The following is a 1122230-nucleotide window of genomic DNA, read 5'->3' on the forward strand; positions in this document are numbered from 1 at the left end:
ACCTAGAAGCATTTACCCCCTCACAGGCCAACTCCAGGGAGGGGAGCTGACCTGGGGAGCACTGGCCTGTATTACTACTGCACACTGCCCTTGGGTGACAAGGTCCTGTAGCAGTGAGGTCAAAACTCTGGAGAACCAGGTGGAAGCATGCTGAGTGACTAGGGAGGAGACAAGCCAGGAAATAAACCAGTGGGTCTGAGTCTGAAGCCATTTGGTCAAGGCTCTTATTTGTAAGGAACAAAAACCAATTCAGAATATAATCATAAAGAGACCGTATTAGCTTATGTAGTTAAGAAGTATATAACTTGTAAGAGCTCAAATTATTTCATCTGGATTTTTTCCCTCCTTTCTGTCTCTGTCTCTTTATTCATCTTTCAGATAGGCTTCTCTTTGTGTGCTGGTCTCCCTCTCTCCAACTTCAGCTGGCCTTCCTCCAGAGGTTGGCTTTGCTGTGGACTGTCCCAGGTTTCTGTCATCTATCTTAGAGACCCCGAAGCATAAGAGCTCTATGTGGCTCATTTCCTGTCCTATTACCTTTGCTAGCCGTGACTGGTGTTGTCTTACAGTGCAGTGGCTGTGAATTGTAATTAGGAGGGAAGGCCCCTGGCTGAGGATGCTGTGCCTAGGATGCTGACTCCCTGCTGTGTTTGAAGAAGTCAGGGCAGCCTTTTTGTTGCTGGTAAAAAAATACTGATATTAAGAATCTCTCACATCATTAGTGAAAAGTTAGCCCCAAAGACAGTATTATTGCAAAAACTCCCATTAGAAGTAATTGTCTTTTTAAAAAGTCCTGCTTACTAACCATGTCCTTCTATAATTATGGAATTTCAGGCAGTTAAACAGAGTTCAGTGAACAAACTTGAGATATGTGTGGGAAGACGAGCTCAATTTCTTTCCTTTTATTTTCAACCCCTGATTCTCTAAAACCTTTAGTTTTTGTCCCTCTTCCTGACTCTAGTGGTTCCCATGGCAACAGAGCTTGCTGTGTTGGGGCTGGTGTAGGGCAGTAGTGTGTGTCTGGGTCTCCGTAAGTTGAGTGTTTATAAAGTGGGAACTGTCTGTACTGCATTAGTCATTTGTATCTCAACTTTTAAGGAGGTCAGTTGTTTTTTCTCTAATGAGGAAGTATTTGTTTTCTTAACATTATGGCAAACTTGTTTATTCTCCTCCTCATCCAAGTCATACAGATGAATGTGTTCTAGGCTTTTGATCCTCAGGAGGTATATGGAGTAAAAGGAAACATTTGTGGATGGAAAAGAGGAACAGGTGGGAGTAGCAAGAGTAGAAGAGAACCAGGCAGGAATAGCCAATGTCTGTAAGAATGTGAGTAATACTGAAATGATTCAGTAATGCAGAATAAACTCATGAGAATGAGCAATCAGGTTCTGTATGAAAGCACAAAACAATCATTGGTGGCCTTCCTTACTAAATGTTCTTCCCAGCAGACTGTTAGTGGGCCTTGACACCCTCATTAGTTGATATTCCTTGGAGTTAAGACATGGATGATTTCGTTTTAAAAAGGCATAAGTACAAAAGTGGATGTCATATTTTATTGATTTTTGTACCTCCTGCACAAGCTTCAGTACTCAATAAATACTAAATAAATGACATGGTCAGTATTATCAGCTAAGAATAGTTCACATTCCATATTTTTATCAGATTAATTCTAGTCATTTGTTTAATCATTCATTCAACACACATTTTCTAATGATGAAGATAATAAAAATAACTTATTGTGAGTGTATTTTAGGCAATGAGCTGAGCATTTCATGTGCATTTTCTCAATCCTTACAACAGTCCCATGAGATAGATACTATTAGTATTACAATTTTACAGGTGAAGAAACCTAAGCTTAAAGAGATTAAATTAATTTCTCCATGCAAATGGCCGGTAAGTCTCTCCGATGCTTACAATCTGTACTTTAAATCCCAATGCTGTTGAGTATTTAGAGACAATTCTCTATGGTTATATTGAATCATTTTCTTGTAGTTTATTTGTTAAAGAAACTGGGATGTTTGTCCTATAAAATTCAGAGTCTGGATTTTTCTGATTGCATCCCTACAGTATCATTTATTATTTTCACTTTTCCTCTGTATTTTCTGTAAATGGTAGTCAGATATAGAAACTTGATTAGAGTTCAGCTCAAATTTTTTTTTTTTTTTTTTTTGGTGAACCTGTTAAAGTGGTATTGTGTTCTTCCATATGCCAGAAGACACATGACGATCTCTCTTTTTCTGTATTAGCAGCCGCTGACATTGACTATCTTGGTTCAATGTTTTTTAGAGTTTCTGAATAGTGATTTTTAAAATTATATTGAGAGATATATATATACCACACACATACACACACACACACATACACACACACATACACACATACACACATGGTATGTATGTATAAACTTCTTATTACTTCTAGAATACTTCTAGAGAGAAACTTTCCTTCATCCATAATTTGGTTACTTAGCTGTATACTTTGTTTAGGAAAGGCAGAATGAATGCTTGATTCCTTTCCCTTATACATTTTCAAAATAATGAGTTGGTTTCTAAGTATCTCCCATAGTTATTGATTGTTTTTATTATGATAATGAACTCACAGATTTAACTATATTTGACAATTTTCAATCCATCGCAGTTCTTTTTGTTGATAATAAAATCATCTCACTTTTGATCTGTTTGAGCCTCTTCAGTCCAAGTTCCTGTGTCATTTGACACAACCCTAAGTAGTCTTTGACTAACTTCTTTCCTATCTGTTATGACAAGATGTCCCAGCTCATCTTTCTAAATTTCTTGCCCAAACTTGGAATTGTTGATTTCTCGAAGGAATCCTAAGTGAAAAATGACATCTAGAAACTCCTGGATTTTATATTGGTAACTAATTTAAAAAAAAAGTCTCCTGTCTGTATTCAGTCTCTGGGGAGTCTGTTGGTGTACTCTGGCTAGACTTAGGCAGTAGCAGTGAGAATTAAGAGAAAAGAATGAATTATAAAAATATTTTTCCCCAAATTTTCTTAACCATTTTTAAGCATCCAGTTCAGTGGCATTAAATACATTCATAGTGTTGTGCAACCATTGCCACCATCTATCTCTATGACTCTATCATCTTGTAAAACTGAAGCTCTATATGCATCAAACAATAACTCCCTATTCCCTGCTCCCCCAGACCCTGACAACCACAATTCTGCTTTCTGTAGCTATAATTTTGACTAGCCTAAGTAACTTACATAAGTGGAATTGTGCAGTATTTGTTTTTTTGTGATTGGTTTATTTCACTTAGCATGATGTCTTCAAGGTTCATCCATGTCGTAGTATGTCAGAATTTCCTTTTTAAGGCTAAATAATATTTCATTGATGTATTACATCACATTTTGCTTATTCGTTCATCTTTAAGTGGACACTTGGGTCGCTTCTACATTTTAGCTACTGTGAATAATGTTGCTGTGGGCATGAGTGTACCAATATCTCTTGAAGATCCTGCTTTTGATTTTTTTCCCTCTTTTGTGTGTGTGTGTGTGTATCCAGAAGTAAAATTGCTGGGTCATATGGCAGTTCTATTTTTAGTTTTTTGAGGAACCTCCATTCTGTTTTCCACAGTGGCTATACCATTTTATATGCCCATCAAGAATGCAGAAGGGTTCCGATTTGTACACATCCTAAGCAATACTCGTTATTTGGTTTTGTTTTGTTTTGTTTCTGTTTGTTTGTTTGATAGTAGCCAAACAGCAGCAATGGTTGTGAGATGATATCTCATTGTAGATTTGACTTGAATTTTCCTACCGATTAGTGATGTTGAGCATCTTTTCATGTACATACTGGCCATTTTTATATCTTCTTTGGAGGAATGTGTATTCAAGGCCTTTACCCATTTTTGAATGGGATTGTTTATTTTTTTAGGTTTGCAGAGTTCTTTATATTTTCTGGATATTAATCCTTTAGTAGATATGATTTGCAGATATTTTCCCCTATGAGTTGCTGTTTTATTCTGTTCATATTGTCTGTTGATGCAGAAGATTTTAAAATTTTCTTTAAGTCCAAGTTATCTCTTTTTCTTTTTGTTGCCTATGCCTTTGGTGTCAGATCTGAAAAATCATTGCCAAATCCAATGTCATGAAGATTTTGCCATGTTTTTTTCTAAGAGTTTTATAATTTTATGTCTTACACTTAAGTCTTTGATTCATTTTGAGTTAATTTTTGTACATGGTGTTAGGTAAGGGACCAACTTCATTCTTTGGCTCGTGGATATCCAGTTTTCCCAGTACGACTTATTGAAAAGATTATCTTTTCCTCATTGAATGAATAGTATTGGCACCTTTATCAAAAATCACTTGACTATATATGCAAAGGTTTATCTCTGGGCTCTCTTTTCTATTCCATTGATCTATATGTCCATCTTTATGCTAGTACCACACTGCTTTTTGTTTTGTTTTTTCAAATTGAGGTATAATTGACCTATAACATTTATTAGTTTCAGGTGTACAATATAATGATTCAATATTTGTATATATTATCAAATGATCACAATAGGTCTAGCTAACATCCATCACCATATATCATTACAGAATTTTTTTCTCGTGATGATAAGTTTTAAGATTTACTCTTTTAGCAACTATCAGATATACAATATTAATTATAGTCACAATGCTGTACATTACATCCCTATGACTTACTTTATAACTGGAACTTTGTACATTTGATTCTCTTCATCCATTTGCCCACCCCCTGTCTCTGGCAACTATGAATCTTTTACCTATTACTTTGTAATAGGTAATTATCTATTACCTTGATATTATATTTATTTTTATTTTTTAGATTCCACATATATGTGAGATTATATGGTATTTATCTATCTCTGTCTGACTTATTTCACTTAGCATAACGCCTTCAAGGTCTATCCATGATGCTGCAAATGGCAAGATTTCATTCTTTTTGTGACTGAGAAATATGCCCTTGTATATCTGTACCACATTTCCTTTGTCCATTTATCGGTTGATAAATACTTAGGTTGTTTCCATATCTTGGCTGTTGTAAATAATGCTGCAGTGAATATAATAAAAGCCGTATTTGAAAACTATGGGGGATAGTGCAGATATCATTTCAAGATAGTGTTTTTGTTTTCTTCAGGTAAATACTCAGAACTGGAATTGCTGGATCATGTGGTAGTTCTAGTTTAATTTTTTGAGGACCCTTTATACATACAAATTTCCATAGTCACTGAACCAATTACCTTTCCACCAATAGTGCACAAGGGTTCTCTTTTCTCCATATTCTTACCCACAATTATTTCTTGTCTATTCGATAATAGCATTCTAACAGGTATAAAATGATGTCTTATTGTAGTTTGGACTTGTATTTCCCTGAAGAATAGTGATGTTGAGCATCTTTTCATGTACTTGTTGGCCATATACATGTCTTCTTTAGAAAAAGGTCTATTCAGATCCTCTGGCCATTTTTTAAATTAGATTGTTTGTTCTGCTATTAAGTTGTACAAGTTTGTTATGTATTTTGAATAGTAACCTCTTGTCAGATATGATTTGCAAATATCGTCTCATTCAGTAGGTTGCCCTTTCATTTTGTTGATAATTTCCTTTGTCGTGCAGAAGCTTTTTAGTTTTATGTAGTCCTACTTATTTTATTGCCTTTTCTTTTTCTGTCAGACTCAAAAAAAATCAAGATTGCATCAAGAAGCTTACTGTTTTCTACTCAGACTTTTATGGTTTCAGGTCTTACATTAAAGTTTTAATACATTTTGAGTTACTTTTTATGTATGGTGTAAGGTAGTGGTCCAGTTTCATTCTTTTGCATGTGGCTGTCTAGTTTTTTGAACACCATTTATTGAAGCAACTGTCCTTTCCCCACTGTATATTCTTGGTTTTTTGGTCATAATTGACCGTATATGTGGGGGTTTATTTCTGGGCTCTCTATTCTGTTCCATTGATCTGTGCATCTGTTTTTATGCCAATATCTTAATGTTTTGATTACTATAGCTTTGTAATATAATTTGAAAATAGGAAGTGAGATACCTCAGCATTGTTCTTCTTTCTGCTTTGGCTATTTGGGGGTCTTTTGTGGTTCCATACACACTTTAGAGTGTCTATTTCTGTGAAAAATGCCATTGAACATGCCGTTTTGATTACTACAGCTTTGTAGAAAGTTTTGAAATCAGGAAATGTGAGTTCTCTAGCTTTGTTCTTTTTTTTTCCCCCCCAAGATTGTTTTCACTGTTAGGGGTCCCTCGAGATTGCATATGAATTTTAAGATGTGATTGAGACTTAATAGGAATTGCACTGAATCTGTAGTTTGCTTGGGAAGTATGAAATCTTAACATTATTGTCTTTCAATCCATGAACATGGGATGTGTTTCAATTTATTTATATCTTAATTTCTTTCAGAAGTGTTTATAGTTTTCATTGTACAAGTCTTTCGTATCCTTGATTAAGTTAATTCCTAAGAATTTTTTTCTTGATGCTATTGTAAGTGGAATTATTTTTGTAATTTCCATTTCAGATTGTTAATTGTTGGCATATAGAAATGAAAGTGATTTTTGTGTTAGCTTTGCATCATGCATTTCTTAGTTCTAAGAGTTTTTTGTGGAATATTTTGGAGTTTTCTATATGTAAGTTCCTATCATCTATAGACAGAGATAATTTTACTTCTTTCAATTTGAATACTTTTTTATTTCTTGCCTAATTGTTCTGCCTAGAGCTTCCAGTACTTTGTTGAATAGAAGTGGCAAGAGTGAGAACCTTTGCCTTGTTCCTTAAAGGAAAAAGACAAGTCTTTTAGTCTTTCACCATTGCAAAGGATGTTTGCTGTGGGTTTTTCAAATATGGCTTTTATTATGTTGTGGCAGTTTTCTTCTATTCCTAGTTTGTCGAGTGTTTTTATCATAAAATGATGTTAAATTATTTCAAATGTTTTCTGCATCAATAGAGGTGGTCATGTGTTCTTTTTCATTCTATTAATGTATAATTCTTACACTGATCAATATTAGTATATTGAACCATCCTAGAATCTCACTTGGTCATGGTGTATAACTCTCTTAATATGCTGCTGAGTTAGATTTTGCAGTATCTTGAGGGTTTTTGCATTAGTGTTCTTAAGGGATATTTGTAGGGGTGTGTGTGTGTGTGTGAGTGATTGTGATTGTCTGGCTTTGGTATCAGGGTAAAGCTGGCCTCATAGAATGAGTTAAGAAGTGTTCTTTTTCAAACTTTTGGAAAAGTTTGAGAAGGATTGGTATTAGTTCTTTAAGTGTTTGGTAGACTTCACCAGTGAAGCCATCAGGTTCAGGGCTTTTTTTGTTGTTGGAAGATTTTTGATTAGTGATTCAATCTACTTACTAGCTATAGGTCAATTCAGATTTTCTATTTCTTTGTGATTTAGTCGTGGTAGGCTTGTGTTTCTAGATATTTGTCCATTTCATCTGGGTTACCCAATTTGTTGGCATACAGTTGTTCATAGCACTCTCATAATGATTTTTATTTCTGTGAATTGATAGTAATGTTTCCACTTTCATTTCTGATTTCATTGATTTTTCTCTGTTTTTGGATTCTCTAGTTCATTTATCTCTGTTCTAATCTTTATTTCCTTCCCTTCATTACCTTTGTGCTTAATTTGTTTTCTATGTCCTTATTTTAAGTTAACTTGAAATTGTAAATTTGAAAAAGGAAGTTTTTCAATGTAAGCATTTATAGCTATAAATTTCTCCCTCTTATCACTGCTTTGTTGAGTACCATAAATTTTGATATGTTGTTTTTATTCATCTCTATGTATATTCTAATTTTTTTTGTTATTCTCTGATCCATTTGTTGTTTAAAAGTGTGTTGTGTAATTTACATAAATTCGTGAATTTTCCAGTTTTTCTTCTGTTTCTCATCTCCAACTTCACTGCCCTGGTTGTAGTCAGAAGATATTTTGTATAATGTCTGTCTTTTTAAATACATTGAGACTTGATTTGTGGCCTACCATATAGTCTAGCCTGAAAAATGTCCCATGTGCACTTGAGAATAATATATAGGATGTTGTTTTGTGTTCTGTTATATGTTATTAAAGTTCTCTATTTTCTTACTTTCTGGTCGTTCAGTTCATTATTGAGATTGAGTATTGATGTCTATAACTATTGTATAACTGTCTCTCTTGGATTCTGTCAGTTTTTGCTTCATATATTTTGATGGATTATTATAAGGTATGTAAATATTTATAACTGTTTTATCTTCTTGCTGTATTGAACCTTTTAGTAACATATAATGTTTTCCTTTAGCTCCTGTAATCTTTTTTTATTTAAAGTGTACTTTGTCTAATAATAGTGTAGCCACTCTTGTCCTCTTTACTATTTGCATGGAACATATTTTTCTGCCCTTTTACTTTCAATATATGTGTCTTTTCATCTAAAGTGAGTCTCTTATAGACAGCATATAGTTGGATTATGTTTTTTAATCTATTCTGCCAATCTGTCATTTGATTGGAAAGTTTAATCCATTTAAATTTAAATTAATTATGTATAAGGAGGAACTTAATTCTGTTATTTTTCTATTCATTTAGTATATGTTTTATAGCTTTTTTGTCCCATTTTCTTCATTACTGTCTTTGTGTTTAGTTGATTTTTTTTTGTAATGTTTAAATTCCTTCTCTATTTCTATAGCTATTCTTCTTGTGGTTACCATTGGAATTCCATTTAACATCCTAAAGTTATATTACTCTAATTTGAATTTAAACTAGCTTAACTTCAATAACATACAAAATCTCTGCTCCTTTACAGCTCCCTCCCCAACCCTTTTAGTTGCTGATGTCACAGTATTACATCTTTATACATATATGCCCCAAAATATAAACTGGTAATTCTTTTAAATGCATTAGTCTCCTAAATTATGTAGAACAAAATGTGGAGTTACAAACAAAAGTTACAATCATGCTAGCTTTTATAACTGCCCATGTATTTACTTTTATTGAGATTTTTATTTTATTTCTTTGCACAGCTTTGAGTTATTGTCTAGTGTCATTTTATTTCACCTTGCAGGACTCTCTTGAGTATTTTCCTGCAGGGCAGGTCTAGTGACAACAGACACACTCATTTTTTATCTGGGAATGTCTTAATTTCTCCTTCACTTCTGAAGGACAGTTCTGCCGAATATAGGATTCTTGACTGACAGTTTTTCTTTTTGTACTTTGAATATACTGGCCCACTGCTTTCTGGCCCGTAAAGTTTGTGATGAGAAATCTGCTAAAAACTCATGGAAGACACCTTTTATGTGAATAGTTGCTTCTCTCTTACTACTTGCAAGAGTCTCTTTGTCTTTCAAAAGTTTATTATAATGTGTCTTGATGTGAGTCTCTTTGGGTTCATCTTACTTGGAGTTCATTAAGATTCTTGGATGTTTACATTCATGTCTTTCATCAAATTTGGGAAGTTTTCAGCCATTATTTTTTCAAATATTCTGTCTTTTTTTTCTTTCTCTTCTCCTTCAGGCATTCCCACAGTGCATATGTTGATCTGTTTGATGGTTTCCAAAAAGTCTCTTAGGTCCTGTTCGCTTTTCTTCAACATTTTTTCTTTCTGTTCCTGACTCGATAATTTCTGTTACTCTATATTAAAGCTTACTGATTATTTCTTCTGCCTGCTCAAATATGTCTTTGAATTCCACTAGTGATATTTTTTATGTCAGTTATTGTCCTTTTCAGCTCCAGAACTTTTAATTTTTTTTAGGTTTTCTCTTTATTGATATTATAATTTTAATATGTTATTCTCTTAGCTTTCTCCAAGTTTTCCTTTAGTTGTCTGAGCATCTTTAAGATAATTATTCTAAAGTCTTTATCTAGTAGACCAGCCATTATAGTTTTTTTTCAGGGAGAGTTTCTATTGATATTTTTCTTTTGAATGAGCCATACTTCCCTGTTTCTTTGTATGCCTTGTGCTCTTTTATTCAAAATTGGACATTTGAATTTGATAATGAGATCACTCTGGAAATCAGAGTTTTCCTCTTCACCAGGGTTTGCTGATTGTCTATCTCTGCTTTAAGGATCAGAGTGAGGTGTAAACTTAAAGTTTGCTCAGGTTTTTTCTGAGCCTGTACTTTACTAGGCATGTGCAGCCACTTTCTGATTTTCTCCACATATGCAGTTGCTTTTGAATGACCTCACTTTTAATGTCTGCCTCCCAAAAGAGGAAAAAGAAAAAGATGAAGGGCGGGGTGTATATGTGAATGTGCCAGGCTTTTAAATCCCCTGGCAATGACTTTTGGCCAGAGGGAGAGAAGCTTGTAAGAATAGAGAGAGGTACAACAGCAATGGTCACCTGCTTCTTTATGTGCTTTTCAGTGATCAGAAGCAGCATCAGTGATCAGAGCACAGATCCCTGATATTTGGAAAATAGGGTCCTTTATGCTCACCCTGGCTCCTGCAAGCTGCTCCAGGGACATGTGCATATCTGCTGGCCATGGGGGTGGAGGATGGGCTGCTACTGTGCTGAAACTGACCAAAATTAACCACAATTTATAGACCAAGCCTTCCCATGGAAGTTGCAATAGATTCCAGAGTTCTAAAATGATTATATCAGACAAATTCTGTCAGTGCAACTGTGGTCTAGATTGGGAGACAGATTCTAATTTCTCAGAATCCTTTGATAAATACATTTTTGACTTGGAGTATGGGAAGGAAAGAGCATTTGATGCTTCAAGTGAGATTTTAATTTTGTCTTCCAGCTATCATTTGAAACCTTGTGATATTTACTTAATGCTTTACATACATTATTTAATTCAATCATCATAATGACATTGAAAGAGAGGTTATTATTTTCTTTTACAGGGGCAGAAATTGAGGCATAGAGGAGTTGTGTGCATGTGTGTGTCACTTGGGAGGTCTTCTTGTGTTTTCCTCTGCCTTCTTGCCCATACTACTGAGGATATTGATCTGACCACTTTATAGAATCAAAATAACAGAGGCTCAATCAGAATTAAAGTTTGTTTCTCTTTCACAATGATACATTGCTAGGCAGATGGTTCTGGGTTTATAGGTAGTTTTGTTTTTTGAGGACATCCATGAACCCAGGTTCATTCTGTTTTGTTGTTCTACCATTTCCTGAGGTTTTACCCTCATTCACATATTTGAAGCTGGCTTTACCAGCACCTGTGGAAGGAGGAAAAGGGAATGGGGGATACTGACTCAACTTTAAAAAGTAAAGAAGTTTTAAAACGTTACATGCATCATTTTCCCTCACACCTTACAGGCCAGTACTTAGGTCAGTTATGTGACCATGGTTAGGTGGAAGAAATGCTGTGCTATGTAATCTCTAGTTAGCCAAGGAAGTTACATTACAAAAATATAGAAAGGGTGAATGGATATTGGGGAGATATGTAGCAATATCTTCCATTCTTCCAGTTCACACCTCTCCTCTCTCAAAAACTAGCCCTAGCATGCTCTCTACTTAAGGGAGAAAAGTAAGTCTCTGTTGTACAAAATGAGCCACATGGGACTTCATAGGGAGGCAGTGTTAAGTTGTGGGGTAGATCTTGAACATCCTTGGACTAGTACGTAAGTCTTAGGAACACACCTGGAGGTAGGTAAACTGGAGAGCTGCTGACAGGAAACTGCTGGCTTCACAGAACCGCCAAGAGCAAGTTCTTCACCTATGCCTCGGTTTAATTTTAACTTTAAGACTAAAAACTATTCTTCCCAAAAGAGGGTTTTTCTCTTTAAGATTATAAACACTTGAAGTCAGTGCAAGTGTCCTTGTTATGCATGGATGAGTACATTTTTTACAAATAATTGTGCTTTGGAAAGCAAGTTCTACTTCAGTGTTTGCCAAGGTAAATAGTTCATTTATCAGAAACAAGGAGTCAATATATTTCATCCTAAACTGAATGTTGCCAAGGTAAATAGTTCATTTATCAGAAACAAGGAGTCAATATATTTCATCCTAAACTGAATGTAAGTGAAGTAAGCTGACATTCCTTTGTTCTTGCTGGGACATGGATGTGTATTTTCAACTGCTTTTCCGTGCTATTGGTCTTTCGAGTGAGTACGACTCTTCAAACCTGTTTGCTCTTGTCAGTGAAGCTTGAAGTAATCCAGCACATTAGTCTTCTATATTAATCTTTCATATATAGGGAGAGCAGGAAATCTAAAGAACATTTTTATTTCCTGGGAGCTTTATTTCTAGATCCCTTATTTTCTGTCTGAATGAATGGTCTTTGATTTCCTCTAAGTCAAAAAGAACCAAAGAAAGAAGTTTTGTAAATGATTTAAATGCTACGAAAGCTGTGTATTGGCCTGCAAAAAGGCATGGGGAAAGAGCATTGACTGGCTCTTTGGGTTTGATTCTGATTTGTAGCTTATTTTGTGAATGTGGGTTAGTCATTTATCTCTGTGAGGCTCACATTCCTTGTCCAAAACTTAGGAAAAGTTATCCATACCCCATCAGATTGTTAATGGAATTAAATCTCAGTTACACTATTTACTGTGTGGTCTTAGTCAAGTTACTAAAGCTTCCGTGCCTCAATTTTCTTATCTGTAAAATGGGGTAATAGTACCTACTGTATAATAATAGTACCTAGTATCTGCTGTATAGGGTTTTTGAGAGGTAAAGTGCTAAGAACAGTGCCTGGCACACAGTAAGCCCTAAATAAATCTTAGCTTTGCTGCTGTTCTTTGAATATGTGATAGCCACCGGTTGCTTGAGACATCGCCAGAATAGGAAAGGGAGTCGTCTCTAGCCTGGTCGTTCAGTGCAGGCTGGAATTCTTATGAGCGCCTGCATTTGCACAGAGCAGTATGGAGTCTGTTTAGAGGCCAGAGCTACACTCACCTTTTGAGCTAACTGTTAGGGATGAATCTGAGAGAAACGAGTGCCACACATTTTTGCTGAAAAAGGAAAAAAATCTTATAATGAAAATGTTTTCTTAGGGGAAAAAATGCCACACGTGTAAATAGGAGCAATCCCAGAAATTGATGCATTCCATTCAGTGATACATTTTAATTCTTTTTAAAAAAACTTTTTAATTACTTTGTTTATTATGTTTTTTTTAAGTTTTATTTCTTATAGCCCTTAGTAGTATGAGTCCCATCCTCCTCTCCTCCTCCAGCGAATGATTTATTTTCCTCCATCTATGAAAACTCTTCCTGGGATATGAGGGGCTCAAATGCAATGCAGCTCTGCATGTTAACAGGAAATAACAGATAAAATGTTTCACAAGGGACTCTTAGCAAGACTATCTTAGGAAGATTTTACTCAATAGGCTTCCCAGATATGCTCAATTCTTCTACACCCTCCCCTGCAATTTTTCCTGCATTTCAAATTCAGCATCTTCAAGGACATTTAGTTCAAGATATGAGAAGCATTTGATTTTGGAAAACATTTTTAGCTCACAAAACTGTGTTGTCATTTCTTTTTTAGCCTTCTTTAGTTCTTTTCTTGATCCTGGAAGAAGGTAGAGATTTACAATCACATTTTATTGGTACTATTCTCCATCACACAGGTGATAAATTATTAAGAAGCCATTTGGTATATAAACGTGAAATACACAGCCCATCCCCTTCCAGCATGCTTCTTGGACTGGCTCCAGTCGCTATGAACAGCTAGGGCCCTGCACTTGGGAAAACACAGCAAATCCCTTATACGTTTTAGACTTGGTCCTTTGTGGGGTGATACAGAGGAACAATGACCTGACGGACTATTGGCTCTCTGGATGCTACTAAGGGCCACAGATAGATTTAACTCTTTTATTGACCCCAAAGGATCCTTTGTTCCTCTGAGTGCTGGGGTTCAGAGATTTTGTACCAATGTTTTTGTTCTTGTTTTGGGCTCCAGTCAGATAGTCATAACTTCCAATAATTGATAAAGTTTTAAATTTTCCTCATACTTTACTACAGTCAATCTTAACTCTTATTTGGGTCACATACCCTTTTGAGAATCTAATGTTATGAACTCTCTTCCCCTGTACTTTATACACAAACAGACAAAACATTTCAGATGTTTACGAATCTGCCTGTCACCAACTCCTCAGCTATTTACAGGTTCATGAATCTCTCTTTTTTAATTTAATTTGGAGAAAAACAGCTAATCCTGGAATTTCTTGATTATATTTTCTTTGTGGTTTTAAAAGCATATGTTTGATAATATTATTTTTCTTTCTTTCAAAAATAAAAGATTCACTATTTCACTGAGACCTTTATGTGATGGTAAAATCAGCTGAGATTTTTTAACAACAAGATTTAATTTTATTTTTAGAAACCTCTTTCTCAAGTTTAATATTTTAAAGCTGAGATTTAGAATCAGACACAGGTGTTTTCTGTTCCAAAATCTATAAGGTATTTTTCAAAAACTAAAATCCAAGAAATTCCAGGATTAGCTGTTTTTCTCCAAATTAAATTTAAATATGTTTCAACTAATCTGCCTACAGTATAATATAATGCCAATTATTCTGTCCACCTAATCATCTTCTAGCACTATATGAAAAGTTTTATGAGAACCATAACTGGTCAGATATTTTTGGTGAACTTCTGATAACTTGTTTGAATTGGATGTGTGAAGAATTCCTCACTATCCATTATCTTCTACATACTTATGGTGACGTTGATAGACTCATGAGTATGGTTTCTAGAAGGTGCTTTGTCATTGGCAGGCAGTTATGGCTATCTAAATCTTGCTTCTTATTACCAGGCAGGAAATATTTAGCCTCATAAGCATTCCACTTAGGTGCTTCATTTTTTGACTTAATGTTTTATGTCCGAGTATTGTACACTTGGCTGCCTTCAGACTCTGGATTCCATCATGAAGATTGGCATCTGCTTTTTGCTATTGTCGTGTTGATCTGTTACAGGCTATCACCTCCCTCTCTGTCCTTTCTGTTAATGGTGTCACCAGGGCTTACTGCCCAAATCAGTGAGACCTCATTGCAGTGCAAAAGCATCATAAATCTGATGGTCACCATTTCTTTGGCACAGTCAGGATCTCCAAACCAGTCACCATAGTAACTGTGCTTTGTGTGATGTCAAGTTGTTAAAACTCCAGTTTTCCAGGAGTTAAGGATGTTTTTATTTTCTATGGGTGAGTTGACCTAGTGAGGAAGTCCATGGCCTAAGATTCTACGCTTTATCTTTAGGTAGATGTGAGTTTAAATCTCATCTGTAACACCAAATCATTCTGTATGGGGCACCTACTACCTCTCTTGTTGAGTTTGTTTGAGATTGGAGATAGTATCTGTAGAGCACATCTTAAGTGCTTAATAAACGTAGCTGTTCTTACTGTGATCTTCTAGCCATAATTCTTACCTGTGAAATGCTAAAAGGAATCAAAAGTTTTTTCTGTTTGATTTACACAAATGTAAACTAGCAGAATATTTCATACTGGGCTGGAAGAGGCTATCATGTTAAGTGAGACAGAGAAGACAAGGACCTCTGCCAACTGGAAATGCAATTTCCATTTTAGAATAGTGTCTCCTTGGAAACACATAATGTAGACTTGTGAGGGCTAGATCATTCAAGTGAAAGTTTCTGTTACTTAGAGAAGAGGCAAGTGACGTGAGGAGACATTAGCTACAAGTGTAAGTTCTCACTTTTTGTTTTTTAAAAAAGCTCCAACCAAATTGTACCCGTGAATGCAGATAGACTACCTATAGTGATTACAGTTAGGGAGAAATGACTTCTTACTATTTTCCAGCTTCATAGAAGACATAAGAAAAATGGATTATTAGTTTTTTCTGTGGAAAAAAAAGATAACTTTCTTACCAGAATTCTGCTCTAATTAGGTTTAGGGTTGATTGCTTGGTCTTTGAGACTGTAGTCTGCTTTGGGGAGCTAGAGACAAACTCTCTAACTTCCCACATGGAATTGATGGTGAGCAAATACCTGTATCTGGGCCTCATTAAACACACTCTTCACATCTTGAAAGGTGGGCTCAATATCAGGCCTTGGAAAGATTTGGAGCTGTTCTTATCTGACCTTGGATGTGAGCAGGCTGTTTGAACCTGTTTTCACTATATCCCATAGCTGGAAGAGGAAGGGGCACTGTGGATTCCTGAGGGTTTAAAAAAGGCCCAAACCTCTGACTGTGGTCCAGAGGTCTGTTTAAATTAGGTCTGTTTTTTATTTAATGTAAACGGGCTCAATAACGCTTGTCAAAAATCTAGGTATCTTCTTGAGAAACAGCCATTTTATTCAGTGTTTGCTCAACTTAGCCACCTTGAGGGGAAAAAATGTACAGGAGCTCAGAACGGGGATGGACTATTGAGTTTTCTTGGTCATGAACCCTGCCCTACACTCAGCTCACAGGGCTGGGATGAGTTAATTTCACACAGGCAACTCAGTTGGCTCATTTCGGAAGAACTGAAATGCTAAAAGTTCTTGCTGTCTGAGCTGTTGCAGATGGCTTTTTTTTTTTTTCCCTCTCACCCTGCTCTGTAGTTTACACAGATGCAAACCTTTTCTGTGTCCTAGGCTCCTGGGTTGCTAATGTTTCTACTAATTAGTGAGTGTCTGCCAGGATCATTGCTTATGGCTGTGCAGGTTGAATAGGGCACAACTCTAGAGGGTGCTGTTCATGTAACTACAATGTGCCTGGAGTTGAGCACAGCATGCCTTGTACAACCATGTATAAAACACCTAATATCTGCTTTAAATGCAGAGTGGCAGGAGTTTGGAATTCTCTTTCTTATGGTAATTGTACCTCAGATGTTAGCTTATTTTGGCAGAAAAAGCTGGTCTGTTCTTTGAGTTCCTACAGAACAGCAGCAGTCAGGAGTTCTTGCTCTAAGATTTCGGGGAAATTTTGTTATATCTGTTCTCCATGTCTGGTTCCCAGAAACTCTGATCCATCAGCAACAGTATAGTCCTAGCTCAAGGCCAAACTGCTAAAATTCTGCAAGGTTCCTCATAGCTTCTCAATGAGTCAGTCCCCTGGGGGGCTTGGATGATAAGGCCCCTAACCTACTAGTGGAGCAGGAGTGGGGGATGAGGCAGACCTGAAGATCTGTGATCAGAGTTGGCCCTAGGCAAGGCTACGCTGGAACTGGTTTGTTTATAACACGTCTCCCCCTGCTGTTTCAAAAGGGCTCTTTACATTAGAAGACACAGTAAACCGCTCTAAATGGCTTAAGTGAAAATAAAGAGGATATACTGGCTCATTTTACTGTAGAGTATACGTGCATGTCTGGCTTCAGATGTTCGAATGATGTCATTAGAACCTAGCCTTTCTCTCTCTTCTCTGCCCTCCTCTCCATCTCTCAGTTCCCAGGCAGGTCTTCTGCATCTGGTGATCTTTAGCATCGCCAGGCATATATCTTACAAGCTTAGTCATTCCAGAGGAAAGTAAGTTCTAAAAAGTTGTAAAAACAAAACAAACCCAACCCAACTCACCTCACACCAAACCAAAACAAAAATGTAAAAAATCCAAATAGTGTATCCACAGTCTAGTTTGGATTATGGGCTCATCGCTAAATCAGTTGCTGTAGCCAAGGGAATGGCATCTCTAATTCAGGGGTCGCCACCCCTGGGCTGTGGACCAGTATGAGTCCGTGGTCTATTAGGAACCAAGCCGCAGAACAAGAGGTGAGCGGTGGGAGAGTGAGCAAAGCTTCATCTGAATGTGTAGCTGCCAGCTTTCCACCTCCCTCCCCCGCCCGCCTAGCATCTAGCATCATCACCTCAGCTCCCCCTCACATCATCAGGCATTAGATTCTCTTAGGTGCCCTGGTCCCTGGTGCCAAAAAGGTTGGGGACCGCTGCTCTAATTGATCAGGTCTGGGTCATGTACCCATACGGTGGTTAAGGAATGTCCACCCCTAATGAAGTAGACTCTGAGGGGTTAGTTTCCTAAAGAAAAATCAAAATGCTGTCAAGAAGGAGGAATGTATGTGAGGGTGGAAAACAAGAGTCATCAGATCAGGCGTTTTCATCTCTCCCTGCATCTACCTTACAGGGCCAGTGGGCTGGGCTCTTCACCATGGGCTCTACTTACCTATGCCTTTTCTGAGATGCATTTTCCTGTTTTGGGGTGACCCCAACCAGTTATTAAAACTGTTTATATTGATTTTACTAAAATGTCAGCCTTATAAATAGCAAACTTAACTTGACCTTTCCCTAACATTTCATACTAATGACATCCATCTTCATTTAAAATTGTGTCCTCTGTTGACTTTTATGCCACTATGGTCTCCTTGTTCTTTCTACCTCCCTGATCCTCGTACATCTCTTTCCATGGCAGCACACTAAGTCAGATTTGTTACACCACTAGATTTTCTCAGCCTTACTTCCATGACAGTCTTTAGCATCGTCTACTCCACAGATACTTTATTTAGGGCCTCACTGTATTTCATCTGTGATGCTGCCATCCCTTCTCATAGCTTTCTTTGCTTACAGTTTTATGCTTCTCAAACCTATCTGCCCCAGGTAGTTCCAGATCCCCTCAGTTTCCTGTTTGAATCCTACTGTCCTCTCTGTTGTTCCCCACTTGCCCATAGATGGTAATAATAGGTCCTTTGTTAATTGTTCTTAGTCCCTCTCTCTAGCTTCATTTCTTCTTTGCTTCTCTCTGGACTCCCATCACTTCAACCATCATACACTGAATGTTTCAATCTGACACACCTTTGCTCATGATGCCAACTTTGCCTGAGATAAAACTTCTACTTATCTGCCTGGGAATCTATTGGTCTTTGAAAACTCTCTTCATCATCATGTTCTCTTGGAAACCTTAACACCTACAGTATCCCACTCTGGGCAGAACAAATCACTTTCTCTTCTGTATTAATTTGTACATATTTTACTGCATTCGGTATCCTGTATTTTAATTATTACTACATGCCTTTTTTAAAAAAAAAAACTGAATGCCTTTGTATAGGACTTGCACTAAGCTAGTCTCCACCACTCAATACTGACACAAAAATAGCTGCTTCACAGTTTTTGTTACCCTCCTGGCCATTGAAGGCAATGAGTTTCTGTCCAAACCTTAAATAAAATACTACTACATAAGCTTCAGGGAAGTAACCTTTGTTTCTTATTCACTATGCTTATCACTTAGTAAGTTCCCAATGAATAAATAGGTGAATGAATGGATGAATGAATCTATAGGGTTGTTCAGAAGCACCCCAACTTTCATATATGATCTTTTGTCACCCCAGCTACTTTGAGCACCAAGATGGAAGTTAAATGGGTTTTCCTATGGTCATCTCACCTCTTAAGAGGCAAAACCTTGGACTAGAATTTGCGTGCGTGCGTGCGTGTGTATGTGTGTGTCTCAGGCTAAGGCTCATTCTACCACAGCACTTGAACTAAAGCACTCATTTTTTAGAGAGATTTGGAAGATTTTGCTTTTAGTACCTTGGCCAGTAACTTGTATACCAGTAGTCTTTTATGTATAAACCTCAAGAAAACAGATCCAGGAAGACTTAAGAAAAAGTTCTAGAAGTCTTGTGGGCTGGGAGAGTCTTTTTATATTTTTTTCACACTGCTGAGAATGAAAGAAAATGCATAGGGACAGGAAGAGAGCAAAACAGAAGAATGTGAGGGACAAGAATAACAAATAATAGAAAACATTTTTTTTCTTTCTCCTTCTAGTACCCATCTGTCTCAAATCTCCTAAGGCCTTTTTGATCACGTTCCATGGTCTAAATTCCTTTATTTTCATACAACCGTTGAATCTGTGTCTTTTATTGTTAGTCTCTTTATGGCTTATCTAGTCTACCTTCAAAGAGCACATAAAAGAACAGCTTCTGTGGGTGAAGCTTTGTATTTGGCAGGCTGCCCAACATCTGAGTCTCCTTCCCTTTGGTGAGTGTGGTAGGAGATGGGGATTCCACCTCCAACTGTGGAGGTTAAAAGATCGGATTCTTTTGACCTCTAGCCACTAGGACACAACCTGAGTTCAGCCTGGAAGACCTTCCTACCCAGGACTTTGTGTCTGGAGTATCACAAAGAAGGACAGTTAGGGGTTCACACCAGTGCCAGCAGTGGTGGCACTGAGTGTCCTTGGCATTTGCAGGCTCTCCCTAACCAGGCTTCTCTTGGGTCATGACTAACCCTGGCTCCATTTCCAGCCTCCCAGCTTCTCTTGGTTTGTGACTGTTTTTCAAAGCTCCAACATTTCTCATGATTCTGTGATCTGTTTGACATTCCTTCAGTAAACTCCATTTTGCTCAAGTTAGCCAGGTGGATTTCCTTTGTTTTTGTCCAAGAATCCTGACTGGTAACCGTTCCTTATCAGCATTAGAATAGTACAAAGAAGAAATATGCAATCTTATCTTGTGGTACTTCTTACCTAAGTTCCCCTCACTCTTTGATTTTATTTTTATCTTTTTTCTCCTCTTTCTTCTTATTCTGTAGCTATCAATACCTCCTTTCAACTCCATTTCAGTTCAAACTAGTGTATTAATTATGCCAAACGCTTGTATTATGTCTGAATCACGCATAATCGGCTTTCTTCTATAAGGGTTTGGAAAATGTGACAAATATTGAAAATCTCTCGACACAGAATACAAACACACCTAAAACATTGCTCACACAATGTGTTTCCGTGACAACAGGATGTTTAGGATTTTAGAGAAAGGGATACAAATGTACTTAAAATCATTTTTTCCCCTACAGTACAGGCAATAAACATACCTCTCATTTAATACCAGCCCACAGAGCTCATTTTTAGAAGTGAAGAAAATGTACTTATAATGAGATATCTTAGCTATTATGTATTTTCTGAGACAAAAGCAAATTTATTTCTTCTTTCCCCCTCTTTGGGGGAGGAGGTCAAGGTAGACATTTTCAGTTTCCTCTGGCAAGGGCTCTTTTTTTTTAACAATTTAATTTCTTCATAAACAATGTGAAACATATGTCTTCAGTACAAAACATTTTCAGGACCATTATAATGGGGCACATTTATAGAGAAGGAGTGTTTGCTTCCCACCCCTTACATATCCTTCGTGTTACTATCCAACCATGCTGCATTCCTGTCACAGCACAAAGAACCTTTAAAAGGATTCATTTGCTATGTCTGAACAGTGTTCAACCTGACACTTTAGGGCCATGGTAATTTAATTTCTCCCAAATTCTGCCTGTGATTAAAATAATAATGGGTACCATGACTGGACAAAGACTTATACATATATTATCTTGAATCCTCAAATACCCTTGCAAGGTAGGGTTAGTATTTTGTCTACATATGGAAAGATAATTTGCTCAAGATCACAGAGTCGGGACTGTGTCTGAGGTAAGTGGTGCCTTTAGGATGCCCCTGAATGACAGCTGCCACATCTGAAGCATAGAAATAGGCTCAAGTGACAGAGAAAGCATTTGAGAACAATTCTGAATCCAGTTTCCTGACTCAGCTCCTATCTTAATTGCCTAGCTGCCAAACTCACCTTTGCCTCTAGGTTATTGCTTTCAAAAGCCTCCCCATATCCTCACGAGAACACCCATCACCACTCTTGGTTTGGATTCTTGCTTAGACTATACGTGGAAGAGGCAGCACACTGTTCCGATATCCTGTTCGATTTTTGCAGGGAATTCACTCCCATTTATGACCGGTAGGCTTTGAACTATAATATTATTTTGGATGGTCAAGAGTAGATAAATCATCCAAGAATCAAAATCTTTTTATTTCAATCTGTTGTTGTAATTGTGGGCCCAACTCATAAAAAATAGGTTCTGGATACACGTTTCTTATGACTACCTCCTCACTCAACACACACACACATTTTGTGCCTCTGAACAACAACAAAAAATACTTCTCTTTTCTTGTGGAGTAGAGGAAGTGAATTTGGAGAAACAATGAGATTAGAGACTATTATGTCAAGAGGGGATCTTCCTGCTTCAGAGAAGAAATTAGTGACTAACTTTAGAGAGGGGTGGGGCAGCCCAGTGAGGACAGAGTGGGGGTTTCTCGCAGGATGCTTACTTTTTGTCTCTTGGCTGAGAATGGAGGCCCACTTGTCCAGGGGCAAAGGTGGGAGAGGGGGGCTGCTGGAGCTCAGAGGCCTTGGAGGGTCTTGGGGCAGGGACTGGACTACTGAGCCCCAGAGTGGATGTCCCCTGGTCTCTGAAGAAGCAGCATGTAGCATCCTAGAGCATGAACAATTCTGTCACAGACCTCCCACCCCTCCACCCACAAACCAAAGAGGCCCAAGCAAAGCATTTTCCTTTTTTACCTTTCAGTGTAATACAGTACCACATGTAATAAAAAGTAGGCGACATTTATGGAGCACTTTACTCTATACCACATACTTTTTGAAGTGCTTTATGTGGATGATCTCATTTCTACCATTTGTGGTTGATAAAACTATCTTCCTCCATTTTCCAAATGAAGAAAGGCTAAATTGCTTGAGGTCATATAACTAGTACAGCATATATAAAAGCATGTAAGCCCATGAAACTCTTTTCTTCATGTCCTAGATATCTAAAATTTGGGACTGCTTTTCAAAACTAGCCTCACTTTTGGTCAAGCATTCATGTGCTCAAGTGCTGATTACGATCCATGTGGAGTCTTGAGAGGCATTCAAAGCTCCCCAATGGTGAGTTTCTCTTTCCATCCTTCCTCCTAGTCTTAAGCTCTGACCAAAACAAACTTTGCTCATGCTTCTGGGATGCCATTATCCTTTTAGCCTCTTTGTTCCTTTTGCCTAGGCCTCCTTTCTTTACGTTAAAATTCTACTCATTGCTCAAGTCCCAACTCATTTAGCTAGTGTTTATTGAGTATGCAGTAAGTGCAAGACTGCCTGCTAGGCCTTCTCCAGCTTACTTTGTAAAAAGTAATCCTGAGAACATGGTTATAATGATAATGTAATAATACTATTAACAACCATAAGAACAGTAGCCAACACTGTAGCATTTACTATGTGTCAGGGCTGTTTTGTGCTTTATACACATTTACCTTTTTAATATGTAGTACTCCCAATACTGTATTATATTCTGTTTAAGAACATATCTTGGTTTTCCGATGACTTGGACATAGTATAAACTAAATAGAATTTGAGCTGAATTGGATGTATACCCATATTCACATGAATTCATACCCCACTTCCATCCCCTCATACAGATTTCTGATGTCTTTAGAAAAACAAAAGAGCTGACAATTCAGGGCCTGCCTGCCTACATCGTAATATTTTGTTAGAGCTAACGAACTAGTATGGTTTTACTTGGTGCATGTGCTCTCCAGTTCTCCACAGTTCCTACTACTTCATAATGCCTTGCACCAGGTCCTGTAGCATCTGATTTTCAACCCTTGCGAAGCCAAAGGAGAATTTAGATTCCGGCTCCAGGTTGGCCTTGCCAGGGTTGGAAGAGTCGCATTATACAATATAGCCACTTAAGCTGTCTGAGCAGCTCTTCGATGTTACTGCCCCACCAGCAGGATTTTTCTTCAGCCAGAAAGATGGCTTGTTCTTGTAGCACCAGTTTAGAAGGGGCGGTGCTGTGTTTGGTGATTCAAAGAGTCATTTGAAGATCTGATGCTGTGACACATACCAGATAACTTTAACAACCTTCCCATCACATGTCCTCAGCACAAGATGGAAAAACACCATGATCATACCTGGCAGTCACAAAGCTCTCATAAAATGCTGTGGAGGGGGAGTTGAGTAATAAAGGTTTCAACAAGTTTTCACTGGGGTGAAAGCACAGCAACCCTCAAAGGCAAACTGATGTCTTTTTGATATTTCATAATGAGTCACAAACGATGTTGCTTTCTCCTTGACATTCACAGATGTGTATTCTAAGCCTATTTGTTGTGCTCCTTTCTGCTCCTTAATTATTTATTCAACAAATGTTTGATGAATGCATTTTCACCACATTTATTTTGTACCTGATAGTACCAGGCCTTGTGCTAGATGCTTTGGATATATCAATAAATAAGGAGGAGAGAAACTAGTGTATAAATAAACAAAAAGGTATATTATAAGAGATAAATGCTATAAGGGGAATAAATACGAAGGTCTCACAAGGAATGACTAGGTTGTGTGTGGGGGGGTGGACAGGGAGGGTGTGCAGGGAAGGCCTGCGGCAGTGACATTTGCCGGTTGAGATGAGTTTCCCTGGCAGAGGGTAAGTACATATGAGATGGGAACAAGATGAGGAGGAACTTGGCATTTTTGAGGAACAGAAAGGAAACTCGTGTGGCCAGAACTATGCTGTGGAGAGCACCAATCTTTAACCAGATAAGGAACTTGCACCAGATTGTAAATCTGCGCACCATTTCTGTCTGAAGAAAGCCTTACTATACTGAAAAAAAAAAAGTCTACTGAATTAGAAAGAATATGTGTAGTAACATAGTTGATTTGCATTCTGGATCAGGTTTTTTGTTTTGTTTTTTTAAATTTCATTGCAGGTAGGCAACAAAAAATTCTCAGACTAAGACCAGTCCATGAACTACACTTTTTCACTGGGCTGGAGTGTAGGAGAGAAAAGGATAAGATGGCATGATGTGGTAATAGACGTGGGCAGGAGCCACATCAGGCCCAAATGTAGAGGTGAAGATCAACTCTTCATTAAAATGCAATGAAATATAAGTGAAAAAAGCCAAGTGACCCCTTCACACCCTTGAGAGTTTCGGCATTTAAAATGGTATATAGGGAATAATCAAGCTTCACTGAGCTGGGGATGTTAGGTAGTCCATTAGACTAAGTCAGGGATTAAGTTATGTCACACACCAGTTTCATAGTATGTAATTAAAAACTGCACATCATTAAATTTGTATAGCATGATCCAGGTATGTGTTCATGCTGCAAATGCCAAGAGCCAGTGGCAGAGTTTAAAGACTGGTGGCCCACAGGCATGTTTTGTTTGACCCACACAATCTTGGGGAAAAAATCAAATTAATTGCTAGCATTTAAAAGACGTGAAAATCTGGCAGAGCTAGGCTTGCATTCCCATGAGGCAGACTCTTTAGAAGGGGAATGTGCTTACTCAATACCCATCACCCCTTAATTTTTTTCTACCTGACTTGTATACTACTCATGGGTTATGCTGTACTAACAAAAGTCTGAAAAAAAAATCTCAGTGGCTGACTAGAAAGGTTCATGTCCTGCTCACATTGCATGTCTGTTGCAAGTTGACTGTGGCTCTGCTCTACATCATCTTTACTCCAGCACCAGGCCAGGGAGCAGTCTCTCTGTGGAGGAAAGGGAACATGAAAAAAAATGCACTAGCTTTTAGAGCAACTGCTTTTCCTTCATTGGCCAAAGCAGGTCGCATAGCTAAGGTAATGGCAGTGGGGCTGGAAAGTATTACCCACTGCCAGGGAGAGACAGCGAATAATTTATGTACAATTCAGTATATCACAACCCATTGCCTAATTTAGATGAACTACTTAGTCACAGACATTTGAGAGTATGACCACTTTAGCCTATGGAACTTAAGGATTCAAAGGTTTATCATAGCCAGAAGCATGAGTTACTCTAAAGCTACTATGCTACAGTGGTAACTAATCTGTCCATCTGAGTGAGTATGTATGTATGTATGTGTCTATTTGTCTATCTGTTCATGTTTCACAGACTCGTCTTTAGATACCCTTTATTTACTTGCTCTAGGATCTACGTAGGCAAGGTGCGCTGACCATAACAGCACTGTTAGCAAGCCAGGCTGTGAGGCAGCTCTAGCACTGCTCTTTACTGCCACCCAAGCACTGACTCCCAGAGGGGAAGTTATGTGTCCAGAGTGAGCTACCAATGTGTCTTGCAGCATATCTGGAGACTGGTGAGATTTAATCATGGAGAACAAGTAAATGATTAGACATGTGAAGCTGAATATTTATTACAACCTCTGTGTACCCAGTTCTGCTCTTGGGACTCTGGAAAACATAGCTCTTGTTCTTGAAGAGTAAGATGTCTAGAGAAACCATCAAGGATGTAGACTCGAGTGCTAAGTCATGGAGTACTCGTTTAATTTAAATGACTTGCCAGAGTGGTTTGGCCTCAACAAGGGAGGCTTTGTGAAGAGGTCAGAATTATGAGGTACTTGACATATAAAAGGGGAAGAACACTGAGTATGAGTTAAAAGTTTCAACTGGTTTCACCTAATTCTAGACTCTTTGGAAGTGAGATGGGCTTGTATTCCCGTGCAGAGTTGTTTAAATACCTTTGAAATATTTTTAAGGTTTTCTACTGCAGTTGATATTTTTCAGTCCTTGAGTCTCACTTAAGTGTGAATAGCAGGGGTGATAGGAGAGCGCAGTGGCTACACTCAGCTGCTACAGGGCTGTTCCTCTCTATCCTACGTGGTCTTGCCTTGTTCTCCAGCAGGCACTGCTTAGGTTGTGTTATAATAGTTTTGTTTCCACCGTCATTGTAGAGATTCCTTTCCCGAGGAGCTTCAGATTTAGATTCCACACAGAGGCTGTCTGTGTTCTCTTAAGGCAGTGGGCAGGAAACTGATGTATCCTGTACCTAAGAGAGTACCTGAGAAATGTCAGGCTCTGAATATATGTTGAATGAAATGGATGGATGGATGGGTGTGGAAAACCACAGTCCATTTTTTTCTTCTCAGTTGCTCACTCCTTTATTCCATCTTCCTACTGGCACTGAGACAGGATGAAAATGAGATAGATGTTTAGCTTGCTATAAAGAGAGAAGAATTTAAGCAGAATCTCATCAATATTTCTTCTCCTTCAATCAGATCAGACAGACACTGGGGATAGAAATGAATAAAGTAGATTGTGTTTTAGAAGCAATAGGGATAGGAGTGGACAGTAAAACACATGCTCGTCCAAAGATGGCAGATGTAGTTTTACTCCAGGTGGTGATTGTCACGAGGAATTTCAGAAACATCGTCTTTCTTTGGATTTTAAAAGAGAACTCAAAATTTGTTTTTCATCTAAAATCTGATTTAAAAAAAATATTGGCCATCTTTTTTTTCAAACTCTGTGTGGTCCAAACAAAACCTCTCTGCAGGCTAGCTGTGGCCCAAGGGTTTCTGGGGTGTACTTTTTTTTACCTCCTGGTTCTCTACCAACCCAACACACATTTAACAACACTGAGGTGGACATTTCAAGGTAGCCAGACTTTTAAAAAATTTGGATATCATGTCTGAAAGAGACTAAGCTGACTTTTTCATAAGATTTTCATCCCATGATGAACCTCCACACACTTGTCTGGTTTCTCAGTGGCCTGTCAGTGATGAGGATGAGGACTATAGCCAAGGAAAATATGCCTAATTCAGCAGTATGACTGATGTGCTGTTTGCTCCTGATGTATTGGTATATCCAAACCTAATTATTTAAGACTGTGGCTAATAAGGGGATTGTGTAGCTGGAAGGGGCTAGCAGAGGATGGTGACACAAGTTAGTCCTTAGTGAATGAAGCTAATTGAATAAAAAATTGTGTTTTCCTTTGATTTCCAACTTGCTTGATCCTGTGAAGAAAATGGTACACAGAGTAACATTTACCATTTACCATTCTTTGCCCTTTGGTGTCTGCTGATTGATTTATTCATTCATGTACTCAACAAATCTTTATTGAGTACCTACATATGAAGTGTCAGGCAGTATTCTAGGTACTGTGGATACAGCAGAGAACAAAACAAAGTCCCCATCCTCAAGAAGTATATAGTCTAGTGTGAGGACCTGGTGGTGTGTCTCACATGTTGGAACTCTTTTGAAAAGCTGGCAAATCATTCCTTCCCAGCTCTCAGAATTTTGACATTGCTCGACTTAGATTTCGGAAGAGAAATGGTAATGGAGGATGTCAGGGGAAATTTGGCAGGAGATCATCTATTTTTCTGGGATAGCAACAGGATGTTCCAAGGTGGCCCTGGAGAAAACGTCCTGACAGTTGTTGCTTCTGGTGTTGCCTGCCATGTCCTAGTGGTTCTTCTCACTGCCTTTAGAATCCTCTGGGCGTGTTCATCTCTGCTGTGCCGTGGAACTCCTTTGGAATTGGTAAGGAGTGCCAGGATGTTTTCTTGGAAATGTAACCGTTGGGGTGTGTATTCCTTAACTCAGGAAGCACTAAAGGATAAAGAATAGAATTTCTTGACTGCAGGTTCACTTAGTTGTACATATTATTCACAGCTATCGGTCATTAAGTGTAGCAAATATGGTAAATTGCATTTTGCTGTATTTTGAACTGTCTGCATTTAATTCTATTAAAGAAGTGAAAGTTAATGGACCTATTACTAAGGATGCTCATCAGAGTCTACCCTGCTATTTATTTACTTTGTATTGGTACATGCTTAGCTAGGTAACTATGCAAATAAATTACACCACTGCCTTTTGTCTCTTGTAAGAAAGAACTGAAAGAACTCTTGTAAAGTTTGGCTCAAATCTCAGTGTTAGGAATGTTTATTTCTGGACTATTTGACTATCCGTTCATGAAAGAGAAGCAGTACTATGACTAAGAAATTACATAACCTTTTAATATGCTAGGGGCTTGTTAACAAATCAAGAATACCAAAATGCACCCAGATAGAAGCCACTTTTGGATCAGTGGCTTCTACAGAGACTCAAGGGATCAGTTATCATGCCTGTGATTTATATTTCTGGGCTTCTCACATACCCCTGTCGTACATCCAAATGTGACCTGATGCTCATATAGGCCAGCAAAGAACTTCCTTCTGTTTACTTCCCCTGGGGAAAAATCTCGAGTCTTGACGGAACCCGAGGATGATACCAAATGAACATGGTGGAACATCAGGATGTCAAGGCAGTGTTTATTCATAGAGGAAAGAAGGCTGGCTGTTTACATGTTCTGTGAAGTGGATTCCTCTTAGAAATGGTGAAATAACCCCTGCACAGTATATTGCCATAACCTGGCAAGAGTTAATACATTTTAATTTAATAAACTCAGGAGTTTGATAGGAATATAAAAATGAAAAATGGAGCAAATATCAGGAATCTATCAATCAGTTCTTTTTTTTATAGCAACGTCAATCAAAGAAAAGCTTAATTACATTTTTATAAGTCAGCGGGCCGAAGAGTATATTAGGAATATATAACGTGTCTTCATTCAATCCATGCATACATATATAAATATATACATATACACACACATGCAAATAAAATCTTGATCATCCAATTTTGGGTACTTCTCTGAGTAAATTTATGAATTTTTGTTTGACCTGAAGTTTAGCCCATCACATACCCCTAAAATCAGATTTTCAGGTATGTAAACATACCATTTAATACCCAGACAAGTACACTTCATTGAGTTTCTAGTTCAGAATAAACACCTTTCTGTCAAGGACTGTGAGCCAAAAATTTATAACTTAGATTTGGGAAGTTAGGATACCTGGAATTTGATCCTGGTTTTACAAAGAGAGGCTTTGGGGGCAAGTTTTAAAAAAAACCTTTCAGTGGTCTCAGTTTGTTCATCATAAGATGATTTGGGTGGAGGGGATAGGGGCATGTTCCATTTATTTGGGATACTATACAAATGTAGTCTAGCCTCATTCTTTGTGCAAAGCAGATTGTCTATACATGCGTTCTGCATTGATATTGAATCCTTATTGGGAACAACTCATTTCATTTGGCAATAATCTTTTAATGGACAGGCAATGTGTGATACTGCCAAATGGCTCTAAGCACCCATTTGATATTTATATGGGGACTATTGCTACTAAAAATAGTACCTATCTCCATAAAGTAGTTATAAAGACTAAATGATTTAATAAATGCAATGTATTTAGAATAGAGTCTGGCATATAGTGAGCATCCAATTTTAGCAATGATGATATTTGCCACTATATGCCAGGATCTGGGCTAGAATAAAAATTAAAACAGCCACAGCCTCTGTCCCTGTTAAACTTATCACGTAGTATCCGACTGCAAATTCCAGTGCCTACCAGGCTAGTCAGGTAAGAAGTGGGGCTGGGGCTGTGGTGCCTGGTGCCCACACACCTGGCTGGAGAGGGCAGGGATGTGGCTCAGCAGGCTGAGGCCTACTGCTGCCAAAGCTTGCTTTTCAAGAGAAGTTAGAAATTTGGGTCATTATGTGGAATCTCCCAAATTCTAAGCACTGACAATGAATGTCAGTTAAACAATTGGTTTACGGGCTAAAAGTAACTGCAAACTGGCTGGTTCCTAAAGGTATTAGTTTATAACTTCTGGACATGCTGGCTATGAGAGTCCCAGTTCCCCGCTTTTGGGGAGGGCAGCCCAATCCAGATGTGGGCAAAGATCATTTGTCACTTAATCTTTAATTCTTGGCTCCTCCACAAAATACTCAGAATGTATGTAAGTTGAGAGTTTGCAGGACAAAATTAAACGTTAGGGACCATCATTAATGTCCCCGCAGAGGCATTAATAGGAATGGTGGGGACTGGGGTAGCCAGATGACAAGGAGTTAGACAATTACTTTTTGCCAGAGAACACAAGGACACTGTAGAGCACAGATAGGTGAAGAGTTTAACACAATTTATTTTATGCTTAAATAATTGACGAGGTCATCCAGTGTATGGTTTTTCATACATATGTAATTAGAGCTATGTGTCAATGAATGCTGATTTTATATGAATATAATCGACAAATTAAAGAATTTCACCAAAACCCAAATAAAAATGCCCTTTAAAACACAGCAGCCTTATTAACCTAATATGACACTGCTAGAATGGTTACAATGATTGGCTTACTGAAAGGTGTCTACATCTTATAGCCAGTACACGATACAGTAATAATTTTACAGCGTGCTGCCATTCTACTAGCTAAGGATTTCCGTTCAGTCCAGTTTAAATACCCCTGACTGGGGCCTCTTATGAGCACCATCCACCTCTAAAGCGGCAAGCATTACCCCCTTTTAAGCACTAACAGAGAGCACCCCCCTCCCCCTAAAGCAACTACTGTATAGGTTTTTTTTTTTTCCATTTTTAGGTCATTTCATTGGAAAATTGGCAATAGCAACAAATATTAGATGAAGGGCTTTGTGTTTACAGATAAAATCTTCTGTGTTGCAGTATACTGTAGTGTTTGCAAAATTGGAAAAGATTTAATCAAAATAAGGTGATACACATGCATCAAAATATTAGTATTCTGAAGAAAAATTTTTTCACAGAACTACAGAATTCCTCATTTTCGGAATTATTTAAATTTGCAGCAGATTTTAAAGATTTGTTTTTTTAAAATCAAGCTAGCAGTTTTGCATATACAAACATTATAATTGCTAATATACAAGAATCAGTGAAGATCCCCCCACCTAGAACCCCTCCCTCTCCTCTTCTAAGGTGAAGTCACTTGAGATCCCTATTTTGTTAAATGCATTTGCAATATTCTGTTGTGTTCTAAGAGGCAGTGCCTTATCAACATTTATTCTATTTTTCTGTTAGAATTTATACAGTGTTATTATTTACAGCAAAACTATAGATGTTTTAAAAAAGAAACAAATAGTGTTTATACCCTGACAGTTTGGGTCCAAGAAAAATAAGGCGAGCTGTTGTGGATTTAGTAATTTTAGTGTTTCTCTGTGATTTCATCAATCCATCTCCTTCTTTCTTCTGGAGGCAGGAATTTCTTCCTTTTTGTATATGATACCAAATTACTTGAGATAAACTGTTAACAGCATGGCTTCTTGTATATACACTGCATTGCTAATTGCACACGTGCCAGTCCTGGGAATGAAAGTGAATCTCCATGCTCTGTAAATTGGCTCATGCTAAATTAAAACGTGGGTGGTTTTCTTTTTCTTTCCTGTTTTCGTTTTGCGTTAAAAAAAAAAAAAATCATGCCATTAATGTGTGGAAGCAGCAAACACACACACCCTTCTCCGTGAATTTTTACTTCCTGCTGACATATCTTCCATGAATTTCTCAGTACTGGCAGTAAAAACACATGATCCTGTGGAAAGAGAGACAAGATGGTAGTGAGTTTAGCTTGCTTTCTTTCTTTTTTTTTTTAAAGAAAACTTGCTTAAGCCTTTCTTGCCATTCAGCAGAAAAGCCTCAGAGAATGGGGGCCCTCTACCTATTAATGGGGCGGTTTAACATGATGCTTTTGACTCAGGCTATCTGCTAGGTGCCTCAGAGGACAAGACCCTGAGGTGCACCTGAAAGCTCTTTGAGGGCAGTGACCTTCTCTGGATGATCCTATGACCTCCACAGAACATTGTTTACTCTATTCGTGGTTTTAGAGATCGAGTCAGGAAGAGCCTCTTCTAGTAGTTCTGTGCAGCTCAGGTCTCTTAGGTACTCAGGGAGCCCTCAGGGCCTCAGGGCCTCGGACTTACTGTAAAATGAGCAGCGTGACAGGCACGTGCTGAGATTTCCATCAACATCAAAATATCAGGAGTATGAGGTTTCATGGGCACAAAGGGTCAGGCATATGGAGTCTGGATAAAGCATCTAGGTCATATCTGTTTTATAATAATTCTCTCACCCCACCCCCGAAATGCAGCTAATCTTTCAAAAAGGGAGGACGATGTCATTACTTCATTACTGTGAAATTGCTTTTCCTTATGCAAATTAAAATCGAAGGCTATCTTCTACCACTGGAAAGACTGCTTTCCCTTCTCCTGCCCCGCATCAGTCATGGCAGGATAAACTGATTTTGAATTTTTTTTTTTAAGAATATTTTTTTAAAATTTATTTTTATTATGGTGACATTGGTTAACAAAATCCAGTAAGTTTCAGGTGTACAATTCAACAGTAAGGCATATATATAGCATTGCGTAATGTTGAGGGTTTTTTTTTTTTTATGGAGGTTCCACTAAGAATGTTGTTTGACTGGATAATACCTCCATAAAATATCTGCTTTATAGCCAGTCTTAATATATTGTCAAAATAAATCTTTGACATTCTTTGGCAGAGGTTTTCATACTTCTGTGCAGCATATATTGTTCTTGGTATGAACTTCTCTATAAACAAAATCATTCCTCCCTCCTCGATCAGTGTAAAAGGTGACAAAATTGAATGCCTGCCCGATCCAAGACATAGCCTCTATAGAAAACCTGAGTAAGGCAAGAACAACTTTAGAACCCTGTTCACTGAAATGTAAGCAACAGACTAGTTTTGCAGGTCTGGGAGAACCTTTATAATTCTGTTTCCGTGGGGGGGGCTCAAGAGTGTTCCCAGTGACCTTGAGGTTGTTTACTTATCCTGGACAGGTTTCTTTCCTTTTAGATGGATCAACCCGGATACCTTGGCTTCCGTAAACATGTTAGCACAGCACTTCCTTTGTCCCACTCTGGTTCTGGATGCCTTTTTTGTATTAAAAGTGCTACCGACCTCCATGCCCCAGGTCACTAATGCTTGGAGCCAAGAACATCAGAGTATCAATTCCTTCTGGGGTGATTTCAACACCTGCCCTCCTCCCATGACTCTGCAGAGGTTCCAGGGAAGGAAAGTGACTCATTTGGGCAAGGCCATGTCCCAGGAGTTATGCAAATCAGAGTAAGCAGATTAGGATTTCCCCACTTCTGTGTTTACGCTTACCCCTAATCTTCCAGGCACCAGGCTTCTGAGATGGGCCTGTGACGTTTCCCTGGTGCTCTGTGCTCTGTTTTCTTGGGGAGAATCCTCAGCAATTTTCTCTAATTGAACTCCTTGCTTTACAGCTTAATTGACATATAGTTTACAAAGCACAGAGTTTTGTCTACTGTAAATGTATAGTTTGATAATTTTTAATAAATGTACATAGATGTGCAGTCATCACTACAATCCAGGAGAACTCACTTTGTTTTGCTTCATCTCTTCCCCAAGCCAGTCTAACTTTCAAGGTTAATCTTGCAATAAGCAAGGTCTTCCTTTTATCACGTCAACGCAAATGACCATTATTTTTCTAGAAATAATGGATATATTTCTATACTCTTAAAAAAGGCTGCTAATCATGCCCATTTGTATTCAGATATGATTTGTGTGATGGTCTTTAAAAAAATTTTGGGAGTTAGTTCCTCTTATAAATCTCTTGTTCTCAGTCACAAAATCAGAATGTTTTGACCTCAACCACATGGGGTACAGGAAGGTCATTCATTGGATAAAAGATTTTATAGCAAGTACGGTGTCGCACAAAAAGCATGAGAGCCTTGCCGGAGTGACTGTATGGATGCCTGTTATAAAATATTGACAGTCCATAAACTGTGATGAGAGCGCCATCTGATGGAAAGGCATGAGAGGGCAGGAGCCATCGAGATGACATTTCATAAATAGAATTTGAGTCATCTTCCTCTTCCGAGTTTAGATAATGGATTTGAGATAAAGCATTTGCATTTAGGAATCTGTTGGTCTTTGGGTTTGGCACGCCTTTCAAACGCAAAGGTAATAGAAAGCTACTCATTCCTTTTAGTCACCTTACTATAATTTTTTAAGAAACACTTTAAAATATAGAAAAAACAGCTATCCAGTGGACTTTCATAGTAGTTGATATTTCACGAATGAATGCTGTACTTTCTGTATCATTTTCAAGTCAGGAACATACCAGAGTTAGAACCAACCTTTTTTACCGGTGGTTCTTAGCCCCTAATGCCTAGCTTAAAAAAAAATATTAACGTCGTTAGCTTGATAGCTGCAGCTCTCTACACTTCAGCCCAATGAACCTTTTCAGGCTTAGTACCCACTAGTTTCCAATGAAAAATTTTGTTTTCTAATCCCTAGCACGTCCTATACCAGTTTATTTAAATATCTTGAGATGGAACCCAGCATCAAAAACCTTTAAAAAAAAAAAAAATCCTCTCTAGATGATTCCAGTGTTCAAGTTTGCCAGACAGTGATGTTCTGGAGCAGCGCTTCTCAAAGTTTAATGTGCATATAGATCACCTAGGGAATCTATAGATGTAGATTCTGATCAGTAGGCTGATGTAAACTCAGAGCTTCTGCATTTCTAAGAAGACTTCCAGGTAATGCTGATTTTGTTGGTCCACCGACCACACACACCAGGACGATCTAGAGGATCTAGACTACATATCTGTCTCTAACTTCATTTTCTTTGTTTATGACTTTGTATCTACCTGTACTTCCCTTCTCTAGTCTTAATCTGTATTTAACTCCGCTCTATTCTTCAATTTTATTTCAAAAGCCATCTCCTCGAAAGTACAGACTCTGCTCTCGCTAATGAGGGTCGCCTTTGCAGGTTAACTCTTACTCATCTTTAAAGACTTAGCTCTGTTATGGCTTCAGGAAAGGCTTTTCTGATATGCCTTTCCTATGGCCCACCGAGAACACCCAGAATTTGTTACTCTAGTTCTTCTTTTCTCTTTTTACCCACCTTTCTTCCCTCCACTTCTTTTGCTTTCCATTGGATCCTGGACTTGGTATTTTCAGTCCCTGAACAATACTTGTCCCATCTCTTTCCCCTTAGCAGGCTGAGTGATCCAGAAGGGCTGGGGCCATAGAGGTTAAATTCACAATTGTAGATTTAGTTTTTTCACTCTAAACCAGGTGAAAGTTCAAATATTTTTTGAAAGAATGAATAAAATGAGTCCATTTTTTGACTCAGATAGTGTTGCCCTTGGCAAGCATGGACACTTTTTCCACTCTTGGCATCCAGGTGGCTGTGAGATCCAAGCCTTTTCCCCAAAGAGGTTTGGAATACAGCTATTCCACCGTCTTTTATGGCTTGTATCTAGGGGCCTTAAAAATAAAGTTTTGCTTTATTTATTTATTTTAAAAAAACCCCAGTGTTTTTATTATGGATAGTGTGAAGAAATTTACTACAGGTTGCCTTTGTACATGTATTTGATTCAAAGTTTGCATTTAGGTCTAATGGTCATCAAATACTATTTAACTATTAATATGAATAATAGTTAAAAGCTAGGTTCTGGGTAGGTTCAAATTTCATTGCTTTCGCACATCAGCTGTAGGACCTTGGGTAAGTCAATGAACATTTCAAAACTTCAGTTTCTTCATTTAAAAAAAAAGAACAGTAGTACTTATAGCATTATTTTGGGGATTATATGAGGTCATGTATATAATAATCTTACCTAGTACCTGTCATACAGTAATCGTTTAATAGACTATGACTATTATTCATAAATAATTTTAGAATGACAGCTTAGTGTAAAGAAAGGGCACTGGGCAGAGTATCAATCTTGAGTTGTCCTAGCTCTATCAATCATAAGCTGTGTGACAGCAGAAATGTCATCTGACCTCTGAGCTTTAGTATCTTCTATAAAAGGAAGTAAAAAAAATTTGCTTGACTTGCCTCAAGGCTTGATGAAAAAGAACTAGAAATGTTTTCTCAGGGAGATGGAGATTCATTTGCTCAGTTACACTGTTCAGTAATGAGTTTAGTTCTTTAACTGTGATATTGAAATAGGCTGTTATAAACCCCAAGAGGAAGAGAATCCTACTCAGGTACAGATAGAGAATTCAGATGTCCCTACAGAATACAATAAACAGGAAACTGTAAAAGCACTTTATAAACTATAAATCACTAGGTACTATGTATAAATCTTTATAGTTTTTTTTTTTTTTTAAGCCACCGGCTTTTCTCTTATATTAAAAGTAGGATGGCTGTGACTCAATATTAAAGAAAAGCAGGTGCAGGGTTCAGATAACTCCAAATTCAACTGGAATTTAACGGGAAATAAAAATTTGATGTCACCATCTGAGACTGAAATTTGGCAGCATTCCACTTGCCGAGTTCTGTTATTTAAAAAAAAAAAAAAAAAGGGCAGCCAGCAGGGCTATAAAAGCTCTCAATATATTTGCAAATTGATTTTTCCAGAGTACACACTCCATGTCCTGGAATTCCAGGCAGTATTCTTGGACTCATTTCCTAGGTTCACTTATGGAAGGGAAATACCATCCCGGAAAGTAAAACGAGGCTTATAGTCAACTCACCATTGAGTTTTCTTTATACTGAAGTTATTTTCACATTTATATAAATTTTCCTGATAACGTTTTTACAGTGTGGATTATTTATAATTTTAAAACCTCTTGTATATTTAAGTGACCAAGCAATTTCTATATTAATACTCTAAAGGACCCTGAAAGCACAGCACTGTCATATATATTTTTGGTGTCATTTATTCATAGATAATTAGGTATATGTTACTGTGGAAAAATGTCTCAGCTAGCGTAGGTGACCTTTCTGGTTCTTTCCTGTCTGGAGTCTATGACTGAACAAGTTGCCAAATTGTTAGGGGCATACTGAAGCTGACTGAACTCTTTTCAAATTTCATTTCATTTATTACGTATAATTGTTTAAATAGACCAATTCAAAAAAGCAAACTCATACTCAATTTTATTAATTGATAGATATGTCTTTCACCAAGTTCAGCTGTAAGACATGCATAATAGGTGGCTTCATTCTAGATATGGCAATGCTAATGTCATCCTTAATTTTGTCATCTCTCACCCTTGTCATCCAATAAAAAGCAAGTCATGTAGCTATTTCTTCATTCAGCCTACCTCTTACCATCCTTGCTGCCCAAAGCCAGGATCTGCAATAGTCTCTTAACAGGTTTTCTGCTCATCCATTATTGCCACCTCCATTTCATTCTCTGCCCTGAGCTAGAGTGATGCAAAACAAACTGAATCATATCCCACCTTTGCCTAAAAACCTTCAATGGTTTCCCACTGCTTTTAGTGTAAAGGCGAGAATATTCAGGTTCATAAATCCTAAATATTTGGATCTTTCCTACCTCTCCACACAATGGCAAAACTCTTCTGCCACCTACACTGACCTGTTCTCAGTTCCTCCTTTACTGTTTCTTCCCACTCTGGCCTTTGTAGAATGCTGTCGCCTGTACCCAGAAGGCTACGCCAAATACTGCCAAATTTCCCAGTCCTCACCCAGCTATGTAGAAGGCCATACAGAGAGGAAGTGAAAAAATTTTTAAGTGAATAAATAAATGATAAGGTTTTTTTTGGAGAGGAGGGATTAAGAATTTATTTGGGCCTTCGTTACAGTTACCTCACATAAAAAATCAGGGGCAGCGAGACTAGATAATTTCTCAGTTCCTTACTTCAGCACTTCAAATACCAGGATTTTGGTTAAGTGAGGAACATCTTAGGTGTAAGAAAGTGAAAACTGGAATCTGTTTGTTTTCTTTGTTACTTTGACCAGTGGGGCTAAGAGAACTATTGAACAGCCTTAAGCAGTCTGCCTTCGCCTAACAGACTTAGGGAGAACTTTTCAAAGCTCTATCTGCTTTTTCACCCCAAATAGCCTTTCTGATGATAGCTATGTAGAAATAAATAAGACAAAGTAAAATGTAGAAAACAATGTAAAGGAAAATACTTTTCTCTATGAATAAAGTTCAGACAGCTTTAAGTAAATAAAGCTCACTAAACATTTTAAGTTAGAAAACACGGTACCATTAACCTTCTATTTAATTTGCTTTGGTTTATATAAAAATATATAAAGCACTATATAGGAATATCGGTCACTTAAACTTGGCAACCACTATACTTCAACCAAAATTATATTCTCAGATGCTGTTCTGCTAAAATGGTGAAAGGCTGGATCAATATAAATCTGAGTGTATGTGTAAGAATTATTTGTCGCCAAGTAGTTTTCCTGTTAGATTGTATAATGCTGCTGCATTTCATACTGAGCCTTTACTCTTAGAGGAGACTCAAAAATCACTATTTACATTTGCTTCTGCAAACATCATTAACATTTAAATTCCTGACTAATTTGTGAGGAGAAAGTTTATGGACTGTGACTACAGTCCATAAAGCTGGACTACAATGACAGAGAAGAGGGGGGAAGATCTAATCATTTATTTAGTGAACTTAGAAGTTTCCAGGGAGTTAGGTCCTATCGTTGTTGATAAGAGCTTACCCATCACCTTGACTGACCGTTATGAGTGGCTCTTCTTTTCCACGTGCCGGATTTCTTTCTTTGTCTTCACCTTATAACCTTCTCCCTGCTTTAGAAGGAATGTTACATGTTAAGATTTCATGGCAAAAGAGTTTTAGTTATAAAGCAGTTCCCATTCTGGTTCCTTGGGGCTGGATTAGGATAAGTCAAACACAGTTTAAAGCACTTTGTCACTTCATGTCCAAAAATACAATCTGCTTTAACCACACAGCGTAGCATCATCAAGCCAAGCTGGGTAGAACTGTCAGGATGAATACAACAACGTAACTGAACATCACAATAATTCAGTAGGTTAGTGATAAATCAAAAAAAAAAAAAAAAAAAAAAGAGCAGCCTCTCCATTTCCTGTAGTAAGAAGATACCACTGCTAAAGTTCTAAAGGCACTCAAACCCCAAATATAAAAAATATTAGTAAATTATAATTTATGCCTTCTAAAGTCAGCAGAATTTTAAGTGATCTGCTATAATGAGACAAGGTTCTCAGTAGAGCAGTAATCACGAATTAACACTGTGGAAATGCTGTTACTGTGAGGGACATTTTTTTAACTTGTGGAATTCCAACTCCTCCTCTTATTCCAGACCAAGCAGGCATCCATCTTCCATAAAACAAGACCTCTCTTCACTGAGCACCAGGGACACGCTCCTCTGAGAGCAAAGTTTTTGTACAAATACGCAGCTTTTACCCTACTTATAATGGAAAACATAGTAGCCTCTCTAATTTTCTGATTTAGTTTTTCTGAGAAGTTTTCAGTTCACTTTTTAAAAAAATGTAAACATAGGATATTGAAGTTTCTATTTTTAAAATGAGAAGGTTAAAGATCTGAGAAGAAGGATGAAGAAGAACTAGAAATGTTTTCTCCGGGAGATGGAGATTCATTTGCTCAGTTACGCTGTTCAGTAGTGAGTTTAGTTCTTTAACTGTCATATTGGAAACAGGCTGTTATAAACTCCAAGAGGAAGAGAATCCTACCCAGGTACAGATGGGGAATTCAGGTGTCCCTACAGAATACACTGTAAAGGGAAAATATATAGATTTGATGCGAGGGTCTTGAACTGAACTTTTTGCCATTCTAACATTTAAACCCTGTGTTCTGGTTGGAAACCAGTGCTCTCCATCCGTGTTGCAGAAGGCACTGGGCTGCAGGCCAGGCACTGGGCAGGGGCGGGGCACTGCTGAGGGATTGGGTGGTGGTAGAGGGCTTTTATCTTCTCTTGGAAGCTCGAACCAGCGTGTTCTGACCTCCATAAATGAACTTCTCCCTGTGAAATCTCTGAAGACAGTGGAAGTATATAATGTTAAAGAATGTTAGGAAGAAAAGTCTTTTTCTTTGACCCTGATCAAATGCACAAGATATCAGAAGCAGCAAACGCTTCAAGCTGCCACACTGCAGATGCTAGCCTGTTAGCAGCAGAGAGTTCACAAAGCTTTTATCCTCTACTTTCTTTAGCAGTCCCTCTCCATTACCACGTCATCGCATTTTCTCTCTTGCGGGATAATGATTCGTCTTATTACTTTCCGAGTGATCTGTAGGAAGCAATAGTGAAAAGTAGAGATTTTCCTGTTTTCTCTTTCAGAGGTGACACTACAGCAAACAAATAGTAGGACATCTAAATTCCAAGAAAAGCATGAAATCCAATGATGATTACTTTTCTGGTGATGAGGTTGCCTTCTTCATCAGTAAAGTGTTCTTCTGTGACAGATTCACCAGGAATGTTTTTTGCTTCCTCTCCCTAAAGGATGTGGCATAGAGATTAGCAACATACAAGATTGACAAATCTCCACGCCACTCCATATACCACACACATGCTCTGTGGAGTTTTAGAAAAGGCATAGATTCTATTTGCTATTCCAATGCAAGGGGAAAGGCTGATCTAAAGGTTATTTAGCAGTCGACAACAATCAAAGCGTTAAACCTCACATATGTAACAAGAATGATGGTTAGCAACAAACTCCACGAAGACGAATTTGAAAATATTTAAGTGTAGAATGCAGTAACACATTGTTTTACAAACAAAAAGGTTTCATTTGCTGAAAAAAAAATTAGTTGATGACTAGGGCTCTAATTAGAGCATCTCACTTTCAGTATAGTATTTCTTCATTAGTCCTACCAAATCTCATATCATTTTTGTGGATTACATTTTGTCTCATTTGAATTAAATATAATACTCCAACTAAGGTACTATCTTATCATTCTTTGTTAGTTCCATTTAAAAAGTCACTTACTAAAGGTAATATGTATGTTTTCTGAAGCACCATGAGAAAAGTTCGGGAAAGTTTTTTAGACTGAGCCTTTCCTAGGTCTTAAATAAATGAAAATAACTGTCCGATTAAGTAGTTTCAAAATAGTATTTTCAAGTGAAAGGGTTTTATGTGATGACTATCTAATCCCCATTGCTATGGACAAATAAACGACTAGATTGAGGCTAAAGGAATTTAAGATATCATCTGGTAGTTAGTGACTGCTGTCTAGTTAAGAAGGGGAAACTGTGAAAAGATCTTCCTCTGGTGAGTATAAAAAATGGAATAAATTCTTCATTCTCCAAGGTAGGCTCAGACTTCTCTACTTATAGGCAGCTTTGTAGATTGAGATGGCTCCTTAATCTCTCTCAATTGGCTCTATGATTGTACAATAAGAAAAACCACTCAAAACACATTACCTTCTTCACTGGTGTTCAACTTTAGGTTAGTGCCCCTTAGAGTTTTGGAGAACATGGATAAACATCTTTGCCTATTAGTCAAACTTCTTGTTGAAAAGGTGACCTGGAAAATGCTATAGGAGACTGTACTGTAGTTCTATACAATGGTGGTTTTACAGGAAAAGTGGCAGATCACAAAAAACAGCTGCATTTCTGGGAGAGGCAGGATTCTAGCTCTTTCAGTGTTACTGTCATGATCATTTTGTCCGTGCCCACCGTGGTAAAAATTCTACTTCTTTGTTGAAACAGGTAGAAAGGCGGTTCTGGTTTAAGATGACAGAGTCAAGACTAAAAACTATTTTATTTTGCTAACAAAATTCTGTTTTCAAAGTGACTTTATAGATTGTATTATAGATTGTGGGTTGATAGATCATAACAATGGGTGGGATATATGAGTCATTTTACCTCATTGTGGTACAGAGGTGGGGTGAAAAAAAACCAAGATGTTTCTTGCTGTTCATGTTTAGTTCACCTCGAATCCTGCTTATGATTCATTTCAATTAGCACAGCTGAAGGAAAAGAAATTGGAAAAATGTAGAGGTCTCGTGGCTAAATGCACTGAAATCTATTTAATATGGTTGGTATAATATATTTGGGTAAAAAAGATTTTATTTTAAAAAGAAAGGCATAAAAGACAGCAGAAAAGCCATTAAAAGGTCATGAAAGGCTTCACTATAGTTTAATCACTGAATAAATGAAATATTTTTGAGCTAACTCTTGGAGATGTCTAGTTCTTTGAGTGTTAGACAATTTGAGGATCTCAGGAAAATCAAGTAAAATAGAATCCTATTGGATATATTAGGAATGGATTGTTTTGTTTTGTGGGGAAAGATGCCAGTCTTTGAAAGGAATATGAAGTAGGTATATTTATAAGCATATATGAATATATATGTTATATATTGTTATATATATTATATATTATTATATATAACATATATGAAATAGCTTTAGAAAAAAGCAAAGCCTTTCTTATAAATAATAAGCCATATAGGTTGTTGAGATCTATTCTAGTATGTAAGCGTTTTCATTGTTTCCTACTGAAAATTCATACTGTTTATGCATAGTTAAAGGTATAGATCCATCTCTTAACCTTAAATGACCAATTGGTGCTTTAATAAGGCCAAAATAACAACATAAGTTGTCTGATTATGTAGAAACTCAACTGGATTAGATAGGAAAAACAATAAGGAGTCACAATAGATTAAAAAAAAATTCATCCATCTTTAATTTTGTCAAATATATTAGAGACCAGGTGTTACTAAGGAGAGGTCTTTGGAGACCTCTCCTTAATGAGAAAAAATAAATCTCTAATAAGTTTCTAAAGTTCTTGAAAACAATTTGTACTTTTAAGTAAACAAAATTCCCTCCCCAACCCCAGTCTTGTTGATGGCATTACTTTGGCAATACTTCTCCCACTTTTTTCTTTCCTATGTCAAAGGAAAACTATAGCACATATGGTATTACCGTAGCATCTCTGATGGCCACCTTAATGACGACCTGTACTTCCCTTTAACTCCTGCTGTAAGTTTTGTATTCTATAATTTTTCTCTCCACTTAACTTTTTGAATAAAATGAAAGAATAACAATATAAAATATACCAATTTGCTTTCATGTACATAATATTAAAACTTCAATGTTCTAAAAAATGGGGCAGATATCATATATATATGCCAATATATATGCCACATATATAACTTAGCAAGTTAGTAAGCAACATGTATAGTATAATCCATTTTTATATTCTGAAAAACCCAGTTTCTGGGAATGTGTGTGTACATATACATAACATATACACACATATATAGATATCAATCTGAAGCTTATGAAATGGAATGGGTAGATCAAGCTTTACATACTTCTGAATTGCTTAGTTGGAAGAAAACAAACTCTTATTTTGAAAATAAGTAAAAAAGATTCAAAAGAAGAAATAAAAAGTTGACCTATATAGTGAAAATTCAGTTATTTGAATTTTACCAAATTTTGCAACAGTTTAGCTTTGAGTTGGTTTAAGGTTTTTGCCTTTCTAATCATTGAATTTCCTAGGCAATGATGTAAACAGGCTCATAGGACTGGTTACTTTATTTAAACTGCTTCTAAGCATTTGAAACCACTGTGACATCAGATTGTATAGAAATAAATGAATGTAAAATTTAAAGATCTGGAAAAAAATGAGTTTGTTAATTTGACTCATTTCTAAGTCCACATATGAAACTAAAGAGAAAAATTATAAAATTATATTTTCAACCCCCTTATCATACAAATTGAAAGGCTAACAAGACAAATTTGCCTAGACTTGTGGTCATGGAATCCTGCGCATACCTACTGCTTCCAAAGTTAGCTCTGAGAGGGATGGAAACACCCCAAAATAGTTTTCAGCTTTGCCATTCTAAGTGCTGGGGGGATTACTATAGTAAACAGTATAAATATGCTAGTTCAGTCTAGGGTTGGATGGCCTCCATGAAGTAGGCCAAATTCCTAGCATTTCAGTCCCATTGAATAGTTTTCAGGAAAGGCAGGCCAGTGTAGCCCTCTTCTATGGCACTGGAAAGGTCTAAATGGCCAAGTGCCTAACTTATTCTAGGAGAAATTCTTCTTCTTTTTTTTTTTTATAATTAAGTTGAAATTCTTCCTTTTCTTATTCTGGAAGAGAAAGAATATAGTACTGTGGAAAAAGCAGGTAGAAGACACTTCACCAGAGGATTAGGGATTAGGTTGTGATCCCAGAACTGCTATTGCCCTGCTGTGAATCTGGATAAATTGACTCATCTCCAATCCTCAGTTTTGATACCTAGGAAAAGAAGTGCTTCTAATATTGAACAATCTCAGTTTATGTTTTCAACAGAGATGGTACCCATGTCACATCTATCATATCCTCCCAAGCTCTTTTACATTTGAAAGATTCTAACATATGGGAAAAAGAGAAAACAATAGAATTTTGATCCTTTTCAACTGCCTCAAAAATCTGAACAGAAAAATATTTACCAGAATGATTCTTATATATGGAATTTTTAAAGATTTTTGTTATACCTGTAGCTTCCAATTATACTTACAGCTATTCTTTAGCTTTGGATTTCTCTGTCACATATAAAGACATTTCTCAAAGCTTATGTGAGTGATTCTGTGGATACAATGTTATAAAACTCCAGTTATGAAACTCATTCTCTGATGATTCCACTTAACCTCTCTAAAATTACACTCACTTTAAGAAGTGGAAGTGGGTATTTGAGAACAACTCCTCTTATTTTAGGAAGCCTACAGCATCATAGTGTATTTGGGTCTTTTAAATTTGTTATTAATAAAAAATGTTACAATTATATATTAAGCTCAAATATATAATAACTTGAATGAAAGCTAACTTGATAATGCATGTCTAGAAGCTAGGGAACCAAAAGAAAGAACTCTCACTGACTTGGGGGTTTGTGATCTTTTTCTTGTTTTGTTTTTGTATTCTTCGGAGTAAAACTTCTTTACCCTCCGCCCTTCCACTTTGTGTTGTTATTGTAGATTATGTTAATTTTCTTCTATCTTATGTATAGTCAGCTTCTATAATGGACAGTTATTATAGAGGAATGAGATGTGGGTTTGGATGCAACATGAGTGTGTCATACGTTAAGCATAAAGAGTAAGTTATAAGACATTGGCTGGTGAGCTGTTTCTAGAGGCTTCACACTTTAAAATACTATTTATTGAAGATATCGATTATGGGAATAGCAAAGGATATGGCTTTAACTCTTTCATAAAACCAAATTATCTCTTTCTTCCAATCCAGGAACATGTAGAAAGTGATTATGGGGACATCATAGATAGCAGGTTGAATACTTGCAAATATGCTAGACGTAATTTGGCTTGCCTACATGAAATTTTCAAAGATCACTCCCTATTAAGTTCAAGGTTGATTTGCAGATAATTTAAGATTTAGACAAGGACTTGAAACATTCAAGAAAATGAGTCTTAGAAACACTGTCCTAGAGCAGAGTTTCTTCTCTTCTTTCATTGGATCTACATGAAAAGTACAGTAGCAGGATTAAGAAATTTTGGATACCTTAGCCAACATCTCTGCTCTCTGTTGGGTCACCTGACACTTTGGAAATGGATGAAAAGTCTGATAAATGGTTTTCAATAGACTTTTCCCTTCTTTCTCTCCAGAGCTGCCAACCAAAGAGCCTCAAGTTATTTGGACCACATTCGGAGTCTTGCTTGTTGAAAACAGAATAATTGAGCGCAGAGAACTAGGAAACTGTCATCAAGAAAGACCTCTCTAAAGACCGAGTAATGAAGACAAACAATAGACTGTGAGAAACATTCTGCTGGACCTTACCAGACATGAGCTTAGTGCTTCAAAAGGCCTTTCTAGGGGAAGTCAATTAATTCATAGTGTTCAACTATGCTACAATAGGGTGGAATTATATTTTTCATTTCCAGTAAAAATTGCTTCCTATACTTAAAAAAATACAGCCTGATTTTTTTTGTTAGTCAAGTTAATTTTGCTTGATTTGCATGATGTCACATACATCCATGCCAGGCTATAACTCCAAATTCTCACTCACTGATAATGAATAACTGATTTTCATTTCACAGTTGTTAAGGCAGTATGAATTTAATGCTTTCATTCTCTATCTTCTTTACCTTACCTCATCACAGCCTCTTGGGTTTTAATTGAACATTTCATTTGATATGGACTATTCTCCCACCAAGACAGAATCTTTGTTCATACATTTAACACTTCCACAGGGAAAACAGGATACAAATGTCACATCGTCAGGTCTAGACAGACTACTCACTACCATGCAACATGACTTTCTGCTTTTCGTTGTTTTTATAAGCTTTCAAATGTGCAAACAAACAACATAGAGCCATTTAGTTATGCATGCTGAATTTTCAAAACCATAAGAAAGAACTTTCTAATAATACGGTGATGCCCCATAATGATCCGGCTACAGGATACCTTTATAATCAAACGCCGGCGAGTAACTCGGGTAGTGACTCTCCGTTCTTCCTCTGAGCTTGAATCACTGTCACTGTGTTTCAAGTCCTGATAAATGCATGTTTTAGTATAATTTACCATCACATTTAAAATAAAAGACATTCTGAGAAGGGAAATCAAAAAATAATTACTCTTACTTGCTGGTTTTCCCCCCTAAGGAAAACCATGATGTATATTTGTGAAAATCTTTAAAAAAGTAGAAGAAAATTTTGAGCAGCAATCTAAATAAAATTAACCTGTGTGTATATATACTATATAAAGTATATATAATATGTTACCTACACACACATATATATGCATAAATGTGTGTATGTTTAATTAGCTTGGTCTTTATCTGCATATATATGATAAAGACCAAGGTAATTAAATTATAAATTAAAAATAACAATTATAGACTTTTTTTTGTCAGAAACTACATGCTAATTATTAGTTTGAAAAAAACAATATTCACTAAAACTAGTTTTAAATCTATATACATTTGAGTTGAATGTATAACCTTATAGTCCAGGTCATGTTTCACTTGATCTACAGAAAAAGGCATAGTATTTCCAATTTTTATGAAACTTTGGTCAGATCTGACAAATCTGTCAAAAGCTATTTTGAACTTTAGAAAAAGTAAAGAACTTATATCAGCAGAACTTGCCACATATATTTCTATTGGGAGGTTTGTATCAGCATAATTGGTACCTAACATATAATTGGTACTCAGTAAGAGTTTATTCAGATGAATGAAGGAATAATGTAAAACATGTGAAAGCCTTATTTTAAAGAACTGATATGAAATTAGAACAGAAAAAACATTTGACAGACAAGAATATGGTACAGACAGAATACGGTAATTACACAAATCTTAATCTTTAGGCAGTAAGAATAGGAACACGGAAAAACCACCAAGTGGCAAACGGTTCATAATTCAAAGGGAAAAGTACCTTTGGATTCTACTTAAGTGTCATGGTGAAAGTATTTACTGAATAATTTTATTTCTAAATTTTAATGATGGAATTCTGAAAATAATTCTGGTATTTTCTAAGTATACTGGTTATCTCAAATCTGATAGTCCTGGAGACAGAAGTTGTAGTTAATACCCATAGGAAATCAATGGCAGTACTGGTAAAAGTGAGGAAAAAACAAGTATAATTGTTATGGGAGTTATAAGTACTAAAGTGACTTATGAAATGTCAGTCAGATAACAAAGTAGGCCATTTTTCACCAGAGGTAAACTTAACTATTTACAAATAGTAATATCAACCTTGACTTTGTGGGAAATTTCATCTGAACAAAATAGCATACTGAATAATATGTCAAAAGGAAACAGTTTTTGAGTTTCTTACTCTTGAATATTGGCTAAGTTCCTTATTACTTTTAAAGCTTTTTAGAAAAAGACTGTAAATTCGGGACACTGAGAATGACCTAAGTATTATGAAGGGAGGCCCTGCAACGGCTCAAAAAGGCGGTAAGAGGAATTCATAGTTAAAGAAAAGAATTACTAGTCAGCATTCCGAGATTAATAGGTTAGATGAAGCAGAAGAGAAAATTCAATCTGATTATCCATACATGGAATTGTAACCTGGGGAAAAGTTTTCACTTTGGTATATTTAAAAGCAGAAGAATACATGTTAATGCAAACACTAATGACAAACCTAGATGTTAATTATATCATAATTCTATCCAGAATCATCTGAGACCAGCGCCTCACATGAAGAAAAAGTGGCCATTGTTTCAGTTTCCTCCCTCTCTCTGGAGTTTCTGCTCATCTTAAGGTGAAGGGTAGAGAGAAGGTGGTAGTGGGATCTCCTCAGGACTCCTTTTAGAGAATGCTCTAGGAACTGGTAAAGAGGGTAACTAGGAGCACAAATGAAATTTTCTCAGTACTCCTTGAATGGTTGCTGCATGAAAAGAGGTGGAAAAATGGCAGAATTTTACCTTGTAACAGCAGACAGTCATCCGTGTAAGAGCCGCACCCGGACTTTTGACCTGATCATTTAGGGGACAAAAAGGGGGCTGTTTTCGGAACTCATACAGCAGATGACCTAGTTGTTTGCTATTATATACTATGGCCTAGGCACAAAAGGCACAACCTGAACTCCTTTGGATTTCTTGTGAAGCTGACCTCCATTATGAAGTTTTATGCTCATGAAGACTTTATGCACTGGGACCAGTGACCAATACCAAAGGCACAAACTCACTTAAAAGAAATCTCACAACCATTTTCTAATAGTAAGTATTTCCCATGACTGATGAACTCAGCTGAGTTTCCTTTGAGGGTTAAAACTTGTTTTTAAACCCTCTGTATGCCTTCTCCTTGCTTCCCCAATCGCCAATATATATGCACAAGTACGTACATAGAAGTGCTTATTTATAATTTGATTTCAGAACTTCTCTATTGATTTTAATAGGCTTTTGCAGAATAAATTTTCACGGTTAAAACATCAGTATGTTATTGCGTCTCCTTATATTCGTGGGCTCATTTTAAAAAGGAGCATTCTATTAAAAGTCATACTGCTTACATATACTAAAAGTTAACTAAAAGACAGAAATTGAATTCAAAACTACAGAAAGGCCTGACAATTTTACTTCCTGTTACTTTCTCCCCTAACAAGCAGGAAAATGGTCAAAAGATAGATAGCCTGCAGAAGGAAAAATGAAAGGATATGATTAATTAAGCTGATAATTAGCTCCTGAGTGACTGGGAGTTTACTATACACATTTTTTAAAACCTCAGATAAATCAGGGACTCATTTGTCAAAAGGCTTTTTTTCTACCTAAAACACAATGGTAGAGCTTAAGTAAACTAGATGTTATAGGGAAAATGACAAGTGCTACTATTCCAAAGATGTATAACTCTCAAACTATCTATTGTATGGTTCATGAAACACAAAATTTGAGAGCAAAAAGCAGTTAAAAAATGTAAGAAATACAGCTGATTTTTACTGTTTATATTCATCCGACTCACAATTTCAACTTTTTAAAAACATCTAAAAATGATAAACCTCAAAAAATAAAAAAAACTATTAGATGGTACCACAAAGAGCAAGCAAATCATTCTACAGCAGTAGGTTTTAAAATTATTAAAAACGAATATTAAGATTTATATTTTATAATTATAAAATTTATTAAGATAACACTTCTGACTTTAAATTTCTAAATGCTGTCAACCAACTGTGGTATACACCCAACCTCATTTACAGGCTGAAGAACTTGGTTTCTTCAATTTTTCAAACATACTTTCAGACAACAGACCTTACAGAGAGTAGAACTCTTAGATGGGTCACATGCTATAAACTCTTTAAATTACACAAAAGAATCGGAAAGGGTCAGGATAATCACCCCCCTTGCATAAGAAAGAAGATTGCATTGGGAGCTAGGAAACCTAAATCCCAGACAAAATAATACTGGACCTTAAATTAGTCTCTCTTAAGTTCTTTTTCCTTCTGGAAAATGGCTACAGATGCTTATTCCTTTTCCTACCTTATGAGGGAAGGTATGATCAAATAGCATATGTTTTACTCAGTATTTTCTTTGCTCCAGTATTACTGTTACGATTTTTGATCACACGCTGATAATTTGGAAATAGAAAAGAACCTTTGGCCAAGTGCTACAAGATTAATCCAAAGAAGCAAAACATCGGTACTTTCAGTAAAGGACAGCATACTGAATAACTAGATGACATACCTTTTGCTCAGACCCACTGGACCCCTCTTCTTCGTGGAGGTTAAGTCTTGGCTTGCCATCTGCAGGAGAAGTCCTACTCATCTTTTTCATACTGACAGGCACACAGGGTTTAGGCTCTTCTATTACAAACTTGCTGGTTTCTTCTAGAGATTTCTGATATGCTGCTAATGATGATGCTGGTTCCTCAACATGACCATATCCATGTATTTTTGGTTTCAGAGTTTCCTTAGCACTCTGTTTCCCTATATCATTTTGGGGTTCTGAAAAGTAAGATTTCGTCTTTGCTTCTGGAGTGACTTCTGCATGGTTTCCATTTGCTTCAAATTTCCCAGGTTCTCCTTTGAGATATGAGGTAATGGAATCTCTACACTGGTCTGGGCTGCAAAAGATAAAATGTGGAAATTTACAACGGTAACATAGGGCTGAAAATGGGCTTCAGAAGGTCTAAAATTTTAACGACTATGTTTTTAACTACTTTTGAAGGCAAATAGACCTGAAAACACTGGTCACTGGACTTCAAACTGTGAGGTGCCATCATGGGTGTGGGTGTACATGGGGGTGAGGAGGTGCTACACAGGCCCCAGGCATCCCCTGCACTCCAGCTCCCAACCTGGCTAGCTATATCAGGTTGCTTCTTATAGCATTTCTATAGCCCCTTGATTCTATATCTTAAAAAGTAAGCCCGAGCAGTTCATGGACAGCTCAGTTTCAGACCCACCAATCTAAAAGAGGAAATCTCAAAATGCTGTTGTACTGCCTGTGAAAATACTGCTAACAAAGAACAAAGTGACAAAGTTCTGTGATGAATGCTCCAGCATCCCCAAGAACCCCAAATTCCCGGTTTTCTGTAATTCCTGCCATCATGCTTTTCCAGCATTCTCCTCCTTACTTGCTTCTCATGGTTCTCCACGCCTGACCGCTGCTGACACTCACTGGTGATCAGGGTGCTGGTGCTCACCCACTGCTTCTACTTCTTGGGAGGACTATTTTGCTTTCAACAATTTCTCTTACAATACTTTAAAAAATTGATTTATATTTTTTCCTAGTTTCAGTATAAACTTTTACTTCGTAGGTTACAGGTTGTTTTTGGTATCTTTGCTTATTACCTATAGAATTCTGAAGGCATTAACTAGAGCAATGTTTTATATGTATAATATATGTATTGTGTGTGTGGATGCTTATAAATCGATTTCTGATTAAACACAATTATCAAAAAAATATCAGTAGTACACCCTGTTCTGTATGTGTAAGGACAAACAGTCCCAGCATACTGTGAAGATCCTAAAACAATTTTTAAGTTTGCTTCCTTTCAAGCAACTATAAATTATGTGACTAAATCTGAACATAGACATCAAAATTAGCGCTATTTGTCATCTTTGCAATTCTCTTTGGAAGGCTGAACACAGAAGTCATTCATGCTACCATTCTTCAAAAGGAATTTTGTAAACTCTCAGTTTGGGAATTTTTATTGAGCAAGAAGCTTGTCAGCAATATGAAAATATTAAATATGGTTATGAAATAATGGTTTGTTTTTTTTTTGTATCCAACTTATATTTTACTTCAATGGCAACTAGTGATAAATTTATTTTAGTCCGATGTGTGCAAACTGTTATTCAGAGACTATTTGCATCAGTCATTTGGCAGGCATGCTACATACTTTCTTTTTCAATCTTTAAACCTGTTTGAGGAAAGTAGTCATATTCTTATCTCTAAAACTGATTAAAGCGACATTCTTGAAGCTTAGAAGCTCATTCAAAGTCACAAAGTATAAAGCTAATCATGGTGGGATTTGAACCAATGTCTGGAGGATATCTCATCTTTCTAGAGTAAGGCCACTATACAGAGAACCAGATTCATTATTAGGGAATTATTTTAGTTATAAACAAATTTCTATCATGGCAATATTATTTGAGGCAAAGAATTACATATATTACATCGCAGATTATGTGAAACATGTAGCAAAAAGATATATATACATAAAATGTTAAGTGTTTTACCATAGTAGATAGATGACTTTTCATTTTTCTTCTGTCTTTTCTATTAACACATTTTTAAAAAATGTATGTAAATAAATCCACCAAAATTTTAATGGTGGTTATTGCTAGGTGGTGGGGTTGTACTGATTTTTTAAATTTGCATTTTTAAATGTTATATAATAAGCATACTTATGTTTGCAGTCAGGAAACAATAGAAATGTTTATATTTCTAAAAGACTTGGAATTTATTACATTATTTTGAATGAGCATTAATTACTGGTTATGTGAAAAGAATAATACAAGTAAAAAGAGTAGTCTTCTGAAGTAAAGAAAACATAAATGTTTGGCATGTATGTAAAACTTTTTCCATTTCAATTCAGGCTGTTAATAGTTTTAAGAATTATATTTGAGTTTAATGTAACTTTCCCTCTCCAGATTAGCAGAATGAACTAACCTTTAAAGCAGGTATTATGACCAAACTGGAATGGTAATTTAGAAAAAGAGTAACTGCTGAAAAGCATATATTTAAAGCAAACTGTTAACATATAACCTGTGTTTTATTTCTCTTTTTCTGAAACAGAGCCATACCTGTCATCCAGTCGATCTAGTAACCCACCAGTTATTCTTCGAGCTTGAGCTGGGGATTCTAGGTTTCCACTTGTGGTCTCGTTCTGCCAACCTGTAATTGAAGACATTTCCAGTTCTGCTTGCTGAACACGTTTAAGAATAGCCTGTACCTTTTCTTCTGTCATCTCCTCAGACTCTACTCCTTCTTCAAGTTGAATGTCCTCAAATAGAGATTTGAGTTTTTCTTCCATCAAATCCTCATCAGGACCAGATTTTCCTTTCTCTTGCTGCTCAGAGCTTACTCCTACTTTTCTAGTCTGTTTCAATGGCTCTGCTGGTTTAACATCTTTTGAGACCCCAGCCATATTTCCGAGGTATTGAGGATACTCACTCAGACACACCATCTCCGACTGGCTCTCATCTACATCCATTGCTTCAGGCATTTCTGTTAAAGGCATTGAGTCTTCAAGTTTGCTGTCTTCTAAGGAAGTATCTTCTGCAGTTACGACTGGAGGTCCATCTGCTGAATGCTCTACATTTCCCTGGGAAGGCACTAGCCCATCGCTCAGTCTACTGGGGGTTCTAAGGGGAGATTCTATGCTAGACATATCACTAAAATAATCATCTTGCTGGAAAGGGGTGGGTGGTGTGTAGTGCAACCCTGTGGGAGTTTCCAGTTCCACTTGAAGGGAAGGATAACCTATGGAAGACAGTACATTTGGACTGACTGGAATGAATTAAGAATACATCAAACAAAAACACATGGAATGACTTAAATTATATCAGGTATGAAAAATGTATGATAAATTACAGAATGTTGATAAATTTATTGTTTAGTTCAATTAAATGTAATACAATAAGAGACTAGTGCAAACTATAATAAAATAGAATGCTAATTAAGATGTAGATTGTTTCAATTTTGGTAATTTTAATACAGTAACAAATACACAGACTAATTTAATCTCATATAGTTATTTGTCATTACATAAGATATATTTATTCCATGGCCAAATTTATTATCTTTCTACTTTTAGCCTGCAAAATCCATATTGTGGTGGACTGAATACAGCAAGCCACAAGAACCCAATTTTTATAATTACTTATAATTTACTTTAAAAACTGTACATATGAGCAATTCTACCCAACTCTAATTTTTACTTATATCACATGAAATTTACAGCAAAGAAAAATGAATTTAATCTTTGGAAAAAAATGATTTTAGAGCAGTAGCACTAGAAAAAAATAGAAAAGATGTTAGGAAAAACAGCTAGTAGATATTAGGAAAAGGATTTAAAAAACCAATAAAGTAGAAAAGACTCCATGTAAAGTCTTCATGTGTCATAATGTGACAAAGATGAAAAGGTTGTGGTATATGTGGAGGTTCTGGTGATAGAGGTCCATTCAACCACAAATCAAATAAAGAGAAAAAAAGAAATGATACACAACAGAGACAGGAGGAAAACCATTTGCAAAGAGCTCTGTGAATATTCATGACAATGCTATGAAACACGGAGTTTTATTAACCAGACTACAAAAACGGGAAGGAAGGAGCAATGCCCATGTTTTAAACTTTGCTGTGTGGACTAAGGGAGTATTTTCCTCATTGAGCAGAGAGAAAGTTAACAATGGTCTGGTCATGGTGAGGAAAGGAAGTTTCATGAAAGCGAAGAGGAGAGCCAGGAAAAAAAAGGCAACCAAGCACATTTTCAGAATTCTCAGTCTACAAAACTAAAGCCTAATTTTTCTGTCAGTCCAAGATAAACACCAACTTAGCTTTTGTTGTAAATTCATATTACTATAGGTAAGGGAACATTTTTCTATTACGGTCACCTATAACCAGAATCATGAAATATATAAACCAGAATGTTGAAAAAGCTGGCTAAGATTATTAGGTTTATAATCTGCACAAGTGAAATTTCATATATACATTCCCAAATTTCCTTAAGCATTTTTAAAATAAGAAATATAAAATATTAAGATGTAGCAACAAAAAGCCCTTGTGAATTTATTTAATAATAATCTGAATTTAAAATGTTAAAATTAAATGAAGCTTTCGATTCTATTGAATACTTCTATTGTTTCTGGGGCTCTTGTTTATTAGAGCTACTATTCTTAAAACTTTTTCCTAGTAAAGAATATTAAAAGAGTCTATAAACTATAACTTGGCAATAATTCATAACTCGTTATAAAAGTGGTAAATCTCCAGTGCAAAAAGAGTTTGGTTACCAATATACGTCTCACATATAAGACAAGTCCTTGAAGAGAGCTTTTATTCCACAGTTATGTGGTATTTATGAGCTTAAAAAGAAACTGCTTTTGACATTATTACCCATCATGTTTATGTTATATGGATAATAAGGTATGCTTTAAATTTTCTGTTGACGTTAGTAAGCAGAAACTTTGTAAGAATTTGAGATCTTTTGTCACATAACATGCAAAATTAGAAGTTATAGAGTCTTTTTTTGTCTAACTTTGCCTGTTTAACTGGAAAAAAATTATATTTTTCAAAACTTTGAATAGTAGGAAAATATCCCTAACTCATCTTTTTCCTTCCAGTCATCAACAATTTTTCACTCAAAATTCATTATAAGAATAAATTCCATTTGTGAGAGAAGACAAGCATCTTGAAAAGCATTGTAAGATATTTGTTATATTTTCTTAATACTTTGACAAAGCCCAGATTTACATAATGAAGGAAATTTATTATATAAATTCAGCTAATGTAAATGAATGTTATTAGTGATATCTATGCTCATAGAATTCAAATTATGCTGCTTTTTATACACAATAGATCAAGTAGGGTTCCCTGCCCCCCAAACAGATAGCAGCATATGAAGTTAAAATAATGCTAAATAATTAAAACATGTTTTTGAGTGATTAATGTACCAATGAGACTTTTTTCAGTACATGCTTAAATACCTCGTCCCAAAACAGTAATTCACTATTTTACTTTACAATTTGTATACCATATGCCTAACTTGATCCAACTTGATCTAACTTTACTTGGTAAAAATAGCTCACAATTTGGTTTTACCTGTATATGAATAAAATACACTAGTTTTTAAGGTTAATATGAAAATGACAAAAGCAATGCATTCTCTAGATATTCGTTTTGTTTTGTTTTGTTTTGTTTTCCATTTGGTCATATAACACATTTGAAATACAATTCTTTCAAATAACATGCTTTTTTACCTCATTTATATTTTGTATAACAGAGGCATTTATCAACTTTGGTCTTTCAGAGGGTATATTTTCAGAATGGCAGATAAAATGCTGTGACAATGAGAAATTAAGTCAAGCAAATCACAACTTAGTTGGTTTTTTAACCGACTGCCTTGTCCAACACTTTCAAATTTTATCAAATGATTAAATAAATATGAACACTGAATTCAATTACCATCAACAGGGTCATGGAAAACATTGTTCTCATCTGCAAAACTTCTGGTGCCTGAAATATTTCCATAATCAAATATTGGTCCTTCTAGCAGAGTCACTATATCTATTCGATTAATTTTTGTCAAGACCGAAGTTAAGGCATCAGCTGAAAAAGGAGAAAAAAAGGTTGAAAATCCAATTATTTCCTTCCAGTCATCACAACATCCATACAAGCATGGCTTTTGCGACCCTCCTGCAGTATCACTACCCAGAGGGCTCAGAAAACCCACCACTACAGAGAAGACCTGTTAGGGTCTTAATCACTCTGATGACAGCAGCATATTCATTTCACTACAAGATGCAGAGCAGATGAGCTTCACAATAGCTAGCCTTTTAAGCCCTTTTCTGTCCTTTTAGGCAAAATGGGTCACTCTCATATTTGATGCTTAGCATTTTAATGACTTACTAAACTTGAGATGACATAGACAAACGTACAATAACTTTTTCCACATTGTTGTGGGTTGGCACTTACAGTGTATCACCACTCCCCAACTCTGCCCCCCACAACAAAAGTCTCCAACACTATTTGCGAATTCTCTGCCACCACAGACTGAGCTGAATAAAATGATCTGATTCCCTAATTCGATTTTGTCCTCCTCTCTCTACCTCCCTGATTGTCCATCTTTGGCAACAGCAGTCACTTTAGAGTGTTTCTGACTACTACCACATGATTTAGGAGCTAGAATTATATTTTCAGTTTTGGTGGTCACACAAAACTACAGACAAAATGCAAAGAATTCCCTACCACTTGGCTTTCCAAAAAGCTTCCTTAAAGACAGAAGGTTAGAATATTAGCACTAAATTAAACAAGTATGACTTCAAAAGACTTGCTATTATGTTATGATCACTCTGATTTTAGTAACAGTAGGCTCATCTAAAATACTAGATATATGCAATTTTGAAAGTTAAAGTAATATAATTTCAGCATACTTGTAGCATTTTTTCCGTCTCTGGTAACCCATTTTTTTAATAACATGAAGCTTTGAGAAATTAAAGAATTTGGATTTTCCACACGTATTTGATTGATTTCATCCACTGAAAAATTCAGTTCCCTCGCCAGTTCTGTAGAAAGGAAAAAGAGTTATTAAGATTTTGTGCTCTGCTCTTATCACATATGTTTTATAAAAGTAATGCTCAACTGCCACAAAAAAGAAAAAAGGAATTTTATAGTAAAACCTAAGTGCAGCCTTGGGCATTCATCTTTATATCCTTGACTTCACAGGAAAGTAGTGATCATACACAGACTGTGATTTAACTCTAATGAGTTACTTAGTTACAATTAGATTTCATTTAGTAATTTTATTAAGATTCTCTATTTGTACAAAGAGGATATTGCTGGATTCTTTTAATTCAGACAAATTATGCTTTCAACTTGAGTAAACTTCATACAAGATGCGTAGGGATATACACTTCATAATTATATGGCACAAGACATTCTGGTAGGGTTTTCCTAGGCAATCTTCATGAAGGACACCTTTTATTCACATAATACTCTGTATGACTTCCAGTTTTATGAACTCCACTTTGGAGGTTAAACGATGACCTTCGGCCAGATCATAGTCTATGATATGCTGCCACTTGCGTAAAAAAAAAGATGGCTTTCTGTCCATCTAAATGTATATACCCATACACTCAATCTTGTTAATGCAGACAGGGTCTTTGGAAAGATAAGGTATTAGTGGCTGCCTTGGGAGTGGGAAAAGTAGGAGTCAAAGATGAGGAGACTTTTCACTGTGTTTCTTGTACAATTAAAATTTATCAGCTATATAGTACCTTAAATGATTGTAAAAATGTAAGAAAAGGGAAAAAATCTTTTCATGGAAAAGGAATTGGTCAAGATTTCTCCTGCTTAAGAAATATTTCCAACAATTTGATAATCCATGTGCTGAACGAAAGAAATTAAGGTAATACGATAGCTTGCAAACTGTTTTGATCAGGGCCTACAGTTAAAAGTATACTGTATATCATGGTGCTGATATAAATGAAACCAGATATTTGTGGAGCAAAACTAGCCTTAATACATGTGATACACAGATATTTTCTCTTCCATTCTATTCCACTTAAAAACAAAAAGCATGAACTGATTTCATGACTCACTAGTGACCCACGGTTAGAACACCACCATTGTAAAGTATGTCTATTGGTTGTTACTTATCCGCCTATCTTTTCAGAGCTTCACAGTATGTCTAAGAGCAAGGGACTGGGTGGAAGGAGAGAGCAAGGTTTAATATGTGTAAGGGTAGGGGCAGGACTTAGGACATTCAAAGGAAAAAAAAATTAGATGACCTTGTTTGTCATTATCTAGTTTCATATTCTCCCCTTTAACAGTTAGCATAAATAATTGCTTTCCTGAATATAGAATGTATGTCAATGATGATATGCAAGATTACTCTAGATATGAAAATAATTAATTTATGTTTTTTGGCTGTACATGAAAAAATATGCACTCAACTTACAGAAGTTAAAATTTCTCTGATTCATGGGAGGTAGGATTTTTAGGGCCCAGGTAACATGGGAACTCCAAAGCAGAAATGTGCAGTTGTCACAGAACCTTATCTTCATTTTTAATGCAGTGTAACCAAGCTAAATAGTCTTTTCCACACAGATCATAAATGGTCTCATTTCACAGAACTGTTGTAAATTGAATAGATTTATGTGTGTCCTATTTTTAAAAATTTTAACTCAAAATTTGAACCTTTGTTTTCTTATATAGTTATTGAAAACGGTCCTTGTTTTCTATTATCAAAGTGATATAAGATTTCCTTTCAAATAAATCTTTGAGCATAAAAGTGAGTCTACTTAAAAGTATCAGGTGAATAAACAAATAGATAATATATGTATATCATAAAAATTGTGAAGATGACTCATGAATGATTAAGATTTGTGAAACCCAGGCATGGATTAATTGAACTGTTGCCTAAGAGAGCTGCTCTGAGGACATAAATCATGTTTAAAATTTTTGAATTATTTTAAAACCATAGGCCTTAGCGATGTTTTCTTTTATGCCACAAAATAAGTTTGCTACTAGGTAAAAGGTTCTCCTATATTATCAGAAATGGCATTGTGAAGAAAGTGCTTAAATTTAAGGTAAAATCAGATTTCAATTTCTGTTCTTCAGTGTATATGCATAGAATTATGGGTGATTAAAATATTTTTTACTCACTGCTTATTTGTTTCTTAATAGTGAACCAGTTGGGAATAAGACAAAGAAATTAAGAAACTCTATTTGTTTCATTCAGCAGTATACACACTTACCTGTCCAACTAAGTCCCAGGTGATCGGCTACTATTGCCATCCTGATATCTGTCCGTTCACATGGACTCTGTGGACCTACGATTTACAATTTCTTAATTAAAATAATCATCAGGAAAAATACGATACTGGAAAATTGCTTTTAGCAGTACTCAGATTTTACAGAGAGACTAATGCTAACACTATACACTTAAATGTGTCCTAATCACCTACATGAACACTTCTCTTGTCGCATGGCTCACTTGATTTTCACCTGTATCAGGCCAAATGTCAGACTACATGGATGCTCAATGTAATGGAATTGAACATGCTGACAAGCTAGCTACTTTACAGCGGTTACAGAAGTGTTGTGTTGGTGAAAACACCATGATGGGATTTCGACATCTGTGCTTTTATTTTGACAGAATCATATCCATTAGCACATAAAAAAAAAGTTGCTCATCTTGAACGACACCAATATCTTCAGCATGCTTCCCTAGCTGTCTACAGTGTAGTTTGGTTAAAAGGAAGAAAGAGGAGTATATAGACAGCACATACAGATGACAATGACAAAATGAGAAACTACGGTTAAGTCACGCCACAGGCAATCACAACAGTTCATGCACTAGGGTCTACGAGTTGGAAAGTGTTTACAAACTATGCTCGTTCTCCAGGATGTGAGCAAAGAGTGCTCGAGAAACCTGACTGCCTTCATTCTCACCAGTCCTCCTACTGCTCCTTTTCTCACTGCCGGCCTTTTCACTCTTTGATTTTAAAGGTGCTGCCTCTGTTTTCTTATCTCTAGCAGACTTCGTTGTAACTGAAGGCTGGCCACCCCGGGAACTCTCGGACAACGACGTGTTTCTTGAGGTACTGTCTTCCTCATCCGACAACTCAGACTGCATCTTTCTTTCTTCTTCAGAGAGGCGGTCCACAAGCTTTAAGGTCTCACCACTAATTCCCTTAAAATATTCAATGGAATGTTTACATACTTCCTTAAGCTGACTTTTTCTAACTTTAACTGTGGTGGCAGTGGCGGTGGTGGTGGTGGTGGTGGTGGTGGTGGTGGTGGTATTGGTAGTGGTATTGGTGGTGGTGACACAGGTGGATCTTACCTTTACTGGCAACTTGGATGGAAGTTGTCTGGCCTTGTCTTTCTCTGGCTGCCCTTGCTTTTGTGTGGCACATGCTTTTCTAACTGAAACTACGTTATCCCTGTGTGTGTTTTTTACTGGAATTCTAGACTTTCCATCTACACATGAAGAAGTATGGGTTTTGGTTTTCTCAGATTGACTAACCTGCTTCATTTTACTCACTTTAATGTTTGGCATAGGATTTGGTGGGAAGATATCTTTTGGTGAAGTGGCCTTTACGGGAAGTTTGGATTTTCGCCTAATCCCTATTGATTCCTTTGTCTTTTGCTGCTGTCCGAGAACTTTCTGCTTATCTCTTATACAGTGTCCTTGCAGTAGCCCTGTCTTTTTTCCTGATGAGCTTTTCACTGGATTAGCTTTCTCTGTGGTACACGTGGGTGCAGAATGTTCTGTCAGAACTACATTACTTGTAATGTTATCTGTCTGTATAGTGGAAGAATCCAAATTGTTGTTGTTATTAAAGTTATCTTTTTGAAAATCGTGTTTTTCTTGGGGCCTAGTGCCCATGTGGCTATTGGCAGAATTTGAAATCACTGTTATAGTTTCATTCTCTAACCCCTGACAACTGGTCATCACAGCTTCTATCTTATCTGTCACTTCTCCAGGGCCTTCTTTCTTCATGGTCATGGTGGATGCAGAAATTCCCATTTTTATAGGCGTGCGCAACTTGGGGTCAACTTTATTGGTGTTAGTGGCTGCTGATTTCTCCAGGGAGCCACCACTGGATGTGCCTTCCTGACACTCTCCGCTGGTCGGGATGCTGGGGTTAGGTTCGACTGTAGGTGCCTCTACATTTCTCTCTAGATTGGTTTCTATAGTGGTGTCCCCTGACTGTGGCTGTGGTGTGGCAGTAACCATATTTTTATCCCCTTCCCCCTGGTCCCCTGACTTCCCTTCAGAAGTATGCTCACCAATCTGGAAAAATTGGAGCCTCTCTTCAACAAAATCCCTCTTGCTCATGTCAATTGCACCACTGCGAGTCATCTCAAACATTTTTCCTTCATGAAATGGGAAGGGGTTAGGCTCACTAGTTGGGGTACTTTCATCGGTTGGCGTTCTGGCTGGCGTTGTATCAGGGGTTGTTGCTGGAGAGCGGTCTTCCACAGCCAGACCAAATGGCTTAGATTCATCTTCCCGTGATTTACTGTCAAAAACTTCATCATCCCCTCGGTTATTAGACCAAGGGTCGAAATCTAGGCCTTTGGTAGCTACTGTTTTAAAAGGAGTGGCAAATTCTTCATCTACTTTATAACTGAAATAAGTGTCAGGAAACACTGATCTGTCAGGATGTCTGCCTTCTAGTGTGAAAAACTGGGCCCCTGACTTCTGATCAGTCTTATCAGGCGTCTTTTCAGATGAACTTTTAGAAGGTGGCTTATCTTCATCGGGTCCCACCCTTCCCTCCTCCTCGATAACTTCAAGTTTACTTTGGCTAAAGGAGCGATCGACTGGCTTCAGAATGCCCTCGGTGTTCCAGATATCTTTCTTTATTTCCATTGTTTGACTTGGGAGTTTAGAATCGCTCTCTGTCAAGCCGTCATCTTCATCTTGTAGGTCATAGCCGTCTAGAGAGTCGATCTCTGTGGCATCTGTATCATGAGAAAACTCTGCTGTGGTAGCAATGGAACACTCTGTGATGGACTGGTCATTGTTCCCATTCTGGGCAGCTTCATTCTGAGGTGAATCAAGGCCAAGGCCAAATTCATGATCTTTTCCAGATCCATTAGTTTCCAATTCTTTCTGGTGGGAAGACTTTTCAGCAGAAGCTTTAGATTTTGCAATTTCTTTTTGTTCACCGTCTGCCTCCTTTAATTTGAAGGTATATTTTTTAACTGGGACTGGTTGATAAATAGACTCATCATCACTCGAATCACTGACGTCTGCCCCGGGAGGAACTGGTGAAGGTGGCTGTACTCTGATGACTGGTTCAGCCAGCTGGTACTTGTCATGCTCATCTTGCAGATTGACTTCAATCATGTCGACCTCTCTTTCAGCGAGATAATGGTTCTTATCTGACTCAATCTGGTCTGCATCTAGTGGTGGAGGCGGGGGAAATTCTATATAGGCAACTCTGTTGGTTTTGGGTCTTTGGTTAGAGTCTTTGCTCACGTCGTTAGGCGTTTCATGTGCAACTGTTGTTGTTTCCTCCACTGTAGTCTGCTTTAAGGAGGATGACTTGGCTTGCTCCTCCTCCTCAGATTCCTCAGAGACTTCAGGAATTGGGCTGGGTTTGCCTGGTATGTAAGCTATGAGCGAGTCGGGTGTCTTAGATGTAAATTCATAACTCACTTCCTCTGAACTAGGTGTTTCTGGGGTTAAAGGGCTTTTCCCAGAGCTGTCTAGAAAGGAAACTTGCTCTAGAGTATCATCTTCCGGACTACCCTGAGGAGAAGGAGGTTGCTTTTGCTGTCTGGTTGTATAAAAAGTCCCCCTGGTCTCTTGTACTGTCTTACATTCCTGACTTATGATTTTTTTTACACTTCCTTGTTGTATCTCCTTTTCATATTGCTTTCCCACCTGAACAAAACTGACATAAACAGGTAAAGTTTTTATCTCTTTCCCTCCCTCTGTCTGGGCTAGTGGTGCAACTCTTTCCAATCCATCAATGGGACTGTGGTCAAATACATCGCTAGAGGGAGATTCCTTTCCTGGGCTAAACTCTAAAGAGTCAGGAGATTTGGTGGGGGAGATTTCAGTTTCATCGAGAGGCGGGCATAAGCCTACATAACTCTGATGTTTGGAAACTTTGCTGATTTCTGAATAGGTAACTTTTTCATCTTCTAGAGAATTAAAGTGCTGTGTCTCAACTGTCTCTTTACTCATACTCGATTGGGGTAGCTTTTGTGATAGTTCATGTTTTGGAAACGTTGACAGCTCACAGAAACCGTCGGGAATATCGGTAGACAGCGTTCTCCTTTCCTCGGCGATTCTGACTGGGATGTGCGACCCCACTGAGCTCTCGCTTCTCCGGGAAGGTCGATCGGGAGAGCCACCAGGACGTTCCCCTTCCTTAACAACATATTCCCTATATAAGACTTTTTTGGAGGGAGATTTTACAGTCATTTCCTTAATTTCTGAGAGAGAGCCATTTGTTAACAATTTGTGTTCTCTCTCAGTCACAGACAAAAATTCATTTCTTTGATCAACAATTTTACTCTCAGGGTGACCAATGTGATTCTCTGTTACATCATGAACAAGTACATGCGAAAGTTTTTCTTTCTGCGACTTATTGTTAGTGGCTCCAGAACTTTCCCATGTTCTAAAGACCTTTTTGTCCCATGGTCCCTTAGTTGCTAAATCTGAGGTTACATGACATGCCAAGTCTTTAGCCTGTTGCTCAGAAAAATAGTCAGGCATTGCTTTATTTGACATTTCAGTACTCTGTTTTTTCACATCATCAGAGCCAGAATCATTTACAACAATTTCATTGCTTTGGTCATGCTCATCTTTAGCTTTTAATACCATAAAATCTTTTTGCACAGACACACTTTCATCTGAGAGGTCTATGGCCTTCTGCTGTTTTTCTCTAGCAAACACTTGGTAGACAGGTAACTTGCTCTCCTGGATTTTTTTAACTGGGATTCTGGACTGGCCATCTGGCTTTTTGTCTTCTTGAGACATGTCCTTACTTTTGGCCTGTGTGCCTTGTTCAAATTTTAATCTAATGGAACTGAGTTTAGATTGTTTGAGCTGAAACCCAGACTGGGGCCCTTCTGGTGCTTTGTTCTGTGAAATATTTCCTTTGGCTTCCTCTGTGGACTTGCTGTCCTCAGTCTGTTGGGAAAGAACCTTTTTCTCCGGGCTGCTGGGCAGACTGGATGCTTTCTTCTCATCGGCTGTGGGGAAGCCTTGTCCATCACGGCCAGGCTGCCTTGCCTTGACCCACTCGTCGTTGGATGCCAACAGTTCCGTCAGCAGTACTTTCTCTGGGCTGCTACTGGTGGAGCTTTGAGAAGAGTATTCTTTGCCATTTCTAGGGCGTGGCTTTTTCTCTGGGGACTGCAGTTCATCATTTAGCTTTTCAGTTTTGTCACGAAAAAACTGTGACACTTCAGTCAGTTTTTCTTCAGCTTCCTTCACAGTCCTGTCCACCCTATCTTCATATATCAACTTCTCTCTACCTCTGTCTAATCTGTCCTCAGTAAAGCGCATCCACATGGCATGTTTTGGACTACTAACATCACCAGAATAGTGCAACACTGTCACTTTATCAAAATGCTCATCTTTAGACACTTTACCTACACCATTTTCAGATACATCTTTATAGATTTTGGAGAGAATTTCTTTTTTGGGGGCAGTGACTACTTTTTCTCTGGACCGCTTATCAGACCCCTGTAACTCTGAGCTAGGGGGTCCTGCATGGTCTGTAACCGATTCCTCAGTATCAGAATGAGACACATCTAGCTTTTCTGACAGAAGCATTTTCTCAGCAAACCTGTAAGACTCCCCTCTTAGTTCTGACAACTCATCGTCATGGTATTCTATTGAGTGTTGACTCAAAAGCTTCAATGTTTTATAAGAGTCATCAGATATGAGTTGAGCAGAACTAGGGCGACTATCTTCTTCTTGGGACACAGGAGTGTTTACTCTGGAAGACTCCAGATAAGAAGGCAATGACTCTTCCGCAGTAAGTTCTTCTTCTTCTTGCTGACCCTGTTCCTCTGAACAAGGAAAAGCATCATGTTTTTCTGGCAGAAAATCTTTTAGGTTAATATCTCCCCGGGATAAGTCTTTCTGATATACATACATTTCCTTTTCTGGATGCTTTTTGGTTTCTCTAATAATGACTTCAGTGGGCTCAGCTTGGTTACCTTTTTCGATGTGGACTTCTATTATACGCTCCAGTTTGGGTTTCATTTGGTTGTCCTTCTCTGCATGCTGGGCTGAGGTTTCAGCAGCAGACTTGTGAACATCTGGAGACACTGCCGACTTATGTTCAAACAGACCTGCCAGTTCTTTGGAAGGGTCCCGCCCGGACTGAAAGGCCTTCATGATGTCATGGACTGACATGGTTTCTTCAATTCTTTCAGAGGTACCTTCACTGCCTGGTGGGGAATGATAAACCATTCTGGTGGTTGTGGTTATGTGAGTCTCTTCTTTCACACGCATGCCTTTGCTCAAAGCTCGATTGTGGTCCTCTTCTTCACTATTGGCTTTCATTTGGAACGCTTTAACTTTCTCTTTAATACTAGAAGTGGGGGGCTTTGGTTCTAATTCCGTGAAAGTAGGCGAAGGTTTGGGTGACATGGGTTCCTCTGGTTGGGACTGGGAAGCATCTCCAGCTGAGGGCTCATAGCTCCTGATAACGTGAACCACTTCAGTTCTCGTTTCTGTAATGACAGGAGGGATGGGGACTTCATGGAAAAGTGGTTTAGGACCAGTGCTTTCAGCGCTTTGAGGGGCTGAAGGTGTTTTTTCACTTCTTGTTTCAAAGCCACTGTCAGACAAGGGACTTTTATCTTGGTCATGTTGAGAAAAGTCATCTGGAGACTCTAAAATAGTATCTGTTCCAAAAAAGGAATCAGCCATTTTACACAATTCTTTCTCAGAGGTGGAAGGCCTCATGGAGGCTGGAGGCATTTTGAGTTTGTGTTCCTGCAAAGCGATTGCTGGTTTTAAAATTCTCTTCTGTCTCTCTTCACCATCCTTCTTTGCATCCTCAAACTTGTACTTTAAGTTTGTCAATGAACTACTCCCAATATCGTTTGTTAGGTAATCAATAACTTTGGTCAAGTTATAATCCTTTTCCGAGGCAGCTTTTGCTTTCACTTGCACTCTCTCTGGCAGAGAGGGAGAATGGCTCTCTGCAGAAGCTTGTTGTCTTGCTTCTCTTATTTCTTCTGAACTAAATTCTATCCAGTCGTCTTCGGGAGAGTGTCCTTTGTCACTCTTTGGTGATTTGGGTGGTCTTTTATTATCTACACACACATCTTTTTTAAGGATTTCACTGACTTTCACTAAGTCTTCCTTTACTTTCTCAACGATTTTGAAAGGTTCTTCATCGTCGATCCTCCCTTCTTTTGGGAGTTCAGGCTGGAATGGCTTCTCCTCAGGCACATCTGTCTGTAGTATCGCAGTCATTCGCATCAGGTCCTCTTTCATTTCGGCCACGTCCTTTAATATCTCCTGACTGGAAGATAAAGAAGATGGCGTAGACAACTTAAGGGCAGAGGGTGCAAGGAACAGAGATGACTTAACTGGAGATGAAGTTCGACTGAACTGGGGCTGAGGACGTGTCTCCGTAGTCAATGTTTTAATGGGTGACAGCAAGGCTGCTGCTGATTTTGTAAGTGAATTAGAGTCTGGAAGTTTCTTTAATGCTGGTTCTGGCAAAACATTGACTACAGAGTATACTGGCACTGTTATTATTGATGAAGTTACAGATGAGGTAGTTGCAGATATTGACGACCCAAGGGATGTGTAGAGTGCACTTGCGGAAGGAGTTCTTAGAGACTGAAAAGCTGATGGTGCTGAAGAAACATATGACCTGAGTGGGGAAAATGGCATTGCTGTCGTGGTAGAAAACACTTTCTCAACTGTGTCTGTGGCTGCATTAACCACAGAGCTCACAGAGTTTGTAGCTGTAGAAATTTTTTCCTGTAATGAGGCAGTGGCTTTGCATCCATTAATTAAAGTTGAAGATGATGGATATTTCAGAGGGGAAATAGATCCATTGACTAATGCTACCTCTGCGTGTCCAGGTATCTGTTTCACGGGTGATGAGAGAGAAGAGGCCATCGTAACTTTAGCTGATGAAATGACATCAACTGCTGACTTAGCTGGAGACACCACTGACTTTAAAGGCGAAGATATAAGTGGCGCCGCTGATGTAATAATTGACTTAAATGGCAAACTTGAGGAATACATATTAATGTTTGATTTGGGGGAGGCTGGGGGTGTCATAGTAATTGATGACCTCTCCAAAAGAGACCCTGCCGTAGTCACTGGAGAGGTTCGAGAGGGAAATGCAGAATTGGATGCCAGCCCTTTTAAAGGCGAAGAGGCCTCAGTGACTGTGGGAGCTCTAACCAGGCTACCAGAGGAAACTTGGATATTGTATGGAGATTGTGACGCCACTGTTTTTATTGGCGAAGAAATTGTCCGAAAGGATCTAATAGGAGATGCCACATCACTAACGGATTTAACTGAAGATGTAGTTGATGCGCCTAATGTGGATTTGATTGGAGAAGGAGTCGAAACAGACCAAATTGATTTTAGTGGAGAAGCTGAAGGCGTATTAGAGGAAGAACTTGATAAGGAAGTGAAGCCTGACTTGGCTGGCCCGGGCACTGTAATCGGAGCTGTTGTCCAGGACTGGAATGGTCTTGTAGAAAAGAATGGCTTGTATGAGTAAGAGGTGGGGAGGGATCTTGTTGCTCCTGCACTCCGTTCAACTGTTTCTTAAATTTAAAAATGAAATCAAACACAAAAATCAACAAAAATGGTTGAGAAACAGAGAGACCAGAGAAAAAAATTGGTCAGTAAACTTTGAAATATTACAAAAGCAAGTACAATTGTTTGCATGATTTAGAATGGAAGAGGCAAAAGGAACAATTAAGAGAAAAAAAAAAACCTCTAGAGACATAACTAATCCAAAGTTAAAATAAAATAAATAAAAATACAGAGCAATGTGAAAGACAGAAAAAGCACATCGCAACCAAATAGGCCAACAATGGAAAACAGAAAACATGAGGAAAGAATTAGTGATGAGAAAAATAACCACAATGGAAAACTGTTCCCTTACTTCCTATTGACTTTCTTATGTGCTGCTTTTGAAATATCAGTGCCGTTCTGTTTTGCCTGTATAGGTACTTGTCTTGTGCAACCATAAAGCTCTCATTTAATAATTTCTAATGTTCCCTCTCCTCGAACCTTTTGGTGATACAGATTGCACCTACTTAAAACCATATCACTGTGTGTGGCTATACATTAAATATCTAAAAGTCTTTTTTAGAAAACCACTCAAGCCTATTTCATGCAGAATCCAAAATAACTGTTAAGTGACAGGCAACTGATGTGCAGACTGTGAAGCCACTGGATTTTAAATCTGTATCTTCCATGCACAATTCGGTTATGCTTCACACCCATAAAAAGCCAATAAGAGCAAGAAATTTTCTGAGTCAATTAAAAAAAAAACAAACAAACAAAGAAAAGGAATGTTTGCATTTGTCTTTTCCATGCAGTATATTCCTTTTGGTGAGAAAAAAAGAAAATGTAATATGAAATGATTTTAAAATGCATGTGTACATACACACGAAGGGGAAAAAAAAATAAAAAATATGGCTCATGGTTACCATAAGCAAGCAAAGCAACTGAAAACATTTTTGTCATGCGCAAATATCATGGCAAACAAGCCAATGAAGTAATACAATTTTTATGCCATAGTATGCACGATATATAAACTTTAAAAATACTTTCACAAGAGCATTTAGAAAGAAGAGTACACTTTTTCCATGAGATGTGAAGTCTTGGTACCTTTTGAGATTTTAGGAAAATAAATTTAATACTGCATATTAAAAATACATCTGTAAATAAATCTATCCATGTCTGGTGTTATCTTCATTATGGATAACAGCACATAGTTTATTTCGTATTTTTTCATAATCTATTATACTTTTAATTCTCAAAAGGTATCATGGGAGAAATCTAAAAAAGCATATTCATATTTTTAACACCCCATATGTAAGTATCTACAGTGGGATATAGTACTTTTCTGTATATATATTTATCAGTGGCAGAGGTACCAATTCTGGTACTTTCCCAGAATATTCATGGGACTCATGGATACCCCAAACACTGGAGAACCATGAGGGTAGACCTACCACTAGGAAAGACAGATTTACTACCAGCGTTCTTCTGGCAATGGGACAAGAAGCACACAAATGATGTCAACACGCTCGCTGGGGGACAGCAAACACACACTTAGTCCTCTCTACTTCTACAGCTCTACCGAACAAACCAAGCCGGGCACAGAGATTTGGAATGCCTGCCAAGGGCTAACGTTTATGTCAAAGTTGAGTACAGTCTCGCTCCCAGAAAGCACTGGTTCAGAATAATAACGCGAAGAGGAAATGAGAATCTGCTTCATCTTTTATGCTCCTCTTCATGCTGTGCACGTGCCACTGCTACAATCCAGTCCTTGGATTAGCAGCTACTCCCACAAGAGTGAAGATTTTCATTCCTAGTGTACATTTAAATTCAAACATTCAGAACATATCTTTTTTCTGGGCTTACATATTATTCTAAAGAAAAGTGGAAGAACTAAGGAAAATCTCACCCATTCATTACCCCTGTTAGCCATAATTCTCAATATTACATTGCTTCACTCCATTAGAAACACGACACTGCAATTGGAAGGTTTGATGATTCTTCAATTCAGTGATTTGGGCTCAGTCCAATGTTTCGAGAGAATTTATTTTTATAACTATTAGAAGGAGGCAAAGTATTTCCCTGTAACCACCGAGTTCCATCAAGCAAAGAAGTCTTCTGCACTACGTCTATGGTTTTATACTTTGCACCAAGCATCCAACTCACTGATCAGTTACACATTTTATGCTTTAATGACACATTTTGTGATACTCTTTATACCAAAGGGAATTTCTGGATATCAGGCACTAAATTACACCATAATTTTTTTTTTTTTTTGGTAGGGGGGTGGGTTGGAAAGGACAGGGTGGTAAGGTAAAAGTTGCATTCACTCATAATTCTGACACCAATTCAGGGGCCATGACCATTTTCTTAGTTTTCTTTTAGCTCCTCTTAGTCCTTTCCATTCCTCTGTTTACCATCCTTATGCTCTCTTTCATAAAGCAGAGAAAAGTACCCTCTTTCTTCTATCAAAAGTCAAGGAAGACGAGCTACATATACCTTAATTGATATTACTCTAAAAGTAGCAACACTTTTCATAAGTGGGAAAATTCAACTGACTTAGCACACATCTGACCTAATAACTCACATTTCCCCCAAACAAGTCCTTAGAGGCCAGAATCGGATGGGAGTCCACCTGCCCAGAGTACCTCTGGCCTAAAGTAGCTGGTCCATTGACCCTGTCCAAAGCTTAAGAATATTGCCTGAGAGTCTCAGCCAGCTACCCAGTGAGGGCTTTGTTAGAAGTATTCCAAGGAAAACTTCTAACTAGGAAATTTACTTGTATTGAAAAACCACCTAGTTACACACACGCATACCTTCCCTGCTTTATAGTTTAAATGGGAGTTAATTTCAGCCTTTATGATTTTGGGAAAATCATATGCTAGAGGGAAAAACTGACATCTGCAACAACATTCATGAGTATAATACAGCTTCATTTCTCTTATGCTCCCCGTTTTGTGTCTGAATATAAAAGGTCCCTCGTAGTCAAGGAGCCAGACTCCAGATTCTGCTAAGACCACTGGAGCTAAGTAGTAATTTCCGTCTGCACACTTTAGATCTTGTGTTGGCCCACAGAAACCAGAATTCAGAAGAGGTGGGAAAAACCAAAGTTGTGGCTCTTTGACAAATTTTCAATAAGCCCTAAACTCAAGTCACTGTGAGTAATGGGAAATAGCTAGAAGTGATTCACTAATTTGAAAATCATCTTTTGTATAAATATTTCTCTGATGGTTAAAGTGGCACTGCTAAGTCAAACACAGTGCTGCTCTCATACTCTTAGTTCCCCATTGGTGGAGGGGTTATCTTGAGGGTTGCAGTGATCCCCAGAGGTGAGACGTGATACTCATAAGAATGAGGGATGGAGAGAGAGGAAGGAGGGGCAGAAAGAGAGATAATATGAATGGATAAACTGAATGAATCTATAGCTTGGTACTTGCAAGCCAGTTAACAATGAACCAAAACAATCACTGATATAAGAAAGAGTTTAACCAGTCTAGTGAAGACCAGCCTTAGAACTGATATTTAACAAAGGGCAGGGGGAGTGGGCAGAGGGAGGGAGAGAGAAGGGAAAGGAGGAAATGAATCAGTAAACAAATGCTACCTCAAGAAGGTAGGAAGATGCAATTCTTTCAAAATGGGAAGAAAAAGATTCAGGACTAAGATATAATGACCTACCTACATGAAGGAAAATGAGGTGACATTGAACTTACTTTATCATCCTTTCTACCATCCTACATATATAAAAGTAAATATTTTCTCTTTTGAGCACAGATTTAAAGCAATATCTTACATTATCTCCTAGCATAATTAACAAAGTGAAATCAAGGTCTTTAAAGACAAGCAATAGATATTTCTAAATAAAAAAATAGTTAATGGCTTAAAAAAAAAAACTGTTTCGAAGCCATGATCTAGGGGTGTTTGGGCCTCAAATCTTCAAGTATGCACAATATATTAGATTTCATGATAAAGTTTTCTTGCAGGCAATTTTTCTTTTGTCACCGGTTTTCAAATGACCCCCAAATTCAGATTGTATAGAAAAAAATGCCTCTTCTTGTAAAAATACACATAAATTAGTAAATGTGTTAGAAAACTCACTCATTCCAGGCTCAGTCAAGTAGCTGTAGCGCTTACGTAAAGCTAAAGATGCAAAGCTCTGTCGTCTATCTGCTTTCTCGGTCTGAAAAAGAAAAACAAGGACCATGTCCAACTTCCCTGTGATTTTCACAGTTTAGAAACGTTTTGTAGAATGTTATGTTGATATCTTGTTTATCCTTATTTTTCTTCTTATGGATTTGATTTTCCTTGTGAAAATGTGATTCTACAACCCCACCTCAATGTCTCAAACAAATAACCATCATTTATCAAATATATGAGCACCAACACAGCAGACTACAGGGAACTACAAATAAAAGACGAGCATTACAGAGACTTCTGATGCTGAGCAGTAAATTTTCCCGAATTCACTCATATTGAAAGCACATATATCACAATGTACACTCACTCTATGTGAGTACATTCCAGGGAAAAAGGCACACAAAGTTTATTATTCTGATTACTGCTGTTGTTTCTGTATGTTAATAGGCTTAAAGAATAGATGAGGAGATTCAAAACAGGTTAATGGCTTTATTAGGAATAATGTTTCTGAGTCTTAAGCCTGCTAATTCTATTTATTATTATTGAGATGTGAGTTAAAAATCCAATTATCATCTAACTTGAAGAAATGTTAGGAGATAACTTATAAGGAAAAATCCAATCAAAGCATAATTGAACTATACCTGTAAAAATTGGCCAAGATATATTTCTCTAAATATAAAGTGTTTATCAATAGCCATGGAGCACGTATTTATTTACATTACATAAAACATAAGTTGATTTGTATAATAAAATTTCATATATTACTCATGATCTTGATTTAAAAGTTGTAACATAATTGATACTAAGTGAAACTATGCACAAATGTATATTTATTTATATATGCCAATTATCACATTTAAAAATGTTTAAAGATTTTTAGTTCATCTTTTTAAATCATTAGCTGGATTATGATTTTACTGAATGTACTGAGGTACTCATGTATATGCGGAGGAAGAGTGACAATTCTTTAACAAAAATATTTGCCCTCTACCTCATTTAATTTAGGATCTGCAAAAATGTAATACATTTCCCACACTTCAGCCCTCTGCAATTTCTTTTACACAGATTTAATTTCTATTCTATCTCTGATAAGAGTAAAAGCAGAAGTATTCATATTACCTCATCATCTTGATCTGACTCTGTCTCCTTTTGGTTCCAAGATGCATTGCAGAGACAAGGAATATTATAATGGACAGCAGGGAAAAGAATATCAGGATATGAAAAGGACTCAGTAGGGAGCACAAAATGCAAGCTGATTTAGAAGGCAAAGCAAATCAAAAGAAGCCAACGAAAAATATCAAGAGCCGTACATCCATGGCAAATTAATGTGATGTTATTTGAAAGCATAAAAATCTATGCACTACCAGCAGAAGCAGAAGCAATAAACAGAGGACTCCATCATACAAACCATAAAAATTAGACACCACAGTAACAAGACTTAGTCAATCTACACAAAAAGACTAATAAAACTTGAGTTTCAAGAGCTTTAATCATGTTACAAAGCATTCCTTAATTGCATACCAAGGGCCCACTTCTTCAAGACCAGGGAAAGAAAGTTAAAATAAACCAGTATTAAAAGATACCTTTTTATGTGCTGGTAGAGTGATATTTAAGTTGCAAACAGCTGTTTGAGGCAGTCCTTTTGTTGTCTTTGGTTCTTTCAGAAACGACAGACGACCACAGGGCTCTTGGCTGGTGTCTCTAATCTAGAAGAATTTATGTAGTTGACAGTTATGGAAAGACTTTTCTGAGGATTCCTGTCTGTACAAGAGTTAAGCATGTTTGTTTTATGGAGCCCTTTAAGAGGCAGGAAAAGGGGAAAAGATGATGATAACAATTACATGTCAACAAAGGTGGTCACATTTAAACTCAGCAAGATTTAGAATGTCCAATTCCTAGTCTAAACACAGGACTGTTGTGTCTGCTTCTCTTATCCCGACAATCCATGTACAGTCTGAGTAATGTGCATTTTCTTCCTGTCTAATAATTTCGTTTTTTCAAAGCCTCAGTTTTAGCAACAATAATAGCAGCAAGTAATAATGACAATAAAACAACTGTCCTATGTCCTTCTGTTCTCTGAGAGGGAAGATGGTCTCTCCAGAATGTCCCTGGGCTCCATCAGAAATGAAAATGAAACCTGAATACTGAATTTCAGTTTCATCCATTATATGATTACTGAGCGTTAACCAGATATGATGCATGTAATTATTCTAGATTGTTTGGTCTTATAAACATTTGCTTAAACATAAATGATTAGCTGTCTAAAAGGTAAAGACTCTTTTAACAAATTATAAAGCTTTCCTAGCTGGAAAGTACACTCAGATAGAACTAGGACAAAATCTGACCTTGTTCTTATGAATTTGAGTTTGGTGAGATATTTCAAACTGAATAAATCATTAGAATCTTTTCTTTTAATTCTCTAAGAGCATTTAAAAAAAAATTCACGGAGTCTCTGTTGAAGATGATTTACCTTGATGGAAAATGGCAGTCTATTTTCTTTGAAAGCATAAAAGTTAAAAACAAGTTGCTGTCCTCCTTTGGTAAGTGGGGCCAGATTTCCATAACAATCAACATAAATAGGTTTTCCTTCTAGAACCTTTTAGAGAAAAAAATACATAATTTAATGTTAATTTTAATTGAAAAAATTTTGAGATTTGAAGTCACATAACACTGAAATAATGACATGTTTCTATGTCACATTTATCTCCGTATTAGGAAATTATTTTTATGGTTCCATATGCCATAAAAATAACTCCATTGGCTCACAATTCAGTAACTGTGATTGGAAACTATATCATGGACATATACAAGACATAATTATATATTTCTATTCTAGCAACTTCAAACATGTTTGAGGAAGGTTTATTCAGATAGACTTCAAAAGGTTTGTTTGTCTGTTCGTTTTTTTTTGACTCTTACCTGATGGCTGCATTTGAAAAAGGAAAATCATGGTGATGTGTATAGACAGTGACCATGAAAATAAGATAACTCAAGTAGCTTTTGGAAAATGGAGACCATGACTTCGATTCATTAGTACTACATTTTAACCAACTAAGATCACCTCAAAAACACTTAAAATAATTTAGGAATGAATCTATATCAAAATTTTTAAACAAAAACTAAAATTAATAATGTACTTGACATTTATAGTGAGTGTAATTATGGTCTCAAAATAAAACCCTGCATCTGGGGAATAGAATTGAATGAACTTGTTCTGAACGAGGTACCTCAATATCTTTGCTTCTTGCAACTTCCTCAAAATTCTCTTGCTGCTCTAAAGTTTTGTCCACTTTGTCATCTGTCATGCAGAAACATCGCAGGGAGGACTCTACAGGATCATTCATTTTGGCAAAAACAACAAACTTGGCCATATATGGAACACATATTAATTCTCTGTACAGTTGCGTGGCTAACCCCACAGTTTCTAAAACTTGATGGCAGTCTGCAAGCCAAAATCTGATAAAAACAAAATCAAACCAAAACAAAAGTATGAAAATGAAGTGATTTAAATGTTAAATCTCTAAATAAAATCACCATTAGCAAAATTAGAGTATAAAGGGAACTAAACCAAAACATTAACTTGTTCATCTAAACAAACAAGGATGTTTACTCTGTTTATCAAACACAGAAAACTCTACATTTATTATTTGTTGTAATTTTGCTAAAAAAATGCTAAGAATTTTTTTCCCTTTCTTTCTTATTAATCTCTTACACATACTCATGATAATAAGCCTTCCTTTCTACTCTTGCTTATGAGTTTTTAATCTATTACTTTACCATTGAAAGGAGTAGTAATTTTATGGGAGAAAAATCCTATCAGTATTTATGAATAACAGTTGCTAAGGACTTCTACTGGAGGAATAAAGTTTAGCTTTTTGTGAGAATTGGATTTAAAATTTAAAAGTCAGTGAATTTTAAATTTCTGAGTTAGATCCAACTTTACCATCAAAATTGTAAAAAAAAATACCATTTTGGTATTGAACACAACTGTCTTTACTTTCCAAAAGGTAATAAAACTAATTCCTTAGTGCTTTTTGAATCCTTTATTTCCATACCTGGCTGAAACATTGGTTGTAAAAGAGACACAGTCCTTTATAAATGTCAAAGGAGTAGTTCCTGTGATGTCTTCCCACTGAGCAGGTGAGGTGCCTCCTGAGAGAACAACAGCAGATATGTCAACTTTATTATGGGAGATGCTCCCTGTAACATTTGCATCGTCATCCTGTTCTCACATAGCCAGTAACTTGCAAAACTTTGACACTTTCGATTAATGACATGTACTAAAGGTGGCTTTCCTCTCTATTCTCCTTTTATACTTTTAAAGGCTTATAGTGATCTCCTTCTAAGATATTATTAGATTTCTTAAAAATTTACTTTTCTGTTTCTCTGGGTACTAATGAATGGCTTACAATTGGAGTAACCATAGTTTATGAGTGCATTTTATAAGTGTAAAGATTTGTCATCTCAGATAGACAATATAATTCTTTTATTTTTTAAGTTTTAAAACGGCAAAAACTATCAAGAAAGTTAGAAAGTAGTTTATTCGTACTGCCTGAATCAATGTTCCAGGGCAAAAGGGGAAATCGGTCATTAAAATTACTCTTAAAAACAAAATAAAACAAAAAAACCCCAAAAAACTCAACCTGGACTCCAGGTGCTCATCACAAAATGTATTCTCCTAAACCTTGAATATTTAGTCTATTAGATTACACTCATTAAGGGAGTAGGTGAGAGGAAGCATGAACTCTGCTTCTGCTCTCCCTTACTTCGGTGCTGTGTGGGAGCTCTGTTCCCCGCAAAGTCCACCCAATTTCCTATAGTCTAAAGGGTGTTGCTGGGTCTGTCACCTCTGTCTAGGTCAATGAGAGATTACCTAAATGCTCCAGCAGATTCAATAATACCTCAATAACTTTAAAAGATGCCATTATTAGTATTAAACTTAATAGCAGGAAAATGATATTACTGAATTTTAAATGAGCCATGATATCAACACCTTAAAGAAATGATTACAGGGAGAACAGAAATGAAGTGACGGACAAGTAAAAAAAAAAAAAAAAAACTGCTCTTTTATGCAGAATGTTGGCATGGAAGTTTCAAAGACTTTATATCTTTGTACGGAATAGAAAGTACAGCAACAACTTAACCACACCTGTAATGCTACAGAGAAGGCGCAGATTGGGTGTTGTATCCCCTTTGTATCCGTTGGATACACCTTCTCCTGAGGGTGGGGGCACTGGAATGGTCATTGTGATAGGTTTATGGAATTTCCTTCTTCTTGGTTCCACAGTGACAATTGGGCTAAAGGTTGCTTTGTTTCCAAGGACCTTTTTCACAATTTCATCTGGAACAGGCTGAGCCTAGAGAAGAGAAAGGAAAGTGGGCATTTTTCTCTTAACGCAGTTGCCTTTTTTGAAAGTTGACTCTTTACATGAAGAGGAAAAAAACAAAAAATACGACCAATAAAATGTCTTTCCTCTTCATCTTTTCTCACCATTTCAGGAAGGCATAAAAAAACAAATAAACAAATCCCCAAACAACCTGTCACTGTAGCAGGAATCAATTGGCCTGAGTATTTTCCCCAATAGACCACAGAAGTGTGAAAGAGGGAATCGAATCTCACAGCAGAGGAGCCTCTCAGTCTAATCCAACATAAAAGACAACAAATGCTGAGTCCAATATATTTTAAACCTATGCAAGATATTCAGTAAAACATTAAAAAGGCAACCTGTCTTCATGTAAAAATTGAGGTTTTCAGAGGAACCAAAAAGGATTTGAAAGGATTTCAGTTCTGGCCTATCAAGCCTAACTTCTTCCTTTGGTCTCTTTGCTATTTGGTAAAATATTCAATATGGGAGACAGTTGGAGGGAACTTCATACCACTGAAATGTAAGGGAGCTTTAGCTCCAAGTGTTTACAGAAGGCATTTCCAGGACTAGGAGTGCTCGGCTCTTAAAAATCCAACTGCTCGGGCATGAGAAGCCAGCCTCAGAAGCAGAACATGAACTTTCAGTAAAACTATTAATTACTATATTAATTAACAACATAAATTAAGTTATTTCAGGTTACTTTTCTTATTTGATAAGAAAAAAAAGTGCTGGTTCAGTCTAACTGAATTGCGTAAATACATGAAAGACCATTCATTCTTGCCAAGATTTTCAGTCAGCTTTCCAAACCAAAACAAATTCCAACTGGTTTGGATAAAACCCAGCATTGACAAGTTACTTAAACCAAAATTTGAAAGCTTGCAAGTTTCACTATTGCTGATTTTTTATGAGGTAGCATATTATAAACCAAATCAAATATGGGTTGTTCTTTTAATGGTATATTTGCTCTTTGGTGCTTCTGTTGCTATACATACTGAGACCAATAATGTAGAGTTAAAAAAAAAAAGATCTTTCATCAGAAACTAGCTTTTACGCAGAAACCCCCCAAATATGTACCTTTCAAATATAAGCCATTAAGCTAACTTGCAATTCTTTCCATTTGAAATACTGATTCCCAAATATTTGGGAATCAATATTTACTCATTCCCAAAATGGCCTAATGCTTTGATTAGCAATGTCATTAAGATGAATTATGACAACTGTTTCTAGAGCAAAACTTGCTTACACGCTCTCTCCATGTACTAAGGAAAACAACTTTTGTGAACATTACCTGGAGGCCCACTCGAATTCTTTTGGTTAAAGCACCCTCTGGGAAAGAAGCCTGGACGAGGGGCACAGTGGTGCTGCTCAGAATTCCACCCTCAGGACCAATCTGGTTGCTTTCCTGCTTAATCCGTGAAACCACTGCAAAATACTGGGGGAAATCCTTAGTGATAATCCTGCAGATACGCTTTTTCCCTAGCTCTTCTGGGCTATCCAGTTCTGAAAAGACAAATGAATGAAAAAGCTGTGAGAATAAGATGATTTACACAATACCTTGAGATGAACTGATATGTAATTCTGATAGTTAAAATTATTTATATTCCGTAGTCTAAGGAGAGTTTTAATGATAAATAGAAAACTATAGTGACCTTAAAATAATATCAAGCTTTGCAAAAATATTATAAAGGTATTTACATCAGTATTTGTAGAAAAATATTTCTACTGAAGAGAAACGTCTTCAAAAACTGACATTTTACCATATATGGACAAGCTTCTACTCTTTAAGAAGGAATACTTCATCTTGTGATTATCTACAATAATCTTCCCTCAAGCTGCCAAAACTAGGAATGAGTCAGAAAAAAGTAGGGCCCCCACAAGAAAGTGAAACATATGTCTGAAAGGCTCTTAAACTTAATTTAAAAACCTCTTTAATTTTTTTTTTAATTACCCAAGTGATTTAGTAACACCATCACCAATTTCTGTCTCCCACCAATGGCCCTTCTATGTCAACTCAGCCTTTCTACATATAGATACATCTTCTTCCCTTCTGTCTACCTTCAAACATACTTCTTGCCCTGCAGTCCTAACTCTTGGAAAGGGTCTACAGGTTGTTCAGTCCTCCAGTTCAATAGCTTTGACTCATTCTCCTGTACCTTGTACTTCACATCTAAAGGTCAACATCCAGTTGACTCTATGTGCATTGGAATGGCTTGCTCTCCTGCCACCCCCTTGTTCAGGCCCTACTACGGCTTGCCTGGATTACTGAGACCGCCTCCTACCATTTCCACCACTACCTCCCCTTACTCCAGACCATCCCCTATAGTGCAGTCAGATGCATCTTCTTTCAAAAGCCAGATTTTATACAGCATTTTGGTAGGTTTAATTAAAATAAATGATTTTAAAAAGCATATGAAATACTATTTGAGACTAGCCAAGAGCATTCCAGAAAAGTAGATTTGTGAGGGAGAATTTATCTTATAAGATTTAAAAACTTACCCACAAGCATCATAATAAAACAGTTATATATACAGACATATAAGAATATAATACGTATATTATATATATGAATAGACAAATAGGTCAAGGGGACAAGAATAGAGAATCATGAAATAGATTCAAATTTCTGTATGTGTACACATACACACATATTACATATACACACAGAGTATATATGTAAGTCCATACATATCTACTTTTATATGCGTATTATGTTTTTAAATGAATATATTTAAATCAAAGTCATATATTTAAACTTCAAATCAATGGGGGAAAGATGGCTTACTTAAAAGATGGTGCTGACATAATTGAAACTCTATTTGGAAGAACAAAGCCAAATCAGTACACACACACACACACACAAATTCCATCTGGACAAGAGACTTAATGATTTTTAAAAAATTAAAATATTTTATACCCCTACTCCCCCAAATAATCAAGAGACTCTATTCTGACCTCAGTTAGAAGAAAATTTCCTACTAAAAATGGAAAACTCAGAAGTCTAATACGGCAGTTTTGACTATACAAAAGTGGAAAGCTTTCTATGACAAAAACAGTAAATTTGAAAGACAAAAGGTAGACTGAGAAAGATAATAAGCCACACATACATGACAAATAAAGGATTAATATGCTCAATACTAATGGCAGTTACAAGTTGATAAGATGAGAAACGCAAGAGAAAATGGCAAAATGTTACAAACAGGTAATTCACAGAAGCTGAAAAACGGTCAATGAACATATATTAAAATGTTCAAACCTGATAATTTACAGGGAAATTCCAATTAAAACAAGATGCCATCTCTTTCTATACCCATTTCTTGGTAAGATTAAAGACTGATAACATCTTGTCCAGAGAAAATTTCGGGAGTTTTCATTCATTGCAGGTGAGGTGTGAATGACAACAATCTTTTGACAATGCAATTGGGCATCATCTATTCAAAACGAAAATGTTTCTATCACTTCATCCAGCAATTCCATTTTCTGACATCTTTCTTACAAGCACATGCTAAGCATCATTGCTTGTAATGACTAAAACTTGAAGGAGCCTGCATGCCCATCAATAAGGGAATGGTTAGATTAAAAGTCATGGTTCACTCACACTCTAGACACTCCTGCAGCTAGGCAATAGGATGATTCCGAGTCATTCATTTTCCATGTATTTACTAAGGACCCACTACGTGCAAGCACTGGTCAAATCACTGCAGATATAGTAGAGAGCAAACTAAAGACATTGCTTACATGGAGATTACCTTCTAATGGTGGGGGGACACACCATTAAACAAATAAGTAAAAAACAGAGGAGAGGAAATAGAATGTGACCAAGGAGGGGAAATGAGGAGGAGAGGTTATTATTTAAATGGATGATCAGGAAATACCTCTCTGAGGAGGTAACAGAGGAGGTATCGGAGGGAAGCAGGGAGTCGGGCAGGTAGTGACTGACTACTGTGTAAAGTGTATAAAGTGAGGACAGAAGCAAGACATGAAGCGATACGCATAATATGAACCTTTTAAGGGGGAAAATGTAAGCTACACATTTGTATATTTTTATAAGGAAAATCTGTAAGAGAAAAACTCTAGGCCCTTAGCCCTGGTTACTTCAGCAGGATAGAAAACGGAGGAGTAGGTGAGAAGACTGAGGGGAACAAGACAGTACTACCTTTGGGTTTTCCTGGGGTGGTTTCGCTTGTTACAAAATAAACGGAATATGCCCCAACTTCAGGGAGGGCTGTTGGTTTTGTTTTTGTTGTTTGCTACTCACGTACGCTCTTCATACCTCTGATACATACAGCACATGTCCTGTGATCTATGAACACGTCTGCTTCCTTTATTAGAGACACAGGGCTGAGATCCTGCCTTATTCCCGATAGAAATATGTAGATTGGTAAGATGATGGTTAGGTAACTGGATCAGTGACATCTTCCCACTTAAAGATTACCCACCATACTCTGAGATGGGAGCACCAAATTAATTGTCAACTAGGAGAGAAACAGGGTTCAACCCTGATCAAAAATGGAACTGGAATTTTGGTCCTTTTTGTTTATTAACCATTTCATTACCCTCTGTTTTGTCCAAACCTAAATACTGAATCCTTGGTGAAACAACAACAACAACAACAAAAAAGAAAACTAAAGAATTAAAAAAGGTTAGTATGGAAAAATGGAAACAGTTTTATTCAAAAAAATATTTTGAGGACATTTTCACCTATTCAGAAATTGACAGAAAATAAAAGATTTCCATACAGAGCAGATATATATCCCCTTCCATGATATGGTTTATTTTAAAAAGTCTAAATTCTCAGAGTTCATAACTCATGCTGCAACGGGGAAAGTTCTGGTAATTTGTTTAAGCTGCTGTGCAGCACATCATCGTCAGTTAAGCAGAGATTTTTTACTTTCTGCCTCAAACATGATTATAAACTCCATTAGAAATGGCTTAGGACTCCACATAGTGCAAGTAGTTTAAGAAGACTCTGCCGTGAAATTACCTCCTTCAAACAAGACAGATACTCTACTTAAACACGTAGAAAGCTCTGTATCCTGTCTATGCACTTTACTCAAGATCAATCTGGACCTCCTAGAGAGAGTGAGGCATCTTTTGGGGGGACCTGTGGTAAAAACAGGTACTTCTTATCTGTTTGTGTGTGAGTGTTATTGGTGTGTGCACATACTTTTATGAGGGGTTAAAGCAGAGACAGCTGTATCACCCCTGGAAACTGTAATGGCAAAGGATTGGGAAGAACTGGTACTTTCTGTAGCAGAGGCGGCCTGGCCCCAGTTATACTACATGACCTTTGATAAAGCATTAAAGCCATTAAACTCAAATATCAAGTGAGTGTGTACATCTCAGATGCAGCAGATGGGGGGTAAATGGAGAAGATCAGGTTTCTAACTCCACACTCGACTTCTGACATCTTTTAGGATTTGCCAATGGTTCAGGGATGCCCTGGGTTGTACCCACTTTATTTTAAAGCTTTTAGCAATCCCTCTGTCACTATTAAAACATGCCTGCTTATCGACCTTCACTATGTATTTTAATAGGTATTTTAAATATAAGTCTTGACCCAAAGGAACAAGCAGTATGGGAATTTTAGGCATTAGAGCCCTCTACACCATTCTTTGAGCAGAATCATACACACGTTCACTGCCTTCTTGAATTACTTAGATTCCCAAGATGAAATGGAGAAAAGATATATTCCCTTAACCACGTTATGTTCTGTTGATATGTGTACTTAAAATACTTCAATATAAATGTAACAATTATTTAAGAAGTTATTTAAATACTGGTTTGTAAAGAGAAGCTTTATGTTTTTTCTTATATACACATAACAATGATAAAGTTTAATTTATAAATTAGGCACAATAAGAGATTAACAACAATACGTAATAATTAACTAGAACAATGAACAATATGCTGTAATAAAAGTTATATGACTGTGGTCTCTCTCTGATAACCAAGACTGCTACTAAGTGAAAAGTGACAGACAGCAAATACAGCGTGGACACAATAGACAAAGGGATGATTCATGTTCTGGGTGGGACAGCGTGAGATTTCCTCACGCTACTCAGAATGGCATGCAATTTAAAACTTAAGAATTATTTCTGGAATTTCCTATTTAATATTTTCGGATTGAAGATGACCGCAGGTAGCTGAAAGCATGGAAAGCGAAACCATGGAGAAGGGGAGACTACCGTTATCAGAAAAGTCAGATTTCTAGGCAAATAAGTAATGAAAATGAACAATGCCAATATTCTTTCCAGGACTGAATATATGTATTCAGATTTTAAAATGTTCTATTACTTAGGCCGGGAAGCTGGAATATATTACCAAGAGCCCTTTACATATAGAGATAAACCCAACAAAATAATCTGTAGCAGAAATGTGATGCCTATATCACATTCGTACCCAGAGAATCTAGCCCCTAGTGCAGTGTGCCCCAAACTGGCCAGATCATAAGGACACCAGTGCTACATATTAAAAGCACAGATTCCTAAACTTCTCTTGTGGAGATTCTGGATTGGTAGGCCAGGTGTAGATGCTGAAAATCTGCTTTTCACATTCAATTCAGGTGACTTTATGGCTTGACATATTTGGGTAGTCAGGCCACAGTACACTCTCACCATGTGCCAGCCCTTACAAAATCAGAACCTAAAGTATTGAAAACATGACAACCAGATGTTATGAGAAATCACTCAAGGGTTGTTTGATATGAGAAGAGGAGTTCATATGGCAATAAGAAATATTTATTACTTTTATATGGTTTTGTTTTTTTAAAAAGATATCTACGGCTACAGAATTAGAGAAAAGGGCATAAGAATTAAGAGCTCTATCTTTCATGATGATTCATAATGACAAAGAATATGAAAGGTCCCTGGAATCCCTCTCTCCTCTCTTTTTAATCTGTTACTAGTAAAGTTTTCACTAAAAAAAGATTAAAGGGAAAGAGAGAGGTGCATTCTGAAATAGGTAGTTTTGGCCAGAAGGAAGGTTAAAATTTACACTTACTGCATGTCTACTCTGTGGCAGCTCAATTACCATTTGGCTCACACAGCATTACGGTAAAGTAGGTGTCTGAAGTTCAGAGGAGGTTGAATGACTTGCCCAAATTGATTTCACTGGTCTGTTTTAGAGCTGAGATTAAAATTTAGGTCTAGGAACAAGGTAGGGAAGAAGGGATGAAGTCAAACATACATGGACTTACAGACTACCTGGCACATAGGTGGTGATTGATAAATGGGCGAGTAATAGATAGATTTGCAAATACCCTGGTCCAAAAGGTAATATGACTTCTTATTGGCCCACTCTGAGCAGAGAGCCCTGATTATAGTGGTACTTTATGCTATACAAGAAGCAGAAGCTAATGTTCTACAGCTTTTTGCCTCACTGATTAATGATAATTTTTGTAAGTACCTTGTAACTCAATTAGTTTCTTTATTTATAAAAGGTGGCACAGCATTCTCTGTAACAGATTTTCCAACGGAGTAATAAAGACCATAAAATGCTTTGCAAACATGAATGGTTATGGAGCTCATAATACAATGAAGCATAAATAACACAACTGAAATCATGTTCCCACTAAATGAGTCACTCTTAAAGCTTTCAGATGATCATCTGGATCTCTTACATGACTCACTCTTACGTGCACATGATCAAATGTCTCGGTAACTTGGACCAATGGGCCCATGACTCTCTTTCCTACATTAAATTTGTTTTCTGAAAGCTATTTGTGACCTGGTCAGGTCTGTGTTTTAATAGTCTGTAGAAGACTACAACCACAAGGTTTCACAAAGGATGATTTGTATATTTAGGGTTTAATTTCCAGTCAGGTGAATGTTCTGCTCAGCTTATTTCTCCACAAAAGGAGTATTTGCTATTGAGGGGTGGGATAAAAAAGGGAGCCTTAGGATGTGATAATTTGAAAGAGCACGCTAGCTAGCATGGGTCTGTGGAAAGCCACTAGAGGCGGGTGCCTCAGGTTCAAATCCAGCTTCCCAACCAGTGAGCTTAGACCTTGAACAAGTTCTGCAACTCTGAGTCCTACATTCCTTGTCTAAAGATCAGGATAAGGAGAGTTTCCTCTGGGTGGATGTAACAAATAAGTGATAGAAAACCACCAGCACAGTTCTAGTCACATGATAACTTAGGTTCCATATTCTTTCCAAGGTCTCACAGCTTTGGAGTAGAGGAGAGGCAGAGAGCCAGTCTGTGGCAATTCTAAGGCTGGTTTTTTTTTAACTGTCACACTATCTCTGTTTTGTTTCTCTACAGTATATAAATCTGAATTGCTATCATTTTAATTTCTTTCCATTTTAAAGGAAAAATTCACCAGATATAGAAAATTAAATATCAGATAAATTGGGGGGAAATGAAGGAAACACGAGACAAATACATAATATTTAACTCTAGCTGTAGAATATATAAAGGAGTACTTGTAAAATATCTGCCAAAATATTTCAGAAAATTATAGACTTCACTCCTTTAGAATTAAAATTCAGCTCTATATGAATATGCAACTTTTGTAACAAGCCCATCCAAGATGTTACAGGAAAAAAAAAACCCTCAAATAAAATAACGACCCTTCTCCCTCAATGTAAACATAATATGAAAGTTTTCAATTTTTTTCAACTTTTAAAATAATTATAGATTCACAGAAAGTTGCAAGCGTAGTAAAGAGAGGTCTCATTCACCTCTATAATTTTAGTAATTTAAGTCATATTCTTATTCATTTCTGGCATCTCCTTTATGTCTGTCTGGATCAGCGTTATTTTATATCTTTACCCAAGGTAGGCACCTTGTCATTCAGATTTGCACAATGCTTTAAGTGTTAATGATGCAGAATATCTGGAAACGATGATATACCTGTTTGTTTTTCCCTTCAGTTTTAGCAATCCAAACAATTTTTGATAATCCTATCTTAGAGTTATTGTTAGAAAGCTAACTTTTAATCATTATGTGCCCTGCCTCTGTTCCCTAGACCTCCTTTCCCCATGTGGTTCCTTTAGAAAGTTGTTTTCTCTCTTAGGTCTGGGTCTCTGAATTACTGAGGAAATATATCACCAAAAGTGGGGGCATACGCCTGCATACACATCACTCATTTCTCCAGGCATTCGACAAATTATGATGAAGTGACAACACTGTGCCAAAGTCTGTTATTTGTACTGAGTATACTGGTTGTCAACGTGGCAGAGTCAGTCTCTGCCCTCATGGACTTCTGGTCCACCGAGAAAGATGGCAAAGTTCGAAGCTGCTTGTTACAGAAGAAGAAAGGCCAGGTGTTGTAGACTTCTTTTCCAGGTGGATCTAACTTAGTTTGTGGTTTAGGGAAGGCTTCCTTGAAGAAGAGAAGTGAGGGAAGGATGTGAAAACAAGTGAGTATTATGTTACGGATTAATATTCTTGGTTTGCTTTTTTTTTGTACCTCAAGCGCAATCCTGATTTGTTTTTACTTTTTCCTCCAGAATTTTTCAAGATTGTTAATAAATTTCTCCAATAGATGGTGCTGTATACAATGTAAAGCTACTTATTTCGGTGCTCTATTGCTTCTACAATCTAACCTGACACTTTAAAATTACTATTGTCTCATGGCTGATAAATTAAAAACAAGTAAGTTCAATAGAAATCAATCAAAATAGAAATTTTTAACTGAGAAGTCTGTTTCTAAAATATTGTTGAAATAGATGATAAGCTGTGGAAAATTTATTTTTTGTGACATTATAAGTATCAATTGTCGTTCCCCCCTTCAATTTACAAAATAGTAAAATTATTTAATCTAAAATGTATTATCTTAAAATCTCATTTGCTTTCATCTGAAAGTTAAGTAATGACAAGTGAGAGAATATTTTCCTAGCATTATACATTGTTTGGAGAACTTCAGGAACATTTTGTTCCAGTACAGCGACTAGCATTTTAAAATTATAGCATAATTCACATATCCTCAAAGCATTCTTGTGACACTTAGCAATGGTTTTGATTTTAAAACTGAAGAGATGCGTAAAATAAACTTGATACATTGTCCAGAGCAGTGCTGATAAAAAGAAAAATAATGCAAGTCCCACATGTAATTTTAAATTTTCTCAAAGCTACACTAAGAAAGAAAAAGATACAGGTGAAATTAATTTTAACAATGTTATATTTAGGCCAGTATATCCAAAATATTACCATTTCAACATGTAACCAGTGTAAAAATTATATATATATATTTGAGGGCTACTATTTTTCATATATCTGGTGTATTTTACATTTTCAGCACATCTCAATTTATACAAGCCATTTCAAGTGCTAGATAGCCACCTGTAGTTGGCTACTGTCTGGGATGGTACGGGATTAGAGCTTTTCAGTCTCTTCAGTTTTTAAGTTAAGACCTTTAAGGAGGAAGGATTCTTCTACCAATAAATACTCCCAGGTCCAGCATAACCACAAACTACAAGACGCCCCTGGGATCAGACTTTGGAGGCACAATTTTAAAAATGTTTAATTGAACTTTGTGAGTTTAATTAAAGTAAGGTTTTAATTAAACTTACAATTTGGTATACTTTAAAGGTGTTTTTGGGTGGAGTAAATGAAAATTTTGTTCTGTGGTATCTCTGTCTCTGCTGAGAAACCACGAATGGACAAGTGCTAGAACAAGATCTATGTCTGCTGCCAGAGAGAAGAGTTGCTCCTGCCACATGATACCACAGTGGTAACAGCAGGTTCTTCACACCCAGACCAACTGTCCTCTGTGTCACTCAAGCCTCTTTTTTCAACAGAGCTTTGCTGACACACCTGCTTCATTAGTGTAGCTAATAATGCTCTGGTCTCTGAGCTTGCTGCTGACAGAAACGGTTCTTAGTTCCACCTTGTTTTGCAACGACAATTTTTCCTGAACACATACCATATCCTTTTGAGTCATACATGATAAGAAGGTTACCTGATTAATAATGGAAAATTTAAACAGCAGCTGACAGTTATGTCACATTTTTGTTCCACATGAAGCACTTTCATAGGCATCCTTCATTTGAGATTATACAGAGGCAAGGGAGTATTGTAGAAAAACAACTGGATTTAAAGTCAGAAGTCTAGATTTTGGAAGTCTACATCTACCTATTATTTCCTGTGGTTGGTGGTAGTGACTAGGTGAAAGTCACCATTATCGATTGTGACCAGGTGGTGTCTTTGTGTGATTTGGAAAAGGGACTGACTTTGATGGACACGGCCCTGCTGGCTTATGGCTTGGCAACTAGACAGTAGCTTTGAGAAAATTAGATAAGCGCCTCCCTTCGTCCTGCAGGCCAGTGTCAAAGCATACAGCTTGGCAAGGGGAATAGGCAAGATTTCAGTCCTCACTTGCTCTCCTGCACAAGTATACATGGCAGCTGTGACTATGACTAGCATCCTAACATCTTGAGTGGTTCTCATATATCAGAGATTGTGCTAAGAACTTTACATATATTAGCTCATTTGTTCCTCATTCGTTCTCTATGTGGTACACTCACTTTATAGATTTAAAGTTTAGAGAGATTAATTGGTTAAGGTCCCACAGCTAGTTAAGGGTGGAGCCAGGATGAGAATTCTGATCTGTGTGACGCCCATAGACCATTCATTACATTGGGCAAATTATCCTTCTCCTTGAACTTGTCTTTCTCTGGAGTTATCTAACCACTAAATTTGATTGTGCACATAGAATGTCTTTGCAAATTTTAAAATACTATAAAACCACAATTGAATCCTTACAATTGTGTTGTTTAGTATAAACCAGTGATGAAAATATTGGTTAAGATGATTTTTAAATACCTGGGTTTTAAGATTTTCAGAGAAGAGGGTACAACAGGACTGGTTATAGAAGTAGCATATATATGAGTCATAAAGTAACTCATAGAATTCATTTGTGGAAAAGAGAGTTAAAAAGGAGATATTTATAAATGGCAGGTATTATGAAGGGTAACTTGCTACAGATGACAGATAAGGCTTAATTGTTATGAACTGAGGAATAAATAAAATAATAGTAGAATAATTTATTTCTCTTTTTCTTTAAGGATTTCTTGAGTGATCTGGTCACTTGTGTAATTAATTTATATACTATTTTTATCCTGCTAATTAACAACTATTCAGAACAACAGATGGTGAGGGTTGGTTGGGGGGAGGGCAGAGTGGAAGGGTTGAATGTAACACAAAACCTCTTAAACTGTGGTTATGCTTCTTATCCCATGAAAATTTTGACTAGCTGGATGCTGAAGGAAATAGAAGGGTTGGTGTTTTTAGAGACAGATTGATTTTTATTTATGCCTGTCCATTTTTAGAGAGGGCATGTTCCAATAAGAAAGAAGTGTCTTTGGGAACAGAAGAGTGGTGGTTAAGTGGAGCTTGCGCGTGGTATGAAACCTGATTAATTGAGCTACAGTTGTGAAAGGTGTGTATAGTGGTTCTTTCATTATTATTGTTTTAAAATTTAATATAGGAAGAAAACCACCTTGAAAATTTAGTTTGCATTTTTGCTGCAGTGGCCTCCAGTGCTTGATTCCTTAACCCTAGAAGTATTTACATTTCCTTTTAATTGTCTAAAATGGAAGCTGGTCTTTAAAAATGTAGCACAGAAACTCTACCTACTATTTCCAAGGTAATACACAGAATCCGGGACAGAAGGCTGCATCATCATTTCTTTAAAACATCTTAGTATGGCAATATTTGGGGCATCATTTGTCGAAGCAAAGATATGACTAATTCCTATTTGAAAACTAGTTTATTCAAAACAAAACGAAGACATGTCAGCACGAAATCATAGAAGTCCATTCCATAAATAAATCTTAAAAAATTCTACTTCTGCCTGAAAGGACACACTATAATCTATACTCAAAAATTAAGGAGAATGTATTATTAGAATATTTAGTGTTTTTGCTAAAACTGCAGTGTCCCTTGAGGTTGCCACTGGCCATATGCAGCTATTTAAAATTAATTAAAATTGAATAAAAAATTACCTTACTCAGTTGCACTAGCCACATTTAAAATACTCAAGTGTCATAAGTGACTAGTAATTATTGTTGGAAAGCACAATATAGAATATTTCCAACATTGTAGAAAGTTCTATTGAACACCACTGTCTTAGAATATTCAATATTCTTCCTAGAATATTGTTACTTTCTCAGAACTTTCCTCAAAGTAAATGCTCCTCTTTAATTTCTTTTTTTCTCTTGGAGATTAATGAAGTTTGGAGTAGAAGAAATAGAATGATGAGAACTTTCCTCAGAAAGCTACATTATTATAACAAGGTTCCGTCTTCTGACCACTCACTCGCTTTCGATGAGTGTCTAAATCAGCACTGTGCCCAATACTGGTCATTCAAAGGTGATTCAGACATGTACCCTGCCCTCAGGAACTTAAAATATTAAGGCAGCAATCCATTAAAAAGAAGACAAACCTGTGTTGTAGATGTTATATTTTAAAAATTAGTAATCTACGTTAGCATTTAAGAAATATTTTTATATTTTTCCTTAAAACAAACAAAAAACCCGCGTCCTCTATGAAAAACCCATTTCTCTTATTGTCTCCATTTTTTAATCCTGAATCATCTGTATTGTTTTATCATTTTGAAAATGCTTGTTTAATTCATTCTCTTAGGATTTATTCTTTCAAAATTTTTGATTGATTTTTTAATAAATTTCCTTATGAGTCACTATATTTCCATGCTTTAAAATAAGGTAAGAAAAATTAGAAATCTTAATTATCATTGCATGTTCCTATCCATTTGAATCGTCTGAAGGTGTAGATGGTATGTGATATAAATATCAGTATTACATAACATTTAAAATGACCGTACTTCTGGATCTTTAAATCTAGAGGTTTGCAGGAATTTCCCTCTTTCTTCTTCATAAGACATGCATTACTAAAATATGGGGATATAGTGAGAAGTCTTTGAAAATGTAGAATTTGATTTTAACCCTGGTGCTACTTAGTCATGGTAACCTTAGATAAGTTACTTGCCATCTATGATGTGGCATTAAAACTTCCTACTTTGTAGTACTCTGCTTTCATTTTAAATTTTCATATATAAAGGCATCAATCAATGCCTCATGCATGCTAGAGACATTCAACAATTATTAGTTTCTTCCTACCTTGCTATACAGACATCTTAAAATTCTTGATTGGCTGTGATTAACTGTGTCTTATTACAAAACCTTTGGCATGACAATTTCTTTTTCCAAAGAATAAATATAATAGAGACAAGGGCTGTATTTCATAAGTGCTTCACATAATTATTTTTTCTCAACAACAACAACCTTATAAAGTAAGGAAGGTAATCTCCATTTTACAGAAGTAACAGGCTCACCGGGATCAAAGAATTTGCTCATGGTCATCCCTCAAACACTCTCGGGTCTGTCTAGCTTCTTTATCTACACTTTAAAACCAGAAGAAACTATGCTGGAAGCATTCCAAAAAAGAGTGAATTAAATGCTAAGAGAGTGAATTTCATGTTACTTGAGTTATATTTTCAATAAAGCTGCTATTTATAACAACTGCTGAATTTGTAGATTAGGTAGTCAGTGTAAAGATTATCTTTATTTTATGGTGAGCTTGGTTCTAAAACTCTGCATCAAGTATCTACTCTCAAAACAAATCTATTCCCAATATCTACTAAGAGAAACTGCTATGATTCTAAGGGTCAGACAGCCTATAGAAGGTATATATGACAAAGTGATATGCTGGGCTATGTATTAGTCTTACTAGGTCAAAGAATAAGACACCGAAGCACCAAAGGCTCTAATAATTAGCTTGAAACTTATTTAAAAAAAACTCACTATAGCCCAAGAGAAATTAAAAATTCATAAAAAACACTGAAGTAATATGGGAGAAAACAGATCAAAGAAAGGGTTGGGAAATAATAATTCCAAAAATAAAATGTGAATGTATTTTCTTAAAAATGCTCTGCATACTTTGCATACCTTCCATTATTATTTCACCCCCTCCTTATACATTTTTGACTTAGAAAACTTTCTTGGGTTTTGGAAAGACTGATGCATTTGATTAAAGACTGAAAGAATCATCAGAGCGTTTGTACATTAATATCATAGGGGAAAAAGTTTGTTAGATTAAATGGAACTTCATGCTCGAGAAACAGAAAACAGCAGCAATAAATGCTGAGGAATCTGATTCCCAGCTTCAAATATAAACGTATGAAATTCAGGGACCGTTTCTTTTAGTCTAATCATTTTTTTTTATTGCTGCCTCAGATGTGTACAGAAACAAGGAGCCGTCATAATTACCTTCATCCATGCCATTAAGTAATTCGGTTAAATCTTCATTTTTACTGTCAAATTGATGCTCCTTCCACGTTTCGCCATTTTCGCTTCGAAGAACAATGAGTTCTCTCTCTTTTCCTCTCATAGACCCAAAGTGAGGGATTTCCACTATGACAGGGCTGGAAAAAAAGTCACATGATTTTGGTATCAAATTAAATATATTTATAGTACTGTACTTAAAAAAAAAGTTTCATTAACAGTATTCATTTGAAAATCAGAGGTGCCACTAAGGTTGGGAATGATTTCAAAGCTGCAGAATCATTTGCTAATTAAATAATATATTAGAAGCTTGAAGACATGCCATCATTCATTCATTCACAAACAATTCTTGAGAGCCTACTGTAGGTTAGGCATTTGATTTAATTGGGGGGGGAGGGAGATATTTAGTACATATAAAAAAGAAATTTTGAATCAAGGAATTGAAAATTATAAAAATAGACCATAAGAAAGAAGTTGGTCCATTTTGAAAAACACAATAGGTATATTATATTATACGAAACGCTAATAATTTAAAAGGACACAGTCATTTCTTTGAAAAAGAAATTCTGTAAATTTCCTATTTTGAAGATTACTGATATTTTTCCTCCTTAGCAAGCAAATAATCGCTATAACAATCCACTCCTGCCAATAGTCAGTCAGTTTCCATGACTTTCATGGCCCATGTAGTTGATAGTTTCTCTGATTTTCAATATGTGAAATAGTAGTGGGCAGCTTAATTTCCTAGCTCTAGTATAACCTGCACAGGAATATTTAAATTTTCTGAAAAAGCACTTGTTTGTTTGCAATTATCATATAATAAAATATTAATTTTTGACAGTGTCCTTTTGCAAAAGAATGTGAAAGAATGGCTGCAAATTGAAGATAGCCAATCAAGGAATAATTTTGTTAAATTTTAAAATAGGATACATGCTAAAAAAGATGAATGGAAGTAAGCAGACCACAATCACACACAGTTTATGTAGTTGGATTGTGCAGCTTTCTTTTATGACATTTAAGTAGACAGTATCATTATTCTCCTACAGAGGTTGTATGTAACCTCATCTCTTGACCTATACATTTACGTACATGTGACAACAGAAGATACAGGCTTAAATAGGTAAGAGCATAAAAAGGGATAGTCATTGTAATGATCAAATAACATAAATAAAAACACATGACTATTTGTTTTATGACAAATGTGCTCGCTTAAAAAGGGAGGATAAATATAATCATTTTATTTTGGCAAAACAGTTCTAATTAATTCTAATTAAGGATGAAAAATTCTTTATAATGCTTTCATTTTATGATAGGTCGAAACAAAGTCAACTATTCCTAGTAGTGTTAATAATTTCAGAGTTACATTATTTACTGTAGTTTTTAATCACACCTGATGATCGGACATTTAATTTTTTTATTTTGAGAACTAGATACAATCTTTGCAGGCTAATGTATCAGATACTGTCTCTGTAAATATTTAAGGAAGGAGGCTTTGTGCATGACATTTAACGAGACTGGAGAGAAGGTATGAACAAGGGTCTCTGACCAAGGTGAAAGCCAAGCATAACTTTTCATAACAGGTTTCTTCATGCAGACTGCCAAGGCAAATACGCCAATCAAATAGACAAGCAAACAAACAACAAATACCAACACATTTTAGCTTAAACGAAACAAAACAATTTAATAAACAGTAGAATAGTCTATCTACTGCCTATTTGGTTTTCTTTAAATATCTTTTATTCCCGACATTTTTCAAAATCAGTTTGCTTTTTGATCACTGTTCCTTCTCAAAGCCCAAGAAAATTACTCAGTACACCTAAGTACTTTAAAAAAAAAAATGTAACTCCACACACATACATACGTATGCACGCGCACGCGCACACACACACACACACACACACACACACACATCATTTAAAGCAAATGTTGATCTGAAGCCTGCAAATGCCTTCTCCTACACTAGGTTAAAATTAGACTGTAGTATGTCTTAAAAACCATCATATTCAGTCAAAACATTTCAAATTAAAGAAAGGTTTACAAAAGCACAACGTTATGAAAGCAGAATGCTTGCAGTGAATTCCACATGCTTGAAAGCACAAGATAGGTAGCGGTGCTACATTAAGTCAAGCCACTATGATTTTTTTCCTTTCAGTGACACACATCACCTGAAAGCATTAACAACTGAAACAGTAAAAATAAACTTAAGACAAGAATAAGACCATGGGTATGACAGAAAAAAATTGAAAATGGAAAAAGAATTGTAGACATTCTATATCTTGTCTATGAAGATCCTACCCAATAAATTTTGTTCCTTGAGGCCCAAGCTGCAGGATTCGGCTAACCAAGCTCTCACCCTCATTTACAGGGGGAGGATTGGTAGGAAGATGCAGTTTACTGAATAACATCCATGCAGCAGGAAGAGAAACGAGAAGGGGAAATTGTGAACAAACTGTCAGTCACGACAGAGCCTGCCTGATTTGCACCCAAGTGCCACCTCAGAAAATGAATTTTTTTTTTTATAAAATACCATATCACAATGGATTGTTACCTTAACGATTATCTTTAAAAGGACATGTACCCAAAGTAGCCATTTATTCAATGTGTTGATATAATTCCAGCATCTGTATTTTTTCCCTAAGAATGGTGCCTTGACTACTACAGGGGCTATTGAGGTTTCGTGCACTCACTGAGCAGAGAACATGCTTCTTGGTTAGTAAAAGCTTTGACCAGCAAACTGAGTTAAGGAAGTATCAGCCTACTAGCTTTTTCACAGAATTATACAGCTTTGTGACCTCTGACACTACACAAAAGGCATACTCAATCAAAATGGTCCAACTAAGTAGTTATAACAGTTAACTACTTGAGTTAACAAGGGTAAAGAAAATCAAAGATGTGGTTATGAAGGCCAAGATTAAAATTGGCAAGATAACTTACCCTAAAAATTGTGCCCCTGCAGGACCCATTTCTACCAGCCTACTGGCTAATCCCTCTCCTTCCACCATGGGGGGTGGGTTGGCCAGTTTATGTCTCTTTACCAAACGGCAGGTGATGCGGGTGGGGGCCGTACACTTGCGTGGTGGAATGATGATTCTCATCCCATGGTGACGGCTTCCTCTCATGGAGCCACCTCTTGCGTCCACCATAAAGCTAACCAGAAACCTGCGGGGAGAAGATCAGAGGCCAAATCAAGGACAGAAATAAACTGTCTCAGTGGTGGATTTTGAAATTAAATGTTAAAGCTTAAAGTGACAGACAATGTAGCTATCATTTCCTCTCTTTAAAAAATAAATCGGAAGAAAATACAGTGGAGTCACATCAAACATGCATTTAACTTGTGAACTGGGTAAAAAGTGAAACACGACAACTTACTTTTGGTGGAACATGGCCCCCTAAGAGAAGCCAACCACTTTGTCAACTACTCAAATGGAAGGAATGGTGAATGTTTCAAAGTTGGATAAAAACTGACTATTAAAGGACTGTCGTGCATTTAAAAACAAAAAAACAAAACCACTGTATGTGGTCTCTGTGGGTAGTTTAAGCTATACTGAAGAGTCATTTTAACAATAAATGGTTTATCCATTTGCTGACTATGGAATCTCCCTAAGTAAGATGAAGCTCCACGGTATGTCTTAACATGTACAACTCATAAATAGAATGTATATTTAATCATACCAACACTCAAATTTTTACTACCACCAAGCAGAATATAATAAAAGCAGAAGATGACTAGTTTTGCTAAGGAAATTTTGATGGAGAAGGATTTAATCTTTTCAGTATAAATCTGGCTTTAAAACCATTTAAAATAACTTACATTTGACTATTTGTACAGCAATATAGAAGTGGTAACTTAGACTTTATAGAAAATGTCTCTAAACTCTATAATTCTGTCATTGGCCTTTATATTAAAGCTAATGAGAAAAATATAAAAATGTAGATGTGCAAGTGTAAAGAAATTGTATCACATCAGGGTAACAGCATATTGCAATTCCTGATTCCTTGGTATCATGTGCTCATGGTAAAAAGTGCTTCGTGAGTCTTCACACCATCATTACAGTGTTGGAAAGCACTCTGGTGAACATAAACCAATGAGCCCAGCATCTGTAAGAGTGCAAATCAGACAGTGGAACAGAAACATGGATCTTGGCATTCTAATTTTCACATGTGAAAATATGCTTATTACTGGAACAGCACCGAATGTTGATGATTAGAAAATTGTTTGAATACTAAAGTATTTTGGGGGGGAAAATAATCTCATCCATCAAAATCTTCTTCTGTTTAATCATCAAAAACAGTTCTAACATCCTGCACATAGATTTTAGGACCTTGCATGGAGGTCCTGTACTGTGAACAATTTCTTAAAGAATAGTCTTTTGACTTCGGAAGAGAAACCTCTTCAACAAAGCAAACTGACTTTCCATCCCCATAAAGAGAGACATAACATGGGGATAATTTTTCAGCCAATACAATTTTCAGAAACAACTGAAACAACAATGAGGTAGAATCAACTTCATACCCTTTTGCTCATTTTGGATTTAGCCATTTTCCTCTGGATTAATTCATTATTTTATAACATTATATCTACTTTGAGAGACTGGGACCACTATGATATTCAAAGTAAGAGGGAAAGAGCCTGCCCTCCTCAAAAACAAAACAAAATTAAAAAACACTCCTCCCTAGTCAACAACAAAGATATGTGTTCGCTTGTCTAAGTGTCCCCATGAATTGTTTCCAGTGCTAGGTGACACAAGGCTTACTTGAACCTGCTCTGGGAAGCCTACCTACATTTTCTTATAATTATACATGTTTAACAAATACTTTTACTCGGTAATGAAGATGATATGGCAGTATGATAAAGAAGTCTAAGACAAAATCTGATCTTTCCCAGCACTGAGTAGTTAAAACCAATGTGTGACTGGGAATAATAGTAACAGAATAAATTTTTAAAATGATTCAAGATAAACTCTGGGTTTGAAAATTCAGTCGTATTAGTATAAATAAATACTGGAGTGTTTACACTGAATAAGCAATGTTTGCCCTGACAACGAACAGCTGAGTTTCAATAATATAGACAGTAATTCAGATCCGGTCTGTCTTGTTCACTACTTGACAAAGCTAAGCACAGTTACTACACACAATAAAATGTTTACTGATTGAACCAACGAACATCACTATTTTGTTAAGTGTGCTTAGATACTGCGTAGGTCAGGCTTGGTCACTAATATATATATATATGTAAAACATTTATAGCTGAGCAGTCTGAAGGTAGTGTAAGAAGGTAATCAGTGTCAATATAAAAAAATCCCAGCTACAAAGAATATAAGAACGAAATGGAAAAAACATGGCTTAGAAGATTTTAATGACAAATAGGAAGAATCTCTTTCTGTGTTCTGCATAGTACCCAGTGCAGAGCTGGTGCTCACTACCAATCATTTCTTGTTCTAGGGTTTTCAACTTTATAGTGCCAACAGACTGAGGAAAGGTGGGAATATATGTTACGTAGGATATGGGTTCTATTATTCAATAACATTATGAAATATAGTAATTTGTTTTTTAAACTCATTCTTAACATATTCTGTACAAAATAAAAGTCCATGCAATATAACTTACAGAAACAAATTAAAAGGTGATGTTTAATCATATTTGTTTTATCTTATTAATATTGAAACTAAAGTGGGAATTCTACAAAGGATCCTAAAACTAACACATGAATATTTCTAGCTTTAGGAACAGCGGGATGACAAATGCGGATACACTACACACATTGACACAATCTAACTGCGGGAAAAATTCACATAAATTAAAAATACAAAAAAGGATGGTTCACATAAAGGACAAGTTATCACCTTGAATCATACTGAGGAAGTGGAGAAGAATAGCTGCAAAATAATTTAGAAAGCAAATGGGAAAAATTAATGTAAGATAATTAGAAGCAAGCAACAGAAAATGTCAATGATAAGCAAAGAAAAATAAAAACCATCAGAAAATGAAACCAAGGCATTTGGCATTTGTGGGACGACCTGGAAAAAGACTTGCCTTGAATGACTGTATGAGCTACTCCACAGAACTGGAATTAGTGAACTATTTCCAAGTATATACCAAGTATATATTTTCCTTTTTAATAAACCCTTAAAAAAAAGACCATCAGTTTTGCTTTCCAGCACATGTCTACTGCCTTCAATAAATTCAAGGAGGAGAGATGATCTGCATATTCAATACTTTACTGTCTCTCCAAGTATGAGAAAGTTCATTTCTGATTGTATTATCCTATGCTTCCTCAACCTAGTTTACTAAATTAAACCCTGGTACTTTTCTTTCCCATGCAGAGGGTTCAAAGTGCTAGTTCTTGATCTTTGTAACATGGTGGCAATTCACCCAGCTTGAGTGTCAATATGTCTGACCGCTCAATGTAACCCAAGTATTTTATGTTTTCCTTCTTGACTCTGATATTTTTTTTTTTGCTTTTGCAATTTCAGATTTATATATCTCTAATATAACTCATGAAAATATTTTCAGCAGTTTGAAAATTAATATTAATATAATTTAAGTTTTTCTTATTTAGTTAAAGAAATACAATATGAATGACTCAAAAACCACCACTGATTTAGTTTATAAAGCACTTTCATGTAAATTACTGTCATCTGAATGACATTACAATTTTTCAGAATTGTAGTGTTATAAACTACAATTCCATAAGAATATGTTAAATAACCTACACATTACTCTGAATCTCAGACTTTGTAAAATAGAGATGGGTAAAACTTCTTTCACAGTTTCATTTTAAGGTTCACATAAATATTAAATAAGATAATACCTGTAAAAGATTTATCATAATGCCACATACATTAAAAACACTACGTAACTGTTAGCTATTAAAATTTATTTTAATTAAAAGCAGCAGAAAAGACTTCATATAACACACAAGGCACTTCACAAATGTTAATTATTGTTAATTTATTTAACTTCGAATTAATCAGCCCTTGTCCTAATTTATGGCCTATATGCCAATTTCGGAGGTGAAAATACTTTGAAATTTTCACCATCTTGATGCATTATTTCTATTCAATTTTGTATAGACATCGGTGAGTCCAAGTTTTAATTACTTACAGGTGAAGAATCCAATATCTAAAAATAAATTGATTTCAATTCAGTAGTCAAAGCAAGTCACCCTTTAGCCACACACCTCAAATTCTGCTAACCAGTGTGGCAGCAGTGAAGGGCCTGCTTGATGTGGTTCTTACCATAGCACAGCTTGTCTCATATACATACACTGGCTCCTTCACTTTCTAAAAGTGAATTTCTTTATTTTCCTTTTAAAATTCATTTCCTTTTTACTAATGGTAATTTAATACAACTTAATTATAATTTAATTCCAGGAATGCAAATTCCAGGTACCAAAGTTGATCTGGAGGTTTCAAGTTCATACTTTCTTTTTAAAGGAAAATCAGACAAAACCAATTATTTGTCAAATGAAAGGCCTATATCATATGAAAAAAAAATAAGAATACCAGAGATCACTGCTTATTTAAAAACTAAACAGTAAAATTCTTCAGTGAGTGAAATTCTTCTATTATTCAAAGCAAGGCACAAGAACAGTCAAACAGTTAGGTAAATTAATAGAAATAGATATATCATTATTTTTTACTAGAAAGGAAAATCAGATAGAAAAAAACTTCATTTGAATAAAGTAAAATGAAGAGAAATCACTATTTATTTTTTATTGAAAAGGAAAATTAAAGACCTAGAAGTATATCAAAATAGCCAGTTTTTAGGCACCAAAACGTCAATGAACTTCCTTTCCAACACTGTGCTTTTATTACTAAAAATAGATTAGATTTGCTTAGGAAACTATTTACTATTTACAAATATATGTTACATATACTCACTAATGAAGTCCAATAGAATATCAATATTTCAAACCTATGAAGCTTGTCAATATGAATTTATAAATGCGAATAATAAATGCAATGTTGACAGGACAAAGAAATGTGACTTTTAGGTTACTCACCCAGAATGAACAGGACTTGACACAAGATTGACATTGTCCAAAGTGTCTGCAGCCCAGCTGTAGTGTCTAAGAGAATCTGAATCAAATTCTCTTGTGAATGTTAGATGCTGAAAAATAAAATGATACATTGCATCAACAACCCACACCAGACACCAGTTTCTCTGCACTTAAAAATATACCTGTATGTCTCTATAAGTCCAGATAGTCTAACTTTCAAAATAAACAATTTTTATACACTCCATTACAGGTCTACATTGAAATTTCAAGAATTAGTAAATAAAATTCAATGATATGCTGTGGTATTTCAATCTTTTAAGAGAGCATCTTGAGTAATTGGCATAGCAAGTGGAATATCACAGAAACAATTTTTACCATGATTTTAAGCACTTCCACACATTTCCAGATTAATCCTAAAACAATTGTAAAATTCTTTTCCAAATCTCAAAATAAAAAATTCAGTCTTGATGACTTCTGTTTCCAAGTGAGGCACAGTAGCTGGCAGTAGCCTAGAGCCGTTACCAAATACACTAGATAAATATGGAAATCATCTCTGAAAGCAGCAGAGAACAGCCGAGGCATGAACTAGAGGAGGTGAACTCTGGAGAGGGGAAGATCTTGAAGAGATGAGCTGACATTGTGTTGCCATTTTTAACTTGGGGACATTTGTCAATTACCAGTGTAGACAGAATTTGGGCTTTGTACTTATAGGGGCTACTTCTGCGGAAGGGAAAAACCAAAGGAGTTTTGGTGATTTGGGTGGCCTTGAACTAAGTACATGTGCAGAATTCTGGGGATGTGCAGAGCATAACGCTAAAAAGTTAACTGGAAAAATCTCTGAAAGGCACATGGAACTTTTTGGCAGTTTCATGAGAAAAAGATTTAGAGTTTGGGACTTGTTCAGAGAGGAGACTTGAAGATCACAACAGAATTTCAAGTAAGAACCTTAAAGGGCCAGGGACAAACCAGAGGACAAAATCTTAGCTTTACCAAAACAAGCCTCATTTCAGAAAAATCTTGATTGTATTAAATAATCAGCCACCACTCTGTTTGCCTAGCAAAGGGAGGTGAACCCTCTGTGGAGGAATACAAATCATTGGGTGTGTCGTGTCTGCAACTCTTTTACACATTATGTCCAGCATGCAATGGTAAATTGCCAAGCATGGCCAGAGCACATGAACAAAACAGAAAACAAAAAACAAACAAACAAACAACTCAGATACTATAAACAGACTCCCAGATCATCCCACATTTTGAATAAGCTAATAAGAACTTTACAATAACTATGATTAGTATGTTTAAGAAAATAGGGAAAAAGAGAGGAAAGAGAATAAAAGGATATTTGACAGAACACTGGAATATACATAAGAAACAAATAGGCATTTATTCAGTTCTAAATACAATGTCAGTTCTTGACTAGACACAATAGAAAATGAGGTTAGTGAATTGGAAGCATGAATGGAAAAATATACAAAATGAAGGCTAGATTTAAAAACATAATGGAAAATACAGAAGAAGTATGAGACATGTGGAACGCAGTGAAAATTTTTTAACATAAGTGTAATTTAGAAGAGAAGAATAAGGCAGAAGCTATATCTGGAGAGAATGGCTAAGAATATTGTAAATCTGATGTAAGATATATCTCACAGACCAAAAATAAGATTAATCTCAATTTTTGTCCTGCTAAAAATATGCTTCCTACTGAAAGCTTCCTGCTTTCAGTAAATGCCAGAACTCAAAGAAAGTAATAAGTATGACAGCAATAAAGTTTTTAAAAAAATGCCTAGAAATTAGGAGGATACTTTTAAAAATAAAAAAATAGGAGAGAACATATAAGAAAGCAGAGAATTAGTTTAGGAATTTCAAACCTTCCTGCCTTCTCTAAAAAAAAAAAAAAAAAAAAAAAAAAAAATCTAGAAAGAGAAAAATAATGAAATAGAAAAGAAATCAAAGAAACAATTCAAGAAAATTTTCTGGAGCTGAAGACTTGAGTTCCCAGAGTAAAAGGACCTACTGAGTGACTAGCACTATAGATAAATAAAAACCCCACTATAGCACATCATTATGCATTTTCAGAACTTAGAGACAAAGATAGATTCTCCCAATTTAAAGAAGAAAAGTGGTTACAGATGGCAGACTTCCATCAGACTTTTAAGAAAAAATGAAGTTAAAGGTAACAGAGCAATTCTTTCAATGTTCTGAGAGGAAATGATTTTCAACTCAAGTGCTATAATCAGCCAAGCCAAAAATAAAAAAATAAAAAAAAAAGAATTAAGAATAGAAGTATTCTCAGTTGTATGAAACCTCAAAAAATATATTTCTAATGTATTCCATAAAAGAAACTGTTGAAATATGTACTCCACCAAAATGAAGGACTAAACCAAGAAGAAGGAAGACATAGAGTGTAATACAAAAACACAGGGAATTTTCATGGTGACAATGAAGTAGGATACAGAAGGACATCTGTGCAGTGGGCCTACAAGGAATTTGACAAGTAAGGAAGCTCTAAGACAGATGAATTAAGTAGACGAAATTTATAAAACACCTAATGAGTGTGAAGATATTGAGAGGAGATTCGTACAGCTGGGGAGGAGGAGTTGAAGATTGGAATAGTGATATGTACAGAGAATAACAAGCAAATGAAAAAACTCTAGGGAAAGCAAAATATTGTCCTGAACAGAAAACGAAATTATACTTCACATCTGTGAATAACATTTCTATTATAGGCATAATGATAGAAGCATTAAATACATACTGGTAAAACCAAAATAAAACACAACCATTTCAGGAAAATGGAGGGGGGATGGAAGAATGTGCACGTGGGAGAGAAGAGGTATTTAAAAAATTAAAGCTTCATCTAAAACCTGGATAAGTCAAAAAATAATTCCTGAAATGGGGAAAAGACAACAAGAAGCAACAAATACATATTATTTAGAGACATGAAAGCACATAATAATAGTCATCAAAATGTACTCCAAGCAGTTGTCTCTGTAGAGGAGAAATTGGGGGCTGAAGGTTTATGTGGGGATTCATGCGGATTCTTTTTTCCCTAATAAATGTCTTGTAAAATGGCATGGCTTTTTGTTTGTATAACTTTAATAATAAAACTTAAATTAAAAAAATTACTGTGATTTACAAAATTAAAAAAAGCCCTAAATTGAAAAAAAAAAATTGTAGACCACTTACGTGCAAGTCACTATCCTACCTAGACCTTAGGAAATTGCAAAAATGAATGAGGCACAGCTTTTTCTGCATCCACTGAGAGAGGACACATTCAGTGGATGGGTGTGCAATCAATGGTGTTAATAAGAGTCCAAAGAACCAAAGTCGAACCCCAAAACAGTAATACATCACTTCAGAAAGTTCTCAAATTCTACATAGGTTAACCAAAGATTAGGTGTTGATTTTAGTCTGGCCTTATTTTCCAATTTTACTAACTTTTGGAGACTCCAACCAACCAATCAACCTTCAGCGTAGGGCAAAATATTTAATATAAAGTGGCTGGTACTGCACCCTTTATTTTTTAGCAAATTATGATTCCTGCATCTAAGGCCTTGAGGTTACTTCCCACAAATAACCCATTTTTTTTTCAAAGTTCTAATAAATAAATAATATCACTCCTCTTTGGCAATTACAGTAAATTATTTACCTTTGGTACTCTTAGAAACATGCACTTGACGACATTAATTATTGAAACAATGACTTATATCACACAAAAAGATATCGCTGCCATCATACAATATTTATCAAGGCTGGAGTGTGCCAGCACAATGGGATTCCACATCCCTTCAAGTTCTTACCAACTCCCTTCCTCTCGCAATGCTGCCACTCACTGAAACTTTGTCATAACACAAATGAACAAATGTATAATGAACAAATACACCTGTTCAAAACAATGAGCTATATGTCCCAATATTTGTTTTATTTTTCCCCCCATACAGCTTTGCTTAGGTTTATGGGCAGACCTAACAATTTCGATAACCTAAAAAAAGACCAAATGCACATCCCACAGTGAAGCCATCTAAACACAAGGTAAATCAATTCAACTGAACCTATCGTTTTCATAGAAAGAGAATAAATTGGTAACTTCATTTTAAAACTACTGTCTCCAAATACTTATTTCTATAGATTAGCATTTATTTAAAATTGATATGTGAACTTTGAACTGTTTACTAATTTTAGTAAATAACATGAACTTCAAAATGTTCTGACATGTTGTGCGTAGCATCACGGTACCAATGAAAAGCTTTTCCTCTATTTGGTTACAGGACAAATAGCCATTTAAAATGATAAATAGGACATCACATATGATGGTGGTTAAAAAAGATGAACTAGAGTCGGCTGGAGTTTCCCACAGCAAGTAGGGGTGTTCCCAGGGTTTAATGGAAAAACTTGGCTTTGAAGTTGAGTCACAGACTTGGATTTGAAAATTGCCTCTGCCACTTGTTAATGGAGAACACTTCTTTCCCACTCTAAGTTTTCCATTTTGGAAAGGGAACTCCATTGTGTAACTGTGGGCCTCTCCCTGTCCCTTTATGTTCCCTTTGGCCCTTGAAATGTGGAATGATTTATCTGAGTGGTAGGACTGGGAAAGGAAGCTGGGAAAGCTCTGCTCAGATCCGACTTCCACTCTCTTAGGCCTGATTTTTAGTCACAGAAAGCAGACATCCTCCTCTGCGGCCCTGAGTCTTTCTCCGTGAATGGTATGCCTGCCGTGCGATGGTGATACTGGCCACTGAGGAAGGGATCTGCCAACTTCACAGCAGTTAGCAGACCCACTGGACTCAGATACTAAGCCAGCCCTCAACCTGGCCTCCAACAGGAATAAAGGAAATAACTTTTCCTTTGACCTTCCCTTCTCTTTATTTATTACAAGTCCCTTTAAAGATGCCCAACATTCCTTGCTGGTTTTATGATCCTTGGCATGTTTCTTCACTTTTCTCAGTCTCAGTTTTCTCGTTTTCAAATTGAGGATTAATTGATATGGAGATTAAATGAAAATATATATCAAAAATTTGGCAGCAATGCCAGTGTTGGCCTGAAATTATAATGTCTCATATATGTGTAGTAGTTTCTACTTTTCAAAGGACTTTCATTTATATTAGCTCATTTGTTAAAATGTGATAATTTGTGGGGAAAATGTAGAAAAAACAAAACCATTTCAGTGCCAGTACTGGTCCTTCATGGTTATATACAACAAATCAACAAAGCCCATTTGATTACAAGGACACATCTTATAAATGCCCAAGTCTTATTTATTGACTCAAAAACATTTAAAGTTCTATGTTAACAGCACTATCACAACTTACTGTGTATCAACTCAATGCCAAGGAATGTCCTAGGCTTTTTCATTTTTTTCTTTGAATCCTCAGAACTGAGTAGCTCTGGGAGGTAATATTATACTCATTTTACAGATGAGGAAACTAAAGTTCAGAAAAGAGACTTTGAACATTTGACAACACCAGGTCAATACCCAGCACTGGGTGGCTTTAGTGGAACACCACATTAAGGAAAAATTCACATTGACAATAAGACCTTATATTCCCATGTCAAAAATGACACAAACAAGCACACTATTTTTCATCTTAAAAGTGATATCAAGGATACAATTAAAATCAAAACACACATTATTCAACAGAGTCCAAAGCCTGAGTAATGATGATATCACTGTCTCTAAGAGCTTAATACTTTCCAAAAATAGTTTCTCAGTAGCCCTATTCATCAGAGGAAAGAGGAGAGCAAGTACACACTGGCCTTACAAATGAGGACACACCCAAATGCCCAGGTCTGGAAATAAATGTCCAGGCACGGAAGAAAAAAGGCAGGAGACAAGAAAGTATTTGCAAGGAAAAGAGAAATCTAACTCTTAATATTAGTTCTCCAGGCTGTTGACTGTCAACCACCAGTGTTGAATGTACCAGTTAGGTCCTTTTCTGCCAACTCTGCTGCCCCTGGGAATCAGCAGCAGGTGGTCCTGCAGATTAACTGGTGGCCTTGACAGGACCAGGGCAAGGGGAACCCATGTTGGTACCAATTCTCTTAGACAAAGAATAGATGACTTGGCTGCATCGTTTCATAGCCCAGTGAACGACAAGTCAAAAAAACACAAAAAACAAAAAAACCCAACTCACTGAACCTCCATTTCTGCATTAGGGTATTGGGTAGATAATAGCAACTGTTCAAATTCACTGTGAGAATGGAATGACCCAAATAATATGCAAGTGTTTTGAAAATTAATTGCTATGCAAACAAAAACAGATAATAATAGTCCTAATACTTCTAGGGTTTTTACATTTGAAGATAGTTTATTTCTTAAATTTATATAACATTGCAGCCCTCTATGAAGCTTTTTAGGATAGCATGTTTTCTCATACCACAGGGACGTCAGTCTCTGCTGGATTAACAAACAACTGCGGTATTTTGGCTGTGACAGAAACTTATCTAAACAACACCTCTTCCTGTGGCGAAGATGCTTTACTCAGGTCTGTCACGTTTGTTTGTTAGAGTGGCACTGCAGCTCATGGTCAGCAGCAGAACGGGGTTCAAGCAGCCATCAGACTTCAATTCTATTCTCAGCTCTGCCACTTACTGTCACCTAATGGGTCACTGGGCAAGCAAAATGCTCCTCTCAACCCCAGTCTCCTTGTCTGTAAAGTGGTCATGATAGTACCTAATCTATAATGTGGCTGAAAGCATGAAATGAGAAGATCCATTTAACAAAATGTTGTGGCAGGTACTGTACTATATTAATAGTATAATTATTGTGATCAACAGCAGATACTGAGCAAAAAAAATGGCGGACTGCCACCGAAATAGACAGTATGTCTGTTTGGACATCCAGCACAACTACTTAGGAACATTCTTTTAAGAAATGAGTTCCATCTTTAAAAAAAAAAGTCTGATTCATAGTAAAAGAGAACAGAATGGTGGTTACCAGGGGCTGGGGTGGGGAGATGTGTGGGAGAAAAGGGTATAAACTTTCAGTTGTAAGATGAATGAACTCTAGAAACCTAATGTACAGCATCATGACTATAATTAATAATAATGGATTATATACTTGAAATTTGCTAAGATAGTAGATCTGAAGAATTCTCACCCCACATAAAATGAATGATAACTATTGGAGCTGATGGATAAGTTAATTAGCTTGATTACCAAAATCATTTCACAATGTATACACATATCAAAACATCATGTTGTACAACTTAAAAAATGTATTCTATAAAAGAAAACCTGATTTAAGCAGCAAAATAAAAATTAAAAGCTTACTAAAGTGATCTTTTTTTCCTAAAGTATTTGTTTTCATGAAGTCAACTATTTATTACCTCCTAAGACCTATTTGAGACTAGAATATAAACCACAATGAAGCTGGGTCCTTTGATTTCCAAATCTGATTGATTTCAAGATAATTTAGCTACCAACTTCAACAAAATAAGGTGAATCCAGGTCAGGGTGGAAGCTGAGAGTGTTAACAAACCAACATCTAGCTCAAGATGTCTAAACTACCTTAAGTAAGTCACAACACCAAGTTCTCAACCTTAAAAAATAGTTTGTAATCTTGCTGACCAATCTTCCAGAGGTGTTGAATGGATCACCTGAGTAATGCTGGCAAAGCACTTTGAAGAGAACAAGCAGCATATTAAATGTCACTAGTCAAAGGTGCTTATCTTCCAGGAGACTATCTCTAGCAAATCTTTAATCCCAGGCTGTCTACCTTCTGCCACCATGCACATTTCTGAGACTCCCTTAGAAATTAGTTTAAATGAAAGAAATAGGAAGGCTAATCTGCTGATGTGAGGGGAAAGGAGTGTGTGTGTGTGTGTGAGGAGAAAGAGAGAAATGGGTTGATTGATAGAGGAAAACTACTAGCATAACCAGCCTTTTGGATTAGGAATTCCCCTCGTCTCTTTCTGAGATTATTAAAAATTGCCTAAGTGAAAAAATAAATGTGCAATTTCTCCTCCAATATGCACATGACTTACTAATATATCAAGCAGTACATAGTATGACATATGATTAAATATACATGAGATCATCCTTAGCCTCAAAAAAGACCAAGTCTAACCTAAAGGATCTGGAATCTAGTCGGTGAGGTAAATGAGAAGAGTTATGGGGTGGAAGATGTGACAGCTACCTCCAGGTAAGATGAGGCTATAATGAGGCCACCAATATTGACTACAAAATTATCTCCACGGCTATCATTCGAACAGCCAAAACAACTGTTTACACACTACTTTAGTTAAACCTTCTAAACTAGTCACTCTTTGAAAGCACTGCCACTTGTCTCATTAGGCATAAACCACCTGGGCAAATCTGGTCTGAAAAGGGAAGTCTGCAAAATGAAAGCAATTTAATTAGAGGGGGACAGGGCTGCACAGCTGCCTCATTTCTTTCTTTTCATTGACATCTTGCACCTATAGAAACAGGACAGAAAGGAAATGGAAGGTCCTCGTCTTAGTGATCAACTGGCAAAGAACGCTTTTCTACAAGGTTTTGCTTGGAAGTGCCTAAGTTTATAGCTATTCTCTTAAATCATAGCTCATTTTTTAATTTTGTTAAAATTAGAGTCATATCTAGAGAGAAGGTATAAAATAATACATCTCAAGGCTGAATGACACTTTAAGATGCTAGAAGACTTTGCATGTTGCACTTGATATGTGGCTGTTCATGCCAGGTTTGACCACCGCCAATAGCAAGCATGTGACTAAGCACAGAAACCCAAATTAAATTGGCTTAAGACACCCCCTCCAAGGGTGTGGCGGGGAAGGGAGGAGATTGAGATTGATTTACTGGTTTCTGTAGCTGGAAAGTCTGAATGATCCTAATTTCAGACACAGTTGAACCCAGACATGGTTCAAAAGATTGGAGGAACAATTTGGCTTCAGGTTTCACCCCCAGTACCTTTAGGTTTACATCACCTTAATAGCTTAGCAGCTCCCCAAAGGCTGGGCAAAGTCTCAAATTTGAGTGTCACTAGACTGGCTAAGTTTTTACATTTCACCCTTAAATAACTACTGTAATCTAGGGGAAAAAAATGCTCTGAATGGCCAGGTTTGGGGCCCATCTTGGAGGAGAGGGAGGGATTTCAGCCCCTTCTAGACTACGCTGACTGAGAAATGGGTGGGGGTAGAGGTCTGACCATCAGATCCTGCCACCTAAAGAAAGTAGAGTGGTTCCATGTAGGCCAAAAACAACCCACGGCCCAAAGTGATTTCTTCTTTCATCTTTGAGTAACAACCAGAAATCATATTGAATTAAATGTTTCTGCCTGCAGTATACATCCCTTGGTCTTACAACTACTTGTAGGGTCATTCAAAGGAAGTATAATTAATTAGCCTGCAAAGTATTTTTAGACCACTATCATGCCTTCTATCTCATATCCATGTAGAGGTCAAATATTTCCATTCCTTTAATGGTGTCTTATTGCCATAATTTTTAGCAGAATCATTTTCTCCATAATTTTCATAACTTGTTACTGAATGTAAGTTGTCGGTTCCTTTTAAAGCACATTAAACAAGAATTTATTATTAGAATGAGAAATAAGCTTAATGAAGAACACATGTCTAAACATAATCTTTCATGCTAAAAATGGATAAAGATGATGGTACCACACCCATATTAAGAATATTAACAAGGATGAGATCTGGAGGACAGAGTCAAGTCCTTGGGCTCTTTGCTGGCTTTTCTCACACTGTGCAATGCAGATGTTTAGTGTAGTAATGTTAAAGGAGGTGACCTGCAGCCAGATGGCCAGTGACTGCCATTTACCAACTGTGTCCTCTGGGAAGAATTACTTAAGCTGTCTATGCTTCAGTTTTATCTTTTTAATGGAGCCAAGAAATTATCTCATAGAGTTTTTATGACATGTAAATGAGTTAATACTGGTAAAACTCTTAGTATAGTGCCTGGCACATAGTAGGAGCTCAAAATTGGTTGTTTTCACCACTATCGCCACAAGCATCACCACCATATCGCCTGACACTTATGGCAGCTAATGAATAGTACTCTACTGATGTAATGAGGACTGGCTGACCTGGATCATACACAGCAATTACATAAGCCATACCAGACAGTTCCTTTTAATAATTATGTCAGAAGAATTGAAAGAACCAGTCCATTATATTTATATTAGGCAATCAGGCTTCAGTTTAGAGTCATCCCTTTTCTTTCTTACCTTCTATTTGGAAAGGAATGTTTCCAAGCACAGATGTTACTCTAAGAAAACCTGACACACACAAATCTGAGCTGATAAAACAAATACATTAGATGTTCACCAATGGATACAAGAAGAGCCCAGCCAGAGTTGCTTCACATCAGTGGTTCCTAACTAGAGGTGCATCCCAGAATCACCTGTGGAGTTTTAAAAAAGATAGGTGCCCAGGAACCCAGTCCCGGAGATTCTGATTCTGTAGGCATCTTGTTTTCCAAAGAGCCACTGATGATTCCAGTGTGTGCCCCCAGTTAAGAATTCTCACTAGGAATCAGTGGTTTTCAACTCTGGGTGCATCTAAAAATCCCATGACCAGGCCCCACCCAGGCCCACTGAATCAGTAATTGAGCAGTTGTCTTCTTAAAAGTTCTCCAGGTATTCTCATGAGCAGTCAGGGCTGAGAGTCAATGTTTTAAATAAGATCTTCTGACAAATGGAAGACATTATTTATTTACATACAATTTTCAGAAGCATATCTACAGGTGGCTCGATTACAAAGTAAAGCGAAGGTGAAAGAATAGGGAGCTCATGGATAAGCCAATATCATGGTTAAAAAAAGAGTCCACTCTTGATGACTGGGGGAGGAAGGGTGATTAAGTAGTTTACGAACTAATCCTGATTAAGGGCCAGCAGGGAATGGGAATGAGCTCTGGCCTCCACACCCACTTTCAACCAGCACAGGTTCTTAGGAGGATGGGGATGGCTGGCCTGTGTGAATTGTCCTGGGTCTCAACTATACTTTAACGGTGGTTAATGGGCAAGCCGATTAATCAGCAGCAGGATAACAAAGAGGCAGCTTTGTATGGATGAGATCTACTCTTGTTGAAAAAAAGCACACGGAGAGTTAATTTTTATTCATTTTCTGTCTTAACTTATCAAAGAAACTTTAACTAGGCAATGACAGGGCAGTTTTAAATCTGACATTAAGTCATGTGTCATTGCTTTAGGAATTCTAAATATTGAAGACTTCTTGCATGCTTTTAGACGAAATCAATTTTGTGGCAAAACTCCATTTTGAAATTTATAAATATAGATTTAGAGGCATTATAGACATAAGCTAATAATTTTTGTACTTAACTCCAATATAGGTGTGTAAATAAACTTCTAAAGTAAATGTTTCTCAGTAGTCTTATATGGTTAACTAGACTCTTCTCTCTGAAAGCCTCTCTTGAGGAATTTGCCTTTCCTCTCCTATAACAAATGAGACACTAGGGACCGAATAGGTTAATACACTGCTTTTAGAATTTGTTTTCCCCTATCCTCCAAGTTTTTATTTGAAAGGTGTTCATACAAATAAAGTTGAAAAAAAAAAAAACCAGTATAAATAATATCCACATACACCACCTAGATTCAACAATGAACATTTTGCCATAATTGCTCTCTCTCCCCCCTCAGCACATACACTTTATTTATTTTTTGCTGATCCATTAGAAAGTAAATAGCTGACTTTATGACTACTTCATTCCTAAAAACTTCAGCATGTAAACCCCTGGAGTAGAGATATCCCCCTGTATAGTTTCAATACTGTTATCACTACTTAGAAAATTAACAACAGTTTCCTAAGAGTACAGCCAGTACATTTGAAAATGTCCTCAATTATCCCTATGCCTTTCATATTTTTTCAAATTTCCGGTGAATTTATCATGAAGTTATGTCGCCAGGAGTAGGGTTATATATGCTCATGAAACATGTCATTCCATAAAGCATGCTTGTCAGACCATGGGATTCTCTGTGGGCACTGAAGAAACTTCTTGCTTCTGTAGTTATCGACTTAAGATTTCTTTGTAAAGGTTTCAAGATGTCTTAAGCTCTCTTTTCCTCTGTCATGTCTATAGAAGTGTTGTGACATCCACGGCGGTGCTTTTTGAAATTGAAGCAGCAATAAACTGAACAAAAGAACATCAGTTTTACCTCAGAATTTCTCTACCCTTTATTTCTGTTCACAAATCCTCTGTTCTGAATAAATGCCGTCCCTCCATTCTACTTGAGTATGCAGATCTTGGTAGGAGTTAACAGGTAATGGTGTCTGTAGTGTTGTAGCATTGCAAACATTTATAGTTTACTTTAAAGAAAATGTGAAGAAATTGAGAGGTACTGTAACTATGGCAGTAATGATGGTGGTGGTAGAGGTGGAAGTGATGATGGCAGTGATGGTGAGTCGTGGTGGTGGCATTTCCAAGTTCAGGTCCTCGCCCCAAAGTTAGTATATAATCAGAAATATAAACCATAATTAGCTTCAATCAATAATTTGCTATTTCATTATAGAGCGAGGCACATGTTCTACATAAGAGCAAAATGTCATGGATACCCAAGGAATCTCTTTTCACCTGCAATTTTATAAGTTTTGTGGGTTTTCTTAGGGCATAGGAAAAAACGCATTTTTATACTCATGTTATTGACATATCCACGATGTCTCATTTCAATTGGGAATACGAAGAGATTAGAATTATCTGTGTAGGATAATGACCACAGCCAATCAAGCAGAGAGTTCCTCAGAAAATCTCAACCAATACCTGGGCAACACCTTATTTCCAAGAGCTTAGCTTCAATATATGAGACAAGTGATTTCTCTCATAACATCCACTTAAACCACGACATGCTATGGCACCTATAAGCATTCCACAAAGGTTGCTTTTGTCTGACCAAACACTGAATAGTCACTGTAGTCACCTCTATGAAGCCTGCTTGCTAAGAATGTTCTAGAGAATGTAAAGTAATAAAATATTTATCATAGGTCCTTGTGAAGTACAATGTATATCTGTATGTCTGGAAATCAGCATCTCCATATATGAGTCCCAAAGGTCTGTCTGCTGCTTAATCTGTAACTTAGTGATAATACATGACTTATCACTTATTCATCTGCTCCTTCATTGTGCTATGAATAAATAACTCCAGCATGATCTCACCAATCACATTGTTGAACTATTATAAGTTTTATGTCCAAATAGTTTCATTCATCATCAACTCATGACTACAGATTCAAAACCAGGTATTGTGTGTATCTAGAATAAGACACCATCCTGAGCCCACATGCAGTAGGACAATGATGCTGGGAATTATTACATTAAACCACTATCTATTTGACCACAACTATTGGAAGAAAGAAATTGTACAAACGCCAAATGAATCTAGGATTGATTCTGGTAAAAATCAAAATATCATTACATCTTGAGAAGGCCCATTACGGGCAACTTTGAAAATAAGGGATCAAATACATGACCAATCTAATCTTTAACTATTTGCTAAAAACAATGGTAGCAAATTGCAACATGCATACATAGTTTGTTTAGCGTAATCAATAAACATGTGGATATCGGCAACTTTAGCCACCAATTATTAACTCTTTTTTAAAAAAAATTAAAATAGATTTGACCTAGAAATGAGAAAGATATCCACTCTTTCCTGAGTTTCTCTCTGTGGGATTTTAAGGACTCACCTGCAGAAGAGAGAGGTATCTTTAACTGGCAGTATGGGAAGATTTACAAATGCAAAATCAAAAATGCAGAAATACAGGTTTTGTTATGGGACAAAAAATTTGATTCAAACATACAAATGAAAGTTAAACAATCAAAGAATATTTTCAAAGGAATGTATACCTGCTCTTTGGATGGCACGAGGAGTTCTTCAATCATCATGCTGTCCCGGGCATAGGAGCTTCTGTTCAAGGTGTAAGACCTATCCGAACTGAAGGAGCGGAGGCTGTTGTATTTACAGTTAACCATTCAAGAGTGGTAGATGATGATGAGATGAATAAAAGAAAATTAATGCATGCAAGTTTAAGAACAGGCAAGATGGCTAAAAATATCAACAAAAGTTGTTCTTGGAAAGACACTGTCAAAAGTAAAATCCCTTATATCTGAGGGTATCTCTTAAGCTTAGACAATCTCATGATCAAGTTTTGTTTCAAATTAGGCCAATTGGTGTTAATCTGTGAGAAGATGAAAGGCATGAAAACTTTGGATGTTTCATTGTGACAGTAGAACCAACATTACAATTGAGAAGAACGAGATGACTCTAGATAATTTGATAATTTGAGATTTTTTTTTCCTATGGTAAGACCTTATGTTAGGGTCTCCTCTCTCATCCATATTCAGCATGCACTATTGAATGGAATTATGTGTGCTATAAATGATTTATATGTCTTTGGGAACTAGATAGGGGTTTGACTTATGAGAGCTTTATAGTTGCTACTCATGATCTTTATCTTCTTTGCTATCTTTCTGGCCTTGAAAAATTCAAATTCTGTGTGTGGGTATTTTGACTTTCCTTGCTCTATTATTTTCTTCTTTGCTCCTTTTACTCTTCTCCTTTCCAGTCACTCTCAAATCCTCTACGCAGCCTCTGAACTTCCTAGATTATGAGCTTCCTTCTATCCTGAAGTGCCACTCACCACACTGACCTCCAAACTAAAAACCAATAAAGGTTGAGGGGTAGGCGAAATGGGTGAAAGTGGTCAAAAGGTACAAAATTCCACTTATAAAATAAATAAGTCCTGGGCACGTAATGTACTGCATGAAGACTACAGCTAATAATATTGTATTGTATATTTGAAAGTTGTTAAGAGAGTAGATCTTAAAAGTTCATTACGAGAAAAAAAAACTGTCACCGTGTGCAATGACGGATGTTAACTAGACTTACTGTGATGATCATTTCGCAGCATATACATATACCGAATCATTATGTTGTACATTTGAAATGAATATAATGTTATTGGCCAATTATATCTCGATTAAAAAAAAAGCAATAGAGTAAGGGACCCTGGTAACTCTGCACATATCCACATAGGACATGCAGGCTGATAGGGACTGCAGCTAATCTGAGCCTTGGTAGAACACTTTGTGATCCTCCGGGAACACAGAGGATGGAGGCTTATGAGGAGCAGCTTCAGGCCATCTCCTCCTTATCTCCCTATCTCACCTGTCATGGTAGGCTGTTATAAGGCAGCTTTTCATTGCCTCCTGAGGCTTCCTGCCCTGTTCTCCTTGGAATAGAGATGCAGAATACGAAACCGCTTAGCTGCAGTCTAGAATTGGCTCCTAAGTAATGGGGCATCCCACAGCTAGTGTGACAGACATACAGTCCTTTTTGTTTTGGTGTCATATTTTTTGTTATGGGGTACAAGAACCATGAGAAGTTGGCATCTGTAACTGCCTATGTAAGTAATAAATTGTCTGAATCTAAATGTTTCATGCTGCTTGAATCTTTACCAGTAGACTCAGTCAGAATTTGACCTTGGCCTTGTGTGTGCTTGACAGAGAAAAAAAGCAAAGAGGTACATAAGGAATGATTCCTGGCTTTGCACAAAATGATTGATTTTCCCTTCTGTACTTACTAAAGATTACTCCAAAGTGGGTATTTTTATGCCAATTTACAGAGGCCCCTGAATTACGGATGTTATTCTAAGTGTCTATGCAAATGGGTAGGTACATTTTTCTAGAATTAGATAGCCTTAGCTTTTACCAGAATCTTCGGGTGATCTCTGGCACCCAAATAACTATTATTCTATAGAGTCATTAGTGCATTCAGTGACTATTATGAGCTAGTAGCAATATTAGAAATGGGATGGGGGGAATGCAAGCATTATCCCTGCATAGAGGAGTTCACCTAGTAAACCACATGACTCTGGCAACGTACAGAGTCGGGCCTTCTGTGTCCAATCATACGACCCTTAACTCTTCCTTTTTCTCTTCCCTGCTTTAGTTGCAAACATTTCTGTTTTTCCTGTTTCTAGCTCCTTTATCTTCTCTCGAATACATATAAGCTTCCTAAAAAAGCAGGAATTCTCTTTCTACTCTCTAACTCAACACTGTCCAACATAACTTTTTGCGATGATGGACGTGTTCTAAATTTGCATTGTCCAAAACAGTGACCACTGGTTGCATGTGGCTCCTGAGCACCTGAAGTGTGGCTTGTGACTGCAGGGCTGAATTTTTAATCTTATTTAATTTTAACTGGTTTTAATCTAAATGGCCATGTCACTAGTGGCTATATACTATTAGGCAGTGCAACTTCCAAGTACTCATAGCAGGGTTCTGTTATGCCCCACAGATGTGATCTGAGACACTGGGAAGTTACACGCTCTACATCAGACATTCATTTCTTTAAGTTATGGTTCCTATGGTGTATATTAATGGTGGTGGTACGTGAGAATAGTTTATTGCATATGTGGACGAATACTTGTAAAAGTTTAAAGACTAATTACATATTCATTTTAATTTCGGTTTTTAAATATATCTAAGATTTGTTGATACTTTTTAAACATCCCCTCTTTCTTTCAACTTACATATGAGAGCCAGCTACAGAACAGAGCCCAGAATTGGGATCTATCGACTGGAAGGCCTCAAGATGTCTGCGTTTTACATGTCTAATGTTCTTATTCCTGACTGTTTCAGACCAACTTATATTAGACAGATGGAGCCAATTAAATCCATCGAGCTTTACTCTGAATCCTTAATACATTGAAGTAATTTCAGCTACTAAAATTAGACATTATTTGCATGGGGATCTGGAAAGCATTAAATTGTTTTTAACTAAGGTCAATTATATTATTTGTAGCCATCATTATACCCTAAGTGTTAAATACAGGAAGTGTTAGAAAACCACACGCCTCAGAATTCTGAAATTATACTAATGTACCTAGCACAACTCAAATAAAACAGCAACCAGCCAACAAACAGCCCTTCAAAACCTTTTCTTTTAAGTCCGATGAAATCTCTCCAGTTACTTCATGCACTATACAAACTTTGTTAAGGGAAATAAATTCCTTAAGTATTCAGTCAATTTTGCATAATTAACATTTCTTATCATACGTTTAGTTACTTGCTAATTTCCTTGGAATCACAAAACTGATTTTCTAAAGCTGAACAGAAAAAAAAAGCACATCGCAGCACATCACAGCACATCACATCACAATGCTGAAGAAAATAAAAATGAGAAAATGAGTCAGGGAAAGGCAGAGAAACACTGTAAAAGTGCCATATCTTCTTACCTGATCTTGGGACTATTTTAAAGTATTTTTAGAAAAAAACAGAAGTAGAAAGCAAAAAGAATCAGACAAGGGAAAAAAGAAAAATAATGTTATGGTTGAATGAATTACACATTTAATGTATTCCTCTTTAAATGTTACACTCAGAATATCATACTTGGCAATACTCTAACGATACTTTAAAAATATATTGGCATTATAGGTTTTTTTTATATTTGTCTCTGAGCATAACATGAGTTGCCAATGTAAAAAAAATGAGTTACATATAACAGCAACAAATAATAATAATGGTGCAATCAAAACCAGTAGTGTGAAAGCCTTAGAACTGTCTTGGGAAAAAATTATGAGACAATATTCTGGTTTCCTCTCTCACTGGATGTCAGCTGCTACAATTTTCTATATACAAATGGCTAATTCACAAAATGTTCTCTTTTATATATTATCTGAGAAGAGAATCGGCTAGTTATTGGATTATGAAATCTATTAAATCTCTAAATAGAATTTTCCCTTGAGATCCTTTAAAATTCTGCATGTTTTTAGTTATAACTTTTGCTATCTGTGATTATCTAAACATTATATATTTTTAAAAAGTTATTTTTTCCTTATTAATGACATCCACTACAATAAGATTTTAAGGGCTTTCATAAATATATTTATAAAGCAAAAATTCTACTAAGTACATGAGGTTCCAAACTCTATTGAAAAAAGACTAACTCGAAGAAAAATCAGTTCAGTATCTAAACTGGCCACATCAAGGACACAGAATAAACTCCCTGGTTTACTTTGTGGGAAGTGCAATTTACTGTTAGACAATGAAACTTTTTACAACAGATATTTAAACTATAGGAAAATGTCCCTAGGGCTCTGGCTTAGGTGGTTTAATTATTAGCTTTAAAATAACTTCACTGTCAGCAAACAAGCTGTTAATCCAACCAGAGAAAAGAAGTCCCCAAATTCCCGACAGGGTCCTATTTCAAATGCTGTCAGAAAAGTTTGAGCCAAGGTTTTCCCCATACAAAAGTTTTAAACTTCAGTTTTAAGGAATGAATTTGCCACCTTTCCTATTTGTGACTCTTGTCACAGATAAGTTCATCGTTAGACTCCTAACATCCCTTGTAAACAAACTAATGGCAGAGTTTTACAAGAGATAGTCAAACCCTTGGTAGACAATTCTAATAAACAATATGTAATTTTTTTAAAACAAAAATTCCCTTTTAAGTTTCAATCATGAATTATTCTTTCAGTAATGAGAAGAGAATAGTGAACAATTAATACAAACATTTCTTACTTATTGGAAAATAAGATTTTCCTTTCAACAAAGAACAAAATTTAATTTTGAAGCATTTAACCCAGATAGGTTCTCCCAGTTTTGCCAGTGAGAACTTTTGCTACTATGCTTGAAGCATGACCGCAAAATAGGGAAAAAAGAACAAATGATTAACATGGTCAATCACATAAAATTAGGACTGAAAACCACAAAAGAAAATAGCAGAGCATGTATACTAGAGTTGACAACATTTCACCAAATTCACATCCTCATCCAAAGAGCACATTTGGGGATGATGCGAAAAATGAAAATGATTTTGGTTTATGATAAATCATGGTTGTTTTAAATTAACAATGAAAAAATAAGAACAATAAAATACCTGGCAGAACGGGCCCCGAGACTGAAGCCCATGTAGCCCTCGGCAGGCAGAGAATCATCGCCCAGTTCCTTAAGGTCCTGTGGCCCGAGATACTTGTCAGTGTCCCCTGTCATTGCATCTTCACCTGCGGATGTACAGCAAGCCAAAATCAGAAGCTTTCCTTTTGAAAATGTGTCCGCTGTGGAGAAACCCGCTCCTCTGGTCATCAGCAAATCACCCATTCTCTCATATTCATCTTCTCCTATCCCTTGGATAATATTTGTTGACTGCCATTTAGCAGGAAAAAGTATAGGCAGAGGTTAGTTCATAATTTCAAGAGTGAATTTAAGTAGCAGGAAGAGCTCTTGGTGTTAAGTACCAATTTTAAAACATTTTTCCATCTCCTTTCTCTCCCTCAAGCCCCAGCTGACCAGAAAAAAGGATCTTTTATACCAGTTTTCTACACCTCACCATGATGAGTGCAGCTTGTTTGAATGGATGTTGATTGCAAACAAAACAAAACAAAACAAAACAAAACAAAACAAAACAAAACAAACAAAACAAAACGCTACTATCTCTTCTTTACCATTCTGGAAATTATATGGGGGAAGGGAACAGACTTTCATTTAAATAGTTTCTCACACACAGAATTTCAGTTTGGGTCTTATGTAAGAAACTAGCCAGTTATTTAATCTGAATTGTAACTGTTCAGTTGGAGAAACGTTAAAACACATCAACTTTCAACTGTTTCTAAGCCTATCACATTAACAACTCAGTCAAGCTGCCCCAGTGCTTGCACCCTACTTGGAAATCAGCTCTACCTTCTATAGAGATCAAATGGTGGGTTTTGGCAGTTTGAAAAAAGGGCCATATAAATTGCTCTTTACCCATCAATACAAAGAGTTAATCACGTAAAATACTTTTACTAGCTACATGTGCATAACATGACCTCACACGGAAAAACCACATTCCAAGAGTGACAGGGCTGGTTTTCCAGATGCCTTTTGCCCTCTGGGACAGTTCCCATCCTTCGCAAAACGTAGCATGGGCTATAGAAAAGTTTCTTCTGCAAACAGGCAAACTCTGTCTCCTTTTAATGACTCTCATTCTCTTTCTGGACATAAGCTTAGCTGGCTGAGAGAGATTTCAAAAGTGTGTACGTTATGTTTTCTCAAAGGTAAGTGATTCATCCGCCTCAGCTATATTTTCCAATTCCTTTCTCAGTACCGTTTATAATTTCCATTCATTTAAACTCAGGAAACCACAAGAGCTCAGCTTTTAAACTAGCAATCAAATCTAAAAATACACTGTCAACTACTGTTTTTTGCAAATGTAAAAACTAAACAGATCAACTTTCTACTGTGACCCAGTATCCAGAGATTATTTTAAGTAACTATTTACAGCTGGGCCATTTGCACATTCACCACACATGAGACAAAAAACAGCACACACCAAGTACAACTTAAAGAAAGATCTTACTCTGCGGTAAAGCCATTTCCACCAGGCTAGGCGGATCAGATGCTTTCCTGATGTTTCCAGGAATTCTTTAACCAGCGATTTAGAATCTACCTCCAAATCAGACCAAACAAACCAATCCCTGGCTTTTATCCACCGTCTTCACCACTACCACCGAGTTCCTCTCAGTATCTTCGTCTCCTCGTAGGCAATTGAGGAATTACACATCTTTTCCTACTCATCAGAGTTCAAAGAGTTTCAATATTTCAGAGAGAGAAAAAAAAGGAACAAAACTTGGCCACTCTTAATTGAGATGAAGATCCTTTTGATCACTCCGCAGACATCCTTTTAAAGCTCCTTCTGATTGGATTAGAAACTCCTCTGGCAAGCCTCTAGCAGGACCCAATGGTGACATAAATGCAAGCCCTGGAGTTATTTGTATGTAAATATGAGGGCTGCTTGAGTGTAGACTTTCGGTAATTTGATACCAGTGCTCAGTGCCTAACCGGGTAACCGAGACAGCTTGGAATCCAGGGAGAGCGAGCGAGTGAGCTAGCGAGCAAGCGAGGTGCTGCATTTAATTAGGAGGTGACTCTTCTCCAACATGAATGAAGAGCCGGCCAATCCAGGTAGAGGAAAAACAGGAGAAGAAAACAAAGAAGTGGCTTAGGCGGGGAGTAGCAGGGAGCTCCAGGCAAACTTTCAACTTTGTTCTCAGCTGGGAACACCCTGAGCTGGAGCCTCGGTTATTTATGGTCCCTGTCAGGTGGAAGGAGGGAGAAAAAAGAGAGGGAGGGCCTGCCCTTGAGTTGAGGTTGTGAAAATGTGGGGCAGAGAGAAGCAGCAGTGATTTCTACAACTCTCCAAGAAGTTCCTGCGAATGCACTTACTCATCACCACTGCCTTTTATCAAGAATTTGAAGAAAAGAGCAGAAGAGAGATAAGCTAGAAAAAGCGAGTAGATGGTCTGCCTTATTTTTGGCTCAACTCTTTCATGTTTTTCAATACATATTTTAATACAAAGGAGCAAACTGGTTCTCCCTTCTTGAGCGGTCCCTGGAGAGAGAAGCAGAGAGAGAATTGCTCTCGGCTGGAGGGGTCTTGGCTGCAATGGGTAGGAAGCGGCATGGAGGAGGTCCTTCTGCAACTATACTGCGTTGTTTCCCTCTTTCTGGGACCCCTGGCCTCCCTTCTCAGCTGCTCCACCCTGTTTATGTTGGCCCAGGAGAAAAAAGCTAAGCAGGGGACTTCTGCATCCTCCATCTTTGTACGAGTACGATGAGAGGCAATTTCAATTGCTTTTTCTCAGAATAGCTGGAGACTCAGGCTAGAAAGTAAAGGATGTGAAACCATCTTGCTGAAGTAAGTGATTTGTAGCACTTTCTCATGATAATGCAACTATCTCTTGGATTGTTACCTAAATATACAGAAATCTGAATTTGCAGAATTGATGAAGTGGGAAATATTTGTTTTTCCTGGATAAGTACATAAATAAATGAATAAATGGCTCATCTACTATTAAGACGAAATGATGTTTTAATTTGACTAGCCTGGCTGTAATTAACATTGTAAATATGCAGAAATAGAAGGGAAGCCATTTATAATACTTGGTACATATTGAAAAATATTACCAAGCCAAAGAATAATTTCCAAACCCGTAAAGAAAGGAAGGGAAAGCCATGGTTAAAATGGAGGAAACATCTAAACATTAATCTGTGTTCCAAAACTGCGCTTAAAATCCAAAATACTCAGCAAAGCCTTATTCAATGACTGTCACTCATGCTTCCTCACAGGTATTGCAATGAAAAGCGTCTGCCCTTTTGACTACTTGGCCAGCCTCTCCCTGGCCACTCCTCCACACCCACCCTGGCCCCTCTGTTATACAGAAGCATTTCAGTCCCTAGAATCACGAAAGTCTTTAGACTTTGAACCATTACATAGGGTACAGTCTCTTGATGGAACCTTCACCTCTCTTCTTCACCTGAGAAATTTCTCCAGTCTTTGACTCTAGAACTCCTCCCATCCTCACCATCTTAAATGAGGTGACTCTCACAGGAGATTCCCTTATCAGAGTAGATTACCATTAGAAACATCTGTTTGGGTCTCTCCTCCTGGATGGTGAGATCCTCTAGATTAGAAACCAAATTTTTCCTTGGCCTGGCATATTGTAAGTGCCCCACAAATATTTTTGGAATTCATGACTGCTTTTATTAAAGAGGTTGGTTATTTTCTCATCTGCATGCCACAGCAACTTAGCACTCTTTTGGTATGTCAAGCCTGATGACTGGTATACAGTCAAACGTAAATAAAATTTTCATTGTTTTGTCCATCCTTCTTAGACTTTGGGAATGATCATTGTGAAACCAAAAGAAGCCTGGGGTGGGGGTGGAAGTGGAAGCTGTCAATAACATTTGGTCAAAGATTGAGTAAAATAGCCTTATGACATTAAGTAATTATGTGTTCACCATTTTAAAAGAGTGAAAACCGTTCTTAAAAGGTATGGAATTTAAGACAATGGTATTATTTTAATGCAGTTTTGCATAGTAGATGCTCTGGATTCAAATCCCAAGTTCCATCATTTACTGATTTGGTGACCTTTGGAACATTCTTTACTCTGAGTCGCAGTTTCAACTCCTACAAAACTGAGAAAGAAACTCTGCCTCTATCCTAAGACTTCTGCCAGGGGGCAGGGGGTAGCGGCGTGGGGAGAGGATTAAATGAAAAAAACGCACAAAGTAAGGGTTTATAAGCACTAATTGTTACTATTATTCTGTAACAGAGCTTTGTCTAGTTTCCGAGCATTTGAAAGTATGAACTCATAGAGTTAGCATTTAAAATTGCTACTATTTATACCCACAAGGGCAAAATTCAACAATAGCAGCAACTTGTCCCTGTTCTCTTTTGCCTAACACAGGGCCTGGCTCATTATAGGCACTCAACAAATATTTTTTGAATGAATGAATGAACAATAATAACAAAATTAACTCACTTTCCTTTCAATAAATAACATATTCTATAATTATTGTATGGTACTACACACTACTGGACCAAAAATTAGAGAAGAATGACGTGAACTGTACTGAGTGACTTATTAACTGCCTGTAATACATTCCGCAACCCCCAAAATATTCTGATTAGTGGCAGGCAGCTTCTGACCAACACTTCTTATAAGTGTGTACAAGCCAACACAAGGCAATTTGATTAATGGACAGCACTTATACAGCATCAGATGTACCTGGTTTATTTGTTTTTAAACCAAGAACCACAATTTCCCACTTACTAAGAGTACTTATGTAGGTTTGTTTCCTAGAAGTGTTAGGTATAGTGGCTTGATTCTTGAACAATAACATGCAGAAGTCATTTGGCATGACTTCTGAGTCTGAGTTAAAAGAAAACTTGCAGTTTCTGCTTAAGTCTACTGGAACACTTGTTCGGGGTAAGCCGGTCCCAGTGTAAGAAATTTGACTATCCTGAGACTACCATGCTTGTAAAGAAGCTCAAGGTAGCTATATGGAGAGACAGCACAGAGAGACAGAGATGCTCAGCCAACCCTCTGCTGTTTCAGTTATCTTAGCTAGGTGATAGACTTTTGAATGAAGACATTATATGGAACATTCTGCCATGTAACTCTCACCTTAGCTGCTGACTGTAATCTCATAAAAGATCTCTAGAACCCAGCTGAGCTCAGTTAACTCACACAACCACGGGAGATAATAAATTAAACCACTGAGTTCAGAGATGAGTTGTTACACTGTGATAATTAGTAGACACGAGAAGATCCAAAGGTAAGCCAAAGAGATCACACACTGGTCACTTAATGCATCCATAATAAATTAGAATTAGCTCCGAAGTGCATTATATGATTAGCAGGGACAAAGTCCAGGAGAAGTACACTGGTAAATGCCACGAGAGGAGTCCTGGCCTGTTTAGTACTGATTTTATGTCTTTCAAATTTGAAGCATTGGTGCTCATATTGTTAATCCATTTCTGACAATAAAATACCAGAGGCTGGAAAATGTTTAAACAAGAAAATAAAACACCCCAAATCTACCTTGATCCCATCATTAAACAAACAACAAAAGCTATTCAGAGATGTTTCACTTCAATGTCCTAGCTATCTCTTCTTCCTAGTACTCCTGTCATGATTAGGTTAAGAGAAGAGGTTTCTAGTACCACAATCAACCTTTCAAAGATTCATACACTTTGTCTACTAGGAAATAATACAAAATAGAATCAGGGACCAGGAGAGAAGGAAAGATAATACGTATATTAAATGATTATCACGACTGTGACCTTCATTCTTTTTAGCTTCCGAGTCAGTGGCCCAGTGTCAGTACCTGGAATATACCTAACCCAATTTCATTGCAATCTTTTGTTATGCCCGCTAATGATCTTTCTCATGCTGAATAAAGGAAACAGTTCTTGGCTTAACAGTTAAAAGTATTTTCATGCCTTAGAAGTTTTTTTCTCCCTTTCTTTCTTTCTTTTTTTGCAAGGAATTTTCTTCTACTCTTTTCCCCCTTAAGACCATCACCAAGGAATACTTTTGTTGCATTTCCAGGGGTTGAAAGTTGTTTTCTCAGCTGGATGGAGATCAGAATCATACAGAAAGTTCCTTAAGATAACTATACAAAATTATATTGTCAGAAACTTTGCTTATTTTCTCTGATGTGAAACGCAGAATCTCTCAAAGTATTTTGTAACATTATAAAGTTGAAATCAATAGTATAAAACACCTTAAATGATTTAACAGTAGAGACCCTCCAAATTACATGGGATTTTTAAAAAGCATGATTAGAATGAATAAAGAATAGTTTATATACTCTAGTGACTTATTAGGAGTTGATTTCTTAATAGAACACAGCAAATAGTTTTATAGGTAAGCAGTCAATGATCAGAATTTAGAAGATTTAAATTTACTGTGCTTGTTCTGAAAAAAGTGATTCTTTTGATCATCACATAGTGAAGAGAAGGAATGAAAACTATTGGGGGAAAATATCCTTTAACTATTTCTTGTCTACATTATAGAACAGTAGAATGAGATCACATCAACACGGATATTTACTGAGCATTTATTATGTTCTAGGCACTGATTGGTGTCTTATGAGTATTATATAATTCTCGCAATAACATTATAAAATAGAATTCTTGTCTCTATTTCAAGATAAAGAAAACCCAGTTCACACTGGTGGAGTAAGATCACTTAGAATATGGGGAAAATCAAATGTGAAATTAGTCGGTTTGACTACAGGGTTCTGCTTTTAACTACTGCAATGTGCTATGCTATTGAACAAATACTATAAGAAATTGGTAACCAAAATGTAAGCTCTGTGAGGGCAGGGATTTTTGTGTGTTTGGTTCCACATTTAGTGCCCAGAACTGTGCTTGGCACATAATAAGTGCTCGATAAATGTGTGCAACGGAAGTGCAGTGATTGCCTTTGGAGGTGGCAACTATGTTACTGGAGCGAGGAGAAGGAGGGTGACTTACTTTTCACCGTAAACTCTCGTACCTTGGGAATTTTATACCATGTGCATCTATCACCTATTCAAAAAATGAATAAAATTAAAACAAAACAAAACACAGGGACTGCAGATAAGTCATTTAGGCTGTGTGTTCCATACACTTGAAAAGAAATTTTGATATATACAGGTCTACTAGGTAGATATTAAGAAGTATATGTGCACCAACAGATATCTGGCAAACATAGAGAGGAAACCCAATATTTTACAATATTCGACCTTACTTGCTTCTTGAGATGAAGCAAGAAAAGAATAAGGCAGGAAGAAGGAGATGCATGGTATTAATGTGGTACTTCTGGTAGCTTCTAAAGCAGTGGTTCTCAATCTTGACCTCTATGCTGCATTAGAATCACCTGGAAATTCGTATTTCTAACAAATTCCCAAGTGAATCTGATGCTGCTGGTCCAGGGATCACACTTTGATAACCAGTGGTCTAAAAGATCTTCCAAATTAATAATAGCTATCTAATGGCAGTACTGAGTATCTATTTTCCTGGTAGGAATTGCTAGAATAATTAAAACATCATCTTCAGCAACTGAATTCAGTGAATCGAGTGCAGCGTTTCTCAACTTTCAATATCTATCTATCTATGTATATCTCTATCTGTAATATATGTATATTTACACATGACATATATTATATTATCATGTTATATATTATATAATATATGTGTCATATAGTGTACATATATATCTATAATATATATATATCTGTATCACCCAGAGACCTTGTCAAAATGCAGAAGCTGATTCTACAGGTATAGAGTAGATCCTGAGATCCTGCATGTATAACAAACTTCCAGGTGACTGCAAACCACACGTTGAGTAGCAAGATAGTAGAGCAATGCACTGAGACGTCTGTTATGAATAAAGCCAACTACTGCCTTTGAAGCATTTAGTCTCCATTAAAGAAGACAAGGGCACAAATAATAATACATTGTCCTACTACTCCTGCTGGCTACGGTTTTAGTGCCTTGCATGTGCTAGACACTGTGCTAAGTGAGCACTTTATATGCATGGCTCGTTTAATCCTCAACCCTCTGAAGCAAGTACTATTACTGTCCTTTTATAGATGAAGAAACAGATTCAGAGAGGTTCAATTATTTTTCAGAACTCACAGATCTAGTAAGTGGTAGAATCTAGATTAGAACCCACACAGTCAGGTTGCAGAATTCGAGTTCTTAACCACCACACCGCAATGACAGGAGATGTACAATAGAAATTACAAAGCATTACACGAGCTCAAAGGAAGAAGACATCACATTTGATTGAGTAGATGTGGTAGATGTTGAATGGAGGGTGTGTGAGTAAAGATAATAGAAAGAAGAAAAAAATGGGAAGTTGGCCATTCCCAGCCAGAGAATGAAGCATGAGAGGGAAAGAATGAGAACGCTCCCAGGACGGCAAGCAGGCAGTTTCACTGGAGTGATAGGCAACCGAGTTGTGAGAAATGGGCTGGGGCTGGTTAGGTCATATTTTTAGGGCCCTTGAATTTGGATTATGTAATAACATTTGGCATCCACTTGACAAGCAACATATATTCATCAGTTGGTGGAAATGCAATTCTGTGTTCACCTACATTTTTTTTTAACTGAAAACCCAAACTCTCAAAGCTCTCCCTCTTCCTCTTGTGTTCTGCTCCCTAATTCTCTTCCTATAGCAGGAAGCAGGATAGACAGTTGTATCCACCTGATAAACAAAAGGGCGACTGCCATTTACTGAGCACCTACTATTTGCCTGTCACTGTTCTAAATGGCTCCTGTATTTTATTTCTTTTCATCCTCACGGCAACCCCATGTGGTATTAACCCCGTTAGAAATGAGACAGATAAGACTCAGCACATTTTATTTTTTGAAGGTTCAAATGAGGGAAATAAAAATACAAATAACATTGAAGAGGATATATTCTCTATCAATTCAAAATCTTAATAAAAAGATGTTTATCTCCCTTAATGTTTAGACAATAGATATTCAGCATCGAGAATCCAAATGACTATATTTGCTCACATGTCTTTTCTCTCAATCTCCTGATACCGGCATTCTCAGAAAAGCAAAAAAGAGTAGAAAGGAAGAGAAATATGATAGTAGTAGGACCCTGATCTACTCAAATTTTAGTTGTGAATGTCTAATTCTATTCTGGAGTCATACACCGGTTAATGAGAAAGTTACTTGGATTCCAGATTTGCACATATTTTGCTCTGCATTTTGCAGTTGGGATCAGGAGCTTATATTAAGCAAGGCCTCCTGTGAATGTTGAGAGATGGATACAAGGACGGAGGTGATGTGCAGATGATGGAATTGTGCCACCCGCAGTTCATATGTGTAGCACAGGTATTCCTGCATCTGGCTGGAGGTCAGGAAGGTGTCCATAGCTCCAGTACCTTCTGTGATGATTGGAGGCTCAGGGAGGCCCCAAGCCCAAGGTAAAGAACGGAGTGAGCTCTTGCTCCTGCACCCTTCTCATTCCACCTGTCCCCTCTGTCAGGAATGAGCATATGCTAGAGGCCTTCATTTTAACCATTTGTTTTCCAGCATCTCTTGGCAGCAGTGGTTGTTCTTTAAAAACATAAACTAAGTGCTGGAATATAATCTTATCTTGCTTTCCTTGCAAACATGTGAGAACAATGGAGGTAAGTTGAGAACATGTTTGATGAGCAATGAGTGAAATAGGTGGTCTTAAGAAGGCTGAAGAAGTATGTGTCATTTTAAGGGATTCATGTACCTCTTATGGGAGGGCTATCCACTGCTTTCTTTCTTTCCTTTTCCTAGCTCTATCTGCTCATAAGGTTCTGGCTTCATAGGTGGCCAACAAGAAATCAGGCTCGCATAGCAAAGTTTGCACATCTTTTAAATGATAACAAGAATAAGTCACTGTTACCCCATAGAACAAACAACTCTTTGGTCAGGCTGTTTTTTTTGTTGTTGTTGTTGTTTGTTTTTTTGAGAAGTCAGTTTGCTTCTTTACTCTTAAATATTGTTCTGTTCTTTGTCACTAGATGTGCTTCTTTTAAAAAACTGTATAGTAGTTTACTGCTCCTTAATCCAGGCTAGACATAGTTTCTAAAGTAAGCATGCATGACTCAGTGTTGGAACTTTTCCAGATGTACCAATGAAAAACGTCCCCTGTGATCTTGGTTGGGTTAATAAACAAACTCATCCCAGAAAGGAAAAATAACTTAGTATCTTTCCTGTGAAGAGGTAGAGAAAGACAAGTTTGGGACAGATACTATAATTTTTTCATGTTCTTATCAAAATTCCTTAACCCCAATCCAAAAATTCCTTAACCCCAATCCCAAAATTCCTCTTAGTCATCTAAGTAAGATTAGATAGCACACTAATTTTGTCAAATGAACATCTAAGACTAACAACACAATGCAGCTAGGAAGGAGTATAAAGTTTCTAACACTCTTCTCATTATCCCAAATCTATGCCATTTGTAAACAAGACTGGATGATGAATAAATTACTAGCTACAAAGTACCCCTCTGAAATCAGGCATTAAAATGTTGGTTCTTATTTGCAGAGATGTTAGGTAGCTAAATTCAAGATGGCAGTGTCCTGCCAACTGGGTCCTTCTTCTATTCATTCTTTCTTAGCTATTCATCTAGCTTCGATTCCAAATCCAGATCTCATTAGTCTCGGCTTTTCATTACTTAGGTGCATAAGGACCATATGTGCAAAATGAGAACATGATCACTGTCCCCAAGTAAAAAAAATGGTACTAAGTGGGCAAGGATTTGGCCACTTTCTTATACCCAGACTGCCTTTCACTGTGCAGGGCAATGGTTTATTGGTTTCATATTTCTGACCTATACCTAAGAAGTGCACATATAAGATAAAGACACCCAGGGCCTACTGTCAGTTCTCATCCTCATTGCGGTTCTGGCCCAGATGGTCACACCATCCCTTCTCATTTGTAACTTCTTCCTCTAGTTCTCTAACCCCTCTTGCTCCTGGCTCTCTGGACACCACCCTGCCTTCCCCCAGCCAAGCATTCTCAATGCTGACATTCTATTTTCTTCTCTCTGTAGTTGGATCCAAGTGTGAGAGGGAAGGAGCAAGGGGTGGTCAGATTAGGCTCCACTTCCACATGAAGCAGGTCAGACTTTCCAGGTAGATGAGCAGGGACTAAAATAATTTGGTATGGGGGGGTGGTGGAGAGGAGAAGTATATTCAAAATTACAACTTGTTTTGGGCAAATGATAAAAACCCACTGTCCTTAGTCAACAAGCATGCTTGATTTCTTGCCAACTCTTAAGACAATCCTTCTACCCACTCACTCCACAGGCCCCTGCAGCTACTTATTCTATCACAGATTTTTGGGTGAAAAATACACTCATTGTCTGACTTTCCTCACTTAGAACTACTCCGTCTGTGTGTCTACATTCACGATGTCATGGACGTGGCAGCCATGGAGGTCACCAGGGAATTCCCATATTGCCTATGCTCAACTGCCTGGATCCTCCCAGGGAAGTTCCTCCCGTGGCTTCCACTAGAACCCACTCTCTGGTCCCCCGGCATCCCTTGCTCACCACTCCCTCTCTGTGTCCTTTGGCTTTCCTTCTCTTAAATGTCCGTGTGCCCAAGGTGTTCCAGAACCACGTCTCTTCCTCCCATGTCCTGCCCTGGGGTCCTCATTCACAACAGTACTCAGCTTCATGTGCCCCTGTGTGCTGGCTCTTCTGTGGAATCCTCTCTCTGACACTTGGACCACAGAGTTTTCTAAACTGGGAACACTTCTGCCCGATCCCCACCCTTTTACCCACCCCACCCTCCAAATGTCTGTCCAAATTCTATCTATTTCTTAAAATGTTTCCTTCTGGAGGCTTTCAGTAATCTCCCCTTGTTTTAAATTTCCTTCTTGCTTTATCTGTTCTCCTCTTATGGTATCTCACTGAATAGAAAGCTGAAGCAAAAAAACTAATTTCAAATTCCAATTTCCTTGATTACGTGAACCTGACAAAGTATTTTAAACTCTGTGAGCCTCAGAATTCTTGATTCAAATCAGGACTAATAACACCTTAAATTAGGGCTTTACATTAGCATTGATTGTAAATTAGGAGTAATAATAGTACTGATAATGCTCTCAACTATCTTGAGAAAATTAAGCAAGATAAGATACCTTATAACTAACATTTACTGACATCTCTTGGCTAAACCCTTTATACATGATCTCATTTAAAACTTGTAATAATTCAACAGCGTGTGACATCTAAATTATGAGGCACTATTGATATTAGAGGTTAAGGACATAGATTTGTATATAAGCTTCTGCACTGATTTCTATGATCTTGATCAAGTTTCATAACCTGCTTGGAACTGATTTTCCACACCTAAAAATGGGAATACTAATGGTTCTAAATTACAGGGGCACTGGGTTAAGTAACATAATGCATAAAATGTATGTAGCTCAATGCCTCACCCACAGAACAGGCTCAATAAATGGTAAGTATCTTATTTATGATGTTGAGTGTTCATTTATATGGGTGCTGTGGAGGGACAGAGATACAAATAAATGTGTGGAATTTAACCAGTGGACACGCTCATCCATGAAGGCCTCTATGCATATATCTTAAGTGCTCTGATAATGATAAAAACATCTCTGCTCCCATGGAGCTAACAGTCTAATTGGAAAGGAAATAAAATTAATCACAAGTTGTCCAACTACTGTCTGTGGGTCAAATCCAGACTGCTCTCCTATTTTTGTAAATCAAGTTTTATTGTCACACAGCCACACTCATTTTTATAGTATTGTCTCCTGTGCTACAAAGGAAGAGTTGCATGGTTGGGGAAGAAACCCATGGCCTTAAAATTCTGAAATATTTACCATTGGGCCTTTATAGAAAAATTTTGCTGCCCTCAGAAATTTGTGACTAATAAGTTGAGAAAAATCAAAAAGTGTGACTGAGAGGACAATGAAAAAGGAACTAGCTAGGGCCCATACCCCACAGCACTTACCGACCAGCGCTAAGGACTGAATATTATTCTAAGTGCAATGCAAAACCTTGGGAGGTTTTTATTTTAGTTGTCTATTTGTGCTATTTTTGGTGTGTATTTGTATTATTTGTGGGAAGATGGCTACTTTTATCATGAAATACAGCAACCATGCATATGACTATGTAAAGTGGAAATGTACATTTAACAAACTGCTATAAAATAAACACCATCCAGGTTAAGAAACAGAACATCAGCACTTCAGGAGCCTCCCACGTTACTATCCCTCTACCACTAATCACTTCCTTTACAATATATATTTTTTTCTTGCCTAAAAAAAATATATAACCTGCTATCTAATTTGACAATCCTAGCTTTAGTGTTACCTGGTTTTGATGAATTTTGTCTTTGCATAACCTACAACCCAGCAACCACATTCCTAGGTTTATACACTACAGAAATGTACGCATACTGGGAAAATATGTGTACCGGGAAACATATATAAGATGGTTCATAGAAGCTTTGTTTGCAATAACCCCAAAATGGAAACAAGCCTCATTTTCATCAACAGTAGAATGGATAATTTAATTATGGTACAGGCTTCCAATGGAGTATTTTAAAGAAATGAAAATGAGCGAACTTCAACTATGTGTAAAAACATGAATGAATCTTGAAAACCTAAGTGTGGAGGGTTTTAAGCTAGGGGATGGAATAACATGGTGCAATGTATACTTGTAAAAGATTGCTGAGGATGCTGTGCAGAAAACTGAGTCAATGGGGTGAGGGTAGAAGTGAAGTCTTGTAAAGAGGCTCCTGTAGTATTCCATGAGAGAAGTGCTGGTAGGTGGGATTAAGGTGGTAGCTGTGGGGATGCAGAGAAGAGGGATTTGAGATGTATTTTGGAAGTAAAACTGATAGAACTTGCTGATGGACTGGATATGAATGGTAAAAAAAAAAAAAAATAAGAGAGAGAGAGAGAAATTATACATAACCACAGGTTTTGGCTTGAGTAATAGACCCATTTACTGAGATGGAGAAGGGTGGGAAGAGACACTGTTTTGGAGGGTATGTTTAGGGCATGATGAGTTAAAATATCTGTGAGAATCTCAATGCATTTAGCTGGGGAAGTGGACGGTGTGGATGAAAATAATTGCAATTCCAAAGACAGGCTATCAAAGATAAAATGGACTCTATTTTATAATAAAGGCTGAAGTCCCAGTCCACAGATCTTTTTCTATAGCTGGAAATTCCTTTAAATTCATTATTCTTTGATATGCAGATAAACCCTGGGGGCATCATTATAAAGCTGTTTAGTGAATTTGATATACAGTTTAGGACTGTCTTGGTGAGAAGGGGTTTAACAGAAGGAAAAAGGAGCATGGCAGGCAAATTTTCTTGATCCTGCCTGTTTTCAGAAATCCCTTGCCTCTCCCTCCACTTCAATGCAATTGACTAAACACGTACTGAAGATCTGCTGTGTACCAGGCACTATTCTGGGTTCTGGGGATACCATGGAGAATAAGATTTGGTCTCTGCTTTAAGTGTCTGCTTGACTTTATTGCCGAGAGTGACATGCAATTATATAATGTCTATTTGAAAGATCAGTTGTAAGCAGAGAAATATCAGACAAAAGGCTAGATGATTTAAGAGGCATTTGAACAATGATAAAATTGCAGGTGAAGAACGACTTCTACATAACAACCACCACTTCTTTGGACTACCTGGCTGCAAGCTAATCTCCAAGGGCTTTGCTAAAAACATAATAGTCTGATTTATTTATTGAGATGACAAGGAGATTAGGATAGTAGGATAGTCCTAGGTATTGGGTGAGGAGAAGTCCTAGAAAGTATTTTCCTGGTGGCTTTCTTGATATGCAGCTTCACATTTCCCAAAGTATTTCTCCTACTTTTTTGAATCTCAGATTGTGCCAAGTCAAATTCTACTTATTGTCTCCTAATTGAGAATACTTGGCTATATTTACTAAAACTATTTGCTTTTGGTTCTTCTAATCTAAATTATATTTATAGTTATATTTATAGTTTATATTTTATTTGAACTTGCATCTTGGTTTGCATATCTCCTTTGCTAAGATGGCCTGAGGAAGGTATAATATTTTTACTGTAGTCTCATTAAGACCTTTAAAAAGTAATTCTTATTACCTTGTGATAATTTCCAAGAGCACGATCTGTTCCTTTTCCTAAACACACATATATTTTTTTAGAAGCTTAAGAAAATACATTCTTGAGTTCTGTCTATAAGAAAACAGATCATGTTGGAGAGGCAATGAAAGAGATGAACTAAAACGACAGACACTCAGATCTGTCTCCTTGTCTAGCTCCGCCGCTAATCTGGCTAGGCAAGCTGGTTGACTTTTTTTTTTTGCAGAATAAAGAATTGTTTTTTATTACTTTATGTTAGTTTTAGGTACACAGTATAATGGTTAGATATTTATATAATTTATGAAGTGATCCCCCGATCGATTACTCTAGCACTCATTTGGCACTAAACACAACCATTACCATAATATTGACTATAATTCCCTATGCTATACTCTAAATCCCCGTGACTGTTTTGTAGCTACTAATTTATACTTCTTCATTCTTTCACCTTTTTTGCCCAAGCAACTCAACATTTATTTGGGCTGTGCTTCTTCATCAGTAAAAGGGAGAGCATGGGCTACATAACACTGACCTACCCCTTTTAGTTCTTTGAAATCTGTGGATTTTAATTTACTGTGGCATTCACGGGGCACTGAATTTGGCACAAAGGTGAGTTGAGCATGACTCTCCTCATGCTTGATGTTGGTCTAAAATTTCATTGCTTTATCTTATCTCAAACCCATACCGACTTGATATTTATTTCTACCACCTCTGTACTTAGCTTATTTTTTCTTTTAATATTTAGTATCTACATTTGATCCTGAAAGTTTTATAGCTCTATCAAATCTGTAAGTAGCTAAGATTTAAATAATTCTTTCCAGCAAGGGTACCCTCACTCAGTTGTCTCATAAACCTCTTAGCGGAGTCCTATTTCACAGAGCCTGTTTTTGGTTTTTACTTTCCATGGCTTCATTCTACTTCTCATTATGTCCCACTAAAGCTCTTTAAATTTGTTCTGATAAACCAACCCACTAAAATTCTGTAGGCAAAAACAACATCTTCTACATTGTTCAAATGTATAAAATACATTTTACAGAAATTTATCATTTAAAGTCAGTGTTGAACTAAGGTCAAGTGTGAAATCTCTTGGGAGGGGGCCTAAGCTAGAAGACAATTTGAACCTTAATCTCGATTTTCTTCCTTCCTCTCTCTCTCCCCCTCTTCTTTTCTCTCTTCTTTCTCCTTCTCTTCTTTTCTTTTTTCTTTCCTTCCCCACTCCTTTCTTTTCTTTTTAATTACAAACAGAATTGGAAAATGTAAGAATCAAGCTGGCACTAGAATCAAGATATTAATGTTGTATTTATATTAATTTTAATGTATGCAACATATTTTCTGGGGAAAAAAGACAGTAGGGCATTAAGATTTTTGTGAATCAGTCTAGGCCTCTGAGCTCTGCTCATCCCTACCTGGATAATGTGGGGCTTAAAAACCTGCCTTAAATAATGTTGCTTTCTCTCCTTTTCTTCTACTGCTCTGCTTTGCTGAGACTTCAACCTTTGTTCTACTCTGTAACTTGGCTCCATTGTTCCCCTAGGATAACATTGTCTAGACTTGTTTTCCTTTTTATTTTATTTTTTTTGAGAAAGTAATCCAAACATTCTTTCTCCTACACTAATTTCTCAAAGTGGATGGAAAAAAGAAGAGAAAGAGAAAGCAAAAAGAGAAAGGAAATAGAGACTACTACTGGCACTGTTCCCTTAATATTAACTCATATTTATTATTCAGAATTAAAATATTTTCCCATATTACGAACTCATTATTTTCCTTCTTGAGAAAAGCTAACCATACACATTTCTTATTATTTTTATTTGCTTTAAAAAGCTGCTGATATTCTCAGTACCCTGGGATACCAGTGTAAATGCTCTCATTCTAGTGATTATACAGAGAAGTTTTCACAGCATGCTGTTGTTTCATGGAAATAAGCATTTGCCACTGTCGTAGGACTTCCTGAAACAGGCAGCCCCGATCCAACTAAAGTGGCAAAGCTTAGGGAAAACTCTCAGGTAAATGAGTCAGAGGTCAAAATCATCATTAAGGTTTTAGGGGCCTTTTAGAATTATAATTTCAAAATAATTTGTTTCGGGATTTACCGTAATAAAGAAATGGCAGTTGATATAGCAAAGAATGATGTAAATACATGGTGGGCCAATGTGGCTTACCAGGGTTCATTTCAGCCACATTTAGGGACATCAGCCAACACAAATTAAAAGTATATTATAACTAACCTCAAAAATATCTTAATCTTCAATAATAGATTTTAAATATCTTCCATGGACAAAGCAACAGCCTTGCTATACTCTTTGATCAGACACCTAGAATTCTGTGTTCGGCTCTGGCCCTCTCAGTTTGAGATGGACAGAGACACATTGATATGTGCATAGGAGGTAGAGCATGATGGTGAGAGAACAGTGCAAGGAAGTAGTGATAACATGCTTAGAGGGGAAAAAAAAGACTAAGAAGAAATAGCGAAAGTGCTTTTAAATATTTGGAAGATGGTCACACAGAAGAAGCAGATTTTGTTCTATACAGTGCCCAATCTATCAGAGCCTGAATCAATGAGTAGAAGTTACAGACACTTAATAAAAAGAATTTTAAAGTCAGAGTTGTCCACAATGAAATAGGCAGTTTGGGAATCAGGGAATTCCCATCATTTGAGGCTCCTGAGAAAAAGAGTTCCTGAGCAGAGGATTCTATAGAGCCAATTCCAGCACTAAATGGTTGTTGTTCAGACCGAGTGCCCTTTAAGCAACCCTTTCCACATGAAAGTTTTGATCATTTTGAAATCAAAAACCATTTGACTCCAACAACCCATGGACACACCCATAAAACAAGGGCCGATATATTTAAAGATGGACAAAATGAGAATTAAATTTGCTTATTGATTTCAAACTCCCAAGCTGAGATAAACCTAAAGGAAATGATTATCATTTCTAGTTAAATAGCTAGATCAATTATCATCAAATAAAGACATTCAAAATTTATTTTTTTGTAAATATTTGGTTAGTTATCCACATACATAAGGATATTATTATACAGTCCATTCAAACGTGGCTTCTCATCATTGGGATATTTTATTAAAAACCAGCAAATTTTTAGGCCTGTGAATGTCATATTATATTTCATAATAATTTCATTTGAAAAACACCCTTTTGACATCGTGAATTGCATGTATACACATCTATTTTTCTTTTACCGTCTGCATATCACAAATTACTATGAAAATGTGGCATAAGAAGGCACTGAAATATAATATGACAGTAAGACATTTTATTCCTAAAGTTCTAAAGATGATACAAATATTATCCATTTGGGGATAGAACAGAGGTAAACATATAGCTGATGTTTTAGAGGAAAAGAAAGAAAAATGAATGAAAGCCTTTAATATTTATCAAAACAATATTTACAAACAAGGAGACAAGTCCTCTCCGGTCCCTGATGGCCACCAGGGCATTAGCTATCCTGGGTATGCAGTCCCCGGCTACATACTTACAGTAGGCAGTCACGGGACACAGAAAAGTTAGCGTGACTGGATGAGGTAGGCTTGCCCATTATTTAGGTTTCCAATGAAATTTATGCAAATCAAAGAAGGAACTAATAATTAAAATAGGGAACATTTCCTAAAGGCAGAGAAAGTCTAGCAACACTAAGACTGGCCCAAGAGAAAAATACTACTTGAAGGATGGCAAATGGAAGAAGCAATAAGACAGAATACAGTTTTGGAGAGTTAAATGATACAAGAAAGAAACATAAGTATAATACAAAAGTACATGTTTCATTATTCCAGCAACACTCCACAATTTGCCATCTTTATGATATTTATGCACTGTAAAAATGCTAGTTTTTTAGTGAAACTTTTAAAGATGTCATTCTAATATATCTATATATTATGAGAAAATATGTTGATTTTTAAGTAAGGCAGAAAACAGTTTCTTTTAAGCACATGAAGTATAGCTATAATCATTTATGTTTTGATTTTTTTTCATAAAATCAATATTAAAAATTTATATTTTAAAAGCAGTTTTGTTTAGGTTGAATTTTCATTATTAGCTCAAGATCAAAAGGTGCTTTTACTACAAAGTTTAGAGTAAATCACAGAATGGGCAATTAATCCCTTGCCTTTAAGGATACTTTCTCTTAAAATATATTTTAGCTATAAGCATCAATCAGTTTTTCTTTTCTAGATTTTCAGATGTAAATAATAAAAACCTCAATTTCCTGCTTAATAGAAACAAATAGAAAGAATCTAGTCTAGATAATTAGTGACACTTATTTTCAAGCTGGAAAATGGTTTCAAGAATTGATTCGAAGAGACTAAAAGAAGACAAACTAATATCAAATATGTGTTGTTTAAGTGACATATAAATTAATAATCTCAATAAAATGAAAAGTTAGTAACTCAAGGAAGTGTTATATTTCAAAGAAATGGGAGATAAAGATGGTGGTTAAGTTTCATCACAATAAAAATGTGCAAATACCTTCTTCAACATCTGAGATATATTCGCCATCACTGAGCATTTCAGGGGCGTTGGCTTTACGAACTGCATGATTTAAGTGAACAATGTAAGTGTGTGAAAAACGCATATTTTTGATACTACAACACACATTTTAATGTTCCTGAAAGCATTTTTTTTTTTTGCAATGAACTTTTCTCAGGAAACAAATACATAGTCGCTCTTAATTATTATGAACTCAAAGGGAGTTTTCATACCTTCATCATCAGACATATCAAGAACTTCATTCATTGTTTCTGGAACATTCATTTTGTGCTTCTCTGTGACAGTCTAGTAACAAAAAAAGCAATTACTTCAGTGTGAGGGGATTGCATGTTTTAATGAGACTATTTCTTTCTAAATTACTTGGTTTATTATTAGTTTACTTATGTGTTGCATATCTTGAAGTCCCCACATATGAAAAGACATCAAAACTGTCCTTCAGTAGCACTAAGGTTCTCACCATATACATGGCAAGGTGAAAGAATTTTAGGGGCAAAAGACACCAGCTTAAGAGATTTAAGTCCCTAATTAAGCTTTCCAAAGGAAAAGAGCAGAGAGATGTCGCCTCTCCTAGACCACTGCTATACTTTTTTCATGGTCTGATGTTGAACCTGCCACCCCACTCTACTAAATATCTTGGCTGAAGATAAGCCAAATGAACAGCAAAAAACATGTCTTTACTACTTGTCAAGTTAGCCACTTATTTTGTCTTCCCTGCCTATTTGTGTACATTTTAATTCCAGGAATAAATCAAAATATTGAGATTGCATAAATTACATAATTTAACAACTATGTATATGAAGAAAGTATTTTAGAAGTAATACATTTGCAAGATCATAGTAACCTCTATAAAAATTTAAAGAACAGTATAGTACAGAGCAAAGGTTTTATTGAACCTCTTACTTGCTCTTTGATAATTTTTTACCTATATAAATTGTAACCATCTAAGGACACTGATGGCATCACTTGTTAGAAAATCTTAATGACTTAATGTTTTAGTTTCAAAACCAGTCTTTTTGTAATTCTGAGCATAAGAAAGTCTATGAGACAAATGAAGATACACATTTCAATAAAGCAACTGGAAAAAAAGCTAGACTACTAAAACTAAGAAAGGGTAAAATCCATGGGTTCTTACTGTAGCTCTTACAATGCTTGATAAATGTAATTACACCCCTGTCCTCAATTATCATGCTGAAATAAAGCATCATTTAGTACCTCTTCCAGTATGCAATACTGCAACTGAACATTTTTTAAAATAAATATTTTAGAACAATTTTAGATTTTCAGACATATTGTAAAGATAGTATAGAGAGTTCACTAAGTGTTCTCTATTATTAACATCTTATATTAGCATGGTACATCTGTCAAAATAACAAATAGTAATATATTATTATTAATCAATGCCTATATTTCATTCAGATTTTTAAAGTTTCTACCTAATGTCCTCTTTATGTTCCAAGGATCCCATCTAGGGTACCATTTTATCTTTAGTTGTTACGTCTCCTCTTGGGTGAGTTTCTCAGACTCTCCTGGTTTTTAATGACTTTGACAGTTTTGAGGTGAACTGGTTAGATATTTCGTAGAATGTCCCTCAGTTGGGATTTGTCTCACGTTTTTGTCATTAGACTGGGGATATATGGTTTTGAGAGGAAGACACAGAGGTAAAGTGCCGTTGTCATCACATTGTATCAAGGGTACCAGCAACATGACTTACCAGTGCTGACGCTGACCTTGGTCACCTGGCTGAGGCAGTTTCTCCATTGTGAAATTACTCTATTTCACCCCCCGCCTCCCTTTTCACACTGTTTTCTTTGGAAGGAAGTCACTATGTTCAACACAGATTTAAGAGTGGGGAGTTATATCCCACCTCCTTCAGGGTGAAGTGTTTTCATAAATTACTTGGAATTTTTTTGCCTGAGAAATTTGTCTCTTCTTCCCTACTTGGGAAGTCATTGATTTATCAGTTTGGCCTTGTGAATATTTATTTTATATTTTGCACTACACTCTAATACTATTTTATTTATTGTTGCTCAAATTGTTCCAACTTTGGACATTGGTAACAACTGATTCCTGTGTCCCTTTGACATATCCCCATTATTTTGCGTGTGCTTATTTATTTACTTATTTATCTGGGAGGCTATTTCCTTATTTTTGGCACTGCAAGATGTTCCAGGCTAATCTCGTATATTTCCTACCCCAGGTTTAGCTAGATTCAACCACTTTGCCAAGAAACCCTGATTCCCCTTATCAATGGTATTAGAAACATATGTGAGTGATAGATGTACTCTGCTCATTGATACTCAGGGAATTGAGTATTTTACATAATGCAATTTAAACAGCTTAGTTCATATCTCCTGAATATCAGCTTCTAGCTACTCAGTTTTCTATGCTGCATGATTGTAAAGTCACTAACTAAAGCATCTTTCTCAGAAGTGCCACATCATACATGATACTCACAAGGAAGATGCTTTTTTGCTTAAGGTGTTTTTAAACATTTAAGTCTGCTTATGGAGACTATGGGGCCCCCGTAACCAGCTGTGCAAAGGGCCAGCTGTGGTGGAGGCTGCACTGTGTTTAGTGAGCTTAAGATCACAGACTCCGCCCTGAATGGCATCAACCCTTGTGCAAACTGGATTATATGCAACTGCTACAGCAAGGCTGACAAGGTAGTGTCTCAACTTGAAATAAAATCTCAAATACCACAATGCTGCTCTAAGTTTTAGGGGCCTGAATGGAGTCTTTTCCAGCCAATGTGAGCACTTCATTTGGTGGAAGCCTCATTTCCTTCCTTAGGCTGACCGGACCACTCCTGTTGGCATGAGCCCAGTCCTCCCTGTCTTGCAGAAACCAAGTTGTCTGATGATGCTGACAGTGAAATGGCTCAACTCCCAGACATGTTCTGCCTTTCACTAGGCATCTGAGCCTTGAAATCCTTCTCTGTCAGTAAATTTCCTGAAGCGGTAACTTTATTTTCTCCTAAAACTTTTTTTTTTTTTGATCAAAGAAACATTTTGAACTTTCTTCATAGGTGACAAAGTCATTTACATTCAACCAAATAAGATTTTTATTTTGAACTATTATACAAGTTTCAAGACACTATAACATTGAAATAGAAGTCTTATAGATTTATTGTAGTGAGTTCAAATCTTTTACAGCACGGTCATACTTGGCCATTTTTTAATACCTTGTCCTCCTCCCTCTCCTTCCCAACCCTAGGAAGAGCTAAATGGGATGTCTATAAAATTAAGATTAATAAATGTTATTTGTTTGAATTCTTTTCTTGAGAATTTAATAATAGATTTTAAGATAATGACATACTCAGGAGGTATATGAAAGCGTATATGGAAATTTGTCTCTTACACAAATATCTTGAAGTTAGAAATGTGCCCTGACTGATAATTATCGTGTTAGTCCATCAAAGTTACTGTTTTCTCTTTTATGTGTTACAAAACTTCTCTCTTGTAATCAGCAGGCTTATTATTTAGTTTCTAAAGCATATACATAGCCAAATAACTCAACCTACAGGTAGCTACAGAGCCATTCCACTTGTTTTTTATATGAAGCACTATATATACAAACACTTTGCAGATGCTAACTATGCCTTCTTTCATATTGGAAGGTGGCAGATGAGAAAAGGAAGTGGAGCTGATAATTGCAAATGTTCCAGAGTCCTAAATTTACCTTGTATGGAGTCAATCTCAAATCTGTGTGTTGAGTTATGCAGTCAGGAAAAACTCAAATAAGCCTCTGATATAGTGCAGTATCTGCTCTTGATTCCAAAGTTACCAAATCCTAATGCAGTTCAAAGGTACCAGATGGGGTTAAAAAATGACTTATCCTAAAGGCTGCAGCTTGAAAAAAGTATCTGATGCAATAAGGCCTACTGGTAAAGATTTACTTGAATTTTAATACAATAGCTATTGTTTTTCCTATGAAAACTCCAGTAGGTGAATGGAAGAGGAGAGTGGTGGTAAAAATCAAAACGATCCTATCTCTAATGTTTTATTTTTATAACAATTATTCTTTTTACAAGGACAATAATGTATCTATTATCATTTGTGAGTTAAAATATTTTAAAGAACCAACTGAGAACTTTCGATTTTCTAATACTGCCAAAGAACGATGTTAAAACATTTCTGCCTTCATTTCATTAAAACTGTTTAAATGTCAAAACAATAAACACATTTAGCTTTACAAGGAAGTAAAAAGTGTAGAGCTACTATTACAACTTTTAAAAGCGTATTTTTAGTGTTTTGAAGTTTTCTTAATATCAGAAATTAGAATTTTACAATGCTGACTGCCAACAATGAGGTGGCAACATTCGGAAACCCGGCTTTGTCTATGAACGGAGGAAAGAAGGTTTATCTCTGAAAAGCCCAGGGAAAATCTACTGTCTGGCAACTGGCTCTCAGGATTGCAAGGTCCAGCATCCACTACTTACCGTCGTGGTGATGGTCTCCTCAGTCACAACCTTCAAGGTGTCGACCACCGAGATGTAGCCAAGCCGCCGGGCAATGGCGAGGGCCGTGTTCCCGTTCTGGCAGGAGGGAGATGTGGACAAGGAATTAACAAGTCGTTCCACACATCTCAGGGCCTGTATGTTTCCACACGTTTCGCCTATACAAAACCTAAGGCGAATGTCTCATCCGTCCCATCCCACTGTCACACACAAAATGCTGTTTCATCAGAGACATACCTTGCACGAAACCCACCTAACCTGTTTCTACTCATACAGCAGAGTCTGGACTATTGCACTCAGAATCTGAGGCTTTTTAATGTTCTGAGTAATCAAGAAAACAAACACTATTTCTTTCTCTATACAGACACAGGCGTGTGCACACACCACACACACACACTTCCTACTAGGTGGAGGGACAGTTTTTAAGTGTGAAACACTAATCATATCTTTCTCTTTGGATAGCTCACAATATAGTTATTGTCCTTTTTTTCCTTCATTTTATAGAATATTCTGTTCATGCCTATTAATGAAAGTGAAAAAGCAACATTGGCACACGACAAAAAATGTAAGACACCAGTGCCCAGGCCCATCTCCTCCCTCTTCTCTTAGCTGCCCCTTTGCTCTTACCACAGTGAGTTCATTGGGGGAGGCATTGTTCTGAAGCAAGACATTGATTATATGGGTGTGTCCCTGTTGAGCTGCTTGATGTAGAGGTGTATACCCATTCTGTGGAAGGAAGGTGGAAGAAATGACTCTTATTTCCTTGGACACAAAGTCTACGATTTTGGTGGACGCATAGGGGAAAGGTGTTTACCTTTGTTTTGGCATCAACTTTTGCGGAATGCTGGAGCAGGAAATTGACAATCTTGATGTTTCCGTAGTGGCAGCCCACATGTAGCGGTGTGTATCCCATCTGTAATTATGTATATTTTTTTTTTTTTTAAAAGAAACATCATAAGTATACTTTCAGTAATAGCTATCCTAAATAGAAGCAAATTGTTATTTAACCTATTTTTTTTTGAACTGGCAAAAATAGTTGTTTCCCCCTACAAACAAACAAAAAATGCCCTTGATAATTCTCAGAGCTCATTTTAGGTATAAACAATAAAACCATCTCACATGTAGATTGTTATATATAAATAGACTAATCCAGTGGCTTCTTCTCAAGGGCTCAGAAGAGTGTTCTATGGAAAGACGTGGACTAGAATTTATTGAACACTCTCTTCTCTAAAAGTATAAAATCAAGGTTAAAAAATATGAGGTGGCTAAATGATAACACAAGGCAATAGATGATTATCAGAATGCATGAGAGAGAGAATGAAACAGAGAAATACTAAAGCTGAAGAGGCTGGTGTGAGTTCAGGAGGACTGAGAAGTATGAACTTGATCTAGATATACATGCTCTAGTTAAAGCCTCCTGCCTACCTGGAGTACCACATTTTAAAAACTACTGATTTATACAAAATAATGGATTGTTTCTAAAATGAATATCTACCTAACCCCTGAAAGGCTAAAAGTTCTGTATACTAAAAAAAAAAAATATATATCTATATAGTATGTATATTCTAGATATTTTTAAAATAAGGATATTCCAGATTATTTTCTAGATGGACACACTGCAACAGACACCACTACACAATTTCAACGCCCATGTTCAATTTCTGTTTGTGAGGACACGGGCAGTACTGGATTGTTAAGAGAGCACTGACCTTTTTAAATATTTCTAAATGGTCATGGGGGTGGGGGGATCCATGTATTCAAGATCTCATACATGATGCATTTCATATATGATGGCACTAATGTGTCATTATGGTGACTTTGTGTTATAGATGGAATGTGTCCCCGAAGGTAGCATGCTGAAACCCTAACCCGCCATGTGATGGCGTTTGGAGGTGGCGATTTAGGAGATGATTAGGTCATGACGGTGAGTCCGCATGAATGGGATCAGTGCCCTTATAAGAAGAGACAGGAGGGAGTTCATCTCTTCTCTGCTCTCTGCCATGTGAGGATATAACAAGAAGGTGACCACTGCAAATCAGGAAGAGGACCCTTATCAGACACCAGATCTGCTGGCACCTTAATCTTGGACTTGCCAACCTCCAGCACTGTGAGAAATAAAGGTTTGTCCAGTCTATGGTATTCCTGACGCGGCAGTCCAAACTGACTAAGACAGTCTGACAAATGGATATATTTGGATTTGAAAAGGGGATGCCCAGACCATAGTCGATTATAGAAAGTGAAGACACCTCACCAGGATGTGCAGCCCTAAAGAGCTGACTCTGGTCACATGCTGTTCCTCAAGTGAACCATCAGTACACCCACACTCCTGCTGATATGCTTATCTTAACTGTATGTACAAGCAACCGACTTACGTCGCTACAGCCACTTCATGCCCAATGAAAGCTGCCCCTTTCTGGTGACCAGAATCCACTTGCTTGCTTTGCAGGCCTCTTTCATGGTATTGAGGAACTCAGGATACAGCATTAGGAATCAGAATGCAGCTTAGTGAAGGAGGCTTGAAAATACTTTTTTCCAATCAGTTCTCCACACACTGAGCTTAATTGCTTATTAAGCTCAAGTTTATTGGTAAGCCTCGTGGAAAAGATTTTGATCCCAAGCCAACAAAATGCAAAAATCTAAATTTTAAGAACTCTGCGTTTTTAGTCAACCTGACTAAGCAATGATGTACACGTTTCTGATGGCTCTTTTTCTAAATGTATTAGAGCTTTCTTTTTAAATAAATGGAATCATTTTAAGTATTTTAATGTACAGAGTTTCTACTCATTCTTATAGCTTCCCGTCTATTTTTTAATTTAAGCCAATGAGTAGATCTGTACCATACATTCCATCTGTAGCCTGCTTGGGGATGTCTTCTTTACCAGTAAGATTTTCAAAGTTCATAGGGTATAATAAACTCCTATTTACAAGGTTAAGAAGCAAGTCCAAGCACCCCCTCTTTTTTGCATTTCTGCTCTACTCAACTGTGGGACAATTACAGCCTCATTTCTGCCAAGAAGATAAAAGAAAAGAAAAATAATTTTTAAGGGACAGAGAGATGCTTTCCAAACTGTATCACTTGTAAAGAAGGAAAAAACTATACATCTCAAAAATATCAGAAGTACAAAAATGATTACTGACTGTGACCTGAATTGGGCTGAGTTAGGAGGAAGCACTAGTAGAAACCCAAGACTCTTAAATTGCAGGGTCAGGTGTGCAAACTAGGAGCAGAAAGGACAGCTCCATTTCCTCTCCTCCCATTGCCATACTTCCTGGCTGAATTTTGGTGTATGCCTTGGATATGTTGAGGCAAAACAAATATTGAGAAACTTAACTCTGTCCATATCTTCTAGAATATTTAATCTATATAGAGAGGCAACCAAAAAAAATGTTTAAGTCTCTGTGTGTGTGTGTGTGTATACATATATAAATAAAACAACATGGGGTGAATTTTCCATGAAACTGCAAATTTCTAGAGATTATTTTTTCATGAAAGGATTCAAGCAAAATGACAACTATCAGCTAAATCCAGGCTGATTTTTTTTTCAGAACTAAAAACACTTCCATTTTCAAAATGTAAAGTAACAACAAACCATCCAGCCACTACCACTGACTTTATTGGTCTTTCTGTTAATTAATCAGGTATACCTAGGAAGGCATTCAAAGCTACGGACAATGATATTTTTTAAAATGTAAAGTTTGGGAGGGAAATAGCGTGAAGGGAGAACTGGGACACTAGGCTACCAAATGAGGCCATGGAGTCTTCAAGGGCATAGAGAATTTCAGAAAGGCAAGAACTTCACGGTCCTGCCAAGGCCTATCCTGGCCAGAGACCATATATTTGCCTTACTTCTTTAACACATAGTTTAAAAAGTATCAAGGATATTGCCTGGTCAGGTCTCTTTCAGGCAGATTCTCTTTATTAGAACACAGTCTAGGTGGAGAAGCCATAGCAATAGAGCTGGAGCAGTGTCCAAAGCGTGTCTACTCAGAGTTGCTCCATCTGGGCTAGTCCCGTAAATCCAGTCTGAATTTGATGTCTGCAAATCTTTTTACCCGGTGATACCTCTGTATAACCAATATCTTCAATATCTGTCCATAGACCTCATAATCTATTCGTATTATACACAAGTGTTTGTATTTGCAATATAATACTTAATAAACATTCATTTTTGTGAAAAATATGTGACATATAAAGAAAGAGGTATATTTTAGAGTGAATGAAACAAATTTGATATGAAGAGGTAACAAAATTAAGCACTGAAATATGTACAGAGAAATGAGATTAATATGAAGTCGTGTCTTAGATGATGGTACGAAACATCCATTTATCTTACCTGAGTTTGAAATTGTGGCATTATATGAAATTAATCAGTAATTTCTTTTTTCTTTATGAAAAGAGCTATTTTGGTGGGGTTGAGGGAAGGAGGGAGACACTAGTGATCACACACCATAAAGAATTTAGCAAGTGAGAAATAACTGATTAAAATTTAATTTATCCTTTTTCATAGACTATGCCTGGACTATCTTAGAGGTCACAAATTACTTACAAATTTTTCTATGTGCATTTTTTACATTGGTCACAGAAATAAGAAAGGTATAAGATTTTACACTTTGCCCTTGAAGAGTGGATCTGTTATAACAAGGATCAAGATTGTTAACATGGAAGAATATTGATATGCAGCTAAGATCAAGTACCTAGGCCATTAAACATAATAGCATCTGGGACACTATAATCAGAGACTTTAGAGTCCCTTGCACAGATATACATTTGAAATACTATGTATAAAAAAAAAAAAAAAAAAAAAAGAAATTCTTTGTATAAAAGAATTAATGGAGAATTTGTTCTTTCCCCTATCAAATTGTACTTGCTCCAAACAAGAGTCACCAAATGACACTTTGTATAGGCACATCCTATTTGTATACCTTTGTCTGGGCATCTACATGTGCCCCTTGGTTTACGAGGACTTCAGCCACATTTACTCTGTCTTCTTGCGCAGCCAAATGGAGTGGAGTCAGGCCACTCTGCAAAACAATCGAGAGTACAGTCAGGAATATAGTACACACAGGCATGCTTGAGAAACAATAGTACACACAGGCATGCTTGAGAAACAATTTATGAATTCTAGGAGAGCAAGCCTAGAATTTCTATGTTAAAAAATCTATAGAATAAGTTTACATACTAGCACTACAGCAACATTGTTACCTCCACGCTTCATGAAAAATTTCAAACATACTCAAAAGTGGAGGCAATGAACTGAACTCTGGGTACTCATCACAGACTTAGCAGTTATCAAAGTTTTCCTACATTTGTTTCTTCCAACCCTAGTTCCCTTTCGTTTTTTTCTTTGTGTTGTATTTGAAAGCAAATGACAGACATTATACCATTTCTCCCTACATACTTCAGTGTCAGCTTAAAAAAATACTTTTTCCAAAATTATGCAGTTTTAATATATTGCCAGTAGTACTGGCTTTACCAAAAATGTTAAAATAAAAATAATTTATAAACTGAATATTGATATAAGTTGATGATATTTTCTCCATTAAATATTAATACCCCAAACCTGGTACATATTTTCGGTATGTTGTTTCTGGGTAAGAAAGATGGCCTGTGAAATTTAATGTGAATGCTATATCAGGAGAATTCCCGGGTCATTCAGATGGTGTGTGGTTTTAACGAGACTGAATATTTGAAATTGACTATACCACTGAATATGCAAGCTATATGGTTGTTCTTATGGCCAAGAAAAAAAATCACGAAGACTGTGCCCTGGTTTGAAAATCTTTAGTGTTGTATTTTTTTTTTTTTAATAAATAATAATTAAGAGAAAGTGACTTGGTGTAAGGGCTTCTAGATTTTTTTCTTTCATCCATTATGAGCACAGAAGTTAATATCTGGAGGTTTTCTGTCTCTGCTCTTTGCATCTGTGCAATGAAAACATCAGCCTGTCCTAGTTTTCAGAGAAAAGAAGTGAATCAAGAGCAGCATCAGAAAGGGTTCAAACTCTCTAGATGCTGCACATTATTTACTTATGGGTTGCTATGCTGTCAAAGAAATTAGAGGCTCAGGAAGAGTAATTTGCTCTTGACTTTTTAATGTTTATAGAATTCTGGAGGAAGCTCGCTCAAACTGAATAAAGGGGAAATATGGAAAGGAGGACTGATGCTTTCACTTAAAATCCAAGAAAAATAAGCCAGGGCCAAAATGGCACCACCCAAACACTGACATAACTGTAGAACAATGTACTAAATTCTACTTTAGAGGAAACAAATATTTTCAGCCATAATATTTTGTGAAAGTATCATGGTCACCTATTCTAAGCTTGAGACTTTTCAGAACTCTAGAGACACTTTGCTGAGTGGCAAAGGTTGATAGTGGGTTCTGGCACATGCCCTACTCTTTTGTGTTCCTCATCTATGTGCACGGATGCTGTGCGTTATCCACTCCACCTGTGACAGAGCATTTCCAACCTTCTCAGGCTTCCTTCTCCCCCATCTCACAAAGGGCCTCACTGTTACATTTATGTTCACACCTGCTCTATGAAGAGCATCACAATTCTGCATTTAAACTGTTTTCATGTAGGTCTTCCTCATACCACTGGGAGCTTGTTGAGGCAAATAGTGTATGTTTAATCTCTATATAACCAGTGTCTAATATCTAGCTTTTAATTCATCTGCCAATTGATTAAATCAGAAGGAAAAAACAAATATATTTTAGGTAAAACAATAAATAAATAAAATTTTATTTTATATTCATAATTTTAGTTAAAGTTTTTTTTAAATAAAGTAATGGTTAAAACAGCGTTTTTGAATTCAGAAGTTATCTGTTAAATGGTTTTGACCATCGTTCATTTTAAAAATGGCATATTTGGAATACAGATAATACCACCAACTCAGAATAGCAACAGCTCTGTTTAATATAGTCTGTCCATTTAACAAAGAAACCTAGCTGCTTGTGGTCTGCAAACCCAAGTGAGAAAACAGCAACATCAAAAGCAAAATCAAAGCCAATCGGACACTAGCAGTGACAGGTTGATCTTTTTCTTAAAAGTACTGCTGATTACCAGCAAGACAAGACATAAGTGAAAACAGCAGAGTATTTAACAAGTTTTCATGAAAGGTAAATTTTTCTTTTAATATTTATTTTTTAGCAAGGAAAAAAGTGTAGTGTTAAGTGGAAAGGTGGGAAAGAAGTGGAGGATGGTAACTAATGTTTAAAACTCTGGCGGCTCAGGAAAAACTGTTGGAGTTTCTTATTGAATAATAAAGTTCTGCTGGTAATCTGTTTTTACACCTAGGCTTATTTAATACTTTATACAGAAAATGACAACTGAGAAAGGAAGCAAAGATTTACAAACGCCCTTTACTAAAGTTTCCAGGTGCTGTGAAGTTTTGATAGTTCTTTAAGTACCACATGCTAATGGCAAGCCGGCTGATTGGCTCTTTAAAATATCCTTGGAAGTATCTCTGCTTACATATATATTCAGAAAGGTGGCTGAAAATTTCCAGGTTTCTTTGGTTTACCATGTATGTCTTTTGGTTTCAGAATTACCTCGTTAATGTCCAGTCCACTACAGCAAACATGGACAAATTCTTTCTAAAGTATTTCAACCTAAAAATATTTAAAGGTGAATTCAAGATCGGATATATATTGTAACTACTTGACTGTACTTTGGTATCAAACCTACTGAAAATGTTAACTTGTTAACCAATTGTTGAGGTCTAATTGTCTCTGGGAGCATTAACGAGACACTATTCTGGGCTCACAAGAGAAAATACACTGTAGTAGATGCCAGAATGTGCTTCAATTTGAGAAGGGCGGGTTCTCTATCTCATTTAGATAAGTTGAATTTTGCAGCAAACTATTATAATGCTGGTTTATATATTGGTATATGAAACTCAGGAAGTTCAAAAGCTCAAACAAATTCTGATTATAATGACTATGTGAAATTGCTTTGTGATTCCCATTAATGCTGAGACATGCATTCCTGAAGGAAACGTTTAAAAAGGAAGATATGAGAAAATCAAATTGGTACATCAGAAAAAAATGACAGATGTGTTTGCTCTGTAATGATCAAAAAGATTTTGAAGATATTAACACTGGAAAAAAAGAAAAAGGTTTCCCTGGTCTTTTGGTCTATAGAATTTGTTAAATTACAACTTTAGGGATTCAGATTAGCATAGAATAATCTTTTCTCCCCAAATTGTGCAAAGTCCAAAATTAATACAACTATTTTTTTTCCTACTTAGAATAAGGTGCTGAATGGTATCTAGTTAATCCTCATGACATCTCTGTGAAGTAAATATTGTCTTTATTTACTAGAGGATGAAACTGAAGCTCAGAGAGCTCAAATAACCTGCCCAAATTACACATCGAGGAAGAGTCAGCTTTAGGATTCATTACCCTCTGTGATTCTAAAACACAGGTCACATATGTTAAAAATAATTAAATTACTTGTTATCTGTCACTATAAAACTATTCCTGTGTTGAAACTCTAGCATGAGCCACAGTTGAGAAATGCCATAGCTGTGCCAGCAGTAGTTGGTAGAGAAGCTAAATGCTGGGGAGTTTGGATGTCAAGAATGTGGGGCATTCTTGCAGGGTTTTGTATTATCTGAAGACTCAGAAACATCTGTCCCATGTTTTCGGCAGATCTCAGACTCAAGTATTAAGAAGCAGTGAGCGAACCCTAATTCTCTAATACAGGCAATGATACTGCAGTATACGCAGTAACATCATCTCTTTGGTCAATTGTGGGCTGGATTTTCACTTTGCTTCACAAAGCTCTGGTACTTTCTTTGCTAACAGTAGGAATACCACATGAGGACAGGAGAGTATGAAGAATTTTGGGAAGTCTTTACAAATTCCTTGGAACTGCCAGTTTACATACAAAGACTAGACATGTAAGCTAACAACCTTTCCAATCTACTGAATACAATAGCTACTCTAAATTTCTGTTATTAAAATGAACTCTGGGAAGGCAGCACTGTTTCCAGTTTCTTTTTTAACTTAGGACTTAAACTGGGATAAGCAAGGAGTAGGCACCCCAAAAATGTTTGTGCAATGAATCAACAGTCTACAATTTATAACTTCTTACTTGCTACATTCTGGTGAGGTAACAACATTGCTCTTTGAATTAACATTATAACAAAACTTCATGTTTGTAGAAAAACTTTGTGAACTTCCTTTTTATGACTATATGCTTCTCAGTTGTACTGACCTATATTCTCATTGTTTAAACGGATTGCTTCCAAGTTATTGCCATGATAAATAACACATTGGTAAACATCTTCTTGCAATATTACAATTCGCACATTCTATCTGACCCAAACTTTTCATGACTACCTGGCGACCTTTCTGAGAGGTGGAATTTTGTTGTGTTGTCTGCTTTGTAGAGAAAGAAAAAGGTTACCTTATTGCTCAGGTTCACATTGGCATTTCTGCTAAGGAGTAGTGACACCATGTCCACATGTCCTTCCTGAGCTGCAAGATGGACAGAAGCAATTCCTTGCCGGGTAACTGCATTTGCATCAGCACCATATTCCAGCAGAGTTGTCGCTATGTCCATCTGGTTCTTTTTGGCAGCGATGTGCAGTGGTGTATAACCATTCTGTCAACACGAATTACTTAGTCAAATGTCCAGTAACAAGATAAAAATGTGTGCAGTGCATTTTCAAATAGCGGGCCTCCTTTTCCAGTGATTTTTTTTTTTTTTGATGGTTGACTTTTGATTAAGTAAGCAAACACTGGTAAATCAAGCAGTGCCAGTAGTGTGGTGCCTTCATGTCCCCACACCTAACTAGGGAAAAACAGAATACTTATAAATGGTTTAATGAAAGAGAGTCAGAGTACCATCGATTTTACAAAAGGACTATAGAGCTTTCTCTTATAGATAATTATGTTAGTAGGTGCCCAATAATTATTTGTTTCATTTAAATTGGGGATGAGATAAAAACTTGGAAACAACAAACAATACGGTACCACTGAGGCATGTGACATTCCTATTGTTAGAGCCATTAACCACTTGAAAAGCCCTTTGATGGCCATCTATGGCTTACAAATGGAAATTTTTAATTTTCATGGTAATCAAGATGCTATAATCTACCCCTATTTGCCCCTCTGATTGACTATGTCACAAAACTCCAGTCTCTATTCTGTGCTTCAGCTTTACTCATTCCCAAGACAACATACAACTCATGTTTCTGCCTTGCCTACTCTATCAAGAATGCTTTCTTCCAACGTGCCCTCTGGGCCAGCATCTGTCAAATGAAGATTTAGCTCAAAGGTTATACCTTCGTGAAGTCTTTTACTTCCCCGCTTCTACGTCTGTTCCCCTATCTACTGACTCCAAAGTATTGGAGATATTTAGTGGCTATATTAGATATTTAGTAATGTTTATTATTATTTTTGTTTATTCATATACCTCCTCATACTAAAATACAAATTTAAGGAAGGCATGTATTATCTTGTATTTGTCTTTGTATCTACAATATCTCCCAATGACTAGAGAATCCTGGGAATTTAAGTCAAGCTTACTAGAGCTTTCATATCCCTCTCTTGTCTGACCCTTCCTTAATGCTAGAGGTAGCCAAAATTCCTTTGACAAATTATTAATTAGCTGTGCCTCAGGAGCCTTCAGAGTCCTTTGCCTTGAGAAAGAAAGGTTCCCTGCCTTAGGGGACCTGGTCCTGGCTCATGGCCATTTAACAGAAATGCATGATTACATTGTGACATGGACATGAATCTGACTATATAAAACATGTCAATAAAAAGTAGACTAACTTTTTACATATATATAAGAAAATTTAGAGAAAAAAAAGAGAATCCAAGGATTTTATATTTGAGAACATGATCCAAATCCAGACAATGGATCATTCACAATCTTTCCAAGCCACATGGATGCATCAGAAACAACACAGAAGGCAGTTAGGCTGCTGCCCCACTGATTAGCCAGCTTATTGCAGTTAACACTGATACTTGTCACTAGCATTTCTTACTCGATAAACACTCTGTCTATAACTGACTATAGAAAAGGACTTAACTTGTTGAGTACCAACCCATGAAAGTGGAGATGCCACTTCCAGACTTCTGAAAGCAGCCTCTGCCAAACGGGATGAACCGGGGTAGAAGATTTTTATCTTTATTTTTAGTTTTGACCTGTTGCCATCTGGAAACCCCAGCTGACCTGGGAAGCATCTGGCCCTGTGCTGACACACCCATCAGAGACAAGACCTTTGGACTGAGCCCAACTCTACCCTGGGTGGGAGAAAGGGGTGAGCTGTTTTACCACCATCTCTACCCCTGCATAAAAAGGAAAATTCACAAAGCAATGCTAAAATAAGAAATCTGATTAGTTAACAAATCTAATACTAGCTAATTAGAGTAATAAAGGCAAGATAAAGTCAGAGTTTAGCTTCTTATCATGCATCTTATTTTTGTTTCTGTTGCTTTTGCTACCAATATAACCTGAAAGTTGGTCACTTCTCAAACCCTACAGGCAGACTGGTATCCTCTTAGATGTAACAATCTTCTCTAATTACTTCTAATTCCATGAAAAGATCCTAGGGTCTACAAAACGATATCAAGAGAAGCTGTAGTGTCTCTAATGCATGCCAATTCCAACAAGTTACTTGTTATCACTAACGAGTTTACTCTAGCTCCCTAACCGGAGATACAAAAGGCAAAAAACAAGGGGGAAACAAATCATGGTATTATTTTAGAATGGAAAGTTAATCTCAGAAAGACTTAGAAATATTTCAAATAATAAACAAATAGTTCATCTTGAGACCTATAATGAAATTTTCTAAAGTTCCTTACTTATTTCTAATTTCTGGAAAATAAAATGATTACTTGCCACATTAAAGGAGAAAGATGCATTTATGATAAGAGAAATCAAATAGTGATAGATTCAACTGTAGAATTATCTTAATATTTTTCCTCCTGATATAGAGGACAGGTACTTTGTCCAAAGTGCCAAGATGAAAACAAAAGCAAATGTAATTTTAAATTATCAAAAATAATGTATTTATACCATACTTTATATTTTTTCTAAGAACTTTCACAATCTCAACTGATCCATATCAATAGATATATTGCACATTTTATGGAAGACAAATAAGGCTCACTATCACTTCCACAGTTAGTGCCCAGGTTATACATGAACTCAACACAATCCTCTTTCCAGCACGGTATCTGCCTCAGGAAACAGATCAGGTTAAAATGGATTACAGAAGCAACCATTACCTAAAATCACATCATATTTCTAGGACATGTATAAGAAAGTAGGTTGGCAAGAGAAGAAAGGGTAAGAAAAAAGCATCGTATTCTCTAAGAACCAAAAATGAGAATTAAGGAAGAGTTAATACTGAGGGCACCGTGGTTATATCCATATGCTAATCATGCCCAGTTGAGCCCTTGTTCCTCATTTCTCACCACTGCCAGAATTCAGAAATGCCTGAGCTCCTTGGAGTAAAGGAGGCTACATGCCAACTCTCTATCTATTCTCTCTCCTTCTTTAATAAATGAAACTTTGGCATTGTGCCCAGATGAAAAACTACATTTCCCAGCTTCCCTTGCAGAAAGAAGTGGCCAATGAGATGTAACAAGAGATGGCAGGTGAAGCTTTCAGAAATACCCTATTGGCTGACTTTCTTTCTTGCCTGTTGCTTCAAAAGGAATCTGAACTGCCTACCTCCTGGCTGTTTATGAGATGAGAAAACTAGAGGCTCATCAGTTTAAACCACCGTAGCCAGCTCTTTTTTTCTAGCAGATGAAGCCAATCCCTAATAAAAGTGCCTGTGCTCAGGATCAAAGTCTATAAAAAGCTCCTGACCAGGATCCCTGCCGCAGAAAGGAGGCATTGTTGGACAAGTGGAAGAAATGGCACAACTGAGGCTCTTATGGAGGCAATTTTGTGCTATGGGAATGAGAATTAATGTCCTATTAAAAAAGGTTGTGTTCGACAGACTGTAAAAAATATGCCTTAGGACATAGGGCAGTTATAAGGAATTAGTTCAAGAACTGCTTGTCGAAGATGGTTTATAGATACAAAGCCAGGAATACAAAGTCTTGTTCTACTAATATAAAATTAGAAAAGTCTACTACAAATACATCAACTATTGACCTGTTTAAGAGTTATTTGAGGATGAAAAAGTGGACTGGATTTCTTTTGTTGTATTTGTTATTTTATAACTCTTGTTAATTTTAAACTGCTTGTCACTAGTTATGTCAAAATTATTGTTCTCATGTGAGAAATAAATAGTTCATTTATTAATTATTTATCGGTTGTCTACCAACAACCTGGGTTTATTTATAAGAAAAATGGCCCAGGCTCAAAGGGATATTAAAATAAACTGGAACGAAATGGACAAGCATTAAATTTCATTAAAAATTTGTTGTCATTTGTAAAATTGTGGTAAAATATACATAACATAAAACTTACCATTTAATTATTTTTTAACATAAAGTAAATTCACATTGTTCTCCAACCAATAGCAGCATCCAGCTCCAAAATGAAACTGTATCCATTAAACACTAACTCCCCATTTCCTCCTCCCCTCAGCCCCTGGTATGTAGTATTCTACTTTCTGTCTCTATATAAGTGACATCACACAATATTTGTCCTTTTGTGTGATTGGTTTATTTCATTTAGCATGTCTTTGAGGTTCATCCATGTTGTAGCATGTGTCAGAATTTCCTTCCTTCCTAAGGCTGAAAAACATTCCTTTGTATGAATAATCTACATTTTGTTTATACAGTTACCCTTTAAAGGATACTTGGGTTGCTCCCACCTTTTGGCTATTGTGAATAATGCCGCTAGTCTTTTTTTTTAAGATAGTTTTCTCAAAAATCAAGGTATGGCTATGGCTTTTTGTTAGAAAGAATATTTGTCAGGATCAGAAATTAGTGTGGGTGGGGGAGCATCATTTAGATGAAAACACAAATTTGGGTGCTTGATTTTGAATTATAGATTTCACTTGGTAGAATTCTGGGAAGGATAGGGCAGCAGATATTTGAGAAATACAGAAAAAGAGGTTCTCAGAAATACCTGTCGAAGATAACATAGTCTCTAAATGGAGAAGGTATCTAAAACTTGCTCTCCTTAAGTAGCCAAAGTAGTATAGAACAGATGAAGTTCATTGATCTGTGTGCACAAGAGGTCTGACCTAAACACTAAAGGAGAGTACTGTAGCTGCCCCAAAATGAAAGAGTAAAACAAAGATAGAAAAAGCATTAGGGAATGCATCGACCAATAGTATTTAATAAAAGAACCAGACAGCATTTAAATTGTGGATTGTATCATTCCTTTGTTCTTTGATCATAGCCATGTGCTCAACAACAGATAACTTACTAAACCAACAGCACTCTATTAACCTATTTTTCAATACACTCTTTATGATTCATATCTCAAATAAGGACACCAGAGTAATAAGAGAGTCCCATACTCTTTGCATGTCTTTTCTGAGAAACCTAGGTTGTCTACTGGTCAAAAATGCCTTAACAATAATAATACTCTCCTTAGCAATAATAAAAGTACATAAGTATAACCTCCCAACTTATTTTATTAAACAAATAACTCAAAGGCAATGTTTTATGGTAGGGGCAAATGTAACACATTTTATAACTTTGACAGATCAGAACTTTCTAATGCCCTCAAGCTATGCTTATGTTTTGAATCTGGTCTAAAGAGTACTTTAACTTTGTTTCTTCCCCAGGCTCTAGGATGTTCTAGATTTTCAAGGAAAATCAACTGACAAATATTTATTGAGCATCTACCACATGAGCTGACTAAAGAGCTGAAGGCATCGATTTTCTAAGGCTTGTATCTCTGTGATTTTTAAGTGGTGCCTAAATTAGAAGGGGGCTAGGGATGATGCAAAAGTAGAAATGCGTATAGAGACTGATGGACACTGCCTGTCAGCGTCCTCACGCTGTCGAATTACAGGTACCTTTGCAGCCGCATGAGGTGAGGCTCCTTGGTCCAAAAGCAGAAGGGCCACTTTCTGATTATCATAATGTGCAGCTACATGCAGTGGAGTTAGCCCGCTCTGAAAACACGTGCAGAAACAACAACCAGTGTCAAAAGTGTCTTAACATTAGAGGCTTAGATTTAGGAGATGTGATTAGATTGGATACAACACAAAGTATAATTTACATTCTAGTTTCCGCAATACTTGGACCCAGCATCCTTTTTAATGAGGTGTTCTTCATCCTATAAGACTTAATTATGGTTCAGTTATAATTTAGGTGGCTGTTGGTGAATATTAGCAAGTGCTTGTTTTATTATCGTAAAAGTGGCCAATGACCTCATACCTTCCCAGAAGCATCTGGAGATGCACTTTTCTGTAGCAGGAGATTGGCTACTTCAAGCTTCCCATATTTTGCTGCCACATGAAGGGGAGTAAATCCTTTCTGAAAAAAGAAACATAAAAATAATGAAAAATAGAAATGACATAAAGGCATTGTTTTTTTGGAACTCATGAATTATTCTAGTGATGAAGAACAGGTTAAGCCTGCATTGAAGGACCACGACTGGTAGATAACAGTTAAGGAGCCCCCTTACCAACAAGAAAGAGCAGGATATTTCATCTTTCTCCCTCTGCTGACTGAGCCACAACATACCACTAATTCTGGAACTAATTAGGTATCTGCCCAGGATGAAGTTGGAGATCTGTATCTAGAGCTTATTCTAATGCCATCTTGGGATTTCACATTGTGAGAGGAATAGGTTCCAGAGTCTCAGGTGCGATTCTGATTTGGAGGGCTTGGAAAAATCCAGGGCAGGTCTGGACTTCCCATAATCTCAGCCTTTCTCTTCCCTTTTTGCCATTTCTGTGTGCATACACATATCTTTATGTTTGTTCCAGTCTTCAGGACTAGGAGTCAGAGATTCTTGCACCTTAGCCACCACACAGGGGAAATGAATAATAACACACGGTTCTAGCCCCAAAAAACATGTAGAGTTGGATACTGAGGTTGAGTAGCTAATCTCCCTTGCTTCCAACTCCTACGAGGATCTGGGTATCAAGCAGTCATCAGCACCCACAATTAGGGTGGGTCCCATACGTGAGACTGGGACAAGAGGGTCATCAACACATTTGACCTCATGAGATTAAAGCCAACGAGAGTTAATGGGCAGATGGCTTGGTAGAAGGGCCAAGGTACTAAAAATACCATCACCCATTACTGTTTAACACATTGAATGAGATCCAAGAACTTATATCTCAAACCTACTGAAGAGCCTAAAGAATCACAGGGGGTGGAGTTTGAGGTAGTCATAATTTTTTTCTGATAGTTTTCCAAGTACGTGTAATTATCCTGTGCATTGATAACACATTAATGCTGCTTCTCTGCATCCAGATAAGAGAGTGCAACACGATTTCTAGCTTTCTAAGACATGCTGGAGGGCAATTCATCTTCCTATTACACTTAATATCATAAGAAAAATGAGCTCTAAATTTTGCATTCTGCAACTGTGCGGAATATTATTACTCTAAGGTATCAGAGTTGAGGTAAAAATCAAACCATAACAAGAACAACAAACAAAAATAACCCAAGAAAAATTAATCTCCTGATTTGAAAGTATTATAAAAGTGTCAATCAACTAAGCTTTGATAATAAAGTAGTTTGTATACATGGCCTCAGCAAGAGGAATCTTTTCGTTGTGTTTTTAAACCACCTTTTAAATCTGTCGAATAGCTTGCAAGAAATATCTGACTCTAGATATCAATGAGTTTTCATTAGAAGATAATGTACTGAGACACTTAAGTCAGACAGCCAGACACACAGACACACACACACCCTAAACTACGCTCCCCATGCTTATGACCATCCTGGGATCTCAAGTATAGATGATGTTATATGGCCTTTGTACCTGCTACCGAGAATAGGTACAAAGGAATTTTAAGGAAGATGTATATTGGGGGACAAAGCAGAATTCCAAGACTACCTTTCATACCTTTGTTGTTATAGATAAAGACGCGCCATGATCCAAAAGGAATGCGGCTACGTCCTCATGCCCTTCTCGGGCTGAAAGGTGGAGTGGGGTGTACCCAGAAGTCGTGGCTGCATTTGGAGACGCTCCTTGCTGCAACAGCTGTTGTACTATATCTGCCTTCCCCAGACGGGCAGAAATGTGGAGTGGGGTTTGGTCATCCTAAATGGCAAGGCAGAAATGCAAGACTGATCAGCTGAGAAAACAATGGTATGGGTGTGAAACATTCAACAAACTGCTTGGTATCAGAAGCCACGTTCAACTCTTTGATTCAATGCTAAAAAGAATCTCAGGGTTCGGAAAGGTGGAGATGGAGGATCCAAGCTCCTTAAATACACTTCTACTAACCTATTAGTATGAAAGTGTGAAAGACAGTTCTATCTATAAATTATCCCCACTACTACCTGCCATACTTTATCAGCTTTTAACCTCTAATGACTCCTTTCGGGGGAGATAAGGAAATGTACCCCGGTAAAACTCTAATACTTGGAGGGATATTATACCTCCATCAGTTATTATGTACTCATATGGAATGAATTATTTTATTGATATTGCCTTCTCACGGTCAAAAGCTGAGGGGGAAGGGCAGTAAGGGGTTGCACAGGAATACCTGCACAACAGCTCCCAGCCAACGGGGCTGATGAGGGATGAAAGCCAGTGTGACCTCTGCTTGCCAAGTCATGCATCGTGGCACAGGCTGTAACTGCCTATAATGGAGGGGCATCTTATTACAATTCATCCAAAGGCATGAGGCACTCACAGAGTCCTGCACCCTGAGGGCCTTATACACAAGTAGGAGGGGCATATATTTCTCATTTGGCAAAAGAGCCCTATGGTGGTCCTCTAGAGAGAAATCTCCTACTGGAATGTGAAAAAATTCAGGTAAATACTTTGGAAGGTAGAGAGAAGAGAGTGCAGCACAGGACACTGCTTTGGAAAGGTAAGTAGGATGAGGGTCAAGGGCAAACCAAGAGGTCAAAAGCAAGGTCAAAACTTCCTACTATGTTATTAGGAGGAAGCACAAGAAGAATTAGAGATGCCCCAAGGAAAAAGGAATACTGAAAATAGAAAATGATAGTTGCCAAAGGAAAATCTCATTAAACTCTACTACTGCCATGACCACTACTAAATATGTACTGAGCACTTACATGTCCCAGGCTCTGTTCTAAGTACTCTACCCCTATTACTTCATTAATCATTACGACCATTCTCTGAATTGCAACTATCGCTACTCTAATTTCTATATGAGGTAACTAGAAAAGGAAATGTGGCCCAGAGGTGTTAATTAACTTGCCTAATGTTACCCAGCTAGTAAATGGTGGACCAAGGTTCACCAAGGTTCAGACAGCCTGGCTGAAGAAGTTAGGCTCTCAACAATGATTCGTACTGCCTTGCCTCCTTAACAAATGGATAAATATAAATCTTATCCTTAATTTCAGTTTCTGGGTAGAATCATTCCTTTGACACAATGATTAATATGTTACAACAACACTCAAAAATGTGAGGTTTCTTGTAATCCATTAACCATGCCACTTAACTGATTCAGTGGATCAACTAATATTATCTAGATCGAGGGTCTGAAAATTACAATCCAGGGGCCAAATCCAGTCGCTACCTGTGTTTGTAAATAAAGTTTTATTGGAACACAGTCATGCCCATTTTCTTATGTATTGTCTGTGGCTGCTTTTGCCCTACAACCACAGAGTTGAGCAGCTGTGATAGCATTGGTGCATCCCACAAAGCATAAAATATTATTCGGCCTTTTGCAGAAAAAATTTGCAGACCTTTGTTTCTAGATCCTCTGTAAAGTCCACCAACTGGAGCCACACTACACTAAACAGTAGAGGCTTGTGGTCTGCTGCTTAGAATGTTACAACCTTTGTATCCACCTGCGGATCTTATGCTTACAAAGACTCAGTTGTGTTTATTCCCACAGTAGTACATTTGCTCTAGTTACCTTACTAATTTCTACTATATTTGTACTAATTAATTATACAATTAAACCATATATTAACAGGTAAAACATGAGTATGAAAGGAAAGGCTTTACTTTTTCCTAAGAATACTAAGTTGAAAGTTCTGGAAAGCCTTGATAGATGTTGATAAAAAAATAATTATGATCTAATTAGATATGGGCGAGATAGCTGAGTACACTGGGAGAAAATTATAAGTCTAGAAATATTCTATATTTATATTGATTCACATATGTTTTCTCTCTACTTAACCCCAAAATAATAACTACAGACCATGTAAATAAATAGCAAACAAATTCGTTTATATATTGTAGGTTAAAATTAAATGTAGGTAAAATTAAGGCATTTTTGTGTACAACTCCTGATCTGAACTGCCATTTTGATAACCAGATCAACTACTCATCCCTAATAGTGACAGGTACTAGGGTTTCTTCCGGAGGCTAAAAACCAGTCAGAGAATGCAGCATTCAAATTTAACCCTCAAGTTCTTTTTCTACGTAAAGGAGGATTCCTGAAGCAACCCTGATCCAAGTCTCAGGGTTTATGGCTTCACAGCTTGTGGAGAAAAAGTAAAAACTTCCTTTTTCCTTGTGTGGCTGCTACGGCTGACATTTAAGTCAACCACGAGAGCTCAATTATGCTTCCAAATCGTGCTTGTTCTGGAAGCTTTGTACCTAAGCCCTTGTCTACAGGGAACACTGCACCAAGCCTAGGGTCGTTCCTATCCGTTCACGACTAGCAATGTGCTGAGGACACAGAGTTCTTTCTGGCACAAAGTGCCTGTTCTATTTAATTCTGTTAAATAACTGAATGGAGACGTGTGCAGGGAAGAGATTTTCATAATATCGCTTGGGCAGAGACTATTCGCTGGAGGTTGTTCACTACTTTAAAAAAAGTGTTCTTAGATGAGAGCATGCATACGTTTAAAGACTTTATTAAGATCAAGTGTTTTTCCCTCAGTAGCAAACACTTTCACGTACTGCACATACCTTAGCTTTGGCTTCTACCTGAGCTCCGTCTTGCACCAGATACCGCACGACTTCGGCTTGCCCAGACCGAGCTGCCATGTGCAGTGCTGTTTCTCCTCTCTGGGGAAAAGAAGTCAGTCGATTAACTGCAGCTCTGAAGGAGAGTGGCATATTTTATTTGCATAAAACTTATAATGTAGGTTTCGTTTTAAGTAAAAAGTAGTCTCAATCACTTCCTTATTGACAACTAGGAAAGATAGGAAATAAAATACAAGAGAATTTCACGGGAACCTGATCCATGATGGAAGAACTTTGGTGTAACCCTGGGGAGCCTAGGCATTAGCAGCATCAGAAGTGTTGTTCAATAACCTTTTTGTGGCCTCACTGGCTGTTGAAAGGCCAATGTTCACAGGAGCCAAAAAGGAGGGTAAATGAGTGAAGAGGGCAGGTGGGGCGTGCTCAGGGAGAAGAGCCCCAGCCTTGCCCGAGGGAGGCCGTTCCTTGACATCTGCAGGTTGCTGTGGTAGCTGTGCAAGTTGCCAGCTGTATCACACCACACCTTCATATTTTTCCAAAGCAGAGACTGTCTGGATATTTGTGTACACTTAAATGTTGACCACAAAATCAAAACTGAAAATAAAACAAGACCACAATGCTTCATGGGCAATAGAGACACACCTGAAAGACAGACTTGGCTTGTTGGCTATTTGTTTGTATTCCCTGCTTTATCTCAACAGGTCAGCATCCCGGTCTTTGGGCATTATCCCAAGGAGTCATTTTCCTTGCCATCAAACTCCCCCCACCTGCCCCTCCATTTCACCAAGAAGATTTATTTCAGATTATCTAATCGTTTATTTAACAAAGAAAAAATGAAAACAATACAGAAGACATGGATAAACAGAAACGTAAAAAGCGTTTTTTTTTTATATATTAGATAAAAATCTAATATATTCTCTCACACAAGTGATGCCCATGTAAAAACTGCTTTTAGAAATTGAGCTTTGATCCATCGGACACCCACCTCAATGAAAAGGTAAACAAAGATATATTTCACACAAAACATGTTAATGTGTTTACCAGAGAAGTCCCTGAGGATGTAGTTTGCCATATTACCCAGTGTTTTCTATGTGAAGGAAAACATTCTCTCCCTGGTATTAGTACCAGGAAAGACTATATTTCAGCTGAGAAGCTGGTCTGTTTCTACCTTGTGGATGTGCTGATTCTGGCTGCTGGATGACAGAGAGCATTGTTGGAGGTGCAGCCCTCAGGGTCGGCATGCAGAACCTCACGGCTGGCCCTTTCTGTGCCACTGTGTTGCTTCTCTTATTTTCTCTTCTTTGGTGCTTATGAGTCCAAATAGTGTTCTTATGCTTGGGGTCTGGTGTGCTAATATTATTATGATGTCACAGTTAAAATACTGTGAAACAATGTTAAATGCCACATACAGATCTAGGGTACTAAGTTACTCCTCTGATATTAACTCTGAAGTGAGTCTCATGGTTCTGCAGAGTGATGTTTAGTGTAGGAAAACAACATTATCTGATAATGAACTGAATTCCATGGGTTTGCTATAACATGGTCAAGCACACCCCAGAGAAATTACTTTGAAGTTACTACAAATCATGATAATGATAGTGTTTGAACCACCTTTTCAACATGCAACACTTAATTATTCTATTGAAAAAAATTTCCCCTCTATAAAAACTTTATTTTTAAAAGAATAATATCCAGCTTTTACATAGTCCATATGTACTAACGATTAGTAACCAGCTAGTGTTTGAATGAATCTTGCCTTTGAAGTAAAAGAAACCACAGTTATTTTCAAATTCTTTTCTTTTAAGTAGTCAAATTAAAAAATGGGAAATAAATATTGTAATTAACTTACTTAAAACCAAAAAAAGTAGACAAGAGCAATTTTGTCAGTTTCTTAAATACTCACAACTGGACCTTCTCTGCTGAAAGGGTACTCACCACGTTGGTGGTGTTCGGTGAAGCTCCATGATGCATTAGCTGGGATACGATACTTACATGCCCCATAAAGGCAGCAACATGGATTGGGGTAAGGCCCGACTGCGGGGGAAAGAGGAAACGCTGGTTTGTCAGCTCATACAAAAAAAAGGTTTTGCCTCCTTACCTATCTGCCACCCATCTATCCATTTTAAGATGACCGGTTTATTGATTAGATCGGAAGACATCTAGACATTCACCACTACGTCACAGATTCTATAAGGCAAATATATCGATACATAATCATTATTTCCCTAAAGGAAGCTCAGCGATTATGAAAAGCCTATGTCATATCCATTAAAAAAATTTCTTTCACGTATTTTATATAGATCTATGAAAAACATTTAGAGAAAAATAACTTGAAGTTTTTTTTCCCTTTGCTATTAAAACTTCCTTATCTTTATGACTATGTGTGTGTGCATGTGTGTGTGTGGGGGGGTACATGTGATTAAATACACATAAGTAAAAAGTTGACTTTTATTTCAAATCCTATTGTGGTTTTCAAAAAGAATTCCCATGCATGCAGAATAAATTGATTATATGATACATGAAAGAGCACGATGCCCAACACTAAGCCATCCTTCTAATAAATGAGCGAACTACCATTCACAGTTTCAATTATTTTTTTAATTTATGATTATCAATTAAGGTTATATAATTAAGGCACTTATAATGGTCACTAGACTAGACCTAAATATTTATGTTTGCTTCAAATTCTACAAACATGCCCCCATAACCCTTGTGCTTTTTATATAAAATTATTCCATTTTAAATTTTTTCAGAATTTAATTCTACTACAACACAAATATCATAATTTGTTAAATTATTTAATATGGCTAGAAAAGCTAATCTGATTTTTTTTTAAAAAAAAAAAAGAGAGAGGAGACAACTAATCTCAACAGAAATTTGAAAAATGTCAAAAAAAAAAAAAGAGAAAAGAATTCTATACAATAAAAGGGCGGTAAAAGACAGAAGAGGAAAAATTATGGCTGCCCAGACTTCAGTGAGAAATGAGGGAAACGGGGAAAAGAATTTTGTTACAAGTGGAGCCTTTTTTCCATCAGCAGAGGGAGTCATCAGAACATGTGCAAGGCCGAGCCCTCGCCCCTTCACAGCTCTTTGGGAGCATAGGGCTGGCACAGGAAACTTCTCACTCGCTGACGTCCCTGAACACTCATTCTAACATCGGTCAAAAATCTATTTCTATTTCAGAGCCCATTCTAATCTTTACACTGAAAATGAACTTGTCTTATAATTAAAACAACAGGATGCCTATCATGAAGCCATAAGACTGATAAAAGAGTAAAACAGTATTAATACTTTAAACCATTTAATATTTTTAAAATTATGAGTGTTATAAATCAAGGGAGATTTTTCATTTGCAGATAAGGGACTGAGGTAAAGCAATAATCACTAGACTATATCTAAATTTTTATGTTTGCTTCAAAGCCTATGTCGATTGATGTATTCAACAAACCTTTACTGGATGATCTATTATGGGGTGGGTGTTGTGGATATATAAAACACCAGTCAGACTCAGGCCTGCCTTGAAGGAGCCTGCAGTTTCCAGGGGGCAAAGGGATAGCTGAGTCATAAGTAAACCAGCTGGAAAAGTGCTTTGATGGAAATATTCACAGGAAAAGGTGATAGATAGTTCCAGGGAGAAGCTCCTAGACCAGGCCAGAAGGTGAGGGGAGGTTTCCTAGAGAAGGTGACCCCAGATCTGGTCCTGAAGGATATGCAGGATTAGCCCTGCAAAGGGGGTGTGACACATGGAAGGTTCAGAGATACGGAGGTGAGCAAAAGGGTGTCCAGTTTAGGCAACTGACAATGGCTAGAATCCACGGAGACCAGTGTGCTGGGGCGGCTGGGGGATGGCATGAGTCTGGGGGGTAGATGTCAAGCTTGCTTTGCTGTGTTGAAGGTTCAGCCTTAATCCTCATGGATCCTTTCTCTGAGTCCTGTGTCGGTTTGTACAAAAGAAACACAGGGCTACTTCTTTACTAACTTCAGCAACTTTGTGTTTCATTAGCTCTGAGTTTTTATAGAGAATAGTCCTCAGTTTACAAACACACAGAGGTTATGTTCTGCAGGGTTTCTCAATCTTGGCACACTTGGCATTTTCAGCTAGATAATTCTTTGTCTTGGGAGGTGGGACATTGTAAAATGTTTAGTAGCATCTTGGGCCTCTACCCACTAGATGCCAGCAGCATCAGCTGATGCTTGTGACAACTAAAAATACCTCCAGACATTGCCAAATACCTGATGGGGGGCAAAATCATCCCTAGTTGAGAAGCTGCATTATAGGATTTCATATAAATTATGCTTTCAGTGATGGTGCCACTCACAGTTGAGCATGAAGCCTGTGTTTTGGGTTATGCTTCGAGTCATGGAGATGTGTCTGCACTAACCCTCCCACACTCCTGTCTGCTCTCCTCAGGACTGGCAGCCCCTTGGGGGAAAGGCTCAGAGAGGAGTCTGGGGCAATCACGCACAGCAAAGCTAGCTGGTTGTTGGGGATGACACTGGGACTCTGGCTGTCGAGGCTGTACTTTAAGAACCTGGAAAATCCCAGAAATCCTACTACGCTCACCTCGGTTACAGCTTGGATGGATGCACCGTGTTTCAGAAGGAGTTCCATTACTTTAATTCGATTCTTCTTGCAGGCAATATGAAGAGGGGTAAAGCCATTCTGCAAGCAACAAAGACACATTTCTACTTGACTACTTTACATCAAAATCCAATTCTATACTGTGTGGTAAAATATTGTTCTATATTTTATTGTTTATTTTATTGTTTGTTTATTGTTCTGCTAAAGTGATGTTCTATAAAGATTTAGAAATAAACAGAAACAACAGGGGCTAAACAGAACATAGATTCTTTTTTGGAAGCACAAGTGGTTTAGCTGGCCCTAGGAACCCAAGGTGCACTGGCAATCATGAACAGAAAGTGAATTTTTTTGTCACAGTCTCCCAGGAGCTAAGGCAGAATGGTCATACTATTTGTTTAGATTATTTTATTTTGGAATTCACTCTTCCGAATACTATATATCCCTCCTCTACCTCATTTCAAATGCAGACTAAAAGCAACTGGCCCAGACTCTTGTCCACAAAGCTAAAACTTCACCAATGTCTATTCTGACTGTTCTGTTACATTTCAGGGCAACTACAAGACCAGTTCTAGAATGTTTTCATTCCTTTCAGCTTTAAGATTCAAGTAGGTGCTTATTCCAAGGAAGCAGAAAGTTAAACAACCCGACATTATTTGGATCATTTGTTTTAATATTTAATCTAATAAAAACCTCTGCTTTTTAATAAATTACCTACCAAATTGTACTGCCTGATAACTGAGACCAAAGAGCATATTTTAGTTGCCATAGAGAACTATAAAATATCAGGGTCCACTATAAGCGCTTAGGTCGAAGTCACTGCAAGTGCTTCCATGGATGTTCTGAGACCATTTACCTGGCCACAGTCCATCCCAGGATGACTGGCTACAACCTTCATATGTTGTAAAATCTTCAGAGCCAGAGGAAAATGAGAGTGAGAGCCCACACCCTGTTTTTAAGGCTGTTTTTCTTATATGGAAAAATGAGTCATGGCTGCTAATTTCATTTTGTCCTGTCTCAGAATTCAAAGACATGTTTGACATACTGGGCAAGTCAAAAGCTCTTAAAATGCTGCTCTGATAAAAACTTTTAGAATTACTATGGCCACGAAGCTGCCTGGGGCTCGAGAGCTCCTCTTTCTTCATTCTTTTCTGCCCACTGGGAATTTCCGAGTCGGCAGAGCACCAGAGGCGTGTGGATCCATTCAGTCAGGGTGCCCACACCAGCTGGAAAGGGGCACAGACCCCTCCTCAAGTGGTTGATTGGATGACAGCCTTTACCTCAAAACTACTGGTAAACTCAAGTGTTTTCCCTGAAAGTTGGTGACCTATGTTTTCCCAAACATGGGTGCTTCTTCTGAACTAAATTTAAACAGCTTACTAAATTGAGACTGTTAATTTTTCCAGGACAACAAATGGAATCTTGCTGAGAAAACCAAACTATACTACAGAGCTAAGGGTTAAAAAAGCAAATCATTTTAGGAGTTAAGACTACACATGAGATCAAAATTTTGATCTGTACCAGTAAGCAATATTTCATTAACTTACATGGTTAACAGAAAATTTTAGCTCACAAATTCCTAGACCTCTTATGTTTAAGTTTTTTGATCACTTTTGCCTCATGTTTTTAGATCTCAGAAAAAACTTAATTCACAAAATTGTAACTTTACCTACAGTAATATCAGATTGACCACTTCAGTCTTTTTATACTTGTATAGTCTTTGAGTTTCATTTATATAAGAGAATCACTATTGTAACTATGAAGAGGTTAATATTTTAACCCTATTAGCCTTGTTCATGTCAGAAATAGAAGGTTTTATAGATTTCCCAGAAGGATACTTGAAAAAGTAGGCGAAAAGTACACTTTTTTTTTGGATGTTCCATTTGTACCTCCTCAAAAGCAATCCCTTCACATACAGAGATGGTGTGTTGTCAGCAGGACAATGGAGGCTGGATTGTTGACAGAGCCACTCACCAGGGCTTTGGCATTGGGGTTGGCTTTCTTGTCCAAGAGAACCTTGGCGACTTTGTAATGGCCACAGTGGGCAGCCACATGTAGGGCAGTCAGGTAGTCATTGGTGACATCATCCACGGGCACGTTATGCTGGAGGAGAAGCTGGACACAGTTTAAGTGATCCCCTTGTGTGGCCATGTGCAATGGAGATAATCCATTCTAGAACATACGAGAAAATCAGAGTTTGTTGTTTTAGCTTTTAAACATAAATGTGCCAATCACAAAATATGAAACAAATGAAAACCTAGCTTTTCACATGGAAATACCTTCTATTTTTAAAAGGTTTTGACAACTGTTTTGAACTATAGCTACCTTAAAAATGAGTCTTCTTACTTCTTATATCAATCGAGAATAAATTTTCCAAGGTAATTTTCATTTTGATTTAACAATAGTGTGGATTGCACTAGGTGCATTATTTATTGCATTCCTAGTGAACTAGAATTCTTAATATTTAAGACTAAAAAGGATAAAACAAAAGCAGGGGCAGATTGATGTTCATCACTGGTTTTTATTTTGTCCTTACAAGTCACTAATACTTGACACTGAATTCTACACTGATTCAATTAATATAGAGGGTCTGATCAAAACAACATGTCATCTCGCATCAATAGAGTAGGAAGAAAAACTTTTCTCTTTTCTATCAATCTGGTGCCCCCAGGTGCCTATGATGAGGAAACACAAGGCATTGACCAAGGTATTAACTAATGTCTGCCTCAGTTATTTAAATCAACTGAATTCAAAGACACAGTTAATTATGTACAGTAGGAATGAGCCAAAATTCATTTGAAGACCTGCGAGAAGGCATGCATGAGGTCAAAGGTAAATAGAACCCTAGGTTATAGTGACAATTAGCATTCAGTACATGTTACCTACTGAGGACAAAAACAAGGTATTAAAATGTTGGCTTTTTCAACATGCATCCTTTAACTATGGAGGCAAAGTGGAAGAGCTAGGGAAATTCCTATAGAATCCAATTATCAAGAGAGGCTCTGTTAATTACTATAATATAATTTAACATATTTTTCGGGGGAAAAGTGACGGCGAATTCGGTTTCCAAAAAAAGTGGTCAGTGAACTTTGAAAATAATGATATACCAAATATGCACTGATGAACCGAGGATTTCTGAATCTTCTGGACCAAGTTATTTTCCCTAATTTACTTATGAATGACATAAACGGGAGTTCAAGATAAAAAAAAAATGCAAGCCTTCTTTTAGCCACTCTCATGGCTTCATTCACTGTCACGTAGTTCAACTATTTGTCTTCTTTGAAAGCAAGAGGTTCATGGGTTATAATTTCCCCATATTGGTCTTGTCAAATTCCATTAAAAAGCATAACAAGAATTTGAAAGGTAAAATCCACAAAGGAGTGTACATGTGTGTGCATGCATACTCACACACCCACATACACACATGGGAAAAGAAACAAAAACAGATGTGTGATGTCTGCAAATTTTGGAAATGAAAATAAGATTTAAGTGTGTTAACTCATTCAGCAGAAGAAAGAAGGCTAATATCTGTGTTTATGGAGAAGTATAATCAGTGTTATGCTGATAAATGTTTAACAGCAGCTCTTTGAAAAAGAAAAGTCCTGATATGTAGCATTTGCCAGTCTCCATGATGTAAAGTCCCTTACAATGACCAAATTCAAGCTATCAACATGATGTTACTAAATGTGGAATTGGGAAGAGATTTATACAATAGTCTCAATGATCTGGCTCCAGCATGCCACTGGGTATAATAAGGACAACTGATTTACCTTTCAAATACTCCAAAGGCGGGGGATATAGAAACACAGTACCTTGAAAGATAAGGATGAAACTTGGTGCTGAAAGCAGAATTGGTTTGCCTGTGTATGGAGCTGTCAAGTCCCCAGGCCCTTCCAACCCAGCAAAGCCAAGTGCCCGATTCTGCAAGCCAGATCTTGCAGGAAACCAGGAGTTTAGTTTCTTGAGAAAGTGAACCAGAGACATTCTGGATTCAGGATCCCAGGCAGAGCAGAGGGCAGTGGTGAGATTCTGGACTGAGAACAAATGCTCACAGAAAAAGGAAGGATGGCATAGGTGCTGTATGGTCTCTAGAGTTAGACTGCCTAAGTTCAAATCCTTGTTCTGCCACTAGCTGAGATACCTTGAGGAAGCAACTTTATTTTTTTGGGTCTCAGTTTTCTAATCTACAAAAAGGGTATAATGGCAAAATTAATATCTTATAGAGTTATTGTGAGGATTAAATAGGTTAATGTGTGTGTGTAACATGCACAGAACCTGGTATGCAGTAATCACTCTATAAGTATCAGTTGTTATTATGATTAAAATATGCATAGAGAACAGAGACACAGACAGCTCCTTTTCCTTAGTTTGAATATATTCACATAGGTGTACACTGCAAAAGGTTGGAGGATTCATCTCTTAAAAAAATGAACTCAGAGAAAAGGACAATGGACAACTAATCCTGACGTTATAGGACCCCTCTGACCTGACACACCACAGTGGAGACCTGCCTACATTTTCAAGGAGCTTTCAAATTGAAGTGCCTGACACAGTTGGGTATAGACATTTGTGGGAAACCAAAAGAAACAAAGAGAAAATAAGAAATCTGATGAATTAGGGATATATTAGAGGCAGAAAAAATTACGCTAAAATTATCCATGTTCTTAGAAAGATAATAGAAAATATTGTATCCATAAAGCAAGAACTGGATGCTTTAAGAAAAAGAGACTCTCAGAGAATAAAAAAATGTTCTAGAATATTAAAAGCATAGAAGAAAAAAATCAGAGGTTTCTCAGGAAAAAACCAAATAGATAATGAGATAAGCAATAGGAGAAAAAAAAGATGAGACAATGATTTGATTTTGCCTGTATTGCTTTGGTAAAATAAAAATTAATTTTAAAGAGACCAATGGGAGGCAGGTTGATGTGATTTGATTGATAGTTCATTTAGCCACTCTTGACTGCAAAATGAGAACTGGATTGTAAAAGAGCAAGGGGTAAAATGAGGGACCAGTAAAGAAGCTATCATAATGGTTAACTGAGAGGTGATAAGGATCAGGAGACAGCAGTGAGGTAGAAAGAAGGTAGATATGGACCATGTGAAAGGAGAAACGAATAGATGGTTTAGATGAGAAGCACTCAAAAGGCTAAGAAGTCATCGCATACAATGAAAAATTGTGACTATTTAATTCTGCTGGATAATACCTCCATCAGCTCACTAATCTAAACTTTGCATTTCAAATGACTGATAGAATTGTTCAGACCACTTTTGCCCTGTCTATCTTCACTAGAGTAGGAAACACTGATTAGCGTGCAAACAGGTGTAATATTTAATTTTGTTTTGAAAATATTTAGAGATTAATGCTCTTTATATAAAACTTAATAGAGCTTCCAAAAATCATTGGTTAATAAAAATAGTAGTTACTATGAGGATAGTAGTGACTATGAGGTAATTTCTATGTCCCAAAATTTATTTAAAAATAGTGTTAAATAATTTTACCATTAAAAAAATCCAGAAGACACTTAATAAAATGATTTTTTTCAGGTAACCATCCTGTGTTCCTTTTAGATGTCGACTTTCTCTATAGCTCAATCAAGATGCAATCTTTCTAGTTTCCATTCTTTATCAGTTAAGTGACATCCTTGGCTTCTAACTAGTTGGTGACCTCCTAAGAAGTAAACCAAGAGGCTGAAGAATGAGAGCCAGCGCTCAGACTTTAGAGGGTATGTAGATCGTATAGTCTTTCCTTCCCCAACAAGTAATCATTTCTGAGCTTTGAAAATTTCATAAAGTAAAATCGAGTACTAAGTACTCCTGAAACAAAACATATGCACACACAGATGGCTTTGTGGTAGAATGCATTCCAACTAAATGCTTGCTAAGCCCAAACTTATTCTGAGGTTCTCCAAAAACTTGGTGAACAAAGCCACTGCAATCACTAAATTAAAACTATGGCATTTTCTACATGATTCAAAAGGCTGGGTTAAATAACCAGTAAAGGAATTCAAAGGTAAATACAGTTTAATATCCCAAAATCTGAAAGGAAATTACCTTGGTTTTTGAAAGAATAGGTGCAGCCCGATCGAGCAGCATTTCAACCACCTGCTCATGGCCACTCCTTGCTCCACAGTGCAGTGGTGTCAGACCGTCCTATTGAACAAAGGGCAACACCTTCAGTTAGATTTGATGGGCATTTCTACACACGCAGAGTATTTCTTCAAAATTCAGTGCAGCATCCAACATGCTGCGGGCCCGTGAGCTTCAAACATCTACTTGCAACTGATGCAGTGATTTCAAATTTTAACTAGAGAACTAAATTTTTCATAGGTTTAAGTAGTTGTAAATTGTTTAGTTTCCCACATATTAGAATATAAACATTTAAAAACATAAATGTTCCACTACTGTTAAATATCCAATGGAATCTAAATACTATAAAAGTAAATTAATGTCCACCATTTAAAAAATACACAAAGTTTGAAAATAGGAATTTTACTTTGGTCATTTCTCCTCTTGCATTTCTATTTCTATTCCACTTCCCCACATAATTTTATCTTAATGTAATATAATTTTATACTTGAGTATTTTTTATTGATTACCATATTTCTCTGCCACAAAATATATAAATTTAAATTTAAAAAGATTTATAGATTTCCTAAGAATTTTTAAGTATCAAAAATTAATCTCCTGATTGAAATTATCATTATAATTATTTAAACACAATTGATCAAAACATCAAAAATATATTACAAATTTTGATTAAATGAGAGTAAATTTATTAAAAATTCCTCTCTTGATGAGATGTATTTTTTCACAACTAGTTCACATATCTGCTGAATATTACTTATTGCTAATATGGTTTAGCATCAATACTATCCCCAATTTTTGTTTTTATAAATGTTAGTGCTGAGAAATCTCATCTGCATAAATAAGTAGATGGACTTTTGTTATAGCATTGTGACTAATTCTCTGAATTCCTTCTGAATTATATGCCAAAGTCGCTTAATAATCTTCCACCAAAGATTTTTTAAAATGATTCCTCATAAGACAATTCCATTAAGTTGTTTCATTTTTGCTGGTAGTTATAGGATTAATAACCATCTAATATGCTGAAGAATACGTTATCCAATCATCATAGCCGCACAGTTCCTTCACAGGGCTTCCCTTTGCCCCCTCACATTTCTCTCTTTACTCTCAAAGGTTTTCGCACTCTGGGCCATGTGGATTAGAATTACAGTTAGGCCTTTCTATTATACAAGGGAAGAAGGACTACTGAAGCAAATGCTAGGTGGGAAAGAAGAATTAGCAGGGAATTAATGAAGTAGAAAGTTATTCACTTAAAATCATTTAAGTGGCCCTAAACCCTGGGGAGTTTTCACATACCCCAGCTTATGTATTCCCTAACTTGAAGATTCTGTGGTTGATAACTACCTCAAAGAAAGTCACATTTTAAAATACATCAAAATGTGATTTATTGTATTCAAATCACTTTCTAGATCGTGTGAGATCTTAAAAGTAAGCCTAATTATCCTAATGTATAATCAATAAAGTACTATCCTATTTTTAAACTACTAGCTAAATCTCAGAATTAAAATTTCTTAAAAACTGAAATGTGAATCACAAACATTACAGGACCTGATTTGAACATTCTTTAAGTGTGTTTAAATACTCTGCCATTTATGCTGATTGAAAACATTTGTTCTGATAAAACCAAAATAACACAATATAACAATCTTTCAAGTTGGAAATAGCATTTTGCTAATAAGATAAAATAAAATCTGAGAACAAATAAACACCATGATGTCTTAATGTCTTCCCAATAAGGTAAAATCTGAAAATACCTGAAGGAGAAATCATACGATAATCACATCTACTTCCAACACAAGGAAACATTTCACATTCTCTGAATGTGATTACCTTTTATGAACTTAAAGGTCAAATTCAATTCTTTCATTTTCTCATAAGTTGTTTCTAAGACATAAGAGGTGACAGAATATACGTAGACATTTTCAAACTATGGTCATACAGAAAAATAATTATTTTAACCCAACTCATTTATCCTTGAAAACAATCTTCCCCAAAGCAAAACGCTACATTTGGAATGCAAAGTGTTTGGCTAACAGCAAAATCTATCTCAACACCTTTATCCTTTGAAATATACTGTTCCTTACAGCCATACATTTTTGCTGATTTTATCTTTAAAAAAATTAGAATTATGGAAAATTTCAAACACATTTGTAGGCCGAACTAAAGTAGTAAAGTAGGCCAAATAGTGTAATGTCTTTAGGTATCTGGAGCTTAGCGTCAACAATTGTTGCCTCATGATCAATCCTGATTTATTAATATCTTGACCTTTATTTTTACCTTGTATTATTCTGAAGCAAATCCAAGACATGATAACTTTTAGCCTCACAATTACCCCTGTACAGAAGGTATCTTCATTTTATAAACGATACCTCTAAGATTCAAAGAAGTTAAATTAGTCAGGCTGAATTCAGAACTAGGCCAGTGCCGACTGTGCAAGACAATCAAGGGATGCCTTGGGAGGAGTTACTGAGACAAAGACCCTCTGCTCAAACTTTCAGCCACACTTAGCCTTCCTTTATCTACATTTTGAAGCTGCTACCTCTGATCTTTTGTGTTTGTTTATTAAAAACTTAACAGGATCTAGAGATTCAGTTAGGAAAGGTGACTTTTTTTCATCAGTGAAGGAACTGTGAAGTGCTATTGTTTTAACCCTTATTCCTTTTATCACTTTCAATGATGAAGTCGGCTAGCTCCTCAAGGTGACACATCAGTTCCTGCAAAGAACTACCAACAGCTCTTTCAACTGTAGTTTTACTTGCAGTATTTTTAACATTGATTACAAGTGGCTGATGCCTTTGGATCTTCTGCAAATGTGCTCTGGCACTTTTCAAAGGTGTATGGTTCTTCAAATAGCCAGAATCCCGGCGGGAGAGATGCCTCATCAGGAAGCTGTACAAGATGTCATGACTGCCTGGCTGCACAGTAAGTGCCAGCCTGGCCGTTGGGACATTCACAGGTCAGTGGAAAACTAATACCTAGCTTTAACGTAAGATCTTTAATTAGCATCACCGTTTTTATAGTCACGAAGACAGGGACAAGACCAGCTGATCCACAGTGAGACTGAAGAGTACCTGACATTTAGTGATTCACACTTGATTTGGTTTAAAAAAAAAAAGAAAAAGAAAAATTAGCAGGCATTGACTTAATACCGATTTTTTGGGCAAAAAAATTTAAATTTTATCTAATTTCTTTCGCTTTGAAATAGGTGTGGCTTAGCATCACTGTTCTGATTATGATACTGTATGTTCAAAAGATCTTTGATAACTGTCACTCATTCCTCGGCTAAGTCTAAATTCCTCAGGTTAGAATTTAAAGTCTTCTAACAACAGTCATGGCTATACTTGGCCTTCCTCTATTCCTTTCACTTCTACTTCAATTAACAAACTCTTTGTAGCACCTGGCAAAAGACTCTCATTTTTCTCGTTCCTCTGCTTTGCCCATACTTCATTTACCTGGAAGTTCCCTTCCCACTTTCTCCAAGATCCAAATCATTACTATTTTAAAGAACAGTGTTTCTCTGAATCCTGATCCAAAATTGGATGTGACCATTCTATATTTAGGACCCCTGTCTTATTTTATTGGTACTTCTTCTGGGGAACCTATAGCTTTTTACCTGGTATTTGAGGGGCATGCATTATCATTTCACCCAGTCTGCTTCTGAAGTAATTCAGTACCATGTCCATGAAAGCTGCTTCATAAAAATGACTGAGTGAATGAATAAATGGACTGAGTGAATAAATAAATTTTTGGTCTAGTCTTTTAAAAGTGTTGTATAGTTAGTTGGTTAAAAATTCCTTTCCTTGTTATCCTTTTTGTTAAAGATTAGACACGTTTTATACTTCAGAAGTACTATAAAAATAACTTGTCTTTCCTTCCAGAAAAATAAAATTCTCAATAGATAAGTGATTTGTAAATTAGGATTAGACCAAAGAATGTGACTCAGTCTTTTTAGTTCTCAGAATGAGAATAAGAAAAATATCAGAATATTTATTCTAAATAAGGTTTTTTGCTTTTTAAAATTCAGAATACTATAAGCTTAAAAAAATTGCAACTGTGAATATTGTGCTTTACAACATAGCAGTGAACTATGTAAGCTTTTTAATTCCTTGAAATTAGAGCAATCATTTTCCAATACAAAATAAGAATTCTGACCTGCTTCTAACCCCTAGAAATTTACAATTAGTATACAGTGTCACTTAGAATGGGTCCTGGGCCAAAAAGCAGTTCACCTGCATACAACAGCATCAACCTCCAGCTGAAAAATGCTTGACAAAGGCAATTATTGGGGCTCAAGGGAGGCTGCCTCAAGAAAGGCAGCATATGCAATTGGACAGGAGAGAATGAGAGAGGCATGCTGAGTTGCCATAGTAACATTATGAGAGGGAAATGAAATTGCATGGGGTAATTTTTTCCCCAATTCCCCTGATTTTTTAAAGCACTAATATAATGGACAAGTATTCCCTTGGGCAGAATTCTGAAGCGATGCAAACTGGCTAGGCCAGATCTCATATTTCATTTCAGTGACGGCAATCTTATTAGCGAGGTGGGGAGCTGCACTGTACTGGCTGGACAAAATGCTTGACAAAATGCTCTCTTGTGTTTGCTAACAGCAAAACATTGCACACTTGAAGGTCAAAAAGACTTTTTGTCAGGTCTGTTCTTTTCTGAAAAGCATGGACCAAAGCATTAAGGCATCATATCTAAGAATACCGAATATGTCCTCAACAGGTTGAATTAGCTCAAAGCCCATACTGAAATGACACGAGTTCATGACTTGAGAAATACTTTCAAAAAGAGAAATTTATTTGGATGTGTATCCTCTAGGTTCCTTTCATTTCTTTCTCCTAAGCAAAAAGCTCACTGTAGAAAAGAAAAAGGAAATCCAGCAGAGAGAACTCACTAGAAAAAAAGTGGATAAACACTTTTTCTATAGCATGGACATGAAACAGGATGTGACATTTAATTAAAAACTGAGGAGAGTTATGATGACAGTCAAGGATAAAGGGGATCAATTACAGTCCAATAACTATTCTCATATCTGTGTTTTTCACTAAAAATCCTGACTGCATCGTCATTTTGTGAATGTTATGCAGTTATAAATTTGGCCTAAGTGGAAGTGAAATAAAAAATTTTGAAACCCCTCTATTGTCACAGGTGCTTTACATTCGTGATCTTATTGAATCTCTACGAAAATTCATGAGAATGGCCTCAGAAGTTCCACTTACAGTTTAGAAAGCTGCTCCAGAGGATTAATGTGCCAACCCGAGGTTACATGCAAGTAAATGCTTGGAATTAAGAATTTAACCTCAGGCTTACCTCGGTCAGAGAGATCGGATTCCTTCTACTATACCAAGCCTTTTCCTTTTAAGATCAAGAATTCATTCCTGCCATTTATATATAAAAGAGGGAAATACCTCTTGTCATTTTCTTCCGTGTTATCCTGCCATACACGCTATATGTTTAATATTAAGCTAAGTTAAAATCCTGTTGTTCTTTCTGCTTAGAAAACTACAGCTTTCTCTCTGATCCTGAAAATAAACACTTAAACTATTGGTTGTGTCTTTTTCTACTCTGTTCTTTGTTTTTTGTGTTTTTTTTTTGTCCCTACTTTCTTGTTTTCTTTTGGGTTGAGTATTATTTAGTATTCTAATCATTGAATGATCATATATAACATTGGCTATCTCCTACTCTGGCTTGTAAACTAAATCTCTTTTTAGTAGTTGCCCTAGGGATTACAGTATGTACCCTTAAGTTATCACAGTCTAAACAATATTACATTATTCATTATATTATATTCTTAGTTATATTATATTATTGATAAATTGATTACGTTATATCATTATATATTAAAATATTATACCACTTCATGTATTATATGAGAATTCTGGAATATTATAATTCAATTTACACTATCAGTTTAATCCTTTGTGTTATAAATATATTTTATTTCCACGTGTATTATCAACCTCATAATAGATTGATAGTTTTATTTAAACAATCGACTGAAAGAATTTAATAAAAATAGTACTTTATTTGCTTATTATTTCTAGCTCTTTTCTCACTTTATTTAGATTCAAATTTCCATCTGCTATCATTTATTTTCCTCCAGACTGAAGAACTTTCTTTAGTATTTATTTTAGTGTGTGTCTGGTGGTAACAAGTTCTCTCAAATTTTGCTTATCTGAAATTGTCTTTATTTTGAATTTATTATGGAAATATATTTTTACTGGATATAAATTCTAAATTGACAGGTATTTTTCATTCAGTACTTTAAAGATGTTCCATTGTCTTCTGGCCTTCAGTGTTTCTGATGAGAAGTCAGATTATATTCTCATCATCGGTTTACATTAACAATATAACTTTTTCTCTGGCTGCTTAAAATTTTTTTCTCTATCTGATTTTCAGAAGTTCTTTTAAATTACATAGTAAATATTGTGAGCAATACATTAGAAAAACTCTGGGACTTGTAGGGGCTTAGTTTTAGGCTTTTAATGGTAGATCTATTTCAGTTTGTTCTTATTCTTAGAGTGATTCTTTTAGTCTTGGGGCATACACATAACTCCTCAGATGCAGTCCTTCCAGAGGTTCAATAAAAAGTCAACGATATTTACCAAGCCTCTCTGACATGGCAATTCTCTCTCTTACAGCAGGTAGCTGCTGAACTTTCTTCTATGTGTTTAATCTTTTAGCTGTTATTTTCCACTGGCCTCCCTGAAGTTTTGCCCTGCATATACGTAGTTCAGGAGTCAGTCAAGAATCGTGAGGTGTTTACATATTAATTTTAGCACTACCCTTTGTGGTTTCCACTTTTCAGTGATTTTCCCACTATATATCCAGCCACTCTTATAGCTCCAAACTTGATTCTCTCTCCTCAAGCCAATAAAACTGAGTTTCTGCATGAGTTATATAACAGTATGCTATGCTGACTGTGGAGTGTCTGCCATATAACAATCGATCTTGTCCTATGTTATTTAGTTCTTTCAAAAGTTGACTTCTCTTCATTTTATGCTTGCTTTTGATTGCTTTTTAGTGACTCCAAACAAGCTTCTAAAAAATATTTTCCCAGAATTTATAATTTTATCAGCAGGAGGCTTAGTTCAATAATAGCTGCTTCATCCTTACTTGAAGCCAGAACTCTCATATATTTAAGTAAAAACATGAATATGTAGCCTCTACACACCATACCATCATAGGTTGTGTTTGTTTCTACTTTGCGAATATTCCTTCAACAAAAAAGATAAGAGAATTCTTGAATTTTGAGTAGGTAGAAACTGAATAATCTATTATAAAATAAATTTTAAATATATAAAGGTGCTTTTTATATAGTTCTTATAAGATGTTACATGGAAAAAAGTCAAATGAGGTTTCACAATTAAAAAAACCATTAATGACTTCTTTAATTATTATATCTTTCCTTTGGGGAAAGAGGATAATCAAGCTGTTTATGGTTGATAACTCTAGAGTACTTGTGTGCTTACTGGATGTAGAGTTATTTAAAAGAAATAGGATGTGAGTGTTACCAACCAATACCAAAGGGAAATAGGAAAAAAAGTAGATTACTTTCTGAACACCAGGACTTGGATCCACGTAGCACTTAACTAAAACAACAACTGTCCTGAGGCTCTTTTGTAGATTCTTCAAGAGAACAATGTCTAAGTGGCATACAAAATTTACCTAAAATTTAGATCTTCAATTTGGTCAGGGAAATGAAGTTTTCTATATGATGTAAAGTCACTGGAGTAGGATAAAGGAGAGGAGGAGGAAAAAAAGGGAGGGAGAAAGAAAAAAATGCTTCTGTCATGGTTTTAGAACTCTGCATCTCTCAAAAACATTCTTTCCTTCAAAAAGATTTTCATGTTTAGAATTCTAAAGGCATTTTATGATTATCTGTACATTTCAAAATAATTAAGACAATTTTTTTGGAGCAGGTTAAGGTTCATAGCAAAAATGAGTTGTAGGTACCCTTGACCTTCTTTGAATCCGAACAAGTACTTTTGGTTAATTTTTAATATATGTGATACAAAAATTAAAAGTGGATATATTTTTAAATGACATAAAAATTTTTCAAATTAGTCTTCTACGCTATTTCAAATGTTCTTGTCAACATGTCTATGTTAGAACTCTAAGGAGGACTGTTGTATTAGAACTTTCTATTTGATAGAGACTATTTTATGACTATGAAATATTTAAAATATTCTTCAAGGACTTATTTTTAACCAAGGCAATCACACTTCTAGAAATGTAACAGAAAGCAACAGTCAATGCCAATATTTCCTTTTCCTTCATATTTAACTTGCTGCACTTCTGGGAAAGGATAACCCAATATTAAAGGACATCCAAGTGTCCCCAGAAACCTTTCTAGAATAGTAAGAATTTAACAATTGACAGATTTAAGGTCCTCTGAAAACCCTTTATCTACTTGTGCACAAATATCTCTTCATTTTTATAAATCCATTGGATGCCATTAACTTTAGGGAGAAAAGACACCACAGATCTAGTATAAAGTCAAGTAATTTAATTAACTAATATTAAATTAAGGCCTTCTCAAAAAACCTTAATGTAATATTGAGGAGTGCATCTTATTTCTATATATTCAGCAAACACTTATTAAATATCCAGTATGTGCCACAAAGTGTGCTAAGTGCTACAAACACTAAGGTGAATCTGTGCATTTCAGTGTCAAGGTGTAGCTTTGACTATAATGTACTGATGGGAACATATGAGGTGTGGGCAGTGGCACCTTGCTAGGAAAGCTGGAAGTTGAGAGAGGCAAGGTTAGAGCAGCATTCTAGGAATTAGAGAATTGTTATTACTCACTCTACCTGGAACTCCTACATCTCTGAAGCACTAAATATGAGCACAGACGCCTTTATAATTGGATGGAGAAGAGTGGTGAAAAGAGATGGAGAATTCAGAAGTTGCCACAAAGTTTTAAAATGGTTCTGAATTTAGGGTTTAGATTGAGCCTCTGATTTGGCTGTGAATTGTTGCAAAGGAAAAATGAAAATAACAAGAGCATCCATTGCAAAGTATCTTCCTTCAATAAGTATATAAAGACACATATTAGCTTTGCAGAGAGTGAGAGTTAAATGGAAAGAAATAGGCTACCCATAAGTAGCCATTTTTAGCAAAGCATTTGGGTCTATAAAGAAACAAATAAGACCATTACGATATTGTTGAAAAACTAATTTCAAAAGTCATTTTAAAACTGGGATGCTGCATATATACCAGATTGAAAAATTTGCCTTGATTTGTGCTTCTGTCTTAGCACATTTGCTGCCATTATTACAAATACTCTGCATATTAACTCTTGTCAATTCTGCAGCATAAGATAACAAGCCCGTTGTTATTAGCCAGCACTGTGAAACTGGGAAAATAGGGAACGCTTTCTTGAAATAAGCCAAATAGAAGCTGAACCACAAGGCTCTGTGATTCATCAGGTCCTAGCTAAACTTCTTTCAGAAGATTCACATAATTATCCTTTATGCCTCAGCTTTATTGAGCTATAACTGACATATAACATTGTGTAAGTTTAAGATGTGCAATGTGATAATTTGATACACATATATATTGTGAAATGTTTGCCTAAGTAAGGTTAGTTAACACATTCTTCACCTTACAAATTTTGTTGTTGCTATTATGGTGATAACATTTAAGCCTTACTCTCATAGCAACTTCCAAGTATAAAATATTGCTGACTCTAGTCACCATGATGTATCTTAGATTCCTGAATTTATTCATCTTATAAAAGTGATAGTCTGTATCCTCTGACCAGCATCTCTTCATTTTCCCCAACCTCTCAGCCACTGGAAGGCACTGTTATACTCTGTTTCTATGAGTTTGGTGTTTTTAGATTCCACATATAAATGATATCATATAGTACGTCTTTCTGTCCGACTTATTTCACTTAGTATATTGCCCTCCACTTAACATAAGGTCCATTCATGTTATCACAAATGTCAGGATTTCTTTTTATTTTTATAGATGAATAATATTCTTTTTCATATTATATATATATATCTCACATTTTTTAATCCATTCATCTGACAATGGACACTAGTGTTCATGTCCTGGCTATTGTGAATGATGCTGTAATGAACATGGGAGCGCAGATATCTCTTTGAGATAGTGATTTCATTTCTCCTTTGGATATATACAGAGAAGAGTTGGCCTTTATTGAAATGTTCCAAAACATCTGTTGGAAATGTGGTTTAAATGCTGTATTAAAGCTTTGTCAACAAATCAATAAATATCTAGTGATTTTGTTTGTTTGCTTCTTTTTTTTGCATAAAACCAGTTGGTGCCTTTCCTTTTCTTTAATATTTTTTTCTTAAAAACTCCATCGTGACTTTCACAGCAACTATTCTTAAGTTACAGTATCAGTGCCCTACCAGCTGGGGGAGCTTGTGGAATCACTGGGAACAACTCCTTTTCTGTATTCAGTGGGAAACTGAGACTCAAGAGGGTGAACTTTCCCAAGGTCACGATTTCATCACTTGCTAGTCACACTCAAGACTAGAGGTCAGGCACTAGGGTAAAATAAAATTCACTCTCATCCTGCCTTTCCAGCTGCTAAGATCTTCCTCTGACCACATAAATTACTCTGACCACCACTCAAGTATACTTCGTTGAATGAAATGAAAGGGTTCTAAGGGTCTGCTTTATTAGGTCAACAACCCATGCAGGGAAGAGGGCAAGATAACAAGGTCCCGTAGAGTGGCTGGCATCTGAGGTCAAGTCCAGAGTTGTTTTCCTGTCTCTACACATGGGCGACTGGTGTGTTCCAGGTCAGATTCTTGATACGACAAGGCAGCCACCACAGTAGTAAGTAGCTGGTAGGAGATGGATTAGTAGAAAACAATATCTGTTTTCTCAAGAGGCGCTGGACTGGGTCATTAAAACTTGTATTTATGAAAAATTTTGCTTTGTTTTTAGGCTTTTCCCTAGAACTTTGACATTTTATCTGGCTCCCTTCCTTTCACCCACGCACTCAATCACTACTCAGTCATTTCAGCAGGAGAGAAGGGAAGCTCTGATGTAGACAACACAAAATAGTTTACATATTTTGGGCGTGTACTACACTTTCTTCCATAGAATCTGCTAGGAATTCTGTCTGTGCCTGGTTGACATCCCATCCCCATCCCACTCCACGAGGGACAACAACAAAAAGAATGACAGGCTTTTCTGCTCTGTTTCTGCAAGTGTCCCTCACATTTGCACATTGCTCACACAACACAGGAGAAAAGTAAATCTGAATGGATGCTAAAAAGAAGTCTACATCTTGTTTAAAACAAGATAGCCTTTCAGAGCACAGAGGCAAAGTGTCACAGAAACCAGGCTGCACACTGAACTTGACATTATTTCATATCTCTGACACTTTTGTCCAGAAGAGTTTCTGTGTTTTTATCCTGGCCCTTCCCTGTGACACTATATGCCCCATAAAGATGGGGCCTGAATTTCTTATGTACCTTTTCTCCTCTCATTGTACTGAACACAGCGAGTGTTTGATAAATGACACAAAATGACTGACAAGTTATTTTGCTGTTCTGGTAATTGATGACTGTGTCAAGAGAGGGAGAAATAAGGTAATTTCTAATCCACATGCCACTAAAACCCCAGCCGGATATGCAGGTAGATCTCTTCTAGCATCTTTTTCCAGCTTGGCTGCAGTATCCCTCACTTCTCTTCACAAAGATTCTCCCTATTTACAAATGATCGTTTAGCTTATCGTGACGATCAAGTGGCATACTCAATGCATCTCTTACTCCTTACAACCTCTTTAAATAGCCTATACTTAGCAGAAGATCCCTGATATTTATAGGAACAGTTCCAGGATTCTTCACATACTGGTAATTGCTTCTTATTATGAAAATGTCGGTTCAGTAAGATAGAATTACCATATGATCCAGCAATTCAAAGTCACTTAAGGAAGATCTTTTCTCAATTTACTTCCCCAGTCAGATAGTCTTTTAGGGATCAATCTTCACTTCCTTCACTCCTCTTTTCTAGAAAGCTTGTTTCTTTTAAGGTAGATACATGTTTTTCTGGTGCAGTAATCATCAAGGAAAAGAAGTCTGGGTCTTCTGTCAAACATCTATGTCTGGGCTGCCTTGAATATAGGAGACAGACCACCTATTAGCTTCATGACGGCAGGTAAAGCGTCTTGTCTTGCTCTATCACCCAGCTGTGTCTGGCCCACAGTAGTCACTCAGTAATCATTTCCTGGTTGAGTGAATAAATGTAGTGAATAATAAATGAAGTGGTCAATGAAGGAGCTAAAGGAATCAAGTTCTGGTTACCAGGCCAGTTTTAGAAACACAGGGGTCAGGATTCTTGAAGGAAGCAGCACAGAATTGTGGGAGGTACAACCTCAATACATGAAAAACTATCCAAAGCCCTTAGTTAGGTGGATGCTTATGGTGAGACCTTTTTATGAGTCTTGCTCTTGCTCATACACCATAACAGAAACATGAAACGTTGAAAGAAAATCCCTTGGTTAGATGTTTAGTGCTAATTAGAGCTCTGAATTATACTAGAAATGGTTGGGACTTATTTCTGGCCCACTTCATACTGGCACAGTTTACAAACATTAGCTTGATCTTACAACAATGCTACATAGTGGCCATTAGTTGTCTTTATTTTCAGAGAGAGAAATTACACGCAGAAGGTTAAACGGTCTACTTAAGTCAATTAGTTAAGCTCAAAATTTGGGGTTCAAGCTTGATTCTAAGTCTCAGTTCTCTCCCCACCTCACAGTGCATTACATCAAATAAGCAACATGCCAAACACCTAGCTAGACAGATTTGTGTGTGTGTGTGTTTTTAATTTAATTGTCGTATAAAACACAATATAAAATATAAAATTTACTCTCAACCGTTTTTAAGTATATGGTTCAGCAGTGTTAACTGCATTCACATTGCTGTGTAACATCTTTGGAACTTTTTCTTCTTGCAAAACTGAAACTCTATGTCCACTGAACGATAGCTCCCCATTTTCTTGTCTCCCAGGCAACCACCATTCTACTTCCAATTCTGTTGGGTATATACCCAGAAGTGGAATTGCTGGATCATATGGTAGTTATATTTTTAGTTTTTTTTGAGGAACCTCAATGCTGTTTTCCATACCAACTACACCATTTTGCATTTCTACCAGCAATGCACAAAGGTGCACGGATTCGTTTTAGTATCAAACTGACCGAATGGATAGTCTGCAGTGACGTGTAGTGATTAAATTCTTGAAAATTAACTCAACTAAAACTCTAGGTCTTAGACCTTAGCTTCTATAATTAAAGCCATGCACTATTTAAACATGTATTAAACATTTATAAATATTGACCATCATTCCATTCTAAGGAGAAGAAAGTTGGCAATCATTTTCTAAGAGACTATAACAAAAGAAACAAAATTAAATCCAGTGTCAAACCAGTGCACGGGTATTAGAAAAAGTGTTTGTACTTCTTGAAAATAAGTGTAAGTATGCACATGGATTGCACGCCTACCCGCGTTTTGGCATCGATTTTCGCTCCTCGGTCAAGCAGTAGTTTCACCATATTGGCATTTCCTCTTTTTGATGCAACATGTAAAGGAGTGATGTCATTCTGTGGAAGAAGAAAAAAAAAGTATAGTTTCTGTATCTTCAGTTCAACCAAAACACTGCTTTCTAAAATGCCCCCAATTTACTTTAATTTTCTTTTTTTTTTTTTTATAAAACATTGTGAACAGTATGCTTTAAACATTTCTCTCTGAACAGTCATTGTCTTCAGAAATAGACCCCAAAAAGATATGAATTTTAGGAGACACTTTGTGGGGTAGAGCCCAAGTTTATTTTATCTATTTCAAGTGACTGATGCATTTTTTTTCTATTAAATCCTGCACCTTTAATGTGTTTTCCTGTAAGTTTGTGTGATACATATTGGCTAATGAGTGGCTGACTAAAAAACATCTGATTAAGTCAGCACACACTGAGGTAAAGCAGCATCATGTCACTCAGAGCCTTGCCTGGGTTCATTTGAGCACAAGATGTCAAAGAGAGACAACAGTAACTCCAACTGGGAAATCTGTCAGTACCGTAATAGTCACCGTGCTTCCCATGTACACTGGGCTAAAATGTGTTCACAGGCATTCGTTAATCTCACAGAAAACACTATTTTTTTTTTTTTTTAACTACTATGGAGGAACAGCCATATGTAAGGACAATATAACATTCCAATCATGGTCTCTTTAAATCCATAATTCCTCCTCCATGCTTCTTTACAGGTGCTATGGTTATTTCCAGACTGCCAAGGAAATAGGTGTATATATGAAAAACATTCTCTATGTTGGTTCCTTATTCTGTGTAGCAGCAGTATGAGTTTAAAAGCTGTTGTTCACAAATATCAATCACGTGATAAATGAACTAGGGTCAAATGGAGTTACATTTTTTGTTGTTTGATAGCAGATAAAGTATTTGCCACCAGGTATTGACCATTCCCTATATGTTAGGCACTGTGCTAAACTCTTTCTTATTCAATTCTCGCAGTCCTCACAATGTCATATACAATCTGAATTATAAAATGCCCATTTTACAGATGCAGAAACATCTAGCAAAACCAATATTCAAACTGAAATCTGACATAAACTCATGGTTTAAAAAGCACTTTAAAATGAAAATTTTTCAAATAGACACAAAGTTTGAGAGAAAAGCATGAAGAGCTTTATGCACTGACTCATCATCCTGTTTTAATAATTATCATTTCTTTTATCCTCCCTATTTTTTCTTGTTGAAGGAGTTGAAGGAGGAAAAAAATCCTAGGAATCTTATTCTATTCAAAAGTGCTACAATTTAATTGTCTCTAACAAATAAGGATGTTTTTAAAAAATCACAATATCATTATCATAACTAACAAAATACAAATAACTTCATAACACCAAGACCCTGGCAATGTTCAAATTCTCCCATTATCTCCAATAATCTCAGTTGGGTTGTTCAAGTTAGAACATCCATATCTTCTAAATTGAACTGTCCCTTCAGTATCTTTTAATCTCCATAGGAGCCCGACTCCACACTCTTTTTTCCATGTCCATATATTCATTGGAAAAAAAAAACACCCTGAGTTATTTATTGTGTAGAATTTCCTACATTCTGGACTTGGCTGATTGTATCCTCATGGTGTGTTGTTTAGCATGTTCATTTTATCCTGTATTTTCTATAGACTTTTCTAGTTAAATGCTTCTAGCCATTATACATTCTCCCATCTGAGGAACTCCTGATATCTCATAATTCTTAGTTGCTAAAGTATAAATCAGTAATTAATTAATTAAGTGAAAGTAAGAGACCTGAGTAAAATAAACTTGTTTTGGTAATGCTGGTGAGGAGTGGACAGAACTAGTGTCATCGCTCTAGACCAGCGGTAGGCAAACTTTTTCTACAAAGGGTCAGATAGCAAATATTTTTGGCTTTATAGGCCATGCAATCTTTATTATAACCACTCAGCTCTGCCACTGTAGCACTAAAGCAGTCATACACAATATGCATAGAAGTGAAAGTGGTTCTGTTCCAATAAAACTTTATTTACAAAAACAGATGCTGGGCTGGAGTTGGCCTGGCGGCAGTGCTTTGCTGAACTCCAGTCTAGACCTATGAGCTTAACGACTGAAGATTTTAACTGTATTTAACAGGTTACAAAAGAGGAAGTAAAACTATATGCTGTGCATTGTACAGCTTTGATCTTCTTTGATGTGGACTATTTTTTGGTGTGAATGAAAGCTCAGAGAAGATAAACTTTTTAGCTATCTTGCTTGTTTCTGCTGTCAGAGTGTAAATGTGTGTCACTCTAATGACCCAAGCAGCACAGTGGATGGATTCAAGACCTGAGACAGCAGGTGTAGTGTCAGGCTAGGTCTGTAGGAAATAGTCTAACTGGAGACTTACTGAGCCCAAATTGAGATATGACACATAGAGCTCATCACTTCCCTATTGTGAGTCAGGGCTTAATGCTATTTCCCTTTAAAAATGTGCCCTTGCTTGGTTGAGAAGGACTTAATTAACCTTTATCACAAGCAGGCTAATTTTAGTGAGAGGAAGAACTCCATTTCTAATTTTGTTCTCTTCATGTACTCTCATATATCCGTGTACTCATACAGCAGATGTGCAGATATCAAAAAGGTGCCTGGAGTTTCTAACTCCCACATTTTTCTACACCTCTCCTCTCCTTTTAGGGGAAATATTTTATATTTCTACAGCACTTAAAGTACTGTAAATGGCTTATACTACTTAATTTCATTTTATCCTCACAACAATCTACTGAAGATAAATATTGTTAACTCCACTTGACAGATAAATAAACTGAGGAACAGAACTGGTCGGTAATTTGTATATTTAAGAGGAAGCTAATCAGAAGCAGAATCAGAATTCAGTTCTAGACCCTCAGGCAGTGGTACTTTCATTTAGGGATTAAAATGCCTCTGTATAAAGACTATTGTTTCTTATCATTGTCAAATGGAGCTTCTGGATGAAACACACACTTTTACATTCCCGAATCAGGTATGACTGCTCTGTCAATCAGAAACAAATCTATATGACAGCAGTACCTTTGGACGACTCAATGGGACATTTATATTTTGATTCCTCAATTAACTAATAAAAATGTTTACGCCCTGCTTACACACAAGGCCCGGTGCTACAGTTCCACTGTAAGCGAGCAATAAAATTATGTAACGCAAGCATATCAAAAGAGCTCAATGATGTTAGAGGGAAAAAAAGGACTTGTTTAATAGAATTCTCATTTGCAGTTGGTGAAATGTAAGCTTGTACATGCTTACCTGGATGTAATTAGGCAGGACATATGAAGCGCCTTCAAATCTATAACCATACATATAAGGCAGAAGTTGACTGCCACGGTGGAAAGGGCAGGAATGCTAAGAGAAACCCAGCACTGATGTCTAGGCACATGCCCTAACACTGAAGCTGAGACACATGAAAGACCCTTAGCCCAGCACAAGCCTAGCAGGAGCAGCAAGCAACAGTAGCCAACTGTGGAGGTCAGGCAGGAGCATGGTGAGAGATGTCCTCTGTGTAACAGGTGAGCAGGGAAAGCTGAGGGTGGTGCACCAACATCAAATAAAATTCGCTGACCACCCCCTACCCAGCCCCCTAAGCATAAGGCAAAGGCAGCCCTCCTTTAGAGAAATTTAAAACTTGACTAAATTGGCTCAACCTTCCAGTTTTACAGCCTGACAGAAGACGAGGCATGCCTCTCTTCAGACAAAGATACTATGTACCTTGGTCTCTCCTGTTTTGCCATAATAGTCAGCATTCTATTTAGTAGGATAGGTGAACAACATGCATTAAAAGTTAGAGAACTTCAGCAAAGAGATATGGAATTTCTGAGTCAAAATGAAACACTTGATCAGAAAAACCACAATATCAAAAATTAATTCCTTTCATGGGCTCATCAGTAGATTTCACACATCTGACTTTAAAGTCATGTCAATATAAATGATCCAAACTGAAACACAAAGGGAAAAAAAAAGAATGGAAAAGAAAGAATAGAGCATCCGAGAGACATGGGACAATATAAAAGAGCTGACTAAAGTCACATAAGGAGAAGAATGAGAAAATGGGGCAAAAGAAATATTTCAAGAGATAATGGTTAAGAATGATCTCAAAATAATGAAATATATTGAATCACACATCCAAGAAGCTCAGAGGACAGCAAGCGAGATAAACAATAAACAAACTCCACCATGAGACACATCAGTCAAATTGCTAAAAATGAAAGAGAGAAAATCTCAAAGACAGAGGAACAACGGACATATTTCCTATAGAGAACAAAGATAATACTGTAATTACAGGAGACTACTTATCAGAAATTATGCAATCCCGAAAACAAAGAAGTGCCATCTTTACATAGTGAAAATAAATAAACGTCAAATAAGAATTCTACGCCCAGAGAAAATATCTTAAAAAAATCAAGGAGAAATGAAGACTCTTTAAGATAACCAAAAGCTAAGAGAATTCATTATGAGAGGACCTGTAATACAAAAAATGTTAAAGGAAGCTCTGTAGGCAGGAATATGACACCAGACAGAAACTGAGATCTACACAGACATCTAGAAATGAAAAAAAATGAATGCAAATATAAAAGCTAATTGACTGTCTGAAACAAAAACCTTTAATAATAAATTGTAGGATTTAAAATATATGCAAAAGTAAAATGTAAGACACCAACTGCACATAGATGGGGGGAAGAATTAGAACTGTCCTATTGTCAGGCTCTCACACTACATGTAAAGTGATATTTTTGAAGATAGACTAATAAATTAATAATATAGGAAATACAATATATTATTAAGTAAAAAGATAGAATGTGAAAAATATGCTCTCATTTTTATACATAAGTATATGTATATGCACATTCTGAAAAGGCTGTAGAGAAATTGATCCAAATGTTAACAACATATCTCTTGGTGAATATTTTTTTTTTTGCAGGCTTTTCTAAACAATTTCTATGCATCTATTTGGACATTTTACAGTGAAAATATGGCTGCATTTCTTTTTCATCATTACCTGCTTTGCAGCCCACCACCATCTCTGCCTCAGGTCCCTCTTTCTTCCCTCGGATAGCCATGGAATGGTTTTACCTGCTGTTTAGCTTTCTTAATATTTAAACTTTGAAGGACCCTTTTAAGACTGGAGACATCCTGAAGGTAAATATACATTTTATTAATTTTTTTCTCATTAATATAGAAAATGGAGTAAGACTAGAATTAAAGACCTAAGTGTTTTTCTGAGAAGAAACCTGAAAACTTGGAGAAAAATGAATTCAACTTGAGTTTTGAAGCTGACCTGAATTCAGTGAAAACAAAAGTAAATGCTACTCTAATTCTGTATAAATTAGCTTTTGATAAAGTGTTTTTTCTTGTACCAAAGCTATATTCAGTGTGATGGAATACATTAACATTTCGGAAATTTTTGTTTTCTAACTGATGAGGACTTTTGAATTCTTTCAGTTTAATGACCTATTCCACAGATAAGGAAGAGACCAGGGAGGTAATGTAATTGCCTAGAATCACAGAGCTTGAGGCTTGGCCGACACTCTGGGGTTCCCAATTCCCAGGCAATGTCCCTTTCCTTTCTCTAAGCTCTTTGGGCTCATTTAAAAATGACTATTTTCACCTCTAGCACAGTAGCATTTTATTTCATTTAACTTTTCCATTAAATTATTCAATGTAATCATTATTTACTTTAAAAAACTTAAAATGAAAATCTGATTAACGAACACCTTCCTTCTCTATTATTTATGCCTCCTCCACCCTTTTTTAAAGATGGTGGATAAAGACTAAAAAAAGCAATCACATATATACACACATACCTTTTCCACACAACAATAAAGGAAATTGGCTCTAAAAATATTATATTAAACATTAACATGATTTGGATAAATATTAAGAATTTTGACTGAACGAAATTACGGTACTCAGTAGGTTTAATTCTCTCAACTTTATGGGCTGATAACTTAATCAAATGCTGAACAAAACAACATGGACCACTGCTGTGTCCCCTTGTGTAGGGATCTGTATTCTCTCGTTATATTTTTTTTCAGTTTATTCATGTTCTCTTATGCTAATTTCCTTCTATCTTGATTATCTAATAAAACTTTTCATTTATAACCTACACTTCTGGAAGGCACTAATCACTGAAGTTGGAGAGTGAAAAATCTCAATTCAGAACAAGTTTTATCTTCAACTTTTAGGGGGAAAAAAGCAGCAAATGACCTAAAAAAACAAGCTAAGATCTCTGTCTTGGGATATCTACGAATTCAGTATATTCCATCATATTCTTCTATAGTAATATATATTGTATATTACATTATATTGTATGATGTTATATTATACAATAATCATTTTTTATAATAAGATCCTCTAACTCCAAAAGTAAAAATTTTTACTATGCTTCCCAAACCATAAACTGTGTTAGAAATGTAAAGATTTTTAATAATGAGTTTAGAGGGTAGGGAATTTGATCCTGGTTCTAATATTATTTCAATTCCATTTCTTAACATAGGTCTAGTAGAAAGCACATTTCATAGGCAAGAAGAAGACTAGGCCCTAAATCTCTCTTTTATATACCCACTTTCTTGACAAACGATATTGGAAATGTGCCTTGTCCTCTATAAACTTATGTTTTCATTTGTATAATGGACAGAATGTCTCCAGTGCCTCTATCACAAGACTGCCAAGAAGAGATATGACATAATTCACAACAAAAGGAGAAAACTCACAAATATTCCATATCTCTTATTTCACATACGCGATAGCTCTAGAAAGAAGTACTAGCTAGTTTTTTCCTTTAGAGATGAAGAAACTAAAACTCAAAAAATAAAAATAACTTGCCCAAGGTCACAAAGCTGCCATGGCACTCTGGAGCCAGAATATTTAGGTTCAAATCCCAGGCCTATTCCACACTGCCTACATAGCCTTAGGGAAGTTTACTTAATTTCTCTGTGTCACAGATTTATTATCTATAAAACCAGGCTAATAGTAGTACCTATATTATAGAATTGTATGAGGATTAAATGAATTAATAAGCATGGAGTCTTAAGAACGGTGCTTGGCATTTAGTAAACACTATAAAAGTGTTACCTATTACTATTCTTTTTATTATTTCTAATATAGTATAGACATTTAAAAAAAAATCTCACCAAGACATTAGGAAAAATTGGGGTAGAAAGGACATGCAGACCTGAAATAATTGGTGACCTCTAAAAAGGTGATAAAGCTGGCAGTTCTTAGGAGGAATGCACAGCTCAGCACTGCCCAGTCTGTGAAAACTTCAGAAGGCCCGTGGCTCGGTAGATAGTGGCAGAGAGGAAGGGGAAGAAGGATCAGGGCCATGGCTGGCATAACATGATAGGTACACGTGATGTATAACATGATATACACGATAGACCATGATAGAAACACGTGAATGTCATACTTTTAAAAACGGGTGCTTGTAAGAAACAGCTACCTCTGCTGGAAAATGGCAGAATTGCTTGCCTATTATTTCTTAACCTCTCAGCTATTTCTGAAAAACTCAGCTGTGGTGGCGCCTTTAGGAAATAATCACAAAAGCAAGATCATTTCTGCAACTCCACAAGGGAAATATGAGCCATTTCCTATCTTACCTGTAATAAAAAGCAGACTTTTCAATCTATTTTAATATATAGAAAGGGCAGTTGATTTCTGATCTCCACCCTTTCTCTCCTTTCCTTTAAAAATGTCTGGAGAGGTTATCACTAAATGAAAGAGTGAGTGGATGATAACACTCGAAATTTTTTAGATAATGATTAAACAATATTACTATTTTTTGTTTACTTCCCAAATAATTAAATATTAAATTGAGAAAGAAGCTGGTATCTTCTGCTAATTCTTACCAATTGTAACAATGTTTGCCTCTAAGTTATTATTATGCTTTTAAGAAAGTAAGTGGCCAAACAAGATGTCTAAGAAGATTTCAATGTGATAATGGTTTGCATTTAAAACACATACATTTTAAGATTTTTATGTTTTTATTCTAGTCTCATACTTTAACACTATTCCTACTACAAATAGAAACAAAAATAATTAGTAAACAGGTACACAGAGAAAACACAGGAAAAACATTTCAGTATGGTTTACTAGCATTGTTGTTCACCCCACAGATATATATCTTTTAAAAAATCTTTTAGCCTCTGAAAGGAGAGTATGCCACCTCAAAACATGCCACTTTGGTATAAGGATTGTTTTGAGCTCTCTGTCCTCTTCCTTTCTGTCTAAAAGCTGAGCATACATTTCCCTTGCCAGGAAGAGGAGGATTACTCATCAATGGAGAAGGCACGATTTGAATCTGCATAACAAACCTTACTATATGACCCTTATCTGCCATTAGTTTTCCCACCATATGTCTATCCTCCCAGAATTTACCAGCCCTAGAAGCCCAGACCCCCTTCCCTTTGACTTGTCACTTCTACAAAAATTTATTGCCCTTTTGTTAGAAGAGTATATAAGCCTCCAGGGTGTAATTATTGCTTTGGGTCTTTGTTTCTTTTCTATGAAGGACTCTTTATACATACATAAACCTTTTCCTCTGTTAATCTGCTTTTTAATTTGCAAGACCTCAGTTTAATTTGCAAGACCTCAGGAACTGAACCTAAGAGGACAGAGGAAAAAGTTTTTTCTTCACCTACAAAGTCAGATTTGCTAATCTCCAGACACAGAACAGGTACTCAAAAAATGTTTGACAAATAATATTTAACAGTCATATTTTTCATACAATGTAGAAAAATAAAGAATTGAACTCCTATTCTCTTTAATTACCTTGAGAATATAAAAACTTTTTTTCTGTAAATTTTTTCTTCAAGTCTTGTCTGATAGTTTATTTTTACAACAGATTTATTGAGCTATAATTCACATACCATAAAACTGACCATTAAAGTGTGCAATCCAGTGGTTTTAGCATACATACAAAGTCGGACAATCATCACTAATATTTATTGTATTTATTTAGAACATTTTCATCATCCTTGAAAGATGCTGTACTTGTTAGATGAGTACTAGACTTACCAGGGTAATTACTTCATAAGGTACATAAATGTCTAATCATTACACTGCATACCTAAAACTAAAATATTGCATGTAAACTTTGAAAAATAAGCTAAAAAAAAAAACCCCATACCATTATGTCCCTGTAGTCCCTGGCAACCACTCATCTACTTTCTGTCTCTATGGATTTGCCTAGTCTAGACATTTCATATAAATGGAATCATATAATATGTCACTTTTCATGTCTTCTTTCACTGAGCATAATATTTTCAAGGTTCATCCATGCTGTAGTATGTATCAGTACTTCATTCCTTTTTATGAGAATACCTAAGTTTTTAATGCCTTAAGAATGTCAGAAAATACATGCAAACAAATGATGCTTTTAATAATAAGGACTGGGAATTTCAAAGATATATGCAGAAAAATTACAAACAATGGAAGTTGAGAAAATAATCCAGCCTTCACAGTCAGGCACATAAGTAGGATAAAGATGATCTATTATTAGTAATACAAGTATACAATAAACTCAGAAGCCCCCGTCATACTACAGTAATCACTAAGGTGACCACCATTGTTAGTAAAAGTCCATTTTCCTCTTCATGAGTCTTTAATTAAATGAAGTTGGTCTTTGTGGACAAAGTCTTTTTCTCTTCTCCAGGTGTAGTAACTGCTAGCTTATTCGACACCACATTTTCTCTCCCTGTGCTTTCTGGATAAGGACATTAAGTCCACACAAGTCTTGTTGATCCTGACACTGAGGATACTGCTGTCACCGACACTTCCTCAACCTCACTGCCTTCCCACAGAGACCAACCAACTCCATTTGATTAATACCTGATAGTGTTGGGCTTCCCAAGAAGCAGCAGCAAATGCTGGGATAGTTGATATCTGTTGTGAAATTAGGCTCTGCATATTTGATCTGTTCTGCTCTTAAAAACTCAAGAGGTTAAGAATTTTCTTTTAAGGATAGTATGAGGCTCGTTTATTGTTAATACTGTCAGGGGCTTTGACTTGGATAAATAGAGGATGGCTCATCAACAACTTAGATAAGGTGCTTCCATGTCTCTCTCTAATTCCAGCAAGTGATTTAGTACTGGGAAATACAGAGACTATTTAGACTAAATATTCCATACCTCCATCTCCCCCGACATACCCTCAGCTGCACACACAGTCCCAGCTGTCACCAGACGGGCAGGGAAACTAGGACTGAAACTAGGACTCAAACTCCTCTTCTACCTTTGTACCATTGAATGTTACACCTCTCTGAGGTTTGGGAGATATCTTGTCTGGTGCTTTAAATTTAAAAAATGTTTAATTATAAAATTTCTATCTTAATCATTTTTAAGTAGTTTAGTAGTGTTAAGTACATTCATATTGTTATGTAACCAACCTCCAAAACTCTTTTCATCTTGCAAAACTGAAACTCTATATTCATTAAATAATTCATTTCCGTCTTCTCTAGGCCATGGCAAATCACCCACTCTACTTTCTGGTTCTATGAATTTGACTATTCTCAGTACCTCTAATAAATGAAACCACAGAGTATTTGTCTTTTCGTAACTGGCTTATTTCACTTAGCAAAATGTCCCCAAGGTTCATACATGTTGTAGCACATGTCAGCATTTCCTACCTTTTTAAGGCTGAATAATATTCCATTGTATATATAGATAACATCTTGTTTATTCATTCATCTGCCACTTCTGGTTGTGAGACTCCTGTTTGATCACTGTGAATGAATCCACCTTTCTCCCTAAACACCACCCCCACACCCCCAGCTCTGTCTCCATGCATTTTCTAAGTAGGGCACTCAAAAAACTGTCTTTCATTAGCTCAGATTGTGAGACTCAGACACGTGATCTCCACACTGGGCTAAAGAGGGCTCAGCAATAGATACTGAGTACGCTCATGTTTAATGCTTCTTTGTGCTAAACAAACAAACAAACACACAAACAAAAAAACAACTTTCACCTTCTGGCCACTGTGAATAATGCTGCTATGAATGTGGGTATACAAATATCTCTTCAAGATCCTGCTTTCAGTTCTTTTATAGACGTGCCTCACAAGTGGAGTGGCTGGATCATATGGTAACTCTACAGTTAACCTGTGAGTAACCTCCATACTCTTTTCCATAGTGGTTGTACTATTTTATATTCCCGCAAACAGAGCACATGGGTTCTAGTTTCCTCAAATCCTCACCAACACTTGCTTTTTTCTATTTTCATATTTTGATAGCGGCCATCCTAATGGGTGTTTAATATATGCTTTTAAAATATTTTTTCCACTATAATTCCAAGGTTTCCATAATTCCATAAACAATGAGATATTTTGGGGCACTAAAGACTGAAACAGTAAATACCTTTTTATCTTGTAAGAATTTTTTTAGGAAAAAAATGTTCTGCTAAAAAAAAACCCCAATACCTACTAATTTAGACCAAGAAATTCTTTGTTTTACATGAGAATAAATGAAATTACAATGAAAAAAAAAAAACCCTACCAACTATTAGGCTCTTATTTTGTGCAAGCCCTAAGAGACATGCATCATCTCATTTAATCTCCACAACCACCCATGAATTAGATGCTATTAACTCAAATTTACAGGTAAGCAAAGTAAAGCTGGAGGAGCCACAGGTCATGTGGCTAGAAAATGCCTGAGCTGGGATTTGAACCTAAGTTGTCTGATTCCAAAGCCGTGCTGGCTCTTTCACAGAGGGTCATATAGGAGAACTATATCCCGAATGTGAGTGAATCTCCTCTTAATTTGGGCAAACATTAGCTCTAGCTCTGAATTCAAGTAGCATAATATCTTCGCTAAAAATGCTGTGGACAAATATCTAACCAAAAGGAAACAGCGTGTCTCAAAGTTAATAAAAATATTCAATATCTAAAAGAGCGGCTCATTCAACTCTGTCATTTTATTTATTTATGTTTAATTAATTAATTTATTATTTTAATTGAAGAAATGATTTAAATTTTGCCCCTATCTACCTCTCCCCACCCCCCACCCCTTTGGTAACCACTAGTCCATTGTCCATGTCCATGAGTCTGTTTTCAATTCTATCATTTTAAATAAGAACTCAAGGCTTTCATTTTTCTTTACAGGTGTCACTATTGGTGATGATTCAAAAGTAGCCTGTTATCTGGGTTACAGTAAAGCAAGACCCTCCTAGCTAGAAATATCTATGAGAAGAGACATGTAATAATTGAACTGAAAGGGGTATTAAAAGTTTAATTATAAAATAATTAGTTGCTTCCAAATGTTGAGGAAAGTTGTTTTAAATGTTTATTTAAAATGATATAACCTAATATCTGATTTTCTGTAATGTTTCTAATGAATACTCTAAGTTAAAAAAAAAAGGCCACCCCTTTTTCTAATACTCTACCATCAAAATTTCTTAAAAACAAAAAACTTACAGGGCTTTACAATTACACCTTTTCCACAAACCTATATCATTTCTGATAAATCTGGAACTAAATTAAAATCTGTGTTGAATATTTTTCTTTCCCCTTCAGAACGTAAATCCGGGAGTCTTATGAGATGTCAGTTAACTTGAAAATGTTAGCTTCTTAGGTATCACACCCTCACTTGGTCTTTGCATAAACTGAACCCTTGCTGAAGTTTCAAAAGTGTCAAGAAATGAAAACAATGCCTTTGAAGTTTCTAAAGAAAGATGGTTTAGGAAAAAACAGTCTGGTGCCATTGTCCTTATCTGTGTGCAGTGCACCTGCCCTAAGGAGACGCAACTGCTCTTTCAGGATCCATGAGGACCACGGCTACCCAGAGGCTATTACCCCATCCTCATATCCCATCCAGGCACTGCTGCTGCTGCCTGATGGTCATGCACTGAAGCAGAACCAAACGAGTTTGAAAGTCTGGATTAAAATCCCTGTTCTTCCATTTTACTCCCAGTAGGACCTGGGATCTGTTTCCTCATCTATAAAAACGTCTATTCTTGTGAGTCTCAAATGATGCACTGTACATAAAAGTATTTTGTAAGCTGTAAATATGATGTAAATTCGAGTTATATTTACTAAGCGGTTATAAACACAAAGATAACTGTTACAAGCAAATGAATTATTGAGATTTCTATGGCTCAACTTTGGACAATTTATATAGAGAAAGATTTTCATAGCATGGCCTCAGTCAACGTTTTCTAATCATGCCTGATCAGAAGCAGCACCTAAGAAACTTGTTAAAAACACAGATAGCAAGGCCTTGCCCCAGATGTACTGATTCCAGATCTAGGGGAATAGAGGCTGCTGGCCCACTGGAGAAAACTGGCTGCGAGGCTCTGACTTGGAGGCTATAGAAAAACGGCTTTTAACTGAGAGAAACTTGCTCCTTTTAGAGAGGAGCCTACTTTGTGTTTCTTACTAGAAAATATATATTCTGCCTTTCTGTCGTAAGGCCGTTAAGTTTCTAATTATCAAGAGTTCATATCAAAACATGATCATCAGGGATTCAAAGATGCAGACCTGATAGAATAGTGGAAATGTGAAGGCACTATATTTTAGAATGAATTTGATGATTTGTCAGTTTTTAGGTTTGCTAATCTTTTAATTAAAATGTTCTTATATGTGTAATGGGCTTTCTTAGTAAGAAAAAACCCCTTTAAAATATTTTTTTAAATGTTCTTAATTTATTTTGCAGTTCTGGCGCAGGCAGAGAATGAATCGCCAGCTGGTGCAAGAGAGGCTGCTGTCAGCTCTGCTTTTCTTGTGATGATCCTGGATTTGGTCCAAAGCTTAGTATACATCGCCTCCAAAGTCGGAATAGTATGAACCACACAGTCGAGTGTAGTTTATCTTACTTTACTGTTTTTTATTGTCTTATTTTACTTTACTTACTTTACTATTTCTTGGCTCAAGCTCTACCACCTTAAAGCCGTGTGGCTTTGCACAAGTTATTTAACTTCTGGCTCACTAGTGTAAAACAGAAATCATACCCAAACTTCACTGGACTACTGTGAAGAATAAATGAAATAATATATAGGAACTTATTAGAGTACCTAGGACCTAGTAATAAATGAAAAGTATTACATATATTGGTTTAAATTTCGTGTTTTTTCTACCTTAAAGTTCAAGGTCTCAGTAGTAAGAGCTAAAAGGAACCTCAGGGTCTTCTAACCCAATCACTCTTCGAGCTGTGTCACTTGGGGAAGCTGGATGCCTCTGAGGACACAACCCAGACTGAGCAGGAACTTCCAAGCCCTTGTTAACCACCCTGGGACATCCCACCTTTCTGTGTCTTGGCTGTGAAGAGATGTTCAATCCAGTGTGTCTCGGTGAGGGTCTCAGCGGCACTTTGGTTGTGAAGTTGTTATTCAGCCATTCTGGCCTTCCCGTATTACATGCCAGCCACGGTGACAACCAAAAACGCCTCTATAAATTTCCAAATCTTCTAAAGAGAGTGGTGCTCCCCCTTCTCCTGCTGAGAATCAGTGGCCCTAGTAGGTCTTCAGAGAAGTCATCTCTGAGGAGAGGAGCATCATGTCAGGAGTCAGACATGTTTCTCCCTGCAATGACTCCCTTCTACCTGCAGGATCAAGGCCAGTGCCCTCAGCTCAGCCTGGGATTCAGAGAGTCCCTTTCCCCGGGTTGGACTCTATGCATCTCCAGTCTTATTTCACTTGTGTAAGTGGGCTTCACTCTTCATTCTTGGAGTTGATTCTAATCCCTGTATTTCCATCACAGCTCAGTTTTCCAATTTGTTCTTTTGGCTACGCTGGTCCATGCTGATGATCTCTTACCTGAACTTGTTTCCTTTGAACTTCCTGCTTTGATTAGGGAGAGAGCCAGTAAATGATCATGTGTTCCCTGTTCACTCATTTGCAACCTTTTGGTACTGCCAAGACCTAGCCTCTTCCTTCACCTAGGTGCCCACCTTTCCTTCCTTTATATACTCAAACCACCAGAAGAACAAGAATTTCTCATGGGAGAACCTGCGGTGCTCAGGAGGGGACCAGGTGCATCTGAACAGATCCAAATGCACTGAGGACAGTGTTCTGGAATGTTCAGCAGAGGGGCCCAGTGGCCCTTTGCCGTTATCTGAACTCATTGGAGGAAATAAAAATTCTACAGCTAATGAATAATTCTCTTATGAGGTGCATATAAATAAAGCAAGCTCCTACCTTAATAGAACTTCACAGAATTTCAAAATAGGATTTATTCAGGTCATTTAAAAATGTTCTCAGAGCAAGAATTCTAGAGCGGCACTGCAGAAGGCAGAGCACATATCGAAAAAGTGATGTCACCTGCTTGACATGTCATGCTTTACACGTGAATGTGTCTTACAACGATGGGTCCCCTCCTGGATGAAAGCAATAATAAAACTTCTATGAACATGGCTATGACCCTTGCCTAAGTGTCATGGGTCGAGCACTGTGCTAAGCAATTTGTATGGATTATTTTGTTCAGCCGTCACAATGATTATGCAATAGGTATTATTATTGGACCCACTTTATGAATGATAAAGCTAAAGCATAAATAACTTGCCAAAGAGCACACAAAGTAAGCTGCAGGGCCAGTGTGGGCCCCCTGCAGTTTGCCTGTGACACTGTTTGCTCTGATACTGTACTAATAACTATTCTCTACCGCGAAAGGGAAGGGAAGCCAAAGGCCACCTCCATCACTGTCAGACAAGGCGGTCTGGCTGAGAAGAGCTTGTGGTGACTGAAATCTCTCTCGCCTTGCTGTTAAGAAAGCAGCAGGCCATGCGAGGAAGGGATTTGTCCTGGGCCACATCGGTGACTGATGATATGGCCAGGAAGACAGCCGCGGGTCCAGCATGTGTATCTTCCCGCTCTTCTCCTCACTCCACGTTGCTACAAATTCACCTCTTCAGGCAAGGGCCACCACAGATCCCATAACGCACAGTAAGATGTCAGTAAGTTCAAAGGTACTTACGGATTTAAAATAAAAACATTCCTTTAAAAATTATGTAAGAGATTCTCCTTTGATGTGGCATTCAGGGAATGAAATGCAAAAGGGAGGAATGAGACTGCACGGTCTGCTTACAGCAAGTTCTGTGTAAAAGGTATATCCCTCACCACTCTGCCGTCTGCTTACTAATTGGTTTTGTTCCTCCTGAGATGTTAATATCACTATGGCAACAGGAATATGGTTCATGCAGTAGCCATATAGCTTCTTTCTCATAACTCACATTCCTTTGCCAATGCTCTCAAATTTCCATTTTCATTTTGAAGGATTATATAACCCATTTTTAAAAAAATGTCTGCCATTAATGTTGTTAAGCTTATACCATAAGATAAACCTATATTTGAAAAGTTGTGTCAATAAAAATGAATATTTATGTGTGTATTTCATCTTTGTAATGACAGATAATCTAAATGTTAAGAAATATAATAGGACTATCATGGGTGGTTTTTATTTTTTTGTTTTACTGTATTTAATTAAAAAATGAATTGTATGATGGGAAGAAATGTATTTAAAAATATATTTGCAATGGTACCACCACACGAACCAAAACAGAATCTCCAGAATCCTTACACCTTTGCTGCCTAACAGCCCTTTATCCGCCTCTCATGTAATGGTACCTTGGACATAATAATGAAGCCACTGGAATGTTATAAAACCACTGTTATAAAACCATTGCAAATGTCAGCCACACTCTCATTGAAGCGATGCTCATATCGCTTCCCCATGTTTGAGTAACTGATGTTTGAGTTTTGTACGTATTATCTCAACAATCTCAGAGCTGAAGTGGAGGTATAATGAAGTATACCTTGCCCATGTTTGAGTAACTGATGTCCTTTCTAGTACCCTCTGGTGGTGGCCTTGATGAGGTCTTGATAGCCCACAGCCCGAGGCCCTGCCTAAAAGACTCTTAAGTGAATAAAGCTTGGCAGCAGCCCTTGCTCACCAGTGTTTGTTCTAGTTTTGTCTTCTAGGGTCATGTGCATTGCTGAAAAGTAAGTCTCCTCAGTGCTTAAATAAACTTGCGACTTGGTGTCTGATGCTCAGTACTTGGGCTTGGTACACTGGCCTAAAATTCTACTATTAGAATCCTATGAATATCCTATCTCCCTTATTGCAGCTGACATCAGTTTGGGAAGAATTTCCCCGACGCCGAGTGAGGTTCTGTCTGACATTCTAATACACTAGGAGAGGACCGGGGCTTGAGGAAAGCAGGTTTAAAAAGGTGCTGGGTCCCAGGAGTAGTGCAAAAGGAGGAAAGAAAGTCATTTCTTCATTCATTCTTGAATTCAAAAAATATATATCGGGTCCTTTCCAGTGCTAGCTGCTGGCTGTACCATAAGGTTTCCAAAGTGTGTAACAATACACAGGTCTGTCCTTGAGGAATTCAAAGTCTTGCAGATGAGGTGAAGAACAAGACGTGGAAGGTATACTTCATTATACCTCCACTTCAGCTCTGAGATTGTTGAGATAATACATACAAAATGCTTAAGAAAGAAGCTGGAACTTAATAAGTATTCAAATTAGAACTACTGTATATCATTATTACTATAATTTTCACCTACAGAAGAAAGGAAGAAATCAAACATCACTAACAAGCAGGTTCCTTGATGTGTTCACATTTGGAGCTCTCTGGCTGAACAGAGTGCAGTGGAACATCTGGTGGCTCCATTGGAATGTCCAAGGTACCATTTCATGAAAGGCACATACAAATCCCTGCCTTCTTATAGTACAGCAAGGAATGGTTCTTTGGAAAGGAAATGCCTGCCTCTCTAAGTGGCAAGAAATACATTCTCTGTTGCTGAGTCCTTCACTGGAAAATTGAGATTAAGTTAATTTTAAAGCCATTATCACAGAGGCAGGCACATGGTAAGCACTGGGGAAGAGCGTATTTACCAGGTGAGAAGCTGGAGATAGGGGGTGAACAAGCCACTCAGCCTTCAAGGGGCTTAGATAACAAATAGAATATGCAAGACAAAAAATACCACGAAAATAAAATAATATTCAATGACTACTGTGAGAGAGGAAGTACAGGGTGCGACGAACACACATAGTGTGGTGATGCGGTAGAGACCTATTGTAGGGGTTCAGAGAAAGCATCTCTGAGGAATAGGATACAAGCACCCTTTACACAGATTAAAAAACTGAGGTTCACATAAATTAAGTAACCGTGTAGCATAATCTCTGGCAACTAGAGACTGCTCTTAAAATCTGTCTCAATTTTTGATATTTCTGAACTCTCCATAGCATGAATTATAGAGAAATGACTATTTTAAAGTCTCCAGTAATTATTTTTCTTTATTCCTGTTTAGAAGAAAATTTTGGTTTTATGGTTTTTGGTGGTGACGGTAGTGGTGGTTTAGGGTTATTTAACAGGAAAGACAAAAATCTTTTTGAGCCAAAAGGGGCAAGTCTACTAGGAGTCAAACTGCTCTGCTGAACAATTCACAGGATCATTTTCTTAGTGGAGGAGTTACATTTACAGATAATTGAGACACTGAGGGGAAGGAGGGCCTCAGACTGATGATGTTTCAGCTTTGGTTAGAAGAACCTTCTGTGATGATGGAAATGTCACGTACACTGTGTGAATACAGTAGCCACTACGTGTGACAACTGAGCACCTGAAATGTGGTTCTTCAGAATGAGGAACAGAATTTTAAATTAAATTAAATTTAAATTAAAGTTAGTACCCACTCTATTAAGATAGCCCAGGTACAGAAGAAACAGAGTTTCTCCTCTCACCAGGCCCAGAGACTAGGTTAAGGGTTTGGACGCTGGCTAGGAGAGACGTAGCAAAAGGGGTTCCCACTGGTGGAGAGTGAGACAGACTCTGCAACACAGTGGCCTTTGGGGGCTCGGGAAGGTGGTCCCCAGAGGTATCCTGAGTAAGGGATCACAGCCTATGGACTTTGGGTTCAGGGCTGTCCGGAACCAGTCCTTCAGCTTTGCCTCTCTGCTTCGAACGCACTTTGTCAATCCTGACGTTAGAAAAGTCCCGTATGGCAATGAGAGCCTAGACTTAGTCGTGCTTTGGAGGATTAAGGGAGGGACCGTGTTGACTTTGGACACCAAATAAATTAGTAGAGTAAGGACAGCAGGTCACTCAAGTCTGAACCTCCAGGTCTAGCCCATAATAGAAGCTCGTTAATATTTGCTGGGTTGAATTTAGGAAGGAAAACTCCAAATATTGTCTATGCATGGACATAGTTTTGTTCATGCATGTGCCGAACCATGCTGGCCTCTTATTAAGTCTGACAGTTTTGTTTTTCCACAGTTTCAGTAGTTCAATTATCTAAAAACACTGCTCTCACTTTAACCAAAAATTAATACACTGTATATTTTAGTAAACATTTGTATGACAATTCAATTCTGAATGTGATCCAGTACCTGCCAAAATTTTGTTCAAAACATCTGATACTTGAGAAAGACAGTCGAATGGACATGTTAACTAGTCGCTGATCATGCCAAGTTCTATCACACACAATTAGAAGATCATAAAGCTAAATACCTGGGCTATAGTTTCTCAGTCTCCCCGGGCAAGGTACTTCACAGGTGGAGATTTAGAATTAACAGGCAGTATGGGACAGTAGGAACTGAGCCTTTTTAAAAAGTGTAACTAAAGATACCACCGACTATGCAATTCACTGTTCTTAACAGAAGGATTCACATGATAAAAGTCATATTTTAGTTATTTCACACACACAGTTATCTACAGGTAACTATAACGTTTCTTGTCAAAAAATAAAAACTGTATAACTATGATTCCTTTCCCACTACATATATCAAAGTCCCTAAGATCTAAATTTATTCTCTAGTTGTAGTCACTGGTTCATTCCAGCTGCTGGTAATATTTACTTTTTCTGTTTCATTCTTACATGTCTTATTTTGTATATTTGTATATTGTGATCTGTGAACTACCAGAAATCCTTTTGAAAAAAAATGAGGTATAGCACTCAAACAAATAAATCCCTAATCCTTTTAGAGATCAAAACCAAAAAGTACGAAATAACGACACCAATAGAAGGATATATTATTCAATTATCTTCCCCAAATGGCAAGTAGGATAATAATTTATAAGAGAAAGGTCAATGACAAGAGTGAAGATTAAATTAGGTGGTCCATTATACTTGATGAAAAAACTCTTAGCCAGCAAAGTATCAATCCATCTTCTTCAATCAATAAAAAGGACTTTGCAGGCATCCACATAATATAATTTGGCCTTTAGTTACTCCCGTGCATAAATGCTCCTTACTGGAATGATAATCAGTAGCTGCTCTGGTGTGCCTTTGGTTACATTCCCTTCCCCAAGAGAGCTAGAATGATTTGCTAAGAGAGCAAGTGTCACACGTAAATTCAGACAGTGTCAACGCCATCTCAGCAGACTCAATTCAAAGAATGAAGAATGTTGATGCTGCACTGCAGCATTCAGCAGCTTCCCTTAACTCCCTGTGGCGAACCCATGAGGCTGAACAGGTCTTCACGGATAATCCAGAAGGAAATATTTAAGATGTCAGACAGGATATCTTATATAGGCATAGCAAAATTACAATTCAAAAATTGAAAATCAAAACTGACATCATAATAAAATCGAAGGAAAGGTGTTAATAAAACCAGTAAATATGCTACAATTTGGTTACCATAGTTGCTATGCAGCAGTATACTTTCGCCACTGGCTAGGATCTACTTTATTGCTGCATAAATTAGCTAGCCCTACAAAGAAGCATAGAAAACAATCCATTCTACTATATACTCCCTTTAGTCACGCTGTGTTTGCTTCTGCCCCACGTCTGCTTTGGAAATGCATATCTACTGCATACAGGAAATGATTTCAGAAGGGGTGTCACTGCTCCTATCCCCCAGCTCCTTTTGCTAGCAGGTAGTCATTTTCTAGGTCATGCCCTCTGTCCAGAAAGAAGACTACAAGACTGCATCTGCCCTTCTTCACTGATCTGTCACAGACAGGAAACAGAAATCACAGCCTCCTAGACAAAGGTTGCTGCTGTTGTTTTTTAGTTTACCTCTAACCATCTAATCAATATATCTATGTAAACCCGGTTCCTGAGGCATATAATTTATAAATGTGATTTGCAGCTAGATCTTAGCAAATGTAGCTTAATGATCCTTTTATTGTTCTGATCAGGTAAAATCTGATCCCATCTGTGTTCAGGGCATCTTACTTTCTTCAGGGCTGTGACCTGGAAAGACCCCACTAAAGTTGGGGAAAGAGCAGCCTCTGTAGTACGAAAGAATAGTTGCTGGATTATGATGTAACAGAATTACTAGAGATTTGGAACCTAAAATGGGTGTCTTCAGGGAACTAGCAGTGGCCTCAGTTTAAGCTTTTTATAAAGACCAGTTCCTCTCAGACACCCTAAAGCAAGTCATCAATCACCAATTGCAGAGGGAAGCATAGGTTGTCAGGCGTAAGCACCAGTGCAGGCCTCCTGTAAGGTATAATTAAATTTCACCACAGCCTTCAGCTCAAAATGCTATTAGGCCTCATTAATTAGGAATGACTGGAGAAAACGTTTTCCTAAATCAGTGACAAGTCTGAATTTTAACATTTTTAAACAAAAGCACGATGTGATTTTTTTAAATCACACATCGTTAATTCAGGCAAGGTTAATGACATGGGTCTGAGGTCTCCATTGATCTTTAATCAATAAATTAGCATCATTTATAATTACTACATCATTGTTTTAATGCAAATGGATGTTTTGGAATTCCTTGGAGCCTGAAAATACTATAATGTGCTTTCTTAAATTGCTTAAATATTGCCCCAGTCTTCTTATTTTCAGCAGCATCGAGAAATTTCTGAACAGTGGCACAAAGACAAACTTCAAACTTATCCTGACAGGAATTTTCCAAATGTCCTAATTAGAAGATGTGACTTAATGAGGTTTTCTGTGGATTATAGAAATAAAAGCAGAACACATCTTAAAGATAAGAACTTCAGTTTAAACATTGACGTGCCCTGTTTATACTTGACTTAAAGAGGCGCTTAACTTTGTCCTTCAAAATGTCAAACTCGGCCTTGGGTCTGCCTTGTCACTGAATCCTAAAGATGCAGTTAATGTAAAAAGAACAGAGCTCTAGAGCGACAAGAGCTGACTGGCACTCTTGAGTCATTTTAACCATAAAGGCTTTTAGCAAGCTAAGGACAATAGGGTAGGAAATAGCTTTTATATTGGGACAAGCTGAGCTTTTATTAATTTTTATAGAACTAATGAATTATAAGAAGGAAAAGAAAAATGAACTCCTAAGGTTACCTAAGGGAGACAGAATACTGTAGTGGTTTAAGAGCTTTGGGGCTGAAATCTGGCCTTTTCTAATTTGCTAGCTCTGTGATCCTGGACCAGCTACTTCTTAGCTCTAAGCCTTGGTTTCCTCTTCTGTAAAACAGGGATAAATAACACTTTTCTTGACATAAGGATAAATGAGATAAAAAAAAAAAAAAGCTTAGCGTGGCATCTGCCACCCAACAACTCCTTCAAAGATAGTATTATTTTTACTGCAGCGGCTACTGTTAGTATTAGTAGTATTAGTGTTAGTATTGTGCTCTGCCCCATGTGATCTAGTCCCATTTCTCCTCTAACAAGTGAGGGTTTAGCACAAATAATACTTTGAATGGTTTGTTAGAAAATCATAGTGCTGCTGTCGATGATGATATGTCAGATACTGCCAAATACTTTATGTAAACTCTCTTTTTATTCTCACTATGACCTAATGAGGGAGTAATGTTATTTTATATTATTAATAATATTAATATTTTATATTATTAATTTCACAATTCACATTATTTGATCTTACAAATGAAGAAACTGGTGGCCACAGAGATAAAAGTTAAAGCCAAAATTTGAACTCAGGGAATCTGAATCCTGAGTCCACATTTTTAGCCATTACTCCAATCTGCTTTCTACTTTATTTCTATAACTGAGGACGATGTTTCTGATGATTAAGCCTGTCACTAGACTGGTTTTTACATCCAGAGCAGTATTATTTTGTTCAGATGTCCAGGATGCTGTCCGATGATACACATGACACTGTAATTCCTTTCTCCATGAATATGAGCTTACTCAGGTTACCAAATCTTCTTACACATTACGCAAGTTTATAGGGGACAGAAGTTAAAAATGGTCTCTATTATTTGGGTTCTAAAGTTTGGGCCTCATCCAGATATTTCAGGACATTCCCTTCTGTAAGGATCTAGAGCTCTGCTGGTTGCCATCTGATCAATTTCTAACAGTCTGAGAATTTTCAGCTTGGGGAACAGTCTACAGTTTGCAGGCATGATTACTTGAATCAATCTTCTATATGTTCATTTATATACTTATCACCCCCCTCACCCCTGGTCTTGGTTTACTTTTCTTGCTAGGGAACAGGCACACCTGTGTAAAAGCAAAAGCCTCTGTTTCAACCTCCTCTGCATTTTGGAAAGGAAAGTTAAGTATCGTTGCAAATGCTTTAAGGACGCGTCACATTGCAGTGCTCTTACCCTTGCAGTGAAGTCCACGGCAGCCGCTCGGTTTAATAGCAATGTGGCTACATTGATGTTTCCATAGTGAGCAGCTATGTGGAGCGGAGTGAAGCCACTCTGTAAAGAAAACACAGCAGATGTTCAATTGATTCCCAATGGCCCCTTGTCTGACACGTTAATACCGTAACCCTGCCCAAGTAAAAATGAGGAAGCAAAATATGCTGAGGTCCACATTCCATTCTGTACTAGGTTTCTTTCGATGAGTGCCAATTGCTCATGGGGTTTCAAATAAATGCCAAACTCATAGGCAGAGGAATAGCCAGGAAGGAACCAAAGGTGGAGACTAAGCAATTTTAGTAATCCAGTAGCGGAATACACAGAAGCCAATGTTTCAAAAAGTTAAAAGAGGGATGACAAGAAAAATCCTTATAGCTCATAAAAAGTTTGATTAGTACAAACTGTTTTATTTTCGATGACAGAATTGTCCATTGATACTCTGTCAAAATTCGGTTAGATTTATACATTCAATACAGGGTCAAATTAACCAACAGTAAGTGCCAATTTTAATGATAAAATCAATTTTTGGGAAGAGGTGCTACTACAATTGGTCTTGTACAATGGGTGATTGCATTCTGTAAGGAATTCACAAGTTGGTCTCTTTATTAGCAAATGCCTATTCAATAACACAGTTTCCTGGAATATTCATACCAAGGTCATTTTACTTCCTTAAAAAATGCTAAAACATGCAGCAATTCACTTAGTCCCCAAAGATTGAAACCTTATAGGAACTAGATGCATTTCTAAATTGTTAGCAAGCTGGTTAGCCATGCTAGCTATCTTACTGACTCTTGTGGGTCATTTTGGTACCATTCTGAGTAACTTTCATTTTGCTGACACCTCTCAGGGTAAGTGTCATGCAGAACTCTAAAGAACCAGTCCTATATGAGTAGAATGACAGGGTTGTCTGCAGCTTTAGGTATAGCTGATAAGCATCTAAAGTGTCGAAACTATTCATCCTACACACCTCTATTGCAATATCCTTAAGTTTCAAGGACTCCTCATTCTTCCTGTCAAACACTGGGTTCAGCTGCAGAAAGCCCTGGTAATCAAACTACTATCTTCTCTGGCACATGCTACTTTGGGGGTGGCGGTATAAAGCAGGTATCTAGCCTACAGAAGGCAATGCAAAGAAGAAGGGAAAGAAATGAGGCAACAGCACTAAGGAATGGGAAAATGATGATGCAGATATAGATCATATGTACATGTATATATATATATATACCTCTGTTGTTCTATTCACCACCATCTAGGTTAACACATTTGGAAGCAAAGAGGAGGAAAAAATGAACGGTTAGTTCACTCTCGGTGATATGGATTGCAGGAAGCTCATGACAGCTAGTAATGAGGATGGAGGCACAATAGGCACAGAAAGAAAGCTAGACTGAATGAAGGGCTATGTAACGGCCTACTTCAAATGCCACATTTCCTTCACAGAGACTCTCAAGTAATACATGTCAAGACAATGGGAATTTTTGGCTGAGACTCTGGCTGCTGGCATGCTCTCCGCAGCGGATCAATACACAGTGCATTGCCTGTCAACTTAGATATAAACCAAAGGTTTATTTGTGCACACTGCCATTAGCATTTTGTAATTTTGCACCCTGATATTTGAGCTGAAGTGGTACATACATAACAGATATATTAAAATGAAGGAAACTATCAGGTTCCTAGAAATCAATTTTTGAGGTGGTCTCCCTGTTAGCATGCATCGTGCAGCACTCACAGTTGCCTCCCAGCTTTCTATGCTAAGGAGGATATGCCTTCAGTTGGCTGACTTGGATGTGTATATTCATTTCTTCCAGTGCAGCTGAGTGACTGGCATAAGCCTGCCAAGAGGGAGACCAGGCCTTCAGGAAGCTGGGGTGCCTAACGCCGGAGAGCTGCAGGATGGGCTCGTTCCCCCATGCCTCACCTTTGATTCCACGTCTGCATTGCTGTCATTCTGCAGCAGCAGGGCAGCGGCTTTCGTGTCATCTTTTCGGGCAGCGATGTGAAGAGCTGGAAGACGCACTTTTCCTTTAGTGTCGTTTTCTAGCAAGAGTGAAACTACTTGATCATGACCTTGCTGCAAAGCTACTGCCAGTGGTGTGAAGCCGTCCTGCAAAGAAGTGGATGGGTCAGGATTAATCCCAGTGGGTATTTTTTCAAATTAACAAATGAAAAGGTGACCAAGGGTCGATTTTTGTTTAGGGTTATTAAAGCTAATTTATGAAAGTAACCATATATGTAAAAAAGACATTTTAAAAAAATATATGTATCTAATATACATAAAACGCCATTTTAAATATTGATATATATGCAGAAAATAATAAATTTGCAATAACTTTATGGAGTTTTCTTTCTGTTAAAAAGCAATATGCATTAATTGGATAAATTTTGAAAATATTCAAAAGTACTACATAGAGAATAAAAAGATGCCATAATTTCAATATTCATAGTATAAACTTGGTGGAAACAATAACATTTCAGGTGAAATCCAGGCACATTTTTCAAAGGAGCTCATTTAAATAAGCTGTAAAAATTTCCGTTGATATAATTGCGGAACATGCCTGTCTGGTTCATCATTGTAGCTTGTTCACTAGCAGATACCTGGTGCTCAAGCAGTACGTGTGAATTAATGAAACACAGTTACTGCTGTTTTAAGAAAAGTCTATATGAAAGACTCTTGGCTTCTCTGACCAAAAAAAGGAAGGAGAGACACAAGGAATATGCAAAATATGACTCGAATAAATTCAGACGCGCACATATTTGTACATTTTGAGTCTTCCCATTGTATTGCCATGGGACTTGACAAAGAGGAGACAGTTATAGTTAATTTTCAGATGATCTAGTGTAGTTGATTGTAGAATAAATAGCACAGAGGAAAATCCTAAGACTGGCTCACAATTTTAATTCTGAAATGCTTTCATTATCATCCACTTAAAAATACTTAAAAATTATTTTTACTAGGGAATTGGCAAGTAAGTTACTTCTTACTTTTTTGAGTCATGATATTTTATTTCTGGAATCCTGTGGTACAAATCAAGGGTTACTCCAAGAGAAGAGTGTTTGTAAGGAGAAAGGGAAAACCTAGTTAACTTGCATAATAGTGTTTTGGTCTTCCTAAAAGACCACGCCCATCATTTTCCTTGCTGGAAAATAGATAAGGGCTCATCAGCACATTTATATTCAGTGATGTACAAGATATTGGTCCAAGCACCTATGGGACAATATTGTGTAGGCTCTTGTAAATCCTTTCCTCTAGCCTCCTTGCTAACTGTGGACATGCAGACTATTCCTACCTTGGCATTTATATTCATATTGTTTTTCCCACCCTGGAATGTCCTCCTCCTCGCTCTGCATATACAAATTCTATCTACTCTCCATGCTTTAAGATCCAGCTGAAGCTCCATTTGCTCCTCTCAACTCTCCCAAGAAGACCCAAAAGAGGAAAACTGAGCACTGATGTACCCAGAAGGATGCTCCCAGCAGCCATAAGGTAACAGAGAAAGGCTGCAACCAAGATGGCATCAAAATGCTCACAGGTTTACAAGGGCATAAAGTTTGGAACGTAATTTAATGTTATGAGAAAAGTAATCTACATAACTGTGTAAACACATGATATCATGTCCATAAAGATTACTATGTGTGTATTTTGTACATGTACAAAAATCTGGATGAATAAACAAAATGTTATCTCCAGGGAATTAACAATGGCATTTTCTTCTTTTCGCTTTATATTGTACTTTCTCACTAATGTACTATATTACTTTTGTAATAAAAAGAAAAATACATATTCTTAAAGGATAGAGTGGTAAAAAGAAAATTGTGTATGAGTTAACACTGCATCTCACTTTTAAAATCTGAGCAAAATCTATGGGGTAAAAATGAGAGACCACTTCCCTTCTAAATCAAAACGAAATGGCTACATTTCCACTGAAATGAATTTTTAAATCCACAGGGCCCATACATAAAGAAAATTACTTTGCACCAGAAAATAAACTGCACTGAAATGATTAGTACTGCCAATAAGAATGTGCTTCCTACATAAGCCAATTAAAGATAGACACAAAGATATCAGCTCTAAGGTGTTAACAGCTAAAATTAGCAGCTATAGATTTTGTTTCCAAACCAAGTTTAAATAGTGTGGTTTGCTCTATGCAGTTATTCTTAAGAGAAAAATGTAAGCCAAAAAGAAATGTGATAGAAGTTCCAAGAGACTCTTCACTGCCTTGTGGAGTATCTGGCACGTAATAGGTGCTTAATAATTACTAGTGGAATAACTGAACAAATTAATTTGTTCAGTTATTCCACTAGTAATTATTAATTTAATTTACCGCATGCTTCAGAATCTTAATTAGCAAAAGAAGGAAGATATATACAGAAAAATACGATATGCTGTACACAGTAATATAGAAATGGTTTAAAAACCACAATTATGTCAAAGACTTGATCCATATATGCAAGTTGCATATAAAAATATGTACTAAAGAAACTTGGCAACATCACACTATTTAATGAATTAAAAATCCTGTTAAAAATTTGCTATCTAAACAATCTTTTAATTGCCTCCTACTGTGTGTTCTGTAAATAAAGACTTCTGTTTAAGTGACACCAATATCATTGTTAGTAAGAGAACATTATACTTAGAACATTGTGCAAATAAAATGTCTTATTTCTTGCTGTTCTCTTAATTCTCTAACATCAATAATCCAAAAGAAGAGATTAAAATTCGGTCAAAATTTCAAACATTTCTAGATAATCAAATAGCTGTTGTTTATATAGCGAGGCACCAGCAACCCTCAGGAAGACACGAATGTGACTTGTTCTTAAAACATTTGTTTATCGTATGTTTTTCTTGGAGCTGCTGAAAAGATAACAAAGTTAAATTAGTATAAAGGAGTAAAAATATATTTTAAATATATCCTTTGTCAAAAGATGGAATTAGTGGTTTGGTTTGAGGACCTTACAAACTATTTTTCTTTAAGTTAGTTGTAGTGCCTCTTTTTGGACCTTAAAATCTTTAAAAAATACCAGAGAACTAAGTGAGCTATTGATAATTAGTTTAGAAGGTAATTCAGATCCATTAGTAGAAAGTTGGGTTTACGTTTGCTTCCAAAGGAGAAATACTTAGTGATCTGTGTATCAGTCTAAAAAAGACTACTACCTGTCCTTCGCAGATGATGAAAGTACTACTGAATCACTCCCATTAGGATATTTATATTATTTAGTATTCTCTTCCAAAAATGGGAATGGATTTTCTCTTTCAACAATGTCCCCTCCCGTCCCCATTCTCCCTGCATGTCATGATAAAACCTGCACGTAGTACCTGAGGCACTGCACTCAGGCTAGCTACTCCCCAGGTGTGAAGAGAGGCTCTACATCTACCAAATGTTTTTTATTTTGTTATCAACCAGTAGTTACTGCTTAACTAGCTTTAAGAATATTATAAAAATAATCCATTCTCATGATAAAAATCTCCAAAGTTACTGAAGGGTGTAGAGTGAAAAGTAAGGCTCCCTCTTAATTTCTTAGAATAAACCACTGATAACACTACACTAAGGACATTTTCCTCCATTGGTACATATAATCTTGGCTTGTTTTTAATAATGCCGAATAGCATTTTGTTGTATAACAATATTAATTAATAGATTTCCTAACTAGAGCATATTTAGGTTCTTTGCAGTTTAAAAAATATTATTAGTTATGTTTAACTTCTGCATTTTTCTCTAATATATCTGTAACATAAATTCTTAGAAGTGGAATTGCTAAGTTAAAAGGTATATAAGCATAAAATTTTAATAGTTACTGCTAACTGTTCTCCAAAGGGTTGCAACCAATTATCGCCTTCACCAAGTCTGTAGGGAAGTTCCAATTCCTTCTACCCCTCACATTTTTTTTTTTCTCTCATCTCATGGGCATAAGACTCATTCTTTATCTAATTAATAAATTGATATTTTTTGACTATGAGTGTGGATAAGATATTTTCATACATTTATGGTCATTTTATTTCTCTTTCGTATGAACTGCCTCTTCATTTACTTAGTGGTTTCTCCAGTAGGCATGATCCCAAAATCCGAGTGAGGTTATATGTGATTTCTCTATTTCCATCTTTCCTGCATCATTCAGGAAACATATCTGAATGCAAGTACGAAGAGTGATATTAAGACAAGGATAACCCTGCATTATCTGTTCTAATTCATTATTTTGTTAAAAATAGAGAATACTCAAATGTTGGTGCTTTATTATTAGCATAGATTCCTAGTGAATCACTTCATAAGGGATCATAATTTTCCATCCAGATTAGTTTAAAAAATAAACTGTATGACCTAAGACAGTATCAATGACTTAAACAATTTTATTTTAAAATTACTCTTCTATTCAAGACTGCAAAGGTTTTTTCAAATATCATTTCTAATACTTAAAAATGTATACTAGTTTTGTTTATATGTATGAATTAAATTTAGTTAGTTAACTTTAGAAATCTATAAGTTCAATTATAATTATCCTAAGTTAAGTTTGGAAAAAAACAGATTTAAAACTTATGTTTTTATCACAAAATTATTTCAAAACAGTGGTTGCCTTTGAAGCAAAATTATAAGAAACAGAAAAGTGTTCTCAAGCAAATATGCAAATATTAAGTTAAAAGCTCAATTATAGGGTAGAGGTAGGCATTTAAGAGTAGAATGGGTTTCTATGCAATAAAAAATTCTTGAAAATTAAATACAGACTTTTTAATGTCTTTCATAAAAATGTACACACACACACATTAATATACTACTGAAATTAAAGTATCAGTGAGATAAATTCTCAATGTCACAACTCCAGTTTTACATGCCCTATAAACACGTAAACTCACCCATAGAAGGAACCAAAGTGTCTTACCTCTGTGGCTAAGCTCTGGCTTGCACCATTGTCAAGAAGAAACTTGACAACTTCCAGGTGGTTTTCCTGGGCTGCCATATACAATGGTGTGAAACCATTCTGAAAAATAAATAAAATATTTGTGGGTTTCTACAGCCAATCTGTTTTTCCACTGTACTCTTATTATATGTCTCAGGAAATACTCTTATATAATAATTTTAATAATACTTTAATATAGATATTCATATTTATTAAAAACCTGTGTTATAGCTGAAGTAGAATTTATAATATAATTTATAATTATACTTCATAATTCATATTTTGAAAGTAGTTCATAGTTAATAGTCTAAGTATAATTCATATAAATATATCCACTTTAGATAAGTAAGTACATTCATTTAATTACCACCTAACTGAGTGCCTACCATGAATAAAGGATTTTACTAGATGCCATGTGGTTATGATGAAATACACATTTGGTCATTGTAGCTCCCAAGCATTATCTATTTTAAATAAAAGATATAATACTTGTGCAGAAAGTTAAGCACTGAAATAGTTACTAGTTTTAAAGGAATTTATATTAATTTCAAATAGCTCCAAACTTACTATGGAATAACTTAGAGTAAAAGAAAAACAACAATTTGCAAAACGGTATATTTCAATTTCAAAGTAGAATTCAGTAAGTAGTTCTTTTTGTAGGTTCCTTCCTTGCATTTTTTGCAAAGACAGTACTTTTATGTTCAGAACATATATACACATATACATACATATATACATATACATTCATATATACATATGCATGCATACTTACACACTCTGTGTATTCTTGTCTGAAATGTCCCCACCTATCAAAGAGCTTGGATTTAAGCAAATGAACGTGTACATCTTAACCTTCTTAATAAAAATATGTTGCATATGTGTTTGTTCTTTAGAACAATGTGTTTCATATCTACGAAATAGTTATATTTTAAAATTTTACTGCAAGACATGTAAATCAAAACTTATTTTTTAAACTATAATATATTATCTAAATAAATTTTCCAGAATGCAGTTCTATTTAACTAAATGTTCTTGACATTTTATTGTATACATCATGCAATTTCAAAGAATAAAAGTAAACATTTTAAATAAGATGTCACAAATATTACTCAAATTTTTGTGATTCAAAAGGTTTAGGTTCATCATTATAAATATCAATTACAATATGATTACCTTACTTATTAATAATTCAACCTCTGGTGACCTTGCTTTTTTGGCTTAAAGCTGAAAATTAGGAAATAATTTAAAAAGATCCTCAAGAAGATAAAAGTGGGTGGCCACATAATAAATTACTATGGCACATGTACTTTAATTATTAGAGAGTTCCACTATTCTACTTACTCTATTTTACACATAATCATAACAAGCTAGGTTATCTGGTTGCCAAGCTCAAGATTAGAGACACAAAATTAAAGGCAGTAGAATATGATGCAGCACGTTCAAGCTTCCTTTAAAATTATCTGCCTAGTAACATCACTGAAGTTCATGTTACTCTTTTCTATCTTGAAAGGTTTACCAACATTAGGCATGAAACATGGAATAACCGCAACACAATGTGTATGTATGTATGTATGTGTGTGTGTGTGTGTGCGCACGCACATGCGTGCACATGACTATGTTTCATCTTTGTCACTCTTCCCAGAGCTATGAGGAAAAGTGAAATATAGTTAGGATTACCCTTATCATATTGCTGTCTATTTTCTGATTTTCTTATGTGACGAAAATAAAAGATCGTTTAATCCTTGGTTGACATAAATATCCCTTAAAATCAAAACAAAAAGAAAAAAAGCAACAATCCAAAATATTAAGGGAAAAAAAGGTACAAACCAATGTGGATTGTTCCTAGAGCTCAGTGCACTACTGAGTTTCTATCTTTCCTCATCAAATGAAGTTTTCAGATGGAAGGTTCAGATTTTAGGAGTGAACTTTTTAAGGAAAAATTCTACAATGTATGTTATTTTTTCAGACATAAATCTCAACCAGACTATTTATGTCAGTGGATTCTCAGCTGCAGGGCAAGATTCTTAAGAAACACTGGCTTACCTGCAAATGTCTGGCTTCTAACTCAATGTACGTCCACTGTTCTTGAGATTACCTTTCAGAACCAAACATTTCATGACCCATGAAGAAAATCCCAAATCAGGTACTGAGAGATTTAGGGGGTGCTATTATTCTTACGGATCTGGAGCTTCCAAGGAGTGAGTCTCAAGAAGCACAACTCTTAATCTATTCCACATGCCCTTCTGGCAATTGCGGAGAGCGAAATGCATAGAACTGGAATTACTCAGAAATAAGATGGAGATAAGAATCACAGCAAGATGGAGCCTTGTAAATAACTGTTTTCCACAATAGCTTTTCCTCTTCTTTTTTGCGTGCTTGCAATCCGAAAGCCATTACCTGAAAGCTGGTCATTTTCTGAATGGTCATATTTTTTCATATTTCTTCAGTTTTATATATTTTTATTGATATATAAATCACATACCAAAAAACTCGCCCTTTCAAAATGCACAATTTTGTGGTTTTTTTTTTAGTATGTCCACGAAGTTGGGCGACCATCTCGCTATCTAATTCCAGAATATTTTATCATCCCCCAAAGGAACTATTCCAGGTCCACTCTTTATCCCTCTGAATTGTTTTCTGCCAAATCCCCCCTCCCCATCCTTGAATAACTTGCAAGGATCTTATCAAAGGGCAGTCTTACCCTCTAGCTTCTGTTCAGATTCTTTCACTCTCCACTTTCAACTATCTGATTTCCAAAGCTTTTCAAAAGCTTCTTCAGCCTTCTAGTCTGTGTTCCCCATCTAATTACAATAAATTTCTTTTTTTTTTTTTTGCTTGTTAGTTTTTTAATCCAAATAACACTAATTAATGCAAACTTCATCTGTCGAGAAAGGATCAATAAAGTATGAGAACACATACATATTATTTAGTTATGGTTCTAGGGAGCTAATTGTAAGTATCTTTGGGAAAGAGTGAATAAAAACATCACCATTACTCTCAAGTGCAAAGAGGCTTAAAGCACAAGGAATTCAATATGCTGTCATTGGACAACCTGCAGCTGAAATGATTTTCTGTGAAACAGCACCTAGATTGGAGAATGGTCAGATTTTAGGGAAAAAAGTGTTATTTTTCTCTCTTAAGAGAAAAAGGTGCACCATAGTTTTATATTAATTTACAAACCTAGGAAATTTCCAAAAGAAAGAGCTGGCCAAAAAGGAACATATGGGTGCCCAATTTACATTTTCTTTACTAGCAACAATCGACCCAATTCTCAAAAGGCAGGGCAGCTCCATACTGAGTGAATATGCTCTTTGATGTCTGATTTTATCCAATATGCTCAATACTTTCTGCTATTAATGTGTACTGTGGTGTTATTATAAGAATGAAATTCTGCAGACTTATAATTTTATAGGTAGTACTGAGGCATGCTGCCTAATACCAACAACAAAAAAAATAAAATAAAATGTCCTCTTGTTATTTCATCTAAGTAGAGGCTTAAATTTCATCCATGAAAATTCTTTTCCATTCTAGTTTCCTATGGCCAGTCTTTGTTAATCATAAAGTGCTGCTCGTAATCAAAATGTTAAGGACATGATGATAGAGCTACACGAATTTACATGATACTGACTTTTGCAAAAGTCATTAGAGGTGTGCTATAAGGTCAAAGGTCAGAGACACTTCATCTGGATAACACCTACTGTTTGCTTTTTTATAAAAAGACTTTGCTTCTTTTGGTGCCTTATAGTAGAGAAAAAAGACAAAGAAGAAGATAATAGTGAGACATCTTTTGAGATGGCCATTTGAGATTGTTGCTGTACTTAGTACAAAGTTTTTAAGGACTTAATCTAAGTAGAGTTCTTTATTATCATAATTATTCAACCTGCTTTCTTTCTCAGGGTAGGCCTAAACGATTCATGGGATGTTAAATATTTGAAAGAGTTAACGGAAGACCTAAGATCAAAGCCATGACAAGAATTAGTGTAAAATATTATCTACAAATTCTTAGTTTATAGACTTCCAGTTTATAACACCAGAACTTGATATTTCCCGATGTTACTTTTATTTTCAAGATAAAGAGAATTTTTATATTTACGGAGGGTGAGGGACACACTTTGTACTATTTCTTGCTGGTAAAATTTCACTTAGACAGCAATGCTGTCTTTCTTGAATAGTAATATTCCTGTGATGTTCTAATGTGCTCCCAACTATATGGAATTTAAACTCATTTTACGGCATTATTGCTTGTTCTTTGTAAGAGTTCCTATTGAAAAGTTGCTACCAGGAATTATCATGGAAACTCCATTCTGCTGCATGGCCATCTCATTACTTATTTTGTCCTCAGAACAATGCAGTTCAGAAAGCATATGGAGACAGGTGTCCAGATGAAGGGAGACAAGCTCTACTGTGAACTGTGTGGCACAGGGAAGGCCAAGCACAGCTGCAAGGAACAGGGAATTTCACAGCCTGTGTTCTTCTCCCTCACTTCATCATCAGTAGGGAATGTGTACAAATTGAAATCAAATCTGGTTAGGATTTTACTTCGACTGCAGCTTCTCCCAGACATTGCTCTAAACATTAGTCAACAATGGGTACAATGTTTAAAAGAAGGAGGTTTATTTTTTTTTCCCCTTGGGGGTTAAAAAAGGACATGAAACGGATATAAGTTTTCCCACTCTCTCAGATCTTAACAACACTTATTTTCCAGTAAAAAGTTAAAACCATTTGACAAAATGGTTTAAAAGCCTGATGCTTCTTTTGTAGTCGGCTCATCTGTATCTCTCTCAAAGTACTGTACTTGTCAATATTTGACTTTACATCTTTCCTTGCTGGAAAAGTGTTACTACTGCAAGTGAACTCTCGTTGGGAATCAGAGAAGTGGAGTAGACCAGGTAACAAAGGTCCAATCACAGGGACCTAGAAAGAAGTTAGACCAGATACACAAGAAATCATGTGGTTGGAAACACTGTGCAGTTTCTTTTTCAAGACATTGATATTAAATGGCTTTACAGCTATCATTGCTATGGCTGCAATAACAAGGGAGGAAGTCACTGCAAGTCTGTGGATCCATAAAACATAAGAGGCTGCTGGCATCCAAAGACAATCAGCACCGAAAAAGGCTGAGGAAATCAAGTGCACTGAAAATGGAGTTTGAAGGGCCATAGTAAATAATGAAAAATGTTTGACTGAGACTTCATTTTGAAAGATACAACTAGAAATTGTAAAAGCAAGTTTACATGATTTAACAAAATGTAGGTTATAACTCCATTCGCATATGAGTTCTCAGAATGAACAAAGACTAAGCCAAATATGATTTTTGTGGAAAAAAAGTGAGTGTCATTTCTCCAACAAAATTATATTGTAGCTTGGCATCCTTCACTTTTCCCCCTCACAGCATAAACAAGAAGATAGTCTTTTTGCAAAAAGTATTTGAGAACCGAAGGCCTCGCCTAATATTTTGTGTCATTTAATTTTTTGACTTTCAAATCATTCTTATTTGAAATATCTATCAGAAAATCATCCTAATTCTCCCACTCTGTCTGGTCTAATGCTGCCAGAAAGCCACAGACCCACCCACAGCTTAGCCGGGCATCCAGCAGTTCTCCAACATCACTTTCCCTGACTTCATAAAATACTATTTTATCTTTTGCAAAACTTGCAATTTTGTTCTATAATCAATTTGTTCAATATCCAACACCCTGGAGTAGACACTGACAAACCAGGATAGAAGTCAGCATTCGACTCGAAGGAATGTTTGAGTAGAGACCAGCTTTAAAAATGATCAGGTCCTCAGTGAATATTTGTGTGTTAAGATTATTTTCTTACACAACCTCGTGTCCATGGGGACTTAAACAATGAACAATTTGGATAATGGGGGTCTATATTTTTAAACCAATGAAGTTGATTCTTTTAGACTCAAACTCTATTAAATGTTTATCTATTGGTGGTGTTCTTAGACCTTCATGCAAAACTCAGAATTTATGGGAGGACCTACTGAATGAATTATTAGTATATATTTATTATAAAGAATCTGGAAATTTTAAAGTTTGAGGACTTTTAAAGTTTATTCTGCTCCTTTTCTTTCTTTTTAATTTGTTTCAGGGGACAACAATGATGCCTTAGTAAATAGGAATTAAGTAGTGTCTTCCCTTTTTCCACTAGATAGAGCTCTGATATATTCTGAACTTTCAAAAGTGTCTCTTCATTTATAGGTATTCCCACTTCCTTTGTAAGTTAATACATGCTGAGGCTGGTCCTCAGTAAGAATCATAAAATAGTATAAGACTCTGCATTACAGATATCCTCTTAAACATTTGTATCTATGACTATCAGTCATACGTAAATTGACAACTTTTAAATATCTCTACCTCTCACACATGTATTACAAATGAGAATATATATATATAAATTTAAATAATCTGCAATAATATAACTATTCATTGAATATAGCTCCTAAGTATTGTATTCTTAGAGAATATATGAAACAAGCAAGCACTTGACCAGAAGAACATTGTTTTAAATTATAATAACAAAAGTACTTTGCGATAGAATTGTTGGTTTACCTGAGATTGTGCATTGACGTTGGCTCCATTTGTAACCAAGACCTTTACCACCTCTGCTTGCCCAGCCAGAGACGCTATATGCAATGCTGTATTTCCTTTCTGTAAAATGAAAAGCAAGACATATCAACTCTCCCATCTTTCTCTCTCTGTTTTGATAGTTTAGAAAATGTCGAATCCCTCTGTTTTAAGTTCCTCAAAGAGAACAAAGATGCCCCAATTCTTATCGAGGGCTGAATCTTCATTGAATCTGACAAGTGGTAAAAAGCATTAAATGGAAGACTGACCTTTGTAGCTGCATCCACATTGGCTTCTCGCTGTAGCAGTTCAGAAACAACTTCTACATGGCCTTCTTTGGAAGCAAGATGGAGTGCATTCAATCCATTCTGATTAAAAGTGAAGGTAAAGCTTTACTCAGCAGGTTGAACACAGAGCAGTAAATAGTCTACCAGGAACTCTGAAGAAGGTAACTGGCCGCCAACAATCACTTGTGTACAATACAAGAACTTGAATTAGGAATAATAAAAAAGTCCCTGAAAATTAGATGGGTTGTTCTAATATCATTACTCACTGAATTTTAGGAATTATTAAAGGATGTATACCTACATTTCTGAGTGCTTCTCTAACAAAGCAGAGAATAAATTGATAATTTAAGAAGATAAAGAGAAAAAAACGAATAAAAGAGAAAGTGTTGGTAATATCTAATGAAAGATTTAAGGCGTTTAAAGTCTGGATTTTAAAAATTTTAACCCAAAATAAAAAACAATAACCACAACTGACCTGATTGCAAATGTTGATGTCAACTCCGTTTTTTATGTAGTCAAGGGCCTTTTCTAAGTGTCCAGCTCGAGCTGCTCTTAAGTAACTTGCGTTGGCATCAGACTAAAATAATAAAAAAACAATTTGATGAAAAATGAAACTAATATGCATGTTTGTAACTACTCAGTATACAGCCCAAACTAAAAAAAAAAAAAGTAAAATTGAGATTTTAAAATTGAACTACAGACAGTCCTAGTTTTATTGCACTTCACCAATGGTGCACAGATTGAAGGCAAGAGCTTCCAACAGCAAAAAGATTATAACTAGCTTTATTGCAATACTCGCTTTACTTTGGTGGTCTGGAACAGAACTTATAATATCTCCAAGGTATGCCTATATTGTATTTCTCACATGAAAACACTAATAAAAGGTCTTTGTAAAGTCACCAGGAAAAGGAAACATTTTTTAAAGGTTAGTTTCAAGTATACAAAGTTACCCCTTGTATAATGTCATAGTGATTCTGAACTGAAAGAGAACATTTACCACTATTTGTGGGCACCTTCGGTCAACATAACAATTTCCAGAGAGTCAAGAGAAATCCTATAACTAATTTCCTGGTGGTTACATTAAGAAAACCTCATTACTTTATTGTATTAGAAATTTAATATCTATTCCATTCTTTTCAATCTATCAGAACCAATTTTGCAATTAATAGCTTCACAAATATATTTAATGTCGTTAAACTAGTTTAACAGGAATTTGTGGGTAATGATCTTCTCCTGGATTTTCCTACAGGACATAGCCATATGTTAAAACAAAGTTGTATTTGAAAAGCATTTATAAATGTCTATGTCCACACAGATTGCAAAGTATATTTTCCATATAGTTTCAAGTTAGCGAAGGCCATAGCCTGAAGAAAAGCATTAAGAAATAAGTAAATACATATAAATTTTTACAGCAACAAAAACCAAACCTGTAAGTCATTCACTGAAAATTTACAACTCTGAACTACTGCTAAACTCTATTACCTACAATTGCACAGTTGAAACTACCTACTACTGAAATCTTTAATAGAAAGAAGAGAGAGGAAGGACAGCAAAGTTAGGCTTGCACAATTTGTAAAGGAATCTTGTTTAATGTAGAAGAGTACAGAAGCAGGATTTCCTGAAAGAGCAGCCAAGAACATCTCCTCACTGGTTATAAATGCAATTATGCAGGATACGGCTTCAAGGAGGAAAGTGTCTTCTTTCAGCCATTTGGCAAATACCTCTCCCAAAGCCCCTTTTCACATGCCACCTCATCTGTAAAGCCTTTCCAGACCTCCCAGGCAGAGTTTAATTGCTCGGTGTTCCCAGAGCATTAATTTCATTGAGCTCTCTTAGTATTTATCACACAGCATCAGTTTTTGGTATACCTGCCCTTTATTCCTCCCTAATTGTAAACCCTTAGGAACATGCAGAGGCAGATTATGGGGGAGGCAACTGGAAAGCCACCAAGACACCAGTCTTTGAGGACTGCTAATTCACCCCTGGAAATGTAATTGAGATGAAGGAAATTCCATCCATCAGAGGGGTCTTTGGTTCTGGTGTGGGTCAATTCAATAAAAACTGACTTGCTCAGGGCCTCAAAGGAGAGGGCACTGCCTCTGGGATCTCCACCCTTCCTATTTATGGCAGTATTCCTGTCTGAAGGAACACTGCTTCCTCTAAATCAGGGATTCACAACCTCAGCACTATTAGCATTTTGATGTGGGGGGTGGTCCTGTTGACATCAATGTCTGTCAGTATCCCTGGCCTCTACCGAACAGGTATCAGCACTGTCCTCTATTTGTGACAACCAAAAATGTCTCCAGGATTGCCGATTTTCTGGTGGTGGTATGGGTGGGGCATAAAATCTTCCCGGTTCAGAACCACTGCTCTAAATAAATAGTAAACCAATTTATTTAACGACTGTAGAATTTAATAGGCTTAAATCTTTGTCTTGCCTGGATTGCCACATGCCTTGACCTAGCACAAGGCAGTGACTTTATGTATAATATTCATCTTTCTGTCTCCTCTGCAACTAGAAGCAGCTCTAGCACATAGCGGGTGCCTATAAATGTTTTGTGAATGAATCGAAAAAAATTGTGTGGAAAAAACTATTAATGGAAATAGTACCTGGAACAATACAGGAGGCTTTAACAACAACAATAGCTATTTAAGTTGAGAATCTGATATGATATAAAGCTGAATATATGAGATCATTGAATAAGCAATTGAGTCAGGTATCTGGGAATACATATAGGCATTGCTAAAATAAAACTGGGATTTGAGTTGAGTATGCAAATCATTTTATCAGAGCAGAGGGTCAAATGAGAGGAAGACAAGAGATATAGGTTCACATCAGACAAAGGACAAATCGAAATTTCCTGGAATTTAAAGAAAAATAAAGTACAGTCTTTAAAGAGGTTCGCTCTTTGAGAAGGTTAGCTTTCTCATTTGGATTGTAAATTCAGTTAGAAATAAATTAGCTATGCAAGGATGGTTCATTATGCCATAAAATATCATCTTCTTTGTGCCTGCTCAATGACTTAGTAGTGAATTTGGCCAGAAGGGCTCTGATGCTGTTCTGAGAACAAATGACATCAGTCTGCCTGGATATTTCAATGCCAGAGATAACAACTATGAGTGAAGCATCCCAAACTCTGTTTTACTCTAAACTCTGACTTTTGAGTACATAAAAACAGCAGTTAAGTTCAGAATGAGCTGTCCTAATTCAAGGAAAGCCTCTGTTGATCCCAAATCTGAAACGATTTGGCAATTTCATATACTGTCCATTTTCCTCTCAGATTTTCTCAGAATTTTCCCACTTAACGCTCTAAAGCAAAACAAGACACAAACAACTTAAACTAAATCTTCTAACTGAGTGGTTCTCTACCTATTTGGAGTTGGGAGTCTTTTGAGAATAAGGAAAGTTGCCAACAAATTCCTTTCTTTCACAGTTGCATGTATATGCATATAAACACACCAAATGTGCTGTATATAAATAAGTTGCACATCATTTAATGAGGCTCAGGATGGCTAAGCCTGCTCATGGATTCATGTTTACGAACACCTGTTCTAATGATTAAGAATTCTCTGGTAGATACCTTTACTGGATCTATTTTACCCAATGACCCTGGAATCAAATAATTCTCAGACATAGCTAATTTATCACCTGAGAACTTTAGAAGGAAGTTCATTTTCTTCACTTTCACTTTTCTCAGCCCTCTCTTACATACAGACAAGCTCAACACACCAACAGATAACAATCAGCCACTTTATAATTTAAAATATGGAAGGAGAAAGAGAGAAGATAAAAAGCAAGAAGAGTGGAATGAAGACCTTGAAGAAAATCAGCAACTTAGGAAGTGAAGTTACTAAAGCCCACAGAAAAAAGAACAAGAAGTTCCTCATTTTACCCCCACCCACCTGCAAGCAATGCAGCCATGTCTTCCTTCCACAAATATTTGTTAAATATCGACGGTGTGCTACTTGTGACATCTGGCTGAATTAGTGCGAACAAAATAGATGTGGTACAATTTAAGACTCATTTGCCTTCATCCCTGTCTCTTACACTTTTCCAAATCATGTTGTTTAAGTGGCAGGGTAAACAAATAATGGATTCTTCAGTATTTTTTTCTCAAATTCTGCCTATTACACCCATACAATTTTTTTTTATTTCCCTAATCTTAAAAAACGGCATTTTTGTATCAATGGGCTGCATCTTCTAGCTGTCATTTCATCAAATAACTTGGGGCTACTCTTAACGCAGGCATAAACTGGCTTTGAATCTTGAGCATCCTATCAAAACAATGTCATTTTAAAGCCAGATGTAGACAAATTATTATGGAAGGAAATTAGGTCCCATGAGAAGCTGAGCTCTGCTACATGGAAGGTCATACAGAGAACACCACCATCTAAGGTGTGAGTTGGCACAAAATGAATATAAGCAGACTGGTCAGCATTTTTTCCTCCTGAATGATCAAAATCTGAAGTAAGAATTTGGAAAATGAAAGTGTCTTTCATCATTATTTAATATCTTATCTACTTAGCCATTTTACTAGACAGGAAAGAAATATGAGCCACATGTACTTTTCAAGGAAATAGCTTCAAGGATAGAGTCAAGTATTATTATGAATTAAACTAATAACTTAGCATTTCCACCTGTACTAGAATATTAATATTATTCAGCAGAAAGCAGTGATAGAAAAGAATAAGCATTTCCTGAGTGTTAACCTCAGTAAGACCCAATACTTCAAACCTCTGACTACACGCTATGTACAATATCACGGATATTTATATTATTCACTTAATATATCAATTGTGTAAGTTCTTAGATTAACTTAGTCCTTATAATATTTCTACGAAGTAGTCTAGTGGGCTGAAGAGTGTCCCCACAAAATCCAGGTCTATTTTGAAACTTTGAATGTGACATATTTGGAAATAAGATCTCTATAGATATAATTAGTTAAGGTGTGGTGATACTTGATTAGAATGCACCCTAAAAACCAACAGAAATGTCCTTATAAGAGTAGGTATACAAATACCGAATCATTTTGTTGTAACCTGAAACTAATGTTATATATCAATTAAAAAAAAAAAAAGAGGTGAAGACACACAGACATAGGTCACGTAAGGATGGAAGTAGAGATTAGGGTTATGATGCCACAAGACAAGAACACCAGGAGCTATCAGAAGCTGGAAGAGGCAAGGAAAAATTCTCCCCTAGAGCCTCTGGAGGGAGTGTGGCACTGCTGACATCTTGATTTTTAGACTCTGGACTGCGAAACTCTGAGAGAATAATTTCTGTTTTAAGCAAGCCAGTCTGTGGTGGTTTGTTATGACAGCTCTAGGGAACTAATACAAGCGGGTACTATTACTAGCTCCATTTTATAGATGAGGAAACTGAACTTTAGCGAGGACGAATGACTTTCCCAGGGACACACTGACTGTGAGTGGCAGGGATATTAACCGAGTTAGTGGGACTCCAGAGTTGGCTGTTAATGACTATTCTAAAAAAGGGCTTAATAATTATTGGTCTATAGCTTATGCTCAATAACTCTTGGTTCATTCATTCATTCATTTTCCATCAATCAGCTCATCTATCCATCTAGCCACTGAACCATCGAATTAACTATGTAGGTACTTTCACGTTTATCCTCTCTAGACCACAATTTCTTAACTGAATTCATTTCCAGAGTTCAAGACCAGGCTAAGACCAGTGGATTGCCAGAAGAAATGCAGATTAGAGACTCAGTGAGTAGATAAGAGCTCTGCTCCACTGCTTCTAAACCTCAGGAGGCAATTTCTAGGGCCTATTAATACCTCATCTACCAATCCTTTTTCTCTTTCATCTCATCTTCCCAACTATCTGGGAACCATGTGAAGGGTAAGATTATGTTTCCTGTAAGCTTCAGGTTCCTTTTCTCTACTGGTGTCTTGTCCTCTGCCTATCAATGTATTCAGGTAGCTGGGTTTTTTTGTTTTGTTTTGTTTTTAAATCTTTCCTTTCACTTTCTACCTCGCACCCCTTGTAAGTGATGCTCTCTATCAATGTCGTGAACTGGTTAATATGTCTGTATCCCAGCTATTCTACTTACTAAGAGTGTTACCTTTGGCAAGTTTCTTAACATCCATGTACCTCAGTTTTCCGTTCAGTGGGAATAAAATAATCTACTGTTAGAATGAAGTTAGAGAATTCAGGTAAGGTGATGAACAGTCTGAGTACAGAGCCAACATTCGATAAATAATTATTATTTTATTTTTAAATTACCCTGTAACCATCAAACATTTTGAGGAACTGATTTAGACTCACACTTTATACTAATTTGAGGTTCTGGCCATATGGCTTCTCTTGCTAGTCTAATAAAGCCTGGCTGTACAATATCGCCAATGACCATTTGATGACAATTATCACATTATGTCATTTAATTTTAATTCTCTCCTCTCTTAATGTTGAGCCATTTGATACATACATTTGATACACTAATCACCATTTGATACATACAGCCATTTGATACATACATTTGATATACCAATCACCTTCTCGTTCTTGCAAAGTTTCCCTTTAGCTTCTCTCATCTTTTTGTTCACTCCTTTTTGTTTTCTTACGGTCTCGACCCATCACTAAAAATTGGGCCTTTTGCATGTTGAGAACTCACATTTCTTTCCTTCTTGTGCTCATTCCCAAAGTGACCTCATCACTACCATGACTTCTACCATTCTTAATCCACCACTCTGTATCTACATTGTGCTCATCTGTATCCCAAAATATTTCCACTTCCATATCCCACAATTGACTCACCGCAACAGCAATAACAAGTGTTCAATGAGAACATATAACGTATCTGGCACTGAAACTAGGTACTAACGATAGAGATGTGAATAATAAGTTCCTTTGATGTCCTTATTTTGATTTAAAGGTCCCAAGATTATCCTAGCTACTCAGGAATACAACTTTAGAGTGAATCTTATTTTCTTTGTCATCTGTCCCTCAACCCTCTTCCATAAAGTTACATGTAAGCATCTATTAAATATTCTGTCTCTGGGATTTTTATAGGTTCCTTCCTCCTTTAAAAAAATATTTACCATAATGCGTATTGGACATTCAAGAGTACATAAAACATATACGAACAGTTTAAAGAAAAATCATAAAAGAAATACCCACATACTCGTCAGCTCAAGAATGAAACTTACAAGTAACTGTGCATACTTCCAATGAGCTCTTCCTTGACTGGCTCTCCAAAGACATCTTCCGTTCTAGTTTATCATTCTCAAGCCTTTCTTTCTAGTTTTAACAACTATATATATATATACCTTCCTAAGTATTACGAAGTTGACTATCTTAGCATATTATATAAGTGGAAGCACACATTATGAATCATTCTGTGACATACTTTTGTCTAATGTTGTGTTTCTTAGCATCATCCACACTGACATGTATAAAGGTCGTCAATTTATCATTCCTGCTTGCAGAAAATTCCATTATGTGATTATAACACAATCTATTTATGTACTATAGAGTGGATGGATGTTAGTGTTGTTTCTAGTTTGGGTGTAAGATGAACCGTGTTGCCATCAACATTCTGGTCACTAGCTCTGGGGCACAGAGGAAACGTTTTTTACATATTTATTAGCTCATTCTTTTTTTTTTTTTTTTAACACCTACAGCACCTGTATTCCTAGCTGGTCTCCCATCCAAGTACTAACCAGGCCCGACCCTGCTTAGCTTCCGAGATCGGATGAGAATGGGCATGTTCAGGTTGGCATGGCTGTAGACTAAAGGTATATATTTAAAATAGCATCTTAAATGGTGAGTCACTGGGTGTGTGCTTATTCAACTTTACTAGTTAATGACAAACTTTTTTTCCAAAGTGATTTTTACCAATCTATACTTTCCACAGTTTGTGATTATTGATTGTGAGCTTATATTCCTTAGAAATTCATCTTTGGGAATTCTTTTGGAATTTAAGATTGCTTCTGCCGGTTTCCTAGAGGTACTATCAACCCCAAAAGCCTTGAGGGTTTTTGGTTTTTAAGACTATACAAATTTAGACCAAACTGGTATAGAAATGAGGAATTCCTTGTGGTTACAAATACTTAGGGGAGAATTTTTTCCCTTTCCATTTGGTAACAAACTGAAACATGCACATTTTTGTTATACTCTTCCACGTGGTGGGTTTACTTTCTGTCCAACCTTATATTTGGGGCCCAGCTTAATGAGGGGAGGTCTCTTATTAGACTGTCCATTCTGGGCATGTTCTAGGCTTTGTGTCCTATGTCTATGCAGCCAAGTAAAACTGGTTATTGCTGGAAATATGCTTAAGCTTTTTTTTTTTTCACCTTATTACTTGTCCAGCTTAGGTCCTAGCCGTGTAATGTCTAGATTATTCTAACACCACCAGGAGGTTGTAGTCAGCACACTGCCCCTAGTTGAGTATTCCAGAAGCACCAACACTATTCAGGGGCTCTTGAGGAGCCACTGAAGGTTCTGAGAAAATTCTGACAAGGATGAGAGCTGCAATTAAGTGAGGGCCGACTACAGGTCAGGGACCTCACTAAGCAGTACATATATTATTATACACACATTGTTATTCTTTAAAAATCAATCAAGATGGGAACTTTTATTATAGATGCAAAAACTGAGTTTCATATGTTAAGTGGTTTGCCTAAGGTCACGCAGCTCATATGTAAGCAGCAAGAATTGAAAGCCACAACTTCTTGATAATAAGCCCAGCTCTTTCCTCAATACCAGCAGTTCTGTGGAGCCCTAGGGTTCAAGAACACTGAGATCAAGAGTAAGGCTGAGTAAGCAGAGTTCCATATGCCTACCTTTAGTTTCATCCTAAATAGATCTACTTTTACATGTTTAAATACAGTTGATGACATGCTTCACTTGTAAAAATGTTCCTGCTTTTAAACCATAGTATTCAATCAACTTCTATGGCATAGACTCTGAGGTCCTTTAAAACCTGCCCCAAACACTTCCAGCCTTTACTAAAACATGAATACTGATCTTGAATAAGTAATCCAGATGGCTTATTATTCTTTAAGGGCTTATTACTTCTTGATAATTTCCCTGGCAAGGTGACTTCACTCAGGATACCCCTTTGCCAGTAATGCTCATCACCACTGCTTGCGCCTAATCTCCCATCAAGAGAGTCACCTACTAAATCCTACATCCAGCTCAAATGTCACTTCATCTTTGCTGTTTTCTCTGTTAAACACTGGGCATAACCCCTTCTCTCTCCAGATTCCTATAGCACTTAGTCGGGTCAGCTTAGATGCCAGCTATCCCTTCAAGATTGCACTGTAATCTATTTTAGGGCAGGTCCATGTCCTGTTCAGAGATTATTTTTGAATAACAAACTCTTAGCAAGTGCTGAAAAAAGAAATGTTGATCTCCAATGTATAGTCCCGTGCTCTAACTATTCTTTAAGAAGCAAAAGCCTACACCAATTTAACTTGGAACAAAAAAGTCTGCTTTGTACCTTCTCCAGTCTCTTGTTCTCTCTCCATTTCACTAGATGAAGAAAGAGAAAGTCTAGTCACAGAATTAGGAGTTCTTCTAAACTTCAAGAGAAGATAAAAGAGTGAGTCTGAGTTTATTCTGGTTTCTTAACTCAATTTAGGCACATAGCTTGATTTTTAATATGCTTGCTGGGATCACCTATGGAGCAATCGTTTTGTTTTAGCAGTTAACTGACAAAAAATATGCAGGTAAAGTCTGCATTCTGTTGCGCCTGATGAATCATAAAGCATTTAAGTATCCTGATATAATCATTAGGCATTTATAATACGTGAGGCATTTTCCATAGATTGGGACATACTCATTCTCAGAAGTCTGTGAAATCTGTGCTGTTATCATCTGCTTTGTGGCAGATTAGAAAAATCAGGTTAGGTAATTTGCCAAAGGGAATTCTTCTAGAAGCAGAACCTGGATTAGAACTCACGTCCTTAACGTGAGTTCTGTCCTTAACCCCTACTATCCAATGCCTTTCTTGGCTGTTATTCCAGAGTGACATAAAAGAGAAGAAGGAACTTAAATTTGCTAACTAAAGAAGTAAAGAAACATCAGCAACAATTATTCAGAGTCATCAGAGAGGCAGGTACTCTGCTAAATTACCTTGCATATAAGAATTTAACAATCCTCAATACTGATATTTATATATTTTAAAAGAGAAAATGGAAGCTCCTACAGTCAGATAGTGTTGGAGCTGGAAGTTGAATTCAGATCTGTGTGATATCACATCCCAGGGATATATTGCTGGAGTATGGTAACTGTCTTTTTAACCAAACTCTCTCATTTACTATTTCTTTTGTCTAACAGCACTGATGCCCAAGTATAGGTGAATTTTCTCTGGTGGTTCCTATTAGTAGTCAATTGTATTTTCTTCTCTAACATGTTTATGTCAGTTGTTCTGGTTGCTGTAATTATGTATTTAATTAGGTATTATTTAAACTATGAAATGGTACATAGAGAAAGAGTATTTTATGAAAATAAAATTAAATTCTTTGGAAAGACTTATTAGAAAGAAGTTCCTAAAAATGTTGCTGCTGAATCTGACATGGATGAGACTATTGTAAGGAATGAAAAAAAATTTAGAACACTCCAGAAAGATTCTATACTCAGGTTACTTCACTGATTAATTTTTAGCTTTCCTTTAAAGATACAGACTCTAAGAAAAAGCATTAGTGTTATGGACGGACAACATGAACTCTAGTCAGCAGACCCATGCTTGGAGAAAAGGCCTCAATTTTATATCCCACATTTGATAAATGGATCCACATTTGATAAATGGATGCACATTTATTTGGCTTAAGGTAAAAACCAAATGTTTAACGAATATGTGTACTTTTATGATTCCTGGCTGCTAACCATTTTTTAGAAAATCAACAAAAGAACTACTAATATAAAGTTTACCGTATAAAAGGCCTCCTATTAACTATGCTTTCTACTACTCAGGAAGATCCTAACACACCTCTCATAAAGCTTCTTCCACTAAAAATTTCCAGAAGCATTATCTAGATGCCCGGATCCAACAGATCACATTGCCTGGTTTCTGGTAATACATCAGAAAGTATGGACCAGGAAGAACAACAATTTTATGACCTTCTCACATTGTACATGCTAATTTAAATGTCAATTAGGATACCAGTATATTTAAGCAGACATATCCAGGAAGTACATTAATCTGTTTTCTTAAATCCACAATCTAAACTCCACTGTGAGTGAGGCTGTGCGGAAGGTGAAATCGCAAGTCTGTACTTGAAGTAGTAAATAATACATCTTTTCTAACTATTAAGATAATCTTCAAAGTGAATGTTACATTGTTTTTCCATCACCAGGATTAAGGGTTCATATTTAATAAAGGGTTTAATATCTAGCAGTGAAGCAGTAATGTCTACTTTGCCTTTACTGTGAGAACGCAGTTACTGCTTTCAATTTTATAATCTAGCTGTGCAACTGAAGCAAGCATGTGAAATTGGAATTTTTAGTAGAGGAACCTATAGAAGCTGTGAGAGTCCATGGAGGTTCATTAAGCACAGCCATTTCTGCATCTTGGGTATAGCTTGGAAACCAGCTAAGAGGAGGAGGTAAGACTTCAAGAGAGGACTTTGTGGGGAGAAGAAAAGTGGGTGGAGACGCAGAAATGAAAAGGAATGGTGAATAGACAATCTCCACCGAAAAGGAGAGTCCCTGGGGGAAATAGTATATAGCAGAGGTTCATAGAAGATTTGGAATGGCAGATAAATCTGATTTAACTTCACCATAAAGATACCAGGAGATGGTGAAGGGTTTTAAGAAACAGAAGGAAATTATTATATCTATATTTTAACCCAAGTGATGGCACATTAGAATATGGGAGGAAATGGAGACCAAAAAAATCTGTAGGTCAATGGTGGTCAACCTACCAAGACAACGACAACAACAAAGCAGACATTCAGGCCCTACCCCCAGAGATTCAACTGGTCATTTTGATAAACGAAACTCGAATGATTCTAATGTGCAACTAGAGGTGAGAGACACTGAATGAGGTCATTATGAAAATACAGCTCTATGTAATGTAGAGGTTTGGGGGATAGCAGGTGGAATGAAAAAGAAAGGAGTGCTGCAAGAGGCATTCTGAAGGTCTGCTGACAAACTTTTAACTTTACACGAGAGAACGTTAAATTCTAAATGCTAGATTTAAAAATTTTGGCTTTCATGTCCACCTCTCTCCCCTTTCTCATACTCTTCTATAGTTCCCTTTTTAAAGCAAACTTTTACAACCAGAAATCGAAGATGAGAGGCTTTTCTTGGTAACACAGCAGTAATTTTTGGTGACTAAAGTAATACAGATTTATAAATTACTCTCAATCAGGAAAGGAACTTATGCAGTATGGGGCTTGCTTATCAAAATCCTCAAATCCTCTATGGCACTGATCCTCAATTAGTGATTTTAATGCCAATTATACTTTTGAAGTATAAATGGAGGTGCTTTGCAGAACTTCTCAAAATCCAAGATAAATGTGTTTATTTGGAATAAAATTTTCAATGAAAAAAGGTCAAGTCACTTGAGAGTCGCATTCTTCTGAGTTTAAGGCTTTGATGTAGGACATGGGGCCATGGTCCTGCCCAAATACATGAGGGGTTTTGTTTTTTTTTTACCCACTAGACTACAGCAGAATAACTGCTTATATCCTGGGACTCGTCCACTGAGATAGTGCCCATTCAAAGTTGCCAGATATTTTAGAGTAAGATATCATATGCTGATATTTTATAGATATCTTGCACAGTGACTTAATTTCTGACCAATGTCAAAGGAATGCGACCAATTGTGCAAACCAAAACAACTGTGACATTCATGCAACAATCTGCCTCCTGTCAATAAAAACCCTCAGATTTTTACGAGACTGTTTTCTCTCTCTCTCTCTTTTTTTTTTTTTCCCACCAAAGGGGTATTAGGTATTTATGTTTGCAAATAGATCCTTTTTAGGTATGTGTTCAGGGTGGATACAAAGATTTTTAAATAAAGGGGAATTTTGTGTATTGTTTGCATGTCAAGTGCTTGAAAAAAATGAACTCTTTTAGTTAGGGAAAACCTTGGGTTATTAAGATTTTATTCTTTTTTATTTAATGGTTACCCAGTTATTGAAAATAAAACAACAGTAAGAGGAGGGTTTGGGGCTTAACCAGTAAGAAAAATGCTCCTCGTGTCTACCTCTATCTTTAATCATCACTTGCAAAACCACTCAAGTATAGGGGTCTGCCTCCACAGATTCCCTCTGATTGCTACAAGGCTGCCTTTGTTTGTATGGATTTTGTTTGGAAGTAACCTCAGTTCATCCCTGAAAATGAGGTCACAGTCCCCTAACACATGTTAGGCATGGTTAGCATCTTTACACTGGGACCTTTGCCAGAAAGGCCCCTGCTGTCGCAAATTTCAAACCTGCCAGGGTGTCTGTGCACAGTGGCCTCTCTGAAATGGAAAGGCAAACAACACTCCCATCTTTATCTTTAAGTAGAACGGAGTGGGACTCAGTTAAAAAAATAAATACAGGGCTGGCAGGCTTTTGTTTTTACAAAGGCAGTGTTTTCAAGAGATTTACTTTGCCATACTGATAAAACCCGCTCTCATCAAGTCTGTCTACTATGATCTGGTTTACATCAAAAGGAAGATGCAGAATCTAGCCCCTTACAGTGTCTTTTCTCACCTAGAATTCAAACTCCTAAAAATTCTCCTGGAGATTGATTAGAAATAAAAAGAAATACAGAGAAGAAAGATGTTTACCATAGGAAAAATGAAAAGTGCACGTTGGATGTTTTTGGTTGGGTATTTCCAATATTTTTCAACATAAAGTTGATACGGTTCAGCTGCCGAACAGGATTTGAGTTTGTCTGAAATTTTCTGATAACATAAAGAAAAAATTTAAATATCCATTTCAGATGCCTCTCAAGGGATATAAAGCCATATGTATTAGGGGAAGAGAGCTGTGTATGTTTTAATAATATGAGGTCAACATAGTAATCTTTTGTTCTGATTTGTACTAATAGGTACAGAATTTGAAACCAATTGGACTTCGAATTTTTGTTTTAAAAAATTTCCTCATGATATAGAAGTTTCAAGGGATCTTGGTGTGCTGTACACACAGATTATGTCCTAACACTATTATGTATTGGTAGAATGCTATAAATCATGTTACTAATTGATAGAGTAGATACATTTTTAAATAGAATTAAATAGACTAAATGAAAGGTGAATTCCCTCCTTCCTTTAAAAACTCTATGAGATTATGCAATGATATGCAGTGAAAGTACTCTTAAAGCTAATGGTAAATGGTGTATTTCCCAAATGAGCAAAAATGGAAAAGTGCTAATAAACATCCTATTGAAGCCAGGGTACTTAACACAAGACATAGAAGGAGAAGTAGCTCTTTATCCAAAATGATTTTTGAAATTTAAAATGAAAACAAAATGAACTCTTTCACTTTATTCCATTCAAGGACATTTTAGGACACGGTGTTTTGTCTTACGTAAGAGTGAAGTTATACAAAAGGGACACAACCTTAAAATTTGTAAAATATTTATCTTTGGTTATTCTGACATGTATAGATCCAAATAAATAAGCCTGGAAAATAGACACAAATGAAAATACCACTTTTGAAAGGTATTTGTGGATATATTTATTACCAGACTTGTTTGAAACCTCTGCTGTGTTTGGACATGTTTCTGGTAATCTCCTGGGACAAAGACACACGAAAGACATGACAATATGTTGCTTTGAAAAAAACAAGTCTATCCACAGCAATCTCGATGCTCAGAAATTCAGAACACTTAACAGCGCTGGAGAAATTTTCTTTTTTCTTTTTCTATCTTATGCCACAAAGATGAAATATTAATATGAGGAAGATTTAGTCCTTGTGGAAATTTTAAGCATCTTTATTTTAAGAAATTATTTTTCCCATTGAATTAAAACAAGAATGCAATCAAAGAATGCATAAAATAGTAGTTGATGTGGTTCATAACGTGCAAATTTTGTGGACGACAGTCTATTCAAAACATATGACTGAAACCCTTTCCATCTTTTGGGCAGAAGGTGAGCAATGAACAAAAATGTAGAACCACTGGGGTCTTAGACTTTATCACTGTCTGTCATCCTTTTATCTTTTCTGTTTCATCTAGTTCATTTGTCTCAGTTATTTCCCACATGAACATACATTTTTTTAAGAAATTCTCTGTTGTTCTCCTGTGAGCGAGGCTGCCTATAAAATACAGTAATTTGTACCCCATTGCTCAGCCAAGGAAGTGGCCATCTTAAATGAACAGGCTTTCCTACGCCGGAAGGATCATGTACTCCATCATGCCTTCCTTTACTATTGTGTTATAGCGTGAGAGGCATGTATGAGCCCTCAACTCTTCTCAACAATATTTACTAAATAATCTCAGGGTTCATAGCCCTGAACTGGTGAACTGGTAAGCAAAATTTCAATATAGTAATAATTATGTCCTAGTCTTAATACACAGCTTGTTTTGTGTTAACAACAAAAGTACATTTGTTTTTTTACACAGCCTTATTTTTTGAGGTGTGTAGAGATCACCGAATTATCTCTATTTGTATAAATAGGATATTGATGCAAAGAGAGGTATGATTTGCTTAACTAGTTAGGAAATGGCTAAAAATAAAATTTGAGGTTCCTGGATTTAATGCTCTTACCAGTACCTCATCGTACAAGAAAGAGGATGAATTATTCCATTGAATATAGGGGTGTGTATATCTTTTTGCATTAGTATTTGAATTTCTTTGGATAAATACCTGGAATTGAAAGTGCTGGGTCACATGGTAGTTTTATTTTTAAGTTTTTGAGAAATCTCCATGCTGTTTTTTTATAGTGGCTGCACCAATTTACAATTCTACCAACAGATTGCAAGGATTCCATTTTTTTCCATCCTCACCAGCATTGTCTGTTGATTTATTGACGACAGCCATTTTGACAGGTGTGAGGTGATATCTCATTGTGGTTTTAATTTGCATTTCTCTGATGATTAGTGATATTGAGCACCTATCCATATGTCTATTGGCCATCTGTATGTCCTCTTTAGAGAAATGTCTATTCAGATCCTCAACACTAATTCAAAAAGATACTCATCCCTATGTTTACTGCAGCATTATTTATAAAAGCCAAGATATGGAAGCAACCTGTGTCCATTAATAGACAAATGGATAAAGAAGATGTGGAACACATGTACAATAGACTATTACTTAGCCATAAAAAAGAATGAAATCTTATCGTTTGCAACAAGGATGGACCTAGAGGGTATTATGCTATGTGAAATAAGTCAGAAAAAACCAAATACCATGATTTCACTTATATGTGGGATCTAAGAAACAAAGTAAACAAAACAAACAAATTCACAGATACAGAGAACAAATTGATGGTTGCCAGATGGAAGTGGGGTTGGGAGAATGGGTAAAAAAGGTGAAAGAGATTAGAAGTACAAACTGCCGGTTATAAAAATAGTCACAGGAAATTAAAGTATAGCATCGGGAGTATAGTCAATCATATTGTAATAACTATGTATGGTGTAAGATGGTATTAGACTTATCAGGATGATCGCTTCATCCTGATAAGGTATATAGATGTCTAATCACAATGTTGTACACCTGAAACTAATATAATATAGTTTGTCAACTGTAATTGAAAAATTAAAAAAGGTTTAAATAAATAAATTAGTACACAATTTTATGGTTTGAACAAGTAAAAGAACTTAGCTGAAGATTTTCCTGCCAGACTCCTAGGTTGAATGGGCTCTCCAAGGTCAACTGGTCTAATATCCCTTTCTCCAAAGTATATACATGTTGTAACTCTCCCTACACAGTGACTCTACGTATCCTGTGGGGAACAACATCTAAATATTGTGACCCACGCCTCACAGATGAAGAGGGCTAAAAACAACAGACAGCTTTGCCTCTTTAGACATCAAATGAAGTTGCTCTGAACCCCCAATGCAACGGTATTGTGCAGTCAAAATTTGAAAGTCTGTGGGAATCTTTGTTTATAGGACAAATATCAGTTGTTGCATAGCTTGGCTAAACGAACTGCAGGCTCCCTTATAAATGCACTTTGTAATACTAAGATACTGCTACTTATCACTTAGGAAATGCATAGCAATTACTTCTGGCATTATATATGGTAGATTATATAAAACACGTCAACTTTGGGATTTTTCCATTTATTTGGTATGTTATGAATCAGAACAAGGATGTCAGGGCTTCATGCCTAAGGATCCTTATTATGTAGGAGGCATTTGCATGAGTCCTAAAATATTTAATCCGGGGAACTATTCACATTTTAAATATAGCAACTGAAAACAGTGATAAGCTAAAATTGGTCTAGGTATCAGGAGAAAAGAGAAAGGATTTACTTGAGTAGATGAACACTTTCCAAACAGTCTTTTTCCTTTTCTTTTTGAGATCAGGAAATAAATAGCTTGTTTTTAGTGTAGATACACTTAATATTGCGAACATAACTATTTTCTTCCAATGCATAAATATACTTTGTATGGTGGGACTCAGCCAGGAAATCACAATACACTGGACTGAGCTGCCTGGTCAGATAATTAGAGGCCTGGAGTTGAAAGCCCAGAGGAATTGAAGGGTGAGGCCCACAGCACCAGAGGGAGAGGAGGCGGTAGCTAGTGACAGAAAGGGTTCTTGAATTTATTGTCCTAAAATGTGTGCCAGCTGGTGCAGCTGGAGCCTTGCTGGTAAATGAAGCTCTCTGCCTTTTGGGGGGCTCATGGTGAGGATGGTTTCATACTGATTCTCTTTAAAACCCATTTACCAAAATGCTATTGCTCTTTTCATTAAATTTTTCATTTCTACTCGAGTCTATGATCAACAAAGAGATCTCAGGAGCCCCTGGTGAAAATAGAGCTAAATAAGTTTTTATTTCAATGAATAAAAATATGTATTTTAAAGTAAGGTTAAGTAGTGATAGATAGATTGAGAGACTGATTTGTGAATATTAAATAATCTTCAAGCAACATTTACATTTTTCTTGGACAAGATTTAAAAATAGAAGACTTAACATCTTTACATTGAATGCTATGACATGGAAGAGAGAGAAAAAGCACAAATAGTACCCAGATGCACAAGAGATTTTTAAGAAGTACAATGAAAACAGGTAATAAAGATAATAAAGAAGGATGTTCTTTTCAATTACATAAAATACATGAGAGTAGACTTTATCTCAACATTAAGGTCACCACTGGAATATGTAGCTATAAGTAATTACAACATAGTAGGTGACTTTAAAATATCTGGTTATATTACAGTCTAACAGCTAAGACATATTACAGGGATCTTGGGAGTAAAGACTTATATCTATGGAGATGCCCTTTATGTATGAAGATGAAAGTACTAAATCAGGGTTGGCATGTCATACAGATTTTTTGTGTTTGAAAATAGAAAGTAATGGATTAGTTTAGACCTATCAGCAAGTCAATAAAAGTTTGACAATTTAAGAGTTCAGGCTCTGGAGCCAGATGCCTTGGTTCAAAACCTGGCTCTGCAATTTACAAACTCTGTGACGCTAGACAAGGTATTTAAATATGTTAACAGCAGAAGACAGATCCTCATATCTATTTCTACGTTCAATCTGTGGCAATGTATTGTTTTGGTTGAAGCATGTGAAGGAAATCTGGTCTCAAACAGATAACGGAGTTAGAAAAGGGGGACCTCACAGGAAGTGGAGTACTCTAGAAGAGTCTCGGGGACACTTGGGGGTTCTTAGACCACACTCTGACAGTGGCTTGTCTACAACAAAGTTGTCAAAGACTTACTTCATGGTACAGATGCCTACCACCTCTGAACAGAATAATTTAGGCAAGAGCTATGACTGAACAGGAAGATGAGGTCTAAATGAATGCAGTGCTGCTATTTCTGCACAGTATGGACCAGGATCACGCTAACTGCCCTGTTTTTTGCCTTTTTGCTCCCTTGCTTCAGCCCTCTTCCTGATAGGATCTTTCCAATTGGCTTTGTCCACATACTCCAAATACTTTGACACTACTCACTTTTCCAGTGGATAATACTGTTCTCAGAATGTCAACTTAATATTCGTGGAAATGACATGTGAGAAATGAATAACACATCCCATTGCAATTGGTGCCGCTATGTCAGAGAGATAGCATGAAAATTCTTTATAGACAACTTGTCATTGTCGTGTAAACACAACTACATATACAAATCCTATATTCCGGGAAACTTCTAGACTGGAAAACAATCTCATTTTGGTCGCTCAAGTGGAAAATTACTTAGTAATATTTTCTGTTTAAAATCTTTTAAAACATTTAAAATCCTGTCTCTTATTATAAAATTAAATGGTGGCTAGAAGGTTCGACATTATTTTCAATTGAATTTATTAAATATTTTTGGCTCTTTTTCAGCTATATAAGTAATACCAACTTTACTTTCAATTTAATTCAAATACTCTTTTAATGAGATGCTTAAAATTATGAGAGGCTATACTCTTTAAAGATGAGGATTTGTTTAAAAATTCTAACATTTATTGAGTGCTTAACACACACCAGGCTCAGGGGATCAAAAGATGACTAAGACCCAGTCTATGTTTACAGAGCTACAGAATTCAAAGTAACATTTAGCTTATTGACACAAATGTTTTCAAAATATAACAGAATAATCATTGAATTATAGAAACAAGTAAATCGGTAATATATCGAAAAGATGTTAAGTTAAAACACAATATAATCAAGAATTCAAGACTAGATAAAACTGAAGCATACCCAGATTTTACAAAGCAATTTGACATTGACTTTTTATATTTTTTAAATTGGTTACATTATTCACTTGTCAGTTATTAAAATGGCATAAATGTCCCAATATTATTCTCTGGAAATGAGTATCTATCATGAATGTCTATACAGATCTTTATTTCATATAGTAGTCAAAAGTAGACCCTAAAATAAAAGAAATTCTTTGTCGGCTTTTATGCTTAATAAATGATTAATTAGTAACTGTAGATATCTACCTAATATACTCTGAAATTTGTTATATAACCTAAAAATAAATTCATCAGTAGTATTATTAGAAGACAGTTTAATTTTTATTACTAGATTTTACAACATATTCTCAGGACAATAGTAAAAAGAAAAATAATAAATATACGCATTAGGATAAAGAGTTGGCAAATATAGTTTTCTCTGTGACTAAAAAAGCCTTAACATTATAAAAAGAATGACTGTTCAAAAAGACATGACACCTAGATTTCAATTCTCTTTTTTCTTATAAATATTGTTTAAAATTGATTATAGCCAAAATTTTTAACTGAGAGAAGGTGGTATCTTTGCATTTTCACATAGAAGAAAACAGTTAGTTGATGAGTAAAAATTATACTACATAACTAAAAATTTCCATTTCAAAACAAGAAACTATAGTCTCAGCAACAAAAAGACAGGTTTATTGATTCCTCTTTTGAGACTGACTATATAAATTTTCCTATTTGCCCCCAACTTCCCAAAGTGAAAATTATCGGCAATAAAATTAGGATTCTCCCAATAATTAAGTATGCATTTATTAACTGATTACTGAAAACCAGACATACAAAATAGAGCACGTCTGAGTTTGAAGATAAAAAATGAAATAATACCAAGAATTTTTATATGGTATTATAATAGAGTACCTTTATAAGGCTTAAAAATAATTTTCAGCTATTGAAAGCTCATCATTAGCTGTCTCTAAAATGCACATTAAAATTGCATTAAATTTAAGCTTTGCTCAATAGCAGAGTTTAGCTTTCTTTTTTATGAGCATTATTTGAGTTCAAGTTTAAGAGTTAATTTTTCATAAATCATTCATGGCAAAATTAGTTCTTCTATAAAGACTTGATTATTAACAGCACACGAAAGTGTCTAAAATTGGGAAAGTTACATAAATATCTACCCTTTTGGAAAGTTTGTGCTACAAATGTTTCACAATAACAAGTTGTAAAATCACTGAAAGTTTCTCCCAAAACAAAGACTAAATGAACCTATATAAAATCTCTAAACAATACTATAGAAACCACAAACTAAACAGAAGTAGCGAGAGGTATTAACAATCGTTTGTGAAAATGTAATTATCTACTATACCCTCTTTGCAAGGATTTTATCCATAGTGCAGCTCATGCAGATAGACTGTTCAGTCTCCCATTCAAGTCAGAGATGAAAACAGGAGATGAATAATTCTTATTCATTGTCCAGCTAAACCCAGTACAGCAATAGTACATGCTACTCTATTGTGATGGGACTTCTGTGTGATCTGTGTCGGGTCAGTGCCCTTCCAGAGTCACTGCTTAGGGCAGGATAATTTCAAATTCAGTCTGTCATTTTATTACATGTTTTTTTAAACAGCAGGCCCACCAAAACAGAAAATGCTGCACATATGGGCTGATTCAAATGCTTTTACCATTTAGTTGATATATTCTGACATGAGGCAGAAACAAGATGGTCTGCTTTTATTTGAGCTTTCCTTTCAGATCTTTTTTTTTTTTTTAAATTTAACACGATCCATAAAAGACCAAAGCTTGTCAGGTATATTTTTTAGGATCTGTTATATCTGCACTTGGCTCAAAACTTCCTAGCAAATTAGTATTTCTCAAAGCCAAGTCTCACTAGGTAATCAGTGAGTGTTGTTATGATTACACATACATAAAGTTTTCAGTTCCACAACTAATAGAACAGAATGCACATCCAAAGTTCAACCTTCAACACAGCTCATAATTTTTGATGGCTGAATCAATTATTTTTAGGGTGACATTATATATATAATTTTTAGGACACATCTGCCAATATGCTTATATTACTAGTAAGTTATAATTAATGCCTGTGATTCATAAACAATATTTATATCTTTATTATGAATCTCAAAATTTAATCTGAAAAGGCCTTTTCTCTGAGGCACACAGAATGTTTGTAGTTTCACTCAGATTAAAATCTTATAAATGTCTACTCTAAAGTATAACAACATTCTGTAAAGTTCATAAGAATATTCTTTGCTAAAAGATTAATCTATCTCTAAAAATACAAAGATTAAAAGTAAATCTATTTAAAATAGGGACCAAAATTTTGAAGAAGTTCTCCAAATTGCTTTTTATAACACTATGAAATGACAGTTATTTTCTCAAAACCATTAGCATGTGTGCCTACCTGATGTTAGAACTAGCACCAATGTGTCACCTTCTAGTTATTATGACCATTTCACTAAATTTTGCTTACAAATTGTTCATTTTATGCTCAGGATTTGATACACGGTATTAATAGCAAATACCATGCATAGTATATGTGCGTTCTCATAGTTAAAACGGGTATTAACCAAAAAGACACAGAAATGAGATAACATGAAATTTTAAAGTATGCCATAATCTAAATAGTATTCTATAAATCCCTCAGAATCAAATACTTCAAAATTTTGTAAACTAAAGCAAATATTTACTTCCTTTTCCCATGTAGCATCCAAAAATGGCTTATTATGCTAATTCTTTAAAATTATTAAATAAAATTAAATATTTGTACCTGTGTGCAAATCTATTGAAACAGAAATAAAACTACATTTTCCAACCTCTAATTACATCCTCCATCTACCATTTATATGAATTTCCAAAACAAATTTGAACTCTATGGTGTTCTCACCTCCAATTATAAAACTCCACATTTCCCCTTACAATTAATATACCATAAAAAGGTGAGTTTTAAAACCCACAGATTTCTCTTGAGAAAAGTGGGAATATTTAAACCTTCTTACATTCTTGGGTCCACTAGGCCCTTCCCGCACCCCAAATTGCCCACTACCTCTCTGCATTTTATTAAGCACCCTCTTAAGAAAGGCCTGAGATGAGAATACTCCAAATTACATCATAGGCAAAACATACCTAGAATTCAGATCCGAGCAAAACAGAAAGGACAACCCATTGTCCCCCCACATTGAAATCAGGGGATCCATGGTGCAGACAGCCAACTTCCTTCCTATCTGGCAACAAACATTTTTCAAAAGGTACGACTATCCAGGCCAAAGCAGCACTTCTATAAGGAAATGTAAATGCTTACTTGTTCTGGGAAGCTCTCTCCCTCTTCCACTGCCATTCTGTGTGGCCAAATATGAAACCTGATAACTCAATTAGTTAACACTTTGGACAGAGCATTGCATCTAAAAATATCAGCCTTGGGAAACGTAAAGGTTTTTCTACTTCCCAGGAAAGAGGTAGAAGCTGGTCAGAATTTTCTTAACTCTTTAAATGGGGGGTGAGTGGGAGCAGACAGGAGTATAGAAAGTGCCCTGCAAATAATGTAGCACCTCCCAGAATATCCCACTGACTTACCATATTTGTGGCCTCCAGTCAAGCTCTGCGTATTTAGTCATGATATGGGGAATACCGAAAATAACAGGGCAATCAGCTGGAAGCGTACCCTGGCTGCTGGGAATCACTCATGAAGCCAGCTTTTGTCATTCCGCTTATCAGCACTTTCCTCTGGATGCAGGCTTCTCTGACATTCCTTCTAAAGACAATACCACCATTTTCTCCTCTGTCTCTGGAATCCAGTCAGGCTTGCCCTTTACTAGTGGGCTTTTTAAACTGAATTTCTTTTCCTATATTAGCTTTACTACTGAATATATGTATGCATATGTGTGCCCGCGCACGCGCACGCACACGCACACACACACACGCGCACACACACACACACAGTGAAAGCATACTGTACTGCCAAGGAGAGTTCTTACAAATCTAATTTCCTTCTGAGGGCAAAGACAACCGATGATCTTTTTAAAAATACAGCACTATACAAAGCTCACGTGTAAAACCAGGAAAAAAATACTCATCGAATGCTTCTGGTTAATTAAGCTAATTGAATCCAGTTTTCCATTATTGTGGGGCACAAAATACTTAGAAAACCTTTTACTAGCCTTATTCTTGATATCAAGAGTCGAAGCTCTGAGAAACCCATCAACATAAGATAAGAACTTGCATTTATGTTTTATTTAGGACAGTCATCAATAGCTCCCTTAAATCTGCAAGGCTTGAAGGAAAGTGTCCGTGGTGGACTGAATTCAATTTTAGGAAGATCAGTATGTAAGTCTATTCATTCAAAACACATTTACATAGAGCCTACTTTGTGCCTACTATTCTAAGTGCTGGGGTGAAGTAAGCAGAGAAGGACAGTGAACAAGATAGAGAAAATATATGCCTTGATGAAGTTTACATACCACCAGGCAGACTATAAGCTATAAACAGAATGAATAAATTATTGCATACCATCAACAAGATAAGTGCTATAGGGAAAATAGCAAGAAAAGTGCATCAGAATAATGTGTTTAGGGAGTGGGAGGCTAAGCTTAATGTTAACGATAATGATAAAATAATGTATACAGGGTATGATCTTATATTAATAATATGTTGAACCACATGAAATTGCTATTTTTATAGGTCAAATCTACAGGTATACCAGCAATTTTTGTGATTTAATCTAATAATATAATTACAGCCATTATTATTAAACAGTTAAGTTCTCTGCATCCAAGGCACCATATTAATTTCTTATGGATGTTCTTTTAGTCCTCATAGCTATGCTGTGAAGCAATCTTTATCTGTATATTTGTGAGACAGAAACTAAAATTCAGAAAGGTTAAGTAACTTGCAAAGGTCACCAGGAGTAAGAAGCCAGGATTTGAACCTAATTCTATGTGATTCTACAGGGAAGGTCATACACTGGCAGCAAATAGCAGACACATATTTTCTTGGCCCTCACTGTGTTTACACAAATATTTTTAGTTGCCAACACTTAAAAATCGAGGGATTTCATGTCAAAATCTGGAGTTTCTGTTTAAAAAAGAAAATAACGCAAGGATCAGGCAACTGTGAGCTCACGTTTCCATTGGCCACAGTGTGTGGGTGCTTGGCGCTGGCTTCCCGCCTCGGCTCCCAGTATTCCTTACTGTCTTACCCTGGTCTGCTCCACTCCCTGACATTAAGTACCTGGCTGCCCAGAGGCACTTAAATTTGGGCCTCTGCTCTGAAGCCCGTGCTTCTGACCACAGTGCTAGTGATCCCAAGCGAGTATGACACCCCAGGAGGGCATGTGACACTCAAGAGGGGTGTGACACTTTCAGATGGTTCGATCATGGCTCTGAAATTCCTGGGGAGTATGCTCACTATTGACTTTACATCTACTTCTTTCCTCCTTCCTGCAATTATCCCATTTATACAGGCACCACATACACGGTGAGCACCTAGTATGTGCTGAAAACTCTGCTTTGGCAGGGAAAACCAGGAAAACCATCACCTGTTTACTGTGTCCATTTCTGGACTGAAACACAGTGAGGTGGAGCCAGAGTCATCTCTGGAACACAGCAAGTCTGATCCACATGCTGCAGATACGAGATGGGTAGGAGACAGAGTCAGATAGGGGGAAAGTTCCCATTAGCTGAAGCTCTAGAGAAGTTGAGGCTGATGACATAAGAAATCATTACCACCCCCAGGCCAGGCACTGCCCAGCTGAGGGCAAACTCTTTTTTCATCAAACCCCAGGCCACATCCCCACTCTTTCCTGTGAAGGTGCAGACGTCCTTCCAATGACATTTGCTATGTTTCTTGCCCTCTTCAAGGCTGTCCTTTATGTCTGTGTTAATCACACTCAATGCTAGGGGTCTGGGAGTCCGGGCCTATGGATCTGCCCCTTGGATCCTACAGGCAGTCCCTAGTGTCTGCAATGGAAATCAGAGAGCAAGATGTCTGGCTCCAGGCAGGGCATCACAGCCCCAACCCACCCAGACCTCCCGTGAGGAACTCACATCAGTGTTTAATCGTGCCTACTGGCAAGGCATTATTCCTCACATCTAATGTAGATCTCTCCTACCAATTTCTTAATTTTCTGTCTTCAGTGAGAAGACAGAACTGTTGGTTCTCATCTTCCAAATATCCAAACTGTCATTGAGTTATCCTCCCCGTCTAGTCTTCTCTTCTCTAGCATAAATACTTCCAACTGATTCAATCTTTCTGTGGGGCTCTTCAGAGAAAAGTTCTCTATAATTATGTGAAATAAGAAGAGTAATAATCTCATAATTGTGTCTTTCAACCCACCTTCTGGCCAGGACATTTTGTTTCCCAAACTATCGGTGCTCATCTCATAGATACTGCAGCTGCAAAAGGAGAAGCTAACACCCCCTACATGGTAAGCACGGGCTGACATGGGAGTCTGGCAGGTCCACCGAAAAACTAAATACTCCACAGTTGGATACTTCATGTTATGAGAATAAGTGTGCCTTACTTCAAGAAAACCCAATATTTAAAAATACATAATTACACACAAGATAAACAGTAAAGTAAATCACATAATCTCAGAGATCATCTAATCAAACCCCATCACTTTAAGGATGAAGAAATGGAAGCCTGAAGTGGTTCCATGATGGTACGTTCTGAATCAATGACATTGCTGCCTCTAGAATTCATGAAAGTATTCCTTTAACAAGCATAAAGACTTAGAGTAGTTATACAGTGACTTAATTTACAAAATGATATTCAACTTGTGATTTTCAAGGCACAACAATACTGCTCAACGAAGGAAGGCAATGCTCATGAAGAATGATGGCATGAGTGTCGTTTCAGGTATTTATCGTTTGGGGGCTCAGACTAAGACATTTGCATCAGACTGTGTAAGAAAGAGCCACTGCCTCAAAGCAAAGCCTGGTAATACTTTTCTGGATGGATCTTTAAGATACAGAGCAGCTTAGAAGTTATGGCCTTCCCATCAATCCAAGTTTCCAACTAGGAACCAAGGAGTCAGTGTCTGCTCACGTCAAGCCATCCTGAATCATGAGTCATCCCACTGTGACTGGCCAAGGAAGTTATCTTTGAGAGCTGAGGATGCAATCTGGGCAGTGTGAGGGCGGGTGATGGGGATGCGGCATGCTGTGCCTCCCTCCCAATAGGCTGCTGGCTCTGTGCGAGATCCTCCACTCTCTCCTCTGGCTCTGCCTACAGGCTGTGAGTGCCCTGTGCTGTCTGCATTTCATGTCACCAACTTCTAACTAAGGGCTCCACACAGTAGGTGCCCAAAAGATGTTTCAGGAAGGTACAAGGAGACAGAGAGGAACCGAGGCGAGGCTGGGAGCATCTGCATATTTAATGTATTCCAGAAATAATCTTCAATGTCAGAAACCATTTCAAGCAAGAGGAAGAGGGTTTTTGTGTCTGAAATCCCACTTCTTCACAATTTCTTTCAAGACCCAGGAGACAAATACCTGAAGAGTTGCCCCTCTCCCATCCTGTCCATCTGAAAACGGGCCTCCCACATACTAACTTATTTGTGAAGGTTAGATTGTCTTGAGATATCGCTAATATCTAGATTAAGGACTTTCACAGTGTGACCTGAGGGCCAAAACTGACCCGCTACCTGTTTCTACATAGCCTGTGCCCTAAAACTGGCTTTTACACTTTTAGATGGTTGAAATAAATTAAAATAATAATATTCGTGACATGTGGAAATAACATGCAATTCAAATTTCAGTGTTCACAAAGTTTTGTTGGAATATGCGGGATACTGTATAGCCAACAAAATCCAAAATACTTACTATCTGCCCCCTTTCAGAGAAAATTTGCTAACCCCTGATCTAGGACCCCTGATCAAGGGTTTGGAGGTTGCATCCCTATGGTACATTTCTGAAAGGCAGTGGAGTACCCTGTGTACCTAGTATGCTGTCTGATCTCTGAGACTGAAAATTGACAGAAACCCTACACAACTCCAGTAGAATGCATTTGCCCATTAGATTTATATGATACAAAATATCACTGTATTTAGGTAAAATTTTCAAGTATTAATATACTCTCTACCCTGTCTTTTGTCATACAAAATATTGGGCACTAGGACATAGATTCTATGTTCAACATTTGGCATAAACATAAAATGTTTTCAAAGAGGAAAAAAAAATGACAGCCTTTACATCACTGATGTAGCTCCCGAAAACTTGTAGTAACAAAGTGTGCTCTCTCTTTTCACTGTTTCTCCCCTTCTTTCAAGCCGAGACCATGACACAGGCATTATTCACAGGAACACATGGAAAAAGCAGCTCACTGAGCTTTTAAGAGGGCAAATGATCTAATCTACAAGGAAGCTTTGAAACAGCAAAGTAATCTGGATTGGCTGTTTTCAATATTTTCCGTATCTTCATCAGGGCATATTCCATCCTTCTTTATCAGCAGGAGAAAAGATAAAGGATAAAAGAGAAGTTTAGGGACCTGGATTGGACAGGAGACCCTTGATGCTGTAGGGAACCTGGTTTTCGATGGCCCCTATGGGTTCAATGGGGCCAGGGACTCAATGTAGTGAGGGTAGAAAGAAGAAAAACTGGTCAGGGAGGTGATTCCAGCCCCCCGCCCCCCTTCTCTTCATTCCCAGGACCTCAAGCCTCCAGCATACAAAATCCAGTGATAACCAATGTAGGCGAGTAAACACAACAGCTACCTCGGGGTCACGTTTAGTAAGACGACTGGTTCCATGGTGGAAATGGCCAGTTCGCTGAACCTACAAGAGGCCTGGTTTATCCCCAACAGAAAGTAGCTACAAATTCCTCTTGAGGTGGACGTCTGGGAGCCTTTTTCCTTGAGGTGCTACTCCTCCCACTGAGTTTACAGCTTCCAGTCTTCATTCACACATACCCCTAACCCCCACATCCCTCAAAATCTTGTATTCCAGGAGAAATGGAATAAAAGGACTCAGCATACCCTCCCTCACTCCTTTCCTTTTGCAAATGGCCCTATATACAAATAAGGCCAGTGGAATAAAGATTCTATGCAAAGATACAGGAAAGCAAATGATGTGTAGCAATAATATACAGTCCTCAGCACTTCATATATATATATATGTGTGTGTTATCAAAACCTTCACACTTTACAGCTAACGGATTATAAAAGGTGCTGTCCAGTAATGAGGACAGCACATTGGTTTTTATGCACCCAAACTGCATGAAGAAAGCCAGGTTATTTCTGGACTACCAAAGCTGTGTTCTGTATAGAGAAACTTGCTGGCAAGACATTCCTGCATTATTCCATATACTCCTGACTATATAAACATGAAGCATGCAAAATTCAGAATTGATTATGAAATTACCACTTCCTTCCCCTTCTTCTCAGAGGGGCTCTATTGAATGTAAATATTCTTAGCTAGATGAAATTGACTATGACTCTGCTGTTATGCATAATCAGGGCTTATGATTTTTCAAATGTAATGAACTCTGGGGGGCTGGGTCTGACTGGCCTAAGAACAACACCTATAAAGATGATAAGCTTACAGTTGTGCGTTCTCGACACTGACACATTACTCCAGGTAGGTGTCCAGAAAATGTGATGCCCACATACTTTTCTGAAGATGAATTAGAAGCCTGGGATAACTTGCATAGTTAGTCTCTGCATTTTGAACACAAACATGCTCTGTTTAACGCTTGTGAGTAAAGAAAAAACACTTTCATGTATATATATATATATATATCATATATATGTATATATATATGATATATGTGTGTGTGTATATATATACATATATATTATACACACACACACACACACACACACATATATATATCTCAACCCTTTAAAAATTCTCTATTAAATTCATCAGAAAGGAAGAAACCAAAGGTAAGAAAGAGAAGAATGGGACTCAAGTCTGCAAAATCACTCCACAATTCAGCATTTAGCAGTTTCCTAAATGGTTTTATCAGGTAGAAATCAGTTTACCCAATTTCTTTAAAAATCTTATGGCACAGAGGACACACGCACATAATGATCTAGGTTTCCAGAAATTTTCTAATCGCAATTCTCTCATCTGGGTCTGATTTATGGGTGACGGATTTTCATCCACAAGTAAAAGGAAGTAACTAAGATCCTTTTTTCCAGGCACTGATTTTGTAATACAAATACACACACTTATACGAAACATGTCAAATGGACAATTTTTAAAAGAAAACTGTATTTTAAGAATTAAAAACACTATTAGTCCAGAAAATTATTCTTTGGAATAAATTATGAATTATCTGGCTAGATTAGGGAAAAAATCCTACCTTAACATGAGGAACTAAAAAGGCATTTACCAATAAAAGTTCAGGAGATAGAAAGAGAACAATTTAATAAATCAATGGGACTAAGTTACTAAGAAGCAACTCTAGACTGGAATCCTGATGCCTATTCCAGACAGACCTGCAATTTACTGTTCTGTTGAGCTCCAGATTCTAACACAAGTAACTCTTAATGTCTAAAACGGGTAGAAATGATAGAATTATTGAAGCCCCTGCCTTTCTACTGAAAGTATTTTTTCTCCCCAGAAATGCAAAAAGGGAGTATGATTAAATATCTTCACATATCATTCCTACTGCAATGTCCTTTTCTTCAACTCTGGAACTGAAAAGGTCAAGTGGAATAAGTCACATGATGGTCTGCTGCTCTGCAGAAAGGACTGGCCTATGTCATGTGTTTTGTTCTAAGGGGTGAGAACACTAAATGACTCCGGCCTGCATTCCAATCCCCTTTTAATCTCTCTCAGGCCCCAGAGGATGAAGTGGGGCTGGGAAGATATCAGAGATGAGAAAAAGAATTCTCTCATCAAAGTGTCAGGCTTAGTGGAGAAAGGCCATCTTGTGCTGGGGGTTGTTTAATTACAAAGATGAAACATTCCTGCTTCTTTATCTCCTAAACCAGATGGAGGTCTGTTGGCTACTGGCTCAAAAACAATATACAGTCGAAACAACGCATGGGTAAACTAGGAAGAAAGGGAAGATCATTTGTCCTCACATGGGTTCTGTTGGAATAGCAGCTGGACACGAACGCACTGCTCAGACCTCCTAGGCTACTAGATGCAGCCTGTTCTGAAGGTCCCTAAGTCAACCACATTGAAATGTAGCTCTGCTTTGCCACACTAAGTGATACGTGAGTTATTCATTAAATAACAGTTAATTAACTAAATATTACCTAAGCAAGGAGGTGCTACAAGAGACAAAAAAAGACAGATTAGTCCTATTTCCTTCTTTCAGGAAATTATACTCCAGCTGAGGGGAAAGAAAACTTATTGCATAAAATAATTTAGAAAAAATTTATACCTAAACAAATTCTGATATCACCTATTACCCTTTCCTCACTCCTTCCAATTAATGCTCTAGTCACACAGGCTTCTTTTATAGCTATCCAAATGCTAATTTTATTCTTGCTCTAGGACCTTTGCACTTGCTGTTTCCTCTGCCTAGAAAGCTCCTCCCCTAGATATTCATGGCAGTTTCTTCTTATCAATCAGGCCAAAGAATAAATAGCATCTCCTCGGATGGGTCTTCCCTGGCCACTCGATCTAAAGTAGGTCCAAAGTAACTTCCATGTCACCATTATTTTCTATGTAGCACTATTTGATACATTTCTCACTTATGATAGCTTGTTTCTTCCTTTCCTCCCCACTCCCATAGAATTTTAGTTTGTAGAAACTGATCCTTGTCTGTCTTGTTTACTGATAGAACAAGACCAGGAATACAGTAGATACTAAATACAATTTTTTTTTTATGCCTATAGCACTCAATATTTTTAAAGAACAACAACAGTTTAGAGTTTGTGGGCAGGAATGAAAGAAGATGGGTTTGTGCTGGCTTTTGAGGATACTTCAAATTAATAAAGGAAGATGAGCCTATCCTGGGCTGAGGGAAAAAGCTGTGCAAAGTGAGTTCTGCAAGCATCCTCTACAGGGACAGCCTCAGGAAAAGGGGAGAGGAAAGCTAACAATTAGTAAGTCTTTATTTTAGAGCCTAGCACAAGGCTGAGTGCCCTGCATTAAAGAGTTGGAAAGAACAAATCTCTTTATCTACATAAGGAAGGCTAAAGGATGGTGTCTGGTGCAGGGCTTGGCACAGAACAAGCCCTCCACAAATGTCTGTTGAATGTTGGAAGTAAGTGTCTACTTTCTACTGATATATTTACGAATGGTCTAGAAAGGCAGGACTGTAGATGTCCTGTTCCCATACCAAAGGTAGCCTGTGTAGGCAGGGTGGGCACAATCCCATTGCTTACTGACCTTGTCACGTCACGGAATTCAGTTGTGGCCTCCAAAAGGCAAACGCTGAATCTTAGGAGTGGAAGAAGAATCACAGACAATAGTACCCAGTTTTCCCAATAATGAACCCATACAGGAGAAATGACTTGGCCTAAGTGACCCTGCTCATTAGTGGGTTCCACATCTTTCTTCATTAAAACCATCATTAAGTTTTCAGAATTAAAAAAAAATTCTAATTTATTGCCAACATTCACAAATAAAGAGATTTCACATAGAAAGCCACATATTTACCTCTTAAAAAAATTAGATGCTTTGGCAAAACCAGCCCTTCATTTCCATATGGCAACCAGCTGCAGTTGAGACAAAGCTGTGACCTTTAGCTAGGTGATTCCTCTAGTCCCCCAGCCTGGCCTTGCTAGACAGTGGACTTTTTAGCTCCATGATTGAGAGCCATCGACGAGGCCCCTGGATCTTCCTCAGGGTGTAGAACAGACATGCTGGGGTTCTTCCCGAGAAGATTAGTCTCAGTAGCGGTTAACCTCCAGGGACAGGTGCTGCATTCCCCTTTGTTCCTCTTTCACTTAGCATAATATCTGAAATGAGTTTATTGAACTGGCCAGGACAAAACTGAGTGCACCCAGTTTGGAAATGGCACTCACTGCCAGGGCCCTGGGGATGACATGAGCTGTGGTTTTGTTAAGAGTCAACACTATGGCTGGAGAAATATCCTCAGGAGGTTTTGGGGTTTCAGAGTTACAGGAAGCCAGTGACTCTTGAGCAATGTGTGAATCACAGAAAAAGATATATGCATATTTCTACATAACAACCATATAAATATAATGCCCTAAAGAACAGAACTGAAAAAAGAAGAGCCTCACTTGACTCAGGTAGATAACATTATGCACAAAGAGTAGGGAAAAGTGCTGACTTAACTTTATCATTAGTTATCTTTACCGCAGGCAAGGGTAAGCTGGAATATATAGTTTTTTTTCTGCTCTCCCATGCTTATCTTTTTACTTGTCCTCTGGAATCATTTATTTCCTCTTGAATTTCTTTAACTACCAATCACTCAATTTTTTTACCTCTTCAATTGGTCTTTCTTTGACCTTGTCCCTCCCGCTAAAGCTCAGTACCTCCCTAAAATATTCCTTCTTGTCGTTTCAAATCGTTAAACTCAGCTATCATAACATCCTCACTATTAACAGAAATGTTTCTACAAAAACAAAAAATTCTCAAAATCTATGAATAAATAGTGCAACAGATTAACACTGAACAAAGTTTATAAATCACCTCTAACTGATCCCAGCATCTCAGATGTTACCTTGCCAGGGACGTCAATTCCAAATATTTTAGCTAAAAAATTAGCACATTCAGCCCACTCTACCCATTACCCTAGCTCCTGATTCTATTTCACTTTTCTTACTGGCCCTTACCTCTGTGTGAATTGACAGGTATCTCTATTAGATTACTGTCTGTCTCCCTGCTGGAATGCAAGCTCCTCCAAGACAAGAAGCTGCCTGTTGATTACTATAGTATTACTCATATGTAGAACAGTGTCTGATAGTCAATCATATGTGAGCGACTGAATACATAACAATTACTTTGGTAGAGATATTAGGATACTTTGAGAGAATCAAGTTAAAAAACCAAAGTTTTCAAATCTTCAAATTACAATGCTTTCATCAAGTGATACCTAGTTAATGTGTTCGATACAGACTGAAATCTATAATGCTAATGATATTAACTGAACGCTTTATAATATATTCCAGGCATTGCCCCAAGCACTGTGCATTTATCTTCCCAGTTAATTTTCATAATATTGTAAGAAGTCAGTGTTATTCATTCTATAAGTGAATTATGCAAGGTCACTTTACCACTGTGCTATTCTGGAGAGTATCTGCGGAGCACTAACCTCGACAGAAATTAACCATATTAACCCTTAAAACAGCAATTTTTCAATTGTGTTATGTAAATAGAGCCAGGTCTGAGCCAGACAAGTGCAAATCAGGGCACAGTCCTGGGAATATGTGTCATATGAGTAATATGTGACTCACTGGAAAAGGAATAGGCATATCTCTGTGGAACAATCACATGAATATAAAACTGTAAAAGCATAACTGGGACTAAAAACATGAGCCTCACTTTTCTTGGGTGAATAAGATTTTATGTAGGAAGTGTGGGCCTTGCTGACTGAAGGTATAAGCTGCATCTGAAAGGGCAGGGCCCATTTGGCTCTGACTGATAGGTGAGTCTTCTAATATTTCAAAACATGTTATGAATGTGGATGTTTTTAAGTGCAACTCTCCATTATATATATGTAACTAATTTAAATGCTGGAAGTACACTATGAAGGACCGATCTGAAAGGAATACACATGTTCCAGATCTGGGGGCCACATCTCAAAGCTACATGATTTTAAGTCTCAAGGTAAAATTCTTCTGCTAGCTTTGACTTGAAAACCAAACAATTTTAGGAACATAGAGGAATTAATGATATGATTCACTTACTAATGGTAACTTATATTCACACATAGAATTTTCCAGTTTACAAAGCCCATTATCCATCCTTTCCGTGTTTCCTAGCATGGCCTAGCACTATACAGGATGGTGGGGGCTGGGAGAGTATACAGAAGACTTTCAAACAATAACAACCATTGGGGCCAGAGGAAGAGAGAAAACAAGGCATTGGTGTATGAAAAAGCTAAGTAGTATCTATGAGTTCTTTGTCTGATAGAAAAAATGAACTCCGAACTTGGCACTGGTTTTTATAATATTTCCTAGAACATTACATTATGTTTTTATTTAAATCCTTCATGAAAATATCATTTTTTAAATCTACATAATTTTCACTAGGGTGTACAAATAAAATATACAAGCAGATTGCTTGTTTGAATTCAAGGACCCTTCCAAGAACTCAAGAATTCTGGCACTGAAACCCAGTTGGAAACCATTAAGGTTGCAATAATTCAAATACATATTGATTAAAAAGTAAAAATAGGTTCCAAAATCACTGTGATTCTGCCAGATCACTGATAGAAATGAGTCATTTGCAAAAATACTAATAATTAAAATGAAAATGACCTAGGAGTTGTCTAATCTATCCACCTGTCACTGTGAAGAGAATGTTTGGAACAATTTGGAGATTTAGTTTCACTTGTTTAATTTGTTCCACAAGATTTAGGAAAGTTCTAAAATAAAAGTAATGTACTGTTGCCTCCCCAACTCCCCATCTAACCTCAGCAATCCTTGGCGGTTTTACTGAGCTAGGAGTGAGTTGGTCCCATTTACCATCATTCTCTCCCTAACTAGCATGTTAAAGATTTTAGGTATCCCAGCAAAATCTCACCAGTGGATATTATGAGCAAGAAGGTGATAATTCAGAGTATTTTGATGGTTATATTTCAAGAGTGTTTGAAATTTTCCCAGCTTTCACTCTAGGTACTGAGGAAGGCTAATTCTGATGAAAATGTTAAAGAAGAGCTTTTGAATTTCTAATTTACTCCAGATAGGATTTCCAGAGACTCAGGACTCCCTGGGCATCAAAAGACTGTTGCAGCCAAGGTCCCCATGCCATAGCTTCTGTGCAAAGACAGAGGACCTGAAAATTCCCTAAGCTTAGGGAGCCACAAGGACACGCTTATAAAAACGCACAGATTCTTCTTAGCTGCCCCCAAGGGAGGCTCTGCGGCAGCCTAGTATTTTACCCTGTAAAAACTGTTCATGAAGGAAATAAAAACAGAATAATAAAAGCTAGGTAAATTTACGATCCCTTAGCAAACTAGATGGCCTCATGAAAATGTAGTGGCAGCAAGTGTGATAATGGTTCAGTGGCCAACCACCTGGGTTTAAAATATTCTCTGTCCTTCCTAGTTCTTAATTTTGAGCAAGTTCCTCAGTTTATTTCTCAGTTTCTTCATTTTTAAAATGAGGATAATAAGTTTTACTTTGTAGGGCTTTTACAGAGAATAAATAGTATATGTAAATATACTTTGTAGGGCTTTTACAGAGAATAAATAGTATATGTAAATCTAATATACAGAAAGAGATTAATATATGTACGATAGGTGTTCAAAGATATTAGATGTAATTACCATTATTGTGGTTTATAAAAAAGAGAATGCTTTTATAAGTACCCTACTAAGAACAAAATACAGCCCTGTCTCATACTTATATCACTGATATAGCTCAGCCAGCCAGCCAGCCAGCCAGCCAGCCAGCTATCCATCCATCCATCCATCCATCCATCCATCCATCCATCCATCCATCCATGTATTAAATGGACTTAGATTTGCACATGACAGGGTAAATTTTATCCACAGATGTGAATGACAACCTTTACTGAATATCCGATATATACCAAGTACTTTGCATACTCAGAAAGTCGTACCCAGACAACCTTCTTTAATCACCACCCCCGGCCCCAGCATCCCCCATCCTCCTAAGCCTACTTGTTTTCCATAGCACTTATCACGATATATAGCTTATTTTTTACATCTTTTTCCACAACAATATATAGCTTATTTTTTACATCTTCTTAAAAACTATTCCTTGAATAAATTAAGTTTGACTTAATAATCACAGATATCTATAAAGTAGTTATCATCTTTCTGATAAATGAGTAAACTGAGGTCAGAAAGGTTGCCTGAAATAAAATCATCAGCTATATACTGAGCTGTAGTTATGGTTCCAAACAACAACACATGTAAAAATTTTGAAACAGTCATAAGGTCACAAAAACAATACATGAAAGCATAAAAGAAATATCATTTACCATATGAAGTTTATAGAAATAATTTACCTTGGATTATGTGAACCTATTTCATATTTTTAAAATCCTAATTTTCAAGTTATCTACCGAACATCCAATTTATAAATATTTTTTCTAAAGTACCTTTCTTTACAATTTATGTCACATTATATCCTTCTGAAAATTTAACATCTTAAAGTTTAAATTTCCAAACCAAACTCCCAAATCAATGAAAACACAATGGGATCATCTTTGTCTCATGGCTGAGGCCAACACAGCTGAGTTACTGCACATCCTTTGACACATACAAATTGGCTCAGTATATGAACTGGCTTCAAGAGAAACTCAATGATAATATACTGGACCAGGAAATATTAACCTCATGGGCTTTAGTGGGTCTCTGAACACTGGAAAACAGAATGAAAATTCTCTTTTTGTGTTTGTGCAATTGGACATTGGGGAGGGGTTTATAACTCAAAAAATTAAAGTCCACCACTCTAGAAAGCCAGGAAGAAGGAAAGGCTGATCCCTCTCTGCCCTCCCCGCGTTCAAAACACTATCTCTTAATGCCAATAGTGATCTGATACTTAAATTTCTGGTTTAGAAAATTACCAAATACCATGATAATTTATGGAAGAAAGCTTTCCTCAGACTAAAATACTGACAATTACCCCAAGTGCCCGTGGCATTTAAGATTAGTGTAATCCCAAATATGAAGCCGTTTAATGACACTGAGCTCTGAAGAACACTTCACTGATCAGCAGCATGGCCTCACGGAGTCTTAAATACTTTGTCATCAGGCTTGCATTCCCACTCATTCATTACAGAAGGCTGGTGAATACATATGATTCTGAATACAAATGACTATCAAGTCCTTCAAAATATTATCAGACTGTAGAGTAAATTCCTGCCTTAAAAAAAAAAACCCTATACACCCACTGTTATAATACTTATGCATTTGCAAAGAAATACCAATAGTCTGAGGCTTTGGTATAGTTACTATTTCATTCTATTAGCACCAGTACCTGAGATATGAGGTACTCTGTGCAGGTGCTATAATCCTCCTTTAATCGACTAGGAAACCAATGCTCAGGGATATTTAAAACCTTTCCCCAAATCAAGTGGCTGGACTGGATCTGGGTGGACCAGAACATGGACTGGTTCTTGTAATTTCTAACCTCTACATTTAACATAATCTCCTACCGTTACAATGGAAACAAAACATAACAAATGCTAGATTGGGGAAAAACAAGCGGGTGGAACTAAATTTGTTAAAATTTGGTAATTAATATATATTCTTTTTAGGCCTCCAGCTTGCTTTAAACCACATTCATTTATCAATCCAACAAGTACATATATAATGATCACTTACTAGGACTAGGTGTCAGGCACTGTGCTTAGTGCTGGGCTATACAGTGAAAGACTTGCTTCCAAGGAGCTTATGTTCTTGGCAGATATATCACACACATACTTAGGTGGCAAAGTCTTTGGAGACATAGCTATACTATAAAGAAATCTTTTTCTATCTGGCTACAAAAAGCTATGCTTTTCTGATTTCAAAGAAAAATACAGAATTGAGTAGCCCGAGAAATCTACCTCTATCTTGTATATGTCATGCCTATTCATTACTGATAATGATTATTCATAACCTAAATACTCTTCTATATTCTCTTTCCCCCATTTACTCGAAATTGCCCCACAACTTCAGGCGATTGTTTCTCAAACTGTGTTCTAGAGGAATTCCTGGAGAAAATGAACACCATTTCCCCCCAGCCTTTGACGCCTCCTCTTCCTATTGATTTTGCCTACCTAAGCAAGGCTCTCCTTCCTTAGATGCTTTAAGTGAGTTTCTTTCAGGTCCTAACAACTTTCATTCCTGGAATAGTAGAAGAGCTGGGCTTTGCACCTACTTTGGTGGCAACGGCCCTACTACCACCTACAGTTTCCCTTCAGAGTGGCCTGGAACCATTTGTGTCACTTTATCCTGACTCTGCCCCATATTTTACCCACTTTAGGTATAAGCAGAGAAGCACAAGGCTGGATAAAGACCAGAAGCTCACATTCCAGCCCTCCATGGGCTTGTATTTAAAGCACCAACTTGTCTAAACATGTGCAGAGCACTGGAGAGTCTCAGTGATGACAAAAATCTGAAGGGAACAGACAGAATGTGGCAAAATTTGTAGAGGTGGCACTCCATTTCCGTTTTGGAGTGGCAGCGTGAGTTGAGAGAAAAGATGTATTTGTTGCACACCACTAGGAAATATCACTGAACTGGGTGTGCTCTGTCTGTGGAACACAATCCCCTCCCCATCCTATTTGTAAGAGTGGCTTCTTGTGGCAGTGATTCAAAAACTTTAGTGGGTATGTGCAAGCTCCTTTGCAATGGCCCTAGCCTTGCTGCAAATCACTATTATAGGGAAACTTTCTGTGCTTCCTTTGTAAAATTAGGATACTACTACTCACTCTTCTGATTACAGACGTGCCTATGTGTAAAGTGTTATACCAAAGTAATAATGATGCTACGAAAAAGCACAGTTTATGTCTTGGAATTTATAGTGTAGTCTGGGACATATGACAAGTAGATAGATGAACCAACCAGAGAAGGATATTTCATGTTTATTCAGGGTTTACTCTATCTGTGCCTGGCACTCTGCTCTGAATTCTGCATGTATTAGCTCACTTAATCCTCACAACGACCCCATGAGACAGGCACTGTTATTAGCTCCATTTTGCCAATGCAAAAACTGAAGTTAAAGAGGTCCTCTAACCTTATCCATGGCCATGCTGCTACTGAGCTACAAAGCTAGGATTGAACTCAGCAGGCTAACTTCAGAGCCCAGGAACCTCACCTCCATGACACCCTGTCCCCTTGGTTGCCCCTTGCTGATGATCAGGATTATGAGGACAGTTCATTTACTGACCCTGGGAGGAATTTACTTATTCAAAGTGAGTCTGGCATTGCAAATTTGTTCTCAAAATACCTAAATAGGTGTGTTCCTGTGAAGCTGAACATACAAGACCGTTGGGTGGTAGAGGTGGGAGGAGGCAGACTTCATTATTAAAAACGATGCATTAGACATTCGATCTCCCCACCTTCGTAACATAGCATGTAACTGCAGTGAAATCCGACAGTGTAAACCATAGGTATCTGAAACCCCCAGGATTTTTTTCTAATTGTACAATCTTAATAATAAACAAAGATGTTTGGTTTGGTAAAAACTGCATTATCATCTTCAAAGATTCTATGTAATGTCCTTCTACCCTTTCATCCCCAAAGCCTTTTCTCATTATTTTTTTCAGCATCCGTGGAACTAATTCAACAAATATTTTTTGAGGGTTTACTACATTCCAGACTCTCTTCTAGGCACTGAGAGTACAACAGCAAACAAATCAAAAGAATATTTCTTTCCTCATGAAATTACATTAATTGTCTGGAAACAAACAATTAAAAAATGTTGAATATTATACTATGCCAGAGAGTGAAATTCTTTGGAGAAAAACAAGTGATTCAATTTTGAAGGTAGATCTGCTTACTAATCAGGTGTGAGAGAAAGACAACCGTAAGGTTTTTGACAAGTAACTGGAAGAATTACTCATTTACCAAGACAGGCAACTCCAGGGTAATAGGAGGGTTGGCATAAAGATCTTGAGCTTAGTTTGGGAAATGTTCGTGCTCAGATACTTATTTGACATCTATCTTAGTTTGGGTTACCTCATTAGCAGAGCGGACTCTGAGACAATAATTTGAGTGCAAATTATTTGGTATATAATATGAGGAAATACGTAGGGGATTGGAGAAATGAGACAGGTATAGGAAAGACATCTAGCACCATGATTAAATGGAGCTCAGTATATCTGGGGAACTCTGGAAAACAGAATATATCTCAAAACATATATCTGTGCAGGGGCACAGAGGTCCCTAAGTACAAGGGAGCTGGAGCAATTATCTATTAACCTCCATTAGTAGACCATGTAGATGCTAGTAGTCAGAGAAAGTCTTCTGGCAAAGTTGTAGGTATTTGCAAAAGGAAATTAGGCCAAAATGCATGGAAATTGTAAGTTCTGCAGAAATATGGATGGAAGAATGACAATGTGTATCTTAACATGCAAATGGAGATTTTGAATAGGCTGTTGAATACATATACATGGATTATTGGGGCGATGTCTGAATCAAAATATAAATATGGGAGTTATCAATATATTGACAGGTTTTTACAGCCATGAGTCTAGATGAGATGACCAGGGAAGAAGAAAAAACAGAAAAGGGATGTCATCTAAGGACTGAGTTCAGAGGTATTTAAAAGTTGGAGAGATGAGAAAGAATCAGCCAAGAAAATGAGAAAAAGTAGCTAGCAAGATAGAAAGAAAACCAGGAGAGAAGTGTCTTAGAAATGAATTAAAGAAAGTTTTAAAGAGAAGGAAGTGATCAAATGTGTCAAATGCCAGGTCAGGTAAGAAGAGGACTGAGAACTGACTCGGATTTAGCGATGCAGTGTTTGTTGAACAGTAAAAATATCCTTGTTGTCCTTGCAAGAGCAGGGCTGGTGGAGGGGTTTAGATAGGGCTCACGAGGGAGAGGGAGGAGAGGCTTGGGGACAGTGAGCACGAACAAATCTTAGGAGAGCTTAACCATAAAGGGAGACAGAGAAACAAGGTAGTAGCTAGAGAAAGACAAGACAAAGAGAGTGGCCTTTTTTTTTTTTCCTTAAGTGAATGGAGAAATTACACATGAAAATGCTAACTGGAACTATCCACAAAGTAGAGTAAAATTATAACAGAAGGAAGCAGGAGAAATGCTAAAGTGATGACCTAGAGCTGGTAGGAACAGAAGGATCTAGTGTACACTTCAAAAGTACATCCCTAGATAGGAGTATGGGCTGTTCATGCCAGGACAGAAGACAAAGCACAAGTAGTACGTGAGTGGCTGTGATGTCAGGGACTCCTACATACGTCAGTGCTGAGAGTGCTCATATGGTTCTCCAGTTTAGAATTCTGCTCACAGTAACCTACAAGGCCTCTGTTGCCAAGACCAAACACTACCTACCTGAGGATAATGTTGCTCAAATTCTCTCATTCCGTGTCTTTACTATTGGTTCTCATCAAGTCGTTGAACTTTGAGCTGGAAGGAACCTAAGGAAGGCTGTTCTCAGTCTCTCTCTCTCACTCATACATAATCAAAACAATCCTTCTACAACATTTGCAGTAAACGTCCAATTAGCTTCAGTTTTAAGTCTTCCAGAAATGAAGAACATAACGAGACTTACACCTTCTAAAATCTTTTGTTTTTGAGAGCTCTCACTTTGGCTGCCTATAATCTTTTCCAAGCCCCACAATTCTACAATATTCTCCACACTACTAAACGATCCACCAACCATGATTATCTGACCATTAAAAATGTAGGTTCAGTGAGAGGGAAGACTATGTCTATTGCACCCACTGCTAGATCCACGGTTCTGAGAAGAGCCCATGGTAAGCTCTCCATAAATATTCAGTGAATACTGAAATGAGAAGTTTCCTGGCCACCTCTCAATTGAGGTGGATATTTTTGCTGTTCAAGAAACACTGCATATTCATACCCTTGGCTGCTTCCTCATAGCACTTCAATTCCCCTTTTGTTTAACTTATACCCACTGCTGCCGCCTGTCATGCGCCCTGATGACCCAGGTAAATAGTAGGCTCTTGCGCCAGGCTAGGCCACTCAGAACTTCCTCCCAGACATGTGACTATAAAAGACAGTGACAGATCTTGAGTCTTGTTTGGCCTCATGCCTACCAACGGAAGCACCCAGGCAAGCCCATCCAAGACAAGGGTCCTGCCATCCCTTCTTCTTGGACCTTACTTCCCATCCATCACCGAGGCATCGAATGCATACCTATCTCTGGTTTTCCTCTTTCTGGGCTGGTGGGAGGATATCATCTCCTTGCAGCTTGGAGGAGACGAATGACTAATTTTGGCCAATAGATTGTGGGTGGAAATTACACATCATTTTATGGCTGGAACACCCAACTGCCAGTACAAGACTCCCCAGGGCTTTCTTTCCCGGCTGCAATGAACCATAAGCATTGATAAGATGGTTCGGAATAACTCTGAGAAGCTGATTTTCACAGTCACTACTCCTGACGTGTAGCACGAGCAACAAATTTTTATTGATTCTGTTTTCAAAGCCTGGTTCTCCAGTCCTTTCCTAGGAGAGGGCTCCGATATCTTTCAGTAAATCGCCTTTTGATTAAAGAAGCCAAAGTTGGTGCCAGTTTGTTGCACTGCAATATCTTCTATATGTCATTTCACTTCGGATTAAGAGTTAAATTCTGAATACTGCCTTGAAAAGTTTCCACCAGGAGCCTGTGCCTTACCTAGCCACTTTTATTTCCAGACTTTTCTCTATCATGATGTGGATATAGTTATCCTTGCTTTTTTTCCTCCCTACCATGTCTAAATATTTGGACTTGAGAAAGCATTTTCCCCTCCAGTCTCTAATATCACACTCCCCCTCTCAAGTACAGACAGGGCTTCCAGAAGCATTCTCCTACCATCACCACCTGTTCTCTAAGGATAAGCCGAATCACAGAACCTCCTTCCTCTCCCTGACCCTCCTGCCGATGCTGTTTACATGAAGAGGCAGATGTGGATGGCCTGTCTTCTTTCCAACACTAAAAGTTTCAGCATGGCAGGGATTGGATATATCTATTTTTATTTGATCCTGTAGCTTTCATACAAATATTCAAGGAACGGGGAGCGACATAGGGAGGGAGCCAGGTTAATTGATTTCAATGTGGGATTAACGGAATATAAGATGTCAAGTCATGATCATTGTCACTTCTGTGCCTAATCTTTAATAACATCCGGGGCTACTCATAGTCAGTGCACCTAATGGGTTTAGGAAATAAGTATTTAGGAAGATTGTGTCGTTTTGCTTTTGAGATAGAGAGGGGGCAAATAATTTTCTTAGGCACGACAGGAAGCTCTGATCGTTTTTTTCTTTGCAAGTGAAGAGATACATGTTAGTGTGTAAATTTAGAACAGTGGGAAGGTTGGTAAATACTGCCTTACATAAAAACCTTTTTGAGTGTATACTGACTCCCACATTCTACTAATCTTTTTTTCTCCTTACAGTGAAGCAAAGCAGTCCATAAGAGTTACAGTCTTTTAGACCTGGAGTCCTTCATTGTTCCCAGAAAAGAATGGTCCAGAAAAGAATGGGGATGAGGATATGGAAGAGTGCCGCAGGATTTCTTGGAAGTAAAAAAGAGGTTCAAAGGCTGTGTTGCCTTAACTCATGCCATCTCCTGGCTCTTCCATACCTCCTTTCTTTTGTTTGATATCTTTTTAAATCTAAAGTGCATCACGGATAAAGGCTAAAAGATGTTCCCGGCTCTGCAGCTCTCCAACCTCACTGGTCATCAGAACCAACCGGTCAGATTTAAAAAAACACCAATTCTTCAGGACGACCCCATGAGTATTCTCAATTAGTGGGTCTAGTACACTGTACTGTTAAAACATACTTCACGTAACCGGGATCCTCAGCTGGGTTTGCAAACAACTACTTTAGAGTCCAAATGATTTATTTTCAGAAAGGTGTGTGTACGCTGATGTTTGGTGAATTCAATTATAAAGCACACTAGAGTTGATAACAATTAAGTGAACTCTTTAGTTAATCTTTTCTCTAAAAATAATCCTTTCTAAAAGGTGTGCAATCATCTTCAAATTTGTTGTATCTATTCAAATTAGGCTTGCTTCATTTAAAGCAGAAATTCCCAAGATAAAAAGCCGAAGTCTAAGAAGCTATGATACTTCTGACAGAGTACAGCTGATGCAACAATGGAAGTGAATACAACAAGAAATATACATCTCAATGACATTTTTAACACCTTATATCTCTTTTACAGGCTTATGAAGTAAATTATAAGGCAGTATAAATTTTAGATCATGGGACGAAGATGGAATTAAAAGTGTTACTGCTGAAGAAGTAATATTAAATATGAACAAGGATTTATCAGTAAGTGTTCAGTGCAACATCAGTTACAATAAGAAACTAATAGAAGCAAAGGCTAACAAGAGTCATCATTAGATAAAAGGATTCCATCCCTGTGCTGGGGTGTATTGCAAGCATTACATCAATATTTGCAAAAACAAGAACAATTACTTCCATAAGTTTTGTAAAAGGTAAGACGTCGGTAAAGTAGAAGAAAACCATACCATGAAGTTAAAATAGCCTCATTTAAAAAAATAAAAAAGGTCATTGTAGCTACCATACAGGTCATTCATCAATTCATCAATCTTGCTTGTGATCGAGAATCTGCTTTCTGCCCATCTCTCTTCCAATGTCAACCCACACCGGTCATTCGTTTCAATAAACACATTAGCCTGTCCTTGAGTTAGTACAGGCTAATAAGTGAAGCAAATTTATTCTGCCAGGAGATTTAAAAAGTAAAAGTTTATATTCTAAATTAAAATATACTATTTTATCACAAGTAGCAATTAATTAAACTGGCGAGTGACCAACAACATTCAAATGTGAATATTAAAAGCAGCTTACTTCTGTAGAAGAACCATTTTAAGGGCAGTAAATCAAAAAAAGAAGACACTATATATATATATACGTGTATATATATGTACATATATACACACACACACACACACATATATACGTACATATATACGTGTATATATATGTACATATATATATATGACATACTTTTGAATTGTACACTTGAAACTTATTGGATTTTGTTGATCAATGTCACCCTAATAATTTTTAATAAGAAAAGAAGAAAGAAATTGGCTTGTTTCTCCTTTCATCTCAGATAGGGCTGCTACATTTTTTTTTTTTAACTACAGATCTAGTCTTTTAATAACTCGTTTGAACAATGTACAGCATCAGAAAATGTATCCATATAGGTAACAATTTCTTTTTGTTGCCATCTAAACCTATATTGTATTGTGTTAAGCTCAGCATAAACGGATGTCATGTAGTTACATTCTCCTCATGATTAAAATGAATTAAGACACTGTTGTATGTTAGCCATACAAATGGGCATGTTTCCTTAATGTTCTGCTGCTAAACTGAGGAAAGTATAAAGAAGCAGTGTCGGGCTTTATCTAGAGAGTTCCTGTTTGTAGCTTAATTATATGCACAATATTTTAATACAATGTGCAGAGAGAAAATAATACACAGTGCTTTTCTTTCAGAAGCTTACCCTCCATCATATACATGGTCACTAACAAAGTACAAATTTTGCAAAGGCTGTATGCCTACAGATAGATGTTGGCTCCACTGCTCTGATGTAAGCATCCGGTACATATAGCATGTATTTTTTTCTAACTTTTAGAATGATATTTACTAATCACTGCCACTTGTACTTCTCTGTAGACACCTCACAGTTGGTCCAGCCAGAGGAACACATGGAGGGGGAAAAGAAGGGATGGCAAGGTTGCTTAAAGTGGCAACTGTTAGTACTGACACACTGGCTTGGCGGGAGTTACTGAGGGGACAGGGAAGGGAAAGGAACATAAGCAGACACCCAGGAAAGACCAAAACCAAATATATAAATAAAAGCACCCTATTCTAATTTCTGAACCGTATTAAATAAAGGCATAGTTCTATTTTGACAATTGCTTTCCACAACAATGAGTTTGAGCCTGTTGTCTGCATGCTGCCTCTGGGGTTTCTGTAATGCCGTTGAATTTTGACCCTTCTGAGAATCAGTGCTTTAAGACAGTATTGGAGAAGTCACTGAATGATGAAAAATGATCACAACCCAAAGAGAATGGCTTTGTAAGGAGGATAAACAGAAATACAAAAAATCCGTACCATTCCAGTGTTAGAACTTTGAGCAATTTTCGGCTTATTTGACAGGGTCTACTTAAGGTGTGTCTATACATATTTATTCTTTCGAGAAGATGAAGGAGCAAAAATATACAAATATATATATTTTAAAGGCTCTTTAACCTTTTAATTCTGATGAAGCACTGTAACATCTGTCATGTGGATATACATCTGCAGTCCCCTAAACTCCATAGTATGTTTAAAGTAAATTTTCTTTTCTCAGAAAGGGCCAAACAGGACACATATATTTTGTTATTCTGAATCTTAGATATTATTTTACTTTCTAATTTAATTATATTATTCTTTATTTCCATCAATTGTCCACTAATGATATATAATACTTATCATTTAGCTGTGGTTTGTTTTGTTTCCTAGCTCAGTGCTCACTGGAATTTCAAGAGTGGAAATTAACGGTAACCTATAAAACGTTAAAAAAAAGTGAGAAATTAGGTTAATATCCATTAGTATTCACAGTTCTTATACAATGCTTGTAGTCTTGAGTTTGTTGGGTACCAATAATGTTGAACTTTGTTACCTAATAAAGATTTTCTAACTGACACATACAATTAGCATGGCTTCACATATTTACAAGTTGACTACATTAAATAATCTTTATAATTTGTTAAACTTGTAAGTATATTTAGGAGACAAATATTTCCTCTGATAAAAGAGTCTATATTAAATAGCATCCAAAGGTCACCATCATCCTTCCCTCTCACATACGTCACGAAATATTTAATAGTTAAAATTTTCATTCTTAGTAACATGGCACCACCCCCACCATCCCCCGATTTTAAGAGGTAAAATGATTTAGCCAATCCAGGAGTAGGTGGCTGAATTGGAAAATCCAACTCCTTTCCTTGGCAAGTTTTCTAACTGATCTGCAAGTGGCTGGGCCAGGGACTCCCTTTGCTCCTGGAGGTGCAAAGACAGCAATAGCCTCACATAACTTTGTGGCAGGTTTTTAATGTCAAGTGATGAATTTCAGAAGCCTTTTGTGATCCAGTAAACTTTTCTTTATTTAACTTTACTAAAGAAGATGGAAACTGATTTATAATAAATTGAGAAACAGGCCAAGGACCATCTCCTTCTAGTGATAAAGATGTGTACAAGTAAGCATTTTATGGGAATAAAATAATTGTTTAAGCTTGAGGTTTTTCATTTATTAACTTGGGTGAGGAGATTCATAAATCCTAAAAAAAGTATGTGACTATCAGGTATTAATATACATCTGGAGGTGGAAGGTGCAGTTTATTCTTCTCATCAGATTGTCAGAGGTTTGAAATACTGGTCTTATATGGCCTTAAATTCCCACTATTAATGTCACTTTCAGGAGGTACTTTAAGAAAGTGTGTGTGTGTGTGTGTGTGTGTGCGTCTGTCTAACTGTCTGAGGGTTAAGTAAAAAGAGCATATTCCAGGACACAGGATGTTTCCCAAATTGGCAGCAGGGGTCCCTGGGTAGCCAGGACAAGCATGAGATTGTGGGTATTGGGAGAAGTGAGTGCTTGTTACAAATAAGAGTCTTAAGGATAAACTTGTCTACTTCACATTCAACCTCTAAACAGCTCATAAAAAAAAGTTCTGGTTTTCTGGAAGGAATAATGCTATTGCAGGACATAAAATACACACACACATACATAAACATACATGCATATCATATGTATGTGTGTGTGTGTGTGTACACACATACACAAACACATACATACACATATGAACAAATGACTTCTGTACTGAGGAGTGAATATATTTCTGGTAGCACTTAACCTGAAAGTTGTTTTCCTGCAGGTAATCCACAAAATTCTGTGCCCTGAAAATGAAAAAAGTCAGACCTGGACCATTCTCATTGGTTAGCAAAGAGAATGAGAAGAGTTATCACACCTAAACTCCAGCTTTCACAAACAGCGGTAGCACAGCAAATAAGGGCAAAAAGTTAAGGCTAAACATATACAGGCAATGAAGACAGTTCTTGAACTTAGAATTTTGAGCAATTATGCATGGAGCTATAAGAGTTTTAATGAACCCATCTGTCTTGATTCAAAAACTAACCTATATGAAATGAGCAGGCATAGGAGGACATCATCCACAGGACCATTATCATTATTTCTGGAGGTAGTATTCTAAGTAATTTGCATGTTTTAGTTCATTTAATCTCTATAAAATTTTACTCATTAGGTTCTACTATTATCGCTAACTTAAAAGTGAGGCGAACGAAGCACGTAGAGGTCAAGACATTTGCCCTAAGTTGCACAGCTACCTCTAGGTGGCAGAGAATGAATGTAAACTCAGGCTCAGTCACAGAAGCCAAGAGAATTTTAAGGAGCAAAAGCCCTAAATGCCGACTGTAGAGGAGATGCCTTGTCAGAAAAGGACAGAATGTTCTTTTGATCTTGAAGTTTGATGATCACTGGTACATTATAAAGAATATTGTTAACAGTTTTTTTTTTTTTGCATGGGGTGATGGGAGGGGACAGTGGGAACCTGGGAGCAAGGACAAGGCAAAAGTCACATCGGATAGGTTGGGGGTTAAGACTGTGTACACTTACAAAAAGTGAGGTTAAAAGGAGAGGGGAGACATCAAACAGGGGGCTTGAGGTAGCCCAGGCTTAATTTAGATTGGAAGAGAATTGGGCATACTTGCAGGGGGATGTGAAAGAGCTCAAGGAGAAAAATTTAAACTGTAAGAGTGACAAGGAACACATGAAAACCCGATCTCACTTTCTCATACTGTTCCCTTGAGTCAGTAAATTACAGTAACTGACAGTTCATAATGGAGAACATGAACTGTACGACCAATATACTATCCAACCAATGCATTTTCTTGAAAGAATATGCTGCTTTTTCTGGGACGCACATGCATATATATACATCAAGAAAGTGCAATGCCAAAATGGTGATAGGAGTTATTTCTGCTTTTGTGGGATCTGGAGAAATTTTTATGTTCTTTTGGTTATGTATATTTTCTAAAATTAACATATATTTTAAAGAAAAGGTAACTGATTTATTGAAAAGGAAATTTAAAAATGCATTTTGCTTAAGACAACCGTCAATGAACAGCTTGCATATCTACTGATGCCAGCGGATGCTTTTGACCCTCCAGCTTAGGCTCACTGCAGCCCTGGGAATTGGCTGAGAGCGCCCCCAAAGCACAAAACATGTCTTCAGTGAGAAAAGTACCAATGTTGACGCAAAAAGGAATCTTGCCTTGGACCCACCTGCCTTGCACCTACAGTCTTGTCACAGGCAGTCGGGTACATAGGCGACGGCTCCAGAACAAAGCGCTGACCCCGGGGCCCACGGGCCCTTCCTTCTCGCTTCTCAGGGACCCACTTAACCAGGCTTGAGAAAGGGAGTGCCACTCAGTGGGAGTCATCGAGAAAAAGCCTCTAGAACCAGTGGAAGAAAAATAACTTTGTGTTGCCAAGGACCAAAATATCCAGCGGGGGCACTCAGGGAAGCCAGTCGGGCAGTTGTGGGGAACACTGACAGATGGCTTAATTGTGTGAGCTGGACTTTCCTTTGATGAGGAAACAATAAAAATACAATGAACTTTAAAGTCCTTCAGTCTAGCTGATCAAATAAAATATAAAATTCTCATTTCCACCCCCTCCCCCATGCTTTTTATATTCTCTCCTACTGCTCATGGCATTTCGCGTCTTCCAGCCTGTCTTTCCTTTGACGCCCCCGTCTCGCTCCATTCTGTTTTCCGAACGCTCTATTCTTGTCGAACGCTACAATCCAAGTCCTCTTCATACACAGCCCTTTCTGTTTTCCTCCAAACATCACATTTTCCCACCATCCCCCCCACCTTTCAATCCCAGATTCATATTTCCAATCACAGCTTTTTGTCTTATCAGGTTCACCCTGAATATTTTCCCTATTTGCCACGTTTCCTCTCCGACCCTAGAATCTCTAAAGCTTTTCCCTAGCTTGTTCTTTTTTACCTGTTTCCCCTTCACTTTCAGTGACGTTATACTTGGCAAGCATGAAGCTCCTCCCCACCCCAACCCAGAAGTGTTTGGCTTAGTTCAACAGATGTCCATTGAGCACCACATACATATCAGGCATGTACTAAGGAATACAAAAGTAAATACAGCATGGTATTCCCTGCCTTCGCAGTTATGAACAAACAGTAACAAATAATTCCCATGCATTATGGCAAGGTCTATAGCTGAAGCAAACATTCCGGGAGTGGTGCAGTAGCCGAAAGTAGACTGCACATAACTTAATAAAGTAGCCTTGCGTTTAACCCACTACCTGCTTTTGTATTTGACCTTCCATATGCCGTTTTGTCTAGCCCCATTGTTTAATGTCAGTTCCATAGTTTAAAAATGCCTGAACTGCTGCTGTGAACTATTAGGAAGACGGCTGACACCTGGCCTCTTTCACCTATGTGCTAAGACCCATGTACCTGTTCCCTCGTTTCTCCTTCCATCTCTGATTTCTTTGAGTCTTAGGCTCTACTTCTCTGCACACTGAGGTTCGGTACAGCATGAAACAGTGCACCGACGACTTAAAGAACAATCAAACACAATTATTTGGCATAAAGAATGGGCAACAGGCTATGAAAAACCTTTATCCATCTTGGAGGCATACAAATAGCGCTCGGGTTCATTCAATTCTTAGACCACTGGTTCTCAAATGTCCATGTGCATCAAAATCACCTGAGGGGTCTGTTTAAAACACAAACAACTGGGCCCTACTCTCAGAAGTTCTGATTGAATAAATTTGGATTGGGGCTTAAGAATACACATTTCTAATAAGTTTCCAGATAATGCTGAAGCTGCTGGTCCAGGGCTCACATTTAGAGAACTGCCATTGGAAGGAAAATAGCCAATAAATAAACTCATTCTTCAAACTGGATAGCTTATAGAATCTTTTTGTCACTTTGGTTGCATAAAGTCAGTGGCATCAGGGAACATCCATGATATGTCAATGTGTGCCATGCAATGGGAATACAGTGGTGTGTGTGACGTCATGTGCTTCCATGCCTGTGGGGTCTACTGCTACCCTAATTTTCATTGTATACTATGGTGAATTTATAAGGTAAAAGAGCCTAGGCTGAAACTACCCTATCGTTTGTAAAATCTTTAGGTTGCTTTTTAAAACAAGTCCCTGATATAAGCTTGCTTTCTCTTCGTAGAAAAAATTTCCAGGTAGAAGTTGAATGCAGAAAATTTTTAGTTATTTGCTGGTTTTATTTGTTCGCTTGTCTCCAAATAAATTGGAGTCATATTTGAGTCTGGAAGCCATCAAGTCTGGGGGAAAGTTTCACAGATGTTCGGTGAATTTTAAAAGAGAATCGGTATATACTCCAAGAGCACAGTGAAACAGAGTGTGTGCTTGTTTTTCTTTGTTCGTACAAAAATAGATTTGTGTTTATCTGCTAGAAGAAAAATTTCTAGCATGATTAAAAGGTTCAGACATTAAGTGGTACATTTTGAAAGTGCTGCATAGCTATATGGCTTCCATTAACATCTGTGGGAGTTAAATCCTCCGCATTGCTATGAAAATGTAATCTCCACAGAGGCCAAGAATATTTCCAGGCTGTGGAATAAAATGAAAACATTAGCGGAGAGATTAAATAGTGAGCTTTCTTCAAGTCCCACAACTTCCCTCTTAGGGAAGGAAAGACTCTCCCTTATGACCTCTGCCTGCACGTCTGACTGGGAACTCTTCAGCGGGGACATGACCCTTCGATTGCAAACATGTCACCATTCTACCTTCACATACTTATTTTTCCATAATCTTCTCACATGGTGTTTGAAGCATTTCTGCTTGTCATTTAAAGCAAGGATGGACATTTCATCTGGGCAGGCTATATGTATTAATGGGGAAAAAAAATCAGACAGACCTGGGGTAACATTCCAGCTTTATTATGCCATCACTTAGGGGCCACACGCCTTTCAGCGAGAAGCAAAATATTTCTTTCATAAAATGCAAAACACAATTTTTATCTACAGTTTTTGAAAATATTAAATGAAATAATAAAACCAGAGTAGCTCTTCTGACATGTCCAACAACTTTCCCCTTCCAGAACAGGAGTGGGGGCAGGGGACACAAGCAGAGCAGAGGTGAAAACGCCAGGGTTTCACGAAGCGGCAACAGTAGTACCAGTACCAGCTAGAGTTTAATATGCAGTCACTGTTTGCCAGCCCATTGCCAACAGATATGAGGACTTTGTGCAAACTGGATTTGCTCCTTCCTCAAGAAAGTGTACTAACAACTACACATTATCTCTGATGCTACGAGGGAATTGATTTCCTGTGGAGATGTGCAATGCATAATTGTATGATAGGCTCTAGCTAAACAGTTTGTATGCTTACCTCATTTAATTCTCCCACACAAAAGTCTATGCAGAGGTACTATTATTATCCATTACAGAGATCAGGGAAGAGACTGTAGAGGTAATGTAAAAATGGAAGCAGCACTGAGCAGCCAGCACCCACTAAGCACCTAGTCTGTGAAAACCCTGTTCCATTCACTACATGTGCACTATTCCATTTTATTCTCACAATGACCCTCTAAGTTCTACTGATAGCCCCATTTTGCTGATAAGAAAATGGAGGCTTGGAAGAATAAGAAACTTGCCCAAGGCTTCAAAAATGAGCAAAGTGGTAAACCTGGGACTCATACTCAAGATTATTTAGAACAGAAACTCTAAATCATTATTATATTCTGTCTGCCTCTTATTTCTTCTAGCATTTGCTCTAAACCACTCAAAACCTGACCACTTTCTTAGTGACATTGCTTCTGAGAATTCTGCCCAGTCTTGACATGGGTAACTCAGCCCTACACTTTTATTACTAAGCATCTGGGACATTCTCATTTCTTGAGAAAGTGCAAAAGACCAATGGAAGCCACTAGGGAGGGTTTTTGAAATGCAAATCTATTCATCTGGTGATTAATCATATTATGCTTTATGACAGCTCATATATCTTTTGGCTTGCATTGGCTACCTATATTATTACCTAAACTTTTACATTCATGGCTTGTCTACTGATCAAAGTTTTCAAGAGCACAAACCAGGTTTTATGTTTCTTTATAGTCCTCTCAGCATCTACCAGTAGGATGCATCATTAGTTAATATAATTAGATAATATCGGAGGTTCCACTAAAATAACCTAAATATGACTAGTGTTTTTGTTTAGAGTACTCTCCAATTTCAAAAGAGCTGTATTCATGGTCACATTACATGGCATGTCTCTGCTTTGCATTTTATGTAGCTAAGCATATGTCCAATGTTCCCAAGCAAAGACTGAACATTTAAGGGTGAGGACAATGCCTTGCTCATCTTTGTATTCTGCTCTGTGCTTGGCATAATGCTTTACACAGAGTCGGCATTGAGTGATTGGTTTTTGGATGAATGGCTATGCAAAATTCTCAATTTAGTCAAAGGAAATAGGAAGTGCTCATTTTACGTTAAAAATATCTAGATTGGTTTTTAAATATCCCAAGATGGGGTTAATCCACATGAGGCATAGGTTTCATTTGAGAATGTCAGGTTCTAGGGTATGGTGGTCAGTTTTATGAAACCAAGTGTCTCAAAGGCAGTTCAGCCGGTGACACCTTCCAAGAAGATTAACATAAACCTGCTTCCTTCTGACTGACAAATTACATATTCATGAGACAGGGGAAAAAAAGTAACTAAATTTGTAGAAGCGAAGGAAGGAAGCCTTCATTCAAAACTGATTAATAAATATTTTTATTAAACATCTACTCTGGGTCCATTTTACTGTGCTTGCTTAGGTTCTGCAATGTGTTACAATATGTCACAATATGCCCAGGCCCTTGTCATCAAGAATGGTATAATTTATTCTTAAAGCATGAATCAGACTGAAATGAAATGTTGCCTACATTGCCATATTCCAAAACAGTCCTTTTGAAAATAAAAGACCTTTTTATTTAAGTAGATAAGAATTCAGATATTGAATCATGAAATCTTAAGAAATGAAAATCTACTTGAGAAGTTTTCTCATTAGATGAGTGAATTTATTATTAGCTGGCTTTGCTTTTCAGAAAGAAAATATCCTTTGTGGAGTAGGTTAGTTAATGTCACGATCTCTAGGATAAGTTGGAGAAAAACAAGAGAAACACGCATTTAGGAAACATGTAAATTACAATCATATTATCTTATGAAAGATAATCAGTGAAGGAACACTCCAACGGAAGAGAAATGGTGCTGGCAGTACCTGACTACATCATAGGTCATACACATGCCTGTTAGAAGCTAATGTGATAGCTGAGGAGACAAGTACTTTCTTGGCCCCAACAAGGCAGGGCTAGGATCTTGGTGAACAATGGCTCAGCGTCTGAGCTTTGAACCAGACAAGTTAGGTAATCAGCAGTATGCAGATTCTAGGCAGACAGGGTGCCTTCTGGATCAGAGGGCCCACAGATCCCACAGGGAAGCCCTTCCCACAGCATATTCTATATTAGACTAGTTCCTTGAGATGCCTTATGAAAAACAGTTCCATTGGAGAAATGCTATGTACCAACTCCCCTCTTGAAGATTAGTAATTTTCATTAGAAATTAAAGACTTTGAAGAGTCCCACAGTAGTGTTTTCAAGTTTACTTGAGGGTTCCCCAAACTCACTTTGCCACATTTTTGCTTAACAACTACAGAAAACACTTTGGGAAATGTTATTATGGGATAAAGTGAGACTGTGAACCAAACTCAAGCAAGCAATCAAGTACAGAAGGACATACACTGGTGGGCAGGGCATTAAGACAAAGACTAATTACACCCTTCATTCTGCAGTCAATAATATTTATATAACCACTGTGTTGAAAACATTTCTAATTTTCAGAAGCAACATACAAGCTAATTACCAAATAACTTATCATAATGAAATAGAAATGTCACTAGTGTCTAAAATTATCTGAAAGAGGGAAGAACAAAGGAGGGGGTGGGGAAGTAGATGTCGATTTCTTCACTTTACATAGTACTAATTTTAGTGGGTGAAGACTTAAGAATTGAAGAATTCCATTTAAAGTTATAAAGGTAATCTCTGGAAGAACCAAAAATTAAAAAAAAAGTAGTTGATAAAAAATTCAGAGGAGGCAACAGAAAGGGGAGTATAAATAAGTAAACTAGATCCTTCTCAAAGAAGGCAGCAATAAATACTTTTTATGAATGATACATAAAGAATATATTTTAGAGTCCAGGAAGCACTACTAATAGATCTAGAAACAGAAACGATCAAAAATAGTTTCTCTGAGGAATAGAAATGGAGGTATAGCTACAGGTACCTTCTTCTAAAGTTTGAAAATGTTTGAAATAAGTTTGAAATAAGTAAAGAAAGGAGATGGCTGTAAGAATGTGTTCATGGATTAAGTGTCTATTCTCGGAACGGTCACAGTTGTTAAACTTAAGCATGCACCACAATTACCTGGAGGACTTGTTGAAATACAGACTGCTGGGCCTACCACAGAGTTCCTGATTTGTCTGTCTGATGATTTGTCTGCCCGAGAATCTGTATTTCTAACAAGTCTCCAGATGATGCTGATGCTGCTGGTCCTGGGACACGCTTAGAGAATCACTACTCTAGGGCAAGTGCCAGTTCTAAACATCCATAAACCTGGGCCTGTAATTTTCAGAATGGTTGCTCTAAACTGACTGTGTGAAGGGGCAGAGGTAGAGGCAGATCCTAATAACCACTTAGTTTTAAGCCAACTCCACCAAAGCAGGCCCTGCTTGCCCTTCACTGCCATTTCCTTCTAAATTACCTGCTTTCAACATCCAAAACCCAACAGGTGACTATTTGTAGGAATGAAAAGACAGCATTCAAAGTGACCTGTGAACTGATTTCAAGTGTCTAATATCACGTCCACATGGAAGCCAAGACAGATGTCTTCTAGAAAAGTTCTCCTGTGAGAGTAGAAAACCAAAGAATAAAACCAAAACATAGCTAATACAGCTATTAAACAAGCCTGTCCTGATGCAAAAGATGGTATGTGAGAGTCTAGATTTGACAGGAGATGTGAGGAATAGAGATAAAAAGCTCAATAGGTGCAGTTTGAAGAACACTGCAAAGACACAGGAAACAGATCAAAGTGGTCGGCCTCCCCATGGTATCCACATGGACACAGCCTATTACAATGAACGCTTCCCTTAAAAATGTCATATTACTCCCCCACGTCAACGTGAAGCTATCTTACATGTTTCATATTTGCTATTGGTACTAAACAGAGAACTTAACTCTTTAAATTTTTTTTTAGATCACAAATAGATAGTTATGATATTTGACCAAGAATAAGATTTTACTAAGCATATACAACTTTGAAAACAGAATTTTAAAATGGATATTCAGTGGAAGATACGTCATTTCTTCTTGTTTTATAGCTATGAAAGTGTTTCCAGACAAGTACAGACAATCTAACTTATTGTGTGACTTGTAAATTTAAATGTTTGGTTAACTCTTAAAGAGCAAAGTGATTTAAATAAACGGGATGTGTTTGCACACAAATAATAAACAGCAGACATCACTTTAGACTTCCTCATTCTCAAAAGGCTAATAGAACTTTTGACATTTGTATAGGTGGGCCTTCAATCAAGTACCCTGCTGGTAAATGTCATCCTGTTTTACCCATTTCTCACTGCATAAAGCTCAAAATGTTGACTCAACAGCTAATATTGTGAAACAATGCCCAACGAGGAGAGCTGCACATGTGCCTGTGCCTCAATCGAGCATTAAATTACATTTATTGTACTATTTATGTTATTACTATACAAACTAAAAGTTAGCATTATAAACAAGGGAGTGGAGTCCAACATATCACTTCCAGCACTAATCATTTTAATGTTGCTCATTCTAGGCTTTTACCATAAATGTGTGTATATTTTTATAGTTGGTATACCACATCTTGGTTTACGCTTTTATATTATCTTTTCCATATTTATCTTATTGGCCATTTCAGTTACTTGCTACCAATATTTTGTTAACAGAAGGAGTGTTACTATGAGAATTTTTCTACATGTAATTTTCTCCCTTCCTTTTGGGTTTCTTGCCTTTGGGTTAGATTCTTAGAAGTAATTTTCACTGGGTTAAAGACTTTAACTTTTTATAGCTATTACCATACCAAATAGCTGAATTATATCCATTTAGATATATTACTTCCTTATCTGGATAAAGTGTGTTAATCTTTTAGAAAGTGAAGAGTAGACATAATATGACAACACCAAAACATGAATTCATCCATTCAACTAATATTTACTGAGAATCTGTTCTGCTCTAGGCCGTTATAGATCTTACATTCTTGGAGAGTATATCATTAAATCATGTACCTCATATACTTGATGAAAAGGCCCTTTAATAATGTTTACATCTCACTCCTTTTCTGTAAAGTACACTGGAGACCGTGTTCAGAGGAAGCTGTTTTAACAAGTGTGGTCCCTTATTAACTAACGATTCATTCTAGGAGCATAGACTAATCTGGGGAAGATGCCAGGAAATTTAAAATCTGGTTAAAAAATAATGAAATTACTCAAGTAAATTTGGGAGTTTAATAAATAATAGAGGTGGCATTTGAAGTCAATAGATTATTTATAATGAATAGGTTTAGGGTAGTTGGCCATTAGAAGAAAAATAAAGCTAGGTCCTTTCCTCTTTACAACCAAGAAAAATTTATTTAAAAAGTATATGTCTATAAAAACCATACAACAACTAGTTGAAAACATGAGTGACTATTTTAGCAGTTCAAAAGCAGAGAATTCTAAGTAGGAAACAAAATCCAAATGTCATAGAGAATAGAGTTTAGGCATTTGTGTACATAAAAATGCAACACTTCTATATAGCACACCAAACAAGTGAGGTTAAAAAAAAAAAAGAAAACAGGAAAAAATATATGTACCTATACAACAAAGCAGAATTCTTAAAACTCAGGAAACCCTACAATGAAAGATAATTAGTAAAAGACAAAGATATAAAGACATAAAGATATAAATAAGCATATGAAAAATTACTCTAACATAAATCTTTAACCAAATACCAACAAAATAATAAAATACTTTTTTGCCTACTAAATTGGTAGAGATTAAGAATGTTGACAATAAATATCCAATGTTGAGGAAGATAAGGAGATAGATTATCATACAATACATTGTTAGAGAATGTATAAATAGATACATCTATTTAGGGAGCAATTTAGCAGTTATTGAAATTTTGCATGTACATAACTAGTCTCACAAATTGGAAATACATACGCAAATTTATACATATATACAAATTCTGTGTGTTCGTGTGTGTGTGTGTGTGTGAGCGAGCGCGCACACGCGATTGAGAAAGCATGAGCGAGCTATGCTGCCTTATGCCTCTTTGCCCTAGGCCCAGAGTAACGAACTCCAATTTAGTGATTATATAGACTTATTCTCCTGGAAAACACTGGTGGGTTGAATTACTTAGAGAGAATGGATGTTCTGACTCTCACTGACCTCATCCTTTACTCAACCATTATTACTTCATATCGCTCAGGCACCGATATTCTTTTGTTGTTTTCTAATGATTTCATACAAAGAACATTTTAAGTGACTTGAGACCATTTCTTTCTTTCTTTTTTCTTTTCAGTTTCTACCCAGTACCTAATGCAGTACTGTACACACTAGATATATGTTTACTGAATGAATTTGCACACTGGCAGGTGTTCAAAACCTCATAAATTTAAAATCTATTTACATGGTGTTCTATGATTATAAATGGTAGACAAAAAGACTGCATGTTTAATCTCTTTATCTTGCCTCTTGTTGAGAAGGGTTTATGTGAATATTTTTAAGAGAACAAGGGAACATTAGCTTGGTTAACCCTCTGTATACTAAAAACGTTAATTTTACTACTATGAAAGCACATAGAGATTGAGGGGTTTCTACTTTTTGCTGGTGTATCTGTCTTCATGCTTGACTGTGAGTTCTTTGGGATGAACTATCTCGTCTCATTTGCACAGCATGTGTCCAGAAACTTGAGTCAAACCCAAGACAGCTATGTGCTGTTGGCCAAGTCACTTAACATCTCTGAAGCTCTGTTTCCTCAACAGTAAAATGGGGATAAGAACATCCCATGGGTTATTACAGGGATGAAATAAATTAACATCTGTCAAAGTGCTTGGCAATAAATGGTGAGTGAATAAATAAATGATTAAGTTCCAGACAGGTGAGTTGATATTATAAATCAGTTCCTTTGGCTTATTTCACCAGACCTATTTGCAATGATTAAAAAAAAAAAAAAAAAGGTATGCCTTAAACCAGCGGTTATCATACTTTACTGTGCATCAGAATTTTCTTGTTAAAACACAAAATGCTGGTTCTCATCCCCCTTTGAATTTCTTATCTAATGGATGTGGGGTGGGACCTGAGATTTGTATTTTCATCAAGTTTTCAGGTGATGCTGATCCTTCTGGCCTGGGGACCAAGCTCTGTGAGCCACTACCTTAAACATTTAATAACATATAACTACTTAGAGACAGCTTCTACCATGGTTCACTTTGCTTGCTTCCCTTGCACTAGAGGGGGTCAGCCAGGAAACGGCTTTGTTTCCCTACACTGATTTAGGTTTCTACATTATTTCCAGCCTCATTAGCAACACAGCAAGGATGGATTACAAATTCTTCGAAGGGCAAAAGGGGACTCCTCCATCTTGCTTGCTGCTCTCCCCCAAGCTAACTCACGTTAAGTTTCTGTCACTCCAGCTAGTCCATTCTGACTCTGGGTGGTACAGAAACCTGGGTCCTGGGGTTTTAATTATTCATGCACCTGTCTTACCTGTCATATGAGAGAAAACCACAGAACCAGCCAAAAAAATAACTGATTGTTTCAGGAGTACCGGCATTTGACAACTTCCAAGAAAAGTAGGAGGTAGTAACTTAAGGACACAGACTTAGGGATAAAACACATTTAGGTTTGAACTTCAGCTCTGAAACACATTAGCTGTTCAATCCAGGGCAAGTAATTTAACCTTTAGGAGCCTCAGGTTCCCTACCTATTAAACAGAGATACGTTACCCATTTCGTAGAGATGAAAAGTTTAAATGAGATATTATACTTCAAGGCTTTATAATAGTGCCTGGCATAAAGTCCATGTATCTGGTAAGTGCTGCTATTATTATTATTATTATTAGTAGTAGTAGTAGTAGTAGTAGTAGTAGTAGTAGTAGTAGTAACACCTGTGAGATATTATATTTCTACTTTATAAAAGCGGTGCCTGAAATAGAAAATGTGCTGATTTCATAATCAATAAAGAAATCAATTTAAAGTAGCTTCACACATAAAAGCCCAAATGCCTGGTACAGTGTGCATGCACATGATAGGTTCTCAATAATTACATGGTGAGTGAAAAGGAACATGGATAAAGCTAAAATATCTTAGAGTATAACTTCCAAAGACAGAAGGATAGCTGAAGCAATGTACTTATTTCTTAAACATATATTTACAGTTCAATACTGTCATTTGTCTTCCCAGCAAAAATTGGTTTTGGAAGAAGTCTTGCTCCAAGACTGAGTAAGTGGTGACAATACTGGTTTACGGAAGAAACACAGGAAAAGGGAAAGCACCAACACAACTCAGCTTAGCAACAGTTGCTTTAAGAAGAGAAAAGCAGAACATCATTTGGTGAAAACTGGTGTTACACTTGGCCTTTTACTTGCTACTTGAACTTTAACCTTTCATTTAACTTATGATCTCATGAATTCAACCGAGAAATCAGAAAAAGATTTCTTTTTGTGAGATGTCTACACAGATAGTCTGAATGCTGGATTTCATCAACTACTGGAGAACGAAGTACAAAGACCTCATGTGTTACCGCTCTGGCAAGCAATTCAAAACTGAAGGAAATATCTTTCAGTTCTCATGACAACAGTAAGCAAAGATTAGTTACGGATCACTGTTTGATGCTAAGGAAGATAAGTGCTCAATAAACAAACCTATGAAATATTCAGTACATCTAAAAATCCACCCCCACATGCTTTAACAAGGAAAGAAATTCCAAAATGAAACTCAATCCTTCTTCTTCACTTACAATCAGTGTTTCCCATAATGATGGACTCAGAATAACTTAGGTTCTTTGGATATAAATAACTTACTTGATATGTAAAGGCTCACATGAACCCTATTCTTTTCTAAATTCAAAGAGAAGAAAAAAATAAAAATAGTAGCAATCTTTGGAACAAGAGCTAGAATGAGGGTAGAAGTAGAGAGTCTCACTCTCTCTGTTCTCTTTTAATTGGCACGAATATTCATGGAACAATAAAAAGCTTTTGAGCAACATGGGTCTCTGAACAAGTCACACCTCCCAGAGGTAAGTGCAGACTTAGAGAAAACAAGTGATAAGACAAGAAAATAATAGAAGGGGAGGAGAAAGCAAGGACCATAGCCAGTAAATAAGCATTTTCCTGGAAACAAGTGGAATAGGACACAATGGTGCTAAGACTATGTGCCTAAGGACTAACACATCTATTTTTTACTTTTTTTTTTTTAAATTAATTGAAAATCGTAGTGCCACATAGTGAGCCTCGTTAACTCAGCACTCACTATGTGCAAGGTGCCATACTAGGGATAGTCAAAGATGGATAATGCCTTGCCTTTAATTTTAAGGAATTTACAATCTAGTAGGGGATAAGACAATGTACACAAATATAATATAATATACACAGTACGGTACACAGTAAACAGTAAATGAGAGTTAATTAATTTTGGAACTTAGATGGTAGCTAAAGGTTCTGGCTTTAAGCGACAGAATGAATATGAGGGAGGGAGAATTAATTAGGGAAGGAGAACCCTAAAGGGAAAGAAGAAAGAGCTATGGCTTTAAAAGAATGTGGTAAAAATAATTTAGGAGATGAAAAGATCTTCACTACACCCTGAGCAAGCAATATGGGGTCTTCTAACTCTCGACATATTACAAATGAGAGGAGATAGAAAGATATTAAACAATTTGTAGGATCTATTCCAAGTTTTCTCTGGGTAGACAAAGCAGGTCTCTTAGGTGGCTCAGGCTGATCCTCTCAATTCTACTTCTCCAGGAAAGAGACTTTAGAAATCTAACTGGAGAGTCCTTGAGCCTTAGTTCCAATCGCTAAAGAAAAAGCAGCTATGGAAAGCTTCGAATGTTAACTGTTACCAAGATAAAAGGTAGAGAAGGTTGGAGGAACAGGAGGAGGAAAAATACTGCAATGTGAGCAATTAAGGTAGAAAAAGAAGGTTCTATTGAAAAGAAGTGCTGGAAAAGGTGAGCTGGGTTCAATGGGGTCTTTCCGGTTGCAGCAGCCCCACACTCACGAAGAAGGGCTAAGACAGCCATGATGCCGCTGCCACCCCGCCCTTCGGTTCTGTGCCCTTCCAAACTTCCCAGAGCCATTGACCTGGTGGTGTTCCAGGGAGAATAATTTAGCTCCAATTACTTAAGCTGCTTTATTGGTTTCACAGAGAAAATCCCTTAAATCGACTCACAAAACCAGACAATGCCACACAGAGGGCACAAACGTTATTTCCACAAATGCTTTTCTTTTAGAGACAATTAGAATTTAAACAACAAAAGAGGCAGGGTTTTTTTTCCTCTTAATTCAGTGGAAAACCCCCAATCCAAAAGCTTCCCACAGTTAAAAGAACCACAAACATTTAAATACAAAAGATCCATTTAAGGGTTCAAACTGAGAAGGTTTTTCTTTGGGAACTATGCTTACTCAGAAAATAAACTGATGAGGGAGCAAGTCCTAGGTTCTCCTTCCTTCACCATCCCCCACTCCCAAATCTGCCAATTATCAGGAAATAACTCCCCAGATGCATGCTAATGGCAGTCACCCAGAACGTACATCTGCTGCGTGCATGAAACTTGCTTTGACATATAACTGCCAGATATAGAATTATTCACTTCAGTGCTACCGCAGACTGCTCCATCCAAAGGCAGAAGCATTTGGGAAGTTCCCTATTTGAAAAGAGAAAATAAAAGACTACTCATTTGCATCTTTCAGTCCAGGTTCTCCTACTAGAACACACAAAAACTACACAGATAATGTCAAGGTGTTAATTTCTACTTTGAATCTTATTGCCTGGAAATTTTAGGGAAAAACTGTATTGCACGATAACATAAACAGGCAGATAACTACAATTCAGGCTTTGGGAAGATCAAGGTGCATCAGAAGGAACTTATGAGGGGAATGGGCACAGGACAGCTGCTCAGGTCAGCAGGGTCCCAGAACAGTTTAGCAATCCAGAATTAAAAAATTCATCTCTAGGACTTAAAAAAAAGCTTCCTAACAGGATTATACAACAAAAAGCTCCGATGCCAATGCATTAAAGGCACCCAGAAATGCTTCTAAAATGAAAAAATAATACCATTTTCAACTTAAAGTATAGGTGCAAAGTGGTAATTTATTTTTCATGTTTATGAATTAAGGAGTAATGAATTAAAATAAGTAGCAAATTGAAAAAAAAAAACAGAGCCTGAATAAAAAACTCTCCTTCACTGAAGGTTTGCTTTTGGCTTTCATTCGCACACCTACACAAACATAGATGCTCGTGAACTGGCTAAAGGAAGAGTCCAAATTTAGACAAATGCACGTAGTCTGATTTCACAGTAACTGAAGGACTGAGAAGTTCAAGTTAGGGAACAGCTATGCAAGTATGGCACCAGATCCCAGGAAACTATGGCATCTATGGCCAAGGGGAAAAGATGAGAACCTTCTTCCGAGGTTGTTCTTACAGAACAATCCTACTTGGGACTGCTCTTCCATACTTGTTTCTCCCCTCCTTCCTTCTCTTTCCAAAAGATGGTAGGGTGAGATTATCACCAAGCAGAAAATATAAATTTATGAACCATTTACTTTTCCATTTGACTAAAATTTCTAAGACTCAGAGATGGTAAGTACCACGTTGTTGTACGTACACATGCACAGGGCAGTTGCCTTAGGCTCATATTTAGCTTAAGTAAATCAAACTGGACACTCTTGATAAAGGGAGGAAGGAAAAGAGGGAGAAAGGGATGGAGAGAGAAAAAGAGAATATGAATAAATGAGTAAAAAATAGAAACTGTGAATCTTAGAGCCTTAAATTACTTTAGTCCATATGAGTTCCCCATAACCATTATAATATACACTGTAAAGAGCCAGGATTGAAACATCATCTAATGAAATATCTCTTTATTTCAATATAAGCTCCTTCGTAAAAATTTCCTTGATTACCCTTGTCCATTATATCTGTTTGGATTCTCATACTATTTATCGTCTACGGGTTTTGTTTTTTTGTTTTTATTTGTTTGTTTGTTTTGCCATACACCCTTCCTTTTATCATTAACTTTGTTGATTAATTCAAACTGAGACTACTCTTGTGTGAGAGAGTTGTTTTTTTGAAGATGCTATATGTGACTGAGACCTTTGGCCCACTGCCCCCAGCTGAGCAGCCCAGGGCCATCCCTCCTATTCTGTGCATGTGCCCCTGCTTGTTCTGGAGAAAAAGGGAGATGAAAAACATTCAACGACCACTGAAAGAACATAAAGACCACAAGGGTGACTTTTAGGATGAAGACCAATTCTAAGAAAAACAATGCTTCAGAAACCTACTGTTTCGCCCTATGAACCTTTGCACTCATGGCCTCTTTGGATTTTTCCCCAGTAGATGTCAGCAGGCAGGGCCAGGAGAGCCATATGCATTATGGTCATCATGAGCTCAGCCTGTGACCAGGCACGAAGTGGCTGTGCTTGGCTTATGCATCTCCGTGCCCACGTGCAGTCCATGATGTCATGGAGACTTTGTTGTCTCCTACAGAGTATTGTATACCATCTATCAGAATCTAACAAATAGCTCAGTTTTCAGTTCCATCCCACCTGTCACAATCAGTTAGACTTGACCGATGAATATTTTGTGAATTGTGAATTGTTCAATGATTGTGAAAATAAAGCATTAGGATTTAAGCCATCCTTCCCCTCCCCCAAGACAGATGACATATTTGGTTAGAAGAAATGTTAAGAGACAGTTTGAGAAACCTTTAAGTGAGAGTGCTTCAAGCTAGATGACTAAATGGTTCTCCAACAAGTACAGGTGTCTTTAAAGACAAGAGATGGAATACATCTTTTCACTTGCTTAAAACACTGTTCTTACTAGTAAATTGCTTTCATGACCACCAAAAGTTAGACACTGTCTTCAAATTCAATAGGAAACTGAATTTGACATTGTTTGGTAAATCTTTAATGAAAAATAACTAGAACCAATGTTATATTTTAATATGCTTTTCAAATAAACTGGAGTTAAGAACAGCAGTCAGGAAATTCTTTGCCATCATCTCTCCCGCAAATCCCAGAAATAAAGAGCATACGACATAAAAATAGCTCCTTGCCCCAGTTCTTCTTGGCTCTTGCCTAGATAGTGATTAAGAGAAAGAACTGTGGTGCAAGTTGGGTGTTAAATGTTAATTCTTTGCCTTTATCCTATTTTAAAGGAGCCTCCTTCCAAAAAATGTTGTATAAAAAGTAGAAACTTTTAGTGTAATACAAGCTTATTTTATGCTTATGGATTTTTAAATAAAAATACCTTACCATTTATATTAATTTTTAGGTATTTATGGTTTTGTGTTCTCTAAAGACAGAATTCCACATTCAGGACACTCCAACTTAGACTCATCCCCAAGACCTTTGCACTTGCTGTTCCTTCTGTTTGATAAGCTCTTCTTGGAAAAGGCTTTCTCCTTTTAATAATTCGGATCCCAACTCAAATGTCATCTCCTCCGAGAGGCCTGACTACTCTAAATAGAACAGCTCCCCTCGTCATTACCTACCCACCTTACCAAATTTACCTTATTTACAGCATTTATTTGGACCTGATATTGTCTTATTGGTCTATTCGTGTGCATGTCTGTCTATCGACTTCCTCCACTAGATACGAGCTCTATTCTTACAGGGTCTCAGGCTGTCTCATTCATTACTGTATCCCTGGTACCTGAAAGGGTATCTGGCACATGGAAGTGCTCAGGGAATATCTGATATCTGACTACTTGCCATGTCTACACGAATGGTAACAAGAATTAACATTGGTTAGTAAAGTGTTCTGACTGCATACTCTTTTATAAATACCTGCTGTCCTTACTTTCACATTGTAGCTGAGGCCCAGTGATATCAATGGCCTTAGTGGCACTCTCTTCTAGCTGGAACATATGTACAACCTTGACTGACAGTGTTGGTTGGTGTAGTTACCTTCAAACAGTTTCTGTCTGCGAATACATAACAAGTCTTAATGTGGTAAAGAGCAGCTAATGGCATCTCTTAAAATAATAGCTAAATGAACTACCACATTTTATAAAGCACCCTGTCATATTGGTCAGTTTGAGGTTCTTTAAAACATTTGTCAGGTATTCTTAACTCCCAAATTTATTTTGTTAATGAGATTTATGCTTTTCTTAGACTAATTCGATCTAAATCCTTATCAACTGGTCTTTTTAAAAAATTTCTTTAAAGACAAAAGCTGATTTAAATCACATGCCAGTTTGAATCAAAAGAGTTCAGCCATACTACTTGAAATTTTAAAATTTCTGACCATAGTGCCAAGAAATCTAATTTGACCAGATTTAGAAAGTTAAGCACAACTCTACTATTCATTTCTAAAACTTCTACTTGGTATCAGTAATTCTCTCCACACTTCTGAACTATAACAAAGAGATTAAATTAACTGACTTAAAAGAGTCCAAAATATCTAGTTTCTTTTTTTTTTTTCAGAATCTAAGAAACAGTTCTGATAGTTACAGAATTTTTTAACCACAGATTCAAATCTCAATGCATCTGGCACTGTGTGTGCATGCATGACTCTGTGTATGCGTTTGTATATGTGTGTCTGTGTAATCTATCCATAAAAGAAAAAAGAAGTTGACCTTTACAGAGAAGGCTTCTAAGAAAGATTAATGAAAATGAAAAACACTTCACCTGCTTAAACTATTAATTAAAAACAAAAGTTTTTATATATATATATACACACACACATACATACATACATACATAGTTAAGTAACACAATTTAAACCTTTAACCTTTACCCTGAAAACTCTACATTCATGTACAGGCTTATATCAACATGGAAATGAGTGGTACTGCATATATTCTAGAGTCAAGACATTAGATAAATCCTGTTTTTGAAATCTTTTTTCTTTTCTGGGGTATTTTCTTTATCAACTACCAAAGGAAATAATTCAGTATTCTATAGGACTGATGTGTGCCCTTATCTTTTCTTATACACTGCCCACTTGAGTCAATCAGAATTTTGCTACTAACAATTACGCTACTTAGAAAAAAAAGTACAATGATAGAATTCTGTAAGTGAACTTCTCTTAGTAGTTTTCATGTATACCTGTGGTCTTTACTAATAGTAACTTGATATATTAGAGTTTCACAGAGGAATTTTTAAATCACTTCAAGTTTTTATCCTGATTGCCTTATTAATTGGAATGTCTGGGGAATGGAACTGCAAATTTAATTTTTGGTTTAACTCAAGACTTTTCAGAAAATGTTTTGTTTAGCCTCTGATGCTGAATATATTTCATAAATGCATTAGTCCGTGTGTGTTTCCTACAGTTTAGCCACTTTATTCAGTAAGATATTATTCATTGTAGTAGAATAAAGTACAGGAGAAAATAGAGGAGATATATTCCAAGACATATTCTGAAAATTATTTACAATATATTCCTGGTTATAGTTCATTTCATTTTGTCCTGATGTCCCCACTCTTCTGAACATAAAGAGAAAAAGGTCAATTCAGATTTATTGTTAGTTTGGTTCTAGTCAGCAGAGGTTTCATGTATGGTACTTCATACTATTTTTCCATTAATCGAAGGCATATTTTCGTGAAAACTGTGTTTTTTTTTATTGCTAAACAAATATTTATACACTGTTTAAAAACTAAACAATGCCAAAAACTTTAAAGAAAGTTAAAAAATCACTACCTAGAGGTAACCATGGTCTACCATGTTGGTGAAAAGACATCCATCCATATATGCATAACTGCAGATCTGTAAACTGAGATGGGATTATCCCTCGCAACCACGTAGCTTAATTGGTAAATTCAGCAACACTTCTGTGCTATTAAGATATCCTACGTGATCATTTTTAATGCTTCTATTTAGACCAAAACCTGGTGATGAGTTAAAATTTTTCCAAATTTTCTTATAAAATACTGCTATGAAAAATCTCCAAACTTTGCACATATATCTTTGCACACTTGTTTAATTATCTTCCTAGGATAAAATTCCAGGAAGTATAAACTATATTTTAAATTATATGCCTATTGAAGCACAACCAAGAATGTTTCCTGTGAATAGATATTTTGTACATTTTCTCATTCAGAAGTCTGTACTGATTGGTAAGCTGAGCTAAGATTTATATCGTGAAGAGACCAAATAACTATTTAAATGGTATAAAACAATTCTAGGAAGGCAGATGGCCTACTGTCCCAAACTAGAATATTTCTATCACACATGAGCCTGCAGGGCTTTGGCCCAAAGCTCCCACAGTACCTTAATGAATACAAGTGGTCAGGGTTGTGGTTTCACATTTCATCAGGGGAATGCCCACGGACAAGGATAGGATGTCAGGTGGAAGGGAGATTTCCTCACTCAGCACTTTCTATTCGCTTCTAGCAGCTGGCTCCAGGCAACGTCCAGGGGATACATATACCCCACTCGTTCATTTGTTCTTTCAGCAAACTTCACAGAGCACCATTGCTCAGGTACCAGGTGTGGTCAGGTGGCTCTTGCTCAGAGAGTATGCTCAGTCTAGCCAATGACTACAAGACCAGGTGAGTTCACAGGGAAATACTCTGCCTCAAGGAATTCAGGAAACTCTTCACACAAGGGACAGTAGAGCAGGCCTTTGGAAGGGTGAATGGGTTGGATTACCTGGACAGAGGGAGACTTCTTCTCTGGTTGCCCATTAAATATTCTCTTCCTTCCCCTCTTTTGCTACCTCCACAGCAGGAAGTTTAACTACTCTTTTTTTTTCCAGCCTCCCTTGCAACTGAAGCAGCTGGAAGATGCAATTCTGGCTACTGAAACAGAAGTCAGGTAGGGGCTTCCGGGAAGGCATTTTCTTTTTCTGATAAAGGCACTGAAGTAGTTAGTCCTGAACTTCACTTGCTTTTGTCTTGAATGCACACCTGAGGTGTGAAATTAGGTAACCAAAGTGTGAAGATGAACATCACTACATTTCTGAACTAGCAGCAGCAGCTGTCTACCTTTAGACTTCTCGTTTTGTGAGAAAAAAAAGCAAAAAAACCTTTTCTTTGTTTATACCACTGTTAGCCAGATATACTGCTATCTATAGCTGAAGGCATGCCTAACCAATACATTGCTCCTCCAACCAAAATGGTCTCTGGATAGAGGCAAGAAAATTAGTAGCGAATGAGGAGCCAAGACAGGGCAAAAAGAAGGATGATTGCTGCAGGCTTCAGATTGTGCAACTTAACTCTCTTATGGTCTCAATATATGGCCCTTTCAAGTTCAGGAGGCATAGTTAAGAATACAGGGGAACTTTTCTCCCAAGTGTCAAGGCCTAAAACAGCATATGAGTGTATGTTTTATTTAAAAAAACGTCAACACTGTCTGATAATGAATTTGAGAACTATGGTTTCCTGAAGATGCACCAACTTCAAAAGTACCCAAAACAAAACAAATCCTAACAAGAATCATAGAACCAAAGAGTAAATATAATGTAGGCATCAAAAATGAGAGCGAAAAGGCAGTACTACCAAGCAAAGGGAATGCATGAATATAATGCCATTTCTATATGCTGTCTTCATCTTGTAGAAACATTAAAAAGTCATATGAAAAGGCCATTTAAAAATTTTAAAACACAATGCAATATAAATATGACTTACTGTTGAACTGCACACTTGAAACTTACTGGATTTTGTTAACCAATGTCACAATAAAAATAAAGAAATTAATTTTTTTAAAAAAGCCAGCAGCCAAAGTGCTATCATCCCACTAGAATTAAAAGGAAGATAGACTTCTTTTAAATCTTAAGAGAAAAGAAGGCAGCATCCAGACTATCATGTATCTGGGCCAACTGAACAGTTTAAAGGTAAGATTATCCAAAGATGCTCAAGTGACCTACAAATGATGTAAAGTGATGTCTAAGGAGAAGAACTAATGATACGAATGTATACAGTTTGTTAGAAAAATGAGATAATGAATATGCAGACAGTTGTCATAACAAATCTAATAAATGGCCTAATAACTATTTCCCAATGTAATGAGAAAATAAGGTATCATTTTAATATGGACAATTTATAAAATCATAAATGGGGAGGAACATTGTGTTTTGAAGAAAATAATAGCAACAAAAACAGTGAAACAATTATAGAGACATTTTCTATATTCCCAAGGGTGAGGGACAATATCCTAACAGGTGCTATTTTGTCAATCTATTTCTCTGGAGCAAATAACCAAAAATCACCACACATTGGAGTGTGAAATAGAAGATGTGCAATAAATTTCCAGGAATGAAAATCATAGACTTTAAAATCTAAGAGGATAAGATATTGACTGTTATTTACAACTATTTCCTAGTATCTTGTACAGTGTCTGACAAATACTTGTTGAAAAAAATTAAAAACTTCCTACATGAACAATTTTTTAAATAATGAATTTAGCTTTTTCAAGTCACAGAGATATTACTCAATATAAAATACACATAAAGTTGTCAAATGCTATTCAAGAAATAAAAAACAAAACAACAACAGATGAAACATTCTTATGAAGTAAGTTATGGGCCCACACATTCTGCAGGTCACTCTCAAATTCCATTCTAGAGTCTATTAATCAAAATCTGACAGATAATATCTATTACCATTTTCACTGAACAATTATGTTCGTTATAGAATAAATCTCTAAATCAACTAAGGGATATTCGCCTTTAGAAGGAAAGATTGAATTATATTATCTTGAATTAGGTTACAGGCATTGACCACTTGTTAGGAGCATTTCTCTCTTGGTTGCCTAAAGTTTAAGAATACCTTCTTATCCAAGCAACAACCAATAAGATTTAATCTGAAGTATGTTTTTTAATGGGACAATAAGAAAACATCAGAGATTTATTTAGCACTTCCAAAACACTTTATGTTGACCGTTTCAGGAAATTTTCCTAAGAATCACCTTGAGATGGATTATTGCTGTCTGTTTTATAGATGAGATTTGTGAGGTTAATTAATGAACCCAAAGCCACACAGTAAGCAATGGAGGAGAGAGGAACACACGGGGAATGTAGAAATCCGACTGCAGAGCTGATTCCTAACCACCGTGATACAGTATGATTGTATCAGTGGTAGTGATGGTGATAATAATAATTGACAATAAAACTAATAATTACCCTGCATGTAGTTGCTGGAACAATCTTGCCCATATTTAATCTTTATAGGTTTCACCAGACCTCAGTTGTCCCTCTCCTGCCAAGGGCAAAACATCTATTTTGTAGGACCAAAGTATTAAATCACCGGACTTAGGAATTCTTTATCAAAATCCAACTGTTTTCTCTCCCTTTTTACCTTAGTGCTAATGACCCTGCAGGGAGAGGAAAAATGCTTAGCATCTCCTCCAGGCCTCTGATCTTTCCTCACTGCTTTCACTATGGTTATATGCCTGAAATTGTTACTCTGGCAGAATAGACGGTACTTTTTAGATTTTTCAGTTGCTTGGTGCCAGAGAAAAAATGAATAGCTACTGTAACTGCACTCTGAGTGCATACTTAAGATATCTCCTCTTGGTATGGAAACAACAAAATAGATTCACATGGCTTAAATTCTGAGAACCGCTGTCTATAGCAGGTTATGCTGTGGTCCTAACACGATCTTGCTTATCCTATTGGAAATGTTAAAAATTGGTAGCTTGTGTGTTTCCGTAATTCTAGTTCATTGAATAAAGAATAGGCTATTTAAAATTAGATCTTAGCTTCAGTATTTTATCTTGTTACCAACTCAATCTTTACATGTTTATGGCATGTTACAGTGATATTAGAACCATGAGAATTGGCTTTCCTAGTTACTTCTGAACTGAAAACAGGAATTATTAAAAATTAACAAAAAGGACAACTGCAAGATGTGTGAGTTATGTGAGTAGGCAATCCATAAATAAAGAATGCACATGGCTAGCAAACATAAAAAAGTGCTCATCTGCACTAGTAATAAAATATTGCAAATTAAAACAATAACATGAACATATTCATCTATAAAATTGGCAAAGCAATGAAAAAGTTAAGTCAATGCTGTAGCGAGTGTAATGAGGTCAACATGTCGCACAAGTATAAACTGGTTCAACTGGTATGGAAAGCAACTTAAGAGTATGCTTTATCATCAAATCAAGATAATTTCCTTTATTCTCCAGTTTTAGTCTCATATAGGACAGACACGTGCGTGCACACATACCCACACACACGCACACTATAATATTTTAAATTTGGGCCCAAACACCACTTTGTCTCATGAGAAACTATTCTCTAGAGCAGGGGTCCTCAACCCCTGGGCTCTGGACTGGTACTGGTCCGTGGCCTTTTAGGAACCGGGTCACACAGCAGGAAGTGAGCGGTGGGCAAGCGAGCGAAGCTTTACCTGTACTTGCAGCCACTCCCTAGCACTAGTATCAAGCTCTCAGCTCCAGCTCAGATCGTCAGGCATTAGATTCTCATAGAAACACTAGTCCCTGGTGTCATAAAGGTTGGGGACCGTTGCGAGTCGAGAGAAATACCGGAACCCTCAATATGCCAGTTTGCCTGTCTCCAAAATGCCCATGTTCACATGAAGACATTCTATGCTAATATGTTGGAGGGGAGAATGGCAGGAGAGAGGGAGGGTATCACTCAGGGTTCAGAGTACTCAGGTATCTGGGTGAACTTGAACAAGTAGTTTAACTTCTTGAAAATGAGAATATCCTTTTTACAGAGTTACAAGGATCAAATGTGATAACGTCTATGAAAGTCCTTTGTAAATAACAAATCAATACACATCTTTTGAGACCTCAAAATTTTTATTTTCTTCAGTTTTCCTTTTCAGTGTCCACAGATGTCCCTCTCAAAGCACTGTATGTAGTACACTATCCTTTCATCCAGGGGACAGACCTGCTCTCGTAACATTTTTATTCTTACTAAATTTACATAATTATACCCCTACTCTACCCCTACTAATGTTGCTCAGCAGAGTAACATTATTAAAATTTTGTATTACACTTAAATGAGGCAGAAATACTACAAACATGAAGTCTTCAGGGAGAGGCAAGCAAGTATTAGAGCCTTGGATTCATGATAGAAGTCTATTATTTAAATAGATAGCACAGACTGCCTTACGTAACTGTCCCTACCAAAGGGGAGACTGGCGTGACATCTGACAGAAATTTGCTCTAAAAGGATTTTGTTTAAATTTTTCATTAGACTGCCTTTATAAAAAATTGAAACAGAATATTCTCCCAGTGGGGGAACAGTTTGCTAAAAAGATGAGAATTTACAATTACCTTTTTAACAGTCTTTTTAGGACTCTATGCTTTCTTTCTATGCCTAAAATGTTAAGCAAGTGTTTGGCTTTGAAATTAGGGAAAGAAAAATAAAAAAACCCCGAAATCTTCCTCTAGTCCAAGAAGGAGGTTTTCAGTCTCTCATGTCTTGGAATGGCAATTTCCCATTATTAAAAGCCTTTGTTCTTCAGGCAATGTGCTAAAACAACAATGGGCAATGGGTGCCTCACTTCTGGGCTGATCACCAGCACACTGTGTAAAAATGCTTTTTTTTTTTCTTCTCAAGGTGATTAGGCTGGTGGGGTGATGAAAACAGAACTACAGCAGAATTACCATTCATTTCCCTCTGCTGCACTGCAGATTCTTTCCGACCCAACACCCGTGTCCTCAGTGACATTAAGTACAGAAGGCAAGCTTTCCCTTTTTTAATGGATGCAGCAATCCAAAGAACAGATGGGGAGATCCATTGCTTTTAGAAATTAAATATGATAATTCTGTTGCTCTACAATGTTAAAACATTTCAATCCTGGATGTTTTAGGGAGATGGGGATAAAATCTGTATTTCAAATGGTGGGAGCCTGCTGTGAATACAGATGGAAATTTTATGGTTTGTCTAATGCTTGCCTATTTTAATAAAGAGAATAAATTACAGCAGCGTAACTTCATTCTATACTTCATGTGTTGCAGTATTGAAATAAAAGTAGCCACGTATCCCGGAATCTTTTATCTCTTTGCATTATTCAGTTTATTCCAACCCTGCTTCTGAAATTTTTTTTTTTATCAAGAAGAGCACATTCACAAAAAGGAGGGAAAAGAAAATCTCTAGGGGCAATATGGAATTCTTAACACACACACACATGCACACACCACACACACACACACTCACTCACTCCAAGGGAAGGAACAAAAGTACTCTTTGTCTGGTTACTATGAGAACCAAATGATAGAACCTCACCTTTGAGACAATGGTATACAATCGTGGAGAATAAACTGACACAGAATGTTTTACTTGCTCTCCTGTCACCCCACAGAGGCAGATAGGATCCCAAACCAAACACTGCTTCTCTACGTTCAAGGGTGTCTATTAAGACTTTCAGCTTCATCCATGACATTTATTGATCATTCTTACTAAATTTCCATTAGTTCATCATTTATTCCATCCTACACAAAGGGTATACATACCACACGAAGTTAAACTATGATCACAAAACATTGCTGGCAATTTTTTACAGAAGTAGAAATGAAAATAGAGCCAAATTAAAATACAACAAGGAATAAAATTACCTGACATTTTTGTGACAGGCTGGAAATGGACTTGCTCCTCTCTCACTAACAACATGACACTTAGGATGCGCCGATATGTTTTAGAAGCAATATGCTGAAAGTCTACATGGCCAAGTTTTGGGTCCCAATTCTTAGTCTATGCGTGTACCTCAGAATGGTTCCCTAAGGAGGATAATATCTTAAAAGGAAACCCTAGTTTTAATTATCTTTCTTTGACACAGAAGACTCTAAGAACTAACATTAAGGTTCAACAATGGTGCCGGAATTCCTAACACTGCTGCTTCCAGTGGAGGAGGGACACTAACCTGGAAGTGACACAAAGGAACTTTCAGGGACAATGAAATGTAATATATCTTATTGGGGGAATGAATTAAACGACTATGCCTTTGTTAAAACTTATTCCATATATACTTAGGAACGTTGCATTTGACTCAAGTAAATTATAACTCATTTAGAAAAATCTCCCTGGAAACATTAAAAAATAATAAGATTCTAAGCCTAGAATTCCTTTCAGAATTTTCTGGGCATATAATTGTAAGGTAAATAAACAAAAAACGTTGGACATTTGCATGAAAGCTGAGGTATTCCTGGTGCCACTCGTCTCTGCTTCAGTGCCACACTTTACGAAGACATTGCCGTAAAAAGCTTAGTGTTATGAGATGAAAGTAAATATCACTGAGAATGCAATTAAAAGCTCTACATTAACTTGCAAGTTCAAGCTCAAATTCTGGGCTAGGCATTCCTGCCACTCTCCCCATGATGACTTGAGGGACTCTGGGACTTCTCAGATATATCTGAAGTAAATGTCCCAGCTGTGGTCCATAGCACAAAAGACTGAGTCTAGGAAGGCCACTCTCCATAGAATATGTGCGTGTCTCATTTTATGATAATTGGATAGCAGACCTCAAAGACAGATACATCAAGACACAGTTATTTTAATATAAAAGGACTCCTTTATATTGCCAAGTGCCATAATGTATTTTACATCTACCCAGGGAATTTTCTGTTTAATATAACTACTGCGACAAGCAGTAGACACCTGTTTTATCTTCTAAAATCAACAAACTATAGACTGTTTTCTCTCATTTTGTCTACTTTGACTCTCAACTAAACTCTTATTAGACTAAACTCTGTTTATTAGTTCTGCTGAACCTAATACAGATAAATAGTTGTCAGGCTAATACAATTAAAAACACAGATATACAAACACACATGAACACGAACATACAAGAAGAATTAATAAAAAAATTAATCTCATGAATTTTGGGGTAATGGTATTCCTTACTAGTAATTCAGGCTTTACTAGTAAAGCAACATTTGTCATCAAAAGTATGCTTCCCCAGACATGTTTCACAAAAGGTCTGTTGTGTGTATTAATATTTTTGCACAAGTCTTTAAAATGCAGCTTCAAACTTTAACTATTCTTTCAATATAAGTACATTTCAGAAAAGTTATATCTAGTGCATGCTGTTACAGTTTTTGACAAATGTTCAGAGCATTCTTATATCTCATGTAATTATGCTCTAAAAGAACATATTTGTAAAGAAAAAAATATTAAATTATTATTATAATTATTATTATTTTAGGCGAGGCAACCCTTGTTTGACTTCACAGATCGCAAGGACCTTGTCAGCTTACAATCCCTTATTTTTTTATTTTTTACGCCTACAGCACCCGGTCTTCCTAGGTGGTCTCCTATCCAAGTACTAACCAGGCCCGACCCCGCTTAGCTTCCGAGATCAGACGAGATCGGGCTTGTTCAGGGTGGCATGGCCGTAGACTAAATTATTTTTCAAGATACTTCCTTTTAAATTTCTCTAAACTTTGAAAATTATACTTTTAAAGATGTTATATGAAAGAAATGGATTGTATTAAATGATCATGCAGTTTACTGTGGATGATTTTCTTCTATTTATCTCTTTTTAAAAAATCACTATAAATATAATGTTCACAAAATGGAAAAATATATTAAAGCATGCCACTGTTTAGGGGGTTCATTGTGAATATAATACTTACAGTATGTGGGAGAGCATGAACATGCCATCACAGTTCTTATCATGAAGATCGTCATAATCTAAATCTGAGATGCCTTTTAACTAGCACTTCTAAATTCATCATGCCCAATGAATGACAGCTTAGACAAAAAGCAATGGCTCCAACACTTCTCAGAATAATTCAGTAATGATTCTCCAGGTTTCTAATTTTTCAACTCAGTGGATTTCTGTTCTTTCGGGTGTTCTAAGTACAGACAGAGATTTGGCATTTTTGAGCTAGTACTAAAAACCCAAGTTAAAAGTCAACAGAAAGTAACATTTTTTACTTTGCAAAAATATTATTAACAGTTGACAGGAGTAAGGGAAAGCAAGAGGAAGGGAGGGGGCATATTTTATACAAATGTCAACCAATCCCTCTGCATTTCTTTTGAAATACAAGGTATAACTAGCCTCTCAGATATTTATATCTGCCATTTCTGATATATGCTTCTCATCTCCTTCCTTTCTCCTCTACCCCACATTACGCCATCATGTTCAATGGATCCCACTTCTGAAAGTTTTTCTGTGTTCTCTATACCATCTGCTTACATTCTCGGTCTTCGGGGCCAGCTTCAGTGTCCATGTCACTCTATCCTCTGCTCTGGGAGATGTGCCCTTCATATGGCCTCCATTTCACTTTATATTTTCTATATCAACTACAGGAGGCCCTCAAATAACGTTGTTTCATTTAATATCATTGAGGGGAAAAAACTCAATTCTGGTAGGTGCCACTGTCTGTGTAGAGTTTGCCCGTCCTTTCCACGTCTGCGTGGGCTTTCTCTGGGTACCCTGATTTCTTCCCACATCTCAAAGCTGTGATGTGAGGAGAACTGGCGTGTCCACGCTGACCCAGTCTTAGTGAGTGTGGGTGGGTATGGGTGGGCCTGTGATGGAAAGGCGTCCTGTCCAGGGTGGTCCTGCTTTGTGCCCTGAGCTGCCAGAACAGGCTCCAGCCACTCAAGATCCTGAACTGGAAAAAGTTCAGGTTGAAAAAGAGAAATCTTTTTTTATTCATCTTTCTTAAATATATGTAGAGCTCATACTTATTTCAATGCTTACTATTAGAAGTGTTTTGAGGCTTTATTTAGTATTTTGGTGATTTGTTCTGTGACCAAAAATATGCTGTAGGAACTTAACTCTTGTATATATAAATTAACCTGCGGTAAAACTGATTATACATAGTTTTGCTTAAAGTCTCTGTATCCAGGATTATATCAATGACGGTAAGTGAGGACTTACTGTATAAAACTATTTTAATGCTTTTAAACTTGTCTATCTTTCTTACTAAACTACCAGTTCTCAAAAGACTAAAAGCATGTCTTATTTCTCTTTTTATCCACAAGGCATGTAAATATTCGTTGAACTGAAACACTGTTGAATCAAAATAATGTGGGTTTCCTATTCACTGCACTACAACAAACATTTCAGAAGTTTGTTCCTTTTATGTCCCTTTTTCTGGTTAATTTTTCTCTCAAAAGAATTCCACATTTATACATGTGTAACCACTATGCTGTATGCCTGAAACTAATATAAAACATTATTAAATGTTAAGTGCAACTGAAAATTAACTAACTAAATAAATAAAATAATTCCACATGCTTTAGTGTCTAAAGATTTAGTCCATAAAAGTTCATCTCTAAGAAAACCACTGTTTACCTATTGGTTAATCTGAAATAAATTAAAAAATCAACCTTTGATAAAGTTTAGCATATTACATAATTTGTCACTCTCTGGTTTCTCACTGATATTGAAGTAGTTCCATCTTTTCTAGTGAATTTTAGAGAACACTTTTATGATAAAGATAAAAATGAAAGCAAAAACAAAAATGGAAGAGCAGAAACCATGTAGAAAAAGAGACAAGGAAGAATGCAGGGTACATAATTGGTACTTAATAATTACTAAGAAAATAATGTCTAAGTATGAGGGATAAAGGAATGGGAGATATTGGGATGGAAAATACAGAAGATAAAGTATTAGCGAGGACAAAACTTTTTCATCTTTATAAAGTGATACTTAGCTGCTATTTATAAATGTTTCGATGTATTCATCAATTAATAAAATGTATATATTTCAATGCCAACCAAGAGACAAAACTAAAAGTTAAAAAGAAAGGATAAAAATCTATGTGCAAAACAAAGTTCCCATGAAAAGGGACTGAACAGGGCTCTCATTGTCTTCTCCCTAAAATGACTGTGACCTTGGCTCCTGTTACCCACAGTGGCAACAGTTGAGGTTATGCTGTATCAATATATTAGGAGCCAGACAATCCACACTCAAAATACTGTCAATTCAGGGTACCACCTGATGGCCAGGGAAAAATTAAGAGGCCTATGCTATTATGTTTTATGAGAACTGGTTAAAGAAACAGAGAGCATTTAGATTGGAATGAAGATGCAGCACCAACACAGCACTGTTTTCATCTATATAAATAGCTGGCATATGGGTGGACATAACAGGGTGCTAGATTTAGTCTCAAAATAAGAGAGTATATTCTAACAATTAGAACTGTCCAGAAAAGGGGTGGGCTATGTTTAGAGGTAGGACATTTCCAGGCACAGGAAATTCGCAAGTAGAGACTGACTAGCAATTCATAGAGCTCTTGTCAAAGAGAAGCAGGTGCTGCAGAGGACCCAGCTCAGTGTGACCCTGAAGGTTCCGTCCACCTCTAAGCTTCCATGACTCTCGGCATTCTTTGGGAATTTTCCACACCACTCTGCCCTTCAAAACTGATGTATTTGTCTTTTATATAAGTCCTATAGGTTCAAATACAGATTTCTACAGTAGCTTTTCTTTTCTTTTAAATGAAATGAAACGATTTACTCTAATGAAGTGATTGAACCATTTATTTTAATATGTAGTCCAGAAAAGTCATTATTAATACATTAAATAAGATTTGAGTGGTTGGTATGAACACAGAGGCAGGATAAATGGATTTTTTCCACCCGTATTCATTGTAAAATAATTTGAAATCATGTTTTTTTGACTCGATCATGTAAATTTGAGTAAAATGCGATTCTCTTGCACATATAACACTTTAGTTTATGTAGCTTTGTAGTGGCTCCCATCAAAACATTTCCTAATAAAACAAGAGCGGATTCCCTCTGATAAGGACATGAGAAACTAAACTAGAATTAAATTGGGAAGTAGTAAAGCTCTTTATGTCTATTTGTGTGCAATCCCCACTTTGCCTGGCAGAAGGTGGTAACTGTGCTAGGGGGCCTCTCCAGTGGTGAGACTGTTGGGAGGAGGAGGTGTCCTTCCCTTGGCTCAGGTAGGAAAAGTCGAAGGAGAATATAGGTTTGGCAAGTTAAAGTTGGGAATAATCAAAACAAGAAGGCAATTTGAGAAGAATCAAAACAAAAAATGAGTGAAACACAGGGAATTAAAGAGCCACAGAGACACAAAGCAAAGCAATTAGGTCCTAAATGAGACCCAATATTATGAAAGCTGGAGTTGCTGCCAAAAGCTAAATTTTATGTACTTTCCTAAAGTGCTATGGCATGGAATGTGGAAGGGTCCATTGTGCTTAAACGATCAAGAGATGACAGAAAATTTAAGAAGAAATAATGCCCACTGATGACACTGGAAATTAATAATTGGGAAATGGACTCCTAGAGCACAAAGAATGATGTCATAAGCACAAATGGAAAGCAAGATCCTCAAAGAAACCAAAGGTAAGAGAGTTTGAGGGACAGGTGGTATAGAAGACTCTACATTTGTCCCCACCCCACAACCATATTTCATCAATTTAAATATGTCCCTGAGGAGAGGAGCAGGGCTATCCCAATTTTAGCTCATGTATCTATTTAGCAAGACAATGCCAGACACACCAGGAACCCAGAGTGTTCCTGCTCCAAGGAATTTCTAGTCCTGTAGGAACGTGAGGGAACTGCTGGAGCTGGGAAGGACTCTCCATACCACCGCGTCAGGGTCCTCAGTATAAAAAGGACAAGAAAAAAGCAGCTAAAGTCACAAACTTACGGGCCATGCCAAGATTCAAATCAAGACTTGGGACTTTTTTCATCTAGAGGTCTTCATATACAAAAGACTATAATTATAATTCCATGTAGAATACCTTACGTTTCCTAAGAGATACAGATAGTTATAAATAGTTGTGATAGCTAAGAGGAAAGAAACTGCCCTCAGCTGAGTAAACCAGTGTCTCAGGTGGGATTGGTGATGAGCCCCAAAGAGCTGGAAGGGGCTGTGGGGGAAGGAGGTATCGCAGGCAGAGCAGCACAAAGACTTGTGGTGGACAAGTGTTCTGGGAAGGGTGAAAGGTAGAGTCATTCTCACTAGAAGTAAGGCCAACTAGGAGATTAGTGGAAAATAAGGTTGTAAATGCTGGCTCTCCTTTGAGAATGGAGAACCGTGAGTGCTATGCTAAGGAATCACCAGAAAGAAAGGCAGAAAATGAGAACACTGTACTTAGGAAAAAGATAAAGCCCTAATGTCTCTTGTGCCATTTTTCATAGCAAAAATTGAAATTAACTAAATATACAAAAATAAAAGATTAGTCGGATACATTTTGATGCATCCATAATGTAGAATCCTATAGATCCTTTAAAAATAGAAATGTATTTACTGACATGGACATATATGTTCATATTATATTGTCTGGTGGGAAAAAATGAGGTTACAAAACAAGAGGTACCACCATTATCTCCATTAATTTGGGGGGAAAGGAAAGAAGGAAAGAGAAAGAAAAGAGACGGTCAAGAAAAAGAAAAAAACTAAATATACACTTGCACAGAAATATATTAGAATAACATTTCGAGATGATAACAGTATTGCTTTCCCTGGGTGATCTCAGCCTCCTTGCACTGAATGTTGGGTTGACAATAGACATCAATTATTTACATGGTGAGAAAAACTAAGAGAACTCATAGAACGCCTCAGGATATTACAAGCAAGCAGGGAATAAAAGTGGCACGACAGGTATTAACACTGCCAAAAGCTTTGAAAGAATACTTTGATTGGACAGTACTATTTAGCAGGAAAACCTGTCTGTTCGTGGTTTGCCTCTTTCTCTTTAATTGTTCCTGGGAAACACACACCACAGACAGCCTCTGAAGCATCTTGGGAGAACTGCTAAAACTGAACTTCCGCTGACATGTTTCCAAGCAGATTTCACTCTGAAAGTCAAGGATCAGCTACCAGAGGGAGATCTGCAATGGGAATGCAAAGGTAAATCTATAACGGCCTACCCAGGGGGAGAAGGACTGGCTTTCCCCTCAGCTCAGAAAACCTATCAAGCAGATGGAGACTCCTGCAGTGGAGGTGGGATGCTGCTGCGGAATACACTAGAGCTTTTTTCCAAGAGATCTTGGGAAAGCCACTGCACCTTCACAGGACCCAAGCATCCTTACTCCCCATATCACGTTCAATGCTGTCTCCATAAACCACATTCTCTCCTAATAGAAATTAATATAAATTTGGTTCTGGGTTTGACTGCCCTGTGTGTATATATGTATGTATGTATGTATGTATGTATGCATGCATGTATGTGTGTATGTGTGTATGTGTGTGCATGTATGTGTGTATACACATATACACATACACACACATGTATGTGTATGTAATATTTACAGATACATGTGTATATAATTATTACATTTTATATGAATACAGTTTTTCTCCATATACACACAAATTTTTATTTATTTACTCCACAGGGGTAATTAACTACAGCAAATTTCCTTTCCCATTTTTAACTGATGACTCTTACTCAACATGCTTAGCATAAAACAAACTCATTTCTTCCAAGTGGACGAGGAAAAGAGGAAAGAAGTGGGGAAGTGGGAGGAATTAATATTTTTTGAATTACTGCACTGTGCTGGACACTTCATGTTTGATTTAATTTTGTCTTCATAATGTCTCTTTGCAATAGGTGTTATTACAGATGAGGACACAGAGGCTCAGAGTGGTTAAGTAACCGACTTGAAACTATGCAGCTTAAAGAAGTGATCGTGACGAGATTTAAACCTAAGCCTAAGTGACTCCACAGCTCACTCCCAGGACCATTTGCTCATTTCAAAGAGCCTCCAAAAATCAATTTTCCTATTATTTCAGAGATCCCTAGCAGCACATTAAAAAAAAAAAAGGTGTATTAAGTTCTATGTGCAGGTACAGCACAGATCATATGAATAATTTAGGTTCCACTAAAGCTGAAGTGACACTCTAGCAAAGCAGATCAAAGCTGAGAATGCCAAATGCACCATGAACACACTCCCTTCCTGACATTGCAAACAAAATCCTAACTAATGCACCAGAAAATAAAAAGATAATGCTTCTCAGATGGCAAATGGATGGCTATGTAATTATTTTAATCTTATCCCATGGAATATCCATTGAAACACATTATGCAAAAATCAAAATACAAATTGGCCTGTGAAGACAAAGTTTTCCAAGGAAAGCATGGAGAATACCAGGATCAGGCCCCAGCACAGTGGAACAAGAGAAAGCCATGCTGCTTTAACCGTACTGCACATCTGTGCAAAATCAAGATCAGGGCTCACATCAGCCCGGTCATAATACAGTCAACGGGGAAAACATGTATTTTAAATGTACTCATAGTTACCCTCAAAGATCCAATTTCAGCTAAGATGAGCATAATCAAAACCTTTTGAAAAGAATCACAGACTGGAATAGAGGATTATCAGGATAGCTAATTCTACAGTAATAAAGACAGGTGAATGTGTGAATTTCACATGCCTGAATTACCAGTATTAATATATTAATTCTATTTGGAATAAATGTGGATGGAATAAGTGTACATAACAAAACCATTTATTGTTACATGGCAAAAGATTCCAGCTGAGGAGGCATAGTAAGGCAGGGATCGTTAACAATGGCTACTCTTCACAGGAAAGAAATTAATTGCATTCAGAATATTTCAACACCAATATGGTTATTTTCCTGTTATTTAAGGGCAGGCAAATGCATTTTGAGTGTTGACAGAGCTAAGTAAATATATTCACTATGTTACCGAATCAAGTTGCAGTGGCCAAACCACTGTACAGAGGGCGAGCAGGTCCTTATAGAACAGAGAGGGAGCAGTGGATAGTGTGCAGATCTGGTGACCTCAGAACCTCTCAGCATGTCTTATTCCCTTTACCCCTAACAAGCGGGTAGCAGGAATGTGGCCAGGAATTATGAGACTAGACATTTTGAGAATGTACTAATAGAAAACAAAATGCATTGTTCAAGGTTATGACTTTGGTAAATGTTGCTTCCCTAGACTATTGTAAATCCACAGTGCCAAAGTCAATTATGATCTTTTTGTACCTGATTCAAAATTGCTCTGTGCTTTGCAATAATACTTAATATCCTCATGTAACATTTGAAGATGAAAACATAGAGCTTAAGTGATGCATCGTTATTTAAAAAGCACTTCTTATCTGGTATTTATCACATAAAACAAATGAACAATAACACTGGTAATAAAGAGTGGCATAAAAATGATTTAGAACTGATTAGAAATAAAATAAAAAATGAAAGTAAAAGCTTTCTCTAAATGCAAGAATCTTATATGACCAGTAGATAATCTGTAAGCAGAATAGTGAAATGGAAAGGCAGGGAAAGGTCTTAGAGCAGTGGTCCCCAATCTTTTTGGCTCCAGGAACCAGTGCTCCTATGAGAATCTAATGCTTGATGATCTGAGATGGAGCTGAGACAGTGATGCTAGTGCTGGGGAGCGGCTGCAAATACATATGAAGACTCGCTGGCTCACCTGCCACTCACTTCCTGCTGTGTGGCCCAGCTCCTAAGAGGACACAGACCAGTACCGGTCTATGGCCTGGGGGTTAAGGACCTCTGCCCTAGAGTCTGACAGCAATGGGTTCAAGTTCTGCCTGTTTTTTGCTTGCTATTACTGATAAATTCAATTTCTAAGCCTCAATCTCTTCACCTGCAAAATGAGAATAAAACCATCTAATTCAGAGGGTTCATTTGTAAGTATTAACTGAGATAACAGCTTTTCACATCTACCAATTATTTTGCTCTAAATGGAACCTAACTTCTGCTAGCTGTTTTCCTATTAATTCAAAATGAGACTCCACTTTTCACCAACTCCTGTCTCCAAATTAAAGATTTTTACTCATTGTCCTTATTGTCAAGGGTGGCGGGGGCGGGGGGTGGGGGGAGCAGGAATATTACTTCATAAGGCCTAAGAGATCTTTCCTATCCTGATGACAAAAGAATCTGGCAAAACCTATCGTGACTCAATATTAACGTTTTGTCTGTGTCATCAGCTAAAGCAGCTTTTTGATGTTGGTGTTAATTTTTTGCCATTCTACAAATTATATTTTAATTCCTGATCTAGGCTCTGAAAAGTAGGCTGTTTCGAGGCCCAATATGAGTTATTTAAAACCAGCTTATTCCAGTTTTCTCATAAAAATGATAAGCATGAAATGGAAGGTAGCGGCAACCGAGTAGGAATATCCTCATTTCAAAACCAATAAACCAGCCAATACAAAATGATTTTACTGCTTATCTTAAAAAATGTAAACACTTTGGGAATTATGTTCACATTCATTTTACCATTAATATTGATTATGATCCTGTTAAGACAGGATGCATTTCAAGTAAGCGTGTGAAGTGAAAGTGGCTAGAAGTTCAGTTAATTTATTTACTGTATCCAGTATTATCACTCTCCTGCCCTACATGCCCCACTGTGTACTTTTCTTTTAGGGGAAGAGAGGATCACAAGGATTCTATTAGGAATTTTCTAGGGGCAGAAACCCCAGCATGGCATTCCATGGCCCAAGAAAGATTTATCTCATGAAGCCCAGTATTCCATGAAAATTGTGCTCTCAGTGGTTACTTGGAAGTGATCCAGGTCTGGAAGAGAATGAGGGGTAAAGCATGAGGAGTAGTGGAATAAGCACAGGGCTGAGAATCGCAGTGATCTGGGTTTGAATTCCAGCTTTATACCTACCCTCAGGTGCAATCTCCCAGAGTTTAACTTCCCTAATAGAAAATTGAGATAATAATACTCATGCATGAAGATTCAATAAATAATCTACTTGAAGCACTCAGTAGAATGTGTGGCCTACTGTAGTTCCTCAATGGATTTTAGCTCAATAAAGAAAGGGTAATTTTTGCTCTATATACTTTTGCCTTTGGGAATCTTTCTGTACTGTTCTTCAAAAGTAAAAAATCACAGAGTCTACAATAAAAATGTCTAAGAATAGATGTCCAAGTTTCAGGTTCAGTTTTCCTATTTGGTTTAGAGTAAATGGGAGTGTTTAAACACACTGAGTGGGCCAATTTTGGTCCGGGGCAGGGTAGCTTGCTGTGTCTAATTAAAAACTGTAGAGGTCCTCACAGGGAAGTCTGAGAAAGTAGGGAAAGTGCTGGTAAAGGAAGATAGTCAACAGGTTACTTTGGGTTCTGTCAGATTCTTCACTCCTTCCTCAGTCCCCAACTATCCCGAAACTATTACCACCTCTTTAGTGGTTATGCTACCTAAAGGGGGTGATTAATTGGTTGGTAACTACACACACACACACACACACACACACACACATATGTATGCATGCATGTATGCATATATATATCTTATAGACATATTGTACAGATAACATTTTGTTTCTTTCAATAATTATAATGTAAAAACTATGCAGTGAAGATCGTTTCATCCAACCCAAATAAGCACTTTTTTTCCTATAAATATTTCAACATTTACACCAAAATCTGCAAATGGTCTGTTTGTTAAAAAAAATTATTTGATACTTCTATCTGCACATATGGGTCTTAAGCTTTCTTCAAAGTCTACCTAGGCTATCATTTAACTACTGAGAGAAGCTAATTAATAGTAGTCTCAATGAATGCAAAAGTATTTAACATATGAGTCTTCAGGAATATTTCTCAAAATGACAAATTTAATTCCCTGAGGGCTGTGGAAAAGTTTGCAAAGAGCTAAACTGCAGGACTCAAAGCGCTGTTTGAGGATGCCAGTCTATTAACAAAATTTCATTCACCAGTGCAACCTTGGGCTTGCTGAAACTTCCAGAGTTTAACCTCACCCTCCTTCTTGGGTAGTCACCTGATTACATCTGAGAGCCCATACTACGAGGAAGGGAAGCTGGAAGCCCTTGCTCAGTACTCCTTTTATGCCAGGAACCTGGCAAATTATCTTTATAGTATTTCTACTCCTTACGGTATATATGCAAGTACAGGATTACTATATATCTCCATTTGACCAATGTGGAACCTGAGGCCCAAAGCTAACCAGTAACAGCTGCAATATGAACTCACATCTAGACCCAGAGCCCACTCTTTCCACTACCATGAATTGTAATATCGTACGTCCTTACTTAATATCACTGATAGATCCTGAGACTTTAAGCAAAGCAGCAATATAAAGAAGCTAATTTTACTACAGGCCAACAGGAGTTAAGTTCCTACGTCATCTTATCAATGTGATTCAACGAAACTACATTATTTGAGGACCTGCTGTACTTAGCTCTCTTTCCACAACTTTCTCCATATTCTCTGCCTGTCTTAATAACGTTTTTAATCCTCTACTAAACAAAATTAACCATATTTTCACACTCCAACTGTATAGATTTCTTAAAAAACTATTTCATTAGGATAAAATAATGCTGTACATATTGCTTAAGTTACAAGGTTTTTAGCGTTACCTACAGGTAGATTATAAATGTTTCAGAGTCACTGGCTTCCAGTTGCTAGATAATCTTGAACTTCCTTCCAACCTTCTCCAACGAAGTTCTCTCTCCCGATTCTTTCCCATGCAGTCCATATATCCTTCTTATGTGGCGATGGTACTAGTTGGCTATTACTGTTCTGCCAAAAGGCAAGCTATATACCTGGTAGAAATAAACATCAGTCTCTATTCTACCCATTTTAATGGGCTTTATCTAAATTCAAATAGAACTGATGATATGATCCTATTTCGTAGAAGGTCATTCATCTATGACTGAGAAATAACTTCCTGGAACCAACTAGATCTAAATTGAAATCTATACATTTTAAAAGCAGCTCCCATAATGATAAACCATTCCATTTTGTGACACCACTCTGGATCCAGAACATAATAAGTGAATGGGATAAATGCCAAAAAAATCTGAACTATATGGGAAAGATTCAAAGTCGATTTCCATTGTTTTGCTTTCAACTCTTCTGTTTTTAATTTATACAAATTAGAAATACCAATTTGGGTAAAACTACAGCAGATTGCTTATTTTCAAACGTTACCTTTCTACACAACTATTTCTTTAAAATGATAATTTAGATTATGTAACTGATACTATCATTGTAGTTATACATTCTCTTTCAATATTTAACCTATACATCAATCAATATATAAACTAATGATTCTGTTTTTTGTTTCATTGACTGGATTCCTTTAAAAATTATTTCAAATGTGGAAGCAGAGTAACTTAAGTGTAATGATTTACATAATATTTAGATTGTGCAGTTAAACTGAAATGATTGCATTATAAGAATTCCAATTACTAAATAGTTTAACTCTCAACATTCCAAAAGTGATCATTCTTCTCTTGACAGAATTCACCATAGATGTCTATTAAAAAAGAACTCGTTAAAATATCTCTGCTGTTGAGGTTCTAATAGCCCAAGCAAGTGACTTTGAACCACAGAGATCCTGGTTTCAAGTTCAGCTATTTCTGTGACTGAGGCGAATCACACAACAAACTTAGACTAATCCCTTTGTCCATGTGGATAACACTATGGCATAGTGTTAACATAAATTCAGATAGGATAAGGAATGCAAAAGGTACCCAAGAACAAAAGAGGTCCGCCAAAATAATATATTCTTTTTTTCCTCAGTCTTTACCTGTACCTGTGTAGAACAGTAGAAGCATAATCTAAAAGACAGCAGGTAGATGGTTCTACAGGTCCATTCTTTATATTACCAGCCCCAGCACAGTGATGGGTACAATGCAGATGTAAATACATTTTTATTAAATGAATAGATGCAAGTAAAATGATTAATGTAAACTTTTCTGATACTATAATTAGAAAAAAAAATAGAGCACTGCCAAATCCCCTTTTTCCTCACGCATGTCTATAAAAAGCTAACTTGTTTTATACTGAGATTCAAATGTGTGCACGCGCACATGCACACACAGATGCACACACACAGACACACAAATATATCATTCTCACCAAAGGAAAATTAAGAGACAGAATAGATCATGGGCCTGAAGAGTAATGAAGAAACAGTTCAATAGTTATAGTATGATGACAAAACTAATGAAAATTTTAAAAATAACGTACGGATGTTAATAAATGTATAATTTATACCTAACAAGATCTTGTACTGGTTATAATGGTAATTGATCAAGGGCAAGAAAGTGTTTTTTAAAAAATGAACAGATGATTTTATTGAGGAAAAAATGTACTTTGATAGTAACAGAGAGCACAGAGAACCAACCAATTGGCTGACAAATTTTGTTTCCCTACTCCTATATATATATATATCATGGGACACCAAAGAAAAAAGGTTTATAAGCATTCCTAGGAGTGAGCTAAGCCTTCTTCCATCTATCTTCTTCCAAATGGTGAAAGAGTGGAGGCAGGGTAGGAGCCGGATGTGCTCCTAGGGAGCTTACCAGCCCAACTTCAGTGAGTTGACTTGTTGACACAATCCCTGAAGGATGAGGTTGGAAACAGTCTGTTCGTTCTTCTGTTCATGTGTCTGTTCATTACGAACATCAACAACAGCAACAATTATATGGCTCTTTTCACCCAGCACTGGCCTAATATTAATTCACTGAAATCTCATTACAACTGTGTGGCTTAGTACCTACTACTATTATATTCATTTTGCAGGTGAAAAGACTAAGTAAGGCACTGAGAGGTTAAATAACTTCCCCCAGGGTCACTCTAGCTAAGTGATAGTGCCAGCATCTGAACTCAGACCGTCTTATTCTATGGTCCATGCTCTTAATTATTACATTATACTGCCTTTCCCAGCCATCCAATTTCCCACCCACTTACCTATTCAGCAAGCCCCAGTTTGGTAGTAGGTGACTATGAAACCACCTCTGCTCTCAAGGAGCTCACAGTCTCTTAGGTGAGACACACATGTAAACACATAATGACCATGCAGAATATCAAGTATGCTGATAGAGAAACCAGACTCCCTAGAGATCTGGAGTTGATGTGCTAGGCGTAGCAGAAAACAGATAATTTCCATTTATCTCATATGGATACACACAAACCCCTGCCCCCAAAAGTCCAGCTGCTTCAGTACAAAACTGCACCCTGCCTGGCATGTTACATCATGGATGTCAAAGGTACCTAGGTAACTAGGCATGGAGGAAGCCTGTAAAATATCAGGAGGAACCATGATTCTATAGCAAGAGATAATACTCAATAGTAAATGTCTCCTGAAATTTGTTCTAAAATCCTTAAAATGCTTTAATCCTAAAAGAGACTGCTAGAGTTTCATTACAATAAACCCAGTGGTTAAATACAGATTCCAAAGTCCTATGACCCAAGTTTAAGTCTTGGTCTACCACTTACTAGTTGTATGACCTCAGACAAGCAATTTATTCTCTTTAAGCCTTGGTTTTAGCTATGAAAAATGGGGATGAAAATACCTGCCTCACAGAGAAGTTGAGGGGGGGAAAAAAAAAAAAAGAATCATCCACGGGAATCACTCAATACATTGCTGGTATAGAGCAAGCACCAAACACCACTGTGTTACAGCAACATGTCTCTGAGAATTTGAAGTTCTGGTGTTGGTAATTTTTTATTTCATTTTCCAAAATTTAAAAAAAAAATGCTTATGGTAAAACATTAGAATCTACTGAAGAGGGTAAGAAAAACAGACACACTAACATACCTGTTATTGGTGATATAAAGCCCATTATTTAAGGTTCCAGATGTCTGGGAAATATCTTGTCATTTAGAAGGTTATCAGAATCAAGCCCATTTTGATGCACAGCTATGAAAACATTAACTACATATACTATATAGTGTAGTAGTTAAGAGCATAAGCTAAAGAGACTATTCAAATTGAACTCTCAGCTCTACCACTAATTACTGTGGGGACTCTGAGAGAATAGTTTAAAGGCTATGCCTCGGTTCTCTCATCTGCAAAATGGGGATAATAAAAAGTACTTTCTTCGCAGGGTTGTTATGAAGATTAAATGAGTCTCTACCTATAAAGCAATTGAAAACCCTACCTGGTGCATTTTAAGTGGTCAATAAATGTCCTGGGAGAAAAGACATGAATCCAGGAAATTTAATTCTTCATCTTCCGCTTCAAGCCAGGAACTTGGCAGCTATCCTAGAATCTGATCTCTCCCTCTCACATCCTACATACAATCCATTGCCAAATTCTACTGAGTCTTACCCTAAATATCTCTCGTATGCAACACACTCTCTCCACTGTCAGAGCATTTGCTTGGTTCAGACCCTGAACATTTCTTGTCCCTGTATCACCATGCTGACTACTCTCGTAGTGATGCCTGGGTGATGGTCTTAAACCATAAAGCTATTCAGTCTCTTCTTCCTAATACCATCATGAAAATCATTCATGTCTTTCCCTCTTTTGAGCACGATAACTCCAACCCTGTAAGATGATCTGGGTTCTGACTACTTTCAGCCATTTTTCCTGCCATACACTCATGTCCCTTTGCTCTACGTGTTCCAGAATATGTTTCCCATGCACCCTGATGGTCCCTCTTATTTTTATCAATTTGAGCATGGGATTCTCATCCTTCTGTTTGTCTACCTCACTCGCTCCTCCTCTAAGTCTCAGTTTCGCTAAGAACCATGTCTGAGCCAATCTGAGTTGGACTGGGGGTTTTCCTGTGGGCTCCTGTGGCTCTTTTCACACTTAAAGTAAGGTGTTTAATGATGCTCTTCTCTTTCTCCTCCCTCTGCAGGGAGCTACTGCACTGTTACCACTATGCCTAGTTTAGCTTTGTCTCCAACACTGAATGCAATGCCTGATCCACAGAAGTTATTCAATAAATGTTTGTTGAAAAAAATGAAGCCATGAATATTCATTTCTGCTCTGCTACTGAATAGCTGAATGAGTTTGACATCAATAATCAGAAAGGTTTTTAATCATAGAATTGTCATTTTATCCTAGTATATCCCTATGTCAGTCATATATAGAGAGGGGATATCCATAAGCATTTCTTTTTTTAGTATACATTTCCTTAGGTCACCTCAAAGTTTTTTTTTTTTTGTAGTGAATATATACAAACATACAGAAAAAACACATTTATTGACTAAATTAAGGTCAATTCTCTTACTTCGCTATTGAAATTTATTTTATAGTTTATGTGGGGAGAGAGCAAAACATGCAGGTAACAGCATCAGAAGCCAGTGGCAACAAGGGAAGTACAGGGACTGAAAAGCATTTGTGACTTCGAACCCTCATGGGTTCATGGTAGTTTGGGGCATCTACTGACTATCACCTGGGTGTAGGGAATATAAAGAGTTCCTCTCTGCAAGTTGCTTACTGAAGGGATGGATCCAATAGTAACCTACTCAAAGGCATTCAGACTACCTTTGGCGCTCTTCCCACTTGCTGCCAACCTAAGGGGTCCATCAGGAGAGAAGGAGAGTGAAAGGGAAAAACATCAGGCTCAGGGAAGAGCAACAGAAAGGTGTGGGCAAGGGAGATCTGTAAATGCAGTAGTAAGACAATTTAAGCCAGATAGTCACTGAAACTTTCTTTTCCTTAAAAATTTTTTTTTTGCTTCAAGCCAGAAAAATTGGTGTTAAAAAGATTAAGAGTTCATCCGCCTAGATGCACTTCTTTTGAATAAGGTTTTCTTTTTCTTGACACAAAAGCTGTGCCAAGAATAAAACAAAACACATCGTTATTAAAATACAACTAATTATAGATCCCTAGAAGTTTCCTACTTTTTTTTTTGACTGGTAACAACTTATTTGTGGTAATCAATATTTATAATAGACCAAATGTGTAACTCATTGGGTTTTTAAAAAAAAACTGATAAAATGTGAATTCAATGTTCATATTACACATATTATGATTTCATTATAATACTTAGTAATAGTTCATACTGTATAATGTTGTGTCGAAAAAATACAATCAAAAAAGGTTTATCTTGGGCTTGCTCAGACCCAAATTGCAGGGGTACCGTGAACCAAATTTCTTACTTTATAAATTAGATGGTCTATAAGTTTTTCTTAAGCTTTTCTATTTTGTGATTTTATGAGAGTATTCACTATTACTTCTAGGTAAGTAAAAGATCCTAGAGATATTATTCACTGTTACTTTTATGAAACTAAAAGATCCTTGCTCTGCATATGAGCAAGAGCAACTATCCCCACAATACCCAACAAAAGACTGAAAAGCAGCTTTTCCAATTGGAATGTTTCCTACGCTATGGAGCAAAGGAGCCCACAGGCCTTAATTAGATTCTTAGGAAAAGCTAAGAAAAAAAAAAACACATAAAGTCCAAACAATTCACTTCACAGAGAATAAGTGCTAGTATGCTATGCCACTGGAAGAAATCTAGAGTGCATCTTTAAAGTAATTCAATCTTAACTTTGTACATAAAAAGTAGTCCAGGAAATATTCATAGTTCATTTGATGACGAATATTAAATTTCCTATAAACACACATGCCTTTGGTAGGGAATATACATTATATACAGTGTTAAGAATTAACAAGTACAACAGCAATGAAAGTGTTACCCAACTAGCCACTGTTTGAATCTACTCTGAGTGTCCTGAGAACAAAACACGGAAATCTGCTTGCACACTGACAATAGTGATATTGATATTTCTCCTTGTTCCCTCTGGTTGCTAAGAGATTTACATCGGACAGACTCTGTTGTACTCATCACAAAACATTTTGGTCCACCAAGCATTTGCCTCAGCTCACAGAGTCCAGAAACTCCCTTTGCCTCACCCCTGCCTTATTCTGCTTCCAAGTCAAACAGGGGCCCAGGCACAGAAACAGCAGGCCTGTCGTCGCTACCATAGGACACTGTTGTACATAAACCTGGCTCAGCTAATAACTCCTATACAGTATGGACAGTAATGATGACACTATCTTCATAAAAATATATGTACCTTTCCTCATGTATCTTAGAAGCCAGTTTATCATGTGGGGTGGATAGAGGTGTGTGGACAGAGGGCAATCGATAGCGACCTACTCATAGATGAAACTCATACAATATGATTAGACCAGAACCTAGCAAAATATGGCAATTTCCTAACAACTCGGTTATGCAAGGCCTTGAAATATGCCTGCACAGGATTCTCTAAGTTTATACTTTTGTGAAAATCTATTCAAGAAGTTTATTTGCAAGAATATTGAAGTGGGAACTATCTAAATTTAACATCTCGCAGCAAGGCAACTGCAGCCCTCCAAACTCAATCTCATAAAGTGTGCCATGTCACAAAAGGCAGAGGCCTCTTCTATAGATACTAACTCGAAAGAAAATGGCAAAGGCCCACAAAATATTCATGATCACCCCTGAAGAGAGGTACATGTGGTGAATGAAATCTGCATGTCATTTAGAAAGCACATGCACCACTGCTCAGAGCAAATTAAGATTATCTCTCCCTTGGGGATTCTCACAAAGAGACATAAAAATGCTTTACGATCTGACTTCCATACTCAGATCACAGAGTTTTAGTCAATTTTTATTAAATGTCATGGAAGAAAAGTGCTTTGGGGCCTCTCTCCTTGGGTTGGTGCCTAGGAGTCATATTTAAGGGCACAGCCACCAAACACTCAGTAAGTACTCTCAGGCTGTAATAAAACACTACTGACCTAGAATATTCCTATTTTTTGCCCTGTAGTAGAATATCAGTAAGGGATGATCAATGCCCATGCCTTGACCTAAAGCAATCAGTGTTGAAGGTTGCGAGTCTCTGCCATGTCATGGGAATTCCTGTGTTCAAGCTAATCACTCTCACCTAGCAGAGAAAAACAAGCCTCTGTTATATTAGCTGTATTTAACATAAGAAAGTTATTTCCAGCAGTTTACTTCCATTGCACCACCTAACCAAAAGCACAGTATAGAAATAAGAGGCAAAGGGAAAGAAATGGGGGTCGGGAGGCGGGGGGAAGCAGAGCAGGAAATGACTTTTTCTGCTACATCCTTAAGGTCACAGATCTGCCTGAGAAACACACACATGTGACACAGTTCTAGCACAAAAGCTCCTCTGCCACGAGATAGACCTCTAAGAAGTACAAAGCCTGGCTCTCTGGCCTCTCCCTCAAACCTAAGTCACCGCAATCCATTTAACCTTGACTGGGCTGGGAAGAAAGTACTTTGAACTCCCTAGCACACCTTTCTGTGTCACGGCACATGCTGGTGCCCGTGGAAAGTGAAAGCACACCTTCCTTCCGCATCAGCACTGCAATCACCCCACACAGGGCACAACCTTCCCTTTTCTTGCCCATCCCATGGCCATGGTCTGCCGTAGGATTCTATCATCTGTTCCCAATTTACACACCCAATGTACACTCCTCACAGCATGTAAAAATAGCCTTTAATGCTTCTAACAGATGCCGGGAGGAGATTAAAACAAAAAGAAGCCAGGCAAGATCTATGCTCTGGCACATATAAGTACCTTTTTCTTCCGATCCCGGGACCGTTTGCGATGTTTCCTTTTTTTCTCAGTCTCCTCTTCAGCATTGATTTCTAAATCCCTGTTTTTCTTTAATTGTGAGGCTGCATGAGCCATAATGCATTGAAAAAGATCCTCTCAAGCACGCAGAGCTTCCTGGTAAGAGGTGATATCCTGAGGCACCTTTAATCAGGCTTACAGCAGCATTCCAATCACTGGAGAGAAACCTTTGACTAGAAGCAGGAAGACATTCAAAATGCAAAGATGCTGTAGAAGCTGAAGCTTTTAAAAACCCGAATGACGGTTTCCAGACTTCATCCTACACCTTCCTCTACCTGAACCTTTACATGAGAGTGCAGCCATCGTAATGCATTTACCGTAGTGAAAAAGACAGCTGGGACAGAGGAAGCTGTATTATGGCTGTATCCCCTGCCACCAGCTGGAAGTGTCTAAGTGATTCCTCGGAAGGGGGAACGCTGCAAAGGATGCTTCTCCAAAGGGGAAAAAATCAAGAGTCACCACACATGCAGGAGCAAAAATCCAGCACTAATTCTGAAAACCTATTTTAGAATCTTTCGAAAAAAAGACAGGGCTGCAATTTATGCATCAGCACTAGATCTGCAGAGCATAATTTAACCCGTACTAGAATGGAGCAGTTCCTACTTTAGCTTAACTGCTGATGGTAGCAAAATATATAAAATAGGATCTCACAAAATACAGTAAATTTTGCAATGGAGATCTTGACCACATTATGGGGAAAACAATGCATGCATTGCTGGTCTCAACAGTGTGTCTTTTATGCTGAACTATTGGCCTAAATGCATTTTGTGGGAGATGACTACAGAAGGGGCTGTTGTCTTTTAAAAACAACATGCTGATTACAACACATCATACAGAAAGACGTGAGCATGCTGGTGTATGGAACAGATGCCTAATTCATAGGAGTTCCCCAGGACTCTCCTCTCATGTGGTCCAAGGCTCAGAGAATGGGGAATCTGTGCTGTAATCAGGGCTTCTGAGTCGCTGAAATGTAGACTGGCTTTCATGTTAGGGTTTGCTTCAATCACCTTACTATTTTTGCCACCTGAGTCCTCAATGACTGCAGCCTCTGATATTCAGAATGTGAAGTGAAGCAGCAGCAGTGCTCAAGGCCTGCTGGGTATCTTCTGCTAGGATGCATGTACTAGAAATAATTTAATAAGTCAGGAATCATGTACACACACACACAGTATTCACACAGCTTTAGCAAGGAACAACTGGAATATCAGACGGGACCTAAAACATTTAGGACCTGGTAAGAAACCCTACATTCACTGAGAAAATGAGAAGGGGGCGGGGGAGATGATGCTCTGTTGAAAAGACTTAGTATGTATGCTTCCAATACCCAAAGTCCATAAGTTTGGAGATCACTGTATTTTACTTTGCAGGACTTACTGATAGAGTGTGAAGGAAAAACGAAAAAGTTTGAAGGTGTCGTGTGAAAATATGGTGGGATCTCTGGAGCTGCTGTTCACCTGCTTCATAAAGAGCCCCAAGTGTGAGTACTCGCAGACAACTACACACTGTATTTCTGAGTTGGAGATTGAAGATCTTCCTTCTTCTCCCCTTGTGAGGTGCTCTGCAATCTCTGCCAGACAGTGGTAGACAATGGAAGAGAAAGGTATGCGGAACATGGCCATTCAAGTCCTACTACAAGTGGACTGAACACTCCTCTTGGGCTTCACTATGAATCATGTGAAAACCACTCAAGTCAGTTCCTGAGGGCCTACTGTGTGCACTGATGCTCCTGTGCTTACTTTTCCATGGAAACTCTTTCCAAGAAGAAAGAGTTCTGGAAAGGTTCTCCATTGCCTATGGAACCATCGTCTGACAAAAAGAAGGGGGAATGAAGGTGCGGAATTAAAAGTAACTCACATCCAAAGCTTTGCTAAACCATACTTGGATCTTCATAGTAAAAATGAGTGTTTTTCTACCTGAAGGATTTTTATTGTAATAGTAATAGATGAGGTGGAGAAAAGACTAAAACTTAAAACTTTGGTATGCTTTCTTTCTGTATAAAATCACCTTGTACTTTTGAGAACATTCATACAATTGCCTTCTATATCTTCAGCAATATGAAGAGGGCAGCCAGCTGAAAAACTGGCTTGTTTCCCACTGGCTCCTGGACCTTCTTTTTTTCTTCCTTTATAGACACTAATGATACTCTAAAATATATTTGTAAGTACGTTTGATCAAGGTAATTTAACTATCTGAGTCTGGCAAAGCTATACTTTCCCATTGATCTTTATCAGCAAAATAGGAAATTAGGAAAACAGGCCACAGGTATTTTTCAACATATTTCTCTCTAGAATAATTCCTCGTTTCCCAAAACTGTTCAGAAGTTGTGAATCTGTCATGACTTCTAAGTTGCCATAATATAAACTTTTAATTATCTCGAATTTTGCAGTCTCAGTAAGTGGCTAACCCACTAAAAATTCTAAGTCATAGACTGTTTAGATTTTCCTTCTTACAGAAAATGCGGGTTTTGTCCTTCATTTCTAAACTAGAACTTTTAAGAGTGACACTGTCAGAGAAAGTGGCCTGTGGATCTGAGATTTTGATTGTTACACTGCTACTGTCTTAGTCCCTTTCTCCCTACCCAGCATATACCCCGACAGGTAACTCTCAAGCTTTTAGTGTATTTGTGTATTTTTTTTTTATTCTCAACACAAAGGCATTTACCCAAGACAGCCATAACTATTTTTTTTTCTCTCGAACTGAATTGACAGTTCTGTCAATAATTCTAGAAAGCAAGGCCTTATAATAGCTGAAACTGAAACATGAAAAGAACCTTTAAACATTTGTTCTTTGGTTGAAGATTTACAAAACTTTTCCACTTAAGTCTCAAGAGCCCATTTTCTTCCGGTAGATTACAGAATTAGTATGGGTCTTCAAAGTAAAACTGATTGTACAGCTGGTCTCTGAGCAGAGTGGCAGGTCCCTGAGAGCAGGAAGGAGACACAGAAACAGCATTATAGCAACTACCCCAAGTGAAACAATACTGCAGACGTCTGTCAGTCCAATGGTCACCTATATGCAAGGTAACTTCCCTCCCGTCCTATCCCCTGACATTTGCCCTGAGAGCGTAATAGGACTTGCACAGGATGACGATGCCCTGTGCATGGAATGTTGGTTATTAAAAGTTAATGAAAATATTTCTTAAGCCAATTCTCTCAAGGTAAAAAAAAAAAAAAATCTGTTCTGGTTTTATAAAAGTCCCCGGTGCAAGAATTCCTAAACCATCCTTTCACAATAAATTAAAAGAGCAATCTTACTTACATTAGCTGCAGAAATTTTTCTTTGAGTAAGTCCTACAGGAAGGGCAGTTATAAATATAACAGTAGAGCTGTTTGACTGAATTGAAGGAATGGTGTCCAACACCCCAGCTTTTTGGGTCCCCAACCCTTCCTCCAAAGGGCAGCTCAGGGACACTGCAGCGAGGAGGAGCCCTGGTCTTTTCTTTGCTATATACTTATCAGAAGTTATGTTATGTAAAAAAGTTATGTCAAAAAGTGACTCCTGTTAAAAATTTCCACAGGATTGTGTCCGAAACGATTCCTGATTTCTTACCAGATTCATTACAAGTATTTCTTGTCTGTGCATTATTACAGCATAAAACTAGTACAAAAAAGTAAAATCGCTTTCCAATTTGGTACCTGGAGTAATGTTTATACCCTAAATGATTTCTAATCCAAGAATCAGAATATTGTTGACTAAATATTCCACAAAAAATAAAACCAAATCAACTCATTGGGATGTTTTACAAACTTTAGAGACCACAGCCAGGGAATTTTTTTCTCTTCAATTTTGGCAAACACCTCGCCAGGATTCCAAGACAAGCTCTAAGAATTCAGCCAATTAATAACTTGACTACTCTAGGTTGTCATTTTATATGGTGTCTCCACATTGTTGAGCTGATACACAAACAACAATATATGTGATTTCTATGGAGATGATACTGTCACTTGGTTATTTTGAAGTTAACAATAGCTGTGTCCTTTGAAACAATATTACATAGTGACGTAGAAAAGTGGAGGATGGGAAGCAGGAAGGAAAAGAAAAAGAGAAATGGTTCAGTCTGCTGGAGAGGCAGCACCTTCCCACCCCTACCCCTGGGTTCTGGATAATGAGGAAAGTGCATGTTTTGATGGAATGAAAACTATTTCGTGCTGCGCCCACTTCAGTTTTCTCAGAAGCTGAGCAGCCTCACTGTAAAAAAAGTCAAAATATTTTTCCTTCACAAAGAAAAATGGATCCACTGCGATTTTGTTAATTCTGGCATCTGAGATAAAGATGTCAAGAGATCATGAACAATGTAGAGAACAAGAAAGAAAACAAGCTCTAAACCTGTCAATGGTTACAAATGACAAAAAAAGCACCCTGGGAATTTCTCAATTCCTAGTCACATATTCTTCATTTTCAGATGAGAGACACGAAATCCTAAAATAAAAAAATAAATAAATAAAAAGAAGAAGAAGGTTGTGACTGAATAACACTGAGGTACTTTCTACGCTCTTCATAAGGGGTGGCACCTTTGGATATGTAAGTGCTGGCCTTGGTTCCATCTGTCTTAGCACTCGGTCTGCCATCCATTCCTGGAGCAGGCTGCCTGTTTGAATAACTGGTCTGACCTCAGCACTGGATAGCCAGCTGGCCACAAGCTGCCAGCTGCTTCTATGACCATGTCACATGAACAGGTGGGGGGGCAGGAGCTTGGGGTGGCTTTCCCCATGTTGGCCAGCACAAAGGAGGGGATTCCTCATCATGCACAGAACATTCCCAAAGGCACATCCTTGAACTGAAACAGATGACTTTGAAGACATCATCTCATAAATCCAAAACACTGTGGTTTGAGGTGATGGAAGGTTGTGGGTACTTGGAAATAAGGGGAATATATAGGAAAGGTTTATTTAAGAAGAGTTTATCATCTGTGCTGGCCATACAGTTGCCACCAGCCTTACTGGGCACTGAAATGTGATGAGTGTGGCTGGATAACTGAGTTTTTAATTTCATTTAATTAAAAAAATTTAAATTTAAAAACAGACTCAATTCAGATATTGAAACATTTGTGTTTGAAATTATTTGGATCTGTGACTCTACTTTTTCATGTTTAAATTTTATAAAATAAAATACGGATCAAATATTCCTGATAATTTAGCATCTCAATTGAAATATAAAATACACATCGGATTTCAAGGCTTAATGTGAAAAAAGCAATGTAAAATATCTCAGTAATATTTTTATGTATTGACTCATGCTGAAACGAGAATATTTTAGATACATTCAGTTAAATAAATATATTAAAATTAATTTCACTTTTAAAAAAGTTTTTTAAATATGGCTATTAGAAATTTGAAATATGTGTGGCTCAATCTATATTTCTATTGGACAATTCTAGTCTATATAAAGAGCTTATATTAACAAAAAGAAAGCCCAATTTTCTGTAAATTATCTTCCAGAATGCGACACTTCTCCAAACAAGCATTAGAAGAAATTTAGTAGTCAGTCATTATTCATTATGCTTCTTATTGGAAGAAGTGAAGCACCTCTTAGATAGTATGTCCTCAGGCATTTGTGCTAACAGCAGCATTCATACACTCACTCACTCTGCTGGTCACCATATTCAATACTTGGGACACACAGGTAAATAAGACTTGGTTCCTGCCCTCAAGACATCAGTGGTAGAGACAAGTAAACTAACAATTACAACACAGGTACTGGTGCTGGGGAAGCAGGGGTAGAGGCACATAAAATAGAACAAAATGGGTCAGCACTCAGAACCATGCTTTGTAGGTGAGGTATGGAGTCTTTCTTCCCCATTTATAGAATATACAACTTCACAATTCAACCTCTCACACTCCAGTCAACCTGGCCAATTGCTCATGCACTGAACAGATCTTATGAAATTCCCTTTATGGTCTAGGCACTGTGATAGGTGCTGGTGACACAATGGTGACTAAGACAGATGAGGCCACACTTTCTGCAGCTTCCATCCCATTAGGGTAATAATTGCCCCCAAATAGTCCTCTAAACCAAGATACTAATTGCTGTGGCTTATAGTGAATATGAATGGTTCTCAAGTAATGTGCTCAATTCAAATATATTTATTACTTAAGATAAACAATAGATATGCTTTTGTATTACTTAACTTCTAAACTATCTAGTTAATTATAACTTCTATCACCTTTTACTGATTTATAGTTTAATAACTAGACCAAAGATTAATAGAGTATGTCCACCAAGTAATAGAATTTTTCTATATATCTTATGAAGATAAGTCTTGTTGTTTTATATCAAACATAACATAGTCTATAAACTGACATTCTTTTGCTATTTCACTAAACCCTGGTTATTTAATTCTTATACAGTAATCATACTTCAGGTTCCTAAAAGGAATGATAATACAAATAAACAAGTAAGGGAAAACAGCTTTTACTCCAACTTTGCTTCAAGCAGCTATAAACCTTAGAGAAGCCCTTTATCCCTCCTGAGTCCCTGGTTCTGTATCTGTAAAAAGAAAGGAATTCTCAAGTCTCTCTCCCAGCATACACACTCTGTGACACCAAAGTACAATTTAAGTAAGGAAGCAATGACTGATTTATGTGTGCTCCTGCTGATGTGTTCTGATCAAGCTACAAGAAAAGTTCATTCGCTTTCAAAATATTGCTTTTAAGAGGCAACTAAAAGTCAAAGGTATGAAGGAAATGTGATTTGAAGATTCAAGAAACTGCTAGCCTACTCAGTGACCATTTGCTGACCCTGGATATGAAGGATGGGATGGCACACATAAGAAAGCAAACATTCTTATTTTTAGCAAATAAAGTATTTAATTAGGTTGACTCATGAGGTCATATTACAGCAGCTGAGGGTAGGATAACTACTAAACACTATGCTGAATTGCTGTTATGTAAATCAGTCAAACATTAAACTTAAAGAAATAATTAAACTCAAGAAATAATTCTTTATCATATTTTGGACCATATTAACCATGCAGAGATTTATGTCTGACAAAAAAGAAAAAAATTCTATTTTCTTGAATTTGGCACTGACTTATTGCCACAGAATGAGCTACTAGGAGAGTTCACAGCCTCTTCCTTTTGTAAAATGAAAATACCATTCCATGCTTCTCACCAGTATGTTTCAATAGCAAATGTTTATGATATCACATGATCACCATAGGAAACAAAAGTAGTGCACATAAACACAAGGCATTATTAAACTGGGGTTGACTTTTACACTGATTGGAATTCAAAGACCTCAAGTCCTCTTCCTACCTATCCTACTACTTGTTAAAGTCTTGGTAGGTTTTCTCTTCCATGTTGCTTCAAAAGGCCAATTGTAAATCTGACTAAACATTCTATTATATGTTCTACCACTTTGCATCTTTTCACTAGGCATTCTTTTATATCATGTCAAGAAAGAATCACAAGAGGTAGTAAAGTGTGAATATTCAAAACATCCTGTTTGGGATATAAGGTTATATGTGCAGAAAAAGAAGTAATAAGGGCCTTTAATAAAGATAAAGGTTGAGAACAATTTTCTTACTCTTTTCTAATATCTCTTACAAAAAGGGCTGAGTGCGGGGACTGTATTTTCAAATACTGTGAGATGTAGCTTGATTTCATCCTATTCATTTTTTGTATCTTCTATGGTGGGGGTCAACAGACAGTTTTGTAAAGGGCCAGCTAGTAAATACTTCGGGTTCTGCAGGCCATATGGTCTCTGTCTCACCTACTCGACTTAGCTGCCGTAGCACAAAAGTAGCTAGAGAGCATGTAAGGAATGAACGCGGCGATGATCCAATAAAACTTTAGAAATACTAAAGGTGGAATTAAATATAAATTTCACAAGTCATCAAATTTTATTCTTATTTTGATTTGTTTTCAACCATTAAAAAATGTAAATATCATTCTCGGCTTGCAGGTTAGACAAAAACAAGGCAAGATTTGGCCCGCAGGGCCATAGTTTGCTAACCCCTCCTCTAAAGCATCACATGGTTAGCGACATACTTTTCTGAAGGTCTCCGAGAAAGAGAATGAACAGTAGGATCAAACCCTGATGCTTGGAATGTTCATGTGTATATATTTACATGTACACAAATATATGCATATGTGTGCATATATGTAAGTACCTATATGGATGTAAATGTGTATTTACATAATACCCATAGAAATCTATCTTCTTTATTTAAACCTGTCATTTGAGTGATGTAAAGACATGTTACTATGCACATTCTCTACCATGTAAGATAAGTCAAATTTCTTTATTAAATCACTCATTGACAAATATTTATTAGGCACTTCCTTTACTGAAGTAGCAGAGCCCGATACAAGTATTTGAGATACCTACACTCAGCAAGTGCTCAGTAGAGTGTGAATAAGAACAATTCTAAGCAGTACAACTGATGCTGTATACCATTCTATTTGAAGAACATCAGCCCTGGAGTGAGCCTCCAATAGGACCATAAACATGACGTTCTGTATGCAATGCAATCTGATTCATTATATTCTATTTCTTCCTCTGGGGTGGGGACAGGATAGAGGAAGTTCTGATGCTTTACATTTTATTTGTAATTTATTATTTTACTTTACACATTTCCTACTAGATTTCTTCAATTCCTTTGTAGAGCAAGGCACAGGAATAAACAAATATTTACGGACTATCTTCCATATTCTAATTCTGTGCCAAATCTAATGGCAAATTAAAATGAAAATGTATAATCAATTTTTTTCAAATATTTGAATCATGATTACAGACTTACATGCTTCCTTTGGGCTTTATTTCATTAAAAGAACTAAACTTGGAGGTTTGTCAATAGTTAATGAATGGTGCAAATTTCAAACAATTATCTGGCAATTAAAGATGTGGAAGCTATGGAAAGAACAAGCTTAGGTCTCCGACTTAAAAGAAACTCTATCTGCTCTGAAGGAAAGTGGATTGTCCCTTAAGAAATGTAAGATCGGTTTGCTCCCCTTCTCCCGCCACCATCCTTTACCCTCCCCCACACATACACTAAACTGTTATTAAAGAAAGGGACATGCCAGATGGTTTTGAGGATTAGCAATGAGGGAAGGCCCAAGTTTCACCTCAAGGTTGTTATTAAATTCTAGGGCAGCTTGGCAGGAATACAAAATTCAGGCCATCTGAGAGCTCTTTGGGAGTCTTGGTCCGGTTCCTAACGAGCAGGTGTTGACATGAAAAAAGCTGCCTGTACAATGGTGCTGCAGGCACGGGGCCGCTACACTCACCGAGGTGTGCTGAATCTTCCCCAGTACTTCCTCCCACCCCAAGAAACCATGCACTCGACTCTGCACACCCAGCCATGACTTGTGCCTGCCAGCAGCAAACCAAATAAATCAGTCAACAAAACGTTAAAAATTGTACTATATTCTTCAGTTGTGCTGACTTTGTAATACTTTGCCTCACTTGAAAAATTGTGTCCAGTGTATGTTTAATTTCAATCAAATTTAATTTGGGTCCCAGAAAGTTTTGATGCCCCCTTTAGACATGCTTGTGTACTACAGATTGCATATTACATTAACCCTTTCATAGATGAAACTGGACCAAACTATCTCTTCGACAAGAATAGTATATACATCAAAACTTCCAATACAGAGTTTTGTTTTGCAGCCGTGGTACTAAAACCTAGTAAAATTTGGCCAAAGTCTATATTCTATTGGTGATAATGGTGACAACTGTGGGATTTACTAAATAGAAATACCACTGTACTACAGATGTGTAACGTATGTTACCCGGTCAGTGAGCTCATCAGTTAAACTGGCAAGAGAAGCACAGAATTCTGGCTAGCAGTCTATTTTTAATAACAGTTTTCCAGCCAATTAATTTTTTTAAAAACTCCAGACCCTACAAATATTCGGGTTATGAAAATAAAAATGTTAATTCTGCTTTCAACCAAAATTTTTACAAGTTTTGTTAACATTTTTGTAAACTTTTTTTTATAATAATGTTAATTTTTAAAAATAAAAACCTGATGCTTATTAGAAAAAAATTTTTCTGGTCTTAATGAGTACTTGTGAATGTTAACAGCAAAAACAAAAAACCTAAAGAAACTACTACATTTCATGATGCCATCTTCTATTAGGGTGGCAATAAAACCAATCTTTGCATAAGCAGATCATCTCAAGCTTTAGGTAACTCTATAGATTTTATAAAGCTCAATACCTCTTATTATTTAAAGAGTAGCAATAAAAAAATTCAAATAATTCTAGAAATTGTGAGTGTGTAGGGCTTTTTTTTTACACTTGATCTTAGCCAAAAGGCTGAGAAGCAACGTAGGGCTTTTTAGAAAAGTGATTTTTATTTATTTTTCCTATGTCAACATATAGTCATTATAAAAATTTCTAATCATGGATTGGAAAACAGGGAAATGAAAGCTATATTGCCATCACCTCGTACCTGTTATAAGGGCTATTATCAAAAAGACAGGAATGACAAGTGCTGGTGAGGATGTGGTGAAAAGGGAATACTGTGCATTGCTGGTAGGAATGTAAACTGGTATAGCCACAGAAAATATATGGATGTTCCTCAAAAACAGAACTACCATATGACCCACTTTTATCATCAGATAAGTTCTCACAATGATAACTTAGGATAAATTTCTTGAGGTAGATTTCCAGAAAAGTGAAACCAATTTTGCTTAATGGTTAGGCTTTAATACATACTAAGGATATGTGAAATTAAACAGCACTTCTATCGACCTATTCCCAAACCTACTTACATTTTCTGTGTCTAAGAACTGCTCTGTTGACAGACTGGACGAGAAACCTAGAGAAATATATTACCTATGCTAAGGTAAATGCTTATTTTTAATTTTATCTACAATGTATCTACAGTTGAAAATTACTTAAAACCCAAGTTGTTTAAGCCCGATGTTAATATATCCATGATAATATTTACCAGTGCCACATTTTGAATTTTTAAAGTATCATAGACCAAATCTTTACCAGTTTGGGGTTGTGTAGATGACCAAAATATCTAATGACTTATAAAACCAAAATCTTTCAAATGGAAAAAATGGTATTGCTTTTGATGAGACACACAAAAAAACTTAATGTTCTTTCAAGTCCAGATACAAGTATGAAGACGGTTGCATCACAATATTGATAAGACCAAACTATTTTCTTTTCACAAAATTAGCAAAGTCAGAAAAAATCGGTCTATGACAGTATGCTTTAATGTGGCAGATTTCAAAAATGGTGCTAACTGTCCCCTATCCTACATTCACACTCATTTGGAATTGGTGGTGGAATCTATTTTTCCATCTTGTAAATGTGGGTTGTTTTTTGTGACTTACTTTGGTCAAAAAAAATGGGAGAAAATAGTGATTCTGTGATAGCCCCAAGTCTACACCCCTGTGTGACCTGCCTGGACTATAAGAATTGTCCAGCTATTCTCAGCCCAAATGGCCTACCCACAGCTAAATAAATTGTTATTATTTTAAGTCACTAAACTTGGGAGGTTTGTTATATAACCTGAGTAAGTGATACAAAAAAAAAAAAAGTCAGAGAATACAAATTATAAATACTAAGAATAAAAGAGAGACTGTTACTGTAAAGCCTAGAGATATTAAAAAGTATTATAAATGACTTTATGCCAATAAATTGACATTTTAGATATAATAGACAAATTCATCAAAAAATGCAACTTATCAAAACTGACACAAAATGAAAAATCTTAAGAGCTTATATATATGTATATATTTTTAATTGAAACCATCTTAACCATCCCACAGGGGATACTCAACACCCATTTGGTTTCACTGGTGAATTCTATCAACATTTAGGGAAGAAATATCAATGTTACACTAACTCTTATAGAAAATAGAGGAAGTAGGGACCCTTCAACTAATTTTATGAGGCCGGCATAATCTTAATAACAAAAACTTACAAAGAGATTAATAACAACAATGACAAAAAAATACAGAACGATCTCTCTCATCAAGATAGAAGCAAATGCTTTGGAAACTATTAGCAAAATCAAAGCTGGTAATTGAGTAGGGGTTATCCCCAAAAGACAAACTTGGTTTACTATTTAACAAAAAAATCAGTGAAGACAATAATACATCACAATAAACAAAAAGGAAAAAGAATTCCATATGATTGTTTCAACAGATTCAGACAATTAGTTTGACAAAATTCGACATATTCGTATTAAAAAGAAAAAAATCCACCAATTTAGAAATAGAAGGAAATTTCCTCAATCTGATTTAAAAAATGTCTATGAAAGAGTCACAAAAGCTATTATTATACATAATCATGAACTACTAAGAAGAACAAGATAAGCTGTCTACTCTTACCATTTCTATTCAATATTATACAGAGATCTTAGCCAGGGTAATAGGACAGAAGAAAAAAGGCCTAAAGATTGGAAAGAGGAGTAAAACTGACTCTTTTCATGGATGATATGATTGTTTACAAAGAAAATCCTAAGGTATTTATAACTCTTAGAAACTAATAAGTGAATTTAGCTTGGTTTCAGAATTCAAGATCAATATACAGAAATCAACTGTATTTAAATGCTGGCTCCAAACAAAGAAAAAATAAATAAAATTAATTAATTAATTAATTAAAATAAATAAATAAAATAAATAAAATAAAATAATCCCACTTTTTAAAGCTTCAAACCCATAAAATACTTAAAAATAAATGTAATGAAAGACATGTAAGACCTCCACAATGCAAATAATAAATCACTGCTGAGAGAAATTAAAGATCTAAATAAATGTAGAGGTATACCACATTCATGGATTGGAGGTCCGAACGTTGTTTAAATGTCAATTTTCCTCGGATCTATAGATCCAATGAAATTCCAATCCTAACTCCACCAGTGTTTTTTAAAATAAATAAGTTTCTTCTAAACCATGTGAGAATCGAGGACCTAGAATATCTAAAACAATCTTGTAAAATAAAAACAAAGTTGAAGGACTTACACTACCTGAATTTAAGATTTACTATAAAACTACAATAATCAAGACAGTATGGTACTGGTGTTAAAGATAGACAAATAGATCAATGGAACAGAAATAGACCTACACTTATATCTTTGACTTATTAATACTGACGGCACACAGAAATTCAATAGGGAAAAGAAAGTATTTTGAAGAAATTGTACAGAACTGCATATCCATATATATAACAAAGAACACCTACCTTCATTTCACACTATACACTAAAAGTAATTTGACTTTAAAATTTACACAAGACCAACACACTTAAAAAGTTGCTCATCATTACTAGTCAACAGGGAAATACAAATTAAATACACCGTGAGATACCACGGCCATCTATCAGAGAGGCTAAAAAGACTGACACCACCAAACACTGGCAAGAATGCGAAATAACCAGAACTGCTGTATACTGTTAGTGGCACTGTAAGACTGTACGACTAGTTTGGAAGAAAAATTCTGGCAGTTTCTTATAAACTACTTTGTGACCCAACAACTCCATTCCCAGATGTTTACACACGAGATAAGAAAGTAAGTGTCCACAAAGACTTGCATAAGAATATTCATAGATTTATTCATAATAACTAAAACCTGGAGAAAGCCCAGGTGTCCATCAACACGTGGATGGAAAAACAAACTAATGCATTCATACAACTAATATTACTCAGCAAGAAAAAGCAACAAAGTACTGTTAGATACAACACACTAAAACTCAAACGCATTATGCTGAGTGAAAAAGATCAGAACAGTGGTTGCTTCTGGGAGTAGGGTGAGATGGAAACTGAGAAGGGGTATGAGGGAATTTTTCTAGGGTAATAGTGATATTTTATATCTCAACAAGAGGAGAGAAAGAATAATGTGAGGGATCATTTCATAAACTATATAAATGTCTAACCAATGTACTATATACTTGAAACTAATCATAAAATTAAAAAAAAAAGATAAGGTTGGCACCATTAACTGTTTTATATTTGAAGAAGAAACTGTCTCATAAAGGACCTGGCCCAAAGTGTCAGGGCAGTAAAAAGTAAGGATACCAAACTTTTTTGTAAAGGGCCCAATAAGTAAACATCTTAAGCCAAACAGTCCCTGCCACAACTATTGTACCCTGCTTTTGTAGCAGGAAAACAGACACAGAATATTTGTAAATAAACCGACATGGCTGTGTTCCAATAGAACTTTATTTACAAAAACAATCAGGGGCCAGATTTGACCCACGAGTTACAGTTTACTGATCCCTAGATGATAATCTCAGTTTTTTCATTATAGAGATTATGAATAAAAGAACTGATTATAGAGTCAGATCAGCCTATGTTTTATGTACCACAAGGGGTTAGCATGACAATTGAATTATATAATTCTTATAAAGTTACTAGCATAGTGCCTGTTTTATAACAGGTATTCAATAAATACTGTGGGTTTTTTTCATTACCTTGCTTTTTCTCATTTGCTATTTTTGCCGCTACACCTAATGGCCTGGATGAATTATAACAAGAAAACAAGCTGCTTAATGATGCTCAACCAAATTAATTCACCATAATAGACCCTTTGTTCAGTAAATCTATAACAGTTGCACTGTAAATGGAAATGCATGATTTTTTCCTGTATCTTCTAGGCTAACTTTCAGATAGAAATTCTTCAAGAGCCCTCCAGGTTTTCTATACTGTTAGATCACTTGTGGGGGTGGGGGTCTTAGGTATCTCCCTCACTCCACACTTGAGTAAACAAATTAGTTAACTCCCACTTTTGGGTTTTAACTCTCAGGCCATCTCTTTAATCTGCATGACTTCATTCACTTCTTGCGCCAAGATGTGTACATATCCTAAGTCCCACCAGAAACTGAGCTTCTACTTAAATGCGTGGTGCCTCTAACTTTGATCCCTTTCCAAACACTATGAAGCGACTGAGGCAGCAAAATGCCAGGGATGATTCTAATTTATTCCATTCTATAGAATTGTGAGGGTGCAAAATATCCAACCACCTTTTAATTAATTAAAAATTAAAGGGGAAACTTACAAGGGTATATATAGCCAAACATTAGGTTGTAAGAGATTTATTTCACCTTCTTTAATAGCTACAAAGCAGTACTAAATAATAAATCCATTAAACGAGCATTTATTATGTGCTAGGCACTTTGTTAACCGTTTCATTTATTCATTTCACAGTCATCAATATGTATAAAATACCTGTGTGCCAGTATTAACATAAATTATCTAATGAATGTGTACCAAAATCCTGTTAAGTAGGTATTATAATTCCTGTTTTACAAACTGTGTAAACTGAGGCTAAAGAGTAATTAAAGTACTTTCCTAATATCCCATGACTAGGGAATGGCTGAGCCACTATCTAGCACCAATCTAGTATTCTGGGGACTCTTAATAAATATTGCAAATATATATTTGATGTCACTTATTTAATGTGTTCCGTATTGCTTTGCAATTCCTTTTCCACTACATTTGTCCTGTCTCTGCCACTTAGTTATTATCGCTGTGAAGGACTAGGCCAGGAGGCTCCCTCCCTGTGACCGTCCCTCAAACCTCCCACACTGCTCTGTGCACAGTAGAAGATCAATAACTTTTGCTGATTCTTATCCTCAACCTCCACTACCATCTGTTCAGGCAACTCATTTTCCAGCACACCCCTACGTGATGTTTTCTCATTTTATTCCTAGCTTCTCTAGAATTCATCTGTGGAAGGCAATAGAATCAGGGACTCCCTCTCCTACGAAACGCTCATTTAACTTTGCACTTTGCCCTTATACTTGAACACATCAGCTATGCTGCTTATGATTTCTGTCACTGTAGCAAGGAAGAATGTTTGTAGAGGAGTGACTAAAACGAAAAGCAAGCATCGGGCTATAAACTCCTTTAGAGAATAATGTGCCATCTGAAGGGAACCGTCCTCCTTGTTCATTTGTAGAACACATGTAAGTCACCGAGGCCTGATGTTGAAACATTTCTCTATTATAGCTGAGGTTTCTTCTCTTTTTATCCCCCCAGACAGGCTTTTACACTAACTCAAATCCTTCTGAGTAAAGACTCCACCTTCCCAGATGTGCTTCTGAGATCGGCTAATAACACTGGGTACATTAACTAATTAACAACAGAAAAGGGTTCAGAAAACAAACAGGCATGGAGCAATGCTATTATTATGTGGCTTCTGCCTGACACTCTTGTCTTCATTAAGCAGGCAGCAACGTCAATATATCTAGGAAGGCAGGAAAAGCAAAATCCTTACTACAAGTTGCCAGCTGGGTTCAAATTCCTTTTTTGCTTGAAATTATAGACATAGCTGCTGCTACAGTGAGGGTTGCAGCTGATTTCTTTTTTAAGTTTAATTTTTTAAACAGTCTCCCTTTACTACTGTAGACATGCAGCTTCATGTTGCATTGCTTGAAAATTTGGTTCATGGAACTTCCAAGAGATGACAGTAGTATTTTAACCTTTCTCATCAATTGGTTTTAGCGGCTCCTTTCCGAAATGTACTTATTGCAAACGTCCCTCATACATATCACATTGTAGGGAACAGCAGTCTACTTGCATGCTACTTGTTAAAAAACAGAAACAGAAACAAACGAACAAACAAAAACTGGGTTCTTTTCTGATTAAATAAAAGAGTAATATAGAAAGGCTTTAACTGATTTACTTTCCATTCATTGTTTATTATTTTTTAAGAAACTGAAGCTTAGGAAGTAGCTTTTGTAGAGGAGTTTGGCTCCCTCTCTATCTCCTTTGCAGACCCAGTCTGATTTCCTGTTGAACATCCAAGTCTCCATCCTTGGCCTTCTCTTCTCACTCTACACTCTCTGCCTACGCTATCTCATCCACACCCACAGCTTTAATTATCACCTGCATTAGATGACTCACAGCCCAGACCACTCTTCTGAACTCCCAACCCCAAAATTCAAATGCCTATGACATCTTCCTTGGATGTGCCATATTCAACAATGTAAACACATAATGTGTCCCCAACTGTTCTATCACTGTTCCTTAGCTTAGTGAATGGCACTATAATCCATAAGACAGAAGCTTCTGCCATCTCCCTTTCACCACAGGCCACGTGGTCTGACCCCCACTTCCCTTTCAGCTTCATCTTGCACATGTTCCTCTCCCTCCACACGTTCTGGCCACTTGGGTCTTCTGCCAGTCCCTCTGTTACCCCTCCTACCTCTACTCTTCACCTAGATGATGCCTCCTCATCCTTCCAGTATCAGCTCAAGTGTCACAGACTTCATATCCTGACAAAGCAGACCCTTTCCACTGTAGGCTTCATAGTGTCACACACCTTCCATCAAAGCACCAGGCATAGTTACAACTTTCCATTTTGTGCGTGTGATTACTTGATTAATGTCTGACTTCCTTATACAAGGATATAAGCTCCGTGGGGGGAAGAAGCCATGTCTGCTTTTGTTCACAACTGTATTCCATAGGGCTTAGAGTGCCTGACACTTAATAGGAGGGTCTCATTAAATATTTGTTGGAAGGAAGGCAGGGAGAAAGGAAAGGAAAAAGAAAGTCAAAGATATTTGTGCTTATCAAACTTCGGTTAATACAGCAGAGACCAGCTAGTTATTCCTCGCACAATTTCCATTTCCCTGCTGGGCACATATCTTGACTGCCTTTCCCAGGCTCTTTACAGCAGGGTGAAGCAATGTGACTGAGAATAAAAGGGGACTCCGACTGCCGTAATTTGTGGCACCTCCAGGCCTGGCGCTCAAAAACTTCCCACACAGTCTTTTTTCCCTTTCCCTCCCTCTCTCCTAATGACCAGCTACCAAGGGTGCAGTGAAAACTCCAACGACCCGGTGGATATGGAGCCCCAAACTGGAAGGCACCTAGACTCCAATAACTGCACAGCCCCCTCACCAAGCTACACTGGACTGTGATGTGAACCGCAAATAAACCTTTATTGTATCGGGGGGTGGGGTGGGGTGGGGGATGGGGTAAAGTGTGTGTGTGTGTGTGTGTGTGTGTGTGTGTGTGTGTGTGTGTTAGCAGTTAGGCTTTCCCAAGTTATAGCATCAGGAAGAGACAAGATAAAGCAGTTACCAGCTCTATCCGTAAATTTTCTTATACAGATTTATTTTCTCATTTAGACAATAGAAATAAAAGTTCTGCTAGTTATGTTTAGAGTTCAGAAGGTAAATATGTTTAGATCTGAAATAAACAACTGATTAGCAATAACTGTACTTCCTGGTTAGGGCAACCTTAACAGAGAAATGTAAACGTCTCTATGACAGATAAAGTTGTTGTGCTGTTAAGGTTAAATACATTCTGTTTTCTTGCTGGTTCTTTTGTATGAGATAAGAACAACAATAACAACCCCAAAAGCAGCACTTCTAATGGAGCAGAGAAGGGAACAGCGTAGAGGTGGTGATCTGCTTCTCTCACTCAGGAGGGCAGGCAAGGGACCACTGGAAGAGAGCTAGACCCTGGTTGGGAGTGGGGCACTTGTGTGCCAACCTAACCAACCTTGAGAAGTCTGAAGAGAAATGAATTAAGAAGCAAAAGTTGACAGAGTATGCAGTAAAAGTTCTCATCATACACAAATAATCTTAAACTATTACAAAGTTAGAAGTCGATTATATCTCAGTAAAACAGGGTGGTGGGGAGAGGGAGCAAGGCACCACAGTGTATTAGAGATAACCCCAGACTCTTGAACCAGACCACCTGGACTTAAATTAAATCTCAGAGCTGCCACTTACTAGAAGTGACCTAACCTCTCTGTGCCTTGGTTTCCACACTTCTAAAATGTGGAAATGAGGATACAGAAGAAACTACTCAAAGATTTTTTTATAGCAATAAAATGAGTTAATATCTGTAAGGCACTTATATCAATAAGTGCTATACTGTAAGTGTGTGGTTAAAAAATAAAGACTAAGAGAGCCATTAATGAATTTTAGCTGCGTACTGCCTACTTATAAATGGTCCCACAATTTCTCTTGAAGAGAAACTACTTTCCAATCTCTAAAAGCCTTCTGAGCATCACAGGAGAGCAAAAGAAACCTAAAACGTGATCTGGCATGTGAGGAGGGGCATTCTCCATTGGCTGATAGTAAGCAAGTGTTTGGGGAGACGTTCATAGCCTGCAGGAAGAGGAAATGCACAAGGGTCAAAAATCTCACATTCACTACTACCCAGCTACTGAGAAGGTTGAGCCATAACAGCTCCCTTAGAGCTAATACTGTCTGCCATTTTCACTACAGTGCCCCCACTACTGATTATTGCACCTGGCACAGAGAACATGTACAATCAATATTTAACTGGTTGATTTTACCTCTCTAATGACAAACCTTTCTATTTAGAATTATGATTTTATTTTAATGTGCATATCTTATTTCTCTATAAAGTCATTTGAGGGCAGATTCCATAGCTCGTTTATCTTTTCATTCACACCTAGCATGATGTCTTATATATAACAGAGACTCAATAAAAAAAAATGGAAAGAATTCATGAATCAGTAAAAAAATGAATCATCCATGAAGTCTATTCATTAATAATCTTTCTCCCTAATTTGTAGAATAGTAAAATCTGAGTTTACAAAACTGAACTGTGAAGTACAAAATAATTATCACCTATGATAATAATCTTGAGGCTTTTTATAAGAGGGGATTATAGCAATTCCAGCTACTGATTTCTCACTAAAGTTTTATGACCTTGAAACTTTTTATTACTAAATTACTAAAAGGGATGCTAAGTTCATAAAATAAGTCAATTTCCTCTTCTAATATTATGCCACATAGTATACAAGTGAACAATTCCTGATATGCGAAAGTGGTGGCTACTGTGCTGGTTTATGTTAGTGCCTGCAACACTTCCATGCCAAATGTCTCAGGTTAAACTCTATAGAATAAGTTTTGAAAAGATGATAAAATCTTTATTATACCTACAAGCTTCTCATCTACCTCCTAGGGTAATGACTAAGTAATTTCTCTTCTCTTGGAGGCAACATAAAAATCTAGAAGACTCATCACTTGAATTCCAAAGCAACATAGTTCACCATCAAATATCACATTAATGTTTGGGATATTTAGTAGGTAATTTTATTTCAGAAAAAAAAAAAGGAGTTAGAAATGTGTTATTCAGAATGATGTAGAGTGTTTATTAAGTATTTATTAAAATATACTCTCGTGTATGTAATAATAAGAATTGATTACGAAAGGAAATATTGACATTATAATATAGGCACTATTATTTTGCCTTAATTTCTAAAACATTTGCGATTTGAAAAGATGGTTTCTATTATTCCCACAAGACAGAGACAATGGCATTTTAACTTAGCAGCATTTACATTCATCATGTAAAACATGCCTAGAAGAGATCTGTTCTGCTAAATAGATTCAATCCTGTTCTCAGCAGGTCCCCAAACCTACCTCCTGCTGGGAAGGGAGGCATTGAACTGTAGGCTCTTTGTGTTCCCATTGTCATGAGGAGTAGACTCAAGAACTTAACGGGAACACACAAATCCATGAGCATTTCTCAGAAGTGTAGAAGGTTATTTATATAATAGAGACTGATCTTCAGTGCAATTCAACAAACACAAGACGTGTCCACAAATAACTACAGTAAAAGACAAGATCTTGTAAGTAATTACAAAAAGAAAAGGTGATACAAAGAAGGAGCTGTACAATTTCTGAAAGCAATCTCCTTTGGAGATCAGGGAAGAAAGCCATTCGAAGAAATGGGCTTTAGAGACAGGATAGGGTTGGTATTAGTATGCCTTCTCTCCTACATGCAATGGACTACTGGAAAGAATGATGGTGTAATGCTGGAAAAAAACTATAAGCATCAAAACTGTATATGTTTAACAGGCTGTTAAAATAAGACTGCTTCAATCTCCCTTTTGGCTGAGGAATAAGAAATCGGTGGCAATTACCTCCACCTTTCAGAATGAGGTATTAGACACCTAAAGTGCATTTGCAAAGTGAGTGTCTGAGAGCCAATTTTGCAGGCTTACTTTACTCATCACCTCCAGACTATAACGAAGGTTAGAAAGGACAAGGGGCGACAGTTAAAAGATTAGAGAGGACTCATTAGAAGCCGTCAGTATACTCTGAGTAATCCCCACCCACCCACAACGACTGGGAGTGCAGAGTTAAAGAATTTCTTTGCAGGTCTTCTGGAGTTCCAGGAGCAGATTGCCTCTCCATGCAAGAAGCTGTGGCTGCTGACAGGAGGCAGGAAGGAAGAGAAAATTCCCAGTCCCACATGCAGCAAGGCCAGAGTACCTAGGTATTTCCTGTGACCAGCTGGGAGCCATGGAGGTGAAAACAGCCAGTCTGCAGCTCCCAAAAACCCAGCCCCAATGACTTCTGGAAGGAGCAGCATGCCTACAGTCTTCCCAGAAGCTGAGAGAGGAAAAATGAGTGCCCAGCCTATGTCATGGAAAGTGCAGTTGAATGTTTTCAGAGGGGGACTCCTAAAAGCTACAACAGAGGCAGCTTTGATCACCTGCAAAACACAACGAGAAGAACCCTAAAACTCCTACCACACAGCTAGAAAGAGCCATGCCAGACTACATCAGTGGCAGTCCCTGCTCGTCTCCCTCCACCTGCTCTAACTCCAGAGGCAGTGAGCTGGATTAGCTAGCTGGGGGAGGGAGGATAAACACTTGGTGAGAAAGTGCAGACAAAAACTCCACACTCCTGTCATCCCCTGCCATAGGCTTCCAATCGGCTCCAGAGGAAGGAGGGGAAAAACCTTTAACTTTCAAATAAAGTTCCACGTTTTTAAATTATTATACTTGAATGAACCTGTTAATTTCCTAGATGAGAGTACTTTTGTGGCAGAGAGTGAACAGAGGCCTTTTGTCATGTCAGTGACCAAAACAAGTAGTGGGCTTGCTCTAATATTTCACCTAAGCAGCAAAGGAAATAGCCCCTCAGAAAGGATTTTGATGAACAATAGGAGCACTAAACAGAGTTGTTTCTGCTTCATGAATCCTGCTCATTCAAACACTGGGCACAATTCATATTTTGGTTTCTCTTGAGACAGAAAATAGATAAAAATGAACAACTACTATTATGTGTGACTATGGCTAAGTCTTAAAAACATGTTGAGCAAAAGAAGCCAGACACATACACATCTGTGAATATACTAAAAACCATCGAGTTGTACATTTTAACTTTGTGTATTGTGTGGTATGTGAAGTATACCTTAACAAAGCTGTTTTAAAAAGTCAGAAATAAGACAGGCAATATGACTTAATTTATATGAAGTTCTCAAGTAAAAAAAAATCAGTCACAGTTGTACCTGTGAGTAGTAATGGGTGGGTACTGACTGGGAAGAGGCATTAGGAAAATTTAGGTGTGATGGAAAAGTTCTGTATCTGGGCTGAGCAATATATTAGCCATATGTGGCAATTTAAATTCATTAAAATGTTTTAAATTAAACAAATTAAAAGTTCATTTCCTTAGCCATACTATCCATATTTAAAATGCTCAATAGCAACATGTGGCTAGTGGCTACCATACTGAACAGCACAGAATAAAACTTTTTTTTGTTGTTTTTTATCATTGTAGAAAGTTTTATTGGAGTCATGTTCTATGTCTCGATTTCACTGATGGCTATGTGGGTCCTCATTTGTCTCAACTTACAAACCATACATGCGAAACTGGGTATTTTGACACATATAAGAATTATACCATAATAAAGTTGACTTAAAAATTGTTTTTGAGAGAAAATAGCCCTGACAATAGGCTGTCGCCTGAGATTAAGAGAGTAGCTGTGAAAAGAAGTGGATAGTAGTGACAAAAAAGGACATCTCAGAGAAGTGGGAAGATAGGGCAGAGCTCTAGAGAAGGCAGGAAGGTTTGATGGACGGCATCTAGCAACATACAGCAGACTGAAAAGAACTGCATTAATTGAATAGAGGTAAGTGGCAAGAAAAAGTTTGAGACCTACAAAAGATCTCTGAGGAACATGCATATACAGGGAGAGAGTGGGTTCTGGAGGAAAGACATTAGACATAAAGGCTCTGGAAAGTATCTGGAAGGAAAATGAATCAGTAGGCCAAGATTCAGGTAGTCTGAGAAAAAGCAACTTCACTGCGACCAGCAGAGAAAACTGAGTGCCTTAAGGGTCGAGGGAAAAAAGTCATAAACCTGGCCAGGGTCTGAAACCTGGCATAAAAACATAAACTGATCTGTTTGTTAAGTTAGTTTAATAGTGCAGGCCTGGTTCCTAGGGACATGAGAATTCTGCATAGGCTTGGCATTTCATCTAATAGTTTTGAACTAAAAAACAGATGTCTGAGCATGCATTATTTGGAGGAGGCTGTAGTCAAACAATGGATCCAAAAAAATATATAAGTGAAAGGTTGATGTGCCACCTATGAAGTGGTCGGCACCCTGTAAAAAGAGACAACCACAGAAGTTCATGTAGGTTTTCATGGAAAGCTTGTTGGTATTATTTGAGGAAGACAGAATGGCAGGTAGTTGATGCTATGACAAGGACCAACAGAAATAAATTAGATGCTACTTCCTACAGAGAACTTTGGGGAAAGAACATTAAGAAAATGAGTACCAGTGTTTTTTTCTGGAATACCATTAGACCATTCTCATCTGCCTGGTAAACGGGCATTCACGTATATATACTATATATTTACGTAATGTATACTATCAAGATAACTACTTGAAAGAAAACTAACACATTTGTTAATTACAAAGAAAAGGGTCTTTCAAAAATTGTATGTGTTTACCACATGTACAATTCTGTTGCCCTGAAGTAAAAACACCTACTTAGTATCACCTGCTTTTTGTGAGGTCCACACTTAAGAAGCAAGGACCTTTTAGTTTGGTCTGTTCCTTCTTGAATTATCACAGCCCTAGCTCTGACTCATTTCTGAGATGAGGAGGAGAAGGATGAATACTATTGCAGGGCCTCCAAGCTGATCTTCTTACCTCCAATCCCATCCTCCAGGTCACAACAGAATGCTCGGAGGCATAATTTTGACTGTATTTAAAGCTCTTCCCAGTCTTTGACTCTCGCCAGATCCTCAACAAACACACATCCTGCTGATTCTCACTTCTTAGCTTTCACTATTTCCATTGCTTCTATCTGGAACACCCTCGCTATGTTTCACCACGTAATTAACTTGCCCTCATTGGTTAAACCTGAGCCCAGGTACCATTTCTTGCAGAAGCCTTCCTTGAATCACTGGGTTGACGTACACCCCTGTCGCTTTGCTCTCATAGCTGCACTTAGCACAATATTAATGTTATCTATTCAGATCTACTCTAAAATCCTTGAAGATGTGTTTTTCATTTTGTAATGCCTAGCACCTGAGCTGTTGATGATCTAAATACAAGAAAATGTAAAAACATAATATCGTCAAAAATTATAACAGAAATAAGATTGCCAGATTTAGCAAATAACATACAGGATTCCCAGTTAAATCCAAATATCAGATAAACGATAAAAAAAAATTTTAGTATAAGTATATCCCCAAAATTGCATGGGACATACTTATACTACAGTAAATTTTGTTATTTACCTGAAGTTCAAATTTAACTGCATGTTCTATATTTTACCGGCAACACTAAATAGAAATATTTGGAGAACATAAATAATTCTACTCCTTTTTATTGAGGGTGATCTTTTCAGAGGCGTGAAGTAATCTGAGTTTCATAAAGTTCCATTTTCTTAAACTGATCAAAACCCATGCTCTAAATTCATATTTTTAAGCCTTTTAAAGGTAAGAATGTCAGAGTTGTACTGATTATATGTTTCAGGAGAAAAGAACTCTCTTAAGTGTTTTTAATTTGAAAACTAAAGCACATGTTTTAGATTAAAATAAAAATTCTCAATTTGATTATTTCAAGGAGCTAATGTGTGAATTCAGTCTTCTACTGGATATAAACATCTGTGTTCTCAAACGAACCTTAAAGTTTTGGAAACATTTACAAATGTCCCACAAGCTCCAAAAGCACATCCTTTGAAAAAGAGATGAATTTCACAGAAAAAGTACTGGGCCAGGAGTATGAAAACTTCTGTTCAGCCCCACGTTGGTCATTAGCTTGAAATGTGAACTCGGGCACGGCACATAACTAATTTTTCTCATCTATAAAATGAGAAGAAATTTGAAAATGATCTCAAAGGCCCTGTCTTCCAACTCTAACAGTCTGTAACTACAGGCAGGCACAGCTGTGGTAACTGGGAGGAAAGGATGAGGTTGGGCTGTGAGTCAGCAGACCTGGGCTTACTCCCGAGTCCACCAGGAAACTTTCGTATATTAAAGTACACCTGTGTCCAGGCCTGGCGGAAAATCTCCATGCACTCCAGTCCTCATGCCACTTAGCTTCATGCTCTCCCTGAGGCTAAGCTCACTTTTGCTAAAATAAGACATCACTAAAAACAAGGGAATGTCAGAAGCAGAGAGAGAGTCTGCATTGGTATGTTGGGTGCCCTCTTGGCCTGTACCACGTAGGGAGACACAGAGATCCTTGTCTTGCCTACTAAAACCTGCCTTCTGATTTCTGAATTTTGGTTGAAGCACTTTTTTTTTATTTTTTATTTTTTAAAGAAAACAGACTCTTGGAAGGAACATCTACCTTCTGGGGAGACCACACTTTCACAGGAGGTAGACCTCAGTAAAATCACATCAGAACACAACATAATAACGCCAGTGTAAAGTTATCTTCTTATGGCTAACCTCTCAGAGTCTTGCCTTTCTTTTCTTTATAGTGTGTATCTTCTAACAGTTATTACTGTTGCTTTTCCATTAGGATTTTCGTCTCAGCGGTAGTAAATCGATTAATGACCCCTCACTAACAAAAAATGAACATCTCATGTGGACAATCTCTGACTAACATGTCCACCTTGACACTATTTAGCAAAATATTGTACCGACTGCTCCTGATGGAGACAGCTCCGTATCCCAGAGCAGCTCAGTTCATATATCGTTGAGAAGACCAAAAGAGTACTCTAGGATAGTCACACAAAGTGGGTTGATTCTCTTTTTTGAGTACCACAGAGGCATATTTTATCACCCAACTTATTAAAAGTCCTTATGACATTTAAAGATAGAACAAAATGCTACACAAATCACTCAGACTATTCACCAGCTCTTTACTGGGCCAACACAATGTTCAAGGTCTGATCTGTGTTAAGAGCCTGGGTACAAAAAGTATTTGCCCTCAGGATGAAGAGAATGAGCAGAAAAGGAGCATTATAAATAAGCATTGAAAGAGAGCAAATGACTCCTGCTTTATTATACCATGTTTCCTCTTTGGAGCGTAGATGGTACAGTAATGGATACAGTTACTGGTCATCTTATCAAATGAATTCAGTGAAATCCCAGCCAGAACAGATAAAGTAGATGCTTCATAAAGTAGCGAATACGAAGACAGTTTTTCCAGGACAATATTGTGCCTTCTATTAGTTTGGGTCAAAATAAACTGTTATCTAGTATTCCTTTTTTTCCCCTTCGATGAGACACATTTACACATCAGACACAGGTTATGAGACATAAATAAACACCATAACAAGCATCTGGCCATCTCCAGACTTAGGGAGAGGAGGAGACAATCCCTTTCCCAAAAGGGAATAAAAGGTTATAGTTTGGTGATTCCTCAAAAGTTAAACATAGAATTACCATAACCCAGAATTCTACTTCTAGGTATATACCCAAAAGTAGTGAAAACAGGGATTCAAACAGATACTTATATGTGAAATGTCAGCATTATTCAAAATAGCCAAAAGGTGGAAACAACCTAGGTGTCCAACAACATATAAATAAACAAATTGTGGTGGAGGTATACAATACCACTCTGCCATAAGAAGAATAAAATTCTGGTTCATGCTACAACATAAATGAATTTTGAAAACATTATGCTCAGTGAAATAAGCCAGACACAAAAGGGCATGATTGTACTTACATGAAATATCTAAAAAAGACAGATTCATGAAGAAAGAAAATAGATTAGAAATTACCAGAGAACTTACTGCTTAATGGGTATAGAGCTTATGTCCGGGGTGATGCAAGTGTTTTAGAAACAGATAGTGGAAATAGTTAACATTGTTAATATACAATTAACCGTTGAACAACTCGAGGGTTGTGGTTACCAACAGCCAGCACAATTGAAAATCTGCATATAACTTAAGACCACCCCCCTTCGATACATGGATTCCCAACTGTCAGTTGACCTTTGAACAATGTGGGTTTGAACTGAGAGGGTCGGCTGAAAAAAAACCCATGTATAAGTGGACCCGTGCAGTTGTTCAAGGGTCAACTGTAATTAATGCCACTGAACTGTACACTTAAAAAAGGTTACAAGTGCAAATTTTATGTGATTATATACACCCTAATTTTTAAAATGGGGGAAAGGGAAAGGTCTTTTCAATAATATTGTGGAGTGGCGAGGGGGAAGTGCAAGTTACAGCCTCTCAACACTCCATACGAAGCACAGGAAACTGATGGAGTGAGGAGGGAGCATTTGCACTATCTACTGGCCTATGCGGTTGGAGAAATCCGGTCTTAATTTCTCAAGGGAAATTAAGTAAGTGGCAATGATCGGAGGAAGTGCACTTCTGTAATGGCGTTTCCGGAGATGCGGCAGTACTACGGCCCTGTGAATGCACCTTTCTCTTGAGTAGTTAGTTCCCTGCAAGCCCTCACTTTAAGGGGCAAGCTTAGTGAAGCCCTAGCTCATACGTGGAACAGACAGGCACTCAAGGAGTGTGCTAACCAGGCACAAGGAATCCCAACAGACCTTTTAAAATATATCGTTAAAATCCAATCACACTCTTATATTGTAAACATAGCATTTGTGCTGAAATTCGAACTTGGTCATTGTACTCAAGATGCATCAATCACGTCCATACTTAAAACCCACAGGCTTCCATTAATTTGGGGGATATGCTGATGGTCAAAAAGAGAAAGTTTGCTGAAATGTGGCTATTGTTTGGAGGGCCCAGCCTCCAAAGTGCATCATTGGAACTAGGTAGTATAAAAATATAGAAGGGCTTGGAGGGTTTTGGAAATGGGTTGGGTTTTGGTGATGAAGTCAACTGTTTTAAATTTCTGATCTATGCTTGTAGTGTTTTTTAAATGTTAACTTTGTCTTATCTTTTAATTCTGAATAACTTCCATCAAAGTTTACTCATAACAATTCTATCTTTAATTCCTACTTGGCCATAGCTTAGAGCCACAAAATCCTGGCTATTAAAAAGCCACAAGAAACATACTATATACATTCATTAATTCATTCACTAGCTTATTCATTCATACAATTGCCAAAAAATATCTGTTGAGCATCTTCTACCTACAAAATTATTCTGCTTTTGCATATGATTAGCAATGTAAATTTTAATTACGAAAGACTGTTCTAAATTTTGAGGGATTTGCCAAGAGATCCAAACCCTATATTGCTATCCAGGTTAGTTGAAATAATCAAATATCTGCCTAAAATCTAAGCTTTTAGAGGCAAGCAGAACATTTTTTTTATAAGATTCTTATCTTTTGTATTTCAGTTCAATTTGAATTCAGCAACACATTATTTTATTCGCTTCTAGGTCACAAAGCTTGAGCAAAACATTTTCTTATTCCTTTCATTAATTTGGTTCATAAATATGGTCTGGTTTTTTTTCCTTCTAATCTGTACTAGCTTTTGTACAGCTGTTGCAAAAAGGTAAGTTTTAAAAATGCAAATAGAAAGTAGGTAGAATGCACAACTAATAAAAAGGGTGCTGCCCAATAATTTTTTTAAACATTCTGTCAAATAATCACACTAATAAAATATAAAGTTCACTCAGGAGTAACTTTCAGTGACTTTAAAACCTGAAGACTTTCCTACATACGGAGAAAACAGAATACATGCTCTCCAAGGCATTGCGCAAAGAGCACTATTGACATTTGGAGAAGGACAATTCTTTACAGTGCAGAACAATTCTGTACATTGGAGGGTGAAGGGTTATTATTACCCTTCACCTCCAACCACTAATGTCAATGATGCCCCTCCAGTCACTGTGACCACCAAAACACCTCTTAATGATTGCCAAAGACCTCTTGGGAAGTGATATTAGTCCAGATGAAAACCAATCTAGTGAAATTCTCCCAGGTATATGTCCTAAATATATTTGTAGGACAAGAAGAGAACTAAAGAAGGTAAACTTAATTGAGTTCAAAAATCTTATTTGTGGTCTATTTCCATTTCAAGTATCTGTGCATGACCGCTCCTTTATCACTGACAAAGTTGGAGGGAAAGAGAAAGAAATGAAAATCCACAGTCACCTCTGAGCCTAAAAAAAAAAAAAAAAAATTGTACTACTAGCTGGGATCGAGCAAAATGGAATTCCTATTCTGCAACAGCACTTCTCAGTCTTTTTGATTTCATAGCACTTTCTAGTATTTTATTCTCAGAACTTTTAGGAACCAAACTACAGTGATACACTAGTTCACAATATCAATAGCATTGGTAGTTATCCCAATATTCATATGGATACCTTTCAGGCCAGAGTGACTACTTAAAGACAACTGCTTTGATCTCTCATGTACCAAGAAAATAAAGTTTGTATATTCCAGAAAAAAAACAGTCTCTTTGCCAGTGACTTCATATTGCCAAACATTTTATCTCTTAACTAAGATAAGAAGCAGTAGTCCCTAGTCTTTGTTGCATTTCATGGACCCATTACATCGACCAGGATATCTCCAGCCAGGCATTTTAGTAATGGTATGAAGACCCAGAATAATCACTTTACATGATGATCCAAATTTGGCAGTATTCCCACCAAGGGCTTACAGTATACTAGAATTCTGTAGCACTGGGTTGCAAACAACTCTCTTATCGCCCTTTCATAAAAAGTATCTCTAATGGCGGTTCAAAAAAAATAATAAACTTTGAGGTTCATGCAAGCATTATAATATTAGCAAGTACATGTTACTTTCTTGGCCATTCCAGATTTCTCCTAGGAATCTTCCATTTTAAGAGGGTGCAGTAGACTGCTGGAGCTTTTCTACAATTTGAGGAACTCAGAAAACAGGTCTGATTTATGGGCTTGGTCAGAAGCATTAGGTTAAGTCTCATGTATATATAATACAATGTGTGATTCATTATAGTTAGGGTGACCACACGTCCTGGTTTGCCCAGGACAGTTCCAGTGCCATCTGTTCTCTTGATGTAATGATTAATAGCCCTCCCTTTCATTCTCAAAGTGTGACCAATTATATGGTCACTCATTATATTCAGAGTCACTGGGAGATATGTGACAAGGTCACCAATAAGAAGTCCTAGAAAACTAATTTTATGGGAGAAAAAAAATCAAGTCTCCTCTGGATGTCTGTTGGCTGTACAACAGATTAAATAGTGACTCTGCAGTATAAAGTCAAAAGTAGACATGGGCCCTATCTCCAAAATAAAAATAATCAAAAGGAGTATAAAGATAATTCAGGTTAAGTCCCACTGAATATTACTGATCACTTACTATATTAATATTTTGCGTTTTAGAAGAGGGGAAACGCTATCATTCTTGTACTTGGGGGCCTTAAGTTTTGCCCTTATAATTTAGTGGAACGAAGAGAAATTAAAGCAGAATTTTGATATGAGTGTGGTTCAGCAGTTAGTGTCTCCATTTCCTGGTTATGAACCTTGGGAAAATTAGTGAATCACTTTGAAAATGAGTTTTCTCATATGAAAGAAAAATCTAAATAATACCTCTCTCACATGTTCATTGATTTTATTCAACAAGCCTTTCCTGATTGTTTCAAATCTGCCAAGTATAAGGTGATTACAAAGATTAAAGAGATATTAACACAGTGAGGATACATAATAAACAATGAAGTTTAAAAATGTTTATTATTTCAGTGTATTCAGTGTATCATTTTAACATACAGAACAGTGCACACAAAGAGATATTTGACCCCCAAAGAGGAGCCCTTAGGCCAACTAGAGCTGGGAGAGACAGAGTTCAGGGCCGACTTCTCAGAGGAGATAGGGCCTGAGCTGAATTTTAAAGAATGAGTAATAGCTGTCATGGTCATGTTAATAACAGAGATGAAACATCCCAGCAGAGAGAACAGAAGACAAGACAGGAAAAGGTGAGATTTCATAGGGAGTTGTAGAAATATGTGAGTGGTAGTATATTTCAAACTAGGTGAGAGATCAGAAGGGAAGCTGGAGGGCTGGGTGAAGACCAAGTGAAGTCTTTGTGTATCCAGCTAAGAAAGTCAGGTTCATTCCTTCAGGCAAATAGGGAGATACTAAAGGGGCCTAGTAGGTAAATGACATAGACTCATATTTCAGACCAATACCTCGACACTGTTGGAAAGATGGATTTGAGTACTGAGGACTATAATAGAGGCAAGAAAAAGTATGGGGGCTACTACAATGATAACACTATAAAATAAGTATTGGGAAGTACTATCGGAATATGTAGTAATTTGGTTTCCCCTTCCACATATATTTTCAAGTCTTGTGTGTTTAAAATAATAAATTCCTTGCAGCAATTATGGTCATTAGTAACTAGGAAGAAAGGTTCTGCCTTTCATTTCACCTCTGGGAGGTATGCTCATTCACCACTGTGTTCTTCCCCACATGCCTTTAATCCTGGCTAAAGCCCTTGCTTAAATAACCAACCCTAACAACAGAGCCATACTCTGTAAATTAGAATTTTTGTTCCAGAAGCAGGCTGCTGCCTTGGTTAAAATATACACAGCACACAGATCATGAAAGACTAATGAAGTTAAGGTGGGCCACTCTGGCATACAAGGGAATGATTAAGCTCTATTAAGGACTTGGTCATAGGCTTCTGTTCAAATGTGCTTAGAGCAAACAAGGGATAGAAGAGAAAATAGAATAATGATGTGAGTTACCAGATGATCAGGGGATAGTAGGTTTGTTTAGTCTTTACTACTCACAAGGTAACCCTGAGAAAGCCCCTTATATACGCTGAGACTCAGTTTTCTCATCTGTTAAAATAGGTACAATCCTAATCATTTTATGTCTTTCAGGTCTGGGAGAGGAAAGAAGGAAGAAGAGTAGATTCTTTTGTTGGACTAGGAACAAATCTCAGAGATTACCTAGGGGAGTAAAACTATTTAAAAAGCTTGAAATGGTGTGCAAATGTATACCAATTTTAAATTAACTTTCTTCCTCTTCCATTGATTTGTATTTTAACTTCTGCAGCCCAACACATTCTCTAGACTTCTCCCTCAGTCTCCCCTTGCTTCTTGCTTCCAGGTTGGCTAATAAAATTCCTGTTGTATCACTAATGCCTTGCTACCTATCATAAACCTAGTTTTCCTCTCACCCACATCTCCTTGCTTTAGATGTCTATGTTCCATCCCATGTGCTCCCATAAGAGTTGTGTCTTTGTATTAAGCTGCTACCTTGGTTGTGACATTACTGTCTTCTACTTTCCATAATTTATTGACTGTACAGCACCTCTTGGTGTTCTTTGTCTCATAATAGTATATCGTATTATGACGGCTAGTCAAAAGCCAAGATTTTGTCTTATAATTTCTTTAATCTCAGTAGTTTAGATTTAGTTTATGGGCAGGCACATAGTGGGTCATTTCAATAAAGACTTGGTCATAGTTTTGCTGAATCATCCAGATGATCAAATTTGTCCCCATAGTTCCAAAAGGATGTTGAAGATAAATGTGTTAATACGTAAGAGGTGCTTTTAGCTCTTGTAAGAAAGAAACTCCATCAATCCAAGAGATTATTATTTCAACTGAAAGGCCATCAAGCAACTTCCCATGATTACTTATTTATAGCTTTAGAAGCTTTTTGCAAAGCAAAATCCAATGTCTTCAATTAGGTCACCCAAGTTCTACATTCATGAAGGAACCCAATATGTAAAGAACAGCTGATGGAAATAGCGTCTGTGAAAAACTGTAGGCGTCATATAACCATATTAAGGGAGAGGCCACAGTTTAAGCAAAATCATAATGACGAATTCCCAGGAGCCTCAATTGTAATGAACTTGAAGCCCCAGTTTTCTCATCTGTAATAATGAGAGGGTTGAATCTGATGCTCTGAGTTCTTGTCCAGCTCTAAAATTCTATGTAACCACGCCGACAAAGTAAGTGATAAAGAATAGGTTAACTCTTGGAATACTAGCAGAGCACTTGATGAAGGCCATTTTGATGACTACATAGACTCAGGGCAATATTTATGCCCAACATTCCAATGTAGGCAACCAAGTAAACAAAATGTTATATCCAAATCAAGTAAGGTTATCAAAGAAGGCAGCAGTAAACAAATCTGAAACAAATGAACTAGTGAAAAGTACTGAGAAAGAGAGACAGACACATTCTGCCTCTGATCTGTACGTGTGTGGGCATTGGATGGGAAAATCCAGGGTAATTCATACCCAGAATAAAATAAACAATAAAGTGAGCTTTTCTGACATCCTTGTTGATAAACCACCGAGATAAGAGAAGAACACAAGGCTGTTATTTTAAAACACTTTTGTATCACTAGGTCTTATGACATAGAATGTAGGGTTTTAGAACCCTCAGAAACAGCCGGAGTTCAAATTTGTGAAGATAAATGGCATGTTAGAATTGAGTCTGTCAAAAATCTTTCAAAAAATAACATACTTGATATGATCCTGTTGTCGTTGTACTCACCCTGGACACTTTGTGATTTTAAAAGACAGCACAGGCACAAAACTCTAATGATTTTAAAATGGCTCATGAGTTAATAAAAGGAAAAGGGTGGAAAAATACTAATGGCTTCCCGTCTTTACGCCCAGAGAAGCAAAGTAATTCTCCTGAGGTCCCTAAGTTAGCTGATAGCTTAGATGTGGAGCTAGATGAGAACCCAGACTTTCTGTAAGTGCAAGGAATAGGTGAGAGTCACCTGGGTGCCTTGCGGGAAGAACACATTTGCATAAGCAGTTAGACCACACAGTTACTAGGCAGCATCTTAGGCCTCATCTCTTCTAGGCGCCCTTGTTTTTCTTCCTTGAGGCGGTGGTCAGCACTCAGTTCAGAAGCAGTTAAGACTGATATGTGCTGTCTGGAACCAAGAGCACATCAGCGGCCACTAGCGACATCTTTTTCCAACTGCTTTGTTTCTTCCAAAACCCAATTCTAAATGGCTAATGTAACTGCATTTTCATGTAGTGCGTCTAGGCAATGAACTCTTGATAGCTATTTATAGAGTCCCTCAAAAACATTTTTGGACCATCACTGAAGTAAACAAGCATACTGAAAAATGAAGTTCAAACAATGAGGCTGTCTGAGGCACAACCAAGCATGAGGAGTACAGTTCTATCAAATCCTGAGTGTGGATCCATTCCTAGAGTCTGTGCTCAGCATTCTTCTGAAATACGTTTCACTTCTATAAACACAACTCATCATTTTCAGGGGGATGTGACTTGCTTTAGTGGTCCAGTACCAAGACACACAAGCCTTAAAAATCCATTTATCTAAAACATTCCCAAAAAAGATGCTTCCCGGTTTCCCTACTCACAGTTAACTTTTAAGTGTCTTGCCACCTTCACCGCAATACTGTGACATCATTCTCAGTGCTGCCAGTGTTGTAAGAATGACACCACAACCCTGAGAACATGGACTTACTGGCAATAGTCATTTGACATTTGTTTCCAGAAAGTCCATCGGCATTGAAATAACATCCTACAATTCAAGAAAGGCCTGGAAATGAGACATGCCGAGTTTCCCGGGATAAATCAATACTATCCCCTCCCTTCTAAGTTCAATAGGAAGAGCTGGGTGGTTTCCAACCTAGTTCCATGGGCTCTGACATTTTGGAAACCACATTCACTTGCACTGAATATACACAAGCAAAGGAGAAACTCTAACAAGGAGGTTTTCCCTGTTAGATAGGAGGAAGACATGTCTTGTTTTCCATGTTATGAGAAAGGCAATTCAATATTAATTCCTATTCAATCTCCAGGAATAGGTGCTGATCTTTATGTTGACACTCCTACATGTTTTATTGGGTAATACTAACAACTAATATATTTGGCAGCCGAAAAGTTAGTATTAAAATCTGGCTACAGATCCACTGCGCAAAATTAATGTGATTACAGCCACCAGGGTTCCCATCTTCAAATATGAAGTCACATGTTTTGAAGTTATGATCCTAAATCTTTGTGGTCCATCAGATCCAACTGACAATCATTGAGTCATGTGTAAACATCATAACTTGAGGTGCTTTTTCCTTCTTCTAAGTAGCCTATATTCCTACCTGCTTCTCTAAAGCGCTAGGAGAAAGCAAGAGAGGAAGTGACAGAGACTCATGTAATGAAATGTTGAATAGGAGGGAAAGACAAGGAGGAAAAAAGGGATAACCACTCCGAATAGCAAAGGGTGCCTTCACTCCAAAGAGAGTGGATATCATTTTATTTAGAAAGCTCTTTGTAGATGGTATTTTATTTTTCTAGGTTAAAAAACAAGAAGTGAGTATAACCAAAGCAAACATGAGTTCTAAGCTTTTGGGTCCACATGCTGATGAAATGAAAATGGTCAAGGCTTACTTTGGTTTGGCGGAAGAGCCTTGGTCTAGGAGGAGAGTTCCTGGTTTTGGCCTTGGCTTTACTTCCAACTAGCAGAAAGTCACTTAGCCTCTCCCTAGCTCAAGTGCTTCCTTAATAAAAAGATAAAATTCCTCAACCTACTTTAATCCCAGGCGTACTGGAGGATCAAATAACAGATGTGAAATTTCTCTAAAAACCAGAGCACCATATGCAAATATGATATTAATAGCATATTATTTAATATTTCTCATTTTTGAGTTAAAATATAGAATGAATTAAAAAAAAAACAACATTTCTTTGATCCTCATACTCTTTTTGTCAAAGTTTGGAAACTGCTAATCCTACCTGTGATGACTGGTAGAGTATGTGTTTATCCTATGTGGTTCTATCAGTTTGTGTGCAAGTCCTTAACAATCGTACGAAGTTGTGTTTTTGGAAGTTTTACTTCAAGGTTTCATCTCGTCCATAAGAACATAGTGTTCATTTAAAGTTTTTCTGACCAACGCATTTAACCAGCACCCTTGACTGGACCTGGAGTAGTCAATGGCTCATGGGCTTAGAGGTCTGAACAGAAAGTTTTGACACTGCCAGAGGCTGAATGCCAAGAAAATCAAGAAGAGGAAACTGAGATGCTTAGATACAAGAGGAGTGTGAGGAAATACTACCCTAAAAATCATTGATGTGCATAACACCTAGACTCAAGACAGTCCAAAGACCAAAGGTTGTCCTTCCTCTAAATAAGCGAAGTAGGTGGGATAAGTGGTCCATGGGAAAGCAGGAGAAATGGCTAGCCATCTGCTCAGGGACTCCAAAGTGCCAGGTCTTCTCTTTTCTCAGATCTGCACTGGCAGAAATGAGGTTACATATTGGGTGATCATGTAATCTGTTGTCAAAATTGGGACACTACTAAGAGTGAAAGGGGGTGCTACCAGTAAGTACACACAGCAACAGATGTAAATAGAGTTTGCCCTAGGCAATCCATGGTTATAGTCATCCTGGTTGCACATTGTGCTCCCCAAAATTCATACATTGAAATCTAATCCCCAAAGTATTTAGAGGTGGAGCCTTTGGGAAGTGATTAGGTTATGAAGGTGGAGCTCTCATGAATGAGATTAGTGCCCTTACAAGAAGGCCAGAGACTTAGCTAACGGCTCTTCTGCCATGTGAGGGTATGAGAAGTCGGCAGTCTACAACATGGAGGAGAGCTCCAGCCAAATGCGACCATGCCGGCACTCTGATCTCAGACTTCCAGCCTCTAGAAGTGTGAGAAATATATTTTGTTGTTTAGAAACCACCCAGTTTATGGTACTTTAGTATAACAGCCCAAACTAGGACATATTTTCCCCCAGATATTTTATTTAATAGAATGCAACATAGTCAATCAACTTGGGGGAAATGAGAGGAAAATAACGAACTCTTATTACTATATTTCCTGAAAGAATCAGTTTTACAGAATCTAAAACAAAACATCTTTTATAACTCAAAATCATAAATTTGCAATCAAATATTTGGATTTAAATTCTAACTCTACTATATTCTAGATGTGTGACCCCAGGGCAAAGAAACAACCTCTCTGAGCCTTAGTTTTCTCATCTGTAAACCTTAGAAATGTGTGCCTTATAGCTTTGTTCAGAGGATTAAATAAGCTAACACATGTAAAGGATTTACCATCAGACCTAGGACAAATGTTAAGTTGTAGTATTATCATCATTAAAATATAAATTCTAGAACAACATCTGGCACAAAAATGTCAACATCCAACCATATACTTCTCAATGATTCTTTCTGTGTCTCTGGCCTTCTGACTCATTTCCACCCATCCATCTGCCTATTAGCCTGTTGTCCAAGCTACCTAGATCACAAACTGTCTCTATGCCATCCCCTATCCTACCTATCTTATGGATTGAAGTAAAGATTCAGAATGTTCAAATGAGCCTAAAATATGTATAAAGAGCTGATAATAAACACTGTCCTGATGGCTATTTGCAAAGTAAATACTGATAACCTATATCAAGTGGGCATCACGTTCATAAGAGGCAGAACAACTGTTCCTTAGGGTAAGGCTCAGGGCTGCCATCTTTACAAAGAATGAAACAGCTTAACAATTGCTATTAACATGTGAATGCTAGTTTTTCTTCAAGCCAGCTTTTCTCTTGCTTTGTATGAGGGCCTGGAAAGTTAAGTGTCCTAACTGCCCAGGTGAGAGCTAATCTACAAGGCATTTTGTATTTTCTTGAGGACAGACTTTCAGTTGACCCAAAGGTGTTCTCTGAAGGGTATTAGGATGTAATGCACTGTAACCAATACTTGCTAGGCCCTCTCCTGATTGAGGGTTGCACTGACAGCAGAACATCTGCTAACACTTAAAAAGTGAACCACTTTCATTACACTCTTCACTCGGACATCTATTTTATTCCTTGATAATTCTAGAAATTGACTAGACATGGAGGAGTATGGTATCTCCCTTCTCAAATAACGATGGCAAACTAATAAAAATAGACAACATTTAAAACACCATGAGTTGCATTCGAAAAAGCTGAACAAGCATGAGACCAAATATTACAACTCTTGTACATTAGGGTTGAGGCCTGGGAGGAGGCTCTGCATGGGCTTGGGAATAAAAAAATGTTTATCAGCATTATTCTAAGATCTTACAGTAATGAGGAGAATGGGGCAAGTTCTCACCAAGTGAAATTATCCCAGCATGGCTCTACCACCATCCTGAGAAAGTCATTTACATAATAAAGTATCACAGCCTTATGAACAAGTGGAAAATTTGCTACCAGAGGGAAGGGGAAAGGGGTAGGGGAAGAAGGAAGGTAAACGCGGTAAAAGGGGTCAAATATGTGGTGACAGAAAGAAATCTAAATATGGGAGGTGAACAGACAATGTAAATATATATATGCCTTATTGCTAAAATGTACAGCTGAAACTTACTGGATTTCGTTAACCAATGTCACCATTAAATTAATTAGTTAATTTTAAAAAATTGCTCCTGGCCTTTCTTCCTATATCAGATCATTCCACTATTAAAAATCCCCTTTTCCAGCTTCAGTCGATTCTTGGCCATGAAAATGGAGCACCCTTTGAAACAGAATGATATTGAAACTAACCTCAGTACTCTTTAAAAAATTACCCGACTCAGAGGGCTGTGTGTATGTGGAGGCAGATTATATATTCCACTGCACATTCCACTGAATTTTGCTGTGAAAAATAAAGCCCATCATAAATGACAATCCAAAGTGCCACATTTCCAGTACTAACCACAGCCTAAACAGCAAGAGGTTGTAGGTAAAAAGAAACATAAGAAAAGGCAAATGTAGAAGACTGAAAAGTAAATGTCAATAATGGAAACCGATCCTAAAGTCACGTGGGAGCGATAAGGTAGGTGGAAAGTGGGAGGTGAAAGGATGAGACAGGACAAGGAAATAAGAAAAAGACTTGAAATCACTTGATTATGATTAAAGATTGTTTTAGAAAAACATTCTTACTATATCACTGATATAATCGCTCAGAGTATATCCAGGTTCTTGATCTGTTTCCAGATTTTGAGTATACATTAAATGCAGCTCAGATGAATATTGCTCTCCCCGCCTAATCCTACCACAAACAAGATTTACATAGGCTGTATAATAATTCTGAATCTAACTATGCATTGTTTGAGCTGATAAAATTTCCTAGACTTAACATGTACCAAACGGGTTTTGTAGAAATTGACAAGTATCGGTTACATTTATTGTTCATTAGTTTAAAGTCAAATGTTTCTTAAAAGTGAGGCAAATAGGCTGTACAAGCAAGTAATTTGAAAATACTTTTAAAGCTACGTACAATAAGAAAAGTCTTGTTTAAAAAATTCAAAATCTCTATGGAATATCAGAAACACTTCTGTGGGAGACAGGTCCAAGATGGTGGCATAGGTAGACATGAGCTCGCCCCCTTCCAAGAACACCTCGAATGTGCACCTATATTTAGAGCAAGTCTTCCTGAAAGATGACTGTGAGCCAACTGAACAGCTTCTGCACAACAAACAACAGACAGACCGCATAGAGAAGGCTGGGAGACCAAGACTGCTCTTCAGGAGCTAAGGGAACAGCCAGGCCTAGACAAGCTGGTGAGTGCCATTGTTCATGCTGCCCTGCACATGGACAGCTGGCAGGAGCTCCATCCAGGTCCTCTGATGACCCTGCAGGGTGCTGTAGCACATCCCCAGCCACTCCTGTTAGAGCTAGATCAGGCAGAAACAGGAAGGCGCCATAGCATGCATACAAATGGCCCCTCCTCCTGAGACTGATCAAGTGGGATGGGAGGGTGCCGCTTTGAGGACCCACTGGGCTCCATGTGGTGCTTTCCCTCCTGGAGAAAGGGTATAGCTAGCAAAATGCTGCAGTATCCACCTGCAGGGTTACCCTGTCCAGAACAAGTGAGGTACTACTACTGCGTACTCATGTGGGGTTTCCCCCACCTGGACAGAGGGCTGAGCTAGCACAATGCTGGAGTACCTGTCTGCTGGATTACCCTTAACAGAGAAAACGTGGAGACTGTGGGGAGCTACTATGTGCTAAGACGGGGTTGCCATTCCCGGAGAGAGTATAGACTTGGCAAAAAGCTGTAGTACCTGCACATATGCATGTCCAGAGAAATGTGGAGATAGTGGGGCACTGCTGCACGTGCGTGTAGGGTGGCCCCACCTGAAGAAAGTGCACAGCTAGCAAAACTTTACCATACACACAGGCAGAGCTGACCCATGAGGAGTGAGTGGGGTGTGGCTGTGCATGTACACAGGGCTGCCCCTCCTGGAGATGGAAGAGAACTAGCAAAGTACAGCTGTGAGCACACAAGACTGCCCTGCTCTACTCAGAGAAAAATAGAACTAGTAGGGCTTTCAGAATCAGCACTCAGAGCAGCCCCGCCCAGACCCTGCTGGGACAACAGACAAAGGAAAAGGGCATCTACACCATGCAGCCCCACCTGGATTAGAGGTCCATGGAAACAGGCACATACCAGGCTGCCCAACCCAGAATCCACTCCTTCAAGCCAGAGGACACATCAGATACTCTACCACTATCTGGTATTCGATATAGTATTGGGAGTCTTAGCCACACCAGATAAGAAAAAGCATCCAAACTGGAAAGGAAGAAAACTGTCACTATTTGCAGATGACATGATACGATACACGGAAAACCCTAAAGAATTGACCAAAAGTAGAATAAAAGAATTTGGTAAAGTAGCAGGATACAAAATTAATATATAGAAATCCTCTGTATTCCTATATGATTATAACAATCAGAAGAAGAAATTAAGAAAACAATTCTACTTACAATTGCATCAAAAGAATAAAATACTTAGGAATAAATTTAACCAAGAAGGTGAAAGACATGTACTCTGAAAACTATGAGACACTGAAGAAAACACAAATAAATGAAAGGGTATGGCATGATCACGGATTGAAAAGATTAATATTGTTAAAATGACCATATTACTCAAAGCAATCTATAGATTCAATGCAATCCCTCTCAAAATATCAATGATTTTTTTCAGAACTAGAATAAATAATCCTAAAATTTATATGGAAATATAAAAGCCCCCAGATAGCCAAAGCAATCTTGAGAAAGAAGAACAAAGTTGGAAGTATTACACTCCCTGATTTCGAATTATACTACACAGGTATAATAATCAAAACAGTATGGTACTGGCACAAAAACAGACACAGATTAATATAACAGAGAGCCCAGAAATAAACCCTTACTCATATCGTCAATAAATCTACCACAAAAGAGGCAAGAATATACAGTGGAGAAGCGATAGTCTCTTCAACAAGTGGTGCTGGGAAAACTTGACCAAATACATGCAGGAAAAAAAAAAAAATGAAACTGACTGCTCTCTTATACCATAGACTAAAATAAAATGTATTAAAGACTTAAATGTAAGGCCTGAAACTATAAACTCTTAGAAGAAAACAGGAGTAGTAAACTATCTGACATCAGTTTGAGTAATATCTTTTTGGATATGTCTCCTCAAGCAAGGGAAACAAAAGCAAAAATAAACAAATGGGACTTCGTCAAAGTGAAAAGTGTCTGCATAGTGAAGGAAACCATCAACAAAACAAAAAGACATCCTGAATGACAGAATATATTCAAAATGATTCAACCCATAAGGGGTTGATATCCAAAGTACATAAAGAACTCATACAACTCAACAGCAAAAAAAAGTAAACAATCTGATTGAAAAATGGGCAGAGGACATGAAAAGACATTTTTTTTCAAAGACATACAGATTGCCAACAAACATATAAAACATGGCCAACATCACTAATCATCAGGAAAATGCAAATCAAAACCACAATGAGATACCACCTGATACCAGTCAGAATGGCCACTATCAAAAAGTCAACAAAGAACATGTGTTGGCATGGATTTGGAGAAAATGGAACTCTGTGTACTGTTGGTGGGACTGGAAATCGGTGCAGTATATGGAAAACATTATGGAGAATCCTCAGAAAAACACCCCAAAACTGAAAAAACACCCCAAAACTGAAAATAGACCTAATATTCCACACACAATGGAATATTACAATAAGGAATCTTGCTATTTTTGACAACATGGATGAACCTAGCGGGTATTATACTAAGTAAAATAGGTCAAGTAGAGAAAGGCAAACACCATATGGTGAAGGGAAATATAGTCAATATTGTGCTAAGTTTGTATAAGCGACAAATGATTATTAGAATTAGTGGGTTGATCACAATTGTTAAGACACGAAATGTCGAATCACTACATTATATATCTGAAAATAATGTAATAAAAGAAAATTTTGTCTCTTATATTTCTTGATTAAATAATAGTTTTACCTTTACTTATGAATATTCATCTTGATTTCATCACAATATATAATACATGTAAGAGCTCATAACTTAAGTGTTCGAAATTTTATTTTCATATATGTGACTATTACGGCTCACATTTTCAATATTAAGAAGCAATCTAATTTAATTACTGTGCTATGGGGTTACTGGAATGTGGCATGTAAGTCAAATCACATGTTGAATAATGTCCATGAATTCACTATGTAAAGAATATTTGTAAAAACAACAAAAATACAAACCAAAGCCAAAAAATTTTGTAATGTAAGTCATCTTCCATCTTGTGCTTGCTTAAAAAATCTAATCCAGTTTATCATTGACTCCTAGTCTTTTGTAGGTAGGGAGTCTTACATTCTTTGTCAGGCCCTAATTGTGTACCAGAATATGTTCCTCTTGAATAGAATTTTTAACAGTATATGGCTTTCCTGCACTGCCACCTAGTGGAATATTCAGAAAAGACAATCAAACTTGAAAGCATAAGATAGGACCACCACCACCACCACCACCACCACCACCACCACCACCACCACCACCACCACCACCACCACCTCCACCCCAAGTATGCAACTTCTCATTATATAGCGCAGTACACGCATTTTGCAGCTCAAATAAAATGGTTCCAGAATTTATATATCTGAAATGACTTGAAGCTGTAGAACTTCTCACTGAGAACTCTCCAAATAACTAAAAACTCATCGCTGTTCTATTTTCGATTAATGTAAAAATTTCTGTTTCATGTGAATTTGGGCTCCTTTCAAGCATGTTCCTCTCCTTTTTTCCCCAAATAGTGCTTTATGTAAAGCTCTGTGAAAATGTCCAATAGAAAGAAGTGAGGGAGTGCATGAGGCAATGGACTACAGTCAGACCTTACTGCAAAGGGACTGTGGTCACCTGAATTCTGCACCTATTCCAATGGTTCAACTTCATTCCTCAGAAGTATTATTATAACAGTGATAACTGGAATAGCACAAGAAACAAGGGGCTTTTCACAGAAGTTCATAAGGCCCTGCTCAAGATTTTAATTTGAATATATTGTTTTCTGGCATTATAAGACATAGGGTCATGGGTTATTCTTTGTGTTGGTCGTTGGAATGTTTATTTTTGAAAGTTTGTAAATAAATCTTATTTTCCTTCTGGTTTGATATAAATGATGTCTTACATTAGAAATAATGATCTATCTATTAAGAAAAAAACCATAATTGATGCCTTGAGAAACAAGTTTTCTATTATTTTTTTACTTCTACCACATCTTCTTTCCTTATAAAATCTTTTCTTTAGATGAACTCTAATCACCATAGAGGGCCTCCTCAAAATCTTTCTTGGGTATAAAGTCTAGAATGTGTACCCCAAAAAAAAAAAAAAGTTACAACTCGGTAAGAAGCTAAATAACCCAGTTAAAAGTGAGCAACAAATCTGAATAAGCAGTACTCCAAAGGATATACACAAACAGCCAACAAGCATATGAAAGATTCTCAACATCATTAGCTATGAGGGGAATGTAATCAAAACCACAATTAGATACCACTTCACACACCTAGGATAGCCGTGATCAGAAAGATATACAAAGTATTTACAAAGATATGGAGAAGCTAGAACCCTCATGCATTGCTGGTGGGAATGTAAAATGGTACAGCCACTTTGGAGAAGAGTTTGGCAGTTCCTCAAAAATTATAACACAGATACCATATGACCCAGCAATTGCACTCCTAGGTAGTGCAATTCCCAAGGGAATTAAAAACATACTTCTACATTAAAACCTGTACATAAATGTCCATAGCAGCATTATTCATAAAAGCCAAAACCGTGGAGGCGAAACATCCATCAACTGATGAATGGATAAGCAGAATGTGACATATACACACAATGGAATGTTATTCAGCCATTAAAAAGGACTAGAGCACTGATACATGTTACAACGTGGATGAACCTTGAAACATTATACCATGTGAAAGAAGCCAGACACAAAAAGACACATATTGCATGACTGCATTTATAGAAAATGTGTAGAACAGGCAAATCCAGAGAGACTGCAAGTAGATTAGTAGTTGACAAGGGATGGAAGAACAGAAGAATGGGGAGTCACTGCTAATGGGCATTTTTTTTTTTAAGTGATGAAAATGTTCTGGAATTAGATAATGGTAACGATTGCACAGCTTTCGAAATACACTATTGACTATTTGTCAGATGATCTGCAAATGTAGCTCACACCTGTGGACTGTCTTTTCATTTCCTTGATGAGGAAATGAAAGCTCAAAAGTTTTTAAGTCTGGTACATCTGTTTTTTCTTTGGTTGATTCTGTTTTTGGTGCCATAATATAACCTATCTCAACCTATAAATATTGTGGTGGATTTAAACAGAAACAAAATAATAGGTACAACGACGGAATTGCAGAGAATCTGTTATCATAATGTTTAACCTTTATTCAGTCAGATGTAGACTGGGGTGAAGTGAACCATCTTCATCAGCACCTTATGCTCAGAGGTTCCTTTCTTAGGACATGCTGTTCCTTCCCTTCACTTGGAAGACCGTTCCTACTAACAGAGCTACAACTGACTCCAGCGTGTGTTTCGACATCAAAAATTCAATCACTATCTAAAAGTGGCTGAAACCAAATTCAGTCTTCGGATGCATCATGACAGGCAGACAGACCTAATAACAGGAAGTGAGAGTCCTAATGGACTCAGAAGTAGCCAAGCGGCAGATGGGGCAGAGTTTCTCGACACCATATGTTAAGGAAAATAAAAAATTGAAATGTAACCAGATGCTGGTGAACAGGATAGTGAGGGGGCTGGAGAACACAAGAGACACTCTTGAAAAAAAAAAGAGGCATGAGATATGAGGCGTGCCCTTACTTAGCTATGTGGGAACCTTGCATTTCTGCAGAGACCAGGAGGGCACAAGAGCAGATGTTACAAGGATACAGATTTGGAATTCGATATAAAGAAAAGCTTTCTTTCTGACACAGTGCCTGGCACTGACGAGGGGCTCAATAACTATTACTGAATAAAAGAATGAACAGACTTAAGCTCCCAAACTATGCAAATGGCTAGCCAAAGAATTAATGAGTTTCCTGTCCTTGGAAATACTCAAGCAGAAGGAGATGGTGGAAAGGATTCCTATCAGCATAAGGAACAGGGGGAGCAGAGATGTGAATTTATTAATCTCTTGGCGTAGAACAAGTACTCATAACAAGCTTATGCATTGGATCTCTTCATCCTAACTGTCCTATCAGATGAAGAAACAGACTTAAAAGGATTAAGTATCTTATCTGGGACTACACAGAAAGTTAAATTTGATTTGAAGTTAGCCTCCAGAACACATATCTTTCCATTTAATCACAATGTTGTGAATTAGCACTGAAATTCTCATAAACTCCAAGATTCCATGTTTTTATGAGATTTTTGACATTATGTAACAGAAAGGTGCTATTTATTACTTTTTCAAAATAGAGGATCTGAATTGTCCACTAAAACTGAGAAGACTAAAACCTGCCTTAGCCAGAAATTCATAAGATCCCGACATGTGATTATTACACGTTTCCCACTCTCTAATTCCTAGATTGACTAGTGTTTGATGAACATACCTAGCTTAAAAATAACTGTCGATACACCAGGTTGTTCTCTTCCAAAGTTACATGTGTGGTCTGAGGAATGGGGCTGGAATGGGCAGGAGGAATCAGCATTTAAACAAACCAACCCAGGACTCTACTTTCTGAAATAACAGGGCTCCCAGCCCTGCCTGCTATTAGGCCTACATATAAAGGACAAGAAATAAAGATCCTTCTGAAATTTATTCCCCCAACTTCCTCCTCCTCTACTGTATCCCTTTAAGTACCTATCCTAGTTCCTGACATTCCAACATCCGAGGCTCTATTTCTCCACTTAAAGCAATAAAAAGCCTCGTTTAAAATATAAGGTAGTGAGAGGAAAATGGCAACTGTGATTGCATAAGCCATTTTCAGCCATCAATGACCTCACGATGATTGGTCCGACTGGTTGTTAGATTAAGAAAAAAAAAAGTACATTTTAAGAGAGGAAGACCGAGGAAGTGCTTAGAACATCACCTCAACAGAGTCCTGAGCAGCCAGCAATAATTGCTCAGGAAGGAACTGGAATAACGATTGCGCTCTCTATAATTCACCATAAGGGGTAATGCATCAGAGCTGTGGGATCTTTCCCCGGATAATACCTTGCTTCAAAGAGCAGATGAGTTGATCCTTTGGAGAGAGTGAGGCATAACTATAAAAGCGTGGAAAATTCCTTTGCCATTCCACAGAATGAGCGTATGTTCCCCAATGTCCTCCTAAATCCAAGTGAGCAGAGTCTGTCATGCCCTAGAAAGTCTCAGGATCTCCAAAATGTAGGTCCTCAAACACAAACCAACCAATTCAACCAAAGAAACAAAGATCTATTCCAAAGCTGGAGAGAAAGTTTGTATTGTTAAACTTATTGAGATGATATATTACTAAGAGCTTTTCAAGGCTAATTTTAAAATGCCTCAACTTTTAGATCCAACTCTATCATAAATATGACTCAACATGGTGGCTTAGCGTAGCTACTTCTACAAATTGCTAAGAAAGAAAAAGTCTTATTATCAAAAATGCTACATTAAAAGGGTCCTATGGCGGAGACTGGCATAAAGTTGTTACTTAACACATAATAGACCTTGTTTGAGAACTTACGTTTGGGGTTATGAAACACTGGAACCAGGTATCATGGCAGGTTATTAAATGTTAAACCCTTGTGAGACTCAGGGATGTCATCGATTCTTGGCTTTAAGAACAAACACTAGATAGAGGTCGTACTTAGGTGACAAGTTCTAGATCTGATTCTGACCATAACTTGCTGTGTGACATTGAACAAAATAGTTCACCTCTCTGGCCTTTAGTTCCCTTCTCCACCAAATAAGAACCTTGGTTCCAATGACCTCTGATGTCCTTGCAGCTCTGACGCTTCGTTGTTATACTTTAATATTTCCTAAATCCTGTCTTAGCTGGACATCCTTTTTCTAGCAGTTGAATAACCTGTGTGAAAACCTAAACAGACTAACAAATTTTACTTCACAGGAAAAAAAAATCAGTTAATTAACACATTCTGTATACTGAGTTCTCCAATCTGTCCTTCCCTGCTGAGCGCCCCAGGAACCTCCCAGGTTACACAGAACACTCGAGCTGTCAGCAGGTATTCATAAGCTTGGATGCTCCAACAATTTATGGGGAAAAAAAAATCAGGGTGAGAGTGGGAGGCAGATAAAGAGAATGACAGCTTAAATAGTATTCACCTGCTCTTCCTTGGCAATACGTGGAGTTTCTGGAACTGTGGGCTTGAGACCAGCTGTACCCAATTACCCGGGGGTGGGGGTATTCTGAGAAACATTGCAGATTCCCGAGATGCTCTCCGGAAGACCCGATGACTCAGGATCTTCAGGAGTAGGGAACAGGATTTTGCTTCCCGGGTGATTCCTTTGCACAGCTTGAGAGTTCCCAATGTTGAGAGACTTATGGGGCAAAAAGTACATAAATTTCATCCAGCAACCTAAATTAATGTAGGAAGTACAGTGCATGAGTCAGCAGATTGCCTCAACAATTGGAACTGATATTAGAGGCAGTGTAAACAGAAAACTAAGAAGAGATGGTTCTCCAGAAACCGGTCTCGAAATGGTATTGACTTTGAGAAGCTTGTGAGACATTTGAGTGACACTCGGGAGACACATCTGAGCTGGCAATATTGATGAGGGGTTATTGCCAATAGGCATGAAGATGGGCAACAAAGTAATGGGGTGAAGAGACAAAAGGTAGGAAAAAGTTTACAAAGATATTCACCAAAACATAAACAGTGGTCATGTCTGGGTGGTAACATGGATTGTGGATAATTTCTACTTTCTTTATAATACCCTTCCTCATGGGTTGTTCAGATTTGCTTTTCAATGAGCATTACTATTTTTATAATCATTAATCAAAATATCATTCCATGCCTGATATAACAGAGATGAGAAAAACTGCGAAAAATAGCCTGGGAACAATTTCTTCAGAACTGAAAATCCAGAGTTACAATCCTAATATATCTTTAAAAATATTTCTATTTGAAAGCATTACTTTTATTACTATATCATGAATCAATACAGTGAAGCCTCTAATTCACATCATCAAAAGCTATATTTTCCCTCTGGATGTTTTTCTAATAAGTTTCTACAGCTTAATCTCTACCTCCTAAATTTAGCATTTTCCCCTCAGAAATGCTTTATTTAGGTCCTATACACATGTATGGCAGCAATTACATGAGAATTCCTATAAAATCTGTTTAATGCTTAAACAACTTACTCAGGTTTAGAAAATGTTTATATCCGACAAAAGTTAGTAAAACTACATATAATTTTATATTTATATTAAGTACAATAAGACCTCTGTGAATTCCCCTCTGTAATCATTTGCTAATCACAATACTTCCCCCTAGTGTCCAACTGAAGGGAAGGCATAGAGGTGGGGAAACAAAGGACACGGTTAGAAAAAAATGGTGGGTGGGTGGGTGGGTGTGTGGGTGTGTTGGAATAGGGGAGGGGAGGGGTGGGGGGTTTAGATGCACCATTGCTAAGGACCTGGGTGAAATGCTTAGTTTTTTCTGCCCTGCATCTTATTGCTTACTAGGTCCCTGAAATAACAATGAAAATGAAAAAAACGTTTTGCATAAGCCCTTTCAAAGACAACCAATCACAGATTTCTAAAACTGCCCTATCATGACTTTCAATGTTCATTCCTAACCTAGACTTGATTTCGGCATACCCCTTACCCCTTTGCTCAATTTACTTCCAGTTAAAACATTATCCCTCCTGGGGAGGTTGCACTAAAAAGCAGATTAAAAATAAAAGCCTTTGAAATTTCAAGGAGAGTGCCCCACTGTGATATGGACAGACTGTAAGGGGCATCTGTTAGTTTAGTATCATCACAAAAGCCTTGCTCAACTTGAGATTCTTCCTACTCCTCAAGGCTCTATTTAAATCGTGAGGCTACCTCATTCATTCTTTCAGCAGACATTTTCTGATTCCCTGGTGTCAAGCAACAGAGTAGCCACCACTTATTTTGGGGACCACATTCATCACAGATATACTTATATGAGAATACACTCAATCTTACATTTTTCCGAGGTCTCTTAAGCCCATGAACTCACCTTTATTTAAACAGGGGCACCCCAATGCTGCTTATGCACTGGCATTTAGCATGAAAATGTCAGAATTTTTCATTAAAAAATGAGAAAAGATACATATATATTTCAAATGTTATTGATATTTCTGAGTAGTTAAATTATAAGTGTTTATTTTCTCCTTTTGGTTATAGAAGTTTTCTACTTCTATCTTTTATCTATTTATTGTGCATCGCTAGTACTGAAATTCTGGCAAGTGATATAGTACCAGAACTAAAATATTTTGCTCTTCGCTAAAGAGCAAAACTGAATATTACTAACATTAAAAATGTGAAATAATTCTAAATCAACCTAGAACTCATTCACAAGTTTTTCAAAAAAAAAAAAAAAGCTATTATGAAGGTAACGACTGTTAAAGGAGTGAGAGAGTGGACAAGAAGTGGCAATTAACACCTAAAAACACAAATTGAATGTTTTCACGCACTTTTTCACATTTTAATCTCTATTGATTACCACCATACATCATGTTTCATCTGAAATATTGTGTTTTCTTTCCCCAATGTCTAGAATTTTAACCAAATTTCATTTTGTTGCTAATTTATAACTTGTCGCTAGAGGGAGTGGTTGCTCCTTTTTCATTTTAAGCAAGTTTTTAATTTAAAAAAAGCATATTTATTCTTTAATATGCTTAACATACATTTAAGCTTTGAAATGGAAATATGTCATAAAGGTCATGGATGGTCAGATGGTGTCTGGAGGACCTTCTACTCGTCTATGCCGTTCTGGTTACAATTTGTAACTACTCCAATTAAATCCAGCACAATCTTGATGATGATAAATTAAATCTCTAATGACTCGGGGGTTTCGTTGTTGTTGAATTTTCACTGTTTTGAAAATGAATCCCTTCTGCTAGCATCACAATTTATATAGCCGTTACAGCTAAAAAAAAAAAAAAGTGAGAGTTTTGACAACTAGTTTTACCTTCTAATAAACTTGATTTTGAAGTAATTCTGAAGCACAAATTAATGCAATATTCCATATTACAAGAAAAAATTCATTGGAAATCCCATGTTTAGGAAAAGACAAGACATGGTGATTGGCACATACTAGAATCACAATGAATACTTATTACGCTGACAACACTGATGGAAAACAATTCAGGGGTCCAGGGTTAGTCCACCTGTAGTCTGTCCTCTTCACTTCCCACCTTATTGCAAAATGGGAAACGAACTTCAGATATAAACACTGTTCATGGTGTTTCAAGCCTCACTATCAAATGTACACATCATCGGCAAACAAAATTTCCTAAATAACTGCAATAATGGCCGCTAACAAGACTTTCTTGGAATAGTAACCTAAACAATGCACTATAGTTCTCGAGCTTTTTGGCCCATCCAGGTTATCGGAGAAATTTTTGAAGGGGCTGATGCAGGGTTATTCTTGTTTCTCAGGCCTGTCATCAGTACATCAATCAATGACAAAAATACACTGAGAGTGGCTCTTTCATGTGATCATGGAACATGAAGGAAAGCATGCAAATCCAGAGAGCTAATGTGTCTCATACCAGCCCGATGCGATCACTGACATTTATCAACATTATTTTTCTCTATTAGAGCTGTTCTTCAAATTGCAACCAGTTTGTTCAGAGGAAAAAGGAGGAAGAAAAATGAGAGGCAACCAGTGGCCTGCTGTAAAAACCCATCTCGGAAGCATCGCAAACCTGCTGCCTAGGTGTTCTGATGCCTTATACTTTTGACAGTGGCTAGCCCTTTGGAATTTTAAACCCCTTGTTTTTCACACATGGAGAGGTATATTTTAAGCAGCAATTTTTCTTGACTGCAGTGAAGGAAAACATCCCCAGGAAGCAAATATCTGATCCACCAGAACAAAATGCACCCATCCAGGACCAACTGAGTTTGAGAAAATTGCATCTCAGAGCATGCTCCATTATGCCCCGGGAACCCATTCATCTCTAAGGCTTAAGCAGCTTGACTTGGGATCAATTAGTATTAATTCTGGGTAGCATCTGATATTCTCAGCATGTTCCACTATCCTCTTCATCTCTTAATTCCTACAATTAGCATGAATTATCATGAGTTCCCAGTTTATAGATGAATTAGAGGTTTAGAGACTTTGGGGTGACTTGAGTTCAGAATGACATTCAGTGAGAACTTTATCAAAACAAAATATTTCATTCCGCTGTATCTCTCTCCCAGTTTGTTCTTTTTGAGCTTTTCTACACAGCTGAGGGCAGATAACATGTACAGGCAATTGAGCCTGATACTGCCCTCAACACCATCCCCCAAATAGCAATGCCAAGGTGGTTTTAAAAGCAGTTCCAACTTCACAGGTTAATTTGGGGATTTATCTATAGGAAAGAGACTACAATACAGCAAGGTATTTTTATGTTAGGACAAATTAAGCCTTACCTAAAACTACCATAATTAACGAAAATACCTTCGGAAAAAAATCATAATATGGCACCCAAGAGGTATCTGGAAGTAAAATGCCACCTAAGATTAATTTACTTAGCCATTTAGTCATTCTGTTTGATCCTCAGATTACTCTGTGTCTTGTATATGAGAAGTGCTACGGAAGCAGGAAGTGTTTGCTTAAAATACAAACCTGCGTGAGTTAGCAAAGGTAACAGGAAACAAATTCCACAAATGACAGGAAATACCAGTGGAGTGTGAGACTGGGCAATCTCCCAGTGCCAACTGCTCTGCCAAATGTCACACAATCACATCACAGGCATCTGTGCACAGTGACTTGTCCTTGAGGGAAGAGGGAGACTTGTGTGTTCAAAGACTAGAGGGCTTCCCCACCCAGGTTGAAAAAAAACGCCAAGAAAATGAAGCATTTCACTTTAAAACATTCTAAAAATCTCACAGCCTGTGACGCAGGGGATACCACGACAAAGGGAGAGTAGAGATAATGTATTAGCACTGATTGTGTTGAGAAAGGATGGTAATGGTTCAAGAAAGGCAAAAATAAAAGCATTTCTATGGCTAGAGAGGACAATTCTCCCTAAGGAAACATCATGAAGGATTCTAAAATTCACTTGTTTTCCTGTTTCAAAACAAGGAGAGGGGCCTGTGCTACTCCGGTGAAAGCATCTCAGTTCTTGTCATCTATATGAACGGAAACAAATGTCTGCCTATGAAATGAATGCAGCTGGGATTCCCAAGTCACTGTTTGACTAGGTGTTCCCCAGGCCAAATGCATCACACACAGATTTTCGCATTTAATGCCAAAAAATGACAGTCACTTATTCCTGACCTTGATTAAAACTAGGCTCTTGCCATCCAGCTTATTCCTGTGAATGAAATGAGAACTTAGAGGTTGTACAGTGAAATGTGGGGACCCGGTGTGGTGTGGAGAGAGCTAGGCTAGCAGTCAGGAGACCTAGATATGTGACACTGCTTGAGGGATTTAACCTTGCTGGGTCACTTACTTTAAAAAGTAGAGGATGACACTAGATGACTAAGAATTTTTACCATCTCTAAAGCTCTATGGTTTTGCTCTTTAGAGCAGTGGTCCCCAGCCTTCTGGCACCAGGGACCGGTGCCCCATGAGACTCTAATGCCTGATGATCTGAGGTGGAGCTGAGGCGGTGATGCTAGCACTGGGGAGCAGCTGCAAATACAGATGAAGATTCACTCGCTCTCCCACCACTCACCTCCTGCTGTGCGGCCCGGTTCCTAACAGGCCACAGACAGGTACCAGTCCGTGGCTCAGGGGTTGGGGACCCCTGCTTCAGAGGAATGATATTAATATATGTGGAGACTCAACATTAATATTGTGCTCTGAAAATGAATGAGCAGCATATGTCCTCACCCCCACCAGAGGAAATCCTCTCTGACATGCTTTACAAAAGCCCATTAAGTCACAATTTGGTAAGTCACAATTTGGGAATTTAGATGGCACTAAGTTCCAGGCACCTGGGAAATCCAGAGAAATGGCAGAAATACCCACTGTAGCACTCTGCAACTGCTAATCAGAGACAGCCAGAAAGACCACAGCTTAGGCACAAAGTCTAGGCTCTGTGCTTACAAAATCGGGGAGATTTATGATGTTTCTGGGGGTGGACAGGGAAACTTAGGACACTGAATAAAATCCAAAATAATTACATGAAACTATGGCACTCAGGAGAAACATAAAATGTCATCATAACATTTTCAGAGTTTACTTCTTCATTAGGTAGGCAGGAAAATTAGGGCTCCCATATCTTGTCTTTCCTTCTGACTCAGCTGAAGAGTGTGAAAACTCCCCTGGCATAGAAACAGAAAAGCGGGGTGGCTGGTAGATTTATTTACTGACATTTATTGGTGTTCCATTTTCTGTTCTCTATTTACACCAATCATATATCTTCCCTTACTACTTGACTTCTGTGATAACCTGGCGCAGAAAGAAGTCTTAGTTACTTGCTTTGATATTTGTATATTTTCTGTACTCATCTGTTTGGAAGTGATTCCCAATTCCCATGACCTCAGACTGCTAGTTGGAGAGAACTGTGGGATTCTAGCATGGCCTATTTTGTGTTTACTGGAAGCAGCTTCCTGCCCTAAAGGAAGAGAGGAATTGATTACTAATTTCTTTGAAATATCTTCTTTTGAGCTGTGGCTCCCTCCAACTGAGCAGATATAAGATTTACGGAAACTGATATTCACAGATTATTCAGAGATAATATTTTGGCTAATGGTCTCAACCTTGTCCACGACTCCCTGGATGCACGACCTTTTTACAAGATGCCAATTTGACTGAAGCACTGACCTTTATCTATAACAAATGCCTAGTCTCAAAGGGTCAGTGAAACAATCAAAAGGCAAATTTCAGAGGAAGCCAGGGACATGCAGAATAGTCTCTGAATTATCATGTATTAGCCCTGTACTAACATAAGTATAGATCTCTTTGGCTATGTGAATGCTAGTATAGTAATGCAGCAGCTGAAGTTCCTAGGACCTAAGAAACAGCAGTCTATACTTCCACAGAAATACAATGGAAACACGTGTATAATTTAAAATTTTCTAGTAGCCATGTTAAAAAGGTAAAATATCTATTTTATTTAACCCAATATATCTAAAACATTTTTGAACATTTCAATATCTAACTTTATTTTTTTTTCATATTAAGTCTTTGAAATCTCATATGAGTTTCACACTTCTTAATTCAGATTAACTGCATCTCAGTTCAGACCAGCCACATTCCAAGTGTTCAACAGCCACATGTAACTAATGGCTACTCTACTGGATGACAGAGGTCTGGGATAGGAAATTCCATCTTATTCAAGAAAAAAATTCACACCGTGCTTAAGAATTTAGGCCATGGAATCAGACTCGGCTTACCTACTACCTGTGTGACTTTAGGCAAACTACTTGACTCTCTAAGCCTCAGATTTCACCTATAAAACGGGTCAATTATAGTACTTATTTTACAGATTGGCATAGGGAGAAATCGTCACCACTCTTCACCCCTTTATCTTCCTCAATATAACAAACATCTCCTATATAGTAGGTACTGTATTAGTCTGCTTGGACCACTGTAACAAAATACCACAGACTGAGTACCTTAAACAACCGACATTTATTTCTGGTGAAAGTTGTCTTCCTGGCTTACAGACAGCTGCCTTCTCCCTGTGTCCGTGCACAACACGGAGAGAGAATGAGCTCATTCTCTGGTGTCTCTTCTTATAAGGACACTAATACTATTGGATCAGGGCTCCATCCACATGTCCTCATTTAACCTTAATTATCTTCTTATAGGCCCTATCTCCAAATACAGTCATATTTAAGGTTAACTCTTCAACATATGAATTTGGCGGGGGGGACACCATTCAGTCCATGCCAGGTGCTATAGATATAAGACAACTCTACAGAACTCAGACTATTTCTTTGGTCTCAAGGAACTGAAAATCTGTCAGAAGTGACGGCTATTCACAAAATTAAGAATTATAGATAATGCTTAAAATGCTAAAGAAGAGATTAAAAACAAGGTGTGATGGAGGTGCAAGGAGGAAAAAATTTCGGGGTGTGCTGGGCTCGAAGAAAAAGCTCTCATTTGTAGTATTTGCTAACTTCCATAATGTAAATACTCCCACCATGGCTGATATCAAGCTGCCAGAGTATTACTGACTATTTACCAATCAGTGTTCAGCTCTCTCTAGTCAGTGTGAGCCAGCTCCAGCACACTCCCCGAAAATTTCAACTTAGTAGAAGAACAGTTAGCTAAAGAAGTGAGATATCAGCCCAACCTTGAAAGATAAGTAGGAGAGGAAAGAAAGCTTAAAGTGAGATGGAAGAATAAGTGGGAAGAAAATTGAGAGAGAAGTGCATGATGATTCAAAAAATAAGTAATCTCTTGGGGCTGGAGTATACAATAGGAAATGAATCAAGAAAGATAGCCTAGGACTGGATCAAAACAGAGATGGAATACAAAAACATGGAAGGGACTTTCTTCTATAAAATAGGCCATTACAAAAGGTCTCTAATTGGAGAGTAACAAGAATAAAATGCAGCACTTCACCTTTCACAAAACACTTAGATGTGCATTATCTCACTCTCTCCTAACACAGACCTGTGCAGTAGGGAGAACAGAAATTACCACCCCTGTTGTGAGTTGGCTATGAAAAAGACATCCACTCAGGTCTTCAGAATGTGACCTTATTTAGAATAAAGATCTTTGCAGATGTACAGTCGTGTGCCGCTTACTAATGGGGATACATTCTGAGAAATGCATCATTAGACAATTTTGTTGTTGTGCAAACTATACAGAGTGCACTTACACAAACCTACATGGTATATGACTGTCATATGCGTGGTCCATCATTGACTGAAACGTCGTTATGTGGTACATGGCTGTAATGAAGGTGAGGATCTTGAGATGATTTCAGCCCGGATTAGGGCAGGCTCATGAGTCCAAGGAACGGTGCCCTTACAAGAAACAGAAAAGGAGAAACACAGAGGCACATGGATGGAAAGGTCACGTGAAGATGGAAGCAGAGATCGAAACGATGCGACAATAAACCGAGGAACATCAAAGGTTGCCAACCACCACCACAGGCTAGGAGAAAGGTGTGGAATAGACTCTCTCTCAGCGCCTCCACAAGGAGCCAACCTTGCCAACACCTTTATCTAGTACTTCTTGCTGCCAAAACTGTGAGAGAATGTCTGACTTTTAACACACCCAGTTTGTGGTAATTTGTTACAGCAGCCTTAGGAAACTCAGAAAATCTCTAAGGAAAGGTGAGCATTAAATTAAGGCTTCAGAGAAGTGAAGTTATTTGTTCAAAACCATTGATCTAAAACTTAGTGGGGTGGTACTGGGACCCAAGTCCCTCGGCAGCTGGTCTAGTGCTCAATCTATTTCACATGGCCTTGACTTTCAAAGAACACATGGGTCACAGGAAAAGTATAAAGCTGCATAATGTTGCCTTGTGATAGGGAAAAGCAAAACAAACTTTACCTCCCACCCAGGAATATGGAATCATGCTTTTGCCCTGTCTTTTCCTTATTTTCCCAATTGCCTGTACCCATGAATGTGTTTATGAGTACCCATTCCAGGGCAATCTGCAGATTCCCAAGCAGGGTCAGCTGGCCTTATGGTAGTGCCGGGCCTTTGAGCAGCTCCAAGCACCGTGGTCTCTGGGTTGTTTGCTCTCATAACTCATACACTGCTGGTGTGTGTGGGGCTACCCTTTAGCCATGCCCGAGAGAGGAAAGTCACTTAAGGAACTGAGTGACTTTTGCCATCACCGAAGGATTTGACAAGTTTATCCCAAGGGTGTCTATCATCTTCTAGGACACTGAACATACCAGTGCAGGCCCTATGGCAAGGTCACTTCTAAAAACTGTGGAGTCTTACCAGCACATAAGTGTCAGGCCACTTTTTATGTCTTATTCCATTAACCCTGAAGTACTTTGTCTTCTGGGATGGGGATATTCACTGAAAATCTTTATCTTTAAACTTATAGAAATCTTGATAATCCTGAGAATAACAGAAGTGACAGCCAGCACATAGCAGAGAATGCAGTGCAAACCAGCAGAGTAAACTGATCAGCTCTGGAACACTTTTTAGCCACCCTTTTCCAAGGACAAACTCCAAGGGACTATTTCTTTGCCATTCATTCATGCTGCTGGGAATGTGTCCTTATTGATCTCGATGTAACCATCATAGCTACAGGTACCCTCAGAACCGATAGTTCTTCTATTGTGGTTTCCTCATAGAAACCTGTGTTCCCTTGGGTGAAGGTCTGGCAGGATACAACAATACAATGGCTGCTCACTGTCAAGAGCAACGGTGATCTTGTTTTTCCAAAGAGATCTTGCATCAGAAATACTAATATCAGGCAGACCATCATTTCCTCTTGCTGTGGACGAGCCTCCCCTATAGACATCTACATTTTGACAGAGGTGCCAACAAGAATGGCAACCTAAAACTCAAAGAGAGGAATATGGGAAGGGCAAAGCCACCCCAAAGGATGAAGCAATGACCAGAGTCCTAGCCAGTATTCTCAGCTGCATCTTTCAAAAGGAAAGACCACTGAAAAATCATCGATTATACTCTTATTATTCTCCATACTATATAGACTCAGTGAAATGAAGAAGGACCTTAGAGAACCATTCTTTTGCTTTCAACATCTTAAATGTCCTTAAAGGAGAGAGAACTCTCCTAATGAGCCTGCTTAACAGCACCAAAGAAAGATGAATACCAAATACAGTTCATAAAGCAAACCTCATCTTAAATCCTTTAGAACAGCGGTCCCCAACCTTTTAGATACCAGGGACCTATGAGAATCTAATGCCTGATGATCTGAGGTGAAGCTGAGGTGGTGATACTCGGAGTGGCTACGAATACAGATGAAGCTTCTTAGCTGGCCTGCCACTCACCTCTTGCTGTGTGGCCCGGTTCCTAACAGGCCACCGATTGTAAAATCCGTGGCCCAGGGGTTGGGGATCCCTGCTTTAGAACTTGATAAAGATACCTAGAAATTCAAGCTCGATCCAATTATATGAGGTTTTACATTTTTTACAAATATAAAATATAGGTTTTCAAAGGTTATACTTTAGATCTAAACTGTATACGGGTCGCCTGCAGAATCTGAGAATCTGAAATGTCTCCTCTCATTTAATTTCTTCTTTTACAGGTTTAGTCAGGAAGAGCTACTGGAAAGTTTGACATAAGCTAATTCAAAGAGTTCAGGTGATTAGAGCTTTTAGTGAAGAATGCCGTCACATATACCTGGACGCAATCATCCCAGAAACATTTCCTGTGGCACCCAGGCAACTGCCAGCCATATCAGTGAGATGTCTATTTGGGTTCACACAGCAGCAGGGGGCCAAAAGAAACTCTGCATGTCAAATTTGTTTGCTTTAAAGAAAACTAAACTTATGAAAATGATCTCTCAGGGTAATGGCAAAGAGGAGTGGTTAAAGAGCATGGCTTATAGAAACCAGAAGACTTCAATTTGAATCGTGGCTCCAGCATTTACTAGCTGTGATGCCCTGGGAAAATTGCTTAGCTCGAGTCCATTTACTTCCACATAAAGTATCAGTAACAATATGCAATCCTTAAAGTAGTTGTGAGCATCGAATTCATACAACTCTGGCAAAATGGCAGCACACAGTAGGTGCTCTTCTTTTCACCACTGTCACAGATACTCTGGAGAATAAAACCTAAGACCTACTTCCATAATCCATTCAAACTCTTTCGAGTTAAGAATTCTTTGTTTAACTTATACATTTTCCAAACATCTAAATTGGTCTCATTATGTTCTGCTCTCAAAGGATATTAAAATATGTCTCAAGTTTCTCTCTGTGTGCCCCTACCAAATTCTCCATGTCTTAGAGACATCAGAGCTAAATAGTAAAAGACTTTGGGACTTAGATAGGATCTACAAGACATACAAGAACAAATGGCTAAATAAATGTTTGAGAAAGTTAAAGTCCCCTTTATATTTTCAATTGAAAATTAAATAGGAATCGTCCAGATTGTGATTGTTTCTGAAGCAGCTGTAACATCATAGTTTTTCAAATTTTATGACTGAATATTAGCAATCATCTGGAATATTCCCATTAGCCTGATTTATGAGAATCTGGTTATCTGGTTACTGTTGGTAACCAGACACTGAAAATAAATGAAACATAAATTTGCAGCCAGACACTGAACATAACTGTTTTATAGGTTTATCATCATTCAAGTCTAACAATGAACCAAAGAGCTCGCATCTTTTCTTTCTTATATGTGAATTTAGTTGTTTTATCCACCACTCTCTTCTCATCTTTTTTTGAAAGTGTAGATTTAAATTCACAAGGAACTGGGTACTTCTTTTGCTTTTTTCTGTTCCACCTACAAAGTCATATATACTGGGGTTGGAATTATAACTACCGAACTGTCATCTTGACTCAGTAGAAATCTCTCAAGGACTGCATCTTTTGATAACATTATCCTCAGTCTTCTGATATTAAAATGTACTGTTTTACATGTGCTGGAAAATGAGAGAGGGAGGAAAAGCACAATCCACAGAAAGTCAGCAGAAGTACAATCTGAAATGACACTTTCCTCCTTTTTTCCTATCCACAAACTGCCCTTGGACCTTTTCCCTCAGTTTCTGTTAATGCTAGCCCAGCCTCTTAGGATCTCTCATGTGTCTTGTGCTTTAGAACCCCGTGAAATTGTAACCCCAAAATTGATAAGGACAGGAAGAGCACTTCCTTTTTAACAGGGAAGAAGGCCAGGGAGGTCGGTTTACAGGATGTTCCTTGCCAAAGAGAAGCCCCATTCAATGCACTAGGATGAAAGCAGGCCACCCTTGGCTCTGCCTGAACTAGGACATTCTGGAATGTCTTTATTACACACACAAAAGGGTTCCTCTGTTCAGTTTGACTCTACCTGAAAATCAAAGATAAACTAATCTCTCTCCCTACTTGAAGTTCACAAATGAGCTTTCTGGGACTGAAGCACTAATTGAATAAATTATTACCAAGAAAACTCTGCCACAAAAGAAACTAATGTTAAGATAGTAAAACCTCATACGGCACTGCAACCAGGTTCTGAAATAAATTTTTTAAAATCACTCAGAACAAACTAAACAAGTGGGAACAATAAGGCCACTTCTTAAATTTGAAAAAGCTGCAAATTATTATGAAAACTGCATTTCTGTATTATAATATGTAGCGATAAGTAGCATTCTTTGGTATGGTGTGTCCAAATGTTTGTTTTTGTTGTTGCTATTAAAATGTTTTTAAAGCAATTTTAAAAACATTTAATTTTTTAATTTTCAAATAAAATCTTAATCCTCGATGCATAAAGTAAATAAAAAAGGGTTTTAAATATTAAATATTTTACAAAATCTCATTTTACTACAAAATTTACTCTTGATAAAGTTAATGAGAATGAGGTTGTTTGATTTACTCCAAAATTTTAAATTGAGCATTACAGATAATAATATTTGCTTCAGCATTCAAATTATATCTATTTTCTTGTTGGTTTTATTGTCCTGAAAAGTGCCCAATTAATACAGACAAGTAGTTTCGAAGAATAGTTTTTAATTTTTCACCCTGCTATGTCAAGATATTCAATTAAATATAGATGATACAAGCTTTATTCAGAGTATATCCAGTATAATTCAACTAGGCAACAAGTTAATTCACTAGGGGGCTTCAATGTGATAACATTTTGTATTTCATTATAGTTTTTAAACAGTTTATAATTGGTCACTTTTACACTATTATGTTTATAGTTAAACAGTTTAAAATTTACTTCCTTTACTTTGGCTATAAATATAAATCATTTGTTCATATCACATTAAAAAATTACTTTGACTTTACTATAATACTTAATTCTCTGTAATTTCAATTACATGCCTGTCTCATATTTTTCTAATTCCCCACAACTGAGGCAATGTGAGTCCATCAACAGGTTGACCATCACAGGCTGTGGCACCTCTCTTGGCCTTCATCAGGCATTGTCAACTCAATCTTGGTTCCTGGTCTAAAAATGAATCCTTCTTAGGTATTTATGGTGTCTATTCTTTTTCTACTCTAACTTCCTTTAAGAGTCCCTCCTCTTGGGAAACATGATAATATGGTGAGATCAAGTGTAATAATATTTTTAAAGAGTTTCCTCCTCAGTCTATCCAACCAAGTCCTTTTTGGCCAAAGGTGAATCCATCTTACTAGAAGCCTAGGCAGGGAAAGCCAAGTCGTCACAGTTGGTTTAACTCAGCATGTCTTCTTTTTAAAATGTCATGCATGCAACATAATTTGAAGGTCTGTCTGTATTAAAAAGCTTGAATCAACTGCCCTTCAATTAGTGTAGGATACCTGCCAAGGGTTCCTTCTAAGAGCACACCGTCTTTTCTGTATTTAATCAGGGGAGTAAAATGCCAGTAAGAACTGGCAAAAAATCCAGTTAGGAGCCAAGCCACCAATGCCTCCTTTGTATAAGTAACAATAGCTCACGTTCCCCAAGAGACTGATTCACTTTCTTGGAGCAAATCACTGAATTTCCTATCACTAGCCCAAAAGATCCCATGGAGCTTTAGTTTCTATACTTTGTATTACAAATAGGGTTGTTTTTCCTGAGTAATAATAATAATAATAATAATAAAACATTGATCAATATTTTTTTTCAAAATACCTACTTCCTCGCCTGGTCCCACAGAGAAAATATACCATTTCCAGCAAGTCTTCCATCTACCCACTGCCTCCAACATCACTCACCAACTGAACTAACTGGGGCTCAAACTATAACATGCTGAAGAGTGAGACTGAAACAGACCATTAAAATTTTGACTACGTGTCTGTCTACTTACCACCTATTCTTCTGATTTCCTACATTGAGGCACTGTGGTCAACAGGATGACCTTGTAGCAGGCTCTGGCACCTTGTCAGTCAACATCAACTTAGTCTAAGTTGCTGCCTTTGCTTCGATCCTTTACCCAAAGTCCTCGAAAACTGAGTCCTGCCTTGTAAGAAGCAACTCAAGGGCTGGCATCAGATTCCCAAATCCCAATCTCCAAAACTAGGTTTCTGCTTCCTGCTGTCAGGTTCCTAATGCTAACCAACATTAGCCCACCACCTGACTGCCCCCTATTACTGGATAGGATTCCTCTTCCTGCTCCTCTCTATCCCAAGCCTGGGTCTTGTGCTAATTTTCCTGCCTGGGTCTTCAGCTGTCAACTCTAACTGAGACTCTTCTATTCTAGCCAATAGGCCACACTCTCTAGGAGGCAATCGCTTGAGGAAGGAGCATATCTCTTAGGAAGCTGGGACCTCTGAGATAGCCTTAAGTAAAAAACAAAGAGAGCCTGTGTACCCTGACCTTAGCCATGGTGAGTCACAAATACTCAGAAGGGGCTCCTGAGCAGAGGGTGATATGACAGTATCCCTTGCATAGAAAGAAGTGAAACGTATAAAGTTAGGGCTGAACTATGGATATCAGAAAGCAGTGGGGACGAGCTGAGTACTGCAATTACAAAAGGCCTACAAATTCACTCGTCCAACAAACACTGTCTATATACTAAATAAAAGTTTTCATGATAGAAAAAGCCATTAGGATTCACCATGCTAATATATGGATGTTGAAGGAAATAAGCAGAAGGAAGATCTGCCAGTCTTGAAGGAAATGTGCAAAAAGTGAAGTCAGGTAAAACAAGCCTGGAATGTATAAACTGGATTGCTAATATGTTTTAAAATTTTATTTTTATCGGTTTTGTTCTCCCTGAGCATTTAGCAAGTTCCAGTGTTCTCTGTTGTATTAATGGAACCAAAGGAGGGGATCATCCCACATCAGCTCTTAAGTCACAGAATAAAAAGATCATCAGTGTCTCTTTGGGGCAGGATGATGGCTAGGGAGCATGAAGGGAAGGAGCCTCACGAGAACGGTGGAACTTGGAGGAAACAAGTTAGAACCACATGGTTTCCTTCAAGAAAATCCCCTTGAAGGTTCTGGATTCTGTTTTATCCCTCAAGGAAGTAGCTCTCTCTTCCCATTTGCCTAATGTCTGGGTTTTCACTGTTCCAAGTCTGCTGTATCATACCAGCAGCCAGTAGAGTCTGAGAGCAACTCAGTGGTGAAGTGGTGGGAAGCAGTGTAACATGGTTACGAGATGACGGAATCTGAATCAGAAACAGGTTCAATCGTGAGTCTGCTGTGCTGTTTCTAATGTGGCCTTGGTTAAGTTACTTAACCTTTCTCTGTACATATTCATATATATGTGTGTGTACACACACACACACGCGCACACACACGCAATCTTTTCATAGGGTTATTGTAAAGATTAAAAGAGGTAAGGGATAGAAAGTATCTTTCAAAGTATCTAACACACGGCATGAATGAAAATTGTTGGTAATTATTTCCCATAGGTAAAAATTTTCCAGGGAAGTGCTATTCTGTGCAAAAAGCATCTTCTCTGAATTGGCATCCTATGAGTAAGGAAGGAAATTGTTCAGACACTGATGTATACTCTCTTCTGTCATGGTCTTCCAGTGATCTCATATTGCCATCAAAGTAACTTGAGAAAATTAAATTTGCTAGCAGCCTAGGTGGTCTATATTTCATAATTATGCCCCATAATCCCCCTTTAAAAAAGATACAATTTAACATTTCCTAGGGTCCTACTATGTACTGGGTACAGCTTAAGCCACTATGATGAATAATAAGATACTCACTCCTTCTCAAAAAGAGTTCACAGTCTAGAGAAAGGAACAGACAAATGCCAGATAATTATAACATCACATACAGGTTGCACATTACTGAACTGAGAAAATTCATTAAGAACACAAGGGAAAAAGAGACTGATTCTGTCTTTCCGGAGCAGAAGAGATTAAAGCAGAAAGTTTACTTTTCTTTGTGAACTTGCAATATTACTTTGAAGGAGCAAATAAAAGGGAAACAACAACAAAAAATAAGGTTAAGTAAAAATATCCACCAGATAGCAATGAGTAGTCTAAGGGAATAGTAGCAGAAGTTATTAACTTTAGCCAGAATTACGTGAAGCACCCAAATCATTTCATTGGAGTTTTGCCTGTGTAAAGATGAAAAAATTGGGCTTGTGTTTTAGGGCCTATAAATAATGTAGTGAAAGTTAAGAAGCCTGTGATTCATACCCCAAAAAACCACAAGGAGTTTCTGGATATGCATCGCCTTTAGCAAAGAGAATTAGATTGGCCTTAATGCTACTGGCAAAAAAAAAAAATGTAGATGACATTTTTTTCTATTTAAAATATGGGTGAGGTTTTTTATATGAAATAAAAAGCAAACTAGAAAGTACCATAAAACATAATACATAAAAATGGGTTACGATACATATTTTATAGAGAGCGTAAGCTGAAAAATACTCATCGTTACCTTAGGACAATCGGTTTACAAGGAATATATTTACTTTTCTAAGGACAGATGTGTTAAGTAAACAATACGGATTCCGTTTCTGTGACATTTAATAAACTAATGTTACTTGGTCTAGGAGTCAAAAGTTCTTGCCAATATTTTCATTGTTTCCTTTATCTAAAAGCTGTCCGCATCTCTAATAAACAACTTATCTCCTTCACTATATTCCTCACTTTAAAACCCTCTGAGATCCGGCAGGTGTAAAAACCACCACTGGGTCCTGTACTATCTAGAAACTTCAACCTGACAATCACACACACCTGGATGAGAAGAGTGAGGCACCGTGGACTCTTCCAGATCCTGCACCCTTCGCTGTTTTTGCACTTGCCTGGGACCCTCCTCTGCCTTGTTATAATTATCCGCTGTCCATTCTGAAGCACTGTTCTAGGTCTTTTCTCTTTCTGACTGATTGCTTCTTTTGTCAGCTCTAATTAATGATGCATGATGGTGTTTAAAACGGTTTCCATCAAGCTTTCCTAGTCTTTATCACCCAGAAAGTAAAATACAGCCACTTTATGGAATATAACCTTAATTAACCAAAGCGATCTCAGATGAATCACCCTGAATTTCTTCGACAGACTGTCCAGGTGAAGACATCCCCAGTTATGTACTGTTTTTAAAAACCTACACACACCTTCTTAGATATGTTTTCAACCGATCTTTGTCAAACTCCCTGCACTGCTGTCTCTGAAACAGACGAGAGCTCTGGTGGCAGGAGCTTCAAAAGTAGAGTCAAGTGTGTAAGACACAAGCCAAAGAGAAGTGGAACCAACATCTCAACTCAAAAGAACAGATGGCAGAATGGTTTTATCACCCTAGTCCTTTGACTTCTGAAACAAGGTCTAAAGATAAAAGCCAGCACAGAACATGTCACCAATTCCTTTGAGCATGTTCATGCTGGAATCTCCTATTCCTGAGCTTAGGCTGCATGCTTGCTCCACAACAACTGTGATTTATCTAAAAAGAAGCTGAACAGCGGAAACACCTAAGCTGCTAACATGCAGGTAATCACTTCTTGTCAGAAATGAACCCTTTGGGAAATAACTGCACGTCTCCCAGAGGCACAGGCAATGATTCAGCGAACTAAAGCAGCCAGAACGGCAATATTAAAGAATCATTGGAAACTCAGGGAGAAAATATAGCTCTGAAAGGTATGTACTTAAGCAATTTAAATGTAAAAAAAGAAAATTGCCAGAAAGTACTGTTATAGAAACGAGCACATCCAACCTAGAAAAGGTATGGATTTTGAAAATTACATAAAAACAACAGCAATAACCACCACTACCAAAAAAAAAAAAATAAAAAAAAGGACATCTAGGTTATTTGTCAATTGTCCTGGTTGGATATAATCAATGCAAACTAATTTTCACAGAATTAAAACTGGTGTTCACAAGATGGGTATGGACCTAATGTTCAAAACACAAAGAAATCATGCAGTTTCAATAGATACATTATTTTCTCTTTGTCTCCTCTAAGTCTTATAAACTGAGAAGCTGTCTCCTCTGGAATTTAAGCTAGACTGGTTGGCATTTTCAGGACTTTCAGAAGGGAACTATTCACATTTATGCCATTGGACTATCTATTTTAGATTATTCTCTACCTGTATTTATGTAGAATTTATATTCTCAGTAATAATTTGAAGTATCTAAGAAATTGAGGGAAAATGTCTTAGTTCTGATTCTTGAAAGTATTACCCCCAAAAAACTGTATCTCAGAGTCTTCAGTATCCACGATCCTAGTAATTTTTTTATTTTTATATTTTCTATGTAAAAGACAGAAACACAATGTAAGCAGAACTGCAATTTTGTAAGTACGGATGAACATCGAAATTACTGCTGTATACTATTAAAATACAACTCTGTGACATAAATACTGTGTGTGTGTGTGTGTGTGTGTGTGTGTGTGTGTCTGTGTGTGAGAGAGATATGGCTTTATAATTATAATACTATAGAAGTTTTTGACTGAAAAATGATTTTAGAACCAATCTAGGCAAATACTCTCACTTTACAGAGAAAGACACTGAAGTACAAAAAAGTTGTGACTTCTAGTCAATGACTGGTTGGAAGAAGGGACGTGATCTGAACACGTCACAGAACCTTCAGTGCATGCCCATTTTCAACTGTGCACAAATCCGCCTTGAATGGTCCCAATGACCTTTATTGTAAGGATTCCCCTAGTGTCACATCCTACTAACATTTAATGAAATGTTAAATTTCATTAACATACTAACATAAAATGAAACCCCTGGTTTCTGACCTACTTCCTCATGGAGTGTGCATCCTTTCCCGACACCAAGTCTGAAAGAAGAAACCCTTTTCTCAAACCTAAACGTCAACCAATGAATGCTATATTTCTTTTGCTTCTTTATACTGCCAAATATTATAATTAAAGCTAAAAAAAAAAAAACTAACATGTTACTAGCATAGTCACCATTAAAATAACTGGGTCAAAATGATCATCTCAGTGTATAGATTGATTGCCAATGTATAAGAATAAACATCTGTTACAGAGAATTTCATGGGATGATGTTACAGACACATCTGCAAAGCAGGGTGCATAAAGACTGTCAGCCAGGATGGGTCCAATAATATACACGTTTAAAGTGAATTCTGTGTATATAAGACATACTTGGGTAAACCGCCTAGCCTAGGTATAGCCCTGACTCCAACATCCCATCAAAAATCACAGCAAAACTGTCCTCAGGAAAAGTCGAACAGTGACTTAAAGACCAGTTAATAACAGGGCAAGTATTCAAGACTTTGAAATAACTCCCTTGCAAGCTCAGACTGGGCAAGGTCAAGAATCACACAATCGAATATAAATTCACACATTTCAGTCCTGACAGAGTAAACAGACTGATGTGAAAATAGCCTCTTCTCACATCATTCCCTCTTCTGTCATCACCAAGCTGGTCTTGGCTGCCAGTCTACATCAGGATGGAGAAGAAAAGGGAGGTCCTTTAGAACATTGCTCAGATAGAAAAAAAGGACTCAATGGTTGGGTGCCCACCATAGGAGGAAGAACAATGAAAATGCAAGTTTAGGGATATATAATTTGATTGTGATCCAATAAAGAAACAGGAAAGAGAGATTTACAATACTATTCAACAAGGAGGAGCAAAATGAGATTTGGTCAAGGGCTGGCAGAAACCAGTGCTTTTCCATGACTGGAAGGTCAGAGTTCTACATTCTAGACAAGTGTGCTGACAAAATTTAAAACTTACCAGAAAGGGTCGATGTGCAAACACAACCTCAAACTGTCAAAAGACGACTTGTTTAAACGAGGTCCCTATTTCTTGTAAGAAAGTCTCTGTAATATTCTGATTCTCTATGGACAATTTAGCTTTACATTTTTTGGTACCATCTCCAGAATAGTAACCCAGAAGGCTTTTCCTTGATAACCCTGAGTACAGAAATATGCATGCTGAGATCTTTTCTTTAAAATGTTTACTGCCTCATATATGTTTATACTAATCATCTAAGCATTCAGAATTTCTTAATGAGTTTACAGATAAGTAAGACCTTCAATCATTTCACCATTTTCATCTTGTTCTATCCACAAGATAAACAAACTCACTGATTTTCTACCTCAGATGCACAATAAAATCACCAGGGGAGATTTTTAAACATACCAATACTTGGGCCTCACCCCTAGAGATTCTGATTTAATTGGCTGGAGTAGTGCCCAACTATTTGGCATTTTTTTTTTTGAAAGCTCCCCAGGCACCCACCCAGTTGATCCTAATGATTAACCAAAGCTGAGAACTTCTGCCCTATATTCTTTCTCCTAGATTCAATAGCTAAGAGATTTCTCTCTTCTTCTGACCTTGTTCCACAGATTTTCTTGAATCTTACTTTCATCCTTATTCATCCCTTTGGCCCACTTTCCCAGATTTTATTACAATATTTTTGGTCAATGTACTTCCTGCCCTCCCAGATTTGAGGGGATATGCATCACAGAGGCATTTGTCAAAATTTTATCTTGGCCACTAACAAAAATAGTGGCTAGATCAAGGCCCAAGACAGAATCTTGTGGCATGGTTTTACAAACCCATCACTTTTAGGTAGGGTCATCCAACTATTTAGCATTCTCTCTCTCTTCCTAGCATTTCTCCATCTTTTCCATAAGAATAACAAGAGTGATCTTATCAAACGTACACTGAAATTCCCTAATCTACCCACCCTGTCAGAAGAGAAGCCAGGGAAAGTCTGACATGACAGAACTACTCCATTTCATTCTCAGCTATCATAGTTTAATAACTTTGCTTTGAAAAAGAAGCCAAGTATCCAGGAATTTCCCAGATTTCTTTGAGACTGTCAATAGGTTTTCTTTGCAAATACCTTCATTTTTTTTTCCTGAGACTAAATTTAATGAACAAACATAACAAAATAGACTCAACTCTTCCTCCTCCAGAAAGATCTCATATTCGTTTGCAGGAGAGGAGCTCTACATGTATATAGTGCTCCACAGGGAGTGATGGCTTCATTCCATCAAGAAGACATTTTAATTTTCTACTGAGGAACGGAAAATTCCTTCTTCATTGCCAAGAAATGCACTTCACTAAAACTTCGAAATGGTCCAGAAGTACAGATTAGTGTTGTTTAACATGAAGAATTTATCTCCATACCGTAATTCAACTTTGTACCTCCCCTGTAGGGACTCTAGGCACACATTAAGGAAGAAACAGCAAAAAGCTCACTGGGAGATGATAATGCTGGAGGTTGAGTATGCTAATTGGTGCTTTTCATTAGGACAACTTCTATTTTAGAGCTAATTAACAGGTGAGAACAATATGATTTACTTCTTCAGGAAAGAAAATCCTATGTATGAGATTACTGGGGTTTTATTTCTTCTGTTTTAACATTTTTTAATTATAAACATTTTGATCATTTCTAGCTTTAAAATGTGGTATAAAATGTGGTGCTTCAAATTAAATGCTTCTAAAATTTTTCTGGAAACCAGATAGTAGTGGAGAAATAAATAATCTGCTTCTGATTATTAATAATCTGATTTCTGTAATAATTGGTCAAAGATTCACAAAGTCTTGTTTTATAAGGACAGGGGGATATTCATTCTTTACAAGAGTAATCTCTGACTGAAGTATTTTAAATATTAAAAGTGATCCACGTGCATACAAACATCCTAACATAATGTACCAAAGAACTACTGTTCGCCAAAGTGTCGGATTGTTTCTCTTCTTTAGCATATTAAAGATTTTGCTCCATGTCTTGTCTTTAAAAACAGTATATTATGCTTAACTCTACTTGGTTTCCCCCAAGGTCAAATATTCAACAAAATTATAACACCAATATCACAATTTGGTTGCAATGTGTAGAATTAATCTTATACCCATGATACTGAAAAATGCAAAATCTCCACCCTAAAACATTTTTTTAAAATGCTTTTAAGAATAGTTCCTTCACCTGGTGTTCATTCTCTCTACAAATCAATGAGCCACACCCTACATCTGTTAGGCTTTTCTAAACAAATGGCACAGAGCTTTATTTTTTTTTTATCATGTTTCTATGGTAAACTAGATCCTCATGAGAAATTCTTCATTTGCTACTGAGACCTGTGTAGGAGTTTTACTAGTTAGTTAAAAAATTCCAGGAAGCAACTGAAAGAATATTTCCCTTGGATCTAATAGGGAAATAAGTGAATTTCTAGACCCAACATGAGCATGAACATTCCTATGTATTCTGCACAAAATTACAGAGCAATATTTGTTTCCAACTAACCTGTAATAACAAATCCATATCTACCGATTCAGTGTCTAGTAGAAATAAATATATTTCTGATATGTCATTTATTGTGTCCATAGGGCAGGAAACCATTGAGTGCAGAAGAAAGAGTCCTCAAAGAATTTTTGGACATAATTAGACCAAATTCAAATGAGCAAATGAGTGGGTCCGGATGGAGAGGGAGAAGTTAGGCTGCTTCTTTTCCTAGGCCAAAGATTCCAGGATTCTTCTCTTTATTAGAAGGCAGGGATACCAATTCTTAAATGATTTCTGGAATTCAACTGTAAAACTTGACAAAATGCTCTACAGTATTGGAAGAACTAATGGAAACAGTTTTTAACAGAAAAAAATAAAAGATTTAGGAGAAATGGTTAGGAATGCATTGGGAAGCATCAAGATGTTTGTAAAGTTAAGCTATTTTTCTGGCTATAATAGAACTCAAATATTAAGTAAAGCTGGAAGCAACCCTAGAGATCAACTCTGAGTTCTCATTTTATAAATGCATTGTATTGTTTTTTAAAACCAAAAATATTTCCCAGTAAATCATGCAAAACATCTTCCCATACTGTTTCCTCATAGCAGAGGAGCACAGGTAATTAAAGTGAAAGGAAACAAGTTTAAAAGCAAAACAAACAAAAAAAATTCCTTGGAATTTTTATAAATTATTTATGAATACATTAATAAATACATCACAAATTAATGAAAGACAAGCTAAATGAATTCACATATACATGATGTTGAAATTAGTAACTAAGACAAAGTTAAATTTAAAACAATCATTTACAGGTAAAAGCAAAAAAATATAAAATATTTTATATTTTTATGTGATATAGAACCATACACACTTAGATAATGCCCATAAGGTTGTGGGAGGGACACTTTCATTTGTGAATTAATCAAAACAAATTTTTGTACATCCTATTTCTGTAGAAAAATAGCATTGGCTGTACTCATATTTAAGTATGGCTATCTGATATTCTACAAATCTGCATTTCAACTAAAATGGCAAAATCATATTATAAATATCAGACTGTATCACTTTCTATTCTGTTCCCAACAGTCTCCTAGCCAATGTCTTGTTACTGTGGTTATTGAGCCCATTCTCTACCACTAAATAGCGGGGTGAACTTTGGCAGATTTATTTTCCTTTAAAGTGGAGCTAATGATAAAACCAATAATAAGGTGAGAATAAACGAGATACCACAACTAAATCACTTCAACATATGTGATTCAGTAAATTCTGGTTAGTATTATTTGTTATTATATGCTGTACATTAATAAAAGAATGCTAAAATGAAACACTAACTCTTGATCAATATTCTTTTAAATATTTTTTTGGTCATCATCCTATATCACTTTTAACTCACATTTAATATGGGCTGGACACAGTATTTCTTTTACCATTGTGTACTTTTGTTAATATTTAAAAACTGGCTATCGCATTATCAGTGTCACATCCTTTCATTTACCAGGTTGGAAAATGAATCTGTACCAATGTAAGCAATTCTCTCACCTAATCAACTGTGACACAAAACCATACTGAGGGTATCACAGGCATGGAGCTTTACAAGCCAGACTCAATAGTCACAGATAAATTCCACCATAACCTTATTTGTGTATAATCTCTTTCCTTGAGCTCTTAACTTCAGACTTAGTGATACAGAAAAGCCAACAGATACCAGTATAAGAGTTGAACACTGTTTTCCTTGTGTATATAAGGAAAAAAGTTATAACAAATCCTCCATGTCGGTGTGCAAAGTACTTTAGATTTTTTTTGGTTTACCAACTGGTCAAGTCAGAAAAAATACAGAAATGGTGGAATAGTAAGCATTTGGGCATTGAGATACATGGAATATCACAAGGAAAATGTGCATAGCTCTATGTTTTTGTTTAACTGGATAAGGATTAGCCAGTTTGGTAGCTGTGTTGTCCTCAGTTGTTTAAATACACAATCACACAGTAGAGAAGCTTTGTTTGGCAAAATAAGTTAGATAATTATGACAATAAATAAACCATAATGATTTCTTACAAGTCAGTTTTTTTCTTCTACCATGCGACAGTTCACATTTTCCAGTAATATCAATAGAGCATCATGGTTAAGCAATTTCATAACCATTTTTGAAAGAAAAAAAAAAACCAACAATTCACTGTCTCTTAATATAAGTCTATACTGTGTAAAAATTAATTCTTTTAATAACAAGAAATACACGTCATAGGAAGTTAGGCTCCTGGAAGGCATCAACTTTGTGGCCTGCCAATGGCAAACACATGATAAACATTGAAGTTGGCCTGGTGACAACACTCAAATGCCTACTCCTCACTGCAATCCTAACCTCAAATAAGAACAACATAGAACCATGCAGATTAATGACTGAGGGTGGAAGAAAATGTAACTGCAGAGAGTAGAGATATAATCCAATAATAAAGAAGCCAGAGAATATGGTAGAAACACAACTACAAAAGAATGAGACCCCAAAGACTTGAAAACCCATATCCAAAAAGATATTTGCACAGCGATGTTCATAGCAGCATTATTCACAGTGGCCAGGACATGGAAGCAACCGAAGCGTCCTGTGATAGATGATTGGCTAAAGAAACTGTGGTACATACATACAATGGAATATTACTCAGCCATAAAAAGAAATAAAATACTGCCATTTGTGACAACATGGATGGACCTCGAGATAATCATGCTAAACAAAATAAGCCTGACAGAAAAAGTTGAAAATCACATGATATCACTTATATGTGGGCTATAAACCTAAAAGCAACAAATGAATAGGACAAAGAGATTCAAGGACATGGACTATAGACTAGTGGTTACCAGAGGGTGGTAGAGGGGAGGGAGAGTGGGAGGTAGACAGGGTAAAGGGGGTCAAATATGTGGTGACAGACAGAAATCTAACTATGGGAGGTGAACACACAGTGTAAATATATATATATATATATATATATATATATATATATATATATGCCTTACTTTTAGTACAGATGAATCATGATTTCAATGTCACCCAAAAAAATAAAATTTTTTAAAAATTAAAAAAAAAAGAATGAGATTTCCAGAGAGAATAAAACTTAAAAATGAAAAAAAAAAATACAGTTGGTAAAGTTACAAATAGCCATTTTTCCCCACACTTCCCTAATTCTTTTCATGTCTTTTCCCTGACTGCCACTCCTCTGACTTTCCATGGCATATTATCTTCTCCTCCTCGGGTTCTTATTATTTCTGAACAACACTGATTTTTAATAATCATATTAAATTATCTATGTAATACCGCTCTAGGCTTTTTACATGTGTTATCTCATAATACTTAGAAATAAAGACACCCTGCTTATTGAGAAAAAAAAGCAATAAATGCAATTTAGCAATTTCAAATACAGAAAAACACAAAAAGCAAAATATAAGCCACCAAAATATAAGTCCCTACCCCCAAAGAAAACACAACCGATAGTTCCATGTACAGTTCTCAGGGAAATAAAACACCTATATACATATATACATACATACACAGATATGGGTATATGTGTATGTATGTATAACCTTTTTCTTAGTGTTATTAATTTTAAATAAAATGTATTCTGTACAAGCCACTTGGCATCTTGCTTTTTATCAACTTACTATTATATGTCAAGATATTCTCAAGCAGATATATTTAACTTTTTAATAGCCACCTGGTATTTAATTACATGGATGTAACGACATTTATTTAATACCTTATAGAAAGACAAAACTGAAATGACTATTCTTGTACATTACATAAGAGCTTTCTATGAGGCTGTTCTCTGGATCATTCCTAGTCATTAAGTTGCCCAAAGACTATATATATTTTAACTAAAAATTGCTAAAATGTCTTCCAACAAGGTTAGAATAACTTAAAACTCCCATTAATAGTATAAGAAACTACTAATCTTCTCATACTTTGTATACACTGAAATTAACTTTTTTACCCATGGCCCAACAACAGGATACATTTCTAAAATACTATACCAAAACACACGGACACCAAATAAGTATGTCAGCTGAGAAAGAAATGTGACATATAATCCTGTCAATGCTGCTTTCATTAAATGGTGCTCCCACTGGATACTGGAGCGTTCCTGTACTGTGAATGAAAGCCCTAGAGAGAAGAGTTACAAAAAGTAGCCAATCTTCCCTAATATTAATACTTGACAAAGAATCATTATCAGTGAAAGCCCCTGAACACTCAGAATTTATTTTGGAGAAATTTAACAGAAAAAGTTTTAGAGGAGGAGAGTTAAAATCTTATCAGATCAAGTAGGTTCTAATTCAGCATTTCAAGTCATGAGTATGACAGATGTCAAAGAACACAGGAGACTAATTGAACTGTCTTCAAGCAGATGCACTTGGTTAAGCACCAATGCAATTCTTTTTTCAATTATTGAGCAGTGCTAAAATCTCAGAATAGCACTTTGGTATTGATGGTCCTTATGCTATTATTTGAGACCAACTCAAAACAAGGAAAGGTATCCAGTGGTAATTTACACCACCGCATTAATGTTTTCAGTAACAACCCACCTCCATCCTAGACCTAAAACAAAAATACACGATTTCATAATCATACAGAAACAATCACAAAATATTGTGATGCTAAATAATTTACTGTACTCATTAGAATTCAGAAGAATCCTAGTATGTTGAGATAAAGATTTCCGTGATTAGATAAGTTTAGGAAATACTTACGAAGCTAAATAGAGGGTTATCTTTACCCGCTGTAAGACTTCTTACAGACTTAATAAGCTCTATGAGTCTGCGAGAGTGAGATATAGTCGCAATATTTTGCAAACTTATCAGACCAATGAATGTTCCCACCCCCACTCCACCAAATACTCATGTTTTAACGAACATCACTGTTACTTTCAATAGACATTCCTTGAGGATGGGGCTTTGTCTTACTCTTTCCCTACTGCTCACACATTTCCTGTAACATGGTAGAAATTCACTAAATATTTGATGAATGAATAATTCATCCTTTATAAAGTAAGAAAAACTGAGCTTTTAAATTTCCCACATTTGTGAAATCATAGCATTCACTGCTGATGAGGGTCTTTTCTCCACTGGGCACATAAAACTTCTGGAAAGCAACTTGAAAACCCTGATAACAGAAGCAACCACCATTTACCAAGCCTACAACATACCTTCTGTGAGAGTTCCTCGCCCTCTCCCTACACACAGCTGTAAGGTAGGTGTTATTACATGTATAAAAGAGTGCACAACTGAATATTTAATAACACCAAAAAATGCTTACAATCCCAAATAAAAAAGAGGATACAAAACCGAATGTAAAAAATGATTCCAATTTTGTAATGCGGACATTACACTTATGTTTGAGAGAAAATTTTGGAACGAAATACCTAAAAAAGTGATTTTGAGTGATGAGACTGCCACTGATTTTTTTCTTTATATCTTCCTATTCCACATTTTTACAAATAACTACATTAGGAGCCTATATTCATTTTATAAAGGAAAACCATGATACAAATGTACTTTCCAATGTTTCGAAATTTCCAGATGCCTAAGTATTCTTTGTCTACATATTAATTCTCTATTCAAATACAAACATATAACTTCAGGGTTTTGTATTTACTAACGTGACTCAGAAAAATACTGAGGCAATTATGTTCTTGTCTCGTATGTGACCCTATTACAAAATCAAAAATGTCAGTGTGAAGGTCCCCTTAAGAAAGGGGACCACTCTCCCATCATGTTCACACAGGAACACTCGGAGATAGACTTCACTAAACAAAAGATTTTGGTGGCTTCTTAACCTCAAGTACACATGCTGGAGTTAAAGAGACAGAAGTATAAAAACCCAAAGATAAATGTGGATATCTTCCTGGAATACAAGTTTAACCTAGGGAGGAAGAGGTGGTAATGGCTTGACATAACTATTTTACCAAAACAAATGCTGACTTGTGATAGAACAGAATTCCAAGTTCATACAAACTTCTAAAATAAGAGAAAAATTTCCAAATTTTCCCAAGAAATTTGAAGCTTGCTAGAGTTTGGGACAGATATAAATTCGCTGTACTTTAAAAGTTTTTCTAAAAGTCTGGGGAGTGCAGGAAAGGAAGATGAATACATACCCAGAGAGGAAGATGATGCACAAACACACAGGCAAAGTTAGCAATCTTTAGGGTATTCTCGTGCCAGAGAGGAAGGTCAACATTTCGTTAGATTGTTTATGTTATTCTAACTAGAAGACAGCTAGTGAGAGTGGACTAAAGATGGCTTTACTATTCCCTGAAAGAGGGTGGGTCAGTGACAAGAACAGAGGGCGTCATCAAATGAAACACACATTTCCCAACTTTCTAACAAACATTTCAGGGATGTGGAATAGAACAACAGTAAGACTGGATGACTTCTGCATGTGTGAGCTCATACTTTGGCCTTCAGCAATTATGGGATTTCGAAAGATTTAGACCTGGATTTTTCTTTTGGTTAAGAAAAGATATGACCTAATAAGAGGCTCTGTAAGATTTAAGGGGTTTTCCAGTATGGACTTAAAATCCAATGACTATGTATGCAGTTATACTGTTTTAAAATACCCCATGCTCATTTTGAAAGAAGCATGTGTGTATGTGTGTGTACTTTTTTAGCAAATATGTACTATATGATTAAATTAGTTGGAAGATTTTTATTTTCTTTGTAGTTTTCCACATTTCAATGTTTTTTTACAGGGTTTTTATATCTAAAAAGTCTAAAAGAAATAGTGCACTATATACATACCCGCGTATTATTTACAATTATTTTGTTAACCCCAAACCTTCTTTGTCTTATCTACTGAAATATGGGCCTTTTGGGAGCTGCGATTGAAATCAATCAGAAATTCACATAAAAAATTCATAAAACTTGTTGACAGCACTGACATATTCAAAAGTACTGAAACACTATACGTACTAATGCTGAATGAAAATGAAACCATGGATGCAAATCTTAACTTTTTTTTATAAAAGCAAATGGACCCCACCAATAACCTTATCTACCCATCATTATCTTTATCTGAAAAACACACATGGGATAAATTATGGCAAGACAAGCTTTACCATCTCTCTTTTTATATAAATTCAAGTTGAAAATAATAATCACACTTGACTATGATTACCAAATATAGATAAGAACTGCATTTCCTGTTTATTGGTGTTAGCTGTGTACACAAATTTTAGCTTTTACTTGTCGCATCAGCTCTACAGACATTTTAGTCTTATTTCAGAATTGAAAACAGAACTTAAATAGAACCTATTTAAGAGGGAAAGTATCTTTATTTCTATAATATGTAGTTTTCCTAGCCCAAATAAATGCATTAGGAAAACTTTTTTTTAACAAAAGAAGCCATATAATTTAATTTTATAGTATATCAGCTCTGTAAATAAAACCCAGTTATAAAGTTTTGAATGATCCTTTCCTCCTCAAAGAAGATAAAAATGTTAGTAAGTGATCATCTCTCTCAGTTACACACAAATGCATTTCCTTTCCTTAGAGAGCTCATTGCAAACACTCTAGCCACATCCCACCCGCACGTCCATGCATCTTGCCATCATATTTACTTTGCTCTCATGGCATGCAATTGCTTTTTTAAAAATCTGGTTCCACAGTAGCCACAAAGCACTGAATATACACAGCATGCCAAGAGATACTCCAATTCAATCTAAAAGCAGCAACTTTAAAAGTAACTTTATAATCACAAACATATCATTTCTGACCAATATGCAGTGAAGAAAGTCAAAAGGAAATTTTTCATTAAATCAAAGCAACAGAACTTAACAGAAAATGCATCTCCATGGTTTGTTGTGTTAATATTTTGTCTTCAGCTGTAAGGCCAGAAGCTAAGAGAAATAATGTAATATCTAGATGTTTGTTATAAATTTGGTGATAGGGATCTTAGAACGAAATAAATGAAAAATATTTTAGAAAGGACTTGAACAGAGGAAAAGAGAACAACGGAGTTCTAAATTTGTCCTCCAAAGTAGTTTTCATAATGAAGAGGGAGGGAGGCAGTAGAATTGAAGGAATAAAGGAGTAACCTTAAGACCCATCAACATTCAAAATGTATTACAGGCCACACATAGTTTGATCATGTTATTTGTCTATTTAGGGGATAAACAATAATATAATTTCTCCAGGCATTGCTGATTATAAAATCCATCTTTAAATGATTGTTAACTTGTTTAAGAAACAATGAAAAGCAAGCAGAAACTGTTTTGTCTCAACTACAAAGAACTTCATATAAAACTCTAAGCTCCTAAGGGTAGTTACTCTATTTTAAACCATTTTATGTAATGCCAAAATATTTTATGTAGACTCTCAACATATGCTTCTGATGAAGTTTAAGGGGCAATTTCCAAAAACATAGCTCTGCTCTAGTGGTGAAAATACTAGATTTCTACTCAAAAGTCTGGATTTGAATCCTATCTGGTTTTGTTATTTATAGGCTGTATCGACCTGAATCAGTCAGTGAATCTCTGGAGATTCAGCTCTTTCATCTGTAAAATGAGGTCCTTACTTAAAAATTAAATTAGGTTATGGATTCAAAATGAAAAATAACAATCCTGCATTTTCCAACTCTAGTTGGAAACTTAATACTGCCATGAATGGAGAGAATATTTTTCTCCTAAATTAATATGAAAGATTGCTTATGAGCATCTTTCAGTTTCGAGATTGCTAAATGTAGCAGACTAAAGGATATCAAGCTTACAAGCTATTTTCCAGAACACTCACCAAAAAAGGTCACATTCTTTCAAGTAAGTCCCCTTTACAAAACATATGCACTTCTACAATTATGTACACCACAGAAAATTACTACTTAAAATACACATTTTAATTTCAAGAACGGGGAGAGGGGTAACAGAGGGCCCTTGATGCTACCATCTTTAAAAATAAAAATAAACTTTTCTCTTTAGAGACTTCATAATTATGAGATTTAATTTGCAGGGAATAAATAAGTGACAAAGGAGAAGTATAAGGGGAATGGCAATTTCTGTTTGTGAAAACGAAAGATCATGGTGCTCAAATGAAACTGGAACAAAGAAAGACCTTGAGAGGCAGAGTATCAAAGTTATATAGAATGAGCAGGGAAATGAAACAAAATACATCAAGATCAGTAAGATATTGAATGTCAGTTCCAGTTTAGTCATTTCAATCTAAAAGAAAAAAAAAATGCATACATCTAGGAAGCTTAGAAAATTCAGGAAACTCCCACTAAAAAATTGTCAAAATGACAGAGGAAACAGATAAGCAAAAAAAGATGGTAAAATCATTCAGAAAACCATTTAGAGAAGTCTAAGTATAAGTTTCTATTTTTCTGTAGTATAAAAACAAGATTAAGAAAGGTTGAAAATGGACAGGTTGAAGCAGTTTCATGCAATCTATAATTATCTCACAGGAAGGACATCTGAGATAATATGAAGGCAGGTAAAATTGTAAAGTGTAAAACTCACACTCTATAATTATGTAAGAAATCAACTATCATTATTCACTAAGATGTTCTTTTAGTGAGAAAAGAAATACCAGTTTTCTTTGGCGAAAGGAATGGGGGTAGAATTGATTCATTACTAATCCCTAAAGAGATGAGTTTCTCTCTTGCAATGTAACATTTAGGACAGGAGATTTTTCTTAAAGAGTCAATCCGTGAAACAAGCAACACTTTTAGCAAATGAACCTAGGCAGGTCATTAGTCTGATCTAAAGGGGTCCTTTTCCTGGTCCTATTAAAAGCTCAAATTCAAAGCTTTTGGAAAATTGCTCTTTCCCATAATTCCTGATTCTCTTAAGAGTCACATTTTCAGCAGTACTAAAAAAAATATCTATAGCAATATTACACATTATATGGTAGAGGATTTTACACAATGGTAAAAAACAAAAACCAATGAAATGAAGTGGCTAACGACACTTTGTGAAATTACCATTGTAGCACTACCTTTCAAATCTAACAGTAATATATAAAGGCAACAGATGATTGAATAAATGGCAATTATTTCAAATATATACAGGTCATTTTAATGATATCATCATAATATTTCTAAACTGTACGAAGATATGTTTCTGATACCTTAACTTACCTTGACAAATGATTATGTTAGTCTGATAAATATAAAGAAAGTGAAAGAAAATATTTTTGAGCTAATCATTGTCCCTGATAGAATCGGTCTTGTTAAAAGAAGTAAAACTTGATAAATGTTTCATTAACACAGAAAACCAAATGGCAGCATGACAGGCTTTAGGATCAGAAGACCCAACTTACGACCTCTCTGAAATTTAATTTCCTGAATTGTAAAATATAGATTATAATACTTATAAGATTGTTATGAGTTCTGAACAAAGTCGCATATGAAAAGTATGTAATACTGTTCTGGCGCATGAAAATGGTTGTTTTTATTATCAATATTGATATTTTCTAGAAAAGATTGCTATTTCCAAACCATTATCTTACCTGTACTAAACCAAATATCTCTAGATATATGCAACTAAAACCGTTTCCAAGATTTTATTTACCAATTTTTAACAAGTTGAACTAAAACTGATTGGTTGCACCAGGAATTGATTGAAATGCAAGTAATAAAAACATCATGACAACTGAATGATTTTTTCCTTCTTAAACAAAACTGTATATTGAGGGGATATGCTAACAACTTAATTTTGAGTTTTTGAGAGTTTTAGAAGTCGTAGGATCGTAATACAGAATAGTCAGTTAAATAGTTTTTAAAATCATCAAGTAAAATATATTTCCTTATAACAAAGCAACAATGGACCTGAACAGCCCAAAAGAGGTGGAGACATTCCTATTTAAGTCTCTCTTTTTATAGACCAGTGACATAGATGAGGACTTCGCCAAATATGTTCATTGAAATGATGCCCTTAAAAGCTCAGTGCACATACCAACTCCCTGAGCCCTCTAATTTACGGCCAAAATTAACCTCCAGGTTTCCCCAGCACTTTTAATTACTTGCTACACACTGACTTGTATTCAACATTTGAATAACGAGTCTTTTTCCCTTGTCAGTTTCTTGAAGGAGGGGCTTGATCTTGTCTATTTTTTCATTCTTCTACTATACTATATACAGTAATTATTCAGTACATTTGGAGGTTAGCAATGAATACAAAAAGCTGGGGGGGGGGCAGGGGGTGCGGCACAGCCTGGGAGAAACATAACTATTGTTTAGAAAATGTGGCTACTCCTGAGCACTGACACATCAGTAAGCTTAGATGAGGAGAAACAGAGAAGGTCAAGGATTACTCTCAGGGTTCCAACATGAGCACCCGAGTCGTTACTGAAGGAGAATTCTAGAGTAGATTTAGGGGATCACGATGAGTTCAGTTTGGTCATGTTCAGTTCAAAATGCCCGTGAGAGCCCAAGGCCTACTAGGTTTACAAGTAGGAAGCATTCGCATTTATTTCATGTCATGGGAACAGATGAATTCATATAGAGAGGATGTTTAGAAAGGGGAGAAAGGAATGAAAATAGTAAGAATTAATACCTAATGGACAAGATTACGAAGTAATCCAATTTGTGGCCCAGGGACTGAGAACATTAGACTCCAATCAGAAGAGGTGAAAGAAAGGAAGATGTGAAGGCTAAAAAAAAATTCTGATAGTTATTCAAGTTTGACAAAATTCAAATTAATATATTGGAGCACCTACCATTCATTTAATTATTTAGTAAATATGTGATTGATAAGCACTTTGCCAGAAACCAGAAGTATGATAAATGAGACAGTTAATATAAGGAGATGATGGACATGGAAATTAGGCAGGGGAAACTTGGTCACAGGGAGCTCCCTGGTCACGCAACATGAATAGTCAGCACTTTTAGTAGTTCTATCCCTGAACTTCAGATGATATTACAACTTGACACTTCTCAAGGTCAACTGACTTCCCCCAACCTCTGTGTAAACTCTGATAAGGACCATTCCAGGTAAATTTTCCTTTGGACAGAAAACAGTTGACAAAAGTTGTGTATGCATTCATATGTCTTATTATAAATTATCATGCTGGTTTCTACATCAGCATTTTGTAGATTTGGTTTCTTACAATTAGTTGCTTTGAACTAGACTATCCATGAATGCACTGACATGAATGATGCTTCTGGACTCCCGAGCTTAGCACCAGATATTAGAAGCTAAGGATCTCACTGAGAAACTGCTGTTTTGTGAAGCTCTGCCCGAGTAACCAACCAATGTCATTGGTTATTCATCTTTAACTATGCAGCTTTCCTTTAAAGCTTGCTCAAAGAGATGTTAATAAGCCTGAACAACAGAGGATACTGTTTACCAAAGAGTAGCAAGGAATACTTTTCTGCTAAATGCTGATTTTTCTACCTGTCTATGGATAATCCAAGGTTGTCATGAGGATTTTTGGAAATTCTACAGAAAAACTGGCAAAGGGCAATGTGAACGCAAGTTTTTAAAGTGATTTCATCATATCTGTGAACATGGGTAATATCAAGATCTCTAGTCAAAGTCGTGCCTTACATTCCGCTGCCTGGCTTTTGTATGAAATTTCATGGTTCCTATTGGCTATAATAAATACAAGCCACATATTTGAAGCTCCTATTAAACCTGAGAGCAAAAGCCATCACACATATCTCCATTTACATCCTAGCACAGAAATCAAAACATACTGTCTTTATCTCCAACAAGCTGCAAAGACCTAGCAGTTCCCCAGAATTTGAGTTTAGAGTATACACTCTTTGAAATATACTCCCTTAAAAAATATTGTACCAGGAGGAATAGTGGACACTGCTATAAAATACTGGCATTACTCTCAAAATAAAAGTCAAATTAAAGTCCTGGCACTGCTCTCCTTTTCTGTTCTTCAGTTCGCTTATTTCCTCCCACTTCCCATATTGCTCCCTTCATTCTGAAAAGTAATGCCTTCTGTCATCTCCTGTTGTGCCTTCATTTCCAACTCCCACCCATGAGCCTTGCTCCTATGTTGCTCTCTCTGACTCAAATGGCAAAGCTCTACCTGCCCAACAGTAAGCACAGGATGCTGGAACAAAAGCATCTGCAACATCACCTGTTCCAAACTCCTCCTCCCTAACAGAGAATGTTGGTATCCAGAGAGATTAAGCAAATTGCCAGAGGTCAGCAAACTGGTTCCTGGCAGAATCTAGATCTCTTAATTTTCAAGCCAAAAGTACTCCCAGTATTTCCTTCATCTAACCCCTAAACTATCTTCAAATAAAATCGCCATCAGATTTGCAATGTTCTCAGAATAATTACAACTATCCTCCACCAATATCCAAGATGTCTCATTTATTAAAGTGAGTAACAAAAATGCTTGAGATTTTATCCAAGACTCTGATCTAAAGGGAGAAAAAAAAAGAAATACAACACATATGTAACAGAACCATGCTTACTAAGAAAAATTAAAGAACAAATCACAGGATTATCCTAAATCTGAGTATCAAGAAAGGCTACACCTCTTTCCAGTGCTTAATATGCATTTGTCAGTGCTAAACTCTCTTAGGTACATCATCTTGTTGATCCTTGTAACATTTATAAGAAATAGTTTCCTATCTTGTAGATAAATAAAGTAAAGTTTGGCAAAGTTATGTATTTTGTTAAATCTAAGAGAAATGTGAGTAGCAGAGGTGGGATTTGAAGCAAGATCTGTTTGACTCCACAGCCCAGCCTTCCGAGTACCCTAAAACACCATTTCCCCTGAGGGGGGAAGTATAAAAAAAATCAGGATTCACAGTAAACAAAGAACGTCTGCCTTAACATCTCTATCACAAAAGGCTAATTCTGAAAACAATACCTAAATAACATCCCCCAAATATTTTAACATGTTGAATTCCATGTAATCTTTGCCAAATACATAACTACGTGGCATGTAAAGTATAGATCTATAAACAACAGTATGTCCTTTTCTACTCCTTGCCTATGTTTTGCTTTCTTCATGCTCATGTTCATCAAAGATAATTTTCAGCATAGTGAGCAACTGTGAAACAGAGTTTCTGATTCAATGGACTTCACTCAGCTCTTTTTATATGCTTACAAAAGTTTACTGAGATTATTTTCTTTGTTTTCATATCGATATGTCAATTTGAAAATAAAATATATTTTGTTATGCTTCTGCTTTTAGTGAAGTACTAAATAGTTTTTCAGATCTAAATTCTTTTCTGTTGATTTCTCCCTTTCCCCACCAAGAACCAGATGGATATCTTCTAACCATGGACCCAGGTCAACTGCATACTCTGCTTGTCTGTCTATATCCATGACCAAAACCTTAGAAGACAAGTGGAGAATTTATAATTATTTATGCCAAGGCTTAAGCCCAAAAAGGCTAGTATAGAGTTGAAAAAAATACAAAAAACAATGTCCAAGTACTGGCCACATTTTACAGAGTGAGACTCAAAGTGACTAAGAGCCTTGTCTAAATTCACACTGTTAGAAAGTGTAAAAGCAAAGGCAAAGATCCTGGAATTTTACCTCCTGATACACATCGATGCTTCTAGAAATACCTTTTTTTCCTCATTTAAGTTAATATCCTAAATAAGCAAAAATTGAAGTATTGCTAAAATTCACCACCAACGATGCTAAACAGTGAAGCATCAAACATGTATAAGGCATTTAACAGATTCTAAGATGGGCAGATTCAGCAGGGAGGTCAGGAGGAAAACAGAGTTAGTGATGTGAATCGAGAATAATGAGAAACTACTGCCAGTGATGTCTTTGACAGCTAGGTTTACAAAGCAAAGGACGCAATGAAAGGAAAGCTTTATCAAATTAATAAAAGCCAGGAGCCAGTCTAGAAGATTCATTATGCAAATCTTGGCTCTTCCAATTGGGGAGATTTAAATGGATGGGTATTAAATGATATCAAAGGATTATTTTTTATATGCAATACTGGTTTTTAAAAAAATATTTTAAATACTTATCACTTAAGAGAGACATACAAAAATATTTACAGATAATATGTTTGGGGTTTGCTTTAAAGTATTCCAGCAACAACTAAACATATTGCATGTGTGACATGAGAGACAAATGAAGCAAGAGTGACTATGAATTGATAAGTTGGATGACAGGTAAGCAGTGATTCACTAGACTATTCTCTCAAAAAAAAAAAAGTCTAGGCTGTTCATTATCAGAGAAAAATAAGTAAAGGATCTAGGTTAACACACAAAGAGGAGAAACAAGAATGTTTAACCAGTTGGAAGGCATTCTTTACCTCTGATGACAGACTCAGTATTACCGCTGTACAAATAAAAACAAAATCCCAGCAACTTCCAACTATCACACAATGAGCCACAAAATGGAGAATTTTCAATTTCTAACTCCAAGTTAAACTGTTCAGAAATTTCTACATGGTTATATTTAACAATTAATTTAAGATGATCCCAATGTTACTCTCCCCTTATGTTTGTATCAAGTAAAATGATATTTGAAACTGTACACACACGTGTGTATATTTTTGCATTTGTAAAAATGACATTTACTTTACTATATTGTTGATATATCTTGTGATACAATCCATGAGAATCACAAAGGAAAATAATGAAGAGCCACTAATTTCAAAAAAGTAGTATGATAGAGCACCAGAATGAATGAAGAATTAAGAAACATAGGTAATCATGATGGATATAACTCTTACTATGTAAATTCAGGCAAGTCACTCAAGCCTGGAGTCCCAGTTTCGTCATCTGTACTGTGACGAGATTCCACTACATGCCATCCAAGTTTCCCTAAGTTCGAAGATCCTGCAGGCTGAAATCCTTTTCTCCCCATGTCTACACCTGTTCAGGAACCCAGTCCTCAGCACAGATTGACACATCCAATTTTAGGAAGGCTCCAGGTCTCGACAAGTCTCGCTGATGGAACAGCAAAGAGAAGTCTATTTCTGGCCTTTCTCGGCGGATGTGAATGAAGCCATGCAAACAGGCAGGGAATCTTAGAGTTCTGTCCAGATCATGTGGGGAGGATTATCCTCAGGGAAGACTGTAACAATGTGCTCAGTTCTGTGATAGAGATTGTATGAGTGGGTTCCAGGGACACTAACAAGGGACACAAGGCCTCTGGGGGAAAGGGAGGGAGGCAGGCCAGTGAAGATGCTGCTGATAAACCATCCCTGAGCAGTTCTCCCAGGGTGGGTAAGGTGTCCCTGACTAGCGTTCCCATAATCCCCAGGAATAAAGCTCTGCGCATTTGCCGTACTGATTTATAATTAGCTGTGTGAGCTGCTGGGACAGAGCCTGTGAGTTACTGATTCATGGTGTGTCTGACATTCTTGTGTTTGCTGGGAGAGCAATGATAATGTAGGATAACATGGAAAATATGAACATGGCTGGCACACTGAGAAAACTAACGCAACTACAGATTTTAAGTAGTACATTTAAAAACTGAGTTTTTGGATAATAAAAAGTGAGGGAGGATTGAGAAAGTTATAATAAACAATATAGGAAGGAGTTGGCAAAATGAAGGAGAAAAAAGAAAAAAGAGAAACAAATGAAGTAGGAAAGGGCTTTTGAAGAAAGAAGGCCTGCTCAGAGACTGAAAAAAACTTAATTCAAAAGGAATGGAATGTCATATCTTTTAGGCTGATGCTCCACTTGCCACCTGTGCAAACTGGCAAGAGCTTTATCCAATACACCAGAAGCAATATCTCTGAATAAGAATTCCCAGGCATTGATAAGAATACATGTGATGAAAAGAGTAACTACTTAAATCTCACTTCTACTCTAACAAAAAGAATAGCAAACAAGAGTTGTGCATCAGTTTTAAATAAAATATTAAGCCTCACTTAAATTTTATGAGTAGTTATGAAAATATAATCAAATTTTATAAGCAAATTTGAATTTCAAACTTTGATTTTATTCTGGAATTCATTTGCAGTCAATACTTTATTCTTAAAATACTCCAAGCCATGGAATATTAAGAAAAGTTTTTTCTTTATCAATGTATATTAAAGGAAACTAAATAACTTCTCATTGACCTTTTCATGCAAACACAAAAAAAGAAATGTGTCTCCCCAACTTCTAGTAGCATACACAGTAATACAAATTTTAAAAGATGCTTTACAAAATGGACTTTAATTCCTAAAACTTACATGGCAAATATTATTCTGTATTACTGTTCATAATCTTATAAACAAAATAAATTTTTCTTTACTAAAATTCTATGCTATTTATGCTCAATGCTAAAATTTTAAGCTGGAGAACCATACATATTTCTCAAATTTAATAATGCAAATGCATTACTTGTTCTAAAAGCTATAGCCATGAGCAGTTAAAGAAAAAAGAAACTTAAAAGAGCTAATTCTTCAGAGGGGGGAAAAAAACCTAAACTACGTAGTGAGAAATCTATACTGTAAATCTTTGAAGACATCAACTGTATTTTATTCTTCCTGAAATACCCAGAATATCTAGCACTTAGCAGCGCATCACCTAGAATCACCCAATATGTTGTACTGAAAGAAGAGAAACAGGGAGAGGTATAAAAAAATAGATTAATCCAAGAAAAGTGTAAGACATTTTAAAAGCGATCTTCAAAAGGAAATCAAATATTTCAGATAACCATTTTGGCCTAACTCTTCGTTAAGCAAAGACTAAAGCAGTTTCCCAATACCTGGAAAAAATAAACCAAGTGAGACAGAAAAGACATGAACAATAGTTGAACATCATAGATGGACAGGACTTTTAATTGATTAGCAGTGATTCTCAAATTTTAGTGCTCATAAGAATCACTGGGGTTCAGAGGGAGGAATACTTGATAAGAAGCAGACCTCAAGATTCTAGCTGAGAAATTCTGACTTGAAAAGTATATTTGGTCACCCACCCCCCAAGAATCTCTGGAAATTGGACTTAGAATCTACATTTTGAATAAATTCCCAAGAATAGTCAATAATATTGTAATAGCTATGTATGGTGTCAGATGAGTACTAAACTTACTGGGGTGGTAATTTCTTAAGTTCTATAAATGCTTAATTACTATGTTATACACCTAAAACTAATATTGCATGTCAAATGTAATTGAAAAATGAAAAAAATAATAAAAATAAATTCTCCAGATAATTCTGATACTGTTGGTTCATGAATTATCCTTTGAAAACCCTGAGCATCTACTCAAAACTTCTTAAGAGATGATAAAAATTATACCCAGAAACATAATTCAAGAATTGAGTGCTTTTTCTAAACCAAAAGAAAGTTAAGCACAGAGGGGGAAAAAAAGGGGTGTGCAAGAAGCCAGAGAATTAGAAACAAGTTTTAAAGTGTTTAGTTATATGAGCTAGATACCATCTGGATTTCCTTTGTCTATCAGCTAATGAAAATGTTTGCCAAAAGTAACTCAGTTTAAGAAACTCCCTCAGGCCAAGTGTTCTTTCACTTCAAAGTATAAATTCTCAGACAAGTTTACACACGCTGTAGAAGAGGAGTTCCAGGAAGGTGAGCGGGAAAGGACACTTCAGTGAATGTCTGTGATAGTTCCATAAAAATCAACCACCTGAGTAAGAAAACAATGTGTCACACTTCAGATGAAGAGCTCCTCAAAAGAGGGTGAGACATGTTTAAGAAACAGTTTTCTATAGTAGTTTTAATGAAATACAATTCATATCCCATACAATTCACCCGTTTAAAATGTACAACTCAACACCTTTAGTTTAGCATATTCACAGAGTCGTATAACCATTACCAAAACTTTAGAACTTTTGTTCACCCCCAAACCCATTAGTAAGTACCCTCTATTCTCCATCTCCTGCCCTCAGCCACAGGTAACCATGAATGCACTTTCTGTGTTTATCAGTTTCTCTATTCCGGGTATTTCACTTAGAATAAATTCTCAAAGTTCATTCACTTTGTAGCATGTATTGTGTACTTCATCCTTTTTATAGCCAACCAATGTATTTTTAAAACAAATGTTTAGAAAGGAAGAATTCTTATAAAAGCTTTTATTCATGTATCAGACTAATATACGTCGGCAGCTGTTGTTTTAATCAAAGAATGGATCTTATTTTAAAACAATTCAACACTATCAAATATATTCTTGGCAATTTTTACTCATATCTGAATAGACTCCAAATGAAAATGCATACTTTATACATTTGTATACTGACAAAATACATTTAATAATTTATTCTTGGCAAAATCATAGAGCTCATAATAAATGGAAATTTTTACAATGGCCATAGTCCATAATTTCAAGAAATTTATAATCCAAAGGGGGCAAACAACGAATCTGCGTACTTCCAACCAAAATGTAAATTTGCAGCTACCCTGTGCTAAAATATCCAGTAGGTCCATAGGTTCACAGTGAGTTTAATCATTGATGTCCCAAAATATAAATTCTGGAAGGACAAGGTCAATTTACTTGTTTATAGATACCAAGCAAGCACTCAAAGCGAGTACACTAAAAACTAAATCAGTTCTTAGAGAATTATGTATTACATAGTACATTAGTTATAATGAACAGAATGTTTTTAAATAACTTTCTTATGAAAATATCATTCTTTTCAGAAGCATGAAAAAACAGAAAAATTAAAGTTATCTGTAGTCACATTTCACAGAAAAGCCAGAGCTAATACTGAGCACATTTCCTTCTAGCTTTTTATGTTTATAAATAGGTATATTAATTAGTATACTGTATATATGCTTCCAGTCACAGTTCACCATTGCTTTTCAATAGAATTTATATAAAATTAAAAGGCCTTTAATCATTAATTTCATGGAAAATACTTTTGCAATCATGTTCACTTAATCTTATTTGTAAAATATGTGACATGTAATATATACACTAACACCGAAGGAAAGTATATGCTTGCAAATGAAATTAACTACCAACATTAAAAAATATAATCATACCTCTATTAATGAACTTCCTAAGAGCAAATCTTTATAAGTAGAAAGAACAAAGCTCTCCTATAATCTGAAGCTTTGCTTGTGTATACTAGACAAGGTAAAAACATTTTCTTGCCTATCTTCATTCATCAGAGCACAGGGCCCAGTATACCAAGGTGACCTTATAAGATTTGTTTGGTAACCCCTGCAACTCCTTTCTCCAACTTGCCCTCCTAGGGCCCCCAACCCTCTGCCTTACTGCCCTGCCTTACTGAAATCAGAGAGGGTAAATAGGACAACCCTAGGCTGGAGGCAGCAGCCTGGGCTACTTGTTCGTCACAGTTCTAGCACCTTAGATGAATCATTTTATTATTCAAAGCATGGCTGTCTCGGCAATAAAAATGAAAGCTCTACACCAGTAATTCTCAGGGGTATTGTCCAGATCGGCATCGACTCCAGACTTGGCACATTCTCAGGGTCTTCCCCAGCCCTACCAAACCGGAAGACTCTGGGGTAGAACCCAACAAATTTGTTTTAACACGCATCATGCTTCTGATAAAGTTTGGCAACCACTGCTCTACATACATAAAATTTTTCCGGCACCTCACCACCTTCTCTACCCTATTGACTGTTATCCTGGCTTCCTACTTCTCTCAGGAAAAAAAAAAAAGAATCGACCAAGAGGACTTGTGCAGACTTGAAACAACACAACCAATCATCCATCATCAGTTACAGCTAAATATCCTGCCTTATCCATGACCTTTCTAAGTTAGTGCCTCAACCTGTGCACGCGATGCCATCGGCTCTCCTATTTAAGTAGGTCACTTCACTAGTTCTCCATTCTCTTCCATTTATCAATATTTTCTTCAACTGGATTATTTTCATTAGCATACAAACTTGCTATTATTTTTCCCCTCTTAAATTCCTGTTGACTCCCACTTCCCTTGCTAGCTACTGCCATCATTTTTTAAAAACAGAGGTATGATTTACAATAAAATACACAGGTTCTAAGGAGTCAGGTTAGTAAATTTTAATAATGATCTAAACCCATATGAAACTATAAAGAATCTCCATCACCCAAAAGATTTTTCCTGACCCTTTTCAATCAATTCCACTTCACCCATGCAGGCCACCACTGATCTGATTTATAGAACTAAAACTTTGCCTATTACAACTTCACAGAAATGAAATCATACAGTATGTACTCTATGTCTGGCTTTTTTTAGCTCAGTATGATGCATTTGATGTTCAATCATATTGTTGCATGGTATCAGTTATTCAATTCCTTTTCATTTTTTATTGCTGAGTAGCATTCAATTATATAAATAGACCGTGTTTATCCATTCACCTGTTGGTGGATACTTGGACAGGTTCAAGTTCTTTATATTACAACCGGGGCTATAATGAGCATTCATGTATAAGTCATTTTGTAGACTGATTTGTGTTTGATAAAGGAACATATACAGTGAGGAAACCTGGGTTATGTGTCCTGAATAAATCATCCATTCTTATGTTTCAGACTCAGCAAAATGCAAGAAGACCACTTTCTTAAAGACACTGACCATTCAATCAAATATTTTGCCACTAACAGTGCAAAGCCAAATAACAGTTTTAAGCATTTGAGGGAAATGTATAACTCATTTCTTTTTCCATAAACACCTTATCAAGCATTCTTTCCATTTCTTTCTATCCTCACTCTAACAATGCTTTTATGCCTACTGCACTGAGGACCAGAAGACTACATGTGACTAAGAATTGCTCTAGCCTTCAAGGAACTTTTGGTACAATTGGGGAAATTAGACTGGAAATACAGTGTAGTGAAATATCTTAAATGCAAGAATAAAAAGACATCCAGGGTACAACGCTGCCCAAGAAAAGACTGATCAAATGATTGAGACACTGTGTAGTGCCCAAGAACACAGATCCAAGAGCCAGATTGTTTCAAGTCAAATCCCAGTGGTACTGCTCACTGCCTCTGAGTCCCTGGGCAGGCTGCTTCATCCCCTTGTGCCTCAGCCTCCTCAACTATAAGATAGAGATATAACAGTGCCTACCTCATAGTGTTTCTGTATGGCTTTATATATAAAGTGCTTAGAACAGTGCTTTAAACTATATATAGTGACTATATATACATACATACATACATATACATATATATATACACATACATATATATATATACATACATACATATATATATATAATCTTATACTAATATACTTCTATACACTATATATACATACTATATATACATATATATATACACATACATACATACATATATATATATACATACAGACTATATATACTATATATATATATACAGACTATATATACATACATACATACATATATATATATATAATCTTATACTAATATACTTCTATACACCAAAATATACACTAGTTATCATTATTACCACCACTACATTGTCATCATCTTTGGTTTTCTAGGGGATGTAAAAGAAGAAGAGTTTTAAAGTCGTGAAAAAGGGATAATGATTGAGCTGAGACATAAAAGATAAGTAAATAAAACGGCATGAACACAGGCACTATCAGGAATACCACTGTGTGTTTAGGGGAAAATAAGAAAAGCTAACTAAAATGCAAGTTTTAAGATTAGAGTACTAGGAAAGGCAGAGCACAAGATGAGATTAGGCTATAGAAGATCCTGACATGTCATGGTAAAGAATTTCATTTGACAAAGAGGAGCTGTTGCCTGTAAGTAGGAAATAGCATGATCACATATAACTTTGGGAAGGTAACTTGGTAGATATGAAGAAATTGCAAGAGGGAGTAGCATGAGCTGAGATGAAGAAATCGGTTAAAGGTAACACTCATGAAATAGAAGGGAGCAGGAAGGGAACAGGCATGGAAGGAAAAAGAGGTCAGATCAAGAGAAGTTACAGAAGAAGAATCAACATAATTTGATTACTGATTAAGTGGTCAAAGATGATGCCCAGGGTTTTAGTTTAAATGACTTGCCATGTTGGGAATAGAGGAATTGGGATTTTTAGTTAAAGATAATAAATTCAGTTTGGGGCTATATTGAATCTGAGACAGACTTTTGTTGGCAGTTTTGAGTTTTCCAGGAAGAAATTAGATGTATAGATATGAAATTCTAGAAAGATTTTGTGTTGAATATATAATGTGGGAGCTATCATCACACACAAGGTGTTAGTTAAATCATAGGAGTGGATAAAATTACAGAGTATACAATAAGAATAGAAGAGATTTTCAAGCACAGTCCTTGAGAACATTTTAAAATTGGCAGAAAAATAGTGAATAACATTCATTCTATCTTGTTATAAATGATCAGAACATGTCAATCATGATAATTTCATGTCCCTGGTGGTAACTAGAATAGATATGGACCCAATTAAGGCCAAAAGGAAGTACAGTGAGACACTTCTGGGGAATTTTTCCTTGTTTTTATAAGAAAGATGACCTTTATGAAATGGTTGAACTAATGTATCAACCAGATCTGAAGTCTGTCCTACTTCTGGCCTTAACTTTATGTGAGAAAATAACTGCCTTTAATGTGTGAGCCAGATTGAGCCAGGATTTCCGATACTTGAAGTAGAAAACACCTTGATGAAAGGTACCCATGCTGGAGATGGGAAGGAATCATGACTTAAAATGGAAAGAAAATGCTACTATTGGAATCAAGAGAAAAAAAATACAGAAAGACAAGCAGAAGAGATATGTGATCTATAAATACATATGTGTGTATGTATATATATAAAAACATTCATTACCTTGATATATATTTTTATATATCTTGACCATAGATGCTCTCACTTTGATTTTCTCATTGTATTAAAAAATGCATGATTAAGAATAAAAATACCAAATGTTTACCTGCTCTCTCTCCAAAGTCTAGCCTGACACTTGGCATGTAGTTTGCAGTAAATATATATTTGTACAATGAATAAAAACTAGTTCCAATAAGGTAAAGTGTTTTATTTTAGGCTTCTTTTTTAAAAGCTTGATTGATCAGGTCCATTTCAATTATTTACTGTGGGAGATAGTCTCTTAATTACACTCAATAAATACACAATTTAAAATTTAGGAATCTTAATACTTTTGTAGGAACATAATTTGATATTTTTAAATATTACTACTTAAAAGTTGTTACAGATTATATAATATAGACTTGATGGTATAAATATAAAGATATAGATAGAGCCTAAAGCAAACAGTAACTATCAGTCAAAAGCATCATAACACAATAAAATTCTGTAGAGATTAGTAAAGACATTTTTAAGCCAAGGTTAACTCTAGCTTTCAAAGGAACTGAGATACCTAACAATACCTTCTCCACCAAAGCATCAGATTAATAGCAGAAGGCAAGAAGAAACATGTAAATCCTCACTTCTCATTCTTTTTGAAAAAAGAAATCACTATCTCCTTCAAGAAATGCCCAGGAAGCAGCGAAAAGTTCAGATCTATAGCAAATAGCAATTGTCTTGTTGTGTATAGACCAATGGGCCAATTTTAAAATGTTTCACCCAAAGCTTTATAAAAGCAAGACAAACATGTTAAGATCAATATCCTATAAAAAATACACTAAGACTCATACCATTGTCATAGAACGTTACTACTCGAAGTGTGTGCTATGGACCAGCACCATTACCATAACCTGGGAGTATGATGAAAATCAGATTCGTGGGGTCTACCCACATCAACTGCGCATTTTGAGAAGCACACTTACAGAGTATTCTCCATTTTACCTCTTGTTTAAATGCTCACTGAAATAATATACAGCCCATGACTCATGATAGCTAGTCTCAAAATTCTAGTGCAGTGTTCAATGGTTCATTGTGCACACAGGGCTCCAGCAAAAAGCAAAAGGCCGACAGTCTGATTCAAGACCAAACGATGACATGACAGCTGCCATTTTATCAAGTATTGTGAAAAGCACGGGACTTAATTTTTAATATTTAGATCAGAGAGGAAATGTCTGTAATCTTATTTCAAATTCCAATATAAGGGGTAGAGGAAAAAGAAGAAAAAATTTGCAATTATATAATTATAACACAAAGTAAGGCAAAGAGAGTTAAAAGACATCAAGCCTCAAGCAGAAAAGCAACCGTTAGTTATGAATTCTTTAGAAGACTCCCAGAGGCTTGTCTTTAATAATTAACTTGTCTTTGCAAATCCCTATTCCAAAAGGCATTTAATAGGTGTTCTTATGCCTTACGTAATCTAAATTAAGACCCGCTCTCTGGTGTGCGCATGTTTCATTTTTCTTTATTCTTTGCCCCTATCTCCTCCAGCCCAGCCCCCAGATTTCAAAAATTGCAAAACTGTCTGCTCCTAATTCATATGCCCAAGGTCAGCATAGTGACTGGCACATAAAGAGCTCAATAAAGAGCAAACAAGAATTATTCTTTACTTCTCCTGATAAGTGATTTATTATTTGGGTAAGGACGAGCAGTGACACCACCAAAGTTTATTCTAGAACTTTCTTGCTATATTCTCTATCGACTATTGAGCCCGAGAGTTTCCCAGAATAACTAATACCAAGCAGTGCTTACCAATTCAAACAGGTACTGGGACATATGAAACATTTCTTTCCACTGCTCCATGTAGTAAATCAATGTACTCAAAGCAGGCTCCATTACGCTCATAATGGCAGGATCATAAATGAAGCCCTTTCCTATGTTTTGAGCAATCTGGTTGCTATAAAATAACTCACAATAAGCTCAAAACAAACGAATTAAAATAAGCAAGGCAAAATTAAATGTATTCTGCTTCCTATTTCTTTATACATTTTACTTCTTCATAATTAGAAATCTGTGTAGTATCTTATCTCCAGGGAAATCAAATCTGCTCATTTTTCTCCAAAATGACTTTAAGAAGGATATCTTCCATATAAACATTAGCTTTCCTTTTTATTATTATGGATTAATTCTTCAATTTGAATTACTTTAAAAGAGAACCTTCCTAAAAAAAAGGAGTCATGTTTAATCTCATTTGGTATTCCTCGTACAATCTTTTCATACCCCTCTCCCCACAAAAAAACAGATCGAAGGAGAAAGACAAGGCACGGTAAGGTTGAACTGCTTTGCTGAGAGGTACTTCAGAAGCAGATGAAAGAATAGGGCCTGGGCCTCCTATTTCTCACCCATTTGTACCACATCTTTGCCTCATAATTTACCAACATTTAGATAGACTACCACCTCACATTCAACTTTCTCTGAGAAAAGACGTACTCCAAAAGAATTAGTTTTTCTTTTTAAAGAAAACACAGGTTTTGGATAACAAAACAAAAAATCGTGTTCTAAGCGATTTATAATTAATATGGACCTGGTATCAATTCTCTCAATGACATACTCAGAAAAAGTAATTGTAGTTGAATAGATAACACAAACTGAAGTCCGAAACCATGTGTGCAGGTTTTACTCTCCCAAGTTTGTGATATAAATGAGCATAAAAATATATACAGCAAAAACCCTAAAGGATTTTTATATATGAATGATCAATTTTTTAAGCCTTTGTTCTTATTTCACTTTGGTATTCCTATACATGACTCTTAAGGTTCTTATAAAGAACAATGAGAAGATTCCTTGGCTTAGGATTTTGTGCAATAATATTCACTTATTGAAAATGTTCAGTTGATTAGCCCAGCAGCCATCTGTTTTCATTCATGCTCAGGTCCCTTTACAGCTTTAACTAAGCTACCCAGGTGATTCTGATGCACACCAAAGTTGGACGAGCACCGTCCTAATACAGGGACTAATATGTGCCATGCGAAGCACAATAAACTCAGCAAAATATGAGTGCTATAAATCAATAAAATTTTACCCCTGTACCTCAGACAATTTAACTTTCAGCATCTCTCAGTAAAAGAAAATATTTTTAGAGGTTTGATCTGCAGCTGTGCCTTCCCCCTTGGGAAGAGCATCCATTCTCCCCGTCAAATTCCTGACAATCCACCCACAATCCCTACACCTCCAAACTGCCTCATCCTCTTTTCTCCTCTAGTTTTTTTTCCCCATTTCCATCTCTCTACCCCCAAGGCCTGTTTCTCCTTTCCTTCTCCTTGAACTATAGGGACTAGTTCACCTTCCATGTGGGATTTAGAACAACTGCTCTTCACATACTATTGAACTTCTGTAATTCCAAAATAATTTTATGAGAAATAAACTTCCATTTACAAAGCACTGTTTTTCTGTGGTGTACAGTTCTCGAAATGTGTTTCATCTGGGTATATTATTGCTAAGAATGTTTTGGAATAAGACTGAAAATCTGAAGTTAGCTTACTTTTACATTTAACAATAAATTTTGCAATGCATATATTAACTCTTGTTCAACATTCTATCCCATTCCATTGTCTTTAAATGACTGATTTTGATAGACTGCTATTCAAAACAGCAAGTGTCATTGTTTGCCATTAAAATATCTAATTTCAATTTGGCCAAAAGCTATTTGTAAAAAGATCAATATAGTCGTGTTAAGGATAAAGATAATAGAAGCACTATATACTAACCCAATTGATTTGATTGATTTTAATGAATATGTCCTTGTCATATCATGATTAAAATAACTCAGTAACATTATCTTCTTAAACACAGTATGGTAAAGTGGCAGTTCTTTAAAGCACTGTTCATTTACTCATTGTTATAATCAAAAGTCCCCGTTACATTGTCCTCCGAAATGCTGCAGGGGAGAAAAGACAGACTGAGATATGTTCCTGCCTTATTAGGGTCTAGCAGCCTAAATCTGCACAAAATTTAATTGTCAGTATCCTGGTTACTTGACAAAAATATAGCCTCCCCCCAAAAGGTCATGAATAAAGCCACACAAATCTTTTCAGAAAGTCACAGGAATCTTACTTATAACATATCATGCTATACTATAAAATTTAGATAGCTCACATTCAGCTGCATTTGGGCACCTATGAGTAGCAGTTAGTCTTCTATAAAATATGATTTAGAGTGCTTATATATACGGTACATATTTTCATAAACAGTTAAAGGAAAAGAAAACTAAAAAGGTCCACTCTTTTGAAAAGTATACACAATTTGCGAGACATTATGAAATGTCATAATCAAGGAGTCAAATATCCAAAAAACATCGAATTGGTTTGACCTTTTCTGTCCAAATTAAAATGTGAGCAACGTGGAAGGAAAACATCTCAATAAAGACTGCTCAAAACAAAATGTTCTCCTAACTCTGGTGCGTCTTCCCCTCCTATGCTCAGCCTGCAGTATGCAAGCATGACCCACAGAGGAGCCAGACCTGAGAGCATCAGGACACTACATTTCTGAGATTAGTTCAAAGACAGCAAAAAGGAGAGCTTGGCCAAGTTCAGTGGAATGTTTTAAGCTCATTTTAATTTACTGCCTTATTAAAAAAAAAAAATCTCTCACACACAACATAGAGAGATTCAGTGATTATCAACACAAAGGCAATCTTCTTTTTTCAGCCAGACTGCTGGCAATCCCTCCCATCCACATAACTACTGAATTATTTTAAAGAATTCAGAAACACCTTTCAGAAACATCTAGGTTGACTAAATGTCATTCATTATAAAATAGACAACTATGACACTTATCAAAAACCAGAGAGCTTGACTAAATTACCTGAGTTGCTGCTGCACTCCTTATTTTTGGGGATATAATTGACATATTAGTTTCAGGTGTACAACATGTTGATTTGATATTTGTGTACACTGCTATGTACATTATTAACAAGAAAAGGCTACAATCTTAGTTTACTTACTAATAACATAGCATTATCAATAAGGTTGATGTATGCTGTGTGATTGGAGTAGTTCCACAAAGAATGATCCTTGACTGTAATCATTTCTGCCCCCATGTTATCCCCCAAATACATCTTAACTAAATTTTCACCACGAGAGTTACTCATCTGGATTTTGTAGACTTCACTTTGGGTAGCAAATTGAGCAGATGCCAATCATGCATATCCAACCTCAAATTAGTGTTTTGGTTTTTATTAAAGACAAGCAATCTAAATACAATGAAGAAACAAGTTTTGATTTCTGGAAGGAACTGGGAATATATCTGAAACACAATCTGAGGACACCAGACACCTTATGCACCACATTGGGGCAGGGGGGGGGGGGTGGGTGGAGGTGGGGAAGGGGAGCGTTCCAAAAGCTATTGAACTGTTTAACGTGTTCTAGGCCCTACCCTAATAATAAATTTATGCCCTCTTAAATATCATTTAAAAATCGAGTGAAGTTTTAAGACAACAGAGAACCCTAGAGCCCAAATCAATACCTTTCTAAGAGCTGTGGGCTTTAAGATATGCGAAGGAGGAAGGGGGTGGGAAGGACAAGGGGGCTGAGAGCAGATGGGAGGTGTGGGAAGAGGACAAAGACGGCAGCACTGAGCACTCATTCTAGTCTGCATCCTAGCAGCACACAAACTACATTACAGGGAACTTACTTTCTCAAGGGGAGTACATTCTTCTTCCCATATCATAGTGCTGGCAAAGGAGAATATATTTCTTCAAATAACGGGCAGTGCTTAGACATGAAAAGTATGCCCTTAAAAGAGGATATGTTTCGAATTTCTCCTAAATAACACAGAAGATCCTAAATTCAACCAAAATAACAGAAAATGCTTTATTTGGAACTTTGACTAGCTAGAAAAGTTTTAGCTAAAGTGACAAAGCTGTCAGAAGCCTCAGCATGAGCTGACAGTAATTAAGATACTGGAGCTCAGCGACAGTTTAGGTGATCACAGCCATAATTGAAACTCTCAGACCACAAGAGGCAAACACTCTTCCCTTATAATATATATCACATTAGTAAACAGAAGCCAACAAGAAGCCCCCTGATTAACGATAGGTTCCAAAAATCAGAGAGTATACATAGAAGATACTATACAGCTAGCTCTAGAGTCAGACAGACCTGAGTCATATCCTGGATGTTCCATGTTCCAGCAGTATGACCTTGGGCCTCAGTCCCCTCATGCAATAATGGCACAAACTACACAATTATTATACAGATCAAATATCTACATAGAACCCTTGGCAGAATATTTGAAAGCTCTTTGGTTAGCTGTTAGAACAACTTCATCGGTTCTTCATGTGGAGATATCAGAAAAAAGAAAAAGCAATTACATATATATGCTTAATATATACCCTTATATATGTGACTTATATTTGAAAATTTATACTTAATTTTACTAATGTAAATAAATAATCAACAAATAATTTGATTGTGCTTCTGTTGACATACTGGTCTTCAAACTCTTAATATTTAATTTTATCATTAGAGGACCTTGGCATACAAAGAGCAATATTTTAAATGAAATAACTTATTAGCTAAAGAAACCTAAAAACTAGGAGTACAACTGGTAAATACATTTCTCTGCCAGGATTTACTATGAAGTTCTTAATGAAGGGAACAACCATTAGTTACCATCAATAATAAAACAGCCGTAATGACATCTATTGATCATTTCCTAAGTATCAGTACTGTATAAGCACTTATGTGGATTATCTCAATAAATCCTCATGACAACTTATTAGGGCTAAGATCGCTTATTATCACCATATTACATGTCAGGAAACAGAGGCTTCTCAGAGAGTCGAGTAAATATTCTAAGGTCACACGTGCAACAACAGTGATTTCATTCCACCAGTATCGACCTGTGCTATCTGAAATCCACAACAAGAAATCAGTGTTTCTTTACGACTAATCCACTTCCTCCCATGTGCCATGGAGCCGGGCGCAGGCATTAGCAATATAATTCAGTTCATCAGATACGAGAGTAAATAATCCCATTGGTTTCAACACTGTCCTATTGAAGTTTCCCCACTTCTACAATGGGACTAGGTCTTCACAAGCTGTTCAGAGCCCCAGGCAATATTCTCCAGATGAAGTGTCCATCCAAGATCAAAATATTTCAGATGGTGCCCACTCGGACCATCATCTTGGCTGAAGGACAGCGAGTCTTATGTTATCCTTCTCGGGTAATGTGATACATTATTTCTATTCTAACACCTATTTCTGGAAAGCTTATAAAGAATTTCACACTTTGGGTAGAAGTAGATGAGATGTTGAATTAAATACCAAAATATAAAGGAAAGAAAATAGATATAGCAAGGTCTGTAAGCAAAACATTTATAATCATGTTTTCTTGTGATCTGTTTTATTCCTGAATGACACGTATGTTTATCCAAAACCTAAAAACATGAGCTTGTAATATAGTGATGGGAGTAAAACCTTGATGGACATCAAAGATCCAAATGGCAGTTCTGTGTCACTACAAGCTCTACAGAATGAAATTATCTGCTGACAATAAGGCAGTGTGTGGGCAGCAGGTTCAGTCTGGCTGGTCATCTACAGTTTACGACAGATATAGGAAATACAGCTTCGTTTATGCATGGCCAAACTTAAAGTGTCCGCTTTTGATATTTCATACATCAACTAACTGAAGCTGACTACTCACTCTAAAGAATTTGATTACAATAAAGAGATAATGGGCAGAAAAAGGCATTTTTTTTTCTGGAAAGAAATTATTTTTAAAATATTGCTGTAAGAAGTCCATTTGAAGAATGGAGTGAAATGAAGTTAGTTACCAAACAAATAGGGTTGGGATTGTGAGAGAATCCATTAAAACCTCATCTATGAATTATTCTTGCTGAAAATCTTAAAATTGAATACAATCAGTTAGATCCAACTCCCAGTTTACAGAAAGTATGGGGAATGGGGACTAAACGAAAGGACACCACTAAGATGAAATCAGCAAAGTGTAGAAATGTAGGCTATACTATAGGACGACTGACCAAGTTTCATCAACAATTACCAAAAAAAAAAAAAAAAAAAAAAGGAAAAAGTGAGTAGAAATTATTCTAAATTTTAAAAGCCTTGAGTGACATAACCAAATGCGACAAGTAGAAACTTGTTTGGACCCTGATTTAAACAAACTAGCTATAGTAAATTACTACAGCTATAGTAAAAAACAAACTAGCTATAGTAAAAAGTATACAGTAAAATTTATGGGGGACAAGTCAATACGGGGAGTTTGAATATAGACTAGGTATTAGAGGGTATGAAGAGAAAACTGGGAATTTTCTAGGTGTGATATTACAGTTATGTAAGAAAATATGTCCATTTTTTGCATGCACACTGAAGTATTTAAGAGCAAATGGCATGATGTCTAAAATTTGTTTTAAAATAACTCAGCATCTCCCTCTCCAAAAAAGATAGTAATTATGGCAAAATGTCGGTAATTGTTGAATCTGGAATGATAGGATTTATCTTCTCTTCTGTGTATAATGAAATTTGTAATAAGTCTTAAAGAGAGAATTGAGAATTCTAAGTGTTCAAAATACTGGAAATACTGTTTTGAATCATAAAATGCATGGTCTTTGAAAACTATAACAAATGGTAGATGTATAAGATTGTTTTTGAAAGAGCTGATATCTGAAGACTAAAAAATTCATTTACATCATTTGACTAAAAGCTTGTTAAATGTTAATCTTATTTTGTCCACCAAGATATAGTTTTCATTAGTTGTCTTTAATATTTAACTCAAGGGAGCTAACTGTTGTTCTAAATAAGCATTAGCTATTCTTGGAAAATTACAAGAAAAATACACCTAAAAGTTCTACCTTGTCACAATTATAAATTAAATCTTGTGTTTACTGGCATTCCCAACCAGGAGTAGCTATTTCATATGCAGTATGTACTGTGGCTCATGATGCAAAAATCCGTCAGTTAGAGGCAGGGCCCAGAGGTACAGCTGGAGAGAAGAGAAAATTAGTGTCCTGATTTTCTCCTCAGTCCCATTGATTCACAATCTTTGTTTCTTTTGGGCCCCCAGATTTCCAGTATCTGTATCAAAAAACACTGAAATGAGTTAGAAGTCTTAGAAAAAAATCTTTGAGTTTACAAAAATTCATCTTTGTATTTTCTAATGGCAATAAAATATGTATTACCAATAAAATATGTATTACCAATGAATTCAGGTACTAAATATGTTGACTTGATTTCTAAAAAGATCAAGTAACCTTATGGTTCACACAGTGAAAAGATGAATATCACTGTGTGGGTGTAAGTTCAAACTTGTCCAGCCAACCCTGCAAAACAATCTGCTTCTACAGCTACCTAGATCAAGTTTCCTCAGCCAAATAAGTAACTATTCATATTCATAATAAAGCCCCAAATCTATTTCTTCAGAAGAACACAGAGCAGAAAAAGGAGTGCTTATTTTATGTTTTCAAATGTAAACAATAAAACTGATGAGGATGTTCACTGGCATAGGAAAATATGCAAATGCAATTATTTCTATCTTATACAGTAGAATTATTTTAATAAAGGAAGGCACTGTTCTGCTATAAAAGCCGCCGAAGTGATTCAGCTCCTACAAGGAAAAGCAGCTTGGTCACCCTCAGCACCATTTAAAGGACTGTGCAAACGACACACATTGCAAACAAAACCACTCAAGGAAATTCCAAAGTAGTTCTAGAAAATTCATATACGATGAACGACTTTGGCTATTTCTGAATTTCTATTAAAGAGAAAGACGCAGCTGGGGCATCTTCTAGGACTTAACAAAATGATATGGTATGAACCATGTATTCCAAACAAAAACAGTTTACTGAGTATTTTAAGTTATTCAGCTTCTCAGAGGGTTTTAAAGAACCCTTGATTTCCTCAAGATCAAAAGCTCTAGATTTTAGTTCAGTGATACAGACGTGACTTTGCTTCTAATCAGAATAAAAAACTTGTGAATGCTCAGTGAAACCTGCAATATTAGGCACTAATAATGTGTTTACTAAGTCAAAGCATGTCGACTGAGAAATTAATTCATCAGAAATTAAAAATAATTATAAGACTTACGACATATAAGATTTAAGAATCCAGAAGGTGATCTAAGGATTTCATAGGTCTGAGGTTCATGACCAATTCTCCCAAGGCCTCATTTTAAAAGTTCTATTTTTATGTCCTTTTTTAAAAAGGACATATCCCATTAGCAGTAAAAGTAGTTACACTGCAAATAAATTAGTGAGAAAGGTAATATTTATAAACCATAACTCCCTTATTTGTGAAATGTGAAAGGTAATATTGAGAAAATAACCACCATCATGAGATTTATTCACATATCCTTTCAGCATTTATAAATTGGCTGCTTGAAAGTGTCAGATGTCCTTTGAAAGAGAATGTGTTTTCTATTTAAAGTAATCCTCCCCAAAAGTTAATGTGTCACAGTAGCATAACAAATAAGAGTTAAAATAATCATCCTCATATACATAATATGTAAACACAACCTCTTAGGAAAAATTAAAATTGAAATAAGTGAGTATCTGGAATCCTCTTAACATTGAGCCTCTCTTGAGTAAAGTTTCTAGAGGTAATGACAGTAGTTCTGATGAAGCTATAATAAGAAACCAATGAATTCAGGTACTAAATATGTTGACTTGAAAATACACTTATATTTCAAAAAAATACTTCTATGCAATATGTTTTCCAATAATAAATGAAAACAAAAACCAACAATTTATGTTTAAATATGACTCCTCTAGTATAATTTTTAATCAGAGTGAAAAAATAATCATTCTCAACAAAAAGAAATAGCCAGGTAATAAACTGAACTCCAAATTCCAAAAAAAGCAAGACTATCACAAGACTCAACTTCTGGAGAATTAACAACAATAGAAATATTTAAGAAGTTTAGCTATAACAGTCCTATAATATTAAAATGCTACTTAACACTTTAAAAAATCTTTAAAGACCCTGGACCTTTTCAATAGTAAATTGAATAGGAATTCTACATTTCTATTTAGCTTAAAATGCTTTTAGATCTTCTAAATATAGGTCTAATATTTGAATATCTACAAAGTAAATACAATCTTCAAATATTTAAAATGGAAACTCCAATTATACTTCAATTTAGAACTGTGAATTCTAAAAAGAGGTCTAATAATACTTAGTCCTTAGGCAACTATTAATTTAGAATGTTTTACTTTGGGTGGGACTTTAGATTCCTCTTTCAGCCTAGAGTTCTTTTCGAAGAGCTACAAAGACCATTTTTTGATGATTACATCACCATACTATTACAATATTCTAAATATCATTCCAAACTGACCAGATGTGAAATATAAATTGTTGTGATGTAGACTGACTTAAAACACCAAAATACCAAATGATTTCGGGCTTTTGGTAAAAACTGTCCTCCAAAAGGCACATCTAACAGGACTGCAAAGTGAATCTCATTTTTCATTCTTTTAGCTGTACCAACTAGAGATGCTTATTAAATCAATAGAGCTACTTTTGCTGGGAGGAGGGGGAAAGGGAGTTGGGCTGCGCAGCTTGGTATCATGAAGTATGGATAAAATGGACAACACTTACCATCTCTCTTAGTATACACGCTCTGATAGTATCCACAGTACCTGCACGATACTTTTCTAACTGCCTTGTTGAGTTTTAGTCCATACAATGGCAACACGAGTAAGAGCCACATGGGAAGCATAATGAGCAATGCTCAATGCCATGTTCACTTACCTGCAAAAGGAAAAGCAAAGGTTTAAAACACTCTAAGCATGAGGGCACAATTATCTCCTCACATCTCTAATAATTAGCTTTGACTTAAAGCAGATTATGTGACATGGAAAAAGACAAATATAACCCTGTGGCCTTCAGTAACACCTTTTAGAAACAGAAGGTCCCTTCTGCCACCAGTAAACTGACTAACAGGTACAAGTTGATTGGATCCAGAAGTGGACTCAGTATTTTCTTCATGATGAGTTAAAAATAATTCTTCTAATGTTAATAAATAATTCTTCTCATCTTCTGAAGAGCAGATGTGACAATAAAACAGATGATAGAAATAACAATCTCTTAAAATCTTGAGGGTGTTTCCCCAGAAAGTACTTAATGATTGTCATTAGATGAGTTGCAGCTTTTTCTTTATAGGACAAAATGGTGCTAGTTATTGCTGGGATTTTATAAATTATCTCCTAGGCAACTGACAGCTATTGGAGCTATAAATAGAGCAGCAAACACCATCACCGTTCACTATCCTGAATTATTTTGCCGTTACATACTTCAGTGTGCATTTGCACATTCTCACACATTCTCAGTGGTATGTTGTAGCATGAATATTCCTCGTCACAAAGCACAGTAAATATCCAAATACTGATGTACCAGAGACATATAACTAGCAAAAAAAAAAAAAAAAAGTAAATGTAAAATGAACCATCTGTACACCTATCTCTGTCTACCTACCTAAACCCATAATAACAGCTAATATTTTTGAGCCCTTCTCATGGGCCAAGTACCAGAACATTTTCCATGTGCACACTTGTTTTTTAAGTATAGTTGGTTACAATGTTATATTAGTTATATTAGTTTCAGGTATACAATAGTGATTTGCTGCTTTTATGCCTTACAATGTGATTATCCCACTAAATCTAGTAATCACTTGTCACCACACAAACTTACTACAATATTATCAACTATTCCCCTTCATCTTTTTCTCTCATCTCCCTCACCCATGGCAATCATCCTTTTGGTTTCTTTCTATGAGTCTGTCTTTGTTTTGTCGTTTTGTTTTTTTTAAACAAATCTTTGAGGCAAGAACTGGTATTGTTCTCTTTTTCAATAAATCAAGAAGTAGCAAATAAAGAAACTTGCTCAAAGAATGGCCAGGAATGACAAAGCTAGAATAAAGATTTTTATATTATTATTACCAGCTTAGATTTCAGATTTCTGAGAGTCAAAACATCAAGTTCTTTCCCTCGTAGTATTGATTTTGACATGTTACTGAAAGACTGAGGAAGACTATTCAATGATAATAACATGGTTTTACAGTTGTTTTCTATAAGACAGAGCATCATCCCATCATTCTCTTAAATTAGTAACAAAAAATACTTGATTAGAAATAAAAAGTTTCACTGTATCAAAGTTTGCAAGTATCAAATCACTTTCCCCTTAGACTGCTACTACAAAACTGGCCTTACAAAAGTTCCCTCAAGGAACTTTATAGAATTGATACCTGGTAGATAGAACGTTATGTAATAAATATACATAACAGAACCTTTACAGTTAATGGCGTCTCACCTCCTTTCAATGCATCCCTACGTGGAAGCTATATGCTCATCCCACTGCGGTAGCTAATTCTCTATTTTTGGAATCCTTTTTGGACTATATTCAGACACATTAGTTCCACAAGACAATGGTCTCATTACTTTATGGTAACATTTTAACTAAAAATCATATGACTTGGTGAGAGTAGTCCTTCATCTAGTGCCAAATAACATTTTCATAAATCAAATCCACCCTTACAAAATATTTGCATTCATTAAATTTAACACAGGTAGGTCGGCAGGCAGGTAGGTCAACCGATGATACAGATAATCAGACATAGCTTACATATATACCTATATATCAAGCCAACTGTCTCTTGAATATGCATAGTACTTTCTAGAGTGAAGACTTTAGATAGAAAAACATTCCTTTGCATGTTCTGGCATGTGTGTGTGTTTTCTTCCACTAATAATCTTTTTGAGGCCAATCATAGAAAGGCTCTGATTCAATTAAATCATTGATTACCTAACATGTGCCACGTACAATGCTAAGCATTTTCACATGTCAGCTGAAATTACTTTTAGTCAAAATCCTCTTAAAAACACATGATTCCTATTTAACAGAGAAGCAAACAGACTTAAAAATGAGCAGGCCAAAAATCAACATGTGTACTCAATGGGATTCCAGCCTAGAACTCTAGACCATGAGGCATTCTGTAGACCACCTCCTTCAACAGAACTGCATGAGTGACCATCTCCTCTTTATAAGGATAATGTGAGATATGCGTGTGAGTGGAAATATTTTTCTTTAAAGGGGAGAAAACAGTCACCGGGTTTAGTGACCTTCTTTCTTATGATTTGTATTTTATATCTGTCCCACACATATTGACTGTTCTGGACACTACCTGAACTTTGAAGAGAAATTAAGCCTGTATATTCATTTACAAGCCAATTTCAGTTTAAACAAAATGATCAAAATTGTCCAAACCTTTTCTTTTCTCCCCTAAATTTATTAGCAAGACAATGCTAGCCATTAAGATATGTCTCGGTTGGGCATTTTGTTACCATGGCTATAACTTTTAGTTGCTGAAGAACTACAGAGAATAAGGAGTCAGACTAAAGAATAGAAAAAGCAGTTCCAAAAGTCATTGTGTTTTTTTTGTGTGTGTGAATTCCACGAGATTAGAAGGTAACTGTGTAGTAGAAGAATAGCACTAGTACATCTGTGCTTTGTCCTACTAATTAAGTTCCATTCCAGAATTGCATAATAAAAGGTATTAGCAATTAATGGTAAAATAAACATTTAATGCTTCTCATACAGAGTATCTTTAATAAAGGAGTTATTTTATGTAAACAGCTATTCATGTGTCTCAGAATATTATTTTCAAAGCATTTACAGATGACTGCACTTGGCCTCTAGCGTCTTATTATGTACATTCATTCAGAGAACAGCCCTCAATTCCTGCAGAATACTTAGATAAACTCAGTCCCCCGGCATCAGACTGCCCTCTTGCTTTTTACCTACCACTTCCTCAACCCTTCACGCAACCATCAGCAGGACAGTGGTGAAGCGCCTTCTTTTTAACGGCAGGAGACTTTACAAATTTAGTAGTATACAGAATATTTTACTTTCTAAAGAGGGATTCAAATGTCTCTGATAGTGACAGAATTTCTGAAACATTTAAAGGTCTGGACCACCAGTGTAAACAAATCTTAGGCACAGGTCCATTGAGTCAAGACTGAAATAGCCACAGTGGAATTACCTAAATTCTGGACATATTAGCAACTCTCCATAGAGCACAGGATGCCCAATTTCACTATGGGTGACACGCAGGGAAATCACCTCGCATGAACAAGGATTCATGTCACTAGTTTTAGAGAATTTTAACCTTTTCCAGCAATTAAAGAAAGTATAACATGCAGACATTTGTCTGGGTTTTATCCTGTCTATAAAAAGGTCATCTTCACTTCCCAAAGGTAAAAAGTAAACTTTAAAAAATAGAACTGAATAGGGTCATTTTGTATCAGTTGTCTTAATGCAGCGACTGAAAACCAACACTTACTCATGTCTAGAGCTCTTTTTGCCCCCTGCACCAAGCAAGAATAATATTTTTTGCAATTCTTTTTAAAGTAAAGAATAAAGAACTCTGATAGGAAATAACCATCCAATTATTGAAAAAAAAAAACCCTACCGATTTTAGATGTTAAAGTTACAACCAAGTGGAAAAGTGTCATGATGTATATGCCAAGGGTTATTTTCACACTGAAGAAATAGCCAAAAGATCTTTCCACAAGAGAAAAAAAAATTCTTAAGCAAAAAAAAAACAAAAACAAAAACAAACAAACAAAAACAATTATCCATTGCAATGCAAGGAAAATGATTTTGCTGCGGGCCTAGGATGCTATCAATGATCCCCTGGCTTTAGACATTCTTAGTCACTTAATTTAATGGAAGGGTGATTCTTTCAAAGATTTGACAACTTGGAAAAACTGTTCTTGAGGGAATTTTCTGTAACATTACTGACTGCAGTTTTGATGCAGAACAAAGAAATATTAGGCATAAGAAAACTTTCTGTTTATTGATTGAAATATATCTATTAATGACAAAGTAGAGTTAAGTACTATAGGAACAGCTGGGAAATAGCAGTAATGATAGGCTGCACGGGAGGAAAGAGAGAATTCACATACAGTAAACTAAAAATAGAAACAATAAGGAGGAACAATTATTTCCATAATTTAAATGATTCATACTTGTTACTTTCCACTGAAAACCTGCATGAAGGAATTTTCTAATCATGAACAACTTTAATGTTAAAAATTCATGGGATAAGGAAATCTGAATTTGTTTCAACAGGTACATACATATTCTTATTAGTATTTTTCTCACTGAACTATGAGTCTGCCTTCCTCGTGAAATTGTTGATAATAGAGGAGCGAATTTATCTTTGTATTTGTAGTATCTAAAACAGCACCTGATCCACCAGTTGTACTCAAAATTGCTCAAAAAATGAATGAAAATACATCTAGGTGTGAGGTGCTACAGTGGGCACAAAGATAAGATGTGGACATTGCTCTCAAAGACCTTAAAAACTACTTGCAGATATTTAAAAATAAAAAGCCAACTACTAGTCAAGATTCTACTCTGGAAGAGGCCACTTGTTCTGATGGTCAGTGCTATCACCTATGGGAGTTCGGATCGGGCAGGGACCCGCTCTAGGCTGACAGAGGGAAGCCATGAGGCTTCTTCAAGGAAGTGGAACTCGAAGTGAAAACTGAAGGGTGATGAGTTTTAGAAGCTAAGAGATGTTGGGCTAAAATAGAGGTTAATGCTGAGTAAGGAAAAAAGTGAAAATGAAATAGGGGTTCAACTGTGAAAGTCAAACGGCTTCAAATTGGAAACATATTAATCTCCCCCTACATATAGGGTACTGTCTGCCCTCCTCCTGTGAAAAATTAGAAAGTACATCTCTAAAATATTTTAAAGTAGTATATAACATTCATGGAAAGGGAAACATTTTTTTCTAAAAGACATTCTCATGTATAGCACTCATTCAGATAGCAGTAAGAAACAAGTCGTTATTACAGAAATAGAATAGCCTTAAAAATAACAGGCATACCTCGTTTAATTGCACTTTGCTTTTTTGCACTTCACAGATGTTGCGTTTATTACAAATTGAAAGAAAGACTTTCCACCAGGTTTATAAAACAAAAATTCCCAAAAGAGAAAAACAATCCAAACTCTAATGAAGAGTGATATCTGAAATTTAATTAGCTATAAAATTCAGGCATTAAGAAATCAAAATGGCCCATTAGAATGGAACCTGGGGTTCACCAGGTTGATCATCAGCCTAGTTCTAACATTTTCTAATATTTTTTTGTTCAAAATTGCCTACTATTTGCATCAAGAGCAATGTAAAAAACAGAATCACTTCTTAGAGGAAACAAACAAAAAACAACATCTAATGATCTGCCTGATCAATTGCATGTACATGAACAGAAGTCTAAATTAGAGATACCTATGGAACTATAAAATCAGGAACTGAAGTCCCATGTCTGCCAGCTACAGTAGTATTGCCGTGGGAACCACCTCACACATCTGAACCTATTTCTTCACCTACCAAATTAGGATAAGGAAATGCAATCTACAGCAATGCTCTGAAGATTAAGTGAGATACTGTGTAGGAATATTCCATGTAGTTGGTAGCACCTTATTCAGATATAAATTTTCACAGACCAAAAATTATGAAAATGATCAAGAACAATCTACTTTAAAAGAGAAAACTTAACTAGCTATGCTGATCTTTGCTTCTCTGCTCTCATTTCAGAGAGAATCTGCTTCTATCCCAAATCCTCCTGCAGAGATGGGCCAAGGCAGCCATATTAGTACCAGATGCCCCAAACCCTACCAGAGTTGATTGGAACAATGATAGACATCTGATCAATGCTAGCCCAATGTGATTCAAATTTAAACTAAAAACGCTGAGACTAACTCGGCCATTGGAAGCTGAGGTGACAGTCACGGAAGGCTACCTGGAGCCATGTGGAAGTAAATGAGTGAGGATAAAAGTGTCAAGAAAAAATAAAGCAGATGAACACAGGAAAGCTGAGATGGCTACAACTCAGACAAAAGAGAGGCAGTGTAGCTGCCTGATGATTTTCCTATTTCTCAGAGTAACAATGCTTCTTGCAGTTGGATTCCCTAATATCCATTCGTTTACTGCCTTAAAAATAAGTTCCTTCCTATTTGAGCTTTCTTGAGTGGGTTTCCTCTTCAAGTCCAAAATGAACAGCTAAAACTCAAAGCAAATTGAGGTCTTTTGTATTCTCCCTCACTATCGGCTTTATACCGTGATTGTCCTTTCAAGGTCCTTTCTTTTTTGAAATCGTCCACAAAAAAAGCTCTCAAAAATAAAGTCAAGCCAGTAGGGGATGAAATACATCCCTAGTTTGGTGATATGTTTTCAAGTAGCTTGTAACTATGTCAACCTAACTGAATCAAATGTTATTTCAAAAAAACACAGCAAATGAAAGGTGAATCTATGAGCTGCTTCTCTCAAATATTTCATAGAAAATTTTAAAATTTAAGGAGTTTTATCTTTGGTTGATGATTCTAAGTAGATCTCTAAATAGGCTCTAAAATAAGATGGCTAAATTTTTTAAAAGAAAAAAAGACTATTGCCATGAGATAAATCTGAGTATGTTGAGCTTAAAACTAAATAGATTTAATGATAAATATGACTACTAGACCAATACTATTTATTCAAAACATTCTGACCAGGAGCCTACAATAGGTAATGTATTATGCTAGATATTCTAGGGTGATGCAGATATGAATACTTCCAGAGGCAGCTGACATCATAGGCCAAACAAGGGCAGAAATAATTAAATCAACTTATCAACTACTTTCCAGTTTTCTTATTACTTAGGGAATAAAGTACGACTGCAGGAAGCATTGGCCATAAATCCTGCCCAATGGTTGCAGCCTGTGCATATTAAGCAGGGTCTGGTGTAGTCTGGTCTGGCTTGAAATGAAGGTGAAATTAAGATTTTACAAGACATGATACATCTAGAAAAAGGATCATCATGCTCACACAGGACATTTTCTGGCCCATCAGAAAAAGGGATATAATTTTTCAAAATAAATCGGTGGCGGGTAAGGCCCACAATAATGCTTAATTAGTTCATTTTAATAAAGTATTTTGGTGTAATTACGAAGTCATTAGTAAGATATCAGTGCCTGGGATTTACATGAGGCTATGTGTATCCCAGTGGCTCATAACCAGCAGGATATCTTAGAACCACCAGCCTCCCTTAACACCAAGTTCTGTTCTCAAAAGAAATGACTACAGGATTCATGGCTACAGCGATGGGACATGAGAAATTCCTCTTTCCTCATATTGTCTTGCTTAGGACTAAGTCAAATAAATCAGCGAAACAGAAAACTTTAAGCACCAACTGTCAAATACTGAAAGCTAATAATGCATCATTACGTTGGTAAAAACGATTCATTCCACCAGTATTTTTGAGACCATGTATATGTCAGGCACTGTGCTAGTTCTGGATAACCACCAGTGAATAAATATATTCTCTGCCTTCAGGGAGCTTGCAATCTAATGGAGAAGATAAATGACATCAAGCAAAGAAGCCAATAAATGTGCCAATCAGCACCAACTGTTGTCAGTCTTAGTGTGAAATTCACAAGGGCAGGGATATGTAATAAACAGGGAACCATGATCAAGAATGAGAAACTTGGGAGGGACGACCTCCTTAGGGTGGCCAAGGAGGTGACAATGTGATAGGTCGCTTCGATCCAACAGTCATCGAAGCACTTAATTCCACAACACTAAAGAAGAAGAACACAAAGAGAGCACTGCTTTATCTTAAATCATCAAAAGTTTATGTGGGTGGCTCATGAAAAAAGCACCTTTTGCCAAAATAGGAGGAAAAACTACCCCAAGGCAATCTAATATGACTGAGGGGACAGGAATTGAGAGCCGGGACTTGTTCTGATAAATCTCATTTTATCTTCACAATCCTACCAGGTTCACAGATGAAGAAAGTGAGGTCAGAGTGGATCAGATTATTTGCCCAAGATCACACACAGCTGATAGACTCAAAGCCTGGAGAAGCTCTATTCCAAAGTTCTTTCCACTGACATTTTCCTAATGTCTGCAAATCGTCAGAGGTAAGAAAAGCATACCTGCCTCTTTTTTGGGAAAAGGAAAATTCTGCCTTGTAATCCCCTTTAGTGGAGCTAAACTTACATGTTTGGAGTATTGGTGCCTGGTGGGGGCAGGTAGAGGTAGTGAGAAAGATTTGTCTGAGCAAGAGAAACCACATTATTTTATCTATAGGAATAAGTTGCTATACTCTTAAAATATTAGGCACTCCACTAATCAAAGTCAAACTTCGCAGTGACAACTACAGACATAAGACTTGTGAAAGCTCGGCTGGAAGAGAGCTATGGAAGAGTGGGGAAAGCACAAGAACAATATCAGCAGAGCTGGCTTCCAGCCCTGGTTTTGCCTCTGGGGAAGGAAAATGGTGACTGGGAGCACAGATGGGTAAAAATATAGGTGGCTTTTACACATACCCTTTGTACAGAGTGAATGTTGTGTCTTACATGTTTATTACCTGCCACAAGAGCTTAATTATTTTTAAGAGACAAAAAGTAAAATAAAGGAAATGACTGAAACCCCAGACAAGTCATTATCTCTTTAAGACCCAGTTTTCTCATTTACAAAGCCTGCCTCTCAGGATTTTTGTGGAGATCACACAAAATTTTACATTTGAATGTACTTTGAAAGTTATAAAATACAGACCAATGTAAAAAACTTTTTAACAAGAAATGACATATACTCTGTATAAGACAACAGTTAAGATGACTCCCAGTGGTACACACTAACAGATCACTGAAGACTCCGTCCCCTGCATACGACAGCAGGTACTGGTTAAGAGCAGGGTTTAGGAACCAGAGAACCCCCACACTGGCCTGCTGTATAACCTCAAGCAAGCCACTCAACCTCCTTGTGCTTCATTACCCATCTCACGGTCAGTATGAGGATAATACTACGTCTTAGAGATACCATGAAGCCTGAGGGGCATGATTCATTTGCTTAGCAAAGTCCAGGAATGTAGTAAAACTTAAAAAATGTTGGCTATTCATTAGAGTGACCAAAATGCCTTAGCACCACACCACCCTAGAAGTGGCCAGAGCCAAATCTAAATCTAAAGGCTGGGGAAAGAAGGAAGTCACTGAAGAACTTATTCCATGTTGCCAGAAGCTTCAGGTGTAGTCATCAAATAATTTATGTAAAATTCACTTACTTGTCCAATCCTCAAATAACATGGTGCATATCAGCAAATGTCAAAAGGGAAAAAATAGCAAGTTCGTATTTCCCAGGAGAAGAGACACAGTGTGACGCAGAACAGGGCTGTACTGTGGCCACTCCAGACGCCATTTGAGCTACGTGCATTACTACTGGAAACTGGGTTCTTTAAATGCCTAGGAAGAGGCACTCGGCAGGGTTTCTCACTTACCCCATCATAAGAATCACCTGGGACACTTGTTACAAATCTAGATTCCTGTCATTACCACAGAATCCCTGAATCTGAATCTCCAGGGGAGAGCCCTGAGAATATGTACCCCAAATGAATCTTATGATAAGGCCTGTTTATAATATACTACACACAGCAGCCTAGCTGACTACTAGGGACAAATCCTTATATGGGTACCATTTGCCCCTCCCTTCCAATCTTGGGTCTCCTTGCTTGTGAAACTGTTTTTTTCAGCTTTCTAGATAAACACACACACTAATCTTAATGACACAAGGACTATTTTTACTTGAAGACTACCAACGGATTAAATACAAAATTGCTGATGGAAACAGCTTTTACTTATCCAAGCCAATGTGCAAATCTGGCTTACAATACCTGTAGGCATTTCGATCATTCCTAGCTGATCCAAAGGAAAAAAGGCCCCAGCCCCAGTGCTGCTGGGAAGCATTGGATGGCTTCCCCATCTCAACCTTGGCTCACTTCCCAGCCTCCTTTCTCCTGGTTTCCACTCTTGCCTCAGGGAGGAAAAATTAGGGCTCCTCCCCTCTTCATCATAAAAGCCTTTCCTGTAGATGCTGAAGAACACAGTGAGATAACCTTACCTTTGCCACCCCTTCTTGCTTTAGGCACAAGGAGAATAAAGAAAACCAAGGTTGCAATACCTAAGGAGCTGAGAGGTGCCCTTGGCCAAGACCCAACGTCCTGGGTGAGACATTAAGGAATGACAAACTCCAGCAAAGAGGCTGACAAAGTTGCCTGTGTGCCTGGAGGCAGTTTTTGCAAGACAGACTAGCCCTGCCATCTAGCCAGTCACCAAAAAACTCCCAGAGTGCCTTATATATTTAAGGCTCCAGGAAGTTGCTGTAGGGAATACAATCCATGTTCAGGCCAAGTCTCTCCACTGGAGGATCTTGGAGTTCAACTATGGCTGAAACATTAATATAAAAAGGAAGAATAAATGAAAGTATGTTACAGAGGTTTGGAGGAGTGAGAAGTCATTTTCCACTAACTGAACTGCAAATATCTTAGAGAAATTGATCTTGCTCTGGCCCTTCATTTCACCAATAGAAAAGTGCCCTCTCACTCTAAATTGCGATGTTTCTAAATGGATTGTCAGAGAAGAGACTAGACAATTAGCTGAGAACAAGCCTGGGCTTTCATCTCGGGTTTTCTAATTCTATATAAGCCAACAAACATATGTGCAACACCTACTACGTTTCAGGCATCATTCTAGGCACTAGGATACAAGGTAAAAAAGACTGAGTCACTGCCTTCAAACAGCTTCTATTCTAGTGTTAATTATGTGATACCTCTCCACAGTAAGTACAAAGAATCATAAAGATGGATGAAATCCAAGCTCAGGGTATGTGTGTAGGGTCAGGAAGATGAATTAAAGGGTCAATCAGTTACAAAACTACTGAAATTTCTTTGTCATGAAGCGATAAGGTGTTGTGTTCTGACTGTGGATCTCAATTTAAGCGAAGTTAATACAAGCAAACACACACACACAAAATTATATAACTTGATAGAAAATGGTGGGCCTAAGATTTCAGCTTAGGTGTACTGATTTCAAATCCCATTCTCATTCCCAAACATGCACAGGGATGGAAAGAAATTATGAAATTAGGATACATTTCAAAGGAGTAACACAAAGATGAAAAAAAGTTTTCAACTAAGACATCTTCTAAAAAGCCTGCCCAAATTGTATACAATTTCCAGTACACTAACAATCCTTTCATATTTTCTCCTGTGTGAATTTTTTGTCCATGTATTCTCCCTTGCCATCTACATCATAAACTACTCAAGTGAAAGTATGAGTTTTCTTTTTTTTTTTTAATTACTCCCTGAGTACTTACGATGTTTTCGTCTACTGCTGTCACCTAAATCATACTGACAAATGGAAAACTCCTTCTGAAAACTTGTGTGACATGACCCCTTGGCAAAAGTAAAAATCAAAAACAATTTTTAGAAATTAACAGACCAGTTACACAGAATGATGTTTCAAATTCTCTGAATTCACACCCGACCCAAAAGTTCTAGTGATTTTTCCATTTTTCCATTTTGTCTTATTTTGTTTTTCAAAATTTAATTCAAAAACTAGCTCAATATTATGAGTACTGTGTTTCAACAGCAAACCAGACATTATTTTCTATAGAATCCATTATTTTAAAAATAAAAGTAGTTATAGCCCTTTGGTAAGTACAGCCAAGTTTCATTTATTTGGGGGCAATAGAAATCATTTCTGTGAATAATCATGGACTTACCATTTTCTTTTTTTTTGTATGTCAGCTATAAAAAGAGTTATTTTTCTTCTTCATAGGAGAAACCCAGTATGTTTACATCTGAGTGCTAATGAATCTGCTTTTATGCGTTAAGTCACAGTATATTAAAGAATGAATTACATCACACTGCAAATAACTTTTTAAAATATCTGGTATAGATAAAAGAATGTATTATACATTATATAATGTAAAAAGCTAATGTGTCTATAGCAAAGACGTACTCTACTAATTAGCCATTAGCCACTTAAGTTGCTGATTAAAGGGGGTAGGGGGAGGAATCAGGCTTATATTAAGTATTTTAGAATTTAAATAAAGCCTGGAGTTCTAAGAAGAGATTAAAATCTTGAGCACAAAAAATAATTAGCAAATTCATGATGGGTCTGATTAAATTTCATTTATAATCATGACAAGTTAAGTTAGCAAGATCTCATAGTTAAAATTAGAGATTTATGTAAAACAGTGGCTGTGTCATCGGATAATGGCGTGGAATAAAGCACGTAAGTCACTTTATAACATCTTACATTCTAAACCTTCCTTCATGGTTTCTTACAAGCCATGTAGGGCCTAATCTGGAATCACCTTTTCCTTTGTAATGTAACTGATCAAAACTGTGCGAAGGATTGCCTTAACCTAAAGACGGTCCTAGCCCAAAAAGTAATTATGAAATTTCTACATTTCCTAAATCACTTCGAAAACATCACCATTTCCCGATTCTCTGTAGCAGAAAATCAAAGCTACCAAAATACCTACCTTGCTTCCAAATTAGAATGGCAGCAAACATAACTTCAGGAATAATTTAAGGTGAAAGAAAAAAAAGACCAGGTAACCGCTGCTACCATCAAAAGACTAAAAATAGGTTGGCAAAAGAGGTTTTTTCACTTTGAACACAGTTTGATTAATCAGAGTGCTAAGAAAATGTCAGCTCCATGGGGATTTGGGGAATGTGTACAGTTTTCTGAAATAAACCACATGGCTAAAAATCAATGCAGTCCCTTGCAGCTGAGCCCAGCTGAAGGCCATTCATTGTCCTCACCTAGATTTCAGGAGTTGCTGCCTGCTTCAATCCACAAGCTCCTGTTGAGCCAGGTGTTTCCAATTTTATGCTTAGTTTAAATGCCCAGGCTGGGGTGATTCCTGCTGCCACAGGACAACATAATGGCTCAGACACAAAAGGACTGCTAGGGCTCTTTATCAAGACATATTTTTTGTAAGCAATGCATGCTTTTTTGGTTAGATTTCTGCTTTTACAGTGAGTTCCAGATCTCCTGGTTAAGCATAACCAGAAGCTCCTAAATATTCATCCACATCATCTGGAGGATTAAGGGCACTGAACCCTATCCACTAGCTCAAATTTTCTCAAATGAAGATAATAATGCCCATATTATATATCCTTGTAAGGCTTTATAGGGCTATTATGAGTTAAAGGACAACCTTTTTAAAGGTTTAAATGATGATACTTATATGAATATAAACATGTTTCAAAGATTTCATGGAAGTTATTAAATTAAGATGTTACAACTAAGTCAAAGAGCAGACACACATGTAAGCAATCTGGAATGCTAAAATGAATTAACAGATACTAAACTGGCCTCTTCCACAAGGGAGATAGATGGGTGGCGTCAACCGAGTCTCCATGAGACAAAATGTATTTGCCTATCAGTTTTCTGCAACCTATGTTAAAGATAACTTAAGACACACACTTCTAGAGAACTAGATAACTCAGATGACTACAGTAGGCATAATCTAGTATTGCACTGAAAAGACTCCTAGTAGTCTTTTATTAGCCATTGCAAGGTCTTTACAATGTTACCTGGGATACACATGAGAAGATCTGTGCAAAAGAGCTTTCTGAATTAAAACATTTAGTTACCAAAAGTTATTTCTCAGAGACATATATTTTTCTATTGATAAAGATGTAGTCACCTACTCTTTTGTCACTACCATAAAAAAAAAAAGTTGTAGCATTAAATGAGACAGTGCACGGGACCTACCAGGTGCTTAACAAATGGCATCTATTTAAAAATGGCAAACATGTACATGTGCAAGCATATGTATTCAAAAGGTGTCCAAGGCTTTGGCCAGATCTTTTCTTATATTACATTAGAGGGATGCTATGAAATTTCTATGTCCACAAGGGAGTAAAAAATCCAGTTCCTTCTGGCCTCCCCTTTCTTCCTCCCACCTCTATCATCTCGGTTATCTCTAGGTCTACTAACTGCCTGCCCTAGGCACGGCAGTATAACCAACGGTTACAAACCCCTGATAACAAGAATCTTCGAGGCTAACTAAAATTCTATCTCCAAGGAAAGGTTAGGCATTTGAATCAAGCATCCCAAGTAATTTTAATGATCAGGGAAGTTGGACAAACACTAGATTAGGCAGCATCCTAGAGCCTGGCAATGAAGAGAGTGGTCCACAGAAGGGTGTAAACCATAAAAGCTCATGGCTAAATAAATATGTTTAGCCATGGCAAGCAAGCAAGCAGAGTTGAGATTGGGGGCAACTGATATTTTATGCATGTCAAACTCTTGTGAGGGCATACTCTCAAGGTTGAAGGGGAGAATCATCTCCAAAACATGAAGAGTCCATGATCCTACAGTTCACATGATGAAATAAACCCATTAAGTGAGGTGTTCTCCAATGTAATTGGACACTACAAGCTGAATCAATAATAAAACAAACATTATCCTTGGTCAGTTTTTATTCATTTAAAGCATTGTGATGTTCAGCACCAAGACATGTATAATTTAAAAACTTTATTTTCTCTCAAATAATTTTATCTGACATTAATTTCTTTGTAGAAATTGTACCCCAAAGGACAATTCTTACATGGGAAATTGTAGGAGGAATTGGTTAAATCTAAAATTACAGCATAGTTTACATCTGTAAACAGAAGTTTCCCATTTCAAGCCAAAATCTCAGAAGGTTCTATTATAAACATCCATCTTGAAAAGGTTTTATCATTTTTACTTCCAGAAACCATGCAAAAATTTCAAACCAGATTTCCAATTTTAATAACCACAGCTGTCCTCAGCAACTCAGCAAATCCATGCAAACATTGTTTATCAATATAACTGCAAGGTACACTGGGGAAAAACACTACACACACTGTTTCAATAATAGTCAAAAGTTATAGAGTTGGAAAAAAACACTGGTGCCTTTTTCAAGAAAGAGAACATGATATTAAAAGAACTCGACATTAGGCTCCTCTGGAAGGAAGTAGAATACTGAACACTTTCTGAAAGCCTATTGTGTGCCCTGAATTGCAGTGGTTACCAAAATTTGAGACATGAGTTCTTTCCTTGTAATGACAATCCTTTTGTGTGGAGACATATTGGATTTTGTCAACGATCATAGCCAACAAAAAGGGATTTCCCCCCTCCCCTTACAATGTATTTTGGTTCTATCTGTATAAACTTTGTGGATTTGGACAATCATTTAACTATCTTCAGCCCCATACGCAACATGGGATGCACAGAATGCAGACATCATTAGTGTTGTGGGGAGCAAATGGGACAATACATTTTGTAAATGATCAAGCACCTCACAAATGCTAGTTACTGTCAGTTCAATTATTCTGCACAGATGTAAAATCTATAACATTATTTGTCTAAAAAGGAACTGGGCCAGACTGCCTGAAGCTGGGTCAAGGAAAAACAGGCCAGACTGATCGAGCTATCTCAGAGGCTGCAGAGAAAGGAGAATTAAATCTTAAAAACCAAAGAGATAAAACAATATGACTTAGCCCAGGTTATCCAGGATTTGTCAGAAACTGATTCCTTGTGACAATCTGAGACAACAAGCCAACCGTGAAAGAATTCCCCATTCTAATGAAATAATTTTCTTTTGTAAATCTTCCTTACTTAAGCAAGTCCTCTCAGTGAAAGCGAGTCCTCAGTGAAATCTCATCCTTCCACATAGTGTGACAGGAAAATTAGAAGGGCTTTTGAAACTCTTAGTTTCCTTGCTTTACAATAGACAGATTTAATCACTTGTTCTCAGAGTGCTGTAAGGTAGGTTCCCTGGAATGATTTCATCCATATTATTGAAACGGTGGAATCCATAGTGACTTTAAAGACAGTATCCATCTCAGCTGAGACAGCTATGATATATAACAGTATTCCTAACATCCTGATTCTATACAATGGAGACCCTTTTATTGTGTGTTCCATCAGACAGACATTCTTTGAATTTTGTGGTGACTCATAAAAATGTCTAAAAAGGACTCAAAGAGTAGTGATTATTCCAGACCATTGTGATAAAACAGCTCTTTAATATGATATGCTTACCCACAAAGAATTTGAAACAAAAAGGCATTGTTATAGGAATATATCATAATCTTTCTAAATAGACTGTCAGGAGACAGATAACCAGCTTTTTTCCAATGCCAAATCAATACTTTTCTTCAACAGATTTCCAAAGAAATTATGTCGATGCAGTGGAAAAGGAAAGAGAGATTTGCAGTGGAGTAGACAAAGACAAATATGAAGAAATAAAGAATGTAAATTGGTAAGGGTGCTATTTATTGTTTTTGCTTTCTAAAATATATATATGTTCATGAGAAATATGCAAACTGGACAATTAGTGAATATCCTTTTCATGCCAAACTCCAAATCCCACCCAAGAGATAAGTAAGTACTAAAGATTTTGGTGTATTCCTCCACAAATTTCTTTCTGAATAAGTGAATATTTAAGTGTCCATTTCATACACACACCTATAACATATGATAATATCTTGCTTTTTTTCACTTAAATAAAGATACTGGAGATTTTTTTTTTTTTTTAAACATGAACCTAGTTTATTTGTTCGTTTCTTGCACTGCAAGTACTCCTCGGTGACCTGCTTGGCCTGAGACTCTTTGCCATAGTCCTTAACCAACACACAACTGCAACCAATCACTCCCTGGGGTTTTCTCTGACAGTTTTACAGAGGCCACCCGTTCCCCGAGTTTCCTGTGGTCATCAACCTTAATTAGGTGGATTTGCTGTTCAGCACCATCTTGCCATACACAGGCTCATCACAGTTGGATGCAAGCAGCAAGGATGGGCTTGGTGTTTGTCTAAGGCTTTGGCAGCTTCACAAATTCCATGTGCTAGGCCATCGTGGATGCAGACAGTCTTCAGCACCTCTCATAAGCAGTATTAAATAAAGTCCATTACACCTCCAGCAGCAATGCCTTCCTTGGTCACTGCGGTGGATTAGGGTGAGCAGAATCCTGAATACAACCAAGCCTCTGCCTCCATGCTACTCCAGAGTATTGAAGACCTTTTATATAAAGTGCTAGATAGGCAATTACATTTAAAAAAAGAAACTGCAAGAAGCAAATGATATTTAATTTCTAAATCAGTTGCTTTCAGCTCTGAGTGAAAGCTAGACTCATCTGAGGACCATTTAAAATGTTAGTTAGAGAACTACCCCAGATCAGGTATCTGCATTTTTAAAGGATCCCTAGGTAAATGTAATGTTTATCTGTTGCTTAAGTGCTAAAATGATAAGCAGTTAATGATAATCTCTTCGACAAGCTTCCAAAGATCCATGCATACCATACAACCATATGCAGAAGTCTTTTGATTTTAGTAATCCATATTCATTTCAAAAAAGTTAAGAACACAAAAGGGGGGTGCTCAGAAGCACCCATACGCCCACATGAGTTCTTAATAAATACACCTGAGAAACCAACAAAGCAAAAATAGCATATGAACCTCCCGAAGAATAAGAACTTGGGAAAATCAGATTTTTCTTCAGAAGATGTTACTGAAAAACTCTCAATTTAAAGTCCTCCTCCATTTAAGCAGACTATCCTCCGGAATTCATCCAAAAGAGAATTTATTGAGCAGCTACTGTGTGCTATGTATGAAGATACAGAGAAAGGAGACAGTCTTTGCACTTCAGAAGGTCACTGTCCAGCACAGTGGTTTCCAAAATGTAATTTGCGTGCTACACACTTTTTTCAAATGCAAACTAAATGAAAGCTCAATATCTAAACCTTTACTGAGGAGAGACGCTCTGAGGTGGCAAACAAGATTAGGGCCCAAATTCCTATTGATCTGCCCTACGGGAAGCAGCCAGTCACCCCAGTTACCACCAAATAACTCCAACTGTACCGAATGGCACAGTATAGTACCCTCTAACCTAGTAAATCAATGCCAGTCACCTCAAACTGCAGATTAAAGTCTAAAGCAGTACTCTCCACGACGGCGTACAAAAAATCCACAGGGACACAATTAGAAAATATTAAAGCTCTCTATATATTTATGTTAATAGACTTTAAAAGAGACTATTTTGTGAGTTATATAATGTAAATAATTTATTGGTAGAGTGGTTCATTCATACAATTTATAATTACATATATTATACTGAAATATATGAAACTGCCATTTTGTAAATAAAAATTGATAGACTATGGTTCCACCTAATATGCATAATTAGAAATTATGTGCAATTTCATATGGTTCGACCTGTATATCTGGGTTGCTCAACCTCAGCACTGACATTTTAGGCCAGACAATTCTGCATTTAGTATGTTTACCAGCATCGCTGGCTTCTACCCACTAGATGTCAGTAATATGCCCTCACCAGATGTAACAAACAAAATGCCTCCAGACATTGTCAATTTTCCCCCAAGGAGGCAAAGTCATCCCCTGTTGAGAACCAGTGCTATATATTGAGTGCATGTGCAGATTTTTTACTAATGGCCTAGAGAACAGGAATGGTTTCCATTGACATTTATAACAATACCAAAATGCTAAGCCAATACAGACATTTTCATGAGTTTCACATTTGAGCCATCTGTTAAAGATAAGACAGGTTCGTCATCACCACGAATGTCGTGATCTATGACTGAGGATACTCATGATAGCACCATGCTAGGTTCAGAAGGCATGCGAAAAGGCTCTTTCACAAGTGAATGCAGAAGCACTTGCTCTTCCAAGTTAAACTGGGGGTAGACAATAAGGGTGAGAGAAAACATAGTTATGAAGGACCAAACACAACAGTCATAGATAGGCCAGACTAGCATGGGTACACTTTTCCCAAGCAAAGGCTTTCAGAAGGCTCTGAACACTGGATCACAAAATGTTCTCAAATGCCCAGTCATAAATACAATGTGAGTCTCATTCAGGAGCCAAAGGACTGTCTTCCCAGATGTACACAGTGGAAGAGGCTGTTAGTCACAAACTGATCTTGCATGTACCACCCCCACACACTGATATTTAGTCAATACAATTTACTTTGAAAAATTACAATTGATGCTATATAGGCTCATGTGTACATACTCCAGGGTATGTACGTATATACACACAGTACTGAGCTCACTTCTCTCCTATCAAAAGCAAAAATAGCAAAGTTCAAACACATGTTCATTTACTCATGTGATCTGAAGGTACATTCATTCTTGAAGAGAAAAACATGCCTTAAAAACATCAGTTAAACAGCTTTTAATCATTAATTAGTTTCTCGTGGTTCCCATTAAGCATTGGTATATATAAGATGTGACAATATAGCATCACCATCTACACAAATACCAGCCTGTTACTTTTTGAACAATTTACAAATAAAGATATGTGACAGACATCTTTGAAGTACTTACTTAAAAGTTTCAGAATTTGCTTTCTTTCTCAGGCACTAATATTTTTGGGTATTGAGTGGGAGGAAGTGTGGGAAGGAGGGAATTCTCAAAAGGAACTGAATAAAAGCTGGCATTAAATGGGAGCTGGGATTCCCCCATCCCACTTCCTTGCCTCTGAAGGAGAAGAAAACAAAACTTGAATCACAAGAAAGACTGCCCCTGACCTGACCCCTTGGTGCAGACCAACCTTTGCCCGAGTCCTGCCATCCAGCCCCAACCCCTGAGACAGAAGCCAACGTTGGTGCCCAGACAATGGCTTCTGTTGGCTAGATCCTTAGAAGATGATGACTCAAAAGGAGATGTCAGGATCTTCCTATTTAAGTTAGATCATGAAAGAAAGCTCATAAAATATTCCTTTGTTCTTTAAAAAATATTTTAGCTTCCAGAGTTCCAGTTATTTAAGCAGTATTATGACTGCCCTACATATGTGAATAATCAAGGAACACACTTTAATTAGAACTAACCTTAACTATAGAAACTACTGCAGGCTAGGCACTGTTTTAAATACTTTATGTGTGTAAATTCCTTTAATCCTCAATTCTGTTAATACACACATACACCCTCTATGAGGTAGGTGCAATTTTTACCCCCAGCATGTAAGGCAAAGTGCAGAACAGAGAGTGAGCTCTTCCTTAATATTTGTGTCATAGGTGCCTCAATCACCTCACTGAGGAAGCTGCAGAAGCCACAAAAATTGGGAGTGCTAGGTCTGGGATTTGAACCCCCAAAGTTTTAGGCATGCCATTATACTGAGGATAATCTTGAGGGAAAGCATGGGGTGCTGGAGTTAATAAGTGAGTTAACACCTTACATCCACTATTTACTAGCTGTAAACCCTAATTTCTCTGAGCCAGATGCTACTTCTGTGAAAAAAACATAATATCTACCAAAGTGTTGCCTCTTGACGATTGAGTTTGAGAAAATGTTAGTCAAAAGGCCTGCTCCAAAGGTGAACATAATAAATATTATTCTCTATCCTGCCTTACCCACTAGAACTCATTTAATATTTTAATGGCAATTTTTAAAAATTATATTTTTACTGACCAAAACTAAACTTTGCTCTTGTTTACATAAAATCAATGAGATTATAATTATTGGGCAATGCCAGAAAGTGATCTCTTCAGGAGCTAAAGGAAAGTATAAAGAATTCGCTCAAACGTGAGGTTTTTGGACTTTGGATACATGTTCTTTGGTTTATTTGTAGAGTTCATGACTGGAAATAAATTATGCCCATCAGTAAGAGGCTGTATAAATAGATTATGGGACAATCACAAAATGGGCACTACATACACAGCCTCATATAACCTGAGAGCCCTCTGCGTACTGAAATGGAAAGATTCAAATAATAAAATAGGTGAAAAAAGTAAGAGATAGAATAGTGAATGCTAGCATTTTAATTAAAAGGAGGTTCAGTTTGTGTAAATTGATGTATATATGCCCATGTCAACATAAATATCTCAGGAAAGATACACCTACTAGATACATCTACTAGTAATATTAGTTGCCTCCAGTGAGGAAAAATCGGTGGCTGTGGGCTAAAAGAAGGATACTTCAGAATATATCCTTTTATATTTTTAAAATCTTTATGTGATATATTGCTATTTCAAAAAATAAGAGAAATAAAAATAGAAGACTGAGAGGAGATTATTACAACTTATGGTGAGCTCATGTAAGTAAAGTATGACATCTATTTGGGAGCTCAAAAGTTATTATTGCAGCATTCTGGATCAGTGCTGAGGTCCAAAAACCAGCATCACTAAGAAGCCTGTTAGAAAAGCCAATTATTGGTCCCAACCCAGACCTACTAAAGAGGGATCTCTGGTACTGGGGACAGGAATGTGTTTAAAGAAGCCCTCCAGGAGATTCAAATGCTCACTCACAGGCACAGGTCTAGATCAGTGATTCACACACACTTGGCTGACTGGCTGTAGACAGACCTGGAGAGTTTATCTAAAACAGGTTCCTGGGCCCCATCTTAGACTGAATTACAATATCCTGAATGAAACACAGGAATGTGTATTGTTTAAAAATCTGAATCTGACACACAGCCAGAGTTTAAGAATCACTTCCTGAAACTAAAGTCAGCTGTGATCAATACAGAAGTTTTACTGAGATTAATTTGCATATGCAGTCTCAAAAGGCCCAGTCCTAGGCCCACTTCTTACAGTTACACTCCAGTGGGGTATATGTGTGGTAATAATTCTCTGCACAGTGAATCTCAAACTGTAGCACCAGAGAGACCTGGAGGGCTTGTTAAAACACAAACCGCATTATCCCAAGTGCAGAGTTTCTCATTCAGTGGAAAGGGGAAAGAGGAGCTGATAATTTGCATTTCTAACTAGTTCCAGGGGATATTGCTGCTGATGTTGGTCTGAGAACTTTAAGAACCACTTTTCTCCCCAGTCCGCCAGTTCTCAACCAGGATGCTAAAGGCCCTTTTCAAGCATGGTCCCTAATATGCTTGGGAGATGCAGAATTGTATGGGTATAGGTGTGAGACAGAACTTTGAGCTGAGCAGGTTGTGCTGTGCAATGTTAGTAGGGTACACCTGATGAAGATAATTAATAAGAGCTACAATAACAAGTATCCCCAGGAGTCTGTGAGAAGTCTAGTCAGGGCTGCAAGCAGTTCTCATACAGCCAAAAAGTCCTAAAATAGAGTATAACATACAGGAGTGCAATCTCCCTTAAGATGTTCCTCCAGCGTTTATATGTGAAATTCATCCTTGAACTCTAAAGGCTGGGAACCACTGCTCTCATCAGCACAGTTCCTGCCTGTCCTGTCCAGTGACCTTGCAGTCCAATCTGGGGATGGCACCAGGCTCTGGGTCACATAGATGCTCCCTGGGTATGTAAATAAAGGAGTGACTAAGATCTATAGCATTTATGATGCAACTTTCGAGTTGAACTGGAAAATCCCACCATTTTACAGTGAGGAAGCTAAAACCACAGCAGATAAGGTGCTCAGCAGCTACCCAGGGGCCAAGACCCCATTTCTCCTCCAGGGTGGGGGCCTCCAGGCTCCTCATGCTGGGCTCTCTGCAGCTCAGCTTAGGTGCCCCTCCTTGTCTCATCCACTCAAACACTCTCACATATATCAATAAGTGCTTCTCTGGAGAAAAATATAAAGCTAGAGGATATCATGGTTTAGTAGCATTATAGGAGGTGGAGTTAAAAAGAAGAAATTTCTGTAGGTTCTGGGAGAAAAATCACTGACACTGGAAAAAGCAACTGGGAGTGGGGGGTGAGGGGCGAACAAAGTGCAGATAAAACTGAATTCACTTCTGACCCCATTATTTGTAACACTTGTTATTTTTCATGACTCGGGCTGAATTATATTTAGGAAATGGTTGTTCTGTGTTCCAAAGGCAAATTTATAATATAAAAATATTAGCAGGTAGAGGAGAAAATTGGAGAGGAGCGACAAGATTGCCCTCGGGCCCCGTTGCACCATTCGACTTTTATTTATCTAATTAAGAATTAGATTCTTAATTCTTAAGAATTAATTAAAAGACTTAATTAAAAGTTACTCTATCATCCATTCAAATATCAGCAAGATTTCTTCTTGTAATATAGTAACACTGGATATATGAAAATACTTAATAAGAAATTAATAAGAGTTTTTTTTTCTGTTGTTATATACTTCAAGCCTCATTCAAGTTGGTTCCTTTCCTCAACTTCTCTTTCTTGCCCTGGCCCACCTGAGGTTTCACTACCCAATCACTAGGGAAGTGATTCTCAGGAGGGCTATATTACAATCTCCAGTCAGTAAGAAGAATCACAGCTCTAATATTCCAAAATAGTAATGATTACAATAGAACACTGATGTGTATAACTGGAAGAGTGAGAGACATCTGTGGCTCCCCAAATTCATGGATCCCTATGCATGTAATTTCCTCCATATGTATAAGTAACAAAGAATACAGGACAATTACAGTGCAATAGGCAATAGACCCTGAGTGGATGTTTGGACTGGCTCACCAAGTCACTTGTTACTGCACAGCAGTCTTCCAGAACTCCAAACACATTCATGTCTTAACAAAATTACAGATGACTCTGGATCACTTGGAAAATGCTGGGACTATGCTGTTAAATTTGCAAAGATCAAGGGTCAACTATACAATGAAGGATAAATGGTTCTTTTAAACTGCAATAACAAATCAAAGAAGCCTTCAAAATATATACTTTTTTTCTACTTGAAATTAGTTCCAAGAGTCCTATGGATAAAATATAGAAGCACTCAGAAAAATAATATTTCTCATTATAGTAGTAGGTCAGGGCATTTAATTTGCAACAACCTAAATGTCCTCCAAGGTATATAGAGAGTTTTCATTTCTCAGAAGCTTGTCAGTTACATCTGAGACTGTGATTTAAAAAAAAAAAAATTCTAAATTACAGGTATCAGTATATATGAGAAAACTGTAATTAGTCTAAAATCATAGCCATAGACCAGCCGTAATGGTTAAAATGGCAACTTTGTCTTCAAGTATGAGGAAAATACATGTGTCTTATTATTGCAATTGGTGAACTACTGGCTTGTGACAAAAGTCCCAATGCTGTAGGATGGAAAATACTTCCCTAGCCTTCCAGCGAGGAACAAACTTAAGAAAAGAACCCCAGCAGGATCAGCCAGTGTCAGTCAGCCTCCACTGTTAAGCCTTCACAGATCCTCAAAACCAAACCCAGTTTCATCACAGCTGGGTAAATATCCACACAACTGCTGGAGACTAGCTGTGCTCGCTGGGGCTGGGGCGGCAGAGCTGCTACCTGGGACACATTTTTCTTTTTGTCAAACCACTGAGCATTACCACTAGGAATACAGGCTGGTGACCTTAAATCAAACCATGAGTAGTTTTAAAAACAACAAAACATTTGTTGGACTCTGATATTTGCAGTTTTACAATCACTTAGTATCAGTGAGCTTTTAGATTTAGCCCAGATATTAAATTAATAGACTATGTGAGCCAAATCCAGACTGGGAAATTCTTTACTTTTCATTTCTCTAGTTAATCAGCAATAGAAGACAATAGGTCTTTCGAAATTTCTGATGCAGTGATGTCCACCCAAATTTGTCCTGTGTGGGTACAGGCTCCCTTTACTCTAGAAGGCTCTGAAAGCCCCTTTATCTGAGGAGACCATCATTATTTTCCCTTTGAATCCTAAATTGCAAATAGTAATTAGCTACATGAAGTAGAATAACATGACAAGGAAGCTTTTTGTTATAAGAAAAGTATCTATCCTCTGCATAACAGTAATAAAGAGAAGGGAGCATTATTTCTTAGTTTGATGTTGATCTGACTTCAGTTAGAGCTGAGTGGAGCCTGCTCTAGACCATGCATTCTCAGTGAGGCGATACTGGCCCCCACGGAGAAAATACTGGTTCTTGTGGGTGGGATGTGAAACAATCTTAGATATTACACATTATTTTTGTATATAAAGCACAGATATACATATAATATGTAAAGAGATATACAGTATATCTATCATGTTAAAATTTCATGGGTGGGGCGATTAGGGGAAAAAATATCTAAAGAGGCTACTTAGGTGGACAACAATGAAATAATAGCTGAGAAACACTGCTCCAGATATTGGCAAAGCAATTGTTTGAAACCTCTGGCCAAAACAATTACAATTATTATTTTGGAAATAACAATTTGTTGTTTAAATTTAAGCTTTTGATAATAGTTAAATTATTGTCTTTTTGAAGATAGCCACTGTGAGTTGGAAAAAAAGAAAAGCAGAAATGCATTCTATATGGTTACAAATATTCTACGAAATGCTTTGATCTTGTTAGGAATGACTGAAAACTACTTTTACCAGTTGATCGTGTCATTTTTCAGGAATTCATAAACTATCTGTCTTATTAAACCTATCACAAAATAATATGTAATTATCTTCTGTCAAAATCCTAATCAGTTTTAAAATTGCTGATGAAAAATTTAACAAACTTTTTTTAAAGATATAATACTCTGCATCTCTTTTGTTAAATTCCAGAAAGCTTGTTTTGCAAAAAAAAAAATGCCCAAATTTCAAAAGTATGCATGAAAAATTAAACATGCTATGTACTGTTACAGTGATGTAATAGGAAAAAAATGAGACAAATGCCACCTGCAACTCTTCTGCTTTTCCCCCTAAAAATGTTTACAAAAATGTTTGCAAAATTAATAATAGGGCAAGTTTCAAAAATATTTCACATTCAAGGAGATATTCTTTTTCGAATATTCTAAAACATACCCAAAATAAGTTTATGCATAAAATTCCCTTTTCATGCCACTTTTTAAAAAGATGAATTATATAAACAACAGAAAATGGCCACTCCTGCCATTAAAAGGCAGAGTAAGCAGGAAACTTTCAATTAGTTAACTGTGGGTCGGTCAGTTGATGACAAAGACTTCCACAAGTGAATCCGTCTCATCTCTAATGACAAATCATGTCTCTTTCCTTCCAATTCCTTCTTCTTGAAGTAATAGTGCATCTGAGAATTAAAGAGCTAAGAAGACAGATCTGCTAGCCATAAAAACTTCTAATTTGATTTATGCAAGAATAAATCATGCTCACAAAAAGGGACTGGCACTGTTCTAAATTAAAGTAATCCCAATAATTATAATCAAAGTTCTTCAGCTGGCTGAAACAAAGCCAGCAGAAGCATTAACCTAAATGTCTGCTTCAGCAAGAGCCAGAAAATGCTAATGTTGACATTCGGCTTCAAGAAAAATTATACAGGGAAAAAAAAAACAGCTCACAAAAAAATCACATATCAGTGGAAAGACTAGTAAGAAATGAAAATCTGGGGAAAAGATTTTAAATTCCACATTTAACTAAACAAGAGTTTTGTTTTCATTAGGAGACTGTCATTTTGTAGAATGAAAATGGTTATCTTATTTTCTGAAATGGCATTGTTAGAGTTATTCAGCTTTTTAATGGTTGAGATAAGATTTGAGGGGAAAAATAAAAAGTCATATGTTAAACAGATCAGCAATTTAATGTGATGTGAATCTAGTTTTTGATTTTTCATTTATTTCTTGAATACACTAATTATTTGAAGATTATAATATAAAAGTAAAAGACAACAGTGGAGATCATCTTCAATTGAGAACTTCAAGCCATGACATGGGTATTTCAGGCACAGAAAACAGAGGAAGTGATGGCCTTTGAGTAAAATGTCTACCATATAAACCACCAAATTAATTAGCCACTCTTAATATGTACTATTGTATTATATTCATAATATTCCAAGCCAGTGGCCCAAATGAGAAGTTTGCTTTTGAAATTTACAGAAGAAAAAGGAAATCAATATATGTTATGGAAACAAAGTGTACTTATGACTATCTATATTATGAAAATAAAGTATTGCTCAAATGAAATAAATATTACTGAGCAGCCTTATTTCACAGGAATAAAAAAATTCATATTTGATTTTTAAAAATATGATGAAATTATAATTTCATTAGCCATATGATATAACTTCAAATAAAATCTGAATTGTAAGCCACACTTAACATCATGGAACAAACAAGGTGACATTTCATTTTCTTTCGTGTCACCATTTCATTCGTGTACGATGACTAAGATGCTTCTATAATGTGTGATTCATGATGAGTCATTCTTATAAAGGAATTTTAAATGGATTAACGTAATGAATAAAACTTAAACTTTTAAAAATAAAAGTAAGGAATCTGAGAACATCAAAAATACTTTCAGATAAATGCCATTTCATTCTGAGCTGGGCAAACATGGTTATACTTAATTTTGTGTTATACTTCAAGCATGAGGCCACCAACCATGGTCTCATATTTGGGTTGGGTCACATGTCCTTTGACAGTTGTTTTTAGAAGTAGAGTAGATATTTCAGGATGATGATTGAAATTGAGAAAGGCAAATAAAAGGAACAGTGGTGAGCAACAATAACAGATAAGAATTCCAAATTAAAGCAACCTATTATCTACCGCTTAAGAAAAATCTTGTACACAAGACAAAAGTCTTGTCCTAATGTCTAGCATACAAAATTCTTACTGGCCAGCACTTCACAGTTATGTGTTTGTCAGCAGGTTTTATGCCACAGTACAATATCTTTTCTTTCATTGGAAGAGGAAATCATTACTCATGTTAGTTCTCTATGCCTGGAATACTCGCCTTCTGGCCTCTTAATTGTCTCTTATAAGCCTATGTCTTCATCTAAGCCTTTTGCTTTAATCACTCTGTTTGGAAGTTTGTTGTTATTCAGTCATTCATTTATTTAGTCAATCGACAAATATCCGCATAGTCTATTCTATATTCTAGAATAGACTATGCAAACAAAATCTGCTAGACACTGGGGCCAGATAAGAAGAAGGAAATGTTCATACGCGTTTAACATATTGGTGTGGTTCTACAGTTATTTTTTTTAATGTAACTTTTCCTTCCGTGCTGATAACTTTCATAATCAGGGACTATCCCATTCCATATAGAAAGTAGCAAATACAGATTTACTGCTGGATGAGATAAATAACTAGAGTATCCATTAAAACTACCTTTACCCTTTCTCAAAAGAAGAGGTATGTTTAAAATTATAATCTGTGTCATAGTCATTGAAACAGTGATTTCTAATAAAAACATTTAACATATGCATTTCCATTTGGTGTTTATTGTTGGTTTCATATATTTAGCCGACACAAGTTATATCCACAAAGTTCCTTTTATACACACAGTAATCTCTCTGTTAACAGCAAGCAAAAGAATAGTGGCAAAAGCTAAATGAAGGAGGAAGCCAGTATTACATTTGTTCTCTGGCAATACATCTTCAGAGATCCATAACCAGGAGAAGCATAAAACAGGTAATCAGTACCAACATGAAACTAACACTTTACAATTGAAATGTAGCGATTATATTAACACTTAAAATAGAAATTTATAAAAATATGACTCTTACTATTAGAAATTTCATGTATATAAAATGAATCCACAGGAATTTTTTCTTAAAAAGGAATATGCTATAATACCATTTTTTTTTATTTTTTTGACAAGATTCCTTGCTTTGCCTCTTTAAGAAACGGCACTTTTAGGTCATTCCTTGTTAACTCCAAATAATTAATCCTAGGAGCTAGGAATTATTGAGATTAACCCTAACATAGAGATCAGAAGACCTGGGTTCAAGAGTGAGATCCATTAACTACTAGGTGTTTGGCTTTAAACAAAGTGTGCACGACTCCAGCATCTTACTAAATGCTTCTACCAAACAAAATGATACCTGACTTCTTCATCCAGTATGGCTGCTGTGAAAATTAAATCAATAAAACCGTAAGCAGTTGGAAGCTAGCAAACCCTACTTAAAACAGGAGATGGTGAAATATGTGGTTCTCCAAAGACAGTCAAATGCAAGTACAGAAGAAAACAGCTTTCAGAGAACCTAAGATGCTCAATTTGACTAGCTATTAAAAATTTCCAAAGGACAGCCTCTGCAAGATACAGGAGTGTCTTAGGTCTGTCCATCTGTGTCTTCATTCAACATGCATTTATTAAGTGCCCCGGGATAGCAATGAATAAAATGAATATGTTCCCTTATTCCATGAAGTAAATATTCTAATGGGAGAAAAAGACAAAAAATGTAGCTCAATATCAAGTGCCATGAAATAGTGCCATGCATAATCATAAGAGGGAAAGTCATGGGCAAAGGGCATATTTCAGGTGTGTAAGAAAGTGCTCTAAGACAGAAACACCTGAGAAAAAAGATGTTCGGGTGTGCTGACACTCCTTCATCTTAATTCCCTATCCCAGGGTGGACACATGACTAAGCCAAACAATAAAATATTTTGTCCTAGAAATTTGGAATTAGGACTCCAAGACTATTTATTATCTCTTAAAGTGCTTGGACCAGGCAGTGTTATAAAGATGGCCTAAAGTGGCTTGTTTCTGTTTGCTTCATTGATTATCCAAAGAATGAAGGAATTGAGCATAAGAAGAGATGAGGAACCACATGGTCCTGGGAGATGGAGTGATCTCAGTTCTACACAGCTTTCCAGTTCCTGGTTCTAGTCTCTTTCGAGGTACAGCTGTGTTTTAATCCCGTGGAGCCCATGAGATCCATCTGGAGCTTTCGGATAATTTCCTTTCTTTTGCTTGAAATGATCCGAATAGGTTTATCTTTCTAAAATATGATTACTACAACTGGGTTAAACTGCTACCCTAGCTCCATCTAGAAGCACATTTAGAATCCATTTATCAAATTAATCCTAAACACTGTCAGCTAAGAGGAAGCATGGTACGGTGGAAAAGGTACATGGAATGGAGAGGTGATGACACTGAGTCAAATGGACAGCATGGTGAGAACTCCACAAAGAAACACAAAGGACAGCTTAGAATTTCTCTAAGACTCGGGATATTGAGCATACGCCTGCATCATGGCACCTTGAATGGAGAGTTGACAGGACCTATCAGCAATGTGGCCTTTGGCCTTTTGGTTTCCTAAAATAACTCTGCCTTTGAAAAACCTGTCATGATAGCACCAATCTACTTAAAGTCTTCAGTTTTTAATGTTCATATCAAAATTTTACTCCAACCATATTACATAAATATTTGCATGAGTATGCATTCTTACGTGTACAAGGATATTTACTGCAGCAGCTCTAATAGTGAAAAAATTGGGATTAACATAAAAATACATCAAAAGGCAATTGGTTTACTAAACTATGATATAATCATAAGGAAACATAATAACTAAAAAGTAATTAGGTATTAATTACTACACGTATTGACATTCAATGATGATCAAAGTATAACGACAAACGGAAAAAAGAAAGCTTCAGGAAAGAACATACAGTATTAACCTTGGTTCAAAAATAAGCATATGTCTATATGTGTGATCAGAATATGCAAAGAAAAATCTGTCGGGCTCTCCTTCAAACTCTTCATTGAGGAGACTGCATCAGATTGGGATTGAAGGGAGATCTTCATTTTCCGATTTGTCATTTTCTACACTGTTAACATTTCTCACAAGTATGTATCACTCCTCTAATCAGTGAACCAGTAAAGGTATTACACTCAAACCATGCCTGTGCAGATAATAAAAGATATGTTCAACTATATGAAAACTGTAAGCAAACTCAGATTTAGAAATGTGAAGAAATGTAATTTTTTTCTTTCTCTTTTTTTAACTGCACTAGTCCTGTAAAGAAAGAACCTTGTCGTTTTACATCTTGCTCACAGAAGACAGCACTTTTAGAAAGGCACAAAGTACTGATAGTACTAAAAATAACCCCCCATATCACCACGGCACCCAGCTTTCACTTAACTCCCTTTGCTATAAATATCTTAAGAATAACACCCTTACTCTCTAGAGTACTCTTAACCATGTGGCTGGAGAGGAAGTCACACTACTTTCTAGGCTAGAATATGGCTTTGGCAAAGGAGGGAGCTCCTTTGGGGAAGGAAAAATAGGGTTGTCATAGCACCGTGACAGGCTTTCCCCAGAAAGCTAAATTGGGAGATCACTGTACTTAGGTTAAAAATAAAGCAGTCTCTTCTTCAGAAACAGGTGACTGGAGTTTTGCCTTATTCGTGAGGATGCTTTTATCTGGCACAGCAGGCAAAGCTCCTTGCAGGAGCCTTCCATTTGTGAGCATGCAACACAAAATCCACTGCCTTGGACTGAGATGCATAGATTAGTGTGTCCTTCATTTGTAAACACATGTGTAGTTTATTTAGGAATATGATAACTGTGCCAAGACACATCCTCTCACTTCCCCTCATACTTGTGAACAACACACACCAATTACTAAATGTTTGGCTGGAATTTAAAAAATTTTTCTGTCCTCCCCTTCCTGTGAATTTTGGACTCACTTGATGGTGCTTAGAAAAAAAAAATACAAGAGTCCGCATCCCCACCAATTGTCTGGTTCTTTTACTGTACCTGAGGTCCACGTCACAGTTACAACAGAAATTTATCCCAAAATCCTACCTTAATCCTCACTTACTTTGGGGAGAGCATTCTCTTAAATAAACCAGTCACAACATGGAAAAATGCTAAGAATGTTTGTAATGGCTGTATTCTATCTTGCAGGCAATATTTTTTTTAATATGATAAACCCTGAAACTTTCTTAAATTACAAAATGCCTCACAGCAAGTGTGGATATAAAGAAGGGGAAAAAGAAACCCAGAGCCATTTTATCTATAAAGTTCATTATTATTTCAGGACACCAAGGGTAATAGAATGCATGTTCTTTCATTCTGTCCTTAACTAGTCTTTGTGGGGGGCAAATTAAAATAATTAGATGACTAGAGAATAAAATTGTTAAGAGAATGTTTGTCTTTTCAACCTTTGAAATCTCACCTTTTTGAAGGTTAAGGTTCACATTCTTTCGCTGGGTCATTCCTTCAAACAGTTGAGGGCCCACTCAGGCCAGGCTGAGGTTTGAAACACTACATTCTCTTTTACTGATGTTAACGGGATTTAAAACAATGGAAGCCAAAAAATGTAGAGGTAATTTGTACCCCATATGCCCAACATGATTCGGCCCTCAGTATGACCTTCTTAGCTATTACTGAAACTTTAGCCAATGAGTAATCCTTATAGTAAAAGAGTTATAACAAATCTTTTTTAAATGTCCTGTTTTAAATAGTTCATGAGGAACCATGCTATTTATATAAAGTCTTGTGAAACTAAAAAATGCAAATGTAACTACAGTGACACACATTTTTCACCTTTCATATTGACAAAATCTGACAACACCTGTGATGACAAGGATAGGAGAAACAGGAACCACCATACTTTATTGATAGGAAAATATGGGATAAAATGAGAGATATCCGGGGAGGTGGAGGAATCTGGCAATATCTATAAGTAGACAACATACATGTATCTTTTGCTCCCAGAATTCCATTTCTAGGAATGTATTCCGCAGACACATTGACACATGTGTGCAAATATAAATGTGCAAGATATTTACCGCAGCATTATTTGTAAAAGCTAAAGATTCAATTTCAGCCAAATGTCTATCAGGAGGTGAAGAGCTCAAGTATTTGAAGTATGAAACTTCCATCTTATGAATGACATGAGCTGTAGCAAAGAACAAGGTATCTCTGTGTGGAAAATATCAGGGTCCAGGCAAAAAATATAGACAGACAGATAGATATATTTGAGTATATACAAAGAGTGTCTCTGGAAGGAAACTGCTAATAGTGACTGTCTATTGGGAGAGAAATAGCCTTATCACTGTGAATGTACCCATTATTAATACATTTAGGATTTTCGCATCATCTACAAGTATTACTTATTCTTAAATGTTTTCTTTAAATAAATCTCATAAAATTTTATCTAAAACTTCCAATTGCTATTGCAACAGTTTTCAGTTGTTAATTAACTGTTAAATACAAATTCGATTTTCTCACAATGCCTACTTTCTAACACCTTTCAGTAAAACTATAAAATCCTTCGAGGTTCAGTTCAAATCCCAGCTCCAGCATGTAGCTTTCGTTGGCCACTCTGCCCAGACTCAATTCTCATCTCTAAACTTCTACAGGACATAGAATCTACGCCTCCATTAAGCTTTATATGCTGCTAGCTTTGTTGTTATTGTTGCTTAACTTCCCTTCCTCTTAATAAGAATGGACACTCCTTGAGAGAAAAGAAGATAGGGTAGGGGAGAAGGCTTTGTCTATACTTCTCTCTATGGCTGCTACAGTGGAAAACATACAGTAGACTCTAGATATATGCCAGCTGTATGCCCTCCAGTTTATAGAAAGCAAACTGTATTGGGTAAAAGGCAATATCCGAAAGGCATCTCAGAGAATGGGGCAAGCATCAATAAATGTGCACATACACTTTATCCTAAGAGCTCACACAATGTGTCCTGGCATGAAAGAACATTAGTCTTGTAATATTTTACTCTTTGGGGGATATTAACCTTTAAATCAATAGACTAGCTGATTTCAATGCTGTTATATTAGAATTTAAAATCAGAATATCTTCATAATTTCTGAGAGGGAAATTAGAATAATGAAAAGATGATTACTAAATTCTAAATGTATAAACTAAGAATATAACATTCTCATTCGCCACACTTGCTACATTTCTGCTTCTTTCAGGATTTCAGTTGAAATATTGCTTTTCATTTTTCTCTCATATTTAATCACCATTAATAATCTTCAACTCTGACAGGTTAACAAATTCTTCCTTTAAAAAATAATGACTTTGCACTGAACTTCAAGTTATCTTTAAATGGCAGTTATATATATGAAAATATTATTAGACAACTCACTCTAAAGTGACAAAGATTTTAATCTAAAACAACGCATGCAAATAACAAAATATTGTACAATAAATACACTCTAGCCATTTTTCTCATTTATAAGGCTATCTTGATCATTTTGTTTGTCTTAATCTATAGTACTGCTTAATCTAGGACATTTGAAGAAGGCTGAATATTCATTACAGATGTACAAAGTTCCATAATGCTTTGTCTTAACGAATAATATTTTAACACAGATCCATTTACAGTCCTCAAGGAATTCAGTGGTAGATGTGGGATTATCTGATTTTTCTAGTGTTTTCAGCATTATAGAGAGCAGACAGTATTTTTGAAAATGAAAGGAACTGCCATGTTAGTTTGGCTAAGATTGTCCTTTCTTGATTCTTTTCCAGAAAGTTCTCTTAATTTACCTAAAAATACCTATGCTTTAAATAAAAATTAACCATAATCATTGTATAAAAGATACATAAAATAAGAAAACCAGTATCATGATCAACAGTGATGGTATTAGGGTAGGAAAAAGAGTAGAGTGTAAAGGAAAGCTATGAGTGCTACAAAGATGATCAGCAAGGTCAGATGGGACTAAGATGGAGAGAAGAGATGGAAACTAAGTGATACAGGGAAGGGACCTATGTCATAGGAAAGAACAAAACATGAGATAAGAGAACTAGCAGCATCAGAAACCATCAGCCCAGGGACAGCAATTTCATCTTGCATTCCAGATATGGGTCTTGAGAGAGAATACTGGTGTCTTTGATTGAACTTCATGTTGTTTGAAGTGCTTCTAAAACCGAAGCTCTATGGTTTTAAGTCAGATGAAGAAGAAAAATAGTTCTAGGCTACCAGGATTCCAGTCAGTTTTGTGCTAGCAAGTGTTACAGACCTTGGTTACAAAACCTAAAAAAACAAAAATGCAAGAAGCCTTTAAGGTTACAAATATGATAGCAAGGAATGTTCTCATGAGTAAGATTTTGAAGAGATTGGAAGAAACATTAGATTTAGCCTAAAGCATTCATCAAGTCACATAAAGGATATTGTGCCTCAGCACGAACTCACAAGTTCAAAGATCAGGACAGACACAGAGAGAGCTCTATTAATTAAGAAGTGGGTGTACGATATTTAGACTTCTTTTTATTAGGGACATTGTACAATAGTAATATCACCTCATTTATATCATTAAAGTCATACAGTTGGCACAATCCTAGGTCTGTGCTATTATCCACTTATAAGATGAAGCTATAACAAGTTTTCATAAAGAGGTCTCAGGCTAGAGAGACTGAGAAAGAACAGGTTCTGCAAACCAGCATGCTACGCCTTGTGATGTCTTCCAGAAAACAAGGCTCCCCTGCAGAAGGCAAAATGTATAACAGATAGGATAACTAACATTTTAATAGTTTTTTATAATTTATAAAATACTTCCACATTCATAATTTGTTACCATGCGATATTATTGCAATTCTTAATTCCATTAGTATCCCTCTGCAAGCAATTTTACTTCTCTAAAGTGTCTCTCTGAATGTAAGAGGATCCACAGAAATGACCACCCATTTACAAATGTAAAGCAAATACAAGGAGCTTTATGTACCTTCAGGGTAAACTGTCATATTCTAGAATATTCTGTACTGACTGTGACTTAGCAATGACTAACATTCTATTCCATTCAGTTGCCTATTTTTTCATGCATATCTTCATTTCCTTCAGACACATGACCTCTCCTATAAAAAGCAACTGAGCTTAATTTCTGCAGTGCAAGAGATAGAATGCACACAAAGAGGAAAAACAATAATTACAAAGATGAAACCATATAAATAATCACATCAAAAAAAGAGATCAAGAAAGGGTACAACATGAAGTCACTTACTTGGCAGACCCTCACACAGTGCCAGGTGATGTTTTAACTCATGTAATCCACATAGATTATATCATCACCACTTTACAGAAGATAAAACTGAGTCACAAAGGGGGAAGTCCACGGTAAGTGCTGTTCAAAGACCAAAACTCTTATTTTTCCATTGGGGAAATGACCTAATACTTTTCCCTGTGGTACATAACTAATTGAACTAATGCTTGCAATGTATCTTAAATCCATTTAAACATTATTCCCAGCACAAAAGAGATTATTCTGCCCAGAATTCTAGGCAATTTGACCATTTCACTTAATTTCTACTAAGGACTATCACATTTTTTTTAGGTCTTGTGTGCTAAGGATAAATAGGTTTGATTAAAGTAAGGTCAGGAGGAGTGAAATTATATGTTGAAGTTTTTCTTATACCCAATCCAAACATTTTTATCATAATTGACATTTGGGAATATAAATAAAAGAGAAGATCAAAAACAATACATATATAGGTGTCAGTCAAAAGCATTCTGATAAAGATCTGTACTACGAAATGGCATTCATGCATGCTAGATTGTTGAGCAAAAATTGTGACTTCTTTATGGGATCACTAGGTGGCATATTACTCTGGGTTGTCTGCACAGGTACCTACAGAAGCTTGTTATCAAGGGAAGTAGCAGAGGACAAGGAAAGCCTTCAAAGAAATAAGCAAGAGTACTTACTACGCTTTTACAAAAAATCTTTGTGTTGACATGAACTAGAATTATTAAGACTAAAACAACAGAACAATTCGGTAATCTGTCATACTTTATTAAAAATTACTGAAACTAATAATCACAACTGTAAAATCTCTGTGAATTGTACAATAACCTTTTTTAATGACTTATAAACATAATGCATATGTGAGTATATATAATATTATCATATAAATATAGTTCATATCTTTAGATATTGCATATTTTTATTTTCTATTATAAAAACATTCTTGTGTGCTAGGGATAAATAGGTTTGATTAAAGTAAGATACATGAGCAGCTTTTTCTTTTTCTTAAGTAGCTTTTAATTGTATTATTAACAGATTACTTTCCTGTAAGTAACAGAAGTAGAGGCATTTACTTGGTATAAATGTATTCTGAAAAATTTTAGGCTAATATACCATTTTTATAAAAAGAAAAGGAAAATATATGTTTAAAATTTTCTAAATAGTCTAGAAAGTATAGGAATTTCTAGAAAATCTAAACCATAAAACAGAATTTTTTAAATGTTTATATAGCTTTCTTCTATTTTTTTGCTTTCTTGTGTTTTCTGGTATTTGCTGGACAAATTGTAGTACCTGTATTCTTAAAAGACAATAAAATATGTTCTCTAAAAGATAAACATAAAATGGCAGACTGAAAAACAAGAATATAAAGATTCAAAAATGAATGATTTTTTATTTTACCATTGTGCGTCCAACTTTTATATCCAGCAGAAAAGCATGAACACACATTATGGCAGCTAATCTATCTTTGGAGAAGTCTTACTGTAGTGAAGTAAATTTTATTTTACTACTCTATGGCATTTTCATAAACTACCAAGAGTTTGGTTTATACTTTGATTTTTTTACTTATACACTGAATATTCTGCCTTTTTGTATTTCTGCTTAATATTTAAATCACAACATCGCAAATATTCTGTTTCTTCAGAAGTGAAGTCGCATCAGTTCAGTATATCTACAATTTTAGAGAGGGTTTAGTAGTAACCTTATCAAGAATTTTCCACACACAAAGTTAAACATTTTCCATTTTTTCAATTATATATTTTACGAATATCGTGATACTTGCTCTCCTTTCAATATATCACACAATAAAATACCTGGTTTGGACTTTTTGTTTGATTGCATTTTCAACTTAACAATATTTAATACATGAACTTAGAAACTGAATATTCGAGGACACCTAGAACTGTAATACTTATTAAGTGTGAAAATGTATGGCCAATACATTTAATAAAGAGAAATACAACTATGTTAAAAATAAAAATCAGATTGAGAGACAAAGAAAGGGCTACTATTAATGAAAATATATTTACAGAGGAATTAGAGTGAAATCCAACTAACTTCCAGGCCATTAATTATATTTTTACATTTGATTTGGTCTTATTTACAAGTATAACTTGGTGCTCTCATCTACCTACAAAGTAAAGTGGAAGAACTTGGAAAGAATTTATGTACAGTTGATATATTTACTTTGACTTTGGTTTAACCTTGAAGAAAAAATGTTATCTTCCAGAAGATAGGATCTTTAAAATTATAACTTAGCCAGATATTTAACAGCACTAAATTTCTAATTTAAGTCATGAAAATACAAACATTTCTGAACTTTGAATTTTAATTTGAAAAGTTAATTATTCACTATTTCATTTCACAATCTAAGATGCCATTGATTATGAGACGCATCATTTTTAATGTAACATAAAGAAAAAATATTGTCAATTAAGTTAGGGCAAAACATATCATATGAACTTTCAACTTTTTAAAAATTATTTAGACTCATTTACACATAGACTTTTATCATATATGACCCTTATACACGCTAAAACAGAAAGGTACAACAAACTGGTTACATTAAAACTTCTGCACATTCAGAGCTTACTTTTCCATGTCACAAATGTTTTGAGGTTAAGTCACCAATGTGTTCTCACATTTAAGATCAATCTCTGTGCCAAATGATGGTAGTGACGCACCATTCTTCAACTGCTCCACAATTGTCTCCAGGATTTCCTCCCAACCCATTGCCACCCTTTCTGCAAATTCCTCCCTCAAAGGATCCTTAAGTAGTTTGTTGACTGAAAATATGAAGCATTGGAGTCAGGTCACCCGACATAACAACCAAGTTTACACATACAGGCAATGAAAATTATATCATGGCTGGTGTCTGGAAACAGCAAAAATAAGACTTCATAGATTGTAAGATGCACCCCAACTGGAGAGCCATTAAAATGTGTAAAATATTCTGTTGCTTAGAACTGAGGAAATAAGATATTCATATTCATTTCTTGTTAATCTGCAATTAGAAACAGGAGTCTTCATAGATCTCCTATCCTATAATTATAAAATCTAAGCTAATTTTTGTGCTCTCGACTAAGTACTTAATAAGATAGGATATATAACACTTTTAAAACATCCATATCTGAGCATTCACAACGAACTAAAATCTACATATGTTAGGTTTCAACAAATATTTTTATTACAACAATAAATATAAACATCGCCAGCTTTAAAGCTTTATGTATAATGACATAGTACAAACATATGTTTTGTTAAAGATCTTGGACACCTTGTGAATTTGGTGTGGCACTAGAGCGAAAATAGATTTATTTGCTACAACTGTTCATGTATCAGACATGGACTCCGAATATGAGATATGAGCTGTTACTATAAATATAGTTTGCCATAGAATCCTAAAAATTTGTAGTTTGTGGTAATTAAGTGTAAAGAGCTGAATTATTTTGCTAAATCTACTAAAGCAGGTATTTCTGCTCCCTTTACTTCATGTTAATACTAACCAATAAGTTACATTGACTGAAATTTAATTACACTGCCTGAATGGCAAGTCTCCTTGAAATAGTGAAGTACTAAAAAGGAGAGAAGAAACCGGGCTTTGGATTTGGATAGGTTGCAATCCTGGGCCAGCCACATACCCACTGGAGAAGGTTAGACACCTTTCTTACGATACGTGAAATAGAAGAAAACACTTCATTGGTCTGTTATAGGACTTAAGAAAATTAGGTAAATTGTATAAGATTAAACCTAGTATATTGCAGGGAATTCATAAGATATTAATTTCATTTTCTGATTCACAATATATTTGTAATAAAATAAATTCCTGCTTGACACATACTAATTTGGAAATCTGAAATTTCAGCCTCTATTTAAAGCTCCTGAGCATCTCAAGTGTCACTCAGAAGTTTCCAGCTACAGTGTATTACTTCTACTACTTGAAATAATCTATTCACTGAGTTAAGGAATATAATGCATACAGAGACGATTTAAATTATTTTTCTAATAATCGGCCTTGACTGTGGTAGGGTGGGGTAAAATCAGATATCAGTGTTTGAACAATCACAAGAGTAAAAAAATTTTGTTAAAAACCAGTAAAGGAAGATAGATTTACATTAGATAAACATTTACCACAAAGATTCTCTATACAGGAACTCAGTTTTAAGTTTCTACTCAGGGAGAAGTGAAGACGGTAGCCAATTCTTCATAACACAGCTAACACGAGAGTTACAAACTTGTAGTCCAAGAGACTATACTGCTTGGTTGTCTGTTTGCTGTTTTGTTTTGGCCCCTGCAATGTTTTTTAAAAATATATTAAATAATTTCAATATTTTAGTATAAAGAGATTTCACACAGAAATTGACTTCTGGCTTTTCTTAAATAATAACCAAATCTAGCCACACCAGCCCCAATTTATTCATTTCTATAACTTCTCTGGCTCTTTAACTATATGAACTTGACACCTTGGTTCAAATCAAGCTTTTTCCAGAACAGCTCTTTCAGATGAACACCAAGTCATACACCACAGCACAAGTCTGTGTCCTTATCGGTCTTAGGTTATTGTTTTATTTTTCACACGTATTATCTTTTCAAACTACGTTGCTTAGAGCTCTTTCTCGAAGTAAAATTCCAAAGCAGTCAGCCCGTGAGATTAAAATGTCTGAGAGTAGGGACAGGGCAGTGCCCATGAGCGCAGTACAGTGCATTTCACCCCGAGTGCAGGAAACTGCAGGTGATTCTGCTGGACTCCAAACTGGTGGCAGCTCAAAGAAAGAGTCCGCAAGTGCTAAATCCTAATCCATTCTTTCCTGGAGCATCTTTCTATAAATGATGAAAGATGTCCAGCTTCAAGATCATGAAGCCAGAAACTGCAATGACATGAGGCTTTATAGTTCAAAGGGAGTAAATAATATTGTAAAGCACATGACAAGCCAAGAACCAATGTGAGCTTCATTAGAAAATCCAAAACCCACACAATAGATACTGACATCTTCATTGATATGCGTCAAGATTCCAATGCGGACTGTTTCCTACATCTGTTTAGTTGTAAACTCATTTTCCTGATAAAAATCAACCATACTTTCGAAAGTTATATGTTACGATATCTTATACTTGTATCATGTAAGACCCTAAAAGAGATTCAGGAAAAAATTTGGGGGGAATGAAAGTACAAAATAGCTTCTAAGTTGATTCTCTCAGCAAGAATTTTCCCAACTTTTTTTTTTTTCAGTTTCATATTTGTTTCATTTTTAAATGGGACCTGAGTCTAAAATTCTTAAAGAAGCAAGTAGAAAATAAAGAGAAAAAATTACAAGAACAGAAATTGTGACATTTTCCAGTTGTAAGTAAATTTAAAGCAAGAAATTTTAAGAAAACATTTAGATAAAGAAGCTATATTTTATTGAAATATATCCTCTTAGCCTTAAAATTATAAAAATTTCTAGTTATAAATAAATTTAATGCAATCGAAACTTTAAAAGCACTTGGGTGTGAAGGCTACCTTGCATTTTGTATTTGAAGATAAAACAGACTGAATGGCTTCCTGAATAGTTAATTCTAAATCTTCAGTACCATAACCCACGTCACGAGCATAGTATTACCTATGGGGTAACACTAGCTTTGCCCAGTGGACTGTGGAATAACTTAACTAATTGCGTAATTTCATGAGGTTAGGTACCACTGAAAAAGAAAAACAAAATGAAATATCTACCCCACCTAGAAGAGATATAGGAATCAAATATCTCTGGAATTTTCCTGCTTCTTCTGTAAATATCATGTGACCCGTAATTAAATACCTTTCCAATACTTCTCCCTTTCCTGCAGTGTCTACCACAGAGCAAAGGAGTTAATACTTGTTTATTTGGATGTTGACCATCTTCTTATTACAATCCCATATTCAGTAGCTAGCTCTTAAAGGAAACTCGCCAGTGCAGTTCACCTGGTTTTGCCCAAAAAAGTTGAACAAAATAGTGGCTACAGTTGTCAGCCACAGCTCACCTGGTTCAGAAACCTCTTTATGACATTGCCCAGGGGCATCTTTCACTCTAAATATTAAAAGAGAAACAGCTGAGAATGATTGAACCTACACTATGAAATGAGAATTTCGTACTATTTGCTCCACAGTTAAGTTAACCATAAACATATGTAACGCAGAGGGCGTCTGATATTTTAAGCCTCTAAATTACTTCTCCCCGGGAGAAACCTTAAGCCAGATGTGGCTAAATGCACCATCTATTTTTCTGGCCTTGTATAAAGACCAGAGTCCATTTCATGCACTCTGTTCTGGGACAGTCAACAACTTGTACTAAGGGATAAAACACAAATTGCAAAGTCTTCTAGTTCAGCCGCTGTTAAAGTTTATACTGCAAGTAAAAGTTTTCATCAGAAATGTTAACACAACAATTTTAATTTTCTCCCATGCACTAGAACATACCTGCTGCTATTTACCAAAAGCCTGCTAGTGGCTCCTCTCTCAATTTACATTAGATCGGTGTCACTGTCTTTCTCCGCAAACCACTTCCCACCACCTGCATCTCCTTACAATGAATATACATAAATTTACACTATATTTTACCCAAAAAAACTCCTAAAAAACAATATATCATGTGACTGGATAAATTATAAGATATAGAAATATGAATATAACAAAAAAACAAACTATACGAATCAATCAGAAGAAAACATTCTGACAGTTCCTCAATAGGTTTTATAATGTTTATAGAATTACTATAATGCCAAACAATTCCACTCCTAGGTATAAACCCAAAGAAATGGAAACAGATGTTCAAACAAAAACTCACACATGATTGTTTGTTGCAGTCTATTCACAATAGCCAAATGGGAGAAACATCTCAAATGTCGCTCAACAGCAGAATCGATAGATAAAATGAATAATGTCCATATGATGGAATATTATTCAGAAAAAAAGGGATTTAAGTACTGATACACATAACAACATAAATAAACATTGAAAATATGCTACATAAAAGAATCCAGACACAAAAGGGCACATACTATATAAACCATAAACCATCCACGTGAAATATCCAGAATTGGCAAATCCTTAAAGAAAACAGATTCCTGGTTGCCAGGGGCTGAGTGGAGGAGAGAATATGGAGTAACTGCTTAATGGGTGTGGGATTTCCAGTTGAGGTGATGAAAAAGCTCTGGAATTAGATAGTAGTGACGGCTGCATAACGTTGTAAACATAGTTAATGCCACTGCATTGCACTTTATAATGGTTACAATTCTAAATTTTATGTTATGAGTATTTTACCACAGTAATAAAAAATGTCAAAGTGGCAAATTGTTCATGATCTATATGTAAGCAATGCACTAATTGTCCCTGAAAGGACTTCTATAAAAGGCCCAGAAATGAAAGAGACCGATGACTTACTTTGCCATTTGATGGGTATTCTTGCTAAAACTCCTTTAGATCTTAACTTTAAATTCAGAATGTTTCATGTGTTGGTATTGTTAAATATAATAATATAAAGGCAATTGGATTCTTCCTGAAAGGGGAAGAGATTAGAAAACATTCCTTGTTTTCTTTACACTTCTATTATAAAAATAAAAGAACTGGAATGCAAATTATTAAATAAGATGGCTATATTGTTAGAAATATATTGACGTTAGAGATGTTGAATAGAAGACAACTACAAAGAGGACATTCTTTGGGGCCTTTGTCCCCCTCCAGCAAACACAGAGTACCACCCCAAATCTCACTCACTCACTAGACTATTGCTTTGAAAATATGAATTCGATATGGTTGATAGAAAGTAGTGTCTTAAAACCTGTGTGACAGGTATTCTCTGGTTCAACTATATTTTAGAGTTTGGAATATGTTTCAGTTCAATGTCACATAGGTAAACTCAATGAACATTTTTATATTTTCATATACATTGTCTTAAGTGTCTTCAATGTAAATATCAGCTAATTTTCAATCTTATGTTCCTTCTAACACACCACCTCTTGTGGCCATTACACCAGAGCCAATAAGGAAACCCATGATGCATTGTTCTTTCTTATACAGAATTCTGTTCTCGTACTAAATGGTTAAATAAAGCACAAATACAAGAGTGAAATGCACACTACCATGCTCATGTACTAATGTTAATAATCTAAAGCTTATCTGACAGGTACTAACAGAAGCTAACTTTACATAAATATGTAATAAACCATCAGCCAATTTTTAAGATTATACTGCAGTATGTTCCATAAATCTATTCTGAAATCAAAATTTCACTAGAGAGCAAGTAAATATTAAATTTTCTAAAACATTTCAAAAGATAATTTTTAATAGATTGTTATATTTAGAATTTTCTAATTAAACAGGAATAAATCAACATTACACATTAATTTTACCATTATGAAAAAATCTATTCTGATTCGTAAAGAAGGAAAGAGAGTAAGTCACATTAAAACGATATACAAAAATTCCAACTCACGTAGACAATGAATTATAATTATGTCCCTCAAATTTTGCTTTTCTTCTTCAGTAATCAATAGTACCAAAACTAATCATCTACTAGCAATGCTTTTAACATTAATGAGAACAGCGACTCTATGCCTACTTTTGGCCAAGAGCTGTGCTAGCCCACTTGACATATACTATTTCTAATCCTCACATTAAACCTCTACGTAAGCAAAATATCCCCACTTTACAGACTAAGAAACATGGGCTTAAAAATTTTAAGTAACTTGAGTAACTCTGAATTACTATTAATGATGGAACAAGAATTCCAACTGGTGTATATGACTCCATTCTCTGCTCCCGCCAGTTCACCATGACTGCCCTTTGACCAAAGCCAATGGTCATAATATTTTTAGGAGAACCTCAATTTTAAAGATTACAGAAACAGGACAAACAGAGACTCAGGGACATGGACAATGGACTAGTGGTTATCAGAGGTTGGAGATGGGGGAGGAGGGGAGAGGTAGACAGGGTAAAGGGGGTCAAATATTGGGGGTAGGGGCAGGGTGAAGTGGGTAAAGGGGATCAAATATATGGTAGCTGAAGGAAACTGTACTTTGGGCAGTAATCACACAATAGAATATATAGATGTCAAATTATAATGTACACTTGAAAATTATATAATTGTATTAACCAATGTTACCCCAATAAACTTAATAAAAACAAAAAATAAAAATAAATAAAAATAAAGATTACAGAAATGCTTTAAAACCAAAAGATAAAAGGTACATGTTTACATAGTTTAAGGCAGCTACATTATTATGTGTATCTATTTTCTAAAGACAAAACTATAATTGGTATATTTATAATTTACAAGATACTGTAACATAGGACCTAAAGTTTACTCCCTAAAAAAAACTTTTATATAAAGATAAAGGATTGGTTTAAAAGAATTTCATCAGGTGTACTACTCAGAGAAAATCAGTCATTAATTTAAGCAACTAAAATTAATATTTTGTAGTTTTTACACATTGATAATATATAAGACCTTCCTTCATTTTTAGAGCTTTTCCCTAGAGTCCCCTAAAATAGCAAAATTCTGTGAAAGACAGTGAAAACTTCTCAAGCACTAATGTGCTGCTGCAAGTTACTAGCACCTATTTCGAGCACACTCACATAATTGGATTCATCAAAAGCCATTTCCAGCAATTTTTTTTAAAAGCCTTTTATCCTAGAATTGCTGTTCTAACTTCATAAATTCCTCATGCATTTTTTTCTAATTCTATGACATAAAGAACAGTTGAGGAGGACGAGCCCTGTTTAATAGGTCAGAACAGGGAATTTGGAATATTTAAAGCCAAGCTGTTTCCTGTGCTTCTTCTCTATTTGTCCAAAATGACAGATTGAGTGAAATAACCCCACATGTACAGTAGGAGGCAATCCATTAAGTTCCTGATAAACGTCTCTGTGGGGGCAATGGGGTGGGAATCCATAAAATCATAACTGAGTTGCATTTGTTTTTAAACAGAAACTTTGAAGTTATTTATAAATATTTACTTGAATCCATGATTCATTTAATTACCTGTAATTATACACAAAATCTTTTTCATTAATATTCAGACTACTGTGATTCAAATCCTGTGTTTTTGATGTTCCTCCTATATTAAAATGACCTAGATTAAAAAAATGGTGAAACCATCATTTAAGATAACACGATCATGTTCTAGAGATTTTTCAATTTTGTAAAATGCCAAGGCAAATTATCTAGTCATGAAATCACTGCATGAGAAGGCAAAATATACCAGTATAACGAAAATAATGAAGGGAAATTACACAATGTTTCCAAATAAATTATTTAGAGGTTAAGTTTTGTGTCAATGAATTAGCTTGGTTTGCTAAAATTATTGTTTAACTTTTCATTAAGTACCCACAAAATGCTGACGTTAAATATTACACAAATGCTTGGAATTGTGGAGCCTATATTTTAAAGCAATGTATATTTCACAGGCTACATATATGCTATTTATAAAAATTATTGTGTACAAACATTCAATTTCTGATGTGTGCCTTTATTTATATTTCCAATTATCAAGTAGATTGTGTACCAAGGGGAAAAATAATTGTTAATTGGAGGCTTATGAGATGGGGGGGTTTCTGGGATGATGTTTTTAAATTCCTCACTGTACTTAACAATGACTAGCATTAAAGGGAAAGTGGAAACTAGAATAAAAGTTCAGCACTCTCACATGTTCACGGGGTGCTACACTGCTCAGATACCATGTATCCCCAACTGACTTCCTAAAATATTATTCTCTACCCTTAAAACTCATAAAACATTAACTGAATTCCAAGAGGAAATAGACATTTGAGACCTGTGAGTAGAAATCTTTAAAGTTGATGCCAATTGGGAGAGTCTATTAAAGTGATGTTCCTTCCTCAAGACCCGATCATCACAGGGCCTTTTCCCAAGTTTCATCTGCCTAACATGTCATCTTCCCAGAGCTGACCAAGTCCTTGTTGTGTCTGAGCTCACCTTAAGGGTCACCTTCTCAGGGAGGCCTTTCCTGATACCCTGGCTCTAGGAGTTGTCCCTTCTATGAGCTCTAGTCTTTCTCCATTATAGCAGCCTCTTGTATTTTTATATTGACTTATTGCTAGTTATCTACTTTGTATGTTTATTGCCTGTTTTGGTCCTTGATGAATCCCTTGCACCTAGAATGCTAAGTGCTGAAAAAATGTTTGTTGAAAGAATATATGGTATAGTATTGAGGCAGAACCAAAATGATGAACAAGATCTATTAAATAGCTTTGCATGCTTATATTTTACTTTGAAACACACACACACACACACACACACACACACACACACACACTAGAAATGCCATACCAATACATTTCATGTGCTGTGAAATATATAATTTAAAAGATTAGTGAGTTGGGAATGAAAGATTAAAATGGTGAGGCTGTCTATACAGGCCATCGGCATTTAGCAAACTGCTTAATTATGTTCTGAGTTTCACAATCTAAACTCTACTCAAGCATTAAAACTTCATAAATAATTTAGGGTTTTGTTTTTCTTAAGGACACTGTTATGCCAGTATATCAACTGACATCTCCAATACTATTAATGAGATGTCACATGATGGCATGTTTTGAATATGCTTTATTGCTATTACTTCTTTGGTTGTGGCAGGACCAATGGATTTCAATGATTAAAGTTAAAAATTTAATAAAGGAATAAGAAGTTGAGAGAAACCTGTAGATTTTAAGCCATTAACATAGCCACGTTAATGAATAAATTATATTCACAATTTTGTGTAACAGAGGGGAAAAATAGGATAAAAGTTTTTTAAAAAATAAGTCATATAAAAAAATACAGCCATAAATGGGAATTTCTCCTTTGGATGGATGACGGAGAAAGTCATTTTTTATGCTAATTGTGAGAAATTAATTACTCTTTATATAATTAACATTATTTTCTTGGCAGGAAGGCATAATGATTCAATAAAATGATAATTTCCCCAAACTCCATGTTTTCTTTCAAAAGTATATACCTGAGTTATTTTTTATGACCTCATCAAATGGTCGTGAACAACAAAAAATTAAGAATTTCCTAAACAATACTTTAGGACCTTTTTTTCTTGGTAAGCCACAATTCACTAAACAACAACAGCAACAACAAAAGCCGGAAAGCCAGGCTTTATAAATATCATCTTCAAAACCTCCCTGTCCAAATGTTCAGATTTATTATCAAGCAAGCCGATATCTGTTAGAGTGCTTCTGGAAATAATTTTTCCTAAACTCTGTAAAGTGTATTAGAGACCTTTGATATAGTGCCCAGCATTAGAGAGAGCACCACTTTATCTGGAATTTACTAAGGACAAAAACAAGCCCCCTCACCCCAAGCTAATCTTTAGTCAAACTGGCTCATCACCAGTCCCAGCTCAGAACTCAGTACAGATTCACAAACCATTATCTGAAATCTTTGCAGCCAGAAAGGCTTTGGAATTCAGATTTAGAAAGGTATATTCCAATATTATGAACATCTCCAACAGCGTCTTGGGACAGCACCCCAATAAGTGAAGAATTTTTACTTCTGCAACAAAATATACAAATATTCACACTAAGTAGGATAAATAAAGACTATAAATAGCTTCACATAAGGTCAGAACAGGTTTTGCTGCCAAATGAATTCAGGTTGGGTCAGATTTTGCCGCCAAAGAAGTTAGAAAAAATGTTCAGTTTTTCGTTTGGGGTTTTGAGATTATGGAGAACGGATTTTAAACTGGTGGAATATCAGTGCCTGCTTTGAAAGCCATGTTTAGAATCCATGCCCCACGACTGCTATATATAAAATAAATTTATATCAAATATCTTCTGCCTTCTTCTAACAAATAATTCAGAGAAAATCTCCAGGTAAATCTACCTCAGTAAATTTAATTTTTAAAAGTTAGTATTATATTGAGAGTCTATTACTTTATGAAATCCTGAAATCAAGAAGTAATCTCCCAGGTTCTCCTAATCCATTCAATCTCTCCCTATAAAAAGAAAGTTCCAAATACACAAATACTTTGGGCAAAGACAACACAGAAATCCGCACACTAAAATGATCAAACTCTGATGTTCAATTCAAGAAATTACCATTAGAAATTAATTATTGGAGGAATCAAAATTACTGCTTCATGAATATGGATATACAAAATGTTTAAACATTTTAAGTGCTTATTAACTATAAAGTTGATAGCATTTTTGAAAGATTAATGACCAAGAAGAGAATAAAAAACATTTTAAAATTTCTAGCTATATAAGACTAAGAGGAAAAAAATACTTGACAGTGATGCATACAGTGAAATGCAAAAGGATATAATATCCACTTGACCTAGAGTGACCCTTGGCCCCTCTCAGAAGTCACAGTGCATTGGACATGTGATCATGCTCAGCAACTCAAGTACTGATCCACTCACCAACAAAAGACTTTGAGAGGTTATTTGTTTGTCGAACAAAGTGAGCAATATGAGCGATGTCTAAATACACAAACGAGTATTACAGGTCAGCACATGTTCCGAGTGCTCAAAGTGTGCTGGCACAACATCATCTTATAAGAGGGACCAAATATTCAAGCCACCCTCATCAAAGAGCCTAGAACCAAAGAAGAATACAACAACAAAACTCCTGCAGTATTAGGAATATTGAATGAAAATCAGAAATGGACATTGTCTTGACTAGCCCTTAAAAATGAATATACATTTGGGTAATTGAAGCTTTATCAGAGAAGAAACAAGAATAGCTCTCACACATAAGGCAAGCACATGGGAAGAAAGAGACAGTGGAAGGTGGAGGAAGAGAGAGGAAGTTGTGAAGTCTACTCTCAGAAGAAATACAAACTATAAAAATAAGTTATTTTGGATTCTTAAGATGAAAAATGCAACTGAACTAAAATAGTGAAAAGCCCTTTACTGAAGTTCCCTAGAAAATAAGCAAACTCATTGCAATGGGACTCATTACCCAGCAGGGTCTAAATATCCAAGCACTCAACTTAATATGCCACTAAAAACAAAAAACATCACTGAATGAAACACTCAAGGGACCAAGTCTGCAGTAATCACTGGCAATGAAACTATATGACATATATTCCTACCAGATAAAATGATGATGTAAAATAAAGACCCAGCATCCCTACCAAATACTAGGGATGTTTATCTCAAAAGCAAATCTGACTTCAACACTCATCTGCTCAAAGCCTTTTGGTGAACCCCAGTACAAAGAAAGAGAGAGAGAGAGGAGAAAGAGCAATCATTTGGCTCAAATAATCCTTGAGATGGTCCTTGTCTTTTTCTCCTTTCTCGTATCTTGCAATAACACATCCCTGTACTCTATATTCCAATTACAAAAAACAATGTTTAGGTTCTCGAGCACATCAAGCTGCTTCAACTCTTTTTCTCTCTTTCAAGGCTATGATCCTCTACGGGATACTTGGGAAACACATATCCTTTTAATATCAATTTAAGCATGCCTTCCTCTATCTATCTTTTTCTAATACCATCCTCAAATGGAATTTAGCACTCTCTCCTTTCTATCACTGATGGAACTTGAATTCACCTTAATGCTTTCTGCATTTATTGGTTTACCACAGCTGGCTCTGGCCTAGGAACTGAAGGCTCTCCACAACACAGCATCTACTAAATAACTAAATTACTTGAAAGAACTTCAATCATAATCACATGTTTTACTAAGTATATTTAAGTTGAGAACCTGGACAACACATTCTTCTTCAAATGCCCCTATGGATTAAATTGCATCCCCTTCCCAATTCATGTGTTGACGCCCTAGCGCCCAATGTGACTGTATTTGGAGACAGGGCTTTTAAGGGGTAGAGTTTAAAGATGTCATTAGGGTGAGATCCTAATCCAACGGTACCAGTGGCCTTATAAGAAGAAAAGAAAGAACTCTCTCTCTCTCTCTCTGTCCACTCACACGCACCAAGGAAAGGCTATGTGAGCACACAGCAAGAAGGCAGCCATCTACGAGCCAGGAAGAGCTCTCACCAGAGACCAACAACAATGGTACCCTAATCTTGAACTTTCAGCCTCCAAAACCATGAGAAAATAAATTTCTGTTTAAGCCACACAATCTATAGTATTTTGTTACAGCAGCCCAGCTAATTAACCCAGATGCCAAATAAGTACAATCATTAAATGTCACTTTTTACACTCAATCTTTGGTGGCTGGTTAAACTAAGCACTTCTGGTAGGGCAATATGTCTTTATTTGTCACTTCTACTAGAGTACCAGCCACTTATAGCAACTTTGAAATTCCACACAGACAACCACTTTGAGTTTAGAAGTTACCGTTTTAAAACGTCTTTTGAAATATGGTCTTATTGATGATTTTTATTTTACTTTCATAATATCCCTAGTAGCGGTACTACATATACGATCCCATTTTATAGATCGAGAGTTGGTCTGTTCTTTCAATGACAAGATATCAAGTTAGAAGCCAGAGTAGGTTAGAACTCAGGTCTCCTGACTTTTAATAAGTCTTTTTCTTGTAATCAACATAAGGAGAAACAAATAGCTACAAGATGTGGACACACACATACGCGCACACGCGCACATACCCTCCTCACATTCCAGAAGAAGATATAGAAGTTATTAGCAAAAAACATTTCCTATCATCAATATAAATTCTTACATTCCTAAGCAAAATACAAAATATTAACTAGGTGCTGACAAAGTAATAACATAATGATCCCTTCACATTTATCTCACTGATTTCAATATTAAATGTCTCATGAGAGACTTTATACCCAAATGCCCTAAGCATGTGATCTAACACTCAACACCAACGCATCATTTTTAAGGCAATTTTGAGATATGTTCCTACACACAATGAACTCCACACTAAATTTTATATCAAAATCATTCCATAAATAACTAGAAAATATTTTAAATATTTGAGGAGATCGTTTCAACGCAATCTGTCAGGTTGCATATATTTCCCACCTGAAATGCTTTCATTTGACTACACCCACTAATAATGCTGCAGTGTAGGTCATGTGGAACATCCTGAGACATTCTGAAATATTCAGTTCAGAAGGACATGGAACGCACACACACACATACAGAGAGAGATGGGAGAGAGACAGAGACAGAGAGACAGAGAGATCTGTGTGTGCATATTTAATAACCAAAAAAAATATTATATTCTTTATCCAAACAATATGGGGAGAAAAGCCATATTAATTTCAAAGGTATCTCCTACTTGATTTATATCTGCTCTGACACTAAAAATTATTGGTGTATTCTGGCCAGTAAATGGTAGAGATCATTCAATGAGATACTTAGTGTCAACTGCACACAGGGAACATGCTGAGTGTCTCCGGTTGCGAATACCAGCAGGTTCAATGTGGACAAGGGAACAGGGCAGGAACACTATTACTTGAAAAGAAAGCAGAATATGTCAAATGTCCTAACAATATAAGGTGTCGTGTCAATCCAGAAGACTAAGTAGGGTTAGATGTTGAGGAGGGACAAGATCTGGTTTGGACCTTCACGGATTGGTACGATTTCACCAAGCAGGCGGCACAGAAACACTGACTCCCTGGGCAAAGAACAAGCATCAAAAGAAATAGATTAATTCATGGACTGGTAAGAACCCAGTCTGGATAGAGTCAGATAGGAATGAAGTAAATGCTGAAGGGGAAAACAGCCTGGGATGTAGGTGCAGGTTAGAGGGTGAAGGGCCTCAACCTCTGTGGTCATGAATCTGGATTTCACAGAGCAGGCAGTAGGGAGTGTGGAAGATACTAAAGCAGTGTGATGATGAAGGTTTTCATAACGAGTACCCTGGCAGCTGTTACAAGAGTGTAGAATGGAAGGGAGAAGGGCTGAAAGCAACTCACTATTGTGCTCTGAGTAAGATAACCTTATATTTGGAAAAATGGAACACAGCTGAGAAATTTTCAAAGAGAGGAAAAGATGCCCATGTTGAAGGATTCCACATTAAAGCTCAATGATTTGTAAACAACTCGGCCACTGCTCAATTTAATATGGATTGCACTGTCGTGGCTCATGATGTCTGTCTGAGCTCCTTGTGACAGACGCTGTGTGCAGAATCGTGGTGGAGGCTGTCAGACACTTAAGGCCATATCTCATAAACATGAGCAAAGCTGACAGCTTTCCCTGAGACCAGAACCACTATGCCAGGCATTAAACAAATCGTTTGTGTTGTGCAGCTGCGACCTGCTCCCTTGGGAAATCAGAACAGCACCTTTGCAACATCATCAACCCTTACTGAGACAATGTGCAGGAAGTCAAGGCTGACTTAAAACCAGTCTGCACAGCTTCACCATCTGTAGGGTGCTGAACCACTGTCCTAGAATGTTGGCATGTTCATAAACATGTCCTCAGAGTCTGCTGATAGTAGCTCCTTTAAGAATACCATATTCAAATGAATCTTTCATAAGTAATAAACAGACTATGAAAATATGTTTAAGTGCCTGGCAATTCAACGAGTAGTTGAAATCTTTTATCTTCTCTACTACAACTATCCATTCTCTATGTGTCTATTGGCTGAGCATATACTACATTGAGTCAAGGAAGCATTTTAAAGAGTCATAATTATATGTGACCGTTCTACTAATTAATATATCAGATTGATTGTTTTTATTATAGATTTAAAAATATAGTACATATTCCCTAAATAGCTATAAAATATAATCTTAGTTTAGGGATTTGTATTTCTTTGTTACAGATACACAACCGTCTTTTTCACTGGTGGCACGCCCTATGGAAGCCAGTTTATAAACCACAATGGATCAAAAGCAAATGCCAGATCTAGGAATTACCTCCCCACTCCAACCCCATTTCAAAATATATTAAAAAGTTAGGAGCATGTTTTAAGACATACACATTCAAGAAAACCAAAATGAATCTACAGGTTTACGACAATCATATATTTGTATTTTATAGATTCTTCAATGTACATGAAAAACAAAATTAATTTTATAAATTATAATGAAAAAATTAGGCATACAGCTGTACAAGTGCAGAGTCGACTACAAATCCGAGATTTGTCAGCCATAAGCTGATCAATAATTAAAATGGAGTTCACCTCCATGCTGCAATTTTAAAGTGTAACTACAGGTTTCCTTAACTTTGCCTAAAATATGTGTTAAAGCTAAACATCTATACCATAATAATTTCATTAGTAATTGTACCCTGTTGATTAACAAGCATTCTGGAAAATTTAAAAGGGAAAAAAACACACCCACCCACATAATTAGGACATGTGTTTACTTAATAATCCTGAATATCACTATGAAAAACACACCACTTCAGTGAAATCTAAATGACTATATTTAACTGTTTAAATATTTTAGCAATGTATCCTAGTCGTGATGTTTTTCTCCAACACAGAACACACCCATTAATAGACCAGAAAAACAAAAGCATTCTGATCCTAACAGCTTCTTAAAATCCAGTCTGTTAACAATCCAGCCTGAAGACCACTTCCTCCCAGAGCCAGAGAACAATACAGAGAACATGTTGCTTATTCATTTCTTACCTTTTTTCCTTTCCTTTTCCTATGAGCAGGTTTTGCATTTTTCTCCTTAGGTTCTTCACTCATCTTTCCTTCAAATCAGGTGAGTTGATAAAAGACAGGAGATCACCGCCCGTATTCCAACATCCAAAACCACGACAAAGAGTCAAAGCATTGAGACCAAAGTCCATTTACGGGGCTCCCCAGGCAAGCCACTGCTTACACCCAGCCCCTGCTGCTGTCAGAGCCGCGGGCTGCTAACGTAGCCCTGTTCAGCTATCCTCGGGAAGAAACTGGGTGTTCTCTACATCAAACAACCAATTATTCTTCTAATGAAAATCAGTGTTTTAGTCTTTCATTTTTAACTAATCATTACCCTGAGATAAAATCTTGACAAGACTTTGTTGCTTGTTCCTCCACAGTGATTCCAGCCTGTAAATGGTGAGAGAGAGAGAAAGAGAGAGAGAAAGAGAGAGAGAGACAGAGACACACACCCTCACACACACAGAAATAAGCTACAGACTGCTGACAAGTCTCCAAAGCCTTCCCAGAGGCTGATTTGCTGCTTCTCGCAGGCTGGGGAGCAGAATGTAAATTGCTCTCAGTGCTGCGAACCTCCCATATGAACACATGTGTTGAATACATCAGGGCATACCAAAGGAGGAGGCAGTCTGGAGAGTGATAAAAGATCAGGTTACTGGTTGGTAAAAAACACTCGATGATTCAGACAATAAAAGAGCCCTACTGTAACTAGAGAAACCGAAGGTTACACTCTCCACAATTACTTTTCTTTTAATGTGATAAGCTAAAAGATAGGCAAATTGCCAAGTTTTAGCTCAAGGTTTCTAAAGGCTAATTACAGAAGGCCCCATACCCAATTTGCAATCAGTCATATTTAATCATTGGTTTCCTTCCATGAATATACCAACGAATCAACTAACCAACCAACCAACCAGAAACCCTCCAGAATATTCAGGAAATACTAAGAGCAAAGCTGCTTGCTGTCTCTGGAGCAGAAACATTCTGTGCTTCCTGACCATGTTTAGGGCACTGCCATTCTCAGGTCAAGTTACACACTCCCTGCTTCACGCCATCCTGAGCCTCAGGCTGCAGGATGTTTTCTGAGTATCTGAATGGCGGACAGGTCTTCACACCTGGGTAGAAATTCCCTCACCATGTCTTCCATCCACTGAAACATAGCTGAGTTACCATCAGAAGCTGTCATTTAAGCATCTCTTGAGTGCCAGACACAATCTGATTCAGGAAGGAACAAGGTTTTACGAGCTACCACAGGCAACCACTAAGATCAAAATAGGTCTTTCTCAGTAGATAACTGACACAGGTGTAGAGAAAGAAGAGAGGAACAAGTGGAAAGGGAAGAAGAAAATGGAGAACAGTGTCAGATCCATCCTTAGGGTCCCAGAAGCCAGGAATTAATCATATTATTTCCTCACTCTAACATTTGTATTCAGGAGGTATTGGATTAAAATTAATACTAACGTTTGCATTCAAGAGAAATTAGATTAAAATAACATAAAGCACAGCCTTCCGGAGAAAAACACATCACAAGGGCTTATTTTCAGTGATGTGTGTCAAAGGATTTAACACTGTTTTGAGGAAATGATGCTAAAATACTAAACCTAAAAACAAGTTTATGCTAAAATGTTCCCAATTCTTTACCTTTCATACAAAGGGGATGTCTACAGTACAGTACATCCTTTCCTTACACCTCAAACCACCAGTCCCCAAGACCTGAGTATGAGAGATGCTTGAGATAGCTTACCCATAGTCAAGCAGGCCAAAGACAGGGATGCGAATGACCCTGCAATGAACTACATGGATTTTTATAAACTGTGGGTAAACTACTTGAGCTCCTTGTCCACTGCGAGTTTCCAAACTACTTAATTACAATAACATACATTTCAGTAAGTCTAGTGTGGCCACAATTCTAAATGGTGTCAGACATCTAACTTTCACCTTCCAAGTTTCAGTTCAGACTTTAAACTGCTACCAATCCACAGTTCCCATTTTCTACTGCTATTCCACAAAGTCTTGCAATAAAAGGTAGAAAATCAAAATGCAGCAGGAAAAACCTTTCAAATTCCTCTATGATTCAACCCTTGCTCATCTCAAAACACCAGGAAATGTGGGGAACCAGTGATACTTATATCACCTCTATCTTTCATTTATTTTAATCAGATAAATGTGGATTTGTTAGTTGCGGACCTTTTGAGGGACAAGGGTAAGATAGGTGCTTCATAAAAACTCTGTATAAGGTAAAGGATGAAACAGGTGGGCTGAAGTCAGACTATCTAAATCTTTCGTTAGTAACTAGTCAAGCAACAGAGATAGTGCATCCATCTATAGTAGAATCCTGACATCTTGATTCCTAGTGTCTAAAAAATTACTAAGTTGAATCACCTCCCCAGAAAAGTCTTCATCAATTATTTACTGAGTATCCACGGAATATGAGCTCTTTTTAAAAAGAAATCAAAGATGTACAGAAATCGAGACCAAATTTAGTCCATTCGTATAAAAATTTGCAAATTAATAAGGATTATAAAATAGACAAATTACAACTAACAAGAAAATGTCTATCCAAGTACACAGCAAAGAAAATGTTTGGGGGGGAAATGTCATTAAAATAACTTTTTAAAACTATAAAAGTATGTTTAAATTGATGAAAATTTTAGGAAATTGGTGAAATAAACTGGAATTGACAGGAAATGAATGAGATTGTGACCAAAGATAATTGCCTATTTCTTTGATAAACATGATCCTGACTATATTCACTTATGTATACAATGCTCATATTATAAGCTAAAGTGCTCTCTGCTGGTTAGATGGAAAATAAACAGGATTTTAAAGATAGGAATAGATGCCAAAATTCTACAAAAGATCATTTTAAGATAGAATTATCCCTACTGATAAGGAACTCATAAATCTGATCAAATATATTTCAGGATGCCACATTATATAATCGGATTTGATAAAAAGCACCTTTCTAAAATTCATTTCAAAATATGCCAAATTGTATACTTAAGTAACACGATATATTAAGCTACACTTTAATAATAAAAGTATGTGGTGTGTAACATGTTTTATGTTCATTTTCTGTAACAATAAGCTCTAGACTTTTTAGAGAGTACAAGTAATTACATCTCTAAGAGTCTAAAAGGCAAAAAGAGTTTCTGTGTTAAAATTGAGGGCTTAACGCATCACAAAATCAATATTAATTTAATATCTAGCAATACGAAACATATCTTCAGTTTGTAAAATTGGAAATGAAATTTCATTTAAAGTTTGAAAATTTAAGTAACTTAGACTTAATAGGAAAACTATTCCTTATTATAGTTTAATGGTGCTTCTTACGCTCGTACTCTAAAAATATGCATTCACAGAAATGCTGATTGTTTTTAATGTGCCCAAAGGTGTATCAATGCATTTTAAATTAAAATTGCTCTGGGTGAAAGAATAATTTGGTTGATCTAAAAACAGCCTCGGGCTGGTTACTTGGTCCAAAAATGTTATATGCTAACTGTTTTTCAATGGTAATCTCTTTTTCATCCAAATTATAAAATTCCCCTAGCCCTTGAGAAAATTAAATTTAGCCTAAGAAAAAACTTTTAAGTTAAATACACTGAAATTATCAACCTGGAAATAAAACTCTCTTCTGTCAAGATGCCAAAGAGAAAAATATAACTGGATTATAAATGCTCCTGAACATGACTCCATAGAACTGACTAATTAGAGTTTACTCCAGATAGAAACGATCATAAACTAGTTGATACAGATCTACTGAGACAGTTCTATTTTTAAATTAAGTAACTCGCATAAGAGGACAACAACCAGGGCCAAGTTAAGTCTCGTAGAACAGATCTATTTTTAAAATGAAAGTGGCTTACCATAGGAGAAATAACGGGGCTAGGACTATTAGGAAGCAAATTCTCAGAAATATATTCTGCATAAAATTCACTTGAAAATGCTAAAACTGAATATAATTTCTTCACTAAAATTAAAGTACAAAATTAAAGGTTAAAAAAACCTTCCATTTAAGTTCAGCGGAAATACCTAAATGAATAGACTAATTTTATTTTTAAGGCTGGGACGTCATGTACTTACTGTAAGTTACACTGCTAGTTGGCAAGCTAAAATAGTTGCTAAGTCTTACTAACAGCATCCCCTTGATATCATTCATTAGCCCTTAATATTTCAAATATTTATGAAGTTAAAGACAAAATTTCAGGCAACTAAGCTATTTATTTTCTGGAAATCTCTTTAGAGACCTGAAACACTGAGCTGTTCTTTCTTCATCCATCTGTGTGTGGCCCTGACAGGTCTTTCCTGAGGTCAGACAGCCAGTTATAGCAAAATTAGGGCCAGAAACAAATCTACTGATTCCTCCTCTGTAACATTTTCTTTCCACTACACCAGTATCTTCCAGAGAGGGTAATGTGAACCCATAGTGAGATTTGAGATAATATTCAGGGGCAAGCAAACTTGTCTTCAATAGTTATGCATTTACTTTAAATTAGAAAATATATAACTAGGGTTCATTGAAACCATCACTGTGGGGTTTTGGTATTTACCTTGCCCTATTTGTGTGAGTGCCACGAGAGAAGGAAACAGAACAGTATAGCAGGAAATGGGTGGCTGCTTCATAAGCCCAACTGGTCATTCTTCATCCCACAGATTTGGGATGGTCCTTGGGTTGCTTCCGCTATTAGTGCCACTACTGCTTCATCCTCCAGCTTGCCCACTGCTTCAAGCGATATGCCAGAACTCCTAAATTCCTGGGCCACCTCTGATAATGATTTATAAATAGGAAAAGAATCATAATATAGTTTTATTTATCAAAGCCATTATTTCATACATCTTGATATTTCTAATGTGAGTGAAAACGTTTGAAAAAAGCATGCTCTCTAGTCTTCTTTGAGTTTCATACTGAAAACGCATACAGTGACATTTGCACAGCTGCTTAGAGCAACTCAAAAATCAGGTAGGGGTGGGCATAAGGTGAAGTAAAATGAGACCATGAATTGACTTCCACTTTTCAGCCCATTCTCAAATATCCACAAGACTTTTGCTGTATCCAACGGCCATTATAACTACTCCTTAAAAACAGAATTTCTTAAACCAAGCTTTGCTCTAAGGAATATTATCTATAAAACTATAGGTTTGATATGCTAGTTCCATTTTTGACAATGCCCCAGAACCCTTCAGGCAGGTCTATAGCAAAATTTTCCTATTTTGTTCTGGGTGTTCTTTCTTTCCTGATTATTCAGCCATGTGCCCATTAAAATGTAATGATGTAATCAAAGTGGATTAGAGAAACAGGGAGAGACAGAATGTTCAAAGAGATACGGCCTGTAAATGGATGGTGTGCTTTCTGTTTATTTTCTTCCCTGAACTTTTGCTTGTTCATCAGTCTGATTTTCTGAGCAGAGTAATTTTCTTTCACTAGGCTAGAAATTCTCTGTAGAGGCCTGGTGATATTTCCATATCAGATACACATCCTTTTGTGAGGTAACAGCCTGATGAGTCATTCCTTCAATCTTCCCTACATCCATGAATTTTACTTAATAACAAGAGATCTTAAATGATTTTGAAAGAACCACAGTGACAGATTCTAAAGGCATACTCTTGCTTTGTAAAAGATAGTTTTATTTATCAAAGCCATTATTTCATACACCTTGATATTTCTAATGTCCAGCAATGCTAGTGTCAACATGATTAAGAACTAGGGATGCTTATGTTTGCTGCTGAGTTTCCTTTTACTGTTGTGTCAACACTATGCAAAAGATGGCCAGATACAGCTCTACTGGTGTCGTTTTTCATCACATGTCCACCAAAACAGTAGCTTTTTCTTTTAATTTTATTTTATTATTAGTTTCAGGTATACAATACATTGGTTAGACATTTATAGTTTAGAAAATGATCCCCCTAATCACTCTTTCTCTCCTCTGGCTCTCCACCTAGCCATTACATTAATGCTAACTGCATTCCCTATGTTGTGCTCCCTATCTCTGTGACCGTCTATCAACCACTGATTTGTACTTCTTTACCCCTTAAACCCTTTCTCCCAGCCCCCCAATCCCCCTCTCCTCTGGCCGTCACCAGACTGTCCTCTATTAATACTAGCTTTTCAACTGTCCACATTCCAGCCAACATAGTAATATTGAGACCCTTATTCTTTCACTCATTAAAATAAAAGAAATTAGGAGAAAATTAGATTTTTAAAAACTTTAACCTAAGCCATATCTCATAATATCTTAAAATTTTATACTAATTTTAATGCTACCTTGCCTAAAGCCATCATGAAATTGTGACAAGTATGTCTGCAATACTTCCTACCTGTTCTCTCATTCTGCTTAAAAACTGTTCATGCCAAGGATTGAAATAATTTGTTCATGGAACAGGAGAAGAAATGGACTTGAAAGATGTTTCTAGCAGCAAAAATTTTAAAACTGAAAGAGAAACTACAATGAAAGAGAAATTGGTTATTGAAGTGGAGAGTCTGTGGAATGAAGGTCATGACAATAACTCTAGGAGCCTCCTGCCTCACCTTTATGCACACATCTGTGAAACCAGGATGTTGCCTCATTTAGTCCCATGCTACTGGAATTAAAGCCAGGCCTAAGCTCCGGCCAGTGGTGTTTTTATCATGTCATGATGAATACTCAGATTAGTTGGAAGAATTATAAAGTTAATATCCTTAATTTTGAAATAAGTGTACATCGAGTGCTACACAGTACTCTGGATCTATCATGGTCCTTGACCCATATTCCTCCAGCCAAATAAGTGAGAACACAAATTCTTCTTGAAGTGAGGAATCCCAGGGCAATGTCAATCCTTTCAGAATCTTCCTCAAATTATTGTTAATATCGATGCTCTGACACAAAAATAAACCTCTAAATTTAAAAGGTTTACACATTTAAGACATGGTAATATGATTCACAACATCACGTCAGGATAAGGAGTAAGAATGACATTCTTCTGGAGTTTATTGTTATCAATCTAAACATTCCTCAGCAGTGTTTATTCACATCTTCGCCAATATAAGGTAGCATCAATCTTCTGTAACATTTTCCAAATTGATACAAAAATATATATATAATTATGCTGGGTTTTAATTTGCATTTCTCCACTTGATAGAAAAGTTGAATCTTTTCATGTTTACTGATAACTTTCCTTTCTTCTTTTGTGAATTTTATTTTCATGACTAAACGCAAGTCTATCAGGATAATCAGTGAAGATGAATTTCTTTCTAGACCTAAGAATCAAAAGACTGAAAAACACATAGCTTCATTTCTAAATCAAAATGAGAAATAAATAAGTTACTAGACGATCACAACTGATATCTAAATCAGTTTCTAAAAAGGTTCAGAGCCACCCTGAGGGCACAGGGCCTTCAGGCGGCGTCCTGCTCGCTGGCGGCCACATGCCTCTGCTTAGTCATGAGGCTTGGAGTATGACTCACCTCTAATTCCATGTTTCTTGAAAGTTTTCTCAGGACTTCATCTTTAAGTATCTCATCTGTAATTCCGTATCATGCCTTTATTGCACTTATATTTTGAGTTAAACATGCCTTGCAAATGGGATGGCTTCTCTACCCCAAGGGCTGTAACGTCTGATCAGAACGATGCCTTCCTGGGAAGCCAACAGAAGATGTTGATCTTCTTACCTCCTCCAGCCTTGATGTTACAGGCTGAGCCAACATTCCGGCATGACATTCTCTGAGGGTTTTTAACAGGTTTTAGTTACCATTTGCCCACAGGACGTTTTTCTTCCCTCCTCATATAATTACCCTATTTGTTGGAACCAAGACATGTTGAGACATTACGGGGGACGTTTCTCCAACAGGCCAGCTGGAAGTGGGATAGAGCAGTGACCTAAAATAAAGTGGCAGATTCAGTCCTAAAAAAAAAAAATACACACTACTTTTTTGGCATGCCATCTTTAGTTAACTCAAACTCAGCACTGCAATAATAAACATGTCCAAATTCTACTTCTTTCTAACCTCCTCTTTAAAAGGTTTTCTAAACAACAAAAATTTTCCTATATAAATTAAGATTAGCCTCACACAATTCATCTTTATAGTATGACTCTGCTTGAGAACTTATTCTATGGGATTATTCACTACAAAATCTTACAAAGTTATTAAGAAAGCACTGCAAATAATTAATCTCAGAATGTAGGCATTCTTTGTAGCCAACTCTTATAACAGACTGTAAAATAATTTCCACAAAGCAAATTCAACTTTTACATTGGCTTTGACTTAAAAATTAAAAATATGTTCATCCATAAATTAAGTATAATTGAACAGAACGCCTTCACAGGGAATGTGGCCTAGCCCATTTACCAGTCTACAAAAGAATTGAAGGGTAGAAAAAAATTCCAAAGAAACTGCCTCCAAGCTTGTCTTCCCTACCTCTGTGAGAGAAGATAAGAATATTCAACAGGGTCACGTCCATATCCACACGAAGTTTTATCACCTTCGAAAATGTTATATCCAGTATTTATAGTCTAGTACAACATAGTAAAGTACATCACCTGTAAGCTCCTAGCACAATGCTTGTATCACGTTGTGTATATATGCTAAGTGCCAGCACAGGGCCTGGTACTGAACAGGTGTTTCATAAATATCACCTGGATTAATGAATGACAGATTATAAAGCCCTGTGGAATGCTGGACATTGTCCTACACTAAAAGTGTTATGCTATCTGAAATTTGGAGTCCTAGCTTCACATTCTGATATTGTGTGGGAGAGGGCATGGACACAAAAATCTTAGCAGGCTACTTCCCACGTGGCATCAAAACATAAAGATGGTGGATTTTTTTACCGCAAATCATCTCCTTCCTTAACTTTGGCCCCTCTCATCCCAACTATGACCCCCACCCTACCCCCCACCCCTCACTAGACGCTCAGAGATGGTGAGAGGAAGACTGTGAACCAGGAAAAGGGGACATATGTTGCGTCAATTATTCAGTAACAGTTTTAAGCTAATGTTAAATGGCTTATTATTAAGACTATATCAAAACCGCTCTCTCAAAACTATATCATCAAAATGTCCTTAGAATTTTTATTAGGATTAAAAGCATGAAAATGTACAAAAGATACATAACAAAGTTGTGAGGGTCTTCTAATTTATACCTTTCTTGAGGCATTTTAATCCAAGTTCCAATTAATTGTTTCCTGAATTTCTCTTCCTCTCTTTTTGACTGAGCCTCAGTGATGCCCTAGTAGCATCAGACTTAATCTTTATTCCAAATTCAGTTTGAAAGATATTCATTAAGCTTCTAGTACATGCCAAGCTAAACTAAGGGCTAAAGGGGCAAAGGTTGCCTAGGCCCAGCCAGGCTGCTATCTGGATGGCCTTCAGGTCGCCGTGTGGCTCCGGGAAAGCCTCAACTGTTTCCTGTCTTGGTTCCTTTTTCTTAAAATGAAGAATAGTTGAATGTACTATATGGTTATGGTTTCTAAAGTTCTCTTTTAATTCTAAGATTCTCTAATTCTGTAATAGTTTCTATTACAGCAGCTAGTATTACCCAAACAAATACAGAAATTAGCACCTTCAAGGGAGGAGCTGCCATAACAAATATTTAAAACTGGCCTGGCTGTCAGGCAGCAGGCAGCAGGGACACTGAGGCTGGAGGGTGGAACCCAGGAGATCCTTGCTGTAGACAGTGGTGAAATACTTGGTAGATCTCACCTGTGGTAACTCGAAAGACACGCTACATGCTGGCTCTGCCTGTGTGTTTTACATATGTTAGTTGTTATTGGCAGCACTTAGCAAAGTTTTGTAAGAGATAAGCTGAGGTACAAAAAAAAAAAAAATGAGAAAAAAGAGTAGACTGGAGGAAGTCCAGATATTTGGGAATTTGAAAGAATGAAAAAGCCAAGTGTCTCAAGACTCTAAACAGTAAGTGAGAAGACTGAGAAAGGCTCCAAGGGACAAAGTCCCACTAAGTCTCAACCTGGGGCCAAAGATCAAATTAAAAATATGGTTTTCTTCCTACTATTTCAGGTGACCTCTTAACAGCTATTCCTAAATGAGAGATATAGCCAAAGGAACTGAGGAGCAAAGAAAACAATGTTTGACAGTTAAACTTTGACAGACCTTTGGATGCGTAAACGGGCACATGGAAACTAAAAGGAAGGATATAGATCATTACCTTACCAAGGTTTTAAAAGAATGAAAGAATTGTATTGCTAAAGAAATCAGAGATTCTTCAAAAGAAAAAAAAAAAAAACTTGGAAAGTTTGAGCCTTAAAAACAAACCAAAAAATAAATAAATAAAAACAAAAAAACTCTGAATCTCTAAAGTTATCTTGTAAGCAAAAATAAGAAGCAAACCGTAAATAATTTATAAGCTCCCAAGGCTGGCATAGTCTTCAATAACCACTTCAAATATGCACAGGTATGAAAATGGGTAAGGACAAAACTTCTACAGAATACAGGCAAGGGCCTATAGAAAGCAACAAACAGGAAACGGCTTGCAGCAACTAAAAGTAGAATTCAAGTCTAATCAAGGAATTGCATCCAATGACAGCAGGAAGACCTCGTAATATATACCTGACAGTATTTCAAAATTTCTATTGCGAGTTATCTGTGTTCCACTTCCTTCTTGTCTTTTTCAAATTGAAGCATTTATTATGGTTATCCTCTGTGTATTTATTTGGGGTAGGGGAAATGCTATATACATCAAGCTGGATACAGTAGCTGAGACAGGATTGTCTCTTTGGAGGAAGTTGGGGAGAGCACATAATTTTGGGTGGCAAAAGGGCTGGTCTCCGGCAGACATAGCTTGACATTCAATGAAGATGTGTGCGCTGCTATAGTGCAGAGTTGTCTGGCCAGGGGCTACCTTTACTACCACGTTGCTCTGAGGAGGCTTCATACACCTAGTCCTCACTACCACAATGAAAGTAGAAACTGCCAGGCCCAAGTGGTTAAAAGCAGGTGCCTTTCCATTTTTCCTTTTTGCATTACTAAGCTGAAAGGAAAGGATTCTAAGGCACTATGGATTGTAGGACCTATCAGATAAAAAGATTCCGTGTCCCATTGGGTGATGGACGGAGGGGAGCGGGGTTGGGAGGCTGGGAGAATGGGGTGAAGGGTTAAAGAAGTACAAATTAGTAGTTGATAGTTGGGCATGGGGATGGGAGCATGGCAGAGGAAATGCAGTTATCATTAATATGATGGCTAAGTGGAGGGCCAGGGGAGGGAGCAGTTGGGGGGATCGTTTTATGAACAATATAGATGCCTAACCAATGTACTGTATACTTGAAACTAATTTAAATAAATAAATTTTTTTTTTTTTAAAAAAGATTCGATGTCCTGCATAGAAGACTGCCTGCCAGTGCATTAGGTAAAGATAAACTGGGTTTGCATTAAGCCACTGAGACAGGGGCTTCTTTCACTAGAGTTTCCCTAACACAGACTCCAGAATGAAGAATTCTGAAGCTTAAAACCTGAGGTGCCCAGGTGTGGTCTCTAAATACTATTCACTTAAAAGGAACTAGGACTCCTTGAAGAAATAGCTAATTCAAAATCTGGAGCATAGAAATATAAGATGAGTCTGTAACAACTTGGCATCCTAGAAAACTTTAAAGAAGTCCACTAGGGTCATGTTAAAAGACTCAGAGCCAACTTGAAGAGACATCTACTAGCCAGAAGTGGGGCATCAAAAAGAGTAATAAATAGAATGGGTTGAAATACATCAAATATGTTTAAATAGAGAAGTAAATAAAATGCAAAATAAATTAAGAAATGCTAATAAATTAAGAAAAAAGTGACAGAATTAGAATATCATTATTGTGCAATCCCTAATAAAATGATGAGTCAAACAAATGATCATCAATGGCTGCTAAAATCATTAGCTGAAAAGTGGATGGAGAACATTATAATGGATGGATTGTTCAGGCTGATGACAGACATATGAACATATTCATCTACATTAACATTAAGAAAAGAGAGATAGCCAGACATATGCACTTCCACATGAAAATACACAATAGCACCTAGGAAATATTCTTATCAAAAAAGAAAAAGAAAAAAGAAAAAGAAAAGAAAATCAAGATTGAATCTGGTCAGAACTTCTAACTTAACTATCATTTTATAAAAAATGCAGGAGTTAGAGGCAAATGATAACCAATGTCACAGAGGTGCAATCAGCAAAATTCAGACTGAAAAACTTTGCAGAACAAATTACCTGGTTATCCCAATAAACGTATTTTAAGGAAAAGGGAGAAGGAGAGGAGGAAGCCTATGGTTTAGTCCTATCAAACAAACGCAATATGTACATCTTGACTATATCCTGATCCAAATAAGATTACTATAAAAAAAATGTGGAAATATGAACAATGACTGGGTGTTTGAAGATAATAAATTATTATTAAATTGTAGGTATGACATGTATTTTATTGAAGATATTAAAATTACTGATGGATTGTCAATGATTCTGGAATTGTGATTCCAGGTAATTGATGACAGAGTTATAGATGAAAAAGAAATTAGCCATTAGTTAATAATTGTTGAAGCTAGACTAAAAAGTACATAAAGGTTCATCATCCTACTATCTTTAATTCTGCATATATACATGAATTTCTCTATTAAAAAAGTTCAGCCAAAATAAAAAACGATATTCATCTCACATGAATCCTTAATGAGTCTTATCCAAAAATTCAAATGCCTAATAATTAAATGTTTATGCTGCTTCTATATGTAATGGCAACACACAGTTATGGTCTGTATGACTGTTATACGAAACTAAGTTATCAACAGACTTATTTAATTCAGGTGGCATGTTGACTTGGATCATCAACCATATGGATGATAACTGAAGTCACAGATGACTGTGGCGTCAAGCATGATAAAACTCTGGCAACAGATGGTGTGAAAGAAGAGAATGCCTTTGATCTCCACACAACTGACTTCATTCCATGGTAGAGCACATAACTGATTTAAAGGGGAAAAAAATATTGACACTAAATACGAAAAGGAAAAAATCCTATAATTTTTCCTTTCTGACAAATATCATGTTCTAACTAAAAGGACTCAGGTGGAAAAAGATTTCACTGATGATTATGGATAATTTATCATACTCGTTTTTTTAATTTACTATTTCAACTTGCTTTCATTCAGCATCACTAAATAGCTTTGATTTTCCTCCCAATCAATAATAACTAAAGATATAATCTTCCTTTAAGTTTCTACAATTTAGCTCTTCCCGAACAATTGTTAATTACTACCTGAATTTTTGAAAATAGCCAACCTGGTCTTTGATCCACAAATTCTTTTTATGTATAACCTGGATAAGCTTTATAAAAAGCAACATATTGAAAATGCACTTTAGATTACTTCGGTCCGTTCTTTCTCTTTCTGTGTTTCTCTTTCCAGGTGAAGATCTGAGCCTAGTCCAAAACCATTTAATGAAGAACTCATGGCTAACTCTTGGAATCCAGTAACATAATTTAGCCCTGCCCTGTCCACTATAGTAGCTACTAGCCACGTGTGGCGATTGAGCACTTGAATTGTGGTGTGACTAGAGAAAGGCTCTAATGGTAAAATACATAGTGGACTCCAAAGACTTAGTGTGAAAAAAGGGTGTAAAACTTCTCATCGATAATTTTTTATATTTATGACATATTAAAATGATATTTTGGATGTATTAGATTAAATCAAATACATTATTAAAAGTAATTTCATCTCATTCACTTTACTTCTTTATGCAGCTACTAGAAAATTTTAGTGCAATGAGGAGGTTAGGATAGGAAGGAACCCAGATAAGGAAAAAAAAGGAACAACTTTTATATGCCCAGCATTTACCAATAAGGCTCTCCACTACTGTGTGTCCTCCAACAATGGCCAATTAGCAACCTGAGGGCATATAAAAATCAGCATGGTGCCTTGCTCATAGTAGGTATTTAAGAAATATATGGTGGATAAATGAATTCTTAAGGAAATCAGCAACAAAGATAATCTAATCTGGAAGAGTAAAAGCATTAACATCTGGTATTACTTACTCTTTCTTTGTTTCTATAATTAAAATTTTTATAAACTTTTAAAAATATATTAGCTAATATTATCGAATGTTCTCTATGTGTTCCAATTGTTTTCTGATTACATCCATATAACAAGCCTCTAAGACATGCACTATTTCCTCTATTTTACAGATGAAGAAACAAGGTTTAGAGTCATTAAATGACTTGCCTAAGGTTACACGGCTAGGAAGCAATAGAACTGGTGTTCAGAGCCAGGCAGTCTGGCTTAGCTCTTAGCCACGTGCAATACTGCCTCTCAAACTAAGGCTCTGGAGTATGCTGATAAGTCAAAAGACATAATAAATCATCACTGTGCAGATGCAACTCAAAAATTTACCACAGAATAGCACGGCAGTTTTCCATCTCCTTTACTCCTGGTTTCTTATTCATTTGCCAGGAATAGAAAGCATCCCTCCTCAAAAGATAACATCCACTAGCCTATTTGGAAGACGGAAAGGAAGGATTAAGCATATAATTTCCAGCCTCTTCTAGGATAGAGTGAAAGCAGATCCATGAAAAGAGGCATTGGCTTGGATAAATAATAGGTCAGTTCACAAAAACAATTGGGAACTGAGTATTTCAGATTTACTGATCTATTTCACTATATTTTTAAGGTCAATTTTGGTGATGAATAACATTAATAAAAGTTACATATGTCTTCAGTTACATATGAATACAGTTCATGAATCTCCTGTCCAGACTTCCTCAAAGGACTCTGTGGCCATTTAACAGATATGGGGTTATTTTGGTAGGAACAGCCAAGTGGAAACCCTTTGGGCTTCCTTTCCTTGTGATCAAAATTATAGTCAAAGGAATACAATATCCCTGAAGGAATGGCAGAGATTAATGACAACATTAAAGACCTGAAAGATGCAGACATGGTGATTCTTAATCTGTGTAGCAGAGAACACATGGATCTTGAAGAACAGTAGCAGATCATCATATGTTTAATCAGGTCATGAATGGCCTGCCATTCCGGACATGGTCCGCTTACCAGAGCAAGTTGATTCAGCCCCTGGAACCCACTATGCAACTATTGACTATGCAAACGCTGCATTCTACAAAGCAGAAACACTAGAAGCAGTCTGCTTTACCTATTAAGGATGGCTCTAACACCTTCAGCTTCTTGCCTTAGGATCACATCTACTCTTCAGCCATGTTCCACCACTTAGTCTGTAAGAACTGTGACCATCTTGCAAAGCTACAGGATATCACAAGAGTTAAGGACATTGACAGCATCATACTGAAAGTTCCTGAAGACCCAGCAGTATCCTAGATGCCTCATAAAACACATTTGCCAGAGAGCAAGATACACAAAGCATAGGGGTAGCAGCAAGTTATTCACAGAAGTGATGATAGAGTTTTAGTGTCCAGCAGTGATCATGGCAAGTTCCATTACTAAAGTCCTAACCAGACATCTTCTGTGGCATGATTGGCTATATCACTCATCTTGCCCACATTCTTCTACTTCTGCCATAACTCCAAGCCTTTTTTCTTCAGGCTCCCATTCAACCCTGCAAGCTGTCTGATATCTTTCAATAGATTCTTTTTCTGCTTAAGTTAGCCAGAATCAGTTTGTCGTTTGCAAATAAGAATAATATACTAAATGATTTTAGGTTACAGGATTTATAGGGCTATGAACTAGAAGGTAAGCACAAAGATTACTGTGCATTATGGTGCCTGAGTACACAGCATAGTCAGTCAATGTGTGAAGTAAGGCACAGAGAGATTGAAGAGGAGTCAAGTGAATAACTGAGTAGCTGAGTTACTCAAACTAGTTCAAGACAGATGAGAGTCTGAGATTGTTCCCTCACGCATTCTTTCTAACAGTTCTGGTAAGCTCTCAGGGCTCTTGACTGCCCAAATGCTACAAGAAGCTATAGCTTCTTAAGGTAATATTACACAAATAACTCAGGGAAAATGCTCCTCAATTTTCTTTCCAAAGGCATAGTTAATCCTGGTAGAGAGAAGAGGCAGAAAGAAAATGAAGGGCTCTGTTCCCTTTGCCTCCTTCTCTTTGGAACCTACTTAGCATTTCTGTAACTCAAGCAGTATCAATGACCCCCCACGTGTTTGTGGACATACACACCACATAGAAATCTTTAGAGTTGCCAAGGGTCATAACGGTGCCGAGAAAGATAACTGATATTTAAGTAAACATAACAATTAATCTTAAGGAGTTTTATGTACCTGTTAATTAACTCTCACCATTATAGGTATATCCAAACCTAAGAAATTGATGACAATTTTTCTCTACCTTTTTAAAACATTTTTGGCCTATCCTGCAGCCAGGAAGTGAAAAAAATATTTTAATAGAAATATATGAATTATTGCCTTCTATAAAATGTTACTTCTATAAAATTTCTTTCCTGGGATGTCTTGCCTTGATCTCTAAAAATTCAGTGTAAAGAGAATCAAGTTCTTATGGGTACTGTAAAATGTGAAATGCAGCTGGCCGTAGGGCAAATAGCGACTCCAGATCCTTTTCATGTAGCAAATGAAACTCTTTAATACATAATCAAGAAAAGGAAAATGATACAAAAATCATAATTTTTTAGGTTTCTATGGTTTTCTGGGCATTCTCAATATTCCCACAAGTATGAATGATGTTTGCTCATTTCTTTCAGGATTTTTAAGGCAGGCCGGTCAAACTTGTGTTTTCTACAAGAAAATTAAGTATGTACTAAAGATAATTTTCATGAAAATATTCTAAGAAAAATACTCTTGTTCAAGTGAACTGTGGCAAATTCCAGACTTTCCTCACTCACTCAAGTTTTAATCCTTTTATTTTTCTGCTGACATAAAACCTAGACACCAAAAAAAAAAAAATGAAGATGTCTACACTGGGTTTCTGTGAGTGAAATTTTTGTAACTTTTGACTCAAAAGCTATTACAGTGAAAGCACTCACTTATACATTAAAGATAGATGATCTGGATCCAATATCTATTTTCCACGTGCTCTAAAAAACAAATCTGGATAAGTCATATGTAGATAAAGTCTCACTGAGCCTTTTTTATCTAAATCCTGGCATTGGATAAATGACTAATATCCATAGATGAGATTTATATAACTCAAATTTATCACAGAATTACCTATTTTAATTTTATATGGAGTATGAGAAAAACCTAAAATAATCAGTTTCTTCTCCTTTCTCCCCTCTCTCTCCCTAACCTACCCATCTACCTATACAAAGCTTTTTACCTCTCTTTCTGTCTCCTATATCTATAATATTCCCCTCAGTCTTTCTACATGAAGATAATTAAAACAAGGGCTACAGCCAGGGAAAGGTGCGCACAATCTAAGGTAACCCCTGGACCACAGCTTTCATTTCCATCAAACTAGGCAACATTTAATAATTTAATGTATGGTGCTTAGTTCTTTTGATGCTTTCTTTAAAAATAAACCCATTTGTCATTTAAAGACTTTATTAACTTCTTCTAAGAGACTGGATCACAACATGTATCTGATATTCTTCATCTTTTTTCCAAAATATGTTATCATTTACATTTTACAGAATTATGTTATTAACTTATTCACAATCATAATTTTTCCATTTTACCCATAAGGACATACATACCTCTTCTGACATAGATATATAGCTATAAAAGTACTATGTAAACAACACACAATAATTTTTTACAGATCTTTAACATTTTGTGGCCTGTATTTTATCTGCAGAAAATTTACATTCAGAGCAAGCCTATTTTTATTCCAGGTATGCCTTTGTTTGGATCAGGATGGCGTAGCAATAGGCTCACTGTAATGAGGTTTTTGAAGCTTTTAGGATTAGTCTTTGATTTTGCCTGGGAAATACATGCTCTCTGGTTTCTTTGCAATCACCTTACAGAGAATGGTAATTGCTCCTCTTAAGTAATCATTGCAATTACAGACTGATTCTGGCTTAATGGCATCTTTTAGATTGTTACTACTTCCAACAAGGTTAGGACCCACTGAAACCTATAGTGTCCACAGGACTGGAACATTCTAGGGAAAGAAATGAAATGTTTAGACCTTGATATTAAGCACAGGACCTGCCAACTCAAATCTTTGGAAGATCTTTCTTTGTTTTTTTTCTTGGCAGATGAAAGAGCTCCACATTTTCCCCATGATATTGCCAAGGAGAAAGTTAAGGAACCTAAAAGGTGAAAGAGGACAGATTGACAGTTCGTGCTGAATCTTTTCTTTCCACATAATTCTTCAGCGTGTTTCTTAGCCTTTTTAATATTCCTAACAGCATGCCTGCAATGTCGTCTACAGTATCCTCGCTAAGAGGCTCAGTGAGGAAAGAAGAGAAATTTGAGAGAAGTACATGAATTTTACCCAACACGAATAAGACCATAATGCAAATAAGAACATAACACTTCTGGGATTGTCAGTTTTGCACATGTGAATTTGTTTTACATACTGTGTGTTCTCTTAATAATTACATAGTGGGAAAATGTTCAGAAGGAAAAACAATTCTTGAAATAGATCTTTAACAAGCTGTGAAATGGCTGAACACTCAATGAAACACCAACACTGAAATTAAAATCTGTCTCCCAACATCCATTGTTATGAGCAATATTTTTATATCTCCAAAACGCTTGTTCTAATCAAATATGGAAGCTGATCTAGACTCTTTCACAGTGATTAGCTTATTGTGGACTCCATTTAAACAAACTCATATTTTTATATTGTGTCAAAAATGATTTTCTAGATTATCTGTCCTCCAAACCTGATAGGAATTTACAACAAAATGATGAGAGAAAAACCCATAGGTTTTTCCATAAAGTCAACAGGATATACGACATGTTCCACTTTAATCAAATATACAAAATATCTGATATACAAAAGTACATTTTTGAAACCAGTAAATTAAAAGATTAAGTTTAAAAAATGAATCCATATCCTATAAAATAATTCACTCTAAACATGTAATTCTTCCTTTAAAAAATAAAGCTATTTAAATGTGCTCTTTAAAACTCTTATTAGGATTCCTATCACTAACGTGAGCCCCCAAATATGAGAAAATAGAGTCATCAAATCAACTATTCATTTGGAGTCCTAGTAGATCAGAAGACTAAACAGCCAAAACAAATCAGATGTGTAAGAAACCAAGTTTTTAATTAAATAAGTAATTAAAAAAAAAAGATTACATTAAAAAACTGACTCTATGTCATTAAAAGGGTTCACTCTGAATATATTTTCTTGATTAAAAAAATACAGCTATTTAATATGTGTCCATTTAAAAGTCTTAGTGTTCCGCTCTACTACAGTGAGCCCCCAAATGCTGGAAAACAGAAATATTAAAACAGTGGTCCTTTTACAGATTTCTAGACCAGGAGCCTAGCACCATAAAATTCATGTCAGAGATGTCCATCAACATTTATCCAGAGAAATTCTTATGAATTTTTTCTCCTATCAAAGATATACTCCTTCTGATATGTAGCAATCAAATCAGGAATTGCAAATGAGATGTGAAGCGAATAAAACAGATTGCTGAGATATCATAATGTGAATATAGTTCATGTAATTATGTTATCTGGTTTAGCCATGTTAAATAGACTTTAGTAATCTATATACTGTCGGTGTATAAATACAGCATCCATCCATGCAATTGTATAGGTTCAGCAGCCTCTCTGTTCAGGGCACTCTGTGAGCTGCCCAGTAACCAGTAAAGTGACAAGCACAATCCCTATAACAAAAGAGCCAGAATAAAAGCTGTCATTTCCCACCTCCATCACTTTCCTCAAAGTTTTACACTTCCTGTCATTTCCGCCTGTTTAAATTCTGCACTTCCCTCAAAAATCAGTTCAAATGCCATGAAATTCCATGGAATTTCTCATGGCAGGACTTAGTCCTACAGTATGCTCTCCTAGAATTTTGTAGTCACTGTTGTGGGCATGCACAGTAAAAGTTCAAGACATAACATAAGCAGGACCTTCACTCCACAACTTGACTGAAATTCTTTAGAAAAGAACCGCTTCATTGTTATCTTTATATCATGCCATTTTCTACAGAGCATTCCTCTTTGTTCAAGGAAATTTAATCAAAGGATCAACATAATTCATTATGGCAAATTCTGGTTTGGTTTTGTTTAACTCTGTTCCATTTTGAGGACGGTCTCCTTCAGCGATGAAAACTATGATCCTTTCTTAAGAATAACAAAATAAAATATGAAAACATTCTTGCCTTATAAAGACTGAAGCAATTTTAATATTTCTTCTTTATTTTCATAATCCTCAAAGTGTATATTTGAAAGTGGTTGCTTCACAAAGCTTGGTTCCTTCCTGTTTACTCACTGAAATACTCCTAAATCTTTCAGTGAGATGACACTACAGAATATTCAACATACAAGATTTAATTATATTCTAAATTTGGGCAAAATACTTTGTCTAAAATTCAATTACATTCTGGTAGGGAAGTCCATTTCAATTCATAGCATATTATTCTAAAAAGAAAAACGCAGAACAGAAACAAAAACACCCAGTGATGCAGAAACACCTGGTACACTATAACTCAAGTTAACTGGTATCAAATTAAACTACTTCAGCAACTTCACCCTAATTAACAGACAAGTACCATAGACAGTTAACATATCAACAACACCCATTTGTGACATTCATCTACTTATGTGGTATTTTTCAAAAGTTTATTAAAGAGGCAAACATTTCCCTTCTCTATACCTCATCAGTTCCTTAGCAAATACTTATTTCTAGAATACAAAAATAAATTGTCCCTATCTTGCCTACTTTACCTCAAAATATTAAATTGAGCCCAAATACGGAGGTCTGTGTTATATTAATAGCATAGTTTCTTCACACTGCAAAGACAATATTACCTTGAAAATTTAAAACAAACCAATTGTGATTATATTAAATTCCAAGTCTTCATAAAATGAATTGCTGTATTGACATAAAAGTCAATACATCAAAACTGTTATTACATTTAGTTATTCATTCCAAAGAAAGCTTTGTAAAACTCTTTATTTAAAGGCATTTTACATGAAAGTAACAGCTACAAAATGAAATGTTTTCTCAGTGATTACAAAGTTAAATATCAATATATGATTGAAACTCATTTTGCTTTACTGAATATTACAATTATTATGACCTAAAAGCAATTCATAGTGACCATTACATCAAAAATATTATTACTAAAATGAGAATTTCCTGAAGAGTAATAATCAAATAAATCCCCTAATTTGTTATCAACCCCTGAAGAGAAATTATTACTGCTGTACACTTGCTGGTTATGGCAGACTTATTAGGTAATAAAAATTAAGAGCTAATTTTTTTTAAAGTTAAGAGCTCATTAATTTGATAAGTAAGTTTCCTCTTTTGTCACTTATGTGTGAATTAAGTTATAGTGGATATGACTCCCTAACTTATTCCTAGTGTGTTAATGTTAATATTTTATATCATTGTTCTTTTAAACCATTAGTGAGAATAGAATGCTGATGAAACTTTCCTTAGGCTAAATTCTTCTAGCATTAGACTCACATAAAAGATGATCTATATTTGAAGCAGTTTATATGGCATCATCACCTTATCTTTCTCATTGATTCCCCTCTACTGTAATAATTTAATCCAATTTATCTACAAATTCTGGCAGTTCCGTCCCTAAAATATATCCCAGTCTGTATACTTTTGCCCCTTTCACTGCTATTTTCTTAGTCCAAGCCATCACCCATCTCTCACATGAACACTTACAATGGTCCCCTGTCATGCCTGCTTACTCTTCTATCCCCTACAAACCATTTTCCACACAGCAACTAGAAGGGTCTTTTTTATTATTATTAAAATTAACGAGGTGACACTGGTTAATAAAATCAAATAGGTTTCAAGTAAATTGTAAAATTCAATAATACATCATATGTATATTGCATAGTGTATTCACCACCCAAAGTTAAATTTCCTTCCGTCACCGAATATTTGGCCCCCTTTACCCTAATCTACCTAGCCCCGCCCCCGTTCCCTCTGGTAACCACTAATCCACTGTCCATGTCCATGGGTCTGTTTGTTTGTCACGTTTGTTTGTTGCTTTCAGTTTTATATCCCACATATGAGTGAAATTATATGGTTCTCAACTATATCGGATTGTGTCAGGCCTCCGCTCAAAACCATCAAAAGATTTAGCATAAAGGTAATGCTGCCTGTGAAGCCCTGCATGGATGAGGCCCTGCCTACCTCCACAGCCCCTTCCCTGCTGCTTGTTCTCACTGCTATCACTCTGACCTCCTTACTCCTGGAACTCACCAAGCCCAGTGTCGACTCCATGTTTTGCTGAATACTCAATGTCTGGGCCTCCTGAATACTCAGACTTCAGTTCAACTACCATCTCCTAAGTACTTCGCTGGCCGCAAAACCAAGAGCATCCCCTATGTAACCATCATGACCAAGTAATTCACTAGCATTTCACCTTGATTATTTTCTTCAAAGCACTTATCACTCTCTAAAATGATCTTTTCCATTAATTTTTAATGTATGTATTGTCTGTGTCTCCCACTAGCAATATGGTCTGCCTCATGTCAGGCACCTCATTTGTCTTACCACCAAACCATGGCTAGAACAAAGCAGAAGCTCAATAAATATCTGTTAATTGAATAGAGCCCAAAAATAAACGTAAGTACATACTGAAGTTTTAGGTTATAAAGTTATATGTAACCTTTGATATGATAGCCATACCCCTAGATATGAATAATTTCGAAAATGTAGCTCTATGAAGAACTGCTTATGGTCACCTGGAGGAAATAATTTGCTGTTAGGTAAGGAGCTTAGCAATTATCATCTATGAATATCAACAGGGCTAATAAAGCAGCACCTTGCTTATTTTGAATTCAGCTCTCTACACAAGTAAGACCAAAAAAAATCATGAAATTATAAACCAACAAACAAAAAGAGATCTCTGAGCAACTAAAGAGAGGTTTCCCAAAATATAAAATAAAGAGAGGGTGGTTAGATTTTGGGAAACATTCTTTAGAACTCTAGATCTGATTTTTATTGTGGAGAGAATTAACAGAAGTCAAAAACAGACTTTCCATATGTCATGCAAAGTCTAATGGACTATTATAAAGTCATTAAATACAAACACACACACACACACACACACACACACACACACACATGCCACCATACACACGACATCCTCCTCTCAAGGAAGTGGAACTTCAGTGCCCACGCGTTGAGTGTGGCCTGCACTTGGTGACTTGTTTCCAAAAAGAGGAGCATGGACAGGGAGAAAAAAGTAACTTTTTAGTGTAAAACCTGGCTAACACTACTTTGTTCAGGTGACTAAGATTAGCATCTCTGGTGATAAGCCATGTTGATAGCATGAACTCGATATCGGTGATAAGAAGGGCACTTCACCTCTGTGGTCACGTTCCCCAAAACCTATCTACCCAGTTTAATCATGAGAAAAACACCAGATAAACTCAAAAAAAGAGACATTCTACAAATACCTAACCAGCATTCCTCAAAACTGACAAAGTCATCAAAAACAAGGAAAACTTGAGACACTATCACAGACTGTAGGAGACAGATGACTGACTGTAATATGGATCCTGGAACAGAAGACAGCACATTAAGAAAAAATCCAAATAGAGTGTGGAGTTCAGTGAACAGTAATGGACCAGTGCTGGTTAGTTTTAACAAATGTACCACAGTAATGTAGGATGTTTACATTAGGGAACTGAGAGTGAAGTATAGAAACCCTGAAGTATCTTTGAAAATTTTCAGTAAGTCTAAAATTATTCTAAAATGAAAAAGTTTATTTTAAAAAAACCAAACAACTCTATACAGAATGATCTCAAAGACATATTATTTACTGATATACTCAAGATGAAGTACAATATGTATTGCATGCAATGATTTCCACATTAAAAAGACTATACGTGTGTGTGTGTATGTATGTGTGTGTGTCTATAAAATTTGTATACATATAAAATCTCCCTTTAAAGATGAATCTTTTATTTATAAAACTTTACCTCTGGGAAGAGTGACTGGATGGCTGGGGTAAAAAGCAGCAGAGGATTTAGTTTTTCCCTTCTCTATACTTATATAACTTTAATATTTTACATAATGTTCATGTATTACCTATTTTTAAAAAGTTAGACATGTCGCTGATGTCATCCCACAATCATGGGTTGATAAGAGCCTAAAATGCAACTGTTCTATGTGTAAATATGGTTCTTTGCAATAAGAAATAAAGCTTTATGGCCTCCACAACAAATTTGTGCTTAGTACTAATAATTTATGCTGAAACAGTAATAATAGCATTAATACAGGGCTTACTAAATATCAGGCATTACTAAGTGTTATGTATGTAGCAACTCACAAATACCTATGAAATCAGGATATTACTTGTATAGAAGATTTTCAATATGACTACTGGTGTTACTCACTAATGGTTCCCCTTGGCCTCTTACAGGCTGTTCAGATGAAATGCCTCCATTTAAACTATGGCTTTATGTCTTATGCTACTTCAACAGTATAATGAAAGCATTGCAAAGGGCCCAGCCATTTGGTATCTTCTGTAAAAATTTACCAGTCTATTCTATTGATAATTATACCATAAAGGACAATATACATGTTTCAAACTCATTTGTCTCTGCTATTATACAAACTTAATACAGTTTCTAATCCCAGAGAGTTTACCATCTGGAAAGAATATATCATAATCATATATTAATATTATATTTTACTTTTTGTTTTTAAAACAATTGTTTTTGTGAACATTACAGTTACAATGGTGAATTTGTAAATAGGGGTTTTAAAATTGGGGTATATGGCCACTCCCTTCCATAGGTCTGTGGACAGATCTTGGATGGGGAAAAGTACAACTTTATTTTCACTAACATCTTATTGAAATCTAGCATCTCCTTGCATTATGAATGCGCATGATACAAGACACAGAGTATTAAATAGCAGTACTCACAGCTGTGTCACCAGTAGAAATAATTATTTTCCTATTACACTATAGTTTGGCAGATATCTCATGGTATTACTTAAATTTATCATGACTTCGAAAATACAGCTACTATTAAACCCTCTGCTAGATCTTATTATTTTGTTATGGCACAAATGATTCTGAGACCCACGGAGCCAAATGAGATTAATTATGAGCCTTTATTAGCCGGCCGGCAACTGACTCTCTACCATGCAGGGTTAGAGGTGATCAGCCCCCAGCTTTCAGAGGAGGCAGCGGATAAAGCTTAAGACCATATCCTGGTGGTCTCCTGAACAAGCAAGCAGATTACAGAAGTGGAAGTTGGCTGTTAGCATATCTTTGCCCGGAACAACACCCTTAATTAACAAGTAAATGGATTACAGAAGCAGACATTGGCCATCTTCATATCTTATACAATACGCTTCCTAAACCACACACAAGCAAGTAGGACAACTTCTGGTGTCTAAAGATATTTCTTCCCTGTAGCTGATTTAGCTAGTTGACTCCCTTGAAAATTTTCCACCCTTAACTATTTAAAGCATTAGTATGTCTATTAGTTATCTATTAGTTATCACAATTTTTAATCTTTCAATAACCATTTCAATATAATTAAGTTCTCTAATACTTATTTTACATATTTAAGCTTTTCTTCTGATAAGGTGTTCACAGGCTTTATCATTCAGCCAAATGTTCTAAAAATAAGGTCATGTGAGAGTTTAGCATGCAACAAGACTCTATCCACCCCACTGTCTTCAACCCAATGAAGGACCCCACTGGGCAAATATTTGTGGATTGAAGAAATGAAAGAAAATCAGCATTTTTAACTACAGCATTATGACTTGATTTAAAATAGTTTACTCTCCATTTTTCTACAAGGAACTTAAAGGGACTAGGTATCAGACCTTTTTTCCAAGAGTCATTGATACATTGACACTTCACACATAAAATCCCAATAGTGACAAAAGCCCAGACTAGAATCCCACTTACTCTGAGAGGGCACAAATGGTAAACAAGTTCATCCTGAATGCTTTGAGTCTTTTCATCCTAAAATGTGAGCATGGCCTCATGCAATAAAACGCTATATAGTGACTTTAAAAGATAAAAAGCAAAATGGTTTTCCCACAGTAGGCCAAATTACAAGGGGAAAATGCAAATGAATGTTTATATGCAAATGTTATATCCATGAATTTCGAAAATATTTATACCAGTTTTAATGTTCTGTTTTATTTCTTCAAATAATTAACATAGCCATTTGCAGGGGGTAAAAAAGCTAAGTGCTATTTTATAGCAAAAGTTAGTGATTGCAGTAATGAAATGTTGATTATCATACGAAATTTCATCAACTGTGTTACTAAAATCCATATCCAGTGGCTACAGAATTATATGAATCACCAGCATAATAAAATCATCAGAAAGAAAACAGGTTTAATTCCACATGAGTTTTTCCTATTGAAATCATGTTGGCTCTTAATTATCATCACTTCTTAGTCATCGCAAGCAATTAGTCCAATATCCTAGACTGCAATTTTGTCAGATATCCATATCAATCATTGATATGCATTCTCTACAATACATCATTTACTCCTGTGGGACACAGGCTATGATCTGTATCTTTTTATTCTTCCCATATCCTCTTCCCTACCTGCGAGAGTACTGTGAACAGTTCTGAGACACACTCCTCAAGTCTCACTCAATAAACATCAGTGAATAATTAAAATGGACAATTGAAAATATAAACATTGGTTACAAGCTTTTGCCCAAATATTTGTTTAAAAGTGAGTTCATTAGTATTTGAAAGACAAGATCAGTGAAGGTCAAGAAGAATTTACATAAAAGATGGCTCCAAAGAATTCAGTCAGAATGAATCCCAATTACAAAGGTTTAAATGATTTTCTATTCAGAAATGACTTTCTAGGACAAGAGAGGTGAAGGTGCTGCAGGTTCAAAGCCACTGATTTATGTCAGAGAAGTGCACAATAAATAAAGACCAGAAGTAGAAGAATACAAAGCTACATGTACGTTTTCTTAATAAAAGGGTGGCTAAATCAGTATTTGACTCCTTCGTGTTTTTATAAGAACTATTTTATCTGCTTCAAGGCCTAATTTCAATACCCAATGCCTGTGAGGTGGGGTTTACTTTTTTTTTGATCTCTGGCAAGATCAAAACAAAGTGCTTTCAACAAAAATAATAATAAAGTTTCTCTGGGAAAGGCATTTTTACAAATAAAAACTTCTCAAAGGATGTGAATACACAATACTCAAAACAAGAGCTGATTAAAAAAATAAATAATCAAAAGAAAATATTGTCTCTCATTTGATAGCTGGCTTGTGATAAAGCTTGCGAACTCCTCTTCTGGTTGCATAGCAACCAATCTAAGCAGCAGTTCTAGCCTGTAAGAAATTTCCATGCCAGAGCTGTAGAAATAGAAGCTAAACTACTCAGTATATTTTTCAAGGTTACCTATATTTACAAAAGAAAAAAGGAAAACAGAATGTCCTTGGGGTTTCTAGAAGCAAAAATCTGGAAGGTCTCTAATGCTTCGAGCCCCTCTACAATAATTCCTCATTGCCTATACTCTAAATAGATAACTCCCATATGGTAAAGAAAGGCTCCAACACCCATAGGAACTGTTCCTTATCATTGAAACAAAATAACCAAGCTTCAAAAAACTAAACCACTAAATTCAAGAGTTAGAAGGTAGAAAATGGACCTTCACTCCATTAGCACCACTATTCATAGTCCACTCTCTATGCTGTTCCCAAGATTGCTCCAGAAACAGAACAAGATTTATTTCAGGTTTTGCTATCTTAGTTTTCCAATAAACATACTATGATAACTTATTCTTTTAGTATCTTTCATCATCCTTGAATATGGCTGATCCCGGCACTGACAAGTTCCTAAAATGAGTAATTCATTTCCATAGAGACTCAGCTTAAAAGCTTAAATCTGGTACACATAATCAGTAAACTTACTGGCATCATCAGCACAACTGATAGGCACGGACTAGATTTCAGTCTGTCTCCATCTAGGTTTTGCAGAGGAAAAAATTAAAAACACACATTACCAGGTGTGATTAGTCTAAACCAAAATGCTCTTAAAAATGGAGAAAGTGGAGACCTGGTGGATTAGTGTTAGTTTTTCTATACCTAGTTACAGATTCTATCTATTAGTGTTTAATGTCCAGATCACCAAGGAACAGGGCTTGCTTGCTTCTCACAGGTAAATGACATGAATGGAGGCATGTGGTCTCTTAAATGAGTGAGCTGAATAGTGGGACAGTAGAAAAAGCACTGGACCAAGGTCTGGGTTCTAGTCGCAGGTAGGTCAATTATGAGACTTCATGTAAATCATATAAGATGAGCTTCCATTTTGTGGACTCTAAAGTTAAATTAAGAAGAGCATCTCTGCTCATTTCATAAGGATGGTCCAAAAAATCAAATAATGTCAAATAAACTAACTGAAAACATATGCAAACTTCTAAATACTTTTTCAGACTTCAAGCAATATTTCTTGCTTCCTCGAGTCATGTTGTAGGGTTGTCATACTAGTACTGATTATCTCCAGAGTTCCAAATTATTAGCAGAGTGACATATTTCAGCTAATTTCTGTCTATAAAGAAATGTTAGAGAAATTAAAAATGTAGCCCTATCATTACACATTAAATTAGCATAAAATTTAGTGCTAGCTGCTGATGGACAGCAATACTGACAATCAGAAAGGGGACATAAAAAAATGAAAGGTATCATTCTTCGGCTCCATATATTTCCTGATTTTAAAGAATGATGTGTTTCTCTTGATTTTCAAGAGTTGAATTAGAACAAAAATAGACGATTGTAAATTGGGCCGGGAACCTTAATCTTTTGATTAATCAAATTAATTGGTCTTCTGAGATGATTTATAAAAAGTACACAGCACCCTTTCTAAAACATATATTTCTGTAGAGAGAAAAGTCTTCCCTCGTTTGGTGATTAAAAATATTTACTTTTTCCTTAAAAAGTATGCCTTGTATATAGAAAAGCATTCATATATCTGTTGGATTAAAAGTGAAAGAACGGTTGTCGATTTTAATTTTATATCCTGGAGTGTGTCTAATAGTGAAGTAAGGTAAAACCTTGCAAGGCTTGTACTCATGAACTGTTAACCTTTCTTTGGGCGCATTGAACATCATTTGTAGAAACTGTTAAGGAAGACAGGTAGGAAAGGTCAGTCTTTACCAGGGAGCACAGAATTCACAGAAGAGAAGAGGAATCTGAGATGGAAAACAGTCCCTTCCCAGCTGAGAAATGTTTTCTCCTATAGCTTTAAGCCTTGACCTGCCATATTAGTCATTTCAGCCTCCTCCACAATTTCAAAAGCATTATCTACATCATGATAAATGTGCTGGAATCATCAATAGCTAAATCTACCAGCAAAATCTGATTCTCAACTCACTGCACCCCAGATTCGGCAGGAAGAACACTTGCACATAACAGATGTATGGAATATACCCAACAAGCTGTTGTGTATTGAGTTCATGTCTTATCTCATGCAGAGGTATCAGGGAAGTGAGAGAGCTTAAACTTTTATTTGAAATGGAACGAATATAGAACAGTAAAGGAAATACCATCTTTATATGAGGAAAGGCTTATTTAATCAGTCTTTCCTCCATATACATGCATTCACTGAAGGCAAGAACTTTAAAAAAAAAGCATTCTCTTCCAAGTAAAGATAGAAAAAAAATGTTTGCTTAGTGATGCTTTGTGCTAGACACTGTACTTGGTGTTATAAACAATCTCATGAGGTAGGTTTCATATTCGTTTCACAGAGGGTAACCAGAGCTCCAAGAAGTAAAGTGACTTGTCAAGCCCTGAGCAATGGGACTAATATTTGAATCTGTATCAATCTGACTCAAGCTCTTCTACTTTTCACACCAAACACGTCCTCCCTTTCTAACTAAAAAAAAAAAATTACCAAGAAGGCTGAATCTAACCCAAAATACCTAAATCATAGCAAAAGGCTGCCTATCGAATCCTGGAAACTTTCCATTAAAGAGCAACATATTTACATGCCAGAAGGTTTTAGCATATGTTCTATCTACATTATTTCCAAGTACCTATCAGCACAGTGCTCAGGAATCCTGACAAGGCTGACATCTTAATTGCCGACTCTTTACTTAGAAGGTTATACACGCCTCGAATTATAGCTGGATATTCAAAACACTGCATCAGAATTAAAATAAATAAGTGAAATAAAAAACTATAACCAATATGGCTTTAATAGCTAAGAAGCAATTCTACCAAATGTTAAAATGTTTGTAGAAGACAGAAGGGATTAGAGGTCAGATTGCTGAGGGGAAGAGCAATGCAGCACCCCAAAAGCAGAAAACAGCTGGACAGAACAGACAGAAGAGGAACTTATAGCACAGGGGCAGAAAGATCAGCCTCACACAGTTCTTATTGTCAGCAGCAGCGACTGCTGACTTCCCTGGGTGTCTCCAACCATGGCCAGCACTTGAAATGTCACACCTGAAAATTGTTCAAAACTCTGAACAATTTTCCTGCTCTCCCTGATTTAGAATCTAATGTATCAGCAGAGAGCATAGCCCTGGAAAGAACATGATTTGGGGGATCACTTGATTTGGGTTCAAATCCAAGTTCTCCTATTTACCAGCTACTTCACATCTCTGTTCCCCCATCTATAAATTGTGGATAATTAAACCAGCCTCACAGAATCACTGGAGAATCAAATGAGTTAACACAATGCAGCACATAAAGGCCACTCGATAAATGTTAGCTCCTTTCCTTTTCTTTTACTGCACCATTTGAAGTAATTAAGTATCAGCAGACTAGTTATAAGCTCAAAAGACAAACAACAATCAGCCACATCAGGAAGTCTTTTTCTCTTTCCTTAATCTAAGAAAGAATACATGTGTCCTATTTTCTTTACAACCTGAGACAGAGTCACTTTTTATTCCAATAATCTCTTGAGTGAGAGTTACAGACTGCGCAGTGGACGATAAGCATTATACTCTATCATGAAGAAGGAAACCCATCATTGCAGTTTAGAGTAAACAGTATTTATCACACTGAAGCTCCTCCCCAGGTCTTCGCCTTGGGATGAATTAGCAGAGTAACAACTATTAAGAGGCTCAACGGGGATCTGGAATTATGGACACTTTTTAGAGCTCTAATTTACATTATAAATATCATACATACACACATGTATATACACACATATATATTATAGATAGTAAGATCTATATACATATAATGATAACACCGATATAGGTACATGGATAAACATGAATCATTAAAGATCAAAATGAGATATTCTGTTCATCTATTTTAATTTTTAGAATATCACAAATGGATGTGAAGGTGTGTGACATTTGGGCCAGGGAAGCATCCATGACAAAAAACGTTGACCACTGTGAAACTGGATTTTAAATTATCATTTCCTGAATCCATCACCAACTTCTCGTCTACTGTTTCATTACTACACTTTAAAAACTTTTAAGCCCCATAGTTTTCTGGGTTTTAGCATTCTATTAAAACTTACTGCATGGAAGATGGGCTTAGAATGTCATCAGTTGAGGAAAGGGAAAGAGGAAGGGGCATCTGCATGTGGATGGTGATGACAGTGAACATTTACCAAACGCATATAATGTACTAGAAGTTCTTTGAGATTGATGAGTTCATTTCATTTTCACAACTCAGCGAGGTAAGTACCTGTTATTATTCTTCTTTAGAAATGAGAAAATGGAGGAACGAAGTGGTCAGGCAACTTGTTCACCATCCTCAACCAGTACCTGGTCTGCCGGCCTCTAACTACAAGGTTATCCTGCCCCCCAAAAGGAGATGGCTCATGATCAGGAACCCTAACATTATCCAAATTAAGACCACACTTATCAAAAAAGATGAGATCCACAGAGCACGGATTTACCTTAGAATACCGGGGTACTAATTTGAGTTGTAGAGAATCAGTGAATACATGTTCACCTATGAAGCCTTTTAGGTGTGATCATGGGTTTAGAATAAGGTCTGCCACAAAGAGGACTTGCATGAGAGTTTAAAAAAAGAAAAGAAAAAACAGTGAAATAACATGACAGTGTCCAGATAACTTGGCATCTCCTCCACTACTTTAAAAAGATTAACATGCACTAATACCTTACTATATTGTGATTGCAATTGCATTGATATGAAGTATATCTGCACTAGACTGATCTCCTTAGCTGAGAATTCAAAGCCCTTTCCAACCCATATTTACCACCTTTTGATTTTCTAATCAAAAATGTAATCTGAAATTGTGCCTCTATTTTCTAAAAATTAACATATTTTAAAACAAGTCTACAGTTAACAGTTCTACCATAGTTAGAAAATAAATGTTTGTTTACTAAATTTTTAAATTAACTTTGCAAGTTAATCATAAAAAGAGAATTAAAAGGCAAAGGAACTCTAGAAAAACATTTGCTGCCAAAATGAAGGTAAAGGACTAATACACTTAATACATAAAAAGCTCATATAAATTGACAAAAAAAAAACTTTAATACCCTTTAAAAATAATACCCAAAGATATGGATACACAATTCACAAAAGGAGTTAATTTCCTAAGCATGAAAAATGTTCTATCTCCTTAGTGATCAAAGAAAAGCAAGGATGGGACCCTGTTGCAGAAAGACTATTTATTTTACTGAGTACAGTTTTCACAGCTGGTCTCTAAATATTGTATCTTTACAAAGAAAAAAAAAAATCAGATTATCCCTCCACCTTCAGGAAAACAGTAAACCCAGCATCGGCTGTCTGGGAGAAAATACTATGAGATTAGACTTCATTTCCGAAATCTTTAGCAAATTTGTAGTGGTTCTGGAAAACACGGGGGCAATTAAAAAATTTAGAATTTCTCATGGGCAGAAGTATCATTTTGTGAGAGTATATGATTAACAATTTTTTGTTATGAATTTGTTCTGCTGAGCCAGGATTCTAAGCCTATGGGTTCTAAGCTGATGTTCATTACTTGCCTGTGATAGATTTTAACTAATGAGCTGACGTATATATGATGATTTCTAATATAGGTAAACTGTATACTTTTATATCTGTTTTGATTAAGTGATATTATTTTTTCATCTTCCAAATCAGTCCCTATCTCTCTCTCTACCAGACACACACGCGTGCGCACTCTCTCTCTCTTTCTCTCTCTCTCCCCCCTCACCCCTACTTGCATTCTTAACAGATTTTTTAAAGGGCCTACAATAACATTATTCTCTTTAGAACAAAAATCAAAGCAAACGCGTCTTCTTCGAATGTCAGAGAAAGGTGTTTGGGGACTGATTTACCAGAAAAATGGTAGTCTTCTTCCTTCTGACCATATACATTCAAGAAAAGCCCATGCGATGCAGCAAGGAGAAAAGACACATCTGAGCTGTCAGATCCATCCTGAGGCTAAGTGAAATGACAGCGGATGCTGCCAGTGGACTCTCACATCTGAACCCGATATAAGCCAGTATCTTCATGTAAAGACCTTCAGGGCAGCATCATGTCTGCATTGTGGTAGCTCTGATTTGTTATGAATGTAAAATGAAAACAAATTTTTGCAAGCAACAGGAATCAACCAGGTATTTTTAGTCAGCCTCATTGTAACCCATACCCTTAAGTTGGGCATGAGTCAATTCTGACCGTTCTTAGAATTGTGTCATCAGGATTCAGACTGTGCCTCACAAGATGCGACATTGTTCCTGATTACTCATATTCCAGAGTTCAAAGACAAAAGAATTCTATCAGAGAGGCTCACACTTTCCTTCATCCTTTCTATTAAGTGAATCAAATGTTCTGACAGCACACCTATATTTAAACGTCAAGTCACATTTACAAACATCTAAATCAAAAGCTTGCCTTTGGCATACAAAATTTTAAAAGTGACCTCAGTTTCTTAAATGGTGCCATTTGATTCACATTCTATAAAAACATAACCAAAGTAGTAGGGGAAAACAAAGAACCAGATACCAGACACAATAAATGAGTTTCCTTTCATTTTTATTGGCACTCTTCTTATCTCATCAAACTCAGAATTCATCCAAGCCACCCCTTCCGTTTGTGCAGTATGATGTCATATCTCATCTCTACTCCCAGGAGGACTTTAATATTTTAACTGGGTGAGAGGTTTCAGTAACAGGAATACTGTGTTGCCTCCCGGGGCCCCAGACATCATTTTGCTGGCAAAGTGCTTAGGTGACTGGAGCTAGAAGAGCTGGAGTGGATGCCAAGCAGCGATGGACCCCTTTAGAGTTCAGATCTCTAAATTCTAGTATGTTCTTTGAAACTGTGACAAGCAAAAAAAGAAGGCAAACTGAGCTGAAAGTCCAGTCAGGGTTCCAAAGCACCAAGGCAGTGGGTTTATACCCAAACCAGAGAGAGGCCAGAAAAGACATTCGCAAGATACCAAAAGCATAATGAACAAGAAACCCTTCACTTTGGGGATAAAAGGCATCAACACCCATCCTCTTTTTGCCCCAGTCAGTTTCGATCACTCACCCACCTAACTGGATTCCTGGTGGTATTGAAACCTCTAGAGAAACCATTTCAGCCTGGCATTCCCAATAGCTGCCTCTGTCTTCTGACACCACAGGTACAAAGCCAGTAGTTCCATAAAGACAGCATTTAAACCACATATAACAGATTGCTACCACACATTCACTCCAGAAGTTGTTTAAATGGCTAAAGACTAGATAAAAGAGGTTAGTCTGAGCACAAATACTAAGTAGAACAGAACAAGAAAGTCCTAAATCCATACATGAATAGTTGTTTCATTCTTCTGTAAGGTTTAAGAAAAAATAAAATACTTCAATCTTGAGCTGTGACAACATATATTTTTGTTCTTCATCAGAGTATTGGTAAAATCCATTTTTCATTCATTCTAAAGATGGTATTATTAACTATACTGGATTTAAAATTCTAAAATGTAGTCAGAAAAATGCTTTTCGGCAACCACAGAATTCTAGAAATACAGTAGGATTGGGGCAAGTTGGAAGATACCCATTTCTGTTTTAATTCTGTAATTATTATTTCATACAACCTCGTAAGATTTTTGTTTATCCAACTATATAAAATGAGAATGGATCAAACCTATAAAAGTCCATCAGCTTTGAAATTATGAAGACCTCTGCTCAACACTCTGTAGAGACACCAAGTAGATCTATATTCTTGGTCCAATTACTTAACACATGATTAAATTTTTTAACTTTAATAAATAAAAAGTTATATTTTTGCCCATTATTAAGAAAGGAAATATATCCTAAAAATTCAAAAGTTCGTCAAGAGATTGCACATATTATACATGGCTAAGACAGAATTAAATGTAGGACTCAGATAAATCTGATTTTAGCTTATTACTAGTGATACAAATAGCACTGAACAAAAACATTACGACATTCTGCAGAGCTGGGACCCTGCTGGTGACATAATGAGAACCAATGTAAAAATCTCAGTGACTACATTATCATGAGTAGACCATGATATGAGAAGATCATGACAAAAAGTCAGTATCCCTCTACCATTTCACTGAATAACAACCTACCATGAACACATGTCCAGGTCATCAGGTGGCCCCACTAGGCAAAACTATAAAAGCTTTCAAACTGTTCTTTAATTTAATTAAATTAATGAACTGGGTAAAAAGTAGCATCTCATATAAAAAATTCATTTGAGTCAATGTTTATAATTATAACAAAGAAGGAAAACAAAAAATAATATATTTGTTGAGTTCAGTGTTAATTTTCTTTACCTTTCCAGTGCTCCGTGAATAGTAGGATTCGTAGTCACCCTAAAAACAAAGAAACGAATATTTAGCAAACATGAAAGAATTTCATATATATACCATGACAGCAGTTTACAAATGCTTATTATTGATGGACTTAAAAAACAGGAAGTGTGCCTTAAAATGGTACACAAAGAAAAACAGGACGTATGATGGGGTACAGTAAAACAAGTCTACAGGAAATGCTTAGATAAATACACAATAAAGAAAAGCTCTGAAGTATACACACCAAATCAATGGCATTGATAAATCTGGATAAAATTTTTAAAAATGAAGTTGTGCCAAATACATAAAAATGACCCTGAATATGCCATTGAAATGAATATGCCTGTGACATAAAACTGTAAAAGTTATAATAAAAAGAATGCAAAAAAAAATTTCCTCTGTGTGAAAATACTGGCGTAGTAAAACACTTTCTCATACCACTCTCCTTAAGTTATTATGAGAAACTCATTTTTTCTCCCAAATTTCACTACCCTACATATTATTTATCAAGAATAACGATGCACGTAAAAACCAAAAACCTGATTATGCAAGAGATGACATGGTGCCTACAATTTAATTAAAAACTCAAAATAAAAAACTAAGGACCACTCTGAGTACAGGCATTCTAAGATGAAGGTTAGAGATGACTTTCTGTTTTCACAAAATGTTAATTTTATTCCACAGGAAAAATGCATTTAGCTCATTTCCTATTAGAATATAGTAATATGTGCAAGATGTAAATTATTCCAACTGGTATTAAAGTTTTAAATGTGTAGACTGTGAAGAAAAGAAAATTCTACTTTGTACCTCTAGTTCTAAAATTGCTTGCATAAGTTAATGCAACTCTACCAAAGCTATGTAAACTCATATCACAAAAATTATTTGATCTTGTCAGCTTTTAAAAATCCACTGTCAAATCATAAAGAGTCAAACCTGAAATCTGAAGTTTCTACGTGAAGTTCCAATAAAGGAAACATGAAAATTAACATTTCTAAAACCGTACTTTATTCTGGTAACTCAGACTTATTTTCTTATTTAACCTTTACGACAACTTATAAAATAGTAATTTTAATAACTTTTTGTAATCAAAAAAGGTATATGCATTAATTATAGTAAATATGCAAATTACAGAAAATAAAAACCAGTTATGATCACACCATTTAGAACAAAATATCTTCTATTGTTCCTTTTCAATATGCACAGTCACACACATGGCATTTTAAACAAGATTAGGATTATAACACATACCCATTATATCATGCCATTTTCTCTTAACATTGAATCTTTTTTACATATAAGAGCTTTGAAAACAATCTTAATAATTGCATCCCAATCTTCATATTCACATAGCAAAATTAGTTCAAACAATTCTTGATATTATTTGTTTTGTTATTCCTTTTGTCAAGTACATGTAACATTGCAATAATATCCTTGCACAAAAATCTTGATGTTATATTTGCTAATTTCCTTTGTGAAATTCATCCAAATGGAATTTCTGAAAAAAGGCATAAATTTTTCCCATGCACTTGCCTACAGTTTGCCCATCAAAAGGACAAAAATCTATAGACTGCCCACTGAAAGGACAGTTAGCAATATAGCTCAGTCCCTATCTTTCAAAATATTCACAAATGTATTTTAACATTTTTATAAAATATTTTTTATTTCATAGTGAAATAGTATCTACTTTTAAATTTAGTTTCTTGTTATTACTTGTGAGCAATTTTAAAAATTTATGATAATTCTGTTTATTGCCTTCCCCCATTTTTACTTAGGAAATTTGTGGGTTTCTTATTGATTTGTAAGAGCTTCTTATACAATAAAAATATTTATCATTTGTGTATCATAATTATATAAATATTTTCATTTGCCTTCCCAGCCTGTTATTTGCATAATAAATGTGGTTTCTAATGGTTTTTTAATACATAGAAGTTTAAATTTTATGTAATCAAATATAGCAATCATTTCTTTTATGGTTTCTTCCATGAATTCCATGCTTAGAAAGCTCTTCCCTAGTCCAATTTCATATCACTTTTATTTTACTTGCCCTCCAACCCCTGCCACCACCTTTTACCCTTGGCTCCTTCTTCTCAATCCATGCAGAATTTATTGCAGGTATGGTGTGAGGTAAGTACTTAATGTGATTTCTGATAACCCCTCCTCTCAGCCTTTTTTCCAATATAATTGATAAAATCACTCATTCTTTCATGGTTTATTTGTATAAGATTCTGTTTGAGAGTGGTTGCTTTGAGGTACAATCTGAGCTTTGATGTTACCTTTGACACCTGGCTAAGTTTTTAACTTCTCTAAATCTGAGTTTCCTCATTTGTAAAATGGAGAAAACAATACCTATCTTACAGTTTTGCTGTAAAGATTAAACTAGGTAATTTATAGAAAGCACTTACTTTAGTGGCTAGCACAGCATATGTGTTCAGTAAGTCAATCACTGAATACAAGATTCAGAGGCTCTCTTTCTCTTCCTCTAATCCATCTGTTAATTCTTGTGCTCACATTCTAAACTTGATAGAACATATAATATTTGGTAGGAGAAATATCTCCAACCACTTTCTCAAAATTTTCTTGGCTATTCTTACCTGTATGTTCTTTATATGGGTCTAACTCACTTTTTACTTCAGTTATTCTCAGGATGCTCTTCTCACAATTGTGTCTCTGTCTCTGTCTCTGTCTCTCTCTCTCTGTCTCTCTTTCTCTCCTCTCCTCTCCTCCCTCCCTCTTTCCTTCCTTCTTTCCCCTTCTCCCTCTTCTCCTCCTCTCTCTCTCTCTCTCCCCCTCCCTCCCTTCCTCCCTCCCTCTCTGGCATGCTTTATTGCATAGAACTAAACTTCCAAACAATGTTTAAACATGATGGCAAACACAAATATCCTTGTCTTTTTACTGATTAAAATATTAAAGATACCAGGGTCTCATCATTGAGTTTGACATTGGCTATGGGTTTAAAACAGGTAGTCTTTATGACACTGAAGAAGCATCCTTATATTCTTAATTTTTTTTTGAGATTAAGTATTTTTATCTCCATCCTACAGGGAAATGAATTTTAAAGAGGTAACATAAGTTGTCCAAAGTCATAAAGCCAGTACATAGTGGGGCCTGAATGCAAACCCAAGTTGTCTCATTTTAATGTCTTTTTTTCCATTGCAATCATGCTACCACCCTGTAATATAGTCAGTCTCCAGCCCAGCAAAATGTTTTGTCCCAAACTTAACCATATAAATTCATTTATACCTTATAAAACATCTTCTTCTAAAAGTAATATAATAAAGAATGGCTAATTTCTCAGCTGATCTAAAGAAATATAGATCTATTATTACCAGGAGAAATATTTCAGTATTCAACTACATTTGTTGAGAAAGAGAATTTAATAGGAGATACCAAAAACATGGCTGGGACTCCTCCCTAGTCGTCCCCTGGGCAGAGAACAAAGAACTTCCGTAGCTTTGGACCACGGAGGGCAAAAACCCTGCAGTAGAAAAAAGTCCTTCTTCAGAGGTCAGTTAGGTTTGAGAATGCCTGTTATAGCAAACACTAAATAGAAATAAGATTTGACCCATCTGCTTTCCTTTACATGGCCACCGCCAGACTCGGACCTAAAATTTTCCCTTCCTTCCAACCCACTGCATTTTGAAAAGGCAAGTTTTCCTTCTATTGGCCTGATCCCAAAAAAATCCATGCCTTACTGTTCTGCTTTAGGATAATTTAACTTTGGCAACTGTTGAGAAACTGACAGGAAATTAAAACCGCAGGTAAGAAGAAGAAAGCTGCAGTTTCTAGAAACCTCAATCAAAGGTGACCCTAGTGCTTCCTAGAAGGTAATTCTCCAGGCCAGTTCTTTCTCTAGGTCAGTTCTGCCCCCTTCTGGGAGAGCTCCTTTATCAGCCAGTTTTCTTCCTTCAACCAACCAGGAAAACCAGATGGCCCTCTCAAACCTCCCTGTACCCCAAAACACAAAATAGAACATACTGGTCCTACCATCTTTTCTATGATTCTCCCCAGAAAAGGTCTGAGAGTATTGCTAAGACCTCACTTGGATGACAAAGGCTTGACCAAACTCATCCGCACATAGCCTTTTCTGGCAGCCAGCTTCACACCAAGCCCCCTCCTCTCCCCAAACCCCGCTACCAATTCGAGTTCCTCCTCCCTAACAGGTCAAAATGCCAAATAGGTCAAAATCACATGCTGTGAGGAAAAGTATTTACGCGGAAGTAGAATAAACTAAATAGAATTAAATTAATTATAATTAACTATAGTAGAATAGAATTTAAATAGAAAATATCCCTCTGCTTTTTTCTTTGCATAGCCCAATCATGTATCCATGACTCCACTGAAAAGCAAAAATGCATAGTTCCTTACCCTTGTCTTGACATTACTAAAAATGAAAGACACAATCACCTGAACAGGAGTTTCACATACTATTAGGCCTACGAAACAATCCTGTGAGAACAGCAGGGCTTTTATTTTATAAAATAAGAAACTGACAAGCAAAGAAACAAGCAAATTACATGGACTTAAATGCTCAAAAAGTGGTAGCAATGGGACTTGAACCCAGGACTTTTGTTGTCAAACCCAGATTTTTTTCCTGTCCCCTAATACTGACTCCCACAGTCCCTAGAACCACTGGTTACTAAACTTTTATCATTCTATTAGAGACACAGAGGCAATCATAGTTCATTTCTCGGCAATTATTCTCCAACAAGGCTGTTCTAAAATCCATGGTAATTACTTCAAGACTGTCCTACACAATTCTTGTTTCTTCCTTGACTGAACAATCTCTTAAGGTAACAAGCAGGAAAGTGTAGGACACATCATATTTGAGCTTATAGAGGTAGAATTGGAAGTTATTATATTGCTACAAATTTAAATAGATTGGACATCATTTACAATAACTGTATACAATCTTATGAATAGTTTCTTTTAAATAATGGCTCTGTTTCCAAGGTGATCTTGAATTAGTGACTTTTCCATATCTGATATATTTCTTATGTGTATATCCAGCTAGCCAATATCTATGATAATAAAGAATTATTCTATCTATGATTCAAAACACATATCTATCACAGTTGTGTGAAAATCAAGTTTAGTTGTGTTAGAACCATCAATAGGAAATTATAAAAGTTAATCATTGTATAGTGCTTACTATGTGCTGGGTACTCTTCTGAAACCTTTGTAAGTATCATCTCATTTGATCCTCACCTAACAACCCTATGGGGTAGAACTTTTATTATCTCCATCATGCTTACAAATAAACTGAGGCACAGCGAGTAAGTAACTTGTCCAAAGTTACATAGTAAATAAGTAACATAACTTAGATTTGAACCCAGATTAATTGGCCCCATGGTCCACAGAATTTCAATAACTTGTAGTTTCCAAAAGATTTATATTTGATATCAAGAATTTGTTAGGAATTCAAAACTCCTAAATGTTGACCACTAGACTCAAGTATGATATCTTAAAAGCAACTCTGATAAGAGAACATTGTGTTGTTGCTTTTTTGTTCTTCCTTGCAATAGCTGTTTTGTACGTAGTGATAATGCTAATCACTGAGAGCACTTATTGTTGTAAAATGGTGATATGTTTTAATAAATAAAAAAAAAGGAAACTGATAGTTTCCCCAATAATAATATATAAAACAGCTAGCGTTTTGGTAGTACTGGGCATTTAATATATATGCTCAACTCAAAACAGATTTTAATCCTTTAAACAGTATGAGGTAGGAATTATTATTGTTCCCACTTTACAGAAGAAAAATCTGACACTTGGAGAGATTAAATTGCCCAAAGTTACATGGCTACCGTAGCAAAAGTAACATTGAAATACAATTTTGCCTTCAGACCCCTACTCTTTGCCATTCTATTACCTTGACCTCCATCTATTCTATTGAAATAATACTGGTTTAAATTAGAAAAAAGCAATTTTAAAAAATATTTCTCCACTACAACCATGGAAGACAACACAATGTAATGTGGTCACTTACACCCAAAAATGCACACATCGATATGTTCAACAGAAGTGCTTAATGGAATAAAGCAATCCAAAGACTTTTAGTGGAGAGAAGTGCTGGAACAGTAAGAAATTTTTTAAAAGCAATACTACCTCCCTTACTCATTTAGATAATTAAGATTTTAGATTGTTTTGAATTTGACATTTTATTTTTATTTCCTTCAGGAAATAAGCCTGTTATAAGTGTCATAAAGTACAGATATCCAAATACATCCATTGAAATATACTTGAAAAAATAAACTAAGACATTCGACATTCGTGATATTCTTGCATTAGAGCAGTGAAATAATTTATCACTGACAAACCATCTTCTTAGAGCCATGTGATTCACTGCAGATTTGAGAAGCATGTCATTAAACTTGTTAAAGAGTCATAATTCACTTTTTGAATTATTTTTGAACTCGGACCAACTAATGTACTTAGAATAAACTATTAGAAAATTCCAAGTGGCCCAATTGTTGTTAGCAACTTGCAGCTAGTTAAAAAAATATATTTGTAACATCATCTATTCTTTTATTCCCCAAGATGATAATCAAGCAATATAGTAAAGCTCAGCGAAGAACAAACATAAGTACTAGTAGTATAGACAGGTAAAAGATTTGATCTATTCATTTAGCTGATAATCTAGTGGCAAATCAAAGTGTAAATTCTACCACAATTAGGCAGGAGCTATGTTTGACCAGTAGGCTAGAATAAAATGCAAGATCAAAGTCAATTGCAGCAAAAGGTGGCAAGGCTTACTCAATTTAGCAGTAATCTATTACACAGAGGCAAAAAGTGTACGTTTTAGAATAGACAAACCTGACACATTGCATCAGTTTGCTCATCTATAACAGACTGATAATTATGTTGCTACTCAAAGGACTGTTAGGATTAAATGAGGTAAGGAATGTACAGTGCTTAGCACACAGTAAGTGTTTGATAAATACTGGCTGCTGAAAATGTTTTCCACTTAAGCTCTCCTTTTTCACAGACATGTTAGGAAAATTAATAATTTGGACATTAACTAACAAAAAATGTACCTTAAACTTTTAAAATCTTTTCTAAAGGAGAAAATTAGGGCAAAGGCTATTTCTGTCTTGCTCATCATTGTATATCCAACATCTTACACAGTGTCTGATAAATACATGCTCGTTAAATACAGATTGAATGATTACGAAAATGAATGCATTAAAAGAGTTGTCTCTCTCAGTGTCAAGCATAATGGAATCTTGGCGGGGGGAGAAAGTAAGTTTAAGATGAGAGAGTAAAGGGGGCCTAGAACTGAAGTTACATGAATTCTATAAGATTATTTCTCACATAGGAATCATAGGATCCAATCAGATCCCTTAGGTGAGATTCCCCCAGATCACTCATCTATGTACAGTGCTAAGTGTTGCTGAGTGACCCAGAAACACAATGCTAGTATTTACCTGCTTATGTGAATTCAGTTCTTCAAAACACAGCTAAATCCTAAAAAGAAGTTCCCTAACCACCCCAGCCTGCTATGGATCATAAGAGCATCTATTATCCATAACGTTCATTTGGCACTTAAGTACAGTAGAAAAGCCACCATTTTAAGATGTTTGTTCCTGTGACATTAAACGTTTGTTGGCTCTTCCCCCAAAAGACGGGAATTAAATTCTGCACATATTCTGTCCCTACCAGTTTACAGGCATTATCTTGACTTCTACAAGGAATATGATGAGGAATAAGGCACCACCCTACTTTTTAGGAGGTTGCTGTCTAATAAAGAGAATAAGACATGAACGAAAGTAACTTCAATGAATGGGAGATCAAAGCAAGAGTCACAGAGATGCCTAAGTAAAGGGATTCAAAGAGGAGTGAAATAAACCTATTTTAAGCAATTAAGGCTTTATAATAGTGGGGAACATGAACGAGACCATAAGGATTTTGAATGGACAAAGGCATTGGAGATTGAGAAGACAGCGAGGGAAGAACAGTTAGGAAAACAGAGTGATTAAGTAATTTGGGACCACCTTGATATTTTACTGGTCTATAAGGCCAAGATGGAATATTTATAATCAAAACCACCTGAAAAATCTGAAACATAGAGACAAAAGTGTAATAAGAAGACATCATCAAGGTTGTTGAGCAGGAAAGTGACATGACAGAGGCTATTCATTACAAAGACTTATCTGGCAAGAGTATGTCGAATGGTGAGGGAAAGACATAAAGTAACTCCACGGTAAAAGATTAACATTGCCTGAAGAGAGGTCTAGCCTTGGCCCTCACTTTTGGAAAGTGACCTCTAAGCCCTTGGACTATCTGCCTGATAAGAGTGGCTTTGTTTACATTGGGGCTTTAGGCCACATCACAGAGGCTATACTGACAGTGTGATGTATAGTGGGTTCTTGTGGCCTGTGGTCTCATCTCAATCTCAGGAGGGACTGGAGACTAAGGTTAACCATGTGAGCAGTCGACAATATCTTTGTGACTAACCAAGTCAATGTGACCGAGCCTCAGTGAAAAGTCTGGACACCAAGTCTTGAGTGAGTTCTCTGGTTGGCAATACTCCATGTGTGTCATCATACATTGTTACTGGGAGAAGTAAGTGCTGTCTGCACAACTCCACTGGGAGAGAACGATGGAAGCACAGCATGTGGAACTCTTCTGGATTTCAATCTACGTGCCTTTTCTCTTGAGTGATGTGAATCTGTAAATGGTAACTGTGTGTAAAACAGCTTTCAGAGTTCTGGGAGTCTTTGGTGGATTATCAAATCTGAGGATTAATCTGGCAACCCAAACTTGCAGTTGGTTTCAGAAGTGAGGGTGGTCTTGGGGACTTCCAAACTTTAAAACAACCAATAAGAAAGCCCTCCATAACAATGTAGGGAAGAGTCTGGAAGCTCAAAAAATTCTACCTAGTGGTAAAATTGAAGAGCCATGGATGCTAGAGCTCTACAGAGAGAAAAACAAAAATGGCTGGAGACCTGATGAGATATATGAAACTAAAAAGAGCCTCAGAGGAAGTAATCAAGTAATTATTAATAAATGAAAATTGAGAAATCAGGAGGAACTAGTTTGAGAAGGAAAGCAAGGTGAAGCTGAGGAAATGAGAAGTTTAGGAGCTTTGAATCCCTTCCTGCCCTGTGCACACATGCCAATGCCTCCACTGAAAGATGGACTCTGTCCCTTCACGCTTCAGATCCTGTCTGGCCAATAGAACATGGTGTAACTGATGTTCTGACCACTGTGGTCCTGGCCTTTAAAAGGACACACAGGCCCTGCTTCCTGCCTCTTGGTACCTGAGCCACCATATAAAACAATTCGGGCCATTGCTGAGAGACAGATCTCAAGATAGAGCACTGAGGTGTCAAGACAGGTGAATGGAGAAGTCACCAGGAGCATGAAAAGCCGTGGAGCCTTTAAATAACTGCAACTCCACGACAGACTCCGGCGAGAACCCCTTGAAGTCAGAAGAGATAACAGACAGTGTTGTTTAAGCCACGGTATGTAGGGGTGGTTTCTTATGAAGTATTAGATAATTAACTTGCAAGGCAGTATATATAATTCAACTGAATTATTTTCCCTAGCTAATTTCTTTATTTAGACAGCATATGATCCTCCAAGATAATGGAGGTCAGGAGTAAGAAGCATAACTAATTAAAATCCCCAGATGACACAAAGGGCTTGAGAACATTTTGCTATTTGGCTACAGATGATCAAAATCAGTTTATTTTCCAAAGTACCTCATTTATATGTAAGGAGCCACTAAGGATAATGTGTTCAGTCAGATCTCTGATGATACCTGGCCCATCCTCCCCCCTCACTTCCTATCTCCCCTTTTCCAGTTTATTAATATCTTCACTCTAATCCTAGTTGATAAATTGCTGCTAAGCTTGCTTAGTTCTGTGGTATTTGCAATCACACTAGAAGGTAACACACACACGAGCATGCAGATTAATCCTTTCTTAATTTTTATTTTGCTATGCTAAAAATATTTCAAAAGAATTCATGATTCTTATAAAATTATGACATTTTGATTCTAAAACACAAGATAAAGTATTGATTAAAATAATGCCTAAAATAGGTATTTTTTTAAATGCTGAATGAATGTATAAACAAACAAGCAGTACCATTCAAAGTGTTCAATGATTGTCAGATTTTCTATAAGCATATGTTATAGAAAAACAGTGGTTCTTATTGGACCAAGGACCCCTTTGGTAGACAGATAAAGCCTCTGGAGCCCTTCTCTAAGTAAAGCTTTTAAAGGCATAAAATAAAATAGGATTGCAAAGGAAACCAAATACAGTGAAATACAGTTATCAAAATGTTTTTAAAAACAAATTTATGAAAAAATAAGAGCTTCTTTATTAATGTATTAAATTGTTCAATCTAGTGGCAGATCTAATAATAACTGTAATTTTGAACTAGTTATGAGTATAAATATAGTATTATATCTTGAAATAATACTATAATATGAAAATATTCATAAGTACTATTGGTGACAAAGTCACAGGTACTATTAATACTACTGTGGTTTCTTATCTATATTCATAATTAAAAGGAAAGGTAAATTTTGATTTAGACATTATGGAAATGAAGTAGTTTTTTTTCCCATCCAAATTTAGGGGCCCTGTAAGCTCTACGCACAGCCAGTTGGTTAAAATCTACTGCTGTAAAGCATTAGGAATGGTCACTGTTAATTACACTGAATTCACAGTTCTTCCAAAACACTGAGCCTTGGTGCCTGGGAGATGGTAGTACTCTGACAGAATTTCAAAGGTAATTAGAGCCACTGGTTTTAAAAAACAGTGGGTACAGGGTTAAGAGGTAGAGTTGGGGAGGGTTAAAAAGTACAAAGGGCTTGGGGTATCATAACCATTTGAGGTTATGGCAGGAAACTCAAGTGTAAACACTAGCATATACTCAGACTGAGAACCAGCTAGAAAGAGACCAGGATGATGGCAGAGAAGATCAGAGCCTTAAGATTTACAGAATTTAGAGGGGAAGGCGAAGGACTGAAGACAATTTTGAAAGCAGTCAATGAGAAGTAGTAAATGGTTCATTCATGCAGCCTAGGGCCACAGCAGACAAGAAACAAGAGTCTGAATTAGGGCTGTGGATTAGCCAATACCCAATTTAAATAGACATTACCATAAAGGGAATTTAACTATAGCAAGGAATTATTTATCAAATCAAACTGCAACCTCTAGAAAGAACTGTATTTATCTTTTGTTTAAATTTTCTGTTAAGTATTAATTCAAAATCTATCAAGAGGGGGAAATGGGCAGATAAGGGAAGGTAATATATCATAACAAACTCTATTTGACCTCATTTTCTTCTGCCATTAAAGAATAAGAAAAGGTACCTGTACTGTGCTGCCAAAAACCTCTATCCAGGGACTGAAGAACGTAAGATGAAGGTTAATAAGTCCTTGTTGGGTATGAGTGGGCTTGCTAACAAATGAAACCTTGGTATATGATGTAAAGGCTACTAATGTCATGCCAACGTCTTGCATGTAATTTTAAACCTGAGAAAAGGGAAACAAGCTCATTGTTTATGGTATTATTTATCTGACTTCTTTGACATGAATTAATTTTTTATTTGGTCTGGAGTTTGCCCTCTGATCAGCTGTTATCAGCTGGGTGACTCTGAACTCCAATCTTCCTACTTTTTTCTACTTTAATTAATATATACCTAAATAGCACTTTCTATGTACTAGGTCATGTTTCAAGCACTTCACAAATATAAGTCCATTTAATCATCATAACAACCTATAACATAATTACTACTATTCCCATTATATGAATGAGGAAACTCAGGCCTAGAGAAGTTAATTAACTTGTCCAATATCACAAAGCTAGTAGCCAAGGATCATATTCAGGCAGTCTAACTCCAAAGTCCATGCTTTTCATCATAGCATTCTGTTACCCACTGCTCTGCGATATCCTGTACAGAGAAAATAATGCATGCAATATTCTGAACGCATTCTCAGTGATAAACCCTAATTCACTAAATGCCAAGTATTTAATTTTATTCTTTTCCTAAACTCAATACTCCCTCCTAGATTGATAATATCCATTAAATTATTAATTCCCTCATCTGTAAAACTATAAGAACTCTGTGTCAAATGTCACTTATAAATGAACGTCATTGTTTGAGAACTCCACAGCTTGGAAATTCAGAGTATTTTACTCTCAATTTTACTCTAAGCTACTTCTTACAAGAAGGTTACTCGCTACACTAATATCATGGATTAGATCAGCTTTTTAAATGTTTTCTGCTAAAATCTGCACACCTTCTCTATGCAAGCTGCACCTGATAAAAACACTGTTTTCTACAGCCATACTACCCTGAACAAGCCTGATACCATCTGATCTCAGAAGCTAAGCAAGGTCGGGCCTGGTTAGTACTTAGATGGGAGACCACCTAGGAAGACCAGGAGCTGTAGGCATAAAAAATAAAAAAAGAAGGGATTGTAAGCTGACAAGGTCCTTGCAATCTGTGAGGTCAATCAAGGGTTGCCTCACCTAAAAACAAACAAACAAACAAACAAACAAAAAACACTGTTTGGTTTTACATTTTTTAGCTATTCAGGAGCAAGTCATGATCACTGATACTCTGAAGTGCTGAAGTATGACCCTATAATTTTGTACTGAGCTTCTATTCTCCTATAGGAGAAGCTAGCTTCACATGTCCCACAAGAAAATGCTTCAGGGGAAAATTGTTGGAGAACTCCCATATTACACAGCTCCAAGAAAACAAAAACAAGGAGTCCCAATATCATGCCTTCCCACAACTTCAGAGAAAGGCTTGGCAATTGTCTCAGTCCATAAAGGCTGCTATAACAATACCACAGACTGTCTTATATACCACAAACATTTATCTCTCACAGTTCTAGAAGCTAAGAAGTCAAGGTCATACTGCTAACCAGTTCGGTGTCTGGTAACAATGTGCTTCCTGGTTCATAGATGGCTATCTTTTCACTGTATTCTCACATAGTGGAAGAACAAAGGGAGTTCTCATCCTATTCTTTCACAAGGGACCTAATCACCTAAAAGTCCCACCTCCTAATACCATCACATTGGACATTAGGTTTCAACGTATGAATTTGGAGGGGAAACAACATATAGACCACAGTAGCAAAAAAAAAAAAAAAAGCCAGATTACAAAACTAAAATGTAAAACTTGAAGTTCATTCATTTTTATTTTCAAATAAATATACATATGTAGATCCAATTTGCTGAATTATTATCATAACACTTTTTCTACTTGTCCCTGTGACAAAATAATGGTGTGTCGCTCAATCACGGTAAAAATAAACGTTATTTGTAGACAACTGACATAATATGCCTAACATTTCTAATAGGTTAGGAATTTCAAAATGATTGCAAAAGGGTTGAATATATCAAAATGCTTCTGAATAGTATGTTTAAAACCTCTCTTCAATCATTTCACTGAAACTACCTTCTCTTTTTATTTTTCTTTTGAAAAGCCACACTGAGCAATGAGTCACCAGATTATTTCCTTTCTTGATTTCTGAGTTCCATTTCAAAGACAGAAAAAAAGATTCTTCCTCCCCTTTGCCTTCTCACATGTACCTGAACTGCTATTGTTCAACGTCGTGAAGGAACAAACAGTTAAAACAAAAACTTACGCTTATCTGACAAGAAGCTTTATTATATGGGAGTTTATATGCATGTCAAATATTTAAGGCAATTTAAATTTTTATTATCTCCAGAGATCAAATTAAAAGGCTCCTAAAACCAAGCTTTTAAAGCAGCTCTGATTCAAATTTATGAGGATAAAGGGTAACAGTCATCATATTTAACATATCTGTTGGCGATAACTAGAATATTAAAATATTGTTTGTTTTGTTATTATTGGACTCCTAAACAAATATCATTCAGATTTACTATCATCTCCAGCTAGCTGATACTGAAAAATACATAATAGCAGGCTGTTGCCATGGTAACTCCTCTACAACTACACATTTTCTATGGCAACCCAGGCCCCATGGAATACTAATGAAAATCCATAGCAACAGAGAGTTAAAGAGGTGATGTGTGGAAACCAAAAAGCTCGTATTACATTTATTATAAATGCTATGGATGCCTCTGTATATTTCACAGACAATATCAGTGTTCAAAGACATATTAGCTAAAAAATTTAAAGGCATATTTTAAATATTTTGTGGAAAAAAACTAATGCCCATGGTACTTAAAGAATTCACATTAATGTACTATTAAATATGAAAACATGTAATTCATATTTTTAAATACAGATCATATAAAAATTGACATATTTCTCTGATGAAGAAGACTTAATGCTAAAATGCAAAGTCAGGAGTACTTTGTTTAGATTTCATTTTTTTCCTAGTTCCTTTTCTTTTCAAGAGATCCAGCTATGTAAGCTTGATCATTTAACCTCTAAAAGCCTCAGGTTCTCCCTCGCAAAAGAATGTTATATTTAAAGGACACTAAAGCCTCAATGATTCCTATTCTACCAGTTAGCAGCATACAAATCTGCACAAATCAGTTAATCTGAGTGTCAAATTTTAAAATGTCAGTTTTTTATCTGTCAAAGGGAATAAGACCTGCCTCGTCCCCATTACTAATTTGCTACAAAATGTGCTAGATATAGATGAGCACACTGGGGGAAAAAATTAAACTTACTGTCTTAGCCCCCTCCAAAAAAACTAAAATATTCCTCTTTGTACTTTTATTTAAAAACACGGGAGTTAATTATAAAGATCCATATAAAAATTCATACATATTACAAACTATTTTGATGTACAATTATTAATGAGCACCTACTATGCTGCCACTTATAGTGTTAAAGCAAAAAACTAGCCAGAGAAGTAGGTCCCTGCATTCACAAAGCTTATATTCTAGCAAAATAAAGAAAGAAACAAACAAATAAATAAATAAAGAGAGATGACTAAGGATTGTGAAAATTCTACAGAGGAGAAATCAGAGTGAAGTGATTAGAAAGGATTTGTGAGATATACTAGTTTAGGTCAAGTTGTAGGCTACCCTTCCAGTGGAAAGAAGGACTATGAAGCGAGTCTTCCAAGATGAGAAAGAGCCAGCCACAGGAAAAGAGGGACAGTCAAGTAGAGGGAACAGACATCAGAAGATCTCAAAGTAGGAAAGTGGTTAACGTATTGACAAAACAGCACAGAGGTCAGTGGGGCCGAAGAGTAGAGAAGAACTAATATGAAAACCAAAAGGGAAGCAGGACCAAAGTGAGGCCCTGGTAAGCATGTAAATGTTGTCACTAGTACGATGTGTTTTACTAATGGAGGGACATGTTTTTATGAGTGTGTAGAGAATGGACTGGACAAGGAGACCAGAGAGGAGGCTGCCAACGCTGTCCAGGTGAGAGATGTTGGTATGACTTGTATTAGGGCAATGGCAATGGTGACAACAAGAAATGGATATATTTGAGAGAGATTTTGGAGACTGAGAACACAGAATTTGCTGATGGACTTAGGTACAGCAGATGAGGATGTGAGAAAATCAATCATGACTCCCAAATTTCAGACACAAACACCTGGGTGGCTGATGATACCATCATCTACTATGGCAAATATGAGAAGGTAAACAGGTTTGGGGAGGCAGGAGGGGTAGAGAGGAATCAGGGCTCTATTTTGTACTGATTCGCCTACTGAACATTTTCCCAGTCCACAGTCATAAATTTCCCTATAAATACTTGACTATTTCATTAATTGGTATCCATTAATATAAAACTTATAAAAATCTAAACATAGGCTCTCTTTCAAAACATGCATCAAAATTATACATAAAAATTGTAAAATCATCATATAGCTACATCAAAATTGTAAAAGTAGATTTAGGGTAGGAGCATCTGTGTAATAATGAGAACATATAAAGGAACACATATCTAAAATATATTTTGAAGTAAATCTTTTCAATGATAAAAATTAACATAAATTCATTGCAGAAATTCTGGAAAATACAAAACCATTTAGAAAAAATAACTATCTTTAATCTTATCATCCAGAGATAAATCCTGTTAATATTTTGGTGATTTTAAGTCTAATTTTTTACATTTGTGTGTTTAGTTTTGTTAAAGCTACTGAAATTAAAGTTTACATTTCAAAATTATTTAAACTGCAAGGGAACACACCTTCATGCGTAGGTATTATCAAGTGCTTCAGAATCTAGTTTTGGTCATGAATCTAATTCCAGACATAAACATGGAATAAACCCTTGGGGAGAGTTGGACAAACTTTTGTGATGTCAATCTCCCCCATAACCAGTTACCCACAAACAACTGCCATCTTCAATCACTGAATCTACCAAATTAGATGTCCAGCTCAAATAAGGTGAGCTTTTATTTTTAAAACACCATTTAAACTTAGTGTTACCTTTATTTATAAGTCATACGCTATACAGTCACTTAAATGAAAGCCAAATTGTTCCTACAACTAGCAAGACACTGACCCTTCGATTGTTTTCAATCTCTTCTAATTTATTTTTAAGACAACATTTACATATAGTATTTAACATTCTATATAACAATTCAATAGAGTTCAAAACATTTGCCTTTTAAAACTCTTGACTGTTAAAAAAAGAAGATAATAAAAGGCTTAGAAAAGACAAAACAGTGTAGATTCTACACTAAACCCAAACTTAATAAATTCAAATAAAAATTATATCTAAAATTTAATATTATTCGAATTGGACAAAACAACAAAAAAATCAAATGAGACTTCTACGAAGAATAAATCCAGTTTTAGCAGGTATGCAAAAAAAACACAGTCATCATAATATCATTTCAAAGTAGTCATTAGCATGATGAAAGAACAAAATACAGCAAAGCTTAAGCTATTTTATTTCATGCAATAACTGCATACTAAACAAATGCTGAAAAAAATACATAAATTCTCCCAAACTGAAAAAAATGTAAGTCACAAAGATGTCTTTAAGTTATCTTTAAGTTCTATGCTATGGCTAGGAATAATTTATTTTCCAGTGCTAGATTGCTAGAATTTTGTGGGGTTTTTAAAGCAAACACAATAAATCATTATCTAATAAGTTTAAAAATTAAAAAATAAAACACTTACTAATGCAAAAGAAACACTAGCAAATAGAGAATTTTAAAGCTTGTAAACTTATTCAATGGGTGTAAACATTTAAGCAAATCTAAACAAATGTTCAGATTTAGATACAGTCCAAAACACGGTCATGACCTGTTGCTTTACATTTTAGCTAGTCAATCCAATGAAACAGAATGAGGAAAAAGGAATTGAGCTGGGGTGGGGATGGGCAATGATGTTATAGTTCTTTAATTTTTCTGGGTAACAGTAGGTAATATTTATAAACATATAACATGGTATAAAAACACCACTGGCAGACAAATATCCTGAGTCCACACCACGTGAAGAGTCCAGATCTGATTCTCTCTACCTTTTTCCAACATTCAGGTGTTCATTTTCTCTTGAGTTGAAATGACCATGCTTTCCATTGAATGTTGGCTGTTGTTTTTGCCTAACAGATGTTGCCAATGCTTCCTGCCTTGGGGTCAAATAAAAGGAAACTATAATTTAAAATAAAATGAGCAAAGAAATAAACATGAATCCCATGGAATTTGAATAAACTCTAGTGCTTCGATCTAAATAAGATATATATCTGAATTATAGTCTGTCTCAATCAAGTTCCATTATAACTATTTGAATAGGGAGTGGTTAACTGAAGTTTATTCACTTATCCTATACAACGAAGTAAAATAAGCTTTATTTGGAATTCCTTTAGAAGTTTTTTGTTTTGTTTTGTTTTGTTTGTTTGTTTGTTTTTGCCTATCATTTCTGTTTGGGATTTCTTTTATTGAGTTGAAATTTCTAAAGGCACATGATAATTCAACAAGAAGAAGGAAATAGCACAAGATGGTGAAGCATTTCAAAATTCTTCCCTCCTGCCCCAAGTTTTAATTTATGATTTACATCCTGAGTGGAAAAATCAACTAATAAGAAATCTGATTATTTGAATATTAAACAAAGTTTTACTATAATTTCAAGAGCTCAGGCATTTCTAAAACCTTAATAACCCAGGGGTCACACTTCAGGCATATTTCAGTTTCTCCAACTCTCCACTCTACTCCACACCTACAGATACGGTCTTTGTGAAAAGACCTCTCATCATTCAAAACAGTGGTTACACTGAATTCTGTTCACCTATCATAGAGGGAGATCTTTCTGAGACGTCCTCAGATTCTGTATCTTCTAATTTTCCTGTAATTTGAATACTCTGCAGTAACTGGAGTCTTAGCACAAATCATATTAGAAGCTGTCAATAAAAATTGACTAAAAATTGACTAAATCTATATCTAATTGAATAAATCTATAAAATTAGAATCAGTACAAGTATAATGTTCTAGGGTCACTTCTTTCAAGGACTGGTAGATCTAATCTCATCAATAGTTACTGAACGCCATATCAGTTTTTAACTGATTTTATACTAGCAGCTCTAAGTCATTTGTAGAACATTTCAGATGTGCTCCCTATACAAGTAAGTCTCTGAATTATGAAGAGGTATTTACCTAAAATTCAAGCAGAAGTTTGTTATTCAGGATTCAAAACATGTCATTAAAAAAAAAAATTATTATAGCTTATACCTAAACTAGCACACAAAAAGCCTATTTAAGCCAAAATAACAGAATTATCAGATTACTTCTACTTTAAATAAAAATAAAATACACAAATTCAGAGTGCCTTTCTCTCATCTGACATTGCAAAACAAGTAAAAGCCTTAGGATTACTGCAGAAGTCAAAATGGAAAGAGGCCAGGGATGTCCACAATGAGGACAGCTATTCTGATTTTAACTCTTGTAATTTCAAGTATCTTAAGGAAATATATGACACTCACTTAAGCACTTAATTTTAACTATATTCCTAGTAAAACATCTCAAGTATAAATATCTGTTGTGCATCTAAGATAAATGAAAAGTAACCAAATATATTTTGTTCAGAAATTTAGTTGACACACCATAGTGAGAAGATAATTAGATTAAAAAAAAATTAGAATTGTGTTTATTAAAAGTTTTTGGTAATCTGGAAACTTAGATCATTACGGAATATAACTAAACATTGTTTTTAATAGGAACCACAAACACATCCAAAACAAAGGAATATGGTTTATCCTTTTTTTAAACTTGCTTAGATACTCCAAGTATAGAACTAGTAGAGAATGTAAAGATTATTTCAATAACGAAGAAGCAGAGGCCCAAAGAGCTAAGTGACTTCGCCAAGATTATTCAACCTACTAATCACTAGCAGGCTGGAAACTAGGCCTATCTCCACATTCCCAGTGACATTTTTCCACTTCCTCCTCTTTGTGTGATGACTAAACTTTACTTAAAGTGTGTTTGGTTTTACTGTACTAAATACCTATGGCTTTCCAGGAAAGCCTGAGGCCTGTGCCAGTCAAAACCAGGACACTCTATCTCCAGGCTGGGAGACAGCTAAGGATGCTTGAGTCCAATCAGTTGTTGACAGTTCCTCAGGCATTTCTACAACAACGTTGGAATTAAACACACTGGCCAAATAAAGTTAAAATTTAAAAAAAAAGAAACAAAAATCTGTGGTTTGCTTTTGTTCTATTGAGGCACACAGCCAAGAGGAGACCTTCACCCTGAGAGACCCTGAGTTAGTAAGAGCTAGCCCAAAGAGAACATCCACCCAGGATAAAGAGTAGATCTTGTGTTCAGCTCAAGAAAAACTACTCCAGTCAGGGTTATGCCTGCACAGATTTGGATGTGTGCTATTCAGAAGACGAGACAGGATCAAACCTATTGAACTTACAAGACCAGACAGGGCCTCAATCTGCTATCTTAAGAAACGAGTAAACAACAAAAAAGGGTTGCTGCAGTATTTAAATGATGGGAGTTAACCCTCAGATGAAACAAGACCCATGGTAGGAAAAGACTTTGCAAACCTTTGTAAGGAGTAAGAAAAACAAAGCCAATGGTAAGAAGTTGAATTTTACTACATGAGACTCAGTACACCCATGAAAGGTACACCATTGGAGTGTTTTTCACTTGCTCAAGACCATACAAAGCTTTTCACTATCTGCTTTCTGCCTCTAAATCCTGCTTTATTTCCTCCTACATTCTCACTCCAAACAGACGCTTGGTACCAGCCGAACTATTAGTGGATATGTCATACTGCTTCACACTTCAGTAACCTTAAATATCCTATTAATCCTTCTAACGTTTTTTGTCTTTGACCTTATTACAAACTGCTTATCCTCAAATATTTAATGATAACTTCACCTTCGTGAGGTCTTCCTAGGCAGAATTTTATCATCCTTTCCAAAACTTAACATAACTCAGGGGATGGGTTTACTGTCTCTACACTCACCTATGAGTCCTTTAAAGAAAGAACCTGTGCTTTATTCTTCCTGGCAATTGACCTCAAACTGTAATTGCATTCAATCTGTGCTCACACATAGGAAAAAATAGATAGTGCTGTTAAGGATATAGTAAAGTGAACACTCCTGTGCAATACCAATGGGAAATTGGTACAACCTATACAGAAAGCATTTAGCAACCATTTGTAGGGTATTAACATTCTCAAATTGTTCAACCAATAATTGCACTTTACAGTAATATAACTGAACATACAAGGCAAAGATTCATATCTAAGAATGTTTAATGCAGCCTTCTTTGAAATAGTAGAAAACAAGAAACAAATGTAATATCCTTAAAATAAGAGAGGAGTTAAATAAATTATGGATCATCCTCAGGACAGAATAATAGGTCATTTTATCTGTTAACATGGGGGAAAACTTTATGATAGAATATTAAATGAAATATGCATTTATAAAATGAATCCAAATATATGATATTTTTATTTCTGCTTCTACCCTTAAAGGATTAACTGTTATAGAAATTCCATTTCTTCTGTAAGCTGGACAAAATGTATTTTAAAAATCTTTTTCATATATTAGAAAATAAGCAGTGCTGATATATGATCCCTGAGTGAAGGAGGAAAAGTGAGTTCAGCCCTACAATTGCCTCAACTCACTCTCTGGGGATAGTTTCAGGCCACAGTGCAGAGAGAACCCAAATACAGCATCACTGTATTACTAAGCGGAGGAAACAGACAGGTAGAATTTGTGGGGTGAGTATAAGAGAAAAAGGAGCTGCACTGAAGGCTCTGGATAGCTGCAAAGAGGTTCACTGAAGCTTTAAAGAGCACAGATATGTACATGCACATTGCAGAAGGGAAGATCAATGAATATGAAGACAGAAACAGAAACTATCTAAAATAAAGGACAGAGAGGAAAACACATTGAAAAATGAAAGGAGCATCAGTGACCAGTTGGACCATATCAAGTAGTCTAGCATATGTGTAACTAGGGTCTCAGAGGAAAAGTACAAAAATATTTAAAGATACAATGGCTAAATTTTTTCCAAATTTGATGAAAATTATGTCTACAGATTTTAGAAGCGCAATGTATCTCAAATAAACATAAAGAAAACCATGCAGACACATCATAATCGAATTGCTCATAGTGATAAAGTAAAAGGGAATTTTAAAGCAGAGGTAAAAAGCCACATTAAGTATAGAGATACAAAAATAAGAATTACAGTAGACTTCTTGTCAGAAACTAAGAAAACAGAAGACAGTGGAATGTTAGCTTCAAAGGTCTGAAAGAAGAAAATTGTCAACACAGAAACCTATATTCAACAAAAATATCTTTCAAAAATGAAGATAAAATAAAGATGCTTTCAGACCAAAAAAAAAAAAAAAAGGCTAAGTGTATTCACCACCATCAGATGTTCTCTAAAATACGAAAATTTAGATCTAATCAAAGGAGTAAAAAATGCCTAAAGTATAAATATGTGAAAAAATATGAAATAGATTTTAAAATATTTTAATCTGTTTTAAAATACGAGTGACTATTTTAAATAAAAGAAATAGTAATAGTGTAGCATAGAGACTGTAACATGTATGAAAATAGTAGCACAAAATATGGGAGGAATAAAAGGAATTATGTTGCTGTAAGGTTCTTACACTGGTAGTATATTATTATTCGAAGATATATTATGACATATTAAATATGTATATCATAACCCCTAAATTATAATTACTAAAATAATATAAGATAAAACAAAATAAAAAGGTATTTCTAAAGAGCTAATAAATAAAACAGAATCTTAAAAAATATTCAGTTATTCCCAAAAAAAGAAGAGAAGAAAAAGATAAAGTAAAATAGCAAACAGCAAAATAACAGATGTAAACCAAATCATATCAATAATTATGTAATATAAATCATTTAACATTTCAATTAAAAAGCAGAGATTGTCAAGTTAGATAAAAATGCAAGACTCAGCTACATGCTGTCTCTGAGACATCCACTTGAAATCTGTAAGAACAGATTAAAGTAAAATGATGAAAGATATATCATGTGAACAAAGCAAAGGGAAAACAAAAGCTAGATGAGATATATTTATAACCAAAGACAGGCTTCAAAACAAGTAGTTATCATGAATAAAGACAGGCATTTTATAATGATAAGAAATCAATTCATCAAGAAGATATAACAAACCACAATAAGTATGCATCCAAAAACAGAACTTCAAAATACATGATGCAAAACCTGACAGAAATGAAAATTCAACTACACCATTAAAACACACACCCCCATACAAACACACATACACATAAATGTAATATCTGAAATTCTCTACATGGTGAAATTAGAGGTTGTTTTTTTTCTTTCTTATACTTCTCTGTATTTTCAGAATTCTCTTTAGCAAGCCACCTGCTAAATGTTAAGAATAATGATGACCTGACTCCATCTTGCTTTTGTCTCTCAACCCTGCCTGGATCTGGTAACAGAACCCCCATTTTTCCTCCAGAAAGCCACCCTTCTCATACAGTAGAACTCTCAGTTTGAGGGTCCACACCTCTGCCATAGTAACCAATGTAACCTCATCCCCCTAGACCCAGTAATGAATTCACAAATAAAAAATGACCCAGGCTAACCGAGAAGGTGTGACCGAGGGTCTCCTAATTCCAGACCATCCTGGAGAATGCCCTCCTGGACACAACACGAGCCTACCGAGAGGAAAGGTGGGTTGAATATTAAAAAAAGACAGAAAGAGATGTGACAATACTATTCCTTCCCCTGTATCCAGCTATGCCTAAAAACACGCCCTCCTGGACCTTTCAGTTACATGAGCCAATTATTCTGCATTTTTTGCTTAAACTAATTTGAGTTTGGTTTCTGCCAGAGGAAACCAAAAGAACCATGACTAATACAAAGTAATATAAAAGAGTTGTTTCAACTTCTATTTTGCTTATCTGTATTTTTCTTTTGAGAAAAGAGCAATAAATTAAATATAAGATGACTTTTTTTTCTTGGTTTTGTCTATGCCCATCTGACTGGCACTGGATTATCAAGCATGACAAATCTCTTGAAATGAGTTCTCATAGAAAATAAACCACCTCTAGGATGTACACAGTTGCCACTAAACAGGAGAATAGGGTATTTACCAAAACCAACAAGTATACAAGGTAGATTCTTCTAAATGTTATTTAGCCTTTAATATATATTTCTATTCATTTGTTTAAATTGTTTCAGATAACATGAAACAAGATTTTTTTTTATTTCCATTATAGAGCCATGAAATGTTTCTCTCCATGTTATATAAATTTTTAAGTAAATACTAAATGTGTACTAAATAAAAGCCAGAAGGTTTGAAATTATTCTCCAAACCAAATAGAGGAATAATTATCTTTAAAAGCACCACATTTCTCTCTTGGGGGAAAAAACATAGCATAGAGATTTGAGTCTAATTATCAGAACAGAGTTATTAAACATTGCAGCCCCATTTATGGGATTGGTTACACTATTCTTTGCAAATGATTCTCTTCAAGCCACACAATGATCTTTACCCATCCTCTTACCCTTCTCCTAGATTAGAAAGAAGAAGAGATTGTGTATCTTACAAAAACACGTAATTGTGAGTCACATAAGAGGAAGGTATTCAATACTTATGCCAACAATTTTAAAATCAATAAGAAAGCTATCCAAGGAAGTTAATTTGAAAAAAAAAAAAAAATTCTCTCACATTCAGGCCTGAATTACTTACTGCTGGTTTTAGCTTTAAAAAAATGATGAGTCATTGCTGCTATTCCTTGGTGTTCAAATTTAGACATAAAACATAGGTATATTTTTAGAAGTAACTATGGTCTACAAGATTGATTAGAACTAAAATTTTATTTACTTTAAAAATGATGGGGCATTAAATACTAATATCTTGATGCCTTTTTCATTTAATTTTAGAATATATCTGGAAATATGGGCTAGGATGTATGTAATTGTCTTGTATCTTAAAACAAAAAAAAATCCTTTTTCTGAAGAGATTTGTTTGATGCAATTTGAAATCCTCTATTATCACGTAATTTATATAATCCACAGTTATAGGCAGTAAAAAAAAAATTGGAGCATATATTCTATTTTTAAAATATCAATATTTAATCCTCCCTCCAAATAACCCCACTAAGCTACTTCTTAAAAGTACACTTCATGTTCTAAAAATTCCATTTTGACATGAATAATTTTAAACAAATTTCTAATAACAATATTCTTATCAAAGTTATTAGTCTAATACATTGATAGGTAATCTATGAAAATGAAAAGCTAAGCTTTAAAAATTGAAAATGAAATATTTCTGAAGTTCCTGAGGCATTTCATCAATGCTATTTATCATATTTATACTAACTAGCCTGGTCTGTTTCAGGAATTTTGTTAAGAACTGGGCTACAACAGAGAACCGGGTAGTTTAACAGCTTAAAGTCTAAGGAGGAATGCATGATTATATAAAATTTCATTTATGGAGTAGTGATAAAGGTTCTGAAGTACATGTCACGTGAAATGGGGACCTGAAACTGTCTACGGGGACAGGGAAGGAATTCTCAAGGAAGAAGCATTAAACTCACACTCTGTTGGGGCCCAAGAGAGAGAGAGAACCAGGCAGAGAACAAGCAGCTCCTGTGCTGCAGGCAGGGAGCCCAGGGCTTTTATGGGAATGAAAACAAAGACTATCACAGCTGGGATACACTGAATTTAGGAGAATGGCTCAAGACTGAGATGAAGAAGTAGGTAGCGCAAAAGTATACAGGTAATAAGGAGGTGATAAGGATTTAAGTCTTTATTGTTAAAGCAATGAAGAGGCTTGGGAGTGTTCTCACCAAGGGAAGTGAGGCTGCTTTTGAAAAGCTTTCTGGAGAAATGTGGAGAAGGGACTGGTGGAAGGGGAGTCTGTACATAAGAAAACCAGTTAAGAGACACTAGGTGATCCAGGCGCAGAGGCCCTGTGTCTTGGCCAGGGGTAGGAGCCTAAGTGCTGAGAGAGGTTGGTAGTTTGATTGAGGAACATGAGAGAAAGATGTCAGGGTTGACTTGTGACCTCAGGAAACTCAACATGTAGCTCTGACAGAAGAAGAGTCCTAGAGAAAGAATGGCAAATAGGAAAATGTGGACTAGTAAGCAGCAGAGTCAATGGAAGATAAGTATAAACAAGGACAGGCAGGCAGCACTTCTATTAAGTTTAGCTGAAAGCACATGAAAGATGGGTAGAAGCAGAACATGGAAGGTTCACATCCTGTAGTTTCCAATATAAAATTATATTGTGTAACAACGGTCACGGGGTGTATCTCTGTGTGTTGCGCGTCCTTACAGACTATAAGGGACTTTACAGGACTAAATTTTTAATAGAAAGCATAAAAACAGTAAAACATTTTAATCATTTTTGAGCTAAAACACTCATGACCAAGTAGTTGACCAATTATGTGCCTAGCGCTGTGCCGAGTAATGTGGAAATTAGAGATAAAAGGTACAGTATGTCATTCTTAACCTCAGGATGCAAAGCTAATACATATACCTAAAATAATGTAGTACGAATTATAAGCAAGGAACAAATTGCTTGCTCACAACTCACTTAAAAGCTCTTCGGTTGTTGATTAAAATGTAGTTTTTCTAAATGAAATATGAAGTCATTTTGCCTTAACAATGCTAAGTTGTAGCTGCAATACAATGTCTTTTGCAGAGATTTAAGTACGATGCCACGCTGCCATCTACTGGCTCATACTAAAATTTTCTTTAATGGTTTTTTCAGACTTATCAATAGACAACCATTGCCTACTAACTGGGACAGTAAAATCTCTGATAAATGCAATATAACAAACTTTAAATATAACATAAGCATTTAGATGTTACCAAAAAAGCTCAATTTTAATAAATTTTCAAATTCATACTATCTAAAAATGGTTTAAAAACTACCTTATTATTGCAAGTTTTATAGAATATACTGTATGAACTTTGAAAGAGAGAAAATTATATCTCTATTACTGCTTATAATGATCAGTTGCACAAAGTAACAAATTATGAGACAAAATATACCAAGCTCATTATATATCACAAAATAAAGGAAAACCTTTCCCCTTTTAACTCAAAACAGGTTTAGAAAATTTAAAGAAACAAATAGTTTGCCTTTGGGGAAAAGTTTCTTAAAATTTTTGTTGGGAGAATGCATTTTGTCCCTCTTCACATCCCAGACATACCTCCGATTCTTATTTGCAAGATCCTCCTGCTCCCGCTTCCCCCAACCCAGGAGAATTTGCTAATCATATTGGCCAGAACCCAAGGCAATTATTATCAACCAGGCAGGGTAAATGTACCCTAAGAGGTACAGAGCCATATTCCCATATGTCTCTTTTCCTGGTTTTGTGCATTAGAGAGTGTGATGGGACTCAGCATTCTTCTTGAGAATTGGACATTCCTGATTATCTTTCTAGGTGGAACCACCTAACTAACCCTGCTGGTTCCGAAACACAGATTCAAGCTACTCCAACACAGTCTCCCAGTTATTAAGACTTGGCACCTGGCTTCTCAGATTGCCATTTTTCTGACATATGCTGTCCCAGAACTCCACGGGGAGAAAGAGCATAGAGTGAGCCAGAATTTGGGCATTGGTGAACCATTCCATCAAAATATCATGCATATCACCAGCAACCTCTAATACATAGATTAAAAAGTACAAAGTTACAGTTATACAAAAGTGCCGGAGATCTATAGTATAACATACTGCTTGTAGTTATAACAACAAGTTATTGTGCACTTAAAAATTTGTTAATAGGTGAGATCTCATGTTAAGTGTTCTTACCACAAAAACAAAATCAACATGACAACAAAAGACACAAGAAAACTTTTCAAGGTGATGAATATGTTTATTGCCTGGATTGAGGTGATGGTAAGACAAGTGTATACATATGTCCAAATTCAACAAATTGTACACATTAATTATGTTCATTTTGTAAACCTATTAAATCACAGTAAAGCTATAAAAAGTGTGTTGTCAAAAAAAACTTTTTAATGTAAAAACTGCACTGTCCCTAAAGCTCTTTTAACAGTGTAATTATTTTACCATGGTAATCACTGAACCTATTAAAGCATAGATAACATCAAAAATTTTGTAGTGATAGTATTTTCCATAACATCCTAAATGAGTCTTTTAAGATGAAATCCCAAGGATAAGATTCAATATAAAAGTTCAGCAATGTCAAAGAATTGCTCCAAAATGATACTATCTAATGTGAAATCAACTTAGCTCAATGCATTTTTAGTACATACATTTGAAACCTAAAACTAGTTCTCCCGATTGTTAGGCTGGTGGTTTTCGGTAAAGCAGGGCCTTTCCTACTATAATCTAGGGAGCTCCAGGAGCCCCTTGAAGGTGCTATTCAATACCAGCTTCAGACTGAGCAACTCTAGTTCATATGTTTTCATGCCATTTTATATTTTATCTGTGTTATATCTCAGGTAAGATTTCCTGAGCTGTTTACAAATATTCCTTTACTCTTCCATCTCAGTTCTTGATAGGCTTGCATCTATCTCCCTGCTCCCTTTGAAGTTAGGTGTAGCTATAGGACTTGTTTCGGCTACCATAATGTGTCACCTTCTGTTGGAAACTTTAAGAAACAGTTCATCATCTCCCTTGTCCTTTCCTGTGTGGAAGCATGTATCCAGATAAAGTCTTCATCAGCCTGGGTCCCTGAGTGTCTAGAATGAGCAGAAATCTCCTGTCATATTGTTTAGAAAGCATGAGCAAAAAAGAAACTTTGGTGGATAAAATCAGAGGTCTTGCGGTTCTTCGTTACCACAGTACTACCTATCCTTCTGACTGTTAAAACTGCTAAATAAGTTGCTAAACCCATGCTCTAAGGCAAGGATTAGCAATCAGTGGCACCTGGGACAAATCCAGCTAGCTACCTATTTTTGTAAACAAAGTTCTGTTGGAACACAGCCAGACCCATTTGTTTACATGTTGTATAGGGCTACTCTGGAACTACAACAGCAGAACTGAGTAGCTGTAACAGAGACTGTATGGCCTACAAAACCTAATATTTACCATCTGGCCCTTTATAGAAAAAGTTTGCCAACTCATGCTGTAAAGCCCATGCTAACTAGGTATAACATAAATATATAAGCAAATACTACTGAAATAGTGTATCTATACTTCTAAGTCCTTAACCAAAAAACTAAAGAAACAGTTTCTTAGAAAGTGAAAGAACAAGGGCCAGAAATAAACCTATTATGATTCCTGGGCATTTCATTTTCCTTCTACCAAAATCATGCTCTTTAGGGAGAATCTCCTGTCTATAAAAGGCCCTGTGCCCAGAGACACAGATTATAAGGATCTAACCATTGGCCCTTCCAGTTTCTACTTCTTTCCTTAACCTATACGAACGTCATTGTTTTCACCTATTGTATACCTTTGTTTATGGATACCAGTAGATTCCAAGGAGATTCTACTAACTTCTATTCTATTTTATCTGTTCCCATTATCTTTTACCTTTGGATTCTTATCTCTCAGCACATTAGTGGCCTGGTCACTGTATGAAAGCTTGTAAACTTAAAGGAATCAAGTAGCTATTTCCCAGATGAATGGTAAACAGTCTATTTCCAGGTGTAGCCGCAAGAAAAGGCATCCCAAAACATCTACACAAATGATGCCCTGCCAACCCACTGGGAGCCCCCTGGCAACCTCACCTTCCATCTGGCTCGGCTAGGCTACAAAAGCATCATTACTTCTTCTAAATTCAATTTTTTTGAGCTGACTCTAAAAACAGTATGCACTTTTATCCCCCAAATAAAGCTACACTGGGATTTGAACCAGGTCATCTGGTTCTGGCATTAGCTCTAAACTGCTATACCATACAGGATGTCAAGGGTAGGAACCAAGGCTAAAGAGACCATCTTAAATCAATCCAATGAAATTTTTGGATGCCATCAGTTAGAACACATCCCAAAAGACTATGAATTATAAACAAATAAAGAAAATTGTGAACATAATTTTCACTTTTTAATTTTTTTAGTTTATTTTGAAAAAAAATGGAGAAAAATTTAAAGGATTAAGAACACTGATAATATACTGGCCATCAGTGCCTTGCAATGAAAAGGAATCCAAAAACATTTTCAATGATTCCGCTGACATACTGAGATATAAAGTTAAATTAGTGTATTCTTAATTCATATCTAATGAACATATGTGTTACGTAATAAAAGATATAAAGAATATGGAGAGCATTGATGGACACAATGAATCCTTCATCAATCTTTCTGCCACTGAATTCTTCAGAAAACCGAAAAAATGAAAGCTGTATGATCCCTAGACCCAAATCACAACTATCTAAGTTTCCGGTAAAAATATATACATATATACATATTTACACATATACATATATATTTACATACACTCATGTTGATTCATCACTTCATAACATGTACTCTAAGTCACTGATTAACATAAATTTATATATAAAGTGTACTGACAATTTCCTCAAGCAAGTTGTAATTAGAATACACACCTTTACTCATTAATTCTTTCCAATGTTTATATCTACTTTTTCTAGACTAAAAGACAAATGCAAGCTCCAAGAGGATAGGAACCTGTTTTGTTCACAACATTATCCTTACTCTCTAGAAAGGTACCTCGCATATTGCTGATGCTCAAAAAATATTGGTTAAATGGCTGAATACGTTTAGAATACACCCCACTATTAAACTGGCTTTTCAGATAAACTGTTAAACTATTCCGAGACTTTACATTTTATTCATTTGGCCACTCAGATATTTACAGAACACCTGCGTAGGGCCTCATGGGAGATACAAATAAGACTTACATAAGGTCACTGAAAAGTCCTGAAGAGCAATCAACTTGGAGAAGTAAGTCAAGTCAAGCAATGTAAGAGTACATGGTAATACCAAGCCTTCCTGTGCCCCTCCTCCTTCCAGTAACCCCATCATCAAGTCACCTTCAAATAAACTAGCAACCCAAGTAAAATAATGTTTGCTTTGCAAATAGTGCTCGCACGCGCGCGCGCACACACGCCCCATCAGATTGTTTCCATTAGGCCTTCTTATCTATATATTCTTGGGCCCCCGGAAGTTTTAAATTCTAATTCAAGAAGTTACTATAAACACTGAATGGAGAAAGAGCACTGGGCTGCTGATTTTCCTAGAATAGTCATAGGGAGAGAGCAGAGACAGATTCTACTGAAATGCCTCCAGGTTTGATACTATTGGTCCCTGAGCCCCTAGTCTCTTGCTTCAACCCAAGCGGCTCTACCATCACCTAGGTTACAGGGCTCAACTGAAAAGAGATAACATGAAACCGCAAAGCAGTAACTTTCTTACATCTACCCAGAAGCATAAAGGGAAAACTGGAGGTGGTGACAGGGGGATGGAAAGAAGCCCCAGGGTCTTATCCCTGAGTCTCCTGAGCCTGGGGCTTCAGTAATGAAACCAAATGTCTCAGTTTCCTTATTCCCAGAACAGACCTGACAATATCAGCATTTTCTCCTACTTCACAAGGTGTTTAACCACTCAAATGAGACCTATATCTATAAACACCTTGAAAATTTAAAAATACGATTGAACATAAATTATTTTAATTATTTCAACTTAAGTAGGTGGCACATTAACCCATTTGCTCCAAATTAATACATAAAAATTATTTTCGTATTTACAAAGAGGCTTTACAAATCATATATTATTTATTCTTACAACAGTAAGCCTTGAGGTTGTTAGAACAAAGCAGATCCTATCCTAATATTTTAAATATGGAAACAAAGAGAGATTAAGGGGCTTACCCAAAACCAAATGCATCTTGGGTCACATGCCTTTTAAAGTAGTGTTCTTCCCCCACCTCACTCTGCCTGGCTCACAAGGCCAAACAAAGAGCTATGCTGGGAACATAAGTGCAGTCTGACACACGCCCACGCATGCGGCTCCCCATGGCACTGTCAGGGAGGCAGAAATAGGAGCAAGGAAGCACAAACCGTGACACTAACTCAGTCTAAATTCCAATCTAGAACGTCCAAGGACTTCTAACCTTGATGTTTGGGATTAATAAATGAGAAGAGTTTAGTGTCAAACTTCTTGTACTAATGCTGCCAAGTTAGGGCAAAGTACAAAAGAGGTTTTATTATGGCAAGATTTCATAATTATACCTGAAATGACAGTTGTCATCACATTCTGTGAAACAAGAAGCCAAAAACTGAGAAGCTGTGACCTTGTCTTAAATATAAGATACAAGCCAGGTTATCCAGATAAAGGCATATATGCGTGTACGTATACAGCAAAAAATATTCAAGAAAGAAACATTTAATCAAATGAGCTGATAATCGGTCACCTTGATATACCAAATGATCCTGGTTTAACCTTGTTTTGTGCAAAGTTAGCCATTTGAAGCCTCTAAGCACAGAGAGAAACCAGAATAAATTAGTTTAAAAGAAACCGCTGCAGGCCAAATGGTTAGCAGACTGCTCATGAATTCAGAGCTAAAATCTAAAAAATCATTGACTCCAGGATCCACTTAAAAACATAAAATGCAAAATTCCAACACTGACCTCATGAATAAGGCACCTATTTTCAAAAAGTGTTGCAGAGATGTTTGCTTCATGCCATATTGTTCAATTTAATCAAAAGTAATGACGAATTTTGAAAAGAAGTTGAAATATTTCTAAGTCCACAGATGCCAAATGTTGATGAACAGAATGTACGAGAATAAATAAAAGGAATTTAAAGTACTTTTATATCCAATATGCAATTCACTTAAAAAAGAATAAGCCTTAAGACAACCATGGACTCAATGATAAATTTTTGTGGGACCACAGAAGGTTTTTCCTATCCAGAAGGAAAGAGTGAGAATGTTGCCTTTCCAGCCCCTGTCTCCTCATCCATGAAATGAGGTGAAAGCTGCTTCTCTGAGGACTGCTGGAGGCTACAAAGCACTGTAAAAATAAACTTTTTTTTTTTAAGTTTATTACTATTTAAAGAAATAGAAACAGGTATTGTTTTCTCTCACTTTTTTTTAACTACTAGAGACAGCGCAAAACTACAAAAATACCAAATATAATTCTATTCAACAAACAAAATCAAAATGTGCTGATTCTTCTTTGTGTCAACACTAAACACAGTGCCTGGCATACAGAAGATGCTCCTTAAATAATGATTAAACAAATCCTTTGAGACATGAATCCTGTTCTTGAGGCCATGACATTGCCACAGTGGGAAGGGTGGTATTTCAGACAAAATACTCATTTGCACTCAATGTGGGTTGTGTCTTCAGTATTTGTTTTAATATAAACACAGCTGAAGTTCTGGAAATTTGTGTGATAAACAAAATAAAGAAGCCATTCTATCCAGAGTATCTTGGGATAATGTGGAAAAACAACCAGTTTCCATTTGCCAATTTGCTTTTTCTTTGATAAGTTATTAAGATCTTTTAAGATCTTGTGTCATTACCTATGCACTTTGAAAATGCTCTGAAAAAAAGAAAAAAAGCTGCGGCACCTTTTGTTACATGTTCCTGCATAATTAAGTGGGGTTTAAATCTGGTCACGGCCATGGAAATAGGATGCACATCCTATGCTTATCATCCACTGTGGATGAGGGGAAGGAGAACCACTCTACTTCAGGGATGAGCCAGATGTCAGAGATAAAAAAGGAATTCCCTATTTCTCACTAAGAGCCTGTAGAAAAGTACCCTCCTAAGTCCTCGTATTCGACCAAAAATGTTAACTACAAATTTTTTAAAATGTTACCAATATTGTTGAATTAAAACATTTTCAGATTCAAAACAATTTTTGCTATAGAGAATTATTCTTATCATTTTTGAGCCTTAGGGGGGGAAAAAAAAAACAAAGCAGTAAAATGAAAAAAAAAATCATAAAAATAAAGGCTCTCAATCTCTAAAGACACATCAAAATCTTAGATATAGGAAGGTGGACTATCTTCTGGAAATATCTGTTATGTCTATTTTTTGCTTTACCACCCTGTCATTTTTGTTTCCCTTTATAACCTAACATGTCTTACTCAAGCTGTCTCCATTTCTTCACTCCAATTCATGTTCCTACCATGACTCCCTCCCTTGTCCCTTTTTTTCCTTTCCAGTACATGGGTAGACAGGGGACATCACCAAGCCTCAGAGAGTGCGTTCAGAGCCTGCAGATTTGTATTGCTATGCAACACAGTCAACCCTAGATCCAGTTCTATTCCCAGTAATTTGTATCTGTTTTCCCTCTTCTGGAATGGCCCTGAATCCCTTTCCTTCTTGGTTAGAGCATACTTCTTAGTCTTTAGCTTGCAACAGAATCACCTAGAGGGCGTGTTATAACACGGATTGCTGGGAACCACCTCCCAGTTTGGATATAACAGGTTTGGGTTAGAGAGAAGAAAACTGCATTTCTAGCAGATTTCCAGGTGGCACGGACGCTGTTCATCTGCAGATCACACTTGGAAGACCAATGCATTAGGGAATATCTGCGATCATGCTCTTTGGCCTATTCCAAATAACCTTACTTCACCTCCTAAAAAGCAGGAGAAGAAGGAAGCTCAGGGAACATAAGTTCTCACACTCATCCACAGCAGGGTAGACTATCCAGAGAAGTCAGAATTAACTCATCAGATTAAGAGAGTAACTACAAGTCTGGCATGCCTTCTCTCCCAATTACTCAGAACAAAATTAAGATTCTGCGTAGAGAAGGTGTCCCTGAAATGTAAGAACTACTTAGGAAGTGACTATTCATAGGACTGGGGACACTGCAATGTGGCATTGATTATAGTATTTAAGGGACAAAGCAATCCACAGAGGCCAACCAACTCACAAATATAAATAAGTACCAGCATTACAACATAAAGAGCTGGTGGACCGTTTTTACATCACTGACATCAGGGGGTGGGCGCTTCTAGCTGCCAGGTGCCAGGAATTCTTTAATTATAGGGATATTACTCATTCCTGCTATATAGAAGAAATGTGGAAAAAATACTGGGGACCTTCTCTTTCGCTGCAAAAAACAGTTTCAAGCAGGTGCACATCAGCCAGGCTCAGCTTATTATCATCAAGAAAGCTTTGTCCCAGATTCTTTAAAAACTCTTCAAACACAAGAAATGGCGGTGCTATAGCTTTTGGGGCCAGCAATTTTTGCTTATGATCTTCTGGTTTCAAGAAGGAATCTAACTGATGAGATTTGTGTTGTTGCCACATACATGTCAAACAGGTTTTTCTCCTTTCAGGCTCTGATTGAAGCTACAAGCAGAGAAGAGCACTGTTCTGGATCAATTTCCTCACAACCATGTCTACCCACTCCTGACAATTGTCAGCACAGAAGCTGAGTGTTCAATAACTTGATGAACTTTCTTTTGTTCCCAAAGCTAATCTTCAACTACATTCCAGCAGGCAGAAGCTTATTTGTATGGGCTCTTTGTATGAGCTCCATCCTGTCTCTTGAAATTGTCTACTATAGGTTTTGATTTTCCTGTCACGATATATTCAGTTTTTCAGAGGCTCGCACCCTATATACAGCAGTTGGGTGCTACTGGGTCCCCACTTATACTTGAACTCATCCTGGCCACTCCACCAAAATGTTCTTATTAAGAGCATCAGTGACCTCCAGATTTCCAGATCTAATGGATATCTTCCTAGATGTATCTTATTCAGCCTTTTAGCAACCTTGAGCAATTGAAACATTCCATCCTGTAGCACTGCCTACCCAGGTTTCCCTAACCTTGGCCACTCCTTCTCACTTTTTTCTATTGACATCTCCTTCTCCAGCCAACCTCTGAAAGTTAGTACCTCTTGGGGCTAGGTCATGTCCTTGCTTCCCTCTCTCTGCTCTTTCTCTGGATGATTTTAAATATCCCTATGGCTACAAACACAATGGACGGACTCTGACCCTTCTGAAATATTTATCTAACTGCTTGCTCAACACCTCCCATAGATACCTCTACTCTCACATACTCAAAACTGACCTCCTAATTTTCCCTCCAAGCTCGTTCCCTTACTGGTCTTCCTCATCTCCATAAATTGCACCACTATCCTCAGAGTTGCTCAGCCAGGAAACCTGGATCTCATTCTTGATTCTTCCTCTTCCTTTGCACCTCCCTTGTTACCAAGACCTGTAGATCTGAAATCTGACATCTAGCCTAGATCTACCCATGTCTACCACCAACACCACTCACCTGATCCAGCCCATTATCTAGCCCCTGAACTACTTCAACAGGCTCCTTATGGGCCTCCTTGCTTCCACCCTCTCCCCCTTTTAGGCCGTTTTCCACCAGGAGCCAGAATGTCCCTTTATAAAGCATTACGTTGTTTCATTGTTTTAAACACTTCAGCAGCCTCCCATTGTAGCACAGGTTGTTGGTTGTCTGTCCAACATCAATTTTCCCTTCCCCCTAAGTAAAGGGGACATGATATTTAGTTGATTGTTTTCCACCCAAAATAAAAGCTTACACTCTCTTACTGATGAAGGCCATGGCACTAAGTGCTGGCCCACTGGCTCTAAGTGGGAGTGCTATGTGGGGCTTCTAGGAAGACGACTTAAGGAAACTGATCAGCTGGGAGGAGGTCCCTATTTTGTCCTTTTGACTTTCTCTCTTCTTCTAGTCTACAAGGATGTTGTAGGCTATCATGTAACCTTCAGGATGGAAGCCATACAATAGGATAGCAGAAGCAAAAAATAGTTGAATAAATAAATGAATCAATAGGAGACTGGGTTCCAGATTATCCTGGATTTTTCTACCATAAGACTCCTTTCATAAGAGAGAGAAAGGATAAACTTTTATCTTGTATAAACCACTCTTTTTGTGTGTGTGTGTCGGGGGAGGAGGGCAGGTATTCAGTTATATCCAACTCTTTATCTACCAGGCCCTGCATGATTGGCTCCAGCTGACCTCTCCAACTGTGCTCCCCGCATCTTCTTTTCTAGTACTGACCCCTTCTCAATTCCTCCAACCTGCCAAATGTTTTCCTTCCTAAGAGACATTGCACAGGTTCTTCCCTCTCCTCTCACAGCCCTTCTCATGACTGGCTCTTACTCACCCGCCTGGTCTCAGCTTAAAGGTCACTTCGTCTCAGAGGTCTTCCCTGGCATCCCCACCTAAGTGGGTCTTCTCAGTTACCCACTAACTCCATGTCCCATTTGTCTTTGTCGCAACACATTTTACCTTTGTAAATATTCTTTTTTGTCATTGAACTTACAGAGGTGCATGTGTATGTGTTCCCCTGGCTGGGCTGTAAGCTTCAAGGCCAGGCATGTGTGTCTGTGTGCCTCATGATCACCATTATACACCAGTATCCACTCCAGCCCAGGATACTGTGCAAATGAAAGCACGTGTCTTATGAGGCTAAGTCATAAAAGACATTGCAGTCTCCGTCTTACGCTGTCTTGAATCACTCACTATCAGAGAAGCCAGCCTGCCATGTGGCAAGGGTACTCAAGCAGCCCAATGGAGAAGTCACTCAAGGACTTCTCCATTGTAAGGACACTCGAGCACCCTATAAAAAAGTCCACGTGGTGAGGAAGTACAGCCCCATGCCAACAACCAGCACTAATTAGCGAGCCATGTGGTCAATCTATCCCCAGTCAAGTATGCAGACAACTTCCGTCCAAACTGCCATCTCGGCAACAAGGTCATGAGGGATCATGAGCCAGAATCATCTAGCTAATAAGGTGCTCCTGGTTTCCTAGTCTACAAAAACTGTGTAAAAATAATAAATACTTATTGTTTTAAGCTGATAAGTTCTGCTGTAATTTGTTACTTAACAATAGACAACAAATATACATTTTAATCATTTAAATTTAGTAACAATCATGTTTGCATTTAGATAATGTGTACCTATCTACAATCTGGAAAACTTTAAAGAGTTCATGTGATAGGACGATGAAATAACTGCTGAAATTTTTAAAACTTGTGCTGTAAGCATGTTTTGCTTTAAAAAAAAACTTTTTAATAGGCATAGATGAGAAAAGACATTCGTATGAGACTATAAGAGCCTATCCTTCCTCCTCAACAAGATGAAAAATCACAAGAACAGGAAATAACTCACAGGATCGGGGTCTAACTAATTTTAACCTTTTCGCAGAAAGCTTTTTAATTCTGACCACTCCCACAAGTGTTCACTGTGAAAATAAAGATTTTCGAGGACAAAAGCATCTAATAAAATCAAATATTTTGACTGCTGCTCTCTTGAATCCCTTTCCTTCTGTATTGTTCACATAACCCTCCTCTCTCTTCTCCCATGTGGCTACCAAGTAGAAAAGGGGATTCTCAGAGGAGTTTTAGAAAATCTGAAGGCTGAGTTGGAATCAAGATGGCTTAAGGGACGTGGTGGCGTAAGTCACACTGCATAGACTATCTCTACTCTGGGCACAGAGTCATCACTGCTTATGCATGGTCAAGTTCAGTTCAGTAGGGTAGGAAACAGCACATGAGTTTGGGTCAAAGTCATATGTAGTCATAAATGTTTTTAGTGACCTGCAGAGTCTCCCTTGACTGTGGGTCCCAAACTGAAGTCCATGAATCTATTCTCAGAATACGAGAAGTCTCAAAATTTTTAAATGTTGTGCCTTTATTCTAATTATACATTAAGGTAAAATTTAGATATAGTGAATTAAAGTGTAAAATTTGATGAGTTTTGATAAATGTGTGCACCCATAAAAATAATACTCAAATCAAAATATAAAAAGTTTCTATCATCCCAGAAATTTCTTTTGCCCCGTGACAAGCAATCTCCCTCTTAGAGGTAACCATTGTTTTATTTTACATTACCTTACCAATTCTAATCTTTTAAAAATTAATATAAATACCTTCTGAATCATCTAGATAACTATAACTGAATACTATGCCCAGCTTATGTTCACAATCAAGTTAACATCAGGTAATAATATTTCAAATATTTGCGAGCTGATAAAAAAAGAACAAAAGCATGAGTATGTTGTACTCAAAGAACCTATGCCATAATGACTAGTGACCAGTAAGTACCACACCTATACTGTACTCAAATTTATTTGAGGCAACATATCATTATCGTTATTAATGTCATTTTGTTTGTATGGATTCTGTAGAACAGTTTGGGGTTTTATAGTTGCACATGAGTTATAAACATAAAGTGTTCAAGCCAAGTTTTGTGCTTATACATACTTAGGTAACACTAAATTTTTAAAAATTTAAGTCAGCACTGACAGGCCACATTAATTATTGTTTCTTTCTAAAGGAGTCATTACATTACTTAAGTTTCAAAAACATTGCTTTAATCTACACATCTATCCTGACAGAATCTAGCTTTCTCTCCTTGAAGATACATGAATTCAAGGGTTTGAGGTCAATACTAATCTTTGCAGCCAGGTTAATATGACTCATTTTCTTCCAGCAATCTTTTCAAGCCTAATTCAACCCAATGTACCCCAAAACGTTCCAGTCCACATAATTTGTCCTCTAAATTTGAGCAGAAGACAGTATAAATTTTTGTTTGCTGAGAATTCTTGGCTCCTTCGCAACATTTAAATTCTATAACATGCACAAAATTGATGATAAATATTTTTCCAAATGAATGCAACGTAATTCTGTAGAAAAGGGAAAAAAAGATATACTAAATAACATATACTAAATTTGGGTACTTAATTTTTGAAATTAGACAGGAATAGTGTCTACATATAGAATGAGGGCTCAAACTAGGGGTCATAAAATGTCTGGAAATATATACTAAATTTCGTGTTTGTAAATATGTACATTTTTCTCAAGAAAGAGTCCATAGTTTTCTTCAGATCTCAAATGGAACTCTAGTTCCAAAAGATGGTAAGAAATCATAAAGATATGCAATGGTCAATTAGCTATCACATTCCTCTACACATTTGGGGTCACCAAGTCCCATGAACATAGCCAACAAAGATATTTACAGGGGAAAAAAGGCAGAATCTATGTTTGAAACAATAACCTAAAAGTTAAATTACATTTTATACCTAAACATAGCTTCACCTCAAAAATAAGCCTATTCCATTTTTTCCTACCTCATCTGAATGCTGGAAATTATAAAAATTATGACTACCACAAATGGTAAAACATTTAATTTTGATACAGAACATCATAAAATAGTCAATGAAATAAGTGAAAATGCTATAATAAAGCAAAATAGTTGGTGCTCAATTTTAAAATGAAAAATCCAAATTACTTGTTCTACTAAACAGCAGATAACTCTTGCAAGAAATTTGAAAATATTTTACCTTTTATCAATAAAATGGAATGAAACTAATAGAAATTAGCTTAAAAGCATGTGTGTTCATATGCTTATTAAATTTAAAAATATGGATTAAACTGCTTTTATATACAGTTTATTGTTCTACATTCTTTTTAAATCATTACAGCTAGGTGCTAATAGAATTATAAATTATATTATACACATTTTCAGTAATCTGCATTCATGGTACATAATAGCAAGTCATCAAATTTTTTGAAGAATTCATCTCTACATTTCTATAGCAAAAATAATACTTACCAATGATAAAACACTAACTTAAATAAATTCCAAATTTCAAGCTACAATATACCTAACTGGATCATTAATAATCATGATTCCTATAGTGTCATATTGAAAAAGAAACAACTAGAGGGTGTACAAATGTTGAGAACTAGAGGCAACTAACAACAATGAAAGAATATAAGGCCTGTGATTTCTTATCCATTCAAAAGTATCTTAGGGTTAAGTAGTGCCTCTATAATGCTTGCTCATGGTTAAGGACAGACTCCCAGTGCAGAGGCTGGCTAAGACCAAGTACCCTTGAGTGTAATGGTAACATTATGTAGTCCAGAGGAAATGATCAGCAATACTCCTTAATGAATTAGATCAAAGAAGCTTCAACATTCTATCTTGTTCCTTCGAAGAATTTACCAACTCCAATATAATGAGACACACACACACAGCAAGGCATTCAAATGGAGGAGAAGGTAAGGCACAAAAAAAGAACAGAGGACAGAGGGGCTATCTATATTTGCAGTTATGTAGCATCTTTAAAAAATCACTTTGCTTCTAGATTTAAATCAACACGTTACTGTCCAAAGGCATTAGTACATGTCACATCATTTGATGTTTAAAATTTACCGAACAAATAAAATCTTTGGTTTGTAGGCTGCAGCAGTACAATTTTTTAAAACTGATTTTAAATATTTACTTTAGTTTTCCTACTCAAATAAGCAGTTTACAAAGTTGTAACCTTACCATTCCAGTTTTCAGTGAAATAAGTATACTTGGACTATCTAAAAACTTTAGATTTGGAAATAGTTACGGAGGACTTAAAATTATTTATGAATGATGAAAGTACCAGCCTTTTCGATCAAGCATTAAGTTTGGTCTCTAATGACTCAAATTCCAAGCTGTTTCTCAAAACCTCACCTAGAGACTAAATCTCAAACTAATCCTTTCCCAGGGACAAAAAAAGACACCAAACACTACATGATGAAGCACAACACCCCTTCCAAATGCCAAACTCTGCTAGACTTCTACTGGTCCTTTGTCACAGAAGCTAAATTCCACTCCAGCTGCCCAAATCCACTCAGACTGCCCTACTTACAGACAGTAGTCTGCCACACTAAGTTAGGGGAATGGAAATGAGGCAGTTATCTGTGAGCTGGTGGTTTTATCCTCATAGATGGAGAACAAATAAAGTGAAACACGGGCTGAGAAAAAGGCAATGTAACTTTAGAATAATTTTCTTACTCTCCGTGAAAATGAAGGAAATAATAAGAGCTCTGAAAGTTAGTTTTACTATTTCAAAAACCCTAAAGAAATTGTATTTTAAAGTATATGACGGTTGCAGAATCCAACAAGAAAATAAATTGATAAGGCTTTTGTGTGAATTTAATTGGCAGCTTGGCAAAACAAGATATCTCATGCTGAGAGTTATATTGGCTTCAACATGGGAAAAAAATGGGAAAACAGATGATTACTTAAGAAACAATTTTTGGGGCAAAATTTCAAAAGATTGAGTTAGAAAAATAAAAATGAGAAAGTCTGAAGTAGCTTTAGAACCACAATGCTTAAGTACACATTAGAGGATATATTTAAGCAAAGCACAACACATCTTCTTATCTAGCTTAAACAATGAATGTGGCTTTCTTCTCCTTCGATTTTAATATATATATACTATATATTTAATATATATATATTTTAATATATATACACACATATATGTATATATATTTTTTTAAACATTTAATTTATAAAATGCCTTATTTATGAGAATATATATTCAATATTATTACTAAATAAAATCTACAAAAGATAAAATGGATACAAAAGGCTACAAAAGGCTACTAACAAACATTAGCTTATTCTGCTTTATTTACTATTTATATAAATTATTTACTTATGGATCATTGAATACTATGACAAAATTAAAGACATGTTAGGACTTGAAAGTTTCAGAAATATAAGAAGGAGTTTTGAAGGTTGAATAATGTTCTGTATTTGATTTTTTTTTTCTATAACATTCTGAGGCCCACAAGAAGAAAATGAAAGAATAAGCCAAACACAGGCCTAATCTAATAAAAATATGGATTAAACTGCTTTTATATACAGCTTATTGTTCTACATTCTTTTTAAAGGGGACTTGGGCATAGAAGCAGGTTGATGAGAGGAGTCTAAGACTGGGTTTTAAAGGGTTGGGTGGGTGATATTAGAAAACAGGTTGAACTGAAAAGCAAGGGTAGAGCTCACAGAGCCAAGGGGTAGGGGAATAGGAAAGATAGTTGGTAAGCAGAGTATTCAAGGTGGGGGAACTGCAGGGTCCCCAGCCTAATACAGAGGTAAAACAAGGTCTTTGGATTACACAACCAGGAAGCACAATGAACTAATGAATAAGTGCCACCATCTGCCTGCAAGCTAGAATACCCAAAATGATACATGGGACAAGGCAAAGAACTCAATCTGAGAAATGAAATATTTTGGTAACAGGGTCTAAATAGAAGAGACACACCGCAGAAGATAGGAGTGCCTGGAGGACCAGGAAGAAGGCAGTGAGTGTTAGCATGGCCCAGTGGCTCCAAGTCATGGAAGGAGTGGGGAAGAGAGTACTGAAGTCCTTTTAAAACCAGTTACCCCCATGAAGATGTCACTGGATACCCAGCCCATACTCTCCGGTTTTCTTCCTAACTCTGAATCCTTCCCTAATCTCAGTCTTCTAGGAATGACTCTATGTGCTGGTATTCCCAAGAGACTTTCTCCTCTTCTTTTCACTTAACCTCTTCTTCCTTTCACAGTTCAATTACCATGTACAGGCATATGCTTCCCAAATCTATGTCTGTGGCCTGAGTTTCTTTTCTAAACTCCAAACCACTGTGTTTCTCCATTTAGATGTCTTAGAGGTGCCTCAGACTCAGCATGACCAAAATTGAACTCATCTTCCCCAGGATTCTGGGCTCAGACTGATTGATTTGAATTCTGCCACTTTCTGGGGCAGATTGTTCACCTCTCCATGCCTCAGTTTTCTCATATATAAAGTGGAAATCAATAGAACCTACTTCATGGAGCCAGGCACAGGGCTTTTTGGCAAGGACGAGTAGTAAAAGAAGCCAAATCAACAGCATCAAATTTGCCAATCAATGGGGGGCTAATTGCAGCCATATCACTCTCAACATCTAACATAGTATGTTACGCTGTCCTTATCTCCCAAAGGGAAGATGAGCTAGAAACATGTTACTGAATGCACTCTGAAGATATTTCACAAGTGTGGTTTCCCTTTAGAAATAGAATTTGCTTTTTCTCAACTTTACCTTAAAAGCCTGAAAGCTATGAGAAGTCTGTTTTGAATTTACAAAGGGCAAAATCTACCAGATTACTCTCCTTTTATACTTTTCCAAACTCCTGTACAGTCATTTTTATGTAGTTCCCATAAGCATCAGCTTCATTTTCCAAATTAACATATTGAGGCCCAGAGAATAAAAGTAAGTTTCCGAGCCAGAAATGCATGCCAGGTCTTCAAGACCCATGTCAATGCATCTTTCTGTACACTACAATCACTTAGAGGCATTTCTTTTCATTACAAAAATAATAAAACATGATACATTTACCTCAGATAAACTTATTCTTTTAAATTCATGAAAATACCCTAAGTCCCTAAAAATATTTTTAACTTACACGTCTATAATAATTTTTGTGTGTTTAGTCAATGCTAACCAATAGAACTATGTATCAAGTCATTATGTAGCGTTAAAGTAAGTGTGTAATCATGGATGCAGCAAAAAAAAAAAAAAAAAAGCATGAGCCTATTAAATAAAGAGAGAATAACAATCACTTTCTTAGAAGGGAGGGGAAGGAGTCTGACAAATATGATAAACCTTCATGTTGGTTGAGACTCGTCATTGTTATACTGTCATTCCCTTGAGGAGGGTATTACCAGAGCAAAAAGTTCAATATGTTTAAAGATGTGCCATAGTTTTTAATGCCCTTTCTTCAATTATTTGAAAATGCTTGTTAACGTTCCAGACCGAGAGTGTGTTTTAAATCTAATTTAGATTTTTCTTGGCAAGATTGTTCAAAGTCCTTATAGAGAAATGCAGCTGCTCCATCCACTTAGATAAGCTACAGCTACCTTAAAAAGAGCAGAAGAGAAGTTCTATCATCTTGAAGAATGGACACACAAATCACAATCTTAAGCATATTGTTTGTATTTTTCCTTAATGCAGAAATTCGAAGATGGGTCTAAAAGCCTAATCTGTTTATGATGCACAATAGCCAAACACCCTTTCAAAAATCAATGTAAAGGTAAAATGGCCAACAATATTTGATGTCAAATTGTTTTCATTTTCTTTAGTCTAAAGGCTTTAAAGTATAGTCAATTTTAAGTCATTAGAATTTGTTAAATATCTACTGTATGTTTACTGTACAGAAATGATCCACACTTTAAAGAGAAGCTGAGGCAAAACTTCAGCTAATCTACAAAGCACTGATAATACATTTTGGAATGGACAATGTTATTTGCAATTGAAAATGATAATGGAAAGTAAGTGTCTACAATGATAATCTAGAGAATTAAGAACAGGAGTAAATAAGCTATTAAGAGAGACTGAAGATTCATTTCTATAGAGGTGAATGTTGAGATTCAGAAAGCCAATGAGATCTGTGAGGGAGAAAATGTAAAGAAAAAACAGAAGACTCCTAATAAAGGCATAAGCCCACCAGTTAACCACATCTGCTCCAAACACATAAGGATAGAAAGTAATATATAAACAAAAATTTTTAAATATAGAACAATGAAAATTACAGACCACTCCTAATATAAATAAAGCAAAAAATGTCCCAAATAAAAATTTTCTCATGGATGAGAAAATCTAAAACATTCTCAATTCTCCCCAAAATTATTCCATAAATTCAAAACAATTTCAATTAAAATCAAAATAGAATTTTTCATAAAAATTGACAAATGGATATCAAATTTTGTAGAAGAGCATGAACAACTAGGATAATTTTTTAAAAGAGGAGATAGTTTGTAGTAGATATCAAGAATATTAATAAAATTATAGTATTTAAAACACTGTCGTATTGAAATAGGGATAAACAGGCCACAGAAACCAAACAGAAAGCCCAGAAACAGATCCAAATACATATACACAGAAACTTACTTTGTGGCCAAAGCAAAATTAAAACAAACGAGGAAAGAACAAACAAGAATACCCAATAGACTCAATATCAAAAAACTAACATTCCAATTTAAAAATGGGCAGAGGACCTGAATAGACATTTCTCCGAAGTGGACATACAGATGGCCACCATCATATGAAAAGATGCCCAATGTCACTGATCATGAGAGAAATACAAATTAAATCCACAATAAGATATTACCTTACACCTGTCAGAATGGCCATCATCAACAAATCAACAAACAACAAATGTTGTCAAGGATGTGGAGAAAAGGGATCTCTCGTGCAAACTGATGCAGCCCCTATGGAAAACGGTATGGAAGTTCCTCAAAAAATTAAAAATAGAGCTACCTTATGATCCAGCAATTCTACTTCCGGATATTTATCCAAAAAAATCCAAAACAGTAATTCGAAGCAATATATGCATCCTATGTTCACTGCAGTGCTATTTATAATAGCCAAGATATGGAAGCAACCTAAGAGCCCATCAATAGATGACTGGATAAAGAAGAAGTGGTACATATATACAATGGGATATTACTCAGCCATAAAAAAAAAAAGAATAAAATTTTACCTTTGGCGACAACATGGATAGGCTTGTAAATTATTATGCTAAGTGAAATAAGTCAAACAAAGAGACAAATACCATATGACTTCACTCATAGGCGGAATCTAAAGAATAAAATAAACGAACAAACAAAATAGAAACAGAATCACAAATATAGAGAACTGATGGTGGCCAGATGAGTGAAAAAGGGAAAGGGATTAACAGGTACAAATTTACTGTTATGAAATAGTCAAGGTAATGTAAAGTACAAAATCGGGAATATAGTCAATAATATTGTAATAACTATGTATAATGCCAGGTGGATACTGAACTAATCAGGGGAGATCACTTTGTAAACTATAAATGTCTTACCACTATGCTGCACATGCAACTAATATAAAATACCATTAAATGTCAACTGTAATTGAAAATAAATTTTTAGAAAATAAATAAAAATGTAAAAGGACAAAATAACAAAGAATACCCAATAGAAAAACTGTACATATATACGATTGAATCCTGACTTTACTTCATAAACAAAAATCAATTCTTGGTGAATTAAAGAATAAAATGTCAAAAGAAAAACTTTAATATTTTTAGAAAGAAATAGAGGAGAACATATTTGAGACGTTTGAGTAAAAAGATTTCCTAACCTGGATTTAAAAAGCACAAAACATAAAGAAAAAAATTTAAATTAACCAAATTAAATTTAAAAAGTCTACTTGGATAAGTCTAGTGCTGTTGCCACAACCTCCGCCAAACCTCTGGCGAAAATAACCAAAAGATCATTAATACAGCCTATCAATCACTGTATGACCCACCACCTCCTATGAGTGATTTGACCAAGAGCTGAACACTTAGAAGCCATCAGAAGCCAGGAGGAAAACGTGAAAGTGTGAAGCTTCTGGGTATACAGCGGCAGTAAGAACTGTTACAGGGAGTGTTTCTAGCCCATGAAAAGGAATACGTATTCTATTTGTGTTTAAATATTGTGCTTGGCTACAACACAAAGTTGTTGATACAGATTTCCAAGTTAAATCTGCCATCCATGGGCCACTTTTATAACTACTGGATTAAATCCATACGGATTTGCTTCGCTATTCAAACAAACTATATTAATAACTTCATTCAAAATGTCAATTTGTATGTTTTTATTTTTTAGTGGGCATATAGTCAATTGATGGCATCTGCCCACAAAGCCTTCAAATCAAAGTCAGTTCTCCTACACTGTATGGCAGAGCCTCCCAATCTTTTCCATTTCTTGATATATATATAGAAAATAATATTTAGACTAGCATCGCAGATAAGAAGAAAAAGCTACACTTCAGATAAGAAGATACGCAAATTGGCCTGGGAGCTACTGTCAACTCTGAGATTGACAGGACCAAAACATCTGAACCCCATTCACTACAGTGTGGCACACAGTTTGGAAGCTCTACTCTCTGACGTTTTATTCAAATACCTCAGGGCAGCATAATACAACAGTTAAGAGCAGAGACTCAGGGGGTTAACAGTCTGTCCTGAATCCTTGCTTTACCACTCACTAATGTGTGACCTTGAGCAAACCACTTAATCATACCATGCTTCAGTTTCCTTATCTGTAAAATGGAGAGGATAAAACCAGTGTGACCTCTACAGGGTTATTATAAGGATTAAAGAAAGGACCAATGTAAAGTACTGAGAATTATACCTGGCATCCAGGGAATATGCCACATTTCACTTATTTAAATTACCAGATCAAAAGCAAATTCTTAAAGAACACTGCCCCTACAGAGGGGTGTCTCTGCTGTTCGCAAAAGGCAAAGTGAGAGGACCATTTTTCCCAACTAAAATATAGGCCAGGCTCTTCGACCTTTTATTATAATATGAGTTATGTCTCTTGAATGTCTAACATGGACTGCTTTCGAACACACCAACACCAAATATAGTAGCTGCATTTCAATCTCTGACCCTAATCCTTCATCTCCTACCTTCTGTCTCTCAAAAGTCCAGCTGAGGTTTTTGAAATGAATAACTTAAGATAGTGGTTCTGAAATGTTTTCTGCCAAAACATACACATACACACACACTCACGGAACTGTACAATAAACTCATTCCCAGCAGAAAAAGAGCTCATTTCTTTCTCCTAAGGCCAACAAGATGGATTATTAGAAATAGATAACCTCACCTCTAAGGAATATGCCAATGAACCTTCTGTTCCTCATAATTAACTAAATGCAAGTAGTCTTCAAGTAGATCGGCCCAATTTATGTAGACCACATTATTTAAGATCCATACAGACATTATTCAAAAGAATTAAAACTCAATGTGTGTTGTTTTTAAGGCTTTAATTTTTAAAGCAGTTTTAGATTCACAGCAAAATAAAAAAAAAGTACAGATATTTCCCACATACCCCTGCCACCAGACATGTATAGCCTTCCCCATTATCAACATCACCTAATATTTGCTACAACTGATTAATCTAAATGGACACAACATAATCACCTAAAGTCCATAGTTTACATTAGAGTTCACTCTTAGAGTTTTATATTCTATAGGTCTTAATAAATGTACAATGACATGCATCCATCATTATTGCACAGAGGATTTTCACTGCTCTAAAATTCTGTCTTCTACTTATTCAATCCTTTTACCCTCCCCCAACCTCAGGGACCCAATCATCTTTTTACTGTCTCTCCTTAGTTTTGACTTATCCAGAACGTCATATAATTGGAGTCATACAGTATTTATACTTTTAAGATTTGCTTCTTTCACTTAGCCATATGGATTTAAATATCCTCTATGTCTTTTGATCTATTGAAAGCTCATTTCTTTTTAGCACTGAATAATACTTCATTGTCTGGACGTACCACAGTTTATCCATTTATCCACTGAAGAACATATTGGATGCTTCTAATTTGGGGCAATTATGAATAAAATTTCCGTAAACATGATGTGCAGGTTTTTGTGTGGACATGAGTTTTAAACTCCTTTGGGTAAATACCTAGGAACGCAATTGATGGATCATGTGTTAAGAGTATGTTTAGTTCTTTATAAGAAACCACTAAACTGTGTTCTGAAGTGGCTATCCATTTTGCATTCCCACTGGCGATGTGAGAGTTCCTGTTGCTCCACATCCTCCCAACATTTGGTATCATCAGTGGTCCAGGTTTTGGCCATTCTAATAGGTGTGTAGTGGTAGCTCATTGTTATTTTAATTTGCATTTCCCTGATGGCATATGATGTGAAGCATCCTTTCGTACAATTACTTGTATATCTGTATATCTTCTTTGGTGAGATATCCTTTAATGTTAAGGATTTTTGCTTTGTTTTGTTTTGTTTTGAATAAGCACATAAAATCTTGTGTAAAACATATTGTGAAGACAGTATCAATACACTGGGCAGCACTGATGTAAGTCTGAGCATAGTAGCACTACCTCTGCTGATCTCCAGCTGTTGTGCTTCTTTTTGTTAGATGAGACCAATGTAGTCCAAGGTACTGTCCCTTCTCTCATGAGATACCTTGAATGGGGGTCTTCAGACTGGAATTATGTGAACTCTACAAGGTGGAGGATGATCAACCTAAACATGGATATTTTTATATATCAATTTCTAAATTCTCAATTTCCATTTCAACTCTTCTAAAATTGATCCTATCTGCCTAAGAATATGTGAAAGTACCAGTTCTCCATTTCTCTTTTTGCTCTTCTTTTTCTCTTCTTATAGCCACCCTCTCCTTCCACATTCCAAAAAAAAAAAAAAAAAATCGGGAGGGCGGGGGTAAACATCTTTCCAATCTCAGGATGTAACAATCACTGGAATTCCAAATATAAGGACCATTCAAATTTTACTGAAGTCAATTAGAGAAAGTGAATGGCCTTATTGTATGATTAACACATTCTCTTGCAATTCAGGTGATTCCCAATTCTCTACTTTGAACAAAGCTGAAGAAAGGTATAATCCGGTTGTCAGCTGATCCTTAAAAGTAATTGTTGATAATACAGATTGTTACATGAATTTTGGCATATATAAAGTTGTAGGTGAAAGAAGTTAATGACACTGTTATAACCAAATTCTTTTTATTATCATTTATTATTCACGTGAACCAGTTTTCTCAAGATTATAGCTATGAAAACAAAAATAGGAATAAAATTATTGCTGAATCTGATTTTACTTTGGTAATAATTAATATTCAAACAAGAAGACATAAAACAGCCTCATCTATCTCTTTAAGAAATGCACTTCCAATAAATTTTGCTTTTAAAAACATGATTCTCAAATATTTTAATACATTTATGCTGCTTGAATAAATTTTATACTGCTAATAATTATAACGGTAACTTAATCCCGTAGAAAATTTCTTAGCACTTAAGGCCTTTTGGTCACAGAAAATTTTAAAACAATTATTTTAAATGTATATACATTTTTATTGCCAGGAAGAAGTATGATGAGTAATAGATTTTTAAAAAACAACTTAGCATAAAAGTGTATTTTATTACAATGTAATTCTGTGTAAGAAGGGAAAAGAAATACATCTTCAAGGAGAAAAAGAAATAATTTAAAATTTGGCTGTTAAAGATCTTGTTTATAGTTTTTTAACGGATGAGCAGAGGCCTTAAATTTGCTATGTTATTTCAATTTCATTGACTACATTTAAAAGAATGCTGTAATGGTATCATTTTTAAGTGACAATGTTTACCGTATACAGGAAATCAAACATTTGCAACAGTTTAAATTTACAGTAAAAAATGTAAGATGTCAACTAAAAAATGTGCAGAGGCAAATAGTTTTCAAAATTCTTCGAGGGGATACAAAGACTTGTAAGCTTAGAAGTTCATATAAATATTGTACTTAAATGCACACACCACCCACATCAGATCCTCAGTTTCGGTACAGTTCTCTCTCTTTCCCAGGCCCACTCCCACTCCCAGTCAGCCTTTGTTGTTTTGGTTTTTGTTGTTGTTTTTCTTTCACTGGACCTGGGTATAGAGCTTTTTGCTTCCTAAAGACAGAAGCTTTAAAAGTAACTTGAAATAAAGAAACTAAACAGAAACAGAAAAGATCTACTGTAGATAATATCAGTGACATGCATAACTCCAACACAGAGAAAATGCACCTTAATAATAAAGCAATAATCCTTAATTTTTCTACCTAATCTAGTAAATTTCATGAGCTGTCTCATGACCTAATTTAAGTCTTCACATAAGTTAAATGTCCAAAACTTAAATTAAAAAGTAATATAAAACACAATTAAAAGGCACGAAAGTAGACTTAATTTAGAAATGGAAAAAACATGCCTTAGCTAGAAAGACTCAACATGCCAAATGTCAGATCGAAGTTAATTTATTAATTTAAAACAACGCAAACAAAAATACATTTCCCCCACTGGAGTTAGCTAAGTCAATTCTGAAGTTCATTTGAAAGAATGAATATACAACAAAGCCAGAAAAATCCTGCATCAGATGGAGTTGGGATGGCTAGCTACACCATATATTAAAACATATTTTAAAGTCTCTAATATTAAAACAGTCTGATATTGACCTATGAATAAGCAGACCAATCAAGTAAAATATAAAATCAAGAACTACCTCCAATTACAAATGCAAATGTAATATTGATAAAGACAGACTCTCACTTGGGGGGAATGATATTTTAATAACTAAAAAGAAAAACTATAAAATCAGATCCATTCCTTATACCTAACACACTAAGACAAATTCCAAATGGATCAGAAATTTAAATGTAAAAAAATGAAACTATATAAATACTAGAGAAAAATTTGAGTCAATTCTTTTATAACCTAAAAATTAAGAAAACTTTTCTAATTATGGGCCCAAACCCTAAAAGCAAAGAGAGATAAACTTGTTTACTAAAAGAAAAACCAAACTGGCAAGAGAAATCACAAGATAAGAAAAATGACAAAATGGAAAAATATTTACAATTTTTAATCACAAAGGAGAGATCAACTATATATAAAGAATTTCTTTAAAATAGAGAAAAATGTACCAATAATGATATAGAAAATGGGCCAGAAAAATAAACAGGTGATTGAAAAATAAGGGAAAATAATTCTTAATCATATAAAAAAAAGTTTAATATTACTTACAAGAGAAATAAAATCAAAATGATGCAATGTGTAACTTTTTACCCATTAAATTGGTAAGAGAAAGTGTTTGATGACATACTCCATGGGTTAAGCTGTGAGAAAACAAGGCATTCTCATACACTGGTGAAAATGCAAAATAGTACAGCCTCCATGAAAGGGAATTTGTCAATATTCAGCAAAATTACATATTAATTTGTTCTTTGACCTATCAATCTCATTTTAGACATTTATTTCAAAGATACACTACCAAAACATAAAAAGACAGACACTAGCAACAACAAAAAAAACTACGTGAAAAGAAGGTAATTCATGGCAGGATTTATATATAATAGCATAAGACTGGAAATAATTCAAATGTCCATCAAGAGATGACAAGCTAAATAAAATTATGGTTAATTAACACAATGGAGTTCTCTGAAGTTCTGAAGTAACCTCAGGGATATCTTGTTAAGTAAAAAGAGCAAGATGGGGGAAGTGTACATACTACACTATCATTTATCTAAAAAAGGGAAGATGCAAATATATATAAAAATATATACCAAAAATGGCCTATTATGCTAATGTAAACCATAAACCATAAACTTTAAATGTTAAATAAAGGGAAAGAGAAGAAACAGGGTAGCAGGAAGATAAATAATGTACATAATTATATAATAAAATAAAATTTTAAAGCAGGGATTCCTAAAAATGAAAAATAAAATGAAAACAAATAAATGTATGGACACTTGGAGGCCTAATTATATAGAGACTACACCAAATGACTTTAAAGTAATGTGTATATACCAAGTATAATATACAAAAAAGAAAAAAACACGTTTGACAGTAATCATATTGTTGATTGTAATACTGGTAGTTATTCTGAGACTGTTAAGTGTATACAATCATGCATCACATAACAACGTTTTGGTCAACAACAGACCACATAGACATGGTAGGCCCATAAGATTATAATGGAGCTGCAAAATTCCTATCACCTAGTGACTTCATAGCTGTCGTAAGGCAGCATAACATATTACTCATGTGTTTGTGGTGATGCTAATGTAAACGAATCTACTGTATCTCCAGTCCTGTAAAGGTATAGTACACAAAATTATGTACAGTACATAATATTTGATAATAATAATAAATGACTATGTTACTGGTTTATGTATTTACTATACTATACTTTTTACCATTATTTTAGAGTGTACGTTTCTACTAACTAAAAAAAACGTTTGCTGTAAAACAGTTTACTGTGTTTTGCTGACAGCAGCCTTATACATCTGTGCTTACCATGTATCTTGATCACATCATTTTCTCATGTTTGACTTAATCTTGTGTTGTTTTGTACAGGAACATGCTGTATAGGCTTATAGCCTAGGAGTAGTAGGCTACACCAAATAGCCTGTGTGTAGTAAGCTACCCTTATCTAGGTTTTGTATAAGCATACTCTATGATGTCTGCACAAAGACAAAATCACCCAAGAATGCATTTTGCAGAATGTATCACCTTCGTTAAGTGGTGCATGACTGTTTTACGAAATAAATCAAAAGAGTTATTACTTGGTAGTCTAGTCCAATCATTTCTGGGAGCCTAGAAAACTAATTCTTAGTGAGTAAAAAAGAGATACAGATGTTAGATAGGAGACAAGTGAACTAATTTTGTATTTTGAAAACTTTCTGTATGAACTGTATCGAAAGATAAACAAATAGTGACTATAAGAATTTTTTCTTTATAGAAATATTTCTGCTAATAAAAAAATAAACTATTGATTTAGAAAAGAAAAATGAATTCTACAATCAGAATACAATGTTGCACTTTCTACATATTAATGGATCTGTGCATTCTTCCTCAGTAAAGAGACAATCAAGCATTCATTATTTTGCCTCCACACAGAAGAACATACCATTACCTATTAAGTTCTACCCCACCCTGCCAAAAAAATCTCAATGTGATAAAGCTTCTAAAATCAACTACCAATTAACAGGAAATAAAAGAACACATTCAACAATATCATAGGGATATAATCAGCAAAAAAATGACTTAGTTTCTTTAACAAATAATTGAAAAAGAAAAAATAAACAGAAGGAGAAACCAACAGATTAAAAGAGAGTCAAGAGACACATCAATCAATTCCAATGTGTGAATCTTCTTAGGATCTTGATTCAAAAAAAATAAAATAAAATAAAATTTTATGATATTTAAGAGACAACAGAAAATTTGAGCTTACTGGATATTTGATAATATTTAAAGAATTATTGTTGAAGTTTTAGGTATTATTTAAAATTTAAATATTGTGGTTATATTAAGATTTATTTTTAAAAATTCTTATCCCTTGGAGATACAAGTGAAATATGCAGGGCTGAAATATTATGACACCTTTAATTTGCTACAAAATAATACAGGAGAGAGGGAAATGGGTGAGGTATAAATGAAACCAGAATAGCCATGTGTCTATAATTGTTAAGGCTGGGTGACAGGAAGATGAGAGTTCATTCTATGATTCTGCCTATACGTTTAAAATTTTGCACAATAAAAAGCTAATCAAAGCTTTTGGCTTCTACCTCCATATGGCAAATTTATTTCTGGTGAACATTTTCTAGTTATGAGCTCTTCTTCAAAACTAAGATGCTATAGAATCTTTTTTTTTTAAAGTATATAATCTAATTTTATTATGAAATAGTTCAAAAACACCGAAAAGTATAATAATAGAAACAGTTTTGTATCTACCAACTACTATAAAATATACAGTATCAGAAAATGTTTCCCCAATTATCCTTTTCCCTCTGTCCACCACTCCCTACCCTTTCCAAAGGTAAACACTATCTTGACTTCAGCGATGACAGTAGCACGTGTGTAGCTAATCTTTAAAGATAGCTCTCCAACGAACAACACCTCTGGGTGTTCATGGCCTTGTGTCAACCTTCGAATTGCGGTTTGCCCTGACACTTGCTCTCCATCGATAGAACATGGTGGAACTAATACTTTGTTACTTCTTAAAACAGGTCATTTAAAAAGGCTTGAGACTTTCACCTCTTGAAACATTTGCTCTTTGGTCACTCCATTATGCTACACAGTGAGAAGCCCAGACCTCATGGAGAAGCCAAGAGTAAATTGAGCTCTCAGCTGAAAGCCAGCATCAACATCAACCTTCAGCCACCTGAGGCAGTTATCTTGGCAATCGAGTACAGCAGAGCCTTCAGATGACTCCAGCCCAGCTGCAGCCACTGTCTGAACAAGAAATCCTGAGAGCTGAACCAAGTCCACCAAAAGAACCATAAGAAAAAGTTATTTAAAGTCACCAAGTTTATGAATGATTTTTATACAGCAATACATAATCAGAACACTACGTCTTATACTTTACTACCTATTTATAAAATAAAGTACTTTAAAGGACCAAATAGTCATAGTAAAAATCTATACTATTTATAGATACTTTTTCACCACTGCACTTGTCATACAGATGAGATACCAGACCAAGGGTTCCCAAACAACAATACATGCATCAAATCTGTCTGGCTTTGTAGAGCCAAACATTTGTGACACAAGCTAAAAATAGAGTCACAGTTTTAAATGATGGGGGGGGCTATTTTATGAAAACTATTTTAAATTCAATTGTTGGTGTCCATAATAAAACTTTACTGGAACACAGGCATACCCATTTGTTTATGTATTATCTATGTGCATTGTGTTTGGCTTTTTTTGAGATAAAACAGCAGAGCTGAGTAGTTGCGACAGACCCTATGGCCCTCGAAAAGTAAATGCTATCTAGCCCTTTGCAGAAAAAGTTTGCTGATCCTTATGATAAACTTATTTACCAAAAGCATCCCACAGACCAGACAAACCCATTAATATAGATGAAGAACAATATATATCGAGACCCAGAAACTGACCCACAGGAAACTAGCCTTTAAAAGGCCATCAAAAACAGAGTCTGGAAAGAGAAACAATCATTACCTTGCCACCAGATAAACTTACCGACAGATTAAAAGAAAGATTGAAGAAAAAAATGGTTCTAAAATCATTTGAACTCCCTACCCTTGGGAAGATGATAGTTAAAATGGCCTAAGGAGTGTGTTAGGCAGGGCCTGCTCCCAGAGTAGAACAACTTCAAATTCAAATAGGAAGTTAAGAGAAATGGAAAAAAGGAGATAACATTGGAAATCAGTTATAGGTAGAAAACACATTTTAAACATGTCTTCTAAGTTATATAAAATTACAGCTGCATTAAGTACGTATAGAGGCGAATAAAAGAAGCCCTTAATTGCCAATAATTTTCACACATTTATACCCACTATCTCCATATAATTGTAGTACAGACATTATCTTTAATGCCTGACTGTTGTTTACTATTAAAAGTTGACATGAGCTCTTGCGAGATTCAAGCAAAGCTCCAAATAGCGTTGGTTTTGAAATTTAATCTAGACCAGTGAATCCCAAGGAAGTGAAGGATGTTGTATAAATTTAAAATAATAACAATAATGGGTAAAGATTAGAATACTATCATCTCCATTTTATTGAGGATTAGCAAAGTTAAATAACTGTTCAGTCACAAAACTAACACATGGCAGAGCCTCGTTCCAATTCCAGACAGCCTACGCTCTCAACCCCTACACCTCATTGCCTCTCCAAAAATTAATTTTGAATTGCAAAGTAAGTGTAAGACTAATAATATGAAGGTTGAATCAAAATCAAACGTGCTGTTAATAAGTTTTAGTCATTAAACTAGGTAAATGTCAAGTACAGCATTTTTATCACTTCATTTCACATCAGTATTAGTTTTGTTTCTCTTTTTACAGTATCTCAATTTAATACCAGTTGGAATAAGAAAACCTCAGCTCCACAATGCATTTTAATCAGTGCTGACTACTTAGCCTGCATAAATAGTAGCAATCAGCATATACCTAAACTCTGAAAGAAGGTTAGTGTAATTACACAAAAAACAAGGATCCAAAAAACAGAGCTTTTAGAGTAAAAGGAACTGAAAGTCAAAAAATAAAAATAAAAATAAATAACCTCAGAAAAAGCAATAGATTATGGTGGTGAAGTGAGAGAGATCTAAAGAATTTTAATAACGTTGTCCTCCTGACCTTTTCCAACAAAGAAATTCTACAAAGAGGAAGTACAAAGGTCATTTGAGGAAATGAATGTGAATGAAAGAAGGAATTCAGATGCGTCAAACAGTTACTATTCCACTCAGATTTCAAATTGATTTTAATTCAAAGAGGCAAGGGAGAATGTGTAGTTAATGACTAGACATGCATTTTCCCTACAAAATGTGGAAACACAAAACACTAAAGCACCCCTTGGTGCAAGCAGCACCTTACAAGTACACTGCACACAGGCCAAAGCTATCACCAGTGCTATCAGACAGCACAATGATTTTTCGTCTCTGGTATCCTTAGTACCTTCCCAGTTTTGTTTTCTACTAGAGGATCTTATTTACTGACCCTGAAGGAGTTTGAACACTGCTTAGCTCTCCCTCATATTTGAGAGTGTAGTATGAATATAATTGGCTTGATAAAACTTTAGGTGTTTGTGGATAGTAAATGCATTTTTTTCTACAGATTTATTTCTTCTCAAGATTGCCACAATTATTACCATTGATTCTGGTGGACAAATATTCAGTTTTTCTTACACTTAATTAACAAAATCAAGTTAAACAGCTGGTAGGACATACAATAAATACTTAAAGTATAATAAACTCAGATCTGTAAACTAATTTGTACTTGTTACTCACTGAAATATTTTGAATATAATTTGACTATATACTTGAAACCAAAGCAAATTAAAACTGTTGTGGTAATGGAGAGACATAAACAAAGGCAATATTTATAGAAGTAAATATTCTAGAGTGTGAATATAAATATACATACGAGTATGTGTTCATATATACATACTTATATATGTTTCACACCTAATAATACATAAATGTGTTAATATGTGTATTTCTTCACTACAAGTTCTAGGAGTTCACGATTAATTTTAATGTGCCACTTTGCAAAACAAAACAAAAAAAACATAACTCCTAACCTTCCAGTCAGTAAAAAAAATTTAAAAAGTAAGTTATTTTACTTTTGAAATCTGAATCATCAAAAGTCAATCCTCATGAGAAACCTTACATTTAAAAGAAGGTATTTTAACCATTGACCTTAAAACCCAGGTTTTCACATTTCAATTGATTTAAGCGATTGCTTACCTTGGGTTCATGTATACACAAGTATGGTGCAGGTATGTAAAATTAAGGCCTCAATTCTAAACTAGCCAAGTGATGAAAATCAAAAATCATCAAACAGAAATAATTCTAATCATTCTAATAATTGTTAGAATGAGACAGAACTGCAGATACCATGACTTGGACCAGCCTAAAAAGTTTTCCTGAAACTCAGGAGAGCACAATTCTGATAAATCTAGGCATGACCAGACATGATTGTAAAATTTAAAATGCAAATTAAATGATATTCAAGTTGATTACACAATAATTTCTGTGCATGTTATGATTTTTTAAAAGCTGGTAATTGGTACATTTTGCTGTTGGTGTTACCTTTCCCAGTCCTAAACTTCATCCCAGAAGTTGTATCATATTTAACCCTGACCTTGCCAAGCCCTGGTCATGTCCAGAATTTCAATAACCAACCACAGTTTAATTCTCCATCTGCCCCAAGTTCCTTGGCTGCTATCATACCTGGCAATCCAGCCTACCTACATAGGAAACCCCTCTTTAAGTCAAAACACAAAAGAAGACTATAATTCAGTGCATTCCATGTTTTTAGACTGCTAGAGGTATAACACCAAAGGTGGAAAAAACAAACTCCATGGGAAAGACTGGTCAAAACAGAAACCCACAGGAAGAATGCATTTGAGATACGCCCTAAAGAATGGGTAGTACTGCAAAAGGCAGAGTCAGGGCAGAAACTGGACTTCGCAGTTAGAGATAACGACATGAGGGGGCACCACTGGGCAGACATTCCATCTTTCCTGATGGGAGTACAATTACAATGACTGCCAGCATGATTTAGAGCTTAATTGTGGCAGACACTATTTTTAATGCTTTCTATGTGTCTAATCATGTAATGCTCACAGTGACACTATGAGGTAAATTATTATCCCAATTTTATAGATGAAGAAGTCTCACTGTAGAGACAGTAATTTCCTCACAACTGCAGGACTATTAAGACACAACACCAGTGGAAGACAGCCTGTAGGGGTAAAGTGGCTGAGTGAGAGGATAATGAAAAAGTGGGAAAAGCAACTGCACACTATCCCTCTAAGAAAGCCTATGGTCAATTTAGCCATGGTCTTCTGAGTGACAGGATTACTTTTTATTTGGCCTATGCTTTCTGTACTTTCCACACTTTCCACAATGAATATATGTTAGTTTATTCATCAAAAAAAAAAATAATATGCATTTTTAATGTTTGTAACTAAAGGAAGTAAACAGTGATAAGGGTGTAGCACAGGAAACACTGAGTCTCATCTGCAGCTCTCACAGCCAGCTCTCTGAGTCCACAATTTATACATCTACACACCTCCCTTTCTCTTTGTCCCATTAATTCCAGGTGGTGCTGTATCAGTAGTAAAGAGTAGCACCAAGTCTATGGCCATGCCACCCAGAAAGTGCCCGATCTCATCTGATCTTGGAAGCTAAGCAGGGTTGGGCCTGGTTAGTACTTGGATGGGAGACCACCTTGGAATATCGGGTGCTGCAGGTGTTTAAAAAAAAAAGAGTAGTGTCAAAAATGTAAGAACATGCAATTTTTTTTTTTAAATGGGGGCATTTAAGGTCTGTTGTTTTTTTCTTCTCTGGGGAGGTAGGACTGTGTGCTATATTTCTGACAGAAAGATGTGGCATCCAAGAGAGAAAAAATTGAGGACTATTAAAATAAGTTAAACTAAAAATAAATCCTAACAAAGTTATTTTTAAAATTCAATCCCTATGCATAATAGGATGTCTAAATAATCTTGGTGTGCATATGTGCCACTCGCTGTACTATATGACACACAAATAAACATATACAAGATGGAGGCTTACGTGTGATGAATGTTACACTGTTGCATTTTATGAATGAATTTAACAGGTGAGTAATTTCTCCAAAGTCAGTGAAACTGAAGGAAAGGGGCTTATAAATACTGAATCACTTAAGGAGAAAATTACTCTCTTTTCAATATTCTCTGAACCCTTATTATGTCAAGGAAAAACAGTTTGTTCAGAGATTTTAACACTTCAAAAAGCGCTAACTTTGTCTTTCAGAAAAGAGAAAGCAGTTCTTGGATCAAAATCTTAAGCAAGCTATAGTATAGTATCTACCTAAAATTTGGAACATCGTTTTATTTTTATCATGACATTTATGTTTACTCTCTATTTCAGGAAAGCCATAATAATCTTCAATTTATGACAGTGATGTAACGTTTCCTTTCTGAAAAAATTAATTTATATTTGTAAAATTTTGATTTAAAGGATAATACTTAAATAAGGTGGGACATGAATATAGCAAAAAATTTAAGGGTTCTGGGATCCCAGCCAGACTGCCTGGAATTACAGTTGAGCTCTGCCTCTTAATATCTGTGTGACCTTAATCGACTGCTCTAATCTCTCTAATCTTCAATGCCCTCATCCATAAAATGGGATCAGTAATTATACCTAACCCGTAGCAACATTGTTAGAATGAGTTAATATTATTAATGATCTTAAAATCACAGCTGGCACATAGCAAACTTTTAATAAATATGAAATTTTACCATTAAAATAAAAAGGAGGAAAATGCAGCAAAAATAAATGAGCTATCTTTAAAAACTTTCCTTGTTAACTGCAGTCAGGAATTTAAATATCTAGATCATTATTTTATGTCCTTGGAAAGCACGTAAGACAGGAAAAGCTACATTCAAGGAACCCAGGAGAGGCAAGGAAAACAATGTACAATGTATAGTCACTTAGTGGACCTTGCATTCAAAGTGTCCCTTAGAATAGGCGTTGCTGAAATTCTATGCAGAGAATGGTGACACAAAAAGAGATAACTATAACCTGGAAAACTTATTAAATAGTTCCATATCAGATGCTTACTTTTACCTACTAATACTCCTAATCTATGTAAAGAATAGTGACAGTCACACCTTAGTTAGTGTTCTGGATCACATGGGTAGAAAAAAATACTTTTAAAAATGTAAACAGTTCTTTAAGATTCATCTGTCAATACTGACTTACATCTAGCTGCTAAGAGTAAAGACTTCATTCTTAGATAACAAATTCTAATGAAGAGTCACGTTCATACTTACAGAATCACAGATGACTCTTCCATCAAACTAAGTCTTACATGATAATTTCTCCTCTGATAAATTAGTCATGCTAAGAACTAAGTGAAAGTGATCATGGGACTTCCAGTTAATGGTCATACATGAAAAGAGCTTAGAAGTCATCATTCTAGTCCTCACAACGAGAGTAAAAGTTGCAAAAACTGAAAATCAACCAGTCATCTTTAATCTATCAGATAACTGATGTTACAGGATAAGTCGATACTCTGCAAATTTGAGATACAGGAAAATAAAGAGACTCACATCTTACCAGGAACAGAAGCCCAACTCAAGAGATAGTAGAGATAGTGATTGCTGGAGGGTCAGTGTGGACAGTCTTGAGAGCTTAAAACTCTAGGGGTCCCAAGTCATAGGAGGGCCTCCACCCTCTCATGAGTTTCACCTCCAGGAACCCACCAGGCTCTTAGGGTAAAGACTGAAGAAAAATCTTTTCATGTTTTGGCAGGGAGAGGGGACAAGTAGCAATTTTGAAATACACCTGGCCCTCTGTTTCTCTTAACAAAAGTCTGTCCTCAATGGAAATTAATTTGCCAGAGCCTAACTCACGTGGGTTTTACCAGAGCCCAACCTACCTAGGGAAAGGAAATACCCAAATCCAGCATGCCCTAGGCTTTTTGTTTCACCTAAGCGGCGGGGGGGGAAGAAAAGATGAGAAACACTTTAAGATAACAGTTGAGGAAACACTCACTAAAAGATTGAGACCTAATACAAGCTAACTGCTCTTAAGACTCCTCTTAAGAAAGAGTCTTTAGAGAAACCCAAAGACAACAGAGAGGCAAATACAAGGACACTAGAGGAAATTGTAGCCAGTGACACCAGATACAGCAGACAGTAAACACGGCCTAATTTCCAGCAAATGAACACAAACCTCACAATGAAGTCCTATTATACGTTCCCTTTACCTGGTACATCAAATCCAGCTATCGGAAAACAGTACAAGGAATACAAAAAAATTAAATCATGGTTTGAGCTCATAGAATAAGCATAAGAACCAGGTTTAGATATGACAGAGTCACTGGAATTATTAGATGGGGAATTTCCAAATGATTAATATACTAAGGACTCTAATGAAAAAGTGAAGAGTATGCAAGAATAGATTTGTAATGTGTGAAGAGATGTGGAAACTAAGAAAGAATCAAAAGGAAATATAGGAAATCAAAAACACCATAACAGAAATGAAGAATGCCTCTTATGGTATCATTAGAATACTGGACATGACATAGAAAAATCAGTGAGTTTGAAGATGTCAGTAGAAACTTCCTAAAATGAAATGAAAGGAGAAAAAAGCATGAAAGAAAAAAGAACATAATATTCAAAAACTGTGGGACAATTACGAAAGGTGTAACGTATGTATAATGATAATGCCAGAAAGAGAAGAAAGAACAGAAAAATATTTGAAGAAATAATGGTTAAGATTTTTTTTCAAAAATTAATGGCAGACACCAAACCACAGACCCAGGAAACTCAGTACGAAGTATGATAAATACCAAAATGTCTATGCCTAGATGTACCATATTCAAACTGCAAAAAATCAAAATCGAAGATAAAAATCTTGACAGAAGCCAGAGGAAATAAACACCTTACCTAAAAAGGAACGAGCAAACTAAAAAGAGAGAACTTCGCAGACTTGATTTTAAAAATCTGCAAAATACTTACAGTAAACATCATTCTTTATGGTAAGAAGTGGGTACTTTCTCCGTAAGATCAGGAACAAGGCAAAGATGTCCTTTCTCACCTCTCCTAATCAAAATCACACTAGAACTCATAGCTACTGTCTTTGTGCACAGATGACATTAATTGTTATGTAGAAAATTCCAAAGAACAAAGAATTGACCAAAAACAAACAAAAAAACCTCTTGGAACTAATAAGCGATTAAAGCAAGGTTGTGGGATACAAAGTAATTATACAAAAGTTAATTGCTTTCCTAAATACCAGCAACGAACAATTTGAAATTAAAAATACAACACCATTTACATTAGCACAAGGAAGGAAGGAAGGAAGGAAGGAAGGAAGGAAGGAAGGAAGGAAGGAAGGAAGGAAGGAAGGAAGGAAGGAAGGAAGGGGAAGGGAAGGAAGGAAGGGGAAGGAAAGAAAGGAAGGAAAGGAAAGAAAGGAAGGAAAGGAAGGAAGGAAAAAATCAAGGGAAGAAAGGAATAATTAAAGGAAAAGCAGAAAGCAGTTGTTCTATTGGACATCTTGTATAAAAATTATACAATCATTTATTGTACATTTGATCTTATGAGTGTTTCTTATCCACATAGTCATAGAACTCTACTCTAAAATGTCTTGATGTCTGCTTGTGGAAGTTTTCTCAGTGCTAATTAAGATTTTTTGCTTTCTGTGCACAGGCCTACTGTTTACTAGTTACATTTGGAACTAAACTGGAGCTATATGGAATTTTTATTTGGATGCTGATAGCATAATCCTTGTTTTTATAGGGTGGAATTAATGTTTTTTTCTCTGTTTCATGCCCTATCTTATCCTTTTTATTTCTAGGTAAGTAAAGTCCTTGCTTCATTGGCTCCTCCTACTTTTAATTATTGCTTTACTTTTGATTAAAGTTTAAATTTCATAAAGTAACTTTTTTTTAATTATAAAAGCAAATGTAATTCATTCCTGAAAAATCAGAAACATGGTCAAGTACATACCAAACAAACCTACATCCCTCTCTTCCACAGTGAAGAGTTTTGTAGATTCCACTCATTTGATGTCAATCTCTCAACCCCTTGGTAACTTTCTATCCAACTATTCATTGCAAATATTTTCCATAGAGCAGTGATGAAGGTAAAGGGCTTTAAGAGTCAGACTGGGTTGTGCACAATAATTATGTTACTTAAAAATAGGTATTCTTTGATAATCAGTTGTGTTGTGGTGTAAAATAACACCACAGAGAAAACTATGAGAGTGAAAGAGGTGTATTACATTTATAGGTCCTGGAAGAGTGGGGTATGTGCTAGGCACCATGCTAAGTGTGCTTTCCATGGAGGATATCATTTAATTCTTTCAATAACCCTATAAGATCTGTACCTCCATTTAAAAATGAGGCATAAGGAATGTATTAATGTAATGGCTAGGTAGAGAGCCATAGGAGAGAAAGAGCAATTAGGGGGAGCATTTTATAAATTATGTAAATGTCTAATCAATGTACTATATACCTGAAATGAACAATAAAATTAAATTAAAACAAAAAAATTTTTAAAAATAAAAATAAGGAAATGTGTCTCTGAAAAGTTAATTTCACTTACCCAAGGCACACAGCTACTACAAGATCCGAACACTACACTATGCTATTTAGCAGAAAATGGTTGCAAGATCAAACCCTCCAAAAGATAAAAATATTATTAGATATTATCATATATGCATACCCTTGCCAGATTTGACACATTTCTAATGTAATGTATCTACATCTGCCTTAAATATAAATATTTATATTTATAAAATACTTTTTATATTTCTTTATATTTATATAAAATATATTTTATATTTATTCTACAGGAGACCATGTTGGTAAACACTGTCCAAATGCTAAGTATCCTTTTTTTCAGCAGCCAGAAACTAAGCATCAGATGCGCCAGATTCTAGATGAAGAGAGGCAGACATGAAAATGGAGAAAAGGTATAAACATGTCCACGTCCAAGAGTTCGTTATCTAGTTAGTTAAGGAAGACAGAGTAAATAAATAATTCCAATAAAATGTGATAAATGCAATGATAGCCAAATGTAGATGAAGTGCTACAACATTCTAGAAGACAGAGTGACTGTCACTATAAGCGGAAGTCTAGGAAGGTTGTGTAGAAGAGGGGATATCTGAGCTAGGTACTGAAAGATTTGCTGGGATTTTCCAAGAAGAGAAAAAATGAGAACCACACAAACTAGCGAGAGAAAGCTTGCACAAAGACATGGCACAGTCCATTTGGGAAAAGGTTGGAGAAATAAGCAGAGCATGGTGACAATGTCAGATTTTTCAGAAAAAACAAAGGGCAAAAATGGTAAGTTATATTGGGACAACATGGTAAAAGATCTTCTGTGCATCCCTACAATGTTTAGATTTTACACTATTTGTAATGGGTAACCAAAGAGGTTTTTAAACAGAGGAAGGACATCATATTTTTGTTTTGTAAAGATGAGTGTGGAGGCCAGCTGTCCATTGAAACTAAGAGATAATTTAGGCAACTGTTAAAGTGGCCCATTCTGAATAACAGATTGAACCCAAATTTCTCACCTCAGAGAGCAATTCATTACATTGATTTGTCATACACCTAGAGAACTTCAAGCTGATTGACTCCACACACTAAGAGATTCAATAAAAACTTGAGTGGACATCTACACCAATCTAAGCCATGTCATTTCATACCCAATAACAGCTTTACAATCCAATCAGACTTTTCAAAATGCATCATTGAACTTCATAGAAATTTTAAATTAGTGTTTTGTACCTGCTCTATTGGACCCATTAACCAGAAGAGCAGTTTCCTGGCATACATAATGCTTTAATAAGATTAAAAATTGCCAAAACTTCAAGGAGATGCTAAATATCTGTAAACTTTTAAGAAAACAACTTTAAAGTGTCCAATAATCACTGAAATATTATTGGTTATTAATTATTATATTTGGAAGATGCTAAATTAGTTCAATGGAAAAGATACCATACTGAAAAATAGTACATTTAAATAAACAATATGTAAAAAACACACACACCAATATGTTCACATAGCACTAAGCAATTTGAATCAAATAAATTACATAATAATACAATTTGATCCTTACAACTCAGAGATGGAAAAAGTAGGCATTGTCATTATTCCTATTTTGTAGATGAGGAAACTGCTCTTCTGACTCTGAGTTTCTATCCCTTCTACTAGGTATCAATGTTCCCCTTTTCTTACTGTTTCTTTTTTGTTGTTGAGAAAGATAAAACACAGCATTAAAATCAATTCTTCGTTGTCAACATTTTATTGCATGGTACTGCAGATGAAACTCTTACACAAGAACCAGGCCTCCCTCTCCATATTACAGGTAATCCTGAAACTCGTGTCTGCACACCACTCACAAACAGGTAGACACTGAGATCACAAAGGGTATAATCAATTTCTTTCCACCTTCTATGCCTATCATTAAAATAACTAGGTGACCTTTCTTGTCCCAGCAGTCTGCCTACTGAATACTGGCAACACCTCCACAGTAGTGACAGATAAACACTTTTAAAGGTTGCTAATGTTTAGTTGAATGTTTAACCATTGTGGCTTTTTTAAACAGGATAGTTGCTGTTACAAATATGTACACTATGTACAAAACATAATTATAACCATTTTATATAACTATCATTTCAGAAGGATCACAAATAACAAGTAGAAAGGGAAGGTAAATTTTAAAAGCAATCCATTCTAAATGATGATCAAAGCAGAGGACAGAGTGACATGGAGCCAAGAGCCAAGAAACGCAGGCAGGCTCTAGAAGCTAGAAAAGGTAAAGAAAAGAATTCTCTCCTAGACCCTCTAGGAGGACGAAATCCTGCCAACCCATTTTTGGACTTCTAACTTCCAGAACTGCAACATAACAAATCTGCATTGCTTTAAGCCAAAAAAAGAAAAAAGGATCTATTATACTTCAAATTTAACTTGGAATACAAATATTAAAATACAAGGTGATATATGTGCCAAAAAAAAAATCACACATGTAAGTCCTTTAAGGATAATATAGATGGAGATAACTTTTTCTATGTATAATAGGATACTGCGCACATCTGGAACCATGAAAAATAATGATAGTTTGAGTATCATTTTAAAACTAAATATTTAGTATACTGCATTATAATTCTGTAAAAATGTTTAACACTATATAACACATCAGTTTCTATTATCCAAAATACAAGTTTTAAAGGATAATTTTAAAATTATACCAATTCAAGTGTACCATGTTGTAAATCTTTTAAGAAGAAAAAGATGTTGCTCTCTGTGTAAATTTAGAAACCAATCCAAATTGTACTTTACTTGGAACATCCATCCCCATATATAATGACATCAGGGTCTCTCTGGTTAAGCCTAGTAGCAGAGTTGATCACATAAAAACAGTATTTGAACTATATCAAGTGTGGGCCCCAGGCCTGGCTGGTCGCAGGTCTGGCTGGGATCCAGGCTCGAGGCTAGGAATTCGGATCCCAGATTTAGAATGTTACATTAGTGTACTAGGGTGCCTGCGCCTAATATACGTAAACATAATTCAGTTTATTGTATCATGCATGTGTGGCTGAATGCCACTACTGCAATTTGATATATGTGGAGCCCATGCGGTCCCCTGGGGAGAAGAAGAGCAGAAGCAGAAGCGCACTCCCCGCAATAAAACTGCGCTCCCAGCAATAAAGTTGGTGCCTGCCGTTTCATTCTCATGTCAGCTCCTCGTACATTCTTCCAACTGGGTGTCTCACCACTGAAATCTTTCCTTCTCCATCGGCTCGGTGCTGACATCAAGTAACAATCTGTTATTCTGTTTTTAACTTTATCATTCAGAGTGTTAGCCACACTTACTGGTACACGACACATTATCATTATGTTTCTTATTCATTTGTTCTTTTTTATCTCCATAACCTACTCCTATGTACCAAGCCCCACAGGCAGCCATTCTAATGTGCTTAATGAGTATTTTATGTAGGTGTTCTTACAAGATGTGTACTGTGCTATGCTTGTGAACTTTTAACTTGCATAAACAGTAAATATACTCCACACTCACATTTTTCACAAAGCACTATATTTTTAAGATCCATTTGTGTCGCTTTTATATAATCTGCTGCTTCTAACTACAGACAACTCCATAATGTGCACCCACCATTCTATCTCTCCCTCTCCCAGCAATGGTCACCCAGCACCTCCCACTCCCCTACACCACCAATAACACAGCAGTGAATAACTTTGGATGCATTCTCTTGGGTACCTTTGGGGTACATTCCAGTGTCTATCTGTAGGAATTAAACTGTTGGGTCACAGAGTAAATAACTAGTTAATTTGCTTAAGCAATGCCAGACTGCTTTCCAAAACAGCTGCCCCAGCCTATGTTCCCACCAGCAACACACAAGGTTTCCCATTTATTCCTCCATTTGGCTTTGCCACTTATTAGCTCCATAAAGACTATGAACAAGTTCACCCTGAATCTTGTTTTTCTTTTCACTATGAGACTATTTACTCCAATCACCTGATACATTATTATTAGACACAAATTTTTTAAAATAACGTGAGAGTACTTTTAAGAATATAGTTTACAAATATAAGCAATTACTGTTATAATTTTTGTTCTTATGATAATTTCTAATTTTCCTCCACCCCACTCCCACCCACACCCAGCCAAATGAGAGGAGGTAAGTGAATAAACTTAAAATTTGGAAAACGAAACTTTCTCCTGGATACCTAAACATCAAGGGAAATTGAAACAGCATGGGGCAAATAATTTTTCTTCTTTATTTATTCACCTATGCATTTACTTAATCAAATATTTTGTTAAGGACTATGTCCCTGGCACTCTACTAGTATTAAAATATAAAAATGTATACAACAAATATGCACACAGTACATTAGCAAATTTTCCACCTATGCCTTGAATTCTGTACATAAATTTTATTCCTAAACGTAATACTTCAAAGATGGTAGCTTCTGATATCATAGAATGACAGCTCCTATTGTACTATATTATATTGTACTATAGTACTATTGTACTATAATAACAAGTCCAGTATATTTCCTCAAACACTTAAAACAATCCTGCAATGTTATTTTTTGAATGTTATTTTTCTAGTTCCTCATATGAGGAAACAGACACAGTTAAGTTATTTGCCCAATGAAGCAATTAAATAGTAAGGCCAGAAAACCCAAGTATATTGTTCTCAAGTCCAGGCTTCCTCTTTCCACTCCACCTCATTTTCTCTTAAAAAATATATTTAAAGGTACCTTTAGTAAAGGGAACATTATTGTAGGTGCTATAAGGAAGGAAACAAAACACCACAGAAATTATAATGATGCTGTTCAACAATAAACACTACCATTTATTTAACATTTATTACTACCAAGTGCTTTATGTGCATTAATCACAGTTCTTATAAGAATATTGTAAATGAGGTGTCTTCATCTCTATTTCAAAGGTACGGAAACTGAGATTTAGCTTTCCATAGTAACATAGTTGCTAACTAGTAAAGCTCAGACTAAAACACAGGTCTTCCTAACTACAAAACCGTGCTTTCTGAATGTAAATGAACACTTACTTAAGGGTAACAGAAATGTTATTAAATTAGGTTGTGGTGATGGTTTTCCACCTCTGTAAACCATACCAAAATTTATTGAATTGTACACTTTGAGTGGGTGAATTTTCTGCATATAAATTATATCTCAATAAATCTGTTTAGAAACTTTACAGTTTTCTTTTTGTAACTATACTTTCTTTTACACATTAATAAAGTCTTACTTAACATCAATGTTTTTTTCACAATATCCACTTTTCAACCATACTTAAAATCAGATTTTCAGAAGTACTCAGATTAAGTCCATACCAAAGGAATAATTCCCCCATGGACTTTCTCTTTCCTCCTATTTTAATCTGAGATCATTCATTCTCTAGAGATGTGAGGTAAAGCATGAATGGTTTCGTAAACAGTTGCACATACACTACCTTTTGACTCTACAACCCTACTCGTAGGTATTTAACGCTCCCGCCAAAAAAAGGAGGGATATTACGTGTCAACAAAAAGATGAATACCCAAATCTTGATGGCAGCTTTATTCATAATAGCTAAAAGCTGAAAACAATTCAAATGTCTGATGAACGGATGAACAATCTGCAGTATAGTCATATACTGCTCAGCAATCTTCAGTATAGTAAAATACTGCTCAGCAATAAAAAGGAATAATCTAGTAATACTTACAACAGCATAGATAAATATCAAAAGCATTATGCTGGAAGAAGCCAAGCACAAAAGAAAAATACAGACAAAACTAATCTATGCTGAAAGAAACCAGAACAGCAGTTGCCTGATAGGTTGGAGGGAGCTGGGAAAGAACTCAAGTGAACTTACGATAAATATTCTGTTGTGACGGGGTACAACATTTGTAAAACTGGTAGAATTGTACACTTAAATTTGGAGAATTTTATTGTATATAAATTATACCTCAATAATGTGTTAATACACATGCACACCCACCAACACATACATAAGGAGAAGAAAACTCTAGTATGCTTAACCTGACCTCCATAGAAACAGAGTCTCAAAAATCCTGTCCACCATTCTAACATCTAATGGGCCAATTACAGACCTTAGTTCTCTCATTTCTAATCCAGATATCTACTTGGTACTTATTTTGTTCTCAGTGGAAAAAGAGAGAGTTGATTGATCCGTCTCAGAAGTACTGAATTCTTTTCTTTACTTAAAAGTTTATTTAAACAGCCTGCTAGACTATGACATTCTGGAGAGTAAAAACTAGTTCTTATTCATCTGTGTCTCCCCATGTGTTCCTGTCATCTGGTAAGTGCCAACTACATTTTCGATAAATAAATTATTGATTTGACTAAAAAATTTCAGTGCATTTCACTGAGTGTAAGTGGTATGCTGGAACTAGCTAATACCAGCTTTCCAGAAAGCCAATTCTATGTTTCTCTTACCAATTCCATATTAGCCTCTCATTGGCAGCTTTAAATCAGCCATGATGCAAGTATTCTGTGATACTGTAATTTATATAATAAGAAATACATATTTGGTTTTCAACCCAGTTCCTGACACAGAGCTCCTAGAGCTCTTGGAATTTCCTAAGTGATGAGAGCAAGTAAAGGTGTCTTGTTTTGTTAATGAGAAGACTTGTGGATCCTGCACCCCTTAAGAATAGGAGCTGGTTACCAGGAGAACCAAACACGTGATTAGAGAGTTTGAACTTTCAGACCCACCCCTCTAACCTCTAGGGACAGGAAAGGGACCAGAAGTTGAATCAATCACCAAAGGCCAATGACTTAATCAATCATACCTATGTAACGAAGCCTCCATAAAAACCCAAAAGGACTAGGTTTGGAAAGGTTCCAGGTTGGTGAAAACGTGTGGATTTATGGACAATGGCATACTCAGAGAGGGCATGTAAGCTCTGAGCCCCTTACCCTATACTTTGCCTTATGTATCTCTTCCGTCTGGCTGTTCCTGAGTTATATTCTTTTTAATAAACCAGTAATATAATAAGTAAAATGTGTCTCTGAATTCTGTGAGCCACTCTAGCAAATTAATTGAACCCAAGAAGATGGTAACTGGAACCTCCAATCTATAGCCAGGAGGTCAAAAGCAGAGGTGATAACCTGGGATTGTGACTGGCATCTGAAGTCAGGGGAGGAGAGCCACAGGCCAGTCTTGTGAGACCAAGGCCTTAACCTGTGGGATCTGATGCTATCTGTGGATAGTGTCAGAACTGAGTTGAATGGTAGGACACCTAGCTAGTGTAGGAGCATTGCCTGTTGGTGTAGGGGAAACCGTCCTCCCGCCCCGACACAAACACACAAACATTGGAATTGGTGACCAGAATTCTTATATTTATACCACAGAAATGGACAAATGTATAAAAATGCTATTAATTAGGACTTTTTTTTTTGGAGAGCCAGTTGACTAGCACACCACTGATCATATCTCAAATTTGAAAAAGGAAGAAAACATAAAGGACCCACAAAGGCCAGGCAGTTATCCCAATTGCTCTCTACCTACTATATGAAGTGTCCCAATTCTTTTACACCCCACTCCAATACTTTGTTTTTGTTGAGTGTTCAGTTACCAGTCCAAACTCACTGAGATGTCCCCTAAAAACTAGTAAATTTCTTATGCTCTAAAATATCAACTGCAAACAATACAATTTCTTTAAAAATCAGATTTTCAGAGAAAAATAAATCATTTAAAATAAACAACATAAAATAATCTTAAAAGTTCCCAACATTTGGGAAATTATCATAATATCAGGAATGCCAAAATATAAAGGAAAGAAAAATGCTTCTGAGAAACAAGAAAATGTATCACTTTATTACAAATAATATATAATCCTCTCTCAGCATTTAAAATTTTTTAAGTCATACACTACTTTAGCTTGAATAAACCTTAGAAATCATTTATTCCAACTCTCCTTCTTTTAGTGGAGAAACCGAAGCCGAAGATTCTGAAGTTACAGAGCTAGTTAGAGAATGAGGACTCCATTCCTGGCCTTCTGATTTCATCATCACGGCTCTCTCCATTACTCAGGCAGAGAGGCGTTCAAATTCGGTTTTCACCTTTACCAATCTACAGCTGGCACAGTGTTCCTGAAGCTCAGTTTTGCATATATAAAATGGAGTGGGGGTAATAATGACTACCCTACAGTTTGTTTTGAAGTATACAGCACCTACCATGAGAGGCATAATAAATCATAGTTGTTATTATTAAAAATGCCTATGTCTTCCCTATCAAACTGGATTATAAACTTTTTTATGTATAAGGGTGTTATTTGCAGCATTGTCTCTAAGGGCCGAAAACTAAAACTAATGTAAATGTTAATTAACAAGAAAATTAGTAAATAAATTATGATCTATCCACACTGTGAATATTAGGCAGTCATTAAAAAGAATAATTAGAGTACTTTTCCAGACAAGTTTCTGTGCCTTTTGCCCATGTTTTCATTCTGTGGCATTTTTCAGTACAGAAATTAGAAAATATAAATGTCTCTACTTCTTGACGCCCTTCTTCTTAAATTCTCAGGTGCTTTGTCTACACTTTCCCTCTTGATTACACAGTAAAGCCCAAACTAAATTTGAGACACATGATAAAGGATATCAAAGTTCTAGGCATGAAAAAATGTCTGGTGCTGGCTCTCTGAGTCTTGTACTATATAAATTCTGTGTAACTTGGATTGCGAACATCTTGAGAGTAAAAATCCAGACCCCGTGTACCTGAGAGAGTCTTTCACATGATAGGTGCTCAAAAGTTCTTGTTGTTCAAATAGTTTAAGCTGCTCTTAAATCTAAAAACCAGGTCCTTCTCACCATTTATTCCATCATTCATTTAACAAACATTGAGGGCCTACTGTGTGTCAAGCCCTGTGTTTGATGCTAATGAGCAAAGTTGCAGTCAGAGAGCTGCTTTTTGCCAGGTTCCATATAAAATGCCATGACATGGAAAAAAAGAGGAAAGAGAGAAGCTCCATACTTGTATGGCAGGTCCCTGGCATCAAGCCCTGGCATGACCCAGAGAAGCCGCACAGTGAAGAAATGTAGTTTGATGCTGGAGGGACAAAATAACTACTAATGAATCACCATAGTTATCTTGAAAACATTTTGGGAAACAGCCTTTCCAATTCAGCGACACATAGTTCTTTATTCTACTAACTTATGGCATTTAAATTAATTTCCATTCTACCTCTTTCTTCTATCAGGCCAGGTCCAAATCTTCATGCCCTATTCAGAAAACATGTATGTTAGGTCCAATTTTTCATTATTTCCCTTTCTTTAATAGTATCTGAAAATGGCAGTAACTAAGCATCATCTAATAAAACAAATACCAAAATAATTCCTTTTATATTTTGAAGCTCTAACTCCAAACATTAGTTCACTTCACCTATTAATATACATTGTCAAGTACTAAAGACAGTTTTTTTCTGAGAAAAATACTACCATGTACTCAGACTGTTTTCTTCTTGCCCGACATATTTGCTTATTAATCCATACAGGACCTTCCAAAGAGATGAAATTCAGAAATAATTTCTGTAAAACATAAAGGAATCGGTTTTATTTGGGTGCCATTGATCTCACTCCCATAGTCAACCAGAAACCTGAGTGGTTCTTAGAAAAATCTATGTCCTTTTGAACAGACAGATCCATTGGAAGATATAGTCTATCCACTTTCAAACACACTAGGGCAAGTGTAAAGGATTTATTTCAACCATAACTATAGATTTTGAAGATGTTGCCACATCCTTTCAGGTCCGGTCAGGCAAAACAGTAGTCCGCAACCTTTCTGGCACCAGGGACCAGTGCTCCTATGAGAACCTAATGCTTGATGATCGAGGTGGAGCTGAGGCAGTGATGCTAGCGTTGGGGAGCAGCTGCAAATACAGATGAAGCTTCACTCACTTGCCCACTGCTCACCTGCTGTGTGGCCCATTTCACAGACTGGTACTGGTCTGCAGGCCGGGGTTTGGGGACCCCTGAGATAAAAAATATTCAAACAGATACTGCACTTAACTTTAGTAGAACTTTCAATCTATAACCACAGTTGGGCTTCTAGTGCTGAAAAAAAATCTCTAACAAAAACTAGACAATATCAAAATAACTTTAAAATTATATCATGAATAGAAGGCAATTTTAAAAATTTAAGCTGTTTTTACATGTTGACAGGGGATGAAAATGAAAAAGCAATAAGCCTATTGTTCCAGGTACCTTCAGCATTAACCCACCATCTCACTGGCATTTTCATTTGCAAAATCCAAGAGAAGAGTAATGTGAACAAGAGCCCAGTCAACATACAGGGAAAGGTTACTCCAGATCTGATTAAATCATTACTAACCTTGATCTTTTCAGAAGGGTAGACTTTACTAAGTTTGGAGACACTGCAGCAAGGCTAAACATTCCAATTGAAATTCATTAACTCAGAATTCTTCTTGTATAAAAGTATGAAATAGTTGGTCTCGTCAATTTCAAGTACTCAATTTATTTTTACAAAAAGTAAAAAATGCCACTTATATAGGCTTGAATTTCACATGATCTCCAATTTGGATTATAGTGATTTCCCATAATTGCAGTAACACATTCTACAAAAAATTCAAGCATTTTGTACATGAAAATGGATAATTTTTAAATAAAGAAGTTACTGATTAAAAATCAACCTAGGAACAACCACTGAAAATCCAGAACAATTATATTCTTTTCAATTACCAAAATATTACACTAGAATTGAACATACTCACTTGCTCTATAAACCCATTAACACTGTAAAAGGAATTTAAATACTGAATAAAGGAAAACTACAGTCCTCAAGTAACCACCACCACAAAAATGCAAACAAGTTCATAATCTACAATGTTTCCTAGGATTCCAAAACACACCACTGGTCTTTTTATTGTCTTAAGGACATTGAGCCACATTCTCTATTATGGAGCCTAACACATTGCTGTGCAGATAACGAAACAGACATTTATTTACGCTTTAACAAAAAGAACACTGAGAACCATCATAAATGGTTCATCATAAATAACCATCTAACTACAGTCTAAATTCACAATTCACTTATTCACCCTCCACTAATTTGAGAACTAAGAGAAACTGGCCCTCTATTTCAGTTTTTGTTTCAGAGTTGGGGTTTTAATTTTACATTCACTTTCAATATTGAAATTTTGCTTCCTTAAAGAGGCACTCATTTGAGCCCAGATCAGCAGATTATAAGGATGCCTGAACTGCTAAGGTGGCAATGCGTGTCAACTCAGAGATTGTGTTTCTATAGTCTTCCTACCAGAGCCTACCTGTGATGTCCTACCCTCTTGGAATAAGGTCTGGTATAACCCGAGGGATGATTCCTGAACACTTCTTTTAAAGAGAAAGTGTCCTCTTCTTAAATTAGACAAGCCACACTTATTCTCAAAGAAGGAAAATTAAAACTCAGAATCAAGGTGGCAGTAAAAAAACACCAATTGACTTTGCCAAGATTTAAGACTCTTGAAGACTTCCCTTTGATTCCCCAGAGGATTTTTAGAGACAACTAAGAGAAAAACACCATCCAGGCTAGGAGATTTGCGTGTTTGGGGCAATTCTACATAACTTGAAACTAGGCAAACTACTGCTTTCAAGGCTACTCAAACATGCATCATTTTTTGAAAAGCGGTATTTCTTTTTTTCTAAAATAGATAACGCAAGACATATGATTTTTAAAAAAGTCCCAAAAGGTATGCGAAAGTAAGCCTTCCTCCCACTGGCTCCCCAACTCCCTTGCCAAGGACAACTATAGTTTCTCAGGTCCCCTTCCGTAGACACTCTATGCAGATGCAAACATACGTGAGTGTTTTAAACCAATTATCCTATATTATACACATAGTGGCAGCTGCAAAATTGCTACTAAACGCCCCTGGGCTTAAAGGTGGCGATCGGCTAGGGGATGTGGGATAGGAGGAAGGAGATTTATTCTAAAGCTGCGTTTTTACACATCGTGCACCGGGCTTTTACTTCGTGTGTGTTTTATTTGCCTGCCTATGGAAGGCTTTTTAAGATCGGAGAGAAGGTAAACCCACAGCAAGCCACCCACCCCCTGGCACTGCCACTATATTTGCACTGGTCTGCACTTTTTTTAATGTCTTAATGTTTATATTTTGTATTTTTCACTGGGTTAAATGAAATATCTCGAATCACCTTAAAAAAAAAAAAAGCCTAACTCTGAAGGTAACTTTCAGAACCAGGTGATTTTCCTCCACTCCGCCAAGCAGCAGTCTACTTCGGTCGTGTCCTTAGGAAGGGTTCAGCCTGGCACGGAGTTAGATGGAGGGGCGAGTCAAGAACACAAGCCCAAAGACGGGAGAAAGGTGAGGGCGTCCGGAGCCCTGGGCCGCGCTTTTCTTCTTCTACACAAATGTTTCGAAACAGAGCCCCAATGCCTTGGGCCCTCCTTCCTTACTCGGGATGGGATGCTCCGGCTCTGCGCTGATTACGAGCTCGCGCCTTTACCCCCGGCCGCAACTTCGGTCCCGCGCCCTGGGGCGCAGCCGGACCCACACGACCCGCAGGGATCAGGACGCCTCCGCTAGCCTTTCCCGCGCCGCTCCGCACCCGCAGAAGGACAGGACTCCAGGCAGCGCCCCTGCGCGTCCACGGCTCCCGCGACACCCGCCACTCTTCCCCGGCCTCCCGCGCTCCCCGATTCCCCACGCGCCCCTGCGGGACAGGAAGCCACAGGTAGGGGGGCCGCGCGGCGCTCACCTGCGCAGGAGGAGGGGTGCTCTCAGCGCCGGCTGCAGAGGAGGCGGAGGAGGCCATGTTGTGGGGCCGCTGCTGCTGCGCTATCCAGGAACTCCACTCTCCCCTCCCCGCCCCGCGCCTCCTGCCCCCAAATGTGGGACTCCTCGGGAAAAAAGTTCGGCTGTGGCTCAGGAACGCCAAGCCCGGCTCTGCAGCACCCGCCCCGCGCGCCGTCTCCTCCCGCGGCTGTGGCTGCAGCGCCTGCCAGGTGCCCGCCCAGGCGGGTATGAGGGGGGCGGGCCTGGCTCAGGTAGGGGCGCGGCTGCCCGCCGAGTCCGCTCCCAGCCGGCTGCCCCAGCCCCATGAGCATGCCCAGTCGGCCGCCGTTTGGGGGTCCAAGCAGTGGCGGGGCGAAGGGGCGGGGGCTAAGGGGCGGATGGCCTTACCTGGGGAGGAATGGGGCGGAGGTAGCTCCAGGAAGGGAAGGAGTGCAAGTGCTGTTTCCTGTGGGCTGCTGAAGAGTTCCAGTAACCATCTCCATTATAACAAAATAATAAATAATAATAATCTCTAATTATGTGATTACTTAAGGCTTATTCTAGCTTAAGTGAAAAAAATCATTATTAGGCAATTTTGCTTTTGCTTTATTATTAATCTATAGGATACAATCCATGCAGAAGTCATGTTTGCCAGGCACACAGCCTCAAAACCATGTTCATAGCATTTCCTTCTACACCACCTATGTCCCAGCAGCACCTACATTGCCTCAGCTACCTGTCCAATTAAAAAATAAAACTCAGGAGCCATCTGAGGTGTGAGGTAGGCACTGAGCCTGATCCAGTAGGAAAATAGGGGACAGGACCTCTGAGTGTCCTTGAAAGCTCAAGTGACAAGGCTTTGCAGAACTCTGTCCTGAACAAGGCTGAGGGACTGTTGTATTCAGTGCTCCACCCACACAGACTCCACTATTCAGATCCACTGGGAAGGAAAGCAACTGGCCCTCACATAGCATCTCCCAAAGGGAGATCCTCTCACTGGAGTCATGGGAGATGCATTTAGTCCATGCACAGAGTAGAGTCAGGGCATTAAATGACAGTGAATTACATTGGCTAGAAAGTGATTCCCTTTTCACTTTCTTTTAATGCTTCCACTTACATAAAGAAGAACGTATTCTCAAACACTCACTAAAACCCCTTTTTCTCAAAGAGTAGGCTCCAGGCTCAAAGCCTTAGGTAAGCACTGGGATCTAATTAGAATTTATAGCATTGTTAAGTTTTCATTGTTAAGTTTCACTGTTTATTGTTACTGTTATTTTCAAATGAAAGCACGTTTTCTATTTATGATAGAGATCCAGTTTCCTTTTTAAGCAAGTATATGTAAGGTTTTTTTAATTACATAAAGATAGTAATAGTTCAGATGGAACTAAGATAAAGCAAAAATTCTAGAGGTAGGTAGAGAATGTCTGAAATAAGGAAAACTGACAACAATGTTTTCCTCAACTAGTGACAGCCAAAGGCAGAATAACTCCTTAACCAGAGAGCAATGAATTAACTGCGCCTCCAATTTAACACCTAGCTCACTTCCTCCATAACACACATAAAGCTGAAATAACATTTTTTGGGCATCAGCTCTGTGTTGGGCTCTGTGCTAAGCATTTTATAAATGAATATGATATCTCATTTGGTCCTCACAAAATCCTTGAAAGTAAGTATCACAATATGGAAATTTATTCTCAGAAACTCTAATTTAGCTGTGGTCACAAACTAATAGCTTTATAATTTGGGCATTTTTAACTAGAGTTTAAAAAACCACTTCAGGATTTAGTAAGTCCACAAACCTAAAATTTTATGTTAAATTCTGTGTCCTGTTTCATGGGGGAAAGGTATATAGTTTTCGTCAACTTTCAAAGAGATACACATCCCCAAAATGTTTAAGAGCCACTGTTATCATTATTTATGAGACAGTCCATGCCTTGGCTTACAGGGTCCATAGAGGCAAATGCCCTGTCCTCTTATATCTCTACTGTGTCTAGCCTGGTACTTTAACTCCTTAGCCACTCAGAGGCATTGGTTGAGCTAAATCAAATATGTGAAGCAGACAGTACAGGTTACAAGAACGAGTGGGGTGGCTGGGAAGAACATCACCTTAGTAAATTCTGCGTGCACACAGGAATTTTATGAGCTAGCTCCCTGGCACTGACACAGGCTTAAGAACCATTTTAAACAAGTGGCAAGCAGCCAATCAAGAAGACAATGGTGGAGGGAAGAAGGTGCAAAAGCGCTACAGGAAGTTAGCACAAGGAGCAGCACCTGAGAGACAGCCCAGAAAGACATGCTCCCTTGCAAAGCTATTCCAGTCCAGTCTGTTTATCTGGCCAGCTGTTTCTGAGAAACACTTGTGTTCAGGTTAAAGACACATCCTCCTCCAGAGACAGGCTGCAGCACAACCAAAAAAGCTGACTACAAGTCAGAACTGGGAATATGGCAGCATCTCTCCTACCCTTCAAAACTAAAACTAAACCCAAAACCTTTCCATATATCCCATGACTGCCTTTAATTTTGTTTTTCTCTCTGTCCCTCCTTTCACAGTTTAAGTATCTTAAAAAGGATAGTAGTCAACACAGTGCCCCCACTTTCTCACTTGCACTCTTTTATCCATAGCAAATGGGCCTCTGCCCCTCCTCAGCTATTAAAACTGTACTTCTCAAATCACAGTTGACCTCCTATTTGCCACATCCATTAAAGATTTTTCCAGACCTTACCTCAGTTGATCTTCCAGGGCACTTAACATGGCCATCAGTTACTTTCTCTCCCCACAAGTATTTTTGTAGGATTTTGAACTGAGTTTTCCTTACTTCTCACACCATGCACTGTCCCTCTGTGATCTCCGTCGCATCAAGGCTCCGGCTATCACATAACAACTCCCAAATCTAACTAAGACAATTTCTCTGAACCTCAAATCCATATTTCATGATGTCCAAATGGAACGACAAGCAACACAGACCTTGAAGCAAGAGGAGGAGGCTTAGAGGCCTTGGAGGAGAGGAGACTGTGCCCTGCCGCCTTCCTAGTGCAATCAGATACTTAGTCCAAAATCATCTTTAGTATATCTCTAAATTATCCTGTCTTAACCATTTCCACTACACCCCTCCCTTTGACCCTCTAATTGCTACAATTTATTGAACAATTACTATGTGCCAAACCATGCCAATGTGCATTTTCTCATCTCTCTCCTGAACAATTACAATATCCTCTTAATTGTGTGTAGGGGGCCCCAATCCCTGGGCCGCAGACACTGGACAGATCCATGGCCTATTAGGACCTGGGCCATACAACAGGAGGTGAGCAGCAGGTGAGCAACCAAAGCTTCATCTGTATTTGCAGCTGCTCCCCAGCGCTGGCATCACCACCTCAGCTCCACCTTAGATCATCAGGCATTAGATTCTCATAGGAGCACTGGCCCCTGGTACCAAAAAGGTTGGGGACTGCTGATTTAGTGTGTTTAATTATAGGATACTGCCCCAGCCCCTTTAACGAGTGTTATGTAAGGTACAGTGTGGCCACCATATTAATGCTCTAAAAATTCAGAATTGTGAAACACATCTGCCTCCAAAGATTTCAGATAAAAGATATAGACCTATATAACCATTGTTTGTCCTTGTCTGTTTCCCCCTGAAATTGAAAGTTTCTTGAAGCTTCAATTGTATAATTTTCAGTCCAAATACCCAGTATCTAATGCAATGTCTGGTACAGTAGAGGTTTGCTGAGTAGATTAAGGGCATATTTATGAACTTGGACTGAATTTCATAGGACTGACTCTCAAGGTCGAAATCTGACACCTTCTCTTCCTTCCCCCACAGCTATCCCTCCTCTGGGCTATACTACACTTTGCACACACATCACATTTTTCACTATGTAGTAATTGTTTGCATATCCATGTCTCCAATGAGAATGAGCAAGTTGAAAGCAAAGATGATGATGTAGTAATCCTTATATTTCCAGATTCACAGTCCCTAGCACAATGTCAGGCACATTATATATTGACACAATGCATTTTGTTGAATGACAGTAGAAAAGAACAGAGGGGGAGAGAGGGAAGAAGGGAAGGTAAAAAAGAATGAAAGAGGTCTGGGTGAAGATCATTTCATCTCTATTTAGAGGATTCTAATTGTACGTTCCAAACTCAGTCACTTCACAATACATCATATTTGTGCATCGCCTTTATTACTTAAAATTTTTATTTAAATTAACTTACTTTTATCTAAACATCTATTTTTATTTTTTTCCCCATGGTCTCTAACTAGTATATTCACAACATTTAGCCCAGAGAAAGGAAGCCAACATTTGATCTTCCACAATCTGTTTTCACGAACTCAAAGAATGTTAAGATCTGGAAAAGATTTTAGAGATAACTGAGAGTGACCCTTGATTTTACAGATGAGAAAACAGACCTGGAGAGGGGTTAGGGTGTATTTGCCCAAGTCCCAAAGTAAAATCTTGAATGCACTCCTAACTCTCCACTTTTCTTTTTGTACCTCTCCTATAACACATCTCCCTCTTTTCCTCTCAGAAGAAATCACTTTCCCAAATTTATCTTAATCATTTCTTTTTGTTTTTCAATTCTCGATACTTATTCTTCCCATTTATTTTTCTTCCTGGTACTATTTTTAGTGAATAAAACAAGAGAAAGGAAAGAAAAGAGGGAAGGGAAAGGAAAGAAAGGAAGGGAGAGGGAAACGGGTAAGGGGAGAGAAAGAGAGAAAGGAGAGAGAGGAGGGAGGGAGGGCCTAAACATTTATTTTTAGAAGGAACATTATCTTACTATGTTCATGGAAAATCATATCCACTTGCACTAAACAGATATGATGAAAATAAAATGTTGTTATTTCTTGTCTTAGTCTGTATTCTGCCTGAAGCCCCTCTCTTTATTAAAAAGGAAACTTAGTAAGTGTTAAGGGGGCATGAACACTGGCACTAGATGTAAACTTTCTCCTCAGTGTTAACAGGAGTGAAAAAGAACTGAAAAGGAATATCTTATTATATGATTCAAAATTATTTAATGCACTGTTCTTAAGCCATCCAATGTTATCTCAAGAACCACCAGTAGGAGTGGGGTTGTATGAAATTTCCTCTTTCGCTCTGCTTCTCCATCTATATTTCTCCACAACTTCAATTAGACACTATTTCTTCCAGAGTAGTTTCTACTATAATTAGACTCTTAACTCATGATTATATTTAAACAGTAGGATTTTCCCACCTAACCATTAGCAAAAGAGAAAAGCTGATTTTGTTCATGGTGTCTATAAAATCTGCAGTAAACAAAGAAACAAGTTAATACAGAAAGTTTTCACCTGTGAGAAATTTTTTTTTTAAGATCAAGAGATTATAGTTAGTGAATATGTGTTTATTTCATAAAATAAGCAAGTAATAGAAAAGCATTTCTCAAGTAAGAGAAATACATATTTGGTTATCACTACCCGAAGACTGTGATTATATATAGAAATATGTCCCTTAATTTGTAAATTTTATGAGGGAAAACAGCTCACTAAGCACAGAGCTGAAACAAAATGTTTTCTCTCTCGTGGCTTTTGGCCTTTCTCCCCATTTATGGTCTCAACTGGGTAGAATCTCATACTTCTAAATATACAATAAAGATGATAGCTTAGCAATATTTTTATCAAGGTCAACTGGAATAAGAGTATAATGTTTATTTGTTGAGTAAGTTTTGCAATTCCATGTAGAATATGGTTAAATAACTTATTTTAGTATGTACTTCCACTATTTAATTCCTTAAATTTCTTGAACATTCAAAAGGAAATAGAGATTATTCTGATATCTGCTGTGAAGTGAGAAACACTGACTGACTCAACATATTTGAGATAAGTAATTATTGATTTTTAAAAACCCAGTAACAAAGTAGTTTATAAAAATGGGATAATAAACTTTGTAGTAAAGTTATAGAAAAGATCAGTATGGTGTAGTCTACTTTATCTCCACATTTTGATTATAATAAGTTTTCATCAGTTCTTCTTACTCACTTTAGTCTGGGATTTCAAAGACATATAATGCGATGATAATATTAATAATAGTAATATCAACCTCAAAAATACATTTAAAAAGTTAACATAAAGCAAAACTAATTAGCAACAGGAAATAAATTGGTAACTTTCAGTCACATATTAATAAGGAAAAATAGACTTTTTTAATTACCCTTCCCTAAACTTCCAGTGAAATGAACTGTGTTGATTCTAGTTGAGAGTGCTTATGAAAGAAAAGGAAAGAGAGACTGTTTCATTCATTGGTATAGCATCTGAGACAAAGGGGAAAAGTGGTAAAAGGAAGTGACACCTTAAGACAAGATTTGGGAGAATAAAGAGGAACAGACTTTAAAACGCTTTCTTCCTTCCCACATGCATCTTTTAGTTCCCTCTTGCTTGCTTTAGTCTCCCCCAATCTGATTCTGCTTAACCAGAACCAGGCTCTCTTATGTTTTCATCTTTGTCCTGAACAAAGAGAAAAAATAATCATGAAATTCTTTGACCTAGTCCATGCAAGTTTTGCGCCCACCTCCAGTGGAATTGCCTGTTTCAGTCTTTGTGCTTTATAAAGCTGTTTCTAATGGTTTTATGTGTGAATTCTGCACTTAGGAATTCTAATTGTATACCACTATGTGATATAGAACTTTGAACTTCAAATCTGAGTTTTTAAATTCAAATCAGGGAGAAAATAAATTAATCGGATTCGATGAAAATAGAAACACACCAACACAGCTCTCCAATACTACCCCCAAATGCACCCTTAGAAAGTACCAAACATTTCTGGTCACAGGATATCCTATAACTAATCATTTTATTTTGCCACTCTGTTTCCCTTGTTCATTCTTTCAATTACATTATACAGCTTGCTTAGATTCCACATTGAAAGTTTAGAGAGCCATATGAAATTGTTGTGGACAGCCTTAGGATACTGATACAATGTAATTAGAGATCACTGACTTCATAAAATTGGATAACCAGAGAAATAATCTGCATAATCTTCAGCCTATTGCTGTTCTTTGTATTATCATTGCTTTCTCTTCTGAACACATACCTCTGGTGCTTGCACATATAACTGAGCAAGTTTCTCTACTACAAATGGGTGCCGTACCTGAGCACTATTCACATCACTGTTACAGTAGAGTTGAATATTTATATTAAATTTTTTGGCAGATGGCAATTAAGTACCCAAGAAAATGAATATATTCTTTAATGTGTTTTACAGATGGAGATAAAAAGTCTTGGAGAAGGAGAAGGTCTTCCTTTATTCACACAAAGATACACACTCAGTCCTGCATGTCTTCCCTAGAAGGAAACTTTAAACTCAAAGTCCCGTGAAAGAAGGGACAATAATTGTCATGTTTACCACCATATATCCCAGCACCTGGCATGGGACCTAGCACATATTTGATGCTAAATTAATATTTGTTGACTGCCTGGCTGAATTCTGTATTTCATTTATGACTCTTTCAATTTATTGATATATATCTTTTTTATTACTTATTTTCCCTTACACTGAATTTATAAATATATAATGGACTACTTTAATAAAATTATTGATGAAGAGAATAGAAATATAGAGACACTACATAAATGTTACATGATATTATTGGCTGGTTTATGTGACAATGACATTTGAAATTTATTTCAAATGCCTCCTTTTATTAATCACCTCTTTATAGCTGAGGACTTCTCTTTTGCAGAGCACTTGAAAAATATAGTACATGATATGCCATTAATATTTCCCTGGATGCACTGACTCCCAGGTGTACAGATATAATTCATCTCTCTTACATTCCTTCTCCTCTTCATTACAGTCTAGATCAGAGGTCAGCATACTTTTTCTATAAACGGACAGAGAGTAAATATTAGGTTTTATAGGCCATACTCTTTCTGTTAACAACTACTCACCTTCACTGTTGTACCATTAAAGCAAGCATGCCTAACCAATGGGCATGGCTATGATCCAATAAAACTTATTAACAGAAATAAGCAGTGGACTGAATGAGCCATAGTTAACTGACTCCTGATCTAACTTGCCAGCATTCTATCCTTTGGCTTTGTAGAATGTCACTTAGTATGTGCTGGGTATTCTGTTTTACTTCATTTAATCCCCCAAAACAAATCTCCAAGAAGGATATTATAATCCACTTTTTGTGGATGAAGAAATTAGGTTTAGCAAGGTGGCTTGACCAGCTTCACCTAGCTATTGAGTCAAGTAGCCAGGTCTGACTGTGTGAGATCCCCTCCTTATTCAAAGGCCATCCCTCATCTGGAATATTGCTATCTCATCCTAAGTGATCTTGCTTTCCTCCTCCCCCGCTCCCTATACTTCCCTCTGCTCATAGCATCAACAACGTTCTTTTTAAAATGTAAATTAGATCACAGGACTTCCCTGCTCAAAACCCTCAGTGGCTTCTATTGCCTTTGGAGTAAAACCCAAACTTTTTTTCCTGCCTGCAAAGCCTGGTGTGGTCTGGTGCCTCTCTGACCTCACCCTCTGCCCAATTACTCTTCTGCAGGCTCTAGCCACACCAACCCAGGTTCTGTTTCTGTGCCTACCCAGACCCTTCTAGCCTTATAGTCTCTTCACTGATGCTCCTTCTGCCTGGAGCATCTTCCCTGCTCTTCCTCCATGTCCTTCTCAGTCACCTTCTCCTTGTCGGTTAGTTCTCAGCCTTAAGGTCATTTCTCCCCAGAAAACTTCTCGGATCCTTTCATCTATTCTTTATCATCAACCATTTTTTTCTCTGCATAGCTCTCATTACTACACAAATTTTCTAGTCTACTATTCATTGCCTGTCTGCCCCACTAGAATGTAAGCTCTACAGAAGCATACATCTCTATCCCTCTTATTCACAGCTATATCATCAGAGTATTCAGTAGTGTTTGGCATACATTAAGGATTCAAGAAATATTTATAAATATCTGCTGAACAAATATTTTTTAACAAAATTGCCATGCTCTTCATCACATTTTACTGCTTCCCAGGACTAGCTGAGACAATTTCTCATGACACATATCATAGCAATTGGTTGGGGAAACATTTGGTTTGTGTTGTTCCATCCCCATCCCTTAACTTATAACCACAAAGACATAAGTAGATGAAAAGAAAATACACCAACTATGTGTGGCCAGTTAGTTCAATGACCAAAGATGATGCTACACTCCATTTAAAGATCATTACCCTTGAAAGTGACAGCTCCAACTTGATGTGGCTAAAATTCTATTGTTTAGATAAACAGCCTTGCCGAAATGACTTAACTCTTAGAATGTCACTCTTCAAAGGTTTCACTAAAATGAAAAAAGTATGATTTAGAAGGGAAACAACTTTTTTTCCACAATAAGTTCAGAGGAAATCAACAGGATTTTCTCCATAATTATGCCTTGCTGTGGAAAAAGTGTGTTTCTTCTCTTTACTAGATTACAAATTCTTTAAGAGTAGAGACCATGTTTCTTTGCATCCCCATGATGTTGAACACACAGACATTTAATAAATACTCAATGTCTTAAATGAAAAATAAGAGAAGGTAGGAAACTGTGGAAGTGATTGATTTTAAGGCAGAAGAAAGGATTCTGAATTCTGAGCCTGCTAAAAGGAAGCAAGAAGCATTTTTTTTTTTTTAATACTAAAGAGTATGGTTGTAGTAAGAGGTCAGAATCCGATTTTAGAAGAGCTACTCTGAGGCCCTAGAAAATAACTTCAACTTTTTTTTAGCTTCGGCTTCCTTATCCATTAAAAACGAAAAAGGGTTGAACTATGTGATCTTTAGGATCCCATGAAAAATGAAAAAGAGTTGAACTATGTGATCTTTAGAATCTCTTCCAATGCTAACATTCTATGATTTAAACAAGAATTAATCTAAGCAGCCAAAAAGATAAGCCTGAAATTCAGTTAAGTAAGCCACACTGATGTATGCCATTAGTATAAGAAATATGGAAAATAAGAACAGCCAGAATTTTTGGAGATGCTGGGACCTGTATTCTTTCATTCACTTGTTCATTTATTTATTGATTTGTTTAAAATGTGTATTTTTGAACTCTCACAGTTATTTTACTAGATGTAGTAAAATGATTGAATCCTAGAGTATTTTTTAAATACCCAGAGTGTTGAGATCTCTAAACAGACAGGAGAGAGAGCAAGAAGCTTGAAGTATATACACTCGGTTCTAGTCCAGGCTCTGCCTCCGACTTTCTGGATAAAAGCTGATTCTAGGCATGCATTTGAATACAAGGCCTGGGTCCTCCTTCCACAGGATCATGGCTTCTCTCACACTGAGGGGATCCTGACCACAGTGCTTAGGAGGGAACATTCCTACTTTTGTGCTCCAAGGGATCTGCCAAGTTCCTTTTGCCAGGATGCGATGGGTCAGCCGCAACCCTTAGCTATTTAGATGCATCCTTCCTAGAAAGCAAACTTGGTGATATGTGGACATTGAGAACAGTCTGGTCAATAACTATCATCAATCACAAGACCATTTCTGATTAGACACTGTGCAGAAAACTTGAAATGCCCTGAAGTCTTAGAACTCACATACAAAAGAAAAGTGATAGTGGTTTTCCCAAAGTAGAGAACACCTTGAAATTTTACACGGTATTGTTAATAATTAGTATGAGACAAAAAATAAACTTTCTAAACAAATTTGAATCAACCTAGAAGAAAAACCAAATTACTTTCCATTTTTGATATAGAAAATATTACACAGCTATTGTCAAGTTTCAGTTCCCATGAAATCTGGATCCTGCCCAGGAGCTACAAATATCAAAAGAGAGGAATAGAAACAAATGTCAGTGTGGTCGTGGAGGGCTTCCCAGAGTGAAGGAGATGGATAGAACTCAGAAATTGCTTAGTGGACTCACAATTTAGAAAGAGTTCACAAAGCACCCCATATTCAAAGGCACGCCATATTTCAGGCACACCAAATGATTGTCCTCTAGAGTGTCATATTCAATGGATTGGTCCAGGTTCTATGGGGATGGGTGCCATGATCAATCGGCGATGCCTGCCACAGGTCAGAGATAAGAGAAGGGACCATATATGTCACATGCTTGCCTCACCTGCATGAAGCTCTCAGAGACCTGTTTTTCAACAGTATAATGAGAATGTTTTGCCCCAATTCAAATTTTATGTATCCTCACATCAAAATATCTTAAGTTATGCCAGTGCTGAGGTGTTCTAGTACCAAGATGGGAGAAGAGAATGAGAAGAGATATTTGTTTTCAGGAGAGGGGTCTCTCACTTTCTCCTCAAATCTCACCATCCTCAGCTCCTCTGCTTCTCAGACAGCAGAATGTGAGTGCACGAAAATGAGGATGTGGAGGTTTCTGGGATAGTATCAATGCAACCATAGAAGCCTATAGAGGGGCTACAAAGAGAGGAAGACAGGAAGTCAATTTGGCAGGATGCCAGGTGAAGAGGGGCTCCATCTAAGAGGGTCTCTCTATATTTACATTTTGTTCACCTTTTGGCTGTGGTTCCTTTTTCTCATTTCTAGAAACGATGAGATATGTGGGAAAATGGAGATGAAGAAGCAGAAGAGCATCTATGTGGCTTTGAAGCTCTCTGGGGACATGGGGTGTGCAAAAGCCAAAGAGCTATGTCCATTTGCTGAGCCTTAGGCCACCATGTCTGTGGGGTTGCTACACTCCATGTACACTGAAGGTGGCAGCTGTATTCATAAACATAGACATATAATAATAATAATAATAAAAGCTAACATGAATTAAGACCTTACTATATGCCAAACACTGTGCTAATTACTTGGGGTACATTTTCTTGTGGTCAGAAACAATGTAACAAAAGGGAAAGACTTCTGCATCAGGCAGACCTTCCTTTGAATCTGGGCACAATCACTGATAACCTGTATGATTTCGGTTAAAATAGTTCATCTCTTTGAACCTCAGTTAACTTATGTATAAGAAGATATTATAGTAATACCTACTTTTCATTGTTGCGGCAGTAACTAGAGATACTGTGTGTAAAGCACCTGCCATAGAGTAGGCCCTCTGTAAACAGTTATTAGTGTTCTCATTATTATTGTTATCACTATGGACTCCTGGCGAAAGCCTGAGGGAAATGATTGTCAGCCGCTAGGGACAACTGGGCCAAAGAAGGTCAAGAAGATTATAGACAGGCTATAGTGGGTTTCTGTGGCTAATAGGACTAAAGGTGGAGTCAAGAATGAAAGATCATGGAGCTTCTCCTGCAATAGCAATGAAAAGTCCTTCCAGACCAACGAGATGATGTGTACCTAGTACAAACATGAACTTGAAGGAACACAGGGAATGGAGGAAGTGGGCTTGGACAGACACTCTACATACTCACAGTCAACTCCCTTCCATCTGCCCTCAACTCTAGATTCTGTTCTCATGGTTCCTTGTGCACAGCTGGCAGTCAACCAGTGACATTTTGGAAGTACCCACAATATGCTGAGCCTTGAGCTAAACCCATTAGCTACTAAGGCAGAGGGCTTGTCAGGGAGTTGCAATTTGAATAGATAATTATTTAAGATTTAAAGACATGGAGCTCTAATGTTGAAGGATAGGCAATATGATTCATTGGAACAAGGGGCCCCATTTGATATATCCCCAGTTTATTGCTTGGACTGAGCCCTGTCAAAAGCTTCCACTTTGAGAACTATGGGAGTGTCATGCTGATCCAAGCTTGGTGTATTAGTCCTCTGCAGCTGCTGTAACAAATTACCACAAACTCAATGGCTCTAAGCAGCACAAATTTCTTCTCTTCAGGTTCTGCAAGGCACACATTTGAAATGAGTCATACGTGGCTACAATCAAGGTGTCAGCAGGGCAAGTTCATTCTGAAGGCTCTAGGGGAGAATCTGTTCCTTGTTTTTTCAGCTTCCAGAGTCTGTCCTCATTTCATGGCTCATGGTCTCACATCACATTGTCTCTTCTCTCCCTACTTCTGTCATCACATTGCTGTCTCCTACTGTCATCAAATCTCTCTGCCTACCTCTTATAAGAAGCCTAGTAATTACATTTAGGGCCCACCTGGAAAATCCAGACTAATCTCTCCATATCAAAATCCTTTAACTTGATCGCATCTGCTGAATTTTCATGGCCATATAAGGTAACATTCACAGGTTCTAGGAATTAGGATCTGGATATCTTTGGGGGCAATTATTCATTCTACTACAGTTGTAATGTTAAAAAGTGGCATGAGGTGCTTCATTTTTCACAGTGATACAACAGACACATTTGAGCCTAACAAGGGAGACCAGACAGATCCCTTGGCACATCAAGTTAGGCAGGTTCCAACCCAAGAGCCAGAACTCTATCAACTTTCTTTTTAAGAAATGTTTCTAGAATCATAGCACCGAAGTGCCTCCTGAGAAGAAAACTAGGTCCTTCATCTTATAGATGTGAAGACTGAGTATTTGCAAAATGCCATGAGTTGACTTCCCCAGGTTATTCAACCAAACTAGAGCCCACATGTTCAAACTCTAAGCTTTGTGCTCTCTCTCCCATTTCTTTAGAGAACTCTAAATGTAACAGTTAAGAAACATTTTTAAGTTTCTAAGTTAGCAAATGTCATCTTTTTTATGAAAGGAGTAAGGCAAAACACCCCCCTGAAAACCAGTGCAGAAAATTCACCTGTCTGGGGGTGAAGTAAATGAAGTGTGTGAGTTGTAAAGCTGTGTATATTTGTTGAGCCCAACTCCTTTGTTCCCTGAGGTCTGGAAGCTTTCTCATAGCCCTTTTCAGGCTCAGCTGGCATTGCTGGTGGAATGGAACTTGTTAAGAAACATTGATCTTTTGGAGAATAAAAGAGAAATAAATCAGTGATTCTGCACTAAGTATGCACCCTACCCCAATCAGATTCACTTGGATGGCTTTTTCCTCTGCCATCTTACCTTATGGCAGTCGTCCTCAAGGTTCAGTGTCTGGAGCAGAAGCATCAGCATCACCTGGAACTTATTAGAAATGCAAATTATTGAACACCCCAGACTCAATCAGAAGTCTTAGGTTGGGGCCCAGTAATCTGTGTTTCAATAGACCTTCCAGATTCTGATGTAAGCTGAAATGTGAGAACTATGTCCTTAAGATAATGCCGTATTTCTCTGGGTGAAGGAGGTTGGAGGGCGGGAGAAAGTGAGAGCAGGGCTTGCTTCTCAAGTTGAGAATGACCATGCCAATGATTATGGCTAAGGATGTGTTTTCTTCTCAGGTGTGTTGGGATGGAGAACTCTGACCTTCACTATGACTGATAGGACAAAAGTAATTGACGAAGGATTAAATAGTGTGAGTAATACTATGGAAACTATTTAGTAAGTTTCAGGAGTGTGGTTTTGGATGACAGCCGGAGAACAATTTCAACCAGTATGAAGAGAGAGACTTGGAATACATAGGGGGGAAATGCCCTCTTTCCCAGTAACCTAGAGACCTGAAAACTTTTTTTAAAGTTTGTCTTTGAACAAAAGAGTGAGGAAAGGAAGATGGATTCTCAGCTGCAAAATTGTTACAAGAGAAACTGACAGCTTACTAGGTGACACCAACAGAAATTCGTTAAACGGATGATAAAAAACAATTTAGGAGCCCCCTATGGGAGGCTTCAGTTTCCCTTTAGTCATGTGTGGCATTCCTTTCTCCACTTAGGTCAAGGTGTAAAATATGAAGAGAGACAAGATATAACACCCTTAAAACTGGCAGAAATTCCTCCTTACACCTGATGGGATATGGATCTAGGGCAGTGTTACTCAATGGGGGCTAGTTGTTCCCCAGGGCACAATTTAGCAATGTCTGCAGACATTTTTAATTGTCACAACTTGCAAGGTTGTTACTGGCATTTAATGAGTAGAGTCCGGGAGTGCTGCTAAACATCCTACTATGCACAGGACAGCCCTTCACAAGAACTACCTGGCTCCAAATGTCAATAGTGCCAAGGTTGGGAAACATTGCTCTTGGGTAAGGTGTCCTGACAGCTCCCATCTCAGTCACCTGCTAGGTATTAGTCTTCCTCATGAAAACCTCATGTTTGCAGCAGCAAAAGTTGTACCTTTTAGTCAGAGTGATTGAGAACAATTATAAGTGGTTGGAAGGCCTGGTGGGGGTGGGGACAGAGACAGAGGTAAAGACTAATGGCTGGACTCACAGAAGAGAAAATCAAGTAAACAGGTCGGATAGATAACCCCCAGTCTTCTCCCTCTATCTAGAGGACCTTGGTGCCCTAAAATCCAGTTACCTTCTCCCAGCTTTTTCCTGACGTGCGGGGTATGGCTGTTTTCACATCAGCAATTCCAGCCTTGCAAGGAGGTGGTACCAGAGGATACATATAGCTTTGGGGTGGGAAATGTACTGTTCAACCAACTACTCTGAATGTCAGACACAATTACACCCATCCTGAATCATCAGCATCATTTTATTGTTTAGTGAAAGTGAAACCTATTTATTCTAAAAGAAGCTCTGTAATGAACTTCTTCATGACCTTGTGTGATGAGAGATCCAAGAGGCTGGTATTTTCTACTTAATATATGCCAAGAATGTACTATGTCTTAAACATGAAGATCTATCTACTTCTGTCCAGAATTGGCCAACACTACCAGATATTCAATTAAGAGAGTTTTCACTAAAGGTACAGAAGAAATAAAAATCTGAATTTACCCATCTCTGGTATCTTTTCTCCAAATTGCTCATACTTAAATATAATTCCCACCTCCTTTCTTGACTCAATTAATAGTGATGACGTAAAGATTTTCAGGTAAAATATAAGATAATTGGATTACTCTGTTGACTTTTACGCTCTTCTAATTAGAGTTGGATAACATTTCTAAGTTGGTATTAATTTTTAAACCTCTTAATTAAAATTATCTGGAATGTAATTAACTTCTAATTAATTCCTCTACTTATTCCTTCACTTCATAAGCAAAGTGGTTGAGATAAAAAAAATTTGAGGATATGATTTTCATAAATTTCCTAAAACGAAATTAAAGCAGTTGTAGGGTGTTTTTTTTTTTTTAATTGGGTGATTTAACTCAGTCTTTTTACAGGACATTTTTTCCTGGATCCCCACCCAGTAACTTCTTAAAGCACTTAGAGAAATTTTGCTTTGGCCTCTGGGCCTCTGAAGACCATGAGCCCACATACGTCTCTGTATTTAAAGAAGTTTTCAGAATTAGAAAGAAGAAATGCGATGAATATACTTGGTCATATATTTATTTGGTCTGATAAAATCACAAGGGCTAAAATTCCCTCTGGATGAAAAGTAGACATACTTTTAAGCTTGTTAATTTGTTTCTGCTCCACTGAGTAATGAGTAATAATGAGGAAATTACTCTGCACAGGGCTACTGGAGTCAGTGAAAGGAATTCATGTGCCTAAAACAATGCAAAGGAGACTGGCCTAGTCACAATTACTGCAATTACTGTTAAAAATGTCAGAAAACAAAGATATGACCTGAAAAAAGATTTAGCTTTCTACTAAACTTAACTGTTCCTTTTTCTCTGATCTTGCACACTCATGCAGGCTCACCTGGGCGCGCACACACATGCACTTCTCTTGGCACACAATTTCTAAATTTCCATTCTCCTGGCTATTTTCATCGACTGATCCACATATAAATTACTAGGATTCTTATCAGAGATGGCTTTTCTCAAAATTGTAAATGAGCTTGCCCTGACATCAAGCTCTTATTGTTAAAAGTATTGCCTGGTTTACCTTCCTTCTACATACCCCTGACTACCAGCCTCATTCTTACTCATCCTTTAAAACTCAACTCAACCAGAGCCAATCTTCTCACTTAGTAATGGCAAGGACGGGAAAAGCAAGTTAATGAGCAACCTGCCTAAATTGTTCTAAACCCATGATAGACAGTGAGGTTTCCCCAGTCTAGGTTCTTGATTTCTGGGGTTTCCTTCCAAACAGAAACATGTGAATAGACTATGAGAAACATTTATAACCACATGTTTTATTAGTTTACAATGAATGACCAAAACACAGGTGTATGGCACCAGAAAGCTTTTCTAAGCACAGGATAAAGTTAATCCTGTATGTATATAAACACTATTCTTCTCTTCTCTGACTTCATTATTTGTTTACAGCAAGACCTCTCACCAAGTCATCCCTTGACTTTCTTCCAAGGAATGCTAACTGGTCCAAGATCCTTATTACTGTTCATTTTATTTGCCTATAGGTTTTCTCATTATGGTAATTACCATAAAATGGTGATCTGCTTGCCAGGTCAACCGGAACTGGATAATGGACAATGAAATTTAACTGAGAGTTCTATTTCTTCTCCTTCTTTTGCCTCTCCTTCTATAACAGTGCTCTCTCTCATGTTTTGGCTGACCTTCACTTTCTCTTGAAATTACTGAATATATTGCTTCCATTTCTACCAGCTAAACTTGAAATCTTTCTCCTCTTCTTAACCAGATCATTGCTGACCCTTCTCACTCAACAAAGTGTAGATAAAGCAGGTAGATGTTTCACATAGAGAGAATGCAATATGATGTGTTTAAGGAATCACAAGTTGTTTAAATATACTGAAGCACAGAGTAAAGCATTGGGCATATATCAGGAGATGTAATAGATCAGATAGACTGGGGCCGTATAGTGAAGAAAGTGGAATAGTATACTAACAGGTTTAGGTTTTATTACCTCTGTGATGGACAGCTACTTAATAAGTTTAAGGAAAGTAATGGCATGGCTGTGAAGATTGAGGAGATACTGGGGAGAGGACAACCAGTTAGGTAGTTATTGAAAGCCTTAAGAATCGATGAGAGCCTATAAACTAAGGGAGTGGCAGTGAGAATGGAAAAAAGGAAAAGGTAGAATGTACATGTCAAATTAGCTGTGGCTGGGGAGGAAAATGGTCAGTCAAGATTAGCATTGCAACTTTGGGAGTGAGTGAAAATGGAGAGACTGTATTTGATGGAGGAAGATAATTGAGATTAGATGCCTATGGGAACTCCAGGTGGAGATGTCCAGTAGGCAGTAAGCTTGGAGCTCAGAAGAGAGGTGAAGATTTCAAATATGCCTTTAGTCATCACCATTATATAAGCTGTAGCTGTAACCTTGAGATTCAATAAGACCAAGCAAAGAAAGAGAATAGAGTGAGAAGAGGGTGCCCAGGATGAAACCCTGAGAACCATGATGGAGAGAAAGAAATCAGCCAGTGGAGAAGACTAGGAAGCAGAAACCAGTGCTAAGAGGAAAACCATTTACCACAGAGAGGCAGGTGTTGGGAAGGATACATCTCTTAAAACAGAGTTTCAAAAGGAAAAGTTTTGCCAAAGATATCAAATTCCTCATAAAGATCACATAAAATTATGTATGCATAGCAAATACATACACATGACTTTTCCATGTGTATGAATAATGAACCAAATAATTTTTATTTCTGTAATCTAACTTAATAAACTTAAAGGTTTTTTTCCCAAAGCTATATAGCCTTATCTTCTATCTTTGATCTTTATTAAATGGCCTGTATGTGTTTGTAATCAGTATATAAATACCATCCTTGTACCTCTCTCATCTAATTTATCACTCTTTTACTACAAAATTATTTAATGGACCCTTACCATGTGCTAGATCCTGTCTTGTCCCTGTGGATTCAGAGATAAACAGTCTGTTTCCAGGCCCACATAGTTTGCATTCTTGTCATCTTAAACTAAACAACTCGAAGTCACAAGGAGACTGGGGGCAAATGGTGGACCGGAGGGCCGCCTAAAAGAGCTGTGCAGGTAAAGAACAAACATCTGGGGTCTGACATGTCCTGACCAGTGCTTCTTTCCCTCTCCCCCTTGATACTACCTTGGCTCCGTTACACTGTCTAAGGAATTCTTTCCTTGAAAGGAGCTTCATCTTGCAGTTCATAAAGGGAGAAAGAATCAATTGTGATTTTCTGGTCCCTGGGGCTATCTACCCCAGGACCTTTTCCACTTACCCAACACCTAGTTAGAGATGGACTTGGGCTTTTCCCAACCTGGAAAGCAGGCAGTACTTCCAGGAGGACTGGAGCTCACAGTCTAAACTAACCAGACATCTATGTAGAAAGAGCAATAACATGTGATTACGGATTTCCTTAGAAGCAGTGTTAGAACAACAAAGAATTTAAAATAAGCCTAAAATATATACTAAAAGATAAAAACTATTAACAGTATTTTAAAAAGATAAACAAGTGGAAAAAAATGTTATGGGAAATACAATAGATAGGATAAATAACACACAATAGATGAAATAAATATTAAAGGAATCTAGCTGGGGAAATTAGCATATTGGAAGATCAGATTGAAGAATGCCCAATAAAGGAAGAAAAAAAAAAGAGATAGATTAAAGAGAAAAAAACAAAGAAAATATAAAAATAAAACTGGGTAATATGAAAGGAGTATAATTGCTAACATCTGGGTAAAGAGTCATCAAAATAGAGAAAAATAGAAATAGGGAGAAGTAAATATTTGAAGAAATAATGGAGATAAAATCTTTAAATTAAGGAAAGATGAAAAATCTAGAATCAAAAAACCTATAAAGCCCCAAAAATAAAAAATAAGAAAAACATACTTCACCTGGATCTATTAAGGGAAATTTTAAAATATCAAATCAAAAGGAAATTCTAAAATCTTGCAGAAAGAATAAATATGTTTTAAAAAATGGAAAAGATTCAAGACCTACAATGTTTTATAAAGCTGAAATATAAGGGCGTGGTAAAAATATTCTCAGGTATTTAAGGCCTCAGAAAATTTACTACACAAAGACCTAATTTGAGGACAGTTTAAAGTATAAATAAGAGAACAAGTCTAAAAAGTATGCAAGATATATAAAGATCTTCAAATACTTGATAAAGTTTGTGTCTACCTTAAATATCTGTGTTGGTTTTCTATTGCTGCTATAACAAATTAGCACAAATAGTGGATTAAAACAACACAAATATATTACCTTATAGTTCTGTAGGTTAAAAATCCAACACAAGCCTCTCATTGCGATGAAATCAAAGTGTCAGCGGGGCTGGATTTCTTTCTGGAGGCTCTAGTAGAAGAATCCATTTCCTTGCCTTTTCCAGTTTCTAAAGGTTGCTGCTGCATTCCTTGGTTCATAGTCCTCTCCCTCCATCTTCAAAGCCAGCAATCTCGCATCTAACTATTCTTCCAAATGGTCATACAGATAATCATATTTTCCTCCAAGTCTGACTCTCTGACTCTTTCACTTTTAAGGAATCTCGTTAAGGATAGTTAATTAGATTGGACACACCTAGATAATCCAGGCTACTCTCCCTATCTCAAGGTCTATAAACCTTAATCACATTTGCAAAGTCATTTTTGACATATAAGGGAATATATTCACAGATTCCAGGAATCAGGATGTGGACATTATTGGGAGATCTTTATTCTGCCCACCATAAGGTCTGTATAGGTGGGGAGGGGGAGAGAGAGCAAGAGAGCGAGAGAGCGAGCGAGCGAGCGAGCGAGCGAGAAAATGAATACCCATTTTAAGGGGTGTGAAGGTATGCCAAAATGACAATATGTATAATAAGAGAGTATTAAAATAAGCATTGAAAATGTGGTACATATTGAAATAATAAACTATGATTATAGAAATAAAGCCATATATATTAATCATTACAGTAAATATAAATGGACAAAACTTGCCAGTTAAAGGGATCTCACATTGTATAAAAGCAAAACTGAAATCTAAAAAACTTATTTAATCAAATCTAACATGCCATCAAATCTAAGATATATATTATGTAAATGTAAGGAAAAAACAAGTACTATCAAATTATGACGATAGCTTTCTAATCACTTAAACTTTATGGTAGTTTAAAGAGCTCTTTTGGATTTACTTAGATGTACATTTTGTTGTATATAACTAATGTGCACATATAAAAAATAAAATAGAAGCAAAATAAATTAAAGTGTTTCTAAAATTTCATCACATTCACACAATTCTCAAATATCGCTTTTTTATTTGTCAATATCCAGGCATTTGTGGCATCAAAGAACATTGATGATTCAGCACTTCCTTATATAACCCATTAAAAAACTAAAAGCCCCTGGGCCCTTAGGACAGTTTTGCAATTATGTAGAACTAGTCTATTTTGTTTACTCTGGTTTTGTGAATGTTGCAAATCTTTGATTCACACTTTCCCCACTCCCTTCCCACAACCATTTGGTTCTTAGGGGCTGAAAAAGAGTCCCAGTATGCTCTCTTAGGATTTGATTCCAAGCCACTGATATCCATTTTTCAAGTTTGATACTAGTACTTTTAATGTTTGGGCATGTGCAGACAATGACAACTATGGTACAAATGCTACCTGGATGACAGAGATTGTAACACTCCATTGATTATAAAGTGAATCTTGATTTTAAAATTATTCAAATGCCAATTTTATATAGCTTAGATTCCTTAAAATAATGCATGTGTCTTTACAAGGACACAGCGCTTAAAAATAGAGTTTCAAAGTAAAAGAATGGAAAAATCAAGCAACAGACATATACTAACCAAATGCAAGCTGATAGAACTATATGGAACTATAGCTGGTAGGCACTAGCTATTAAGTACTTGAAATGGGGCTAGTCTGAATTGCGATGTTCTATAAGTGTAAAATGCATACCAAATTTCAAAGATTTAGCATAAAAAAATAATGTATATACCTCACTAATAATTATTGTATCAATTACATATTCAATTTATCATATCTAAATATGTTAGGTTAAATAAGTGTATTATTAAAATTGATTTCATCTATTTCTTTTTACCTTTTTTAATGCAGCCACTAGGAAATTTGAAAATACAAATGTGTCTCACATCAGGCAGTTCTGATATAGACTTTAAGAGCAAAAACATCCTTACAAAAAAGTATGGTTACTATGTAATGAGCAAAGGTGCAATTCACCAAGAAGATATAGTATAACTAAATATGTAGTGCATAATAAAATACCTCAAGAAAGATGAAGCAAAATTTGATAGAAGTACATATAGAAATTGATAAATCCAACTATTGTGATGAGAAATTTCAACACATTTCTCTCAACTATTAATAGATGTAGCATTGAAAATTCAACAGCGATAAAAAGTCTAAACCACAAAATTAATGAGCCTGAATTTAATAACTGTATTTATAATTCTATATAAAAGATTAGAGAATACCTAATTTTTTCTAATTTACATAGAATGTTTATAAATATTGATCCTATGTCAAACCATAAAGCAAAAATTAACAGATTTTGATGATTAAGTGCCATAAAAAAATAGGTTTTCTGTTTTAAATTAAAAAATTAATTTTAAAAAATGATAAATGAAATTCCTTGCATATTTACAAACTTTAAAAACACACTTTTAAATAACTCTAGGTTAAAGAAAAAAATCATACTGGAAATTTAACAATAAAATCTAGAACACTTCAGGGGCTTCTGCTTGGAAGACTGGAATTAGAGATACCTAATTTATCCTCTCACCTAAAACAACCATAAAAATAGTAAAATAGATAAAATACACAAAACAACAGTTTTCAAAATATCAGGCAACTTAAAACAGTGATCCTTGAGAGATGGGAATCCAATGGGAATCCATTGCTTGTCCCAGTTTGCCTTGAGAGAGTTTCTAGTCCATGGTGCAGGGAGAGGAAACCCAGGCAGGCAGAGTTCAGTGGACTACTGAGTCCAAGAGACATTGCTGAAAGTCCAGGGAGACAGACCAATGTGGCTAGCATTCACAGAATCAAATTCTAGAGAGGAGAGAGGTACACAGAGAACCCTAAAAATCTGCAGAAGGCCTCCAAAAAGGATTCACCAGAGTACAGACCAGCATGTGCATGTGAAGAAACTGTAGAAGGGCAGGAAAAGAACCATTGTGATGGTTAATTCTGTGTATCAACTTGGCTGGGCCACTGGGGTACCCAGTCATTCGGGCAAACATTATTCTGGATATGTCGATGAGGGTATTTCTGGATGCGATTAACATTTGAATGGTAGACTTTGCAAAGCAGATGGCCCTCCCTAAAGTCCATGACATCACACAATCACTTGAAGGGCTAACTAGAAAAAAGGCTGACGTTCCCTGAATAGGGAGGCATTCCTCTTTTCTGACTGCCTTTCAAGCTGGGACATCAGTCTTCTGCCTTTGGCTTCATACTGAAACACTGGCTCTCCTTGGGTCTCAAGCCTACCAGCTTTCACTTTGGAACTTACACCATCAGATCTCCTGGGTGTTCAGCTTGCTGACTGCAGATCTTGAGGCTTCTCAGCCTCCATAATCACGTGAGCCAATTCTTTATTATAATAATGTAGTGAAGTAATATAATAATATAATTAAATAATATAATGATAGTGCTATAATTACACGTCCTTATGATAATATTATTTATATAATATAATGTATATATATCCTATTGGTTCTGTTACTATTATATTACTTTGTATATTATATTATTATTACATATAATAATATAAAAATACATTCTATTGGTTCTATTTCTCTTAGGAACCCTGACTAACATAATCACCCAGAAAAGAACAAAGGTCCAGTGCTCATGCACGGCCTGAATAGTGTCTGCTTCCACCTTCCAGATTAGAAAACTTCCTAATTTCTGAGACGACAGGAAGGGTACTCAGAAGTGTCTTGCCTCAGAAGTGGAAAATAATTAGCCTGACACAGCTCTGGTTCTGCCTAACAAACATAAAAGCATGACTAGGAAGGATCAAACTGTTTCCAAGGAAGTTACATGCAGCTCAGAACAAAGCTTAGAAATTTTTATAGGAATACAAAAGTATCCAGCCCACAACAAGATAAAATTCATAACATCTGACTTAGTAAAAAATTACCAGTCATGCAAAACAGCAGGAAAATATAACCAATATTGAAGAAAAAACTCAACTGAAAATGAAATAGAACTGACACAGATGTTAAAATTAGCAGAAAATCACATTTAAACAGTTAGTTTTACTGTACTCAATGTGTTCAAAAATTAAAGTATTATATAACAAAGCATATAGGATAGAGCAATAATGATGTTATGAGTCACTTTAGATATTAATACTTGTATTAGGAAAGACCAGATGCTACAAGTTAATAAACAGGAAGAAAAAGATAATACAAATAAGAGCAGAACCAATAAAATATGAAACAAAGATATAATAGAGAATGTTAAAAAACCAAACATCAGTTCTTGAAAACCCAACAAATGAAATAGGTAACCCTATGACAATATTATACTAGAAAAAAAGAGAAAAATCACAAGGAGTATTATTAATTAAAACAATCAATAGAAATACTGGAGATGTAACATGCCATGAGAACACTATTATCATCGATATGCCAACAATTTGGAAAATTGGACCCAATGAACAAATTCTTTGACAAGCATAACTTAATAACCAAATCCTGGCAGAGGATTCACTTCCAAGCTCACTCAGAAAAAGAACTTACTCAATAGTGACTCTTGACAGAAGACGTGGCCCCTCACCCAATATACCTCTCCATCCATGCCTAAGTGTTCTCCTGGCACTGCATGTAGGGCAGGGGAATTATTATCCATCTCAGAGCAGAAGAGTATCAAAGAATTTGTGGACATATCTTTAAAATGGAAAGAGCTGAAAGTTCTTTAAATGAAGTGGGCAATCCTCATCATCTCTCTCTTGACAGAATGCAATGTGAACACAACCATATTATGAAGAATTCTTGTCAAACATGTTTAAGCTGAATTTCATCAATACTCTAGATCTACTCTCCAGTTACAGAAGATATATATAATACAGAGGATAGTGAAACAAAGTAAATGACACCATAAAGAAACAATTAGATATATCATGTGGGAATTGTCTTGAGATAACTAGCTTAAAAATAATATCATGAAAAACAATAAAAGGCAAAGGACTGTTATAATAGACATAAATATGATTCATATATCTTGATTGTATCTCCGATTTTATTTTAAAAATCTAGATAAGATATTTTGGGAAGAAACTGGATATTTAAATGCGAATAGGATGTTAGAGAATATTATGGAATTAGTATTACTTTCGTTAGGCATCGTAATGGTGTTTTAATTATGTTGGAAAATGTCATTCTTAAGAGATGCATGGTGAAGCATTTGGGGTAGAGTCATTATGTCTGCACTTGAGAATGGTTCAGGAGGGGAAGAGAGAGCTAGGAAGGGAGGGAGGTATGAAGGGAAGGAGAAGATAAAGATAAAGCAAATTTAACAAAATGATAACGATTGGTGAATCTAGGTAAAGCATATATGGATTTTATTGTTACTACTCTCAATTTTTTTAGGTTTAAAATTTTTAAATAAAAAAATGAGGGAAAATACACACATATGCATAGTCTTTAAAATACACACATATGTACAGATAAGACAAAACTGAAAATGCCAGCAAAAGAAGGTTGATTCAGGATGGTAGTTACCTAGGGCTGGGTGGTGGCATAATGAGATGGTGCAAAGAGGATCGCACACATGTAAGCTATTGTTAAAATTAAAATTGTTCCAGTTTTAATGTTAGGTGTGGTTTTATAGGTACTTACTACATTATTACTATAGATTAATACTTATATGAATAAAATGGCCATAAATGCACCAAAGATGAGAGCGTGTCACGAACTAAGGATTATGTTAATCCACTTCTGTGTCCTTAAGGTATCATCAGCCTAATCCCCCAAAAATACTGAAAATAATCATATAGCTTGAGTGGAAAATTCTAGTGAGGGGAGGAAAGCTGGACCCAGCTATTTGAGAATGAGCTCTAAATTTTTTCATCTCTTTCATCTGAAGCTAATAATTGTAGTGTTGCAAGAATAATGAACAACTATTTTAAATACTCTACTATTAACCAATGATTCAACCCTGTTTAATCACATTCTTATTTAAAGCAAATGATACATTTCTACTGTTCTTTAAGGAGACAGTAGTGAGAATGAAATTATCATTAAGATACGTAATATAAGAGGAATAAATACATAAGTCCTATTTACCAAAATATAATAGTTAAATTATTTACAATAATTTATTATCTTAATAGACATTTATTGCACATAAGTGGAACATTATTACATGGTGGTAGAGAAGCTGGGTTTTGGAGTGAGAAAATCCTATATTCAAGTCCCCATTCTGCCTCACTACCTGTCTGACACTGGCAAATTATTTAGCCTCTCTAGGTCTCAGTATCCTCATCTGAAGTTGGATCTGCACCAATAGGATTGTTGTATCTTTAAAGACAGTCCATTTAAAATGTTAGCACACTTCATGGCATAAATCCGAAAGTTACAAAAGGGAGTAGCTATTATTACCATACTGAAACATTTGAATTGATTTACTTTACATACACACACACATGCACACACACCCACGTGTGTATATATATAATTTTCTACATACTGACAAAGTCATATTGTTTATTACAAAAAGCTTAAATAACAAAACAAATATGTACACAAATCCCAGGAAATAGGGGAAATGTAAACAATCTCCTTAACACTCTTTTTGTTCTTCATCATATGCTCTATAAAGCTCTGCTGGCTCTAACATTTTATTATTCTGTGAATTCTATGATTATTTCCTTTGCAACTGTTAAGAAGCTATTAAGATAAAGTTTAATTTTAGTTTTGGAGTTCTGTTATATTTTTAAAGATGGAAGAGGATGTCCAACTTAAATGGCCACTTTCAAGGCTTTAACAAGTTTACAAAGCTTCTACTTCTACACTAATATATGCCTATTTGGTATTTAGTAACACATAGTACTGCTGGAATATGGAAAATTCCACTTTAGACCTGTTTGCTTTGCTGCTCTCTTTGTGTTCCTTTTCTTAAGCTATTGGAGAAGGTATTTATAAATTTTTTAAAAATACTATTTTTTATTCCAGAGATATTTTGCTTGTAGATACAATAGCAGATGCTCAATTTAGTTCCTTCTTGCCTTCCTTCATCCTTTGTTTTTACTTTTTTCTTTTAACAAGTTAAGGTAATTGAAGAGAGGTATTCTGATTAAAGATTGAATATATAGTGATCTCAGCACTCTGAAGGCTTGAAAAGTGTTAGTTGAATGACAGTATTTTGAAACTGTAAGTAAAATGTTAGCTGCAGTATATTTCCCCTTTGGTGTGTGGTCATTGTTAAGAACAACACAAAAACAATTGGATGAAATGTTTTTAAATGACCACACATCCCATCACACCAAGAGAACAATTCTGCATCTATTTCCTTCTAGTATAAGTTCTTGCTTTTCTAACCTTGTAATCACAGTATGTTTGGATGTGTGGTATTTGATTAAGGGAGATACCACAATTACTTATTTAACCATGTCTCTACTAGATGTCTAGGTTGCTACTAAATTTTTAATATTGAACCTATTGTAATAATTTTTTTCAAGTGTGTGACTTTTTTTTCATGTAGAATTATTCCCTTGAGATAAAATAATGTTAGAGGGTATACTAAATTAAAGAAAAGAACAGTATTATGAGCATTATAGCTCTTTATTACTATATTACTTTCCAAAAGGATGTGTGTATGTGTATAAATATAGCAATATATATAACATAGTAATATATCTTTTAGGATATTAACTGTAAATAAGTATACCAAAGATGTTTTTTTCAACTTTAATGATCTACCCAAGAGTACATACCAGAGTTAACTTTTACCAATATTTCTTCCCTCCCCCCTCCTCCCCGTCCTCCTCCTCCCTCCTCCTCCTCTCCTTCTCCTCCTTCCTTCTCCTCCTCCTCCTCCTTCTTCTTCTTTCTTCTTCTTCCACTATAATCAATCAGACTTGGATGTAGCATTCAATTTAAAAGAAGAGTTTGCATTCAAGGCCATAATAAGATATTGGGTATTGTAAAAAGGCTAAATGCCAACTAGTTTTCTATTTTGACAATCCAGCTTTCTTGCCCTCTAAAAATGGGTAACTTGAATTTAGAGCTACAGCCCACTAAATGTACTTGTCATATTTTTCTCGGCCATGGAGTAATTGGATTAAGCTTGCAAGCATTAAAAAATATAAACAAGAAGAAAAATATTTAGTTTGATTCTTGAGATGATAGCAGCTTCATCAATTTTACCAATTTGTCTCTACTACCCTCTAGTGGATTCATAGTCATAATATCCTTACAGCACTGCTTCTAGAGTAAATACACGCATGCATGCGCACGCATGCGCGCGCACACAAGCACGCACGCGTGCATATGTAGACATACATTTCAGCTTTATTGAGTTGGTGCCAGCGTTAGATATTATGAACTCCTGGAGGAAATCACCTTTTAACATTCTTGCTCCTCTCTGGAAAGTGTGGACAGATTAATCTGTCTAAAGGGAAAATATAATCTTATTACTCTCCTGCTCAATAAAAAAAAAACTTTAGTCATTCCTATTAGACTGTTTGAAGTGCTGCTGGTAACTTTCCCCACAGTGACTTTCAAAACTCTTCACAATATGAATCCAACTCTCGTTTCCACCCTCCTACCCCTTTACTTCCTATATCCACTCTACCCTCCAGCCAAATCTAACTGCTGGATATTCTCCAAATCTGCCAGGTTGTTTTTCCTCTTTCTGGCCAGCATGCCACCCACCTAGTCATCTCCACCCCATCAACTTCCTTCTTCCATTTCTTTTTGCCAAAATTGTGCTCATATTCCAAGAATTATTTCAAATGCACCCTTTGTTCAGCTTTACCAAACTCCCTTTATAAATCCTACACAAGCCTACTACCTCTCTGACACCGCATGCTCTGTTCCTTTTGCCTGGATGTTATACCCAGGATCCTCTCCTTCATTTCCCATTTAAACTAACATCAGCTTTTCTTCCCAACCTAACGCAAGGATCACATCATTAATGAAGCCTTACCTGCCTTCCCCAGAGTTTCCCCTGCCCCTCTTCTATGACCCCATAGTAATTCATTCAAGTCTCTGTTTCAGTACCTACCAGTAGAACTTTGGGTGAGAGATAGTGATCAATATGATTAGGAAAGATCGTATGTGTGAAATGCTTACTGTGGACTCAGCATTGATCTGAGTAAGTGTTACATGGATTACCTCATTAAATGCTCAAAATGACACAACTATGTACTATTATTATCATCATTTGAGTAAATGAAACACAGAGAAATGAAGTGACTTGCCCAAAGCCACAGGCAGTCTCTGGATTTGAGGCCAGGCAAAAAAAGTTCTGGACCCTGAACTTTTAGCTACCATGATGGCATAGCCACTTGAGAAAGGCTCTTTGTCAAGATAGCACTGCTTGAATGTCTTTACTCTTATATCTGAATTTTGAGTCTGCAGTTTGAGATTGGCTGTGGAAAGAATCAAATACAATTTCTGGAGTTGGAAGAAGTTTTTGTTTTTTCTTGCTAAATGAAAATGTCTACTTTTCTCTTTGAACTTCTTTTCTTTTTACATGTTTCCCCATCTGGACTTTGAAGCTTTAGAAGACTGGTGCTTGGGCTTCGTAATGTTATCAAATGTTGAAACAGCAGATGAAGTCTTTCCTTTTTTATTTTATCTGAATGTGACATCACTTCACTTTGTATTCCCATATGCTTGGTTCAAAACAACAGCTGAAGGAAGGTATTTAATTAATTAAATCATTAGCATAAAAGAAGTATAGTCGTTTGGTGCATTTTTCTTATCTCGCCCCTCCTCTTAAGCTCAATGAGGACAGGTAGTCTAATTCATCTTTGTATCTTTAGTAGCCCCCAACTAATGCCAGGCAAACAGAAAACATTCAAATATTTGGTGAGTGAAACTAAGAGTTTAATTTTCCGTTGTACTTCGGTATCACATCACTGGTATAAAATTATGCACAACCAGGAGTCAGATAACTGGGTTCACAAGGAAGCCTATGGACACTACAAGACACTGAAGTGTCTGTCTCATTTTTGAGAGACAAATAAATTATGTTCCATATTATTTTAACAGTAAGAGGATATTATCACAGTTTTTATCTTTGGACTTTGTCAATTACAGTTAACATTTAAACTGAAGCAGAATATTTTATAACATGAGCCCCCAGGCCTATATCATTCCAGATGACAGTTATTAGAAAACAAACATTTATATTAATTCTTTAATTTACCGATTAGAGATCTAGTCATAATCCATTGCCCTGGTTCATTGGGCTGACTCTATAAAGACAAAGATTTAAAGAATTAATTGTCACAATAAAGTTTTAGTTCTGACAGAAGGACTTATCTTAGGCATAAGCAGTACTGTGACAAACTTTAAGAGGCATTAAGAATCTATCAAAAAATAATGAGAATGTCTCAGAGATTCGACTAAAATGATGACCCTGATCATTTCTCCTGGTTCCAGATATGTATTAAATTGTCTATCAGTTTCAGAGTTAAATTCATCATGACTCTCATGAACAGATACTATATGTTAACGGGGAGCCCTCTTTCACTGTCCTTTGTTGGGAGAATGAGGGAAGGGGCATGGAGGTCGTATATGAAAAGCATTTGGTATGCAATTGCTTGAAAAATTTATGAAAAAAAAAACACCCCTATTTTGTTAGAAAAATGCCTAACTCAGGAATAGCCATTAGAGTTCATTATTTACAATTGAGATAAAAAGATCTTGAAATTATATATCTTGCCTTTTCTATCATTTTATTTTCTGAATTAATGTAAAGGAAGATCAGTATTCTCTTTTTAGATAAAATTTTCAGCAACTTCTATGAATTTTATCTAGTAGCAAAAGAAGCCTTGGCAAGATTCATACATTTGTTCATTCATTCATTTTTGAACTAGGTAATACACTCACATGTTTCAAAATTCCAAAGACACAAAAATCTCCCTCCCACCTTTGTGCCCCAGTCACTCTTTTACCTTATAGAGGCATGTCATTAGTTTTTTGCAACTCCTTCCAGGGTATTTAATGTTTAGTTGTCCTCTCTTATCTGCGGGGGATATCTTTGGATGCCTGAAGCCTCGGATGGTACCAAACTATATATATGTGTGTATATACATATGTGTGTGTGTGTATGTGTGTGTGTGCGCGTGCGTATACACTATGTCTGTACACATATATACCTATGATAAAGTTTGATGCTTTTTCCATCTTAGCTAAGCACTGACCATGCACTGTGGCCATAACTTTTGCAGTTTGAAGTGCGGCAGCAAAACTAGCACAAATTTCTTTTTCCTTCCTCTCAATTTCATGGGTAGAAGATTTGTTCTTACGGTAGATCTTAGTGACCTTAGCATATAATTTTTTTTTCTTTCCTTACAATGTTGAGAACTTTCACTTCTTCACCTAAAGAAATCACTTTACAGTTTCTCTTTGGCATGTCTGAATTGCCAGCATCACTACTCTTGAGCTTTGGGGCCATTATTAAGTAAAATATGAGGTACTTGAACATGAGCACTGCGATACCATGATAGTAGATTTGGTGACTTAGATGGCTATTAAGTGACTAATGGGCACAAAAAACATCTACAGTACGGATACTCTGGACTAAGGGAAGATTCACGTCCAGTGAGAGACCATGCAAGATTTTATTTCACTGCTCAGAATGGCGCATATTTAAAACATAAATTGTTTCTTTCTGGAATTTTCCATTTAATATTTTCAAACCATCGCAGAGTGGGTAACTGAAACTGTGGAAAGCGAAACTGCTAATTAGAGGGGATTACTGTGGTTATAAGTAACTGTTTCTCCAATCTTTATCTGAAAAAACATTTGTATTAGTCCACTCGGGCTGCCATAACAAAATACCACAAACTGGGTGGCTTAAACAACAGATATTAATTTCCTCACAGTTCTGGAGACTGGAAGTCTGAGATCAAGATCAGGCATGGTCAGGTTCTGATGAGAGCTCTCTTCCTGGCTTATAGATGGAGCTGTCTTCCTACGTGCTCACATGGAGAAGACAGAGTGATGGAGCTCTCTGATGTCTCTTCTTATAAAAAGGCTAATGCCATAGTGAGGGCTTCAACCTCTTGATCTCATTTAAACCTATTTACTTCCCAAAGGTTCCATCTCTAAATACCATCACATTAGGGAGTGGGGCTTTGATATATGAATTTGGTGGGGAGGGGCCATAATTCAGTCCATAGCAATACTTATATCTAAAAATAAAACAAACAAAAACCTATGTGCAGTGCCAACTGATCTTTTCCTTCTACATGGAGTTTACCAAAATATAAATATAAAAATTTGGGGGCACATGCTTTTCCATCCTCTCCTCTTCAGTTCTCTTTTCATACCAACTCTATAATAGTTCTAAAATATGGCTCCAAGGCTGTCCCTCTCCCGAGCAGCCCCTTACAAGAGTATTTAGGGTTCTTAGAGATTCTGACTCCAAACTCTCTTCCCTGCTTAACCCCAACAGACCTCCTGTACCCTATGATGGAGGCATCTTGAATTACTTGGGCAGACTTTTAAGGTTTTACTCATGCCACTTCCTCTGTTTAGAAGACCCACTCCACAATTTTTCTCCAGTGTTTGTTCAAATGTCACTTCCCTTGTTTGAATTAGTAATCTCCTTCTCTGTGCTCTCACATTACCTTATAGCATAAATTACAACATAAGTGCCAGAAGAGAATTCTAAGTAATCATCGTGTTCTCCCACTCCAACACCTGGAACAGAAGTGGTATCTGATTAATTTTTGTGTTTATTAAGCATAGCATTGCACTTTAAAGACGTCGAATACAAGTGGGCCCAAAGTATAATAAACTATAGCATGAATTTATAATAACTCCTGAAACTTCAAAAACAAAGATAATTGAGTTAAATTTTTAAAAAATCTACCATCACAGTTGTGGAAGCTTGTGGTCTTATGTTGAATGTAAAGTGGATATAATGAATTACTGCCTGTTTTTAGATAATATAAATTAAATTCCTTGCTTAGGCCCCCCAGAGAGAAAGATTATATATATATATATATATATATATATATATATATATATATATATATATTCATTAATTAAAATCAGTACCCTAAACTAGCAGAGAAGTGTCTTCTTCCCTAGAGCACTTCACTGGAGCATTCAGTTTTCATTCAAATGTGAATTTGAACTTTTAAAAGTTAATAGCTTCAGTGGAGATTTTTCAAACCCCTACCTCCACTATGAATGCTCTGCCTCTTTCACCTAGGAGCATAAAATTTTCAAGGCAGAGCATTTGTGCCACATATAGGGCCAGATGACAGATGCTGCTCTTTCTGTAAAACAGTATTAAACACTTCAGTGCATGTGATATACTAGTTCTTTTCATTACCTTAATCTAGGTCATCTAATACATACTCGTAGAGGTCATGGTAGTCAGTCTTTGTTCTGTGTCCCTTTAGGGTCAATACAAAGGAAAATCTTTACTAGGTGACTCTTGCTATCTGCAATTCTATTTTAACCTTCTTTTATGAAGATTTAAGAATGATGTTCAAGAGCAGAAATCTCTCTTAAGGACATGGTAGAGAGCAATGAAAGAGAGAGATTTTGATACTGGGTTATTTAAAATATAATTTAGATCTTTTTCTTCCCTTATAGAATTGTGAATTTTTGTTTTGAAGAACATTTAAAATACTGATGTGAAATATTTAAAAATTTAAAAGAAGTAAAATTTCGTTTTTAATTTTTAAATAATTAAAATTTAAAATAAATAAAAAACTAAATAAAAAGGTGAGGTAAAAACAGCACAAATATGTTTGTTTTTTACTTTGTTCTTGAGATTGTATAGGGTATATTTAGAATTTTATCTATGCAGTTGCACCTTTTCTTTTAGGGTGCTAAGTGATCGAAATTTTGTTTACATTGTTAAGGACATCTGAGATTTCCATTATCTTCTTAAGGTAACTGAAATGTGCTCCTTCGGCCCAGCCCGAAAGTCATACATTTAGGAAAACATAAACATACACTAGCTGTAAGTATTAGAAGTGATAATAATGGAATCTGGATGCAAGTATAGTAGCACTTTGTACTACTGTGCACTGTGTACAATAAATTTTAATTGTGCTAATATTGGGAGAGGGGAAAACCAATACAGAGCGAACAGTAGATTTCTGATGACTAGAAACAGTAGGACGACGATCTCCTGGGATGAAAGACAGCGCTTGCGTAAAGACTCAGTTGGCGCCCGCCCTCCTGCATTTTCTCAAGCCGCCGTTTTCTTTTTCTTTCGCGCTCTAGCTACCCGGGAAGCCCTGCCCAAGAGTGGCTTGGCTCTAATTGGCTCCTTTAAAAGTCTACGGGCCACCTGATTGGTGGAGCCTGGATCCTTTAGCGCGGTGAGTTTGAAACTGCTCGCACTTAACTTCAAAGCTGGCTCTGGAAGGTTGAGGGAAGAGCGTCGCCGACGTGTTAGCCGCCGCCGCCCCCTTCGCCACGGGGTAATCAGCCGGGTAGAGTTGCTGGGGTCAGGGTCATGCCTATGGAGTCGACAGGGGTCGGCTCGAGGCCCTTCGAGGGGGAGTACTGAGGAACTGGTTGGTAATTGGGCAGCTGGGCTGGGCAGCTCGGGTCTGTGTTGGGCCACGCCGGGCCTCTGAAGACGGGGCCCGGCCTTCAGCTGGGGCGCGGGGCCTGGGCGTGTGAGCGACTCCGGATCCCAGCTTTAGAGGGAGGCGTGGGGGAGCCCAGAGCTGGCGGGGTTATTCCGGGGAGGACTAGGGCTGCCCTGGCCTTGGAGTTGCCGTCTGGGGTCGCGTTTGGCTGTGCTCTGGAAGAGGCCGCTCACCTAGCTAAGGAGGCTTTCGGGTCACGGTTGAAACCAAATCCGTGGTTTGGCTCCACGACGCCTAGCTCTTGAGGAATGCCAGGCTCGTTCCTAGGTCCCTTGTGCATTCTACCCTTGCTTCCGGGAGGAGAAAGCAAGAGCGCACTTGGGCCTGATACCCACGCCAGTCCTTAAATCCAGGCCTCCCGGAAAACCAATCCAATGAACTAACTTTTGTGGACCTTCTCGGACTTGCCTCTGAGTATAAGGCCTTGCCCACCCAGAGCTTTTAAGAACACTTAGCCAAGTCATAGAGCCAGAGGGAACTTCGATTTTTCATTTTTATTTTATGCTTGATGTTTGTTATGTGCTATGGAATTGGCAAAAAGTGGAGAGCTAGGAAATGCCCAAAGATAGATACACATAGGGGTTTTAATATCTTTTAATCAATTTTTATTTAATACTAAAGTTACTAATGTGAACGACTTGCTTCCTCTAAAGACTTGGAGGTGTCTGAGGTAGGACATTAAGCCACTGACTGGTATTTTACATCCTGCAACTAGTAATACAGAGCCCTAGGAGGCATTCAAAAGGCCTCAAGCTGCATCCTTTATTTAAAATTGTTACAACAGGAAAATGGAGGGAGGGTGCTTGGATCCAGTTTTGAAACTGAGTTAGTTTTTGACTATTTGTTCAAAGCGAGCTCAACAGTTTTATTGTGCATTCGGCATATTAAATCTGAAAATTGAAAAAAAGTTAATTATCTTAATCTTCCATTGCTATTTTGTAAAATCAAAAATTTTTAAGATTGGCACTCATGGCCATTGTAGTGCAATTTTGTTCATTTAAGAGGATTGATATCTCCTTATTTCTGGAATGATTTTGAAGGTGAGTGTGAGAAAAGAACTTAAGGGTCAATTACTCAGAGTGACCTTTATATATGATTTTATCAGTGATGGGTGTGTTAGAAGATCAAGGTAATTATGCTTTGGGCTTCTAAAGTTAATGTTTCATTGGCAAACTTACCAGCCAAGGAAGTCTTGAGTGTCTGGTTGTCAGCATTTCAATTCAGCTCATTTTTTTTTTTAACCATTTGTGATTCAAGTGTATATTTTTTTACTTTTTTCTTAGATTGTATAAGGTATAATTGAATTTTATCTGGAATTGCACCTTTTAGGATGCTAAGTGATATTTCCTATTCTTTCAAAAAGTCTTGATCATGTTTGTGTGACTGCTAAAAACAAAGATGAAAACTGTCACTTCAGCAAATTTAAACACTTACGCTATAAGTCTTTCTGATGGATTGGATTAGTAGTGTGACCACATTTTGGCTCCCTATTCATGTCTTTAAATTATCTTCATAAAATCATAAAGCAGTAATAATTCAGCCAAATAACATTATTTGTTGAAATATCTGGGTATATAACTGGCACACACTGGTGCTCCATAGAAGTGTTCCATATGAAACTTCTGGTTTTTGTTTGGGAAGGATGGATAAGTTGATGTCTGAATTTGAGGGTTTATTTGATTAGAAGAAGCAAAATATTACACTGGTATAAGATATACAAGTATTTTCAATGTTTTAGGAGCTAAGAAATGTGGGAAAGTCTTATCGCAGGAGTCCCTTTCCTTGTAAATGTTGTTTTAATATAATAACAAATATTTACAGAAAATTAATACTGCAGGCACTGTAGAAAATGTTTTACTTAGTATCTCATTAATAACTTAAAACTACCCTTTGAATTAGTGGCATATAATCAAATAATTTTTTCTTCTAATTTTAGCATCTATCATACCTTTTGATTAACTATGGAAGACTATACCAAAATAGAGAAAATTGGAGAAGGTGAGTGCTTTTTAATAATATAAAAGTTTTAAATGATTTAATACTACTATAACACCTGGACATGAAGACATGTAAATATTTATTAAAATGCAACCTTTAAAGTATCTTACACTGCTAATGTTCATTTATATATGTCTTAAGTTACATAATAACTTAAACACAAAAATTACAAAAAATGTTCACATTTCAAGAGAATTGCAATTATTCTGATATAGCTTCCTGACAACCCCTGTAATCTTATATTATTCTAATACCAAACACTTAAAGCAATTTTGCATTTTGAAAAGACTTGATATCGTATATATGTGTTGAGGGGAGAAGTTAGGGCAGTAGAATTCTGTTATGTTTCATAGTGTACTTTTAGTCTCTTGCAATACAATTATTTTTAAGATGATAAATATTTTTACCTAAATTTTCTGAACTGGTGTCAATAATTGACTATTAAACTAATTTAAATACATTTTCTATTTAGTTACTCTAGGTTTAAATGATCTGTTATATGTACATGTTTAAGTTATCCTAAAACCAATGATTTATAATCATTTGTTCCCTTTCTGTAATAATTTCATCAAAGTTTTTAAAGAATGTTTAAATGGTATGAGGCATAAAAATATCCCTTTGCCTGCCTCCCCGCAACAGAATATCTTAAGTTTTATATAGGAGTCTTGATATTAACATTCCAAATGCTCCAGAAACAAATGAGATAACTTATACAAAAATAATTTGCTACTCGAGTACAATTTATGTGGGTTGTTTGAGGAACATTTCCAACTATATTTTTAGTGTGCTCCAAAACCCTACTTGTATAAAGAATACCACTAAAAAGCCAGGAGAGGAATACTGGAAGGAATTTAGTAAGATAGTAATGACTGCCAGGTTTGGGTGGTGGTTGGGTTGGAGATACATTCTTTCGACTTAATTTTATATGATTTCTTTTCTTTATTATACCCATTCAACTACGCTAATTTTGTTTGCTACTGAGTTAAAAAATAAATTTGATTAGCATGTGTAAGGCAGATAATTAGAATTTCTTAACTTTTTTTGAAATACCTTTTCCTACCTTTGGAGAAACTGATAAAAACTATAGAATAGAACTTCTCCCTATAATAATGCACTCTGAACACTTTGAAATTATACTAATGTCATAGAAAATAGCAAAAGCTATTCAATAAAACTTTACATATAGTTAAGGGATTTAAGACTTCCCTAAATTGTCCAACCCAATTTAAAAAGAACTTATATAGGGGATTAAATATATAATGTATATGTGTTCTCATCAATTTCTGAATGGGTGTGAGGCTTTTCTACTATGCAGTAAATAATACGACCTTCATTAGATTTAATAAATATTTAAGAGAATATTTTATCCCCATTCTTTTCTGGATGAGGTTTATTGACTATGTATTTGAAATGCATAAAGCACTGTTTTCTGAAAGTGTCACAGTGACTCCTGTTAGTAATATTTCCTGAGCCCACATCCTTACACTGTATTTTATTGCCACTCTTATTGTCAGGTAGGGTATTTGACAGGAGATAAATTCTGATTTGAAAAGGATCTGTTCTCTAATATGTCCTGGAAAATTACTGGTAATTTAAATGTATGGAAAACCTGTGATGACTACCTGAATTTTATTTTTCAACTACAGACTCACTAGGTTGTTAGCCTCATTTTCTTTTTGGAATTGATGAAGGTATTATTACGAGTAAGATGCTTCCTAACTGGCCATAGCAGACATTTCTATCATGTGACACCTTACAGGATTCAGTCATTTTTTCAAATATTTTTTTAGTTTGTGGAGGGTGTCACATAGCAGATATTTACTTTGTGTATTTCAGGTACCTATGGAGTTGTGTATAAGGGTAGACACAAAACTACAGGTCAAGTGGTAGCCATGAAGAAAATCAGATTAGAAAGTGAAGAAGAAGGCGTTCCTAGTACTGCAATTCGGGAAATTTCTCTATTAAAAGAACTTCGTCATCCAAATATAGTCAGGTATGGTATAATATCTGGATTCAAACTGTTTTCCATATACTATTTAAAATGTGAATTTCAATGTGGAAAGTTTTACATTTGCTTAATTTTTGGTATAACCTTGCTGAGTGGAATAGAACCCTACTATTTTTGTTAATTGAAAATGTTGGGCGTAGGAAAAAATAGGCTGTTAAAGCAGGAACAGAGTTAGAGGAGCTTGGTCGAAGTTTTGCTTTGTTTTGTTTCTTTTTTAATATTTGGGCTGGTGTTTTGGGGGCTTGTCTTTCTAAAGGTCCAAGTTAGGGTTGAAATTTAGGGGGTTGGAGAGAGTGAGCAACTGTTAAGGTCAGATACTATATTAAAATGTATAATTTACCTCAATGGAAAGGCAAGCTCTGAACAGCAAGCAGTCAATCTGGAAATGTTCTTTTGGAATATAGGTGGTTTGATAGTAAGCAACTCATGTATAATACAACTTAATTTTCCATTGCTGCCCAGAGATCCCTTTCTCAAATTCTTGTTTAGTGCTGCTACAGAAGGTTTTCACTATTAGGGAAGCTGCCTTCTCTTCTTTTCCCAAAACAGTATATATTTGTTATTATAGACAATTTCTTATAGCCCCACTTTTTGTAATAGCCACTGTGGAATATAGTGAAGTTGTTGTATTTTGAGAGGTCAAAAATGTTTGTTAAATTTTATTCCTCATCTAATTGTTTTATTCTTCAGTCTTCAAGATGTGCTCATGCAGGATTCCAGATTATATCTCATCTTTGAATTTCTTTCCATGGATCTAAAGAAATACTTGGATTCTATTCCTCCTGGTCAGTTCATGGATTCTTCACTTGTTAAGGTGAGATGCTGACCTAATTTTATTAGTATTTATCCACTGTAAATGTAAAAGATCTACTTATAGAAGTGCCTATGTTTTGTGGGAATATGCTTAGAAAAAGTGTTAGAAAGTAGAATGAAGAAGAAAAATATTTCATTTCCTCCCACACAGTCTACAGATTAGATTAACAGTTGCTATTTTATTACTGGATGTTACTGGATAGAAAAGTAGTGCCAGAAGTAACATAAAACTAATAAGTAAGTATATTGTTGGAAACTAGGCTATTCTGATTTTTATTTGACTGTCAGATGTGTGTAAAATAAAGGTAACAAAAGCTTGGGGCAAAGTGATATTGGCAGGTAGTTTTATTCTGGTTTTGAATGTTTTGATTAATTTATTGTAGGCATTATGTTCTGTTTAATTGTAAATGTATATATAATATTTTAAAAAGTATTGAAGTGTATAAAAGTGTCCTATACTTATACCAGCTTTTAGCAAACCACTCTAAGTGTCTTGTAAAACACTTGCTTCTGAACTAAAAACCTTTTCTGATCATTCTCTACTTAAAAATATAATGTCCTCTTTGTCATTTCTTTTGGATTCTGTGACCATTATCTCCAAAGAGGAAATGAAATATGTGAAGATAAAAGATAGAAATGAAAAAGACCAATTCTTTTCAAGATAGAAATAGAGTTGTTATATAGAGCAAAATTTAAGAAACTTTCTGTACAACAAACTAACTTGTGACTTAAGAATCAGGAACCAAAAATAAGTAAAAGAAGACTGAGTTCATATGGATATCGATGTGTTCATAAAGTGAATATCTTTTTCTTAGGTGTACAAACATGATATGATATTGCATATAAATGGGGTTTTCAATCTTCAAATGCTTCTTGTTAATCAAATGGACCGAAACCTTTTTTGGTAGTTAAATTATTTCCCTGCATCATAATTCCGTATATTTTTGAAACAAACTCACCAAAATTATTTAAAAAATCATTAAGTGCTTAAATTTCTGACATTTTCTTCCAGAGTTATTTGTACCAAATCCTACAAGGGATTGTGTTTTGCCACTCTAGAAGAGTTCTACACAGAGACTTAAAACCTCAAAATCTATTGATTGATGACAAAGGAACAATTAAACTGGCTGACTTTGGCCTTGCCAGAGCTTTTGGAATACCTATTAGAGTATATACACATGAGGTATGCAGAATAGTGTTTTTTTCTGTTTTGAATATGTGTTATTGCTACATTGTCTTCTATATTTGTTCTTTAAGAAAAAAGATTTCCTCTCTGCCAGTATCAATTTATTGCTTCTCAACTCTGAATTCACCCTTCATTACATGCTATGTAAAAGTGGAATTGGAACCTTTAAATATGTTTCCTTTGCCAGCTTGTGGGATAAGTATTGTCAGTAGAGGGAGCTGGAAAGGCATTGCAGGAGAAAGGGGTTTTCCTTGCTATAGTTTTAAAGTTCTCATTATGTTTTACTAGTCAGTCTCTCATTTTAATCCTGTTATAGTTAATAATCCTTTATATTAAACTTTTCCCATTTGATCACTATGGTTTCTGCCTGTCTCCCTGTTGGATCTTCTCTTAATATGCAATCAAATTGGTCTAAAAGATGGGTTTTGTTGCTTAAGCGGTATTGTTTCTGATACATTTAGAAGCTACTAAATGTAATCATGTTTTGTTGGTGTTATATTGATGATTTGGCATTTCATTTGTTATTTCTGGAGGGAAAGGGAATGTTGAAATGTACAGTAAAGGATTATAGTTATGCGTCACTTAACACCCAGGATATGTTCTGAGAAATGGGTCTGTAGGTCATTTCCTCATTGTGAAAATATAGAGTGCATTTATACAAATGTAGATAGTATAGCCTACTATATATTTAGGCTATATGGTGTAATCTATTACTCCTAGGCTACAAGCCATTTCTATATCTAAACATAGAAAAGGTACAGTAAAAATGTGTAAAAAATAAATTATGGTTCACTTTTAAAACACTTAGCATGAATGGAGCTCACAGGACTGAATTTTGCTCTGGGTGAGTCAGTTAGTGAGTGGTGAGTGAATATGAAAGCCTAGGACATTACTGTACTCTACTGTTGACTTTATAAACAAAAATAGCCATGGTGTTGCTCTATGACATTAGGATGGCTATGATGTCATTAGGCAGTAGGAAGTTTTCAGCTCCGTTATAATCTTATGGGACCACTGTTGTATACGTCAGGGGTCCCTAACCCCTGGGCTGTGGACAGGTGCCAGTCTGTGGCCTGTTAAGTACTGGGCCACACAACAGGAAGTGAGCAAGTGAAGCTTCATCTGTATTTACAGCTGCTCCCCAGCGCTGGCATCACCACCTCAGCTCCACCTCAAATCGTCAGGCATTAGATTCTCAGGAGCACCGGTCCTTGGTGCCAAAAATGTTAGGGCATGCGCTGTTGACTGAAACATTATGTAGCGCATGACTATATTGGAAAACTCTTCTGTGGAGTTGTCTACGCTTGAGCCCAAAGACTGTCCCCAGATCAAGATTTCTAAAAGTGCTCATCTAGTTAGATGTCTTGGCTTTTTAAAAATAATTATATCATTTTTCCCGTGGCTATATAAAGATTATTTGGTTCCCATTGGCTTTAACAGACACCATGTGAACTCCTTAACTTTAAGTTACAGGTGATATTGTTATCATTGTGATAAATTATACATACTAAAGTAATAGATTAGCTTTGAACCACTAATAAACTGTTACATGACTAATTCGTGTTTATAGCATGTAAGCACTACATGCAGATTACAGTATCAACCTCAAATTCATTATCCATGATCAAATAGGTTTTTTTCCTTTGAAATGGTAAAGCCGTCTCTACTTTTTTGATCCCTACTTTAATGATTTGAAATGCAAGAAAAGACTTTGTATGCTTTTATCTTTTTTCCCTAATGAATAAAACTTAGAAATGGAATAGTTATCTTTCATTTAGTATTTTGTGTATAGTAATTGACTTCTAAACAGTATTATCAGAGGCAATCATACAGTCTTCTAAGGACAGTTTGAATGAAATATAAATGTTTACATTTAGGTAATTTAAAGCACCACATTTATTCAGTGTGAAAATTTTGCTTTGTAATAGGTAGTAACACTTTGGTATAGATCTCCAGAAGTATTGCTGGGGTCAGCTCGCTATTCAACTCCAGTTGACATTTGGAGTATAGGCACCATATTTGCGGAATTAGCAACTAAGAAACCACTTTTCCACGGGGATTCAGAAATCGATCAACTCTTCAGAATTTTCAGGTACTTTTGTTTTATACTTAAGCTGTTAAGAATTTTAAAGGCAACACGAATATAACAACAAAATATATTTATACTTTAATAATTTTTATTTTGTTTTGCTATGGCTTTTAGAGCTTTGGGTACCCCTAACAATGAAGTGTGGCCAGAAGTGGAATCTTTACAGGACTATAAGAATACCTTTCCCAAGTGGAAACCAGGAAGCCTAGCATCTCATGTCAAAAACTTGGATGAAAATGGATTGGACCTGCTCTCAGTAAGGAGTGACCTTTGTACTGACTACAGTTGATGATTTTGAATGTACTCTGTCCTTTTACCTGGGAAATAGGAAGAAAACAAACATTGAGTTAGGCAGATAACTGTTTTGTCTTTATTGTATTACCAGCTCCATTTTAGATACTTAGGAACCCTACTGATTTTGAGAGGAAGATTTAACATTAATATGATAGATAGCTACAGATATTCTGTGAAGGAGAGGTGAGGGTTAATATACTTTTGTTGTTTTTAAGTTGCTGACTTGCAGTAGCCATCTTTTCCAGCTTTTTTTTTTCCTCAGTATTTACTGCTTTTTAGTTTATCCTAGTCATAGTGTTTTCCTTATTGCTTAATATTTTTAGTTATGAAAGACTTTTACTGTATGAACTCCCATTTCTTGCTTTGTGCCTTGTTCCATGTCAGAAACATTAGGAGGAGGAAGACTGATACAGTTCTTGAAAATCTCTTATTACATTGCCGTTCCCAACTACCAGTTGTTTTCTTTAGAAACAAGATGAAAATTCTGTTAGGATAAAATATAAATTGCCCTAGATCTACTTCAGGATATTTGTTTTAGAACAGTATTTAAATACTGAGCTTTAGAAGAAACTAATTTTTATAACTCTCAAGTTATTTGATTCCAGAAAAAATGTTTTGGTACGTTACTAAATAAAGAAAAAAATCTATTGCTATTCATCATATACATCTAATTGGTCTTTGGGCACCTTTTACATTTTATAAATCATTGTGCCACTAGATTCACCTTGGATTGCCCAGTTGCTTGCGGTCCAAAATTGTTTACCCTGCTGTTCAATATTTTGTATATCAATATTGTTGATTTGACATAAAAGGCTTCTATATTCTGGGCCCAATCTTTTTAACATTGGTAATTCTTGAATACAAAGAATTTCATTTCAGTTAACAAAACAAAATTCAAACACTATAAATCATGATTCTTAGTCTAGCCGCTTTTGACATTTTGGACTGGTTCATTCTTTGTTGCTGGGGGCTGACCCATACATTGCTATAAGATATTTAACAGCATCCCAATCCTCTGCCCGATAGTTGCTAGTAGTGCATTGCACCCAGTGTTACAACCCAAAATATCTCCAGACATTGTTAAATGTCCCCTGAGGGAAAAAGTCTCACCCAGTCGAGAACCATTGCTGTAAATCATAAATCAGACTTGGTTTCAAATTTTGGGTTTATCACTCCTCAGCTCTATGAACTTGGGCAAATTACTTAACTTCTTTGAGCTTCAGTATCTTAATTTGTAAAATGGAACTAATACCTTTTGCTGTATTAAGTGACATGACTTGTGTAGAGCACTTAACATAGTGCTAGATACATAATAAGAGCTGAATAGTAATTAGATAGTAAAAGTCCCTCTTGCCTGCTTGTTGATTTGATTTTCTTTAAGATTAATATTTCTTTAAGATGAAATTTAAGATTAGTATTCAACTTTATTCAACTTTGTCTGGTGATGTGTAAACTAATTTTAATAGTAGATTGTCAGACTCAATTAGTGATTTATTTTAACTATGTTTATAACACATTGTGCTCTGGTTTTGTTTTTATTTGGAACTTGCTAGTAGCTACTACACCAGAAACCACTATAGTTAATTGCCATCATTTCAAGAATGTTGTAAATAACTCATATGGCCATTTAATTCTCAGAGTAAACATAATTAACTAATCTTTTTTAAATGTATGTCTTTTTAAATGTATATCTCTGAATGCTTATGTCTTAAACCATAATTTATAACATAAAGAGGTTATTAAGATATCTATGATTTAAGGAATAGGTTATTCTAGAGCTAGAGGGTGAAGTATAGAGGACGAGACATGTGGTTTGGCTTTGAACAAAAGGAAATGTTCACTTAGTAGATTTTCATTAAAATTAGCTTACGGCTTATTGATAGAGAAGTTCAGGCTTTATGGAGTTTTTCAAAAAAATGGTTGATTTCTTAAATAAATAAAAACCTTTTTTCTTTTTATTTGTCTCCCTCCCGTAGAAAATGTTAGTCTACGATCCTGCCAAACGAATTTCTGGCAAAATGGCGCTGAATCATCCATATTTTAATGATTTGGACAATCAGATTAAGAAGATATAGCTTTCTGAGAAAGTTTCCACGTGTTGTATCAAGAACAGATAGTTAAATTTTTACTGTCAGCTCTATTTTTGTCTTGTGTATTTTCCTTATCTTTGTTGTAAAATTAAGCTGTACTTCATCTAGTTTCAAAAGTTGTAACTTAATGTAAATATTGTTCTATATGAATTTAAATATAATCTGTATATGTGTGTAGATCTCACTGTAACAACTATTTGTTGCCATAATAAAACTATAAATCTAATATTGATGTCAGGAATCAGGAAAAATTGAGTTAGCTTAAATCATCTCAAACCTGATAGCAGTTTGGTTTTCCTATAGTTGGAAATACTGAAATTTAGGAAACTGTGCCAAGTTCAAAGTTCATAATGCTTTGAAGTATTTGTATGCTCTGAATGTTTAAATTTTCTTGTCAGTTTTGTGCCATGTAACTCTACAATCTGCTTAAATATGGATGTTTGTCTACCGCTATTTCAATTTGTGACCTAAATGTTTAAGCATTCAGAATGAGAAAACTTTCCAGATTTAAGAAATAATGCTAATTTATAGAGGTTTTCAGTAACTTAATAAAACTAACATTAGAGCATGCTAAACTTTGCTAGTTTTACAGTCAAAGATCAAGGGCTGTCCATAGCAGGGGAGAACAGTTTATGAACTATCCTATTTTTAAGTACGTTGTGAAAGCTATTTGGTGAATTCGTAGGCCTTGGTTAGAGGTAATAACTATACAAAGGAGTTGTTTATGGCTTTCAATTCTGACTTAAAAACTTTGCAAATTTTGTTTATTAGCAGCCTTCTTAGATGGTGCTAATATACAAGTATTTAGCTAAAATCACTAACTTCAGGAATTAAATTGTTTAATAATGCTGCTCATTGTGATTCTTATAAGCAGCCTAATTTAAATTATTATAACCAAAAGAAATTTCTTTTAAAATAGTTTTATCATTTTTAGTGTACATGTGTCCTTTGATCATATATATTCTATATTTCCTCCTGGTTACCCATGGCTAGAACAATCATTTCTGTGTTATTAACCCAACACCCAAATGGATATTAATTGGTGATCTACCTAATCTATGTTGTCTTGGAATTTTTCCACTCTATAGAAGAAAGTGTGGGTCATTTTGGCAGTGGGTCTTGTAAGATGAGAGGTTTGGTGGCTGTGTTCTAGGTTCTTTGGTGGAAGACAGCCTTTAGTAAGAAAATGCAGAGCATAGAGATAGAAGTCATTTGGTGTCATATTGTGGAGTTATTAAGAATTTATCGTGGAAGTTTGGCAAATGAAACGTCACACAAAAGATTTAATTGAGATGGTGAAAAGGCATATCCACATACGTGTTTTATGGAGTGAAGTAAATGATCTGTTTTTCGTGTTGTGGATTGCAGCTCTTTAGTGGTTCAGGACCAGCATTAATCAACAGCCCTCAGCCTGTCCCCATGTAGAATAGAAACTATCTGCCTATCTTCTAAAATTATTTCTTGATACTTTTGTTTTAGTAATATATAGATACATGCGTGTTCAAATGTTTAGGGCCTCTGGATTTTGTAGAAGCGGCATGGAACCTTGCTGCTATTGCTCGCTCCATGGCGTCTGAAAAGTCACTTCATCAGTTTAGAACATACTTGGTGAACCAGGGCAATGAGACGGTGAACATTGTCATCAAATGGTATAATGAGTGACCTACTTTTCCTGTTCTACATATTTGTCTAGTCCTGTGTAAAATATTTATGTCAGCTTCAGTGGTGGGATGAAAAGCTACTGAACTGGATCTTCATGCTTAAATTTTAGTTGGCTTGTACTATGATGCTTCTGATTCATTTCAAAATGGAGCTTATCTGGGCCAGTAGTTCTTAAATCTGTTAGGCACTAGAAACACCTGCAGACTAACTGGTTCTACCCTGAACGATTCTGAGATTGAAAACTGGGAAATGTATTCCAGGAAATTAGTTTTTCAAAAGTTTCCCAACTTGATTCTGATGCAGCCAGTAATCACCATTTGGTGGTAAGTTTAACAACTTTGGACATACATCTGGTTTTAGTTATCTTAGAACTTCATGGCATCAGACAATATCTTTAATTTATATTTGTGTTTCAGCCTGGACTCTTTTAGTGAGGGGAGAGGGCTGTGTAGTTAATCACCAATATAACACTTTCACATACTTGTGCATGCATTGACAATTGCTCTATCTTACAATTGTCCCTAGTCTCTAGAGGAGGGTTTTTAAATCTAAGTCTAAATATATAAGTAGTAATGGTAAGGGAAAGTTAAAAGTGCTTAAGACTCAAAAGCTCTATTGGGTGGAACAAACTTTTATATTAGTACCTTTAGCAAACTAGTTCATAATAGGTCAACTGATCCCTGTTTGACATTCAAATGAGTCATTAATTTTTCATAGGACCATAGACTCATTTTGCTTTGAGAACACAGCAAAGATGTTCCTGATGTTTGTGGAATGTGGAGAGGAGAGAGTAGTGGTCATTGTTTAAATAGGTTTGTGACAAGAGTATGGAATAACTAAAGGAAAAACGAAAAGAGGAGGGATAAGGCATGAAAGATCCTAAAGAGGGAGAGTCTTTTCTGACTTAAAACTAGCATTTAAAAAAGGAAAGGCGGGATGGGAATGGTATTGAAAAGAATAGTAACTACAGTCCTTTGGAGAAGGGTGATGTTTAATGAAGTATTTGAAAGCAACAAATTTTCAGTCCCATGCCATAGTGTAAATATCAAATTTTTAAGCCATTTTAAAATCTTAAGGAATGTATTGAGGAAGTCAAAAGATTTCGTTGTTGAGGGAAAAAGGCATAACAATAGTAACATTCCTTTAAAATGCTGAATGTCTGTGGTTTTCAAGCTTGCATTAGGATCTGGAAAGCTTGTTAAAACATTCAGGTCCATTTCCAGAGTCTGGTTCAGTATGTCCTCTGTGACCATGAATATGCTTTCTTAAGTTCCCAGGTGATGATGCTGCTTGTCCAGGGACCACATTATGAGAGTTACTACATGGGTAGTTCTCAGAATTCTAGAGAACTGAACTTGCTCAGCCACCTTGTCAGGTTTGTAGAAGCACAGGGGTGCAGCAGGAGAAATTGACCTAAAGTCAGGCATAACGTTTAGAGACTGAACTGGAATTTGAACCTAAATATTACATTGTCATTATTAGGAAAAACAATGTAAAGATTCCAGGCTTTAGAGCTGGAGAGAGTAGGGCTTTTCTTCTCAGTTCTGCCATTTGTCTGTATCCTTGTGAAGAATCACTTGGCTCTGAGTGTATTTCCTCACTTGTACAAAGGAGATAATAAATAGAATTATTGTGAGGGATGGAGATAGGGTTGCCAGGTATTCTGCATATATAGGATACAACCTATCAGGATGCCCTAAATGCCCTTTTTTCAATACATTACAAAAAATGGGCAATTAGAGCTGTTTTTCTGCCACAGTAATTGGCGCTTAAATCTGTTAAGTGGTAACACTTGTTAAAGAGTATAGGTAAAGTTCCTGGCACATGGTAATTTTCTTTGAATTTTCAGCAGTTCTTTCTCATACTACCTCTTATAGCCCTTCTTTTATTTTCTCCCTTACTAAATTATAAGTCCAGTGAGGGCAGGGGCCATGTTTTGTTCCTTAATTTTCACAGTCCTTTGTCTAATACCTCAAGCATTTGACAGCTCTAGTTTTTTAAGGTTGCCCAAATCTAACCTACGATAATAATTGAACATCTGTTGTGAGCAGCCACTCTAAATACATTTCCTCTATTTCACAGCAATCCAATAAGGGAGTGGGCGTTTTTATTTTATAGATAATGGAACTAATATTCACAGAGCTTAAGTAATTTGCCAGTGGTCACAAGGCTAGTAAATGCCAGAGCAGGGACCTGGGGCTTTTTCACTTCAAACTGTTATCTTTTCATGGCATCACATTGATTCCCAAGGTAAACCCTGTAAAGAAAACATGTAGTTAGTTTCAAAACCTTAAGAAGAAAACTGAAGGAGACGGGGCAATACTAAAGCCAATGCAGCCCAGATGCCAAGCGGCACCAAGCCTGGGGTTGTCAAAACCAGCACCAAAGGACTGTGGAGCCCTTATTAGCACTGAAGCTCCTGACTGATTATCAGAAACCTCTGCCTCCAGACCAAGTGACCCAAGTAGGACACTTCAGCCCAGGCCATTTTCCTATCCCATTTTAGGTAGAAATAGCCCCTTTTATTTGGGAAACCACTACTGCATGTGGCCCGATGGGGTTCTTAATTCTGGGTCTCCAATCCTTGTTCATAAGGATGACCCAGGTTGCATCCGTCATAAGATACCACATCCCAATAGCAGAAATAGATCCAAGGAGTGGCAAATGACCTAAATAACCCATCAGGGTTCTTTTTGCTGTAGAAACCCTGAGAGAAAGAAGTCTCTCTTTGCTGTTGCTGAACTGGGATGACGTGACTGGAAGCTTGTGGCATCTCCTCCACTCTGGAGTTAACCAAGCTCAGAAAGTGGCAAATAGATTCCTGGGAGCATTATGTCGCTGGTTCTGATCCTGATGCCACGGTTCCTGCTGTACTGCCTTCAAATTTGCGAGCTACCCAGAATTCCTCATGGGGGTTGTTTTTTTTGCTTTACCTGGTTTGAGTTGGGTTCTGTTGTTTAAACCTCAGAGAATCATAATACAGCTGACAATCCCAGGACAACAATTGGATAATTTTAAAGGAACTCTTAATTTTAAGCACCCCTGTAGTTATAAATCCTTACATGATATTTTCCTTCTTTAAAAGCTCTTTATTGTTCATAATCATTGTTTTCACTGTGGCTTCTAGTATTGGTTGTGTAAAATGGTCCTGAATGTAAATATTTTGTATGCCTGTTGACCTTTCAAAGAACTTACAAACTTTTGAGGAATGTTTACGTGTGGGTGCCTGCTCTTTACCAGTCAGGAGTAGAAATCTGTAGAACAGGCTTTCTATAGGCAGTCATTACCATGAGAGAGGATTTCAAAACCATGCTATTCTCTGTTAAGGAAATAATGCAATAACAAAAGCAGAAGGTATTTGGGGAATTTATCTGCTAGTAAGTATTAGCAATTCTTTATATTTGTAAAGAGCTTCATAGTAATTAAGTAGCATATGCTATTTCAATAAACAGAAGCTTCCTATACCATAAAAACGCTCCTAACTATAAAGCAAGAATAATTATTCCACAGTGCATTCTTTATAATACAGAAAGAAAAGATACATTTCCCAACTGAGCATAGCCATTTGTCTCAATGGTTCTGATATCATCACAAATGGATTTATGTGCAAGAAAATATAAATGTATTCTTCATGAAGTGTGTTCACTGCTTCTATGATCCAAATGGGAAGCAGAACTTAAATCCTGCTAGAATTTGAGCATAGTTTTAGAATTGCTTTTTTGGCTTGTTTGAAATACTTCTCATGTACAAGTACTAATGGAAAATGGCTCAAAACGTAAAAAGGTTTCAATTTCCCAGGTGAGCACAAATCAGTTTTGACCAGTCAACATCAATCTGAAGCCCCAAGAACTGGATGACAAATGTAATGGTATTAATATGTTGGGAGCTCTTAATTACCTGTGCTAACAGAACGTCATAGCAACCTTAAAGAGCAAAAATCTCACCTCCCTCGCCTCAAATTTTGGCATTCACTATGTGACCCACCCACTTTGGGCAGTAAATCTTATTTCCTAGTTAGTAAAGTCATAAAATCTTAGAATCGAATGGAATTTGGACATCATGCAATCCAGCCCTCATTTTTCCAATTTCAGCAATAGAGAAACAGAAGTTAGATTTTCTGACATCTACTTTAAAGAGATTTCTACTTTGTTTCAGTTTGGCTCTGATAATGAAGTTGGGATCAGTAATGGAGTCAAGAATGAAATTATGTATTTAAGGATAAAATATTCAGTCAGGAGAGAACCCAAGTAATCAGTGAGGAGGAAATAAAATTCAGATTAAAGTGGCATACATTTTCAGATCCTAGAAATTAAAAGTGAAATAGCCAAAAATGCAAGTAACAAATGCAAGCTAAGTACATTGTGATAAGTATTGAGTGTGTTCTTTGCACAAGTAATAGTGGTTTTTCACTCTGTACTTCCCTTTAGAGCAGGGGTCCCCAAACCCCAGGCTGAGGACAGTATCAGTCCGTGGCTTGTTAGGCCACACAACAGGAGGTGAGCAGCTGGCCAGTGAAGAAGCTTCATTTGTATTTGCAGCTGCTCCCCAGCACTACCATCACTGCCTCAGCTCCACCTCAGATCATCAGGCATTATATTCTCATAGGAGCACTGGTCCCTAGTGCCAAAAAGGTTGGGGACAGCTGCAGTTTAGAGGGTAACCTGGGATTTAACTCAGATTCTACAGGTATTTTTAAATACCACATTCTTTAAAACAAAGAAACAAAAACAACAACTATCCAACTACAATTTAATTATGTATCAGATAATAAACATTGTAATAGTACTACATATTCATAAGGTCTCGAGCGCTGGAATAGCTAATATATGTATAGTAAAGGAAAAAGCCAAAGAGCTCAACTTCATCTCTTATCCCTTTTCAAAAGAACCATCTCATGTGTTACCATGTTTGGAATATTTCCTAGCATGGCCAAAAAGTGAGGAATAAACACAATAATTCAGTGTGCCTAATGGCTAAAAATAAAGGAATTATTCACAAACAGAAAACCGGACTTTTGAGCAGATGTTTATTTAAATACAAACAGCAACTCCTCCTTTCCTGTTATCTCCAATTACATGAGCAACATTTTTACCAGAAGAAGCTCTTTTTAAAAAACAGCCTTCCAGGGAGAAAATAAACAATACTATATTTGGCTAACAGCTGCTTTTGGAAAATGAGATGTCAGCAAAGCTGAATGTTGTATAAAGAAAACTAATTATCCAGCTACCTTTGACTTGGCACTTCCCAGTTTGCACTGAAATGTTTTGTCTAGGACTTAAATATTAGGTTTAGTCAGATATTTCACTTCCTCTATCATTTGCCATGCAGAGCAAATAGATTTAAAGAAATATTCCTTGTGTTTGATTTTGCTGCCAAAACCGCTTTAGGTCATCTGGTGCTACACCCAGCTATTGCTTCTTTGCATATTCACCATCCACTATTTATTGTGTTCAGTTTAAAGCAGTGTGTTTATGGACACATGAAAACCAAGATAACCTAGTGACATAGAGTGTGGTTGCATTCGCGTGAATTTAATTATGCAAATGCCGAATAATATAAAATTTATGAGTAGGGTCTCATTTAGAATTTGAAATAATGCAAATACTTCCAAGTTTTGAAAATTCATTTTAAGATTGGCAAGCCGAGTGAACTGTAGAACTGGTTTTTGCTGTTGCCCCACGGCTCTTTGGCTGGTGAGACAGAAATACCTGTGGCCTTTTGTCAGTGTTTTGTGAGCCAGGCTGTGGTTTCCCTGAATTAGAACTCCTGCCAGTGCCTGTGGTAATGACTCTACTTATTTTAACATTTTCCGCTTTATAATTTGAAATATTTTTACATTCTGATTTTTTACAATATTTTTACATTCTTATCTGAGCATTCATTAAACGGAGGTAACAATGCTAGCACTGAAAAATAGGCCTGAAAATTAGGCATTTTAGAATGAACTTTGGATGTGTTTTCATGTCACAAAGAAGACCGAACAACTCTCATGGTACAATTTAGTGTGAGTACTCCATAAAATGTTAGCAATAATCTTGAGGAAATAAAAAGCAGCATTAAAGCAAAAAATTCAGTAGGTATGGATTTTGAGGAAGCATCCCCCTACTTTACATTGTTTCTGTGGAAAATATTGTGCAAATTCTTCAAGAATACATCCTCTGTTTGAAATCCAGTATATGATTTTCACATAAACAGTTTTTGGAAAATCATTCTGGGACAAGCACAAGTTTAATGATTCTGTAAATGTTTGTTCATCCAACAAGTATTTATTGAGCTCGCATTATGAGCCAGATACTATGGTAGGATTTGAGGACACAGTGTTCAACTAAATAGTTCTTGTCCTGATGGACTTTACATTCCCTACTAGAAAAGACGGATTATAAGCAAGTAAATAAATGTAATGGGATGTTAGAATAGGACTCTTCCTGCATGTTTTCACTAAGGCCAATCAGATAGTTATAAATGATCAGAATTCCATATCTGATATGCAGGTTTACAAGGAAATGGCTCTAAGAACCTGTCCCACAACTTTAGGCCCAGGATAAGCTACGCAATTACCAGGATCCAGTGAAAAATGGAAATGCGGGGCCTCTTGTTCAAAAATCTTTAAAAAATCCCAGACAGCAACAGCAGAATATTAAATTAACTAAGTTCAGGGCCCTTCAAAGTGGGGGGTTCCGTGTGGCTGCATGAGTCACATGCCCATGGATGGCCCTGCTCAGATCCTTTAGCTAAAGAAAGAATGAAAATAGAGGGGAGAGGAGAGATTTTTGGACTGGTGATCTTTGCAGAGTTGTGCCGTGCTTTGAGAATGCACCCATCTAACCCAAGTCTAAGGAGGAAGTGGTTCAAAGGCAGCCCTTATAGAGCTCTGAAACATTTCATGCCATTGTGAAACAAAGAACCAATGCCTACTTGTGGCCTGAAAAAACTGAAGCAAACTTTGGGAGGAAGAGGTGATTGTTTGCCCAACTGGATTGGGACCAAGAGGGAGAGAGCTGGAGAGGGGATCTCGGGTCAGTTTGCACTTGCCAAATGTCATTAAGCTTGCTTCCAAAACTCGGATAATGGAATCTGTTCCGGTCTTTTAGAATAACCATGCCTATGTCACTCATCCTCCGAGCTCCTATGTAAAATGAAAATTTAATATACTATGAAATATTTCAATATAAATGATAAATAATAATATGCACTGCCCTGATGTGGTCATACCCTGTGTCATTATTGTATTTGAAACTCCCAATGTATCTCTCCCTGATCACATCTTCCTTTCTCCCCACAAGATTTATTTCTTTATACTTTTTCAACTTTATAATTTTACATGTCTATCATTTCTATCTGGCTAGCTTCATTATCATCATATTGCATGCTTTTTATGTTTTATATGAAGAATATTAAAGATTCTGAAATTTATTTAGTTTGGCTTTGTGAGATTTATTCATGTTGATAAATGTAGCTGTAGTTCACTTGCCTTTACTGCTGGAGAGCATTCCACTGTCTGACTCTACTGCAACTTACTCATCTCTTCTCCTATTATGGACACTTGTTTCTCATGTTTTGCTTTTGCGAACAATGCTGCTATAAATTTTATTCTATATGTTTCCATTTGCTTCTGTGTAAGATTGGTTTTTTTTTGTTTGGTCGGGGCCAGATCCATCTCTTGTCCATCCCCCGTTCTGCTTTGTACCGCAGAAACCTGACCACCCAAATAGCTTGCATTTCCCAGACTCCTGTGTCACCTGGCTTGCTTCTGGGCTTAGCCAACAGGAGGCACTGGCAGGAGAGTGGGGAGAGAGGGGAGAGAGAAGTCAGAGTGCTTATCTCTCTCGCTCAGAGGGTGTCTCTTCTGCAGCTCCAACTCCCATTGCACAGATCTACCCTGATTCTAGATTTTGCCCAGAGACCCTAACTTACTCCTGATCTTCTATAGCCCTTCTTCTTATCTCTGTAGACTGGAATGGTACTGGGTTCTGAAGTGGCTAGTCCCTGGTTGCCTTGCTGTGTACTGTTTGACTTCTCAGCTCTTTTGAACTCCAGGTAATCAATTCCTTAGATTAAATTCCTTATATTTTAGTACTTGGAATGGTTTTTGTTTTCCTGTTACATCTTAATATATAGGTTGTGCAAATTCTACTCTAATTACTCTCCAAACTGGGCATACCAATTTATATTACTACTAACAGTGTACGGGAGTTCCCATATTAAATATTGTCAGACTTTTTAAGTTTTGCTAATCCTGATGGTCTGCAACAACGTTTCATTGAGGTTTTAGTTTCTTTTTCTTGAACTAAAGGACTTTCTACATATTATTGACAATTCAGGTTACCGTTCTGATGAATTGCTTGTTTGCTTATCTTTTGATTGTTTGGTTCTTATTGATTTATAGGAGTTGCTTATATTCTACATGAAAATCTTGATGGTTATATATGTGGCAAATATCTTCTTCCACTCTTTGTCTTGTGTTGCAATTTTTCAATGATATCTTTTCATGAACAGGAGTTTCTAATTTTCATATAGTTCTCACATATTTTATTGTTTCTCTGAGCTTCCTGGAACTTTGTTGATGGGACTGGATACACCAGTTGTGAGCTAAATTGTATGACCCAATTACCAGCATTGACAAATTTCTGCAACCCAGATCCCCTGCTTAGGACATACGTAGAGAAGTGGTTTGCAGCTGGCTGGTCAAGGAACCATACATCAACATTTCTCATTAGAATAGATGCATGAACTCAAGAGATGAGGTATGAGGAGAGCATGGCTTCACTGGGGGCACCTCCCAGGCTTTTCTAGCCCAACAATACTTCAAATTCAACCAAACACAAGCCTATAGTGGGAACATGTTCTTTCGGTTTAAACTGAGCCTAGTTTGGAAAGTTTATTGGACTGGGTAAGTCTCTAAAATGTAACCAGTTCTGTGCAATGTAGCCAACTGGCAACCAAGGGCCATGCTGGGGTGGAGCAGAGAAAACTCAAGCAGTGAGCAGCCAGAGCCTCACGCTGCCACAAGAAGCAGATAAATCCAAGCACGACTACATAGCAGGCTGAGGAAAATGAGCTTAGGACCAGCCTGGCACTTCCCTAGCTTCACAGGCTGGCACATTTATCTCTCCACTGGCCATGGCAGCCTCTAGCACAAACCCGCCATGACAATTGACTCCCCAGAACAAAGGTTGGGAGCTCTTGTAATATTTGTATTTTGGAATAGTTATTACTTGCATATAGTATTTAAAAATTCAAACAATATGATAAAAAGTACACAGTCTTGCTTTTTTCTTGTCCTCATCATCTGGGTTCCTACCTTTCACTCCCCTCTTCTTTCCTCCTAAGCACTTCTGTCTAAGAGAAAGCTGTCCCTCCAACCCTCTCCCTGAAGCCAGATAATTCAGTTCCTCCCTTTATGTCCTTGGAGTTTCTCGAGCTACTGCCCCAGTGCTGGAGCTCTGAGTGAGTGAGTCCATCAGTGAATAAGTCCATGAGCAGGCCTCTTAAAAATAACACCTGAGACTCCAGCAGCCCTCCACTTCACTCAGCCATAATTTTCATTGGTTTTCACAGCCAGAAGTTACGGAGACTTATCTTCCCAGCACTATAACCGTGGGCTGGGGAGCCTGGTGTGGGTCTGAGACCCCTTGCTTCTCAAGGGGGACCTCTGCAGCCATGATATCCCTTCTGAATTTTAACCATCACACATGGGTGTGGGACCAGCTCATTTTGTGTCTCTACTCCTCCTACCAGTCTCAACATGGGTTCTTATGTATGTCCTTAGTTATAGGACTTCTGTTCAGCTAGACTTCAGGTGATAGTCAATGATGGTTGTTCTGTGGCTTAGTTGTAATTTTGATGTGGTTGTGGGAGGAGATGAGCGCAGTGTTTACCTACTTCTCCATCTTGACCAGAAGATCTCTACCACAATCACTCTTGTGAAGGTAAGGTTTTTATTCTAGGATCAAGATTGAAGGCAATGGTATCCAACTTGGAATATACAAAACAACCCATATGGGGTGCAGGAAGAAAATATTTTTACATATCTTTATAACATTTCTTATATTGAGAATATGTTTAGGTGATATATATGTTATTATTATATATATTAGTGCACATACATACTTTATGAAACAATAAGTTTCATAACACGTATGTTATGTGCTCAATAGTGTTTTATTGATGAGGTAGGTAATCAAGAATTTGGGCGTTGCTGTTCTAAACGCACAGCTACACTGCTTCTTTTCTCTTAACAGTATAGAAAACTCTGCTGAAAGGCTAATTTGGGAAGCTTTCCAAAGTCACTGGGTTCAGATTTGGCCTGATGGCTGAGGAGAGGTTTCTAGAGTAGTAAAATGCAAGTCAGGTCCTACAGACTGCCAAATCTTCTCTAACACAGAGGAAGGATAGATTTCTTAGCTGAATAAGTTCTTCCTTTCTGTCAGGATCCTGAGTTTTAAGAGCTCCTTGTTTTCCCTTATACTTGGGGAATCCATTTTATGTTTATTTGTTGTTGGTGCTCTTCTCCAGAATTACTTTTCACCTGTTTCCCCAAAGAAGCATCATATGTTATCAGCCCCCGTCATTCCTTGCACCTCATTCTAGCTGGAGTTGGGGGAGCATCATTTGGGGTCCTGAGTTCCCATCTCTTCTATTGCCAGACACAGTTGGTAATAGGTGTCTAACAGGATCTCCCATTTGTCGATCACAGAGCAGTCTACAAAAAGTGGAAGCTCTTCTCATTAACTTGTTTGGTGTCTGTGCATCAAACACTCTTTGCCTACTTTCTTGCCCAGAAACCCTTTCTGCTGTACCACAGTGGATTTCTGGATTGAAGGTTATTTTTGCCTCTACTTGCGTGTTGGTGATATCATTGAAATTATTGATAGTTTCTGCAAAATATAGGTTGTGTTTCACTAAAAGAATTACTAGGCTACGATAACTGAAAAAGTCATTAGGTGGAGAATGTGGATTGTGATTATTTGAATTGCAAAAAGATCTTTAAAGACCTATTCTTTTTTATGTTCTTGACATATGTTCAGTTTGATTAAAGTTTCAATTTTGTCCAACAGTTTCAGAAAACTGTCTGTAGTATAATGTGAATTTTACTTGAGGTATCCTTTTCCTCCAGTTCAGGACTTTACTAAAGTCTTTTCATGGCATATCTGTGTTTTGAGATGGAATTTGGAAAAAATTGCTCATCTATGTTAGAGATAAACCAGGTGATCCTGACAAACATCCAAACCTGGCTTCGGATAAGAATTCTGAGCTTATCAACTCCCAGGGCCTCCTGGGGGCAAAGGCAGGCTGACAAAATGGTTTTTGGGTTGGCCATTCTGGGGCATCTCTTTTTCCAAATGAAGGATTCCTGTCCTTGATGCTAAAGTGTAGTGACATGTGAATGACATCTATAATTAAATAGGGAAGGCTAACTGCTATAAGAGACAGACTCTATAATATGTAATGGCTCAAATACAATAGAAATTTATTTCTTACTATAATGACAGCACTGTGTAATGTAAAGGATGGCAGGATGGCTCACCTGAAGGCAATCATTCAGGGACTTAGACTGGCGTCTTCCAGAATTGGCCTAGGAGGGACCTCTATTCTAGCCATTTGGAGGCAAATAGAAACATGGAGGAATGTGCATGTCAAGGTCTGGGTGTGGCACACCTCACTTTTCTTCACATTCCGTTGGTTAGAACAGTCATGTGGCCATGCCTAGCTGAAAGCGAGGTAGAGAAATGAGGGCTAGTTGTGCCTTAAAAAAGAAAGAGGATATGGGTACTAATCTCTGCCACTGTGTACTTACTGTTTGGCTCATGGAAAAATATATCCAGTGTCTCCCTTTGCCAACCAGCGAAAACTCTGTATTCAGAGGTAGCTCTGGGATCCTGTTCCTAGGGGGTGTGGGCACCCATCATTTTATAGACAGTGACAACCTCTTCTAATAGAGTTAAATGTCACAGAGTAGATTTGAGTATTTCATAAAATATTTTCAGATGATCGGCAAATCTCTACTGGAGGAACAGATGGGGTGACCATTCTGGAACCACACACACACCCAAGTGCAGCATATCTCTTTCCTCGCTGGAGCCTGTGATCCAGTGTTCTCAAGTGCCCAAAAAGCTGACAAACACTGCCTTTTCACTTGATCAGGGAAAATTCTGGTCTTATCTTTACAAATAAAAAGAATTCTTCTGCTGAAATCGCCTACTTGTTATTTGGAAAGACAGCAAGGATTCCTTAGCAAGGAAGGCCCAGCAACCTGTCTCAAACAGGGGCCAATAGACGATCTGGGCGAATGCCGGTAGGCTTTCATCTTTTGGAGAAACTAATACATAGGGCATCAGCTAAGTTTCCATTTCAGTGCAACTTAAGCCTGAGTGATAAAGGCAGCCGTGTTCTGTGAACCCTACATTACATAACCCTCATGTGATTCATGGTGGCTATTTATAGTTTTTCATTGTGTGGGCTCTGGACTCAGTTACAGGGATGCAGCTTTCTTCTCCAGCGTCCCAGAAGAAGAGCAAAATGACTCTGCATTTATTTCGAGCTTCTACTGAGCCTAGGTCTTTCAAAACTACTCATTTTATTGTCAAAAATAATTTTGGCTTCTACCTGATCCTAAAGTTTGTTCATTTATTTATTCCTTCAACAAATATTTAGTGAATGCCTGCCAGGCACTGGGGATACATAGTTGAATAAAATACACCTGAAGTGGAGGTAAGGGGTTAAAAATACTGATTCTGAGACCCAATCCCAGACCAATTAAAACAAAGTCTCTAGGTGTGAGTTCTGATCAGAGGTATGTTTTTATCTCCTCAAGAGTCCAATGTGCATCTAGGACTAGTACTAAGAACCACTGGATTTTGTAGACACTGAAGCCAAAGGAATGTAGAAGGCTCAATACTCTTAGGAGGAGGACTAGAAAGAGAAACAAATAAAGAGGAAGCTCTAAATGGGTGTTGAAGAACAGTGTACAGAGGACTGGAAGTTGCTTGATATGTAGAAAGAAAAATAACTTTGGCATTGGGTCAATCTGTGGTGGGATTTCAGCCTTTCTACTTTTTAGCTTGTGTGATCCTGGACAAACATTTAACCACTCTGAGCCTCTGTTTCCTCATTTTAAAAATAAGGATAATAATAATCTTCATATCTAGGATTGCTGTGAACATTTAAAGTGTCTGATCTACAGCAAATCTCAGTTATTTTTATTATTATTTGGAACTCAGGAGGAAAGATCTAGCTTAAAAAGGTGAATAGTTAAAGATATGATTTTGGATCCTAAACAGTTCTCTCTTGCCACCCAAACTGGGAGAAGGCCACCATATATCTGTGAATATCTGAGACCTCAGCTCCATGTGGTACATGGAATTTGAGGGGCACCTGCTAGGAAGTTTTCTAAGGATATGTTTTAATGATTCTTCAAGGAATTTGGCCTTATGATTTCTGTAGATCTAGGACACTAAAGGTGTGTGTGTGTGGACTATTTTATCTGCTGAAAAGGCAGTGAGAAGCAGGTATTTAGTACCAAGAGCATGAGCCCTATAGAACCGGGTTTAAATCCCAGCCCTGTCAGTTATGTAATATGGAGCACTTGATTTCTCCATCTCTCACTTTCCTCACCTTTAGTAATATCTTGCAGAATTGTCAATATTAGAATGAATATATGTCAAGATTCTAGCAGAGCACCTGGCATACAAACTAGAACTACTTCACAGTTTCTCTGAAGGCCTTGGCAAACCTCTCCTGCAGAGAATGGCTCCATACACCAAAGAGAGACCCCATTTCCGCAGATCCACAGAGAAGGCATTTAAGAGACACGACAGGCCTTTATGTTTCTGGAATTCCAAGCATTTCAGCTCTTTCTGAGTGACTTTGCTCTTGGTCTGTGATTCCCTCATCTCAATGCATTGCTATGCATCTCACTTTGCAGGAATTTTTTTCATGTTTCCCTGTCATCCTGAAATGAAGCTGTTTTACATATAAACAAATAGACTCTTGATCCTTAGGAAAAAAAAAAGTGCTGAGTAATTTTCCTGATTATGATTTTAATATATGCTCATTTAAGAAAAAAATAGAAAATTGAGGAAAACATAATAAATATTAGATGTAATGCCATAAAACAGAAAATTTTCCTTCTGGGCTTATTTCGTTGCCCATCCCCTCCTCAACATGGACCTCAATATGGACATTTACATCCACACTTGTGTAGACATCTACACCCATACAAATACTCACAATGATAGGTACAGAGCATCATACCTTATGTATGATTTGCTGTCTTGCTCTTTTAACACTACATTACATCTTCTACGTTTTCCAAAAGTTCTGGTAAGACTAATTTTGTATTGCTGCATAATATTTGGTACATTTTCATTTTAAAAGTTAAGGATTATGCAAACAGATTTTATCTCCACTCACAGTAGTTAGGGAGAGGGAATAAAGGTTGGGGAGTTATTATTTATATATTTTCATTTAAATACTAAACAAGTGAAGTAAATGAACCATCAGTTTCTGAAATTAGAGTAATGAATGAAAGCTGTTTAGAATAATTGTTTGTTATTCCTTTTTCAGAGAAAAAAATAGAATATTTTTTACAGTTGTTGCTGAGTAACTTGCGCAACTCTGTTTTTAAGAGGGATCCAACAAAAAGCCAAAAGCAAGAGTTATTTCCTTCCTTCTGTTTCCAGAACATAGTGTGTTTATCCTTTCTCTAGGGGCAAAGTTAAATATTTTCTGTAAGGAAAAACAGCCTGGAAATCTAAAATGATTTGAGCCAAATGATAAATAAAAAGCAAATAAAGTAAATCAAGAAATACTTGTGGGAGAATGAACTGGATCACTTCCGTCATCCTAGTGTGACCACTTTTTGCTGTGTATCTCATGGTTGACCACAAGATGTCACTATGGCATCTTTAATCCTAATAATCGTGTAGCTGGCGGGGGGTGGAGGGTGGGGGTGGGGAAAGAACAGAGGAAAAATATCTTACAATTTTATGCAAAAATGAATAGTTTTTGTTGTTGTTCTGGCAGGCAGCCAGGCTAATAAAAAATAATTTTTAAAAAACCAACACAATTGAAAAGGCTTTCAAGAAACATCTGCACAGTGAAACTGTTAACTCCAAAGAAGTCCAACATTGTATTTATACTGTATAAATTAAAATGGAAAATAAAAACCCATTTGGGCCAGTGTGCAAAATCTCCAAAGCAAGAGAAAAATACGTCTGAAGTAAATCCATTTTCAAAACGATGGCATTAAATATGGAGGATGTAATAGCTGAAAACAACGGAAACCCTGCTCAGTGAAGCTTCAAACAACCAGTTTCCACAAACAAATATTGTTAATTAACTAAATTTCCCTTCAGACTCAAATTTTAGGGGAAAGAAACATCATTTTTTAAAACTGCAAGTTCCTCTCATGTTACTTGGGTAAAATGATTTTCAGATCTGGCTAGCACAGTAGGCAGTGTCCCCTCTATATGACACATCTACAGGCCAGGAGATGAAAGCTGGTGTTCTGGATCGTGATTTTGAAAAATTGAAAGTTCCTGAATCATCAAATAAAAAATTGCATTTCTTTATTTACACAGAAGGCAAGAAGATGCTTTAAAAAGCGGCTCTACACACAATGAATCCTTGGACTTGAACAGCTGTCTATTAGACGGTCTGTCTAGCTCCCCTCCCATATGCAGATGTCCATATACATCCCTCCATCCGCATGGTCATAGTGTGATTGACATACTGTGTGAACTAACAGTGGCTGGTAGCCTGACCAAAATCTTTTCACAGGAATTTGAGATTGAGTCAGTTGAGACTCTCTCCAGATGACTGAACAATGACATGCAAACTCAGGAACTGTTGGTCACCATATTTTTCATCTTGCTGACTAAGAACCAAAATGCAGGTCTGCAGAGAGATGTAATAATGGAAGGGCCACTGAGGAGCACTGATGGAGAAGGAGTCCAGCCCCAACTTGTCCTTGAGGCCTAGAGGAACCCACTCTTGGATTCCAAGAGAAAGCCCTATATCCTCACAGTAAATAATCATTTTGTTCAACCAAAGCATTCTGATGGTGGAAATTCATTTGGTCTTTTGAACCAATTCCCCTCGCTTGTTGAGGGACAGTGAGAGTAATCTAGAGAGGCCTCAGAGAATGCTCTATGATTTTTGAGTGAACTGGATCTGTACTTTAGAATTCTAAAACATCATTTCACAAAATTTGTTCCTTAGAACAATAATTATGAAAGTGTTAAGAAAAAAAAAAAAACGATTCCATAGTAGAATAAGTTTGGAAAAAATGCAAAATATATCTCCCTCTTACTCACTTAGAGTTCACATTAATATATTAAAGGCTCTGACAAGTCCTGCAGTAAAGAAAGGGATTTAAATTTGTTTAGCCTAGGATTTTCTAAATTTATATGATAATAGATTTCCTTTTTGGAGGGGCTAACTCATTAGCAATGTCATAGAATATCACTTAAAATGTTTGTTTAACTTTGCTTTAAAGCCAAACTGAGTTTGAGGTGGGCTCATCTTGGGAATTTTGATATGAAAGGCCCTAGAAAAATCTCAGTCCCTCACCCTCCTACTTCATAGCCCTTAACTAGTCAGGAAGTTAATCAGAAGGCAAGGGAATGGCCCAGACATCTAGTGCTGTGGAGAGAGTGCCTTGTGACTTCTCTTGCAGCCCTTACATTTCCGAGTCCTGACTTTATGCCTTCATTTTATGCCTTTTTCAAAATATAATACACACAAAGAAAAGTGCAGAAATCACAAGTGTACAGCGATGAATCATTACAAACTGCTTCATACACTCCTGTAACCAGCACCAGATTAAAAAAAAAAAACAAAAAAAAAACATCACAAGCTCCCAGAAGCCCCTTCATGCTCTTTTTCAATCACTTCTCCACATCAGGGTAACCACTATCATACTTTATGCCTTTTCTTTCCAAATAAATGGATATATCCTGGAGGACAGAGACAGATCATAGATACCCTTGGATCGCTTCAGTGTCCAGAATAGGATTTAGTGAAAGATAGTTCACTGGGTAACTCTGTAAAGCACAATGCCCATCAGACTCCGGGTTGTGGGACGGCCCTGGAGTCAGACTGCCTGGGTTCAAACTCTGCCCCTAGACTTCTCCTGTCTGACCATGGGCAGTCAATTGTTAGGGACCTTAATTTCCTGATTTGCAAGATTAGCCTGGATAATTGAAGCAGGCTCTGAATAGCATCACAAGTACTATCTTTATAAAAGAGAGGCAGAGCAAGATTTGATGCCCACACACAGGGGAGAAGGTGATGTGAAGATGGTGCAGAGAGAAATTTGAAGATATTGGCCTTGAAGACTGGAATGATACAGCCACAAACTAAGGAATGCTGGCAGCCACCCAAAACTGCAAGAGGCAACGAACTGATTCTCCCCACAACCCCCGGAGGAAGTGTGGCTCTGTCAACATGGGGAAACTGATTTCAGACTCTGACTCTCAGAACTGTTGTTTTAAGCCACCAAGTTTGTGGCAGTTTGTTACAGCAACCGTGGGAATCTAATACACTTACCATGTGAGAGGTAAGAGACCAATTAAGAAAAAACATCCTTCATGGAGCTTATATTCTAATGTGGAAGAGACAATGCATAGATACATAGATGTGCAATCTCATGTCAGATATGATCCTGGCTATATACTAAAAATAAAGCCGGTGATGGAAGCCTATGGAGCCTGGGAGAATGGTAGGAAATGAGTCGGACAGGGTGTGCAGGGTTCTGCAGGGGGTGCAAAATAAGAGAGTAAGGGCTTTGTATATTCTTCTAAGTGCGGCTTGGGAATTTTCAGTATGTTTAGGAAGCCAGTGGTTTCCTCCTCAAGCTGTCCTTTGAGAGGCTCTGGACTGGGCTCAGTTGACGGATGTTCCCACTGATTTAGCCCTTAATTTGCTGTGCTCTCAGGAGATTTCTTTAACCTCTTTAAATTTTAATACCCTTAGTCCAGGTCTGAATAACTAATTTATAAGGCTTTTGCTCTTAAAACAAGAAACTAATGCTCACAACCCCTTCCTGAACTGGGAGGCCACCAGTCAGAAACACAATGGCTTCTCTGACCACAGCGATCCTTCTCAGGACCGCTAGAGGGAGGCGGGCGAGGCTATCTTTGCGGAATTGAAATGTTAAGAATAAGACTGAGGCGTGTTGTTTTAAAACAAGCAAACACGCAAGCAAGCAAGCAAGCAAGCAAGCAAACAAACAAACAAACAAAACGACCATCGTTCACTCCCAGGATCTGATTCTAATTACACATAGGGCTGGACTCTTAGCCACACACATATCAGCGAGTCCTAGATGGCCTGGGCTCCTTTTTCACCCACAAGGCAGTCAAGCCACAAGCGAGGCATTTTCAGACCAGAGAAGTGGAACGAAGAATCACTGATACAGTGTCCCCCCCACCCCCTTCCCCTGCCATTAAGAGCCTCCAGGAACTGAGGAGCGGCTTATGTTAACCATTCCCTACCAACTGCCCTAACTCCTGATGGCTAAGCAAAGATAGGACACAAGGGCCTTTCCAGATTCTTCCAAGAGTAATTTTATAATTGCTCTTATTCTCTTTTTGTTCAGTGTTAGAGGCTGGCAAATGATCCTCTTTCCCCCACATCAAAATAGGAACAAAATAATTTGAAGTTAATGTAATAAAAACCTCAATTTCAGGGGTCTAAAGGCCCTTTTACGAAAAATTAAGAGGGGAGGTAAATTTCAGAGGCGCTTAGCACATATCGTTAATGCAGTATAAGGATATAATAACCATTAAGAGACTTCTTTTTCCTCCATTTAATCCTTCTAACGTCTAAACCTAGAAGCTGAAGAGAATAAAATATCTAGAAAAAGATTCACTCGTTTTCATATAGTAAATCTTTTTTTTTTCTTTTTAACTCCTTATTTTGGCATAATTTCTTACTAACAGAAAAATTGTACAAATTATGCGAAGAATTTCTGAATTTCCTTTTCCCAGATTCCAAATATTAACATTTTACTATGTTTGTTCTCTTCTTTCCTGTCTCTCCTATTGTTTTCTGAACCATTTGAGAGTCATAGAAGCAATTATACCTTTCTCCTATTTACCATATATTTCGTAAGAACATTCTCTTATGTAACCTCTGTACTTTGATCAAAATCAAGAAATTAATGATCAAAATCAAGAAATTAACATTAAGACAATATTATTTTCTGTTCTACAGACTTTATTCATGTTTTTCCAATTGTCATTAATACTTTTTATAGTAAAAGAAACTCCCAGATGACATTCACTTCTTGCTATTTCTTTTTCTTTCTTGATATTGACATTTTTGACAAAAATAAGCAAAATATTTGGTGGAATGTCGATGTTGAGTTTGTCTGATGTCACTTTATGATTACATTCAGGATGTGCATTTTTGTTAGGAATACCATAGAAATGATGTTTTGTCTTTCTCAGTATATCACATCGGGAAGCACATGATGTTGATTTTGATTTGTCCCATTGCTGGTGACATTAACTTTGATCACTTGTAAGGTGGTAGTAAACATATTGTAAAAGCTATAATCTTTTAAAAATATTAGCATATATAGTATATAAGCTAAATATAATATATAAACTAAATATATAAGCTAAATATAACATAATATATATTAGGAAACGTGCTAGGCTAGTGGTTCTTAAGATTCTGGTCTCAGGAATACTTACACTCTTAAAAATTATTGAGGGTCTCAAAGAACTTTTATTTTAGTTATATCTGTCAATGTTTACTGTATTAGAAATTAAAACAGAAATTAAAAATATTGACTTATTAATTTATTTTAAAGTAATAAATCTATTTCAATAATAAACCTATAATAAAATAACACAAATAATATATGTTTCATGAAAAATAACTATATTTTCCCAAACCAAAGAATTAGTAAACAGAATGTCATTGTTTTACATTTTTGCAAACCTCTTAAATGTCTGGCTTAATAGAGAGCAGCTGGATTTTCTTATCTGATTCTAGATTCAATCACTGCAATATGTTTTTTGGTTGACGTATATGAAAAAAAATACATATGTAATACATATGAAAAAGTGCATATGTAATTTAAAAAGGAAGAGATATTTTAGTAGCCTTTTTAGATGATCGTGGATAATCTTTGATACTATACCCAAACTCAATAAGTGATAATTTCTAAAAGGTTAGTTGCAGTGTAAAATCTGAAACCATATCAATGAACATTTTGTTCTCTGTTATGTTAAAATCTACTGGTTTATCATGTACTTTGAATGGATCTTTGACCCATGCGTGATATTGTAAGCATCATACATTGGTTATTTGGAAAATATTGGCTCCCTAAGTTACATATCTTCCAAATGTTGCCACTTCTTTATATAATAACTAAAAAAAATGCATTTATTAATATCACCTCTGAGCTCTTCAGAAAAGTGTTTAGATATTGAGAATTTGTGAAATTGGTGGATACGAATTTTTTTAAATTTGAGTTTTTACTTTAAGGCCACAATTTTTATTATTGGCAAGAAATATTGTCAATTATTTTAAGTGACAGGTTTACTTTATTTTGAGAAATGTCCACTAAATTCTCAACTCCGAATAACCATAGTCTGTCAGTTGTTCTTTCAAGTAAAAATGATATTACATGAAAAAAACCACCAGTTCAGCTCACAGCTCAAACAATTGCACTGGTGCTTTTCTGGGACAACAATTGTGCTTCAGTGTGTATGTTCCCCCCTTTATCACACAGAATACTTAAAATGTGAGAATTCAAAAGTCAAAATTTAACAAAATTAATGAATTTTACTGCTTAGTCAATCAAATTTTTAGTAAAACTTGCATTTTTTTTTTTTAAACCTAAAGTGCCTAGTATTGAAGATTACAATGACTATTAGTCTGGTATGGGGCCACTACCTCGATTTGTGGTTAGGACGCCAGTAGTTTTACACACTATTACTTTTGTAATTTGTGCAAATGTCAACATAGTAAAAAAGGCAGATAACGTCTTAATGTTATTATAAAAATACTCTAACCTTATATACATGGAAGTTGTTATATTATAAATCTATACTGTCCAATATGGTAGCCACTGGCCACATATGACTATTGATCACTTGAAATGTGATGAGACTAAACTAAGATATGCTTTAAATGTAAAATACATACCAGGTTTTGAAGGCTTCATATGGAAAAAATGAATGTAAATATCATTAATTTTTATATTGATTCTATGTTGAAGTGATAATCTTTTGGATATATTGGGTTAAATAAATATACTATTAAAATTAATTTCACCTGTTACTCTATATTTTTCTAAATAGGGCTACTAGAAAATATAAAGCTACATATGGACTTCCATTTTGTTTCTACTGGGCAGTATGTTATAAATAAATACACAGATAAAATAAAATACTGATTATAAAACAGGGCCAAGCATAGAACAGTGATGACAGTGCATTACAAAACTGAAGATTATTTTTCAACCAATTCTGTGCATGTGAGGTAAAGATTATTTAAATCATTTGATAAAATTTCAAGTTGGTAAGGCAGCACACGGAGGAGGCACAACTAACCCCGTCTTGGGATGATCACAGAAAGATCTTTTCCTAGAGAAAGGGATGTCTCAGTTGTAACTAAAGGAAAATTAAAAAATTTTCAGGTGAATTAGGTGCAAGTAGGGAGGAAGAGGGTACTCTAAGGAAAAGGAACAGAATTTGCAAAGACTCAGACAGAGCCTGTGCTCAGAGCCCACATGGAGGACTTCAAAATTTATAGAGGCTATTATAATACTGTTACATCACCGTCTGCGGCTATTTACATAAAACTCTGTTTTCCTTGAGACACATGTGTATAAAAGAGAAGATTTATTTTACTTTCCTGCATTTCTCAAAAGAATCATGAATTTAAAATTATACGTTTAAAATCTGGGAAACATCCTGGGCTCATACTAAGAGATACTTTGGAATTACTATTTAGTTTTATAGACACACATGGGGTTTTGCTTATCCACATCTTGCCAAAAATGTGACCTTTCACATCCAGGATACTAAAAACCTGACTCCATAATACATGGAGCTGCACATGGCTCTTGGCAAGAGAGAAAGTAAAAAAAATAAAAGTCCGCAAAGACATAAAAATGATATTATGGTTAATTCTGCAATGTCATCACATTGATATCATGGTTAATGCCAATTTGAGCAGTGGGATTCCAGAGTGTCAGGACCTTGATAATTAGCAATCTTCCAGCCCAACTGCTACCATGTTGATTGAGAGAACAGGCCCCAGTGAACAGTGGAGACAGGGCTTAAACTAGTGTTTGGATCTCTCACTTGACCTCTCCCTCCCTCCTCATTAGATGAAAATGTGTCAAGTCCTCAGCCTTTCAAAAAACTGGAGACTAGAATACCTTCAGTATGAAAATAACATATTCAAACCCTAAACCAACTACCTGAGCTCCCCAATTTACCTTCATATCCATCTCACTTAGGCAGCATCCCACAAACATGGTTTTAATTCTCTGTGCTTATTTGTTTACAGTCCACTGGAGTATGGGTGCTATGAGAACTGGGGCCTCATCTGCCTTGTTTGTGTCTGGAGCCTCAGTGCCGAGGACAATATCTGGCACACACGGGGTGCTCAAAAAGTGGGGTTGCTATTGTACTTGTTGTTTAGCTCAGCCAAGTTTTCTTGACTGATGACCTACCGCAAAATTGTTTTATTGAGCATCGTTACGAATAATAGTGTGATAATTATAATGAGCACCTTAATCCAGGTGCTTTCTGTTCCACAGGAGGCTAAAAGAGGACAAGACTTAGCAACTGGCGTTCAATAGCTCAGCTGCCCACTACACTGGAAGAGCGGGAGCTGGGAATAAGAGCCACTCCACAACACTACCAGCCACTCCTGTCCTCCGCTTCAAAATAACTTCCATGGGCTCAGTGCCTCTTCTGTGCTGTGCTGGGTACCTTGCAACATCATTTCTAATCCTTGCAACAAACCCTACAATATGGTGGTTATTAATATTGTTGTTGTCTCCATTTACAAAAGAGGAAACTGAAACCACTTGCCCAAGTCCATGCTGTCAGTAAAAATGGACTTAGCTGGGATTTGAAGCCTGCTCTGAATCCACCTCATCCATCTCCAGGTAATCAGGTCTCAGGTTCTGGAATGATGGCAGCTACAGGAGGAGACCAGTGTCTTTGGGGCACCTGAAAGAAAGTGAAAGTGAAGAGCAAGTAGTACCAACTGCATTTAACACTTCCTGAGCACAAGCCATGGGCCTACCCTACAATGAACATGTTACTAGTGTATCTCAATTACCTATGGATTTGATTTTTATGAAGCAGTGATCTCAGCCTTGGAGAAGTCACAAATTTAGTAATTTTGTGCCAGGCCTTGGAGCTAGTGAGTCGCAGAGCCAGAGTTCAGACTGAAGGCTATATGCCTCTGTAATTTTGATAGTGCCAAATTACCTTCCAAGGGACTTGTATCCTTTTCATTCCTACCAGCCATGGACCAAAGTGCCTGTTTCACCATGGCCACCCTCACACAGTACAATGTCAAGAGGCCTGTACCTTTAACCACTGTACCATACTATCTCCCAAAGACAAAGTAGTTTGAAAGCTGTGTGAGTCCAAGGAAAACTAAGTTGCATAAGAAAAGGTCAGAAACTTGACCTGAGTCAAATGTCTGGCCAGAAGTCTTATAAACCGGAAGAAAAACAGAAGATACTTGATAATTATACTCAGTGGAAACAATACAAAGACGTTATGGCAATAATTAAATTCCCATTCTGGAGGGCCTCTGTAGAGAGAGGAAGGTGATTGAATTCCAGGAAATGCCGCTGGATTCCGAACACAGGACAGAAACATGCTGTCTTCTCAGTGATGAGGGGGAAGAACTGCTGGTCTGGGCTTTCAAAAGCCCTCTGAGCTTACATGCGATAAAATCGCCTTTCCTGGTTCCAACTCTGGCGACCTGGTTGAGTACAAATTTCTGGGAGCCAGTCAAAAAGGAACAGGTAGGACTCGGCTTCTCCAAGGGGCCTCAGACTCCACAAGAGCTCAAGGTGAGGGTACAGAGTGCTCAGAGGCTACCAAATATACGCACTGAACTGGCGATGCAATCCTGGGTGCTTTTATTTTAATTCTTTTGAAGATAACATTTTCCAGATTTTTAATAGGGAGCATATATTACTTTTACAATTAGGAAAAATAAAAAAGTTTATTAAAACAATTTTTTTCCTTTCTCTTTTTTCTTTCTTTCTTTTTTTTTTCCAAAATAATTTTTTTCAAAACAGACCAGCAGCCTTCTATGTGGTAAGATTCAAGGGCCCTAGGAAGTTCTTGGCTATTCAAGGCCTTTTGTCGGCCTTGCAGCTCCTGGGGATACTGCAGATGCGAATTCGGTCTAAGATGAGCACACCTCCATTTTTATCTATTCCCTGCTAAATCTGGCTGCAGCAATCAGCTCCTTAGTGGAGTATGCAGATTCAGTAGAGGTTTGGGTGGAGAAGGCAGAGGCACTATAGGCCTGAAGGGGAAGGGGGCACGGGGAGGCAGGATAGAGGCGGATGGGGGTGACAACATGAACGGGAGCGAAAAGCAAGTGATGTGGCACCAAGTACATTCTTCTCTGACTTCTCCAGATTGTCTGCAGCTAGCCCTGCACATCACAACTGAAAAGAATCTAGAAGAGAGAATCTCGATTAAAACTGGATTAGTGAACCCTCACTGATGGTAGGAGTGAAAGTCAGTTCAACCTGGATGGAAGTTTGGAAATACAGATGAAGATTCTAACCATGTAATTTTATTAATGGGAATTTACCCTGAGGACATAACTTGAAATATGAAAAAAGTTGTTTACCAAAAGATAATTGCAGCATTATTAATCAATCTGAAAAATAAGATATAACTTAAATGTCCAATCATAGGAAACTAGTTATATAAACTAGGTACATACACACAACACACAATGCAATATTATGCACCCATTAAAAAATTCAAGTTATAGTTTTAAACAGGAAGCAATGTACAAAACTGATTTACCTTATGATTAAAATTATGCAAAAATATGCACAGAAAGACTATAAGGAAAAATACTAAAATGTTAAATGTTCATCTTTGAGTGATTGGGATTATGAGAAATTTAATATTTTTCTTCTAATTTTCTATGTGTATGACTATTTTAAAATTGAAAAGATATACTTATCTAAAACATTATTAGTAGATTAAGGATTTAGGTTACATGTATGTACAGTATGTACATGATTAATTGTACTTCAATATATTATATAATTAATACAATTCTGTGTAAAAGTGAGCTAATTTTCTGCACCAACAGTAAACGAATGAAAGATAGAGTTCATACATAGTCACTGAAGTCAGTACCAGATGCCAATAAAATGCTTCAAAGGGTCTTATGGGAAGTATTTTAGGTAATTGAAAATTCATTTTTATCAATTTGCATACAAGCAATAATAGATTCGATAAAATCTTTAATTATTTTTTTCTGGCTAAGTCGGTTAAACAAACTTCTACAAATTTTCTTTACGCTGTTACTTTGCGTGGCAAAATATACCCTCACAGAAAACTCTTGGTCAGTTTCAGATTGGCCCTAAACAGATATCAAATTAGTAAGGTTTTAGTGTTCATATACTTATACTTTGTCTAAGGCTTACTAAACTTCAATATTTTGGCAGGGATAGTGACAGGGGATCCTGTATAATCTGTACACTTTGCTTACATTTCATTAATTATATTTGGTACCATTTGCTAATTGTTTTGTGAGTGAGACCTTCCTTTGTTTCACTGGAAGTCCAGGATTTGAACTTGGTTGAACTGATTTTAACTAAGAGCCCACTGCAAGGCTGTACTCTGGGGATTTATTAGCTGGTAAAATGAGTGGAAAAAAGGAAAAAGAAAAAAAGAAAAAAAGAGGGCAAGGAGTTAGGAACATGCTCCAGAGCACAGCTCACTTATGTCAGTGAGGTAGCAGTTCAGGGTTATTTATTGTTCCCATACTGACCAGGTGCTGGCCAGGTGCTTCAGGAAATGCGAAGATGAATAGGACATGGCCCTTGTCTAGGGGCAGTTGTAGCTTCCAAACTCTATTACGCTACCTTATGCAGGTAGCACCAGTTAGTAAAGTGAGCTAAAGTGAGTTAGTAAAATGAGACAATAGGGAGGAGTAAGGAGGAATGTGGCAAACTAGAGAGGGCTTCCCAGATTTGCAAGCTTTGATCAAATGTTATCATTAGGCCCTCTGAGTTTTGAGATAGGTTTAACTGAAAGGGCTTTTACATAAAATCTCCAGATTTTAAAAAATGTCAACTAATTTTAAAGCACTGTGTTTTTAAAAACATCGTGCCTTTGGGGCACACAAAAAAAATCCCACTGGACCACATTAGGCCTGACGGCCACATGTGTGCAAGTTCTGTTTTTGAGAAACAGTCCCGTTGAATGACAAAGCACTTAAAAATGTTTCTAATTGCAAAGTGACATGATAATAATACTTATCTCACAGGTTTATTGAAAACATTAAATAAGATAATTGGGTATAAAGTACTTAGCAAAATGGCCGCACTTAATTGTTCTAAATTGGTGATAAATTTCATGTGCCAAGGATAGAGGTAATCAGAGGATGGAGCTCCAGACTGTGCAGGAAAAAGTCAGAGTTTCCAGAGGTGGTGATGCCTGAGCATTGTTTGTTGTAACAGTTTTATTGAGAAATAATTCATATACCATACAATTCATTCATTTAACACACAATTCAGTGGTTTTTATATTCATAGAGTTTTGCAATCATCACCACAATCAATTTTAAAACATTTTCATTTCCCCCTCAAAAGTAATTCTGTACACTTCCCATTTCCCTCAACCCTTCCAGACATAGGTAACCACTAATATACTTTCTGTCTCTATAGATTTGCCTATCCTGGCCATTTAAGTAAATGGGATCTCAAATTATGTGGTGCTTTGTGATTGGCTTTTTTCTCTTAGCATAGTGTTTTCAAGAGTCATGCATGTTGTAGCATGTATCAGGGCTTCATTCCTTTTTAGTGCCAAATAATATTCCATTGTATGGATATACCGTATTTTATTTACTTATCAGTTGCTAGACAAATGGTTTTTTTCCATATTTTTGCCTATTATGAATAAAGTGCCTATGAACATTTGTGTCCAAGTTTTTGTGTGACACGTTTTCATTTCTCTTGGGTATATACCTAGGAGTGGAATTGCTTGGCTAAGCATTATTTTAAATGATAAATAGGGTTTTAGGCTGAAGAGGCAGGGAAAGTCAGAGGAGGGAGAAAGGATGAGTGAGAATTAGGAGGATTTTTTATTTTGAGCAAATCCATAGAGATATAAAATAAAAAGGAATATACAGGAAACTTAAAGTGGTTCTAGATGGAGAAAGTGGTGAAAAATAAGGCTAAAGAAGAAAGAAGAGTTCAGGCTATGGAGGGTCTTCTTGGTCTGTGCTTTCTTCTGAGGGTAGTAGAGAGCCACCGAATGACAAAACAAGGCAGAGGCAAGATCACTCTAGAGGCCATGTGGAAAATGGATTTGGTTTCGCAACTGGAATCCTACCTTGTAGCAGCTCTGTCAACATCTTGCTACCTGTGGAGCATTTTGCTCTGCAGAGCTATTCACATTAAATATTTGGACCGGCTTTTTACAATCAAAATAATGTAATATGGATTTGTGATATGTGATACATTTATAATGGTTAAGGGATTTTATTTTTAAGATAAGCCATTTTGTTGTCTAAAAGACATTCATAATTGGGTGAGGCGTATTTATGTTGGTACCAAAATGTGTTTGGATTAAGTTTGAAAGTGAGTGTGCCAATTTTCTTACATTCTTTTTTTTTCCTGCAGTAAGAAATATTCATTTTAACCAAGAAAAATTATGCCAGAATTGTGATTGAAATGGATAAGATGACTCATGATTTGAACTTGAGTCTTCTAAAATTAAAATTCCTTCTGCACTGGTAGTTCTTAACAATAAGACATTCAGAGTGCTCTTTGTTTATTCCAGGTTGAAGGACAAGAACCTGAATTGAGATGTTGTCATTCTGAATGAATATTTTTGTGTCCTTATGCTATGGGAATTATTAGACATTATTTAAGAATGCTGTCATGTATTTTCTCTTTCAAAGCTGCAAATATCAGGCTATGATTGATTCCCTTCTGAGTTTTATTTAATATATTTTCCAGCCCTTTTCAGTTAAGGGCCTTCAGAAATAATATTTGTCTGTGCTGATTCCAAATTGAATTTAAGTCTGACTATTAAAATAGTTTGTAGCTTCTTTTTAATTTCCTTATTTACTTGGTAAACAGTGAAAGTGGAGCAATATGAAAGGATTTGGAAAAGTTGTATAAAGCCTTCTAGTTTCCATTTGTTACTATGTAATGTGTGGGATTTGCCTCCTCCCTTTTGAAGTTAAATACAAGTTGGGAAATCTTAAAATGCTATAAATATGTATTCACTCCACTATGGGAGATTTGGAGGGTTAAGATGACTAAGGCAAAGGTCCCTTTAAAGGTGTTTATGACCTACTGGAAGAGATGAGACACATATACAAATGGCTCGGCCAGGAGATAGAAGGGGATAGGGCCCAGGAATGGCATAATTTAAGTGCATGGGGTGTAACCTATTTTTATTGGTGATTTAATAAAGGTTATTCAGAAAGGGGGCCTATGACCAAATATGTTAGGAAGCCCTGGTTTAAACAAAATTAAATGGGCAGTATAGTGCAATAGCTGAGTGCATCTTTGTTCAAAATCTGGATCTTTCACTTACCTATTGTGTGATGTTGGTCGAATTATTTAACCTTAGAGTAAGAATTAAATGAGATCAGATATGTAAAGCATCTAGAACAGCCTGATATAGAGTATGCTTTCAGTAATGATTGTTCTTTTAGTGCAGGACTTCTCAGAACCCAGAGTGCTAACATGCATTCTGAATGAGAGAGAGAGAGAGAGAGAGAGAGAGAGAGGTGAGAGAGAGAGGAGAGAGAGAGAGAGAAGAGAAATGATGCAATCCTCTCTCCAAAATCTGCCTGACCACAGAACATTTCTCCTTTTTTAAATAGAGCATCTCAAGGAGCTAGTATTTTAACGAATGGATTTTGAAAGCCCCGATACAGGGAGTTCAGAGGTAAAAAAAAGATAGCAGGATAGTAGTTGGACTGGGCCTTGTAAGATGGGAATTACTTGGTTGAATAAAGATGGGGTACAGGATATTTTACGCAGAGCAGAGCAAAAGCGAAAAACAAGATGTTATAACTGAGGGCAGCAAAAATCTTTTGTAGAAGACATATTTATTCATAGGGGAAGAACTCAACTTACTGATGGAAAGGACAATAGCCAAAATAATTGTTGTGGACAGCTACAGCTTTAGCCTGCCAGAATCCATTCCCACTTCTTCAGGAAACAGTATTGGAATTTTCCTTAGGGAATCACCAGAGGTGGATATATTGTAAAGCTACTGAAGCTTAAGCACCAACCCTGTCATTTACACAATCCCCTTCCAAGGCCTGTGAGGGGCCTTAGCAATGTGTCTCAAAGTCATATGTGTTATAAAATGTGTGAAAATAAGATATTTTAACTTTAGTTGGTTAAGACTAATGTCTCTTTCCACGCTGACGTTTCTCATTCATACCTCCCCTTGTGTTTGAGGTATTGGAAGGGCTGTAGGCATATTTTTTAAATTCAGTTAAGGAGAAGTTGAGTTGGGAATACATTTAGTTTGTGTTTCAGTGGATATATTTACGTGGTTCATAGTTACTAAGTTATAGTTCAGTGTTTGCTTGCATTCTAATGTGATTCCTGACTTCCAGAATTACTCCTACTGCCCACTGTGGTGGCTGATGCATGACAAGGACACTGATAGCAAACTGGTTGATGAGTGTCATTAACTCAGAGTATTTAAGGTGACTCAAATTTGGACAAGAAAACTTAAAATGTCTTGAACTCATTCAGCTCATATGTAGAAGAAATTTGAGAGAAGTCCCAAATTTGGCAATAATCATAAAAATATACAGAAAATCACCAATAATATATTGTGAAGGTGAAAGAACATTTTAAAGCTCCTACTACTACTAATAAAAAAATATGCAAATACTGATCAAAGACAGTAGAAGGACTGAATTATCTTTCTATTCTTATTAAATAATGATATTTTAAAGTCGCTGTATGAAGTGATTGAAGAGTCACTTCAATCAGCCAATAAGGGTAGGAAAAAAAATTATAGAGCTATGTCAGGAAGGATTTTGTGATGATTATGGTATTTCTTAGCTTTTTGGGATTTGTGATATGTTATTTATTTTCCTGTTTGAAATATTTTCTTTTGATGTCTAATTGTGAATTTGTAATTTTCTCTTTTTCTTAAAAAGCTCCCTTCCTCACCAACTGAAAAAGTGTTAGAACTCACAAAACTTGACTGCCTCTAGGAATTATCTTTCTTACCACACTCACTTTATGACATTCAAGTGGAGCCGAGTCTACCCCAGATGCTAGAAGTGCAGGTCTTCCCAAGCTGGCCAATAGAGCATTGCATTCATCTGGTCACAGAGAATGGTTCAGGGGTTCAGGGTCACATGACCCAACCAGAGCCAAAGAGACTCTGTCCTTGGACTGTGTAGAAAAGCTTGTTGTTTAGGAAGCAGATCCCGTTGCAGGGCTGCTGTTGCAAGGGCACAGATAGAGGCTTCATACCATAAGTCTAAAAATGACGAAGCTATAAATTAAGGTACTAAGTTGCCTAATAAGATATATTCTGTTCTTCCATCATGACAAATATATCCTGATAATGACAAAATCAAAACATGCTTTCGGCTATGGTCTTTACATAAAAATGATCAAATATCCAAAGAGAAATGAATTAAATTTTTATTGAGCATTTTTGGGCATTCTGTTAGTGGGCTGGTGATAATCAGTGATAAAATAAACACACAAATACACATATACACACACATATGCTATAAATTGTTATGTATGTATTCTATACACTTTATTTTCCTTTCATTTATGTCAGCAAAAATCACTCGTAATCAAGGTTTTCACATAATTTATGTTCTATTGACAGTAATGATACAATAGATTAAACAATAAAATGTGAATATATTTTTATCAAAAAATATAGAATTAAGGTAAATGTAAATTAAAAAAACAATACGTGTATGTTTTTAAGTTAATTTGCTTTTAAGATTTTAAACATTATCTATTAAAATAAAATAAAAATACATATTATAGTTAATATCAAAAATTATAATTCAAAGATATATACATGTAGCTTAAATTTTGAGTTAATTTTGAAATTTTAATTTAATCTTATTAATTAAAAAACTATTCATAACTCTGGTGTTTACAATATTCTAGTTGTACTATATTAAATTAGGATCACATTTTGTGCCTATAACAACCTAGACTCATATATAAAAATTTTGAGGAATATAAATTATTTAATATTGTTAAATATCCTCAGCTACCACATGCAAATATTGCAAATACCTCTCTAATTGTTGGCTTTCTCTGTAACTATAATTGGGACATGAAGAAATGCAATAGTTGCAAGATTTATTTTATTCATGATAAATGAAAGAAAGGATTTGACAAATAAATCAATTTGTCCTTTCCCTTACCTAAACTTTTCCTCCTTTCAAATCCTCCTCATTCTCCCAAGCAGTGCCCATCTCTGACATGGTCAAGAGGACAATCCACATAATTTCATGGTATTCAGATGCAGTTAATTTGAGGAAATAGAAAGGGAAGTGGGGAGATGTATTTCCTTGGGTCGTAAAAGTTGTTATTCACAGAGAGGACGTTTAGAATGTTCTTTAATAAACATAAATATAGTCACGTGTGTGTTCATGATAAGTGGAATCCTCTAAACCATGGGCTCCAGGAGAGGGGTGCCTCTTTGCCCTGGGAAGAAAGTGCTGCCTATGTGGCCATCTTTCTGTAGCTACCCAGAATTTCTGGGGCTTAGTCTCCTGGGGGATGGGGAGGTTGAAGTGGGGAGAGGTCTGAGTGACAGGAGGTGATCTTTCCTCTCACCTTCACTGCTCTCAAAGCTTTTTTCTCTTCTCTTTCTCAAGGACTACTTGGATCTCTTCAATGACTTAGGTGTTTAAAATGACTGACTTCCATTTCCTCAGATTTCTGGCTAGGAGTTGAGGAGGCAATCCCGGAGGCAAGAAATAGTGGAGGGTTTGGCTATCTGCTTAAAATAGCTAGAAGGAAGGTTATAGGAAAAACTATAAGAAAACTATGAGAAATCAATATCTCAATAAATTATCCTGCCACAGTGGCATGGCTACTTGTTTCTCAAGTGGTGGGAAGGTAAGTTTCAGTTGTTACCTTCATTCCCTGCATTACAATAAGGGCCCTTCTGGAAATCAGATTTGAAAAATGGAAACGCATATTAGAGATGAAACCTGCAAGTCTTTCTACCTGAGTGACAAGGCGCGGGGGGTAGGGGCCAAGATTAGGAGATCTTCAGTTGGTTGGAGAGCATTTCCCACAAACATGGAGTGACAGTTTGTCTCCAGGACCAGATATTGTTAAATAGGACAGTGGGTGACTACTAACTAGCCAAGCCTAGTATGAAAAAAGGGGAAGTTTTTACATCAGTTTGAGCAGGCATAATTACAATACAGATTGGAAGAGTGGTAAAAAAAAAATTAGACCCAGAGGAAAAAATATCAAAAGTAAATTGTGATTTTATGTTGTGAACTAATTGGAAATTTTAAATGGCAATTGAAATTCTTTCTGGGCCTCAGGGAGATGAGGTGGCCTTCTTTCGGATGTTTGAACTTAATTACCAGGTGTGGCAAGAGCAGAATGGATTTTATAAAATTACTTAAAATAATCATGTTGGGAAGTAGAAATGGTTATATTTATCTGAGAGCCTTAGCATAGCTTTCAAGTTGAAAGATAGTTTGTATCATTGAAAATTTGGTAGAATTTTAATGGGTCTACAGATGAATGGGAGAACGTTTGAATGTGCTCTGTACCTTGTCAGAAATTCACTTGGGTTTCAAGTGTATGTGGATACTTCTTTAGTGGAATACTGGTATATTGGCATCAAACTTTTTATGTTCTTAAAAATATTTTTTTAAAAAAAGTAATATAATAGCATTACAAAGTTTCAGAAGAATCATCTACAATTTTACCAGTCTACTACAAGAACTCATCTTTTTATAATCTTTTGTGAGCATATGGTTTTCATATTGTTACGCAATTTTATATCATGCTTTTTCCCCCTAATTATAAAATAAGCTTTTTTTAAAAAAAAAAATGTTGTTACATAGCCCACGTTTTAATTTAAAATTTTAATGGTTGCATGGTATTCCTTCAAGATATGCCAAAATTTACTTTACTGTTGTCTGTAGGATAAAACATTTAAATTTTTTGCATTTTTTGCCATTAAAAATAAAAATGTAATGAATATATTCATGTGTACAGTGCCCCTCCTTCATCTTCTTTTTCTGGTTCCAGACTTTCAATTATTTCTAAGAAGTAGAATTAATGGGTAAAAGAGCCAAGACATTTTCTTGGCTCTGAACATATATTGTTAAATTACTTTACAAAAGCGTTGTTCCAATGAAACAAAAAGCTGCAATGTATTAGAGCAACATATTCATTGTACTCACCAGTATTTTGTCTTTCTCTTTTCTCTCTTGCTAATTTAATAAGAGTTGTCTTTAATTTGTGTTTCTTGTGAGCAGAGCTAAATATTTTTGCTTATGTTTGCTATTTCTTATGTCCATTATGTATTTAGGATTTAAAGATTAACCTCTCTTATGTGAACCTAAATTCAACTGATGAATGCATTACATTTCTAAAATTTTGTTAGATGAAAGTAATTATATTCTCAACCTAAGTGAAAGTTTTTAGTTATATTTGAATTAGAAATGGAATATTTCTAATGAAGGTTATTTAAAATAACTGTTTTCTTTGGTTAACTCAATCTCAAACTAATTTTCCTCAAAATGTTAATAAGAATTCACTGAAAAGAGTTCCATAATCAAATAAGTTGGTTGGCGGGCCTTTGGGGGGGGGGGGGTGGGCGAGGGGGAGTGGCGAGGCAGGCGGGAAGGGAAGACTGTCTCTGATCAACACTAAAAGAGCCTAGATGAATTGAATCGTGTAATCCCTTATTCCCAGTCTGTAGGATTCCCAAACTGTTTCAAGGGAACCAGAACCTAGCTCTTCCTGGGGCTTTCAGAAGCACATTAGCATATTAACAGCTCTGTGAGGTCCTGTGCTAAAGAAATCTGTTTAACAAACCACATGGTCATACCTGCCAAAGCCAAATGAGTAGCAAAGGGGGTTTGGGAGCAGAGGTTGCTTATCTGGGTTTTACAGAAAAAGCTTCCTTGCCTTGGGTCCATGTTTTCTTGCCCTTCTTGTCATTAAACAGTAAGCTCTATAGTGGTGGAAGTGGCTGAGGAAGCTCAGAAGTGTGCGAGAATATCTCCTAGAGTTGTAGAAGAATGTAATGGATCCTCTAATTATGTTTACTTTTCACCTTATCTTTTGGATAGTTCTATTTCTCTGCAAGTTTTATAGTGTAGAGTAGTATATGTTTATAACAAATAAATAAATGCGTATTAGGGGTACATAGTCAAGGCTATCAGTGATCTAAAATGGATAAGATTAGGTTGGGAGCTTAAAAGAAAGTAAAAGGGCTGTTCCTTTTTTTTATTTCGTTAAAAAACTTCTTCTTGAGCAAATACTGGGGTCAAACCTACTAGGCACTGAGGATATTATAACAGAAAAGGGTCCCAACCTTCAGGCTAGAGGGACAACAAGTTCTGGTACCTCATGTGTAGTTAATTCGGCTCATCAGATAAGATCACTGGGGTTTAGAGCATACTTTTACCTGGAGTTTTCTCCCTGCTTATGTCCATCTCCAAACTGTGGTGGTAGTGAATGACTTGTTAAGAATTTAGGACTGTATTTTCAGTCCATCTCTTTCTTTCTATGTCTTTCTTTATTAAAGATGTGATGCACGATATGCTCGATTCTAAAATCTGTGATTCTCAAAACTGGGTGTACTTTAGAATGAGTCTAGCTAAGAGAGAGCTTCATTATTATATGAAATGTCCAGTTGACTGATAACTTGGGGTCATGTTGTGTATTTTGCTACAGTTGCTGTAACAAAGTACCACATATGGAGTGTCTTAAACAACAAAAATTTATCTTACAGTTCTGGAGACTAGAAGTCTGAGAAGGTGTTGGCAGGTTCGGTTTCTTCCGAAGGCTCTGAGGGAGAACGTGTACCATCCCTCTCTACTAGCTCTTGATGGTTTGTTGGCAGTCTTTGGCATTACTTGGCTTGTAGATGCATCATGCTGATTTCTGCCTTCATCTTCATATGACATTCTGTCTGTTTGTGTCTGTCTCTGTATCCAAATTTCTCCTTTTTATAAGGACACCAGTCATATTGGATTAAGGCTCACCCTAATGACCTCACCTTAACCTGACCATCTGCAAACACTCTATTTCCAAATAAGATCACATTCATAGATACTGGGGGTTATGATTTTAATATCTTTTGGAGGGACCCATAACAGATATCCAGAATGTGCTGGCAGAGGAAGAATGATATTGTGATATTGACAAACATCACAATGATGTCCAATGATTTTATACTGTAATAGTTTATATGTTAGGTTTTTATCAAACTGTCTTTTTTACAGGGACCATTTTGTTAAATATATATATATTCCAAACTACTGAGATAAAGACTGGATTTTAATGTGATTCCAATTAAGACTATTCAGTACTTCAGAACTATATCTGTTTGGTGCCTGTGGTAAGGCAATAGCCCATTAATGGCTGAGCTCACCGCTCCTACATAACATCCATGGAGAATGGAATCTGATCACTGTGGGGACACATTTCTGATCTGATGCTGTCAGTCCAGAATATTCCAGCCCTTTCCAGGTTTAAGCAACTAGTCTGATAGCCTTAAATTTTATTCCTTGAGATTTATCTACCCCTTGGGGGAATTCACGCTAATTGCTCTGCTTCCTCTATCTGACCTCCCAAATTTTCTGAGATTTTATGATGTGCTTGAAAACATAAGGGAAACAGATACACAGAACAGCATGTAGTCTGATAATATGGTTTCTAAATGCCGCTCATAAGCTGGGGGCAACAGAATCACTGGAGGGAATGAAAAATACCAATTCTCAGGTCTACCAATGGAGATTCTCATGCAGAATGCCTGGAAGTTGGACACAGAAATGTGTGGTTCAAGAACCAGTAATTTAGGACTGTGGTCCCCAACCTTTTTGGCATTAGAGACTGTTTCTCCTTTGAGAATCTAATGCCTCATGATCTAAGGTGAAGCTGAAGCAGTGATGTGAGTGCTGGGAAGTGGCTGCAAATACAGCTGAAGTTTCGCTCACTTGTCGACCACTCACCTCCTGCTGTGCAGCCTGGTTCCTAACAGTCCACCAACTGGTACCAGTCCATGGCCTGGGGGTTGGGGAATCCTGATTTAGGAGATACAGCTCATTTATCTTCTACTTGCTGCTTAGCTCCTCCTAGTAATAGAAGCCATCCATCCCACTCCATGGCGGGAGTGCAGGTTCTTTCATGCATAACAGGTTGAGAATCCCCAGGGTGGCAGTATGGTGTAATGGTTCAGAGCCTGAGCAATGGATTCTGCCACTGACTAGCTGGGTCCCCTTGGGCCTCAGTTTCTTCATCTATAAAGGTAATGAGAGCTACCTCATATATTTAAATGAGTTCCTACATGTAAAGTACATATGATAATGGTTGGTACATAGCAATCTCTCCATCAATTTTGCTAGTACTATCATGATCACTATTGTATTTTCCAACTAAGGTTCAACATCTAAATCCCAGTTCATAGTTTGAAGAGCTACCTCTTTTGGGGAGACCGATGATAAGAATGATTCAAGTGTGTCATTTGAACTTGAGTTCAAATATCAGCCCTTGCCACTGGACATGTTAAACTATTTCTCTACTCCCTGTCCGGGAGTGTGGACTTATCTCAAAGTAGCCACAATAAAACCATATCAGAACATATAAGACCTTATATTTATAATCAGCACAGGCAGTACAGTTGGAGGGGTTGTTCCCTCATAGCTCCAGTAGTGGAGTCCTGGTTTGCTGTGCAGACTTGCACTGAGACCCCCTTATACCTCATTTGCCCAGTTAATAGCATCGGGCTGCTGGCTTTTGACTTGCAGGCTTATCTTTTGCTAGGTCTGGAGTCCTACTCTGAACTCTGCCTGTGTGTGTGGAACTGCACCACTCACCTAGTCACTGTGGATCCTGCCCTTCAGGGTGATGGATTCTACCTTTGTCGTCCTAGCACTGGTTCCAAACCTACTGAAAAAAATGTGGTGAGAATGGGTAACTGTGGTAACGGTGTGGAACTTCAGAGGATTATTGATGCCTCAAGAAATTTGAGAAGCTATGTATTATTATTGAAAATGTGATAAATATGGAAAATGTCAGAGAAATGTATTGCCACAGTAAGCATAGAGGTGGCATAAGGCAATCCATTTATGTGAATGACAATGATTTTTATCTTGGGGGGACATGTTACTCAGTATTTACTGAAATTATCATCCACACTAAAGACTCTGGGAATCCTGCTTTTCATGCCCGAGGGTTCTCTTTTCATACCCCGTACATCCCTTTATTGCAGGCCTTACTGAACTCTGTGCACTGATTTACTTGCCTGTCTCTTTGCAAGACCATGAGACCCTCAATGATTTGTCATTATGTCCTTACCACCTCTCTGAGTACCTGGCATTTAGTAGGTGTTCAATAAATATTTGCTAAAAAAAATGAAATGTTTAAGTAACTTTTTATTAAACCACTATTTATTAAATGATAAAGACATCAGCAATTAAAAAATAGCAAAAAAATAAAAACAAAAGAAATAGTCAACATTAGGGGAGTAGCTAAATAAATTATAAACTGAACCACATGACAGAATTCCATGATGTGAATAATTGTGTTTAAAGAATGTTTAATGACATGAAATAGTACTCATACTAAGTTAAAAAAGCAGTGTATGAAATTCTATGGTATAATCTCCATTTTATAAAGGATGTTATATATCTCAGTGTAAGGGCATAAAACATAGTTGTGTGAGTATATCAGGCATTCACTAAGACAGAAAGAAAACAGGCTCACACATGATTGGGATTATCTCTGGTTATGAACTAGTTTTTTATTTTCTTTGATAAAAGCGTATGTATTTATATTACATATTTTCTGCACATATTTTTATGTTCTGAGAGAAATTGATAGACTGGATTAAAAACTAAAATACATATTAAGAAGCCTTCATCGAGAATTGTGAAGTCTGTTCTCATGGGGAGTGAGTAGGGGACCAGGATCATTCATGACTCCAAGATTAAGTTCAAAAATTCATCTGCTAGCTAATTTCTAAAACTTACTTCTTGGAATAACCCCACCTGGCCCAGGATGACTTGGGTCAGCCTGGCTGATGACTCGTGTGGAATAGCAGCTGCTTGCAATTTTGCTATGTTTTCTCTGTTACAATCTAAGGTGCTGCAAGGACAAGAACTCTAAGCAGACTTGTCCCTGAGTGGTGGTCTCTTTCTTTGTCCCAGCAAGGCAGACTCCTTCTCCTGGTGGGCGGGCAATCTCTGGGGCCAGAGTGGACAACATAACACAGTCGCGTCACTGTGCAGAGCAGCTTGTCTGGTCACAGTTTTAAAACTTTAGGCAAATTATTTCTTATTTAGAAAGAAAAAAATTATTGCAAAGATTCTTAAATAGGGGCTACTGGTGTGTTCCGGGGCTAACTTAAGGTGGGGGTGGGGTTGCAGAATTGGCCCTGATAGATGCAGATGAGGAATTTACTGGAAGCATTGGAAAGGAGAGGTAACCAAGGAGAGTGAGAGGAAAAGCTAAATTTATACTTGGTATCTAGGTCAAGCTGACCTGCTTGGGAGAGGGAAGTTGAGACGGGGGCTGGGTGTGAAGGTTGAGGCAAACAGAAATAGAATGGCTTAAGCCAGTGCTTCTCAGACTTTAAGGAGCACACAAATTGCCAGGGGTCTTGTTAAATTTCGGCTTCTGATTCAATCGGTCTGGGTGGGGCCTGAGAGTCTGCATTTCTAACAAGCTCCCTGGCGATACTGATACTGCTAGTCCATGGACCACATTTTAAGAAATGAGGGCTTAGAAGATAGTGGGGGGACCACAAAAGCGACTGTGAGGTTGAGAAGAGCAAGGTTTACCTCGTTGTCTGAGCACACAGGCCAGCTGGGACTTCCTAGTGATAGAAACTAGGAACAAATAAGAGGCCATCTGTCTACAGCCAGTGGTATTTCGGAAGCCATGTAGTGTGGTGAAAAGATCGGGATTTTGAGTTGTGTCGACATGGGTGTGAATCCCAAGGAGCCTGGTGTTTATTTTGTAGGGGATGGGGAGGCTTTGAAAGGTTTAGGTTTCTCTTGGTCAACTTGTTCCTTGGCCTCCTGCTAAGTGCTTCATTCGTGCCTGAGACACAGCCAGCCTTCAGAGGAAATGGCCCATCGTGGCCAGACTGAGGGATGCCTCCTGCCCAAAGCCACTTGCCCAGAAAGCAAGAAAGGTTTGAAAGTCCCCAGACCTCTAGCTTCAGTCAGGGTATACACTGGACCCTCATGACCCCTTTCCACAATGACGATGGCTTTCTGGTCTATCTTATCTGTGCCTTACACCCTCCCTCCACAGACCAGCAGTATCTGTATCACCTTGTTAGAAACACAGAATCTTTGACTCCTCATCTCAGACCTTCAAAATCAAAGTCTGCATTTTAACAAGATTCCCAGGTGATATGTGCACACATTAGAGTTTGAAAAGATTTGCCTTACGCAACTCTTCTACCAGCACCCTTCAGCCTAGGGAAAGAAACTCACTTCATAAATTAGACAAATGCTTACACAGTCTTACTATGAGCCATGCAATGTTCTGAGAACCTTTCAAACATTAATTCTTCTAATAACCCGTCAGCCACATCACTGCACTCTTCTCTTGCCTAATGCCTGTGCCAGGGCCACCCTGCAGTGTCCAGGAGGGTGGCGAGCGCCCTGTTACATGGAGCACCCACACTGGCCTGGCCAGCTAGGAGATGACTGAAACCTCTTTCTGGGACTCAGCAAAAAGCAGAGCCTAAGGTGGGAGGGGAGCACTCTATCTCGAATACTCCTTTCTAAGTGTCTTAGAAAGCTTTCTGGGCTCTGACAGTGATTGCATTCCAGAAACGGGGTTGGTAGGTTAGCTTCTACTTCTCTCCAATGACTCCTCAATCTCCAGAGGGAGGGAAAAAATTGCTTTCTAAAATCTCAGGTCATGCCTGTGGGGTAAGTCTCTGGAGGGGAGAATCCGAGAGGGCCATTCTAGCACCTCACTCTCAGGGTGTGGTACTTTTTGCTGTTAGAGCAGTGGTTTAGAGCTTGGACTCTGAAGAAAGGCTTTCTCAGTTCACTTCTGAAACCCGTAACTTGCTAGTGGTATGGACTTTGGATAAAATGATTAACATCTCGGCCTCAGTTTCCCATCTTAAAAAAGGGATATAAAGTACCCACCTTACAAATGTGGAATGAGAAATAAATTAATATCCATAATGTACTTTGAAGCACTCAATTAACATTACCTGTTGTGGCGGTTCTGTCCCAAGTCAGACTTAACCTCCTCTCTCCATCTGCCAGATAGGCTTGGGTGGCTCACTATTCAGTAGCGCCAGAACCAAGCTGGGGTTTCCAGGGATTCCTCCAAAATTTGAAGAGGAGATTGGTGGGTTTTCTAGGTGAAGAGAGCTATGTTAGTTTCCTATTGTTAATGTAACAAAGGACCACAGTGTAGTAGTTTAAAACAACTAAAACAAATAGATTCTTTTATAATTCTGGAGGTCAGAAGTCTGAAATGGGGTTCAGCAGGCTAAAATCAAGGTGTTGGAAACAGCTGAGTTCCTTCTAGAGGCTCTAGAGGAGAATTGACTTTTTTTTTTTGCCTTTTCCATTTTCTGAAAGATATGTATTCCTTGGTTCATGAGCCATTCCTCAAGCCTCAAACCAGCAGCCTACCATCTGCCAATCTACCTTGCATCACTCCAAATTCTGCTTTGGTCTTAATCTGTCCTCTCACTTCCCTGCCTCTCGCATTCACCTGTAAGGACTCCGGTGATTACAGTGGGCTCACCTGGATAATCCAGGATAACCTCCTCATCTCACAAGCCTTAACTAAATCACACCTGCAAAATCTCTTGCCATGTGGCGTAACGTTCATAGGTTCCAAGAATTAGGATGGGAATATTTTTGTGACAGAGGCATTATTCTACCTATCAGAAAGGGCCAAAGAGATTCAGCAGCAGTTTACTTTGCCGAATAAAGGAAGAAAGCCCTTGTTAATTCTCAGAAGAGGTTGGTAGGAAGCGCTTGGTAACCAGAGGGCACTACCGTTGAGGGCATTCGCACGTGCCAAACCCTGCTGTAGGTGCTCCCATGATTTTTACCATTTAGTTTGCATACTAGCCCATTTTATAAGTGAGGAAATGGAGCTTGAGGGAGATGGGGTCACTTCTTTAGCAGCAAGGCTAGTGTTTGAACTCAATTGTGTCTGGTCGGAAAGCCCATCTTTTAACCACCACACCATGGATTTTATTCAGAGGAAAGCCAGCCCAGTGAGGCTTGCCCATTCGGAAGGCGTAATGTCCTCAATGGAATCCATTTTTACAAATACTGCTTGACTATTTCTACACCTGGGAGCTGGCCAGAGCAGAACTTGGCAGTAGGCTTTGGAGTCTCATTACTCAATGCAGGACATTGGGAGCCTCTTGTGGAGGAAGCCTCAGGTTGCTATGGGTCCCCTCTTGGCCTTATCTCAGAGCTCCATGGTTTCCAAGACAATGTGGCCCAGAAACCCAATGCCTTGTACTTCCTGGCCCAGCCTTACACCCAGCCCAGGGTAGGATCCTTGTAGATAAATAAATGAGAGCTTCTTATAGTGTGTAAACCACTCCACAGAATCAATGCTGCGCCTCTGGCAGCAGAGCTTTTGGCATTAAGAAAATTGGAATAGTTCAAGAAAAATGGAGATCACATTAAATGGCAGGGGAGAAGGAAACAAGGTTTGGGGAAAGCGCTGTTTTGTCATTACAGCCCTTGGAAATGGAACATTCAAGAGTGCAAACAGACTTGGGTAAAGACTCTCCCTGAGGGGATTACAGGCAGGGGAAAAGCCTGGGGGTGACTGTGGCAAAGTGTTTTTGTTCAGCGGGGGCAGTGCTCGCTCCATAGGAACCCTTGACCTTCCCTGCTTGGCTTCTTCTGGAAGCAGCTCTGGGAGAGCCCATTGAGCAAATAGGATTGCGGGTAAATAATAGAGAAGGAAACTTCTGCTTAATGTGAGAAAGAGCTTTCCGGCAACTAGAGCTGCCCAAGAATGGAATGGGCCAACATGGAGAGCGGTGAGCTCCCTGTCTTCAGCATTATTTAAGGAAAGGTCACACACAGACCTGTTAGGAAGCCTAGAGTAGGAGTGTCTACTGCAACCTTGAAGTCCCTCACTGGTGGCTTCAAAGAAGGCCCCATTAGCCTTTAAGTCCATGTTTGATTGGCTTGTGTCACCTATAGAAGTCTCTCAGGTTATTGCTGGGAGTCCCCAGGTGTTTTGCATATACTCAAATCAGTCTTCCTTTGTTCTTTTCAAGTGCCCTGGTTGATGTCACCTTCCTCCCAGTTGCTGGAGGAAGGCATCTGATGCCTAACACTGTCTCTTGGTAGACTCCATGATGATTTAGCTGATTGCCAAAAACTTTAGGTACCAGATGCACTGAATTCCCAAAGGACAGGAAGAAGGCAGTAAGGTGCTGGTAAATTTTTAATAACTGGCTCTCTGGAAAAAATGGAAGGCTCTGATTTGTAGTATTTTCCAATTTCTGTGATATAAATACTCCTACTGTGGCTGATTGCAAACTACTAACTCATGGTCAACTGACTTGCAAAATTCCTGAAAATTCAATAATTGATTTTCCTAAACTGGCGTGGGTCAGCTTCAGCACACCATTGGAAAAGAGTTTCCATTTCTGTCTGTCTTTCAGAGCCCATGCTCCTTGTGACCAGAGCACATTATGAAAGCGGCCGCTTGGTTTCTGTTTGTAGCACCCTTTTCCATAGCGGATCAGACCAAAGTTCTTAGAACAGGTTGGGGGACTAGACTATGTGCTCTCCGTACTTCTTCCTCACCCCCTCAAGCACAATGTTTTCCCGACTTTAGGCATCTGAACACTAAATCATCATTTTGGGAGGAATCTTCCCACGGGCACATCTCTTGTGCAAACAGTACCTCAAATAGAGGCTCTAGATCCTTTTTCAATTTCAGTTTAAGTTTATCTGGTTCTCCAAAGTGGCTGATCATAATTTCATGGAGAGCCTTATAAAAATATAGAATCCTGGGCTACCCCTTTCTTCAGAGATTCTGATTTGGTAGATAAGGCGCGGGGCCTGGAAATCTGTAATTTTCAAAAGTTCCCTTGGTGATTCTAATGATGAGACGTGTTTCAGAGTCACCACACATCAGTGTTTTGAAAAGGAGATTATTTAGAGAGCATAGCCTTTAATAGCCCTTCCAGAAGAGTCAAAGCTATTAAATCTGCTTCTCTATGGGATGATATTCCAATGAGGGGTCCTTTCTTTCTGCCTGCAGCAGAGCAGGCTTAAAGAGCCAAAGGTCTACACATATCACAATCCCAAGAGAGTGGCTAAGCAGGAGAGTGACAGTTGCCTAAGTAGCTCTGAACCATGTGTTCTTAATGACGGTCACCCAGTGTCAATGGGCTATGGTGGGATTATTCCTTGAACTCTGCTAACTCTGCCCTTCCTCATCCTTCCTCCCCAAGTCTTCCTCTCCACCGTGGGTCCCTGTTGCAAAGCTTGCTGCTCAGAGGTGGCCCTTGTATACCAGGATTCACCAGAAGCCAGAGAACTTTCTTCTTAGCCTGGCCTAAGAGAGAATGATCTCAGAGATAAGCAAAAAAGATAGAGAGGGTGAAAGGACTAAGGTGGCTGAGGTGGGAATTGAGAGAGGTCCATAAAATCTCAGGACATCTACAGAGCACTTTTGATAGAAATGGACACACTTTTTTTTTGTTGTTTCCTTCCTCGCTTCCCATTATTTATATAGAATGCTTTCTAATGGAAATGAAATTGGTTGTTCTCCTGGCACTGGTGGCTGGAACCGGTAACAGTCATATGAACCAAAATGCAAATGGCCTCAGGGTGAAGGAGGTTGGCTCTGCTCCAGAGAGGTGTTCTGTGCCTGGTGGCATCAAACTGTTACCGGAGAGTGGGGATCCTCTCCTGGAGCGTAGTCCAGGTTCTTGATATCTCGAACAAAGAATTGAACAAGACACCAAAATACAGCAGAAAAGAAATACTTTATTAGAAGGGAAAGTACACTTCCAGACTTGGAAGCGGGCCTAAGCAAGAGAAGCGTGGCTCAAAAGGCCTCGTAACAAAGCCTTTGGATTTTTATCCTTATTTGCTGTGGCTGGTTACTTTTCTTAGAGGGGTGGGCTTCCTTGATTGACAATTAAGACTGACAGGACTCAGTGATTCATCATTTGCTTTCTGTGCATGTTTGTTCCCAGATTTCGGTCTCTTATATTAATGAACTTCTGGGCATAGGCATCATGTTTTAATGATGGTATAATGAGGCTCAGGTGAGTTGAATGTTGTTGGGGTCTTCATTGCGCAGGTGCAAGTGACTGGCTTAAATTGGTACTTAATTCTCTGCTTATTTGTTTGTTTGTATGAGTTAAAAAATGCCTTCTGGCTTGCTTAATTGTGGGCGAATTAGGGCTGACCCCTTCTAGGATAGGATGACCTCAGTATCTTTGCAGGCAGACACTAAAACCCCTAACTGGCTTTCCTGCCTAACTCTTTTCTAAGAGCCATGAACTCTTTTATTATTAGTATGGATGTTGAGGAGTGGGAGGTCTCCTGCATCTGCTTCCTGCTGAGAAGGATCGTAGTCCCTGCCTACAGGGGTTTCATGGAGCTCTTTCTGCCTTAGTCAGGGCAGGGTCTTGGGTTTCCTGCTGAAGTGCCTCCTCAGTCCCTAGACAAGGACAAGAAGATATGAACTTGTTATTTAAATCATGTATCTGTTAATTTCTATTATTGATTTGCCAATTAAATGAGTAAAGGAAAACAGGCTTGGTTAATGTATGTCTTAAAGAGTAAAAAAAGACTTTTGATCTAAAGTCCCCTCTCCTCTCAGACTCTAAGGGCCCTGTCTGGCCTAACAGCTATTTCTGCTAACAATGGGCTGATGACCCTTATCAATAGCCAGAGGATCTGAGGAGTCACCAGTTTTGAGGCAATTATTTGGATTTGAGGGAGAGGGACTTTCTTTTTTCTTTTTTTCCCAAAGAAAGGAGGGAATAAAACTTAACTAGGTTTACTAAAAAGATTAAGAACTCTGCAAGAGATGTCCTGTATCATTTCTTGCTAAAAGATTAAGAATTTTACAACTGATGTCCCATATAAAAACCAACCTCACTCTCTGAGGATAAATGTAGAGTGGACAACAAGAGATTGGGCCTCTCAGTTTGGGAACCCCAGGTGCTTCCATGTCCCTTCCTGGTGGCTCTGAACCCACCTTGCCCCTAGAGCTGGGAGAATTGAGACTTGAGATGACTGTGGTAATTTCCCTCCTACATAGTATGCCTAAGGACCCTTACAATAAATCCTCATTGCTGTTATTTGCAGACTCTGTATTTCTGCCTTGTGACCCAAGGAACTTGACAGAATGATTGGAGCTTCACCTCCAGTTTTAACTCATCAATTAAGGATCAGAATGCCAAACACTATACTCTCAGTTTCCCCAATATTACAGAGCCCGAGGGTATGTTTGCCTGTACCAGGGTGAAGCGGGGAGTCTGAAACATTTCAATCTTCATCCAAAGTGACAACCCAGACTACAGGGCCTGCTATGAGCAGTGAAGTTTAGAGCAGCAACGCCTGTATACAACTGTATGCAGGAAGTACTGCATGCAAGAAGGCTTAGGGCTGGGAATGGGGATAAATAGGGAATGAAACTTGGGTTAGACTCTCACTAGCCATCTGTCTGTGTAATGTAGAGGCTCAATCACTCTGCCCCTGATCCCGCCTTTCTCCGAGCCTCAGCTTGTTCTATGCTTACACACTGGCATTGATTACCTTAAATCTCCTATTGGGTTCACACTGATGCCTCCTAAAAGACTAGCGGTTTGTTTACATAATCTCTAAAGTTCCTTCCATCTTCCTAATTTCCAAGTTTGCTGCCAAGACACTTGAGGGCAGGGAATAGGTTTTTTTATGTCATTGTTATCTCTCTCAGTGAGATGTCTTCTAAACTGAGGTTACTAGAGAAATACTGTGTCCAGCTGGCCTCCTGCCTCTGTAGAAAATGAAGATGCAGCTGCAGAGCCCATGTCTGCCAGACTTGGGGCTCATCAGTTAACTATACCTGCAGATTATGACATGGGTGAACTTTGGATGACTTCACAATCCCATCACACATTAAATTTAAGCCAACTAATGATGTGAAAATGAGATGCGCATTTCATTCAAAGGACCCTGGAACCTAACACTGTGACTCTGTGCACATAGAGATAAGAGGCTTTATGGGTGTGAGACAGTTTGCAGATAAGGACTCAAGTAGAGAACAGAAGGGTTATTAGTGGTAAGAGGGAATTACAGTGGGCAGCGTGTGGAAATACCTTGAGTGTAAGGCCAAAGAAATTGGCCCTAGATTCAGTAACTTCTACTAACTCTGTGTGGCCTGGGGTAAGTGCTTACATTCTCTGGCCCTCGGGATTCTCATAAATAAAATTTCGATTTTATATAGTTGAAATGATCAGCTGTTTCTTTTATTTCCTGAAGATTCGAATCAGTTGTGTTGTCCTACTTAAAGAAATTCGTCCACAGTTTTGTGTTAGTTCAATGATTATTTTATTTTACATTGAGATCTCTAAAGTTAAAAATGATTTGGAAGTATGGATGTATTTTATATTTTCTTTTCAAGTGGCTATCTAGTTGTCTGAACACCATTTATCAAAAATTTCATCTCTTTCCCAGTCATATGAAATACAGCTTTAATCATAGGACAAATGTACTTGAGCATATGTTTATTATTTCCATTTCTATTTCTATTCTATTCCATTTTTCCTCTCTATTCTTATGCTGATATTAACTGTGTTAATTGTAAATTCTCCTTACATATTTTAATATCCAGTGGGCTATCCTATTTTTTCTCCTTGTTTTTAGAGATTTCATAGGATCTTAGTCTGTTCAGACTGCTTTAACAAAATGCCACAGACTGGGTGGCTTATAAACAACAGAAATTTATTTCTCACAGTTCTGTAGGATAGCACTGAAAGTCTGAGATCAAGGTGCCAGCAGATTCTGTTTGGTGAGGGCTCACTTCCTGGTTCATAGACTGTGGTCTTTTCTCTGTGTCCTCACATGGTGGAAGAGGTGAGGGAACTTTCTGGGGTCTCTTTTATAAAGTCACTACTCCCATTCATGAGGGCTCTACCCTCATGACCTAATCAGTTCCCAATTACCCCATCTCCTAATATAATCACATGCGGGGTAGGTGTCAACACAGGTTTCAACACAGATTTCAAGACATGTATGTGAGGGGGAACATGAACATTAGGTCTATAGCACATGGCTAATGTTATCTCTCTCTATGAACTTTAGAATAAATTTGTCTATCTCTGATCAGCAAACAAACAAACAAACAAACAAACAAATGTAGCATGCAAATGAAATAAAGGAACAAGTATTGCAGTGAATTCAAATTCCTGTTCTGGTACCAAGTGTGTAAACCTCGTAAATGCTTTAGCCTGTCTAGGTCGTTTTCTCATCTGTGAAACAAATGGAAGCTGTATAGCAGAACGCTGCAGAGTGGAATTAGAATCAGACAGAGTGGGGTCCTGCCACATCCTCCCTGAGCCTCTGCCTCCTCACTGCAATTCAGGGTTTACATTAGGGCAGATGTGGATGTATTAGGATTGTTATGAGGACGGTGCCAGGCTTATAGTGAGTGGAAAGAAAAATAGTTAGTAGTTGTGTGCTTGGGGGTCTTTTAGTTATCTTTTCCTGCTTCCAGGTTCTACCTGGTAAAGAAAAGAGATGAGCAGCCTAAGGCAATCAAAATCTCAGCTACATTCATGGTGTCAAGCACCCAATAATCCTGAATGTCAGGGTTTTCTGGTAAAGCTGGATTGGAGACCTTGGCTGAGGCCTTGGGCCAAGTGAGGGCCGCCTGCTACTTCTCAAAGACAGACCTTAGTCCCTGTCTGTGGGGAGCTGTTGGGTGGCTCAAGAAGCCCAGCTGACTTCAGGAAGGGACATAACCTCCTTTGCTAGCAGAGAAAGGAAGGTCCCCAAGAGAATGGTGACCTCTAGGTTGCCTCTGGAAGTTCTGACCCAGAGGTTCTCTCTGTCAGGTAAGAAATATCAGAAAGTCCTGGCCCTTCCTCCACTTCCTCGAGGCAGGGATTAGAGTTACTGCACAACCCTGTCCAGTGAGTTGTCATACTCATGCCGACCAGGTCAGCCCCTGCTCTGTAGGGGCGGAACCAACAGGGGTAGAGAGAAAGTCTGGAAGTGTTGCCCAGGACCCCACTGTCGTGGAGAGGGGTGTGAAAACTGCTGAAACGTGGGCCGGGGGCTGAGAGTTCCTTCTAGAATGTTGTGCCTTCACAACATTCGTACCGTTGTGAAGAGCTTGAGCTCAAAGTATTTGCAAATCTGGCAATTGGATGGCTTTAGGAAACCTCCTAGATGAATACGTTTTCTGACACCTGTCTCAGACATCATCTGCCATGTTTCCATTCACCTTGAATGATCTGAATATAAGTTCCTGTTGAAGTTTGTGAAAGCCAAGAGCAGAACATCTGGAACTTTATAATACCAGATGCCCAGGAATACATAAGAGTTAGTGGTTTTGATACAAAGAGACAGGATGCCTGTTTTTGGAAATGTTACCCTGGGAGAAGGGATGCATTTCTCCGCCTCAACACCCCCTCCTCTGGCTCTCATCACTGCACTGGAGCCTCCTGACGGACATTCCTGCTGGCCATTTCTTCCCACTTCCCTCTTTCTGTGTGCGCATGTGTGCACGCGTGCTCGCACACGCGCACACACACACACACACACACACACACACACACACGCAGCCTCCTTAGAGTCAGAGAGAATGAGCAGCCAGAAAGTGGTTGGGGTTGCAGCCAGGGCAGGGGCTGGGCAGAAGGTAGAACAATGAGTTTACCTAGAAATGACCAAGAGACTATTTTCAGAGAAGGAGCTATGTGGGAGGCCAAGTCACTGCTTGTTTGTTCTGATGGTAAAACAGACAAGTGAGTGGTGATGTGTATAATGACAGAACTTCAAGGCTGAATTCTTTTCCAATTCTAAGCTCAGATAGCTACTTCTAGTTATCTCATGAACCTTTTGGGCCTCCTTGAAGATGGTTGTACAAACGGATAGAAACTCAAAGAGGCTTGTGTAGTGGAATGTCCAAGGGGAAAGAGAGCTGCTTCTTGAAGCTTTATGGTCCTGATGCCAGTCCCTGAATTGAGTGAGTCAAGCATATAACCCGGGAAAGAGTGCCTGGTGGCTGAGGGGATAGGATGTACAAAGACCACAGGAAAAGAACACATTTAGCCGATTAAAGGCTCGTCAAGAAGACCGGCGGGGCTGGAGCACAATAAGCAAGGGTAGGAGTAGCAGGGGAAGCAGCCAGGAAGGAATCAGGACAAATCAGATAAGGCAGTAGTTCTCAACCTCCATGCACATTAGAATCACCCATATGCTTTAAAACACAGATATCCAGGCACCATCCCTTCAGTATTTTGTATTGACTTTTAAGCTCTCTGTTTCCTCCACCGAAAAGGAATATTGTTGCTGTCACTATTGCCATTTATGAAGAAATATTTGGTTTTTGAACTTTTACTGAATAAAAGGCCATTAGTTCAAGGTCAGACCCTCTCTGGAGAGTTTGTGTGAAGGTAACGAGAGGACATGACTTTAAAAGAGATTGTTTTTTACCTGGGAGATCCAATAGGCAAACAGCTGGGATTCTTTGGGGTCAATAATCTTCAAACAGTTAAAGTTGCTAAAACATGGTGGCTGCCCACTGGTAGAGGCAGCCATATTAATGGCCAAAAGCTTGGGTAAAGCGGGCAGAGTTCCTGTCTAAGTGAGCATGGGTTAATGTAGGAATCAGGCATGAAAAATTAGAGAGCAGTCTTAGCAGTAAATTTGTTTATGAAACAAATGTAAGTGGTGCCAGACCTTTTCCTCCTGCTCTGGGCCATGACTCCACCTTTTCTCTTTTTGGGCATAGAGTATCCTTCATTGCCTTTCCATCTCCTTTTCCTCGCTTCACCAATCAAAAGCCAGCTCTGGAAAACCATTCCACTTTTTCGTGCTAAGGTATTGTGGCAGATGGCAGCAACGATATCTCTCATTCCATATGCGCTTCTTACGAACTGACCTTGACAGTCCTCCCATTGAGTGGTGGAGTCTGTGTCCTCTCCCCCTGAACTTGGATAATCCTTTTTGACTGCCTCGACCACATGATCCTGAGATTAAATAAAAAAATATGCCATGTACTTCTACCGTCTTCTTTGGGGATACTCACTCTTTGAACCCAGCTGTCATTCTTTAAGAAAGCCCAAACATGCCCAGGCAGGGAGATCCCCGTGGAGAAAACTTATGAAGGTGTTCTAGTAAACAGCCCTGCTGAAGTCTCAGCCAAGAGCTGGAGTCAACCAAATGTATGAGTGTAGGCACCTTCAGATGATTCCAGCCCCTAGCCATTTAGCTGCCCCTGGCCTTCAAGTCTTAGCTGAGGCCTCAAACATTGTGAAGTAGAGACAAGCTGGCCCTGCTGTGTCCTCTCTAAATTTCTAACTCAATTCATGTCTTTACTCAAATAATACCTTCTTGGAGAGGACCTCTCTGACCACCATTGTCTAAATTAGTATTTTTAAAATTGAGATATAATTGACATATAACATTATATTAGTTTTGGATGTACAACATAATGATTCAATATTTGTATGTACTACTAAATGATCTCTACAGTAAGTCTAATTAACATTTGTCTCCACACATAGCTATAGATATTTTTTTTTTTTCCTGTGGTGAGATCTTTTAAGATTTGGTTTCTTAGCAACCTTCAAATATACAATCCAGTATTATTAACTATAGTCACCATGCTGTATATTACATCCCCAGACTTATTTTATAATTAGACGTTTGTTCTTTTGACAACCTTCACTTATTTTGCCCTAAAATGATATTCTTGATTATTTTCTATCTTCTTCCTTTTTTTCTTCATAGCACTTATCTGTTAAAAATACATATTTGTTTGTTGGTTTTCATTGCCTGCTTTCCACACTGGAATATAAACTCCATGATAATAGGGACATTGGTACTTAGAAAAATGCCTGCACATATTAGACAGGTATCTGTGCAATTAATATCTGTGGAATAAATAAAACTTGACAATTATGCTATTAGTTCATTCTCCCAGAATCATGTCACACACTGTTAAGCAACCCCAGCTCTCTTTGCCCTGGAGCTTAGATTATGGCTCAGAACAACCCAAAACATGGTCATGCATTACTGATCTGAGTTAGCAGATGAAATGAAACCTGTTTTCCATACTTCATCTATAGTATTAATTTTGGCATGTTTATTTATTGTCTTGTTTGGGTGGGTCCAACTAGATTCTTAGATGCTCTCTGAAGCCATAGATTGGGTCTCATGTTATTTTTGATGCATAGTAGAAGTTCAGAGATTCCTGGATGAATTGAAATGATTTGTGATAATCTTTAGATCAACCCCTTGGCAAGGTAGAAGAAGAACTAAATCAACACAGGATCACAAAGCTTCTAAAGATAAGACAAAATATAGCAGATGGGAAAGTTAGTTGTGATGCCAGAAATTTGGGGTTTAAGATGTTCATTAAGAACCTCTGTAGGATTTGAAAAGTGGAACCTTTTCACCTATTTACCACACAGCATTCAAGATTTTCATTTGCATCATCTACTTGCATATGGCATGATGTTGTTCAAATGGAATTTCTACAGAGCTAGGACTAGAAGCAGGATTCGGACTTAGGGTGAGGGAGAGGGTTGGATGGAAAAGTGACAGCTGTAACGCATCCTCCAGACTTGAAGATCAAAGTGAATCTGTTATCAGAGTTTGCTGGGATCTTGAATTATCTTCAACCTGGGAGGCCCTGACTTCCTGGGTAGGTTTTCGGTCAAGACACTCTCAATAGAAGCATTGAGAAGCATTTCAGTCTGATATTTTGAGGGCCTCTCTCATATCAAATGTTTTTAATAAAAGAGACATATCTTAATTGGTTATGAATGCAATCATTTCTGCTTTAGAACACGCGTAGTTGAGAAGGATATCCCCATTGAAACTGAGATGAATGCCGGTTTTGGAAAGAGCTAGTTTCAAGATTATCACCATAGAGACATCGTTTACCCCTATTACCCATATATCCATCACTCAGAAACAACCCAAACTGTGAAAAGAAAATAAAAAGATACTGGGATGAGCTTATTTACTTCCCCACCCACCCTCAGCAAGTTGCAAGAAGATATATGGATCAATAAAACCATTCTCTTCTCCACAGAATTATCTGATTAAGACCAGAAAACTTATTCAAGGGGAGATGCTGCCCTATAGCTGCAGCTGGCAGAATCGCTTAGCCTTTGGGCAGTTGGAGGAACACTCTGTTAATTTATTAACGCTAGGAGTTGGGTCTAGATTCCATCTCTTAGGCTCTGAGCAATGACTTTAGGTCCTATGGTAGGCTTATCAAAATTAGGCCACGAACAGCATGAAAATCAGGCAGTTGGTATTAAAATAAAAATTTTAAAGTTTGCCTTAAATCTTTAGACTTCAATCGTTTTTCCTGGATTGATTTTTCTCTGTGTGTAGGGAGACAGTGGGAGACTCTAGAGAGAATCAGAATTGCAATCTTGAGCCTTTTTCAGAAATTACTTAAGTCTATCAAATTTTGCATAACAGCAATTTGTTTAGGTTCAAGTAAATCATTATTAAATTTATTTTGCACAATCTGGAGAAAATTCGATGATGCTTTTACAAATAATGTCTTGTATACATTTTTGGAACGATGATTATGTTTGAGATTCTATAATTTTAAAAAGTTAATCAAGGAGAATTTATCATTTGATGTTCTTCAAATTAATTTCAGAAGCTTTTTGACATAGAAGTGAAAGAGGATGCAATGTTTTTCATTCACATTTACTCATTAGCACACAAAACTTCTATCAGGGAGCCCCATCAAATAGTTTAGGTTGTTTTTCAGAATTTCAAAATAGAGGTTAGTGGTCAGATCAGTCCCAGATGAGCTTGGGTCCTTTTTGCTTTCCGCCTTCTATGTTCTTTCGCTTACCTTTAAGAGCCCACACCTGTGATTCTCAGTGGTGGATTTCCTTCATGCTATTGGGGCTACTTTCCCCAACTCTCCAAAGCCAGAGAGGCTAAAATATCCTCAAGTTTACCCATATTCCCTACTCCTCCTCTGCTTGGAGCACTTAGCCTTGACCACCAGTGGTGTAGGAATATGAAAGCCCAATTTGAGGCGTAGTTTACAGTCTAGAGCATGCCTCGAGACCAGGCTCAGTGGGATTGCCTGACACCATACCTCTGCGTGGCTTCTTACCTTCCAGCTTCCTTCCGCTTCCCTTGTTGATCTTACCTAAGGGCACTTACTAAATAAAGCACTCACATGTGACTCTTCTTTTCAGGGGCTGCTTCTGGGGAAACCACTACCTTCCCCATAAGGTAACGTTGTGGGAATTAAATTAGGTAAATGCAAGAAAGCACTTATTGTGTTTGGCCACGATATATACTAAAAAATGTTAACTGTTATTATTATGATTCTCGCATCAGTTTTTTGAACTTTGATAATTTGGTGCTAAGACTTGAAACATCAATCTATCCAGTTAGGCGTGATGAAGAAACATTTGAATAAGACTGAAGGAGCATGTGAAAATGCATCTTAACATACCAAGACCTCATCGCCTTGGCTATTTATGCAATTGTAAGCAAAATGGCAGTAAGGATAGCCAGCAGTACAGAAAGAATCTGCTGGGGAGAGAGTCCGCCTCAAAGTTTTTTTTTTTTTTTTTTAAAGATTGGGAACCCCATTTCTCTAAGAGTTGGAAATTTCAGATGTCTGGTCACTTACTATGACTACCTATTTTAAAAGAAATCTCTCAGATATATAAAGGAAAGGCCGTCCTGGCCATGGTGGCAATGAAGTTCAAACATCTCAGTGGGGGTGGGGCTGAGAGAGAATCACAGTGGTCTGAACACACTCCATCTAATGAATTAGGTGTTGCCACTCTATGCTTTAACACTGAGAGGAGGAAACTAGGGGAAAGGGAAATTTTATATTCGATATGATTCTACAGAATTCAAGAGTCATAAAGAATCTGAAGGGCTCTGGAATAGTTTGAACAATCTATAGAATTTGTACTGGCGGGTTACTTTTTCTTTATACTTGATGTGTGAAATAATAGAATTAGAAAGCAATCTTCGATGGCAGTGCACAAACTCACTAGAAACTTTTTCAAGGCAGACAGAAATCTTAATATTCCTGATGGTTGCTCTTGAGGAACCATCTTGTCCTCTCAGATGACACAAAATACCAAGGCCAGATGGGATTATCTAACTCATTCCAATATCTAACAACTTTCATCATCAGGAAAGTCTCTTTCTCTCAGGCAGCAGGACGTTAAGCCCAGTTTCTCCACTTTTTTTTCTTTTTTTGGCTAGAGGACAGCCAGTCTCCAGGCTGGTCCAGAATCTTTCAGATTCTTTATGACCCTTAAATTCTGTAGACTCGTATCAACTTAGTGTTAGGAGCAGGGAAGAATTTTCATCGCTGAGCCCAACCAGCAGTGGGTTCCCATGCATGTTCATCACCTCAGGACACGTAGATTCAGTATGTCTGGAATGGGACCTGAAATCGATTTTAGATCTTGATCTCAGGGCATGTACAAAGTTCACTGTAGTGCTAGGGAGTAGAAATTGACTAGTGGTTTTTATCACCAGTGGAATGGAGAGTAAAATGTGGAAGCAGTCTAAGAACACTATGAAGACTTGGGAAAAGAAGGCTGGATGCACATATTGTAACATGGCTGGGTTTCCAAAGTTAGTGTGGAGTATGGAAAGCAGATAGGATGACATTTATGATGTAACACCATTTGTGTAATGATCACATACATGAAACGACACTGTATAGAAGGATATCCACATATTTAAAGCCATACATTGAAAATCTTATGGGGGTTGGATATTATGGAAGAAGGAGAAAATAAAAAAGAAAAGCCCTTATACTGACTGAAAATGACAGTGCTCAGCAGTGAGGAGCATTGAGGAGTCTGGTAAACTAGACTCTCTGCATCTGATTTTTAAGAAAAATAAAAGAAAAATGACTGGGAGCAATAAAAAAAGTGCTCCAAGTAAATCGGAGACTTAGCCAAGTTTGGCTTTGGGGTGGCCTAGTCCTTATTCCACAGAGACAACGCAGGTCGAAGGGGTGGGGGTCACTCTTGGAAAGTGCCATACTCTCCTCTACCCACCACCTGCCTTTTCTCTCCAGCCTATTTTTTTTCTTTTACTTTCCCATAGTTCTTATTTTCTAGTTTTTAATCACTGTCATGAAGCACTAACCAGCAAGGTTGGCACTTGATTTAAGAGAAAGGCAGGAAAAGATCACATTGTTCTATTTTGCAACATGCGGCATTGTACTCTCTCTTGGATTTCTTGCCTTGGTAGTCAACACGTCCTTAGTACACAGGTTCATTTACTGAATGCTTACTACGTGCCAGGCACTGCACCAGGTGCTTTACCTAAATCATCTCGTTTAGTCTGCACCAAAAACTCAGTGAAGCCTGTTCCTATTTTTTAGGTGACTAAAGCTTAGAGTTTGTGTATCTTTTCACACAACAGTTCGACTTAACATTCCATGGGTATTATCACTCCATTTGAGACTGTCATGAATTGTCAAACCAAAAGGATGTTTCTTTTATTAGACTGGGAGAAAATAAGAAAAATGCCCAAACTTTGGTTTGCATTCACACAGAGAAGTGAATCAAGTTCTTTTCTCATTGAACACCTGTAAAATATAACCATTCTTGTCTTTGGGGTTGAGAATGTTTACCATAGGGCCACATTTGGGTATCATTTATTTCATCTACATTCTACTGGAAATTCATATCACTAAAATGTTCTGTTTCTATAGAAATGGTAAATAATAGGAGTGAGTTGCTGGCAAGCCACTTCATGTCTCCTACTGTTATTTCTAGCTAGCATTTTCATGTCTATGAATTTGCGACTATATGATTGATTGACTCCTACCCAAGAGTTACCTGCTCCTAAATGATTTCCATATTTTGTAGACTATAGTCTGTAAATATCTTACTGATGAGATAACCTGCCCATGAACTCAGTGAAAAATCATGCATCTAAATGACTTAAGTAAAAATACCCTATTTAGAGGTACCATCAGCACAGGGTGGAATTTTTCAAATGCAGCCAAAGGAAACAGTATTGCTTCTCCAGAAGCACTGCTTTTATAGGAGGTCACCAGTGTTGTCACACCAGTGCCTTTTCATGTTGCATATAGCACCTGCCTAATTGGAAATTCCAAAGAGCGAAGTCTTCATTTGAAAATAAATTAAGTCATGAGATACAGAGTAATGTTATAAATTAGCATTTTAAAAGAAAGAGAGTATATCTATAGCTCAGAGTACTTAACTCAGCTTCCATGGCTTTGGTCAGTGGCCCTTCTTCTTTTTTTAGATTTTAATTGCTCTTATCCTTTTTTTTTTTGCTTCATTATGCTGCTTCTTGATTACTTACACATATATACACACGACACGAACATTCTCCCTGGCTAACCTCTAACATATCTTTTATGCAATAGTCACATTCTTTTAGAAAAAAGGATTTATTGCTACTCATCTACTAGCATCCAATTAGGGCATTCAATTAAAGAAATATCCTATTTGTATGTATAGACATGTATATGTATATGTATATGTATATGTATATGTATATGTATATGTATATGTATATGTATATGTGTGTGTTTACATTTAAAACCCAATTCAAGAAAAAGCCTGATCAATCTTCAGCTTCCAGAAAAGAATTCATTTCAGAAATGCTGCAGTCATAAAATAGTCTCCAAACTTGGGATTCACTTTGTATTTTCCTCTGATTAGTAGAATTCATTCTACTTAGCTGATGTCACAATGCTAAAAAACTGAAATTTGACAACTGATGTACCATACAACTGGGGCAAGTGTGAAAAAAATTCTTAGAAATACTGGATTCTTGCTCTTGAATGTCCATAATGAAAATACTTGAGTTACCTCCAAAGTTGGATTTGTGGTTCCTATAATGCCAATATAGGGTTGTTGAGAGCCTTGATGATTTGCGAGGCATTGCCCTAAGAAAAAGTTAGACTAAGACTTTCTATAGGTAAGACTCCACTGGTGTGCATTATGTAAAAGGTGCCATGATCTGGACCACCCACTTTAAAAAGGTATGGGAATGATTGGGAACCTCACTGTCTTCTTTCTGCAGTTATTTTTATAGTTGTCAACTCCTTTCCATGTAGTTATGGGAAATTTGCCACTCAGAACATCCCTTTACGGGATCTCATTGGAGACTCTTCTTCCATCTGGGCTTGGGTAAACATTACACCACCTAGAAGTCCAGAAATTGTTAACACATTTTCCCAAAGTCTTTCTCAGATGTGCTTCTGAAGAAAAGACTGATATCCATAAGCCCACCAATGCAACCTTTCACTTGATTGCGGCAGATTGCCCAAACCCATATTAGGGTAGAGACATTTCTGTTGTTTTCCCAAAGCTGTACTATGTCTAGTGACATAATGGTATTAGCCAAGAGCAAAGAACCAGACCCCTCATTTACACCGCAGTGCTGGAATCTCCGCTGGCAACACCGAAAACAAAGATGACAGTCATTCAAGCTGCCTTGTTGCTGGAGCACACACAAGCACCTTTAAAGTTTTGAAAGTTTTTAAAAAAGCTATTAACGTTACATGCATGATAATGATTGTAGTCCTTAAAAACAAGTCAAGTAATTTTATAGCTAAACAATTTTATTGGCTTTTTTTTTTTTTTTTTGTGAAATAAAAAACACAAACCACCATGGTTAAAGGCCATAATCAGCATCAACCAAATGAACCAGCCACTTGGTTACAGTAGCTGATAACAAACACTAGTGGATATTATTGCTTATACCCCAGGTTCATTTATACATCCATGACATTTTGGCAAGATTACAATCAAATGGGAGCTTTGGTTGTATAAATTCAACTCTGACTACACATTGAAAACTCAACCTTTGCCATTTTATGATGGGATATATGCCTATTCTTCCTGAGTCTTGGTCTTGATATTTATCCTCTCATTCTGTCTCCTTTCTCCTTCCATAATGATTGACAATCCTATTGACAAAAAATTAAAGTAGATGCACTTACAACCATCTATTCCTACTCTATTGTCCCCCTCCCTTGTCATGAGAGGGTGATGCATTTCTGGGACTCTCCAAATTCTTATCTGGTATGTTTCCACTATCACTAATAAATACCCATCTATAATCTGGATAGACTTTCAAATATATATGATGGTCAACAATGGAGTTTGGACTCAGCTGTCTCTTTTCCAACTTCCGAAAGCTGGAAGAAAAGAAAAAAAAAACAACACAAAAATCCATAGCTTCTAGCATCAGTAAATTCACCTCCCAACAGAATAAGCCCAAGCCCCCACCATACAACCCATGGTAGATGTAGAGTTGCGGCCTTAAAATGCTGCGTATGAATGCTGTAACATTTTAATTTATAGAGAAGCAATGATTGACTGCCTCTTGAGAACTCCCCTGCTCAATACTTTCTATTTTAACACTGAAAACTCAGAATGACAAAGGGTCAGATCGAACTCACAATAGCACCATTTCCTAGACTCTTGGAATAAGATTCTTGTCTGCACTGGAAAATGCAAGGACCCCAGAAGACCCAGCCTCCAGCTTTGTGCCTTCACAGGCCCCACTGAATTTCAGCAGGGGTGGGTAGTCTGCCTTGGCCTACTTCTGCAGCGACATGGATTTTCCCTGGGAAGAGTTAAAAATATGTGTCTCACAAAGTGAAGTTGGCTGCAGGTGAGAGACCTGAGGAAGCTTGTTTCTGGTGGTGAGATGTGACAAGCCTGCAGACAGTGGGACAGAGTTCGGGGACCCTTGTCCTGACCCAACTCCATTCAAGTCAGTAGAGAATCCGCATGCAGAAGCATGGCGAGATCACAGAATACTGAGAGACATACACCCTAATACAGCAATCCAAACACCAACACTCTTACGCTATCTTTTGTATTCAGGTCCACCAGTGAGTTTGCCCTGAATAATGCTGGGATTTAATAAGCCCTTCTAATGATTATAAAGATTATCCTCTTGAATCTAGACATTTTAAACAACAGAAGATTGGATATCACTATATTTTACATGGCACATATAACCATATAATTACTAGCACTTACACGGCAAATATTGTAAATACACTTTCTTGGAGTTGACTTGGTAATTATACCAGTGTTATTCAGCAGAACAAAGATTAAACACTCTCTAACTTGCACTTTGGGGAATTTCATTCCAACCCTTTAGTTCACAACAAAAGGATAACCCTCTAATTATGTAGTAATGCTCTGTGGTCATGTGGGCAGAGAATCACAGGGCGTCTTCATGGTTAATTTGTGGCCTGTAAAATAAAGTAATACATAGTATTTTCATTTCAACAAAATACAAGAGACCATATAAAAATATTTTCCAATTTGGAATTTGAAACATGAAAGCTGGATTTTTTTCCTTTGTATAAAAAAACCCAAAATAATGGACTAAAGTTTATTAAGCCTTCTAACAAAAAATATACATATAAGTTTAAGGAATGCAGTGAGCGTCAGCTTCCCTTTTTATCCAGGCTCATTGATCGTGAGCTTGTGCTTTGATCCTAACAAAGATAAATGCACAAACGTGGAGGAAGATCAGTGCCTGAAACCTGAACTACATCTTATCTCTAATAATAAGACTAATTTTATAGTAGTGCTTTTAAAAGTGGTGTGTTGGATTACTGATTTTTTTTTTTCTTCCTCCTCAGGCGACTGCTGGAGATGAATTCCAGAAGCACCACTTTCGTCTCGAGTGATGTTTATTTAGTGCAATATCTTCCTTCTCTCGTTCCCGTTTCACGCGCTGGTAATGGTCTTCTTCCTTCAGGTACCACACAGGGGGCCAGCGGTGGCGCTCAAAGTATTCCTGGTTGTCTGGTGAAGAAAAAGGGTGACTGATCTTGTTGTTCATTGATTGCTTCTATGTGCTAGGTTCTGTGTTTAAAGCTTCACGTATATGATTAACATACATACCCTCTCAACAATCAGATGCGCAGGGACTATGATTAGGACCATTTACCGACTGTGACACTGAAGTCACGAGAGGTAGAATCACTTGCCCTAAAGTCATATATGTGGGCACAGAGAACCTGAACCCAGGACCACTTGATTTAGAGTATAAGCTTGCCCTGAAGGCTGCCTCCCTAGACAAGGTTGCGCTGACAACTTCAGCATGCTCTGCAGCATGTCCCCCTGAACCCCACTCTACCTAAACACCCAAGCATGAAGTTCTCCAGAGATAATTTCCAATCTATAATCCCTATGTCATATCACATAAACGTGACCAGCAGCTAGTCATCGGGACCTCTTGATGAGCCGCTTGCTCCCCATTCCTTCTCAAGGGAAAAGAGAGTAAACACTTCAGAGGTGATAAGATTTGGATGAATGGGGACCCCACAGTCTCACCTGCAGATTTCGATTTGATTTCCTTGCGGAACTTGGAACAAACACTGTTGTAGTTGGTGCAGATGTGGTGCAAACACCAGGCGGCCAACTGGTGGGCATTGTGAAACTGCAGGGAAGTGACCAAAAGTGGGTCAGACTCTATTTTCTAAAGTTGGATGGTTCTTATTCCAGCCAAGTATAGCATTTGGCACACCCCTCCCTTATTCCTCGTGATAAGTGCACCAAAAGTAATCACTGTATCAGATCAGGAGTTTAAAGTATGCCTTGCCCTTTCCCTCTCCCCCACCACCTGGCCCTCTAGTGATAAGTGACCGTGGCCTCTGGAAGGCATCAGCCAACAGCAAGCAGAAAGTAGCGATGTCATCTCCGTTTAAGGAAGCCCGGGCAACGCAATACTCCGTGTCGCATGTCAGAGCTCAGCTTGCTGGGGCCAAAGATCTGAAAGAGGAGACTGCAGAATGTGTGACTGTCCTATACCTGTCCTTTGGTTACATAAGAAGAGCAGGCAGTGTGGGCAGGGTGGAAAGGATCTGAACACCCCACCCCTCCTTTCTGAGCAGGTGCTCAGGGAGGTGGCACTAAGGTAGCTATGACTGAAAAAGACCTGACGCTTAATATCAACTCGCCCCCATTCTCCCCCAAATTCCGCAGGTCTCCTCCCATCCCTCACTCTTTTTGTTTATACCCTTTCTCAGACATTCATTCTTGTGTGTAGTGTTCTTGAAGTTTCTTGGATCAAGAGAAACTCTGAAACCTACAGGCTGGTTTCTTCTGGGGCCCATATCGCCCTGGATGGAGGCCAAGAGAAAAGCCAGAGTCCTTAGAAACTAACTCAAGAAACTCTCTGAAAATCACAACCCCAATGCCATAAATGATTTTGGCTGGTGCTTCCAATTTTTCTTGATATTAGATTTCTTTATGAAAGTAGGATTAGGGTAGTGGTGTACTGGATTTGGCTTGTACTTGCTCAAGAAAGTCAATTGTGCATATTTCTTCCCTACTCTGAGTTCAGAGACTTCACGTTAAAATTGGCCAGGTGGAAAACTTATACCATGGGCATTGTAGAATGCAACAGATCAGGGGCCGACTTGTCCCTAAGCTCGTTGTTAAATACTTAGCAGTACTCTACTGTTTTAGGGTCTAATGACTGAGCTAAGATATATGGGAGACTCCAGCCTAAACTCTTTCTCCCAAGGCCTGTTAGCACTTAGCAGTAATATTATTTCCTTGCAAATGTATATGTGGGGGAGGGATAGGGCTGGAACACAGAGCAAACAAACAGACACAACTGCAAATGATTACCTCAAGAAGACTGGTCCTATATAAAATTCTGGGTCATTTCATTTTCTCTAGGAGGAATACTTACTGGACAGAGCACAAGTCACAAACTATCCCCCAGGCCTCTTTCAAAAGACCCCAAATTCCAAGTGTGGACAACCAGTTTTGATGGGGGCTTGCTGATCCTATGCAATTGATGTCTGCTCATAGTTTTATTGTAACCTCTCTTAGGTTGTTTTTCACATTGGATTTTACTAACTGGTGCTCGTGTCTATTTCTCTCACTTGCCTCTAATTGCCCCAAGGGCAGAGAATCTACTGTTTGAATCTGCATGCCCTTTTGTCTAGGGCAGTGCCTGGTACATGGAGAGAAAATAAATACTGATTGAATGTCAAGTCAGACTGAACAGGTTATTGTAAAGTCCTAGTCTACCTTTTCCCTTTTGAATCGGCGCCATCTCCTATGGCTACAGTTGGAATGGCCTGAGTTATACCTGCTGTGTGCCTCGCTCTCCCTGAAAGCGCCTCCTCTTCCTTGATTGAGAAATATCGATTTAAATTGTCTAATGTAAGACTTAGTAAACCACTGCCCTAACTGAGAGAGGGAACAAAGAAAGCCAAAACCAACAGGTCAAAGACTGAAGAATTTATTCTTAGTTTCTTCAGAGTGTAATCTCATTGTCAGTAAGTCTACGCCAGGGACTGGATAATCTCACATACGTGCCTTGGATTATGAGAGGGCTTCCACTCTTCAGTGCTCTTTCTTGAACATTCTCTCTCACTTGATTCTCAAAATAATCTATAAGGTTGATCAGGTATGAACTACCATTCCTATTTCTTATGGATGAGGAAACTGAGGCAGAGTTTAGCTTTGCGCCTCGAATAAGTTGTTCAGTTACAAAGCCGAAGCTGGATTTCGGACCCTCTGTAGAAGAGTGCAAGTGTATATTGGGATTAGAGAATCACAATATCAATATCAACCAATACTGATTTTAGAAAACCCCAGTAGAGCTTCAGTGAGATGTGCAGCCTAATGGGACTTCATGGAATTCTAGAAACTGTCTGATATTGGCCAATACATGTCCAAGAATTTAAAAAAGGAGAGTCAAAACCTTTTCCTAGCAAGCCCAGAGTTGCTCTCCCACATGTGAAGCTGGTGCCTCAGGGGACGATGGGGCTGGTGTGGGGGTGAGGTCCTTGTTGTTTTTTCAAATGAAGCCCAGCAGGGTGAATGGTGCATGAAATGTAAAACTCTCAGATCTTCTCAGTGTACGTGGGGGGGCCTCTGTGACTCAGTGGTGACATCTTTATTTAGACAGATGCAACAGTGGAATGTTTTATCAGCATTAAATGAACTAGTTGAACACACTTAAAAGGTAAAAAGCAAATTGTTACAAACCTGGGCCAACTCCAAATATGAGAGCACTTCTTCATCAATGCCCACGCCACTCATAGCAGCCTTGGTCAGCTCCTGAACAGCATGCTGCTCTGGAGAAGAGAGGGAACAGGAGCAAGTTAAACCATTTTCTGTAAGCCAGACATCTTGCCTGGAGGGTCTAGGCTGGGGCTACCTAAGAAGGGAGAAAGTATGGGACACAGCTCTGGCAGCCATCTGAATTGAATCTCAGGCCTTTCAGTACGTGAGAGTTTTGGTCTCCATTCATTGCAGTGATGACTCTGGGGATGCTTGTTAGCACTTCTGAAATAGCCAGTGTCCTCCAGATCTTTACTGTCCAGTATAGTAACTACTGGCCATGTGACATGACTTAAACTTAAATTAATTTAAGCTTAAATAAAATAAAATAAAATAAAATAAAAAATTCAGGTCCTTAGCCACACTAGCAACTTTTAAATACTCAATAGCCACATGTGTATTGGATGAGGCAGACACAGGATGTTTCCATCATTGCAGAAAGTTCTATTGGACAGTGCAGCTCTAGACAGTCCAGTACCTTCTTAGAATCCTCTAAACTCTCTAGTACCTTCCTATTTGACCATTTCCCCCCGCACCTCACTGCAAATCTCAATATTCTGATAGTAGAGAGACTGAGTAACAGGAATGAATCCATATGGGGAATTAAAAATGTGAATGCATATGTCTATCTCAACAGCTGCAGATGGGCAATGTATTGTTCAACCTCTCAAATTCTGATAAGCTGAGAGACTGTTAGCCAGAAGGAACAAAAATCCAGTTGGGAAAGCCATTTCTGCTTGGGGTCTGTGACCAAGGCTTCTAAGCTGAATTTAAATTGTGGTTCTGGAACTGAGCTGTCTTGCCTCCGTTTGAGCTGTCATCTGCCTCTAGGATTCACATGCATGGGTAGTCTAGGCCCTGCATTTCTAGCTCCTTGATGTTGCTGTATTCTTATTTTATTTTATTATTTTATTTTATTTTAAATCTCTATATCATTACGTCTGCTTTTCTGATCTAATATATTGTCCAAGTCATGCTTACTTCCTGCTCTGGCTCTACCTACTTGTTAGTCGACATGTCTCTAGTCAATAAGGTATCTAGATTTGAAAAGTTTCTTTGGCACACTCTTATTCAGTTGGATTGACAAAGAGCTGTTTAGAATTAAATTTCCCAGAGAAGTCATTGGGCTTTTCAATTTTAGGTAACTGCAGTATTTCTCAATATTCATTCAACACTTTGGCTTGCAAAGCATTTTCACCCCAGAAACCTGATTCTTAAACATGCTATACTTAGACTGCACAGTATACACCAAACACTATCGATGACTAAAGGACTTGTCTTAGGAAACCATATTTTAAATATTTATAACGGTTACAGCAACATTTAATAACAAAAGTGAACATACAGAGAAGTCTGTAGTCTATGCAAAGTTTTGTTGGTCAGTTTCTCTGGTGGAGAAATCAGTCCTATTGTCATCACCATACTTACTATTTAAGTAAAAACTAAACAGTCAAACGGTCTGAAAAAAGGAATTGCCCATTGTGGCCTTCTGGATTTACTATTTAAAAAGCAGTATACACTCATTTGGATCTATGTCTTCAGGTGTATTGGTTAAAAACAGTATTTAAAAAAAAAATCACATAGCATGCTTCAACTATGTCTTGCTATCTAATTGGGGAAGGAGAAGATTAGGGGAGGATTCTGATCTCCTGTTGGTGGAATGTAGTAGAAACCTGGAGAAATAAATCTTTTTTTTTTTTTTCTAAAGACATTGCCAGAGTCAAGCACAGATATGACTAGTTGGTTTGTTTATACATTCATTTTCATTCACTTAATGATTCAACAAATATTTGTTGAGAACCTGATATGTATGCTCAGGCACTTTTCTGTGTGCAGAGGATAGGCCAGTGAACAAAACAGGCACTATCTCTGCTTTCATGGTTAACAGGAATCAACTATATGTAGCGATAAACAACCAGATAGCTAACTGACATCAATGGTGCACGAACCTGAAGGTTTAAATTTAAGAAAAAGGTATTAGAATGCATATATCCTATTTAGACCTGCTTCAGCTTACCAACTGAACAAATCTAGAAATAAGATTTTGTGAAGCTAAGCTGTCTCCCTTTTTTTTCTTTCTCCTAAAATGATCTTGACAATGTCAGAACATTTTCTAAAATAGCTTAAAGAAAACCACTTATGTAATGCTGACTAGGTGCCAGACACTGTTCTAGGACTACATATACATATATATATATAGTCTCTATATCCATCTCACATACACACACACATATATATACATATATTTTATGTATAATATATATCTTAACTCTTTAATCTTCATATGGCAGAATAATATTATCTCCATTTTAAAGAGAATGAAAGCTGAGACACAGAGCGGTTAAGTCAACTATGAAGTCATCGTCAGTAAATGGTGGAGTCAAAATCTCAACCAGAGTAATCTGTGTAGGCCATGTTCTTAACCACTTAACCTCCTACTACCTTTTTCTTAAAGACTGTGTCTGAACACATGTAATGGGGATAACACAGACACAATACTTTTACTTCAAATTCCATGGTCCACAAATGAGGCAGAGAGCATGGGCATGGAGGGCAGGGGCCATGCATTACCCGACTTTATATTTGTATTACCGAATGGGGCCTACCACAAAGAAGGTGCTTAAGAAATATCTGTTGAATTGAATTGGGCCATCTGATATATTTGACCAGTTCACATCATCCTATACAAAACAGTCCTATAGTGGGTGGTAAAAAATTGATTTTTAGTCCTTGGAAATCTTATTTTTGTTTAAATGTAATTTTGATAAACATGACAGTCAGAAACTGCATGGCCCCGAGTCATCAGTCTTACCTGCAAGTGCAACCAAGTGTGGCAGGCAAAATCTGTTTGCCAAGGCAATTAATTCCAGTGGGTCCAGGTCCAAGTTAGGTGACAACTGCTTGGTATAGAGATAATCCAGAACCGCCTGCATTGACATCTTGTTTATGTTTGGGAGGTACACCTGAAAGGTTATTTGAAAAGCTAAGTTCTGATGAAGAAAGCAGTGGGCACATTTTCAGGCTACGCTTCTTATGAATATCCCAACTTATGATTCGATATTGGCAAGTCTGGAACACCTGCTTTGATGCTGTGTATGGAAGTCATTCACTATTTATGGCTTTAAACATAACAGTTTGATTTGTAGGTGACAAAAGAGTGGGGCTGCCTGACAAAGCCTGATTTGGAATTTTTAAATGACTATTTGGACTTATAAATCAGACAAATGGGCTGTAAATGTATGACGACATTATGGGCCCTCTTTGCCAGCTACCTTATAATACTCTATTGTGGGGAAAGAAATTTCCTAGCAACATGACAGGTGTTGCGGGGGGAGGCAAACCACACTGTTGCTGACACACGATAGAGCCCAGCTCTCTAAGATGTCAAAACAGAGGATATGCAACTACCCCACGTGCCATAGTGACTGACTTGATCTCAACATTCTATCAATGTATGCTAATATGATATACACACTTAATTATTTTTCCTGTGGCACAAAACCACATAGATTCAGAACTACTGGAACATTATCAGGTATCGGTAGATAGAGAGACTCCAGAGAAATCCTTGCCTGGAACTTCTGGGAGAATAGTTGGGTTGGGTATGGTGAACTCTCCCTGTAGGATTCCCCTAATCTTCTCCCTTGAGCTGTCCTTATAAATACATGCTGGAGTTTTCTAGAGAGCCTGGGAGTTCTGGATGGCTGGGCATGGATCAATGCAGATGTATACCGTACAGCAGCTACTCTTTATTGTAGGTCTCTAACTCCATGAAGTGGGCCCTGGTGTAGTATAGAAAGGTGCCACTGGTGTTTACTATTGGAATGATAATGATTACAAAAATTAAACTTAGTTGAAGACCTCCTATGCACAAGATACTGTGCTAACCTTTCCACATGCATTATCTAATTTGATCTTAGGAAGAAGAGACGAGTATTTTTACCGTTTTACAGATAAGGAAATTGAGTTTCAGGGAGGTTAAGTTTCATATCCAAGGTCATAGAGCTAGTAAGCGACTGGGATTGGAACCCAGGGAGTATAATTCTAAAGTCTATGTTCAGAACGTCTGTGTAGCATTAAAAATCCTTTGTGGCAATGTTTAGGTTACAGTACAATAAAGCACCATATTTCATTAACAGTTTTTAAGAATTAGATTTCTAAGTTTAAAAGGATGAGTAGTTATAAACTTCTTAATTCTGATACTTAATAAACCACTATACAGCATATAAAGATATGCATCTATAATTATATATGATTACATCTATGTTATATGTCTAAATTCAAAAAGCAGAAGTAGGCATAAATTCCCCGCCTCTCGTCACTCTCCCACTGCCTACAGCTCCCAGCATCCTCCTCCCCAAGTGGTCTCCCATCCAAGTACTAACCAATCCCGACCCTTCTTAGCTTCTGAGATCAGACAAGATCAGGTATGTTCAGGGAGGCATGGCCGTAGACTTAAACTTCTTAATTCTGATACTTAATAAATTGCTATATAGCATATAAAGATATGCATCTATAGTTACATATGATTATATCTATATTATACGGCTAATCTCTCTCTCTCGATACACACACACACACACGCACGCACATACATGTGTACGTTACATACAGAGCTCATGGCCAATGCATTCTAATGGTGTGGTTCCAGAACTGTTTAAGTTGTAGGAACCTTCTATATTATTCTCCTGCACAGCCATCAGCCACCTCAGGGAGGACATATCCTTTCAGACAGGGCTTGGCCTTGATCTGTCAAAGGAAAGGCCCAGAAAAATTCCTAGAAATATTAAGAAAATTACCCCCCTGCTTCAATTGGAGTCAGTAAAAACAATTATAATTCTGTAAATAGGGTGCATGGATTATTATCATCAATGATTTCATAAGCGTGACCATTTCAAGTTTCTAGCACAAACTCTGCAATAGAATTTGGCAAGTAGAAGTTACTACTAATGCTTTTTTAAAATAATAAAGCCACTGTATTGTAGTTAATTGCTATTGCAGTGAATCTAATACTGATTGTACTTGTGTGTATGCTTACCTATATCTATGTTTATGTACACATGCATTTATCTTATACAGACATGCACATAAACTTGATTCTGTGTGTATAAGCATATGGCAAAATTCCATTTCTCTAGAATGGTGTTTGGATTAGTACAATTTTCTAGATAACTGAAGGTTAATTAAGTTGTGAAACTTTAAAATTTGAATAATTCTGATAGTGAAAGTACAGTGTACATTTTACAAAGTGCTAAGTGCTATGAAGTGTTAGTGATTGTAAATATGAAAAGTCCCAGAGCTTCTTGTGAACACCTGCTCTCTTAGAAATGAGAATGTCTGTTGTTTCTGAAAATAAGTGCTTATAGGACAGGGCGAGAGGCTGGGGCAGACCCAAGGATGTCACTAAAATGTTGTGTGACATTTGAAAAATCATTCACCCTCTATGACTTTCAGTTTCCTCATCTGTTACATGGGAGGAATTTGGAATAGAAGCTATCTAAAGCTTTTTCTTCTTTACTGAGATCATGAATTTCAACAATATTCAGATTACCTTAGCAGTTTTTGGTGATAGTGTGTTCTAAGTCATGGCAAAATGAACATCCTAAATTAAAAAGAAATTATTTCTTGTAGCAGGAGATGATAGATTCCAGCAAGCAGCCCTGCCCCAATATTCTCAATGTCTTTGGACTGTTTTGACATTTGTAATTATTTGTGATCTGTTGCTTCCTTCCTGCTAATGATGCCAGTATTTTTTTTTGAAGCTATGGTTTTTTGGCAAATAATGTTAGGCACTTGTAGAAGTAACCAGAAAATAAGAATAAACTAAAAACACTTTCAGAGCACACATTTTTTTTTTCTCATGGTTGATTTTTTTAAAAAAGCCTATTTCTGTGATTTCAACATTTATAATTAACTGTGTAACTATGGAGAGATAATTTTATAGAACTTTTTAAAAACATTATAAAATAAAGCTATATAAGAAATAGAATTAATAATTTTGTATCATATTTGCTGGATGTAACTAAAAAAAAAGTAATAAAAGAGGATATAATGCTATCCTAAACGACATCCCATATTCCAGTTTACTTGGTTTAAAATTTTAATTGCAAAAATCAGCTCAGACTATTAGGCTTATAATTAGAGATGGTTTCCCAGAGAATGAGAAAATATTCTAGATCCAGAGCATTGCTTACTACAACCCGGGCATGCATTTTTAATGAACCACTTGCTGAGTACCTCTGGGGAGAGAATTATGCTTACTGCTATATTAAAAGTAATGAGAAACACATAAGTAAAATAGTGTCTTCTTAAATATTAAATGACAAAAAAAAAGTTAAAGTAACGTCAATGGGCATATTTTATTCTTTTCTGGATATGCATGTGAATTCTATTAATGCAAAAATAAAATAGGCTGAATTTTGTGAGGGAAGTCAGATTTTCACAAGACAAAACAGTTAAAAAGTGGCCTAGAAAGGACAAATCCCAAGTGCAAATATGGGCCTAAATCAACCCTGGAGCATTATTGAGCTGTTGAGTGCTCTTTCCTATGCCCATAACCACCTCTACAATACTCTGCAAGTTTGGGAAGGGAACTGGGGGCTTTAAATTAGAGCTTTCAGGGGAAAAAAGTCTTTAACTCCTCATTGGAAAGAACTGAACAAGAATCTTATAGGAGAATAGTTGCTATCACCTTAAGCATTTGTATGTTCTAGGCACCAAATGTGATGCTTTACACATGTACTCTCATGCCTTACCTGCCCTTTGAAAAAGGTTCTCTTGTTATCCCCACTTTGTAGATGAGGACACAGGTTTAGAGAGAACCAGTTACTTGCCCAAGGTCAAGATAAGACTAGACTTCAAAACTACATAACTATTATAAGCTATACTGGAAATAAAGAGAAGGAGCAGAAAAAGGCAGGAATGTCAATCATTCATGGCATTCTTCATATATTGGCTAGAGGAATTTTGGCACAGACCTTTGGTCGCTTGCTTCTATAGTCTTTCTTTTTCGAGCTGAGTTGAATCTATACATACGTATTATTAGCTATTATTAGCCTTAGCCACAGCTTTAAGTGGTGAGTGATCTTGTCTTTCTAGCGGGGAGTGCTCAACAGGTGGCCTCCTCCAGGAGAGGCTACTAATCAGCTGTATACGTGTACATTCACATCCCTGCCAAGTTTTTGTTTTGGTCATGTCTCCTGCACATTTTAATCTGGAGACAATTACAGTCCATTCTGGGAAGGGATAAAGGAGATTAGCATTTGTGAGGTCAGCTCTGACAGTATCCCTTTGTGCTTGGGTTCCTGACCTTGATCAACTTCTCTCTGCTGGGTTAATTGCAGGCTCTCTGCAGCACTATCAGCACACCTTTCCGGTGAGCTAGAAAAATAAGAGAAGCAAGCCTTTGGGGTCTTTATCTCTGGAGATTATTGAAGTCGGTGAAATGCCATTCGAATGAAATTTCATTCATCGGTAGTTTTCTCACATTATTTTGGAAGTAAGAGGCAAAGAATATCATCAACACTGCTGACATCAAAATAAGACTAGTGACAGCTACCATTTATGTTAATGTCTATGAGGTACTTTGCAAGTATTGACTCTTACACTTCACAACCACACAATGGGCTATTATCATGTTTTCCAGATGGGGAGACTGAATCTCAGAAAAGTTGTCACTCATCCAAGGCCACACAGCTCGTATGTGGAGGAGCTGGGATTTGAGTCCCACAGTCCCTTCACTGGGTGGCCTTCATGAGCTGTAGATCACAACTCAGTAACAATTCTCCGAAACACCTCTGATGGCACAGGAAAGACTTTATTTAGTTAGAGGTGAGAACCTCCTGATTTAAAAAGGCTGGTAGACATACCAGAAGAGGTCGTCAGGATAATTCCAACATCTTTGTCCCAAACAACAGACAGCCTTTTGCTGGGAGTTGGTTTAGGAGCAGCTGCAGTTTGTTCTGGAAGCAAGAGGGTGGCCTAGTGACCTCTTCAGCCCCGGCCATCCTTGGCTTGTGATTCTAAAATTCTGCTTCTCTACTTGGGGATGCAAATGCAGGCTTCTGGGTCACAATGGGAGTGCTCAGATTTCTGGTATGAGCGCCCCTTTTGAAAAGTTAGCCATTGTTTTCTGTATTTCTTTTAAAAGTTTGGAGAGGTGCTGAGATGAGCAAAACAAGCCTCTTAGGACAATAAACTTGATGGGGTGTCCCCATGTTTCTTTTTTTTTTTTTTAAAGATGGTCAAAAAATACTTGCAAAACTCAACAAAAATGCTTGCTTACCTCTATACTAAAGTTATAAGTACTTGAGTGGAATTTTTCTTACTTATCCAATGGAGTTTGTAAAAAGATGAAGCTAGGGGGTGTCCAAGATACAGCTTGCTCTGCTCTAAGAATATCCCTTTTTCGAACACAAGTAACCCAGAGGCTTCCACGAGACCTAAGCCCTTTGAGGGGCATGTTCAGAGGAGTAACCATTTAACCATTTGCTCCATTACTGTTTCTCCACCGTTAACAAATCCTCAGAGAAGGCAAATCAGGGCAGAGCCTTGGGGAGTGTTTGTAGCTCAAGAGGACTTCAAAGGCAATCTAGTGCATCCCTAATCTTGCAGATGAGGAGACCCAGGTACAAGGAGGTGGCTCATCTGATTAGGGCCGGAGCTGTCTCGAACTTCTAGAAGACAGGCTCTGCCCTCTCGTATATGCTTTTGATAGTATCTTGTCTGGTGACATTTGTTAAAAAGTATAGCTGATCATGTTTTTAGGTTACAGGAGAGCTGTGGGGATAGAAGTATATACTACATGTAACGCTTAGGTGCTCACACATAACAAGTGAATAATAAACAATGTTTCCTTATAATTGCAGAATTAAGAAGAGGGTGACCTGACATTGGAGCACTGCCTAAGCAACTATTTCATGGAAGTAGTTAAAGCATTGAAGTCATCTGGCTAGTAAAATGCTTTATATAAATATACACGCACATTCATAAAGATACCACTTAGGCGTTTTAGAAAGCACGTACCTCACTGTTGGTGCTTTCCACAAATGACCCCCCGAACATGGCAGCCATCCACTTGCAGCTACAGATCAGCAGTGGTTTGTGGGCACTGATGGCTCCATCTTCCAATTTGAATGTCACATCTGCCCAAGGATTGAGGAAACACCACCATGAGCCAGCCTTGCTGAGATTTCACCTATATTCATCAATTTACATCTCTTGTACTTTTTCTACTATATCTTTACTTACTGATTTTGGGTCAACTCTCACCCGTGGCACATCCAGTTCCTTCTATGTTCTCCAAGGATTAAGGAGTAAGCATTTGAAATTACACACAGGGTCACAACACCAATTCTCTGAACCGTAAAGTAACATAAAGGAAAGGAATAATTTTTTTCCCTCCCTATTATAAACAATTTCAAATTTACAGAATAGTAGAAAGAATACTACAATGATAACTCGTGTATTACATTGTTAATATGTTACCATGTTTGCTTTAGCTATATGTGTATATATACATTTTTATATATGTGTAGACATTTTTAAGATAACATACTTCATTCCTAACTACTTTATTAAAAGTTTTCTCAAAATAAGAACCTGTTCCTAGATAACCATACCATTATTGCTCCTAAGAATAATAACAATAATTCCCTAATATCGTTTACTATCTAGTTCATATTTAAAAATTTATAATTATCCCTAAACTGTATTTTACAGCCATTTTTTTTCCCTTAAACATAATTCAATTGAGGCTTCTATACTGTATTTGGTCATTATGCTTCTGTAGTAAGGAGAGGCTGATTTCATCAACTTAAGGTCCACTGTTTAATTTGCTTTAGGTTTGTAACTTTTTTCCATTAACTTTCAAAACTGCTTCTATACTATGATGATCAATGTTTAGAGTAAATATTATTTATAAGCTTTAAAATTTATGAGCAGACTCAGTCACTACTTACTAAATGTATATTACCATGAGAAACATTTTGAAAGATAAAGATAAAAATAGAAGTATCCAATAAACAGAAGTCAGGAAGCCAAATTTTTATAACCACACACACATATATACCCAAAGGACAACTTTAGAATGAAAATAGTATAAGTGTGTAAAGTACAAGCATGGGTCTGTAACCCATCTTGGATACAGCCCACCAGTGTGTTCAAGCAATTATGTAAGGATGCTGTGGTCAACTTCTGGTATAGTTATCAAAGACAAGGAATAAACAAGAAAAATATAGAAAGGAGTGTGAGAACAAAAAAGGAGAGAGGGTAGAAAGAGATAAAGCACCCCTGATGGGAAGGTAGAGAGTCACCAAAATTCCCTCAAGGATTTTAGTGGTCTCAGGACCTGAGGTCACTGATTTTTGTCATGGGTAAGTGCTGAAAGGTCAGCGGAGTACAGACTTGGTCAGGGCAGGGATCCTGAAGGGGAATTGTAAGCATCTAGCTGACTGGCTCAGGCTCAGAGGTAACCTGACCTACCCTTGGAAGCATTGTGATACCATGGCACTTTAGGGGACAACATGGGTTCAAATCCTGGCTCTACCATTTACTACTTGCGTAACCATGGACAAGTTACCTAACCTCTCTGTCTCTCAGTTTCCCCATCTATAAAAGAGATAATATTTAGTCCTTAAGTCTGATGGGAATTAAATAATTACATGCAACTTAAGTACATGGGAAAAATAAGTACTTATACATGTTATCCTTTCCCCTGCTCATGACTGGCTAATGTTTGATAAAACACAACCAAAGGTATCCAGGACTTGGCCTTTGGACCCGCTCACCTGAGAACGTCCCCTTGCTGAGGCACTCTTTTATCCGATTGGCCTTCCTGACATGAAATGCTTTTGTGATCTCCTGGTTCATGAAGGCTTCTTTGTTCATGATATTTTCCACCATCATCCTCAAATCAAACATCTCCAAGATCTCTGCGATCTGAGCCAGGCCCACCAAATCCTTTTCCTTTTCATCCAGTTGCCCCGTATAAAGAAACTGCAGCAGGGTCCGGAAAGGGCCTGGCTGGACCGATGAGTCCATTCTGACCACAGTCATGGGGCCCACACGCTTTGAGACGGGATTGACCTGCATTTCCTTGTGCATGTCAATGAAGCCCTTACTCCAGCCTGACAAAGTCTGAATCCCCGGATCCAAGCCCTCAGCTTCCAGCTTCAGAGTCTCCCGTTGGGACAGGTTCTGGCTCGAGGACTCCCACTCATCGGCCTGAGGCATCCTTGGGGTGCACCCCTCCCTTTCCTCTTCTGAGTCAACGCTCAGTTCCTGACCCTGGAAATCCCTGCTCTGCCTCTCCTTCTCACAAGCTCCTTCATTCCAATTTGGGGTTTCTTCACATTCCATTAAAAAAAGATCATAAAATTTAGAAGAGGAGGTAGCGAGGTAAATTCGGTGTGCAAAGATGTGCTCCTGGTCCTGAAGGACAAACAGGACGTCGGCGCACAGAGGACTGTCCAGTAAACAGGCAGCTTCATTCGTCCCCGAGGAAGGACACTCTGGAACTTTGATGACCGGCGGAGGGGCTTTTGGAGGTAGGAATGGTGCCTGAAGTAAAGGTTTCTGAACTTTCTTTAAGTGGGATTTCCAGAACTGCAGGTGCCGGCGGGAAATTAATGCTGCTCGAATTGCATTGTCAAACACGTCCTTGATTCCAAACTGGTCGAATACGCTTGTTTCATAGTATGGTATGCCAAGTTCCTTTGCAACCTCTCGGCCTTTTTCAGGGGGCAGAATATCCCCTCTCTTTATGGGCCTGAAATGAATATTTAAAAAGTTATCATTGGCCTTATTTTAGGAAAAAAGTGGTAATCAGGGTCTATCTAAGTACCTAATTAAATTATACATTTAAAATCCTATTCAGGCTTTTAATAAGGCTCTTGAAAAATCTACCAACCTCAAATCTTTCAAATATAAAGGACTTATGACTGCAGGGAAAAAAAGCCTTCAATAGTAACCACAGGTATCAGCCATTTACTAGCTATTTGATCCAGGGCAGGTTACTTAACCTCTTTAAGCCCCAGTTCTCCCATCTATTAAAGTGGAATAGCAATAATGAGTACGTACATCTTAACCATTGAGAGGTTTAAATGAAATAATATGCTTAGCATAGTACCTAGCCCATTATGCTTCATAAATGTTAGCTGTTATCGTTAATGACACCCTCATCTTCATCATCATCATCTTATACTTAAATTTTGCTTTATAGCTTTAAAATGAAGCCATATTCAGTTTCTCATTTGAACCTCACAGTAACCCTATTGGTATTATTTTCATTCTACATTCTGAAGAAACTGAAGAAGAGTTTAAAGCAGGGGTCCCCAACCTTTTTGGCACCAGGGATCAGTGTTCCTATGAGAGTCTAAATGCCTGATGATCTGAGGTGGAGCTGAGGGGGTGATGCTAGCGCTGGGGAGTGGCTGCAAATACAGGTGAAGCTTCACTCGCTTGCTGGCCTCTCACCTCCTGCTGGGTGGCCTGGTTCTTAACAGGCCACAGACTGGTACCAGTCTGCGGCCCAGGGGTTGGGGACCCCTGGTTTAAAAGATTTGCCTAAGGTCACATTTGCAAGTTGCTGAGAAACCTCTACTAAGCAATTAGACTCTAAAACTCCCTAGTTTTAGACTAGTTAAATGGTATACATCCAACAGCTTGTTAAATCCCCTTTATTAGATTTGTGAATTTTCTTTCATATCATTCCCCTTCTCTTTCACTTTCTTCAGTCAAGACCTTATCATCTTTTGCTTGGACTAGTGCATTAACCTCTTAACTGGTCTTTCTTTAGGCTTTCCGCATTATAGCTTACAGTTCTCACTGCTGCATGAAAAATCCTTACATAACACAAGTGTGACTTAGCTGCTTTTCTTAAAAAAAAAAAAAAAAGTGTCTTCTGGTTCCACAAAGCTCATGGAATAAAGTCTACATCCTTTAGGCTGACACACAAGGCCGATTTACAATCTAATCAAACCCAGGCCAAATGTTTGGAAGCAGTGTAAGCAGAATCGTGCTGTGATTACAGAACAACCATGGTAAAGACACAGACGAATTCTGGAACATAGGCAAGATGTGATCTGTTGTTCGCCCTCTTCACAAATGCATACTTGATTCTGAGACATATTCTCAGGAACTGATCTTCCTAAATAAATATTTGGTTTTCATGACCAGAGGTAATGTGTGTGACATGTACTGGTTTTATGAGAAATAAGATAATTTTAGGGGTAGAATTTGGATTTGAAGACTTGGATTGAAAACAGGAAAATCTAAGGTTTTACAAAGGCGGAAGGGAAATATAGAGAAGAAGGTTTAACTTCAAGGTTTGCTCTTGTGGGCATTTTGTGCTCCTTGTTTCTGAGACTGACTTGAAAAATATCACCTCCTTTATGAAACAAAGTACCATTTATTTGTGCTGTAAGAGCATAAAAGTTGTAACAAGCCCATAGCAAACAATGAAGGAAAGTATTAAGATTAGTATTTTTGAAAGAGCTATGCTCTCCAGTAAAAAAAAGTACTTAAACATGAAACACATATAAAATTATTTTTATAAAGGGAATATTGAGGGAGCATAGGTTTTTAAAAAAGTCTTATTTGTCTCCCTGCCCCGCTTTGGTATCTGCAAATTATACAGGGCAAAAAAAAAATCATCCTTTGAGTTGAGTTTTAAACTTGTGACGCTTTAAAAATATAACCACTAAAGGTGTTTAAAAACAGCAGAGTAGTTGTTTTGCAACTATAGGTCCATGTGATTTTAAAAATCTGGACACTGTAATCTTGGAATGAAATACTCTCAGATGTTGAATTAAGGAAAATGAGAAGATTAAAAGCAGTTGGATATGTGTATTTGTATGAACCTGATGTTCCTGAGGCCAAATATTGTTACAGACTACACTAAATACTAACTTTATTATAATAATCATAACTTCAAGAATGACATTAGGAGTAGCTAACATTTTATCTAATACTTTACACATTTCAAAGCAGTTTTCCACACACCACGTCATAATTAGAGAATTCACTTGAAGCATTAGGTGACCATTTAGAAAAATGGATTTCTACCTTAGAGGTGATGGTGACCGTGAGAAGGGTTCAGGACATACCCTCTCATTACAAATAAGCGAACCGAAAGCATATGGCTGGTTGACGGGGTCCCAGGACCACTACGGAACAGAATCCTAGGCTCTAGAGACATCAGCTACCTCTAAATTTTAATTTGGCTAGCATAGAAAAAAACACTGAGTCCCTTCACTTACCTTGCTAAAGGGCGTCTGGCTCGATTAACAGCTTCAAGATCTGCATAACGGAGATCTAGCTGGCAGCCGACCAGGACAACAGGTGTGCGAGGGCAAAAGTGCTTTATTTCCTGATACCACATGGTTTTCACGTGATTTAGGGAATTGGGATTAGCGATCGAAAAACAGAGGACCACAACATCAGACCTAAAAGGAAATCACACAAAAAGGCTGTATCATCTTTTAACCTTCTTCCTTTTATTATTATGGTTCCTCCCCTCTCCTATTCATCTAATGCTAATTATCATGTCACGATTAGAACAAAAAGACCAAATATTAAAATACATCTCAAAATCATGCAAACAGCCTGATAAGCTCCCACATTTCAGCACCAACACAGCTTGAGTTCATTTCCATATTGCACTGCAGAATGCCTATACGTTGAAAAGTTTCCAATGAAGTTATTTACAGGATTGATGGTTACGCAAACTTGACTCAGTCCTGGAACCACAACATGCTGAACTATTTCTGTTCATCACACAAGAAATAGTTTCAAGATAAAAGAAGAGAATACAAACTATCGTATACCAGTTTAAACATAAAGGTGATGATGACTCAACTCAATGAGATAAAGCAAACATTTCAACATTACTGAAAATGTGACAGGTATTTGCTGTACAAGGTCGGCAAATACACAGAAGGATTTCTATCCTTCTTCTCATTTAAGCACACATGTAGAGAGCACAACCATTTATTTGTTTCGGAATTCGCAGGAATTTTGACTCTTTACTAGGAATAAGGCAAGAAGGTAGTATTTAACATAAAACTAGCAAGAGTTAGATGGATGGCTAATCAGATGAGAAAATGTTGGAAGCAGATTTCTCAAAGTTATTTATGACACATAATGGGTATATGGAGAAAAGAAAAATTGCTTTATAGTCAATTTTGACATAAAGAGCTTCCATTTTTATATAACTTACCATTCCAGAAGCCAAAGAACTGTTTTACAAAACCGTTGTTCAATTATGATGTTTGACAGATAGCTGCTAAAAGGCATCTTTAATAAGAATTATAAACCATCATTCTAGGTTAAAATATGCTGAATGATGTCTTTGAAAACACTGAGGCAGAAGAGTGTAAAGAATAGAAAAAGTTTCATCCAAAGATTCAAGACTGTCTTACAGCTAAATTCAGAAATAAACTCTTACAATTTTATTAGATATTAATTTATTGCCTTTATTGTTTATGTAATGAGAAGAATCACATCAATGAATCAAAACACCTTTTTAAATAATTAATGAGCTTTTCCCCCTACATATCAATGAAGACAAACAAATATATCCAGGCAACGATAAAATTTCTAAAAATAATCATTTGCAATGCAGAAAACTGCAGTGTGCTTACATTAAATGTAATTTACAAGTCAAGTCTTTAAATTTATATATAAAAAAAATTTTAAAAGCACCAGACCACAGCAAACAGAGGGGAAAATCCTGAGGTTGAAATATTTACAAATCATAAAAGAGGACCTAGGACTCAAAGTAGATGAATGTATTAATCTGCATGTTTAAAATGTCCTTGAAATAAAGATATTATCAAAGATTATTGAATACTGGAAAATATAATGTGTGTAAAAATATGCATAAATATATAAATGAAAGGGAAGCCTGTCTTGTCTTGGTGAATATTCTGTGCAAAGTTTTACTTCTAATCAGCATAAATAAGAGTACCCAGTAAAGCCAAGAATGCTTTGAATTTTACATTTTTTAGGAGCTGAGTTTTCTATTATTCATAATCCTATTTATATAGGATATCTGATGCAGCTCTGCTGTAAGCTCTGTCCTGATCATAAAATAAAGCCACCAAGAATTTTGGCGTAGTGAGAATAACATGGCACTATCTGAAGTTCAATATTATGAAGAAAGGATTGAGGAAATGTATTCAGTACCTAAAAGTGGAATAGTATGTATTTGGATAAAACTGTTCTAATTGGTGCCTTCTATTTCCATATTAAGGCACAAGGCTATAAAGGAAATCATTCTCAGAGCTTAATTTATATGACAGACATGGAGCTAAATGTCAATTCCGTTATCTAATTTTATGATACAGCATGTGATGTTTTGAAATCAGAGCTAGCTCGGTTGCCAAGGTTACCGTGATAACACTCATGCCACTGAACACATACTAGTTACTCTCCAGATGACCTGTAAACAAGTACAGACAAGACCTTGGGGATTGGAAAAAATGGAATCTCCTGATAGTAGTCTCATAATGCCAACACACAGTACAGGTCTGGAGGGCCCAACTTCTAACTATGTCACATCAATATCTCAATGTATGAAATGTTGGAAAGCTAGAAAAATAATTCAGTGCTCTGTAAATATTCTGGCTCAAAAGAATGATAAAGAGAAAAGATTATACTGAAAGCAGCACTACCTCTGAAGCTAAAATAACTTACTGAGTCAAAATTCTATTTGTATCCTTGGAATAAAGTTATTACTTTTTTCTTTTTTAATGAACATTTAGGTGCTATGAGAATCTGTTCCCAAGGCCAGTCTTTAATTGAAAGCAGTTAAAAAATATCATATTTGCACAAATATCTTTGGTTTAACCCTTGTTGATCTAAATATAAGTGCAAGTTAAGAAAACATTGTGTATAGATGATACAGAATCTTATTCTTTAGGACTGCCTCATGAATGTAGTATCCCAAACCTGATTTTAACCGAAAAGCTGAGAGTCAGTGGACGTGGTGATAGGCCCATAGAAAGATGCTGCTTTGACAGATTCCTCTTTACCTTAACATTCTTTTCTAATCCTTAATTCTCAACACATCAGTATCGTCTGTGACATAAACACCTATACAATCAAGTAACATTTTTGAGAATGCCATTTATTCCCTCTAGATTTTGAGCCATTTTTCTATCTAGCCAAAGAAGGCACAAAACCTACAGCTAAGAATATCTCCAGCTTTAGGCAGAATTCCAAGGAACTACAGATATTAAATAACTTTTAATCAAAACATTCATTCCTGTGTGGAGACTGTTCAATGTCTGACACAAGTTCATGTTTAAAAATGCCATTCCTACAAAAGATAAAAAGAAAAAGGCAACTTCTAGCATTTTTACTTCCATGGGTCTGTTACGCTTATTTATTTATTTATTTTTACTTTGAAGAGATGAATTTAAAAATAACTGGGAGGGGGAGGTGTGATGAGGATATTCTCAATTAGAGAGTAGGTTTAGCCTAGAAATGACCTCACAGTTCCTATTTCAGTTGTAAAAAGAAACCGATAGGATTTAAATGGAGTCCTGCATATATTTGGAATAGAGAGCACAAGAACTTGAGAATGCAGAGGCAAAGCACAGAACAGACAAAACTCTAAGCTCCGCAACTTGAAGATTGAGAAGGGTTAGGAAAAGGTTCAGAAAAAGAATTTTTTTTGACTAGGCCAAGTGGCTGTATTAAAGAAAGTCAGGATTACAAAACATTTAAGAGTGTATAGTCTCAGCTGCTTGCCTATAAATGTTTATTTTTTGGAGAAAATGTGACTTCTTGTTCCTAAGAGGAAATATCAATATAAAAGTTTCACTAGGGTACTAACACATTAAATAATGCTCATAAAATAATGTTTTGATTAGTTAAGTTACAAACAATCCAAAGTAAAACTATGTGTTGAAACAACTGTGAATCTTCAGTTTCATGGAGCGGGTATGAGGTAGAGACCTAGTAATCTAAAAATGCTTGAGCTGATAAAGCCAACTTTAGTTGTATCAGTTTTTCTTCAGATACAAACAAAAAAGCATATTTTTTCAGTTATCTTTCAAGAAGAGCATGTGAAAAGTTTGGCAAAGATATTTGGATAACATAAGGAGTGCATGCAAAGTTGGGACTAATTTTTCTTTTTTTGGAGAATTAAAGGAAAAAAAAAATCTGAAATAAGTACATTTATCCACATATCTTGGCCAGGGCTAGACTTTAAACAGCAAATGTGACACATGTTTCTCAAGGCCTGTCTTTATAATATCTACAATCAAATATAGTAAACTTGGTAGGAAAAGATCAGGGAAGCAACCAGAAACTAAACCGCTTTTCTCATCTGAAATAACAAGTTCATCTTTTGAAGAAGTGGTGGAAACAGGGTAGAAAATCAGTATCAAAAACTGGTTGTTAAGAATGAATTTTTTAAGTTCTTTCCTATCATCAAAATGCTGTCTTTTTAGTCTGTTTTCCCTTTTCTAGTCTATTTTGCCATCATTGTCCAGGTAATGAGTGGCAGGCCTTAGGTTTTCTTATCCAGTTAAGTGAAAAAAAACATTCTAAATTATTCTTTACCTTAGAGTCTAAGATCAGGCCAATTTGATGGGCAATGTGAAGGGTAGTAGATTCCATCTAGTCTTCCAGATAGCTGTGAATGGGACATCCAAATGCTCTTCTCTAATGTGCCAATTCTGGTTGGGTCTCTTGCCGATAAACACTTGGTGACTAAGAGTAAGTTAACAATTATATTAACCTGAATCTCGCTTGGAAGATCTTTTAAACGAACGTTTAAGCCTTTTGTTCTATGATGAGATCCCACCTCTTTCTATATCAGTACTGCCTATTATTATTACTATTAATAATATTTAGTAAAGACTCTCATCTTCTTTACATAGGTAGAGATCATGATCACATTTTAATTGGTTCATTTTCCTGTCAATGTACGTAAGTTCCCTAATGGCAAACATTCAAGTAGGAGTCCCTGACCTCCACCTTTGGGGTTTCAAGCTTCCTTCTCCCCCACAATAACCAAGGTAGGCTCTTTACAGAAACATTTTCAAAACCATTCATGTCAACAACACACCTTTCATGCATGTAGTCTGACAGCGTTATGCAAACAAACAGATCAAAACAGCACAAAACAGCTGAGAGCATGGCAGAGAAAAAAAATGTGTAACATGTGGCTTTGGAAAATTTTAGTAGGGGAGCAGCCTGGAGTGTATGAGATGCAGAGGGAGTTGTCAGTGATGGTGAACACAACCAGTTGGAGATGAATGGCTGTGTAAGCTCAAACTCATGGAAGATGGAGAGGCCTGCAGGGGAGCACCTGGCAGGGGATCTGTGGAGAGCAGGGCAGAACCATGCAGTGCCCTGAATGTGAGCAGAGAAATCAAGTCAATACTTTACCAATAGCAGTGAGGCTTCTTAAGTACAGATGTTATGTGGGGAAAACTGTGAAAACACCCTGAAATATATTCAGATTTGGGACTGATTAGCATGCGTAACTATTTCTTCCAAGCTCATAACTGCATGTTTAGTAGGAAGCAACATTAAACCAGTCTTCCCCCACCCTCTCAAAACGAGACCAAAGCAATGAATGCTCTTAAGTGCAGGAAAGCCATAGCCACACCCCACCAATGCCACCAAACCCTAAGACAGATAACACTCGAGTCTTTAAAATGGTTGGTCCTACCATCACAGTGCAAATATCACAGAGAGCAATGCCCCTACCCTAGAAGGTTGTTAATTACCATCAATGGAAACCAGTTACTTTTCACTTGAAATTCTATTTTCTGTATGTAGCAATCTGCTCTCCCTTTAGTATATTCTTACACCTCACACTGTCAGAAAAAGTTGAATGCATATGAAATTGGGTGAAGCACAAGTAATTTGTTAGAAGAAATAGCATAAGCAATCTCATTTAACTCCTGGTCAATGAAAGCAGGAAGTGCTGACATAAAGAAGGCTTGCTGAACAGGAGAAGGTGAAATTGTAGCAATAAATTCCTTCCTTACTCCACCTCTCATTCTCATTTCTCTCTGGCTTTCCCTGAAGCTAAATGACTGAGGAACTTCCTTCCTACACTGTTAATATTTTCCCCTGAGAGCAAGACAACTTGTAAATATAAAAAAGCCGCTATGTCAGCTAGAACGTCAGATAGGAGGTCTCTGGGATTAACCTCCCTGACTTCTGAAATAAAACTGTGTAAACCAGCAAGATCATTCTACCATAATAAGAAAGGGAGTTTAACCCAGGCCTCTCCACAATCCTTTTTGAATGGAGAAAAGTCACTTATCCAATATCATAAGCAATCATTCAATCATTTCTTCCAGAAATATTAACTGATAACCTACTGTGTATTAGACGCTCTTCTAGATGTTGGGGATACAGCAATGAGTTAAAGACACAAATCACTGTCCTCATTGTACTTATCCTTATCAAGCTCATATTCTAGTGGAAAACAGAGACAATGAGCAAGAAAAATATGTAAAATGTGTAGACTGCTAGGTAGTGGCAAGTGCTAAACAGGAAATAAAGCAGAAAGGAGGACAGAAATATTAGGGAGAAACTGCCGTTGAAATGTTGCCGGGGAGGACCTTACTGAGAGAGTAACATTTCAGTAAAGGCCTGAAGGAACCGAGGGAGCTAACGTGCTGATATCCTGGGGAAGAATACAGTGGAAAAGGAAAGAGCTAGAGCAAAGGCCTGAGGCAGGAGCATGCCTGGGATGCTTCCCTGAGGGTGAGGAGGGAAAACAGCAGGAGCTGATCTCAGAGAGGCGGTGCTGGGCAGAGGCAGGAAGGGCCTCGGGTGTCTGGCTCTTACTTCCAGAGAACTGATAGATCAGTAGGGGCGTTTGGGCAGAATGAGATGATAAAATTTATGTTTTTAAGAGGATCGCCCACTGCTATAATGAGAACTGACTAAAGGTGGTGGGGGAGGATAGTTAGGAGGGATAAGGTAGAAGGAGAGGACCAATGAAAAGATAATAATCCAGAAGGAGATGATGGTGACTTTGGCCTGGGAGCAGACGGTAAGAAGTGGCAGCATTCTGTAGATGGATAGATAGATGATAGATAGGTAGACAGATAGATAGATAGATAGATAGATAGATAGATAGATAGATAGATAGAGATAGATGGAAGGTAGAGCCAACAGGATTTGCTGATGGACCAGGTGTGGCATATGACTAAGGATGTTATATTATGCAAGGAGTCAAGAATGATGCTAGAGTAACCGCCCTGAGCAATTCTTTCTTCCCTGTTCCTGGTACTAACATCTTTAGTCAGCATTTTTAACACTGAATTGTAATTGTTTATGTTGCTGTCTTATCCACTATACCATAAGTTTCATTTTTAGGGATTTTGTTCTGTTCCTATCAGTTTCTCTCCCATTGTATACAACACAGTGTTTGTAACAAAAGAGCCTTTCAATTACCGTTTATCAAATAAAAAGCCTTATAGATATTAGAGGATAAAAAAATATAGATGCAAATATGTCTATAGACTCTAGTCTAAAAGTAATGAACTTAGGCCTAAAATAAGCCAGTTAGGGGATATGTTAGAGATTTAATAATGAATGAAAATAGTACGTGAGCTATTGTATTTCTTCAGACAATTATTGCTGAAAGACAGCCATGTAAGATCTCTAGTATATAGCAAAGATTAACCAGCTAATACATATTTTTTAAATATTTGAATTTATCTAAAAAATACATTTACCCAATCTAATGGGATACTTTCATAACCCCAGAATAATAATGGGTTAATAATCTCTTCCAGAAATTAGATTATCTCCAGAGGCAAAGGAAATGTAAAGATATAGGCAGGTTACTTTCAGGATTAATTCTGGGTTAGTTACACAGAATGAAGGCTTAAGGGAACACCCTCCATTTCACAGACTATCTTAAAAAGAAAAAACAACAACATGAAAACCAAATTTTAAAAAGTCACTAAAATAGAAAGATAGCCAATGTGATAAGTTTGAAAGAGAATTTGCTAATTTGCTTTATCTTTCTATAATTCAGAACTTTGTCCTTCTGACTATACTCTCTAGGCCAGGGGCAGAGGAATTCTGGGGAGAGAATAAGATGGTGGAATATCATGTAATCTAATGAATGACTGATATTAAAAGTTACTGATAGGACTGTTTTTAAGATTCATTATGAAAAATATCTGTAGAAGTGTTCTGTAAATGGCAAAATACTAATTATTATTGTCAGACAAATACAAATATGGGTTCAAAAGTCACTAAGGACGTATCTTGTATACTGCAGCTAATAAGAATGACAGAACAGTCTCATCAAGAGATTTTTTTCCTTTTGGCTTACCAGCTTATGTCCTTTATGAATATGGAATTGCTAAAAGATGGTAATAGAATTATCCCCTGAAGACACTGCAGAATTACTCAACAGTCTATTTCTTCTTACTATCTAATTTGAAAGGGAAAACTGTATAGGCTGAACTATATTACTTTGTCAGAAGATTCCAATACAGAAGCATCACAACTTGATGTTTTCTCTTTTTCCAGGATGAAAAGTCAACACACTTAACTAGATGTGGCCCAACTTGCCAAGCTTGTAGTTATTATGTAATAACAGAAAAAAAGTAAAAAAGAAGACACGCCACAAGGCATTAACGTACTGAACAATGCATGTTTCTTATTTTCTTTACCATCTCAGTGGCCTCATTATTCATATTGCTGTGGCATCTTTTGGGTCCACCATTTTTTTGAGCGGAGCCAAAAAGGACCCTCTTTCCCATATGACCAGTATTTGAGCAGCAGCCAGCATCCTGCCAGACCCTGGAACATGAGTGACCCCTGTCATCACATAAGCCCTGTTACCATCTCATTTGGCTGTGCTTCTTCCCCAAAATAATTTTGCCCCGGGGAAAAGAGTGGATCTGGCATGGAAATCCAGATCTTCTGATATTTTGTGTTCTGGTTATAATATAAGATATATCAGTTCAGAGCAGGAAGGACAGTGTAGGACAGCAGGAGGAGGGTGGCACAGATGTATTTTCTGTGTTTTAGAAGATTTGGCATCACTGCAATCCTATGTTTGAATGCGTTAGGATAGAATCCATAAATTTCCACCATTTTTAATTTCATGAATTATTTGTATGCATTTAGTCTAATTTTTTTTTTTTTTTAAAACAAGCTCTGGCCAGTTTTATTAGAGAAAAAATTTGCATGATTTACTTTCCACCAATCTGTTCTGGCATGTTTTTAACGCTATCAGAATCACCTGGATCAATGATAGCCAGTGTGCATACTCTGTAATATTTCCACACGCTGTGCCCAATTCTATGTTATGGTCACTGCTGTGGTGAACATCAGTCTTGGCCAACATGGCATAGTACTCTATTTCAGATCTTCTCAAGGCCGGGCAGTTGTTGGCGAGGATGACCAGTTTTGCTTTGCCTTGTCTGATCATTTTCAGAGTCTGCTTGTATTCCAGCATGTACTTTCTCCACTCTTCATAACAAGTTGGAGCCTAGAGCTGATGGACTTTAGGGACTTTTTTGCCTTCTTTGCATCTACCATCTTCTTGCCTTAGGTATGGGATGGCCCCCGACCAAGAGCAGCCACCAAGATGGCTATAATGTATTTTTGTTTGTTTATTTGTTTTGGATGAGCATGGAGCACTAATAATCTACCTTTGATTATTCTACTTAATACCCTCATCTTTGGGCAAATGAATTAAAATATATATTCATATATAAAATAATTTTTGAAAATGATTCTTATAAAGATCTTGGAAATGATACCCAGAGGAGAAACAACTTATAGTTGGAAAAGTATTACTATTAATACAAGTTATTCTCTGTTTAAGAATACTCATTCAAACAATGCATTCCAAAAAAAAAATTTACAAATCCAAATATCTGGGGGAAAAAAGGGAGATTTTGGGGTTGTGTCTGACTGTGTCTCCCTCCTTTTTCTCCTGGCTTCATAGCTTATCTTTTCCTTGCTAATTCATTAAAGAGAGGCTAAGCACCAGTGTTTTCCATCTTTGTCACTTTCAGGTTGGTACATGATTTGTTATGCTTACTTTAAAATGGAAATAAAAATACTACCTAGTGAAATAATTTGGAGTTAGTTATAATATTATTTCCTCGTAAACACCTTGGAAGATCCTGGCTTGTATAAGCTCGAGTGATAGATTCATGTACTCCTTCCACTAACATTTATTAAGCTCCTACTATGTACCAGGCCTAGGCATTGGAAACATAGAGTATAAAGACAAAAATCCCTGTTTTAAAGATACTAGGAATAATAGGATAAAGGAAATAGAAAAAACAGATTAAGGAACAATTTTTAAACAACGCGATCAAGGTTGCAATAGAGATTTGCAGAGGTATTCTGTGCGAACATAAAGCAGAGACAGTTCACCTGGATTCTGAAGGTGACAGGAAGGCTAAGAAGAGTATGAAGAGGACTTCTGGGAGTTTGTGACCCTTGTTCTAAATTCTTAGAATATTAGCAGTAATTAAGTAGGTAAAGAAAAGGTGAGCTAAGGACATAATTTCTATGTGGACGAAAAACATGTTTGTGGGCCTAGAAACTATAGAGGACAGGGAACTACAAATATCTTGTTATGCCTGGAGCAAGAGATGAGGCTAGAAAGGCAGGCTGGGACCCATTCAGAGAAACTCACAATAGTGGAGCCTCGCACCTTCATGTAGCTGACTAACCCAGTGAGAGGACACTCCTGATTACTCCACTCTGCACCCAGTTCCCAACCAGGGTGACTGAGTACCAAGTGGAGAAGACCATTAGTATACTCTCAGAAGTTACCATTGCATTTTCCAGTTCCACAATGAACCAACTACAAAAGACAAAATTGTTACTATTTGGTGGAGAAATGGAAAACTTTCATGGAATGTGGTGTTCTCTGTTATGGCTATCACAGGGTACCTGGTCAAACATATTATCTTAGAAAACTATATAAACATAACTACAGCCAAAGACATAGGCCACTTGGTCAGACTATGATCTCCATATCTGAGGACTCCTTCTCCGGGAAAAGGGAACCAGCATGATTTTGGGACAATTTGATAGTGTCCCATAATTAGCTTTGAGATTCTAGAACCATCTCCATTTCCCATATTCTGCTTTTAAGAATCAGGTCCCATTTTTCTTCCCTAAGTTCACACAAATGATTTATGTTTTCAATGAGAACTGACTTTAAGTTTTATAAATAATTAAAACATATATTGTCTACCATGCAAATTTTCTCACGTATCACAGACTACTTTTATTGCTCATAAAAATATTTCTATTTAAAAAAACACTTTATTGAAATACAATTAAAATACACTAAACTTTGCATACTTAATGTATGCAATATGATTAGTTTTGATACAAGTATGCGCCCCTGATACTATCATCCCAATCAAGAAAACAAACATTCCGTCCCTTCAAAGTTTCCTTGTGTCCTTCTGTAATCCATCCATCCCTCCCTCTATCCTCTTTCCCAGACAACCAGTGATCTACTTTCTTTCACTATAGATTAGATTGCACTTTTTAGAATTTTGTAGAAATGGAATCACACAGTATGTGTTCTGTTCCCCCGGTTTCCTTCACTAATCTCTAATCTTCAAGAGATTCCTTCCTCTTGGCTGAGGTTCAGTAAAGAGCATCAGGATAATTCCATGGCAGTGTTTACCAGAGCATGTCCTGAGAACCACCTGCTCTACAATCATCCAGGTACTCGTTAAATTTTGCCAATTCCCCTCTCCCCAAGACTGTGACATCAGATTAACCAGTGTGATTAAGCATACTCAAGTATGAGAACTAGCAGTTTTAGTCTACCATCTTAGGGAACAACTATTCCTGTCCCTTGGCCAACTAGCTGATTTTCTTATATCTTTCTACTGTTTTCTATAACCTGGGCAATTCTTAGTTCTTTATGCCATAGCAGTACACAAGACTAAATATCTTCAAGACATAAGTTACAAAAATTTGCCCACATCATTTGTACCACACATTTAGAAATGGGGTTTGGATCACTTTTCCATAAAGTACATGCATTGCTAACTTTCCCCGCTTTGCTATCTTGTTATTCATTTATAAAGTCCGTCATTGGGGCCAGGTCTTGGGTGAAGAGAGTGAAGCACTTGCCTCAGGTGCTAAATTTAAAGAAATGCTGACAAACTCAGTAATCCAGATGAATATTAAAAAAAAATGAAAAAGAAAAAAAATCCATTATGAACAAAATACCAAAATTTTAAATAAAGTCAGGAATAGTAGCAGTGCCATAACTGAGCCTGAGGCAGAAATAAAAAATCAGTAATAGTGACCCTATCTTTTAAAAATTATTATTATTTCTATTTTATTCTCAAAGTGAATGCCTTATTTGTCTAACCTTAGTCCTGGTCCTGGTCTACCTCCTTTTGATGTGTTTCTCTGACCAACAGGCTTTTTGCCATCCTGAAATCATTAGAATGATATTTTTGGCTCAGTGTTTAGAATGTGCTACAAACAATAAGAGCTACTTCAAAATACTATCTATACGCATTAATTGTTTCTGACTTTTTCTCTCACCATTAACCATAAGTACAGCCAATCCTAGACAAAGACATAAACACTATAGTCCTGACTTTTTTAAAGGGCCTTAACCGAGCATTCAAAATGGAATGTATTCATGCTATATCTGATTATATGTGCCTTCAGTGTGAAACTAAACCCACCTTATCTAAATAGATACAGAGAAACCATTGCTCTGATTAATGTTGTCATTTAAAACGTACTGTACTTTTCATAGAAGGTAAAAGCATTTGAGAAAGTTCAGGGTGTAAAGATAATTTATATAATAAGTGGATTCCAACTGGACTGAAAATATGCCCAGAAACTGTTGGGTATAGGTAGGGGCAAGTACATTGGTTCTGAATGCTTAAGTTAAATTTTGGGGAGAAAGCATTTCATATAAAGTATCCTTGTCCTTTGGTATCTACAGAGGATTAGTTCCAGGATCCCCCTTGGATACCAAAATCTGAGGATGCTGAAGTCTCTTATGTAAAATGGTGTAGTATTGGCATATAACCTATACACATTCTCCTGTACACTTTAAACTATCTCTAGATTACTTATAATATCTAATATAATGTAAACACTTGAATAGTTGTTATACTGTATTATTCAGGGAATAATGACAAGGAAAAAAATCTGTACATGCTCAGTGTAAATGCAGCCATTGTAGGCTTAACTACATAGTACCTGTCAAAAACAATACAACTTTTTTTTAAAAAATAGTTTTGATCCATGGTTGGTTGAATCTGTGTATGTGGAACCTGCAGATACAGTGGGCTGACTGTACCAAGTTTCCAACAAAGTCTTAGAAAGTTTGCTTGAATATATCCTTTCTACTGAAAATGAAGGGATTCATGTTTAGCTACTTATGGATGCATGTAAATTATCTGCTATGTATTAAAAGCTTAAGAGAATGGAATATTAGAGCCGGCGATAGACAGCAAAGAATAGCATAATAATTAGATTGTACCAGTAATAAATTTAAGGGAGTTTATCATCGATCATCATTATCAGCCACAAAAGCATGATGGAAAGGGAAGATACAGGCTTTGGAGGCAGACAAAACTAACAGGAAAAGTTCATTTCCATTCTTTCTTTGCTGTCTGACCTTGGCCCCTTTCTGTGCCTGTTTGCTCAACTGTGAAATGAGCCTACTTTGCAGGGTCACCACAGGAATGAAGTGAGACAAGATTCATAGAGCACCTAGAACAGGCCTGGCTCACGGGAAGCCCTGATTAAATCGTAGCTGCTGTTATCACCACCACCTCCAGCACCATAGGCTTTATTAAGTGTTTGAAGGTTATCTGATCCTGAGACAGACCAATGATGGAGGTTTTCAAGGAAAAGAAACAATACAATTTGTAACTATTTATTTGTGATGTGACTATAGGAGAGGAACAGAGGGGCCCAGATATCCTACTGAAGGCAGAGCCCATCCTACTTGTCCACAGGTACTGAAGCATGAACATTTCATTCTTAGTTCCAGGAAATAATACTTCTGGAGAAAAACTCTGAGTTGAGTGATATCCCTTTAAAAAAAGGCTCTTTCCTTGCCAAAAAAGAGCAGCTGATCACAGTCATGGTTACTATGCACAGTTTTGTTCTTGACATTTTAAAAGATCCAGAAAAGAGCTTCAAAAGTTCATCCAAAAGTGGGTAGAAAGTAGGTGGTAGGAAGAAAGGCTACAAGAGAGTTGGAGTCATTCACTGCAGACAAGAGAGGGTTTGACAGAATTCAAATGTGTTAAGTGTTAGGATGCTGATGCTACTTGGCTACCTTTTATATCCATCAAATACAAGGAACTCTTAGCAATACCTTTTCTTAGATGGATAATTTCCCTTCCTGAAGAAATGAGGTCAACCAGATGACCCTTTGAGATCTCATCTAAGTCTAGGCCTTTACACAAATATATAGCAAATAGACACCCAGCTTATCAATGTGGGGTGGTTTTCAGTTGTATCCTGTTTAAAATGAGGTTGAGGTAGCCTGATATAGTAGAAAGAGTGGGAGCCAGGAGTCAGACAGGGCTGGATTTGAATCTACTTCTGAAACTCACTATTGGGCAAGTTATGGTAGTAAAAGAATATGACTCTGCCCGACAATAGCATGGAGATAATCTCTGCCTCCTAGGATTCCTAAAAAGATTAACTAAACGAACATTGGCAAAGCACCTAATATTGTGACTGGTACATTATAGACTTTTGATACATTGGAGCTATTATTTTAGTTGGCTAAAAAAAGGGTTGAATACTTGACTTTAAACCATGAAGAGAGCACTGATATTCTGGTTATGGTTCTACTATACTAGAGAAATTGCAAGTTAGCAAACTGACACCCCCTTGACCTAGAGGATCCATCCACTCTGCAAACTAGAGCTTGTCTATGCCAAAGACTGTTTGAGGGGGCAAATTATTAACTAGCTCGGTGCTAAGAAGCAGAGGGAACTGAAGGTGAGGTCTCAGGCATCTCAGTATAAATACGCTTTCTCTCACTCTCATCACAAGAACCAAATGAATTATTTCAAAAAGGTTCCAAGTACATTTTCACATATAAGGAATATATCACATACTACTGACTTGTAATTCACACCAAGTATAGTAAAAACATCAGTCAAAAACAGGTTTGTAAACCAAACTGATTATCAGAAACTGTAATTAGGATTTTTCTCCTTTATAAATTATATGTAGCTAAAAATGGAAGTCATAAAGAAATTAAACAGCTTTCACACGGTAATGAAATGCAGAGGTCAGAGCTGTATACTGAATAAAAGAAACTCCTACTATTATCATACTTTTCCACAGAATGTAATTTTTTTGGTGCCACATCAATATAGTATTGCATATTTAACATTTACAGAAACATGCTGGAGTCCCAAGACAGAACAGCTCTGGTTTTTGTTCTTTACCAGTGGTGGGGTCTGTGGCAGGACACCTCGAGGCTGTGGAGAATTGGAAAAGACAGAGGAAGTACAAGGTACAAACATGTGCATAAAGGGAGGCCCACGGGGAACTCGGCCAGAAACACAGAGTGTTTCCTGAAGCCCCTCCGTGTTGCTCCGAGAATTAGACTTGGCTCGGAAAGCACGTCCTATTTCCATCAAAGGGGGAATTGGTTACAGTTGATAGAAGCGAACACTACAGACAAGGGAGCAGAACAATGCACTTTGAACTGATGGAGTCACATGAAAGAGCAGTTTATTTTTGTTGGTGAACAAGCACAGGCATGACACATTGTAAAATGACTCCAGATACATCAGGGAGCTGGACGAGACCCAATGTAGAAGCCTGTCAATATTAGATCTATGAAGGCCATTGCACCATTAAATTAATCCTAAACAGGAATCTCACATGATAATGAAGCAGCCTCTTATATTACCACAATACAAGTTTACATATGGGCCCAAGATAAAATACATTATTTCAAATGCATAAATATCAAGAAGCAACAAACCACAGCTATTGAAACAGCCTATAGAAGTTAAACCCAATATCTTAGTAAGCTCATATTTATTTAGGCCCATCGTTTCATGACACCTTCTTGGAAGTGGGGGTACAAATAGTCCTTTGAAATCTATTGTGTCATCCCTACTTTGCTTAAAGTCATCATTTTATTATACTTCTTTAAAACCATAAATATTACCACACTCGGACAAAAGAAAAAAACTACATGGCAACTAAGATAAGAATCAAGAACATTATGGAAAGAAAAAACAGCAAAACGGGAAATTCAAGAAGAAAGTATCTATGATACTGAATATTAAGTTCAAAAGTCCTTGCTACCAAGAGTTGTTGCTACATTAAAACCAATATTTACTCTCATATGCCTCTCTCTGAATCCCCTTGAACAAACTGGGCTAAATTCTTTCAGTGTATGAACTACTCAGGAATAGGGCAAACCCTTTAAACATTTTATTCAGTATTTGAGATCACTTGAATAAATGCCAATAAAAATCTGCTCAGAGCCTTCAGAGAGCTACTGGCCTGAAGAAATAAAGGTACTTTCAGAAATGTTTATCTCAATATCAAGGAGTAACTTATGTGTTGGATTATATAACTAATCGAATCCTGTGAGGTAACATGATGTCTGATGTTACAAGGGACAACTGACCCATGAGACCTAAATTTTAAACTTAAAATGAATGTGTTAATTTACAATCAAGGGGTAGGAAAACCTTATCTGGATTTTGACAGCTATAAAACATTCCCTGAGAGAGACTTTCAGAGAGTTGGAGTCACAGAGACTCCTCTGGAGTTTTGGTGACAAGAAGTTGCTAAATATTTTGTCACCTTGACCATGTTCCTACTCATATTAATGTCCTTTTAGATTGATCTTCCCTTTATTGGACTTTCCCTTTTTCTTCCTCTTATTCTTTCTTCCTCCTTTTTTTTTTTTTTTTAAATAAAAAATAGACATTAGTGCTTCAGTTCACTTTGGAAATATGCCTTGTGAAGGACTTCAGAGATATTTTTCTTTCTTTTTAAAAATGACCTTCAAATAAAAGTAATAGACTTTTCAGATAACAAAGCTCAAAACAAATAACGTCAGACTCTGTAAAATGTGGTCATGAAAAGACCAGAGACCTGCAGAAGTAGGGTGGTCAAGCACTAAAATAAAATATTTTAACAGAAGGCAAATAAAGCATTATTGAGGAAAACAGCAATCAGAGCAGCCCAAGGCTGAGAGCACAAAAGAATCCTCATCTAGCAAATGTCCCAGTTTAACTAGCACTGGTTGTTTTAAGTAAAGTACTTCCTGGGAGGAACCTAGTGGCAAGGCAGACTGCTTTTCTTGACAACAGGAAACAATGCCGTTTTAGATTTTTTTTTCTTTTTTTAGACACAGTGCAGAACCCAACACATTTCAAGTCCATATGATGTGGTTTTTGTTGATTTATGAAGCAGCTGTGGGTTTTGGAAAGGAAATTGTACTCAAGCTTAGCGGCACTGCACTAGTCTTGTTTTACCTGCCATATGCAAAACGCCTGTCTTTGTGATGATCGCCAAAAGTATCCCAAAGCCTGAGAGAAACACTCACTTCATCGACAACATCCCGGGAACGCTCCAAGACCTGCAGGAGGGAGAGAGAGCATCCATGCTCAGTGTCATTCACAGCTCCCTGGGAGAAGAATGTGCAGGTCAGCACTCCTCAATGCCCACCTGACTCACTCACGTTTAGCTTTCTCATTTCACCTAACGGAACTTAAGCTAAGTCCTAATTCTCTTCCTAGAATCGTATGACTCAAAGCTTCCTCATTCTGGATACCTATAGCCATACTTCTAAGTTTGAGTTTTGCTTTTATTTTCTCTTGTGGCACTAAAAGGATTTTATTTCGAATGTACAAATTAACCCTCTTTGTCCTTTAAAAATCAGACAGGCACTTGCAATGATGTGCCCTGAGGACTCTAAAGAAACTGTATATCTTACCTCTTGGCAGACCCGGTACTGGTCAATTGCCCACACGGTTGGTACATGGGTGGCCAGCAGCTGGTACTGTGTTAATGTCGTATTACACGCTCTGGCACAGATCAAGCGTGTCTTTCCCACAGCGTTGTCTCCCACCACCACACACTTGATGGTTTCAACGTTGGGTCTTTCGTAGTCCATGTCAGTGTCCATTTATAAAACTCTATAACAAGAGAGTGGATACCACATTAAAGACACCGGGCTTTCCGGAGCAATCGAAGACATGAGCACGGCTTCCGGCAGATTTCTCTTTGTCCAGACACTTCTTCGGAGGTACCCAAGCATAAGCAAGAAGTTTGGAAGTTTATACTAAGCCTAAGTGAAACTTGCATTTTCTTTTTATATCTCACACAAGTACAAAAACACCAGATTGTTATTTTGACCCCAAACGGTTTATTCCGGTTAACGTGTTATTTTCTCCTTGGTTTTCTCTAAACACAACCTGCCTACTGGAGCTCTATCCAGACGAGTCAGGACTGCTGGCACACATTTATAGCTCACTAGCTACTCATGTTGACCTTCTAAAGGGACTCATGACCTGCTAAAGGGACTTGTCACCTGCAGGTTTAACCTGAGACATTGAGGCATAAGCTGCCTTGGCAATACCAGTGTTTCTACCATTAGAATCTTCCAGTGAATCTTATCTCTCATTGAAAAGCAGTTTTTTAAATAGATTCTGAGCTATCATGATAACTTAGAGGGGACTCAAAAGTGTAAGCAGGAAGGACCACCTGACTTTAAAGAAGAGTAAACTGTAACACTAAATTTTGATACGTTAAAAAAATTAACTTGTATTATTTATTTATTTATTAATTATTTATATCAAATTCTTCAAAAAGATATTCTCAAGAGGGGCACTATAAAACAATATATTTTTTAATTTTCTTCCTTTCTCTATTTTCATCAAGAAATCTAGAGCATTTGGTAAAATATGACTTTACCAAGATGAGAAACTACTTTAGAATCTTCCTGAAACCATTAAAAAAGGTTTAAAGAGGGTTTCTGAGTGAGGGGTCAAGAGGAAGAGGAAAAGCTGTTGTCAGCTTTGCTTCCGCAGACAGGAACCTCCACAAATTGCAGAGCAGCAGGCTTCTTCTTGGTAGAAGCTGGATGGGTGACCACCCATTTTAAGATTTTAAGATTTTAATGAACTGCAATTGCCCTGCTGAGAGAGTCTACTGTTAAACCGAAAAAACTGGTTAGGTTATCATTTTTAAAGAGTCAATAATGATTTTAATGGCTATAATGGTAAAGAATCTTCAGAGCAGGAACTAATACATAATGGGAACTCAATAAGTATTTGTTTAATTCAACTGATTTGAGAAAAATGATCATTTGGATAATATGAGATTAAGAATATATATATAGAGAGAGAGAGAGAAGGAAGAATATTAAGAAGAATGTTTTTTTCACAGTTAAGACCATCTGAACATGGGATTGTCTCCTGTAACACCATAGGAGGTGATAAACCAGAGGCTAGAGAACTATTTGGCAGGAATAGAGTGGAGTGATTTAAGGAACGGATGTGTGGTGAGGTTAGGATCTGCTCTGTGGTTCCCACATGTAGCATGGAGAGGCTTACAAGAGAAAGATGCTTGCCCTCACCGCCCCCACCTGGCAAATGCGGATTCTGAAGTTCTTTCGTGGGGAAAGAATCTTAAGCAAATCTCTAATTTTGATGATCAGCTAGATGGGGTGACTCCTCAAATTGATCTCTTTAAAATCTCACCTTAACATTCTATGGTTTTACTACTTCCCTATTTAATAGTATAAATGGTAAAAGCATGACTTTGGCATTAGATCAGAGGTTCTTAAGGACCAGTCAGAGAACATTTACCAATGTCTGGAGGTATTTTTGGTTATCACAATGGGGTTGAGGGAATGCTACTGGCTTCTAGTGAGTAGAGGTCAGAAATTCTGCTAAACATACTAGAAAGCACATGTCAACCACCACAACAAAATGTCATAGTGCCAGCCCCAAATGTCATAGTGCCAAGGTTACAAAATCCCTGCCTTAGATGGGATGTGAGTTTGAATCCTAGTCTCTCCATTTTTCTGGTCATTTGACTTTGGGCAAGTTATTTGCACTTTGTGAGCCTCAGCTTCCTCACCTATGAAGTGAGAATTACAGTACCAATCCCTAAGGTTGTTGTAAGGATTGGGTAAACTAGTGTTTTCAGTCCCTGGTGCCATACCTGACACACGAACCACTTCGAAAGTTATAATCATGTTGCTGAAGATGAATGCCTTTAGATGACAACAAGATTAGAAGACCACAATTAGATGCAAAATCATAAACTTAATAGAGAATCTGTAAAAGGGATAAAGTTTTGTAGAGCAATTAAAGGCTAATTCATTGAAAAACAAAGAACATAAATACAAGATGGAGCATAGCTGACTTTATGCAAAGAAGGCAGAAAAGTTTTGGGTAGGGAGGAGGATATAGTTAACTAAACAATAATAGAGTTAGAAAGGTAGGTTTGAAATATTTTTAGGGGGCATTTCTAGATTCTAGAATGAAAGTGGTAATGCTTCTTAAGAGTCTTCAGTAAGTTTCTGGTGATATTATCGTGTGCCAGAAAAACAGGTTCATTTGGAGCCCCACAACTCTGGAACTTGACATATGTTATTTTGAATGCCCTAAGTGGTGGAAAACCTTATTCTTTTAAGTGAATTTTAGTTTTTTAGATAATGAAAAGACACAGAGACCCAACCTCTAAAATTTGGGAAATGCTTGAATTTAGTCAAATTTGAGATATGACACAAAACTACAGAATTAGTTTTCCTGTTGGCTTGCAACTAGCTCTGACAGCAGCCCCCCAAAAGGAATTCCTGCAAAATAATTTGGGATTATTGGCAATATTGGTGGAATAGCTGTGTAGCTATTACAGGAGATTACTTTAGAGGTACAAGGCCTCCTATTTTTATATTAAGGCTATGAATACAAAAATATCATTACTTATTTATAGACTCATCTCATGCTTCTGTGTCAAAGGTGAGAATAACATCCGTGGATCTTCTAATCTCTAGCAATCTGCTCAGAACCAAAGTGACTGCCAGAGTTGGTGAACTTTGTGCTAGGGGGACAGCATGTAAGAGAAATTAAAAGCAGGGCAGAATTAAATACTCAGAGCCCAGATCAATCACTTTAGGCATGGAATTTTCAGGAAGGGTGTTCTGGATTTTCAAATACTAAAGATCTTTCTTTTTGGGTAGAAATTAATTTTGTCATAATTAAAAAACATTTTAAGGGTATGAAGTCACAGCCAAGGATGTAAACGCATGCTACACATTTATCACTGTAAACTGATTGTTCATTTGTTACATATAAACAAATAAACATTAAATTATGGTAGTAATTATAAAAATATGCAATTTTATCCTTCTTTACTTGTTACGGGCTCTAATTAATTCATATCTAGCACTCTTATGGTTGAATGATCTCTTGGGACCATCTGGATGATGACTATCTGGTTTTTGATTTTTATTTATCTAGAATGAGAGTAATAAATACTATTCATTTAAGATTGTTAATAAATTTCACCACTATAAATCCTGCAGATCTACACAGATACCCTTTTGCCTTTAGATACACATCTGAGGAGGCAAAGAAAACATTAAAAAAAGCTAGAAAGAACTGATACTGGCAACCTGTTATTACGGCGGCTTTGTAGTCTTCTTACTCACAACTGACTTGAACTTCACGTCATACTTTCACTGAATCCTCCGGATATAGATGTTGATAGTTAAAATAGCTGAAGAAGTTACCTGCACACTCTGGAAGTCAGAGGTAATAATTTTATTTAAAAACTGGCAAGTGAACAAGATAATGTGGAGGTTGGGAAATGAAGGACTTGGTGAGGTGGTGCAGGGTGGCTGCAGCTCTGGGTGCTGGTGCCCGCCATTTACAAGGGTGACTTAGAACACAGTGGTCATGGCTATCAAATTATCTGGCTATCAGACTTGATTATCCCATATCTGCCTATGCCATTATTACTATCTAGCTTGATTATCCCATGTCTGCCTATGCCATTATTACCATCTAGCTTGATTATCCCATATCTGCTTATGCCATTATTACAATCATCTCCTGGACTTCACGTCCCTCCTCCACATTTGCCAACGACTCAGCTCTCTTGTTGTGTATGCAGGATGATGCGCCTTACCCTTAGCTTCACAGTTTCTTTACCTCTTCAATGCCAGTGATCTTTGCCACACTCTACTTGAGCCATTCATAGTTTTGGTAATGTGCTGGATAGTGTTGTCATCCAGGAGTATTTTACATCTGAAATTTAGATTTCAAAATTCTACTCTCAGAGCAAAAATACTTATCTTTACAGTTTATGCTAGATGAAATACGGTCCCTGAAGCAACTTCCATCAGGAGATGGACTCTATTTCCCTTCCTCTTAAATCTGAGCTAGCCTTGTGACTGCTTGGCTCAACCCAAAAGAATGTGGTGGTGATGCTGTGAGTCCAGAGGCCCTGCAACTCTATCTTCATGCTTTTGGAAGACTGTCCCGAGGTCATCATCTAAGGAAGCTGGCCTACCCTAGCAGAGGATGTGCATTCACAGTGAGAACAACCGAGGCAGCTCTGCCGGTGGCTTCACCAAATGCCATATAGTGTGAGGCCATCTTGGATCTTATAATCCAGCTAACTTTCCAGCTGAATGTAGCTTTATGATGGAGCCCAGTTGAAACCAGCTCAGGAATCACCTAGCAAAATCCCATGATAATAGATTGTGATTTTAAGCCACCAAGTTTAGGGGTAATTTGTTATGTAGCAATAGTTAACTGAAACATATTTTAAGAAAATCTCCAGCACCCTGACTCCTCCATTTAAAAAAAATCAGATTATAGGCCCCCATACGGAGAGATGATCTCTTCCACACAGGGTTGATGAATCGTGACAACTTTTCTCATTATCATCACCTTCAACACCTTGTACTGCATGTGAGGTAGGCAGAATAATAGTCCTTCAAATATGTCCATGTCCTAATCTGTGGGACCTATGAGTATGCTCTGTTACATGGCCTGGGGGAATTAGGGTAACAGATAGAATTAAAGTTGCCACTCAGTTGACCTTACTATGAGGAAATTATCTTGAATCATCTGGGTTGCTCCAGTACAATCGCAAGGCCCTTTATATATGGAAGAAGTAGTCAGAAGGTCAGAGTCAGAGAAAAATATGAAGATGCTACACTGCTGGCTTTTAAGATGCAGGTAGGGGCCAAAAACCAAGGAATGCAAGTGACCTCTAGAAGCCGGAAAACAGATTTTCCTCCAAAGCCTCCAGAAGGAACACAGCCTGCTAACACCTTGATTTTAGCCCAGTGAGACCTATTTTAGACTTCTGACCTCTAGAATTATAAGATAATAACTCAGTGTTGTTTTAAGCCACTAAATTTTTGGTAATTTGTTAACAGCAGCAATAGGAAACTAATACAGCATGATGTAGCCACACAAAATGGCTTCCCAAATTCTAAATGTTGTTTGCTACCTCAGTGCCTTCACACACAGCATTCCCTCTGCCAACCCTCTAACCATTCCTTGTCTGCCTGGCAAATTCTATTAATTCCTTAAAACCTTATTCAGATATACCTCCTCTAAAAAGCTTTCCTAACTGCCCTGCCTCCACACAGACTGATTTACTTTCTCCTCTGTACCACTACATTGTTCCAGGAGAAGCAATCATAAACACACATACATTCATTTTTTTCCTATATTAGCAAATCATGAAATGGGGGTTTGTGAATCTTTTACTTTTCCTGGGGCTATACCTTCAAAGTGCCTGTTTCATCAACTTAATGATCATCAAGCATTTCTGGGGAACTGTATTTGTTGACCTGCTTGGAATATATGAGTATGCAATGCCCCTCTTCTGCAAACCTTTCTCCGACTAGCCGCTCTGGTGCATAGGTCCACCAATTAGTGACTCTCTGCTAGGGCCAACCATGGGTAAAACAGTGACATAGCCAGATGTGACCTTAGCTGTCCTGGTCTCCTATTCAAATCATTGCCCTTCCTATTGTGGCACCTCGCCTTTAGTCCTTGAGAGAACGGCCTTCACGGTATCCTGTTCTTAAGAAACAGGCTCTCAGGAAGTATCAGGCACATTCACTCCTCAATCACACTATGGCAAAATGACCATCAAAGAGTCCTGTCCCCATAATTCAATAATTCAGGGGCACTGTGGCTGATGAAACTCAAGATATTCCTGCTTGCTCCAGAGAGGTGCGCTTTAGTGTAGGGCCACTATTCGAATTTCTAACATTAGGAATTCAGATATTTAGGGAGGGTGGGCAGATTAAGCATCTCCTAATTGCTCAAAATCACCCACCACTGGAATATGCCAGTCCTTGCCATCACTTTTGCTGTTTCTTGTTCTATTTGCTATTTTAATCAAGGCATGGTGAACAATCTGCTTAAAGATGAAAATCTAAGACCCATAGAGAGGCCTTTGTACTTTTAGCTCCATTCAGTTATTCATAGACAGTTTGAAGAATGCTATTGCACAGCCACTAAATCTTCTTGTCCTTTAGTAAAGCATATAATCTGAACATTAAGAAATAATTTAACTTGGTCATTAAAAATACTAGTGGAACAAATTTTAGTGTATTCGAAAGAAAAGTAGAGAGTTTTATATTATTGACAGAAATAAAAGGGAAATGTTAAGAGTTGCATAATAACTATAGCCAATAGCCAAGTTTCAACTGTGCAGATTTCATTATCCTGAGCTCTTAATCACCAGTTTTAAGGAAGCAGGAGCTGCTTTAGGCATAATATAAACATCTCAGCTGGAATAGAGAATGGGTCCAGAGCTGAGAAGGAGACAGGCAGGGTTGGGCTGGGCTCCCTTAAATCAAACTTCACAGAATTATAGCTCCAGGATAAAATTGCCTTTCCTCATTCAAATCAACACTTTTTTTTTTTCAATCGAAAGTTTTGATTCAAACAGAAAAGAGATTAAGTAACAGAAAGGAAGGACTCTGCATAGAAGCCCAGGAATACAAACAATACAGAGGGCACTTTTTCAAAACATCCACTCATCCTGCCAGAGCCTTGTGATAACGGAGACCTATACAAGATCATGCTTTCTACTTTTTTTTAAGATTCAGTGTCAGTGGGGGAGCTGAGCCAGGATTAGAAGCAAACTTTCTAATTATCTACTGCCCTTAATAAATGCTGCCATAATTGAGAAATAAAGAACAGATAAAAAATTAGCTTAAAAGATGCATAAAAATTAAAGGATAGGTTCAAAACCACCATTAGTAAACTGTGTGCTACATTCTAAACACACTGGTCTACTTCCGTCTACAGATATGCCATATAACCAACCTCTCCTTCGATGACTTTGCTTTTGCCATTACTTCTTCTTGAACGCCCTTTCTCATGCCCCTGATCCAGCCACTGGAACTGTTCTCCACCTTTAGGACTCAGGCAGTCTTAATTAGTTAAAGAAATCTAGGCTGAACTCTTAGTGAGTGCCAGGCCTACAGGTGTACAGTAGTAAACAAGCCAGGTATGGTTCTTGCCTTCCTGGACCACATAGTCAGGTGGGGAGAGACAACTAAATAGGTAGATGTAATCATACATTTAATAAGTCTTTGAAGAAAAATGAAAGGACGTTATAAGAGAAAATAATGGATGAGAGGCTTTCGGGGAAGACAAGGGAGGCCCCTATAAGTGGGCCCCGTTTTCCTGCTACCTGGAGAATGAGAAGAGCCCAGTCATGAGACGAGAAAGGAAGCAGGCCCGGAGGAGCTAGAGTGAGAGGAACTGTTGAGAGGAACGGTTAGAAAGGCAGGCACGGGCCAGATCATGCATGGCCTTTTAGGTCACAGTCAGGCATTTGGATTTTATTCTAAATGAGAATAATAAATGGGTTTAAATAAATGGATTTATTCTCACTTCAGTGAGAAGCCACTGAAGTGCTGTAAGCAGTGGAGTAACAGGCTCTGATTTGCTTTTCTAAAATATCACTGATATCACTGAGACTGCTGTGTGGAGAATGTGCTGTGGGAAATATGAACAGTACGGAAGACCAGTTAGGAAGCTCCTAAATTCTCTGGGAGGGAAAGGATAGTGGCTCAGACTGGGGTAGAGTCAGCAGAGATGGAGCAAAGTAGACAGACACAAGTGACATTTTGGGAGAAGATGCACTTAAAACATGCTTCCTTTATACCATCTCCTAGGATATTTATCAAATTCCGATTTGTAATATTGACAATTATGCTTATATGTATCTGAATTTCACACCACTAGGATTATAAATTTTTGACAGCAGAGACTTATTCATCTTTAAATCCTCAAATCTTGTCAGTGCTTTGGCCAAATGTGATTTCAATAAATATTTGTTCAATAGAATATGAAAGTACAGCCACTTCATCCTCCTTAGGAAAACTTCCACCTGGGGCTGGCAGAGAACTTGCACTCGGCTATCTCTGATGACTGATCATTAAGCTCATGGCCTCGAAAGCAGCAGCATGTGGCTAAGCCTGCAGTCGTTGAGAGGAACACCTTGAGGGACATCTGTGTGGCTCATCATGAGAGCGGTGTTTGACAGATGGCATCACACCAGCCATGGCTCCCTTCGGGAAGAGCATCAGTAACCATGGGAACCACAAGGGACCAAGGACCAGGCCTAGGAAGGTGAGGAGGGCATAGGAGAGCCCCAATATAGGCAGACAGGAGTGGTTTAGGGCCAGATCTGACTTAGGGAAAAAAAAGAAGGAATGTGATCATTTATTGTTCTCTAGTGCCTAGAGCCAATTTATGAATCTTAATATTATTTATATATAAGGGTCTCATAAAGTGCTCATCTACTTAGACTTTAACATCCTAATTCAAGGGGTTCCAAACCCTTTATAGTGAGTCACTACTTGGCTGGAACAGAAGGAGAAAAGAGAGGCACATGTACCCACTACATATGGAGAACAACTTATAATTGCAATAAAAGTGAGTCTTGAATGAGGGAGTTCAATCTATACCTAAAAATGTCACATTACAGAAGGCAATTAGCTGGACTATAAGGCAAGATAGCATTAAAAGAACAGATGTCTTGGGTACCCTCTACCCATATCTCACTAGAATTAACCTTACTCTGTACAGATAGCAGACTCCAGGACAGTACCAGAAGCTAAGAATAAGGAGTAACCATACAATAGATATTGGAAGGATTTCTGCCTAATTGACTTCTGTAGAGCCAAGTGAGAAAGTCACTGAAGACCAGCGACTGCTCATTTCCACCAGAAACAGAGTTCGCCTGGGATGTATGCAGGATGCTCCTCAGCACAGATGCCCGTGATGTGTAGTAGTGAGAGCTGGCCTGATTTGGGACAGGGTGGGAAGAACATATTGTGGAGCCACTGGAAAGCTGTTAGAAAACCAGCATACTGGCATGGACAAAGATTAGCCCCAGTGACTGTCCCTGGCTTAGGATGGACCAGATAGATAGCACTGAGTACAGGAAAAACTTTATTTCTTTGCTTCCTCCAGCCTGCTCAACCAGGCCATTTCAGTTTTGACACCACAACAAGAGTGACTGACCTTGTGCCATTAATGTGAGAGGGAGTGGGGGGAGAGGGTGCAATTTCTAAGGCTGAACACTGGTACATCTTCAGTGATGTACCAGTATCCTTATCTCACCTTCAAAAGTTCTCTCAATCCATGCTATACTGAACAGCTTTGCTTGTCTACTCTGGAACTGGGTGGGTTTCTGGGTCACTGTAGAGCCCCACCTTGGTCCCCCACAGAGCCTAAGATTATCCAAGTATTTAGAATATATTTCAATCTTTGGCCAGCATGAATCTTTTTTTTGTATAAATCAAGTAAACACAGACCATTGAACATATGGTCTATTAAAAACCTTAACACATAGAAAAGGACAAGCAATTAGCTAAAGAAATAGAGCAAGGGTCTATTGAAGTAGATATTCTATAAGAAACAGCAGAAGAAAAAAATCTGATCCATGTACTTGATCATGCAAAAGAAGATAGTGAGAGTATATAAACTAACAGTGGATGAGGCTATAAGTAGGCAAATTATTTAATCTCTCTAAGCCTCTATATTCTTATTTGTAAACTAGGGACAATTACCTCCCACAATGGGTTGTTGTGAAGATTAAATTAGATAATGCTTGTAAAATATTTTAATCACTGTGCCTGCTGCCATCAAGAGAGCACTCAATAAGTCCCATCTATTAAGATTGTTATTATTTAAAATTATGTTTGTGTTGAGCTTGCAATAATATAAAGAAATACTAATGTTACACTATTAAGGGGAAAGTGCAGGATAGTAACCTGAAATATAGTCGATGAAAATTACATAAAATAAACAGATATGTGTAACTCAAATAAAATTAGGCCTTCATCCTCATTCTCTCATTTGAAGTACCACCTTAGCACAGTGATACATCTGAAACACAAATGTGATTTTGAGAAAACTATGAAAACAATATGGGTATTTAAGAATAGAGAGGTGGTTTACATAATATATTGGCGTCTTGCAGCAAAACAAAGAGTTGTACCTCTCATGGAAACTGCTCAAATGTTTTTCTGCCTCTCAGGATCCCAGATCTTTTCCCTTTAGGTGCTTCTTCTTCCCCTCTTACAGGACTAGCCATTGCTCTCTGCTTCTCTTCATTGAATTTCCATCCATTGTTTCTTTCTAGCAACTATGTGGATCTACCTCGGGACCTACCCTGTTTTTTATGGGGGGGTCATGAATGAGCATTAATATGTCAATACTTCTTATAATTTAATGATTGTGTCTCTGTCATCTAAAGACAAGCAACCTCATCCTCTTCCATCTGTAACAACAATGCATAGAGAAAGAAAATGTAAAGGAGACACTAAACAGAAAACAGTAATTGTCACTGGATAATGGGGCTCTAACTTGTTGCCATTTTTCTACTTTCCTTTGGTTTCCAATTTTTTTACAGTGAAAATATATTATCTTTTTTGGTTAATTGAGATAAAGTTCACATGCCATAAAACTCACCTTTTAAAGCATACATTTCAGGGGGTTTCATTATATTCGTAAAGTTGTAAAACCATTTCCACTATCTAAATCTAGAAATTTTTCATTATCCCCAAAAGAAACTTTGTGCCCATTAGCTGTCATTCCCAGTTTCCTCACCCCTTAGCTCTGAAAACCACTAATTTACTTTCTGTATCTATGGATTTGACTATTCTGGACACTTCTTATAAACGGAATCATACACTATGTGGCTTTTTGCGTCTGACTTCTTCTACTTAGCATGTTTTCAAGTTCGTTTATGTCGCAGCATGTATTAGTACTTCATTACTTTTCATTCTGAATAATATTCTTAGATATAGTGCTTCTATAATGGGAAAATATTTTAGTTTTTAAAAAGAGAAATGAGTACATAAGAATAACTTTTGCTTGTTAATTCTACTAGGAGTACACGGATACAATCCAATAATAATAAGTGATTTTTGGTGATGTAGAAATTTTTTTTAAAAACCATATACTTATAAAGCATAGTGAGCCTGTTAAAGCTGTCTTCTTCTGACTCAAACTCTCAACTGAAAAAACAAAGGGAATCTAAATGATAACTTGCTGAGTATCAGACAGAAATTGGACCATGTAAAGAGACAACTGTGTATACCCAGGATACATACATACAATTCTATCTCAAACAGAAAGTGAAAAATTCTTGGCTTTTAAATTTCGAGTGTTCAAAAGGAATACTTATAATAACTGAAATGAGCAATTTAAAGAAATCGTTTAGAAACATAGCATGTGAACTATTCTATGGCGATCAATTATAGTTAAGATATTTTAAGCTTGGATCAATATAGTGTAATTCAGCTTTACATTCATTAGGAAGAAAAACGTTCCAAATTTGTTTGTGTGCATACTGTATATGTATGTGTGTACCTGTTAGTCACAAACACATAAATATTGATACACACTCAGCATATAAATTTATGTTACAATCTTTACTTGGAAAGGCAGATTCTACATATTTTTAGTTACAAGGGTGATAGCTCGATCAAAGCTGACTTCAGCTAGCTCATATAAAGTAAAGGTTCAGTGAAAAATCAAATTCTTAACTAAATGATAAACACATCCGAGGGTGCAGTGGGGTGGTGAACAGAAGCTTGTGATGTTCTTGATGTAGATGCTAGTTACGTAGGTATGTTCAGTTTGCAAAAGCTCGTCAAACTGTATACTTGTGATCTTTACACATTTCTCTGTGTATATTATACTTCAATAATTTTTTTTTAAGTTAAAAAAATAAAGCAGCAGAAGACCTTATATATTGATTTTCGGAGGGCTTGTAGTCTTCATGTGGGTGTGAGCCTTAGCTAAGGGCTAGATCAGGAAGCTTTGTCAATAATTAATAATTAAAACATTGGTCAATCTTTAAAGACTCAAAGTTGTAAGTGCTTGTTTGAGAAAGCTAATATCAAGTCTATAGAATAGACATGCTTAAAAATCCATCCTTATGAAGAAAAGTCTCTACAGTGTTCTGTAGCAACTTGTTCATTGAAAACATTCTCTGAAGATGTCACTCGGTCAGCTTTTGTCATACCAGACAGACCACATCCTGTGAAACCTTCTAATATGATGGCAATCAAACAATTGCATTTAATCATTTATGAGATTATAATATGCCAGGCAGGATTAGGTTATGCTCTGATTGAGGTAAATGAAGAAAACCGTTCCTCCCCATCCCTAGGGTTTCTTAGCAAAGTTAGACCATAAATGCAAAAGTGCTGGTGAACAAAAACCAGACTCCTTAAAATCTCATATTTTATTTAAGCTTATTGGCTGACATCAACATATAGATTCTAGCTAGTATTTTCAGGATATGTTCCTATACCTTCCAACTCTAGGTAGTTATTATGCAAAAGATTGTACATTTTTTAAAAGCAGGATGAGGTACTGTTTGTGGGAGTAGAAAATGATACCATTATTCTGGAGTGTAAATGGCACTCAAAAGACTTGAAAATATCCATAACTTTCATCCAACTGTAAGACTTTATTCCTAGAAAAATAACTAGGGTATACAAGTAGATTCCATTAAAGGAATATTCATCATATCACTATCCGAAATATTGTAAACAACAAAACAAGTCCATATAATGGGAGATTATATAGCCATCAAAAATGTGTTATAGGAGTACTTTTATTGATAGATGTTCATGGGAAATCGTTAAAGAAAAATATTACAAAAAATTTACAGACCAAAACCATTCCTTAAAAATTATGTGCCTCAATACACACAGGAACATTTGGGATGTCTACACTAAAATGTTAATGCCAACTAGAATTATAATTGGTTTTAATCTTTTCCTTATCTACATATTCCAACTTTTCTGTAACAAACGTGTTCTTTTATAATAAAGGAGTTTTACAAAAAAGTGAGAGTGGGGAAGTAAGAAAACTAGAATATTCATCTTTCATTATGTGGAATGAATGTCTACTCTTGAACTTCTCTCTGCATACCTAGAGAGCTTCATGGGAAGTGCCTTTTCTATGGTAGGAAACAGCCGTGCTGCTACTGGAAACTTTCAATTCTGAGCAGCCATCCCATTCATCAACAATATCATCTTGGAGCTCAGGGTCATTCGGCTCCCTTGACTTACAGCAAAGAATCCAACATCTCAGGAGGCCCAAAAATCTACATAGTCACTGGCCCAGAACAATGCAGCAAGGATACACCTGCTGGACACTAGGGTGTAGGAATGAGCCAACGGGATAGCCTCCCACTTTAGATCAAGTTATCAGACTTTTAGAGATTTCAATTCTCTTTCAGAAGAGAGTCCCTAGTCTACTTCAAATAGATAGATTTTTTAAAATATTAGAATTTGAAATATTCTAAGAGTTCACTGTTGATTTTTGTTTGATATACACAAAGGGAAACAATTTCCCTTCCTTGAAGCCTCTTTCCAGGAGCCTGAATGATCAGCTGCCAAATTTAGCCTTGGCTGCATCTCTACCATGTCTATTATTCCTCCATGCTGTTGATGGGAGGCCAAATCTCATCCCCATTTAGAGTGCACAAGAACAGACATCTTGATGAAAGGGGGACTTGGTGAACCTACATTGAAAAGTGCCAGGAAAACACACTGTACTGAAAGAAGCACATATCTTCATGGTTTATGGTACTAAAAGTATATTCACACAAAAGAATCAATAGTGTTGGTCATATTATATGAGAAATAAAAAGAGGAGAGGGAAGTATAGAGAAGACAGTCAAGAGAACAGCTGTGTGTTAGAATCACTGGGGGAATTTGCTTTGTTTTGTATTTTGCTGTCTATATAAGAATGTTCTTGGCAGCATTATTCATAAAAGCCAGCAACTAGAAAGAACCCATCAATAGTGGAGCTGATAAATAAATAATAAATCGAGGTTTATTTATACAGGAATATTACATAGCACTAAAAATGGATGAACTACTGCTACCTATATTATGAATACATCTCACAAACATAATATTGAGGGGGAAAAGCCAGACACGAAAGAGATTTCATTTATATAACAGCTCAAAATCAGGCAAAACTAATCTATGGTAAGTCAAGATAGTGGTTATCTCAGTTGTATAGTGACTGGATAGGGGCTTAAGAAGATCCTTCTAGGTGCTGGTGATGTTCTGTTTCTGTATGTAGGCGCTGGTTATATGGGTGTGTTCAGATTATGAAGATTCTTTAAGTCCTATACTTAAGATTTGTGTATTGTTTTTTATACTTAAAAAAAATGTTTTAAATTCAGATTCTTGGGCCCTAAGCCAGATCTACTAAGGCTATAGGTTATACATTTCCTGAGGTATTCCAAAGTATAGCAAAGGTTGAGGATCACTGAACCAGATGATTTGCACCTAATGGTGTGCTGGAGCCCATCCTTATTATTATTAGCCAGTTGAGAACCAGTTGTTAAATTTCTAAGATTTCTGCAAGCCCATTAAAATAGGATCAAGATTAAAAACTCAATTATATAAAGTTTTGATTAAATAAATTATACTAAAAGCAAAGGTACTAAATACTCAAAACTCAAAATTTTCTATTTGTTTTACTACATTTTACTGTTATCTACATTTTTGAGGTTATTTATGCTACTTTTATCTATATGGTAGAAATATTACATGGTGGTGTGCTACTCGTGCCATCTCTTCCCAACTCTATACTCAGTCACAATGACAGCTTGAAACTGGCCATAGTGTGAGCATTTACTCCATACAAATTGGCAACTGCTACACAACAGGTTTACTGTTCTGTTAATTGTCTTGACTTACAAAAATGATTAAAAATGTTAATAATGTAGATTAAATTTAAAAGTATGTTATATGTGTAGCTGTTACATTGTAAATAGTATGTTTAGGGAAATATCCTTACAGTATTTAAAAGCAACTATGTGGTTAAGCAAAAAGTCATTCACATATTTGATGTACAAATACAGTTCTGACATATGTCTTTGTTTTTTCACTTTTGTCATTCATTAACATAAAGGAAAATATCAGCCAACATTTATATGGGAAATGGCAGCCCTTCATCGACTATACCATAAGTAGGCTTTGGATTGAAGAATTTGGCAAAAACCAACAAGCTACATGGCATTTACAATAAAAATATTATATATTTTATCATTATTTTTAAATTGTATGCTATATACATTCTTTTTTGTCAGTAAAATTTATAATCAACTTATATATGCACATAAATGCATTCTTTTTTTCACCAGAGAACTAGTTGATTCACCAGCATACCTCTGTCTACATTCCTTCCATGTTTAAGATTCCACGAATATTATGATTTAAGAAACAAGCAAACCAAATAAGGTGTGAGTCTCAGGGCTATAAAGCATGAGTTTCAGCATAAGATATATTAACAACTATACTTTAGGACCTCACTATTCGAAATGTGGTCCTCAGACCAGCAGCGCTGGCATCAATGGAGAGTTTGTGAGAAATGCGTAATCTCAGGTTTTACCCAGAACTCCTGAATCAGAATCTGCATTTTATCAAGATGCCCAGGTGATCTGTATACACACTCAAATTTGAGAAGCACTGTTTTTAAAAATAAACTCCTTGGTACGAACCTTATATAACCAATTTGAGATTAGTAATAAAGTTAGGGACAATTTAGCAATTAGTAATTTTTAAGCATCTAAAACCAGTTTAGCCACTTCATAGTACCAGAGAAAATACATAATTACTAAGTCTAAACCTGAAGAAAAAGACATGCATTTTGCAGTATACATTTGTCAAATATTGAAAGGAAAACTGCAGTACTAGGAAAATAAAGGCTATTCTATGCCACTTGGATTACAAGGGAAAAAATGTACAAGAAAGAAAAAAATCACAACCGTAGCTTTCCTCCATGTATATGATGAATAGGACATGTTCCCAGAGACTTGGTTCCAAAATTTCAAAGCAGGGCAGCAAGTGCCCACATGACAAAGTGTGGCAGCTGGGGAGAAGAGTGTGATGAAACACTTCCCAGAGATGTAATTTAGGCCAAGGTAGTTATCAAGTGCTGTGGGTGAAAGGGGGAAATTGTAGTGCTTATGTTTTTCCTATCAATATATCAGTCATGAACACAGGACAAAAAGAAAAGACAAGGCCAGTGCACAGAAAATACCCAATGCTAGAGTTAATTGAAATAATGACAGGAAAGTGTCACGTATTTTGAAATTGAAAGAAAAAATGTTCTGCTGGCAAAAATAATCCTGGAAATATTTCTTAGTTACCTGGTTAAAAATACTGTAGTTGTTTTGAGATGCAAAGGTCTATGTGGGAAACACAGTAGATACTTAAACAGTATCTGTAAGGAAATGAGAGCCACAAATCTTCAACAGGAGCTTGGTATTAGTTTGTGGCAGAAACTGGAACAGTAAAATAATTCAAGTAAACTTTGGCAACCCTAGAATGCGAGGAAAACAAATATAATTGTGACTGGGCCATTGGTACCCAGAGAGACCATTGTGCCTGTTTTTAATCCAAGATAAAAGGTTACTATAACCATCCTTGCAATATCAGAATTCAAATGACTCTAGTACATTTAGGGGCAAAATGATAAGACTGTCATAATGTGTTACGGCATTTTCCCTGATATAATCTAAGAGGAAAACTAACCCTTATTGAGCACCTACTGTGTGCTCAACAAGTGTGATTTCTTAACATCCTCATAATCCTCTGGGGGAGGTGATACTGTCTCCCATTTTACAGGTTAGCAAAATGAGGTGCAAAGAACTATTTCACCCATGTTGTACAGTTAAGAAAAAGCAGGAGCTCCACAGACAAAATTTCTACTTGATTAAAAGAGATTGCTCAACAAAGACAGTTTGGAAGAGATAGGAGTGGGGCGGCTATGTTTCGAAAGGGAGGAGAGGACTGTTCTATATTTGTGTCAATGAAGATAAGTGAGGGTTCTCCTAGTACCCAACATATCTTTACACTACTGGATCCTCTTATCACCCATTTATGGATGTATTTTAGGTTTAGATTTATTTCATACTTGATAGTTGTAATTTTGGCTAAGTTAGGGGGTTTAGAAGACTTGGCACTTTTCAGGCAGTGTTATGTAATAGAATTGAGCTCTGGGCTGGGACTCAGAATCCTGGGTTCAGTTCCAGATGTGTCACTTATTAACTATGAGAGTGGGTAAGTCATACCACTTCTCTGGGTGGCAGTTGTTTTTTCACTTATTGGTTTAAGTGTCTTTAAGAACCTTTCTAGATCCATGATTTAACATTCCACGACTCAACGGTTTAAGATTGTGACTTCTATCAAAATATATTAGAAATGACCTGAAGAGTTAACAAAAATTTGTTGAGGCAAACCTGCTATGTGGTTCAAGTTACATTTAATTTTTTTTTTTAAACCAAGAATAATTTTTAACGCCTATACGCTACCATCTTCAAGAATAACCTGGAATGAAAAGGTTTAGTGTCCCCCACCCCTGGCGTTTCTTTAAAACTAATATATATATTCAAATTCTTAGATTTGGATGCAAATCCAAGCTCTATCTCCTATTAGCTGTTTGACTTAATATATCTGATTTCCATTTTTTGCTTCTGCACTTTTGGAATTGATAATGAATATTAGCTGTAATGCAGTAAAGTGTCTGGCATCTAGTAGGAGCATAATAAGTGCTGGTCATATTTATTCCAGTGGTCATTAGGAGTTTGGGTAACAATTCAAAAGAAATTTCTCCGGAAGGATGGAGCCTGAAATGGTAAGTAGCCTCATTAGCACTGGGAACTTGTCATTAACTGTGTCTGTGCAATAAAATCAGATGCAGAATGGAGAAATGCAAATGCTTCCTCTGAACCTATTGGTATCTCTTTCTTTCTTTGTAACACTTTCTAATTCATCCCTTAGTATATAAAACCTTATCAAAGACATGTGGATGTACTTGACGGGACAGGCGGAGGGAGTATTTGAAGACCAGCGTGTCCTTGGACATTTGGAAAGAGTGGCTGTCATACCTACATTTCATTTCAGTATTTTCATTTGCCCATTGCCCAATATCTGCCCTATGTGCACAGGAACATAAAGTTCTATGAAGAGGAGGAGGTGACTTCACTTTGTTTATAAACTAAAAAACCAAACAATTCTGATGCTGACATATAAAGAACCAATCCATACATACCCAATTCATTTGCGTGACTGCCTCTTGCCCTCCCATCAAAGCTTTCCCTTTTCCCCCGCCCCTCACCCACTACTTATACACTCTCCCACTTCCTGCCCCTTTCTACAAACACAACTTTTTGTATATATTTTTCCTTCCTTCTCCAAGTTTTGTTTTGGTGTTGTGAGGTTGGTGGGAAGCCTGGGTGGAGAAAAGAAGATGAACACAAGAATAAGATTCAAATAATCTATGCTCTTTAAACCCTATTATGTAAAGCCCAGGTGAGGCCTTCAAATAATGAGATCGAACTGCCAATTTTCTAAAAGGAAGATCAACAGAAATATTAAAAGAAGACTCCTGCTTTCTACAGGCAAATTTCCTGAGCAAAAAAACTGTAAAATTTCAAATGTTTCCAGCCATGTTTTGAGATAAGTCAAGCATATTAACCAAAGCCTTCTGACGTTCAAAAGGGCAAGGAAATAAATGCTAATTAAATTATTATTAGAGATACTATTCAAATTCTAAGGTCTCTTTGGTGCTAACATTATGTGATTCAGAGTATAATTATACTCTAAGTACTTATAGGCTTACAGTTGATATACTGATATATTTATGACATACCATTATCACGGCTAACCAAATATTGGTTGATGCCGAGGTGTTAACCTGTAATGGGATATTCCCAGTATAATAGTGCTCTTATGATCTAATTTGTAATGATACACTATATAACAAATTTTATAGGACAAAGTTGTTATAGGGCAGCTTATATAACAACTCCTTAAATGCTTAAAAGTATTTCTTAACTAATTAAGCTTTTAGGGCTATTACCTTGAGCTGGTGGTATCAGTACATTAAAATAAAAGGATGATATATTAAGGTTTTCTTTAGTAATTTGTTCCTCATTTCATTTTTTAATTACCCCTTTATATAATACTCCCTAAGAGGGATTAACAACGGTTACAAATTATTCTATAAAAACTAGGGAAGAGGGGGAAGAAAAGGCTATCAACCTAGGGAAGAGGGGGAAGAAAAGGCTATCAACCTAGGCAAAAATTGAAAATGTCCTACTTAGACTTTAAAGATTGGCCATTTTCAGGACTTTGGTTAGGAATTATCTATTTATTATATATCGAAATCTATTACATAGCACATTTCAGACAAATTGAGGTTCCAAAAGGAATACAGTTATTTGTAAGCATCATGCCAAATTGTAATGCTTTCTCGAAGATGCTGTACAGATTCAAGTAGCTCAGAATCTTGTTGAAATTGCTTTTAGGACAATAACACCTTTGAGTTGGAGATACAGTAATTTAGTGGTTCTAGGTGACCGCATAATCTCTCCCTAGTCTGTTGAAATTTTATATTCTGTCCTTTTTTAAACTCTCACCTATTTATCATCTATACACACAAAATATGTACAGAAATTTTTTCCGTGCATACATGGAATTACAAATAATGCCACAGAGTGGAAAATGCTAAACTTCTTAAATGTACACTTGACTTCTCATTCAGCCTTTTGTTATCTATGATATTGATTTATTCTCTAATTTTTCATACATGGATTACTATCTTGCCTTTTAAATCTGTTTATAAGATCCTTAAGAACAGAGAGCCCATGACAAAAATTTTCTTAAATCTTTGACAGTTCTATGCCAGAAAATACACAAGAATACTATTATTTCACTGTTTTACTTAAGAGAATGAAATTTATTCTTTTGCAACAGCTAGGCAATTGAATGTTATTATATGAGTTGTAATTACCAAGTTAACTTAGGCAAATCACTTAAACGTTCTTGGCCCTAGCTTCTCTGTTGGAGAAAAAATTTTCAGTTAGAGAGTTTAGGTTTTAGAATAAGATGGGACTTTTTTAAAAAGCCTATTTCTTCTGTTTACTAGAACTAGGAATCGAATGAATTATCTAACCTTTCTGAACTTCCAATTCCTCACCTGTTGTTTGGGGATCAAGAGAGTAGTTTTATCTCACAGGGATTTTTATTTTAGGTGCAGAATGAGAACATAAATGTAAAGAATGCAGCACACGCAGAGAAAGAATGCAGCACATTACCTGAACTTTGGTTCATACTCAAAAATGTCAATTATATCAAGTTTCTTCTAGCTCTACAGTGCTAAGATTAGGATAGAAGTAAACTTTAATTATCAAGCACCCAGATCTCTACTATCCTCAGCTATTTAGGCACCACTTTGATCCACAAAGTAAAAAAAAAAAAAAAAAAAGTCTTATAAAGGACAAACTGATTCAAGATCCATTTTAGTACCAAAATGTTCGTAATTCTATAAAAAACGACAAAGACAAATTGTTTTAAGACAAATGACTACGAAAACTTCTAAAACGCATGCTCAGAGACACAAGATGTAATCAATCTATGGTCATGGGTTTGCACGAAAACACTAACCTGGCTTGCTGGAAGTGAAGAACAGAACACTCTGCTCACAGCTGGACTTACCTACATAAAAGAGAGAAATACTTTATAAATCCTACTACTTGCCAGGAGCACATGGGGAGCCACTAAAATTTTCAACATACATTGTTTTTTTTCCTCCAAAAAGGGGCAGAACCCACTTTACTTTGCTAAGTTACCAGTGTTAAAGTGGCATTTCTTTGGGTCAAATACATCCTGAAATAGCTAGTCTAACATTTCGTAGCATTTGTGAAAATATATTTCTGAGCATTTGGAGATGTTACAAAAAAAGCATTTGGCCACAAACCCAAGGATGGAAAGAAGGAAAATCTTTGTGTGTGTGTGTGTGTGTGTGTGTGTTTCATTTTCTTTTCTTTTCTTCTTCTTCTTTTTAAAAATCATTTATTTATTTATTTATTTATCATTTTATTTATTTTCCCCTCCCCCTTTCCTTGTAACCACTAACAAGGAAAATCTTAAGGGCATTTTATAGTGCAGAAGCCATAGAAGTGAGCACATTATTCCTCCAAAATAACATTTTTAGACAATATTATCATAAGCGAAAGACCAAATGATTTTTTTGCTATTAAATTATATTTGAATAGTTAATAAGTTATGTTATTGAGCCAATGACATCTAACTATCTGTGTTTCCATTTCCAGCTCTTGATCACACAAAGGCTTATGTAGTGACATATAAAATAACAACCAATGGGCAAGTTTAGTAGAATATCAACCATGATTTTATTGCTCCCTAAGGTCTTTTCGGTCTTCCGCAATTGGGATGAACTAGTTAAACCTCTTTCCCCCTAATATGTCCAAATATGATCCAGGAATCTCAGAGGAAACCTTGTTTAATATAATAATTTACTGCCCACTTCACCTGCAGAGTAGTATGCAGACATTATTTATACTGAAAAGAACCTGTGTTTATTTTCTAGCAACTGTTGACTCTCTTAGGCATCTCCAAAGTTATTGGACATGAAATATAATTCCAAATTTCTAAAGAGTGTTTGTAAACAAACTTAGTGTATGTTTGGAAAAGCTTAGAGCTTGCCTGACATTAAACAAACAGCCTATTGGCTGTTTATATGTGACGATAGTGAGAGAACAGTTATACAAAGATGAAAACTACTTATAACAGTATTTTTGCAGTTTAGAGAGGATACAAAGTACACTGTAGATCATACAGCAAGGCCGGGTTGGGGGTGGGGGAGCCCCAAACTAGTGAAATCTCAAGTTGAGCATCTGGCTGGGATCCAAGAGAGCTGGGTGAACAGCATAGGTTGGGGGAAGTTCAAAGTCAAAGCTACTCTTCTGGTCTTCCCAGATCTTCCTAGGAAGGTCTGGGTGACTTTGTGTACATATCAACCTACATGCACCCCCTCACCCCACACCCCCCAAAGCAAATGTGTACAGTCAGCTCGAAAGGCACAGCTTGTGTGCTGACGTGCAAAGCCAAGTCAAAACCCTGGCTTGGCGCTCCCTTCTAACTTTCTGGCTTGTCCAAGTCTAAATATTGACATTGCTCCCCAGTTGAGATGTTTGATACTGCTGAGGATAGAAATGGCACAGTTAACAGTAGGATCTAATATATTTTTACACAGTTGTGCCTTCCTTCCGCTTCTCTTTTTGGAGAGGAGGTTGGATTCCCTCGTCTGCACACCTCCTACCACCCCCACCTCATTGTTCTCCCTGAAAGCTAAGCACAGCAAGACAAAGTAAGGTGTTTTGCAAGCCCCTCAAGGCAGCTCCTACTGTTGTCACAGCAACTCACAACAGACTCCATAGATACTGGGTTGGGGGTGGGGAGCGCCAAACTGTGGGCTGACCAGTCAACTCTCACGGGAGTGCAAGTGCCAAAGGGGCGAGCATATCCCCCGTTTCAAGACCTCCGGCTCCCCGCCACCGTCCTTTCAAGGAAAAGAGCCCTCTTGTCGGCGCGACACCACTCCCTCCCTGGCGCAGCCAGCCTGCTAGGGGTGCCTGTTGTTCATTTTCTCAGTTCCAAGTTAGGGGTGCGGCTGTACGGGCTCTCCTAGAAATCTCTAATTTGCCTCTGATGTGAGGGTTCCCGGCCTCGCAGAGAGGCGAGGGCGGCTTCTACGGCAGCTGGGTCCCACAACTCTCTCTTGGGACGCTGCCGGCCGCGTGGCGCGGTCGGGGCCCCCACATGCCACCCGCTGGCGCCGGGGCGGTGGGGGATCCGCGGCGGCTGCTCGGAGAAGTTTCATACCATAGCGCACCCACGACACAGAACCTACCCTGAAGCCGAGCAAGACGCGAGCTCTCTCCGCCTTCAAGGGCTGGGGGGAGCGGGGGGGCCCCCGCCACTCAGCAGCAGCCACGACTGCGCGCGGTCGCGAGTGTGCGGGGCCCCTGCGCGCGGCGTGCTGCCCGCCGCCCAACTTTGCACAAAGGCAGCATGGCACAGCCTCGCCTGACGGGCTCACCCAGCTTCGCGGCCGCTCTTCCCGGTCCGGGGCGAGAGGGTCTCGCCCCTTTCCACCCACTAGCCCTCCCCTTCTCCTCCTGCCCCCACCCCACTCCCAGGCGGGCCAGCTGGGCGGAATAGAGAGCCCGGCACAGAGCTCCGCCGCGGTGGCTGCAGCCGCTCACACTGTGACGTTAGCAGCCTTCGCGGCTATTTATATCCACACGATTGGATTTCATTCATGAAACCAGGGCCTGCTGTGTCTGGGCGCTGGGGCGCTGGTGGCAAAGGTGCCTCAGCTTTACGCAGACCCACAGGGCTCGGAGGCCGACTTCCCAGGACAAATATGCGCAGAGCATGGGAGACCCTGGCCCTTCTCCAAAGAGGCTAGGAGGGGAGGGTCAGGGCGATCTCTGTCCCTTCCCCATCCCTCACATACCACCCAATCCCGTACAACTGCTGGTCCTTTGTCCTAGGCTCTGGAAAAGTAAGTTGGGCCACTAACCGGCTAGGCAGCATGGCTTTCTTCACCCTAAGAGCTGACCGGTCTCGGACTCCGAGGGAGGACATTGGCTTTTGTTTCAAAACCGAGCCCAGCTGCTGACTAAGGGCTGTGTTAGCCCAGCCTCCTCCTCCCTGGGTAGCTGCACGTGCTGGCGGGCTCCCCCTCTGGGTTACCTTTCTCTCTGACTTGGCTCTTGGGATCCCCGCAGGGAGCGTTAAGGACACACCGACTGCCCCCCACCCGAGTAAGGAGGTGATTTACAGCCTCCTACAACTGGCTGCTAGAGGAAGTAAAACTGACTTCTGGCCGTTCACGGGTTGTCAGAATCCTTGGAAGCCCACCCACTACAGTCCATCTCTCCTGAACTCTTCTCACTCTTCCAGGCTGACTGTGACAGGAATGGGGTAGTTTTTATGATAAATACCTAGAGTGCCTACAGAATGTCAGGTACCATGTCAAGTTCTAAAGAGGTGACAATGAACACAACCAAACTGGTCCCGGCCCTCCAAGAGCTTTCAGACAGCCTGCTAAAATTAGTGTGCCTTAAACCTCATCATTCCCAGCCTATAAAGGGGCAATTGAGGAATAATGATGTTGACATGTTCAGCTACCTTAAGAGATTTATTCATTTAAAAATCCTTTATTGGGGAGGCTGTGTACCAAAGGCTGGGGATGCAAAGAGGACAACAATGTGTCCTTCGTTCTCAAGGAATTCTCAGGTAATATGTTCTTACATATTAACAGGCTGGGAAAAAGGGAGCTATATTATATTGCAAGGGCTATCTCTTTGCCATATCCTTCAAGAAATAGAACATTGGAAACAGTCCTAAAAGCAAACAAACCCCTCTGTCCCCCAGTTTCTTCCAGGAAATAATTTTTAGTTTCCCAGATGGAATACATACTCTCCCTTCCAGGCTCCTCAGATGAGTTTTACTTAGTCCATCGGGTATTCCTATTCTTCCTCACTAATTTATATTTCCTTCAGAGGCAAAGCTACTTGGTGCTCTCTAAATCCCCCAGAGATCCCCAGAACATAATAAAATTCAGTGTTTTTACAAGGAAAGGTATTGAGGGTAACTTGCTTTGCTTAAGCCCTCCTCATTGAACTGTCTTTGGAAATGGAGTTATCAGCCCCTAATCTCTGATATTCAGAAGAGAAGATAATAAAAAGTCAACTACAAGGTCCACTCTTAAGAATTTCAAGACAGCTACATGAGAGGGTGATCATTTACTTGACACAAAACTGACTTCCCCAGCCTATTTAAAAGTGAGTTCATTTTGAAGGGTTTAATCAATATACATTCTTCTTAGGAACACATTTCTGAATTTATTAACCTTGTTTATTCCTAGCAATCAATCCTCTTTATTGCAAGCCATTTCTTTTCAAACTACCCTGGGGCTAAGAAATAGGGCGTAGAAACTCAGAGAAATGGGAACCAACATGTATTGCAGCCATCTTATGTGGCAGGCAATAGGCTGAGGTTTACAACATATTTTCTCAATTAATCCTCACAACACCTGATGAGGAAGATGCTATTATTATCATAACCATTTGATAGAGGAGGCAACTGAGGCATGTAGAAGTTTTCTTAGACTTTGACAGTTGCATTTACACCTGGGTCAGCCTGTGCTAAAGCCTTATTTTGTAGTTAACCTGCTTTTTTACATCCTGCCTTTCCTCAGTTTTTTTCATTTCCTTAGTTACAAATTTAAATTTAAAAATTTTTTTTAAAAAAGTGTCATGCTTAAGCAAGGCAGGTACTAGGACTGGATAGATACCTATACGAAGACCCCAGATGCTGCCCTCCACCCCTAGGGGGCACTGAGGCTCAGCTATACTTTCCAGAGGATGCTTCTACAGGGGTAAAAGAACAAACAGTCATCACGGAATTGTCCAGTTGAATGCCTAAATCTGAGGCAAACTGACCAGAAAAGCTTTTAAGAAAATAAATTGGTGTAAACAGTAATTCAGATATGGCAGTAGAAAAAGCACTGTTCTAGGAGGTGCTTCCAAACTAGGGCAGGGATCTGAGAAAGAAGTTGCCACAGTGGTGCTATGTAGCTCCCAAATTATACACATGAAACCCCTGATTCTGGAAAAGTTGGAGAAACTGCAGCAAAGAGTACAGATTCTATTTCACCAAAAGAAAAGGAGAGGAAAAAAAAAAAAAGCAAATGGTCTCCAGAATTACTGTCATGAATTTATCTCTGTTCTTATTATTACCACAAAATAATCAACATTTGTACACTAAAATTGTTGCTTGCTAATAAATTTAATACTATTTACTTTTAATAAATATAAAAATTGGTATTTAAGCTTAATTAAACAACAGTTTATTTAACCACTTTCAAGATTATATTGCACAAAAGTGAGCATAAAAACTTTTGACTAGCTTTTATGGTAATATTTACCAGTCATAGGATTAAAAAAAAATTCCCACAATCAAGATAGAGAAGTGTTCCAGTATCACAAAAGCACTTCATCATGGTACTTTTTTGTATTTGTATCCCCCCGCACCCCGACCATTCATTTGTTCTCCATTTTTAGACTTTTGTCATACAAGTCTAAAACTTTAATATAATATAACTGTTATATTAATGGGAGCATACTATATTATGTTTTGAGATCGATTTTTTTTTCCTTTTTTACTAAGCATAAGGCCCTTGAGTTTCATCCGGGGTGTTGCATGTATCAGTAGTTCATTCTTTTTTATTGCTAAGTAAATTTCTATTCTATCAGAGTTTGGTCATCCATTTACCCATTGAGGGATGTTTGAGTAGTTTCCAGTATTTTGCTATTAGGAATAACACATCTGTAAACATTTATACATAAGTATTTGTGTGAGCATAAGTTTTTCTTTCTTTGAGATGAATGTCCAAGAATGCGATTGTTGGGTCATATGCTAAGAAAATGTCAAACTATGTCCCAGAGTGGCTGTAAAATTTTACATTCCCAGCCAGCAGTTATGTAGGAGCGATTTAGTTTCTTCACATTCTCACTGGCATTTGGTATTATCACTATTTACTTTTCAAGCTTCAGGTTTTTAATAGTTTTATAGGGATGCCATTACGGTTTTAATTTGCATTTCTCTAATGGTTAATGATGTTGGACATCTTTTCATGTTCTTATTTGCCATTCACATCTCTGCTAAAACATCTGTACATCTCTTTGGCCTACGTTATAATTTTTTTTACCACTGTTTCTTAGAATTTTTTTAAAAATAAATTCTATAGAATTTTCAAATTGTGGATTGAACACCACCTCAAGATGCTTCTATTTTTCAATTCAATCACTATGGTTCAATATTTCTATCACTATCAGTTTCATAGAGAACATTCTCAGGTACTTAGGTAAAGCATACTCAAGTACTTACATAAAACTCCTACAAATACGGTCTTTTTGGTATTATTTTATAAACCTGCATTTCAGCAGCCAGTAACTGACAGTCAGACCCCAGTCAACACGAGGTAGCAGCCGGAGTCGAGGCCCAACCACTGCGCGAGCGCGAACGCAGGCCCAGACGCCTCCAGCCCCAAGCGCGCTCGCTGGCGACGTAGCTATGGCGCAATACCTGCCTGAGAGGAGGACCGCTTTGTGCATTCCATCTCTCCCTCCTTGGGTTCTGTCATTGGCTATTCAGAGGGTGTTATGCTAGTTGGTGAGTTTCAGGTGTTACAGAGAATTTCATGGCCAAGTACTACCAGGATTTGAAGACTTGAAAGAGAATAAGCTCACCCTTGCACTCATTTTTAAGAGTATATATGTGTATGGTAGCAAGATAGTGACAAACAGCTGTTAGAGTGGTTTTTTGGAGTTAACATGGCAGCTTTCACAACAGCCAACTTTGCGATACTCTGAAAATGAAGTCACTGGTGACGTAATCCACATGCTTGCTCACCTTTTCACATTTTCTGGCTTCTGTACTACAGAGCAGCATAAGGCCTCTGGGCACTGGACTTAAGCAGTGTTTAATGGCGACTTCTTTGTACAGATAATCTTGCATTCCAGCTTCTCAGAAGAAGTGGGGCTCTAGCTCCCACCTCTAGGCAGTGGGGTCGATGTGGACAGTGCAGGCCCGGCTAATGGTGACAGAAAGGTAAGACTGACCCCGTTCTGGGGCTCTTCTTTAATGCTAAGTATTGAAGGATCAAAAAGAAACTGACCTGCCCCTCCTGGGACCTCTGTTTCTCCTGAAATACTTTCTTGTTTTCAGGAACTCCAGTACTTCTGCCAGGGTAGATGCTTCTCTCAGCTGTCAGACTATTCTGGGGTCAGCTGATGTCCAGTGTTCCATCTGGGGCCCCTTCCCTAGCTTTTATGTGGTTGATATAGCAACAACATAAGAATAACCTACCCTCATGAACCCTTTATATTCTAAATTCCACAGGCAGTTTTTGCATGAATGTGTGTTAATAGATCATTCACTTGGGTAAGAGTGAAAACTGCAGCCCAAATGGTTCAACTGTGTGGGGTAAATACTGGGGAGTTTATTTCAGGTATTACTCAAACCAGCTCTTGAGATCTCTGAAGCTCCTATTTCTCTGTCCACTGTTCCGGGGTTATCTGAGTTATTCTTGGCTGTGGATTCAACTGAAAGAAATGTTCTTTGCTTAAAAACTAAAAGCGGAAATTAACTCCTAGTCTTGGGGTCATGGTTCAGTTTTCACTGTCAGTCCTGTTGTAGTTTCTAGGAGAAACTTTTTTTAAAGCTTTAAAAAAATATTTAAAAGAATTTATCCTAAAAAAATACATATTTCAATGGTGCTAATATGTATTTATAGATGAATATAAGAATACTCAAGCTAATCTAATGATCCAGTCCTGGAATTTCCATGATTATCCATTTATAGATAGAAGCATAAAATACTGTGTGTTTTTTAGTTGTCTGTTCTGTGGATACAAAAATTCTTTTTACATTGGTTTTCCTATTTACTGGGCACCAATAGATGTAGGCTCTGAGCTGGAAATAGACAATAAGGTAATCTTTTCTTATAGCATATTAAATGTATTTGTGCAGGTTTGCATTATATCCTTTCTGTATGGATTCATTCATTAGGTTTTCTGTTGGGTTGGGGAGAGTTTGGTAAAAATGTGATTTTGTAAGTGTCACAATTCTAACTACATTCTTCTTCCTGTCAAAATCTCTTACCAAGATGGTGTTCCACTGGTCTAGCTCAGCATGTGTAAGAGGGTAGCAAATAACTTTTATGGTCATCTGTCTGGCTTTGTTTAGTATAGCATTACTAATTGGAAAACATGTATGTCACACCTCTAGAAAGAAGAAAAACACAACAGCCTAATGAACAATGTGTATCTTTGATTTTTTTTTAGAGGAAAAATATGATTCTATACTAGAAAAAATCTGCATGTGAAAGTGACATTTGTTTCAAGAATAAGCTACATTTCCAATATTTACAAAAGGTGTTAATGCTAGACTTCAGTTTCACCTAATTAAAAATAAATGACAAGATTTATGTGTCATAGCATGTTTAAGGCTGTCTTGCCTGACCAACTATTTCATACAAAAAATACAAAACTGTGTTTCCCTTTAGGAAACAAGTGAAAAAAGAAACCCAAACATACATTAAGGGAGAATAGGATAGTGGAAAGTTGAGGAAAATGGGATTGAATTTTGGCGGTCCCACTAACAAGCCATGTAATTCTGTGCTAGTTCCATAATCCATAGCATCTCAAAGTTCCATATAGAAAATGAGAACAAGAATAACTTTCTAAAAAGTTGTTAAGAGGACTAAATGAAATAACATTTGTGGAAACTGTCTTGTAAAATGTGAAGCTCTATACACACTGGTAAATATAAAATTGGACTCATTATGAGGCCATTTAAAAATATTGTGCAGCACTAGGTATCATTTGATTTGGGAGTACCAAAGATCAATCATATAGAAACTATATCATTCCCACAAGTCATCCCCCAATTGCTGACTGTAGCATTATACATAATAGCCTCCATCAAATTCTCTCTATAAAGACAAAGTTTAGTGTTTGAGATTTGAGTTTTTTGCTCTGCCAGTGACTTTCAATTGCTATGTTTTCTCCCATCTGTAGAATTGAGCTAAAGTACATGTAGAAACTAGAAAAATGGACTGCATACACACACAGCTTATTTCAAAAAAATAATTCTATGTTCATATCACATTTTTCTGTTTACTGAACATATTTAATATACATGTCACTTAATCTTCATGACAACCTTGAGAATTATTATCTCAAATATGAGATGAGGAAATGAAGTTTCCTAGATGGTAAGTGACTTGCTCTCTGTTAGCAGAGGGGACACCAGAATTCCACTTAACCCAGAATTCTAACCCTGATCTTCTGATCATGTGGAAGTAAATAGTCTGTTGTAATTTAGTGAATAGTACACTAACTTATGTATAGGTACCACTTTAAAAGGAATATGACTTTTTTTGGAAACCCCAATGACCTGGAGGGAGAACTACCAATCAGTCCCCGGAAATAAACTGAATTTTAAGTTTTTTCCTTAATTGGCATCACTCCTCCTTTCATAATGGTTCCTTATCTGAAAGTACAGACGACCTGACTCAAGAACATCTGACACAGTGCACACAATTGTAGTCTCTCCTTAGTCTGTAAATATTTATATTTATCTTAATATTTCACATGACCTCTAATTTACCACGTGGTAAACTCCCCTTTATAGGCAAGTAGTTAACTGCATCACAAGTGAGTGATATAAGCAGTTAAAGACGTCAGATCAATATAGAAGGAGCATAATCCCTTAGCTTGTAAACATAAGCAGATGACTCCGGAGATCCAGGACAAAATCTCATTTCCCATCACAGCACCAATCTTAGAGGAAACTGAAATTTGGCGAAAGACATGGAGGTGCCATTGTGTTTCATCCCACAGTGCCTTGAACAGCAGTAAGGGCAAGAAAGCCCATAGTAAATGGTTTTTAGTAATGGCAAATGATAACATTTTTTACAAGACACCTTAATTATAACTTCTAGTTACTCATATATATAGATACGTATAGGCCATCGATGTGATTTATGACAAAGCTGCAATTTTAAGGGAAAACTATCCTTCATGGTTTTATTTGTTCCACTATAATCACTGCCAGCATTACATTGACCACCCATAAAAAGGCACTTTGAGATCGTGAAAATGTTTGCAAAAATTAAAGTGTAATAAACAGGTTAAGTACTTAGTTTGCATGAATAATAGTAATAAACACCGACATCTCCACTTGACTTTTTAATCTGTAATTATACTAGTTAATATTTAGTAAGCACCCACAATGTGTTGAGCAGGGTGCTAAATGCTTTTACACTCACATTAATGGATCACAATGACTTTATGAGGAAGGTACCACTATCATTCCCATTTTATAGGTGAGGAAACTGAGGACCAGAAGTTCAAGTCACTTGCCAGAACTCAAATACCTATTTCAGTATTACTCATCTTAAAGTAAGAACTCCTCCATAGAGAAGGAGCCTGCTCTAATTAGCACTTCATATTTACCATTCCTTATTCATTCAGTTAAAGTAATACTGATTATAGTGCATGATATTACATTGTGTAATTAGAAGACTAATGGGATATAGCTACTCTTAAATTCCGATATCAAACTCAGTTAAACTACCTTAATAACATATTTCAGAAACCTCAGGTAGGTTAAAGGTCAGATAGAGCTGAAGAGAGCTCACCTTTATGAAATGACAATTTCAAGACTCACAGGGTCCTTGATAAGCTTGCTAACACCTGTGGGTCATTTGTGAGTGATAGCACCTCACCACCACAATGTCACAGAATAGTATTAATTTATGGAAAAATATACAATGCAATCTCTAATTCATTCTTTGATATTTCCTTAAGAAATTAAATTATTGTTCCATTTCCTAATAAAATGAGTGGGACGCTACCATGATTTTACCCTGTGCCAGCAATTTCAGGTTGATGAGTTAAGAGGGGAAGGGAAAAATGCAGAAAAAAATAGTCCATTTTAACAGATGATGTGATTATGAAGTTTGATTTAAATATATGGGCAATATGGGTAAGGCAGAGACTTAGGCTCCTAGTGTATATATTATTCCAGTGACTCAAGTAAAGAATATTCCTAGATGTTTAAATGTCCATGTCTATCTAGAGAGAGAATAAGCTAGACACATAAGAACCTATTAAGTTCAAAGGGATGTTTCTTTCTTAATTCTTGGCCAATCCAGAATCCTAGTTGAAGACCTGGGTTCCCTCACTCCTTCCTCTAAGTTACATGGCACCTGAAGGGACAGTGGTATTTGTGTGAGATGGGTGGTAAAGATGACACTCAACTTAAAACAGTACTTAAGTGACTTTTTTAAAAGCAGTGTTCACTACCCAAACAATATCTATTATTAATAGTAAAGATGATATAACATCTACTGTGAATATAAATATTTCTTCCACTTTCTATAAAAAGGAATATGTCACAACCGTTGATCTTATGAGCATTACTGTTTGTATTGTGTGATTATTGCTGGGCTTGCTGTTTCCTCTTAATAACACATTTGAGATGGCTAATGGATGAAAAAAAGCATGTATATTCTGAACAATAATTTATAAATAGAAGCAAAATAGGCAAATGAAAGACAGTGTTTAAATTTGTACTCTTGCATAGTACACAGTAATTGAGACATTGGGAGACACTGGAGTTCCTTCTGAAAGATAAAGGAAATATTAACTTATTTCCAGTATAATTTAATCTCTAAATTTATTTTAATGTATTTACTTTTATTGTGATTTTATTAATTAAAATAGTAAACTTATATAACTCTATAATTTAGAACACCAGTTCATCACTCTTTTGCGAGTGTGTGTGTGTGTGTGTGTGTGTGTGTGTGTGTGATATTATTTGGCCCTACCCAGTACAGTGAACAATAAAGATAGACTGGTTCTGAGTCTAGACTATTGGCTTGAGAGTTAGGTAAAGGGAACTCAAGACTGACTTATCAACTCCTTGTGAGAGAATTGCCTTGGGCAAATCAAATCATTTCACTTAGGGCTCAGTTTCCTTATGTGTAAAATGAAAGCACTCAGACTGGAATAAAAGAGTTTATTTCAGTCTAGAGTTGCAGAGTGATGACACTATTCATGTTGAAATTATTATAAAAAGACCAAAGATACAGTGGTTTCAAAAAGTGCTTCACACTTTTGTTACTGTGAAAGAGTAAAAAAACATATTAAACAAGCATTGAATGAATTCCTTCCACATACTTATTACTAATTAAGCTGAATTTCATTAATTACTACTGGCTCTCATTTGTCTTGGGGTTAGGGTTGCCAGATAAAATACAGGACACCCAATTACATTCAAATGTCCCACGTAATATTTGGGGCATACTTATATTAAAAAATATTCATTATTTGTCTGAAATTCAAATGTAACTGAGCATCTTGATTTCTATTTGCTAAATCTGGCAACTTGGTCAGAAAGGGTGAGGAGAGAGGAGAAAACTTGTATGTAAGTAAACAAAAGCATTTTTGGAATTATCAAACAGTGAATTTTATAGTAAATAGAAAAAGATAAAATAAATTAGTCAAATAACATTTCCCAAAATATATTCTGTTGGAGCAGCCCTAAACGAAACTCTAAATAAAGGGGAATCATCCTTTATTTATTTATAAATGGTCAAATAAGTTTGGGAAATACTTTGTATTTTATCCTCTGAATATTATTTCTTATAGGAAGACTTTTCAGGGCATTTATATGTGAAAGGAAATTATGCATTTATAATAAAGAAATAGTCTTATTTTGAGCTATTGTATTTATTTAACTAAGTAACCCTTCTTTGTGATCTTAGAATGCCTATTAACAATTGACAGTGTTCCACTGAGCACACTTTGTGAACACCAGAGTAAATATTACAGAAATGGTGCACTGATGAGATCAGTCATTCCAAACAACTTAACATGGAAGCTTTCTTCTGATTGGGCAGACATGTGGGTCATTGTAGTCAATTATTCAAGGAGTGGCTGCCGGCTGTCTCAAGCCACATATAATTGCTAACTATCATTACATAGCACAAATATATTCATTTAAATTGCCAGTCCAGTATATACCAGCAATGCTGTTTATAAAACACTGTAATTAGGGTAGCATAGAAGCAATGACTCAGTATTAGAAATCATTCCCTTAGTCTAAATTTGTGGTCTATAACTTGTCAGCAATAGATCATCAAAAAGGTCCAGGGTTTGATGCAGAGGAAACAAGGACCCATATGTGCACCAAACTTGTTTGTTCTTTGAAAAAGAATGTCACTATTTTGAAAATTAAGTGTATGCTAGCATGGTTGATTAGATATTTTTTATTTAAACATATTATAAGATTCATAACAATTTTTAGCCAGCTACTAATTTTTTCCATGAACAATAATAAATTGTCATATGGGATTCTACAAAAGTTTTACAGTTGGTCCACTATTTAATAAGCTAGTAATACGCTTCTGTATGATTTCAGCTGTCCCCAATTTGGTGCAGTGGCATAACCACCACTAAGCCTTCGGAGTCGACTCAAATTCCTTCTTTCTCCTATCTTCTAAACCAACCTAAATCAAATGCTAATTAATGCAGTTCCCAAGTAAGTGAGTGTGTATGTTGGGGGCGAGCAGAGAGGACCCAAGGTTTGGGGATAATTGCACAGTAGTGATCTACTTCTGAAAAACTGAAATTGTATTTTTTTTAAAGAGGAGCCTTTAATTCTTCGTTTCACAAATAAAGCTGGGTTTATTAGTGAGCATTCTTAATAATTTGTTCAGTGGTAATAACAATAACAATACTTACTGAATGTTTACTCTATGGCTGACACTTTGGTGCTTTGCATTCTTTATCTGGTTTGATCTTCATAGCAACCCCATGAGGTACTATTACCCTCTCCATTGTACAGATGAGGAAGCTAAGTTATAGAGAGGTTAAGTCACTTGTGCAATATTAGATTCTTAGAAAGAGGAGTTCAAGGATTAACATTCTAAGTCTAAATTCAAATCCAAGTTTATATTCATGCTACAATACTGCTGCACAGTGCAAAGACTCCTTATGAGCAGACACCAATTGTGAGTGTACTTTCTGCACTTTGCCAAAACAGACACAGACAGAACTGTTAATCGGATTAAAAAGTTAGTAATTAGGTCCTCAGAACATATAGTTAAAAGACTCAGTACAGGGAACAAAAAGGCTAATGCTAAACTAGAGGGAGTGGAAGAACCAAGCACCTTCCTTCTAAAGCAAGAAGTCACAGGAACTTGACTCAATTCATTTTTATATGCATAAGGTTGAAACCTGAAAACATTTAGTTTTGAGCAGTTTGTTATAAAGAATGCTAATGCAGTTCTAAGTTTCATGAAAAATTGTCAAAAATGTTAAACTCTGATTTCTACAAACCAAAGTTTTTGAGCTGGCCCTCTGTATAAGAAACCCAACGGGTTTTAGTTTTCAAAGGGCTTGGGACCTTGATATTACATAGGTCAGAGAAGTTAATTGTTTTCTTATTATTTAATGAATAATCATACCTGGATCTATAAGGCAAAACTTGGAATTAAAATGTGTAGAAATGAATTTCCAAATATTTTTGTTTCAAGAAAATCTCACAAAAAATCAATCATAAACCACATCTTCAACAGAGAGGACAGAGTAAGTAGGAGTTAAAAAAAAAAGACTTCATTTTTACAATTAATATGGTAACATCATCACTACGGTAGAATGTTATATTGGTGGCTACCAATGAACCAGGCCTCCCAGTGTCCCTGCCCATGGGTGGTCCTTCCTTGGAGAGGCTGGCCCATGTGACCTGCTTAGCCAGTAGAATGTGGTTGAAGAGAAGCTGCACCAGTTCTGGCCCAAGCCTAAGAAGGTCTGGTAGCATTTGCTGTGCACTTTGGAGGAAGCCACTATGATGTAAGAAGTTGGACTACACTGGGACAGCCATTCTTAAGAATCCTAATCCTGCCACATTGAGAAGCCTCAGTATAAGAAGCCAAGCCCCAGAAAACAGCCTCAGCTGAGCTCCCAGCTGACAGCCAGCACCAACTTACCAGTCAGTTGGGTGAAGTCAGCTTGGAAACTGACAGTGTGGTTCAGATGGGCTGTCCCCACAGAGTCCTGCCTAAGTTGCAAAATTTGGAGCAAATAAGTGAAATGCTGGTTGTTTTTAAGTCTCAGAGTTTTGGGTTAATTTGTTGTACAGTAATACATAAATGTAATTATACCAGATAATTTTACCTCCCCAAAATTTGTTTTAGAAGAGGCATTTATTCACTTATTGGTTTTATAAAATGGTGACAACTTTGTCATGCTATAGTCTTTCCCTTCCTCTAATGTTGTACTGGAAGAAGCATTCATTCTTTCAATAAGTACCAAGTATACCTGTTGAGTGCTGCTGGATCCTAAATACCACAAAATGAGAAAGAGACTCAGAAGAGCTCTCAGCCTAATAGAGGAGAAAGAAGTACTCACATGTAAAATCTGTTTTGTGTGCTAGAATGTCATGTGACCAGTGCAGTGAAAGCACAGAGAAGGGATCAACTCATTCTAGCAGTGTCTGGGGAGGGTGTCAGAATCTTCCAGGAAATGTGCTAGAAGGAGCATTGTGTTAAACTTTAAGGGATGAAAATAATTCTTCCAGGTGGAGAAAGAGAGGTATGGAAAAAAGGCATTCTGTGCTGAAGGAAGAGCATTAGCAAAGTTCTGACAGAATGAAAGAATATCATAGTTTTAAGTAACGAAAAGTAGTCTTGGATGCCGTGTATAAGGTGAGGTAACAGATTATCTAGCTGCCCAAGCAGATAGAAGCTTTGAATGCCATTCTGGTAAATTTGGCTTGAGAGCAATTTAAAGCTTTCTGAATGATTTTTAAAAATTATACTTAAATAAAGTATAATTTACATATAGTAATATGTCTAACATCTTAAGTTCAATTACATTTAATATATGTAAATACTATGCTACCACCACCTGGACCAAGATGAGGCCAGCATAACACTCAGGACAAAACCTGACAAGAATGAGCATACACCCACATATCTTGAACAAAATATTAGCAAATAAAAATACTATTAGCAATCCAGCAATTTAACAAAGGGTACTATACCAAGGTCAAGTGGTCAGGAATGCAAGGTTGGCTTAACATTAAAAAATTAATAATGTAAAGCACCATGTTAGTAGAAGTAGAAAAGCATATGATTATCTCAAAGGGTACAGATAAAGTGATTGATAAAATTCAATTTCCATTTATGATAAAAAAAAAAAAAAACAAACCCTGTTATCTGAATATTTAAAGCAAGGGAAAGGCATGACCAGATCAATGTTGTTTAGAATAGAAGATTCCATATGAAGCAGTCAAAGTTCTTGATCTTGGAATAGGGAGCTATATACAGTATGACATTCTCTGAGAAAAGTTTCCAGAGATATGGGAGAAAGCAAAATCCAGCTCTACCAGTTGAGAAACTATGCCACATGCTGACTGCTAAGTGAGCAGCAGATTCACTCCAGACCTTTTTAAGAGCTATGCAGACAAGCAAGGACTCAGACAGGGTGTGTTAAAAATCTGATTGCTCTACACATCTCAGACATGTTGTTTACATGTCTCTGGCAGCTTTATGCTGAAACAAATGCGACAAGATAAAAAGCTGACTAGCTTAGGCCTATAGTGCTGGCTAATGGCAATAAAGATAACAGGTAGAAACCTAAGCCCTAGTTTTGTCTGCTACTATCCAGCTATGTGCCCTTTGGAAAAACAGGTTATTGCTCTGGGCCTGTTTCTGTGTTTGTGAAATAAGTGGATTAGACTAGATGGGCCTTGGAATGAGTCAGATCTAGGTTTCAATCCTGGCTCTGTCCTTTACCATCTAATGAGACCTGTGCTTCACTTTCTACAACTATATAATGGAAAGAAACCTCAAAATGTTTCTCTGAGATTAAATAAGATCACATAAGTGGAATGCTTAACACATTTACTGCACATATTGAACACTCAGTAAAGGTAGATGTCATTAAGTTTTTAAGAATTATCTATAAGACTCTAAAATGCCATAAAGATAAACTGTAGACTAGAAATACTAATTTGTTCTGACATGGAGATTGGTAGGTGTTGTGGAAAGCTTTGGAACTCTTCATAGCTTGCTTGTCATCACAGGTGGTACTGTAAGAAGCTTGATAATTTTAGCAGAAAGGAAAACAGAAGGGTAGATATTCCTTCATGATTTAATCTTGGTAATATACCAATGATTTCATTATCATGTGCAAAAAAACTGTGATGACATTTCTTATACTCTCATAAGTACTAAGTGAGAATTTTAATTAAATGATGCATCAATAGAATTTCCATAGAATGTAATTAATGTGACAACCAGACACTGGTAAATGTGACAACACTGGTAAATGTAATCAAATAGTATGTTTATCTAAGTAACCCAACAGAGTCTGACGTCCACAGTCAGATAATGTGGTTTTTGCCAGTTGTAAATGAGCTGCTCACATGAACAAAGTACCTCTTTAGGGAACTGGAAATTTAATCATCTGCATTTGAAATATAACATCGTATGAATAAATGAATGTTTTTTTCCAAAGTCATATTTATAGTATAGACTTTGGATATTTGGTTTGACCGAATATTCAAACTGGAAATACTTACTAGAGAGGTTTAAATATTACTTTTTGTGTCATGCCCCCACCATCTGACACTTTCTTATTTATGGGCAATCAATCATAGCCCAAGTCACGAACCTGTAATGACTACAGTTGAATTGCATTTTCTGTGGCCTTTTGGGCAGTACTGGCAGCTTGGCTTCCCCTGCTGGCTTGTATCTTTTGTTGCCTTTGGCTGCTACTCTATTGCTTACCACCTCTAATACCTATGAACTTGTCATTAGCAATTTAGGAAGACGTCCTGTCACTATCATGTCCGCATGGTTCAGAACAGGATTGTAGAGTCTTTTAAAAACTTCTTTCCATAACTCTTCCTTATCTATTTATTGACTTGGGGTTGGGTTTAAGGGTAGGGGAGTCATAACCCCATCCTATATTCGAAGAGTCAAGTGCTTTACTCAGGCCCTCTTTTTCTTCCACCCTTCAATCAACCAAAAGAATCACTTTTAGAAGGCCTTTAGGCTTCCTGGGTTACTTCAGTTGGTCTTCCATTGATGTTCAAAAAAGACTGTGCCATGCTAAGCAAAGTATACTCAGAAAGGAGAGCCCACATCAACATCATTTGGAGCAGGTAGAAAACTTTGTATCCAATGAAAACATACAACAGAGAGGCAAAAGCCAGCATAGAACTGTTCAGCAGTTTTAAAATAGAACAATTAGGGGAGTGGAAGCCCACTCTAGAATAAAAGCCCAGTCTAGAAAAGCAGGCAGTTTGGAGCTGAACACATCTGGACTAGAATGCTGGCTCTACCACTCACTCACTGTGTGATTCTAGATACATTGTATAGCCACGCTGGGGCTCTGCTTTCTCTTCTTTGAAAAGGAGACCTGTACATTGAGTACATTCCCTGGCACATAATAATAGTACCATTGTGCTTATGTTCCATCAGTGTATAAGTATAAGTATACACTGTCTTGTATAATAAAATAAATGCAATGATGTGGTAAATATAGCCTCACTAGAATGTCGGGTAGATCTAGACTCAGAGTGAGGGGACGATTTTGGCAATTTTCAAGCTCCATGACTTTGGGAAACTCCCCCAGGCTCTCTAATTCTTAGAAATGTTTGGAATAGGCTTACCTATATCCACCTAGGATCAGCATTGCTGTATGTGGAAGTGCTTTTACTAGCTATACATTCTAAGCAAGATAGGTTATTATTTTACTAATATGTTATTTCAGTGCCAGTAAATGTAGTAATTGCTTGTAATTTTTTTTTTTTTTTTTAAGAAACTGGCCATTTTTTCCCTGCCCCTTCAGATTCATTGGTAGAATTGCCCTGAGTGGAAACTTTCAAAATGAGCCACATAGTAGAAAATGCCTGCTGATTATAAAGCTTATATGCTATTAGTGGTCTGTAGTTTTTGTTGGAAGCAACATTAAAATCATCTGATTATCTATGACCTTCAATATAACTTTTCCCAACAGAAGAAGAGAAACTTTTCTACAAAAGATAACATACCAATTATACACAACCGTTATGTTTTCCTTTTCAATATAAGCACATAGAAATGGCAGAGGAGAGGGATGGTTAATGTTTAACAGTAGCTGGTTTATAGGCTCATCTCAAGTTGTTAATGCAAAATAAAGTCGGGAGTCCAAATTGGCTCTTATATTTACTCTTTCTACAAACAATTTTTTTTTTCCCTTTTGGGGAAAATGTCCACACCTTCAAGAAGAAGCACATTATATAGTGTTTTTTCTTCTCATAAAATGTCTCGTGTAAATGTCTGTCTTTTTCAGTCATAATTTTCTGTTTTCTTCTAAAGAAGTTTTCCACTTGGCAAGTACTTAGAAGCTTATCTGTCCTTTGATAAAGTCTTAAGGTGATTTATTGTAGCCCTAGAAATAACAATGGGCTTTAGTCCTATCTGGGCAAATAGAAATAAATACTAGTATAAAAAATCCAGTTGTAACAGTTTTGTCCCCTTCTTGAATTTGTCTTGGCTTCATAAACATCAACTTGTACACTGACAATACCGATTTTGCTATTTTAACTCTTTAAAGGAATGTCACTTAAAATACCCACCAGTTTCAATATACTTAAATATGTCATTCCTAATCTAGAGTTAGACCATCATTAAATGATTGCCAGCCTTACTGTTAGGACTGGAGGTCCATTTTCTAATATCTTAATAAAGTCTTAATTGTAATGCAGAGCACGGCTATAGATGTGATGGCAGAACTCCCCCAGAGAGTATTTAAATATGTATAATTTCCAGCCAAAGCCATCTGCCTAAACAAGCAATCACATAAGCAAACCACACCATTTGGTTTGACCAAAAGTTATAGCAGCAGTGTTTTCAGAGCCACTCATTGCTATACAGATAAACAGATACCATTACCCTCTTCTCCAAACAGAAAACCCAAATAGCTCAGCAAATATTGATGGAATTATAATTCTGACATCATTAATCTTTTTCTTCACATACTTGAGGTTTGTATCTTGCTCCCAATTTCACAAGATGAAAATGAATAAAGTTTAATCAGCAAATAATCCGAATACTGTAAAAGAGATCCCAGAAGACAAATTCACAGATATTATAAAAAGCTTTTAGGGCAGCCTTGCAAAAAAGCTCTTTTGAAAATTGCACCCTTTGCATAAAAATGCCTGTAAGCAGAGTAAAATATTTAAATAGCAACATTAACTAAAAAGAAAACCTCAGCATTATAAGAGCGCACACTCAGGCTCTTCTTTCTTACTTAGGAAGATTCCTGTGGTTCATCATCACCTTTGAAATATAAAGTACGTGTTCTGTTGGAGCAGGACAAGTATTTTGTACCCGTTGGCCTCCAAAAGAAATCCAAAACATTTGTAAAAGGAGAAAGATTTTTATGTTACATTGCTACCAATGTTTACAACTAGTTGTAAACATTCTTGTGTCGTGCAATTTAGTATCATTTTCTTAATTATAAGTTTGCAGTAGTTTTCTTTGTTACTCATATTAGCAAATATAGTTTTCAATATAATGGTTCTTACACATTAGGTAACTCTTGAATAAATAAATGAATGAATTAATAGGCATATAGTAATACTGTGGATTGTTTCAAACCAACTAAAGGAAAAAATTGATTTCTTTTCCTTGATACATCTTTTCCCAACTTTCTCACATCATTTTCTACTTTAAAATATATGAAAAATGAATGAAAAGAACCAACTAGGGTGTGTATTATTAAGTGATGGACCCAAACATAAAATATAATCTTTATGGAATGTTTTTTTCTTTCAATCTCTGTAAAAATATACTTCATGCAATGTTCTTTTCTAATATTTAGTAATTTTGTTAGGTACTCAAATAAACATACCACTGCCAACTTGCTTACAGAAGGTAGGTCTACGAGAAATGGTAAAGGGACTGGAGTAAAGTTTGATGCCAGAGAGGACACAAGACTGACAGAAAATCCTTTCTTGTGTTTTGGGCCACCACTGCCCTCTGGGGGACATATGAAAAATAAGCAAAGTCTCTCAAGCTTCTGCTAGAAATTTGAGAAGACTGGACAATTACCCAGTTTTATTAAGGAAGATAAAAATTTATTAAAATCGCTTCAAGGATAGCTGTGTATTCCTAAAAAAATCTTTACATTGCATGCTTTTCTAGGACCACCTAATTTAGAGTCACTCTCAGTGGATAAAAAGTTCATTATTTTGTCTGCCTTAATATTCTTGCATTTTTAACATGTCATTTCTTGTTTTAGTAAGGAACAGTTGCTTACTATGACTAATATGTTAGTCACTATTTATACTTTCAGCTTTTAGCTTTAAATGCTACAGAAAGCAGAAACAACACCAGCTTCTTCAATCTTTCTTTATAAAGTCAATTCGTACAGAGGAAAATATGCAAACATTTCCAAAGTTGCCAAATTGTTATTGACTTCTGGACAAAGAAGCTTCACTAATTCAAAGTGAAGAGGAAAGATCAACTTGTGATTTTTACACAGTAGATCCAACTTAAAATACCCTTAGGTCTTTCATCCTTTTCTTATTTTATTGGCAGAAGTTAATTTGCTTTTTCATTTTTAAAATCTTAAAGGAGAATTTAAATGATTAATACTAAAATGAAGTTTCTGAAAGTAAATACTCTGCCTTAAGACAAAATTTTATGACTTTAGGGTGATATTGTATAAGAATTACTTTTAAAATGTCTATTTCTTTATCCACTTAACATTTGCTCAGTATTCCATTACTCTTAAGATTCTGTATTAGGGGTTCCAGGTATTCAAAGAAACTTATTATTTGATAGAGAAGATAATTAGTATTACAATATTATATTTTGCTTTATATTATAGTTAATTTTTTTCAACAAGTATTGAAATGCTTAGATTTTATGTATATTATAATCTACTAGACTTCAAGTATCTTGAAAATAGGGAATTTATTTTGCTCATCTCTGTATCACCAGTATCTTAGATGATTTAATTTCTCAAGCATAAATAGTAGTTCTATAATTGTGGATAAAATAAAATTTTCTGCAATTTATATGCCAGCATATAGTAGATATTTAAATCCAAGTATGTCTGTATCATCAGCATTACAATTCCTCTATGCTTATATGCCTAGCATTGTGCTTGGTAATAGTAGGTGTTCAATAAGTATTTGTAAAAGGATTAATTGGTATGCTTTTCCTAAGCAGTGTATTCTTTGTTTTCATTTTGATATCTCAAGTGCTTCAAACAGTGTTTGGCACATAACATATCCTCAATAATTAGTTTCTATATGAATGAATGAATGAATGAGCGAATGAATGAATATTTCTTAGGAAGTTTCTTTTGCGTATTTTTCTATCGCCATAATTCTTATGGTATATCTATAATGGTAATGTCTTAATATTAAATGAAATAAATGGCTTATGAGATATAGTGCTGATGGTGGTCTCTAACCAACTGTCTTCAAATTCATTTTTGGCTGAACTCAGGACATGTAATAGGTCATGGACCTGCCTTGTTGGCAATTTCATTGTCCAAAAATTTGAAATGCATAGGGGAACTGATAATACAAAAATATATTGAACTTATATTGCAAATTCTAACTTAAAAGGAGGAACTGGTTGTCCAGGTGGAAGTAACAGGAATTTTATAGAACAATAAAAATATAATATTAAAAACTGTGATGGGGATTGGAGGTCTGAAAAAATATCAGAAAAATACAGTAAATTTATGAGAATAGGTTTTTAAAAGTTCAGGGAACAGATGAGAAGAATTCCATAGCATAAGAATTTGAAAGGGACAATGCCTTGGAAAGACTGAGAAGTTTGCAAAAATTCTAAACATACCCCCAGATTTCTTAATTTTCTGGTGTTAAGATTATGAGTAATTTCTTTTAAATTTTACCTTTCTGTATTTTTAACTTATCTATAAAGTGGTTTTCAGATGACTAAAGAATTCTGATTTTATTATAATCTAAAAAAATTAAACAAAAATTACTTTAAAACAAGCAATTTTTACCATGTATTTGTATATAATTTTGATGTGAAAGAAAGTTCGAAACTCTGAAGAAGAAACCTCTATGGTGGTTTTTATATAACCTTCTTTCCAGTTCTATGCACCTCTGCTTTAAATAGTCCATTTATCGCTTCATTAATCGAGTATGTTTATTGAGAAACTTCTATGTAGCAGCACTGTTCCAGGCACTTGGGGATACCAGTGTGGACAAGACTAATTCCTTGTTATTAGAGGGCTTATACTGCAGTAGAGGAGAAAGAGAGTAAATGATTAAACAAAGCATATCTTTAACTCCAGGCAGCAATGGTGCTTTTAAGAAAAATAAACCAGGTAAGAGGAGAGTGAGCAATGTGGTGTCTCAAAGTCCTCTTTGAGAAGGCAGTGACTCTTAATCAGTGATTTGAATGCTATGGACTTTGGAAAATCTAGGCGAAGAGCTATTCAGGCAAGGGAATATCAAACATAAAGGAAATTCCCAAATTATCTGAGACCAATTAAAAAAAATCTCAGGAAACACAGTTTTATTTTTTTGTCTGCTTTTTAAGTTCAAAGAGCCTAAAGATCCAATAAAAGATGGACCTGCAGCTTAGGAATGATTGTAATATTGATGGATGAGAAAGAGAACAGAATTGTAAGATTTCTATTTTCTTTATGTTAAGGAGAGAATGGTCTTTGGGATGGAAATGATAGACTTCTTTTGCTGAGAGGGAAGAGAAGATGAATAAAGAGAATGTAAGGATGGCTACATTCTAGATGCCATCAAGGATTCTGGTTGGTGGGAGCTATGCCCCTGGGCATCCATTTTTTTACCCTATCCCTTAGAAATAATTACAACTCTGGAGCTAAGAGACAATGTTAGTATTTTTATTATTATTTTGAGCAATTACCAAGATTTATTGAAACATGAGATATGGTCATCACCATCTTCTACTTGTTATCTTTAGAAGCTCTTCCACCTGAAATTCTCCTGTTCTGGCTTAAATTTCCTTAAGGAGGCTGAAAAGGGAGAGGTACAGATTATATTATGCCAGTGGAAGTGGGGCCAGGTCCTAAGAGAATTTTGGCCCTGGAGGAAAAATGGGAGCAGAGGGACTCCAGTCCTAGGGGCAAAGAGGGATGAGGCCTCAAGGGACTGGACTGGAAACCTCCCTCCTTTCTACTCTTCCAAAGCCCTATCACCTTCTTCTTAGGTTCTTTAATGCCCTATCATCTTCTTCTTAGGTTCTTTAATGCCCTCCTCCTATACTAAATGATTTACTTTTCTCTTCCTCCCCCTATACCAAACAATTCAAATATGGCTGCATTTGAACCTCAGCAGGAAAACTAGTGCCTAAACTATCTGTGTGTAATGCAAAAAATCTTTCTGGAACCCTGGAGAATCTCATTTATAACCACAGGAAAATAACTTGGAAGGGTGTAAAACAGGTGTGACGTGTGGTCAGGTGTGGAAGTGTTCTTTTGCCCAATTCAAATTTCTAATGTAGCATATAAAGGAATTTTGTCTCCAGAAATATATAATTACTATTTCAGAGTTTTAAAACATGAATATGATCACCAAAATATCAAGATTTGCATGTTTTGATTCTTAAAAATAGCAAGATTTTGTACTAAGTTCTAGGGATCATAAATAAGCTGAGGTCCCTGCTGCAGATGAAACCTACTGAACTCACTTTGAGGAACTGCATAAAACAGGAGAGGTGTGTACAAGCAAAGGATTGGCAAATGTGAATTTGATTTTTAAAATGGGGAGGAAGGCAGTTTCTCAAACCTACATATCAGTGAGTCTCAAATCAACCATGGTAAGGTTCACAACTGGGCTCCAAATGATTCACCAAGGAACAGATCATGTATGTGAGCATCATTTTCTTCTCCAAAAGGGTTACCGGGCCAACGAATGGGGATAATTAATATATCTGGACTTCTACAGGATATTTGTTAAGGCATCACGTAGCATCCTAATGGCTAAGGTAAAGAAATATGAGCTAGAAATCATAGATGCTGGCAAGTTGCTGAATGGCCAAACCCAGAGGATAGCAATGAACGAGCAATGGTTGTGTGGAAGGACATTTCTAATGGTGATGCTTTGGTTCTGTTATTGTCAGTATTTAAAAAGAAATCAGGCATTAGAATAAATAGAAAGTATCTAGTCAGATTTACCAATGACACAAGTTAAGATTTCACTTAGTGAATAAGTAAGATGACAGAATTAGAATACACTCCCCATTCCAAACTGAAAAAATAATTAAGATGGTAGGATAGAACACATTTAATGAGGTAACATTAATGGAAATAAATGTGAAGTCTATGGAAGTCTAAAATAAAACGATAAAAACCTAACTACACAGATAAAGGATACGGTACATGTGACTTGGCTTAGAAATTTAAGAAGCACTTAGGAGTTTTAAGTGTCATTGTTGTAGTTGCCACAAAAACAATTCAGTGTTGAGAGAAAGATGGTGTTTGGAATAAAGCTGGAATAAAGCTAATTGTGTTTTATCCTGTGCAGTTCAGATTATATTCCAAGTTTGTAAAATGTTAAAATATTGCATCATGTTCAGAGGAAAGTGACTAGGGCATTGAAGGAAGGAAAGCAGAGAGAATGAGGAAGCATTGGAAAGAGCTTGTCAGTATTGAAGTGAAGGTCAACATTTCATTAGTTCAAATGTTCACATCTAGGACCAATAAGTGGAGTTTACAGAGAGACACATTATAGTTCGATTTAAGGACTTCCTATCAACAAGAACAGTCTGATGTTGGAAGGTCCAGAGATTCCTATCATGAGCTGAGTTTCAGTATCACTTCAGTCATCAGAAGAATGTAGGATCGTCATTCATGACCTTTTAAAGTCTCTTTCAACCTTGAGAGTCTTTAGTTCTAGAGTTGTTTACTAATTATTTATTGTACAATGACATTGACTTACTTTTTTTTTTGTTACTTTTAGGCTATGCTTTTAGGAATTGTGGAAATGGAGCAATAGCGACCTTATAATCCCTCCCCCATCCCAATGTGAAAGCCCTATAGAGCAGAATATAGCACTTCATATTTACCCATCTCAGTTCTGATGTCAGCAAGGAAAGCAAAGGCAAACTGGGGCAACTGCTTAGTTGATACATACAAGGCCAACAGGCAAAACCATCATCTGGAAACTGTTTCCAGTGTAGTCTCCAATTCTGTCTGGTAGAAAGATCATTCAGTGCTGTGGATGAAGCTTGCTATGGATGCTGTCATTTAACAAATGCCATTATGATCAGCGATCATTTCCTATAATAGTCAATATCAACCTTTCTCTCAGTGCTATAATAAAAAAATAGGTGGTGGTTGTAGACAGTTCTAATTATTCTATTGCATAAAAAATGCTTCCCAGTTTTGAATACAGTGGGGCTTAGGCAATGTGAGTGATAGTCACAGTTTATATTTGGCACAACAAATGCTACCCCCTTTAGGTCTATAAACCCATTATTTCAACCATAACACATTTAAGAGACAAGGGTTATTAATAATGACATGTTTTTCTTTGTAGTGCCTTATATCAAATATTTGCTGATCAATACAATTCAGATCTGTATTGAATATGAATACTATATTCCATGGTTCTTGGTAATTTTCTTAAGTTTAATGGTATACATTTACCTAAGGAAATAATAAATTTTTGATAAAAATAGTTCACTATGAAAATTCAGAATCATTTTTGACATTAGCATAATTCCTTTTGCACTTACAGTACACACAATAGAAAAGCTACCAAACAACATAAGAGTTAAATAATTTCTAACAATACTAAGCTCAGAAAAGAGCTTACACAGCATTTTTTTCTGCTTGCTTTACATTTATATTTGTGTCACAATACAAATAGGTCTTTTACAGTCCAAGATTAATGTTATGGTTTTCTTTGTGTATTCTGTATCATCCAAACTGCAGTTGGGCTAGACAACAACAACAAATAATCAACTGAATGCTGAACTACTACTACTCATTGTAAAAATATTCATGGATGCTTAAAGTCAATATCAGAAAAAATATTCCAGAATATATGAGTAATTTACTATTTTTATTTTAATAAAACTTCAGAGAACTATTGGGATGATTCAATATAAATTGTATATGTAAAGCTCTGCCAGAGATTAGCTCAAGGTAGGTAGCTAGTTTTTATGGAACACTGTTATCATCCATCATTAGTAATAATAATGTAATTAATAACAATATTAGCATTCAAATCTAGAGTCAAACAGATCATCTGTTTGATATGTGAGAGTTCTGTTTTTCACTTTTTATCAGAAATTTTCCACTGGTTCAAAAATAACTGACTGAAAAGTAATGAAAACTAATAACCTAATTGCTGTGACTCCAAATATCATCATTGGATTAGCACACAAAATCAGCAGTGGTGGATTAAATGGCAAGCTCAGGAACTGCTTAATCTAACTACTGCTAATCTTCATCAAACAGCCTTGTCAGATATAATTTGCTCTATGGTAGCCCTATGCAGAAGGTAGCTTTATTTGGAAGTAAAATGTCCAATGATGTTAACAAAACAATCATGGCATAGAAAGCAAGAATGAGTTTAGGTTTCAAAAAGTAGAGATCATGAGTCCTTGAACCACGGCTGTAGGAGTAAATGTTTTTAATGCAGAGCAACAAAGGCAAAAGTCAAGAAATAAATTGCATATCATTAAATATAGTTTATCTGCTAATTTTTCTTTTATAATTTTCTTTGGATTTAATAATTCAATATAGGCTGCTTCAAATATAAATATAAGCAATTGTCAAGAAATTACTTCCAAGAAAACAAGCAGAATCGTTCCTCCATTAAAAGGTTTTCATCTGTTAAACACTCTCATATTTTAGGGCAGATAAGATTTTAGTGTTTGGAGAAAATGAAATGCTGGAAGCTAAGATTTTCACAGAATCACAGGGCTGGGGCATTATTGAAAGGTCATTTTGTTCATCTTCCTGTTTCTATTCAAAATAGCATCCAAGAGAAAACTGTTCATCCTTTTCTTGAAAATTTTCAGCATAAACTGCATTTGAGCCTTATCTGAGCGAGCCCTCTTTCTTTCTTTCTTTTTTAATGAGTAGCGAGCCCTCTTTCTTTCTTTCTTTTTTCATTTCTGAAAGAATTTTGAAAAAAATATTTGGGGGGTTATATCATAGAAACATTAGAGCTGCAATGAAGAGGGGAACAACGTTGGGTTTTATACTCAAAAGAAACAACACCGATACCTGCAAACATGTAGGGAACATTAAACAGTTGCTTGGAAAAAATCTGGAGGCAGGGAGAATAGGGAAAAGTATAGATTCAAGCCAAGCATTAAAAGAATGACAAATCAAGAATAAGGAAAATAGTTTAGTATTACATTACTTGCAGAGGAGAAGATATGAGACATTTTGGATGAGACTTGAGTTAGATATTGAAAGAATTTATTAAAAATGAGAAGGTATGCTAAATGCTGAAATGAATTCCTGTTTAGGTTATACAATGTCAATCTTCAGTAATAATTTTTTCTTAAAAGGTTCTAATGTATTAACTAGTTTAGACAAAATAGTTTATTGGAAAATGGAAGGATGACCTCATTAATGCCATTTGATACCTATAATTCTTTAAGATGAAAAAATAATCTCCAGAATTTTTTATATCTTCATAACATAAAATATAATACTCCTAAAACCTAACATGCATAGTCAAAATCCAAAATATTTTATATGTGCATCACTAAGCTTATAATTAGGAGTGTCCTCACTTCTATCTGAGACAGCTTCAATTAAATAGATTTAAGACCTTTTCATATAGTTTTAGGTAAATAATATAAACATATTCTTGGAAACAACTAAAACTATATTTCATATAACAAAATGTAATAGTGGGAACTGAGTTCATAACTGATTATATAGCCAGACCAAATAAAGAGATATGAATAGACAGTAAAAGACCGCTGAAACTGCTTGATACAATAACTACCTTTTTTTTTTTTTTTTTTTTGCTTTTCCAATTGCTTGATAAGGAGTATACATTGAATTCTTAAGTTCATTATGAGCAAATATCTTTGAGTTGCATTCATTTAAAAACCAGACTCCAAAATATAAGTATAGTTAAATTATCAGACAAGGTTTCTCCATATATCCATGGGGCGGGGAAGGCACTGTCATAGCATGTGTGCAGTGACTGTGTTTTACAAGCAAATTCAGATGAGAAATAACTCTCTCTAGTTCTATGTTCCAGAGATAGAACTTCTACCTCTGTGTGTATGGCTGAGAGTTATACAACTTTAAAATTATCTCATTGACAAATTTTACATTAATTAAAAAGCTTCTTTTTAGCAGAATGCCAATATACTAATTTACAATAAGAAATCATTCATCAAGCTAATGAGTTATATTGACTGCTGTATTTTCTTCCTGTAAATATAGATATAGATATATACATATAAGTTTATGGGAAGAAGAATTATAATCAATGACCTGATTCCCAAGTGTATCTGAATTCAGAATCGGGAATAAGTTGGAAAATGTAAATGGTGATGTTTCAAAATTGTGATAACCTAATGGAATTTTCTCTTTCAAGGTGACATTTGCTACCTGGTCTAGAGACATCTGTTCTTGGGCCAGGATCTTACTCTCTCAGGGCTGGAAAGGTACTGCCCGTATTTGCCCCTTTGAATTTCCTTTTTCCGTACCATCTTCTGATGGCAAGAATGTTTAATTGTAAGAGTTTTTACTTCTAAGAGTTTTAAAGTTACATATAGCCAAAAAACTGAAATTTTAAGCTGAAGTATTTTTTATTAGTTAACATAGAAATGATAGGTAACTGTGTAAATGCTGTACTGACTATTTGGAAGCAAGGTTAAGTTTTAACAACTTCTCCATATGCAATTCTTAAAGATCGGGAACATTTGATTTTATGTAAGTTCTTCCTTTGAGAAAGAATACAATGTTTTTATTTAGCATGAGCATCGTGTTGCAGTTTTTTTAATATAAGAATTTCCCCTTCAAAAAATTTTTTTTTTTTTTTTTGCAAAAACTAACAGAATTACATAAAAAAATGACAATCGATGAAAACAGAAACATCGTAATAATGGATTCTGGGATTAAAAGACTGAGAACCTGGGAATCAAGCGCAGTCGAACATTTACAATACTAGAATACTCATTTATATCTCACGTTCTGTGAGGGGTGGTGGAAAATGAGGAAGTGTAAAGGAGTTGTATGTGGTTCTCTGCCCATTTAGTTCATTGTTATACTGGAGTGATATAAATCCACAGTTTTCCTGTAAGGCTATGTAAAGACATCAGGAGAAAATGATATATTCAATTTAGAAGCTGCAATATGGGTCAAATAAATATAAATGGGAATGATAAATGGTGTCAAAAAAGTCTTAGACTGGGAAAAGCTTTGGAGTATTCAATATTGGAACACTGGCATAAAAGGAAAGCATTTCATTTGGATATTTTATTAGTTGGAAACATTTTTTAAAGGATGAAATTTCTATACTTCATATATTTATACTCTAATATTTTTCTTTTGATTATAATATTTTTCTATTTTTATAACAGAGTAAGATGTCTAAAATCTCCCAATTTACATTTAAGGTATATATACACATATCTGTATCTACCTTCATTGTATGAAAATAATCCACAGTGCCCATTTAAGGGTCAAGCATACATAACTCTGAGTTAGAAAACTGTACACTGAAGTGCTGCTTCCTATTATAACTGATCTCTAAGCGAGAAACCTTAGGAGAATATTTCAATGATATTCTTCTGTAGTAATGCTACTTGTTTTAAAAAATTCATTGTTAAAACTTCTACGCCCTGATAAAGTAGATACTGTACAATAGGTCCAGTAGCAAATCGCACAAATTAAAAGTATTACTTCATAATATAGTGTATTATTGGTAGATCTAATGTAATGGAGTTTGTATAACATTTTTAATAAAATTATTTTCATAAAATTCTTGTCATAACACATTCTTGATCTTTAAGTATTTTCCTGGTTCAAAAATACATTTTAATTTTGAAGGAGCCAATTTCTAGATTCAGGAAGAGTTTAAATACCCAGCATGCACAATGTGTTTTAAGTCATCTGCGTTTGACAACTAACATGTCAATAGTTAGACTTTATCAGAAACTTTTACATGTGAAATTAGGTCAGGAACTCTCTGCACTGAATTTTTTAAAATAATAGTTTTATTGGCTAAATTTAAGAGTCTTGAGATCAATAAATGAAGGAGAATTATATATAACAAATTAACATTAAAAGAAAGCACATTTCTAATTAATTAAAAAATTAGACATAAAATAACTGAACTTTTTGGTGCTTTATCCTCTAAATTATAAGATTGGAATAGTAAAATAATATTAGAGGGGTATTAGGAGTATTTTGAGAACCTTGGACTTAAGTGTCACACACATCGAGATAAACAGTTTTACTTACAGCTCGATAGAGTGCAATATGGAGAAATAATGCAAATGATAGTATTGCAGGGGACATTGCTCTTTATTAAACCTTAATATATCATTTATGTGTGGTTAGTTAACTTCTCCATACAAGCAGCCACACTGTCTTACTGATGTGAAAACCTGATAAAGAAAACAAAAAGGATTAAATGAAAGCAAAAGAAGAAAGAAGGAAGCAGGCAAGATAGAAGCCCCATAATCACAAGTTTTCCTGCAGGCAGATGTAAAGGATCACATTTGTTTACCCTTACTCTCTAGCCAAATGTAATTATAAACCTTTTGGTTCTTTATTTTACAGTGAAGATTTTTAGACTCTGAAAATCTCAACACATCTTTTTTAGTGTCACAGGGTGGGTGCCATGTGGTCATTTAATAGAAGGACCATTTCTTACCCACACAAACCAGTTGGGGGTGGGGTGGGGTGGAGAAAGAGAGATGGTTGATTTAAATACCCTAACTCAGAATTTACTGTAATTTCAAATCTCTGACTTAATGTTGCACTAACTACTGGTGGCTACTTTACTGCCTTTAAAACATGCATATATAATTGGATACTGTAATGCTTTACAGGTAAAATAAATACCAGCTCACACTAAAATAAATACTCTGCATGATGAAGTTCATGTAGACATAAATTAATCATTTACCAGTTAACCAATATGCACAGGAAAGAAATAGATCACTTATTAAAGGTTGCCTCATCTATAACATGGGAAAAATAAAATGCTGATATATTTTACTGTGTTGCTATGAGGGAAAATATATAAAGTTATTGCTAACAGTTTATAAACTATAAAATGCAGTATGAACATTAAATTAATAATATTCGTACTAATTCAAATTCAATACCGTCTGCATTAAATATATCTTTTGCCTATTGAAATATATACAAAACCAAGCTGAGGCTTTCACTTTAATTTTTAATGGTGTCTTCAGAATTCTGCAAAGCATCACAGAAGTTATTGCTTATGTTAAAAACTTTTTCAGTGGCTCACTCCCACCATTTCTAAGACAAAGTTCTTGGCTGCTTATCCCCAACCCCATTTTAAAAGTCTTCTCCCAAAGGGCTTTGTATCTATCTTTCACTTGTATAGACATAGTAGTTATGAAGGGAACATGAGTTTGAAAATTTTAATCAGAAGTTATTAACATGCTCTGTGCTTTGGTTTATTCTAATTTATAGATCAAAATAGGGAAATAATGTTAAATTGGATGGTGCGGGGAGTGCATTGGGTCTCTGCATCGTGTATCAAACTGATCTGCGGGGTAAATCTTCTGTGTTGGGACAAAAGCATGGCCTGAAGCAGCACAGTCTCAAAGCCATCATGCTGCTCGGAATGTTACAGGCTTAGAGATAAATCAAGCTTCTGTTTCTCAGCTCAGGTTCAGAAACGTCATTCAAGGGCACAAGGGAGAAATAAGCAACGTAGAACATAGTTTCTTTATTCTTTTTCTACTACAACTTTTTTTTTTTAAGTGGAGTCTTATTATTTAGAAGACCAACTTGTACAAAACCTGTAATCCACTCTGCACATTTTTAACATTGTTCCTTTGACTCTCAATGATAAAATATATGAGATGTTTCTACTCACTTCCTTTTATAGGGGCCATTAATACAGAAATACCTCCTGATCTTCCACTATGAAATGATAAATGACTGACTGGAGATGTCTGAAATATTGCCAATCTTTCCTATGTATCATGTGTCACCAGCAATAATAAACAGTGACTAATCTTTGGTCATGAACTATATTTATGGCTTTCTTGTCATCAGGAGGTAGGTATTTTCTTAAATCAGGTTTAAGGCTCTAGTATTTACACTAGGAACATGTGTGCTAGAAAAAGTATACCTAGGCCCAAAGGAAAATAATCCTCTCATTTTTCTCTTTTAATTATTTATAGAGCTTGGCATTTTCGTCTGTATCAATCTGTCTTTCTTTTTTTTTTGCATCAGGATTCACCCAGGAGTGCTTTGATCAGGAATCTAATTTATCTCAGTCAATTCACCATTTTGGTGATAATAGTCTCCTTGTCCAAAAGGAAAAGTAATAGAGAAAGGAATATGGCTGAAATGCAAACTTATCCTAGTTAAAGCTTGTCAGTGATCAAAAGTAAACACACTGAAATTGTTTCCTCTATCTCCTAAATTCACCTAGGGGTGGGGAATCAAAGTTTTCCTAAAGAAACTATAAAGACAGAACACCAGAAGATAAAAGTAATGGAAGGTAAATTAAGGCTTCGAGGGAAATGAAATGGGGTCAGTAAGGGTTTAATTCTATGTAATTCAATTTAGTTTAACTAATGTCTATCAGATATCTGCTGGATATCAGACATTGGAATAGATGCTTGAGATGCACTAAGTCAAAACTAATGAAAATCGCTGCCGTCTTGGAGCTTACATTTTAGTGGAGGGAGATAGACAAAAAATAAATGAGTAAATTAAATAGTTTACCAAAGAGCTGCAGGTACCATAGAAATAAATCAGGGAAAGAAAATAGGAATTGTGGGAAAGGATTGCATTTTTAGAAGGGTGGCGAGTGAAGATCTCATTGAGAAGTTGACATTTGAACAAAGACTTGACGGAAATGAGAGAGCAAGTCATGTGGATTCCTGAGGAAGGGTGTCCCAAATAGGAAATAGCAAGTACAAAGGCCCTGAGGCAGGAATGTGCCTGGTGTGCTGGCGGAACTGTAAGGAAGTTAGAGTGATCGGAGTGAAGTGAATGTGGGGGTGAGGGCGGAAGGAGATAATGGTGGTCATGGTGGGCTGCACTATATATGAGGACCATTGTTAGACTATAGCTTTTACTCTGATTGAAACAAGGAGCCAATGGAGGATTTTGAGTCAAGGAGCAAAATGATTTGACCTATACTTTATTGAAAATAGACTGGAGGGAAAAGGGTAGAAGAAAGGAGATAAATTAATCAAAATGAAAAGTTCAACTCTCCTCGCTGCATAAGTTTAATAAGTAAGAGCCAGAAAGTAATGAGAGACATAGTTCAATAAAATTATATGCAAACATAATGAAGTTGTAACTACGCAAAGCTAAAACTGTTTGGAAGAGAGAGTTCAATAAAACAATTTCGTTTACACAGCACCAAATGGCAAGTTTGAAAACAGTTTAAACTAAGGTCATGAAAAGCCGATGATTAAAAAAATAACTTAAAGTTTGGAAACTTCGAACATCTATAGCTAAGGAATAGCTGAAAAATCTTCCTCCTTTACATGGCCTGGGTTGTGGAATTAAACAAATGTCTGTTAGGATTTTGAGGTGGTCTCCTCAGGTATATTTCAGTTCTTTGCTTCTCAGGAGTTGGAAGTTGGGGAAACTTGAGTTAAGAAGAAAGCAAACTACCAAGAAAAGTGAAGGGAGCCATAGCTTGGATTAATCGTAAATGGTTTTATTGTCAAATTAAAACTTTTAAATGATAGGAAGATAAAAAAAATAGTTGGGTCTTCTTCAGGGAGCAAAGAAAAATAAAAATATTGACAAAAGATGAATTTAGCCTTTCTGGCACTCAGAATTATTAGGTTATGAAATAGAGCTCTTTCCATGTCTCCTGGGCCATTTAGGTTTAGAACAAATTGGACTTGAAAAAGTGTCAAAATTCACAGTAGGAGTGCCCACTCAGAGCATCATTTCTTTCTCTGAAGTAGGTTACTACATTTACCAAGGGAAATTTCTATCGAATTATAATTAGGTGGCTAATTATCAACTATATTAAAATATGCCAGAAAGATGTGCCCATCATTCATTCTTTAATTTAGGAAATCCACCTTTTCCTTTTAAAAAAAATTCTCACTGGAAAATTCCATGTATAATATGTACACTTTCTTTTTTCTTTTTAAGTCAATTTTATTGAGGTGCGTTTAGGATTTTTGTTGTTGTTGAGGTAATGGATGTAATTTGAGCTTCCTCTGCTAATAAAAATACCCACACATCATAGTTATTCTTTACAGTGAGAACTCATGGCCATGGTAATGACCCCAAGGCAAGGCAAGGTCCCCAGAAGAAATAATGCTAATAATGAAAATAATAACTGCTGCCATTTATTCACTGCCAGTATATGTCAAATACTGTATGTCTTATTTAATTCTCTTAATAACCCTATGAAGTAATTTAATGCCTATTAAACAGATGAGGAAACTGAGTTTAGAGAAGTCAGGCAAATTATTCAAGGTCACACAGCTTGAAGGTCATAAAGCTGAAATTCAAACTCAGGGCTATTTGATCTCAAAAATTTAAAACTATATTGTTGCATTGAACTGGTTTTGAAATTGATAATATTCATAAACAATCAGAATCTTATATTAATCAGACAATATTTCCTAGCCATGTGTCCAAATATTAGTTTATTTTATAAAGTAAATTATCAGGACACATTAGTAATGACTAACAGTAGAAGTTAAAAAGCAACTGTCACCTGGTACTATAAGTTACTTTTTATTTGCCTTTTCCTATTTTCTTCTCATTTTGAAGAAGGTACAAATGAAATGAAAGGCCACAAACTTTGGTACAATCCTATCTCTCAGCCTGCTAGGCTAGTCAGGTATTAAGTGGGTCAGTCTACTCTTGAAAGCTCTTATAAATTGTCTGCCCCAAGAAGATGACTTAGCAGATAGGCATGACTGACTACGCTGGGATGGGCTTACTGAATTGCTTTATAGTACCCAGTTCCGATACCACGCAGGTGATTGGGAATTCCTTTTCAAATAATGACAACAATAACAATATAGTTACACTAATATTTTTTGAGGGCCTACTGTGTATCAGACACTGTGTTCATTACTATTACTTGTTTTTACTCCAGGATTTCTTAATCTTGCTGCTATTGAACTTATTGGGCCAGAAGACTCTTTGTTGTGGGGAGCTATTTTGTGCATTTTAGGATTAGCAACATTCCTGGCCTCAATCCCCAGATGCCAGTAGCATATCCACCATCTCCAGTTGTGACAGCCCAAACTATCTCCAGACATTACCAAATATATCTTGGTGGGCGAAATCACCCTAGTTGAGAACTTCTGTTTTATTTTTTCAATAATTCTCGGAGATCAGTAGACTGATGAGGAAACTGTGGCTCCAAGAGGTTTAAGTAAAATGCCTATAGTATCATAGTAATTTACAAAGCTGGAATGTGCATAGGTTGCCTGCCTCTTGAATGCTGTAATTCTGTGGTTGAAGCTTACAAGTGAAGATCTACCCTCTTTGCCGCCCTCTTCACTATGATGTCTCATTACAGGGGTGGAGCAATGGGAAGGAAGAGGGGGTTCACATGATGTAGTGCATGGAACTTTTATTGTATTATGGTCTTTTATTTGACAGATTAATTCTATTTTAATTCGAATTCTGGAAACTAATGAAAAAGAATTACGAGTGTTAGATGGTCTATTCTCAGGGTTTTGAATCTGTCTGATTTAATTCTAACCAATTAGCATGCCATTATGGAGCAGCATTACATTGAGAATCTATATTACACTAAACACTAATATTTTATTCACTATTAAAAATTTATACCAATGGTAATACAAGTGTTTTATTCCTACTTTCTTTAAATGAGAAGAAATGCTTCCTTAGGGCGATTTTAGCTACAAAGAAAATGATAATCTTCTTAGGAGACTATTGGTATTATAGTTTACATAGATCATTGCTTAAACGAATCAATAAGATTTAATTGACTGAAATTTGTTTATTCTATTATAAAATATGAGTTTTTCAGCATATCAAAAATTATTTTCCATTCTATACCTCTATCTTATGTAAAGATGACAACAAACGTACATTATTGTCCAATACTGCTAAAAAGGACAAAATAACTGTGATACTTATCTTTATTTTAGGATATTGCTCCTCCCTTCCTCTCTATTACTTTCCTTCTTTCCCTCCCTCCCTCCCTCCCTTCTTTCCTTCCTTCCTTCCTTCCTTCTTTCCTTCCTCCCTCCTTCCCTCCATCCCTCCCTCCTTCCCTCTCTCCCTCTCTCTTTCTTTTTATTTTCATTTGGATACTCTATTTTCTTTTGATTCAGAGATAATCTTACGCTAGAATTTGAACCTAAATGTATCCGGATTTCATTTTGACTTCTTTGCAAAGAGGAGCTAATAAACTTAGATAAACTAAACTAGATAAACATCTAATAACCACCTAGAAATAGTTCAGTTTGGAATGATTTCAAAACTGGACTTCAGATGTCTTTTCCAAATTGTGTCCCTCTATGCCTTTCCCAGCATCTGGCCTTGCTATGCCTTTTGATTTTACACTCTGGGCTCACTGCATGGATCCTGTGGCTCTTCCTGGCCTCTCCCTCCATCTAGCCTGTCCCTCTGCTTCTTCTCTCTTAATTTCAGTAGCTTTGTCAAGCTTCCAAGCTAGGGTAACATTGAAGGATTTCCGTAGTTTGGGTCTAACGAGGGCATCTATAGTTTTTATCACTTAGTCGCTTTAAATCCCAACTTGCTAAATATTTGAAAACTATAAGAAAATAATATATTAATATTTTAAAAAATATTAGTATACCTTTTATAACATCTCTAACTTTGTTATTACACTGTGTTCCTCAGTATTAGAAATATTTTGCTCTATATTTTAGAGATCCCCCTTTTGGGTTGGCCAGATCAATCAGTTAATATGCACATTAACTTGAAAAAGCTACTCTTTGGGAAAGGTTGCTTTAAATTCCAAAGACATTACTAGCAGTTAAAAACTGCCATGTAAAATCAAAGCAAAAAAAAAAATTGTTGAATAAATTAAACTAACTAAAAATTAGAAATTGGAGGTAGTGTTCAGCATAATAATCACTATTATAGATAGGAAAATTTAAACTAAAAAAATAACATTTAATGGGTTGACTTTCCTAAAATATTGATTGGATTTAATTAATAAGCATTTTTTGAATATGGCTATTCTAACAGTTCCTTTAAAAATGAAAGACCAGTGCCTTAATGAGAGGTATTATTACATGAACATATTTGAATCTGGCTTATGAAAAATAAGACTTGAGAATTTAAAATGTGTGCATAAAATGCAAATGAATTTAATTAACTGAAAAACCTATAAGACAGAACTTCTTCAAATAAGCAATTACTTTGGAGACTAATAGTGTAAATAGGATCCTGATTCATTAGCACAAATACCCATATGAGAAAAGGATCAGCAAATTCTATCCTTTAAGTTATTTATGCACACATGGTAATATCATTAATTTAAGGCTTCAGTAAATTTAAAATCTTTTGATAATTTGTTCACGAGCTAGGCTGACATTTACCTTTGCTTTGCAAACATTTATTTATAGGTAGATAATATATGGTGTTTTAAACATTTATTTTCAATCTTATGTACACTTTTTAGATGCAGAATAAACTATTTTCAATGAACCTCAGGCACTATACAAGCTCCTACATACATCCAATCTATATGCTAATAACAAAATGTTCATATGATTTATTATAACAAGTTTCCTTAAGGATTTCTACTTTGTAATGTTTTGTTGAAGTTACTATATGTAGTTTAAAGTAATAAAAGCCACATTTGTTTAAAAGTTATCTATAATTCAGCCTTCCCACAAATTCAGATATGCTTATCTTCCTAATTTGTTAGAATAAATGAAATTTTACAATATTCACAGGTACACATATAGGGAGAATTCTTTTTAAATATGCATTAAAATTATTATAAAGAAAAATAAAATACAACGAAGAGTGAAAATAATAAATGTTTTATGGGTGGACAAAAGAGTGTGAGCTGTCTCAAACGATTTTCAGTCCTTTAGATACAATACCCTGGTGGAAGAACTCACTAATGTGGTCCTTTCTTCAAAAGCCAATTTCACTCACTTAGGATGACTCAGTTCTAATCACTTGCAAAATGATAGTAAGTTTTTCCAATTAAACACAGGCAGTGCCCAGGCTAAAATGGGTGGATGCTTCAAACTACAGCATCTGGGACAAAGAGAAATGCCACATCATAGCAGTCTGGCATTTCAGAATCATCCTCATATGTGGCCATGACTTTTAAGAGTCCACATGTCAATTTTCTGCACAAGATGCTACTGTGAAAAGTAATAAAGGGAAACTTAGTTTAAAATGGAGTCAGGAGGCCAAAAAGGGGAGCCCTCATGTACCTCCAGTCCAAATCAGTTACAGACCCCAATAGGAAGAATTGTCAATTTCAGACCTCCACAGAAAGAGACACATCTTGCAAGTCCATACTATTTACAACTCCTGCAGGAAGAAGGAAGATTTCATTTCTTGCCCAGCGGCTCACCCAGTGAAAAACTGTCACCACCCTGAACTCTTGACTTTGCTCTACTGGTTTTTTATTCAAAACAATCCCCAATTCTTTCTTTTTCTCTATAAAGTAATGTTCCTCTCCTTTGCTTGTTGGACTTGCCTAAGTTTTTGCTGTAACATGCTTGTCAGAAATTGCAATTCTCTGCTATTCCCAAATAAGTCCATTTTGCTGATAGAATAACTGGCTGTTTTATTGTTTTGGGACCACATCACTCTAAAGAATTTTAAAAGTGTGTATAAAGTAGGTAGAACAGTCATGTTATTTTAATGATCAAAACCCACATGTAGGTCAAAATGACTCCACTTTTAAACCAGATAAAACATATTAAATTAGAACTTATAAAAACCACAACTGAACTAAAAAATCGAATATTCCCTTTTTTAATGAAACATTCTGAAGACAAATTTGGATATTACAAGTCATGCCATCTTCACACAGAAAACATATTCATTTATTTTGTAAATATGAGAAAATTATATGGAGGGAAACATCTATTCTGTTACCCAAATTAGTACCTACTTACCATACAAAGGAGAAAAAGAAGCTTCAATTCCATTTTCATAACTTAATCAAGAATATTCGATGTAAGAGGACTCCTTCATGTGCTTCTTGATTGTTATAAACCCTGGGAAGGAGATAGAAGGATGGAATATTTCATCATCAAGACGAAAGCTGTTCAAACAATACTAGTTTCTTATGTCAGTGATTATTTCTCATTTGAACAAGAGCTACCTCAGCCAACCATCTGCCATTTACCAATCAACCAGCTGCCCACAAAAGTTTGAACAAGAAGGGCTAAAATGACTACTGCCATTAAAAAAGAAGTCCTGGAGTTGAGTCCTACTCAGTATTTGTCTGAATGAACTTTAAGTCTTTAACTTCATCGAGAATGGGTTCCTCATTTCTCAGGTAGGAGTAATAATAACAGTTATTCAATGGACTGTTCTGGTGACGAAATGAGATAATGTGTGCAAAGATATTTAGTTAACAGTAAAAGTATTTATCTTGAGGATTTTAGGTGGCTTCCAAAAGAAAAAATAACGAAATGTGAATAAAAATAAGAAAATATAAGTATATGCTACTTATATTGATCAAGAGTTGAAATGATTGCAGTTATAATTTGGATTTGAATTTCTTGGAAATGTAGGTAAAGGGAAAACATAATCTCTTCTATAAATCTTATTATTAGAAAGGAGAAAATATATCACTTTCCCCAAAGAAACCAAGTATTTTATCTTTCTGATATGAAATTTATAGAAAAATATTTTCATGTAAAATACGACAGAGAAATTGAGATAAAATGACCAATTCTATTTAACAAGAGTAGGACTGACTAGCTATTATGAAAACTGAAGGGCAAAACAGGACTTTTGCTTAGAGGTAGTTATTATTGCTGTAAAACTTGTATTACTCCTAGAGACAAACCTGAAGCTTGAATTAGGGAAATCCTAAAAAATCCTAAATATAAACCCACTTCCTCCCAATTAACAAATCATCTAGCTCTCTTCTGTTGTTGTGCCTTTCTAATAAACACTCAGGAGCTTCTTAAGTCATGTTCTCAGTAGAAGAGGAGTTTATGAAGTAAGTCACTGACTGTGATTCTATTCCAGTCACTGCTTACTAATAACTAGGTGGTAGAGCTATAAGGACAAAGTGATATATATTACTGATGTAATCCAGTACTGACAGCTACATAGCCCATTTCGAGGGGGGCCATTCCAAAAGGGAAAGGAGGAGAAAGGGAAAAGATACAACCAAATTATTATATAAATGAAACAAATCATAGCACAAGGCCTCTTCTTTGAAATCCATGTTTTTTTTCTTGGCTTTTTTGAAACCTCACTTCCAATCTGCCAAGAAATTCCTCTCAATTTTCCTCTTCTGGTTCTTCTTTTTCAACCTCCCCTTACATGTGAGCCTTCCTCAAGGCTCTCCACTTGGCAAGTTTCATTCATATCTACAGCTTAAATAATATCTTTTTAGATATTTTTCCAGGCTAGGTCCTCATTCCCACTTTCTCCTGAATTTGCTTTTCTTTCCGTACCTAAAATCTCCCTGACTTGAGTACTTGGCATCATCTTAATTTGTCCTCTCCATCACTGCGCTTCCCACAATACACACACATCCAACTGATTATGGTCACTTTGCCCACACAATGCTCTGTTTCCCTTTTACATGTCCAAGGCCATTGTCATATCAGAAATTCACCATTTACCTTCTACCTTCGAGGCAATGGCCTTCCATCTCATGTACTCCCTGCTTCCAATCTTTGTCATTTCCCAGCTTTCCTGATGATCCTGAACCTCATGCTTCCCTACTTGCTTGCAAACTTCTAACAGCTCTCCAATCCCTGTAGGATCAAATCTAAAACTTCTCAGCAGAACTTTCTAAGATCTGAGATCAGTACATTTACTACCTTCCATATAACTTCTCTAGTCATACTAAACCATTTCTCTTCACTCTCTCCTTCCTCCAAAAGTTATTTCCTGCCTCCATGACAGCTTTCTGCTATCTGAAATGCTCATCTTTTAACACCCAATTCAAATACCACCTTCCTGAATTCTTGAATAAGAATACATTGTACCTTCCTCTACATACCCAAGGAAGCTTAACTGTACCCTTACTCCAAAAATCACATTTATAGTACTCTGGCTTTATTTTGTAAAGCTATATATACAGCAGTGGCAAAAGCTCTCAGAAAGCTTATAATCATTACCTAGGGAAACCTTTATTTACATTTCTAACTTCCATGGTATAATATTTAATGCTTGAATACTGTGGATATTCAATAACAGAAGATTAGATGCTTTTAAAAACACCATTCTAGAACATGTTTCAGAATAAATGACAAGAGCAAGACTGTTCACATTTGAAACATAAAAGGAATGAAAGGAAAGAGGATGAGGAAAAAAACCAAGTATAGGTAGATGTGTTATTTTTCTCTTTTATTTGAACACAAATTTGTTTGATCATTCTATAAAAATTAAGTGTTTATAGCCGAGGAAAAATGTTTAATTTATTTTAATGGATCAGATCACAAAATATTTAGTCATTACGTACTTTAGATTATCACATGAAATATATCTAGGGTAGATCTCCTATTAGGGCTAGAAAATATCTTCCGGGTGCCTATCTTAGTATCTGGCACATATAAGATGGTTTGATGTTTGCTGAGTGAATTGTGCTTACTTATCCACTTATCTCTCTCCTAGTTGTGCCCCACAGTCTCTCCCCCTCTATAATTACTGATGCTCGTCTTTGTTTTTTACCTTCTGTCTGCAGCTCATACCACATCAATCTGACCTCTGCCTTATCACATTGCTCACTGTACTGAGATACTGACTTCCACTCTGCTACCTCTGGGTAGACTCAAACTTCTTTGTTGTAGCAAGTGCAGGGAGAGAAATTGAGGATGCAGCTCACCTCACAGAAGTCACTAGGAATGTGCTTTGTGACGTTTCATGCCACAGCCTTCTTCCTCCACACAGCAATGCCAGCAAGTGGGTGAGCGAGTCAACACCGCTTCATGAACATTTGGTTTATTTATCCTGGTCACAAGAGTGCCCGCTGTGCTCATGAAATTTCCTAGTGTCAGGTTCAAATTTTCTCTCAAATTCAGACCCCAGAACCTCAGACTGTTCTATGCTTAAATTCCACTCTATTCCACTCTCTTTCTAGTGGTCAGCAGCATTTCAAAATGACTTTCCTTTATATCTGCTCCCCAAGGATCTTTTTAATATATATGCAAGATACGAATTTATGAAATATTTTCAAACAGGCATGTTCACAGATAGAACTAGTTTCAACTCTATTTCCCATACATCTTAACAATTTCTCTTTAATTTAAAACAGTTCTCTCCTGATGAGTGTTCTCCATTCTTGCTAAATAAAACAGTTTTCCACATTCAAGCCAACTGATTACTGCTACCTTGAAACAAAACCCTTGCTTCCTTGACCCCATGGCCCAGCAATCTCTGGGGTTTCCTTTTATTTCTCTTGCTACGACTTCTCATCCTTTGCAAGCTTGTCCTTCGCTACTTGGCCATTATGGATTTGAACTCTTCAAGTCTTTGGTCCTAGCGTTCTCTTCTACCACTCACTTTATTACCTTTCTCTAGTCAATCATCTGTGGATCATATCAATCATATTCAGACCTGTGAATGTGAAGATGAGCCATAAGTTTATATTCAAACCCCAGAGCTCTCTGATAAGCTCCATAATCAAATATCTACTTGCTTGCTCTGTCCTGTGATGTTTCCAAGACTTCTTAAGCTTAGCATGTCCAATGACAGAATGTAGCACCTGTCTTTCAAAACTTGTTCCTCTTCTAGTGTTCCTTGACACTTCCTCAGAAGATTTCCCATCAACTTTATCTCCTGTATATCTCTTTAATCCATTTACTTTTTGGAAATCACCAAAATCTCATCCTTCCTCCTCTAGGGCAAGCTGCCAGTATCTCTCTCCTGAAAAAGATCAGCTAGTCTGCATAACTTTTGCCCCTTGCCCACCATTACTCCGCCTTGTAGCCAGAACTATATATTTTTTGAAATATAAAATCGGTGATATAACCAACTACAGTCTCCCCCCACCAAAAAAGAAAAACCCCTCCCCCATCCTTCTTATTGGTCCTGGGATAAAGGCATATTCTTTGATAGAGATAAAAACCTTTCATGGTGATGGCCCTGATTACACTTCCAGACTCAAGCTGTTTGGCCTCTGCTCTCAGTACTCCACCACTTGGCTTTTCTCGTCTCTCATATTGCCTCTGCTCCCTTCTCTTTTCAAACATCATGGCTTTTCCACACATCATGCCTTCTGCCTATACTCCTTGTCTAGTTGGCCCCCATACATCATTTAGATCTCATTTTCCAGACCCTTGTATCTCTCCTTTGTAGCACTTAGAACAGTTTTTTTCATACCTATTTGTGTCATTCTTTTACTGTTTGTCTTTCCCGTTAGTATGTAGGCCAAATAAAAGCAGTGCATACCTGATGCAATTTATTGCATCCTAACAATGTCTGAGACATAGCAAGTACTTTATAAAGACAACTTTATTGAAAGCATGAGGATATGGAATGAATATGAAAATAAACAGATATAAATTCAGTGAGAAAATGTACTCTTAGCCTGGCTTTTAATAATTCAACAGATAAGCACAGTATTGAGATCAGTAACGAGCACTGAGGGCTTTTGACAGATTTAAGAATCTAAAGTAGGAGGGCTTCCTTTCTCATCCAGGTTCAGCAGTGCATGGTAGGAATGATAGGGACTTTTTAAATAAAAAATTTCACCTGGGCTAAAATAACTGGTTTCAGCATAAAATAAATATGCTAAGATATGAAGGTAGTACTTTTTAACCCTATTCTTGCCATTTTTGCCATTGCAAGAAGAGGGAGAGAGTATTAGGACCAGAGACAGGCTGGGGAGGCAAGAGAGATAAAAATTTTAAAAACGTTTAAGTCTATGGATTGTGGATATTCTGCTGGGTATGCTCTTTTATGTTCTTGCTTTAAAAACCCATGTCATTATATGAAATATAATTGTTTCTGCTTCCACATGGTGACAGAATTCTGGCAACTGTATCAGGATCTCAACAAATAGACAAGACGAAAATGATGCGTAAGTTTTTTTTCCCTCAGTTACATTACAAATACAGACCCCTCACCCCAAATAATGAAACACAAATTTTGCAAATGAGAATAGTATCAGTTATAAATGTACTTTTGCAATTATGAAAGTAAAAGCATTCCACACTGAAATAAAAAATACCATCTGATTTCAATTTAACACAAAGAGGGAAAAACACATTCCATTTAAGAATGACAAATAAAGCTGTCAATGTGATCCATTTATAGCTCCTCAGAGAATGCTACAAATCCACATAATGTTCCAAGAAGCTAGTTATTGTATTTGCTCTCTCAAAGAGAGAAGTCCGAGAAGTCCCTGATGGACTGCTATCCACGGAAACTATGGTTAACTGGAGCAACTTGCATTAGTCAACATTTTATGCATACCCCCTAAAAGGGGAGAATGAGAGCTTCAGGTGTTTTCTTTAAATAGTGTTCAACAACAGAAAGAGTGGAGTGATGCAGGAACAGATGGGGGTGTGAAGAAAATGGAGAAAAACCTTTGTCTTCCTTGTCCATCCCCCAACCCTCTTCTCCTGTTTTATTTAGGAGGGTCTGACTTGTCCAAAGCGACCTCTTTCAACAAGGCCTACTGCTAACAAAAATTACAGACAGCCGTAAAGTCTTAATTATAAACATCCAAAGTGCTAGTTATATTTGAACATCTTATTTTGGATTATCTCAGGCTTAGGTACAAGGGCACTTGCCAAAAACATTGTAAATATAATCTCTATTCTTTATTACTATATCAAGCTTCTTTCTTTTAAGAAGCAGTTTGCTATTAAATACATATACTGTACATATATTCATATATAAGTATATATAAAATATGACCCTCTGCAAGGCATAACTGATTTTTTTTCTTTCACACTGACTGCTAAAAAAAATGACAAATTTGTTACGATCTTCTAGCAAGAGTGTTGAATTTCATGGCATAAATTTTGAGTATGAATCTTTTTCCTGGCCCCATCTTATGTTCTTAAACTTATTTTTTCCCTTTGACTCATTTTCCCAACCTATTTGAAATATTTTATATTGCTATACATTATATATTTATTAGCCTTTCTCTATAAGCCTAAATCCTTTCCAGCATATAAATAAAATGTATAACATTTATAGATAGCCTTTCTTTTTCTTGGAGGGTTGTAAAATATTTCCAAGGTGACATATAATTTATTACCATAAATATATGAACATTAAGACACTGGTGTTCAGAATAATTAATTTTTTTTGTGTTATTTAGCTCAATATTTCAGTTAGATTTTCTTACTATTTATACATAAACTTATAGGCCTTGGTTTCCCAGCCTGAGGTCTGTGGACTTTGCAAATTATATGCAATATTCTGTGTTTGTAAATTTTTATTAAGGAAGAGTTTCATGATTTTAATTCAGTTCTGAAAGGTGAATTTGACCCAAAAGATTAAAAATTACTGATTTGCAATGGAATAATCCCAGAAGACCAGATCTTGTTTTTTTGACTTTCAACTAATTGACAAAATATTTGTTGATTACCTACAAACTGCTTGGCACTCTTATAGATATTCAGAAAGCAGCAGTAAACATGTAGACTTGACCTCTGACCTCAGGGTACTTCTAGTCCAGTGGTGATGGGGGAAGACAAAAAAGTAAAATAATTGGATGGTAATTTACAATAACAAATAGAACAAAGTAATATAATCGAAAGTGAGAGAGATTGATGGTCAGAAAGACCTGTCTGAAGAGGTATCATCTTAGCTGGGCCAAGAGAGGTTGGAGGGAAGAGCATTCTAGAGAGGGACCAGCTAATGCAAAGACCCTAATGGAGAGACAAGCTTGTTATAATCCAAAGCTCTAGCTCTTCTCGAAAATATGAATGGTAGATATCCAAATCCACTTCTCAAATTCATTTTTTATATTTTAGTCTAGAAATGTCAGACTGATGATCTTTTATATGAAAGTTAGATACCTCTTCCTTATTTTCATTTTCTTTTTTTCTAAAGTTATATTTCCTAATGTGAGGGAAAGATATCCTCAGAAAAAGAATGTGATGTATTTTATTATCCATTAAATTCATTCAATAAATATTTGAGCCCTCCATCTTTAAGACATTGTGGGAGATGTCCTTGGGGTGCTCAGCACAGACCAAATAAAATATAATTTCCATACATGTAATCATAATGTGCCTCCCCAGCCCAGAGTAAGTGGCTTGAAGAGCTAGCCTCTGCTCTCTACCACTGCAGACGACTCTGGTGTCCCCAAGAGCTCTGGCAGCCTGGAATCTATGGAATAATATGAGAGTTCTATATCATGATTATACATATATGGTTTTTGCTACAGGGAAACAGATGCCTCTCATACCTAGTTAAACCGATTTTGGTCGTGTCGGCTATTTTCTAGATTCAAACACATTGAACTCCTCAAATATCTTTGTTTTAAAAAATCCTCTTAAGAAAAAGCTACCCTCCCTCATACACTGCTGGTAGGAAGGTAAATTGGTTCAACCACTACGGAAAACAGTATGGAGATTCCTCGAAAAATGAAGGATAGAGCTACTATATGACCCAGCAATCCCTCCTATGGGTTGCTACCCCCAAAATTTGAAAACATTTATTCATAAAGATATGGGTACCCCTATGTCCATTGAAGCATTATTCACAGCGGAAACAACCTAGTGTCCTTCAACCAATAGTTGAAGAGAGAAGTTGTGATACATATATACAATGGAATATTACTCAGCCATAGAAAGAATGAAATATTGCCATTTGTGACAACACAAAGGATCTTGAGAATATCATGCTAAGTGAAATAAATCAGATGGATAAGGACAAGAATCATATGATTTCACTCATATGTGGGACATAAAAAAGAAAGCAAGAAATGACCAAACAAACTCACAGACATAGATGACGGTATGGTTGTTACCAGAGGGAAGAAGGATGAGGAAGGTAAAGTGTGTCAAATATATGGTGATGTAAGGAGACTAGGTTTTGGGTGGTGAGCACACAATGCAATATGCAGATGATGCAATATGTTGAATTGTACATCTGAAACATATATTGTTACTAACCAATATTCTCCCAATAAATTTAATTAAAAATCTTCTTGGAATCTGGGAAAATTCAAAACATACCAACATTATCATTGGACCTCAAAGTGAGATTTTCATAGCATTTGACTGAGAAATCACTAAAGTTGTTTGTTAAAAATGCAGTTACCTGGGTCCAATCTCAGGCTTATTAGTTCAGAACTGTGAAGAACGGCTCTAAGCAATCTGGATTTTTAAAAAGACTTCAGATGATTTTTATGTCCTCTAAAGTGTAAGAACTACTTTTTTTAATGGGATATAATACTCTAGCAAGCATTACTCTCTAAGTTGAAGAAAAGTTATTTCAGTTCTTAAAAACAAACCATCATCATTTGGAGTTCAAAATATTAATAATCTTTTAATTGTATCTTGAATCTATCATGCTGGTATTAAATGCTCAGCACTGTAAATTTTCCATTTGGAGCTTCCAAGCATCTAAAAATTGTTAGTAAGCTAATGATAGGTATTAAAAGGCTGCCTGATGGATCATTAGAATAGTAAATGAGTCACTGAAATTTTAGAGGCCATATGAAGTTTAAATATATCATCTGAAGTAGGACGTTCTGCTTCGTATTAATGCTGCTACTCAGGATTAGTCTGGAAAATTTAAGGCTCTTTGGAATTTCTGAAAGAAAGCATCATTGTCTAAAGTTCTCTATCGCTGTTGATTAGGTGGTTCCTAAGATTTTTGATTCTTGGTGAAAAGAACACTGGTCTGGAAGTCAGGAGGCATAGGTTCTATACTTTAGGTTCTATGTTTTTCTGAGTTTCAGTCTCCCCATCAATAAAACAATGGTTTAGATCGTTAACTGGTCTCTAAAGTATCTTCTAAATCCATTTTTCGTTATCGTTCTAAGGTCAGTTTGCTGTAAAATATGGGGGTTGGACAATGTACATTTGTCCTGCATGTCCAGGGGCAGCCCTGCTGTCTCTGTTACTGTACTTGGATGCCCATTCATAAGTCAGGCTCATTCTAACAGTATAAGATTGATGAAACTTCATTAGGTTATCCCAAGAAAGGGACAATATATTGGCACATATCTTTTATAAGAGATAATTATTAATTCGACATAGACTTATTGATCACCGACTATGGGATACTTATTCCTGTGGTAGACCCTGGCAGTACAGTAATGAAAAGAGTTAGACAGAAAGAGCTCTGGCCTCATGCTGCTTATAATTTGATGGGGAAGTTATGGAGGAGAAGATAAAGACAACCACCACATATTTAAGCTGACATATAAATAAAATAACTGCAGTTTGTAATCAGTTTTAAGAAGGATTACTAAGGGCTGAGATAGAGAATAACAGAAGTCTGAAAAGTGGGAAATGCCTTGTGGTGGAGGCAATATTTACCTGTACATGAAGGAAGATAAAAGATAAGGGAGAGAGTTAGAGGAAAGGGCAAAGGAGAGCATATTCTGAATCCAGTGGGAGGAGCAGTTTATGTGCGGCAAACAAAATCCTGGAACAGTTCCGTCTGTAACTGAGACAGAATTTAATCCAAAACCAGAGAAAAGAAATAAGAGGCCCAGAGGGTTTAAGGGATTTATCCAAGATCAAATAACTAGTTGGTTAATGGCAGAACTCTTCCACATGTCAGTCCAGAATCCTTCTTAGGGATCACAATACAACAGGAAGTGAAGAATATCTTGGTTCAGATCCTGGCTCTTTGACTCAAACTACTCGTCTTTAGGCAGCAGAGCTTGAGATTCAGTTTCCTCTGTGTGAAACACAGATGACATCTAGTATATTCGATTGTCACAGGGATTTAATGAAATAATGTGACACAGTGCCTGGTAAATCGTAGCTGCCCGATAAATACAAGCTCTTTTTATTTTTCACCTAGTGCACTTTCCCTTGTACCAAGCTGTTGGAAAATAAGTAGGGCAGAGGTTAAGTTATTTGGATAAAGGGAGAAGTTGGCAGAGGGGGAATTCTGGAATACCAGGTTGGGGCATATTTAGCATCTGAGAGTGCTGATTGGAGGAAATGAGAAGAAAAGGCCACTGGTTGTAGGCAAGTGTCAAGGAAAACATCCCCAACTTCATGATCTTGCTCACAGCTTAATCTGCTAATGGTGAATCTAGAGTTGTTTTCATAAAACAGAAAATGACGTCCATAGCAATATTTATACTTAAGTTAGTATATAAGAAACAGGTTTTATTCTAGGAAACCAGTAAACAAAATAATGACACACTTTATTATTAAATACATGCAAAGAGGAAAATGTGGTGTTAACATGTCACTCAGTCTGCTGGGAACAAACTAATTCAATTATCTGCAGGATACTGAAATGATAGCTGGTGTTAAAGATGCTTAAAAACCAAGTTCATTATATTGGGAGAATGAATAATTTATCCAAGTAACTATGAGGATTTTCTTCATTGCCTTTTAACAAAAACCACAGATTGAACTTCAGCCTTTAAATATCAAGAGGCATATTTCATGGATTAAAGTGGACAGCTATCAGGCTGTTCCAAAAACCCGTTTGCCCTCCCTGTAGACTCACCCAAGATGTGAGGGAGTATTTATGGTTCAGGCACACGCGAACCAGGGCTGAATATTTCTTAGTTTCAGAAGTTCACTGGGTCCCTTTCCCCTCAGCCATAAGGTAAATACCATTCCATATATAGCTTTTTGAAATGCTGGTTACTTTATGATGTTCTGGCAATGGGGCCTTACGGGAGGAATTTTATTTCAAAGTTTCATAGGATGCGAATTGAACTCATTATTTTACTCCAAACTCATTGTTTAATTGACAGGAAACATGCATTTTAAATTATCTTGTACGCATGGCAGAAGTCGCTACATAAATTTAACAATGGGTATATTATTACTATTTAGCATATTTATGGAATTTTATATTTGGGAAGCATTTTACAAATCTTTTATTAGTTAATCCTTATACTTCTGAGTGAGTCTGACAGGTGATAAACAATGCCTTGGGTTTTAAATTGCCAATATGTGAAAACATTAGTGGAGGGAAAAAGTTTGTAGCATTCCTTCTTGCTCCCAAACTTGCCTACAGCACATTTTTGATATATTTTTCCTCTCACTGGAGACCAAGGCAAGAGGTTTGAGGAGTGAGTTGCACCCATCTGAAATAACTAGTAATGAAAAGGGAATATACTGGGCTCTGTCCCAGGTTAGGTGGCCAACACCAGAGGAAACCTCACAAGACACTCAGGTGTTGTGACAGGATTCCCAGTAGAGACATATCCTAGGAATATAGCACAAAAAAGCACACAAGGAAGCAGTCAATTTTTCTAAAACTATACAGTAAACTTAGTGTTCAAGTCTAATGATGCCACACCTGCTGGACTCATTATCTAATGACATCACTAGTTACTGATTCTCTTAAAATGCATGCATGCATACTAAAAAAAAAAAAATCTAATTCAAACTAAGAGAGTTTGTATTTTCCTTTTTTATTTTGAAAACTCACATGTTTTAAAGACTAAACTCCCTCGAATACCCATTTCTAACTTTTTAGAATCCTCCAATCTACCCCTTTTCCAGATATCAGAAGGTGTTGGAAAGCAGGGCAAAGAAAGCATCTATGGATCAAAGTCTCATTCTTGACCCAAACGTTTTTATAGCCTTGGGCGTTCAGAGCTAACCAAGAAAATCAATTATGCATCACCTGAGGGCTGGACACGAAGAGCCGCAGATGCTGTGCCTGCTCTGAAGACCCCAGCCTGGACACACGTCCTTCCTAGATTTTAATCTCTTCTGATTGACAGTTACTCTATCTCTCTGATCCCTCAGTCCCCGCCTCTACCTGTGTAGTGTGTGTGTGTGTGTGTGTGTGTGTGTGTGTGTGTGTGTGTGTGTGTGTGAGAGGAGAGGGAGGGAAGAAAAATGAACGAACGAATATGAATGTTGGGGACAGGTAGGATTGTGTAAAAAACACCCAAAGTATTTTGGAAGCAAGCACCTTCTGTGGCCCTGTGCTTTCTCAGAGCAGCTAGGCAGCTGTCAAGAGACACTGTAAGGCAACCAGGTCACCTCCCTTCTGGGGTACAAAAGGATTCTTCATGCCCTAGCATCTTCTGAATCTGCGAGTATGGGGGCAGGGGTGTGCAGCGAGACCCTCGCCATAACCCCGCCCACCCAGGCGCGTCCCCGAGCCCCATCCCCCAGGGCACGACCCCGCCCCACCGCGCACAGACGCTACCTGGGGATACTGGAGGATCCGGTGGTGGCTTGCGATTTGCCAGGCTTCAGGGCTGGCGTGTGGGATTCGTAAGGCCACTGGGAGAGAGTGCCGACCCCACCCTCTCCCACCTCGGGCACCACCCCTCCCCGCCACATCCCCCTACGCAAGCAAGCGTCCCTCTTGGCCACCTCACTCCCGCGGCCACCGCCTCCCTGCAGGGCGGAGGCTGTGGTTCCTTCCCCACCCTCCTGGCCTACTCAGGAGTCATCTGGGCGGGGCCCTGGAGCCAAAGCTGATCCGGGAGCCTTGGTCTGCTTCCCTGACCTCCAGAGCTGTCACCTCACTTACTCTGGTCTGTCTCCTGGGTACCCCAGCTTTTGTTGTCCCAAGAGCCTGTGACCCCAGCCCTTCTCTGCATAGGGCCAGAGGGACCATGTCCCAGTATCAGTGTCCCCAGGACCCACTTCTGGGACTCACTGGGTGTCAGGAGGGTTTGACTCCTACAAATGGAGGCTAAGTATGGGGAAAGTCTGACAGTGTCAAGGCCCAGACTTTTCTTGTAGGGATGTTTTTTAGCCAAGAGATGGAAACTCAAGCGATTCTATCTTCGGGTTCTGTTGACATCACAAACCACACATCACTTACTGTCTGCCATCTCCCCTCTACCATGAGAACAGCAACTTGGTTAAAGTGCCAGGCACATAGAAGGCCTCAATAAATATTTGTTGAAAGAAAGCATATAAATTATCTTATGGACTGAATGTTTGTCTCCCCTAAATTCATGTTGAAGCTCTAACCCCCAATGTGACCTATATATGGATAGAGGGTCTTTATGGAGTAATTAAGGTTAAAAGAGATCATAAGCTTAGGGCCCTGCTCTGATAAGATTAGCGTCCTAATAAGGGACACCAACATGCTCACTCCAATACTGAGGAAAGGCCAGGAGAGCACACAGCTAGAAGATAGCTGTCTGCAAGCCAGGAAGAGCGCTCTCAGCAGAAACTGAATCTGCAGGCATCTTGATCTTTCTTGGTCTTCTCAACTTCTAGAATTAAAAATACGAGAAATAAATTTCTGTTGTTTAAGCCACTCCATTTATAGTATTTCCTGGTGGCCCAAGCCAACTAAGATGAAGACTATAAAAGAAAGAGTTTAGCTACAATCTACACTGATACAGTATGGCTAATCAAGATCAATAGTGCAGGGAATGGTGTGATGGTGTGACTTTCAATCAATGAACAAACTTTGCAGCACCTCTCAGAATAATTGAGGCTAGAAGATTAATCTTCTCTGGACCTGAGAATAGAATGAGTATTCAAGATAAACAAATGTCTTTTATAACTTTTTTGTTGTTTGTTCTGACAACATGAATGATTGAAGCTCAGAGAATGAATGATCCAGTCACCATGGTGAAAAATGCTGTTTCAAGAGAGCTCAGCCTCTGAACTCCATAAAGTCCCCCGCCCTTTTCAGGTCAAGCTGAAGGATACATTCTACTGTGTGCCTAGAATGTAATCATGATAACAACAGCTTCAGTTGCCTACCACAACTGTTTATACCTTTGATCTCCAAAGGAGGCTGTAGGGAATAAATATTAGAACTTACATTTATGTTTTAAAAAAGGTCTTGCAAATATATAATATACAGATTGTTACTGGCACCTTCACTTGCCCAAAGGTCATTGGTTTCTTGTTCTCCCTCGCAAGTGTCTTAAGGAAATACTGGGTATCCGTGGCATAGAGGGGCTGGCATATGGTTAAATGGGTTAAAAAATAAACTTTTATTTCTATTTTGTTGTGTCTTATTGATTTTATTTGTGTTCATTAAGGAATTAAGGAGTCTATTATCCAGTTTTTACCAAACCAGCAGTCACAAAATGTAAAAGTGGCTTAAAAGGATTTCTGCAAACAGGATAATATTATTAATACAAGCATAAGCAAACAAAAGGATATTGGTGGAATTGAAGCTTTTGCTACTGTGGGAAGAAATATTAAGCCATTATGGGTGGTTAACAATGCTGATGATCTATTTAATTCAGTCTTAGAAGAAATCAGCTTCTCCCTGTCATTAAAATAATCAAGAAGACATACAAAATAAGGATGTATAGCCACTTTTATTAACAATGAGCCTTGCTTTAAGTATATATTGTATTAAGAGATATAGCCTAATGATAACATGAAGTATCGTGGCTAGCAAGAAAATAACATATATGAGTGATTTCATCATTAAATGATTTTAACAATTTTATGTGTATGTTTTATAATGTATAATGGCATATGCAATAAGTGATATGATTAATAAATTAATAAATTAATAAATATTGAGACTATATACTGAATATTTTTAACTGATGGAGTGTCCTATCAGAAAAGTTTAGAAACACTGATTTGCATAATCAGGAGTAAATTAATTTATTAGAACCCCAAGCTCTGGTCCTGAAAAAAAAGAACAAATAAAATCAACTTCTTAATCAGAGAATACCTATGCAGGGGCTAGATTATCCAGCACTTTTTTATGTCTTTCTTTTCTCTTCTGTCTTAATCATTCCGTAGTTTCAAGGGGAATAAGAAGAGAAAAAACTTTTTAAATTTATCATGATATTTGGCAGAGGAGATAGTTATGCCAGAAAATGGAGTTTGGAGTCTACTTAGTAGGTATTGGTAACTCTGCTATTCTAGTTTTGAGTTACTACAGATCATGATAGTATCTCTATATATTCACCATCTTCTTTAAATTAGTTGATTTTTCTCTTACAATGGAATATATCCATAGAACCTGGGATTTGAAGTAATATTAAAACACAGTCAAACTCTTCTCACTGCTCTCACACATAAGAAAGGATTACCTTACTTTTTTCGAGCTTCCACCCCCTCCCCCACCACACACATACTCTAAAACTTAACATGTTTATCTGCAGGATGAATTTATACATTTTTTGTTATTTAGCCGCCAACATAGTGTAACAATTGATGTCAGCATATCTTTAGTAGAAGGGCTATCTGTTTAGTTCTTAGTTTTCTTAGATGAATATCATCACATCATAACATTGGGTGGATGAAGGGAGACTTAACTACAAATCATCCTGTGAATGAAGAAGGTAAGACTCAGAATACCAGAGGGCTTCCCTGCATTTAAACCTCTGGATCCTGACAGGACTGAGGCTAGACTCCAAACTCCGGCTTCTCATTCTGAGTACTTTCCACTGTGTTATGCTACTTCAGAGTGAGCCTGGAGAGAATGTTGTTTTCCTTTGCAAGTATGAGTTAGACAAAGTAGGACACCTTTGGTTATGCCTTGTTATACTCATACATATATGTGTAAGGCAGCCCAGGCTGTTTGAATTCTTCAAAGATCCCTACCCCAAGGGATGCCAATGAAGGAAAAGGGGTCATTCTCTCCCAGAGATTTGTGTATTTTGCAATTAATGGAGAGTGAGAGGAGATAGTATAGATTATTTTATTTTTTTCCTTGAGGGTCTCAGAGTTTAAGCCACTGCCAGCTACCATTTTCCCAATTAGAACTTTAACCTTCATAAAAAATATTTTGGTAATACTGTCCTAATGAAAAAATAGTAATAAGAATATTAGTAAGAGGCAGACAGAGTGCTTTAAACTACTTGGTGGAGATTATTGGTTACTACTTAGCAATAATATCTAATAGTTTGGTAAAAATTTTCAAGGAGAGTGATGGAAACCTAATTTTATGAGGTACATAAAATAGGACCAAATAAAACAGTGAACAGTGTATTGTAAAGATAATCTAGTTGCCCAGATGGCCTTTTCTTACTTACAACTTTTATGGTTCTAGAAATGTGTGTGTTCTTTATTCTTTTATGAGAAAATAAAGATTTTCTTTTTCCCAGAGGCATGAAGTTACCCTGAAATTTAGTTGTTAAAATACATTGAATATTTTTTCTTTGTTACTTCTAGGACACTCATATTTATTTTGGAATGTACCTTAGTTCCTGTGTTTTCTTTCTACATTTGAATTTCTGGCTCTAGACTCCAGATTTTAAACTTGTTAGTTATATTTCTCATGATATTCCAGCTAAACTAGTTAATATTAGATTTTATGGCATGAATTTAAGGAAAAAATTGCTAAGATTTGGTTATAATCTTTTCTTTCTAACTTTGGTTCTTCCCGTGCTCTGAACTTTGAAAGCTGCAATAAGGTAGAGTATTTCTAAAAGGATTTAGAAATTTATCTGTAGTTCCTATAAATGTGACTTGTAAATTCTATAACTAAATTCCGTGCAAAGTTTCAGTGAATCTTCTTATTAACAAAGTCTCAGAATTTGTGAAGTTCATATTTTTATAGTACTCTGCCTTCTGGGTTTTATTACGAAAGAAAACTTTGGATGGTAAAATGACATCTCTATAACGTCTGTCCAGATGGATTCTGTACAAGTGGCACCGTCTACTTTCCTTCCATAAAAGAAGACAAGTCTTTTATTATAAGATTCTGTTCATTTCTCTTTCTCAATATGCCGTGCTTAATAAAATTATTTTATGGTTGTAATGTGTTCGTTTTCCACCTATAACATGCTTTGTGAGTAGAAACTATAAAGCCTAGAATTTATTGAGGGGCTATCTTGAATTCTCAAACCATAGTTTTAGGTTACCAGTATGAGGATATTTCACCTTGGGAGATTATTCCTAGTCTGAAAAGATGACACTCATACATATCATTAAATATTAGTAAATTAAAATCTGATCTTTTATCTCCCATGAACTCCATTATTTTCTGCAATAGAACTGATTGCTGAGGGGGCAGAAAATCCATTTACTTTTAGAGTTTTGTGCCCTGGCCTTTTGGGGGTACCTTGTGTATTCATGTATTTCTAGCTCTCTATATTTATTCTTAAAAATGATGCTTTCTCTGTGCTTTAAAAATTATGTTGTAATCATGGCAATTCTCTTCTCAAAATGTGGCTCCCATTGCACCTAGACTTAAATCGTAATTCTAAGCACAGGCACCTAGGCCCTTTAGGACTTGGTCTGACTACTTTTTCATCTCTTCTGCAAATCTTCCCCTGGGTCACTAAGCTCAGTGACATTAGATGACTTTTTGTTTTTTTAAAACAGCATACTTAGTCCTGACCCTGTGCCTGTGAACTCATAATTCCCTCACTCTGGAATGCGCCTAGTCCAGATTTTCAAATGAGTTGCTCCTTCTAAACATTTCTTAACTCATCAGCCATCTAATGTTTGCCATCTACCCCACCAGTCCTTCTCCATCGCTTTAACCTGTTTTTTATTTCATAGCACTTATCACTTTCAGAGATGATATTATTTGTTTACATGTTTATGACATGATCTCCATTAGAATGCAATTACATGAAATTAGGGATCCTGTCTGTATTGTTCATACCTGTATAACCATTATTTAGCACAGAATGTGGAACATAGTAGGTGCTCAGTAAATATTTATTTTTAATGAGAAAAAAATGGATGCAGTGATAGTATCAGCAGTAGTTAAAAGCATAGGATTGAGATCTGTGATTAAATCCTGGCTTCTGGCCATTTAACATTTCCCAAGTTCTTTGGTTGCTTTAATCACAATAAAGAGATGAAAATATTTATAATCAGGTCTGTTGTGGGTATTAGTTGAGATGATGTATACAAAGTGCCTAGAGTATGCCTAACACATGGTAATTGCTACTAAATAGTAGCTATGATAGTTTTTCCTCAAGATGGGAAAGAAACAGGATGGACTGGAGGCCAAGTATACTCTGAATCCTGGGGATATGCCAGGGGTTGAAACCCAGGAAGCAAATTCTTTGATCAAGTTCAGAAGTACCAACATTCAAAGTTCAGAATTTGGGTAGAGCAGTTGAGAGCAAAAAACAAGGAAGAAACAAAGGTAGAAATATTAGGACAATTGCTGCCAATGGAATTAGAGTGTACTTTTAATGGTAGGGTTACACGTGGATGATTCTATTTGGTTTAAAACTTCAGGAGCAAACTGATTCTCTTTATAGCTGAAACTTATATTACTTTGTTGGTTAATATTTAAAACTAATTTTGAATATTATGTGTATTTTGTTCTAAATAATTAAGGAGAGCTCAGTTTGATTATTCTGTAAACTGTCCTCTTTTATATGTATTATCTTTCCAATTTCATCCTGAAACTTGAAGGCCAAATAAACCTAATTCGATCACTTAATTATAGTTGGTCCTAAGTTAATATTGGCATAGTGCTTAGTTGCTAACAAGTAATGGGCAGACAAAGGCTTACTGAAAACAATTGAATCTTTGATGGTTACAAAATGAATAAGAAAAAGAAGGAACAGTATAATAGTCATGAGAAAAAATTAAAAGTTTGTTAGAATTCCTTACACATATTTATGACTTTGCCATTTTGAATTACATATGGGTAGAGGGGTCAGGGTTAAACTAAGTATTTCCAGCCCTTGTGGCTCCTGAAGTTTTAATCCAATCCTCTGTAGACACGTTGAAGATTTTAAATCATAAATGTCAGGTCCTAGTTTCAAAATTTCAGCCTCAAACTCTAAATAACTTTTCTTTGAAACAAAACCAAACAAACAAATCCAAAACCAACATCAGAAACCACACAACCAAATTTATTCTGGAAGGAGTGTGTATGGTGGTAGTAGTGGGAAAGTGTTATGAGTTTTAAATTTTTGAAAAATCTCTAAAGTAGAGAAGACTTGGAGAATAGGGAGAAAAAGCATATTCTAATTCCTGATGCAATTTTAGAGTATTTCCATTCAATATTTTTTTCTATGGGTTTTTTTTTCAGTCTAGTAGTAATCTATTCAGCAGAAGATCTGAAGGATAATCAATTGTTTTGGTTGTTTTTGAAGATAATTGTAGTTAGAATAGATTAGGTTAGGTTATTCTATGGTGACAAACAACTCCCAAATTTCAATGCCTTATAAAAATAAAAGTTTATGTTTCATTCATGCAAAGACCCAATGGGTTTGGGTGACTCTTCATAACAGTTGTCTTCCATGAGGTGACTTGGTAATCCAGGCTCGTTTGAGCTTGTGGCTCTGCCATCTCAATTTAAGACCTCCCTGACTGTTGCAGTGCAGAAAGGGAAACCATATGGGCCTTTTTCTTTCTTTATCACTAAGAAGATTTTTCCTGCTTACAATTTCCTGCTTACATTTTGCTAGCCAGAACTATTCACATGCTCCCACTAAACTGCGAGTAGATTGGGAAGTGAGGTTTTCCATGTACCTTGGAAGGAGTGGAACATCTGTTATTAGTGTGGACTACCTATGCCAATTATTTCCTGACATTGAATTATTTTTAAAGCAAAGAGTTTAGCTCAGAGCTTAAAATTATTCAAAAGGGGGCCTTGACACTTGTGTAAAGTTATAACTGGTAAAATTAGATTATTGGCTACTCAAGGATAATTGGTAACTCAAGGATTACTCAAAGATTGCCCTAAAAAATACATTCTTATGGCAGATGTAGCATACCCAAGTATATTTTCATGATGCAATCTTACTTATGCTTTTTAGCTTCCTTTAGAAAATTTGCTCTGTGTTTGCTATTTTGTCTATCCTCCCCACTTTTGTAGTGGCTCCGAAAAGAATAGGAGATTTAAGCTATTCCAGTCTGCTGTGGTAGACTTGCAGTACTACTCTGAACTTAGATTACAATATGTCAGGAAAACCCTCAGATAATCAGGTTGAACCTTCTGTAATTATTGATGTTTAACCATTTTTTTAACTTACAAAAGTAGTAATTTAATATGGTTGATCCTTAAAATTAATAACTAGGATACTGACATTTCCCTTATTTTATCCATTTGCCTGGGTGTAACCCTAATTTAGGTCTTATAATAGAATCTTTGAGTTCATTTAAAGTAAGGAATTTTCTACATAGAAGTTTGAATTATAAGTATCAGTCTTTCCAACCATGACCAAGTGGTTTGCAACATGACAAGTGGTTAATTTTAGTGAATTATTTAAGAAGTTAATTATCCACAATTTCCTCAGAGCATGTGGTTCTTCCTTGAGTCAAATAGTCATTGCACATCTGTTAACTGCATGGCTTATAGTGATGAGAGATACTTGCACTTTATCCTTTAGTCCAACCCAAATTTCGTTGCTTTTTAATAATACACCAGAGAAGCATAAACTCTCTTCTGAATTCTTTTTATTATTTTTTGCTGTTGTATAACATCCCTGAAAAATGATATACTGTAATACCTTTTCTCCCCAGTTTACCTCTTTTCTAATAATGAACATAACTACAGTTATTGAACATATGCCTTATTCCCAACATCATTCTATCTAAATTCTTTACTTACATCATCTAATCTTTACAACATTACTCTATTAGGGAAATAACATACTTATGTTTATTTTATAGATGAGGAAAACTGAGGATTAGTGAAATTAAATAACTTACTCAAGGACAAATCGTGTATCTGGTAGATGGCAAAATCAGTATTGGAATCTGGCTCTGCCTCTTATAGACCCCAAGTTTACAACCACTTACCATGTTACCCCTGCTCCCCTTCTCCTTCATTTTCTTTTGAAAAGCAATATGACTTTTAAAAATGTACTCATGTAAAATCACCCTTGAACCTAAGTATCATTTCTATTTCAATTGAAGGGAAATTTTAGTAGACTGGTTTCGCAAACCTAAATGTAGTACTATTATAGGACTCAGAAAGTCTGAGTATAAGGAATTCTAAGTGAAAAACTGAGTTTTTGGTTCTGATGTACTCACCAAGATTTTTATGTAATAAAGATAGGCTAAGAAATACTTAACTTTTCTTAAATCTAGGTGTTGTGAAACAGGTTTTATTATTTTCATAATTAAAAACATACAAAATAACAGAACTGTCTAAAAGGTAAGCTCTGTGAGGGCATATTCTTTAGAGTACCTCGTAGGGTCTTGAATATGACAAACCCTCAATACATTTTTTATGTGTAAATAGAGCAGTGGCTTTGAAATGAACACAAAATACTGTTTTGTTCTAAAGGCTATTTGGATGAATTCTCATATTCTTAAAGTACTTATTTGCTTCCCAGTGTAAATATTTAAACTTTTTATGTTTCATACTTTTAAAAGCAAGGAGTATTTGGCTCTTAAGTTTTATATAATTTGGCTTCAGATCGTAAAACTGGGAAATATTTTTGATTTTAAGCTATCTTTATTAAGATAATATGTTAGGCATATTTTCTAAAAGGCTCATAGATTCTTTAAACTTTCAGAGATAATGTGGTTTCATACCTATTTTTATGCACATAATCCTTATGAATGTGACACTAATTGCACTACAGCAAATGGAAAATAATAAAGGAAATAATGAATATCAGATTTTACTTATTTGCTTTTTTACAAAATCAAGTCATAAATGGATATAATGTAATGTAGTACTATCAGAATCTTTGTAGTTAAAAAGCCATATTTTCTTTTAATCACTTTTGCTTTATTATCTTTGGCGGCTGGAAAATCTTTGTTTAATCTTTGTGAAAAGAAATTAAACTTTAAACCTTATACACTAAAAAGAAAAAACTGCCGAGGTACACAGTTAATAAGCTTATTAAGTATAAAATTAATCAGTCAACACTAGCAAATTCACAGTTAGAAAACTATGTTGATAATTATATAATACTTATATTATGTTCCTACTTTGATGTACTCTATTTGATAATTTTGTAGTAACAATGAGTCATTATATTTTCGATAGCCTGTTATTTCTATTGGAAATATTTCAATTTGCACTCTCTATGTACTTTTGGTTTTAAGACAGAATTTAAAAATGATATGCAAACTTAAGTTGGGAGAAATATTTATACAGATGCAAAAATTATGGTATCTTCCAAAATGATCAGGTTCATCCTTTCCCCCAAAATACAATAGTCTGGAGTGAAATTGTCTGGGTTCCAGTTCTAGCTTCACCAATTGTTAGCTGTAAACATTTGAATAATTATTTAACCTATCTAAACCTTAGTTTTCTTATCTACAAAATGGGCTTAATTAAAGCTTCTACTTCATAGGATCCTTGGGAACATTAATGAGATCTATGTTATCACATTTAGGGCTAACACAGTAACAGGCACATGGCAAGTGCTCAATAAATCTTAGCTGTTACTTTATTTACATGACAAGAATTTTTTAGGAGTAAGAGATTATATGGTTCCTTTGAAGTTTATATAGACATAAATATGTCCATGTTAATTATATGGGACCTGATAAAACAGATAGTAAATATGATAATGGTGTTTCTAACAATTATGGTTTATTGGTAGCATTTTTAACAGTAATGTAAAATACTACTTATAATAAGAGCTCCATGAGCAAATTATATTTGTAACAGTGAGTATAATTATAATGGAATAATAACATACTTAGAATTGTGATGACTAAAAAGTGAGTTAGAAAATATTAACATTACCTACACGTTAATATAGATTGTTTATGCCAACATGGAATTGTGAATGTGTGAAAGTTATGAGATAGCACTCAAGAAACTTATGTTGCCTGAAAAAGAGAAAGTATCCCTCGACCAGAGAAATGTACATGCCTGAGAACAAGATGTCTTCCTAAAGTAAATATACCCTGGAATCACATGATAATAAATCAAAAGAGGGCAGGACATCCCACCAGAAGTCAATATTCTGGTGCTAGTCTATATCACTCAGAGTGGTGGACTATTAACATTTAACAAAGAGTCTATCGAAGCAATAGATGATTCGCATGCAAGGCAAGCTTTTGCCATGCCTCTGGATTTCATATATACTGAAGCCATACAAACACTACAACGCTACTGTGACTTTTTTTAAGGAACTGAAACTGAAGTATAAAGGACTCTTCATGGTTCTTCTCCTCTGTGAGATCTTATTAGATTCCATTAGACCTAATTGTATTAATTATGAACTAACCATTTATCAAGGAAAATAAAATCAGTAAGAATGAATGACTTTTATAGGGGTGATATTTTGAGATTCATAAAGGGTAAAAGGACAAAAAGTCAGAATTTTATCATCAAAGATAACTTGTTCCAGACCCTTTTCTCTGAAGAAATTACTCTGTTATAAAATGTATCATTTACTTTATAGGGCCACTATTGTATTAAAACTACTCTCATTTAAATTCACTTAATTAGTTAAAACTGATGGAAGGCATCATAAGTGGAGTGAATAAGTATAGAATGATGGGATGAATTAGGCACAGACCTTGCTCTCAAAAAGCTTATGGTCAAGAAGGGAGGTTAAGAGTATAAGATTAGGCAGGAAGACATCAGACTATAAGAGATGTACCGTGAAGTCCATTATACTGTAAGCAGACAAAATTATATACAAGTGCTAGCTCACCTGATAAGGTTCAGGATAATGATCTCTCAGCTATTTACAGAAAAAAATGTAAACTCATACATTTAAGCTCTTCTTGCTATTATGCTGTGGCAAACATCCATCCATCCGTCCATATATCAAATGATTATGGAATGTCAACTCTGCCAGACACTGAACCCATAAAGAAGAATTAAACTTTTGTGGAGTTCACAAGTGTAGTGCAGTAGACGTCACATTGTATTGTAGTTTATTTACTGTCTCAGTGCTAGGATTAAAATACATACCAGGTATATAGCGGTAAATGGGATGGACGTTTAAGATATATGCATAATAATTATTATTAAGCTTGGCTTAAAATTTAACAATTTAGAAATGTTGAGTTTTAGATCTTTGGGGTCATGAAACTGACCTCCGGCATTTTGCACACAAAGAAAGGTTCAGAGGAGACAAATGATTTACTCAAGGTCACATGGCTTATTGGCAACTGAACTGAGAGTTGGATCTACCCCTGGTTCTTTCAGTTCTACTGTGCTCCTTTTCAGATCAAGCCCACTGCCTCAGAATGGTTAATAGTAGACCCTGAGCCAAAGAAAACATGCACAAATTGCTGTTTAAAAAGGGAATAAATTAGTGATATGAGCAGCTTAATAGCAGGTGCCAGGATGGAAATAGATTTACTCTGCAAAGACCAATAAAGGAATTAATGCAGCTTTAAGAAGATATTTTACAGGTTAGGGAGTCTTCAACATTCCACATGACTCTGATGTGATTGCAGAGAGACAGTTTATAGGTGATTAAAACATGTAAAAGTTGAGAGCAGATTTGTAAAAGCCAAAAAGAAAACATCCATTTCCAAGTAAGGATGAACATAAATGGAGTCTGAGTCCTCCGCAATCTACTATTCCTTGTGATAAGGCTGAAGTAAGCCCTTAGTTAATTAAGCATCTTCTTTGGTCATTTTTTGTTGTTTAACAGTAATATGTAGGCCAATGTTCAACACCTACTCCTGAAATAATATTTGGACTCTAGGATAGTTTGCTGTAATAGAACATTCTAGAAGCAGACGTCTACTCTGCCATTGACTAGCTGTTGACTTAGGACAAGTTACTTAACCTTTCTGAACCTCAGTTTCCTCAATGATACTATAAAATGTAGTATCCAGCTTTAAAAGTCTGTCTTTGCAGTAGATATGTGCCTGTTCAGAAAGTACCACCACAAATGGTTAGTTGAGCTCTGTGTTCCACTTAATATGCTCTGGTAAATAAAGTTGCTGATAACTAGGAATAGAAAGAAAAATGATAGCTCACTCATTTTAATGAGAATGCTGAAAGCATATGTAATGGCTTATTATTAAACTATTCCACTAGTGTAGAAATTGGAAATATCACAATAAAATTTTTCAATTTTCCATTTCAGTAACTTTATTGAGTTGCCAAGGCATATAACAACAGCCAAAGTTGATACATTAAATGTGGATGTTTAAGAATAAAGTTAATATATGATATTATTGTTTCTCATTTTAGTCCCTTTCTGCCAACCTTCTCCAAAGTTAAATAAATCTTTTTCCTTACTTATTGTTAGAAAGTGTCTTACCATTTCTGATAGTTTGAATATTTTTTTTTGCCTAATTCAACATGCTTATGTAAAGGTAAATCACTGTAGATTTCTATTTTTTCACTGCCAAGAGTAATACAATGTCAGTATTCCCTTGGTTTCTATTGAGTCTGTCTTCTGGTTTCTATTTTCAGCTTATGATCCTTGTGTCTATATTTGGTAAAAGTCTGCTTATATTTTTTAAATATGATATAAGACAGTCTTTTAACAAAATGTTTCTGTGTGGAACCTAAAGCAATCTGAATTATTATAATTTGAGAGATATGCTTCCCGAGAAGGCAATATAATGGTTTTTTGAAGGACAGAGTTGCATTTGGTTTCAAATATTGTTACAAGTTATGTATTTATTCTATATTTAATCATATTCTTATTCTTTTCTTTGATGCTAATGTTACCGTAGAAGCTATCTGCCTCCTGACTCAGATTCCCTATTTGTATTTCTCTGCCAGAGCAAACGAAATTTCTTCTCTTGGGCTCTAGCCTCTGTTTTCTGCATCAGCTATGGACCGTCATCCTAACCACTAGAGGACCTTGGCTTTGATCATATTCCATTTATCAGGCAATTAATCAGCATGAGCAATACTGTTAAGAAGTTATACAAAGAGCTCATAGTTGGTCCTATCATAACCCATGTTATAAAAAATTATACATTAAAAAATTTCTGAGTAGATGAGTTTGATCCATAAGAAAACATGATTAGTTAACTCTAAGGTAATCAGGTATGACCTGAATTTTTTACTAGTATTTGGGAAAAAAGTCAGCTATGTTGGCAATATTCTTCAAAGAAACAATGTTTTCTAGCAGGCCTCAGTGATAGCAGGACTGGAGATGATTTTGTTTTTATTGAATTCCATCGGTGTGTGTGGGTGTGTGTGACTAACATAACTCTTAATTTAGAAAAAGAAATCTCCTCACCCCTAGAGTGGAAGAAAATTCCACTGGGGAGTAGAAGAGATAATCAAATTGCCTGGAAACCAGATGTTATGTAAAGAGTTTGTGGACGGGTTATACAGAAAGTGAAACATTAACTGTTTCTCTTTGGGTAGGGTATGAGGCTCAAGGGAAATTACAGAGCCACTCCTCCTCTTTCATTCCCTTCTCCCATTTTAGGACAAATATTTAGAAGAGGAAGTGTAGATGGAGGAGGACCTAACTTGATGTTGTAGAACCTGTTTGGAGATAACAGCCCCAACCTTTAATAAGATCAGTCAGGCTTTGCCATAGGGGCCAAGATGGGCAGAGACCAGGACTACCTCCAGGGGCTATTTCCACCTGGGTCCTGAAGATCTTCCCAGGAGCTTACTGTGTGACTGATTTCTAATTAGCCTCCCACCACATTCATGTCATGAGTGCTGGATCAAGTCCTGGATCTTCCTGTATTCTGCTTTTATTTTACTCAAAATCTCTGCCTGGATAACATGCATCTTTCCTGAGTCTGACCAATAGCTAAGTCCACCCTGAGTCTGACAAGCATGATTTTTATTCAACATGTAAGAAATATTTATTAATCACCTAACTGTGGTACAGTAATTAGAGATGCAAAGGTGAACAAGAAACAGTCCCTATCTTTGAGATATTTCTAGTCAGTCTAGGGACTAAAAAAAGGTAACTATGCAGTTATAATAGTAAGTACGATAATGGAGTAAGCATGATTATGTTACAGGAACACATTGGAAGAGCCGTTACTTCATTATTAGACTCTGCCAAACAGTCTAAAGTAGAGAAACTTACTTTGTTTCCATTTTTCAGAGTCACTGTCATCAAGACCACTCTGTTTGGCTGACCTAATTCATCATATGCCAGTACATCTTAGATGTCTTCTTCCAGGATGCCTATTCATAGGCCAGTGAATAATGGTTTATACAGTGGTCACATACTGTGAAGGTTTCCTAGTTCAAAGTGTTCCTCTAATTCTACTCACCCTTTCTCCTTGCCATAAATGATTACATCAGAAATTGAAACTCCTTAGTAACAGTCAATCATACTTTCTTTCCTGAGAATTTGAAAACACGTGATTGAAGTCATGCAGACATGGAAGCAAGTTGCCACCTTTAAGGGCTGCCACTATAGAGGGGATCCCCAGGACTCTGCTGCTGAGATTCCCCAAAACTCAGCCCTGTTCTTGTCTTTGTTGAAACTTGGTTGTTTGTCATTTTTAATTCTACAAGAAACTCATGTATGCTTCTAATAATTTTTAATGTTTAAATGATTAATTTTTTTGTGCTTGTAGCCCAAGAATGCTGTTTTTTTCCCCTTACATTTATTATACTTCAGACACCTTATTACACTTTTCATGGTTATTTAATTTTCCAAATATATGTTTTGACTTCTTTACTAGACCATTATCTCTTTGAGAGTAGGAAGATTAGACAAAAGCCAAATTAAAATTCACATAAAGTTAGTGCTCAGCTTGTGAAAAGGAGGCTCTATCAGTAATTATTGAGTGATAGATGATTCTGACTGGTCTTCAACATTCAAGAGAAAAAACCATTCAGGAACCTGGACATTAATAGGTAGTAGGTCTAAGAAGCACAGACAGGTGGTAAATTGGGCTTTTGTTCTGTAAAGATGACATGTTGAACCCGTGTTGCTGACTCTCTTCTAAAAGTGCCATCAGGTAGTGATTCAGAAAACAGTATGTTCTTTTAGTTGATGACAATGTTTATTTGATATAACTGGACTGATATGCTCAAAAAAGACTCACAGAGTATGACTCCACCTATTATTCCAGATGTGACTTTCATGTGAGCAAAGTTTCAAAGCACAAAAAGTTTCAAGTTCCTTCATAGAACACTGTTCAGTAACCAAGAAACCAGAAAAGAAAAAAAAAGAAAGAAAGAAAGAAAGAAAGAAAGAAAGAAAGAAAGAAAGAAAGAAAGAAAGAAAGAAAGAAAGAAAGAAAACCAAGCCCTCTTATCAAAGCTAGTAATGTGACTAATTATATGGAGAATGAATGGGTAATATTATTTGCAACACTTCAATAGTCGGCTTGGGATGAAATTTTTCATTCTGTTCATTGGTATTACCACTGATTAATAGTCAGCATGACTCAAAAAATATATTTGTATCCACAGTAGTTGGCTGACTCACATGATTGAGTGTTATTTATCCAACATACACTATCTGATGATGGTTGTATTTTTTCAATACGCTTTATAATCAGAATTTACTTGTTTCTCTCAACGTGAACTAAATGTTTTATAAAGGAAGAATAAGCTTATATAATATCAAATATAGAAAGGGATTTCTTTAATTGATACCAATTTTAAAGCTTTGACTTGTTATTTAAATAAAGTTAGAACTAGCTTGAACGAGACTCTTGAAAATATTTAGTAGAGAGTGATTATATAGAGACCTCCCTTTGCTTAAAAATATCTTCATATATCCAAAGCCTAGGTAGTACCAGGTACTGATATCATTATAGAGGAATTACACTCTCCTGGCCTTTTGACAAAGGTCTCTTGGCAGAATTTTTGAATTCAATTTTTATTATTAATAATATAAGGTATACATATGTTCTCTTCCTCTTAAGGGTATTTCCATGCGTGTAATTTTATTCCTCTTCATGAGCACTCTGTACAGGGGAAATGAACAAAAATGGCTGTGATCCTTTTGTAGCTGGAACAATGAAAAACAAAGAAGTAGAAGATTTGCCACAGTCACAAAAGGATTGGATTAAAATGAAGGTTTCTGGTCTTCCAGTCCAGTGCTCTATCTGCCAGCCATGGATTTTTAGCCTTGATTTTCCAGATATATGAGACATATTTCCATGAATATCCATGGATCACAACACCGTGACTTTCATGGGGGAGGGTGTAGGGTGGTGGTGGTGGTGGTGGTGGTGGTGGTGGTGGTGGTGTGTGCACACATGAGAGAGAGACGAGATGAGATTTTAAAGGAGATATATCAGAGCTTTGGTGGGGTTACTGAGTATAGTTTTAAAATGCACCAAGAAGTCTCTAACTCTTTGAAAGTCATGGGTAGTATTAATATATTTTCTGTACTTTTCCTAAATCTCTCCTTCTATACCTCCTGTATCTTTCCCTGAGAGTCCAGAAATCCTTTACTTTGGAAGTTAAAATACTTCCTCATTAGACTTACTCTTTACATAATACGTGCTGACTGTTTCATTTATATAGCAAATCCTTTGACATATTGATCATTTTTGGTTTGGTTCAAAGCCAGCCTTCTGCCTGCTGAAACCCAGCCTCCCTCCTGACAGATTAGGTTTTACTTGGCTTCTGTTGTATATTTCCCCACACCCTTGAAAGAATACAACATGGTCCTCTCCTGTCTTTTTCCCTGTCTGCTCACTCCTTGGATCCAGGCTTCAACTAAATATTCCCCATGTAATAATGATTACAAAGTAGCCCAGCCTTCCTAAGGAGGTAGGCTGAGGATAAGAGAGGATGGAGAGAATGTGACTCTGTTCATTGCTAGGATAATGAAGTATCCTTTTGCTCAAGATGTGCCTTGATGAGATATAGAGACTCGAAAGGAATATAACAGGATCCAGAAAAGTATAGGAATCTGTAAGCAGAGCTGATTTGTGGGGTGGTTTGGGATAGGGATGGTGGGCAATGCGGATGTCATATTTATTACTCCATTCCGCCTAACTTCCAGAGGAAAAACCATTTGAAACTGTCAGAAACATGATAGAATCATCAAAGGTATATGCAATTATTTGGTCATTCAGCAAATATTTGTGGAAAGCTTATTAAAGTGGTAAAGTTAATAACACAGTGTATTGATAGTGTGCCAGGTATGTGGAAAGCCTTGTATCTATTATTTTATTTAATCCTTTCAACAACCTGTGAAGTACATCATTATTTTGCAGGTGAGGAAATTGTGACTCAGAGAAGAAGGGTAAAAATGTCTGAGGTTGCATAGCTTGTAAGTGTAGAAGCTGGATTTGAACCCACATCATCTGACCTGAGAGCCCCTCATAGTTAACCACTACGATCCATTACTAGGGGCCCTACACTGAAGATATTTCAGAACATAAAGCAGATATCTGCCTTTGTGACATTTTTCTGCTATTAGAATGGCCAGTTGTCCTAGTTAGCTCGGGAGTATCCCAATTTTAGCATTGAAAGTCTCATATTCTGGGACACCTCTCAGTCCCAGGCATAACAAGACAGTTCTGTCACCAATACTATTAGTGCAAATCTGTGTCTCCTTTGGGCATGGAGAGGCTTGTCACAACTACGTCCAAGGGATCGATGCCTCCCCTGACATGTTAGTTCTGCAAAGCTCATATTGAATGGGGTCAGTGGTATGGAGGAAACCAATAGACTTTGCAGTGCACTTTCTGCCCTCCTAGCTGCCCATGAGGATGTAAATATAGCACACAAATGTGTCTCCAGGGCAGAGAAGATTGAGCATGGAGAAGAATCAGGGGGAATATTTTCTATCCTCTCCTGATTTTCTTCTCTCCCTTTTTCACAACATAGTACCCACTTCTTTCTCTTTTTGGATATTTCTTTTAGGGAAAAATTTCACTGCTTAATAGTTGACTCTCTCTGGTGACATAAGTGAATTCTGCTATTGTGACCTCAACATATATAGATACAAGTGTATTAAAAGACATTAACTCTGGACAGTATTAATTTCTATGAGGATTTCCTTTGGTTCAAGGAAGCATAAAATACCTCTATTTTCTCCTAGCAACAATTCCCATTGCCACCAATCATAAGCGCAGGTTTAAAGAGATGGAAGCTTTGAATTTTACATCTGTTTTACATCTGTTCTTTTCTTTCCTATCATTGATCACATACATTCTAATTGTGCTGCATTTATAGTCTGAGGTCCTCCTTACTAGACTGTAAAATCCTTGAGGGTAGAGACCAAACTGGTTTTATTTTTTATTATTGTTTATTATGTTTTCAGCACAAAATATGACATATGGTATGTATTCAATATTTCTCAAATGAATGAATAAATTTTGTATCATAAAAATAGCATTTAATTTAAGCTCAACTTTTTAGGCTTGCCTTGTAAAAAAGCAAGAAGAGAAGAACTTATAAAGTGTGTGATCCTAAGCTGTATCTATAAGCTCTTCCACTGTGTACAAAACAATTCACATTTATTGAGTGTATGTTATATGCCAAATATGTGTGTGTGTATGTGTATGTGTGTGTGTATTCATGAAACTAGGCGAGAATTGGATGCATTTCACAGATGTGTTATGTGTTTATAGACATCTATAAACAAAGGCACAAAGAGATTAAATAACTTGCCAAATATTAAGTCATAAGTGATCCAAACTTATTACTGGCTAGAACTTAAATCTGGGAAGTCAGATTCCAGTTTTTAACCACTATGGAGAGCAGTCCTGTCTATATACTATGTGGCTAACTTCGTGAGTGTGGCCCGGCAATCGACTGTAGGCCATATACCAGATTCCTTATCAGGCCAATGATGAAAATGGGTGGATAATTTTAAGGTACTCACTTCCATCTCCAAAGGACTGTAAGCATGCTTATATAATCCAATTTGTTATTCTCTCATTAATGAGAAGTATATTTTTGGCCCAAATAAAATGTATTTTGGCACTCATATATTCCATATTATTCTTTTAGAAAATGAATGTTTAAGCTACTATGTAAAGCATCCAAAGGCATAGACTTATTGACAGTTGCAGAAAAAGGAAAGGTTGGAATCATTCAAAGATGGGAAAGAAAATGAAACTGCTTATATGAGATTATTATAAAGGCCCTGTGATTAAGACTTCAACTTGAACTACATTAAATCTAAGTACAGATGGAGAGATCAAATAATATATTAGTTAAAAGAGCCCCCAGGTGGTCACTCCTGCTTTCTTCTCTGAGCTCCTATGAGCTATTGTTCCAGTTTTCTATGGAGCTGATTATAGATCCTGGCCTTAGAATCACAGGTCCCCCAGTGACTTTGTGACTGATGTTTCTCTAGGTCCCCAGTATCCTTGGCAGCAAATCATGAACTTGCCTCTTCCAGCAGTCATAAAGAGCCCAAGTAATATAGCTATGCATTAAGTGATGGACATATATATATTTTCAAAATTCTAGATTTTGAAGGCCACAACAGAGTTTTTAGAGATGGAATTGGATGCATCAATACAAGGGACGATTCTTTGTGATGAGTTTTACTCAATAACTGACAGGTTCCTTGACTCCTTGCATCTTGGGGATACTGTACATTTTTTTTGGCAGTGAGTAGAGTGAAGTAACAAACAATAAGAGCAACTATACCACATACTAAATTTTGTCTAATTACTCTAATAACAGCATAAGTGGGCTATTCTACTTACTATATTGACAAAAGGGACTTAAATAGGGCAAAAAGTGGGCAAGGCAAAAAATGAGTAAAATATATCAGAATCAGTATAACTTGAAACCCCAAGGGAAATGCTGAAATTTTTAGTTACTAGTATTTAAATACTTTCTGAATATTATGTATGCTTATAATTAGGTTAAAGCATCCCATTGATACTTTGCTTTTGACAGTTTAAGAACAAAATGAAAATCAGCCAAATCTTCAAAATTTGTTAAATCTCATCTAGTACTAAGTGCTGTAAACTTATAATTAGGAGAAAAAAACATTTTAGATAAACTGATAAATTTAGTGAATCAACTCTTAATTGATTTTTCAGCAAAATGAATTTTTGAAGATGAGCCTACTTCCCTGAAGGCCTCCTTTTCCCAGCTGCCATCTGAAACGTGTCATCTCATATGAGCATTGCATGGAAACTACTAAAATTGTCTGATATTACCAACCCAGGAGAGGCTTAGATGTCTTTCTTTTTAGCCATGCTGATGATTGTTCTCTCCTGATGTGTCCTATAAAGGAAGGATGTGGGTTTTCTTCTTTACTAAGTCTTCCAAGTAACTTCTCAGCATTTTCTTGTCTGTGCTTTGTCCGTTGAATGCCTTTACTTCTCTCTGCATCTTGCTTCATTTGTTATATTTTCTCTTAATCGAATTCCCAATTTCTTTATACTTATTCCTTGTCCTAAGCCTATGACCACATTCACGCATCCTTACACACTCATTTATTGGTGCACCATGATCACCCAATTAGTCTTCAGGCTACTTGCTATCCTGTTTCTCTCGTATCTTGAAAATACTTTCTAATATTCACCATTCTGATGAACTACTTCTTATTGAATTTTCAGCCAGTTGTATTTGGCTTCCAAAATTCCACTCCACTTCACTGAAACTATTCTTAAGATTATCAATGATTTACCTTTGTTGGTCAACATCCCTAAAAGTGTCTATGTAGCATTCAAATCTCCTTTCTTCCTTTAAGATCATTCTCTCACAGTTCTCTGGCTTTCAGTATGGCTGACCCTTTTCAATTTCTTCTGTTGGACTTGCTTCCACAGTTCTTTTAATGTCGATTTCTACATAAATGTAAGTGGGATTACTATCATTGAATAATTGATGCTTAAATTCAAACAAGGAACTGGAGGCTTGTTTTCTATAACAAGAAGAGTATATATACACACACGCACAGACACGCAGAGTCAAGTAGAACTAGTAAGTCATTCCGAATTTTTCATAGAACTCTCTTCCTGGTCCCTGGTAACTTTGGCAGCACTAGAAAAGTAAGCAGAAGTCACTATGTAATATCTTCAGAAATACCATGGGCCCTGGAATCAAGAAAGACAAGGATGTGAGGAGGCAAGCTGTCAGATTCCTGGATTCCAGAGTGTTATGGGCTGACTTGTGTTTCCCTCCCCAAATTCATATGCTGAAGTCCCAACTTCCAGTTCCTCAGAATGTAATAGTATTTGGAGGCATAGTCTTTGAAGAGATGATTGAGTTAAAATGAAGTTGTTAGGGTGGAGCCTTAATCCAATAGGATTGATGTCCCTATAAGAAGTGGAAGAGACAGTAGGGATAAGTGTGCAGAAGGACAACCAAGTGAAGAGGCAGCAAAAGGATGGCCATTTACAAGCCAAAGAGAGAGGCCTCAGGAGAAACCAAATCTACCAATGTTTTGATCTTGGACTTCCAGCTTCCAGAACTGTGAGAGAATTAATTTCTGTTGTTTAAACCACCCAGTGAGTGGTATTTTGTTTTAGCAGCCCTAGTGAATTAAATACACTGAGGAAGCTAAATTTCTAGATAATCGGTTTGGCACCTCAAAGCTGAAAGCTTATTGGTAAAAGACGTTATAACATAATAATGTATTCCTGCTTGGAGTAGGAAAAATCCTTTCTCATGAATATTTTTCCCCAATCAGGAGGTTGGAATTTTCTCTTTCAGAACAGTAATATAACTCCCTTCAATATGCTATTTGCTTCTTTAGTTAGAGCCACTAGCTATGTATAACCTTCACAGAAAGTGAATTCTTTGCAACAATGGTATAGCAAATTTCAAAATTTGTCTCAGCAAAGAGCTAAAAAGCAAAACAAAGCAAAACAAAAAATGCCTGACGTTTAACGACCTCACATCCCTTACTCCAGAAAAATATTTGTGCAGTTCAGACAAGTTTCCTGCATCAGAATTCGTGCTAGCTTCAACTGAAGATATACTAAAATTGGAATAGGGTTTTAAATTGGTTTCATGACAAAGGCTATAAATTATACTAGGTGACTCAAATTATTCATGAGAGAGAGGAGATCTTGATTTATGCACTAGTTTTGTGTAAATTTCATTTTTGTAAAGTAAATCACTTTTACCATTGACTCACATTACAATTTGAGATATGCTTTATCTTCTTTTCTGAGTAATCTTCAAGTGACAGAGGCTTTTTGCACTTTCATGAAAGCATTTAATGACCTAAATGCAAACACTTAAATGAAGCATAGCTATTTACAGGATTGCAAGAGAACAGTGTAGTCATCCAACGCACACAACAAACACCAAAGGCCAACTATGTGGCAGAGACTGTGGATTTAAAGACGTGGACCCCCTAGCTTCAAGAAATTTATCATCTTTTGTTGATTGAAAAATTATTTTGAGATAATCAGCCCCAAATACAAATGCTCTGTGATATGCATATAATGGATGTTCTTAAAAATTGAATTATATAACACTACAAAGAATAATTGCTCAAATATGCCATAGTATATGTCAATAAAATTGATGTCATTTGTATTACCAGCATTTCCATGACCATTTTATTGCTTTGGGAGGTCAGAGGTTCTTAACCTAGAATCCATTGTACTTTAAAAAGTTTATGGAACCATGTAAAATTCTATGTAAAATCAAATGTGTATGTGTACATGTGAATTTTTCTGGGGAGAGTTCGTTATGTTCATCAGTGTCTCAAAAGGATCTGTGATCCTAAAATGATTAGAATTAGAAGCGATGAGTTTATTGTCTCGGTTCAGTTTTCACAGATAGTATTCTTTTGAATCCAGCTTTACTACAAGCAAACAATTTTGAGAACATAAACTAGTTATTAGAGAGGAATCATTTCTATACATGAAGTGTATATTGAGCACCTAACATATTCATTGCATTATAATAGGCCTTGCAGAGATAGAGCTGAAGAAGCCATCGCCTTTTTTTTTTTTTAATTGGCTGCTTGCCTTGTGGTATGGAGATGTAGGTATGGCTAACTTAGATAAATAGGATCAGGATGGACAATTGCCATGGACAGCTAATAGCTCCATCAGGGACTATGTAATATTTGTGCAGAAAATCCCGTTAAACATAGATGGCCAGTTATGTAAGGGAATTTTTTTAATATTATGCCAGCCTATAAGTAGTAAGCAAGTTATTGCCTTGAAATGCTTTATCGTATGGAAAGCATTACTAACAGAATATTTTCCATTTTCTATTCATGTTTTTCCTCATTATTTCTCTTGGGCTAGTACTGTTTGGACACAATGAACACATTAATAGTACCCACCCTTGAATACTCTTTAGAAAAACACAAAGTATTTATTGATTCTTTATGGGTTTTTATACCTAATGAAAGCTGGTTAGAATCAACAACCTTAGCAACAATGTGTTGTATTCTCTCTGCTGCTAAAAAACAGTAGGAAAACATTTTTTAAGCAACAGAGTCATGCTGAAAGTTGGAAGTATATGAGCACTTTTCAACAATAAGATCTCTAAATTACTGCATTTATATCCTTTCCTTAATCTCTATTAAGAAGATCACACAATGAAGAATATCTCTGTATACTGAAGACTGTTGCTAACTCGAACATGATAACACAAAGCTGGATGCCATCTGTTAGAAAAATGTTGGAACCTCTAATTTTACAATTGTTGGGAGCCCATCATTACTTTTCTATTTATTTAAAATATATATTCAAAAACCTAATGCTTCAAGCTTCATAATAAGGCTTTAGTGATATGTTCTATAAAAACATGTCACCATACTTTTCTCTGTTCTTGTCAGGCAATGTCTTTTACAAGAGAACAAAGGGAACCTCTAATATTGAATCCAAAACATTCAGAACTTAAAGAAAATGGATTGACAAAAATAATCAGCTACATATATTGTGAGTTCTGGTACATGGAGTAGGGACTTGGACTCTATTATAGTAGTGGAGGTTTTATATTTCAGAAAATTTGTCGGTGTTGTAGCATCTTAGTCTTGATTTTTCAGGAACTGTCAGCACTTTCACCCTTGGACATTTTCAGGCAACTGTAACCCCAAACACATGACAGACAGACAGGAGCTCAGTTAGCTCAGGAAATAAGGAGCCTTATCATGCTGCTGAGTATAGCTTCTGGCAAGAGAAACCATAGAAAGCTGATTTGTCAGCTGTCTGGAGGGAGACTCTCTCTAAAATCTCAATTCTGCTTCGGCATTTGGTTTAAATATATTTCAGTTATGAACAGGGCTTTAGGGGTTGGAGACAGAAATGGGAGGGAACTTCCATTCTTCGGCAAACAGACGCAGACCCAGAAGGCAGGCACTTCAGCGATTTGCTCATGGCCACACAGATCCTAGTAGTAGCAGAACTGGGATTAGAATCTAGGTCCATAGGATTTTTTAGTACAATTTTGTTGCCTTTGTGTTATGGTGCCAAATTGAGTTCTTGGACCCAATTTCAATGTGTGTGTGGGTCCCCCAAACCAACAAGCAATTCTCAGACAGCAGCAGTGTCTGAGAATTCAAATGAATTCTGATACTATCTACCCGAAGATAGAATCAAAGTCCAGGTTAAGCATTTAGTCCTACAAAACTTCCCCTCTCCTTCCCTCCTACCCCACACCCAGACTTTCTGTGCTTCTGACCAGCTGGCTACAGATTGTTGCTTCTAACGATGCACCTCGAACTCAGAATGCCAGTCCCAAGTCCAGGTTGTTACCTGTACTTCTGGCTGACCGGCTATAAATCAGAGGTTCCCACCTCTTTGAATTCCATTAATTTGCTAGAATGACTCACAAAACTCAGAGAAACATGTTACTTATTAGATCTTATTAGATCACTGGTTTGTTATAAAAGGATATAACTCAAAAACAGCCAAATAGAACAGATGCATAATCGGACAAGGTATTTGGGAAGGAGTGCAGAGTTTCCATATCCTCTCCAGGCCTGCCACTTTCTCAGCAGCTTGTGTTCAACAACAAGGAAATTCTCCGAACCTTGTTCCTTTGGGTTTTTATGGAAACTTCATTACGTAGTCATGATTGATTAAATCATTCGCCATGGACAATTGATTCGACCTCCAGCCCCTTTCCCCTCCCTGGAGCTTTGGGGAATGGGGTAGGACTGAAAGTTCCAACCCTCTACTCATGTGGTTGGGTTTTCTGACAACCTATCCTTAGGTACCTCCAAAGGTCACTTAATTCACGTAACGAAAAACACCTTTATCATTCTCAACACTTAACAAGAATTGTGGAAGACCAGATATATATTTCTTATAAATCACAAAGACAGGTGCCTGTCTTTAGGAGATGTCATTCTATTTCTCTTCTGAGCAGATATGAGCCACTTCCCCAAAGAACTACAACCACAGGGTTTTCCACAGAACAGATTTGGGGCTCTGTAGCTACCATTTGACTTTTATAACAACTCTCTCTTCCTCCTCCCCTCCATATTTATTTTATAACTCCTCTTCCACTTTCCTCGTCTTGTGTTTCCTTTCCAAGATAGTCAATAGAAATCAGTAAAGTGAGATGGAAGAAGAGCTCAAGGTATCCTTTTTAATACCTTTGTTCTCCTCAAGTTCTAGGGGTAAAGATTTCAGAAGTAATGAAAATGTTCAGGTTCTCTACCTCTTGTCTGTAGCAGTGACTTCCCACAGCTTAACTGCTGGTTCCATCGCTGAAACTCACTTTGTTTTGTATTTTTTTTCATCTCTGAGATAGAAATTATATTGTATATCTCAGTAGAATGGCAAGGAATTAACAATTGTCAACAATTTTTTTTTCTTGGCCAGGTGTCATAATTCCCCTTTATATTAGGGATGAGGTACAGCTTGAACAAAACAAAAACATCACCTGAAAATTCCTGAAAGAAGTGTATTTTACACAAAATGCATTTTTTAACACTCTGAGAACTTCTTCTCACAAAAGGCTGTTATCTTTTACAGCCTTACTGATTTTGCAGTTGAATTTCCTAATGTGTCAACTGGGTGTTTTGATATATGGATGTCCCAAGAGCTAGCATGGTGGCAGAACAAGGGGAGCAGCATCCAGGGGATGTGTAGGGATCACTAGTAAATACTCTTCCCAGGAGCTGGATGGCTTGCGTGCTGGGCAGTCCATCATTGTCCCAGGCAGAGCTGACTCCCAGTTGGGAATATTATCAATAGTTCTTAGCTGTGAATGTCGAGGTAGGGAAATATTACAGTATACACATGCATTTTTATTTTTCTAATATTCCTTCTCTGTTACTGTATATGTCTTCCCTTCCTCACTGAGCCACATTGGTTTCTGTTGCTCATTTGGCATTGCTGGCTTCATAAATATAAATTTTATGGTTTACTTCCTTGACTCTATCTTAAATGTTTGCCACTCTGTCAGTTTCCCATGCATTTTTGAGCTGCAGCCAGTTTTCTTTAACAAGCTCTAAGTTCCTTCACAGTCTGTTAAAAACCGCTATGTCTTTACTGCCGTCCTATAGACTCTTATCAATATTTCAAATCTGTGATCACCAAGTTGCCCAAGAATAGCATCCGCAGTTAAATTAACAGGGATAAAATTACAAGATCTATCAATCTTCATGCTTCACAATGTAAGGAGGTCATTAACTGAGGTCAGGAGAAACTTTCCCCTGACAGCTCAGAATTAGTGCGTTATGGGAACATTTACAAATTAGTCTCATTATACTTAGGAGCATCTGGTATGGACCCCTTGTCACAATCATGATTCTGGGAAAGCAATTAATAGGTTCTTGTGAATTCTCAGTAACCTCCAACCTCATTTAAAAAATAAATTTGGAAGAATTTCTGCTATTTTATCCAAAAAGACTTTTTCCCCCCTTTCCTCTCCATAGTCATTAATCCACTGGATTAACTGATAATTGTCAACAATCCTGAATCATGGGTCTTGCTATAATTCTATAATTCTATAAGTAATGTCAGTTAACACAATGTGACAATGCCATTACTTGACATATGTCCTATGCCTTCTCATTTATTACTGGTCGGAGGCACAGAATGCTAGAGCTGAGAGAGACAATGGAAATAACCTTCTCCAACATTTTCTAAAGCCCATTTTGTGGAGCACCACTTCTGTATGATGCTGTAAGTGCAACTTAGGGCGGAAAAGATTTGTGGTCACATCATTGGATAACAACTTCTTAGAAACTTTGGTTCTCAGTTGGGCAGGATCAGTGGGTGATATGAGTAGGAATAGGTTGAGATATTTATTCCACTGCTTCCTCCTTGCAATGATTGCCACAGGTTATCTGCATCCTTCCTCTAAAGGCCATAGCTTAGATGTCCTATTCCATACAGCTGATCGTTCTGGAATCTAGTTCTGGGAACCACTGCCTACTCTTGCCCTTTCATGTCTAAAACTGGTAGTAGCACTACACTATTGCTAGTCCTAGAATACTGCTCTGTCTCTTCTCTTGTTTCCTTAGACCCTGCTAATATTTTACAAACAATTCCTTTAATAAATTCTGTTTCAATTACCCAGTTTGAGTATCCCACCTGTTTCCTGCTGTGACCCTGACTGATATAGTCATTAGTTGATCAGTGCTGTTTTGGTGTTAAACTGGCTTTTGTCCAGGCAAAGTGATGGCATGGCTTTGCAGGATGCTGTGAGAGCAAACATATCCTGGAGTTAAAAACTTTTCTTCATTAGAGTACTGGAATGGAAAATGGAAACCAAGTAAAGGTACCTCTGACCTCAGCAAGGCCTGTAATACTGGTGATGGGAGTAGTAATTTCTGGCCAGCATAACTCTGGACTAGTGGCTATTCAATTTGGAAGCTCAGATAAGATAATTATGTGATAATGCTTTTAAAAGTGAGACATTTTAGTATTACCATCTTTCTGAGGTTGACATAAATAATTGAGAACATATTTGCCTTTATAGCATCAAACTTTTAGATAGGTTTTATATAAAGTTCAAATCTAAGACAAAAAACACATCTATAGGCAGCACAAGAGGGTAGGGGATGCAAGGTTGACTCCACTCCAGTCAAGCCTCTTACTTCTAGATTTGAATTTACCAGTTGCTTGGTGCCTGTCCAGGCAGCATTTGGCAGTTGACACAGAGTGCTGTAACATGACTCTCAGTATTTATAGGAAGACAGATGTCTAAAAGGTCTTGAGCTTGGACCCACATTCATGGAATAGCTAGAGGCATGTTCTCTAAATAATTCTTATCCAGAATCTCTTTTCCTGAACCTACACCTGGACATAGCTACAGGTTAGCCCCAAAGTTGTTCTAATTAGGTGCTTTGTCCAGACTGTGTAAAGAGTTCTTTAAAATTCATTTATTCATTCAGTAAATATTTATTCACTTCTTCTGTGAGACAAGTACTGTGCTTAGTGCTAGGGACACTGCAGTGATCAAGACATGCAGTACTTTCGTGGAAAGAATGCTCTAGTGGGGAAGACTGATAGGAATAAGCAAGAAATAAAATATTACAAATTATAATGAATTCTATGAAAGATAGAGACAAGAAACAGAAAGAATGATAGAGAAGAGACAAGTAACTTTAGAGGGAGTTCAGGGGAGGCCTCCTAAGTACATGGCATTTAGGCTCAAAGGGAAATGATGAGAAGGTGCCAGCAGGGAAGAATTCTGCAGGCAAAGAGAACATAAACAAAAGCACTGAGGCTGGCAAGAACCTTTGAGAGACCGAAGTACTGGGAAACAACAGGTGTCTGGAGTATAGGAAGTAAATGATATGGTCTCCAGAGTTGGTGGTGAAGACCTTGGCTGAACTGTCTGAATTTGAATCCTGGTTCCAGAACCTACTAACAATGTGGCCTTGAGAAAGTCCCTTAACTTCTCTGTGCTCAGCTTCTTCTATTTAATGGGGATAAGAATAGTATCTACTATTCTTAATATTAATTAAGATTATTAAGTTTATATTTGTAAAGTCCTTAGGACTTTGCACATAGTAAATACTGTTAATATGTACTCTTAATATGAGGTTGCACAGTTTTAGAACATAGGATTTTAGAAAAATAAGCCACAGCTAAGATTTTTGAAAAAAATAAAACAGAGTACCTTTTTTTTTAAAGATTCATCATAAACTTATGTCTGATGATGAAATGTGTAGTGTACAAGTAACTAGATTTATTTTAAAGACAAACGATGTCTTCTTATGGTCTTTTGAATTGATCATGGGCAAATGGAGCCCTCTTTTATCCTCCCCCAACCAATAATCCATTCTGGTATATACAGATCATTTTTCTCAAGGAGATTCGAAAGTACAGAAGGATGAGGTACTATTGATTATTTTAGTAAGTGTATCATGCCTGTCATTTAATCCTGCTTTTATACCTCATCAGAATTTAAAACTATTTTTAGTTCTAAATGGACATAATTGTATGTGATCTAAAAGAGTGATAGAAAGAATAATGCTGGACAAAATCTCAGGGCTCACTGTAGCTTGTATGCCCATAGAGTTTGTTGCAAGCTCTTATGTAAGTCCTTTAAGAATGCCACTTGTTAGTATATTTTATTTTCTAATTTTACCCATATTTTGAAGGAAGAAAAACACATCATTTTCATATATGTCTCTACTTACAAAACTGTAATACAAGATAGTGAGGGAGACAGAAAAATAGAGAAAATGTCCTCAAGCCATATGTTCAGAAATCTGTTTTAGAGAGATGGAAGAACCAGAATAAATATTTTGGTGAAATCTCCAAATGTGGTTGCGCACCAGAAGTTTGCCAAAGCCTTTCATTTTTCTTGGTGTGCTTTCTGCATACAGTCCTAAAGAAGTTATTCTTCCCACTGCAAAATTACCTCTTTGGAATAGATTTCAGAATTGGTGTATATTTAGGCAGACTGCCCGATCCTAATTCAGAACTTATGATGAATAGTTTAGAGTATTGAATATGACAGTCTTTCCAGTATTGGCCAAGAGAACTCATATTCTAAGGGCCTTGACCAGAAAAGCCAATTGTAATAAATAGAGTTGAAACAATGCCTTTTAGTGCTTTGCATTTTGAAAGTGCACGTTTAAAACAATGGATGTTAAAGATAGTCCATGTTGTCAGGAATCAGTGACTGCATTTCTCAGTAGTTTCTGAGAAATGGGGTCAAAATGTAAGATTAAATAACATATTGGGTACTGAGCTTTGACAATCTTTGTAGGCTTTGCACGTAGCCAGCTAGGATGCAAGGCACTATTGGCTGGGTTCAGCAGAAGGGCTATAAAATTGCATTCTTTGATGTTTTCTAATCTTCTTATCCTGCCTCTTTACTCACCCATTTTATCTTGCTACTATTTTGCTGCTTCGTATAGTGTTATATGACGTGAGAAATAAAGCAATGGCCATCAGAGGCAGGAAAATGTATTTTAAAGTGTTTACCTAGGTTTACCTCACATTCCTGACCTCAAAGAAGAGGGTAATATAAAGTTCACAGCTGGCTACTGATCTGAAATATTCTGAATTTCCTATAAGTGAATATTTTGTCCTAGATATTAGCATTTTAGATTTTTAAAAAGCTTTATTTTTTATGGTAACTGTCTGGTTTGACTGGGACTGAGAGATTCCCTCACTGAGACTTTCAGTGCTAAAAGAAGGACAATCTGGATGGTTGGTCACCCTAGTAACACTATGACATCATAGGATCTTTTCCCATCTTCCTTTCCTCTCCTCTTTCTCTAATCCCAGAGCTTCTGGCAAGTGGTTTTGCCCTTGTTCTATATCTTTTAGGATGTGGGGACTTTTAGCAGTGTTGTATCTCTTACCTTCAGGCATCTAGTGCTCTGCTTGTTAGGCCAGTGGAATTTGAGAATCATTACAGCTAACATTTCTCACAGCAAGTTCACATTCTCCATATCCTTTGATTTTCACGACAGTTCAGATAGGCACCAAAGTCAGCCCCAGTTGACCAGTAAGAAAGCGGGAACTCAGAGAGGTTGCTGGTAACTTCCTGGGAAGTTACACACAACTAGGCTTGACCCCAGGTCTGACATTAAAGGCAGCGATTCTTTTAGTGCACAGTGCTGAGTCTTCCAGATTTTCGTTACCATAGACAGCTGGAGAATAGTCCTAGGAGAAGAGCCAGAGCTATTCCTGGGGTTGATAAATCGAATAGTGGAATAGAACATTAGCTGAGAAGTCATGAGACTTGGGATATGTTCCTAAGCTCTGGACTTATAAACATAGTGTTGTCGGACAAGTGTTTATCAATCTGTGCTTCATTTTCTTCACAGTAAAATGATGAGATTGGACTGGATGATTTCTAAGAATCTTTTTAGTTCTAAATTACATCGTATTTCTTCTTCACTGCCTTCTGTCCCCTTTTGGATCTCTTTGAAAATCATTTGAAGGTATTTTACCTGGATATAAAGTTAGAGGATGATGGAAAACCCATAGCTGGCTGGCAGCCATACTGGCAAGGTTAATGGTCTAAGTCAGGTCTCTCGAGCACCTCCAGTGTGTCCCAGATCTCTACCATTTGGGGGATAGGAGGTTTTAGCTAAATGACTTCTCAGTCATGCCTCTCAGCTTAGAGTCAGTCATGTTGAGGTATTGGAAGGAAAGGAAAACAAAGAAGGTGGACATAAAAACCAGAAGAGCTACTGCCTTCAGAGAGAAATGGAAGGTCCATATCCTTTGATATTACAAGTTGAAACTCCAAATTCAGGCTAGATATTCCACCTATAATATAAGGTCTAAATTCTAGTGAACTGGGGTTGCTTCCTAGAACTTAACAGATCTCTACTGAGGAACAAGTGGTTCTTCCAACGTATTCCCAGTAATCTCTGTCAAAAAAGAAAAATTTATACTAAGGAAATATTGGTCTATAATAGGATGTAGTACTAGATCTTTGGTGTACTTTGAAAGTATGGGTTTCTACATCTGTGCATAGGAGCTAAGATAATGCTTAAGGATTTTCTGAAGGAGAGTTTGCAGAGCTCCAGAAAAGGGAAATGGAATAACTGCCCTTTCACCTCCATTCTGAGGCATCTGTAAAATGAAGCGGGACAGTAACTCAGGGCAGGAGACATCAAGGCTCCCTTGAAGCTTACATACAGTCTACCCAATTTAACCCTCCATAATGACAAGACAAAGGCGTGGCAGTGGTGGGAAGGTGGGACCCCTTTCCACAGCACCTCCCACGATTGCTCTACATGTTCATTTTAAGGAACTTCTCAACCACCCTCCACCCTGCCAATGCACTAAAAATAAATAAAATACCTTTTACTCTCTCCCAAACCCTTACCCCAATTCAGTGTTTGCAGAAAAGTTTGGAATAGTTACAGAAAGCCAATTTTGGGTGATTGACAGATTGTGATCTAGAATTGAAAAGAAAAAGAAAAGTGATTTGGTAGAGAGACAGAAGATTGTGTCAGGCATTTTGGGTGGGGTGAACATCTTGGGGCCTGAACAAGTTCACATACTTTGCCAACGGAGAAAAATCTGCTCATTGGAACAACTCACACAATTAGACAAGAGAGGATACATCCTATCTCTTACTCTGAATTCATTTGGATTTTGTTGATTATTATTATAGCCAGTCCAAATTCTCAGAAACAGAATCAGTACTAACTGGAGAATGCTATTTGTTTGTGTTTTATCAATATATAGGTATAAACATGTTTGATGTTATATTTCCAAGCCCTCACTCTCAAAATTTCATGGTTCATAAACTTCTTCTCTAATTGCTCAGGCTGAGATTCTTGCTAAGCCACGAGCCATTTCCTAGGAGCCAGGCTTAGCAGTTTGCGTCATAGCCTTGAAGGGGACATCACTAGAGACATTCAAGCTGTGTGCTCTGTTTTTTGGAAAAAGAGCTGCAGTCCAAAAGCTGAAGGTGCTGCTATTTGAAGGTATTAAGACATTCCCTTTGGAATCTCAACTAAACCAGTGGTTCTACTTTCAGAAGTTGCTCCAGTTCATAATTGTACTTGGAGATTTTTTAATTCATGAAAAGAGTTGTTCTTTTTTTAATTTAAAAAATTAAGTGTATTGGGATGACATTGGTTAATAAGATTATATAAGTTTCAAGTGTACAATTCTATAATACATCATTCATGTATTGCATTATGTTCTCACCACTTAAAGTCACCATATATTTGACTGCCTTTTCCCTCTTCAGCCTCTTTTTACCCCTTTTCCTCTCGGGTAGCCATCATACTGTTATTTGTGTCTATGAGTTATTTTGTTTGTTCATTTGCTGCTTTCTGGTTTATATCCCATATATGAGTGAAATCATATGGTTCTTGTTTTTTTTGTGACATATTTCACTTAGTATAATACTGTCAAGGTTCATCTATGCTGTTGCAAATGGCAGTACTTTATCTTTTCTTATGGCTGAGTAGTATTCCAGTATATGTATGTACCACATCTTCTTTATCCAATCATCCACTGAAAGACATTTAGTTTGTTTTCATATCTTGGCTACCATGAATGATGCTGTAGTGAACACAAATGTACATATATCTTTATGAATAAATGTTATTAAATTTTCAGGTTGATACCTGTAAGAGGAATTGCTGGTTCATATAATTCTATTCTTAATTTTTTGAGGAGCTTCCATACTGTTTTCTATAGTGGCTGTACCAATTTACATTCCCACAGCAATGTATGAGGGCTCCTTTTTCTCTCCAACACTTGTTATTTCTTGTCTTGTTGATAATAGCCATTCTAACAGGTGCGAGGTATTATCTCATTGTGGTTTTGATTTGCGTTTCCCTTATAGCTAGTGAAACTGAGCATCTTTTCATATATCTGTTGGCCAATTTGTATATCTTCCTGGGAAAATATCCGTTCAGGTCCTCTGCTCATATTTTAATTGGATTATGTTTTTGTTGTTGAGTTATGTGAGTTCTTTATATATTTTTGATGTTAGCTCCTAATTGGAGATATTGTCTGCAAGTATCTTCTCTCATTTGGTTGTCTTTTTGTTTTGTTGATAATTTCTTCTGCTGTGCAGACTCTTTTTAGTTTGATATAGTCTCATTCATTTATTTTTGCTTTTACTTCCTTGCCTTTGAGGTCAAATTCATAAAATCCTTTGAGACCAAGATCCGTAAGTTTAGTACCTATGTTTTCTTCTATGTATTTTATTGTTTCAGGTCTTATACTTAGATCTTTGATCCATTTTTAGTTAATTTTTATGTGTGGTGTCAAACAGCAGTATAGTTTCATTATTTTACATGTGGCTCTCCAATTTCCCTCAACTTTATTTTTTGAAAAGACTTCCTTTTCTCCATTGTATGTTTTTGGCTCTTTTGTCAAAAATTAGTTGCCCATACATATATATGGGTTTATTTCTGGGTTCTCAATTTTGTTCCATTATCTGTGAATCTGTTTTTCTTCCAATGCCATGCTGTTTTGATTATGGTCACTTTGTAGTATAATTTGAAATCAGGAAGTGTAATACCTCCAGCTTTGTTCTTATTTTCTTTGTCTCTTAGAAGTAAAAGGAGTTATTTTTTAGTCAAACGAAAAGGATTCAGTGACTAAATTTTTCCATTGCCCCAGTGATAGTTGGTGGAAAATAGATTTGTTTGGGACCCAGGGCCAAGAGATTCTAATTTATAGAAACATATTAGTTATATCAGAGAATAAAGGATAAGTTATCATTTTCATTTAACCCATGGATGCCCAAGGATCTTAGAAGTCTCAAACTTCCCAAGCCTCAGATTTTGCAGAACAAATGTGCAATGTAGCTTCTTCTAAAGTGTGGTCACACCTAGAAGTGTATAGCATTCATCAGTTGAGGGGCTGTCACAAGCTTCTGGGATAAGTACTTGCTCTAGACTCTCTAACTCTCGTAAAAACACTAAGAGCAGGTACTTTTCTGCCTTTTTTATATATGAAAAAACTGAGACTTAGAGAGTGTTGAGGTTATACAGTTCAAGATTATATAGCCTCTAAGTGATGAAGGCTAGATGATTCAAACTCAGATCTCTTTGCTTCCCAGATCTGCAGTGTTCAGCTTTTTCTCTAAGGTCATTTGAATGTCAAACAAAAATGCTTGCTAAACATCTAACAAATGTCATGAATAAGATGAAATTTCAATAATTAAGAGGAAGAGACCAAGGGGAAAGGGATGAAAAGTTTCTTCTTTCTTTTCTACAGATTAACTAGGTGGTCTAGTAACTGTGCTACCTAAGGGCTAACTCGTGCCCCTGGTTTGTCAAATACTTGATGGTGGTGATTGCGTTTCTCTGAACTCACTCCTCTTTCTGTGAGCTAACAAGCAGTAAAGAGCAGCCTACAAAGGAGTGGCAAAGATATGACAACTCTGCTGGGAAATCTTTTTTGCTTATATTGTGTACTTTGGGTGAAAATGACAGAGAATGCCACAGAGAACGAGCTCTGGATATGAGGTCTGAAGATGGGAACTTCAATCCTCACTCTCTCTTACACATTGCACATCCTCAGGCAGATCCCTCAAACCCTTTGAGTTTTAGTTACTTCATTTGTGTCATGGACGTTACGTCACAAATTTATATATAGAGAGAAAGTCATTGAGATTAATGGAGTAATGTATGTGAGGGTTCTTAAAACAATACTTGGTGCCCAATAAATTAATTATGGAAACTAAATAATACTTCTGGTAAATGTTGTGTTATAAATATAAGTATTTCAGTGTGTAATAAAAACAAGTCCACTACTACATCAGAGTTTTTAGGCTCGCTTTTTCTTCCTCCTGGGCCATTCTCTCAGGTCTTTGTCAAGCTGCCATATCTAATCATTCAGATCTCAGCTTAAATGTCACCTTGGCTTAAAGACTTTTCCTGACCACCCTATCTAAAAAAAAATATTCGGGCACAACTTCCTATTTTATTATATAATACTGTTACATAAAATTAATTATTTACTTGCTTGTTTATTTTTTCTTCCCTCCATTAGAGTACAAGTTCTTAAGAGTGGAGACTTGTCTGTTTTGCTTACTGCTAAGCATCTAGGACCTAGACCAGTGCTGTCCAATAGCAATAGACTGCAAGCCACATATGCAACCTAAAGTTTTCTTTTAGTCACATTAAATAGTAAAAAGAGCTGAGAAAAATTAATTTTGACAATGCATTTTATTTAATGCAATATATCCCAAATATTATCATATCCCCATGTAAGCAGTATAAAATTGAGATGTTTTGCATTCTTTTTTTCATATTAAGTCTTTATAATCTGCTATGTATTGGACACTTACAGCACATTTTATGCCCTCAATAGTCACATGTGCCTCCTGGCTGCAGTATTGGACAGTACAGGCCTATAGAACGAGCACACTCAAGTATTCAACATTTGCTGGGAACATGTGTGGTTTTTCATCTTTGTGTGATGAAAAGCTCCAAGCTCTGTTTTTAAATTAAAGAACTATAGAACTATAATGTTAGCGATCACATATGCATCATAGATGAAGAAACTTTGGCCCCTAGAAGGGAAGCGTTAGTTTCTACTTCGTCTTATTCCAGGTAAGACTTCTTGTAAGAAAGTGGCAGAGCCAGACTTGGAACTCATGTTCTCTTATTCTAAAGTGAATGCTCTTTTTCAAATATGCTGATCTAGAGATTTAAAAAACATTCTCTGTGATATATACTGCATTATTTTATTTCCGAACATATCAAATGATTATATACATTACTTCTTGATATAAATGAGTGTAATTGCCAGAATTTGGCACCAAAGAAGTGATCAAATTTTAGCTACCTTTGTTATGAGAAGTCTTCATTTATACCTTGTTTACTTAAATCGTTAATTCTAAATCACTCTGAAAACTTCTTAAGAACTTCAGCTTTAGCTTAAAAAGCAAAACTATTCACTTTATTTTCTGGATTTTTATATTCCAAGATGTTAAAAATTCAAATGTCACTCACACACCTGCAGAGCACGTGGCCGCCTCATTCACATTCCTTTCTCTCTTGAATCACAGGGAAGAAGTCGAACAGCTGCTTATGAGAAGGTATAATATTGATTAATGGTGTCTACAGGAAATCAGCTCAAGACAATTAATTTTTACAGTGTCAGTGCTATATTTTCAAGCATTCTATTAAAATTATGCATTGTTAATTGATACTGCTGGGAATTAGGAGCAAGACCGGTTTGCCAGAAAAAGAAAGCAGGGCACAACTCTGTTGCATATTCATATTGACTTTCTACTTAATAATTCAGTTGAGGAGGGAAAATCAGAGCTGTGATCTATCAGACCCATTATAGATGAAAAATTATTGTCCCTTTTATTTTTAAGTCATGAACATTAGGGATTGTGTTATAAGATAATGAGTTGTCAGTTCTGCCAACTGAGATACGGTACACACTTTGTCAATCTTCCACTTTTGAACCTCTGGGGCAAATAATATCAAGTTCCTGTGTTGCATTGTATTTGCGAATTTAATTCTCTTTTGGTATCTATTTGTATCTCTAGAGCACATGGCATGACTGCTATCTTCCCTGTGCAGTGTCTGGGGAGTGAGACTGAAGAAAGACTTCCACAGCCGCTGTGAACATCTCCAAGGCACTGACCAAAACATGTTACAAAAAGCATCAGACTGAATGTAGATGTTAGGAATGTGAATTTCCTTGGCTTAGAGAAAAATCATTATTCTTTGTTTTAAAGCCTTTATTTAAATAGCTCCAGCAAAGCAGAAAAAAATGTATCTCTTAAAAATGGTAGAAGTAGATTAAAATTGTGGATGTTATTGTGCAACTAAAAATGTCTTTGAGCTGCGCATTTCGGTTAGTTGCTTTAGGTGCAAAGCTTTGCTTTTACATTAGAAAATTATTAACTCCTCATCATTCATTGATTCTTTATTTGAAAGGAGCCCTCTGGTCTCAGTGAGATTAGAAATAGAGGCTGAAGATGGACGAGAAGTGTAACTGAAGAAGAATCAGCTTTCGATACCTGGCAATTTAAGAGTGTGTTTATTCAGAGGCTATTCAGAATGGAGTTAAGGCTTCAGGCCATGGGGTTTCTTGGACAGGGGCTCTCACCCCTTGCTAGCTGTGTGATCTTCAGTAGGAGACTTATTCTCTCTAAGCTCAGTGTCTTCATTTGTAAAATTGGGATTATCTTGGACTATCTTAATGGTCGTAGGGTAGTTTCATGAGGAAATACATGTAAAACTTCTGGTATGTTCTAAATGTCCAACAAACTTTAATGACCATCATTATTATTGCAATTCTCATTGAATAAAACTGCCTCTATTACCACAGTAAAGAAATTAAAGTTTGTGCACTGAAATAACTGTGTATTGTTGATATATTATTATGTAACACAAGTCTTTTGTGATTTTTTTCATATTCTTAATTTATTTTTAGTACCCATATATATGAGTTTTAAATGTGTACCATATTTGAAAATAGTAAAGCCATATTTTAAACTAATTTAAAATGTGATTTTCCACTGACTCCTTGGCTTTCCCATCCCTAAATTTCTGAGATTTTTAGGAGACTGTGTTGTGATTCCATATCATCTCAGAATGACAGCTCTAATATAATTGCAATATAAGGGTCAAGGCTGAATGTCACAAATTTGTTATTGTCTGCAGGCGCAGTCTAAGAATCCATCTGTACAATACCATGACAACCAGTTAGAAAGAGAAAAATTTAGTTAATCAGGCAGTTGTTTTGCTACACGAAACCAAACAACTGGTTTCAATCTTATTTTCTCCAGCTTCACTGCATTGGTGAGATTCAACCCATAGTTCTGACATCATGTATGTGACCTAAATAACATTCTTGTACATTCTGGCAATGGCTTTAATTGAGTATTTAATGGAGTATTTGCTCCATTCAAAAGACCTTCCTTTGCATGTATGTATGTGAGGAGAATTGTAATCCGGTGATTATGGATTCTGAGGGACTCTGCCTCAGTGTTAGAAGTTTAAAATATTTTTCCTGTGGTTGGATGGGGTAGGTGATTTTAGGTCAGGCCCCCGCCCCCCCCACCCCAGAGTAGTATCATGGCAATGAAAGCCTGTTTTGATGATGACTGTTTGTGCATATTTATTTCTTCTTTTAAGTTCTACCAAGATCAACCCCACAACTGTTTGCTCTATATCGTGTTATATAGGAATGAGTGTTCTGAAGTTAGACTATACTGTGTCTAAGAGGAGAGACTCTTAGCAAGATACTTCATTTTCCTAAACTTCTGTTTCCTCATCAGTAATGTGGTTTTTTGGTTAGAAGAAAATGAAGCAATGCAGTGGCTATTTTTTATTTTTTCTGTGCTCCTACCAATGGCCTCAGAATGTAGAACAAACACATAAATCTTATTTCCTTTTTAAAAACTCTTTTGTTCAAAGAGAAATGGAAGCTGCTAAACAGTGTCAGACATATAACTTTCAATTAAAAAATACTTCATCTATCCTTGTGCTAGATATTTGGGCTCCAAGAAGAATTCCACATGGACCTTCTGATCTTGTGTGAAAGAACAAATAAGAAAAGTGTCTGAAGATGGGCTGAGGACTGACACTGCTGTTTTCACTCCCTTTATCTCCAGGATTTGGTGGCAATAACAAATGGCAACTCAAAGCAGTTTTCCAAAGCCTCTTTAAAACAAGCCAAATAGTTCTTGTTTGATTTGGCTGTTTACTGTCATTCTTACATGAAAAGAAAGAAATGTTTGGCAGAAACAGACTTCAGAATGCTGCCAAAAGGGAGCTTCCAGGGGTCAGTGTGTCACTGGGCAGTCGTTCAGTCTACCAGGGGAACTTCATTTAAACTCGGCTTGCATAGTCCCATTTCTCTGCACACTGCGTGGCTGACAACACCTGTTTAGATGCACACATGGATTGCAGGTGCATTCACACCCTGATAACTGTTTTAACTTTTTATTTTAAAATAATTTCAGACTTACAGAAAGTTATAAAAATGGTGTAGAGAGTTCTCATTACCCTTTTGTGTATCACTATGGACATTGTATATCACCACGAATAACTACATTCCTATTAATTTCATACCTATTATGAAACTTGCATTATTATTGGTAATGATATGCTTTATTCTTTTCAAAATCCTATGAGTATGTGGAATGAGTATTTTCTACATATTTATTAATGAGGAAATTGAGACACAAGTCGTAGAACCAGCTAGAGCTGAGTCAGAACCGAACTTGGTATGCGTGATTCCTCATCCTGAGATTTTTTAAATCAAAATTATTATTTTTAAGAGGTAAAAATTAGTGTTCAGAGTGAAAGAAATCATACATGCTGTGTGAATTGTCATTTTGATTGTTGCTGGGCTAATAAACTGCTGAGTGTATCCACATTCCCCAATCCTTCATATTTAGTCCACCTTTCTTCCTCCAAATATCTCTATAACATATTTTCTGCTATAATTCATATCTTCCCCTTCCTTTACGTGTATTTTCAAAAAAATTATCTATCTCCTTCTCTCCACACTATTTCCAGAGAAATATTTCCAAAGCACAAATCTAATCATATCATTTTCTGTTTAAACTCCTTCAATGAGTCCTTATGTACTGTGCGTTTATACCATATGAGGCATTTAGCATCCATCATCACCTTTAATCTACACTTTGATAGATTATCACTGATAGATTTGTGAGTTGAGATCATGTGGTAGGTAAGTGGCAGAGCCAATATTTGAATTTAAAACTCTAGAGTGCATTAGATCATCCAGTCTCCCCACTGTCTTTAAGATAAAGCCTATATTCCTGAGCCAGCCGGCTCAGATTTTGGCTTGACATTAGGTTGATTTTGGCTTGACTTTATAGCAGCTTGGTTCCTTGTATCCTGTACTTAGCTACACCAAACTTCTTGCCCTATTTGTTTTAAATACCACCTTGCTTGTTCAAATATAAGAGGACTACTGTCTCTGTCTGAAATGGCTTTCCTTGTCTTCTCTGTTTGGCAAGACCTCGCATAACTTCACTGTGACACACCAGAGTGGGGAAGTAGTGGTAGGAACAGTCCACCTGAGTGCAGGCAGATGCCAACACATTGTCTATAGAGAGTTTAACACAAAACAAAACTCACTAAAAGTCATTTGTTGTGTACCATGTGCCAGCAATGATAAAGAATGTCAATGACAAAAGACTCCTTTCTATTGGGGACTCCCTTGCAGATTCATCACTTCTTTGTTTTTCTTTTCAGCTTTACTGAGTAAGATTAATATCGCAGTAAACACTGTATCTCATTAGAACATTATGTAAGTTTAAGGTTTTCAGCATGTTGATTTGATAGACATGTATTTCAACATGATTGTCACCTTAATGTTAACACCTCCTTCAGGTCAGATAATTACCATTTGTGTGGTGAGAACTTTTAAAGTCTACTCTCTTTGGAATTTTCAAGTATACAGTACAGTATTGTTATCTATAATCACAGTGCTGTACATTAGATCCCTGGAATTTATCTTATAACTGAAAGTTTGTATTCTTAGACCAATATCTCTCCATTTCCCCTACCTCTCAGCCCCTGGTAACCACCATTCTACTCTCTGTTCTACGAGTTAGAATTTTTTAGATTCCAAATATAAGTAATAGCATATAGTATTTGTCTTTCTCTCTCTGACTTATTTACTTAGCATAATGCCCTCAGGAGTCATCTATTCCATCTATGTTGTGGCAAATGGCAGGATGTCCTTTCTTCTAATGGTTGAATAATATTTCTATGTGTATGTGATATAAAACAACTTCTTTATTCATTTGTTCATTGACAGACACTTAGGTTGCTTCTATATCTCGGCGATTGTGAATAATGCTGCAATAAACACGGAGTGCAGATATCTCTTCAGTATCCTGTTTCCATTTCCTTTGGCTATATAACCAGAAGTAGAATTCCTAGATGATATGGTAGTTCTATTTTTAATTATTTTGAGAAATCTCCATGCAGTTTTTCATAGTGGTTGTACCAATTTACATTTCCACCAAAGTGTCCATATCCTCACTAACACTTGTTATCTCTTTTTTTTTTTTTGATGACAGCTATCCTAACAGGTGTGAGGTGATATCTCATTTCAGTGTTGATTTATAATTCCCCGAGGATTAGTGCTATTGAGCATCTTTTCATGTTCCTGTTGGCCACTGTATGTCTTCTTTGGAAAAAATGTCTATTCAGTTCCTCTGCCCATTTTTAAATTAGATTGTTTATTTTTTGTTATTGAATTATGTGATGTTGACCCCTTATCAGATGTATGTTTTGAAAATGTTTTTCCCATTCCATAGGTTGCATTTTCATTTTGTCGATTGTTTCTTTTGTTGTGCAGAAGCTTTTTAGTTTAATTACAACCTACATAGTTTTGCCTTTGATGCTTATGTTTTTGATGTCATGTTAAAAAAGTCATTGCTAACACCAGTGTCAAGATTTTCCCTTGAATGTTTTCTTCTAGTTTTATAATCACAGGTTTTATGTTTAAGTCTTTAATCCATTTTGAGTTCATTTTTGGGAGTAGTATAGGATGTGGGTTCAATTTCATTTTTCTACATGTGGTCATCCATTTCTCCCGCCACCTTTTGTTGAAGAGACTATAGTTTCCTGTTATTTTGCCTCCCTTGTCAAATATTAGTTGACCATATATGTGAGGGGTTACTTCTGGGCTCTCAATGCTCTTTCATTGGTCTCTGTGTCTATTTTTATGCCAGTATCAAACTGTTTGGATTATTATAGTTTTGTATTATCGTTTAAAATCAGGAAGTGTAATGCCTTTGACTTTGTTCTTTCTCAGAATTGCTTTGGCTATTAGGGGTCTTTTGTGATTCCATATAAATTTTAGGATTTTTTTCTACTTCTGAGAAGAATGCCATTAAAATCTTGATAAGGATTGCATTGAATCTATAGAGATTTTGGATAGTATGGGCATTTTAACAATATTAATTCTTTTGATCTATGAACACAGATTATCTTTCTAATTGTATCTTCAATTTCTTTCATCAAAGCTAGAAGATTTCAATATACAGATCTTTCACCTCCTTAGTTAAATTTATTCCTAAATATTTTATTGTTTTTGATGTTATTGTCAATGGGATTTTCTTTATTTTCTTTTTTTTTTAAGGTATTTAATTGTTAGTAATACAGAAACACAAGTGATTTCCGCATGTTGATTTTATATCCTGCAACTTCACTAAATTTGTCGATTAGTTCTAATAGGTTTTTGGTGGATTCTTAGTATTTTCCATATATAGGATCCTATCATCTGCAAATAAAGATTATTTTACTTCTTCCATGCTGATTTGGATGCCTCTGATTTCTTTATCTTGCCTGATTGTTCTTGCCAGGACTTCCAGTACTCTGTTAAATAAGAGTGGTGAGAGTAGATACCTTTGTTTGTTCCTGATCTGGAGGAAAAAATGTTAACCTTTCACTATTGAGTATGACGTTAGCTGCAGGCTTGTTATATGTGGCCTTTATTGTGTTGAGGTATGTTCCTTCTATATGCAATTTGTTGAGAATTTTATCACCTCTTTGTTTCCACAGTATTTAGTATGGATGTCTATTGGAACTGTTATCATATCATGCTACAATTTCTTAATTACCTCTTCCTCACCCAGACCATGGGCTCCTTGAGGACAATAACAACGTTACTTCTGTATTTTCAGTGCTGAGTACAAGCCCACATTCGAGTTAATGAGTTAAAAATCTTAAAATTATTTCTTTCATAGTCTGCCTTGGAAGTACTTTCTTATTAGTAATACCTATGTATGCCTTTCTGTCCTGAAGAAATTTTGTTAAGGAATATCTAGTATTTTAAAATTATATAATTGCATATTATAACCAATGATTTAAAAATTTTTATAGAGCAATAAAAAATAAAATCTGGAGAGTCTAAAGAATCTGAGAGTTGAGTAGCATTAAAGTGACATATTCTTGGGACTCCTGATAGCATCGTAATGACGAGTGCCAGCTTTGGAGCTCAAGAGACCAGAGATGTAATTCTGGATCTGCCCCTCGCATCATAGACAGCGACTGTGGGCCACTTGTTTATCTCTCGCACTTAATTTTCTCATGTATAAAATGAGTGCTGTGAAAACTAATTATAAGCATAGACAGTGTATCTATGTCTGTTAGGTATCTGGCATATAAAATTACTAATGATTATCAGTTCTCAAAATTTTGACTTAATTATGAATATTTCAGAGATTTATATAGCATAATTCATTTTATTTTTTATATAAATCCAGCATAATTCATTTTAAATATAAAGTAATTTGATAAGTTTATCTTAATTATGAAACAAAAATATAATTTTCATGAGATCAAGGAGAAAAAAGCAAATTTCATAGTAGAGAATTTTCCACAGTTATTACCTCGATTTTGTTCCACTAAAATATAAACTTTGTAATTGATTGCCATGCTAAGATTCTAGGCTAAAGAGATAATTTCTATCTTGACAAGGGTTTGAAACCCAGAGACTACAAACATCAAAAATTTCGGTGGCAGATCTACCTTGAACATAGGGTTTGTTTGAAATGACTGTAGTAGAAGCCCTGTGATATGATGTGACTGGCATTGGCCAATAAATTTGCCAGGAAATTGAAAAGGGATCTGTGAAAACAATATATACATATTTTAAATATTCGTGTTGTTCACCAAAGTTTTGATGAGATGTTAAGGCCTTTTTTTTTTTAGTGTACCTGCATTTATTAGAGCACTCAGTCATCTTGCCTGCATAAACCACACCCACTATGCATTGTCTACTATTTCTACTAATTTTAATTTGCTAAAAGCTGAGCTGGAAGAGTTGTAAAGTGGTCTGAAAGCAGAATCTATCTAGGTTTTACCAATATTTTCCACTTTTTCATAAGTATTTTACCCACAATAATTTTCTTTCCAGACTTTCTTTTATAAACTGTTTCTAAAGTCTTTAACTAGGTTTTCATAGAAATCAAAAACTTTCCACACTCATATTTTATCAGTTTATGTAATATTAAATTAAATGATATAATTGCAATAGTAAGAAAACTAGCATAAACTGACTTGAGAAAAACATAGAGAACTCAAAGTAAACATAAAACTTGTGTGTTGTCATTCTAGAAAATAACCTATTCATGGTAATCGTCCAATGTAATGTCAGTCAGATGTCTTACAGAGGAAGGGAGTCTGTGGCTCAGTCAGGTGGACTGATTAAGTAGAAATGGCCAGAAACATCAGCTGGATTTAATCTTGAGAGATGTTTCTTCTATAAACTGAATTTTACTAATTAGAAGTTCTGTGGGATTCTGAGCTTTTGACCTTTAAAATGTTTTAAACTTTTATAACCTTGTCGTTAGGTTATTTCAAGGCAATTCAATTTAGGATGTTGCTTGGTGTTTGAATTTTATCTTTTGCCAACCCATTTCTCTTTTCATGATCTCCTCTAATCCATGTGCTCCAATAAAAAGTGTTAGTTTAATTTTAAAGTTGAAGATAAATGAAGGGACTGGACAATCATATCCCATGGAAACAGTGTCTGCCAAACACTTGCTGCCAATAATATCCTAATGCTCGGCTGCACACTCATATTCCTAAATCCTTCCTGAGCAGCCAAGCTTTTAAGAATACCTCCTGACACTTTTACCTAATTTGATTTTGAAAGTTTTAATGCATGCCATAGAAAACTGATTTTTGTCAATTCATATAAGTCTCTTTTGGCCTCCAACTGTACAATATTTTATCCAATAGAAATAGTTGATACTCGTTGTTTAAGAAATCCATATTTCAAAGGGTTATGAAATAAATGTGTTCTATATGGGAGATAGAAAAAGACTTCCATTTGAAAATCTTTATATAATTGATCCGATAATTTCTTAATTCCTGCTGATGTTGATGAGAACTAAGTGCATGCGAAGAGCCAGAGGTCCCACTTGAAGTATTTGAAATTCAGAACTGTCTCCCATTGGGTTATCTACTCTAAATCTTCTTGATACTACTCTCCTCTTGAGGAGCCATTTGTCTGGGAAAGATAAAAATTTGCATGACCTCCTATAATGTGATAGATTAGGTTGGTTTAAATTTATGGATTTTCTTTTTACTTTTCAGATTTTAAAAGCTAGGAGAGTTCAAGAGGGAAACATAGGATGACATTAGGCATAAACTGTTGCATGACGGCAATTGACTGGAGCTAAGTAGCAGCTGCCCCTCACACAGGGTCTACTCACTCTAGTTCTCTATAGTTCCCCTCACCTGACTGAGACATGTGGCCATTGCATAGGTTTTATTTTTAGTCATTAGCAAATGCAAGGACTCCTGTAGGCAGGTGAATTTGCAGTCCCTGTCATGGACTTTAACTATGTCTTGATGTAAGCTTTTTGTACAGAGATATATTGATCTAGAAGGATTAGGTTCTTCCAGTGTAATAATTGTTCCTTCTGCTGTGTGCATGAACAGTTTCAGGCTGTTGAGCTGTTCCTTAATCAACTACAAACACCCACTGTAGAAGAAGATGCCTTCCTAAGACATTAAGAATCCCAAGTTAGCCAGATTTTAAAATTTACAGCTTTAATGTGAATGCAGCATCTTGGAAATACACCTTCAGATGCATAGCTCCTCAAGCCCAAGTAACGTGCAGTCATTTACGTACTTTTTGATTGCCCTACTTCTGGATTTCCTAAGTTCTAGGAGAGGATCCTGAATGAAACACAAGGAGAAGCACAGAATTGACTCTCAGTTTTTGTGCTGATTTCTTGAAATATCTGAGCAGGTTGTCCTTGGCCAGCATCTGTATTCCCAAAATTTGCTGTTGGTACTTCCCCAGTGCTTTGGCATAAGGAACAATAGGGTTGGAAATCATCCTGGAAGGAGAAGTTATCTGAAGACAAAGACATACAATATTTTATCAAATAGAAACAGTTGATACTCAAATGGTAGATGAGTTAGAGGGAGTGTGGCAGCTAGAATCAGGCCATGGGTGCCACAGGAAAGGTACAGCTGAGGGCAACGAATGGAGCGGAAGTGCTGCTAGAAACTAGAAAAGAAATGAAAAGAAAAAAGAATTTCTTAGTCTCTTGTTTTTATATTCATTGTTTAGTTTGGATAACAACAGAAAAAAAAATGTATAACCAGCATGATCCCTAGGATTATATGGAGTCTGAAGAGAAAAAACATGATTTCTTAGAAAATACACATTTATTCCCAGTTGCATAGAACACTTCACTCATATTAAGGTTTTATTTCTAGTCATTAGCAAATGCAAGGATAAGTTGGCTAATGAGAATTATGCTTAAGTGGCTTCTTAATCCTTACATTCTCTTTGTAGAACATTGGGACAGTCTGTGGGAGATGCCAATATTAGCAAGAGCATTTCTTGTCATCTGTTTACGGCTCCCTCTGTGGGAACCCTGAAAAGTGCATGTGGTGACAAAGAAATCTGTACATTAAAGAGGGTGGGGAGGTGAGTTGTGGTTTGACTGGAGGAAGCACAGTGTATTTGGCTAAATAGCCAACTTTCAAAATTTTGGTGTAAATAAAATGTTTTTCTAAATATTATTGTTTGGCTATTTTCCCAGATAAATGTATAAACCATATAACTTTGACCTTGGCTCAAAAGTATGGATTTTCATCTTTAAAGAATTTGGGGTCATGGGTTATAGATCATAGATTATTTAAACTGGAAAGGATTTAGAGATCTATTAGTTCATTCTTTTATTTTATGAATGAAATTTTTTTTTCCAAACTTTGTCATATCTGAACATCTTTTTTCTCTTTTCTTTAAAAAATTAAAAAATTTTCCAGCTTTATTGAGATATAATTGATATATAACTTTATATAAATTCAAGGTGTACAACTTATTGAATATATACATACATATATATGTGTGTATGTGTGTATGTGTGTGTGTGTGTGTGTGTGTGTGTGTGTGTGTGTGTGTGTGTGTAATAAAACAAAATGATTACCACCATAAGGTTAGCTAACACTTCTGTCAGGTCACATAATTACCATTTCTTTTTTTGTGGTGAGGACATTTAAAGTCAACTCTCGTAGCAACTTTCAAGTATGTAATATGGTATTATCTATCATATCTAAATAACAAATGTTTTTAATGAGGTATAATTGACATATGACATCATGTTAGTTTCAGGTGTACAATATAATGTTTTGATATTTGTATATATTGTGAAGTGATTATAACAATAAGTCTAGTTGTCATCTTTCACCCTACATAGTTACAATTTTTTTCTTATTTTTATTCTTTTTTTTTTGCTAGAGTTAGTTTTTCTAAACTTTAATTTTATTATTAGTTTTAAGTATACAGTAAATTGGTCAGACATTTATATAGTTTATGAAATGATCCCCCTAATTACTCTATCTTCCGTCTGGCTCTACACCTAGCTATTATTACATTGCTGCTGACTGCATTCCCTGTGCTGTGCTCCCCATCCCCGTGACCATCTGCCAACTACAAATTTGTATTTCTGTAACCCTTCACCATTTTTTCCCAACCCCCCACATTCCCTACCTCTCTGGCCGTCACCAGATTGTCCTCTATATATGCGAATCTTTTTTTGATTAGTTTGCTCTTTTTGTTCCTTAGATTTCGCAAATAAATCAAATCATATTGTATTTATCTTTCTCTGTCTGACTTATTTCACTCAGCGTAATAACCTCTAGGCCCATCCATGTCGTTGCAAATGGTAAGATTTCATTTTTTTTATGGCCAAGTAATATTCCATTGTATATATGAACCATAATTTGGGATAAGGACTTTAAAGATCTACTCTTTTAGCAACTTTCAAATATATAACAGTGTTATTAACCACAGTGACCATGCTGTACATTACATCCCCATGACTTATTTATTTTAAAACCAGAAGTTTTTACCTTTTGACCCTCCTTCACCCCTTTTGCCTATTCCTCACCCCTGCCTCTGGCAAACACCAATCTATTCTCTGTATTTATAAACTTTTATTTTATTCCACATGGAAGTGAGATCTTGTGGTATTTGTCTTTCTCTGTCTGACTTATGACTTAATTCACTTAGCATAATGTCCTTAAGGGCCAATCATGTTGTTGCAAATGGCAAGGTTTCATTCTTTTTTATGGCTGAATAATATTCCATCATGTGTGTATAAACATTTTATTTAAATAACTCTTAATACATTGAAACATTGGGTAATATGTCAGTTTTAATTAATTTTCTTGGAGAGGAAACTTCTGTGGCACCCTCTTTGTTCCTCTTCCAATCTGGGTAAGTGCTTTCTGAGCCTAGGCAAATCATCCCAGGACTTCCCTTCTTTATCAACATCCTAGGACACAGTTTACCTTGCTTTTTTTGTGGCATCTTGGGTTACTTTATTTCCTTGCCTTTCTGCTTTTTGTTTTATACTTACATTTTGATGGAGAACATTTTTTATCTTGTACCTTCTAGAGCAGGGGGCCATAGTAGGTAAATTTCTTGAGGCTTTGTATGCTTAAGATGTCTTTATCCTCACATTTAAATTGACAGTGTAGCTAGATATAAAGTTTTGGAAATCATTCCTCCCCCTGAATCTTAAAGGCAATATTTCTTTGGGGTTTATCTTATAGTATTGGTGATATCAATCTGGCTCTTGATTCCTTCTATATGACAGCTTTTTCATTCCAGTAGTTTTTATTGTTGATGTACTGATGACGGGTCTATGGTCTTTAGTGGGTCTTATTCATCATACTGGGTACTAGCTAAGCCCGTTAAATCTGGAAACTTATCTTGCAGTTCTATGAATTTGGCATACATTACTAATTTAATAATTTCTCCCCTCTTTTTTTCCTGTGTGCTTTCTTTCTGGAACTTCTAGACTGATTCTCTAATTTTCTTATTCTTTCTCTTCTATTTCAATATTTTTGTCTTTTCGTTTATTTTCTTGGAAATCTTCTCAACTTCCTCTACCAACTCTTCATTTGCATTTTTTAAGTTCCTGCTATCATAGTTTTAATTTCCAGGAGCTCTCTAAGTATTCCTCTTTTTTTGTGGCAGATGCAACCCTGTTCTTTGACAGATGCAACATCTACTCTTATCTCTGATGCAATAGTAATTTTGTAACTTATCTTCTGATAATAATCTTCTAACTTTTTATCTTCGATTTTCATTTTTAATGTATTTTTTTCAGTTTCTCTCTTTCATGTTAGAAAATTTCCTTATATTTCTGGCACCATTGGTTTTTCTCTTCCTAGGAAAGGGAAACTAAAAATGGCTTTAAAGTTTGTGAGCATAAGTGAAACTTGTGAACTGCTGAGCTTGTGTGTTTATAATTATGTATTATATTAATAGAAGTAAATGCATACGTTTAATCTACAATATTTAACTGGATGTTCTGGTTGGTATACTCTTACAATAGGTGCAATATTACTAAGAGCTAATAAAGCTTTGGTGCTTGTCTCTCAACTTTCTTCCCCTTACCAACATCCTATCCCCTTCTCTTTCCTTATTTATTTGTGTACATCTCTTCTGTTATATCCATGCAATGTTTATGGGACGTTTGTCCAGTAAATGTTTTCATTAGTATCTTGAGCAATTTGTAAAAAAAATTATGGAATATAATCCAAAAAATAGATACATAATTTTCAATTTTTGTCTAAGGCTAGGACTTTAGGTGAGGATGATATCAGAAAATACCAAGTAACTTCCACTTAATTAAAGAAATATTTGCTGAGCTCCCATTACATTCATTACACATAATTGCCACTGAAAGAAAAGTAAACAAAAAAACCAAAATGATATACTCTATCCCACAGAGTTACATGGTTATACTTTCTGTCAGAGCCATGATATTGGATCTACTCCTGCTCATTCCATTATTTTAATAGGAACTCTGAATTAGCTTATATAAATGTCAAATTAATTGATGTCCTCAAAAGTTTAAAATTGGGATTTTATCTAAACTTTTTTTCTTTTCATCATTAGAAGACTTTTGAAGGTAACAATTTTATCCCGAACTCTTTTATATTGCTTCAAGTTGTCTTGCACCATGCTTTATCTAGCAAGTTTACCATATGTGTTTTGTGGATGATGATGCTGACAATAAAAATGGTCAATATGGCTACAATTTGATAGATTTTGATAGAAAAATCAATGTCTTTCTTAAACTTGGGAGGAAGGGAGCATACACAAAGATTGCCCCCATAATTGCCACATATGGTGAGGAAGATTCTGAGGTTAGATTAAGTTCAGAGAAAGGGAGCATGGTAGGACTTGTACCTTGTTCTGCTTTTTCTCAGATAAGCAGTCTCTGTGGTTGCTCCATGAATATCATTACTGAAACTCACAAGGGAGGCAGTGATTAACTGGCTTAAAGTCAGATCTTTGATCTCTCATGCCACTGGGAGATTGTCCCACACTGGGTATTTTATAACCTCTTATTTGTTGGAACTGGATAGAGTCCTGAATTTTCTTACCACAGCTTTATTTCTGGGCTTTCATTTTTAACATAGGAAGGGTAATGTAGCCCTTTCCCTAAAAATGGCAATTCAAATGAAGTTCTATTTGTATACGATGTCAATTAAAGGTATATGTATATATACAGTATACATGTTATAGGTGTTTGTAAAGTCAAATCTCATTATTTGCACTAGTTAAGTTCTGTAAAGTCACTGAACCACTGCTTCTAGAGAAAGTACAATGTTAGACTCCTATGAGCCTCTGGTCACAACATTTTTGTTAACTGATCAATATTGTTTTATGTGACAATTTATTAACATTAGATTCACAGCCAGCAGCACTATAACTCATATCTGAATGAAGCTTATCTAACACATTTATTTTCTCTATAAGGCACATCACAGCCTTCTTGCTCTTAGTAACTCTAGACAACATTGCAGCACTACCCTTGAGGGCCATTTTAAACAGTGAATTCACAAAGAAAAAGCACAAAAATGTGAAAAATGTGGCACTAAATAGATCGTGAAAAGGACACTGTTTATAGTATGAGAGCTGAAACACGAAGGCAGAGCATCGCCTTGTTCACCTCAGCTGGGAACATGTGTGGAGAACCAAAGTTTTTAGCCTGCTCTGTTCTTCTGTGCATGTTCACACAGCACCACAGATACTGATTTAGGGATAACAAAGAAATTTTAGCAAATAGGCAAATTTGCAAATACAGATCTGCGAATAATGAGGATTGAGTGTGTGCGTGTTTGTATTATGGGCAAAATGGAAAACAAAATTAATCCCTAAAACTTGGTGACTTCTTCAACTTCACATGTACATGATAATTGACCAGCCTAACCTTAACATTTTACCCATTGGAGGAATGGCTCCTATCCTAATCAGCTATGGCAGCTAGTAGCCTACACTTCATATGGGCCTCCAGATTTTTTTCCTTTCTTTTTGTTTCCTTAGATTCTGTTTCATGGAAGAAGCCAGGTGAATATACAGTGACCAATATCCTGGGCTGATGTTAGATAGTCATTGTTGAAGCAGCCTACGCAAAGTCTCCCTCCTGCTTAGGGCTGAGATCTTAAACTCTAACTACTAAGAGAGAGCTGCCTGAATTGCCAGAATCATCTTATGTTGAATTATTTAGTCAGGCCACATAGGCAGATTTTGATCTGTTTTATTTCTTTGTCCTAGTTTATGACATTTAAAAAATCTATTCTGCTGGAATAATTTCTATTCTTGTCGCATGGCATAGCGAGTGACTCACCTGGATCTGGAAGGAAAGACCAAATCATGTACTACCATGAGGGGAAAAATCAATCAGTATAGAGGAACATGAGTCGAAATTATATTCACCCATATTGTGGATAAGTAAAATTGTGAAAGCTGTCAATATTTGGTGAACTTATTTGAAGTGTATAAAATAAATGCACTTTTTTTTTAACCCATTGACTAATTTATTTTGAAAGTTGTTTTCTGACTTTTCCTGAGTGTTGCCACAGAGATGTTGGTATTTTGTGATGCTGTGTTGAGGAAGAATAATGGTATGGGGAAGATGGGAGTAGAGGGACAATTAACATGGTCCCCCAGACCTTCTCCAACTTAACTTACATAATGAGAGAAAAGTATTGGAAGAAGCACTGGTTGAGGGCTGATCCTGGTCCTGGGAGGACTAATTACATAATCTTAGATGGGTCTTAGAATACCCTTAATTTCCAGTGATATTAGTCTTTGGATTTGTCAGGACTTTATTAAATGGAGAAAATCTATTCAAATGGCTTTTATCTCCTCCAGGTTTGTTGAAGTATTATTGACAAATAAGAATTATATATATTTAGATTTTACAATGTGATTTTAAGATGTACGACGTGATGATTTACTATATGTAACATTGTGAAATGCTTATCGCAGTCAAGTTAACATATCCATCATCTCACGTAGTTAGCATTTGTGTGTGTATGTGTGTATGTGTGGTGAGAACACTTAAGATCTATTCCCTTAGCAAATTTAAAGTATAGTATTATTAGCTATAATCACCATGCTGTACATTAGACCTCCAAACTTATTCCTCTTATAACTGAAAGTTTGGAACTTTGACCAACATCTCCCCATTTCCCCCACTCCCATTTCCTGTCATCCACCATTCTACTCTTTAGTTCTATGAGTTCAACTTTTTTAGATTCTACATATGAGATCATGCAGTATTTGTCTTTCTGTTTGGCTTTTTTCACTTAGCAGAGTATCCCTCAGTTTCATTTATGTGGTCACAAATGACAGGATCTTTTATTGGCTGAATAATATTCCATTATATATGTACCGCATCTTCTTTATTCGTTCATCCATAGATGGACACTTTGGTTTTTTCCATATCCTGGCTATTGTGAATAATGATGCAGTAAACACGGGAGTGCAGATATCTCTGATATTCTGTTTTCGTTTCCTTCGGATATAAAAATGAGATTACTGGATCATGTTGTAGTTCTATTTTTAATTTTTGGAGAAGCCTCTATACTGGTTTTATAATGACTGTACCAATTTACATTCCTGCCAATAGTGCACAAGGGGTCCCTTTTCTCCACACCTTTGCCAACACTTGTTATCTCTTGTCTTTTCGATGGTAGCCATTCTAACAGGTATGAGGTCATATCTCATTGTTGTTTTGATTTGTATTTCCCTGAAGATTAGTGATGTTGAGCATCTTTTCATGTACTCATTGGGCATTTGTATGTCTTCTTTGGAAAAATGTTTATTCAGATCCTCTGCCCATTTTTAAATCAGGCTGTTTGTTCTTATTGTTTTTTTGTAGTTGAATTATATGAGTTCTTTATATATTTTGGATATTAACATATTATCAGATATGTAGTTTGCAAATATTTTCTCTCAATCTATAATTGCCTTTACATTTTGCTGATTGTTTCCTTTGCTGTACAGAAGCTTTTATTGGTTTGCTTAACACAAATGTTCTATGAATTTAGGTATGGCTGGATTCAGGGATTCAAATGATATCATTAAGAGTCAATTTCATTTTTTCTTTCTCTCAGTTCTGCTGTCCTCCCTGTTGGTTCTCCCTTTGTAATACTAAATTAGTTCACATACTACTGTCACAGCAACTCTATCAGAAATGAGTTACTTTGTCTTTCCAAAATTTCCCAGAAGTCCCAGAATTGTTTCTTTATTTTTTTTTTCTGGGGGGAGGAGAAGGAGCGCTCATCCCAGAAAAATCACCAGAGTCTAGGGAATGTGGTGCTTTAACAGGCTAGATATCTATCACGTGACCACTTGTGGAACAAGGGCTGGAGTTAGTGCCACCTCTATCATTTGGATTAAAAGCAATGTAGGGATCTTTTATCAGGCAAAATCAGAGTTCTTTTATCAGAAGAAAAGTAAATGAATGCTGCACAGGCAAAACAAATGACCCTTTTGGATTAATTTAAACCATTGGCTTGTTGTATGTTTAAATTAAGATCATGGATATAGAAGTGCTTTGAAAATAGTGTATGTAAATGTAATATATTCTTCTTATTGTGTATAAATAACATTAATTTATTAAATCTACATATATTTATGTGTATATGTATATAGAGCTAATGCCTACTTGTTCATTTGGCATTATAGAAGATATCAAGGTGAATAAGAAATAAACCTTGTCCTCAGGGAACTTAGAATGTAGTGGGGAATATTGACAAGTAAAAAATAACAAACTATAACATGAGACAGGAAGAAATAATTGCTAAAAAGCAGTATGTATGGGAAAGCACAGAACGTTGGGATATTTTAATTTTGAGCAAAGGAAGTTTAGAATATGAATCATGCCTTAGAAAAACCAGAAGAAAATCTCACAGTTCTTGAAGAGAGCACTGCTAAGCCTAAGGGGCAGAAAAAAAAGAGAAATAGAAAGGAAGATGAGGGCAACAGAGTTGGAGATGAGGAGGATAAAAAGGAGAAGAATATTAATATAAAAAGGGGAAAGCAGTACCTTGAGGGGGTAATAATATGGAGGAGTTATTCTTTGTGGTTTTCAACTCTGGTTCAGAATTAACTAAGAAAATTTTAAAACATAGGGAGGTATTTCTCCTCCCTTGACTTTCAGAAGCAGAATTTCTAGCTGGGGCCCCCAGGCATGTTTAAGCATGTGAACATATGCTCTACCTGGGACTTTGAAGTATGTAACTGGTGTCATTCCTTGAAGAGTCATAGAAAAGTGTTTGTTAATATGCTGCCTTTTATTTCTCTTTCCAAACATTTGTGATCTCAATACTTTGCCCTTTATGTGTTAAATTATGCTTTATACTCAATAATATTTTATTTACTTTGCACACCAACGTTGCATAATTTAGGGATGAAAATAAGTCAGTTTTGAAACTTGAATTGTTTCCTTAAACCTTTAATAAAAAAGAATTTATGTAATATCATGGTCCATTAATGCCTCATTTATCAGAATGTCACTTAACCAGGCATATTAACTCTTGGGAGATTAGCTGAGAACCAAGGAAAAAGAACTTTGAGAAGTCAAAAGTATGGCTATAGTTTCTAGTAACTGAAACTCTTGCATTTAACTCTTGGGAGTGTCTTTAAGGCTGGTTTACAGTCATGTTACACACACACACACACACACACACACACACATACACACACTCACTCTTCTAAAAGGCTAGTCTATTTGTCTATAGCAAATTAGAATAAGAAGTCAGAACAAGAGGGATTTGGGGTAGCTGTGAAAGATTACTAGAATCACTAGCATGAGATGATACAAAATAGCTAAAAATGAAAAGGAGATTAAAAATTTATAAAAAGCCAAATCAAAACTCATAACGATTTTAGGATACTGTGATTTCCACATATACACGTTCCTGATTAGGGAACTGTGTTTTCAAGAAGCACTCATGTTCAATAGCTTCTATTTCGAAAGGCAAAAAAAACTGAGTAATATACTTATGTATAGATGTAATTTTATAATTTATATATTATATGGTAAAATTATAATTTATATTTTCATTATAGAATATATATTTTTATGTAGTTGATGCTTAATGGGGTAAATTTCAATTTTTTGAAAAACTCACTCACCTGTAACTTATTATTCTCTGACTGTCTGTTAAATGAGACATTATCACATTTTGTAATTTAAGCTTCTGCTGAGATCTGATATTTCATATATGAAGGTATATGGCTAAGGAAGAAACAATAATATATATATGCTATATATATATAATATATATATAATATCTTTTTGTTTTGTCAGTTAAGATTATTTCCTTGCAAACCATCACATCAGGAACTGGTTTAATCACTTTCTTATTACAAGTCATTACTGCTAATAAAATATGCTTAACATTTTGTCACAAATGTTCCTTCCTGAGCATGAAAATGCTTTTCTTCATGCCTTGAGGCTAGGTGCTGGGGTTTGGACCTCAGTGGAGGCCTGAGTTGAGGCCAGAAGTTTTCTTAGGCATTTAAAGTCATAACCTGGCAGAGATCACAGGGTCATATCCCAGGGGGCTCCTGTTTCTCCCTTGTCTGCTGCAGTCTCTCATTTTGTAGAATTTGCTAAAAATGAAACAAATAGAAACGAGCTTGCATTTACTCAAATGGGGTTATAATTGAAAGGTCTTTGCAAATTTCTCTAGTAATGAATACAAGCACACATTTTATATTCAATGTATAATGTTAAGGCAGCTTTAGACTGTCTGACATTACCATACAATGAAAGGGTCAAATTCCCTCCAGATTCTTGTGCAGTACCAATTAGATATACATTTAATTATAATCTCAAGTCAGGTATATTAACATTCAATATTCTTGTTGAAGGGTGACTGTTCATTGCCAGATCAGCTCACCAAGCTTACTTTGTATCCAGTTGAGACTCAAAGAATGAAAAATGGTGAATTGGATAAATATATGTATTCTATTTTATTATTGTTAAAAAATTAAAATAATTTGGTTAAAGGACGGATAATATTGACTACAGTTAAATCTTGCCTGACCTCTAATTGGACTTACTGTTTAAAATTCACAATTTGGAGTATTTCTGCAGAGAAACGTGTGATCTTGACTAGTGGAAGGCAGTGGAGTAGTTGATGCCTTTTCCCCTTGCCTCATACAAGCCTGGTCTTATACAGAAAAGGTGGGACATGCTTCATCAGCCTGAAATTACTTCAACTCCAGGTTTGATATCCTGCCCTCAAGATTAAATTGGAAAAGTTCATTCAGATCTCAAGAGCAAAGACTTTATCCTCCCAAATGTATTAGTTTAAAAGATATTAATGGTTCAGGTCAAAAGCTTTCTAAAAATTAAGGCTGAAAGAAAACAGTTTGCCTTTTTACAAATAGTTTTCAAAAAGCATCCACTCTTACTAAAACATTGCTTCTGTGGTTCGGCAGATACCAAGGACCTCAGATTTTCAAGATTTTTGAGATTACTGTCTTCTTTGCAGACCCATTCAATTTTTCATATTGCCCTTGATTTATTCCTAGGCATGTTAAAGGGTAAAGAAGGTTCCCATGCCAGCAGGTGCTCAAAGCTGGTGTGCATTCTTCTCATCTAAAGCGGAAATATCCTGATAACTTGTTTACTTCTTCGGAAGAGTTTTTCAAGTCCCCAAATGAACAGTTTTGTAAACCGTTCTGTAAACCAGGCAATTTCATAATTGAAGCTTAATAATTTTAATCTTTATCTTAGATTCTTCATTGGATCCTCAACCTTGTGGCTTGTATTTGGATTTTGGGATAACGATGCAATGTCAAAGATTCACTCTGCAGAAAAAAAATTCCAAAATGGATGTTTCTAATTTAGAAAAAGAAAGGTTTTCTGGAAAAATGAAGTATTTGATTTTTTTCTGGCTTTTATCCTTTGCCACAGATATACTGCTGAGGCAGATGAAATGCTTCATTCCTCAGGCACCAATATCACCCTTTAATGACAAGCCATTAACTTTAGTTAAAAAGTGATGTTCCAGCAAGAACGCAGGAGATAGAGTGAGCATTGCCTGTAATCTCTTATAAAGAACCCAGGAATCAGACATTCGGAAGCAGGCAAATGAGAGGGAGTAAATTCAGAGTAGATCTTTTAGAATAGGGAGTCAGGAACTTTTACTTCTATGGAGGCCTGAACAGTAAAGGAAAGAAACATAGCTGGCCAGGAAAGGTGCCTAAACAGGTACTTCCTGAGTGGTGCAGAATGTGAACTGCATGTGGGGCAAAATGATGCTTGATCTACAAAATATTTTCAAAAGAAGATAAGGATTCAAATTTTACGTAAAACTTGCCTCTATCTATCTATCTATCTATCTATCTATCTATCTATCTATCTATCTATCTATCTCTATCTGTCATCTATCTATATCTATATCTATATCTATGTATCTATACACTTGTTCAGATTGATAAAAACATTATGTGGCCAAATCGAGCATGATTGAGGTGGAATGAGGCTCATGGCCTGCCCTTATGCACCTTCAGCTTAGAATGTCAATATTTTCACACTAAACTTAATGTAAAGTTAGTTGTCACATGTTAAGTAAGCATGTAGTCCCAAAGAACAAAACCCATGCCTATGCATGTTTTTTTTTTCTTTTGTAAAGATACAACTGACCATCTCATGTACATCATGCATGACAAGAAAGAATTTGCCCCAGGATTCATGGGAACAAGACCAAGACCCAGAAATTAGGAATTGCAGCATCAATCTGTGTGTCTCTCTGAGGTCTTGTGTGTCTCTCTGAGGTCTTGTGTATCTGCCTTTCACGCACATCCTTCCACTTCTCACTGCAGGCTATTTCCTCTGTATATTTCTGAGTATTGCTACCTGACATCTGAGGCATATACTTTGGTGAACTGAGGAGCTGACTCTGGCCATTATGATATATGACTTTTTTTTTTAAAGCTCCAAAACCTACTAGTTAGTAAGGATGGCCTCTGTGTTTCAATCTAGAAAATCTGATTGGTTGAGCCAAGCCTATGCATTGGTTCCCATTAGATGAGGAGCCTTCTGCTGGTCCAGTCAGCAATGGCTGGACAAGGATTGGCATGGGCTTAGGCAGAACTGACTGTAATCCTCTGAAAGGTCCATGGGCAGGTTAGGTTAAGACAAAAGGGAGAGTTAGGTGTAGAAGCAGATTGACTGACATCGTGGATTCTACACACAATTTGAAGTTAATACTCCAAATGCTGACATTTTAGATTTTAAATGCTGGCAAATTTAAATTAAGAGGTAATATGTAATCACTAAAGAAAGTTAGAGAAGTTCTACAAAGGGTAAACAAAACAAAATTACCCATTATATTATTACCTAGAGTCAAATACAAACATTTTGGTATACTTACTTCTAGTCTCTTTTCCTATTTATAGATCTCAAAATGCTATATTTAATAAGGGAAAGTTCTGAAGTGATGGGAACGAGCAGATTCATTTCTCTACTATTTGTGGGTTAAAATGAATTTTAATAAATTAAAAAATTTTTCATTAATACATTTTAAGAAAGACTTAAAATATGCGTGCCTTATCTAGTAATTTATTTAAGGATTAACACTGAATAAATTCTCAGAGATGCGTACAAAGATATATGTACAAAGATATTCACCAGTGCATTATTTATCATAGCCAGAAATAGGAAACACCTGAAATATCCAACAATAAAAGAATAATTAAGAAGAGTATAAAACAAGCACCGGATGAAATAGTTTGTGACCAAAAAACAACTTTTGGAGGACTATATTTTCTGAAGTAAAAATGTGCACAATAAATCGCTAAGCGCGTTGCAAAATTATAGATGCAGCTAAGCATATTTTGTATAAGATTATATGCATATTAAAAAACTTTGGGAAGATCTTCACCAAAATGTTAATAATGATTATCTCCGGGAGGTAGGATAATGAATCCTTTTCACTTTCTGCTTTTCAATATTTTCCAATATTTCTGTATTGAGCATGTATTATCTTTATAATGTGTAAACAAATAAACCCAGCAGACACAATGAATAAGAAAATGAATTCGATGGTATAGAACTGTGAAGATGAAGAGGAAAATTATGGCGAGAGATTTTAGCAGTTTCAAAGCTCAGTACAGGGGAAGGTTGACATAGGGGCTCCTTGATGGGAACTTTTAGGAAGCTGTTCCACCATGCAGTATAACCCAGAATGTATGCACTACCCTCCTTGCCTCATAAGTGCATCATATGAAATTGAAATGTATCTCTCTTTCTTTGATAACTGAGGTCTTTCAAGTTCTCATTATTGGATTTTTCTCCCACAGGAGTTTTCTTTTTTATACTGGAAATAATATATCTACATTATGTAAAGTAAGGAAAATATTAAAAGTTATAAGGAAGAGGGGAAAAATGCCTGCTAGTTCCACAAGTTACCTTTCTGAGCCTTAGTGAGTCCAGGGAGATTGATATGAATTTATGGTGGGCATGCTTGAGAACTTAATCTTTCTTCTAGATCAGAAATGGAGTGAGATGTTTACATGTGTGCTTCCTTTCTCCTGTGAGGTAAAATACAACAAAACAACAGTAACAGCAGCAGTAGAAGCAGCAATAATTCTGACTGAGGGTTCTACAATGCTAGATTCTAAAGAATCAAGTGTTTACTTCATTTGTAATAAACTCAGCATGTTTTCAAAGGCCGAACACTGAAATTCTTCCTGAGCATATCTGATTCTGCAGGTCAGATGATATTATTTTCCCTCATTTTCTCTACCACTTTTTCTTTAATTTATATAGATTGTTATCAAGCAGGTAAATATGTCTTTTAAGGAGGTTTGGAATGGCTTGGAAATGACCCCCATGGTGCTGAAATGCTGAGAATGTTGTGCATCCACCAAAGAAATACAAAGACAGAGGCATCCTCTCAGATGGTTTGAGATTGAGGAAGACAGAAGCTATTTTTTTCCTTGCCTTAAAATTAATGTATGTATTTTATTTAATGCTCATGGTTTAAAAAGTCAAATGGTTTAAAAAGTCAAAACACTCAGAAGGAAAAGCAATAATTCTTGGCTTCTGTTATTTCCTTACCCTAGTTCTGCTTCTCAGAGGTAACTACTTATCCTTGTTTTGCTTTTGCCTGTTTATGTGGTTTTTCTTAATTTCTTCAGATAAAATGCTCATATTGCTGTTTCTTAATTTACCTGTATCCTATTACAATATACAAAGATTTAGTATAATACTTGCTAAATAATACTGATTTCTATATCTCCCTCTTCATCTCTATCCAAAATCACTCTCAGTTCCTTCACAGGCCATTTTGCAGCTCCCAAGAATATTATGCTGCCAATTCTTGTTGCATCATAATTAACAGCATTTGCTGACTTCCTACTATGAAGACAATGACATCAGTGTTCCCATACTTTCCTTCACCTCTATCCTCACTTTATCCAATTTGATCCTTGGCCAGTTACAAGTTTCCTTTTACAGTGGCAAGGTTGAGAATATATACATTCTGTTTAGTAATTATAGTATAGTATCCTAGGTTATCTATAAGTTGATTCTAAAAATTGAAAGTAAAGATAATTTATATTATTTAGACAAGGCATAACAGTATTTTCTATCTCAATGTCTTTGTCCTACTCTCTGGGTAATTTGCTTGACTTAATATTAAAATGTGTCTATTGATTTTTTTAAAATTTAACAATTTTTGGATTTCTAAGATTTTTTTAGTCATTGCACTTTATTCATAGCATCCTCTTCTTGGTTTATGGTTTCAATATCTTCTCAGTCCTTTCTATAAAGACTAATTAGAAATATTTTTGATAGCTTTCTCTCTGTCTCTGTCTCTCTTTGTCTCTCTCTCTATCCTCCCCTCACCAAATTACCCAAGATTTATTTTTAATTTTTGTCTGTTGTCTTTATTTTGCATATTTCAGCTTTCCTGTATCATTGGTGACATTAAAAAACTGACTGTGAATCTTGTGTATGTGAGTGAGACTTGATGAAAGGAAAGGAATCAATTATGGAGAGAGAGTGAGAATCCAAATGCACCGGGACACCTAAGTGTCAGAATGATGAGGGATTTGATTAGGGGTGCTAATTCCAATATTGACTGCCATGCTGCTCCACAGATAATTTATTCAACATATTCAGAGATCCAGAGGATTTTCGTTTTTTCCCCCCGCCGGGGGATAAATATCTCACTTTAGAGTGTTATGCCTGCAGGTACATGAGAGGAAGAGTGTTGATTTCCATCTGTAGACTTTTAGTTAATCCTCTTTTCAGGCCTATTCTTTGAAACTGTCTTCAATCATGTCTGGTGTTTCTGAGTTCTCCATAGCAAATCTGTTCTTTTATTGATTGCAGTCTACTTCATTAGTATTCTTGGTTATAGTTTTCTCCATCTTTCTTCATCAGTCTTCAGACTTGTTCATCTGTTTTTTTTGTCATACAGAAAGTTTATGAAATCTCTTGCTCCCTGGTTATTCTGCTTTCATTCCCTTTGTTGTTGTGAGTTTATCTATTCTTTCAGCATCAGTATGATGGTATCTCAAAAGGGAGAGGAGATAAATGAAGATGCCATATTGAGATGTAAGCCACCACTGTACTTTTAACTAAGATATTTTCTTGGCTTTCAGTTTAGAAGGCACAGAAGCTATTAATATCCTAGCAAGGTGAATACAAAACAAAAGTTAATACGATACATAGGTTTCATATGGTGTCAGGCTTCCAAGTATTGCCCTAGAAGAGAAGAAGAATATAATTTTTGATTGAGTGAGACAAGTGATTTGTTGAATGTGAAAAGTGAATTGTGATTTAGGAATTCACAGTCATGAATTCTATCTAGTTGAAGCATTCAGAAAAGCAATAGCTGACATTGTGATATATGTTGTACAGCAAAAATAGTCATTGGTGGAGTGATGGTTTTAATAACAGAATCAGGCATTTTTAATAGGTTGGTGAAACCAAGAGAATACACTAGTATATACTGACTAAGACTTCAAAATGTTAAGAAACGTCAAAGTTTCCTTAAAAAGATAATTAGGGACTCAAAGTGTGCACAATTGACACAGTGGATTTTCTAATAACCCTTTAAAAGCTAAATACCTTCATACTGGAATAAAATGGTTTCTTCTACCATGTAGAGCGCTACAGTTTCCAAAAGGCAGACAATTTTAGTTTGATTTTGGCAAGCCATATTCCACAAGAACAGACTGGCACTTCTTCAATTTATTTTAACTATACTCATTTCTTTACAAGAATTTACTAAAGCCAGTCATCATTTTTTGAGCACCTACTCTATCCCAGTACTGTACTACTTTACATATATTACTGAGTATCTAGTATAACATATTCCTTTTCAATGTATCTTAATAATTATTAAGAAACTATTAATGCTGTATATATATTTATTCATAGAATTATGGTAGATCCATTAACAATCTTATTTTTTCAGGTGCTCTACTTAAATCCAATGATCAAACTCTTAAGAAAGCAATATCTATTTGTCTGCATAAAATGAAGATTAATAAGATACAAGCAGGTTTTGTCTAATGTCTATTCTTATGAGGCTTCAAATGTGCATAGAATTTTTACACAGACTTTTAAAATAAGGAATAATATCTTAGCATTCCAAGTTTGAAGAATTATAAGATCAAATTTTTAAAACTAAGTAATAAAAGTGCCAAGAAAAACAAATTATTCTTAAAACAGCCTTTCCTTTTCATCTTTTGGTGCTGACATTAGAACTGATAGGAACAGTTTTCATGTGATGTATGTTCATTGGCAGGTTTGGTAATGTGATCCCCAGCTAAATGTCCTGGAAACAGTGAAAACCACATCCAGATATGTTTGGATTTAGAATCTTACCGAACTCCTACAAAATAGATATAATTTTACCTGTTTTGTGGAGGGAGAAACAGAAGCCCACAGAAATCAATCACACCAATGCTAGTTCAATGATGGATTCAAACCCAGATCTGGGATTATAGAGCCTAGTTCCTTTTACTGCCCTACATGGATCCTCCAGACAAGAGGCTGTCTGAAGTCATTTGCCTCCTTGAGAGGCCCCTCACTTTATTTAAGAAAAGAAAAGTAAGGAAAATATCTTATTTTTATGACTGACCCTCCAAAGATGTTCTTTATATGCCTACTTGGGTCAAATAATGCACTTCAGCATTAGCTTTCCTTCCCTTAGAGTCCGTGCCACATAGGAAAGAAGCCAGTGAAGCACTGGTGCTGTTCTGAAGAATTTTTTTTAGTCAAAATATTGAATTACGATTGCTATGAAACCTGCCTGTCAGCATAATATTTTAAAAGTCGTCTAATTTGAGCAGAAGCATAGACAGGATGTAATTATTCACCTTTAACTCAGCTGAAAGGATGGCCATATCCTTTTGAAATTTGAGTCGAAAACCCAAAGTTTGAGCTGTCAGGGCACATCATTGCTCTGCTGTAGAGATATCCTTCCATTTCCCTTTCTCTGAGCCTCATTCTGTTTCTCTGATCTCTGGTTTTCTTTCTTTCTGCACATCCTTGACAATGTGAAGATTTGTATGCACCAGTCCAGGCAGAATACCCCAGTTCTCTCTCAGCAACATGCGCGTCTCCTACTGACACTGTTAATGGCTCTTGTGATCTGTCACCTTATTGCCCTCATGGTCCTCAGTCCCTTTGGCCAAAGCATAACTTTGCAGCATGTTTCTTGTTCTGGGGTGCTGGATATGTCCTCCCATTCAGGCACATTGCTCTCTCATGTCCACTGCGTTTAAGCTATACTTTAACATAGAATTATTTCTTCTTAAAGTACCTTAATTTCAATAGTGTCCTTCTTGTTAATCAATTTTGGCCCCTGAAGAACAGCTCTTGGTCTTGAAAGAAAATTTCTTAGATTTAGATTAAATATATATATATATATATATATATATATATATATATATATATGCTTTTGTGTAATGAACAATTTAAATAAGGGTGAAAGACCTTAAGTTGTTCTTAACACAGAATTAAGCTCACAGCAAATATTGGTTTCCTTATTTCTCCTACCAGGTTTAGAGGTTCAGATACTATGCTGGGTGTGTGTGTGTGTGTGGTTGTTGTTGTTGCTGTTTTTCTTTTTTTACGTTCAGAACTCAGATTAAATTCTATAAGGATGTACTGCTTATCTAACATATATATATATGTATGCACATAACACTATATATAACATGTATATTATGTATATGTAAACTGAATTTATCTTATATATAATAAGCTAGTCAATAAATGCTCTTAATCAGACTGAGTCTCAGTTTCTTCTTCACAAAGTTATTGATGACAATCCATAAAAAGCATAATTAAGCCAAGAGCCCCTGTGCCGGTCCAATCCATGTCCTCTTTAGAGATACATTGCATCTCTTGTTGCATGAAGATGGTCAGACATGGGATTTCTGCTTCATGCTTCAATGCTCTTAGAACTAATTGCTGAATGTTGTTAGATTTTTCTTATGTGACCAAAGTATAGTCTTTGAGTAGTGTAACTTTTGCATGAATATCTATAGATTTTAAATCAATTTATAATAGCACCTGTGTAATGGGGTGGCTGTGGGTCGTGAGTTACCATATGTAAAATATCTGGAGGAGTGCCTGGCTTCCTATAAGGACCACATGAATGTTTTGACTCTAAAGTTAGACTTCTTACATTTCGATTCCAGTTCTACTGCTTCCTAGCTGTATTATCTTGGCAGGTTCTGGTACCTCAGTTTCTGCATATATAAAATGGAGATAACAATAGAATTACCTTATAGAATATTATGAGATTAAATGCATTGAAATGTGTAAAATGTTTCATATGTCACCCCACACATAGAAAGCACAATGAGTTAGCTATATTTTATCAGTAGTTCTAGAATTACTATTAGGATAGCTTTGCATTTATCTACAGAGGTTGAGTAGCATTTCCCTCCCTGATCTCTCCATACCATCCTTACCTGTGAACTTTCCTGTGAAAGGTACCTTGACCTTTCTTAGGTCAGCCCCCAAAATATTTTCTAGCTCCATGTTCTTGGCCTAGCCTAGCTGTGCATAGTTCATGTTGTAGAACAGTTCTCTGCCTTCAGTTCTTCTCTGACAACTCTAGGGATTTCACTTTTTGGCTTTTCCTTGCTTCCCAGACCTGTATTTACATAGAAAAGTTTCCTTTTGTTCCAGTTATTCCAACATCGGATCAGCTCATATACTTCTCTGTGTGATATTGCCTCTTAGACTCTGGCCTGGGGGCACCTCTGGACCCTTTATTGCCTCTGATGAGAGGTGTGGATGAGAGTAGGGTGCAGATGGATGGATGATATACTTTGCAAACTGCTGGCTGCTGGCTTTATTGCTGAACTGTGGGATCCATCTCTTTAACTCAAGAGGTCTTTATTTTCTGTCTTAACCTTGCTTTCTTTTCTACTCTGGTTAGCATTCTTTGTAAGCCTTTGCTATTGTGTGTGTGTGTGTGTGTGTGTGTGTGTGTGTGTGTGTGTGTGGTGGGTGGTGTTTTAAACTCTCTTTTGCAGAAAACTTAACTGACTGGAGTCCAAGCTGAAGGTAGCTCCCTCACCATACAGTATAAGAAGCTTCCTGTGTAACACCCTTCAGTAATCCCTGGGCATGACTTAAGTCACTTCATGCACAATATGGTATGAACTACACTTTTAATTGCTGTCACAATTCTCACAACAGCTGTATGAAGTATCATTATTACTTAATAGATAAAGACATGGAGGGTCAGACTAGGAAGTCTGTGTGGTTACCACTGTATTCTAGCTGCTTGAGGACACCCCTCAGGGCCTTTTTACCAGTGTCTGAAATAACTCCTTTCTATGACTGCTTGTAAATTAACTAGATGGTCAAAATGCTCTGGGAGAACACCCTGAAATTGGCAGCTTGGGAAGAGGCCCTGGGCACAGTAATTTAAAAGTCTAGCAGGAGTAAGTCATGTAGGGGCTTAAGTTTCACTTATAGGGAGTTGCTAAACAAGTGATATTGCTTGTTCTCACATATACAGGAAAGTTGGAAAATAAATGAGAGGTGTTTTTCTCTTTTTTACCTTCCAGAGAGAAATCAAGCTTAGAGTCCCAGAAATCAGATATTTCTTTTCCTCAGGGGGAAATTACCAGTTCTTTATTTTTTAAATTCTAGATTCCCTGAGGTAATGGATCATCTGAGCGAGAGGAGGCCTCCAGGGACTGGAGGAAATTGATACACTTGGACCCTGGAAGGAGAGAGATGGATTTCCTCACTTCCATCCCAAGATGGCTATATCCCAGATGGGAATGACACTATAAATAGCTGAAAATCTATATAGTAGCTCCCAGTCATAGCAAAAGATCCTGTGCCTGGAAACACTTGCCTTCAGATGACGTGCGCGCATGTGTGTGTGTGTGTGTGTGTGTGTGTGTGTGTGTGTGTGAGTGATACTGAGCATCTCAAAGCCAATCATGAAGGTCTGAAGGCAAGAAGCCCCAATGTTAAGGATGTGCCCTCTGGAACTATTGAATAACTCTCTAGAGAGAGAGAAGGCCTCCCTAAATATGCCTGAGATTCAGTTTGGCAGCACTGATTAGTGAGGTGCTTAGCACCGGAGTTAAATTGATTTAGAACAAATGAAGGAAGGTGACATTTCTTGCTTCTGAGTGTCAAGCATATTGATACTCATTAGACATCTACCAATAAAACTCAGCCATTATTATTTGATCTTATTATTCTTTATAGCTATAAACTTAGTTCTGGAATTGAGGGCTGATGGATTGGGAAAGAAAGGAAGGATAGAAGATGTTGTAAAGGAAAGCAGGTGGAAAAAGAAGGAAGAGAGAAGGAGGTACATTGCAGAAGGATAGGTAAGTGAAGATGAGCAGGTCTGTTGACAGACTGTGAGTTGTGGTTAGACCTGTGTAATGGGGCGATTGTGTGTAGTCTGTGTGAGAGCGACTAGAGGAATTCAAAATGGGTGAGATAAGAAACAGGAGAGTCAATAAGCTTGGCTCCATTTTCTAATTCTGGAAATGGTTGTGAATTCCCATGGTTGTTCAGGGCCACCAGAATTTCTAGGTTACTCATGATCCTAATTTTTGAGAGACATGACAGTTATGCATGCCCATTGGCCAACAGCACTATGCTACAGCTTCACTGATGTCTCCAGGCTCTTGGTAAATAAGAAACAGAAGACAAAGGTAACACCTTATTGAGAAGTTTATCCACTCTCAGGTGCTTGCCTAGTTCATTCATTCTTCTTTGGGAACTTACCCCAGTCACTGCGTTTGCTAAAGGGATGGCCATGGACCTCTTGAAACAACTGTATCTCCTGTTTCCCACCCCTGTCACAACCTCTTGTAGCAGAGAAAATTCCACTTTGTCAGAGACAAAACCATATTTTTTGTCTTATGAATGTGTCAGAGACATAGTGTGTACTCATAGGGTGGTACATGCTTGAATACAGAAATCACACAGCAAGCAATAGGGCTGATATTGGGTACATTTTCAGCCATGTGCCTTAATAGGTAAAGAAGGCTGCCCCTCAGAGGTGAGGGTAGGGGAAATAAGCAGTGAAGAGAGGCCAATTGGCTTCAGAGGGAGAGACTGAGAGAAAAGAGTAGCTGCCTTGGGCCACTGATGACTTCTAAGTTCTTCTAAGAGCTTTCCTTGAGCTTTCCCCATATCATTTCCAATTGTTCTCTTTGATTGGGCATCTATTGCTTGCAATTTACAATCTCTGATGAAGAAGGAAAGCTATAATTTAATGAGTAGGCTTTATAAATAGGAGACTTACTGAATAATAGCTGGCTCTGTCCCAGACCTATGCAGATACATAGAGAAATCATACTTGTGAGGAGGTACCTCAATCCTGGGGGAAATAAATGTTTATTAAACTAAATTTTAATGTCAATCACTATGTCAGATGCTTTACAAGTCTCTTTCATTTAATCCTTATAAAAACCCTGTAAGATATATAGTTATTATCCACATTTTATAGATGAAGACCCAGAAACCCCAAAAACTTATCTTTCATTTTACATAAAAGACCCAGGTATCAAAATCATATTCTTCTTCTTCTTCTTTTTTTTTCATTCTACTATGCTCTCTCATCTAATTCATTTAAACTGGAAAATTGAAAATTTCCTCTCGCCCATGGTATTATTTTAAAATTTCACTCAGTTTGCTAGCCTTGATAAGTAAGTAGGGGCTATTTTTGAAATTAGAAATGTTATTCATGATTCTCTGGGAACTTATGAATAATTTTTATCTGTACTTCTAATCTGGGACCCTCAGACTCTAAAGTAGTTCTGAAACTGTTGAAAAAGTATTCTTAAAACCAAGGAGATTCAGAGGACGCTAAAAGAATCTGGATAAATTTAGGAAGAATGCAGAGTAATTATTCTGAAGAGCCCAATAATTCTTTCCAGTAGATTATTAGCTAAGTAACTCTCAGGAGCCACTTGGTTGGCCATGATTGTATAACTTAAGAAATTACTGGAAGAATGTAAGACATTACTTATGAGACTTAAAATTTAAGAGAGAAAAAATTATCTTGGAATCTGCCCTGAAGACATTCTGAATAGATTCCAGGCACACCATACTGTTCTTTTCTGATTGATGTTCTGTTTAGTTAAATCCTGCTGTTTTGCAGTTTCAATGCCATCCTATAACTTCATAGAAATTCCCAGAGGCAGAATTAGCATCTGTCCCCTCTTCTCCATCACCTTAAAGAATTGTAGGACTGTAAGAAAATGTTTTAGGAAATTATGAGATGCTTAAATCTATCAATTAAAACTTTCTTTAATTCTTAAGGATATTTTAAAGGAAATTTCAGATGGAGTTTAAACTAGGGATAAAATTACAGTTCTTAAACTCTATGTTGAACATCTCTGAAGGATGTTAAATATCTGTGGATTTAGAAGCATATTTCTCAGGAAGAAAATTGTGATTTGAGCTTCTTTGCTTTAATGCAAACTCTAAAGCCTAGTTCCTACCATTTCTTGATCACACGACATGAATGGGGAGACACACTCAGTAAATAAAGTTGTAACTGACTCTATTAAGAGATGCTAATGAAATTTAGGCTTTTTGTTTTTTATAAATTGCCCAACAGGTTTTCAGCGGGAAGCCCCCTGAGAGAGATCCACTTTCCCATCAGATTTTCATTCAGATTTGTTTGCCTGAACCTCTGTTACTCTGCTCTTGGAATGTCTTGAGAATCAATTATTCCATTTTATTTGCCTGAATGTCAGGTGAATATAAAAACACATGACAAAAGGTTTGTGATCAGTTAACCATAATAATCACTGCTTATATTTGTTTTTGTACAGATGCGAAGCAAAACACGCTAGTGCCCACTTCAGTGGGACATGTGAAGACTACAAGTTGGCTTAGTTTGTAATAACTGCATGTTCTGTCGTGTAACGATTATTTTTCATAAATTTTTTCTGGGGTCAGAATCACTCCCCTAATATATATTGATCTTTGAAAGTTAATGCCATGTAAGTACAGCCACAGACTAATAACTAAATGTGCTAATCTCTCATTTCTAACATTTCTCAGATTCTTTTTCATTGGGATATAATTAAGCATGAATAAGAACTCTAAAAAAGATTCAAACATTCACATGAAATATGTGAAAGTTGTAACTGGCCTTCTTTTGCAAGACTCCTAACAATCTTTGGTCCCTGAAACTGAAGGTCAAAAATTTTTATCCATTTCCTTTTCCTGCTTTTATAACTAAAATCTATTCAAGTATTTGCCAAGTATAATTCAGACTTTCTGGTTATAGGCCAACTTTTCACACTAAGCATTATGAATTTGCAATGAATTAATAACATTTAGTATTCATGGTAATAACACTGATCATTATGAAAAGATTTAATATTCATGAGGGTTACACTGCTATTTTCTTAGGTGCCAAGATAATTTTTAATAATAATTCAGCATTTCTTCATGGGCAGTTGGCATAATAGCATGTGATCTTAGAGTTTTGGTTAAAGGATATTAGAGGAACAAAAGCAGGGCATTAATACAAATTTTAAAACTTGATCTTCCATGAGAGCGTTTGATCAGTATTATTCTATATTATTAAAACAAGCTGTCTCTGTTAAATGATTCTGAAAAGTCAAACAAATCTATCCATTGAGTATACAAGCTGATGACTGCTGTAGTTCACAGTTTAAAAGGGCAAGGAAAACAAAAATATCTGCAAGTCCTTTTTTTGGGGGGGCGGGGAGGGGAAATATCATTAGCATTTGTGTCATCCTTGGCCTTTGTGTCCTTAAATTTGCTTTTTACCAACGCATACACTTCAGAGTATTTTTTTTTTCCAGTACGCCATCTGTTTCTTTGCAATTGGGGATGGTTGAATAATTTCCTGAGGAATTGCTGACAAGATGTGGCCCAGGAACAGTCATCCAGCAGGACTAGATTTCTCATTAAAATCGCTAAGCTCAGCTGTGTTGTAGCAAGCTCTTGATTTAAGGTGCTCACCCTGGGCTGGCGAAGGTCAGTGGCCAGCAGCTACCCATTTTTTTCTAAATATAGGACAGCAAAGTCTGTATATATGTTGTAAATGGTCCCATATACAGGACCATTTAGATGGAAAAATGTCACTTGTCCTAAAGGGATTTTTTTTTTTTTTGATCACTCAAGTAATAGTGACCATCCTTGTTTACCTTCACATAGTACTGTCTCTCCTCATTCCCTGAGGTGACTGAGGTGGGTGGGGGGCATTTCACATATCATACCTATTTTACCTCAGACTACTGCCCTTTTCTTCCCCAGTACTCAGGTGAACTGAGATATATATTTGCTTTTCTGGAATTTTCCATGACTCTTTTAGCAGAGCTTGACCCTTTTCCCCAGTTCTCCCGATTGATGGAACAGGAGGCATCTAGAATCAGCAAGAGTCCCAGGCAGGGTACATTGAGATATGGACTTTACCTATATCACCTCACTTCACGTTCACAACAGCCTTATGACTCAAATATTATTATTTTTTCTTATTTTACAGATGAGAGAACTGAGTTACAGATCATTTAATAACTTGTCTCAATCACACAGCTAGTGAGTACTAGACCAGACATTTGTACACTATTGACAGTTTTCTTTATTACCCACAGAGCATATAGTTTTATAACTCTATATCCCTAGATTATGTGCATCCCAAAATGTATTCAACTGATCACCAAGATCAAGTGCAGCAGGACTGTTACAAATAAAATTCCTGCTCCCTATCTCAGACTTACTGAATCAGAACCTCTGGGTTGGGGGCGCCTAGGGTTTTTAACAAGCTCCCTTGCTAATTCTGATGCATACTAAAATATGAGAACTACTGTCCTACAGCATAATAAATGTTATTTAATTAATTGGTTTATTAAATATTGAACAGTTAAAGTCATTATAAAGCTAAGAGTAGAGTTGGATGAAATTGAAAATAAAACTCTAAAGCTAGAGTGGAGATGGGGTTGGAGTTGAGGCCCAAGAGAAGAGGCCAAGGCAGGGGCCCTCTTATATAGAATAAGTCACAGCAAGGTTTTGTATCAGATTTTGGTACAGTAGCAACGATGACCTTAAATGTGTGCTGACTTCCTTGTTTCACATTTCAGCTGAGCCACTTGAAAGGTGGGCACAAACATTCTGCCATTTTGCTGCAGTTTCTTACTCCTCTGGAAAAACCAGAAGATCTGGCAGCTCTACATTTGTTCATATAGTGCTCTAAATACAAAGGCTTAAAATAAGGAGATTCCTGTTTCAATTCAATATTTAACATGTTGTATTTCTGCTCACTTTCTCCATAAAAATTTGACTGAATCTGAATGAAGTCTATCAAGATATGCCTTTAGTTGATTTTCTGTTCAGCCATCATTGAAGTGAAAAGGGGGCTGTTTAGTTTTTAAATTGTATAACATCCTAGATTGAACTTGGTAAGGTTTGCAAAATAGAACTACTGTTGAATGTATCAGTTTCTAATAACAGATTTGAATTGACTTTAAAAGGAAGAGGACAAGTATTTATTGTAATGGTACAGACATGTCTCAAGCAGCCTAGAAGCGGGAATGCTGACAGGCCTTAGAATGCAATTAGGAACATGAACAGTAGTTTCCAGAACTTTCTCCCAGTCTCCAAGGTTGCTATATCCTTCTGTATCTCTCTTCTATTTCTTAGGCTGGTGGAAGGGGGCCACTTCAGGTGTCCATCTAATATCTTCTCTATTCAGTAGAGCTCAGACTATTTTCTTAGATTACACTTCCAATCACAGAGTTAATCTAATAGTCTAGTTTGAGATAAGTCTCATTGTCAGGCTGGTATGTATAGGGGTCAGGGGATGGAGGATGTGGAGTAGCGTCAGACATCTGGTAGAAGAGGAGGAGAATTCTAGCTTCCTAGTGAGGAGGGACTGGAAAGATGCTCCAAAAGTGTTTTTTCAAGAAATGAACACAATGCACTTTGTCAAGGCCTCAAATTTTGCTTTCTCTACAGTTGGAAGGGGTATGAAGGACAGCAGTGGGGTAAGGAGTACAGGAAACACAGCTTTGCAGAAAAAAAAAACAAAACAAAACAGAATTTAATGGGTCTTCTAAAATTTGTTAGCAGTATTCTTCCTCTGCCTTAAGATAGCCTCTCCTGAGATTGAACTATTCTGGGTAAAAAACAAACAAAACAAATGAAAACCATTGCTAACTATAGATTTATATGTAACACATTCTGCAATTAAATCTCAATGACACTATATTATGGGCATAACTTTTCATGCATGCCTTAATGCCATCGTCTTGAAGTAATATTCATTAAGAGTATGGAAAGAGTAGTAATGTTTCCAATTTGACATTGAATCCGGTGGTAAAAGTCCATGCCTATTTCATCTATAATGACATCTGGACTTGGGTTCTTTGTGAAGTATTTGTTTAACAGAGAAGAAATAATACTTAATGGCAACTTCTTTCAGACATTTCCATAAACCTTAGTGGTCAATTCTCTTTATAGAGCAAAGATAAAAATTAATGCTGTACCATTCTGACAATCCCAGCTGCTGGTCTCAAAATACCAGGACTTCTCTGGGATCTATCCCTCATTTGGAGGGACAGAGTAGTGTATTTTGGGATAGCTTTGATGTCTTTATTCAGCAAGTATTTATTCCATGTGTCATAGGTTAAAAACCAGTGATTTGTGAGTTGAACTCGTACTGCCAGTGTGTGTGCATATGTATGTGTGGATGTGGGGAGGATGGATGAATATACTTATATTTATCTAGAGAAGACTTAAAAATATTTAGTTAGTTGCAAAAAATGTTTAGTTAGGAGATGTCACATAACAATTCAGATTTCTAGCTTTACTTGATAAATCAGGAGATGTGTCAGTATTAAGTTTATATATGTACAAGATGATATTGGCTAGAACTCTGTGTGTGTGAACAAAGCACTGGAATTAACCAAGTGAACTATTTATAGAGGGAGGCTAACAGAATGATTCTAGTTGCCTCAGCTCTTAGTCCTTGATCCATAGAGCTCAGTTATCGACATTAGTTAGGTTTATCAATGTGACTCTTTTCCAAGACTATCCCCTCGAAACAGGAAATGTTTTGGCAGAGAGTTGGCTTGAGCTCAAAAGATGTTCATAAATTCATAAAGTTGCCTCCTCTTTCTACATTTGGGAGCCTCCCAGATAATTATGGTGAAGTAAATCTTTCTAAATCTTCACAGTGGAGCAATGTAGGAAGTTTGTGGGAAAAGGTACATAGAAAGGTTGAATGTGTCAGATTTTAATATTTGAGGGTTCAGCCACATGGTCTTCATATCTGCATGGCTGCCAGCATATTGCCTATATTCCTGAAATTTGATAGAGGTGTTAGCTTAAAATGGACCATTTTATAGATCCCTCAATTATGTGCTAAATCCATCCTGGGTCTCAGACTAATTTAGACTATCTATAGACTGAATTCACCTTAGTACGCTCCTATTATATTCCTTATTTTGCCGGTACTTCTCAAACTGTTATGGACTGAATTGTGTCCCCCGAGAATTCATGTTAAATTCTAACATTTAATATGGCCACATTTTGAGATAGAGCTTTTAGGAGATAATTAAGGTAAAATGAGATCATAAGGGTGGTGCCTTAATCTGATAGGACTGATGGCCATAGAAGAAGTTCTCTCTCTCTCTCCTCTCTTTTCTCTCTCTTTCTCTCTTTCTGTCTGTCCGCATGTGAGGACACAGTGAGAAAGCAGCCATCTGTAAGCCGTAAAGAGGGCCTTAGGTGGCACCCTGATTTCAGATTTCTAGCTTCCAGAACTGTGAGAAAATAAATTCTTGTTGGGTAAGTCACCCAGTCTATGGTATTTTATTAGCATCCTGAGCAGACTAGGACACAAACCATGTTCAGAAAAACTTTGGATGTTTATGGATATTTTAGCAGAGGGAAGAGTGGATGGTCAAGTGACTTTAGGAGGTATTAAGTTAAATAGGATTCTTTATTATATGACCTCAGACCTTTAATTGTTAATGTACATTATCAATCTCCAAAGGGAAATATTTTATGCAAAATTTTCTAAACTTTTAAACAGTGGAATACTTTTCTCAAGAAATACATTTTAATATCTTGATGAGAACTAATCTACATGGCACACTTTAGAAAGTATGTGTCTATTAATCTTACAATTTAAAATTGCTTTGTGATGTCTGTCTGTCTATCTATATCTATCTATCTATCTATCTATCTATCTAATTTAAAATTTTCAATCCACAATAATTTAATCAGGATCTACTGAGTATCAAGCACTGCACTAGTTGATTTCCCAACTCTAGTCATTTAATCAGCTTAAGAATCTCATAGTTACCATTTTACAGATGATGAGACTAAGGCTCAAGGTCATCAGTTCAAAATTATGAATAGCAGAGGACATGAGTTAGTATTTTAAAGTCTACGCTTATGCTTTTATCAATTTCCTTCCCCCCTTGCCCACCCAAATCCATACAGATAGATATATTGAGACCCAGAGAACACACTTTTATTCACGTGATAGTCTTGGTTTCACACCCTGATTTAGCTGACTTTAAAGCCTATATTCTTTCCACTAGAACATGTATATTCTAGGTCTGGGGATTTTCATGAGCAAAGCCATAAAGATAAAAAGTACAGGGTTCATTTAGGGAGTAACCCATTTGCCTGAAATATGGTTCATGGAGGGAAGAAGGGTAGCAGGTGAAACTAGAAAGGTAAGCTTGGAATATAGTGTGACATTTTTGAACAACATGTGTATTAGTTAACTTTTCAGCATTAAACAAGCAGAAAAAAAAATTATAGTCACGTAGGACATTTCCTTATTGCTCATGCTATAAGAGGGTTGCTGGTTGTCTGTGGCTCTCGTTGGCTTAGCTGGGTTTGCTCGGTTTGACTTGTTTCAGTTTTACTCAGCTCCATGTGTCTTCTCATTTCCGGACCCAAGCTAAAGGAATATGTTGTTTTCATGGTGGGGGCTTAAGATTGAAGGCACAAGCATGATTCTTAAACTCTATTTGGAACTGGCGAGCTGTCTCTTCCACTCACATTCCATTTGGTAAAGCAAGTCACAAACCCAAGTTGAAAATAGAGTTATGTATTTTGTGTATTCTACTTTTTTTGTGGTGGCACTGCAGAACCACATGGCAAAGGGTATGGATGGGTAATGTTTTTATAGGGAAGGAATGCAAAACTGAAACAATAATTTACTCAGTCATACTTTAGAGTTTTCAGTGCCCTGCAGAATTAAACCTTAACTTTAAATCTTAACTCTGTCACCGGTAGACAACTCAACACATTTGTTGGAAAGCAGAAATAATTCTTGATCTGCGAAAGTGGATGTGAGCTGTATGCGAGATAGAGCGTTATATGGACAAACTTTTTTTTTTAATTTTAATTTTAATTTTTCTCTTTTTATCCCAGATTATAGTAAGTAGGCAAACTTTTGTGGCAGGATGGGACTCTCCCTCCTTTTATCACTTTGGTTTCTTCTCATTTCCAAACTGATTTGAAGGGGTCATTGAAGAAGAAAGCCCATGAAAGTTATGCCATGGCATGCTCTCAATATTAGTGAGAGAAAATTGGGTTTTCTTATAGAAACTCCAATCGAAAGAATGTACACATCCAGCCTTACCTTACTGAGAATAAAACAGGAACCTGCCTCTCTGTCCTTGGACAGAAGGATATCAGCAAAACAAACTAAGCCATTGTATTTAAAGCTGAGTGGTTGAAAAGGAGGGAAAGAGACCAAGAAGAGGAGACTTCTGGATACCCATGTGAGATGGGCATAATAAGAACAGAAAATAAAAGTTTTGCATCATCCTATGGATTCTGAATTTGTTTACAATTGGCCAAGCATAAGAAGGTTTCTTTTGGTGTGCATGCCCTTCAAGACATTGTGCTTCAAAATGTCATAATTATGACCATGGACTCCAGGGGTGATAAAGGAGACAAAGGCAGAAAGGGACTGAAGAGCTCTGTTTCAGAGTGTGCAAGGCAGTAGAAATTGCAGATCAGTCTGGACCAGTAGGAACCTCTAGAACTCTGACTAGGAACACTACTAGGGAAGGGACTGTTTCTAAAAGCTTGTCTGCCACATTCTCAGCCTTTCAATGCTGATCCTTTCCAAACTCTTCCATATATTTCTATCGAGACTAGAAGAATTGAGGTTTAAACAGCTTTTTATGTCTTAGTGTCTTCTGTTGCCTGGGTCACTAGGGACTCTTTACCATTGTTAGTTAAAAGCTCATCAACTATGTTCTGTTATGATATAATTAAATATTTGATTAATTGCTTCTGCCTTATTCCACAGAGTATGCAGTTTTCTTGAATCAAAGTGTTTGTCTCAGCATGGTGTCAAAAAACGTGAAGATTTAAGGTTCATCCAAGCATCAACTCAGAGCTAATGCAGTTGCCCTGACTCTTGAGGGTGCTGAATGATCGGATTAAAAAAACATTCAAAAAGGAGGGACTGCAGATGCTACTGAACAAGAAGGTTAATAAAATATATTAAATATAGAAGGACACAAGCCTACGTTTTTATAAATGTAATATGTACTCTGGCTCCTGTTTTTGATCTTTCCTATTAATGGAGGAAAATGAGATTTAATCTGTAAGAGAGAGGTCAAGGTGCTAAATAAACTCAGATGTGGAGAAATTCTTTCCCTAGTCATCAAACATTTACTAATCACCGTTTGTGTACCAGACATATAAAAGAGTAAGATTGCTTTTAAGGTTCTCATGTTCCACTAGGGGATATAGACCTTTGTGAAGTACATTTTCACATAGATAAATGCTAATAAATGCAAAACTAGAGATAGCCTGTTTAATGTGGCAAGGAAAAACAAGAGGGAAAGGAAGGAGATCAGAAAAAAACAAATACTAAAATGATTTTTTTAAAGGGTGTCTATTGAAAAACTAAATGAATGAAGTGAAAAGAAGGAAAGATGTATGAATAAGTCAGTGCACGTCATTGTGACTGGCTTTAGCTCTAGCTCTGAGCAGAAAGCACCACCTGAAATTCAGAAGACCTAAGTTGGAGTAATGGCTCTATAGCAGTTCCTGCTGTATGTGATCTTCAGTGTTTTCACTGATAAGACCATGACGGGGATGCCTACCTAAAATCCATGCTTTCTTTCATAGTGTGGATTTGCTTCTGGGAAGCTTTTATTCAATCAAGGACTGTATTTCTCCTTCCTTGGCATCTTAGCCAAGGCCATGGGGCTAGTGCTGGCCAATGGAATGTGAGTGAAATTGATGGGTGTCATTTCTGAAGAGGTATAGTATGTGGTATAACTTCTTGTGTTCTTTCCGCTTTCTGTGTTGCTATTGATGATGGTGACATCATAGGGGCATTCCTGAGAGCTACTTGGTTTGCATTAGACTCAACATAGCAAAAAAACACACTTTGATTGCTTTTGGGTTGTGAATTGCAGCAATTAGCCTACCAGAAGTAGTGTAAAAATGCAAACATCCACTTTACCTTTCACATGGCTGAGAGTCTCAAACCTGATAGATGTGAAAAGCATTGTAAAGTTTTAAGTACTAGAAAAACATTAGAGATTGTTATTGGAAAGAAAGTAAAAACTTATCTATTGAAAATTAAATAGTGAATTTATTAAGAAATGCTATTAACTAATTGAGAGTATGTTTAAAAATATTATTGTTGTAGTGTTACCTGTATCAGAACATCTTTAAGTCTCAACTGAAATCTTTGTTTTAAGAGATACCCAATGCTACAAAATAACAATTTAATGAAATACTCTGAACATAAACTTGAGGTTCATCATTATTACATCTGAACTGTATTGTATTCTTTTGTTTGCTTTTTTAAAAAATATGAATCGACTGTCTCAAGGGAGATACAATTCAAGTTGGCAATAATTAAAATCTGACAAGGATGGATGATAAGATTTATAGAGAAAAAATGATGAATTGGTCAGAAATATTTCAGGTATAAGTGATAGAAATTTAACTTGAACTATCTTGAGCCAAAGAGCTACTTTACTGATGACTGTAAAAATGGCAAGGGTGGAGCTGGGTCTCAGTGAAGGACTAAAATGCCAATAGGTTCTTTCTGCTGCCCCAGTTCTGCTTTTCTCTCTGTTACTTCATGTTCCTATTGAGCACAACTTATTCTTTTCATGACTACTGACAGCTCCCTGGTTCCCATCCTAAACAGTCAACCACTGAGGCAGGCACTACATACAAACTTTTTTTCAAGTCCTAACATTCCAGGGAAAAGATTTACTGGGTTATTTGAGTTATGCACCCACTGCTGGAGAGGACAATATCACTAACATGGTGGCTTCTGGGTTCATCATATGCATGAGGCAAGAATTTACTAGGAAGGAATACTAGACGCAAATTTTGCAGCTAAGAGAATTGTTAATGCAAAGTTGTTGATTAAAATAACCACTGTAAAGATAGTATTCTAAACTCTTTTTTAAAAATGAAGGTATATTTCATGTATAATATTATTTTAGTTCCAGGTGTATAACATAGTGATTCTACATTTATATACCTTATGAAGTGATCACCATGATAAGTTTAGTTAACATCTGTCCCTGTGCAAAGTTATTACTATATTATTGACTGTATTCCTAATGCTGTACTTCACATTCCCATGACTTATTTATTTTATAACTGGAAGTTTGTACCTCTTAATCCCCTTTTTCTTTATGACCCATCTCCCTCCCCTCTCCCCTCGGGTAACCATCAGTTTGTTTTCTGTGTTTGTAAGTCTATTTCTGTTTTGTTTGTTCATTTGTTTTTGGTTTTTAGATTCCACATATAGGTAAAATTATACGGATCCTCTGTCTGACTTATTTCATTAACATAATACCTCTAAGTCCATCCATGCTATTGCTAATGGCAAGATTTCATTGGTTTTTATGGCTGAGAAATATGTGTGTGTGTGTGTGTGTGTGTATCTCCATTTACTTATTTTTTCTGGAGTTTTTCTTTGTTCTTTTGCTTGGAACATATTCCTTTCTCTCCTCATTTTGCTTAACTCTCTGTGATTGTTTCAATGTATTAGGAGGATTAGCTATGTCTCCCAGTCTTGAAAGAGTAACTTTATATAGAAGGTGTCCTGTGAGGCCCAGTGGTACAGTTCTTCAGGTTACCTGAGCCAGGTGTTTCAGAGCTGTCTTCTATGTAAGTCGTATGTACCCTTCTATTGTTGGACTGCAGTTGCTGCAGGTGGACTGGTGGGTGGGGTTGGCTCCTAGGCAGCCTGGCTGCAAGGCCCAGCTATGACTGCTGTGGAAGCATTGACAGGCAGGACTGGGTCCCTGGCCCAGCTGTCTGCAAGGCCCAGCTGTGACTGTTTTGGATGCACTGGTGGGTGGATATAGCCTCTAGCGGGGTTGTTTGTGAGGCCCAGCCACAACAGCTGCAGGTGTGATGACGTGTGAGCCTGGTCCCCAACACAGCTATCTGCCAAATCTGGTTTTGATTGCTGCAGGTATGCTGGTGGTAGGGGCTGACCCCCCAGGAGCTACAGCAACTTTGGATGGGCACCAGTGCCAGCTGAGGGCACCCACTAGGTATGGCAGGGTGGGAGTCCCTTTGGTGGAGTGTTGGGGTGGGTGGATGGGTAGGTTTGGTGGGGTGGACCTCAGAGGAATGCCAGGACAGGACAAATAACACTAGCGAGGTTAATGAAGGGGCAAAAAAGATGGTGCTCCCCACCATTTCCATCCCTGGAGTTATTTCCAACAGTTTTTTATCCCTTCATCACTTGCCCTGAAATTTGTCAGTATGTCTCCTTCATTTATGAATCAAGTGCTTTTAAAACTGCTGCCTCTGCTCTGGGACTTGGAATGAGTGTATACTTCTTTGTCACATTAGATATTTGGGCATAGGCATGGTGGGCTCTAAAACTTTGGACATTGTTTTCAAATTATAATAGATGAATATTTCATACTTAAAAAATCAAATTCTATGTTAGTTTTTTCCCTCTGCTTACATTCATAGCTAGTAACATAACAGCGGATTGTCTTTATATGAACTCTCAGATGCCAACATCCAGAAAGCCATGGCTGGCCCCAATATGTTTTTTTCTATAAAAGTCATCCACTTAATTTTTTTTATATATTAATTTTTGCCTGAGAGTAGACTATTTTTAACCTGCCAATCTTCATTCATATCTGAGGACCAAGGCAGAGAGAGATGGACTGAAATTGTTCTTCAATTCTACCATCCTTCAACTAACTTTTCTATTTTCAGCCCTGTTTCTCATCCTGCCCTTAATTTTAACCTCTATCTCAGAGACTCTCTAGTTCTGAACTACATTTGCAGTGATTGCACTGCATTTTTCTATGGTAGATTCTGGGCTGTGGATTATTTTACTGTTTTATCCGTCACTATGCTCCTCACTGCTTTACAATTCTAGCAATGTGAGGAACTACCCTCTTCTCCTATTATCTCTGTTCATGTTTGTATTCCTTTGTACTGATAGATTCTCTTTGGGTGGGCTTTTGGAAGAAAAGGGAAGTGAATTCTCAGTCTGCCATCTTGTATCTAAAATTCTTCCTTTCTCTTCTCTTCTCTTCCCTTTCCTTCCTTCCTTCCTTCCTTCCTTCCTTCTATTCCTTCCTTCCTTCCTTCCTTCCTTCCTTCCTTCCTTCCTTCCTTCCCTCCTTCCTTCCTTTCTTTTTTTTTACATCAAGTGCCATCTGATTACTCATCTTCCAATTAACGAAACATACCATGATAGTTGATTTCAGAAGTAAATTTACTCAGATATGTTAATTTATACACAGGGATGTAAACGAGCAAAGACATTATTCTTGGAAGAAAAAAATGAAGCTTGATGTTGCTTTTATTGCCAAAGTCTCCTATGAGACTTCAGAAAATAATTCAAAAACCAAAAAAGTGAAATCTTTTATAATATATTTTATATCATTTTATTAGAATGATAAATGAGTATAGCATTAAAAGAATGAAGCTTTTTGGCAGACTATAGGACATTCACCTAAGAATAAATTACTTTGGAACTTCTATTAGTTTCTTAATATTTATTACCAGTTTTTGCCTAAGGCATAATGCCAACTAGTTCCAGAAGTATGAGTTATTACGCACAATTTATACCTTGTCTTTTTTTTTTGTTTAATTAAATACATCTCTCATCTCTTTATCAAGAGAAATAAAATGAGATTGCTATGTATTTAGTCCATTCTAGCTTATTTTTCTGATACTTTTAAAAAGACAACTCTGTGCCATATGCTATGTACCAGAATGGCTGTAAATAATCATAAAATTAAATGCCAGAATTTACCACTACATGTGGTTTCTCATTAAGGTTTGATGTGGCTTCTCTAAACTGAAAATGGTTGAAGGGTTGATTTCTTGTATTATCAAGCTGTTTTCTGAGCTTTCTTGCTGGCCCACCTACCTGGATATATAATTAACTTTAACTTTCAAAGGCTTCTGGTAGATTTGGGCTATATCTTTGGGAAAATAAGAGGTTATTCTCTGAAACACATATGTGCTCTAGGAATAGCAACTCTGAACTATCTTCAGTGGCTAGTCCTGAATATGATGGTGAGCATATGTTCTGGATATTCCCTAGCAATCCTATGTCATGTTCCCTGATTCAGGGTTTGGAAAATACAGCCAATACCATATGTAATACTTACTAAGTAGAGAGAATAGATCAGGCTGCTATTGCTAATGAGCTAAATGTTTTTTAGGATGAATCCCAAACTAACTCAGATTATATCAGTCATTATTTTAGATTTATGCCTTTAATTTTCTTCTTTAAATATTGCTGTATTCTAGAGAATTAGAAATTTCCATGTAGAGAAGACCATGGTCTTATAACAATAAATTCATTTAGAGGAGAGATTATATAAATTAAAATTAATATGGCTTAGACTATATCTGTTTTTCAGATCTATTGCTTTGGTATTATCTAAGACTCAGAGTGATGATCAGAAGAAAGGATGACCATATCCTCATTCTCCTGGTTTGTTTATTCTGAGATTTATATGGTCTTTGCTGGGAAAGACATTATAGACTATCTAGTCCAGTTCTTTTTGCATTCTAGAAAATTAGGAATTTCCATATAGAGAAGACGATGGCCCTATGTTCACAAATGATCAGTTGCATATATTCTTTTCAGTAGAACATTTACTTTAACTACCTTATTATAAAAGAATCATTCCATGATCTTCTTTCTAAAGCTGATTATGTGGTGCCAGGAAGAGGATAACAGGTAAAACATGAAAACATTTCTCTCTAGGCACTTATGCCAAATGTTATAATTGAAGAAAGAAAAGAAGATAATATTGAATATTGTGTCTAATCTTTGCTTTTGCTTCCAGCAGTATAAAGTAATGCCATTTATCATGGGGCCAGTTAACAGATTTTGTTGACTGATTGGCTTTTCCATGTGTTTGTCAACATATTAGTTTTCTATTGGTGCATAACAAATGACCAAAAATTTAGTGACTTATAATATAAATTTATTATCTCACAGTTTCCATAGGTTAAGAGTCTAGATACAAGTTAGTTGGGTCTGCTGTTCAGGCTGTCATCAGGCTGAAATCAAGGTGTTGGCTGAGAATGGTAATGCCCTTGCACGCTCTCTGGATGTTAGCAGATTTATTTCTGTGTAGTTTTATGATTGAGATCTTTTTTTCCTTGATAGCTATTGGCTGGGGACAGCTCTCAGTTCCAAGAGGTCACCCTCCTCTTAAAACATAGCGGTTTTCTTTCTTCCAGACCAGCAGGAGAATGTCTGACATTCATTTAAAGGATCATCTGATTAGGTCAGGCCCACCTGGGATAATGGCCCTTTTGACAAACTCAAAGTCAATTGATTAGTCACTCAGTCATGGATATGATATCCCACCATATTCACAGACTTTGTTCAGCACATACTTAAGGGGAAAGGTAGGCTTCTTCAGGTTTGTACACCAGAGAGCTGGAATCATGGGAGCTAGTTTAGACTCTTGCCTACCCCATTTAGATTTTCAAATTTTGCCCAAGTAAATGAACTTTGGTAAAATTATCAATTAAAGAAAATTTGTCTTCAGTATCTTCTCATTACCCTTAGGAGTATTTTGTTAATCCAAAGGAATAAATTGCCAAAAGGGTGTTTGGGTGGAGGAAGGTTGCAGTGAGGAAACAGGGAAGAGAGGAAGGGCCCTTCTCAAACTATGGAAGAACTATTTAGAATAGAGTTTATCCCTCAGCAGATTTCTCAAAAACAGGGAACTCAGTACTTTAGTAGCAACCTGAGTGTTAGTGTTGAAACTGTTTTCCTATCAAGTTACAATTGTTATTGTCATTTTAAAAAATAAACAAATAGAAAATATCCTTCAGAGTCAAGTTGCAGAGTTTTACCTTGTCTGTTAACACAATTCAGATCCAGTTACCAACTTACAGGGACAAAACCTAAAAGACTCAATAACTTTCTGACTAAACATTCTGAGTTTAAATTTAAAAAAAGAAGAGTGGCTATTTTGGCAAGAGTGAGTCATCAGTTGAGTAAAGAATAATTTATTGTGTTAAAAGATAAAGGCATATTAAAAATTTTAAGTTTATTTGAGGAAAAAACAATTTAAATTGGGCAGCATCCAATCTAGCAAATAGAAAAGAGCTCTGAGGAGCTGTACAAAATGAAAGACTTTTATAGTTAGAAGGGAGTGGGAACAAGAAGTTACACTAGGCAAAAAGATGATTGGATATTACAGTTGCTTTTCGTTAGGGGAGAGCGGGCGTCTATCAGGCAGATTACCTAATACTGATCAGGAGATTCCTGATCAACTGTTTTAAGATTCCATTTCTAGGAGAACTGAAACTATAATCTCACTCACCCTTATAATAACCTAACCATGCTCAGTTTTTTTAATAATTATGCCCTCTGATTAAGTTGTTTCAATGGTATTTGCATTGTTTTCTGTAGATAAAATAACTATTTCCAATATGTAAAATATCTAGAGTGAATTAATTCTGACTGTATTGCTGTGTGATACTAGTGAACTAGTTTTTAAACTGGCCAACACATGGTCATATAAGACACTCAACCTTATGGTGAGCAATGAATTAAGTGACTCTGACATGAGAGGGATGTATGTTTTCCAATTGTCTTAGGCCTCAGAAAGGCAGTGAGGACATTTTCTGCAGCTGCTCTTATATATTAAATAATTCTGCTTTTCTTTGCACTTTGGATAAAGTGACCCTGGTTCAGAGGATGTGGTATGAAAGGATTCTCACCACTGGCCAAGTGTGAATTTGAGAAAAAGTATATGGCTCATCTTTTATTGTCACTTAAGAATTTACAGCCAAATCAACGTAATGCTTATATCTCAAAAACGTTTTGCCACCCAAAAGATTGTTTTTTTTTTCCTTCTGAAGTAGGCAGATTAGGCTCTTAATTTCCAACAAGCCTTTTTTTAATCCTACTTAATCTTCATAAAATACTATGAGCTAGATTTCTATTACAATTTCTAAGAACTGAAGCTCAGAAAAGTTAAGTAACTTGCTCAAAGTCCCACAGCTAAAATGTAAGGAAACATAGACACATACACCTATGTAGCCTGGCTCCTTAACCACTCTGCTAGGTGATAAAAGGGAATTGGGCGTGAGGTGGATCCCAGCTCCATGACTAACTAGCAATGAGACTCTTGGGAAAGTTATTTCATCTCTTTAGGTCTCAGTTTCTCAGAGCTTCTGTGATTGAATGAGAGGTCATATGTAAAAGATTTAGCCTGGGGCTTGGTACAAGGTAAGTGGTCAATAGTTAAAAGATTGAACAAGACTGAGTCATTAATTGTAAACACTAGCCCATATTTGGTCCTTAACCTTACAAACCAAAAGATAAACCAAAAGCTTTTTCTGACATAGCTTTAAATTCTCTTTCAAAAGAGTAAAATTTCCCCTTCTTCCATCCATTTAACTTAATCCCCTGAGGTCTTTCTCTCTGCTAGTTCTTGAGTTTAAGCTGCTTTTTATAGCCATCTGTTACAGTGTTGTGTAACAACAAACAATATCCTCCTAAAAATGTTTACAAATGCTTCTTGCATTAGTGCTGTATATTTTTTCATTAAGCTGTGACATCGCCGTTGAAAAATTATTTTAATCATTGCAAACTGAATTACAAGGAGAAAGCATAAAGAGATAGTACTTAAAAGGCTGAATGTACATTAATTGCTTCAGCTAATGAAAGAAACATGACTTAACCAATGCACATAACATGAATCCTAAGATGCACGGACAATTGACTACGGTAATAAAACAAGTATTAGTGTGTTACATCTGAAATCCTCATTATGTTTCTTGCAGCAAAACCCACTGTGTACCTGCTGTTCAGTGTGTACTTCCTCCTCTTGACACTGCAAGCTAATTATAGCATGGAGCACAGGGTAAAAGCATGTGACCTATGTTTCCACAGTTTGGGGACCTTCAAAAACCCTGCAAAGTTATGTCTGGTGACTCTTTTTCTTTTTTAAGCTGATGAAAGTAGTTGTTGGTCAAAATCATTTTGGAATATTCAATGTTCCATAGGCAATTTTAATTAAAATATGAATTATTTAAATATGCACACAGTTTGTTTCACTTACATTGGGATCTTGCTTTATCTCCTTTGGCTCTATAAACTATTAAATTATTAACTCAAGGATAATTTATGTCACAGTGTTCAAGATGCTGCCCATTGATTTTTTTTTGGTCTGTCTTTTTATTTTATGAACATTAAAGTAAAAATGATGGTAGAGGCATGACATTTAAGAAATAGGAAGAAAAGTGAATGTCTTATTTTCACTATTTATCTAGAATCGCATAGCAAAGAGGTTTTTAGTAGCCTATAAACAGGCTGTGTTAACCTACAGCCTTCTTTTCAAAGACTAAAAATATCACTCTATAAGGACTCTCAGTAAAACTTGATACAACTCTAAGTATTCTCTCATGCCCACCTTTTTTTAAACTTTGAAGGCAAAGCTAATACTTTAAGAGATATGTAATTGTATTTAATAGTTGGCTTACTCCAAAATCATTGCTTTTTTAGATGAAAATCTCAGCCCTCAAGGAGCTTGGGATGTGGTGAGGGAGACAAGAAAGTAGCCAGTTTCAGTCAGCAAGTGCTACGATGGAATAAGAATGGGTCATATGAAGAATACGTAAAAGGATCATCTGACCTAGTCTAGAGTATCCTAAAGGGCTGGAGGAGGTGTTATCTAAGCTGAAATATAAGGGATAAAAGAGTAAATAGGGTGAGTTAACCATTTTTATTTATTTATTTATTTATCTATCTATCTATTTATTTATTTATTTATCTATTTATTTATTTATTTATGTTTTGCAAAGAGACTGTGGGTGACGGGGTTTGGGGTAGGAGGAAGGGTAGGAAATGTGAAAAAGAGGTCAGACGGTTAAAGAACTTGTAAGACGTATTTCGGGTCTCAAGGAGCATATAATAAATTTGGGGAGATAAATGATAGCCGAGGATTTTGGTCATAGGTGAAGACAAGAGAAGTGACTTCTTCAGAAGCCTTTGATTAATTAACAATTGAATAAAGCAGACTCACCAAGCTACAGGATTTCTCCACAGAAAGTACCTAGACTCTTCCAGAAATACAATTCTGTGATCTATGATTTCATTATATAGTGGGAAGAGAAGGCTTTACTTGGGCCTTGAAAAACTGGTAGATTTTTATAACATTTTATTTTTATATAATTTTAAACTTTGGGAAAAGTTATAATAATAGTACAAAAAATCACCTTATACTTTATCCACATTCACTGATGTTTACCTTGCCCCAGTTCTTGTTCTCTCTTTCTCTTACACACACACACAGATAATTTCTTTCTGGAGAAATTACCCATTTGAGGGTAAGTTGGAGACATTTTGTTCCTTACTCTTAAATGCTTCAGTCTACATTCCCAAGAAAAAGAATGTGATTTTATATAATCACAGTAAAATAATCAAGCTTATGATATTTAGCAATGATATAATACTGTTATCTAATCGACAGCGCATAGTCAGATTTTGTCAGTTGTCTCAATCATGTTCTTTTTAGGTTTTTCTCTCCCAGTGCTGGATCCAATCCAGATTCATTCATTGCATTTAGTTGTCTCTATAACTGTATGTTCATTTTAAATAATTTCTTAACATTTTTTTGTCTTTCTTGATCTTGACATTTTCGAAGGTTACAAGCCATTTATTTTGAGGACTGTTCCTCAATTTGGGTTTATCTAATGTTTCTCTATGACTAGATTTAGGGTATGCATTTGGGGAAAGAAAGAAGTTAGGTTTTATCTTCCTCAGTCCATCATAGGAGAAGGCGCAAAATGTAGGTTTGTCCCACTATCAGGGATATTAACGTTGACGACTTAGGATGTTGTCCACCAGATTTCTTTCTGTAAAATTATTAATTTTCCCCTATGTAATTGGTAAGAATCTTATCGTTGAGGTATTTTGAGGCTATGTAAATATCATGCTCCTTATTAAACTTTCATCTGATAATTTGAGCATCTGTTGATTTTCTAATCCATGATTGCTTTTGCCTTTTTATTGCTATATCTTTATTACTCTAGGGAAGAGCTTTTTAGGTTCCTTCACTATGTATTCATTTACTTCTATCAGTATGGGCTCATGGATTTTCTTTTTAAAAATAAGTCATAATCCACTACCATCATTATTTATTTTGATGTTCAAATCGTCCCTGATTTTACTACTGGAAATTTCTTTAAATTGGTTCCTTTTTTTTTTTTTTTTTTTTTTAACACTTTCTGACTTTCTGGATCAGTATACTACTCCAGGATCATTTTGTACTTTCCCTGCCCCAGTCCCAGAATCTGCCCTTTGTCCAAAGAGCTCTGGTTCCTAGTACCAAAATTTGAGTGTACTCATTACTATTGGGGTGTTATTTTTCCTAATTCCTTTGGTAGACAGAGCTAGGATATATTTGTAGTATAGTATAGTATAGTATAGTATAGTATAGTATAGTATAGTATAGTATAGTATAGTATAGTATAGTATGTTATATTTGTCTGTCTTCATTTAAAAAATGAGTTCATTCTAGTTTTTCTTGTGTCTATATTTGTATATCTAGTCTTTAATAGTGAGAAACCTAGCTCAGAATGAATATATTTTTAAAAGGCAGAGAGAAATAAGAAAGTTTTTCTGGCCTTGAAGAATCTGTGAGACATCCACAAGAATGGAGAAAGGTCTGGATCTGAGTTATTTCTACCAAAAGAAAAAATGCCCTTAATTTATTGCAACTTAGAGAGTGGTTTAAATGCTAAGAAGGTCAAAATTTCAGGATCTGCATAGGATTAGGGGTTATATATTCATGTACATGCCTCCCAGTTTCTTCACAAAGAAACCATCACGTCTGCCTTCATTGCAGAGGGTGGGATGTTCCTTCTGTGCAAGATGCTTATATCAATGTCTTACCTTCAACATTGAGCTATTTAAGACTGACCTCTTATTGAACTATTTGTGGTATCAGGTTTCTGTCCTAGAGACCATACGCTTGGCAAGAAAAACTATAAAACAAAATTCTCCCCCAAAAACCCCTTTTCCATTAAATTTGGTAAAGAGTTCATCTGTCTGGTTAAATGGTAAAACCTCTTCAAAACATAATTGCCAACATTTTTTACAGGAATCAAGAAATTTATTTTCGTGACTTATCTCCTTTTATAATCTTTCTAATTATGGACAAACATTATAAAATTAGTCACTGTTGAGCAAGATTATTATCATTATTATTTTTTTGTGACCAATCGAAGATGACTTGAGACTGCAAAATCAGGTGCCAGAGTATTGATTGATTGTGATTTATTTTTCAGCATGTAGTGAAAGAAAAACCATTTCAAATCTTCTTACTGAGGTATGTGTGTTAGGGGCGGGGAGGGGAACAAAATGTTTCCAAGGTAGGCCAGTGGCTATTTGCTTCTTTTTATTGGAGAAGGAACACTGAGTACTAGATGAACAAATTTTTTTCAGCCTAGGGACATGATTCTGTGTCAATTGGAAAGAAAAGTTTACCTCTTTCAAGTGAATAGTAATTGGAAAATATAATGCTTTCTCTGAAATCTTGGCCCAAAGATACAGATTGTTTCTTATGGAGTTGCAGAACTTGGAAGAACTTAACCTGGTCACAGGAGGGGCCTCAAGGTCTGAGCTATGCCTAAAAATTGTCGAAAGCAAGGAAGTCAAAATTCATGTCTGGACTAAGCCGGTTTTTGCCTTTTAATGGGAAGGGTAAGGCAGGTTGGCAGAGGGCTGGCTCCTGAAACAAATATTTTGTTTATTCAGTGAAGCATCTTTCTGAGCTAATTTTTCCTTTATATAGGAATTAGTTTTTTGGGCCAGAGCGTGGCTAATTGATAAGTGAAGCTTTATGTCCCCTGTTCTCCTTCTCTTAGGATCTCCCTCACATATTCTCCAAAGCCTGACATTCCATTAACAGAGGACTCCTTTTGTTCCATAATAATTTTGTAATACGAAAACTAAAATAATGTACATAAAATGCTTAACATGGTGTACGTCACATAGAAAATATTCAATGTATAGCAGTAATGATTATTACTTGGCAGTTATGAAAGTTTCTTCACAAAAATGGATGTTAGAAATATCACATCATTTCCTTTAGATAAATTTAACTTCAAGTCTCCTTCTTGCTGGTTGGCAGGAAATCTACTGTCAGTCATAATTAGACCACCCCCTTATTTCTTGGGGCTTAATTGAGCAAAAACTAATTGTCTAAGTATATATGGCTACTTGATGTTAGAGGACTCTGGGTATTCCCATCCTGCTTGGTCCTGGGGACTCTGGAGCACACTGAGGCCAAAGGCCCCTCCTTCTGCTGGACAATAATTAGCACCTCTCCACTGAAGTCCTGTATCCTGTCCAATTGTTGAGGGGTAACCCCAGGCCCAGTTCTATGAGGATGCCTCAAAATCTGTTCTGGTTTGGGGGTTCCCCTTTCTCCTGTTATTTTTTTTCTTTCTTCTTTATCTCATGTCATGTTTGCAAAGACTCTCTCCCTTCACCTTATATTAGGGTTGCCACATTTTGCACAAAACAAAAACAAAAAACAAAACAAAACAAGTCACCCAGTTAAATTTGAATATCAGATAAACAATGAATAACTTTTCAGCATAAGTATGTCCTGTGCAATGCTTGGGGCATAATTACACTAAAAATCTTAAAAGTCGTTACTTGTCTACAGTTCATTTTTAACTGGGCACCCTATATTTCATCTTGCAACTCTACCCTAAGAGTTCTTGCTTTTGAGAGACTCAGGAATAGAAGTTGTGTATAGATTTGGGTCTTTCAGTGCAAACCTTCAATGGGGTAGAGAAAACAGCCTGGAAAGACTTGAAAAGGTACAGGGAGAAACCCAGCATGGACAAACACAAAATGATATCTATAAATAAATCTGTTACTCTCATCATTATAATCATCATCCTCATTATTGCCCATGGTGGTTTGCTGCTTAAGAGTCCATCCCCCCCTGAGAAGGCAATATTAATGGATCCTTTCCTGAGTATAGTTTTAATTAAGATAAAGGAGGAGAAAGAAAGTCTGTCAGCTGAGGCAGGGAAACAGGAAGTAAGGGGAAGAGGTACAGAGAGGTTAGGGCCAGAAAGGCAAATTTGCATCTCACAGCTTCAGTTTTTGGCCTGATGTGGGCATCATGAGCAGCCTATGGTGTTTCAGAGGTATCCCAAAGTTAACACGTGCCAACGTGAACTCATCCTTCGCCTCTCCAGACCTGCTTTTTCTATTTTCTCTGTGTTAGTGCAAAGACACCACCATCTACCCAGGTATCTAGTGGGACACTTAGACTTGCCTGCAGATCTTATCCCTGGTGATTGCCAGAGTTGGTCAGGTTCATCTGGCTGTCTAGGCATGTGTCCCTTGCCTTCTTCACTGATGCCAAAAGTGAGGACCTTCTCAGGAGAGAGACCATTTATACTTTTTCCAGGATGACAAAGTCACTCTGAGGTAGCCAGAGAACAGGAAATGACTCTTATATACATTTGGAGGGAAAATTGAATTAAATATACCCCTGTACCTTTTATTTTTATTTTTTATTTTTAAAATTTTAATTAGTTTCAAGTATACAGTACATTGGTTAGACATCTATATAGTTCGTAAAATGATTCCCCCAATTGCTCCCTCCCTCCCCCGACCCTCCACCTAGCCAATGTATTAATGCTAATTGCATTCTCTATGCCATGCTCCCCATCCCTTGACCATCCATGCTACTAATTTGTACTTCTTTAATCCTTCACCTCATTCTTCTAGCCCCCCATACCCCCTCCCCTCTGTCCATCATGAAATTGTCCACTATATTTGTGGATCTGTTTTTGATTAGTTCTTAAATTATTCCTTAAATTTCGCATGTAAGTGAAATCATATAGTGTTTATCTTTCTCTGTCTGATTTAAATACCTTCTAGGTCCATCAAAGCAATATCCATCCCCTCCCTTTTCATATGTAGGGGTCTTGTTTTCTTATCCTTTCATCCACTCTATCTTTTAGTTGGAGCACTTAATTCTTTTCCATTTAAGGTACTTATTGATAGGAATGTAGCTGTTACCATTCTTTATTCTTGTTTTTGATACATGTTTTTTATTCTTAAAGAAGTTCCTCCAACCTTTCCTGTAATTTTGGCTTGGCAGTGATAAATTATTTTATTTTTGTCTGAGAAGCTCTTTATTTGTCCTTAAACACTAAATCATAGCTTTGCTGGATAAAGTATTCTTGCTTGTAGATCCTGGGTCTTTATCCTGTTGAATATTTTTTGCTAAGCCCTTTGATTCTGCATAGTTTCTTTTGAGAAAACAGCTGCCAGTCGTATGGGTGTTCCCTTATATGTAATTATTTGTTTTTCTCTTGCTGCTTTTAATTTTTTTTTTATTTAACCTTTGGCATTTTAATTATGATATGTCTTGGTGTGGGCCTCTTTGGAACCCTGATTTTTGGAATTCTCTGAGCTTCCTTGAGTTTTATGTCCATTTTCTTCACCAGGTTAGGGAAGTTTTCCATCATTATTTCTTCAAACAGCTGTTTAATATCGTGATTTTCTTCAGTTACACTGATCAGATGAATATTTGGACCCTTAATAGTGTCTTATATCCTCCTTAAGTTATTTTTATAATCTTGGCATCTTTTTTCTTGACATTCTGATTGAGTGTCCTGATTGGCTTTCCTGTCCTCTAGATAGGGCATGTGATCCTCTTCTTTATTCACTTTGTTTATTCTTTTGTTTATTCCATTTAATGTACTTTTTATCTCAGATAATGTGTTTATTCCATTTCAGACTGGTTCCCTTTTATAATTTCCATTTCCATTTTTATCTCTTTGTTGAGTTCTCTACACTTCCCCAAAGATCATTGAGCATCTTTATAACCAGTGTTTTGAACCCTGCATCTGTTAGATTACTTGACTCCATATCTGGATCTCTGTTCTGTTCTGTTCTGTCATATGGTTTCTGCTTCTTTGTCTTCCCATTTTGGCTCTCTTTCCATGTCTGTTTCTAAGTACTAAGCAAAGCTCCTAAATCTCCTGGTATTATTAGTGTGGATTTGTGAGGCAGGTGTCCAGTGGCACAGTCCTGAGAGGGTTTCAGCTGCAGGCCAAATTTAACCCAAGCCTCCATCCCTCCTGGGCCACCTGTTAAGATTCAGCAAGCAATCCACAGATGCTGTGCTTATAGTTGCCTCAAAAGGCCACACCAGAAACTAAGGCCAGCTGCCTCCACCAGTGTGAATCTCAGCAAGGAGCACCTGATTCGCTGAGGATACATCTGGATGTGGCTTGGGTGGGGCCCAAGTTGGGGTAGGCGGGGTTTCAGGAAATCCTCTGAGTGGAGCGACCTTTGTTATCCAGTTTGATGGCATCACTGCTATGGCGGTGCTGTGTTCCCACACTGGGATGGGGGAGGGCTCAACAGGAAACAATGGATACCGCCAGCACTTCTGTATGGAGTGAGTCTCCACTCGGCCCTCACTCCAACAATGTCTCCCTGTAAGTCCCTGGTGCCCCCTGCGTGCAGCTGAATCAGCACATGCAGGTCCTTCACTGTGAAAATCCACTCACTGTCATGGCCCCTTTAAGAGGCTTCTACTGCTGCCACAGCCTCCGTCTCACTCAGCCGCTGGGGACCTGGCAGCACCGCGTCCTCGCCCCATCCTACCTTCTGCTATTGCAGGGTGCTTTTTTGGATCTTTCCGTAGTTGTATGGCTTGTTCATCTAGATCCCAGGTGATTTTTTCTTGCTGCTGCTCCTTGTTTCCGTCACAACTTTGATTTGATCACCAGAGGGATGAACAGAGCATCTATTATCCACGCCATTTTTTTCTCCAGCCCACCCCTGTACCTTTTATAATGACTTTGTGATAGTCTACTCTCTTTTTCCTCAAACATTAGAGGTTGAGTTCTTTTTGTTGTTGTTGAAGTATAACTGATATATAACATTATATTAGTTTCCAGTATACAACACGATACGATATTTGTATGTATTGTAAAATGAATCACCACAGTAATCTAGTAAACATCCAACTTCTCTCCCCCCTTTTTTTTTTTTGAAGTGACTTGAATAAGTCTCTGTTCCTCTCTATCAAAATAGCTTAACTAACAAAATCATTTTACTTTCTTTTCCTCAATGGACATTTTACCAGGAGATATTGAATAAAATGGGTGACAGGGTATTATACTAGAGACTATTTATGTTCTGAGAAACTTCTTGTGTTTTTCAGAACTCAAAATTACATGTCAGACTTTGCCACAATGGCAGTTTTCTCAATGATACCCCAGTGAGCATACAGTTATTTTAAATAAATCCATTGAGATTAGAGTCTGATAGAACAAGATAAGAAGACATCTGAAAATAATTAACCAATCTTCTCTATTCTTGCAATAGCTTCTCTTTCCTAGACAAATAATAGAAGGGTGGATGAAAAAGCACAATACCACTTCATGGTTCCTGCTTTGAAAGAAAAAAAATCCATAATCACATGCCTTTTGCTAGTTGTGTAAAACACATGGCAAAAGGACAGGAGGGAAAGCAGGGTTATTAGGCATGTTTGAAAATAGTTAAATTGTTGGGAAAAGAAAAAATTCTCATCTTAATAATCCCAGAGAAATATAACCTAAGTGAAATTATTTTATGATGGTTTAAGATCATTCCAGCCCAATTGATGGAAAAGTTCAAAATGGCCTGTAGCAGTGAGGTCAGTTTGTTATAAAATCATCCCAGGGGAAGCATGTGCACGTGGGCACACGCATGCACACACACACACACGCACACACACACACATTACGCACAATTACCATATGCATTTCACTACTATTATTTTAATTAATTACTACTTTTGATGCACACACACATGCAATACAATAATAATACGCACACACATGCACACACACACATGCACACACACATGCACACACACATGCACACACACACAGGTATCATCATCATTACGCACACAATACTAAGCCATGCAATTACCACACATGCACACACACATGCACACACACACTATACTTTATATTTTTATATATTTATGTATATAAAGTGATATCTATTTAAAATATATGTTATTGGCACTCAAAATATACATTTTTGACACTCCTCCCAAAAAAAATTAGATTCGGAATTAAGTTTGGATCCTAGCCAACTATGCTGGACACCTGATAAATGTGCTAGGATTTGAATATAGAAGTCACGTTTTCTGTCTTTTGAGTTCCACCAAAATCCAGTTTGTGTGTATATTTATGTATGTGTTATCATAAACACATGTTTATGATTCTTTTTCACTCTGCTTGTGCCCCTCAGATCTCTAGCTAGAGAAATAGTCTAGAGTTGATAAATGCCATTCCAGTGCTGGATCATAGCCAGAACTGGTTGCTGAGTTAAAATGTACCTTAACAGACTATTTCTTGAGTGTCTGCTAAGTGCTACGAAGCTTCTTCATGATAATCTGCTAGTTCAGAATTTTATCCATTTTACAGATAAGGAATAAAATCATTTACTAAGGGTCACATTCAACCTCCAGGTGATTAAGCTGGAATTCAATTTCATAGTCCCAAACTTGAAAGCCTATGGTTTTTCCACAGTAGTGATGACATGTAGGTGATTTAGAATATGGACTCTGAAGCTAGACTGAGTTTGCAACCTGCTTCTGTTGCTTTCTAGCTGCCCTACTTTGGTCTAATTATATAACTTCTGTGCTTCAGTTTCCTCATCCATAAAATGAGGATAATATTATTAAATTACTTAATAAGGTTGAGAGGATTAAATCATTCTCTCTCTCTCTCTCTCTCTCTCTTTCCATCTCTCTATATATAGTGCTACCCTAGCCATTGTAAGATCCCAATCTTTATTTTAGTCATCATTATTGTTATGCTATACTTTGGCAAGGGATTCAGGGTTTGACTCTGGTGGGACATGGAGATGCTAACTAGCCAGTTTGACCTGTAGGCTGGTTGGTTCACAATTAGCAGCAACTATTCCACTCTTCTTTATTCTCTTCTAAATGGGGAGTGTCTGGGGTATGAATGTTCATCAAACTCAGATAGTCTGGATTTCTCCCAACTGCTTTTGTAGGCGCCAGATTGCTGTGACAAGCCCGTGTTTACTTTTGGAAAACCTGTGAACCTGGTGTGAATGTGATGGCTTTACACTTAGAATCACCTTATCCAAAATCTTAGATATATTTTCCTTTTGAGAAATATAACTTATTTGATTCCAGTGTCTAAAATATACCTTCTCTGAATGTCTCTCACCATGGTGCCTAAGTGAGGGGCTTTTCACCACAGAATGAGGTCATAACGATGAAATTATTCTCTTCCTCAAAGTTGACTCCAACAGGCTCATTTACGAAGTTACTCAGCTGTGACTTGGCCACTTAAGTAATCCTGTTGTCTAAAGATACACCTTGCGGCAGCCATTTATCCCAGGAACCACATACAGGTTGCAGAGAAATACAAATACAAGTGTGTTGTGCACCAGCAGTGTTACAGAGCTATATTTTGTCAGTTGTAATTTATATCTGGTCTTGGGTGGGAGGGAGTCAACAATTCTGTAGTCTGGGAAGGAATTTCATAAGAAATGTTAGACCCTCATAATTTCGATGTTTCATATGCTAGTTTTATTTTGTTCTGGTAGATTTTAGAAGCAAACAGTTCTCTGGATGCTTCTAAAGTAATGCCTAGGTTTCTGTTTTTACATATTTAAGCTATGCATTGAGATAAAATTCAAACATTCCAGAGTGTTAACTGTGTTTACAGAGGAAACTGCCAGAGGCAAATTTGAGCAGTTCTTTAAATTAATAATGCTTTTGTTTGCAGTCCAATTTTTCCTTCCAGTTCTGCTAGAGCCAATGTGCATCTTCTCCGGTTATTCAAGGGATAATGATGACAATTTCCATTTACACATTGCATTTCATCTGGAAGGCGTGCTCCCCACCCCCCTCCTGCGTGCCCCCCCCCCAAAACCCATTCATGACATCATTTTCTGCTACCTTCTGCATGGCAACAGAAAATGCAAATTGCATCATTACACTCATTGGTCAGTGAGGAGAAGAGGAGCCCAAAGCAAACACTGAGAGAGAGGAAAGAAAGGAGGCTGAAAGAAAGGCAGAAGGGCAGAAGGAAACTCAACATGTTGTCACATTCGCTTAGAAGAAGAAAGGCCTGGTCCAAGGAGCAGAGTGTTTGTCCAGTTACCACACCTGTACCTTTGTAGGAATATGTATAGTGGAGCCAGTGCTTGGAGCTAGGCAGACCACATTTAAGTGCTTGATCTATTACTTCCTAATTGAATGTCTTCAGTCAAATCCTGTGACCTCTTTAAGACTTGGTTTTTGCATCTATTAAAGGGGTATAATAATTCCTACTTTCTAAGGTTGTATATATTGGATATATAAGTAAAGTAAGATATAAGAGTTTAGTATATGATTGCCACTATTTACTATTTCTCATTATTATAGTTTTGCTATAATTATTACTGTCACTACTATACAATTGCATCTGACAGGTGCCACTTTCTGCCTGACTCCACCTTCCTTATCTTAAGTCCCACCATTGGAGACAACCTTGAGGTTTACACAAAAGAGGGCGTGGTATCATTACCCAAAGGCCTAAATTACAATGCACCCTTATGGGCCAAGGAGAACATCTGGTGTTCCATTAGCGTGGGCTCTAACACAAATACTTTAGATAGTAATCCTCAAATTTTAGTGTAAAAGTCATCTGGAGGACTTTTAAAAATACAGATCACAGGGCTCTGTCCTACGTTATCAGATACAGTAGTTCAGCAACTCAATAATTTACATTTCTAATAGTTCCCAGGTGGTGCTGATGCTACTGGTCTGGGAACCACACTTTGAGAATCCCTATTCTATCGGGTAGCAAATTATCATCTTGGAAGCCTCTGACACCCTAATCTCCAGAGAGTGTTTTGCATTTGGGGCCCAGAGAGTCCAGAAGAAGCTGGGGGCATTAAAGGTGAAGTCAGGGTTAGGTTGAACATCTACAGAAGGTGAAGAATGAAGCAGAGGGTAGGCATTAAGATCCCATCAAGACCTAGTTCACAGTCATGCTGGGACTCTTTTGGCTTAGGGTGTCTCTCCTTTCTTCCATTCCTCCCGGCATCCGCGCTCTTTAACACTCTTATTCCTGTTGGTTTCCTCTTCTTTCTGCCAAGCCACCTTCAGATTGGCCTGATGAAGGGACATGGAAAGAGTGTCTCAAGTAGTGGAAACAGTATGCCTAATGGCCTGAGGAACTAAAAGCAGTTCAACTTGGTTGGAGCCTAGAATGCAAAGGAATTCCAGCTTGGAGGATGCTGTGGATAACACAGCAGAAGTCAGGTCATGAATTGTACTTGATCCTAAATATTATAGGAAGCTACTGAAGGGCATTAATCAGAGAAGTGACGCTAGATGATTTGTAATTTGAAAGGCTCACTCTGTCTTTACTGTTAGAAATTGACCGGGGAGGAGCCTGAGTCTGGAAATAGGAAGACCAAAGAAGTGGCCGTTATAGGTGTCTAGGCATGAGGTGATGGTGACCTGGACTAGGGTGAAGTAGCAGGAAGGAAAAGGTTCCTAGACTCCCTATTTAGCTATGATAAAGTTTTTGAATCATTTCTGTCATTTATTCCAGTGTTTTCTCCCCCTACCCCCAGTGGCTTCCATACTTTAGTGTGCATCAGAATCACCTGGTGGACTTATTAAAAACAGTATTCTGATTCAGTGAGTAGGGGTGATGGCCCGAGAATTTCCATTTCTAACAAGCTCCCAGAGGCTGATGCTGCTAGTCCTAAGATCACACTTTGAGAACCACTGATTTATCCCTGCCTTTCTGTAAAGAGGATTATGGCCTTGGGCCTTTCCAGTTGATTGTGTTTTCAGCTTTTGGTGACCAGCATCGTGGTATTTAAATAAAACATTGAATCTACTCACTAAGATTCTATCCTCAGGATCTGCATTATCTCACCCAGCTCTCTCAGGCTCAACTAATTTGTCTTCATGAACCATCAGTCTTGCCCTAACTTTCTCCCAAACTGCTTCCTCTTTAGGCTACTCTTGGCTTCTACAGCAAGTGCAACCTGCTCATCCCCAAGTGATTCTAATTAACTTCTCTCTCTGTCAACTCCCTGAATGATTTGAATAACCTGGCATGACTGTAATGCTTTTGATGATGAAGATCACTCCTCCTACCTCTTACAATCCTATGTTAAACAAGGATCTGAATCAAAAAACAATTATGAGTTAAAAACATGTTTCTGATTCCACAAGAAACCTTTGTTCTCACCCTTCCATGTTTCCTTAACTCACAGATGTAATAACTTTCTTGATTTATTTGCAAGGGCCATCCTGCCCATGCAGGAACGTATTAAACGAACGTAAGCTTTGATGATGGTAATAGAAAATAAAATTAACTGTGGCAGGCTGCTTATCCGTCTGTAATTAATATCAGGGTTCCTCTTGAAGGATTAGCAGAGTATGCACTGCCAGAGGCTCATTTCCTTTTCTCCTCCTTTTCTTTTCTTTTCTTTTTCTTTACTTCTAGACCTAATCCTTCCAGTCTAGGTTTCTTAAGGCTTGGAATTTCTTGCCACAAAATTGATGTGGTTACCACATCTACTGCGGTGAATATATGTACATGCTTCCCATGTGCCCTCCAGAGACATGAAGGCTATTGCAGTCCCCGCTGTACCTTCAGCTTCTTGTATGATCCAGCAACTCAGCCCACAGCGACTTTTGGGCCTGAGAATGGATTCCTCTGGCATTCCAGTTGATTGTGTTTTCAGCTTTTGGTGACCAGCATCGTGGTATTTAAATAAAACATTGAATCTACTCACTAAGATTCTATCCTCAGGATCTGCATTATCTCACCCAGCTCTCTCAGGCTCAACTAATTTGTCTTCATGAACCATCAGTCTTGCCCTAACTTTCTCCCAAACTGCTTCCTCTTTAGGCTACTCTTGGCTTCTACAGCAAGTGCAACCTGCTCATCCCCAAGTGATTCTAATTAACTCTCTCTGGGTCAACTCCCTGGGAGAATGACTTGAATAACCCAGCATGACTGTAATGCTTTATTTATTTAAAGATTCTCACTCTCCTACCTCACAATCCTATGTTAAACAAGGACGAACCAAAAAACAATTATGAGTTAAAAACATGTTTCTTGATTCCACAAGTTGTTCCTTTGTTCTCTGACTCTTTCCATGTTTCCTTAACTCTCACAGATGGCCAACTTTCTTGATTTTAATTTTGGCAAGGGCCATCCTGGCCCATGCAGGAACGTATTAAACGTGCTTTGATGATGGTAATAGAAAATAAAAATTAACTGCAAGGCTGCCATCCTAGTCTGTAATTAACAGGGTTCCCTTCCTTTGGAAGGATTAGCAGAGTATGCATCAGTCAGAGGCCTTATTTCCTCCTTTCTCTCTCTCTCTCTCTCTCTCTCTCCTCTTCTCTTCTCTCTCTCTCTCTCTCTCTTTTTCCCCCCTAGACCTAATCCTTCCAGTCTAGGTTTCTTAAGGCTTGGAATTTCTTGCCACAAAATTGATGTGGTTACCACATCTACTGCGGTGAATATATGTACATGCTTCCCATGTGCCCTCCAGAGACATGAAGGCTATTGCAGTCCCCGCTGTACCTTCAGCTTCTTGTATGATCCAGCAACTCAGCCCACAGCGACTTTTGGGCCTGAGAATGGATTCCTCTGGCATTGATTAAAAGGCGAAGGAGAGAGAGAGATGAGACTAGCAGAGGAAAATAAAATGTTAGTCCTCCTTTGTGCTGTACTGCAGTCAAGGTTGACTTTCACAGTGTCTCTTCAGGGAAGGAGGTGAGTTGCCAAAGAGGGAACATAACTAGGAGGAGATGCAGGGGAAGGAGAGTTCAGAACTGAGCCTGAGAAAACGCCAATCCCCCATTATAATGCAGTTAAATAGTTAAGAAGGAATGAATGAGAGATCTGGAAGTGTAAATTACTTTATATCAGAAAGAAGACTGGGTTCAAGAGTACTTCTAGTTTCATTGTATAATCACTAATTATACACTGTATTGGTGTATTCCCTCGAGTGGAGTTTAAAAAAAATTGCTTAAATCTAATTTTCCCATTGGTTTTATTATTTAAATTATTATACAAATTAATTTTATAATATAAATATTTAAATAAATGTATATGATCTCTATACAATAATGTATATTGATAAGTGGTTCTAAGTTATGTAAATTATTTTATTAATAAGTTATATAAATCATTCTAGTGAACTAAATGGGAACTTTTGATGAAGAAGGGGTCAGTTGATGGTTAGTCCTGTGGCATGCTGGACATTTTTGAGAATTGGTTGGGATTTCACTCTTCACGTCTCTCTTATTTTTGTTCCTTTAACCTGATCCCTTAATGAGAGGATTCGTTTTTCCTGCCTACAGTCGATTGAGGCAGGAAGTGTTTATTTCATACTAAGAAGTCCCCTCTTTCTATTTTTACAATGCTCAAATTAATCTTTTAATTTTTCATTACGTTGAGTCTTGAAATTTTTATTATTAATTTGAATACCTTATGTTTGGAATTTGTGGATTTTCATATAAGGTCATTTTAAAATTTAATTACAAAATTGATCAAGATTACAACTCTCACCAATTAATTATAAATATATATTTTTTAATCCTCAAAATAATTCATCAAGATTGAGTTTTGAAATGTTTGTTCACTTAAAGGAACAAAGTCACCTTAGTAAAACAAATATCCAGCCTACACTGTAATAATATTGCCTGAAATTTCAATTATTTATATTGAAATTTCAGGCAATATTATTACAGTGTAGGCTGGATATTTATTTTACTAATCAGAAATATTTTCTGTATGGGACTAGGAGACATCACCTTTAGTCTGTGTAATTACTTAGACTATTTGAAAGTGATAAAACATATTAAAGTGATTTTTTTTCCTACCATGGATTTATCCCAATTCAGTCTTGCTTTTTTTCCACAGAGTCTGAGTTAGAGAGGTTTAACTCTACTACAACATTTAGTCTTCATTTATAATATCATACTTCACCAATAGGTGTCACTGTCTAACACATTATATATTCAAACAAAAAAAATTCCTATGTATGAATTTCAAAGTTCCGTAATCCTAATTAACTCTATATTTTATCAGCACGGAAGAGTAGAAACCTTAAGCATTAAGTTTCCTAAAGCAAGGACTCCAGAGGCTGTCGGAGGCTGGAAAAGGAAGGGAATCATGTATAGAGTTCTAGTGTTTTAATCTAAATTTAGGGAGAAGTTAGGAGAGTGGCAGAGATCTTAAGCTCATCAGAATTCAGAGTCTGCCACCAGATTTGTCACCATAAATACCCTTTAACAATTGTTCGTTGAAGCTTATTTGCTTTTTAAAAAAGAATTTTAAAAAATCAACTCAAATAACAGTGAAGAGTCAATTAATTCAAATTCTTTTCCAAGTGGTGACCAAACTTTAGGGTTCAGAAAGGTTTTTTTCCTGCTACACATAACTAAGTCAGGACACCCCAACTCAAGGTTTTCATTTTTGTCAAATATCAGTGGTGAGTTAGTTAGACATGTGTTCTCTGATGAATAAAGGAGATGGCCTTCAACGCTTGATTAAATAGGCAATAGTTAAGGACTAGAAAGGAAAAAGAGAATCACTGTTGGGTCACATTCTCTGCTTGAAGATTTGAAGGACTAAGTAGACTTTGTTCTTGATGATCTAAGAGGAAAATGACTTTAAAACAGTTTTAGTAAACCTCTTAGAAAGTTTATTATTCTTCAGCTGCTTTTTTGAACAAAGTCATTATGGAAGTTTTTAACATATACAAAATTAGAGAGAATAGTATAATAAACCTTCATATGCCCATCACCCAGATTCAACTTATTAGCATATGGTCATTCCTTTTTCATCTATACTGTGACCTCCATGTCTTATCCCTACCTATTGAATTATTTTTGAAGTATATCAAAAATAATGATATCACTTCACCCCTAAATATTTCAGTATATATCTCTACAAGACAAGGACACTATTTTCTTAACCATTGTTACAGCCCCCTCAAATTAAGACTATTTTTTAAATATCACTCAATATGCTCTCAGTATTCCACTTTCCCTTATTGTTCTGTAATATTTTTTAAAAATTGGTTTGTATGCATCAGTATTCAAATAAAATTCACATCTTGCATTTGGTGTTTCATAGAACTCTTAATTTGTAACAATTTTCTCCTTTAAAGAAAAAAATGCCATTTATTGGTTGAAGAAATTGGATCTGGTGTCTCATAGAATATCCATACTCTGAGGTTGGCCTATTTCATCCATGTGGTATCATTTGACATGTTCATTCATCCTCTGTGTATTTCCCATAAACTAGTAGTTATATCTAGATGCTTTATCATATTCAAGTTCAGTTTTTGGCTAGAACATTTTATAATGTTCTATCACTAATCTATCACATAAGAGGCATATGATTCGTGACGCACTATTTTATTTTATTTTATTGTATTGTATTTTATTTTACCTTATTTTATTTTATTTTTTGGTAATGTTAAGATTGACCAAAACGTTCAGATGTAGTCAGCTCGATCCATGAATCATTCCCCGCATCATTTTAGCAACCATTGATGACCATTGTCTGTGAAGAAGAGAGTAAAGAAATAAAATAGAGTCACTGTCGTCAAGCTGCTAAATTACTAAAATCAAGTAGTTTGAGGCATGAGGAAATACTTCCATTCTTGTATCAAGTAGCCTGGGAACTTAATACTTTGAACTTTCCAGTCGTGCGTCAATGCTTAGATGAACTAATCAAACCTCCAGATAACCCTCTAATTACCCTCTGAAGGACTGAGGAAAGGATGTTCACGTGTCTGGCCCAGCTGACATCCATCATCCAGACCACTGGTCATCTAGAGGATTACCATTTTACCATTTCAGAATCTGAGAACGCAGGACCGACTCTTTTCAGGAACGTACTTTCTACTATAAGAATGCTTAACTTTTCTTTTTTCTTCAGAACACTGGGTATTGCCTAGCTGAGTTTACAGTCTGTAAATCCTAAGACCCTTGAATAAATTTTTATAATTTGTTTCCAGCTAAAGCCTCCAGACTCTTTTTGAGTTGGTTCAACACCTAGAGCTATAATTTCATTAGGGCTACAAAATATAGACATTCTAATTGATTATTTCTGTAGTTACTAAGTGGAATTCTTTTATTAAGAAGAATTCTTCCTTGTCAATTATTTGATTACCCTAGAATACAATTAATACAGGAAAGGCTTGATTTTTCCTCCCTTTTAAAATGAGAGGTTGGTGCCCTAAAAACCTTCAATGGAACCAATGAGATTTGTAAAAAAAAAAATGTCATTATTACCTCATATATTAAAAAGACATATTAGATGTGTAAAATCTATTTTTTTGAGTTATAAAACCTACATTAATATAAATAGTGTCTTATTTCCTCTAGGGATTACCCAGTTGAGTGAGGATGGGAAAAAACAGATAATATTGTGTTTTTCCCAAACATGAATTTAAAAATAATTAATTAATTTTTTAAATTGAAACAATGATATAAATTTTTCCCCTTGTCTACCTAGTTATTCCACTTTTTGATGCATAAACTATTTGGATAGTAGGAGTTCCTTTAACGTGGCTCCTATTGTCTCCTGACATAACCCCTGTGAATGTGGATGGCTTCTCTGCTTTCTGGTATGACAGGATGTTCCTGGTTTATATTGTGAATTTATATTGCACTAGTCTTGGAATTAACCATCTCTCTGAGGATATCAGGTTCTTTTTCCTGGAAATGGTGTTTAGAAACCACAATCTGTACATTAGGGATGCCCCTTGCTACTGAGTTGGTTATTGCTTCCAGAACTTTTGTGTGAACAAAAGTAATAATTTTTAAAAAATAAAATGCATCATGAGTATATTAGACTTTTGATTCAAATGCAAGTCTGTAGATCTCATTGACCTATATTTATTTTAACTGTACTTATAAAAAGTTTTTATAAAATACAGCTTAAGGAAAATTGAGTTCATGGTATATAGTCTGGTTTTAGTGAGATATATTTATGTGATTTTTCAGTTACTTTTGTGTAGTTAAGCTATTGCTAGCCATCAGTGTATGAATTACTTCTACGGTTCTTGGAAGCAGAAATGTGGTTACTGGGGTATAAATTAGGCTTGTAATGTATGGATCTAAAGCTTATCCCTGGAAAATTCTTCCAATCATTAGACATGTTTAATTGATAACGGAAAATTCAGTTCTCATCAACACCTAGTCAAAATGGAAGTGCTCTTCCATCAGGAATATATTTGATAATGTAGTATATACAAATTGAAAAGCACCATACATTTAAAAATTTATGGTAATCATGCAAAATAGAATTTGTCAAAATCCCCATCTTTGTAGGATACAAACTTACAATAGGACTACAAACAACAAAAACATATTTTTGTGAAGTTGTATATTTTATGCATCCTAGCTATCAATAATAAAAATAATTTTTGATTTATCATTTTAGAAAATATTAAATTATCTTTCTATTCTCATTACAGAAATTGATATTAGAAAATTGTTCTTATATGAAGAGATAAAAAAAGTGCAGTCAAAACTGTAGAGAAATTTAATATTAAATTTAATATTTGTGGAGTTAATAAGAATTTTTTGGAGGAGTTTATGATAGTTGAGTATTTTTCAGCTATTTAGAATTTTTTATTATGATTCCTTAATGTAAACAAAGATGCACTTCTATACCTCATTTTATATTTTTAATTTTGTTATTTTTTTAAAGCGAATCCCTAGAATTGTAGAAACTTTAGACCCCACAGAATCTGGAGCTGTGGAGTGCTGGTTGTTCTTTATTTAATTCCTCGTAATTTTAGCCCTTCTGTTCCCTAATCTGTGGTGTGGGATCTCTAAAGTTTGCCTTAGCTGGGCTTACATATTCTGTGGCTTCCAGATGGGTTTAGCCAAAAAGAGGTATCAGCTGGAGTTCAAAGGGAAAGAGGAAAGAAAGTTGGGACATTTACTCCTTTTGCTTTCTTTTTCCTCTCATCATAGTTATAACAGTGAATGTGCTTCTCTAAGGCATCAGGACTTGGTGGAAGGCTTCTACTCTGTGATTTTAGCTCCCATGGGGCTGCAATAACACCATTTTCTTCCTTTTCCCCTTGAGGTCTTAGATTTAATGACATTTTCTAAGATGCCTCACCGTCCTTGTTGGTTTTCTTAATCCTGTTCAAGACTTAAATAATAGTTCCCTTGTTAAATTATTTTAGTTTGACTCTTTCAAGTGTGCCATTTGTTTTCTGCTGGGACTGAGACAGGTATGGAAGTTGAGCCTGAAGAGAGAAGTCTGGCACAGGGAATTAGCCAAAGCTTATTGGATTCTTTTGATACATGTGGTACCTCAGCTCGCACTTCCCTGTTTGTCTGAAAGCTGTTTTGTATCTGGACCCCATTTAGGGCACGGGACTTTTTGGCAAGGCAGAGATCTCCTGTGATTAGTTTTAGGCTTCACTGGGTATTGGGACACCACATACCCACTCCCTCTAAGGGCATTCCTTCTCCCTGGGGTGTCAACACTGAGTAGCATGTAAGTCTTTAATTTTCTAAGATTTCTGTATTTCATCCTCTCTCCAGTGTTTACAGTTATTCCCCTTTTGCTGCTTGCTGCTCAAATAGGTTCATTCCTCTCTTCCTTTTTCTTCTAGTACCTTTAGCATAATATCTGCAACTAGTTTAGGCATTTATATATATAAAGACTTATGATTTCAAGTAACTTATGTTTTACATCTTGTAAAAATCCCTGAGGCAAAATGCTGAGGATTGGAATAAAATGGGTAAAGGAAAAATATAGAGAGAATCACACAAATTAAAGTTATATTATCATGCCCCCGGACCACCCAAAATTGTTGTGAGGTGTTTAATAGTGTGACACAAAGTGTTTCCTGGAGCATGTATGGTGTACATCTGTCCTGGTTACTTTCAGATTCATACTCTGTCTTTCTCTGCCCTGCTCTTATTATAAGAAACTATTTCTCAGGCCTCCAGTCTGCTAGTATCTCCGCAGGTTTGACCAATGGGATACACTGGTATAAAGCAGGGGAAAAGCCAAGATATTCCTCCTCTCCTCTCTGCTTTTATTGGCATCTCTGGCAGCATCTCTGTTGCCTCTTCTATGGGTCTTGATCCTGTGGAACACACCTCTCTTCATGGTCTTACTGGAAAGGCCCTCTATGGTCCAACTTATCCCCAGTGACCACAGCTCCTGGATTTGGGAGTACAACCTTGTCCCTATATTCCTCCAGCCCTAGTGTAGTACCAGTTTCTTTGTTTTTGCCTCTCTCTGGGATGTCTCACCATCTCCCGTTCAGCTCCTTAGTTTTGCATCGCTTGTATAATCAATTCCCTAGACTAAATTCTGTTTGAAATACCGCAAATGGTTTCTATATTCTGATTGAAATCCCAATGATGCATCATGTTTCTGCCCAATGGGGGAATTTGTTTTTAGCTGAAACCCCATCTTTGTCAGAGATTGTTTGTATGAAAAAAGAGCAACTCAGTCAATCCATGTAGTTTAAGTAAAAAGAGATTTATTGCAATCATACAGAAAATGAAACCTTTTCTACTCTCTACTATGGGCAGGCTTAACCCTCACATGACAGTATGGATAAGTAGATCAAAGTAAGTCACAACTGACTGTTTTACTGCAACCCTAAGTCAACTTATTAAGGATCCTAGAGAAAATTCTTGCCTTTTTCAAGTCCAAGTTTAGTTTCAAGCAGTGTTCTTGACAAAGTGGAGGATATGGTCATTTAACTACATGATTTATTATCCACTTAGACTTTACCAGAGATAGTGGGAAAGTAACAGGGCAGAGATACCTAGAATACTCTCCATAATACAGGTTTATGTTAACTCTCAAACTTCAAATTCTTTTGCTTGCTGACTTAATTTTATTCTATGTAATTAACTCCTCCCATACTTCTTTCCAGACCACTTCTATTTTATTTTCTTTTTCATTTATTATCATATATTTTTCCTATTACAGTATTTTCAGCATAGGGAAAAAGCCCTGTGTCCAAGACAAAAAGAATGGGTTATGTACAGACCTTCTAATCCATTTGGTCAAGCTCCAGCTATAATTGTGGAGTCTCATTTCATTTCACATAGACATTGTCCAGTTTCCCCCTTATTAGTTTGGTTGTTTTCATAAGGTCTGAGGAACTTGAAAATATTCCTCAACTTCACTGAATATGTACATATTATTTTAAACTGTAGCTTCTTCCGTGCAGTAGCTTTCAGTTGTGATGTATACTGCTCTCTCAGATTATATTCCAGGATGGGCCAGAACCAAGGCAGTCTTAAGGGACCATAGCAGCAGGAGTCTGTGGTTTTCATTGCAGTGACCCACCATTAATAAGTGTCTCAGTTCCCATCTGATTCTAGTTCTGTCTCTTAGTTTAATAGATATGGCGGAATGGTAGTAGACAGCCTGGAATCAAAAGCTATGGGAAAGGGGATCTCTATTCAACCACTCTGCCCTGGTCTCTTAATTTATACCTAGTTGGGAAGGGATTTAATCATGATCTTAGTATTTTATCTATTCCTTTCCTTCCAAATCATGAAGATTGACTTTTCCTTTTTATACATTAAGAAGCAAAAATAACGATACCTACACCAGTCACTTTGACAAGAGGAGTATCATTACTTTTAATAAATATGAAAGTTATTACAAAGAAGTACCATACACTTCAGAGAATGTGTAATTTCAACTTGGCTAGCTGTCATATTCTTACTAATCATCCCCTCTTTTCTCGACCCTATTGCACAGGTGTTGTTGGTTTAGATATGCCCCCAGAATACTGCTAAGAAAGGGAATCTAGAAGTGGTTGCCTTTGGTGGGGCTGACCTGCACATTTATGACTTCTGAATCCATAATGACCACAGTTATTTGGCTCTGTTTTGATGTTCCTCAGAACCAGAAAGCAGCTAATCAGAAATACTATTGGTCACTTATTTATTGGTCAGTCCACTCGTTAAATAATTGAACAACCAATCACTAGTGATCAAATAAGGGCAGTGAAGTCTACTAATGGCGGAACTACAGGTAGCAGGAAAGACCTGTAAATAGCTGAAGTTATTGAAATTTGACAGGGGTCATATGTGGACCAGGGACCCCGGCATGGAGATTGCCAAAGAACGAGGGTCTAGGGAAGGCAACCTCCATGACTGCAGCTTTTGTTGAGACTCTATCCTGATATGTCTTTAGCTGAAGAACTAGGCAACTTTCCAGGTAATAAAAGTCTACTTATACCAAGTCAAAATGACCAGGTAAGTGCTATGCTACCAATATATAAGGGCAAAATCAAGCTTTTTTGTGTGGTAAACAGTTGAAAGGAATTTGATGAGAGATCATGTAGTAATTAGGGTGTATTTTTATGTGTGTGTGAGACATGATTTTCTAAAAGGTATTTTTGTTAGAGTGAGAAGAATAGAAATCCTTCCTACCCCAAACTATATACAGTAAGGTCCCTTCCTTATGTACTTTTCCCATCCTCAACATTAGGCCTTGACTGAAGGTAGATCATAGCATAATTTGACCAAAAGATCAGTTATAGATCAAAGAAGAAATGGAATGTGAACCATAGGACCTTACATGTAGAAATAAAGGGACAATTTCTAGATAATGAGGTACACCATAGTCATATTTCTGCAAAGTGTTTTGACTGAAAGCAAAGCCTCCTTTAAAATCAGCTGATAAGTCTCATTAAAAGTCAACCATTTGAGCAATTTCAGACAGGATCTGAAAATTCTCTGTACTGAGTAACCGGGAATCTAGTATGTAAGAAAATGAAAATTTAGAGCCTCTGAAAATCTTCATGAAACATAGAAAAAGAAGAGCCCCAAATCCGAATTTTATCAGGGTAGAGATATTTCACCTACCATACGACTAGTGGTTTCCACCAGCTTCTTATCAAGAACTTAGACATTAAAAGCAGATACCTGATGCATAATATTTATAGTTTGTAGTAGACAATGAAGCATATTTTTACTATTCGCTTTAGTATTATTTCCTATATGAGTTCAGACATCTAAGACATTAATTTTATTGCCTTTGTAAAATCCCAAGTTAAGAAACCCATCCAAGTATTGTTGAAGATATAGATCAGCACCAGATGATCTTAAGCAATTTCTGTGAAAAATCTGATCTCAGAGTGCTAAGCCCAAGTTGGGAGCATCCCACAGAGAATGCTGCTAGTGTGGCTTATTTCAAACTAGGTATGTCACAAATCACATATAGGAATCAAAGGAGAAACAGGTTTCATTGGAACAAATAGCTAGAAACAACTGTTAAGTTATAGCAAAAGGATTTGATATTAGATGCTGTTTCAGGTGAAAGATGGCCACACGTAAAGTTGTTATTTGCATGTAATGCCTAAAAGAACCTAGCTCTATCACTTAGTAATTGCATGACCTTAGACTGGGCATTCGGCCATTCTATATCTCAGGTTCCTTCTTTATAAATAGGGTGGGTATAATAACTATGAGTTGTAAGGATTTGATGAGTAGTACATGAAAAACACGTGGAAAGAGTAGTCAATAAATATTAGCTAATATTTTTAATGTTGATAATAAATATTTACAACAACAAGTAATCTCACTGAAATAAAGGCTGATATGAAATTAAAACTACTGGCCATAAGTTTGGAAGTATGGCTTTTAGTCATGGCTCTGACAATTATACCCAAAGTGAGTTATAGAATTTTAGAGCCGGAATGTGGAGGGATTTTGAGATTATCTTATTTAATTTCCTTAATTTATGTGAAGAAATTGAGGCCAGAGGATTCTTGCTTAAAGCCACACAGCTAGTTGGTAGCAACACACGTTCTATTCTACTGCTTCTCTTAAATGAACTTGACTTTTAGTTTCTTCATGTGGAAATCAAGGTATTGAATTATATTAATTTCACCCCAAATTCACTGAATATGTAGGTTATTTTAAAACTCAAATTATTAATTTATCCAAAAAAATATTTATGTCTAAATCTGAACATACACATATTCTATAATATAGCAGTTCCACCCCTAAGTATATATCTAACATTAATGTATGTACCAAAAGGTATGCACTGGAATGTCCATAAGAGCACTATTTGCATTGGCACCAAACTGGAAACCACGTACATGTTTATCAGCAGTTGAATGGGTAGATAAACTGGTCCATTCGCACAGAAGTATCTGATTCAGCAAGAATGAGTGAACTCCCTCTACCCACAGTACTGATGAATTTCACCAGTAGAAAGTTGCATGAAAAGTCATAGACAAAACAGTTTATATTCTGTTATTTTATTTATATAGAGTCCTAAAAATAATCAAAACTAAACACTGTTGTTAGAATTGGGGATATTGTTTACTTTCATGGGTGATAGTAACCAGGAAAAGGTACAAAAGTGTTTCTCAGTTACTGGTAATATTTGTTTCTTGCCCTTGATTTTGGTTGTATAGTTATGCTCAGATTGTGACAACTTAGTGAGTTTCATGCCTATGATATGTGTACCTCTCTGTGTGTATATTATATTTCAATTAAAAAATAAAAGAAACACAGTAAATTAAAAAAAAAATTAGTTGTCAGCCACTAACCCAGGTGCTAAGGATAATATAATGAACAAACCTGACAATATTCCTGCCCTCTTGGAAGCTGTTTTTAGTGTGGAGTAGAGGGGACAGATATGAATAATGAAAGAAAATTAATGTCATAACAAAACTGTAGTTGATCAGTGCTTCTGCATTTATTAGGTAGTTACTTTGTAGTTGCCATTGTTGTCTTCCAATTTACAGTTAAACATTTGATAGTGCATCATTTTTCATTCTGTCTCTAAGACTTTTTAAATATTATTAGTTTTTAAAACTCTATAGTAGTTTCTCTTTTCTTGGCTGTCTGCTGATTTCCAAGTGGTTTTAGACTTATTTTTCATCAGTATGTCAATGGACATCTTCCAATTACCACAAAGTGTTCATTTCTGATAAAAGAATAGAAACACAGCAAGCAAGAAAAACCTGCTTTGGCAGCTAGTGGTATATGGGACCTTTTATAGCCATTTAAGTAGCTTAGCAGTGATCTATTTACAGAGGAAATACTGTTTGCTTTCTAAGATCTATTGCCCATTTAGTGACCTCACTGACAAATGTAACATTATTCAATATTATTGTCTCATGTTTCTAAAGTTGTACTTTAATTGCCCTTCAGACAAAAGAGATGCTTTAATTATTATGCCTAATTGTGCAGAGAAAACAACTGTAAAAACAAGGATATACATTGATGTTACAATGTGCTTTTATGGAATAAATAAAGTCCAAGAAGCAAAAGAAAAATGCTGGAAAAACTGGTGAAGAACTCTTTGAGACTGTGCAGATTTTTATTGAGATCACATATAAAGGCCCTGAGAGAAGCAGAGAAAGATGCTAATTAGAAGGAAGAATAAAATATGTTTTTCTTGATTACTTCTGATCGTTTGTGTCAAAATGTCCCTGTAGACTGAGGGAATGCATAAAGCCTCTAGCTTGAGGTTTTAATAAGGTTTATAGTATTACATAAAGTTTTATGAGTACTGTACTACTTAATAATGGTTCCTTTTATGGGACTTATGGAGGACATCTTTTTAGGTGTCCCATTTTGGGTGCCCCATTTCCTTGTTTTCTGGTAGTTTTCCTTTCTTCTTCAGTCAGTAGTGGATGTGTGGCCCCTGTTGGCCATTTTACACAATGTGGCTCTGCCCACAGGTTACAATTGATTGGAGGAGGGAAGAGTACATGTTTCAATCACACACCTTTTCCCGATTGTGGCCACTGTTGATTGATCAAGAGCTGGGCATCCGACCCAAGCTTGGCCAATTTCGTCCTTAGGAATTTTGAGTTGGATCTTAGAGATGTTGGTTTCTCTTTGGATGGTATATTTATATGTGGTTGCTGTTTGTAGATGTCTTTTTGGCCATACTCTGTAAAGGAAATGAATGATGCAGGTGTACAGTGGAGAGCAGAGTTTGGACGTAAATGTTCCTAAGGTCATTCTAGTTCCTAATTCCTGTCCATTTATGGAGCCAAGAGGGCATTCTTCTTCTTAGATTCCATGAAATCATTAATTACCCTTAAATAGCAGAATGGATTTCTTTACTTGCAAATATCAGCTCTACCTACTACAGTCCCCTTACATTACACTGACTTTCTTCTGCAGGTAATTACATATGGCTTACCGCTATACAATCCAGTAAGTCAGCTCAACTCCCTTTTGTAATGAAATGTTTTAAATAAGTATAATAAGTAAAGGAGTAAATATTTTAGAATTTCTAAGAAGGATTTATATGTCATTTCACATTTAGAATTATGTTTCACTGAATGATGAAGACTAATTATAGAAATCACTCCATTTTAAAGCTGAAAGGGATCTCCACTCTGGATTTTTTTCTGGTTGAGAAAATTGGGGCCCAAGGAGGTCAATAGACCTACTCAGATTTTATGGTTTATCAGTCCTAGTAGGACTTTTCCATTGGGATGGTAAAGAGATTATACATAAGCCACTACAGAATCTGAACCTGAAAGCAGAGAGCTAAATTCCAGAGAGAATGGAGACCAGGGGTGATGGGGCACCATGGAGCATTTCTGTGGAATGCGTAGATACTGGAGTTGTGAATTTAATGTCAGGTCCCCAGACACCAAATATCTTCATATGCCCTCATATTGCCTGACCCATCATGCTCCTGTGATTTAGCAAAGACTTCAGCAATGTGCATTTTGCAATTACTACCTTCTTTGTCTTTTCTAAACTCAGGACTCTACTTATCCCTGTAATTTCTCAGCTTCCAGCCTCCTTGGAGGAACCCTAGGGACTGAAGGAGACGACATCTTTGTTATCAGCTATCAAAGAAAGGTGTGACTCATGAGATTGTAGACAGGATGTGGGCCATGATGCACTTTGGCAGAATATGTTCTCAAAAAGGAAATACATCAAGAAATTCTGCATAATGAACGCATCTAGTCAGAAGTCATGGAAAACTAATCAGAAATTTGTACACTTTCTGGGTGGCAGAGGGCATGTCTCTGAATTTCAGTCTTATTTCTTAGATGGGCATTACCTGACCTTTCTATACCTCACTCAGTTCATCTTTTAAAGAGTAAATAGGCTAATATATACAGTAGTATGACTTAAATGAGAAAATACACAAGCAGAATTTAGCACAGTAAACACTCACTGTATGTTAGCCAAGGAAAAGATGATTTTTTAAAAAGATAAAATCATGATTCTCACAGAGATATAAAACGATTCCATGAAATCATTAATTACCCTTAAACTAATTACTAAATGAGTACAACCATTTCAAAGGGGGAATCCAAAAATCTGACAATTTTAAACTAGTAATATTGAAATTAACTGCTCTAAAGAGTACATAGTTTTCCACTAGAGGCACCCAGTAATCTTTTTTGCTTCTTCCAAATTCCATGACGTTGCTATAATTATTATTAATTCATCTTAACTGAGTTCCCCCATTCAAGCCCACTTATCAGAAAGGGCTCTACTTTTGACATATCATAAATCTCATGTGCCTAAAACCTACATTTACAACATAAATATTCCTTCCCATTCTAGGTAGATTTTGCAATAGAGTTCTTCTATTACAACCCTTTATTATCAAGCCTTCAGTTCTTGGCCATAACTTACCAACTTGGATTAAAGTCAAAGGATGAAAAATATGTTGAGGCTTAAACAAGAAAGAAAAACGGAAGTGGTTGGTTGTGCTGGCAATTTACCCATTTAGAAAATGTCTGGAGCTATGAAAGCTAAATCCACTGTTGGCAGTGCATGCTCAAGCAAGAAAGTCTATTTGGTGTGGGAAATAGTACTCAACCTTTCATTTTCAGCAATTTAATCAAATCTCTCCTGCACACTCAAATATTTATTTAGTCTCCTATAATTTATGGTAACCATGGCACTTAGTATTACCCAGGTGTTAAATCTAATACAAAAAAGGTAAAAAGAATAGTAAAGAAGTATCAAATGATGCCCAAGGGAACTTATTAAGTGTATTTCATTTAAATAATCCAATTCAATGAATTGAGGCAGAACTCTTTTTTTAAAAAAAAGTACAACTTGAAAGAACTTGGCTCAAACTGAAACAGGCACCTCACCAGCAAGCTGCCTAGATCATTAATTTTAATAATTTCTATTGCACACTACTTCAGTAGACTTCTCTATAGTCATTGTGCTGATTGTTACTTACTCTTATTCTGTCATATACAAATCAGATTGATGCTAGATCTCCATTTGAAAGACGCACAAAGGGGCCGGTAACTTGCACAAGGGCATAGACAAGGCCACAGACACTCTATTCTATTTCAGTTAATTTTTATCTCTTTTCTATGAAACCTAAGATGTTTCCTGCTTAGAAACAGATCATTAGAGGAAGTTAGCCATGTCACATTGAGGTACTTCTCTCCTACAATTTCCTATCCTCAGATACCACTATATTTCATACCTTCTTCTCCTTCTTCTCCAACTGTCAGCACCAAGTCATGCACCTTCTTTGGCTCAACTTGTGAATTTATTTAATTGCTACTTCACCACATTTAAGAACCATTTTAGAAAAGAAGGATTAGTCCAGAAGCCCACAAAGTGGTTGTGCCACCTGATTAGTTGTGGGCTCATCCTGAAGGCTAGCCAAAGAAGTGGAAGAAATCAGATCACTGGATTCTGGGTCTGATTTTGCTGATATCAAAAGGCATGACTGTAGGCTAATAATTTAAAATTTTTATCTAGAGCACCTTTGCCACTATGTGAACTAATTTAGTAGGAGAAAAATGATTTATGATGGACTTTCCAATATTAACCTGCAAATATTACAGTGTGAAGAGAGCATGGGCTTTGGAGGTTCAGTTTGGTTGTGTCTTCAAATAGCTGCTACTTAGTAAATGAAAAAATACTTAGTGTCTCAGCCTCAGTTTCCACACTCGTAAAATGATAATGATGACACATTACAGGGTTGCTATAAATATAATCTGTAATATGTTGACCATGCCTGGAACAAAATGTGTTCACTAAATGATAGCTATTCTTTTTACATATTACTTTAGTCCCAAGTCTCCTACAAATTAAGTATTCTTAGTTTTATTTCTAATTTTGTATTCAAATTGGAGGAAGGAGAATATGAAAGTTCAAGTATAATATGTTTCTTTTATTTTTTTAAACTATATAATCTAGGTTATTTATTCATTTGGGTGACATTTATCTGTATATTGGATAAATCTGCATATTGGTGATCCATGGCAATTTTCTGTTTGAGGCTAAGATTTTTTAAAATAATATATCACCTATCCAAGGGAAGTCTCTTCTTTCAGAGATTGCTCAGGGAGTGCAAAATTATTTTGCTGACATCTTCAGCCAAATCTGGACCATTTATTCAAATCCAATAGTGCAGAGAAATATTATTATAAAGATAAATAAGAAGCATCACTGTATACTGGAAAGAAACTAGATGGAGAGTAAAAACACCACAGTTTCCAGTTCACCTGCCACATTAATTGTAAATGTGACCCAGAATCATCATTGAACTTCTTTAAGCCTCTGTCTCATCTGTGCTGTGACTTTTTGAACCACATATTTGCTGATACTAGATGCACTGATGAGTCTGTGCTAATTAGAAGTCAGTTACTAAAACATGAAGAAATAAATTAGATTATCTGTGTTTTGAATACTGTTTTTCTTCATTAACATAGAAATCAAAAATATTTACAATTACTACTGACAATGATAGCACTAGCATAGTGCTAGTATAGTATACTAGCATCAGTGTGCTACCATTACTATACTACAAAGCACTTTTCAAATGCACTGGTTCATTTAGACTGCACAACAATGTGTGAGATAGATATTATTCTCTCCCTTTGACAGGCGAAGAATGTATTTGTGTTTGTGTGTGTGTGTGTATGAGACAGAGAGAGGGAGAAAGGGGGAAATTGAGAGAGGGAGAGGGAGAGGAAGAGAGAGAGGGAAAGAGAGAGAGGAGTGGGGAGAGAGAACATGATCCCACAACCATTGTAGAAATCAGTAACAGCCTGCGTCTTGTTCTAGAGTGTTCGTGCTCTTGAAGCTTTGCTGCTCCAGTCATCCTACATCTGCTTTTATTTAGCCCAAGCCTATTAACGCAACAGTAATATCAAGAATTCTACTTGGATAAAATCTATAAATATGCCTCATGTTAACTCAAATAATTAATAATTAATAATTCAAAGAATTACTGACCTTTAACACATAGAAATAGACTTTGCATCCTTTCAGGCTTTCCATTAATCCCCAAAATGGCTTTTTCTGAATAGGGCACAAAGATGATAATTTAATTACTTTCCTAAACTTTGGGAAAACTTAATGAAAAATGGTCAAATCAAATTTTTTTTTTAGTTTTTAAAAACATTAAAAATAGTTTTAATATTATTACAAAACAATATATATTTTCTGTAGAAAATTAGAAAACAACTCCAATTCCACCAACCTGAGAGTACTTTTATTGATATTTAACAAATTTCAGAGATGACAATTGTGTTTGGCCACCTGAGGTCATGTCAGATTCATAATAATCTTTTTCTCCTTAACCTGAATTTGGCCGCAGAATCTTTCTCAAGCCAGTGCCTATGAGATCCCTGATACTTGGTCAGAGTTGACCCATGGGTTGATATATTTTTCCATCTCTTGTGCCTTTCCAGTGCCTTTTCTCTAGCTTCGTCTGTTAACATAACACAAGTATATACATCTATTTTAATAACATTTACTAATTTGACTGGCTTCAAAACGTTCAACTTCTTTATTAACATAATGCGTCCTATCCTGTTTTTTTGTGAAAGGTACAATTCTTGCACTCTGAAGAATTTTCTGTGCAGCTTCAGGAATTGGTGAGATAAGGATAGAAAATTAAAAGACTTATGCAGACAATCGTAGGAATCAGTTTTGAAAATGAGCTTTAATTGAACAGTTTAAGTGCAAAATTTTCAAAAGGAGACTTTTGTGGTGAAAATACTTAATACCCAACATTTCGTGTTAAGCCTGTGTGCTTTCCAAATAAGATGTCCCTGTCCTTCTAAATTACTGAGTGTAAAATCTGTAATGTTATATGTTCCCAAGGGGCATGGAGTAATTCAGACATGAAGTAATTTTAATAGAAATCATTCCTCTTTTCTTGGCAAGAGAAGAATTTCGGTAGGAATTTTTCAAAATTACAAAATATCCTTCCCTGGGGGATTCATGCAGCCACTTAGCAGATTTCTCATTTCATTTAACACAAATATTTTGATCCTCAAGGGGAAATATGCTCAGTAACAGTTTCTGCATTACTGTCTCCCAAAGATAAACGAGGTGCTTTTCTCCAAAATGGACACAGGAGAGGTAAGGTGGGAGGAAAATGATATAAATCCCAGGAAGAAATTTCTAAGAACAAGTCATTTACCAAAGTACTTAAAAATGGAAACAACCTCCAATTTCTATTTCATTTTCTTCTCAGAATGTTTTTCAAAGAGGAGAGGTACTCACACTCATCACCTTCCTCCTCAGAATGCTAGCCTGAAGGTCTGCCTGAAGGAAAAAGAGAAGGTGATGATCTTGGAAGGCATCTGGCTTAATCCTCTCTTACCAGTGGCCTCCTAGATGGGTGAATAGAGAGAGATTACTAGCTGCATCTGAAAACAGCTCTCTGATCGAGCAATGATGTCTGATGGAGAGTTGTGAATGAGGATGCTTTTCGTTTGCTGATCTTGGATAGATGATCTCTCTAGCAGTGCCAGCACACCTATGAGAAAGAGGCAATTTTCATTAGTGCCTGTTCTCGAGTATCCAAGTGTTCTCAAGATCTCCTGAAACTGAGTACTTAAACCTGTCCTTCCCAACCAACATTAAAAAATCTATCTTGTTCCACTGGTAATTCCATTGAGTTTCTACTCTTTGCCAAAGAACAAGCAAACTAATCTCTCATGTTGGATAATGAGTATAAATGGAACACACTGTGTTTGTCAGGGGCCCTGTAGAAAAAGTCAAGCTTGAAGGAATTAACTCAAAGGTGATAATGTCAGGCACTGTGAGTTGCTAGGGAAAACGTTTGGAAGGATGTAGATGTTTCTGTCTTCATCAAAGTGAGCATCTTCCTATTCTGTCTCTGAAAGATTGACATTGCTCTTAGGGTTGACTTCAACACCATGTTTTGGTGAGGAAGTCATTCCTTTCTTAGAAGGTAAATGGTTATAAGGCTTTCAGTGAAGGAGACACTAAACGAGTTTTTAAATAAACCTTCATGTTCTCAAATAAATCTAGTCTTGCAGCAACTTACACGGTCCCTCAAGACTTCACCCTTAAAAATCAAGCCTCAAGAAGTTCATTTAGCTGTATTTGAATTAAAAACTTAGGCCCTAAGAGCTCGAAGCCATGACCCATGTGTAGTTTTTCACCATGTCAGCTCAGGGTGTTCACAGTGTCTGGGTACATAGTTCGTGATCAGTAAATGTTTTTGCCCCAGCAGTCTGGAAAGGTTAGCAACACCAAGGGAAATCGCTGGAATGATTCATCAGAGCTCTGCTTTAGTCATACACCGTGTCTGTTATGGATTCATGGTTGTTACAGAAATTCTGGGTCAGGAGCCATCCTGACATACACTAGTCATGTGTCATGGCGATGTTTATTTCCTAATGGAGTATTAGAAGTTTCGTTGCCCGAGGGATTGACATCAATGTCCAAGGTAATTGCCAGATGTTTTGACATTAGGCTGTAAGTCCTTTTGGAGGAGAGGATAAGCAGCTCTCAAAACCATAAGCAACTGTTAAAAAATACAATTATTTTTTGAAATGGAACTTTTGTGACCACTTAAGCTCTAAGAATTGTTTAAAGTGATATAGAAAAAAGAAATCATAGTATCACTTTTTAAAATTAGTCTTCAAGTGGACCTCCTTGTAAGGAAACAGTCTTTATTAGGTCAATATTCTTTCCTCTCTTCTTTATCTTTTGTTTTCACTATGTTAGGCCTAGCAGAAGTCACTCCTAAGTCAAGCACGTCAATTAATCCCTGTACTAATGAGGCCACGATGAGTGTTAGATTTCCTGTGGCCAATTTCAGGGTGATCAAGGGCTCACCTAACTCTGATCATGTTTTGCAAATATGTGCCATTTAACATGTGTTCCCGGAGTTGTGGGACAAGAAAATATAACTAGATTAGTGTAAATCCATTTTTACTACCAAGGAACTAATATTAGTAATATTGGTTATTAATGTTAATATTTATAATAATGACTAATATATTTTGAATGCCTTCTGTGGAGCAAACTCTATACTAAGTATTTCACAAATAATCCTCACAACAATGTTGTACAATAACATGAGCAACCCATTTTATAGAAAAGAAAAATAAGACTCATAGGTGACTTCCCCAGGATCACATTGCTATTAAATGACAGATACTGGGTTTGAAACCAGATATTTCTAACTTCAAGCCCACTCTCATTCGTTTATGCCAGGCTTCCTCTAATAATATCATTTATAGTATAATTTATAATTGATAATAGACTTTTTCATTTATTTTTGGTCTCATTGAGTATTGAGGATTACTCATTAGGGATGTGATCTTTCTTATTGACTTATGGGTAGGGAATGAAGGTGAAACAGTTATGAAGCTCATTTAGATTTATATACCTGAGAAAAGACTGAACTGGACCTGGAATCCAGGTCCTCTGACTCTTCATCCTGTGCTATTTCCATTACACTCAAGCTTTCAGGGTTAGTGAGTGTTCATAGCTTGCTACTACTTTCTTTGTCCTTGGAGGTGAAACTTGCACTGAGAATGAGGAGACTTATCTAAGCTTAGCAAGAGTTTATCAGACAGGAGAGAGGAGCAGGACCTAGAGCAGGGTTTCTCACCTTCAGTGCTATTGACATTTGAGTTTGGTCAATTCTTTGTTGTGCATCTGAGTATATGTAGGTCAGGGATGTTCTGTGCATTTTAGGATGTTTTGTAGCATGGCTGGCTTCTGCCCAATAGATGCCAGTCATGACAGACAAAAATGTCTCCAGACATTGCCAAATGTACCCTGCAAAGCAAAATTGCCTCTAGTGGAGAATCATTGACCGAGAGCAGCGGTCCCTAACCTTTTTGGCACCAGGGAGCAGTGCTCCTATGAGAATCTAATGCTTGATGATCTAAGGTCAAGCTGAGGTAGTGATGCTAGTGCTGGGGAGTGGCTTTAAATACAGATGAAGCTTTACTTGTGCCCACGCTCACCTCCTGCTATGAGGCCCAGTTTCTAATAGGCTCCAGACTGATATCGGTCCATGGCTTGGGAGCTGGGGACCCCTGGCCTAGAGGATGATTGATGAGTATCTGGTTCAGTTTATGAGTGATTACTGAGCTCTTACTGTATGCACAGTGATAGTAACTGGGGTTATAGAGATGGCTGAAACACACCCCCTTCCTTCAAACAGTTCATACCATATTGGGGAAAAACAGACATAAACAGCAGTTTGTGTCTCTTTTGGTTTATCAGGATATTTCCTAGAACAGACTACTTGCTCAGATATATGTTGATAAAATAAATGAAAATATATCTTTTATTAACTGTTTTACTTAAGGCAAGTTCAATAATCAGTGAATCTGTGTCCTCATTTATAAAATAGGTATAATAATACTCACAGGACTGGGGTGAGATTTAAATAAAATAATACATACTTAGAACATAATAGGCATTCGATAAAGAATTATTATAAAATGAAAGCATAAAGTGTCAATTGAGATCTTTTCTTTTTTCTATAGAATTGCTGACAATCATCCACAGCTGAATAGTAAGGCACAAAGTGCCACACATTCTACATTTAGAAAAAGCCTGACAGCCACCTCACCATAGCTCTTACACGGAGAGACCATCTCAGCAGCCCCTTGCCCCTTGATTATGTAAAGGAAGCTGGAGATGGGATGAGGAGCTTGTTCTTTGGAGAACTCTAAATTCTCCCCTGTGTTGGGTGGAATTCACCAAGTGCTAACTCTCTGCAGTCAAAAATGTCTAAGAAATTCATCCCATTAAATAGGAGATGGGTAATACTACCCCCTTTAAAGGTTGCTGTGTGTGACATTGCAGAGGTGTGGAGCAAGGTGTAGAAGTCAGGTTGGTCCTGAGAGATAGAGGGGGCTGGAGATGGGAGTATCCGCAATACTTGATATGGCTGGATGACCTGAATGCTGATAAGAGTATGTAGGGTTTAAATCAGCTCCCTGGAGAACCCCAGAGGCTGTTCAGAGGAATAGATGGCTAAGGAGTGGACTTGCACAGGGCCTGAGGGCTAAACCATATTTGGGGCCATGGGGTAGAGGAGTAGGCCAGGTTGTACCAGCATCTCCCACAGGGAGGGACCCTCACGTGTCCTCTGAAGAAATAGCAAATGTACCCACAAGAAAGAGCCAGTATTTGGAAACTGGGTACACCAAAATACCTAAACACTGCTCAATAGAATAAGTAACAGAAAGACAGAATTCGTTATTATGAAAATAACGATGGTCTGGTTATGTGAATATGAGTTTATGGCCATAACAGAATCAATTCAAGGCTGGCCTGATGAAAGTAGGGAAGCTCCTAGTCTAAGGATCCTTAAATTTCCTATAAATAGGGTCAAGACTGGTCTCCAAGCCTTGGGCAAGGCTGAGCCTAAGTGAGTGGGGACTATAGGACTGCCAGGCGGTAGGGTGCACAGGTCATTACCCTCAATCCGGTTACATAAATGTTCTATGCTCGCATTGTATGATTGCTGGTCTTGCACAGAAACCCTGGACTTTTAAGAGTAAAAGGGTCTCACCTTGCATTCTGTCAATAGCAGGGGAGGGAGTCTTCATTTTCAAAGGTAATTGCCGCAAACTTGTTACACAATATCATTCATTACTTGCTAAGATTGAGTGTTGAAAGTACATTTCAGAAGATAATGAAGTTGTTTCCTCAGACTAAAATAGCAGGTTATCTGACTCTTTGGTTCATCCCACATTAGATGTATCACACACACAACTGTCAAAATAAATAACTTACTTGGAATGTGTCAGAGCTCACAACAAGCTGATGAGAAATGTGTAGGGTTGTAGAAAGCAAATCAGAGAGGCTGAGAGAGTGAGGGGAAAATAATGGTCCATGTCACCAAGAGGACAGCCCAGCATGAGAGATGCAAGCCTGGTGAGATTTTAAAATGCCCACATTCCTGTTCCTGAAGGTTTCAGTGAACAAATAGGGCCACATGTGGTCACACCAAAAATATCAGTTTGAAATGAATTCCAAGCTGCAGTGGTGGCTCATGAGGCTGGCTCTGTAATTTACAAAGGTGACAACCAAAACTATAAAACTAAAATGGGGGTTTTCAATCAGGTGGCATGACAAGTCAGGGGAATCATATACTAGTTGAGAAAATACATTTTTTATCAGACAACAGGTGTTATTAAAAAAAAAAAAAAGATTGGATAGCCTGCTCCAAATAGAAGTTGCAGGCATGGATTTGCAACCTTAATTGTTGAATAGAAAATTGTTTTAAAGGAAGATTTAGGTAATATTCAGATTGGTTTCCAAGTGGAAATGATGAACTTAAGGAGGAATAAGAAAACCAAATGATGGTGATAATGGTGATGATAAAGGGAAAAAAGGAAGAAGTAAAGGAAGACAGAGGAGGAGAAAGTGGAGGAAGAAGAGAAAGAGAAATAAATTTTGCTCAGGCCAGCTAAATAGAAAAAGCAAAATATGATTTGTACCAAGTATACACAAACAAATCAGCTCAATTAGAAAAGATGATAAAGATGGGGAAGATTAACATGAGTAAATATTCCAGGCTTGACAATGTTCTTTCAATGGCAGCAGTCATCTGTCTCATGTGTCATCATTGTTGGATGACATCATGTAGTAAAGCACCCTGAGTGGCACTAGCAGTTTGCAGCTGTCACTATGTGTACTAAAGAGTTCTAATTTGATGGAGCATCATTGGAGCCACGTGGAGGGCCCAGTTCTATCTGTCTTTAGGCTGAGAAGGTCTGAGAATTCATTGAGCATAGGCAGTTGGCCCCAGCATTTGAGGCCCTGTGTCACTCTCCTGAATCCTGCTGCTTTTCCCACTCTGAGTAAGACCAATCCCAGTTTAGGCAGTTTTATGGTTCAGCCATCAGAACCTTCACTTTGCCAAAGACAGAGAAAGAAGCAGAGAACCAGTAGAAGAAGAGAATTCTTGAAAGAGAGATCTGAATGAGAGGTAATGTGCCCATGTTAGAGGTTTTTTTCCCCACCTCTAGTAATAGCTTTTATGAACATTGCTATTACAATAAAATAAGAAGAATAAATAGAATAGGAGGAGTGAGGAAAGAATCATGGGCTTTGGGGGCAGACGACCATGAATTCCAACCCTGTCTCTTTAGAGCAAATTACTTAATCTCTCTAAACCGGTGCCCTATTGAAGAACACTATGTATTTTGAAAAGTTACGAAGATTAAATTAATGAGACATACCTTTACTGAGCCCTTTCAACATCATAGGGCTTATGTATCTATAGTATCTCAATTAAAGTATCTATAGTATCTCAATTTAACCTCACCCAAACCCTAGGAGATGGGAACCATAATACCTCTCATTTTACAAAGGGAGAGACTAAGAGAGGAGAAGTAACTTGTGTCAGGTCACCCAGTAGTAATTGATGTAAATGGGATGTGAATTAGATCTGTGTGGCTCCAGAATCTGTGCTCTTGACCTCTAAATAAAAATACTCAGTTTGGTTCCTGACACATAGTGAACACTTATTAAATGGCAGCTTCTATTATTATTACAACTATCTTAAATCCATTTTGGAACAAGAAAGTATGTAAATAAAATAAAGTACTATTGTTGTTGATGTCTTTTTAATCATAGGAAGTATAAAATGCCAGCTCTTATAAACATTTTGCTCAGAGAATTGTGAAGACTTTCACTTTACAGGGAACTGAATAAAACAAACAAAATCAAATGGTAGGAAAACTTCTTTTACCTAAAAAGGCTTAGAGAAATCTGTTGCTTTGGCTATCACTAAAATATGAGGTTCGTTTTGGAGGCTTATATTTCTTTCTGCTATGGTGTTAGAACATCTGCAATTTAGGCTTTATTGGAAAAATGAAGAGACTAATTAGATTTTCCAAGGTCTCTCTTTAACAAACTCAGCAAAATTCATTATGAAAGTTCAAATAATATCAAATTTAATCCCAAATTAAAAGCTTCTATTTATTGGAAAAATTAAGATGTACAAGATTTTAAGAAAGAATTTTGAGTTGCCTATTGAAGTCCAGTTTTTGGGGTAAACTGATTTGCTTGAATATTTTATTTTCTTTGGCAATTATACTTTTTGGTATACGAAATCATAAACATCTTTAAAAGAGGCATTTTATTGGGAAAGTACCTACTAAAAAACTGTATACTTAATTCCTTAATTAGATGAATAAGAATGACTGAGTCTGGTCAAGAGTTTTTGTTTTTGTTTTTGTTTTTGTTTCAAATAATGGTAGGAAAATAGGCCAGGTGATTAGTAATCTATTTTGGGGGCTCGACAGGTCAGTTTTACTCCTAGGAAGAAAAAGAGCTTAATCTATTTGTAGAACTTGATAATAACCCAGAGCCATTTGTCACTGCAGGTTAAAACCCTCTGTGCTAACTTCCTACTTTAAACAGACTAGACTAATCCCTCTGGACTTCCAATTTTTTTACCTCATCACCAGATGGTACCAAACATCTTTAGGGGGGAGAAGAGAGGTGAATGGTAATGTTTACTTTCTGGTGTTTCATCTAAAAAATAAATCCATTTAAAATGCCACATACCGAGGGAATGAAATATACAGAGAAATTGAGCCAATTTCCATGTTAAGCAGTCTCACACCATTCTTTTGTCCCTGCTCTGGATCATTTTCATGTTCTCTAAAACTCTGAATCTGATAATCCTAGAAATAGAGAACCTTTCTGGAGTCCATTTTTTATTGTGGTAAAATAAACACATAAAATTTATCATTTTATCACTTTAAGTATATAATACAGTGGTATAGAAATTCATTGTAGTGTGTACAACCATTATCACTACCTATTGTCATCATCTTCAAATAAACTTTGTACCCATTTAGAGTCTTTCTTAAAAACTTTATTTTGAAATAATTACAGATTTACAGGCATTTGCAAAGATAATACAGAGAGGTCCCGTGTACACCTCACCCAGTTTCCTCTTCCAATGGTTACAACTTATGTAACTATATGTAACTATAGTACAATGTCAAATCGGGACATTGACGTTGACATTGGTACAATGTGTGTATATAGTTCCCCCGCCCCCGCAACTTTATTGAGATAGAATTTGTATATAACACTGTGTAAGGTTATGGTATACAAGGAGATGATTTTATATATGTATATATTGTGAAATGATTACCACAATAAGGTTAGTTGACACATTTATCACTTCACATGATTACTGTGTGTGGGTGGCGGGAGGTGGCGAGAACATTTATTTCCTCTCTTAGTGACTTTTAAGTGTATAATGCAGTATCGTTAACTAGAGCCACCATGCATTAGATCTCTATAACTTATTCATCTTATAAATAGAAGTTTGTACCCTTTCACCAACATCTTCCCACTTTCCCCATCTTCCAGCCCCTGGCAACCACCAGTGTACTCTGTGTCCATGAGTTCAGCTCTTCTAGATTCCACATATAAGGGATATCATGAGATATTTGTCTTTCTCTGTCTTATTTTACTTAATGTCCTCAGGGTTAATTCATGTTGTTGCAAATGGCAGGATTTCCTTCTTTACTATGGCTAAGTAATAGTCCGCTATATATATTCCACTATATATTCCACTATATAGTGGAATATTATTTATATATTGTGTATATATGGATATTATTTGACATTTTCTTTATTCATATATATATATGAATATATATACATATATATATAACTTATTCATCTTATAACTAGAAGTTTGTACCCTTTCACCAGCATATATTTTATTTATCCATTGACAGAAATTTAGGTTGTTTACATATTGTGGCTATTATGAATGATGCTGCAATGAACAGTGGGGTGCAGATATCTCTTCAAGATAGTGATTTCATTTCCTTTGGATATATACCCAGAAGGGAGATTGCCGGATTTTATGGTAGTTCTATTTTTAATTTTTTGAGGACCCTCCATACTGTTTTTTATAGTGGCTGTACCGATTTATATTCCCACCAAGAGTGTACACTTCCCTGTTTTCCACATCTTTGTTAGCACTGGCTATTTCTTGTCTTTTTGATATGTCTGTAGATATTTCTATACCATTTTATCATATGTGTAAATTTGAGTAATCATTACTACCATCAAGATACAGACCATTGAGTAAGTGTACAGACCTCACTTCCCTTAAAGTCTTTTAACCTTCTCTGTTTATAAAATAATTGGCTTATGTATTTATTCTACATATGTTGAGAATCATATCACACATGTTAAACTTTTGGCCTAGACCATCAAATGTAATTTAGAAAACCCAAGAAGAAAAGAATGCATTGTATTTACTCATATTTTGTTCTTTCTGTTGTTATTTCTTCTTTCTTGATGTTCCAAGATTCTTTTCTTAATCATTTCCTTTCTGTTTCAAGAACTTCCTCTATGGGAGGTCTATTGGTGACAAATTCTCTTCGTTTTTCTTCATTTGAGAATGTTTTTATTTCCTCTTCATTCCTGAAAGATAATTTTGCTAAATGTAGAATTTAGGCTTGACAGTTCTTTTCTTTTGGCACATGCTTCCTTGTGGTTTCCACAGTTTCTGCGTAGAAATCTAAGATATTTGAATTGTTTTAACCCTATAGGTAAGTTGTCTTTCTCCTCTTTCTGATTTCAAGATTTTTTTTTTCTGTCTTTTTCTGAGGTTAATAATAATGTACCTTAGCATGGATTTCTTTGAGTTTCTCCTCTTTGTTTTTGACTCATCTTCTTGAATCTGTAGGTTTATGTATTTTGCCAAATTTGGGAATACTTTTTTAGCTCGATCTTTCTTCTTTCCTGAGATTCCAATGACATGAATATTAAATCTCTCTCTTTTTTTTTTATAGTTCCACAGATATTCAGGATTAGTTCATTTTTTTTCAGTCTGTGATCTCTATATTGCTTGGAGTGGGTCATTTCTATAATTTTATCTTCAAGGTCACTGATATTTTTCTCTGTCTTCTCTATTCTGCTGTTGAATCTATCCGCTGAGTTTTATATTTTGGCTATTGTATAATTCTAAAGTGTTTATTTGGCTCTTTTTTAAAAAAATATTTTCTCTCTCTTCGTGAGACTTTCTAATTATTTTATTTGTTTCAAGTATGATTATAATTGTTTATCGTAATATTTTAATGGTGATTGCTTAAATTTTTTTGTTGACTAATTTTTTACATCTAGGTCATGTTGGTGTTGGTATTCATTGATTGTCTTTTCTTGTCCAAATTTAGACATTCCTGGTTCTTGGTATATTGACTGATTTTTTATTTTATCCTGGACATCTTGAGTATTATGATATGAAATCTGGGTGTTATTGAATACTCTGTTTTAGCCGGCCTCTTTTGATACCACATTGGCAGGTGAAGGGGATGAGGTTTTTGCCTGTTACCACCAAGTGGAGGTGAATATCTAGGTATACCACTCCCTCCACCTCTATTGACACCACTGTCATTCTTTGGGACCCACGGTTCTTAGCTGGTCCACCCTTTTCTCTCTACCTTTCAACTTCTGATTACATTCACTTTCTGTTTAATGTGTAGGATTTTTAGCTGTGCATGATGGGAGGAATAAGGAGAATTGCATTATGCTATTTTTGTCCTGAATCGAAAGTTCTAGAGTTGATTTATTTTGTTTTGTAGTGTAGTTAATGAAACATTAAATCCAAGTTAAAGTACAGCAATGATGATGCTTTAGGCTGAAAATTTAAAGTGTCTAAAGACCTCACCAGATTGTTAACTTATTTCTAAATTGTCAGCTTTGGGAGAAAAGCAGCACTCATTGGCTAGTGACTGTTTCTACCACATAAAGTAATGGCAGGTGTTTTGTGTTTGTTAAAATGTATAAGGAAGGAAGTTAAATTTTTTTTTCTTAGAAAATATTTAAAGAGTCTGTCTAAACACACCTGAAGAGCTGGGAATTATATCCTCATTCTACGGTTCCTGTTTGTGACAGGGAAGAGTCATACTCTAAAGTAACACAGTGTCATTGAATTTTAAATAAAAGTTCCATGGAAGAGAATGGAAAGCATAGTTTGATGTTTACTTTATTTTTCCTCTTGAACAGAATAAAGCTGCTGAGTTACAGGCTTTAACTATCATGTCACAGGGAAAGCAATCAAGATTGACTGCACTTGCTAATTATAGATCAAGCTGAACAGGAAAACCCAATTGCTACCAACAATCCGGATAAACCACAGCCTTTTCCTTAAAATGGAAATATCCACAATGTAGCCCCAAAGTTAGCAAATATATTTAAGAGCCTTTAGTTTTACATTGCTGTGATTCCCAGCCTCAATGATACTGTGCAGGGGTCAGCAAAGTTTTTCTGTAAAGGGCCAGATAATAAATATTTTAGTCTTTCTGGGCCACTCAGTCTGATTTGTTATAACTACTCCTACATTGTAGCGTGGGAGAAACCACATATGATACATAAACAAATGAATGAGTCTAGCTGTATTCCAATAAAACTTTATTTATTAAAGCAGGCAGCAGGCCAGATGTGGTCAGTGGACTATCGTTTGCTGACCTCTGATATATATCTATGTGGCAGGATACTTTGCTGAAATATTAATTTATATTTTTCTCCTTATAGTTTCTCATTTCCTTTTTCTTTTTCTTTTTTTTTCCTACGGACAGGATCTGTCATGCTAACTTGATTTGGGTATTTTGAAAGAACAGAAATCAAAAGTAGCCTGAAACCAACTTTTCTATTTATTCTAAAATCCAAAATAGAGGTTATAAACTGGCATCTAGAAGACTGACTATGGCCAATGACATATTTTGCTAAGCCCAAATGATGTTTTCAAGGAATTTGAATTAGTAACTAGCATTTAATAATCAGAGTGTTTCACATAAAAATTGAGATCTCTGATTTTTCTAGAAAAACTGGCATGGCTGGCGAAATAGGCCTGTATCTCTCATGACAACTGGGTAAGGCAGAAAAGTGGCAGTAGCTGCCACTTTAGGACAGGTTGCCCCAGTCTCCACAACTCTCTGTTGTCTTCTGAAATTAATTCAAGGGTTAGTTGCTAATTATTGTTTTTTGATTCTTTTTTTTTTTTTAAATAAAGGACTATTTCTTTATTATAGTGTCTATATCAGTGTCCATGCCTACAGGTGTAAATCTTTGGGCTCCATTTTTCTTCTCTGTCATCTTTGACCTGAGGCCATTGTAGAAATAAAGCTAGGTGTTCCAGATAAGAATAGAAGAAGAAAAATATTTTAGAAAGAAAGGAGAAAGGTGCCATTTCTCTAAACTGGCAAGTGTTAAGACGACAGTGGTGCCTTAGAGAAATAGGACCAGCATTGTGTTCCGTGGATCTGGTTGTTTTAAAATATATTGTAGTCCTTCGGCATCTTTCACTGGAGATTGGGCTGGCCTTTGCGACTGCCTCAAGGAGAAAAATGTGATGGAGGTGATGCTGGGTGACTTCTGAGAGGCAAGAAACCATGCAATTTATGCTAGATTCTCTTGGCATACCCCATTTGGGAGCCTTCACCAACCACATAAGAAGCCTGACTACTGTGAGGTGGCCATGTGGAAGGATCATGTACAGAGACGATGGTGGGAAGGAGAGGTGCGTGAGGACCTGCCGGCTGTTCAGACTCCCAGCTTTTGAACATTCCCAGTCCAGATTCTAACTATGTAAGTAAGAAGCCTTAAAGGTGACTCCAGCTTCAATAACCATCTGATTGCACCTTCATGAAAGACTCTGAGCAAGAACCACCTGCCTGAGCCCAGTCATCCCCCAGAGCAAGATAAGTGATTGTATTGCTTTAAGCTACTGTACTGGGGCAGTTTTTAATTTAATAACAGGTAACCAGAACAGTAGAAATGCTGGAAAGGAATAGAAAAACCTTAAAGGGATGGCTGTATGGAGCAAGATGGCTTCCTTGCCTTGGAAGATAATCCTGTAAACAGAAAGCAGTTGGCCTTCAAGAGACTACTGTGGGCTTGGCTAGAGGACACGGATGGTACTCAGTAGAGGTGGGGGCAGAAGATTAGTGGCCCCACTTTCCAAGCACTACACAATTCTTGAGCAACTTTCAGAAGGAGAGCCAGAAGAAAAAGAAGAAGAGGAAGGGATTCTAACTTTTGAGATTGAATTTCTTGCCAGTTCAGGAGATGGTATCTTGAAGTTCATATTTATTCGATTTGAAAACAATTTAAAAAGCAATAATTTCTAAACATTCTAATTTGAGGACTATGATTCAAATTAGTATTAAAAAGGAAGACCTTGATTTGCTCAGTAGCTGAAACAACACCTTTTTCTTCACCCTCAGACAATTACAAGTTTGCTAATACAAGGGACTATTTAGCCAAAAATGTGAAATTGTAAGCATATGATATCTATCAGCTCTAAAAAACTCAGCGAATAAAATATGTGAATAAAAATCTTCTTGTGGAAAGTGGTCTTAGAGACAGAAGAGTAAGTTTATGAAATAACTGGTTCTTGATTCTGTACTCCCTCCTTTTTGCTTATATCTCTCAATGGCATTTAAGCTGAACTTGGATATAGGGCAAATGCTACCGTAATCTACCACGCAGACAATGTTGATTCCCTATGCAAAACTGGTTTGACAGTTTTTACTAACACATTTATAGCTTACTTTGGCCTGATTGTTTTGGTAAAGGCTATTTTAGAAGCCATATTTCACTCATTTTTGTTGTCTGTGTTTCAAGAATAAGGACAAATGAATAAAGAAGAAAGGCCAGTTTTCTTTTTCTATTTTATTGAAATTTTTTAAAAATGAGAAAAAGGAAAATATAGATTGGTTGGCCAATTTTAATATTTGTGTATATTTTCTTTAGTGAAGAGTTAAAATGTTAATTTAAAAATAAACATTGGCTTGCTGACAGGTGTTTTCAATTATAATTTAGATATTCAGATTATAATTAGATATTCAGACCTGTGTGTTTACATGAGTATGTGTATATGTGTGTATTTGAGTATATACATGTATAGTTGACCCATGAACAACATGGATTTGAACTGTGAGAGTCCACTTATAACCCAGATTTTTTCCAACAAATACTGTAAATGTATTTTCTCTTTGTTGTGACTTTCTTAATAACACTTTCTTTTCTCTAGCTTACTTTATTATAAAAATACAGCATATAATACAAATAACATACAAAATGTGTGTTACCTGACTATGTTATTGGTAAGGCTTCCGGTCAACAGTAGACTTTAGTTGTTAAGTTTTGGGGGAGTCTAAAGTTATATGTAGATTTTCTTCTGTGTGGGGGTCAACACCACTAACCCCTGTGTTGTTTAAGTGTCAACTGTATATATGTGTGTGTACACGTGTGCGTGCATATGCATGTGTGTATGTGAACACTTCTTCCTTTGTTTTCCAGTCTAGTGCTTTGGATGAGGAGTTCAAAAAGTTCTCACAACTTCTCTTTTCCACTTTGTGTAGTTGTGTTTTAAACAAATACATAAATATAATAGTTACTTTTCTAAAGCTCCTTCATCTTGTTTGTGCTTCTAAGTACAATTCCTTGAAATCATCACAATTTGGATATGGAAATGGGTTTGAGATTGTTTTAGAAAAGAAAGGTGGTAAGTTCAGAGCCTTTCTAAAAGGAAAGGATTTTTAAAAGCAATCAAGAAAGGAACCTGCAGGGAGACTTAAAAGTGAGAGATGAGGGTTTTGATGAGGCCCCAGAAAGCTTTCCTGGAAATGAAGAACAGCTAAATGAGCCATTTATACGCAAATAACAGGAGAACTGAAGAAAAAAGAGGAGGGGATTGTTTTTTGTTTAGACCAAATAATATGGATAGTGCTAAGTTTGGCAGTAGCAGAACTGAAAAAATAGTAAGACTCTTAATTGTTATTTCTAAACCTTCTGGTTGAGGAGAGCATGAGGAGTGGCAGAGAGATGCCAGAATGCTCCTCAGACCAATCTGAAGTCAACCCTCAAATTGATTGTCGAGTTCTCTTTTGTCTGCCCTATACCCCAGATCCATAGTTCTTATGACCTCGGCTTTATCAGCTTTGGAAAAGAGTAAGGGATGTAGAATTTGTTCAAAATAAATTATCCTCAAATTAAGCATGTGTCTACAGAGACTGCTGTATGCAAAATGCTGTAAAAAAAAATGTGTAGCTGAAACTAAGATATTCCCTTTTGAGGAAAACAATTCTTTCATTAGAGTTGGCCTCATAGTTTCATATACTAAGATGAGAAAGTGGCTTAAGCAGAGGGACACAATCAAGTGTAGAAGGAGCAAAAATGAAGTTGGAAGCAGGATGTCTTAGTAGTTTTTACAAAGCCATCTTTATTTTATCAATGGTAATGAGACCCGGGCCATCCATACCTGAGTTACCCTTATCTCCCCTCGAATGCTTATAATTACAAGGAATAGCCAAAATTCTGTGTAAGGTCAGAAGAGAGATGGAGGCATTCTGATCCCCTCACCTGACTATGGCAGGAAAAGAGTACTCTTGGTTCTCATAATTTCATTCTTGTCACAGAGTGTAGAGAAAATTACCTCAGAATCATGCCCTGGGCCACCCAAGGGCCATAAATTCTGGATAGGAGATGATTCTGTAAGGCAATGAATTCTTTCTCTATTAATTCATATCCCTTAAGACAACCCACAATGAAATGGTTGTTAGCAGCAAGATGAGTAGTCTCAGAATATAGAATGGATGGAAATAAAGGGTTCCCTCTTTGGTTTAAGTCAACTACAAGGAGCTGAGGAGGAAATGGTCAAAAAAAGTGCCAATAGGAACATCACAAAACAAAACAAAAGGAAAAGAAAAAAAGGAGAAGAAGAAAGAAATTTGAGATTATATTAGACACTCAGATTAAAAAATAACCTCAAAAGACTCATCAAACCTAATGAAGATAAAATCAGAAGTCCTATACATAGTCTTAAATTAAAATAGTGGCGTTTATAATTACTGTACAATGCAGTGACCCAATTTTCACAAACAATCTGAATGTTGCTTTTATAGGCAACAGTGTCAGAAAGAAATGAATTCTGCACAAATCAATCAAGATTGCTTGCACCATTTCTATAGCAACTAGAAGCAAAAGAGTTGTAAGGTTTGATGGCAGGAGATTCTAAGTAGGGAAAAGCAAACCACTTCATGTTGTTTACCAAGTTCAGTAAAATGATAAAAACTGTTAATCTCATTGAACTCTCAAATGTAAAGTTTTAGAGTCCTCTGCAGTTTTTATCAACATTATCTAAGCAATGAGTTCCCCAACCTGGCACCATTGAACATCTCAGAATGCTCAGAGGTAATGATGGGACCCTCAGGCTATTTGCACAATTTCAAAAAGCCTAGTGCAAATGGTACATTTGTATTGTAACCCTGAATTCTGAACCCACGTAATCATGTAGCCACGTTTTTAAAAAGCCTCATACTAAAAAGTAATTTTAAAAAGTTTTATTCTTTATCTGAGACACTTGAACAATATTACTTAATAATCCCATCAAGATTTCTTATCTCTTTTTCTCGTCTTCAGTTTTTGTCTTCCCTTCACTACCCTAGAGCCTTTCACTCATGAGAACATCCTAAAATTCTTTCTCCACTGGATGCCTTAGGGAATTTTCTCTTTCACTCTCACTCTCTTCTCCCTCTTGATTTCCTCATTTATTTATTTATTATGGACCTCTTTCTCTAACATTTCTCATAACTCTTTTCCTACTTTTCTGCTTCTCAGTTCTTATCTTATCTGGCTGTCCAGGTTCCAGTTTCTGCCTCATAGAATTTTAGGAAGGAGTGCTCTGTCTAGCAGTGCAAGCATGTGCAAACAGGGCTGACCATGACATCCCTTCATTAATTGAGTGGAATGTGTATGTTAACAATTTGGGCACAGTACAGCAGTAGGATCTTGTCTTATTTGCTAACTCAGGGCTGGAGAACGTAGCCCTTTCTGGTTGACTTTCTCCTTAACCATTCCTCCTTTAGTGGTGGCCCTGTGGTACCTTCACAGAATCTCTATGATTCCACCACACATAGTTTGAAAAACATATAGCTATTATTTTTCTGGCCATTGGTTTGGCTCTGTCTCACTGAGTAACTTTTCAGGTGTGTGTGCCGTATTTTTCCAGCCAGATTGCATACCCTTTGGAGACAGGAGACAAGGACTCGAGAGTCTTCTATAGTGCATTAACATGATACTAGGCAATCAGCTGGCATTCTATAAATACCATAGAGTTAACGGTATAAAGATCACAGCACCTAATTTTTCCAGAAAATCTATTCCTAACAGATTTCCTGAACTATATGCCAAATAGAGGCAATAGTTCTATAAACTATTCTATGATAAAACTATTCTGTGCAGATTATTGGGAAAGGCTCAAACTATATGTATACCCCTTTAAAAATTCATGATACTTGTTAGTTTAACTTGTTGAACTCAACATATCGCAGACTTACTTGGCCATAAAACCCTCTTTTTTCTCTCAAAAGATCCTCGGCATCCCATTGTATGAATGTGGATCTCCCTTTGGTAAACACTGACCTAGGATCACATAATAAGCCAGCAGATGAGTTTCAAATAAAATCTTTTACTCATGGCTTTCCTGAATGTTACTCTTTCTTAACAAAAATTAACTATTTAATCAGGTATGAAGAGGAACAATGGAAGCATGAAGGGTAAAAAAATACTGCTTTAGAATTTCCCTTTTATACCATCTGCAGTGCGTTCAATCCTGGCAGCCTTTGTTTGGTCCATTTTCTTCTTGTGCAGGTCAGGCTTCAAGTGATACATGCCTTTTGTTTTCTCTGGACACCAATCAGAGAAAGTTTCTTTCAACATCTGGTACTGCTTAAAAGCTAGAAAAAAAAAAAGAAAAAGAAAAAGAAAAAAGGAGAAAAAAGCACTTCATGAAAAATCTATTAGTAGGCAGTGAAATGAAGGCTGGGTATTCTCACAAAGGAAGGAATACTTAAGAAAAATTGAAAAGAGACAAACAAACTGGAAATTTGAATGCAGCTGATATTTCTTTCCATTAACAGTTTATTATCTGTGGTGTATATAAAATGACCACAACAAAACACTGTGCCTTCCTCAAAAGCTCTCAGACATGTAAAAAGGACAGCCCTGAGGAGAAAGATATGAATGCTGCACTGAATTATGTTATATGGGTGATGTTCAACCACTAAGAGGACATTTTCTAAGAAGGCAAATAATCACTCATTCAAACGTAGTCCCACAAAGTAGGGATAATGACAAGGAATAGATAGGCAGCTATGATCATAGGCAAGTGTCCTGCTCCAAGAGATGCTTCATTCCTGTAGAAAGCTGCTGATATACTGCTGAGCATTCAAGGGAAGGTCTTGCATTTCACTGAGGCCATAAAAGAAAGATTTAAAATACAGTAAAATAAACAACATAATATAATTTACTCACCCGGGAAACTTTTTTTTTTAGCATTTATTACAGTTTCAGGAACAAATAGAAAGATTGAAAATGGCATGGTCTCTGCATTCTAGGAGTTTAAATCTAGGAGGGAATAAAGATGCATGCACAGATAACTCTGATACCAGGTAGGATGAGATGAATGCTGTAAAAGAGTTACAAATTGCTCTGAAAGTTCAGTAGAGGTTCCTTTTTAAAATTCTTTCTTTTACAATATGTTTTCTAGAATTTAAGTGGAAAGCAGTGTTTTGGGACAGGGGTGAATAAAATGATCACTGCCCTCTATTGCCTCATAGTTCTAAAGATCCTGTTGGTACTTAGTCATTCACGTTTAAAAAAAGGCCCATGGGGAATTTCTGGCCCATTGATAGTTTTAGAAATAAAATTATTGGAACACAGGCACATCCGTTTCTTTGCATATTGTCTGTGTCTGCTTTCGAGCAGGGTTAAGTAGTTGCAAAAGAGACAGTACAGCATGCAAAACCTAAAATATTTCCCATCTGGCCCTTCATAGACAAAGTTTGCTGATCCGTGCACTAGAAGACAATCAGTAATGTCATTCACGTGATAAGGAATTTCTTCCCTATGCGATTCATGTACTAAATGATCAGGTCTTGGACACATGGTGATAGTTCTCATTTCAATATGACTTTGGGAAGAATACCTTTACCTAAAGGCTCTCAGAGATCAGAAGCTCCTTTAGGATCTGAACAATTCCTTATTGTCCAGATAATATCCAGCATCTAAGTTCTATGGCTGTTCTTTCTTCACCATTGTGTCTCTGGTGCCAAGTGTTAAATAAATATTTCTGGGATTAGACCCAGAGAGATCCATAAACTAGTCTAGAAGGAATGCTGATGTGTGAACCATGATTCAGAGCACCTCCTTCGCCTTGGGTGCTCCTTCCTTTCTTCTAGCAACTTCTCCCTTGGGCTATTCTAATAGCTTCCTCTCTTGTCTCCCAGACACTATTCTCCTCTGCAAGAATCCATTGCTATCAGAAAAATTTCTCTAGAGATCTGCTCAAAAATCTCAAATAGTTTACCATTACTGAAATCCTACCTAATTTTCAAGACTTAGCTCAACTATCCTTCTATGAGGACCTCTGAAATCTCTTACCGACCTCGAAAATGAAACCTACCCTCCTAGGTATTCATAATTTCTATTCGTTGTATAGAAAAATGTGTTAAAGTAGAAAACTATCTGCTTTTTAGAGCACATTCTTTGGATTTCTCTAATTTTAGTCTTCCATTGCCTTTGAGTTATTTTACAACTCAGTAATTTGTAGATAACTGATAGCAATGCAAAATAACCCTTGTCTATAAATATGCAAAAATTCTGTTAGGTGAAGGTTCAAGTAAATTTCCTCCCCGCTATGGAAGAAGCTAGTTCTGTCTCAATGTGCACATTCATTACAATGCACATTTTCATTTTACATCTATATGAGAATCATGATTTGACCTTTTTAAAAATTACCCTTTAACACATTTTTTTTTGTTTATTGTACAACTTCTAAATGCCAAGCTTTGTATAAGGAAGTGGGCATATAGTAATCATAATAGTCATGGTCTCTGACCTCAAGGAGTTTATTATGTCTAGTAGAGGAGATATATTTTTTTAAATCATAGAAATAAATATTTAAGGGTCATAAAGGAAAATTACGAGTTGTTCTAAGAGAAAGTCACGAAGAAATTGCTTTAGAGTGGCGATGAGCAGTGAGGAAGTTAAGGAAGTTTCCTTCAGAAAGAAACATCGCAGCTGAGACGTGAAGAAGAATAGGTGAGAATTAACGAAGCAAAGAATGGGGTGAGGAACAATTCAGATGGAGGGAAGATACAGAAGCAAAGACTCTGTAGTGAAGGGGGCATGAAGTGCATGCAAGAGAGACAGAGTGATGACAAAGGAGGTCTCTAGTTACCAGATGAGGAAGGGCCTACTAGCCCATTGTAAGTAGTTTGAGTTTCATCTTAAGATCTTAAGTTCAACAGGAGGGCATTGAAAGGTTTTTACAAAGATCATTCTACTCCTAGATAGAGAATGAATTAAAATAAGGGTCAGAATGAAATAAAATTCATTTAAGAAAATACTATATATAGTCTTATAGTATCTCACTCATCTCAGTCTGCATTTCAAGATAATGATGAGCATCAGGGTTAACCCTCTAAACTGAGGACAGGGATGATGTGTTATTTCTTTAGAATTTATCTAGTTCCTTGTGTACATGGAAGATCCTAAATAAATGCTTGTTGAGCTGAACACCAATCAGCTTTCTAATAATAACCATAGACTATATATTAGCTAACAATAACTAACATTTACTGAGTGCTAATTATGATGCAGGCTCTGTACCAAGAGCTTTGTGGAGATTATACAATTTAAAACTCATAACAATTCTATCAAGCAGGTTCGATAATTATTTTCATTTAAGAGATAAGATAACTGAGACTTAGGTAAAATAACTTGCCTAAGGCAATGTAATCATTAAGTGGGACAAAGACAGTTTTGCCTAACTCTAGAACATGAGCTCTTAATCAGAAACTATATTACTCCCCATTTAAATGTTTGACTAGCAAGTTTACCTAAACAGATGCTAGTTCCTTATACCTGCCTTCTTTTTAACCCTTCAAAGATTACCAATTTGATGCTTCTTTCTCCAGATTGAATTCAGGGTCTAAATCAATATTTTGGATATTATGGCTTCCTTCAAACACAGTCATTTATACTTTCTCTTATTCCTTCAAAGAAGTCTGCTATAGAATCCAGCACGAAATCTATCTTGCATTAGTGATTTTTGTCATCTACAAAATAATTTTACGCCTAACAACATCACCTATATTGTCTGATAGCAAGAGTCAAGCCTTGAGAAGAATGGACCCATTCATTGAAGCTCCAACTGAAACATAGAAAAAAGAATAAATATATACCAAATATAAAGGAGCCAATCTCAATAGAGAAAGGAACATTCTGTTCCAAAGTCTGTGGGGGATCTCAAACAATGTAGGAAAGGAAGAAAAAAAAAAATGTAATTGACTATTTGACTTCATTACATTAATACATCTTCACTGTATTCATCTAATCAGAAAATTACAAATGACAAGATATAATAGTACCAAATCCCCTCCACATGAATAAGAAGCAATTTTGGATTATCTTGCTATATTGACTTCTCATTACAAAGAGTTCAGTTTCTTTCTCTTGCATGTAGCTGGAGAAAATTGTAATTGCTTTAACTGATTTTGATTGACCAACTACTTTAACAGGACCATAAATATAGACGTCAGGACAGCAAACACTAAATGTTTATTTCTGTGATCCTTCTCTAGATATTGACAATGACCCATGAACCCCCCAGCAGGTAATCTCATAGATCATTTTCTCTAAAAGAGATTCTTGCAGTTGGGCAGGTTTGTCAATATCCCTCACAGAGGGTTTTGATCAAGGACTGCTTTGTAATTGTCTGGAAGATACATTAAACACCTCACTTTTCCCAGCATTCTAAAGACAGAACAGTCACTTCAAGTGTAAATTGCTCACACCAAGATTTCTCTATCTTGCTATTTTAAAAAGCATCTTTCAGATTCTTGCTGCTTAGAAAATTTACAATCATATAAATATGACTTTCTCATACATTTTCCTGAAGCTATTCCCTTGCTCATCAAATCAGACTGTTTTAAAAAAATTCCTAGTTGAAAAGTCTTCTTTTTAAGTTGACAACTGCTCGTCAATCTAGCCAGCCAGCTCTTGCCTTAGAGATGTCTTTAGTAGTTTACATTTCTGTTTTTATTGACACAGCTATACATTAATTGTTGTCTCCTGAGCATGCAAAACAGATAATAGAGAAAAATCATCTGGATTATTTACACCCTTGATTCTTTCTTTTGTCAAAAATATTTGGCACAGTGTGCTAAAATTTTGACGGGAAGTGTGGGGAACATCAAATGTTAGTGTGAGACAGTCAAAAGGGAAAGAAGGGGGCTGGGAAGTAGAGGCAAAGACAAAAAGGTAGGACATTGAGGGCAGATGAGAAGTGGAGGGTCAGTAGCATCCTCCTCCCCTTTGACCACAGTGTCTCTTCAAGTTCTTCTCTTCTGAAGAATTTTTTTCAGTATTTTTTTTTTTTATGTCGATGTTGCCAAAATCTCTTTCCATCAGATAGGCAGGAAAATGAAGTAGAGAACAATCTGTTCTGATCTGTTTATCCTTTAGTATGAATTAGCAGATGGGGGAATGGTAGAGTATTTTAAATTACCAACTTTGTGAAATTTCAAACACATTACTTGGGTCTGTGGTTGGGAGGTTAGCAGGGAGGGGTGTTTTAGCTTTTGTGTAAGAAAAAGTCTATAAATTGTATTCCAAGCTTGATTGCGATGCTAATGAAAGTAGGCTAGGTTATCATAGGTCCTAGTGAGAAATAGGCCTAGTGTATGATAAAGTAAGCATTTCAGAAGGAAAAATTAGAAGATCATTTCTAACTTGAGCTTAACCACCCAATTGCATTGGAAAATGCTAAACTGTGCTACCAGAGATCTGTAAATTAATCATCCAGATGATAGTTGTTTTCTCTCTAGTCAAGTTTTTGTGCTGGAAATACAAAATTCATTGAGAGTCTTAGTGTTTACTGGCTAAGAAATTGATTATAGATTATAAAAAGCATCCTTTCTAGCAAAGTCTATTCTCTATATAATTCAGTTGAAACAACATTCCCTTTTGAGAGAAACCCAGAGCATAAAGAACAAATGGACATAAAGAAGACTAAAGATTTAACAGTGGAGGGATTTGGGAGTTAAAGGACTTCTGACCACCATCCTCACCTTAGTCTACTGACATTTAAAAATTGCAAATTAAAGAGAAAATGAGACAAAGTCAGTTTCTCTCTATATTTTAGCCTTTTGCTCTAGGAACTGATAAAACAGCTCTTCAGCACACAGGTGGAAGTGTGAATCTGAGAGCTAATGAATATTGGAAATGTTCCCAAAAATTCACAGTTTGAGAACAAGTTGTCATGAATTAATTTTGTCTCCACACTTTGTTCAAATGGATTATAAAATAGACTTAAATTTCAAGCTTCCCCATAGAGGATCTCATCTGGACCTTGGTATTCAGTCTGAAATGGGGGTCACAATATTTACTATGGTTAGTGGAAGGTGATACGTTCCACATTATCTGTAAACCATCTCTCCTCAGCCCACCTAGATCTTGTGCGAATATTGGAGAGAGCTATGAATAAAGGCCTAATCATAGCTGTACAAGGATCAAAAACATACCACATATTCTCACTCCCAGTCCTTCCACAGAGGGGCAGGTCTGCATAGTGGTAAGAGTTCGGGTTTACAGAGAAACAAATCTGGGCTGGAGTCTCAGCTCTTCTACTTACCAACTATGTGGCATAGGGCACGTTACCTCATACTCCTGAGCTTGAGTTTCCTCATCTGTAAAACAGGTTAATAATACATATACCTTGTAGAGTTGTGAGGATAAAATTACATAATGTGAAGGGATTTGACCAGTGTCTAGCACACATTTAGTAGTCAATGAATATTAGCTGCTGCCATTATGCCACAGTTTTGACCTGCTACCTGGTAGACCTTGGTGATTTCTTACATTTTCTTTTTGACTAATTAACAATCTCAAATACCATAAAGTAAGTGTCCAGTTGGGACATGTCTCTAATATGTTAATAGTAGTAGAAGAGCAATATTATACATGTGCTTTGGTATTTCTGAAGTTCTTACACTTATTACCTCCTTTGATCCCTACAACATCTTTGTGAAGCAAGGTGGTTGTTCTTACCCCATTCCACAGGTATGTAGACAACACAACAACCTTACATTATAGGTGATATTTTTGTCCCTGCTGTAGAGAAGAGAAAGTAAGGATTTGGAGTGCTTAAAGAACTTGTTCAAGTGGCAGAGATAGGATTTGGGTTCATACTGCCTGCCTCTAGCCCAGCCTTGTTCCCATCCCTCAGTAAATCCTCTGCACAGAGTTCAGGTTCAGCTCTGACCCAGTCAGAAGGAGAAGTGGGGAAGGAGAGAGTTGTAGTTGTCTGCTAGGTAAAAGGACTGTACATTTCAAGGCTATGTATGTGAGACATCAACAAATCTTGGGTGAAAGACCCATCATACTGACTTGTATCTTGGAGAAACCTTGATAACTTTCCTTTTATCTTTATTATCATTTGTTTCTGACCAACAAAAATGATTATATGAATAATTAAGATAATTAAAACGGCTAACACTTAGTGAATGTTTAGTATGTTCCTGGTATTGTGTTGAGGGCTTTACTTGAATTGTTAACTAACCCTCACCCCAACCTTGAGAGTGTGGTGTATTATTATTATTATTCCCATTTTATGGTTTTAAAAACTGGCACTCAGAGAGCAAGTTAGGGAACTTGTACTAGGTTTCACCATTTATAAGTGCTAAGGCCAGGAGGTACCAAATTCCCAGAGCTGTCTTGCAAAATCTCTTATGTGCCAAGGCATTGGAATGACTTATGGATTTAAAAGCCACAGAAAGTATAATGTATTCTTCCTCGTGATTGTATTATGAGGAATATTCTGTATATATATAACATCTGCCATCTACAGGGCATTCACTTAGAAATTACAGTTTAATCTCATTATTCTTGAGAAAATTATTTCAGGTATTAGAAGTGTTAGATTTTAGAAAAACTCTGTTGCCTCCTCTCACCTTGCCTCCAAGATAAACTGAAGTGTTAAATAGAGTGTCGAATATGATCTGTGTATGTGTGTGTGTGTGTGCATGTGTGTGGAGTAGGGTTAAAAGTGGGCTGGAGAAGGAGAGAGAAAGTTAGAGAGGATAGGGGCCCGATTAGACTGATGCATTCAGTTTGCAATACAGGATTCATGGAACAGATTTAATTTTTTTTGCCTTAATTCCAAAACTGTCATAAAGAGTTTTACTTGCATCCTGTAAATCAAGCATTTCTACGAATCTTAATTTCTTTCTATGTTTCCCACATCCAACTATAATTAGAATAAGCACAGACAAAAAAAGGTATGGATAGTCACATGCTCAACATGTATTTATTGAGTTTCTATACTAATTGTGGGCAAATGAAACATTTCGTCTGTCCTCTAGATCCTGCCTGGGCAGCCCATATTAAGCAATAATCTCAGAGCTGGTATCTGGAAAAGCAGGGGCTCTGAGCCTGCTTCAGGGTGGCCCAAAAGGTAAAGCCACTGATCCCCTCTGATTTTTCCTGAACAATGACCCTTAACATAGTTATTTTCCTTGTGGGCATACTGTTTTTGATATATAGTATATATAGTACTTTCCTAGATAAAGAACAGTGACACTTCAGTTACATACTATAATGAATAATGCAGGGTTTTGTTTGGGATTTATTTTGAATAAAGAGATTCGCCATCCTGGGCTATAACTGTGGTGATTAAAGGCAATAGTGATGTGGTTAGAAACTCCAGCTTCCCTGATATTATGTGTATTTGCTAAGGTCCTAAAGTATTGAACACTTTTTTCATATGGTATATTTCACGGCCATGTGACTCTAAAAACAACAAAACAAACCAAAAGAAACCACTCCACAGGTATTGTGCATTAGAAGGAACTCAATTCACTCCATTCATAAATCTAAATATTTGCACTCTGAGAGAGCTGAGAGAATGCTGTCTCTCACTTTCTGAACCCAATGCCACCTGCGCTAAGTTGGCCTGAATCATTAATCCCCTGGATTTTGGCCACACTTTCTCACTACTCTGTGCCTTTTTAATGTATTTGCCATCTCCTCTCCAAATCTCCCAGCACTGTACTCTCTCTGTGATCTCTTTAAAATGCAAATTTGATCTTATCTTTCCTTTCCACAAATTTCTTTAATTACTGGGTTGCTTGAAATATAAAAATCTTACCTTCTAAGCATATCACATAAGACCTTCCATGATGTGAACTTTGCCCTTTCTGTAACTTTTCTTGGTTTAATTATTACAGCTAACCTGCTTACTATATATGGTAAGTGAATTTTTGTGACAGTCCTATGAGATTAGGGCCATAATTCCCATTTTATAAATGTGGATACTGGACTTCAGAAAGAATAAATAAATTGTCCTAATGATGTCACAGGAATTCAACACTTACTGGCACTAACATTTTTAACCTATTTCTTACACTGCCTGATGGTTCTGTTCTTTGAAACTATATAACTTAACTAACAAACTCAATGTAAGAAAACTACCTCTTACTCTGCACTTCCATCATATTTTGGTTGGTTCTTATGCAAAAATAGGAGTGTCTTACAGAGCTCTGGAACCTGGTCTCAGGAAGGGTATGGAACCAGGAAGAAGAGTAGCACCAAAACTCAGGGAGGACTTATTTTCACTGTCTCAGCCCTGCTTTCTGCTCTTTTCCTCTCTCCCTGCAGAGTAGATTTCTCATGTGTCAGAAGATGGCCTAGTCATAGGCCCTGAGTTCAAGAGAGAAACCTGCATTTTAATAGAATTTTAATTGTGATTTCTGCTTACCAGGAAGTGAAATCTGATTGGCTCATCTTGGATCAGGTGACCACAGAATTTAATCAAATGTGAACCATGACCATGGCAGCCTAGGGGCCACATTTATGAATGACCTAAGAAGTGATCCCTCAGAAGTTAAATTTTTCTCTATTAGTCAATAAAATATAATCATTAAATTTGACTTGGTTTAGAGTTCAAGTTTTTAGTGCAGTTCATTCCAGATTTTTTTTTTTTTCTGGAAAGGAGTATAAGTATTTCAAGTTAGTCACATGCAGGTATAAATTTAAGGCCATGTCATTAATGATAAATATGAGAACAGCTTTTTCTCCTGATGCCCGGAACGACCCTTATCCACTGGAAGAGCAGCACGGTTGTCTGCCCCTCACATCCAGTATGGAATTTCAGGGAGTCCAGCGTGAACCCTTGGACTGCTGAGAACTTGTAGGTTGGAATTTCAATGTTTTCTCCTATATAGTCTCCTGAAAAGAATAGCTTTTCTAACATCTTGCGGAAACATTTTACGTGTGGTGAGAATGAGAGTAGAGCCCTTTTTGAAAACAAGTTTAAAGAAGATCAAATCTTTCATATATTCACTGGTACCTACAAGGAGTAAGAGGGGGCGTTCCCCAGTGGCGCACTTGACCCTTCACAGCTGTGTTCAGATGCAGAACACTCTGCAGACACATGTTCTAATCATGCCAAAGCCTAGGGCAGCTTTTAGGCAACAGCCAGACACTGTGAAGTCTGTCTTCTCCTGGTCTTTTTACAACAGCTCAGTGACAGTGGGGGCTGTAGCCACACTTGCCAGACAGCAGCTCTGGTCTGTTCTGGACAGGGTGAAGTTCTTAATGACTCTCCTCCTGGGATAAGCATGAGGAATACAGTCCAGCATGAATGCAGAATTATACATGCTACGAAGATTCAAATTCATGATGGTTACATCTACATCAAAGCAAGTTATTCCATTTTTCCGAGTCTTGGTTTCTTCATTTATAATATGGGGAAAACAACACGTTCCTTGCAAGGTTATTTTAAGTGTTAAGTGAGTACACACACACACACAGACACACACACACAAGATTATATTGCATTGCGGTAATACAGCAAGCACTTAATAGAAATGCATCTATTTGTTTGGCTCCACTTTGTTTATAAATAAAATAAGTGATTTGTAAGGCCTAAGGAAAATATGCTTATCAAGACTTCTATGGTTGTTACCTTAGCTCTGTATTCATTATGAAAAATAGTCAACTTCAGGAACAAAACAGTAGGTTGGGCTGTCATGAGAGAGACTGGGTTCTAATTTCAGGACAACTGTGCAAGCTCTGAAAAACGGTATAACTTTTCGATGCCTGAGCTTCCTCTGGCCTATATCACAGGGTTGTCATAACCAGTAAAAATCATAGCTGGGGAAGTACTTTGAAAAAAAAGTTTAAGTCTTATTAACTCAATTTGTGCCTTCAAGATGTATAGCAGATACCTCACTGCTGAGATATTCACTCAGACTGAGTCTCTGTAAATGGAGAGCACTCTGGGAGATGTTCAGAAGGAAAGCACTGATTTCTGTGAGAAACCTAGTGCTTTCTATGCAAAAAGCTCCACATTTCCCCTTATTGGAATTAATTAAATTCTCCCAGTGATGAGAGAGGAAACAATTTCATTAGGATCCCTGAATGTAATTCTACAAACATAAATAGAGTTAGTCAACTAATCATTGTTTAATTGCTTGGATTTGTCCTTTGGCAGGAACAAGTACTCTTAGATCTAAATTTCCTCTTCTGTGTATTAAACGCACATTCTCCCCTCATCACACCTCAAGGGGCAGCACGTCATCATGGACACGTAAGGCCACCACATTGATGAACCTCCAACAGAAGGCATGAAAGGATTGCAGTCCTCATCCTGTTTGTAGCTCTTCTTTCTTATTCTTATTTGAAAATATAAAGTTAATCTGGGGTGCTTTCTCTTCACGAGACATTCATTATCACCATCACCATCATCATTCTTACAAATAATAACAGTAAAAATAAACAGCAAGAACTACTCCCCAAACCTGGGCTGAAATATGGCACATTTATTTTATTTTTTCAACTAAATCCTATGTGAATTCTATATGTCATAATAGCCTGAAGTTGTTGCATCTTTTTCTTTGAGGTTTCCATCTCTTCAAGTTTCCAGGAACCACAAATTAGATTCTAGGAGCACAAAAGAATGTGAAAGTCATTTAGACTTCCACATACAAGAGGGGACACTCTTACCATTACATATGGGGTTGTTGTTGACAGCTGAACCTGAGTAGTCTGGTAAATAGTGCTGGATGCTGATGAACCAGGTATTGGCTCCTTTGAGAGAGTTGAGTCTATTTCCTCAGTGCCTAATTTTTCAAGAGTTCCCCTTTTCTTCACAGGCTCCCGTGGTCACAGTTCTTGGTTTTTAGCGATTCCATTCTATAGGTATTTCTCAAGCCTCCAGATAGTTAGGCTTTCGCGTCTATTTAGTTCTTAGTTTTCTTTCTCTCCCAGGAGTCAGACAGACTTTTGTTTACAGCAGTCATAACACAAAAAGATTTTATTACATTGCCTTTTCACCACCTTGAAGCTAACAGCCTCCTCTCTTACGGGTGACTATGCTAAATGCCTCCAAGGGATTCAACCACCAAGGAATAGCCTGAAGAATCCTCCTTTCCCTAACATCACTACTTTCTCACTCTTCTAATGGCATGGACCCTGACAGTGTCCAGGGGAATGCTATGCCCCTCTACATTTGGGAGAGGGAACTACCACTTATGCCTCAAAGTGATGTGCCCTTCTGAGGACTACCTACGTAGTTTATGGTACTGCTTTCGCTGGAGCAAGGAAAGGAAAAGGCAGAACTGTAATATCATTACTTATGTGCATCTTAGCACATAACAATAAAAACAAATTAAATGTATTGAGTACATATTTTTGCCAGGCACTGTGCTAAGTACTTAAGCTAGTAAGGACAGAGTCAGAGTTCAACCTTAGGTTTGATTGATCCCTCCTGCCCCCTCTGGGTAGGTGCAACCCTGCTGCTTGCAAAAGGTAAACAGAAGGCAAGCCGGATTGCAGCCCCCTGAAGCTTCTCTGTAAATGCCTTTGGGTAGTGTCCAGACCGCATAACCACAACATCCCTGGCCAAATCCGAACTTTAAGATAATGAAAGAGCACAGTGTTTAAGTGCAAGAGCTAGGGATCTACACTATTTGAGTATGAATCCTTGGTGCTCCTCTGCTAATTCTATGACCTTTGATGAGTTATTTTATTTCATTCAATCTTGATTTTTCCATAAATTAAATGGGAATAATACCTGCCTCATGGGGTTGTTGTGAGAATTTTTATTCATTTAGAGAGCTCAGATCTAGCATGTAGTACTTAATACAATTAGTTTCTGAAAAATTAATATTTTAACCTCTACACTATCAATGAAGAACTAGCAGGAAAGGGATATGATATAGAGGAAAAATTTCATGGAATAGGCCTTTTAGGATTGGCGTTGTTGAAGGCCTTAAAAGAGAAGAGTAAATGAGTAGAGGATCCATGAGGTTCACACATGGTTCCCCAGGGAGGTGAACTGGTGAGCATTCAGGGCAGAATTCATGTTCAATAATAATGTATATTTGTTTATCCAAGGTACCATGTTTCTCCAGGGTCCATGTCTTTCAGGAACCTGAAGGATGATGTCAGATAACGAGCAGAGAAGCAAAGGGACCCCATTGTTTAGAAGTCTCACCTGATATTACCTTCTTCTACCACCAAACGAAGTGCTGTCCTAGGCCAGCAAGTCACTACTCCCACTAAATCCTCAAATGTTGACTGTTAAAAATCGATGAGAGCACACAAATATTTGAATAGTACCGAGATCCATGATGCAAACCTAACTCACGATTAGTTGTGAATCAATGGCCTCCTGAACCAAGAAGGATCAGCATCAGGAATATGTAGATGCTGTAATCCCATCTCATTCCCATGATTCAGGAGTTAGCAGAAGACTCTAGAAGTGAAGTCCTTGTTTTAGCCAAAGGTGCTTGTTCTCTGAGATGATCCATTAAGGAGAGGGCTATGATATCCATAGAACATCTTGGCTCATTTGACTGTTTTTAAATTGTGCATCAACTAGGAATCATGGCTAAGGATCAGAGAACAGAGAAGAGGGAAAGCCAGTGGTAGGAACTGAGAAATCATACTTTAATGGGGAAAAGCCAAATGGCCTCCTTTCTTAAGGAAAGCATTCTACTCAATTCTACTGCCATTTCTCTCCTCCTGACTCTGAATAGCCAGCAACTTTTTTTTTGTCACCACCAATAATATATGCCTTTAAGGTCTGGCAAACCTCAAAGAAATGAGTAAGTATTCCAGTATATATTATTCCAAAATAAATAGGTTTTTATGGAATCAGAAAGTTGGGCTTATTACTATCTTCTTGGATGTACAATGGTAGAAAAGTCAGCAGACAAATCAAGACACTGAGAAAATGATGGCCATCCTTGACTGGCTTTGCAAGAGAAAAAAATGAGAGAAAGATAACCTCAAATCCCAACCTCAATGCACAGAAGCTTCTGACTCAGAAATTTAAATTCAAGTTAACCCTCATGTCTACAGTGTGCTAGAAAAAGAGAAATACCTTTTCTCTGATGTGTCATGTGCTTTTCATTTTATATGGGCTTTATATGTGGTTCACAAACTTTCATTGCCAGGTAACATGAGACACATGGGTAAGAGGTCCTTGTACATTTGGTTTGGAGCAATGGAAATGGTGTTGAACTAGGAGACAGGAGACCTGGGTTCTTGTATTGCCTGTTGTTTATTAGCTGGCATAAGTTGTTTAACATCTAAGATCTATTTATTTCATTTATAAACGAAGAAACTAGTATCTGACCTTCTGGCCTTACAAGGTGGTTGTGAGAATGAAACTAGGTAGTGTGAATTAAAGCACTTTGAACAGAAAGGATGCAAGCAGTTAACACATTAAAGGACTCATTATGGCAGATGAAATTGGCCGTAGGCTTTTCTTGTAACTCTGTTCGGGGCATGTTGTCAAATTTCACAAAACCGGTCTATTCCCAAGCACCATTTTTTAATCTCACATTCACCTATAGACTCTTTGCAATCTGGTTTTGACTTCTCCTCTCTTCTAAAATGGTTTTCTCGAAAGTCCCCTGTGACTTCCTAATCATTAAATTTCATGTTTGTTTTTCATCAGTTTTCATCCTCAACCTCTCTGAAGCTGTGATACCACTTATCATCCGCTCCATGGCATCTCTTTCCACGTGGGTGACCCTGCGCTTTTCAGGCTTCTTTCTGATGTCACTAACTGCTGCTCCATTGGTTTTTCTTCTTTATTCCCACTCCTTAGATACAGACATTCTTCAAGTTTCTGTCCTTGTTCTTTCTCTATACTTCTTTGGTGATTTCATTCATCCCAACTCTTCTTCAGGTTTTCCCATGAAAATCTCAATATCATTATGTCCATTTGACCTTAACATTTTCATTCCTTCTATCTCTTCCCTCATATCACCTCCTTTTAGACCTGCAAACTTGATAAGGACTCATTATTTTCTTAATCACAGAAGTGAGAAACTTTATTTTGAGCTTATGCCCTTCCTCAACTAGTGATTAATTTTTCCAAGTTTCCTCTAAACAGTTCTTACTGTTACCATCACCTCTTGCCAGGACTCCCTAAAAAACCTCTATGGGTAATAACCTTAAAAGCAGAGCTCCAAACATTTCTTATGTTCTCTTATTCACAGAGATCTTCTGACTCTCCTATCCCTAGACTTATAGTATGGTATCCATATGCCCTTCATGCCTAGGCCCCAATCTGCCTGTTCAAGGATATTTTCCTGACTTCCCCACATGTATTCTGTATTCCAACCAAATTGAACAATTTTTGATCTATAAACAACCAATACTTATCACATGAATGAATGAATGAATGAATGAATATATAATCAGTCTACTTAATTTTTTGTTCTGGTCCTATTTCTTTCTATTCATTTCCTCAGTCAGCTATCTCCAGTCACTTCCAATTCTCAAAACCCTACTGATGATTCTTTGAGACTCAATATAAATATCCCCTCCTTCTTGTGATCACATCAACCAACACCATTACTCTCCCTTTGAGATTAGAGAGTTTTTTGATGGCCATATGGTACTTAATACAGTTTCTTGTATTCCTGGATGATTTCTCTTTTCCCTCTCTTAATGCTCACTGAAAGGTGAAACCATGCCTTCTTCATCCTTATAACCCACAATGCCTAGCATACTGCCTTATATTTAGTTGAATTAAAATGAATGATATTACTTGAAGATGTTCTCAATTTTGATGGATTTAAAACTAGCTCTTAAACTATTGGCTTAAAAACATATGAATCTAATTACTGCTCTCCTGGGTCAGACCATTCATTATCTGTCAGTACTCAACTGCCTTCCTGGAGTCTATATTACTTAATTGAGTTTTACTGTGCATAAGGCACCATGGCAAGTGTTTGCCGAGGATCATATTTAAGCCTCATAGGGACCTTTTAAAGTAGGTATAATGTTTTCTTGGCTTTATGGATGTGTAAATTGAAACTCAGAGAGGTTAAGTAAAATGAGAAGATCACACAGCTAGCAAATGGCAGAGTTGAGCATTGAGCTGCAAAGGATGTGATCTTAGCTTTGATTATATAATAAATCTTAAGGCCAGAGATTCAGCCTGGTACTTTCTAGTTTTTCTTCTTAAACCACACTTAATTTAGCTTCTTAATTTAGCTTCTTGGGAATTTAATTTCTATTTTTAACTTGTGCTACTTCTTGTGTGCATGAGTTGAGTCTTGCCATGATCTCCTTTTGCTTGGATGCAACCCTTGGGAAAGTGTTACAATGTCTTCATGTACTCATCTGTTCACTGAAGGGGATAAAGCCATAGATGTTTCCAGTGGCAGCTGTCTGCAAACCCCTGCCGTGTTTAAAAACAAACTTAGAAAACTAGGCTCCTGGGGCCAGAGAACCATGTATAATTTATGGTTAGATGAAAAATATTTCAGGAAGCCCAAGAGGGAAAAGAAATCCTTTTACCTTCTTTCTGCAGGAGCTCCAAATGGCCAGCCTTATATTTTTCCAGTCACAAAGGCAGATTTTTTTTCCCTCTGAAATTCACGAAGGAATTTGTGGTAACTATGAATTGATACAAAATCACACTCAAATTTAACTTTCTTGATTGTGGTGCTTGCTTTCTGCAAATTTGATGTCCAATGATCCTTAGCAATGACATGTTATTTCCAAATAAAGCAATCGAATTAATCAAACATTTATTGAGCTGCTACTATATGCCTATCTCTAATTATGGTTGGGACATACTCAGCTCCCTAGAATTAAGATATCACATACATGACAAGTTCTCAGTAAATATATGTTAAACTGAAATCGGTGTGGCCTTGAAACTGAAGTGTTTTCTCTTAAATAACCTTTATTTTTCCAGAGAGGTAGACCAGATGACCTTGAATGCTTTCAATTTTTAAACAACACAACAAAAAAATGCTTTCAGAATTTATTCTGAATTCTATTGGCCTAATCAAGTATGCCATTTAGAATGCATAATTCTGTGAATTATGTATATATCACACAAGATGACAAATTCGCCATGAAAATAATTCCAATGCAATAAATAAGGCCATATATAAGTTCTAGTCAACAATACATATGTTATATAATCAGTGAGAATGTATAATGGTAAAAATGTATCATTTAGTATAGTAAGAAAAAGTATAAAAAATTTAGGAATAAACTTACATAAAGTTTGCAGAATATATATTCAGAAAACTTTATAAAGCTTTACTGTGGGATATAAAAGTACAAACAAATGGAAAGATCGAATGTTTCCAAACATAATAAGTCTCAATTTAGTTAAAGAAATCTGTAAGTTGAACCCCATTTGGATTCTTTTTGAGAATATGATTAAAGTTAAATTAAAGGTGATTTGTAAGGATGATATGTTTGACAATGTTCAGGTATATTTGAAGAAAAGAATAATGACAATGTATGTCCCCCCAACAAACATCATATTATATTATAAAACTACAAAAGTCAAGAGTTTGGTATCAGAAAGGACAAATAGATTAATAGAATAGAAAGGAAATTTTAAAAACCTTATATTCTTGTAATAATTTAGGGTATAATTTCAAATCAGCAGGTATATTAGTCAGGCTAGGCTAGGCCAACTAACAAATTATCCCAAATCTCAATAGATTAATACAACAAAAATTTATACAATGCCTACTTTCTAATCCAGTACAGATTACATGAGAGAATGGGGAAATGACTTTGCTCCACAGAATCATTCATGGATCTAGGCTGACAAAGTTCCACTATCTCGTAGGTGAAATATTTAAAATATATGATCTCCATGTTTGCAGGTCAAGAGAGCTAATTGAGACCTCATACCTGCTCTTAAATGCTTTGCCTGAAAGTAACAAACTTACAGAGCTTATGACCTGCCTAATGGCAAAGGGCTGAGAAATGTGAATAGGTTATGGATATTTTGTGAAAAATAAATGTCTCTGCTACAATGGACAATTATTTTTCAATGATTATGGTCAAGTCGACTCAATATTTTTTTTAACTGATTAAAATTTTCAGATAAACTAAAGCTAAGATAATCTGTTGCCAGCAAAAATGCATTATAAGAAATGCTAAAGTAAGTTTTTCAAACTGAAAGGACATGAAAACTGGTAAATTCCTTCCTGAAACTTGGATTTGCAGGAAGGGATAAAGAACATCAAAAATGGTAAATATGTGAATAAAAATACATTTTTTTCTTAATTTCTTGAAAGACAATTCATAGTTTTAAAAATGTCAACATTGCATTGTGGGGCTTATTATGCATATAAATATAAAATATATGACCATAATAGATAGGGGAAAAGGACTGAAAGGAATTATATTGTTGCAAGGTGGTTATACTTCATGTGAAATGATATAATATTAACTATAAGTAGACTATGACAACAAAGAGATGTGCCAGATAGAAAACAAACAGCAAAATGGTAGGCTCAAACCCAATCAAAACAATTATATTAAATGTAAGTGCCAAATAAGAGACAGAGATGATAAAATGGTAAAAAATGCAAGACCCAGCTTGACACTATTGATAAATGCAAAAAATGCACATAGGTTGAACATAAAAGGATGGATAAAGATGCACCATGCAACAGGAAGCATAAGAAAGCTGGTGTGACTGTGTTAATATTGTACAAAGTAATTTTGAAGATAAGAAATATTATCAGAGATAAAGGACATTTTATAATTAATAAACTTGTCAATAATCCTAAATGTGTATATACCTAATAATAAAAATTAAAAATATATGAAGCAAAAGCAATCAATTCTAAAAGGAGAAAGACAAATACAATTTATAGATGGAGAATTTAAAATACTTCTCTCAGTATGTTATGTAATGAGAAAAGAAATCAATAAGAACTTATGTGTAATTTAGATGAAATCTATAAATATCTTAAAACAGAGATTACTAACACAGTAAAAAATAGAAAATATGTCTATTTCTAAACCTATTAAAAATTGAATTCATTTAAAAAAACTTCCCCAAAGAGTACTTCAGGCCCAGATTGTTTCAGTGTTAAATTCTATCAAATATTTAAGAGTGTAATATTATTCTTATACAAACTCTTTTAGGAAAGAGAGTAATAAAGAGCACTTCCCTATTTATTTTTTTGACAGCATAACCCCAATAACAAAAGCTGACAAAGATACTAAAAGAAATGAAAATAATATAATAAACATAGATGTCAAAATCCTTGGCAAAATATTGATAAATTGAATATAAAAATACATGAAAAGGATAATATAACATGATTAAATGAGCTTTATCCCAAGAATGCAAGGCTGAGCTAGCATTCAAAATGCAATGTAATTCACAACATTAACAGAATAATAGATCAAAGCTATATGATGATATCAATAGATGCGGGAAAGTCATTTATCAAAATTCAACATATATTTATGGAAAAGATCTGTCAATATTGGAATAAAAAGGAACTTTGACAACCTAATAAAGGAATCTTCAACAAAACAAAATAAAATAGCCAGCATCATCCTTACTGGTGAAAAACTCAATGCATCTTCCTAAGATGAGAAATTAGACAAGGATATCTGCTCTTACTGATTTTAGTAGATTTGGTACTAGAGGTCCTAGCCAGTGCAATAAAGTAAGTAAAAAAAAGTGAAGTCATAAAGATTGGAAAGGAAGAAGTAAAACTATTTTCTTATATGCAAAATGATTGTTTATGTAGAAAATACTAAGGAATCTAAAAAAGAAAACCTTTAGAATTAATAGTAAGTTAATGTAATAAGTTTTTAGGATTCATGGAAAATATACAAAAGTCAAATAGATGTCTAATATTAGCAGCAAAGTTGGCAAATAAAGAAAAAATCCATTTATAGTAGCATTGCAACATAAAACATTTAGAAATAATTATAATAAAGGATACGGAAAATCTCTCTACTGATAATAAGCAAACTGTTGAGAAAAATAAAAGAAGGACTAAATAAATGAATGCTTTGAATCAGAAGACTACAAATTTTTAAGATGCCTATTTTCTCTAAATTGATCCATAGATTTGATAAATTTCAAATCAAAATACCAACCGACTTTTTGGTAGAAATTGACAAGTTGATTCTAAAATGTATATAGAAATTTTATCCAGAGCAATCTCTAAATAGAAGAATATTTTGGAAAACATATAATACTTGATTTTAAGACTTACTATAAAGACTACTATAATCAAGATGGTATGGTATTGACATAAGAAGACACAAATACATCAAGGGAGCACAACAGAGAGTCCAGAAATAGACACACACATAAGTGGTCTTGATTTTCAACAAAGGCACCAAGACAATTCAGTGAGGAAAGACCTTTTAACAAATGGTGCTGAAATAAATAGATAAACATTAGAAACAAAAATTATCTTTAATCTCTACCTCACGCCATACTAAAAAGTTCATTTGAGATGGATTACAGATCTAGTTGAGAAAGTTCTAATACTAAAGTAAAGGAGAGTTAAGTGGCACTCATGACCATTAACAAGGGCATGAGGAATTTAGATAACGAAAGGACCCTAGAATCAATTTTTCATCACATTATAGATGAGAAAACTGTCTCAAAGTGGTAAACATCACACATTGATAATACGTCTTGGTCCTACATCAGCATTCTACATTTTAGGATTTTTCCAGAAAGCTAATTTTAACAGTGTTAGGGTAACCTGACAGTATCCCAAGTCCAATTGTGACAGTTTTTTTTTGTCTGAATTCAAATCTAATGCTACCACACATCAATCAAAATGTAGAGTTAGACTGTAAATTAAAACTGCAGATCTGATATATAAATTAAAAAGAGTAGTTGAGAACAGGCGTGATGGTGCCTCATACCTGACCTGGAAGATTTGATCTGAACATCTCCTTCATATCAGGAGATCCCAGAGATAAAATAAGTGATAAAACATTATTCTAATCTGGAATCTGTAGCTTTTTCTTTAAAAAGTTATTAGGTGATAGTTTTATGCAAAACACTTTATGTACATGATTTAATTTAGCTTAATCTTTACAAAATCCAGGTTTGTGAGATTATTTTCCCCATTTTACAAGAAAGAAAATTGATGTACAGAATAGTTAAATTACTCTGTCCATGATTACAAGATTATTAAGTAGTAGGGTCAGGATTCAGTCAGATTTGCTTGATTTCAGAACTCAAACTGTTAATCTCTCTATAATATTCCATAATATTACTACAATAATGACTACTTGTTATTGAATTTCACTTGTGCCAGGTACATTAAACTATGCCTTGTATATACATTTATGTATAATATATCATCATTTATCTATCGTATATTCATATACACATGAATGACATATATGATATACATCATACATATATTTTAGTTGCTCAACATCTCTGTTCCCTGTAGAATAGGTTTACTATTTCCCAAAGATGAAACTGAGGTTCAGAGGGGTCAAGAAATTTTCTCATAGTTAAATAGCTAGTAAATTACACAGGATTTGAAGCTAAATATGTTTAGCATCAAATTCAATGCCATTGCAATGAAAATGCCTTTCCAATATTTGAATCTGCCAACTCTGATGGCACTGAACATAGTGCTTGATGGAACCTGAACAGCTGAGGGAAACTAGAAAAAGGCACAATTTCCTGGATTTTAGAGGAAAATACTCCAATGCAACCACCTGGCTTTTAAAATTCAACTTTCTTTGGGAAATGAACACAGCCATTCTCATCACCTATACAACAGTGCCAGGCACACAGGCATGATGAGAAATATTAATCTAACATGATAATACATTTACAATTATATGGTAGTCCAAGGAGTTGAGATTACAAAATGACTCACTCTATTTAGTTTTATACAGATATTTAGCAGGAAAAAAAAGTATATGATTGTAGCACGCCTACGCTACCAAACCAATCTCTTCATTTCAAAGCGCCAAAATGTGCTATTTTTCTCCCTTTCTTTTAAATACAGGTCAGAGATTCAAATAATGCCACCTGAGAAAGAAATCGAGTCCTTTTAAAATTAATATTCATATACTCTTAAGATATTCAGTTCTCATTTTAATTTAAAACAGAATTTCTTTTCTGTCTCTCTCTTTTTTTTCTTTCAGGGATTTTTCCTATTTGAAATCCGTCAAGTGTGTGTTATCATTATACTGGCAGTTTCTGAATGATTTTGGAAAAGATCAAAGTCCTTCGTTAATTGCTAAGTATAAGATATTTAATCATTTCATTGTGATTTATTAGGTGAAAATAGAATATGACAGCCTCTTCCAAAATTAATATAATGGTAGTAAGTGGATGAAATAGCAAAATATGTAGTAAGATTTCCAAATGTTAAATCAACATGGATTGTAGAGGAGCTTGTTAAACTCAGTAACTTACTTTCCTTTTTGCCTTTGAAATTGTGAAATTTGTTCAGTTGATCCTGAGAAGAAAACTTGTGTAAATACACACCCCTTTGTTGATCAATTACATCACAATAGAAAGAGGATGTTATTTTGCTTTTCAGAGAATCAAGAGCTATTTTGTTGAACAACAAGTTGTTTCACTAGGAGTTCTTTCACTCCTACTGTCAGCAGTCAGGAAACAGTTGGCTGGGAACACGTCCTCTGCTTTCTTATATTTTTAGTTTTGATATTTGAATCTATGTAACTGAAAGCACACTCACCAGAGTGTAATAAGTCCCAAGTGGATTTCCATTTTTCTTCACCAGAAACTTTCTATGAAAGCTTGGACTAATGTATAAAAATGGACTTTTGATCCACTTAATCTTGTGTTTGATGGTGCCATCTATAGGGACATATATATCTAGATTTGGCAATGGTTGACTCTTTGTACTTCTCTCACTGAGCTGTTGGAGCATTGAGGATACAAAGAAATAGACATCCATAAATAAACTGACCATTCATTCTACAGCTTTGCGTAGGAGACTTCCAAGCCTTTAGTCTTAATCCCCATGTTCCTTATGGTGATAATGATAGTATTATCTCAGAGGGTGGTTTCGAGGGTTAAATAGGATAATGTATAGAAAGCGCTTAGCTCAATACCTGGAACTTATTAAATACCCAGTAAAGGTTAAGTATTATTATTAATAATTCAAGTAATACATTTTTGTATTATACCATTATTATAATTTACTGCATACTTTCACATATATTATTTCAGATACTTCAAGCTGAAGAAAAGATTGTTCTCTGCTGGAATTATTTAATTGGTGCAAACTTGAATGTAGAAAAATAAGTTAAATACTATGAAGCATTAATTAATGAAATTGAAAGGAAACTAGCATTTCAATTTAACTGGGGTTCTCTGCTCTCAACTTGCTGGAGAAAAAAATGAGGAAATATGCTTAGGTAAAGTATTTATTTAAGAAATAAGTTTTGAGAAATGTACTAAGGATAAGACAGATTCATTTGATACTGCTCTATTTCACATCCTTATTAAAAACATTAGTCAATGCAATTCACTGTTTACATAACTGTTGGAAAATTAACACATTCACTTATCCATTCAACTATCATTCTTGAATGCTTATCATATGCCCCGTGTTGGAGGGTCCTAAATGATCGAAAATACATGTAAGTATGTTCATTTTCACTCAAATTTTAAGTTAAGAAGGTGGAGTAATATATTTCTTAAAATGTTTCAGTAATAAAGGTAGTCCAAAACTATTTTAAATATACTTTTTAAAAGAGAAATAAAATTAACAAGAATTCTCCTCTATCCTGACCATTCTAAATAAGATTTTATTATAGTTAGAATATAGAATAGCTTTTCCATTAATTGAATGTACACTAAATATTTCTAGAACAATAATGAAGCAAATAATTTAACACTGTAGAGTCATTCGATAAGGCCAGTTACCTAAAATAAAAGCAGAGCACTCAAAAAAGCAAACACTGGTATAGAGAAACAATAGTTTCTATAAATAGGAAACACTGAGGTTTGTGCAAATTATTGTGTAATTAATTTTTAAAATAGCTTCATTGATATTTATATTTTTGAATAATTACCTTCTCTTTCAAAGTAATCATCTTGAAAAACACTAACTAAATTCTAATGAATACAGATATTACTCCAAACAGTACTTGACAATCTTTCAAAGATTTGAACATTGCACATTAAAAAAAAAAATTCACTGTTGGCAAATTTTCACTCTTTGAGTCCAAAGTATCTGCAACTAACATTTAAAAATAATACATAACTAATATATATGCTGTCATGCTCGAGGAATTACTCTAGAGTCGTCGAATGAACTAAAGTGTCTGTAGGCTTTGCTACAAATAAATGATAGAAATTTATTCAAGGGTCTTGGAGGTTGCACACTGGGAACACAGCTGGGCAAAAACCCAGAAGTGTTCCAATGAAGAAAGAAAAATTAAAAGTTCTTATAGTAAAAGGTACATTCTTAAGAATTATCAGTCCTGCATTTGTAGTCCTAGGATTGGTCCAGAATGATTATCAGTCAGATGCAGTCAGCATGATGGATGTCAGATGGTCCAGAAGATGGGTGGAAGGAGGTGTGGTCATGTTTGGTGGATGTAGACATATGTCCTTCAGAGGATAATTAGGTGGCCTGGATATGTGAATCCTTCAGGGGTTTATTAGAGGGTTACCTGGAGGTCCACATGTATACCTAGGCATTGACACAGGTCTGGGGAGTTCAAAAAAGTGTAAGTTCCCAGGCTGATTAGAACAAGAATGGAGTCTTTCCTCATGCCTCAACTTTCATAATGTTAATAATTTTAGCAGCTTGGTTAAAATGACTCCATTTTATATATTCCCTATCTTTACTCTTTCCTCAGAATAATATCATAAATCTGCAATTAACATTTTAAAATAATATGTAACTAAAATATAAGTTGTTATACTTGAGGAATAATCCAAAATATTTTGTAAAAATGCGAGCAATATATTCACCTTTATTCCTGTATTAAAAACATTTTTTAATTTAATTTTTAATTTACCTGTGATTTATAATGTATAGCAAGGCTTTATCATGCTCCTTCTAAACTGTTATTTTCTCCTCCCAGAGAGTTTATTGAATTAGTTGTCCTTTCCTCCTTTCCTTATTGGTTTAAAATGTTGACCTATAGGGGAGACTTTGGGAACAAACTGATGGTGATCTCATTTCTCTGAAATCTGCCTGCTCCCTAGCCATAGAGGAGATCTACTGTGTTCTGTTGGCCTGGGGACAATCATATTTCTCCTGGGAATTTGGAATTGAGACTGAGAGTTAGGTGGTCCCTGCATATGCCTGGAATGGAGAACATATAAAAGAGAACTGAGAATGCCTTTGTGAATGGTAAATGAGCTCTGTAGAGAGAAAAGAAGAAAGCAGATGTGCGCAAAAAGACTGGCGAGAGGCCATGTTATGGGAGTTAGAGGATGGGAATAAAGAGTCACCCAGTTCGTCGTGTAGTCTCTACTTTTGAGTGTCAGAAGAGTAGCCTTATGGTAAAATGTCAATTTCTTACTCAAGTTAACTAGAATTAAGTTTTCTTCATCTGCATTCAAGAAGTGTATTGACGAAGTACACTGATTGAAATGTGTTCTCCCAAAATTTATGTCCATCTGGAAGCTGTGAATGTAACTATTTTGAAGTGGAGTCTAGGGTAGATATAATCAAGTTAAGAGGACGTCTTATTGGAGTAGGGTGGACCCTAATCCAATGAATTGTGTCCTTATAATGAAAGGGAAATTTAGACACAGACACACAGGGAGAATGCCATGTGACTATGGAGGCAGAGATTAGAGTGAGTGATGCTTTACAAACCCGTGATGACCAAGGATTGCCCAAAACCACCAGAAGCTAGGAAAAAGGAAGGAAGTATTCTTCTCCTATAGCCTCTGGAGAGAGAATGGCTCTGCTGACAACTTGGTTTTGTATTTCTGGTCTCCATAGCAGTGAGACAATAAATTTCTAATGTTTTAGCCACCTAGTTCATGGCAATTTGTTACAGAAATCCTAGGAAACTAATAAACTAGTAAAGTACCTTTAGTACACACTAAACTCTGTTTAATTGGTGTGTCTGCTTATTCCTACCAGAACATCACATTGCTTTGTTTTTGCTTTTTTGATGTTTTAATATATGGTTGGGCAATTCTGTCTCAGTATTCTTCAATATTTTTTTGACTATTATCACTAGGTTACAATTTTATAAAATTAGACTCACTTTGACGACATCCAGGAGGTTTTTAAATACTTTAAGTGGTTCGCTGAGTCTTTGTTTAGCTTTATATTCTTAATTTATAAAATGATTTCATTGTGATCAGAGAGATGATACCTATAGTTTCTGCTTTGGGGAAATTTATTAAAGTTTCTTTATGGCCTGATATTTGACAGTGTTGGTGAGAGGGCCAAAGATTGTCACTCCAAAATATGCCTTTGGGATATTTATTTTAAGCTGATTTTTAAGAAACAAAAGGCTTAGGAAAAATATTTGACCCTCCCTTTTCTCTGCTTAAAGGAATTCAGATAGAAAAACCTACTTAAAGGAAGGGAGCATCACAAAATCAGCATTATAATGTGGCTGAGGGAGAAATCTAGCAAAGTCTGTTTATTGGACTACCTTCTGTATCCCATTGTTTCTGGGTGACCCAGCAAGAATTTGTTTACATGTTTGCTCTTTCTCATCTGCCTATAAATTGCCTGCTTTCCCTGTGAAATCCCAGACCACTACTTCTCTTTCCTTTGCACAGAACGTCATATAAACCTCAGTGTTCTCAGATCTCATATTCTAATGACATCCCCACATATACATTTGTAATAAATTTGAATATTTTCTCCTGTTAATCTGTCTCATATTAATTTGATTATTGGCCCAGCCAGAAGAACATAGAAAGAGGGTAGGAAAATTATTTTTTGTGCACATTGGCATATATTTTTTGGGTGTTTGAAAAGAGGGTGTATCTCCTCTGAAGGACACTAACAAGACTCATTGCTGGTAAGCATGTGATTTATTTAAATTCTACTTCATACCCTTATTTCTTACTCTCCAGTCTATCGAAAAAAGTGCGATAAGTAAATAGCTCCCAGAATGACTGATTTTGCTAAATATTCTTTAATTTTTAGTTTATGTATTTAGATATTGTATTATTTAGTGCATAATATTTATGCCATTTATTTTGTGTTGCACATTTTATCACTAGATGATGTTTATCTTTCCTTAATTAAAGGCTTTTCAGCTTGCATTCCACTTTGTTTTCTATTAATATCATATAGCATCCTTCTAAGAGAGGAAGCGCCTGAGAAATGCAGAGGGAAAGACTTACAGTAATGACTGACTCAGCTGGTTATAGATTAACAACATCCTATAGATCTCTGAATGGCCTTCTGGAAACCTGTCACACCTACACAGAGAAAGGATCTGCAAATAGATAGGACTGGTGGTCTGGAAATTCCTTCTCCCTTGCAGCCGCCGCATGAAACTCCCCCACCCATCCTGAGTCAGGAAGACCCTCAGACAAAGGAATCACATGCCCCTTGTATGGACACTGCATGCGTATATAAGCTGTAAGAAATTAAACCAGGGCAAGCTCGTGCTTTTGTGCTGTCTAGAGCCTCACGCGTTCCGCCAGCCTAATAAACTCTTCTCCTCTAATAAAGTTGTCTGAGCGTCCAAATTCCTCCATTGGGTGTTGTTTCCTGCAACACCCCTTTTGGTTAACATGAGTTTACCTTTGTCCATTCTTTTAGATAGGTTTTTACCTTTTATATTGTTTTCAATTACCAAAGAAATATAATCTTGTTTTTAAAATTCTAACAACATAGGCATATGTGGAGAAAAATCTGAAAATTCCAAGTTCATCAATAATCCACCGCATCCTCCATCGCAATGATTATCATCTCCCCCAAAATAACTAATATTAATAATTCGGGGGACATCTTTTTAGATAACTTTCTATTTATTTACCACTATATATTTATTTACCACTTATCTAAATAATTATAATGTAAAAATAAAATCAATAAAATAGTTTATATATAAAATATAAATTTATAAGTATATATTATAAATAATAAACACACAAATATGAGCTTTTACATCCAGTCATACTGCTCCACTTCCACGTGGTATAAAAGACTTAGAGGTAGATCAGGGAAGAATAACTCTGGCCCACCAAAACAACTCTGACAGCTACATGAAATATAGAAGTCATCTCTTAGAAGATGGAGGAGGGCAATTTAGACGATTTAAACTGAAGGACCTAAATCTTCTGGGAGGAGGAAACCTTTAGGAGGCAAGCCAACCTCTATAGCTTTTATCCTTTAACATTTGCAAATTTTGGGAATAAACAGGAAGCTGAGAATGTAGACTTCTCACCTACAAAGGCCACTTTTGGGAAGTAGAGCTTTTTTTGTAGACTTGCTAGAGTCTTAAGCACATTGCCAGTTAAGGGGTGGTTGAGGAGAGTTTTCACGTATGTGGGTAACGTTTTGTTAGGACACCTGCTAAATGTTGAGGCTAAGTCTAACAAAAGTAGAAGAAATATTTCCGTGGCTCCATCCCAATCTCAACTCAGTGTAGTCCCTGACTGGGTTAAAGTAACTAGCCATCACTCTACTGGTCCAGGAGAGGGAAAGTGACCATTCTCTGCAGGGAGATAGTATCATATGAAGCCTCAATAATTTTAAATATACAGTATGCGGCATTTAAAAAAATTGCTAGATGTGCTGAAAACAGGAACACATGACCAAAGCAAAAAAAAATATGTACAGTAGAAAAATATCCATAGATAATCTAGATATTAGATTGAACTGAAAAGGAATTTAAAATTACCATGATTAATACATTCAAGAAAATAGAATGATGGAGAAAATATATAAACAGGTGATAAGATTCACCAGAGAACTGGAAACTTAAGATCAAATGGAAATTTTCTAGAAATTAAAAAATGGATCTTGCTAAATGAATTTTTCTGAATTGTTTTCTCATTCATTAATTCCTAAAGACATACTTTCATGTTAATAAAAACAGTTTAGTATATCTTTCCACCTAGCTTTTGTTAAAGAGATCACTCTGTAGTAGTATCATTTATAATTGGCACTGAAGACCCAAGATGCCATGGTCTACTATAGTTGAACACAGAGTTTTCTTATAATTAAACAAACAAATTCACTTGTCTTTATTGGTAGTTTTGATCCTTTACGCCTTTTTATGATTTTCTTCTTTTCTCCTATTTCCTGATACAATTTGTAATTTTCTATTATACTGGGTTTTACAAAGACTCAGATTTTGGATTGACTGGTTAAGATTCCTTTTTGTTTTCAATTATATCAGTTTCTGTTTTTATCTTTAATAGCTGCTTTCTACTTGTTCAGACTCTTTTAAAAGCTATTTAGATAATATTCTTTTATTGTGGTAAAAAATATAAAAAAATTTATCATCTTAACCATTTTAATTGTATAGTAGAGTAGTGTTAACTGTATACACATTGCTATGAAACAGATCTCTAGAACTTTTTCATTTTGCAAAACTAAAACTATACCCATTAAGCGATAACTCCCCATTTCCCCTTCCCCTAACGTTACCTGATAACCACATTCCATTTGCTGTTTCTATAAATTTGACTACTTTAGATAACTCATATAAGTGGAACCATGCAGTATTTTTCTTTTTGTGACTGGGCTTATTTCACTTAGTATAATATCCTCAAGATTCATCTCTTGTAGTGTATGACACAATTTCTTTATTTTTAAAGGCGGAATAATATTCCATTGTATGTATATACTATATAATCTTTATCTCTTCATTCATTAAGGGACATTTAGGTTGCTTCCACCTCTTGGCTATTGTGAATATTGTTGAAATGAACATGGGTGTACAAATATCTCTTCAAGATCCTGTTTTCAATTCTTTGGGATATATACAAAGGAGTAGGATTGCTGGATATTATAATTTTATTTTTTATTTTATTGATTTGCTAAATCTCTATACTGTTTTTCATAGTGGCTGCATCATTTTACATTCTCACTAACAATTACAAGCGTTTCAATTTTTCCACATCCTCATTAGTATTTGTTATTTATTTTATTTTTTTTATACTGGCTATCCTAATGGATGTGAGATGATATCTCATGGTGGTTTTGGTTTGTATTTTTCTGATGATTAGTGATGTTGAACATCTTTCATATTCTTATGTATATCTTCTTTGGAGAAATATCTATTCAAGTCCCTTGCCCATTTTTAAATTGGGTTATTCGTTTTGTTGTCATTGAGTTGTAGGAATTATTTATGTATTCTGGAGATTAAATTCTTATCATATATATGATTTGCAAATATTTTCTCCCATTCAGTAGGTTGCCATTTGATTCTGTGGATTGTTTCTGGTACAGCACAGAAGATTTTAAGCTTGACATAGTCTCATTTGTCTCTTTTTTCCTTTTGTCGCCTGCGCTTTTGATGTTGTGCCAAGAAACCATTGCTAAATCCAAAATCATGAGGCTTTTTTTCTATGTTTTCTTTTAGAAGTTTTATAGTTTCAGGTCTTATGTTTACGCCTTTAATCCATTTTGAGTTGATTTTTATATATTGTGTGGTAAGATCCAATTTCATTCTTTTGCATGTGGATATCTAATTTTCCCAAAATCATTTGTTGAAGAGACTATCCGTTCCTCATTGTATAGTCTTGGTGCCCTTGTTAACGATCATTTGACCACATATGTAAGTGTGTATTTCTGAGATCTCTATTCTTTTTAATTAATGTATATGTCTGTCTCATGTCAGTACCATAGTTTTGATTACTCTAGATTTGTAATATGTTTTAAAATTAGGAAGCACAACATTTCTAGCTTTGTTCTGCTTTCTCAGGATTGGTTTTTTGGGATCCTTTGAGATTCCATATAGATTTTAGAATTTTTTTTTCTATTTTTGTAAAAATGTCAGTAGGATATAGATAGGGTTTGCACTGAATCTGCAGATTGCTTTGTGTGATGTGGACATTTTAGCAATATTAACTCTTTCAATCCATGACCAGGGGATACATTTCCATTATTGGTATTTTCTTTAATTTCCTTCAGCATCGTTTTTTAGTTCTCACTGTACAACTCTTTCATCCTCTTCATTAGGTTTGTTACTAAGTATTTTATTCTTTTCGATGCTATTATTGCAAATAGGATTTTTTTCTTAATTTCCCTTTCAGATTTTTCATTGTTAGTATATAGAAATAAAACTGAACCCATTAGGGTTCACTCTTGTACATTCTATAGATTTGAACAAATTTATAACATATCTATCCATCATTATAGTATTATACAAAATTTTCAGTGCCCTAGAATCCTCTGTGCTTCACCTATTCATCACTTCCTCCACCCCCAAGTTCCGGCAAGCACTTATCTTTTTACTGTCTCTATAGTTTTTCTCTTCTAGAATGTCATATAGTTGAAGTCATACACTATATAGCCTTTTCAAATTAGCTTATTTCACTTGCTAATATGCATTTAAGGTTCCTCAATATCTTTTCGTGGCTTGGTAGTTCATTTTTTTTTTTTTTTAGCACTGAATAGCATTCCATTGTCTGGATGCACCACAGTGTATTTATCCGTTCAGCTACTGAAAGACATTTTGGTTGCTTCCACATTTGAGCAATTATGAATAAAGCTGCCAAAAACATTTATGTGCAGGTTTTTGGGTAGACATAATTTTCATCCCTTTTGGGTACATGCCAATGAGTTATTGATTGTTGGATCCTATGGTGAAAGTTTGTTCAGTTTTATAAGAAACTACCAAATTATTTTCCAAAATGGAATGGCTGTAACATTTTACATTCCCAAGAGCAGCGAACGGGAGATCCTGTTGCTCCACATTCTCACTAGCATTTGGTATTATCTGTAATTTGGATTTTGGTCATTCTACTAGGTGTGTAATAATATTTCATTGTTTTAATTTGCATTTCTTGATGACATATGATGTGGAGCATCTTTTTCTTATGCTAATTTGCTATAGGTATATCTTCTTTGGTATAGTGTCTTTTAAGGTCTTTTACCTATTTTTTAAATTCAGTTTGTTTTCTTATTGTTGAGCTTTAAGAGTTCTTTATATATTTTGGATAACAGTCCTTTATCAAATGTGTGTTTTGCAAATATTTTCTGTTACTCTGTGGCTTGCCTGTTTATTCTCTTAACAGTATCTTTCACAGAGCAAATTTTTAATTTTTAATGAAGTACTGCTTAACAATTATTACTTTATGGATCATGCCCTTGATGTTGTATTTTAAAAAGTCATCTCCATACCCAAGGTCATCTACATTTTCTGCCATATTGATATATCCTTTTAAAATAAGACATGTAAAATACTTTTTTATCTTTCTTAAATTTCTCTTTAATCCTTCTAACTTTTAAAAATAATATTAGGAAATTTTACGCCTTATTTTAAAAATAGTTTTTTCTCTTTTGAAATTGATTTTCTACATTATATATTATCTCAATCATCTAGAAATTAGTGACTCTATTAATAATTTTGAAGATACATTTTCTTCACATTGTAACATCTTTGAAATCAGGGTGCATTTTGGAGTCCATAACATTTGAAATTTGTGTGATAATGATAACATACTTGTGTGAAAATTTTCATAATATTTTGATAAAATCAAGAAAACATTTCATTTAAACTTGTTAATATTGCCTGATTAAATTTTTCTTTGTTTTTCTTTTCTTATTTTTATTTTTTTATCATTTTTTTCCTATTTCTTCTCACCTAAGGTCACTTTAATTTTAATTCATTGTTAACTAAAGTTTCTGAGACTTCCTCCTCCCTTTTTAAGGAAGTGTATGTTTTTGGAATATTGAAAAATTGCTTGCATGTCTGAGAAACTTTTTTGCTCTCCTCATATGTGTGTCTTGACTGAATATAGAAATCTTGAGTCATAATCTTAATTCATAAAATTTATTTCACCCTCTGTCATTTTATTTTGGGGAGGAGATTTTGGTGTCAATAAGAGGTTTTTTTTGTTTTTGTTTTTTTCCTTTATTACATTTTATTACTTCTCCCTAGCTTCTCATAATTTTTTAATATATGAAATGTATAATTTTCCTTATACATGAAACATTTACAATCCTGATGAATAGATATTTTATTAATTTTGCCCCATACTTGGAATAAACTCTTTGATTTAAACAATCCTTCCTTCAAATTAAAGACCTCTCTTCTGTTACTTCTTCAATTGTTTCTTTTATGCACTTACTGTATTCTTACTTATTGTATGTATATTATCTGATGTGTAATTTATTCCCTTTTTCTTTTGCTCATTTTCTTGCTATCTGTAACTTTTCTGACTTAATGGGAAAAAATTTCATCTTCTAATTTTGTCTTTTGAAACTTGCAATTCTCTGTTGTCTTTCTTCACTTTAAATTTAATGACTACAGTCATGTAATTTTTAAATATGAAAGTAAAATTTGCTAATCTAATGCTGTTTTCACTTCTTAGGCTGAATATTTTTCTGAAATTTTTGATGTAATTGAAGAGAGATATTTTTTCTATTTCTTGCAGTAAATCTGTTGTTTTAGAGAAATTTAAAATCATTTACATATATAAATATATGTATACGTAACTATATATATATATATACACATATACATATGTGTGTGTCTATATCTGTATCTCCATCTCTATTTCTGTCTCTATCTCTGTATCTCTATCTCTATTTCTCTCTTCAACTACATAGTATTTTTTTATATGACTGGAGATTTTTATCTGTTTGTTTATTCTTATGGGAAGAAGATTCCTACATTTTCCAAGTATTAGGAATAGAGGTGAGTTTTGTGAAACGTTATGTGGATAAGCTTGCTAGTATTTCAGTTTCAGCTGATGGGTGAAGGGACAGTTTATATTTGCTATAGGTTTTTTTTTTTTCCCCAGATCACACGTCCATTTTACTCCTATAGAGAGTGTGGAGGAAGCAGCACTCAGAAGCAGCTATTTGGCACAGAGTCTCTATTATGTGCCTAAGTGTTTCTTTCACATGTTTGTCCTTGTGGCCAAGTTACCTCGAGTCAGCTACTCTTATTCTCCAACTGCTCTCATTCTCCAACTGTTAAATTTCCCTTATGAGAACCATCTGCCCGGAGGGCCCTGGGTCACTTCCCTAGAGGTTTAGGTAGGATTTGATTCACTGGATACCCTCCTGGCACAGTCTCCTTCAATCTCTGCCTCTATGAAAGCAGTTTCACTTGTGGTAATCCCACGTTTAAAAACATGATATCATTGTTGATGATTTTATGGCCTCTTAATATATTGATTTAAGGATAATATTCATTTCGATAAGTTTATTTGGAGTGCTAATTCAAAAGATGTTTTATTATTTGTGATCATATTTTTTGTATTCCTATAGAAAAATATTATCTATTATTAAACCAAATTATTGTCTATTATTAAGGCCAATGAATTTCATACTGATTTTATTTGATACCACTCAACTAGAAAAAATAGAACTAAACAATGGCAAGATATTTGCTATTTTTCCAAGTATTTCCCAAATGTCACATGAAGTTCCCAGTTATTCTTTTGTTCGGTGAATGTTTATTAACTGTTAATATTTCCTATGTATAAGGCATGTGTACTATAGGACAGATTCATTTTAAACCTGTTTAGATATTTTATATGATTCTCTCAATCTTATTCTTCAGGACATAGTCACAATAGCTTAGAAAACAGGGAGAATTTTTTACACATATTCAGAAAATGTACATTTATAGAAGTTATTTTAAACCAAGTAAAATGGCACGGTCTGCGCATACTCTGCCATTTAGCAAAAAGAAACTCAATATCTTTAAAGAAAATTGCTCTTTGAGATAGCAAAATATAATAGCTTTGCATGGATATATTTTAAGGAAATGACATCTTTGGTTGGAAATGGTACAGAAATTAGGACATATCACCATGAATTGTTTTAAATCAATTTAGAGGATGTAGACAGAATGATGCAGTAGGCAAAAGGCAGGCAGTGAAACCAGAAAATTCAGATTCGAACTCTGTCCCCTTATGTAAGCCTTTTAACCTCTCGATTTTCCTATCTGCAAAATGGGATTGGATACTATTTCTATCATAGAGCTCTGGAGCAGTGGCCTTAAAGACTCCAGTAGGATTTTATTACAAATGGCAACATTTGAGAGAAATCTTTCTTCCAAATCCTACTTTTTCCCTCCCTGCCAACTCAAAAGTCATTTACTCACTAGCCATTGTGTTTCTGGAACTTCCAGCAAGTGAGTTGCCCCTGTGATACTTAAATTTCATATTTAATGAATAACATGGTCTCAATACACAGACCCTTGCTACATCAGGCCATTGATAGAGCTTTGACAGTATATCTTTCCTGAGTAGATGAGCCAGTGTCTATTTACACTAACTGATAATTCTTCCATAAGTACTTCATCTTGTACCAGTTGGTCTTATAATTACCTTGTACACATACCCACCTTTATGAAGGCTGTGACTTGGATGTATGACATATGCTGAAATTAATGTAAAGAATTATTGTGAGTCATCTGTTACTTGAAAGTCCGTTTATATAACATCTCTTGTAACCTCCTGTGTGAATAAATGTTCTTGGCATATTTAGTAAGTCTCTTATCAAGGAAGTAAAAAGAGAGCTCTGTACATCAAACTGATGAACTGACATGCTCACATTCTTTCTATTATTTCACTATCTTAGGATTTTAAGAAAGTTTCCTTCTTAACCTGACCAAAAGCATTGTTTTTCATTGTTTATTCTTCCCCAGGAGACCTTGCTCTCTTCTTTTGTAATTTGGGAAGTACAATCTGTTTTTTGTTTTTTTGAAGTAGGTGTAGAAATAGATTGTTACTTACTAACCCAAGATTTTAGATTACAAAGTAGAAATGTAAATGCTCATCTCTATGGGAAATTTTTTTAACAATTTGATGGACAGATGAAACCTTGGTTCTGGGACCAAGGTACTCTCTGAATTTTTCTATTACTTCAATTCAGAATCTAATTCCATCTGTAGCAGATAATAGTCACCAAATGGTGTTCTTTTCTCATAGGGCACACAACTAGATTACATTACTCATATTCCTTTATAGCAAAGTATGGTCTTGTGAGACAGAGTTCTAGATAATAGAATGTGAGAAGCGATGCACACCGTTTCCAAGTTTGGACCAAAAAACCTCCTGTGAAAGCCTCTATTCTTTCTCTTTCCCTGTCTGACACTGAGAACACAAAAGGTAACTTTGAGACCCCTAGGGCATGTTGCAGGCACAAGATAAAAGAATTCTGAGTCCTTAAATTACCACATAAAATTATCACATGTTATAAATTCGCTTGTGTAAATTCATTAGATTGTGGAGGATGTTCTAGCAGTTAGTCTATGATGACTAAAACATCATCCAGATGCATAGTAGCTTTATTATACTCAATCCAGATTCCAAATGGAAACCACTTGTACTTTATGATCTGAATCCTACCATCACTATTCTCTTTTATTTTCCTCTCTCTCTTCAGTGATTGCATTCATGTTTCCCAAAGTGTATTCCATGGAACCCTAATATCTAAGAATGTTAATTAGATATTACATTTGGTAACACTAGCTGAAACAAAGATTAACTTGTTCACTTTCTGTGGGACCTCTCAGAGCCTTTATATTTTTGAGTCTCTAAGAGAGACTATAATAAGCAGCATTTTTTCAAGCATATTTTGGAATTACACTACTTCCCATCTATTTTCTTTTTAATTAACATCTTATGGGGTATACTTTAAGAAACACTAGTCTAGACAATTAAATTATATAATAGGTTTTCCACAAGAGTTTTTTTTGCCTCTTCATTATTCCCTTCCATCTCCAAGTGGTTAGTATTCACATTGTTTGCCATATATGAAAAGCCACATAGAAACAGTTGTATAGCAACATCTTTATAAGTCAAGGTGGACCATTCATAGATAAATACCTCCCATGTGTGTTGGTAAGATGACAAATGGAGGCTTCTCTGTCTCTCAAAGCTAATTCTAAAGCTAAAATATTTCTTCCTCTAATTCTGAAATTTTCTTAGTAATATTTAAAGTATCTAACCTGAATACAATAAGGCAGTATGTTTTGTGGAGAGATAACAATTAACTAGCTAAAATTTTAGTTGGGATAAGTTGCTATGATTAATTCATTGCCACACCACCAATCAAACATTCGGGCAGTAGAACATAGCACAGAGAAGTTTTGATTACAGGTAGGAAAGAGTAGGGAATGGAGAAGTAAGTCTACTGTTACTTTGATCTGAGGTCCAGGCAGCCAGGATAGAGGCAGGCTATAAATTCAGTCATATTCATGCTATTTCATCACTTAGTAATTAGGCCTTAGATAAATTGTTTTACTTCCTTAAGCTTTAGGTTTCTATCTGAAAAAGAAAAGTAATAAAAATATCTTACTCCATAGGTTTTTAAGGATTAAATTAGAAAGCAAATAGTTAACATAAGCTATTATTTTTATTGTTATTATCATTAACCCAGTCCTTTGGATGGTACACCAAAAATAGGGCAGTTATTTACCAATGAATCATATGCTTTTGTTGAACAAAGGAGACTCAAAAAGACATTGTGGAGAGGAGGATGTGAATTCTTTATCACTGACAATTCAGTCTTTCATGTCACTCAAAATTCGTGATCCAAATATCACTATTTATAAATGCATCCCATCATTCAAAAGGAAGAATGGGATTCTTTCCATTGCCTAGAAAATTGATAGATATTGTTATTGATACCCTTGTGGAACCTCTTGCATTTGGAGCAATTCAATTTGATCATCTCTTTTTGGAGTTTAGGAGAGTGAAATATTACTTGCATTGTGTTTTCTAGGTTTTGTTATAGTCAATATTGACTTTAATGAAATGTGACCCCATCAATGGTCTTTAAAACAAGGCACTTCCAAACTGGAATTAAGAACTGGTTTTTTAAATTTTACTTGTCGTTTACTTAATTTTACTTGTTGTTAGTACAGCTGTTGAGTTCCATTGAGGAGTTCCTAGTTAGTACTTTCTCTTTGTAAGGCTGATCCATGTTCTTTTAGCTCTAATTTGAAGTTATTTAGAGAAGAATCTTACTGACATTCAGTGATGATATATAAATACACTGAGGGAAAAATGTCCTCTTGGAACAAAGGTATAGATGAAAATGTATCTCTAGACAGTTTGGTGAAAAGTAAGATGATTTTTATTGATGTGTCAAATAGAAGTCCATTTCGAAAATATTCCCTTCTTTATTTCCCTTCAACCATTTCTCTGCTTTATATTCATTTAATTTAACCATCCATCAACAAATGCTTACTAAGCACCTAGCACATGCAGGGTCCAGTGTTTAACTTCAAGTTTTTTATTTTGTTTTAGCAGATGTTTAAAATATAGATCTATCATCTGGTTGGGGAGTTAAAACAGAGAGACACGTATATAGGTAAAGTATAAAAACCAAAGAAGCAATACATAACCAAGAAAATAGTTAACATTTATTGAGTGCATACTATGTGCCAAGCATTTATCTGTATTTTACAATAATTAGCTCATTTAAATCTTACAATTTTTTATATCTATGATATAGATGAAGGAATCAAGGTATATGAGTTTAGTAACTATACTAGCAATTTACTGCTGGAAATATTGGAAACAAATTTCAACTAGTCTCTCCTCTGACTTTTCTTAACCACTACTTCACCTATATAATAAATGTATTAATAATTATTAAATATTTAGAATATATCACATCTTCAAGACTGTTACTGATATCCAGAAGGTAGCCACTCTTGTAGGCAGACCTCTGTTACTGTTGGATTATGAGTTTGACATAAGCCTATGTGAAACAAATATGGGGATTCATATATTATATATAATTGGCTTTATTTTTTAAATATTTTAGAGCAGTTTTAGGTTTATAAAATAATTGATCCAAAAGTACAGAGAGCTCCCATATATCTTCTATTCTCCATACTTCTTCTACCTCACAGTTTCCCCTATTATTAACATCTTGCAATAGTGTAGCACATTTGTTATAACTGATGAACAAAAAATACATAATATTAACTAAACATCATGGTTTACATTAGGGCTCACTTTATGTTGTACATTCTGTGTGTTTTACAAGTGTATTATGTCGTGTTTCCACCCTTAGAGTATCATACGGAATAGTCTCACTGCCTTAAAAGTCCCTACACTCCACCTATTTATCCCTCCCTTCCTCTGCCCAATCCCCTGGCAACCACTGATTTTTTTTTAATGTATTTTCAATGTTTTACATTTTCCAGAATGTTGTATAGTTGAGATCATATAGTATGTAGCCTTTTCAGACTGGCTTCTTTCACTTAGTAATATATATTTAAGATTCCCATATGTATTTTTCTGGCTTGATAACTTATTTATTTTTATTGCTGAATAATATTCCATTGCATGGGTGTACCAAAGTTTGTTCATCCGTTTACCTATCAAATGACATCTTTGGTGCTTCAACATTTTGGCAATTGTGAATAAAGCTTCTATAAACAATGTGTAGGTTTTTGTATGAACATAAGTTTTCATAACACCTGAGTATATACCAAGGAGCGTGATTACTGAATTGTGTTATAAGATGATGTTTAGCTTTGTAAGAAACTACCAAACTATCTTCCAGATTGGTGGTACCATTTTTCATTCTCACCAACAATGAATGAGAGTTCTTTTTACTCCATATCCTCATCAGCATTTGGTGTTATCAGTGTTTTGGATTTTGTCCATTCTGATAGACGTGGTGGTGGTATCTCATTTTTATTTAATTTGCAATTGCCTAAAGACATATTTGCCACCTGTATATCTTCTTTGGTGAAGTGTCAGTTCAGATATTTGGCCCATTTTTTAATTGTGTGTGTGTTTTTTTGTTTTCTTATTGTTGAGTTTTAAGAGTACTTAGTATATTTTGGATAACAGTCCTTTATCAGATAAGTGTTTTGCAAAGATTTTCTGCAGGTCCGTGTCTTGTTCATACCCTTAACAATGTCTTTCAAAGAGCAGTTTTTAATTTTATAAAATTCTACTTATTAATTTCTTTCATGGATCATACCCTTGGTGTTGTATCTAAAAGTCACTTCAATACCCAAGGTCATTTAGGTTTTCTCTTATGTCATCTTCTAGGAGTTTTTTAGTTTTGTATTTTAAATTTAGGTCTGTGATCTATTTTGAATTCATTTTTGTGATAGATAAAAAGTCTAATAATTTTTTCTTGCACATGGATATCTAGTCATTTTTCACTATTTGTTGAATAAATTACTTTTCTTCATGGTATTGTCTTTGCTCTTTGTCAAAGATCAGTTGACATATTTGTATGGGTTTATATCTGGGCTCTCTATTCTGTTTTACTAATCCGTTTGTCTATACATTTGCCAATATCACCCTGTGTTGATCGCTCTGGTTTTACAGTAAGGGTAATGTCAATCTTCCAACTTTGTTTTTCTTCTTCAATATTTTGTTGGCTATACTAGGTTTTTTGCCTTTCTGTATAAACTTTTGAAACAATTTTTTGATAGTCACAAAATAATTTTGCTGGGATATTGATTGGGATTGTGTTGAATCTGTACGTCAAGTTGGGAAGATTGATATCTTAACAATAATGAGCCTTCCTACCCATAAACATGGAATATTTTTTCATATAAACAAAATATTTTATATATATACACACACACACACACATATACATATATGTATATATAATCTTTATTGATTTCTTAAAAACAGTTTGGTATAAAAATCAGCTAATGCAATCCCTTACTTTTTAAAATGGAGAAAAAGAAGCCCCAAAAGGAAATGATATTTGCAGGGACATCAATTAGTTAGTGATAGAAGGAGAACTAGTGATCGAGTTTTCTGACCTATTTTTTTGATTCATTTTTATCGTAACATTATGTCGATCCTTGTATTTGTTATATATTTCTGCCTAACAAATTACCTCAAATTTGACAGTTTAAAACAGTGAACATTTATTATTTCAGAGTTTCTATGGGTCGAGAATCTAAGCATGGCTTATATGCATGCCTCTGACTCAAGTTTGCTTATGATCAGCAAGGTATATTCTTATCCATAAAGTTTATTGGAGAAGGATCCACTTGCGAGCTAATCTGTACATTTTGGCTAGCCTCAGGTCTTTGCCATATGGACCTCTACAAAGGACAGCTTCTCCAGCAGTGATATGATAGAGACGGAGAGTGAGAGCAAGAGAGAAACCAAGACAGAAGCTGTAGGCTTTTTATAACCTCAAAAGTAGCATCTTGTCACTCTAGCATATTCTATTCATTAGAAGTGGGTGACTAAATCAAACCCACACACCCAATGTAGGGGATTCCACAAGGGAGTGAATACCAGGAAACAGAAATTACCAGGGGACATCTTCAAGCCTTCTACAACAACCCTAAATTCTGGCTTTAGTCTTTTTAGGGCAAAGTAATCAAGAAATAGGAGTAATTGATGGTGAAATTATTCGTTGCTAGCATCCTTCCTTTAATTGAAAAGAAGAGAGGCTATGGATCATAGAGGGGGTAAAGACTCATTTTTTTTTTGCATAAAAACACACTTTGATCTTCCATGAAGTCATCACCAAACTCTAATCTTAGGATACAGCAATGTGATTAGCTCCATTCTTCTCTCCACATATAGGCCTGGCCATTTCTCTTACCTGATGATATTTTTAAAGGCAAAAGAATCTGTCCCAGATGAGGGAAGACTTAACATGTTAAAGACCTTTTATCTGAGGTAGTTTTCTGACAGACATATTCACATGGTTCTTAGAGTACATAAAAGCAGAGAATATATGCATATCAAACTGAATAAAACTAAAAGGAACACCATAAAAAGCAAAGAGAAGTATGTTTATCAATCTGATGTTATTTCAAAACAGCCCCGTGAGCTATGTAATTCTATTATTTTGTACATGAGAGGAAGACCTGAGAATTTACTTAATATCATGCATCTGCAGTTGACTTCCAACCATTTTTAGATGGCAGCATGATCAGATCCAATTAATGCCTCCGAACCAAACATCAGAAACAAGGAAAAAGCCTGAAGGATGGGGAGAAACCTTCATGTGACTTTATCTCATAATTGAAAACTTTTTCTTAGGCCGCTAAATTTGAAACGATTCCCTTTTATAGAGACTGCTGAAGGGAGAGAGAAAAATTATAATTTAACTCAGGGCTTAGAATAAGTCCTGTGAATCTCTAAAACTTTGGTGGAGATATTAGACTCTGGAAAGAACTATAATACAAAAGCTTCAGGTTTTATCTGATAGTTCTTTCATGTAATTTGTGGACATAAGTCATTATGCAGATGCTCTTTGCACTGAAAGACCACTTTGATAAACCTAGAAGTTTTTCAAAAATAAAACAAATTTGAAACCAGAGAGATTCAAGAAATTTTGGACCCAAAAGCTGAACAGTTCTCTATAATAATGTGAAAAAGCTGTTTCTGTTTTAGCCAGCATTACATCTTATCACATTATGTTTCTCTTAGGAAAAAATATATTTTTCATGTTAAGATTTAGCTTGATTCATTCAATATTGGTCATACTTGGAAAATGGGTAGGAGTTCTTGTCATTTAAGGCAGAGGTCAAGAAGAAGGACCCAGAAGAACAGAGATCTCTATGGGAACCAGTAGTGGGGTAGAAAAATTTAAAACTGTGGTATTGTTTTAATTTGAAGCTGTTGGAGGAATCCAGAAAGGAAATGGGTTGACTATATCAAAGAAGTACTACATGCAGTATTTTCTGGAACGAATCAACCAGATCTTGGAAAATATATTGACGTTGTCTATTGTCCTAATGTCAATGAGTGAGGAGAGACAGATATTAAGGCCTAGTTTCTGTAGGACCAAATAGGGATTGTCCTGAATGGTGTCAATCACTCCTGGAGGAAAGGCTGTCTTCCCACAAGGAAGTAAAAGGGTCCAGATATACCCTCTCATTGTTAGCAATTAAAAAACTGGACAAAACATATGAAATAGTTATTTTCAGACATTTTACAACAGTGCAGGAATGTGATTTCTGAAAGAAGATGAGCAAATGAAGTGAGCTCTACAATTGCCCTGGCTTTATGCCTGGAGGCATTTTCAAATTGTGGCACAGGGAGTAGGAATCCAGACAGAGCCCAGCAGTCTTGCTGAGTTGGCGCCACAGAGATTGGAGTTCAGAAAGGCTGGAGTAGTTAGAATTTGTGAAGCGGCTGACCAAGAGAAGGGACAGATGCAGAGAAGTAGCTCCAGAAATACGCTTATGTCTGTCCTTGAGTCTGGCTGAATACCAATCTACGTATGTAAGAGTGACATTCATAAAACTCAACAAAGAACAACTTCTGAGGAAAGAACAATTCCTGGGATGAGGGTGGAGGTTGTAAGTCAAACAACTCCCAGAAAATATGCAAAACTTGGAATCATTTAAATCCCAAAGTCTCAGGGAGAGACCTGTATGAATACATAGAACATTCATTAAAGAATCCTAAAGGTAAAACTAGTCTAGATTCATAATCAAAAAGCTTGAAAACAAAATTCAAAGGGATCAAACTGATATGCAAATTATTTAATTACCTACAAGAACAAACTCCACTGTTTGTTAAAGAAATATAACAAAATCCAGCATTCCAAAAACAAAATACAATATCCACGATTCGATAAAAAATTACTAAACATTCTAAGAAGCAAAAAAGTTTAATACATAGTCAGGATACAAATTAGCAAGGAGACATTCAGTTTCTCATCTGGGAGGTAAAAAGTCATTCTTACAATAAGAAAAAAGCCACATAAACTGAAAATTAAAAGCTTTTTAAAATTCATTAGAGGATTGGGCACACAAACGACAGGCCCCCAAACTGGAGGAGAGAGAGAATAAAAACTTACCAGAGCAGAAGTGCAGGAACAGAAATCTCTGTGGGAGGCAGTACGGGGGTAGGAAAACTCAAACTATAATTGATAAAATCCTGGAGACTCAGTGCAGATAAGTTTGAGAGTTAAAAACTCCGGGGCAGGGGAAGACTTGAGGTGGGGGGCGGTCCTCACACTTTCAAAAGTTTTATCTTTAGGAACCCTACAGTTTGAGGGTTCCTAAAACTGGCGAAAAAAATCCCCAGTGATTCTAGCTTATGGAGGGGAAATGTAGCAGTTTTGAAATATATCCAGAGCATTGTGTCCTTTTTTTTAAAAGTCTGTTTTTTAAAAAATTATTTTACCACCACCTAGCCATGTGAGATTTTATTAGAATCTGACTGACCTGGGGGAAGGAAAATTCTCAATTTTAACCCATTCTAACCTTTCATGGGAAGAGAAATACTCAACTCCAGTTCTCACTAGCCTCCCTGTCTCACCTAAGGGTGAAATGAAAATGAAACAAAACTGGAAAAGCGCTTGTGAATATCACAACCAAGAAGCCCAGGCTCACTAAAAGACTGAGATCTAATTAATCCCAGGACTATAGAATGCCTTCTGTCCCCCTACATGTTACCATAGGATCAATAGACTCTATTTTCTTCAGTTCCTTTTCACTCAGTATATCATGTCCAAATTTCAGCAAAGAATTATAAGACATGCTGAAATACAAAAAACACAGTTTGAAAAGACAGAGTAAGCATCAAATCATACTCAAATATGGTAGAGGTGTTGGAATTAACAAACAAGGAATTTTTAAAATCTGTGATTCGTATGCTAGGGGTTTAATTGGGAAAAGTAGACAATACGCAACAATATATGGGTAATGTTAGCAGAGAGATGGGAAGCCAGTATTGTTAGGATATCAGAAAGAATCAAAAGGAAATGCTAGAAATTAGAAACACTGTAATGGAAGTGAAGAATGCATCATCAATAAGACTAGACATGACCAAGAGTAAAAAAAAATCAATGCGTTTGAAGAAATGACAACAGAAACTTCCAAAATTGAAATGCAAAGAGAAAGTAAGAATGTAAAAGATAGAACAGGATATCCAAGAATCGTGAGAAAATTTTAAAAGTTGTAATATATGTGTATTGAAAATACCAGAAGGAAGAGAAAGACAAAAAGGAACAGAAGAGATATTTGAAGTAATGATTGAGAATTTTCCAAAATCAATGAAAAGTACCAAACTGTAGATCTAGGAAGCTCAGAAAACACCAAGAAAGATAAATATAAAAAATTAATGTAGGCATATTATATTCAAACTTCAAAAAATTAAAGCCCCCGCCCCCAAAAATCTTGAAAGAAACCAGAGGGAAAAACACCTGTAGAGGAGCAAGGATAAGAATTATATCAGACTTTTCTTCAGGTACCATGCAAGCAAGAAGAGAGTGGAGTGAAATGAAGTGTTGAAAGAAAAAAAAATGATGCATAATCTTGTATCTAGCAAACGTATTCTTCAAAAGTGAAAAAGAAATAAAGAATTTCTCAGAGAAACAAAAATTGGGAGAATTTATGCTTGTACACCTGCCTTGTTAGAACTGTTGAAAGTAATTCTTCAGAAAGAAAAATGTTATAGGTCAGAAATTTGGATCTACATAAAGAAAAGAAGTGTTAAAAAAGGGGGAAAAAGTGAAAGTAAAATAAAATCCTATATTTTTCTTATTCTCAATTGACTTACATAAAAGTTGGCTCAAAATAATAATAACAACAATATATTCATTTTATGGCTTATAGGTAAGTTAAATGAATGACAACAATGTTCTGAAATGTAGGAAAGAACTGAATATACTCTGTTATAAGGTAATTGTACTACCCATATAGTAGTAGAGTGTTCTTTGAAAGAGAACTTGGATTAGTTGTAAATGTATATTGCGAATTCAAGGGTAACCACTAAAAAAAGTAAAAAAGGAAGTATAAGATATTTACAGTTTATATTCTAATGGGAGAAACAGAAAGATAATAAGCAACTAAATAAGTAAAATATGTAGTAGGTGATATTGCTATGGAAAAAATAAAGCTATATGTATATTTCATTTAGGCCTTTATTCAACCATACCAAGACATCTCTGAGACAAGTGGGAAATTAGAATATGGATTGATAATATATGATACTGTTAGATTTGATGATGGCATCATGGTTATTTCAAAAAAAATAAAAGTGTTTGTTATATAATAATGCAGAGTGAAGTATTTATGGCTAGGATAAGATAAGATTGCAAAAATATTGATGATCTTTGTTGGATGATAAATATATGAGGAAGGGTTCTCATACTATTTTTTTCTAATGTTATGTTTTTTAGAAATTTCTATAATATAGTTAAAAAAAAAAAAAGCAATGGATGGGAGTAGTGACTAGGTTGCGCAAAGGCTGTTGCAAGAACCAAATAGATCACCAAGAAAGTGGCACTAAAGCAGTGACTTGAAGGAGGTGGGGAGGGAATTGTGTGGATCTCTGGGGAAGAGGTCTAGGCAGAATTAGAAGCTGGCACAGAACCCTGAAATGGGAGAGTGGGAAAGGAGGAAACTACTCCAAAGAAAGTTGGACGAAACTGTAAATAAGAAACTAAAATATAGTGAAAGTTAGATTACACTCAACTTTATAGATATATTAATAATATACCTTATTGCATCTAATGCAATAGAACATATTCTTACTCTTAATTACCATAACCGATAACCGATAACTGTTTGTTCAAAATAATAACAGTCACAATATATTTGCATAGTATAATGTCAGTTAAGTTGTGGCATCATTTTGAGAACAATTTTTCAGTTTAAAAAGCAAAGAAATTGAATTTTTATATCGTAGACATGAATTCTTCAAAAGCCAAAAATTTCACAGCTTTTCAAATTAGAAATGAAAAGGCCACTGAATCATCCTACAGGTTTTATTTCTAAAAAGTTAAATATAGATAGCAGTGTCCTCTGCCCCTCCCCGCCCCTCGCCCCCATGTACACACATACAGAGTTCTTTCAGATCCTCAATAATTTTTTAAAGGAGTAAAGCATTCATAGGCCAAAAAGTGAGCACAACTCTGTGGATTATCTCCAGCAATAAGCAGTCTATTTCTTGATATGAATTCATAAGGAGCCATTGCTATGGATTTTCAGGCTTCCATGTAAATCTTTGGCTGGGCCTCAATTTGTGATCTTTCTAGTCCAGGAAGATGGTTTTCAGCAACTTGAGGGACTTTGACCAAATTAGCTTTCTTGGCATTGTGGATTTTTAAAAACCTATCTGTTTGTTATTAATTTTTTCTAGTTTTCATTTACTTTTTTATTTTCTCATTTGTTCTTTAATTTTTTCCTTCGTCATTTTTTCTTTCTTTCTTTTTCTATTTTTCCTCGTTAAAAATAGTTTGTATTTTTTTTTTCCGTCTGGCATTGTGTTTTGATGCTATTAAAAGATCAGTTTGTTAGGTGGGCCTTAGAAGTGATTTTCTTTTTAAGTGAACGGGATAAAACTCATAAACTTTTCTTGATTTTAAGCTGTCTTTGGGGTACTTCGACTCCAACTTCACAGTAAGTCCATCATGCTGCAGGGCCTGTTAGCCATCTCTGCTGGGGAGGAGATCCATATTGGCAACTACTGACGCCTTGAGATCATCAGCAATGGTAAATTAGCTAAGGTTAAACTGGTTTAGACATCCTGACTGGAAAAGAGGTGGCTGTGAAGTTCATTGATGAGGCTCAACAGAACTCTTCTTCAGGATGTAAGAAAAAGAGGTCCGAGGCAAATTCTATCTGTGTCTGCTGTACAGTACTGCCACTAGAAATGTATTGCTCATAGGAAGTCAAAGGCCCACAACTTGCTCTGGATGCTGACATAAGCATCAAGATTGCAGACCTTTGCTTCAGGAATGAATTCATCTTTGGCAATAAATGGGGTACGTTCTGTGGCATCCTTCCTGATACTGCCCCAGAACTCTTCCAGGATCAAAAACACAATGGACATGAGGTGGTTGTGTGGATCCTGAGAGTCATCTTGTATACATGAGTGAGTGGATTCCTGCCTGTGATGCACAGAACTTTGAGAAGCTGTGGGAATGGGCAAAGAGCAGAATATATCATAGTTCCTTCCACTTGTCCATGGAATGTAAACACCTGGTCAAGAAATTTCTCATTCTCAATTCTGGCACAAGAGGCATTTTAGAGCAAATCATGAAGGATAAATTGATGAGAGTGTGGACCATGAAAATAAGTAACTAAATCCCTACATGGAACCACTCTCTGACTGCAAGGACCCCAGTTGATGGTGTTCATAGGTTACATATGTGAAGAGATACAGGACTCATTAATGGGCCAGAAGTACAATAAGGTAATGGTTTTCTATCTGCTCTTGAGATATGAGCTGGAAGGCCTATACTATCACATTAATGCATACATTTACTTCTCTGTATCTTGAATTCTCTGCCCTTTCTGCTTCCCATAGCTGGGCATTGCTCTACAAGCTCTCTTTTTTGAGGGTGTGTTTCTCTATGTTTGTGTGTGGGGGGTGGGGTGAGGGGAGATGGTTCTATAGAAGTAAAAATCCAAATTAAAAAATAATAGTAAAAATTAATAGGCAAAAAGATGACAGAAATGATGAAATTACCAGATGAGTATGTTAAAACATCCATTATAAATATGCTTAATATGCCTAAGTATTTAAAGGAAACATGGGGCATGGTGAAATAATGAATAGAAGGCATAAAGGAGAAATAAATAAGACTTTTAAAGGTGAAAAATATCTGAAATGAAAATTTCACTGAATGTATGAATGCTATATTAGAAGAAGAAAAGACAAATGAATGTGAAGACATAGTAACAGAAATTATCTGAAGCACAGAGAGAAAGAATAAACAGCAAACAGAGATTCAGAACATATGGGCCAACTATAAGTGGTCTAACAGAACTATAGAGTTTCAGAAGGAAAGAAAGGAGGGAGCGAACAAAAATATTTTGAAGAAACAATGGACAAAATGTTCCATGTTGGAATGATACCTATTAAACTGCAGATTTAAGAAGCTAAATGGACACCATTCAAAATGCACACACACACGCGCACACACACACATATCTCAAAGCACGTTATAATCAAATTGGGGAATATCAGTTATAAAGAGAAATCTTAAAAGCAACCAGAGAACAGAAACATACTACATAAAGGAAATAACGATAAGAAAATCACTGACATTTTGTGAGGAAAGTAAAGCCAAAGAGGACAATGGTATAACATCTTTAAAGTGTGGAAATGAAACACTGTCAACCTAGAATTCTATAGTCACCTAAAATATCCTTTACAAATGAAGGTAAAATGAAGACTTTTTCAGAAAAACCAGAGGTAAGCATATTTGCCAGAAAGCTTTAAGTATAAGAAATGTTAAAGCATATTCTTCATGCTGAAATAATATACCAGATAAACTTTGGATCTATACAAAAGAATAAAAAATGTTGATGGTGGTAAATATTTGAAGAGATATGTATGACTCTTTTTTTTCCTACTCATTTCAAATTTCTTTAATGAGAACTTAATGTTCAAAGCAAAATACACAAAAATGTATTGTGGAGTTTATAATTCATGTAGAAGTAAAATGATTTACAGCAATAGATCAGAGAATTCAATGGGCATTTAAAAATATACTGCTCTAAGATTTTAACATTATCTGTGAAATGGTATGATATTTAAAGATAGACTGTGATAAGTTAAAGATGCATTCATAAATTATAGAGCCAGCCTAAAATATAAAAACAAAATGTGGAGTTAATAAACCAACAGTGGTGATAAAACCGTAAAACATACTCAAATCTGAAACAAGGCAGAAAAGGGGGAAATGAATTCAAAGAGTCATTACAAGGGATAAAGAGGAATTTTTAATAATAAACAAGTCAATTTATCAGGAAAACTTAATAATCCTAAATGAGTATGGACTTAATAACAGATATACAAATAAGTGGCAGAACTGGAAGAACAAATTGACAAATCCACATTAGCGATTTTAAAACTTCGTTATTGTTAGAACAAGTAAATAAAAACATCAATAGGGGTTTAGAAGGCAATGCTATCAGCCTAGTTTTACCCATCTATGGAACACTTCACCAATTACAGGAGAATTCACTTTCTTTGAAAGTGCACATCGAACGTTTAACAAGATAGACTCTGCTCTGGGCCATAAAATAAACCAGCTGATTTAAAAGATTTTGAAAATGAGATATACCAGAGCTCGCGCGGTTTTGTCCTTTTGCTGCGCAGCCATTGAGGAGCAGCAGCCATGGCTTGGTGCTACCCCATGGCCATGGGCCTCAACAAGGGCCACAAGGTCACTGAGAACGTGAGCAACCTGAGGCCCAGCCGCCACCGCGGGCGCCTCTCCAAGCACATTGAGGTTGTGGGGGACATGATCTGAGAGGTGTGGGCTTTGCCCCCTATGCGTGGCATGCTATGGAGGTGCTCAAGGTCTCTAAGGACAAGCAGGCCCTTGAAGTTCATCAAGAAAAGGGTGGGGACATACATGTGCCAAGAAGAAGAGAGAGGTGCTGGGCAATCTTCTTGCATCTATGAGGAAGACAGCCGCCAAGAAAGACTAAGCCCCATCCCCTCTGTGTGTAATAAAGCCTTCTCGGAAAAAAAGAAAATTTTGAAACTAAGCTAGAAATTTGTACATGAATTGAATTAGAAATCAATAACCAAAAAAAAAGATACCTGGAAAATCCACAAATGTGACTTGGAAATTAAGTCACATATTTCTAATGAACTTATAGATAAAGAAATAAATCGCAAAGTAAATTAGAAAATATTTTTAAGTGAATGAAAACAAAACATACCGAAATTAGTGGCATGCAGGAAATGTAGGGCTTTAAAAGCTTGTGTTGGGAAAGAAAAAAGATCTAAAATCAATTACCTAAGCTTCTACTTGAAGAAGATAGAAAAGGAAAAAAGCGAGTAAGTAAAAGGAAGGAAATAGTAAAGAGCAGATATCAGTGAAGGTCGCAGAGGAATACTTCCGTGAATTCTGAGAGCAGCCATAACTTATATTGTCTGTAAGTTCTTTGTGTTGCTATTCTTGTTTGCTCTCTCCTGTCTTCAACACATGTTAAGAGCTACATCTTGGTTTCCATAGTCATGGGGAGCTGAAGGAAAGATCTGTTACCAAGGTAGAGGCAAAATGCTCAGTGTTAAGCAACAGCAGCCTGACAGAAAATGATTTCCAGATGGCAAGAAGAGATCTGTGCAGGAACAGAACAGTAGAGTGAAGCCAGATGGTTGGCTGCAATGGCAAGCCACAATTAGGAAAGATATGAAAATTTTCTGAAGATTCCTAGAAATATGTGGATAAGGAAACTTGGGAGTATATGGAGCTTCATACAAGCTGCTAGGATCAGGACTCAGATATTTAGAATTAAAGAAATGTGTTACCTCATAAGCTAGTGAAACATGGAATGTTTGAGCCCTTAATTTTAGTAAAGCTATATTCTCTTTTCTCTATAATTAAGAATAGGCATCATTAAAAGAAGTTTTCGCCATGAGGAAATGGTGATGTGCTTAATTTACAAAGAGAATAGATTGGTAAGACATCAGAGTTCAGGGAGAAGCTGCAAGTAATGATGTAGTTAACCTAGCATGTCTCAACCATACAATGCCACCTAGGAATGAATATTTTAAGCAATGGCCACTTTTTGGAAGTAGGAAGTCTTGCTAGAACCCCAGTCTTCTGATTTCTCATACAAGAGCTTTCCCATGTCTGATTTTTTTCTGATTAATTGTGTACTGTAAATTGAATTATTAAGAAATCATTTATTCAACAACTATTTGTTGAATAGTTTCAATGAACCATGCACTATTTTATGTTCTGGAAACCCAGGAATGAACAAGAGAGACATCCTCTTGGCTTTCATGGAGCATACCTTTTAGTAGGAGGAAGGTTGGAAAACAAATATCTGAAAATGTAATTATAGAAGATAATTTTAGTGCTGTCAAGGGGAAACATGTGAGTGATTGAGTGACTGGCAGAGAACTGAGAGCAACATTAGATAAGGTGGTCGGGAAAGGCTTCTTTGCACAAGTGGCATCTGGGCTGATGCTAAATGATGGGAAGATAAGAACCCACCAGGCAGACAAAAGTACAAGTCCTCAAGCTGGAATACACTGACTGTTTGAAGCTGAATTTATTTAAAAGAATTTGCCATGAATAGCAAAGGAGATCTGGGAGTGACTCAGGAGAAAAATCTTTGGTCCTCCTTCCATCACTATTTCACCCTAGTCTTCCATTTTTTTTTTTTTCACTTGTTAAAGGGATATGATTAATCCCCCTTTTATTCCTAAAGCTGACAGGACAGCTAGAAACACTGGGTAAGAACACTTATGTGATAGCAAGCTGAAAATCTAACAAGCGTCCTCCAGCTAGAGGGAGGTTAAGATGAGAGAGGCCACTGAGGAGCCCATTTAAACTGTTTTCACTCTGGCTCATTTGCTTACAGGTGCTTAAAAAGTAATAATAAGGAATGGCTTGCCCTTTGCCTCAGAATTAGGGTTAGCTTAAGAAAACAGGATTTTAGGGCCCCTGAAAAGAAAATACAAGAGCAAAGTGAAATGTCTTTCAATATTACATTATTCCTTGGAACAGTAGGGAGTAAGAGACCTTGTCATTTGGAAATATAGTTCATCCCCAAACCATACTGTACCTAGGCTGTGCCTGAAATGGGGCAAATGCTTTATGAATATGTTCAAACTGTTTTCCTTCAGGCCAAAGCCAATAAATGCATTAGGGCTTTAAAAAAGCTTTTCTCTTGTTTATAAGAAAGACAGATAATTAATTTTGAGTTTTGATTCCAGTTTCGGGGGCAAGTTTTAAAACCAGTTTCCAGCCCCGTAGTGATGGTAAGGGAACATCTACATGTGTATGTTTTCACATGCATGCACACGTGCGCACACACACACACACACACGCACATACATGCACACACGCACAAACATTGACATTTTGAGGATGCCAGCCTATTATTTATCCAGGATGATTCCAGCTAAATGAAACGGAAGAGGAAGGAAACAGTTTCCAAAAGATACAGGTACACCAAAAAGAATCCACTGCTTTGGGAGAATTGAAGAAAGGTTAGTGAAATTATACAGATGGTCTACAACTCTCTTCATGAATAATCCATGAGAAAACTAAAAATAGGACAGTCCTCCATAATGCTAAGTATTTATGAGGCAATAGAACAAGTACGTAGATTGCTTATTGGGCACATCTCAGGCAGTCTGAATGGTTATCTCGTTAAAGGAAGTACTTGATATCTGTAGATATATAGATGGTGGTGTAGTGTCCATTGAATGATGTAATTTATAGATCTTAATGTAGCATCCTTAATCTAAATCTTTTAGGATGGTACTAATTCTTTCTGCCACAGTCTGTGAAGTGATATAAGGCCAGTGTACCCATTTAGACAGGTGACAGGCAGCAAGCTATAAAACTAGCTCCTTTCCTCAAAGGTCTTCATGCCTAGTTAGGGCAGAGGTGGCAAATCTGTAGACTAGGCTTTGAAAAACATTTCTGTTGCTTTTAATCCCTCTCCACATCCATTTTAAAAGATTGGATTAGTAGCCAATATTTTAAAACTGAGATATTACTCAAATTTCCAACTTCTCTTAAGTAATAGGAAGACTCAACACCACTAGGCTAGTAGTGTTCTTGCATGGCTCTGATTATTTGGAGTTAGGTAGCAACTCCCACTTTAGAGTGGAAGTGTGGGTTTTTTTCCCTAGGTTGTCACCTGGCCCACTTACATACTTTTCCATTTGATTTTATAATCCCTAATTTGGGGACATTATGTACAACTCTTGTTGCTTTAGGAGGAAAGTGTGGGGAGGCATGGTTTAGTATATATGGCATAGCTCTGTCTTATAAGTAGATGATGTTATAAAATCCAGTTGTGGGTAAGTCTTCTGGAATTAAATCAATTTACCTACAGGAAAAATATTAATTCAATTTTACAAATATTATTTGGATATCTCCTATGTGAACATAACTGTGCAAGGCACATGGGAAGGAAGATATATGGAGCAAAAGACATGGTTCTTGTTCCCAAGAAGTCCAGAAAAGATCATTAATGTTTATTTAACACACAATGCATTCGAAATAAAAACATAGTGGAAAATATAATTTATAACCACTTGCTATATTACAGAAAACGAAAAATTACATGTTATATATTTTATCCTGAAAGCTGTATCATGTGGATAAACAAATGAAGTAGATGGTGAATATCGTTAGCATTTTAAAGGAAACTTTTGAGCAACTTTAAGGAATTTAGAGGTTAATGGTACTTGTTCCTTTGGCATCATTCTTAAAACATTTTTAGAAGATTTTGAACCATTCTCTTTCTATATTTCTTTTTAAGGAGATGCAAAGGGTGCAATGGATGGAGAAGAGAGGTGGATAGGAAATAGAAATGGGAAGAAACAGAGAGAAAGATAAAATGGTTAAAAAGGATATGTGTCCATGTAAAAAATAGAACTAATTGACCTGTGTGTGTGTGTGCGGTGTGTGTGTGTGTGTGTGAGAGAGAGAGAGAGAGAGAGAGAGAGAGAGAGAGAGAGAGAGAGAGTGACCTGTGTATAGGTTCTCAATCTGAATATAGATGAAGAATTATATATACACACTTCTTTTATCGAGGTTTAACAATGTCCTTCACATTGGGAAACCCAAATATTAGTTCTCAGAGTTGATCTTACTTGATTTATCAGAGCTCTTTGACACAGATGATCACTCCATCCCTCTAGAAATACTTTGGCTTCCAGGACAGCACACACTTTTGGTTTTCATACCTTACTGTCTGCTCCTTTTCAGTTTCTTCTGCATATTCCTCCTGATCCACCCGCTCCTGCCAGTCTTAATGGTAAAGTGCACCCAAGGCTCATTGCTTGAGCTTATTTGCTTTTCTACCTACCTGTACTCTTTTAGTGAGCTCCTTTGCCACATAGCTTTAAATACCATCTGCATGATAATTATCTGAATATATATACCTCAACCCTGAATCCAGACTTGTGGATCCACAGCATCGTCAACACCTTCACTGTGTGTCTAATAGGCATCTCACTATAAATGTCTGCAAAACCGGGTTACTCATCTTCTCAAAGCTGCCTCTCCCTCAGTTTTCTCCATCTAAAATAATGGAAACTCCATCCACTTTGGTTCAGGCTCAAATCCTTTAGAATCATCCTTCGCTTGTCTGTTTCTCTCATCTCACATCTAATCTGTCTGCAAATTATTTATGTCCTTAAATATCCAAATTTATACGACCTCTCATCACTTCCATCAGTGTCATGCTGGTGTAAGCCACCATCATCTCCTCCCTGGATTATGGAAATAACTTTCACGTTATCATTTTTATCCTTCCAGTAGTCTATCTTCAATGCAGAAACTGGATCAATAATTTTTACATATAAGTAAGATCATGTCCATTTTCTGCTCAAAATCTTCGAATGGCTCTCCATTTTACTCAAGACCTTGCAATGGTCTCTAGGCATAAAAGTCTGGTAGTCCATTATCTTTCTGAGCTTACCTCCAATAACTCTTCTTCACTATATTACAAACCTACTGGCCTTCTTGCTATTCTTTAAAATTTCAGGTATGCCCACTACCTCAGGGCCTTTGCATTTGCTGGGTATTTTTTTTTTCTGTCTACAATGCTAGTGCATGTTTTTCAGTCCATAGCTCAAAAGTTAACTTCTCATCGAAGTCTTACCAAACCACCTTATGTAAAACTGGACCTCTGTCCACCTGTTAGGCACCTCTAATCCCTCTCCTTTTTAATTTTTATTCATAGTACCTATTACCTCTTTATATATTGTATCTTCTACTTGTTTATGTTTTATACACCCCCACTGAAATGTAGGCTTCTTGAAGGAAGACAGTTTTGTCTGTTTTAATTATTGCTGTGTTCTCAGTACCCAGAACAATACAAAGTAGGGACTTAATAAGTAATTGTTAAACGAATGCACTAATGAAAGGAGATGACGAGACTAATTCTTTAATCAGATACCAATCTGGTTTAAACTGTAGGTGGCATCACAGTGTCAAAATAATCAGTTTCCTAGACCATCAATTAGTAGAGGAGGTGGAAGTGCAGGGCAGCTTGCTGTATCAGAATAGAAACCATTTCGTCTTTTTCCTTCTTTATTACCAGGTCATGTGCCATCCCATGCCCATCCATTCTTCATCCCATCCCCACCCCCACTAGAGTTTATATGTATAAGCTGAGGTAAGCGTACTAGTACAATAGCGGAGCGTGGCGTGGGAATCTTGCTACATGCCCGTGTAGCTTTCTTGTGCCCTCTGGGCTTGCTTGTGTCTCATATCAGCAGAACCACTTTCATCCTACCATGTTCAACCTGCTGAACCTTATGACTTGGTAGATCTGGCAACCCAATTTCTGATGGGTAGCTCTGGCCACATGGAAACTTAATGTCGGATGGTCCAATACTCCAATGAGGGCTTAGTAGTACATGACAAGCTATTTTAAATGGCCAAGGAATCTCTGTAAATAGAATGAGCCTTACTACAAATATAGACCTACAGGTCTCTATTATCATTCTCCTATTAGAGCTTACCTCAAAATCTACACAGTAGCTAATCTCGGCACAGATACCTCTAACAGCATAGGATCTGCTAAGTCTGATGTCCCAAGTGGCAGGGCTGCCTGCACTGTAATTTGGACTTGTTGCAGATCTCTTTCCTGCTCTGCGACACATGCAGAGTTGGAAGTCTTTTATGTCTCTCAGTAAATGAGTGGAAGCAGTATTCCCAATGGAATATTCTGCATCTAGAGCCTAAAAAGCCCTACCGAGGAGTGTGCTTCCTTCAGAAGGGTGGGGTTATGAGATGCAATTTGTCATTTCCTTTGGAGAGGATGTCCCAGCATACTATTTTATCTGGGGAGGGCAAGGCAGTTTCTTAATCTTTCACTTGGCTTTTCCCACTACAATAGTATAGTCTAAAGAAGACTACAGGTGCTATGTATAAGTTACCCTATAGTCTAAAGAAGCTATGTATAGGTTACGACAACTACCAAGTATGTATATTCATGCCAATTTTATTTTACATTCAGGCACTGGAGAAATGATGATGGAGTAGGTCAGTGGACTTCAGTGGACCCACAGTAAGCAGGACATGGGCTAGAACTCCATTTATTACATGCCGTCCATATAGCCCCGCTGTAAAAAAGGTCCATGATGATGCTTTGGGTCACCAGGTATCAATGTTAATTTGGACTCTGAGTCTAACGATTCTTGAAATGTTTGAGTATTTCTCTGTTGTACAGTTATTTGAGTAAATGGACAGAGGTCCTTTATGGAAGAACTGGAGGAATCATTATTAAGTAACATTGTCATTGTACCATAGGATTCTTTTTCCTGGGACATGACTTTTCCATCAGTGTGTTCCAGGTATGAGAATGGCTCAGGTCTGAACTTTGGGCAAGAGATTGTGAAGTTTTATTGTGGTATTTCCCCCTAAGCCTCTTGATCATCCGTCCCTGGTTTCTTTTCATTGTATAACTTGAAAAATACCCTCATAGGCCGGCCAGTTATCTTGATATTTGGAATACCATATTCTGTTAACTATCTCCATAGTTCTTTGCAGGTCAACTTCCTTGACTACCACTTTGACTTTACTATTCATTATGATAAATGTGTCCACCTTGCTTTTCTCAGGTAAGTGCACCCACCTGCATTTTGTCATTTTAGGATCCTCTCATGCCCATTGTTATCAGGGAACCCACTTTAACAGAATCTCTTATTGCCCTGGTTTACTGAGGACAGCTGTCACTGAGCTGTTTAGTGATGCTAGTGCCCTTCTCACCGGCATGTTTCTAAACAATTGGTAAATGGATTTTCCTATAGGTCCTTCCATAGAATATTGTTGATGAGTGGGTTATCTGGCCTTATGTAGTATATCTGTTCTAGTAGGCTCACTTCTCTAAATCTTTTAATTACTGTCTTTACCATCTGTCACATTGTATTTCTTTGGGTGTGAGCTGTGGCTTTGTCCAAGCTTCTAAGAACCATCCAATGTATTAGCACTGTCTCCTGGAGTCCTTGATAGGGTGTGAATCTTAGATCATAGGAGAGTGCTCACATTTTGATAAACTCATCTCTTCCCAACTTTATATCCTGTTCTCTGTGATATAGCATCTTTAGGATGCCATCACATGCAAGCTTTCCTAGCTCCTTTCCAGTACAGGTTGGCTAGGTATTATAGCTTCTTTGATACATAGTCTCTAACCTAATCAGTGGTCCCCAACCTTTTTGGTACCAGGGACTGGTGCTCCTATGAGAATCTAAAGCCTGATGATTTGAGGTGGAGCTGAGGTGGTGATCTAGTGCTGGGGGGTGGCTGCAAATACAGCTGAAGCTCCACTCACTGGCCCGTCACTCACTTCCTGCTATGTGGCCCTGTTCCTAACAGGCCACAGACCAGCACCAGTGTGCAGCCCAGGGATTGGGGACCCCTGGTTTACATTATAACTTTTCTCATGATCTGGTGACCAGGAAGGAAAGTGGGGTAGATCATTAAGGGATTTGTAATTTTTTTGTAAGGCAAAAGCTTCTGCACCATCTTCAAGGAAAAGTGGATTTTGAAGCACAAACCTTTAAGTGAATGGACCACTTCTTAATAGCTTCTTAATAGAAGATTCAGGGGAATCTGAATAATCTAATGATTTAGGATTTTAGATTAATGCAGCAGACAGCATGTTCTCATCTCACATCTCTATGTCCCACTCTTTCTCAATCAGGGCTCTGTCTTTACTATAGAAGACATGCTGGTGTTGAGAATCTAGCCTTCTCTATAGCTCTGCCTGGGTCTGAGCCTCAGCATTTTCTTTCCTCTCTCTGCAGGAGATGAGAGTCTTTTTTTGATATTACCAAGGAAGCCCTTAAGTTCTCACACCACTTTATTGTTGGTAGTATTTCACCCTTAGGTTTTGATTTCCATCTCAGTTCCTCATTAGTGGAGTTTTTAACAACTGGACCATAACTGCATGCTGCTGATGAGATTCTCACTTTGGAACTAGATGATCTGGCTTCTAAATCCCATTAGAGTTGTCTTCCTAGAATCACTTTTGGCAGGAACTGTCCCAGGTTGTCTTCCTTAGGTGACAAACTCCAAGACTTTGAGATTTGCATGCAAGAGGTTAATTGAGGAGAGCATTTAGTAACAACATCTGCGATGAATGAGCATTGCAGGATTGGGCAGAGGGAGAAATGGAATTGTGATGCAGTTGCAGGAGCTATGATGATATTTATAGTTGCCCTAATTGAATCCAGAGCCTTTGTAATTTAACACCACTGGTCACTGGATGCAGATGCCTCCAGGAAGGGGGTGTGTATTCTTTTAAGCCTAGAGCAATTCCTGGAGAGGACTCAGTTGTGAACTATCAACAGTTTACACTCCTGGCAGCTGGGAAAACGGGTGCTTGTCTTGATGGAGTACTTGGTCAGTGAATCACAGAGTCTACCACAGCTCTTACTGGAGATTTATTGAATGAAAGATTGAATGGTCCTTTTGGGATTATAAGCCTCTTGATAGTAGATTCTCATTTTCTGACATCTTTTGGGTTACAATATAGCAATTAGCATAGCACCTTTCACATGATAGTTGATTGAACAATATGTGTTGAATGAATAAATGAAGGAATGAATTTTAGGGCTTTTATCCATCAGTGGCTATTCTAGGTCCCAGTCAATAATTAGAGGTTTTAACTTTTATCCTTCTGCACTGCAATTTTCTAAAAATTGCCACTCCCACAAAGAAGCATCGATGATGTGGATTTATACTTTGTGTGGAACAGTGACTCAAAAGATCTGTTTGAAATGTGGTGGTGTGAGTGAACACTAGTTGAGCCCAATTTAATTGCTACTCTGCTCCTCAACCATGACATAAGACTCATTAGTGGCTAGTTGATGGAACTTCATTGATATGTGCTGCCTTAGATAGAGACTGAGTCCTGTGTGCTGTAGAAATGCCTATTAGCTTTATTCTGAATACTTAAGAGTATACCAGACATGCTTAAAAATTCTTTCTTGGAAACAGATTGTTGGTAACTGCTTTATTTCCTCTTTAAATACATAGTTTGTCACCATACGCATTAATTCTTCATTAAACGATGTCAACATTCCACTCGGTAGAAATAATTGTACCCCTTTCTTAGGTACAATTATCCTGATGAAAGTAATTAGTCAACACAGCTACTTAAGAAGGAGCTCTGCATTTGGAAGAGATTCAACTCATATGTACCATGTGGTAGGGATTTAGCCTGGCACTGAATTCAACTTGGCACCGCTTCACAGAAGGTTCCTTGGTTGTTTTTTTCCCCTGCAAGGTGATGCCCAAGAACATCCAGTACAAAGAAAACATACTACATGCATTAAGACCCAAAGCATACCTATTATTCTGACAAAACTTATTTCATATATTATTTTTTTAAAATCCAAATAAGAAATTAGAATTCTAATTTTGTTTTAATATTCTCCTATTTGCCAACTTATTGGACATTCAGCTAATGATGTACATTTACATAAAGCTCTCCCCTGCCATCAACTATGACTTTGGAGTTTGGGTTTTGCTAAAACAAATAGAGGAAGGCAACTTTTTAATGGCTTGAGATCTAAAGTGGCTTGTGAAGATGAACAGTTCCTATCATATTTCAAACTTTTTAAGTTATCACCAGGCCAACCTTTTTCTGGATAGAGAAGTAAAGAAATTTAAAGGCTCTGAAATCTCTACTGCTAAATTTTCTGGGGTGATGATGATATTTTATATCTTCATAGGGATTTAGATTACACAGGTGTTTGCAATTGTCAAAATTCAATAGATAATTACTTTTACTTTGAAGGAAAATACTAAAAACAAATATTAAACGCTAACGATATGTATGATGAAGTATTTATGGAGAAAGGTACCAATGTCCGCAACTTAATTTGAAATACATGAAAAATAACATGAATTGTTAGATGAATATAGGGATGGATGGATAGAGAGTTGTGTGATAAAATTAAGTAGAGTAAAATTTAATGGTAGAATCTACGTCACAGGAATAGGGTGTTCCATGTAAAATTATTAAAACTTTCCTATGTTGGAAATTTTTATAATAAAATATTGGAAGTAATCACCATTGGCACTCCTCCCGCAGTGACTTTGAGGCAAATTTTAATCAAAATGGGATGACAATTCAATTTATCAATGTTTATCAAATACCTATCATGCCAAAGCTTCATTCTGGGTTTGAGATTTCACTGGGATTCCATGCCTAGCAGTCTTTCTCCTCTCTTAACTGGGCCTACTAGAACAGCTTCAGCCTCTCTCTCTAATTCTGATTCCAGCAGAAAGAATATAAGCAACAGTATCCCAACCCTGTGGAATTCATCGATTGATTTACTTGTCCAACTCTCCATCCTTAAAGCTGTCTATTCTTCCAACCATAAGATTGTCTTCATTGGAATCTTTAAGATAATGGTACATTATGGGAATTGGAAATAAAGGGAGTATTGCAGTTTGAGTATTCCTGGAAACAGACCAAGATGGAGATTAGCATGCAGGGACTGTATCATGGAATGCTCATGGGATTGACAACTGTATAAAAAAAGGGAAGGGAGCAGACTGAACATAGAGTGAAGTTTATGCATCCATTTATGCATCAATTGGTGTTCATTACTCTGTTAGGTGAGAGATATTTTAAAAGTGACCAAGATGGAGGCCTATAGAAAAGAGGCTCAAAGTGTCATAAGGAACCTCAGCATGAAGTCCCTACTTCTGTGAGTTCCACTCTGGCCTTGTTTATTCATTCTGTCAGACGGAATCACTTCAAGACCAGGGATGTGATATAAGATATTGAAAATATACTTGTCTGCATCTGGAAAACTTCAAAAGTAACATTTTTTATTTTCTTGGTAATTTCAAAAGCCACAAAATATTCCAGTCACAAATAAAAAAACCGAGGCTTTCCTGTGGGAAACTTTAGAGGAAACCTAACAAAACTTTCCCAATTGGAATAAACCATTAAATACTTAAAAGTATTTTAGTAGCATATAAAACCAAACCAAATCCTCTGAAAATCACGGGGCCAAATAAAATGTTAAATTTTGAAAAAGTCCCGACTGAACATATCTCACCCAGGTCCTGCTAAAGAAATTACTGCTCCCTTCAGAGCTGTCTCTTTTTTAAAAAAATTGGTTCTAATTAAGTTTTACAGAATAAATTAGTTCACCATATTTGAATGACATTTGCACACACAGATGAAAAGTTCTTCTTTCCCTCTTCCAAATCAGTGCTTTACTGCTGAAATAGCAATGTGTGCAACGCAACTGCTAATGAAACTCCAGTCAATAAACACGTCCAGCGAAGAGGGAGAGGAAGTGGGAAAGAGAGCCAAAGAGGAGACAGCGGACTCAGAGGAAGCAAAAGGAAAACAGAGAAGAGAAGGAAAAAACTGGGAAGAATAAGCAAGGCCAGAGCCCTTAGAGCCAAACGCTAAAAACTTGCTGTCAGATTCTAAATAAGTAAACGGGTCCCTTTGTCTCCACTCCAAAATCAGTAAACTGCTAGTTGAAATCTTCATATACCACTGTTTTCCATTAGAAACAGGAATGTCAGGCACTCTGTAATCCTGAGACTCAGTGATCTAGATAGCTGGTTCTTGGCCCTTTTGTATTCTCTAAATAGGAAAAAGATTTCTCTCATTAATTTCTGTATTGATATTAGAATTCCTGGATGTTCCTGTTCACCTGCATTTGCCTCATTTTAGGCATATAATGAAAAACAAAGAAACACACAAAACAACAAATGAACAAAAACCCTGTTATATCAGAGAGAGAACTTGAAACTTATAGTGGTACGTCCTTCCACAAGATGGTGCTCATCTTTCTGTTTTTATTTTCTATCTTAAAAATTGGAATGACTGTGACTTGGGTTGCAAAATGATTTGGTTGATTATACATAGACATTTCTGATAGCATCATAGGATTGTCTTCATTGAGATATTTAAGATAATGACACATTAAGATAATGTGTCATTATCTTAAAGGATTGAAGACAATCCTATGATGCTATAGCAGTTGAAAATAAAGGGAGTATTGCAGTTTGGGTATTCCCGGAAACAGACCGAGATGGAGATTAGCATGCAGGGACTGTATTATGGAATGCTTATGGGATTGACACCTGTATAAAAAAAAGAGAAGAGAACAGACTGAACATAGAGTGAAGAAGTTAGGCTGTGATGCAGTCTTAATGCAGTTCTTAGCAAACTCATGGGGCCCTGGAGCTGGGATGACCCTCCGTAGCTGTTCCTTTTGGGCATCAGGATCTGGGTCCTTATACTTCTGTAATGACCAGTCACTGGATGTAGGCTGCCCAGTGGGGCAGCATACTATTTGGTGAGACAGCTCTCTTCAGCACAGGCATTTCCTGAAGAATACTGATAGCTGAGAGCTGTCACCAGCAACATTCCCAGCAACTGTGGTAATAAATCCTGCCTTCCTGGAGAGGGATTTCCCAGAATATTAAAGCATCCTTCTCCTATGGTTGTGTCCTCTAGTATGTGGCAGCCACAATCTCACATGAGTCTTGTTTTCGAGTTTCCCCATAGTCATAGAGTTAGCCATAGCTATTTCATCTCATTTTTGTTTCTGTTTCAGCTTGGTTCCCTGAGCAACTATTGCTGTGGCTTCAATTTTCCTAGTAGTTTATCTTTCACCTTTGGTTTGCGATTGAGAAAGACCAATGTGCCTCAATGGAGAAATTTCACATATCTGATTCCTTAGTGGGGGAGGAGCAAACCATGATCCATTAATGAAAAAAATGTACAGGCACTAGATTGGTTTCTGCTAATTTTTCTGATCTGTTTGCTAGTGTAGAAATGGATGGTGGTTGCTTTTCTGTTTTTCACTTGTAAGGAATGTTAATATGAGTTTCAAGTCAATCCACTGGTGGATCTATATATTTTCCTTGGAGAGCTTAAGAAAGGCTCACTAAATAATATTCTTTTCCACCCATCAATCTGTGTTAGGAAGATGTATGACTGGTATCTAAGGCGCTGTCAGTGTGTTATTTTCCATGTTCCTCTCACATGTCAAATATAAAAATACAGCCTGTCAGTGTAAGTGTGATATGGGCATTGTTCAGAGAAACTGTGAAAAATCCTGCAGTGCTCCCTGATTCATCATTTCAACAGCCTAATCATTTCATAGCCCAGTCTAAACAAAACAGTTAAGAGCATTCCGACTGAGGGGTGCTGAATCAGGGTCGATTCAGAAAGGACTGAGAAATCCCAAAGAGAAAAATGTTTTGGAAAAAATAAGAGAAGTCTTGTCTTTGTACCTTATTTCATAGTTACTCATCTTTTTCAGAAGGTTGTTTATCAGTTAATTGTTCTCTACCACACCCCTCACCCTGACATTTTGCCAAAGTGGCTGGGAGGCCTCGTTAAATCAGAATTTCTACTTTCAGCTCACCTGTCACAGCTAAGGCTCCCTCAAATGCATTGACATCGATTAATATTTAATGATCGAATAGTAGAAATATTGGCTCAGCACTTTTTACTTTTTCTTCCTTTAAATTAAAAAAGCTTTTAGAATGGACTCTACTTCATATACACGTAGCTTTAGATTTTTACAATGAGAGACTCATGTGGGTGCCGAAAAGGGGAGAAGACCATCACCCTGTGGAAAGCAATGTATGCTCCAGGAAAAGCCTGGACTGTGACAGAGAGTGAGAACTAGCATTTAATGAGTACTTATTCCGTGCCAGGCACTATATTAGAGCCTTTCCATCATTCATCTCAAGGCTCGCAGCAACTCTACAAGATAGATATTCTTATTTTTATTTTACAAGTGAGAAAACAGCCTCAGAGAAGTTAGAAAACTTGCCTGAGGTCACATATTCAGGTGATAGTATCTGAATCTTGCGTTGTTTGGCTACACGGTCCATACTCTTTCCAAGCACATGGTGCCTCCCTGGGAGACAGGAATCCTGAGATGCATTGAACCAGTGCCCTATTTGATTTCACCAATAATTTTATGTCTTTATAACTTCATTTTTCCATCTGTTAAATGGGCTATAAGCCAGATCTTGAATTCTAATTTGGGCTCTTTTAGGACACAAGTTTCTGGTTTTAAAATCAGGTTAGCTCTTAGTTTATATGAGTAATACCCTACAGGTAATTTTTTATAGCATGCAGATGGAAAAGGAGATTAAGAAACATTTTCTTCTAGGACAAATAGTAAAGTATAAAAAATGATAAAAAGTTAATATATGGAGTAGTGTGCATTTTTAAGGATATTGATCAGCATAATGATGACAGTGGAGAAGGAGTATGCTCAAGTGAAAAGAGAATAGGCTTCGGATCAGACAGATGAGTTAAATTCTGCTCTGTTACCTATTAGCTGTAAACTAGGGCAAGTTTTATAACCTGTACAAGCCTCAGTTTCCTCATCAATATAATGGAGATAATAATTCCTATTTCACAGAATTGTTGTGGAGAATAGAAGAGGTAATGTATTTAAGGGGCCTAGAATAGTATTTGACACATAATGGGCACCTGTTAAATAAGGGGTTGGTGGTGTTAATAATACTAAAAAAGAAATATTGATCATAATTATTCTTCATAAGTGTACCAGCTTAGTTCGGCTTTGTTATTTGTTGACAAAGATAAACAAGACACATGCCAAAAGGGAATATGTAGATGAAAATACAAGGAGTCATTTCAAAAACGCAACATCCTAGGTATAGTGATAGATTTGTGAGTGGTGAGTTTCAGTGAGCAGAAAAGGGATACTTAATTCAATTCTGAGGGTCAGCAAAGGCTTCCTGGAGGAGATACTTGCTCTGAATTTTAAGGCATAAAGGAAGTTTGCCAGGAGTTGTGGGTTGTTTGCTGTCCCGTAAAATCTGTTCTCTCCTCTGTAGTACTGGAGATGTGGCTTTGCATGTGGTGCCCAGGTTGAGAAAACATTATCCAGCCACCTTTGCACCTTGGTGTGATTTTTTGACTAGTTTATCATTAATGTTTAATGTATGTACAGTCTGCATTCATTGCTTAAAAGAAATGGCTTATTAATTCACCTATGGATGGATAGTTAGGTTATATATGAAATTTGATGTATATATAGCATACTTTGATAAGTATAAACCAAATAGATAGAAAAAAGAAAGAAAAATATCTTACCTTCCAATTTTTTTTCTTTCTCCCTTCTGGTGGGCTGGATTAAAGATTTGGTGTGACTCTGATTTGAAATGAAATTAAAGGCAACATTCTAGGAGATGACAGAGCAACAAGATAGCAAGAAACTTGGCCATGATAACATTATGGTATAGAGCTATATGCCTTCCTGAAATTCTTATCTTTGAACTGGTAGATGAGGGAGATATCAACATCTCTCTTATTTGAGACATTGTGTTTTGGGAAATCTTTATTATAGCTGGACAGTCTATACCTTACCTGTACTATACCAGGTGACAATAACCACATCATCATTTGGTTAATATTTCTCAAAAGATTGTTCGAGTACCATCTTCATCAGAATTACCTGGGCTACATATAAAAATGCAAATTTCATGTATCATTAAACCAAATCCTTGGGGGATAGGAGTGCAGGGAATCTACATTTTAAGAATGCTCTTGGGGGATGCCTATACAAATTAAAGATACAGTTATCCTGGATTATTAGCTTTTTGCTTTTTCAGGCCTGTGGAAAATGTTCCAAAGCAGTAGACAGGCATCAACTTTTTGATACTGCGAGTAAGCTTATATATAATAGGTTGTGAGAAAAAAGTCAGGATGAATTTTTTACAGTTTAGGCTTAGAAATCTGTGAAGAATCATTGCTCTATCCTTTAAGCTTTGCTACTCAAATGGTAGACTGTGGATAGAAGTCTCAACATTACCTTGGAGCTTTTTAGAAATGCAAAATCTCGGGCCCTGGCCTAGACCTACTGAATCAGAATCTGCATTTTAATAAGATCCGTAGATGATTCATAAGCATATTAAAGTTTGAGAAGCACAGCCATGTGGTTCTCTTCCTTGGAAATAAGTCTCGGAACCACCATTTATACAAGTGGCAACTATGATTAGGAATACAATGGGCAGCCTTCAAAATGGTTAAGACAGTTCTAGAAGTTAATGTTTGTTTGTTTTTCTCACAGTGATTATACCAAATTTATGAACTCTTAAGTGTGATGCTGTGGTTCCGACCCTTGCTATTAGCGATGCCTGAGGAGGCTATTTCAAAATGAAAAACACTTGGCTCTCAGCTCTGAGAACACCTCGATTCCACTATTACTTGGAAATAATTCCTTGGCAGTCTAAACAGACACTTTTCACTCTCTTTGGTAATGACAAGGCTCTTCCAAAGAACCTGTTATTTCTATTTTTCTTTCTATTTTTTCCCAGCTTTATTAAAATATAATTGTCATATAAATTATGTAAGTGTAAGGAATACAACATGATGATTTGATATATATGTATATTGTGAAATGATTAACACACTAAAGTTAGTCAACATATCTATCACTTCACGTAGGTACCTTTCTTTTCCATTTTGGTTAGAACTTTTTTAGCTCTACTCACTTAGCAACTTTTAAATATATAATACTGCATCGTTAACTACAGTCACCATGTTGTACATAAGATTCCCCAAACGAATTCATTTTATAACTGGAAGTTTGTATCCTTTGACCACCTTCATTCACTCACCCTTGGCCCCTGGCAACCACCAATCAACTCTGTTTCTATGAGTTTTTAAATATTCTACATACAGTGAGATCATAAAGTATTTGTCTTTCTCTGACTGACTGATTTCATTTATTATAATACCCTCAAGGTTCATCCATGGTGTCACAAAGGCAGGATTTATTCTTTACTATGGCTGAATAATATTCTAGTATAGATATAAAATGTGATATATATATATACACACACATATATAATGACTCTATATTTATAGTTATTTCATTTCCTTTAGATAAATACCCAGAAGTTGGATTCCTTGATTATATGGTAGTTCTATTTTATGTTTTTTGAGGAAACTCCACACTGTTTTCCACAGTGGTTGTATCAATTTACATTCTCACCAGCAATGTGCAAGGGTACCCTTTTCTCCATATTCTCTCCAACACTTGTTATTTCTTGTCTTATTGCTAATAGCCGTTCTAACAGATGTGAGGCAACATCTCATTGTGGTTTTGATTTGCATTTCTCTGATGATCGGTGGTTGAAAACTTTCTCATGTAACTGTTGGCAGTATGTATATCTTTTTTTTGGAAAAATATCTATTCATGTTCCTTTTCCCATTTTTCAATCAGATTACTTGATTTCTTGCTTTTGAGTTGTGTAAGTTCTTTATGTATTAATCCCTAATCAGTGTTATGGTTTGTAAATATTTTATCCCATTCCATAGGTTGCTTTTCTTATTGTGTCTGTGATTTCTTTTGCTGTGCAAAAGCTTTTTAGTTTGATATAGTCCCGCTTGTATATTTTTGCTTTTGTTGCTTGTGTTTTGGTGTCATTTCCAAAAAAAATATTGCCAAAGCCAACGTCCAGGAGCTTTTTTCCTATCTTTACTTCTAGGAGTTTTACAGTTTCAGGTCATACATTTAAATTGTTAATCCATGTTGAGTTAATTTTTGTAAGTAGCGTAAGATAGGGGTCCAGTTTTATTCTTTTGCATGTGAATATTCGGTTTACTGAACGCCATTCATTGAAGAGATTATTTTTTCCCCATTGGAAATATTAGTTGACTATATATGCATTATTTTATTTCTGGGTTCTCAATTCTGTTCTTGTATGTTTGTACCATGCTGTTTTAATCATTATAGCTTTATAATATAGTTTGACATCAGTAGAATGATGTTTCCAGCTTTATTCTTTTTTCTCAAGATTGCTATAGCTATTCAGGGTCTTTTGTGGTTTCATATGAATTTTAGAATTTTTTTTTTTCTATTTCTGTAAAAGATGCCATTGGAATCTTAATGGGGATTTCACTGAATCTATAGATGGCTTTGGGTGGTATGGACATTTTTACAATATTCATTTTTCTGATTTATTAAGATGGAATATCTTTCCATTTATTTGTGTCTTCTTTAATTTCTGTTATAAAAGTCTCATAGTTTTCAGTATACAGATTTTTCATCTCTGTCGTTAAATTTATTCCTAAGTATTTTATTGTTTTTGATGCTATTGTAAATGGGATTGTTTTCTTTATTTCTTTTTTAGAAAGTTTATTGTTAGTATATAAAAACACAACTGATTTTGGTATGTTAATTGTGTATCTTGTAACTTTATTGAATTTTTAAATTAGTTCTAACAGTTATCAGAGGTGTCTTTGGTATATCTATATGTAATCATATCATTTGCAAAGAGAAACAATTTTACTGCTTCTGTTCTCATTTGGATGCCCTTTATTTTCTTGCCCGATTGCTCTGTGTTGAACAGGAATGATGAGAGTGGTCGTCCTTCCCTTGCTCTTCATCTCAGAGGAAAAGATTTCTATGTTTAACCATTGAGTATGGTGTTAGCTATGGTCTTATCATATATGGCTTTTATTATGTTGAGGTACATTCCTTCTATACCCAATTTGTTTATAGTTTTTATTATGAAAGGAAGACGAATTTTTTCAAATGATTTTTCTACATCACATGATTTTTACTTTTCATTCTATTAATGTGATATATCACATTTATTGATTTATATATTTTAAACCATCCTTGGATCCTTGAGGTAAATCCCATTTGATCATGATATATAATACTTTTAATGTGCTGCTGAATATGCTAGTATTATGGTGAGAATTTTTGCATCTATATTCATCAGGAGTATTATCCTCTAATTTTCTTTCTTTTTATAAAAAATTGTGTATAATTTCTTTTTTTATAAATTTTTTTTTTAAATTAGTTTTAAGTATACAATACATTGGTTAGACATTTATAATGTTCATAAAACGATCCCCCCAATTTCTCCCTCCCTTCCCTGGCCTTTCACTTAGCCATCATGTTAAATGCTAACTTCATTTTCTCCGCCATGTTCACCATGCCCAATTATCAACTACTAATTTGTACTTCTTTAACCCTTCACCTCATTCTCCCAGCCTTCCAACTCCCCTCCCCTCTGTCTGTCACCAAATTGTCCACTATATTTGAGTTTGATTTTGATTAGTTTTTTTTGTTCCTTGGATACCACATATAAGTGAAATCATATGATATTTATCTTTCTCTGTCTGACTTATTTCACTCAGCATAATAACCTTTAGTTCATCCATGTCATTGCAAATGGTAGGATTTCATTTTTTTAATGGCTGAGTAATATTCCATTGTATATATGAACCATAATTTCTTTATCCAATTGTTTGTTGATGGGCATTTAGGTTGCTTCTATATCTTGGCTATTGTAAATTCTGCTGCCATGAATATTGGAGTGCATAGATCTTTATGAATTACTGTTTTGGTTTTCTTTGGATCAATATGCAGAATTGCAATTGTTGGGTCAAATGGTATATCCATTTTTAACTTTTTGAGGAACCTCCATACTGTTTTCCATAGTGGCTGTACCAATTTGCAACCCCATCAACAATGTATAAGTGTTCCCTTTGCTCCTCATCCTCGCCAATGCTTGCTGTTTTTTTGATTTATCGATGACAGCCATTCTGACAGGTGTGAGGTGATATCTCATTGTGGTTTTACCTTGCATTTCTCTTACGATTAGCAACCTTAAGCATCTTTTCATATATCTGTTAGCCATCTGTATTTTCTCTTTGGAGAAATATCTGTTCAGGTCTTCTGCCCATTTTTTAATTGGATTGTTTTTTTTGTTGTTGTTGTTAGTTGTGTAAGTTCTTTATAAATTTTGGATATTAACCCCTTTTCAGATGTATCATTAGCGAATATCTTCTTCCAAACAGTCAGTTGTTTTTTGTTTTGTTGATGGTTTCCTTTGCTGTACGAAAACTTTTTAGTTTGATGTAGCACCATTTGTTTATTTTTTCTTTTGTTTCTCTTGCCCAAGGAGATATATTTGAAAAGAAATTCCTGTTAGTAATATCAGAGAGTTTACTGCCTATGTTTTCTTCTAAAAGTTTTATGGTTTTGGGACTTACATTTAAATCTTTAAACCATTTTGAGTCTATTCTTGTATATGGTGTAAGAACATGGTCCAGCTTCTTCTTCTTTTTTATTTTTGCATGTATCTGTCCAATTTTCCCAACACCATTTACTGAAGAGACTGTCTTTACCCCATTGTATATTCTTACCTCCTTTGTCATATATTAAGTGAGTGTATAGGTGTGGATTTATTTCTGGGCTCTCTATTATGTTTCATTGATCAATGTATCTGTTTTTATGCCAGTACCATGCTGTTTAGATTACCGTAGTCTTGTAGTATAGGTTGATATCAGGCAGTGTGATACCTCCAACTTTGTTCTCCTTTCTCAAGATTGCCATGGCTATTCGAGTTTTTTTTATGGCCCCATATAAATTTTAGGATTATTTGTTCTAGCTCTCTGAAAAATGTCATGGTATTTTAATAGGGATTGCATTGAATTTATAGATTGCTTTGGGTAGTATGGCCATTTTAACAATGTCGATTCTTCCTACCCATGAACAGGCTATATGCTTCCATTTATTTGTATCTTCAATTTCTTTTTTCAATGACATAATTTTCTGAAAACAGGTCTTCTATCTCCTTGGTTAATTTGATACCCAGGTATTTTATAGTTTTCGATGAAATTGTAAATGGGATTGTTTTCTTAATTTCTCTTTCTGAAAGTTCATCATTGGTGTATAAAAATGCCACTGACTTTTGAATATTTATTTTGTAACCTGCTACTTTACTGAATTCATCGATCAGTTCTAACAGTTTTTTGGTAGAATCTTTAGGGTTCTCTCTATATAGTATCATGTCATCAGCAAATAACGAGAGTTTTACTTCTTCCTTTCCAATTCGGATGCCTTTTATTTATCTTTCTTTTCTTATTGCTGTGGCTAAGACTTCCAATACAATGTAGAAGAGGAATGGTGAAAGTGGGCATCTTTGTCTTGTTCTTGATCTTAAGGGAAATGCTTTTCGCCTTTCTCCATTGAGTATGATGTTAGCTGTAGATTTGTCATATATGGCCTTTATTATGTTGAGATATGCTCTCTCTATTCCCACTTTGCTGAGTTTTTATCATAAATGGATGCTGGCTTTTGTCAAACACTTTTTCTGCATCTATTGATATGATCATATGGTTTTTATCTTTTGATTTGTTAACGTGGTGTATCACATTAATTGATTTGCAGATATTGAACCAATCTCGCATCCCAGGAATAAATCCAACATGATCGTACTTTTCTTTTTTGTAGTGTTCTTATCTGGCTTTGGTATCAGGGTAATGTTGGTCCCATAAAATGAGTTTGGGATGAGTTTGAAAAGGATTGTTGTTAATTTTTCTTTAAAAGTTTGGTTGAATTCACCAGTAAAACCATCTGGTCCTGGTCTTTTCTTTATTGGGAGGTTTCTTATTACTGTTTCAGTTCCTTTACTCATTATTGATTTGTTTAGGGTTTCTATTTTATGATTCAGTCTTGGAAAGCTGTTTTTGTCTAGGAATTTATTCATTTTATTCTGTTTGTCCAATTCATTGGTGTATAATTCTTCATAGTAGTCACTTGTGATCTTTTTTATTTCTGTGGTATCAGTTGTAATATTGTCTCTTTCATTTACAATTTTAATTATTTTAGCCTCTCTCTCTTTCTCTTTCTCTCCCTCATTATTTTACTAAGTGTTTATCAGTTTTGTTTATATTTTCAAAGAACCAAATCTTGATTTTGTTAGTCTTTTCTGTTATTTTCTTATTCTCTATTTCACTTATTTCTATTCTAATCTTTATTGTTCCTTTCCTTCTGCTAACTTTGTGCTTAATTTGTTCTTTTTTTTTTTTTAGTCCCTTGAGGTGTAATGTTAGTTTGTTTATTTGAGATTTTTTAATATTAATGTATGTGTTTATACATATACATTTTATTCTTAGAACTGTTTTTGCTTATCTCATAAGTTTTAGCATGTTATGTTTCTATTTTCATTTGTCTCGTTATTTTTTGATTTCTCTTTTGATTAATTTGTTGTTCAGTCAGGGTTAAGACAAGGAGCTGTGTCCACCAATGATTACTCCTGCTGGGGTATAAGAAGTTTAGTTTCCACATATTTGTGAGTCTTCCAGATTGCCTCCTGTTATTGATTTCTAGTCTCATATCCTTGTGATTGGAAGAGATATTTGCTATAATTTCTATCTTTCTGATTTTGTTGAGACTTGTTTTATGACCTAACATGATCTATCCTAGATAATATTCCATGTGTGCTTGAGAAAAATCAACCTCTTTTTTTCTTCAATTAGACAATTTTAATTGCATTTTCCCATGGATATTTGGAACTTGTCTTGCATGTAGCCTGTAGTTATATACACCATGGGGGTATCAATGGATATTCTAGGTGCAATACACTAATTTCCTACTCAGGAGGGCTTACTGCCATTATCCTAGAAATAAATTTTTGCAGAAGGCCTTTTAAGCAGGTCCTTGGTGGCTTATCCATACTTTTTTCTTTGTCTCTATTCAATTGTTTAGTTTCTCCAATGGAACTAAAATTTACTTCAAGATGCCCTGCTTTTTGACTGGGAAGGAACAATCTGGCTTATTACTTAACTAAGAGTGAGTTTTGGATGGTTGAGGAGAATCATTTGTATTCTCTCTTTCCTTTATTCTGTGTTAGTGGTATCAGAGGATTGATTTAGAAGTACTATCTGGTGCCATAGAGAATAATGGGTCAATATGAATTAATTTGTGTTGATAATAATAATAACAATTTTTCACAACTATATCCATAGTAACACAATGGATCATTTACTGAGCATTTTACAAGAACTTTAAGCATATTATTCCCATTAAATTCTTTTTAAAATTATGATAAATTAAGAAACAGATGCTTAGGAAAGTTAAGTGATATGTCCAAGATCACATAGCTCGATGAGTGGAGTAGTCAGTGTTTGACTCCAGAGCTAATTTCAAATACTCTCTTCTCACCCATTAATACGTGGCCTTCCAATAAGTCATCCAAAGTCAAGAATATTAAGCCGATGACCAATTTTGAGGTACAGAAGCAACAAGAATTCAGCTAATTAAGATGTGAGAAGAAATTGAATGAGCAAGACATAAGATGATATGGATGAAATCTGAAGGCTAATGCTCACAAGTGGTAGACATTCATGGAATTTTGGTCTCCCCGGGTCAATTTTTCCTTTTTACTGACATCTTGGTTTCTGTAGGGGAGTTGCCTTTTCCCCTCAGAATGCTATATGGTGAGACCCAAATCAGAAACCCTGCTGTAAACAATAAAAGGAGTAGACATGTGATCTAAAGCCAATTGGACATTCACTCTCTGGAACTTGAATTTTAAACAAAGTAACAAGCAGATAATGAATGATCAGAGTTTCATCACCCTGGAGAGTAGCCAGACTCATTTAGTTTCTGCAGTTCTTAATTGCAGGTTTCCAGGTTGCTATTTCTCTTCTTTCTTTAAAACTTGGTGTCCAATTTACCTATCAACTCTCTGAACTCCCAGCATCCTTTCAATATATTACCTTTTGCTTGAATCAACAAAAAAAAATTTTTTTTTCTACAACCAAAGAACCCTCATTGCCACACCAGAATTGTATTTTATCTATTCCTTGTGTCTTTGTGGGTAGGTCAGGAATATTTAAGGAGACCTAGTTAAGACATAGGAGTGATACTTTATACAATATTAAAAAACAATAATTTAAGTCATTGCTTTGTGAGCAACAAAAGATAAATTAATATCTAAGGAATAGGCATGGAGTTTTGAAAGGAGGGTATAAGATGAAGCTAGGGAGCATCAGGTTCAATAGCAAAACTTCTCTACATATTATTCAATGACACTCTAATTCAGTACCTTTGTACTTAAACTTTCCTATTAAGCAAAATTCCAATTTAAAAATATCAAACACTTAAAGACATTTCTGTGATCTGCAGTGGTTCAACCTTCAAAATAATTAAAATTGAATTTCCAACATTGGTTCACACTATACATCCCTTCTTCCAGTTGGAGATCTGAACAAGAAGGCCACCCCTTAGAAGAATAAGATTATGGTCAGAGTCAGAATACTATGCAGTGGCAGATAGGAGAATTTTCTTTCTCAGCTAGCAGGGTCATTTTAGATGAAATGAGGGTTAAGGACTACTGGGCTCGGGGTTAAGACAAGGATCTGTGCCCACCAATGATTATTTCCACTGGGATATAAGAAGGAGTCAGTCTCCATCTATGCCCACAAAGACAGTGATTGAAGGCAATTCACATACTTTATCTATTGGGGAAAAAAATTGATAGAGGTCTTTCTCTGTTGAAGAAAAAGTAAACAGAAAAATAAAATATGGGGAAATATTAAAAGTAGTACACTACAGAGGAAGAAAGAGAGTATTAGCCTAAAGACTTAGAGGAGGAACAAACCTCAGAGAATAATTTCTCCTAGTAAACAGAAAAGAATTTTAGAAAATGGAATCATCAGTATTGGAATGTAAGATACCCCATCCCTCTGAAACAGTAACAGAAAGTCATAATCAGAGATATTGGATGAGATGAGAAGGAAAATTCCTGAGTGAAGAAATGACTTTTAGGACACCAAAAGCAGAATAGCAAGATGAAATTGTATAACAGTAAAAAACAGAATAGACACTATAGAAAATCAAATTAATGATGCATTGAGCAAACTCTAGAGCTCTTATCAAATGCAGAAAAAAGGATAGAAGGATGAAAACGATGAAGGAGATTGTGGCTCTACAAGGCAGAGAACAGAGATGAAACCTGACGACGTTAGGTGTTCAAGAGTAGAAAACAAGAACTGGAGATGAGGCAATAATCAAAGACATATGTTAAGTACAAAGGAACTTCTCTGAGTCATACAAAGACTCAAGTATCGAGAACAGAAGGATTCACTGCATGCTAGACAAAAATCAAAGAAAAGAGAACCACACTCGAACATGACTGGTCGAAAGTTTGAATTAGAAGAATAAAAATAAATCCTATGTTCGCCCAGACAGAAAGAAAAATGTTGCCTACAAAGACTGACCCTAACCTTTCTGTAATAGCAAATGCCAGAATTTGAGAAAAATATTAGTGCTTTTGGGTGAGAAGTTTGTAACCTATGAATTTTAAAAGCATCCAGATTGTCTTTCACATGTGACAGCAACAGAATAACCACCATTATTCAAAGGCTCAGAAACTATTCATGAATGTGATCCTTCTATTATTTAAAAATATACTATAATCATGCAGGAGATAAAAATGGGCAAAAACAGAAATTTTAGGCACTGATTAAGTCACACTTTGCATCCTAAAAATCAATAATAAACTGGATTTTGTAATTCAGAGTCTAACCGGGTTACACGGCGAAGCTTGGCCTTGCAGCGTTCCCTTGCACTCTTATTTTTTCACTTTCTCAGCACCAGATGTAACTCTTGAGCTATATCATGTACTCCACTATGCTCTCTTTCAAATGAAACCCCTTGCAGTATTCACTGTACTCTTCTTTGTAAGCGCTTGCTGACAGTGCATGACCTATGTACAGTGTTGAGTTTGTGAGCCTAGAAAATGACTCAACAAAAGATTTGCTTTTGTTCTACACAAAAGTAAAGCGAATATCTATATTCTGGCCATTTTGAATGCCAAAGATCTTAACTAACAATGTTCTGTGTTTTGCAAACTACAGAATGACTCTGGTCCTTGGTGTTTAATTTGGAAAGAATTATAAACAACCCAGTGGAAAATTTTGTCACCAGGCCTTCTTCACAGCTTCTTCACTTTAACTATGTAAAACAATTATGAGTATTAAAATACTATAAGGAAAATGTACCTAAACATTAATAATATTAACCAGTAGGTTGTGGGATTTGACATGACTTAATTTTTCCTTGTAATACGCTATAGTATTTTACAACTGAGCACGGATTACTCTTATAAATTGGAAAGAATTATATAAAAGTTCACAATATTCAAAGAATACAGTCATCTCACAAAAATAGAAATCTAAATGAGCCGTAACATGAAAAAAATATACTTTCTCACTAGTAACTAAGGAAATTCAAATTAAAACCACAATATATGTTTTAATAATCATCAGAGTAGGCAGTAATTTAAAAGTTAGGTTACACCTCTAATGGTGAGGATGTGGTGTGGAACTCACATCTTACTGTGAGAATATAAATTAACACAACCACTTTGGAGATGACAATATGACAATATCTGGGAAAGTTAACAGTATACATATCCAGCAAATACACTTTTAGGTTATTGTAGCATTGCTTGTAATGACAAAAAAATTGAATACAAAATCTATTAAAAAGAAAAAAAAATGAATGAAACCCTTGTGATATAGTTTACACTGTAATTAAAATAACTGAATGTGAGCTGCATAGAACAACGTGGAAAAATCCAAAAAACATCAAGTTATAGGAGGGAATGCAAGTTATGAGGGGATATTTATAGCATGATTCCAATTTTATAAGTTTAAAAACAGAAAACCAAACCCTATGTTGTTTATAATTACAAACATATGTAGTAAAATTATAAAAGTATACAAGGAAAGGATGAATTCAGGATGATGATTTTCTCTGGGGAGCGAAGGAAGGATTTGAAATCGGGGAAGAATAACACAAAAGGTGTTAGTCATTCTGCAATTTTTTTTCTTGGGAAAATATAAAAATCTGAAGCATGTATATAAAGATGAAAATATCTGACAAAGCTAATAGTAGGTATAATTTAATTTGCTTGAAATATGTCAGTAAAAATGAAAATAAAAGTAATATTTTATTTATAATATATATTTTATAAATATAAAAATAGAATTGAATTTATAATTTTAGTATGCTACATGATCATAAAAAGATAAAATATGACATAAAGACTGTAAGAAACTGAAATAGAAACCAAATATTGGTTATATTTGGATGATGAGACTGTAAGTTTTTACTTTTCTTTATTTTTCTATATTTTCATAATTTTCATTATGAGCTTATACTATCTTTATAACTGAAAACATATAAAAACATTGTAAAGATATAATAATAATGTAGATTTAGGCTGTATAGTGGGGGGTCTTGAATGTCATGCTGTGTTTTTGGCTTTATCTTATAGACTATCATTTTCTAAATTGTGTGCTGTGGAACACTAGTGACCTTTGAGGTGTAAATTTGTGTTCCTGTGAAACAAAGTTTCCTGGGTCAATAAGTTTTAAAAATGATGTTTCCTATGTCTCCTGCTTGAAAAAAACACAGTACACATTTACGCAGCAAGAGCTGAGAAGTTCTGCAGTAAAAAACAGAATACAAAAAAGCTTAGCATTTGTTCAACCCTGTGTTTCCCAAATACATATGATTATAGATTCTTTTATCAAGGATTATTTATTATCATAGTTTTCAGGTGACAAAGTTTGTGAAACACACTCTTAATTACAAAAATATTAATAACATTATTTACAAAGAAGCATGATTTAAAAGAGAGAATTTGAATGTTGAAGGGGCAGTGTTAGGCAAAATGAATGGAGATGGTGGAGGTTGGAGTCAGAGGCCAATTGGGCAATAATTGTGGTAGGTGATTAACAGATGATAAGGGCTTCAGTACATTACTGACAGCCTCAGGTAACTATGCCACAATTATGCTTCCAGCACATAATAAACACTTATTTCTCACATGTCTGTGGACCTGCTGGGATTCAGCTGATCTGGCTCCAAGCTACAGATTGGATCAAGGTCTGTTTCATGTTATCATCTTGTCCTTAAACAAGAGATTACCCAAGGTATGTTCTTCCTATGGCAAAATGCCACCTAATTTCAAGTCTTGTGCCATGTCAGCTAATGTCCCATTGGCCAAAGGAAACCCATTCAAGAGACAGAGCATTATACTCTGCTTACCATGAGGTTAAAACAAGTCACAAGGCCAAGCTTAGCATCGAAGGGATGTGGAAGTATATTCTACCCCCAGGAAACTGGGAGTAGGGGGAAGAAGTGAATATTTGCTGAACAATAATCTCATCTATGGCCCTGTCTGTCTGTAAAATGAAGAAAACACAGCTATTTGCTAGTTAGTGGAAATCCGCTTAAGTCGAATCCATCACTATGTTCTCCATTCCTAAAAGATGCCAAGGACACCGTGAAGGAAGGAAGGTTTTATCATGGCACAAACCTACACAGTTCTGTGCCAGCTAACTTTACCTGCACCTGTTTGCTTTCCAGATATGATAACAAGTGAGAAAGAGTACAAAGTGTCTGGGAATCCCTGAAAAAAAAAAAATTGCTAAGAAACTAAAACAGAATTGCAAGAGCTTAGTCTAAATCATTTCGCATATGACTAAGAAGCCCACATTTCACACAGCTTTTCCCTTTTAATATTAATTGATATTTAGTATTCAGATACATGACAAAGTCTAGATCTCAGAAAATAATTTCAGTCTCCAAAGGAAAAAAAAGAAACGATCTTGAATATTTTGAAATAATGTGGATTAAAACTATAGGATCAAACAAACCTGTTGCATTTTTAGATCCTTAATATTTTTACTCCAAAATCTACATTTAATACCCATAAAAGCCATATTGTATGGATTTTTTTCAGTTGTCATCTCCACATACTAATTGGGTAAATATGATGCACAGGCAACTCTTCCTATGTGAAGGCATCCAGCCTCTTTCTTGCTCTAAAGAGTGATAGTAAAATACATTTCGAGGTTTTATTTTCTGACTAGAAAACTTGAAAAAAAAAACAAAACACAAGGTTTATGTCTAGTTGTGTTGTAGGATAAGCTGGAGAATGAAGAAATGTTGGGAAGAAACCAAGAAGGGTCTAGCCTGTGGCGAAATTGTGAAAATGGCAAAATGTGTCCATGGTATTTAGTTCTCATAAACACCCAGGCTCTCTTCATGGTCACAGCTCAGTGACCTCATGGTCCTCACACTGGCTCTGGAGGCAGGGGATCTGAAACTCATTTCTATCAAGGCATAAATGACTTATAAGGCTTTCAAAGTGAAAAACTATGATGATCAGAGAATACTGGAAACGGTAGGTGGGGAAGCATTTTGGAGATGGGAAGTCTCTCAGTGCTTATAACATACCATCAGGAAGGCACCAGATATGTTCTACCTACAGTTATACATGTATATATAAAATGTTTAGTGCCATGTTGAGTCTATATAGAGTACTTGATATGTAGTACTGAAAAAACAAAAAAGAAAGGAGGCTGAGACAAGATATGCTAGACTTCAAGTATGTCTCTACTATGGAGTATGATTCTATTATTTTTTAACATACAACTCAAAATAAAAACAAAATTTATAGGGTATTAGAGATATGAAGCTTTGGAAGATAGAATATCAAACAGTTATCATTAATATTTAGTATTCAATTTTATACTCAGTTAATCAATTTTTGAGCCTCTACCTGAATGAATGGCTGTGCCTAGAAATACTCCTTGGTACCAGTAGCTATGTTACCTAAGTTACATTCATTACTGCTGTTCATCCAACACAAAGTCCCAGATTAGTAATTACTAGTAACAATGATGATGATGATTATAACATCTTTTACATAAAATGGTCTTAGGAACCCATTACTATAGTTTTGTTTTAGAGTCATGTAGTCTCTGCCACTGATCAGAGGGATGAATTGCAATGACTGCCTTACTTCTTTAGGCCTCAGTTCTATTCATTTACATATTCAACAAGTATTGTTAAGGGTCTACTCTATGTAAGCCTTTGCTAGGTGCTGTGGGAAAAGCCAAGAGGAGAAATAAACAATCTTCGCTCACAGTAATATTACAATATAGTAGGATATAATATATTTTAACATTATAATTTAAATAAGACAAGTATATCCAAAAGAGGGAGAGGATGCTTTGGGTTGGAGTAGTTTGGGGAGAAGAAGATGGGAGAAGAGGGGAAGGCTTCATATGGAATGGAGATTTGGGGCTGGCCATAGAAGAGGGTTAGTGAGGCACTACAAATTGAAAGAGTGGTCTTTACAACAAATTCAGAAAAGAGAGACATGTTTGTCAAACAGTAGAGATTCCCACTTGACTTCATTGCAGGTTATATGTCGGGGAGGAGAGGGAGTAAAAATCAGGAAGATAAATTGGGGACAGACCATAGAAAACTTTGAATTTCCAGATAATGGGATTGAACTTTATTTATACGGTACAGGTGAGTCACTGAAACTGAATCTCTTGGAGGAGATATTTGGCATAATGTGAGCTGTGCTTTGGGAGAATTACTCTGGCATCATATGTAGGGTGATTTGGACTGAAGGGAAGAGAGTGTTGTTTCAGGCAGATCAATTAAGAAGTTACCACAATAGTTCAGGTCAAAGAAAATATGGACCTAAACTTGAGGTTGGATAGTAGAAGGCAAAAGTAAACAAAATTTCTGGATGAAGAATTGATTAGACCATTGGAAGGCAGCTGGGAGGATGTCAGTTGTGGCTTAATTTTTGAATCTCCCCAAATTCCCATAGATCAGGTTTTCTCAACCTTACCACTATTAATAATTTGGACTGGATAATTCTTAGATATGGGGGGCGGTCCTGTGTATTATAAGATATTTAACAGAATTCTTAGTTTTTACACATTAGATGCCTATAGTACTGCCCCCTCCCCACCCCCATCTCAAATTATGAAAACCAAATTATCTCTAGACATTGGAAAATGTCCTCTCAGGGACAAAATTATCCACAGTTGTGAACCACTGCCCTACATAAAACTACAACAGTAACTAGGATATGAAATCCAAAAATCCACAGACAATATTTTTATTTATTTATTTATTTATTTATTTATTTATTTATTTATTTATTTATTTATCTATTCATCATCAGCTATCTATCTATCATCTATCTATCTACTCTATCATGTATTTATCTCTCTATCTACTATTAACTAGGTTTTATGGTGTCTCCACAAACCCCCAAATATGGGTGGGTTAAAACAAAAACCCAAGATCCAGCATCTTTGTAGGTGGAAGTAAAAGGAAGGCTATGTAGATTCTGAAGATTCTGAGTACCAGAGCACCCCGATATCCCTTATGGTATTCACTGGAAAACATGACTGAACTGGGTGGGAGTTTTGTAGGATCAAATCAAGGGTGGGAGCATTTGATAAGATTTAATGGTGCTGGAACAGTCTTGGCCCTATAAACCATTGATAATAACAAGCCAATGTTCCTTTCCAGGAAGCTACTGAGAAGAGATTCCAAACTGAGCAGAAGAAGGACAAAAGGGGTAAAAAAAAATCTAGATGCAGATGGGATTCAAGAGTAGAAACAAGAGATCTCACAAAGTACATGGCCAGATTTTTAAAAAACCACTTTGAGAAGAAAAAACAAAAGAGGGAGTTTAGAATCATGAATCTAGGAAAGTTATTTTGGCCTCTGCTCCCTCCTAAATGTAGACAAAAAAAACAAAACAAAACAGAACAAAACAAAACAAAAACAAAAACAAAAACAAAAACAACCTCATTTACTTACATATGAGCAAAGAAAAAAGTAGGCAGTCTAATAAAGAGAATGAGGAGCAGAAAATTTCTCCATGGCCTGGGAAGCACATGGAAAGACATGCCTACAAAACAGATGAAAACTGAAACCTAGAATTTCAAAGTGAGCTAAAGAAACCAAGCAAAAGGTGGAAAATGTGACAATAAATTTCCAAGAGAAAAATCTCAGAAAATGAATTCAGTAAGGAAGACTTAAAAAGAGAAAATAATAAAATTTCTGTAATGCAATTGAGCCAAGAGGAACACAAAAACAAATAAACAGAAAGTATAATGCAATGAGAAAAATAGAACATGATAGAAAATTTTAGATATCAAAGAGATATGGAAAAAAGCATTTTTAAAGTCACCCGAGAGAAAGAGATAGGTTTAGAACATCCAATATATGTCTACTACACGGTTCATTACCTAGAATCATGAACTTCAGGGTTTGTGGATAAAATTCAGGTGGTTTGTTGTTGTCTTTGTTGAGAAAAATATGACGTCTTAATTTTTACTAACCTCTAGTTGAAATTTAACTTTCTTCTTTAATTATTAATGCATGCCGCCAAACACAGTTGTATTAATAGTACCTGTTACTTTGTCACCAAAAGTAATAAAAAATGTCAAAATATCAAGTTATAGTTTTAAAAAATGTCTCCAGGTATCATTTATATTCATCACTTTTTCAAACTCATAGTTGATATTAGACCCGCCACTATATCTTATGATTTAATCTGCTAATAAAAAGTAAATATATTCCTATTTCATGATTTAAAAATATTTTGAGAACTGTATCTCAATATAATTAGTTTCCTTTTATATTCTAGGTATTCCATTTTGTGCATCTAAAAACATTATTCTGAGAAAGGATCTATTGGTTTCACCAGACTGCTAAAAGTTTCCATGGTACAATGAATATTGTAATCTCTGTTATATAATAGAGTCCCTGCAGGGGAATTATAATTCGAAAAACTTTCCTGAAATAAAAGACAATTTGAAATTACGTATTGAGAAGACTAGAAATTGACTCATAATGGCCAACGTTATCCTGTAAAGAAAAATCCTTTGGACATCTCAGCAAAAAGACCAATAGAAAAAGAATTAAATTGCCATTAGAATCTTTAACAGCAACACTTTTATGATCAAGGAAAATATAGTAATATATTTACAAAGTCTAAGGAAAGAAAATATGGGCCAAGAATCTTATGTTCAGCCAAATTGACCTTTAAGTATAAAAAGCCTGTGGTAAACTGATGTAAACATGTAAGAACACAGAGAATATTGTTCTCATGTGCCTTTCCTAAGGAATCTACCAGACCACAATGAAATGAGAATGGAATTTAGGAGTAAGCAGTTTGAAACTTTTATAGCATTTTGACATTGCCATGACATCCAAGCCCATGAATCATTTCTCCAGTAATTTATTTTCATTGTACTCTACAAAAGTATTGGTCCATAAAAGATTGGAAAAAATTTCACTCTCCATGCTAATAAATGAACCTCAGACAACCAAATTTACTATATGGTGGATAGTGAACATTAAATATAAATTTACCTGTACAGTTAAGACCTGCTCCCCACCTCCCCCCTCTCCGCAAAAATCACTATATCACTATAATGGAGTGTAGTATGCAATGTCTATATGCTGTGATGGTGCAGATAACATAACTAATTTTCAAATGGGGGAATTGGAAATAGGGAGATTATATAAAAACTGCCTTCTAGTTCTGCCCACTGAAAAGACCTAGAAACAGTGACAAAATTATTAATAATGAGCATATCTCACATACAGGCTGTAGTCTTGAAATACTATTTCCTTCTACTTGCATTTGGATGATTCCAAGTCTGAGGTAGGAAATGCATATGGTTAGCCTACAATGTACTAGAGAGCAAGATAGCTATGAAAGATTACCAAGGTTGTGTTAAAAAGACTCAGCAGCTAACTTGAAGAGGCTCCTAGTGGTCAAATATGGGAAAAGCAAAGTTAAGAACTCAGGGAGATCAGAGAATAGGCATAGAAAGAGAGAAAAGGCCTGAGTAGAGTGGGAGATATTAATATGACGAGGATGAAATGGGTGGAGAATAATTTGTAAAGAAGGGACCTGAAGTTAAAAAAAAACAACTTCCCACTCTAACATGTAATTCTGTCCCTGCCAACATTTCTGGCCACTTGCCCAGGGTAACTGAAGCATTTACTACTTCTAGGGTGAGAGAAATAGAAAGAGAGACCCCATGTTGTTTGGAGTGACTACAATAGACGGAAATAAATTGATGGGCTATGTCTGTGGCATCTCTCTTGAAGTTACATCAGGCCCTAGTCTTCATCATTCAGTTTCAACTATTTTCAGCAGGGCTTTCTTCATGATTACTGCTATATATTATAAAAGCACTAAATCAGCTTGAATGATGGTTTACCTGTATTTGCTTATGAACTATGGTCCTCTTGCAATTTACAGCATAGAGTAGATGACTGTCTTTAGCTTATAAATGGGTTAGCGAGGCTCAGAAAAGAAGATAGCAATTCTAAGAGCTCTTGAAAGACTCAAATTCATGTACCATTGAGTTCTACTCCTGAGGAAAGAAACACGACTCCTCTTTGATACTATGAGGTTCATAATTATTCTTCTCTGAGAAGATATTAAGGGATATCTAAACATATCATGTGTATTTTATCTTCCTAGGCCTTCCGTTTCATTCACTGCTACTTTGAATATTGGACTGTTTTAAATCAAGATTAAAACAGGCTTTGGAATAACTAGAGAGCATTGCCCTTAAGTAAAGGACCTTGAGACAATAAATAAATAAATAATAATCACTTCCAATTTGCATAATGCTTTTAATTTTCTTCAAAGCCTTTTTCATATCTATTATTTCACTTGATCTTCACAACCACCATGTGAGGCTGTTCACTTTAAAGAAATGAACTTGAAAGCAGTGAACATTTAAAACGTTTCCAAAAAATGTAGTAAAACCACAAAGAAAATTCCCAGAGCATCTATACTATAGCTCTAACTTAAACTGTATTTACTGAAAATTGTATTGACTCAGAAGAGATGGCGGCTCGTAAATACAGTTTCTCTGTCCTGAACCACATTCAAACTGCAGTTGTTATGAATACAAAAGAGCTTTCTGAGTACATAACTGTAGTTTTGCTGCATTAAAGCGAAAGCCTGGCATTTGGACTAGAAAACAGGCTGTAACTGTGTCTGTTCTGCATGGCAAGCATCTCAGTGCCTGCCAGCAATAGGATGGATTTACATATATTGACTCAATCCAGCATATGAGTAACGATCAATTTTCTTGATCTATTCTATTCTGTCAATCTGTGCTTTTGCTAGCAAATGAGGAGACATTGCTGTCAGCCAGAAATAGAGTTTCCTGGGCTTATGTGAGCTTTTAAGATCTCTTTTCTACTTAATTAAAAGATACATATGGTGGTTGGCAGAGAGCAGCAGGCAAGTCAAAGTAACAAAATTTGCTATGTATAGATGGGTTCCTGGAAGAAAATCGTGAAAGATGGCTAAATAAATGTAAAGGAAGACTTCTGTTTCTGAGGGTAGTATATTTTTATGTCAATTTTATTAATAGCAAAATAAATACAAAGGAACAAACACAACGTGTCAAGAGTAGCTAGTAAAAGTATCCTTCTCAGGAGTCACAAATTACTCTTCCAGGTAACAATATGTAGCCTGCCAGATCAAATGAAGAGAAAATACTTTCCTTTTTGGTCTCTCATATTAATGTATCATGTCATATTGATTTGTTTGGTTTTGGCCTAGATAATGTCTGCCCCTAAATTGTATTGGAGTTGTAAGTAAGATCAAGAAACATTCCCATAAGGGACACTAAGAAAAGCTTGACACATGTTAGGCCCCTTTAGGTGCTCTTTCACCTCACATGCACTAGTGATCTCAGGAAACCCATCAGGCCCCCAGGGAAAATCTGAATGCTTTTTGGAGAGTTAGTTCTATAGGAGGTAAGTAATCAAATGTTTCTGCTAGGGGGTGCAGTGGTGCAATCTTACAGTTTCCACTGCTCTGACTTAAGTATTTTTGGAATGGAGATTCTGAATCTGTACTAGAAGTGAGATATCATTATTTATACATTTATCGACTTTATTTAAGTAGTGGGCTGATTGGGTTTGGCTTCTGTCTTTTCCCTAAGACCTTTCTGAATGCTAGTTTCAAGCGCCTCTAGAAATGTCTAAACTCACCAGGGGACAGATTTTAGGAATAGCACACATTAGGAAGGAACAATGACTGATGTTCTATGCTCCAGTGAAGAGAACCAGCCAAGAACCAGCAGCCGAGAGATCCTGGTTCTGGCCTAGTTTTTCCATAGATGAGTTCTATGATCTTGAAAAAATTATTGCCCTTTTTGCACCTCAGTTTTCTCATCTGTAAAGTGAACCTGTTGCAATAGATGCACAATTTTCAAGCTGAATTTAGGGTTGTCTTCTCAGCAACTATCATTGGGGTAGGGTGGGTGGGACTCTGGGACCCCCATTCCTGTGACAGTCTTAGCAGCTCTGCTTGCAGCTATTACATATAGTGTGTTTCCAACAGATTTTGTTCAAATCGGAGCTAAAAAGGGCATTCGAGCATCTCGAAGGTTTCTAACATCTCTAACAACCTGTGCTCTATTTAAGAACATCTGAGCCTTTTTGTCCATTGGGTTTACAATTAAATAGTCTGCTTTCCAAATCCCAGGACTGTATCGGAGCTAAGTCGCTTCCAGTTTTCAGCAGTTCTTCCTCATTGGCCATGTTTGACAACAGTAGCCCCCGTTTGATTATAGCACGTGGCACGTAGGATAAATTCAATAAATAGGTATCAAATGCCTGTCTGTAGATTCATAATTCTACATTTTAGCCAAAGCAGCTGATAAGAATGGCCAAAAAGAAAATGGCTATACGAAAGGGCAAGCATTTGGTATAGGAGATGACTGAGAAGAAGATAAAAATAAAATTAAGGTGTCTGATCCCTAAAAATCAAGAAATTGACACAAATTCTACATTTATTCCCTAACATGTCTCATTTGGTTTGGAAATGAAAATAGACATACGGTGCTCTTTGAAAAAGCTGCATCTCCTTTTTGATCTCCGCCTCCACTGCCTCCCCCCTGACACACGGCTTTAAATATCTGATGCTGAACATTTGCCCTACGGAGACAGTGGGATGAAAGAGTTCAACTCAGCCAACACAAGGACTGCACTGATAGGAACTGCGATCACCCCAGAATGAAGGTGCAAGCACTTCTGGTTCAATGTCTCCAATAGGGATCTGTAACCATGGTCGACTTTGAGCTAAAATGTGTACTTGCTTAGGGCAAGACTTTCCTTTCCCCTGTTATGTCAGATTTCTTATACTAACACTCCTAATATGTTATAACTATCCATATTTGGAGCATTCCCTTTTAACCCAATCTCATTTCTTTTAGAATTAAGGAAATTGAGACCTGTATTGGATTCAGGTCTTATAACAAGAACACACATTTAGGTTGTGGGACCAGACTAATGTGTTTGCTCTTATGAATGTTCCTTGATGAAGAGGTCATTATCTTTAGATTTGCTGTGGCTCACAGATGTGAGATGGATCCATGAGTTGATCAGTCAACTTATATTTATTGAACATCTACTATGTGTCAAGGATGGTGCTAGGTACTCAAGATACAGTCATAAACCAGACACACTTTCTACTTTCATGAAATTCGTAATTTTATGGGGAAGACTCTCAATTAAGTTTGTTTGAGCAAAAGCTAAAAAGTAATCCAAAGCACTGTAAGCCTGAACAGTTAAGGAGACTCAACCTTATCTGAGTGATCGGGGAGGTCTTCTCTGAGGAAGAAATGAAGCTGAGAGCTAAACAATAAAAAGGAGTCAGATAAGCCAGGATTTTTCTAAAACTGCGTCATAAAAATTACCTGGGCATTTATTTAAAATTCATATTTCCAGGTTCCTGCTCTTGGAGATTTCATTTTAATAGATCCAGGGTGAGATCTAGGAGTCTGTATTTGTAAGTTCCCTGGGTTGTTCTTGCAATCCAGGAATTCTGGGAAATCCTGAATGAGATGACGAGTGTTCCCCACAGATGGACTGTCTATACTAAGGTGCCACGTTGAGGGAATCTGAGAGAAGCTGTTTTGGCTAAAGAGTGGAGTGTAATGTCATATGAGGATCAGAAAGGATTTGCTAGAAAGCTTTTTAGACATTGAAACCTTGCACAGTGGCTGAGCAGAAGCTTAGGTGAGTATTGGATGTGGAGGAGAATAGGAAATTAATGACTACTCAACAGAAGGAACTGGACCTGCTAATTCCTCAGGGCTACCTCCTAAATAAAGCTTGCTTTCATTTGGTTTAAACGTTATTTCCTTTAACACAAAGGGGAAATGTAGGAAGTTGAATAAGAGAGGTAGTTAGTGGAGGAGTCTTAGAAAGCCTCCAGCTTTCTAACCTACTTTCTATAATGATGCATAAAATTCTTTTAGCCTTATATTTCAACAAAATATAAATAGTCATAGTAAGGGGGCTCTCCATCAACCACAAATCTGGGTGTCTCCTTTTGTGTTGGACACCATAGTACTTGAACCTTCTCATTATTTATGCGGCTATGCAAATGGCTTTTAGAAGAGATTCTGTGCACAGGAACAAGAACAATTAGCCTTGTTATCTTATGTGTTAGGATAAGGAACACGCAATCTTTAGAATCCTTGGCAATGGTTTGCTGGAGCCAACTTGTACTGGCTCATGAGAACCTGTTGTTAAGATTTCTCATTTTTTGTGTACAGCAACTTTACGTTGGTAGCTTGAAATTGGTAATTTCGGGGTATTTACACCATAGAAATCAGCCATTAGCTTTTTTCATTGTTTAGAGTCTGTTGTTAAACACTTACCAGCACACCACTACTTGACAGGTATCACATTTTTGAAGTCGTGGATATTTCTACATGAGAATATCCACTGGCCTCCTTCCAATGAAAATTTCTCCCTGCTCTTTTTATTAGCGGGGGAAGTCTTCCCCAGAATCCTCAATATACTTCTGTTTCTTTTCCTTGGTTAGACCTACATTTCCTTGCCATTCAAGGGAGGCCCGGAGAGTGAGTATCTGGCAAAGGGGCTGGGGCTTCCATATCTGGCCTAAGCTAATCCTGACTTGAACTGTGGAGCTGGACACATGTTCCTGAGCAAAACTGAGGCTCTATTAGTAAAACTTACAGAGACTTCATCCTTGGCTAGGAAATGAATATTTCCCACATTAGGAATACAAGAAAAGGATGTATGTGGTCTGCAAGATCCAGAAACCTGAATAGTAACAGAAATAAATTCTCCCTGTTTTTTTGTTTTTGTTTATGTTTTAACAGCTGCTGGCATTTTATGCTCAGCATTTTATAGCAGTGATTCTCCAAATGTGGTCCTTGCATCAGTGGCCTCAGCATCATCTAGAAAATTGTTAGAAATGCAGATTCTTGGGCCCATCCCAGATCTCCTGAATCAGAAGTTGTGGAGGGAGACAGCAATAGAGAGGAAGGTATGATTAGGGGTATGGTGTAGCAATCTGTGTTTAATAGGTGCTCCAGATGATGTTGATGGATGCTGAAGCTTGAGAACAACTGTCTTAAGAGTACGCCTAACTATATCAGTGTGAACTGTGTAAAGTGAATTTCTATGAATAATAAGCACCTAGCTAGTGTTAGGCACATAGTAAGCACAGTTATTCATTCATACATTCATTTATTTACTATTCATTTGTTATCGTTACCCTATGTCATATGGTCCATTGCCTACTAACAGCCAGAATGATCTTTTAAAAAGGTAAATCAATTGTACTATTTGCTTGCTGAAAACGTTTCAGTGACTTGCATAACAGGATGAAATACAAGCTCTAAGTCCCTTCATCGCTTGGCCAGCCTGCCTCTCCCAACTCCTTTCTTCCCACTCTTCCCTTCCCCGTTGGTGCCTCTACCAAGCTGACCTTCTTTCTGTGGTTGAATCTATCTTGTCATTCTAGTTCCAGCTCAAATTTTACCTTTTCTGAGAAGACTCCTGCCACCTTATCAAATGTATCTCTACCTGCTCCCACTTACCTTTACCATGTTAACCATTTATTTTCTTCATGGCATATGAAATTATAGTGTATATTCATTTGCTTATTGTCTGACTCTCCATTAGAATGTAAGCTCCATGAGGGATGCCCTTTGCCTCTCAGTGCCTAAGTAGACCCTGGAATGCTGGTCTCAACACATATTTGTTGAGTATATTTCCAGGCATTACCTTAGATGTGCCAGAACTGAGATTTGAATTGCTAGAGGAACTGAACAGCTGGAATCAGCGCTTAAGCAGAAGCATATTATGCTTTTATCCACTTGTAAATTACAATGTATTTCATTTGTAGAAACTTAAAATTTATTTACAGGAAGCTCTTCAAGGGATCTTGAAATTCACTTGTCCGAACAAGGTCAATTTACTTCAGGTTCAATTGACAGTATGTTCACTTATTGATGGAAGTTTGCCAGGAACTTGAAAAAGAATACTAAAATGTCTTCTTATACCTGATGCCACATCAGATAAGCAAGTAACTGACTCAGAAAATTTATGATAGCTCTACAGTTGTTTTTTCCCAGAGTTGTTCTGGAAATAGGACGAAATCAGACTCCAGTGCCATCTAGTGGTTATATTTAGTTCTCTTAGAAATAAAATCCAATATACTTTAATATTGATTTTTCATTTCTTGTTTGGTGGTGAGGGGAGTGGGGATGGGGAGAGAGAGAAAATGTGTGTGTGAGTGTCTGTCTGTCTGTCTGCTCGTCTTTCTAGTCTTACATATTACTTTAGTCATATTAAATGGTGATGCAGGTTGGTCAAATTCTAGGAAATTCATGAGGAACATTAATCCTTCATGTTGTCATGTTGTGATAGACATGTAAACATTTTATAAATAATAATCGTATTAGGTGGCAATTCATTTAAAGCTATACAATACCTAAGATATTGAAATTATTCGATGCCCCCATTTGGTGGTGGACATACTGGTGGTCACTCAGAGGCAAAGAGGGAATCTGGAACTTCTGATCTGCGATCCCCAGGTTACATCTTACTTTGTTGTATATTCAGACATCCCATCCTGTCCCTGTTTTCCGCCTTCCCTACTAGTTCATAGTAAGGCCCTTTGCAAAAGAATCAAATCTTCAGTTGGAGAAGCAAAATGGATAAGTGATTTTAAACAAAAATTAGAACCCTTAAAAGTTTATTTTATAAAATTATTTTTATCTTCTATAGCTATAACATGATTTGTAGAGTCTACACAAATTAATAGGAATTAATATTCTGAACACACATAAAACAGACTGTGCTAAGCATTTTGTGTACATATATCTTTCCGAGGAAACAGAGCTTGAGTCTGGCACCTTAGACCACACTGCCATCCTGACACCTATGTATATATATATGTTTACACACTGAACAATCCTATGCAACATGGATGCCTTATTTTTAAAAGAGGGATAGTACTCATAGAGTTGTAATTTGTTGAGCCTCTAAAATGCCAGGAATCATGCCAGACATTTTCCTTGCATTCTTTCATTTAATCCTATAAACTTTTCAGAAGTAGTATTTTAATCTGTTCAGATGGAAAAACTGGAATTGGAATCTTTCTGGCTCGCTCAATACTGTACCTTTTCTACTCCTCCAGCATTTTAGAAAGAATTTTTATTTTGATAATTTAAAAAATATTTGTCCCAGCACTCCACGTGCCATCAGATGACTGGCAGTTTGAGGACAGGGACCACATCTGACTCCTGGCATGCACGCACTCAGTATTTGTTCAATGAATTGAGGGAGGCAGGCTTGAGAAAGTTCCACTTTTCTAGTCAGTCACATGGTGAACATTTGTACTAGTTGTTTGTTGAGGTATAAAAGGCTACCACAAAATCTAGTGGCTGAAAACAACAAACTTTTTTTTTTTTTTATTTCCCTGTTTCTGTGGGTCAGGAATCCAGGAGCAAGTTACCTGGGTCTCTCTCAAGGCTACCATAAAGATTTTGATCGAAGCTATAGTCATCTCAAGACTCAGATGGTATACGATCTGCTTCTGAGATCATTCACATGGCTGTTGGCAGGACCCAAAAGACCTGAGTCCAAGATCATTCATGTGGACATTGGCAGAACTCATCTCCCTAGCATGTCAGCTTTTCCACAAGGCATCTGCCTCACAACATGGCAGCTGGCTCCTCCCAGAGTGAAGTGATCTGAGAGAGAGAGAGAGAGAGAGAGAGAGAGAGAGAAAGAGAGAGAGAGAGAGGATGCTCACAATGGAAAACAATTAGGTTATATTTTTATAACCTAATGTTGGAAGTGACGTCTTTTCACTTCTGTTGTATCCTCTTCATTAGAGGTGACTCATGAAATCCCTCCCACTTAAGGGAGGACATTAGACATGGGCATGCATGCTAAGACATGGAGCTCATTGGGGGCCATCTCAGAGTCTGCCAACCATGACGTTAGTGGCATAGTCATTGAGAATTAAGCCTTGAAATCACTCTTTAATATTACAAATCAATGCCTTACCATATTAAACAAGGATGCTTTGTAATCTAGCTGAGGCAAGCTCTCATAATACATAGGAGAGCTAGTTCTGGTGTTAGACAAATTAGACCTATATCCTAGTTCCCTCGCTACATAACTGTGACTGTTGGTGTCTCCATTCCTTAGCCATAAAGTAGGCATTATAACAGAACTTACCTCATAAGTCTGCCATGAGGATTAAATGAGATAGTATCAGTAAATTGCTAAGTACAGTACCTGATGCATGAAGACAGCAATATATTCCAGCTAATACAGTCTAAATAGTCATGTGAATTTATTTTTAATTCTCTAGAGTGCCTCTTTATATATTTCATGTTTATTTTATTCTCAGTGTAATCCTAGTAAGGTGATAGGATTTGATAGTTACACCCATTTTAAATATTTAACATTTGAGACACGTAAAAATTAAATACTTGCCAGTAGATATCAAAGGCAGGCCTGTAATCCAATTTTTTTTGCCCGACTACTATCTCCTTCCAAATTGTTTCTATTTTTTTAATATCACAGAGGGATGAGCAAAGAACAACCTCACTACCTGATGCCTATGCATTTGGTATTTGTTGTCACAGAGCTAAAAGAATCACCTAAGTAATGAACCCAAAAGTTGTCTTAGAACAGACAGAATCATATTTTGAATGTCGTAAAAGAACAATCTATAAACTAACTGCAATACATGCACCACATTCTAAACTGCACTGTTATGGTAGCTTAGTAAACCCACATCCTGACTTTGGTTTCTCATTCTAAGAGTATGGTTTTTTTTTGTTAACTTAATGAAAAACAACTTCATGAGACTCAGATTCTATCCTTTGATTTAAGAATGGCCTCCCAAAAGGCTAGGAGATCTTCTTATGATAAATTCCAAATGATATTTTACCTAAGCCAATAGTAAAACTCAGTAATAGAGACACTGAACCACAAATATATTCATATTTAATTCCTATTTTCTCCAAGTCCTCAAATCCTTCTCTCCTTTTCCCTTCCCCCAAACCCCAAATTCAGGCCAAACAATAATGAAGGAAAATATTGTTGACTATGTGTCATAATCACATCTGTCTTCAGAAACAGAGAACTCTATTCCCCAGATGTTAGATTGAGCCTTGAATCATTTTAACTTACAAAGCTGATCTATTCAGAAGAAATGCCATTTTATTATTGAAGCTCAGTGTTTCCTTCACTCTGTTTCCTCTTTATAAAATATATAAACAACAGCTTCTCCGATCAAGCTGTAGCATACTTATGCTGCTGGTCTCTCCTTGGAATGATTGTAGCCTTCTTCTAAGCCCTTTGTTTTTAGGTCTCACTTTTGCATATCAGCTACCCAATTTTGAAGACATTTACTTATTGGATTTTACGATGGAGGGGTTTTACTTTGGAGAGGTTAGAAGGAAGAAGATGTGGGAGAGCAGGAGAGAGAGGTGAAGAAGGGCAATAATGTTTAATGGATTAACGTCGTTTTTTTTTTTTTTTTTTTTAATTACTAGAAATCTGTCTAAGGGGAAACAAAGTTCTTAACACCTTAGTGGAGTATCAAAGTAATTGGTTACACTTTAATGTTTAATAGAGGGAACTCTTTCAAAGTCAGGATCTGTAAGCTTCTTTATATCCTTTTCCCTGGCTAACAAACTTAGTTCTTCTGGGAGGCCTCCAAAGGCAATGGATCATCACTACCACTGGTGTTCATGTCCAGCCCTACAGCTGAGTGAGAGAATCATGTCACCACTATGACCTTTCTGGGGGCTGACCTAATGGAACACTGTGTTCTTCAGAGTTGTTAAAGTCTGAAGAGCATGTACATCAAAGCATCAGTGCCATCATAATAAAAAAAAGTCTGGATGGATGTGTGTGTGTGTGTATACTTGTTAAGTCCATGTAGAGGGAGAGGTACAGAGATAAGCATATGTATGTATGTATGTATGTATGTATGTATGTCTCTCTTTCTCTCTCTCTCTCTTTTTCTCTCTCTCTCTCATCAACAATGTGTAAGCAATGGTTTATGATCAGACTACATTTGGACTATTGTATATAGCCCTGGATCATACATTTTATGAGGGTTCTACACAAGTTAAAATATATCTAGAGAAGGAATCTAGGCTAAGGAAAGCTCTAGAAACTACTAGGTAGAATGAACAGAAGAAAGTAGGTATTATTGCCCTGGAAAAGTGAAGATATAATAAGAGTAGAGTCACTTTCAAATACTAAAGCAGTGTCTCCTAAAGAGAGAGAAGACTGGTAATGTGTCACTTCAGAGCTAGTACAACTGGCAGAAATGACAGACAAAAAGATTGGTCCTCAATGCGATAGACTTTCAAACGAGTTGAGAATGCATCAAAGCCATCAGACCAGTCAATTCAGCTGGTCCCACCAGTGTCCAGTTCAACTAACTGAAGCATCTTACCCATGTGGCTGCCTAAGAAACTATGCTGGTTGCATTTTCAGAAATCCAGACTCAAGTTGTTTACCATGTCCTGATGAACCAATAGAATAATAATAATAATAATAATAATAATAATAGTAAAATAAATAAACAACAACAATAACAACAACAACAATAATAATAATGGCAAGCAGTTATATAGCACATGTACTCTGCACCAGGCTTTGTGCAATTACTTTACATATCAAAAGATAACAGCCCGAAAGAGATCTTTATCTCCTGATGTGAGGCAAAAAGTAGGAAAATAATTCCACTTTTTGACAATGAAAGATAAGTGGAATGGCAGAGAATTCAACCAGGAAAAATAATGCCTTGGTTCCTTAGTTATTTAAAAATTATCTCTTCCTTTAAACAAAATGTGGTATGTATGTACAATGGAATATCATTCAGATATCAAAAGAAAGTTACTATACATGATACGATATGGATGAACCTTGAAAACATTATGCTAAGTGGAATAAGCCACACATAAAAGGACAAATATTGTGGAATTCCACTTATGAACTATCTAGAGTAGGCAGATTCATAGAGAAAGAAAGTAGATTAAAGATAACCAGGAACTGGTACGAGGGGAGAATAGGAAAGTATTGCTTAATAGGTAGGGAATTTCTATTTAGGGTAGCTATTGTATTGGACAGGACAATTCGAGAGAGTTCCACCCTTGCACATCTCTGGCCGTGCCCCTACCCAAGAGGCTAGTAGTGGTAGAAGGGGCCAAAGGGACTTAAATTGACCTCTTCCTCTTTGCTTCTCATATGGTAGGAGCAGGCCTGAGGGACAGGTGCATGCCAGAGCCGTGAAAAAAAGGTCTGTCTGAGTCAATTTAAGGGAATTTGGAATTAGAGTTATAATAAGGAATAAAGAGGCATATAAGAAGCTGACAAAAGTTGACTTTGATCCTAGGAAGTGCAGACATGAAAAGAGGTCATGTTCGGGGAGAGAGCTCAAGATGTGAAGATGAGAAACAGAAAACTGAATGAAGTTTTGTGTCTATGTGGTCACCTTGGATGACGTGTTTTTTCTGGGGACTTGGGAAAGAGAAGGGTTCTTTCCAGACCTTCTCAATAATGGGGAAGAATATTTACATTCTGGTGGAGGATGCGACCTTCCTAACTCCAGGTTCGGGTGTAACTTAGTCTGTGAGGAGTAGGCCTCGACTGTGCATAGCTGTGTTGGAATTTGTAGGTTTGAAGAAGATGGTCATGCAGAACTAGCACTGCAATAAATGGCCCCAAATAAAATTGCATGGCCTCTAAATTTCCATTTCTTTTATGTATTTCTGCTTTTCCTTAAATACTGCTTTTTTCTCTAAGGAGCTCACATTCACCCTCCCCTTTCTCAAACTGGAACCGAAGACATAGGTTAAAATTAGGGAAACCTAAGTTTGACTGAATCAAAGCCCTGGTGACTTTGGAGATGAAAGGATGAATTATCAGTTTTCTTGTTGTTCTTTTTTTGTGTGAAAAAGCCCTTCATTTACTCTGTCTTGGCAATAACACAATCGATTCTGAAAAATTACACCTTTAATTTCCCTTTGGAAATACTTGCAACAATGAAGAGGAGAATTTACCCTCTTGAAGTCATATGGCTGCCTTGATGTTTCTGTAGTTAGTGAGTCACTGAGACCCCACCATGAAATTGGCTACTGTGTGGGAGGGGAGTAAGAAAAAGCAGCACTTTCTTTTTCCTTGACTTCTTACTGAATCCAAAGAGGAAAATGTGCAGTTATTCTAAAGCACATGCCTAGTCCTGGATAAAAATGCAAGGTAAACACATGATTATTACAAAAATACCACAGAAATTGTGGAGATGGAAAAAGTAATAGTTAAGCTAGCGTATGTTGAGTGCCTATTCCATGCCGGGCACTTCTCACAATTTATACTCTAAGTCACTTGTCAAAAGATGCAGAGCCAAGATATGGACTTAATTCTGTCTGATGCCTAAGGTTATAAATGGAGTGATAATTGTCTTCCCCCTTTTTAGGCCCAGTTTTCTCAGGTCCTTGGATACTTAATGTTCTCATAAATCCTCAGATCCCATGCTCCACACCTGATCCATTTATTTCTCTCGCTTTCTGAAATCTGGTGTTCTGTTTTTATTTTCTTAGCACCTTGTTATTCTCACTTTTACTAATTGATATGAAGAGATTAATATACTGCTCATCACAGCAATATTTGCATATTAAAAGAGGCCATCTATGGATGGTATTTCCATGACCTTAATGAATGATTCTCTAATACAGAAAAGTTCAGGCACCAAGACAGGCTGATTGAGAAATAACGTTCACACGTCTGAATACGGCATTTAAGTGTACATGCGTTTGCATGTTTCACAAAGAGATTGCTGCTAGGGAAAGACTATCATAGTATTCTCGTAACATTCCTCATAGACCAATGTTTTTCAATCTTTTTTTCATTATTGCTCCCCTAGGCAGAGTTTTTTCCTAATTGCTCCTTCCCATTAGTACATAAACAGATAACAGTTTATGTACTGATGTAAACTTTGCTTTATACATAAAAAGAAAGAATTTTTAGACTTTCAAGAACCAAATTTTGTCCAATTTTGGGTGATATGTATACTAATAGAACAATGTCTTCCTACCTTGTTGAAAAACAGGATAACCTAGTCAAGAGCATACTCTCTGAGTGAAAATCCAAGCTCCATTACTTCCTGGCTGCGTGACTTGAGCAAGTTACTTAACCCCTCAGTGCTTCAGTTCTCCCACGTGTAAAATCGGCATATTAATAGTTCTTATTTTGTAGGTTTGCTGTGGATATTGAAAGAGTTAAATGCATATAAAGCACTTAACAGGTCTGGAGGCAGAGTTGGAAATAAGTGTTAAATATTATATTTCATATCAAAGTACACGTAGAAAGCGATGTTACTTGTACTGCACACTGGAGGAAGGTAGTAGGGGGATAATTCTGTGTTGTCCGTATGGAGGCTTATTGGAAAAAAGTTTTTGTATTACATAGTTACTATAAGAAGCAAACAGAAAAAACAATTTTAAATTTGCATATAAATTTCAAATTAAATAATTTCAAAAGATGTAATAATGAGAAACTTGAACTTATTTGTTATCATTCACAGAAATCTTTCCACAAACAGATGATGGCAAATGATTTAAAAGAGATGCTTAAGGACTTTATCAAAATAACAATTCTGAATTCAAGAAGTATACAGAGGGAATCTTTCAAATCGTGCCTGAAGATAATATTAACCATTGAACTTTTCTGAATGGTCGCTTTAAAAAAGGTTGAACTTTTTAGCACCATGAGGATTTATAACCCATCATATCTCCTGGCTGACTTGTAGTTTGCTTGTGGCATGCAGTGGTGAACCACATCCTGGGGTCTGGGAAGCTCTGATGTCACCCATTGCCTCTCCCATTTTGTGTAAGCCTGGCCCAGAACAAATATGAGTGAAAAGAATTTTTCCTAAGAGAAGGCCTTTTTAGAATAACTTTATAATCTTCTAAATTATCTTAGTCTAAAAAGAAGAATCAAGGTGGGCCTCTTAAAGGGGAACTATATCGAGTCCCATTCAGTGCAGTGTCCACATGCTTCATTAATAGGAGTGCCGTAGAGGTAGCAGAAGCAGGCACATCTTAGAACAGGAGCTGAAAGACAACAACCAAGTTTCAATTTACAGGGGATGCCAATAGACAGGCTCTGACTGGGTGGGACAGGAGGCTAATCTGTGGCTCCGAAACCTGTGGCTGAGCTGGTTTCCCGAGCACAGCCCAAGTACAAGATTACATTGTGCTCATTTACTATCCCCTTCCTCCCTAGGCTGTGTGGAGAGCTGCTGGTGGATTTCTAAAAATATAGAATTAAATCTCTTCTCGCCTCTATTTGAATAATTCTATGCTTTTTATTATTGTTTCCCAGCAGTGAACTGGGAGAAGTACTGCATGTTCTAGCCAAGCCTAATGATTGTTTTATAAATATTTATAAATCAGCACTATCTTTTTTTCTTTCTCCTCTCACCCTGGCTATACATTATTTGGAGGCCCATCCTTCCCTTCCTAGCAGCTCTTTTGCCATTTTGCTGGGCTGGAAGGGCATTTGGAGTTTGACATTTTTCTTTGATTTGCTTGCCTGTACTTTGGAAGTCTTTGTTAAGAAGCTTCATTCTGAAGTATTTAAAGGTGGCCTCCTGAGCCTGCTTCATTGTTCACATGTGCCTAAACCAAACTGAAGCCTCTTAGTAGAGATTTATATTCTTTTATAGAAGAGAAAACCTGTTTAGTAAATTCATTTATCAATAGAGGAAACTTTACTCCGATCGAGACGATGTCTTTTGCCTATCTTAAAAAGCATCAGAAACAAAGGGGAAGGCGAGGAAGAAATATCTGGTGCAAAAAAGTCAAGACCTGATCTCAATAGCCAATTCTATAGATTGTTCTTGTTCCTGGAAAGACTGTTGTTCCTAATCTGGCAGTGGATGGAACTCCATCTATGGTATTTGGAAATTGTTTCTAGTGGCTATGGCTTTCAGAAAGCGGTGCCAGACTAATTAGATTAAGTTAACTGTGCCCAAACTATTATATTGGATTGATATTATTTTTTATTCCAAACGTGGATTCACTACAGAAGCTAATTGCTAAATGAATGCAGGTTTCCTGTCTGGTTGCAATAGGTTCTCCTGATCTTCCCTGACGTAATGGGACAGTGTCACATCAGAGAGGGCACAGTGAGACTGACGGGCCTTTCAGAATGGGCACCACCTTAATCAGAACTTGTTTTCCTAGTTTCCAGATGTGCCCAGAGCTGAGGTTATTAAATTATGAGCTACCAAGAAGCTAATACTGATGACAAAGGGAGAAGTGCTAGTCTAGGCTGGCTGCTTCATAAGAGAGCTCTCGGGAAGCGGGGATACACACTCTCATTAACTGTAACCCCTACCACCACAACCACCAGAAGAACAGCAACAACTATAAGGCAAGAGTATGTCAAGTTTCTACTTTGTACAAGAACAGGCTTCATACAAAGGGCTTATCTCACCTTCTCTCATTTTGCAATGATACTGGGGAAACAGCACGTTTAAAAGGGTTTGCGACATGTCCCATTGAAATAGTGTTTTGGATAGAATTATCGGGGTGATTACTTTGTAAGTTATAGAAATGTCTAATCACTATGTTGTACACCCAAAACTAATATAATATTATATTCCAACTGTAATTGAAAAAAGTTAAATATAAAAATAAAAGCATTTAGAGCAGCCCTATGGAGTAGGTGATATTCCCAACCTTCTGAAAGATAAGGAAACTGAGGTTTAGTAACTGAGAGACTAAATAACTTGCCCAAGGTCAGAGAGTGGCACAGCTGGGATGCCCCTGAGACTCTCTGACTCCACACCTGGTGCTCTGAAGCCTTATACTACATCTGATAATAAGGAGCTGGAACTTGGGGTATAATAGAAAGAGCTCTTTTCTGGCCTCCATTTTGTCATCTGATAAAGAACATATAGAGGTATTTTCTAATTTTTTTCAATGATCCTGTAAAGTTCTCTCTAGATGGGATTCTTTGCTCTTCAAAATACCTCCAATAGGGAACAAGGCAAAAATTAGTCCCCAGAATATCCTTTGGAAGAAAGGACAATTTCCTCCTCTCATGTCGTTTAAACAGAGTCTCCATGAAACCAAGCCTGGATCTTATGGGGCTGCCCCACACGCTACTTAAGAGTAGAAAATCACGTCTGAGACATACAAGCTGTTGGCGGGCTGAAAACTGAAGGAAAGAATAATAGTATGAAATACATCTAACCATGCAGAAGGCTGGCTGCTAGCAATCTACCAACCTACACACCACAAATCCAGCAAAGCACCAAAATGCAGCCCTCTTTGGCCTCTGTGGGAAAGTACAGGAAAGGGGCCCAGGAATTAAACTTATCAATTATTAAAATCAAGGTAAATCAGAACAGTGAAGGGATTGATCAAATTAGAACTAGAAGACCACTTCCATCTGGGTTAGTGGCATGGCCGACAGCAGCGGTTTTCACATTTTTACATTTTCAAACAGTGGGGCCCTTTCTTAAAATGAAATCTCATGTAGATCGTCACTCTACTAGAGAGTTTAAATTAGAGATTTTCACATTGTACCTGCAGCTGTGGGAGAAGGGACAGGAGCCCACCTGATCACCTGCTCTGTTCGCCAGTGCTGTTTAGGCCTCTCCAGAATCCCCTGAGGGTTTGTGAACTCTCTTCTGCTGTGTTTGGGTGGACTCTACCTTTATATTAACTGAACATATTTTACAAGTAAAGACAAATTTCAGTTTAACCGAATTAATCTATTATCCTAATGATTGCAGAATTTAAATTGGTGAATTTCAAATAAAGTTCGACTGACTCTATATATTTCAAGCATCAGATAATTTAAAAATAAAACTGTTTACAATAGAACTTTTCAAACATACACAGAAATACATAGACTATATAATGAACCTTTATGTATTAATCACCAAGCTTCAACAATTATCAACATTTTGCCAATCTTTAATCTATCTTAACCTCTTTTTTCCACTGGATTATTTAAAGAAAATCTCCAGCTGCATGTCATCTCACTCATAAATACTTCAGTGTGCATTTCTAAACAACAGGACTTTAAAAAAATGAAATAAAATAAAATAAACAAAATTCTGTGGCCATGCCACCCTGAATGTGCCTGATCTCATCTGATCGCGGAAACTAAGCAGGGTCAGGCCTGGTTCGTACTTGGATGGGAGACCACCTAGGAAGACCAGATGCTGCAGGTGTTAAAACAAACAAACATGCCATTATGACATTTAACAAAATCAATATTAACTCTTTAATATAGTCCAAGCATTTTTAACCTTAGAATTTTAACCCAATCAGTGTTTCTCCAAATGAATTTTGATATTAAATGTAACATTTTGATGTTAACATCCATTAGATACTATCAAAGTATTTCAGACAGGGTTTTATGGTCTAATTATTTAGGGGAACTTCTGGGTCAAATATAGTTAAATAAATTGTCCACCTGTAAGACTTCTTAAAATCTTCAATATGCTAACTTCCATGTGACTCCCTAAGAGGGAAGAAGAATATACAAAACTCTTGAAATGTATTCAACTACTGACACATTTTTTTTCATGAGACAGGACAAGCCTTCCATAAAATTCATGAGTCTCAGCCCTTGTAAAGTCCTTAAGGGCCTTCATGTTTGTATTCTCCAGAGAGTTAAGGACATAGCCTTGCTTTTAGTTGGCAATGATGGACATCAACTGTCATCATACAGTCTAATCATGGAGAAAGACAAATGTTACTCTGACAACTCAGAACCTTATGATATGGTGCTCCATTGAATGTTATGGCTATAAATTCAACAGGATTCCAGAGAAAGGCAGATCAATGTGGCCCTGTATAGTTCCTCTGTCCTGAGGCACATGGTGAAGATGAAGCTTGGGCAGGGCATATAAAGATGGGAAGCAGTGAAGAACACATCTGGAATATGACTGAATAACATGAATAAGAGAGAACACAGAAATCTGAAAAATTATAGTATGTTCAAGGAAGAGTGAGGAGGCCAGCCAGGCTAGGGAGTGGTAGGAAATGAGATCTGATAAGGAGAGTAGAATGTGAGAATGTTGAAAAACTTGACAGTTGATTTGGAATATGATCTGGGTGGCATGATGATAAAGTATTTGAGAGCAGATGCCATATCTTTTATGGCATCTTTCCAAATAGAATACTTTAAATAAAGCAGGTACTTAATACTCCAAACAAACATGTTTATTTATGGAATCCCACTGAATGGAGTGAGCCATGAGTTCATACAACTCAGCATAAACTCATGTTCAACATAACTAGCCTGTCAATTACTACAGACAGGACCCTAAGAGGGTAGGGTCACAGGATGGGTCTATTTTCATGGAAGTTCGGAAGGAAAAGAAAAGAGTATAAATGTGGTATGTTTGGGGGCAGAGGTTACCAAAACATAGAGCTCTGTAGTGAGGATGAGGGATGGAGAAGTTGGAGGAGGGGATGACTTGGGAAAACAAGAGTCTAAGGGCATTGGGCTTCTGGGGGGCAGCAGGGAGAGGGGAAAAAAAAGATTACCAAAGGGCATTAAAAAGCCCTCAATAGAGTAGAAAGTGGAGTCTTATTTTAAAGAAGGTTTGGGGTTTAAGAATTGGCACTGGTATTAATGTTGATAAGTGCTACTCACAGGATGTTTCCCGAGCTGGTATAAATTATCAAATTGTTTCTGGTCAATAATGAGATAAGTATTAAAATTGTGAGTAAGCCAGATGGTATGGCTAGACAACCAAGAAAGTGGTTATTTTTTAGTAATTAATTTGTATTGTAGTTTAAAAAGCGTTGGGGAAAAAAATAGTGCTTCACCACAGATGGTTTGAGAAGCACAACCTAGATTATTCTTGAAAATGCCCTGAGGAATATATCTTCCCTCACAGCCAGTTTTTCATTCTGCATTAAAATAAGTGGCTGTTCCTTTGTTGGAGGGCCAGATGGCTTGCATTTATAGGACATCATATTAGAAAATTATGCACCTAATTCCTGGAAGCCATACCCAGCATGGTGAGATGCTTGTGTTTGGAGAGGCTGCCTGTCTCCTCACTGGGGGTTTATTCTCATTTAGTAGACTAACAGGAGGAATTATTGGCCCTATAAGAAGGATCTTCTCTTAGTCTTTCTTTTCCTCTTGTTTGATATTTTACAACTATACAGGTGACCACTTTTGTTCATACATATAATTTTATTTTTGTTCTGACATGTTACCCCTAACTGAAAAGTAAGGTAGGCAGAGACTATATTATTATTCCATTTCACAGATAAAGAAATTGAGGATGCAGAGAGGATTTCTGACCTACCCTAATCACACATCTAGAACTCACATCTTCTGATCACCTGCCAAATGGTCTTTACTTTTGGCCATGGTAAGAGGCAGCTTAACAGAGTCAAGAGCTTCCTGAGTCTTTTTAAAAGTTTAAATGAAGCAGCGTGTGCAAAGGGCCAGCATGGAAACAGGTAGAAAGTAAATGCTCAATAAATGTTAATTTCCTTTTCTTAAGAAATGCCAAAAGGTAGCATGGAATGAAGGAAAGAGGTTGTTGTTTGAGCAAGTCATGGCCCCTGCTGTTTAAAATCCAGAATTTTAAGGTTGACATCGTACAAATCGTTAAACTCAAGCTTTCTCAAAGTGTTTCCCAAACTGTGTTAATTAGATCCCAATCTCTGCCACTTACTGTTTGACCTCCTTCAACTGTTTACTCTCTCTGAGCCCCAGAGTTTTGTGTTTTTTTCTTAATTATAAAAAGAGTTAATATAATTTACTTTGCAGAGAGGCTGCGAGCTTTAAAGATATGATGCCTAACATACAATGGGCACTTAATAATTGATACTGTTGTGTTATGATTACACAATTTTGCATTGACTTTATCCAGTTTAAAACAGTCGAGTCAACCAATAGATTTTGAATACCACCTCAACTGAGCCTTCGGTGTCATAGATCTGCTACCCTAAATACCTATTTTTTTTTAACTCAAAAATCAGGCAATTAAGTCCAAGAGTCAACAAAATGCATCTACATGTATAAGTAGAAAATGCCTATATGAATGCACTTAAAAAACATGCATTTCCCCCAAATATCTTTCATATGGCACAATATTTGAGGCCTGCGGGGATGATTTATTATAGTCTGGCAGCACTGCTTCTTTGAGGCTGAATACGCTGGAGGAAGATTAAGAGGGAAGACAGAACCACTTGACAGTATAATTACACACACAACTTTTAATGTTATTGTATATGTATCAAAGATATTGTATCAAAATTTAAAGAGATAAATATTTTACATTTAGAAAATGAGAATACTTTCTGCTCATGGAAAAGAAAAAAGGAATTTAATAATATGCCATTCAAACTTACTTTAAATAATTATGTTATTTCAGATCTACAAGATAAACAGTCCACACCACAGAACCAGGGCATGGGGTATAATTTAATAAACACATGTCTCACAAGAGTGATGAAGAATATGGCCAAAGGCTGAAATTGGATGCATACATGATCTGGGGGTGTAACTTCATTTGTAAAATGAATCACAGTCTAAACTTGGACTTGGTTGACTTATTGAAATCATACTTTCTCACGAAATGTTGTTTTTCCTATAGGAGCACTTTTCCCAGTTTATTTTTAGTTGAGTTCTTTTGAACAAAGCACTCTAGTGTTCACTAGGGGCCAGCTAAGGACACTTTTTAGGAACTTTCTCTCCATATTTGACTCTATTTGACCCACCTCCAAAGCTTCTTTAACCTAATTGATTCTAACTCCCCCTCTCTCATTCCCTTCAAATTAACTGAATAAAACAAATATTATGGAAGTTTTCAAAATTGATGCACATGGATTCTGTGATTACACTTTAACCCCAAGCAAAAGGTAGTGTATTGTGGCAGAAAAATTACAGGAGCAGGCGAATAGTAAAGTAAGGTTCGCTGTTTGGCACTGTCGTTAATGATCTGAGGACTTTGGGTATGTCACTTCATCGGTCTTGGCCTAAGTTTTTTCATTCATACAGAGTGGGATGAACCAGAGAATCTTAAACTAAGAAATTCAACTATAACATTCTGTGATGCAATTTTTCTGCCTTTATTCAGTCAATGAAATCCATAGGGCAAGTTCTTTCTCCAGTTCTACTACTTATCAATTATATGATCATAGACAAATGCACTAGTCTTTTGCAATATTAGTTTGCATATCTAGAAAATAGGCAAAACAATGGTATTTTCCTGAAAAGGGTTGCTGTAATTAATAGATAAGATTACCTAAAGAATTTAGAACAATGGCTGACCCCAAGTAGGTATTCAGTAAATGTTATCTATTATCAGGCTTTCAAGAGACATAGTTTTGATTCATTTTGATGAGAAGGCAACAGATGCTTTTAACTCCTCAGAAGACGTTACTCCCAGCAATCATATTTCTCATATCGCCTTTATTATTGGGGTGCTGCCCAGCTTATTCCTGCCAAAGGGAAGCCAAACAAATAACAGTCTATCCCAGCAAAGGGCCATCATATAATAGTGCCACTCCACCTCCTGGGGACACACTGGTTGGCTCTTGCTGAGAACCATCTGTCTTCCTTTTTCTTTAATCCTATATTCAAAGGATGAGTGTCCTGAGACATTCTTTTAGATTAAATTTTGGGGTCAAATTTAAATAAACTGATGAGTATTATAGCAAGGTGATTTCACGTAGAAGTTCTGGGTTCAACTCTTATCTCTGCTGACATCTGCTTGTGAGTAACTATGGACAAATTACCTCACCTTTCTCTTCTTCATTTTTTCCACCTGTAATGCAAATAGAAAGAGCAAATATCTCATAAGATTGATGTGAAAATAAATGAGCTATTACTTAGGACAGTGTTAGTATGTATTAAGCACTATATATTCTGTAGGTATTATTTGTAATTAGTAGATTTTATAGGGAGAAGCTATCGGAGGATGAGCTCCAGATGTATGGATCACTTATCTAAGATTATACAGCTGGTAGACCAGAGTGAAAAGGCTGAGATTAAAGAAGAATGGCATTTAGATATGTATTGATAGTGAAAAGGACATATCACAATTCTACATTACATGGAAGTGAAGAAATATTGATTGAATAACTTTTTACCATCTTCTGAAATGCCTGCTGTATACCAGTCATGCTCATAAATTACCTCATTTAATCTTCACACAGCCCTCCCTGAAATATAACTCTTTTTATTTTACTGATGAGTAAATTCAGGTCCAAAGAGGTTAGTAGTTCACACAAGAACAGACAGCTAGTAAGTGGGATTTGAATCTGCATTTGATTGACTTCAGGATCTATGTTTATTCAGGATGTCACGTTGCCTTGAGATGGAATAGTGGGTAAGGTGCAGGGAGAAATCTGAGGAGTAGCAGAGATGCCTCTGGGAAATTTATTCTTTTTTTAATCAAGTTTACCTTCATTTTACACCCCCAGATATTTTTATTTAAGAGCTTTATATGGTACTGATATCTGCCCAGATACTTCACCATAAAGGAAATTTCTTAAGGATGTTTGAAGCTTGACAATATTTCTTCCTTGCTTGACAATAATTTAATGTCTTTATTTTCCAGGTAGAGGGAGATTAAAGGACATTGGCTGTTAGAAACTGACCAGTTCACATAATGTTTTTTCAAAAGTTATAATTATTCTTAAGTGAATATTAATTCAAGACTTAAAATTTTGCAAGGTAGCACGCCAAAATTACTCATAGATGCTCTAGAAATAGAGTGCTCAGGATTAGTCATTTTCCTCCAAAGCACTTTTTATTTATCTTCTTTTTAAAGCTTAAACCTTAACAAACCCAGCTATTGTTGCAATGCAGAGATTTTCTTTTTTACTGGAGTGATTATTCTTGAAAGAAAATGAGTCTTTTAAGAGTGAAGCTATAAAAATGGTGAAAAAGAGGGGGAAAATCATCAGAAAAACTTACTGAAAAACCCTAAAAAGATCAGAGAGTAACTTTCTGTTCTGGCTATAACAATGTTTTTATTATGAGTTTAACATCTGACCCTACTGTCCTCCTTCAGCAAAGATGTTCAACTTTTTATTTTATTAATTTCAAATTTATATGTGCATAAAGAAATAACCTACTTTCTCGAGAACATGTTCCATTATAGATTATAAATAACACAGTGAATCAGTTATTTTCAAGCATATTTTTTTGTCCTCTCACTTCAGTTTATTTTGAGTATCGAACCAAAAGATGATCCCTTGAAACAACACAGAACTTTTTATTTTTCTTTGAATAAAACCACTCTTCTTTTTTTATCACACTTTCATTAAACATTTTATGAATGTACTAAAAAATATTGAAGCCGACATTAAAACGCTCTACACTCATAGCAAAATTATGCTCCTTCATACTTCTCATTCTGCATGTCATGGAATGTTCCAGCCAGACTGAAATGTGGCCTTTGTGGGCCCCTAAGGGTCTAAGTGTGAGAAAAATACCAAACAAGAATAAGAAAATAAAATAAAAACTGGATGAACTATTCCAGTAGCTTCTTCTATAAAAATCATCTTGAAACTTTAAAGTGTCATTCAAGAATTAATGTATTCATTTATGTAATTTATTTAACATATATTTATCGAGGGCTTTTGACATGCCAGACATTATTATAGATGTTGTGATATAACAATTAATGAATAAATAACAATCCCTCCCCACAAAGCTTACATTATAGAGGGAGATTAAATAAGGAAAATGCAGTTTATTTGAAGATGATAGTTGGTATAGAGAAGACTATACAGAGAAGGAGGGCAGAGACTGCTGGGTGGAGTTGGGGATTGCTACTTCTAATGGGATAGGCAAAGGACTGAAAGTGATGTGAGTAAAGAAAGACCTAGAAGAGCTGAAGGAGGAAGGATTGTGGACATCTGGAGGAACAGCTTTCCAACCAGTGGGCACAAATGCCCTGAGGCAGAAATGTACTCAACATGTTCAAGGAACAGCACAGGGGCTATGTTTTAAAAGAATCTTTCAAGTTTCTGTCTTAAGGTTAGACAGAAGCGAGCAAGAGTAGAATTAAAGGCACTAATAAGCAAGCCATTGAGTACTATAGCTGAAAAATGAAGATGGTGATAGCAGTGGAGACATACAGACTAAATGCATGTAAAATGGTGCTAAATTATAATTTTTTTCATCTCTGAAAGTAAGCATCCAAATGAGGCAAATATTGTTCAACATCTGTTTTTAATAGATTTTATCTGCTATTTCTTAAAAATAAAACTCATCGCAGTCTTTTTTAAAATACATATTTGAATTTCTATATCAAATTTGACAATTTCTACAAAAATTTATCCTGGGATTTTGACTGAGATAGCATTGCATATGTAGATCAATTTGAAGAAAATTGATGTATTTAAATATTGAGTCTTTTAGTTCATGAACCTGATGAATTCTTCCATTTATTTAGGTCTCCTATAACATTTCTCAACAACGTTTTGTAGTTCTTGAACATCATATATTTCTTTCTTTATTTTCTAATTGATTTGTTGCTGGTATATAGAAATCCAATTTGTTTCTATATGTTAGCCTTATTTTTAATGAATATGCTGAATTGTCAGTTTATCTGAAGATCTTTTTAGAATTTCTGCATATGTAAATAATTACATCTTCTGGAAATAATGGCAGGTTTATTTCTACCTTTCATACCTTATATAAAATGATGCATAGACATAGTGATGGTGGATATCATTATCCAGTGATCTCAGGTAGAAATCTTTCAGTAGTTCACTAGTAAATACAGTATTCGCAGTGAATATTTTAGAGATTTTCTTACCAGATTAAGATAATTTTCTCCTACTCCCAATGTGCTAAGAGGGTTTTGTTTGTTTGTTTGTTTGTGTGTTTGTTTGTTTTGTCATAAATGGTTGTTGGTCTTTTTATCAGCTACTCTTTCTGAATTTTTTTGAGTCAATCATATGATTTGTCTCCTTTATTCTGTGAACATGATGAATTATATTGTCTAATGTTGAACCAGTCTTGCATTCATAAAATAATCCCAAGTTAGTTTTGATTCAGTTGCTAATAATTTTAAGACTTAGGTATCTATATTCATGAGAGAAAGTGATCTTTTCTTGTAATGCCCTTGTTGGGTTTTGTATCAAAGTTATGACAACCTCATAAAATGTTTTTGTGAGTTTTCATTTTCTATTTTTTTGAAAGGTTTGTGTAAGATTTGTGTTATTTCTACTTTAAATGATTGAAAAAAAATTAACGGTAAAACCTTTTGTGTGTAGTGTTCTCCTTCAGGAAGGTTTCTAATTACAGAGTTAAATTCTTTGGCAGATAAAAAACTACTTTTGCTATCTCCTCTTGGTCAGATTTTGTGATTTATGTTTTTCAAGGAATTTGTACATTTCATCTAAATTTTCCAATTTCTAGGAATAATGTTCATAGTATCTTTTCCTTATCTTTCTAAGGTCTGTAGGATTTAAAGGTATAAGCCTCCTCTTATTTCTGTTATTGCTAATTTTTGCCTTCTCTCTATTATTGTTACTCAGTTTTTTAAAGGGATATTTCTAAAAATTTACTTTTGTCTTTTTATATTATGTTGTATATTTGTTAACCATTGTGTTATTTCTTCTCTATATTAATTCCTTCTTTTAGCTTATTTGTCTTTAATTTGAACTTCCTTTTGTAAATTCTTTAGCTTACAGATGTGATTTTCAGCCTCTTTTCTTTGCTTATATATGTTTTTAAGATTATAATTTTTCCCTCTAAGGAGCCTTAGCTGGATTGTACAAGTTTTGACATATCATAGTTTCATACCATTTAGTTCAAAATCATTTTTATTTCATAGTGATTTCTTGTTTGATCTGTGTGTTTTTACAAAATACTGGTTATTTCTCATATTTGTGGATTTTCCAATTATCTTTTGGGTGTTAATTTTAGCTTTATTTGACCCTACTTAGGGAATGTATACTCTGTATACATAAATGATGTATTCTTACAAATATACATCAATCTTTTGAAATTTGTTAAGATTTGCTTTATGGCCCAGCATCTAGTTAATTTTGGTAAAAGTTCTATACATTTTTGATAAAATGCAGTCTTTGAATGCAGAGTTTTATATAGGCCAAGTATGTTAATCATGTTGTTCATGCTATTATATTCCTTTTGTTTTGGTCTACTTATTGTTACAGAGAAAGTTGTGTTAAAACTTTTACCTGTAATTGTTGGTTTTTCTCTCACTTTATTTTTGTCATCTTTTGCTCTCTATATTATGGGGATATTTTATTAGGCACAAACACTTTGTTTTTTTTCAACTTCCTGGTAATAGACCATTTATAATTATGAAAAAAATTCCCGTTTTATCTCTGACAATACTTCCTGCCTTTCTATCTACTTTTTCCAATAGTAACATAGCTATATCAGTGTTTGTTTGTTTTTTTTAATTAAAAAAATTAAATTCCAGTTGACATACAATATTATGTTAGTTTCAGGTGTACAACGTAGTGATTAGACATTTTTATAACTTATGAAGTGATCACCCCGATAAGTCTAGTATCCATCTGACACTGTACATAGTTATTACAGTATTATTGACTATAGTCCTTAAGCTGTACTTTTACATCTACTGACTGTTTTTATAACTGACAATTTGTACATCTTAATCTCTTTCCCTTTTTCACCCATTCCCTCAACCCCTCTCCCATCTAGCAACCATCAAAATGTTCTCTGTATCTATGAGTTTGTTTCTGTTTTTGTTTTTTAAATTCTACAAAAAAGTGAAATCATATGGTATTTCTTTGTCTGACTTATTTCTTAGCATAATATTCTTTAGTTTCATTTATGCTGTCACAAATGACAAGATTTTATCCTTTTTTATGGCTCAATAATGTTCCATTGCATATATACACTGCATCTTTTTTATCTAGTCATCTATTGATGGGCCCTTAAGTTGCTTCCATATCTTGGCCGTTGTAGATAATGCTGTAATGAACATGGGGGTACTTATATCTTTTTGAATTAGTGTCTTGGATTTCTTTGGATAAATGTTCAAAAGTGGCATTGCTGGGTCATATGGTAGTTTTATGAGGAATTTTCATACTGTTTTCCGAGGTAGCTGCACCAGTTTATGATCCCACCAGTACATGAAGGTTCCCTTTTCTTTACATTCTTGCCAACACTTGTTTGTCGATGATACCATTGTTACAGGAATGAAGTGCTATCTCACTGTGGTTTTAATTTGCATTTCCCTGATGATTAGTGATGCTGAGCATCTTTTCATGTCTGTTAGCCATCCGTATATCCTAAGCAATATATAGATTTGATTTAATCCCTACCAAAATACCAATGATTTAACTTTGGGTGATGAACAGCCAAGGCAATATACAGATGATGTACTATTGTACTATTGATGTACTTGAAATGTATATAATTTTATTAACCAATGTCACCCTAATAAATTTAATTTAAAAAAAAAAAATGAGCAGAGGGCCTGAATAGACATTTCTCCAAAGAAGACATACAGATAGTCAATATACCAGCTTTGTTTTGATTCACTTGGTGTCGTACATTTTTTTCATCATTTTGCTTTCAAACTTTCTGTTTTCTTATATTTAAAGTATGTCCCTTTAACAGCCTTTGTTTTTTTAATATCAGTTGATGAGTTTAAAAAAAATATGCTATTTAGTATATTTACATTTAGTGCAATTATTATCTTTGGATTTAAATCTGTTATCTAATTTGTCATCTTTTCCTCCTATACTTAAACTCCGTTTTCTTTTTTTTTTTTTCTTGGCTTATTTTAAAGCAGCAGTTGCTATTTTTTTTACTGTTCTTTCAGCAGTTTCTCTAAGACATAACTGTAAACATCTTTGACGTATTAAATTCTGAATTAAATTATTTCTGTCATTACCTTGGTAATGTAAAGATACCTTTATCCTGCTACATTATGTGCTTTTGTCATGATATATATTAATCATAAATATAGAATACATGTGTGTATATGTTAAGCCCCACAAGAAAGACATTATTAGTATTCTTGTGTACAGTCAATATTCATTTAGATTTTCCCTGTATGTTTACCTTTTCTCTTATTTTTCATTTCTTCCAGAATTTCAGTGCTTCCATCAGGGACCATTTTACTTCAGCCTGAAGAAGGGCTTACAGTATTTCCTTTAGTTTAGGTCTGCTGGTGATGAACTCTCTCTTTTGGCCTAAGAGCACTCATTTTTCTTTCTCTTTCTTTTTTGAAGGCTTACCGTGAGATATAGAAATCTAAGTTGGTGGTTTGTTTGTTTGTTTGTTTTGTTTCCTCTTGCAATTTAAAAATATTATCCCATTATCTTCTGGTTTCATATATTTCTATTGAGAATAGTTACTGTCTTACTTTTGTTCCTTTTTTTCTTTGAAAGTTCTTGATGTGCCTAGATATGGATGTTTTTTTCATTTGTAGCATTTGTAGCACTTCTTTAATCTGTGACTTGATGTATTTTCATCTATTGTGGAAAGTTCTCAGCCATTATCTCTTTGAGTATTACTTTTGCCCTACGATCTTTCTTCTCCTAGGATTCAGTTATGTGTATACTATCCTTTTGACCATGTTCTACACGTATTATACTTTTTTAAACATGTATTTTCCATTATTTCTCTGTCATTCATCTTGAATATTTTCTTTTGACACATTTTAGTATAGTAATATTTTCTTCAGTTTTATCTAATTTGCTCTTAAACTTATCTGTTATGATATAATTTCAGAAATATTTTTCAATTCTATAGTTTTCATTTGATTCTTTTTTATAGTTTCTATTTCTCTTCTGAAATCTTTCTTCTCTTTTATGAATTATGTTAATTACATATTTTTAACATCTGAGTCAAAAAAAGATAATCTTGTATAGATCTGTTTCTATTTTCTGCTTTTTATCTTGGATTTTTTGGGGCACTTATTCTTGTCTCTTAGGTACTGGTTAATTTTGTATTGAATTATGGACATGGTACATGAAAAATTATACAGTGTTATCTTCCCCCAAAAAGTATTTGCTTTTTTTCCTACTATTCATAGATTGAATAGATTTGAAGGTGGGCTTTATTCTATGTGAGGAGTGGTAATTTCTAGAGTATAGTCTTTTGTGGTCCCAAATGAATGAATAGGTTGTTTACTAAAGTCCTCTCCTTGGTAGACCCTGAACTCCAATTTCTTACCCCAAGTTTCATAAGAGTTCCAGTAGCCCTGCATAGCTTCTCAGCCGCTACTTGAAAACTGACAAATGCCTCAAAGGAAAGATTGCATGAATGTTAGGTTTATCTAGCAGCTTCACTTTCCTCTAGGATCTTGGCTCTAATTTTTTACTAATTTAAAAATTTTCTGATATCTTCAAAGAAATGTTTTAAGATGTTTTCTGCATTTTATTAGCATTCTTGGCACAAATGTTGGTCTTCAGTAAGCTTACCTACCATTACTGGAAGTGGAAAATCTTACCATAGCATTTTGTTTTTTCTCTTTTTGATATGCCAACAATATTTTCTGTTTCCTTCTTTAATTTTTTTCCTTTAATAATCTTTGACTTTGTTTTCTTTCTTTCAAATCTATTTAATTGAAATTCTGTCTTGGAGTCTGTGTTTTTATTCCTTTAGTCTTACTATTTTAGTGAATTCATTTGCACAGTTGAGTCTCAAAACTGTTTCTGTAAGGCATATTTTTAGGTCGATCACTCTACATGTCCACCTATCTTTCTCTCAAAAACTGTCTATTGATTAAGAGTAGGGGGATTGGAATCACATGAACTGGAGTCAAATCTTGATTTCATAAATTGCTAGCTGTATCTGGTCAAGCTGTTTAACCTCTCAGTTTCTAAATCAAAAATATGGAAATGATAAGAATAGTATTATTATGATGATTAAATAAGGTCATGTATATAAAAATGCTTGACATAGGCCTGTCACAAGGTAAGCACTTAAAAATGTGAGCTATTATTACTCTAATAAATAATAGAAGTGGGGTACAGAGGTAGGTTTTAGAAATTCAAACCTATTATATCTTTATTATAATACCTCCTATTTTCTACTAGAGGTGTTTCCATTAATATGTCTCTATAATTCTTAAACTAAATATGTCAAAACTGAAATCTATGTTTTCTTGACACAGAGTCAGTCATTCCTGACATTATCAATGACACCTTCATATATTCAGCTTTCCAAGATAAACAGAATAATTTTACATTTCCCCTAACCCTCTGTCATGTTTGGAACCATCTCTACCCAATTATTTTTCTATAATGGTTTTGTTTCTTCCTCTCACACTTTTATGCTAGGACAGGGCTTTTCTCACTCTATGCATAGATAGCCTTAACTAACTATTCTTAATCATTCAGGCTTTTGCTCCTTCACCTGTTATATCCTGCACCCCAGTATGAGAATCATCATCTGTACCACAATTTTACCACCCACTCCCTTGTTTAGTATTACAAAATTTCTCTCTAATATCAATGATATCAAATGCAGCTTCTTAAAATTGGCATGTAAAATACTTTGAAGTCTTATACAACAGTTCTCTTCACTTCCATCTCACCAAAATTAGTTCTTATTAATGAGAAAAAAATACAAATGATAATAAGAAACCTATCTGAGCATACCTAGCGCCCAAATCATGGTCTCTAATCACTATTCTTCAGCAAAAGGAAACAGATCTTCTTGGAGAAGTGTTTGACTTCAGGGCCAGGGCAAGATATATAAAGATGAATCTGGAATGGCTTTTGGTGTCAAAAAGCCAAAAAATGTTTTTTTTAAAAAACATGAGGCTTATCACAAGAACATAGGATCCAAACTGAAGGAGCTTCCAATGGCCAAAGGTGGAACAATTTAAGAAACAAAATAAAAAATAATAATATTGGATTTAACCCATGGAATAAAATAAATATTCATGATCTATACTTATATACATAAATAATCATATAAACAAATAGGTAGGTGCAGGAGAAGAGAAAGCTTTTCCTCACAGTATAATTCAAATTAACAAATGTTAAACTATATAGAGAAATAGAGAATCATCACTGGGCAAACACTATACTAATAATAAATGTTGCAGACAAAATCTATCACAGGATCTAAAATTAGGGGGCAGTTTTGAGGAGAAACAGGATTTGCAGAGTCTCAGGGAATCTCCCTCCAAATACTTATCAACTGTAAAGAGAAATATAGTTATTTTACAGTAGAGAAAACTGGCAGACACCAATAATAAGACCTGTTGATATCATGAACACCGAGATAGAATGCACTGAGAAGGACACAAGCATCATTGTTGGGATATTCTAGCTGAAAATGCATAACTTATTCCAATCATGGGAAATATTGAACAAATGCAAACTAGGAGACATTGTACCAAATAACTTATCAGTATTTTTCAGAAGTGTCAAAATCACGAAAGACCAGGAAAGACTGAAGAACTGTGATGGACTAGGAAAGACTAAGGAGAAATGGCAGCAAAATGCAACGTAGGATCTTGGATAGGGTTCTGGAACTGAAAAAGAACACTGGTGGGAAAATTGAATAAGATTTGCAGTTTAGTAGTATGACTGTGCCAATGTTAATTTCTTGTTCTTGATCAATGCAATGTAGTTTTGTAAGATGTTAACGTTTAGGGAAAGGAAGTTGGAGAGTATAAGAGGACCCTTTTTTATTATTTTTGCAACTTGTCCAGAAGTTTAAAATTAGTTCAAATAAAAATTTTTTAAAAAATAAAAAGCTTATCTCCCTCCAATCTTCCACATGATTCCTCACCTTCATGTCTCTATTCTCTAGGAATGTGCTCACCATTCTTTGTCTCTCCAGAGCCAACATCCACCTTAATGCAATTTCTTTAAACACAGTGTACATAATGGCTAGAACATCAGCTTTGGTGTCAGACCAACTTGAGCTTAAATCCTGACCCAGTCTGTCATTAATGAGGTGACTTTAGGTACATTGTTCTGGTTTTCTAGTCCTTGGTTTCCTCATTTTTAAAATGGGGCAAAATAATACCTTGTTAAAGGATGGTTGTGAAGATCAAATGAGATTCTGTTTGTGCAGTTCTAAGCACAGGAATTTGTGTATAGTAGGTACTCAACAGAAGTTATAACTTTTAGTGCAGATGTAATTTTCTTTAGAGCTTGTCTCTGATTAATCTGTAAGTCCTCTTTTACTCTGTGTTCCTTCAGCATATAGCAGTTCAATTCATACCATTTAAATCTGTATTTGATATTTAATAAGCTGCTCTTAAGTTTAGATAATTTCCTCAATTAAATTATAAAATCATTTAATTCAGAAAGAGTCTTCTACTTCTTTTATCATGCCCCAACAGCCTAATTCAGTATTCTGCACACAACACAAGATGAATGTTCACTGACTGACTGATTATAAGTTGGCAACTCTGTATTCGTTCAGCTTCCTAATGAGCTGAAGCTTTCATATCCTGGTAATATTTAATAAACTGAAAATACTGCAACTTTGAATGTTGGCAAAAGTATTCAAACACTGCAATAATTTCTATACTTTGAATTAGATTTCCCATGGTGATACAGTCATATTATGGGGAAATAACTAAGAAATAAATATATAAGACATCATGAGACTATAACATCATATGGCAATTTGGAACACCAGTGATATAAAAGTTTTTCATCAGAATTCATTGTGATATCTTCAGTCTTAGCAACTTTAATTCTGCTGTGTTCACTTATGAATGGTCATGATAAATCAAAAATGTATGTCTGATTTTTTTGATCAGATACTGGTAAAAAAAAAAACCCTCTATTCAAAGAAAGGTGTGGTTTGTGAGAGAAAGGCCTTTTAGCTGGAGATGAAAGTTATGTGATTGAATTTAACAATGAACTTCTGACTAGGAAAAGCTGAAGATGGTTCAGCTGGCTTTGAGGAATCCACAAATTCAGAGTGCTTGGCCAAGAGGGTGGGTTTTTGCTTCAGGCTGCATGGACTTCCATCTTTATTCCATGACTCACCAGGCTAATTTTATAATGCCTTAGCAATGTGCGGTTTTTGCTTTTTCAATTATCTCTGCCTCAATTTGTTATCTCCAAAATGAGAATAATAGTAATAGCTACCTAATCAGGTTGTTGTAAACATAAAATGAAATACTATATATAAAATATAAGGTATCATGTATTTCATAATTGCACATTAAATGTTAGGTTTTCCGACTATAGATAGGTCCCTCTCCCTCTTTCAGACCCTACAATCTTAGAGGATGAGGGGAACCTTAAAGATTTTTAAGATCAGCCTGGTTATTTTTAGAGGAAGAAAGTGAAGCACGATGACTTGTTTAAGGAAGCAAAGCTATTAATTGAAAATGGCTAGTTCAGGAGATGATAAATGAAATCTTTACAGAATTGCATCCATTGGAGTTAATTGGCAAATAGCAGTCCTTACTAAAATGAACCCCACCTACTCAAATAGCAATTCTTACTAAAATGCACTCAACCCTTATTTCTTCCCTTTTAATTGGTTCCAGATTATGTCTGAATGATAGAAGTGGTTAAAGAGCACTGGTTATTCACTTCAAACCAGGCAGATGGCAAACTGTGGAAGTAATGCAAATGCCCATTGACAAAAGAATGGATAAATAAAGTGTGATACATTTATGCAAAGGAATACAATATAGGCTTCAAAAAAGTATGAAACATAGCTACATAAAACAGAATGAATTCATTTTAGCAATGATTTTAAATAAAAGCAGTAAGTCCCAGGATATTACATGGAACATTTTTAAAAGTTAAAAACAATTGAAACAAGAGATACAATTTTTAGACATGATAAAGTGATGTAAATGAAAAACAAGCTTATGATGGAGAATAATTTAGGATATGGTTATTTTCAGGGGGGATAGAGAAAGGATGAAGTAATACCAATGAAGTATATGTAAGTAATTGCCAATGTTCTAGTTTCCATGATGGGGGTGGTTTTTTTTGGTAGTTTAATATATTACTAAATCAAGCAAAGAAAAGAAGACCTTGTGCAAATCAACAATAAGGGCATGTATTAAAAATATTTCAATCAAAATAGCAGACATGTGTGTCTGTATGTATGTGTATATGTATGTATATATATAATGTAGACATACAACGTTTTTAGATAATGTGTATATACAAAGTATATATATAACATATATATAATGTATCTATATGTATGTCTGTATGGAGAAAGAGTGAGAGAGGGAAGGGGCGGGGAAGAGAGAGAGAGATGCCTACATTATGTTTTGCGGGAAGTTAAGATTAACATATTACATGTTGTTTTGGCCTTACAAGACTCTTAAGAACTTCCTTATTCACAGCAGAATTGTCAACACCCAGTGAAAACAGCCATGTTTACTCCAGATTTTGCTTCTATTTCTGGCAAAGAAGGAAGAATTGTGAATGAGACCTTGTACGTCCACATGATGTCTCCCACTAACATTTAGCAGTTCAGCAGAAATCTGGGTTCTTTGTTCCTTGGCTGTACATTAGTGATAAATTAACCTATAGCTTGTCAAACAGCATGTCTTTCTTGGAGGAGGCCAATGCATTGGTATTACCCATCTGTCCATTTTGTAGTTGAGTACACTGAGGTAAAGTATTCCCGAGCTCATAAACTCCCTTGTTAATACTTGAGGTTGGAGAGGTTCATTGGAACAACCATCTGTGCTCCCCTGTCTCTAAGTATTTTTTTTTTAATTTCTTCCTCTTACTTTTATCCTCTCTCTTTGTCTACAAAATAGTAGATGAATGGGTAGGACATGGCCTGAGTTGGTGAAGAATGTCTAGAAAGAAAAGGCGAGATTATGATGAAAGTAATAACAACACCAACAATAACCTACATCTCTTGACTGTTTGTTGTATGCCAGACACAGTCCTGCTTTGTGCCTGACACATACTTTGTGTTTGGAATATATTATGTTGTTTAATACTCAGGACAAAGATTAAAGAGCTAATACAAGTAATTATCTCATTGGAACAGATATTTCATCCTGTTTTCTTCTTTGCACTCTATCACACTGTACACATGGCAAGTAGTATGCATTAGGAAGCCACTAACTCATGGGGTGAAAAAGATTCTCTATACTGCAGCCTATAGCAATAGCGAGTCATTGGCTACAAAATACTTCTGATAATTGAACTTCTAGGTGTGAATGTTTTACTTGGTCTGACTTTTGTCAGGCCTCTAAGGTCCCAAATGCTCATTTCATGTTCTACTATGCTTCTTCAATCTCTTCTAAGATGATAGAGTATTTGTCAGCCATATATTTCACCGATCTGTTCGCCCAGCAGAGAAGGTTTGAAAAATTGTGACTTTTTTTCTTGTGAAGCAACACCCCAGAGTTCCATTATCTGTGCCTGTGACTCAAAAATTTGGAATGAATGGAAAAGGCATGTATAGAACTTAATCAGTACTACCTTCTAAAGCATGAAGGCACAATTTTCAATAAAAAATGACCACATGTTGATCCATGCTGGACATATAGTCAAGCCATCACAAGTGGAATTTATTGGATTGCTTATGTCATTATTCTAACCTCATTTTATATGACATAATATATCTGGATCTTTATTCCTTTTCTGCTGCCAAACTTTGCCTAGAAGCATACGAAGGGACATAAGAGAGGAAACCTCTAGGCCTTCGGGCTTTTGCCTCATTCTGGAGAGTATTCAGGGCCACAGTAAGATGCGAGATGTGCAGTATTTGAGGACCCTGGAACAAATCACACTGCATACTTCTACCTCACTCCAGTCCCACTGCTCATTTTTATAAATAGAGTCAGATTGAAATGTACCTAATGTTTGAAGAGAGGAATAACCAGGTCAGAGGATGTATAAGGAGAGGTGGGGGCTAATGTGTTTGATGGGAGATGGTTTAATAAGTCCCAGGATCAGCCATATGACTTTGGACAAGTTAATTTCCCTGAGCCTCTGTTTCTTTAGTAGGGCTAACAACAGCATCTTCATAGGATTATTTTAACGGTTACATGCAATTATGTGTGTAAATTGCTTACCACAGTATATGCCATGAACCATGCAGTTAATAGTTATTAGACATAATTATTATTGTAAAAGAGAAGAATGACACATCACTTACAAGACTTTGATGAGGAATAAATGAGAATTTATGTTATGTGCCTGGCACATAGTTTTTTTCTTTGTGCTTGTTATTAAAGTAATACAAGGATTCTCAAAAAATGGGCTCCAAGGCTCTGATTCAACATTTTTAGAGCTTTATTATTTGTAAAACTATAATTTACAGAGTGTTTTTCAATTTTTGACTCACTGGGTCCTCACAAGAAGCTTGTTGCTTCTTCCAAAAAATAGGCTTTGTCATTCTCCAGTTTTGCATAAGAGGAAATTATAGCTCGTAAAGCTTAAGTGACATGTACAAGTTGTGCAGTGGAAGAAAAAGGATCTGAACTCAGGTGTGTGGGACCCTTAAACTGGCATTTCTTTCATATCACCTCTCTAAAGATCATAGCTCATATTGAGCTAACTAGATTAAATTACAAATTTTTGCCTAGCCATTACCTTAACATAATTCATACAAGCTGTCTTCATGGCTGTATTGCTGCAACCGTTTTTTGTTGTTGTTGTTGTTGTTGTTGTTGTTGTTTACTGCGTCTGAGCAATGCCAGACTCAAAAAGCAACTACCAACCAAGAAGCCAGGAAAGCGAATGCCATGTAAAGATTTTTTTTTTTGGAAGATTGCTGTTTGTTTAAAGCAAAAGAACTTTCTGGAGATGCAGCAGCGGCAAATCTATCAGCTCCTTGCAGTGTCATCAATCACAGAGGCACAGGAAAAAAAGCAGGCTGGACCCAGTACCCATCCTTGTAAATTATTTTTCAGGAAATCTTGCAGGCTTGGTTTTTTACCAGGAAACAATTACAATTTAATATAGAGGACCACAGAATTCACATGGAACTGATTTCTATTTCTTTTTGTTCTGCTTACACAAAGGCAATGCAATTTTTCAAAAACAGCAGAGAAATACACAAGCGCTGGACTAATATAGTGGCGCCTGTCACTTACAACTGAGGGATTGTGTCATTTCTCATTGCCAGTCCTGACACCGCCTCAAATAAAAAGATGTCTTAGCAAATTACGTTCTTGATATCGTTTACCGAAATGCAACGGCTCTATTTTAAATAATAAAGTGACAATGCAAAAACCTGAAGCTAGATATGAAGAAAGTTTGCCAGAGCTTAACTGATGGTTTATTATATTGCTCATACCATTATCTTAATCTTATATTTATATCATATGTCTGTAAACGTGCAAAACTAAAAAGCCAGAGGTAATTTTGTATTTTATCTGAATCCAGAAGAGATTGTTAAATTATCATTGCTTTCATATTAAATAGCTTGAACCTGTACAATGACCTTTGAATATGCAAATGGATAGCTTTTTTGCAAAAAATGTGGTTTGCTAATTGCTAAAGTGATAAATGAGAAAAAAATGAAAGAAACTGGCATTTACTTTGAAGCAAACCTTGTTGAAGGTTTATGTGATAAGGATAAAGAAAATGTTTTATATTTATGTGCAGGTTCAGAAGAATGATTGTCTAGAGCTGTTCAAATCTGTGACTTTGCAGCTGTAATCAAAACCAGCGGGAGAGTTTCTGACTTATATCCCTGGCAGAGAACTCATGGAATACATAATATATACCCAGAAGAGTTAAGAGAATTTCAATAGTTTCTTAGGTAACAATTTTCATTCTCTGCTCTTAAGATGTTTGAAAAATGAAAGGCTGTAACTTCAAATCAAACAATAATTAAACATCCGTCTCCATTTTTAAATGAGCTTTTTAACACCAACGTGCTCATGAATCTAATGCTCCCAGAAATGAGGGATGGCTACAACTTCCAAGAATGATGACGTCAGTGAGCAAGTTTTTTTTCAGGCAATCGGCCATTTTAACCTTGAGCTCCAGCATCTTGGATGTATGAATGTCAGGATTATCCCCAGCAGAGAGAGTGTCCCAAGTAGGTTGGGCTTGGACAAGCACCCATAGGGACTTGGATGTGGCATTTCGTTTATTTTCACTCTCAGATTTAGCTGAGGTCTGTCTCCAGGCCAGCTGTGATTCTGCCGTGTTATAATTGCAGAGCCCATTTCCTTCGCAGACTGGGGGTCATGTGCACGTAATTCTCCAGAAGACAGTTCTTTACAGACATTCATAGTGAAAGGAGAAGGAGGCACATTTCCCGAATCCCATTCTTGCTCACCTGGACTTGGTGGTGCTGAATGATTTCCACTGCTTTAGCTGGAGCTTATCATGGCGATAAAAAATGCGGGCTCCAGAGCCACTAAGCAGCCAAGTACTTTTGAACGAGTTACTTCTCTGTGCCTCAGTTTTCTCATTTGTCATAAGGTTTTAATGCTACTACCTATCTCAAAGTATCGTGTAGCAAGCACTCTAGTTAGCTATTAATACTCTGAAGTATGACCACCCGGGCCATTGAGAAAGCAATCCATAACTCTTGAGTCCATCTCAGAAAAATGAAGATGGATGCAGACCCAAAAGAAACAGTGAAATGCAATGAGAAAATGATAAAAATAGATAATGTTCATTCAGTGTTAATAAGTCCCAGGCATTCTGCATATTGCTTAAATATCTCATTGTAATGCCAGGAGTTAGATATTGCTTTTAATCCCACTTTACAGATGCAGAGAATTAGTCAGCAGTAGAGGTTGAACCCCAGTTTGTCTGTTACCCAGTCTTATACTCTAATCACTCTCCTAGGAGGTTAGAATTGGGAGTTCCAGTGACTTGGAACCTAAATCTACTCATGCTATTAACTAGTTTTGTAGCTTTCTGACCTTAGATAAATTATTTCATTTCTCTGGAACATTATTTTCTCTTAGGATAGAATTGAATGATCTTTATGGCTTTTTCCAGTTCTGATTCTATAATGAGAGTATATATTTGGGAGGGAAGGAAAGGGAGAGAGAGAAAAAGAAGGAGAGAGAGAGAGACAGAAAGAGTTGAACACAGTGATATTTTTGTAGCTTATAAGGAAGTCAAATACTTTCAGTTATTTCAGTATATTCATTCTTGTACAATAAGTTTATATATCATCACCATCATTTTATAAATGAGGAAATTGCTGTATAGAAAGTTTATAACTTGCCAAGATCACATAGCTAATTCGTAGAATCTAGCAATTTTACTGCCAATATGAAACAATATTCTCTGGATTAGGCTGAAAAGTCAATATATAAAACACTTCTGAAAACTTCTGTTGCTTCATAATGCAAATAGTGATGTATTTCATGTTATGCAATCAAAGAGTTCTTTGAAAATATAAATCAAATGTTATTAAATCAAATCCTGCTTGTCACTGGTAACTCTTTAATTTCAATTGCATCTTCAATGGGTGATATCTTCTTTAGATTTTTCTCCTGTCTTATTTCTATACTGTCTCCAAATTTTACCCAGTTATTCCACGAGAAATGGAAGTTCATATTTAAATGGACCCTGCAATGAATCCACTAAAAATTCTGTGACTATATATTTCATAATGAAATTCATTGATTCTGCTATATCTCTATGTGTCAAAGTTTCTATATTTGTCAATTGAGGACAATAGTCTTCTCATTATCAAGGCTTTAAAAATTTAATGAGATATCTGTGACAAAGCTTGGACAAGAGTAAGTACCTAGGAATTATCATCTCATTTATAAATCTGAATTTCTGCCTATTAAAGTTTCTTAAAAAAGATATTTCTGTAAACTCATCAATGTTTTTTTTAATATCACAAACTGGATTTTGAAAACTGGTTTTGAAGGTTCCAAAGCCTTTGACAGCAAACAAATTCTACCCTAAAGGTTAAGGTAGACATTTTTTTTTCAAAAAGAATGGTGCAAACAAATTTGTTAGCAATAACAATAATAAAAACTCTGGTTTCTTTTTTTGTCAAAAGCCTGGATCTATTAATATTTATACACCTTTTAAAATCTCAATTGTAAAGTAGAATCAGAGAATTCATCACTTTCTTCTTCTCTCTTTCTTTCTCTTTTAATAATTCCCTTGGAATTATTCTTTGAGGAGTTTTGTGATGGCAAACAAATTTGTTTCTTAAATGGAGCATTGGTTTTCGCAGTTCTGCTGGAGGGCTGGAAGAGACCAGAATGCCTGTGTGTTTCATAGATTCTCATAAAATTCAACTTCTCTCAGTCATACATCTCTCTGATTGCTGCTTATCCTATATACATTTCGACAAGGAGAAAAACAGTCTCAAATTTTTAATGCCAAAAAGCTTTAAGAGTTTTGTTTCAACTGCAGCATATGGATACATTTATAAAGCCTGAAATCTTTTATGTATTTTGTGCTCAGATTATAATTTTACTTGCTAAATCATTAAGCATACCTTTAAAGGGAAAAAAAAATCCTAGTGATTATATATGTTATATGTGAAATGTATACATATATTTCCTATACACACATATATATTTTTCTATACACATATATACATAATATTTGCTATATATACATATATAATGAGCACCTACAATGTTTAGTAAAAGATTTTTCTCCAAAATGACTCTGTTAAAACAATCACATCTCACAAATCTCAGACAGTACAGTGTACTGGGTTTCTAACCTCTGGAGAGTATGGCATTGTGGTTTGCTTATGATAACCAGAGATGGTGGAAAAGTTAACTACTTGGCAGTGGATCACATTTCTGTATAATCCAATACACATTGTACATTGATTCATTTCAGATTTGGCACAAAATTAAGCAGCAAATATAGATATTTCTTTAGTTTTCTGACACCAGGTTTGACCATAAACTTCATTTAGATGCTACTTTTTTCTTGTTTGCAACTAATTTCAGTGGGGAGTCAGGAGCCCATTTGCAAAAAAATTAACCTCAAAATTTATAGGTTTGGAATTTTGATCAAAATCCAAATCTTTTGGCATTTAAGTTCATTTGCCTTTGGCAAAAAAAAAGAGAAAAAAAGAAAAAAAATCTTGTTTTCTAAAAGAAATAAGTCAGAAGAGAACTTTATTAAAAAAGACTCAACCAGGTGTTTAAAAGGCTTATTTTGATGATGTCAGTGTGAGTGAATAAAAAACACATGGATTTAAATTCTCTTAAATTATACAAGCCTTTAAAAATTAAAGGAACTATGTTGTTGGGCAAATGTATTTTAGGTTTATTAACTTAGGAATCAGGCTTCCATGGTTTCTAAACAGTTTTGTATTGGAGGGACACTACAATTTGTTAAACTTAAAGGCAAGTGAGAACATGGAACATGGTTTAGTAAGAACCAAGAGGCTTATGTATGTGAACCCAAATGGAAGTGGATCCCTAACAACCATTGAGAAAGCATGAAAACCACCTTCTCTTCCTCCCCTTGCCAATAATACAGTAGTGTAAAGGAGAATGAAGAGGTATACTTTCAACTTGCAACTACAGTTCTCTGTGATGTTTCATTTCCTGCTTAAATGTTTATTTTCCTATTGTATAGACAAAGCCCTGACTATTGGATATATACCAGTTGTTGAAAGACATCTGCCAAACTACAGTTCTCTCCATGTCTTTTAAAAATCATAGGTACATTCTTCTAAAACTGAGGGCTTTTTTAAGCTTCCATAAATTGGGCAGGAAAACACCATAAACAACTTTACTGTTCAATTCTTAAAGCAACACAACACCTCTTTGCAGAAGATGTGGCGAAGTTTTGACAAATGAGTACATTAATGCATAGAATTTATAATAAAACTATTTGGAAAGCATGATTGATGCCCCCAACATTTGTTTCCTGTTCTTAATTTGATAAAAATAAAAGTTTGTGTCTTCACCTGCTAGTTCCTTTGTCTCCTCTAAGCTGTTTCTGTCATGACATTGTGATGCGATGTTGGGACTTTGAGCCCCGAAATAGCAGACAAAAATAACCAATAACCAAATCACATCTGCCCCAGCAACATCTTGATACACTTTTCGAATGACTATAAAGCACTCAATTCCACCTCCTTAGTCTTGAGAAATAGAGCAGTCCAATCTGAGAACAATGGCAAGACTAATCCAGAATATGTACTCTACAGAAGGCCAGATGTTTATAAGTCTGATGGTGGGGAATATAGCAGTATAACTGGTGTTTCTCTTAAGTGTAATGCCTTAAGCTCACTAGTATAGGTAAATATTTAACATAGTGATATATAGTAGGTGCTTAAGAAACAATTATTATTTCACACACATTATTTAATGTATCTTTTGAAACTCTCCTATACGATTACTATTTTTATTGCCACATTGCAAATGAAAAACACAGGATTCAAAGAAGAAATGTGATGTGTTGAGACCACATAAACTGCTTACATGTGACACATGAATAAAAGTCATGTCTGTCCAATTCCAAAACCTATGCTCCTCAAATTAAAAATATCCACCAGAGTAGCTAAAATTAACAAGATGGACAATATGGAGCAACTGGGCTTTGCATACCCTGCCGATGGGAGTACAAATCAGTACAACCACTTTGGAGAACTATTCAGAGATTTCAATTAAAGCTGAATATCCTCATATCTTATATTCCAACAATTCTACTCCTAGATATAGCAACAGAAATATGTACATAGATTTATCAAAAGACATGTGCAAGAATGTTCATATCAGTATTATTTATAATTTCCCCAAATTGGAAACACTCAAAATGTTCATCAACAATAGAATGGATATAAAAATTGTCTTACATTCATCCAGTGAAATGCCACACAGCTGTATGAATGAACAAACAACTGCAGTCAACCACACGGATGAATCTCATTGACATAAAATGGAGTGACTGAGGCCATATTTAAAGAAGTATATTCTACAGGAGTCCATTTATATAAAATTCAAAAACAAGAAAAAGGCATCTATTATATTATATGGAGGGATAATAATTACCCTTGGGGAACAGATCATGATTGGAAAGAAGCATGGATTGTACCTCTGGTATAACTAGAAATGTTTTGTTTCTTGATATGAGTGCTAATTATATGGGTATGTTTACTCTGTAAAATTTATTCAACTATACTTGTGATTTTTCCACTTTGCTATACAAAGTTTACCTATGATATTTACTTTTCAATGCAAAGTTTACTCTCACAAATGTAATGCATGACAACCTTGGGAAAAGGAGAGTGTAGCTAGTGTACATTGAGGAGAGATGTCCTATCCCCGTGTGTTAGGCCCTTACTGGTCTCCTGCAGCCTGTAACAAGCTATCGAAACATGAGCTCTTTTAAATGAACCCAAGCTTGGGATAACTTCTGGGTAGAGATGTCTTAAGTGACCTCGATGTCACCCAGGCAAGAAGAACACAACAGTGATACAGAATCACCCGTAGAACAATACAGCGCTAGTCATCCACATATGAAAACATTTTCCAGATACTGCGCTCACAAAAATTCTAGTCACTTTACTAAGTTCTACTGTTTTGGATGAACAGTTGTAAAGCATACCTAGACACTCAGACTGTATTGGTGGCCAAGGAAACACGTGTGCCTAGTCATGGCAATTTGAGTTGACTGTTTACTTTTAAAACCCCTCAATCTCTAAGCCTAATAAAAATTTTTCCAGCAAGGGGAGGCAGTCTTTAATGCATTTTGTTTCTAGGCTTGTTGCTGCTTTCTTTTTGGCAGTGCTAAGCATGCAGCCATAGAATAATTTGCATGGTTTATATGAACACCTACGTTTAATTTGGAATCACAAGATTCCAGGGTTCCTGATGCTATATAACCTAGGACTTCCATCTGTAGCACAGCGTATGTTAGTCTGATGTAGTAAAACTGGGCACAAAATCCAGATCTAATCATGAATTTACAGTCAGAATGTCAAGTAAATTACACTTTCTGCTAGTTAACTATTATTACCATAGGACACAGTGGACTTTGGGATGCTGGGCCATCTTCTCCACAGCGCCCTCTGCCTGGAAGAACCCACAGTGGAGCATTGACAACTGAATGTTCAGTCAAAGAGTTTGGCCACCCTAAACAAGTATTTTTCTACATCTACAAAGAGTATTTTGTCTGATTCTGGTGAGATATACAGAGATGGATGAACAAAGGCAAAGTTTAAAAACAGTTGATATTCAAGTGTATCTTATGATTATGAAGTGCCATAGGGAAGGGTTTTTTAAACGGTAGGTTACAATTCATAAGTAGGTCATGAAATCGATTTAGAGGGTCATGACTAGAGTTTTAAAAAACTGAAACAGAAGAGATTAGAAAATTTTAGAGAGAATTGTACATGATGATTGTTAGTATTGGTTATAGTAACTCATTTTTTTGTTTAATTTTGTGTATATGTGTGTATGTATCATGTCAGGATATATGATATGTTTCTTACTGGATGACAGTTTTTTAAAGCTTGAAAAAACTTCTCAAAGGTGCACTGTAAGCAGATGTAATATCATAATGACTGTAACTGTATCGCTGCAGTGATTTTATAGCTCTTTCATTTAACAAAACCAACTCCAAGCCTGGCAAGTACTCAGCACTGAAAATAGAGCCATGAGCAAGACAGACAAGGTGTCCCTCTTCATGGAACTTGCATTTAAAGAAAAGATGTGCATTAAATACAAATTGCACAATTAATTAATTATACAATTATAATGGTCACAAGTGACACTAAGGAAACAAATTCAGGGGTTACATGTGTAAATACCAGGAGGCTCTGACAGCTTTTGGGGGTGTCAGAAAACCCTTTCTTAAAAAAAGTGATATTTGAGCTAAAATCTGAAGAATGAGACAGAATAAAGTAAGCTCAGTATCAAAAACTTTAAATATTTTGACATAACCCTTGATATCCCAAAATTCCCCATTGGTATCCCAAGGTACTTTTTGCCTCGCTCGGACTCCAGAAAAGCCCTTCTTGACACCGACAGTGTTCTGTGTCGGTGCTATGTTCTCAAAATCTCCTTTCACGGTCCCTCACTCTCCATTCAAACTGACTGATTCTTGCTTTGCACTGCTCATTGGCAGATATCAGCCTACAAAGTCACCATTGGTGGTACTTTTCAGTAAGTATATGGAAGTGGTAGAGAAAAGGTTATGGAGCTGATGCGAGGGAGGGCTTCTGAGCCACTGGGTATGTGTTGACCACCTGTGCCCCTAGCTCACTGCTTTTCTGAGAGTCTTCTCTTTATTCATGGGAGAGAAGCACCAAGTAATAACTGCTTTGCCTCATAAAAAATTGTCTTCCACCTATTCACATGACCTCTTTTCCAACTCAAGTAATTGATGAGAAAATTCCATGTAACATTTCTTTTTTGGGGTGAACACTGCATTTGTTTGGAGAAAAACTTTGAAACTACTGCTTGGGATGGAGTTAGGGACATGGCAAGATGTCATCTTGGCACAAGTCACAAAACTACCTTCTGAAGATGGTGGGCTCTTTATTAGAGAGCTAACTTTCCTTTCTGAGGAAACTTTGTGTGGACTTATGATGGTAAGGATTGGGTCAGAGCTAAAGGGCTGTGCATAATAGAGAGGAGAAGCTGACATTCCATGGGAGAGATCCAGGAAGCTGTGTGCTGCATAGAAGAAAGATAAGACAGGAAAACTCTTGGGGCATCTCTTAGTTTTTGGCCCTTGTGGATTTTCTTCACTCTTAAGCTGAGCCTTTGCATTTAAAGAGATGTTTGTATCTTATCTATTATTTCCAAGTGTTGGAACAAGAGCGTTTTTCATGATGTCTACTTTGACAAACTACCAGCAACAAAAGTCATTGGTATATTTAAATTGTGAGCAAAAGTCACTCACTATACTGTATATTCGAATTATATTTGGCAACAATATATTCTCTTTCAATCATTCAAAATGTAATTTCTAGAATAACTGTTAGAGTTATAAATCTGATCCACACAAGTAATATTGTTACTTTTCTAGGATGTGTGCAAAATATATTATTAAGGAAACTAGAAGATATCACATTAGTGAACTAGGTCAGTCCTCTAAATCAATGATCTTCACATTTTAACCAGAGATTACAAACAGACTTTAAACTTCAATGGTGTGGTCCTCTACTATTCTCCAGAAGAAATGGAAAACTAAAATGAAGGCGATTCTGATTAATTTTGCTTAGCATGATAGTTTTAATAAAAATAATAATAAATAAACATGCAAACAAAATAAAATAAGGCAATTAGGGTAAGAAAATAAGCTTTCTATTTTGCTCCCTTTCACTTATTATGGGGAGAATCTTCACTAAGGGTGAAGAATCTTCACTATGGGTAAGAAGCTTTCACTAAGTTTTTAACAAATTTCAGGCACAAAAAATTCTGGAGAAAGTTTTTAAAGGAATTTTAAAATTGTTTACTATGGGAAATGTCTTGCCTTTTTCCCTGCCTCTTCCCCACAAACACTTTAGTGAAGTCAACATTGCTCATTGATACTTCTGCATGACTGAAGTTTTTGTGAGAAATCGAAAAAAAAGATGTTGAGTTTTATGTCTCAGTAGGTGTGAGGGGGAAACAGAGACATAGTCAGAAGTTGGAAGAAAAAGCTGTCTTTTGTTTACTGCCAAAGCAGGAGAATAGGCGTTTTCTTCTAGAACAACATCAAGGTCTTACTTGACTTTTTGTTATACTGACAAGAAAAAATGAGATAAATAGTGTAAGGCAGCTAGTCAGGGGCTCAGCGAACTTTTTCTGTTAAGGGCTAGAATAGTAAATACTTTAGGCTTTGCAAGTCAGACCCTCTGTGTCGTAACTAGTCAGCTGTCCTTGTACCTTAGCACAAAAATAGCCATAAATGATATGTAAAGGAATGGGTGTGTCTTGTTCTTATAAAACTTTATTTACAAAGACAGGATGTGAAATAGATTTGGTCTGCTTGCTGTTAGTTTGCCAATTACGTATTATGTAAAAAGAAAAACCCTTAAAGGAACCCTACTGATGCCCACATCAATCTTATGCTTTCCCAATACTGTTTCTTTGCAAAGCAATTATTATAGGTTTTTTTCTTTCTTTCCAGTGGTTTGTAAAGACTTTAGGGGCATTATATATTCTTTCTTTAATCCCTTCAGCAAATAAAAACTTCAGAGTGATTTTCAAAACTCTTGTGCTTTTTTCCTGACAATTGTGCTGATGTTACTGTTTTTAAAATAATGGTTTTCCCAGAAGAAAATCTTTACATCTGATTGCCATGTGTTATTAAAAAGGAAATCAAATGCCCTATGACTAGAGAGTAACACTCTGAAACAAATCTATTCGGGGCACTGCCTGTGATTTAGATGGACAATGTTGGCATTCACTAAGCCTTATCCCAGAGAGTCCAAAAATATGTCAAAGACTTATATGCTCATACGTTTTTAAAGTCAAACTTGTTTTCCAGTGAGCATAGTCCTCCCTTTATAGCTGGAAAGAGGATGATTTTTAAAAACCAATTTCATAGATTCATAGAGTTGGAGGGGGCCTCAGTGATCACAGGTCAACTCACCAGCCAGTGCTTTCACTGGACGTCACAGTCATACCTGCTTGCACACTTCCAGGTAATCCGAGTCTCTCTTTGCCCCATGGCAGCACATTTCTTTCTGGTTGGCTTGCTGTCATTCAAGATGTTATTGCTTCGTATAGGTAACATTTGCCTTCTACTAGATTTTTTTCTACCTACTGTGGCAACAGTGCTTTATGATTTTAATCACTTCCCCTGCAGGCACAATCTTTCATATATTTGATGATAACAGCTTGTCTTTCATGATTATTTATATCTCAAGGCCACAAGCCACCAATTCTTTTTAAACACCTCATATAACATAGTTGAGAAGAGGAGTCTCAAACTCAGATGTTGACAGGGGCAGGAAATAGAGTGTAAACAGGTAAAAGCATGTTGGATGGGACTGAGGCCAGCCAGACAAGGAACACCCAAAGGAAGAAGCAGATACTGCCTGGTATGGAGCAGTTGTTGCTGTGGGGAAGTCTGGGCCAGAGCTGCCTGGGAGATCTCAAAGAATCAAATGATCAAGATTTCTATTTGAAATTTCTCAATTTTTAAATGCTGGCAATTAATTTAAAAAAATGTTTGAACACTTGGTAAGCTAAACAAAACACATCTGTGGGCCAGATTTGGCTGTGGGACTCTAGCTTGCAGCCTTAAGTGCAGAGTCATCTTACCATTGTGGTTGGCACGTCTTGCACACATTTCTATTTAGTCAGTTGTAACTTGAGGAACACTAATCATTGCAAAGAGGGGGAAATTTCCTTAATTCAAAGAAAAACAGAGAAACAATAACTTCAACAGGTGAGCAACAGAGATCAACTTTACTGCATAATCAAAATTTAGGTCACATATAATATAAGGTTAAATTTTAACTTTTTAACCATTGTGAACTCTTAAAGTAAAGACATGTGTTAACAGTTGGTGTGATAGATCGACAAGAAAACATATTGCTCTTGTCTAGAATAGGTCTCCTAAAAACGGGAATAAAACACTAAAGGAATATAATATAAAACCATTACCAGGCCATATGTTTGTGATATAAAATGAGGCATTTTCTTGCCAGGATATCGCATAACCATGGCAAACTGCCAGTAGCCTCACTCTCCCACCATAAGAGAGAGAGAGAGGAGGGAGGGAGGAGAGGGAGGAGAGAGAGAGAGAGAGAGATTCAACAGACATTTTTAGGATAAATTATGTTGATGTTTTATAAGTATTTAATTTATAAAATACATTCCTGGAGTTCAGTGTCACACATCAAAGTAAATAATTATATCATTGGGCTGAGAGGATATTGTTTTGTCATTCGTAAGTCTGCCCTTTCCATGACAAGTTCATTTGCCGATTTTAGAAAGACTTATCCGGAATACATTTTTGTTCCTGTGCTTCTTGCCCTCTTTTGTGTGTTCTGATTTTCAAGCTAGTTTGCCCTTTCCCTCTTATTTCCTCAAGAATCTCTCAGGAACTTAATTGAAAGAATGGAATGAACACTAAGCCCCAGCTGGACAGCCCCTGGTGTTAAGGTCAATCCACCAGCACCTTGTCTAATTGCTGACCTCTTCCTCATGGAAAGGGTGGTCTTGGGTGATTCTGCAAATCAGTCGCCACCATAAAAGTTTTTGTCCAAAGCTGTCAGCTCATAGAAAGAGAGAAAAAGCAGAGTAGCTTTGTGGAATATTTATATGCTACAAATCCATTAATTTCAAAATTGCCTCTTTTTTTTACAACTCAAACAAGCATTTTGTAAAAATAAATAAATAAAATCCCTGGCAGGAGCATTCTGAATACTTTAGGGCATATTAATAAATTAAAAATTTGGAAATCTTTTCTAGATAGATACTAACAAGATATTTGAAATAAAATTTCGAAGTTATAGAGACAAAGTAACTTTAGAATGGAGAGTATTTTATTGTTCCTGGATTTAGTCTTTGTGATTATTAAAAAAAAAGCCAAGGAAAACTGTTTCCTTTCAGCAAGTAGAGATTAAGAGATTAGACATGCATAGACTTAAATTAGCTCTTTCGCTAGCCAGAAAATAATTAAAGCAATACCACATATTCTTACAGTATACAGTTCATCTACTAGTTGAAAGCTAGAATTAATAACACTGAATCTAATACTTAGAAGGAAAAATACTCATCTTTTTGTTTTGTTAACATTTCTAAAGAGATTTCAATCAAGAAAAATAAACGAAATCTAGACAACTTAAAAGGCTAGACAATTGGCTTTATTTTCACTTTATTACCACAATAAGCCTAGTCACCCTATAGAGTTACCTTCTCTAGAGATAGTTCTCATATGCACATTATCGAATACAGTTCTTTAAAGTTTAGACTTTGTTTTACAATGTTTGTGTTTAGATTAGCCAACTATGAAATATAGTGCAGCTATTTCCTAGAAACTATGATATCTAAAGAAATTGTATGAAATTGTATTGTATTACTTCTATCTCCCTGAATGCCACCTTCCAATTTTCTTAATCTCCGATTCTGAAAATTCCTCTCATGTTGCTTATAAAACAGTTACTCTCCTGAATGAAAGTGTTTCAAAAATTTTATAACGTATAGACCATCTTAATGTACAATTTACATGGATTAGTAGCAACTTGCCCACATGCCTCTCTGTGTTTTGGATGCATAATCTTCTAAATTGCCCAATATAGAATAAACCGTGACATTTGCTATTTCATGTGCTGTTGCCAAGACATGATTTGTAAACACTAGCAGAATTTCTGATCCAGATGACAATGTCATTGGGAAAGATTTCCTAGTTGATGTTGCTACAGTTTTATATACATAAAAATTTATATATATATATATATATATACATTAAATCATATTATATATACATATATATGCAATTAATTAAATTTTTTTGCTCTGCGAAAGACCCTGTAGGAGAATGAAAAGACAAGCTACAGACAGGGATAAAATATTTGTAAACCACATATCTGACAAAGGACTTATACCTAGAATTCGTAAAGAATTCTCAAAACTCAACAATAAAATAACAAACAATCCATTAGAAAATGAGCAAGATTTACAGATGGCATGGCACCTCTGCACATGAAAAGATGTTCAACATCACTAGCTATTAGGGAAATGAAAATTAAGTCCATAATGAGATGTCACTGTATACCTAGTAGAACAGCTAAAATTAAAATAATAATAATAATAATGAGAATACCAAATACTGTTGAGGGCGCTGAGAAAGTGGATTTCCATACATTATTGATGAGAATGTAAGGTCATACAGCCATTCTGGAAAATAGTTTGTCAATTTCTTAAAAAAAAAATAAAAGAAACAATATATAAGATGTCAGGCATTGCTCTTCTAGGCATTTATATCAGAGAAATAAAAACTTATGTCCATACAAACACCCGTACATGAATGTTCGTAGTTGCTTTATTTCGTTGTTTCTCATTCCCAAACGAGAAACAACCAAATGTCCTGTGTAGGTAGGTAGTTAAGCAAACTACAGCACATCTGTAACATGAAATACTACTCGGTAGTGAAAGGAATAGACTGTTGATATATGCAACTACTGTGATGGATCTTAAGGGCATTATGACCAATGAAAAAAAGCCAAACCCAAAAGGTTCCATACTGTATGATTCTGTTAATATAACACGTTCAAAATGAAACACGTTCAAAACGACAAAATTAATAAGATAGATAATAGATTAGTGATTGCTAGAGGTTAGGGATGATGGGAGAATGGGTAGTAGAAGTGACTGTAAAGGGAGAGCATGAGGGAACTCTTCATGATAATGGTATAATTATGTATCTTGATCGTAATGCTTACATGAATCTACGGATGTGATATATGACAGAATTTATACACACATGTATCAATGTCAACACAATGTCTACACAAACACCCGTACATGAATGTTCGTAGTTGGTTTTAATATTATAGTTATATAAAATGTACCTGCTGGAAGAAACTGGGTGAAGGATACCTGGGATCTTTCTATACCTTTGCAACTTTCTGTAAATCTATGATTATTTTGATATAAAAAATGTATTGGTAAAATCCTCCAAGAGGTATGTAGAATCCATAGATTATGTATTAATCATTCTTAATAAGGTGAAAAACATTGTTGTTTTAATGAATTTATACCCTAAAATGCACATTAAGAGCCTTTTTTGTGTGTGTCAAACAGACTTAAATCTGTTCTTTCATTTAATGGCCGTAAGTCATAGAAAGTTACTTATTGTCTCCAAGACTCGATTTTCTTTCCTATTAAAATGTAATCATGAGAATAATACCTACATTGTAGCATTTTTGCAAAGATTAGAATGAGGTAATATATCTATTGCTCTAAAATGTCTGACATCTAAATATACCCCAATAAATAAGAATTGAATTTTTTTCTTTCAGACTTTCATAGAGCTCTGTACTAATTCTTTATTTTACTGCTGCATTTAAGTTGATATATATTTATGACTTGACTCTGCAGCTGGATGGGAAACTTCATGAGCTCAAGAACTGAGTTACTTTAAATTCCATTAACACCTAGTAAATTACTACATAAAGTTAAATTAATACATACTTATCAAATGCATAATCTGCATTGTACAATCCAATGATCACTTGTTAGTGTCCCCCTGGAATTTACTATTCAGCAGCATTTGACACAGTTAACCATTTCCCCATTTCAAATCCTGCTGTGGACTGAACAATGCCCCCCACCATCAAATTCATATGTTGAAACCCTAACCCCAATGTGATGGTATTTGGAAACGGAGACTTTGTGAGGTGGTTTTGTTTTATGAGGTTATAGGGTGGGACCCTCATAATGGGATTAGTGCCTTTAGAAGAAGAGACACCAGAGATCTCTCTCTTCAATTCTTTCTGCCATGTGAGGACACCGAGAAGGGCAACTATTTGCCAACTATCTTCTCACCAGAAACCAATCACGCTGGTACCTTGATCTTGGACTTCCCATTCTCCAGAAATATGAAAAATGAATTTCTGTTGTTTAAGCCTCCTAGTCTATGGAATTTTGTTATGGCAGCCCAACCCCACTAATACAACATTTTCCCTCTTTCTTATGACATGCTTTTGTTTTGTTTTGTTTTGTTTTCTCTTTTATCTCACTAACTAATTCTATTCAGTCTCCTTTGATTTTCCACCAGCCTTTAAATATCAAAACTCCTCTGTGCTCTCTGAAGCTTTTTTTTTTCCTTTTAACTCTAGGCTTCCTTCTTAAATCTTGTTGAAGTTCCAGTTATTATCTCTATGCTGGTAACATCCACATTCATATCTCTAATTCACACTTTGTTTCTGCGTTCTAGACTTATGTATCTAAATGTCCCCTGCCTTATAGTCATCAGTATGTCTTAAACTGAGCATGTATTGGTCAGGCTTCTGGCAGGAAACAAGAAGTTTTAATAGAGGATCTATTTGCAAAATTGTGGACAAGATTTAGAAAAAGCAACAAGCGTTGATGTATTATTGTAGACCTGGTAACAGCAGAAAGCTTTTAGCACTCCAGGATCTGTAGGGCAAGGGAAGGAGGTGATTATAAGAACTGAGAAAGAAAAAGAGAAGGAGAAAGAGAAAGAGAAAGAGAGAGAGAGAGACTGTCTCATCACATTTGCCATATAATCTAGTCAAGGCATGAACTATACCATCATATTCACAGGTCTTTGTCTACACTCAAAGCGGGTATTATACAGGGTGCATACAGCAGGAACAAGAAAATCTTGGGGATCATTTTAGAATTCTGCTTACCACACAGGCTAATAACTATACATTCTCCTGATGTCTTCTTACATATAACTTTTCCAGAGAAAATTCTCACAATGCCCATGTCTCAGGTTTATTAGGTTTCAAATTGTCAAATCAATCTCAAACAAATTAGAGCTCTTGTTCAATATCAAGGTTTACTAATAACTTCTAGGATGCAAGTAATCAAAAGTCATAGACAAATCAGAGAGAAGTCAGAGAGTTCTCATGCACCTCCCAGGTCCTTTCTTCCTTCCTACCCCAGGTATGTACTCTTTAACCCAGAATGTTAAATGTGGACTACATATGAGATTTACATTTAAGTTATGAAACATACATTTTGTACCCTTAGAGAGGTGCACATTCTCTGAGTAGCTGTAACTCCAGGATCTGGAGATTGTAGACTTGTTTGCTTACTATAAGTGATCCTAAATCCGAGACATCCTTCCAAGAAGATGCCCTAGATAAGATCTCTTATACTAGCAAATGCCATTGGTCTATTCGCCAGGAGGTCTAGTTATCCTGTTTAAAGGAGATTAGAAGATTATAAGGATCATCTATCTTTTGTTGTTGTTGTTCCTCAAAACTGTCTCCAACCCCCGCACTGGTAACTGGAGGAGAAATAGGTCATAGGCCACATATTAGTGTCCTAGAGCTACTGTAAATAACAAATTACCACAAATGGGAAGGATTGAACAACAGAAATTTATTCCTTCACAGTTCTGGAGGCTAAAAGTCCAAAATGAAAGTATCAGCAAGGCCACAATCTCTCTGGAGGTTTTAGGTAGAAGACAGTTCACTTTTTGCCTCTTTTAACTCCTAGTTAAACATTCCTTGACTTGTGGCCCCCCTCACTCTCATTTCTGCTTCTGTGGCTACATATTGCCTCATGCTCTTGTCTGTGTCTTCTCTTTAGTCTGTCTCAAATATCTCCCTACATTTCTCTTATATGGTCACTTATTGGATTTAGGGCTAATCTAGTAATCTAAAATCATCTTTTTATCTCAAGATTCTTATTACATTTGAAAAGGTCCTTTTCTAAATAAGGTAACATTCATAGGTTCTGGGGATGAGGACATGGACATATCTTTTGGGGGCCATGATCCAAACTACTACAGGTCAACTGCTTGAATGCCTTTTTACCCATGATTCCTCTCATTACATGCTGCTCAGTACCCTGCTCTTCTGGATGATTCACAGTTGTGCTTCCTTGTTCAATATCTGTCTTGATCCACTAGAGTGCAACCTCCCCACAGGTAGGAACCTTGTTTGTCTTGTTCACAAATGTGTTCCCAGCACCCAACAAGGTGATTTGCACGTATTAGGCACACAATAGTTGGAATTTTCACTCAAACTAACTGGATCATAGCTTTTTCTAGTACTTTTCTGGGAAGAAATAGCCTAAGTCATTTATGATGAAAGTTTCTTCCCACTAATTGTGAACTTGTCATCTTCCAAGCTGTCTCATTAAAAAAGCATTCATATTCTGAATCAAAATGAAGACATGTCTCTTCTAACACATTGCTTTTACTTCAGACCACTCTCACTGCGTAAGAGGAACCTTGACATGTAGATGGTACCACTCAACTCTTTTGCTGTATTTCATGGCATGAAAATGTGGCACAAGACACCATATCTATTTTAACAACTCTGTTCTGTTAGGCTGATAAAATTACTTTTTACAATAAGAATATTTAATTCTTTCAAGTACAAACTCTGTCTTCTTACATGCTGTGTCTTATACACTGCAGAATGCATAAGTGGTACTCAGCGAATAACAAATAACTACCACAATGATGATTGTAATGCATACCGTAATATTGTTACTAGAAATATAATTATGTGAACAGACAATTTACAGAAGAGAAGGGACCTCAGAGCCCTTGTGTTGTCAATCTGGCCTCTCTCCTAATCAGGGATAATAATAATAAAAGTATCCCCCCCCCATCTGCAGTCAGCTTGTCAACATAGCAATATTTATAGAATGCCTGTATATAACAATGGCATCTCCATGCAGATGGATTAAGATCGAGGAGCAGCTGCAGATGGCTGTTCATTAACTGAAAGAAGAAAATGAATCTGAACAAAGGCACTTATGGAACCCCTAATTTATTAGTGCTGTAATAGGGAAGAGGAGCTCTCTAGAATGGTAACTGAGTAAGACTGGTTACAAAGATAATTGTGAAAACAAGACACAGATTCAGTACAACATACAGGAACATTTTATTGCCTGTAAGTTCTATAGAATTATAAGATCAACAGATATCAAACTCAACATCTAATTTTTCATATTTATTAATTACATTCAACAAAGTACTGGCCATCAATCTACAGACTAAAGCTAGATTAACATTCTGTCACAAAAACCTGCTCAATTTGTTCAGAGAGAGGTTAAGATTTCTTTTACTTTCTGTTGTATTTAATACGGCAACACACACACACACACACACACACACACACACACACACACACACACACACACCTTTTCTCCAAATAACTTCTGACCATAATCCTGAGAATGACTTTCTAACATCTTAGGATTAGATGAGGTAAAGTATGTTAAATGCCCAACAAAATATCAGACGTGAAGAAAGCACTCTCCAGCTGTTTTCTTCCCTTCCATGTCACAGCTGCCACGTCACCAATGTTTACATAACAGCAATGATTTCTATGTCTCAGAAGAGTCCACAAATATCTAAAAATATGACATTATCCAAGACCCATGACAGTGATTTCCAAAGTGGAAGATGCTCCATCAAAACAAAACAAAACAGAAATATTCCTTAACAGGTAAATGATAGACATATTGTAGTGTTTCCATACAATGCAACAAAAAGAACTCAATAGTCAAAGGAACAGATTACTGATATAATATGCAGCAACGTGGATGAATCTCAAAATAATATGCTGAGTAAAGGAAGAGAAATCCAAAGAGTACATTCTGACTGACTCCATATATGAAATTCTAGTAAAGATAAGTCTAATCTATAGTGATTGAAAATAGATCAGCAGTTGTCTGAGACCACGGGTGGGAAAATTCTCTGGGAAGGGGATGATGGATTGCTTCTCTACCTTGATTATGGTGGTGGATCCATTTGTCAAAACTCATTAAACTGTTCATTTAAACTGAATTTACTTACTGTATGTAAATTATAACTCAATAAATTGGTTTTAAAAACTCCTTTGTTCAAATATGTTTGAGAAATATTACATTCTATATTCTCCTCTCAAATTCATAATTAATCAATTAAAGACTCCTAATCCATTAAAGGCAATTGAATCATTAAAATCTCTGCAAAATTCTATGGTGTAGAATACTGATTAACTGTTGATTTCCACATTCTCTGAATCTATGTTACTTCCAGTCTCTCCCATTTTGCAAATTAAATTCTGTTAACATCCTCAGCTTATTAATTTATTAGCTGTGTGATCATGGGTGGGTCACTTAAATTCTTTGTCCCACAATTTCCTCACCTGAGAAATGGAATCTTAGTCCCTATCTCATAGGTGTAGTGAGGATGAAATGAGTTAAAGTTTTTAATGCACTTCAAGTAGTGCCTGAGACAATGTGTTATTTATCCTTGGAACACAATTTGGAAAATGAAGAGCCTTTCTTCAATCATTCACTTAAACAGAAAAGGTCAAAATGAATATTATTGTCTTATATAACCCTGAAAAAGGCAGGGGAAAAGAGAGCAATACTTCTTAATGAAGAAGCTGCTCAAAAGATCTACATGTAAAGCAATGCACAGTGATGATCTAGTTATGGAATCAACCTTGAATTGATGCCCAGCTCTGAGCTTTACTGACTGTGTAAACTGAGAAGTCATATGATGTTCTTAGATCTCAGCGTCCCTTCATTAAAAATAATGTGGTTGATAGAGGAAGAAAGCAGATTAGAGATTCTCAGAAGCTCTAAGAGGGAAGAATGGGAAGTAACTATTTAATGGGTACAGTTTTTTTTTTTTTTGAGGAGGTGATGAAAGTGATCTGAATCAACATTGAGAATGTACTAAAAGCTACTGAATTGTACACTTTAAAATTGTTACAGTGGTGAATTTTATCTCATTAAAAAATATAAAGTGGTCATACTCGGTGATATTCAAGATCCCTCATAGTTTTTTTCACTCATTCATTTAGTCAGTGAATTTCTATGAAGCCTCCACTCTGTAAGAGGCAACGTGTTCTACTATGAGGACACAATAATGAACGACAACAACAAAAAGGCATGGTCCCTAACTTCATGAAAGTTATATCTTTGTGGAATTCCTTCCTAATAGTGACCCTATTTTAGGGTATTGTGCTTTGTTCCCTTTAAGTCAAGGGATAATTTGAGAGGTTGGAAAGCATGCTAAGGGTTTGATGCTATAACATAAGTTATTATTTCATATTATATACAGAAATAAAGGGAAGAGACTACCATTTCCTCAGCACCAAGTAGCAGTCCCTGTGGACTTGACTATGCTTATCTCATTTAATTCTTACCAAATTCATGTAAAATAGATACTATCATGCACAGTGTACCCATAATGCCAGATTAAGCCTTAGGAAAGTTAAGTAAATCTTATTTAGATTACAGATTTTAAAAGTAGTATAGCAAGAGTTGAAATACATGAACCTGGGAATTTCATATAATACTATATTTGCTTCCATAATTTAATTCTTATAAATCTAACATTATCTATATAAAATTGAGAGTACATGTGACATTAAGATTTACAATGTTTGCTGTGAAGTTTGCCCTAACTGTGACAAATGCCAGCAAAGAGTGTTAACAAGGTGAAGAAAACTAATTAGAGGCCACAGTGCTGGTGATACCTAAAGAAATATATGTTGTGGTACTTACATATTCAAAATAGTTGTTAATATTAGGATGTTTTTATTTGTTTGTTTGCATCTAAGGGAGGACATTGTTATAAAATTTCTTGTGCAACTCCTAGAAGACTCTAATAAAATAAAATCCTGTGGTCATCATAGTTTTTAACCAGATACGAGGTACACTATAAAAAAATGACCTTGACAGTCATGTTCCCATAGTCATTTACAGTTTGCATGCACACATAAAGTGACTATTAAAATTCAGCTGGTAAGGAAATAAAGACAGGTTGGATAGTAAAAGATACGAGGAAATACAACCATGGACCGTTTACTTAGGTTAATAATTCAATGACAAAAAGGTATTGCTACATTTAAGTTATAGTATCAACTGAGGTGTTTGGTAGGTCAAAATATTTGCTTTATATTTGGACTAACCCTTCATAATCTAATAATTTGTTTATTAGCTGGAAAGGAAATTTTCTAAGTAAAACATACATGACCCTTACTATTTTTCCAGTTCTTATATCTTATTCCCTTTTTCTTTTTGTTTTTAATTTCTTGGCTACAACTGTAAAAGAAAAATGGTTATAGAAAGCACATAGTTTCTAACTTTAAAGGAGATGCTTCTTATATTTTAGTATCAAATAGGAAGTTACTTTAGGCTTATTGAGAGAAACCCATTATGAAGTTAGTATCTTTCTGGTCCCTGTTTGCTAAGAAATTTTCCTTAATGAGTGTTAACTTTCATCTAATGCTTTCTTCTGTATTTATTTATATTAACATACTGAGTTTTCTCTTTTATTATGTTAAAAATTGCATTATATTAATATATTTTTGGAGATCAAACCATCCTTCCATTCTTGGGATAATGCTGGCCTTCACTTATCTCTCAAGCCTTACTTTTTGCCATTTCCCCTAATGCTCACAATCAATAGCCTGGTCCTGTTTGAACTTTTTCAGTTCTTTGGATAAATTTACTTTTATAGATCATGCATGACGTTTTGTATCTCTGGTATGGTCTTCTGGGCTTCACTCTCTTCCAACACTAACTTTATTAAATTATTGTCTACAACCCTTAACTTAAACAATACTTTTTTGGAGAAAATATATCTTGATACCTTCAAATTCCCAACTCACCACATCACCCACTACTTGTCCTTTGATAGTACTTGTATTATGTTATAATTATCTGTTTAATTTCCTTTCCTCCTAAGTATACGGTACCCTCCATGGAAGAAAATATTAGGTATTTTTTAGTAAAATTTTCCCTATACCCCACAGAGAGCTGGGAACACTTTAAGAAATCAGTAAACGCTGAAAGAAAGAGAATGAAAGCAACAGAAAGAGAATGTCGGGGGCGGGAGAGAGAGAATATCTTCAATTTACAGTTCTGAAGTGACTCCAAACATGAAAAAGCTTGTATTTTTTTTAATTAGCATAAGAATTTTCTGATTTCATTCTAAATATTATATATATATAATATATAGATATATATATAGATATACACACGTACATATATATATGTATATATATATATATACACGCATGAAAAGAAATTATATTTCTTGAGCCTATGGGCCATCATAAAGAAGCAACATTGATGGAGAATAGAGAAAAGACACTTCAATGAAACGTTTTCTTCCTACTAATAAAAACAAAGCCGTATTTTTTTTTTCTTTTTAATATTGTCCCATGTGAAGAATTGCATGGCATTAGTTCATGTTTAGGAACTTTAAAACTATCATTTTGTCATATAATCCTAGCAGTTGTGATACACAGACACTGAAACAGGTAATTCTGATGTTAAAATGCCAACATCTCTGAGATTGTCACAGAAGATCCTAAGAAACAACAGGACAAGAGGATAAAGTAAAAAAAAAGAACAAGATAATTACTTCTAGGACAACCCTAGTGAGAATAAAAATCAAGGGTGTTAAAGTAAAGAAAAGATGGAATATACATGAGCCTGTTTCTTGACCATTTCTAGGTTAACAGGGTTATATTTCAGTGCCCAAAACATATTCCGACTTAGATTTCCATTTTCTTTCCACTTCGTTCTCACTGCTCACACCTTGGTTTATACTCTCATCAGTTCATGCCTGTATCCTTGCCTTCAATCTCTTTCTATTCCCATCTATTCCTTCCTAGTAATACCCCTATTCATGTCCCTCTCCTTCCCCACTTCATTAGGTATGTCTGTCTCCCATGTAAGTCCCAACAGACTTGGGGTTTGTCCATGACATAACATGAAGCATATCAAATATTTCGGGTTCAGCTACTGTATTGCTTCAGCTTTAGGCTCCTTTCTTGCCAAGAAAAGATGGGAGTGAGAGTCATCACATTCTTGCAGTCCAGTCTTCTTTTTTTTAATCACGCTTGGGTTCAGTCTCCTTAGAGGTTTCTAAATGCCAGATCAATTCTCCTGTTTTTTCTTGTCCATTTCTGTTTCTCCCACTCTTGCCATCTACTTGGACAGCAATATCCTGACCAAATGTCGAATTTCCCCACCTATTCATCACCTTGACACAGAACTCAAATGTTTCTCCAGTCTTTTCATTCATCTCTGCCACAGAAATTATCTTGACCTTGTTGCTTTTATAAATAGCTTAATTTGTTTCAGGAATCAGGAAGGTCATAAATAAATAAACAAAAACCAAGATTGAAAGGGAATGACACAGACTCTATTCTCACGGTGTGCATACTGACTCAGAGTTAATTTACTGTTGCTGATTCCTATTCTCCTGGCTGGTTCTGCTTCAGACCTTGACTCGCATTTGACCTCTCAGCCACCTTGTCTTTTTCCTAGTTACCATCCATGGTCTGCAGCATTCACACCCACTTGTTGCAAAAAAGATCTGCTTTCATCATTTTATCTCTTGTCTTCTTGAGAATCTGCTTAACATAATGGCTCTCAAATTAAGCTTATCTTTGACTGGCATCCAGGTATTCCACTGCAAACTACAAATAATGGGAATCTTGTAATTACACAGAAAAATTAAATGTATGAATTGAATTTTCTTATTTTAATGCCCTTTTGTATTTCTATTAATCATAGCTCACAGCAAAAGCCTAAACATCCAATAGGCCAATGATTAAAATCTTCATTGATTTGACTTTACCAATGGTTTTGGGTTTATATAAAGTTAAAAGCAGGTTCCCAAAGAGTAAAAGGTTTGCAGATTATTAGGTCATAATGTATTATTTTGATAATTTGGGAATATGATATAATAAAATAAATGTCAAATAACTGTCTACAATATATATGACATATATACTATACTATGTATACTATTTAATATGAATGTCTAATATATACATATATACATATACACACACACACACACACACACACATATATATATATACTTTTGGTCATGAATATATACAAAATATAAATAACTACATTCACATACTCACACACACAGAGAAGTATTACTCATGGTGTGATTCTTTTCTACTAGTGAACATTTATAACTCCAATCTTTTACTTTTAAAAAAGAAAGAGCAATAATATTCTCCATGTCTCCCCAATTTTTTCCCCCTTTACCACTTTTTGCTTTTTAGTGTTTGAAATATAAAGTCTATATGTTTTAGATTAAAATAAAAAAATCTCTTTCTGTTAATAATCAGAATTAAGTTCAGACAAGGCTAAGACTAGAATTCCTTTGGAAATATGCCTAGGAGACCCCATGAGTGTCTGGTAACACTTAAACCTTCACTAAATATCCTATTATATATTTATCAAATAACATATCTGTTTATATCAAACTTTGCAATAACTCACTTCCCTGCATTAGGCAGACATATGGATTGTTTAATGACATTGGCATGTCTTCTGTCTCCAGAGCTGTTTCCCGCCATGGCATCCAAACACTATAAAGAAATTATAGATGCATTTTCTTAGCAAGGAATGAATTTTGGATGACAGCCTGGATCTGCTTCATGATCTAAAAATGAATGATAAAACTTTTTCAAAAAAACTTTGGTTAAAAAATAATTCTAGATACTGATTTACAACGATACCTGAACTTGTTTTAAGAGCTCTGGTAACTTATTCTGGTAATTTAGGAGACACTCACTATTCATTTTGTTGCTTTTCCAAACCAATAATCTGAGGAGATGTTTATAATAACTGTTTTTCTTGATCCCCAGCTGAACTTATAAAGGTGATTTACAAAAATCAGAAGGAAAGAGACTTTACAAGTAATCACTGATGATAATACTTGCTGGAGAGACTTCAGATACTAAAAATAGAAGGACATTGGTTCCTACTTCCACAAAAAAAATCTGATGTCAGCAGTGTCAGGAAGTGCAAACTAACCAGAGCGAAAACACCCCATGGGGTTATATAACTCACCAGAGTCATTGTGAGGTTCTGCATGTAAATTGTATAAAACTCCCAACAATATAATCCTCAGGATATGGGGATGATTGGCAGGCTGCAAAGCTTTTTCTTTAGACTCAAACAGTTCTTTGATACAAACAATATTTTTCATTTCAAAGGTAATTGTTGGTAGCCAATAGGCACTGATAGTCCCATGTGGGTAGCACAATAAGTACATTGCCTTTCATAAAACAGTATTGCTTTTCATGTGATAGAGACCATTTGTGCAATTGAAAACCCATTCAGAAAGCGCACTGATAGACAGACCCTTTAAAATTCCAAGATGTAAATTGAAGTGCACTATCAGACAGGCTTTCACACAAAAGCTCCTTAGAAAATAATTTAATATATATATTCAGCCATCGTTGTATTTACTTTTTTTTGGCAATAATTCCTTTTTCCTTATTTTCCACTATGCTTAGCCGAAAACCTCAGCTGTATCTCAGCTGAAACAAAGGCAAGCCACAGCCCCAAATTTCAGTTTCATCATTGTCTCAATTACTGTTTTCCACTGCCCCATTTTTGTTTCTTACCAAAAATTTGTAAATAACCCACAGGACACACAAATGATAAATGATTGTGTAGCCTATCCACAGCCAGAAATGTCCAGGAAAGTAGATTTTTCAAGTAAATCTTGTAAATTGTCTCTTTATATCTCCCAGGCTGAGTTTATTTTATACCAAATAGCAAATGGCTTTTATCTTCCGTTTTATTCCCACTAATACTTTCCAGGAAGACAGCAGGCTGGTAAGAGAAATCTTTAGGCTGTTCAGTGTCTGTACTTATCGACAGAAGTGAAGAAAACATGCAATAAGAGAGTGTAACAAAATGAACTATTAAAAAACATAAAGCCAAGAATAAAGGATGTTGCATTACCATTCATCAAGAGATTAACTGTAATCTTATTAAGAAATCAAAGTAGAGCTTTAAAAGAATTCCACACTCAAATTCTGAGTGATCAGTTGTCTGAAAGAAAATCAATTCCTACATCACATCAAGAATAGTCTTTTGTGAATCTCTACATTACTACTGATAACTGTGAAATTAAAATAATAAAAGTTCAATGACGATTGAACCATTACTTAATCAATTACTATAAAATGAAAAATGAAAATCTTATTTAAGTGGGTCTTGGTACCTCGGAAAATCTGGTCACAATATAAAACTGGTATAGGAATAAAGAGACGCAGTTCATTTTTTTTTTTCCTTTTCATTGAGTCACTGTGTGACCTTTAAATAGTTGCTTAATCTCTCTGTTTCATTTTTAGCTTGTATCAAAATGAGAATTCAATTACATTACAAAATCAACAGAGATGCCAGAGGACTAAAGACATCATTTTCCTTGAAGTAAGTACAGATATTGAGAAACACAGAGTCATGCACTAAAATTAAATATCTATATTTCAAAATTAATGTTTTTACTTATCTATGTGCTAGGAAGCCTGCATGCTCTGTAAAATAAATGTAGAGATTTCAAATGCTATTTTTATAATAAATGTCTTCACTTTTTTGGTTTTTCCAATATGGTTTTTAGCTAATCTAGAGCTGTCTTTGCTGTACCAATGTTATCATCATTATTAAATAGTCTTCTAGATACTTTGGCTGAACTCCAGAATGCTTGTCAATGACAACACTATAATAATGCTTTATATATGCATAGCACTTGACAGGCTAATGTACATAATGCTTTACTGGTGAGTAAATGATTCTGTTTTAAGGATGATGGTACACTTACTATAATTTCAGTTTTTCTAGCTAGGGCGTTGGTGGTACTTGTCATCCAGAGATGGAAAATTTCTGGGATTTTGCCACTTAAGGCAAACCATGTGGTTCACCGATATAATCCTCTTCATTGGATATAATAACACACATTTGGCTGTAGCGAGGAGTATGAGCGCTATTGTGCCCTAGTCAGGATACCTAAAATGAATGAAGTGAAACTGGTATTGTCGAGACAATAGGGCTGAGAACTCTGCCAAGCTGGTGACTCAGTTCTGATTGTTGCCACACAGCAAATGAAACCCATTGTCAAGCTCTGCAAAAATTTTAAGAATGACATAAAATCTGTACACATATATGTAATATATCCCAATTTTTAAGATAGCAATCGATTAAACTATTTTGAGAACTCTGAGAGAGACCTCTGTCCTGTGGTATGATAATTGCACTACTGGAAGTCTCATATTATCAAAAAGTTCATTATAAAAACAGTTCTTTCAATGGGGAGGTGGAGATTAAATGCTTGAGAGTTTTTGACTCTAACACAAATCTTCGTCCATGTAAGAATTTCACAGTAAGTGGTGGTTTTTATCATTGTATAAGTGTAGAATTATAACACCTAAACATCATAGAGTGATGACATCATATAGACTTTTGCTCCAAGAGCAACATCTATCACCACAAAAACCATCAGTGATGTAGCTCTTCTTACATTTCTATCACATTCCTCATCATTGTTTAGATAAGTAAATATAAAGTCACCCAGAAGAGATGGGTTATAAACAGCACTGCATTGTACATTGGTCGCTTCTGACTTCCATCTCATTAAAACCTGAAATATACATATTATACTCAGATATGCACAAAAAGTGGTCTTTTATTTTGTATAACTATTTTCATCTCTGAAACGCCCATTCCTCCTGATGGCAGAAAAAATACTTCAAAACTTACCAATTATAATATCTCAGTATTTCCAGTTTAAAATCTTTTCTTTTGATTTGGAGAGTCTCATTTCAGAAATTATTAAAGCAACTCAAAGTTTAATTCCTATCCAATCTGCCTCTTTCCTCCCACTCTCGAAAGCAGCTTCTGGTTTCAAGAGTTACTTTTCTTTCTTGATGGTCGATGGGGCCCAAGGTGCTCACACTCTTCTGGATCTCCATCGACCACCTGTGGGTGTCAAGCTCTGGTGCCCGGTAACAAAGAGCTGACTTACTGACATTCTGTTTCTTTGGCATGTATAAAGCTTGCCAAGTGTTCCACTGGGGAGAGAAGTAACCATGACTCCCTGCTGGTAAGGTCCTACTTCTACTTCTATCATTTATTATTATTGTTTTTGTTGTTGTTATTGTTGTTACTGTGGTAAAATACACATATCATAGAACTTACCATTTTAACCATTTCAAGTGTAAATTAAGTAGCATAAAGTACATTTACAATGTTCTGCAACCATCGCCACTCTCTAGTTCCAGAAATTTTTTTTGTTACCCCAAATGGAAACCACATATTCAATAAGCAGTCACCCCAGTCCCTCTCCCCCAAGCCCCTGACATCCTCCAGTATATTTATCATCTCTATGAATTGTCCTGGATATTTCATATCGATGGAATCATATCATGTGTAGCTTTTTGTATATGTCTTATTTCACTTAGCATAATGTTTTCAGAGTTCATTTTTTAATGGCTGAACAATATTCCATGTATAAATACATCATTCTGTTCATCCATTCACCACCTAAAGGAAATTTGGGTTGTTTCTGCCTTTTGGCTGTTGTGAATAGACCTGCTATAAATATTTGTGTACACGTTTCTATTTGAAAACCTATTTTAAATTCTTTGGGGTCTATACCTAGCACTGGAATTACCAAGTCATGCAGTAAATTCTATAGTTGCTTACTTCAACATTTGCGGGCATGCAGATCCTCTCTCTTTCAGCTACTTCCTCCATCTTACCCCTAATTAATGATGTCCACTCAATAGTTTCTACTCTGAAGACACTTTGCCTCTCTTTACAGAAGATCAATGGCAAGCCTGCAAGCTTGCAATTCAGTCTTCTGTGTGGGGAGAGGCACCTCAAAAATGTCTGAATCTCTTGTGTACCACATTTAGGTATAACAGACCAGGAGGACACTGGTTTTCCACTCCTGAGCTTTGTTGGATGTGCTGGGAAAATTAAACATCTACTTGAATATTCTCATACTTCCCTTCTATCTCTCTGAGAATTCTAACAGGTTTTTGTTGTTGTTGTTGTTGTTTTGTTTTTTTGTCTTATTACTCCTTTTTTTTTTTTTTCTGTCAGATCACCCCTACACAGGTTACATACAAATGTAACCTGCCTGGATATTTCTACTCTTCTAACCTAGTAGGTTGTTTTGACTCTCAAGTGGACAAGACATATCTTTTAGAGCTGTTATCTTTCCTTTTTCATCTCTTTTTCTCCTTCCATAACTAGAAGCATTTTCTCTTCTCAACTAGCAGGGACTTCTGTTATATCACATCTTATTCTTTCATAAAGTATTATTTGCCCTTATTTCTTGGAGCCATAATGGCAGAAGAGCTGCAGGACAATGTGAGTTAGGGGGAAATGAAAACATATAAGTTTAATATTTTTAACATTAAATTATCATTATCCTCTTTTCATTTCTAATAGTCTATGTAGTACAAATCATATTTCTTAATTGATTATTTTACATTCACTTTTGTTTTAGAAATCCTTGTACTATAAGAAAAATTGTCTCCATTTTAGACATTTCTGGAAAAATAAAGATCTTTAGGAAAACTTTACCAGGTCCACATGTTGCATACTCTTGTTCTCCAAGTTATTTATTCTTCCCATAGCTTCATTCTTGATAACTCCTTCGGAGACCATAGTTTTCAGCCATAAGTCTGTCCTGCGATAACTTTCTTAACTTGGCCTGGATTCCAAAACTCTTTGTATTACTTTATTTGTAAAGCAGATAAAATGCCTCCAAAAAAGGATCATGTCAAGGGGGCAAAGAGCTTCCAGAAGGAAGGAACTGTTAGAAAAGTCAAAAGTTTAAGAGTTTGGATAAAATAAGGAAAGAAATGTATTTTAGTTACTTTAATGGGGGAAATTTTAGCAGAGCAGTAGAAGTCCTAGATAAATAGCTAATGTTTCCAAAATTTTTGTATTACCTTTCATTTCTTTGTAGCACTTATTACAGATGTAATTCATTTTGTGAATAAATAGTTTGATGTTTGTTTTCCTCAAACATTGTAATGCTCCATGAATGCAAGGACTATCTTTTGTATAATGCTTCTGCATCCTGTCTCCTCAAGACTGACCGTAATTTTTGGCACATAGAAAAATGCTGAATATATACTGTAGAATAAGTTACAAATTAATGAAAAACTTAAAGATGTACACTTTTTAGGTATTGAAGGTGCCAGTGGAAATTCCAGTAGATGTCAATTCTAGTCCTAGCCCCATCATTAACAAGCTATGAAAACTTGGACATGTCGTTGAATTTCTCTGACCCTGAGTTCTCTTCTATAGTAAGGTGATTGGTTTGGGTGAAGATCTTTCTGTCATTGGTGATTTTTCACCTATTTCAGCTTTGTTTTCATTTGTGAATGAAAAGTTTTAAATATCTCTCTTCTTCATGCCCACACATTTTATTCACAGCTCTAGGCAATTTATTGCCTGAAGTTTAGCTTGCTAAAATGAAGATATTGAGTAACTATCATATTTATCTTAATTTTTTATCTCATATCTGGTTCTGGGGATCCTAACTTTCTTCATTTCTGTTTCAATTATAAGCCTTCAACCTTATTTATTTTTTATTTGGTTATGCTTGCTTTTTTCCTCTTAGTGGCAAGAGAAAAAAAAATAAAAACACAAAAAGAAAATATAAGATACTTTGGTCAGCAGTGTGACTCTTTCCTGATGATCTTTTTCCAGTAGTGAACATTTTCTTCTGGGAACCACACTACCATTTTTAATTTCCAAACTGAATTCAAATTTATACTTTATTAACAGCTCATTTGCACTAAATGGCTCTTTGTTGAACCTCTATTTGGATTTGCCTATGTGTATGTGTGAATTTATGGCTGGATTTATGCCATAAATTCCTTAAAGCCCACTTGCTGTATTGAAATCGTTAAACAACATCTAAAGTAAATAAAGTAAAATTTTTTTAAAGTTATGCTCCAGATATGATTTTTTTTCCCAGAGAAAGGCACTTTATTATGGTTAAGGATGGAGACACAAATCCTTGATTTTTTAGCTACTAAAGGAATATAATGTCTGGTAGAACCAAATTCAGAAGCTTTAAAGTAGAGTAAGTTCAATATGCAATCCAATTTTCTAGTCTCCACTGTTATGACATAGATAAAATCAGGCTCTGAGAGGACTCTAATGGAAGATTCCAATTCCTATTAGAAAATCGGGCAATTAGGAAAAAAGAGAGGTTTGAAGAAAAAGAAGCTTGATCTACTGTTAGTTAATTATGTAAGTTGCATCAAAGAAATTTGTGTTGAAATTATTTTTATAACTTCAGTATTCTTTTCTTTGACAGAATTAGGTAGTTGTACATGGGAGATCTGGAAAAGAAGGAAAGGGAAGAGGTTTTTCAAAGGAACAAGTGATCATTTCTCCTTATAATTCTATAACTTTTAATTATTTAAAATTCTCCTGATGTGGAGCATTATTTTCCATTATAAAAATGCCCTAAGTTCTTGCCAATAAAAAGTACCTATATTTTATAGTCTATTGAATCAAGACTGATATATGGTAAGTAATTTATAGAGAGATGTATTGAGGCCAGTCCCCAAAAGGGATGCTATCATTTCATGCAAAAGTGATTCAAGAGTAAAATGAACTCTCAGAAATGTTTTTCTTTCACTGGCCAACTCCTGTCATCCTATAGTCAAGCCCTAAAGTTGATGGGCTCTGAGGTGGGAGGTTGCTATTGTAGCGATGTTTCTAAGTCTAGGGAGTTACTATTCTTATATTTTAAATAGTAAGAGGACATTGCAACATTTAAACTTTTTCACTGGAAGTTTTGCCTACATCAAAGAATTGAAGATACAACTTGTATTGAAATAAAACTGCTACCAGAAGGAATTCTTCCCTCTCTTACTTTTATTCCTGAAGTATTAAGAATTCCCCTAGTTTTCTAAAATACAGTGATGGATGCGTTTTGGCAAAGTGAAAATTGAATATAAAATGTTATGATGAATTATAAATACAGATATATTTCATTCTCTCATCTCAATACTTTGCATTAAATATGAGTGTTGTATTTCTTTCAAGTGACTGAATTAATTTTATCTGAGAAAATAATAAAATGATCATTCATTTCATAAAGGCCTTTGGAAAAGTTTACAGTCATTTTCGTTTTATTTTTACATATATATATATAATCTCCCACTCTTGAAGAGCCAAGAAAATGCTTTACACATCTCATAAACTCCATCAAGTGGAAAAGAACTTAAAGCAAATATTGACATAGAGTAGTGACTTACCATATTACCTAGTGGGGAGAAATTTAAATTAGCTTCTTGAAGGATAGATCAACAAAACCCAATGGTAAATGAAATCTGCACTGATCTTTGAGAAAGCTTGAACTCTAGAGTAGACTTAAGGAATTTTAATGAGACTGAAATGGAAAACAGGGTGAGAAGTAGTTTATAAATCATCCATCGTTATTTTAAAGGCATGTGTGTGTGTGTGTGTGTGTGTGTGTGTACAGATGAAAGGAATATATGGGGAACAGGAGAAACCAGAGTGTCTAGCAATTATAACTTAATTTCAATAAATCAATGTAATAAAATATAATGACATAATGAAATAAAAAAAAACCTAATATGATGACACAAATGTAATAAAGCTGAAAATATCACATTAATACAAGATGCTCAGAAAAGAGAGTCAGAAAACTTGTTTTGTCTTCATAATCAACCATATCTATATGTGTAAATTTTCTCCATGCAGAAGAGTTTGTGGGTCTTGTGAAGGTTCATTATCCTAGTAATAGCCACCAAGATTTTACATTTCCCTACAGAGAACAGAATAGTACATCAGGCTCCAGAATAGTATGCCATTTCTGACTGGAAAAGGAACTTAATGCCTCTTATTCTTCAACCAGTTCTTTCATGAAAATCTCTTCTTGTATACAAACATGATAAATGATTGAAAGGACATTCTAAACAAAAATCACTGGGTCAAATTCATCATGTATTTAATAATTTTTAACTAGTTATATTCCAGGAAGGCTTTAAGAAGTAGATTCAAGATTAAATAAAATTAAAAAGTAGATCGGGGCAAACAATTTAATATTAAAATAAGTAATTAAAATAAGTAAAATTAAGCTAAGATTTAGATTCATACTCAGAAAACATACTATAAAGAAAGGATACCAAATCTGATTCTGAAGTTTCTAATTAATAAGACAAAAGTAAAACTAGGACCAAATATAGTTCAAAATGTCTGTAGTTTCCTTCAGGAAAAGGAAGCCTAAGTATCCCCACTACTCAGGTCAGGGAGAAGTTTCTCTCAAGAATTAATGAAGTGCACACTGTGAAATGTAATGAGCACAGTCTCCACCAACACCTTCACATGCTATAATTCTAGCCTCTCAGAGCAATTTGGAGGTCATGCTGACATCATTTTGGAAGTGTCTCTTGCATTAATGAACGTACTCCTTAGGATAACATCGCTCATTCGTTTTTCTTTGTGTGAGAAGGATTTTGAATTTACAAAAATTGTATACAGATTATTAGTAATATAACAACTGTGTAGCGAACCTTCAGCTTAATTACATCTTAATATTTTGCTATATTTGCGTTATTGTCTTTAAACATGCAAGAGGACATTATAGAGTTGACTGTCCTCCCTCAACCATAAATCTGTCACCACACTCTTTCTCCAGAAGTAACCACTGTTATGATTTTAAACTTTAAAAAATATACTGTTTGTTGAATTTTAAATACATGTTAAAGAAATGTATAAATTTTCACAAAGTGGAGAGGCTCATGCAAACACTATGCAGTTTAGAAAATAGAACATTTATTAGCTTCTAAGGAGCAACCTTCACCCAAACTTGTATCTCCTAACAACCACTATATCCTACCTTTCTTGAAAAGCAACCAAAATTCTGTCTTTTACCACATGATTAGTTTTGCCTGTTTTTGAACTTGATATATTTGGAGTCAAACTGTATGCCTCCTTGTATTTTCTTTCTTATGATCAAAATGATTTTGTGAGATATATCATGTGTTGCAAGTGGCTGTAATTGTTTCTTATCATTGCTGTATAGTATTGAGTTGTATCAATATACTGGAGTTGATTTAATCACCCTATGGCTGAGGCCATTTTCATTGTGCCCAGTTTCCAAATATTAACAATACCACTTTGAGCATTTTTCTCCATAGATTTTTGTTGGGTATATATCAAAGAAGGAAACTGAAATTAATGAATAATGCCAGTTTCCACACTGATCTGAACAATTATGCTTCTATCAGCATTGTATGAGAGTTGCCTTGCCAAAAAAAAAAAAAAAAATAGAAAGTATAATTTCTTTTCAAGTAAACGGGAAACATTTATTAAAATTGAGTTCACATATTCTACACTCTCTAAAATTAAATTAAATTAGTAATTCAGTAATAAATTAATAAATAAAATTTAAAAGGTTAGAAATTAAGGATGGCACTTCTAAATTTCACATAGAAATTTAAAAATATTTAGAGTTGAAAAATAAGAGTATTAAATAATCAAAATTTATAGCATCTGAGATGGCAATTAGAATAAATTTATAGTCTTAAATGCCTTTATTAAAAGAATAAAAATATTTGGAAATAAGTGAGTTTAGCTTTTAATTCAGGAAGCTAGAAAAGTAACAAAAAACAAACTCTTAATTAGGAAGAAGAAAATTTCAAAAATAAGGTAAAAATTGATATAAAATAAGTCAAAGAAACAAAAACTCAATAAAACTAAATATAGTTCTATAATGAACTAATAAAATAGTCAAACTTCCAACAAGAGTGATCAAGGAAAAAATTAAAATATTATGAACTAAAAGGGCAACCACACTGTATTAATTTTTAAAATCATAAGAGAATACTATAAAGTAAAAAATTGAAAACTTGAATTAAATATAAATATTTCTAGAAAAATATACAAATTTTTAAAAAACAGCAGAAAAGTGAAATAAACCAGTAGCTTTTAAATGAATTTAATTTATAATCAAAATTATTGTCCCTTTTTTCTCTTTTCCTTCTTCCACAAAAAGCAATAAATCTGACTATTTTATTATGAAGGTGAATATTGTTCAACCTTCAAAAAACCAACAAATACAAATGATTTAACAGACTAGAAAAGGAAGGAAAGTCAGTTACCAACACATTTAGATAAGTAATAACGTTGGAATCAAAACTGGATGATGTCAGAAAAAGAAAGTGAAAATTATGAACATAAAGTTTCTAAATAAAATACCAAAAAAAGTTAAATGATTTAATATACACATCACAATCAAATAATATCTAGTTCATTAAATTGAGTTTAACTTTAAAAAAATCTGAAACCTATAAACATATTAATAGACATTAAATCTAACAAATATTCAGGAGAAAATTCACAATTAATTCCAAAACCAAAATAAAGAACATTTTTATACGCATAGGTTGGTAAAATTTAAGAAGTCTGGCAATATCAAATATTGACCAAAACAAAGCTTGCAAAATTTAGAATTTCCAGCTTTGGTGAGAATGTAAATGGCTGCAACTATGAACATTTTGTTTAGCAATTGGGAAATAGCCAATACAACTAAAGAATAGTATACGTAATGATGTGACAATTTCTACTTAGGCATAGTATCTAGAAAAAAAATCTTGTAAAAATGCACAAGATGATATATACATGTGAATTGTAGCATTGTTTATAAGAGCAATAAAATTGAAAATAACCGAAAAAACTTTCAAAATGAGAATGGCTAAGTTGTAGTTATCGTAGTTATTCATTAACATTGACAAATAAGCAAAGAAGTTTAAATGAATGAACTGTATATATCAAGATTAATAAATGCCAAAAACATAAGTTTTTACATAAGTAAAAATAGTGATAGAATGTCACAATATGGTATGTATATATACATAAAATTTATAATTTATGAGATACCCATTCTCATATTTTTAATTTCTCAGAGTAATTTTGTCTTAGGTGAATTTTGTTTTCTAAACTTAATTTAATAAATCACAGTCTTTTGTTAATTCTTAGCTTTGTCAAATCTTAAACCTATTATATTTATTATACTTAATGATCTATTTAGTTTTATTTCTATCATCTCATTTTATGTTTTGTTTATATCCTCTTCCTTTGCTCCATTTTTCTCCTGTTTTCTTTTGAATTAATAAAAAGTTAGTATTTCATTTCATTTTCCTCTACAGGCTTACGAGCTCTAATTGTATTATTATTTTACTAAATATTCTGGAATTTTAAAAAACATATATAGTTAATTTTATTTTCTAACAAATCCTACAGCTATGAAATGTTTCTTCTCTCTTACATAACACAAAAGCTATCATACTACAACTATACGTTAATCATTTCAAACTACCATCTCCTTATTTTCAATTATTTTTATAGTTTACATTTCTAAAAATATATAAAACAGTAAGTTGTTTTGCAGTCAATAAATAATTAAACTTAGTGACACATTTTATCAATTTCTGAGTTCACTTCTCTGCTTTATTACAATCTTTAATTTTTTAAAAAATCTGAGTATCTCTGGTAGTTAACAATTTTAGTGTTTGTATGTTTGAAAATGTTTTCATTTTGCTTTCACTCTTATCATTCAACTGGGTTTAAAATTTGAGGTCACAGGTATTGTTCTCAGCATCTTAAATATATAACTCCATTGTCTTATGGGTTTTCTTATTGCTAAAGAGAGATTTCCTTACAGTTGAAGCACCATTTTTTTTGCAGGTAATGTTTTGCCTCCAGCTTTTAGGATTGTTTTAATATCTTGAAAGCTGTAGTTCTAACTTTATGTTTCTTTGGACACTTTTTAGAATTCAATAATTTTTTACGAACATTTTTTTCTTCACTTTTGGAAAATTTGCGATATCTTTTCAGATTGTTACTTTGCCATTTCTTCTATTCTCTTATTTGGAAAATATTTTCTAGCTGCTTTTCTTTGTCCTTTAGAAATTTATTTTGCTCTTTGTGAATTCCTCAGTATCATCGTCTAATTCATTAACGCTAATTCTACAGTGTTTAGAATTGTTTAGGTGGTTTAGAAACTATCTTTAGAATTGTTTTACCAAATGGGTGGGTTTTTCTTTTTTAATTTCAATGGCTATATTTTTCATTTCCAAAATCTGAGATTCGGTGTGTTTCATCTTTCCTTGGGCCTGTTTAATTTACATATGTTTTATATTTTATAGATTCTTGCTATGGTAAATAGGAACTCTTCTTTCTTTTGAGACTGTATCATTGCCTTTCCTCAGTTCTATAATGCTATAGTTCCAGGCAAGTCAGCAATAGTTGTTTTTTTATTTGTTTGTTTTGTTTTAATTTCCCCAGCTTTATTTGTTCATGAGCAGGAGAACTTTCCTTGACCACAGTTTTCAGGGAATGATTCTAGTTTTGGTCCCAATTATCACCTTAGAACTCTTTTAATTTCTTGTCAGTAGCTTCTACCACTGAATCTAGGTTCATGTATTCAGTCTTGCGTACCACTTTACTTTTCTATTCTATTTCCACCTCTGTAAGGATTTACCTTGGTGAGCCTCATTGTGACATTTGCATTATTATATTTACCTCTTATTGCTATGATTTTGGAACTATACATGTGGCTCTGCTCATTTTGCTTGTGTTTGGAAATATGTTATCAGATCAAAAATTATAAATATGCTCCTACTCCAAATTTGATAGAAAGTATGTTATGCTTTCAGATAAAGTACTGGAGAGCATCATTGGGCAACTAATCAAGAATTATTTGGTTAACAGTGAGATGATTGGGAAGGGAAATAAGGAACCCTTATTGCCATTTGCATCTACAGCAGGAGCAAGCCAACCTTGGAATGATATCTATCACTCTCAATTTATCTGTCAAATGAGATTTATTATACATATATAAAATAAATAATTTTGAACACTGCGGACTCCAAAATTCCTATTTAATATCTGTCATTTCCAAAATTGTGGAATTCATTGGAATATTAATATATTTTTATAAGAAAAAAACAAACCTTCCTTGATCATGTAAATGTGATAATTTTGGTTAAATGAGGGAAACAGGTTTGTTTACTGATAGAAGTCTCAGAACCTTTCATGTGCTGATGGTTGGGAGTCTTCCTGAGTGAGCCATTCATGCAACATGCAACTGTTAACCCTGGAGCCTCCCTTCCTTTCCTTTTCAAGGAATTTTTTTTTTGACAACTAGTGTTCTGTGACACAAATACTTAAAATTCAGTGTTTGATTTTTTTTAAGTTAGTATGTACTATCTAGAAGAGATCGTAGAGATAGAAACTACAACTGACTGTCATCTTAATTTTGATGGAACTAACCGGGTCAAGGTATGAACTGAAAGAACACAACAACAAAAATTTTGCCTAGGACTTCAGCTCATTATTTAACCTCATTAGCAACCTACTCTCACCGCTTACAGAATTAAGGGTAAAAGGGAACTTAAATGGGACCTACCACATATTCAGGGTCAGGATACTTAGGCTTAGAAAGAGAGAAATCAGCCAGCTAAGGAGAACAGCTTCATGGGGCGATGCTAATGGGCCCTGAAGTGCTGGCTTCTGTTTTTATGGATGGCTACTCTAGCCAGTTAATTAGGTTAGATGAAGCCAGAAACTCTATTTCTTAAAAGGGAGCAGATGTCATTTGCCTATTTTTATCCAACATGATGATAAGTAACCTGGACTACAAAGAGTTTTCACATAGCACTGGTCAGCAATCTCAGTAATTATAGGATTTGGGGAATGATTTTTAAAATGATTTTTACCAGATCAAAAATACGTGGATATATTTTTAGTCATAGAATCAGACATGTATCATAAAAAGCACTAATGAGATATGGTTTTAATACTTACATAGATATCTATCCTCATTTATCTATGGTAAGCTTACTTTGTTGCATTAATATTTTTACATCATTTGCATCTTTCGTATAAGCTTCTGTCTAGCTAATCTTGCGAGTCCCTATAATGCACTTCCTTGAAATTTGAAATCATTTCTGAGAAATCTGTGATAAATATCCTCATTATTCACTATGAAACGGTCTCTAAGAACAGAGAGATGTTGCAACACATGCAGAGACAGTTCTTAATTCCTTCTTGAGAGACACTTCCCCTCTGGCAGTTCAGAGACACTAGACAAAAAGCAAGGTCATAATTATGCAAGGAATTTTACAACTGCTGTAAGGATCCACAGAGGTCATTGACTTAATATTTATGCTTTTCTATTGTAACCAGTAATAATGTTGTAAAAGATGCTTGTAGCATATATCACTATTTCTGATGACTTTTAAATACAACAAGCGATTTCCTATGTACTTAATTTTCATAGTATTTATTTTCCTGGTTTTTGCATCATTTCTCCCCAGGCATCAGAAAAACATAAAACAAGAAGCCTCTACAGTTGTATAATCATTTATTTAGTTCTTAGTTCTTTAACATGCTCTGTTCACTCCTCTCCCCCCACCTCAAAGGGGATTTGAATTGGCTTGGAGAAGAATGGCTCTTGAGCAAAAGCGGAATTAAATTTAGACATCAGACCCCCTACCCCATGATCTGACTCTCACTTATCTTTCCAGTTGCAACTCTCATGGTCCTCTGTCTTGAAATTTATATTCTAACAGGCTTAATCTCATGCAGCTGACTCATTATTGTCTCTTATTGCTCCATCTAACAGGAATGATCTTTCCTCCTACACACGGCCTTCTTGTCTCTTTGCCTGACGAACTCCCACTTGTCCTCTAAGACTCCCTAAGCAAGACTTCACCAACCCTCTTGGGTTGATAAGTGCATTTTCTGGGCTTTCATAATATCCCATGCAAAGAACCACCCTTCCAATTTCTATAATGTATTATGCTTATGTGGTTTCTCCTCCCTGCTTGAAAAGAAGGGCTACATGTCATATTTTGTGCCATCATTGTGTGACACAGTAGATACCCGATTAATGTTTATTGGACTTATTAGTACAATGTATAATAGTGCCATGTATCATAACTTTAAAATATTTTGGAGTTGGATAAGTAAACTCCTCTAAAATAAGGATTAAGAAACTAAGCTATGTAAAGTGATGAAGACTTTGAAGGATTGGAGATAGAAATTTCTAAAGACTTTGGTGTGAGATAGTTGCTCTCCTGCATCAGTGAGGCATTGAAGTGTTCTATATAAATAAATTTATCATTTATGACATAGTTTATAAGTGACATGCTAAGTGAAATTAAGAAGTTCGTTCTACTTTGTGCTCTTTATACTAAACTGCATTGCCTTCATGGTTTAGCTGTATTCTGCATCTCAAATATATGTTCTTTTTTATTTTAGTGTATTTTCAGAGTATTCCCTGCTACACAATCTCTCTGGCTTACAGACTGGTTTGGAAAGTGCATATGCTATAAAATAAGTTAAATTAGAATACAGCGGTGGAAAAGGACCGAAGATAGATTTTGCAAATTTACAGTTTCCTATGAGTTGACATTGGGAGTATGCCAGATTTTAGTCTCTCTAAGTCCCTTGAAGGCAGGGACTGAGTTTTATTAGTCTTAGCCCTGTTAGGCTGTACTCAGCAGCACAAAATCAATGCTCGATGAATGTTCAATGACTGCTATGCTCAGCCAATAATTCATGCATTAAAGAACAATTTGTTAATTATTATTAAAATGACCTCTATATTTGTTTTCTTACTCAGAAGTCTCAAATGTTTCCAATCAATATATTTATGGATATAAGATGTTTTGCTGCTGATAGTATTTTGTTCAAAGATAAAAGATATGTTGAACCAAATTATTTACAGAAAGCCAAAAAAGCCAATCGGGGCTTTAGAAAAAAATTCTCTTGCTTCCCTTCCAATCACTTTGATCTTAAAATATCATGCCATCTATAATCTCCTTAATTCTTAATCTCACTGACTGAAAATATTAATCTTCTAGCAGGCCCAAGTAGGGTGCTCCTCTGGAGGTGGAAAGAGTTTGCTGGAGAGGGAGGCAGGAACATAAACCAGATCTCCAGTCTAGAGCTCTCTCTCGATCTCCAAACTCACTTATCCAAATCCTTATTGGACTTTTCTACTTGGATGTCTGTTTGTTTGAAATTTACCATATCAAAAGTGAAACTCTTATATCCCCCACTTAAATAACTTCTGGTCCTGCAGTCTCCCCCTGTCTCATCAACGACAGTTTCATCTTTCTATTTGGCCAAAATCTGTACTCTTTCTCTACCTCTCTCTTCACTAAAGCCCATCTCCAAACCATCAGGAAACTCTATTATCATTTCTACCTTCAAATTAAATGAGAATTTGCCACTTCTTTATCCCTCTCTGGCCACCATTCTTATCCAAGCCACAAAACTCTCTCACCTGTTATCAGAACAAGTTTCTCTGATTCACTTTTCCCTTCTACTATCTATTCTTAGCGAAGCATTCCAATAATACTTTTAAAATGTAAGTCACATCATGTCATGTCTCTGCTCAAAAGCCTCCAGTAGATTCCTATCTCATCCAGAATCAAATTAAAAGTCTTTACCATAACATAGCAGCCACTACAGGACATCGTTTTCTACTGTGTCACTCTGGTCCTCTTTCTGTTCCTCAAGCATAGCACGTCAACTCCTTCCTCAGGGTTTTTGCATGTCCTTTCCCTCCGCTGGAACACTGTTCTCCAAACGTCCTCCTATTTCACTCTCTAATTTCCTTCATGTCTCAGATGTTATTGCGTTATTGAGGCTTTCTCTAACCAATCTATCGAAAATAACAACCCCCTCGCCTCCATCACTCCCTATCATCACACCTTCTCGTTACATTTTTCCTTTCTTTTTTTATCTGTCATGCAATATATTTACTTGCTTTTAAATTTTTTTTCATTTCAATTTTCCTCCCCCAGAACATGTGTTTTTTTTTCTGTGTCTTATCTTCACATCTAGGGCTGTGTCAGGCACATAATGGATGCTCAGTAAACATTTGTTGACCAAATGAATGAGCTTGTCAATGATAAACAACAAAGAATGTTGTTGTTCATCAACTCACTTTCCCCTCACAATGAGCTCATGATGATTAGTAGGTCATTATGGTAGAAAAAGAAAAACCAAGACTTTAAAGAATGTCTTGGAACTCTTGTGGTTGTAGGTAACAAAGATGCACAAAATCTAGAAAAACAATAGAAACAACTTCAGCATTATCAAATGGGATATCTCACAAACCAGAGTATAGGTGTGCAGCCAACTCTCAGGCAGGATTTCAATGGAGGCTATGGGATGGGAACGCTGCCAAGACGACACATTCCTTCCCTAGAAAGGTATAAGAAAGCATTAAAACTCAGTCTCCCTTTCCTGTATTTGTTCTTCTCTTCTTTTTTACTATAATAATTTCTCCTAGCTGATTAACTTTTTCTGATCTTTTGTCCACATGGCAAAATGAAGCTTTCCACAGCTTACTTTTTAATCAATCCTGCTGGGGGAGAAAATATGATGGGTAATGTCCAATTAGCGAGGAGTAAGGAGTATGCAGACAGACATAGCTTCCCAGAGAAATGGGTATCAAGAATAAGAAAGATATTTCCCCAAAGTAACACATCTAAGGAGGGGAAGAGGCTGAATTTGAACTGGAATCTTCCATTACAAATCTTGGGCTTCTTTAATACACATACTCCTTAGTGATTTACCCACAAAGTTTCTATATCCCTTTGATGACCATAAGCAAGAGTAGTTTTTTTCTTTTCTTTTCTTTTTTTTAAGTTGAAATAAAATAAAAAGAGCTCAGAAGGAGAAAAAAATTAGCATTTAAGGATGGGGACTTTGATATTCTGAGAACCTAACCCCAATTACAGCGCTTCTAGGAAGATGGCTGCAGCAGCCAGTTTGTTCAGCCTGCTGTTCATACTCATGGTACTGGAGAGTTTGCAGCGAGAGAAGTATATGCTTCTTTTGTGGTTCCAGAGAGTGTGCCCAGTAGAGCATCAAGGGCATTGGTCTGGCATAATTCCACCATTGGTGAGGATAGGCCTACTCTGTAAAATATTTATTTTATCAAATTTCTTTCAACTTTATTCCTTTGCAAAAAAAGAAATGGAGGCAGCTCAGTGGTTTATAAAAATGTAATTTACTTTACTTTTTGCCCACAGTTAATTTAGCCCCACTGTGTCCTTGCCCCAAGTTCATGGAAATGTGACTTCACTAGGGAAGAATCCATGTAAAGATTGTACATTATACTTTAATGTCAGAAAGGTGGATGAGTTGACATCGTATAATGGAGAGTGTATCACCCTTTTACTAAGAGATGTAATAGCAGAAACAGTCTTGACTGTGGAAACTGCCATAATAACTGCTCTGCTCATTTTTTATTGATGATGGATAAAAATTCTCATAATACTGAAGCAGAGTAACTTGCTGGAATATAGCTTCAGGCTGCCCCTGGGGCAGACTCTTTTTATGCATCCCTACTTTCACTATTTGTACTGATAATAATAGTATTAATAATAATATAATAATAATAATAAATATCAGTACTTTCTCAATTACAACAGGAACTAGAAATTTCAGCTATTTTCACTTCACTTTACACTGCTGAATCTTCTTTTAAAGACGTAATGCAGGAAAAACCATTATAATCCTCACCATTGTTCTGGTCGCTAATAGACCTATGCTAGCAATCTGAAACAGAAAGTGAAATCTGCCCACTGTGGGTTTTGCAGGTTTTGTAACTATTATTGAAGACTTTTTTAAAAATTATTAATTTATAAAGTGCCCTGAATATAAGCAACTGAGCAGGCTGGGGAAATAAAGTTACGTAAATCGCTATTAAGTTGATAGCACAAACCACAGTGATCCTACAATGGCTCAATACAGTAGTTTTAGGAGAACAGGCACAATCAGGAATTTTCAAAACCCTAAAAAAGAAAGTATATTAAACTTTGTCTAAAAGCTTATATAGGAAGTGTCAAATGGAGATTAACGGCGATCAGAGGGAAAAAAAAAACCAATAAGGTATGAAATTCTTGTACAATTTGAGATTTTGATGACTTTAGAGTATTTATGAGAGAATAAAATTACAAATAACATATAAAGAACAACTCATAATTGATAATCATGCTTTCTCTGAACTGGACTTATAGCCCACCCAGTCTTGTGACACTCATCACTGGATTTATTGTTTGAATGCGATTGAGGATGCTATTAAATACTTCATACAGTGTAACTTTGTCATGTGCAATGGAAGAAATTCTTGTCTAATCAGTACCAAGAACAGTGGTACTTATGAGTAATGGGTTTGTTTTTCTTCATTCGAAGGGCCTGGGAGACTTTGTAATTGACCAGGTTTCTCTTTCCATTCTGGCTATGAGAGAGAAATATTCTCATTTATAGTCTTCCCGTAGCAGTGTATAGGTCTTTTTAGTAAGTGTTTTCTCATCATCATTTCCGAATTTACATTATGTTCCTATACCACATTTTATTATGTTTAGTTAGCTTTACACATCTGTTTAGCTGTCTTACCTAAATACTTATGGGAAAGAATGTGGGAGTTAAGGAAGAAAGAGAAAGAGGAAGAAAATTGAAAAAATTCTGAACTCAGACATAAATATAATCTTCTATGACAAATTATAAAATATAATTTTTCCATATTTACAAAAAATAACTATATTCTTTTTGAGGGATCCATCTCTCTAACACTAAATAGCTTTGATAATAGATACCATTTCTAATTTGTATCATGTTTGTGGGTATAACCATATTAATCTACATTGACCATCACTTCAAAGTTTAATGCTATAGGATTCTTGCTAGCTTTATTAATATCAATTTCAATTTATTCATCTCTAAAATGGTGGTAATTGCATGCACCTTAAAGGCTTGTTGTGAGAATTAAGGAGAATCTGTATGAAGAGCAAGTTTTAACCTTCTTGTACCTCAGTTTTCTCACCTATAAAATTGGAGTAAAATAGTACCTATATCACAAATAGGTTAAACAAATAGGCATATGTTATCATATTTAGGAACATTTCCAATACATAATCAATGAAATTATTATTATTTCCTATATTTTTATTTTCAAAGGTTTTCTAAATATTCAAAATTAATTTTCCCAAACTAAGGGTTGGAAATATAGGTTTACTCAAACTGAGTACTATAGTTGTCTTCTTAAATGGGCTTAAAATGGCCATTTAAAAAAATTGCATGGTTCTCCACTGCCTTCATTAGATTTATTTATATGGGTTCTAAACAGTATAAGATTAGCTACTACGGATTAATAGTTCTCAACCTAGAGTGATTTTTCCCCACCACCCTCGGCCAAGGGATTTTGCCAATGTCTAAAGTCATTTTTGGTTGTCACAGCTGGGGAAGAGTGTTAATGGCATCTGGGTAGAGGCCAGTGGGTAAGGCCAGGGAGGCTGCTAAATCCCCTGCAATGCACAGGACAGGTCCTAGGACAAAGAATGATTTTGCCTCAAATGTCAATCGTGCCACGATTGAAAAACGCTGGTATAGAGTTTCACGGCCAAAAGGGGGAATAACGGAAGGAACTGTCAAAGAGCTGGTGAAAATCAAAATCCTTTTTGCTCAATTACTGATGTTTATGGATTTTTCTCAGATTTTAGTTTCCACTTTTGTCAGAAGCTATAAGAAAATAAGAAAATATAACACTGTATATTTTAGAGTCCTGGAGATTGCCATTACCCACCTGCCTCTAAATTCACAAACAATTCTATTTTCAAAAAACCACTTAGATCCAAAATAAGAATCTCAAAAAGATCCATCAGAGTCCACATATAGCATATATCCCAGATATACTCTCATGTGAGTCTGCAGGGCTGTGCAGAATAATGCCATTGGTAATGGTGAAACGTAAAATGCAATCTAAATACCCATTAAAAAGAAATGGATAGTCACAGGGATGTAAAGTACAGCATAGGGAATATAGTTGATAATATTGTAATAACTATGCATCTTATCAGATGGGTACTAGACTTACTGGGACGATCATTGCATAAGGCATATAAATATCTAATCAGTCTGTTGTACACCTAAAACAAATATAACATATGTCAATTGTAATTGAAAAATAAACTTTAAATTTAAAAAAGAAATGGATGGAAAAATAAATTTGAAAGTAAATGAACTAAATCTGTATTAAAATGAATAGAGGTCGAACATAGTATTGAGTAAAAAAAGCAAATTATAAAACATTTTTTAAAAAAATCTTAAAAATAAAATAATACATTACTAGTTAGGATTATGTTTGACCCCATTTAAAGAAATTTAGCAATAGTGGCTTAAGCAAACAGAAGTTTATAATTTTGTCCTGTAAGATTTCAACTGAAGATGATTAGATGAAGGCAGCTCCAAGATGCCATCTGTCAGGTCTCACAAAGCGAGGGAGTGGATGCTCATACAGTTAACCAGGTCTGATGGTCCTAAAGGAGACTAGATGTAACATCTGTAAATATGTTTAATTAGTTCACTTTTGCTGGAGGGCTTGAAAATTATTTTCAAATAGGTTCAAATCTGCAACCAGAGTTCCTTCCTCAAGGCTCATGGGTCATTCTATATTTCTCTCTTTTGTCCTCAAGACTGCAAGACAATAGCTTTGGTGTCACACATTGTATCCATGCTTCAGATCCAAAGAAAGGGAGGGTAAAACATGAGTCTGAATCTGAATATATCCCCCTATTTCCAGGAAAACAGTGGGTTTCCAGAAGCCCCACCTTTTAAACTTCTGCTTATATCTCTTTAATCAAAACGACGTCACATCCTTTCTACCCACCTCTCCACTCTCCAGCTGCAACTGTCTGGGAGCGGGGATGAATAGACTTCCTGGGACACTGTTTCCTGGACAATACCAGTGTTCTCATAGAATACGAGAAGATCATGACAATGATTAGGCCAGTGGTTAGAATTGCCTGCCTCAAATATTACATATTGTGTAAAGATAGGTAATGCCTCTAGGAAGGGAGAAAGAGGAATACAGTTGAGTAGGAGTACAAAGAGGATTTTCACTTAATCTCTATTTTATTTATATATTTCATCTGAAAAATAATCTGAAGCAACGGGACAAAATATTAGTTTTTTGACCTAGTTTTTGATCAGTCTTAAACGTTATCTTTTTCTGTATTTTTTTTTTTAAATTAAAGAACAATCTTAAAACTTTTATTACCCTTCAAAATACTGTGACTGGTGGTAAATATTCTTTTGCCTTGAGAGAAAGAGAGACATGAAAGTGTCTGCTCAAATGAGAGGAGAGGACTGAGATGAAAATTCCGGGGAGCTATATTCCCACTGGCCGCTAAGCTAGACAGTCCTTGGAAGCTCCAATTCCCAAACTCATATTGCATACAGTGTCTCCCAAGTGCATACTCTGAAACAATTAAGCTAGGATTTAGCAGAACCATGGGGGAAAAAATTTAAGTATTCATGATTCATCTTGTTCTCACTGAAAGTCAGCATAAAAGCTTGCACGTACCATGTTTCCGAGTAGCTGACTGTCCTAACATTTTCTTTCATAAGAGATAGGTCATACAGGATACTCATACAAGAGGTGCTTTTATGAAAGGCACTTTATCCACCCCACCACCAAAAAAAAAAAAAAAAAAAAAGTGTAATGAATTATTTTCCAAAGCTGATGGTTTCGGAGCATTCATTTTCATGAAAGTCAAAGTCACCCCCACTCAGTAATGAATTCCTTTTGGATGTGATTCAGACTCTCCAAGGTTACCAATTCAGGTTTTACAGAAAAAAACTATATCAGTCTGACAAGAGCTATCCATGAGAAGTTGAGGGACAAAAAGTTAAGGAAGCAGAAGACAAGATGAGGTGACTGGGCATTTAATGAGTACTTGAAGAACTTACTTTCATGCCAAAGAAAGAAGCCAGTTTAGAACAGGTTTTAATTTATGCAAATGAAGAAGTCAGATTAAGAAGAGAAAGGAAGACTTTCTGTTTTAGTTTCACTCTTACTTGCTGCAGACTCTTGTCCTCAGTGACCTAAAGTGTTTGTAGGACACAGGAAGACCTAGGAAGGGAAGGGAGAAGTCTGTGTTAGGAAACAAAATGACTTCCGTAAAAGACCCCAACATATTCCCTGTCACTATGTCTTTCTTTTATTTTCATTGTCTTAGAAAATGTGGTAAAGGTTGCAGTGTGAGAAGGAGAAAAAAAATGAGTTTTATTTTTCCCAGCTCCATTAAATATAGAAAAGAAACAAAAGAAAATGCTCCGGCATAATTAATCCCAGTACCGCAAAAACAGCAGCAACAGTTTTCCTTGAACAAATGTGCACAATACAAATCTCTCCTTGGGAAGAGGCAGTCAAATCCCTCTAATATTTCTAAAGATGGAAACTGTTGGGAGCAAAGCAGTTCAGGCCCAAAGAAATAGAGCGGTAATTAAATTCTAGTCTGATTTACTGACAGCTGTTGTCATTTTATGAAAGTGGCTTTAGATCTACTTTTAGGGATAGCAGGGCAATTTTGCTAGTCAAAGCTAAGTTTGGAAAATTTCAGACCAATGGGATAGGCAAAACTATTTAGATTTTTAAGTTGATCTATACTCATTGCTGCTCGCTGATGGAACGGAATCATTTCATAATAAATTTCTGCTTGGGGATCTTAACCTTTGGACTTGAGCCCGAGTTAAGCCCCAAGGACATGACCTTTGCAAGTCTTTTGGCCTGAGTGCTCGTTTCCTCGCTGGTTTAAAAAAAAATTGGCCTTCAGAGTAGATTGAAACAACTGATGTGAGACTGTCGTATAAAACAATGTTGGGCAAGTAAAACTATTTTAAGTGTTATAGATATTATGTGTTATTAGCAGAAAATCAAACGTGTTTAACTTTTATTTTATTGTATGTTTTTGTTGTGTTTTGCTTTTGTGACAGGTCATTTTGATCTTGAATTTGCCCATCACTAGAGTACAACTAGGACAACCTGACCCTTCTCTTTTCCCAGCTTTTATTTCTCAGCTTTCAAAGAAGTAAAAAGCTTAAATACTCCAAAGGTATGTGACTCAAAGTACAAATAAAGAGCAGAATCTATCTTGAATAAAATCCTTGTGTAGGCAACATTTGAAAGGCAGTCAACAGCATGACATTATGTGAAAGAGTATTTTTGAGGCACTTGAAGCTAAAAAATAGAAAATTTTAATAGATGATGTTTGCTCTGGCTTCTCCAAGAAGTTGGAGAAATGAGGTCTATATTCTTTGAAAGATTCTCATTGAAAAGAGGATTTTTATTAAGTTTTAGAAAAGCCACAAGGCAAGGATGAATCCTCTGATAGCTGCTCAAATATTTCCTAAACATCCCTTTCGAGGGACTAGAGCTTTGATAAATGTGGCTGTCACCCCCAGAGATGCCATGTATGGTATAATAAATGGATCACTGCCTAGATGTTTAGTTTTCTATGGAAAAACCCAGAACACAAAGATTTGAGGGTAAACTCATTTTGCTTGGTGCTGATTCTACATCTGTGCAGGTGAATGTGCAATTTTAAAACACAAATTACCAGGATGCTGTAGATCATCAGTGCCCAGGCTGTAAAGAGGCATGTATGTGCAGCAGAGCTCGAGATGCCTGTGAGTTGTCAGGTATGACTCAAGTCTCCAACGCAGAAAGAACAGCAGATTCAGAAATACCAGCCATTGTTACTCATACCACTGACTCTCAAGCCAAAATAAACCAGGCCGAATGAACTTTTTTGTTACATCTGACTCAGCAGCATGCAGCTTAATGGGATACTTCCCTAAAGTGGTGGACATCTGCTCTTAAAAATGACTGACATGTTCCCTAAACTAGCATTTTCTCTAAGGCTTTTATGTAGTGTATCACTCATGATTTTAAATTTTTTGAAAAGTATTTGTAAAGATTTAATCAAAGAGTTTGTAATCTTCAAGTATAGACCAAGTACGTTTTCTTTCTAAGATTGTTTTGCTATAATTGAGATTGCTAGACTGTGATGATCCCAAGTATTCTCCCCTTCCGCCCAGTAACCTGTAAAAGTAAAGCTCAGGCTTCCCCTCATGTGACAAATGAGCATCTTCTGCCCTGGACATCTACTAGGAATATACTTTAGATTATTCTGAAGGTCCATACAATGATCTTAAGCCTTCCATGGTGCTTTCACATGAATAGTGTCCCACCATGTTAAGCATAAAAATATGGCTGAGTTCAGATAGGAGCCTCTCCAGAATAGCTGTGTCCTTTGAAAAGAAGATGGCAGATTGTAGCCAAATCATTATCGGTCCAAGATGAGCTCTTACAGTGTTTGAGGGATCTTACAGTAACCACCCACAGTGATTAAGAACCATCAATCTACAAAATGTGTTTTCAAAAGAACAAACAACTTTCATTTTTTTACATCGGTCCTCTCAGATCTCCTTTCTTTTTTGCATCCCCTCTCATATTTCAAAGTTTATGTTGGGAGCAAGGCTGAGGACTTCAGGTTCTACCTTAAACTCATGGAAAACAAAAATGAGCCTTTTACTTGCATAAAGATAGGTGGTAGGAAGCAAAGCTTATGGAGGTTATAATGGCATTTTTTTTGAAAGACCATGGATATTTCTTCAAAATTTCCTCAAAAGCAAGGGCAATGTCTTTTTCATTTGTGTATCCTTTGCATAGCTAGCTTGTACATAATAGGCATTAAAAGATATTTCTTGATACCATCAATCATTCATAGTACAAAAACACATTATTCCACGTGTATCATGAGAATCTCTATGAGGCAGAGAAAATGAATAAAACAAGATCCCAATTCCAGAATTTACCACAGCACCATTTGGTCCAGGCTTCAAATTTACAAAAGGCCTAAAACACAGATATTTTCCATTTCTCCACATGAGGTTATATATGCTTTCATAGAGATAATACTGACAAGACTGGGAACTGAAGTTATTCATCATACAAATTTAAATTAAGCCATGTTTCCTGCACCTCTTTTGATTTTTTTTATCTTTAAAGACTTAATCAGTATATTATCCTATTTATATAAACTTTACCTGTTTATCTATCATTTTTATGAAATAAAAGATTCATAAAAGAGTGGCCTCCAAAGTATTAAGGATGAACATTGTAGTAAGGCGGGGTTTCATGTGATTTTTACCCTCTCCCTTTTATTGTTCTGTATGTTTTAAATCCTACATCGAACACATGTGACATATAATCAGAGAACAGCAATGAAATTATACTCTTTATACAAAATAAGAAATAGGATTCAGCAAATGTTTGAATGAGGAGAGTCAGTCAAAATTTTTGAGCCTAAATGACTGGAAGGATGGTGGTTCTGTTAACAGAAATTGAGGGTTTGAGAAAAGGAATTGATTTGGGAAAGGACATTTCAAATCCAATTGAAAAGCTTAAGAAATGTTAAAGAATGAATAAAGCAGGATACATATAGTATGAATTTAGTTTGGAAAAGAATTACAGATAAGTAAGGAAAAAATAATGCACTCAATAGTAGTTTTGCAGCAGCTACTATGTACTAGCCACTGGGGACACAGAGATGAACAAGACGGATACCCTTGACCTCTACATTTTCATTATAGATAGAATAAACAGTAAATAAATAAACATATAAAGTAAAGATAATGTTGACTAGTGATAAATGCTAGGAATAAAATAAAGATCGATGTGACGGAGATTATTGAGGAAAGGGAAAAGTGAAGACCTCTCTAAGGACCTTGCATTTAAGGTGAAATCCAAATGAAAAGAATCCAGCTCTGGGAAAATGGGGTTTGGAGCTAGGGGGCTGTTCCAGGAAAAAGCATCAGCAAGAAAACACCCAAAAGAAAATTTAAAAAAGCTTTGTGAATTCCAGGAACAGGACAAAATGTCAGTGTGAAGCTTGTGGTTATTATAATAGGATGTAATATATGGCCCATGCCCTCAGATCACAGGCTTGGTGGAGACAGACTCATAAACCAATCATTATCACTATTATGATAAAGACAGGGACAGAGACAAATACAAAATGCGATGAATACCCAGTAAAGGAGAAGAGTCATTCAGTTCTGGAAGCAGGTGGATGTGATCTTTGAGCTAAGCCTTCTTAAGTTTTGTGGGAGTTTTTGCCAACTTTGGTGACCACTGAGTGAAAAATATGGCTAGGAGGGAGAAGGGAGAATCTTTTTGTAAGGGGCAGTGGAAAGTACCACTAAGGCAGTATAAATAGAAGTTGTTGGTTTAGTAAATACAGGAGAAACTGCATAGTTTGGCCAGACCTGAGAAGGAGAGGAAAACTTCTGGGGACCACTGACCCGTGGCTTATCCTGCAGACCATAGTCTAAGAGCATGCTAAGTGACAAATCCCATAGCTCTACATTCGTATTGTCTTACCTGGTATCCTCATTAGCATGCTTCTTCAAAGGAAATCCTAGAAATCAGTGAAAAAAGAACTAGCAATGTACAGAAACACATGGCCGTATAAAGAATAATGACAAGTTTAGGGGAGCATGAGCAGTATATTATGGTGGCAGCTATGTGCATATGTATACAGTGATGGAAAGCAAAGCTGAAAAATCAGGGTAAGGCCAGCTTGTCAAAAGTCTTAAGTGATTTCCTGGAGACTTAATGCTTGATCTTGTTGGCAATGAGGCATCATCAAAGTGTTTTAAATAGAAGAAACATGTCATCAATTGCACATTTTAGAACAGCTCTGAATGCAGTTTGAAATATTATTATGGTGGATTAAACCAGGAGATTGGATGACCAGTTGGGAAATGACTATAGTCACTGAGGCAAGAAATGATGACACTAAATTAGGATAGTAGTTGTTGAAATAGAGGGTAGGTTAACGATTGAAAGGAATTAGAAGCAGCATAACTGAAAGAATTTGAGAGTTCTTAGGTGGAAGGGGTGAGAAAGAAGAGCGAAGGGTCAGTTTCAGCATGGGTGCCTGAACGGCTGATGCTGCCGCTAGCTATTGTATAGAACAGAGGTAAGGGAGTAAATTGGGAGTTGGGTGTGGTAAGATGTATATTCTATATATATTGAGTGTATGATGTTTGCAGAATATCCGGGGGTGGGGAGATGCAAATTCAGGAAAGAGGTTGAAGTTAGATACCAATAAAAACCACTAGTTATAGGAGTTAGTTGCAACCAAGAGAGCTGATGAAATAATTATAGCTTTTGACCCAGCTGTTATCTGGCACTCAGGTCATATGGGAACCCATGAAAGATAGAGAAGAACATTCTTTGCCAGAAGGTAGAAACAAACCCCAAGATCCCAGAACCACAACCATCTGAATTCTCCAGCTATGCACTTGGCAGAAGCTGAACAACAGCATCCACAGAGGAAACATATTTTGTCTTGTAGATCCAATTTTCTGTGCCCAAAATTCTTAGTTTAGATATAAAGAGTATATGATAGCTGACATATGGTTAGTTTAGGAATTTTTGTTGTTTTTCAATAATTCAATCAGATTTGCATATGATCCATTTGATCACTTACCACAATCAATTGTAAATTTAGTAAATATTTGACAAAAATCTGAAAGCTTACATACACGAGTTACATGGCTATAAATATGAACTTGGAAAGATGCACAGATTCTGAAGTTTTCTTTTTCAGAGTTCCTTCAGTTCTCTATCT

General features: G+C 36.4%; 3 protein-coding genes, 1 long non-coding RNA gene, 1 other non-coding gene and 6 pseudogenes across 33 annotated transcripts; 6 read left to right on the forward strand and 5 right to left on the reverse strand.

Moving 5' to 3' along the window:
- Nucleotides 1-30291: 30291 nt before the first annotated feature.
- ANK3 (ankyrin 3) lies at nt 30292-593375 on the reverse strand. 24 transcript variants are annotated; one of them, XM_039871872.1, is made up of 48 exons: nt 593096-593233; nt 516260-516298; nt 225177-225278; nt 224684-224782; nt 224400-224498; nt 217822-217920; nt 212870-213055; nt 210916-211014; nt 187445-187543; nt 173914-174012; nt 169837-170034; nt 167848-167946; nt 165219-165317; nt 163269-163367; nt 160272-160469; nt 158627-158725; nt 158263-158361; nt 152727-152924; nt 148240-148338; nt 144131-144229; nt 143944-144042; nt 143299-143394; nt 139073-139145; nt 138840-138902; nt 126243-126296; nt 119319-119442; nt 114284-114386; nt 100481-100587; nt 95410-95634; nt 92464-92618; nt 78522-78733; nt 77017-77224; nt 75923-76019; nt 75095-75323; nt 74338-74463; nt 73451-73573; nt 71829-71910; nt 59236-59310; nt 56911-57042; nt 55943-56086; nt 52937-53245; nt 52567-52657; nt 50003-50381; nt 48254-48304; nt 46292-46378; nt 40297-40380; nt 38628-38698; nt 30292-31725 (listed from the first exon to the last, which is right to left on the reverse strand). In XM_039871872.1, the coding sequence occupies exons 1-47, from the start codon at nt 593150-593152 to the stop codon at nt 38630-38632; spliced, it is 5862 nt and encodes a 1953-aa protein (XP_039727806.1). In that variant the 5' UTR covers nt 593153-593233; the 3' UTR covers nt 30292-31725; nt 38628-38629. The 24 variants fall into 24 exon arrangements, with proteins under 24 accessions (XP_039727806.1, XP_039727807.1, XP_039727808.1 ...); XM_039871873.1 differs by having other exon boundaries at nt 38611-38698; XM_039871874.1 differs by lacking the exon at nt 126243-126296 and having other exon boundaries at nt 593096-593232.
- On the forward strand, nt 152071-169047 carry LOC120609400 (uncharacterized). The gene is made up of 3 exons (XR_005654764.1): nt 152071-152270; nt 157493-157496; nt 169036-169047. It is a non-coding gene; the product is annotated as an uncharacterized LOC120609400 (long non-coding RNA).
- On the reverse strand, nt 232337-232454 carry LOC120609984 (uncharacterized; annotated as a pseudogene).
- On the reverse strand, nt 301696-301814 carry LOC120610024 (5S ribosomal RNA). The gene has a single exon (XR_005654865.1). It is a non-coding gene; the product is annotated as a 5S ribosomal RNA (ribosomal RNA).
- LOC120609868 (uncharacterized) lies at nt 528571-528689 on the forward strand (annotated as a pseudogene).
- LOC120609814 (uncharacterized) lies at nt 575454-575572 on the forward strand (annotated as a pseudogene).
- Nucleotides 593376-627135: 33760 nt separating the features above from the next.
- On the forward strand, nt 627136-638951 carry CDK1 (cyclin dependent kinase 1). 3 transcript variants are annotated; one of them, XM_039871892.1, is made up of 8 exons: nt 627136-627370; nt 629481-629542; nt 631379-631535; nt 632241-632364; nt 633376-633546; nt 635478-635641; nt 635753-635894; nt 637909-638951. In XM_039871892.1, exons 2-8 carry the CDS (start codon nt 629506-629508, stop codon nt 638005-638007), a joined length of 894 nt encoding a protein of 297 aa, XP_039727826.1. In that variant the 5' UTR covers nt 627136-627370; nt 629481-629505; the 3' UTR covers nt 638008-638951. The 3 variants fall into 3 exon arrangements, with proteins under 3 accessions (XP_039727826.1, XP_039727828.1, XP_039727827.1); XM_039871894.1 differs by having other exon boundaries at nt 627144-627268; XM_039871893.1 differs by having other exon boundaries at nt 627358-627382.
- A 58999-nt stretch (nt 638952-697950) lies between these two features.
- Nucleotides 697951-759537, reverse strand: RHOBTB1 (Rho related BTB domain containing 1). 4 transcript variants are annotated; one of them, XM_039871895.1, is made up of 11 exons: nt 759395-759537; nt 756451-756501; nt 735391-735592; nt 734930-735033; nt 717695-717880; nt 714224-715203; nt 712461-712579; nt 706249-706399; nt 703362-703450; nt 700686-700791; nt 697951-700154 (listed from the first exon to the last, which is right to left on the reverse strand). In XM_039871895.1, exons 3-11 carry the CDS (start codon nt 735580-735582, stop codon nt 699985-699987), a joined length of 2097 nt encoding a protein of 698 aa, XP_039727829.1. In that variant the 5' UTR covers nt 735583-735592; nt 756451-756501; nt 759395-759537; the 3' UTR covers nt 697951-699984. The 4 variants fall into 4 exon arrangements, with proteins under 4 accessions (XP_039727829.1, XP_039727830.1, XP_039727832.1 ...); XM_039871896.1 differs by lacking the exon at nt 759395-759537 and adding an exon at nt 758720-758983; XM_039871898.1 differs by lacking the exon at nt 756451-756501 and having other exon boundaries at nt 759395-759505.
- On the reverse strand, nt 726568-727217 carry LOC120609403 (60S ribosomal protein L30-like; annotated as a pseudogene).
- A 237006-nt stretch (nt 759538-996543) lies between the features above and the next one.
- On the forward strand, nt 996544-996859 carry LOC120609715 (60S ribosomal protein L36-like; annotated as a pseudogene).
- Nucleotides 996860-1048513: 51654 nt separating this feature from the next.
- Nucleotides 1048514-1048632, forward strand: LOC120609968 (uncharacterized; annotated as a pseudogene).
- Nucleotides 1048633-1122230: the final 73598 nt, after the last annotated feature.

This window comes from Pteropus medius, unplaced genomic scaffold, assembly GCF_902729225.1.
Source record: "Pteropus medius unplaced genomic scaffold, Ma_sr-lr_union100, whole genome shotgun sequence".
NCBI classification, from domain to species: Eukaryota; Metazoa; Chordata; class Mammalia; order Chiroptera; family Pteropodidae; genus Pteropus; species Pteropus medius.

Bases quoted from the DNA above. Each gene is read 5' to 3' on its own strand.
- ANK3 (XM_039871869.1), bottom strand. From the start codon at position 593,152: ATGGCCTCCTCCGCCTCCTCTGCAGCCGGCGCTGAGAGCACCCCTCCT. The intron at 217,921-224,399 runs GTAAACCAACAA...TTTATTTTTCAG, and splicing joins ACGTCAATGCACAATCTCAG to AATGGTTTCACACCATTGTA. The intron at 174,013-187,444 runs GTAGGCGTGCAA...TTTGTTCAATAG, and splicing joins AAATCGATGCCAAAACGCGG to GACGGTCTGACACCACTGCA.
- RHOBTB1 (XM_039871895.1), bottom strand. From the start codon at position 735,582: ATGGACACTGACATGGACTACGAAAGACCCAACGTTGAAACCATCAAG. The intron at 703,451-706,248 runs GTAAGACTGATG...TCTCTTCTCCAG, and splicing joins ACACTTGGTTGCACTTGCAG to AGCAGCATGCTGTTCAGGAG. The intron at 700,792-703,361 runs GTTTGTAACAAT...ACTTCCCTGCAG, and splicing joins CATATTTGGAGTTGGCCCAG to TTTCACAATGCCCACCAGTT.
- CDK1 (XM_039871892.1), top strand. From the start codon at position 629,506: ATGGAAGACTATACCAAAATAGAGAAAATTGGAGAAG. The intron at 632,365-633,375 runs GTGAGATGCTGA...ATTTTCTTCCAG, and splicing joins TGGATTCTTCACTTGTTAAG to AGTTATTTGTACCAAATCCT. The intron at 635,895-637,908 runs GTAAGGAGTGAC...TCCCTCCCGTAG, and splicing joins ATGGATTGGACCTGCTCTCA to AAAATGTTAGTCTACGATCC.